Here is a 1153433-nt window from a genome sequence, read left to right as displayed (position 1 = left end):
TTGTCCCCTCCCATTCTCTCATCTACCCACACCAATCTAGCTTCTTCTCCACTAAACCACTCCGTGGATTTTTGGCAAGGTCCACCAATAATCTCCAGGGAACCAAATCCAATAGACAGAGTTCTGGCCTCATCTCCCCTACCTCCCTGCATTACTAGACACAGTTGACCATTCTCTACTACTTGAAACAGTTTCTTTTGATTTCTGTGACACATCTGTTTCCAGTTTCCCTTATATCAGGTGTATTAGAGTTCTACAGAGAAAGAGAACAAGTAGAATTTATATACATAAATTGAGAGTCCCAGGGATTCATTATTAGAAATTGGTTCGCATGATTGTGGAGGCTGAGAAGTCTCAAGATCTGCAAGCAGGAAACCCTGGAGAGCCCATGGTATAATTCTAGTCTGCTTCTGAAAGCCTGAGAATCAGGGGAAACAGTGGTGTAAATTCCAGTCTGAGTTCAAAGGCAGGAGAAGACAAATGTGTTAGCTTGAAGACAGCCAAGGAGAGAGAATGACTTGTCTCTTGCTCAGCCTTTTGTTCTATTCAGGGCTCCAACAAATTGGATGAGGCCCACCTACACTGGAGAATGGCAATCTGTGTTATTAAGTATACTGGTTTAAATTTAATCTCTTCCAGAAACACCCACACAGACACACCCAAAATAATGTTGAACCAACTATCTTGGTACCCTGTGGCCCAGTTAAGTTGACACATAGATTTAGTCATCACGTCACTCCAGCTACTCCATCTCGGTTACCAGTTCCTCATTTATGGGTGTTAGTGTCACTCAGGGCTTAGTCCTGTAAACCAAAAAGTATCTGAGACAGGCCTCAATCACTTTAAAAGTTTATTTTGCCAAAGTTAAGGACCTATCTAGAAGTAATAAATGCAGAGTCACAGAAACAGTCTGTAGTATATGCGTTTCTCCAAAGATGATTATGAGGGCTTCAGTGTTTAATGGAGAAAAGCAGGCTGGAGGGGAAACAAGGAGGGAATGGTAATCCACATGTTCCAAGAGAAAAGGGGCAGGTAGGGGACTAGACAATTATGTATTCATCTCATGCTCAGTAAATCAGCATTTTACATAAGATAAGGTGAACATAGAGCAGCTACCTGTGGAGATATTTCACCTTTTATCTGTAGCTATCTGCTTACGAACAAAAGGAAGGCAGCTTCTTACATGACTCAGCTTCCAGCTTAATTTTTTTCTTTTGGCATAGTGAATTGGCATCCCAAGTTTTTATTTTCCTTTCATCATCCTAGGCCCTCTTCTCTTATTCACTCTCTCCCTAACAACATGTATATGGCAGGTGTATATGTGTATGTATACACGTGAATATATACAAACACATATACATACTTGGACACACATAGCTTACATTATCTATATAATGAAATTTCACTATATGAAATTTCACTATATAAATTTTACATATATATGTATGATTATAGATATATATATAATTTTGGTATATGTGTACATGAAATATATAAAATATATGTGTATATTTCAAATACACATATACCAAAATTTTATATATGTACATATAGTGGAATAGAAAATATCAAAAAGAATTACATAGACTCATAAACTATTATTGTGTGAAGCTGCTAATTTCAGTATGTGTGTTTATACTGAATATGTGAATTTCACACTGAATATGTGAATTTCAGTATACACATATACTGAAATTAGCAGCTTCTCACAATAATCGTTTATGAGTCTATATAATTCTTTTTGATATTTTCTATTCCACTATACTATATTCACTTCTACTCACTTTTTAAAAAATTTTAGTCTTAACTCACAAAAATGATGTAATATCACTAATGGATTGTGACTCACAGTTCTAAAAACATTGTTTTTCTCGTGACTTTAAACAACGTCTATAGGCTGAGGATTCCTAAATTTATCTCTCCTCTCAGCTACAGGCTTGTAAATCCAACTGCATGCTTGCCACATTGTAAGAAAATCAAATGTGACCTCATAAAAACTGAGGTCTCCATTTTGCCCACAAATCTTTACTTAGCAAATGACACTATCTTGCACCCAGTCAATGGAGCCTGAAAACTCTGTGTTGTCCTCATTTTCCCTCTCGCTTTGGTTCCCACCCTCCCACCCTCACTCACACAGAAGCAACCTATGATTAGGTCTGGTCAATTCTACACAGGGTCTAAGACAACAATTAGAATCATTGTGACAACTGGGTTCTGATGCCAAACTGTAACTTTTTACCCGGAGTTATGCGAGGCCATCCTCACTTCAGTGTCTTGGGACAGCTGCTTAGTACCAGGTCTGTCAGGGAAGTCCTGCCCAACTTTCTTGTAGGTCAGGAGTTAATATGTTCCTCTCTCCATGAAGCCTCTGAGTCTGTTTCTACCATTCTCTCTGGAGGGATGAAGAAATTCAACTGAGAACTCTACTGACTTGTAGTCCTCCAAGCCTGTGCGTTTAACTCATTCCTTCCTTCCCAGTTCTGAAACTGGCCTTTAGTCAGTATAATAGTTCGGTTGTTTTAAGAAAGAGAGGCTACAGTGTCTCACCCCAAATCTGCATCTAATAAATAATTCACTGAGCAGCAATGCACTCAAAGATCAATTCTTCAAAAAAATCAATTTTCCATATTTACATATATATGTGTGTGTGTGTGTGTGTGTGTGTGTATATATATATATTTTTTTTTTGAGACAGAGTTTTGCTGTTGCTCAGGCTAGAGTGCAGTGGTGCAATCTTGGCTCACTGCAACCTCCTCCTCCCGTGTTCAATCCATTCTCCTGACTCAGCCTCCTGAGTAGTTGGGATTACAGGCATCCGCCACCATGCCTGGCTAATTTTTTGCAGTTTTAGTAGAGACGGGGTTTCGTCATGTTGGCCAGGCTGGTCTGGAACTCCTGACCTTAGGTGATCCAGCTGCCTCGGTCTCTGAAAGTTCTGGGATTCCAGGCATGAACCACTGCGTCCGGCCGTTTTAATTCTTTATACTGCTTATAATATTTAATATCAACTAGACTGGCAGGGTCTAGGAGAATTATGGGAAGCTATGGCTGCAGGGTTTGGGAGCCTTCACACTGTCTCTCTATCTCAGTCCTACTCTACCCTAAGGCTCCTCCTTTCCTGCGACTGGCAGCCTCCATCTTTTTACCAGCGGGAAGTTCCTTCACTTTGCCCAGCTTCCAATAACTGAGGCAGCAGGGAGTCTGAACAGATGCAAATTGAACATTCTTTTAAAAGTTGTTATGAGCAGACCAAACTAATCTAGAGAGATAGAGGTCAGAAAGAGGTCTGAGATGGTTAAGGACTGGAAAGGGAGAGGGTCTTCAGATGCCGAAAATATTCTAGATCTTGATCTGGTTCAACAGGCATATATATATGTTAAAATCCATTGAGTATACCCTTAGCATTTATGCATTTTGCTGTGTTTATGTTATACCTCAATATGCAACAAAAATAACAAAATCTATGAAAAATGTTACAAATATTGCATGTCATACTAATTGTTATAAACTTTCTAAATAGTTAAAAGGATTATTTTTTATTAATTTGATAAATTTGGTCATTACACGCACAGCAAAACCTGAACCCTAAAAATGTCAAAATACAAGACAAAAAGTGATTTCAAAAGAACTGTGAAAAAGAAGAGATTGAAACTGAAAACTTCAAAACAAAATTTGAAATGTTTAACTTGGGATGTTTCCTTAAGAATAATTTGTTTAACATATTCAAAAATAGTTTCATGAATATATTTAAAGGAAGAATATATACATAATAAGGCTAAACTACCCTTAGCTTTTAACAAATTAAAAATCTCTTAAAATTTTGCTAACTATAATGTATTCCTATAATATTTTCATTGAATTTTTTTTTTTTTTTTTTTTTTTGAGACAGGGTCTCACTCTGTCACCCAGGCTGGAGTGCAGTGGCACCTTCATAGCTCACTGCAGCCTTGACCCTTTTAGGCTCAATCAATCCTCCCTCAGCCTCCTAAGTAGCTGGGACTACAGGTGTGTGGCACCACAGCAGCTAATTTTTGTATTTTTTGTAGAGACGGAGTTTTCCCATGTTGCTCAGGCTGGTCTCAAACTCCTAGACTCAAGCAATCTGCCCACTTCAGCCAAACAAAGTGCTGGGATTACAGGCCTGAGCCGCTGCACCTGGCAAGACTGATTTTTAAAGACAGAAACTACTATGGCTGAGCAAAAATTAAAGCCAAATTAGGTTAAGATAAGTGGCAACAGGTAACAGCAAAACCAATGGGTAGCCTCAAAGCAATTGAACAATTTTGAAAGAAGAGACTACAGGGAAAGAAAAGTAAAAAAAGGGGAGGCTGGACACCATCCTATCTAACACTGCTTAAAAATTTAAAAACAATAAAAAGAAGAGCCTCCAAAAGAAATAAAAATAAACCATGTGATAAATTTGGGAGGGAAGGATCAATGGGAGATGCACGGAAGAGAGTAGCCTGGATCAAGTCAAGTAACAAATGTGGAGACCCCTTCAAGACCAGGGTTTGTAGGTAAACTTCTTCAGAAATTAATGAAGATACCCTGCTGTGGGACTGTGTTTCCATCTCTCTTCTGCACAGGTACAGGGCTTCTGCTTCATGCAAATACCTCTTCTCCTTAGGGGAACTCCCACCACAGGCTATCTGTTCCTGCTGTTGCGGACCTGGGATTTGCTCTGTTTCCCTCAGAGAGATGTGAAGAGCCAGCACTTTCAAATATAGGAGTCCTCTCTCTGTTTCCCTCCCCACACATTCCCTACTCAATTTCTGTTTGTTTTGGCAGCCCCTTTACTTACTTTGTAGTCAGGTTTCATTTGGAATTTGTGCTTTTGTTTCATATCCTCCTTATAATATTTGTGTGATTTCCAAGAAAAGAAGGGGAAAATTCCAACTTCATCATCATTTTTTTAAGCCAGACATGGCTAAATGTTTGGTGAATTTTAATGAAAATGTAAAGTCAAAGGTAACTGTTTTTAATCTAAGGTAGCTTTTAATTTCTATAAAATAGACTTCTATGAGGGGAAAGCATTCCATGTTAAAGCAAGCGAATAAACAAACAGAATACCTGTTAAAGTTCGAGTGAAGATCTGTAGGAGGAACACCTCCGGCAGAGGGGCAAGCTCCTAGTGAGTCTCCCTAGGGGCTTCTCTAATATTTCCTCTTCCACCCTCAAGCCAGGACCTAGGAGAGCACACCACCCTCCTTTAAAACCCTGCTCCTAGCTGACCCACCCTCTTTTCAAATGGGAAGATTCCAAAGATATGAAAGAAGCCCTGAGCAGGAAAGGGTATCTCATCAACTGAGACTGATGTCCCCTAAAGAATGAAACCCTGAGAGGGTGTCCTAACGTGGGGGACTGTGAGTGAGAGTGGGAGAAAAGAGGAGGCCTCAGAGCACGGACTCTCTGTGCTGCACTAGTGATTCAGGACGACTTGACTTACTCAGCCAGTTATCAGGACACACAGGCTAGACAATAGTTGGCTGATGGGTTCAAGCACTCTGAAGATATGCTGCCATCCATGACTCTGGAAATTTTCCAAGAACCTCTTAAGAATTCAGAACAGAGTAGACCGATGAAACTGACATATCATCCCTACAAGGGGACCAGCCTGTGTTTTCTGTAAAAGGTGGAGAATCTGAAGGCTGGTCAAACTGGAATAAAATCTCCTCACTTTGGGAAGACATGTAATCCTCTGCAACCTCGCCTCTCAGTAGCTCAACAGCGACTAACCTTTTATTTTTAATGAGACTTTGCTGTTTCCCTTTTTAAAGTTGTGGGGCCCAGCAACATGTCAAGTGATCAATCAATCGATAACACTGGCTCGAAAGTCACCAAATCAAATTTTCCTTGTTCCCCTTAGCATAATTGAGAGAAGAATTTTCCAGAAGAATTTTATTTTAAAAAGTAAAGGAGCCCCAGATAAATTAAATGTACAAAGAAAACACAAAACGCATAAAATACCATGCTTCACAGTGCAAATTTCTAATCCTGTGGTAGTTAACTTCCTAACAGTATCCACTCATATGTATGTTAAGCCTGATGAAGTGCCCCCCAACCCACACAGACGCACACATCAACACACATTATGTAGCCAACTGTGTTCACATTCATACTCTTGTGTTCTAAATTATTCTCCTCTATATGAGCAGGGCTGTCAACCTGGTTTTGACTTCTTGATTTGTTTCCTTTCTCAGTCCTGCACTCAGCTCTCACATCGGATTCTAGTCACTGACAACTGATCAGCTCCCTCATCAGACATGAGCCACAATTTGTCTTCAGATAGCAGCGCTGTCAGATCTACAGAAGCACCAGGAACCCGTCGGTGGTGTTCTCATGGCTCAAATTTACCTTGCAAATCTTGGAAGTAACCTAAACACATTCTGTTCCTTCTAGAAAATGTCAATCCTGAAATTTAAATAATCACCTGAACCCTTTCTACTCCATTCATTCCCATATTGTTTTCTGAGCCCTACCAGATTTCTTGCATTCCTAGCAGAAACAATGGAGTGCAAATGAATCAATGATTCTACCCATGTGTTATAAAGAAATAGTCAAAGCATAGAGGCTTCTCCCTTCCACTCTGCCAGCTCCCCCCTCTCCCTACCCTACCACTGGCAGAGTCAGGAGATTTTTCTTTCCCTGCTGCACAGTTGCAAGAGCAAAATGCCGTATAAAGTGAGCACTGGAAAAGCCCTAAGTGTAGTATTTATTAGGGGTTACATTGTTGGGTCTGCATCATATCTACTATGATGCTTCTTGAAAGTACAATGGAATCTAGGGGGAAAAATCATTGAAGGTGCATATAAACATATTTTCTCTTAGCATTTATTAAATTCATACTACATGCCAGAAACCACTAAGGATGAGGGATTCCAATAGGGAAAAGAAAAATTATCTGCATTTAAAGAAACCAGATAAAGGCACAGGTAATTAAAATAAATATAATAATAAATATAGGATTATAGGAGACAGAATAATTAATTTTGGTATGTTGGAGTAAGAATAACAAAAATTGTTCAGTATTTGAACTGTACCTTGAAGATAGGATAGAAATTGCATGAATTTTCATATTAATACATGTAACTAATCTGTAAAATGATATGTCTCAATTTTCTTAAACGATATATTTATATATGTAGTACTTAAATATATATGTTTAAACAGAAAAAAAAAACTTAAAACTACAGTACTCCTGAGAATGCACTGAAAAGAAGATTTTAAGGATAGAAGTAAATTCAAGTAAAAAGCCAAGGCACCAGGACTCACATCTGTTATACTAAAGAGGTTTGTCTACTGCCCTTCAGGGCACAAAAAGAAATATTGACCAGAGAGATCTATTGTACAGGACACTGGCCAAGGAGGTAGGTGACATCTATTCTCAGCTCTACAACAAATGTGCTCACTGACCTTGGGTAAATCTCTTGACTTTCTTTTGTTCTCTGATTCTCTGTCTGTTCCACTGACATTTAGTTTATTTTCTTTACGGGTAGCCAGCATCATGGATGTATCTTCAAAGTGCTCTCATTTCTTAATCAAAATGAAAAACACACATTCAAATGCTTTTGCCCAGAGTTGCATACCAAGTTCGAGAGACTCTAAGTCTGTGAAATAAAAATAGTTTCACTAAAGGATAACTAGTGCAATCAGAATAGATTCAAAAATTCCATGATGAAACCTGTAGAAAGATTGACTTTTAAGTGATGAATTTGGATACTCCTTGTTTTAATAGCAACAGTCTTCAAAGGGAACAAAACTTTAGAAAAAAAGAGAAAAAGAATGGATAGGTATAAAAAGGTAGTGAATAGAGCAGCCAAGATAGGTATACAGGAAATGCAAATGTAATACACAAGGGCCAGCTCTTGTTCGCATGAGAGCCAGGTGGAGCAGAAGAAAATCTTGAGCTGTGATGCAGGTGCAATGACAGCCTTGTCTGACTGCACTGGGTGCCCTGCAGCCACAATGACTCATCAGAGTTGTCCCATGTTGAACCAAAATGCCCTTGGGATATAACTATCCTTAAAGTACAAAGGGAAATTACCCCAGGCTATATTGACATGGTGCAAGTATTTTTATGGCAAATATTCTCTGGGTGTTTTCCTTACCATGAACTTGTATATGATCACTCATATGTCCTCTGCACATGGCTGATCCATCCTCATTCCTAGGTTTAGCTACAATTAGAGTAATAAGTCGGCATTCTTAACAATAAACGCAGTTCCTTGTGAGTCTAAAGAACTGTCCAAATTGATGGAAATAAGTTTCTGTGCCTATGTTCAGAAGACTACTACTGCTGGGCCATGTAAAAGGGAACACCCCCACTGCCCTTCCTGGGTTCATACAGCAGCCTTCATCACCCCAGTTAGCCAGGGACTGATGAGGCAGGAGATACTCTAGAGCTCTGTCTTTAACCATGACTATATTTAGGATCTATACCATATATCTACGCCTGCACAGGTCCAGATCTGGGTCTGTGGCTGTCTCTCTGTCTGCCTACTTATCTACCTGTCATCCTTCTTGAAACACTTGCATTAAAAGTGATGGCAAAGCTTAGATGCAGATTCATGACGGCAAGTTATCTTAGAGTGTGACTTCTTTCTTTAGAAGGGGCCCAGAATCACTCATAGTCTTATAATTATGAAAAGAATATTCACTTAGTACTGTTGGGCAAGCTAAAATGAGGGTACAGTAATCCAAATGTGTATGACTCAGACTGTATCATTAAGTATTTCTGATGTCATGTAAGGCCTCTTAGAGAATAAGCATAGTTCAGGGAGATGGGATTTTCAAGCTGCAGCTAGTCTGCAGGAGGTGAGAAAGCAGATGGGATGGAAACAGTGTAAGTGAAGAGGCTGAGCACTGGAGAATGAAAGGACAGCCAGCAGAGGTGACATGTGGTCAGAATGACAGATATAGAGAGTTCCCAGACACTGAGGTCTTGCTGTCTTGCATGTGGGCACTCTTCAGGGACTAGACATATGGATTTTGCTCACTTTACTTCATACTTCTTCTACTATACCGTGGCTCAATCTGACAGATTGGAGAGATGAGTGTGAAAGTAGAACAAGAATATATTGATTACATATTGCATGACTTGCTATATTTTAAGGAACAGCAAATGTACTGAATAGAATTATTGATTCTAATTTTTAATGCAATCATTATTATGTGGATAAAGGGATTCTATGTGCTGATGAGATGCTAAGGCTGTTATAGAATACTGCTTAAAATAAATCCTGAAGAGTAAGCATTAGTGTAAGAAAGCACCAGCATATACCCTACAGAAAATAAATAATAATAATTACTGTTATCCCACATTTTACAGGTGAGGAAATAAGGCTTAGAGGGATTACACAGCTTGCTCAAGGTCTCACTTCTGATAAAAAACAAATTTTGTTCTCTTGATTTACACTCTTAATCATCATGTTCAAATGTATTCAGTAAACTTATCACAAAGGAAATATTTTGGCCAAAATTACAATTGAAGAAATGCAGAGATCCACAAAGAAAGAAATGGCTTCAGAATCTTGTTTTCAGCATCCTTTCTCATCCCTACTTGCATGGGCCCAGCACGTAAGAACAGAACAAAGGAATCTAATCGATTAGAAAGTTCCCAAGAAAACTGCCATTTGTCTTCTGTCCTATGACTTAATAGTTAATGGAGTTAACAGAGTCATTAATTAAAAACAATATTTTGTGTGGTCATTTGCAATTTACAAAATGTTTTCACGGACATTATCTCTTCTTTCATCTATTTACGTTTAAATCCTACAAAGCTTATTAGTTCAACTCTATCTGCATGATTCTAAATATTGGGTAAAATGCTTAGGATGAGAGGAAGTGTGAAAATTAGTCATTCAATCACAGCTAGATGCGCATCCACATACATATGACTGACTGATTTTTCCCATTCTACCAGGATGTTTTGTTATATGCCTCAATCTAACCTTTAAAAAAACTTGAAAATATATTCAATATTTCTCATCTGGCAGGTTTCCCAGATATTTCAATTATATTTTATTTACTAGCATCAGAAGTTAAAGTAGGCTGGTTCACAGTGCTATGCCATTCAATCACTTTTTTTTTTTTATCTATTCCTACTTGCCTTTTGAAAAACTCATTTATTCATCTGCCCAGATTCATATCAATAAAGACACATACATAGAAATACACACACACACACACAAACACACACACACACACACACCTATTTTCCAAATATATAAAATACAGCTTGTCTTGGTGTAGTCCATATGATTCATTGATAAATATTCATATAGAAATCATGAGCTCTGATTTGTTAAATATAAAATCTATAATTGACATACTATTTGATTAATTAACACAATTCATTTTATCACTATGCCATTAAACATATATTGATTGTTTTTTATCATCAGTATTGCAAAATCAAGTGGCTAGAAATTAGATAAAGGACATATCACCTGTCCCCAGCTTTCAACACGATGACTCTTAATCCCTCTGTTTCCACCAATTTGAGCATCTCAGAAATTATTTTTCTCACGTCTTGTAAGGCCATTCATGAAAATTAAAGCTGCTTATGTTACTATGCAACTGCAGAATTAAGTGTTTTAAAGCATTGGAAAAATAATTGTGTTTAATAAACTGTTATGCTTCCTTTCATATTGTCTCTACCCTTGTGGTTGACATAGAGTTAAGACATCCACAGTTTCTCTGTACCCTGATTCTCAGAAGAATCAGAGCTAAGTGTGGCCTCCATTAGCATCTACTGCTCTTCTTGATACTGATCTTAGGCCGGGTGCTTTGGGGATATATCCTCCACTATTTTTTACTGAGCTCCTATGTTTTATATTATAAAAGCAAGTGGTTTGAAATTTTTTTAAAGGTTCCAATATCTCAAGAGTGAATCTCTGTCTCAATTCATCCCTAATACATATAAAAATTCTGAATTTCCACAGAATTCCAAATTCCTTAATGAATTACCTTCCCATCCTTGAATGCAGGATCTGTGCATCCTGGCTGTTTCCTTCACAGCTGTGGCCATGGCTGCCATGACCACCTCCACTGGAGTCCCTGGAAGTTTACACAGCAGTATGGTCCTATGAGCTATTCTCACAGAGTGCTTTTCAGACACAAAATATCTACCTGAACATAAGGGTGGCATCTGATGCTCTTGCAATAAGTTAATGGCTCAAGAAATGCTCATGTCAGAAAGATGCCCCAAATATTCACTATTCAACCACCTCTGAGGCCTTGCAGTTCACCTCAGGGTATGCCAACTATTTGCCCACATTACAAGGCCCTGTAGGGACTGCAATGCTCTTCTGGCTGTAGGTGAGGTCAGACATTCACCGTATCTCAACTGCCACTTCAGAGCCAGTGTCCTTTTTCCCAGGAGTGGGGTGATGTTGGGCGTTCCATTCCCCAACCTCTCTACAGACTTTGTTCAGAGGTTTAAAGGAAGTCTTGCTTTCCCTCAGTCTCCCCTTATTATTTATTAAATGGCCATTGACATTATTTTCTAAGCCTTCCAGAGGGTAGTCATAGCACAAGGCCTATCCCAATTTAAGCTGAATGCCAGGCAATCTCTCAATGGTACGCACCTGGCACAGTGAATCCTGAGAGAAAGACATTTTGAAATAAATCCAACCAGAAAGGGAGAAGGAGGTTTGATTTAGGCAGCAAGACCCCATCCTAGAAGTCTTTTTATAATTCATATTATCTGAAGGCAAGGATAACTGAAAAATAAGCCCAGTCATCTATTCTAGCAAACTAGTAAGATGATTTTCTTGAGGTTTGAAAAGTCCTGAAACAGGAAGCTAAATTTCTATTCTTACGTTTTTCAGAAACGGCATCATCACAGTTAGTCAGACTATTCTTTAAGTTATATTACAATCTTGAAGATCAGGACTTTTGATTGTAAGGAAATTACATTTCAAATGGAAAAATGAAAGAATATACAACAGAAAGCAAAAATCATACTACATCGTGAAGGGATCTCACAAATAACCCACTGAGAAAATAATTGGTCTTAGAGAAGCCTTGAAGGACATCAAATATTTCAAAAAAATTTAGCCAATGACTCTTTTATTGACAAAAATTACAAAACAAACACTATTACTATGCCAACAATTTTGAAAAATTTGTAAGACTGAACTGCATGGCATCATCGCTAAGAGACAAGGGTTCCTAATTTTAAAGAGTTTCACTGTGTGCCTAAGTTTACTAATTATTTCACCAGCCAATTACACAAACTAGCAATTCAAGAGATTATAAAATCAATGTAAGATGAGAAAGGGAAGGAAAAAATGGTGTTTTTTTAAATGTACACAATTATTCATAAAGGACACATTGGCTATTTTCAGTAGAACATTAAATACATTTATTTTGCTTATTGTAAAAAACTTAGTTTAAAACATCTGCCACTTTGCGTGAATCCAGGAGGAGTAGGTTGCAGTGAGCCGAGATCGTGCCACTGCACTCCAGCTTGGGCGACAGAGTGAGACTCCATCTCAAAAAAAAAAAAAAAAAAAATCTGCCACTTTGTTTTATTTGTTATGTATTTTTACGTACTATTGTTAAACAAAACCTATCTGTTTATAGACTTTGCAATTCATTCTCATTAACTCTATATTATAGTATGAGCAGTTTTTATATTATCAGGTATATATAATCATCCCTCAGTATCTCTGGGGGACTTTAAGACCTCCTGTGGATACCACAATCCACAGATGCTCAAGTCTCTGATGTAAATATATATATGTATACATGAATAGTTTTTCATATAACCTGCACACATTCTCCTATATACTTTAAATCATCTTTATATTACTAATAATAACCAATATGATATAAAGCCTATGAAGTAGTTGTTATACTGTATTGTTTAGGGAACAAAATAAGAAAAAAAATCTGTATATGTTCAGTGCCAAAGCAATTTTTTTGAATATTTCCCATCTAAATTTTGTCGAATCTACAGATGCAGAACCCACCATTGACTGTACCCAGAAATAAGCAGGCAAAGGCAAACTGGCAGAAATGAGCAACTTGGGCATGACTGTCCAGCTCATCCCTTAGGCAGTTGAGTATGTTTTTGTTCTGATTTGTTCCAGGGCATCTTTAAGTGTTAGCCCCATATAATCATGGCTTTAGAAAATTCTTTTATACCCACTGTCAAGTGCTAAATTAGGGGGAACATACAGCTAGAGGAATCAGACAGACCTGGGTTTATACTCCAGCTCTGCCACCAAAGGTCAATCTAAACAAATCATTTAATGTTGGGAGGCCCAGCACCCTTATTTGTAAGAAGAATTAACAGTGCCTGGCTGGGAGGAGTGTTGTGGAATCAAGTTAGTGTACTGACACATCCAGCTGTAATGTCTCTCACAGACATGGTGCCCAATAAATGGTAGATTGTGGCAGTAAACATTGAAACAGGTTGTTCTCCCAAATTTACCTAGTTCCTTCATTCTAACTTCCCAAATGGTTATCTAAAATAAACAATTCTTCACCAGTCTCCTCTTGGCTTAGTCTCTTTCTTTTTAAATGAATGATATTATATGGGGGTTCCACACATGCATGGCCTGTGAACAAATGAATAAATAGAAATGCTGTTACTCGTACATTAATCTGAGCTTTTAGTATGCCCTTTCTCGAGTTCTTTGCCTCTAGCTTTCTGTATCACTCTACTCACCATCTCGTTTGGTAATTCTTTATCCATTTGGATAAAAAACAAGTCTGTATTCTTATTGGAGTCACCCATTACTAAATTATTTATGCATATTTCTTGTAAGTGCAAGAAAATGTCTTTATTCGGTGTTAATTATTTTAAAAATAGTTATTGTTATCCTCAATGATTTCTTGGTTATGTTAGGGTCTTTCAGCAATGAGATGATATACGTAAACTATCCAAGAAAGCGTGACACAGATTAGAAACTCAGGTGACAGTGAGTTGGTCCCTTCTCATGCTCCCATCCTACTCTACTAAATGAATTCTTACTCTGTACTGTTTTTTTTTTTTTTTTTTTTCGGCTGATATTTCCTCCAATAGATCATGGTTCTCCCAGGGCAGGGTCTTTGCATTTAAAGAGCCCAGAACAGAATCTAGCTCATATTAGGCTTTCAATCCAAATTTGTTGAAAAAATCAAATGTTTTACCAACATTTTAATTACTATCCCTTTACTAATTCTACAAAAAAAAAAAAACAAACAAAAAAACAACAAGAGGAAGAAAACTCACTTCTGCCTCTCATCAGATTTCTAAATATCTAAACTGACTAATTCTACATTTGGCTGTTTACATTAAATTGATGAATCCCATTCATATACAGAGGTGAAACAAGATATTCATGCTTGGTCTAAAATATTCCACTTAATCAATGTAAAGGAGTGGTCACCTGGCCATGTCCAGCCTGAAAGAAAATTCATTATTGCTATTTTAGTCAAGTTCAAAGCCCTGGGATTCACGACTCTCTGTATTCTGTCAGCAGAGGTAATTGCCCACTAAAAACAGCATTCCTACTGAGCTGCCTTTGGTGATGCCAACAGTGAAACTGGGGGAGTCAGCACTTCCCAACTGAACTAGTCCAGAGAACTTAGGTAAAAAATTAATTTAGAGAATCCTCAGTGAGCTGAAATAAACCAGGCAGAGTTAGGAGATCCATCCCTTTGGCAAGGGAGCAAACAGCCTCTGCCTTTTCACCTAGGTCCAAGCTTCCCCACCAAATAGAATCCCTGCATAAAAAATCAAATTTTGACCTAATGCATCAAATATTCCAGTAACACTAGAGCTGATTATCACCTAGCAACAGTGTGCACTGCAAAATAAATTACCAAACAGGCTGTTCTTGGGGATCTCTTCCCTACTTACAATACCAAATAGCATATTTAAATGTATTTAAATAAAGCTCATTCTAGAATGAATTTAAGTACTGTACAAAAAGGCTATTTCTGTGATGACTGGCAGATGGACAGTTGTAACAATGCTTTACAGATTTGTTTCCTCGCCCATAAAATTTTGTTCAATGACACTTTCTGATGAACCATTATCATAACTACTTCCTGACTATGTCAGAATTGGTCTCTGGAACGAAGACAATGTTTTCTTTCCTTCTCCTGATTTTATTTATTGCAAAAGCCATATTGTCACAATGGAAAAGAACACTATCAAATTTCCCTTTGGGAAGAGAGAAAAAGAGTCCTCGTGGCAAGTTTACATCAAGGTTTTCAAAAGGTCATGGTGTGCATTTTGTGGATAACCTGAAGAATCAATTGTTAGAAGGTAGAGGAGAAGTGATTAATTACTTCTGTGGAAGGAGCAAAATTGAGACATGCCTCAGAGGAGGGCTACGAGAAAGTATCTTCCCTCCCACCACTTTGTAGAGTAAGTTGCATTAAAATGTTTCCTGACAGGCAAGACATTTTATGAAATATAAAACTAAACTTTTCAAATGTTCATGAAGTGAAGCAGGAACTTAGCATTTGTGAGTGTTCATGCCCAGGAAAGGCAGTGTATCCTTCAAACAAACATTTATTGAGCATCCGCTGTGTGCTGAACATCTTAGTCCCCGTGAATACATAACCTTGTGAGGAATATGCGAGCAAATACTGACAATGAACTACACCATTGGCAATAGAAGAGGTACATACGAGAGGCAATGGAATCACAGAGAAATTAACGCTTCAGGTTGCCCAAAGTAATTAGAAAAGATATTAATGGATTTTTGATGCAGTACTTCTTTTTTTTCTGTGAAATCCTGACAAACAGCTTGGACTCATATCTGTATAATCCTTGCCACCACCAAAATCATTTTGCTGTACCCTACATGCAGACCAATTCTGTGATAAGTATCGGGGTGGATTCTCCTCCTGCCTCTTCTTTTCTAGTCACTCCACGATAAGGACTCCAGTCCTTATCGTGGAGTGACTAGAGGCTTAACTCTCTGATTAACTTTAGGGCCTAAGATGAAGGGCCAAGGATGTCACTAAGCTATTTTTAGTGTATGCCAGAGGCCAAGGCCATCAGCGCATCTTTGCCATTCATTTATGGCCTAGCCCAGACCCTAGCCATTTGAGATCAAACTATTTTATTTGTTCTTTCAAGAGATATTTATTGAGCTCTTCCAGTGCTGGGCTGTATTCTAGGAGCTGAGGATAAAGTAGTAAAACTAACAGAGAAAGCCCCTGCCTTCCTAGGAAATTGAGGTGGAGATAGGTGAATTTATTTGCTGAAAGTCAGATTGATGTCACTGGCAGAATCAGGCTTAGCCCCGCTAGGTCTCCTAACTTACAGAAATCATGGAGGTATTTTTCTACTGTTATAGTTTTGCTACTTTCACGTTGATCTTGAACACTCAGGATCCTGAAAGTGTGTGTGTATGTATGTTTATGTATATTTGCATATGAAGGAGAGAGAGAGCACACAAGCACATGTGGTATACGCCCAGCTTCACGGATCCTGCCAGGCTTATTCAGTTCAGCCCATTGCTGATCATAATCTTATGTATGAGATAGTCTATGTCCTCAATAATAGTACCTTTAAACATAGTAAGTCCTTACTAAATAGTTACAGAATAAATGAATGGACACAAGAAATGTGAAATGCCTGGGTAACAATTTACCATGACTATACTAATTGTGCAACATCATCCATTAAGATAAACAATTCACAAATGGTGAAGAACCCCAGAATGAGGATGATATGAGAAAGTCAACCCTCTAATTTGGAAATGTTCTATTTCCAAAACAGGCTCCCTTCTAGTTTTTCCACCAATTATTGAATTGGCTTGGCATAAATTGATATTGTTCCCAAACCCATTTTCAAATTTAGCTAGAGTTTCTGAAAGGCTGCCAATGCTCATTGTACACAGCAAGTGCACTCTCACCCCAAATGCCTGGACTGCTGCACAGCAGGAGACTCAATCACTTCAGCTGTTTAGCAATCAATGTGAATTACTCTCTGCCATCAGTGCTGATTTGGAAAGTGGCTGAAATGGTCGGGACTCATGCACACATATGCTCAGCCCAAATTTGCATATATTTTCCCTCTCAACGTGCCTCTCAAAGCTTCTTTGTTATTAATAATTAGTCTTTATTACAATCTGAGAGATTTCATGTGAAAAAATTTATTCCACTTGCTAAAATAAGTGCAATATTTTGAATTTCTAATACACTCTCCGTGGCATTTTTTTCCTCTCCTTGCCATGGTTCTGGGGCTAAATTATTTCTGTGATGTCTTATTTCTCTTGGGCCTCCTTTACTCATAAGCAGGCAAGCTTTAACTCAGACATCCGCAGTGTATATTCAAGCCACAGTGAAAATTGTATCTAATTTATTCTCTGAAATGTAGAAAACAATATTGGGGAAGAAGCTAGAAATCAAAAGGTAATAAGGTCCGAAGAACAATTCTGCCACGGCTGTCAGAATGCTGATAAAAGGCAGACTCTCTTCATAATCAGCCCTTTTAAAGTCAGAAGAAGGAAGAAGACAAGGGGCTAGTCCTCTACTTTGTTTTCCCAGTGACTGAAAGGAAACTCTAACAAAGAGACAGACTGAGGCTTCAGTGCTCAGGATGAAGGTACCTTTGTCATTTGTGATAAACCTCACGCTTAAGTGTGAAGAATTGGCACCCTCTTGAAGATCAGAGCCAGAGCCTCCACCATCCCACACCCTCTCAAGGATTTCCCTAATGACTGCAGGGCCTCACTGGAAGCAGGGGAAGAATGCTTCTGAAAAAATTTTCCTATGGTGAATAGTACTTGGAACAGAGTCTTTAACGCATTGGTGCTTTTGATAAAACATTGCACTAAATAATCTTTATAAATCCAAGGAATGTCCTTTTGTGCAGCAATCGGTAGTAACTTTTAATTTTATATTATGTAATTGTATTTGTTTTATGCTTAATACATTTTGAATTATATGTTTATTATACTTATTGTATGGTTATTAATAAATATATATATTTATTTATTATATATTTTTTTTTATAGAGACAAGGTATTGCTGTATTGGCCAGGCTGGTCTTGAACTCCTGACCTTAAGAAATCCTCCTGTCTTGGCCTCCTGAAGTGTGTTAATATATTTTCATATTAAAATATAAGAAATACATTGGGGAAAGTGGATTATTTTACATTGGGTTCTCCATAGGCAGAGCCAGAGACAACGATTTGAGTGGAAATAGTTTATTTGCAGGGTGGTTCTAGGAATCACTGGCAAAGCAGTCAGAAAAGAAGACTAGGATAGGGAAGAAACCAATATGAATGGGTTAATGAGCAGGTGCCAGTATGGGCAGCCAGGGCTCTGACTCCAAGGAATCGTCTAAGACACTTTGGAAAACATGGCTTAGAGTTGTTCTATCTAAAAGTCAAGGAAGTTGGGGTACTTACCCACCAACATCTCTGTTATTATTGGCAGCAGGATGCTTCCAGGGATATTAGCACCAAGGAAATTTGGATCCAAATTTCATACAGACTGAGTACACTCCTGTAGCAGAAAGCAGAAAGTCAGAGGTGCCACAGTAAGAAGCTGTGCGTGTGCATAGAGACATGAATACTAGGGAGAGATGGGCTGGGCACCAGTAGCATCTCCACAATAGGCTGGGTCCAACTCCTGGTTGGAGAATCATTTTCTGCAGGCCACTGATTGGATAGTACAGGAAAGGAAGAGTAAGAATTCCATTAAAGGATCAGCGGGACTGCAAAATTGCAACCCTCTTGTCCTCTGTCTTCTGCAGTGATTATAAAAAGTGTGTCCCAAAAAAGAAAGAAAAACATTGACAATTGCATGTAAATAACAGAAATGCAAACGCATTCTCCCAATATGTCCTGCAGACAACTTCCAGTTCTGCTGCCTTCCCAAGCAATTTGGCCCTAGCTCATAACAATAATGTATTGTTTTCTACCCTTTTACTTTTCAAAGTGTTCTCACTCTTATTAACTTATTTGACCTTGAGGGGGCAGTCTGGTCATTCTCATCTACATTTTCACAAGAGAGAGCTAAAAGCATATAAATATCAAATGAATTTCTCAATAGAGCCAGGCTTAGAACTTCAGTCCCAATGAATATGTATGGAGCATCTATATTCCAGAAACTGTGCTTAGTTTGGGAGACATGGAAGTTAATAAGACATGGCCCTCATTGTTGAGGAAGTCACAGTCTACTGATGAAAACTGATGTATAAAGAATTTAATATAATGTGGTATTCACAAAACAGACGTTTATGCTTATGTTTATTTAGTAAAATGCTGTGTGAACACTGAGTTAGCAGGTAAATCTTCCGGGAGGAGTTAGGTATGTATTATCAGAGAAGGGATGCCTTGTATACTGTTGGTGTGGATGTAAATTAATACAACCACTATAAAGAACAGCTTGGAGGTTCCTCAAAAAACTAAAACTACAACTATCATACCATCTAGCAATTTCACTGCTGGGTATATACCCAAAAGAAAGGAAATCAGTCTAGTGAAGAGAAATCTGTACAATTTTAAATAACTAAGAGTATAATTAGATTGTAACACACAGAATAAATATCTTAGGGGATGAATACTCCATTTTCCATGATGCGATTATTGCATGCCTGTACCAAAATATCTCATGTATTTCATAAAATATACACCTACTGTATATTTTACGTATTTTTATAAAATATTATAAAAATAAAAAAAGTTAAAGATAGAGGAAAAACTGGAGGTGAGGCCTAATAATAAAAGGCTATGTTTTCAGTGGCAGCCAAGATAACTCTATTTGGAACTTTTGTCGTCACAGGCCTAATTAGAAAATTGCATAGTATCAACTCAATTCTCTTATCTGTATTTTGTTTAAGCATCCTAGAGGAAGATGCACATTCTAGTGTGACTAAGCTCATAATTCAGTGGCTTATTGAGTACCATCATAGTAATGAGAGCAGCAGATATAGCAGGTCCTCTATAAAGAGAAGTGACTTGAACAAAATTATCTATTTATATTTCTTTCCTCGCTATACTATGAATTCCTCAAAGACAATGACTATTTCTTATGGACCTTTATATATCTCTAGGGCATAACCCAGTGTCTGGTACATTAGATGCTCAATCAATGTTGATTGAATGGAGCTGAATTGACCAATGACTACTCACATGTGATAATTGGTGCTACACCAGCCTATAAGAATTAACACATCTTGCCATTGCAGGTATAGATTTCTGTATAGTACCCAATTCAACCAAGTGAAACAGATCATTTGTTTGAAATATGTATCTAAAATGATAAGGGAGACAAGCTCCCAACTTGGTCTACAAATAAAATCTTAGCGAATGAGTACTTACAATCAGGGAGGGGGGAGAAATCTGTCTGCCCTAACATTCTCGGGCCGATTAAATATATTACTCTAATTCAGCTGCAAGCAGCACCCAGCTCACTTGCAGGAAAGGCATAAAAGCATCTCCTGTTGATTCTGGCCAGCCATTCTGCTGAGGACAAAGAGCCTAGAGTATTGTTTTCTAGGGGCGACCTCATCCTTTTCTACCCAAATCCTGCACAAGTACCTTTGTGGGGTTGCCTTTGAGCCAAATACCCAATCAGGTAGCTATGCTAGATTTAACATCATCATCCTATGACATATGAATAGATGGAAACAGAATTCTCCAAATTTAGTAAATATATCTTTGGTGGCTCATTTTGTTGTTTCTCATGAATGTTTCTAACATTTTTGACTTCTATGCTTATTATATACCACTATCCTTAACACCTTTTTTTCACCAATCTACCAAAATCCTGTTGATTTCACTCAATTTTTAAGATTTTCTTTACTGTTTTCTTCTTCTACTATCACCACCACACACCTCCAATCTCTTCTTTCAGCAAGAATATTTTAAAGTTAAAATCTGATTATGTCATTCCTCTGCTGAAACCCTTTCTATGGTTTTTCAAAACCATGAATACAAGCCACAAGACTCTTGCTGTCACTACTGCCTGGGTCACTCACTCATCAACTTCAACACTCCAACCACAGATCACCACCTATGCTAAAATGCTTTCCCCTCCAACCCCGAATACACTTCCTTCTTTTTCCTTCTTAACTCCTACTCTTCCTTTGGATTTCTTGGATTTCATGTCTGTATTAGTCTGTTTTCACACTGCCGATAAAGCCATACCCAAGACTGGGCAATTTACAAAAGAGATTTATTGGACTTATAGCTCCAAATGGCTGGGGAGGCCGCACAATAATGGGGGAAAGCAAGGGGCAAGGAGTAGCAAATCACATCTTACATGGATGGCAGAAGACAAAAAGAGCTTGTGCAGGGCAATTTCCATATTTAAAACCATCAGAGCTCGTAAGATCCATTCACTATCATGAGAACAGCACAGGAAAGACCCACCCCCATAATTCAATCATCTCCCACCAGATCCCTCCATAATGTGGGAATCATGGGAGCTATGAGATTTGGGTGGGGACACAGAGACAAACCAGATCATTCTGCCCCTGGCTGCTCTCAAATTTCATATCTTTACATTTCAAAACCAATCATCCCTTCCCAACAGTCCTCCAAAGTCTCAACTCATTTCCGCATTAACTTAAAAGTCCACAGTCCAAAGTCTCATCTAAGACAAGGCAAGTCCCTTCTGCCTATGAGTCTGTAAAATCAAAAGCAAGTTAGTTACTTCGTAGATACAACGGGGGTACAGGCATTGAGTAAATACAACCATTCCAAATGGGAGAAATTGGCAAAACCAAAGGGGCTACAGGCCCCATGCAAGTCTAAAATCCAGTGGGGCAGTCAAATCTTAAAGCTCCAAAATTATTTCGTTTGACTCCATGTCTCACATCCAGGTCACACTGATGCAACAGGTGGGTTCCCATGGTCTTGGGTAGCTCTGCCCCTGTGACTTTGCCGGGTATAACCTCCCTCCTGGCTGCTTTCATAGGCTGGCATTGAGTGTCTGCAGCTTTTCCAGGTGCATGGTGCAAGCTGTCAGTGGATCTACAATTCTGGGGTCTGGAAGATTGTGGCCCTCTTCTCACAGCTCCACTAGGTGGTGTCCCTATAGGGACTCTTTGTGGAGGCTCCAACCCCACATTTCCCTTCTGCACTGCCATAGCAGAGGTTCTCCATGGGGGCCCTGCCCCTGTAGTAAACTTCAGCCTGGGCATCCAGGCATTTCCATACATCTTCTGAAATCTAGGCAGAGGTTCCCAAACCTCAATTTTTGACTTCCATGCACTTGCAGGCTCAACACCTCATGGAAGCTGCCAAGGTTTGTGGCTTCCATCCTCTGAAGCAACAGCCCAAGCTGTACCTTGGCCCCTTTCAGCCATTGCTGGAGTGGCTGGAATGCAGGGTACCAAGTCCCTAGGCTACACAGAGCAGGGGTGCCCTGAGCCTGGCCAACAAAACCATCTTTTCCTCCTAGGCCTATAATGGGAGGGGCTGCTGTAAAGACCTCTGACATACCCTGGACACATTTTCCCCATTGTCTTGGGGATTAACATTCAGCTCCTCATTACTCATGCAAATTTCTGCAGCCAGCTTGAATTTCTCCTCAGAAAATGGGATTTTCTTTTCTATTGCATACTCAGGCTGCAAATTTTTAGAACTTTTACGCTCTGCTTCCCTTTTAAAAGTGAATGCCTTTAACCACACCCAAGTCACTTCTTGAATGCTTTGCTGCTTAGAATTCCACCAGATACCCTCAATCATCTCTCTCAAGTTTGAAGTTCCACAAATCTCTGGGACAGGGGCAAAATGCTGCCAGTCTTTTTGCTAAAACATAACAAGAGTCACCTTTTCTCCAATTCCCAACAAGTTCCTCATCTCCGTCTAAGACCACCTCAGCCTGAACCTTATTGTTCATATCATTATCAGTATTTTTTTTGTCAAAGCCATTCCACAAGTCTCTAGGAAGTTTCAAATTTTCCCATATTTTCCTGTCTTCTGAGCCCTCCAAACTATTCCAATCTCTGCCTGTTACCCAGTTCCAAAGTTGCTCCACATTTTCGGGTATCTTTTCAGCAACACTCCACTCCTGATATCCATTTACTATATTAGTCTGTTTTCACGCTGCTGGTAAAGACATACCCAAGACTGAGTAATTTACAAAAGAAAGAGGTTTATCTGACTTCCACATGGCTGGGAAGGCCTCACAATCATAGCGGAAGGCAAAGAGGAGTAAGTCACATCTTATGTGGATGATGGCAGGCAAGAAGCTTATGCAGGGCAACTCCCATTTTTAAAACCATCAGATCTCATGAGACCCATTCACTATCATGATAACAGCACAGGAAAAACCTGCCCCCATAATTCAGTCATCTCATGGTGGATCCCTCCCACAACAGGTGAGAATCATGGGAGCTACAAGATGAGATTTGGTTGGAGACACAGAGCCAAACCATATCATCGTCACACTCTATATATCCTTGGGGATGTCTTTCCTATACACTCTCCTTAACCCTCAGACAAATTTACATCTCCCCGTTATCTCCACAGCATTCTGCACCTTTTCCTCACAGCCCTTAGAATTCTATTGCTGTGATCCTGTGAAAGAAATAGGAGGAGGACATGATCTGGGTCTATTTTTCCCCCATTGTATCCCCAGCACCAGGCATGAGGCCTGACCTTCAACATATGCTTGTATCATGTTGAAGAAATGAAGAGAGAGCCTCCTTGTTCATGAATGTATATGTGGAGTACATGAGGAGGTGAGAGAACCAGGCTCATTAAGGGAGCCTGCCTTATATGCAAACAATTTCTAGCAAGTTACTTTTGCTATTTTAGGGATCATTAGCCCTATTTCAATTTCCACATAATATTAAATTTTGAAAATCCAGGGTAGAATGTGAATGCACATTATTTGTGGAATTTAAATTAGTTTTACATTGACTTTCTTAGTTGTATTTTTATTTAAAAGCTAATCCTTTTTTAACAGCCAAGTAAAAAAAGTACTATGTTGAATATCTCTATGTCTTCTCCTTCTATCTATGTCTCAATCCATTGCAATCTGACTTTAGACTTGATTTTCACATTAACCAATTCTTCTCAATTTCCCTTGCTAAAGATATTAATAACTTTCAAGTAGAACTCATTATAGTTATCTCATTGGACCCCAAAGGAGAATGTGACACAGTGAACCAAACTCTCCCCCTGCCAGGTCTGAGGCCCATTCTCCAACTCGTCTCCTATCATTTGACCCATTTGATCATGACCTTATCTCCATTTACCTGCTAGCCTCTTTATCTAAACTTGCACTTTAAAGTCCAGCACAAGGAGAAGAAAAAAGCCTTATAGATTTCCCAAAACATATCATACTCTTTCACATTTCTATTCCTTTGCACATACTGCTTCCTTTTCCTGGAATTCCATTCTCCTATTTGTTTACCATGGAACCTTATTTCATTCCTGCCTTTTAGGAAAGTCTTCCTCAACTCCCCAGGCATTCCATTGCTCCCTCAGCAGTGCACTCATTGCATGTTTTCTATATCCCCATAGAAGTCATTTTCTTGTTGTTTGTTTGCTTATCTCTTTCCCATTCTTTACTGTTAGCTGTGTGAGAAAAAAATCTGAGCTTTTCATCTTTGTCGCTGTAGTACTAGCACAATTCCTAATATGTGCCATATGCTTCATAAAATATCTGTAGGTTGACAGTTTAGGAGTACAGCTGGAGGATGTTTTTTTTCCTGTATTGTAATTTAGATTCACATAGTGGGAGCATCTGGGGGATGTTACAGGATTAGAAAATGATTGCCCCAAAGCCAAGACTATGGAGAAGAATGAGTAGTCCCAGCTGCCATGTCTATGACCCTGGAACCACGTTCCCACATGTTTTACTTTATAAGGAATCAAGAATGACAGATTCTAGCTCTCTGTCACTAAGTATTTGTAGCATTTGACCAATTACGAGATTTCTACTTAATCTCTAATATTTTCCCCAGCTCAGAAGTTATTTGAGGAGGTGACTTATGCCTCTTGTGTGATAGAATATCTGAGTCAAATCAGCCTTCCCAATAAGAACACGTGTAAAAACTAAATAAAATGTTTTAAAAATAGCAGTTTTAAAAAAATGGGGGAGCAACTAAGGTAGCCAACATTTGAGACTGACAGATCCTGGAAAGAAGGGAGGCACATTGAGTGGCTTCATTTGCCCCACCATTTTTTCTTTCTGGGTATTTGTTGATTCATATGTAGTGTAATAGTCAGAAGCTGAGCAGAAACTTGTGGTTTTAGCTTTTGGAAGTCAAAAGTTTAAGTATACAAAAGCATTCAGTACTTGAGCAGCCAAGATCCTTAAGAAAATATAATGTCAGGCCGGGCACAGTGGCTCACACCTGTAATCCCAGCCCTTTGGGAGTTGGAGGTGGAAGAAACACCTGAGGTCAGGAGTTTGAGACCGGCCTGGCTAACATGGTGAAAACCCATCTCTACTAAAAATACAGAAATTAGCTGGGCATGGTGGTGTGTGCCTGTAATCCCAGCTACTTGGGAGGCTGAGGCAGGAGAATCACTTGAACTTGGGAGGCGGAGGTTGCAGGGAGCCAAGATCGTGCCACTGCACTCCAGCCTGGGTGACAGAGTGAGACTTCATCTCAAAGAAAAAAAAGAAAGAGAGAGAGAGAGAGAATATGTAACCTCAAAAAAGTGAGCCTACACTCTGCACCACATTTTCCCTTAAGACATTAGCTTATTTTTGAGCTGCAGGTGATAACTACGGAAATTAGATATTTTACCTAAATAATAAAGAAAAACATGACACAACATAGTTCATGTGATGCAGCTAAAGCCATATTTAGAGGAAAATGTATAACCTTAAATGCATATGTTATAAAAGCAAAAAATCTGAAAATTATATAAATATCTATCTCAAGCAATTAAAAAAGAATGGTAAATTAAATCTAAAGAATGTAGAAGAAAATAATGATGATAAGAGTAGAAATAACTGAAATAGAAGCAAATGTATAATAGGAAACAATTAACAAAACCTAAAGTTAGTCCCTGAAATGAATAATAAAATTGGTAAATCCTAATAGGATAGATAAAGAAAAAATAAGAGAGTAGGAACAAATTATAAATGCTAGTAACAGAAATGGTACATAATTACAAAGCTTATGGACATTAAAAACATAAGGAGATTGTACTATAAGTATTATGGCAATACATTTGAAAATGTAGACAAAATTTCTTAAAAACTACAAATATCAAAACTGACACAAGAAATATATATTTACATACATATGTGTGTGATATGCATATAAAATTCTTAATTTAAAACCCTGCCCTGTAGTCCCAGCTACTTGGGAGGCTGAGGCAGGAGAATGGTGAACCCAGGAGGCGGAGCTTGCAGTGAACCCAGATAGAGCCACTGCAGTCCATCCTGGGCGAAAGAGCGAGACTCCATCTAAAACAAACAAACAAACAAAAAAACCTTGCAACAAAATATTCAAGACTCAGATGACATCAGAAGTAAATTATTTATGACATTTAAGGGAGAAGTCACACCATCTTACAGAAGAAATCCTTGCAGAGTAGAACAAAAGAGAAAATACTTCAAAGCCAATTTTATGAGGACAGCGTAACCTTGATACAAAAAGCTGGTAAAGACATTACAAGAAATAAAAATGTAAAGCCAGTCTCTCTCATTAATATAGATGCAAAATTTCTAAATGTAGAATTAGCCAATTGGATCCAGTGGTACATGAAATACATAATACATTATGATCAAATTCATGTTTTTACAAGAATACAAGGTTGCTTCAACATTTAAAAATCTATTAACTCCTTAATTTATTTGAATAAAACAGAAAGGCCATATGATCATCTCAGTACTTTCAGGAAAAACATTTAATAAGTTATTCTAAGTTAAGTAACACAGGAGCAGAAAACCAAAACTGTATGTTCTCACTTATAAGTGAGAGCTAATCTATAAATATGCAAAGGCATACAAAATGCTATAGTGGATTTTAGAGACTCAGAAATGGGGTATGACAGGGGCCTAGGGATTAAAAAATCTACAGTTTAGGTACAAAGTACACTACTCAGGCGACAGGTGCCCTAAAATCTAAGAATTCACTATATAATTTATCCATGTAAGCAAAAAAAAACTATTAAAATAAACTTTTTAAATTTAACATTGATCATATTTTTAAAATAACTCTCAGTAGACTAGAAAAAAGAGAAATTTTGTTTTATCCCAAAAAAGATCATTTACAAAAAATCTCACCAAACATCATGGTTAATGATGAAATACTAAAATCTTTCTACCTGAGTGATCAGAAACGAAACAAAGATGCCCCATCTCCATTTCCTTTAAACATTGTACTAGAAATCCTAACCAAAGTACTAAGGCAATATTTAAAATTTTTTAAATATAAGGACTGAAAAGGAAAAAACTAAGTGGTCATCCTTTGTAGAACACATGATTCTATATGTAAAAAAATTCAAGGAAATCTACTGATAAAAATAGTAAGTTAGTCATGTAATCAAACACTACCTGTTCCCCAATAACCTACGAAAAAAAAAAATTACAGTAGTAAGTTAATGTATTAGGCAAAACCAATCTATGGTGATAGAATTCAGAATAGTAGTTATACTTTGTGTGGGTAAGCTATTAGAAGTAATAAGTAAAGCTACTAGACTTAATAAGAAAGGACACCAGATACATGGTTAAAATTTCTACATTCTAGCAAAAAAACAAAACTAAAAATTTTTAAATGATATCATTGATAAGACAACTTTTTTAAATAAAATAATTATGCGTAAGCCTAATGGAAGATATCCAAATACTTTACACAAAAATTATAAAACAGGATTGAAAAAAATTGTTAACAAGCTAAATAGTCATGTATATTGCCAAGAAAAGGCAAGACAATTTTGAAGTTGAAAAGTTAGAATTCCGTAACAGATATCAAGACTTTTATAACAAAGCTTCTTTAGTTAAAACAGTGTGGTAATTGCTCAGATATAGACAAATAAACAAGTTTAACAGAATAGAGAACCATATATGATCGTTTATTTATAAGAAAGTTGACAGAGAAGTGTAACAGGGATAGAATGGTCTTTTCAATAAATAGTAAGGATTCCACTGGATGTCCATATTATAATATCAGAATCTTGACCTCTACTTCACAAAAATATGATTTCCACACAAAAATATTATTTCCATGTAGACTGAAGAATGAAATATGAAAGGTTAAGCAATAAAAATTCCAAAGCAAACATAGAAGAATATCTTCATTTTGAAATAAGCAAAGTTGTCTTAACAAAGCACAAGAAACACTAACTACAAAGAAAAAGACTGATAAATTAAATGCTATTGAAATCAAGGTCATCTACTCATCAAAAGATGCAATTAGGAGACTGAAATGGCAAGTCATATAGAATGGGAGAAAGTATTTGCAATATATACACCCTGAAAAACTTTTGTGTCTAAAATATACAAGTTTTCTAGAGGCCAATAAGAAAAACGGTCTAATTTCAAAAGGACTACTGGAACTCTCATACACCTGTTGGGGGTATAAATTGGTGTAATTACTTTGGAAAACTGGTAGTACCTGTCAAAGCTGAATATACATAGAACCTACAACTCAGCAATTCCACGTCTGTGTACTATGTGCTCCAAAAGACCAACAGACATGAATGAACAATTCACAGCAGCATTAACTGTGTAAGCCAACATCTAGAAACAACTCCATTTCCATCAACAGAGAATAAATAAGTGAAATGTGAAATACGCATATAAAAGAATATTCTATGGCAATGATGAATAAATTATTGCTATACAATGTTTTAATCTCACAAGGAAAAGAGGCCAGACACCAAAAAATACACACTACATAAATCCAACTATGTAAGTTCAAAAATAGGCAGAAGTAATCTATAAAAAAGAAGTCACAATAGTGGTCTCCTTTGGTGGAGGAGATGACTGGGATGGATCATGAGTTAAGCTACTGGGTGTTCGTAATGCTTTATCTATTGATCTGAGCAGTGCTTACGTAGCTATATTTACTTAGGAAGAATTAACTGAGGTAAGTGCAACTTATGATTTGTGTGCATTTTCTATATGGATGCTAAATTTTAAGTTTAAAGAATTATACTTAAAAATAATGTGATACTATTTTTCTATTTAGTAGTACACACAACCAAATGCAGAAATTTGGGACAGAAGGATGGGAGAAGCAGAATGGCATTCAGCTACTGAAAGCACTGAAATAGCTCTCCTTTATCAGAAGGTAACCCTGGGTTACCTGCTAGCCCCGTCTGCACATTTTACGCCATTGTGTATTTGAGCAAGTAGAGAGAGAGCAGCCAGGCAGGCCAGCTAGACCAGTCTCCAGTGCAGACAGAGTATGTGGCCATATTTTGGCACCATTACAGTTTCCTGAAAACCCTCTGCCCACCCTGGTTAAAGCCTACTTCCCAATAACCTGCTACAATATCTGAAATACATATTGGTAGGTCAAAATAGCAGTTTTAAAATGTGAGTTTGAGGTTTCCAATAGAATTTTCTAACTTTGTTGTTTCTTATATGTGGATAAAAATCTTTGAATAGTCTGTCATTATAAAGACTGTTTCTCTTTTGCAGAGACTTTCTTAATAATTTCTTAAACTTGTGTTTGTGAATATATTGAAGTCAAGCTGCATAGTTTCCAAGGTTCGGGCAAAACTTTTTACCTATAAAAAGACTATCTCCAGAGTGCTGCAGCTAACATAAAAACAAAAAATTAAGTTGTCCAAGAAGGATAATTCCTTAATTATTAGCACTTATTATTAGCTTAGGTGAGCCAAGAGGACGGGTGAGCAAATTATTGTCCAGGGACCAAATCCTGGGCAATGCCTGCTTTTTTTTTTCTTTTGAGACAGAGTCTTGCTCCATCACCCAGGATGGAGTGCAGTGGTGCCATCTCAGTTCACTGCAAACTCCGTTCAAGCAGTTTTCCACCTCAGCCTCCCGAGTAACTGGGATTACAGATGTGCATCACTGTGCCCAGTTAATTTTTGTATTTTTTGTAGAGACAGGGTTTTGCCATGTTCGTCAGGCCGCCCTCAAACTCCAGGCCTCAAATAATCTGCCCTCCTTGGCCTTCCAAAGTGCTGTGATTACAGGGGTGAGTCACCATGCCCTGGCCCAGTGACTACTTTTGTATATAAAGTTTTATTGGCAAACAACCATTCCCATTCACTTACATATTGCTCCTGGCTATTTTCAAGCTACAAGAGCAGAGTTGAGTAGTTACAGCAGAGAAAAGTTTCAGCCCACAATAGTTACTATCTAGTTCTTTACAGAAAATGTTTGCCAACCTTTGGCCTAGATTTATATATGATCTTTCTCATCTCAGAGGAAATAACAGTCCTATACAAATAAAATACAGGATAAGGACCTTTTCCTAATGGCAAGATTAATTAGGTTGGCGATGAGATAGAGAGCTACCAGAAAGGTCTAGACAGAACAAGCAGTACAGCAAAGGCACTGTTCACATGGAGATCAAGCAAACCTGGTGGTCATTTTTTATTAGAAAGGATTGAGGTTCCTTTGCAGGTTTTTTTTTAAAGGCACTGTCAAACAGAAGTATTTCCTAAGGGTATTTCCTCTAATGCCTTAGCTAGCATATTGAACAGGACAACTAAATGCAATGTATGATTTTTAATAGGATCTTGAATTAAAAAGAAACCGTACAGAATATTATTGAGATTGATGTGTAAATGTTAATATGGGCTATAAGTTAAATAATATTGATCATGTTAAATATATCAACTCGATCACTGTATTATAGTTTTGTAAGAGAAAGTTATTGTTCTTAGAGGATATTTATTGAAATATCAAGGGCTAAAGTTTCATGATTATCTGCAACTAACATTAAAAGGTATAATCAAGTAGTCAGAGAGACAGAAAGCAAATGTGGCAAAATGTTAACAGTTGGTAAATCTAAGTAAATGACATATGGGTGTTGATTGTACTATTTTTGCAAATTTTCTGTAGGTTTGACAGTTTTTTTTCAAACGACTGTCAGAGGAACATTTTAAAACATAGATATTGAAAGATTTTTGGAGAAAACATGGAAGAGATAAAACAAAGAAAACTCTTTTTTTTTTAAACCGAGAAGCTAAACTCATCAGCAGCTAATTTATCTAGATATTCCTACACAATTATATTTCCTTCTCTCTTTGTGAGGTTTTATTTCAGACCTCTCTGCATCCCTAAAACTCTTCATTTGATTTTCTGCACATAAGAAAAAATTGTGTTGCATATTTTCCCTAGGAAAACATTATACATATTACACATGAGTATACCTAAAATCTGTGTTATAACCATATGCTTCAAATAAACATTTCCTCCCAAAAAACAAACCTCAGTTTCAAAATATTTTGCAGAATTTGCCACCTTGTATGATACAAAATAGAAGATAAACCAGGTTCAAAGGGATCTCAAACACATATCCCTCATTGCTTCTCGGAAATATGGCACCATGTAACCTTGCGAGATTGACGTAGTCACAGAAGACAGTAGAGAATTACCAAGGGACCTGCAGCTCTGCCTGGCATCATAATATATGTTGTTGGTAATTGTTGACAGATATTCCATGTGGCATTTAGATATGAATCTTGAAGTGTATTTGAGAGCCTACAGCTCTGAGAAAAAGAAGAGGACTTTTCCCTAAGTTCTTCAAAGCAATTCCTAAATGTTGATGTGTCCACCGACATACGACAAATGTGTTTCAGCACCTTCGCGGATGCCATTCGTCTGTGAGAGGACAAGGCTAGTGCCCAGCTGACTCACACCCCACTTATCTTGTTACCAGGTAAAATAATACAGGGCCTCTGGTTCCCACATCCACATCTGGTATGAAAAGCCAGGCCCCTCTATCTAGGTTCTAAATTTGAATTCATTTGTCTTGTGTGAAGGGATTTTACTTGTCTGACTTACAGAGTGGATCCCTGTATGTGCTAATTCTAAGTTTCTTTTTTTTTTTTTTTTTTTTAACCCCAGGGCTTTTCAGCAGGCACCACTTTTCCTTAGAGTTCACAGTTGGAGCAGGGTCACACAGCAGCATTCATAGAGGAGGTGAAGACAAATTGTTACTGGGTGGCGGGGGGAAGGAACAATGGCAGAAGGGGTTTAAAGTGGAATTGAGTGTGTAACGAAAATTCTGTGCTTATCTAATAAGGCTGTAATTCAGAGGTTGCTTGAACACGTCAAGTGAGCCAGTATATCAGAAAAATAAACTCTGTCCTGTCCTGTGTTATGACTGCAACACGGATAAGTGGGGCCACAGAGTCATAACATCAAACTACCACAATGATATATAACCTCAAAGATATGATACTTCTCAGTTATCATTCATGTCCCAAATATGAAATGAGCAATAATCCTAATGATAAATACCATTTTGATGAAGTGGTCAGCAATGGGTATCCTTTCTGGGTCAAAATAATGACAATAATTCCAGGCAATTTACTCATTTTTAAGACAAAAGGATCAATCCTTGATCGTAAATATGAAGTTGGTGAATATTTTTTATACCTCCTAAATTATGTAGGTGAGATCTAAATGCTGATGATATGGATGTAGGAACCAGCCAGGATAATTATAAAAGAGGCCATGTAACTTTAAAATTTTAGCTTATGCACCAGTTACACTGCAAGAAGAATAAAACAATGTTGGTTTGGAGCTCAGAGTTAATTCAAATAAGCCAAAAAATTATGTGGCTTTTCCAAAGTCCACATAGATGTCGGAGTAGTTGAATACTGACTGCTCTTTTAAAATTCAAAAGAAAAAACTCTGTAAGTCAGATGGACACTAATTAGGAGAGAATCATAGAATATCATCACCTAAGTTTTCTTGCTTACTTTTCCAGTCATAATATCTAAGATAAAAAAAAAAAACCATTCCCCATTACCTCTACCTTGCCTCTTTTTGAAAAAGAGCTTCCAAATAGTGAATATTGTTTTATGGGTTTTAAGAACAAGCAATGAGATTAGAAAATTAGTCTGAAAGTCTTGGGAAAGCAAAAGAGGCAAGATATAAATGAAGCCCTTATTTTTCTAAAATGAATATTTTGAAACAATTATTACCTCACTCAAAGAAATAAATATGAAACTGTAAAATCTACATCAAAAGCATCTACACCTGAATGGCAGAGTTTGTCAGCAGCAGATGGAAGATCAGACCAAAATCTATTTGGAACTGCTTGCAATAGATAAATGTCTACTCCATGCTAATTGTTCTCATAATTGGAGAGGAAATGAGAACTACCATAAAAAAGAAAACTGCAAAAAGGAGAAGGTTGGATTTTAGGGGTGGGCTGACACTGACTTACTTAACAAAATATTCTATATGTTGTTTACAACCCAAGCTGATAGTGAAGGTTTTATTTTAGTGGCTTGCCACATGAATAACATTGACTGCAGAATTCACCCACCCACAATATTCATACTCCATGAGACCATAAACTTCCCAAGGGCAGAAATCCTGTCGAATCTAGCATAAGCCTTGTACATAGTAGGCACTCATGAAATGGTTTAGTGAATTAAAGTGAGAGGGGAGTGAAAGTGTGAATGAATTAAGAAACAAATACCAAGCTGATAGGAAATATGAAGGCTTGAGGAGAATCACTCACATTAACAAATTTCACAGCTTCTTTACTCATAAAGACTCAGATTCTCAATCTGTGAACTGTACAGCCATTTGCAACAGGAAAATTAATTGTGCCTGGTATTTTTTAAAATACATATATTTTGTCTAGACTTCAGAAAAACAAAGCTCTGGAAGCTGTGTGTATCATTGCTGTCAGTTCAGAAATTGCCCTGAGCAAAATCAAATGAAAATTTTCACAAACATTCATGAAAAATTTGGTTTGTATGACTAACCTGTCTCACCAGGTCAGATCATTGCCCTTGACATCCAAAGGCAATGCCATGGGCATCATGCTCTGTAGAGAAGGCTGCTCAGATCAGAGAATGAATTCCATTTGCTACAGAATTTTTTGTTTGGGGTGTTGCTGTTGTTATTGTTATTGTTTGGTTGTTTGGTTGGTTGGTTTGGTTTTTTACAGAGCCTTTTGTTCTTTTGGTAACCGGTGCTGATGTTTTTGTCCAAGGTATCTTAAAATAGTTCCTACAATACTTTTTTGCAGCAATTTGCATTTCTCATCCTGAGCGTTCTCTGGTATCTTTTTCTTTGCCTGGTGTTTTTTTTTTTTTTTTTTTTTTTTTTGTCAAAGAAAGCAATCCCACATTCTGGTAAGCTGCTTAAGAAAAATAACTGAATTATCAACATTTTACTTTAGAGAATATAATCAAATATGTTTTTGTATGCAATTTGGAAGAACACTGCATCCAGGTAAGAAGACTGAGGAACTCAAGCCTGAAGCTCTCACATCTTACATCTTTCTGACTTTGATTGATAACTTATTCTCTTGGAATCTTCTTTTCCTTCACTTCAAACATTTAGGACTGGTGAGGAGAGAGGAGGTGGGTGGCAGCTAGTTTCCTGCCTTATTTGTTTTCAGGGACTATTGTAGACAACAAGTAAACTGTGAAAGGGTTTCAAAAACAGGAAAAGTCCTTACCAATCTCAGTGGGGTTGGTTTCAGCTGTCAAGCCTCATTTGCTGATTGTCATGTCTTCTCAATGCAAAGGCCCATTTCTTTTCCTGTCCTAGACTGTTTATAGCACCGAAAAGGAAAGCTAGTGCCTACTGCTGCCCATCCTTTGCATTCTTAACCAGTCCAAATAGCAGAAATTCCCCCAAATTCACAGTGTCAGGCAGCAAGTCAGTAGCTTCTTTACTGGTCTGTGTTCTTACTTGAAGGGATAAAGTGAGGCCATGGACAGAGGTGGGCCATCTTAGAATGCCCTCAATAAGAGCCAACATGTAATATTAAAACCCAGGTATGCAACTAAGTTTTGTGACTTTGGCAAAGGTTTTTTTAAAGCCCATTTGTGACTTAATTTCCTAATCTTAATTCAGAGCCTTTCTTACTTCATTTTGGATGCTATAACAGAATATCATAGACTGGGAGGTTTATAAACAACAGAAACTTATTTCTCACAGTTCTGGAAGCTGGGAAGTCCAAGATCAAGATCAAGGCACCAGCAGATTCAAAGTCTGAGGGGAGCCTGCTTCCTCGTTCATAAGGTGGTTGTCTTTTTGCTCTAACCTCACATGGCAGAATGGATGAGAGAAGTCTCTGGGGCTTCCTTTATAAGGGCACAAATTCTGTTCATGAGGTCTCCACCCTCTTGATCTAGTCACCTCCTCAAAGCCCCATCTCCTAATACCGCGACACTGGAGATTATGTTTCAACATAAAGATTTTGAAGGGATACAAACATTCCATCTCTAGCAGAACCTTTCTCATGGGGCTGCTGTTGTCATTAAATCAGATAACAAATGCAAAGCACTTAGAAGAGTGTCTGGCTGTAGAGTAAGTGCTCACGGAAGGATGTGAACTTATGATCATTTTTACCACTATTATTAACACCACTTGGGTTGACTGGCTGATGTCCTGCCCACTGTCTTCACAGGAGAGACTGAGAAATTGTTTTCTGAGACCAGCAACGCTTATGCAGTTCACAAATGGCTGGGTTTCCCAATGCTTATCTGAGGTACTATATGCAATAACTGATGAATGTCTGTTGGCACCTGCTTGCTTTCATAGCCAGGTACATTTAACTTGATTTCTCTCTGGAGTGAGGTCAGGGATTTGCTCACCCATGCATGCATGCATTATGCTGAAAATATTCAGAGTCCTCCTAGGCTCCAGGAGCTGTTTCAGCTGCTGATGATATAGCACAATGGCTGAGATTCCTGCCCTTAGGGATTTCTTAATGGGAGAAAGACAATAAACAAGTACATTTTAAATATGACAGATATTAGTAAGTGTTACCAGAAAATGAGACAGAGTAAGGAGAATGGAGATTGAAATGGGAGCAGGAGCTGTTTTAGTTTGGGCAGCACAGGCATCTCTGATAAAGTGATGTTCAAGCAGAGACCTGATTGAAGAAGGTAGGGAGTGGAATGCAGCTGACTGTGAGAAGTGTCTTCCCTGCAAAGGAAGCTAAAGTCCTAAGATGCATGGCTATGTGGTGTGTTCCAGGCACATCCAAGAGACCAGTATGGATAAAACTCAGTGGGAAAGGGACAGAATAATGGAGATGAGGTCAGGGATCAAGAGGGGTCAGATCACTAAGGGCCTTCAAGTCTATGATAGGGACTTTGGATTTTATTCTGAGTGAGACAAAAAGTCATTGGAGTGTTTCCATTGGAGAAGGGACTGTTGTAAAAGGATCTAGTTTTTCTAGATCTGTTTCAGTTGAGTCCTAGCTGTTGGCAGGAGAGTACAGCAGGGCAGAGGTGAGAGAAGGGATGTTGGGTAGGAGGCAAAAATCCAGGGGAAAGTGATAGTAACTAGAAATATGGTGGTGATGCTGGAAGTAGTGAGAAGTGGCAGAATCCTGGATACTCACTGAAGAAAGAGCCAACAGAATTTGCCAATGAATCGCATTTGAAAGAAAGAGGAGGGTCAGCAAAATCATCCATTCTAAGATGTCTGTCAGGAATGCTTGTTCTTCAGTGCCATAAAGAAATAGCACTTGAACATTAATTTCTTCAGCAAGGCCATTGTTTTACTTTCTGCAGAAGGGGTACACTCGCCAGCAGTTTTGCCATGACAGTCCACTGAACAAAGGAGACAGGGTCATTTATAATTTGACGTATCCACCTTACTGCTGTGTCCAGTTTCCATTGGCTGGAACAGGACCTCATATTCTGTATTTGTTCTGATGGGCTAGCAACTTAGAACTTTTTAAAAGTGGCAAAGGCAGAGGAGAACAAAGGAAGGAGGAAGTAACTTGTGGAATGCTGAGAAAGGTAAAAACACCTTCAAATAAGGAAGAGGAACAGGATGACCTAATGCTTGTTTGGACCAGTATAAGCATGCCAGGGCAAATATGTAGGGCTAAACTGTGGGAGCTAAGAACATAGAGTACATTGATTTCTTTATTATGGCTAGCAGATATTTAAGAATGTTAGCACAGGCCTTTGAATAAATTTTTCTTCTACAAGAAATTACTATTTATTCCTAATTAGATGGGGAGGAAAGTCTTTGAAGAGGAAACTCTACCTTACTTTTTACATGTCTAAAACAAATATCCCATTAACAAGTCTTCTTGGTTGCAAGGGATAGAAAACCAAGTCAAACTAACGAGTTTAAAAAAAGAAGAGAGAGTATGAAACCAAACTGAAAAGAACAGGAGTGATACTGGTTTCAGGACTATTTTCCAGTCTCTTCCATTTATGTCTCTCTGCGGTCAACTTGTTTCTCTCAGAGTAGTTTCTCCAAATGGGGGTAGAGGGGCATAGCTACAGGCATTTCTGAGCCCAGGTTCTCACCCTTTTCACCTGGAGAGGATAGGAATGTCTTGGTTCTGCCGGGTCTAGAGAATCCTGGAAGAAGAGTCTTTCTGTTACCACAAAGCAGGCCCCCATCAGACATTGAATCTGCTGGTGACTTGATTTTAGATTTCCCAGCCTCTGGAATTGTGAGAAATAAATTTCTGTGGTTTATAAACCTCCCAGTCTATGGTATTTTGTTACAGCATCTCAAACGGAATAAGAAAGGCCCTGAATTATATCTATTTAAGACTAGAAGATCAAGTCACAAATAGGTTTTAAGAAACCTTGCCCGAAGTCACAAAATGTAGTTGCATAGCTGGGTTTCAACTATTGCATGCTGGCTCACAAATTTAGGTTGTTAACCACACAGCCTTAAACTGCAAATGTTCTTTACCTACAGTTTGAGATACAGTTCTCATTGCCACTTACTGTATACACACACAAAAACAACAACAACTAAAGTAAAAGCTTTGTAAAACAATACTTTGCCCACTAATGAATTGTGATCAGCACTGCAAAAACCACAGCAATGGGCTCTGTTTTGAGGTCCTTTCTTCTGCCATTCACACCTCCACCCTCAATCCTGCCTTTTAAAAAAGGTTCTGAGGTAAATTACACTCAAGTTTCTGTTGACTGAAGGATCTTATTAGACAGCTAACTCTAGAAGGAAAGGGATGTCTGGGAGCAGCCACCTAGAGAGAGAGAGGGAAATGTGGAAAAGAGAAGGTGAACAACCAACACCAGCTTCACCTACTACACAATTTCACCTAAGGCTAGCCCTGCCCTTCAAGTTGGAGGATTTCTGCCCCTCTGCAGAACCAAAGGTGAGTCACTGCAGTAAATAGAATGCCTGAACCTACAGAGGCTTATTAACATTCTGCCAGGCTCATTCAGCCCAGCTCCCTTTCTGCCATTCAGAGGGCAATGTCATTATCACCTGAGGTGCCCTGCTGGGAAAGGAAGTTTCAGCTATTTTTTTAACTTCAGTTATCTAATTGTGGGGTTTTTTTCCTGCTGTTTTTAGCATTACTACTAGACATTGAAAATATTTGTCTTTTTATCCCTTTTATTTGTGCCTTAATGCAGAAAAACACTGTAAAAATATCTGAATAAATGATAAACCTCTAAATAGAATAACTCAGCTTTTATACAACAACCCCTGATTTTGACTCATACTGTCATCATGTTCCCCAAAGTAGTTTAGAAATTTGGTTCTGCTGGTTCTAGAAAAGAGAAGATTATTTTAGGATGTTTCAAGAGTAACATAACACACTTTATTTGTATGGCAGCTGTAAATGAAAATATTGGAACAAACTAGTTGTCTTTTATAATTCACCACCTAAAGCCCAACCCAAAAAATCAAATGCAGTTGAATCTGCTTGGACAAGTCTTATCTAGTTGCATTTATGGGTTCTGACCCATTTTCAGCTGATTTTGTAAAACTGTTACGGGACCTCCATAGGCCCTACATCCTGATTCTAGGTACTTTCCTAATGCTTCACCACCCATTTTTACATTCCCAGGGGCCTTTTTGGAAAACCAGTCCAGTCCAGGATGACCACAGCTCAGGGCTTGCCTCTGAGTTACAATTTACAATTACAGGCACCCTGGGAATCTAGTCCTAAATTTAATTAGTAATTTCCACTGTGAAATACAAAGCCCCTTGGAAAGTTTCTTTGGAAGCTCTAGAATTTGCCTTAAATTGTTCCTCCTTCTAAAATAGATCTTAGCACGCACAGTGAAAACTAAACATCTTAGCAGCACTAAACTGAGTCAAAGTTTGTGGTCTTGGAAAGAATGATGCTTATAATATCATAAAAACAGAATTAATGGCCGGGCACAGTGGCTCACGCCTGTAATTTCAGCACTTTGGGAGGCCAAGGCGGGTGGGTCATGAGGTCAAGAGATCGAGACAATCCTGGCCAATATGGTGAAACCCGGTCTCTACTAAAAATACAAAAATTAGCCGGGCATGGTAGTGCATGCCTGTAGTCCCAGCCACTTGGGAGGCTGAGGCAGGGAATCACTTGAACCTGGGAGGCAGAGGTTGCAGTGAAAGGAAAAAAAAAACCAGAATTAATATCCGAAATCTAAATCTACTACTTATGAGCTATGTGAGTTCTGGCAAGCCCTCTGGTCATGATAAGCCTCACAATCCTCATCTATAACATGGAAGGTGACAATACCTACTTCATTGCCATGATAGATATTAGCAAAATTGCATACAAGGCATCTGTACATGGTTGTCAGGCCTCTGAGCCCAAGCTAAGCCATCATATCCCCTGTGACCTGCACGTACACATCCAAATGGCCGGTTCCTGCCTTAACTGATGACATTCCACCACAAAAGAAGTGAAAATGGCCTGTTCCTGCCTTAACTGATGACAATGTCTTGTGAAATTCCTTCTCTTGGCTCATCCTGGCTCAAAAGCTCCCCTACTGAGTACCTTGTGACCCCCACTCTTGCCCGCCAGAGAACAAACCCCCTTTTTCCTTTACCTACCCAAATCCTGTAAAACGGCCCCACCCCATCTCCCTTCGCTGACTCTCTTTTCGGACTCAGCCTACCTGCACCCAGGTGATTAAAAGCTTTATTGCTCACACAAAGCCTGTTTGGTGGTCTCTTCACCCTGACGCACATGAAATTTGGTGCCATGACTCAGATCAGGGGACCTCCCTTGGGAGATCAATCCCCTGTCCTCCTGCTCTTGGCTCCATGAAAAAGATCCACCTACGACCTCAGGTCTTCCGACCCACCAGCCCAAAGAACATTTCACCAATGTTAAATCGGGTAAGCGGACTCTTCTTACTCTCTTCTCCAACCTCTCTCACTGTCTCTCAACCACTTTCTCCTTTCCACTCTTCAATCTCTCCCTTCTTTTAATTTCAATTCCTTTCATTTTCTGGTAGAGACAAAGGAGACACATTTTATCCGTGGACCCAAAACCCTGGCGCTGGTCACGGACTGGGAAGGCAGCCTTCCCTTGGTGTTTAATCATTGCAGAGACGCCACTCTGATTATTCACCCGGGTTTCAGAGGTGTCAGACCATGTAGGGATGCCTGCCTTGGTCCTTCACCCTTAGCAGCAAGTCCTGATTTTCTAGGGGAGGGTGAAGTACCCCAACCCCTTCTCTCCATGTCTCTACCCCTTCTCCACCTTTCTGGGGGGCAAGAAACCCCCAACCCCTTCTCCTTCACCCTTAGTGGCAAGTCTTGCTTTTCTGGGGGAGAGGCAAGTACCCCAATCTCGTATCTCTGTGTCCCGATCCCTTATTTCCATGCTCCGAACTCTTATATCTCTGCGCCCTGATCCCTTATTTCCATGCCCCAACCTCTGATATCTCTGTGCCCTGATCCCTTATTTCCATGCCCTGACCTCGTATCTCTGCACCTCAACCCCTTTCCCGCTTTTCTGGAGGGTAAGAACCCCCTAACCACTTCCCTCCCTTTTCTTTAAACTTGCCTCCTTCACTATAGGCAACATTCCACCCTCCATTCCTCCTTCTTCTCCCTTAGCCTGTGTTCTTAAGAACTTGAAACCTCTTCATCTCTCACCTGACCTAAATCTAAGCATCTTATTTGCTTCTGCAATGCCGCTTGACCCCAATACAAACTCAACAGTAGTTCCAAATAGCCAAAAAACAGCACTTTCAATTTTTCCATCCTACAAGATCTAAATAATTCTTGTCGTAAAATGGGCAAATGGTCTGAGGTGCCTGATGTCCAGGCATTCTTTTACACATCGGTCCCTCCCTAGTCTCTGTGTGCAGTGCTACTCATCCCAAATCTTCCTTCTTTCCCTCCCACCTGTCCCTTCAGTCCCAACCCGAAGCATCGCTGAGTCTTTCTAAACTTCCTTTTCTACAGACCCATCTGACCTCTCCCCTCCTCTCCAGGCTGAGCTAGTCCCAATTCTTCCTCAGCCTCTGCTCCTCCACCCTATAATCCTTTTATCACCTCCCCTCCTCACACCCAGTCCGGCTTACAGTTTCATTCCCTGACTAGCCCTCCCCCACCTGCCCAGCAATTTACTCTTAAAAAGGTGGCTGGAGCTAAAGGCATAGTCAAGGTTAATGCTCCTTTTTCTTTATCCCAAATCAGATAGCGTTTAGGCTCTTTTTCATCAAATACAAAAATCCAGCCCAGTTCATGGCTCATTTGGCAGCAACCCTGAGATGTTTTACAGCCCTCGACCCTAAAAGGTCGAAAGGCCGTCTTATTCTCAATATACATTTTATTACCCAATCTGCTCCTGACATTAAATAAAACTCCAAAAATTAAATTCCGGCCCTCAAACCCCACAACAGGATTTAATTAACCTCACCTTCAAGGTGTACAATAATAGAAAAAAGTTGCAATTCCTTGCCTCCACTGTGAGACAAACCCCAGCCACATCTCCAGCACACAGGAACTTCCAAACGCCTGAACCACAGCGGCCAGGCATTCCTCCAGAACCTCCTCCCCCAGGAGCTTGCCACAAGTGCCAGAAATCTGACCACCAGGCCAAGGAATGCCTGCAGCCCAGGATTCCTCCTAAGCCATGTCCCATCTCTGCGGGACCCCACTGGAAATCGGACTGTTCAACTCACCTGGCAGCCACTCCCAGAGCCCCTGGAACTCTGGCCCAAGGCTCTCTGACTCCTTCCCAGATCTTCTTGGCTTCACAGCTGAAGACTGATGCTGCTCAATTGCCTCAGAAGCCCCCTAGACCATCATGGGCGCCGAGCTTCAGGTAACTCTCACAGTGGAGGGTTAGTCCGTCCCCTTCTTAATCAATACGTAGGCTACCCACTCCACATTACCTTATTTTCAAGGGCCTGTTTCCCTTGCTTCCATAACTGTTGTGCGTATTGATGGCCAGGCTTCTAAACCTCTTAAAACTTCCCAACACTGGTACCAATTTAGACAATACTCTTTTAAGCACTCCTTTTTAGTTATCCCCACCTGCCCAGTTCCCTTATTAGGCCGAGACACTTTAACTAAATTATCTGCTTCCCTGACGATTCCTGGATTACAGCTATATCTCATTGCTGCCCTTCTTCCCAATCCAAAGCCTCCTTTGTGTCCTCCTCTTGTATTCCCCCACCTTACCCCACAACTATAAGGTACCTCCACTCCCTCCTTGGTGACCAATCATGCACCCTTTACCATCTCATTAAAACCTAATCAGCCTTACCCCGCTCAATGCCAATATCCCATCCCACAGCATGCTTTGAAAGGATTAAAGCCTGCTATCACTCGCCTGCTACAGCATGGCCTTTTAAAGCCTATAAACTCTCCTTACCATTCCCCCATTTTACCTGTCCTAAAACCAGACAAGACTTACAGGTTAGTTCAGGATCTGCACCTTATCAACCAAATTGTTTTGCCTATCCACCCCATGGTGCCAAACCCATATACTCTCCTATCCTCAATACCTCCCTCCACAACCCATTATTCTGTTCTGGATCTCAAACATGCTTTCTTTACTATTCCTTTGCACCCTTCATCCCAGCCTCTCTTCGCTTTCACTTAGACTAACCCTGACACCCCTTAGGCTCAGCAAATTACCTGGGCTGTACTGCCACAAGGCTTCACAGATAGCCCCCATTACTTTAGTCAAGCCCAAATTTCATCCTCATCTGTTACCTATCTTGGCATAATTCTCATAAAAACACACGTGCTTTCGCTGCTGATCATGTCTGATTAATCTCCCAAACCTCAATCCCTTACAAAACAACAACTCCTTTCCTTCCTAGGCATGGTTAGTGCGGTCAGAATTCTTACACAAAAGCCAGGACCGCACCCTGTAGCCTTTCTGTCCAAACAACTTGACCTTACTGTTTTAGCCTAGCCCTCATGTCTGCACGCAGCAGCTGCCACTGCTTTAATATTTTTAGAGGCCCTAAAAAATCACAAACCACGCTCAACTCACTCTCTACATTTCTCATGACTTGTAAAATCTATTTTCTTCCTCATACCTGACACATATACTTTCTGCTCCCTGGCTCCTTCAGCTGTACTCACTCTTTGTTAAGTCCCACAATTACCATTGTTCCTGGCCCGGACTTCAATCCGGCCTCCCACATTATTCCTGATACCACACCTGACCCCCATGACTGTATCTCTCTGATCCACCTGACATTCACCCCATCTCCCCATATTTCCTTCTTTCCTGTTCCTCACCCTGATCACGCTTGATTTATTGATGGCAGTTCCACCAGGCCTAATCGCCACACACCAGCAAAGGCAGGCTATGCTATAGTACAAGCCACTAGCCCGCCTCTTAGAACGTCTCATTTCCTTTCCATCGTGCAAATCTATCCTCATAGAAATAACTTCTCAGTGTTCCATCTGCTATTCTACTACTCCTCAGGGATTATTCAGGCCCCCTCCCTTCCCTACACATCAAGCTTGAGGATTTGCCCCCACCCAGGACTCGCAAATTGGCTTTACTCAACATGCCCCGAGTCAGAAAACTAAAATACCTCTTAGTCTAGGTAGACACTTTCACTGGATAGGTAAAGGCCTTTCCTAAAGGGTCTGAGAAGGCCACCGCAGTCATTTCCTCCCTTCTGTCAGACATAATTCCTCAGTTTAGCCTTCCCACCTCTATGCAGTCTGATAACACACCAGCCTTTATTAGTCAAATCAGCCAAGTAGTTTTTCAGGATCTTAGTATTCAGTGAAACCTTTATATCCCTTACGGTCCTCCGTCTTCAGGAAAAGTAGAACGGACTAAAGGTCTTTTAAAAACACACCTCACCAAGCTCAGCCACCAACTTAAAAAGGACTGGACAATACTTTTACCACTTTCCCTTCTCAGAAGTCAGACCTGTCCTCAGAATGCTACAAGCTACAGCCCATTTGAGCTCCTGTATAGATGCTCCTTTTTATTAAGCCCCAGTTTCATTCCAGACACCAGAACAACTTAGACTGTGCCCCCAAAAAAGTTGTCATCCCTACTATCTTCTGTCTAGTCATACTCCTATTCATTGTTCTCAATTATTCATACATGCCCTGCTCTTGTTTACACTGCTGGTTTACACTGTTTCTCCAAGACAGCACAGCTGATATCTCCTGGTGCTATCCCCAAACTGCCACTCTTAACCCTTGAAGTAAATAAACAATCTTTGCTGGCAGGACTATGCTGAATCTCCTTAGGCACTCTCTAATCAGATGTCCTAAGTCCTCCCAATTCTTAGACCTTTTATACCTGTTTTTCTCCTTCTCTTATTCCACTTAGTTTTTCAATTCATACAAAACTGTATCCAGGCCATCACCAATAATTCTACATGACAAATGTTTCTTCTAACAACCCCATAATATCACCCCTTACCACAAAATCTTCATTCAGCTTAATCTCTCCCACTCTAGGTTCCCACACCACCCCTAATCCCACTCGAAGCAGCCCTGAGAAACATCGCCCATTATCTCTCCATACCACCCCCAAAAATTTTCACCATCCCAACACCTTACCACTATTTTGTTTTATTTTTCTTATTAATATAAGAAGACAGGAATGTCAGGCCTCTGAGCCCAAGCTAAGCCATCATATCCCCTGTGACCTGCAGGTACACATCTAGATGGCCGGTTCCTGCCTTAACTGATGACATTCCACCACAAAAGAAGTGAAAATGGCCTGTTCCTGCCTTAACTGATGACATTGTCTTGTGAAATTTCTTCTCCTGGCTCATCCTGCCTCAAAAGCTCCCCTACTGACCACCTTGTGACCCCCACTCTGCCTGCCAGAGAACAACCCCCCTTTTTCCTTTAGCTACCCAAATCCTGTAAAAAGGCCCCACCCCATCTCCCTTTGCTGACTCTCTTTTCGGACTCAGCCTACCTGCACCCAGGTGATTAAAAGCTTTATTGCTCACACAAAGCCTGTTTGGTGGTCTCTTCATAGGGACGCGCATGAAAATGGTACAGTAGGGAAGCAAAAATATACTTTTATTCGCTACCCATCTTTAACGGGGCCCTGTGCAATTAGATTGACAAAAGACAGATTAATAGGAGAAAAACAAATGGAAGTTTGTAACATGTGCATTGCACATATGCATGAGAGATTTCAGTGATGAGTAACTTGAAGGGGTAGTTAGAACTTGGGCTTTTATAGCATCTTAGCAAAAGAACAATAAATTTTAGAGAAGTGACAAGACAAAAGAAAAGGACTTTGAGTGTTTAGGGCAGCAAATTATGGAAAGGTAAATATATAGGAATAACCAATGGTTGATTAGTAAAGCTGATTAGTAAAGTCTTTTAAGTAAATTCCTCTGAGCTGTAAAGGGTTGAGAGTTTGTCTCTGGTGATTCACTTTCTGTCCTTCTTGATAGAGAGGGGAGTGGGGACAACTTTACAAATTTATATCCTGCTCTTAGGCAAATGAGGAAGGACAGAGAGCTTTTCTTGTATCTGCTTCTTCTCACTTACGCTCAGCTCAGAATAATCACTATCTGGAAGTGGCATATTTGGGGTGGCCTATTCTGCCACCAGTCATTACCCTGTAGATGACAGAGTGAAAGGTAGCCTAGTGGCTAAGAGGACAGGTTCTGGAGCAAGTCCAAGTTTGAGCTTCCTCCACTATTTAAAGATAGTAGAGCCTTGAACAATTATTTAACCTCTTTTTACCTCCATTACTTCATCTATATAATGGAGATAATAATAATAAAAGCATCTCCTTTATAGAGCCTTTTTACTAAGAATTTAGAACATTTTTAAACGTTCAAAACATTTTAAACAAATGTTGTCACATAATAAACATTAAATAAATATTAACTCTTAGATACTAGTAATGGATAATGAATATCCCTTGATGTCTTCCAGGGATAACTTGAGGGGCTTGAATATTTTCTTCAAGATATAGAAATTGTATTTTTTTTCTCCCCAAACATGGCATTGAAATGAAAAACACTGAAGGAAAATTTCCTCCACATCTTGTTTATGTGCTTATTTACTGAACATAAGGCCATTACAGTCATTTAAGTTTATAGAACATTAAAACATATATTAGGCCAAGGGAAATGCTGGTGCTGAAAACATTTGCTTTCATTGTGTTGCTGGTTAAATAAAAGGCAAATCTCACTTGGCCAGTGAAATACTGCTTTCTCAGAGAACATGAGGAAGATTTACTACCCAACTGCCCTCAAATGATGCCTCTGCTCAAATCCAGCATATCCTAGGGGCATAACTGACAGCAGAAACAAACAAACAAACAAACATTCTGGCAGAAGCTGAGGTTAATGTGTGCTCTACCTGGCAATGAATAATTTAAGTAGTCTTCCAATTTGGGGGAAATATGAGAGGAAAAGTTTTATTGTGGGTTTGACAAGGTGTAGTCAAGCATGAGTGACAGCCAGAAATAGTTTCTCCTTTGGCAGTGATGGAAGTGTCCTGGGTTAACTGATTTTAGAACAACTGCGGGGACCTTTTTGTATTTGTGTACTAAATCAGCTTCACTTCCATCAATACAGTATACATTTAGGACTTATAAAATATATTGTGCACTGGCAAGTTTTTGAGTAACAATAAATATTAGAGGAATCAAGCAAAGCTGAGAAGAATAATCTGCTGATAATACAATTTAAACTACTGCTCCTATGTGTTGTCAAATTATATGCTCACTATTATTAGAAGCACTATTACCATAAGTTGAAAATGACTAGACGCTGTGTTATAGACCAATATGCTGTTTCAACCTCTGTGTAGATTTGGTAAAAATTGCTTCAATCCTATGTGGAGCCCATGGAATGGACTACATGATTTTGGAAAGTGTACTCCTGGCCCAAGCAGCCATTGCTCTTTTTATAATGATCAAGTTCGGAACCTAAAGAACAATCTGTGCATGAACGTTAGTCACTGGACTAGGGAAAGCCAACTGTGTACTAAGCGCCATCTACCCTTAGAAAGCTATCCACAGCTATTTCCCACAGCTGCCTCCACACTGGTCTCAAAGACCCTGCCGCTTTCTCAAATATTTAGCAGAAGCATCTCTTCAGACCTGTCCTTGTGTACCTAATGATATAGCTGATACAAAGCTGAGACATTTGAGTAAGATTTTCTTAAAAACTCAGGCATAACCGAAAGAAAAAAATACATTCTTACAGTGACATGACAGTAGATATTACTGCTAAATAGATGTAACCCATTTGCTGGGCTCACAGTATCAATATAATATTGTGATCTTACCAAAATATTAATTATATATTATCAATATAATATTCAGATCTTAAGGACAAATTGAAATGATGTATGGGGAAGTACATTATTTATAAAGTACAAATTATGGCATGAATAGAGGCATAACATTCTAATTTTTGGCATATTATACACTCCATGCCTTAAATTTCAATATGTATTAACCATGACTAAAAATATGTGGGGGGTAAACCCTAGTAATTAAAGAAATATGACTTAGCATGATACACTTATGGTTAGCTCATGAAACTTTGCACTTTTCTTTAAGATGAGAAAGTTTTCACTCCAGATTGTGGTATACAGAAAATACCATTATATGATTATTAATACCACAAGGGAAATGCGGAAATAATTTGAGAAAGAAAGCGGGGAAATGGGGAGAGAGAAAAAAAAGAAGAAATAAATTCATAAGCCTTCTAGATTTGCTTCATAATTGAGGTATATTATTAACTGAATTGTAGTTTGCAGTCATCCCTTATTACTGCTTTGGTTCATTTATTTCTCGTTCATTTGCTTGTCATAAATTCTAGAGCCCCAGAGGTACTAGAAATGCATTGCTGAATAGCATCTTGCCCCCGTAACCTTTTATTTCACCACTTAAGGGATATATTTTATGATGCTGGTTTATCTTGGATAACATCAAGTAATTCTGACATAATGCAGGCTCAGTAGCACCCATTGAACTTTGTAGAATTCAGACAACTTCCTGCCATTGGCCCCACATTCTCCCTAAATCTACCACCTGCTTATTTTCTTTACCACCCTTCCTTGCCTTTCTTTGTCACCAACACCTTCCTCTGACATGCATATTCCTTGGAGACAATGAAACTTACAATGTTCAACCAGAAAGAGAATGCTTGCTCATTTCCTTCTTCTGTTCCTCCTTCCCCTCCCTCTTCCTTCTATCTATCTTTGCTGCCATGTTCTTCATGCAATAAACAGTGAGAACTTCATTCAATAAACAGTGATATGACAGATACTGTGCTATGTCTAATAGATACAGATATAACCATGATACAGTCCCCCAACCATGCAGGATGTTGCAGTCTGATGGATATGACAGACACTCCAATATGTTGTTACATGAAAGTGAGAAATGTGTGAACATGGTGCTGTGGGTGCAGAGACACTGGACACACACCTGGAGAAAAGGGAGACTGCTTCCCAGAGTGTGGGACATCTGAGCCTATAGAAAAGATGAGGCTGACGTGGAGACCAGAACAAGAGCATGGGAAGATCAACTGTACCAAGGAAACGAACTTCACCCTGTGGACAGAAGTCGGCAAACTAAGGCCCCAAGACCAAATCTGCATTCTGCCACCTATTTTTGTAAATAGTTTTATTGGAACACAGCCATGCCCATTAGTTCAGTGCTGTCTATTGCTACTTTCATGCTACAATGGCAGAGGTTAGTTGACACAGAGACCATATGGCCCACAAAGCCTAAATCTTTCCTATCTGGCTTTTTACAGGAAAAAAAAAAATGCCAGCCCCTGCTGAAGAGCAATATTTTCCAACTGTTTTCCCCCACATCGTGGCGTATGAAGAAAATGATAACATCTGAACTGCAAGTTGAGTGAAACAGAGATTCTGTTGCTGGTCAGAGGCAACTAGACCCAGGGCCTGAGCTATCTAGAGCCCTATCTGTAGGGCCTTGGGCTGGGATGAGGGTCAGAATTTCAGTATGCCAGCATCCATCTTTAGCACATTGGTTGGCAAAGAACTCTCTGATAAAATAAGAAGTCACTGGAGAATATTTTAATCAAGAATTTACATATGTAATGTTTTAACCAGAAAAAAAAAGCACTGGAAAATACAAAAGTAACTTCCTTAGGGAAACCAGAGGTTTAAAGATGTATAGTTCTAAGCAGCAAATTGACATCGATCAGGCAAAAAAAAAAAAAAAATCTTTTTTTAACAACTTTTATCTGGAAGATACTCTGCCAGGTTCTGATGGGAAATAAAGACATAGGTCTAATCATGGATCTGGAGTCAACTTGGTAGAGAAGATTGTGTAGCTGAATCCAAGCCCATACCACTCACCACACCACAACCAGTAAGTCAAGAGACAAGGTGTTGAGGCTAAGAAAGTGGTTTTATTCAAGAGTCAGCTGTTGTAGGAAGTCAGGGACCTTGAATGGAGGGACCGGCTGGAGCCATGGCAGAGGAACATAAATTGTGAAGATTTCATTTTAACATGGACATTTATCAGTTCCCAAATAATACTTTTATAATTTCTTACACCTGTAAGAAATTACAGATTAATCTCTTAATCCTGTTGTCTTTGTAAACTGAGGATGTACATCACCTCAGGACCACTGTGATAATTGTGTTAACTGTACAAACTGATTGTTAAACATGTGTGTTTGAACAATATGAAATCAGTGCACTTGAAAAAGAACAGAATAACAGCGATTTTTAGGGAATAAGGGAAGACAACCATGAGGTCTGACTGCCTGCGGGGTCAGGCAAAGTGAGCCATATTTTTCTTCTTGCAGAGAGCCTATAAATGGACGTGCAAGTACAGAAGTTATCGCTAAATTCTTTTCCTAGCAAGGAATATTAATACCCTGGGAAAGGAATGCATTTCTGAGGGGAGGTCTATAAACAGCCGCTCTGGGAGTGTCTGTCTTATGCTGTTGAGATAAGGACTGAGATACGCCCTGGTCTCCTGCAGTACCTTCAGGCTTATTAGGGTGGGAAAAGCTCTGCCCTGGTAAATTCGTTGTCAGACCAGTTCTCTGCTCTCAAACCCTGTTTTCTGTTGTTTATCAGTAGTTCTGCTTTGCCTTTGTCCTGTTCCCTCAGAAGCATGTGCTCTTTGTGCTGCTTTTTGCCCTTTGAAGCATGTGATCTTTGTACCTACTCCCTGTTTTACACCCCCTCCCCTTTTGAAACCCTTAATAAAAAACTTGCTGGTTTGAGCCTCAGGTGGGCATCATGGTCCTACTGATATGTGATGTCACCCCCGGCGGCCCGGCTGTAAAATTCCTCTCTTTGTACTCTTTCTCTTTATTTCTCAGCTGGCTGACACTTACGGAAAATAGAAAGAACCTATGTTAAAATACTGGGGGCAGATTCCCCTGATAGCCAGCAAACCAAGAAGTTGGCAGATGAGTGTCCTAAAGAACTGTCTTAACACGAATTTTAGGCTCCTTCTAGGTTAGGGGAAGCAGGAGAAGGGAGGGGGTTGAGGTTAACAGGTGACCAATGACCAGAGACATCTGGGCAGCAGTAAGGATCCAGGGGGTTGAGAAATTTCTTTGTCCTTGATCAGGTCACATTGCTCCTACGGATATTTAACGTAACATAGTTACTTGTGTGTACATCCTCCTTATCTCCTTGGGAGCTAGTTTGGGGAAGGGACTATTATTATCCTCACTGCAAACTATAAACTAAATTCCTCCCATAGTTAGCTTAGCCTACATGCAGAAATAAGCAAAAGTAACTAACCAAAAGAGATCATCACAGAGGGTTGGGGGGTAGGAGCAAGATGGAGTTAGTCATGCTAAGCCTCCTTTTCACTGTTATAATTATTCTGGAGAAGAAGGGTGATTAGACACATGTGGTGGTATCAGCAAGGGGCCAGATTGCTGCTGAGTATCTTAGCATATGCTTTCCTCACAGGACTGGAAAGAGGGGCACCCTTTGTCTGCCCCTGGTTTACTCTGGAGCAGAGGAGAGCTGGTGGCAGCTGTGGCAGCCTTCTGTGACTGAATGCCCTGGATTGAGATAGAACCCAGAGTCCTAGAAATGCAGGAGCTGCCTTCTGCTTACAAACAATAGACAGTATAGGACATGACTTCCTCATTGCCAGGCAAAGCTAGCTGCTCCTCTTCCTGATGTGATGCACCACCCATCCTGTTTCCAGAAATTCTGTTATTAGAAGCTCTAGCTTTAAGAATGTCTTATTGAATTGTAAACACCTCTCCCTCCAGAAGTGACTAAGGCTCTTTTATCTAACATCGTATTGAAGCTTCCTTCACTCATGAAAGATTTATTGAGCACTTTCATGATTCCAGGTTTTGGGCTCTGTAGGAACAAGGCCCAGGACAGCTACAGGAGTTGGGGGGTGGGGGTGATGCACGTGCACGTGTTGGGAGGATGTTGGGGAGATGACAAGGAATTTAGAAGAGGAACAGAGGCAGGTGCAGAAAGATAATGTGACGACTTTTAGCCACTTAACACATTTAGTCTCAGGCTGTCCTTGTAAGAAAATTTCTTTTGATAACACAGGAGAAGCAGTACCACCCAAACCTCATGTGTCTGTATGAAGTATTTACATATTTCTTTTCATTTTATTCTCAGATGGCCACTTGCTAATTTTCCATTTAAAGGACCTGCTCATTTGGAGAGCAAGCCAGGAAAGTAACAGACACAAGAAACAGGTGCTTATCAGAACCAACTGATGCACAAAGCCAAACTGGCATTTTGATTGATAGCTGCCATGCTCCTCAGTGACACAATGGCCTTGGAGATACCCTTCTTCCTCCATCAGATGACCTATGACTATCTTTGATCCTTTTCACCTTTCCCTACTCCTGGTTTCAGGATGATCAAACTAAGCTGGCCCCCAAAAAAATAACTTCTCAAAGGATAATATTTCAGTAAGTTTTTTGAACAACCATTTGGAGACCTCAAAAATAATGTGTCAAATAATCTAGGGCGCACTTTATTCAAGTCTTTTCAACTTTATCTGTTTTCATTCTTTCTTCACTGTCACAAGGCACATAAGATGCATTTTGATTCCCAGCCCATTTCTTTGTTGGGAATAAATCTGGTGTCACATTCTTAGCAGGTGTGGGTCATTAAGACTAGATTGTTTTCAGAATTATTTACCTGATAAATGACTTCCATCATACCCTAGCAATATAGCCAGTCCTTTACATAATTGCATGGTTACAAAGGGAGCAATTTAAAGTCTTTGCCAGCCTGGGAGATCATCCAGTTCAATGACTAAATTTATTCTATTAATAAGGCAAAGAGTGAAGCTTGAAAATGTCATCTGGTCTTAAGCCTTAGCAGATATGATCACATCTGATTAATCTGATGTGGTACATTGTCCTGTGCTCAAATGCTGATAGAAAATTGTGATGGCATTTACCTGTTTTGCAAATTGTTCTTGAGATATTGCTACTCTCTGGGGAAAATTCACTAAACACTCATTTCTCAGAACTTCTAAATATTCGAGTCAATTCAACCCATACTCTGGAGGAAACTACTATATTATGTGCCGGGTATTGGACTAGCCACTTGGAAGCCAGTGGTGAGCAAAATAGTCCTACTTCCTACCTTCAGGAAGTGCAGAAAAAAAGAATGGGAAGTCTGATAGAATTGCTATACAGAGGTTGCTGAATATTCTGTTTGTGTCCCCTCCCTTCTGATCCTCTCTCTACCTTTTCCAACCCTCCCTGCCCCTGAATGCTGACCTATGTGGATATTGCCATGGTTAATTTTATTCATCATCTTAGATAAGAATGGTTGCCAGATAAGAATGGTTGCCAAGATATACAATATCTAGATATTGCGATTGGTGAAGGTAGTTTTTTTAGATGTGATTAACATTTCAAATAGTAGACTTTGAGCAAAACAGATTATAATGTGGGTGGCTTCATCCAATCAGGTGAAGGCCTAAGGAAAAAGACCAGAATACCCCAAGAAGGAAGGAATTCTGCCTTAAGATTACCTTTAGACTCAAGACTGCAACCAGATTGGCAGGCTGCAGACTTCAGACTTGCCAGTCCCCACGGTCACATCAGCCAATTCCTTGAAATCTCTCTCTCTCTCTCTCTCTCTCTATGTGTGTGTGTATATATATATACACACACACACACACACACACATATATACACACACACACATATATACATACAACACACACACACACACACACATAGACACACCCCCCATTGGCTCAGTTTCTCTAAAGAATCCTGAATAACACAGGCCATATTCATAGGCTCCCTTTTCTCTGGCTTTAGATTTGATCAATAGAAGGTGCAGAAAGGAGCTCAGAGAGAGGAAGGAGAAGGTCCCCTCTTGTGGGGCCATAGGTTAGCAATGACTGCATCCCTCCTGCTCAAGGCCATAGCACCTGTCCAGTGGTCCTTTCTTATGCTAATGTTCTAGGTCTCCCTCTGTGTACCGGTATCCACTCTGTCCTCTTACCCTTCAGTCCCAGGGTAAGGGACAGTTCCTAATATTGTTTATTAGGATGTCTACCATACCTAGTTGATATTCTTTAATCCTACATGTGTCTGTGTAAATAGTTATTCCACCTAAGTTCTCCTAAATGTGTCCATTTGAATGTGCCAGCTATTTCCCATTGAGACTGTGATTCTGGTTCATAAACATTCAGCAAAACACCCTATCTTCTACTTCAATCAAAAATAGTTTGAGAATACATAGGATACTTGGATAGAATAAGTGGATCACTTTTTCCTGGTGTCTATGAATTATTTAGGTGGAGGGGTAAATTCTCTTCAGTGTGACCTGAACTTGTTTACAAAGAATTTTTTTTTTTATTTTTAGAGCTGAAGGGCAATTGATTAAACATCTAGTTCAGCCCTGATCCAATCCTATTTTCACACTGAAGAAACTAAATGCAAAGAGAGGAAGAGACTGCACAGGATTACACCAGTAGCAATAGAACTGGTTCTAGAACCCAGGGGAATTTAAAATTGTTAAGGTGGAATTTTATGACTCAGACCATGATTTTAAAAGTATCTTAGATAAGGAGAATTGTTCTGAACAAACTATAAAACAAATTATTTAAAAGTTATCCTGCAAATTAAAAAGAAAAAGACCCATGGAAGAGCTCCTGCTCACTGGATAAGCCAGCATTGCACTTTATCCTCAATTTGCTCTAGTTATGGGTATTTACTCTCCAAAGCATTGGTGGAATACGTTCGAAGCATATGTTTATCTGCACAAACACTTATGACTCTACCTAAATGCAGAGGTCTTTTCTTACTATGATAAATTCTATCAACAGATAATGCAACTATGCCTTTGATGGCAGTCAAGGATTAATGAATTAGTAAAACCACCCAACCGGTCTCCGTCTGAGCAAAGATCTGTGCCTTTGCTTACTTTAATATTGTTTATCATTATCAGAGGCTATTTTAACATTTGTAATGACCCCATTTCTGATAAACTGGATAAGCCTATCAAAATAAAAATTTGTTTATAAATACAGATCTTAATATATCAATAATAGTTTACATTTGGACAATTATCCCCCATCAATGTTTTTAGGACTTTGGAGTAAACACATATGAAACTATAGCATAGTCAAGAACCAAAAGTAGACTTTTGTAGGCTTATAAAAAGTGTGTCCAAAGGAACTTAGCAGCTACCCATATTCAATTCTCATAAGCCACTGAACAGCTGACAGGCATCCCTGAGATATTTCTAACTAGCTTGCCTGGATCCAACCTACTGAAGCTGAAGCTGCTGTGCTCCGCTTGCTAATCCCCTGAACCTTGCAGCTCTCCCATACTATAGAAGAGAGGTCCTTTTCTGGCTTCCCGCAGGCTCCAGTGGGAAAAAGAGTTCATTTAGGTTTAGAAAGGCTGGGAATCCACCCGAGCCCCAACACCACAGCAGGCTGTCCCCAGCCAAGGGCTCAGTCATCAGTTCAGCATTTAAGTGCTTCTTGGAAAAGGAGCAGAAGCTCTACCTGAGCTAAAATATTGCCTCTTCTCCTTCCTTCCCACCTCCAGGACCCTACCACTCCTGCCACACAGTTTTAAAATATAGATTAAAATTTTGTGATTCTATTTTTAGTTAAACTATATTTTGTCAGCTCCAATGTGGTTTTCTCCCAGACATCAGTGTGGAGGTGCTTGCGATTTATCATCAGAGTCACAGGAGAGCAGGAACATGAGTTTCTGAAGCACACCCTCTTCATTGCAATATTTTAATTGTTTTCCTGGGAAGAAAACGCACGTTCATTTAACATACGGGAAACAGGCCTTTCCCTTGGCATTTTAATCCTCAGACTCCACAGGAAATCTACCACCATAGGAACATGATTTGCCTGGATTGTGCAAAGCCTGACAGGTGTTCTAGAAGGGCAAAATGCTGTGCAGTTTCAAATGCTCTCAATCAGCCAAAAAGGAAGGGAGGGAAGGAGGGAGGAAGGGAGGGAAGGAGGGAGGAAGAGAGGAAGAAAAGGAGGAAGGAAGCTCACATTTCCATACACTGCATTTATCCAGCCTTTATCAGATTAATTGACCACTAGGTCAGGGTCCACCATATTGAAGGGTGAGAGAGTTAACATGTTTTTGTTGTGTGCTGAGTCCTTTATGTAGTTTTTAATAAAAATATTAGTTTACCCTTCTTAAGCGCTTATGTCAGGCATTATGGAAAGCATTTTCTGTGCTTTCACTCATTTAATGCTTATAACCATCCAGAAACTATTTTTATTCCTGTTTAAAGAGGGGAAAACTGATGCCATCCTAGGACTTCAGTCAATGCCTGAGCTGAAATTTGTACATGGAGCACTGCAAAATCTATCCTCTTTAATTTTTAAAATTCCTCACTCACTTAAAGTTTAAGACTGTTTTAAAACAAGAAAACTGAGATTAGATGTACTTACATAACTTGTCCAAAACTGGGCTTCTATTTAATGGTGGACTTTGATGCCTAAAGCCCAAGTTCCATCCACAGCACCTTCTTACCTCTTGGCTTCTGACTGAAATCAACATGTTTATAGTGTTAACAAAAGACCATGAGATCTGTGAAGGAAAAAGGGAGAACTTTATTTTCTTAAAACAAAACAAAATCTAAAGATAGGGAAGACACAGCCTTTGGTGTAAAATGGACTCTAAAGAGGGGAGAGGAAGAACTGGCATTTATGTCTTTCAGGGGCTATCTTAGATGTGTATTTAGCAGGTTTGGAGGAAGTCTATGAATATTTATGATGGAAGTCAACCCCTGTGGCAGTAGGCAAACATACATAACAGAAATATTGTGCTTATTTTTGGGTGGAGTTTTAACATTAAAGTAAGGTGAAATTTTACGTCAAAAGGTGAACTAAATAGCATAAAGAAGTTTGCACATTCTCCATGAGCTGGCTGAACCTGGGTTGAAGTTTGTGGCTGTTTATCAGGCAAGAATGTTTGTAAGGTCAGTCTCCTATCCAATTGGAGTTGCTAGTGGGGCCACAAGGAGGGGTGGGGGCAGTTCAGTTGGCTGGAGCTGGGTGGTCCACCCAGATCAGTTGGGAAACTCCCAGTTGTAGCTGTTTTGATGGTGTTTTTAAGTGCTAGTTTTTGTTCAAGTACAGGAAAGAAGACCTTACGGCAGCTGGTAATATAGGGGTACCTGATCAACCCTTCTCCCTGCTGTGGGCATTTGATTCCATTTCTGGTGTGTCTCATTTTAGCCACAGGGTGTTCATTTGGTCTGTCAGCTGGGGTATATTTTAACAATAATTATCTAAACAGTGCTGGGTAGGTGGAGCCTTTGAATCACAATTTCTCTCCCTAGCCCCTTTGCACCACTGCCACTCTTATGCAATAGTCTTCACAGGAACTGAACTTCACCCTCATCAACACAGCTCGCACATGGTCACCATCTCCCTGCCTGTGTTCCTGCTAGTAGCCACACTACAGCCTGATTACCAGGATCCAAGAAGGGAAGCTTCCATCAGTAATTCAGCATTTTTGCCCTACAGTAAAACTTCAGACATATAGCATTCTTGGCATTTGTTATGCATTCATTCTGCAAACATTTATTAGTATTCCAACATGAATGATGAACGCTGTTAAGTTTTTAGAGATGTGCATACTTCAGTGAGAGTCCTTATCCACAAAAATCTTAATATTGATATGGACAGGAGGCAGGGAAATACTGGGTAGAAGAGGGCAGTTCCCCAGCAAAGGCCCCACCCTCGAGCCTGGAAACATGTGGCCTTAAATGAGAACAGGCATTCCTGTTTTCATGCCCGTATGTTGCCTTTTGGCCCACCGTGGCCACCAATCATGTGCCTGTATAAACCCCAAATCCCAGGCTCCATAAGCAGAAGAGCAGCAAAGCAGAAGAGTAACAGAGCGGCATGGTAGAGAAGGAGAGAAGAGAAGATGCATCTGAACTCTGAGAGGAGTTCAGCTGGGGATGGTCAGAGAGAAGATCAACTGCAGGATAGCTGAACTCCAGGGGAAGATAATCTTCCCACTCTATCCCCTCTCCAGCTCCCCATCCCACTGACAGCCACCTCCATCACTCAATAAAATCCCCATATTCACCATCCTTCAAGTCTGTGTGACCTGATTCTTCCTGGATGCCAGACAAGAATTCAGGGCACACTGGGTGCAGGAACCCAAAAAGGCTATCACACTGACTCTTCACTGAGCTGTTTAACACTTAAGTTGTCCCCAGACAGCAGGGCTAAGAAAGCATTGTAACACCCCTACGCACTGCCATAGGGTCAGACCCCAAAAGCGCTCACCTTGGCTCCTACACCTGCTCACTTGCATGTTCCCCTCCCATAAGAGGTTTGAGCATGTAGGGGCCAAATAAATGAGCCACACCCCTGTTTCACATCTCGCAAGGGGGTCAGGGAACTCTCCCGTTTCAATATTTATTTTGGAAATAGATATGTCAATCAAACATTTATAAATAAATTCCCTAGGGCCTTTAAGTTGAGATGCTATTAGTAGACCAGAAAGAAGTACCTAAGTTTTCTTAGGGAGTCCCAAAGGATCTAGCAACTGACCTGAGTCTTGAAAGAAAAATAAGTGTTTGCCAGGCCTAAAAGCTGGCACACCGTGCAGAAGCCCTAGCATGAACAAAGGAAAAGTGGGCAAAGAGCTCAGCAGATTCTGGAAACTCCACATAGTTCCATGATCGGAATAGAGGTGTAGGAAGTGTGGGAGGTTTTGTTATGTAAAAAGTTTTGCACCATATTTTATAGGCCTCTGAGTCCTGAAAGAATCTAAGCTCCTGGTTGCAGTTCAAGCTAAATCCATGGCTTGCCTGGTTTAAGGGCTTGACGTTGGCTCCATTAGATTGAATGCTCAGTTGTCATGTCCACTTCATCTCCCTCAGATCTAAGTTGATGGAATGGGACCAGAATTTCTGTGACCTCCTGTCCTTCCAATATGGTTAGAACATCTCCAGCCAATGTGCTCACAGTCTCCCTGGCTCTGTGCTCCTTTCTCTTCCCTCCTCCCAGCAAAGCTTTGAATCTAAGATAAAACCACCCTCTGTCTTAGTGAATAATTACAATAATAATGGTATTTCTAAGAGCTTTTTGTCTCTCTCTCCTCTTCTGTCCTGCGGAGGCCTCAGGAGACTGATAAACTCAGCAAATGTTACATGATGTGGAAACTAAATCACACATCCAAAAGCTTCCTAATGCAGTTACGTTGGAAGGGAACACTACCCAGAAAGCAGAAATCAAAATGCCAAGAGGCAGAGAAAACAATATTCCAATCATTGCCTTTCTGATATCCAAAGCCAAAGGAAATCCAAGAGGACCAGCAATACTTGAAGTTAACAAAAATCATAATACATTCACAGAAAGCTGATCATCACACAGGTGAGAATATGAACAGGAATAACCCTTTACATTTGCAGAGCAGCATAGGACTCAACTTTTCCCCAAAAGCTTTCATAACTATCATCTCAGTTGAGACTCACATCTGTCGTGTAAAGGATGGATGCTCAGAGAAACTGGGGGCCAGGTGTTTGAATAATTCCCATGGCCATGTGACTCACAGGTGGTAAAGCCTGGAGAGAACCCAGGGCCTCTGTCTATGGTCAGTATTTACATAGTAAGCTGAATTTGACTTTTTTCCTGGAAGAAATTTATATTATTTCACAAATATATGTTAGCATTGATTATGTACCATTCCACATTCTAAATATTTAAAGATATTGACTCATTTAACGTTGATACTAACCCTGGAGGCACAGAGGAAATAAGTAACTTGCCCAAGTTGCCACAGCTGATAAATAATAGGGCCAGGATTTGAACCCCTGATGTCTGATTCCAGAGACAGGGCTCTTAACCATCACATGCTGCTGCTGCCCTAAGTTCATTGATACATTCTGTTCATACTTATACTTTTAAAACAAAGAAAAATTATTCATCTCTGATCTGTATCTACTGACTTTCTAAAGATTGACTTTTTAGAAGCTCACTCTTTAAATTTCTTTGAAGTCAGTGCATATCATTGATGTAAACTGGGGGTTCTAATATCTGACACCTGGAGGTCTTCTTAAAGCCCTTTCAGGGGATCCCTGAGATTAAAATCAATTTTATAGTAATAGTAAGACATTATTTGCCCTTTTCACTCTCATTCTGTCACAAGTGTGCAGTGGAGTTTTCAGAGGTTACCTAATGTGTAATATTGCAGTGGATTAAATGCAGAAGCAAATATAATATAGCCCTTGTCTGTTAAGCCAACATTAACTTGCAGTGGTACAAGACAATCCCACTCTTCTCATTAAATTGTTTTATTTAGAAAAGCAATTATTCTTTATTAAAAATATTCCAACATGTAATGGGCTTATTATTTTCATTTTAAAATAAGTTAAATATTTTAAGTTTTCCATTTTTAATTTCTAATAAGTAATTATCAAAGGCTATAACTCACATAAACAATAGCTATTTGGGGTCCCCAGTGATTTAAAGAGTGCATAGGGAGGGCTCCTGGAACCAAACTTTGAGAATTCTTGTCTTAAACTATTTTAAATCTAGCATAAAACCTAGCAATGATGAGCTCTAAGGTAGAGTTCCAGAGATGCTAAATATTGTAACATTTTGGAAGTGACTTCTTCAATGTCATGTCCACTCCTACTCAATTCTTTAATAATAAGTCAGAAAACTGAGGCTCAGATTGAACATTTTAGTTTAAAACTAGTACTAGAACCCATATTTTCACTATAAATTAAACCGAATTTTACTCAAACTTTTGTTGAACAAGCTTGAAGACAGAATGGGAAATTAAAAATAATGATAGATAAAATGCCACATATTGATAGTATTTTAGAGTTTTCAAAGTGCTTTCATGCTCATAAACTCTGAGAAATCTTGCACTTGCAATGTGTGATTCCTACGCAGGGTAGATATCCCCATTTTTATAAATTTAATTTTTATCAAATAAATATGAGTATTTAACTTTGAAAGTTAAATAGTGCTATAAGAGTTACAGCTAAGATCAGTGATCCTCTGTCTCACCTGTGCTTACCCTAGAATTCTTATTCTCTAGGAACAACCACTTTCATGTGTTTGAGTTTTTTCTTATATTTTGTAGTATTTCCAGCTATGTTTCTAAACTAATATGCTTATGCTTCTATTTCTTGAGTACTTTATTTGCTGTTTTTTGACTTTCAATTATGAAAAATAGGAATTAGTACTTGTTTGGCTCCCCTATTGCTTTATAAAAATAGGTCCCAAAACATAAAAGCTTAAAACAACAATTAATTATTACCACTTCTCACAGTTGTGTGGTTCAACTAGGTGCAGCTAGACACGTCTAGCTGTCTCAGGGTTCTTCGTGTGGCAGCGGTCAGACAGTGGCTGAGTCTGGAATCTTCTTCAAGACTTCTGCACTCACACATCTAATGTCTGGACTGTGATGACTCAGATGGCTGAGTACTGAAACAGCCGAAACCTGTGGGCCTTTATGTGGTCTTTCTCTGCGTGGTATCTCCAGCACTGTGGTCTCAGGGTAAACAAATTTCTTATGTGACAGATGAGACTCTAAAAGCAGGAGTTCCAGGAGAAACAGACATAAGTTGCAAGGCCTTTGCTAGCCTAGCCTCAATAGTCACTTAGTGTCAGCAACAACTAGGTCAGAAGCTTAGTCTAGATTCACCAGAAGTAAAATTGGACTCCATCTCTTGATGGGAGATTGATAAGGCCACATTAGAAAAGAGCATATGGATGGGAAGCATTGATAGGGCCACCTTTGGAAAATACAATCTGCCATGGCACTCTTTGTTCAACCTGTATATCCACACTTCCCTTTCTCCCTCTTTTCAATATTCAGTGTTTACATGCTTATTACCTTGTAAATATTTTACATATTGTATATTATGCTGAGCCACATAATATGCAATGACAACATCATTTTTCTTTTACATAGCTTTATTTTTCTGGAAGTTAGGGATTGTACCTTCTCTCTCTCTCTTTTTTATTTTTTCCTTAATTTCTGTGTGTTTCTATCACTAATTCTTTACCAAATCTTCAACAGAATTGTAAAAATCACCACATCAGGAAATCTAACTACTATGTTTTGATATGATTTGCTTGGGCCTGGCAATTCTCATGTTGAAATTTGATGCACATTGTTGGAGGTGGGGCCTGGTGGGAGGTGTTTGGATCATGGGCGTGAATCCCTCACAAATGGCTTAGTGCCATTCTTATGGGAGTGAGTGAGTTCTCACTCTCAGTTCCCTAGGGAGCTGGTTGCTGAAAAGAGTCTGGCACCTCCTCCTCTCTTTCTTGCTTCCTCTCTTGCCATGTGATCTCTGTACACACTGGCTCCCCTTTTCTTTCCTCCATGAGTAGAATCAACCTGAGTTCTTCACTAGAATCAGAGGCAATGGAAGCATGCTTCTTGTACAGCCTGCAGAACGGTGAACCAAATAAACTTCTTTTCCTTGTAATTTACCGAGCCTCAGATATTCCATTATAGCAACACAAATGGATTGAAACACTAACATATCCATTTTTTTCTTTCTAGAAATTCTTCCTGAAAGCTTTGTCCTCCTGATCCAATGTGTGCCATCTAAGCCAGCTACTCTCTCTCCTTTATAACCAGGTGTCTTTAGAATAACTTCCTTTGGTCATTAGCTTTTTTTCTTTCTCTGTATTGAATCCTCTGTTTTATGGATTTTATTTTTTTCCTTTTTATTAATTTATCTATTGAGCAATGGTTTGGTCAGCTTGATGAGAAAAAATGTGTGAAGATGAGGTAAAATTTTTGAAGAGCTTACCTATGTGAAAATGGATTTATTCCAGATTTACACTCATTTATCTAGACATAGAATCCCAGGTTGGAAAGAACTTTTCCTCCACATTTTGAAGACATTATTTCATTATTTTCTAATTTTAATGCATTGTTGAAAAGTCTAGTGTTAATCTGATCCACAATCTGATCACACAATCATTTGTGTGTCTCTTCCTTTCCTTAGTTCAAGGTGGAAATTACATGATGATGGAAGTTCCTCCTCATTGTGCTGGACATGCAGTGGGGCCTTTTGATATGAAGTCATACTTGATATTATCTCTTGATAGCCACCCCTAACCATCATCATTTTATTTATTGTTTATTTTTTAAAATTCTGCTAGTCAGATATTGTGCCTTCTTCCTTGTTCTTCTAATTTTTTCCCTCTTGCTTTCCACCTCTTTGTACTTTACCCCTCCTTTCCAGGAGATTTTATCAAATTCTGTGTTTCATTTTTCTATTTATCTCTTTGAAATTTATACCATCATGTCCTGTTTTTAATTTTCTAAAAGCTCTTTCTATTTTCAGTACCAATTTATAGCATTCTCTTCTCAATTAATGGAGACAATACTTTCTCAGAAGAATATTATGAATGGGTTTTAAATGACTTTAGTTGTTTTTCTTACCTTTTTTCTCTCTGTTTATTTTGTTTATTTCATATTGGAAGCTTGCTTCAAATATCCAGGATGCTTAGTGTTTCATTCATATTTAATAATGGGGCACTAATAGTTTATTGCTACTCTATTGGTGATTAAGAAGAAATCAGACTGTTTTGGGTAAACTATCTGAATGACGACATCTGTTGGTCCTTTCTCCTTGGCCAATCAAGAAAAACTGAAAGTTATAAACTTGGTAGCTAGCATTTGGGCACAGAGAAGGGGAGATGAGGTAAGAAACTCAACAACTTTTTTAGATTTTTACATAATCCTTTGGTTTTTAGCACTTTGCTGCTGCCCCTTAGTGTTTTTGGTGCTCCAAGAATACAGTCCCTCCAGTTACATTTCTCCAGAGGAGAAGCCGCTCCTCTTTTTCCAGGAGGAAGAGCAGTAGCTAACTGACTACATGGCATGTGGGATGGGGTTGGAAAGACTTTCCTGCTCTTTATACAACTTGGAACTGATTTTTCTGTTCTTTGCACCACCACTCACCTTCACCGTCCAGAAATGGATCATTCTAATTCCAATGGGATGAGCATGTACCTGCATCCTCTTGGTGCCCCATCCACATTTGTTTAGGTTTCAGCTGATTCTACACTGCTAAATTAGAGACTGCACATTCACATGCTTTTCTTTCTCTAGATAGTTGCTTCCATATCGATCCTGCTGTACTTCTTCCATTTTATTTGTCTTTGTGGGCTTATGCTTTATTTATTTATTTATTTATTTATTTATTTATTTATTTATTTATATGTAAGTTGGCCCTCTGTCCCCAAAGATTCCACATCAGTGGATTCAACCAACTATGGTTGAAAAATATTTGGAAGAAGTCTCACAAGCAAAACTTGAATTTGCCACACCGTGAGCCCACTTGAATGAAGCAATGTGTAGGCACTGTATTAGGTATTATAAACCTAGGGGTGATTTAAGTACACAGGAGGATGTGCATAGGTTATATGGAAATACTGTACCATTAAATATAAGGGAATTGAGCATCCTTAAATTCTAGTATCCAAGGGGGTCCTGGAATCAATCCCCTATGTATATCGAGGGGCTCAGGGGGTTTAGAAGTTAATGAGGGCATGTGTTTATTCTTCTGGAATATTTAGTTATAAATTCTGTTTCCCCTTCTTTTATCTGATATAAAGAGTCATTTTTCCAAAGTCATAAAGATAGAAACTGGTCAAGTAGGTCCCAGAGACTGAAATTCTATTTCATTCAGAATAAGGGCCACATCCATAGTCATTTGGAATCACATTCCAGTTACAGATTTCATATTTTGCATTTCTAAGGATCATGTGCAAGTTTAATTCTTTCTTGCAGAAATGTACCCCAGGTTAACAAATTATAATACCCCATTTGATATCATCAATACAAAAGGCTTATGTACCTTGAGAAATGATACTAAAGACTTAGCTTTATTTTTTATTTCCATATGTTCCTGAATTAGTTGATGGAAATCTCTCAGCATCATAGGTCCAGACTTACCTGTGATGAAAACAACGTGTCAGGCAAGTGCCTATTTCAATTAATTAGTACTTTCCAGGTACTATGCTACTACTTTTTAAAATTCTTTTTATTTTCAGGGTTTCTTTTAACGAAATGGTGTTTCACTCTGTTTCCCAGGCTAGGGTGAAGTGGCATGATCATAGGTTACTGTAGCTTTGAACTCCTGGGGTCCAGCAATCCTCCCATCTCAGACTCCTGAATAACTAGGACTACAGGCATGTGCCACCACACTCAGCTAATTATTTTTTATTTTTTGAAAAGACATGATCTCACTATGCTGACCAGGCTGGTCAATATTTAGAACTCCTGGCCTCAAGTAATCCTTCTGCCTCAGTCTCCCAAAGCACTGGGATTATAAGTATGAACCACCTCACCTGGCCTACTACTTCTTTTGTATTTAGTTTGGAAGGGTATTTTTTATCTTTTGCTTTTCTATGCTTGGATTTTGTTTTTCCCTTGACTTATTCTTCAGATCAAATACATAGTTTTTTTTTTTATAAGAAAATAAATTTATTTGGCTCATGGTTCTGGAGGCTGGGAAGTCCAAGAACAGGGCGCCAGCATTTAGTGAGGGTCTTCATGCTGTTTCATGTTTCATGCAACTGGAAATAGTTTTAAATTATGTCAATTAAGTGCCCAGCAGTTCTAAGTAGAGATAAGAATTTGCTTGAATGAAAAAAGTCACAGAGCTTGCACCTAAGTGATACTCTCATGAAACCAGGATGATAGCTAGTCAAACTAATGGGAAGATTTCTTTCAGAAAAGGGTTGGTATTGTTTTTGAGTCTAATAAATACCATTCTGGAAGAGCCAGATGATATAATATGAAAGGCTATAGACAACACCAGCTTTAAGGGATAGGAAATATAGTATTTACAAGAGATTTTCCTACCAATGACTAGCAATAATCCAGCAGCTGAGTTGTAGTCACATAGCCAATTAGCCTTTGGTTCTATTTAATAATGTTCATTTGATAATATAATTATTTCTTTACTAAGCAGAAATTATCTAGCTGAGAAGTGGGAAAGAAAGAGGCATGAAATCAAGCATATTCATGTTTTATTTAACTATGAGGATACATTCTGAGAAATGCATTGTTAGGTAATTTCATCATTGTGCAATCATCGTATGGTGTATCTACACAAACCTAGATGGTATAGCCTAATACACACCTAGGCTAGATGGTACAACCTATTGCTTCTAAGCTGCAAATCTATATAACATGTTACTGAACTTAATATTGCAGGCATTTGGAGTACAATGGTATTTGTGTATCTAAACATGTCTAAATGTAAAAAAGGTACAGAAAAATACAGTAAAAAAGATTAAAAAAATGTATACACCTATATGGAGTGCTTACCATGAATAAATATTGCAGGACTGGAGTTTCTCTGGTGAGTCAATGAGTGAGTTGTGAATGAATGTGAAGGTGTAGGACATTACTGTCACTACTGTAGACGTTATAAACACTGTACACTTAGGTTACACTGAATTTATTTTTAAAATAAAGTAATTGCACTACTCTGTCACTAAGTGATAGAAATTTTTCAGCTCCACTATCATCTTACGGGACTATTATAGATGTGGTCCATTGTTGACCAAAACATTGTTATGGGTTGCATGACTAGATTATGCTCTCTGAATACTGACTTTGTTATTAGTTTTAAAAACTGGTTTTCTTGAAGCATACCATACAATAAAGTACACTAGTTCTAAGTGCACAGCTCAGTGAACTTTTCATGCGTGTATGCCTGAGCAACCACTATGCTGTCAAGATAGAGAACCCCAGGAAGTTACCACATGTCCCTTTCCAGTCAATACCTCACTCACGGGTGATTACTGGTATGACTTATAAATCTATAACTTAACTTTGCCTACTCTTGAACTTTATGAAAATATAATCATACAGTTTGTACTCTTTTGTTTCTGGCTTCTTTCATTCTCACATTATATCTATGAAATTGATCCATTTTATTATGGGTAGTTGCAGTTTTTCTTCTCGTTGTTTTTTCCTTGTTCCATTATAAGAATATTTCACAATTTATTTTTCCATTCCAACTGATGGAGATTTGGGTTGTTTCCAGTTGGGGCTATTGTGAATAAATATACTATGAACATTGTTACACATGGATTTTTGTGGGTGTATGCGCTCATTTCTCTTGGGCATAGATCTAGGAGTAGAAATGCTGGGTCATAGGTCAAGAGATTGAGACCATCCTGGCCAACATGGTGAAACCCCATCTCTACTAAAAATTCAAAAATTAGCCAGGCATGGTGGCGGGCACCTGTAGTCCCAGCTACTCGGGAGGCTGAGGCAGGAGAATCGCTTGAACCTGGGCGGCGGAGGTTGCCGTGAGCGGAGATCACACCACTGCACTCCAGCCTAGCAACAGAGCAAGATTCTGTCTCAAAAAATAATAATAATAGAAATAAAAAAATAAAAGAAATGCTAGATCATAGGTTATATATGTACTTAGTTTTAATAGATACTGTTATATCATTTTCCAAATGCAATTGCTATGCTCTTCACATCTAACTATTCACAAATTCCTAAATCAACTGACGTTGCTCCATAAAATTTAAACTAAGACCAATTGACTGAAATGTCTGGTTTTAGGGATTATTGTAGAACAAATCTTCCATAAGGTACCATTCACTCTGACTGCTAACGTTACTTCTAATTCTTCCTACATGACTGGTAGGGCTTTTTCTAGGTTCTGGCACTTTCTATTCCCTCTTAAGCCATTTTCAATTTTGCTGTTAATTCCCTGAAGTATGCTTGAACACTTTCACTTTACGCTTTTTATAGAAGTGCCTTTTGAGACTGACTCACAGTCATCAAATCTAAATCACTCTTTCTTAACAAGCAGTTTCTTATTTACTTGGTCACCAAGGCAAATTTTTAAGTTGATTCAATTACTCGAAAGAATACAGAAGAAATTGTAATGAATTGCCCAAATGAGAGTATGTAACTCAGGTTCACAGAGTCTCATCACACTCAATAGGATTGTTTAAACATTAAAGGGGAATCATTCTAGCAAAAAGAATTCTGCAAATTAAAGATCTGTTCTATTATCTGAGAGGGATTATCTAGTCCATGTCCAAATCTGTCTTGTCATTTCCATTGCCTTTTTTCTTCACTTTACATGTAAAGTTATAAACCTGAATTTGACTTGGAAGAGGCTGATTCTTTTCATTTTTTATTTAGGTTGGATGGGCTCACAAAAAGAAAGCAATTACCTGGATCAAATTAAAACTTTAAAGCATTATGTAGAAAAAAATTTTTGTTAAAGGTGAACTAGCTTATCTTTTTTAGAAAGTACATTTCATTAATCTACTCAACATGTCCAAAATGGTCACATGGGTAATACTTCTTAAACCTATATTAATAACTGTAAATATTGAAAGGAAAATCTCATGGCAATATCAAATTGCCACCAAAAAGTGGGCCTGGCTGTATCTTTACAAGGGCCCAACTAACTCAAAAAAATGTAATATGGCCCAATTTGTGATGGTAACTTTTAAGTTCAGCAACTTGATTTTGTCAGCACATAGCAAATATGTCCATCTCTCAGGATTAATTCATAATAAAGCAAGCTCACAAAAGACTTGTGCACAAATCGGATGTATAATTTATGAATTAAAAATAAGAAGTATAACTCTTTCAATGTCTAGAACACACTGACACACTGGGAGGGGATATGAGGAGTCTTCTGATATACTAAAAATGTCCTATCATGGTGTTAGGTCCATGGGTGTATCTGTATAAAACATACGAAATTCAGCTGGGCATGATGGCTCATGCCTGTAATCCCACCACTTTGGGAGACCAAGGCAGGTGGAGGATCACTTGAGGCCAGCAGTTCAAGACCAGCCTGGCCAACATGGCAAAACCCCGTCTCTACTAAAAATACAAAAAAATCAGCCAGGCATGGTGGTGCACACCTGTAATCCCAGCTATTTGGTAGACTGAGATATGAGAATCAATTGAACCCAGGAGGTGGAGGTTGCCATAAGCCAAGATTACGCCACTGCACCCAAGCCTGGGTGACAGAGCAAGATTACATCTCAAAAATAAATAACAACAAATAAATCAATAAATAATTTTAAAAATATATAATTAAATATAATATTCACCGTATTAAGTATAAATGAATATTGTGTATTGAGTATAAGTGAATACTGTATATTCACTTAATACAGTGAATATTGTATTTAAGATTTGTGCACTTGATGTATGCTATAACTCAATTTAAAAATTATAGATGATGTGCAGAAAAAATATGATTAATTTGTAAGGGCCGAATGTCACTTCATCATGACCGTATATTTATTATTTATTCCTTGCTAAGTTGTTAGTGTTTATTTTCCCATTTGCCACTTTAATATGAAAAAAGTAAGTCGTGGAACATCTTTGGGTACATACCTTTTTCCATGGGAGACATTCTTGGAAGTGAAATCACCAGGCCAAACATGCTGAACATTTTTAATGTCTTTCTGACCACATGGCAGCCCCAGAGTCACTCAGAACCCATTCTGGTTCTGGGGACTACCTGTTCATGAATTATTCTTTGCTCAATTAAATTCTGTTGAATTTAATTTGTCTGAAGTTTTGCTTTCAACATTGCCTAAATGACCATATACAGTCCCAATGTTTGTGTTTTTTTTTTTTTTTTTTTTTTTTGAGATGGAGTCTCACTCTGTCGCCCAGGCTGGAGTGCAGTGGCGTGATCTCGGCTCACTGCAAGCTCCGCCTCCCACGTTCATGCCATTCTCCTGCCTCAGCCTCCCGAGTAGCTGGGACTACAGGCGCCCATCACCATGCCTGGCTAATTTTTTGTATTTTTAGTAGAGATGGGGTTTCACTGTGTTAGCCAGGATGGTCTCGATCTCCTGACCTTGTGATCCACCCGTCTCAGCCTCCCAAAGTGCTGGGATTACAGGTGTGAGCCACCACGCCCGGCCAGTCCCAGTGTTTAAAATACCAAGTTAACTCATGAGTTTTTTCCTCCAGGATTGACCACTCTTCGAAACTTCCTATTCAATTTTCCAGTGGCAACCTAACTGTGACACTAAAGAATCTTAAGCTTCAGTATCCTTTCCTTTTGCAGGCCCATTTAAAGAGCCTGTGTGGCATATGTCCAACTTGTCATCTGTTTTTATAAAATGTGCAGAGTAATATATTTTACCGTGGTTGTTTAACAAACCTATCACTTTCCACTTCTCCTTCTCATCTGTCATACTTTCTCTTCTGTTGAATACAGTTGGAATGACCAAGGGTCATTAGGATGACCTTGTCAAAACGGAGTTAGTACTGAGAGAAATTTAATGTTTAGTTGGATACGTTTTTGTCATTTGCAGTTACTTGCAGATACAGTTAAGGTATTGCTAGCCAGCTTCATTTAGCAGTAACTTCCAGGAATACTCCTAATGTCCTGAGTGCTGACTCCCCCAGTCATTACATAAAGAGGTAAGACCACAGATAACATGTTTTACAGGCACCTAGCATCAGATATATTTGGGTAGTGGAGGAGAAACAAGTTTGGAAATGTGTAGAGACAGCACACCCACTGGAATGACTAAAATATAAAAATACATCCAGTTGAACAACTGGATCAGATACATTTCTACTGAGAGTGGAAAATAGCACAACCACACTGGAGAACGATTTGGCAGGTTCTAGTAAATTTAAAAATACAGCCACCTTATGTTTTACCAATACCATTCCCAGGAATTTAATTAAGAAAAATGAAACTCTCTATCAAGAACAGTACTTGTACAAAATACATATAGATGCTTTATTCATAATAGCCCAAAACTGGAAAAATCAAAATGGCCATCAAAAGGAAAATGAAAAAATAAACTATGGCATATTTACACAATGGAAAATTACTCAACAGTAAAAAGAAAAAAAAACTGCTGATACACACAAAAGACATGGATGAATCTCAAAAGCAAAAGGAGCCTGACACAAATTCCACACTGTGTGATCCCTTTTATAAGTTACAGAACAGTGAGAGTTAATCTAGAGGGATAAAAATCAAAGGAATTGTTGCTTCTATAGGGGTTATTGACTAGAAAGTGGCATAAGGGAAGTTTTTAGAGTGATGCAAATGTTCTATATTTTATTTTTAATAATGGTTTACAGGGGTGTATACATTGGTCAAAACTCATCAAAATACACAATATGTGCATTTTATTATCTGCAAAAAAAAAGCAATGAAAGACATGCATAAAGCCATCAGGCAGTCTATGGAAGAGCCTTCCAATTATCAAAATTTTAAGTGCAGGGTTGGTTTTTGTTGGTGTCTGGTCTCAACGAAAGTTCTTTTTTACCAGGAAAATCCTTAATTATGCAGTATGTGTAACTATAAATGTATCATACTTTTTTTCTTTACTGATAGAAATTGTACAAATGAGAATTTATCAGAATTCCTGTATTTCTAAGACAAACTCTGCAGTACTACAAATAGGAAGTTCCTCTGTATTTGTGTATAAAGTTGCATGATTTATGCTTCCAGACCTTCATTAATGTTTTTAAAAAATTGAATTGAACATACTAGAGGAAAAAATTAACTGAAATGTTACAGACAAGAGACAAGGAAATACTGGGTAGAAGAGGGTGGCTCCCTGGCAAAGGCTCCACCCTCAAGCCTGGAGACCTACAGCCCTAAGTGGGAAGAGACTTTTCTGTTTTCATGACCAAAAAACTGCCTTTTGGCCCACCACACCCCACATCCTGTACCCATAGAAATCCTGAACCCCAGGCTCCAGAAGCAGATGAGGAGACAAGGAGGAAGCAAATGAGGAGACAAGGAGAAAGCAGATTAACTGTGCCATGGCAGAGCAGAGAAAGAGAGAATATGAGCATCTGAACACTGAGAAGAGTTTGGCTGTGGACAGTTGAAAGGAAGTTCGGCTGTTGGATGGTCAAACTCCAGGGGAAGATCATTCTCCCACTCCATCCCCCTTCCAGCTCCCCATTCATCCCACTGAGAGCCACCTCCACCACTCAATAAAACCCCACATTTATCCTTCAAGCCCATGTGTGACCTGATTCCTCCAGGACTCTGGGCAAGAGCTTGGGATACAGAAAGCTGTCACACTGGCCCTGTGCCATTGTGAAAAGGCAGAGGATTAATTGAGCTGGTTAACACTTAAGCCGTCTGCAGATGGCAAGGCTAAAAGAACATTGTAACACTGGGGGCACAGGCACCCAGCCCTAGACACTACCACAGGACCGGAGCCCAGTGCACTCGCCCTGGCTCCTGCACCTGCCCATCTCTGTGTTCCCCCTCCCATCAGGGGTTTGAGCAGCAGCAACTGAACAGGCGAGCCACACCCTGTCACACATCCTGTGAGGGGGATCAGGGAACCCTCCTATTTCAACACTATTTCATAGTTTCTAAATGTAGTGATATTTTGGTATTTGTCAGCTTTATAAAGTGTGAGGTTCATTGTGATTTATGTTCTTATTCTATGAAAGTATTTATATTTTCCTGCTATTTTTCATTTATAACTTAATATTACTTTTATTCAATAAAGCACCTTACATTGTCCAAAGCTTTAGATCTCACAAAACCTAAATCGACCTTTGCAACTGCCAGTTTGATATCTCAATGTGGAAATGTAATAGGCACTTCAGACTTCACATGGCCAACTCAGTACTCTTGCTGCCTCTCCTTCTCCAAAACCTGCCCATTTCGCAGAGTCTCCTTTCTAGGAAAATGGCACCACTAACCCCTAGTTGATCATGCCTCAAACTTGAAGTCATGTTAACTGTTCTGTTTCTCACACATCCACATCCAATCTATCGCAAATCCTGTCAGCCCTGCCTTCAAAACTACTCTGAAATGAATCATTTATAACCATTGCTACAGCTCCACCTGTGGCTTAAGCCACCATCCTCTGTGTTCTCGAATATTAAACTCACCCCCTCAACTAATGTCTCAGCTCCTGCCCTTGCTTCACCCCAGCGCTTATCATTTTCTGGTTTCCCAGTCACACCCATAACAATACCCAAGTCCTTACATTGACCCATGAGGTCCTGTATAATCTGACCTCTGGCTTCCTTTCTAAATTTACTCATCACTCCTTTACTCACTCTGCTAAAGTCTGGGGGTCTTCATGCTGTTAGTCAAATATATTGAGCACATTCCTTCCTCTGGGCTTTTGCTTTAGTTTTCCCCTTAGCCTAGAATATTCTCCCTTCTTCTCTTCCTCTCTCCCTTCCTTCCTCCCTCCTATTCACTCTTCCTTCCTCCCTTCTTCCCTCCCTTCCTCCATCCTTCCCTCTTTTTCTTCCTTCCTTCCTCCCTCCCTCTTTTCCTCCTTCCCTTCCTCTTTATTTTCTTCCTCCCTTCTTCCCTCCTTCCCTCTTTTTCTTCCTTCCTTCCTTCCTCCCTCCCTCTTTTCCTCCTTCCCTTCCTCTTTCTTTTCTCCCTCCCTTCCTTCCTCCTTTCCTTCCTTCTTCTCTTCCTTCCCCCCCTTCCTTCCTCCCTTCCTCCCTCCCTTCCTTCCTCCACTCTTTCTTCCCTCTCTTCCTTCTTTCCTTCCTCCCTTCTTCCTCCCTCCTTTCCTCTCTTCCTTCCTCCCTCCCTTCCCCAATCCCTTCCTCTCTTCCTTCCTGCCTCCATTCCTTCCTCCTCTCTCTTCCTTTCTTCTTCCCTTCCTCCCTTCCTTCCTCCCTCCCTTCTTTCCTCCTTTCCTTCCTTCCTTCTTTCCTTTCTTCCTCCCTTCCTTTCTCCCTCCCTCCTATTATATAATTTGGGGCTTGGCAAGGAGAAGAACTCTTTGGTATTTAGACAAAAATAACCCTTCTTAAAACAGCTATTTTCTCCTATAAATTCTTCCTAAAATCGTAGAAAGAATTTATAGGAGAAAATTGAAAAGAAGTTATATGAACTTAAATTATACTAATGTTAGGTTAATTTAAGAAGAATTTATACCTTTAAATAGTGAGTTCTTCCATCTAGCTAAAAAATACTCCAATCTTCTTTTATGTCTTTCTTAAGCTTTTGTCCTTTTCTTCATATAGAACCTACATATCTCTTTTTATGTTGGTTCATAACTAGCTATGGTTTGGAGGTGTTATAGTAGATGGATTTTTTTTTCCATTACAATTGCTTACCAACAGTCACTGGTATAGAGAAGTATTGATTTTTGTGCTTTTCTCTTGATTCAGGTACTTTTTGAACTCTCATTAATTTAAAATTCTTCAGTGGATTCATTTGGATTTTCTAAGATACTTTCAGATGCATTGACAAAGAAGGTTAAGTCATTCTACCACTATAATCCTTGTTCCCACACCCATATTGAACACAGGTATGCATGTATACACACAGTAATGAAAAACCAATGCCCAAGGCATTTACAGCATGACAATGTCAGGACTGTCCTTCATCCTCTACCATGACCAGTCCAGAATTCTTCTAGATGATGTAGTTAATGTGAGAAAAGTGGTTATTCCATTTAAAAGGTATGAGACCGATTATAAATGGTCCATGATAAATGAAGCCAACAATAGTGACCTGGCTTTCAGGTTGTCTGCTTTACACAGTTCCAAAGCCTGAATAAACTATGAGCAATTATCTCAAGTATTCTAAGCACAAGCTGTTTAAAAGTATTTAGATGCCATTGTTTCTGTCACAGGTCATAAAGACAAATAAAAATGAAGAAAAGTCATGATGTTATTTAATATTCTTAAAATTTTAAACATTAAAATGCTTGAAATGAGTCATGAAGCAATCAAACAACATAGCTCACTTATTCTCATGTCTTACTCATTCCTAAGCAGTTTGTAATCCCTGCCACGTAAGCTCCGGGAGTTAGCAGGATGGAGCTAATTTTGTTTTCTTAACATCAGGTGCAATATCAATATTCTGGTTGCAAGAAATGGAAAATCCAACTCAACTTGTTTTAAACAAAAAAACAAATATAATGGCTCATTGAACATAAAAGCGCAGACATAGGATCCAGCTTTAGGTAAAGCTTAGTCTAGTAGCCCCTCAATATCCCAAGGGCCTGGTCTCTCTGTGTACTCTGCCACAGCGTCTGCTTCACCCCAGCCTGCTCTGCCCCACCCCAATACACCTACTCTATCCTTTAGAAGCTCCAAGTTTCCTTCTGTGGAAGCCAAAACAAGAACCAATCAACACAAAATAAAAATAGTAACAATAAAAGATGCCATATTAGTTCTGGCCCTTGCTTCCTTACATTTTTCAAAGAAGAGAAAAAGAGGACTTTCTTCCTTATAGAAGAAAGAGGGAACTTCTTCTTCAGGGCTGCCCCAACAGATTTCTTCGAACATCTAATTCGGTCCACTGGTGTGACATGCTATCTCTGATCCAGTCACTCTGAATGAAGGAGAGAGACCCATTTATGGACAGTCCAGACTCATCCCTTGAGAGCGCAGTGAGGTCAAAGCCATGCACCCAGTGACTGAGAATGGGGAATGGTGGCCAAAGAAAATGTGGGAGGGGGAATGGGTGCTAAGAAGCAAACTGCACATACTCACTATGGTAGGTGCTAGCTATGGTTTTGTTTAATTCCTGTGTTCTGAAAATCTGTACCTACCCAGTTCACATGGTGTTAAGGCAGAGTCCCTTACAAGGATTAAAGTCTCCAAATTTGTGTTCAACAAGCATGAATTCATAGTTACTGTGATTTCAAACTAACCAGTCAAAATATTATAGTGTGTTTATAGTTTTCAACTCCTGTCTCCCCTCTTCTGGGGAGCTGAAGACAGACAACTTCGTAACTATGAAGCCTGTAGATTTCCTCTATCTTAAAGCCTCAGGCTAAAGCACTATCCCTGGATTGCTACAGGCCTCAAAGAGCCTGGGAGGCAGAGGACAAATAATTCAGTGTAAAGTCATCACTTACTACTGAATTCCAAACTCACAGACATAAATAACCACCCTCTCCCCTACTCCTCTAAGAATATCTTTAGTCGTAAATAGGGAATTTGCTTTTAAACAAGAGTGCAGGCTTGATCATACTCATGCTTGATTTCTGCCACTACCCCAGAAGCTGCCTCCAGTTCCATCCAGATGCAGCTATTCTATCTGTGACACAAGCCCCCACTCCTATGTGGACCCCACCTCATTTCCCATGAGGTGATGGAGCTGATTCTGGACAGGCCTTATCTCAAAACCCTTGCCTGACTCACTCCACAATCCTTTTGACTCTGCTATAAACATTTTATGTACTCAATAAATATTTTAATGACTTGATTAATTCAAAATCATTTTGCTGTGAGAATTTTATTCCTTTGGAAGAATTATATACCCCTTGAAATGGAACAAGGCAAGCTGAGACTGCATGTATAAATACACTCTTATTTCACATATATCTCTCATATGAGCAATGTGTCAGTAAACTCCCTTTTAGATTTTAATATACAAACTTGACAAAACACATGTATCTTTCAACACACACACACACACACAAAACAATGTTTTTCTGTTAACAATAAGGAAAATTTTTATATGAATGTCACCAAAATTCATTACAACATCATTAACATCATGTGCAGATAGAAGTCTTAAGTTATACTCAAAGTGCAGCATCCCCAAGAGTATAAAGGAGCTGTGAGTGTCTCGCTGTTACTGGTGCTGAGAGTAGACCCTAAGAGAGGATCAAACCACAATGAGTCATGCAGAGGCAGTGACAAACGTTACGCTGAAACATATTGGTGATATGACAATATTTCTGTTTAAAACTTTTTCTTTGGAGTAAGTAAAGTTGTTTGCTTTTAGCATTTTTTCATCCTAAAGCCTCAACCAGCTCCCCTGCAGATTGACCACAACCTCTTGTTCTGGAGCTTTTCAAATAGCCTCAGGAACATGGTGCCTCTTTATCAGTTCCTCTGATTCTGAGAGTTTGCCTAAAGTTGTCTTGTTGTTGCTGCTGTGGTCTGAATATTTGTGTCCCCCCAAAATTCACATGTTGAAATCCTAAACCCCAAAGTGATGGTGTTAGGAGATGGAACCTTGGGAGCTGATTCAGCCATAAGGATGGAAACCTCATGAATAGGATTAGCATTCTTATAAAAGAGGTCCCAGAGAGCACCCTCCCTACTTCCACCATGTGAGGACACAGTGAGAAGGCAATATCTAGGAACCAGGAAGCTGGCCTTCACCAGACACTGAATCTGGACTTGTCAGCCTCCAGAACTGTAAGCAATAAATTCCTATTGTGTATAAGCCACCCAGTCAATGGTGTTCTGTTACAGCAGCCCAAGGGGATCAACACAGTCACCCAGGCACAGCAACCCCTCATACCACCTCTTTCCATAACGCTTAACAAACCATTGCTTCAATCCTTCTCCCCAGCTCCATTCTCAACTTTTTTCAAGCTGTAGATGACAAAGAATTTATTACAAGAAACTAGCTTTTTATTGTAACTTTTTGTTTTTTCCCTAACAGCTTTATTTATTGATGTGTGTTTATTTCTACGCCTTATCATAAACATAATATTCATGATGTGGCATAAAAACTGTACAAGTTACTGTATACACAGTCATTACTAACAGCCTAATTAATTGGTGATTAGAAAATGATGTTTAAGCTTTTTACTCCTAACATGGTAGTTACTTCTACATAGACATTTTACTAGGTTTAGTTATCTTTTAGGAAATTGGTAGGTTGTTTTGTGTTGCCACACAAAATTTGGTAGGTTGTATTATATTCTTTCTCCTCTTCAAACAGTGGGCAAGAGGCTCTGGTTAGCATTTTCATGAAAAAAATGCCTGATTTTCAGAAACACACTCTTGTAACTATCATTTCATTATATGAGACTGAACAAAACAATTTATTCAGCATTTATAAAGTTTCTACTGTATTCAAAGAACTGCACTAGGTGCTATAGAGAAACCAGGATGATCATTCTGTGATTCTCCACCCTCAAACAGCCCTAGAATAGTAGGGGAGATAAACGTCTATTCACCAGATCACAATGCAGGTCTAATTGTGGAAAGCAATAAAGTCCAGGCAGAAACAAAGCTCTATGTGACCAGAGATGCAATCATTCCAATTGCAGCAAAGGATGGAGACTTCACAATGAAGCCTGAAACCATCAAGTTAGAAAAAGAAAGTGTATAAGCACTTGCAAATGTGTTGATACATATTAATGACAGCATCAGAGTTCTAAAGACGACAGCAAATACATCAAATCCTCACTGATCCCAGCAGTAGTAGGGATGAGATACAATTCTGCAATGCTGGCGAAAAGGCAAGTTTATTTACTAAACAAATAGGTTAAATAAGAACACGAATGAAACACCTATGCCCTAAGCAAATGACGTTCTTGGATTATTTTTAAATTATATATTAGTCATATGATCTTGAGCAAGAACTTAACTTCTGTTGGCTTCATTTTCCTCATCTGGAAAACTAGGACTTGAATTAAGTGGTATCATAAGATTGAAAATGCTGTAATTATATCATTTGCATACAATTCAGCGAATTTTTGAGTGCCTGCCCTGTATATAATGCTGTGTACACTGGAAAATAAAAAAGTACCGTAATGCATAGCCTCTGACTTCAGGAAACATAATCTTTGTGGAAAGGGCCATCAATATCAGGCAGTCTGTGCCTAAGTGTTGAAAGGAAAGGTCCAAATAATAAGCATTGTGGGAACTGAGCACATAGGGTCTAGGAGCCAAGGAAAGCTTCCTGGAGAAGGAAAATCTTGAAATATAACTCGAAGTTAAGATTTGAATAGGATATCGGAGGTGGAAGGCAACCACCATCTTCACCCATCTGCTACCCCCAGCCGAATGCATCTCCAAGTGGGTGTGCAGGAATCAATTTGGGCTCCAAATCACTGTTTGGAAAATGTTGTTATTTCATTTCAGCAGTTACCCACTAAATGTCAATATCCAGGCCATGCATTGGAGCAATTAGCAAAGACTGGTTTTCCAGGCCTTTGTAATGGATTAACTTACAAACATTTTATTACTTCTGTTGGCACTGTTCTTAGTTTTATGTAGTCATCAATTTAAACGTTGAAAACAAATCCACAATCTGTGCAATAGCAGTAGTGATGAAAACCATGTTACCTTATTCACAGTTTATTATTAATGATAATAATGCCTGTTCGATGATTCATCCTCCTTCCTCCCTGGAGTGCTCATGGCTGCTATTGTCTCATCGTCACAGGTATTGTCACTGGGCATATTATTCTATGAAGTGTAATGGTCTTGTGATTATTATATTGTGGCATATGAATAATGTACTTCATCAGTTTATAGACTATCCTTTGTGAGAATATGTTACTATTGTTTTGACTAAGATTTCTTAGGAAACAAGAATGAAATTACAATACCAGAGATGCTTTCAGTTAAATACAATGACTCACTCACAATACAATCATCATACATAGCCAGTTGGGAAAATTAGAAAAAATGTAAAATTATTTACATCACTTTTTGTTTAAAAGATCGATTTTAAAACATCAACCAAAAAGGGAAACTAAATTATGCAAAGGTTCTGTAGGCTTTATACATAGTTACAAAGATAACCTCAATGCCATATTTTTTTCACTCACTGCCTATGTGGCCAGCTCCTTTGTCATCCTTCCCAAGATGCTCTATATACTTATGACTTATTCTTTCCTGTTAGTCTATCTTTTTTTCTGACTTCCTAAATGATCATCATTACACATACCTCTTGAGATTTGTAAGGTAAGGTAGGTTTTTATCATTTTTAAAGGGTTCTGAGAGCATTCACCTGTTCATGTGAATATATTACCATGCACTGTTTATGTCCTGTGAAATACATCAAATTCTACTTTGAAGGAATTTGTACCATGAGAACAATTGCGGCTAACGTCTGGATCACACTAAACATCATGACAGCTTCCCTCCAAGCCCTGAACTTAATTCAAGACTTGTTCCTGATTTTGAATCCCCAAACCATAAATCCACCTTAGGCAAGGTAGAAACTGATAACAAAGACTTCAAATGGGTGTATCCCTACTCCATCCCCTTATGGCAAGGATATTAAAAAACTCCAATACATCAAGGACTTGACAGCATCCTTGGCCATACTGTTTAAGGAATCTGTGTCTCATAATTTCTCATTTGGAAAGAAGCACTAAAATCCCTTTCTGTGCTAAAAGGATGAAGCTTGAGGACTAATGAGAAATTTGGAAACAAGATGCCATTTGTCAGAAATGCAAAAGCATTGTCAATTAATGCGTGCTTCATTAAGATGGGAGGCTAAGGGGTGCATGAAAAAAAGGGAATCATGCTTTTGTATATAATACGGCCAAATTTTTCACTTTCATAAAAAATCACAAAGATTAGTTTTTTAACAATAGGAGTAAAGAGAGGTGTAAACACTGAGAGTAAGCATTTCTTATGTAAACTAAACTTGGGAAACTTTTGAAAGAAAAAATCAGTTATCATGGTCACCATACTATTTGTGTCCAAAATTTCTAGAAAAAAATGAGACCACAGCTCTGTTATTGGGCCAAGTTTGAACAAGAGAACCTTCCGTTATCTCAAACTCATCTTCCCTACGACCAGAAGGCCCCTTCAGCCATGAGGAGACAGTACCCGTTAGAGCAGACAAAGCTCTGCTGACATCCAGTCAAGCTACCTGAAGACTAGACTGGAACTACACATGGGACTGAGCAAAGACTCTGGCGAGTTGGGTGTGTCCAGAGAGAGATGGTGGAAACACTGAATAGTGAAGGGTTAAAGAGGATTGCATGGGAGGGGCTATGAGAAGGATTGTCAGGAGAAGGCTAGCATCATGGAAGGCAGGGACATCCACCTGAGTCATCCTCTGAAGGAAGACTCACCACAGGAGAACCTATGTTCTACCAGGACTTAATTCCAGATACTCGAACTCTGCTCTTGTTCGGGACACTTAGAAAGAAATCAGTGAAAGGGCAAATTACACTTCCTTTGGAGACTAGTGTGTACTTATTGGAAGAAGATGGGAAAGGTAATAGCTCTTTGGTCCATGGTCATCTGAAGGGCACTTGCCAACTCCAAGTAAAGGAGTATGCCAATCTGTACCCATCTAATCAGCCTGGGAGATTTTGAATCTGATGCCCCAAACTCCTCCTCTTTCCCCTGCACAGAGCAGCTAGGAGCTACCTCCAAACTTCAAAATCCCTGCTAAGCTGAAGTAACGTATCAGTCTATTTGGTGGTGTTTAAGCAAATCTTAAAACAATCATGTCTTAAAATGTTTTAGAATAAATTCACACAGTAGTAGGAGTTTGAACAGGAGAATTTATTTGAGTAACCATTTTGTAACTTTACTGGCAAAATTCAGGGTCCTCATCAGTATCTCCATTTCAGAAAAAAAGAGGGGTAGAAAGAGGAGAATCAGGAAAAAATAAAGATAGGGAAAGAGGAGAAAAACACAGCAGACAATATAAGAGTTCTTTATGCAGCCTCAAAAAACCCCAGTGTTCTAAAGCCTATAAATATTATGATTTTCTTCTCCAGGCAAGATGGTATTTTGACTCTTATTTATTGCACTGAGCTGGAAAAATCCAGAGTACCACGAGATAGCCAAAAGGGTTTCACTGGGCCTTTATTTCCTATTAGATGCAGAGCCAATTAATATCCAGACAAAACTTTCACTGCTTCCCACTGCCTGAAGATTGGGTTCTGTAATTTTCCGAAACATCTTGAACCCACTTAGGGAATCTTCCCACAAATTTGATACAAGGGATAGCAAAAGCACCAGCAGTCTCTTTCCAGAAATCTTTCCTAAGTCCAGTGTGTCCTGTCTTAACTGGCTTTGGTGGCTTGGAAGGAAGGATAGCAATTATTTCTTTCCTCTGTACCTCCCTCGACTGTGGTTCTGTAGATGACTGAGTCAATTTTAAAATAAATGCCACATTTGGGTGCTGATAGGTTGTCACAAAATGGGAAATGATAGGATGTAGAAATGTCTACAGCATCACACCCTCACCTTATATATTTGGAAATACCATGTTTCCTAAGGTAAATGGCACTGGCACCCAGATTCCCCTGAGTCACTATTGGCTAGGCCTTTGTCAATGAATTAACACAAGTTTTCACACTAAAGTCTCCACGCAGGTTTCCTATGCTGCCTCCCTTCAAGGTCATGATTCTTAATCTTGTGGTGAATATGACAAAGTAATCAACTTGCTATCCAGAAAAAAAATGAACAGATGCACAAATACTCAGTATTTCTGAGGGTTCCTGGACCCCATGAAGGCCATACACTGATCCTTAGGGGCACATGGACATGGAGTTGCAAACTCCTACACAACTGAACCACTTCTGGACTTATACCATGAAAATCTCTGCAGTTGAGCTTTTAAAATTAATACCTCTAACTCATTTTAATAACTTCAATCACTCGCCTTCGTGCAAATTTTGAAATGAAGGAATGACATTCCCCTAGAGAATTGAGTGAAATAGCCCAAAATGCCAGTAACCAAACTTTTAAGAGTGGCATATATTATCACAAAGATCGAGTGACAGAACTGCAAAAGGATGCATGTCCAAATAATTGAGAATAAATTTAGATAAAGTCTATTGTCTTATGAGCAGACAGCTTCCATATACTTTACATCATTGGAATTCTCAGGAATTACAAACATTTGTCGTATTTCAGACACTGAAAATCTGTGTTTCAGAGGGTTTCTCGGTTCCCTGAAGCCCATGCACTGCTTGCCTAGGGGCCCATGAATATTTAGTTACTACATCCTCCACAAGTATATTGCCTCTGGGAATGCTTACACAATTTAATTCTCAATGTGAGAATTATGAGTATCATACATTAAGCGGCCAGTGTAGATAAGGTTTTGATACAACTTTTTTACTTTAACACTAATTCTCACCTTATAAGAAGAACATGATACTTAATCCCAATAGCAATACTTTAACAATAATTTTGTATGATATTGACATTAAGCAACAAAGTCAATAACATATTAAATAATATCTTAAGTCATTAACAGCAAGAGTACACACAAACAATAAGAAAAGATAGCACAGTGAGTCCAGAAGGAGAAAAAAGAAGCAGAAACAGAGAAGCATGGAACTCTATCTTTAGATGCTGAGAAAAATACAGAAATAAGACATGAAAGAAGATTTTAAATACAGATTTATATAAACTTAAAAAATAGAAACTTTCAAAAGAGAGAGCATGGAATATTCCAAAGTCAGGAAGGTATGACACACACAAGGACAACGCTAGCTTGATCCCCCAAAAATAAACCCTATAAAATCATTAAAAAGTTTGAAGAATTTTCCAGGAGAATCAACTTAACCTGAAATCTAAGGTGAAGTTTAGAATTGAAGAAAAGCTGACAAACAAATTTTTTTCTGCATGTTGGTATCAAATTTCATATCTTTTTAATGAAGAGGACCATCTGGCTTTCTTTACTTATGTATACAGTCTTTGGAGATGTGGCACTATTTACTTCTGCTTAATTCTGTAATAGTCTCTTTTCTCTTTTTATAGCTTTCATTTCAAGCATGCCTTAGAGAAAAACATTCTCTAGAAGACTGCTGAATTGCATGACTTCTGAGATTCTTGGGAAAACATTTTGTTGTTCTTGCTATGAGGAAATCTTTGAGGGAAGTTATGAGTATAGTACATTAAAACAATAAATATTTATTTAAGTGTGTAGGAAGCTGTACATTTTTGTAATGTTATACAAGATGCTATGGTTCTAATGTGTAGGTTAGTATTAGAGTATTATGAATTTGATTATATATTTACATTTTTCAGTGAATTTTATTCTTTCATATGTTTTCATGTTACTATTAGGTTGGTGCAAAAGTAATTGCAGTTTTGCCATTAAAAGTAATGGTGAGAATTGCAATTACTTCTGCACCAACCTAATAATTAATAGCCTTTCTTTCCAGCTTGAAGAACTCCCTTTAGCATTTTCTGTAAAGTAGGTCTAGTGATGGTGAACTCCCTCAGCTTTCGTTTGTCTGGGACAGTCTCTATTTCACCTTCCTTTCTGAAAGATAGCTTTGTTAAGTATTCTTCATTGGTAGTTTTTTTTTTTTTTTTAGTCACTTAGAACTTGGACTCTATCATTTCACTCTCTCTTGGCCTGTGAGGTTTCTGTTGAGAAATCCACTATTAGCCTTACTGGCGACCCCACGCAAGTGATAACACTAATATGCGTAGGTTAGAAGAGAGTTTTCCTTCTTCAGGGGGCCTGCAATTCAGCTTTCAGACAAAACATAATAGATATTAAATTCAAGGCAGTATAGAACCAGATCAAGTAAACAGTACACACAAGTGTACAGAGAAAGCAGGGGATCATGTGAGGTTGGGTGATCATGAAAAATTTCAAGGACCGGGTAGAAATTGACTGTTGACTGCATGGACACCTGAATCAGATGGAGCTGGATGAAATATGCTGATTGTGATGACAGAGACCTTGAACTTCATTTCTTACTCATTTTCCTGGTGAAAACAACATGTACTCCTAGTGGACAGCTCTATGTATACAGAGAACCAACTGCGAATCAAATTTTAGGAACTGAGAAGTCATATTTAGATTAAAATCAATCTTATACCTAGTTGCTCACTAGAATGAACACAACTTTAAAGAAAAGTGGGAAAAACTTAAAGGATTTAATAGTATATATTTAATTGTATTCCATTGGCCATTTTTCTCTTCTTAAGTGATGTTAAGTGGCTTTGGGAATAAAAGATTATAATAACATAGGTTTTTTTAATTATTCAATTAATGTTGGTGATTAATTACCATGCTTTCTTACTATTAGTGTGCTAGTACTTTGAGACTCAATGAAGACATAATAGTTTTCACCTTTACAATATTATTATGTGACAGAAGCATGTGTTTTAATGCCCGTATTTCTCATACAATGGCAGATTACCTAACAAATGAGTAATGACTAGAAATGGCTCTGGATAGAGAATATTTTTAAAATCTCGAAATATTTATGAAGACCAAGAAAATGGGAGAAGAAGCAGATACACTTTCTGTGCCCTGCTCTATTTCCTTTCAGAATTTAAATTCTTTTGGGTAATTTTTGATCCAGATTGTATGCAGCTGGTCTAATTAGCAGAAGAAAATGGATTTAGACCACTCAGTAAGTCAGGAGATATCTGTAGTCTCCTTGTACCAGGTGTATATTCTAGTTAATTTCCAATAGAAATATGTCTATAAAAAAAGTTTTGGTTAAAAGACCAAAATTTTGATTACATGTGATTAAATGTGATTAAAATATTTGTCCCAGAAAGATTTTTTTTTATCATTCTTATCACAAAAAAAATTCACTAAGTTTCAAGAGGATGCATGGACAAACAAGGTGCAATCGTTTAAACCAAGATCCTAACTTGCATTTCCAACCCCACATCTCCTTTCCTATCTTTTACCGTCTGGCCCCTGGGCAGAAACCAAGCACTGTAAACCTCAACGGATACCATGAACTACAAACTAACTGTAGCTGAGGCAAAGAGACTCCAGTTTTCTGGAATCCACAGGCACTGAACACATATAAGCTGTATTCACAAGATCTGAGGCAATAGTGCTTCTCACAACACTACAACAGTCTGGAAAAAGAAAAACAAGAAACTTTAGAAGCTGACAGCCTAAGTCAATGGGATTCATAGGGCAGTATTTTTGGTAGTTTAGGGTTTGGGGCATGTAGGCCAGGTCCAGGTGGGGCAGTAGGGTATTTCTAACAAGTTATCAGATGCTGCTGCTGTTGCTGCTCTAGGGGCTTCACTTTGAGAAGCACTGGTCCATCGTTAAACTCCTTTCTTCCTGTCATCCCTACCTATGTGGCAGTTTCCAGGCACACTGAATCATGCGGAATGCCACTGCTCCCTGTCTGCAAGAATGACCTCTTAAATGGTGGCACAACATCTAAAATAACTTCCCTTATTTATTTTTGAAATGATGCAATACCCTTCTTCAAATATCACTAACATTTTTTCTGCGAAGATTAATTTTTGAAATCAGAAGCGATTAATTTATCAGAGTTCTAACTATACATTTTTTCATATTAAATAGCATTAGTATGATTTCTTTCTTGTTCCCTCTCTGCCCCAACTCCCCATCTTGCCCCTTTGTAAAATGGCTCGGTAGGGAAAATGAAGCAACTTTTTATTCTCATGGACTTCTTGCTTAAAGACATTTAATGAAAGAAAAATAATGTGAATGTTAATTCTGTCCTAGTTCTATTTCCCTTGCAAGGCCAAAAATTTAGACAACACAGTATTGGAGTGTTCTCCATGGGGCACCATCTGACTAATACAAATTGCAATTAACTTCCGTTCTATGCATCTAAAACATTAGCTCAGAGTAGTTTTTATATGAATACAAAAACACACGTAAAAACAGTTTCAAAAACTAAAGATACTATATAATCATTCTAGTCAAGAATCTTGGTTGCAACCAACTCCAGCTAACTAAAATACAGCAATCTGTTTGTATACATCTGGGAGAAGTGGGTCTCTAATTCAGTGGAATATTAAGGAACAACAGTTGGGACAGTTCACTAACTACAGATGGAAAGCAGAAACTGGGAAGGCCAAGGACGCTCTCAATCTCTCTTTCTCTTTCTCTCATGGCTTCTTCTCATAAATGACTCATTTTTCCCCTCTATCTCCCTGTCTCTAATTCCACCAAACTTAACCCCATTCCATCCAAAAACATGCTCTACACAACCTCTCATCTTGGCTCCCCATGGCTTAACTCCCCCAGCTCCTCACAGTCCAAACTTTACATTTACAGGAAAGAAGGGAAAAAAAATCTCAATTACTTCAGCTTTTTTACACAGGCTGGATTTTCTTCCCTTGGCAGTGGGGTTTGATCACACATAGCAAACCTGCTAGCCTAGGCCCAGTCTTGCACAGGAATTGGGAGCAACACCAGTGTAAGAGGGGGCAGGATGCAGGATTATGCAGAGGGAGAAGCAGAACCCAATGCAAGCCCACCCTTAGCCTCAGTCAGCCCATAGCAACCATCCAGAATTGTTGTCCCCAGTTGGGACAAGGGGCAGGTTCATTATAACCCTTAATTGACAGTCACTGGACCTGACCGAAGCTGTCCCTGGAAAAAAGAAAGTGACCTTGAGTGAGTCAATTTTCTTCAGCTAAAGCAACTCTCAAAGAGGGCTGACCACTGAGCACCATCTTGGGGCAGCACTCTCAGCAGCTGGGGAGCAAGTCTTTCATTCCTAACAAGACATCGGGGCAGCACACAACACCATTAACTCAGCTACCCTAGCACCACATGGATCAATTCTTCCTGTAGATTCTGGGAGCAGCTTCTCCAGAATTCCAGTGTACCTCCTAGGTGAAGCTAAGAAGAAGGCCAGTGAGAACCATACCCAGCAGGGCTGGAGTTGATCTCAGGGCCACATCTGACTCATTGTGTCCCTCCTTTACTGACCAGTCTGGATTCCTCCCACCCACAGCTCAATAATTTACCAGATGTTGTGACTCACATCCTCATCCCTGGGATCTAATCACCTTGACTTCTCTGACTGGGGTGGTTACATTTGTCTATTTACAGTCAATGTAGGGCAAAAGAGTACCAAGAAGTATGCACGTGGATCGCTGGGGTGCAAGATGTACTACTCCTCCATGTCCCCATGTGTAACAGCAGTCCTATACCTGATGAGAATCAGTTATCTCTGCTAAAATGAAAATGGCATCTTCTTGTTTGCTATTCTTTGGTACAAGTAGTCCAAAGTGCCCAGAGAGCAGCTTTAGCTTATAGTTTAGAGGGACTTTGGCGGCGTCACCTGAAAGAAATGCTTCCCCTTTGAAAACAAGGATCTCTAAACTCACAGAGATGGGAAGCACAAATTTCCCAAGTAGATCAATGTGAGTAATGGCTAGCAAGGTTAACATCTTCTTCCTCCACACTTGTTTCCTCAATCTATATGTTCCACCTGTTGGGAACACAGCACCATTAAGAGATTTTTTTATTTAAAATAATTTTTGGCTGGGTGCGGTGGCTCAAGCCTGTAATCCCAGCACTCTGGGAGGCCAAGGTGGGCGGATCACGAGGTAGGGAGATCAAGGCCATCATGGCTAATACGGTGAAACCCCATCTATACTAAAAATACAAACATAAAATTAGCCTGGCATGGTGGCGGATGCTTGCAGTCCCAGCCACTGGGGAGGCTGAGGTAGGAGAATGGCGTGACCCTGGGAGGCGGAGCTTGCAGTGAGCCAAGATCACGCCACTGCACTCCAGCCTGGGCAACGGAGTGAGACTCTGTCTCAAATAAATAAATAAATAAATAAAATAATTTTCATTCCAGAAAATGGAGCCCCATCCCGGTACAGTATTACCTTTGAATTAGTCTTTCAACTGTGTCTTCAATAAACTGTTCTTCCATTCTATTGTCTGGCACTACTGGGTATTGTAACACACAAACAGTGAATTCTACAGTCCTGGATTCCCATCTGTACCTCCTTTGCTGGAAAGTGTGTCCATTGGTCTGATGCAGTGTGATTTTTGCTTGGGAATCAAGCACTCTCTTGGCCCCTGCTAGTGATGCTGGTGGGAGCCCTGCAGGCAAGAAAGGCAAACCACCCATACATAGAATATGTGTCTGTTTCTATAAAAAGGAATCACTCTTCCTTTCAGGGTAGAAGGATTCAAATGTAATCAACATGCCACAAATAGATACTGGTCTTCCCAAGGGATGCTATTGGTGTCTCAACTGTATTGGTGGCTCAACACTGGTCTCTGCCACTGGCAGTTTGAGAATGCATTGTCAGCTCAGTCAGCCTTCTTGGGCTATTGGGCCCATGCAGAACTTCCACAACTGCAGTCATGATGATTCATTTCATGCCTCTGTGTGATAGCACTGGAGTAAATAGAACAGAACCTGGCTGATTTCAACTCTCTATTTGGTTGTCCTGTGCCTCCTCCAGGGTGTATACTCTTTGGTGTTTATATCAAAGGTCCACCCACATGCCTCTCCTTCCAGTTCTCTTGGTTCCCGGTCTTCTAATCTTTCTCCTTTCAGGACCCAGGCCAGTCAACCAAAGCATGAACCTCCACTCCTGTGTTTGTATGTGTTTCATCCTTGAGCCATAAGGAATACCAGATGTGCTGCCTGAAGCTCTACCCAGGAACATACCTGAATTGTACTGTAGTGCAGCCACTGTCCATTTTCAGCTAAGCCTCCTAGGAACTTTGCTCGGGCTTTTTCCTCTTCTATCAGCTTGTATAAAGGTTTTCCCTGTTACCACCAATGCATGCTGAGAGGGAAGCACTGATCCTATAGTGGCAGAGAAGTGGGTGTCCAACCCACATGCTCATCTAGCTTGCTCATGCTCCTCGTTATGTCTATGAGTTATCCCAGATGAACATCCCCTATCCTTTGAAAAGTTAGCTGCTGGATGTGCCTGACCTGGACTTAGTGGGTCTGCACAAATCTAACCGATAATGGATAATTCTGTCCACATGAGCACTTGGTGCCCATGGTCAGGTGTTCTGTTCTACTAAGGCCCAGGGGTATCACGAAGTGTTTTTCAAAAATTGTGTTTCTCTTTTTTGTTGCTCCAAAGCCCTGCTCACGTGCACTGCAGTTTCCCTAGCAGGGGCTTACCATAATACTCCCTGTGGCATGTACCCTCCACCAGCATCTCTCACACCACAGGGCCCGCCCACTCACCTAGCCCATGTAACAGAGCAGCCTCACCCACTTTTTGCTGTCAAAGCTTTGCACCTTCTGCATTTAATGGTGTTTTCAGACAGAGGCCTGTTCGATGATTGTTAATGAATCCTTTCTTGCCCTGAGCCTAACTCAAATTTGGCAGCCTTTTGTGTCACCCACTATGTAGACATGTCAGAGCAGTGTTCCCAAGTGTGGAATATGTTGCAGCTAGAGTCCAAACAGGCCTGCCACACACTGGCCTTTCTTCTTGATGGTAGAAGTTGCAAAATGAATAATTTGTCTTTCATTTTTGGGGAGATGTGCTGGTGTGGAGAATATGTAGGCTCACTAAATGTTTGCAGGTTTGATTGCTCATGCTCTGGAGAATGAGTCCTTACAGAGTTCTCCATGCTAGCAATTTCTCGTGTATCCATTCTCTTTAGCATGATATTATCATTACAGAGACCAGTGTAATGTTCTACAGGACGTTCATCTGGTCAATATTTGACAGCTGGAGGAGGAGGTGACATAACATTGTAACAAAATGGCAAATAAATACTAACTTCCATTTAAAATAAACACAAACTCTTTCTGTTCCTCTTTTTGGATAGAGATGAAAATAATAAGAATACATGTAACTGATCAGTGGTCAGATATCATGTACTTGAAGCCCTGTTAGTCTAATCTTGCAAAGATATGTCTTCAAGCACAGTATATGCGACTGATCAACTGCTGAGTTGAATTTGCAATAATCTGTCATCATCCTCTAGGACCAATCTGGTACTTGCAGGGGCCAAACTGGTAAGTTAAATTAAGTTAAATGGAGATATGCTGGGATCAAGACAACTTTAGGGCTTTAAGAAAGGCACTCATTTCTCCCCTATACCCCAAGATAAGAATTTTTTTCACAGTATTTATTATTGTTAAGGAGGGTAGGAGAACATCTTAGGGATTTTCACCTGACCATCCCTACTATAATAGTTTTACCCCATAGGCCAAAGATGAAGTTGGGTTGAGTGGAGGATTATGACAATTACCCAGTGTGTCTATTGTACCTCTGGGTCCCAGGAAAATAAATAACAGGTTCATCCAAGGACCCACTGAACCTATCATAAGCTGCACCAGATACACATAATGCTCCCACTCTAACAGGTTTCAAGTCTCTAGGAAGCAACTCAGATCCTTGTCCATCAGGCCTCAAAAGGTTTGGGTGTTGCTCTTTCCTCAGTACACAATTACTCCCACAAATGGCAGTAAGTACCATTAGGGAAGGATTAGGAAAATCATGACTAGGTACATTTGGCCAGTATTGCATGGTCTGTCCCTCAGGGGACCTAGCCTTTCTTTCAGTCAATAAATTCTGGGTTCAAAAACTGTTTCAGGTCCAGAAACCAGGTAAGGAATTGTGACATTTTATTGAATTAGTTGCTTATAGCTTCCTGATTACCCAATTTGATTTCCATTGACTGTACAAGTTCAAGTACACTTGTTGGCTGCCCATCTATTTTGCCTGTAGGTATGTTTAACCATCTTGATAACTCTCTTTGAGTCAGGCCCCTTTGATGCCACTAATTATGATAATTGGGTCCACTTGGCCTGAGAGGGTGACATGCTACTATCTGAATTCATTTTTTTTTTCAGGATTCTGTGATTGCCATTGCCATTTCTGAGCCCAAATGTGTAATAGAATCTCCCATTACAGATGGAAGACATGACCCATAATGATGTCAGCCCTGAGCTTCTCGGTGATGTTGCCTCCATTCTCACCAGTGCGTTCCTCATGGCTATGGCCAATGGCGTGTCCCTCAGGCACATCCACAGAATATAGGCATCAAGTGGAATTTCCAGAACTACATATTATATCCTCTCTAGCAAGCCTATTTTTCTGAACCTTTTAATTCCTCCTTTCATTGTCTGCTGTAGGAATTCTGACATTTCCATCTCTCTCGGTGCAGACCACAGCATTTTCTATACTTCTCGGAGCTATCTGAGAAGAACATTCACAGCATCTCCAGATGCTTTCAAGGTGCTAAATTCTGTATCCTGAGAGAGTGCTCTCTAATGATAAATTCTCTTTTATCTAAATTTCTGTTGTGCCACCTCTTGGGCTATCGCCCTCAGCATACAGTCGCACATGTGCTTTTCTAGCTCCTGCTAGTACATATTGTCCAGGAATCCCATTTTCTTCAGGGATTACTCCCTTTCCTCCACTAGAGGACCCTGCATAGCCCTGTCTTTGACCTAATTATTGCCCTAGTAGCCAGGAAGGGAAGATCCTGAGGGAGCAGATGATGTCTTCCAAAAGAGAGGCCTCCAAATGCTCTTCAAACAAGAAAGGAGTCCCAGCCTTTCACTTTTGTAGGCTCAGGGGAACTTAGGGATACAAGATTTACATGCACATTCAACACGTAAGTTTCCATCCTAAATGCAGGGTCCTATTCTCTTCTGATCAGTGCTTTTACTTTGACATAGCAGACCAGTCTTTTTTATTATTATTATTATTTTTTGAGACAGAGTTTCACTCTCTCGCCCAGGCTGGAGTTCAGTAGCATGATCTCACCTCACTGTAACCTCCACCTCCTGGGTTCAAGAGATTCTCCTGCCTCAGCCCCCTGAGTAGCTGGGATTACAGGCATGTGCCACCATACCTGGCTAATTTATTTGTAGTAAAGATTTACTTATTTTAATTTATTTTTAGTAGAGATGGGGTTTTGCCATGTTGGTCAGACTGGTCTCAAACCCCTAACCTCAGGTGATCTGCCTGCCTCGGCCTCCCAAAGTGCTGGGATTACGGGCATGAGCCACCACGCCCGGCCAGATCCCCTCTGTTTTTTTGAGACAGAGTCTTCGCTCTGTCACCAGGCTGGAGTGCAGTGGTGTGATCTCGGCTCACTGCAACCTTCACCTCCCAGGTTCAAGCGATTCTCCTGCCTCAGCCTCCTGAGTAGCTGGGATTACAGGTGTGCGCCACCACATCTGGCTAATTTTTGTATTTTTTTAGTAGAGACGGGGTTTCACCATGTTGGTCATGCTGGTCTCGAACTTCTGAACTCATGATCCTCCCACCTCAGCCTCCCAAAGTGTTGGGATTACAGGCGTGAGCCACTGCACCCGGCCCAGACCCCCCTTCTTTTAGAGTTCAACCTTTTTGGAACTTTATGAGAAGACAGGGGTTGGCCTTCTGATTTCTCTGCTGTTCCACTGAAGGAAATGAGAACCTCTTTATACGCTGCTAAGGAGACCCTCAGGCTTTCAAATTTGGCTTTTTTCAACAATTAATCACTCTTAGTTTTGAATTATCTTTTTTCAGAGTGCAATATTATCAATAGCTGCCTGATTTAACCATCCATATAGTTCCCAAATTCCTGACACATGGCACCAACTAATGGTACAATTAACTTTCATCAGTGTAGCATCCCATTTCATCACCAGTAAACATTTAAATAATTTCACTGTTAGTGCCAAGAGCTATCTGTGTTCCACACACCAATAGTTCCATGTTCCAACTGGACAGTAGGCCATCCAACTCTAAAATCCCTTCTCAGCATCCACTTTCATAAATCTGGTACTCAGCTTTGTAGTTTGAGTCCTCTGGAACATAGACTTTGGCAGGAAGATGGATGTGCACAATGTTAACTAAGGAGGTGTCTTGGAGCCAACACCTGTGCAAATGAACAGAGGAAAAGAGGACTCGCAGAGGAAGAGAGTGAGCTGTGACGAAGTCCCAGTGAATGTTTTAGCTGACCTCCAGTGAAGCTCTAGAATTTGGATAGCCCTTTAGGAGTGTCCCAGGTTGAGGCTAGGGGATCAAGCCTTTACATTACTGGGTTAATTACTCATCGATGTGGGCTGTCCCTGGAAAGAGGTATGACCTTGAGACAACTCCCAAGTAAGAGTGACAGCTGAGTGTCATCTTGTGTCTGTCCTTCCAGCAGCTGCAAATAAGCACTCTAATCCTTCAGGAGGAATCTGGGCAGCACCACACAACATGTCTATGAAATAAAAATTAAGTATTCTAAGAATTATGGATACAAAAAAGTAGAGAGAATAAGACCTACTATTTGATAGCACAATAGGGTGACTATACTCAATAATAACTTAATTGTATATTTTTAAATAACTTAAAGAATGTAACTGGATTGTTTATAACTCAAAGTATAAATGCTTGAGGGGATGGATATCCCATTCTCCATGACGTACTTATGTCATATTGTATGCCTGTATCAAAACATCTCATGTACCACATAAATATATACACCTACTATGTACCCACAAAAATGTAAGTATTCTAAAAATTGTGATTATAAAAATTATTATCAAAATAATATGACTATGGGACACATTACTAATCATGAAGTACTTTGACTAATTATGTTTTTCCTCCCAAAAACCCTGTAAGGTTATCAGGTTTGGGTATTATTATCTTTAATATACAGATTTTTTTAAAAAAATTTAATTTTTAATTATAAGTTTAATTCCTTATATTAGCAAAACCGTCACTCGCTTATGTTTGACATTTGCACGTTTGATATTTGTATAACTATAAAATGATGAAAAAACAATGTAATCAGACTTCACGTTAAGAATGCTTTCCACTATACCACTGAGGATCTTTATATGATAAATAAGAGATCCAATAATAAGAGGATAACATCAAACTTCCCCTCTAGAGTATGTGAGTGAAATTTCTCCAACTTTTCATTACAGCTCTGATCTTTTACACCAAGGAATAATTATAAGAACAGACACTCGAGAAACAGGTTAATCAGTGAATAAGAAAAGAGATTATTTTTAAAAATAAGAGTTCTTAGCAGTTCTTGTAGGCTGTAGGAAGGCATCTCTCCAAACTCTGAAATAAATTTCTTCCCTGAGAGTTAAACTTAAAAATCAGAGCTTAAAGATTTGAAAAGAATAAAGCAAATTCATCTTGAAAAGACATACCTAGGCCCACAAATTTTAACTACAGTTGAAATATAAATACACTTATATTTAAAGAAGAATAATGTGCCATTTTAAAGGGGCTTAGTCATGGCAGGAGAGAATCAGCAGCTTTGGCAGCAACATTGGCATATTCAGGCTAACCTTGCCACTAGAAAATTGTGTCCAGCGTAGGAACTGCCTGCCCAGGTCTGGTGGGAGGAATATGCAAAAAGTAACGTAGATGCATCAGATCACCTTAGCTTGCAATCATCAAACATCTTTACAAAAATGAACACTGGGCTATTAAAATTCTATTACCAGGGCTCCTTGCACTCCCTCCTCCCCACAAAGGGATTATTGCATCATCATGCCCTTTTTGCATGGCAGTCAAAACATTTGATGGAAATTCCCCAGCCACTGAATTTTTTTAGACTCTCAGTTTTTACACTCAGTTTGTTCTTGGCACCTAGATATGAGAAGCAATAACTATCATGAGGCCCATATGGCAGGAGAAGGCCATTTGCTTTGCACGGACTGATGGATGGGCTTATTCCAGAAAGCCTCAATTTCTAGGAGGAGTGACAAGCCAAAATCTGTATCATTCTTTTCTGAGGAAGCCAGAATTTCTTTAACAATACCCAACCTTTACAAAAACCCTATTGTAGGAAGACCACGTGCTCACCACTGGACTGTCCCCAGAAACAGTTAAGTCTGCAGAGACAGCTCCTCCTCAGAAAGCTCTCCTTCCATCACAGCCATGTCTATGATTCTCCTATTTAAAGCTGACAATAGTGAATTTTTCTTTTCATCAGGGAAATTTCTATTAAAAGAGAATAATTAACTCAAAGAAAAACTGTTCTTAAAACTGCTGAATGAATATATAAATATATTGATACATGGGCTGGCTGTGTCCCCACTCGAATATCATCTTGACTTATAGTTCCCATAATCCCCACGCATCGTGGGAGGGACCAGGTGGAGATAACCAAATCATGGGGGCAGTTTTCCCCATTCCGTTCTTGTGATAGTGAGTGAGTTCTCCTAAGATCTGATGGTTTCATAAGGGGCCTCCCCCTTCACTGGGCACTCATTCTTCTTCTTGCTGCTGCCGTGTGAAGAAGGACGTGTTTGCCTCCCCTTCCACCATGATTGTAAGTTTCTTTTTTTTTTTGAGACGGAGTCTCGCTCTCTCACCCAGGCTGGAGTGCAGTGGCATGATCCCGGCTCACTGCAAGCTTCGCCTCCCGGGTTCACGCCATTCTCCTGCCTCAGCCTCCCAAGTAGCTGGGACTACAGGCGCCCGCCACCACGCCCGGCTAATTTTTTGTATTTTTAGTAGAGACAGGGTTTCACCGTGGTCTCGATCTCCTGACCTCATGATCCGCCTGCCTCGGCCTCCCAAAGTGCTGGGATTACAAGCGTGAGCCACCGCGCCCGGCAAGTTTCCTGAGGCCTTGCCAGCCCTGTGGAACTGTGAGTCAATTAAATTTCTTTACTTTATAAATTACCCATTCTCAGGTGTTTCTTCAGAGCAGCAGGGGAGAATGGACTAATACATATATTCATATTAATAAAACATTTTGCCTTTACAACTCATTTAAAGGAGTCTGTAAGGCCACTCCCATGAACTGGAGGTGGCATATCCAGAAGTAGCAAGTCTTTCTCTTGGAAATGGAGGGAAAAGAAGAAGAAAAGGCCACAGACATCTTCATGACTGTAGCATCCTTTATTGCTTTTTAGATGTAGGTTGAGCAGTGTCAAAGGATGCACTCCAGAGGCAGTCACTCTATCTAATGAGGCTTCCATGCTGTCCATAGTCCTTGGCTTCTTCAGCTCCAAATTAACATAGCTCTCCCGTGAAATGTATTAGAACCCTAAAGTCCACTCCAACATTCTTCAACAAAAATGAAGTAAAGTAATACAATCAAATAATCAATAAAAAAGGAAATATGTATTACTCCTATACCTTTTACTATATAACTCTACTGCTTTGTTTATCTTAGTGTATGAAAATTCTATGTTTAATACTGTTTCTCCTCACTAGGCTGTGAGATCTGTTGAACAGGTCGTAATTTGGGAGGCCATTAGACTCCTGCACTTTAAGTTTCTATGTAAGCAACCCAAAGCCCAACATAGAGAGTAAAATGAAACCACAGACTTTACCAATCAGAAACTGTCAGAAACTGTCAAGTTGTAATCCTAGCACTTTGGGAGGCCAAGGCGGGCGGATCACAAGGTCAGGAGATGGAGACCATCCTGGCTAACATGGTGAAACCCCGTCTCTACTAAAAATACAAAAAATTAGCCGGGCCTGGAGGCGGGTGCCTCTAGTCCCAGCTACTCGGGAGGCTGAGGCAGGAGAATGGCATGAACCCAGGAGGTGGAGCCTGCAGTGAGCCGAGATGGCGCCACTGCACTCCAGCCTGGGTGACAGAGCAAGTTCCACTCTGACCAATCAAATATATTTTCTTTGTGTTGCTCTGCAAATGTCATATAAACATTTCTCTATCACCTCATCCCTGCACAGTGGAATGCTAACCTGCTTGCAGTCTGGTACAGCACAACTCATGAATCATTAAATGTTCAAATAAATTCTTTAAAATTTTAATATACCTGAGTTTACCTTTTAACAATTCTGGTGTCATAAGTGAGGACCAGGGTGCTGATGGAGACCCTCAGAGTAACGAATAAACAAACATAGGTACCTAGGAATAGGAAGACCACTGTGCTTACTTTTTTCTTGCTGTGCCAAAGGTCACTCAGTAAGCACCCGCTCTCAGATTCAAGCTCCACAGCTTGGGTCAAGCACCCGTAGTTTATCTGATCATTTTTAATCCAGACTAGATTTGAAAGTCATATTGGGTTCAACATCAGATTGGGTCTAACGAAACCTGAACTGGGTCCAGTAAGAAGCCTCAGGCAGGAAAGATCATGGAAAGATATCTAGGAAGATTCTGCGAAATAACTAAGAAGATTTAGATAATGGGTTTATCCAAATCCAGAGAGTTGGGATTCCTCCATCTTGGAACCTATTATTTTCTAGAAAAATAGGTAAACCTTGCCAAAAATAATTTAGAATTTCGGTGGCCACAGTGGGAAAGTTTTAACCTAATCAAAATTGTTCATCTGTGGAGTTCACTGAAGGAAAAGAGGGATCCCAAATGCCTCAGAAACAATGAGATGTATTTTTGATTATCATGCATAGGTTTCTAAAAGATGAAATAAATTAAAAGGTGCCTCCTAAAGACTCCTTACAAAGTGCAAATAAGAAATCTTGAAGATCTCCTTTACAAATATTAGTCAAAAGTTTTAGATATTAGGACAGGTAATTTTGTTCCATCTGCCAGAAACAGAATTCACATCCAGATATTTACTTACAAACTAGTAAGTTTTGCATGACTGTACCTGGAACATACTAAAATTTCAGAATGAAAACTATAAGATTTGCTTCTGTTCATATGTTCATGCATGTCTATGTATGTTACACATATGTGATACATTTTTCTACCTCTGTATGCTAATGCCAAAATTAATTTATTAAAAAGCTCTATTTAATTGACTTAAAAGAAAAAGTAAGCACTTAGATGTTGTATTCTTTAACCTCTTAGAAAAATGAGAACTAACCCAAAATAATTTAAATTTACAAGCCAAAATTGACAAATGGGATCTAATTAAACTAAAGAGCTTCTGCACAGCAAAAGAAACTACCATCAGAGTGAACAGGCAACCTACAGAATGGGAGAAAATTTTCACAACATACTCATCTGACAAAGGGCTAATATCCAGAATCTACAATGAACTCAAATTTACAAGAAAAAAACAAACAACCCCATCAAAAACTGGGTGAAGGACATGAACAGACACTTCTCAAAAGAAGACATTTATGCAGCCAAAAAACACATGAAAAAATGCTCATCATCACTGGCCATCAGAGAAATGCAAATCAAAACCACAATGAGATACCATCTCACACCAGTTAGAATGGCCATCATTAAAAAGTCAGGAAACAACAGGTGCTGGAGAGGATGTGGAGAAATAGGAACACTTTTACACTGTTGGTGGGACTGTAAACTAGTTCAACCATTGTGGAAGTCAGTGTGGCGATTCCTCAGGGATCTAGAACTAGAAATACCATTTGACCCAGCCATCCCATTACTGGGTATATACCCAAAGGACTATAAATCATGCTGCTATAAAGACACATGCACACGTATGTTTATTGCAGCACTATTCACAATAGCAAAGAGTTGGAACCAACCCAAATGTCCAACAACGATAGACTGGATTAAGAAAATGTGGCACATATACACCATGGAATACTATGCAGCCATAAAAAATGATGAGTTCTTGTCCTTTGTAGGGACATGGATGAAACTGCAAACCATCATTCTCAGTAAACTATTGCAAGGACAAAAAACCAAACACCACATGTTCTCACTCATAGGTCGGTATTGAACAATGAGAACCCATGGACACAGGAAGGGAAACATCACACTCCGGGGACTGTTGTGGGGTGGGAGGAGGGGGGAGGGACAGCATTAGGAGATATACCTAATGCTAAATGACGAGTTAATGGGTGCAGCACACCAACATGGCACATGGATACATATGTAACAAACCTGCACATTGTGCACATGTACCCTAAAACTTCAAGTATAATAATAATTAAAAAAAATAAAATAAAATAAAATAAAAATAAATTTACATGATCTGATATAATCTTCAGTAAATAAAAGCTAAAGTATGCTGGTTTAATTAAATGTAGGAATGTCTTCAGAGTGTTGGCATTATATATAATGCAGACACACAACTTTTGTTTCACACGGATTTATTAATCAAATGCATTTATGTTATCTCTACTAGATGTTTAAGATGCTAGAACTATAAATAACTTCTATCCAAGAACAATTGTGAAAATGGATGCAATGTTTATTACTTCATATATATATCCAGCACAGCTACAACAAACAAAAAAAAACACACATATTTATCTTTTTAAGGATTCTTGCTTTCATGATAACTACTGCCTAACATGTACACGATGTAAAAATAGTTATCAGGGAAATAACTTGAGATAATAGCCAGCTTTGTCTAATGGCTAGCTTTTGTCTCATAAATTTTAATGAGTAATCCAAGATAATTGTTAAATACAAGTGAATTAAATAAGCGTAAGAGAAATAAACATTTATAAATAAACTTTTCAACAATAATTATGTTTTTAATATGTCTGCTAAAATAATTTTCCAAATCTGTTTCATACCTTATACCCTTAGAGTTTTGCTAAGTTAAATTATGAATATTTATTAAATTATCTAGATCATTTCCAAATAAGGTAAATTACTGAATCCTATTAATTACTGAACATAAGTTTAACCTTATTCACATTTGGCTTATTATAGAAGAACTAAAGATATTTGAGTCAGTTAGTAAACATTTCCTGTGCCACAATGAAAAATTGTACTATGAGGAAGCTGACACTTCTCAAAATCATAAAAAATGATGCTAATCTACTGAATGCTAATGTGACAGAAAGTTGACAATTGCTTACTTCCCAATTTTTACTAGAAATTAAAGCTACTAGAATGTAAGAATTCTAATTAATATATTAATTAAAAATAGAATTAAGGGAAATGACTTTTGGGTCATATTAAAATAATTAATAATTTTTGTCTTTTTCCAGTCTTTGATTACTTCAAAATAAATACTGAGTCCTCTCTATTGAAAGAGCTAAGATTTTCTACAACTAAGTAACTTTCTGTATTTGCTTTTAAGGTATTTTAATTATCACTCTGGTTAAATGAATGACTCTAGTTTCCCAGTAGCCTATGATCCTGTTTAATAAAGTATTTAAACTTTTTATTTAGTTTAAACCAAGATCAAATTCTAAATTAAGTCTTTTTGACTTTGAACTAACTTTGGGAGCTTCTAGAGGGGACCCAGAATATCTCAAAATACTTTATTCTCTCCTCTTATAAAAGGAGAGATGTTAAACTAATTTGAGTTATTTGATGTGTTAAATTGCATGGAAAGTATTGACAAAAAATAAGTGATATTTAACTTTCTTTGAGTTATATTTATATGGATGAGTTATTAATGTGTTCCAGAAATTGCATGAAATTCCTAAAAATCTGATGATCTTGCTATAACTTTCAGTCATAATTCTAGTTATTATCTTAAAATGTTGTATGTCACAGAATTGATAAAATTTTCTTATCAATTGCATTGTAATGAACTCTTATCAGATCTTTTACCATGGCCGTTTTAAATCTTGTCATTCATAGACAGTTTTGTTCTGGTATTTTACTGAAAGCTTTTGCAAGCAATTATAATTTTAAAGTGTTTTGGATTCAAGGAGATATATGAAAAGGACTCTGACAAGTACAAGCTTCTAACTTTAAGGATTTTGCCATTGGAATGAGTAAGAATTTCCAGACTTCTAGTGAAGAAACCGATTGGTTCATGAAACTGCTCACATCAAGCAGAACAATAATTAATTACATGGGAGTGAATGAACAGATGAAAAAAATGGGTTTTTATGGCCTTTTTGTTTGAAACATTGCTAGTTCTTTAATGTTTTCAAGATTTAAGAAAACCTTTTTCTTTTTTCTTCAGCTACCAATAGCTTACAGCAATTTGGTAAAGTACACCTTTGTAAGCAAAATTGAAGCATGTACTTTTTTCTCCCTACCTGAGCCCTCCAGAATTCAGAAACCATAAAATATTCTTCTTTTCATGGCAATATAGTTATTTGCATAAGTTCAATAAGAATTAGTTGCTTTTGTAACAGGACATAATTGGAAACATTAATTATATTACCAAAGCTTTGACTGGAATGTCGTATTTAAGAATATGCATAGTTTTAGATATGACCAGATAGTTTTAAAGAACTGAGATTGACTTTATGGAGGCAAAAAAGTTCTTGGAAAAAATTGGCCTACGATTTGGCTTTAAGGGTTCCCTAGTTTATGAAAGTAAGGCCCAAAAATGTAAAAAATATTTTAAAGACCTCAAGAGAGAAATTTACCTAAACGTATAGGTATTGCTGGCAAAGTTTGACGACAAGTTCTTGACATGGCTTGCTAGTCTGAAGAGGCTTTTAAAATTCGAATCTGAAAATCTTTATTAAAAGTTCTGGCAAAGCACCCTGAAAAGGAGGCTATATGGTCAACCACTAGACTTGCTGCACTTATGTAAATAATCAGTCCACGTTTCATGACTTATTTCACAAACAAATTTGTCTTACTGTGATTTTCTTTGTTGAATACAGGGACAACTGTAGAGAGAAAAATAATGTTTCAGTAAAAAACTATGATACACCCTCATAGATATCAGATTCATCTTGTTCATTGTTCTTGAAATTTTTTTATATATGAACTTAACTTTTCACAAAACCCTACAAGCTGGAGCAAGACTATTCAACATAAATTTCACAGGACAACTTTTGGGCCTGATGTTACGTGGCCCACTCAGGGAGTTCACCAAGATACCTGATGCCATAATCAGTGACATTCAGACTGCAAACTAGGAAAATATGCTTTGAGCTCAAATCTAAACATTTTCTTGACTAACTGCCTTCTGAACACACAGACTGAGTTATATTCATTAACCTGTTTTTTTGTTGTTGTTGTTGTTGTTTTGTTTCCATAGAAATGTTAGCTTGTTTGGTTTCTGGAAACCTTGGCTAAGCAGTATACTCCAATCTTCTTGGATTTATCTTCCTGATAGCCCTCATTTAATCTCCCAGGTGCACTGTGTTCTCTCAAGGATTTTAAATGCATGTTTGCAGCCATCAACAGTACAACAGATGGTCTCCCTGTGATTAGTGACAAAAAACAAGATGAACAAAAGGAATATTTCTTCAATGAGTCTGATGTCATGAGTTATGAGTTCCATGCTGAGACCAAGACAAAGCAGACATGATTGTGACAGAGAGGTGTGCTTATGCTCAAGTTTTGGCCAGTCTCTCATAAGTGAGTGTCAGACAAAAGGAGGAAATTGTTAAAAATATTTTTTTTAACTATGAGGCCATTAGACTGGGGCAGTCAAGTGCTATAAGTTCCTACATAAGCAAACTGAAGCCCACTATAAATGGTAAGATGAAACTAGAGAATTTATCGATCAGAAACTGCCAAGTAATCTCTAAGGACTTTCTACTCTAATCAAATATGTTTTCTTTGTCTTTCTTCCACGAACATCTTATAAAAGTCTCTCTCTTCACTCTCACACCAACCCTCACCTATACAGTGAAGTGCTAAACCATGTGCAGCCTGGTGCTTCTCGATTCATGCATTGTTAAATGCTAAAATAAAATCTTAAAAATTTTAATATGCCTAAGTTTATCTTCTAACAGTTCCTTGAGGGGCTATGGAAATAAACAAAGACCACCACTCGAATGAGAATAAGCATGAGTTGTTTATTCAGAGCTTACTGCAGCAAGGGAGTCAGCCGCCATCACTTGCATTTAGCAGAGACACAAAGGTAGGCAAGGGAGTGGAAAAGCTTTATAGTTCCAAAAATAGAAAGTGTCAGGTCTGCTCTGATTAGCAGTTATTAGCATGGGGAAGCTAGGAGTGAGCTAAATGGAAGTGGTGCCTCTTATGTGATAGGGGTCTGGAGAGCATATTGGGTTTTCTGTTTGGTCTTGAGTTGAAAGCAGGGCCAAAAACTAGGAAAGCTGGCAGTCATAAGCAATGGTCTGACCATTCTGGGCTGACTGCTGTAGAGGTTACTGTCTGGCTTCCTGTGCTGTTTGCTACAGAGGTCGTGAGTCAGTGTCCTGTATATGCTCTCACCATTACCCATTCGTACATTCAGTCTCTTGGGGGAAAATCCTACATCTTGTTTTAATCTTTCTCACTTGGTTCTAGCCCCAGGACTGGTAAATAATAGAAGCTTAATAAGTATTTGAGGAAGAAGAAAGACAGGGAAGGAATTAAAGGGTTCAAACAGCAGTGAACCCTGATTAGGTATTGTGAGCTGGTACGCGAAGTGTTCATGTGAGAAGTGTGATGAAGTTCCTCCAGAAAGCCAGGTGCAGTGGCTCACGCCAGTAATGCCAGCACTTGGGGAGGCTGAGGCAGCCAGATCACTTGAGCTCAGAAATTTCAGACCAGTCTGGGCAACATGGCAAAACCCTGTCTCTACAAAAAAATACAAAAGTTAGCTGGGCATAGTGGCAGCTACTCAGGAGGCTGAGGTCCCAGCTACTCAAGAGGCTGAATGGGAGGATGGCTTGAGCCTAGGGGGTCGAGGCTGCCATGAGCCATTATTGTACCACTGCACTACAGCCTGGGCAATAGAGCAAGACCCTGTCTCAAAAAAGAAAAGAGTTCCTCCACAAGATCTCAGGAAGCACTCCTTCAGGTGGTGTTGCTTTGCTTAGCTATTGCTTGATCAGAAACGCAAGCAGACCGCTTATGGATGTGGTGTGCAGCAATCTAAAAGGAGGTCACTTAATCAGAGCAAAGCTACCTGGCAGGCACATGCAAATGAAAAGAGTCACAATGACTGGCCGACAATATCGTCCACCCCCTCAGCAAAAGGGATAATCTTTGAGGTAGTCCCCTGTGGGACCAAGTGCTCCAGTGTCTTTTAAACCAACTTTCCCTGAATGGTGAGCCCTGTCAGAAACTTCTGAAATTCAATGAAAGACGGAGAGACTATCTTCTGTTTAGACTGCTTCTGGATGAGTGCTTTCTATTGCTTTTACAAGCACTTAACCTAAAGAGGACATTGCAGATCCGTTTGTCCAATTTCTTTGCTTTTTATATGCACCTGCACACATTCACACAACCACTACTCCACACACACATAAGAGCCAGAGAGAATTTAAATATGTTCAATGTGATCAGAAGGAAAGAGTGATAGGTTCTTTAAAAAGGAAGCAAATGGGTGCATGAGGTATTTGTGAGAGCCCTACTTAAGAAGTGACAAATAAGCCAAGGGAGGTTAGCAAAGACATAAATTGTATGTTAATTTCAAATTAGCATTTACACCAGTTTCAGGCTTCAAAGGGCAAGAAGCTAAGGAAAAGGTAGAAGTCTGTGTAGGAAAATTATTTGTCCTCGCTGAAAAAAAAACAGTCTTGAGGGATTCACAGTAGGGAGTCAGGTACTTCGGATCATTGTCATCTGCCTGCTGTTTTTAGCTGAGTTGCATGGAGCAAAAAGCCATTTCCTTTGGCCTGAAACTGAGAAGCAGGGAGGCACTGCAGAGCAGGTGATGGTCAAGGGCATCAGAGACTTGAGGTCATAACTCAGAGCCAAAAGAAAATTATGAAAGTTTTGATACCTGATGTCAAGAGCTGTCTTCAGGGCACTAGAGCTATGGAGATAACCACGAAAAGTCTAGAAAGATATGGAGTGAGAAATTCTATAGGTCTTGTACTGGGTTAAATAATTTCCCTCTTCTTATAAAGATACCAGTCATTCTTTTAGAGCAGGCAGATAGCTAGACATGAGCAGGGGCAGGGAGGCCCTGAGAAAAGTGAGGTCTGGAAAATGTCACACCCCAGAGATCACCTGAAACATTCATGAGTTGAGACAAGGGGAAGTACCTATGCAGAAGGAAATGCTTCTTTAAATACACCAATGATCATTCACTCTGCAGTTAAAATGTCAGAATGTTGTTAGATACATGCTAATAAGAAAGGAAAGAGAGCAAAAGGGAAAATTCCTGAGAAATATGCTGGCACCATAAGTACAGTTTAGGGCAAAGGGGAAAATCCTGAGATACTCAGGTGCAATAAGTATAGATTTGACCACTATACAACCTTCCTGGGGTGGCAGTAGTGAGCAATGCAGCCATTAGGTAGAATTCAGCTCCAACACCAGGCCCACGTATGTGCACCAACTAATAGTAAGTGAGGATCCCACAAGCCTGGAGTGGAAACTAGGCAGGGAAAAGCCAGGGACTTAAGGCAGAAGAGGGAAAACTAGACAAAGAAAAAAGACAGAGACTTAAGACAGTGGTGGGAAACTTGAAGAAAAAAAATCTGACATCATAATTACCCAAAGCAGAACTGTTGGGCAGCTGCGGGCTCATACTCTTTATCAGCAGCCTGCTCTGCCTCATCTTTCAAAGTGTGCTGTCCCTCTCTAAATAAACTCTCTGCTTTCTATTTTCCTTCAATGAATTCTCTTTCGTGGAGGCTAAATTGTCTCTTGGTAGAATTCTTTCTCCCAAGTAAGACCAGGAACTTCCCGGTAACAATTCAATCAGGGCCCACCCAAACCGGTGACTTCATCCTAACTCAAGTACTTCTGCAGAGGCCCTATTTCCAAATAAGGCCACATCCACAGATCTTGGGTAGACATGATGATATGGTTTGGCTGTGTCCCCACCCAAATCTCACCTTGAATTGTAATAATCCCCATGTTCCAGGGCAGGGTCAGGTGGAGATAATTGAATCACGGGGGCAGTTTCCCCCATACTGTTCTCATGGTAGTGAATAAGTCTCATGAGATCTGATGGTTTTATAAGTGGGAGTTCCCCTACACAAGCTCTCTTACTTGCCGCCATGTAAGACATGACTCTGCTTCTCATTCGCCTTCTGCCATGACTGTGAGGCCTCCCCCGCCATGTGGAACTGTGAGTCAATTAAACCTCTTTCCTTTATAAATTACCCCATCTTGGGTATGTCTTTATTAGCAGCATGAGAACAGACTAATACACATGAGTTTTAGGTGGGTCCTAATCAAATGACTGGTATCTTTACAGGAAGATGACAGACACAAAGGAGAAGGCCATGAGAAGACAAAGGCAGAGATTGGGGTGAGGCAAGAGTTGCCAGCAACCCCCAGAAGCTAGGAAGAGGCGAGGGAGCATGGCCCTGCCAACACCTTGATTTTAGACCTCTAAGCCTTTACAAATGGGAGAAAATAAATTTCTTATGCTTTAAGTCACCTAGTTTGTGGTAATTTTTTACAGCAGCCACAGGAAACTATTGCAGGACTGAGGAAAAAAATTACATGAAAAGTTCAAAAATGGATGCCAAACAACCTCAGTAGCTATTTATTGTGTACTTGCTATGCCCCAGACTGCAGGTGCAGAAAATATAAGGATATCTATGAACCTATTCTGCTTTTGAGGAGCTTAGAATCAGGTAGGTTTGCAAAACAATTTAAAAATACAATTATTTTATGATAATGAAATAGCCTTTTTTACCCATCAAATTGGCGAAAGTTTTAAATATTGTAATATACAGTGTGGTAAGCACATAGAGAAATGGGTGATGACAGGAATGTAAAATGGTACAGCTGATTTTGAGAACAACTTGGCAGCATCTTCAAAATTTTTAATCTAGCTTCAGAAGTTTATACTACTTACATAAGTGGACAACAATATTTTACTCGTTGGCCACATGCCTTTCGTTATGCTAGGAGCTGGAATGACTACAATGAAAAAGAAAAATACAGTATCTGACATCAGAGCATTTATATTCCAGTAGGAAGATGAGAAAACAACAAATGAATAGACAAATATTTAAATCAACGAAAGGCTGAAAGATAAAATTGAAGCATTATTTGTACTGGTGAACCAACCTGAATAGTATTAGAAGAATAATTGTATAAACCATGTAGAGTCAGGCATTGATTAATGACAGAAATACATTATGAGAATGCCCCATTAGGCAATTTTGTGGTTGGGTGAACGTCATAACGTGTATTCGCACAAACCTAGATGATCAAGCCAACCGCATACCTAGAGTGTGGTACAGCCTATTGTTCCTAGGCTACAAACCCGTGCAGCATGTTACTCCACTAAATACTGTAGGCAATTGGAACACAATGGTAGGTATTTGTGTATCTAAACATATTTAAACATAAAAAAGGTACAGTTATAGGGTTTTATAATGTTACAGGACCACCATTGTATATGTGGTCTGTTACGACCTGAAATGTCATTATGCAGCACTTGACTGTACATTCCTACTATGAAATATAATGCAAGTGTTAAAAACGATGAGGTGTACTTTCTGTTATGGATTGAATTTTCTTCCCCCCACCAACAAAGATTTCTTGAATTTATTTGGAAATAGGGTATTTGCAGATACAATTAAGATGAGGTCATATTGGCATAGGATGGGCCCTTAAACCAATATAACGGGTGTTTTTATTAGAAGAAGAGAAGGAAAACAAAGACAGACATACACAGAGAGGAAAGCTCTCCATGTGAAGACACAAATGCGCAGAGGTGCACGGTCATGTGATGACGCGGTCGGAGGTTAGAATTATGCAGCTGCAAGCCAGGGGATGCCAGTGAACACTGCCAACCACCGGAAGCTAGGAAGGAAGAGCATGGCCCTGCTGGACCTTGATTTTGGACTTCTAGCCCCTAGAAGAGAAAGAGAATACATTTCTGCTGTTTGACTCCATTTGTGGTGCTTTGTTACGGCTGCCCTACGAAATGAATACACTGATAGAAATATTCCCGTATCTAAACATCCTCAACATATGTAAGCACAGAACTAAGACCGGAATCTCATTCAAATTATATTTTTAAGAACTCTCTTTTCCACGGGTATTGATAACTAGCATTTCTTTTTTTTTTTTTTTTTTTTTCTGAGACAGAGTCTCGCTCTGTTGCCCGGGCTGGAGTGCAGTGGCGAGATCTCCACCCACTGCAAGCTCCACTTCCCAGGTTCACGCCATTCTCCTGCCCCAGCCTCCTGAGTAGCTGGGACTACAGGCACCCGCCACCACGCCAGGCTAATTTTTTGTATTTTTTAGCAGAGACAGGGTTTCACCATGTTAGCCAGGATGGTCTCCATCTCCTGACCTCGTGATCCGCACGCCTCGGCCTCCCAAAGGGCTGGGATTACAAGCGTGAGCCACCGCGCCCAGCCGATAACTAGCATTTCCACTAACATGAACAGTGTGTTTTATTAAATATTGGGGCTTTTATATGAAAAATCATTGACTGGATCTTGTTCAACAATAAAACACTCAGATTTAGCCCCCAACATGAAAGGGAGAGGACGGCCAAGAAAGGAGTTCATTGTTCAGACAGAATTAGAGCCCAGGCTCTGCTGAGATTCGTCTGAGGCCGATTTACCCAAATGCAGGCACAGTGCTGCCAACTGCAAAAATAAGCCCCACCACAAATCATCGTGATATCATTTGCAATGTTTCTGTTTTTCATACATCTGACTGATTTACCTCTACTTCCCCAGTTCTCAGACTTCACTTTACCTAAGAGTTGGAGAATCTTTAAAGAATTCTTTGAGGTTCTTTTCCAGTATTACTGAAAATGGTCCTGCAAACAAGGGAGAAAGCCATCTAAGTCTGATCGCACAATGAGCAGCCTGGGAGGCCTCTGCTCGCATGAGCACACTGGATTGATTGAACTGACTGCCTCATCCCCAAATGTTCTCATGGTTACAAAGCTTCCACTGACTTTGAAAAAAAATATTTTTTCTCTTCCTTTAAATAACCCTGTCAGGTTAGCAACCTAAGCCACAGAATGAGACAAGAGGATCCAAGCTGTATGTGGCATGCAATATTGTGAAAAGACCTGTAAACCACGGCAGAAAAATACATGCAACTCTAGAAAAATGAACTTTCTGAACCACTTTTCCTACTTAATGCCCATTCCTTTCTCTTCAGTAATAAAGAGGGCCAAATTTGAAGTAGCATGAGAACACACTAATACACCAAGTTTTACTTTTTATTGAATTTTTTTTCACTGTAAAGTTGATAATCCTACTAGGGTTGAGAGATTTCTGAAACAAAGTGGGATTGCTGCTGGAGGTCACCTAAAGCCACATTCCTTAAGTGAGGTGTCGACAAACTATGACCAGCAGGCTAAATGGGTCAGCTGCATAATTCTAACCTCCGACCGCGTCATCACATGACCGTGCACCTCTGCGTGTTTGTGTCTTCACATGGAGAGCTTTCCTCTCTGTGTATGTCTGTCTTTGTTTTCCTTCTCTTCTTCTAATAAAAACACCCGTTATATTGGTTTAAGGGCCCACCCTATGCCAATATGACCTCATCTTAATTATATGGAACACATCCATACTCCTGCATTTACATATTTTCTGTGGCTGCTTTCACACTGCAAAGGCAGATTAAATAGTCATGACAGAGACTGTATGGCCAACCAAGCTGAAAATCTTTCCTCTATGGCCCCTTACAGAAAACAAACTGCTGACCTCCACCTAATGGAGTCAGACCACACTGAGAAAAGTTGCTAACATCATAATTAAGTAATCAGTTCTGCCCAAAAGAGTTTCCGCCTATATGGCAGCATGCCATAAGATCTGATGCTTGAAACTCTTTTCTGTTTTGATGGTTCAAAATGAGACAAAAATTACTATCTTCCAATGGGAATTAACCATTGGAAGTTCTATGTTAGGAATCCTCTCCCTGAAACGCCTTCTGTTAATCAGTTGAACACCTAAAAAAAACTACATTGGGATAATTTTGGTGGGAAAATAAGAAGATGGAAACTTAGTCTAAGCCTCGATTACATTTAATAACTGAGACAAAACTCCAGATTTGGAAATTTTTGTAACTAAATCTAAACAACAGTTTAGTTGAAAAAAAAAATAAAGTTCCTGTCTCTTTTGACCACACTAGAAGGAAGCTATGTATTGTGGTACAGTCAACAGCAATATTTTTTCCTCCTGCCCTCTTTATTTATGTTTTTGTGGTAAAAGCACTCTTACAAGATCTACCATCTTAGCAAATTTTTAAGTATACAATGCAATATTTTTACCTATAGGCACCATGCTGTAGATGATAACTCTAGGATTTAATCATCTTGTGTAACTGAAACTTTGTACTTTTTGGCCAATACTTTCCAAATTCCTCCTCCCCCTAGCCCTGGGCAACTATCATTTTATGCTCTGTTTCTATAAGTTTGACTTGTAGGTTTCTCAAAAAATTAGGATCATGTAGTATTTGTCCTTCTGTGTCTGGCTTCTTTCACTTAGCATAATGCCCTCCAGGCTCATTTGTGTTTCCCTAAGTAGCAGAATTTCCTTCCCTTTTTAAAGGCTGAATAACATTCCATTATATATATTTCTCACATTTTCTTTATCCATTTGTCTGTTGATGAGCACTTATGTTGTATTCATTTCTTGACTATTGTGAGTAATGCTGCAATGAACATGGGAATGCAGATATAGCCTTAAGATATTAATTTTATTTCCTTTGGATATATACACAGAAGTAGGATTGCTGCATCAAATGGTAATTCTATTTCTAATTATTTTTAGGAACTTCCATCCTGTTTTCCACAGTGGCTGTACCAATTTATATTCCCACCAACAGTGTACAGGGTTGCCTTTTCTCCACATCTTCTCCAACACTTCATTTTTTAAATAATGGCCATCCTAACAGGTGCGAGGTGATTACTCATTGTTATCTCAGTTTTCTGATGACTGTTGATGTTCAGCACCCTTTCACATACCTGCTGGCTATTTATGTGTCTTCTTCGAGAAATGTCTATTCAGTTCCTTTGCGAATTCTTTAACCTGGATACTTCTGACTTTTAGCTATAGGGTTGTAGGAGTTGCTTATATATTTGGATATTAACAGCAATATTTCTGAGCCAAATCTGAAACCAAATAGTAAGTACTTAGTGTTAATATGTGTTAATCAAAGTAACTATTCTTGATGGTTTGCTCCATTTGTGGAATAAGAAACAAAGGATGGAAAAATGAGACCATGAGATGTTAGGCCAGAAAAGCTACTCCTGGTTCCTCACACAAAGACATTTTTAAAAACTAAAATAAATAAAATACATTTCCTCTAAAGAATAAGAGAGAATGGTGTTCTGTTAAAAAGACAGCTTTCTCATATTGTTTTTTATTTGTTCATAGCCACTGCCACAAGTTCCATGCATTTTTCCTCTGTGTGTTGGGGGGTTGTATACTGCTAGGTCGCATACATTCTGAATGATGTTAAGTTTTCACTGACTTCCCTTAATTCAGGCATCAATAAAATTTGCCACCCAGTTAAAATTGTCATATTCCCTATGGAAAGCAATTTGGAAAAACATTTTAAGATACACAGAACGTTCAATAGTCTTTGACCCAATTTTCTCATTGCTGGAAATTTATCTTAAGAAAATAATTCAGAAAGAAATTATGCAGGAGAATAAAAATTCTTATTAACTACAAAATTATTTATAGTGGCTAAAACTCTTGACATCCAAAAATAAGGGAACTATGATACATCAACCATAAGAGCTGTTACACAGCCATTAAAAAAATTATGAAAACTAAGTAAACACAGAAAGTATTTATGGCATCATGTTAAGAGAGAAAAGTAGAATGTAAAATTTTATCTGCTTTGTGATTACCATATGAAAAATGACATCTGCATGTGAACTAGGACTGAAAGAATCACAAAAATGATTTATTGGGTAAGTCAGAATATAAAATTATTTATGGTGGTCTGATGAATGCTATATATTTTTCTTTAAGAAATGTTCATTTTTATGGTATTGTTTATAAGATTAAAAATGAAGGAGAACATCTCATTTTTTTTCTCTTTTCTTTACTATTTAAAATAATTTAGTAATGATATCAGTCATGGTCTAGTCACAGAGAAGATAAAACTTTTCCAAATACTTTAAGCAGAACAGAATTTATTACAGGATCAAGACAATTTATTACAGAATGAAGACCAAAAAATTAGACTCTCAGCTGAGTTTGTAGGGATGATCCTCAAGGATGTAACACATATATTTGGACCACTGAAATAATTGATTCTCCTGCCATGACCAAGAAGCAGCTTATGAAACAGGGAAGTTCTGCTTACAACCTGTTAGCTGCAGAAGGGCATTGCCTTTGTAAGGTCTGCACCAGTAAGATGGAGTTTCATGTCCTCTTTTTCTATGTAACCCAGTTCTGAATTTCAGTCTTGAACAAGCACATCAGACTGACCATACTTAAATCACACGCAAAATGCCCTACACCTTTCCATGTCGTGGGAATACACCAGAAGGAGGTTGAATTAAATAGGGAATGAGCCAGTCTGTAGTACCTGCCATGTAGGATTGCCAGATAAAACCAAAGACACCCAGTCAAATTTGAATTTCAGGTTAACAACAAATAATTCTTAGTATAAGTATTTCCCAAATATTGCAAGGGACATACTTATACTAAAAAACTATTCACTGTTTACTTGAAATTCAGACTTAGCTGAGTATCTTGTATTTTTATTTGCTAAATATGGCAACCCTACTTCCATGAAAACTAACAGAAATTGAATTATTCCCAATTCATACAAAGCTTTAGTGATATTTATTCTCAGATAAGGATTCCTGCAATACAGTGGCCCCAAATATCTAATGGAAGCATTGTTGTTTTTTTAAACCAATAAATATTCTCTGATTATTTTAAGGTTTCTCCCAAAATAGAAAGCAGACAGGTGTATGTGGGTTAGAGTCTTATAGCTGATCAGAGGGTATCTATGCTGGATGAGACCCTAGAGAGAATGTATTCCTTAGAGATAATCACTTTTATCCCTTTCATTTAACAAACAAGAAGTCAAGTTTGTATGCAGTCTCAGAGTTAGAACCCAGGGCGCCCAGATTTAACCTTTTCTAGTTGGGTGCCTCCAAAAAGATAAAACTTCCTATTTCAGTTGTGGGTTAAATTCAAATTTAAGTTGTTATTACCAAAACGTAGTGTCTTTATTAGCTTCTCACAATTATTGAGTGCTAAAGAAAAATGTGAGTTCAACAATTGCAGTAGAAAAATCTCTGGGCCAGGGATGGCCTGGATTTTAGCTCTGGAAGTGTTACTAATACACTCAATGAATTTGGATATGTGATCATTCTTCTGAGTCATAGTTCCCTTGTCTCTAAAATGAGATCATTAGTACTTTTCCTGTCTCCCTTATGAATTTGCCATAAGGATCAAATAAGTTCAAATCTGCAAAGTTTTCTAAAATATAAGAGGTGCTATTTAAGAAGCTTTGTACAATTTCATAATTGAAAATTTCTAAAGCTTTAAATATTCACTATTTCAGCTGTTGTCCCTTCCAGGGGTGGGGTGGAAGGGCTTATTTGTGATAACTTTAATTCTTGCTTATTTTACTCTTGAGCAGAACAAACCTAAAGTAGTGATGGAAAGCCCAAAGTAGAAATGGTTTAAATAAGATAAACATATATTTCTTGCACAAGTAAATGAATTCTAGAGGGAAGTGACCATGGGATTAAATGATCCTTAAAGGCACTGGTTTCTTCTGTGTTGTTTCTCTGCCATCCTTATCACATAGAGTCTACCTCATTACCTAACATGGCTGATCAAACTCCAGCCATCACTCCTGCATTCCAGGCATTGGGGTAGCAGGATGGAGGTAGTTTTGAAGAGAGTATCCATCCTTCCTTTGCATTGTACATGCTTCCTGGAATATAAATACCATTTTCACTTATATCTTGTTGCCATAACTTCATCAGGTGACCACACTTCACTACAAAAACTAGAGAAATTAAGTTGTAATTTCAGGTAGCCATGTGTTCCTCTACAAATCAAGACCTATATGGCTAAGTTGGTTGGCAGTCTTTGCCACAGTAGGTAAACTCCAAATATCTTCTCATATGAATTAGCTGGTAATTCAATTAAAAATAATCTTTTTTAAAAATGGAGACACAGCTGTAAAAGCTAAATGAGGGTTGCTTTAATCATATAATTAAATCACTGCTAGCTAGATTATAAATGTGATGTAGCAATAGCACAGTATCTGCCACATATTGATAGTTTATAAATATTTGAAGAATGAATTGAATAAACATCTGTTTAAGAAGGAAGAATCTCCCATCCTGGATAACATGGTGAAACCCTGTCTCTACTAAAAATACAAAAAAATTAGCCAGGCATGGTGGCGGGCGCCTGTAGTCCCAGCTACTCAGGAGGTTGAGGCAGGACAATGGCGTGAAGCCAGGAGGCGGAGCTTGCAGTGAGCCCAGATCGCGCCACTGCACTTCAGCCTCGGCGACACAGCGAGACTCCGTCTCAAAAAAAAAATAATAATAAAAATAAATAATAATTAAAGAAAAAAAAGAAAGAAGAATCTCATATTTTATCTCTGCAGCATAAAACTTCCAACAATAAAATTATTCTGCTATTGAGAACTGACATAGAATCAACTTGCAAAAGTGTCCTCTGACTCACAAAACAGGTAAAGTATCCCAAATCATTAAATGGAAGCAAATTATCTAAGATCACATTTTTCATTCCATTCAGACATATGTTCCAAGATAAAACCACAGATAAACCGATCTAACTTTTCCCGGATTCATAAGCCAGAATTCTGGTTGTTCAAAAACACCCGAGTTTACAAATTCTGACCAGTATCTCAGAAGACCTGCCTGTGATTAGCTCCAGCCTACAAGTAATACTGTCGCCTAACTCCCTCTTTTCTGAAATACCGTACAGTAGCCTTGGTATGTGTTAATTACATTAATGAATTTAACTTTGATACGCCTGTGTTCCTGGTGTTGCTGGGCTAGTAGTCACAGTATTAATTACCTTAACAAAAGATGATGAACATAATTTCCAGGCAATGTTTTATTAAATGCTATGCTCATTGTTAATGTCTGATTTCACAGAATATTTAAGGAACTGACATGTCTTCAGGATGTATATTGGACAATTCAAATCCTTTCCGGAAAAAGGTAGTAGAAATATAGATAGATAATCAGTGTGAGAACTAGAGAAGTTTTTTTCCAACACAAATTATGTGTTATCTAAATTATCCCTGGTAAAAGAGAGAAGAAATTGGCTGAAACATGGTATCTGTTAAAAAAAAAATAATGTCATGAGAGGCAGCAGGTACAAGAAAGAAATATTTTTGAATCACTAGTCAACAAAATAGAAAATCACTAGTGAACAAAATAGAAAAATTTTCCATACTGAAAAATATAAGTCATCTAGATACATTTATCTTACAAAAAGTTATTGCATTCCCCTGCTTTTTGTCTTTTCTACAAGCCTTAAAGGCTAATAACTAGGCAGAAATTGACACCAGCTTTGGATTCAGAATGTATTATTATACATTTTAATTTTGCTTCCTATATGACTTGGGGCACCCATCTGAGTTTTAATAATCTCTTTTGTAAAGTAGAGATATTATATTACATTTAACATTATATGTTTAGCCATATGGCTGCCTTTTATGTAATTAGAAAACACTGTAAATTTTATTTTACATCTAGACACTATAATATTATATAGTCATCTGCATGCATCATGTACTGGTGATATTCATAGTTCTGTACTGTGTATGATTCTATACACAAAATCATGTTTATTATACCTTATGAGCAATTCTAATAATTTTTCACAGATAGTTCTGAAATGTCTGGATATGAATTGTAAAATAATTTTTTATTCCACTGTAAAAACTATAACACAGATGAGTGGTTAGGAACATTAAAAGAAAGTGGTAAAAATGTCGACACACGATAAGTTCTCCTTTTTGTGGGCCAAATCTGAGTTTTTATTCCCTAAGCCTAAGACAAGCATATTTTCATGATATAAACAGCCAAAGGGTAACATCTTATAGCAAAGACAATGACTGTATTAATGATAGTCACCTAACTACACTGAAGGCCACCAGAAGATGGCAGTCTCATTTCTTCAAGGAATAGAATGACTCTTAAGACAAATGAATACAAAGATGACAGATAGCACGGGAGACAAAATTGTCAGGTCACTACTGGATACTGCCTGTCAGCATAATTCTTTCTCCAGGTAAAGCCAATAAACTTGCTTTAACAGGAAGTGCCAGAAACTAAAAAGCATGACCATCAATGCTATAGATTTCGCCAAAACATCATATACACAGAGAGTGAAAAAGAGTTCACTATTCATCTGAAACTTTTTCACCAATGGCTTTTTCTCATTTGTCTTGGCACATTCCTTCTCCATGCTATATCAGAGTACGTGAATCCTGAGCTAAAACGGAGGGCACTCCTTTGTCGTTTCTTCTGGATTCATTTATTTAAAGAGAAAACACGTTTACTGTGGTCAAGAGGTGACACTGAGACCAATTATCTAGTCATTCCCATGTCCTTTAAAAAAGATAATCCAACCTAAAATACATTTAAATTCAAAAATATATATTGTCTGGCCTCTTTCCCAGCCCTGAGAACTTAGGCATTAAGGAACTGGACATAAGGAACACATTGGACCGTCAGGCTGTGTGCCTCCTAAAACCCCCTCCTATTGAGCTTTGTGACTTTCAGATGTACCACAAAAGAGATACGCTGGGCACAAAAATTCAAACATTCTAAATTGAAGTTCTATAATAGTTACCCTGCTCTTTTATTTCCCGTCTTTTTGATAAGCTGAGTCTCTCCAACCTATGCATATAGAACAGAAACAATTTAGTTTGCCCTTCAAGAATCCCTCCCCCCAACAAAAAAAGAACACTGACGATATTCACATTTTCCAAATGTAGATTCATGTAATGCCATTTTTTTCAATTCAGTCTTGAAAGCTTGAAGAGAGGTGAAAGCTCACATTAATAAGCATAACCATTTAATTTCCAAAATTAATGAGTGCAGCTCAACATACTGAGCACATTGCACCAGAACATTTGATGCCTTTGGAATTGCAGAGAAACAAAGAGAGATTATGATGACCAAATGGTGCCAAACTAATGATGTTTTCATAGTAGGATAGAAAAAGAGAGACATAAATATTGTAGCATGCATACACAATATTGTTTCAATTTGTTGATGACAAAACACATTTCATCTCAATTAGCAAGTAAACTTTGTTATGCAGTGCTAGCCAGATTGCTAATAATTAAAAACCCAATGTGTCTTCAGTCATTATAACAGCACAATGATGAAAGGTTGTGAAAAGTATTTGAATTCTGTTTGCCATCCTTATTTGGGGAAAGAAAAAATTCCCTATCTTCCTAATGAATTAGTTAATAGTCCCTATGATTATTCTGGATCTTCTGGAAAAGTCAAGATATCATTTCTCAGCGTTTTCCAATGATGATACCTCAATATAGAAATTGCGTCCAGAGAATCCCAGGATAGTTCAAATAACCACCCACCCCCTAACAACTAACTTCCTGGCACTTTCTCCACATACCTGTGTCCCCCAATATCTTTGATAATACTCATTTTTGAAAGTTAGTAATTAACAGTTTACTCAGATACTTATGCTTTCTCCTACTTGGGGTTATACTCCTTCTGGGTAACTGGCCTACATAGCCAGTTTTATTTTTGTTTGTTTGTTTTGACTTGGGCCACATAATTGCTTTAGCATTTTGTGTTGAGATTACTTTAGCTACCCATTTTCTCCTTCCTTTACCTGCACCTTAGGCTCTAGGTATGATTTTCTGCATTCAAATTATCACCAGCATCCATTTTTTAAACCCAAACCAGCTTAGGGTCCAAAGATGTCAGTTTCCAATATATTTTATGTTCATGCCAATTGCTATTCAGCTTCAGTACTTACTAAGGACCTCTTTCACCCTAAAATTTTGAAATAGTGAGCTCATGCCCTGTAGTAGTGTTTGCCGTTTCAAAGTCCATGTGGTCCTGTGGTGCTGTGGTGCTTCCGTTCTTGCCTGGACTTTAATTCACCAGGATCAGTGGCAACAGAGACAGTGAACTGGACCTGCACATGGTACCCGCAATGCCAGATGCTGTGCACAAGAAGCTAAAAAAATGTGCTTTTTGTCCCCTGGGAACTTTCTTTTTGAGATTAATTTGATCTCAAGTAGGATTACAATATGATTATTCCTGTCTGAAAAATGCAGACTGAAATTTCTGGCACAAATATGCCTTAAATTTATTTTGTTTTATGCCGATCCAGAGCCTCATCTTCTTACCAAAAAATTGAAGCATTCAGCAAATGTTAAGGATTTTTTTTTTATCAGAGTTAGCCATTCTATTTAGCCATTATATTTTCTTTTATATTATATGCACTGCCTTAACCATTTTATCCCAAATACAGACGATTTGCCAATAAGTGATTCTTCTTGACAAGAAAGGTCAGACACTAGATTTTCTATCCTTATGCTTATACTTAATACAAATGAGTGAATAACTCATTCAGATCATAAGATTTGAAACTGCAATAATAATCATCACAGTTCAATTCACATGGAATTTTCATTTAAAGAGTCCAGAGTATTTTCCTGTGTTTTGCTTTATTTTCCCTAGTGTCCTAAAATGTAATAAGAAAAAAAACGCATTTTATTTTGATTTTCATTTTTCTGACTGGACTTATATGGTACAATTTGGTTTAGTTGACTTGCAATGGTCATTCATTCACAACGCAGTATTCAATCAATATTTACTGAGCACTTATTTCATGCCAGGGATTGTGCTACATGCCAGAAATAGAACACTAAGGCAAAACAAACACAATCTCCACCCTTGAGCTTTCAGATACTTTTATAGCCAATTTGAAGTAGACTTTAGAGATTCAATATCTCAATTTCCTATTTACTTCTTTAATCAGTAAGATATGATTACCCAACAGACTTAGTTATTAAATTTAATTTAATAATCTCATATTTCCTCAACTCTCAGTAGAATGTTTTGGCAGAAATTTTTCAGATATCATTAATTTAGTAGCAAAAATGCCATGAAATGTGATGATATTATGAAAGTATGGTTCTAATCTTATAACATTTTCTTAGCTTTCTTTATGGAATCTTCTTAACTGAACAAATAAAAATAAGAAATTTCTTAAAGAAAAATTAAGAAATCATTATTGACTCAAAATTGTTATTTTTTTTTGAAAGCGCAGGTCTTTTTTAAGAAATATCTTGCACATGACAGCCAGTTAGTGAATGACTTTTTGAATGAATGTAAGCTCCATGACAACAGACTTGGCCACTTTTGTTCACTTCTCTATTTCCAGCACATTGAACAATACCTGGACCATAGTAGGCTTCAATAAATGTTTGTTTAATGGATGAATATGGCCTAATTGGTAGCAAAATGCCAATTCTTACTATTGAACTGAAAAAGAAAAAAAAATCACATGAAATTCCTCTGTAAAGAATGTTTTTGGGATAGGTTTTGTCTACTAACAATGTGCTACAATGTTTACAGGAGGATTTCTTTTTAAAAAATGTATATTGCTTAGGACTTAAGTCTTGTTTTGTAGATTCATATCAGTTTTCAATTCTGGAAAATTCTCACTTATCTCTTTAAATATTACCTCTCATTTTCTCTATTTTTCTATTTCTGAATACATGTTAAATAATGTTAAATGTATGTGAGAGCTTCTTTTTTTTTTTTTCTTTTTTTTTTGAGACAGAGTCTCACTCTGTCGCCCAGGCTCAAGTGCAATGGCACTATCTCAGTTCACTGCAACTTCCGCCTCCCAGATTCAAGCGATTCTCCTGCCTCAGCCTCCTGAGTAACTGGAATTACAGGCACCCGCCATCATACCCAACTAATTTTTTGTATTTTTAGTAGAGACAGGATTTCACCATGTTGGCAAGGCTGGTCTCAAACTCCAGACCTCAGGTGATCCACCCACCTCAGCCTCCCAAAGTGCTGGGATTACAGGTGTGAGCCACCATGCCCGGCTGAGAGCTTCTTATTCAGTTTTCTATCATTTAATCTCTCTGTCATGTGTTTTATTATTTTTATCTCTTTCTGCTGTATTGTGTTAGATTTCATTGTTTCTAGCTTTTAGTTCACAATTTCTTTACTGTGTCTAATCTGCTCTTTAACCTATAAAGTGTTTAATTACAGCAATTGTATTTTTCATCTTCAGAAATTGTATTTTTATTCTTTTCCAAATCTATCTGCTTCACTCCATAGTATCTTACAAATTGATCATATTTTTATTTCATCTTTTATTTGTCACTGTTTGTATTATGTCTCTAAAGAAAATAATGTGAACCTCAGGAATCTATTATTTGAAGTCCTGGGGAAACGTAAATTCATATTTTGCAACTTCCAAGGACATTTATTCACGGCCTGTGTAGAGAGCATGGCCCTGCTGAAATAATTTCCATTTGTTTCTGCTTACTGCCTCCAGGGGACTACGCTAATGGGCATTATCACCTCAAGTTTTCTCAGTATGTAAACATTATCTTTTCAAAATACTTAATGAAATGAGGCCAGGCCTATGGTTACAAATTCTCGGAGGTGACTTTTTTCCTTCCATTCACCAACAAGGTCGTGATAGATAGTTTTACCTTTGCTGGTAACTATAGATATATATATATTTTTTTCTCAGTCCCCATCTTTTCACTAAGTGTTATGATTGTGGCTTTCTATGCAGTTAGTTGATTTCCCATTTTATGGAGTCCAGGTTTTTGTCTCCTCCAAGGGCAATGAAAACCTGGTCACTAAATCTAGCTAATGCCCCTAAGAGAGCTCAGCTATGACTTGCACCTTCCTAGTTGTGCAGATTTTCCCTTTCTATCTTTGAAACTCAGCCATGCAATCAAAGTGTCTTGTTAAATTTTGCCTAGCGACTTTTTTTTTTTTTTTTTGGAAGAGAGGGTAGTGGAATACCTGGTAGGTCATATTACTAAAAATAAGTCTTACAAGTTATTTTTAGCTCTCCTTTATTATTTTGCTCTTGGTCCTGGCACACATAATTAAAAGCTGCCATTTCCATCTGAGTTGAAGGTAAAGAAAAGATGACAGATAAACTCTCCTCTTCCCAGGGTGCTGGGACATCTGCAGTCCTGCCAGAAAATACTTCAGCTTCCAGAAACTTCCTTCAAAAAGGTGCTGATGCCTGTGCTGGAGGGTATGACTGAAGTGTCATCTCTTCCTAAGTGTAAATGAATGCCGCCCATCAGTCTGGGTGAAGGTTACTGAATCTTTATTTCTTCTCTGTTTTCACATTGCAGTCTGCTTTCCTGATGTCCCCTTGACTTGGATCCCTCTCTGAGTCAAGGACTTTCGTCTTGAGAAAAGAATCATAACTCATCTGATCCTAGCAGCATAGAAATACCCATTATGAGGCAACACCCACAAATGAGGACAGACTCCTAAATCTTTAAAAAAAAAAAAAAAAGACAATGCATCCTTGTTTTCAAGCACTTATTTCCCCCTCAATCAATTTCCAGTTAAAAGCATGTGGGGTTTTTTGTTGGTGGTGGTTAAATGGAAGCTATGTGTGCTAAAGATAGGAATAGAAGTGAAAATGAGAAAAATCAGTCCTTAAAACATCTTCCTGAATGGAAGGCCCCCACAGCATTCAGAAGCCGTTCAGTGGTCCTGACAAGTTAAATCAGTGGCATAATTATTCTTGCAGAGGAAAGATAAGTCGTGATTTCAAAAGAATATGAAGAATGCTTACAGAAATCTGCATATTTATCTTATTCTTAAACCTACTCTTTTCAACTCCCACTCTCATCATATTTATGGACAAAGGAAAGGGTGAAGAGACAATTTAAAAGGCCACATGATGTGCAGGCTGATTAAAAATGAAAGCCAGATCTGCTGACAATTGACAAAAGATCAGGTCATCATTTATTTAATTGGACTCTGAGTGACAAGAAGAGGAGATGATTATCGAAGAGATGACTCCTTTGTTCCAGCCTCACAGTTTAAGTCATTTAAAATAGACAGGGAACTTTTTCAATTTCTCTGGGACATCAGCCTGAAGAGGTTTTTCAGTTTTAATCCAGGTAATCAGGATCAAGAATACTATTTGCCTCCCTTACAGAAAGAAAAGATTATGGGCCACTGAAATGGAAAGGCTAGGAATGAGAAGGTATTAACTCCACTGCATGTCAATGAGACACAGGGAAGTGAAATCAGTCTGTGCAGTTTGACTCTTCCATTTTTATTCAGTGGCATAAAATTATGGCTCAAAAGAGAAACACTCAACTTCCATCCTGTTGCCAGTGTAACCTATGGAGGAATTGGAATTTACAGTTTACAACTGCTAGAATTCTGACCCAGGAGTATGAGTTCTGGTACAGAAATTTGGATAATGGGGGCAAATGTTTTTATTTTCTTTGCATTAGATATATGAGAAAGAAAGAGAAAAGAGTTAAAATTTACTGATTATCTAATATGTGAATATGTGTGAAGCAGTGTGCAAGGCACATTAAATATTTTATTATATTATTTCTCACAATAACCCTGTTCTAAGAAGAAAATATCTTAAATCTTCATAAGGCTGAAACACTTCGAAAAAAATGATTATTTACATCTCCAATACTTTTGTGTTTGATTTAAAGGTAAAAATGAAATAAAGAGTCAGTTTCATGACAGAATGATGCTATGTTCTCTGTTTAAAGCTCAAGTATTGGCCTCTCCAAGGGAAAATGGCCTCCCTCAAGAGAATATCAAAATGTCCTTAAAGCAGACTGTATCACTGGTAATTCCCAGCAGCTAAGGGGTACTTTCTGAAAAGGAGGAAGCAGTGACCTATACGGTAACCCCTCCTTGTGACAGGTGGCACTTCTCACCGTGCTAGGGGAATTCATTTCCATAGTTGTAGGGTTGGATTTGATCTAGATAGGCTAGAATCAGGATAAAAGCAAATGGAGAATTTGAAGATTGCTGCTGGTGTCAGATTAAATTTTACTTACACAAGTAATGCATGAATACAGGGTACTCTGGAGAAGTGGGTAAGAATGCTGTCAACAAGCCTTGGGAGATGACAGTGGTATTGTGCAGGCTGAGTGGAAGCAGCTGGTGTCTGGAAGGCCACCTTCTATTCACCAATTATCCCTTCCCCTGCCGTTCCAGATGAGTATAGCTCTGGAAAGACGTGAGCCCGTGAGGTCACCTCTGGAAAGACGTGAGCCCGTAAGGTCACCTCAAGACCAATGTCAGCAGGAGAGAGGAGAATTCTCAGACGGTGGCCTCATTAAGGCAAAGGCACATAAGAGCTCTCCGTAGAGGAAGCTTCTCTACAAGTAGCCCATTAGAGCATCTGCAGAAAGTGGAGGGCCAGGTGGAACTGCACCACAGTCTCTGCCTGTCACTCAGAGAATCTTATGTTAGACTCAGAAAGGGAGAATATCCACTGTGCAGGATCCAATGGCTAGGGACCCACTGGGCAGGGAGATAGACTCTGAGCACAAATTCCAGAGACATCTTTCTGTTGATCTCAAAGAACCTCTTGCTATGCAGTATATTGATATGTGATTCCTAGAAGGGAGGAATAAAACGAGCAAGCTACGTTTGAGAAAAAAATTACAAGTGTGTGCAAGGATTTTCCAGCAGACAGCAATCTTACCAGGATGAACCTTGAAGAACACAGGAAACCTTTGGGGTGCAGTGTAGGCAACATGTCAGACCAGCAAGGAGCTGGTCTGGGCTCCTTGACCCTGCTGGTCAAGGGCAGGGCATTGATTAGTTATTTCTCTATTCATGCCTAGAATGGAGAGGCCCTTGCTGAAACTGAAAGCAACTTTACACAAAAGTCTACCAATCCCAAAAGACTGGGAATACAACCTACAACCTGTCCTGGTAATTTCATCCTTCAGCGCTTTCCTGAGACCATCTTCGAATCAGATCCAGGCAAACTAACTCTTGCTGACTGCTAAATTAGATTGAAAAGCTCTCCGATCTCTCACTTTATAGGTTTCACCTGATAACAAAGTAAGCAAGCATTTTCCAAACTATATCCCATGGAGTTTCAAGTGTTTCCTGAAAGAAAAACTTCTACATCAAAATAATTTTCAGAATTCTGAACACAGTATCTCCCTCATAGAGAGTCACATGTATTTTAGGATATTAAAAGTTCTGAGGAATCCAGCAATAAGGGAATCCAGTAACATTTGTTTAATTCAATGATTGCTAAACTTATCTGACCATTGGACCCTTACTGAATCAACCAATAAAATCTCTTGGAACTTCATTCATCATAATTGAATAGACAGTGATCCAGCAGGTGATATCATCATTCAAATTCTGTAGACCAATCAGAACAATCAACTTTATTTCATTGTCTTATGGGTTCTGCTTATCTGTTCATTTATAAAGTATTTATTCAGAGCAATTTATATGACCCATATAGTAATAGTTGCTGGACAATATGTAAATAAATAGAAAATACATGCATCCAGCCATTTGGGGAGGAAGGGAAATCAGACAAGAAATAAATACTACAATTACTAATAGTAGCAAGTGCTGTGATATAAAAAAACATGGTCAGAAAAGACCTGAATTGGGGCCTAGCCTTGAAGAATTAAATGATGTCAACCATGAGAAAGCTAGGATCAAAGGCTCATAGCAAAACAACTAAAGCTGTATGCCCTTGGAATACTACTTTTGTTTTTCACACAATAATGAAAGAAACTTCTTAAATTCAAGAAATTGCCTTCTTCTTATTCTACCATTCTAGAAATAAAACATGGGATATTACCTTCAATATAAGTTCCTTACATTATCCTGCATTTTTTTTCTCATACTAGTCATTAAGTATATTTCCTGTTCCATAAGCATCTACTTTGATTGTCTACGGTAAATGAGGGCAAAGACCACGTCTGTCCTATTCCCTATTCTGCCACATATTAGACATTTAAAAACTATTTGTTCCATGAATAAAATATTTACCTGGCTGGGTGCAGTAGCTCACGACTGTAATCCCAGCTCTTTGGGAAGCCAAGGCGGGAGGATCACGAGGTCAAGAGATGAGAATATCATGGCCAACATGGTGAAAGCCTGTCTCTACTAAAAATACAAAAATTAGCAGGGCGTGGTGGCGCGCACCTGTAGTTCCAGCTACTAGGGAGGCTGAGGCAGGAAAATCGCTTGAACCCGGGAGGCGGAGGTTGCAGTGAGCCTAGATAGCACCACTACACTCCAACCAGGTGACAGAGCGAGACTCTGTCTCAAAAAATAAATTAATTAATTAATTAAAATAAAAAATGTACAAATAATTGCCTTGGTCCTCAAGAAGGAATCAGGGCAACCCATCACAGAACCTACTACAAATGTCTTCCTTTGGGTAATATAATCTTTATGTCCAGGGTATTTATTGTACTGTTTTTAACTAGAAAAACTTTTAGGTGTCATTAATTTGGCACACACAATCTGAATAGATACAAAGGTTCTTTACATTATTCTGTATCTAATAATAGTGGGTTGAAGAGTAGGGAGATGTTGATCAAAACATACAAAATTTTAGTTAGACAGAAGGAATAAATTCAAGAGATCTATTGTATAAAATGGCAACTTTATTAATAACAATTCACTGTATTCTTGATAATTGCTAACAGTAGACTTTCAGTGTTCTTACTGAGAAGTATGTGACTATGTGAGGTAATGCATATGTTAATTAGCTTGATTTAGTCATTTTACAATGTATACATGTTTTAAAACAACGTGTTGTATACAATAAATATATACATTTTTTACCTGTTGATTAAAATAAATAAAAACTGAACAAAAAAGTAGATCTATATCTAGCAATATTTCAAAAGCTGAGGTGATACTCTTTTATTTAATTAGAAAAAAAGTAAGGTGATTAATATGCATCAACAATCATTGGCATAAAACTATACCTGCATTTATGTTATGGCTTAAGTTTTCTATACGTAAGATTATAACATTATTCAAAGAAGGACCACAGGGGAGGCAGCACCTTTTTTTCGACCCATCTTAGCTTCAGGCCAGGGCTCTGTAACTCTGACTACCAAAAGACAGATGAACAGGAGAAAAGCATACACACTTTACTTAGTAATTTTCACATATATGTGGGAGCCCTCACAAGAGAAATGAAGACCCAAAGAAGCAGTTAGAGTCAAAAGCTTACATACCAGGCAGGACAAAGGGTAGTAAATTGTGAAAACACAGACTAGAAAAGGGTTTGGGCTGGGGCCGTTAATTGTGGAAAAGTAACTAGAAAGATAAGGGTTGGTTTAACAAGAGTAGTTTGTAGGGATCTCTCTCACCTTGACCCCCCATCTCCAATGATAAGAATACCTTCCTTCTTCCTGGCACAGGAGGGACACACCTTTCACAAGAGAGTTTTGTCTCCTGCTTTCAGGAAGAAAACGGAAAGGCAGAATGCCCTTTTTGAATCTGCTATTTTTTTTTTAATGCCATTAACTCAAAATACTTCTTACGTCAAAGTAGCATATTTTGGGATGGCATTTCTGCTGCCCTATGGAATCAATGATGGAACAAGACTCATGTTTTGGAGAGAAAGGAGAGATAAGCATAAAAATAATGTAACTCTGAGTAATTTTAAAATTGTAATTTCAAGGAAAACAAAGACAAACATTAAAAAAAAAATAGAAGAGGAAACTTAATAAGAAAACCAGATGACTTTAAGCTAAGAAAACTCTAAAGAGACCATTTGGGCCCTTTTGTTCAATGGCTCTCCTGACAGAATGAGTGCTTCTGAGCCATGGTCTGAGGTTGTAGCAACTCTGTTGATAAAGACTTTTTTAGACTCATTTGCTCGACTCACACTTCACAGGAAGGAGCCCTCTCAGATCCTCTGAATAAAAGAAACCTGATAATGTCTTGACTCTGTTAAACAGACTGCCATCTCCCCAGAATGAGATTTTGTAACACAACTGTCATGTCTAAATCTTCAACAGGCTTCCGGATAAGGAGGGCTTGGGAAAACGAGGCAGAGATGTGATGCATGTAAGGATGGCTCTGACTAGGATGTGACCAGGAGAGGCTGAAGCAGTGTGGTGGGTTTGGTGTTTTGTCATTGCTGTCTTCTTTTTTAGATTTCCACAAAATTCACTGTAACTCACAGGATAGGAAAGCAAATAGGGACATGGGGTCATAAATAAAGTATTTGCAAACTGCTAAAGCCATGCATAAGCATATGCTTGGGTGAGGCACAGACATGGACAGGGCAAGGAGAATATCGACTGTGTTTATGTTGCCTTTAAAACTAACCTAAGGTATTCACAGCCAATTTCTGCAACATTTCTCCTCAGCCAAGTAACCAAGTGAATAATCAAAGAATGAATGAATGCTTTGTGGAAATGATGTCTAATAATTAGCAAATCACTCAGACATATTATAATTAAACTATACTAACTGATTTAAATGCTGGCATTTTGTAAAATCTAACAAAAGTAAAGCAAACATGTTTGTGAAACCAGCCCAATTGTCCCATAGAAATGATATTTAGATTTTTGAATAAACATAGTGATTGACCCTTCTGGTCTCAAAACTTGAAATTTATGTGTGTCACATCTGAGTTCCTCCCTCAGGAAACTGATCCTCAGGCCAGGGACGAAACCTCACCAGATCACCACATCCAGACAATGATACACCAGACCTCATTCCCTATGATTGCTTCCTTACCCCTCCTTAATTCTTACTTTACATTCCTTCCTCACTATATAAACTCCCCAATTTTAGTTGGTTGGGGTGATGGATTTGAGACTGATTTGTTCTCCTCAGCTGCAGCACCTGGTTAAAGTCTTCTTTCCTGGCAATACTTATTGTCTCAGTGATTGGCTTTTTGTGAGGCAAGCAATGGGCCCTACACCAAATCCCTGACATTTGGGTAACATTTGGGATTTTTTTTAAGTTGCTATAAAATAGACAGAAATAATTCTGACAAATATCCTAGGCCCAGAACTACTTTTTTGGTTGTGTGAATGTGTGTATATATGTGTATATTTTATATGTATAATTGTATATATTATATATGTGTATGTGCATACATGTGTGTATGTTTGTATAATTTAATGATCCCTCAGACACTGTTGTGGCATTTGATGTGGCTCAAATTACATATGATTTGTGCAATCTTTTGCCTTCACTTTTACCACATGTTGCGGTCACCATTTTATCCCTGAATGCCATGAGATCCACAGTTGGAGTGCAGAGGTAAGATTTCAAGTGCATTTAGATAGTAATATGTCCTGGAAACCCAGAAATGAACGAGTTCATTCTTAAAAATCATCTGCCCTCCTGACATGCCTCTTTAGGGAAGTCTGTATAAGAAACTAAATCTGACTCAAAGTATGACTCAGTCATTCCAGTAGCTGAATCAGTAACTCCCAGTAGTTGTCCCCCACACAGCAAGGCTGGCTGTTAACAACTGTGCTGAGCACACAGCTTAGACCCTGAAGACTAAGTGTGGTCATTCACTACCTCCCTCTAAACCTGACTCTTAGAGGTTACCAAGGGCATTTATTTCTGCAAAGAGAGACATAATGGCTGACCTGCCCAAGGTGAGCCAGTCTGGCCCTGACTAGTCCTCTAACCTGTGACAGCTTAAAGAGAGAAAGCAGGAGAGACAGGCATTGGAGAGAACTAGAAAACCTCCTTGCATTATTTAACACATAACAACTCTAATAGCCAGTTTTAAAAGTGGCTTGGAATACCCACTTTGGGCCTAACATTTTTCTCCATTAGGAAAGCTGGTAAAATGCATGTGCTTGCACAGGAAAAGGACAGGAAAGATTTACAAATAATTTTTTTTTTTTTTTTTTTTGAGACGGAGTCTCGCTCTATTGCCCAGGCTGGAGTGCAGTGGCGCGATCTCGGCTTACTGCCAACTCCGCCTCCCGGGTTCACACCATTCTCCTGCCTCAGCCTCTCCGAGTAGCTGGGACTACAGGTGCCCGCCACCACGCCCAGCTAATTTTTTGTATTTTTAGTAGAGACGGGGTTTCCCTGTGGTCTCGATCTCCTGACCTCGTGATCCGCCCGCCTCGGCCTCCCAAAGTGCTGGGATTACAAGCGTGAGCCACCATGCCCGGCCACAAATAAAATATTTAAAGTGACTCTCTTTTGGTCTTGGGTTTATATTTACATTTCATATGTTTTGTACTTTTCTGTATTTTCCCAGTGGGCATATATCATTTTTATAATCAGAAAAAAAACTTTTAAAAAATGCTGCCTTTTAATATTGGTTTTGGCTTTCACGGTCATGTGAAGATGATAGTCTACAAATTTCAGGAAACATATTATGGCTTTTTTACTGGAGTTTTTACTTTTGATTTGGCAAGAAAAAATTAATTCTTTAGTTCAGTATTGTTAATGTAAATCACTCATAGGTATATGAGTTCAAATTTTTTAGTTATATCAGTAGTTCCTGGTTATGTTAACACAAAGTAGTCTACATTTTAAAATATTTTCCTGGAAATAAGAAAAAGAATTCAAAATTCATTTTTTTATTCATTCCAGCATTGAACTTATTTATTGGCTACTATACACAGAGTTTATAGAAATGAGCGAAACACAGTCCCAAATTCAAGGCATTCACAATCTAGTGGGAAAGACCCATAAATTGACAATCATAAATAATTACACACATATACATCTACACACACACATAACGTTAGAGAAAAACTAAAAATAACTCTTTCCAGGGGAGATGATGTTTGAGTCTTGAAAACCAAACAAGAGGTAAGTCAGCATTCCAGAAGGGAACACAGGGAAAGAGCTGCAGAGTCCAAGTAATAGTATTTGCAAAGCCATGAATCTGTGAAATACTTAGGGCATTCACTACACTTCCACTAATTCAGAATGGTTGGAATATGGAATATATGAGTATGACAGAAGGTGAGCATGGGATGTGGATCACATAGGTTTTATAAATTCACTTTGAAGAGATACGATTTAACTCTTTGAGCAATGGGAAGCCAGTAAACATTTTAAAACTTACAAATGCAAAGTCACTTTCAACTCAATATATCCAAACCCAGTACATCTAGTTTCTCTCCAAACCTAGCTCTCACCTGGTGCTGCATATTCTGGTGACTGTTGCCATCATCTGTGCTATTTCATAAACCAGAAATATATGCAGCATTTTTGACATGAAATCTTCTTAATCCCCATACTCACTCTGTCAACAGATCACTACTAAAATGTCTCTCCAGTCCCTCAGTTTACCTCCTTTTCAACAGTCACCACCCCAGTCCAAGTTTCTAGTACTTCTCATCTAGATTATGTTGATAAAGTACTAGCTGGTCTTCCCAAATCTCTGGTTTTCCTCCAATCTGATATTCACATTGAAGCAAAAGCTAGTAAAAAGTGCGAATCTAATTCCTTCTTTACCGTATTTAAAACCTGTTACTTTGCAATGCTCTTATGATGAAAACTAAGGACCTTAAAAAGTGTCTGTAATAATTTGCATAACTTGGCCCTTGCTGGCTTTCCCAACTCTTCTCCCCTCACTCTCTGGGCTACGGCCATGCTGGTCTTGTCTCGGCTCCTCAAATATATGCTGGGCCCCCACCCCAACGCTGTTGCACTTCTGCCTTCTCTGTCTAGATTAACCTATCTACCCTCCGTAGTTTCCACCTCTCTCCTCCATTGTCACTTCCTCAGGCTAACCTTTTCTGACATCCCCAGTAGGTCACGTACTTTTGTTACATATTTACATGTTCTTCAGTGTCATTATTGGTACTTGACTGTGTGTCTTTCCCATTGAACTCTCTTTTTATCATTATTGTATTTCTGGCATCTAATGATGCTCAATAAATCTTTTTGAGTAAATGAAGATGACATTAACAATTTGTGTTTTAAAAAGTTATTTTTGATAGGAATATGATAAAAACGAATTTGCATGAACATGATTAAAAGTAAGGATCGAATTAAAAGATAAGTTTGATAATCAGACTCGAGATGGTAGTGGTTTGAGCCAAACATGGAAGAAAGATTAGAGAGAAGAAGGCAGATCTGAGCCCTATCAAATAGAAGCATCATCTTACGTAGCTAAGATTTCCTTCTGAAATCAGAAAATAACCTATCAGTTTATAGAAACTGCTGGATGGCTGTCACAGTGATATTTAGATGCTTCTAGGTCTTTGGGCCAGGAACTTTTCTTTATAGCAGAAAGTTTAATTGATTGTTGATGCATAGGTTATTTTAAACAAGTACAAAGAGGTATCCTAAGATAAATATAAGTCGTTTCTATTTTAGGAAGGGGTCAGTGGGGAAGTGAGAGAGATCTGAGAACACATGTATTTCAAAAAGTTTCCTATGTGAAATTGACATAACCTTTACTCCTACTACCACCCTTGTTATTGGCCTCTGATATAAGCTCTTTGTCTTGACTCCATTAGCGGTGGGAGATGAGTAGTACCACGATGCTACCTACAGCTTCAAAAGCCTGTCAACTCTGAGCAATCAGAGCTTTTTATGTTGTGAAGAGCTTATACTAGATGAATAGAATACAATTTTGGCTCATCTATGCATGAGATGCCTTAGAAAAAACTTAGCCACTGTGGTGTAGTCTTAGGCCACAATGAATTTCTGAGAAAATATGGCAGTCCCATAATTTATTTCAAAGCACTTGGAACAGAACGTCATCTTTCTAATTTTCAAGGAAGAATTTGAAGAGTTGAATGTGGAAACGCCATGTTTGCTCTTTCAACCTCCAAATGTATCCATTCAGCTCTTACACATACAACTCTAGGAATCTTCAGTGTGCTTTGTCACCCATGAATGTGCCTATTACAAGACATTTGCAGAAATTTCTCTTTCAGTTAGTGTGCTTCCCTGTGAATGGGCTCATCTTTTTAAACGTGGAAAAACATTAGGGCCATTCAGCATCCTCTGCAAGATGTCTATTAGGGATGCAAATGTGCAGATATGGACAAAAATAGTAGTCCCACTTGTAAAACATCGAGTTTGGGAAATTTAACTTAGAGAGAAAGCACTGCTACTTTCCATTTGAGCAAAATTTTTTAATTCTTTGTATCTACATATTCTCAGACTTCATTTCCTCTCCACTCCTCAGATACGGTCAAACATTTAGTCCTTGGCATTCTAACTTTCTTGTTCTACATTTTTTTTTATCACAAAACTCTCATACAAATTCTTAGCTTCACTATTTACATCTGCTACTCTGAGATTTAGTCCAACACCTCCAACTGCCTGCTAGACAATTTTACTTAAACTTAAGATGTCATAAGCCAAGCTCATCATCTTTCACCTACCCCACCCACAGAGACATTATCAGTGCAATAGACTAGATGTCAGCCTTCACTTAACACTTTCTGTGTTGACTGGTTCAAATGGTAATCAAGTGCTGTTGGCCCTTACCATGCCTACTATTTCACAAACCTACCCTTATCCATCAACATTCCTTTAATCTTACCCACCAATTGTGTCTCTGCTGTCACCACAGTTCATGGATTTTTTTGCTCTTTAACCTGAACCAGGCTCTCAGTACTGCTCATCAACATTTTATTTATCTGTAGTTGAATTGCTGTTTAAATCCTCACCGCAGCTGTTCCTCACATCCTCCCATGGCCCGACACCCTCATCTCCACAGTCAAGCCAGGCTACATATCACAAGCTCTCTAAGCTTGCGTACGCTCCTTCTCCAATGTATGTTGTTATATTTATACCTGTTACTTTTTATTTCTAAACACGTATTTTACATTTTGCCCAGTATATCCATTTCCCAGTGTCCTGAACCCAGTTTTATTCATTTTCCCTGGCAATTTATTTCATCATTCATCCTCCATAGTTCCTTCATTTCTGTTCACATAATATCCATTGGCATTTTTTCTCTCATCTACAAATATATATAGTTATAACATTTTCTTAAAAATAAATTTAGAAATACCTATGTTTCCTCTTCTAGCTGCTATACTAGCTCTATCTTCCATTTCTTGGGAAATGTCTGTAATCAAATTATTTCTGTATACTTTTAATCCTGATTTCTTCTCTACCTACTTAATGATTTGGCAATGCATGATCAGCCATTACACTACTAATAAAATCACACTTTCAAGGTCATCAGTAACCTCCTCATTACCAAACTCAGTAACCCTTTTCAGTCTTCCTTTTCCCTGACTACCTTGCATTATCTAACATTTAACTCTTTTCTCTTCATTATCTCTCTTGCCTAGTTTCCGTGAGATTACACTTACCGCTAAGCAGATTCTCTCCCTAACTCTGTGACAAATCTTTTTAGTCCTTTACTGGCTCCTCAATAGTCTACCTCCACAGCTCCTCAGTCTTCTCTCCATGTCCTTTTATTTTCCTTCATCTTCAGTACATTCTTCCTTGTTATTATCATCATTATTATTATTATTATTATTTGAGACAGAATCTCACTCTGTCACCAGGCTGGAGTGCAGTGGCATGATCTCGGCTCACTGCAACCTCTGCCTCCCAGGCTCAAGGGATTCTCCTGCCTCAGTCTCCTGAGTAGCTGGGATTACAGGTGCATGCCACCACGCCTGGCTAACTTTTTGCATCTTTAGTAGAGACAGGGTTTTACTATGTTGGCCAGGCTGGTCTCGAACTCCTGACCTCAGGTGATCCACAGGCCTTGGCCTCCCAAAGTGCTGGGATTACAGGTGAGAGCCACCGCTTCCAGCCCCTTATTAACTTTTTCTGTTGCTATTGCCTTTGCTTCAGTGCTCATTTCTTAGAAATGGATCTCAAATTCTATATTTCCAGTTTCAATGCCCAACCCTCTTCCTATACTTGAGGCAATTATCCATTACCACCATATTTTCAAAAATTCTACACTTTAAAATAAATCTCATTGTCTTCACCTAAATGCCTCTACCTCCTGCATTCCTTTTGTTTTTTATTTTTTCCAGTTCTCCATATACTAAGTGTATTAATTCCACATTTACTCTGCTCATGCTGTATCAGTTTAAGGATCCAAACAGAAAACTAGAAACCACTAAAAATACTTTAAACAGAAAGAACTTTCCACAGGAAATTGGTTCACAAGTGATGGAAGACCTGAAAAGCAAGACAGGATGTCTCAGTCCATTTCTGCTGCTATAACGAAATTCAGCAGAATGGGTAATTTATAAATAATAGAAATTTATTTTCCACTTTTCTGAAGGCTGGGAAATCTAAGATCAAGGCAAGTTCAGTGTCTGGTGAGGGCTGGGTCTCTCTGTTTCCAAGATGATATCTTGGAAACACTTTGTCCTCCAGAGGTGAAAAACACAGTGTCCCTACATGGTGGAAGGTGGAAGGTAGAAGGTCAAAGGGGGCCTAAGCTAGTTCCCTCCAGCCCTTTTATAAGGCACTAATCCCTTGTTCAGAGCAGAGCCCTCATGACTTAATCACGTCCCAAAAGGTCCCATCTCTATGATCACCACAGTGGGGATCAAGTTCCAATACATGAATTTTGGGGGGGGACATTTAGATCATAGCACAAGGGATGGCGAGGCAACACATAGATTAGCAACTGCTAATCTTAGCTAGAAGGATGAGGAGAGGAAGTTTTGTAGAAAGCTCAAGATTTAAGTTCACTCAGAAGAAACTGGAACTATGCCAGAAGCTATAGCAACAGTAAAGATGCAGCTGTTCCCAGAGAAGCTGTTCAAGTCAGGAAGAGAGGGTGAGAAGTACCCTACATCCTCACTTCTTCTTTCCGCCAGTCTCCCCTAGCGCCTTCTACTGACCAAACCAATCTGAAAGCCAGTGGTGATCATAACCTGGGAAATGCAATCTACAGAAGTCATCCCTCCCTCCCTCCGCCCCTCCCCAACTCTGCTATACAGACCAGAGTCAGAGGAGAGTGAAAACTGGATGTCACAGCAAAATAGGCCAAAAATGGATTATTCTGTATCCATTTTTACTATTCGGCCATCTTTTCCTCCCATGCAACATCACCAAGCTTCCACCTAATATGTTGTAACTATTCTTTGTAGAAAGTTGTTCCTGTGTGCTCCTAAAGAAAGGAGATACAAACCTCTGTATCTGTCCCTATGTCTATCTCAATAATTCAGGGACTCCTCATGATATGCAGTTATTTACATCTATTTCAGATGTAATTTCTCATTGGACTAGTGACTGTGAAACTCAACTGTAAAGTTAAGCACGGCCAACATCCCTTTTATTAAAAAGTAGAGGAAAGAAAAAGTAGAAGAAAACCTAATGTCCTTAGCAGCCTCAGTCCCCATTTCTGTAACTGATGCCAAGACCATAGCTAATATTTTTTAATATAAAAGCTTTTCCAAGATGTAATTCATATACTGTACAATTCATCAATTCAAAATATGTAATTCAATGGCTTTTATTATCGTCAGAGTTGTGCAGCTATCACCATAGTTTTAGAAGATGTTCATCACCCCCAAAACAAACTCTGCGTTCATTAACAGTCACACTCCATTGTTGAAGATCCCCCCTCTCATTTCTTTGAAGATCAGTTCAAGACTTACCCACCTAGGCTTTCAGGCTCTTCTCCAGATTCTGAAATCTGTAGCATTTACTGTCTGGACAATTCATTTGGATTCCCCCTAGAGTCATTCATCTTTTTATGTATGTGCTCTGTCTCTCCAATTAGATTATAAGCTCTTAAGAAAAAGACCCTTGTCTTAATTGAAGAGATAGAAAAAATATTTAGAAATGTAGTTGCTTCATCAAATTTAATCCTTTTTCATTTGTGTTTGATTAATTCATATTACTGTGCGCTCTTCTCCTAACAGAGATTTTCTTTCTTAATCATTTTCCCAGAGAAAATAATTCAAAACTGCCGGAACCGACTTAAACAGAAAATTTAAGGTGTTCATTAAAATGCAAAAATGGAACAGATCAGAAAAAAAAAAATCAGAAATAACTTGTTATTCTCATCTACTGTGAATATACATTTAAGATGTGCTGGAAATGCTGGTGTTTCTTTTATTCCAGTATTAAAATAGTGCCCATTCACTGTCGTATATAACAAAGCATGATATTAACCAATGGGGGAATAAAACACATTCATTTCCTCTAACAAATACTAAATTTGCAAGTTAAAGTTGGTGTTAGATCTAGTGGACTTGTAATCAATTCTTTCAAATGTATAAATATTTATATATGTTTTTAAATATGTGTAAGGATACCTTGAAGTGTTTCTTATGAACTGGAACACCTGTACCTGTTGTTTATAGTTTTCTTTTTCCTCTCCTCTCTTCCCTTCCTTCATTCTTTTCTCATGCTTTTCTTTTTTCTTTCTTATATCCTCTTGCTTCTTCTATTTCTCTTAGGAAGACTTTGGTACAACTTCTTATATTTGTTAGGAGCAATCTCGAAAAGCTAAGAAAATTAAAATAACTGTATAAGAGGAAGTTCTTATAAAATTAGTATGAAGTTTTTTCCCTCTCTAAATCTTATGGTCACCATAAAAATAGCAACAGGTCATGTATCCTTTATACTACACTCTAAAATGAATCCTTGCCTTGAAAACTATTTTGGAATATACCAAAAATTTTACATCTGACAGCATCAGGTAACATTTTTATAGTGCTTATTTTGTGTGTGGAATTGCATAAATGGATGGGAATGTTTTATAATGTACTAGAGAAAGACATAAAAAGAAAGTAATCACAAGGTAGTGAGGAAATGATGTATAAAATGTGATAGGAGCACTGAGCCTGGTCATTCAGTTTACAAGTAATTATGAATGCCCAGTTGGTGCAAGGTACTACTCTAGGTGCTGGGGATACCAAATATTTTCCTTCAAGCAATTCATGGTTAATACATAGTGACCTTACAGTGTGATAATCCACCTGAAATTTAAAGGTGAATACAGAATGTTATGTGGAAACTAGAGAAGGAAGTCAGGACAGGGAAAGGAATTTCAGGACTGTCAAGAAAACTTTTGAAAAGAATTTACTTCAGACTGGGATCTTGCACAATGATTAGAAGTAGAACATACTCTACCTTGTAGAAAAAACAAACAAACAAAAAAAAAAAAAACGGTGTGTGGAGATGAAAAGAACCAGAAAAGGGCATCCATGCAGAAGGGATAGCACAAGATTGTCTTCATCTACTGAGGCTGCTTTAACAAAGTACCATGAACTGGGTCACAACAGAAATTTATTTCTCACAGTTCTGGAGGCTGGGAAGTTCAAGATCAAGGTGATGATATACTGGGAGTCTGGGAAGGTCCTCTTGCTAGTTCAAAGATGGCCATCTTCTCACCGTGTCCTCACATGGTGGAAGGAGTGAGTAAGCTCCCTTGGACTTCTTTTATAAAGGGACTAATACCATTCATGAGGGCTCTACCATCCTGACCTCATCACCTCCCTAAGGCCCCAGCTTCTAATTCATAGGATTTTAACATATGAATGTGGGGCAGGCACAAACATTCAGACCATAGCAATGACCTGTATAAAGAACCAAGTATTCTCTTTCAGTGACCACAGATTGGTATCTCTGAATTTCCAGGTGCTCCTGAGGAATTCGCAGGAGACAAGACTGGGAGGCAAGCAAGCAAGAACCAAGCCATTGAACCTTTTTGTGCCATGCTAAAGTCATCAGATTTCATTCCGAACACAATAGAAAGCCACTAAGAAATTGTTAAATAACATTACTATGAGGTTTATGTTTTAGAAAAATTAGTCTACTCCAGTGACAGGATATGCTGGCCAGCTGAATGTTGGAAGAAAAGTATGGAGGATAGAAGGAGATTCGTGAAGAATCCCCATTGCAGTTCTACAGGTGGGAAAGTATAAGGGCCTGAATTGAGACTCTGGCAGTGGGCATGGAGAAGAGAGTAAGAAGGATAGAGAAAGTTAGTTTAGAAACAATAGTACTTAGTACTTCTAACTGTATAGAGAGGATAGAAGAGGAAAAATTGTTGTGGCTTGTGCAGCTTATAAGGAACTAGGCAGAGGAATATTTGAAGAAGAAGAAATGAGTTAAATTTTGAACATACTGTGCTTACCATTCGAAGACAACATTAAAATAATCAGGAGGCAAGCCAGGCACGGTGGCTCACACCTGTAATCCCAGCCTTTGGAAGATCAAGGCAAGCAGATCACCTGAGACCAGGAGTTTGAGACCAGCCTGGCCAACATCGTGAAACCCCATCTCTACTAAAAATACAAAAAATTAGTTGGGTGTGGTGGCAGGTGCCTGTAATCCCAGCTACTCGGGAGGCTGAGGCAGAAGAGTCTCTTGAACCTGGGAGATGGAGGTTGCAGTGAGCCAAGATCATGCCATTGCACTCCGGCCTGGGTGACAAGAGTGAAACTCTGTCTCGGAACAAACAAAAAAAAATTCAGGAGACAGTTGGAGGTATGGATTGATGTTTGAGGAAAGAGGTCAGTGTTGGCTGTGTGTACGTGCAACAGAGAAAGGGTGTGAGGGGAGAGATATGAAGTTAGGGGGGAAGAGAAGTCTTAGACCAAAAGGAACACCAGTACTTAAGCATCCTGCAGATGAAGAGAGAAGTCATAAATGGCAGATAAGCAGTTGGAAGGAAAACCAGAGAGAGTGCTAGAACCACAAGAGCAGTTTTGAAAAGGAGTAGGCAACCGTGTCAAATACAACAAAGATATATGCACATTTACTTCTTTGTAATTTTCCATTTTCTAAAAGTTTTCTAACCTTAGTTTTTATTTTAATAGATAGAAAATCTCATACACAACCAACATCACTCCATCTTTACTCCATCCTGAAAATTACTTCATTAGAAAAAAATTCTATTCTTAAAGCCCTGTAGGATGACCAAATTTGTGTTTCAGAAGGTCATTCTAACTGAAAGTAGTTGAGAGGCTCTAGTAATAGTTTCAGAGATGACAGAAAGGGATGAATTCAGGCAATATATTTATTATTGAATTGATGGAATTCTATATTTAAATCAGAAAGGAAAAGTGAAGGAGATGAGAGAGTCATGGTTAATTTAGAGGTATCAGGGCTGAGCAACTAGACAAAAGATGGCCCTATCTGAGAGGTTTTAAAAACTAGGTACTGAATCAGGAAAGGTGTATTAGCCAGGGTTCTGCAGAAAACAGAATCAATGGAGTTTTAAGAGATATATAAGAGGAAATTCATTATGGAAATTGTCTCACAAGATTATGGAGACCCTGAAGTCCTACAATATACAAGCTGGAGAACAAAAAAAGCCAGTGGAGTAATTCAGTCTGAGGCTAAAAGCCTGAGAACCAGTGATTGTGGTGAGTGTTAGGGGATGCTGGCGTAGGTTTTGAAGCCCGAAGACCCAAAAACAAGGAGTTCTGATGTTCAAAGTCAGGAGAATATGGAAGCCCTGGTTTAAGAAGACTGAGTAAATTCACCCTTTCTCCACTTTTTCATTCTATTTGGGCCGTCAAAAGATTTGACAGTGCCTACCCACATTGGTGAGGGTGATCTTCTTTTCTCAGTCTACTGATTCAAATGCTAATTTTTTCTAGAATTACCCTCCTAGACACACCCATAAATAATGTTTACCAGCCATCCTGTGTCATCCCACAGCCTGCTCAAGCTGATACATAAAATTAACCATTATGGAAGGGACAAGTAGTAGATAACAAAAGGCAATCCAATGTATTCTCCTAAGCAGTGTATTCTTTTTGCTTTCCATTCTAGACATAACTCTGGTGGTGATTGGTGTTACTTATTAAATATTTCCTGCCCTCCATCTCCCTGATATGTGGTAGAATTGCACTTCTTCTCCTACTTCTAAATGAGTGCACCTGTGATGAGTTTTAGCCAACAAACTGTGAGCAAAAGGAACTTGGGCCACTTGAACACCAGAGCACTTTCTTGCTAATATGGGGCCCTCCACAGCTCTCTTCCCTGTGACACTGTAACTGTCCTTGTTTGAGTTGATAGCTGGACAGGGAGCCTGGGTTCTTGAATGAGGACAATGAGCAGAATTCCTCTTCCTGACCCACGATGGACACATGTCATGAGCATGAATTAAACTTTTGTTGTTTAAAGCCATGAAAACTTGGAGAAGTTATCTCAGCATAACCTAGTCTTTCCTGACAAATATATGCTCCCTGGATAATTTCATAATCTCCCTTATCTTCAGTTGCTATTTATGCACTGATGAATCCAGATCCACTGCTCCAGCTCTCACTCCTGAAATCCAGACCCTTATTTCTAGAACTACCTGTAGAATGTCACAAATGTTTCAAATTGACCAGTCTAAAATAAACTCGTCAGTACTGACTGCATTTTTCCTGAGCACTAACTCTGTCCCAGGTACTTGTCATAACTTTTATATAAATTATATCATTTCATTCACACAATAACCCCAAGAGCCAGATACTATCTATATTCCTGTTTCCAACCCTAAATCCCAAGGGGAATAGGAGGTGGTAAAGAAGATAGTGAAAGTACAGCTAGAGAGGTGGAAGGAGAACCAAGACAGGTAAGCAAAGAAGAGAATCACAACTAATAATTAGTACTACAGAGAAGTTAAAGGAGGCAAAATAAAATCATTTTACTGCTTTGGAATTAGGAAATCACTAGTAACCTTAGGAAAAAACACCCATGATGCAGTGAGATAAGGTGGAGAGAGTGAATATGGAAAACTCCAGAACTTTGGTGATAATTAGGAGAAGGAAGGAGACAAGTATTAGCTGGAAGTAGGCTCAGGATTTAAAGATTTAGTTTGGGAATTGTTTTTAAAGAGACACAAGCATGTTTATAGGCTAAGATGAGAATGTAAACATAAAAAAGAATGTGAGAATAGTTGATGAGGTAAGCTCCAGAAAGAGCTAGACAGAAATGGAATCATGACACAGTTGTAGGATTTAGAGTTAGGCAAGAAAAGAGCTTTCTATTCTTCTAAAGTTGTGTAAGAAATGGTAATGGTACAGACAGGCTTAGAGGTACAGTTAAGATTTAAACCAGTTCATGTCTGATGTTCTCAAGAATCTTTGTAAATATGGCAAGGCCATCTGCCCAGAGTTCAAGGAGGATTGGTCACAGGGAATGTTTAAAATATTTATTTGAACTTATGAAAACAATGAGCTTAAAAAATTCAATACTAAAAATGCAAATTGGAAAACACTTTTTAGAAAATAATAAATCCCATAATGAGTGAAGAGTGAGTGCTGATTCTTTGTCACAGCTAACTTCTATTTAATCATTCATGAAGCTCTGTGTGGTGTGATGATTGCCGCTTACCAGTAATCTCAAATTTCATTGTTATCCATCATTTTAATTTCCTCTAGGACTAAGCTTTTTACTAGAGCAGTTGACTCTTGTTCCTAATGTGTGATTTAAGTGGCTTTTTTTTTTTTTTGACAGAGTCTCACTCTGTAGCCAGGCTGGAGTGCAGTGGCATGATCTCGGCTCACTGCAACCTCCGCCTACGGGGTTCAAGTGATTCTCCTGCCTCAGCCTCTCGAGTAGCTGGGACTACAGGCCCATGCCACCACACCCAGCTAATTTTTGTATTTTTAGTAGAGATGAGGTTTCACCATGTTGGCCAGGCTGGTCTCGATCCCCTGACCTCGTGATCTGCCCACCTCAGCCTCCCAAAGTGCTGGGATTACAGGCGTGAGCCACTGTGCCTGGCCTTAAGTGGCTCTTCAGATTAGGAAAAAGACCTATAAGACAGAAAGATAACTGACCAGGGAATTAGCAGGCCCTGCCTCCAAACCTAATTCTAGTACCAGCTCACTGACACCTCCCAAAACTGCCTCTCTTCTCCATGTATGTAATTACACATGAATCCACTCCCAGTTCTAATATCCCAGTTCACTCTAATATGGTTTGGCTTTGGCCCCCACCCAAATCTCATCTCGAACTATAATCCCCACATGTCGAGGAAGGTACCCAATGGGAGGTGATTCGATCATGGGGGTGGTTCCCCTCATGCTGTTCTCATGATAGGCGAGTGAGTTCTCACGAGATCTGATGGTTTTATAAGTGGTGGTTTCCCCTGCTCTCTCTCTTGCCTGCCACCATGTAAGACATGCCTGCTTTTCCTTCCACCATAATTGTACATTTCCTGAGGCCTCCCCAGCTGTGCAGAACTGTGAGTCAATTCAACCTCTTTTTTGTATAAATTACCCAGTTGCAGGATGTCTTTATAGCCGTGTGAAAATGAACTAGTACAACCTCCTTCTATTTCAACTCCTCATCCACCCATATTCATGTATAGCAAGTGGGCTCTTGACCTTTACAAAGAAAGAAGATTCAAGACAGCAAAGTATTTTGGATAAATCCCAAACTGCAATATCAGTCTGTTAATCAATAACTTGTTCTCTTAAGTATGACTATCCCCTCAATGATCCAGAGCATCATGGATATAAGGACCTTCTGGTGCATGTATTGGCACAGCATAGAAGTCCCTGAGGCTCCCAGTGAGGCATAAGAAAATACGTGTGTTTTATGTATGTGTATGTGGCTGTGAGTAGTATGTGGTGTGTGTGTGTGTGTACAGGTGGCATGTGCATACGATATATGCATTAGTGTGATACTAATGCTATAATACTAATGCTATAATATACTAATACTAATATACTAATGCTATAATAAATAAATCCTACAATATAGTAGCTTAATAAAAAAGATGTTTCTTTTTCTTGTGTGACAGCCCAGTGTGAGTGTTTCTGGGTGGTGGAAGTTTGCCTCTTGTGCAGTAATTCAGGGACCCTCACTCCTGCCATCTCATGGCTCTGTATTTCCTCAGATCTCAGGTTTACTATGTCCAGTCAGAAGGATAAAGAGAGGGCAGAGAAGGCATGCTCACTTCTTAAACCAGAAATGATACACATCCCTTCCTTTCACATTTTCTTGGTGAGTACTGATCACATGATCACAACTTGAAACAGCTGAGACTGGTAATGGTAGCCCCTGGCAAGGCACCATCTCCCAGCTACAATATGGAAAGGGAAGTACAAGTATTTATTGGCATCCAGCCATCTCGGCCACAGCCTGCATCTCTGATATAGCCTTCTTCCCACACATAAAGCACCCACTTTATGCCTCACCACCTCTCCAAGGATGTTGACCTAAAGTCCCATCCAATCACTGTGCCTGGTGGTGTAGAATGTTCTCCATCAGGGACAGATGTGTGTGTCATCTCATGGGCCACTGACCTATATTCTAATTAAAGGGAAGAATGGGAGCTACTTAGCAGCCGTGGTCTGCAGCCATAAGAAATCTTCCCAGGAAGAAATAATATAGACCCCTTGCCTTAGCAATGGAAGACATCCGTTGCTTTGATTCTGCTTCGGCTTTATGTATCTTGTCAATAGTTCTCTGTGGCCCCTGGCTCTGTTCCCTGGGAGTTTTCTATTATCTTTATATTTGAACTAAGCATTGAGAAGTGTTCACTCCTTGAAGCCTACATAGCTTTTTCAACCCGTGTTCTGCTGGTGTCATTTGGGAGCCTTCAGGCTGATTTATAAATGCCAGTTTTTAAAAATCTCAGCTTGTGATGACTTTATCAATACAATTTACTAAAAATCTTAATAGATTTCTGATTCAGTTGATTCTATTCACATCCATGTGCCAGGATCCTTTGACGAACAATTCAGTACTGCTTAATTTCATGGCTTTCTCGCCCTTATGACTCTTTTTCATCTTTCTGGTGGCTCCTTTGTGGCCATCTAAAAATTAGACCAGAGTGGGGAGGAAACATCCTTTATGTGTTCTTTGCTGCAAGAGTAAGGTTCCTGTTTAAAAATTTCAAGTGGGTCCTTGTTTGAACTTCTTTCTATTATTGTTAGTGTCTCAAGTTCAAAAACGTCTGCTTTTTCCAATTCTAAAAGTTCTCAAATTTCAAGATTCTTCAAGTCTCTTTTCTATTATTTCTGCTCCAAGTCTCCAACTCTTGCCTAAGCTTACCTAAGCTTTCAGACGCCTGCTCAAAGAACCCAGCTCTTCCTCTACTTTCCAATGGCTGCCAGGATTCCTTGGCTTCTGGCCCCATGACTCTGGTCTCTTTCTCTTCAGTCACATTGCCTCCTCCTCATGTATGTGTGTGTTCCCTCCCTCTCCTTCCTCTTATAAAGATATATGTAGTTGCATTTAGGGCCCACCCAAATAATTCAGGATAGTCTTCCCTGTCTCAAGTACCTTAAAGTAATCACATCTGCAAGAACATTTCTCCAGATAAGGTAACATTTACCGGTTCCCGGATTTAGGACCTGACAACTTATTTTTTTTTTTTTTCTTGAGACAGAATCTCGCTCTGTCACCCAGGCTGGAGTGCAGCGGTGCTATCTCAGCTGACTGCAACCTCCACCTCCTAGGTTCAAGTAATTCTCCTGGCTCAGCCTCCCAAGTAGCTGGGATTACAGGAGCCTGCCACCACTCCTGGCTAATTTTTTGTATTGTTAGTACAGATGGAGTTTTGCCATGTTGGCCGGGCTGGTCTCAAACTCCTAGCCTCAAGTGATCCACCCACCTCAGCCTCCCAAAGTGCTGCGATTACAGGCATAAGCCACTGCGCCTGGCTGGACCTGACATCTTGAGGGTCTTTATTCACCCTACCATCATTAGGGTAGTGGATCATTAGCCACATCTGAAACAGGCTATGGGTGGTTGTGTAAGTGTTATGTATGATATGGTATGTTGGGAGGTATATTACGGAATATGTATTGTGGGGAATGTGTAGGAGATAACCACACTGTGGCACATAGTGGAGTGAGTATCTTTGTATGTGTGTCATATGTGTGGCATAGAGGTATGTTTGGGCTTGTGATATGTGTGCCCGATATTATGCAATGTGTATATTTGTAGTGTATTTGAGTGTACTGTGTGGGGGTGTGAATCGTTGTGAATGTGTATGTTTGCAATCTGCCTTGTGTTTGTGCACATGGGTAATGCGTGTATTTGTAATATTGTGTAGCATAAGTGTGTTTGCACCTATGTGAATGCATGCATTTGTGTTTTGTGGGTGGTTTGTGTATACGTGGTATGGCTCTACATGCAGATAGTGTGTGTGAGATGTGCATGTGCATAGTATGTGTGTATATGTATTTGTGTGTGTGTGCGTGTGTAAGATTCCTTAGAGCCTCACATCAGCATTTGTTTCACTCCCATTATGACTAATATTTGATCATAAAAGCCTAGGAAATGCAGATTTGGCAACAACCAAAACACATAACTTAAAATGCTGAAAGGAAAGGGAGACTCGGAGCTTCCAACTACGAGGCTCCAAGTCCTAGAATTCCTCTTAAACACAGTTCCTATTTTCTTCTGCTGCATAAGGGATCTTCTAGTCCTCCATGCCTTGGTGCCCCCTTGAGGGCCTTGAGGAATCGATCAGACAAAATTGCTCACCTCAGCCTCCTACTAATAACTCTGAGTAAGTGGAGTTGGGGGGATGAAGTCTGAACTGTGTCCTAGATTGAAATAGACAATGTCATCCCAAACCTGTGGCTACCTTATTAAGAGCAATGTGAAGGAGGGGGTTGGAGCTCTGAAGGGAGGGGAATGGGGAAGACACTTGTTCCTTGCTCTGTCAACTCTACTTTGGCAAAGCAAGGAAGAGCCAGGATTTTCATATACATGAGGTTGTCTTTGTTGTAGCATCTTGTCAAATAAATTGAGTCTTTAATGTGCAGTGTGTTTCCCGCCCTCTCCCAAACCTTCACTTTCAAGGAGACACAGTATAAAAGGATGGCACGCACTCAATTTCACGAATCAATAAACACAGCTTTTGCATTAATTACCATTTTCAGCTCCTTGGAAAACCATGACAAGAGTTATCAGGAAGATGTTCATTATTGCCAGGCTTTATCTGATGGAAATGGATATCCAGCTTGTCACAAAGTGAAGATCCCCAAATGAAAACCAGCTATCACTTGTGGGAACAGGTCTGGCTGCCCTCAGATAGTTTTTCAACAGTTTATTAGCAACACGGGGCTACAGGTAAAACTTCTTTCTGCAGCCTTCTCTTCACTGACTGCCTGGCTCAAAAGGATGTCAGCATTTCAGGTTCTAGCCTTGCTACTCTGTTCAACCCTCTGCTGGTCAAGACCGTACTATGTCACCCTGTGTCTTGGGCCATCAGTGGAGAATCCAGGCAAGGTTTCCATCTTGCCCAGGCTGGATCAGTCAAGAGTCTGTCTACTATACCTTACTGTGAGGCCTGGGGACTGATTTTTACTAGAACTGAGTTGAGTTCATGAGTTTGACTACAGAAGACATTAATTTCTGCTGCTGAAACCCCAGAGTTGTACAAGGACCTTTTCTTCTACTCGGAGTTTGGAAGGAACTCCGAATTCTCCCTGTACTTTAACAAACTTCCATAGTATCTTTCCAATGAATTCCTTTCTTCTTTAAGCTCAGAAGGGTTGGTTTATGTTTCTTGCAACCCAAAGAATTCAAATTAATATTTCCTTTGGGATGTAGCTTAGAAACCAATGAGTTAATCATATTTTCAGCATGTTGCTGAAAATGAACCCTAAATCCTCCTGGAGAACAGCCTCAACATTTTTAGTAGCTATATTACCTCCCTCACTCTTTCCTCACTTCCCCCAGATTCTAAAAAAATCTTTAAGGGACTTGAGAATTTGTCACACTCTACCCAGGGACTTGACCTGCTTCTTACCAAAGTGTAGTTAGAACTAGGGACATTCTTGAAGGGAAACTAGAAAGTGGGATTAGAGACACTCCATTTTTAAGTACCCAGAAGCTTCCCCTGAAACCCTTTCAGGCAGCTTTATAGAAAATTCCCCTGGAACCTCAGGCAGTGGATTCCAGCAAGTTCTGCAAGCTTGGCACCACAGTGAGCTCTTTGCCATCCAGTGAGCCACAGCCCTGGAGGGCTCCTTTTCAATGGCATCTGGAGCTCAGCCCTGTAGAGGTCATTTCTTTGGGCTATCTCAGCCCTAGGGGCAGTGGCTGCTCTTCACATCTATTATTCCTGTGTTCTACAGAGTTCTCTTCATATCCTATTAGCCAATCCCTCATTGCATCAATCCCCTGTTAGAGTTTATAACTGTATACTAAACTTCTCCTTTAAAAATTCCTGGGGTGGAGCCAAGATGGCCGAATAGGAACAGATCCAGTCTACAACTCCCTGCATGAGCGACACAGAAGACGCGTGATTTCTGCATTTCCATTTGAGGCACCGGGTTCATCTCACTAGGGAGTGCCAAACAGTGGGTGCAGGACAATTGGTGCAGCGCACTGTGAGCAAGCCGAAGCAGGGCGAGGCATTGCCTCACCGGGAAGCACAAGGGGTCAGGGAGTTCCCTTTCCTAGTCAAAGAAAGAGCTAACAGGTGGCATATGGAAAATCGGGTCAGTCCCACCCTAATACTGTGCTTTTCCAATGGGCTTGGGAAACGGCACACCAGGAGATTGTGTCCCGCACCTGGCTCAGAGGGTCCTATGCCCATGGAGTCTCGCTGATTGCTAGCACAGCAGTCTGAGATCAAACTGCAAGGTGGCAGTGAGGCTGGGGGAGGGGTGCCCACGATTGCCCAGGATTGCCTAGGTAAACAAAGCAGCCAGGAAGCTCGAACTGGGTGGCGCCCACCACAGCTCAAGGAGGCCTGCCTGCCTTTGTAGGCTCCACCTCTGGGGGCAGGGCACAGAGAAATAAAAAGTCAGCAGGAACCTCTGCAGACTTAAATGTCCCTCTCTGACAGCTTTGAAGAGAGTAGTGGGTTTCCCAGCATGCAGCTGGAGATCTGAGAACGGACAGACTGCCTCCTAAAGTGGGTCCCTGACCCCCGAGCAGCCTAACTGGGAGGCACCCCCCAGTAGGGACAGACTGATGCCTCACCCGGCCAGGTACTCCTCTGAGACAAAACTTCCAGAGGAACTATCAGACAGCTGAATTTGTGGTCTCATGAAAATCCACTGTTCTGCAGCCACTGCTGCTGACACCCAGCCAAACAGAGTCTGGAGTGGACCTCTAGCAAACTCCAACAGACCTGCAGCTGAGGGGCCTGTCTGGTAGAAGGAAAACTAACAAACAGAAAGGACATCCACACCAAAAACCCATCTGTACATCACCATCATCAAAGACCAAAAGTGGATAAAACCACAAAGATGGGGAAAAAACAGAGCAGAAAAACTGGAAACTCTGAAAAGCAGAGCACCTCTCCTCCTCCAAAGGAACGCAGTTCCCCACCAGCAATGGAACAAAGCTGGATGGAGAATGACTTTGACGAGTTGAGAGAAGAGGGATTCAGACGATCAAAGTACTCCGAGCTACGGGAGGAAATTCAAAACAATAGCAAAAAAGTTAAAAACTTTGAAAAAAAATTAGATGAATGGATAACTAGAATAACCAATGCAGAGAAGGGCTTAAAGGAGCTGATGGAGCTGAAAGCCAAGTTTTGAGAACCATGCAAAGATTGGAGAAGCCTCGGTAGCCGACGCGATCAACTGGAAGAAAGGGTATCAGTGATGAAAGATGAAATGAATGAAATGAAGAGAGAAGGGAAGTATAGAGAAAAAAGAATAAAAAGAAACAAACAAATCCTCCAAGAAATATGGGACTATGTGAAAAGACCAAACCTACATCTGATTGGTGTACCTGAAAGTGATGGGGAGAACGGAACCAAGTTGGAAAACACTCTGCAAGATATTATCCAGGAGAACTTCCCCAATCTGGCAAGGCAGGCCAACATTCAGATTCAGGAAATACAGAGAAAGCCACAAAGATACTCCTCGGGAAGAGCAAGTCCAAGACACATAATTCTCAGATTCACCAAAGTTGAAATGAAGGAAAAAATATTAAGGGCAGCCAGAGAGAAAGGTTGGGTTACCCACAAAGGGAAGCCCATCAGACTAACAGCTGATCTCTCGGTAGAAACTCTACAAGCCAGAAGAGAGTGGCGGCCGATATTCAACATTCTTAAAGACAAGAATTTTCAACCCAGAATTTCATATCCAGCCAAACTAAGCTTCATAAGTGAAGGAGAAATAAAATACTTTACAGACAAGCAAATGCTGAGTGATTTTGTCACCACCAGGCCTGCCCTAAAAGAGCTCCTGAAGGAAGCACTAAACATGGAAAGGAACAACCAGTACCATCCACTGCAAAAACATGCCAAATTGTAAAGACCGTCGAGGCTAGGAAGAAACTGCATCAACTAATGAGCAAAATAACCAGCTAACATCATAATGACAGCATCAAATTCACACACAACAATATTAACCTTAAATGTAAATGGGCTAAATGCCCCAATTAAAAGACACAGACTGACAAATTGGATAAGAAGTCAGGACCCATCAGTGTGCTGTATTCAGGAAACCCATCTCATGTGCAGAGACACACATAGACTCACAAGAAAGGGATGGAGGAAGATCTATCAAGCAAATGGAAAACAAAAATGGCAGGGGTTGCAATCCTAGTCTCTGATAAAATAGACTTTAAACCAACAAAGATCAAAAGAGACAAAGAAGGCCATTACATAATGGTAAAGGGATCAATTCAACAAGAAGAGCTAACTATCCTAAATTTATATGCACCCAACACAGGAGCACCCAGATTCATAAAGCAAGTCCTGAGTGACCTACAAAGGGACTTAAACTCCCACACAATAATAATGGGAGATTTTAACACCCCACTGTCAACATTAGACAGATCAACGAGACAGAAAGTTAACAAGGATATCCAGGAATTGAACTCAGCTCTGCACAAAGTGGACCTACTAGACATCTACAGAACTCTCCACCCCAAATCAACAGCATATACATTTTTTTCAGCACCACACCACACCTATTCCAAAATTGACCACATAGTTGGAAGTAAAGCTCTCCTCAGCAAAAGTAAAAGAATAGAAATTATAACAAACTGTCTCTCAGACCACAGTGCAATCAAACTAGAACTCAGGATTAAGAAACTCACTCAAAACTGCTCAACTACATGGAAACTGAACAACCTGCTCCTGAGTGACTACTGGGTACATAACGAAATGAAGGCAGAAATAAAGATTTTCTTTGAAACCAATGAGAACAAAGACACAACATACCAGAATCTCTGGGACACATTCAAAGCAGTGTGTAGAGGGAAATTTATAGCACTAAATGCCCACAAGAGAAAGCAGGAAAGATCCAAAATTGACACCCTAACATCACAATTAAAAGAACTAGAAAAGCAACAGCAAACACATTCAAAAGCTAGCAGAAGGCAAGAAATAACTAAAATCAGAGCAGAACTGAAGGAAATAGAGATGCAAAAAACCCTTCAAAAAATTAATGAATCCAGGAGCTGGTTTTTTGAAAAGATCAACAAAATTGATAGACCACTAGCAAGACTAATAAAGAAGAAAAGAGAGAAGAATCAAATAGATGCAATAAAAAATGAAAAAGGGGATATCACCACCGATCCCACAGAAATACAATCTACCATCAGAGAATACTACAAACACCTCTACACAAATAAACTAGAAAATCTAGAAGAAATGGATAAATTCCTCGACAAATACACCCTCCCAAGACTAAACCAGGAAGAAGTTGAATCTCTGAATAGACCAATAACAGGCTCTGAAATTGTGGCAATAATCAATAGCTTACCAACCAAAAAGAGTCCAGGACCTGATGGATTCACAGCCAAATTCTACCAGAGGCACAAGGAGGAACTGGTACCATTCCTTCTGAAACTATACCACTCAATAGAAAAAGAGGGAATCCTTCCTAACACATTTTATAAGGCCAGCATCGTCCTGATACCAAAGCCTGGCAGAGACACAACCAAAAAAGAGAATTTCAGACCAATATCCTTGATGAATATTGATGCAAAAATCCTCAATAAAATGCTGGCAAACCGAACCCAGCAGCACATCAAAAAGCTTATACACCATGAACAAGTGGGCTTCATCCCTGGGATGCAAGGCTGGTTCAACATACGTAAATCAATAAATGTAATCCAGCATATAAACAGAACCAAGGACAAAAACCACATGATTATCTCAATAGATGCAGAAAAGGCCTTTGACAAAATTCAACAACCCTTCATGCTAAAAACGCTCAATAAATTAGGTATTGATGGGATGTATCTCAAAATAATAAGAGCTATCTATGACAAACCCACAGCCAATATCATACTGAACGGACAAAAACTGGAAGCATTCCCTTTGAAAACTGGCACAAGACAGGGATGCCGTCTCTCACCACTCCTATTCAACATACTGCTGGAAGTTCTGGCCAGGGCAATCAGGCAGGAGAAGGAAATAAAAGGTATTCAATTTGGAAAAGAGGAAATCAAATTGTCCCTGTTTGCAGATGACATGATTGTATATCTAGAAAACCCCATTGTCTCAGCCCAAAATCTCCTTAAGCTGATTAGCAACTTCAGCAAAGTCTCAGGATACAAAATCAATGTACAAAAGTCACAAGCATTCTTGTACACCAATCACAGACAAACAGAGAGCCAAATCATGAGTGAACTCCCATTCACAATTGCTTCAAAGAGAATAAAATACCTAGGAATCCAACTTACAAGGGATGTGAAGGACCTCTTCAAGGAGAACTACAAACCACTGCTCAATGAAATAAAAGAGGATACAAACAAATGGAAGAACATTCCATGCTCATGGGTTAGAAGAATCAATATCGTGAAAATGGCCATACTGCCCAAGGTAATTTACAGATTCAATGCCATCCCCATCAAGCTACCAATGACTTTCTTCACAGAATTGGAAAAAACTACTTTAAAGTTCATATGGAACCAAAAAGAGCCCGCATCACCAAGTCAATCCTAAGCCAAAAGAACAAAGCTGGAGGCATCACGCTACCTGACTTCAAACTATACTACAAGGCTACAGTAACTAAAACAGCATGGTACTGGTACCACAACAGAGACATAGATCAATGGAACAGAACAGAGCCCTCAGAAATAATGCCACATATCTACAACTATCTGATCTTTGACAAACCTGACAAAAACAAGAAATGGGGAAATGATTCCGTATTTAATAAATGGTGCTGGGAAAACTGGCTAGCCATATATAGAAAGCTGAAACTGGATCCCTTCCTTACACCGTATACAAAAATTAATTCAAGATGGATTAAAGACTTACATGTTAGACCTAAAACCATAAAAACCCTAGAAGAAAACCTAGGCAATACCATTCAGGACATAGGCATGGGCAAGGACTTCATGTCTAAAACACCGAAAGCAATGGCAACAAAAGCCAAAATTGACAAATGGGATCTAATTAAACTAAAGAGCTTCTGCACAGCAAAAGAAACTACCATCAGAGTGAACAGGCAACCTACAAAATGGGAGAAAATTTTTGCAACCTACTCATCTGACAAAGGGCTAATATCCAGAATCTACAATGAACTCAAACAAATTTACAAGAAAAACACAAACAACCCCATCAAAAAGTGGGCGAAGGACATGAACAGATACTTCTCAAAAGAAGACATTTATGCAGCCAAAAAACACATGAAAAAATGCTCATCATCACTGGCCATCAGAGAAATGCAAATCAAAACCACAATGAGATACCATCTCACATCAGTTAGAATGGCCATCATTAAAAAGTCAGGAAACAGGTGCTGGAGAGGATGTGGAGAAATAGGAACACTTTTACACTGTTGGTGGGACTGTAAACTAGTTCAACCATTGTGGAAGTCAGTGTGGCGATTCCTCAGGGATCTAGAACTAGAAATACCATTTGACCCAGCCATCCCATTACTGGGTATATACCCAAAGGACTACAAATCATGCAGCTATAAAGACACATGCACACATATGTTTTTTGCAGCACTATTCACAATAGCAAAGACTTGGAACCAACCCAAATGTCCAACAATGATAGACTGGATTAAGAAAATGTGGCACATATACACCATGGAGTACTATGCAGCCATAAAAAATGATGAATTCATGTCCTTTTTAGGGACATGGATGAAACTGGAAATCATCATTCTCAGTAAACTATCACAAGGACAAAAAACCAAACACTGCATGTTCTCACTCATAGGTGGGAATTGAATAATGAGAACTCATGGACACAGGAAGGGGAACATCACACTCTGGAAACTGTTGTGGGGTGGGGGGAGGGAGGAGGGACAGCATTAGGAGATATACCTAACGTTAAATGACGAGTTAATGGGTGCAGCAAACCAACATGGCACATGGATACATATGTAACAAACCTGCACATTGTGCACATGTACCCTAAAACCTAAAGTATAATAATAAAAAATAAAATAAAAATAAAAATAAAAAAATAAAAATTCCTGCATAGCTTCTGTCTCCTAGGTAGACTCTGACTGGCTGATATAGTTAGTATTCCCATTTAGAGATAAAGAAGCTGGGGTTAATGAGGTAAGTAAGACACCTGTGGACAAGGAGTTACCAAAGGGAAGAGAAAGAACTAGTATACCAGTTCTGTCTAATGACAAAGGCTGTTCCCCATGACCTGGAGATTCTCACAGCCTACAAGATTCCTGGAGACATTCAGTAGTTTAATAGGATGATTGCAGGCAAAGCCTTTAAGCATAATGTCTTTTAAACCAGTGCTATTTCATCTAATCTTCAGACTTATACCACTTTGCAAACTGTCTGTTACTGATGTGCAATGAGATAAGCACAAAAATTGAAAGGGTACAAAATCTCAATTGGAAGGAAAAAACTTTTTTATTTAACGTTTATTGCACAGCATGGTGATTTATACAATAATAGTGTATTGTACATTTCAAAACTGCTACGAGTACATTTCATATGCTCTCATCACAAAAAAAATGATAAGTAAGAGAGGCCAAGTGGGGGCCATGGAGAAAAAAAGGAGAAAGAAAAATAAGTGATAAGTATTTGAGGTGATGAATATGTAAATTAGCTTGATTTAATTATTTCATATTATATTCATAGATCATAACATCACTTTGTATCCCATAAACATATGCAAATATAAATTGTCAACTTACAATAAAATCTTTTAAAAAGAAATTTCACATTATGACAACATTCAAATTCATTTTTATTATATTTTACAAAAGTAGTACAGATCCACAACAATTTAAAAAGAAAAGACAATGCTAATTCCTGTACTGTGGACAATTTTCTAAACCTTAGGACAAGATTAAGCATAAATATACCTCTGCAGTTGTTGCTGCTTTTTGAATTATAAGTGGAGAATCACTTGAGCCTGGGAGGTGGAGGTTGCCGTGAGCCAAGATTGTGCCATTGCACTCCAGTCTGGGCAACATGAGTGAAACTTCGTCTCAAGAAAAGAAAAACTTATTATCAGGGTGGAGATAAGAAGAGATTATAACTAGTATAATTATCACAGGACATAGATGTGCTGTAGAAAACATATAAAATTAATCATCTTTGCCTAGTATTTGAAAGTATACAGATCTATAGAGACGTTATAGAACCCTTTTTAAACTTCACAATGTTTTACCCATGTTAGTGTGAGCACCAATGTAGTTCTTGACATCTCTGTTAATAATCAGTTAGGGAAATTTCAAGTAAGCCATCTAGATAAAAAGTAAATTGATATATTTAACCATATTAAGTTATTTTTTATTCAAGGTATGGTATAATATGTAAAGTTATTCAAAATATGATAATGTGAATATCATATATGTCTTCAGTTCTCCATACATTTCCTTATTTGGTTCCCTCTTAAACTTACATTGTAATACATTAACTGGTGATCATACATTTACTGACTAGTAACTGTGTGCACAGATCTGAGCTAGTCTTTGTGGGTGATTCAAAAGTATTTTGAGTTACTCTTGTGTTGGTTATAATCTGAACCAATCTCAGTGCTATGAATAGGAGAATGGAAAAGCTACAGTGGAATCCAGTGGCTAACAATGAATTAAGTTCTGTAGCATAAATTACAAATATTCCAGAAGATAAAATATGCAGACATCATTATGAGTGAAATAACCAAGTCATGGAAAAAGAGGCTTTGAGTTGGTCCCTGACACCCAAGCCTCCTTATGCTGTAGCTAAGATGACCTGATTTGAGAAACAGTAAAAAAGTCATCGAGATGTAGAAATACTATAAACCAGTAAAATGCCTGAGAAAACATATTGGGGTGGCTCATGCATAGTGCAATTTAGAAAATAAATGGTAGTGTCTGCTTTGATCACTACCCATAGCACATAAATCCTGCCTTTCTTGTAGATTCTAAAGGATGTCACCATGGAAAGAAGAATGAATATTCTACATTTTCTTCCTTGGAAAATATCAAATAGGCCTGCAGCTTTAGTCTGGTAACTTTTTCTTTGGCTGCTTCTCCTTGACTCCTAAGTAGAGGCGTGATTATAGAAGAGAAAAGGAGATTTTGGGGAGAGAGCTGTGATAAATTTATCTATAATCCTATGTCTCTTACAAACATATTTCACTTAACAAAACTCCCCAGCAGAAGCAAAGAACTACCCATATAATGACAGTTTCTTCTTAAATTTCATTTTAAACATGTTTAAAAGAAAAAAAAAAATTGACACGTTACACACATCTTGTCTTCTTAATCAAAAGGTGCTAGATATAATGTTACATTTATGGAGAAGAGAATCAAACAACAGTAAGGTTTATGCCCTACGCTTAGTAGAATGAATGAGATTATTTTTTAATGTTTGCAATTTAGAATATTTTGCCACTTTTCTTGCATCAGGCTCCATTTTTTCTTAAGTTATAATTGGAGCCTTTGCTTTTACAACTGCACATTCTTTATCCTCTACTGCCTACTCCTTTTCTAGTGAAATGGGCTAACAAAACAAATAATTCAATTCACTAAAATGGTGTCTAGAGTAAAGGTAAGTAGATTTTGAGTGAAAATATGTATTGCTCTTTAAGAACTAGGTTTTTGATGTTGTTGTTGTTGTTGTTGTTGTTTTCCCTGAGACGGAGTTTCCCTCTTGTTGCCCAGGCAGGAGTGGAGTGCAACGGTGTGATCTCGGCTCACTGCAACCTCTGCCTCTGGGTTCAAGTGATTCTCCTGCCTCAGCCTCCCAAGTAGTTGGGATTACAGGCATGTGCACCACACCCAGTGAATTTTGTATTTTCTTTTTCTTTTTCTTTTTTAGTAGAGACAGGGTTTCACCATGTTGGTCAGGCTGGTCTCAAACTCCTGACCTCAAGTGATCCACCCTCCTTGTTCTCCCAAAGTGCTGGGATTAGGATTACAGACGTGAGCCACCGTCCCCAGCTGAGCTAGGTCTTTGATATATATTCCTGATCTTGACCTTTTAATTATAAAAAGGATACAGTTTTTTCTTCCATTTTTAAAAATTTTTAATTATCATGGATACATAATAGTTGTACATTTTCATGAAGCACATGTGATAGTTCAATTCAAGAACTCAATGCATAATGATCAAACAAGGTAATTGGACTATTCGTAACCTCAAGCATTTACTATTTCTTTGTGTTAGGGATGTTCCAGAGATTATAAAAATATTTTCATAATAGGAAAGTTGGAAAAAAAGTAGCAAGTTTAAATAATTGTAATGCCATTTGATTGAAGACAATTTGATTTCTGTGTCTCAAAGAAGCTGAGGTTGTCAAACTGGTGGACTTCGGTAGTATGGTCATCTGGATCGGTCACAGCTCACTTAAGACAGATTTTAAGAAGAAACTCTCCTACTCGCAGGAAATCCGACTCCCCATTCCTGTAGTCTGCAACTTGACCTCTTCCTCACAGATTCTATGCTATTCATAAGTCAGCTTCTCCTAGCCCCAGAAAGTCCAAGTTTATAAGGACAATCATACGTAGAGAGGTACACCCTTTTCCTTTGCTGATCCCACACTAATTTGCTGTTCTTCAAATTTTGGTACTTTTCAAAAGCAAAAAGTCACCCTCAGTTTACATAAACACACGTAAAGAAATGTCATTACTTTCAACCTTAAGAAATTAGTTGGATTACAACCATTTTCTGGTCAGTGGTTCCAGTGGAAATCAAATTATTTAGAAAAAAAATTACTCAGCCTTGGTTAAAATTAAGAAAAAATGTAGCACCCGATAGTATCTAATAAGCCTTGAAAGGAAGCATCCTGCTGACATAAATCTATTATAACTGGGTTCTAGAAAGAGAAAGAATAAAAGATGAGAAAATAGGAACATTCCTTGAAAACCGGATCACAGTGAACAAAGGGCAATGATAAAAGATTATCCCGGTGAATAAAAGGTCTCTCAATTTATACCTGTATGGTTATGTCTTGCTATCTTTACTGAGAGCAAGCAGTGTGCTGAGATTTTTAACTGTTAACCACAAAGCTTCTGTTTAAAGTCTCAGGAATATAACCCTCAACCACAAAGCATATAAAAATCAGAACACTCATAAAAATTGTGATTTATGAAATAAAATTCATTCCCATAATTTGTAAAAGAACACTCTAAGCCTTATCTCCAATAACCCTTTTTATTTGGCCATCAATCACCACCATCTGTTAATCAGATAAACTTACAACTTTCTGTCCAGTTTTTTTTCTTGAAGATGCATGAAATAAAAGATGTCTGCAAATTCTAATCCAAATACACAACTGGAAGCCCATTTTCTCCCATCCTCCTAAATATTGGTCTGCAAATAAAGTTTCTTTGGTCTGTAAAATCCTGGGGAAAATGCAGAAATGGCATGTCTGTTCAACAGATTATTATTGAGCACTATCATGTGCCAGGTAAACATAGTCAACTCTTGCTCCCAACATAAATTTATTTCACTTTACAGACTCATTTATTCTGGTATTATGTTTTTCTTGGTGTTTGGGGGTTAAAATATGGTGATACCAAATGATAATTGGTTGTTTTTAACATCCTTACTTGGAAAAATAAAATGTTGGTGGTCTGATATCAATCCCCACATTTATTTTTGCAATTTTACTCTCCATGAAATCCTCAAAGTCTACAACCACTGATTTTGCTCCTTCCTTCACTCAAGCTGTCTATCCATTACTATATATCCAGCACCTAAACCCATGGCTCCTAATTTGTGATTACTGAATAAATAACTACTGGATGTATGGATGGATGAATAAACCATTATGTTCACCTCTCTGAGACAATTTACTGATTAGAAAGAGCCACAGTTGTACTAAATCAGGAAGCCAAGATGTGCCAAATGTGCCTGAATGTGCCACCATCCTTTATTGGTAACATTAGTGTGTACTATCACATCTCTAAGAACTTTGTATTTGCCAACTCATTTAGACCCCAAAATGAATCCCTAAAGAAAGTATCTTTATAACATCATTTTACAGGGGGAAACTTGGTCACAAAGAAAATTTTAAAAAGTGCTTAAATGGAGACATCCCAGACTCTGTTCTTAATGACGACATTATGCTGCCTCTTATTTACAAAGAGAGCAGTAAGAAAATGAACCAGAAAGGAGTATAGAAAATTCACCTGTGACTTCCAGTCGACACACACCAACCTTATTCGCAAGTAGCATGTGCTACAAATTCTAATTCATAGTAAGGCTATTCCATATTAATCATAACATCAAGTAATGCCTATAACTGTTTTAAAAATTTGAGCTGTTATAGTTTTAGGCACGTATGTTCATGTACATTCTATCTTCTGCAGAGCCTAGAATTGTGTCATGCTCATAGTAGGCACTCAAAAATATTTGTTGGTGATGTAGTTTGGCTCTCTGTCCCCACCCAAATCTCATGTTGAATTATAATCCCCAATGCTGGAGATGGGACCTGGTGGGAAGTGTTTGAGTTATGGGGATGGTGAGTTACTGTGAAATCTGGTCATTTAAAAGTGTGTGGGCCAGGCGCAGTGGCTCATCCCTATAATCCCAGTACTTTGGGAGGCCGAGGAGGGTGGATCACAAGGTCAGGAGATCAAGACCAGCCTGGTCAACATGGTGAAACTCCATCTCTACTAAAAATACTAAAATTAGCTGAGCGTGGTGGCACGTGCATGTAGTCCCAGCTACTCGGGAGGCTGAGGCAGGAGAATTACTTGAACCCGGTAGGCAGAGGTTGCAGTGAGCCAAGATCACGCCTCTGCACACCAGCCTGGCAACAAAGCGAGACTCCGTTTCAAAAAAAAAAAGAAAAGAAAAGGAAAGAAAAGAAAAGAAAAGGAAAAAGAAAAAAGTGTGTGGCACTTCCTCCCTCTCTAGCTCCTGCATTCCTCATATGATGTGCCTGCTCCTGCTTCACCTTTTGTCGTGGCTGTAAGCCTTCTGAGGCCTCCTCAGAAGCAGATGCTACTCTGCTTCCTGTACAGCCTGCAAACCCGTGAGCTAGTTAAACTTTTTTTCTTGTAAATTATCTAGCCTCAGGCATTTCTTTATAGCAATGCGAGTATGAAGTAGTACAGTTGGATTCAGTAAAATTATTTCAGAGATGCTAAGATTTGAATCTCACAGGTGCAAACTGCCAACCCATATGACTGAAGGCACTGAGCATGAGCTTAAAGCACAAAGTAGCAAATGAACAATTTCTGATATAAGGAACATCTTGAGGGCTTTAAATAAATACCTATAGAAATCACCTGAAGTTGTGAAGACTCAATCAATTATGTCACAAAAACCAGAGAAATACACCACCTCCAACAAAGCATTAAGCAGAATCCTCATCAGGCAGTGCTTTCTTGGTGCGCTGAAAGCTCGCCATTCACAGTACATACCAATGGCTGTTCAGTCATACAAATTATTGCCATGACAACTATTTCTTCAGCAATAAAATTATGAAAACCACGATTTCCCTGGCAGGCAGAAGGAGCTTATCATTTTCTATGCAGAATGAGTTTAATGTTTACCCCTCAGCACTCATCACAGATAAGACACCTGTCTAGTAATGCAGGCACTCACCAGTGTAAAAACAGGTGCACCAGAAGAGTATGGACACTGTTTGGATTTCAGGAGGAATTATCCCCTAGAAGCAAACACAGAAATGATGTCGGAGTTCCACACTAGCCCACAGTTGCCTAAATAGCCCGTATGATAGCAAAAATGCATTACATTTGAGGAGGGGGAAGGATAATATAATATCGCTATATTCATAATTAACAAAAAAAGCAAAACAGAAAAGAAAGTTAATCTGGAGAAGAACCACTGGAGAGTGTTAAGGGCTTCAAGGCTGACAGGATGGCTTGGTTGCTTTGCTCTGTTGAGGAACCTTGTCTCTTGCTGCCTTCTCTACCCCTCTCTGCTTCTGCCTCACAGACTTCTTGTCTTCCTCAACCTTTTAAGGCTCTTCGGAGCTCAGGGTTTCTGGACACACTTCTTCATCAGTCTATAAATCTCCCCCTCCTACACCCAGCTTCTCCACATTACCCAGGCCCCTTTATTCACCTTCACAACTTCAGACCAGAGGGCTCTCCTCTTTGGGTAGCATAGTGCCCTGGGCGTTCATGCATTTACCTCAATCCTAATTCTTGATCATAGTTGGGTCACTTGTCTGGATAGCTCTTTATTCCTGTCTCCCCAACTAGACTATAGGCTTCATGATGTCTCTGTCCTGGTCACCTCTATGACCCCATTACCTACCACTGCTTGTACTAAATATTTGTTGCATAAAAGTATTTTCAAACCAACCTTCTCTTTTCTTGATGAAAATGTAGCCTTTACATGATTCTTAAGCCATGCAGTATTTTGAGGATATCATCTCAGAAACACAACAAAGGAAGAGAAAAAAAGGGACTGATCTAAGACACCTGAAAAGAAGGAAGGTTAGATTTTTCCACAGCAAAATAAGTGTTGGGGAAAAATCATTAAAAAGAAATGGGCAAATACATCCTCCGCATACTCTCATTTCAAAGGATAGAAGGAATTCGTAGCAAAGAACTATTGCATCATACAATTCCCAGAACTGAGCAGAAGGGAATATCATGTGGATAGGCAAAGGCTGCCTGAATCAGGTAGGGGCAGAAGAGAATAAAGGCAAAACACAGCTCACAATTCATCTGTTTAGTACGAACACAACTTAGGGGTTTGTAACTCAAGAAATGCCTTTTCAGGGAAGTATCACCTTAACTTGAAAAATATAGTTTAGTTTAGCTTCACTTATTTTTTATCTTTTCTTCATTCATTTAATTCTTTTGAGCCCCTGCTGTATACTAAATCCCAAGCTAGGTCCCAATGATACAAGATTAACAGGACAAGAACTGATGAAAAACTCATAATTAGGAAACTGGATGAACAACTATGAGCCAATGTCGGAGTCCTGTGCCAAAATTGATTTAAATAAATAAATCATTGCATGGGCTTGCCAGAGGGAAAGACGAAGGATGAAATGTGAATAGGGCACCGGGCAGAGGCAGCATTTAAGCTGAGACTTAGGGTGAAAGGAGTTTGTCTCTCCAACAAGGGAAGAAAACGCACTCATAGTGAAGGAAGAGCATGTGCAAGGCAGAAGGGAGAGAGTGTGGCATGTTTGAGAACAGAGGAGCAGTTTTCGGTGGCTGGCATAGAGGATGCTTATTGTGGGCTGGCAACAGTAAGCCTGCGACAGAAGTTGGACTAGATCTTAAGAAGCCTTGGAAGTCATGAGTTTAAAATGTCTTTAAGATTAGTGATTTTCCAAATCCTTAACACTAGCAGCTTCTTTCACACAATCTTATATCATATCAAAGTCTAGCATATAAAGTAGAAAAAGACATAGGTTTTCCAGGGGCCACCTGAGCCCCCACTTCCAACCTCCACACTTAGCCTAAGGTTCATCTTTAAAGCTAAGACCTTTGAAATCTACACTTGTGGACAGCACAGTGTTGTGCAGGCAGAACAGACACCCAATAAATAAATCAACAAGTCACATGACCAAGTAAGACATTCATTTAGTTCTTTAATTTTTGCTTTAGAGATTACTCTGAATGTCATGGCGAATGAATAGGAGATCAGGGAGCTGGTAGAGCAAAGGGCAGGCATCTGAGTGTGGCACAATGCAACATGGAAGTATATTTTCCCCTCACAAATATTCTCACAATATTTTCTACTCCCTTCCTTGCATTCCCCCCAATCTTTTGGTCTCCAATGCTCTAGAGGACAAAAGTATCATTACCCCTAGAACAGAAGTTGCATTCTGCCCTTCTATCATTGGCTCCAGGCAAGAAGGAAAAGATCCAAAGAGGGAAAATGAAGAGACCTTCCCAAACCAAAAGGAAGCCTAAGATTAGAGCAGGGACAAACCAAAGGTTTCATGGATCTGAACTGCATACCATTTAAGGAATCCTTTTTTAAAAAAATACAAAGTTGTGAATACAAAATTAAGGAGAAAATTGATTTAGAAGAAAAAAACACAACAAATTATGCATTTTAAAGGCATTTAAAAATAGAAAGCATCATAAATCCATAAGTAAATTATAAATATTTTATTTATGAATGGCCCTACCCACCTATATGATACTATTTTTGCTTACGTTTATTATCTGCACACTCTTTGATAGCCTTTTCATATGACAATTGTTAATTTTCTATAGCAAAGGTAGAAAATCTTTCTTCTAGCAGAGTTCATTGAATTTTGATGTATTATTGTCTATAGTTGTTATTTAAACTTTAAAACATTTTCTTTCAGCTCTATAAATTATTTTGGTAGTATCATGCAAATTTTTTGAATTGTCAAATTCAGGAAAACGTCTATCAAGTTTCTTTTTTATGTGAGCTGTAAGATATCAGGTCATTTCAAGTTTTCTTTGGCTGCAATCAATCTTAAACACCATTTCAATTAATAACACTCATTGACCAGTTTGTCATTGATGTCGTCATTGTAGTATTGTATTATGCATTTATAATATGATCATTAAAGTCACTATTTCATCTTAAAGTAGCAAGAAATTTAAATCTTTTTCTAATGTGTTCATACGAGTCCCTTCTCTTCATTAATTGGATTATTAAATAATCCAGGGGCATATTCAGTAATTCCACTTATCACTTTTACATACAGAGAATTTTTGGCTGGTGAAATATTTAAAAGTCATTCATGAGGTTTCAGTGAAAACAGTAGCACATGATAATAACCAGCTAATCACATTTGTTATAGATGCTATAATAATATAGTAATTTTTGGTGTCTGGTTTACCTGATTTAATACTTTATATGTTTTCCCACTATTTAATTCTAATGAATAATTTGGGATAATTAAGGCACATTTGGTTATTCATTTTGAAATTTTTTCCAAGTGTTCACACAAAAACAAATCAAATGTAGCATTTATTTAGTAACTCCCATTATTTCAATAATTATCATTACTTGAAGAACACCATTTTTCATTGTGTTCTCTGAAAGGGAAGGCCTTCACTTAAAAATCTGATAGGAAGAATGACATCAGAAAAATGGCAGAATAAGATGTCTCAAGCTCCACACCCTCTACAGGAAGTTTATCTAGCAAGTATCTATAGACTAGAACATCCTTTTGAAAACCCCAACATTTGGCAACAAGCCGAGACACCACGTTTTCCACAGAATTGAATGAAATTTTAATTAGAAGGATAAGAAGAACAGTCTCATACTGATTGTGCTGCCCCATCCCTCTTCCAAGTCTACATGGTGCCAGATTGAGAGGATTTTCTTGGGCCTGCAATTTCTACAAGGGGAAAAGAGAAGCTGAGAAAGTCATCCAGTTTTCCTTGCATTCCAAGATGCTTTCTGGGCAGCTCACTCTAGTCTCATTTCATGGGGAAATGGCATGAGCAGACAAGATGGAGTTAGGTAGAAACAAAGAAAGAAGGCAGAAGTCAAAGTGACCAGTGCACAGATCTTGGTAGTACCTCTGTGTTCCTGCCAGCTATTCTTGCCAAATCAGAGATATCTGCAAACCTCATAGCCCACCTACAAAGCCGAGCTGATCCCCTTCAGAAGCATGGTGGGAAATACAACCTAGCTTGAGTTCCTATACTGCTAGTCTCCCTGCCTAGTCTCAGAACCCTTCCCAATGACCACACCCAAGCAGGGAGACTTCTACCTTCCCACATCTCAGATAAGTGTATGAGACAGACCAGCTTTACTTTAGAAGTCGAGCAGTGGCTCCACCCAGCCAAAAAGCCTGGCAAACACCCTGCCCAGGCAGAGAGACTCCCACTTTTGTGGAATTCAGGAAAGCAAAGGGGCTAGATCTGTTCGACTCAGGAAGTCAGGCAGTAGCTCCACTCAGCCAAAACCCAATACCCTTCCCACGCAAAAAGACTTTCACCTCACTGATCTTAGAGAAGCAGAAAGGTTAAACATGCTTGACCCAGTAGGTCAAACAGCCAGTCAACTCAGCCGAAAGCTCACCACACACATCTCCACCCTAGCAGTGAGACAATCCTCAATCATGCATTTCCAAGGAGCATAGCCTCTTATACTACCTGTCCTGAGCAACAATTCTACCTAACCTCCAAGCCTACCCTGCAGACCTGCACAACTGTAGATCTCAAAGAGCAGAATTACCCAGCCTGGAAACACATCTTGTGACCAACCCGATAAGAATCCCTCACAATTCCCAGCCAGCAGCTCCACTTGATAGCAATACCCAGCCAGTAATCTCAACATACAGTGGAGCACAGTCAGCAGCCCACCCAACATCAGAACAAAGGCAGTGGGCCAGTCAACTAGAGAATTCACAACAAGCTCTGTCCACCTAGTGTCATTACCACCTACCCCCTTCCAGAATCACAATCTGAACTAAACAGTGAAAGTATATCCTCACCGTAGAACACCTGTAAAGGCCGGAAAAGGAGGCAGTCTCCTCAAATGTACAGACAAAAACACAAGGACACAAAGATCACAAAATTCAGGGAATCCTGACACCTCCAAAAGAAACTAATTAAGCTCCAATAACAGACTCCAAAAAGTGGGGAGCTATGAATAATATTCATAAAGAGTTCCGTGAACTACAAGAATATGCAGATTGAAAATTTAAATGAAATTTGAAGGCAATACAAGAAAAAAAAGTGAGAAGTTTGACAAAGAACTAGAAACAATTAAAAAAGAGCCAGATAGAAATCCTGGCAATGAAAAATATAGAGGCTAAACTGAAACATTAATTGAAAGCTTCAATGAAGACTTGATCAAGCAGAAGTAAGAGTCAGTGAGCTGGAAGACAGATACTTGAAATTACATAGTCAGAGGAACAAAAAGACGAAAGAGAATGGAGAAAGCCTATGAGAATTATGAGACACCATCAGGAGACCAAAGCTTCACATACTAAAAATCACAGAAAAAGAAGAAAGAGAAAGGGGGCAAGAAAATATATCAAAAGAAATAATGGCCAAAAACCTTCCTAATCTGGGGATAGATGCCAACACCCGGGCACAGGAAGTGTAAAGGTCTCCAATCAATTGCAACCCAAAGAGGAGTACACCACAATACATAATAATCAAATTATCAAAAATCAAAGACAGGCTGGGCATGGTAGCTCATGCCTGTAATCCCAGCATTTTGGGAGGCCGAGGAGGGTGGATCACGAGGTCAGGAGTTCAAGACCAGTCTGACCAACATGGTGAAACCCCATCTCTACTGAAAATACAAAAATTAGCCAGGCGTGGTGTTTCATGCCTGTAATCCCAGCTACTGAGGAGGCTGAGGTAGGAGAATCACTTGAACCTTGGAGGCAGAGGTTGCCATGAGCTGAGATTGCACCACCACACTCCAGCCTGAGCAACAGAACAAGACTCCATCTCAAAAACAAAAACAAAAACAAAAAAACAAAAAACAAAACAAAGAAAAAATTCTGAAATTAGTAAATAATAAGAAACACATCACATACAAATGAATTTGAATATAACTACCAGCAGATTTCTCAGCAAAACTCTGCATACCAATAAAGAGTGAAATGACATATTCAAAGTGGTGGAAACAAATCCTGCCAACCAAGAATACTTTATCCCTGACATCTGTCTCTCAGAAACTAGGGAGAAATAAAAATTTTCCTAGACAAACAAAAGCTAAGGGAGTTTATCACCTTAAACCTACCTAATAGGAATTACTAAAAGTTCTTCAAACTAAAACAAAAAGCTGGTAATTAATAATGTGAAACATGAAAACACAAAATGCAATGATATGAGTAAAACAGAGCCATATTCAGAATACTCTAGAACTTTAAAGATAGCATGTAAGGCAATTGTGTCTCTAGTACAATGGTTACAAAACAAAACTATTAATAACAAACATATCTAAAATAAATTATCAAAGTATGCACATTGCAAAAAGGTGTAAATTATGACGTGAAAACATAAAATGGAGGGATGTAGAGTTGTATGCCGTCAAATTAGTTGTTACAAGCTTTAAATAAGCTGGTATAAGTACAATATGGTCTATGCATGCCTCATGGTAACCACAAAATGAAAATCTTTTGTGGAAGTACAGAACAAAAATAAAAAGGATTCAAAGCATACCACTAAAGAAAGTCATCAAACAATAAAGGAAGATGGCATGACAGGAAGAAAGAAAGAATCTGCAAACAATTAGAAAGTAATTTTCAAAAAGTAGTAAGTTTTACCTATTAATAATTACTTAATGTAAATGGATTAAATTCTCAATATAAAGATATAGAGTGACTTAATGAATAAAAAAGTAAGATCCAACTATATGCTGCCTGCAGGAAAACTCACCTAAATTTCATGGATACACATAGACAGAAAGTGAAGGGATGGAAAAAGACATCCCACACAAATGGAAACCAAATAGAACAGGGAGAGCTATGCTTGTATCAGAGAAAATAGACTTTAAGTCAAAAACTGTAAAAAGAAACAAAGGAGGACATTATATAATGATAAAAGGGTCAATTCATCAAGAAGATACAACAATTTTAAATATATACACTTAACACTGAAGCACACAAATATGTAAAGCAAACATTAAAGGATCTGAAAGCAGAGACAAATTGCAATAGGAAAATTTTAATACCCCACTTTAAGCAAAAGACTGTTCATTCCAACAAAAACAGTAATCACAAAAGATTGGACTTTAATTATAGTTCAGACCAAATAAACCTTAAAAACATATAAAGAACATTCTACCCAATAGCATCAGAATATGCATTTTTCTCAAATGCACATGGAATATTCTCCAGAATAGATTACATATTAGGGCATAAAACAAGCCTCAGCAAATTTAAAGAGATTAAAATTATATCAAATATTTTCCAAACAAAATGATATAAAATTAGAAATCAATGCAAGGAGGAATTTAAAGAGATTAAAATTATATCAAATATTTTCCAAACAAAATGATATAAAATTAGAAATCAATGCAAGGAGGAATTTTAGAAAATTCACATATAGGTGGAAATTAAACAACATAATCCTGAACAATCATGGAGTAAATAAAGAAATTAAAAGGGAAATTTAAAAATATCTGGAGGCCAGTGAAAATGGAAACACAGCATACCAAAGCTTATGTGATAGATCAAAAGAAATACTAAGAGGAATTTCTATAATAATAAATGCCTACTTCAATAAAGAAGAAAGATCTCAAATAAACAACCTAACATAACACCTCAAGGAACTAGAAAATAAAGAACAAACTAAGCCAAAAATTAGCAAAAGAAAGGAAATAATGAAGAACAGAGTGGAAATAAATAAAGTTGAGATTAAAAAAATACGAAAGATAAATCAAACTAAGAGTTGGTTACTTGAGAAGATCAACAAAATCAAATCTTTAACTAGACTAAGAAAAAAATGGTAAGAAGAATAAAATCAGAAATGAAAGAGGAGACATTATCATCAATACCATAGAAATACAAAGGATCATGGGACTTCTATGAACAATTATAGGCCAACAAACTGAATAACCCAGGAAAAAATGATAAATTCCTAGAAACATACAACCTACCAAGACTGAGTCATGAAAAAACAAAATCTGAATAGACCAATAAAAAGTGAAGTGCTTGAATCACTAATAAAATGTTTCCCATCAAAGAAAAGCCCAGGGCCTGATAGCTTCATGGCTAAATTCTACCAAGCATTCAAAGGAGAATACCATTATTTTGCAAACTCTTGCAAAAAATTGAAGAGGGAACACTGAACTCCTTTTACGAGGCCAGTATTAATTAACCTAATACCAATGCCAAAGACATTACAAGAAAAGAAAACTACATACAAATATCCTTGATAAACATAGATGAAAAAAATCTCAACAAAAGCTAGCAGACCAACTTCAACAACACATTAGAAGAATCATCTATCACAATCAAATGAGATTTGTCCCTGGGATACAAAGATGGTTTGACATATGCAAACCAATAAATGTATTATATCACATTAACAGAATCAATGACAGAAATCAACTTATCTAATTAGATGCAGGAATAGCAATTAAAAAAATGCACATCTTTTTATGATAAAACTCTCACCAAATTAGGTCTAGAAGGAATGTATTACAACATAGTAAAAGTTACATATGAGAATCACCAGAGCTAACATTATACTCAATGTTGAAAATTTGAAAACCTTTTTTCTAAGACCTAGAACAAGACAAGGATGTCTACTCTCACCATTCTATTCAACATAGTATTAGAAGTCTATTGTAGACTTCCAAATAAGCAAAATAAAGAAACCAAAAGCATCCAAATAAGAAAGAAGTGAAATTGTCTGTTTGCTGATTAGATGATCTTACAGAGAGAACCCTACTCAATACATCAAAAAGCTACTAGAACTAATAAACAAATACGGAAAAGTTGCAGGACACAAAATCAACATGCAAAAATCAGTAGCATTTCTGTACACTCATGCCAAATTATCTGATAAAGGAATCAAGAGAACAATTTCATTCTCAATAGCTACAAAAATTAAAATACTTAGGAATAAATTTAAGCAATTAGGTGAAAGACCTGTACACTGAAAACTATAAAACATTGATGAAAGAAATTGATATGATTTAGCTGTGTCCCCATCCAAATCTCATCTTCACTTGTAGCTCCCATAATTCCCACACGTCATGGGAGGGGCCTGGTAGAAGGTAATTGAATCATGGGGGTGGGTCTTTCCCATGCTGTTCTCATGACAGTGAATAAGTCTCACAAGATCTGACAGTTTTACAAAGGGGAGTTCCCCTGCACACTGCACACACTCTCTTGCCTGCCATCATGTAAGACATGCCTCTGCTCCTCCTCTGCCTTCTACCATGATTGTGAGGCCTCCCAGCCATGTGGAATTGTGAGTCAATTAAACATCTTTCCTTTATAAATTACCCAGTCTTTTGTATGTCTTTATTAGCAGAATGAGAATGGACTAATAGAGAAATTAAAGACACAAATATGTGGAAAGATATTTCATGTTCATGGATTAGAATAATTAATATTTCTAAAACATACTACAAAGCAGATCTACAAATTCAATGCAATACCTATCAAAATTTCAATGTCATTTTTCATAGAAATAGAAAAAAAATCCTAACATTTATATGGAGCCACAAAAAAAAATAAATAAAATAGAGATAGCCAAGGCAATCATGAGAAAAAAAATAAAGCTGGAGGTATCACACTACCTGATTTCAAACCATACTACAGGCTATTGTAATTAAAGCAGCATTACTGGCAAAAAAAAAAAAAAAAAAAAAAAAAGACATATTGACAAATGGAACAGAATATAGGGCCCAGAAATGAACCCATGAATTTGTGAACATTGGTTTTTGACAAACGTGCCAAGAATATGCAACAGGAAAATTATAGTCTCTTTAATAAATGGTGATGAGAAAGCTGGATATCCACTGAAGAAGAATGAAATTGAACCATTATCTCAAACCATTTACAAAATTCAACTAAAAATGGATTAAAGACATAAACATAAGGCCAGAAACTATAAACCTACTAGAAGAAAACAGAGAGGTCTATGTCTACATGACATAGACCTGTGTGATAATTTTTTTGAGTTTGACCTCAAAAGCACCAGAAATAAAAGCAAAAATAGATAAGTGGGATTTCATCACACTAAAAAACTTCTGCATAGTAATGGAAACAATTATCAGTGTGCAGAGATAGCCTATGGAATGAGAGAAAATATTTTCAAGCCATACCTTTGATGGGAGTTAATATTCAAAATATGTAAGGAGCTCAAACAACTCAATAGCAAGAAAAAAAAATTCAATGAAAAGATTGATACAAGGGACCTGAATAGACATTTTCTGAGGGACCTCCATACAGTTTTGTATAATGCCTGTACTAATTGACATCCCCACCAACAGGGTACAAGCATTGCTCTTTCTCTACCTCCTTGCCAACTATATGGAGGTCTCTCAATAAACTAAAAATAGAATTACCCTATGATCCAGCAATTCCACTTCTGGGGATTTGCACAAAATATTTGAAATCAGTTTGTTGAAGACATGTTTGCACTCCATGTTAATTGCAGCACTGTTCGAGTTGTGGAATCAACCTAAGTGGCCATCAACAGATGAATGAATAAAGAAAATGTGGCATGTACACACAATGGAATACTATTCAGCCTTAAAAAAGAAGCAAATTCTGTCATCTGTGACAACATGGATAGAATTGGAGAATATTTTTTTTTTATTATTATACTTTAGGTTTTAGGGCACATGTGCACAATGTGCAGGTTTGTTACATATGTATCCATGTGCCATGTTGTTTTGCTGCACCCATTAACTCGTCATTTAGCATTAGGTATAGAGAATTGGAGAATATTATGATGAGTAAAATAAACCAGGCACAGAAGGTGAATACCAGATGATCTCACTTGCATATGGAATCTAAAATGATCAAATTTATAGAAGCAAAGAGTAGGATGGTGGCTACAGAGGCTGTTGGGTGCATGAAATAGGGAGATGATGATCAAAGGGTACAAAATCTCAGAGAGGAGGAAATTTTTTATAATTCTATTTCACACCATGGTAGATATAGTTAATACTAGAGTATTATACATTTCAAAATGCCAAGATAATAAATTTCAAATGTCCTCACCACAAATAAGTGTTATAATATATTTCATGTTATGAATATGTTAACTAGCTTGATCTAATTATTCCACATTATATTCATAAATCGTAACATCCCTGTGTACCTTATAATGTTGATACAATTATAAATTGCCAATTACAATTTAAAAAGGCATAATCACTCTTTTAATTGTTTAAAAACAATACTAAACATTAATAATAAAACTGACTCTTCTCTGTTCTTCAAGGGGGCGTCTAGTGCATTTCTTTTTGATTGATATGTAATTCCAGTACCTGCTTGTCTGTGGAGTATTCCTGACTTTCAGGAAGTTATGTTTGCCTATTAAAACACTGTCAATTATACAATATATACAACATCTTATCTTGGACTCACTAGCTGGGATCTCAAAACGTTTGAACATTTTTCTTTTGGTGTTGTTTATAACACCAACTTTAAAGATATTTCTATTGTCTGTTGTATATTTGTTAAACTCTCTAATTATTACTGGCATCATAATTTGAAGAGGGAAACAAATTTCTTTTTTGAAACAATGCTGGAGTACATTTATCAGGACAAACATGCTACTTACCAAAGTCAATTTTCCCAGTAAAGCTGTTATTGAAATTCCTTCATGCACTGGTAACTATACAAATTATGTTTTTCTTTGCTATTACTTTCATCTTCCTTCTACTTTTTGTTCACAGGGTGGGAGTCCATTTATTTATCTCTTCTGTTGTCATCCTTATAATCTGTTCATGTTTTTGTTTGTTTTGTCTATCATTTTTTTTTGTGATTTTGACCATCGGAATTTTTAGTTTCAGTTACAGTAAAAGAGTTTTTGACATGTTGCCAAATTTTGTCTTTTTGTGCCAAATTATCTTTTGCCAAGATTGTCTTTAGATTACATTTCCTGGCTTCCATTAGAATATTCTCTTCGCATAGAATCTGGCTTTTTTTGTAGTTAATAATTCTGGATAACAATGTACAAAATTAATTTGAATTTAAGGTATGTACAAAAAGTTCAAATTTATTTTTAGCCTACTGCCATATTGTCGTGAGCTCCATAGTTGTGTAATAATAATTTTCTAATATTAAGTATATTAACATAATAATAAATATGTATAGCACATCATTGGACCACTTATTTTTTCAGGGTGTTTTGAAATGTTGATTGTAATTTTGAATGTCAATTCATCTGGGAACTCCAAATTACTTCAGGACAATATGCCTCAGATATACTAAGAGATGAAATAATTTGTTGGGATGCATAAAACATGATTTCGCACTTAGAAGTACTTAATATTTATGGCACTGCTATGTGGAAAGTATTTGTATTGTGCTACAAATACAATATTCTAAGTAAAAATATTTTCATGCTTTTAGCTTAAAAATAAAAATATATGTGATATTCAAATAATTGTATATAATGCATTAGCAAGTATATTCTCTATAGAGAATTTCTTGACTAATTATCAGCAAGAATTGCTTCAGTGCTAAACATCTAGTAACTGGAAGAATTTCCCATAGACTGGCCTCTGGCTCCAAACTTTTCAAACCTGATTTTTTCTTCATTACCCAAATACTTCCAGTGCCTTAGGATCTGTTTATATCACAATCAACCTCTGGTCCTGCACCATGGTTTTCGACACTGAGCTAGTCATGGGAGCATTTCTGGAAACCATTCCTATACTCACACGAAGAGCAATAATGTAATCACCCACAGAAGGCACCCAGCATGACCTCAGCAAACTAAATATTTCCTTGATTCAACTTCCATTTAGTATGATTTCCATAATGCCAGCAAACACTCTAAAGCCATCTAACATGAAAAGAAATCAGCATACACGTGCGTGTGTCTTTATAATAGAATGATTTATATTTCTTTGGGTATATACCCAGTAATGGGATTGCTGGGTTGAATGGTATTTCTGTCTTCAGGTTTTTGAAGAATCACCACACTGTCTTCCACAATGGTTGAATTAATTAACACTCTCACCAACAGTGTATAAGCGTTTCTTTTTCTCCATAACCTTGCCAGCATCTTTTACTTTTTGACTTTTTATTAATAGCCATTCTGACTGGTGTGAGATGGTATCTCATTGTGGTTTTGATTTGCATTTCTCTAATGATCAGTGATGTTGAGCTTTTCTTCATATACTTGTTGGCCACATGTATGTCTTCTTTTAAGAAATGTCTGCCAAGATGCCCAAATAGGAACAGCTCCAGTCTGCAGCTCCCAGCAAGATTGACACAAGAAGGATGATTTCTGCATTTCCAACTGAGGTACCTTGTTTATCTCATTAGGACTGGTTGGACAGTGGGTGCAGCCCACGGAGGGTGAGCCAAAGCAGGGTGAGGCATTGCCTCACCCGGGAAGCACAAGGGGTTGGGGGATTTCCCTTTCCTAGCCAAGGGAAGCCGTGACAGACTGCACCTGGAGAAATGGTACACTCCTGACCAAATACTGCACTTTTCCCACAGTCTTAGCAACCGGCAGACCAGAAGATACCCTCCCATGCCTGGCTCAAGAGGTCCCACACCCACAGAGCCTTGCTCACTGCTAGCATAGCAGTCTGAGATCAACCTGCGACACTGCAGCTTGATGGGGGGAAGGGCGTCCACCTTTGCTGAGGCTTGAGTAGCTCACACTATAAACAAAGAGACTGGGAAGCACAAACTGGGTGGAGCCCACAGCAGCTCAGCCCAGTCTACTGCCTCTATAGATTTCACCTCTGGGGGCAGGGCATAGTAGAACAAAAGGCAGCAGACAGCTTCTGCAAACTTAAATATCCCTGTCTGACAGCTCTGAAGAGAGTGGTGGTTCTCTCAGCATGGTGTTCGAACTCAGAGGAAGGACAGACAGCCTCCTCAAGCAGGTCCCTGACCCCCGTATAGCCTGACTGGGAAACACCTCCCAGTAGGGGCCAACGGACACCTCAAACAGGCAGGTGCCCCTCTGAGACGAAGCTTCCAGAGGAAGGATCAGGCAGCAATATTTGCTGTTCTGCAGCCTCTGCTGGTCAAACCCAGGCCAACAGGGCCTGGAGTAGACCTCCAGCAAATTCCAACAGACCTGCAGCTGAGGGGTCTCACTGTTAGAAGGAAAATTAACAAGCAGAAAGGAATAGCATCAACATCAACAAAAAAGACATCCACACCAAAACCCCATCTGTAGGTCACCAATATCAAAGACCAAAGGTGGATAAAATCACAAAGATGGGGAGAAACCAGAGCAGAAAAGCTGAAAATTCCAAAAAACAGAGCTCCTCTTCTCCTCCAAAGGATCACAACTCCTTGCCAGCAAGGGCACAAAACTGAACGGAGAATGAGTTTGATGAGTTGACAGAAGTAGGCTTCAGAAGATCGGTAATAACAAACTTCTCCGAGCTAAAGGAGCATTTTCTAACCCATTGCAAGGAAGCTAAAAACCCTGAAAAAAGGTTAGATGAATGGCTAACTAGAATAAACAGTGTAGAAAAGACCTTAAATGACCTGACAGAGCTGAAAACCATGGCACAAGAACTTCGTGATGCGTGCACAAGCTTCAATAGCCAATTCGATCAAGTGGAAGAAAGGATATCAGTGATTGAAGATCAAATTAATGAAATAAAGTGAGAAGACAAGATTAGAGGAAAAAGAGCAAAAAGAAATGAACAAAGCCTCCAACAAATATGGGACTATGTGAAAACATCAAATATACATTTGATTGGTGTACTGGAAAGTGACGGGGAGAATGGAACCAGGTTAGAAAACACTCTTCAGGATATTATCCAGGATAACTTCCCCAACCTAGCAAGGCAGGCCAACATTCAAATTCAGGAAATACAGAGAACACCACAAAGATACTCCTCGAGAAGAGCAACTCCAAGTCACATAATTATCAGATTCACCAAGGCTGAAATGAAGGAAAAAGTGTTAAGGGCAGCCAGAGAGAAAGGTAGGGTTACCCACAAAGGGAAGCTTATCAGACTAACAGCAGATTTCTTGGCAGAAACCCAACAAGCCAGAAGAGAGTGAAGGCCAATATACAACATTCATAAAGAAAAGAATTTTCAACCCAGAATCTCATATCCAGCCAAACTAATCTTCATAAGTGAAGGAAAAATAAAACCCTTTACAGACAAGCAAATGCTGAGAGATTTTGTCACCACCAGGCCTGACTTACAAAAGCCCCTGTAGGAAGCACTAAACATGGAAAGGAACAACCAGCACCAGCCACTGCAAAAACATGCCGAATTGTAAAGATCATTGATGCTATGAAGGAACTGCATCAATTAACGGGCAAAATAACCAGCTAACATCAAAATGACAGGATAAAATTCACACAAGACAATATTAACCTTAAATGTAAATGGGCTAAATGCCCCAATTAAAAGACACAGACTGGCAAATTGGATAAAGAGTCAAGATCCATCATTGTGCTGTATCCAGGAGACCCATCTCACATGCAAAGACACACATAGGCTCAAAATAAAGGGATGGAGGAAGATCTACCAAGCAAATGGAAAGCAAAAAAAAAGCAGGGGTTGCAATCCTAGTCTCTGATAAAACAGACTTTAAACCAATAAAGATCAAAAGAGACAAAGAAGGCCACTACATAATGGTAAAGGGATCAATTAAACAAGAAGAGCTAACTAGCCTAAATATATATGCACCCAATACAGGAGCACCCTAATTCATAAAGCAAGTTCTTAGAGACCTACAAAGAGACTTAGACTCTCACACAATAATAATGGGAGACTTTAACACCTGACTGTTAATATTAGAGAGATCAACGAGACAGAAGGCTAACAAGCATATCCAGGACTTGAACTCAGCTCTGGACCAAGCAGACCTAATAGACATCTACAGAACTTTACGCCCCAGATCAATAGAATATACATTCTTCTCAGCACCACATCACACTTATTCTAAAATTGACCACATCATTGGTAGTAAAACACTCTTCAGCAAATGTAAAAGAACAGAAATCACAACAAACTCTCTCACACCACAGTGCAATCAAACTAGAACTCAGGATTGAGAAACTCACTCAAAACCACTCAACTACATGGAAACTGAACAACCTACTCCTGAATGACTACTGGGTAAATAAAGAAATGAAGGCAGAAATAAAGATGCTCTTTGAGACCAGTGAGAACAAAGACACAATGTACCAGAATCTCTGGGACACATTTAAAGCAGTGTGTAGAGGGAAATTTATAGCACTAAATGCCCACGAGAGAAAGCAGGAAAGATCTAAAATCGACACCCTAACATCACAATTTAAAGAACTAGAGAAGCAAGAGTGAACAAATTCAAAAGCTAGCAGAAGGCAAGAAATAACTAAGATCAGAGCAGAAATGAAGGAGATAGAGACATAAAAAATCCTTCAAAATATCAATGAATCCAGGAGCTGTTTTTTGGAAAAGATTAACAAAATAGATAGAGTGCTGGCAAGACTAATAAAGAATAAAAGAGAAAAGAATCAAATAGACCCAATAAAAAATGATGAAGGGGATATCACCACCGATCCCACATAAATACAAACTACTATCAGAGAATACTGTAAACACCTCTATGCAAATAAACTAGAAAATCTAGAAGAAATGGATAAATTCCTGGACACGTACATCCTCCCAAGACTAAACCAGGAAGAAGTTGAATATCTGAATAGACCAATAACAGGTTCTGAAATTGAGGCAATAATTATTAGCCTACCAACCACAAAAAGTCAAGGACCAGATGGATTCACAGCCAAATTCTACCAGAGGTACAAAGAGGAGCTGGTACCATTCCTTCTGAAACTATTCCAGTCAGTAGAAAAAGAGGGAATCCTCCTTAACTCATTTTATGAGGCCAGCATAATCCTGATACCAAGGCCTGGCAGAGACACAACAAAAAAATTGAATTTTAGGCCAATATCCCTGATGAACATTGATGCAAAAATCCTCAATAAAATACTGGCAAACTGAATCCAGCAGCACATCAAAAAGCTTATCCACCACAATCAAGTTGGCTTCATCCCTGGGATGCAAGTCTGGTTCAACATACACAAATCAATAAACATAATCCATCACATAAACAGAAGCAATGACAAAAACCACATGATTATCTCAATAGATGCAGAAAATGCCTTCGACAAAATTCAACAGGCCTTCAACAAAACTCAACAGCCCTTTGTACTAAAAACTCTCAATAAGCTAGGTATTGATGGAACATATCTCAAAATAATAAGAGCTATTTATGACAAACCCACAGCTGACATCATACTGAATGGACAAAAACTGGAAGCATTCCCTTTGTAAACTGGCATAAGACAAGGATGCCCTCTCTCACCTCTCCTATTCAACGTAGTATTGGAAGTTCTGGCTATGGCAATCAGGCAAGAGAAAGAAATGAAGGGTATTGGATTAGGAAAAGAAGAAGTCAAATTGTCTCTGTTTGCAGATGACATGATTGCATATTTAGAAAATCCCATCGTCTCAGCCCAAAATCCCCTTAAGCTGATAAGCAACTTCAGCAAAGTCTCAGGATACAAAATCAATGTGCAAAAGTCGCAAGCATTCCTATACACAAATAATAGACAAACAGAGAGCCAAATCACGAGCTCGCATTCACAATTACTACAAAGAGAATAAAATACCTAGGAATCCAACTTACAAGGGATTGAAGGACCTTGTCAAGGAGAACTACAAACCACTGCTCAATGAAATAAAAGAAGACACAAATAAATGGAAGAACATTCCATGCTCATGGACAGGAAGAATCAATATTGTGAAAATGGCCATACTGCCCGAGACAATTTCTAGATTCAATGCTATCCCTATCAAGCTACCACTGACTTTCTTTACAGAATTGGAAAAAACTACTTTAAAATTAATATGGAACCCAAAAAGAGCCTGCATAGCCAAGACAATCCTAAGCAAAAAGAACAAAGCTGGAGGCATCACACTACCTGACTTCAAACTATACTACAAGCCTACAGTAACCAAAACAGCATGGTACTGGTACCAAAACAAACATATAGACCAATGGAAAAAAACATAGGCCTCAGAAATAACACCACACATCTACAACCATCTGATCTTTGACAAACCTGACAAAAACAAGCAATGAGGGAAGAATTCCCTATTTAATAAATGGTGCTGGGAAAACTGGCTAGCCATGTGTAGAAAACTGAAACTGAATCCCTTCCTTACACTGTATACAAAAATTAACTCAAGATGCATTAAAGACTTAAATGTAAGACCTAACACCATAAAAACCCTAGAAGAAAACCTAGGCAATACCATTCAGGACATAGGTATGGGCAAAAACTTCATGACTAAAACACAAAAAGCAATGGCAACAAAAGCCAGAATTGACAAATGGGATCTAATTAAACTAAAGAGCTTCTGCACAGCAAAAGAAACTATCATCAGAGTGAACAGGCAACCTACAGAATGGGAGAAAATCTTTGCAATCTACCCATCTGACAAAGGGCTAATATCCAGAATCTACAAAGAACTTAAATTTACAAGAAAAAAAACAACCCGATCAAAAAGTGGGCAAAGGATATGAACAGACACTTCTCAAAAGAAGACATGTATGCAGCCAACAGACATATGAAAAAACACTCATTATCACTGGTCATCAGAGAAATGCAAATCAAAACCACAATGAGATACCATCTCACGCCAATTAGAATGGTGATCATTAAAAAGTCAGGAAACAACAGATGCTGGAGAGGATGTGGAGAAATAGGAACACTTTTACACGGTTGGTGGGAGTGTAAATTAGTTCAACCATTGTGGAAGACAGTGTGGTGATTCCTCTAGGATCTAGAACTAGAAATACTGGTTGACCCATGCATCCCATTACTGGGTATATACCCAAAGGATTATGAATCATGCTACTACAAAGACACATGCACATGTATGTTTATTGTGGCACTATTCACAATAGCAAAGACTTAGAACCAATGCAAATGTCCATCAATGATAGACTCGATTCAGAAAATGTGGCACATATACACCATGGAATACTATGCAGCCATAAAAAAGGATGTCTTTTGTAGGGACGTGGATGAAGCTGGAAACCATCATTCTAAGCAAACTATCACAAGGACAGAAAAGCAAACACCACATGTTCTCACTCATATTTGGGCATTGAACAATGAGAACACATGAACACAGGGTGGGGAACATCACACACTGGGGCCTGCTGGGGGGGGCGGCTGGGGGAGGGATAGCATTAGGAGAAATACCTAATGTAAATGACAAGTTGGTGGGTGCAGCAAACCAACATGGCACGTGTATACCTATGTAACAAGCCTGCATGTTGTGCACATGTACCCTAGAACTTAAAGTATAATAATAATACTAATAAAAGAAATGTCTGTTCATGTCCTTTGCCCACTTTTTGTTTTTTCTTGTAAATTTAAAGTTCCTTATAGATGCTGGATATTAGACCTTTGTCAGATGCATAGTTTGCAAAAATTTTCTCTCATTCTGTAGATTGTCTGTTTAATCTGTTGATAGTTTCTTTTGCTGTGCAGAAGCTCTTTAATTAAATTAGATCCTATTTGTAAATTTGCTTTTGTTGCCATTACTTTTGTCATCTTCATCTGATAAAATCTTTTCCTGTGCAGCACTATTCACAATAGCAAAGACATGGAATCAATGTAAATGTCCATCAATGGCAGACTGGATAAAGAAAACGTGGTACATAGACCCCATGAAATATTTTGCAGTCAAAAAAAAAATGAGATCATGTCCTTTGCAGGGACATGGATGTCATTACTACTGTTATTGCTACTGTTTTCTAATTAACTGGGAACTTCCTAGTCCCCTGTAATGTCCCTAGTTTCTCTCTCATTAGCCTGACAAGAGGTGGATTCGGAGTAGACTATTTGACAACAAAGAAATGTAACACACCTTGCATGCCCAGGTTTGAGTTTGTGATTGCAAATTCATGCCCATTATAATGTCAGTATTCCATATTAAATACTTGCTATTTCTGAATGCTACCGCAATAAACAGAGAGGGTAATAATAATTATATGTCATTATAGACAAAGGCATGACACTAGCTAAGGAAGTTATTAAGGACATTATTTTCATTGAGAATACTTTTTTTTTTTGAGACAGAGTTTCACTCTTTCACCCAGACTGGAGTGCAGTCGTGTGATCTCGGCTCACTGCAACCTCCACCTCCTGGGTTTAAGCAATTCTTCTGCCTCAGCCTCCTGAGTAGCTGGGATTATAGGCACCCGCCGCCACAACCAACTAATTTTTGTGTTTTTTTAGTAGAAATGGTGTTTCACCATACTGGCCAGGCTGGTCTCGAACTCCTGACCTCAGGTGATCCACCCACCTCAGCTTCCCAAAGGGCTAGGATTACATGCATGGGCCACCACACCCGGCCCATTGAGAATACTTTCAAAGGGCAGTCCATGACACCCCTCAATATATTTATGCATATTCTTCTTTTCATAACACTATAAAAAGTGACTTGCTTCTAGTTAAGTAGGTATATTTTGTTTTCATCACTGTTAAAGCCAAAAATCAGAGTGGAAATACTTTAACAAAAAAGAATAGTGTTGTGTCTTGCACTTGGGTTTTTTTAATGCCTCCTTCTGCACCATAATCAGAAACCCATGGTTAGTCTTGTAGCTCCATGAAAATTTCTGGATAGAATCATCATGTTTAAAATACTCCCTAGGTCTCCGACAAGCACTCAGAGAACAGTGAACATGGCACTCACAGCTTTTGCAAAGAACACTGGAAACTACTGTTACAAGAACTGCTGCCTGACAAATAATCAGGGATCTCATGAATTTAGCTCCTGGCACTAAATAAGAGATTCTGTGTTTACTGACCAATCTGAAACACAAAATACTTTGCGATTTTGCAGCACTTGTGGAATCATTTCAATCTGCCACTAGTTTGACACTATGAATAAGTGTAACATTGAGTGAGAGGATGATGTGTACACATCACTCCAAATTCCTGGAGGAAAAACAAATTCTAGGTGCCTGAACAAAAATTGATGGCACATAGAACAGGATGTCAGCAATGATCATTTTGAAATGTAAGTCCCAGTTCTATTCTGCCACAGGGTAAAATACGTTGATTTTCCCTTCGGGTTAAAAGAAAAGCATGAGTGCCCTGTTATCATTTAAAGGAGGATGACATTGTAATCTTTTCATCTCCCAGGGAGACCTGCCTCTAGCAGCTCTAAGAAGTCTGAGTCCTTACAAATGTTTTAGTCACTCTGAGCCTGTAATATTATGCTGCATAAACAGGGGTCTAGAATTAACTGTCGATGCCCAGCAGCTGAGGTAAGAGATAGCATGGGGTGGATCCCTCTGCTCATCCTCACCTGGTATCACAGATGCCTTGGGCTGAAAAAGTGCTGCACAACTGGAACAATTTTTCGCAAAAAAAGAATGTTACTCACTTCTCTTTCAGGCTCATTAACTTGAGGTCAAGCTCCTCCACCAAGAAGGAGTTGGAGTACACAGTTGGAGCTGGGTCTTCTTGAGGTTATGATGCTATTCCAGTGCTTAAAGTGGACCCTTTCTCAAGAACTAGGCAAAGTGGTTAAGAATGGCTTAGTCTGAGCTCAACCTGAGTTCTGTCTCCTTGTGATTTTGTAAAAATGACTTGTCCTCCTGAGTCTCAACTTCTTCCTCCGTCCTATAGAGATAATGCCAGTACTTTCTTCTGACGTTAGGCAAGATAATATATGTAAAGTGCCTGACTCATAATAAACATTCAAACAAAAGGGGGCTAACATTATGTTCAAACTCCAAATAGAAGTCCATTCAGTTTTCAGTTCTGAGTCATCCATTCAGTCATTCTAAATAATAATTACAACATATTCACTAAATATGCATTGAGCACCAACTCTGTGTGAGGTGCTAAAATGGGCACTGGGGATATAGCAATGGGCAAGACACAGTCCTTGCTTACTTCCCTGCCCCAAAAGGCCAACTCAAGGCATGTCTGAGCAGGACAAACTCTTGACATGGTGTGTGCCTCGCTCTCAGTCATAGCGACTTCCTCAAGGAGACCTAAAAGGCAATCATCAGAAACAAAGCACACACTTGAAATAATTCAGAGCCAAATAGATCAAATTGCTTTATTGACTTTTAAACACTGAAGACCATAAAGATCATACTTCACATCAATAAATAAACACATCTTTTGAAGTCTTAACGCATTTCCTCAACGGTCTTCATTGTAAGGCCAGGTCTTGCCTCCGAACACTATTTCAGAAGCACTGCAGACGTGCATTGCACGATGATGCCATTAAATATGCAACTCATCAAATCACTCTGGATTCTGAATCTGTGACCCTCATTGTCATTTGCTTTCCCAAGTGCTTAACTACAGACAGAGAATCCATTCCCCATGCAGGCCCACATTCTGCCCGTAGCTTGGACATCCTTCCCTCAATCGACAAGTTTTCCTGAATGCCTACAATGTGTTAACTGATGTTCTAGATGTTAGAAATACAAGAGAGTGAATAAGACAGATTAATTTTAAATCCTCTAGGAGTTTACATTCTGATTATCAGGAACAGTAGTTTTTCCATTCTTCAAGGAGCTGGCTACGGGACTCAGATGGTGGTATGAAAAAAAAAAAAACACTGAAATATTGAATTATCCTATTTTATCAACTCTACGATGCACTTTTTTTTTTTTTGCTTTGTAACGTCTCTGAAATCCAGGTACAATTTATAATCAATGAATTCTACAGTCATTGTTATTTGTGTCATGGTTTTATAAGGGAAAAAATACCTTGGTTATTCTAACAATAAGAAGCAAGCCCTCGCACAGCAACTGCTGTTAACAGGTAAACCTCAAGTTTCTCAAGCAACTCAAAATAATAAGTCTATTTCTCTCGCAGCCCAATGCTAGTGTTTGTTTTTGAGTAGCTCTCCCTCGAGTACTAATTCAGGGACTAGGTTCTCAAGGAATACCCTCCAATCAAGGACTGTCAGAGTTTCTCTGTGGGTCTTTTCCTTTGTCCAGGCAGAAGGGAAAGCATGCGTAAGGTCCTATACAGGAAGTTTCTGTGGGCCAGGCCAGAAAGTGGTCCACAGGACATCTGCCAACATTCCATTGGCCAGAACCCAGTTGCATGGCCACACCTACATGCAAAGGAATCTAGGAAACAAGGTTTAGCTACAGGTACAGGAGGAAAGGAGATGAGTCTGTTGACTAGTGAGCTGATCTTTTCCACTGGCACTTAAAATGATTCTCCAGAAGAAGAAGCTCTGTCTCTTCCATGTTTTCAGGAGTGTGAAGTGCTTGGTGAAGTGTTTGTTGATATTATTTCAGCATTCTTTCCCTCTTTTTAAGGAGTGGAAGCTATCAGGTTTTTTTTACAGCACAACAGCAACAAGGGTAGTATCAGCATTAGCAGGACAGCCCCACTGTCAAATTAGAAAGGGTCTTATTTTCCCTCCAAACATAACATTTAAACCTGCAAATCAATCATTCAACCAATAACTATTAATTATCTAATAGGAGCCATGTTTATCCTAGATTCTCTCAAAGATGCTGAAGACCTGAAGAATTAATCAGTGATGTTCAGGAGCTGGCAATATGGCCACAATTTAAAAACTGACCTACAGGAAGCAACCAAGAAACAATTCATTAAACTGTGCAATGTTAGCTCTAAGTTAAAATGGTGTTTGAAGAAGAGAATGATTAGTGTGGGATGAAAGAAATTATCTTCATTATTTCCAGTGTGGGAAGGCTTGAGGTCACCTTCTAAGCAGCAGGCTCAGTCAGCTCTGAAGGCCATCTCTCTTCATTCCTCTCTTCTTTTTCCTGTTTCTCTCTCACACATGACACACCTAAGCATGTAAGTTTCAAGATCTAGATCTGGGCTAGGAAATAGAATTCTCCACTCCAGCCTAGTGCTATTCCAGCCATTATCAGAGCTCTGGATGTTCACACGTGCTTTCCCAAATGAATACAACGATGCTTCCATTCCTATTTATTGTTTTTTGTGGGGTTTTTTTTTTGGTACCCAAACTTAATTGGCCAGAATCTTCATAGAGAGGAGTTATAGATGGCACCTTCAAGCCCCTAATCATACTCACAGAAGTCTTCTTTCAAAAGATGTGATTTGAGATGGGACTTTAGCTAAGAATACAGAAAGTGAGAGTGGCAAAGAGAAGCTAGATATTCCACGAGGTGGATAGAACATGCAGAAAGATTTGGAAGCAGGAATGAGTGTGGTGTGGATGAAAGGTAGTGGAGAGCTTAGCCAGAGGAAAAGGAAAAAATGTCTTGCCCATTTTCTTGGCTGAACCCTTAATAGAAAGTGCAGTATCTGCATCTGAGAGCAAGAATCAGGATCAGCTGTAAGAAGTCCACAAATCCTTGTATCTTTCAGACACAGAGCAGGAGGATAAGAAATAGGAAGCTTGTCTAATAGGTTATAATTGCTAGTATGTTTTAAAGCTTTTGTGTTTTCCCTCTCATTCACTCCTCAAAATAGCTTTCTGAGATGGGTAATTTTTTTGCAAATGAGGGATGGAAACACAAAGACAGTGATTTGCCTGATTCTATATGGCTGATAATTAGGATGACCACCTTATTTATCTTCTAAACCAGAATATTTTTGAGAATGAAAGGGGGCAGTCTTAATAACTACACTTGAGAGCAGGTGTAAATTGGGCCAATCCTGGGCCACTTACTGGTGGGATATATTTTCCACCAGTACATGGGACAGAGTATGAACTGAAGCATAGAACTCCAGCCCACAAATCTGATGTTCTTCCAACTATACTGGATCTGGTCTTTCAGTCCAGTTGAAACTAAGAAATTCATGTGGAAAATAGTTCTTAGTCCATCCAAGAGTACTATAGTTAAAATAAGCCTTTAATGATTGCAAATAATATGTTTGCAAAATTTTAACGAATCTCAGAAAATGTTCAGTAAAAGTCACAGGCATTTAACCCATACAAATAAGATAAACTGAGCTTTAAATGCAGGTAATTTAGTTTTATAGTGAAAACCAAGGGGAATATAGATTCGATCAATTCTGTTTTGCACAGGAGGAATGAAATTAGGCATAGGACTCCATGCTATGACCTGTGATTCATGTGAACAAAGGGAATCTGTCACCAAGGGGATATGTGTGAGGGAGAGAGCTTTTCCCCTGGACTTGTGAATAAGAGGGACCATGTAATTTGTCATCCAAGCACTTTTGAGAGTGAAGGGGGATTCTACTTACAGATATTTCAGGAAAGCAAGTATAAATGTGTACTGCCACCTCAAGCAAACTGAGATGTATGATCATCGCCTATAAGGAAAGAAGAAGATTCTTTTTCTTATCCACGCACAGCAAATCGTACTTAGGGAGAAATCAAGAGTCATGTCTACTTCACTGGTCCACGTTTATGTTTAGAAGAAAGTTTCAGTTAATGAGGATTTTCCCAGAAGACGCGATATTTTATTTTCGCTAAATTAACAGGCTATCCAGAAACTTCTCTGATTTCTGTAATTGTAGGAAGAACTCTAAAGCAATCATAATTCCTGGAAACGTTTTGTATTGTAAATAATGGAAATGTTTAATTTATTTATTGGTAAATGTTTGCTTCTTTGTATTATTAATAATATATCTGCCCTAGACTATAACAATGTTACGTAAAACTGGCTTCTTCATTCAATAATAGTGCTGAATAATTCTTTAGAAATAAGTAACCAACTACTGAGGAAAACGATAGTTGTTCTATTAAACCAGTAGGCAGTAGGCCTTTTTATCCCACGGGTTAATCCAAACAACCTTGTATATAACCAAGCCCACATCAGTACCTACTTTCCTAGTCTTTCAGTTCCTTAAAAAAAAAAAAGGTGAAATTTTATTCGAAAGCCACTCAACAAAATATCAGCAGAGAACCGCTTGTAGAAAAGACAATTAATTTTGATATTGTTACAACTGTAGAAACTGGGCATCCTTTGCACATTTTTCTCAATACATAGTTCATAGTTCACTTTGTTTTTTATTTTGTTTTGTTTTGAGATGGTGTCTCGCACTTGTCACACTGTCGCCCAGGCTGGAATGCAGTGGCGCGATCTAGGGTCACTGCAACCTCTGCCTCCCACCCAGCTAATTTTTGTCTTTTTAGTAGAGGTGGGGTTTCACCATGTTGGCCAGGTTGGTCTCAAACTCCTGACCTCAAGTGATCTGCCCACCTTGGCATTCCAAAGTGCTGGGATTACCGGTATGAGCTACTGTGCCCAGCCTACATAGTTCACTTTGGTTAGATCATCCTGGAAGCCTGAAAATAGGAAGCCCCCTACCCGCAGAATGATTTTCAACCACAGTTGGTCTAACACAATTTCCTGGGTCTGATCATCCCAGGAAGAGGAACAAAGATCATGTGGGTCTCACTAATCACATTTCTAGTGTTCTCTGGGGAGCAATCAGAGAGATGAGCCCTTTGACTCCATATGTGATCTGGGCCAGGTGTGATCATTGCCTGTGTTTCACATTGCCATTGGGCACATACAAATGCTACTCTGAATGCCTGCTACCATTATGTATCCAAGACACACAGAGACTCAAATGCAGATAGGATAAGAAGATACAGAAATAACCCCAAAACACTCAGTCTCAAGTGTTCGTAGCATAACAAGATATAGAAATAAGCCCAAATCAACACAACAGTAAAAACAGGAGCCTGGGACCTTTATTATAAGGATTATAGTAATAACAGGGACCATCTTCATTCTTTGTGTTGATGTTTCTTGTAGCAACTGTAACTAGAAACATTAGGCCATTGCTGGTTTTCTAAGAGGTTGACTCTCACTCATGGATCTATCACTTCTCCTCCAGAAGCCAAGAACCCAAGCAATTCTTCCTTCTGAATATACAGAGCAAGGATGTGATAGTGATTTTGCATATACCGAAGGCAATCAAATGTTTATATTTGCAGAGATGCTTCTTTGATATGTATTCCAGTTATATATGTCTTAAAACAAACACTTGTTAATTTAGTAACATACAACCATGACAGTTTTATTATGCTCACAGATTTTGTAGGCAAGGTCTTAGGAAAATGCATAGTAGGGACAGATATTTTTCTGCTCTACATTGTCTGGAGCCTCAGCCAGAAAGACTTCCGAGGTTGAGAAGTGAAGCAGCGAGGGTGAGGGGAGCCACTTCCAAAGTGGCCTCTTCATTTGCATGTCTGGTGCATGGGCTAGGGTGAATTGAAGGCTGGCTTGACTGGGACTGTGGACAGAACACCAGCAAGTCATTTCTCCATGTGGTTTGAGTTTCTTGTGGCATACAGACTGGGTTTTGAGTGGGAATGTCCAAAAAAGAGAGCTCCAAGAGGACAGGTAAAAGCCACACAGACTTTTCTGACCTATCCACAGGGAATCACCACCTGACCCATGGCACCAGGGGTCAGAGAAGTTACAAATCCAACCAGATCCACAGGGAAGGGATGTGGACCCCATCTGCTAGTAGGAGGAGTGGCAAAGAATTTTTAGGCCATGTTTAAAACTGGCGTGTACGATAGTAGCAAGTGGCCCTTTTTCCTTCATCCTTATCAGAATTGCATTTGGGGGCTAACTATTAAAACCACAATAGTAACAGCTATAATGAGCTGTATTTTAAAAATATGAAACAAGCTAAAAGATAATTTGTAAAATAAAAATAATATTGTTGCCAGTAGTTTTGCCACTTTGAATGTGGCAGTGGGGCTGAGAGTGCAAACAAGGAGTAGAGGAAAATACTTAATTCAAATTACTTACTCAGGACAACAATCAAGGCAAACCCATGCAGGACATATTATGGGCCATTGCTGGACAGGTTTGTACTCTTTTTCTTGTCCACGCTGCTAACAGTGGAGGTTCAGGTGGTCAGAGCCTGACCTGCTGAGACATTACTCCACGTGCAACTACAGACACTCCTCAGCTTCTCAACTAAACCCTATCTTTAGTCTTACAGTCAGCAGTCATTTGTCTCTGTTTCTCTCATACTGGTTTTTGGGTAAAAATATGTTCTATAAAGATAGATAGTTATGTGGTTCCAGGAGGCTGGATTGAGGGAACTGTGATTAGAGTCTTCAGTCTTGGTGTCTTGGCCCCTGGAGTTGATAACCCTTTTGTAATTCATAGTACTTTGTTATTGCTGGAGGCAGTGGTTGTCTTAGTCAGAGTAGGTTGCTATAACAAATTACCATAGACTTAACAAACGTTTGGTTGGGTGGCTTAAACAGCAAACATTTATTTCCCACATTTCTGAAGGCTGGAAGTCCAAGATCAAGCACTGTAGGGTGTCTGTTAAGGACACTCTTCTTGTTGGCAGAGGGCATCTTCTTGTATCCTCCCATGGTGGAAAACAGGGAGACATTCCTTTTTCATAAGGGCACAAATTGCACATGAGGTCCCCCCTTCATGATTGAATCAAACCTAACCACCTCCAGATACCATCACATTGGGGGTTAGGGTTTCAGCATATACATTTTGAGGAGACACAAATATTCAATCCATAAGAGTGGTGATGGTGGTATTTAGCCCAGTGTTTTAATGGTGGTAGAAATGGTGCGTCTGATCCCCTTTTTCGTGCTGGTTATAGATAAAAATATTCCAGAGAACTAAGGACCACTCTCTTACCCACCCAACCCCCTTTGCCTTTCTACCCTCCTCTCACCAGGAAAACTCAATGCTGTTCTTGGTTCCAATACATGGGGAGCTAATGGAGGGAATCATAACTATGTATATTCATGATTCAAAAGTTTATGATTTCTATGAATTCCAGCTCTGGCCTTTGCTTTGCGTATTACCTTGTACAACAGTTTTCCTATCTCAACCTGTTTCCCTATTGTTTTCCTTTCTGAAAATTGGTGAGAAAAGTATTTTATATGGTGGTTGTGTAGTTTAAGTGAAATTATACATGTAAAGTGCTTAGCATATTATAAATATGCAGGAAGTCAGTACATATTAACTGTTCTTAGCTACTATGACTCCAGTCCCAGCTGGAATTGATGATTTTAACTTTTCCCTCTCCCATTTTACATAATCATAAGTTTCAAACTTTATTTCTCCCCTAGAGCTGTATCATTTCATTGCTTCATCTCTGATTGCCTCTGAATTTACAGAGAGTATTTTTCTCTGAGGGTTACTCAGACATCCCAAAGCTCACAATTGCCTTAAAGTCTTAGAGTCCTGAGTTGCGGGATATAACTTCTCAACATCTCCTTTCTTCTCCGCCCAACTTCCACTCCCTACATACACATAACACGGAGTATGGCACATGAGAAGAGACGCTGGCCTGGCATTTTAAATCTTACCCTCCTAACAGCCCCCATCAAGAGCTTCCAGTCCCCTGCCACCATTCCCCTCAAAAGAGCCCATGTATGGTAGAGATGCTTTCTCAGTGATTCACACCACAGGCACCTGGGAACCAGATCAGAACTCACTCTGGTGATACAGTCTCCTATTCAAACAGCAACACATCAAAGTCCACACTTATCAAGGACAAGTAATGAACAAGATGATCCCTCAGAGCCATGCCGGCTCGAATTTCCCGTGATGATAATATTTTTAATACTCATGAGCTACGGCCAGTGGTGCACTGCAGCCCACTTACACTGATTTACAAGAGCCAGTTATTAACTTTTCAGGATTTTTGTGAGTGAGTCATTAAATAAAGCCATCATCGAAAGTTAAATTATATATACTTATAATCAAATGAATTATTAAAAATAAATATAACAACGTACAACTATTATGTATCCACAATAATTTAAAATAAAAAATTAAAAAGCAAAGACAAATACCTCCAAATTCATCACATCGTAATTATTTAACTACATTTTCCTATTGTCTATGCCTTAGAGGTTCCTTGTGTCTAGTATATCCGTATGGAAGGAATAATATATGCTGATGTGCTATTGTGTATCTCTTCACAACTCTGCAATCAGTGGTGTTATGTCGGTAGCTTTAAATTGGCCATGGTGGCTACCAATCAGAGCTTGATTTACTCTTTTTCTGATAGTCTAGACATGAGAATGTGACGACAGACATGTTAATAATGCAAATTAAACTTATATGTCTGGTGCCGTTACAATGTGAAGAGTGCAAAAATATTGAGGACTATTCTCCCAGTATTTGAAGCAAAGGAGTTGCTCACATCATTGACACACTAGAAATTCTGGCACATATTGATTTTTTCATTTCACTTTTGTCTTACTCATTAATGCCTATAAAAATATTAAACAACATTCATATCAGAACTACCTTCATTTATCAATTGCAACCACAGGTTGCCTATATAAGGATAACAATTTCAGCAAATATCAACTAAAGCATTCTATGAAAATCAATTTACAATGAAGAATATGTGTATTTTATTATTTTTTGTCAGTTGTGTGCTATACACACAAATAAAATATACATATAAATAAAATTTGTGATAAACTTTTGTACATATATGTATGTATAGTTTTGTTTGTTTTTCAGAAAGCCTGTTGTGAAACGTTTACTAGACACCACTGATGCAGTGACACTTTCTACTAGTTCCTTATAGAAGGGTCAGACAAAGCTTAGAGAATGTGTAGAGGATTCCAGAATTCCCAAGGTATAGATCTTGACTTCTTCAAATACTTGTGATGGCTTCTTTGCCTTATAGCATGACTATGATGTAATGAAGCTGATTTGATAACAACAGCCCACAGCTCTTGCTTACCCTAAGGAAGAAGCCCTGGTTTCAGGATACAACCAAAGCTCCAGGAGGCACCAGTTTCTCAGCATCTGCCTTTTTGCTTGCTTGTTGGTGAAGCATTAGGAAAAAGCAGCAGATTCTTTGCAGGATGTCCTAGGGAAAGAAGGTGCTGGATCTTCTGTCTCCCAATAACTCATTAGGCCAGACCCAGGGACACAAGCAGCTGTTCTTGCTCCCAATATGAAGAGGCAAAGAACCTAGTAAGTTCCATCTGATCTGAGATCGTGTCTGATGTAAGCCCAAGGTGTAAGAGGAGACAGGGCTACAAGTGAGTGCAAAAAGGTTTTCTGGTGCACCTGATCTCCCCAGTAATCTGGCCAAGGTGAGTAATAACAACCCCCTGGAGATGCAAAGGACAGCCCAGAATGATCCAGCAGTCAAATGAGATGGCAAACAAAGAGCTCGGGAAAGCTAAATTTATGTCATAAAAAGAGGAGACCCAGAAGGACATGGCTATAGCCTATACATTCTTTCAAGGTACCAATAAAAATACAAAAAGAGAATTGTTGGTAGCATGGGTTAGTGGGAAAAAATGGAGATAGCATTTGATGCAAAGAAAGAAAATCTTTGCCTTTGATTATGGAAAATAGGAAAAAGTAATTCATAAGCTGTCTTCTAAGGTAAATAAGTTGAGTCTTTTTTAATGAATATTACATAATGGGTTAAAGGATTACATCACATTGGGAAAATTATAATGCGGAACTTTCAAAATGAATGATGCTTTTACAAGAGAAGTTTTAACGATTCTATGCCAATAAGTTATATAAATATGTAAGCTAAGATTAAAACTATAACTTTATTTCATAGATTTGTCTGTGATCATATTTTTCCTAAGGACATTGTTTGCACAATAGAAATCTGCATTTCCTGTTTCCTATTTCTCATGATGACAAGCTCATCATGTATGATTTCACTGAATCACCTAACTGGGAGTACAGACTGGATTTCATTATGATTGTTTGGGTTGTAGGATATTAGATTTTTACTCAGTAACTACACATCTTAAAAGGAACACCATATTTAATGGCATGTACATTTATGATTTCTAAAAGTCTGGGCTCCAGAAGACTCTCTGAAAGGGTATACTTATTTCTAAGACTTGCAAATAGGCACCTTGTTCCCAAATGGAAATGAATAAAACGTTTAATGATTTTTAAATAATTTGTTACAAATTAGCCTCTTGATTTTAATTTTGAATGTGCAAGTTATCATGAATTTCTTTAGGAAAAATGGTTCAGATTGAAAACATTTAAACCCAGGTCCTAGTTTCAGCTAAAATGAGAGATTTGTTTAATTCTCTCCACACACACAAGTGGAAGGTGATGGAGGAGCAAACCAGCACTTCACAGACCTTTCTACACCACAAACTGGAATGTGTGTGGAATATCAGTACCGTCCCTGCTGGAGTGGATGTAGTGGAGCTTGTCGGATGAACTTCCAGGGCCCATTCATTTGCCCTTTGTGACTTATATGCCAGCATCAAAACCAGAGTGCTGCCTTTGCTATACAACCAGTCCTGGCATGAGAGACTTGACACTCTTTCTTAGCAATCCTTATTTAAATGTGTTCTTATTTTGTCTAATCTAAATCTTAGATGCCATATTTTATACTTAATTATTTGGCTTTATGCATATGAGATATGAAAAGAAAGAGAAAATTATTTACTCTTTGCTTAACATTTCTTCCTGTATTTGAACTTCACCAATCTGTCTCTTCTGAAGAGGCACAGTGTGATGGTTAATTTCATGTGTCAACTTGAGTAGGTGGTGGGAGGGGGGATAGAGGGGTATTGTTTCTGGGTGTGCCTGTGAGAGTGTTTCTGGATGAGACTAGCATTTGAATGGGTAGACTCAGTAAAGTACTTTCATAATGACATTTCAGTCAAGGATGGACAACATATTCAATGGTGGTCCCATAAGATTATAATGGAGCTGAAAAATTCCTATTGCCTAGTGACATTGTAGCCATCATAAGGTCGTAGCACAATTACTTTTCTAAAAACTTATTAAAAATAAAGTTGAATGTGAAACAGCCTCAGGCAGGTCCTTCAGGAGGTATTCCAGAAAAAGGCTTTGTTATAGGAGATGACAGCTCCATGTCTGTTATTGCCCTTGAAAACCTTCCAGTGGGGTAAGATGTGGAGGTGGAAGACAATGATATTGATGATTCTGAATCTGTGCATGCCTAGGCAAATGTGTGTGTTTGTGTTTCAGTTTTTAACAAAAAATTTTAAAAGTAAAAAAAAATTTAAAAATTTAAAAATGGAGAAAAAAATAAAAAATAGAAAAAAGAGAATAGGATATAAAGAAAGAAAATACATACAGCTATACAATGTGTTCATACTTTAAGTGTTATTACAAAAGAATAAGAAAGTTAACAAAATTTGGAAAGTAAAAACGTTACAGTGAGCTAAGGTTAATTTATTATTGAAGAAAGAAAACTTTTTTTCTTTTAGAAATGTAGTGTAGTTTAAGTGTACTGTATTTATACAGTCCACATTAGTGTACAGTAATGTCCTAGGCCTTCACACTCACTGACTCACCCAAAGCAACTTTCAGTCTTGCAAGCTCTATTTATTTTAAGTGTTCTATAAGGTATACTATTTTTATCTTTTATAACTTTTTTCCCTGTATCTTTTCTATATTTAGATATGTTTAGATACATAAATACTTACCATGTGCCACAGTTGCCTACAACAGTCAGTACAGTAACATGCTATACAGGTTTGCAGTTTAGGAGCAATAGGCTATCCCATATAGCCTAGGTTTGTAGTAGGCTATACCATCTAAGTTTGTGTAAGTACACTCTATGATGTTTGCACAATGACGAAATTGTCTAACAATTCATTTCTCAGTATCCTCATGGTTAAGCAATGCATGACTATAGATCATCCTCCCAAATCTGAGTGGGCATTATCGAGTTCATTGAGGGCCTAAATACAGCAAATGGTAGAGGGTGAGGAATTTGCTCCTTTTTTCCTACCTGCCTGCTTGAGCTGGAACGTCTCTTCTTCTCCTGACTTTCAACTGTGATTTCCCGTGGTTAGTTTCCCAGAGTCTCAGGCCTTGGAACTCAGACTGAATTACACCACCAGCTTGCCTAGATCTCCAGCTTGCAGAGGGCAGACCGTGAAATTTCTCAACCTGCATGATGATGTTAGCCAATTCCTCATAATAACTCTCCATATACATAGATGGATAGATGACAGATATAGATAGATAGATAGATAGATAGATAGATAGATAGATAGATAGATGATAGATGGATAGATAGATGATAGACAGATGATAGAGAGATGGATAGATAGATGATAGATAGATGATAGATGGATAGATAGATGATAGACAGATGGATAGATAGATGATAGATGGATAGGTAGATGACAGACAGATGGATAGATAGGTGATAGATGTCTTCTTGACAACTGCATGGACTAGGCCTAACATTCTCAGTGTGTGTACAGAGGACGATTTACAAAGCCTTCACTTCAGACATTTCCATGTTTCACAGAAGCCCTAAAGTTTAGTTGCTTAGGGACTTAATTTATTTCATGTGAGCCTAATATTAGTTGTGCCACTGTAGGTTAGAGCTTTACACAACCTCAGAACCAGTCTCCAAACAGTGAATGTCAAAATTTTCTTTTAATTGTAAGATGTGGAATATCAATTCCCAATAAATTATTCAACTCACCACAGTTAAATTTTCTTTAAGCCCATGGGTGTTATCTACATGCAGGCACATGGCCAAGCCAAAGTTGAACTATTAGGTTGGTGCAAAAGTAAGTGCAGTAATTGAAGGTTTCGCCATTATTTTCAATGACAAAAACTACAATTCCTTTTGCACCAATCTAATAGATTAAGAGATCACTGAAAGTGACCTAAGATAAAACTTGAATAAATAGTTCCCCTGCATTCCTATTCACAGGAAGATAACTTCTTCACAACTCCCAACAATGTTTAGTGTTATGTAAAGTAAAATTCTAGCAAGGATCAAGGCCATGAGTCATTGTCTGAATTCCCCCAAGCTATATTTGCAGTCTCAGAGAGCATTTTTACTTGAGATAACATACTGCCTAACCAAAAGGAACTGGTGAGCATCTTAGGCAAATGCTAGAAAAGTTTGTAGTGGGTATTCAAATCGTCATTATTTAAACCAGCAACAATCCCTTCCCACCTAAGCTATTCAGAACACCTTTTGTTTATTTAAGGTGTAACATGTTGAAGGGACCCTGGTCATGAGGGCTTCTCAACAGAAATAAAATAAATTGATGTAAAGTTCTTTTCAAAAACTTATTGGAAGAACATGTAACAATACTTATTGAATACAACAGGCACAGTTGAGGGTACAGAGAAAAAAAAAGAATCTTTATTGTTTCTCATGTTGGCCTTTCCATCTATTTCTTGGGCAGATTTCATAGTTTCTCTGGTGCCTTTCACGTAATAATAAACAGTATCATCTTTTAAGATAAACAGACTAGTTCCGTCTAATATCAAACTTCACTCTCAACCGATTTAAAGTTTTTCTGCCTCCTGAACTGAGCCTGCAGAAAGGATGGGATAGGCCCTGCTTCACCTCGGAACTATTTCTTCACCGTCCTCCTTCCCTCCTCCTTCCATCTCACTGTGCTACCTCTGGTGTCTGGGAGGAGGGGAAACAGAAGAGGAAAGAAGGAAGGAGGGCCAGATGCGGTGGCTCACGCCTGTAATCCCAACACTTTGGGAGGCCAAGGAGGGTGGATCACTTGAGGTCAGGAGTTTGACACCAACCTGACCAACTTGGTGAAACCCCGTCTCTACCAAAAATATTTTAAAACTTAGCCAGATGTGGTGGTGTGCACCTGTAATCCCAGCTACTCGGAAGGCTGAGGCACAAGAATCACTTGAATCCAGGAGGCAGCGGTTGCAGTGAGCTGAGATCATGCCACTGCACTCCAGCCTGGGCAACAGAGTGACACTCTATCTCAAAAAAATAAAAAGAAAGAAAAAGAAGGAAGGAGGGAAATGGCTCCCTTAACTAGTATCATGACAAACTATCCCCACAAAGTCCTCTGTTACACAGTTGGTTCTGTCCTTCCTCGGACAATTCCAAAAAACACTTTGGCCCCCTCTTTACAGAGACCTCTCACAGCTAGTCTCTGTGACCTATGTAGTCTGTGGCTGGACCCCTAGCCAAACCCCTCATTCCTGCTGCCAGTGTGTGCCCCATGTAGGCTCTGTCTGCTGGGGTCCTTCCTGGGATCAGGCAGCCCATTGGAGTGGGACCCGTTTCAAGTCTGACCCTTGCTTTGTTCTTCTTCTGGCTCTCAGGAAAATACCCAGCCCCTTTGCCTGCCAAATCAGAAAATGCAGGTGGCCCTCTCCTTTCATGTTGCCATCAGGGGCAATGTCAACCAGCTTCTCACCTTTGCCCTTTCCAGATAAGGACCAGACATAATCTCTGAAACTCTAGCTTAGGAGGCACAAGGAGAACAGGACACAAGTTCTCCAAGAAACTTCTCTCCATTCTTTGCTCTGATCCTAGGGTCATCCCCGAATGGCATGGGGCCCCCAAGTTTTGCATCTTAATGTAAAGGGCATGAGAAGAAGACTGAGATGGCAGTCTCCTCCCTGGAAGACATCCCTCCCAACTCAGAGAGCATCTCTGTAGGCCCTCAGCTCCCCTCCTGGTGGACTAGCAAGCAATCCAATACCATCCTCTCCCAGTGAGGGCAATACAGCCAGCCATTCACTTATCTCAAGGAAATCCTCATCTTCTGGGTACATCAAGCACCCTCTTTAGAATGTGGGGTATTTGCCACTTACTGCTCTTAGCTCTGAGGCCTCAACCACAAGTAAACCAGCAAGAATAGTCTCATTTACCATCCTGTTACAAACGTTTGCTCGATTCTGGCCCGCCTTCCCTTGTCTATCCCTCCGGAGGATCTCCTCAGAGTCTGCATTCTTATTACGTGGCTCACCTTCATCTCCAATTACCTGAGGTTGAAAGCAATGTCTTTGAATGCCAGCCACATTCTTTCATGGCTGCTAGAAAGATACCACAGGTCATAGCCAGCCTGTGGCACACTTACCAATCTGATAAAAAAATATATATATATATGGGTGGGGGAGTGTCCACTACCCTTAGCTCAAAAACAGCGCTGCTTTCCTTAAAAATCTGGAAATATGCCCCAGCAATGCTGAGGCTGCTGGCAGAGGTGAAAAGACCAATTCCCAAAACATAAAATGGTGGGTAAAACAAACTTATCAAGCATTCACCAAGGGAAATTTTACTTTCTGTAGATGTCTAATAAATACAAGAGGGAGGGAGAAAGAGACATATACAGTGGGGGAGGAAAGAGACTGAGCAATGGTGAAATGAGACTTTTGGAGGGAGGCAAAGTGAGGACTTTTTTAAAAAAACACAACCATCCTTAGACTTGATCAGAAAAGCTGAGTGAGGAAGGAAGGTGTGTGCACACCTGCTTAGACAAGGGAATACTTTGAAAATAAAGAGCCAGAATTTTTTTCAACCAGAAAAGGAATTCACCAAAAATAAAGTGGGGAATGTTTTAAATCTTGTTAATTCTGATAAACATATTCACTTTCACATGACATGATTTTTTAAAAATAATTTCAAAGGCAGAGCAGAATTGGTTGACGGTGAGCTGGCCTAGCCTGAATACTATAGGTAAGGGTCTGACTTCTGGGATGATTTTACTCAAACATTCTCAATGAAATCATATATCGAATTCTCCAGTTGAGTTCCTACCATGTGCAAAGCACAGTACCAGTAGAGGAGATAATTAAGCAAAATACAAATGCTATAAACATCAGCCATGGGGAACTTGTAAAAAAGCTATTATATTAAGAATATTTAATATTTGCCTTGTTGTCTTCAGAAATTTCCAGTTTGCTATTTAAGAAAAATTTCCAGCTTGCAACTTTACCTCCTGATCATTCTAAATCAAGAGCTTTTGAATATATTTAACACTTTTTATTTTAAAGGGAGCTGGAAAGGAAATATAGAAATGAGATCAACAAATAGATTCAATAATTTACCATCAGAAGTTTCCTCAAAGCTGCCAGTAAATCCCTTGCAAAGTACACAATTAATATTTATGAGGGAGACATGTAGGTCTTACATCTGCCATTGCTTGGTAATTCACTTAATTTCTTTATGGTTCTATTTTCTTAGCACTATGATAGAATCAATCTACCCCACTCCCTTGAGTGAGGGGGATGGGATTTGATGTTAAAAAAAGTAAAGACTTGAAATTTAAAAAAAAATAATCTGGGTTGGGTCATCCTTCCTGGACGGCAAAGATAAACCAGTTTGCACCTAGTAGAGGTTCTTGTAACTTGATCCAAGCTCAAGACAGAGTCAAAGCCTCTTACAATAATGACAGAGTTTATTATTCTTCAAGGGCAGGGTGACTATTCTATCTCCATATGATATTTGGCTGTACAGTCAGTCGTCATATCCACAGGTTCCACATCCACAGATTCAACCAACCACAGATAGAAAGAGAGAGAGAGAAACAAAAAAGGAAATGAAAGGAAAAGAAAGGAAAGGAAATGAAAGGAAAGGAAAGTGGGAGGGAGGAAGGAAGGAAGGAAGACAATACAGTAATTTAAAAGAATACAAACGAAAACATACAATATAACAATTACATAGTATTTATGTTATATTAGGTATTATAAGTCATCTAGAGATGACTTAATGTATGCAGAAGAATGTGTGTAGGTTATACAAGTTAACAAAAAAAGCCAGACTCTAAAATATTTGAAGAGACTTGTTCCATGCCAAATATGAGTGATCACTGCCCAGGACAGAGCCTCAGGAGATCCTGAGAACACGTGCCCCAAGTGGTTGGGTTACAGATTGGTTTTATACATTTTAGGGAGACAAAAGTTAGAAGCAAAGACATAAATCCATACAGGTAAGCTACACATTGGCCTGGAAGGGTGGGACATGTCAAAGTGGTGTGGCAGATGAAGGCTTCTAGGTCATAGGTGGATTCAAAGATTTTCTGATTTGCAATTGGTGAAAGTTAACCTTTGCCTAGAGAGTTGAAGTCAGCTTAAGGAAATGCTTGAATTAAGATAAGGGGAGCTGTGGAAGCCAAGGTTCTTGTTATGTAGATGAAGGCTGCAGGTAGCAGGTTTCAGAGAGAATAGATGGTAAATGTCTCTTTTTGAAACTTAAAATGTGTCAGACTCTTAGTTAAACCTCCTGGATCAGGAAAAGACCTAGAAAGGGAAGGAGATTCTCTACAGAATGCATATTTCCCCCTCAAGAGATGACTTTACAGGGGCATTTCAAAAGATGTCAAAGAAAATATATTTTGGGGTAAAATAATTTCCTCTAGAACCTGCTATCTTTCACATGATGCTATACCAGAGTCAGGCTGGAGTTGGTTATCTTATTGCTACAAAAAGTCTGTTTTTTCTTATGGTCTTTATTTTAATGTTAGTGCTGGTCAGTTGTGCCTAAACTCCAAAGGGAAGAGGGTATAACAGGCAAGTCCAACCCTGTCTTCCTGTCATGGCCTTAACTAGTTTTTCAGATTTTCTTTAGGATCCTGTTGCCCAGGGGGTGGAGGAGTCCATTCAGTTGATTAGGAGCTTACAATTTTATTTTTTATTTATGTATACAAATACTGTGCCATTTAATGTCAGGAACTTGAGCATATGGGGATTTTTATATCCATGAGCTGTGGATACTGAGGGATGATGGTATTATCCAGGAGAAAGTAATTTTGACTATGACAATGTGTTCTGGCATCCCAGGAAAACTTGTGAGGAAATTTCCCTGCCTATCTCTGGTGGGGAGACTAAAGAGGATTTGAAATTCCCGTGTCCATCATCACTTGCAAGACTATAACTTATAGTCTCCCTCCTCAAAAACTAATATCTGAGCAGAGAAGAATCTTCAAAATTAGTGTTGTGCTAAAGTTTCAGGCGGGAGAAATGGTAGTAGAAGCATCTCCATGTGGAGACTAATGGAGATTCTCAAGGAAAGGTGTTGGGGATGCTGGAAAAGTTGTTGAAGGGGGAGTTGGCCAAGAAAGACGAGGGGACTGAGATGAAAGAGTACAGGAGAGGGATCTCATGTGCGTCACCCTCCTCTGGAAGGCCAAGTTTTTAGGTGAAGCTACAATCTCCTCTGAAGTCTGGCTTTTAGCAAAATTTGTTTCCAACTCCATCCTGATTGAGCATGTGTTGGGTTGGAGAAGACTCAGAAGGAATGGAAGGAGGAGGAGGTGCCCAGGGGAAAGATGATCACCTGTCACTCTTATTGCAGAGGTTTGATCACAGATACTGAAACCACTTTTGCAAAATTATGACTGAGACAGTGAAAGAGATCTAATTTAATGGACTCCATCTTGCTTCTAACCTCCAAGCTGTCTTTGTTCATTCCTGGGTGTAGGCTGAACTTACTTTGGGAGAAATTTAGTTTATACTTTATAGTTTAAAACAAAGATGATAACAGCCCTTTCCCAAAGCAGACCTCCTTCTTGCCTGAAGACTAGATTGCCTTTGTAGAACTAACATTAGCCACAAGTTTAGAAATTATGGTTTAGGAGTCATGCAGCTGGAGGTGACAAGATTCTCACCCTTCCTAAACTGCTCCTAAGATCAGTGATTGAGATATTTTGCAGACCCTGCACTTGAAGGATCAGCTGGCACCACCCAGATTGATAAACTGGCTCATCTGATCTTGTGGTCCCTACCCAGGAACTGACTGAGCACAAGAAGACAGCTTCAACTCCCTGTGATTTTATCTCTGACCAATCAGCACTCCTGGCTCACAGGCTTTCCCCCACCCACCAAGTTGTCCTTAAAAACTCTTCTCCCCGAATGCTCAGGGAGACTGATTTGAGTAATAATAAAACTCCAGTCTCCCACATACCTGGCTCTGCATGAATTACTCTTTCTCTATTGCAATTCCCCTGTCTTGAGAAATTGGCTATGTCTAGGCCGCAGACAAAGTGAACCCATTGGGAGGTTACAATAGAATGAAGAAGGACCTCCTCCATCTCTATCCCTACCTCACCCATGTCCTGGGGATTTCTAGGCAGAGCTGCCAATGACCCGTGGAGTGGGGAGATACACAGGCCTGCAACAGCAGAGAGACCTCACTGGCCCACATGGCTGCCTGCCTTGAGTAAGGAACAGTCTTTAAGACTGGGAACAATAAATCTTCAAAATACACTGTGAGTATCAAATTCGACAATTTAAATGAAAATACTTTTCTATCTATAAAGTACTATACAAATAAAAGTATTATTTTTAAGTGTGTACTATTAACTCAATTACATGGATCTTGACCCAAAGTGTTTGGTCTGTCCTTCTGTCTCTAATATCAAAGTAATTTTTTTTAATGCCTACATATTAGCATTCTGGGTTGAAAGCCACCTTGAATCCAGTATAACCTCTCTATTGACTCTATTTACCACTTGGCTTATTCCCAAGGTAGTCTGGAACAGAGTGTGAATACACATCTGTAGCCTGGAGTACAAATAAGAAGGCATTGAATTAATTCACTGAACTGTTTTGGAACATCTACTTTGTCCTAGGCAGTGTGGGAGATACCAAACAGAAAAAAGAAAAAACAATTTGTACTCTAAGGAGATCTTAATCTAGGGGAAGAGCTAGACAACAATTCAGTGGAATTTAGGACAGGATGTCCTATGATAGGAGCATCACTCTTCTTAGAGACAAATCAAAGAGAAGCATTATATTCTAAGGAGCTGGCCTGGTACATTAACAGTGGGGTTAACATAACACCTTTTACAATATGCCTACAAAAAGGGAGTTTAACTTGATTGCCTAGTGATTCACACTGGTAGATCTCTAGATTTGTTATGAACTCTGGGTGTTGCCAAGAATATAAACAAGAATATGGTGGGCTGTGGGGTGTGAGCAGTAGAATAATAATAAACATGGAAATACAGAGGACACATCGCAACCACATAGAGGTAGTATCCCATGGTCAATTAGAGTCTGGGCTCCAAATCATTCCACCACATTTGAATTCCAAGCTCTACTCCCTAATCACTATGTGATCTCCAGCAAGTTAATTTAACATTTCTTGCTTCCATTTTCTCATTTGTAAACTGAGATTAATAAAAGTACCTACTTCAAAGAATAGCTTCACAAATGAAAAAGAATATCCTGGAAAAACTCTTAAAACAACTCTGGCAAAAAGTGAGGGCTCAGTAAATCCATTATCAGTGTTATGTTTTTCAGCTCCAGGGAAAGTTAAATGGCAAGAATTATTGGGAAAAAAATCAATTTCAGATAGGCAGGCCTCATGAAGTTTGCAATATCATGAACTGATAAGTCATTGAGAATCTGAATAGTGCTAATGCTATTTTTTGTTTCCAGGCCTCCCTCCCACGGGCTAACCCTTCCTCAGCTATAGATCTGTTTGCTTTCACCCAGCTTTTGCCACTACTGTGCCTCAGCTCTTCTCCCTGATGCTAGGTTTACGGCTTCTTTCTTGACTTCACTGCTGCTAGCTTTCTAGTTTCTTTGGGCTCATGCTGCCTCCTCTCTGTGTGGCACTTAATTTCTGCTACCATCACCTATGTATTGGTCTGTTTTCACACTGCTATAAAGAACTACCTGAGACTGGGTAATTTACGAAGAAAAGAGGTTTAATTGACTCACAGTTCTGCTGGCTTAACAGGAAGCATGGCTAGGAGGCCTCAGGAAACTTACAATCATGGCAGAAGGCAATGGAGAAGGAAGGCAAAAGTCAAGTCATCTGAAAATATCTAGATTTTGTTTATGTATGTAAAGTAATATATTTTATGCACAAGTGAATTCCCACATCATGCCTAAATGTAAAATGAAAGAAAGAATACCTTTAAGTTTAAACCCATGGAGGCTGCCCCAGGACAACAAATCCATTTATCATAGAATGAAATGTAAATTAAGAGAGCCAAGAGAGCAAAAATGTGCTCTCTTCCCATTAGAATATTTCAATACAACATGAAAATTCAACTGAGTCCAACTTTACAAGCACATATACAAACAAGATGGAGTATTCATTATTCTCCCTTATGGTATGGAATATTATTGAATTTTTATTTTCTAAACTAAATAACAGAATTTTTACTCTCTAAAAGAATATATGGAAGGCAAAATGTTACTCACTTTTAAAAGAAAAATTTACATCTACTAAAGCCACCCTTGGTAAAAGACAAAATTTTTGTCTAACTGCCAGAACTATTGACAGTAATTTTGAAATCTCAGAGAAGTTCTGCAAATGGCAAGTTTACTGTGTTTTCTGGGTGACACACAGGGGATCTCTGTACTTGCCAGCCCCTGAGACCACTCACCTCAGCAGTCACTAAGGGACCCTTGCCAGTGAGCTTGGTTTTCTCTATATGAATTGCCAACCCCCTTCTCAAACAACCAGTAAACTAAACCTTTAATCTTGGGATTGCTGAGACAGATTTGATAAAATGTGTTTGATAAATATTTACTGAGTGTCTACTTTATGATATGCAATATTCTGGCTCTGAGAATAAAGCAGAGAAGGAAACAGGCAAAATCTCTACCTTTGTGGAGTTTTCATTCTAGTTACGGGACACAGAGAATAATAAGTAAGTAAAATATATGGAATGTTAGATGGGATGAGTGCTATGAAGAGAATAAAGCAGGGAAGGAGGATAGAAAACGTTGAGTGAGAATGGTTGCAATTCTTCATAAGGCAATCAGGGAAGGACCTACTTAGATAATATTATACTTGTGTAAAGACATACGTGAAGTTGGTAAGAAAATAAGATGTGCATATTTGTGGAAAGAGTATTCCAGGCAGAGAGAACAAGAAGTACAAGGAGCCTTTATTAATTATTAATCAGATGAAAGCTATACTTCATAAGGAGTTGTTTAGGATGAAAGAACCACATGCATACACAAAACCAAAATCTGTTTACAAACCTACTTCTCAAACTCTATAAAAATTTTTGCATCCTAAACATCAAAATACTAGGTGAATTTGGTTTTGGAATTTTTTTTATCCTGCATCTATGTTTAACTAAGCAAAACTCAACTTGATAGAATACAGTGGGAGGCATAGTTGAAGAGTTAGTTATTGTATCTGTTAAATTTATGACAAGATTTCCCACTTCAAAAAAATAGAACTCAAATTGGGTGACTTACTCAGTTGGAATTTTCTGGCTTTTAATTTTAGAGGGAATAAATAAATTAGGAGAAAATAAGCTCATATTAATCATTAAAGGGGCAAAACTAAACTTTCAGATTATGCCCTTGGGTCTTTAATATTTATTCCAGTCTTTTGCAGTTTCTGTATTTGCAATTATAATTCTAGAAAATCAAAACTAATACTCATAAGGAGGCATGAGAAAATTTCCAATGTTCCAGGAAAAATAAATTATCTTCATAGTATTGAATTTACTAAACAAGAAGTATATACATGTTGATATCAGAAAGATCTCTATCTAATGTTGATACATTAATAAACACTAGTATATTGTATATTTATGAGCATATAAAATATCACAATCTGTATCACGTCTCTTCATGAGTCTCAGAAGAACTAATCACAGATATTACTAAGGGTCTTAGTCAGTTTAGCTGCTATTATGATTACCATAGACTGGGTGGCTTAAACAACACAAATGTATTTCTCACTGTTGTGGAGGATGGAAGTTCAAGATCAGGGTGTTCTAATGATCTTGACCCAGCATGGTCGGGTTCTGGTGAGGGCCCTCTTCCAGGTTTGCAGACAATCACTTTCTCACTGTATCTCCACATAGCAAAGAGAAAGATCATCTCTTTCTCACATCTCTTCTTCTAAGAACACTAAGCCCATTCTGAGAGCTTCATTCTCATGACCTAATTACCTCCCAAAGGCTCCACCTCTCATACGATAGCATTGGGGGTGAGGATATCAACAGGTGATGCACAAACATTCAGTCCATGGCACTAGGATCCTGAATTCTGAGATGATAAGGGCCTTTTCGTCCTCCCCACAAAGACAGACTTGGGTCTCCAAGTGGTGGGATGAGGAAGCATCTCTGATGTTTGCCTCCTTCAGCAGATGGAAGAGTTCTACCTTTATCAAATTTAGGAACAGAAACTCTTCTCCTCAGAACTCCAAGAGGCTTAGCAAACAAAACACTAGGATATGAACCTAAAAGTATTGGCTATTCAGAAGGTGGCACATTCTGGGTATCTACCCTTCATACTAAATTGTGAACACAGAACAGCCCTGCTTTTGGAATATGATGGTGCCCCCTTCTTTATGGTGTCACTTAGAAGCGTACTAGACCACATCCAAGATCCTTTGGAGGGAGATAAGTGAATTCATAATTGTAATACACTGATGGATGAGGCAAGAGGAAAATATCTTTCAGCTTACTCTGAAATGGTGAGTTGCTTACTCTCCGAAGCATGAGTAGTGAATTCTCCTTTCAATTTTATTTCACTAGAGTTTTACTACTGCCTGTTTACATTAAAAAGAAATAGTAAAGTCCCTTTGTTAAGCTTAAAATACCTTCAGAGAATCTTCCAGCAATGCATGTTTGGTATACCATTCCCATATCAAACTAAAATGACTAAGGTCATGGTTGCAAATAATGCAATCTTCAGAAAGAATTTCTTAACTTTTTTAGAACTTGTTAACTGCACCTATTTTGTGCCAGAGCCTGTGCTAGGAACAGAAGCTAGAGTAGAATCTAGGACAGAAACAGCTCCTCCCCTCATGGAGTCTGTAGGCTCATCTAGGAGGATCTAGCAGAATGATTACAACTGAGATGATGGGTTTGAAAATGCACAGGGTGCAATAATTACAAAACCTCAGGCACCCAACTTTCAGGGATATCAGGCAAGGAGTTTCCTCTCAAAGTGCCAATTAACCTGATAGGTGAAGAATGAGCAGAAATTAATCTTGGTCTTAGGAGAATGAGGGGAAGAATGTGCCAGGGAAAGAGGCTCCCAACAGAGGGATGAGCAGTTAGTGCCATTCAAGCACCAAAGAGAATGTCTTTTGTGACTTGAACACTGTAAGAAGGGCAGCAGTCAGGTCCTGTAGGACTTCAGAGGCCCATGGAAGATTCTGAACATTACTGTAAGAGTGCTGGGAGGCTTTAAGTGTTTTAAGCAGGAGAATTAAATGACCAGGTTTTAAAAGTTTGAAAGATTGCTCTGTGTGTGCATTAGTGCGTTTTCACGCTGCCGATAAAGACATACCTGAGACTGGGTAATTTATAAAGAAAAAGAGGTTTAATGGACTCACAGTTCCACGTGGCTGGGGATGCCTCACCATCATGGTGGAAGCCAAAAGGCACATCTTACATGGTGGCAGACAAGAGAGAATGAGAACCAAATGAAACGGATTTCCTCTCATAAAACCATCAGATCTCGTGAGACTTATTCACTACCATGAGAACAGTATGGGGGAAACCATCCCCACAATTCAATTTTCTCCCACCAGGTCCCTCCCACAACACGTGGGAATTATGGGAGCTACAATTCAAGATGAGATTTGGATGGGGATACAGCCAAACCATATCAGTGTGCAATCTGAAATTTGTCCTTAATGCTTAGAGAAAACAAACAAGCATAAAATGCAGTCTCACCCCAGCCTGCATAAGAGAGATTGGGTACATATGTGGGCTCATGATGGGGCAGCCTTTCCCAGCTATTAAGAAAGCAACTTCTAAACATATGCTCTTGTAACTGCCCACAGAGTCATGGCCGGGCACGGCTCAATGTCTCACAAGAACAGAATATCTTACTTGACCTTCATTGACATTGACTGGCAGTATGGATATAATAAAATTCTCCTCAGAGGTTTTAATGGTCTGTTATATAGCTCAGGTCATAGCCCATCTTGCTAATAACTTTATCAAAAAGCAAGCACCAATATATCATCAAAAAGACTGTTTTCCTTTCCTTCAGTATTTGAGGAGTACTGATTTCCTCCAAGCTCAGAGGCTAATGTTTGGTTGTGGCATTAATTAGAGAGCATGTTTGGGAACTTCATGTTGCACTCTGGCTAATATACTGTCTGAGGGAAGAGGTGATATTCTTTTTTTTCCATTAACCCCCAGTGCCTTGTCTCATCCCTACTCCTGGATTCAGCAGGATACCAAAAAGCCTCGGGCTATTCCAGATTTAGTAATAATCCCAAAACTCAGCCAATAGTCTCTAACATGTGGCCTCAATCTGCATTTCCCAGATTCAAATTTGCTTGACTCCATCTAGAACTCACCAGCCCGCCTTTCAGAACACCTGAGAAAAAGGTCTGTGTTTTGTCTTCCAAGATATAAATGTCCTAGGAAGGTGTTCACCAAGCTTGAGTTCTACATGTTCTTTTGGGGCCCAAGGTCAGGATGAGGCAGAGGCTGGCTGAGTCCTTCCTTCATGGAGCATACCTCTGCACAGTCAGGGATCATGACAAAGACAGATCAAGTTTAAAGTCTTTTTTGGCTCTGGGACTCCATTTCACCTAGCCAGCCTTCCACCTTAAACATTTTTATGTTATCAGATCAGAGAGAAGAACTCTGAGTGGATAGCTTTGAGATATCAGGACTTTCCAAAATGAACTTCACAGGAGTCTGCTACACCGGATAAATGAAAAATCAACTCAAGAATAGGCTTCTCCCCAGGAGGATGAGCGCCAAGGCCATTTAATACATGAAGGTTGAAATGACACTTTGCAGTCATTTCTAAATTCACATCTTCATTCCACTCTTTTCCTCCCTTTATCCATCCACAACCTTACATTAGAAGAATACACTGCCTTTGTGAAAGACCTCTGTTTTTTCAAAAAAAAAAATATAGTTTCTTAAAGAGTAATTTTAGATTTATAGAAAATTTGAACAGAAAAAAAAAAAACGTCAGAGAGTTCCCATTTTCTCCTGAGCTACCCACCTTCACCAATTTCCCCTATTGTTAACATCTTGCTTTAATACGGTTCATTTGTTACTTTCAGGAAATAATATTGATACAATATTATTAATTAAAGTTCATAGATTACATTAGGCTTTACTCTGTGTAGTAGAGTTCTATGGGTTTTGGCAAATGCATAATGTCATGTATCTACCATTATACTATGATATGAAATACTTTCACTGCTCTAAATCAGTGCTTCATCAGTCCTTCCCTCCATCCATTATGGCTGAAGTAGAGACAACACAGAGGAGAGCAGTAGGGGACAAAGAGAGAGTTAGTGAGGAGCCAGGCTATCCCAGCCCTCAGAGGCCATTGAAAGGACTTTGGCTTTGAAATAAGGAGCCATTGCAAGCTCTTGAGCAGAGGACTGACATCATCAGGATTATGTCTTCACAAGATCTGCCGCCTGTGGAGAATAGACTGAAAGGGGGCAAAGGGCAGAGGCAAGGGCCAGTTAGAAGCAATCAAAATAACCCAGGTGAGAATTGATGGTGAGCTGGTCTACAGTGATGAGTATAAAGATAGCGAGAAGTAGTTAAATATTTTTCAGGCATTCTGTATTTGCCATCTGTGCTATCAGTTCACAGCAAATAAAATTAATTAATCAACAAATAAATATATTAAAATGTTGCTAATAGGCCCAGATGATGATACACAACTGCTGGATAACATAGTAGTAGGCTCACCCGAGGAATGTCCAAGGTTTCCAAACTCAATAGTATGACCACCTGCCAGAACCTCTGACACCCCTGCCTGGGGGAGGTAAGAGTTTTAGGAGTTTGGGTTTGGCCACAGAAGGCACCAGAGAGATAGACAGAGAATGTGGAAGTTGTGAGACTGCTGTGAAAGTGTCTATGGGGCCATTCTCTCTCCAAAGTTTGATTATGCTTTCAGATCATCAAGCCCTCTCCTGGTCCATTGTGAGGTGATTGCTGAAGGGTGACAGGCTAGTCAGAGATGACACTGGTGGCAGCCAAGAGATCTTTATTGGAGAGGTAGAGGTCAGGTCACACGGGGGAGAGAAGAGAAGAGACAGAGGAGAAGAGAAGAGAAGAGAGAGAGAGAGCTGCTGGTGTGCTGGGTTTTATATCCCTTGGGCCTATGTGGGGCAGGCCCAAGGGAAGGCGGGAGATGCTTCTTTCTGATTGGCCCTCCTTTGGCGGGTTCAGACAGTGCCCGGTCAAGGAGGGGAGAAGAACCTGGAACCGGCGCCATTAAGGTACCCCTGTTACCTAACAATTGCTATGAGTGCAATTCAGAGACAGGTCAAAGGCTACAGGTATCACATAGATACTGTCAGTTTGGGCTTGGAGCCTGGAATCTTGGGAGAAAATATAGAATGTGGAAAACACAGTAACTTATTCTACTCCCTATTAAAGTGCATTATCTGGCCTTCTGGGAGAGTCACGCACATCGTTTTTCATTTCTGTCTCTTTAATATGACGAAGGTCTTTGCTCTGTGTGAAGTCCATTTCTTTTATGTCTTTTTTTCCTAAAACACATTGTTTCAATCATTGCCGCTTTTAAAATGTCTCTTCTCAAAGTCAAAAGGGTGTTTTTCAGCTATCTCAAACAGAGAGTTTCCACGCCCTGCAGCTCTTATGAGATGGGAGAACTTTCTTCCATGTGTTGGGTCACCAAATACTCTCCCTGGCAGACCTAATCTAATCCAGTCCACTGAGGCCCTAAACTAACCAGCCAGTTGTCATCACTAATTAAAGAGGTCATTTTAAAGTCATCTCATGAATGATTCACAGACACATCTCAGTGTCCTTCATATTTCTGATGGCATTGGGTCACAGAAGTAAATGTACTTGAAAAATATCCCAGGGCTAACCAGTAACTACTTCAATCAATATTTCCTACTTTAGTTGTGTTTGGCCCTGTCAGGGGCCTTGAATTCTTGAAGATTTTTCTCCCATTTCAAAGAGTTTGCTTCTTAGTAGATCATCCCTTCACCGTTTTTTCCCTAAATCTCATGATTTCTGCTTTATTATTTCTATGTTCCTGAATTCTATGGTACATCTTTCCAAACCTTTTACCTAAGATTAACATGTCATAATTGGCCATCATTAAAGACTTTTACAAAATAGTTTCTAAAAGTATTTTTTAAACCTCATCATCAATTCTAAGGTCAATGAACCAAGCCCGTAAGGGGTTATTAGCCAACTGAAGAGAAATTCCTGAATATCAGGATCCACTGGGTTTCCATAATTTTTTCTTAGTCATAATCCAGAAGGCAAAACAAACATTTGGCAGCAAGATTGACAGTTTAATTTCAGCACTTTCTTCCAAGAATGACCTCAAGATTCCAGCCTGTTTATTTCTAATGCTGGAAGACAGCAGTGATTAGAAAGACCCTTCCTTTACTTGTTTTGAATTCCGTACTTCTCAAAAAGCAACTCTACAATGAAAGTAAGAGTGTCATCAGCTGCTGTTTGTCAGGCATCTGCTTGACTCAGCCTGGGCTGACAGACGGGTTAGCACTCCGGGTAATCCCTTCCAGCTTACCTGATTTCCAGTGCTAAAAGGAATCAGTACAGGCCTTTGGTATACTCTGCCTCAAATAAAAGTAAACATTTGCTTCCTGAACTAAGTCTTTTTGATTTGGTCCTTGATGTCTGGGGTGGATGCCAGGGCCAGAGACAGAACAGACCATGCCAGGGAAGCTCAGGTGCTTTGCTCAGCAGTCTTTCCTCATCAGCACTGTCTATGTTGTGATTCTAGAATGTGTATTTGAGTTTTTACAGGCATGGCAGGACAAGCAAGAAATAAAAGAAAAAAGAAGGATACAATTTTATTAATATGCATTAAATACATAAACTATCTTGAATTATCAATACTGATAGTATTCGCCAGCCCTTTTTTAGGGTATAGTTATGTCAAATCTACAAAGAGCGTGAGATGGAACAAAATAATAACAAATGGCTTTTTTTCCTTAAGTCAGCCAGCCAGGGATTTTCTGTCCCAGAATTAGATCTCCAGAATTATGGAGCTTTGGGCTGTAATTTTATCAACTAGACCAACGAGCTTTCCAGGTTCTATAGAAGTAACTGGTAGAAAATAAGCCTGCATGACAGGCTAATAGTTTGTGAAAAATAAACACCCAACAAAGGGCTTCAGTTGCAGGAGGACAGCCACCACAGAGAGAGGAAATGGAGAAAAACAGGTAAAGATGGGAAGAGATTTAGTTAAAGAGGGCACTTTCTTCTAGCATTGCTGAACCAAAAAGACCATTTGAATCTGTTAAAATAAAATTAATGGTTCCTTAATCAAAACCTAAAGCAATGTCTTTAGGTTTCAGCTGAACTTTTCAAATGCTTTGCTCACTGTTCTGACTCATCCCCTTCTCCTGCACTCAAACATCCTTCTAATATGGAACTACAGTCTGGAGATGGTTTCTTTATGCTGTGGCACTCTTAGTCTGGAGATTATTATGCACATGTGTCTGGTTAAAGAACAAACATTTGGGGTCAAAGTCAATCATATCTTTTTATACCCCCTCCAAATGAGTTCAACTGATGAGAAACTGAGACTTAGGGGAGTTAAGTGATTGGTCTAAGTTTACACAGCCACTAAGAGCCAGGATCAGACCTAAGGCTAGCTCTAGTTGAGTCCAAGTCTCAAATGTAGCAGTGTGTCTTTTGCAAAGTCTGGTCAATCAATATCCTTTGGGTGATAAGAGAGTGAAGAAAGTAAAAAAAAAAAAAATTATAATAACTCTAAAACACTAGAACTTTGAAAAGAGCCTTTCCATAATACCCAATTTCATTTTCCCTTTTTTTAAAAAAGATATGGGGATGGGGTCCAGGATTGGATAGAAGAAGAATAAGCATTTCTTTTTATTTCACCAACAGCTAAGAGATCTCTTTTGGCAAGTCATTTAATCTCATGTGTTTTGGTTTCTCTAAAGAAAATGAAGACACAGTACCGGACATTCAGTTACATTTCCCAATTAGTTTAAGAACTTTAGATGACCTGCAATGCATGAGAATAGTGACTGGAATTGAAGACCATGCATTCCAAAATTCTTGATTATTTGTTTTTAAAATACATGAATAAGTAGAAAAAGCAATCACAGGGCATCACCTTTCCCACTTGAACTGATTCCCAATACTCACTGAAGGGTCTTAGCACAGAGACCCAGAAAGATCTAGAAGTCCACCTGCACCCTGACTCCTTTCCCAGTTTCCTCAAGAGATGAAATTTGGGGCCTGTTGAAAGGCAGGCTGTCAGTCCTGACCCCTACACAAAATCTGAGTGAAAATGACTGATAAGAGGAGAAGGACATTTGCTACCTAGACACAGAGCAATTTATGACCATTAATTCAATTATACTAAAGAAATATTGATTGAGTGCCTCCTAAGTGGCAGGTACTGTGCTCTGTGCTATGTATACAGTTATGAACAAGATGAGGTTTTGCCCCCAGGAACCTTACAGAAAGGCCAATTGAATCCCAAATTGACACAATGATGTCAACAGAATAGAGTGAGAGCAAAAGGAGGAAGAAAAGAGTTCTGCTGGCTGGGCACAGTGGCTCATACCTGTAATCCTAGCACTTTGAGAGGCTGAGGCAGGTGGATCGCCTGAGGTCAGGAGCTTGAGACAAGTCTGGCCAACATGGTGAAATCCTGTCACTACTAAAAATACAAAAATTAACTGGGCATGGTGGCAGGTGCCTGTAATCCCTGCTACTCTGGTGGCTGAGGCAGGAGAATCACTTGAACCCAGGGGCAGAGGTTGCAGTGAGCCAAGATCATGCCACTTCACTCCAGCCTGGGTGTAAGAGTGAAACTCTGTCTCAAAAAAAAAAAAAAAAAATTCTGCTAGAGAACATCCTGAGACTTGAAAGGTGAGCAGTGAGTAGGGAAAAGACAGAGAAGCAGTGGGGACAACATGCACAAAGGATCAGGAGCATGAAACACACCGTAGGTTTGAGGAAAAACAAATAATTCCATGAAGATAAAAAGAGCTGGGTAGTATTGAGGAAAAAGGACACAAAGCAGTGTCTGAAGAGGTAACTTTGAGGAGGGGCATAGAGATGATATCATGAAAGACTTACTAGCCTGGCAAGAAATGTAAGCTTTAACGTGAAAGCCATAGGAATTAAAGATATTTCATCAGGAAAGGGCATACAAAAACATTTGGCCTGACAGAGTTGTGGAAACAAATAGAGTGTAGCAATTGTCCATGCTGGTTTTGGGGGCCAAGACAGAGACTATAATAGAAGGGATTGAAGTGTGGGCTAGACATCAACATGTTAAAATTTACATGATTTAGAAATCAGTTGAATATGGGTAGATGGAAGAGAAGTAAATTAGATAGGTGCGAGTTCATGTCAGGTGCCCGGCTTGGATAGCAAAATGATAGATGATGCCAGTCACCAAGCTAGGCAAGACATTAGTCTATCAGCTTATATGCATGTGTGCTGGGGTTAGATAATGAGCATTAGACATATCATGTGTGTGGTGCTAGTGGAATGGAAATCTGAGTGAAGATGTCCAGGGTCTTGAACACACACAGGCCCAGGTTATTATGGGTCTGCAGTTAAAACTTTGAGATTAAGTGATATCATTTAGGGAGAAAATATAGAGTAAAAGGATCAAAATTCGAAGACAAAATGCTCAGAAATAAACAGAAACAAAGTATCAAAAAAGAAGAAAGATATCCAGGGGAGAAGGGTGATATGGTTTTGCTGTGTCCTCACCCAGATCTCATCTTGAATTGTAACTCCCACAATTCCCATGTGTCATGGGAGGTACCCAGTGGGAGGTAATTGAATAATGGGGGCAGGTCTTTCTTGTGCTGTTCTTGTGATAGCGAATAAGTCTCATGAGATCTGATGGTTTTATAAAGAGGAGTTCCCCTACACAAGCTCTGTCTCGCTCTCTCTTTGCGTGCTACCATCCATGTAAGACATGACTTCCTCCTCCTTGCCTTCCACCATGGTTGTAAGGCCTCCCCAGCCACATGGAATCGTAAGTCCATTAAACCTCTTTCTTTTGTAAATTGCCCAGTCTTGGGTATGTCTTTATCAGCAGCATGAAAACGGACTATACAAAGGGTATCCTAGAAGTCAAAGGTGAAAAGGATCTACAGGAGGAAGGGGCCATCAACATTATCAAATCTCACAGAACAGAAGAGAAAACAGCAATGTGTCTGTCAATTAGAAGGCGTGAACAACCATTTCTAGGAATGTGAGGAGTTGATGGGCTCTGAATGAATGAAGGCAGAAAGTGCAGACTACTTTTTCAATATTCTTGGTTTTAATGGGGTGCCTTGATATAGGGCTTTGGCTGAAGAAATATAGAGGCCTAGCAGAGGAGTTCATTTACAATGAGAAAGCTTTCTTATGTTCACAAGGTGTTGAGAAGTCAGTGAAGAGGAAAAAGTTTAAGAATACTAAAGAGGAGTAAGTATAGAAGTGATAGGAGAGGATGAATGAACTTGAGATCGCCTGTAAATTGAAGCTTCTTTTTCTAAGGCTACAGAGGAAGAAGTGAAGATGTGAGTGAGCCTGGAGTTCATCCCACTTCAACTTCAATTATCTTTGGGACATGAACAACAGCCTCGGCAGCTAAGAGAAGAAAGTGCAGGGGTGGAATAAGAAACTTGATCAGAGCAGTTAAAATCCATGATACCTCTGGGGTGAATGGCAGAGGAAACTGGCCAGAGGCAGACAAAGGTCTTGTTGAGTAGTTTAAATGGCCCATCTGAAGCCAAAGACCATTAAAATGATCCTAGTACCAAGAATCCAGATGTGTTATTTTCTCTACTATTCATTAATTCATCTGTAGAAGGAGAAAGAAAACCAGTTAGATTAGAATGATTACAAGATTTGTGTGGTAGAAAAATGGAGGAAACCATTGAAAACATAGGGAAGAATTGATTGAAGTAACTAATTGTGAAGTCTGCTCTGAAGAGGGAAGAATGTTAAATCATAAAAAGAACAAACAAGGAGAAAAAAGAAAGGATTAAGGAACTAGAAATCTCAATGATGGTGAAGAATAGGGAAGTGTACTGGACATGTAACATGCAGGAGGAATGGGATGAGTTCATAAAAGGAACTTTACTTTTGGCTCCCACTTACCCTTTAACCTTGCTGGGTAGGGGCAGAGGGTAGAATGTCTTCTGTTTCTGAATGAGCAGGTTCTCAACTCCCCCTCTGGCCCTTTTCAGGTAGCAAAAATTTCTTCAGATCCTTTAATTCACAAACAATTCAGTAATAAAAAATATCCGGTTCAACATTAACCCACAATTCAATCCAGCTTGGAAGGTAAGCCCTATCACCCCATCCCCTGCTCACCCTAGATTAGGGCCAGGCATAGGTAGGCTGCCTGCCACTTGGAGAGGAGGATGGTTTCTTCTCCCCACTGAACTGACTGCTATTTCAGACTTTGCCAGAATGGAAGCAGAGTGTGGGAGGAGAGGTAAGGGAGACTCGAAAGTTCTTGACTACTTCTACTTTAACTTGCCTTCATTCTCTCTGAATCTAGCAAATATTTAAAGCTGATTCTTATCTCCAAGGGATATTTTGTGCCTTTGTTAGAGACTCCCCTTCAGGCACCCCCTGACTGCAATTATCTTGATTCACAGAGTCATCTTCTCTAGCTAACCACCCCTGATTCACTCTGAGTTTCTGTCCCTGCTTTTTGTTGCTTGGCCCCTTATCTGGCAGTCCAGAGTCATCTTTAGAGAAGAAAAGAGAGAGAAAATGTGTGTGTGTATGTGTATATATACACATGCATACACACACATACATATGTGTGTGTATATGTAATAAATATATATGTATATCTGTTTTATATATATACACTTGCATATTTAATTTCTTCCTATGGATTTCAGTCACTGTCCAGTATCAGTTCATTCAGCCTGAAAGAGTTTCTTAAATACTTCAAGTAGGACAGATCTGCCAGCAACTAATTCCCTCAGTTTTTGCTTATCTTGGAATGTCTTTGTTTCACCTTCAATTTTAAAAAAGGAGAATGAACAGGGAGAAAATACATCATTGAATACATCATTGGGTATAGGATCCTTGGTGAATAGTTTTGCTACATTCAGCACTTTGAATACATCATTCCACTGCCTTCTGGACCCCATTGTTTTGAAGGAAAAGTCAATCATTCATTGTTTGTCATTCCCTTGTATATAATGAGTCACTTTTTTTTGCTGTTTTCGGTATTTTCTCTGTTTTTAACATTCATCAATTTCACTATGATGTCTAGAAGTGGGTCTTTTTTGTTTATTTTACTTGATATTTGTTCAGCTTCTTGGATTTGTAAATTGTTTTCGTTAAATTTGAGAAGTTTTCAGGCACTTACTTTTTCTTTTCTTTTTTTTTTTTTTTTTTTTTTTTTTTTGAGACAGGGTCTGACTTTGTCTCCCAGGCTGAAGTGCAGTGGCACAGTCTTGGCTCAGTACAACCTCCATCTGTGAGGCTTAAGCAATCCTCCCACCTCAGCTTCCTGAGTAGCTGGGACTATAGGCACATGCCACTATGCCTAGCTAATTTTTGCAGGGTTTTTTTTTGTTTTTTTTTTTTTGGTAGAGACAGGGTTTCATCATGTTGCCCAAGCTGGTCTCAAACTCCTGGGCTCAAGTAATCCACCCACCTCAACCTTCCAAAGTGCTGAGATTACAGGCATGAGCCAGTGTGCCTGGCCACCATTATTTCTGAAAACATTTTTTCTTTATTTCCTCTCTTTCTGTGAGACCTATTATATATATATATAGATATACTTGATGTTGCCCCTCAGGACTCTAATGCTCTGTTAATTTGTCTTCTCTCTTTTTTCCCTCTGTTCTTCAGATTTATCCAACTTCAAGTTTGCTATTGTTTCTTTTGCCATCTCAAATCTGCTCGAGTACATCTAGTGAATTTCTTATTTCAGTTATTGATCTTTTCAAATCTAGAATTTTTATTTGGCTTTTTTAGAGCCTCTATTTCTCTCATGAGGTTCCCTATTTATTGAGTCATTGTCACAATATTTTTCTTTACTTCTTTGAGCATATCTATGAGAGATGACTTGAAGGATTTTTCTACTAAACTTTACACTTAAACCTATTCTGAGTCTGTTTTTATAAACTGGGTTTTGGGTTTTATTTTAGTATGAGTCACGCTTCTCTGTTTCTGTGCATGTCTTATAATTATAGCAACTATAGGTTCTGTTTTATTTTTCCAAGTGTTACTTTTTTATTAATTTGCTTGGACATAAACTCCAACGTCTGTCTCCCCAAAAATATGTACCTACTGATGTCTCCATTCTGTATTCTTTTCATTTTTCTATTTTACCCTGGCTTCCTAGGTGTTATTCTTATAACTGCACAGTTTAGTAATCAGACAATAACGTAGATTGAAGTTGTGTTCAAAGCCCTCAAGCCCATAAGTTTTCCTCCTTCTGTTCATTGATCTGTATATGGGCTGGGAAGTACATTCCAAGTTGCAGCAAGTTTTCAAGTGTCCCTTAACTTATACTTTATGCTGGGATAAAGCTAGGATAAATGTAGTTTCCCAGTAGGCCAAGGATATATGAAAAGTATATCTTAGGACTTTCATAGCTCTTTCTCTTCCAAGACCTTCTTATTAAATTTTTACTAGTTCACTGCTCACCCTAACCAAGACCACAAACCTAGACAAGCAAAGCTACAGGTCCTCCCCATTTGTTTTCTACAAAGTTCTTTAGTTTTAGCTGTCACAGCTATGGGGTTTTGTCTTTTTTCTCAAATTGATTCTGTCCCCTCTGGCAATAAAGCTGCTGGGTTTTGTAGACAGCACCACACTGGTAAAACTATACTTCTTGTCAACTGTCCTGCGGCAGGAGGGAGGATGGGAGCAGCCCAAGCGAAAGGGCATAGATGTCTGCCTTTCCTTCCCAAAGCACTCCAGATTTTTAAGAATATATGATTCTCAAATTGTGGTTTACACACTCTGGGCTGTATTGTCCAGTGCTTGGAAATATTTCATTCTTTTGACAATTTTGTTCAGTTTGGCTAAAAGGATTCACCAATGTTTTTATGCTGCCGTAACTGAAAATCCCTCCAAGACAGTTACTTTTAAAATGAGTTAAGGCTGACATTACCAGTGTGGTTCCCATATCTGGTCCTTAGGAATCATGCCCATTGGTCTGCAGTTGGAAGGAAGGCAGAGCTATCACAGACAGTTCACTCCTAAACCACAAGATACTGCAGCCTTCTTAATCATGAGCCAAGCCCCATTAATCTGATTCAAAACCTACAGGGATTCCATATCAAGTTCTCAATGTGATCCCATTGGAGTTTTTCATGCTAGACTTGGGATTAGGGGCAATTTCCCCCTTTACACACACTCTCTCCTTTCATAGGTTGAACTCAACAAGATAGCTCACTGCAAAGAAGTCCTCTCCAAATTCTACTTATCATGCCCAATACTAGCCACTTTTTAGATCGTTAAAAAGATCTAAAAAAAAATCGTGTGGCTTGAGAGTCATTCAATCAGTGACCCGACTTACAATTCATTTTAGAAGGTGGCATCTAGTGTCTTCGGCCTCAATTGAAAGACAGGACAAGTCCCATTTTAATGTCCTGTTATACACGTAACCTAATGAAATATTTGCACATACATAGGTTGAGGTTAGATGGCAACAAGAGTGTTGTAACATAGGAGCTTCAATATTGACAGCTTGCTTAATCCAAATAGAAAGTGATTCTTCTAATATAGGCACCTTCAATTTAGCTCACCCTTAGAAATGAATTGACATTATCCTTTCCTGTGTAAGAGAACAATGGCCTTCATGCACTGCTCATGCAGACAGCTAATTAAATGAAACAAAAGTTGCCACAAACAGAAAGTTTCATTAAGAGGCCCCTGTGGATGATTCAAGTAATTATGTCTGTCAAGGGAAGATATTATAGGAAGGATGTTGTGTTTGGAGAGCACACAGTGTTATTAGTGTTATATTTTGGCAGTCTGAGACATCATAGCATCCTTTAATGTATCAGTGCCCTTAAGAAGATCAAAGGAGAAGAAATCTCTCTGCCTGCCTTTTTAAGATTTAAAAGAGATTGGCAGAGCTTGGCTGTAATACAGTAAGCAAACAACAACCTGCAGGTATCTAGTGATTCCTGTTTATAATTAATTAAGTAAAAGACAAAAGTCATCTCTCTCAGAAGGCAGTGCTTCAATACTGCCAATGTACTTAAGAAAGATTTTTTGGTGTCTCCAGCCTCCTTAGGGGAATCTTCAATAAGAAAAAAAGAGATTTCAAATGCACAATCATGTATATATATGTGGTGAGGTGTGAAGGGGTATGCACATTTATAATAAGTGCATTCATTTTCTATATAGAAATGCAGCTTCCTGCTTAGATATTTTTGACATTCACTAAAAACATTAAGCATGCTGTTAGACAAATTACCTCTCAAGGTCTCAGTTTCTCCATCTGTATAATGAAAGGAATCACAGATGGCAAATAAAATTTTCCTGCTGAAACAAAATGGTAGAGGCTGTATACCATAAAGAAAATGATTTTGAGGCTATTGAGGGCTTAGTAGACAAATGTGCTCTGGTAAATAAGTAATGTCTTTCATGGCCAAAGGATAGAAGAGTGTTAATTTAATTTGCAATTTTGCCATCTCTGGACAATATATCTAAGGATTCTTTAACATCTTACAAATCTCTAACTCTATGTTATAGTCTGTATTATATCTTCTACAGCAAGTCAGTCTAGTTCATAAACAGAAATAGATCTGAGGTAGGAGACCAGCAGGACTGGTTTTCTGGACGCAACCCTGCTAACCAAATCAGGGTCTGGTCCAGACAGGATAAAGTGAAGAAACCAGCAGGAACCAGCAGATGGCAATGAAAGCAATCTCTAGTGCCATGACTATTTACAAATGCCATGACAGCAACTGAAAAGTTAACCCCTCTTTCCATTCCAACAACCCCTAAGTTACTGTCTCTTTCTTAGAAAGTTCCTAATAACCTTCCCCTCAATTTGCATTGACCTGCCTTTTAATTCACACGTAACTGAAAGTGGGTTTAAGTGAGTACAAATACAGTTGCCAAGAGCCCATACATTGATAAATCTGGGTGCACTGCCTATGATTAGAACTTCTCTGCAAGGAGCAGTACTGTTCAACAAAAGATTACTGTCTTACTGGTGATCCAGCTTGCCCTTAAATTCTATCCTGGGTAAAGCCAAGGACCATCCCAGATTAACGCTCGATTTTGGAACCCATCTGTCCTGCAACAGATTCACTCCGTAGAAAATTGAGGATGAAACTGATTTCATTGCTAGGTAGATTGGTCGTTCATTTATATGAAGAGATTTGGGGAAGTAGAATAGACAGAAGTTCCCTTGCATCATTAACAATAGAAGTGTCTTTCATGGGCCAAGTATTTTCTCTACAGTTTATATGCAATCACTCCTAGGAAATTAACTCACCACAGTAAAATGTCATTGAATAATATCAATAAACACTTATGTTTTTATTGCTATATTCACTTTATAAAATGCTTTTACATTCATTTTTTTCTCATGCATAGTTATGATTTCATAAGTCTGTAAGGCAAATATCTTTATTCATATTTCTGGTGAAGAAGTTGATGCCAGTGAGGTTAAGTGAATCAGTTGCTCAAGACTCCCTGGCTATAGAGATAGTAAGGGTTAGAGATGGGACTTGAACCCAGAGTACTTAACACTAAGTCCAAAGAGTTTCTTTTTGTTGTTTGCTTGTTTGTTTTTGAGACAGAGTCTTGCTCTGCTGCCCAGGCTGCTGTGCAGTGGTGCGATCCACATACAATAAAAATGTATGTGTTTATTGATATTATTCAATGACATTTTAGTGTGGTGAGTTAATTCACTGCAAGCTCCGCCCCCAGGTTCATGCCATTCTCCTGCCTCAGCCTCCCGAGTAGCTGGGACTACAGGCGCCCGTCACCACACCTGGCTAATTATTATTATTTGTATTTGTAGTAGAGATGGGGTTTCACCATGTTAGAGGCATGGTGGTGAAGCAACATGTCTGGGAACATTTCTGGTTCTGTTGGCTCTTCCTCCTGAGGTGTGTGCCCTACATAAAAGCTGGCCAGAGTGAGGCTGCATGAGAAGCAGATGTTGGGCACACTCTCAGCCACAGCTGCTACTGGAGACACAGTCACGCTTTGGGAGGAGCATCTATACCAGGGCAGCCAGATAAAAGACAGGATGCCAAGTTAAATTTGAATTTCAGATACACAATGAATTGATTGTGGCATAATAGGACAAATAATTCATGAGATACATATACACCAAAAATTAATGTGTTGTTTATCTGAAATTCTAATTTAACTGAGTGTCCTGTATTATTATTTGCTAAATCCGGCAACCCTAATTTATACACTTATAAATGGGCACATGTAATAAATACAAGGGGACAACTGAATGTACATATCCCCAAATATTAATCAAGGATAACTTGTGTTTTTGTCAATTTTTAAAAATATATAAATCCCTGTGACATACTGGTTTCCCATTCAGATACCATAAAAATACAGCACTGACGGGCATGTGCCAAAACAATTAAGTAACACATACAGGCATAAATAGGATTCACTAACTAAATCAATACTATGTGGAAATTAAATATTAACCAAATGGAAACAAGCAAAGGAGTCAGCCACCATTGCTCATGTTTTGGCAGAGACTGAGAGGCAGACAAAGGGGTGGAAAAGCCTGGAATAGAGAAAAGAGGTTTCAAACGTGCCCTGATCAGAGACTGCAGGCCTGGAGCTGGCTAGCTCGTCATGGAGCACGTTATATGGGTGCGTATTTGGCTTTCTCTGGTTGGTCCTAAATGAGAAGCGGTGACAAAAAAATAGGGGAGCTGTCAAGTATTATTGAAGTCCTGGTCTTTTTTTGCTAAATGTTACAGGGGTGATTGGCTTCCTGGATTGTTCTTAGAGGTCTGACGTCATGCAAACCTGACGTGGCTTTTTCCTGGGCAGGTCGCTATCTGTAATGGGTCAGAGTTCTGTTTTTATCTATAGCGTGGCCATGGTCTGGATATTCAGTCCATCAGGTGTGAAGCTGCACTATCCAATCCGGTAGCCACTAGCCACATGTGGCTATTTAAATGTGAATTAATTAAAATTAAATTTAATTAAAAACTCATTCCCTCAGTCAAATTGGTCATATTCCAAGCATTCGGTAGCCACATGTGGCTAATGCACTCTTAAATTGGATAGTGCAGATACAGAATCTTTCTGGCATTGCAGGAAGTTATATTTGACAGCACATGAGAGGACAAAATGCTTTTAAAACTTTGTTCATTAGACTTTCAAACACCTCTAGGAAAATACAAGCACCATTATCAACCCACTGCTCTGCCTTCTCCATTTTCCCTCTGAGTCTCATTTATTCTGTTTTTCCACAACTTTACATTCCTCATTCTCCTTCTTTATTACCAGACTGTGCCTTTGCCCTGTTTTGTGCTTTTCTAGTTTGCTGAGTTGATGGTCTCTTTTTTTCACAAATAGTTTTTAAAAGTTACTCTAGTGAACTCTTATTAAATTGTCTAATGATGCTTTTCTAGAAATGACTTCCTTTTCTGCTACCCACAAGGTTACTCCAGAAGCTGACACATTTCTATAGTGTGACACCCCACCCTCAAACACCATGGTCTCATTGATTCAATGCCTGAGACAGCAATCAGTCCCTGTCCTGGGAATTGCGAAAGCAATTCTTTAGCTTGAGAGAGCAAGAAATCTGCTTCCCACCGGGTCACTAGTATGCGATAAGTAACTGTTACCTGGAAGCACGAGGTACCAGCTGTTTTATACAAGGCCATAGAGCCTGTAAGAAAGCAGTGAAAGAGAGTCATGAAAGAGATGTACAGAAGAGATGGAAATGAGAGATGGAGAAGGACTCTATCTTCCTTACAGCATTGCAATCTTTACTTTGGTTCCTAAGGTCTAGTTGCTTCATTGCCCTCAAATTAACGACATGGTCCATGATCTGTCCAATAAATTTTCTTTTTTCTTTTTTTTTTTTTTTTTGCTTAGAGTAGTTTGAATTGATTTTTGTTATTTGCAAGCAAAAGAGTCCTAATCAATATAAACTACAATCAAGGGAAATTGGAAGTTGCATATTTAGACCCTTTTTCTTTCTCAGATTGTCACATGTAATCGCCAAGCCCTTCTTTACTGCTGGCTGAAGCTAATCTCATGAAAAGAAATGAAGAAACACAGGATAAAATGTGGAAAGTGGGATACACTTGTTTTTAGAATAAAGTAGCTCAATTAATAATGCTTACTTCCCAAGTTCTACCAATAAAAAATAGAAATCAAAAGAGGTGGTATTTTCTGTAATATTATTTAAGTCATTAAGGTTCCATAATCATTTTTGACAATACAAAAAACCTAATTCTTAACTTTTTATTCACTTATTTATTTATTCAATAAATAGTTATTGAACATTTTTATGTGCTGGGTACTAAGAACATTGGGATTTCTAAAAAAAAACTTCTGAAGTCTGAAATTCTGGCTTTTGCATAATTACAAAACAAATACATGTTAAAGATTCTATTCAACTTATTAATAAGAGAACTGTCAGAACGTAATCCACTCTCTGTTACTTAGTATTCCTGCAAAGTATGTGTCTCCTTAGCATAGCAATTGATATGCTATAATGACAGAGAATGCCTCCTTTTTTCCCTCCCCCGAGCATTTGCTTTTCAAATATTAAGGGTGTTCTTCATGGAGTTGTTTGTCTTCTTTAAGATGAAGACACTTGCTCCCATTCCAAGATGAATAAAATATTTTTTATCTCTCCCAGAACCACATATTTATTTTCCAGGGTAAAGACTATCCCCTCTTCCATGACAAGACTTGTTTATGTTCTGAGTAACAGATAACCAAGTAAAAACTAATATCTCTCTCTTTCTCTAGAGAGGAAGAGGGGGTAGATGTTTCAGCTTCTGTATAAGCTCCAAGCTGCTTCATAATTTTGCAGTTTCTCTCCTGTGGTACAACCCCTTGTAACTCAGAGGTATAACCATCTGGCTCTCATTGCACCATCCAATATGATGCTGGGCATGAGAAACCAGTGCTACACTGTTATTGCTGTGAATAGCAAAGGTTTAATATCCTGCCTAGAATCTGCAAGTTTCTGCAAGTAAGGTAACATCTCAGGTCCTTCACACTTTCTGACTTGGGAAGTAGTAAAATATTAAAAACTGGTTCAAAAGAGAATTTGTAGAACAGATACACAAACACACACCCACACACAAAATCAGAAATGCTGAAATAAATTCGTTAATAAATATAAAGCTGGTTAATATTCTTTATGACAATTTCGACCATTATCTCTTTGATAAAACATAAGCTACAAGATAAGACCTTGTCTTTGCATTTCTATGCATGGCTGTTTTCTGTAACTTGTATGCACATAAAACTATAAGATAGCTCAGTCAGTAGAAAAATAATCAAAGATGCAAACTCTTAGAACATTGATAATGCTGAGATAGATACTTAGAGAGTGGAGCTGCAAAGGGTCCACTAGACCAGTGGTCCCCAACCTTTTTGGCACTAGGGACTGGTTTCATGGAAGATCATTTTTCCATAGACAGGGAGGCAAGGGATGGTTTCAGGATGATTCAAGTGCGTTACATTTTTTGTGCACTTTATTTCTATTATCATTACATTGTAATACATAATGAAATAATTATACAACTCACCATTATTATCATAATTCTACAACTCAGCATTATTAACTGAGCTACTTTATTGTAAAAACAAGTGTATTTCACTTTCCACATTTTATCCTGTGTTTCTTCATTTCTTTTAATGAGATTAGCTTCAGCTATGACACATCTTGAGCCAGCCAGCAGTAAAGAATCAGTGGGAGCCCTGAGCTTGTTTTTCTGCAACTGGATGGTCCTATGTGGGGGCGATGGGAAACAGTGACAGATCATCAGGCATTATATTTGCATAAGGAGCGTGCAACCTAGATGCCTCATATGCACAGTTCACAATAGGGTTTATGCTACTACGAGAATCTAAAGCCACCACTGATCTGACAGGAGGGAGAGCTCAGGTGCTAATGCGAGTGATGGGGAGCAGCTATAAATACAGGTGAAGCTTCAGTCACATGACTGCTCCTCACTGCCTGCTGTGTGGCCCGGTTCCTAACAGGTCATGACCAGTACTGGCCCCTGGCCTGGGGCTTTGGGGACTCTGCACTAGACAGTGCCCAGCACTCTAATGAAGGGATACCCAGAAACCTCTTGCCTATCTTTAAGGCTTGGACAATTTTTTTCTGGTAGGATAAAAAGAGCAAAATACATGTGGTCTTGACGTTTTGGATCTTATAGTCTTGTGAAAGAGATTGATATTAATTAAATAATCATAAGGATATGTTTTTAACTTTTTTATTTCCCTGTTCTGAGTCTCCGATGTTTATTATACCACTCTGCATGCCTTTGCATACCTATAGCTTAGCTCCCAGTTATAAGTGAGGAGACGGTGTTTGGTTTCCTATTCCAGAAGTTACTCCTCTTAGGTTAACGGCCTCTAGTTCCATTCAAGTACCTGCAAAAGACATTATTTCATTCTTTTTTTATGGAAGAATAGTATATAATGTAAAAACTATTATATAGTATGTATGTATATATTATATGAACTATTACATAGTGTATGCATGTATCTCCATATACAATAATGTCATGCTATTCTGTTTACTATAGCCTTGTAGTGTAACTTTAAGTCAGATAAAATGATGTCTTCAGGTTTGTTCTTTTTGCTTAAGGTTGCTTTGGCTAGTTGGGCTCTTTTTGGTTCCACATGAATTTGAAGATTTTTTTCTGATTATGTGAAAAAATGACATTGGTGTTTTGGTAGGAATAGCATTGAATCTGTAGGTTGCTTTGGACAGTATGGTCATTTCCACAATATTGATTCTTCCAATCCGTAAGCATGAGATGTATTTCCATTTGTTTGTGTCATCTATGATTTTTTAAGGAGTATTTCGTAGTTCACCTTGTCGAGATCTTTCACTTCCTTGGTTAAGTATTTCCTAGGGTTTTTTTAAATAACTATTGTAAAAGGGACTGCATTCTTGATTTGATTCTTAGTTTGGTCGTTGGTGTGTAGCAGTGCTATTGAGTTTGGTATATTGATTTTGTAACCGTAACCTTACTGAATCCATTCATCAAATCTAGGAGTCTTTTGGAAGAGTCTTTAGGGTTTTCTAAGCATAAGGACATATCACTGGCAAAGAGAGATAGGTTGACTTCTTCTCCAATAGGTTGACTTCTTCTGCTCCAATTTGGATGTGTTTTTATTTCTTTCTCTTCTCTGATTGCTCTAAGACTTCTAGTACTAAGTTGAACAGAAGTGGTGAAAATGGGCATTTTTGTCTTGTTCCAGTTCTTAGGGGGAATGCTTTCAACTTTTCCCCATTCACTATGATGTTGGCTGTGGGCTTGTCCATATGTGGATTTTATTATTTTGAAGAATATTCCTTCTATGCCTACTTTGTTGAAGTTTTTTTGCATAAAGAGATGCTGGATTTTGTCAAATGCTTTTTCTGCATATATTCAGATGATCATATGGTTCTGGCTTTTAATTCTGCTTATGTGATGAATCACATTTATTGACTTGTATATGTTGAACCATCCTTACATCCCTGGTATGAAACCCACTTGATCATGGTAAATTTTTTGATGTGCTGTTGGATTCAGTTTGCTAGTGTTTTGTTGAGGATTTTTGCATCTATGTTCATCAGGGACATTGATCTGTACTTTTCTTTTTTTGTTATGTCCTTTTCTGGCTTTGGTATCAGGGTGATACTGGCTTCATAGAATGAATTGTGTAGGATTCTTTCTTTCTCAATCTTTTGAAATAGTTTCAGTAGGATTGGTATCGATTCTTCTTTGAACGTCTAGTAGAATTCAGCTATGAATCCGTCCGGCCCTGGACTTGTTTTCGTTGGCAGATTTTTTATTACAGATTCAATTCACTGCTTGTTATTAGTCTGTTTAGTATTTCTATTTCTTCCAGATTCAAACTGGGAAGATTGTACATTTCCAGGAATTTTTCCATTTCCTCTAGATTTTCTAGTTTATGTGCATACAGGTGCTCATAGTAGTCTGGAACGATCTTTTGCATTTCTGTGGTGTTAACTGTAATGTCCATTTTCAATTCTAACTGCACTCATTTGAATCTTCTCTCTTCATTTCTTGGTTAATCTAGTTAGTGGTCTATCAATTTTGTTTATCCTTTCAAAAAGCCAACTTTTCATAGCATTGATATTTTGCATTTCTTGTTTGTTTCAATTTCTGCTCTGATTTTTGTTATTTCTCTTCTTCTGTGAGTTTAGGGTTTGATTTGTTCTTGTTTCTCCAGTTCCTTGAGGTGTGACATTAGGTTGTCAATTTATGATCTTTCTGACTTTTTGACGAAGGCGTTTAGTGCCATAAACTTTCCTCTTAGCACCTCTTTTGCTGAATCCCAGAGATTTTGGTAACTTGTGTCACTGTTATTATTCATTTCAAAAAAACTGTTTTAATATCCATCCTGGTTTCATTGTTAACCCAAAAATCATTTAGGGGCAGATTGTTTAATTTCCATGTATTTGTGTAGTTTTAAAGTTTCCTTTGGGAATTGATTTCTAGCTTTATTCTGCTGTGGTCTGAGAAGATACTTGATATGATTTCAATTTATTAAAGTTTATTGAGACTTGTTTTGTGGCCTATCATATGGACTATCTTGAAAAATATGTTATGTGCTAGAGAACAATGTATATTCTTCAGTTCTTGGGTAGAATGTTCTGTAAATATTTGTTAGGTTCATTTGTTCTAGAGTGCAGTTTAATACAGTGTTTCTTTGTTGACTTTCTGCCTCAATGATCTGTCTAGTGCTGATCACTGAGTGGAGTGTTGAAGTCCCGAACTATTATTGCCTTGCTGTCTACATCTTTTCCTAGCTGTAGTTGTAATTATTTTATAAACCTAGGAGGTCTGGAGTTTGGTGCATATATACTTAGGATTGTTATATCCTCTTGTTGAATTGATCCATTTATCATTATATAATGAAAAAACAAAAATTTTTAAAATCACAAAAATTGTTGAATAATTGAAAATTAATGAATAAAGATATGATATACAATGACATGAGAACATATGGGGAACCTGGTATGGTTGATGGTCAAAAAATAGTCCTTAGCAAAACATTGTCATAGACCAAATTTTTCTATAAAATAATTACTTTTTGTGGCTTTTTTGTGATTAAATGCAGATGGTACAAAATTTCAAAGGCATCAAATGATATACAGTGAAAAAAAAATTTTCCCTCTAACTTCTAATCCCCAGTCATCCTGTTCCCCTCCTGGAAGAAATTAGTGTCCAACAGTTTTTGGTTTATTTATTCCATCATACTGTAGACACAATATATGCATTCATGCATACACACATACATACATTTTACACAAATAATAGCACTATTCTGATTTGCTTTTTAAAACTGAATAGTATATCTTTGAAATTATTTTATATTGGTATATATAAAGTGCCTAATTCTATTTAATGATTACAAAACTGCCCATTAAATGTATGTACCACATACATTTGGAGAATGTATTAAATGTATGTACCACATACATTTGGACAAATTTTTAATTGAAGAAAAATATTTATGAGTATAATAACTTTAACTAAACTGTATATATGTTACTCATGTCATATGTAAGATTCACTTCTGTCCAGGCTATAATTATCTATCATGTTTGTGAAAGAGTATTGAGTGAGTTTGTTGAGGTGTCAGCCCCCATCTTGGCTCTGGTACTTATCATGTGTAAGAGTTTAAACAAATTGCTTAAATTCAGTTGTCTGAAAAACTTGAATTAAAAATGCCTGCCCTATGTAGTTTGAAGTGTAGTGGTAAAAGTATATATCAGTGGCTTTGAAGTTTGATGTATGCAGCTAGAAATGGCAGAGCCCTTAGTCCACTGAGACATAATTTCCTTCCCACACTCTACCATACACATGTTAACCTGAGCATCTCAGCTCTTTAATCTGAGCATCTCAGTTCTTTAATCCATTCATTTATTTTAAGCTTCTGTATTAGTTCATTTTCACACTACTAAAAAAGACATACCTGAGACTGGGTAATTTATAAAGAATAAGAGTTTTAGTGGAATCACAGTTCCACATGACTGGGAGGCCTCACAATCATGGCGGAAGGTGAAAGACACATCTTACATGGTGGCAGACAAGAAAGAATGAAAGCAAAGCAAAAAGGGTTTCCTCTTATAAAACCCTCAGATCTTATCTACCATGAGAACAGTATGGGGGAAACCACCCCATGACTCAGTTATCTCCCACCGGCTCCCTTCCACAACACATGGGAATTATGGGAGCTACAAATCAAAATGAGATTTGGGTGGGGACACAGCCAAACCCTATCAACTTCCAAGTAAGATGTTATTTGAAGGCAAAAAAGAGAAAAGTGATTTTTTAAATTTTCAAATATATGGAAAATTATCTATAAAACAATGTATAAACATGTTATTGTTACTATCCTGTTAGGATAAAAAAAAGAAACATAAAGAAAAAAGGGAATGAATTAAGGTACCAGCAAAGCTATAGGGCAAGTAGTGTAGCAAAACTCAACTCCCTTGAAGTATCCTTTTTTGAGAGTAAGTCATTTTGGAAAAGGCAATCTTCTATTAGAAGCAATTGAAAGGGATCATTTAAGGAAGAAAACAGCATTAGGAAACTCAATCTCAGTTTGATGACTTCAGAACAAAAGCTTGAGAGAAGGCTCCAAATGAATGACTAAGTATGGAGTTCACGTTCAAAGCATTAAAGGCCTACACAGAATCCTTGAATAGGTATATTTTCAGTAGCCTGTAGGCCTGATGTTATTTTGAAGTACCCATCTACTCAGCCTTTTCCAGAGAAAAGTACATTTCATCACACACAAACCCAGTATCCTTGGCTTAAAGGTTCTGCAGAGAAGTAGTCTCCTGAGTATTATAAGTTATCTTATTTTTAGAGACAAAATCCCAAGGTGTGACTCTTCACATATATACAGCACCACAAAAAGCACTTTTTTTTTTTTTTGAGACAGAGTCTCACTCTGTCACCCAGGTTGGAGTGTGCAGTGGTGCAACCTTGGCTCACTGCACCTCCGCCTCCCGGATTCAAGCAATCCTCCCACCTCAGCCTCCTGAGTAGCTGGATCTATAGGCATGCATCACCATGCCTGCCTAATTTTTGTATTTTTAGTGGAGACAGGGTTTTGCCATGTTGGCCAAGCTGGTCTCGAACTCCTGATCTCAGGTGATCCACATGCCTAGGCCTCCCAGAGTGCTGGGATTACAGACATGAGCCACTGTGCCTGGCCACAAAACACTTTCAATATATTGAGTAAAGTGACCAAATACACAAACATAAAAACAAGTACACAAAAAGTCTTCCTCTTCTGAGCATCAGACAGTCAACAAAGAAAGATATGACAAGCTTTCTCCTATGTGCCCAACATTGTGCTGTGTTAAACACTAAAGCTACACAGATCAATGAGATACAGCAAGAGCTTCCAAAAACTGGAAGAGCTGTCTTTGTGGGAGATAACTAAGCAGATACTAGGGAGGGCATTCCAATCAGAAGGATCTGCTGGTGTGGGTTATTAGAATTAACCTGACTAAGCTCCTGCTTCAAGAAAAGGAGTCTAAATGCAAACCAATCATAGAATAAGTAATTGAAAACATTCCAGTGTTTGGCTCTCTTTTCTGGTTTCACTTTTCCCCTTGTGGTGAAGTTAATCTTTTTAAACCCTCAGCTTTGCCGCAGTTTAGACTAGCTCCTGAAAACGACTCATATATTTTTTATAGTATTGTTTTTTCATTATATTTTTTACTTATTAATGGTATAAAGAACCATTATTGAAGTTTGTATATTGTTGAGCTCTCTCTTAGCCCAAAGAATTTTCCCATTTATTCTCTTAGTTTGTTGCTTAAGACACGACAACATTTTCAAACAACGACAGTTTTACCTCTTTCTTTCCAATCTTCATACATTTCATTTTATTTCCTTTTCTTATTGAAAGGACTAGGACCTATACTTTAGTAATAGGAAAAGCAGACATCTTGTTTTATTCCTAAATTTAATGGAAATACATTCTAAGAGTTTACCATTAGGCATCACATTTACTTTTGATACTTGATATATTCTTTAGCAAATTAAGGAAGTTTCACCCTGCTCTTAGTTTGCTAAAAGTTTTTATTTAGCAGATTCATCATAAATTGGTGTTGAACTTTATAAAATGCTTTTTCCTGCATATGGCTCTTCTTTGTTAATCTCCAGGTAATATGCAACATTATATTGACAGCGATTCTAAAGTTGAACTGTCATTTCATAAAGCAATAGATCAATTTGGTTATGATGATTATTTGTAATACATTGTTATATTCAATTTCCTGGCACACAATTTTATTTTCTTGTACTTTTTCCAGTTTTTATAAAAGGGTAATAAAAATGTGTCAGATAGCTTTAGCTCTTTTTATATTTTTAGGAACTTTTAAAATAATATGTGGTTTAACTATTCTTTGAAAATTTGCAAAACTTTGCCTATAAACAGCCTACTGTATTTTTTGGGTGGGTGAGTAGGTGAGGAAGAAATTTTTGTTACTATTTGATTTCTCTGATGGTCATTGGTCTATGCAGGACTCAATTATGCTACTCTATTATTTTCCTTTAAAAAAGTTCATTTATGTAAGTTTTCAATTTTTTGATGAAGAATCTGGTCCATGAAGAATCTGGCCCTTGTCTTAACATTTTGCTCCCAAGTGCTTAGCAGATGTTGAACTGTAACAATTAACCATTTCAGTTCTCTTTTTGCCTAGGCCCAACATTAACTAGCATGGGCTCACTGCCTTCTAAGGGTGCTATGACACATTGATTCCTTCCAAGCCTGTCAATGAATCCTGTGTAACTCAACAGTTGTGCTGTGATTTGTAACTGTAGCAAGAGAGCTTCTTTGGGGTGATTTCTAGTCTTCTACTACCAAAAGAAGCAGTGTGGCTTTTGCACAAAAAGAAAGTTATTTTTTCCCACTTCTGTGTGTTGTATTTGCAGTTACTTACTGATTCTTGTGAGGCAGGACAAAGGGAAAGTCATATATCTTACCAATAAAATGCAGATATGCAGCCAAGCTCTTCTTTACATGCTTTACTTTGAATTTTATTTTGGATTTTATAAAGAATAGGGAGGTTTTAACTACTTTTGGGTCTCTCATTTGTATGACACAGTTAAAAAGAATTGTGGCCTTAAAGGAATTATAATCAATGAGAAGACCATATAAAAGTTTTAAACAGACCCAGAGAGAAGCACTTCACTTAGAATATTTAGTTCATGGAAGCATCCATCCAGAACAAACAATAAATACGTGCCTAGATGTTGTAAGGCAGGAGGTCCTTTTTCCTTTTTGGAAACAAACCACCAAAATAAAACAAAAATTATTTCACCTGCCCCTTTGAACTGCATGTCAGCTGACTTCAAAACCCCTGATCACTCCTATTTGCCTCATACATGGTCTCCTGATCTTTCCCCCTTGCTTCAGCACTTGCTTTGCTGCCTAACTCTCCACCATTCATCTTGGCATTATTTCTTGTGCTACATCCGTTTTCAACATTTTTTCAGGTTCTTGATGTTTCTCAGCCCCAATTATTCTCTCTGCCCTGCCTCAGCCATGCAACTCATGGCCATATCTTGTCATCATGAAGGACTGCATATATATAAACTATCTTTTGACTCCCCTCTCTCTGAGACTCAATTTCAGTATTTCCAGTGTAACCTAGTAATTCCATTCCAGTAAGGTTCTGACCTCACTGCAACCCCCAATCATATTATTTTTCCCTGAATAATAAGCCTTTAGTGTACACATTTCTCTCTGAAGTTATTTGGGATTCAACGTAGAGCAAATACTCTTAATTTCCTTGCCCCTCTTTCTCTCCTTTTAACCCCCTTAGCAACACCTAGTTCTGATAGTACCTAAGTAACCACTCATTCTTCACCTTTGCCAAATCAGCTGAATGCTTCTGGAGAAAATCAGATTCCTGTGCTGACTAGACTCACCTTAATCTTTTTAAACTACAAATAGAAATTTGACAATTAATTTGGCAAAATAGTGCTATTATAGACCCTTAATAAATTTTATCTGCCTCTCTTCAAAATGATTATTTAATAGCTTCTCCTCTCCCTTGACAAAGCCTCTCCTTGACCAAAGTTTAGTGAGTTGCCCCTAAGCCCTTTTTTCAACTAGGCCTTGTCCTTGGGCTTTGTCTTCAGGCCTGCATAGCCCAGTTTCAGCAAGAATCATGCAAAGTCAGTTCAGTAAGAATCATTCACTCTTGATATCTGTTACCTTTGGTATCTGACCAAATCCTCATTTCCCTACTATCGCCCAAGTGATATCTGATCACCCTGGCCTGCCTTCAGCAAGGATCCTGTTAGATCAGTTTAGCAAGAATTCCTCCTACTCTTCCAACCCTTGAGGTCTCTATTTTTTTTTTCCCCAAGATGAAGTCTTGCTCTGTCACCCAGGCTGGAGTGCAGTGGTGCAGTCTCGGCTCACTGCAACTTCGGCTTCCCAGGTTCAAGCTATTCTCTTGCCTCAGCCTCCCGAGTAGCTGGGATTACAGGTGCATAACACCATGCCTGGATAATTTTTGTATTTTTAGTAGAGATGGTGTTTTACCATGTTGGCCAGGCTGGCCTTGAACTCCTGACCTCGTGATCCACCCACCTCGGCTTCCCAAAGTGCTAGGATTACAGGCGTGAGCCACTGCGCCCGCCAATGTCTCCTCTTAGTAATTTTCCATCCACCATCCTTGCTCAGCTGCCACCCCAACTTGCTCCTTGGCTATAAATTCCCACTTGTATTTGGAATTGAGTCCAGATCAATCCTGAGATCACTTTTCTCCTATTACAATATTTCCTACATAAAATCATTTTTCGTTCGTTCTTTCTTTTTTTGAAACAAGGTCTCACTCTGTCACCCAGGCTGGAGTACAACGGTGTGATATTGACTCATTGCAACCTCTGCATCCTGGGCTCAAGTGATCCTTCCACCTCAGCCTCCTGAGTAGCTGGGACCACAGGCACATGCCACCATGCCCAGCTAATTTTTTTTTTTTTTTTTTTTTTTTGTAGAGATAGGGTTTCACCACTTTTCCCAGGCTTGTCTTGAACTCCTGGACTCAAGCAATCTGCCTGCCTCAGCTCCCAAAGTATTGGGATTACAGGTGTGAGCCAACGCACCCAGCCTAATAAAATCTTTTTACCACTTTAACTATCTGGCTCTGATTTTCTGTAACATCCCTCCAATTTTAACATCTTATCCCCACTCCATGCTTTCAGCTGATGATAGCTCTGGTTCACACATAATGGAAAAGATAGTAGCCATCAGTGTAGAACAGGGTCTGCAAATTATAGTTTCAACAATTGGGGAAAAATTCTTTTGCAACACATGAAAATTCAAATTTCAATGTCTATAAAATAGTTTTTGGAACACAGCTACATTCATTTATCTATGTCCTGTCTGTGACTGCTTTCATGCACCAGTGGCAGTTGAACAGTTGCAACAAAGGCAGCATGGCCCACAAAGCCTAAAATAGTTACTGTCTAACCCCTTAGAGAAAACATTTGCCAATATCTGGCCTAAGACAACCTCATCCTTGCACAAAGGTCTCCGTGCGTGGTCCATCCTTTGACTGCTTTTCTGTTACAATGAGAGAACCTCCCTTCTCTAGCTAAGGCTCTCGCTCTGTTTACTTCATGCACTCTTACTTTCTCAAGAATTTCACTTGTACAATTAACCTTTTTTATCCTTCATTATCAATATATTCTTCTCTACTGGATTATTCCCACTGACATCAGAATATGCCTTAATATGACCCAATTCTTTAAAAACCTCCATGATTTCATGTCCCCCTCTAGCCACTATCTATTTCTCTATTCTTCATGACAAAATTTCCCAAAAGAGTTTCTGGCCGCACTGTTCCCAACTCCTCTCATCTTTTTTTCTCTTTCATCCACTCCAATAAAGACTTTTCTATTTACCATTTGCCTGGAGCAGCTCCTCTTAAAGTCAGCAGGGACCTACCTCTTGCCAAAGCCAAGGCGAGGTCTCTGTTTTTTTCCCATGGAAGTGTCACTGTTGATCTGTCCAACAATACATTTTTGCATTTGCATTTTATTCTATTCTGTGGCCAGTTGTGGGCTTGACATAGCAACAGTGTTTCATAAATATTTATATTTGAATCTAGAAATAGAAATTAGGGAATGTATTTAATGTCTTTTATTAAGGGTGGCATGTAATAAATTTCCTGAGTAATAGTATTGTAGTAATTTTGGAAAATGTCTTTAGGAGAGGCGTGCTAAAATATATAGAAGTGTAACATGGTTATAAATTACTTTCAAATGGTTGAGAAAAGATACAGCCAGGAATGGTGGTGTGTGTCTGTAGTCCCAGCTACTCAGAAGGCTGAGATGGGAAGGTCACTTGAGCCCGGGAGGTCGAGGCTGCAGTTAGCTGTGATTGTGCTGCTGCACTCCAGCCTGGGCAACACAGCAAAACACTGTTCCACATATAGATAGATAGATAGATAGATAGATAGATAGATAGATAGATAGATTAGATAGATGTGTGTGCGTGTGTGTGTTTATGGAGAGAGAGAAAGACATCAAATATGGCAAAAAGTTCACAGATCTGCATGAAAGGTATATGGTTGCTCACTGTACTACTGATTTTAACTTTTCTATAGGTTTGAATTTTTTTAAGTAAAAACTTGGAGGGAAAATTATGCCATAGTCAATTTGGGTTCATCCCCAAAATCAAAATATCATTCAGCTTTAGAAAAACTATCAATGTTTTGATGGTTTAGAAAAACTCTTAACTTTAGAAAATTCAAAGTTTAATGGAGAAAAAAGTAGTGATTTTAACACATACAGTAAAATCATGTAATAAATTCAAACCCATTTATGATTTAAAAAGAGCTTTTAGGAAATTGAGTTTAGAAGAGAACTTTCTTCATTTGATTAAATAAATTTACCCAAAATCTATAACCAATCTTATTCTGAATGATGAAATTACAATTAATTTCAAGACTGGAGGTTCTGGCAAATTAAACAAGGAGAAAAAATACACATATCCTTGAAAGGAAGAAATAAAACTATCATTCGATGCAGAAAATAAGATTATCTATATAGAAAACCCAATAGACTCATTCATTTCTGGCAATGCAGTATGCCACCAATAACTGGAAATACTCTCTTCCCTTACAAAACACTAGAAATTCTGGAAAACATAATAAATTTCTCCCAAGAACAGTAATTTCCCATGGGCCAGAACAAAGAAGATACTTAAAAGCAAGCAGCAAGCAGAAGTTGATGCCATGGCTGCGTGGCGTGAAGGTGCATTGTCTGGTTATCAGGGGGCTTGGGCTCCAACAGCCACACAGGAATAGGAATTAAGGCCTTGAGCTCATGTGAGGCAAAGGATTAGAACCAAAGACCTTCTCATGAAGCCATGACTCTTGATGGACTCTAGCTCCCATAAAAGGGTGGATTAGAAAAACCTTATCCATCAGCCCAGAGAGATGACAATACATCTTGTTTGCCTAAAGCTAGTATTTTGGTGAAGAAAAAAATTCTCCCCTGAGAGCTCATGCCTGTGTTCATACAGTTTAGAGATTGAATTTACACTACTAATATCATCTGAGAACCCAGAGGGAGAGAAATCAGCATACAAAGAGTTCCAAGATGGTGATAATTCATACGTAAGGAGATGGATATATTCTCTGGAAGAATATACCATCTTCAAATTACACAAGGTCTCACAAATTGTGCACAACAGAACATGAGCTCCCAATTCTGAAATAAAAGACACACAAGGAAAGAATTATTTACAAGTCAAATCTAACAGACACAATCAAAAGTAGACTTAATACTCTAAGAACCTGAGAAAATAAAATTAGCAAATATAGGTTCAAAAGTTAAAATTATTAAATATTTATGGAAGAAATGTAAATTCATCTATAAAATTAAAATCTAAGTTGATAAGCCAAAGAGTAATTAGGTACAGCAAAAGAGATAAGTAATAAAAGCAAAATCAAGCTCAAGAATGTAGCCCAATTCATCAAAAGAATTGAATAAGTAGAAAATGTGAAAGGGAAATAATGAGACAGAAAGGCTATGAGAAGATGCAACTTACATCTTTTTCATGTTTAAACATTGTTTCAGTAGGAAAGTATAGAGACATTGGGAAGAGGTACTATTTTAAGATACAACTGAGAATTTTCTAAAATTGATGAAAGATATGAACCACTAGAATAAGGAATCTTTGAATTTGTTAGAACCACTAGAATAAGGAATCTTTGAATTTGTTAATCTAAGACAAGGTAGATAAAATAGATCCACAGCTAACATAATTAGTATGTGGAATACTGAAAATCTTAGAAGAAAATAGACATAAAATACTGTTTGTTAACGTGGAGGGAATAAGACTAACCATGCATAGATCAATGTCAACAATTAAAGTAGAGAATAATGAATAATAGCTTCAAATCACTGAAAGAAAACTGTATATCTAAGATCATATACTAACCAGCAAAGAATGAAGACAGAGTAAAAACTTTTCAGATAGACATAATCTAAAAGAACTTTCTTTAACAGACCTCACTTGAGGATGTACTCCAACAAAAAAAGAACATAAACCCAGAGCAGGGGCCATTAAAAAAGGCCTTCACTATATCTGTGATTTTTTTTTTCTATTTAAATGAAGCAAATACAATAAAATAGTAAGCACTGCTAATGCTGGGTGGCAGGAATATAGGTATTTGTTGTATTTTTTTACCGTTTAAAAATTTTTTAATTTAGGAAAATTTACATATGGTGGAGAACCATCAATAAACTCTCATGTGACTCTCCCACAGTGAAGCTGACAATGTTTCTTTGTGAAATTTTTAGGAAATGAAATATTTTTGAACTTCCATTTATTTAAATATATAGCACAAATGTCTACCATTTGTCAGACATGCTACCAGACATGAGAGACAAAGGTAACTATTGTCATGGCCCTGCCTCAAGGAGCTTAAAATATGGTAGGGAGATGAAAGTAGCAGACAGATAACTCTCATTCTACAATTATAATTTAAATTAAATACCTGAAAAAGACAAAATCAATAAGCAAAAGAAATAGCAAAGAAACAATTATTACTTTCTCTATCTTTACATTATTACTGGAAGTTTTAATGTTTGTAATTTTCAAATTTGATTTAGTGTCTATGGCCAAAATATAACTTATTAGTCCCAGAAAATCACAGGTAAACTATGAAAATGAAGCAACTTTGCCACGTAGAGACTGCTAGGCATAACTCAGTGTGCCTTTTTTATAGGAAGAAAAATAACTTCTCTTTTTTTTCAGGTATATTTCTGAGATAACTGGAGATGAGCCATTGACAAAAGATAGGAGCTAATATGACCGTCAACTAGTAAAATAGGGAGAAAAAAGCATTTTTTGAATAGGATCTCCAAATCTCATACTGCAAGTGATTTGCGGGCAGACTCAATATGTTTTCTGTACCTGGAATGCTTTCTTTCAATCCAGACCATTGAAAGTATTTTCAAACTACACCTTACTATTCTCACATCATATTCCAAGTTATAGGCAAAGGGAAATTATAAGATTGTATTAACCCTTAGAATAGCTATATGGACATAGGTTTATACAGTTTTTAATTATTATATTAACAAAAGACACAATTTTGACATTAGATATAATGTTAGTATGATTAATGACCTGATTATTTTAAAATTTGAGTGTAGCAAGATGTAAAATATATACAGACTTTTTATGCTGAAGCTGGAATCCCCACTGTTTTTCTAGGAGGAGTCTCCGTGTGGCTCCTGTAAGTCATTGCTCAGGAGCTATGGCATGAGAATGGAGGCCTTAGAGGAGTATTTGGGACCAGAACAGGAGGAAGTCTCAGGAGGCATAAAGGAAACTATGCTAAGACGTGAGACTCCTTTTGTGTGAGCATCCTATCAGAGCCTTCAATAATAGAATCAAATAATGGTGTCTGTACAATAGGAAACTGTTGCTGAGGGAAGAGTGATGGCTTTTCCTCCACAAAGTGCAAAACAGGAGATAAACAAGAGCCCATGGTTTTGTTCCCTTTTCAGAATTTGCTGGTATCAATATGACATAGTGGAAAGAACAACACTTCTGAGCATATCTGATAGGAGTTTAAATTCTGCCTCTGCTTGTCACTTAGCCTGGGACCTCAGCAATACTTTATCTCACTATTCCTGCCTCAGTAAAATGGAAATTTGACTGTTTCCCTCTTAGTATGGTTATTGGGATTAGAAATATTACATATATAGTATCTACCACATAGCAGGCACACAATATATGGTAGTTGTGATAATTAATTTTTGTTAATAATGTCCTTCCAATTCCTTTGAGATTATAGTTTATCATTCATTCTACATGCTGTGTATTAAATCAAATTACATATGGTGCTCCCTGGATAGACAGACACATGAAATATGAGCAAGAGCAATAAGACAATGATTATAAAGGGTTAACTGTTGGCAATGGTGGTGTCTCTTGGAATACTTGGGGACAATACCTGCTGTTTGTAGGCAGGAGGAATGGAAGCTAATGTGTTGTCAAAAGGACTGACTTAAGTGTGAGATAGTGCATTCTCTCCTACATTTTTAGGACTCAGATCCTCAGACACATCATTGAATTTTCGCATTTGTTTGATGCAGTTCTTTAAGTCAAATGTTCTCTACTTCCTGCTAGAAATCTCTAAAGTCATGGAGACAGAGCTCTTGATTTATCAATTTCAGGGGCAAGTAACCATTTAGAGACATCTATACTAAAGAAATTAGTTAAAAGCTGAAGCCAAACTATTAATCATGCACTAAGTAACGAAAGCAGTAGGAGAGTTGTGCTTCTGGCCATGATAGAGTAACTAGTAATAAAATTTCTTACCCTCTTAAACTACTTAAATCCTGGATAAAACATATGAAACAATTACCTTCAGGCACTAACAAGCAGTGTAAGACTGTGATGCCAGAGAAAAGGAATCAAACAAGGTGAGTGCTACAGTCATTCTGGAGTTCTGCTTGGAGGGACTTCATGGATTGACACACAGGGAGAGAAAACAAAGAAAACAGCAGTCTCATTACATTGAGCAAATGAAGAGCTTTAGAAAAAAAAATCAGTGACTTGAAAACATGGCAATAGAAACTATGCAAACTAAAGCACACAGAGAAAAAAGAAAAAATAATTTTTTAAAACATAGCTCCTTAGTGACTCTGGAACAATATCATAGTCTGATACACATGCAACTAAAGTCCCACAGGAAGGGAATGGGTGTAGGAAATTATTTGAATAAATTATGAATGAAAACTTTCCAAATGTAATGGAAACTATAAGTCCACAAATCCAAGAAAATGAACAAACCTCAAGTAGAAGAAACAAACAAAAATCACACCAAGACACATCATAATAAACCTGCTGAAAACCAGAAAATTACAAAGCAGACAGAGGAAAAAAGAATGACTATAGACTTTATATCAGGGGAATAAAAGCACATTTGAAAACAATGGTACAATATTTTCAATTTATGCAAGAAAACACAGCCAACTTGGAATTCTACAGCTAGCAAAAATATCCTTCAAAAGTAAAGGTAAATCATGTAGAATTAATCTCAGGAAAGCAAGGATGGTTCAACATATAAAAATCAATCCGTATAATATATTGTATTAAAGGAATGAAGGAAAATAAATAAACAAGATTATCTTAATTGATACACAAAAGCATTTGACACATGATAAAACCACTTAACAAACTTGAAATGAAAGATAATTTCCTCAACATGATAAAGGACATCTATGAAAAACCCATAGCTAATATACTCAATGGTAAAAGACTGAAAGCTTTGTTCCTAAGATCAAGAAAAAGATAAGGATGCCTACTTTTGCATGGGTATTCAGTATTAGATTGGGAGTTCTAGCCAGAGCAATTAAGCAAGTACAAGAAATGAAAGACATTCACTGGAAAGGAAAAAAGTCCATTGAGAACAGCATCAAAAAGCATAAAATAATTAGGAATAAATTTAATCAAGGAGGTACAAGACATGTACACTGAAAACTACAAAATATTGCTGCTGAAAGAAATTAAAGAAGACCTAAAAAGAAAAAAACATCTATGTTCATGAGTTGAAGTACTTAGTTGTCAAGATGGCAATATTCCCCAAAGCAAACTACAGATTGAATGCAATCCCTCCTGTAATGCCAATAGCCCTTTTCAGTCATTAAGGAAATGCAAATCAAACACAACAGGATATACCACTTAGCACCCCCTAGGATGAGTGGAATCAAAAGAATTTTTTAATCCCACCAAGTGCCAACACTGCAAGAAAACACTGCCAAATTGGAATTCAAGTGCCAACATTTGTTGGGATTTAAAAGGATATGGAAACACTGGAACCCTCATACATTCCTGGTAAAAATGTAAAATTGTGCAGCCACTGTGGAAGACAATTTGGTGGTTGTTCAAAAAGTTAAACATAGAATTACCATATGGCCCAGCAATACGCTTCTAAAATAATTGAAAACAGATATTCAAACAGATGTACACAAATATTCATAGCAGCAATATTTACAACAGCCGAAAGGTAGAAACAACCCAAATGCCCATCAATGGATAAATGAATGAATAAATAAATTGTGGTATATCCATACAATGGAATGTTATTTAGCCATAAAAATGAATGAAGTACAGATATGTGCCATAAAGTGAATCAACCTCAAAAATATTATGCTAAGTTAGAGAAGCCAGACATGGAAAGCCATATATTGTATATTCTACTTATATGAATTATCTAGAATAGTTAAGTCCAATTAGTGTTTGCCAGGGACTGGGGGTATGAGACAATTGGGAGTTGCCTATAATTGCTTAATAGGTACAGGGTCTCCTTTGGGAGTGATGAAAATATTTTGGAATTAGATAGAGGTGATGGTTGAATGACATTGTGAATGTACTGTCTCACTGAACTGTATACTTTAAAATGGTTAATTTCATGTTACATGAATTTCACCTCAATATAAACACATAAATAAACAAGTAAATTTGATTTTACTCAATTGCCAAAGAAAATGAAGGCAAAATAGACATTTTGGCAAATCGAATCTGAGAGAACTATAAAAACTAACCTAAGAAATACCAAACCTCTGTGTGTGTGTGGGTGTGTGTGGGCATCAAAGAAACCTACAGTTAGCTTCATACTTAATAAAGACTAAATTCTTTTCACCTAAAATCAGGAATGAAGCAAGGATTCTATTCTCACTACTTCCTATTCAAAATAGCACTAAACAGCCTAGTCAATGCAATGAGGCAAGAAAAGAAATAAAAAGCATATGGATTGAGAAGAAAAAAATAAAATTATCTTCAGATGGCATAATCACAGATATAGAAAATCCTTTAGAAACCACAAGTTACAAAGAACTAATAAGTGGATTTAGTAAGATCCCAGGATATAAGATAAATATACAAAAAATCAATTGTATTTCTAAATACTATGGAAGAACAATAGAAAAGTAAAATTTTTAAAAATACAAAAGTTTATTTCAGAAAAGTATCAATAACATGACCTACTTGTGGATAAATTTAACAAAATATGTGCAAAGCCCACATAATAAAAACGTTAAAACATTACTGAAAAAATTACTAATAACATAAATGGAGAAATATACCATGCTTACGAACCAGAAGATTCAATATTGCTAAGCTATTCATTCTCCCCAAATTAATCTACAGATTCATCACAACTTCATTCCAAACCCCAGCAGGCTCTTTTATCATAGAAATTAGTAATTGTATTCTAAAATTTTTATACAAATACAAAGGCTGAGAATTAAAAAAAATAAAAAATAAAAGAATAAAGTTGTAGGATTTATCCTACTTGGTTTTGAAGACATGTAATAAAACATCAACAACAATATGTTTTTGGAGTAAAGATACAAATATAGGTCAGAGTAATAGAAGAGAGTCCAAAAATAGGCATATACTCATACACAGTCAACTGATTTTTGAAAAAGTGCCAATTGGGAAAGAACAGCCCTTTCAAAAAATATTGTTTGCAAAAGTAGACAATTTTTTTTAATGTCAAACAAAGAACTTCACCCCTACTTCATATTACAAACAAAATTAATTTGAAGTGTTAACCTAAACATAAAAGCTTAATTATAGGCTGGGCACAGTGGCTCACGCCTGTAATCCCAGCACTTTGGGAGGCCAAGGCAGGTGGATCACCTGAAGTCAGGAGTTCGAGACCAGCGTGGCCAACATGGTGAAACCCTGTCTCTACTAAAAATACAAAAATTAGCTGGGTGTGGTGGTGGGCACCTGAAATCCCAGCTACTCAGGAGGCTGAGGCAGGAGAATCACTTGAACCCAGGAGCCAGAGGTTGCAGTGAGCCAAAATCACGCCATTGCACTCCAGCCTGGGTGACAGAGCAAGGCCCTATCTCAAAAAAAAAAAAAAAAAAAAAAAAGCTAAATGATAATACTTGTAAAAGAAAACTAAACTGTTAGAAAATAATAATAGGAAAATATCTTTGTAACCACGATAGGTAAAAACGTCTTAGATAGAACACAAGAAGCACAAAGGATAAAAGAAAAATTGATAAATTGGACTTCATTAAAATTAAAAACCTCTGTTCTTTGAAAGATAACACTAAAAAAAAGATAAGGTAAGCTACACACTGGCAGAAAAGTTTTACAATACATATATCTGACAAATAACTTATACCTAGAATTTATTTTTTAAATGCAATTAGAAGGAAAATAACCTAATACAAATGGGAAAAATGTTGAAACAAACATTTAAAAATGACTAAAAAGCACATGAAAAGATACCCAACATCATTAGTCATCAAGAAAATCAAAATTACAACTGCAATGAGATAATAGTATAAACCCACAACAATGACTGAAATTAAAAAGACAGACAATATCAAGTGTCAGTGAGAATACAGACCAACTGGAACTCTCATATACTATTGATGGGAATGTAAAATGGCACAACCACGTTGGAAAATAGTTTGTTGGTTTCCTGTAAGTTAAATTACTCTTGCCACACAACCCAGTAATTTCACTCCTAAATATTAACTCAAGAAAATAGAATAAATTACATACCAAGTAATTACCAATATTACATATCAAGTAATTATTTTACAAAAAATTAATAGAAGTATAAATAGATAAACAGATGGTATTACCTTTGTACAATGAATATTACTCAGTGATAAAAAGGAATAAATGTCTGTTACACATAAGACATGGATGAATCACCAAATAAAATTTTTAAATGCTGAGCAAAAGAATCCAGACCCCAACGATTCCAGAACCCCTGCTTTATTTCATTTACATAAACTTCTAAACAAGCAGAACTATAATTGCAGAAAGAAGATTCATTCTTGCCTAAAGCTGAGGTTGGTTGTGGCCATTAATTGCAAAGCATGAGAAGGAAATTTAGGGAATAATGGTCAGACTTTCTACCTTGACTGCAGTGATGTTTACATCTTTACATTTGACAAAACTCATTAAACTTTTTCCTTAAAATTACGCATTGTATCTTATGTTAATTATACCTCCATAAAATTGCTTTAAAAAATAAATGCATAAGGAGATACATATTTAATATTATTTATGATATAGGGCTCTCAAGAATGTGTATTTAACAAATATATAGAAAGAAAACTTGCTTTTCCATGCTGAGTCTGTTGCTTTTCAGAGAACTCAAGGCACATTTCCTCCTGGCAGACAAATAGGAGTAGAAAGGCGGGGAAACTTCCCTTGTCATAAAAGCCGTATATCAGCTGATTCCCAGTTAACTCATCAATTAGAAGAAACTTTCAGGAAACTACCAAGAGCAGAGATCAAAGTCAGATCCAAGAGCAACTTCTAATTCATCATGAAAGGAAACCTCAGAAAATCTGTTTTGGCTATGACAAGAAGTAGTGTACAAGGCCCTGAATCATAGATTTAAAAATCAGAGTCACTAAGAGCATCTTTTTTGAATATTTTAAATCAAAGGTGAGGCTATGGCAATTCATGAAGAAAACCTCTGACTCACCCATGGAAATAAGAGGTGCTGACCACAAAGGGCTTTGACCTTCACAGAGCCTCAGAAATTTCATGACTGATCCGTAAGAGCTTTGAAACACACCATTTGATCAATGGAATCCTAATGGTATCAGGATGAAAATACGGAATTCCTCCTCTATGCTTCTTCCTAAAGGAGGTGAGAAATTTACGTCACCAGAAAAAGAAGAAATTATTCTATCTCCAATTGACAAATCAGTTGATTTAATACACTTAGGACTGATAAGGCTACTTTCTCAAAATATGTTTTTTAAAGGTCTGATGTGAGCCTTCGGGAGGCTAAGAAGAAGCGTTATTGATTCCAGTTGATTCTATAGTTGACTATGGGCTACGTGGGGTAAAGAAAGGGAGGCTGGGCTGAGTAAGAGGTCCGAATCATGGCTCTGTCACTTGCTGGAAGGTGAGCTTGGGAAAGTCACTTGATCTCTGTTGTTTCATTTTTCTCATCTGCAAACCAAATCTTCCTGGGCTGGGCTCTATGGAGAAGGAACTGGAGCTCTGCAGGCCACAGGAGGCCCATCATGCAGGAGGTTCAACTTTGAAAGCCAAGTTCATGGGTGAAGGCAAAACCAGCCCAATTGCCCCATAGAAATTATGTTTACAAGTTTTTGAATAAACATAGACATTGGCCCTTCTGGTCTTCAAACTTGTAGTTTACATTTGTCTCATCTGAGTTCCCCCTCAGGCAAGGGACTGAAACTCATCAGATCCCCGCATTCAATGAGATGCCAGACCCCTCTTTCTTCATAATTGCTTCCTTATCCCTCTTAAGTCCTGTTTTACATTCTTCTCCCACTGTATAAACTCCCAATTCAGTTGGTCGGGGAGATGGATTTGAGACTGACTTTCTGTTCTCCTTGGCTGCAGCACCAAAACAAAGCCTTCTTCCCTAGCAATAGTCATTGTCTCAGTGACTGGCTTTCTGTGTGGCAAAGAACCTAGACAAAACCTTTGGTGTTTCGGTAACAAAAAATTAAGCTGTAGCGCTGGAGGGGTGTGATAGTTAATACTGGGTGTCAACCTGATTGGATTAAAGAATGCAAAGTAGTGATCCTGGGTGTGTCTGTAAGGGTATTGCTAATGGAGATTAACATTTGAGTCAGTGGGCTGGGAAAGGCCGACCCACCCTTAATCTGGGTGGGCACCATCTAATCAGCTACCAGCATGGCTAGCATATAAAGCAGACAGAAAAACGTGAAAAGGCTAGACTGGCCTAGCCTCCCAGCCCTCATCTTTCTCCCATGCTGGATGCTTCCCGCCCTCAAATATCAGACTCCATGTTCTTCAGCTTTGGGACTTTGGCTCTCCTTGCTCCTCAGCTTGCAGACGGCTTATTGTGGGATCTTGTGATCATATGCATTAATGCTACTTAATAAACTCTCATATATATATATACACATATATACACGTGTATATATATATATACACATATATACACGTGTATATATATATACACATATATACACATATATACACACACATATATACACGTGTATATATATACACACATATACACGTGTATATATATACACACATATACACGTGTATATATATATACACACATATACACGTGTATATATATACACATATATATATACACGTGTATATATACACATATATATATACACGTGTATATATACACATATATATATACACGTGTATATATACACGTGTATATATATACACGTGTATATATACACGTGTATATATATACACGTGTATATATACACATATATATATACACGTGTATATATACACATATATATATACACGTGTATATATATATATACACACACACACACATATATATATATATATATATATATATATATATATATTATGAGTTTTTGAATAGACATAGACATTCTCCCTTCTGGTCTTAAAACTTGCAGTTTACATTTGTCTCATCTGAGTTCCCCCTCAGGCAAGGTACTGAAACTCATCAGATCCCTGCATTCAATGAGATGCCAGACCCCTTTTTTCATAATTGCTTCCTTACCCCTCCTTAATTCCTGTTTTACATTCCTTTCCCACTGTATAAACCTCCCAATTCGGTTGGTCGGGAAGATGGATTTGAGACTGACCTTCCAAAATTTATATGTTAAAAGTGCTAATCCCTCTAATACCTTAGATTATGACTATATTTGGAGATAGAGCTTTTAATGAGATGACTAAGTTAAAATAAAGCCATTAGGGTAAACCCTAACCCAAAATGACTGGTGCCCTTATAAGAAGAAGAAATTTGGACACACAGAGACACTAGGGATGCACACACACACACATATATATATCTCCATATATATATATATATATATATATCCATATATATATATATATCTCCATATATATATCTCCATATATATATATATATATATCTCCATATATATATCCATATATATATGTCCATATATATGGACACTAGGGATGCACACACATAGAGAAAAGACCACATGAGGATATAATGAGAAGGTAGCTGGCTGTCTGCAAGCCAGAGAGGCCTCAGAAGAAACCAAACCTGCAACAACTTGATCTTGGACTTTCAGCCCCTAGAACTATGAGAAATAAATTTCTGTTGTGTAAGCCACCCAGTCTCTGGTAGCTTGTTATCACAGCCCTAGCAAAACTAATACAGTGTTCAATTTCAATTTAATTAGTTGAAATTGATTGATTACCGTTAAGCTACATATTCAAGCAGTGAGGAGTATGTACTTGTAAGAAACGGGAGGCACCAGAAAAGCAACTTTCTAATTGGCTTTGTGGATTCTGTAACAACAAACACATGAAGGAACATTAACTGATGTTCCTATCAATAATATGCTAAAAGACATGTAAAATATCATATTCCTTAGAGTGTTTACAGGTAATACCCTAAAGTTAACCTTTCTGGAAGTAGTCTGAGTTGCAAAAGACAAGAATGGAGAATGAGATCCAGATATTTTTTCATGATATGCTCATGATGTCCTAGAACTCTCTAGAAGCGGTCAGGGTAAACCTGAACTAATCGCATATGTTCCAATGCACTTCCAGGCCCAGAGCTGTGACCAGATTTATTTAGTGGCCCAAAAACAGATGCTGGATGGCTTTAGGCCAGCGACAGAGCAGGAGAAGCTTAAGTGTTCTTTCCATCTTCACTGACGGAACAGTGAACACAGGGAGTTCTGCCTGAAGAATCAAGAAAATAGAGGGAGCTATCAGAGGAATGCAAAATAAAATGCCCCGCTTTTATTTAGAGAAAGAAATAAAATGGAATGTGAAACTCAAAAGCAGGTAGATTTCGTGTTGCTTCCTGGCAATCTCTTAAAACAGAATTAGTTCTGCTTTGAATGCCAGGCTTTTAAAAGAGAACAGGAAGAGTAAACAGGGCAATTAGGCAGAGAGACCCCGCTGAGAAAAGTGAAAATAACAGACTGGAAGCCTCTTTGCTCCAAGGTTGCAGCTCTGCCAGGTTTCTCTCCAGGAGGGTGGGGAGCAGAAAGGACACCACAGATCCCAGCGTGATGGCAGTCTTGGGTCACCGGAGACAGCTCTCTTGGGGGAGAAACGTCTGCTTTTTGTACTCCTGCTCTGAGCATGCCCCTGGCTTTTTAATCACGTGCATCAACACATTGGTGGAATAGTGAAGGCATCTGGCATTTTCCAAACCTAGCTGGGCTGGTGAAAAAGCCACCTATCCATCATCCATCCAGCCTATGGGATAACTAATTTCTGTGAACCCAAGGGATGTTCCTTCAGTGTAATGCAGGTGACAGAAGAATATAAATTACGTGTCTACAGATGTCAGTACCTAGCACAGTAGCCGGCTTGGTGGATAGCGTAGAAACATTGACAGATTTTCATATAATGCTGTCTAGCCATGGGAATGTGTACACAGACTCACAGAATCATCCATGACCTTGGAGGGGTGTCTCCTTTGTTCTTCAGTCTTCAAACAAAATAAACTTTAGCTATGTAGAACAGAACTTATCCATCATTTTTTTTTTTTTCACTCTTCTGCAACAGTGTTTGCAGAGAGCCAACTCTGTGCCAGGCACAGAGCCACATGCAAGGGGTTGGAGTGTGAATAATTCCAGCTACTCCCCACGTGGTGCCTGAGAAACCGCCGACTTATCTGATGACCATAGCGCCTTAGGGACAAAGCAGGAGCATCTTCCCTTCATAGGAAAGGGAATGAGGCAGATTTATGAAATCTGAGACATCTCATTTTAAAACTTCTGGAGAGGGAGAAATCGTATAATCTTCATGAATACTATAGAAAACCTGGTCCCCTGGGGGAAGTAAACCATTTCCTTTCATTCTCTCTTCAGTGGGGCCATCCTGAGACTCAAAACCATCCTCTTATTGGCACCTCTCAACAAGCACGGTATTTCCCTGATGGGTAAGACAGTGCATCTCTCTTTTAACCCCATCCTGCATAATAGCTTCTGGGAAAGGAGAGGGGGTGGTGTTGAAGATGAGATAGAGAGAGGCTTACCCTTCCCAGCCCTGCAGAACAGAACAGTGCAGACAGGAAAGAAGCAGAGGTGGTGGGGTATGAGAGAGAGTGATGCCACAGAGCCAGTGTCAGTGCTTCAGGTTTTGGGCAAGAGCATAGAAGGTGGTTCAGACACATTGAGGCGAATGACTTGAGCAGTGGACTTTTGAACAGAAATTCAAATCCTATTTGGATTCTGAAACAGATCATCTAGAAGCTGTCCTCTCTTCATGTACAGGTAGCAGAACTTCTTCCTGCTCTCTGGTGTCATGGGAAAATAGCTCAAGCAGCATCACAGGGCCTGCATTCAGCCTATCTTGAGGTAAGAGAGCCAAAGAAAGAATGTGCCAGAGACTCAGAAGGGTCAGGAGCTGAGGGGAGCCCAATTAAACAAGGACTCTGGCCAAGGCAGGGAAGATGTAACCCTGAATTATACAAGCCTCCAACTTCAGCTATGAATGGTAGCAGGAACTAGGGGTAAGAAACCATGCTGCAGAGACTAGAGGAGGCAGATCTGAGGCCCCCTTCCCTCTGCTAGGAAGAAGTCCCAGGAAGTCTCTTTGTGCATCCAGATAGCATTGCTTTGAAGAGAAACAGAGGCAACAAGATCTGAATCCAAGCATTCAACCCAGATAGACTGTTCAAATTACTGAATCAGCAAAAGGATGGTCAGCAACATGTGCTTGATAGCTGCTGAAGAATGGCAGAATTTCAAGTGATTTTTACTTTCTTCTTTACTCTTATGTATCATTTGGATGTTCTACCATGAGCCTGAATTATTTATATAATCAGAGAAATATGCTATGTTTAGCATACTAAGACTGCTGGATTGGATTAAATCAATCCTCCCCCCTTACACACATACATCTTATCCCTCCTGCTATTTAGTGAGCAAGGGGTCTAAAAATGATCACTAATGCAGGGAGAATAAAAATTACATTTTCCCTGAAGTCTCAGCTTAAGGCAAAGAAATTTGCAACCACCTCCTACATGCCACCCCCACAGCCATGTCTGGAACTTCAGACTCCATGCCCCTCTTTGTTGACACACCACATCTTTTGTCTCTCAGAAGCAAACTATTCTGTGATTTTTGATTTCCCATAGCCCTGACATGCTCTTATATTTAGTTATTTATCTTTCCCACCCTTTGCCGGTCCTCCTTGTTGAGATAAGGATTCATAATGTCTATAAAGACAGAGAGAGAGAGAGCAGATTCAACAATTGTTTCCTTTGTTTTCTTTTTTTTTTTTTTTTTTGTAATATTTGTGTGTACTCAAAGACATAGTTCTTACTCAACATCCCAAGTAACCTTTAACTAAATTGCCCACGCCATTCAACAAGCACAAGACAGGACTCCAGACAAAGAGATTGAGCAAATTAAACATAAAGGTCCAATTCAATACCCTCTACATAGACTTAACAGGAGTAAGTCAGCCCCTTAATGTGAGCAAAATGATCAGGAGAAAGGAACAAAGATGAAATGGGCCAAAGTAAATTTTCAATGTACTAATAATAATGACAAATGGAAGAAAAAGAAGAACATCTCCCCCGAGAGGTGGGGTGGGAGGAGTAGAGATCAGAAACCGTCTCAGCCACAGGGCCCTGTTTTCTCCAGGCTGAATTTAGCGATCCATCCAAATCAGGCAATCTCAGACCCCTCTTCTCTAGCCCGAGGAGCCTACCTTCTCAGCTCCTGTGTGACAGTATTTCAATCACTTCCTCTAGGTTTCTAGGGCTGGGATAGCAGAGGCCTGTTCAGCACAGTCTCATGACCAGGATGCAGCCAGTTTAGACCCACAGGGAACCTTCCAATTTGCCATTAAAAATGACCTCTTCCACGCCCCAAATCATGATTGCCTCTTTGCCACTTGCTTTTTGCAGCTGAGTCTGTTCTCCTCTGATATGCCATGCTCTTACCCTGCACCGTCACATTCACGTGTGTGTTCCCCATTCTAAGGGAGTGCACTTTGGTTTTCCTAAGTGCCCCATCTTTGGCTGGACCTTATTGAACACCAGGCTGTTTGCTTCTGACCACTCTCCCTAAGTCCCCAAGATCCTTTGTGATCCTGTTTTTTAAAATGCCACTACCACCTGCCTCTTGCTTCCTTGACAGCGTCCCCACGCTGAGCACTCCTCTCCATCACTAAGCCTCTAGAAGTTCTCAAGTGGGAATGATTTTGCCTCCCAGGGGACATTGGCTTTGTCTGGAAATATTCTGGGCTGTTACAAAACTGGGGATGGGAGAGTTGTTACTAGTATAGAGTAAGTAGAGACCAGAGATGCTACCAAGCATCCTGCAATGCCCAAGGCAGCCCTCACAGCAAAGAATTATCCAGCCCAAAATGTCATAGTGCCAAGGTCAAGGGACCACTACCTGGAGGATGATTCAGCCTTCAAGGGCCCTGGTAGGTCTCTCCAGCGGGGCAGCGGTGGGGAATTCTTTATCCCACCACTCCCCCTCCAGCCCATCAGCCAGACATCTTTCTTCCCCATCCCCCCCTTTTTTTAAGTTATGGAATTGAAGAACACAAATGTTGAAATTGTCTCATTTCACAGATGAGGAAGTTGAGGGCCCAAGGGAACATGCACCTCTACCAAGGTCAAACAGTGAAGCTGGACTGTCTGGAATATTCACTTACGGTAAACTCCCCATTAATCTATCTGGCAGGCATTTTATTCAGAAAAGGAAGCTAGGTCAGTCTGACAGGACCCACTCTTGACAATTCTACTCTGTGTTCTTCTGTTGTCTCCAAAGGACATTACAATGTCATCCTTCAGGCAGGCTTCTGAATTATTCTTAAATTATTTGAAGTCTCTGTTTCCCTGTATTACGTATTTAAAAAACACATTGGTGTAATTTCCGGTGTGTCTGCATTGCTCTTAGTTTACTTATTGCACATTGCCTTCCAAAGCTACACTTTCCCTGGACTGACGTTTACATACTAAGACATTCAGTAAGACAGTATGTCACCATGATTATGAGATTCCGTCCTGTAGTGACACCAATTTGGATTCAGCATTTTATGAATCTGCTTTTCAGTGGTGGTGACAGAAGCTCAATTCAGACTATCCTAAACCTAAAAGGGGAATTTTGGAGTTCATTTATTTGGGAAATTTCAAGGTAATGGCTGGCGTCAGGAATGGCTGAATCTGGGGATTCAAACGATGTCAGGGGGATTTATTTTCCCTTTGCCCTCCATTTCCCCCTGCTTTTTTCCATGGGTTTTCTTTAAACCAACACTCTCTACGTGGCAAAGAGGACCCTCAATGCCTCAACAGCACTAGGCTCTCAGGAGCTGGGCTCTCTTCCTTCCAACATCAGAATCAATCTACAAAAAGGTCTCTAGTGGCCAGGCGCAGTGGCTCACTCCTGTAATCCCAGCACTTTGGGAGGCCGAGAAGTGATCTCCTGATCACGAGGTCAGGAGATCCAGACCATCTGGCTAACACGGTGAAACCCCGTCTCTACTAAAACTAGAAAACATAATTAGCCGGGTGTGGTGGCGGGCGCCTGTAGTCCCAGCTACTTGGGAGGCTGAGGCAGAAGAATGACGTGAACCTGGGAAGTGGAGCTTGCAGTGAGCCCAGATTGCACCACTGCACTCCAGCCTGAGCAACAGGGCGAGACTCCGTCTCAAAAAAAAAAAAAGGTCTCTAGTGAGCCTCACTTGGCAGAGAGGTTGAGGTGCCCCTTTGATTGTCAGGCTTATCAGAATCCTGTGAAATGGGAAGGAGAAACTTTACCGAAAGGAAGCATTTAGAAGCAGAGAAAATATTAACAACCGTATATACCGACAAATATATGTGCCAGGAAACCATCACCACAATCAAAATCATGAACATATTCTTTTCCGCCAGAAAAGTTTGCTCCATAGTCCCAGCAACACTTGGTGCAGTCAGTCTTTTTAATTTTCGCTATTTGAATAGATTTGTAAAGGTATCTTATTATGGTTTCAATTTATATTGTTCTAACGACTAATGACGTTAAGCTTCTTTTCACAGACTTGTTTGTCATCCATATACCTATTTCGGTAAAGTACTGTTTCAAATCTTTTGCACATCGTTATTGGGTTTTGTTTTGTTTGTTCCTATTACTGTGTTCCTAGGATGCTTTTGTTTTTGTTTTTTTGAGACAAGGTCTTGCTCTGTCACCCAGGCTGGAGTGCAGTGGCACCATCTCAACTCACTGCAACCTCCACCTCCCGAGTTCAAGTGGTTCTTGTGCCTCAGCCTCCCGAGTAGCTGGGATTACAGACATGCACCACCACACACCAGTTAATTTTTGTATTTTTAGTAGAGATGCGGTTTCACCATGTTGACCGGCCTGGTCTCAAACTCCTGGCCTCAAGTGATGTGCCCATCTTGGCCTCCCAAAGTACTGGGATTACTGGCATGAGCCACCATGCCCAGCCAACTAATCGTTTAACTAATATGAGAATCAGTTTACTTGCACCGGGCCAGGATTCTTTATATATTCTGGATATAAGTTTTTTTTTTTATCAAACAGGTGATTTGAAAATACTTTTTTTCACTTTATCACTAATGTTTTCATCCTCTTAACAGTATGTTTATAAGAGCAGAGGTGTTAATTTTGATAAAGACTACATTATCAATTTTTTCTTTTATTGATTATTAGTGTCATATCTAAAAAACGAATTGCCAAACCCAAGGTTACAAATATTTCTTGCATGCTTTTTTATAGAAGTTTCTAGCTTATGGTTTTACTTTAAGAATTATAATTTATTTTGTGTTAATTTTTATTTACAGTGTTAACTTTTTTTTGCATCTTCATATCCAATTGTCCCATCATCAGTTCTTGAAAAGACTATCCTTTCTCCATTGGATTGCCTTTGCAATTTTGTCAAAAGTCAATTGCCGGCTGGGCGCGGTGGATCACACCTATAATCCCAGCACTTTAGGAGGCCGAGGCATGTGGGTCACTTGAGGTCAAGAGTTCGAGACCAGCCTGACCAACATAGTGAAACCCTGTCTCTACTGAAAATACAAAATTAGCTGGGCGTGGTGGCGTATGCCTGTAATCTCAGCTGCTCAGGAGACTGAGGCAGGAGAATCATTTGGATCCAGGAGGCAGAGATTGCAGTGAGCTGAGATGGGCCCATTGCACTCCAGCCTGGGCCACAAGAGTGAAACCCCATCTCAAAAAAAAAAAAAAGTCAATTGCCCCCATATGTTTGAGTATATTTCTTGACTGGATCCAGTTCCATCAATCTATTGAGCTATCATTATGCCAATACACACTCTCTTGATTATTATAGATTTTATTTTAAGATTTGAAATCAGGTAGAAGTCCTCCAAATTTGTTCTTGCCTTTCAAAGACGATTCTGTATACTTGGCATTGCGTTTCCACATTAATATTAGAATCAGCTTATCAATTTCTACAGAAAAATTGTGCTGATATTTTGACTGGGATTGTATTTAATTTGCAAATTAACTTGAGGACAATGGACATCAGAAGAAAATTGTCTTCTGATTTATGAACATGGGATATCACTTAAATTGTTTAGGTCCTCTGTAGTTTCTCTCAACAATGTCTCATTCTGTACATGGTTTCTTGCACAACTTTTGTCAACTTGATACCTAGGCATTTTATATTTGTTATGCAATGTAAAATGATACTGCTTATAAATTTTTTCAAATTTGTTTTAAAATTGTTTTCAATTGTTTGTTACTTGTTTATAGAAATACAGTTAATCTTTGTATGTTGATCTTGTACACTACAACCTAGCAAGGGTCACTTTTTATTTCTAGTTGCTTTTTATAGGCTTTATATATTCTTCATAGAGGATCATGCCATTGGTGAATTTTTTAAAAATCAGTTATCATCTGGAGATTCAACTGGGGAAGAATTTGCTTTTGAACTCATTCAGACTGTTGGTAGAATTCTCTTAGAGGTCATTCTTATCTCTCAGAAGTCAACTGCAATTCCTTGCTATGTGGTCTTCCTTGGCATGTCTGCTTATTTCATGATGTCCACAAGGAAAATCTCTGGATACAGTCTTCTTGAAAAACAGTCTTAAGGTAATAGAACCACAGAAGTGATATCTTGCAACCTTTGCCATAGCCAAGCAGTTAGAAACAAGTTACAGGTCTTGCCACATGCAAGGGGAGGGATTATACAAGGATGTGAATACTAGAAAGTGATCATTGGAAATCACTTAGTGTCTGTCCACCATAAATTCTGTCATAGGGTAGCAATATTCTGGCTTCCAAGTGTTCTGTGCTTAGGAATAAGAACAGGTGTGTGTGTGTGTGCGTGTGTGTGTGTGTGTGTGTGTGTGGCTTTTTGTTGGCAGAGAGAGAACAATCAGCCCCTTTTGAGCTGCAGTCAATTCCATTTACAATTTTCATTTCCCTGCTTCGTCAGTCATTATATGTGATGATTAGTTTTATGTGTCAAGTTAGGTAGGCTACAGAACCCATTCATTTAACCCATTTATTACTACAGTCTAGGTGTCGCTATGAAAGAATTTCATAATGTGGTTAACATGTACAATCAGTTAGCTTTATTTTATTTTATTTATATATATTTTTTGAGATAGTCTCGCTCTGTCACCCAGGCTGGAGTGCAGTGGCACAATCTCGGTTCACCGTAACCTCTGCCTCCCAGGTTCAAGCCATTCTCCTGCCTCAACCTCCTGAGTAGCTGGGATTACAGGCACCCGCCACCACTCCCACCTTGTATTTTTAGTAGAGACGGGGTTTCACCATGTTGGCCAGGCTAGTCTTGAACTCCTGACCTCAGGTGATCTGCCTGCCTCGGCCTCCCAAAGTACTGCGATAACAGGTGTGAGCCACTGCCCCTGGCCACTTTAAATAAAGGAGATTACCCTTGATAAAGTGTGTCAACTTCATTCAATCTGTTGAAGGTGTTAAGAGCAAAACCTGCGGTTTCCCAAAGTAAAAGAAATTCTGCCTCAAGACTGCAGCATCAATTTCTGCCTGAGTCTCCAGGCTGCTGGCCTGCCCCATGGATTTCAGACCTGCCATTCCCTCTCAATTACATGAGCCAATTTATTAAAATAAATCTCATGACATATACATAGATATCCTATCGGTTGTGTTACTCTGGAGAATCCTGGTTAATAAACCATACATTTGTTGAAATATTTCATTGGCTGGCAGCTTTCTTTCCGTTCTTTTTACCTTGTGGGTTTATAGCTCTTTAAAATCTCTTTACTAATATTTTAATGGAGTCTTTCAAGGGAAACTATACAACCGTGTGCTCAATCTGAAAGCAGATGTCAAGATAAAGATTACTTGGCGGGGTAAGACTCGATCCTCTAATTGCAAATGTGTTACTCTCATGGGTTTATTTTTAATTTGGACGTTTCTTTAAAAGTGTCTTAAAATAATACTGTTTATGTGGAAGATGTAAAAGATAAAAGCTAAGGAAAAATACAATTAGAGGCACCATCCAATTTCCAAATAAATTTCTTGAATATCTACTTAGGACCACAATTCATTCTTAGTGGCCATCTATCACCAGGGAGAAGCAGATGGCCACTTCAGCTGGATTTGATGTGCTGCCTAAGGAAATCTCTTTTTATTGACTTTTTTATACAAAAATCTAAGGACTTTTCACCAGCTTTTCTGTATATCTAATGTATTCACAAGTGAGCATGAATGTGTTAAAAAGCAAGGCATCAACTGGACTAAGCAATTAATTGCTAGTGAGCAAGCAGGGACAAGAAGGCATTTGATAGTCACCATGGAAAAGTGGACATGATGGAATAATGGCCGGAAGACTTTAATGTTTCAATTGTATGTGTTTTTTCTCTACCTGCTGAAAAATAAAAATGTATATGTAAGTCCTTTCACTGCATTAACACAGAGAAAAGAAAGCATTTTTTATTACATAAGACTTCCCTAGGCAATCATAATAGCTATAATAGGAATATTTGCAGCATAGAAAAAGTCATGCATCTAATTCAGGATTACACAGATATGCACGGTAGCCAATAGGAAAAGAAATAGCTACGTAAGTACATAGGTACATGTTCACAAAAAAAAATGAAGTCTAAAAGTCTGGTAATTACTGAGATACTGACAATTTAGTGCAATATTGATAATAACTAATATTATTATGTTCTCCCTAGATGCAAGGCACTGTTCCATATGATTTTCATGTATTGTGGTGTCTCCTTACCTCTGACATTTTTTCCTTCAGACTGTCTCTAGCACAAGTGGTCTCAATAGACTATGCTTATCAGACCACACCAGGCCCCCTTCACTGGTCCGGCTTCATTTCTGCTGCTTCATGATCTGACTCTCATTCTCCCAGTGAGCTTTTCTTTTATCTTAAGCTTTGATGAACTCTGTCCACTTGAGTTCACACTTCTCTTTTGCTCATTCAGCTTCAGACTTTTCGAGCCTTCATTCCAATCATTTTCTGATGGATCCCCTAAACGTCAACTTAAGTTTTCACTTACTACTACAAAAAAAATCACTTTTAATCATTGCCATTGAACTTACAATTACAGCAGTAGCCCTTATAACTCGACTCATGGTGGCTCACACCTATTCCTCTGTTGATTAAGGATTTCCTGACTGTCTGCTCCATGTCCAGAATATTCCTCTTCTCTGCAGTGAGTAAACATGTGTAAGACTTGTCTCTGTCTGTGCTGAGTTTAACATAATTTTCCCCTTTGAAAATCTTCCACTGCCACCTCTACTGACACCTGCTCCTGAATTTCAGTAGATGATTTTTCTCCTCCTGCTCCATTCTTGTATTTGTGGATTTTTCTGCCGGTGCCTTCCTCGTCTTGCATTTATTCTGTCCAGTTAGGCAAGATATGAAATCTTGTCAAAGTAAGCACTTTAGTGGCTCGGCACAGTAACAAACTCTCAGTAAATGTCTTGAGAAGGATTTGAGGCACAATAATGATGGAGCTGCATCCTTAGTTCCCTTTTTTCTCTTTGGATTTTTCTTGAGCTCATAGAACAAGGGGGAGAGAGAGAGGAAGAGAGAGAAGCTAAAGCTCATTCGTGGTAAGCCCACCTGGGTGGTGACTGAGTATTCTGCAGGAACAATATATGGATCAGGATTTTTTACATTATTGCATCATTATTCCCTTTTTCTGAACTTTGTGATGATGTTTGAAAGAACAGCACTTAGATAACAGTGAATATGAAGGGCTTGGAGACTTAGTTAATATCCTTAAATACACCAATATGCTTTAGTAGTACAGTACCTGAAAATCTAACGAAAGTCTAATAGGTAAAATATAAACATAAATAATTATAGTCCCTCCCCTTTCACATTTCTCCCTCCTTACACACTGAAATGAACATGCCATATTACTTAAGATAATGACGTTAGACTTGTATTTAATTTTTATTTGGACCATAACACCCTTTCCTTTTTTGGTGTTAATCGCATTTAAGAGAATTTAAATATAGACTTGCTCTTAGCATAAGGGAGATGTATAATAACTATACTCAATATGCCAATATTCCTGCTCTGCCCTCAGACCTCTTCTGAAGACGGAGAGGTGAAGGCTGATGGGGTCAGAGTGGACCCTTGACCTAAGGGCTACCTGGCCATAGGCTATGCAGGAGCAGTTCAGAGATAAAGAGCAAAAGGTGCTGCTTAGGCAGGTCACGTAGACTGTTTCTACATAGAATTGCATGGGGAAGTAAGAGAGAATTAACTAGTGGGTGGAGGGGGCTAGTGAGAGAAATAAAAATAAAATACACAAAGACAAGCAGAGAACAAAAGAAGCATAGTCACCAAGGCAGAATAAATTAGGCTAGCTGGATCGCCGACCTGCCTTGGGTCTTCAAGCACAACTCTTGTGTTTTTCTGGTAGTTCAATCTCTCTTTATGCCATTGGTCTTATGGTAACTCCATTGTTGGAGGTAGCTATAAGCTGTTGACCACCAAATTGCCTAACCCAATACACCATTTCCTATTATCCTTTATTGTTCTGCTTGATTCTCAAATATGGTAATAACTGAGAAGTAGAGGACAAAATAGTGCATATTATTAGTCACCACCTGGCATCTATTTCCTCCTGCAGCCTTCTTTATTTACAGAAACTGAGATGCAGCAGAAAATCCTCCAGGGAGCTTCTAAGAAGTTTTCTTGTTCCTAAGAAAAAGCTACAGGAAGTCACATTCTCCTTTTCTTCTGGTTGCTGCTAGAATGAAGCTGATGCTGAAGAAAGAGAAAGAGAGGGAGAACAGCCTGTCATGAAATCAACCTGACATTCCTCCACTCCTGGACTTGCCATTATTCACATTTTTAATGTCTTTTATATTTCAAACTGCTTGAGTCGAGGTTCCTTGGACCTTGTGGAACCCGTAGTTGGAATGCATCATTTCCTTTATTTTCTGCTGAAGATTCCTTGTAATGAAGATGAGGGGAGAGACTGGGCGCCACTGGAGTTTTTCAACAATAGGGGAAGATTTTAAATAGGGGCTCTGGCATCTCACATCCAGGCCTGGTACTTCATTCGTAGTGTGCGAGGAAACACAAGTCAGTTTCCCAGCCCACACCTTGACCTCTGGCCTAAGGCTTCAGGGCAAACCCGAGGTGGAGAGCTGATGTTTAGGGTCTGCTTACTAAGGAGCAGCATCCACTGCATCTTTCTTGGTGCCTTGCCACTCGCTTACGTCTTCTTCACTCCTGAGCATCATGGCAGGGATTGTGTTAATTTAATTCAAGCAGCATAGCTCAGGGAAAGGGGACATTTCAAGATGATTTACAATTTAGTATAGACAAATTTGAGATATTTTCTTTAAATTGTGTCCTCATATGGAAGAGAATAAACAGAAGGGAGAAAGAGAAGGAAATAAAGGCTCTTAAAAAGAGAACGTGTTAGTTTGCCAGGGCTACCGTAGAAAGTATCACAGACATGATTCTGATGATTTAGACAACAGAAATTTGTCTTCTCACAGTTCAAGAGGCTTGAAGTCCAAGATCAAGGTGCCAGCAGGGCTGGTGTCCCCTGAGGCCTCTCTCCTTGGCTGGCAGGCGGCTGCCCTTGGGCCGTCTCTGCACATGGCCATCCCTGTGTGCACACACAACCCTACTGGCTCTTCTATCAGTCCAATTTCCTCCCCTTAGGACACCTGTCAGGTTGCATTGGAGCCCATTTGAATGGCCTAATTTTAACTTAATCCTCTCTATAAAGGCCCTATCTCGAACACAATCACATCCTGAGGTCCTAGGGGTCAGGGCTCCAACACTTGAATTCTGGGGAGACATAATTCAGACTCTAACAGAGAAGGAGGGGGATGTGGTACCAGTGAAAACTATCCTTTCCTGGGCTCAGGACGACCACTGAGTTCCAACAGCATGTTGGAAATTATATGTTTTGTAGGTGAGGTGCAGAGGGCCCCACTAAGGAAGGCCCTGGCCCCTGGTGAGCTCTGCTTTCCTCACTGCCTGCCTTGTTCACAGCACACCCCACCTTCCTGATTCTCCTGAAGATCAGGCTGTGGCTCTTCCTGGGCAGTTGCCAGCCCATGCAACCACATTCACGACTTGAACCCTTCAACAGATGTCCTGGGTGGATATTCTTGAGCTTGGCAGCCCAGCATCCACTGGCTGCTTTAAGCAATGCTGCCTTCGCTCTCAGCCCTTCCTGCCAGCAGTCAGCCCATTTTCTCAGAACTACCTGAATTATTTTTAACTCATGATTTTGAGCCCAGGTGTGGAGGCTTATGCCTATAATCCCAGCACTTTGGGAGGCCAAGGCAGGAGGATCACCTAAGGCCAGGAGTTTGGGACCAGTGTGAGCAACATAGCAAGACCCTCATCTCTATAAATAAACAAATAAACAAACAAACAAACAAACCCATGGTTTTTAAAAACAGCCACCAACAAGGCTTTCTGGATTTCTGTGCCCATGAGTTTATTCTCTGACCGACCTGGCTGAGATGCTGAACTCCTTTAAAAATGTCAAACACTGAGAACTCCAATGGTAAAATCAAGGAGGCTTTATTTCTACATGCTGGGCAATGTTGTTTTCCTGAATGTCTATCAAAGTAGATGAGCAATGCCCAGTTGCATGTCTCCTTCTCGTTTGAAAATGTCTGTCTTTTGTGTCAGCTAACAAGCAGGGATTGAAAGAACAGGCATTCTTTCAAGCACAACAGGCCGACCTTGAACTGCATGAGTTTTAGGAAAAGAGTGGGGTGTTTCTTGTTGGCAAACCACAGTAAATATTTCCAAAAGCTGTCACCTTCCATCACAATGACACTCCTGGTGCTGTCTCATGTCATCTGTGTCAGGCAAAACTGGTTATTGGTCATGTACGAAACCAGTGAAGGTGGAGTACTATGTTTCTATGGATTATTTTCCTACATCTGAACATTTGATTTTGTTTTATCCACATTATATTTGCCATGCTTTATTTTCCCTTTCATATTTCCAATAAAGTGTTTACTTCCCAGCATGGCTGGTTTTTACTCAGTCCAGAAATCCTGGTCCTATCAGTCTCTAGTGGCGGAGTAGAGGAGAGATCAAGAGCATCAGAGGTCAAGGGAAGGGAAGTCACTGTGGGCTTCCTCCAGTCTCTGGATTCTGCCTCCCCTGATCCTGTTTTGGGTCCCTCTGACATTGTGCCTGTGAGCCACATACAGAGCTCAGCCATAGTCTCCCTTCTTTTTGCCATGATGAGATGTTTAATAGATGGTGATCAATTTCACTATGAAACCAGCCTTTCAACATGATCACAACTTCAGTAGAAAGAAGCCAGTTGCCAGAATGTTTCTGTCTGCCTAGCTCCATATTAATGCCTCCAGAGGTTTCTGCATATATTCCCAGTGCCTGTGTCTGTCAGAAAGATAAAGCCCTAATGTATTCGTTCGCCTCCAGGGAAGAATTGTCTCTCTCCTAGCCCCTTCCATCTTTCTGTAAGGGGACACTGTGATAAATATATACTAGGTGATGGCCCTAAAGGGGAAAGAAAAATCCTTTTCCTCATAATTTCTATTCTAATTTCCAATTAAGTAAACTTAGTGAAGGGTGGAGATGAGACTATAACAAAACGAGAAGACTCCCTGGGTACCTCTTGTCTCCTGAAATGGAATCATAACACTTGTGTGCCAATGAACCTGAATTGCTTCATATCCATTTCTGTCACAACTAGCCTTGGGTTTCTGCCTCCAAGGGAGTGTGTTCATTATAGTTAAGAGAAATGTGAAACAGAGGCAAGGAAGTGACATTTGTATTCAACCCCAAGTCTTGCTCCATCAAGTTTTCACTTTTTTTTCATATCTTCTTATGGAAAAATAGATAGGAGCTGTAATTACTCTTGGAAAGAAAGAGGTCAAACTTTTTTGCTTGCAGAGAGGTCTGCAGAGATGAGAGGTGAAAGAAAATCATCTAAACAGAGACACTGCTTGCCCCTCTGTACTCCTATATTGGATTAAAAGCTGGTCAGGACCATCCACCAGGAGAGGCACAAAAAATAAATGTCAGGAGTCAGAAAGATTGTTTCTGTTCTTATTGGTAGCTCAGTGCAAGACTACCAGCCCCACACCATCTCAATCCTTCCTAATTCTATTTTTCCAAAGTTTAGAATGATATCACCATTTAAAAATCATGTCATATTATACACAGGAAGAATCTGCACCGAAGCCTCAGAAAATTGCTGCCAGCAAAGAGTGAAGGCAGGATGAAAAAATCTAGGAAAGTGATGCATCATCTCAGACCAACAGCCAGTTGGCTCCAATATGTCTGAATATGGTGGATGATTTTGTGCGTGCTGTGGCTGCAGGGCAGATGAGGGATTTCTTTTTCTTTTTCTTTTTTTTTTTTTCGAGATGGAGTTTCACTCTTATCACCCAGGCTGGAGTGCAATGACGTGATCTCGGCTCACTGCAACCTCTGCCTTCTGGGTTCAAGCAATTGTCCTGCCTCAGCCTCCTACATAGCTGGGATTACAGGTGCACACCATCACGCTCTGCTAATTTTTGAATTTTTAGTAGAGGCGAGGTTTCACCATGTTGTCTAGGCTGGTCTCGAACTCCTGACCTCAGGTGATCCACTTGCCTCAGCCTCCCAAAGTGCTGGGATTAGAGGCATGAGCCACTGTGCCCAGCCCAGATGAGTGATTCCTTAGCTCTGCATGCAGAAACCAGTTGGAGCTTTGAGAGAGTATTTTACCTGACAAATGATGGTCACTCCTGCCAGCTTTATAGCTGCCTACTACAAGTCAGGCTTCCTGTGTCATTATTTCCTGCATCTCTGTGGCTTTCTTAGTGTCCCTTTCTGCAGCCTAACGTGGTTCTCATCCCTCACTTTGCCTCTAATGGACTCAAACTTCCTGGGAAAAACAACCAGGTAGATGCATAAAGCTCAGGGTGAGAGATGGGGTTTGGTTGAAAATATTTTAGTAGGGACATTCCTCCTCACTGCATTCAGATGTTTGAAAAATGTGGAACCACCTGGCTCTCTTCTATTCCTGTGGTTTGAATGTTAGCAAATGTCCTTGCAAGTCAATTTGATGTAAGTACTAAATTTTTAAAGACCTGTGGCAACCTGGCATCCTCACCATGAATTCTCCTGATTCTTGATGGCTAACTTGCCTTGGGCACCTTCTGTCTCCACCACCACGACAACATGAGCTGCCTCAGTCACTGCCCAGGCACAAGCCTCACCTTTCACCTGAGTTCATAACAGATGCACTCACACCATACATGTGGGGATGTTAATTTCCTGGAGATATAAGGAGTCTTAGGGATGGGTCATATCACACCACATGCAGCCATCGGCAAAACCTCTCATCCGCCTTCTTTGCCTTCATCTCTTCTTCTATCTGTCACCTCCCTTCCCACCCCCTTTCCAGAATAAAGGACATATTTGTCTCCTTGTCTCCCACTGAATGGCTGTATTCCCAGCAGCTCATGACATGTCACTGGCTATGGCCAAACCCTGATGGGGTATTTTTCCAAACACAAAACCAGTTCCCTTCTTAAGGGGAATTCTGATGTCAGATGCTTATCTAGTAACACTGGCTACTTTTTATCAATTATATTGGCAGCTCCAGAAATGATATTTATGTCCACTCATGCTAAAGGAGGTATTGAGCCATGAGACATCAAAGGGGGAACAAGGACCTTAGTGAATTAACCGCCTGCCACCCAAACCAACCTTTCTCAGTTCTTATGTTTTCCTGTTCTAGGTGTTAGAGAGAGCAACAAATAGATTTTCCAGAATTTTGTTGCTGTGGAGCACATCCTAGGAGGAACAAGTGTTGAGACATTGGGTCTGGTGAGAGCTCCTCTCTCTTTAATGTTTCACCACTCTGCTATCACGTGCAGCAGAACTGGCAGCCCTGATTTGTGGCTCTCTTCCAAAAGTGCCATCTAGCACACATTAAGTAAAATGCAAATTAATTTCACAGTGGGAATGTCTTATCACTCCAGAACATTTCAGGGTTAGGAATCATACTTTTAACAGTTTTTACTTTTGGTACAAATGATACACTCCACATTTACTAGTGTTTGTCAGATTGGAGCAAAAGTAACAAGGTCAAGATGAGATTTGCAATTGTTAAACATTCGGACACATGAGCTTTCTGAAGGCAAAAGCATAGACACAAAAGAGTAGATAGGTATCCAATCCTTTTATGGAACTTGTAGGCCACGACAAAGTATAAAAATTGATTAGGAAATCATTAGAGAGAGGGGGAGAGAGAGAGAGAGAGAGAGAGACCAAGATTGAGACAGAAGCAAGAAAAGACTATTACTGGTGGACTGGATATAGGTCAACTATATGAAGAGAAACTTTGAGTTTTCAAAGTGAAGTTTCACAGATGCTTCCCCCTTTGTTAACTGCCAAGTAAGCAGATACTGAACTCTCTTAAATTCTATGTTCTTGAGTATCATGTGGATTGATGGAAAAAGAATATTAAGATTCCAAATGCAGTCTTTCTTGCTCTTAGGTTCACTTCTTCTCCCTTATCTTGGCACTTTTACCCTGCAGGCCAGAACCTTCTGTGATATAGACCACTCCATTTAAAGGGACATTGCATGCCTCCATGGCTTTTACCACATTTCATTTCTCTCTCACAATTATACTTCTCATGAATTGATACAGATAATACTAACTAACCTCTTTATTCAATTAGTCTCTTGTGATCTGCATCGCCCCCAGTACTTCTACTAAAAAAGGTACTTTCACAATAGTTAAAAGGTGGAGATAACCTAAATATCTATTGAAGTATGAATGGATAAGCAAAATGTATCACAAACATATGATGTCATATAATTCAGCCTTAATAAGGAATAAAATTGTCATACATGTTATAACATGGATGAACTTTGAAGACAAAGTGAAATAAACCAGACATGAAAGTGCAAATGTTTATGATTCCACTTGTATGAAGTACCTGGAATAAGCAAATTCATAGACACGAGTAGAATAGTGGTTTCCAGGGTCATGGGGGAATGCAGGATAAGGAGTTAGTGTTTAAAGGGTGCCCAGTTTCATAGTTTCAGTTTGGGATGATGAAGATGCTTTGGAAATGAATGTGAATGTACTTAATACTACTAATTGTACACTTAAAAATAGTTAAAATGATACATTTTGCAACATGGATTTTAACACAATGAATCTGAAATACTTTTCCAATACTTTTGTAAGTTTCTAATGATTTCCTAATCAATTTTTATACTTTGTCGTGGCCTACAAGTTCCATAAAAGGATTGGATACCTATCTACTCTTTTGTGTCTATGCTTTTGCCTTCAGAAAGCTCATGTGTCCGAATGTTTAACAATTGCAAATCTCATCTTGACCTTGTTACTTTTGCTCCAATCTGACAAACACTAGTAAATGTGGTTTTTAACATCTTACTAGTACTTTAACTAATTTAAGGAGTAAATCTTTAAATGTTCATTTATATTTGTAAGTGAGTCATGATTTTACCTTTTAAAAAGTATTATCACAATAGTTTTCTAAAATGTATGGAGTCTCAATTAAAAATATTTGTATAGTTAAAAATATTTGTATAGTAAATTTGATAAAATAGCACAAACTCTCTCAGCCTCCATTGACTTTCTAATTGGTTTCTTCAGTTCCTGTAATCTTTGAGGCCCAAAATATTCAAAAGAATATTCAAAAGAAGCTTGTTATCTGTGTATCAGAACAACTGGATTCTACCCTAACATTAAGAGATTCTCAAACTGGATCCTATACCAGGGCTGTTAAAGCAAGATTGTTGGGCCAATCCAAGAGTTTTTGAGTCAGTAGCTCTGAAGTGGGGCCCAGAATTTGTAGACCAACAAGTTTTCAGGTGATGCTAATGCCGATGGTCCCAGAAACACACTTGGATAATCAATACTTGAAAGTAAGCAAAACTTACTGACTATATTGTTGAGCAGGATTATCTGATCTTGGTCAGAAGACTCCACTTTACTGATATTAGCTCTCTTATCTCATAAAATTTGACAACCACTTTCTCAGTCGATTAATGATTATTAGGATTTTTCTTAAATATATTAGAACACTCCTCCCACCCACTTCACCAAAATTCTTTTTATCCAAAAGTAACTCAAACAAATGTGTGCACTGCATTTTCAGTTTCGGTTGCTAGCATAATACAATACCCCCAATCCTTGCTAAATAAATTAGCCATGACATGAGGCTTCCTTAGACTTATAAATATGACAATGTAATTTTCAGTGAAAATTTGTGATGTTCAAGATGAAGTTATAATGAAGACAAGTATTATTTAAATCATAGTAATTGCATGTTTGCTAGATTTTAATACTGACATCTCTAAATTTGCAGTCTATTTTCATCAATAATATGACAATTGCATACGCAATACTAGGATAATTACATTTTGTGTATATGCAATTCTCCAAAGGAGATAAAATATATAAATATATATTAAAAATCTACCTACACACAGCTGTCAATGTTTAACATGATTTTACTAACATTGCTTTAGCATTTTACTGTCTTTGTCTACATGATTTTACTATCTGTCTTGCCCAGGAAGAAAAAAGTTGCAAGTAACTTCATTGTTTATTCCAGGAACTTCCCAAAACCCATAAAGGAACATCAAATTGTTCAACTTTACTGTTGATAGCATCACACATCTGTTCACTCTTCATAGTCTTAAGATTTTGCCTTGGAATTCTTGCCCTGCTAAGCCTATAAATTCTAAACTATTATAGTATGACCCTCACCCACTGCTAATATTGAAAGATCCTGTATTGAAAGACCCATCTTAAACCAGAATCCAAACCTTATACGTATACATCCTGTCTTTGCTCTCCTCATTCAAGACTGTCAAGTGGTACTTTATTACCAGCTTCATCTTATCAATAGGTTATTTTGGTGTTTTGTTTTGTTTTGTTTTCAGGAAATCAGTGTTTGACACGCTTAGAGCTCCCACTAGGATTCCTGCTCAAGATCCTTGACTTAATAATAGTTACTTGGTGGCTTCTTGAGCCCTGGGAGAACTTGTTAGAAATGCAAATTCTTGGACAGGGCGGGGGTGGGGGAAGAGCATCAGGATAAATAGCTAATGCATGTTGGGCTTAATACCTAGATGATGGGTTGATAGGTGCAGCAAAGCACTATGGCACACATTTTCCTGTGTAACAAACCTGCATGTCCTGCACATATATCCCAGAACTTAAAATATAACAAAATAAAATATTGAAAAAAGAAAGAAATGCAAATTCTTAACTCCACCACTGTCTCAGAAACCAGTGGTGAGTTTTCTATAAGCTAAGTTTAACTCTTAGGAATAAAGAATCCATTTTAGAAAGTATTTGTTCTCTGATCAGATTTGGAAAACTTTTATTCATGATGCAAACTGCCTTAGTATCAACAACACAACCACTTGTTTCTGTCTCTCCTTGTCACTTTTTGTTGTGTATTTATAAGAGGAAAGTTCATAGGAAAGAGGACAAGCAGAGGTCCCACATTCCTTCACAGACTGGCTCTATGAATTGGAAAGGTCAAAAGGTTTATTCTCAGAATTTGTAATCACCCAAGGGGTTCTTCTTGCCTGCTGCACAGATACACTCAATTCACTAAAACAGCATTATTGCAGTAAAGAAACAATTTAACTAACATAAGGCTGGGCAAGCCAAAGGACTGGAGTTATTACTCAAATCAGTCTCCCCAAGAACTCAGAGACCAGGGCTTTTATGGATAATTTGGTAGGCAGGGGGCTAGAGAATGGGTGCTGCTGACTGGTTGGGGATGAATCATAAGTGTGTGGAAAATGTCCTTGCACTCCGAGTTCACCACTGGGTGGTGGTTGGGGGTGGGGACAGGAACCATTGAGTCATGAGTCACAAGTCCCGATGGGGTCAGTCAGTTGCCAGAATGCAAAAGTCTGAAATACATCTCAAAATACTGGTATTAGGTTCTACAATCATGATGTATATATAGGATCAATTGGCAAAGTCACAAATCTTGTGACTCTGGCCACATGACTATGAGCAGTAAGGGATTGTAGAAAAGCAAGTTAGGAGACAAAGGCTAGTTATTATTTAACTACACCTACATTCTAACAGAATTCAGGCCCCTTCCTAATCTTGCAGCCTTTAGTTAGTTTTACGAAGGGAATTTCAGTCCCTGAACAAGGAGGGGATCAGTTTTAGGGAAGATCTATTATCATCCCTGCTGTAAAGTTAAACTAGAAACTAAATTCCTTCCATGGTTAGCTTGGCCTATGCCTAGGGATGAACAAGGACAGCCAGCCTATGAGGGTGGAAGCAAGGTGGAGTCAGCCACACTAGACTTCTCTCACTGTCATCATCTTTGCAAAGGTGTTTTCAATTTTGTTGTTTGAACAAATGTCCCAGATCACTACCCAAACCTTATGAGAACTTTCCCTAGTCTCATCTTGTTTTGTCCACAGAAGTCTGATTCTGGAAAATATCTTTTCTCCAAGCCTTTCTATATTCCCTAATTAGTCAGGTTTGCAGTCAAGACGGTCTGGCCTTTAGGCTGGGAGGCTTGAGCCATGAGATACACAAACCACACTTTGACCAACAGTTCCAAGCTTCCCAGGGTTTGTCTCAGTCACATATTGTCTGTCTGCATCTCATCTGTGTCAGAGGCATACGAACCAGAGCAACTCCATCTTGAATAGGAGGTGGGTAAAATAAGGCTGAGACCTACTGGGCTGCATTCCCGGGAGATTAGGGATTTTTTTTTTTTTTTTGGCAGAATCTCACTCTGTCACTCAGGCTGGAGTGCAGTGCTAAGATCTTGGCTCACTGCAGCCTCTGCCTCCCAGGTTCAAATGATTCTCATGTCTCAGCATCCCAAGTGGCTGGGACTACAGGTGTGCATCATCACATCTGGCTAATTTTTGTGTTTTTAGTAGAAAAGGAGTTTCACCATGTTGGCCAGGATGGTCTTGAACTCCTGACCTCAAGTGATCTGCCTGCCTCAGCCTCCTGAAGAGCTGTGATTACAGATGTGAGCCACTGTGCCTGGCATAGGTAAGGCATTCTTAGTCGCAAAATGAGATAGGAGGTCAGCACAATTTTACAAGTCACAAAGACCCTGCTGATAAAACAGGACATGGTAAAGAAGCCATCCAAAACCAAGATGGTGATCAAAGTGACCTCTGGTCATTCTCACTCCTCATTATATGCTGATTATAATATATTAGCATGCTAAAAGACACTCCCGCCAGTGCCATGACAGTTTACAAATGCCATGGCAACATCCAGAAGTTACCCTGTATGATCTAAAAGGGGGAGGAACCCTCAGTTCTGGGAATTGCCCAACTCTTTCCCATGAAAACTCATGAATAATCCACCCCTTGTTTAGCATATCATCAAGAAATAACTGTAAGTATACTCAGTTGAGAAGACCATGCCGCCACTCTGCCTATGGAGTAGCTATTCTTTTATTCATTTTACTCTATAGCCTAGCCCCAAATTCTTTCTTGCACAAGGTCCAAGAAACTTCTCTTGAGTTCTGGATTGGGACCCTTTCTGGTAACATCTGGGCCAATTCTGTAGTTTGAGTGTAAGAAAACTGCCTCAAATTTCTTACACTCCAACTTCAAATAATGAGTTTAGTTTTCAAAATGTCATAATTCCCCAAGGATAATTTATCATTATATTTGTTCCTTGGTCTGTGGGGGTTGATTCCAGGATCCCTGCAGATACAAAAATCCACAGATGCTCAAGTACCTTATTTAAAAAGGTCTACTATTTCATATAACCAATGCACATGCTCCTGTATAATCTTAATCTCTAAACTACTTATAATACCTAATACGATGTAAATGCTATGTAAATAGTTATTATACTACCCACCTCCCAGGTTCAAGTGATCCCCCCACCTCCGCTTCCGCAGTAACTGAGACTACAGATGCACACCACCATGCCCAGCCAATTTTTGTACTTTTTGTAGAAACAGGATTTCACCACATTACCCAGGCTGGTCTCAAACTCCTCAGCTCAAGCAATCCTCCCACCTCAGCTTCCCAAAGTGTTGATATTACAAATGTGAGCCACCACTCCTGGACTATATTAATTTTATTGCACTTTTTAATGCTATATTTTTAGGATATTTTCTCTCTGTGGTTGGCTGGATTCACAGATGTGGAACCAACAGTCTTGAAGCCTGTGGGTATGGGGGGCAGATTATACAATGGTCATTTTGGGAGAAGTTTGATATAAACAAAATTGTTCATTTGCAAGCCACCTTAGAATTAATGGGAACCAAAATTTCAAACATCCAATTGTCTGTACATTTTGATTGGTATAAGGAAGCATTTAAAAGGAATTCCAATTTCAAAATTGTTTGCCTAAGAACATTCTTGGTCAAAACATAAGAAAATATGAAAAACATAAAACAATCTCCCTTTTTGATACTCTCAAATCACATGATGAACCTAATGCCTTTATCATGCCATTGCTTTTCTACCACACTACACACCCCCATTTCCCTCTGCTCCTATCTCTCCCTCTGACACACTGCCCTTCCCTCCCAGGTTGCCAGAAACCCCCAAAGCTCAACTAGCTCTTAAATTTTTCCACAGAAAAGGGAAAGCTTCTGTAGGGGCCAAGGGAAAATTTCTCCTTCACCCTCTGAAGGCTTGCTGAAAATCAACTGACAAAAGGCAGATTGAAAGGAGAAAAGGCATGCAAATATATTAACATGCATGGGGGAGGACCACAGAGTGATTACCAACCACATAGCCCAGTGGGACCCAGATACTTATATAGCCTTTTACTAGAGGGCAGGGAGTAGAAAGGGAATAAAAGTAATGCTGATGAGGGTCAATGAATGATTACTAGAGAGAATGAACGGGCTGGGGAACAGAGGTTAATTTATAAATGGTTCTCTTTGAAAATTGAATACGCCTGAGAGACAGACATTATCTTGTGAAAGAGTCTGGCCGGGTGTGGTTACATTCTTCAGTCTCCTTTTCTGAAGGAAATAATGAGATGAAATAACAAGGAGGGGGAAGAAAAATAATTGTCCTCCTTGTTTCGACCCTCTGGTCTTTATGTAGATGAGCAGAAGTCTCTTCCGGCATCTGTTGATCTTGAAGGGTCTTTATTTATTTATTTTTGAGATGAAGTCTCACTCTGTTTCCCAGGCTGGAGTGCAGTGGCATGATCCCAGCTCACTACAACCTCTGCCACCTGAGTTCAAGTGATTCTCCTGCCTCAGCCTCCTGAGTAGTTGGAACTACAGGCATGCACAACCACGCCCAGCTAATTTTTTTGTATTTTTAGTAGAGATGAGGTTTCAACATGTTGGTCAGGCTGGTCTTGAACTCCTGACCTCAAATGATCTGCCCATCTGGGCCTCCCAAAGTGCTGGGATTACAGGCATGAGCCACCACTCTTGGCTTTGAATGGCCTTTAATCCAAACACTCATTATACCAGGAAGCCACATTTTGGGGTGAAATACTTTGGTTTCCTTCACTTCTTGTGGTTGATTTTGAGTTCTGGTCTCAGTCTGAGCTGACAGCCATTTTCAGAAAGTTTCTAAAGCCCAGAAATTTGCAGAGGAATATAGAATAGTTTTAGAAACAAATAAGCCACTGTGTCCAGTTCTGTACCAATTAACTAAGTCATTAGTGGAAATTCAGATGCAGAAAATTAAAAGAATAGGCAGAACAGGAAGATCTCAAGGGTAACCCCCAAACAGCCTCAATTGCCTAGGAATCTGGAGGGTTTTTTAAAAAGCTAGAGGTGTTGAACACAGTCTTTTGGAGGCTATCCCAAAAAATTTCTTGTGAAAATAGGCTGGACTCTGATAGTCTTGTAAGCAGAGAAAGGATGAATTTATTTTATACTTCAATGGCAGTTTCTTTACCACATTTAGACAGAATGCAGGGGTATATTCCAAGGTAGATGTCCATCAGCTTTGTGACTGTAGGTGGTCAGAAAATGCTACCCTGAAGTATGACTATAGGAGATTAGAATATACCACCCCCAATGCAGACAGTCCCTGACTTAACGTTGGTTCTGCTTATGATTTTTGGACTTTACAATGGTGCAAAAGTGATACACATTCCATAGATACTGTACTTCTAGTACCCATACAGCCATTCTGTTTCTCCCTTTCAGTACAGTATTCAATAAATTACAAGAGGTATTCAACACTTTATTATAAAATAGGCTTTGTGTTAGATAATTTTACTCAACTCTAGGCTAATGTAGGTGTTATGAGCACGTTTAGGTAGGCCAGGCTAATCTATGATGTTCAGTAGGTGAGGTGTATTAAATGCATTTTTGACTTAGGACATTTTCAACTTACAATGAGTTTAATGAGATGAACCCCTATTGTAAATCAAAGATCATCTGTATGCCTCTTGACCATAAGGGTTATTTTGAGCTGATTATTTTTAGAAAAGTTAAACACAGGAGAAGCTCTGAAAATAGAATTATCAGTTACCCCTTGAAAGGAAGATTTACATATATAAATAAAATCTCCATATCTAAGCATGTTTCCCTCTCTGTACCAGGAAGAGAAGTATAACCTACATCACAAGAGACTGTCACCGATGGAGAAGTCTGGGACTTAAATCTGCATAACAAATCTTACTCTTGTTTACCATGCCTTTTCTGGTCATCATTCCAAAACTTGCCTCCCTGAAACCCATCTTTCTTTGTTTTAGCTAAAGATGATATTAAAGCCCAAGTTCTAAACACCTCTTAGAGTTACTCTTCCCAGACTTTGTCCCATGTATGTATGCAATATACATGTAAACAAACCTTGCTTGGTTTTTCTCTTGTTAATCTGTCTTTTGTAACAAAATATCCAGCTGAGAACTGAAAAATGTAGAAGGAAAGATTTTTCCTCCCCTACACTCCCCACTTTTTGTCAATAGTCTTAAACTAGAGCAAATCAAAAATAAAATTCTAAGACCCCAACCAACGTGAATGGACCCCTCCTCTCACCCAAGGGCATTCTAAAGTAAACCTGAACACTACTTCAGGCCATGATGGGAAAGAAAGCATCAGATATGTCTCATTACATCCTTCTTCTGTTTGAATTCAGGCACAGCTGATTAGCATTAACATTAAAAGAGACCTTAAGACTGGCAAAACAGACTCTTTGTAGCAATAAAATACCAGTATAACAGATAGCAGGCCCTGAGAGAAATCAAAGTATTTTAACCCCAAATATATTTATTTGACATATTTTGAAATTGCCCTGCAAAGCTGTCTCTTGTGGGGAAATTTTACATGCTGTAGAGAATTCCATTCCCTTTCCAAGTCTTTTTCCTGATCCAGGCGAGAATTAACTAAGAGTCTGGCATCTTTTTAAGTCTGATAAGAAATTTTTACAATCTATTCTCTCTGGAGACTTCATCTGCATAATAAGAACCATGGTCTCTATAACCACTCATCTTAACCCCAACAATCTCTTCTATTGATTCTAGGTCTTTAGATAAACTTTTTCAACCAACTGCCCATCAGAAAGTCTTTGAATCCACCTATGACCTGGAAGGCCCTGCTTCCAGTTGTGCTACCTTTCTGGAACGAACCAATGTACATCTTACATGTATTGATTGATGTCTTATGTCTCCCTAAAATGTGTAAAACCAATCTGTTGCCTGACCACCTTGAGCACACGTTTTCAGGATCTCCGGGGGCTGTGTCACAGGCTGTGGTCACTCATATTTGGGTCAGAATAAATCTCTACAAATATTTTACAGAGTTTGACTCTTTTCATCAACACTAGAAATAGGGGATCTAATCTGAAAGCAAAAGTGAGACTGGGAAATAGTCCTTTTATCAGGCTTTCAATCCTTCATTGAACATTTTGAAAAAGGCTTACTCCAAAAACAGAATAATACTCAGGATAAATTTATGGCTTTACAGGAAAAAAAATACATCTAGATGCTCCTATACCCATCATTTTATATGGGCGAAGGGAGCTTCTGATGAAGTCATGGGTAGCTACTGTAAGCAGAAAGACATTGGAAAAAGAATTGTTTTGTATTTGCTAAGAAACTATAGGAGAAAAATAAAGTGGATGATCAATGAGGTTACTCCAAAGAGGAATCAAATACTCAATTTCCTGCTTTACCCTGAAACTCACAAGGAGAAATTTCTCTAAATATTAAAGGGAAATCTTGCAATTTGTTGTATTGATAGAGATGCTGCTTTAAACTGAAACCCTGTCTCTGTTATGCAACCTCACTTTTGATGTGAACAAACTACTCAGGTGGTGGGTGTCTCTAACAATTGTCAGACATTCCTTGTATTCCAGTCACCTTCGGATATTTAATCAAGATGTATGTTTTCTTCTTTAATGAAAACACATATCTGCTAACTTCATAGGGTGTGGTTTACTGTGCAAATTGAACTGCCAAATTAAATATTCTCTTAGTAGTTTTCCTGAAATCCCCAAGGGTCCTCCTATTCATAATAATTGCATAGCTAATTTGAATATTGATTTACCAATGTCTGTCTATCTCAATCAAGCCCACATTGCAGATCTGAAGGAGGTATCAGCCATTTATCAACAAATGTTCTAGCATTTGTAGATAGCATTATTGGGGCTGAGCCCGTCAAGGTTAAGGCTGCCCCATGTAAACCTCAACTCAAACTTGTACAATATCCTCTTAACCAGAGATTAAAGAAGGATTATAAGGATTATATTCTTATCATCACTGTTATATATATATATATACACACACACACACACACACACATATATATCTCCTGTGTGGGTGTAGAAAACAGAATAATACTTGGGATAAATTTATGACTTTATAGGAAAAAAATACATCTAGATGCTCCTATACCCATCATTTTACATGGGCGAAGGGAGCTTCTGATGAAGTCATGGGTAGTTACTGTAAGCAGAAAGACATTGGAAAAAAATTGTTTTGTATTTGCTAAGAAACTATAGGAGAAAAATAAAGTGGATGATCAATGAGGGTACTCCAAGGAGGAATCAAACACTCAATTTCCTGTTTTACCCTGAAACTCACAAGGAGAAATTTCTCTAAACATTAAAGGGAAACCTTGCAATTTGTTGTACTGATAGAGATGCTGCTATTAAACTGAAACCCTGTCTCGGTTATGCAACCTCACTTTTGATGTGAACAAACTACTCAGGTGGTGGCTGTCTCTAACAATTGTCAGACATTCCTTGTGTTCCAGTCCATAACTGTCACCCTCGGATGTATATATACACATAGGTGTGTTTGTGTGTGTGTGGTGGTGGGGGGTGGTGTGTGTGTCTTCTGGGTTTTTAACAGGGATGATAAGAATATTATAAGGAATGCTACAATGTACGATAAGTCCTTTCTCTCTTAGGCTTTTGAGTATTGGTTATAATCCTTCTTCGATCTCTGGTTAAGAGGATATTGTACAAGTTTGAGTTGAGGTTTAAATGGGGCAGCCTTAACCTTGATGGGCTCAGCCCCAATAATGTTATCTACAAATGCTAGAACATTTGTTGATAAAAGGCTGATACCTCCTTCAGATCTGCAATGTGGACTTGATTGAGATACACAGACATTGGTAAATCAATATTCAAATTAGCTATGCAATTATTATGAATAGGAGGACCCCTGGGGATATACACACACACACACACACACATTTATACACACATATGTATACACACATATATATACACACATATGCACACATACACACACATATATATATACACACACACAAATATATATACACGTATTTGTTGAAGATATCGGGATAGTTATTCTCTGTTACCTTGTAGTGGCAAACTCAGATACTATTTTATTTTACATGGCTTCTGAGGCTAACAATTTTACAGTAGCAAATCTGTGTTCTGTTTGTTTTAGTGTCCCTTTAGGTCAAAATAGTCAGTACCTGTTTGGTTTCTCCTGGAAAAAACAATACTCTAACTATTGTGGCCAAGGGAGTTATTGAGACACCCTCCTACTCTTCACAAGTCTTCAATCACAACCTCAATGACTTTAAATGTTCCTGTCATTTTGTTTTTATCCAACATGTAATCACCTGATGGGTTCTTCCTGCCCAGTACACAGAGAAAACCAATTGACCAATATCATGGTGTTGCAGTAGAGAAAGAGTTTAATTGATACATGACTGGCCCACATGGGAGAACTGGAGTTATCACTCAAACCAGTCTCTCTGAACGATCAAAGGTTAGGGTTTCTGTGGACAAGTTGGTGGGCAGAGGGCTAGGGAATGGCTGCTGCTGATTGGTTTGGGATGAAATAGTAGTATGGCAAAGAGTCCTCATGCACAAAGTGTACCTCTGAGTGGGGCCACAGGACCAGCTGAGTCATAAGTCATGAGTCCAGTGGGCTCAGTCTGAAAAAGATCTCAAGAAAATCAATCTCTGGTTTTCTGATGTTATCTACAGGAGCAATTGAGAAAGCCACAAATCTTGTAGCCTCTGGACATACGACTCCTAAGCAGTAAGGGATTATAGAAGCTACACTTACATCTTATCAGAATTCAGGCCCCTCTCATAATCCTAATATTGTGGCCTTTCATTAATTTTTACAAACGCAGTTTAGTTTTGGCAAGAACTGTTACCATCCCTGCTTTAAGGTTAAACTATAAACTAAATTCCTCCCAAAGTTAGCTTGGCCTACACCCAGGAATGATTAAGAACAGCTTGGAGGTCAGAACCAAGATGGAGCCAATGATGTCAGATTTCTCTTACTGTCATAATTTTGCAAAGGTGGTTTCAAATATGTGGTTGACCTTTTGTTTTTTTCTAAGGATGAGGTGGGCTGTAAGATTGATTCCATCTATCTGCTTGCTGTTTTCAGAGAGGGCATACATTTTCCAAAGACAAGTTACGATTTTGTCAAAGTAAATTACCTTGAATATGTCTTTTGTCAAAAATCATATTACCTCGAATATGACTTTTCTCAAATCCTCTCTTAACAGACTTAGCCTTTCAAAACTTTTCCAGAATGAGTAACTAAGAAACAAGAGGATTACTGGATCTCGCTGGATACAGGAGTTACCAGCTTTCCTAAGATCCCACTTCATTGTATGGCTTAACCAAATCCTTGATGTATTAGTCTGTTTTTACAGTGCTATAAAGAACTATCTGAGACTGGGTAATTTATAAAGGAAAGAGGTTTACTTGACTCACAGTTACACATGGCAGCAGAGACTTCAGGAAACTTACAATTATGCTAGAAGGTGAAAGAGAAGTGAGGCATGTCTTACATGGCAGCAGAGAAGACAGAAAGAGAGAGGTGAACTGCCAAACACCTTTAAACCATCAGATCTCATGAGAACTCATTCACTATCATGAGGACAGCATGGGGGAAACCATCCCCATGATCTAATCACTTCCCACCAGATTCCTCCCTCAACTCATGAAGATTAAAATGAGATGAGATTTGGGTGGGAACACAGAGTCAAACAATAACCTTCCACCCTTGGCCCCTCCCAAATCTCATATCCTCACATTTCAAGACACAATCATGCCTCCCCAGCAGTCTCCCAAAGTCTAAACTCATTCCAGAATTAACAACAAAGTCCAAGTCCAAAGTTTTATCTGAGACAAGGCAAGTTCCTTCCACCTATGTGCCTGTAAGATCAAAAGCAAGTTAGCTACTTTCAAGATACAATGGGAGTATAGGCATTGGGTAAATGTTTCTATTCCAATTAGGAAAACTTGGCCAAAACAAAGGGGCTACAGGCCCCATGCAAGTCTGAAATCCAGCAGGGTAGTCATTAGATCTTAAAGCTCCAAAATGATCTCCTTTGACTCTATTTCTCACATCCAGGGCACGCTGATGCAAGGGGTGGGCTCCCAAGGCCTTGGACAGATTTGCTCTATGGCTCTGCAGGGTACAGCCCCCACAGCTGCCTTCATGGGCTGGTAGGGGGTGCCTGGAGCTTGTCCAAGAACACAGAGCAAGCTGCCAGTTGATCTACCATTCTGGGGTCTGGAGAATGGTGGCCCTCTTCTCACAGCTCCACTATGCAGTGCCTCAGTGGGGACTCTGCATGGAGGCTCCAACTCCATATTTGCCCTCCACACTGTCCTAGGAGAGGTATTCCATAAGACTCTATCCCTGCGCATACTTCTGTCTGGACATCCAGGCATTTCTGCACATCCTCTGAAATCTAGGTGAACGTTCCCAAACCTCAACTTTTAGCTTCTGCACACCCACAGGCCCAAGACTACATGGAAGCCACCAAGACTTTGGGCTTGAACCCTCTGAAGCAATGTTCTGAGGTGTACTTTGGCCCCTTTTAGTCATGGCTGAGCTAGAGCACCTGGGACACAGGGCACCATGTCCTGAGGCTGCTCAGAGGAGTTGGGCCCTGGACCCAGCCCATGAAACCATTTTTCCTTCCTATGCCTCTGGACCTGTGATGGGAGGAGCTGCTGTGAAGATCTCTGACATGCCCCGGAGACATTTTCCCCATTATCTTGGCAATTAACATTCAGTTCCTTGTTACTTATGCAAATTTCTGCAGTGGCTTGAATTTTTCCCCAGAAAATGGGTTTTTCTTTTCTCCTACATGGTCAGGCTGCAAATTTTCAAAACGTTTATGTTCTGCTTCCCTTTTAAACATAAGTTCCAATTTCAGATCATCTCTTTGTGAACACATATGATTGTATACTTCAGAAAAAGCCAAATCATTTCTTGAATGCTTTGCTGCTTAGAAATTTATTCTGCCAGATACCCTAAATCATCTTTTTCAATTAAAATTCCACAGATCTCTAGGGCAGGGGCAAAATGCCATCAGTCTCTTTCCTAAAGCGTAGCAAGAGTGAGGTTTACTCCAGTTCCCAATAAGGTCCTCATCTCCATATGAGACTGCCTCAGCCTGGACTTCATTGTCTGTATCACTATCAGCATTTTGGTTACAACCATTCAACAAGTCTCTAGGATTCAAACATTCCTCATCTTCTCGAGCCTTCCAAACTATTCCAGCCTCTGCCTGTTACCCAGTTCCAAAGTCACTTCCACATTTTCAGGTATCTTTATAACAGTGACCCACAGTGCTGGTAACAATTTTCTGTATTAGTTTGTTTTCATACTGCTATAAAAAACTACCTAAGACTGTGTAATTTATAAAGGAAAGAGGTTTAATGGACTCACAGGTCTGCATGGCTGGGGAGGCTTCAGAAAACTTACAATCATGGCTGAAGATGAAGGGGAAGCAAGGCACGTCTTACATGGCAGCAGGAGAGACAGGGAGGAAGTGCCAAACACTTTTAAGCCATCAGATCTCATGAGAACTTACTCACTATAATGAGAACAGCATGGGGGAAATCTTCTCCATGATCCATCACCTCCAACCAGGTCCCTCCCTCCACATATGGGGATTACAATTCAAGATGAAATTTGGGTGGGGACACAGAGCCAAACTATATCCCTTGGTAACCAAAGCTCTTCTCTGAGAACCCCAACAAAAACACTCCTTTCAAAAGTTAAAATTAACTCTTCAATAACATCTCATTCTATGCCAACCTAATTATCATAAGCTTGTCTATTGATACATAATGTGAGAGATTTGAATAAGCTCTGTGTGTTCTAATTCAACTTCTTGTGAATAATCAGAGACCAAAAGCTCATTACAGTTTCTCTCTTATCCCAGTGGCAAAAGTCTACTCACCTTGCCTAAGGGCGATAGCCATAGCAGCTAAACTAGGGAGGCTCTTGATTTTTAGAATGTTCTTTAAACTTGATGGTCCCTCCCAATATCTGGTCTTTGTCTCTCACTGAAAATAAATGATAACTATCAGTAAGTAAGCTTACCTCCTAGAAGTTCTATCTCTCTCTCTCTTTCTTTGCATATCTCTATTAATTACTGAATTTTGCAACTCTTCTTTTATTTTCTATAAAACAGGGACACCTATGACTCTCTAACTTCTCTTTTCAAACTATCTATTCCCTGAATAGATATGTGAGAAACTACACTAGAAAATCAAGATTTAGTCTTGTTTGTTGATGGATCATATCTTAAGACTAAACAGAAAAATATAATATTAGATAAAATCTACTGTAACAAGTCTCATATTGTTCCTAAAATATGACTCCTTGTAGAAGCAAAATCTACCAGGTGCTAAAACTTACTGCTGTCATCAGAGCTTGTCAGTTAGCTAAAGATAAATGAGCTAAAATACACACTGAGAGTGGACATGCTTTAGGAGTAGTTTACAATTTTGGAAGGCTGTGCAAACAAACAGTGGTTCTTGACTTTTGTAGAAATTTCAAATAAAAATGCTCAGCAAATTAAATGAATTTTGAGTGTGCTAATGCTTCTTAAAGCAGTAGCTATAATAAGGTAGGAACTTGTACAAAAGGAGTTCAGGCAGCCTTCACAAGGATCCTACCCTAAGAAACCAAATCTTTGGGTATGTTCAAAGAAGCTATTTCAGAACGCTAGGATTTGACTCCAGCATAAAGAAAGCATACTGGGAAATACGTAATTGCAAACTTCCCAGGGGAGATTTCAGGCACTCTAAGAATGGCCCTCAGTAGCAAAGGAAGTTTGCAAAATTTTACTTGGAATTACCCACCCTAGCAAGGACATATTTGCCTCTACACTCAGTCAACATCAGCAGCAAAACTTTACCAAAATGGTCAAGGGTCCTCTGATATGTCTCATATGTCAAGAGCACAATTCTAATAAAAGCTATAAAGATGGGACATGGACAAAGCCAACCTTCAGAACCCTTCCAAATTGATTTCATATATATGCATTCTGTGATGACTTTTGAATATGTCCTGATCAATATCTGTTAATTTGTAGTTGGATTGAAGCCTTTCATTAGATATTTACAGCTCTAAGAGTAGCCAAAAATAATTTTTTTTTTATTTTGTGTTCCCAAACCTGGGAATTATTTATCTATCACTTTAGTGATGGAAAACTCATTTTACTGGGGCTTAGCAAGAGCTTTGAAAAGCTCTGCCACTTATTCAGGCGTGTATGTGTCCATATGGATTTAGGAATCTGTCCACACGATTGCAAGCAGCCATGGCCAAAGAATGCTGGGGATTCAGGCAATACACTTAGTCCTACTACGAACAGGTGGGAGCTGTCTTTCTGCCTCTTAAGTTATCTTTACATGAACTGAAACCTAGAGAATGGGTCTTCTAGAAATGATATCAGAGAAAGACAGCCCTGAAACCCTGATGCACAGTACCCCTTGAGGTACTGTTAACAATTAGCAGGACAGTGAAGATCCAAGGGGTTTATTCTTGGAGCCATGTCTTTCAGTCAAGCATAAACCATCCCAGAAATGGAAGATGAAGTCCTCTGTGAAGACCTCAAATTAACCTCTATAAACAGACTTTTGGAGGAAATAGCTTCCACCAAGACTTCTGAATTCACCTTGGATTCATGAAACAAAGCCACAGACTATCATGCTTTAAAATGAATTATTTTGTTATTTTCCTAGCTATCTTGTTTCCTCTTTTGCTTGTTTCAGTTTGCCTTTAACTATGTTTTCTATAAAGCACCTCTTTCTAATTTTTTTTTTTGCATTCTTAGTCACTCTTACGTCTAAATTCAATATCTATCTAGAATTTCCTTGAGAACTGGCATACAACCAAATGTACGGTTTCATTTGTGCACAATCCCTTTGGGAAATATTCTGCTTCTCTTCCTATCATTTCTTTGTAATGAGTTAGGTGACTTCTTAGGTACTTGGATTCAACAATAAGATAACTTTTTAGATGCAAATACCACAACAGGACTGATCACTGGAAATCTAAAACGCTCATCACATTTGTATTAGTCAGGGTTCTCTAGAGTGACAGAACTAATAGGATAGATGTATATATGAAAGGGAGTTTGTTAGGAGAATTGACTCACATGATCACAAAGTGAAGTCCCACAATAGGCCATCTGCAAGCTGGGGAGCCAGGGAGCCAGTCCAAGTCCCAAAACCTCAAAGGTAGAGAATTCGATAATGCAGCCTTCAGTCTGTGGTCAAGGGCCCAAGAGCCCCTGGCAAATCACTGGTGTAAGTCCAAGAATCCAAAAGGTGAAGAACTTGGGGTCTGTTGCTCAAGGGCAGAAAGCATCCAGCACAGGAGAAAGATGGAGTCCAGAAGACTTAGCCAGTCTACTCTTTCCATTCCTGCTCTTATGCTGGCAACTGATTAAATTATGCCCACCTAGAATGAGAGTGGGTCTGCCTCACCCAGTCCACTGACTCAAATGTTAATCTTCTTTGGCCACACCCTCACAGACACATCCAGGAACAATACTTTGCATAATTCAATCCAATCAAGTTGACACTCACTTTAACAGTAGACATCCGGGAGGCTGTGTGTGGCCCTTTCTTTGCAGGTCAGCCACTCACCTGTGGCTGAGTCTGATTTTCCACAATTTCAGCTCTTTCTCTACAGGAGATAAGACTCTGAGCTTGTGTCTGATTTTCCACAATTTCAGCTCTTTCTCTACAGGAGATAAGACTCTAACACAGGGCAACCTTAGCAGATTTGAGGCTCAGTATGTGCTTCTGGAACAGGGAGTTAGAATCCCTGAGTTCGTTGTTTTCTTTCATCATTTTGCCTAGCGAACTTAGGAGCAACCAACCAACTTCATTATATTCCTTGGTTCTCCACATATAGTCAAAAGTGTTATGTATAGAGTCACTAAACTCCTTGCCTCTCACAAGCAGTGAATTAGGAGTATTGAATGCATTTATTTGGCATAACCCTCGAAACAGTTCATGCCAAGGACTGTAAGTGTTCTCCATACTATTAGAAGTCGAGTCCTTAGCATTTTGGGGTCTAATAATATTAAGCAGCCACCTCCAGAAACCCCAAAACCAACTAAATAAATTCATCCTTAGAATTCTGTTCCTCTAGAACTACTCCTGGTACCAATTTACAGTATTAGCCTGTTCTCATGCTGCTAATAAAGACATACCTGAAACTGGGTAATTTATAAAGGAAAGAGGTTTAATGGACTCACAGTTCCACATGGCTGGGGGAGGTCTCACAATCATGGGAGAAGGTAAAGGAGAGGCAAAGTCACAAGAAACATGGCGGTATGCAAGAGAGTCTGTGCAGGGGAACTTCCATTTGTAAAAACCATCACATCTCATGAGACTTATTCACTATCATGAGACAGTGTGGGGGAAACCATCTTCATGAAGCAATTATCTCCACCTGGCCCTGCCCTTGACATGTGGGGATTATTACAATTCAAGGTGAGATTTGGGTGGGACATAGAGCCAAAACATATCAACATCATACCTAGAAAGGTTGGTTCCTACCCCTGCCAAGACTATATTCAGGGAACTTTCATGAAAGCTAGTCTTTGTCACTGAACTTTCACAGAAATAGAACTTGGAAACAGAGGGTATATATTTGGCGGCTGTCTTAAACTTTTGCAGCTCTTAAAATGCACACTTTCCCTTTTCTTTATCTCTATCTAATGATATCAATACTACAAATTTCATTGCCTGGTGTCATGCCACTTTTGATGAATTGTATGAAAATTGTTCAAAATTGCTTGGTAAGGGTTCAACATTGTTTCATAGGGATATTTTGGCTAAAAAAAAAAAGAAAGAAAGATTATTGGATGGTCCCACAGTGACAAGTATTGGATTTTTGGCTACTGCCTGGATTAGGGATGCCTTGTGTTGTTAAACTGATGCCCACTTTCTGGATAATCTCTGACATCAATCAGAATATATTTTGCCCAATCAGTTTTTTTCTTGGACAAAGAGATTGTTTGATAACATTTCAAGAAGGATAAAAATTTTGACTTGATTTGGAGCCATAACTATTCGAGGAGCATCCTGGATTACTTTCTTCTCTTTTCAAGAGAGAAGTCCAAAAAATTAAGAGAATCATACATACTATATTTCATATACTAGCAGGGGAGTTAGACAATATCACCAAGGCTGTAGAAGTCCTGGCCTGCGAGGTTCATGAAATCGAGCAAGTGGTGGTTGAGAGTAGAGCTGCTTTAATCAGCAGCTCATTTTTATAGCAGCTCTTTTTCTAGGTTGTAGAACTTGGATTTGTGATCCCCAGCATTTTGCATACTCTGTGCAGCCATTGTCCCATGTAACAGTCCAACAAATAAATGATCATCCAACAAAAAGAACAGGAAAACCTGACACTTACAGTGGTTGAAAAGACCGTCCTGGGAATATAATACATAATCATGGCTCTGCAAATTGCAGTGAAGGTGTGGCTTGATCCTGCCTCCAGATATTAATGATTTATCCTTTAACTCAGGCTGAAGAAGCTGAGAACCAAAAGCGTCTTACACCCACGCAGCTTTCTCTACATTGACATGACTTTATGCATTCATTATTTTCACTAACATAGCTTTGATATTCCTCTGTCTTCAAGATCATGACTATATTGTAACTTGATTATCTGTTCCCAAAATTTTCTAAAACTTCACTTGTATGAACATCAAACTGTTAAATTATTCAATAGCATCACACAGCTGTTTTCCCCAAGATTCTTCAAAATCTTTGCCTCAAAACCTTTGCCTTGCCATATCTCCCAATCTTCAACAATTACAGCATTCTCCTTATGCAATCCCAGTTAAGCTGTTTCCCCTCTGAGATGCCACAAAAACTGTCAAGGACTGTTCTCTTATGGCTTTTTAAAATAGCACAGCTTTGTACCATCAATAGCTTATTTTGGTGGCATTTGTCTTTAACCAGCAGACATATATAACACAGATTCCTAAGCATGGTCCATGGAGCTTCATATTCAGTATTTTTGGGGACAGTCTACCCAGACTCCAGATGATTCTGGGGAGGGTGCTATGAGGACCACAATTTACTGCTCTAATATAAAGCTGTGTTTAAACTTGCAAAAACAGTTAAAGTTAAAATAACTAAACTATTTGTCTCTGAGGCTAGGCCAAATACAGTGACATATACTCTGGTGTCCTCATATGTATGGGTTTGGTCCTAAGCTGTTCTGATTCAGGAACTCCACTTAATTTATCTACACGTGGTGATAAAACTAAAGAGAACTGATACTTGATGACTGTCAGGCCTCTGAGCACAAGCTAAGCCATCATATCTCCTGTGATCTGCACGTACACATCCAGATGGCCAGTTCCTGCCTTAACTGATGACATTCCACCACAAAAGAAGAGCAAATGGCCTGTTCCTGCCTTAATTGATGACATTGTCTTGTGAAATTCCTTCTCCTGGCTCATCCTGGCTCAAAAGCTCCCCTACTGACCACCTTGTGACCCACACTCTGCCCGCCAGAGAACAACCCCCCTTTTTCCTTTACCTACCCGAATCCTGTAAAATGGCCCCACCCCATCTCCCTTCGCTGACTCTTTTTTCAGACTCGGCCTACCTGCACCCAGGTGATTAAAAGCTTCATTGCTCACACAAAGCCTGTTTGGTGGTCTCTTCACCTGGACGCACATGAAATTTGGTGCAGTGACTCAGATCAGGGGACCTCCCTTGGGAGATCAATCCCCTATCCTCCTGCTCTTTGCTCCATGAGAAAGATCCACATACGACCTCAGGTCCTCAGACCGACCAGCCCAAGAAACATCTCACCAATTTCAAATTCGGTAAGTGGCCTCTTTTTACTCTCTTCTCCAACCTCCCTCACTATCCCTCAACCTCTTTCTCCTTTCAATCTTGGCACCACAATTCAATCTCTCCCTTCTCTTAATTTCAGTTCCTTTCATTTTCTGGTAGAGACAAAGGAGACACATTTTATCCATGGACCCAAAACTCCAGCACCAGTCACGGACTGGGAAGGCAGCCTTCCCTTGGTGTTTAATCATTGCAGGGACGCCTCTCTGATTATTCACCCATGTTTCAGAGGTGTCAGACCACGCGGAGACGCCTGCCTTGGTCCTTCACCCTTAGTTGCAAGTCCCGCTTTTCTAGGGGAGAGGCAAGTACCCCAACCCCTTCTCTCCGTGTCTCTACCCCTTCTCTGCTTTTCTGGGGGAAGGGCAAGAACCCCTCAACCCCTTCTCTTTCACCCTTAGCGGCAAGTCCCGCTTTTCTGGGGGAGGGGCAGGAACCCTGACCTCTTATCTCTGTGCCCCAATCCCTTATTTCCATGCCCCAACCTCTTATCTCTGTGCCCCAATCCCTTATTTCTGTGTCCTGACCTCTTATCTCTGTGCCCCAATACCTTATTTCTGCACCCTGACCTCTTATCTCTGCACCCCAACACCTTATTTCCATGCCCTGACCCCTTTCCCGCTTTTCTGGAGGGTAAGAACCTCTGAACCCCTTCCCTCCGTGTCTCTACTCTCTTTTCTCTGGGCTTGCTTCCTTCACTATGGGCAACCTTCCACCCTCCATTCCTCCCTTTCCCTTAGCCTGTGCTCTCAAGAACTTAAAACCTCTTCAACTCACACCTGACCTAAAACCTAAATGCCTTATTTTCTTCTGCAATGCCGCTTGACCCCAATACAAACTTGACAGTGGTTCCAAATAGCCAGAAAATGGCACTTTCAATTTTTCCATCCTGCAAGATCTAAATAATTCTTGTCATAAAATAGGCAGTCTGAGGTGCCTGACGTCCAGGCATTCTTTTACCCATTGGTCTGCTCCCTAGTCTCTGTTCCCAATGCAACTTGTCCCAAATCTTCATTCTTTCCCTCCCACCTGTCCCCTCAGTCCCAACCCCAAGCATCCCTGAGTCTTTCTAATCTTCCTTTTCTACAAACCCATCTGACCTCTCCCCTCCTCTCCAGGCCAAGCTAGGTCCCAATTCTTCCTCAGCCTCTGCTCCTCCACCCTATAATCCTTTTATCACCTCCCCTCCTCACACCCAGTCCAGTTTACAGTTTCACTCCCTGACTAGCCCTCCCCCACCTGCCCAGAAATTTACTCTTAAAAAGGTGGCTGGAGCTAAAGGCATAGTCAAGGTTAATGTTCCTTTTTCTTTATCCCAAATCAGATAGCGTTTAGGCTCTTTTTCATCAAATATAAAAATCCAGCCCAGGTCATGGCTCGTTTGGCAGCAACCCTGAGATGCTTTACAGCCCTAGACCCTAAAATGTCAAAAGGCCGTCTTATTCTCAATATACATTTTATTACCCAATCTGCTCCCAACATTAAATAAAACTCCAAAAATTAAATTCCAGCTCTCAAACCCCACAACAGGGCTTAATTAACCTTGCCTTCAAGGTGTACAATAATAGAGTAGAGGCAGCCAAGTAGCAATGTATTTCTGAGTTGCAATTCCTTGCCTCCACTGTGAGACAAACCCCAGCCACATCTCCAGCACACAACTCCAAACGCCTGAACCGCAGCTGCCAGAGGTTCCTCCAGAACCTCCTACCCCAGGAGCTTGCTACAAGTGCCAGAAATGTGGCCACCAGGCCAAGGAATGCCCACACCCAGGATTCCTCTTAAGCCATGTCCCATCTGTGCAGGACCCCACTGGAAATCGGACTGTTCAACTCACCTGGCAGCCACTCCCAGAGCCCCTGGAACTTGGCCCAAGGCTCTCTGACTGACTCCTTCCCAGATCTTCTCGGCTTAGCGGCTGAAGACTGACACTGCCTGATCGTCTCAGAAGCCCCATAGACCATCACGGACGCCGAGCTTTAGGTAACTCTCACAGTGGAAGGTAAGTCCATCCCCTTCTTAATTAATGCGGAGGCTACCCACTCCACATTACCTTCTTTTCAAGGGCCTGTTTCCCTTGCCTCCATAACTGCTGTGGGTATTGACGATCAGGCTTCTAAACCTCTTAAAACTCCCCAGCTCTGGTGCCAACTGAGACAATACTCTTTTAAGCACTCCTTTTTAGTTATCCCCACCTGCCCAGTTCCCTTATCAGGCCAAGACACTTTAACTAAATTATCTGCTTCCCTGACTATTCCTAGGCTACAGCCACACCTCATTGCCACCTTTTCCCCCAGTTCAAAGCCTCCTTCACATCCTCCCCTTGTACCTCCCCACCTTAACCCACAAGTATAAGACACCTCTACTCCCTCCTTAGTGACTGATCATGCACCCCTTACCATCCCATTAAAACCTAATCACTCTTACCCTGCTCAATGCCAATATCCCTTCCCACAGCATGCTTTGAGAGGATTAAAGCCTGTTATCACTCACCTGTTACAGCGTGGCCTTTTAAAGCCTATAAACTCTCCTTACAATTCCCCCATTTTACCCGTCCTAAAACCAGACTAGGCTTACAAGTTAGTTCAGAATCTGTGCCTTATGAACCAAATTGTTTTGCCTATCCACCCCGTGGTGCCAAACCCATATACTCTCCTATCCTCAATACCTCCCTCTACAACCCATTATTCTGTTCTGGATCTCAAACATGCTTTCTTTACCATTCCTTTGCACCCTTCATCCCAGCCTCTCTTCGCTTTCACTTAGACTAACCCTGACACCCATTAGGCTCAGCAAATTACCTGGGCTGTACTGCCGCAAGGCTTCACAGATAGCCCCCATTACTTCAATCAAGCCCAAATTTCACGCTCATCTGTTACCTATCTTGGCATAATTCTCATAAAAACACACGTGCTCTCCCTGCTGATCGTGTCCGATTAATCTTCCAAACCTCAATCCCTTACAAAACAACAACTTTCCTTCCTAGGCATGGTTAGTGCGGTCAGAATTCTTACACAAGAGCCAGGACCGCACCCTGTAGCCTTTCTGTCCAAACAACTTGACCTTACTGTTTTAGCCTAGCCCTCATGTCTGCACGCAGCAGCTGCCACTGCTTTAATACTTTCAGAGGCCCTGAAAAATCACAAACCACGCTCAACTCACCTTCTACATTTCTCATAACTTCCAAAATCTATTTTCTTCCTCATACCTGACGCATATACTTTCTGCTCCCTGGCTCCTTCAGCTGTACTCATTCTTTGTTAAGTCCTACAATTACCATTGCTCCTGGCCCAGACTTCAATCCGGCCTCCCACATTATTCCTGATACCACACCTGACCCCCATGACTGTATCTCTCTGATCCACCTGACATTCACCCCATTTCCCCATATTTCCTTCTTTCCTGTTCCTCACCCTGATCATGCTTGATTTATTGATGGCAGTTCCACCAGGCCTAATCGCCACACACCAGCAAAGGCAGGCTATGCTATAGTACAAGCCACTAGCCCGCCTCTCAGAACCTCTCATTTCCTTTCCATCGTGGAAATCTATCCTCATAGAAATAACTTCTCAGTGTTCCATCTGCTATTCTACTACTCCTCAGGGATTATTCAGGCCCCCTCCCTTCCCTACACATCAAGCTTGAGGATTTGCCCCCACCCAGGACTGGCAAATTGGCTTTATTCAACATGCCCCGAGTCAGAAAACTAAAATACCTCTTAGTGTAGGTAGACACTTTCACTGGATAGGTACAGGCCTTTCCTACAGGGTCTGAGAAGGCCACCGCAGTCATTTCCTCCCTTCTGTCAGACATAATTCCTCAGTTTAGCCTTCCCACCTCTATACAGTCTGATAACGGACCAGCCTTTATTAGTCAAATCAGCTAAGCATTTTTTCAGGCTCTTGGTATTCAGTGAAACCTTTATATCCCTTGAAGTCCTCAGTCTTCAGGAAAAGTAAAGCGGACTAAAGGTCTTTTAAAAACACACCTCACCAAGCTCAGCCACCAACTTAAAAAGGACTGGACAATACTTTCACCACTTTCCCTTCTTAGAAGTCAGACCTGTCCTCAGAATGCTACAAGGTACAGCCCATTTGAGCTCCTATATAGATGCTCCTTTTTATTAGGCCCCAGTCTCATTCCAGACACCAGACCAACTTAGACTGTGCCCCCAAAAAACTTGTCATCCCTACTATCTTCTGTCTAGTCATACTCCTGTTCTCCATTCTCAATTACTCATACATGCCCTGCTCTTGTTTACACTGCTGGTTTACACTGTTTCTCCAAGCCATCACAGCTGATATCTCCTGGTGCTATCCCCAAACTGCCACTCTTAACTCTTGAAGTAAATAAATAATCTTTGCTGGCAGGACTATGCTGAATCACCTTAAGCACTCTCTAATCAGATGTCCTGGGTCCTCCCAATTCTTAGACCTTTTATACCTGTTTTTCTCTTTCTCTTATTCCATTTAGTTTTTCAATTCATACAAAACCGTATCCAGGCCATCACCAATAATTCTACACAACAAATGTTTCTTCTAACAACCCCACAATATCACCCCTTACCACAAAATCTTCCTTCAGCTTAATCTCTCCCACTCTAGGTTCCCATGCCGCCCCTAATCCTTCTCGAAGCAGCCCTGAGAAACATCGCCCATTATCTCTCCATACCACCCCCCAAAAATTTTCACCGTCCCAACACTTTACCACTATTTCATTTTATTTTTTTTATTAATATAAGAAGACAGGAATGTCAGGCCTCTGAGCCCAAGCTAAGCCATCATATACCCTGTGACCTGCACGTACACATCCAGATGGCCGGTTCCTGCCTTAACTGATGACATTCCACCACAAAAGTAGTGCAAATGGCCTGTTCCTGCCTTAACTGATGACATTGTCTTGTGAAATTCCTTCTCCTGGCTCAAAAGCTCCCCTACTGACCACCTTGTGACCCCCACTCTGCCCGCCAGAGAACAACCCCCCTTTGACTGTGATTTTCCTTTATCTACCCAAATCCTATAAAACGGCCCCACCCTTATCTCCCTTCGCTGACTCTCTTTTTGGACTCAGCCCACCTGCACCCAGGTGAAATAAGCAGCCTTGCTGCTCACACAAACCCTGTTTGGTGGTCTCTTCACCCGGATGTGCATGAAAATGACTAATCTCAAGAGAATTAGTTTATATTCACAGGGCACATTTCTAACAATTGCTATATATAATTCCTTTTGTTATCAATATTATGAGAAATAAATTTAAGAATTAGTACATGCTTTCTCAAAACATTAAAGGAATAGAGTTATAAAATATTTCAAATAGACTGTGATGATCTACAGTATTGTTCTTCTTAAAAAAAGAAAAAAAGATCTGAAGAGAAATGTGAGTAAGCTTTTACCTGCATGCAAAAGAGCCAGACCTTCAAAATAAAAGGGGTTGGAAGAGAGACAATAAACGGTCCTTACAGTTCTATTTATTACATGGCAGTCACATTCCAACTGGATAATATTTTATTCTTTTTTAGAGATAGGATCTTGCTCTGTCTGGCTAGAGTGCAATGGTGTGATCACATTTCACTGTAACCTCAAACTACTGGGCTCAAGTAATCCTCCCACCTCAGCCTCCTGAGTAGCTAGAACTATAGGCATGTACCACCATATCTGCCTAATTAAAACAAATTTTTTTTTTTTTTTTTGTAGAGACAGGGGCTTCACTATGTTGCACAGGTTGGTCTGGAACTCCCAGCCTCAACTGTTCCTCCTGCCTCAGCCTCCCAAAGTGCTGAGATTACAGGCATGAGCCACCATGCTTGGCCTTGGATGTTTCAGTCAGTTATAGGAGAAGCCGGGAAATTCCTATTCTTAATTAGGCAAAGAAACAAACAAAACATTTAAAAACCAATATTTTAATACTTTTGAAAAATGTCCCTAGAAAAAATATCAAGGACTAAGCGTAATTACATCCCATGGCAACCTGGAAACTTCTCATTTAATTATTATGATGGTTGACTTTATGTGTCATCTTGACTGGGGTAAGGGATACCCAGATAGCTGGTAAAATGCTATTTCTGGGTATGTCTGTGAGGATGTTTGTGTAAGAGATTAGCATTTGAATTGGTGCACTGAGTAAAGAAGATTGCCGTAACTAATGTGAAAGCATCATCCAGTCCACTGAGGGCTGGAATAGAACAAAAAGGTCGGGGGAAGGGCAGATTTGGTCTTCCTGTGCGAGCCTGGAAGCCTGTCTTCTCCTGCCTTCAGACATCAGCACTCTGGGTTCTCAGGCCTTTGGGCTGAGATTGGGACGTACACCATTGGTTCCCCTAGTTCTCAGGTTTTTGGGTTTGGACTGAACTTCACCACCAGCTTTCCTGGGCTACCAGCTTTCCTGGGCTTCCAGCTTGCAGACAACAGATGGTGGGACACCTCAGCCTCCACATTCATGTCAGCCAATATTTCATAATCAATCTCTTTGTACATATCTATATCTATCCTATTGGTTCTGTTTCTCTGGAGAACTCTAATACAATTACAATTCAAAATTTGTGATTTCTGGTCTGAGGACAGAGCTAAGCTGAAGGCAAATTGTCAGTTCATTTCTCCTAATTACCCACAAAATTCAAAACTACCAAAAAAGAAGCTGTCTCTAAAAGAATATCTGAATTTAAGCATATGTGTCAACTGCAAATACTCTAAAATATGCCACAATTTGAAGGCCTCTAAAATGAGAGATTAGAGCTAAATTTGTAAGTTTATGCAAAGTGCAAATAAATTGCATGCTTTTAAACATGCCCCTTGGGAGGGGCACTGTATCACATGTGCCCTACTGATTTGGTCAAAGTGAGGAGCCTCCTACATGTTGTGTGTTCTTCCAGCTAAAATTTTTTAACAATTAAACCTGAACAAAGGTTCATCTGAACAGTTTATTGTAGCATCTTTATTCCATTTCTCACTTAGTTTTTTTTTTTCTTTCCTGTCTTTATTTTTCCTAATTTTAGTATCAGTTCTGAGATCTTCTTCTCTTAGGACTTTGGGCACAGGCATGCTAAATTTTCCTACTTTTTTCTTTTGAAATTGCTTTGTTAGCTTGGAGTGAAAGGGCTGATTTTTTGACCTTTGTTTTAAAAGAAGCCCCTGTAAAGAGGCTACTGCCTTTTCCTTCTACTGGAGCAGTGGACATGAAGCCTAAGGAAATGGATACTTTATATTCTGGCTCCAAGTTCTCCGCTTTGCCTATCTCAAGGTTTACATAATGAAACCTAATGGCCACCAGTTCATTATGCTCTCTATAGCTATACCTATCCTTTATCCTTGACTTTTGCAGTTTCTCTTAGTACAGACATGAAATGTATTCCTCATACCAAGACTTGTAATTTGCTGTGACCAACAGAATTTGGCTGAAGTAAAGATGTGCCACGTTTCAGCAAAGGCCTCCTTCTGCATGCCCACACTTCTGCCATTGCATAAGAACATCCCTAGGTTAGCCTGCTAGTGGATCAAGGAACTCATCCGAGAGTCCCCAGTCAACCTAGGTTAACCATGCCACATTGGTCAACAGCCAGTCAGCTCCCAGACCTGGGTGCAACCAGCCAATATCAGCAGAGCCCTCAAGTGATCCAAAGCTGGCCACAAATGTGTGAGCAAGTCTAATTGAGATGAGTCTTCCCAGAGTAGCTGAACCCCATATACCATGAGCTAAAGAAATGCTTATTATTAAGGTTTTATGGCTCCCATGCAGCATGACTATGGCAATAGATAACTGATACCACAGGCAGTGGATGCAATGTAATTGTGATTATCTCCTGCTCTCTGTAGCAGCCTCATTCTGGTCACTTAATTAACCTCACAAAAACACAAGCTGACATTATATGTCAGTGAAGCTTTTGGACCCTACTCATAGGTTTAAGTAGTAGCGTTAGTGGTGGTTTACTGTATTATCATTAAATTCTCCACTAATGAATTTAGAAAGGCCTTTGAAAAAGCTGGCATACTGAAACAGTGAATGTGGGTGGGAGAAAAGATACCCAAGAGCAAACTACAAAGATTATCTATCTGTCTGTCTATCTATCTATCTATCTATCTACCTATCTCTCTCTCTCTCTCTACGCTTTCACAGTATATATAGTATACTGTGCCTTGATTGTAACATATATATAATATATATGTGATCTATAACAACCTGAAGGCACAGTATAAAGACGTATGTCTTTAGTCTATTTTGTGTTGCTATAACAGAATATCACAGATTGGGTAATTTACAAAGAAAAGAAATTTATTTCTCAGAGTTCTGGAGGCTGGGAAGTCCAATATCAAGGTGCCAGCATCTGGTAAGACCTGTCTTGCTGTGTCCTCCTACGGTGGAAGGTGACAGGGCAGAGAACATGCAAGAGAAAGTGAGAGAACCCAATGTGCTTTGGTAATAAACCCACTTGAGATAGAAAACACACTACTGTGATGACATTAATCCATTCATGACCTCTGACCTCATGATCCAATCACTTCTTAAAGGTCCCACACCTCAACACTATGGAATTGGGGATTACATTTTCAACACATGAACTGTGGGTGACACATTCAAACCACAGCAGTATGAAAGCAAAACTTGTTCATTTGTTCTTACTTCTATTTTCAGCTACCTAGTCAACAAGTTGCTGGAAATCAACTGTTTTCTCAGGAATGTTTAATGTCAGCACTACTTAGTGGTACACAGGATGTTTAAAATGTTTGTTCGTCAGAATGTATCAGTTTTCCTTACTTTAACAAATTATATTTTAGATGATTTTTCTAGTTCATAGATAGCTTTTAATTTTAGAATCAAGCAACATGATTCTCAACATTGTTTCCCATTGAATGGCTTCAGAAATTGATTAAACCTACTAGAGTGGTTAAAATCCAGCGTATGGATAAAAAGTATACAGTATTTGAGAGCATGAAACTAAAAGTAGATTTGAAAGGAACTTAATGTCAATAGCATCTAGTTATTAAAACACTCAACAGGTTTTATGTACACATTTTTACATCCAATATTACTTTTCTCTATCAATAAACCTTCTATATGTAAAATAAATTGAGAATCATATAATTATATGTATGTGTAAGAGATAGGGGAGAGAGAGAGAATGAGAGCAGCAGGAGACTGTATTAGTGTGTATGAGAGAAACTGCAGGAAAAAATGTAGATGGATCAGGACACAGGCTATCTCCATACCTTATTTTCATAAATGTGCATTCAAAACTCAGATTCTATCAGTGAACCCAGCTGAAGAATATCAAAGTCATCTTGTGTTAAAATCACTTTTATTCAGGATGAAAAATACAATATGTAACCAGATTAGATGATAGTCTGTGATTAGTTCTTTACCACGTATTTCAAAAGAACTACATACTTACTTCCCATTGTTGTTACTGCAATATATTTCTTTTTATTTATTATTACTTAGAAGGTTACAATGTAGTGTTTTACGTAGCTTTTCTTTAATAGCAGATAGAGGACATTTTGCATACAAATACAGGCAGAAAAAAAATTAACACATGACTTTTTAAAGTAAGAACAAGGAAGACACCAAATCTACAACTTGGAGTTGAGAGCTCAGGGAATTGTTTTTTCTTTAAATAGGTGCTTTCTTGGGTATGACATGGCCTGATAAAAGCTCTAGACTTTGCGGACTGCAGCAGCATAAAGCAGTTTCCAATGCAATGGATGAAGATGGATCTGAGGTAGAAAGGTGGTCATGGCTTTCCTTTTATATAAAACAATTTTCTTCTTTTCAAAATATCTCTGCTGCAAATAGACACCCTTGCCCCCCAACCCACCCAACCTATTCTAAAATCATGGCAATGTCAAACTTTAAGCCTCCTTCTGGCCAGATTCCAGCTAAAGAGAACCCAAAGTTAAAATGTCTTTATGTTTTTATGTCTTTATGTTTGAATCAAAACATATTGTTTTCACCTTTTTTTTGGTTCCTCTACATTTGGTAATTAAGTAACATGTTTAAACTGAATCAATTAAATGTTAAATCAGAAGCTAAACCAAAATACATAATTGAATGCACTCAAAGATGTAGGTGGAGGTACCATCACCTAAGCATTAATTTCATTCTTCTGTAGAAGCAGTGACATAGACTTTTGATAAACATTCTTTCCAAATATATTGATCAAGTGAAGGGTATAAAAACATCTGATCTTTCACCCAAAAGGTAAAATAAGCCGTGCACTAAATGTGTGTCTGCTTTCAGTAAGAAAACAACTAGGAGTTTCAAGAACTATTAAGGACATGAAAATACAAAACAACAATAAAATTCTCTTTGAAGGGAACGAAAGACAGTGATGTGTTCTGGTATCACAATAGGTAAAGGTCTGCTGTGCATGTAATGATGAAAATCAAGACATGGAAGCTAGGAAAGGTTGTACTAGGTTTTGTTTCTGTGTCAAAATGAAAATATGCTTAAGTGGGCAACCTTTGGTAATATGATCTTTGAGATTATTATAATGTAGTCTTCTTTATCAAATAGATTAAGACATAAAATAAATAATTAATTCCTACTTATATAAAAAGGGAATAAAATGCAGGAAAAAATATCCCCAGAGAAGTGCCATTTAGGCCTATAGGATTTTTATTACAATTATCCAAGTGGTCAGCAAAGAAGTAAGTGGGCAACGTCAAATAAAGTTAAATGGCATACGCAGGGCTGTAGCTTAAACCACACGTGTGTATATATAAGATATTTGATTGAAATTTATGAATTTATTAATGTGGCCAAATCATGGAAAACAAATACATGGATCTATTTGGGATCTATTTGGTTATATGGCTGATAAATTATAAATAACCAAAACATTGTGGTAAAAGAGTCAAAGAAATAATGAAGTTATTGTGCAAGGTTAATATGAACAGCAGAAGGAATGTAAAAATGTAAAGTGGTCTTCTAATTCTTATGTAAGCTTTGTCATAGTTACTAAAAAGACGGTATCATATTAGAAAGCCCCCACCCACTTTCCCAATGCTGTATACATTATACAAATCCGTGACAAATGTATTACCATTTCCAAATACCTCTCTGTTCATTAATTTGCACTTGCATAGAAAGGGAAGAAGAAAACAACAATATATGGTTATTATAAAAACAAAATATCCATTTCTCTTTGGATAGTCAGTGTTTTACTCTTTCAGTAGAACACACAGTCAGCACTCAACACCGTGGGCCAAGGAGCCATGAAGCTTCTGATTAAATGAAACTTGGAATTGGCATTTGCTGAAAAGGGAAACACTGTACGTCAGGAAACATTGGTTGGCCGGATGAATACTTCACATTGCCTGTGGGAAGGGAAAATAGCACTGTCAGAAATTTGCACAAAACATTCCAGGAAGCAGAGATCTGTCAATTCTTCAAGAAAATAAAAGTGCTTCTTTCAGGAGTCTTAACTCCCATGTGACTTTTGCTTCCTGCAATGAGGTCCCTCCCTCTCATGCTGAAGTTACCTAGTCTGCTTTCTATCACTGCAGCTGATTTACAGGGAAGTCTGAAAGTCTTTTCTCTTGGCCAGGCTGGAAGCTAAGTTAAAATGGAGAGGACTTCATTTCTTTCTGCTGGAGGTACCAATGGTGAGTGAATGAGGCTGGTGAAAATATCCCATGTCTTCCTGGGGGACTGTGGGAGGTCATCTGTAGAGGGGGTGCCCTAACAATGCCAACCCATCTTGATTCCAAGCTGGAGTCCAGAGAAGAGGAAGAGAAGGCAGGAATCATAACCCAAGGGTGTGCAGTGGTGCCAGTTAAATGTCCCAGGTCAGAGACAATATAAATCCAGGCCACACTCATGGAAGTGGTATCAACCTTTTGAAGGGAGGGTCAAACATTTGGTCTTCTAAAAGGATTTTGAAATTAGAAAAAAATAAAAAAAATTCTAAAATGAAATCATCCAAACTGGTCCATGCCTCATAAATCATAAAAGGCCTTTTTGGACCCTCAGGAAAGATACTCCGTCTTTCCACCTTATTTTATGGGGGACTTTATCCTGCTTCCTGGAAGCACTTTCCTAATGAAGCCACTGGAAAAGCTGCCCATGGAGCCCCTCCTTTTCCCAGGTATGCTGAAAGCAGCAAACTCATTTGACTCTGGCCTAGAGCCTATTCTCCATGACTATTCAAATTTGGATTCTTCAGACACTTGCTTCTCCATTTTGAACATTTGATTGCCATGTTAGAGGGGGCAAAAATTCAGCAAACACTGATGGGTTTCAGGCATTGTACTGAGGGGAGGCCCTCCTACGAAGCAGGTGTGGAAGATATCTCAGCCAGGCAGCCTCATTCAATTCTAATATGAGGTAAATGCCGGCCATAGTAAATTCAAAGTGGTTTGAGGACAGAGAAGGGGAGAGATTAACTCTATACGAGAAAGGAATATTTTGTTACATACTAACACTGATAACTGAAACTCTGGCGTTGATTCATGTTGAATATAAAGCCAAGAGGATTTTTGAATTATGTCTATATACTCCATTATCCTTGAGAATTAGATGTGTCTATTAATTGGACACACAATACGTCTCCTTTTAGGTATCAGAATTCTAAAAATTTAAGATCATGCTATGTAAATATTAGCCCAACCCTCCAGGTGAAAATATATACTTTTCATGAATTTCCATTCGACCCAAGACATGAAAAATGAAGAAAAGAGAAGAGAAGGAAAATGCTGAAGGGTAAAGCAAAGAACAAAAAACACATGGAGAGGGAAGGAAGAAAATGGGAAAGGGGCCTCTTGTATTGAGTTACATGTTTGCTCCATCCACTAAGTTGCTATATAACCAGGAACCATTTAGCTCTTTGTAAACTCAATTTCTAAAATCTAGAAACAGAGTAGGAGGAGAAGGCCTCCTAAGATCATTTTTCGCTTTAAATTCTGAGCACTTATATCTGAGGATTTTAAAAGATTCTCTCTTCCCTCCTTGCCTTTGTCACTCACAGCCTCATTCCACCTGGGGACCATCAGGACTAACCTCGTGGTACCCTTTATCCTTAATTTTAATGGGCCACCCTAAAAAGCTCTAGACTCCTGGTTGCCCTTCCATCACCTGTATTCTGGTCATATAGAGATCTGCACACCCCTTTTTGTGTCCTCATGCTTCACCCTTCCTAGCTCTTGAAACCTGTCATATAGGTCATGTGGCCTGTGATCCACAAAACCCATGTTCCCAAACCCTTCTCTGAAGGCTGCCTGCATCTACTTGCTCTAATCAATATCTGCATCTACCTGAAGACACAGCTTCCCTCATAACCCTCTCACATAGGACTTCCCCTCCCCACCCTCCCCCATTCCTCATACACTGCATGAGTCTTCCTTGGTCCTCACTGAGGCCTTTGGGGTATCTTCTTTCTCTTCTCCCTAAAAACACCCAGCTTTGAATCTCATGTCATCAGACTATACGAATCCATTATGCAGTCATCTACTGACTCCGTAGGTCATGTTCCTTCAATGTCACCCACTCTAAAGCTATTTTTAAATGTTAGTGATTTCAACACCCATGGAAATGATTCTTCCAGCACTCTGGCTTCTTGGTTCTTTAGGCTCTTTTCCTCCAATGGTCCTGTCCTCCAACCTTCTTAGCCATTCACACAAAGGTCCAAATATGCACCACTACCAGTACTTGCAACCCCTCTAATTTCAATATCATTCAACCCAGCTTCTGACAAACACCTCTACTTCCACAGCTTACTTTCCCTACAACTGCAAATTTATCCATCCTTTGATAAAGGGATCCATTGATCCTCCCATCTTTATTTCTGTCTCCTACACTGGACATTTCCTCATTCCTTTCGCTACTGAGCTTAAGCATCTGGTTCAATCATTATAATCACTTCTTTGCCTCTTCCCTTGAATCACTGTACTCACTTTGTCAAACCCCAACTTCAACTTTTTAAATGCCAATACTCAGCCCACTCTGGTGCCTGTGCTCATAAACGTGAATATGCCTAGAGGGCAACTTACAACCCTGCAGAATGGCCTCATGTTAAATTCATGAGTGGCACCTTTAATGTTGCTTGTAGTCACACTCTATTTCCCAGGCCATCTGCTCTTCTATTCTCCAAGAAGCTATCACACATCCTCCAGTCACTCCTCGCACTTCTGACACCTCCTCCCCAACCTCACTCCCTGCTAAAGTCCCGGCTTCCAATTCACTTAGACAACAGAAGCAAGCAGGAGAGAACACCCACAGCTTGCCACATGCCTAGTCTACTTCACATACCCCTGTCTTTTAGTTAAGATCCCAGCCTTTCTTGCCAATAAGACATCATTCAGAAGGTTCATTGTTTCAAAAAGATTAGTAAACAAGTTCATGAAAGAAAATGTTCTCCAAAGCTGCTGTGGCTTTGTGGCACATTATTACTAAAAGTATGTGATAAGAAAATGTGAATGGAAAACAAAATCTCAGGATCCCTAACTCACTATGCTAAAGGGAAAAATTAAAAGTGGGAACTGAGTCACACAAAAACTACCTTCCTAAGCAGATAGTTGCAAAGATAGAAGGCCAGCGACCTCCCTCACAAATTGCTCACAAGGAAATTTCTCAGGGCCCTCAAATCTTTACTCTAAAACAGAGTTTTGTTGAATTTCACCCTGTCAACGTGAATTAACAGCTTATCTTTACGGGACAAAGGCAGGACTAGAAGTCATCTCTCCGCCCACCCTGAGAAAAATGCGTATTTGATTGCTTCTTCTACTCTAGGCATACTTTATCTTAATTATATAAAATGCAGATTTACTGAGCGTGAGATAAATGCATAATAGACTGTTCCTCCACCCACTCCTGCCTGCTTTCCTTTTGTGAAGCCCTCAAAATCCTTTTTGGGAAAAAAACAAAAAAACAAAAAACAAAAGACAAAACAAAAAAACAAAACAAAACAAAACATAGCCTACAAATCCTAATGAAACTTGTCTCTCTTTTCCTCAGGTGTGTCCTCAACCTTGGCAAAGTAAACCTCTAAATTGATTGAGACCTGTCTCATACACTTTTTGGTTTATAGAAAATACTAAAAGGCATAAGGCTATAGCTGCCAACACTTCTCAGCAATTTTTAAGTACAAAATTGAAATATTTTCCCCTACAAAGTAAAACCACCTCTGTGGTACCAGTCATTTTTTTTTAGGTCAATGTTCTGTGATAGCCACCTTAAGCAGACATTTGAGAGAGCAGTGGTGGTCAAATCTATCTAGAGTGACTTTATGTAGCACCTAAGACGCCATTAAAAAGCTGTTAGAACACAAAGGATCAAACACGTGGTATTTTTGGTATCTGTGGCTTGGGAGCCACCCCCCACCCCCAGACTGACAAACTGTTGTACAGAATCAACTAATATTTAAATGTCAAGTAAGTTTACTTATTTACATGGAGAATAAAGTAGGAATAAAATCAGTGGTGGATAATCTGCTTACTCTAGGTTGGGATCAGTAACATAGAGCCAACCAACCCATTAACTCTTACCTGTGGCCTGCTGGGAACATTTGCTGAAAGAGAAAACAAAAGAAATCACTTAATGGCAGTCCTGTTACTTTGTTGGTTCCAACTTTCAGGCACGCAAATGCGTGGAAAGTATCACTCTACGTAGGGTAATAATAGCCCAGTTGTTAAATGGATGCTAATAGGAAAAACAAGAAACACATTTTGTTTTTTTTTTTTCCTGGCTTAATGCTTTAATAAGGGCTAGTTTTCCTGGTTACTTTCTCCTATCCCATGTGATTTAAGATTTAGTGCATACACTAAAGCATTCACTGAGCACTCAGTCTTGCAAAAACTCTCATTTCCTATTTAAATGATACTGTGTATTTGGTTTATGTATCAGAACAGAGCACGTTCTACTTACTTTGTTGAGTACTAATTCTGACTAAGGGACCACTGGAGGCGTAAGTCTTTGGTTTCTGCCTCCCTTGACCCACCCTTGACACACCCTGGACCCTAAAGCCCAGGAAAATAGTGGCCAAGTACTTGCATCAAGGAAAGCACTGGCCTAATCCTCAGTGTCCTTCTGGATACTTGGGATAATAACAGTCCCTTGGATGGGCCCAGTTAGGAACAATGGAAAAGTTAGAATATGGCATTTAATTCTCCTTGCCACACAGATAGCTCAATTCCTTTTTGGTTCCAGAGCCCATGACAGTGAAGACGATCTGGCGGGCTTTGCAAGGGCAGCCACTGCCGTCTCTTCTCTAAAGCATCTGCTTTTCTTCCCCCCTTTGCTACATGATCATCTCGTTCTCAATGCTGGGAGAAAAAGAGGAGATCTGTCCCCCAGTAATGGCAACATCTGTTCTTGGTCAAATAAAAGTTGTCCCTAATCATCTAGCATGCTGCACTCCTTCCATCTCTCACTGTTCTATGCTGAGTGGGAGAAAGGACATCAGTGACCATGTGCTGTGTGCTGGGAGCTGTGTGAGAAAAAAAGACCAGGCATGAAGAGTACCCTTCCTATAACGTCTGGAGGGAAAGTGTGAGGCCCAGTATTTGGGGGAGAAATCAGGCTAAAAGGAGCCTAGTTCTACCAGATCTGTAAGTTACATCCAGGAGAAAAGAGTGGCCCTCCACAGTGTCCAAGGGATAGCTGAGTTGAATTATTATTAAGTACACCATAGGTTTACACACTCTTTTTAAAACAGACAGAGTTATGCTTCTCTTGCAAGTAACAAATACAACAAATAGCCAAACCCTAGACAGAAGTCTAATCCATTTTGCTCTAAACCAATACTTTTAACCTTACAGCCTTTTATCAAATAAAATGCTATGGGTATTTGCCTGAACAAATCACACAAAAATATCTTAAAAAGGAAATCATTGCATTGCAGTGGGTTTTGAGTTTTTGATGAATGCCATTCAAGCTTAATAAACATAGGCAATTCATAGTAAAAATATGCCTGTGGGTCAAAAATAATTTTGAAAGCATTTCTTGGTCTATCAGCAAAAATTAGTTGGCTTACTGCCAGTATTCCATACATTTGAAGGACATAAGTAAAAAATGGACAAAAAAAACTTATACCAAAAAATAAAAATGGTTACTGCAGTCAGTGGGAATTTTAGTATGTACACTTGTTAATTGGCAGTACATTTAAACCCCTTTCCTTAACTCCTTGCCAGGAAGTGAAGGAAATGCCTGCTTCTCTGCTCTAAGACTCAACATAAATAATTTAAAAAAGACTTTAAAAGGCCATAATTCAAGGATGTTATCAGGATCAACTGGGATATTAATTCAGACAAAGGAGTTCTAAAGTGTTATGTGCAACAATGTGTAGACACAGTTAAAAAACGGTAATGTTAAACTAGGCAATTCACACAATTAGGATTTATGAATAGAGAGTCTCATTTTAATTCCAAGATTGCCAAGAGTGGAAATTCATTTGGGGCCATGCTAATTTTTAATCCACAAAGGATCAAAAGTCAAGATTAACATGAAGATCAATTCATTGTATGCTGGCAACAAGCATTTTTAAAGTTCTCATTAGTTATAGGGGCTCAAGGGATTGGCTTGGCATTGGGAGGGTGCCAATCTGATTTGTTTAGATAAATTCACCAAAGGTGGTTGGTAAGCTTTGGGAATCACAAAGGCTTATTAAAATATTTGCTGGCTGAGCAACTTTAAAGGGACAAAAGAACAAATGAATCCTACAAAACGTTCTGAGTACTCTCTAGGAATGCTACAAGGAAACCTTCCCAGCTAGAAAATGTAATCATTCACTCAAGTCAGAAACATATATTGGGGCCGGGTGTGGTGGCTCACGCTTGTAATCCCAGCGGTTTGGGAGGCCAGGGTGGGGGTTCACTTGAGGCCAGAAGTTTGAGACCAGCCTGGCCAACATGGTGAAACCCATCTCTACTAAAAATACAAAAATTAGTTGGGCATGGTGGCATGTGCCTGTAGTCCCAGCTACTTGGGAGGCTGAGGCACGAGAATTGCTTGAGCCTGGGAGGTGGAGGTTATACAGACCCAGAATCGTGTCATTGAACTCCAGCCTGGGCAACAGAGTGAGTCTCTGCCTAAAAAAAAAAAAAAAAAAAAAAAAAAAAGAGAGACAGAAACATGCACTGGGTACCAAGTCTACCTCCCATGCTGATTTCTATTCTGCATCAATTTTCAAAAGGTTTAATAATTACAGGCAGAATATGAAAATATGTATCAATTTTATAAATAAGTAAATTCAGCTTTTATTTTTAAGGAAAGCTGTCCCTATCTTGTATATGTTTATAATACCAGAGAAAAAATACAAATAGCAGAACTTTCAGAAGCCAAAAATTAAAACATGGAGATTTCAAAGGATTCTAAAATACACTTTTCATCATTTCATACATGGATGTGCTTGAATTCTTGAAAAGAAGACATGACTAGTAATGTTCATTCAGAAAACTATGGCCATTATAACTATTTGTGAATGTGCATAGTTAAGACTATGAGAACATGAAGCCAGCTGCTCCAAACCAATACTTTTAAACCAACAGCTTTTTATCAAATAGAAGGCTATGGGTATTTTACATACGAACATATTTAAAAGGAAATCATTGCATTTCAGTAGGTTTTGAGTTTTTGACGAATGTGATTCAAGCTTAATAAACATTAAGGAATCTCAGGGCTCCATAAACCACTCTCTGAACACTGAGAATGACATTGGTGAAGAGGGGACCAATGCAGGGGAGAGGATGAATCTCTGTGATGTGGGTCCCATTGAAGGTACTGTGTATACTCCTGTCAGGAACCAATATCAATGAATAGCTAACAAGATCCCCAACCAATAGGAATTTTATACTTGCCTTTAAAGGGAGGCCATAAAAAGAGATACATACATTTACCTCTTACGATTCATTTTTGCTCTAAATTATGGTTATTTATTTTTAATAATGTTCTGTTTTAAAACCACATGGGTCCATCTTTTGTAAAATCTAGATGTCAGAGTATACTTTGAGAAAAATTTAAGAGTAAATTCTTTAGGAAATGGAACTTGTAAAAAATCCCACATTTTTAGAGTAAAATTTTTAATATGGGAATTATATATTTTATATTTATTATAAGGTATATATTGAAACACGTTTCCCATCCTGGCTGTCACTGCTAACTGACTTTTACAATTGAAAAGTCCATGATATTTAAATAAAAACTTCTAAACATGCTTTGATGTACATAATTTTTTAATTATTAAGGTTATTTAGGTATAAGCTGAACTAAAAAGTAATTTCCTTTAAGAATTTAATTCTGGCTCATAAAGACTATGATGAGGTTTTATCTACTCACTAAGTAACATACAACTGAAAATCAAAACCTCTAAATAAATCTGACCTTGAATTATAATTAATAAACTAGTTTTAATCAGTTTTTCTATTACGGTGGTTACAGAGCCTAGAAAATAAGCAACAATCTGGCAGCATGTGAGCATTCAGTGGCCCTCTTAAGCTTTCGTGAGACTCTACAGAGCCGAAAGTGTCTCTGTATGTGTGCACATGTGTGCGCACATGCATGCATGTGCTTTGGGGGGTGGGTGTGGAGATTGACATAGTGTAAATGTGATTCTGCACTTTGAGAAGCATTATAGTAAATCTACAAATGAAAACCTGAGAAACAGCACACTGGCAAAATACAAATAGATATATTCATGTGCTGGTGGAAACCATAATATAATCTTTAGGCAAATATTCCTGAAAATTCACAAAGAAATATATGTTTGTTTGTTTATTTTGTTGTTGTTGTTGTTTTGAGACAGAGTCTCACTCTGTTGCCCAGGCTGGAGTGCAGTGGCATCATCTCAGCTGACCGCAACTTCAGCCTCCTGGGTTCAAGCGATTCTCATGCCTCAGCCTCCCAAGTAGGTAGGACTACAACTACAGGCTTGTGCCACCATGCCTGGCTAATTTTTTTTGGGTATTTTTAGTAGAGATGGGGTTTCGCCATGTTAATCAGGCTGGTCTCAAACTCCTGACCTCAAGTGATCCACCTGCCTCAGCCTGCCACAGTGCTGGAATTACAGGCATGAGCCACCACACCTGGGCCAGAAATATATTTTAAATAGCTGTTTTCACATTCTGCTAATGATGGTATTTTAAAAATTACAAAGTTGTATAAAATAAATAATAATTTTTAAATGAAGTCAATATATCTTATTTACCTACACTCCTGACAATTGATAATCTCTTTTTCCTCATTTCGGATGGCTTTCTTTTTTTTGGAGAGAAAGTCTCACTCTGCCTCCCAGGCTGGAGTGCTGTGGCGTTATCTCGGCTCATTGCAACCTCTACCTCCCAGGTTCAAGTGATTCTCCTGCCTCAGCCTCCTGAGTTGCCGTGATTACAGGTGCATGCCACCATGCCCGGCTAATTTTTGTATTTTTAGTAGAGACGGGGTTTCACCATGTGGGTCAGGCTGGTCTTGAACTCCTGACCTCATGATCCACCAGCCTCGGCCTCCCAAAGTGCTGGGATTATAGGTGTGAGTCACCGTGCTCAGCCTGGGATGGCATTTTCTAAGGAGATGACAGACAAGGGTAAAATAAGAGGCTATGCTTTACATGAATTCTTATTTTAGTGACTGCCCTGGATTTAAAATCAGTTTGAGAGTAAATCTCTCTAAAATTACAAATAATGTCTTCAAATCCTTTCAAAGATTAATTGAAATATAATTATAGCACTAAGTAATTTATATTTATATATTTGTGTGTGTGCATATATATATACACCGTATATATATATACGTATATATATATATGGTGTGTATATATATATACGGTTATATATACGTATATATATACGGTTATATATACGTATATATATACGGTGTATATATACGTATATATATATATACGGTATATATATATATACAGTTTACTTGTATGTATATATTCTGCTAGAAACACCAGAAGTGTTTTAGGTAAGAACTCAGCCAAAAATGCAAGGTGGCAAGGTGCTGAAGACAAAACATTTGGAAAAAATGAATAAGTAAGAATTATTATATAATTTTCCCCAGAATTTGGTTATTTTCTGGCTCTTGGTTGTTCAGATGGAAACTTCACAGGGTCCTAATCTATGATGCCTTAAATTGTTTGGCCTTTATACAATGACTATTTTATTCCATGAGAAAAGAAACCAGCAGGAAAAAAAAAGGAAAATCTGAAAATAATCCCTTTCTGCACTAGAGTCTGATGACATTGGAGAACAACATTTGAAGAAAAGAGAGGGAATTACACTAGCAAGGCTATTTTCATGCCTTGTCTGGCATGCCACTGAAAGCTCTTCTTTGAACTAAGATGTGTTCCTTACGATAGCTTGCATCGAAGAGGATAATTTCTTCTTAAAACCAGACTTATTACTTTATTTGCCTTCATTTTATCACCCATCGGGCATATTGAAAAATCTCAAAGAGCAGAATTGGATTGCAACTGTACCCCCGTGACTTGATAGTATCTAGGTTGAGCTTCATTTTCTTATATAATGTTTCCCTTATTTTCAAATAATATTCAGTCCTGTTTGTAATAAGGTTTTTGTTATCTTAAGGAAGAAGGCGAAGGGCCGCATGCAGAAAAAGAGAAAGGGAAGGAACAGGCGCAGCTGTGGTGTTGCGATCTTTCATACTCACGGCAGCAAGATGGAAACGTGCTGTGAATCTGCTCCATGACCTCCGTGAGATCCGTGCTGGTGTCGTGCGGTGGGGCCAGCAGGTCCTCTCCCGCTGTGACAGCAAATAAAGAGAACAACAAAGCTTCTCAAATTAATGTCTAGCCTTCCACTAAAACCCAAATTCAGGAGGAAGTACTCCTACCAGCCTCTAAATATCAATGTGAAAAGAGTTCCCATTGCAGAGGACAATTTTAGGGGAATACACCCAAAACATTTTTGCTTGAGTGTTGGTAATATAATTTTATATAATTAACATGTACTAGCTGTTTATTTGCATAGAAAGAATGCACACACTAGGGGACTGAAAAATATGAGAGTGAAAAACAAGTAATATAGTCTTATTATTTCAGTGTTTGAATGAGAAATCTATTATTTTTGCGCCACAGGTATGTTTTCACACAAAAAAAATTCCACCAATTTCTTTTTCTGTCCTCCTTTCTTTTTGGAGACTTCAGCTTAGGCCAGCTTATCCTGCCACAAAAGTAAAGGCATCTTATTTAAGATACCTTTAACTAGGATGTGTTTTTATTCTATAATCCATAGTCAAAATAATTCTCTTATTTAAAAAATATGAAAATAATCTTAATATTTTAATATATATATTTTTTGAGACGGAACCTCCATCACCAGGCTGGAGTGTATTGGTGCTATCTCACCTCACTGCAACCTCTGCCTCCCGGGTTCAAGCGATTCTCCTGACTCAGCCTCCCGAGTATCCGGGACTACAGGTGCGCTCCACCACGCCCGGCTAATTTTTGTATTTTTAATAGAGATGGGGTTTCACCATGGCCTCCCAAAGAGCTGGGATTACAGGCGGGAGCCACACCCCCGGCTGATATTTTAATTTTTTTCCGGTTAATGTACCAAAAGTTATCCCACCAAGAAATTAATTTGGTTACAATATATAGTTCTTAGTAAAATTCTAGAATTTTAATTTAATTGATAACAAAATGTCATTGGTTAACACCTAGTTTACTGAGTCCTTCCTAGCATCGTGACAGGTCCTCATTGTGACCAAGGACAGGCTGCGTGGGACCTCTGCCTCTGATGGGACAGGCATGACAATGTCTAAGGGGACTAGGATGAAGAAAGTGAATAAATGAGTTTCCACGCCTTGGCAGATACAACCATAATGTTTGGTATAATATTATTAGTCCTGAATATGTACAATATAACATTTTAGAGACAGAAAGTGGACTAAAAAAATCATTCACAAAGCAAATAATTTAATTTCTTGCTCATTCTAAAGGGCAGAGGAGGCTTTTTCATCCAAAATTCAATCCACTTCTACAGATTATATAAACAAGTGTATTACAGCTTATTTGAAATTGTTTGCTTTTTGATATTGTTGAAATGGATTTGCACCTATTTAAGACCAAATACAAGAACTCTTTTACTTCCTAAGGCACCACTGTGTAAGAATGTTACTTAACAGGAAACACAAACAAATGGCAAAGCACAAAGCAGACTCAGCAGAGGAGCTGTGTGTTGGGGACACCGACCTGCCTGGTGGAACTGTGGGCCGGAGGCATCTGGATCAAGCGAGTAGCTCAGTGCAGAATGCTGAGGAGAAGCCCACGGGGAAACACCGTTGATTCGGGAATCAGATTCGGGCTGGAACCACATTCAGAGGTTAAAGCAGGGAAAGGATTCAAATAATCATAAGGAAAAACATTTCCTTTTCAACTTCCCCGCCCTCACCATGGATAATTAAATCATATAGAAGTCTATGCCTTCAGATGTTTTCAATACATTTTTAGCATCAGCTTGGTGGGGGCTTTGGTCCTTCTCTTTCCGCTTGGACACCTTGAAGAACCCACTTGGTTATGCTGCAAGATTCATTTATCAACACCATTTTTTATCCCTCAATTTTTCTATTGTTTTAATGTTAAGTGAATTCATAAGCATAGTCCACTCATATTTTAAACATCAGCACTGGGTTTCTAATACAGTAAATTTATCCAATTTCAAAATCAGCTCATATTCCAAGGCAATATTGGGAGAGTGGTTAGAAGCATGATTATGGATTTAGATTGCCTGGATTCTAATTCCCACTCTGCCACTCATAAGCTGTGTAATTCTGGGAAAACTGTAGAACCTTCCATGCTTTAAGTTCATTATTTGTAAAATGGGGAGGGTAATGATAGTGCTGTGTTATAGGGTTTTGTGAGGGGAGTGAAGAATGACTATTTCTAAAATGGTTAGAACAGCCTGACACTTAGTAAATACTTCGTAAAGGCACTCACACAAATCTTCAATATGGATACGCTGAAATATATATGGTCAAATTAGAACGTGTGAGCCACCATATAGGGAATGCAGATGTTGCAAGTTTTTCATGCAGATTTTTCCATTAAATCTATATTAGTTGAAGCCTGGTAGTTCTGCCAGTTTTTACTATCAGAGTTGAATTTTCCATCTACTTCTAGCATTCATCATCCTAAATTGTTTAGAAGAGATAAGAGCTCTGCAGTCTTGGATATAGAGAGCCATTTGGATATCAGCTATCTCTAAAAGCATTACTGTGTGATTCTCAAGGCACATGAGCCATTAGACAGCACTGTCTAATGGGATGGAGGGAGTAGGGGAAGGCAAGGGTGAACAGAAAAGCCTTTTGCTCTCCTGTGAGCATCAACCAGCCATGGCAAATAAAGGTTTTGAGCACAGCTTCCTTCTGCAGCAATTCCATCTATGCGCTAAGTTGTTAACACTAACACTTCATATTCTAAACAAGAGATTGTAAGACAAAATCCATCCCTCACACAGCACCATTCAGAACCTTCAAGTTCACGGAATGAAAAATGTAACTTTTTCAATGCATGTGGCTGGCACTAAGTAAGACTCAAACATTCCGGAGGGCTTCAAGAAACCCACGTCTTGGGTCACTCTTGGGAAACTCTTACTTTCCAAATATGTGGGATTGGGAGGCCCCGAAGTAAGCCTTCCACTGAACAGCCTCACTCAAATTCTGAAACACTGAGAGACATAGAGGAAAGTGTATGGTCAAGTTATAAAGAGTGATCTATGTGTAGGTAAAGCAGAAATGACACTGTTTTGAATTATTCTGATAAGTTAAAAAGACTGACAGCAACTGTGAAAGGTAGTTTTCTAAAATTTGAGAGAATCACTGGAGAGAAAGTTGTTCCTGCTTTGAGTCAATAAATCATTTCTGGAGAAAGGCACTCCTATTATACCACATAGGAGCTCCACACAGCACAGGCTAGAGAAAAAGACAAAAGATGACATGCATGTTGATGTCAGGGATTCTTCAAGAGAGAGGAGCTCTTGGCCCCTGTGCTGGGACTCTACGCTCCCTGCACCTGCTCCAAAGGTCTCTCCATCACTACTTCAGAGACATCACTCCTATTCCTAACTACTGTGTGCCATCAAGCACTTAATTCCCTACAGTGTGCTGTGTCTTCACATATGAAAGTATGTTGCTGTGATCTCTAACAAGACAGCAGGCACCAGAAAGGCAGAAACTGTATTGATGCTTCTTTTATATCCCACTGATGAGTTATTGAATCAATTTAGTAGGTCCTGACCAGCATTAAGAAAGAAAAATAGAAGGAAGAAAGGGAGGGAGGAAGAAAGGGAAAATAGAAAATAAGAGCTGGCATTTCTCTATAAGGGCAAGTATTATTTTGTATTCTCCATACATGTATGTATTCATCATAATGTAAATTGTATTTCTTATCATCCAGAAAGCTTGCAAGCAACTCCCATAAAGTATGGTCCAGTGCTGGGAAATAATAGTAGCAAATTAATAACCTTCTTTAACTCAATTTCTTGAAAATAGAAAATAATGATTCTTGGAGTCAGCATTCTTGTCTCACTGGAAGAAAGCTTTAGAATGCCGATTTCAGGTCTCTTGCCATTCCTTAATACAGATGCTTCCCATGTATAATTTAGGAATATATATGTCATAGGATATTTTCTCTCAAACAGTTCAGAGCTGAGGCGGACTTCATTGTTAAAGAAGACTGGGAAATTCCATTGTAAGCTGGGCAAACACATTTTTGTGTGCCAGTGAGGATTTATATGCTTACATGTAAAAGGAAATTTCTAAGCCAGTCTAAATTAACTACGGAGGTAAAAAATTGAAAGTGGACTTCTCTGCCTCTCCTGACACCTGGACCATGTCCCAGGGCAGTGGACACGTGGCCTGGGGAGGTGTGACGTTGAATTCTACACACCCTACCTGCTCCAGCAGCTGTCGGAGGCGGTGGAGCTGAGACTCCAGCTGTTTATTGTGATCTTCTAAAATCTGCATCCTAGCCTCCAGCCGGCCTTTGTGCTGCCTGAGGAGTTTTGCTTCTGCTATAAGTTCTGAATCCTCAGACGTGTGATGGGGAGATACAATCGACTCTGGCGGTGAACCGACAGGGAGCCCCCTTCGGAGGTGTTGGTCCTTCAGCTGCTCGTACTCCACCTGTAGATTTCTAATATAGAAAGAGGGAGAAACAGAATTACTACCATGTGCATTACCTTCTCTCCAAAATTGTCTGTGAGGTTCAAATTTAGCTCATGCTAGTTCCTCTTATATAAAAATGTGTATTAATAGTAGGATGAGCATGCATGAATAAAATTGTAGTTTTAAGCAAGTGTCCCAGTAGACATCATCAATGAACCCCCAAATGCTGCTGTATTGCAGCCAGCATCCCAGTTTGTTAATATCCTCTAAAATTTTCACTCCATTGAGATTTCTTAGACAATAGTCTTGAAAAAGAGAATAAATGGGGGCTACAGTGAAATTCATACAAAAGAAAGGATGACATATTTCCTTCTCCCAGGCCTAGCACACCTTTGTTCTTCCTCCAGGTCAGCAATGATCCTCTCCAGTTCTCCACGTTCTTCCCTCTCTACTGACTTCAGGATCTGAGCTGGGCTCTGCGGCTGGCTCACCGGGGACTCTCCTCCAAGTGTTTGGCAATACTGCTGGATGAGGGCGTGCTCGTCTTCCCTAGCAAGACAAAGGAAACAGACCCAGAGGCTCACATCTGGATGGTGAAGTTTTTGGACATAAAGGAAGTAGAAATAATGATGGACAGGATAGTGACTGGGCCAAGTTTGTCTCAGAGCACAGTGTCTCCATGACCTCTTTTAAAACTCTAGGAAGAAGTTCTTCTAGCAGAGCATGTATATTCTGTGAGTCAACATTTCAGGCTTTTCTTTCATCTAACAGCTCTATCTCACAAACTTCAGAAGGGACATCTTACTCAGCAGAAAAAAACAAAAATAGGGAACAACATTTAGTGTAAAAGATAATGTAGACAAAATCAATTACTCCATGCCTAAAGAGTTGATTAAAAGACTACTGAATTAAGAATCATCTGACTTCACTGTCTTTAGAATTTGGTTGAAAGTAATTTTGAAATGCTTTGTAACCCATATGACAAGGTTTATAATCCTTATGTTCTTTTATTTAAATAGCTCAGCACAAATTATAATTGTAGATATTTATAATGTCTCTACAGATATTTTACTTTATATTATTAGCAGGTCATTTTTAGGGTTGATCACTCTGCTTTAGAACAAGAAACTACATTTAATGCATGCGGGTTCTCCTACTTATCTAACTACTTGTCTAATTAAATAGACATAGCAGTAACATGGTTGAATTAGTAACTGACATAAGTGAACGTCTAACAGAGTTGATATATTTATGGCAAGAAAATGCTTTCTAGCAGATTCGGAATTTCTTATCTTCTTTTAACAAGAGAGATCCAGTGAGATCTTATAAATATGCAAATACCAGATCTCCTGGCTAATGCTAGCAGGGCAGTCCATTAGCAGATGGCACCTGGTCTGTTTTGATGGCTTTTGGTAAACAAGTCCTGGAATCGATGGCTTTACAGGATAGGGCAGCAGGAAAACCTCATGTCAGTTATGTAGCTATCAGAGTATCAAATGGAGCTATCTCATGACTGAAGCAGCTCCTTCCTGTGTAAGCGATGGGGGCTGCAAACGTCCCTTAGAGACTTCTGTTACTCCGGAGTCAGACAGCATCCTATTGCAGCCAGAAAGAACCTGGTGTGTGGTGCTGGCAGTCCTGGGCCTCTCTCAGCTTCACCAGAGCCTTGAGACTACCTGTGCCCTTGAGCTGATGAGTAACACTTGATGCTGGGGAAGACCTCTGGTACTTGTAATTTCTGATTTGAAAATTCATCTTGCTGTTACTGCAGTTTACTCTAACAAGGAATGGACTTGAAATTGTATCAGAAAGTTGGTGAATTCCTATGAAAGGTTTGTCCTAAGCATTGAGATCAGAGAGATAGATGAAGCAATTGAGAAAACTGAATATTCTGGTATTATGCTTGTCAAACAGCCAGAGCAAAAGTTCAGGTGTGCCACTTGTTAATTTATTTTGCTTTCTTCATCAATAACCCCCCTCTCTTTTTCTCTCTCTCTAGAAATATATAGATATAGATATGTACATGTGTGTATGTGAGTATATATATATTTAAATAAAGGTCATATACTTTGGTTAAGACCACAATATAATTATAAGTACCTAATCTGACCTTATTGCTTTTATCAAATAAATTTTAGAAGAGGGTGGGGTGGGACCTTTACAACACAGTTAGAAACTGGAAATAAGGAACATCAGTGGGTTAAGGATTGAAGTAAGCTGCGGCATCATCCTTTGATTCCCTTTCCTGAGAAAATGCAGCATCACTGAGAAACGAATGAAGGAAACTCTAGAAGAACCCCATGCTTGTTCCTGGGTTTAGAAGGATGAGAAGAAGAGGGTATGGGTACTGCACCACTGCAGAGAGGAGCATTTGAAAGCAATCCAAAAGCTCCTCAGTTGCCCATGTAGCTAAATCAAACAGAAATCTGGCAAAGAGATATGGGTCTGTGTATGTGTATATTTTCCTCATAGGAAGTAAATGGCCAACACCCTAAACCTAGCTGTGTGTTATCCGGGGCAGAAGCAAGCTGTGGGACACCAACGAGCTGCAGTCAGTGAATTACATAATGCAAAGTCAGTGATGCCTGGAGGCACCTCACCAAGTTCATGTGAAGAGAGAGGTGATAAAAGATGACAAAAGAGCAGCTCTAACATATGGATAGGACAAATGGACAAAGCGTAAAGATATAGCAGATATAAAATAAAACAGCAAAATAAGAGTTCAGTAGAACATCTTGTAAATATTTCTCATTTCTCAGGATGAAAAAGATCTGAGTAGAGAAACTAAAAAGACAGAGTACCCAAAAATAATAATAACAAAAGAAGCACATTCGTATGTATCCCTGGAAAATGTCTGTAGTTTAAAGTATCACAAGCAATCTGCCAGAAATCAAAATAAAACAGTAAATCATGTTCAGAGGTGGAGAAAGGTTTAGCTTCCCATTTTCCATAATATTAAATGTCCAAAGACAATGGAGCAATATCTACGGTCCTAACCTACCCATTCATATGACCAGGCAGGTCATTCACGTGTAGCGGCAAAGCACTTTGTCCACATAGCAAATGAAAGAAAGAATGAGCAAGGATAATGCAAAATGGAACTAAAGTAGATGGTAATCTCAGGTGTTATGATAAAAAAAGAGGTAAACTTATTCTAATACTAGTTAAAAAAACAATTAGTTGGCTGGGCATAGTGGCTCACGCCTGTAATCCCAGCACTTTGGGAGGTCGAGGTGGGCAGATCACTTGAGGTCAGGAGTTCGAGACCAGCCTGACCAACATGGTGAAACCCCATCTCTACTAAAAATACAAAAATTAGCTGGGCTTGGTGGTGGGTGCCTATAATCCTAGCTACTCGGGAGGCTGAGACAGGAGAATCGCTTGAACCGGGGAGGCTGAGGTTGCAGTGAGCTGAGATTGTGCCACTGCACTCCAGCCTGGGCGACAGAGCAAGACTCTGTCTCAAAAACAAAAACAAAACAAAACAAACAAAACAAACAACAAAAAATTAGTTCTATGACACCTATCAATAACATACCTAAAAGAAAATAATAAAAATGGAAAGAAAACACTTAAAATAACTAATATAAGGACAACAAGAATTAAAAGAAAACTTGGATCCCCTAAGCTACCTGGCTGATCTTGCGGCCATGATCTGACCACAGATCCTGGCATAGAGTTCCTCCAAGATCACAAGCCACCATTATGCCCTCAGAACATTTACTACAGCACCTGACCTCATGGATTAACTTCAGTGCTTAATATTAATACCAAGTAAATTTTTGTTTTAAAGATTTGGAGACTGACTATCCATAGTGAAACCAGCCAAAATTAGATTTGAGATGTATTTTTGTTGTCAACAAACGTATAGATTCACTTCTCTGGGGAAGCTGATAGAATTTAACATATTATTTTAATTATCATCCCCACTATCATTGCATTCTTTCATTATGGTATCTGGAAGATAGTTAAGGCAGCTTTCACAAAAAAAGAATTTAACAATCATTTATATAAAACATATAATTTTAGTCTTAAGTGTTTTTCACAGATTATTAGGTCTAAATGTTGAATATAAAAATAGATACATTCTAGTTCTTAATTACATATAGTAAAAACCAAGAACAAACTCTTTAAATGCAGATAGAACATGAGGTACCAGATCAGGGACATTAAACATCAATCGTATGTCTTGTGCTAAAATAGAAAATGTTGCAAAAATAATAGGTTTGCACCAAGGAAATACCATTAGATGGAATATAATTATACTACACTTAAGTCACACATAGTAAACACTATCTAGATTACAAAATTAGTACATATCAGATGACAAAAAACTATGATTCATTCAATGAGCTTTTGAAAGTAGAAAAGACATAAATAAAAATAATAATTTTCTTTCTTTTAAGGATTGTTCTGTTCTAGGTTTCAGATCTGCAAACTGCAATGTCTGTGTAAACCACAGCCAGCCTCCCCATTCTTTCTTTCCAGTGTCACCCAAGGGCAGATGGCAGATGGAGTGAGACATCCTGATAGCCATGGCCCAAGGAATTGTCATCCTTGAGTTCCCGCTTCTGAGATTCCCCAGAACCGTCATGAGTCCTATCTTGTCCTGAGATGTCATTGCTCAGGTTTTCCTTCAAAGATATGTAGTATTCGTAACATCAATTTCCTTTTAAATTGTCCAGAGTCAATCGAACGTACTCATATATCTAATTGTAATAGATATATGGGTGATCATGGACATGTCGGTTATCTTTCTGGATGTCAGTTTCCTTGTTTATAAAATAGGACTCATAATAATGCCCATCCTAGGGTTCATAGGAGATTATTTGTTTCCTTGCATCATCTAGCACCTTGAGGTCACCTGCATTCCCCATTTTCAAAGCCAACACGGCAGCATCTGCAGATCTCTCTCTGACCTCTGCCTCCATTGCTACGTCTCCTTCTCTGACCCTGGCTCTCCTTCCTACCCTTCATGAGGACCCTTGGGATTACACTGGGGCCACCTGGATTATCCACGATAATCTCTCTATTTCAAGGTCCTTAATTAAAAACCTGTGGCAAGGTCCCTTTTGCCATGTAAAATAATATATTCATAGGCTTCAGGGATTAGGATGTGGACATCTTTGGGGGGCCATCATTCTGTTTACCACAAATGCCTTCATCATGTTTAGCCTATAAGATTCATGGAGACAGTATCTGCATCTGTAGACCTATTGTAGTATCGGGTGCATGGCGGTCATGAGTTGGTAAATGTTTAACAGGTTCTCCAACAGAAAAAGTCCTTGATTTGTGGCATTTGCTACTTCGGTGGTTTAAATACTTTGATCATGGCCAATTTCAAGTTCATGACTTCACTGAATGTGTAACTGGGAAAAGATACACATTTGCACACCACCTGACAATGAATCAGGAGTATTCAATCTTTTGGCTTCCATGGACCACATTGGAAGAATAAGAATTGTCTTGGGCCACACATTAAATACACTAACACTAATGATAGCTGATGAGCTAAAAAAGCAAAGAAACAAAAAACAAATCGCAAATAAATCTTATAATGTTTTCAGAAAGTTTACGAATTTGTGCTGGGCTGCATTCAAAGCTGTCCTGGGCCACATGTGGCCTGTGGGTTGCGGGATGGTCAAGTTTATAATAAATAATCCCAAGGGCATAGATATTAGTGAAATGAAGTAAAATCATTAGGATGTGATGAGTTTTGAGAATTACTTTTGTTTTTGTTTTAATCTAATTTATTTAATTGTAACCGTAAATACATGTACATAAATTATTTTTAAAAAGGCTCTGTTTAACAAACAGCTTACAAACATCCTGAAAATGTAACAATCAGCTCTCACAATTGGCTCCAGCACACCATTACATGATAGGTATATATTAATAACAACTATCTGTTGGATGGGTGAATGAGTTAATATATCTAATGACAGTATATTAAAATGTATCTGACTGTTAACCTTTTGACTTTTTTTCTTTTCTTTTTAAAAAATGTCAATCTTTTCTGAAACAGTGCTAAATTTGAAAATAGTATTTATTCCTATTTGAAGATACAATATACTAAATTTGAGCATTACCTTTACTGTGTTCACAGGGCATGACAAAACATTTTAAAGAGGTAAGATTTTGTTCTGAATTATTATCTTTTATTTCCTTTAACGCTTTGGCTATGGTCAGCCTTGAGGAAATTTGTTGATTTAGGAGAGATTCAAGATACTTAACTACTTTACATGAAATGCACACTAGTAGGTTAAATATGAAACAAACATTATGAATACACCCTTATTTTGATTTGGGAATTGTTCCACACTCATAGTACATGAATGACAGTGTATAAATCTCTACTACATTACGGTCAAGTATTAAGATGCAATCTTTGAAATTTGAAATTGAAAAACCTCCTGATAACTTTTATTTATAAGCATAATAATAAATAAAACAAGTTTTAGAAAATATGGAAAGAGAACATTCTATATTTGAGCACCTAAAGTATTTTAACCAAGCACTCTCCATAGTTTTTTTTTTTAAGTGAAAACACCCAGCTACTATGTTGGACAACTTTTCTGTCTACTTTACAGCTTCCTGTCAGATCCAAACCACAATAAAGCTTTGTAAGTCACATAAGCTTGACAGTATTAGTCTTTTAGATATTATTCAGAATTAAAAATGTGAATTCCAGGGCACAAAAAAAAGAATGAAAAGTTCCAAAATACGATGACACACAATAGTGGGATAATCAGTGATAAAATATTTGCTGAGAAAGTTCCACAACCAAGTGGAATATGTACATATGGGGAAATCAGAAATAAAATAATTGGCTAGAAAGCTTTTTAGTATATAATATCTTTTTTAGTATTCTAAAGTCAATGAGGCTTTTCTTAGTTGCTAATAAAATATTGGCAGAGGAGTTAACAGTTTTCAATAAAGGGTAGGAGCATATATCTAAGCATGTGTGGGTCAGAGTTGCTAAATGCAGATATTATGGAAAAAATGTTAGCTAGTGGAAGGAAGAGGATTTCACAGAAAGGGCACATATTCTGTCAAATTACCTTTGTTAAATTAATAAGAAATATGACAAATGGAATGAATATATACACCTGTTATTCTAAATAAAACAATCTGATTTTCCTGGGGTATATAAGTTGACAAATGTAAGATTTTTTCATTAACTTATATGAAACAAAGTAAATAAACATATTGAGTTTACACTATCGTGGCTTGAAAGCATAAAATCTACGTAGAAATTTTTGGAACCACACTTAATAATTTTTATTGGGATCAAGATTCAGAGCCACGTCAGTGAAGATTGTTTCTGACAGCCACAGTACAAGAACTAGCCTTCCCAGGCATCACTAATTTCATGATTTACTTACACACTTCCTGTGGTGGAGCTGCTATCAGTGAGAAAAGACCCATTAGTCCTTTCCATCTGGGCCAGTCTGCAAAATAAGAATAAGGAGATTAGACAACGTGGCCGTATAGGACACGGTCAATTGGACGTACATCCTTAATCATTTTTAAATTGTCAAAATTCTGACAGAACATGGGAAGATCCAAATCTCCTAACACGATTGTAAAACTAAAACGTTTCATGTTGAGCTACCTTTCTATCACCACTGCCTTAATGCCTGTAGGCCTTTATCTTATGCCATGTTGTAAAGTCTCCTAACTGACCTAATCTTCTAATTGAGCTCCCAGACCTAGGCTCTCCTTAACCCTCTAGTTGGTTTTCATCGAAGTGAGGGTGACATTCTCAAACAAATAAAATGATGTTCCTCTCATAATAAAAACTCTCCATGACTTCCCTTTAACTAAGGACATGATCCAACTCTTCAGTGGCTGGGTTTTTCATTATCAGACCTCAACTTCTGTCTCTTCACTTTCTCATCTATTTCCCTTTCCCCTACCTGCAGTTCAGTAAACAAACCATGCTCTTTCCCAGCTCAATGCTTTTGAGTATATTATTCCATCAGTCCAAGACTTTCCCCTAGAAATTCTAGTTGGCCTAGACCCAGTTCAAATGTTACCATTTTTATGATGCTTGAATTAACCTCTCTAGGCATAGCTAGTTACTAGAACCACAGACACCTAGTATATACTACTTTTCTGAAAGTTTGTGCACACCATCAAGATCAGCCTATATATTACATTATTTATAGACTCTAAAATAAACCCCTGTCCTAAAGCATTAGCATAAATTTAATTACATATTGTAATTCATATACGCACCATCTCCTGAGAATACCTGCAATCCCACTTTCATTCACTGAAACTTGGTTACAGTATCTAAATCCTGCTTGTACAGTGTTGGATTCTCATTAGCTGGAGAATCACATTCTGTTCACGTTTACTTTTCATAGAATTTATAGCAGGTGTTTGGTAAAGTGCAAATTGCATCATGAAAATACGAGAGCCCAAATTCCAAATATAATGGAATCATAACTCCTGCAAAACTGCATTCCTTAAATCAAGGTATATTAATTAGATTAATTAGAAATAGATACATTCTGGGTGGCAGTGCAGTGGAGGGCTCTGATCAAAGTTTCTTACCGTGTGGCATATTGTTCTATTCTTGAATGGGTGTCATCATGAAACAGTTGAGGAGATTGTGAGGGGCTTTAAAGGAAAAAAACAAAGCAACAATTTTATGCCCAAATATTGATAGATGTTACGATTAGAAATGTTAGGTTACTTAAGTAATGAATTTGCCATGCAAACAAACCACTAGGATTGTTACCCAGAACACAGAAGTATTATTTTAGACCAAGAGTTTAGTAAGACCCCCATGCTAGTACCACTGATCAGAACACCTCTCCTGCACGTGGGCTATGAATACTCACTCATAGTGCTCTGGCCACATACTGATGAGTGTGATAGGACTGCAAAGAGGGGAGAGGGAGACAAAAGTCACAGAACAAACACTTTAGAGCAATTTAAGACAAAAGCAGTGGGGGTGTGGGGAGATTATCAATTATCTTCCGCTCATATATGTGGTTGCCCTGAGAGCCACCCTGGGGAAATCAAAAGTAACAGAAGTCACAGTGTATTCTAGAGAAGTCGCTGTGTATTCAAGAGTCTGCAGGGGCCTTTTCACAGATATTACAGGATATTTGTTCCAGGATAGCAAACACAACTTTAAACAGTCATACTGGGGAAAAAACCAGAATGCTCAAAAATAACTCAAAATTATAGAATAATTGTAAAGATAACATTCTATAATATACCAAGGGGGGATGCAATCATATTTTTGTTTTTCCTAGAGAAGAAACTTGGTTAGAAAGATGAAGTTACAAATGAAACACTACATTATATGTTGATGGCAGAGGTGCAATAAAATTAGATTTTTCTGTTCTTCATCTAATTTTAAATGTAAACATTCAAACCCAGATGTACCCAAAGTACCTCAACCTCACAGACCCATTGAACAAACATGCAACCTAGATACCACCCCTAGACCCCACCAAAAATGTCACATCATAAATAACACTGAAGGCAACTTCCTGAGATCATGATACATTTTCTTCAAAAAAAAAGTTTTTTAGAAGTTTAAACTATGAATTGATATAAGAAAACTTGTTCTGCTTGACTCAGGGGCTTGTGTCTGGAGCCAGATCATTCAGTGTCACTCTCAATGCTGGTGATATTGCATACTGCCTAGGAATTCCCAAGTCTCCATGAAATACTTTTGAAAACAACTGATCCTAATTAGAAGTTAGTTTCAACCCTAGCTTTTTGAGGAGGAAGGAGAGTAAATGAATGCAGAAAATTTAAAGTACAAAGAAAATTAGCTATTTAATTAAATAAAGTCTGCAAAAGCTAATAGTGTTTGAAACAAAATTATTCCAAAACTCCTTGATTCTCCTATTTCTATTATACATGCCTACTTAGAAAAAGATAGTAGATATGTATAATGCCTACTTTTCTCTTCATCTCCTATGGTGAAGTGCAGGTTGATGCCTGCACAGCAAAGACTTTTGAGCATTACCTTATTGAGATGAAAAACTAAGACTCTTCGGATCTATTTTCAGAACCAGGCATTTATCCACACTGTTTGTCAGAATATCTATACTGTCAGTAAACTTAATTTATATATGTGTAAAATAGAGACAATAACAATAAAACAACACAGTATTAGTCAATACTATTTGCACGTCACTGTTCTTCATTAACCCTGAAATACGTTAAATGTCAGGTGAATGATATGCTATATACTTTCTAAAAACAGTAACTGCTTAAGAGATTATTTCCAAAATTCAAGTTAGCAAAACATATGCCATGAACTTCAAATAGAAGAAAAGTGTGTATTTTTTTTTAGTCTTAATCAACCTTGGAAAGGCTCTGTCAAATTGCTTGATTGGTTCTTGCTAACTTAATTCAGTTAGCACAAAAGTGATCCACGACCTAAGATGAGAATGGCAAGGGTAGAGAGCTAAACTGAAGGGTTTTTCAAGTTTTGTTACATATTTGAAAAATTTCTAAAAAAAGAAATAGAGATAAAAAAGTCAAACCTTGGGCTTCATTGACCAGAGAATTTTGATTTGTAGAAAAAAAAGATTAAATGATAAGCTTTTTCATTTAATTCTGAAAGGAGAAAATAAGAAACTGCATAGTTACAACCTATCATTAAAAAGGCTTGGAAATAAGACCAATGTGTGTGTTAGCCCAGGCTTCGGAATGCAGCCTATCCCTGCTCTCCAGCATGGGGGCTAAACAGGTGATTTTGTCAATCACACACTAATATTCCAGAAATCAGACTCTACTACAAATACTTAGATATTATATGAAATGTAACTCAGGTCAGGCTCAGTAGCTTGTGCCTGTAATCCTAGCAGTTTGGAAAGCTGAGACAAGAGGATCACTTAGTATCATGTAAAATGGAACCCAGGCCAGGCTCAGTGGCTTATACATATAATCTCAGCACTTTGGGAGGCTGAGGCAGGAGGATCACTTGAGCCCGGGTGTCTGAGGCCAGCCTTGGTAACATAATGAGACTCCATCTCCACAAAAAATAAACACATTAGCTGTGTGTGGTGTCATGATGACTATAGTCCCAGCTTCTCGGGAGGCTGAAAATTTTATCCAGAAGTTTAATTTACAAATTGATACAAGAAAACGTGTTCTAGGCCAGGCGCGGTGGCTCACGCTTGTAATCCCAGCACTTTGGGAGGCCGAGGCGGGCGGATCACGAGGTCAGGAGATCAAGACCACAGTGAAACCCCGTCTCTACTAAAAATACAAAATATTAGCCGGGCGTGGTGGCGGGTGCCTGTAGTCCCAGCTACTCGGAGAGGCTGAGGCAGGAGAATGGCGTGAACCCAGAAGGCGGAGCTTGCAGTGAGCCGAGATTGCGCCACTGCACTCCAGCCTGGGCGACAGAGCAAGACTCCGTCTCAAAAAAAAAAAAAAAGAAAACGTGTTCTGCTTGACTCACAGGTTTGTGTCTGGAGCCAGATCATTCAGTGTTGTTCTTAACGCTGGGGGGACACCCCCCCAACTTCGCATACTGCCTAGGAATTCCCAAGGAGGAACGCTTGAGCCTGGGAGGTCGAGGCTGCAATGAGACAGTGAGCTGTGATTGTGCCACTGCACTCCAGCTTGGGAAACAGAACTGGACCCCGTCTCAAAAAAAAAAATATATATATATATATGATATTATATTAATATATATACACACATATATACATATTTGTATATATATAAAATATGTGTGTGTATGTATATATATATATAAAATTGTTTTATATATAAAACCCAGACTTTTTAGTGCCTTAAATTGTCATTAGACTCTTCCTTGTTCTTTGTCTTCTGCCTTCTTCAATCCATTTGCCCCAGAGCAGGGTAAGTGGGATCCCTGCTGCTTTTACTTAAAGACCCCCAAAGGCTCCCCACTGCTCTCAGAATGAACTCCAAACACTTTGGCATGGCTTAGAAGGTCCTTCATTATATGGTTCCATCTTTTCTCTCCACTGCCATTTCTTGCCACTGTGCTAGTTTTCCACCCCTGTTTCTGAAACTGTCTTGCCTCCAAGCTTTTGAAAATGCTTCCTTGGACCAGAAACTCTCCCTCTCAACCTCCCACATCAAACACACAACACTTAGCCCTATTAATCTTTCAGGTCTCAACTTAGCTGTCATACTTCCTTCCAGTCGGGTGTTAACTGCAACTGCAGTTAAACTTATATTGTATTTGTTTCTTGCTATAGCGAAGGCTTTAAAAAAATCTTTAAATTCATTTACTCCCCTTAAACCAATACCAGGGAGAGGTGTCTATTTTACCTTTTTTAATCTTTAGAGAAACCAACCTATCTCTTTAGCCAATAATAATTCTCACAACTCTTGAATTACTTTTGCTACTATTTTAGCTTGTTCCTCAGGTTTATTTTCAATGGAGTATTCTTTAATCAAACTCTACTCATTTATTGATTTATTTTCTGAAAAATTTTACATAGTTATAAAATTAATCGAATAAACCTTAGCATGGATTTGTTTACTCCCTTTTAGTAATAACTCATTTTCCCCATAAATCCCCTCCTCCATGCATGCATGTGTAATTACTGGGCAGAGGATAAAACGTTGTATTTTGCAAGGATGAAAAATAAAGAAGCAAAAGAAAATTCTAATTAGCTTCATAAATAACTTCAACACATTTGCCACTTTGCTGGTTTTTCTCCAATGTTCTCCTCCCACAAATAGGAGAATAAACAAAATCAAACTTTTTTATTACCCACTCACATAAATTGTTACACCAGAAGATTAAGCGGCCCTGTACTAGAAAGGGCTCAGCCGAAAAGTGAACTATATCAAATCCTGAGAGCTTGGTCTAGGATTAAAAAAAGAAAACCTGCCCACTACATCCAGTAGTTCATAAACCTTTCCAATAAGGATCTTGGAGCATCTGATGCAGGCTTACACTCCTTCCTTTTTTTCTCTTGTTTTCCTCTCACTAAAAATGACCATAAATTCATTTTCAATTGAATGAATTGAGGAGAGGCATTTTCAGAATTACACCCCAAAATCACAGTACAAAATTATTTGGCATGCTTTACTTTTAATTTTTACCTAATAGAGTCACTCAGAATAGGATGACTGACACCAATGATTATTTTGACATTGAAAGGCAAATTAAAAATGTTTTAAAGGAGTATAAAATATGCATCTATCTGCATGATTCCTGTAAAGGGTGTAGATATTTGTGATGCAAAATGCCAATGGTTTAGCAAAAGATTAAAAGGCACATTGCTTAGTTCAAACCTATCAAATTATCCCGTAAATTAAAGCACCAAGTAATAATTCTGTGCCTCAGAATTATCCATTCCAAAGGTTAATTGGATGGGATACAAAAAAAAGTACAATTTTGTCTTTATCCTAAGGCATCAGCACAGTTAAACATATATTAGATACTAAGACAAATAAGAATCTATTATCACACAACCTTTTGAAGGAAAGGACAAAAACATACCCACGAATCAAAAAGAGGACCAAAGGTCTACTGTTCCTGAATGTATTCGAATAGCTCTCTTTCAATTGAAATTGCTTTATTAAAACTTTTTCTAAATTGTACTATGCAAAAGAATGTTTAGAAAGACATAGATCTTAATTGTACACGGTTTGATATCAAGTGTAAAGAATATATCTTAAGTGTACACAGTTTGATATCAAGCATAGTAATGATGAAGCTGAAATTTTTTCTTACATTCTGTATGTGTATGTGTTATACATGGACCTATCTAAATATGCATTTGCATTGTATTTCTTTCTGCATACACACACATGACATTACCTATAGAGGGAAAAAGGTATCTCCTATGCTTTGGCTTTGGTCTTCCTTCTATTTCTTAGCCATTCCACAAATGAAAGAGATAAACTGGTACATAAATGTAGCAAAGTTTGAGGTCTACAGGGATTTTTAAAAATCTATTTTGGTCTGCAGACCAAATACTGTTTTCTTCTATTTCGACATGTTTGAGACATTGACTATCACAATGCACTAAAATATTACTATTCCCTGATTTTCTCTCATGTACAAAATAAAATGAAATATGAATTTGAAGGTTAAAGTTTCATTTCACAAAAATTGCACTTGACATTTTTTGTACTTCTTATTACAATTTTCTCTATTTTTTATAAAGTAGAAAACTTCACACTTTTGAGTTTCTCTTCTCTAGTCATCTGAGATGGTGTCTTTCTCTGATTAGAACTTCATTATGCTATACAACTAGGCACTCTGTTGATGATTAGTAATAAAAGTTCATTTTCCCCAAGATTCAACCACAAGAAAATGGCCTTAGCAGGAATATTTATGCTGACATATGAAAAAGCAATTCAAAGATCTAAAATCTATCTATTTTGATCTTAACACATAATTGTTTAGTACCTTAAAATTATTTCTTTGCATTTTTTCTGGGTCATTAAAAAACATTTTTTTCTTTTCACTTCAGGCCATAAATTCTTATTCCCTTTGCTTTATAATCACATAGTAATTTCACCATCTTGAAACTTTCATCTATGCTAACCAACTCAAATTATACACTTGGAATAAATTTTTTCTATTTTATGTAATATATAAAGCTATCTCAGTTTGCTGTCTTGTCAATAAAAAATAGATTAGAAACATAATGTGACATTTTAGAATTTTAGCATAAATATCTGAATCAACAGAGTATTATTAATAAATTTATATTAAAGAGATGCAAAAAGAGTATAAAACACACTCTGAGAAACAGTAAAACACCCCTCATAAGGGGAAAAAAAGGAAAATAAATAAATAAATAAAAGAATTAAAGACTATATAATGCCACAATTTAAGTATTTTTAAAAAGAGATGAGCAACAAAAGAGATAACCAGTGTGTATTAAGGTTGACATATTAATACATATTTTCAAAGTTTAAAGACACGTGCAAAGTTAAAATTGAAATTTTTTCTATTTTATGTAATATATAAAGCTATCTCAGTTTGCTGTCTTCATTTTCAACAAAAATAGATTAGAATCATAATGTGATATTTTAGAATTTTAGCATAAATATCTGAATCAACAGATTAAGTATTATTAATAAATTTATATTACATATATGCAAAAAGAGTATAAAACATATTCTGAGAAATAGTAAAACACCGCCCATAAGGGGAAAAAAAGGAAAAGAAAGAAAGAAAGAAAGAAAGAAAGAAAGAAAGAAAGAAAGAAAGAAAGAAAGAAAGAGAAAGAAAGAAAGAAAGAAAGAAAGAAAGAAAGAAAGAAAAAAAGAAAGACTATATAATGCTACACTTTAAGTATTTTTAAAAAGAAAAGAGATGACCAACAAAAGAGATGACCAGTGTGTATTAAGGCTGACATATTAATACATATTTTTAAAATTTAAGGACATGTGCAAGGTTAAAATTGAAATTTTGGCTGTGACATTGTCAAAAAATAGTAAAAATTCATGTTGTGAAGACTGATTCCAAGTTTAATTTACCTCCTCTAAAATGTAATTGGTATTAAACAATTTCTCGTGTTACTAACATAAAAAAGACAACATCAGATATAAATGTTCACACTAGATTTAATATTAAAATCAAACTTACGTCTCTAAGTTGTCACCTTCAAGAACTGTCTGGACAGGCAGGTAACCAAGTCGAGGGTGTTTGGCAAAGTACTTCTTTGACCTGAACTTGTTCTTAAGCACCTTTGTAAAGTCTCGTACATCTTCCCCAGACGTTGTCTATAAGGTTGAAAACAATTACACTTCTCTCAGTAAAATGGAAGGCAATAACCATCTATAACAAAATCAGAGCAGATGTAAATTGATGCAATTAAATGTCAACAGTTCTGGTAGTTTTATGCATTTTTGAAATAAAGCACAGTCTCATGAAAACACTTGCCAATAAGAACTCATCACTAAATATATCCAGTGACAAGTTTATAATTTTTCATTCTCTGTTGAAAATAAACCATAACTAGTTCATTTCCACAATATTTTAAAACTTGGGCCAAAAAGTAAAATTAGTTTTGAAATTTTTCCAAACTATTGGCTGGTTCTTATTACTAAAAAAATTTTCAATTTGCTATTAATTTAGTGATGACAGAGTATTGTGGCTATTATATGGTTTTAACCAAGCTGAGTTAATGGAAATTAGCCACAGAGTCGATGCTGGCTACACACAAACCAGCATATATTCTAGTGGGGAAAAAGACAAGACAATAAATAAGAGAGAAAGAGCAGGGCCATACTGGTGCTCTGTTTGGGAAGGAATACTGTCGATTTCTTTGTCCTTTCCCAACTAGGTAGACCTATAATTATTTTACCTGAACTACATTTTTAATAGTGCTATAAAATGTCACTGTTCCATTAGGTATTTTTAAATGATTCGTTTGATAATCATTTAGGGAGATATGGACTAACACTACCCCAACCCCACCCACCCCATCATCTTATCCCATGAACTATTGTTCTCCAAGCCCCAGTTTTCTACTGTATATCACAATTCTAGTTTCTATTTGCAATACAGATATCAACTGCGATCCTTCTGAAGATGCATTTAAAATATTTACATTATCTGCATAGAACTTAATGAAGCCCATGATCCTCTGGCTCCAACTTGGCTGCTCAACCTACCACTCATTATACCTCACTCCCTCTTCTTAGAGACAGAAAGAGAGAGGGAGGAGGAGGGGGAGGAGGAGGAGGAGGGGGAGGAGGAGGAGGGGAGGGGGAGGAGGGGGAGGGGGAGGAGGGGGAGGGGGAGGAGGGGGAGGGGGAGGAAGAGGGGAAGGAGAGAGAAACTTTCTTGTAATCACAGACACTGAGTGATAAGTATATTTGCTTACCTGCTGCCTGCTCCCTGTCCCTGCCCTTCAGCTTTTCCTTCACAACATGCATGCCCAGGACTCACAGAAACTTGTTTTGCAGACAGAAACTTTTTTTATTTTTTTGAGACAGAGTCTCACTCTGTCACCCAAGCTGGTATGCAATGGCGCGATCTCAGCTCACTGCAACCTCTGCCTCACAGGTTCAGGCAGTTCTCGTGCCTCAGCCTCCTGAGTAGCTGGGACTACAGGTGCGCACCACCACATCTGGCTAATTTTTGTATTTTCAGTAGATGGGGTTTCACCATGTTGGCCAGGCTGGTCTCAAACTCCTGACCTCAAGTGATTCACCTGTCTCAGATTCCCAAAGTGCTGGGATTACAGGTATGAGCCACCGCACCCAGCCAAAAATTAAAAAAAAAAGAAAAAGAAAAACAACTATTTTTGAGAACAACTAAGTTCTGAGTCAACCCTTATATAGTTTTGCCACTTTCTATCCATTCCCATTCTATCAAAACATGTCTGCTTCTAGTACATAATTAAGGGAACTTTTGATTCTTTCGGCTTGCAAAGCAGAGATGAGGCAAGATTAAGCCACAGCTACTTATCATGTAAAATTCATCAGTTTTTACATTGACAAAACAAACAACCTGCAACAAGATGCCAGGCCCATGCTATCACCAGGCCTTGCCATCAGATTCACAATGACCAATCTTTTCCTGAATAACTGAATATTAATTACATAATGATCTGCAGTTATATGGATATAGGGCTTCCCAAATGCACAGCAAAAGTGCAGAAGAAAAAGCTATTTATGAAAAGAAAAAGAATTCAAGGAAACCCTGGGGAGGAAAAAGGGTTGTTATAAGATCTGGCGGTTTGAGAGTATTCAGCTCTTACCAGGCAGAAAAGGAAAAAAAAAAAACAGATTGTATTTGGGAGTAAATAAGGAAACTTTTAGAGAAGCAATATCTGGGTCTCAGAATAAAGCCAAAATGATATATCATCTACTATAAACGATTTTCACATCTTTTGCAATGGTTATCACAACTGCAGATAATTTAGTTTAGAGATATGCTTAACCTAAATGTCTTGGTAAGGAAGGAAAAAAAGAAGTTTCCATAATAGAAATGCATAAAGAGGACTTGTGTGTAAGAATAAGCATTTATGACCCAATTTATTTCTTTGTCTGTTCTTAGTACACTGTTAATATAGAGAGAAATACTTAATGAGCAATGGACTCCAGCTTTTACTTGGGAGTAAACTCCACACCTAGCAATGTAAAAGTTTTGATCTCTTAGGCCAGTGGTTTTCAAGCCATATCCAGGTCTTCAGTTCACAGCCCTGAGTGGAGTGAGTGGGTGGGAGAAAAGGCCAGGTGGGCAAGGCATCAGGCCCCTTACCCAGTGTGCCTCAGAAAGGGTATGGTACAGTTTACACTTCAGTGGTTTTCAGTGAATTCATAAAGTTAAAAAAAAATCACCACTATCTAATTACAGGTCATTTTCATCACCAGAAAGAGAAACTCTGTACCCATGATCCTTCTCCTCCCACAACCCATGGCAAGCATTAATCTATTTTCTCTATGAATCTGCTTATTCTGGACATTTCATATAAACAAATTAATATAATATATAGTCTTTTATGACTTGCTTCTTTTACTTAGCATCAGTTCTTCTAGTTTATCTATACTTGAGTTCCAACATGAACTCTTGCTTGTGAAAAAAAGACACATTATTCAAAAGTGCCAGTCCAATTGCACAGCATACATTCTTTAGCTAAATATTTTCAAGACATGAAAGACCAAAGCAAAACCAACCAATAAACAAAAACAACCCCTTTCTATCCCATGCACAAAATAATCAACAAACAACTACTTGCTGTCCCAAAAAGTTATAGTAGTTACTGAAATCAGTTTCTAATAACACTCATATTTACATGTTTTTAAAAGTTAGTACACACTCACATAGAAATAGCTTATTTTTATTTCCTTGAGGAAAAGCTAGCACAAAGAGTTGTAATCTAAGAGCATTAACTCACTATTGCCATACACTTTATGCAATATTAAAAGAAAAAGTGAAAAGTAATTCATCCCAAGGAATTAGGGATTATATTCAGGTTATCAGAGTGTAATTCTTCAGCTGCGATAGAGCCAATAAAGTGAATTTAACCCATTTTGCACCAAAAATGTTAAAACATTTATACTTGGTCCGATTTTTATTATATAATGGTAGTACCTAATATTTCTCTATTTTAAAATGCTAAAGTAATGGTTTGGTTTAGAAAAAAAGAAAAAGAAAGAAAAAAGAGAACCACCCACTTACCATAATAAATATAACCAAACTCAACTCTATCTTTACACTAGGTATAATACATTTTTCTTTTTTTTTAAGCAAATAACTTTTGATATTATGATAGAAATATAAAATTGAAAGGAACAATCATTACTACACAAATTATCCAACATTTTAAATGCATTTCTTGGAAGATTCGGTTTCTGTCTATTTCTGTAAGAAAAGAACAGATTTTGCAGATCCCATTAGATCAAACACAAGGGTAACATGTTAGCATCGGACCTTGTACCTTATAAATTGCTTTCCTTCAATCTCATTTAACCATCATGGCCTCTGAGGAGATTATCATCAGGTTTTTGAAGCCTAAGTAAACTCACACTAAGCCTTTGATGGACTCCAACCAAGTTCAGTAAGGAAACAAAATGTTCTTGAAAACCTGAGTCTTTTTATAAGACTACATCATTGCTTCTAGAAAAATGGAACTGTTTTAAATTTTGAAAGAGAAAGAATCCATAGCTATTGACTAAAATATCTAATATTGCATCCTAAATTTTTCCTTCATTTTAAATAAAGTACTGATTAGATGCCATGTGGTTGGTTTTTTAAAAAATTATATTAAAATGTCATTTTCTAAATAGGCTGGATGCAGTGGCTCACACCTGTAATGCCAGCACTTTGGGAGGCAAAGGAGGGCAGATTGCTTCAACTCAGGAGTTCGAGACCAGCCTGGGCAACATGGCAAAACCCCATCTCTATTAAAAAAATTAAAAAAAAAGAAAAGAAAAGAAAAAGCTAGGCATGACAGCACGTGCCTGCAGTCCCAGCTACTTAAAAAAGATTTAAATGGTGTATATAACACATGTTTGGTATAAGTACAACTAGAAAGAAAAATAAAATATACATGAAGGAATAAAAATAAAATAAAAATTGCCAGCTATTTGACCATCCAGAGAGAGCCATTTGTAAAATTTTGGTGACTAGACTGATTTATTTTTATAATTCTTTTTATTTTAAAGTCAAACAAAATATATACACAGAAAAATGTATGGCTTAATGAAATATTATCAGTCAGAAAACAGAACACTGCTGCACATTCGAGAAGCCCCTCCCAGGCACAACGCTCTTCCCCTCTCTATTATAACCATCAACTTCATTTTTTGAAGTAGTACATAACTTGAATTATGTTTTAAAAATAGTTTTATCACTCCAATGTCTATCCTTAATTGGTTTTGCTCATTAAAAAAAAATCTGATATATTTTAAATCACTTTTAACTTACAGGTCCCTCCTCCACACCTGCCATTTCCCTACAGTTTCTTGGAAAACTCAGACAATTTGACCTGCAGAGTTTTCCAGAGTCTGGATTTTACAGAATGTCTATTTTTGGTACAGTTCAACACTTTCATCTGTCCTCTTGATAACCTCCTACAAATCTGCAACTTGATCCAGATAATGCATCAGACTTTTGTCAAGACAATTAGTGGTATTTGGCAGTGTTATAGGAGGCACATAATAGCTGTCATCTCTCTTATGTGATCTTAGCAGCTGTTCATGCTAAGTGTCCGTATCCATTCATTGGGAATTGCAAAACGGTGTCATTCTATCATTCATTTTTCATTTATTACTTGGAATACTTTGTGATGGTTAATATTGAGTGTCAACTTGATTGGATTGAGGGATGCAAAGTACTGTTCCTGGGTGTGTCTGTGAGGGTGTTGCCAAAGGAGATTAATATTTGAGTCAGTGGACTGGGAGAGGCAGTTACACCCTCAAACTGGGTGGGTACCATCTAATCACTGGGCACCATCTAATCACCTGCCAGTACAGCTAGAATAAAGCAGGCAGGAGAAGATGGAAGAGCAGACTTGCTGAGTCTTCTGGCCTTCATCTTTTTCCGTGCTGGAAGCTTTCTGCCCTCGAACATAAACTCCAACTTCTTCAACTTTTGGACTGTTAGACCAGTGGTTTGCCAGGGGCTCTTGGGCCTTCGGCCACAGACTGAAGGCTGCACTGTCAGCTTCCCTACTTTTGAGGTTTGGGTACTCGAACTGGCTTCCTTGCTCTTCAGCTTGCAGACAGCCTACTGTAGGACTTCACCTTGTGATCATGTGAGTCAATACTCCTTAATAAACTCCCTTTCGTATACACATCTATCCTATTAGCTCTGACCCTCTAGAGAACCCTGCCTAATACAAACTTTTATAAAGAAACATCACCACGTCTAACATTTAGGTACTCTGTGGTACAGTTCATTTAGAAAAGTCAGGATAAATGTTTGACTGTGTTGACTAATTTTCAATATCATGAAATGGTTTCCTATCATTTTCCAAAGATGATCAATGCTTTTGTTCATTTTAAATATCATGAGGAACTCAAAGATTTTAATGTATTTGATGGGGTTCAATCTATTGCAATTCTCATTACTGAAGGTCAAGTTCAGTTGGCAACTTTTAATGTGACTCTAACAGTCTTCAACAGCTTCCTTATTAGCTACTATTACAAGATGTTCCAAGCACACCTTTTAGGCCTTTTCAGTGTTAACAGGCTTTTTCTTTGCACGGAGCTGGGAAACATGCATTTGAAGGTAAAATTTATCTTGAAGTTACATTGATGATTCCAATTCAAATTTCTGATTTAACTTAACTTGCTTTCTAATACACCTCTATCTCCTTTCTTCAAAACCAAAAATCTGGTTCTCACGGACACAAGAGATAATAGACCTAGACAATCCCATAATTATTCATTTGCTTTTTATCATATTACGTACATAATAGTCTTAGAACACTAATACCAATACTACCACCCATAGGATTAGTGAAAACATTAAAATATAGATTCACTTTTCTATTTTCCTCCCATTCATAAGGTAGTTACACAGGCATGCTTTATTTGTAGTGATATAATTTTGTTCCTTATCTCTTTTTCTTAAAATTGCTTTATATGAGATTTGGTCTTGATACTTTTGTTGCTCATTTTTTTTTTGGTTGTACAATTAATTTTCCTAAACTTTTATAATGAAGTGAGGTTGAGGAAAGCTTTTCTAACTTCACAGAGATTCCTCTTCTTTTGCTTTTTTGTGGTATTTACAATTACAGTACGTGTCTCAATCTATTCAGTCTGCTATAACAGAATACTATAGACTGAGCAGCTTAAAAAAAACAGCAGAGATTTATCTCTCACAGTTCTGGAGACTGGTAAGTCCAAGATCAAAGGATTGGCAGATTTGTTGTCCAGTGAGTCTGCTTTCTGGGTCATACACAGGCGTCTTCTCACTGTGTCCTCCCATGGTGGAAGGGAAGAGAGAGCTCTCTGGGGTCACTTTTATGAATGCACTAATTTCATTCATGACAGCTCCATCCTCGTGACCTAATCACTTCCAAAGCCCCATCTCCTAACACTATCACACTAGGGATTAGATTTCAACCCATGAATTTTGGGGGGACATAAACATTCCATTCATAGCAGTACTTGAGTTTGGGACTTTCTGGTCCTGTTCCCCCATACCCTCTACCAGCACACAGGCACATTTTGGACTAGGCCCTCTCCTTTCATTTCTGTTGCCTTAAGATGCTCCATATTGATTCTATTCCCACAGGTTTTGCTCAGTGTGAGACCTTCTTTCTAGAAGGAAGCTCTGATGGGTCCAGTCTGAGAGCTCACAGCAGGCAAGAGCATTCTAGAAATGTCACACCTTTTTACCCTAGTCTCTGTGCATGGCAAAACCCTTCCAGGTTTAGCTCTGCTCTCAAGCCAGCTTTCCATTAAATATCTGTCGCCTATTTTGGGGGCTATCCAGTTCTTAGGCACCCTCACTTCCTTTTCTTTCCTCTCATACAGGCAGTGATGTCTTGTACGTTTTGTGGCTGGTGGTGGCTTATCGCCACCTGGATTTATTTTGGATCTCTCTTGTCATCTAGTTTGGTTGCAAACGCTGCACATTTTAGTTTTGCTGTCTGGTTATTCCCTTTACAAATGTCTCTTTATGAATGTAACTACTTTACAAATGGAAGGAAAATGGCAAAGGCAAAAGACGTGGAAAAACTCTGGGCCGGGCATGGTGGCTCATGCCTGTAATCCCAGCACTTTGGGAGGCTGAGGCCGGCGGATCACAAGGTCAGGAGATCGAGACCACCTGGCTAACAGGGTGAAACCCCGTCTCTACTAAAAATTCAAAAATTAGCTGGGTGTGGTGGCGCATGCCTGTAATCCCAGCTACTCAGGAGGCTAAGGCAGGAGAATCACTTGAATCCAGGAGGCGGAGGTTGTAGTGAGCCAAGATTACGCCATTGCACTCCAGCTTGGGCAACAAGAGCGTAACTCCCTCTCAAAAAAAAAAAAAAAACCCAACAACAACAAAAAAACTCTGATGCCATGCTACCACCATCTTCCCCAGATGCCTCTGGACTGATTTTCAACAAGCACATAAAAATTCACATATACAAATTAGGGCTGTCCTTGAAATTGTCATTTTTGGAAAGCTAATGATGGTGACTCACTGTGAAAAACATTTTAGAACTGAACCTACACAGATAAGTAGGCATGTGAATTCTGAAAATGTACTTTACTCCACCATACTGCTAATAAGTCGCCATAAGACAATGAAAAATTACCTGTATAATAAGGATTAATCAATTTTTTACTTATTCCCCACCAACTAATATAAATGAATAAATAAAATATGGAAACTATCACTGAATTATAAAATGTACCCTGTGATACATCTATCTGTAGCAAAACCCTAAAGAAAATCACTTGTAAGGTGAAATCAAATAATTTTTTACTTTTGAGATTGTATTTTACCAACCAAAATAGTTAGGAAATTTTAAATTTTCTTCTATTTTATCCTTGATAGAGAACAAATATAGATATTTCACATGGAACATAATTTAGAGTTACTCTATCTTTTGCTTGAGTTTGTATATCTCTATATGAATGCATGTGTATCCTTCTATATGTCCCTGTTCATATTGCAAACTGTACAATCTTACTTTATGCTGAAATCTATGCACTACTGAACTTCAAAAGCATTAATATATGGCTGAAAGTTCCCTTTTCACTAATATGTACCACAAGAAGCAGCAAGGATAAAGTACAGAACAATCTAGAATGTAGAAAAGCTAACCCCCCCCACCCAGTATTCATAATCAAGTGATCCTTGAATAAATGGCTTTACTAGGTCAGCTCAAAGGACTCTTACTATTATCCCCAAGACCCACAAAGCAACACACAAACGGAAGCTATTTACAATACTACCAAATAACCTAAATCCCATAACACATAACTTCTAATTACCAACTTAAACAAAATAAGATAAAGAACCACAAATAAAGAAACAAAACAAAACAAAAAATATTTGTTTTAATTCTCCCAACAACTTTTTTTTGGGGTGTCACTTTTTAACTTAAGATATCAGTATTAACTAATTCCTTAATGCTCCAAACAGTGGATTTAAACTGTTAATTACAAATATGAATAAATTACAGACAGAGGAAAACAAGGATTTACAAAGAGGTAAATCAAGGTTATACATAAAAAAAAACAGTCATTTGGCACGCAGGCAGAATAATTAAACGTTATCATTTGGATCATGCACAAGTGCTAAAATCATTGTTGAACAGCACCCTCATTAGCAAAAGTTACTTCTTAAATATAGAAATCAGTAGTCCCAATTGGTATATGCATACTGCTAAGCGGTACATTTCATTATCACAAGACTTATTTTAAAGACATTCTTAACAGGTTTTTTTTTTTAACTATAAAACAACCTCTGAATTTTTATTTAAGTTTCAATGATTTCAACAAGTTGAAATTCAGACACATTTGAATGCCATGGATAGGATGCAATCAGTAAGAAAAGCTCAGACTTTCAAGTCCTAATGAAAAAATATGAAGCTAAAAAAATTAGCATTAGCAGAATCACCAAAGAGTCAAGAATCAGTAGGATGATAAGTCATCCAAAGTCAAATGGATTTTGCCCAAACCTCACCTTAAAAGCTAATGACACATCTAAATGCACTGGACCTACTGGAAAAACAATGTAAGGTGAGCAGGAGCTGAAACACCACTTCAGGATGCTGAGGTCAGAGAAAGAGCCATGATGCTGCGTTTTCAGTATATTGGCAAACACCCACGTCACATCTGAAGAGACAAGACTGCTGAAAAACAAACTACCCTAACTCAAGGTAGAGCCTTCCAAAGAATGAATCAGCATTTTTAAAATATTTGATTTTTATAGTCTTACGAAGTACATTGATGCTGGCAGGGGTGGAAAGGATTGGTCAAAACAACTGCTTCTAGATTTTTTTCTTTGTTCTTTTTTTTTTTTTTTTTTTGTGTGTGTGTGTGTATGGGTTTTATTTTTGCCAATGGCATATAGTTCATAAAAAAAGGCACAATTTATCTTTTAACTTAAAAAAAAAATTCGATATTTTTTACTAGAAAATTGTAATTCTTCTTACTGAAAATATGATTCTTCTCATGGAAAACATAATTTTGGTTCATTTCCCTATATATTAATCAATATCAACAAGAATATGTTTGAACCTCTTGCTTTAAAAACAACTGTATTTGCTTAAAACCTGCAATATAAATCTGTTTTGAGTGGTATTAATTTAATAAGCTATTTCTCATCGAGGTATTTGTTTCCTGTCGTCGCCTCTTCTCACTAAACTCATCAAAGCTACCAGTACAAACTAGTCCTATGTAAAGCTCAGCAACTAAACTATGACATGGACAATGAATCTACCCTTGCAATTGAAATGCTAGAAGTAGCTGATGCTGTTGACCTTTCAAGCTACAAAATTTTGCAAATATCCTGTCTCTTCTCCCTGAGCTAACATGTCTCTAAAACTACCTTTCTATCCTGGCTAACCTTTCCTTGCTTATTTCCTCCTTTCCTTTTACTATTTCCTCCATTACCTTGCTCTATTTCACATTTTCTCTCCATGGATGCAGTTACTGTACCTCACTATATGCATACAGCCTATCTACCTTTCTTTCTCCATTACAGTGGATTCTGTGTTCTTTTACACATTACCTTACATCTTGTTCATAATTACTATTTCAACATATCTCCTTGAATCAATCCCGAAGCTCCCATGATAATGCCATCTCCTATATCATCTTTTTCATTCGTGGCCGTATAATCTCTCTTTCATAAAAACCAAGGGAAAAGGATGTTTACACTTGGCAAGGGTTCAGGACACACTAACTCCAAATATGGCACATTGGCAGTTGAGAAAACAGCAGACGTAGCAAGATCTCTCTGACCTTCTCTCACCCTTCTTCCCTAAAGGGTCATAAGACCCTTATTTGAGAGGTGCCCTCCTTATTCCTAGAGGGAAGAAACATCCTTATCACTGAAAACAGAAGGACACAGAGAAGAATCTGAACAAACAGGCCTTGCTAAGTTCCCCTAGTTCATTAGCATTAGGTCGTATCTTCTTATTCAATCATACTTCTACACAACTGTCCACTCTTCATCAAACCTAAGCATAAAAATACACAGGCTTCCATGTTTCTTTTGGTCTTCTCTTCCTGATGAAGGCTTCCATGTAATGTAAAATTTATATTAAATCAATTTGTATGCTTTTCTCTTGTTAATCTGTCTTTTGTTACAGGAGCCTCAACTATGAAACTAAGATGGGAAGAAGATATTATTTTTCCTCTCCTACACACCCTTTTCCCCTTAGCTTCATCTACTAAAGCCAATGTGCCCTTCCCCTCTCCTTTGATAGCACAACGCCAGACAGGGCTACCATCTGTCACTTCACTTCTAGAGATGCAGTGATGACCTTCTAAAAGCCATCTCATTTCTAGAACCTTCTATGTCCCACTTCAGTCACACACTGGGGTATGGCCATACCCCAGGCCTCATCATAACTTAAAACAGCTTTTAGTCCAAAATCTCTAACTTGAAAAAATCTTTCACTGACTGGAATCTTCTGACTCTTCTTCTCACTTCTTATATTATAAATAAACCTCTTCTTTCCCCATCATCTTGATGTCTAGCCCTTTATCCCACCTTGGGATTTCTTCAGCATGAGGATACCTCAAATCAACCACAGTGTCATTAACACCTTTGAATTTTTCACTCCCTTGGCCTTCAAATATACTTTTCATCTTTTAATTCCAAAGCTGCTGAGCAATGATGGAGTCACAAACTACAAATCCTTGCCAATTAACCTCAGCTGCACTCTAGTGGCAAGGTAGCAATTAGTTTACTCATCTCTGTGTGACTCAAGATTGACCCTAGTAGCTATTCTAAACATTTTCCATTCTCCTTAGTATTTAACCCTATCCAGTTCTCTCTCACTGTCAGCAATTGTATGAACTTTTATAAATCATGTGAAATTTAAAGAACTCTCCAATTTAAAGAACTATCTTTGGTTCAGTCATTATGAAAAACAGTCTAAAGGTTCTTTAAAAAATTAAAAATAGAACTATCATATCATCCAGTAATCCCACTTCTGGGTACATATCCAAAGAAAATAAAATCATTATCTTCAAAAGATATTTATACTCCTATGTGCACTGTAGCATTATTCACAATAGCCAAGATATGGAATCAACCTAAGTATCCTACAACAGAAAAATGGATAAAGAAAATACAGTGAAATATATCCAGTCATAAAAAAAGAAGGGAATCCTGTCATTTGCAATAACTTAGATGAGACTGGAGGACATTATACTAAGTGAAATAACCCAGATATGGAAAGACAAATACAGCATGATCTCACTTATATGTGGAATCTTTAAAAAAAAAAAAAAAGTCAAGCTCATAACAGCACAGAGTAGAATGGTAGTTACCAGGGGCTGGGGGGTGGAGGAAAAGAGAAGAGACTGGTCAAAGGGTATAAACTTTCAGTTATATGATGAATAAATTCTGGAGACCTAATGTACAGCATGTGGCTACAGATAACTTGAAATTCACTAACAGAATAGATCTCATCTCAAAAAAAAAAAAAACCACACGCTATCTTTTATATGCTCTAACAACTTATGAAAATGTTTCTAATTTGAATTAAATTTTGGTTACTTACTACAAAGATGATTTTAAAGAAGATCTGAGTAGGGTAATTTTCACGATGAAATTAAATCTTCATAAATAAAAAATAAATTTAAATCTGAACATCTTTAATATAAGATATAACCATTTATTTAAAAAAATGATAATACCTGCATTCAAAGGTTTAGTGCATGGATAATACGAAAAAAAAATTGACTATCGTCTTGATTCACAAGTTTATCATTCTAAAAAATATTACAGTCTTGTTGAATTTCTCCACATAGAGATATTTTTTCTCCTTCATGAAATTTTCTCTGTATTTCCAACTCCTAGCAAAATGCCTGGTATGTAAAAGGGTATTCAACAAATGTAATATTCCAGCACGGATATACATAAACCCCTATTTTCCAATGTGCTAACTGTGTGTGTGTGTGCGTGTACTTCCCTAATGGAGTTAAGTCACTAAATCCATGCCATTAACTTTGCACAAACCGCTTACCTTCTCTAAGACTTAATTTTTTCTTCAAAATTAAGATAAGTTAGATGATCTCTTAGAGCTTTAATTCCAGCTTTAATATTCTATAACTAGTATGTATAAAGTCAGATATGAGCTCATTTGGCTTTTATGAGGCAAATTTAACTAACACAGGGAGAAAAGTATAAAAGTCATCCCAGTCCTCAAGGAGGTAAAAAGATAATTGAGAAGACAAAAACCCCGCACAGTTAGAAAATGATACAAGGGAACATAGAATCAAATGCTAATTGGTAAAGTAGAGGCTATTGGCAGAGACCCCTGAACTAAGTGCTTTGATGAGGGTGAAACTGGAGGAGCTGGGAGAGATTTCACACACAAAGTGGGAGTTGAGCTGTTTTTGTGAGAAGGTGGGATTTGGACATATGGAGACAGAATGATGACAGGCATTAAATATCATCTGTGTCATGCTGTCTCTTGAAGATCAACTCTTATTAAGCCTAATGAAAGAATTCTTAAATGTACAAATTTGGATTATAGAATAGTAGGGAGAAATAAGACAAAAAATCATTTCCTAGAGAAATAAAAATTATGCTACATTTCTTCAGATAATTTATATATACATATAAATTATCAATATCATAAAATACTTTCATGAGTCATGATAGTTCATTCATATACCATTAGTCTTCTTACAGCTAAAGGAAAACATTACCATAAATCATAAGCAGATATATTGGCAAAATATTTAGGGTGCTTCGTGGATTTAAAATAAGGTTTCTAAATTGTGGAAAGCTCTTAAAAATAGAAACATTCAGAGTCAGCTGTAAAGGACTTTGAAAAGGAAAGAGATGAAGTCACTAAGGTGACTGGAGCATCTTCTTAACTAAAAAGGGAGATGCAGTCTGAAGAATGAAAACATCAAGGTCCATATGGGAAGGTCTGATCCATTTAACACTCAAGTGGTGCTTATTATCACTGTACCAAACAAATTCATACTTGAGTTCATTTTCTAAGGCAGACGTGAAATGACTTTAGGAAATGTTGAGTAAAAGATGGATGAGGCATAAATAAAACTTAAAAGAGTAGAGCAAATGTAAAGAATGTGGGTGAAAAGAAAGAAATTTCAGAAAGCAGTTAAATCAGGTCATTCATTGCTATTAAATGCAAGTATCTTTTTAAAGATTCAATTTACATACATTTCTAGTTATTTTACAAAAAGTTGTAGGGTCAAATGCAGAAAGTGACCTGTCACACAGGTGATTTATAAGTAGGCTGTTGATAAGATCACTACAAAGCCTCAGAAATGGGCAAAGGATGTCTTGAAAAATGAAGCTATCCTTGTATAATGCAGGATAAGCTGCAATCTTGGAAATGATAACAGTGACTTTTGAAAGACTATGCAACAAGAACAGTTTTGGGTAACTTACAGATTTCATTTAAAATTGGTAGTTGGAGACTGGAATTCATATGTGTATCAGTGATTCTTAAGTATGCACCCACTGGATGACAACTGTTGAAGATATGTGGGTTTCAAATTGTTTAGGTATTTTGTAAAGCCATTAAGAATTATTATATGTTTAAGACCAAGAAAAATAGTAATTTTATATATCTTTACTATAACAACATATATTTACTTTATGATATTTTGATAATAGCATTTTATAATCAGCTTTCTAAATTTCTATAATAGCTATTCATGTAAATATTACTATGATATTTTTCCCCAATCCAAATTCCTGACAATGATCCCCAGGGTTCTATACAATCTGATAGTTGCCTTTCTTTTTAATTCCATCTCCTACTATTGTCTCTCTTTTGTCAAATTCGTCCTGGTTTCTTTCTGTTCCCTGGTTACACCCACCTCTTTCCCAACCTCAGGGTGGGCTTCAAAGATATTGGACCTATGCAGTTGCACAGGGCCCTACAATCAGAAGGGCCTTGAACTTGATTTACCCCTCTGATGTTGCCACCTTGGAAGTCTTAATAATTGTTAAACAAGGGGCCCCCCAGTTTCATTTTGCACTGGGCACTTCCAGTTGTGTAACCAGTGCTCCTTTCCATGCATCCCTTGGGGAACAGGCTCCACTTTCTGTAGCCCAATCACGCTAACCTTTTTTCCATCTCAGACCACTGTATGTTTTGTTTCTTCTTTCTGAAACATGCTTCTACTAGTTCTTTACAAGGCTGAATCTTTCTGAAACTTTGGTCTCAACTCAAATGTCAATTCAGGCAAAGCTGACTGATTTCTTTATCTAAAGTGTTTCTTCTAATCATTCTATCTCATTATCCATTCATTTCCTTAAACGCACTTACTGCAATGTATAATAACCCAATTTATTTGTTTCCTTGTTCATTCTCACACATTCTTCCTCCTAAAGGGAGAGTAGCAGGAAGTCCACAATCTTATCTTTCTGGGTATACTCTGGTACACTATCAGAGCTGAAATTACTGACAAGGATTCTCTCCTTCACCAAATTTGTGTTGGCTCCTGTAAGCTCTGTTGTCTACTGAAGCCTTGGCCTATAAAAGCTGCAAATTTTCAGCACAGATCATTTTGTCCATCCCCTTCCACCCACTTCTCCATTAAAAGACTTAAACAAACATGAACATAATTTATAATAGTTCAAGGCCACATCCCTAGGATGACCCTTAAAAAAGGGATTATTAAGGCATCTGCCCCCTTAAAGCGTCTGCCTGAAAAACAAACTCCAGGCTGCCAAAAGAATTTACTGTTTGCTCTAGCCAACACCTGAAGACAGGTCCCTGCTCACTCTTTCTTAGGGCATTTACTGAAAAGGGCTTAAAATGGGGAATCCTTCCTCTGTCCCTTTGAGATGTGGATGTATCTCCAACAACTCAGGAGTGTCTTTCTCAAGGATCTGAAAGCCATTTCTTTGAAATGTAATCATCAGGAAGGATAGGACCCCTGTCTCCCAGTCTCTCTGGAATGGTAGAATCCTAACTCTGACAATTGCCAGCTCACAGACACAGCTGGTCTGATGGAACTGATGCTGACCAATGCTTTGTCATTTTTCACTTCCTTGCCTCTGCTCAAGTCCCTCTTTTGTTTCCCCAGTCTATTCCCTCCTGAAAACACCCAGTCACCTCTGTACAAACAGAAGTATATGTGCACAATCAGTATATTATTGATTAAAATCTGTCCTTACCACTTTAACTAGTGTCTGGTTTTGTTTATCTTTGACAAGAGGGCCTGACACCTGCAAAATTTCAATATTAATTTGTTGAGTGAATAAATAAGTTAATAATAGTAATAAATGATGTCTCACAAATTTTCTTGGGGAGATTTCTTTTTCCTGGTTAAAGCTACTATGTGATATGGGCATTTCCTCCATTATAATTCAGCAATATTTTCTAGAGATTTCCTCTCCATACACAGGGCACTTATTTATTTGAGATAAGATACCTATGAGTGTGAGATTTATATGTGTATATTTTATAAGTATTGTAGCCTTTCTGTCAATTTATGATCCAAAAAAGTAACTCAATTCCCTAAACCAAAGAAAATAGACAGCTTGATGAATACATTTGGGCATTATTTGGAAGGAAGTAAAAGAATAGCCATTAATAGAACATGAGGATAACTTCAGGAAAAAATAGCTGTAAATCAAAGGAACAAGAACTTATGTCCAATACTGGTGGGGCTATAGTAAAATTGAAACTTTATCAAAGTGTGATAATAACGTAAATTGGGATAAACCTATTTTGAAAAAAACCTTGACATCAAGTATTTTGACCATAAAAAATACTCATATTCATTGACTCAAACAACCTACTTATAGGCTTTATTCTATTGCAATGTAATTTACATAATATCTGGAATGAGCTACCTTCACAAAGATCCTTGTAAGAGTGTTATTTATAACATCAGAAAATTGAAAATAAACTAAAGGTCCAAATTTCAGGGAATGGTTAGGTAAACTGTAGTAATTCACTCAATTAAAAATTTTGTGACTAAAAAAATTATACTGTGTGACAAAATGGAATGTCGAGTGAAAAATATCAGGAACAAAGATACATAAATATAAATATAAATAGAATCTTAAAACCAGAGATATGGAAAAATTAGAAGGTAGTTTATTCAGGAGCTAGAGTTAGGAACTATATTTTTAATATCTCCATTTTCTGTATTTTTGCTAATATGAATATGGTATTTAACTATGAAAGCATAAATATGTCTAAAAGAAACATGATTTTTCATTACATAGTATCATTTTCAATGTAGGTCAGTATCAGCTCTTAAAAGAATTTGCTACCAAAAAAGTTTAAAATCAAAACACAGATGTTAAAAAAAAGTTAATAGATTTTTTACACTAATTAATTCAACATAAGTGAGTTTACTTAAAAGAAAACAAAAAAATCTTCAAAGTGATATTTTTTCAAAAAAGATTAAGTCTAAATAAACAATAAAATTTTAGATACTAGTTAATTCAATGGCAATGTATTAAAAACAAAACAGTGGGTTAGTACTCACAGGTATACAATATTCCACCATTGGGTAATGTAATTTGTGACCTTTTGCTGTTCGACCCGAAAAGAAACAACTCTGGCAGACATCGTAGTTAAAATGCTTAAGGCTTCTATACCTAGAAAAAAGAAAAGAAATGTATTGGCTTGCATCACTATTATTTGGTCTAAATTTGTGGTAAGAAATTTCATTCATCCAAATTACCAAAAAAAAAAATAAAATAAAATTTTGGAGCTCAAGTCTCTGAAATATGCTTCTATCTGTTTATATATGAGAGGGAGACAAATATACATGTCAGGAGATTTCCTTTAATGCTTGAATATGAATGGAAAATGATAAACAAGAAAAGAATTATATCTATTAAGTTGAAACATCAAATTTTAAAATATCAATTATACCATCAATAAGAAACGAATTTTAAAATTCCCTCACAAAGATACAGTTTTTAACAATGAGCACTTTTATATTTGGTTTAAATTAGTCACTAGAAAAAAAAGAAATCAAGAAATACTGTGTAACAAAGGAAAAACTAGATAAAGCCTTGATCACAATGCATCCTTGAATGGAAATGGTGTTTTAAAATCTCTGGCATAAGAATGACACTGCACATTGACTTCTACTTGCAGAATCTTATTTACAAAAGCAAAACCTTAGATGATAAGTTTCTATGGGTCTGAGTGGAAAACATCTTGTCCGAAATCTATTCTGTCAGCATTGCTGGTAGAACTAAGAACATAAATTATACCCACATCTACAGAAAAAAATTAAATGATAGAACGAACAGAATGAAAATGGAAGCAAAATTTAAAGGTTGTGTGGCTGTAAACTACTAAGTGCTGAGTAGCTTCTAAAATGACCTGAAAAATCACTTGCAAATCAATCTTAAGGAAATCATTCTGCATATACTACAGCCAGCTTACTTTTGCCAAGGAGGCTATTGGTTTGAAACAAACACATACATCTCTTAGCCTATCAGCATGGCTTGACAGGTATGATTGACATCTTCTTTCTAAATGAAATTTTGTTTTCTGCTGAATACTCCCTTGGCAGATAGCCATTCTCTCTTTTTCATTGGTAACATACCCTTGTACTGTTAGCACATTTTAGCAATGAGCCTTGAGAAAATTACTGTTTCTTAGCCTCTCTTGCTGATGTTGGTGACCAGTGTAATACAAACCAAAGTTATTGGGTAGGGGTTCTAATTGGAATTTCAAGGGACTGACTCAGCTGGGAAGAGGCATGCTACCTCTTCCTCCCCACTGGAAAATGGATCTGACATCCAGAAGAGTCACTTTGTTAGCATGAAGTGACTTTGAAGATGGAAGCCACATGTTAGGGATGACAGTGCATGAAAACAGAGCTAAGGGACGAGGTGGTCACAGAGAACAGTCTTGGATTACCTACCTTCACTTTGTTTACAAGAAAGAAAACTAAAGCTCTAATTTATTTATGCAACCACTATTAAGGAATTGTATATGATTCTAACTGAAACAATTCCCAGCTTACAAAACATTCTGTAAATCTAAGATTTCATTAACATTTTATTTGGAAGTAATTAGTGAAAAACTCTAGCAGTATTTATAAAAGTTCTGGGAAAATGAAAAATATATATATATATATCTTGGGTAGAAGCTTGATAGAAAGACAGTCTGAATGAAGTTAAGATTATTCTATAATAGACATATTCCTCTATCTTTATTTCTGTACTTGCCTTTCCATTCATTCTCTGAAGCCACAGAGAAAGATGCATCTCTTTACAACTAAGCTAATCAGACCTATTCCAACTGGACCCCATTTTACTATTGGAATTGTTCTTATATTCATTCCCTTCATGCGTAATCTTTGTGCAATAATTAAGTCACCATTAGCTTGAAGAAACCTTTGCTTGCTCAGTCTTGTGCCTAAACCAGGTATCAAGTCTGGACATATTTCTCTTTCGTTCCAAAGACAAATTTTAGATGTACTATATTCTCAATGTAGAAAACAGGAAAAATATAAATGCAAGTAAAAGTAAGACAATATATCACTTACCATCTTCCAATTTTCAATATCCTGACATATTTTAAGTTATAGCTAGATTTCTTAAACAAGTTGTTTGCACATATTAGCCTATATATTCTCCTGAGCCATCTTTACAATGACACGGATAGAATCCTCTCTAAGATTCCCAATGACTTCTCTTGATTCAAAGAATCTTTCTGATGCACTTAACACCTCTACCATCTTGCTAAAGCCTTCTCTTTGACTTCCACAACACTATGCTTCTTTATTTCTCTGAAGAATCCTGTTTTCTCCCTTATTATACCTCCCTCTAATCTTGCCTTTTACTGAGCAACACCAGGTTTTTCTGGCATTTCCACTTCATGGAAATGCTCAACAACACACTCATAGGTTTAGCTACTATCATACTAATGATGTTATTGGTAGTAACAAAAACAGCCAACATTTACTGAATGCCTACTCTGTTTGTGATAAGAACTGCCCTAGACACTTTCATGTATTAACTATTCCTATGAGGAAACACTCATAGAATTTAAAGTTGAAGAAACTCAGGTTCAAGCAGGCTAAGTATCTTATTCAAAGTCTCAGCACCAAACAATAGATCCAGGATTGAAATCCAAGTAGCCTGAGTCCAGAGCTACTTCTCAATACACTATCTCCTGAATATCTTCCCATAACCTTAATCTCTGACCTGCTGGTCAACTTCACATCTCTATCATAGAGACATCTACAGGTCAGTTTGATAGTACTAGCAGAAACTTAAACCCTTGAAATTTAACACTTCAGGTTGTTCACCCTTTATAATTGCTCTTTCATATTTTTCTTATTAAATATTTCAAGTTAATTCAAAAATAGGGAGAATATAATAAACATCCATGTACCCACAACTCAGTTAAATCTTAATATTCTGCAAAGTTGCTTCAGGTCATTTTTAATTTAAGAAATGAAACTTTAAAGGTCATTCAAATATGTAATGTTTTTAGAGTATTTTGTCCTCTCCTTCAGTCTCTACATCCATCAGAAGCTGAGAAATATGGTCCCTCATGGCATCTCTAGGTTATACCAATGGCCATATATGGCAGATTTTATATATATATCTATATATGGCAGTCTCTTCCCAAGTCAATTAATCTGGATATTTCCTGTGGCTTCACATTACAGTTTATATCCAGAGTAATATTTTTGGTCTAATAATTAGGGCCTTAAATCAATTGCTCGTTTCAATACCATCTAATTACTTCTTAATATTAAATCTCTCCTCTCCTAAAAATCTAATCTGCTTTTTAAAACCATCTTGATTAAGAACACAAACTGGAGAAACAAAGAGTTCTGGATTTGAATCCTAACTTTGTCTCTGCACAATCGGCTGCCTGGCCTTGGGCAAGTTGACTAATCTTGAAGTCTTAGTTCCTTTATGTGTAAAGTAGAGGTAATACTCCCAATCTTACAGAGTTGTTATGAAAAGTGACTAAAATAACAAATATAACACCTCTTGGCACACTGTCTGACATAAACAATAAATAGCAGTGATTATTAGCTTTGATGACTACATCTCTCATTTGAATTATCTTCCCAGTAGTAGACTGACCTTGCCACATTCCAGCTATTCCCTCTCCTGTACATCTATGTCTACCAGATACTCCAAATGTAGCCATTCCAAGAACCCTGCTGCATTTAAACTGTGACTTTACCATTTTTCTTCTTCCAACATTTGTGCTTTGACTTCCACTGGAAGTCATCTATTACCCTCGCTGTCTGCCAGGCTAATGCTCATTCTACTTCACACTACCTACCTGTCTTTTCATCCTCTTAGAATGCATAGCAGCAAGGCCCTCTGACCTCACAATACTTTAGTCTTCCCAACTACACCATAATGCATGAGAGTAGAGAACTTTTGAATTTCCATTTCTTATGTTAGCCATCCACAGAGAATGCAACGATATGCTTTATACAAACTATTATGCTGATAAAGTCAGTCAAATGAAAGCAATTCTGTTTAATTCAAGATACTAATACTGATACAACATACAACAACAACCAATCCCAGCCCTCCTGATTTGACTGTCCCTCAGAGAATCACCATATTGGTACTTCGTCTTCTGGTACGAATAAAAGATACACATAGGGCCAGGTATGGTGGCTCACGCCTATAATCCCAGCACTTTGGGAGGCCAAGGAGGACAGATCACATGGTCGGGAGTTTGAGACCAGCCTGGCCAACATAGTGGAACCCAGTCCCTACTAAAAATACAAAAATCAGCCAGGTGTGGTGGCATGCACCTGTAGTCCCAGCTACTCGGGAGGCTGAGGCAGGGGAATAGCATGAACTTGGGAGGCAGAGGTTGAAGTGAGCCAAGATCATGCCACTGCACACCAGCTTGGGTGACAGAGTGAGACTTGGTCTCAAAAAAGCAAAAAAAAAACAAAAAACAAAACAAAACAAAAAAGTTAAAAAAAGATACACATAAAATCTTGAATTTCCCTACTGAGTAGGCTTATGTTGTTTCATAATAGATTTCCAAATTAAACTGGGGCTATTTTCCAGATTTCCCCCAGATGAGAAATATAATATATTCAAGAGTCAAATGTATACCTATGTTAAGAGGAGTGGATCAGGATGTCCAAAAATCTCCACCTTAGGACAAACCATAGACTCTGCACTGTCGGCTTTGGGGTCACAAACTGAAGAGTCTGACACACTGATTACATTAAAGTATGGCATTTAGCAGTGCTTCTCACGGGAAGAAGTCAGGTTAATGGACTTCACATCAAACTTGGCAGAAATGACACGAAGTAATTTGATTACTTCTCAGCTGGTAATTAAACATTGCTTCCTGCTTACTAAGTTTGACCCCAAGACCTCAGAATATTTACCAAATTCCATCAGGGTTATATATTTATAATCAGCCATAGAATTTTCATGCATGAATCATTTCTGTGACCTAAATAAACAGACATTCATGAAAATCTCTGGTTCTGATCCAAGTAGTGTAAATGACAATAATAATAGCAACAATAATAAAATATGCTTTATGTAGTAGTTATAAAAAGAAATGCTACTTTTAGATAGATGAGACATATTGAACATACCATTTATTTAGAAGGCAAACCTCCAAATGGGAATGAATGGGAATGGAGGATGGACGTACCACTGAGATTACACAAAGGGAACAGAAAATAGCCTCCTCCAGCACTGACACGCCTTACCTGAACCCCACAATTGGACATTCTTTACAGATGTTGCATTTGGCCTGATGTTTTGCAGTCTCCGCTGCTGCCACTCGATGTAAAACTGGCAGCCAAACCATGGACTGTGGTTCCAAACGCATCCAATCTATAAACTCTTTCACACTTATTTCTGGTTTATTGTTATTCTGGTGAAAAAAGAAATATATTAAAAGTGAAGAAATGCCTTCATTTAAACTGTAGCAAGTGTTGCTTCATAATCTTCTGAAAATTTGTGCAGAAGAGGAAACTATATAACTCTTTCCATGTCAGTTAAGTCACAATGCTTTAAGGTTCTTCAAGTCAAGAAAATTCTAGAACTTATGACTAGAAAAAGCAGAAATTGTCACATAGGAAGAAGTAAAAAAATACCAAGACTTCAATATACTCAGATTTTGAAAGAAACAAAAGCAAAAACCAAAACCACCCAATTTAAAGTCATCTTTTTACATAAATAATTCTGTAAAACTCATTTGGCCGGGTGTGGTGGCTCAAGCCTGTAATCTTAGCACTTTGGGAGGCTGAGGCAGGCAGATTGCCTGAGCTCAGGAGTTTGAGACCAGCCTAGGCAACACGGTGAAACCTCGTCTCTACTAAAACACACACACACACACACACACACACAATTAGCTGGGCCTGGTGGCATGCACCTGTAGTCCCAGCTACTCGGGAGGCTGAGGCAGGAGAATTGCTTGAATCCGGGAGGCGGAGGTTGCAGTGAGCCGAGATCATGCCACTGCACTCCAGCCTGGGCAACAGAGCAAGACTCTATCTCAAAAAAAAAAAAAAAAAATTTCATCTCAGACAGTAAAAACTTGTGAAAGACTCACCGATAATTTTACAAACTTGAAGGCCATTATAAATGCTAAATAAAAGCTGTCATTTTTGTGTGTCCTGCTCTAGTCCCATTATATCATCACACGGGAAGCATATTGCTATGGATGTACTTTGCAGGATTTTCAAATTTATCAGGATAAATTACATAAAACTCCCCAATCCCTCTTCAATTCCCAATACTAAGTAATTTTCCTATGTGCAAAGCTAAATTTCTACCAATTTTATCGTCCTGTTGCTGTTGAGGTCATTCTGTGAAACTACATGTATGACTATAAATCATATTTAGAATTTGCATTTGATATTTTTTGTATTTCTAAAATAAGAAAAAGGGCCATTATAAAATGTAATAACCCATGACATCAATTCTCCTCAAAGACACGGTGTGAGCCTTTTTTTTCCCTAGCAATGATAAATCACTGGATATGCTTTGCCAAAATATCTGTAGACTTGTACTTTATGCATATGTATAACATCAGTAGTAACATTTCTAAAATGTCTTTATATGCAGTAAACATTAAAAAGAAACTAAAGTGCTTTCTCAGTTTAAAATTAGTAACTTAGATCAGTATAAAACTTTGTACATCTTTCTTTTGCATGCATAGTCTCAAAGAAAAAAACTGACAGTTTAATAACATCATTAATGTATATATATTTTTAAAATCTTGTCTTAAAAAGAACTCAGGACATTTTAATTCAGTTATTTAGCAGATATTTATTAAAGTAGTTATGATGTTCAAGGCACAGGAAATGTAATAATCTGAATGTTATTGCCCCCCCAAAACTCATATGTTAAAAACCTAACCACTTAGGAGATGGTACGAGAAGGTAGAGCCTTCAGGAAATGATTAGGTCATGAGGGTGGAGCCCTCTTGAATGAGGTTAGTGCCCTCATAAAAGAGGCCCAGGATCTTAGAAATAATGCCACACATCTACAACCATCTGATCTTTGACAAACCTGACAAAAACACTCAATGGAGAAAGAATTCCCTATTTAATAAATAGTGTTGGGAAAACTGGCTAGCCATATGCAGAAAACTGAAACTCAACCCCTTCCTTACATCTTATACAAAAATTAACTCAAGATGGATTAAAGACTTAAATGTAAGACCTAACACCATAAAAACCCTAGATGAAAACCTAGGCAATACCATTCAGGACATAGGCATGGGCAAAGACTTCGTGACTAAAACACCAAAAGCAATGGCAACAAAAGGCAAAATTGACAAATGGGATCTAATTAAACTAAAGAGCTTCTGCACAGCAAAAAAAAAAACAAACAAAAACAGAACAACAAAAAAAACACCTATCATCAGAGTGAACGGGAAACCTACAAAATGGGAGAAAATTTTTGCAATCTATCCATCTGACAAAGGGCTAATATCCAGAATCTACAAAGAACATAAACAAATTTACAAGAAAAAAATAAACAACCCCATCAAAAAGTGGGCAAAGGATATGAACAGACACTTCTCAAAAGAAGACATTTATGCAGCCAACAAACATAGAAAAAAAGCTCATCATCAGTGGTCATTAGAGAAATGCAAATCAAAACCACAATGAGATACCATCTCACACCATTTAGAATGACGATCATTAAAAAGTCAGGAAACAACAGATGCTGGAGAGGATGTGGAGAAAGAGGAACACTTTTACACTGTTGGTGGGAGTGTAAATTAGTTCAGCCATTGTGGAAGACAGTGTGGTAATTCCTCAAGGATATAGAACCAGAAATACCATTTGACCCAGAAATCCCATTACTAGGTATATACCCAAAGGATTATAAATCATTCTACTATAAAGACACATGCACACGTATGTTTACTGCGGCACTATTCACAATAGCAAAGAGTTGGAACCAACCCAAATGTCCATCAATGATACACTGGATAAACAAAATGTGGCACATATACACCATGGAATACTATGTAGCCATAAAAAAAGGATGAGTTCATGTCCTTTGCAGGGAAATGGATGAAGCTGGAAACGATCATTCTCAACAAACTAACACAAGAATAGAAAACCAAACACCACATGTTCTCACTCGTAAGTGGGAGTTGAACAATGAGAACACATGGACACAGGGAGGGGAACATCACACACTGGGGCCTGTCAGTGGTTGGGGGACTAGGGGAGGAATAGCATTAAGGGAAATACCTAATGTAGATGACGGGTTGATGGGTGCAGCAAACCACCATGGCACGTGTATATCTATGTGACAAACCTGCACGTTCTGCACATGTACCCTAGAACTTAAAGTATAAAACAAACAAACAAAAAAGGAGGCCCAAGAGAGATCATTCACTTCTTCCATCACATGAGGAAACAGCAGGAAAGGTTGCAATGAACCAGAAGGTGGGCCCTCAGCAGATACTGAATCTGCTAGCACCTTGATCATGGACAGCCTCCAGAACTGTAGAAAATAAATTTCTGTTGTTTAAAAGCCACCCAGTTTATGGTATTTTGTTATAGCAGCCTGAACGAACTAAGAGAGGATATAACAGTAAAATGATAGCCACAGTCCTTGTCTTCATGGAGCTTAGGTTCCTAGAGAAGAAACAAATACTGAGCCATGAATTATATAATTCAGTGTGTAATTATAATTGTACTGAGTATGAGAAGGAAGAGGTGGATGATATTAGGTGAATATAATAGGAAAATATGGCATTATCTGAAGAGGTCAGAGAAAGATTTTCAGAGGATGTGAGAGTTAAAGCTAAAATCTAAAGATCAAATAAGGATTAGGTATGAGAAGGGAGTTAGTGGGCAATGGGGAAGGAAGAACGTCTAAACAGCAGACACAGGTCCAAAGGCACTGCTGAGGCAGCAATCAAGGAAAATACAACAGTGCAGTTGGAAAGCGGAGAGCAAGGAGAGGAATGATAGGAGAGCAGGCCAGGAAAAGGGCAGGACAAACAGCAATCTAATGGCACAGGTTAAAGATTGTAGATTTTATCAAAGAAAAACAGCAAGTCTCTTTGCAAGGGTTGCTAGTTTTTGAAGCAAATGAGCCTTAGGAAATAAAATACACCACTTGTTGGAAGGTACCCAAAGTCTTCCAGTATTTGGCTCTAGCCCGAGTTCCCTATTCCATGTCTCAGAACATCCTCAAAACCCTTCCCCAACACATCCTACACACCAGTGATCCTTCATGCTTACCTGTTGGAAGCAGCTGCGAACACTTGGCTCAATATTACTGCCTCCAAAAGCTGCTACTTCACCTAGCTGCCGGGGGATCTGGATGGCATCATGAAGTAACAGGCCCAGCTGCCTCTGGTCACACATTTCTGTTGGCCCTGCCACTTCCTTAAAGAGATCTGCAAAGAGAGGCAAGAGGTTAACTTTCATCTGCCTACAGTGTTCTTTTACTTAAAATAAATCTTTGGTAATGAGGACTGAACCATGCAGATTAAAAAAATTTCAAAAGGACATGAATCTGATTAGTTGTCTCCTGAATTCCGATGACTTTAGTATTCTGATCTTAATATTCTGCATTACATATGATATTAGATTATTTTAAGAAGCATGTAGTTAACCCGTTCCTGCAAGAATGGGTTACATACACATATAAACATAAATCATGCATATATAAATCAATAAACACAAATTTCCTTTTTAAAATGATACAATAAACTCATATGAATTAATTTTATGATCTTCATAAGAACTTCCCTTCTTATTAAGAAAGAATGAGCCAAAACAAAGCTTCCTTCATGACTTGTCAAAGGAATAGGTGTAGTTAGGTGCTGTGGTGCATGCCAGTAATCTCATCTACCGGAGAGGCTAAGGCAGGAGGATCACTTGAGCCAGGAGTTTGAGACCAATTTGGGCAACATAGCAAGACCCCAACTCAAAAAAACTAAAAAACACAAAGGAATAAACATACCTTAAATAACAAACCTTTACATTTTAACAGATTTATCAACTTTTTGTGTTCACTCCTAAATTCAATATTCTACTAAATGTATATATATTATAACTTATTTTAAAGACTTTTGTACTCACATCTATTTTATGTAAGAAACACTAAAAAGTACAAGAAGGTGTGCTTTTTCTCCTGTGGACCAGTCTCCCATTCCTTATTAGCTATAACCACTATTTTTGTTTTACTTCATGTAATGAAATACATTTAATCAAATTTAAAAATTCATGCATATTTTCATACAGTTTTTAGGATTTTCCATTCATTAAAAAACTGATTTGTTTTATAATTTTCTTAATTCAGTAAAATTAAAACTCTTCTATTTTGTCCACTCTTGGTTTACCTTTTATTCACCATATACAATACTTTGAAGATCAAAATTATTATATTATTTTCAACAATAAAGCTAATAACCTAAGATAATTTACTTTTGGAATAGGAAGAAATTTCAAATACAAACAATCCACTTCATTATATAAATTAATACTTTTTGGAAATAAATTTTCAAGTTCTAAAAATTCAAAAGCACTTAAAATCTAAATGCTCTTCATGTGACATTTTCCAAGAATAGAAGAAAGTGGAGTAAATATTTATTGGATTCTAAAAATATTTTCAAACAGTACCTGATATCAGATCAAAATGCATCATTTTCTCTCTCTCTCTCTTTTTTTGAGATGGGGTGTCGCTCTTGTTGCCCAGGCTGTAGTGCAATGGCATGATCTTGGCTCACTGCAACCTCCACCTACTGGGTTCAAGCAATTCTCCTGCCTCAGCCTCCTGAGCAGCTGGGATTACCGGCATGCACCACCACACCTGGCTAATTTTGTATTTTTAGTAGAGACGGGGTTTCTCCATGTTGGTCAGGCTAGTCTTGAACTCCCGATCACAGTTGATCTGCCCCACATTGGCCTCCCAAAGTGCTGGGGATTACAGGCGTGAGCCACCGTGCCTGGTCCATTCTCTATTTTTATAAGGAATATAATGCTAGATCTAACACTGTCAATGGTGAAATTTCAAACTGAACCAAGCTCAGTGATATTGACACAGTAACTATAATGAAGTATGGCTTTAATTATAAGCATACATAGGGAAAGCAAATTCAATGAAGATAAATTTGATTTTTATTATAATTTTTTCACTTAGATTTGGTTAGAGCTCTACTTATTTCTTTCCATTAAAAAAATTAGACTATCATAGACAAAAATATTTATCCAGCAGTCTTAGTATGATGTTTATTTTAAACCAGTCCCTGGGAAGAGGTCTGTTAAGTAAATAAAAGTTGATGCATATGTATAATAATCTTTGCAGAAAAGTGCACATTTTCAGCAAGATCAACTATGCCCAACTTTCCTCTTTTGAGGCATATGGCTATACCACTATGTCACTATTAAGGTAAAACTACTCACAAAACATAAGGACAAAAGTGTCCTTAGACATTTTGACATATTTCTATAAACCCTTATAAAAGTTCCTACAAAAATTCACATTCTCAACATTATAGTCAGATATAAAAAGCAGTGTCAGGGTAAAGGGGCGGGTAATAAGAAAGTCATAATCTAAAAACTCAAATTCTAATAAATCAGCACAGAAGAGATACTAATGATAATTTACAAGGATGGTTTGAAAATGTGTACTTTTTTTTTTTTTTAAGGTCTCGCTTTGCCATCCAGGCTGGAAGTGTGGTGGTCCGACCATGGCTCACTGCAGCCTCCGATTCCTGGGGCTCAAGTGATCCTCCCACCTTAGCCTCCCAAGTAGCTAGGACTACAGGGATGAGCCACTGTGCCTGGTCTGTAAATGTGTTTTTGATGAGGCAAAGAAGCTAGCCAGCTATAAGCATAAAGGCCAGGGCACTGTTAGAACCTAAAAAAAGAATATTCTTAGGAAAGGACCAAGAGAAGAAGGTGTTATGGGGTGAAGACACTGACACTGGGCATTGTATTAATAAAATCAATGTTCAGACAGACACCAATGATCCTGAATGGTGGCCCTGCCATTGCATTTGAAGAGCAAATTGTCTTGAATATTAATTCTAATAAAGGAAACAATAATGATATCACGGGGAAATAAAAACTGGAATCAGAGTGGTGAATGTCCTCGAAGTAAAAAGCAAAACAAAACCCCAGGACATTCCAAAGTCTGGATATCCCAGTAAAGATTTAGATTAAAGATTAAAACCCAAGAGATTTCTTATTTAATTAGTCCTAAAATGGCATACTTCCTGGATTCAATTAAATATCAGAAATTTTACTGTACAGCCTTCTGCTTCCCCTGCCAAAATCTGAAAGTTAATGTTGAATTATCCACAATGCAAGCTTTGAGGCTGAATTTGCAAATATTTCAGAGTAAGCTCCACACTGTAACTGTTACTTTCAGAGAACCCAAATTGTTTCAGAAGCACAAGAAACCCCAAATCAGAGATGATAAAAAATCCATTTCTAATTTTGTAACATTGATGTTTTCATTAACATTTTCCTTTCCTGATCATTATAAAAAGATAACGTTTTCAGCTTTTGAAATTATATCTTTTCATGATTATGATTCTGAAAACCACTTAAATTCTGGATAAAGTGCCACAAAGCAAAAGCCTTGGGCAAATCGTTCTTCTGCATGGCTAACTAGGCTCTCACTCCGTCATAGCACCCTATCTCCTAATCCTACAATCAGCTTTTCATTTTATAAAAATCCACATTTCTTTTCACTGACATTCTTGTCAAACTATGTAGGAAAAACAAGCCATCATGGTCTAGACCTGAAATTCAAAATCCAATAACCTCACAGAAATCCCAGAAAATAAAACCTTTTAAAATGTATGCATGTTGACATAAGACACAAAACTCAACTAAGTTTACAGGGTCTATAATCAAAATATCCTATTGTTTTTTAGTATCTCTCCATTCACGGAATATCCCTAAACCTCTCCCACAAATGTATGGATTTCTCTGTAAAGAATCATCTGGGAATATGCATGGTGGGATCAAATTCACATTTTATGGACAAAAATAAATCAAAAGATATGTGATAGTAGTTAAGGGTTTGGGGACTCAGTGGCAATTGCTACCATTTATTCAACGACTGCTATTTCTAGGTACCTTAAACATTACTCCTAATTCTTCTCCAAGCAGGAATTATTAGCTTCATTTTTTCAGTTGAAGAAAATTTGCTAAATTTCAGCTTCTTGAACTGTAAAACGGGAATACTATTACCTTTTAGTTGGCAATATTCAATGAAATCACATAACCTGCCCAAAGACACTCAGCTACTATGTGGTAGAGATTTGAAGACAGGTCTCCTTGGCTCCTGAACACAAGACTTTGCCAAAGCCAATATACCTTTCATTAACTGACAGGTAAAGGAACACTGTTGATTTATTTGGTAAATCCAAATACAATAAAAATTTAAAAATCATGTTTTATTTTGTCACAACTATAAAACATATTTATTTAGGATTATCGTCTATGTGCGTAAAGGTTCTAGTTCATCTTTTTATTTTAAGCATTGGAAGTATAAAGAAATAAAAAAAAATTTGGGCTTTGGAGTCAGAAAAACTTAGTATCTAATTCTAGCCCCATCCCTTATCAGCTCTGCAGTCTTAGACTAGATTCTTAACCTATCTCAGCATTAATTTTCTCAGCCAGAAAATGGAAATCTCAAATGCCTACATTATGGAGGGATTATTCTAAGAATTAAATGAAATATAGTTTGTAGTTGGGTCTCCCTCCATCCTGGCACCTCACCTCTTACTTACAATCAGCTTTCCATTTCACACAAAGCCCCAAGTCTTTGCATTGCCACCCTTTGTCTAACTTGGTATCGGCACAGTAAGGGTTAAAAAAAGAGAAAGAACTATTACTACTAACAAATTATATAATGTAAGTTTCCAATAAATTGTTATAATCATTATTATTACTAAAAACACTGTTGGTATAAGAAAGGTCTTACATACATCTGTATTTTTCTTCCAAGAGACCTTTGGAGAGAGACATTAATCCAATCTTCAGACTCTGCACTCTAATTTTTCCAGTTCGACCCCTAAAATTATAAGAATGTTAATGTGTTAGATGCATTTAAAACCATCTAGAGCATGTTGTTTCTGAATATCTATTTTCTTGGGGGTAAACCATCAAAAATAATTGTATCTTAAAGATGCAACTTTTCTTTAACTTTTAACAATTAATATTAAACCTATACTATAATTTCACGACATATATTAACAGAGTGTTTGGCCAAGTCTAGAAGAATACACAGCTTGAAGTCACTTTGCACACAACACATGAACTAAGAACGAATTAAAACAAAATGAAAATGATGATTATAAAGCTGAAAAGACTTCACCTTTAAAAATACTATGAATTGGCCGGGTGCAGTGGCTCACGCCTGTAATCCCAGCACTTTGGGAGGCTGAGGCAGGCGGATCACCTGAGGTCGGGAGTTTGAGACCAGCCTGACCAACATGGAGAAACCACGTCTCTACTAAAAATAAAAATACAAAATTAGCCAGGCGTGGTGGTGCATGACTGTAATCCCAGCTACTTGGGAGGCTGAGGCAGGAGAATCACTTGAACCTGCAAGGCAGAGGTTGCAGTGAGCCGAGATCATGCCATTGCACTCCAGCCTGGGTGTCAGAGTGAGACTCCATCTCAAAAAAACAAACAAACAAAAAAGACTATGAATTAAACCTATATGTTAATAATTATAGATGCAAGATTCAAAATAGCTAGAGCTACACACACTATATATGTGACTTCATACAGCAAGAAAAGTCTAGTGATATATCTAAAAACAAGAACACAGACTAGAAACTTAACTATATACTAAGAGCTTACAATTTGCTGAATACTAATTGGTAATTAAGCATTAATTAAGTATAAATATTGGTATTTAAGTATTCAGCAAATTATGAGCCCTTGGTATATAGTTAATTTTCTGTCAGTGCAGTTTTTATAAATTACTATTGCAATTTTAATAGTCAGTGATCTTAGACAGATGGGAAATCCCTATTTGGGGAAGTATCAAATTATAATTAAAACCAGAATATATTAATTAATCAACATTAGAACATAGTTTTACACAATGCTAAGGATAGATCATTTCCATTTCACTTATAAGTCAACCAGATGAAACATGTTTTTTTTATATTTAAAAGCACAGAGTTTTCTTAATTTCATTGCTTATCAAAGAATTACTGAGTAATCTACCAAATGTTAGTCACAGTAGTCCCAGTCCTAGGGATTGGAAGATAATTACAAAAATTAATAAGATATTATCCTTCCTATGGAATAACACATAGCCCAGAAAAAAAGCCTTTATTGTTATCTTTATTATTGCAGATTTAGGATCCGTTTTCATTTTAGGTTTTTATTGTCCATTTTCTTATATGTTTTTAATACACAAGTACAGCACACTTAAAACCTATAACTAAAAGCTTACATAAATATATTAATGTATAAAAGTTAACAATTTGGGCTATTTTAAAAAACATAAATATTTGTATCTTGTAACTTTAATTTTAAGCAGTCTTCTTGCCAAACTATGTTTAATCATTGATTCTATTGATATTTTTACTACTTATACTAATTGATATTCTTCCATTCTCAACTATATGTACTGAAGGAAGTTTCTGTATGCATATTATGACATATAAAATATGCAATAAATAAGAAAGGAAATCGTGCTTAGGGATTGGTGCAATGTATTTTCAAAGTACTCCCTCAATAGGCTAGAGTTTATAATTTATATTAAATCATATCTAATAAACTTACTGAACCCTTAGTATGTAGGTATATGACATTCAGAATTAACCTATGAAGTGATTAATACTTAATATTAAAATAAACATAGCCCTTCTAAGCAGAATTTCTAAATTAATATAATCATTTCTCACAATTACAGAAACACTAGTTTCACATTAACCCTACAGACAGCCATGCTACAAACTGTGTTTCTACTTTATATTTTTTAGAAGTTTCCTAATTATCACATGAAACAGACAATGTTTGCTTCCTTTCAAAAGCAGGAAATTTTTACTCTCTGGACCCAGTCAGACAACAGACTTGCAGAGGATAACAGAAGGCTTTGTGAATGGGCTGAGACAAGCACATGAATGTGGCTAAGGATAAAGTGATCCCTACAGGGAAAAATGGTCAAAATAATATGCATTAAAGCATGACTCCCACTCTACTGTCACAACACAAGAAAGGAATATCATCAGGAAGACAATTGACACTGTCAATCACCCATTCATCACACCATCACCAGTTACGAAGGCTTACTGTGATCCTGGCATTGCTCTGTGTACTGTTGGGACCAAGAGAAAAGCAGAAGACATGATTCCTACCCCGATGAACTCACACACTGGCTGAGAAAGGTAAGATAAGAATACAACTAGAAAACATATGGGACAATCCTTTATGTATGGAAATCAAAAATCAAGTACAAGATCATTGTGGCTGCCTATCATTAGTGATTTAGTCTAGGTAGCCATTAGTTTCACAACAAGTGACAGAGAAGATAAACCTGAAATCAGACATAGATGGTATGTCATGGCATGACTGTCCCAAGTAGGAGAAAGTAGAGTATCACAGAGAAAGCCTGAGCAAAGGCACAGAGACAGGGGTGTGAGCCTTGGAGATAAGACACATTCAGGCCGGGCGTGGTGGCTCACGCCTGTAATCTCAGCACTTTGGGAGGCTGAGGCGGGTGGATCACGAGGTCAGGAAATCGAGACCATCCTGGCCAACATGGTGAAACCCCGTCTCTACTAAAAATACAAAAATTAGCTAGGTGTGGTGGCACGTGCCTGTAATCCCAGCTACTCAGGAAACTGAGGCAGGAAAATCCCTTGAACCAGGGAGTTGAAGGTTGCAGTGAGCTGAGATCACGCCACTGCACTCCAGCCTGGCAACAGAGTGAGACTCTGTCTCAAAAAAACAAAAACAAAAACAAACAAATAAGATGCATTCAGGTGGGTCAGAGACTTGCATCAAGGTTAACTGGTTGACCAAACTGTACAGGTTATGTGGGACCAGAAAATAAAGGACATTGATGTAAATAAGCTACCTGGATGTGAGAGACAAGAGGGAGACAGTAACATATATTAGTGAGTGACATAGCCCAGTGTTGACATATTTAGTCTCCTGATACTTTTCCTAGGCAACTCTTTAAATTGGTTTAACTATAAAGACATTTACTTTATAAAATTATACCATCTTTGGAATAGTGGAAAAAATGACACTGCAGCAAATGAGGTTAATATTTTTGGTAGGAAAAAAACACATTTAAACCAAGTACTCCAGATTATTGCTTTATATCATGATTTCAACACTTTTGATTTCCATTAAATCCAGAAGGAAGATTGTGAAATTAAGACTTTTCAATCTGGGAAGATGACTTAGGCTGCAAATTCATAAATGAAATCAATTTTATCTTTATGAAGTACTTTTTGCATATATTAGTTCATTTGCCCTTCATAATCACCTTTTGTGTGGTAAGCAGAGTGGATATTTTTGTTTCAATTTTTCAGATGAAAAATTAAGATGCCAATGTTAAGTAGCTGCCAACTCACACAGCAATCAGAACCAAAAATTTGAATTCTTGTCATCCATGACAGATGAAAATAAATTCTTTATACAAAGTTCAGAATATCAGGAGGTGGGTACATGTTAAAATTGGAAAAAAACCGTTCACTTAAAATAAAGTATGTTTCCTAGATATGGCAATATAGTAAGAATAATCAAATGATTATCAAAGGACTGAACATTAGTTCTTTAATTACGACTAATATGTAATAGGTAGATAAATTCTCCTGTCTCACTGGGTAAGGTTTTCAATTAGTAAAGAGAAAAGGGCAGAATTAAAGATCCCGAAATCCTTCTACTTTGAGAATTCTGTGATCTGTGTTTGCATCACTCATTATCAAGAGCTGGCTGAAGCTGAAAACACCAGTTCTGGCTGTATCACACGACAGGAAGGAAGGCAGTCACTGATATATGATTAGTGAGTGAATGTCAGGATGGCTGAATGAATAGAAGTGTTAGAACAAGGTACCATTCCTCAGATTCACAGATGTATGAGTCTGTAATGTCCTAAGTGGACGGTAGATAGTAATTTCTAACTGATTCTCAAAGAAAATTATTGGTTGAAAAGAGTTAATAACTATTATTGAGATTAATAAATAAATCATGGTTGTTAGAGAAACCTGGGCAACCAACTCTGGCCGTCTGACATTACTGTCATAAGAGTAACTGTTTTTTCCATAGATTAAGCCCCAGTACTCCGCTCCAAGATAGAAAGCTACACTGCATGGGCACCATTCTGATCCAGCATGATCTTTGCCATCTTTCTTTTGCATAGATGGGAGATTAGTCCTGAAAGATTTTTTTTTCCTTTAAAATGAAAAATGAGAAATTTCAAGATACTGTCTTTCTAAATGAGAAACAGTGGCAAAGTGTAGCATTTCCCACATATTCCCATTTGATGGTGGCAAGTGGAACTGTGCCAACACTTAACTCCCTAGAATATGAATCACGCCATTTCACACACTGCTTCCTCCCAACCAAGTGGCACTATTCCCTTTGGGCTGTCCGGTGAAAAGAGCATATGTGTGCATTATGCACTGAAGAACTGTGTCCCCTAAAATTTATAGGTTAAGGTCCTAACTCCTAGCACCTCAGAATGTGACTGTATTTGGAGATAGGGTCTTTAAAGATGTAATTAAAATGAGGTCATTAGAGTGGGTCGTAATCTGATGTGACTGGTGTCCTTAGAGGAAGAGATGAGCACACATCAGACAAGGAAAAATCATGTGAAGACACAGGGAGAAGACGACCATCTGCAGACCAGAAAGAGTGGCTTCCATAAAGACTCAACCCGGCCAACACCTTGATCTCACACTCTTAGTGTCTAGAACTGTTAGGAAATAAATTTCTCTTGTTGAAGCCATCCAGTCTATCATTCTTTGTTATGGCAGCCCCAGAAAACCAAAACACTGTGTCAGAGTCATGGACAACAGAAGGCAACTGAACCTCTTCTCCAGTTCTTCCTTAAAATGTAGTTCAAGATGTACACCTCTACCATATTCTATAGGACAGAATGGAGTTCCTAAGTATTCTATTAATTTAGCAATTTTCCTGGGATGTAAAAGTTAAGTTACAGGCTTTGTAGTTAAAACATCTTTGACCAACTATTTTGGTGAATTTACTATGAAAAAGTATCTTCTGAGGATTTAAATTATTGAAGAGCAACTTAATGGTGGATTAAGGCTAATGGTAATATTTTACCCTAGGAGAACTTAAAATGTGCATTAAAATGAAATGTATTAAAAATATCAGACAGGGATATCGCAAATCCTGTATTCATTATGGTAACTGAGACTCATGCTTCAGCAAGCTTCTTAAGAGCCCTCAAGCACACAGTGGCTGATTATTTAGAAAGACTTTGTTATGATATTTGTGAACGCTGAAAGATAAAATACTTTTCTAATTAAAAAAATAGAGGAGGATAGGGAAAGTTTCATTAATTGGTACAAAAGTACATATAGGTAGGGGGAATAAGTTCTAATCTTCTACAGCACTGTAGTGTGAATATAGTAAAGAATAATTTATCTCACAGGTTCAAAAGATAGAAGAGAGGATTCTGAATGTTTCCAACATAAAGAAGTAATGAATATTTCAGGTGATGGATATTTTAACTTCCCTGATTTGATTTTTACAAACTGTATGCATGTATTGAAATATCACTGTGTACCTTATAAATATGTACAGTTATTACATGTAAACTAAAAGGAATAGAAAAAAAAACCCAAACTTTAGTCAGCTCATTGCTAAAGCTATCATCATCATTATTTACTTCTTATACAGAACCAATCAGCTCCTAAATGTGTGCATTTATGAATGATCATCTATCTTCTTTATCTCTAAATCAAAGGTTGGTAAATACAAATTTTCATGTAGCTAATTAATAGACAATAACTTTTTGGGTATGAGAGGCAAAACAACAGTTCTAGTTTTCTCTTCTTTTTTTTTTTTTTCTTTTTGAGACAGTCTTGCTCTGTCACCCAGACTGGAGTGGAGTGGTGTGATCTCAGCTCACTGCAACCTTTACCTCCTGGGTTCAAGAGATTCTCCTGCCTCAGCCTCCCAAGTAGCTGAGATTACAGGCACCTGCCATGATGCCTGGCTAATTTTTGTATTTTTAGTAGAGACAGGGTTTCACCATGTTGGTCAGGCTGGTCTCGAACTCCTAACCTCAGGTCATCCGCCCACCTCGGCCTCTCAAAGTGCTGAGATTACAGGTGTGAGCCACCGCGCCCGGCCCAGTTCTAGTTTTCTTATTTCATCTTTGCATACTTTAACCCCCTACCAGAACAATTAGTAATTCCTAATATTTCAGAAATATCAGCCCACAGCAGGTCTTTCTAGAACTATTTCACAAATGCACTGTCGTATTCAAAAGGGCCAAGTTAATGGCAAATGAGTTATGCTGGGAGTTGAGTGTGCTTTATGAACAGTGAGTACCTAATTAAATGACAGATATTAAAGTGTCCTGTAGCATAAATTATTTAAAACACCATATATGTATACACACACACATACACACACACACACACACACACACACAACCACTATGCAAATAAAGCGAGTATTAAAAGACTATCTCGTTCATGGCCATTCAAATCACTCTTCAGTTGGATTACAAAGATTGTAGAGCAGATTATTATGAGCTAATAAATTATTGTAATTCATAACAATAAATAGAATATTTTTTATTTTGAAAAAAGAATACTCTGAGACATTATGAAACAAGAAGAAAGTAGGACTTAGTTATACTGTTTCCCCTAGCTTCTTGGCAAAGAATACTATAAATTTGACAGTCTTTGTAAATTGAAGCAAAATTTTAAAATGAAAGATGTACATTCTTTTCTGTTCTATTGTTTGTTAAGAAGCTCAATGACTTGTAAAATCATTCATTTTCAACAACAAACATAAATATTTCCACTGGGAAAGTAATTTGAAAGCACTTATTAAAAAATTCACTTAAAAATCCGGCATTTTCTATTAACATATTTCATTCAATGATTGTATTTTAATGAGAAAAATATAAACTTACGTGTCATAGACATTGAGCAACCAATTGAGACACATATCAACACAGAGTGGAACGTTGACCAGGTCCTTATGCATTTGCTCAAGTCCATCATAAGTTGTTGTCAGACAGTTGATGACATCTGGAACACTGAGGAGCTGGTCATTTTGGTTCAACTTGTGCTGTTTGAAGATTTCATTTGTTGTACTCAACTCTAAGAGATCCACTAACCAGGAGAGAAGAAGGAATGTGTACAGTCATTACATTACATTACATAACAACATCACAACAAAGGCATTTCTAGTCTCAAGTATTTAGCTTGATTCTTCAATTTAAGAATCTATCCTTTTTAGCTAAATTTCAGCTTTTAAAGAAACAAACACATTTCTATTCTTACATTTTACCACACTTTCATACTTTTGAATCTGAACTCTGTCACTTCCCAATCTTATCTCATTTTTTGCTCTTTGGAATATTAATTTTTCCTACTTTCTTTTTCCGGCTTTCCCTTTGCCAGGCTCTTTTTGCTTTTAAATGTAGCAAGGCATAAATCTCTCACTCTACTCCAAATGGCAACACATCTCAAATATTACACTGCTCTCCTCATCTTAACTCCTGCAAACAGCCTGTGCACTGTTCTCTTCATTCTTTGTATCACAGCCAAATTAATTGTTCTTAAACAGTTTTTTATCATGTACATCATTACATACAAAGTTTACTGAAGGTGCTCCATACTAAAAAACAGGTTTTATAGAAAAATAACAGCTCTCCACTGCCTGCTGAATCAAGCCTGATCTATAAGATTGTCACAATCTGTCCCTAACCTGGTTTACTTCCAATGATGCTCTGACACAGAGATGACCTGTAGCTAAGAAGAAGTACTAGAGCAGTCAGTACTCTAGACACAGAGGTGACCTGTAGCTAAGAAGAAGTACTAGACAGTCCCCACATCCGTTGGTCTTCACAAATTTGTTCCCATCCTTACTCTTCATGTGTACAACATCTATGGTAGGCATGGCTGGGGCTAGAGCCAGGAGGGTGTGCACAGGAGGCGAAGGCAGAGCCCCTGCTCTGAAAGACATACTGATGGCTTTACTAAAAGGAGGAGTAAACATGCCCTATGAGAAGAATACGCAAATTTCTGCTAGAGCTACTACTTCTAGGAGAGGAAGGACAACTGGAAAAGGCTCCCTGGAAAGGTGCGATTTGAAATGGGCTTTGAAAAATGGATAAAATACAAGAGATCCACACGAAGTGAGGAAAGAATTCCAGGTTTAGAGAAGTGCTTGAGAAAAGGCAAGAACTCACTCAAGCCCAGAGGCTCTAAGGAATGGTGGACTGCAGTGTGGGTGATGCGTGACTTACACATGTGTGGTGTTTGCCTACAGTGAAACAGACAGGAGAAATGCATGATCCAGGCACACACTGCCCAAGGGGAGGCCTGCAAAGGCCTGAAGGAGGAGTTTAGATGAAAACGACAAAATTTTTTTTAATTTAATCAATTTTAAGTCATTCATTCACTAACTGAAAACAAAGAGACAAAGCAGATTATCAAACTACCATGTATCTATCTATACATTTATTGAGTGTGGAGATGACTCTTCTAAATTTAAACATCTGGCTAAGGAAAATTAGAGCCCACATTAATTTAAGGTCTGCTCATAGACATCAGTTTTTATAAAATTCTTTCTCTCTGTATCTAACATTTTAGCATAAAAAAATTAGACTAGAAGAACTCTAATCTTATTTTTGCTTATTTTTTAACTTTTTAGCATTAAAAAATAAGAGGCAAAGAGAGAATAGTTGGTTATTTACATATATGTTATATATTTAACTTTTAGAATTAAAAATAAGAGGCAAAGAGAAAAAATAAGGTTATATACATATAAAACCAACTTCTTTCTCTTTGCCTGACGCAAAAACTGTTCTCTCAAAAAATATAACATATTTTGACAGTTAACTAAAACGAACAAATAGCTTCCTTTGTATTTATCCATTTGTAACCATTGAATAACTAATAATTTTGAATTTTTAAAGACATATATGAAATGTGTCCATGCTAGCTGTCTGAGTAACACAGAATTATTTATTTTTTAAGTTATCTACAAATTAAAAGAACTGCTTTAAACCCATACAGAGTAAAATGATTTCAAAAACAACTCAACAGGGAAGACTTTATTTTCTTTTTTTTTTAAAGAGATAAACATAAAACATACAAGTCTGCATAATGAACCAATCCACTTCCTTCAGATGTCAAATGTATCATTGGTAAACTTAAGCTAATAACAAAAATAAGTCAAATAAGCTTCATATGAGTTAGAGAAGGTGTCAGAAAAAAACTAAGAACCATCTGGAATTTTCACTGTAATTCTTACCTCATTTCTTTGCCCTGTACAGTTGATGCTTGAACAGTGCCAGTTTGAACTGTGAGGGTCCATCTACACGTGGAGTTTTTTCAATTAAAGTTAAGCACTGAATGTGCCTGCCTCTCTTCCCTCCTCTACCCTTTCTGCCTCTGTTACCCCTGAGACAGCAACACCAACTGCTCCTCTTCTTCCTCCCCCTCAGTTTAATCAACATGAAGTCAACGAGGATGAAGACCCTTTATGATGATCACTTCCACTTAGTGAACATTAAATATATTTTGTCTTTTAATACTTTCTATTTTCTTTTCTCTAGCTTATTTTGTTGTAGAATAAGAGTATATAATACATAGCATATCAAATATGTGTTAATTGACTGTTAACATGTTAAGTTTTGGGTGTCAAGGGTCAACTGTAAGCAGTTTTCAATTGTAAACCTCTAGAGGGCAGAAGCAAAATGCCTGACAAAGGAAAGTGTTTAATAGAGGGCAGTAGCTGGGGAACTACAGCTCCCCACAGACACCAAGGAACATATTCAAATATGGCCAAAAGGCTCTAAGTTTTCTGAATTCCAACATTAATTATGCCAGTAACACAGCACTGCTGTTGGATCCCCACATGGCATCAGGTGACAACAGACCAAATTCCAAAAAGCCCATTTCCTGCATCAGGCTGTCCTTGCATTTCTTTCTGAAGTCTCCCTGGTTATACACTCTGTAGCTGTGACACTAATTTGCCACATCCCACAGATTATCATGTCTTCAATTTTTAGTGATTTACTCTGACACTTTGTCTTAGTGCCTAAGTCAAGCATAAATCCTCCTGAAATGTGTCACATTTAGGTACCTTTAAAGAACTGACTACATTTAAATCATAGAAAATTATGATTAAGATTTTCTCATTTCAAAGGGAGAAAAATGACAAGCTCAGTCATGAGGCAAATGAAACAAACAGCAGAATCATTTTCTATCCAACTTTCTGACTTTTTCTTTAATCCCACATACGAGACACAGGGGATGGAATAGAAATGCATTATCATTCTCCTGTTCTGCAAAACAATGAACACTGTTAAGCACCCAATCTTGGGCTTCTGTGACACTTCTCCAGGTGTCAAGCTATGTGGCCATTCTTTATTTTTTTATTTTATTATTATTATTATTTTTAGCATTTCCCCTATCTCCTCTTCCCCAGAAATATAGGCAGAGCTCAAGGTTTCACATCTGGCCTTTCACTCTGTGAGCCTGAGGCCCTCACTCACTCCCCTTCCTTCTGTTATTGCTTCTCTTTGGAGGGCTCCAGATTCTCTTTTCTCCTGCGATCTCCTGCCTCAACACTTGACCCACGTCCCATTGCTCTGATCCCTACAAGAGCTACATAATTCTCTTTTAGGTACCTCTGCCCATAAAGGCCTGGCCTTCTTGTCATGATGAAATCCAGTCTGCAAACCGTGAAATATCCTAACATCCTTCCTTCTTCTACCCACCACAATTTACCAACTACTCAATACCCCCAGTCATCAGTTCTTCCTCAGGCAGCCTTAAAAATCCAGACCCTCATCTCCCCTCCTACAACTCCCAGCCAGCTCAGCCTTGATCATCCTTCACCTGAACTATTTACCCATTCTCTGTTCTCTGCCCTTTGGTCTTTCTTAGATATTCCCTAAAGCATAATTCCACCTCTGGCCCTATCTCTAAACTCCCACAATACAGAAAATGCCTCATGGCTCCCCATTCTATAACGAAAAATATCCAAACATGAAATACAACACAATAAGAACTTGAAGAACAAAACAGAAAGGAATTTCAGGAAAGAAATGACCTTCAAATTGACCTAAACTAACTTTAAGGAAATTTCTGGATATTGGACAAAATAGCTAAGCTATTCCATTCAGACTCTATAACTTGATGTTCCCTGAACACCATCCACACCTTAATTCTCACACAGATAACTCCTTCCCTTCTTATCCCCAATTAACTGCCCCATGCCTAAATCCCAGGTGCCTTTTATAGCCTGGCTCATACGCCCACTAATCAAGGAAACCTGCCTTCTTCTTCATAATGAGGGGACTCTCTCCCTCCTCGGAACATACTTCCCTTTTGCTTCTCTGCTATTATCTATCACATAAAGTTTCAAAATCAAAATACAAAGGAATACAGAAAATACCTATGTGTGGTCTAAAAGAAAATAATAGAACAAACACCCATTAGTCCATCACACAGCTGAAAAAAACAGAATGTTACCACTATCTTGGAAGCTCCTTGGAAATCCTGCCTAATTACATCCTCTTACAATTACAGGGGTAACCATTAACCTTTGTATTTCACTTTCAGTTTTTAAAAGTGTATATAGCATTAGTTTTGCATGGGTTTGAACTACATATAAATGGAACAGAGTGGTACACATTTTTTTCTGCCATTTAATTTTTTCATTTAGTTTTATAGTTCTAAGATTAAATCATGTTGATGCTGATTAGTAGCTCATTGATTTTTGCTGCTGTATTATATTTACAAATACGCCAAAACTGAGTAAGTTTTACTATTAAAAAGTGCTGCTATAAATCTCCTTGGACACATCTTCTGGCGTACTGCTATACAACCTTCAAACTCAAATCATTCACTCAATGTGTCCTAAGCAACCCTTGCTCCGTGCCAGAAATTGTATGAGGTCCTAAGTAGAGATGAACACAGACTGATCCCTCCCATGATGGAGAAGGAAACAATAACTAATAAACAGAATGTTAAAAATTACGACTGACACTTTGCCTTACTGCCTAAACCAAGCACCAGAAGTGTCATGTAAGGAAAAGAACAGTTCTATGAGGAGCCATCGAAAACCTCATTAAAAGAGAGGTGATCAACAACATTGAGACCTACAGGAATGAGTGTACCAGCCAAGGGAAGAAGAGAAGTATTAATTTGGTGCAAAAGTAATTGAGGTTTTTGCCATTACTTTTAATGAAATATCCTAACTTACTTTTAATGGCAAAAACAGCAATTATTTTTGCACCAACCTATACAAAGTGCTAGGACAAGTGCTTTTTAGGCAGGAGGAATGGAATATAGCGTTTGCCATTTCTATCACTAAGTGGATGATGAAATGGTGATGCCCCGGCAGAGCAGAGGGAAGGAGGTGGACAGAGAGGTGAGCCAGGCAAAGACCATTCCATTCTGAGGGCAGCAGCAATCTTTTGTAAGCAGGGCACTGGGTCCATGTGCAACGTTCTCCAAATATGAGTTCCTTCAGTGTGAGAATCAAGTCTCTTTATACTGTTTTATCTCCTGCACAATCTTGGAGCCCAACAGATGAATGAACAATGACACTGCCCTCTGCCTTATGCTGGGTGGGGATTTGCACATAATGAGAGACAGCCATGACCTAAAGTAGTTCACAGTGGAGACAATCCACCTAACATTATTCGAGCATACAAAGGCAAGCACTTGTCACTAAGGTGAGAGAATCTGCTATTACAGGCAATCATAAACTACTGGGAAAAACGTGGAGACGGGTAGGATTAGCTTGTAAATGTTTCCAAAAGAGGTAAATCTTTAACAGTATTTGGGAGGAAAAAAGGGTTACAGGCCATTGCAGAGAAAGGGTCAGGGTATTTCTAGTAAACGGAAAGGAAGGGAGAGGAAGAAGCAGATTAATAATAAACTGGTGAGCTCCAGGAGTAGCCCACAGGCCTTGGCTGGAGGGCAGTGGGAGAAGGCTATGGGAAAAGTGAAGGCCAGTTGGCTCTGAAGAAAGTACCTCATATACTTGAAATCCAATACAATCTAGCCCTTTTCTAGCTGTCATTTAGTTGTTTAATTGTCATTGCCAATCTTGTTTAGTTTAGAAGTTGGAGGAGCGTCCCTTCTGTTCCTCTCAGGTTTGAGGGGAAGAGCTGAGGAGGGGTTTTTTTTCTTTAGGAATCCAAAGAACCAAGAGAAGAAAACACCAAATGTGTTAATATGTTTATCCACCCAGAAGTGTTGTTGAAAACTGGGACCGTGTTCATAACAACAAAAAGCAGTCTTCTGTCAATGGAAATTTTGTGGCTGAGTCATTTGTCCTCATTTTATAGCTCATCAGGCCTAAGAAGAATTTCCAGACCCATCAACTGGATCCTGGATGTGCAGCTGAGCCTCTTTCAAAACTGCTGTCACCATGGACTCCTGCGCAGACCAAACATCCCTTTTGTGTGTTCATAATTTACTTCCTATTCTCTTTTTGCTCAACATACTGATCAGTAGCCAGAGCGTGGTGGCTTTCTTTGCTTTGTCCTGGTAATTCTGCAACACTTGCTGCAACTACTACAACCTGCTAATTATCTTAGAGGATCTGTGGATTATGCAAGAGTCAAGGTCATCTCATTCTTCCTTGTTGCCTTATCTGGAGGTGTCTTTCAGCCCTGTAGACTTCTCTTCCATATATAGCTTAAGCTTTTCTTATTTTCAAGCTTTGCATTCCTGTTTTTTCTCAATGATGTTATACCTCTCTTAACTCTTCCTGCAGCCAGCTTAAAATTTATTGCTAATTTCTATTGACTTTCAAGAAGCAGATTTTTCAACTCTAACGTATCATTTTTCAAAGCATAATTTTCAAAGCATCACTGAACTGCCTACACGTATATTAACAGTTAGCAAAAGGTGGCAAACAAGAATACTTGAAACTTTTCAATTTACCCTATCTTAAAAGAATAGGTAAATATCACTTTCCACATCAACTATCTGACAAGGCCTAGGGTAGACTCAATCATTAGAACTAAAACCACAAATAGAATCCAGATAGCATAAATCTATATGCTAAGTATTCACACTGCTACTTCATTTTAGGTTATTTTGCAGGGGGAAATATCCTTTTGATGAAAGGACTGTCACAGAATTCCACTCTGAACACATCCTCCACAGGAAAAATGCAATGATAATACTAAATGTCTCAAGATATATTTAAAAGAAAATAGAGCATTTTATCTCACTTGTTAAGGTGCCAGTTCAATTTTAGATCAGGAATGTGATTTTTTAGTGTTTCTTTATATACAGTTATATTGAGACAAACTGGAACTCTACGCTTCCAAATGGGCAAAAGGTACTGAAAACACATGACTTAATACTTTCTTTGATTTAATCCTTTTAAATTGGGTGGCAGCACAATTTTTGAAAAAGCTTTTTACATTACTCCTGTGTTTTGGTTAATTTTGTTCTCCAAGTAAGAATGGCATGTGTTCAGTACTGCACACTGATGGGGCAAGTAATAAAACATTTATAGAAACAAAACCAACTCCTTGAGTGAGGTACACTGAAAACCAGATTAACTTGGCAAACACTCCATCCTCTTCATTTATCTTTCTCTTGGAAAAAAAAAAAAGGCAATTCAAGTAACAGATTGATTAACTTTGGAAGAATAACTCACAACATAGTGCTTTTTGTAGTCTTCGGATTTTGATTGCTGTACGGTAGGCAGAAAAACGTACGTTATTCAAGTCAGCTGAAATAGAAAAAGGAAGAATTCAAAGATAGGCTTATTATTGAATATATATTGAATGCCCAGAATGTATCTGGTTACTTTGGATGATGAAAAAATATTATGTCTGCCTGAAATAAAAAGTCTTCTCCCAAATTCCCCAACACGTATTTAAGAAAAAAATTAAATGATCATTAGCACCATGTTGAGATATATCTCAAAGCAGTGCTACAGAGAAAATTCTAAGAAAGTATTTTCAAACAGGTGTCAGGGCTCAGAACATGGTGGGTTGAGTACTTTGAAATGAAGGAGACTGGCAGGCCTCAGAAGTAAGGTCTCTCTGACCTCTGGGTCTCTTGTCTCCTGACCCTCTTTCTCCTTCCAAAGTGATAAATAGAAACCAGAATTCCTCTTCCCCAAGGTGGGTCATAAAAACTAGAACTTCTCTTCCCCAAAGCAAGCCATAAAATCTAGCAAGTTCACTGTGACCTTCTCCCTTCTCTCCTGAAGATTCTCCTGTGACAGGTATCCTGTCCCTAGAGGAAAGGAATATGCTACAGGGAGAAGCCAAGAAGAATCTGAATAGATAGGCCTTGCTGGAATTCCCTTCTCAGTCTATTATCATTAAATTACACCCTTTCATCCAATCACAATTCAATGCAGTCATCCATTCCTCACTCAATCTAAGTGTAAAAATAGATACTTTTCCCTGTTGTCTTTGAGTCTTCTGAAGGCTCTCATGTCAGGTAAAACTTTAAGTAAATTTCTTGTGCTTTTCTGGTTGACCTGTCATTTGTTACAGGAGTGTCACCATGACCCTTATGATGGGTGAGAAAAGGTACCACCCCTTTCAGCCCTTTGGTAGGAAAAAGAGGAAGGTGATGAAGAGAAAGCACAGCTGTCATATGGCTTATTAAATGCACTGCACAGTAGGCAGAGGGCCCTTCCTTTATTTCCTGATAAAGGAGATTTTCCTCCAGGGGCATCTCCCCCAAGGACACTTCATTTTCTTCCAACCACACTGTCCAGCTCACTATTCATGGAGCTCATCTTATTTCTATGCTCCTCCCATCCTGATTGATTTGGTTTTTCTGCCCTTTTGCAGATCTGGTTAAAATGATCCTATAACCAATACTCAACTCTTTGGAAACAATAGATATTGTAATTTCTTTCTTTGTCCCCTAAAGACGGAGTATCAGAGATTAGTAGAGTTAAAAGAAAACTCAGATATCATCAAAATTTGCCCCTTCATTTTACAAACTAAGCAAACCAGTTCTATGTCTTTTGTTTGTCCAATTTTTGCAGGCCCCTTCACACACCAAAAAAAAAACTCACACAGAAGCCCAACATTTAAAGAGATTAAAAAAGGGGGCATCCCTTTTATTGAAATGGGAGAGGGAGGCTTCAGGTGCTGCTCTTCCCTCCAGCATCTCCTTAGCTACCCAAAGAGAAAACTTAAAAAAACCACTGGACCAACCAGAGGAAATAGGTTAAACAATAAGTTGAAAGCCACATTGCACTAGAAATTAAAACAAAATCGGAATTCTTGTCTGTGTTTTCTTGCATTTTTATATAAAAATGAATTTAGCTTTTAACAATTAAGACAAATTTAAACTAGGTGAGCTAATTTGATGGCATGTACTAAATAAAAAGTGAGCCAAAAGCAAATTTAAGGCAGTGGATTAAAGTTGGCTATATTGTAATTGTATATCTATATATATTTTTTGCGTGCAAAGCTGAAGGTTAAGATGACTCAATACGAAGGAGGTAAAAACTACAATTACATTCCTCGCTGTAAATCAACGCTTTTTGGCTCACATGATTTCAAACCACACAATTCTCCTAAGAAAGGCAATACCTGTTTACTGCATTGCCCTTAGAAATTTAACTGCTTTTAAATGTCAATGACATGATTCTTTTAACATTAATATGCCATGTAAGAAAAGCTGGTCATTAGCTCCTATTTAACAATATACAGTTCTCAGCCGGGCACAGTGGTTCACGCCTGTAATCCTAGCACTTTGGGAGGCTGAGGCGGGTGGATTGCCTAAGCTCAGGAGTTCGAGACCAGCCTGGGCAACACGGTAAAACCCTGTCTCTACTAAAATACAAAAAATTAGCTGGAAGTGGCAGCGGGCGCCTGTAGTCCCAGCTACTCAGGAGCCTGAGGCAGGAGAATTGCTTGAATCCGAGAGGCGAGGCAGAGGTTGCAGTGAGCCGAGATCACGCCACTGCACTCCAGCCTGGGCAACAGAGCGAGAATCCGCTCCCCCCTCCGCCCCAAAAAAAGAATACACAGTTCTCAGTTGTTTAGGTTTATTTATTACTATTAATAACACTTACCAAGGGATTGAAAGAGTTCGGTCATTTTAGGATGGTCCCAACAGGTGGTCTGTGTTTGATGGCTGGAAAAAAAAGGTAAACTTTTAAAAATAAACAAAAAATCAAAAAACTTCATACAGGCCAAAAAGGAAATACCCAAGTAGAAACGATTTTTTTCAAATTTTTAAAAATACATGCAAAATTATCCTCATTATCAACCATTCAGAAACCCAATGCCCAATTATTACTTAATATTTGAAACACTGGCCGGGGCAATGGCTCTTCCTGTAATCCCAGCACTTTGGGAGGCCGAGGCAGGTGGATCACTTGAGGTCAGGAGTTTGAGACGAGCCTGGCCAACATGCCGAAACCCCATCTCTACTAAAAATACATAAATTAGCCAGCTGTGGTGGCGGGTGCCTGTAGTCCGAGTTACTCAGGAGGGTGAGGCATGAGAATCACTTGAACCTGGGAGGTAGAGGTTGCAGTGAGCCGAGATCGTTTCACTGCACTCTAGCCTGGGTGACAGAGTGAGACACTGTCTCTCAAAAAAATAAAAAATATTAATAATAAATTTTAGCCAGGTGTAGTGCCTCACATCTATAATCCCAACACTTTGGGAGCCTCAGGTGGGAGCCCAAGAGTTTGAGACCAGCTGGGCAATATAGCGAGACCTCATCTCTATACAAAAGTTTTTTATAAAAATTTTTTAATAATAAATTTCATTTGAGCAACTACATTGTAAAAAAAAAAAATGAAATCTTTGCTTTGCCTATTTCAAACAGAACTGAAACTAAAAATTAAAACCTAGATATAAAATGTGACTGTCATGAATCCTTGGGCCCTGGCTTGATGTGGCCGGATCAATGCAGGCTCCAGAATAAACCCGTATCTGTTAAACAGATGTAGATTATCATTCAGAACGAATCCTCCAACAGCAGAAGTAGTGCTGTGAGAGTCACTACACCTTAAAAGTCTCGTCATATTTCCAAAGACTGCAGAAACAAGTTTAACTCTGAATAACATCATCCCACAATCTACGGAGCCTCCCTTCTCTTCTACCTTGAGTCGAACTTTCCTCAGTGCAAATCTACCCTTTCTTCTCTTCATGTGTATCTGGATTCCCCACTCCCCTCAGGCAAGTGTCTCTTGCCACTTTGACTCTCTGTTCCTCTTCTCAGCTTCCTCCCATTAACCAGTATTATTATTTTCTATATGTATTAAATTGTTTTCCTCATGTTCTTCACTTTAAAAGCAAGTTTTATACTTTCTCTTTTTCTGTAAATTTCAAAACTAATTCATATGTTAGATGGAAGTTTTGGGGTGATAAATTGAGGTTAAAACATAAATGGAATGCTTCAATTAAGTTTCTTAGGTAAACAGTTCATGACTTTGGTGGGTCAGTGGCCTTACATTTAAAAAGAGTTAACTGCCCCTTATCTAGGTCAGGGTAGATTAATAACATTTAACAGTGCTCCAGAGATTTCTTAAATGACACCTAGTTCTTATAAAACTATTTAGTAAGCTACATGAACCAGCCTAGTACCTAGGAGAGTGATATTACAACATTCATAAAATCAAATTCAAGAGAAATTATTTTTCAAGCCTATATAAAATATCAAAAACTGGGGCATGTCACTGGGAAAAGAATATCATCACTGTTATATATACATAGGTAACAAAAACTCCAAATAACTCATACTTACCTTTGAAAAATATTTAAAGTATGTATTTGCAATTGGGTATGTATCCTGGAAATATCAGCAATTGGGTATGTATCCTGGAAATTCCAAGATCTCAAACAAAATAATATAACTACAATGTGAAGATCTGTCTTGGAAAGAGATGGAAAGTTGTCTGGCTCCTCTACCCAGATTCTTGACTCCAATGCTGAGACAAATACTTCTACTTCATGGTCCACTACTGAACACCAACAAAACCATTCCACCCTTTTGGTTGATGGTAGTGATACTTCTCCAAATTGCTCCAAAGACCATGGAGCGGGTACTGAAGTTGTTTGACCTAAATTCTTACTATTCATCGTTAGGCTCAGAGCTTTACAGAAATGCAGAATCTCAGAAAGAATTTCCTCCCTATCACCAACAAGTATGGAAGGATTTGCTGAGGAGGTAATGCAACTCCAGTAAGGCATCATGGGCTCCCAGTCTGAGAGAACCTACTAGGGTTCATTGATCTCTTGTCTTCTCTTTCAGGGAATTTCAATCCCCATGACAACAGCACTGTCCAGAGACAGACATCCCATCATGATGGAGCAAACCAAGGCTCAAGAACCAAACTAAAGCCATCGGTAATGTAGAGCCAGACGTCACACTTAAACAACAAATATGCTTTCTCTTGTGTGGGTCTTCACCTCACACAACCCCTGTGGAATCACAGGAGGAAAATACCACTATTTCTCAGTCAGGCGGAGGACTGAGAATTCAAGGTGAACACCGCTTGCTAATGGCTCTCTTTAGTGAAATCACTACTGAGAGCTGAGGGAACACACACATTTGGCAAACAGATGGAGGGAGGGAACGGGCATCTCCCTTTATGAATTCAATACCAGTTGATTCATTAGGCAGAACTGCCAACACAGAAAATAAATACAGCCTCTGGTTACAAAAGTATAACTGCTGCTTACCAAACAACAGAAATAAAAAAAAAAACAGGCGATGCAGTTGGCTGCTGGTTTTTTTTTTAAGTCGGGGGAGAGGGTTAAAGCAAAATCCACAATGAACCCAAAGGCTTAAAGTATTTGAACAGCTGCAGATAGCTCAGCTCCTCTTGCCAAAATGCCTAAAGTTCTCCCAGAGTAGGCAACCAAAACAGAATAAAAGTAGCATTTTCCCCCAAAATAACAACAGCTTGGGTTCTAATTAATCTCAAATATGAACAGGGAGTGGGACTTCATATTGTGCAGCTTGATAAGCTCTAAAATAAAATCATGATTTTATTACTAAAAATCCTCTTTTTAAAAGGCAACAGCCATGGGAATCTATCCAAGAATAAAATTAAAAAAAAAAAAAAAAACAAGAAAACAACAACAAAGTAGCAATTAACAGTTAAGTACAAAATCACATGAAGCAAACAATAGTGAGAACATGTGACATGTAACTAGGCTGGCCAGCCATCCAGTTTTGCCTGTGCAGAGAAAAATTGTGAAGGTCTTTGTTGTGGGCAAAAAACTAGTGGGTATCCTGTAAAGCTTAAATTATCTCTCAGCTATTTTAAACTCTGCAAACTGAAGAAAACAGATAGTAATGCAAATGATTTCTGTCCATATAAATGCAAATTGTGCCCAGTGGAATGCAATTGATTATTTTCCTGTGGATATTGACCAGTTTGTCAGCTTTGCATCCAGAGGTAAATTCATTTTAGCATCCCTAATCTGACTATAAATAGGTGACACTTTGTATTAGCTTTGGAACCTATTATAACTTCTTACTGGTTCCCTTATTATGAGTTAAATGAAACATGCTCTTTTTGTATTTGTATAACAGTTAAGATTTTTGTCTATTTTGAAAACTATCCTTCAAGCAGTATAAATCCTGCTTTATACTAGACTATATACAGGAATTATACATCAGCATCCTGGTATAATTATTAAAAGTGCCCCCTTACTCTGAAGTGCCCCAGCTGGGATAACATATAATCTCTGCATTTTATGGACATTATTAAAATATTAAGCCAATAAGGTTAAGAAGTAGTATATCCTTCCACCTATTATTATTCATAACAGTATACACTGATAAGCCACAGAAAGTAAAACACAAATAATATAAGATTGTAGCACTAACAAATAAAACAAAAAAAGTTTGCTGCAATACTGCCTAATATGTAATACAATGAACCAACAGCAAAGGACATGCACTTTTGATAGGCTGGTAAAACACTGATTTCTGGGCAAATGACTGCTCTGGGGAAGATACTTCTTAAACTCATTTGTCCTCATTAGAGTGGTCTCATATTTTTCCATGAAACCTTAAAGGATGATCAGAAGGCAACTTGTTTGTCCAAAAACTGACACTTACCCAAATATACTTATTTGTTACTAGCTATCCAATTTTATGCTTATAACTGGATTTTGTGAGGTTTGCTATATATCATTCTATTTCAATTATAATTATAAAGGCATCTAACAGAACAAAACTAAAGATAGGTAAAAATACAAATGTGGGGACAAGAACTACGTATATTGCTCTGAGATAAGACAATCAAAGAAAGAAAAATATTTCTTCTTTGCTGTGCAAAGTAAAATATACTAGGTCAGGATGTATATTAATCACAGTAATAACATGCTATTTGAGTGCTGAATTTGTACCAAGTAAACTTTTTTGGATAAACTTTTTCTATGTGTAAATTCAATTTGGATTATAATTCTATGACTTGGGTGACAATATTGTCTCCATCTTACAGATGAAAAAAATTAGGGCAGAGAGTGCTTAGATAGCTTGTCTGAGGTCCTATAGTAAGTAATAGAAATGGGATTTAAACAGAGATAGTCTCATTTTAAGCTAAGCTCTTGATATGGAAGTATATTTGCATAATTAAGGTTTTAAAATATTTCTTGATGAATCTGTCCAAATTTGAGTCCATGGTCTATCATTAGAATCATTACAAATAACCTCATCTCCCTTGCTTCTTTCTCACCCCTTGCAAATCCCAGGCCTGGATCAGCTCGATTACTTGCCTACTCTGGACCTGAGCAGCTGTGGATAAAAACAACTGGAGAAAATCACTCAACAGACAGACTCATTTTACTTTAAAATATGTGATTTCAAACCTCAAATGTCCAACTCCTGGCAACTGCGCTATATTCCCTAATAAACTTGCTTTCCCAAACTCCAAAACAGAAATTCACTACTGCTATCTCTCTCCCCAAACTGGTTTCTTTCTCTGTCTTAATATCATTTTACTTTATCTCACGCTTCATTGAAAACCTAAATACTACTAGATGAGGACTCCTTTCTCTCTCCACCACCAACTCAGGAAACCTCCCTCCAACTGCCAGTTTGTTATCCTCTCTCCCCTTTAACTGAGAAATTGTCCCCCTTCTTATTAAAGGCCAATTCTTCCTGATGATTTCTTAAAAATTTCTTGTGCTGCACTGTCAACCCCTCTCTCAAGAAGACTATCCTTTGTAGAATATAAATGTTTACAGACGTGCCATTCTTAAACACACACACACACACACACACCCCTACGTCAAATCTACATTTTCTGCTAGTTATCACCTTTTTGCTCTTCTTCGCAGACAAAATACACCAATGAGTAGTGTACCATATCTACTTCCTCGTGTACCATTCACCACTCAAGCCACTTCTGTTTGGCTTCCAACCTTTCTCCTGAACTCAAACTGGTCCTATAATTATTAGCAATGAACTCCATGGTGCCAAGTGGAGTGGCCATGCCTCAGGATGGGGAAAAATAAGAGACGAGAAACACTGTAAGAAAGTTATACAGTGTATTAGAAGGTGGAAGGTGCTATGAGAAAACCAGAAGTCTCCAGAAAAGGGAGTTGACACAGGCAAAATACAGGTTCTGTTAACATTTACTTTATGTACACTTACAGAAGTTGCATATATATAGCAATCAAGCACGAGCTCCCAACTAATTGATTTTGCGTTCAGCTGCCTAAAGTATGAAGAGTGAAAACAAATGTTGGCAATCTGATATGACATCATTTATTTAAGTAACACCTTCTTAAAGATCTGAGAGGTGGTGTACTTACTTTGGAATTTATCATCTTTTCAGTCCTTGTTTCACCCGAGACTAGAATATAGGAAGAATGTGGAGTACCCCCATCAGTCACATTGATTCTCACTCTGTGCCCGTGCTCGTGTGTGTGGGGGGGTGTATGTGTGTGTCTGTGTGGAAAAGCCCCTGGGGAGAGGATGGAGGTAGTGGGTGAGAAAGCTACAGGAGTAAGTTATATATTCCTCAGGTTATATTCAACTTCCTCATCCACTCGCAAACACTGTCTACTGTCCTTTAAGCTTTTAAAGGCAGAAAATCCAAAGATATACTTTTAGAAACAAAAAATTAACTTAAGAGAAAAGAAGTGTGGAGGTCAGGATTTCAAGAAAAAAAAAAAACATTCTGTCCAAAATTCAAATAAGATATATGATCCTATTTGATAATAGGTACTGTAAAAGTTTAGAGTCTTCCTTAAAAAATGCCATTAGTATCTCATGATAATGAAGACAGGAGGCAGGAAGACAACATTGTAAATAACGAATAATTCTGTAGGATTTGACTATAAAATGCATTTAGGCTGGGCACAGTGGCTCATGCCTGTAATCCCAGCATTTGGGGAGGCCAAAGCAGGAGGACTGCTTCAGGTCGGGAGTTTGAGACCAGCCTGGGCAACATAGCAAGACTCCATCTCTAAAAAAAGTCCAATTAGCTGGGCATGGTGGCATATACCTGTAGTCTCAGCTACTCAGGAGGCTGAGGCAGGAGGATCACTTGAGGCCAGGAGTATAAGACTGCAATGAGCCATGGTTGCACCACTGCCCTCCGGCCTGGGCAACAGAGTGAGACCCTGTCTCTGTAACAAAATACACTTAAAGTAATTTCACACTTAGAAGTAGATTTAAAGATACAAACATGGAAAGGACTATATAGAAATAAGCTACCATATCATACACCCCAAAATACAAGATGTCAATATTGCATGTATGACTAAGAGAATATTTGTTACAAAACAATAAGACACGGTTTATTTGTGTTTGTTCTTAAATAAAGTAGTAGAATTAATTATCAAAACTGATGTGCCTACATGCGAGGGGAGAGACAGGTGATAATTGTCTTGAGGGTACTAGATTGTCTGGAAATATAAACATGCAAATACTCAATAAACCCAGGGGAGCCGCTAGCTTTCTACTAGCTGCTATATTTCCACATGAGCCCAGAATTCATAGGGACCCCACCTCCTACCCAACCCTACCCTCATCTCCCTGACTCTCAAACTGGGGAGATTCAGACCATCAGCCAAATTCCTGTAGGTCATTCGTTGTTGCACTGGCCCTGGGGAGCCTCGTATGCCCCCATCTGAAGGTGTTAACACCAGGACTATGTTCCCACAACTGTTGAGGGGATCATTGTATCCTTTAAGTTTGCTTTTAAAAGCTGGATTTGTAGCTTTTAGCTTTTTATTAAAAAAAAATTACTACTTTATCTCTTTCTTTTATGTATTTTTAAAAGCAGGGATTAATTACTTCTAATTTTTTCTATATGGTTATATGAAATCTTTTACTGTATTATTTTACTTTATAATCAGCATATTTCTATTTATTTTACAATTTTAAACATTATTACTTCTGTACTTTTGCTAATTGCAATGGCAGTTTTAAAAATTTAATCTTTATAAAGTATAGATATCTTTTTTCCTCTCTAAATGGCCCCACAGTGATCCTTCCTATACTGTATGGTAGAATTTTACTAACTGCATCCCTTACCCTAAAAATCAAATTGCCCAGTAAGGCTGATGGTGCCATTATAATGCAATAGAGTTGGGTAATCTAGAAGATTCCAAGCCAAAATACTACTTCTTGGCCCAACAATATGTAGATTAATGGCAGTGAAGGTGATATTTTAAGTCCTGAACTACCTAATGTCTCTCAAAGACAATGTCAATTCCACCTAAATTACCTCAATTAACTAGGACACCAGTAATACATAAGATTTCTTCCCAGTGATGGTTTGCTGGCTGCTGCAGGGCAGACTTTCTGCTATTTAGATTTTTAGTTAGCCAAGGTATGCTTATGCTCATTTATCTGAAGCCCCTCCAAGCCCAGGAGTTTAGTGATCCTAAGGTACTTACATTCTTTCATAAAGCAATTTTGTTCTTACCTCCCCATCAGCAGAGTTGGCCCAGTGAGTTTTAAATATTTATTTTCAATAAAAACAGAGTCACAGACTATTAGAAAAACAGACTCTCCTGTACATTTTTCTTATGCTTCTGTTTCATTTACTTCTTTATCATTAAAACCAAAACCACAAGATCCAGTTCTTGAAAGAGATTCAAAGTGTGGCCCAAGAGTTCTTTACTAAAAAACTGGAACCAAAAAGATACCATCCCTCATCTTCACGAAAGGGGGAAGGGAGAAATAAAGACTGCTGTAGGGACCCTTTCGGAGACAGCTATGTTTATTTTTCATTGTTATTTATACCTTTGTTATGGGTTTATTCTCTTCTGGGATAAGTTTTCTATAACTTTTAATGATAAAATGCTTTATGTTAATTCTTCGTTGTTGCTGTTACACACACTTTATTAGCTTTCATTTTCCTGTTAGGCTGAGTATTTGGAGATTGCCTTGCTGATACTCCTCTCTGCCCATATTTAGGGAAGGACTATTTCTCCTGTATTGCCCAAGCTGGCACACAATTCTTCTAAAGAAATATGCATGAATTCTCTCCTCTAGACGGTATATGTAGTTCTGCCAAGACAAGTATATATAACCTATGCAAATGAACTGTATGACTGCGATAAAGATCAACTACTCGCTCCCCAAGATTTTACAACTATTACAAACTTCATTTCCTTTCAGTTACTGAAGGATTAGGGCAGGTAGAGGGTGACCTTGGGAAATGAGAGGGGGTCTAAAAGAGCTTTGCAGGATTATCAATAATGGGCACAAGAATGGAAAATAAAAGTACAAAGAAAGATATAATAAATTGAGGATAATCTTCATTTGGTTCCACTCAAAGGGGGAGTTAGAACAAGGGAAAGAAATGTAAGACAGCAAATTTTATAGATATAGACAAGTTTATGCGGGTCAATTTCTTGCAATATTGAGGAATGTCAGTTTTAGAAAATGTGACATGCATGGTATATATAACCAGAGATTACTAATTTGTTCATAATCAAAGCTGTGTTTTGTGTGATATTGTACATTGTATTTAGGGTTCTACGAAGAATTAACATCTGCACTTCATACTCCAGTGGGAAAAACCGAGCTATAGAATTGTTAAATTGTGATGGTGACACCTTGTCACAAGAACAGAATAGTCATCTGTAGCAAAACTAAAGGCTTACTGAAAAGTCAACAACTCAGGCTTTAGAGAAGATGTCATAAGGAAAAAGGAAAATCTTATTTCCTCACTACACTTTATTAAATTCTATTAAATACTGCGACTTACCAACAGGCCGGATGTATAGAGAACCATCTGTGTTTCGAGTCCCTTAGGACTTATAAGCCAGCTTTGTTGGCCGTCTTACTCACAGATACTTAAATCTACCCATTGACAGAAATCTTCGGATCATGTGAATGGGGAAAGATAGAGGAAGGCCAAAGAGTGTGTTTCCCCACCTCAGAGTTCCTCTCAAGGTCCAACTGGCAAGGACTGTGGGAATGACATCTTCCTATCTATGAAAAAGCACCTTTGTCCATTACCAGACCACAGTGTGAAACTGCTTCAAACATCTAGAAAATAGATCCTCCTGTAGAAATTAGCCTATGGAAAAGCCTATACAAGGGCAGTGTGGAGTACTGGAAAAAGCATGGGCTTTGTCCTTGGACAGCTGGGCTCAGTTGCTGGCACACAGGAGGTGCCTAGTAAATGGTAACCGTCTATAGTACGAAAGAAAGGACGTTTGCTCATACTTTCCCCACTACTATCCTCCTTCCTAAATATAATCCTTCATCCTATTCAAAGTTTCCATGGGACTAAAAACTTCCGTCCTCTGACTCAACTAATACTGGGGCCAGGACACAGCACCGCATAGTGATCAGGAGTTCAGGAGCTGTAGACAATCCCCAGGTTTGAACACTAGTTCTTCTATTTACCAGCTGTGCAAACTCAAGCAAGCTGTAAGTGTGCTTATTAATTACTTTTAATGCAGTTATTGATAATTCATTAAGCCTTATCTGTAAATGGGGGTAATTATAGTACCTATACTTCACTTGGCTAATGAGAGAATTAAAAGAGATCATCTATGCACAAGATTCAGCACAACACCTGGCAAAGGACTGTTCAAAAATGTAATTTATTACAATGATCATTATTATTTCCCACAGCAACTATTTATTATTATTATATGTTATTATTATTTCTGTGGCAAACTGAGAAGTAGTGAATTTTACATGGTTAATGTGATGCATTAAGAAAGTTCAACTGAACCCAAAGCTTTCATTCCTCTTATCCCTCATACTCCCTGGAAGTCAACTTTTAACTGAGGAAATGAACAACTTGTGCAAAATACATAACCAAAAATTTGCAATTAGAGATATCTGGCTTTTATAGCAGATTTTTGTATATTGTGAAGGCAGCAAGAACCATTTTAAATTTTCTTTCTCTCTCTCTTTTTTTTTTTTTTTTTTTTTTTTTTTTAGGAGACAGTTTCACTCTGTTGCCCAAACTGTGGTGCAGTGGTGTGATCATGGCTCACTGCAGTCTTGACCTCCTGGGCTCAAGTGATTCTCCCACCTCAGCCTCCTGAGTGCTGGGACTATAGGCGCATGTTTCCATACCCAGCTAATTTTTTGTAGAGATGGGGTTTTGTCGTGTTGCTCAGGCTGGTCTCGAACTCCTGGGGGCAAGCAATCCACCCGCCTCAGCCTCCCAAGCATTAGGATTATAAGCATGAGCCACTGCACCCGGCCCCATTTTAAATGTTCTTAAACCCTGAATACAATGAGCTCTCATTGCACTATACTAGGAAAAAAGAAATAACTAGATCAGTTTCAGAAAGTCTACCTTAGAGGCAGCAAATAAAATTTTCAAATGTTAATTTTAACTTAAGATATTAACAAATAGAGAGGTTTATACTATATAGACTAGTTTTAACTTAAGATATTAACAGAGGGATTTATACTATATAGACTACTTTTAACTTAAGATATCAACAAATAGAGGGATTTATACTATATAGACTCTTTCAGTTCAGATTTATATTCTTTCATTTTCTACAAACACATGAGTCCTGGAGCCACCACAGTGCACTTCAAAATATTAATAAGGAATTACCTAGAGAGACAGAAATGCAGTGGGAAGCCATCAAAGTGGGCTTTAAGTGATCTATAAAATTAAAATATGACATAAAAATAATTTGCCTTTCCCAGTCTCCTTTCAACTTTCTGGCCGTATTCTAACAGTGAATACATAGATGATATACTTAAACATCAAAAACATTGAATATTTCTACCTGAATACTATTTTTTGTTGGCCATATACATTCTAATTTGCTCCAGGAAATTCTCATCGCATGGCAATCATGTGAAATTTGTTTTAAACATTTTTCTTCTACTTTTGAAGCCATGCAAAGGGAAGTGTATATTAAAAGCTTCTTCATTCACCATTTGCTTAGTTATTAATTTGGGAATTAAATTTTGTTTTGATAACAATTCTTCACACATAAATACTGGCTTTTATAACTCTACCTTCAGAATTTGATGTTCCTTCTTCGTGAGGAAATAAACTGTTAAATTACACAATGAAAGATCCTGGTTAAACACGTTTTGTGAAAACGGGAATTTGCTATATACAAATGAGCACATTTCTAAAAATTTGAAAGACTTAAAAGACATTTAACACTAAAACTACATATATTTTAAACAATCCGATCTTCTACTGGCGATGGAGATTTTTTAAAATGCTACAGTCCTAAACGTTATTATTTAAAATACTGGCCATCATTATATTATATCTATTTTCCAGCGCTGGTAATAGTGCTCTAGCCAATGGGAAGCCAGTTAAAACTAACTTTTATTCTACCAATCTGCCCCATAAGAACTCTGCCCCATAAGAACTCTGCCCCATAAGAACAAGAATACAATCCTACTAGATCCTTCCAAAATTAAAAACATTTTGAATTAGAGAAATTCTGATTTAGACAATTCTCGGTCATATATAATTAACTTGAACATACAGAAATTCATTTTAAAAAAAGAACTAAAATTAAGGATGGACTTTAAAAGTGCCAAACCACACAGATAATCATGATATAAACATAAAGCAAGATATTTAATATTTTCTTTATTTAGTAAAACCCAAAAACTAGATCGTTTGCATTTTTTAAAAATCAGATGATAAAGGACCTAAGTCAATTCAATAGATTAATTAATTTCAATTAATTTGCATGAACTTCTTGATTTTTGTATAGTACATGTATTAATTTTCTACTGCTGCTACAAAAATGTTTCCCTGGGATAAAATCAAAGTTGATAGGGCTGTATTCCTTCTCTGGAGGTTTTAAGAGAGAATCCCATTTCTTTGCCTTTTCCAGCTTCTAGAAGCTGCCTGCATTTAAGGATCATGTCCGCTTCCTTTACCTTCCAAGCTAGTAGCTAGCATTCTCAAATCTCTCTTTGTCTCCTCTGCCACTTTTAAAGGCCCCTGGGATTACATTAAGCCCATCAGGATAATCCAGAATAATCTCCCTAATTAAAGGTTAGTTGATTTGCAACCTTAATTCCATTTACGACCTTAATTCTCCCTTGCTATGTAACCTAACATTAGGATGTGGGCATCTTTTGGGGGTCGGGAGCAGTTATTATTTTGCCTACCACAGTACATCAGATTTATATCTAAATTTGTAATATTAAATTCAAGTCAATATTCACCCAAGCAAATTAAAGTTCTCTAATACTATTACTATTATTATTGTTATAGTGTACAATAAAAATGTAAACAGTTTTAAGTGTTTTCAGTTAGATAATCACATCTTCTTTCGCTAGAGACATGCCAACTTATCTAGCGTCTGACCTCTTTCCATTCTTACTTGGGCAAATTTGACACCAATCAATTGCTTTAATACCTTGTTCTCAACTCAGTTCACTACTCAGTGCATTGTAGGTTACACACTGATAAAAATATTAAACTCCCATAAGCTAATGTAACATATATTGCTTATTATGTTTATTATATATTATGCAAACCTGTTTTTTACCCTCAGCTTACATCTCAGACTGTAATAAAAAATTATAAGAAAAGACTATTTCACTAACATGGACTTCAGACAACGTTTTCAGGAAGTATATTGAAAGAGCAGATTATTAGCATTTGCATAGATTTTGGAGATACCACACTCCATGTTAGAAATGATAAAAAGGAAACTTGGCCCAGAGATCTTCATCTGACTTACCTGAGGTCCCACAGCTAACCTGAGACACAGCTGTCTCCTGACAATAAATAAGTGTTGTCATGATTATGATGCTGTTCGTCTGACACATAAAATAGGGTCAACTATGACTCATCACTAGAGCATATTGTAAATTAATATCTTTACTAAGTTACACTCCAAGGGACTGTAGAAGTAGTATTTTATCATTCTGTTCCATGACAATATATAGCCCCAAGCCAAGGATCAAGGCCTACTAAGAGCCTGTGTAAATTATAGAAAACTTGTAAAATGTCATATAAGAAGAAGAAACAGTATGCAAGAAGGAGAAACTAACTGGACAACAAAATCAAAGAATGACGAGCCTATGCTAATAATGCAGATAACTTCTCTAAGACAAAGAAAAACTTGACAGTATTTAACTTTTTCATGATAAATCATTATTTCTTTTCAGTGGAATAAAATGACAAGAGTATAAGATATTTTTATATGGATTTTCTTAGAGGAAGAAAAATGGCTTAGAATTTCTACAATTTCACAAATATCATTATGTCAAGAGTATTTTGAAATTCTGTCATTTTCTCCAATTTTTTTTTTTTTTTTTTTACTTTTTAGAGACTGGATCTTGCTTTGTTGCCCAGGCTGGAGTACAGTAGAGCCATCATAGCTTATTGTCTGTCTCCAAATATTTAAATCTCTACTTTAAAATATATTAGCTAAACACACCTATATCTCTAATCTGATAAATGAAAAATATAATTCTTATGTTAAAACTAGTTTCTTTTTAATATTAAATATATCACAGCTTCCTTCAGATAATAGGACTGAATTCCATTTTTAAAAGTTATTGGGGGAGAAGCCTCTTAAGTTATCAATAAAACATGATTTTCTTGGTATCATAAAGGAGAATTAAAATCAACTTACTTGATGTAATAGGGCACTTTATTATGTGAAATGGATCTTTGCCACGGCAGCTGGACTGATGCTGAGGAAACAAAGGGAGATGATTGGAAACGCTGGAAATCAAAAAGCCTTACACCTTAATGCAAAACAACCGAACATTTTATAGAAATTCAATGAACTGCTCTGGTTTCTGAGCTGGATTCCTACAATTATGAGATCCACTGGGCCAAACAAAAAATGGCTTTAAGGATTCATTTGAAGTAAAACAAGAAACAATACAGGTTCAAGGTCTAATGCCAACTAATCTAACCTGTTGATAAAAATACTTTTAAACTTTCAAATGGTGTTGTTTATAAATACTACAGTTTAAACCTTAGTGCCATCTGGAAACTGTACTCCATATATATTTTTGATAAAGCTAAAACCAAAATTAATTTTACCTGGTATATCCAGATTAAAAATTAGATTTTTCAAGACTGAATTTTCCAGATGACTAATAACATTCTTTACTTTGCATCATAGTCACAGGAGTAGCTATTGAGTACAGATGGCATTTAAATAAATTCAATTCTATAAAATTTAAAAAGAAGGAATTTAAAAATAGGCAAAAAGTTGTGAAGAACCAAGGCAATCATCTAGGCAGAAAAATCCCAATTTCTTATTTTCATCTGAAACACACACAGAGCCCAGTCTCCTACTTTTGTACTAGACCTTACTATGATTGAGAGTTTCTGGGGTTTTTAAATTCAGGTACTTTTTTTTTTTTTACAATTCTAGTTACTTCTTACTAATAAAAAATATATTATTCCTACATTAACCAATTATTTTAAGACTTATTTGAGAAGAATAGTACATGTGAATTTAGTGCCATAAAAGAATTTTGCTAAATGAACAAATACAAAAATTCAAATAATACTTTGAATTTTCATACTTAGCAAATATCATCAGATCCTCATGTAGCCAGTTGTCACCAATACTTTTTTTCTCAATTTCATGTCACATTAATATCTTACAATTATTCAGCATTCTAAACTTTGCCAAGCATTTTCAAATATATGTTCTTGGTAAGGAAGCCAGCAAGATACACATTAAAGTTCCATTTGATAGATGAGGAACTAAATGTGTAGAGATAAAATAACTTGCCCAAAGAGTGATAGCCAGTAAATAAACGGTCGAGCTCAGATGTGATCTCAATTTCTGAACACCAGTTGAGCAATTTTTCTACTCAACAATTCTTCCTCTCTTTATAAAAGGCAAGCACTCTGTTCTCAATTTATGCCCACCAAAGTATAAAAAGGGATGAAAATGAGGAAGTAGGTATGTTACATTTCTCATTAGAGCCAACCTCATTTCAGTGTTGGCACCAGGCTAATACGTCAGTTTTTATTTTGTGCCTAACTAAACAGGCTTCTTTTATAACCATGGCTTAAGTCCAAGAAATATAATAAAGCCAAAGATTCCAAGCAGCAAAGGATAACAATTATTAAATTTATTAATTGAGACTTTGTTTACACTTCCCCACTCATTTTAATAATTGTTTTGATTTGAATAGCTTCCACCTCCTTGGATTCTCAGTGTTAGATAATACAAGGCCATGTATTTGACTTTTACAAAAATGTGTATAAATTTCACAATATTTTACTTCCAAAAGAATATGTGCTTGATTTCTACTATGAGAGTGATTGCTAGGTGAAAGTGTAGCATTTCATCAATATTAAAGATAACTGATAGTTAGAACTGTAAAGACAGTCTCAATTATTTTGTAAATTCCTCTTTCATTTGGTCTTGGTACATAGCTTTACATTTTGAAAAACTGAGCTTTAGAAATCTGGAATACTTAATAATCTAATAAGTATACAGCAAACCTATTTACTTCATCAACATTGATGGTATCTGGACTTTAAAAATGTGTCCTGGCATCCAGGCACACGGTATATTCCAGGAAGGCCTATACCAAAGATTAACTACCTAATGTCTAAGATTTGTGAAACAGAAAAACTGTATGGAGTTGAGGTAGGGGTGGGGGCAGTGAGGAGGGTGAGAGGTAGAGAGGTATAGGGCAGGAAGGGGCAGAAAATGACTGATTAAGATTCTTGAAATTGTAAAAGAAAAGCCCAACCTTTAACTGAGGTAAGGCAGCTTATCAATAGTGACAAAAAGATTAAGAGGAAATATAAATGTAATTAATTTAGTTAGAAGATACAGTATTTTTTAGCTGTTTCTATGGTTATAGTTGCAAAAAAACTGTCATAATTGAGAAATAAGCTTTGCCCTAAGTTTTAAAGTTTACTTAAATTGAATTAAATGAAACAAATTGCTTTCTTACATATATTTGCCAAAAGAAATGAAAGGAAAGGAATTAATATTTACTGAAAGCATTTGTGTCAAGAACTGTGCTAGGTGCTTTGTGTAATTGGATATGCCTTGTCATTGAGTTCTCAAAACAATCAGAGGAAATAGGTAATATGGTATTTTAAGACAAAGAGATCAACCTTCAGAAATTCACAGGTCTGGTAAGTGACAGAATGAATGTTTAAACTCAATCTGGTTGACTATAAATCCGACATTCTTTAGTATCCTCAGCAGTGAATGATAAAGTAGAAGCTCAAATTGTTTATGCAAGGTCTCAAGAATAGTCCATAAATTTAAAAATTCCAGTTGAAAAATATTACATAAAATTATACATAGGTGGTTTGGCTACATACACAATACTTGAATAGAAGAAAAACTAAATATAATCGCAGTGAGCCTAATAAATCAAAATCTTCCCACTTAAAGATTTATGGGGAGTGATTTTTTTTACTTTGAAAGTTGAAGGTGTGTTTTAAATAAGCACTTTTTAAGCAGAAAAATTAATTTAAAACCTTAAAATATAAAACTGATTTCTTTATTGTGAAAAAGTTCATAATCTTTGCCTATGACAAAGCAATGATGATATGATACTATGTTAGTTATAGCAGACGTTCCAATGAGAAACCACAGCTAAAGATGAGTTCATTTCTGTTCCACCTTGAAGACTTCTCAGTTATCACTACATTATTACAAATAATAACCATTAAGCAATATTTTCATTGATGTTAGTACCTCCTTACATGCATCTATCTAAATAAACATATTTATAGCAAGGAATACGGCTTCTTCAACTAAAGTGAAAGAAAATGCTAATTCATTCAATTAATGCAATCGGTCCAGTTTATTAGTACTTACTAGAGAGAAAATGCTGAGAGGATGGTCCAAAATCTCTGTGGGCTTCCTGAAGCTGTTTAAGGCGATCATCCACAGAAACCTGTACACATACACATGCAAGTCAGAGGAAATCATTTGATTCCAAAACAATAACTTTAATAATATTTTTGCTTTAAAGACTATAATAAATGATACTATTGCCCAGGATATGATTGTTTATATAGACCCCTTAGACCCCTTCTCTGTCTCTGGTATCAGAGTCATGGTAAAAAAAAAAAAAAAAAAAAAAAGACTCCTTCTGACCTCAAATAAGAGTAAACAGTGCCAGGTACTCTTCTAAGCAATTTATAGAAATTAACTCTTTAGTCGTCACAATAACTGTAAAGGTTATTTTTATCATCATCTTAGAGATTAAGAAACTAAAACACAAAGAGGTACCCAAGGACATAAAGCTAGTGAGTGGCAACACTCCTGTTCGTATTCTGGTCATACAGTGCCAGAATCTGTGCCCTAACTGTTACTCTGCATTGCCTCTAAGGCAGTACATTGTTTGTAAAGCTTCTAAAGTCAAAATGTGGTCATGGGATCAGTGACCACTCATCTCTCTTTTGTAAGGAAGATGGTAAAAAGTGTTATGGGGAGCAAATGAAAAAGAAGCCTAGGAAACTAGATAGTTAGATAATAGATTATATATATATATGGGGAGAGAGAGAGAGAAATAGACAGTACATAGATAGTGGATAGTTAGAAGGATAGAGTGAGGTGGTAGAAGTTAAACAGAGAATGAAAAGACACGTGAGTATGCAACATCTTATTTTCCTCCAAATTTGTATCTGATCATCTCTACTTCAGGTTGAGATAAATATTTAAGTTTGCACAGGCATATTAATGTACTCTTCATATTTTTTAATATACATTTTTGGTTTGGGTTTTGTTTTGTTTGTAAAGACAGAGTCTCACTCTGTTGCCCAGGCTGGAGTTCAGTGGCACGATTATGGCTTACTGCAGCCTCGACCTCCTGGGCTCATGCAATCCTCCCACCTTAGCCTTTCAGGTAGCTGGGACTACACGCATGTGCAATCACGCCAGGTTAATTTTTTGTTTTTTTGGTAAAGACAAGGTCTCACTATGCTGCCCAGCTTAGATACTCTACATCTTTTATCCACATCTTTGTTTTTGTTTTATTTTTAGAGACAGGGTCTCACTCTGTTGCCCAGGCTGGAGTGCAGTGGCACAAACATAGCTCGCTGTAACCTTGAACTCCTAGCCTCAAGTGATCCTCCCACCTCAGTCTCTCAAGTAGCTAGGACTACAGACGCACACCACACCACACAGGTAATTTTTTAATTTTTATTTTGTAGAGACAGGCTCTTCCTATGTTGCCCAGGCTGGTCTCAAACTTCTGACCTCAAGTGATCCTCTCACCTCAGCCTCACAAAATGTTGGGATTACAGGCAAGAGCCCCCACACCTGGCCTTTTTAAAATACACATTCTATAGTTAGTTCTCTGCATTATGAAAATGTAAAGGGTTACTAAACCGAGAAACTACATGCAAATCAGTAACAACTGCACACAGCCTACTGACATTTCCATTTCCTTTTTCTAGCCTTGGTCATGTAATGCTAGTTATTGTTCCACTTAGATGGACAATCTCATTTGCAGCTGTCCTTAAATGAAACTGTGTATGTCTAGTTCCCTGGACAGCACTAGTTCCTCCTGGTTAGCTATTTAAACTGCATTAGTATGCACTTTGTTCATTAAGGCCTAAAAGCATTCACATGCCACACTTTATGAGTAAAGAAAATATTACTCCTGCAATTCAACAGTGTTGCCCACCAGCATAGATTTTCCTCTTCTTATCCAACCAGCAACTAACATCTGAGCTCTGGAGGTTACCAGGACCATAGATAAGGATGACAGAATACACATCTTCTTTCAAGTATAACATATTCCCCAACTTCTAATCTTTGGAAATGGTGATAACAGAAATAGAATGGGAAGTAAATCAAAATGGACCATAAGAATCATCACATGAAGATAATGAATTAGAGAAACAGAGCAGAAGAAAAAAAAGAATAAAGAGCAAATATTTCTGTGTTCCACCCACTAGAAAAACACATATAAATTTAACAGATTTTGCTTTACTAATCCTAGGTTATTAACACTCTTTGCAAAGACTAAGATTGTAAAATATTGTACACTGATTTCTTACTTCTTCAGTTTAAGAAATATGAACCACTGAGTTCTTTGATATTGGAGTTAATTCAGCAAATCTATTATATGATAAAATATTATATCTCTCAAATGTTTTTATGCGCTACATCAAAATTGCATATTTAAATAAGGTCTAGAGTCATTAAACCAACTGCATTAGCTAAAATCCAAGAACTAAAGGTAAACACAACTGGTATAAATGTGCTATCTGGAAAAAATAAGGAAGATATTTAAATAGCAAGCAGTTAGAAGAACAGCAATAGAGACTTTCCTAATTTTTCAAAATGAAAAAAATACATGATGAAAGTAAGAAAAATGACTCCTTTATGAGCCATTATGTGAAAAATGTTTCTGTGACCTACCACAGATTTCAATTACTGTGATTTATTTAACCTTTTGCAATTTTCTACAAATATCATATGAATAGTACATCAAAAAATTAAATTAAACTCTATAAATAAATGAAGCCTTTAGGTTCAAGATACTGAAAGACAAATACCTGATGTAATCACATGCTAAATTCATTATCAAATACCATCAGTAAAGAAAGAGAAAATGGTGAGTGGTAAAATAGTGAGGCAGGGTTTAAAGACCACCCAAGGTGTAAGCCTGCATTATGAAGGGGAATAAACTGATACCTGTAAAAGTTTCCATCGCATATTAAGGTCATCTAGCTGGCGAGACATCTTTAGAGAGGGATGCAGGTCAAGTGGAGACAGCTGACTGGATAAATCATTCACTGTTTTAACTTTAAAGTTGATCGGTGCAATTTCTTCTCTAAATGCCTACAAGACAAGAACCAAAAATTTATTATTGGAAAAGAATACAACAAAAGCTAGTACAGTTGATCCTTGAATAACTTAGGTCTGAACTACATGAGTTCACGTATGCACAGATTTTTCTCAACCAAACTGCCTAGGTCTATTTATGCACAGATTTTTTTCAACCAAACATATGGAAAATACAGTATTTGCAGGATGCGGAAACCCATGTATATATGGAGAGCTGACTTTTCATACATGCAGGTTCCACAGGGAAATGTGGGACTTCAGTATACATGAGTTTTGGTACATGGGGGGTCCTGGAACTGTACTTCCAAACAAATGGCAAGGCCAGCTCAGAGGAAATCAACTACAGTTGCCCACTCAACAACAGCCGACTTAATTCAGGTCTTCAGTAACTTGGATGAAGAACCAAAAGGTCACTGTTTATTACCCAAAGAATATAAATAAGTGTGTGAAGAGAAAAATTATAATTCAAACTTATTTAAATGATTATGTATTTCCTTTCATGCTTTTTATTATATGCAGTTTACTCTGGAAAATGTATGCCATTATTTTCCACTTTACTGATATCTAATGTTGATTCTATCTTTGGTTTGTATTCGTATTTTCTTTTTGTTTCATTTTAACATAGCTACCTTAATATTTTTTCACCAAATGCAACAACTTGATTTTAACATGTTTCCACTTAAAATTAAGTTAGAAAGTGGCCAGTAGAAACAACATTCCTAACCATGAAACCAATGCCTAATTACAGACTCAAGAGGTACGATCTATCCCTGTCAAAACAATTTATAATCACTGTCTGTGGTTAGGCCTTGGGCAGGAAGAGTGGAGTCTACAGGAAAAAAGGTAAATGAGTCTTAGAATTGACAAATGCCACCTCTGAGCAAGGTCTAGAATCATTAAAACAATTTACTAAGAGCACTTAGAAATTGTAATTATGAGCATCCATATTCTTGGTGTCCCCAGTAAAGAATGGAAGCTGCTTGGGAATAGGCCCTCACTATTCAGCACAGGACTTGCAATCCAAGAGAGACAGAATTAATTTCTATTGACAAAGGCCCACAAAAATGATATTTGAGCAATATTAAGCTAAGACAGAATGGATATTGGAACTGGGATACTAAAGGAAAACAGTTTAAGTTGAAATTGGCCACAAAATTATAGTTAATAATGTACCAAACTTGATTTAGAAGTAGTAGGTGTTGTAAACATCCCATTAGCTTTGCCCTCAGGTTTCATCATTTCTACATTGTCTACTCTTTAAGTGGGGAGGCTCTTTAAGTCTCTTTAAGAGACTAGAGTCAGAGTGAGAACTATGAATGTTGGAAGTTTGAAGTCAACATGTGTAAAGTAAGAAATATCACCAAACCCTGCAGCTACCAACATTTCAAAGACAGGGTAGAAGAAGGGAAGCCTACAAATTCATGGGAATTGCTGCAATATGGAAGAAGAAAAAGAGTTGAGATAGTTTTTTTCCATTGCAGCAGATTTGGCATTTTAATAGATGACAGAATGTGCACACACAGACAAACACACAAATACAATTAAATAAGCCAAGAGCAGTTGTATGGTAACAGAAGCAATTATAAGTGTAAAAAAATTCACAATTAATATAGAAGCACAGGGAAGGAGGAGGGGTGGGTTAGAGTGGGCAAAGGGATTTTTCAGTCTGGACTTTGAAAAGGCCTGGGTCCCTCAGATTCAGTTTCAGAACAATTACAGAATTCAAATCCTTCAAAGTTTCTTCAGTCAGGATTTTAACTATATGCATTAATATTCTCTCCATGGGTAGGTACCTTGGAGGACTCAAGAACTGTAATTAGCTTTTAAAATCAACATCTTTTTATTTTTTATCTATTAAAGATTAAAAATGAAATGCCAGAAAATGTTTTGAGATGCATATAATTTCAAATAATAGCCTATTTTATTTCAAAAGATAGTGAACTTTTAAAAAATAGAATATAACTTCAAGACAGGCTTTAAAAATCTTTTGGAACAAAAAAGAAATTTAAATTTTTCCTCTCCAAAAATAATGTTTCTCTATATAAGCCACAGGTTAAAACATTTAAAAAGCTTTGACAAACAAGGTCTTTGGTTTTTGTTTTTCTTTTTATGGTCAGGTGTTATACGGCAATGAGGAGTCTTTCTATCAAGAAAGTTTATCTTTTGTTTTTGAAGAGCTTCCAAGTTAAGGGGCTTGAGATAAAGCAAGTTTTAAAATGGTTTCAGAACTGCTGTGTGTTCTAGTATAAAGAACCTATTTATCATGTTATGACTGCACTTTCCTATAACAGAATAAAAGACTATGTGGCCTTCCTTGCCATAAAAACAGAACATCTGCTAGTATCAAAGGTGCTAACTGGCAGTCTGTTGGCAGGTGTGACTCCTAAGCCCTTCTCCTGCCAGAAGGTGTGTATTCTGTAAATAAGAACGATTAACGATAATTTTAGGGAGTTAACATTATTTGATTACTCCTAAGGATTTCATTTTCCAGTTGCTTTGACATATTTAATAATATTTAGCAAAATTCAGTACTTATTTTTATCTGACTACACTGTCAATGGGATTTGGGGTATACTTTAAACCATCTCTTACATCTCTTATTGTCTAAATTTTATTAACTTTTTTTTCAGGAGATGTTCTAGAATATGGGGACCAAAGAGGATGTAACCATAAGTCTAACAGCCATAGCTCTGGGCAATTCCTGACTACAAACAGAATTTATAGCTAAACTAATTCTTCATTAATATACAATAAGTTACAATTTATAGATAGAGTTCCCAGTAAAAGAGTGTGCTTTTGATTAAATCTCTATCTCCGTCCACCAATTTACAAGAGATACCGAGTAGAGAGGAACCTGGAGACTATACCATATGGACACAACTCTGCAAAATCCAGGTTCTGGGAATCAATACAAAACAAACAATGCAGTGTCTTTAACAATAAACTGAAAAGGAAAAAGGAAGAGAGGGGAAATCTAGAGATTAAAAATATTTTTTAAAAACAGGTAAACCTAACCTATATTGTCTAGAGATGCACAGCTGGATAAAAAATAAAAATAAATGTAAATTATCAAAAAAGTTGCATTAGTTGTTATTTAGGGGCAGGGGGTTCCAATGAACCCCAATGAGGGTCATATGGAAAGCACCTGTCCTGACTCCTGATGGGTGGGGTTGCAGCGGTGTTGGCTTTGTAACAATCCCTTATAACAATTTATATATGTAGCTCTCTTTATTTGTGTTATATTTAACAAGAAAACATTTCTTAAAAATCCTTCAAAGACAATGATGCTGACCATGATTTTTTCAATGTGATCCTGCAGTGAGTCAATGAGTAAGTCTCCCACGGGCTTCCAGCCATTCCGCACGGACTCTGCCTCCTTCATGTCAGCATCCAGGTCGTCCATAGCTCCTTGCAGGTCTCTGAGTTTCTCCAATGCCTTGTCCACTTGCTTTTGCCAATTGCTAGTTACAGCATTTAGACTTTCCCATTTTTCTTTGACTTCAGAAGACTGTTTGCGCATGGCTTTGGCAATCTTTTGGGCTCTCTCCTCAGGAGTTAATTCTGTGATTAAAAAAAAGAAAAAGAATAATTTGGATGTTTGATTGTATATTCTTAATAGCCAAGTGTGAGTGTTACCATCGTTACTGAGGAATACAGAGAAAAAGTAAGAAAAAATTACTCCAGGGTAAAAATTGTCCAGGGTAAGAAAAAATTTCTCCATACTTCATCCATGAATTCTCTGCTATATCTAATCATACACTCAAAAGGAGAATAAAACAGTTACTGAGATTAATAAATTGACCCAGTTTTTGAATTTTAATATATTTGTAAAGCCACTGAAAAGAAGATAACACAAGAAATAAACCAATTTTTCTTTATCATAAATTTAGTTACACAAAATCCAAAGACACTTTTTCATTTCAGTATTCTCAAGAGAAATGGTAAGAATAATTAATGAAGAATGACTATAAATTATAAGCAAAAACTCTCAGAAAATAAGATTAATTTATTGTGTTCCTAAAAATAAATAACTGAAGACAAATAACATACCTTAGATAGTGATCATCTCTCTAAGGCTGTTTAGCAGTTTAGTTTTATTAATAAAGGGCATCATCTGCAGCCCACAAACATTTTAGCAGGAAGATAACAAGATTTCAAGGACCATCCCGAGTTTGTAATAGAGCAAGGGGGCTTCCACAATGCCTGAAATAAACTTAGAGTTTCAGATAGCAGGCATAACACATGGACAGGCCACAGGATGTGGGCTGGAACAGTCCAGAGGAGAAGCAAAGGATACAGACAGAAATCAAAGTCAAGTTCAAAGCCAAGTGTCAGAAATATAACAGATGGGGAGCTGGTAAAGCAAGGGCAGAGGAATGCAGTCAACACTGAGGAGAAATTCTCAAGACAGCTTAGAAAGGTCTCCAGCATGGCTCCACACTCCTGGGGCCTCACTATCTTCTACACCTTAAAACACCTCCTTTCTTATCTAGCTGGTTTGATGGTGGTATCCAACTGTCCACTGCAAATAAAGAGGCAGTGCAATCGACATAAACTGTACATTAATTTGAGACAGAGAACACATTCTTCTTTGTGATAACATCTCATCTTTCAGTACACATCACATTAGCAATTTCCACTTCACCTCAAAATGTTCCAAATCACTTGGAAAATGATCATCATAAGATGAACTTCATCATAAAATGCACAGAAGCAAGCTCTCCTAAACTGTAACTTTCATCCTCGGTGTAAATTGGTCTGCCTGACTTTATTTAAATATTATATAAAAGCCAAGTCAAAGGTGACAGAACACATATGTTTGTCTCTCTAAATTTCAAAAAAATTCTAGACATTGATATTTAGCAACCACAGAACTACAAGTTGTGCTGCTTAAGTGGTGGAAGTCTACAGGGAAACTTCAGAAATCTCTTGGCAGCTGAACTGAGGGAAAGAAGAGAAAACATCACAATCGGTAGATAGGCTGAATATACCAGTACAAGATAAATAAAGAAAATAAGTGAATTAGAGGCCAGGTGTGGCGGCTCATGCCTGTAATCCCAGCACTTTAGGAGGCTGAGGTGGGTGGATCACCTGAGGTCAGGAGTTGGAGACCAGCCTGGCCAACATGGCGAAACCCCATCTCTACTAAAAATATAAAAATTAGCTGGGCGTGCTGGTGGGCACCTGTAATCCCAGCTACTCAGGCGGCTGGGCCAGGAGAATTGCTTGAACCCAGGAGATGGAGGTTGCAGTGAGCCGACACAGTGCCATTGCCTGGGTGACAGAGTTGAGACTCCATCTCAAAAAAAAAAATAAAAAATAAAAAAATAAGTGAATTAGAGAAACAGGTTCAAGTAACCGTCTAGGAGCCCAGAGAAAAGCCCTAAAACATGCAACATGTCAGGATTGCAAAGGCTTCTTGAGAAAGCAGCTCTCTGAAGGCCAGGGTATCATTAAAAAGGCAAACTTTATTTAAATCCTTATACCTTCAAGATATCTAGGCTGGGTGTGGTAGCTCATGCCTGTAATCCCTGCACTTTGGGAGGCCAAGGCAGGTGGATCACCTGAGGTCAGGAGTTTGAGACCAGCCTGGCCAACATGATGAAACCCCATTTCTATTAAAAATACAAAAAAATTAGCTGGGTATGGTGGCGCACGCCTGTAGTCCCAGCTACTCAGGAGGCTAAGGCAGGAGAATTGCTTGACCCCGGGAGGCGGAGGTTGCAGTGAGCCAATATTGTGCCACTGTACTCCAGGCTGGGCAACAAGAGCAAAACCCCATCTCAGAAAAAAAAAGATATCTAAAAAATGATAAATATATAATATTTATATTGTATATATTTTATATAAATATAAAATGCTATGTCTACGATGAAAAAAATCATTCTTAGGCTCATGAGAGGTGGTAACTTTTATGATTAAACACCTGTGGTTGTTAATAAGTCACTTGGGCTTTTTCAAAAATATATCTTAAGCATTGACTACTGTAAAAAAAGAAATACACTACTCATTTCAGAACGGACAACTTAATTATGGTAATTTTCCTCAGATAAAGTAAAAACTCATTCTGTCAGACATTAAATAACCTGGCACAGGGAGGCCCATGGGTTCTTTGTCTTGTGACAAAACATCATCTGCTGCCTCTGACGTTTTTATCTTTCCTTAATGTAAAAATCTATTGATTGAGCAGTCCTTGTGCAGTATTTATTACATAATCCCCACTCAAGCAGCTACTCAGAAGAAAAGAAAAGCTCTATGTTCAATTCACCATCTGTCTGCCAGAAAGGAAACATATCAACGAATCACTTTTGAGTCAAAATAAGTTTCCCAGTGCAGCAACAATCTCAGCTGAATGCATACTTTAAGCCAAGCACAGAGCAAAGTAAAAAACAAAACTTTCTAGAAGTCTGTGAAATACATAAGAAGAAGCAACATGTGATATATGAAGGTATGACTATTTGGAGTAAAATAAATAATAAATAAATTCAAACATGTGAAAGGCTGAAAAAAATGAAAAAAAGGGAAATGATTGCATTCTTAAAAAAAAAAAAAGTCCTGTCATTTGAAAATCAAAGGACAAATGTTACTTGAGATTTTCTGAATAGATATTTGTGGTAACTGCTAAAGCCCACCTACAAGTAGAAGTACAGGATCTTCTCCACCAGTGAAGAACCCCGGTGTCATATTAGAAATGACCCTCACAGTGAGGGACTGAGTGAGTTTTTAAGGCTGTTAATCCAGGAACCCTCCACCAAAAGGTACTGATTTCCCTGGTAAGCGTAAGGTCTGGCATGGACAGATAGATGCCAAAGCTCCCCAGGTGGTTCTAACAGGTTGTCAGGATGGAATGCAGCTAGCCTATTGGCATATAAATTGATTTCTCTGGACCATGTAACTGAAGCTCACGGGATATTTTCACACCATTGGGTTCTTGTGTCAACGCAGAGCACAGTCACTAAATACTGGAGGCCAGAGAGCAAATGAAGCTCAGTGATAAGAGGGTAATCTAATTTGCATTGGGAAAGGCAGTAATAGAGGCTAATGCTAGAGACAGAGGAAACAGCAGGAGAAAACCAAATAAATTTGCTAGCAATTCTGAGACCAGAAGACTTTTTTTTCCTATGTCACTTTCCTACTCTCTAAAGTGTGTGTGTGTGTGTGTGTGTGTGTGTGTGTGTGTGTGTGTGTGTCTGTGTATGCCCTGTCACTCTCCATTCTCCTCCCTTCGGGTCTTCCCATTGAACTGGCCAAAATTTGAGGGTAGAATTATATTACATACATATACACTCAACTACTCAGAAGAAAATATATATATTTATGTATAATATACATAAGTAAAATTACGTATATATTATATATAATTTTCATATATTTATATTTAAAAATTTTATATATATATATATAAACTATTTTTTTTTAGTCAGCATCTCGCTCTGTTGCCCCAGCTGAAGTGCAGTAGCATGAGCATGGCTCACAGCATCAAGCTCCTGGGCTCAAGTCATCCTCCCACCTCAGCTTTCTGAGTAGCTGGGATCATGGTTATGTGCCACAGTGGCCAGCTAATTTTTATTTTATTTTATTTTATTTTATTTTTTATTTTTATTTTTTTTAGGGATGAGGTCTCACTATGTTACCCAGGCCGGTCTCAAACTTCTGGCCTCATATGGTCCTCCCACCTCAGTCTCCCAAAGGGCTAAGATTACAGGCATAAGCCACTGCACCTAGGCTCTTACTTGTACTTTTATATTTATTTATATTATATATTTATATATTATGTATTATAAATATTATACTTATTTTATATTCATATTTTATAATTTTTAAATACCAATTTATTTATTGCATTACAAAGCTATTTAAGGGAGCACAGATCACTATCTTTTAGAAAGAAGAAACAAGAAGAAGACAAAGGAAGAGAGGAAAAGGGAAAGATCAATCCTGACGTTTTCTGTCATCCAATTACCTTTACTTCTTCAAATATGCAAATTAGTGGCACAGCATTTATGCCACGCTCTCCTTTATACCATGAGGAAAAAGACTATAATACACTTCCCTAGAATGCAGGTGAAAAACCAAAGCCGGACCAGGAACAGAGACTAGGATTTGGAATCAGTCCTGCTCCCATTTTGCCCACTGCCCCTAGGCCAGTTACTTGACCTGCCCAGCCCAGTTTTATCAAGTGCAAACCCTATTTTCTCATGCTAGAAAAATATTTTATTTCAAGAGTCTATTTTACCTCAATTCAATTATGTAAGAAGGTTGAGCCTCTGTACATCTCAAAGAAATCTTAATAGTAGAGGAAAAAAAGCCCTTCCTTTGAGTGCTTATGCAAAGCTATTTTTTAAATTTTAAAAATGAAACTATGTTTCTCCCATGAAATAATGATAGAAATTTATTAGAATTCACCCAGTGTTATTGTTTAATAAACATTTCCCATATGTATTGTATTTTTTCTCAATTATGATATCAACATTTATAATCTCCATTGTGGCTTTTCTACTCTTAGGTTTTAAAGCCCAATGTCATGAATGTTTTCTTTCCTTCCATATTGATTTTATAGTAGCCAGTCTAGAGATTGGTTATGTCCTCAGTATATAATTACTTAATTGAGTTGGACTGAATAGAATTTTTAGTGCTCCTTTTTATTGAGAACATTCAACTTTACAATTTTAAGTGGACATATTTTCACTTCATTTTTCTTCCTCCTTCTCACATCTGTGTAAAGCACTTATAAAAAAACTATTGTGAAATGGATCAACCTTACAAAGTCATTTCAAGTATGGTAATTCCAAATACCTTATTTATACTATTTGCTTTTTTGCATGTATCTATAATCTTACTGTTTTATTCTACCAAAAGATGAAAAGGAAATATTAAAACAATCAAGTAAAGAAAAAAAATTAACAACTGGCATTTTTACTGCTGGACAATTGGGTAGAAGAAAAGGTTAGGAGATTGTATGCCAGTTCCAATACTAACTAGTTACATAATCCTAGATACATTCCTTATCTCTTTCAACCTCAGTTAATATATAGAAAGCTACTGGCACATGTGTGGCACACAGTAGGCTCTTGAGGAAGGTTACTCTTTCATTCCTTTTTACTATTTTATAATTAGCTCTGGGAGGCTTAGATATCTGTAGAGATTTTCACATAAGCAAACCACGTTGATTAGCCAATAAGAACTCAAGGGAAAAGACTTGACTTGCTCTCTCTCAATATCTCTCTCTCTTTACCCCCCTCCTATTTCTCTCTCTGTCTCCTCATGACCAAAAGATGTTTCTGATTAAAATATTGGGAAATACATCATTTCCTAATTTTCTGATTAAGTGATTAAGATCCATTTAATAACTCTGAAATGTTCAATCAGTGTTTGAGAGGGCCCTGACCATTTCCTACTCTGTACAATAACTGATGACAACTACTCATTATGAGCCAGATTACAAGTACATCAAGTGCCACGGCTGATTAGTGCTTCTAATTATGTCCATTTAATAAATTATAAGGATGACAATAACAAGAGGCTACTCAGAGCAGATTCACCTGTTAATATGTAGCCTAAATCTTTCAATATGGATATGATAAAGATGGCATGGATTCATCCATGCTGCCGGTAGACTTCTCAAATTCTTTTTTTTTCTTTTTTTAAGAAAAGAGAACATAGATATATTTAGGGAACATCAAGACCTCAAAAGTAAATAGATTTAGGGACTACCTTCCACAAATATTAAATGCAAGTTATTAAGAGAGGGGACACAAATGGAGGGGAACTCAGAATACAAAACACGCTGTGGAGGGAGCTACATGGCACCACTGACCTGAAGTCAATAGAGGCAGAACTGGAGTCTAAATACATTCAAGGTTTACTCTTCCTGTGAAGTGGCCAAAGTAAATAAGCCCAGTGTTGAGTGGAGGAAGAAGCAGGGGCCAACCATTAGACAGATGCAACTCCAAGGAAAGAAGCAGGAAGAGCAAAGAGACCCTGGAACAGACAACCAGGGCCTCGCTAAGCAACCTGAGATCTTTCCATTTTCTTCATTCAGGAATAATCCCTGAATTTCCTCCAAGTAGTGGCAGTTTTGTGATTTATTCAAGTTAATTCCTTTGGGCTAGACATCAACAGATGGGTCACTGGGGGCAGGCAGGTGGCAATAAAAGAGAAGAGGAAAAGCTGAGAATGTTTCAGGAGGAAAAAAACATCTGTTTTGCCCACTACTGTATCCCGAGTAACTAGAACACACCCCTTGTAAATGGTAGGCACTCAAAACGTACTTGTTAAATGCATGAATCAATCTCTGTACAATATATTTAACTAGAAAAAGAAAATAAAAAAGAAAATTCTCCCCTTTCTCCTTCAAGAATCAAAGGACAGGAGTTTTAGATTCAAAGTCTTTTATTTCTTGCCACACGACTGCCCATCTCTCCCCAGGCTGCTTCCCAGCTAAACACAGCCCCTAGTGATTGATCGAGCTACAAAGAAGTCTGGAGCTTTCTATCCATGCTCTGCCATTCTTATAAGTTAAATATGGCTTATGTTTATGTACTGCCAAAATAAGTGATGAGTTTAATTGAAGAGGAGAATTTATGCCTGTGCTAGGATTATACTTCTTAAAAAATGGCAAAACCTCTAATTCTTGGAAGATTCCAGCTTTCTACTAAGAACAACAACAATCACAAAAAATAAGTACATTATACCACGCTAAAAGAGCCTTTTATCCTCCGGTCCTTTATGTTTAAATCAGAAAGTAATGTCTCAGATGCTGATTATAATAAAATACACGCGTGTAAATTATTGCCATCTTTTTATGAGGCAAATGTGATTTACGAATGGCTGTAACACTGATTAGAGAACATAACAGATGGTAAACAATTAATTGAAAATGGTATGTCCATCAAACAAACCTTTATCATGTAATTCTTCATGAAGACTGTTGTTTATTTAAATGAGATTTTATTACTATGGTAGGAGTTAGCATGAAAAACATTTTCCAAATTTTTACCCAATTGATGGGCTTACTCAGCTGGCTCATTGTATTTTAGAAAAGTTGAAGACTAGATGCATTATATTCATACAGATATTACAGAACTTTAACTTGTGAAAAATCACATTACTGCTCTGTAGTTAAGAACACCGGAAAAGAAAGTAACATTATATTTTTCTGTGCTTTTTCATGCATTACAACTTTACTAATCTAATTTGGACTTGAGAAGCTAATGAAATTATTTTCGTGGTCTATAGGCCTGAAAGCAATTACTTATACTTCAAATTTTTATATGAAAATTAAAAAGACAAAGTCTAATATTGCCTAGACGCCTTCTCCCTCGGTGTTAGGAAATCAGTGAACTGTTTATGATTCCATTATGCAGCGTGGTATTTCAGTGAAGAAAGAGCAACAATAAAAAAGCAAAGAGTTATAAACATATTCAATTACTGTGTGAATTATTTTAAAATCGAAGAAATAGAAAATAAAATGTTTCTATTGAATATCTACAAATACTAATTATTACGGAAGTAGTTTAAGATAGTACACTATGGCAGTTAAGAGCATCAAGTTTTGTGACATAAGCCTTAGTTTGTATTTTGGCTCTGTCACATAGAAGACAGTATGCCTCTAAGCCTCTCAGACTCTCAGTTTCCTCATCCGTAGAATGGGTGCTAAGTATTCACCCTTCAGGGAATTATTGTGAGAATGCAATTAAACAAGGCAGGTAAGTTTCTTGGCACAGTGTGTGGCACATGGTCAGCACCTGTGAAATGCTGCCTTGTTGGGAATGTCTGCATTTACTACCATTTTTCACTCTCCCCTTCCTTTATGGGATTGGATACTTCCTCCATTTAGCATGATACTATGAAGAGGGTCTGCCAATCCTAGCAGACCCTGAGTCCCATGTTACTCAGGCCAAGTCAACCAGAGCCCTCTCCTGGAATATTCTGAATCTAAAGAAGGGTGAGCCCTTCCTCATATGAGGTTGTGAGCTATACAATCATAGGAAAGCTAAGAAAATGAAAACCTGTACAGAGAAGCAGAGAAGAAGACATGGAGAAAAGCCTTCTGGGTGGTATTCCAGTCCCTGTGGTCAGCTATGTCTCTACCGTGGCTAGGTTATGGAGGCCTATGCCTTCCCCTTCATGCCTACACTTAGGGAAGCTGTGTGCCTGTCATTTACAATGAATGAGGCTCCAATTAATAAAGTTGTTATGAGGAAAACAAAAGCCCTGGGAGAAAACACCCATTAGTTTTACTAGCCCACTTACTTCTATTAACTAATGTGTAATTTGTCCTCATTTTATTATATACAAGAAAATAATGTTGTAACCTTAAGTTATATGGAGAATATAAAAGTAACTTCTACTAAACCATATAATAATTTCAAATCTTCACTTATTTAATAACTATGAAATTGTATTTGCATAAGTTTGCTAATACTGGCATAAAGTGGACTGACATAGTGGACTGAATATGTCACTTATCAATTCTTTGTTATATCACAAAATATATGAGATTTTACAGGGAAGAAAAATACTCTCAATACTTGGCTTTCTAAAATATCAGGAAATATTTAAAAATTAAACAGTATACCCTGAGTTAAATATTACATACTACTAAATATACATAGCCATCTGTCAAAGGACCAAAGAGGAAAACATTAACCCATACGTACTTTTTCATCTGAAAAATTATTATTAACTATTCATCACATATACATTCATACACAACTATATGAAGTTGTACATGCATATACACACATACACAACTATTCCCACTATACTCAACTATGCATGCACAAATAGACTAAATTAAGTAATAGCTGGGTTTTTCTATGATTATTAATATTTAAATTAAGCAAAATTGACTGCTCCAGGCTGAAACGGAAATGATATTCAGGCAACTTAAATAAAATAGTAGTTGTAGTAACAGTAATGCTTTAACTGGAATAATTTTTAAAGACGACTCCTGAGGAACCTGGTGAATAAAATAATGCAATCTCTTTTTTAATCTAAAAATATCAAAAGCAGAGGATGGGTGTTTTCTCCATACATATGTATACAATGAATTGTGTAATTTTATAAACACATTTAGAGGTGAAATAGCCTATAAAATTGTTAGCAGTTTTATTTAGTGATTGATACCTTAGCTTTAAATCATAAAGTATATTTGGTGGGGGGTGCTTGTGTATGTGCGTGCCTGCCAGCCTGCATCTGTAGTGTTGTGGAGAGAGGAAGACCAACAGAAGGCTCCACCTCCCCTGTGCAGATCTGACTTATAAACTGAACTGAAGGTAATGAACAGGAGAGAAGGCACAAATATTCCCTAATTCCCTCTGGAGCTTTGGGGGTAGGGGTGGGTGAAGGCTGTTGTCTTGCACAGCTTCACTGTGCAACAGTGTGGTACACACAGGAATTCTGATCTGGGACTGAGAACAGCCAGGGGAGGCTGGCAGCACAAGGGAGAGACCAGAAAACATGGATGCAAGGTTAAGAGGCTCTAGACATTGAGATCAAGGAGGAGCTAGGAAGTAAGGGGCCAGATGGCCGTCAGTGAACACAGATAGAGGAGATAAAATTGAAAGGATGAGTCAAAAGCCAGCCAAAATCCAGAGGTTAAGGAAGTCATTGTCATAGACGCATAGGGCTCTGTTCTTGCATCTACCTTTCATTAGCTGGATGACTTTGGTCAGCACCATAATATCTTCTTGGCCTTTGTGTTTTTATTTTTTTAAAAAATCATACTGTATGATCGGCTCAATTCATTGGGATAGACAGGAAATTGAATATGAAAGTCGCTTGAAAATTACAAAGAACAATGCAAAGGATGAGAGATTGACTGTTGTACTGTGATACTTTCTAACACATACAAACTAGCGATTAAAATCAAATGAAAAACAGTTCAATTGCATTAAAAGGAAAATGTATACATTGACATGATACAAATTAAATGAAATTAAGTATTTCCATATTGCTCAAACAAAAGTCAGGGACTACTGACAAAGTTGTGAACTTGGTAAAATTTCTACAAGGATTCAGATAATTTCAGTTCAGCTAAAAATCATATTTACTTAATAGCCATTTATAAGCAGAAATCTGAGTAGTTGAGTTTTCCAAAGAGCTACATTTTACCCATTTAGCCCTATTTTTTTTTTATGGTTACCATTTTGGAAGAAAATTTACTAAAATATAATATAAATTCCTATGCCTTCTCTTAACTGATTTATAGTCTGTCTTCGGAAATACACACACCATAATTTACAGCTTCAGTTTTCTCTTACTGCTGAAAGTCCCAAAGACTACCTGGTTTTGTTTTATTTTAGGATTCTTGCATATCTTTTTATCATTTTTTTCTCCTCACTGCTGTCAGACAGCTGGAGTCATTTCTCACCATTAAATCTTTGTCCCTGTCCTGTCACTTCATTTTGCTACTTACCCATCACTCACCGGACATCAAGTTCATACAGTCGCACCAGTGTCTACAGTAGAAGTTAATACCTCTGAGAAGTACTTCAGTGGCTTTCCCATGATCTAAGAAAAGGATCTGCGCTATGTTTTCCATACAATCTCTATCCTGGCTGCTCAGATCATTTTTTTACACTCTTTCAGATTCTCCATCAATGAGGGTAGTCACTAAAAAAAGAGGGAAGAGCCAAGCTTCAGACACAGATATTGGAAAACACAGCGAGAGAGACCACAGGGTGCCAGGGAATCATGGCAGAGAGCTCGGGAAGGGAAAGCGTCCAGGAAGACACAAAGCCCCAGCAGAGCCGGCAGGATGACCGGCAGCTGCGTGGGCAAATGAGGCGAGCGTTGGAAATCAGGTCAGAGGACCTACAGGCAGAAAACTGGGATGGGCAGTGGGGCAAAGGCAAGGAAGACCACTACCTGCAGAACGTCGTGAGGAGCCTGGCTTCCAACGAACCTCAAGAGCGGAGTGAAGAGACACATGAGGTGGGGCCGGATGGAAAAGCTAAGGCCAAATTGCTGTGCAGCCTTCTGTGTCAGGTGGAGGAGCTCAGATCCCATGGCATGCACTACGGGCAGTTTTTATCCCCAGGAAACCTCATGCCAGGTTTGTGCTTTAGGTTTATCATTTTAGGATTTATGTTAATGGAGAAATGCCAATTAAGAATATATTGAAATAGGCCTAGCATAAGACTGGTATGGAGGAATCTAATGTGAAATGGTCAATTAATAGTGATTTTTAAATACTTAAAAATACATACAACACTGTAAGATAATTAGTAATAGAAAAAAATTTTAGAGGAACTGGAAGAAAAAAAAGGCATTGGAGACAAAAATCATGGAGGAAAGTGTTTTCTAGAATGGTTACTTAAAAGAAAAGAGGTGACTCCATCTTAATATGTCCTTATAGCATGGTACGCATCACATACTCACAAAATGCTTATTAAATAGAACCGAAAAAAATCACTTGATTTCTTCCTGATCTAACCTCTCCAACATTGAGTACTTCGGCATCAAACAGGATAACTAATGTTCAAATGCTTGCTACTTCTAATAGCAGATATACATAAGTCATGGTAAACAACAAAAGTATAAAAGCTATTATGGATAGTTTTCTCTGATTTATTTTTAACCAGGAAAGGAGGCAGTATGAAAATTGCTAATTACAAACAAACAAAAAAAAAACAAACATAAAGTTAAATTGACATGACTTTTTTTTTCTTGCACCCCCAATGTAGTATTAAAAACATGAGGCTTAAAATATCCTGAATGTCACAGTAAAATAATAACTCAAAAGCCAGTATCTTTTTTTTTTCTGTATATCTTTCTAGACATTTTATTAGGGATTTGAAACATGCATGCCCAAATGTACAGACTTCGTCACCAACACTATGAATGATGCATGACTAGAATGTTCATGAAACTTTTTTTTAAATTATACAATATCATTTTAACACTTTAATGTCTGATCACTGAGGAGAGTCTAGAATAATGTGGAGTTTTAGTGATTTAACACTTTGTACTGCTTTAAAGTAGCTTTTTATAAACTTTGCAAAGTTCTAGGGAAGCAAGGAGACAAGAAAAGCTGACTGAAGGTAGATTTTAAATCGGATAAGATGAGACAAGGGAACTTCTTATTGTTTCCCCCAAGCTTAAAAAAACGAAACTGTACTAGCACCTTCTTTCTTGTTGTATGAAGTTACAATGTTCTGCCTGACTTTCCAGGTCCTCTGCAGTCTGAACCATTCAGCACATACAAGCATCTCATCCCCATCTGCCGTCCAGGCACAAGACTCTGGCAACCAGGCCAGGCTGTCTACTGACTCCCCAAAATACAGCTGCTCTTTCCTTATGGCTGAGCTGTTCTGCTAAGGATCCTGTCCCCCAGCATGGTCATTCGTCTTTCCCGAACTTAATCACTTCCTACCTGTCAATACCTCTAAGACTAGCTCAGGAATCAACCTCTCCACTCTGATCCTCAGAGTCCTTCTCTCCTGGAATGCCTGCATCACTTCGAATCCTCAGGACACAAGCATGAGTATGGACACTTTTACATTGCTTGCTTTCTCACCCTCTGTGCTAGTTTTGATCTCCTACTAAATTGAAACCTCAGGAACATGTCTTATACTTCTTTATCCATCTTGGACAGTGCTCAGCTCATGCACGTATTCATTCAAACACTATGTAATAAGCACTTACTATGTGCCAGATAGTATTCTAAATATTACAAAATACAGCAGTGAAAAAAAAAATAACCCTCTGTCTTCAAGGAGCTTACATCTACAGGGAGTGGAACGAAAGGGACAATAATAAGAGACCAGGTCAGAAACGTAACATGGCACCCCCTGGCACAGAGTCTGTGAGCCATTATAAGAATCTGACTTCTCTGAGTCACGTGACGTGACTTATATATTCAAATGGTCCTTACGGCTATTGTGCTGGAAATCTCTAATAAGGGAGCAAAGGCAGAGCAGGGAGATGAGTCGAAAGAACCTACAATCATCCAAGGGGTAGTGGGGGCTTAGACCAGGAGAGCATAGTAGACATGGTGATAAAGGATCATATTCTAGGTACATTTTGAATGTAGTGATGACAGGACTTGCTGACAGAATGGATTTGGGTGACAAAAGGACAAAGGAGCCAATAGCGGCCCAATGGATTTTAGCCCGAGCAACCCAGAAGATGGAGGCGCATGAGGTAAGATGCAAACACTGCAGGAAGAATGGACTCAGGGTGACGTGAGGGGGCAGGGGTTTCTTGACAGATATAGGAAAGGAATTTTGTAAATGTTGAGTGCTTATTCTAGAAAAGCTGGGATTTATTTCCATTTCGTCTTAAAAACCAATAATCCAATTATTCTACTGCCGATAATATCAGTTTCTCCCATCTACATTTATTCTTTATAGACTCGAGATTGTGAGGAAAACCAAGTATTGATGAGTTCAACTCTTCCAAAGAATTCTCTACAGTTTGGGCTTGTTTCCTTTTTTTTTTTTAATTTTTGTGGGTACACAGTAAGTGTATATATATTTATGGGGTACATCAGACGTGGGCTTATTTTCCTTGTTAAATATGGTGATGGTGGTGGGGGGAGGGCTGAGAGAGGAATCATTGTTAAGCATCTAGCTCATAAAAATGTTCTTGTAATAGGTTGTATATAAAGTCAGAATAATAAATAAACGGATTTCTTTATACCTCTTATTTACTCAGGCAGTCATGTACTCTTCATCAAACTTTTATTGAGTACCTGATATATACAGGCATTGCATAAGTTGTAAAATGATCAAAACTTGATTCCTCAACTTAGGGCAAGTAAGAAAATTTTAACATCTGAAAATCAATACAAATAAAAGCTGCATATGTTAGATATCCAACAGGACTGGGCTGAGACCTGAGCAGTTCATTTTTCCTCGATGGACCTCAGCTTTCTCATCTGTTAAGTGAGTAGCCTTGGATTAGTTCATCTCTAAGGCTCTTAACCATTCTAATATTGTATATGAAGGACATAAGCAAGACTTAAAATGTTCTTTTGAAAGAACTTCAAAAGATGAAAGAAGAGAAGGTAGCACATCCATGACAAGACAGTTCCAAAAATCATTTAAGGAAGTAGATAGTATAGATTGGTTATGGAACTATAAAAATAGTAGTAAAAAATTTGTTGAAAAATCAGGAGGGCTTCAATTACAAAGTTGTTTTTTTTTGAGATAGAGTTATGCTCTGTCACCAGGCTGGGTTGCTATCTCGGCTAACTGCTATCTCTGCCTCCTGGGTTCAAGTGATTCCCCTGCCTCAGCCTCCTGAGTAGCTGGGACTACAGTCATGCACCACCACGCCTGGCTAATTTTTGGTATTTTAGTAGAGACGGGGTTTCACCGTGTTAGCCAGGATGGTCTCAATCTCCTGACCTCGTGATCTGCCCGCCTCGGCCTCCCAAAGTGCTGGGATTACAGGCGTGAGCCACCGCGCACGGCCGAAAGCAGTATGTTTTCAAAACAGCAGTAATGTACAAGGATTGTGTTCCATTTGATCAAATGTGCTATATTCAAAATAGCCCTAAGCTCAGCAAATGATATCTTCAGAGTGCAACATATGTGCACAGAAATCACATTTGTGTATTTTAATCAGTAGTCTCAATTATACGCCTAATTGCTGCATGTTTGCATTCAAGGTGATGATCCAAAGACTTTTAAAATAAATATTATGCTAGGCTGGGCACGGTGGCTTACGGCTATATTCTCAGCACTTTTGGAGACCAAAATGGGAAGATGGCTTGAGCCCAGGAGTTCATGGCCAACCTAGGCAACACAATGAGATTCCATCTCTACAAAAACTTTTAAAAAAAGATAGCCTGTAGTCTCAGCTACTCAGTAGGCTGAGGTGGGAGGATTGATCACTTGATCCCGGGACACCGATGTGCAGCGGGCCGTGATTTCACCACTACACTCCAGCCTGGACAACAGAGCAAAACCCTGTCTCAAAATAATATATAAAATAAAATAACATAACATAACATAAAATATGTCATGCTGGAGGCCAAGATTTTTTTTCAGTATGCAATGGAAAGTCAAGAAAGATATATAATCAGGGGAGAAACATGAATATGATTATATGATAAAATTTACTTATCAGTAGTAGACTAAAGTGGAAGAGACAGAATATATGGGCAAATACTACGTGGTACACACAGATGACAGAACAATGCAATGGGACCGATGCTACCAAAAGTAGCAACAGATTCTGCCTAAAACTATTCCAAGTCTACACACAAAAGGCTGATAATGTGGAACTAATGGCAGTATGTGTGTGCACATGAGTATGTTGTGTGTATATATACATGTGTGTGTATACTATATATACATATATATCTATATTTTATATATATATATATATATATATATATATATATATATATATATATAACGGAGTACTCAGATGGAATAATTCTTCAAAGATAGAAATAACAAATATAAGGCTGAGCGCAGTGGCTTACGTCTATAATCCCAGCACTTTGGGAGGCTGAGGCAGGCAGATCACTTGAGGCCAAGAGTTCGAGACCAGCCTTGCCAACATGGCGAAACCTCGTCTCTACTAAAAATATGAAAACTAGCTCGGCGTGGTGGTGGACGCCTGTAGTCCCAGCTATATGGGAGGCTGAGGTATGAGAATCGCTTGAACCTGGGAGGCAGAGATTGCAGTGAGCCGAGATTGCGCCACTAGGCTTCAGCCTAGGTGATAGAGTGAGACTCTGTCTCGAAAAAAAGAAAAAGAAAAGAAATAATAATTATGAATGATTTGTAGACCACTGGATTTGGTGAAAAGTGGAAGACTCAACAATGACTTAGCTTTCTAGGAGGCTAACTGTAAAGACAGTGATACCACCAGCAGAAAACAAAAAGAAATGCTGGACAAGTTAAGTGTGCTCTGTGTGTGTATACATACACACACATACATACAACTAGTTTCAGAGTCAAAAAGATTATGGTCTTGATGGGAAATTTACTCGGACTGAAGAAGGTTCCTTGAGTAAGATTCAGTAGGAAAATGGCTACCTGTCCATATGTCTGATCCAGTTCCAGTTATAGTCAAAGAAAGCATTTTCCAACTATGCTTCCCTTACAAGTAATAAATGTTCATGATTTATACTGCTGGACACAGCATGAGGCAATCGTTCAGGTTTGCTGTTACTATGTGAAGTGAATGATGAGAAACCATTTTGAATGGTATGTTTATTTTAAAAAATGCATCAGAATGATTTTATTGTCAGCAGTGAAAAATCACAATACAGATATATATAGGACCCAGAATTCATTATGCATTTTCTCTTAAGTTTACTATGTGATATATTGCTATTTGTTAGTAGGGTAGTTACTGCTTCAATTTTAAGCTAAAGTATATAAATGTTGCAGGTTATTTTTAAATTAAACAAATGTTGTTGTTTGCTTGTAAAAGTATTTTGGTGTCTCATTTTTAAAAGTAACCTTACATATATATATTTAAATATTTTATATATTTACTATTATATTTTGATAAATTTCTTCTACTTGCAATTATTTATCACATAACATGTTTAAACATAAGAAATATTTTTTTTGCTAGTAAATTTGCTAGTAAGGTAGTTATTGTTTAAATTTTAAGCCAAAGTAAATAAACACTACAGGGTATTATTTTTAAATTAAAGAAATGTTGTCTGCTTGTAAAAGAAAGGACTTTGGTGTGTCATTATCAAAAGTAATCTTACTTATAGATCTTGAAATATTTTGTATATTTACTATATTTTAATAACTTTCTACTATTGCAATTATTTATCATGTAACTTGTTTAAATATAAGAAATATACATTTTTATTTCTTATAGAAATTATTTTTATAGTTACAGTATACTTTTTAGACAATCCATTTTTCCTGCAGTTAATTTCCTTTAAAATTGATACTGAGGTATACAAAAATTTTATTTTCTTAATTTAAGAATCTAGATATCTGTTAATTAATGACATATTTGAATAAAGTAACACTTAGAAGAAAAGATTTAAATATTGGATCCTAAAATGCTGTAAGGAAATTTCCTACTTGATTTTGGGTTTTTTGTTCTCCTAGCATGTGTTTTTATGATGTAGTGGCGAAACCAGTCTCACCTGTTTTTGATTGTAGGTTTCTTCTTGGTTCTTCAGGGGCCTCAATTGGCTGATCAGCCAAGAAAACTCGGGCCTGGTCGACAGCATTCAGGACGGAATATTCTTTCTCCTTTAACTCCCGTCTCAGGGCCTTTCAAAAGAGAAGCAAAGTTGAGTTTGTAACCTCACGTGTTCACCAAATTATGGGACATCTTCAACTATACCACTTCTGACCACACTTAGCAAGAAAATGACTAACAGCAAGCATTTCAGCTAAGTTAAAAGCCAAAATGTAAATTTTACAGATATGAAGAAAAATACAAAGGAAAAAAGATAATTTCTGTAAAACTTAACTATACAAAAAAAGAAAGAGCTTTAAAATATTCACCTAAAGGAAATTGTTACAGTGTATTTGAATTTACACAAAATGTACTTTTAGGCTTTTCACTAATGTCAGACTGATAAAATCTAATAGCCTTTGTTAAGATACTTTTTTCTTGTAAGACTGACTGACAAAAAAATTACATCCAATGATACAGAGAAAGGTAATTTCACAAGTAGCAATAAGATCCTCAGAAGGGTTTTACATTATTTAGAATACATTAAGAAAAAAATGAAGCGACAGTAACAAAGTACATACATGAAATCAAAACTAAACCAATGAGGGCACATACAAAACAGTCTCCAATTATCTTAAAATATGTTCCATCTCTCATGCTGAGGCTATTTTTCTTTTGTGAGGTTTTTCATGCAAATCTATGATTCTCAGAATAGTTTCTCTTTAGCACCTTTGTTCTTTGAAGTGGAGCTAAACTTTCACCCCTGCACCTATAAAAGCAACAAAACTCCTTCAGTGACTGCTGCAAGATAAATGAAGATTTTCTCAGGTGCAATTTTAATGCTGTTGCCAAATGGAATTTGTTAATATTGTTATCTTCTTAAACACATAACCACCTACTGGCTCTAATATTTTGCTTTCAGTGTAGTTCCCTGGCAACCTATTATGAAAAGTCAGACTTTTATTTTCTAAAATACTGAACTTTCATATTTTAGAATGAATAAAATCTTTCCTTTTGAAGACAACTAAATTTTTAGTAGTATTTGACATCACTATGTTGGGATGCTGCAGTATCTGAAGGCTAGATCCTTTTCTTCTGTAGTCAATAAAAGGTAAGAATGAAAAAATCTAGAAATACCAGAATAGTCACCTTATATAAAAATATGGATCTAAGCAACACACACACCAAAAAAACACTGGTAATGAAGCTGACAGAGACTAATGGGCTACATTTTCTATATCCGGAAAATCTCATGATAGCCTTTAGGAAATCTAAAGATTCAAGGAGGATTTAGCAGTAAATCAAGAGTAAAGTGCTTGACTGAATAAGGCAATGAAGCATGCACACGCCACCCGTCACCCTCCTCAAGTACTACTCTAGAAACCACTATTACTGATAATTTTCCTACACGTGTATAGAGGAGATAAGTCATAACATGGTAAGCGTACTGGAAAGGGTGCTTGGAGTAACCAAAGTGTAGCTTAACCTCCACAGGTGGGGAAGGATGAGAAGAGCTGACAAGAACTAGTGAGAGATGGAGTGACAAAAATGCTATTTTTTGTTTGTAAGCATTGTAAATATTATTCGACTTTTAAACTATACAATTATTACTTTGATAAAAAATTTAAAATGAAAGAGCAAAGTGAACCAAAAAATCCACAATTAAGATATAGTGATGTAACACAGGATATGGGATAAAATAAAACTTCCTCTAAAATGCAAAGGTACATTTATATGTCCTTCCTAGATCCGTAAAACCAAAGACTGACAGCGAAGCAAGCACAAATCAACTAAATTCGCACAGCAATTATCACTGATGAGCATTAAATGACTATGTTCCTGGGTGGGGGGTGGGGGGTTGGGGGGGATAACAAACCTTCCATCATGTCCTATTTAACAAACACAGCTTGTGAAGAAATTGCAGGATGTGACATTCAGGAAATTAAAAAAAAAAAGATTATATACATCTGGCACTTAAAGTTTTAATATATGGAATAAAAAGAGATACAAAAAAAGATTTTTAATCCAAAAAAATACACATTTACAAGTCTTGAGCCAGTTCTTTAACTTAGATTATTATGTTGTTAGAGCAAGAAGCTCTAGAGGAATAAAAATATTCCTAACATTTACTTCCAAAATCACCTAAAAATATATAATAATGACATGAAAAATCATGTTACTTAAAAAATAGTGAAAAACAGTAGGTAATATAGCAATTTTTTTTTTTAATTTTAGTGGTCAAGATATTTCCCAAACCCAAATCTAATCAGTAAATATGGGAGCTGTAAACATTCCTTTTTTTTTTTTTTTTTTTTTTTTTGAGATGGAGTCTCCCTCTGTCACCAGGCTGGAGTGCAGTGGTGTAATCTCGGCTCACTTGCAACCTCTGCCTCTCAGGTTCAAGTGATTCTCCTGCCTCAGCCTCCCGAGTAGCTGGGATTACAGGTGCCCGCCACTGCGCCCAGCTAATTTTTGTACTTTTAATAGAGATGGGGTTTTACCATGTTGGCCATGGTCGGCCAGGCTGGTCTCAAACTCCAGACCTCAGGTGATCCACCTGCCTTGGCCTCCCAAGTGCTGGGATTACAGCTGTAAGCCACCACACCCATCCAGGAGGAGTTTTTTTGTTTGTTTTTTTTTTTTGAGACAGAGTCTTGCTGTTGCCCAGGCTGGAGTGCAGTGGCACGATCTCAGCTCACTGTAACCTCCGCCTCCACCTCCCAGGTTCACGCCATTCTCCCACCTCAGCCTCCCAAGTAGCTGGGACTACACTAACAGAGAATGCAGGAGTGTCACAGTGTGTGCCCCCAGGGAACTACAAAAACTTCAGTACTCAGAGAGTGGTAGCAGCTGAAGCTGAAGGTGTGGGCGGAGGTCAGGCCACAAAGACTACTGCACTGCTTCCTATGCACTGAGACTCACTCAACCCAATCATGGGCTATGGGAAGCCGCTGACAAGTTGAAGGGTATTGTCAGATTTTTATTTTTGTTTTTTATAATACATAATTGTCAGGTCTCCTGGATTCACTAAAAGCAAGTCTGAGTCTTAGATTGTATTTTGCTTCCTAACCACATTAAACTCCAGTGCTTCAGAAAAAAGAAAAAAAAGAAAGAAATCCTCTCTGTGCAGGGTGCTGGCTGGAGAATGTCTCGCGAACTCCTTTGATATGCCAATGTAGGGAAGTACAGGAGGCAAGCCTGGGCAGGTGGGAACCACGCCAAGTAAGTACAAATATGGGGCTCTGGCCCTCATGCCAACGCACCACCCAAATATCCTACAAAGCAGCATACATATGATAATTTCCATTCATATCCTATTTTGTAAATTTAATTTTGTTATTCAATTTGTCCTATTTCAATTATATTTAATTGTATGTCAGAAATAGATTTAACTTTCAACAGTTTTATACATATAATTATTTCACACTTTAACTCTCTCAATTAGACATAAAAGAAAACCTGCATTTCCCAACCACCTGGTGAACATTAATGATAAGATCATTAGACTCCAATTAGCTGTTTTGTACACAGAGCTACAAAGTGGCATTCAGCTTTAAGTTCTAATATCACGTGACTGATATATGGGCCACCTTAAATGCATATAACATAATATAATTGGAATTTTTCTGTTTTAATGAGTTTATATTTTCATTCAAAACAGTTCTGTTCCAGATAATAACAACTTTTGGTGAGGATGTGAAGAAACAGGAACCTTGATGCTTGTTGGTGGAATGGTAAAATTGCAGCCTGTATTTTAGTCCATTCTCATGCTGCTAATAAAAACATACCTGAGACTGGGTAGTTTATAAAGGAAAGAGATTCAATGGACTCATAGTTCCACATGGCTGGGGAGGCCTCACAATCATGGCAGAAGACGAAGGAGGAGCAAAGGGACGTCTTACATGGCGGGAGGCAAGACAGCATGTGCTGGAAAACTCTCCTTTATAAAACCATCAGCTCTCATGAGACTTACTCCCTATCACAAAAACAGCATGGGAAAAACCTGCGGCCATGATTTAATTACCTCCCACTGAGTCCCTCCCATGACACGTGGGGATTATTACAATTCAGTGAGATTTGCGTGGGGACAGAGCCAAACCATACCACAGCCACTCTGGAAATCAGTTTGGCATGTCCTCAAAATGTTAAACACAGAGTTGTCAACATGACCCAGCAATTCTACACATAGGTATATACTGAAGAAAAAGGAAAACATATGTCCACATAAACACTCGTACATGAATGTTTATAGTAGCCTTATTCATAATAGCCAAAAGATAGACACAACCCAAATATCCATCAACTGCTGCATGGATAAACAAAATGTGATATATCCATAATACAATGACATCTTATTCAGTAATAAAAATGAATGAAATACTGATATATGCTATAACATGGAAGAATTTTAAAAACATGCTCAGTGAAAGAAGCTAGACATGAAAGGCCATAGTGTAAGATTCCATTACCATGCAACGTCCCAAACAGGCAAGTCTATAGAGGCAGAAAGTAGACTACTGGTTGCTTAAGGCTGGGGAACTGGGGAGGGACGGAGGGATAGGAGTGACTGCTTATGGGTATGGATGTTCTTTTTGGAATATAAAAAAGTTATGGGCCAGGCGCGGTGGCTCATGCCTGTAATCCCAGAACTTTGGGAGGCTGAGGTGGGAGGATCACAAGGTCAGGAGTTCAAGACCAGCCTGGCCAATATGGTGAAACCCCATCTCTACTAAAAATATAAAAATTAGCCAGGCGTGGTGGCAGGTGCCTGTAGTCCCAGCTACTTGGGAGGCTGAGGCAGGAGAATCACTTGAACCCAGGAGACAGAGGTTGCAGTGGGCTGAGATTGCGCCACTGCACTCCAGGCTGGGCGACAGAGCGAGACTCCATCTCAAAAAAAAAAAAAAAAAAAGTTATGAATCTAGATAGCAATGATGGTGCACAATTCTGTGAAAATACTAAAAGCCCCTGAATTGCACACTTTAAATGGGTAAATATTATGATACAGGAATACTATCTCAATAAGGTTATTATTAAAATAAAACAATAATTCTGTTTTTTACCCAAAACAATTCTCTAGGTAATTTGTTTCTTTCTTTCTTTCTTTTTTTTTTTTTTTTTTTTTTTTTTTTGAGATGGAGTCTCACTCTGTCACCCAAGCTAGAGTGCAGTGGCATGATCTTGGCTCACTGCAACCTCTGCCTCCTGGGCTCAAGCAATTCTGCCGCCTTAGCCTCCCAAGTAGCTGGGATTACAAGCATGCGCCACCATGCCTGGCCAATTTTTTTTTTAATATTTTTGTAGAAACAGGGTTTCACCATGTTGCCCAGGGTGGTTTTGATCTCCTGAGCTCGGGCAATCCACCCACCTTGGCTTCCCAAAGTGCTGGGATTACAGATGTAAGCCACTGCACCCGGCCTAATTTGTTTCTTTTCTAGTCTTTATCCCCAATGCATATGCAAAGTAAGAGCTCATTCTGTGTGTTCAGTATGTGCAATAACAAGGTGGCTGCTCCCACCTCAGTGTTTCTAGAGCACTTCCTATTCCTCTAACAGAGCTTGTTCTGTGTTAATGTGCATATATTTTGACCATGCATCTGTCCGCTCCATTAAATTGTGAGTTCTTGCATGGTAAGGTTCAGGTCTTAATCATTTGAAATCCTCTACTGTACCTGCCTAGACATATACAGAAACCACTCAATAAATGCTTGAGCATAATAAATTATGGAAGAAATGCTCTCGGAATTAAATACTATGTATTTAATATTACAAAATATGTCCGAGCAAGATATAACAAAGTCACCCAATCTGTTCATCTTAAACTGAAATAATTAATGGATTCCAGTTAGTTCTGTATTTTTAAACTATCTACTTTGCAAATTATTGGTAATAATTTTTTGATGTAAAACTAAGTCTGTGCTATTAATATTTCAGTCTGCTGTTGGTTTTAATTTTAGTAATAGCAAATATCCTTTTCTCTTTTTAGATAAATAAGAAACTGATCTGACTGTCATGGATGGTATGGATTCACTCCGTCTTCCTCATTTTGTGACATCCTCACCCATGAGGTAACTCCTTAGGGCATGGTTTCCAAATTGCTGCCAGTCATTAGAATTGAAGGGTGTTTCCATTATCATGACTGTGTATCAAACCTATATAAAACTTATACCTTAAAACAATGACAATTATTTTTCATGATTCTGTGGGTTGGCAATTTGACCTGTTCTTTGGCTGGTACCACCTGGGATTACTAGTGAGGTTATAGTCATCCTGCAGCTTGGATGGGGAGGGCGGGACAAAACAGCCTCACTCACATGTCTGGAAATCATCACTGCCTATTGTCTGGGGTACCTCAGTTTCCCCCTATGTCGTCTCTAATTGCTCTCCAATATGGTACCTGCTAGGCACATATGGTTATTTAGTATCTGAAATATGACTAGAACAGCTGAGGAACTAAATTTTAAATTTTATCTAATTGTGATTTAAATACAAATGGTTACATATGTCTAAGGGTTCCTATGTTAGACAGCAAAGCTCTAGAGTTTGCCCATCACGGTGTCACATTCTATTGTTTGAAGCATGTCATGAAGCCAGAACACATTCAAGAGAATGGAAAAATGCACTTTATCTTTTGATGACAAAAGCAAAAATTGCCCTCTGCATAGGAGTGTGGACACAGGGAGGCATGATTCATTATTATAAAAATCTACCACACAGGATAAGTTGGAGAGAGATGGTGGGTTGAAGATGAGGGTTGGTAATATTTTGTGTAAGTGGTCAGGGAAGGCATCTGAAAGATAGCGATATTTAAAAAAAAAAAAAACTGGAGGGAAGTGAGGGAGCAAGCCATGAGAATATCTGGCAAAAGAGCAATCTAGGCAGAGAAAATGGAAAGTGCAAAGGCTCTGAGGCAAGTGCATGCCTAGCTTAGAGACTGGTGCTGTCAGAGCTGACTGAGTGAAGAATGAGGGTGATTGCTTCTGTTAAAATGTTTTCTATCACGGAAGTTAGGGAAAGAGTCCTTGTGGTTGATGGGAGAGACACCTAGCAACCACATACTTCTCTATGCAGCAGACATCTGGCTACTTGCTGACTCGAGGCTTGGCCATTGAGCTAAAAGTGCTCTTACATGACAACCTGTCACAAAGCTTATGTATTTTGCATTCTACAGGTTGAGCATCCCTAATCTGAAAATCCCAAATCTGAAATGCTCCAAAATCTGAAACTTGAGTGCTGAAATGATTCCACACCTGATACTCTTGGTTTCTGATGGTTCAAATGTATACAAACTTTAGTGCACGAAATTATTTAAGTATTGTATAAAATTACCTTCAGGCTATGTGTCTATCTGAAACAAATGAATTTCATATTTACACTTGGGTCTCATTCACAAGATATCTCATTATGGATACACAAATATTCCAAAATCCCAAAAACTCGGAATTTTGAAACACTTCTGATCCCAAGAATTTTACACAAAGGATGCTCAGCCTGTAGTAGATATGTGAAAAGACCTTCAATTCCCCTCCCAGATAAACTGTATAAAGTGAAGTTTTGGCCTCCAAGCAGTAGACCAGCATCAGTTAGAACAAGTAGGAAGATACAAAATAATTTCAAAAAGGAAAACTGAGGCTGGCTGTGGTGGCTCATAACTGTAATCCCAGCACTTTGGGAGGCCAAGGCAGGAGGATTGCTTGAGGCCAGAAACTTGACACCAGCCTGGGCAACATAGCTAGACCCCATCTCACTAACAACAACAAAAATTAGCCAGGCATTGTGGCATGCACCTATAGTCTCAGCTACTCAGGAGGCTGAGGCAGGACTGCTTGGCTCCAGGAGTTTGAGGCTACAGTGAGCTATGATGGTGCCACTGCATTCCAGCCTAGGCGACAGAGCAAGACACTGTCTCAAAACAACAACAGCAACAACAAAGGGAATACTGAAATCACATTTTAGAAGTTGCATGCTCTGAGGTGTTTAGTAGAAGGAGATATAATCCCAAATACCTCAAGAGTCAAAAATAACAACTGGAGAGCACAATGATTATCTTGTGTCCAAAAGAAAACATTCAAATTTTCTCCCATCCTTAGGTGGCATTAAAGTATATAATAGATTTTTCAACAACGATTTCCACCAAAATAAAAATTTTAAAGTACAAATATATACAATATATAAAAATATGCTAGGCATAAGAGAAGGCAACAATCAGCTATAAACCCAATCTTTAAGAAACTTATAGTCTAAAGGGGAAGAGAGAACAATACTAGCCCAGAACGTGGTTAAGTGCCACAAATCTTTGAAAGAGGTACACATGGGGTACCGAGGAGCCTCATTATGAATAAATACAAAGAGGAGGGAGGGAAGTCAACCTTCTCAAATACACATGAGCTGTGTGTTGAAAAAAAAATTGTAACTAGCTGAAAGGTAATAAGGTGGAAAGCAACTCAAGAAAACAAATAGAATAAAGACATTTAAGGTAATGTAGACTCTCATGGCTTTTCCGATTGTGTACCTTCCACATACTTACTTAAACTAAACGAAGCCCTGAAATGGCAGATTAATAAAGACCTGATTGTAAATATCAGAATGTAGCTACTAAAAATCACAGTTTCCATTCTCAACACAATTTCCAAGAGCCCGAATTCACTTTATTGAAGACACCCTTCCTCCTGTCCCACCTCTCCGACTCCTTTGAACTCAGGGTGCTCTTGGATGCTACTGGTGCGCTTCTGAGTGCCAGGCAGCCGAATAAATTGCTGCTTATTCAACTTTAAATGTCTATAGAGAGATTCCCAATTATCCTCCTTTGATGGTCTGGGAACATTTCTCCCCACCTGCTATAACTTAGTGAGAAAGACAAGGGTTTAAAAGTTAAGATGGTATAAAGAAGTGACTGGGGTGGCTTAGGGTAGAAATACTTGGAAGTCAATCAGCTGCTCTTCATTTTCTTCATGAGCATGGCATCAGTCACCAGAATGGCTGGGTTGCTGACATCACTGACAGAGACGGGATCCTGAAAATCTTTTAATAAGAAAACAGGGTCTAACAGAACTGGAGGGAAGAGGGGAATCCCTGCTAACCCCTTCTGTCCTAAACTAGCAGTTGGTCATATGGACTGAGCTAAGAACAGAGAAAAGCAAACATGTGGATGTGAACTAAATCCTGGGGTCACCCCCCTTCTTTAAATAGCAACTCTTTCCTAACCTTTCTTCAATCTAAAGCCATTATCCAAATTGTCCGTGTATCTAGCACCAAACTTTGCTAACATGCACTTTTCTTAAAATTTTCTAAATTACAAAATTAAAATGATAGATAAATCAGATCCTGTCTTCTGTTTAAAACCCTCCATGGCTTCCTGTTGCACTTAGAATAAATTCTAAGCTTCCTACCAAGGTCTGGACCCTCCCTGCTCTCTGATGTCATCTCCTAATACACCCTCATTTCTAGCTTCAAAGTCCTTATTTCTGTTCCAAGAACATGCCAAGCTATTTCCTCCTCATGGTCTTTGCAATTCAGAGGTTTTTGCTTCAAATTTTCTTTCTTTCTTTCTTTCTTTTTTTTGAGACGGAGTTTCGTTCTTGTTGCCCAGACTTGAGTGCAATGGCGCCATCTCAGCTCACCACAACCTCCGCCTCCTGGGTTCAAGCGATTCTCCTGCCTCAGCCTCCTGAGTAGCTGGGATTACAGGCAGGCGCCACCACGCCCAGATAATTTTTTGTATTTTTAGTAGAGACGGGGTTTCTCCATGGTCAGGCTGGTCTCGAACTCCTGACCTCAGGTGATCCGCCCGCCTCGGCCTCCCAAAGTGCTGTGATCACAGGCACGAGCCACTGAGCCTGGCCTTGCTTCAGATTTTCAATAGCTCTGCTCCTTCTCATTAGATTCTAGCACTCAGTATATTTTTGGGATTAATGAATGAAAAAATGAATAAATTGGCATAAAAGAAAATGTGGAACCTCAGGAGGCCATTGTTAGAAGGTGATCAAGGAAGGAAAACACCTGAGAAACGGGAGCATTTCATACAAAGCAGGTCTGTGGAAGAAAGCAGCATGCAGCAACTCCGCAGCAGAAGGAAGTAGTCCTCCCCTTCCAGCCCCCATAGAAGACATTATTATCTCAAGACAACATCTGTGTTGTTTTGCTTTCTTAATAATCTCATTGACCCTCACTGGTGAAAGTCAAAGAAATCCACAGGGGTCACCCCTTTTGACCCTTTAGGGATCCAGCTCCAATTCCACCTGCACCACCAGCATGAGCTACAGCGTTCCCTCACGGGGATCCAGCATTCACCACACTCCCTCACCATGGCCTCTTTGCAAACCTGACTCTGGTGCCAGACTGAGCCCTCATGGAAGACTGAAATTTGTGCCATAGCAGGTATAGTGGAAAGCCAATAAATTTTTGTATGAATGAATGAGAAGATGTTAAAAATACTGTTCTGTGGTAAAGTAAAACCAGACAAAGATTTGCAGCCAAAGCCTTAGGTATAGTCCAGTCCATACCACACAGGCACACCGTTATTCACCCTGCGCCCATGAGCCCTTACTTGGGTTTGTCCCTTAAATTCTCTGCGTGTTAATCATATCTCTCATTTTACTAACTTCACTGGTGAGACAGTGAATGAAAAGATATTTTGAAACTATTCAGTGCTGTAGAATAAAAAATTACTTTTCTTAAGAGACAGGGTCTCACTCTGTTGCCCAGGCTGGTACGCCATCAAAGCTCACTGCAGCCTTGAACTTCAGGGCTCAAGTGATCCTTCTGCCTCAGCCCCTTAAGTAGCTAAACTACAGTTGCATGCCACCATACCAGGCTAATTAATTTTTTTTTTTTTTTTTTTTTGTAGGGACAGGGTCTTGCTATGTTGACCAGACCAGTCTTGAACTCCTGGCCTCAAGTGATCCTCCTGACTCTTCCTCCCAAAGCACTGGGATTACAAGTGTGAGCACCACACCCAGCGATTACTATTAAAATGATGCTAATCTAAAATTCTGCCATGTTTCTCAGCTCTTGTCTCAGACTGAATTTCTTTCCAAAGCCTCTTTCACTCTTACTTGTAAAGGAAGGTTCTAGCCATTTTACCTAGAGCTTTGGTTGACCAATGCCAGAACAAAGCCCTCCGTTTGCAGGAACATCTGAAAGCAGATGACTTAACTCTTCTAAGGGATAAATTATTTAATTATGAAAAAAAATGGGCCAGGCGCGGTGGCTCAGGCTGGGCGCAGTGGCTCATGCCTGTAATCCCAGCACTTTGGGAGGCTGAGGCGGGTGGATCACAAGGTCAGGAGTTTGAGACCAGCCTGACCAACATGGTGAAATCCCCGTCTCTACTAAAAATACAAAAATTAGCTGGGTGTGGTGGCAGGCACCTGTAATCCTAGCTACTCGGGAGGCTGAGGCAGGAGAGTCGTTTGAACCCGGGAGGCGGAGGTTGCAGTGAGCCGAGATCGAGCCATTGCACTCCAGCCTGGGCAACAGGGTGAGACTTGTCTCAAAAAATAAGTAAGTAAATAAATAAATAAATAAATAAATAAATAAATAAATAAATAGAAAAGAAAAAAATGGAATTATGTGATTCTCCAAGATGAAGCCAAAATGTTTCATAAGCAGAAAACTGTGTTGCAAGACTCTTATATCAGTTTAGATTCTTAGAAAGCAAAGAAATAAATGTAGTGGTTTTTTTGTGAACCAATTTGTTCCAGAATAAAAGGGAAAAGCAATTCTCTAAAGAGGTATAAATGGTCAGCTAGATGTCATCACACACACTAATTTTGGATAAATATAAATTTCTTCAATTAATGTGTTTAACAAACCATGGACAGCTTTACTCCTATCCTTTTAGGCATGACTAACCCAAACATCAAACCAGTTCTCCTCTTCCTCTTTGTGGAGAGAATCTTGACTCAGGTGTCTGATATTCCAAAATTGTTTTATAAATTTCTATACATCTATGAAGTACTAGTATTTTACTGCTAACAATACAAGGATCACTAAAAATAGAACAAAAATGAGAAATCACAGGCCAAGGTATGGTAAAGCTTCACTTTCACACATTGCTGGAGGCAAAAAATTGGTTTGATCATTTGGGAAAGTAGGCTGGCAATATATCAGAAGTCATTACTATGGTCATATTGTGTGAAAGAGGAATTTCACCTAAGAAAATTGTCCAAAAAAGCTACAAACACAAAAGTGTTCATTATAACATTATTTATGATTTTTAAAAAATTGAAAGAAACTTAAATCTCCAACACCTGGAATATATTTAGGTTCTATGATACGGCCACACTAGAGACCATTATGCAACCTTGGAAAGTTATTGTGATAATGACCACATAGCAACGTGAAGAAATAGGCATGACATGTATCTAAGTGAAAAAGATGACATAAAAACTCTGCACCCAAGTAAAACTATGCAAAAAGTAAGTAATGCAAAATGAAAAGGGTTGTTACGGTGATAAAATTATGGCCATGTTTTTATTCTTCATTTTATAAACTCTGTAATATGTTATTATTTTTATAATTAAAAATTATACTTTTAAGAAAGGAATGCCCACTAGAATTTAGCTCATTTAGCATTGAATAAATTATTACTTTCAAAGAACAGCATTATTAAGAATTACAAATGTGTTTTAGAAGCCCATTTTTTATATTTGTAACAATCATGAAACTTTCCCTTTATATTTTGCTTCAATGACCTGGGGCTAGATTTATTTATAAAATATAATGCATGACACCATAGTCACTGAATGAGAGACTCCATATGTTTAAGCTTCTCCCTGCGTTTGTTAAGAATCTCAACTCATCTAGTGTTCAAAGGTATCAAATTCCTACAACAGAGAGAAGCAAAAACACTGGAAGAATCAAAGCTAAAAAAAAAAAAGCTACATTTTAAAAGCTATCGCAACAATTAAAGGTATGCCAATTAATTTTCCCTTTTAGAAAAATATTTCCCATTCTTGAGTTGAACAATTTAGGCAGTATTAAGACAGAGAAAAGATAACCTCTGAACTGACTACAATATCAAGGCATAAAGTGCAATTGTGTTATTTAATTTGCTTACATTTCAAATATGTCATGTAACTGAAATGACTTCTAGCTCTTGAGAGAAGATTATTGCTTACACTTCTATGTCAGCTATTACCTTTATTAAATATTTGACTATTTAAAGTAGAAATATTTTCAAAATGTAATATTCTTTAGAATGCAAATGAATAAAAAAGAATTATTGAGAAATAAAGAGACAAAAGGAACATTCACACCAAAAGACATGTTCCCTTTGGGTATAGTTCTTTCAGTCAACATTCAACTTTTATCGAGCATCCAGAGTACCAGGCATAAAAAAAAAAGGACATAGAAAATAAGTCATTGTGTTAGATTCTGATAAATGCTATAGAAAAAGAAAGAAGTAGAAAAGGGTGAGGGGGGGAGAGAGACAGAGAGAATGAGAGAGAGAAGGAATGCTCAGAGGGAGCTGCAGTTCAAGTAGAGAAGTTGAGTAAAGAAGGGGCATTTTGGGCAGAGCAGACAGCCTGGCACTGTGACTGAAAGCTCAGCAAGGGACTGGTGTGGCCGAAACCAGTGTGTCAGAGAAAAAACAGCAAGAGAGGAAATGAGCAAGGTGTGAGTAGGGGGTAGGTCAGATCAGGTAGAGCCTTGCAGACCATTCCGAGAACTGTGGCTTTTCCTCTGAATAAGTTAGGAAGCCCCTACAGAGTTTGATTTATTTTAATAGGAACATTCTGGTTGCTGGACTGATACGTCCAGAGACAGAGGAGTATGACAGGTGGTAGATTCAGATTCTATATTTTGAACAGAGAACCAACAGGATTTCCTAGCAGACTGAAAATGAGAGAAATACAGGACTGAAGGTGATTATTATTTGTTACCTAAGCAACTGAAATAATATTCCTACAACTGAAATGTGGAACACTGGGTAGAACATGTTATAGGGGCCAATTCAGGAAGTCAGTTTGGTCATATTAAGTGTGAGGTGTTTATTACACACTCAAGTAGAGATGACATGTAAACGGATATATCTTTGGGAGTGCTTGGCATATAGATGGCATTTTTAAACCCAAGAAGGAGTGAATATAGAGAAAGTGACACGGCCTGACAAGTGACACATCCCAATTTTAAGAGACAGTGGAGAGAAGGAAGAACCAGGAAGGGAAACAGAGAAAGGGCTACCAGTGAGGTAAGAAAAACATCAGGAGAGTGCGGTGTTCTAGAAGTCAAGTAGAGTGCGAGGAACAGTTAATAAGTCAGCAGGAAAGGTGACGTCTTGGAAGGAACCCCTAGTCAAAACTCAGCCAACACTAACAAACAGAGACATCACAAATTACAACAAGGGGCATGTAACTCAGAGTGGGGCTCAGGATGGCTTCCTTACCTAAGGAGATGGAAAGACGCTTGAAGCAAGTTTTAAGAGGCATTCAATATTGTGTTACATGTGTCAGAATATATATGTTAATGTTCTTCGCAGTGCAAGCAGTCTGGCTATGTGATTGCAGACCTCAGTGTGACAGGGCCCCTTGTCCAAACATTACTAAGAATCTCAAGATGGCAGCAGAAGAACATTAAGCCAAGTGCAGAAACCTCGTAAGAGCAGAGCCCTGTGTGACTGCATGGGACACCCGAGAAGCTGGCCCTAAATGCAGGGCAGCTGAACTATAACAAATAGAGGTATTGCTGGTACAGCAGCCTTCTTTAGCTTTTGGTTTCAAAAAAGCAGTTAACTGCTTACTGGAGAATATAAGCAGAAAAAAATAAATGATGCAAACATGAGACAAATCTGTTAGAATGTAATTTACTTTTTTCCCAACTTGCTTTCAAAGCTAAATCAGCATATATGGATCTGAAGTCATTACAGAATGACAGCAAAAAAGGGCAAAGCACTCATTAAATTTGATAGCACTAATAAAACTACATGAAAAAAGAGACAGAAAACAGGCTTACTTTCCATTGGTATGCAGACAAAATAAAAAAAAAATCCCCTACATAGTGCCTTGAAAGTTTTGGTTAACATCCCTCAATGAGCAGTTAATATACAAAATTCATTTTGGTTCCACCCCACTGACATCAAAAATAATGCCTGAATCAGAATACTAAGTATCAATGTTAAAAATGAGACAGAAATTCTTTTGCTTTTCATAGTAATAAAATAGTATCCTTCCCTGTACCTTTTTTTTTTTTTTCTGAGACAGAGTTTCACTCTTGTTTCCCAGGCTGGAGTGCAATGGTGCGATTTCGGCTCACTGCAACCTCCTCCTCCTCGGTTCAAGCGATTCTCCTGCCTCAGCTTCCTGAGTAGCTGGGATTACAGGCATATGCTACCACGCCTGGCAAATTTTGTATTTTTAGTAGAGACGGGGCTTCTCCATGTTGGTCAGGCTGGTCTAGAATTCCTGACCTCGGGTGATCCACCCACCTCAGCCTCCCAAAGTGCTGGGATTACAGGTGTGAGCCACCACGCCCTGCTTTTTATTTATTTATTTATTTTTTTTTTTGAGACAGATTTTCACTCTTGTTGCCCAGGCTGGAGTACAATGCCGTGATCTTGGCTCACTGCAACCTCCACCTCCCAGGTTCAAGAGATTCTCCTGCCTCAGCCTCCCATGTAGCTGGGATTACAGCTATACATCACCACACCCAGCTGATTTTTTTGATTTTTTTTTTAGTAGAGATGGGGTTTCACCATGTTGGTCAGGCTGGTCTTGAACTCCTGACCTCAGGTGATCCACTCGCATCAGCCTCCCAAAGTGCTAAGATTACAGGCATGAGCCACTGCACCCGGCCCCCTGTACTCTTTAAAATACATGCACACATAAAGGTATTCCTTCATCCAGCTAATATATGCAATACAGGTTGAGTATCTCTAATCCAAAATCTAAAATACACCAAAATCCAAATATTTCTGAGTGTCAACATGTTACTCAAAGGAAATGCTCATAGGAGCATTCTGAATTTCAGATTTTCTGATTAGGGATGGTCAGCTGGTAAGTGTAATGCAAATATTCGAAAATATGAAAAAATCTGAAATCTAAATACTTTTGGTCCCAAATATTTCAGCTAAGGGATCCTCAATTAGTACCTATTCTAATGTGGCACTGGATTAGGTGCTGAACTTGTATTTTCTTCTTTCAGCCTTATTCTAAGTATCATCACAAAAGGAGGTAAGCAGCACCCCTTACTCTATTGCATACTCCAAAACATGCCATGGCTAATTTGGAGGATTTTCTCCCTAAAGCATTTTGGTAACACCCTTTAGTGATTTCTTACTTATTCCAAAGCATCTTTCAGCTCAAAAGCATCTTGCTCTGTGGAGTCTTTCCCAATCTTCCCAAGCACAAATAATTGTGATTCATGTCTCCTTGGCTGTGTGTCCATGCCTGTATTACAGCACTTTTGATATCTACTGTAGTTACTTGTTTTCAAGCCTGCATCACTGCTAGACAGTGAAGTGAGCTCCATGATTGCAAAAATAGTCTTACAAACTCATGCATCCTTGGGACCTAGCAACGTATGCAGCAAACATCAGGTACAATATAGAAGTTTCAACCTGAGTGAATACATGAACTGCTAGATAAAATAAATTCTCTCTGGGCTAAATATGTGCAGACGCAGTAAAATGATTGTTTTGTAAAAGGGTTCATTGGTTTTACAGGCCTCTGTTTCTTGCCTACATTTGTGATCCACTCTAAATTTTACCACCAGAGAGTGACACCTATTAGGCTGTCTCACCTCTCCCTCTAAACATGGATATTCTATGGCCCTTTGGGGTAAAGTTGCAATATTACATATTATGATTAGGAGACAAGTCCAGGTGCAGACAACTAAATGGGGTGTGGCAGGTAGGTGCAGGCTCACTGAGAGAACTGCTGCTTCAGGCCTGCACACAAGCAACAGCTTAACAACGGGCCTTAGAGAGCTGAGCGTTTAATAAGGAGGAAGTCAACATAGATTGGCAAAGGTTGGAGAGGAACTTGGAAATTAATTTTTTTTAATTTCAGAAAAAGACAAGTTTCCCACTGTAGGCAACCTTCTAACACAGCAAGACCTCAAAATTACAGAATTGCAGGCAGAGTCTCCGATTACTTTAGCAGGGAAAAAAAATTCTACCACACCTACATGTGTGCGCGCGCACACACACACACAGCCTAAATTTAACGGTAGGGTGTTGTTGTTTTAAAGACAATGTTAGAATTTGTTATTTTAATGAGCAAGTTTGCTAATGTTTCTTGGCAATTCAGCTTAAGGCCAGATATGTTCTGAGTTCTTATATAATAAAGCTTGAATACAGGAATTAAACTGGGTTAAGCAAAGGCCAGAGTAGCCCTGAGGGAAAGAACACACAAACAAGAAATTATACCTGAATCATGCACTTTCAATTATTCTAGATTTGCTTTTCTAACATCAAATATGCGTTCTATTGGAGAAAGGGTATTAGAGCTCTGATAATTGCTCTACATAACTTAATATTTACATTGTTATGAAAATGAAGTGCAAATTGAACAGTAAAATCTGCATCTGCAATTTTATCCACTCAAGAGCATTTGACTAGAGTAAATCCATAACATTACAAACACTATATACATTGTAGGTGCATTATAGGTAATTGTTGACTGAATGATAAGCTCACATTCTTGAAAGGGAAGTTGCATATAAGTGACCTCAGCTTCTTCAAAACTTCAAAAATGATACTAAAAATTCGATTTAAGTCATTAGATGGGAAGATTCAACTTTACCCATTTATTTTATTATTTATTAGTAAGTTAGTTTTTTTTTTTCTTTTTTTTTTTTTTTGAGACAGGAGTCTCAATCTACTGCCAGGCTGGAGTGCAGTGGTGCGATCTCGGTTCATTGCAACCTCTGCCCCCTGGGTTCAAGCGATTCTCCTGCCTCAGCCTCCCAAGTAGCTGAGATTATAGGCACCCGCCACCACGCTTGACTAATTTTTATATTTTTAGCAGAGATGAGGTTTCACCATGTTGGCCAGCCTAATCTAGAACTCCTGGTCTCAAGTGATCCACCCGCCTCGGCTTCCCAAAGTGCTGGGATTACAGGTGTGAGCCACAGTGCCTGGCCTATCCATTTATTTTAAAGCAGTCCTAAAAACACTATATATTTTTTAAGTAGCAATTTATGTTAATATTTGAGGGAATTAAACATGTACTTACATGAAAAAAATAATAGGAGTGTGCTGTTTACCAAACTGATACTTGAAAGACTAGAAGGTGACCCTTGTCTATTTTGACAGGTTAATCTAGATAGTAATTGAAAGCTAGTTCTGTTGGGTTATACTAGGTGGTAAGTAACAGGTATTAATACAGTTTTATTTAGTTAAAACTACTCATGTAGCCTATATAGTTTTAAACAAAATAAAAATGATCAAAACTATCAGAAAAGACTCCCAACAATTATGGGAAAAGATATCAGCCACCTTTTACTGAGTGTTTACTATGTGCTAGGCCCCAGGTCTCAAATGTTTATGTATTGTTGGAGCGCTGAACAAAGTATTTATTATTGATGTTGCTGAAAATATATCAATGTTCTGAGACACTGATTAAAACACCCAAGAAAGTATGCACATTAAATTAAGGATCAACAATACACTGATGTTTCATAATAGCAGTGCCTGGGGCATTCACACTACAGAAGGAAAGGATGCCAATCTGTGAATCACTCATTTCCGTGTGTAAGAGAAGGGTTTTGAGCTGAGTCTTTGCTATGGGGTTTCCTGCCTGCTCATCACTAGGGTCTGCTACATTTTTCCAGCAGCAATGACATCACTAGCTAGTTTGCTTTTCTGCTTTGTTTCTGGTGTGTAGAATGATTGTCATGTTTTGGAGCCCACAATGCCATGTTTGGTTTTCTGTTTTTTATATCTGATCTATAACTGCTAGGTGTTTGAACATAGGAGATGCTTTAAAGCATTGCTTTATAGTACCATTCTAAGGGGAAATCACAGAGCCATCACCTAAACATTTAAATGTGAAGTATTCCCTCTGGATACAGCCAACAAACCACAAGCACAGGGCTTTTAGTAATAGGAATTATTAAAATATATCACTGAGGTGCAGAGGCTATACCTTATTGCTCTTCGCACAGAAGCATCGACTTTAACATTAAGGCATTTGGTGAATAGTGTGGATAGGTGGGTGGATGGATGGATGGATGGATGGGGAATGAAATGATTGGCACCACTATTATCAAAGAGTAACTATGAAAAGGAGTCATTAAGTCATTTATGTACATATAAAGGACTAGAATATATAAAGATAGGAATCAGAAGACTCAGAATATATGAATTTCTATAAATCAACCCCTAAATAAAGGTTGTATATAGTGGCATTCAAAACTTGTATTTATGAGATCATATCTTTTGGAATAATTAAATTAGTGTTAAGTTCTTTGTCTCTTCACAAAATTTCATCTGAAATTCTTTAGACATCTTAAATTAGCAGTGAGAGTTTATGTCAAATTAATCAGTATTGTGTTGCTTGAAATAAAGTAATTCAAACTATTACCTTAAGATTAGAGAATGAATTAGAAATCAAGTATAAGGTCCCCTTCTTTCTATGGGAACTTTTAGGGAATAAAAAACCTTGGCTAATATTAGTATCAAGCCATCTGAGGGTTGATCTTGATTGATTCTAATTACATACTTCTGAGCTGTAAGACAAGAGTTCTTTGTAGCTAAAAAGATTTTTAAACTTTATTACAAAAAGGAAAAGACCTAAAAAAGTAGGAAATCAGAAAAAATACTAACAGAATTTATAATAATAGACAAGACTAAATGAACAGAGAAGCAACTTTATTTCAGTAAGCTAAAACATATCTGAAAAAATTGGTTTTAAAAGTTATTTTATGTTCTGTTTAAAGCTACATCATAATGTTATAATTGAAAAGAGTTCTATATTCCCTTAAGGAAGAGATTGGAAATAAATGAGTAAATGAACTAAAAGCTTGCCTGAATTGTAACAAAGTGCTATGGTTTGAATGTCCCCTCCAAAACTCAAGATGAAATTTAAGTGACACTGTGCTGATATTAAGAGGAGCAGCCTTTAAGTGGTGATTAGGTCATGAGGGCTTGACCTTCATGAATGGACTAACGTCATTATCACAGTGGGAGTGGGTTAGTTATAGAGGGAGTGGGCTCAAAGGATAAGTTCAGCTTCCATCTCCTCTCTGTCATGAACACTCTCTTGCCTTTGTGCTTTCCACCATTGGGTGACACAGCAGGAAGACCCTCATCAGATACTGGCCCTTGATTTGAACTTCCCTGCTTCTGGAACTGTGAGCCCAGCCTCCAGAAGTGTGAGCCAAATAAATCTCTATTCTTCATAAATGACTCAGTCCCTGGCATTCTGTTATAGCAGCAAAAGACAGACTAAAACACCAAGGGAGAAATGTTGGGGGTTACAGAAGTGGATGACTGGGCAAAGACAACCTGAGATTTGGGATAACAATGTGCAGTTCAAAGCTCAGCCATAACCTTTTGAGGAATGATTTCTCAAAACACAGAGAACAGGAACTCTAAGTTTAAGGATAAGCAGAGGATCTCCCTTGAATGTAAATTTCATGTAAACAGGGACTGTGTTTTTTTCTATAGCACGACCTCTCTGGTGTCTTAGATCCTAGAAGAACTCAGAGGGGATGAAGGTGTGAGGAGTCAGAGGCCTGAGGAGTTAGAGCCTCTAGAGAAGAAAGGAAAATATGAGAGGCCAGAGGCAAAGCCTCTAAACACTTTATATAAAAAATGGCACTCTTTTTTATTGATTCAGTTTTGGGACTGGAAAATACAGAAGACTTCTTGGTTTATACACGGTCTTGTAAAAGAATCAGTTCTTATAGCACTGTTGCAATTCCAAGTATTGAAGCAATTGCAGAATTACCTTTGGACTACAAATTTACAAGATTCTCTTCAAGCAATTCAAAAACAGCTGGTTACTATCCAAACCTTCCATTGGTCTTATCAAATGATGAGACACTGATAACCAAATAAGTTATCTTTACTGAAAAATGAAGTGAAGACCCATATATGCAGCTAAAAAAAAAGTTAATTTTCAAAAAAATACTGTAAAAGGCTTTAAGAAACGAGTTTTTAATGAAAATTGACCAAGAATTTGATATTTGTCCATAGGTCTCCGTTTTATAAGCCATCTTGATGTTTAACAACTCTTACTATATTAAAATCTCAGTATCCTAGAATTTAAAAGAACCTTATTGAAATTTTCTATACGAATAGTTTTGAGATTAGAATTCACCTGGGGACACACACACACACACACACACACACACATTCACTCTTACACAAATGCCTAGTCCAGCAGTTCTCAAAGTGTAGTCAATAGACTAATAGCATAACATTACCTGAGGACTTGATAATGCACATTTGCGGCCCCACCCAAAACCTGCTGAATCAGAAGCTCTGAAAGTGGGGCCTACCAATCTGTGGCTTAACAAGCCCATCAGGTGACTCTGATTTACACTATAGTTTGAGCTCATATCCTCCAGAGACTGGCTTAATTGGTCTGGGTAAATATAACTGAGCATTGATATCTTTTATATGCCCTAGGAAAGTGCAGCAAGAATTGAAAACAACTGATCTATACCAATTATTTCAATTAATAGCCTCACTGAGTCCAGTGAGATTCAGTGATTTTTCCAAGCTATTAGGTTTTATGCTATTCCTGTGTTCTCCCAAACAAGAAAATAAAGAGACATGATTTCTTCCCTGATCATACAGCAAGTATGGAACAGAGACGGTCTAGAAGTCAACCATCTCAACCTCCATTGTTACCCATTAGGTTTTTTTTCTCTCTAATAATGTTAAAGGCTATTTAATTTATTTCATCAACTTTAACCCTTACATTCTCAACTGAGAACAAAAATTGGTACTTGGGGTGAAAAAAATCTTAGATATGGATTGTGACCTTCCAAAATCATCCTACCTAACAAAATCTTTTGTATTAATTTCTCTCATTAGGAAGAAATTTATAGTTAAAGCTATTTAATTTAATTTGAATTTAATTTTTGTAATTGAAAAGGAGGGTAATGATAAAAAGGTTGAGAAAAAATGCTTTAAAGGGTTTTACAGGTATACTACAATCCAGGATTGCTATGTTCTATGTGCTATGTATAATCCTATTAGTAGCTATTTGTTGAAAGATACTTGGAGCCAAATAATGTTTATAGTATAGGTTCCTGGCTACTCTTTATGCTGTAATTTCACTCTGTCTGTCATGGGCAGTATTAGAAAATACACTGGTTTTCACACACTATCATTATTTTACCGGGATTGTAGTGGAGAATTTAGCATATTGAGGCATGCAATGGAAAAAAAAAGAATTTTGTTAAAATTTGTAAATGTTCAGAAAAATCCCAGATATACAGTGGGATGAGCATCTCTGGGTAGGTAAAAAAAAATTACTGAAAATTTTCCCTCAAAGTCAGTAGCTTTGTTTGATATTTACCAATAAGTATACGATGACATACTTGAAATGTATTTCCAGAATGTCATTGGAATATTATAATGAGAATACATAATCAAGTTTAGGACTAAATGAAAGATGCTGTCTCATGTATGCTTTAAATAGAGAATCGATTTCTTTTCAAAATAAAGCTATCTTTCCTTAAAAAATAAAATAAACTGCCAGGCATATAGTAAGTAAATGAAAGTAAGAGAGGGAAGGAGGGATGAAACCTCAGTTTTCCTTAAACTGCACTGTGCCTCTCATGTTCCTCTACCATAAATAAGAGGACTGGATTCATATTTCTTAGGGTTCTTTCAGTCCAGTAATTGACAATTCTAAATTATACATGCATATACACTAAATAAAGACTTTTCCTGATCAATAGAATATGACAGCAGAGGAAAAGTACATTTTCAAGAACTTAAAAAAAAAAAAGTTGCCCTGAAACATAGAGCAATCTCTTACATACCCATAAGAGATTTTGATTTTAAGAAAAGACTCAGGATAAGTTAGAGACTTATGTTTATGTTCGAACACTGGCCAAAAACTATTAAATAAACTCTTAGGAAGGGAATTCTTGGAAGCAAGGCTAAGGTTAAACTATGCTTAGACTATTCAATAATTATGACTGATGATGTTCAGTAAGATAAATAATTACAGGTAGGTACCACACTTCTTCAAATATTGCTCTAAATCTACAAATGCATAATCATTAGCCCTAATTGTAATAATGTAGATTTATATTAGTATGAATTAATGTTAATTATATATATTTTATATAATATTTATAGTAATGTAATTTTAAAACATTACTCTTGGCAATTGGTAAAGAAGGTTGCTTTTGACAGAATATACATAATTGAATAAAATTATATACTGCCCTTCAGCACTTTACTTTTCCTAAATTGCTTTCATTTCCACTATTTCATTTGATTGTCAGAACAATTCTGTGTAGAAATGGAACTACTTGCTACAGTTTGAATGTCTATGTGCCACCAAAATTTGCAGGTTGAAATCCTAACTCCCATAGTGATGGTATTGGGAGGTGGGTCTTTGGAAGGTGATTAGGGCATGAGTGAGGAGCTGTCATCAATGGGATCAGTATCATATAAAAGACTACCTTCCACTATGGGAGGACACAGTGAGATGACATCATCCATGAACCAGACAGTGGGCCCTTAGCAGACACCAAATCTATTAGTGCACTGATCCTGAACTTCTCCGCCTTCAGAACTGTAAGAAATAAATTTCTGTTGTTTATAAGCCACCCAGTTTATAGTATTTTGTTATTGCAGCCCAAAGGAACTAAGATACTACTTATTTCCATACACTGAAGCTTGGGTAAGTCAAATGACTTTTTCAGGGTCACCCTGGTCATCAGTGACCAGCCAGCCTTTAAATAAAATATTCTCATTCTAGCTCAGTGCCTTTTCTACTACCAGTACCTCACTCACACCTCTAACCCAAATTATCACACCTATGAGGAGCCAACAACCCTCTTTACCTGCCTCTAGTGCACCCTAACCCATGGCCACACACAATTCACAGTAGATTATCTACATTACAGATCTCGTGTCTCACATTAAAAAATGTGACACTGGACTTTCAAACCTTTACTCACAAAGCAACAGCAAATGTCACAACCTATAAAGAAAATATGAAAAATTCATGTTTTTGGGTTTTTTTGTTTTTTGTTTCTTTGAGACGGAGTCTCACTGTGTCGCCAGGCTGGAGTGCAGGGGCGCGATCTTGGCTTACTGCAACCTCTGCCTCCTGGGTTCCAGCGATTCTCCTGCTTCAGCCTCCCAAATAGGTGGAACTATAGGCACACGCCACCGCGCCCAGCTAATTTTTGTATTTTTAGTAGAGGCGGGGTTTCACCATGTTGGCCAGGAAGGTCTCAATCTCTTGACCTCGTGATCTGCCTGCCTCAGCCTCCCAAAGTGCTAGGATTATAGGTGTGAGCCACTGCGCCCAGCCATAAAATTCATCTTTTAAGCTTTTATTTCTTCCCTCGAGTTTTTCTTTTCTGTAGGGGTAATGTCAAACATGATGACAATTAACATACTTATTAATACATGATGGCTACCCTGGAAGGAATCATGGAATCCTCCAGCCCTGTGACTTCAGCAATGACCTACAAAGAATGCTTACCCCAAACCCAGCACACCTTTCTGTATTGTATCATGTTCTAGAGGAAGCAGATAACTGGAGGGTTTTTTCTATAAACTCTGTGAATCTATTTATTCAGCTAATCTATACCGAGTACTAATTTAGCAGAAAGCTAGCATTATACACTAAAGTATTAGTTCTGGAGAATAATATGTTAATATTCATTTCTTTATTGTCCATTTTCAGAAGGCAGCTAAAGAAAAAGATAGGGTGAAAAAGGTGGCTTCATATTCTTTCATAAACTAAGCTAGGAAAGTGACATACTAGAGCAAAAAAGAGGGAACAGACTCAAGTAAAAACAAAAACAAAAATGTGAGGATATATCTCCAGTGCTTAGAATGGTGCTAGGACATAAAAGTTATTCGGTAAGTAGGTTTTAAATGGATGATGAATATATTTGGAGCCAGACAGACCTAAGATCCACCGCTCCACTTGTGCAATGGGTCCCATCCTGTCACTGTTTGAGCTGGTATCCTCTCTCCTGCATCACTGATTCTTCCCACTTCACAGAATCATTCTTACCAGCATAGAACATGCTGAATAATCAAATAATATTAATATATTATTTCATATTTCACTACTCAGCAATGAGTTATAAAACCACTACTTGACCCTACATTCTTTCTTCAGCTACTATCTGATTTTTCTGTTACCTTTGTTGTAAAAGTCCCTAAAATGGTTTTCTGTACTTTTGTTCATATCCTCTCTTGAATCTACTCCAATCATGCTTCCAACTCCATCGTGCCACTGTAACACCTCTTGTCCAAGGTCAACAAGATGGTCTCGAGATGATTAGTTTTCTGTCCTCATCTTATTTAACCTCTCAGCAATATTTGATCCTTGTGATCACTCCCTCCTTCCTAACACACTTTCCTCCTTTGGCATCTTGGACTCTGTTCTCTCTTGGTTCTTCTAGCCTCTGGCTCTTCCTTCTCAGTTTCCTCATTTTCCTCTGAAGTTGTGGCTTCTCGGGGCTCATTTCTTGGAATATTTTTTTCCCCTTGGTACAGTCTCATACAATCTCTCCCTATAGGTGATCTCATCTAATCCCAGGACTGATATACAGGCTGACAATTTTGATCTCTAATCCTGATCTTTCTTCTAACTTCAGATTTATACATCCAACAGCTTAAACATCTATAAGCTTAACATGTCAAACATCGAGGTCTTACATTTCCTTCCCAGACTGCTCCTCCAGCAGTTTTCTTATCTCTCTAAAAGGTACTTCCATTTTCCATTTGGTTTGTCCAAAAATCTTTGAATTCTGACATCTTTGGCTCTTCTTCTCACATTCCACACATCCACTCCACCAGCAAGTTTTGTTGATTCTTTCCAAATGTCTTCAGAAAGCAGTTACTCTTCATCATCTCTCCTGCTATACCCTTTTCCAATTCACCACCACTTGGATTACCGAAATAGTGCTGAACTCCTCTATATTCTACTCTTCAGCATTTACTTATATTATTACATAATATTAGATCACAGCACTATAGATACCTACATCTTCCATGGCTTCCTCTCTCAATGAGTAAAATCCAAAGTCCTTAAGAAAGAATATTCAAGGACCTAAATGATCTGAATCCCTTTCTCCCACCCGCCACCCCAGCTTCATCTCCTATCTAACATATTTAGCTAAATTTTTTCAAACATAGTGGTCTCCCAGCTATTCCTCAAATATGCCCCAAACACTGCAGGCTCTGTGGCCTTTGTGCTCTCTGCCTCCTTTCCCTAAATGTTCTACTTCCAAGAGGGGTTGCTAAGTGCTTACTACATCACTCCAGGTCTCTGTTCAAAAATCACCCAATTTGTGACACTTTCCTGACCTTCTCCATATAAAATAGCACCTTGGCCTATAATCCCACATCCTCCTCTATCTTCTTGACCTTGCTTTATTTTTGTTATTACCGTAGGACATATATATTTATTGCCTATTTGTCTAGTGTCCATCTCTCACAATCAGGTAAGAACCTGGTTTTGTTCATTATTGAGTCACCAGTGACCAGAATATGCTGGTTCGTATTAGGCACTCAATAAATACTTGCTGAATAAATGAACCAATTGTATTACCATCATTATCAGTATTATCTTCATTACCTAAAGGCTTAGGTCTCAAAGACTGAAGCAGAGCAACTGCCTGCAGTGCTCTAAATCCAGGTTACCTTGCTGGGAGGGAAGCCAAAATACAGCCAGGACAGACTGAGAGGCCGATATGTACTTTATGTGCTAAGGCCAGAAGAGGAAAATCATTTCATACCTCAAGATTTGGATTTCAGTAAACACTATTAGCATATGGCCATAAGCAGCTTGTATTCCTTACAGAGCACATCTGTTAGAAGAGCTTTGTGTTATTCTGTTTCATCCCTAATACTGTAACCCACAAAAAGGGACTACTGTATGAATAATTAATAGAAGCAAAAGTTAGAAAAAGTTAGGAAAGAATGTGATTTTCTTAAATCGGTCATTTTAAATCTTCTATTATTATTATTATCTTGCATATCATACATCAACAGTGTTTTCCTTTTTCTTATCTTGGAGCTATTTTCTCTGTCATATTCCTGCTTTGAGTAGAAAGAAAAAAAATACACCCAAATGGTAATTTTAATAATCTAGTCACAAGGGTTCAAAAATCAAATAAATAAATTTCAGGGTCTTATCATTTTGTATTAAAGCAACTTATTACATAAATGACATTTTCCTTTAGGAGATGTGTGCATTCGTGTTTGTCATTTTTAAAATGGAAATAGAATCATAATGTCACCTTAAAGTGACCAGATTTAGAATGAGAACTTTAATTACACGGGAGGAGTAAAAAATACAATAAAATAAGATGATATGTATATACAAGAAAATGGGCATAAAGAGATATTAAAGAAATCAGTGGAAAGTAAACAAAGCACAAATTTAATCACACAAGGATCTAAGGATTAATGTGTCAGTTGATAACATTTCAGCATATCTTTTGGCTAATCAAAGTATAGATTTGCATAGGAACAGAAATTTGAGCAGAATAAAAATGTAATCAAAGAAAAGGCTTGGCTCAGAAAAGTAAAACACATAAAATGATTTTAAATAGTATGGTCTTCATCTGCATTACCTTTTTTTTTTTACTACAAGTCCTTATTTTTCACTTTTATTAAACATAAACAAGACAGTTTGTAATTCCTTATGACTCGATGACTTTTGAATTTAAGATTAAGTTAATTTGTAGTTTAAAAATTTTCTCAGGTTGGGTGAGGTGGCTCACACCTGTAATCCCAGCACTTTGGGAGGCCGAGGCAGACAGATCACCTGAGGTCAGGAGTTCAAGACCAGCCTGACCAACATGGTGAAATCCCGTCCCTAGTAAAAATACAAAAATTAGCCGGGCATGGTGGCATGCACCTGTAGTCCCAGCTACTTGGGAGGCTGAGGCAGGAGAATCGCTTGGACCCAGGAGGTGAAGGTTGCAGTGAGCCGAGATCATGCCACTGCACTCCAGCCTGGGCAACAGAGCGAGACTCCATCTAAAAAAAAAAAAAAAATACAAAATACAAAATTAGCTGGGTGTGGTGGCAGGCACCTGTAGTCCCAGCTACTTGGGAGGCTGAGGCAGGAGAATCACTTGAACCTGGGAGGCGGAGGTTGCAGTGAGCTGTGATCATGCCACTGCACCCCAACCTGGGTGACAGAGCAAGACTTCGTCTTAAAAAAAAAAAAAACAAAGTTAGTGAGGTATGATGGCAGGCACCTGTAGTCTCAGCTACTTGGGAGGCTGAGGCAGAAGAATCACTTGAACCCAGGAGGTGGAGGCTGCAGTGAGCCAAGATCATGCCATTGTACTCCAGCCTGGGCAACAAGAGTGAAACTTGGTAAAACAAACAAACAAAAAACAAAAACAAAAACAAAAAAACCCCAAAAACCTCAATATACTATGATTCTAAAACCTATTAGAAATTTAGATAAACTTCATAATAAGCTAAAAGCAATATTATACTTTAGATACTGGTAGTGTTTGCAAAAAATTTAGTTAAATGTGAAGATAATACAAATGGAAACAATGTATGCACTTTAAATGTCTACTGACAATTAAAAGCAGACGGTGGTGGTGGGGGGAATCCTGTGATAATTGGTTCAACTCTGATACTTATCTATACTTTTATTTCAAATATCTACCTCACTAGAATTTGAATTCAGTGACTCACTATAGGTTACCCACTTACCTTACAATGGTCATACTGGAGCTGTAAGGCTGGAACATCTCCTCCAATAGGCATTTGTTTCTTAAGCTCTTCATCTTTCATATTCAGCCATTTGATCAATTCTTCTAAAGACATCAGCAACCTGTTCCACTTCTCAGCACTGGCCTCCAAATGGGCCCTGTTGAGAGATAATAATAATAATAATAACCACATTTAGAAATGCAAATTACATTCACAAAATTATCTACCTTCCTTTAGCATAATAATCTTATCTGACCAAGTAATGTTTACTTCCACAAAAGAGACTGACTCCTTGTAAATACATATATATGTATTTATAATATACATATATATGGATAATATACATCTATACAATATGTATATTACATAAATATATATATATTTACACATATGTATACACACATATATCCATTTCCTGTAAGAAACAGCTATTTTGAATAGGCTATAATATTCAGAGGACTTATCGGTAATAACTAACAAAATTTAAAACACAGACCTATACAAAACGAAGGCTTTCAAGAAGGATGTCCATGATAGAATGTAAAATTATAAACCAAGTTTTGATAGTTTATGTATAGTATATATGCACATCCAAATATATTTTTTCTCATTTTCTCTATACATGGAGAGAGAGAGGAAAATAACCACTAAGAGCACAGTAAATACCTAATTTTATCTATTTTTACACCATTTAAGGATTTACAACAGACTCATAATATTTTTCTTTCCAGAAAAAAAAAAAGCACCGACTAATTTTTTTTTTTTTTTTTTTTTTTTTTTGAGACAGAGTATTGCTGTGTCGCCCAGGCTGGAGTGCAGTGGCGCAATCTCGTCTCACTGCGACCTCCGCCTCCTGGGTTCAAACTATTCTCTATTCTGCTGCCTCAGCCTCCTGAATACAGCTGGAATTACAGGCATGCACCACCATGCCCAGCTAATTTTTGTATTTTTAGTAGAGACAGGGTTTCACCATGTTGTTCAGTCTGGTCTGAAACTCCTGACCTCATGATCCACCCGCCGGGGACTCCCAAAGTGCTGAGATTACAGGTGTGAGCCACCGCGCCCGGTCTTGGTTAACTTTTTTAGGAATGGAAATTACTGATGTGTTACTTTCTCTTGTAACCAAAAACTCCTTCTCTTGTAACCAAAAAGCAGAACAATAGCAACGTTTACCTCAAAAAGTTGGAAAATAATCAAGCATTGCTTCAACAGGATACTATTTGGCTTAAGGTCGACCAATGTCTAGTGACAAATGACCAGTGTGAATAGAGAACAGTTGGGCAAAAGTCACTGCAGTACTTTATACTCTCATTTAAAGGTGAGGTCTTTGTTTCAATAATAATTTCTGCATTTAACACAGAAATGCACCTTCAGATTCTTAGATTATGAACTCCATAATCACAGATATGTTTAGGAAATACATTTTTATGTGGTTAAGTTTCCAATAAGAGCAAAGGCCCTTGAGAATAGGAGTGTAAATCTATGCACATGTTCCTTTTTTGCTCTTGTTAGCCTCAGGCCCACTGGTGGGCTGGATTTGAAAATATGGGTCAGTCAGAAACAACTCCAGCGACTCAAGGAATCGAACTGGATTTGACTCAATCCTGCATCACCCCAGAGGGCAGACTGTGAATGTGGGCTTATGCCTCAACTTGGGGAAATGGAATTACTGTGACTGCCCATGATCTTTGAGGTTTAGAGGTGTAACAAGGCACATGTCTGCCTTTCATCAGCATATTCTGATTAAAAAAAGCTAAATGTGAAATAATAAAAAAAAGTTTAAATACAGAACGAAGTTCAAAGCATTTTGTAAATCTCTGAGAACAGTATGATTAGAAAATTTATTTTCTTGTATTTACTATCAGTTCTATTTATTCCACAGGTGCTACAATTGAACGCGTTTTACAAAACTGTGGTTAACAAGGTCCTGATTCTGCTTGGGCTCCAGCTTTTCTGTGTTCATATTGATAAACTTTAGGCCAAATATGTAATTACCTTTCCCTGATAACTAATAATTTCATTTGTCACAGAGCAGAACTAAATAATTTCAATTATATTAACTGAAAATTCTCTCTGTAGTTCTAAGGCATTTTGCAGCAAGTAAATTTGACTGAGCTACTGCAATTTCTTTCCAATATTTTTAATTGCAAAACCAGCTAGAAATCAGATGTCCTCAATCAAGAAGCACTTGAGTGTCTCCGTGTGCAAAACATTTATACGTGTTCCCTGTCCTTTTATTTCAGATGATTTGATCCTGCATCTTCAATGTCTGTAGTTTAACTCGATAATCAATAACTAAATCACACATTATATTCCTTTGAAATTGAGTTGCAAACACTTATTGTATTGAAATGCACACAAACATATTTTCCAATGCAGTCTTCTTTGACTGCACAGAAATAATGAAACTGATTACTGAAACTTACAGTATTTAGAATCTGAAGAACTATCTGTTAATTATAAGGATGAAGACAATATTTTTTAAAAGAAATGCTGAAGTGGCTTTGAAATAAAAACGAAAACATTGGTATATGTCTGCTTCTCTGCATCTTTGATTTTCCACAGTAAAAAGCAAGTTGATCTGGCAGAATCTTTGTCTGGCAAATCTGCTCTGGTTATTCTCAAATAGATTATAACTATGTGTTTAGTGGATTACTACCATATGCCCAAATAAATGCATGCTTCTGTAGTAGCCTTCAGTGTTCTAGTTTCCTTTTAATTCTTTCATCTTGAAAGATGAAAGCCTTTTCTTGGGCAACAGGTTGAATGCTTTGTAAGAAGAAACTTTAAATTTGTGTTCAGCTTAGTGGTACTTTCTCAATTATCCTATAAACATTTTAAAACTCAAATTTCTCTAAGACTATTGATAACTAGTGATCAACCAGATTTTCAAAATCTTCACATAAAACATTTCTTTATCAAACATATCTGTGGGCATTCATATTTTTAAACAATTGACTTATTCTAACATCTCGGCTGCTTCAGTTCACTCCTTTAGTACTTTGATATGTACAAAGCAATAAACACTTTTATTGACTGTATTATCAACCTAGGATGATGTCTACTACAGAATATCTTTTACACAAGTTACCCCTTTTAAAATTGAATCATTTTTTACAACTCTATAAGCATTTTTAAGTGACCAGTTATTCTTAAAAAATGTAATGCAAAAACGTGTTAGAAGGTAAAGAGACCCATAAAAATGGTACTTCATCATTTAAGCATAGTAGAAAGGAATTATGGAAGTAACTACAAACCAGTATCTGTTTTAAATCAGCAAAAGCCTCCACCTTTCAAACAAACTGTATCTTCAAGCAAGTTATTATTCCTTCTCCCAGTGTACAGATATAAAAGGAAATAGTGTGAGTGAGTGTGAGAAGGAGCATTGGTTAAAATAAAATACAGTTTTTCATTTACTCAGTACAAGCAAACATTTACGGAGCACCCACTCTGGCAGAGATATCCCATCCTCTGTTGTGTAATGACTACCCAGAATCAAATGTCCAATTCGGTATTCTTACTACAAAAGTATATATATATTTTTTGGTTTATGGTAAAATCTCCAAACTATAGGGTTATAATGAAAGAAAATACCTTAATTAGTCCAAGAATAACAAGTAACTTTAAAAGATTGTTCCTGCTCCCAGGAAAGGAATTAAGACATATTAGGAGAAAAGAGTCGAGTCTTCAGAATTCAGTCTGACTGTGCTGAAAAGAACATCAAAGCCATGATTCCAATATGGTAGACATCAGCAGCATGTGGCTATTTAAATTTTAATTTAGGATAAATAAAATGAGTACATTTTGAAATTCAGATTATCAGTTGCACTGGTCACATTGCAAGTGTTCAGTAGGCCACATATGGCTAGCGGCTATTGTATTAACCAGTGTAGATATAGATAATTTCTATCATTGGAGAAAGTTCTATTAGAATGTGCTACACTAGAGACACCAGAAAAAAAAAGAGAGCAGTTGAATCTTCCTCTATTAGATATGGAAAAAAAATGGTTAGGAAAAGCAACTATCTAAGGCTAAACATAGTGTCAACGACATTGTAAAATGTGGTAACATTAGATTTAAATGATGATGTTAAAGGTTAATCTTCTCTAAGGGCTTTTAAAAAGGTGCCCTGAATTTTTAAGAGACTCATAAAAGAAAGGGAAGATAGAATTTTATCTTTGAACTCTGTTTTCATTAGATTTGACAATTTTACTGGCCTTTGAAACCATATGTTAATAACGATCTATATTAAACATCATTATGCTGATAAATGGATATTTAATTAACACAATCTCAAATTAAATAAGTTTAACATGAAAATTTAAACCCATGTCATCCACAGCACAGAACTTATTAGTGTATTTCCAATTCACATTTTTCCAGTGAGTAAAAAATATAATCAAAGTTCCTGACAGCCTGTCTTCTAGGTGACATTTCAAATCATTAGCATTCTTCTCTTGTACAGATTGAAGTGAAATTTATCATTGTATGTATTGTTTTAGATGCTAAAGAAGATGTAGAATGTTGGATTTTGGTATATAAAAAGTTTAGGCCGGGCGCAGTGGCTCACGCCTGTAATCCCAGCACTTTGGGAGGCTGAGGCGGGTGAATCACGAGGTCAGGAGTTCAAGAGCATCCTGGCCAACTCGGTGAAACCCCATGTCTACTAAAAATACAAAAAAATTAGCTGGGCGTAATGGCGGGCGCTTGTAATCCCAGCTACTTGGGAGGCTGAGGCAGGAGAATCACTTGAACCCAAGAGGCAGAGGTTGCAATGAGCTGAGATCATGCCACTGCACTCCAGCCCTGGCAACAGAGTGAGACTCTGTCTCAAAAAAAGAAAAAAAAAAAGTTTAATCATGGCTATCCAAAAAGACTGAAAAATAATGTTCAAGATATTAACCTATGGTATTGAGCCACATATTATTACATTGTTCCAAGGGCTGCACCATGGTCAAAGAAGGTAATACCTGTAAAACACTTAGGGTAGATCTAGCATATAAATATTCAATAAATATTAGCTGTTATTATGATCTTGGCAGACATTTTCGTTTTAAAAAATTATGATAAATTACAGCAAATGTTCCCTGCCATGACATTTTATGCTATAAAAACTTTAATGTCAACTTTAGCACAATAAAAGCATAATGTGAAATACAGAACCAATGCATATTAAATACTCCAAGTAGCATAAAGAGTATCAATCAGATGGCCTCATTCTCAAAACAAAACAAAACAAAATGAAGGCCACCTGCAGAGAGAGAATTTGGGGACTAAAAAGGATCAAAATCTTTTAAAATAGGCATGGCAATATCAGAGCAGAACTATAGGAGACTGAGACACAAAAAAACCATTCGAAAGATCAACTTATCCAGGAGCTGGGTTTTTGAAAAAAAAAATAATAAGATAGACTGCTAGCAAGACTAATAAAGAAGAGAGAAGACTCAAATAAACACAATCAGAAATGACAAGAGGGATATCACCACTGACCCCACAAAAATACAACCATCAGGGAATATTATGAACACCTCTATGCACATAAACTAGAAAATCTAGAAGAAATGGATAAATTCCTAGACACATACATTCCCCCAGGACTGAACCAAGAAAAGACTGAATCCCTGAACAGCCCAATAATGAGCTCTGAAATTGAGTCAGTAATAAATAGCTTAGCACCCAAAAAAAGCCCAGGACCAGATGGATTCACAGCTGAATTCTACCAGTTGTACAAAGAAGAGTTGATACCATTCCTAATGAAACTGTTCCACAAAATTGAGGAGGAAGAACTCCTCCCTAACTCATTATATGAGGCCAGCATCATCCTGATACCAAAACCTGCCAGAAACACAACAACAACAAAAAAAACTTTAGGCTAATATCCTTCATGAACATCAATTCAAAAATCCTCAGCAGAACACTGGCACACCAAATCCAGCAGCACATGAAAAAGCTAATCTACCACGATCAAGTAGGCTTTATCCCTAGGATGCAAGGTTGGTTCAACATACACAAATCAATAAATGTGATTCATCACATAAACAGAACAAGACAAAAACCACATGATTATCTCAATACATGTAGAAAAGGCTTTCAACAAAATTCAACATCCTTAGGTTAAAAATTCTCAACAAACTAGATATTGAAGGAGCATACCTCTAAATACTAAGAACCATCTACAACAAACCCACAGCCAACATCATACTGAATGGGCAAAAGCTGGAAGCATTCCCCTTAAAAACTGGCACAAGACAAGGATGCCCTCTCTCACCACTCCTTCAACACAATATTGGAAGTCCTGGCCAGGGCAATCAGGAAAGAGAAAGAAATAAAGGGCTACCAAATAGAAAGAGGGGAAGTCAAACTATATCTGTTTGCAAGTGACAAGATTCTATATCCAGAAAACTTCACAGTCTCAGCCCAAAAGCTCCTTAAGCTAATAAACAACTTCAGCAGCATCTCAGGATAAAAAATCAATGTGCAAAAATCACTAGCATTCCTACATATCAACAACAGTCAAGCTGAGAGCCAAAGCAGGAACACAATCTCATTCACAACTGCCACAAAAAAAAATAAAATACTTACAAATATAGCTAACCAGGGAAGGGAAAGATCTCTACAAGGAGATCTATAAAAAAATCAGAGACAACACAAACCAATAGAAAAATATTCCATGCTCGTGGATAGGAGGGATCAATATCATTAAAATGACCATACTGCCCAAAGCAACTTATAAATTCAATGCTATTCCTATTAAACTACCAATAATGTTCTTCACAGAACTAGAGAAAACTATTTTAAAATTCATATGAAACCAAAAAAGAGCAAAATAGTCAAGGCAATCCTAAGCAAAAAGAATAAAGCTGGAGGCATCATAATACCTGACTTCAAACTATACTACAGGTCTATAGTAACCAAAACAGCATGGTACCAGTACAAAAATAGACACATAGACCAATGGAACAGAATAGAGAACTCAGAAATAAGGCTGTATGCCTACAACTATATGATCTTTGACAAAGCTGACAAAAATAAGCAATGGGGAAATGATTCCCTATTCAATAAATGTTGCTGGGTAACTGGCTAGCCATATGCAAAACATTGAAAGTGGACCTCTTCCTTATACCATATAAAAAAACTAAACTCAAAATGGATTAAATACTTAAATGTAAAACCCAAAACTATATAAAAAAAAAAAAACCGAAAGAAAACTGAGGCAATACCATTCTACACATCAGAATGGGCAAAAATTTCATGATGAAGACACCAAAAGCAACTGCAACAAAGGCAAAAATTTGATAAATGGGATCTAATTAAGCTAAAGAGCTTCTGCACAGTAAAAGAAACTATCAACAGAGTAAACATACAGAATGGGAAACAACTGTTGCAAACTATGCATCTGACAAAGGTCTAATATTGAGCATCTATAAGGAATGTAAACAAATTTACATGGAAAAAACAAACACCATAAAAAGTGGGCAAAGGACATGAACAGACACTTTGCAAAAGAAGATATATATATGCAGCCAACAAGCATATTAAAAAAAAAATCAACATCACTGATCATTAGAGAAATGCAAATCAAAACCACAATGAGATACCGTCTCACACCAGTCAGAATGTCTATTAGTAAAAAGTCATATTTAAATATAACAGATGCTGACAAGGTTGAGGAGAAAAAGGAACACTTTTACACTGTTGGTTGGAGTGTAAATTAGTTCATCTGTTGAGGAAGACAGTGTGGCGATTCCTCAAAGATCTAAAAACATAAATACCATTTGACCCAGCAATCCCATTACTGGGTATATACCCAAAGGAATATAAATCATTCTATTATAAAGACACATGCACATGTATGTTCATTGTAGTACTATGCACAATAGCAAAGACATGGAATCAACTTAAATGCCCATCAATGATAAGACTGGATTGAAAAAATGTGGTACATATACACCATGGAATACTATGCAGCCATGAAAAAGAACAAGACCATGTTCTTTGCAGGAACAAGGATGAAGCTGGAGGCCATTATCCTCAGCAAACTAATGCAGGAACAGAAAACCAAATACCACATGTCTTCACTTATAAGTGGGAGCTAAATGATGAGAACACATGGATACATAGAAGAGACCAATAAACACTGGAGCCTATCAGAGGATGGAAGATGGGAGGAGGGAGAGGATCAGTAAAAATAACTATAGGGTACTAGGCTTAATGCCTGAGTGATGAAATAATCTGTGCAACAAGCCCCCATGACACTAGTTTACCTATATAACAAACCTGTACATGTACACTGAACTGAAAATAAAAGTTAAATAAAATAAACATGAAATCTAAATAATAAATAATTTAAAAATAAAATAGACAAGGTGGTGAATATAATAGAAAATCATTGAAAATCACACCAATTGCAAGTAGAAAGTATCAAATTATAGCAGGATCAATGTTACCATTTTTCACTTTCTAGTGCAACACTAGGCAGAATCCAAGATTAAAGGCAAGGGATAGAGAGGGTGTGGACATTGGAATGTCAGAGACTGGGAAATAGAAGAAGTTAAAAGGGAAAGGAAATTCAAGGTCCTGACACTGCTGAAGTATCTTATGATGGGCTCCAACTAAATAGAAGGGATTAATAGAGTCTGAAAAGAGGAAGGGTTTAAGCAACTGAAGATTAGAAGATGTGAAAATTCAGGAAAAAAAGGAATAAATGTTTAAAAGCTGGAGAATTTGACAGTTGAAAATACTGGAGGATGTACATTTTAATATAATCAAGTTGGGGTCGGGTGCAGTGGCTCACACCTGTAATCCTAGCACTTTGGGAGGCCGAGGAGGGTGGATCACTTGAGGCCAGGAGCTTGAGAGCAGCCCAGCCAATATGGCGAAACCTCGTCTCTACTAAAAATACAAAAATTAGCTGGGCATGGTGGCATGTGCCTGTATTTCCAGCTACATGGGAGGCTGAGGCATGAGCATCCTTGAACCTGGGAGATGGAGGTTGTAGTGAGCCAAGATTGCACCATTGCACTCCAGCCTGGGCAACAGAGCAAGACTCTGTTTCATAAATAAATAAATAATCAAGTTGAAATATTGTAGATCTAGCATATAAACTGAATAAAACTTTTTTTCCCCTAGATGGTGAATTGGAAGCATTGTTAGCACGCCTCTTCCACTTGGAAAGACAAAATAGTGTGTAAAGATTCATACTGTGAACTTATTTCCAAGAAGCAACACAGGAACTTAACAAGAAAACTGACAGACACCACAGACCCTTTGAAAGAAGCAGCAGGCTGCAGTGTATATTATGAGCCAGGCCAAAAATTGTAAGTCCCCAGAGTGTGAAAAAGGGAGAAACTGTCTACAGGATATACACACCCACTGGGGAACCTGGCAATCCAGGTCAGGGGAAAGGCCTTAACCCTACCCAGCTCCGGAGCTGATGTAGTGAGCAATGGGGAGTAGATGAGAAGGAACCACATTGGGATGTGCTGTGTGTGCACTCCCAGTCTCCAGAGGGATGAAGGGAAGTCATTCCTGATCCTATGTCACAGGAGACCTCGTGGAAGTCAGCCAATTAACTCAGGCACGGGTCGCAGGTTAAGAGAAGCTCCCAACTGAGATTCATGATATAAACTTGAGTGGGCATAGGAGCTGGGTGCCCCTGCTTCATGGGCAGATGAGGATGGGCATGGCCTGAAAGCCCTGCAGTTTCCATCTCCACTGGAAAAGCTTATGATCTGGGGCAGTTTTGAGTTTGAGTGCAGACTGGCTGGAACATTGCTAGCTGTTGCCGCTAGAGAATGCTGCAGATGGAAGACCTGCCTTGCCAAGTGCAGGGAAGCTAGGTGGGTCTTATTGCGCCAGCTACACCCCACTCCTCATTTGCACTCTTCTATGCAGCAGAGGCAGCTGTGCCCCTCCTTGGAACCCTACCCCAGCAGCCAGCAAACTGTCCTCCAATCCCACTAGGGCTGCTGCTTGCGTCTGCCTGTAGAGAGCCAGAGCATGGACTTGCCTGATCCACCTCCCTCCTGGTTTTGCCCCTTCACTCCTCCTGGTAGCTGAACACACACACACAAGAAAAACCAGAAACTTTTGGGAGCTCTATGGCCCCTCCCATTGCTTGGGACACCAGAGTACCTCCCCTGGGTAACATAAGGCAAAGCATAAATCCCACCAGTACCACCACAGCCAGTGCCCTTTTCCAAGTGCCACCTCCTAGCTGGAGGCCAACTGACACAGTCCATGATAGCACCTGCAAGGAGAATAACACCGCACCAGGAAGGGGAAAACTTGTGTGACCTTGGCCATTACCATTACCTGCATCACCCTGGCTAACCAGGAGGACCTGAGTCTGCCCAGGGGACCCGTTCATTACTATTACACATGGCATGTGAGAAAGCCAACACACTAAGGCTATTTATAACCAAGGAATATCACAGAGTCTACATCACTCCTCTGCAACCCCCCTCAGAGCTGGTGCTGGCACCCACTGCTGTGAGACTTCGGGACAGGTCACATCACTGGATCCCTTGCAGACATTCCCCCCGCACCAGCCTGGATTGTGGCAGTCCAAATTGGTTGCTAGACCGAGTGGAGCGGCAGCATTCACAGTAGTCTGGCCCTCAGGGATTCCCACTCCTGGGGGAAAGAGGGAGTGCTCCAAATCAAGGGAGCAACCTGTGGGACAAAGAATGACAAAAGAATGAAGACGGCAGGCCTTGAGTCCCAGACATTTCCACCTGCGGGAAGTTTCTTTCAGCAGAGGCATGGGTGTAATGCTGGGCTCAGTGGAGAAAGTCTGCAGCTCTGCCCCAACAGTCAGGCAGCCCTGGTGCTAATGAAGGGTCTTGGAGGAGGGGACTTCTCTCCTTCACTCACCATTGCAGACACACCTGGTGCTGCTCCCACAGGAGCCTGGCGTGGGTGCACCTGTAGACAACCATTCTAGAAGAGTGGGGTGACTGCCTCCCCACAAGGGAAGTGCCTTCCAGGTTCAGGCTTACCTGAGGGGTAGAGTCACAGTCCCTCTCTATATGTAACATCAGCATTCCTACAGATGGAAAGAGGTGCCTGTGTCATCTGAATAGCCAGGAAACTGGGTCAGGAGAGTGACTGGGTAGTGGGGCTTTCTTGCTGGCCTGACAGGAGGGCTGAGGTAGCTTCCTCCCTTTTCCCTGAAAAGACCTCAGTTCATTTCCCTGAGAAATCCCCCAGCTGCCTCTGTCAAGGCTGGGACCTCTGTGCATCACTGGGTATTACATTACCCACCTGTTTGGTTTTTACTCATGGACACCTCCACTATTGCCCTGAAACCTGAACTGTTCAACCTAGGAAATGAAATACTGGATAAAATAAATAAGTGCACACCACTGGGGAATGAGATAACCTTCACGAGACCACTGCCATTCCAATGCCACAGGAGACAGTGAACCTACTCACACACCAAGCACATTACTACTACAATAAGTATCTGAGAAAGCCATCATACAGACTCTATAACCAAGGAAATCATACAGAGTCTTCACCCCTGAACGCATGCAGAGCTGAATTAGGTTACAATAAACCAGAATCATTAAAGTCACATCCTCAAGGAGAGAAAAAGAAATTTAAAAGAACACATAGTCAAATCAAAAATAAATTCAAAAATAATTAGAATAAATAGTCTTCTGCAATGAGAAGGAGCCAGAAAAATAATTCCAGTAATATGACCAAACAGGGTTCTTTAACACCACCAAATGATCACACTAGCTCTCCAGCAATAAATCCTAATCAATATGAAATCTTTGGAAATACCAGATAAAGAATACAAAAAGGATGACTATTAAGTTACTCAAGGAGATACAAGAGAAAGGTGAAAAACAACACAAAGAAATTATAAAACCAATTCAGGATATGAATGAAAAATTTTCTAATGAGATAGATTTAAAAAAACACAACTTCTGGAAATGGAATACATATTTAAGGAATTACAAAACGCAGTGGAAAGTTTTAATAGATTAGACTAAGTATAAGAAAGAATTTCAGAGCCTTGTCAAAATTCTGTCAAAAGCCTGTCAAAAGACAAGGCTTTCAAATTAACCCAATCAAACAAAATTAAAGAAAAAAGAATGAAAAGAAATGAACAAAGTTTTCAAGAAATATGGGATTATGTAAAAGGGCCAAATCTAAGAATCACTGGTGTTCCTGAGGGAGAAGAAAAACCAAATAGTTTGGAAAACTTATTTGAGGAAATAACTGAGGAAAACTTCTCTAGCCTTGCTAGAGATTCAGACACCTAAATACAAGAAACACAAAGCAGCCCTAGGAGATTCACTACAAAAAGGACATCAGCAAAGCGTATGGTCATCAGGCTATCTAATGTCAACATGCAAGAAACAGTTCTAGGAGCACTGAGACAAAAGCATCAAGTAACCTATAAAGAAAAACTTATCGAATGAACAGCAGACTTAGCAGACTGCTAAGTCAGACTCAGTGGAAACCTTACAAGCTAACAGGAATTTGGATCCTACCTCTAGCCTCTTTAAACAGAAAAAAACCGTCAGTCAAGAATTTTGTATTCAGCAAAACTAAGTTTCATAAATGATGGAGAAATAAAGTATTTTCCAGACAGCCAAATGCCAAAGGAATTTGTCATATGTATATATATTTAGGATTATATCTTCTTGTTTGATTATTTCATTATTATATAATAACCTTCTTTGTCTTTTTTTGATTGTTTTTACTTTAAAGTCTGTTTTATCTAATGTTAGAATAGCTACTCCTCTTCACTTTTGGTTTTCAATTGCATATGTTTTCACCCTCTTTACCTTGAGTCTATAAGTATCCTTATGTGTTAGGTGAGAAAGAGAAAATTTTCTCTAACTCATTCTATGAAGCCATTATCACTGTGATACCAACACCAGGAAACAATATAACAAAAAAAGTACAGACCAATATCCCTGATGAACATAGATGCAAAAATCCTCAACAAAATACTAGTAAACCAAATCCAACAGCACATCAATAAGATAACTCACCAAAACCAAGCAGGTTTCATCCCAGGGACGCAGGAATGGTTCAACATATGCAAGTCAATACAAGACCAGCCACACAAGAAATGCTAAAAGGAGTTCTCAACCTTGAAACAAAAGGTGATTATGCCCCAGAACAGAACCTTCTGAAAGCATAAAACTCACAGCGTCTATAAAACAATAACACAATAAAGAAAACAAAGTGTCTAGGTGACAATCAACATGATAACTGAAACAGTGCCTCACATCTTAATAATAACATTGAACATAAATGGTCTAAATTTCCCACCTAAAAGACATAATGGCAGAATGGATAAAAACAAACCAAACTGTCTCTTCAAGACACTCACCTAACACATAAGGATTCTTATAGACTCAAGGTAAAGTGGTGGAAGAAAATATGACATGCAAATGGCAACCAAAAGTGAACAGTAGTAGCTATTCTTATATCAGATAAAACAGACTTTAAAAGCAACAACAGTTAAAAAAAAGACAAAGAAGGTCATTATATAATGACAAAAGGATCAATCCAACAAGAAGATACTACAATCCTAAACATACATGCGTCTAGCTCTGGAGCTACCAAATTCATAAAACAATTACTACTAGGCCTAAGAAAAGAGAAAGACTGCAGCACATTAACAGTAGGGGACTTCAACACTATACTGACAGCACTAGACACATCATTGAGGCAGAAAGTCAACAAAGAAACACTGGACTTAAACTGCACTCTAGAACAAGTGCACTGAACTGCTTTTTACAGAACATTCTACTCAAGAACTGAAGAATATACAATCCTCTCATCAGCATATGGAACATTCTCCAAAATACATAAGGCCACAAAACAAGTCTCAATTAATTTTTAAAAATCAAAATTATATCAAGCATCTTCATAGACCAATGAAGCAGAATAGAGAACCTAGAAATACAGCCAAATACTTACAACCAACTGATTTTGAGAAAGCACACAAAAACATAAATTGGAAAAAGGACATGCTATTCAATAAATGATGCTGGGAAAACTGGAAAGTCACATGTAGAAGAATGAAACTGAATTCCTATTTCTCACTATATACAAAAATCAACTCAACATGGATTAAAGACTTAAATCTAAGACCTGAAACCATTAACAATTTTAGAAGAAATTCTAGGAAAAACTCTACTGAAAATTGGCCTAGGCAAAGAATTTATGACTAAGACCCCAAAAGCAAATGCCAATGTAGCAAGAACAAAAATAAATAAATGGGACCTACTTAAACTAAAATGCTTCTGCACAGCAAAAGAAATAATCAACAGAGCAAAAAAACAACCTACAGAATGGGAGAAAATATTTGTAAACAATGCACCCAACAAAGAACTGATATCCAGAATCTACAAGGAACTCAAATTAGCAAGAACAAAAACAAATAATCCTATTAAAAAGTGGGCAAATGACATGATTAGACATTTCTCAAAAGAAGATATACAACTGGGCAACAAACATATGAAGAAACACTCAATATCACTAATCCTCAGGGAAATGCTGGTAAAACTACCTTACCCTGACCAGAATGGCCATTACTAAAAAGTCAAAAAATAATAGATGTCGATGAGGATGTGGTGAAATGGGAATGCTTATACACTGCTGAGAATGCAAATTAGTACAATCTCTAAGCAGATTCCTCAAAGAACTAAAAGTACATCTACCATTTGATCTAGCAATACCACTGCTAGGTATCTACCAAAAGGAAAAGAAGTCATTATGTCAAAAAGATACTGGCACTCATATGTTTATCACAGCACAATCCACAATTGCAAAGATTTGGAACCAACCTAAGTGTCTATCAATCAATGAGTGAATAAGGAACATGTGGTATGTGTATACCATGAAATACCACTCAGCCATAGAAAAGAATAAAATAATGTCTCTTGCAGCAACTTGAATGGAGCTAGAGGCCATTATTCTAAGTAAAGTAACTCAGGAATGGAAAACCAAACACTGTATGATCTCACTTATAAGTGGGAGATAGGCTATGGGTATGCAAAGGCATATAGAGTGATATAATGGACATATGAGACTCAGAGGTCGGGGAGGTTACCAGGGCAGTGAGAGATAAAAAAAAAAACTACCAAATGGGTACAATGTACAGTACTCAAGTGATGGGTGCACTAAAATCTCAGACTTCACCGCTATACAATTCATCCTTGTAACTAAAATCACCTGTACCCTTAAAGCTATTGAAATTGTAAAACTTTTAAAAAATAAGTAAGTAAAAAATAAAAATGAACTGGATAAAACTATAAAGTTAGATAAGAGTAGATAGATAGGTCCAGTATATAATAAGCTAATGAAGTCCCTGGATAGGACTCATAACTTTAATGTGAAGGAGAGCTATTTTACTGATGAGGTTGTAAACAATTCTTACTTGATTTGATACAACAGAGGGCTCTTCACTAACTAATAGGGGAAAACCAATTGCATTCGGATGCACATGGCCAGGTCGAATGTAATAAAATAAAATGTGTACTCTGGAAAACAGTCTGCCCTTGATCTCCTGGAGATTATCTCAGGGATGCCAAGATGACAGGAAATGTTAACTGAGTCCCAGTGTGACAAGATATATGGGACTTAGAACAGGGATAAAGGCATTTACAGATAAAGTAAAAAGAAACTTGGAAATCAAAATATAAAAAGTTATGAATATGGATATTGGCACCAACAATAATAGCTGAGAAAAGGATGGAGAATAAAAGGTAAATGGGGCTGGGCATGGTGGCTCACGTCTGTAATCCCAGCACTTTGGGAGGCCAAGGCGAGTGGGTCACCTGAGGTCAGGAATTTGAGACCAGCCTGGCCAACATGATGAAACCTCGTCTCCACTAAAAATACAAAAATAAGCTGGGTGTGGTGGCAGCCACCTGTAATCCCAGCTACTCGGGAGGCTGAGGCAGGAGAATTACTTGAACCCAGGAGGTGGAGGTTGCAGTGAGCCAAGTTCGTGCCACTGTACTCCAGCCTGGGAGACAGAGCAAGACTCTGTCTCAAAAAAAAAAAAAAAGTAAAGGGACACTTGAATTAATGAGGAATGTAGAAGCGTGTCCTATATATAGATCAGGAAGAAGCAGAAATAAGATGATGAAAGGTTAGGATAATGGATGCATTCACTTCTAAGGAGATGTTGTTGAGACATGGAGAAGCAGTGCTTAACGAGTCACAATGAGGCTGGCAATTGTCCCTCTTATCCCTGTGTGACAGGGCTCCCTTTTCAGCCAGTGTTTTCTGGCACCACATTTGATGTTTATGGCTGGTATTCAGGCCGTTTGGTGTCCATAGCAGTTGGTAAAGATTCAGAATATTCTCATTGGCTGCTAGGTGAGGAAAATGAGGAAATTAACCTCTATTGAAAGAGTTTCAAGCAAAGTAGGCAATTAAGGGGAAACCCAACATTTAGAGAGAAAAGTGATGGAAGAGTTTCGAGAAATATTTAAGACATAGGAGAATGTGTTCACAATAGAAGGCAGTATAAGGGGCAGATTGTGCATTAAAGGAATGAGAGGAAAGAACAGAGAAGTAGGGCTGAACAGTGTGCTCCACAGTGATCACTTTCAGTAGGCAACGAAGGAGTCAGGAGCCTGGGAGGTGGACTGCCTCTACAGATTTGTTATGAGAACACTCCTCCCACTCCTTGGGGAGGGATTTTCTCACTAAGCACACTCCAGTCTCTTCTCCACCCCTGAAACAGTCCCTGAAAAGGTAGAGTGACGAATCAGATCTGTAAATTCAGGGAGAATAATTGGGCATGCTTAGCTCAGCCCATACGGTCCACTTGACAACAGGCCATGAAGATACTGAGTTCTTTTCTACTCTTCCATGTATGGTTTCTCACTTGGGAAGCCACCTTGCCCAGTGACTGCTGGTGATTCTGCCTCATTCTGGAGTTTGGTTGACAGCCCCACTCACCTTCACTCTAAGTTACCACCTCCAACCTGGCCTCTATTAGTAATTAACATGGCATTTGAGTTCTCTATTGGCCACATGATGAATGCCCCTTGAGCGCACTTTGTTTCATACTTGTTCAGAATCAAGCCAGCAAGGGGGGAAGCTGTTTTGGGAGACCTTCTCAGAAATCTCCAACATTACCGACCAAGAGAGAAAAATACAGGGTAGAGAGAATTCCTATGTCTTTTAAATTAGTGCCAAACAAAGAGGTAATCAATGAGAATAATAATAGCTAACAATTACTGAGCACATACCATGTGCCACTATTTTTGGCAAATGTAGAGGCTAAATTAAACAACAAACCATTTTATCTTTTATAAATATCCAAGTAATAACAAACATGTTATTTTAATTTTATCATTCATTTTTTAAAATATAAAGATGAAGAAGAGATCATTTACGTCTTTAGCTGAACATACCTAATCTAGTTAAAAATGGCTTTTATTCAAAAGTCAGGCAATAACAAATGCTGTCTAGCATGTGGAGAAAAAGGAACCCTTGTGAACTGTTGGTGGGAATGTAAGTTAATATAAACATTATGGAGAACAGTTTGGAGGTTCCTCAAAAAACTAAAAATAGGGCTACCATATGATCCAGCAATCCCACTGCTGGCTATAAACCCAAAAGAAAGGAAATCAGTATATCACAGAAATATCTGCACTCCCATGTTTGTGGCAGCACTGTTCACAATAGTCAAGATTTGGAAGCAACGTAAGTGTTCATCAACAGATAAATGGATAAAGAAAATGTATTTATACACAGTGGAGTACTAGTCCACCATTCTTTCATTTGCAACAATGTGGATGGAAGGGGAGATCATTATGTTAAGTGAAATAAACCAGGTGCAGAAAGACAAACATTGACTATTCTCAGTTATTTTGAGGATCTAAAAATCAAAACAATTGAACTCACGGAGATAGAGTAGAAGGATGGCTACCAGAGGCTGGGAAGGGGAGTTGGTGGGGCAGGGGGGTGATGGGGAGGAAATGGTGATGATTAACAGGTATAAAAAACAGAAAGAATGAATAAGATCAGTATTTGATAGCAAAACAAAGGTGATTATGGTCAATAATAACTTAGTTGTACATTTTAAAATAACTAAAAAAGTATAATTGGATTGTTTGTAACACAAAAGATAAACGCTTGAGGGGACAGATACCACATATTCCATGATGTGATTACTATGCATTGCATGCATGCCTGTACCAAAATATCTCGTGTACTCCATAAATATATACACCTACTATATGCCCACAAACATTAAAAATAAAATTAAAAAACTTTTTTAAAAGCCATACCTAATCTCTGTAAAAGCACGGACAGGTTAATATAGATATAGATACAGCCGCCAGCTGTTATAAACTTGCAATACTATCAACTATAATAATATAGCAAATGCATTCTTCCCTCCTCTTCCCTTCACAGATGAGTTCCTTGAGATAATGAGACTGAGTAGACTCAGTTCTATTTCCACGTCCTCACCTCCCCTTCTGTCTCTTTAGTCCTCTGCAATCAGATTTCTCCCTCAATCGAAAAAGAAAAAAGGCCCTGGCAAAAGGCCACCAAAGCCCTTCTAATTGCTCCTGGACTCTGCAGGCCTGATCTTACTCCACTTCTTCAAGCAGCTTGCACCATTACTTACGCACTAATTTTAGAAATCCCTCTTTCCTTGGCTCTTGACAACATTCCTGGATCTCGTCCCTCTTCAGAATAGGGACTTCTCAGTTTCCTTGCTGCTTCCCTCTCCTTCACCATTCCTTATGTATTAGAGTTTCTTGGACTTCTTTGCTTTGCCCTCTTCTAATGTTTCACCCTCTCTAATAACTAACTCACAATGGTTACCTGCCATCTGTCTCTGGATACCCCCTCCCATCTGTCTATTTCACCTACTGCTCTCTTTTGAAGAGCAGATCTCCATCTAATGGCTTTGGCTATCTTCTCCTGGATGTCTCACCAGTGCCTTAACAACGTGAACTAATTATCTACTCAATCTCTCTCCACTTTCCTAGATGCCAAAAGTGTCTCTTACCAGGTCTCCCCTCTTCAGAACAGGCTCATCCAAGGCATCCTCCACAGTTGTGTGAGGGATTCTTCCAAAGCCCAAATCTAATCATGTCTCCCAATTCCATCCACAGTGGAAGGGAGCTTGGTTACATGTAAGTGTGCATGACTTGTCTCTTACCCCTCTGTCTTTTTGCTAACCATAGTCTTTTCCCCACAACACCAGCAGCAAACTGTATTCTCAGCCAGACTTAATGTATTGATTTTCATATAAACACAGAGTTATTTCAAGCCCCTAACTTAGTTACCCTTCCCCAGTCATCACCTAGACTATCTGGGGAATAACTATATATGTTTCAAGGCTCAGCTAAGGAATGATCTCTTTTATGAAGCCTTCTTTGATCATCTGAAGTGAGAGCAACCACTCTCTGCTTTGAGCCCTACCTTAATCTGAACAGATTTGTGAACCTCTAGGGGTAGGGACTATATCTTATTAATAGCAATGCCTTAAGCACAGAAATAAGTTTTTATTACATGCTTGAATAAGTGCTTGAATCTCTTGAGGTGACTAATCAAAGTAAAAGTTATTTTAATTCATTATCACATTAATTTATTATCACATTTTACTGGAATGTCTGATCTACCTAAATGCAAAAGTCCACTGGCACAAGCATATTCTCCCATCTTCTAAAAATAATGTTAACTTACTTATTACATAATATTCCAACTGTAGTTTATAAGTTCTTTCTCTCCAGGTTAAAAAAAAAAAAGTGTCATGATAGGCTTAGGCAATAACTCCCAAGAAAGACCAAACATTTTTTGTCTGTAACTTTTTACTTAGAATGATCTGTTTATGATATAGGTCTTCATTAAATTATTCTTCCTAAATAAGTCATTCTCTAACCTCTGAAAATCCCAGCACCATGTATACCATCTTCACTAGGGCCAGCTCTGGAATTCTTAGGTTGTTGGCATAGATGACTTTGTTGGATGCTCAGTGAATGCTTTCCACTATTAACATTTTAAATATTTGTATTCATATTTATGAGGAATGGAAAGTTGCAACCTGATGGGATCTAGGCAGTTGAAAATTCAAGTCTTAAACAAGTATAATCCCTCACTACATAGTACTCCCTAATTTTCTTCTCTTATTAAGAAAAAGTGGCCAGGCGCGGTGGCTCACGCTTGTAATTCCAGCACTTTGGGAGGCCGAGGCGGGCGGATCACGAGGTCAGGAGATCGAGACCACGGTGAAATCCCGTCTCTACTAAAAATACAAAAAAAAAATTAGCCGGGCGTGGTGGCGGGCGCTTGTAGTCCCAGCTACTCAGAGAGGCTGAGGCAGGAGAATGGCGTGAACCCGGGAGGCGGAGCTTGCAGTGAGCCGAGATCGTGCCACTGCACTCCAGCCTGGGCGACAGAGCGAGACTCTGTCTCAAAAAAAAAAAAGAAAAAGTAGTTGGCCAATGCTGACCTAGTATATTTTCTAATGGGAACTTTACACAGAGCATCCATGTCCATGCTACATTGCTCCCTTCCTCATATGTAAGAGGAACTACAAATTCCACTCTCTGAGCTCCAGAAGAATAAAAACCTTTGAAAACATCTTAGAAAAAAAATTTTAATTCATTCATGATAAGTAATCATTGAAGATTCTGTTCTCCACTAAATCTTGAAACCAGCTGAGGCAGATCCACTGAGCCCCTTTATGTATAAAAATATTTAACTAGATGCTTTCTTAGGCAGGATTTACATAGATTAGGGAACTATCAAATCATTCCATTCAATCTTCATAGCAATCATGGGTGTTAAATATTTCTATTTTGATTTTGTAAATAAAATAATCTAAGGCTCAAACAGGCTGAGTAGTTTGTTCAAGATCAGAGAGTAAATAGTAAAGTCTGAGTCAAATTCAAGACCATTTGGTTTAATGGCTGTACACATGGTACACGGCAGAAAACAAAACAAAACAAAAACTGATCTAGGACTTCCTGCCAATGTTCTGCTTTCAGATTTTTGCCCAATAACATATTTTTCAGCCAGTATTCACTAAATTTATATATAATTAGGATCTGTCCACTATCTATTAAACACGATCTTAAAATATTCTTGACCCCAATAACACTAATCATACTGTCTCTCTGGATAATTTTCAAGGTATTTTCCTAGTCAGAATTCTGGTCCTAAGGTTCATCCTTCTTTAATTTTACTCTCTCCAAATGCAGACATGAATCATCAATTTTCCATTTTAGTGTCCATAAGAGATATTTAATTTCTATAAATACATTTTGAATGAGGCATACAAACAGGATGATTAAGCAAAACATGTTCACTGCCAAGAGTCAAAAAGATCTAGATTCAAATTCTGGCTTGGCACTTCTTAGCCCCAAAACTTGGCAAGTTTCTTATATTCATTAAACCTCTGTTTCCTCATAGAAGAAATAATGTTACCACCCACCTTACTAGGATTTTTTGATTATGGACTAAAGTAACATTTGTAAAGATCCTAACAAGTACTTAGTCAAGGTAAACACTCAGTAATTAGCAGATGTTGCTAACAGTATTGTTACTAGTATTGTTAGGCTTAAAATATATGAACATTTGTGAATAGTCTAGAACAGCTGGCAGAGAGTATTGGACACAAATAGAGCTTGAACTATATAACTCAAGGAAACAGGCTTTGCATTAAAATCTTAAACTATTTCTGATGAAGTAGCACTGGTGTTAAGGCTGCGCTTTCTCTTTCTGATATACAAAAATCACAAGTATCTACCCCTTCCACCCCATTATTTTTATTTTGATATTGACTATTCTGACCTGATGCTAGCAGATTTTGCTTTTAAGTCATTCCATCTTTGGTTCATATCATCCAGTCGATGTTGAAGCATAGTAGCCTCTTCAGAATTTCCCAAAGCTTTTACCATCTTCTGCCTGTTTCCGTCAATGCTTTTAAATATGTCATTGTGGGCATCAATTTCTGCCTGGATGTCCTAAACAGAGAAAAGCAAATAGATAATGCAAATGTTAGGAATCGGTATATCTTTATATTCACAGATGAGTTGCTCTCAAGCAAAATAGTTCATTTCACCTTAAATTATAAGAAATTCAAGTGCTTCCAAAATTCTTATTATTCTGAAAATTATAGTCTTTAAATCTTCAATACCTCCAGCTTTGTTCTTTTTGCTTAGGATTGTCTTGGCTATACAGGCTCTTTTTTGGTTCCATATGAAATTTAAAGTCATTTTCTCTAGTTCTGTGAAGAAAGTCAATGGTAGCTTGATGGGAATAGCACTGAATCTATCAATTACTCTGGGCAGCAAAAGAAACTATCATCAGAGTGAACAGGCAACCTACAGAATGGGAGAAAACTTCTGCAATCTATCCATCTGACAAAGGGCTAATATCCAGAATCTACGAGGAACTTAAATTTACAAGAAAAAAAGCAAACAACCCCATCAAAAAGTGGGCAAAGGATTCGAAGAGACACTTCTCAAAAGAAGATATTTATGTGGCCACAAACATATGAAAAAAAGCTCATCAGCACTGGTCATTAGAGAAATGCAAATCAAAACCACAGTGAGATACCATCTCCTGCCAGTTAGAATGGTGAGGAAACAACGGGGTGCTGGCGAGGATGTGGAGAAATTGGAATGCTTTTACACTGTTGGTGGCAGTGTAAATTAGTACAACCATTGTGGAAGACAGTGTGGTGATTCCTCAAGGATATAGAACCAAAAATGCCATTTGACCCAGAATCCCATCACTGGGTATATACCCAAAGGATTTTAAATCATTCTACCACAAAGAAAAATGCACATGTATGTTTACTGCAGCACTATTTACAATAACAAAGACTTGAAACCAACCCAAATGCCCATCAATGATAGACTGGATAAAGCAAATGTGGCACATATACACCATGGAATACTATACAGCCATAAAAAATAACGAGTTCATGTCCTTTGCAGGGACATGGGTGAAGCTGGAAACCATCATCCTCAGCAAACTAACACAGGAACAGAAAACCAAACACCACATGTTCTCACTCATAAGTGGGAGCTGAAAAATGAGAACACATGGACACAGGCAAGGGGACATCACACACCGGGGGATGTCGGGGGGTAGGCGGAAAGGAGAGGGAGAGCATTAGGACAAATACCTAATGTATGCAGGGCTTAAAACCTAGATGACGGGTTGATAGGTGCAGCAAACCACCATGTCACATGTACACCTATGGAACAAACCTGCACGTTCAGCACATGTATCCCAGAACTTAAATTGAAATTTTTTAAAAGGCGTTCAATACATTGACTCCTCAATTTTTTAAAAAAATGTATTATAATCTATATTTCATGTACCAGGGAGTTAGATGTTGGTATATCAGATTCAATTAGCAATTTTTGAAATTTTATACCACTGTTGTTGCCAAATCATTGAACTTTGCTTAATATCCAACAGACTCTTACTCTCCCCTTTTCACATAGGTAAAACTTCCCTTAAAATATTACACCTTACAGAGGTCACTAAGATATTACATAACTATAACTAAAGTGTTTTTCACATTTTGAAACATTTACTAATAGTTTGTCCTTTCAGTCTTATATAAAATTTATCTCTAAAATGTTAAAAGAATATTTTCATATACAAGTTCATCATCTTTAAGACATAAAAACTAGTAACGATGGTTTCATCACACACCGGGGCCTGTTGTGGGGTGGGGGGCTAGGGAAGGGATAGCATTAGGAGAAATACCTAATGTAGATGACAGGTTAATGGGTGCAACAAACCACCATGGCACATGTATACCTATGTAACAAACCTGCACGTTTTGCACATGTATCCCAGAACTTCAAGTATAATTAAAAAAAAAAAATTTTTTAACTTGTCAGCAAAAATACTTCCAAAAGCATAGAATAACTGATACATTCAGGCTTATGCACACACAAAAACAGAGAAAGAGGGAAGAGTGAAATTTTGACAAGATCTAGCCTTTATACACATATTTAAGTGATGCTATTTGATTTAAAATGGTTCTTAAATTTATCAGCCTAATTATTTTATTATTGCTGTGAAAGATCATTCTTGGGAATAAGCACTAAAAACATATATTTGGCATGTAAATAACAATCTAATTCTTCTGTAACAGAAAACTTTCTGGCTAACTATAAAGAAAGTACAAAGAAAGTCAGTCTCCCTAACTTTACTTGCCCTTAATCTATTTTGATAACTAAATATAAAAGAAAATATTATCCCACTGATTTATCCAAAACGATTGCATGCATTATCTGGGAAATTTCAATAATTTATTTCTATCCAGTATTAAATGAAAAAGCCAAAAAAAAGAAAAATAGTTTATCTTTATAAAATACATTTGGGGGCAGTTTAAGTAAAATTAGAATTATTATAAATTTTTTAAAAATTGGTTCCGATTTTGGGGAAACATTTGGCAATCTATATCAAAAGCCATATACTTAAAATTCTTTTGAGGAAAATGGCAGATAGGAGACAGGTCTAATGCACAGCTCCTGCCTAGACAGACAGAACAGCGTCTGGAGACTCACACTGTGAACTTTCGCTCCAAGAACCACTGCAGGAACATACCAGGAAAACCAAAAGAATTCACAGACCCTTTCAAAGAAGCAACTTGCCACTGCAAATGCCACAAGACAGCATAAGCTCTTGGGAGTTTTACAGCCTCACCCATCACCTGAGATGACCTGAGTACTCATCCTGGCCAACATAGAGCAACATTATACCATCCTTCTACTACTGCAGCTGGCGCTCTCTTGAAAGCACCACCATCTGGCTAGAGGCCAACCAACTCAAGTCATGACAGCAACTCATAACAGAACAACCCTGCTCCAAAGAAGGAGAAAACAACAGCTAATTCCACTGCTTACCACACGTCAGCTTAACCACAAGTCCTGAGTATGTTCACATGACAACTTCACTGCTAGCATAACTGGCATTCGAGAAAACCAGAGCACTAAACCAAACTACAACCAAGGATTCCCACAGAGTCCACTTCACTCCCCTGCAGCCTCCACTGGAGCAGGTGCTACTATCCACGGCTGGGAGACCTGAGGACAGATCACATCACAGACTCTTTGCAGACATTCCCTAGGACCAGATTGGAGCCCAGTAGCCCTGCTGGGTGGCTAGACGCAGAAGAGCATAACAATCACTGCAGTCTGGTTCTCAGGAAGCCCCATCCCTAGGGGAAGGGGGAGACCACTACATCAAGTGATCATCTTATGGGGCAAAAGAATCTGAACAGCAGCCTGTGAGTTCCAGATCTTTCCAATGAAACAGTCTATTCAAATGAGAAGGGGAACTAAAAAAGCAGTTCTGGTAATATGACAAAATAAAGTTCTATAACAGCCTCAAAAGATCACATTACCTTTCCAGCAATGGATCCAATCCAAACCAACAAGAAATATCTGAATTGCCAGATAAATAATTCAGAAGGTTGATTATTAAGCTACTCAAGGAGGCACCAGAGAAAGGTAAAAACCACCTTAAAGAAATTTTAAAAATGGCCAAGTGTGGTGGCTCACGCCAGTAATCCCAGTACTTTGGGAGGCCAAGGCAGGAGGGTCACTTGAACTCAGGAGTTTGAGACCTGCCTGGGCAACATGGTGAAACCCCATCTCTACCCAAAATACAAAAAAAATAGCTGGAAATGGTGGAATGCACCTGTGGTCCCAGCTACTTGGGAGACTGAGGTGGGAAGACTGCTTGAGCCTGGGAGGCAGAGTTACAGTGGGCCAAGGTCACACCACTACACACCAGCCTGGGTGACAGGGGGAGACCTCATCTCAAAAAAAGAAATTAAAAAAACAACACAGGTTATGGATGAAAAAGTCTTCAGAGAAATAGATACCATAAATAAAAGACAATCACAACTTCTGGAAATGAAAGACACACTTAGAGAAATGCAAAATACACTGAAAAGTTTCAAGAGAATTGAGCAAGTAGAAAAAAAAAAAAACTTCAGAGCTCAAAGACAAGGCTTTCTAACTAACCCAATCTGACAAAGACAAAGAAAAAATAATTAAAAAAAAAAACAGCCTCCAAGAAATTTAGGATTATGTTAAACAACCAAATCTAAGAATAATTCATGTTCCTGAGGAAGAAGAGAAACCTAAAAGTTTGGAAAATTTATTTGAAAAAAAAAAATCAATGAAAACTTCCATGGTTTTGCTAAAAATCTAGACATCCAAATACAAGAAGCTGAAAGAACACCCGGGAAATTCATCACAAAAAGATCATCGCCTAGGCATCAGGTTATCCAAAATCAAAATGAAGAAAAGAATCTTAAGAGCTGTGAGGCAAAAGCATCAGGTAACCTACAAGGGAAATCCTATAAGATTAACAGCAGATTTATCAGCAGAAACTCTGCAAGCCAGAAGGGATTGGGGTCTTACTGTTAGCCTCCCTAAACAAAATAACTATCAGCCAAGAATTTTGCATCCAGTGAAACTAAGCTTCATAAATTAAGCAGAGATAAAGTCTTTTTCAGACAAATAAATGCTGAGAGAATTCACCACTACCAAATCAGTACTACGAGAAATCATAAAAGGAGCTCCAAATCTTGAAAAATGCCTTGAAATACACCAAAATATAATCTCCTTAAATCATAAATCTCACAGAACCTATAAAACAACACAATTTTTTAAAAAAGGGTATTCAAGCAACAACCAGCATAATGAATAGAATAGTACCTCACATCTCAATATTAACATTGAATGTAAATAGCCTAAATGCTCCACTTAAAAGATACAGAATGGCAGAATGAATAAAAATCCAACAACCAAGTATCTGCTGCCTTCAAGAGACTCACCTAACACATAAGGACTCATAAAAATTCAAAGTAAAGGATTAGAAAAAGATATTACATGCAAATGGAAACCAAAAGCAAGCAGGAGTAGCTATTCTTATATCAGACAAAACAGACTTTAAAGCAAAAACTAAAAAGACAAGAAAGGATATTATATAATGATAAAAGGATTAGTCCATACACCTAACATAGGAGCTCCCAAATTTATAAAATAATTACTACTAGACCTAAAAAATGGGACAGATAGCAACACAATAATTGTAGGGGACTTCAATATTCCACTGACAGCACTAGAGGGGTCATCAAGACAGAAAGTCAACAAAGAAACAATGAACTTAAACTATACCCTAGAACAAATGGGCTTAACAGATATTTATAGAACAGTCTACCTAACAACTGCAGAATATACATTCTTTTCATCAGCACATGGAACATTCTTCAAGACAGACCATATGATAGGCCATAAAACAATCCTCAATAAATTTAAGAAAATCAAAATTATATCAAGTACTTTCTCAGAAGACCACAATGGAATAAAATTGTGAATTAATTCTGAAAGGAACCTTCAAAAGTATACAAATACATGGAAATTAAATAATCTGCTCCTGAATGATCTTTCAGTTAACAAAGATATCAAGATGGAAATTAAAAAATTCTTTGAACTGAACAATAATAGTGACACAACCTATCAAAACCTCTGGGATATAGCAAAAGTGGTGCTAAGAGGAATGTACACAGCATTAAATGTCTACACCAAAAAGTCTGAAAGAGCACAAACAGACAACTTAAGGTCACACCTCAAGGAACCAGAGAAACAAGAGCAAGCCAAACCCAAATCCAGCAGAAGAAAAGAAATAACAAAGATCAGAGCAGGACTAAATGAAAGTGAAACAAACAAACAAAAAACACAAAAAGTAAGTGAAACAAAGAGCTGGTTCTTTGAAAAGATAAATAAAACTGATAGACCATTAACATGATTAACCAAGAAAAGAAGAGAGAGGATATAAATGAGCTCAATTAGAAATGAAATGAGTGATACTACAACTGATACTACAGAAATTCAAAAGATGATTCAAGGCTACCATGAGCAATGTGAACACCTTTACACACATAAGCTAGAAAACATAGAGGAGATGGATAAATTCCTGGAAATATACAACCCTCCTAAATTAAACCAGGGAGAAAGAGAAACTCAGAATAGACTAGTAACAAGCAGCAAGATTGAAATGGTAATTAAAAAGCTACCAAAAAAAAAAAAAAGTCCAGGACCAGATGGATTCACAGCTGAATTCTATCAGACATTCAAAGAAAAACAGGTACCAATCCTATTGACACTATTCTATGAGACAGAGAAAGAGGAAATCCTCCCTAAATCATTCCATGAAGTCAGTATCACCCTGATACCAAAACCAGAAAGGGACATAACAAAAAAGAAAACTACAGACCAATATCACTGATAAACACAGATCCAAAAATCCTCAAAAACATACTAGCTAACTGAATCAAACAGCATATCAAACAGATAATCCACCACGATCAAATGGGTTTCATACCAGGGATGCAGGGATGGTTTAACATACACAAGTCAATAAATGTGATACAACACATAATAGAATTAAAAACAAAAAATCACATGATCATCTCAATAGCCACAGAAAAAGCAATTGACAAAATCCAGCATCCCTTTACGATTAAAACCCTCAGGAAAATTGGCATAGACAAGACATTCCCTAAGGTAATAAAAGCCATCTATGATGAATTCACAGCCAACCTTATACTTAATGGGGAAAAGTTAAAAGCATTCCCCCTGAGAAATGGAACAAGACAAGGATGTCCACTTTCATCACTTTTATTCAACATAGTACTGGAAGTACTAGACAGTGCAATCAGACAAGAGAAAGAAATAAAGGACATCCAAATCTGTAAAAAGGAAGTCAAACTGTTAGCTGTTCAACATAGTACTGGAAGTCCTAGACAGTGCAATCAGACAAGAGAAAGAAATAAAGGGCATACAAATCTGTAAAAAGGAAGTCAAACTATTATCTGTAAAAAGGAAGTCAAACTGTTAGCTGATGACATGACCGTATACCTAAAAAACCCTAAAGACTCAACCAAAAAGCTCCCAGATCTGATAAATAAATTCAGTAAAGTTTCAGGATACAAAATGAATGTACACAAATCAGTGGCACAGCTATACACCAACAGTGACCAAGCTGAGAACAAATCAAGAATTCAACCCCTTTTAAAATAGCTGTAAAAAAAATAAAATACTTAGGATTATACCTAACCAAGGAGGTAAAAGATCTCTACAAGGAAAACTATAAAATGCTGCTGAAAGAAATCACAGACAACACAAACAAATGGAAGCACATCCCATGCTCATGTATGAGTAGAATAAATATTGTGAAAATGACTATACTGTCAAAAACAATCTATAAATTCTACATGATTCCCATCAAAATACCAGCATCATTCTTCATAGAACTAGAAAAAAAAAACTCTAAAATTCATATGGAAGCAAAAAGGACCCCACACAGCCAAAGCAAGACTAAACAAAAGGAAGAAATCTGGAGGCATCCCATTACCTGACTTCAAACTATACTACAAGGCTATACTTACCAAAAGAGCATGGTACTGGTATAAAGACAGGCACATAGACTAATGGATCAGAATAGAGAGCCCAGAAATAAAGCCAAATATATACAGACAACTGATTTTCGACACAGCAAACACAAGCATAAAGTGGGGAATGTTACTCTATTCAACAAATGGTGCTGGGTTAATTGGTAAGCCACATGCAGAAGAATGAAATTGGATCCTCATCTCTCACCTTATACAAAAATCAATTCAAGATGGATCAAAGACTTAAATCTAAGATCTGAAACCATAAAAATTCTAGAAGATAACATCAGAAAAACTCTTCTAGACATTGGCTTAGGCAAAGATTTCATGACCAAGAACCCAAAAGCAAATGCAACAAAAACAATTATAAATAGACGGGACTTAATTAAATGAAAAAGCTTCTACACAGCGAAAGAAACAATCAGCAGAGGAAATGGACAGCCCATAGAGTCACAGAGTGGGAGAAAATATTCACAAACTATGCATCCAGCAAAGGACTAATATCCAGAATCCACAAGGAACTCAAACAAATCAGCAAGAATAAAAACAAATAATCCCATCAAAAACTTGGTTAAGGACATGAATAGACAATTCCCAAAAGAAGATACACAAATGGCCAACAAACACATGAAAAAATGCTCAGCATCACTAATTATCAGGGAAATGCAAATCAAAACCACAATGTGATACCCCCTTACTCCTGCAAGAATGGCCGTAATTTAAAAATAAAAGAAAATAGATACTGGTGTAGATGTGGTAAAAAGGGAAGTTTTACACTGCTCATGGGAGTATAAACTAGTACAACCACTATGAAAAACAGTATGGAGAGTCCTTAAAGAACTAAAAGTAGAACTACAATTTGATCCATCAATTCCATACTTGGGTATCTTCCCAGAAGAAAAGAAGTCATTATATGAGAAAGACATGTGCACAGGAATGTTTATAGCAACACCATTTGTGATTGCAAAAATATGGAACCAGCACAAATGCCAATCAGTCAACAAGTGGATAAAGAAAATGTAAACATACATGTATACACACACGCACACACACACACACACACACATACCATGGAATACTACTCAAGCATAAAAAGGAATGAAATAATGGCATTCACAGAAACCTGGATAGAGTTGGAGACCATTATCCTAAGTGAAGTAAGTCAGGAATGGAAAATCAAACATCGTATGTCCTCACTTGTAAGTGGGAGCTGAGCTATGATGACAGAAGGTCATAAGAATGGTATAATGGACTCTGGGAGCTCCAGGGGAAGGGTGGGAGGTGGGGTGAGGGATAAAAGACTACACATTAGGTTCAGTGTACACTGCTTGGGTGATGAGTGCACCAAAATCTCAGAAATCATCACTAAAGAATTTATGGATGTAACCAAACATCACCTGTTCCCCCCAAAACTACTGCAATTTTAAAAAGCTATAAAAATGTTAAAATTATCTAACTTAAGAAGACTTATGTATAAAAAATGTTTTAAGACACTGATTGTTTTTAGAGTAAAAGAGTGGAAGCTATCATAATATATTAGTGGTGATATAATATTTTTAAAAACAGGATATAAAACTATATATTATGAAAATTTCATTTTTAAAAGTACGTATTTTAATTGGCATACGCATTTGTGTATAATTTTACACATACACAATAGGACTATAAAAATAAACAAAAATAGTGTAACCTCTATAGAAGAGGATTACAGATAAGTTTAGTTTTCTTCTCTATACTTTTCTGAGTTTTCAAAAAGTTAAACTCAAAGTTTCTTTTCATTAGATAAATCTAACAAATTTAAGATAGAGTGTCTATCAATTTTTTTCCTACTCTTCCCTTATAAAATTGTCAGCATAACTATCCATATTAGTTTGACAATTATCTTTTCCTCCTGAATTTAATGGAAGCAACCTAATTGTAGCTAACTCTGGTGTGACAGCCACTAATGTACCATAAGTAAGTGTGAATTTACAAACAGAAAAGCAGGCACCAGAGTTGGGTATGAAGATGTGGTGTGAGTCTCCATGGCTTTCATTGGTAATGAACAGTAAAACAGCTCACTGCAGAAATAGAACACTTTCATTTCAGGCAATGAATCTGAATTAGTAAATGAGAACAAACTCCTAAACACCGTAGTTCTATTGTCCTTCTACTCTGAAGCTTTTCTTTATAAGACTCTGCTATAGTCTGAATATTTGTGTCCTCCCAAAATTCTTTTTTTTTTTTGAACCCCTAACCCTGACAATAATGGTATTAGGAGGTGGGGCCTTTGGGAGGTGATAAGATCATGGCTGGAGCTCTCATGAATGAGATTACTACCCCTGTAAAGGAAGCCCCAGAGAGCTGCCCTGCCCTTGCCATCATGTGAAGACCCACCTGGAAGGTAACACCTATGAACCAGAAAGCAGGCCCTCACTAGAATATCCAATCTGCCAGTGCCTTGATCTTGGACTTCCCCGTCCCCAGATCTGAGAGAAATACATTTCTGTGGTTTATAAGCTACTCAGTCTATGGCATTTTGTTACAGCAGCCCAAACTGACTAAGACAGCCGCACTCATCATAAGTTTCTCTTGTTATAAATAAATAAGCAGGGTGAAAATTGACATAGGAATACTTTAAATACTCAGAATGCTTTTCTTCATTTAAAATTCACTCCTAGTAAGCACACCCATGCACTCTACCAAGAATCCAGGCTTAGGGACCAGCATCTAAGTGATTGTTTTTCAATCACCCATAGATCTCCACTAACCAGAAACACCCATGGAAGGGCCTTTTGCGCCTCACTACTCCAATCAGCATGTTAGGAAGACGTCAGTTACATGAGGTGAATGGGCAGCACTGACCTAGTATTATTTCTGATGGGATTTGAGATGTCTAACATGACACTAATAGGGTCAGATTTGGAGACTGGGTGAGATGAACACAAAGTTTAATAGACAGCTCCTGCAAGATTTATGGTCCAAATTTGCAAACCCATTGATCTCTGAGGTTATCTGACCCAAATGACAAAACCAAATCCGGTCCAATGCACAGCGTGGTTTGCAGTTTGCAGAATTAGGCCTAACCGCTGAATAAAGACTCTGAGGCTGTTGAATCTTTTGCATTTCACTGGCAGTTCTATCCCAGAGCAGTGCAGAACAGAAGTGAACAGGGCAGCCGGGAAACAGAGCCAGATAATGATTCAAGGTTCTCAGCCTGTGCAACATTATGTATAGAAAATTGCAGTCTCAATATAATCATAGTTTGAGATGTGCCAAATAGAAATTCTCAGTGAAAAAAAGAAAAAGGGAAGTTCTGCTGAAAAGTTCTTTGGTGTCATCTCCTGATACAACTGTTCTATTTTTGTGTCCTGAAGTGCATTTTAAGACATCTAAAGAGACATATTTAAAGGTGTGCAGATAGTGTTTTGCAATGATTTTATGCTTATGCTATATATCTGTATGGTAGCCATCTTTCTCAAGAAGCTCAATGACACAACAAGCAAGGCACCTCTTTGCTCTCTATTGCCAAGGAGAACCTGGCTTCAAATCTCCTATTTAAGTTCCTATACATCATTATCGATGAACCACACCTAAAATCACAAGACAACTTCAAACCACAACATCCTGATGTGGTTTGACCTATTTGATTCCTTTCATATTGAAGAGAAGCAAAAAGTAAAAGGCCGGGCACAGTGGCTCATGCCTGGAATCCCAGAACTTTGGGAGGCTGAGGCAGGTGGGTCACCTGAGGTCAGGAGTTCCAGATCAGCCTAGCCAACAGGATGAAAACCCCATCTCTAATAAAAATAGAAAAAAATTAGCTGGGTGTGGTGGTGCATGTCTGTAATCCCAGCTACTCGGGAGGCTGAGGCAGGAGAATCACTTGAGCCCTGGAGGCAAAGGCTGCAGTGAGCTGAGATGGTGCCACTGCACTCCAGCCTGGATGACAGAGGGGGATTTCTTCTAAAAGAAGAAGAAGAAAGAAAAGAAGAAGAAGAAGAAGGAGAAGGAGAAGGAGAAGGAGAAGGAGAAGAAGAAGAAGAAGAAGAAGAAGAAGAAGAAGAAGAAGAAGAAGAAGAAGAAGAAGAAAGAGAAGGAGGAGGAGGAAGAAGAAGAGGAAGAAGAAGTAGTAGTGGTGCATTAAGATGCATACTTTTCTAAGTTTCACAAGAGCATATGCAACATCAGGACATTTGGGTGCCAAGAACATAAAGAAAATTCACCTTCTCACATCAGATCAAGCGATGTGTTTTCCAACCCATCTACCATGACGAATGGGAATGAAACAGGACTGCATAGCTGGCCCAATCAACGATGATAAGCAGTTCCACAAAGCTTTCTTTAACTATGCTACCAGTGATTGTATGTTCATGTTGGAATATAATTTTCAGTATGTGGAAAACCCTTCCACACATGATTATCATCAAAAGTTGGGAAGAAAATCAACAACCACACATGATCAAAGAAAAAGAAATCCGCAGACGTTATTTTGTTTTATTTGACATTTGGTGGCATATTAACTTTGCCAAATAGACTTAGAGCTCCTCAAAACAGAAAATCATCTTAATAGTTCTTCTGTATCTTCACAGTCTCTGTTACATAGAAGGACCCTGATGTAAACGGAGTAGATAGATGACACATAGATACACATACCAATGTATGAGTGGATTAATAGGTTTATCTTGATTGACTGGCAAATTGGCCACTATAGTGCTAGGAGAAAACCAAACAATTGAAAAATTGGAAGGAAATGTAGTAATCATTTTGTGCAATTTCTTCACTTAAAAAGTTTAATGGGGGAACTTAAAATAATTTAGAGGCCTGCACTGCAAAGTCCTGGCTAAGCTTGCACTGAAAATTTAGAAATAAATGCAGTTAATGAATCACGTTTCTTCATAGATCACTATGCAATGATGCACTGATTTGAAACTCAGATGTCAGCATGGGAGGCTGTCAGATCATGACCCTGATGTGCCGTCAAATGCTACAATAAATTAAAGTTCCAGGAAAGAGGGCTGACTCTCATTGCACAGCTGGGAGACTTGGCCCTACTAATGCTTACCTCTGTCACCTGCAAGCCCTTCTGAACTTTAAACAGCACAAAATGGTTACCGATAATTAGTTATGGGAATGTAATCCATCTTGAAGCACAAAGCAATGCTCTTCCAAGCATTTAACATAAGCCGGTCATGTGCACAGAGGGGCCACGGGAAGATATTCAAGCAGTTGAACTAACATTTGAAAACAGGGCAGAAGCAATGTCTTAAGGATTCACTTGAAAGGTATTTTAAAACAATGTAAATATAATGTAAAAGGTTAAGAAAAGCCAGGAGTTAGAAAAATAGGACTACACACTTTAAATAAAACACCATCAAAAGCATAAGACGCAAACCCTCAGAACAGCCCTCCAGAAGATGGCTACAAAGCTCACAGAGGTTCACTGATAAGTGGTTAGTCTTTCTGTAAACAACACCCACTATTCAGATCAAGATAAACTTCACAAATACGGGAAAACATTTATTTATTTACTTTATACTTATTTAATAATTAGGATTTTAATACAAGTTTTGCCCTTAACTGGGCATTTCTCTAATGATATAGCCCACAGAGATAGAACTGTAAACACTTTATAATGTATATCACATAACTTGTTTATAATGTTTCATAGTCAAGCTACTACTTGATTATAAAGCTACAAGTAGTAGCTTGATTATGAAACATTATAAACAAATTATGTGATATACATTATAAAACAAATCAATAAAACATCATGAAAATAAAACTTATTTTGCTTAAATATGTAAGCAAAAATATTTCCTCACATTATAATAAACAGAACTGTCTGAAATCTCTGACAGGAAACAGCGATTTAGAACAGTACCACCAGGAAGTCTTCAACAACTAAATGGGTACTAGACTAGATTCATCCTTTTTGGTCTTGTTAAAATAATTTTGGTTTATTTTTGCACCGCCTATTTACTTAACCTTATGTGGCAACAGTGATGTTTTTTCTGAAGGAGTTCTGACCCCTTTCCTGAAGGTGAAGAAGAAATGAGGTTAGAACAACTTTGCTATCATGTCCCAAAGCTAACTAAACAAAGTTAATCATTAGAGGAAAATAAATCCACCATTCCTTTTGAAAGTCAGATTGGATTTCAGAATTTATTATCAGGAGCTCAGCAGGATTACTGCCAGAGCTTTAGGTTTTGAAAATGAGGAATCACGATTTTAAATATATATATATTACTTAAATAATAATAGAATAAGCAAATAACATCATCTTCAAAGGTTATGTCATATGTAAATATGTTTTGAAACAGTTTGTGAGGTTTCTGGGATAGTGAGTAATTGTCATTAATTATTCAATTAATTTATTGATTTTAATTATTATTCTATAAATTTTCTTCCAGCAACTAATCTCACAGATTTTAATCACTCTATTGAATCACATTTTTGACTGACAATAGAGGTGGTATCATCAGGTCTACAGCAGCATTTCTGAATTAAGAAATCGGGTCAGGCGCGGTGGCTCACGCTTGTAATCCCAGCACTTTGGGAGGCTGAGGCAGGCGGATCACGAGGTCAGGAGATCAAGACCACTGTGAAACCCCGTCTCTACTAAAAATACAAAAAAATTAGCCAGGCGTGGTGGAGGGCGCCTGTAGTCCCAGCTACTCGGAGAGGCTGAGGCAGGAGAGTGAACCCGGGAGGCGGAGTTTGCAGTGAGCCGAGATCGCGCCACTGCACTCCAGCCTGGGTGACAGAGCGACACTCCGTCTCCAAAAAAAAAAAAAGAAATCGATGCTAATAATGTTCTTTTCCTATTATCTGTGATGACAAATATAGGTAAGACTTGAGGTGGGTGGATAGGTTGAGCCCAGGAGTTCAAGGCCAGCCTGAGCAACACAGCAAGTCCATGTCTCCAAAAGAAAAAAAAAGTAAGACAACAGAGTAGAAAACAATCAAATTACTAAGTGGAACAAACTCAGATAGTGTAATGAAAACTGAACAAACAAATCAGATCGTGTAATCAAAACTGAACAGGTCAGAAAACCCAGAGAAAAATTATTGCATTTCAATTGTTTAAAACTACACGCCTGGGGCACACAGCTTCTCAACTTCCGACCCGTGTCAAAGCAGTCCCTGTTACCCTGAAGGCTCCCAATTTCTTCCCCTGACACAGGTCCACCCATGGGCCACTCACATGCGCACACATTGGTATGTAATCTCATTTCCTTCCTTCAACTTAAACTCATCTGTTAAGTCTCAGTTTAAATGTAATTTCTCCAGGAGAGACTTCACAAGTACTGAGATTAGGGCTAGTATTACTCTTATAATTTCATCTACTTTTGCTTAATTATGCAGTTGTCATTGAAAATGTTCTTGTCTGTATCCTCCCATTCAGCCATAAGATCAATGTCTTCTCCATCTATACACTTAAAGACTAGCACCTGGTACATACTTCACAAATATTTGCTAAGTAGGGAATAAATTAGTAGACTTTGAAATGTGTTTACTATATCTTATTGAGGACACATTTGTTTTAAAATGAGATATTGCAAACTGAGCAATACAATAGAGCTTCAAATTGTAATTTTAAAAATTAGTCATGCGAAAGGAGGTAAATGCCATAAAGTTCAGCACTGAGTGGTTTCTCTCTGTGTTGTTACGATGGGAAGCATCTTTGCCCAAGGAGTCACCAAGAGAATGGTACTGACACACACAGCAGACACACACATTAAAAAATCCCTTAGAGAACTAAGATTATCATTAACCATCCAGTAGCAGATCTGAATAAATTAATAAAAGGCAACAGTCACTCAAAATGTCACTGAGCTAAAATTGGCCATTACACTATCCTCTGTGACTATTAAACAAAAGAAATACAGTACACAGTGCAAATGGCTTAAGTATGACAGTATGTTTATAGTCCCTAAAGTCATGAGATACATCCTTTAGGAAGTACTTTCAGGGAAAAAAATTAATTAAAATCAGGGTGGTAATAAAACTACCTATTGGCCGGATCTCAGACAGGTGTGTTGGTGGACTAGTCAACTTTGAGTGTGAACTCTTCCCATAGTCACCCTTGAGCCCGTGGTCACAACTTCTCATCCCTTATCACTTCGTTAGATGATTAGGACCTGCTTGCTGGCAGGCACATCTTGCTACGGGGTCATCCTCCCCTGGTAAGAAGTTCTTTCTCTTTAGGTACCACTCTGGAGTTGGCATGGTTCCCTCCAATTGGGCCTTCCTAATCTGTAATGAGCTGTCATCTTATAGGAACAGAATATTTCCTGCCTGCAAGAGACTCCCAGCCTTGCCCTTTCTGGTTCCAGAAGACTAGAAATGAGTACCCAAGGTTAGAAATTGCCCATCCTGCCTGTGCTGGGAAACTACAATCCCAGCATCACACACGCTGAGACAAGGTGCTCAGCCACATGCCAAACATTCTCATATGAGTGGATATCCAGTAAAAATCACAAAGCCACTGGATGTCTCCAAAATTGAAAAATATCAACTAAAATATCCCTTTCAATTTACCTTCACAACAAAACTGCTGTCTTAAAGTTATGCTGAAGGTCTGCTATCACCTGGGAATTTTAATGATCTGACCAGTCTATAACTTTCCCGATTAGCCACCATCGGAAGGCCTACTGCTCAGCTGTTGGCCTCAACTACTGAGCGTATCAGGATTTGAGTCTACTAGTCCAACAGTGGACGCTCGTTTTCTTAAAGCCTGAAATTCCTTCAGGAATACAGCCAAATCCCCTTTCTACTGTGGTCACCTAAACTTCAGACTGAACAAAGACAACTGCTGATAAGAAAAGTGGTACATCGTTAAGGCTAGTATTCTCCCTAGAAACAGGTTACTAATACTGAGGAAGAGACCGGACTGAGAATTGAAGGTAAAGGGACTCTACCTCTGCGTGTAGAACAGCTGTTGCTCAGCTTCTGAAGGGAACCTGTGGCTTCTGCATTATAGCAGTAGGCCTTGGTCTTTCCCTAGAAATGGCATTATTGCTTTGTTGGGGGAAGGTGGTTAGTTGTATTTGAGAGGTGTGAGGTTCTGATACTTTTCCATAATTCCAGTTTTCCTGCCAATAAACCAATGAAGCAACGTCTCAATATATGAGACAGATTTTGTAAGAATACACAAAGGATTTTAACACTTAGGAAAGAATACATTCATGTACGACAACTTCCTATAAGTAAAATATGGCCTAAGAGATCAACTTTCACATAGGTTTTTATAAAACTGCCTAACACAAAAATACACATATATGGAGAACTTCACATGGAGAATTACATCAGGACGGTTTCTTTGAGTTTGCCTTTTGTCTCAAAAATAAATAAATAAATAAATAAATAAATAAATCCCAAATAAAGCCTTTGACAGGAAGAAGCCAGTAGATATCTTTTACTGTCAATTCAACTGCTAAAATAGGAATAAGAAATAGTCAAATACTAAGGCTTCGGAGTTAAAACGGGAAACATGCTAATATAACCAGAACTTCTAACTCTGCCAATAAAATGGTTTGAAGGCAGAGGCAAGTTAGGAACCCCTGGTATCTGACCTAGACTTTTAAGACTAACAGCAGCAATTACAATACAAAAGTCCAGCTATTGCCCACAATTACTGCCTCTCGGGGGTCTAAGTAATGAATTATTCATGTAACATAGGCTCTATACCTTTTAAGGAAGAAACAGACAAACTCTATACAAAACAAGCTAACAGACCTCTTTATGGTCATAAAGTTTGTCACCTGCTGTTACCAGCTGCCATAAGGAAGATATTCCTTGCCTTCCCCGCCCCTTCTAAGTGGAGAGCAAGTTGAGGCAGAACCGTCTTTTACTCTCAGGAATTTAAATGCTTAACGACATATTAAAGCGAGAGGTCGAAGTCCGCCCTGTGTTACAAGCCTAATCCTTACATTACAGTAGAGGTGCAGAGAGCGATTGGGAGAAGCGACTGTGGCCAGGAGGGAGCACCCACCAAGGAGGAGCTAAATTCTTCTCTCTCCACACTCATCCCACCATAATGTTCCTATCATCAAAAGGCAAGCAGTGACTGCAATTGTTTTGTAAAAGCTTCCAAACTTTTCAGATGGCATGATGTTGCATCTTTTCCCTCTGGCAATTGTGATTTGTAAGAAAAAGCCCATTATTCTTTTAATGACTCAATCCAGTCTCGCTTCTACAGTATTTGTACTTGCAATGAACCATGGGGCATTCATGGTGAAAGCCACTGAGCACGGCTTTTTACATATTAATAATTGACTTACATACCAAGTGAGGGAGGACTTCACCCCTTTCTGCCTTTCTTTTTCTTTAAAGACTGGAAATTGGAAGACGATTGGTGTTTGGCATCCAAAGGCTAAAGAGGGCAGGAGCGCATACACGCATGTGGAGGTTTTCTGTTTTAACTATAAATGTAAGGTAGTATTTGGCAGGCTAGACTCCATCTAGAATGTGCCAGGAGCCTTCCTATGGAAAAAAGAGCTACACGTACATTTAATAATCCAAGCATTAAAGCTTCACAGTGCATGCAAGCACTCCATGTTTAAAACAGACACGCTCAGATAAAAAGCCGGAGGTCAGATGTGCCACTGTCACTGTGAAGCGACTTCTGCCACTCAGAGCTGAGTCCGCAGGCAGAGGGCTGTACAGGGCAGTGCACGGCAGGCAGTGGCTGGACAGTTAAACCTGAGGGGTATGGGGAACAGAACCCATGCCTACGAAGTCAGACTTTGGCACCAATACCCAGTGTTTGTTGCTGGATTTTTATTTTATTTTCATTTTCTTTTTTTTTTTCTCCAAAGAAGTTTCAGTTAAATTACCAGCTGACTTGAGTACAAAGAGTTTCTTCTGATGTGGAATTCTAAAAGTGACAGGCATCATGAGAAGCCCTCCTGACCAAAGGAAGTAATTGCTAATTAGCCCTTTACTTGAAAAACATCTTTAAAGGAGAGAGCAAAATCGAATATTCTGTATAAATTATACTAAACCACCAAAGAGTCAATAGAATATCTATCTAAATGTATAGTGAAAAAAAAAAGGCAAGAAAGAAAGGAAAAAAGTACATTCATGAAGTTTGCTTTCTGCATACCTTTTCAAATTTTGTCAGCAGTTCCCGTAAGTTGAAGTTCAGACCAATCATTGTCCAGTAGCCCTTGAAGCCTACATCTTTCCGGCAAACTTCCTTCAGACAACAGCGTTTAACTTCTAAACACCGTATCTTTTCTGGCTATACTTTAAAATCCTTTGTAAAATCCTTTACAAGCTTTGCCCTTGAGCTATGGTCCATCAGCAGCAGCGGCAGCTTGCGCTGGGACATTTTAGCCACCCCACTGTGGGTCCGTTTTTTCATGGACTTCGGAGTTCGCAAGGAATAGACCTGCTTCTGTATTTCCTGGTAGCTGTGTTCCACGAGGCTGGCATGGTCTCCTCTTTCTCTGGGAAGCCCAGGATTCCCTTCTGCTCACCTCACTAATGACCTGCAGGCCACAACTGTTCTCTCCTGGGCCCCAAGCTTAGAGTTTGGTCTCAATTACACACAGCAAAAAAAGAAGCTATATCCTGGAAACTTGCATGAGAGAAGAAAAAAAAAAGCCAAGTATTACCAACTTCCTCCATTCAGACTGATTTCAGAACGAAAAAAAAAAAAAAATCCTGGGTAAAGAGCCAGTTTTCAAAGAGCATGACTTATGTAGAGTTCGAAGGAGGAGTGTACTCTTAGCTGAAGAAACACCAAAACACAGGACAAGAGGCCACCGGTTCTCACTCTCCCAGACACCAGCAGCCTGGGTTGCTATGGTAACCACCAAGCTAGTTTCAGTCCATTTCCCTAGGTCAGCCTGGCCTAAGGGATGTTGTCAATGCAACAGAACTAAAGTTGTTTTAAAAGGTGTTCTGTCCGTCCAGAGAAAAGCTCTCGCAGCAAATCTCCTAGTCCCTTCTGCCGGCTTTGTGGCAGGGGAGAGCAGCCTCAGTGGACTCTGGCAGCTCCCCTGGCTGATCTGACAGCAGTGTGGTAATCAACTTCTCTTTCCAGCAGTTGTTTATTATTTTAATCAGCATCCTCCCTTTCCACCACCCCTCACACGGTTTGAAGTGAAAGCTCACTCCCACTTCCTGGAGGCCTGCCTGCCCCAAAAGTCAGTTCTCTATCTCTTACATTGTCTCAATCTTGAATGGATCACAGGTTCCATGTTCCAGTTGGGAGCCAACCCATGAAAAGAAAAGGGAGTGAATGTACAAAACAATACAAATCACAAAAGGAAATACGCGTTGATTAATTTTATTTTTCAAAAAGGTGTTAGCAGGAAACTGATGAAGAAAATCGTTTTAAAGTGTTTTGATCTCTTTGATGCCGCTGAAAGTCATTCAGACTGTTTTCTTATAGGGAATTTACTTGTTTCTGATATAAAACTTAATGAGAGAAACTACTGTACTCAAAATGTGAGTAATAACTAACTACATTGAATGTGTCTTCCATTTTGATGTTAAATTACTACTGGCACTCAGAAAAACACCATCTTCCAGGAAGTTTTAAGTGTCATCGCTTTAAAGAAGAAAACTCCAATCCAAATTATAAATTCTTTGTAGTGATATTACGGATATCATTCCAAGGCAAATGTGATTTTGCCTTTGCATTACATAGCTATACTGTATAACAATAAAGTATAACAGAAATGTCCATTTTAAACATGTTTCTCTAGTTGTAGGCAGAATTTCATCATAAAGATGCAGTGCTTATAATGGTAACACTATCACAAGTAGAATAATGTAAATTTTAATATAAGTAAGTTTACTTTTTTGCATCAGGGCATAGACCAAAGCAGGGGGAAAACCCTAAAATCAGAATATGCATCTCCTAAAAGGCTAATGAGTTGCTTAAATATCAATACCGTTAGCACTTATTTAATCATGGGTCGTAAGAGATTCCATTTAACACCAGAAAAACTATAAATCTATCAGGGAACAGTATACAATGTTGGTATTATTTTTTGGATTTGCAAATCATTTTTCTTTCTATTTCATTCCTAACTTATTTTCATATCAGTATTTAAATAGCATGTGTTTTACATATGCCCATCTATACAAATTTTAACAAGCTTTTAAAATATTTTCATTATTTTTTCATAAAAACCTGCATGTCCCCAAGGGCAAAATGGCTTTATGAGCTTTCTAGCAGAACGTGTTTCACCTCAACGCACATTTGATTTCAAAAACAAATGTGTTAATTTAATGGTTATTCAGAAATTCAAAGGTAAAAATAATCTACAGTTTGGATCAAAACAGCACTGACACCAGCATGAAGACCAACCATCAGAACTGTGGTGAAGAAACTTACAGAGAAAGTGGCCACAGGGAACCTGGTCTGTAAAGACTCTGGGGCCACATGCTGAGATCTTTCAAGAGCAGCAAATAAACTTTTTACATAAATACAAGACAAAAGAAACCACCAGCACCAGCACCATCACCACCACCACACAAAATAAATAAATAAATAAATAAAAGAGGGAGAGAAAAAGAACAATCTTTCTCAGCTGGGCAAACTTCCAGCTACCACCCAGGGTGCTGGATGGCTGGGATCAGAGACATGTGCAAACACGCCATTCCATTCCCCCGTGCACAGATCAGAAGGGTGAATTAAACAAAAACTCCGTGGAACAACAGGGAATACCATAGTCTTTCTCTAAAGTAGACCCTTTCTGTTTAAAGGGCTCTTATAACAAGACAAGAATCATATGTTATTATTAGAGCCCCAAATATCTTGTATCCACACCCAAGGCTAAACACAAGGCATAAAGATGAGGGAAAAGAAAGGGTATCCTTTGTATTAGGCCTTCTTCCCAAAAGATAAGAGCAAGGGAACTTTTATCAGCCTGATAAGTACCTGAGTCCTGGACAGGAGAAAGGAACAAGAGTATGTTCTCCTGTGGAATTCGAGAGTAGAATATCCAGAAACTGTTGCCTTTGTGTCAGCTACCTTCTCAGAACTGACACCCTCTGCTAAGGTAGAAATGAAGACACTTACCGAAAACTCCCTTATATACAGTTATGCAGCAACAAAAAGTAAGGTATTGACAAATCTAGCTATGATGGCAGGATGGCAGCCTCTTTTTTTTTTTTTTTTTTTTTGAGATAGAGTTTTGCTCTTGTTGCCCAGGCTGGAGTGCAATGGCACTATCTCAGCTCAACACAACCTCCACCTCCTGAGTTCAAGCAATTCTCCTGCCTCAGCCTCCCGAGTAGCTGGGATTACAGGCAGGCGCCACCACGTCCGGCTAATTTTGTATTTTTAGTAGAGACGGGGTTTCTTCATGTTTGTCAGGCTGGTCTCGAACTCCTGACCTCAGGTGATCTACCCGCCTTAACCTTCCAAAGTGCTGGGATTACAGGCATAAGCCACTACACCCAGCTGATGGTAGCTTCTTTAGAAGAAAGAGTACAAAACTCAGTGGATCCATATTCAAAAACGGATCATCAAAAGAATATGGGATCATTCAAAAGATTTTTTTTTTTAATTCTTAACTAATTTTAATTACAGGGTAACTATACTCTCACTAAAACACAAGAAAGCAACTAAAAATGTTTTTTAAGTGTTAAAGTTAAACAGATTATTCATGTAAAGATCCAAAGTCATTCTGTGAAATTCAAATAGCTAAATATCTAATATATTACTCAAAAGTACTGCACTCTTTGATAACTGATACATTAAAAGACTTGTAAATGTGAGTTGCTTTTATAAAAGTGAGCACATTTCATCATGAATTTGTGTTTGATATCTATAAGATAAAGTGTGCTTTCCATTACCCAGATGTAGTGGCCCATGACGATAATCCCAGCTACTTGGGAGGCTGAGGTGGGAGAATCACCTGAGCCCAGAAGGTCGAAGCTGTAGTGAGCCGAGATCGTGCCACTGCACTCCAGCCAGAGCAACCAGAGTGAGGCTTTGTCTCACTTTCTTAGTTTAAAGTCAGTACACAAAATATCATCTTGGTAATATACCTACAGTTCCACAGTCCTTTTTTATCAACCACCTCTTTGATACATTATCACCTGTAATCCTGTAATTATTAAAACAAAAAATAGATGCCTCCAGTGAAAACACTACATCACCAGAGAGACTTAATAAATTAGATGACGACATTTGAAGTAGTTGACATTTTCCCAATGTAAGCCAATGTGCAAATAAATTGTTCAGTGATCCTCAGTAGGTGGAATATGCTTGACACTACCAATCCCTGTATCAGCTCAACACTGACTAACCCAGGAATCTCTAGCTAAATAAACCATGTTTCAAACATAGACATAGAGTTTCATGAGAAAGCAAAAAGGTTCCAGAACCACATAGAAGCACAGGAAAACTCAGCAACGGACTCAATAAAATCTAAATCTAAATTGTTTAATAAAAACCACATTCCGATGCCAAAATGAAGAGAGCTATACGTATGGCTTTGCCAATAACTTTCAAAGGGTAGGACAATTTACAAATATTTTGTACTTAAAAACCATATTTCATATAATTTGTTAAAAGATGACCTATTTAGTAATTTTATTAAGACAATAAAAGATTCTTTATAGCTCAGTCAAATAAGAACTTTACATCTTACTCCTATAGTTGATCTTAAGGCACCCTTCCCACTAAACACAATTTTTAAAACTGTAAAGATCAAGTATGTTTTCTATGTAAATTCTAACAGGTTTCTCTTTATATTGGCCAATACAAAGAACAAAAAGAAAAGAAAAGAAGAAAAGCTTCTTAGGAGCCTCTAAAGTGAAGCATATGGAAGGTCAATAGGTGATTACACATAAATCGCTACATCATGGCTTATTCATTACTAAAACGAGGAGCTTCTGGCATGGGGAGAAAAGTTTATTTGTTGTAAGCCCATTCTGACTCAAAGAAAGATCCAGCTTATTTCTTGTGAAAGAAATACACACAATTCTCCTTTTCATAACCCTTCTAACTTGGGATTTAGAATTCAAAAATAAAATAGCTTCAAGACCCTAATCATGATCTGAGTTTTCAATTCATTGTCTTCTACCACTGAAGTTCCATTAGGGAGAGACCACTCCATACATTTCAGCTTTCAAGTTAACATCAGCCAGCAGCGAAGTGTGTCAGCTGGTAGCTATTTAAGGTAATATACAGCCCTAAAGGGCAAAAAGTTCAATCTAAGGATGGAGGCCTGAGTCCCCTGACGAAACGGAAAACTCTCCTTTTATCCCAGGAAGTTCAGGCACTGTGCTTTGTACACAAAGAATTATTTTTAATGTTTGTCTCTTCAATATAATGCCAACTACTTTGATAATTTTACAGGTGGTCATGGAGAAATAAAAATTAGGATTCATAAGAAAAAGATTCAATACTTAATATATTTTCTATAACACAAAACCAAAAGATTCCAATAGATATTTAAAGAGGTACAAAGAGCTTTTTCTTCTTCAGGGGAATGGGTGGGTGGGGTAGGGGTTCAGGAAGAGAAATACCAGCTGATTTGCTTCTGAATTAGCCAACCAGGTGCTGGAGTCAGCCTTCAGCAACCTTCTAAATATTTAATAATTCAGACAGCACTTTCTTAAGTGACTAAAAATAATGCCAAGACAAGTTAATGCTTCCAAACCATATTCTTCCTAAAAAATATGCATCAGACAAGAGGGAAACAATCTCAGGAGGCCAAGCCTCATATTCCAGATGTCTACTGACAGCACAAGCCTGTAGGATATGCAACTAAATCCACAGGGCTCTGGGAAAAACGCTCTTAAAGGTTTTCAAAAGGTTTTATAAAGGTTTCTCCAGTTTTCTTCAGCCATGAAGATTTGGCAAATTAAAGCCAAAATTAAAATACAAATTTTAACAACAGCAACTAAAATGTCAAAACAAATCAAAATTGAAAGTGCTGTTTTCAGTCACAAGTTAAAAGCTGGTACTTTCCCCAGGAGGGCATTGCTCCTATAATCTGAATACATATTTAAGGAACTGAACATTGGGTAAACACAGAGGAAGTTCAAACTAACCCCACGCAATCAGCTATACTTTTGTGTATAACACTAAGCAGTGGGATTTCTCTCATGCTTGGAGGCTAATCCATTCATTGTGGAGTTACTGCTTCAACTCTGAACCATGTCCCTGTCATCTTCTTACTTAGGAACCCATTCTGGACTCTCTGCAAAATCACACTCTAAACCTACTTCAACTCCCTAATCATGATCCATCTTCACTAATATCACCAATAACCAGTTAATACTTAACCACATGAACCACTCATACTTACAACTATGGTTTCCCACGAAAAGTCATACATCACAATCATCCTTTTTTTTTCACCTCCAGTCATATTTACTTTCTGTACCTTTATCTCTCTTCCTTCATTTGTTTGCTCTGAGCAATGAGTCCTACATAGACAGTGAACACAGACAATGTATTATGCAGCTTACATGGAAATCAGTAGGCTGATTACAAAATGAAGAATTCCTTTACGTTAAGCCATTACATTTCCTAGAGATTATTAGAATCTGCCAAATTTGAAGGTAGGGGATAATTTAACAATACCCATCAAATATTGAAATGCATATAACCTTTGACTCAGAAATTCTATCACTAGGAATTTGCAAATATGTTTACAGACATATGTATAATGATACTCAATAAGTCCTACTTGACTTATTGAGCTGAAAACAATCTACATGTCCATGAAAAGGTAACTGGGTAAACAAGTTATGGCAGACTCACGTAATGAAATGCTGTACAACTATGGAAAAGAGAGATAATTTCTTTTTCTTTTTTTTTTTTTTAAGATGGAGTCTCACTCTGTCACCCAGGCTGGAGTGCAGTGGTGTGATCTCCGCTCACTGCAACCTCCGCCTCCCGGGTTCACACCATTCTCCTGCCTCAGCCTCCCAAGTAGCTGGGACTACAGGTGCCTGCCACCACGCCTGGCTAATTTTTTTTGTATTTTTTAGTAGAGACTGGATTTCCCCATGTTTGACAGGATGGTCTCTATCTCCCGACCTCGTGATCTGTCCGCCTCGGCCTCCCAAAGTGCTGAGATTACAGGTGTGAGCCACCGCGCCCAGCCAAGAGGGAGATACTTTCTAAGAGCAAATAATTAATCTCTAATATGTATGCACATACATATCCTATGTATATGCCAAAAAGGGGGTGAGTGATATGTAGTTACGTACAGGTACAATCTATGAGATATAGATAACATTTCTGTAAGGATCTATAATATAACAATAATGGCAACCTCCAAGGCAGGACTGGAGAGCTGAGTGTCTAGAATGAAACACTTCAATGTTAAATCTTTTATACTGTGTGAAAATTTCACCACAGCCTGTGTTTCTATCTTCATACAAAATTAAATCAATAGACAGAAAATACCCAAGTAAAACACATTTATCTTCCTGGGTAGATACCTATTCCAAAAAGGGTGTCATCATTATATTTGAAAGCTAATGCTACTGGAGACAATTATTTTTGCCTCTAAAAGTTTCAGAAGTTTTGAGGTGCCAGATGGTCTAACACTACCAAACCAACCCTCAATAGAAACAAGCCTTCTGCAGCAGTAGGCTGGTCAATGGTAAGCTTTTCTAAGGGACATATCGAACAAAGCCTTTTTGTTCTCACAAGTTACTTTATAACTAGTAACTCCTGCTTACTTAAAGGACAACTTTGTGTCTAAACAGGCATTATATAACTCAAGCTATTCTCTTCCCAAGGAAACGAGTATCCCTATTGTCATCTAATACTGTGATACTATGGTCTAAAGTTTATTGGAATGTTTATAAAAATCCATTGATAACACTTGAAAATGAATGTCTGGCCTGATTCGTCCAGGCAATTGAAGCATCGCTTTATCTTTCAAGTAGGTTTAAGTGATCCCACCTAGACTGTGGCAGAGTGAAAGCACCAGAGTCTACTAGTGTCTAAAGAGATGCTGCAATGCGAATAGCACCTTCGTTCAGGGATCTAAGTTGCAGAAGTGAAAAAGAAAATTATAGTTTAATCATGAGGGCAGGTCTTTCCCATGATGTTCTTGTGACAGTGATTAAGTCTTATTCCCTGGACCCTGCTTGTCAGGTTCAGAGACAGGAGGCTTTGTGTGCCATGAAGGTTACTGTAACAAAATATTAAAGGAAACGAACATCCACAGGTGAAGCACCATCTGACACTGACATCAGCCACGTTCTTGTTTAGGGATAAGTTAAGACACAGCAGGAGGGACTTTGCAATGTCTTGTCATCTCAAGCTCTGCATTTGAAATTGCTAAACAAAGGAATTTAAAGTACAATTTCCATCTAGAATTTGATCTAGAGAGTGTTTTAACTTTAAAATCAGAATACGGAATAATTAGGAAGTAATAGAGCCTTTAAAAGTACAACACCATGGGGACTCAGGGGAAAGTTGGGAGGGGGTGAGGGATAAAAGACTACACATTGGATACAGTGTACAGTGCTCGGGTGATGGGTGCACCAAAATTTCAGAAATCCCCACTAAAGAACTTATTCATGCAACCAAACACCACTTGTCCCCCAAAAACCTATTGAAATAAAAAAATACTGTAAAGATAATAAAAAGGCAAGACACAAACTGGAAGAAGATATTTACAACACGCAAATTGACAACACTACACATTGGTATAGAAAAGACTATATATGGTTCAGGATGATAAGAACTTAAGGCATCAGAACATAACTTCCTCACTAAAAATTGAGTCAGATCATTCTACTACTATGATAGTCTGAAAAGCAATACAGAAAACGTTTTAATTGTATGAGAAAATATTCATTGATGTTACATGTAAACTAGATTACTTATCTGTATTATTTCATCCTGGCCCTATAGTATATATTTCATGGGATAAATAAGAAAGAATAACACTCTTGAAACCAAACGACCTGTGTCATGATTTCCTTTATGACACTTATCTAGCTGCTTGACCCTGGAACTCTTGTCTGAACCTTGATTTTTCTGTGTAGAATGTTCCTCTAACACTTGAGCAAACACTCTTATCAAGAAAGACATTCACTAGTATTATATAATTGCACATTTGTTTCAACAAAAATTTATTGAGATTTAGGTAGTTTTAGTTACAGGACAATTAAGACTTTCTTATTATTATATGCATACCAGAAATGCCTGCATTGACTTTTTCAGAGGTGAGGGTTCCACTAGTTTTCATATATTTCAAAAAAATTGATAAAAACTCTAAAAATATATTATTATAGTATATTATTTCGGTTGGTTTAACAGCAAAAACTGTGATTACTTTTGCACAAACCTAATATTTTGAGAGAAGCTAAGTGTACGATATTTTAAAATATTTCATTTTTTTACCACAAAGAAAACTTGTTAAGAGTTAACATTGGCTATTATTAACAACAAAATTTTAAAATAAAATATAAATAGATTACATGAAGATTTATCAATGACCAGTAATTATTATTATTTTTTTTTTTTTTTGAGACAGAGTCTTGCTCTGTCACCCAGGCTGGAGTGCAGTAGCGCAGTCTAGGCTCACTGCAACCTCCGTCTCCTGGGTTCAAGCGATTCTCCTATCTCAGCCTCCTGAGTAGCTGGGGTTACAGGCTCGTGCCACCACACCCGGCTAATTTTCGTATTTTTAGTAGAGACAGGATTTCACCACGTTGGTCAGGTTGGTCTCAAACTCCTGACCTCATGATCTGCCTGCCTTGGCCTCCTAAAGTGCTAGGATTACAGGCGTGAGCCACGGCCTATGACCAGTAATTATTAAAAGCCACATTGAATAATAAAATATTCATCACATCAGTGAAGCCATTCCTAAAATAGCAATCTTTATTGTATTCATTGACGTATCCCCAGAAATTACAACAGTCTCTAACATATAGTAGACAACCAAAAGTTGTTATTGAATTACTAAATTATCTCATACATATCATCTCAAACAACTTCGAAACTTTAAAACAAGTTGGAATCACCAATTAATACACCCACATATACACACTACTTAAATATCAAAATACCTTAATATTTTTTGATATTTCTTGCTTCTCTTCTCTTCTCTTTCACCTCCTGATATGGTTTGGCTGTGTCCCACCCAAATGTCAACTTGAACTGTAGCTCCCATAATTCCCATGTGTTGTGGGAGGGACTTGGTGGGTGGTAATTAAATCATGAAGGCGGGCCTTTCCCATGCTGTTCTCATGATAGTGAATAAGTCTGATGAGATCTGATGGTTTTATAAAGGGGAGTTCTTCTGCACAAGCTCTCTTGCCTGCCGCCATGTAAGATGTGCGTTTGTTTCTCCTTTGCCTTCTGCCATGATTGTGAGGCCTCAACAGCCATGTGGAACTGTGAGTCCATTAAACCTCTTTTGTTTAAATAAATTACCCAGTCTTGGGTATGTCTGTCTTTATTAGCAGCATGAGAATGAGCTAATACATCTCCTCACAGGATTTCTTCAAGCCATCATTCCTGAATCCAATCTCTCTGTATTCTCAAGTTCTGTATGCTGCATGACAAACCTAACTGAATTTGAAAACTAATGAAAAAGTTACTTCTTTTAGCTCACCTTCTATTTCCTCATTAAAGCTAGTACACTAGTAGCTAATTTAAAATCAAAATTAAATATGACGGTTTTAGAACACTTATACAAAATGCTTATACCTGGCAAGTTCTGTTTATGCTCCATCGAAAACACTTAACATTAAAAAAAAAGAAGTTCCCGGCTTACAGATTTAAAATTCAAACATTCTTTATACTGTCGTATCATCCCCTGTTTCTTTAATGATTCTCCATATTCCAACCCCAAAATAACTAAACTGTGATGCACTGCTGTCCAATAGAACTTTCTGTGATAATGAAAATATTCCATCTTTGTGTTGTTCAATAATAGGATGGCTATTAAACATCTGAAATGTGGCTAATGATGTGACTGGGGAAATACATTTTGATTTTAATTTTAATTCATTTAAATTTAAATAGTCACATACAACCAGCGGCAATGGTATTGGAGAGTGCAGCCCTGATTCCTAACTTTCAAGGTGCCACAATACAGCCTTATCCTACCTACCAGGCATCATTCCTACAATATTCTAAACAACAGGCTTTCCTAGCATGCCCTGATGCACTTTGTACTTTTTCTGTGTTGACAGGATTCTATTTTCTTAAATAATAGCCTCCTCGTGTTTTGTTTTGTTTTTAATCTATTCAAATTTTATCCATCCACTGAGGACCAATTCAATTTCCACCTTCTACTCAAAGCCCTGCATGATAATCCTAATTCAACAATTTCCTATCCAAATCGGCCATCTCCATTATGCTGTACTGTTGTGTACCCTGTACCTTATTTACATGTTGCCTTGGCTTGTTTACAGGTTGTTTTGCCAATGTGCTTTCCCTTCCTTGTCACCCCAAGGGAGTTAAGCTCTTTAAATAAAGAAGAAAAAAGTTAAATTTATTTGTCCCTCAAATGACCTATAGAATCGTAAACATAAAACCACTGCTCAATAAATACTTTTTATTTGATAAGAGCAAAACAATTTGAATATATTAAAATGATCCACTCTTCATGTTTTGCCGTAATAGAAAAGAAAGACATGATCTTGACAGACTTTTACACATTTACGAAGTTACCAAAATAGTCTCCAAATTCAAATTGCAAGTCAAAAATTCTAGGGCTTGATTTTAATCCATCGTTCCATTTTCTAAGGATCGCAAGTTACCCTGCAGATCTGCACCCATCTTAACTCATAAATTTCCCCCAGGACAGAGAGGCTCCCATCTTCCTGGAAATCATTCAAGCTTCAGTTCATGATGGAAAACATTAATTTGATTGTATTTTTTTAGTCATACTTTAAATTTTAAAAGAAAGTGCTGCCCTCTTGTGAAATGAGCTAGAAGATTTATCATTTCACTGACAGTTGTGTAAATACTACAAAGGGATTAAAAGTTAAATTTTAACATTAAAACAAAAATAGGGTTTATCTCAAAGTTGTATGTGTTTCCCGTGAGGTCTCTCCCCACTGCTTTTCTGCTCTGTTGGTGAATTTCCCAACCAAATGAGAAATGGATATTAGGGTAAACTGCTCGTCCTTGGACTATAATTGAAAAATAATGAATGAGTGGTGTATTTTCACTCTATTGGGGACGAAAAGTTGTAGTTTCTTTATATTACTGAAGGGATAAAGGGAACAAGAGCCAGCGAAGGAGAAGATGCATCAGCGACAAACATGGGAAGACACAAGTCAACTCACTGTCTGACCTTGGGCAAGAGTTTAACCCATACGTGCTCTACTCTCTTAGCCATAGAGTGATTATTTCAGTAATATTCCAAACTGTGTAGAGTTGTGTTAATGTTAAGTAAGAAGTATAGGTGACATAAATAGCATAGTGTTTATCATCACACAGTAAATGCTTATTATAAGTCATTTAAACAATAGGGTCGCTAAGAAAATCTAACAACTATAATATATGTGGTCCTTTATTCAGGCATTCACTATGTGGCACAGGTACTAGATACCATGAAAAAATACATATAAAAGTATTATTTTGCAGGAGCTTCCATTCTGAACTATCCATGTGTAAAAGTTGTTGATACCAAAATGGAATCAATTATGTCAAACCCTAGCAAATGGAGTTGGAAGGTCATGAAGGGGGAGCCCTCACTCACAAATGCCTGTAAAGGCCTTATAGTAGACATTCCTGCATTTACTGCACCTTTGCCTATAACAGGACCTTTAGCAAGGAAATTCCCCTAGACTGCAAAGCTCCAGATAAGCAGCTTGCACAAGGACACCTGTCTAGTAATGATGTCTTTAACAATGATTTGTCGCCAACTCTTACAGCAAGCCCTTGTAACCAATGATCTTTCTGGTTTAACAAAAAGTTTATGAAGACTTCTCTTTGTCTTTAAAAGTCTCCCTTTGGTCCCAATCTCCTTGATGTGCCTGTGATCTGGCTCAGGACACATTTTCTGGGTTACAATCCTCTGCTAAAATAAACTCCTCTGTTCTGGAGAACCTAAGCTCCTTTTCAGATTGACACATGAAAATACAGGAAAAATTATTCCATAGTTTCATGAAGAACAAGTATGAGCAGATTCACAATGGACAGAAATGGCCAGTATAAATCCTATGGGCTTTAAGGATCTAATTAAATATATCAGTTCACTCAAAACCTACCTGAGTGACAAATAATGAATTATCTCAATTCTAAGGGTATAAGAACTAGACAAGAGACAACAAATCCCAAACTGAGTATTATCCAATAATGTTTTCTTTCTTTCCAGAGTGTGTTTTTTGGAATAAGATTTTGCTTTTACTCCTTTCCTCTCTTCTGGAATTTGGATGAAGGGAGGATGAGAGATTGGCTGGACAAAATAGCAAAGCAAGAGCAGACTGAGCTATTTTGACTATATCTCTAACATCATTAACAAACTTGAGTAACTCACACACTGGTTTTCATTTACCCACCACATTGGGTCTCACATGTAAATAGGTCCATTTACATAAGAATATTAGGAACAGGTGTGCCCATTTTAAAACGTGTTTAAAATGTAGAACATTCTTTGATTTTCGGTACACTGAGGGAGTTGTCTACATAAAGTAATCTTTAGAAAAATTCTTTTGTAATGTGGGAGATCTTTTGTCAAATTAAAAGCCGCCCCCTGATACATTTGCTTTCCCAGTTTGAATTTTTATGTGTGAGAGGTTTTCTTTACTTAGGAAAACCTCCCATTTCTTGATCAGTATTATGATAGGGAATAAAGGAATGTTGGCATGGTGAAGTGAAAAAATGCCTCAAGGAGAGTATGGATCTTATATTTCCTTAATATAATACGTATTTTCTCTTTTTAAACAAAATCTCTTTTTAAAAATAACCTGTAAGAATGGAGGAATGACAGTCATGTTGTTCTGTTATTCTAATTAGTTGCTTGTCTGCTCAAATAGCAGACAGCCACAGAGGAACCTAGTAACATTTTGGTGAGCTAACTGTGGGAAAAAGTCTCCAATTAAATGCTAAGAAAGGAACTTAACATGCACACATTTTAAATTAAATAATGCTTTGATTTTACTGGAGTCAGGCAAAACCAATGTTGACTCATCATACACTTAAGGGAATGCTTCTAATAAATAAATGAAGGTTAAAAAGGTGGAAAAACATGCCTCAATAATTTTTCAAGCCAAATAGAATTGCATGACACTGTAACCACTAATTTTCTTAATCTTGTAGAGGGGGTAGAAGTCTGACAAAGTGAACTGTTAAGTAAGTATACAGTAAAATCGAAGGAGTAGACCTAGGCCTTGTTACCATTTATTTAATCAGGTAAAATATAATCTGTTTAGTGACCCATATGAAACATCAACAAGAAAAGGATTTCAAGTTCAGAGAATAAGAGAAATGAACCCCTAGAGTGTGTGCTAAATAATATGTTTTCAATAAAGGTGTGTTGATTCAATGTGATGGACCACTGAATACCATTTTGACATAAATTTTTTTAAAGAGTTGCTTTCTCCCCTACTCCCATTACAAGCAGCCAACTCTGCTCTGACCTCCCACTTTGTGCCAGAGTCAGAACCAAGCTTTGAGAAGCCCATAATACTCGCATCACCAACACAGCTTTCTCCATACCTCCTGCCACTTTTAAAATTTGTTCTCCTTGAGCCTCAACAGCCCCGTTATACAATACAGATTTCTTGATCATCACCTTTAAGGTTGTCTTCTTCAGATCCTTTTATTTTTTCAGAGTCTTATGCATTTCCTCTAACCCTTCAGATTCTGTCTCTTGTTATTAATCAAAAAACTAACATCACCTGTATATTTGCTAACTTGTTAATTTTGCAAAGTATTATTTTATGACGTGAATCCTATTTCCGTTATTTACCTAAATGTTTGTGTTTTCTCTGTTCCTTCTAAATTGAACTAAGAGGAAAGCCCAAGGAATAATGCAGAAGTTATCTTTGAAGCCAGTAAATTTAAAGACATCTTCAAAACAAAATACTTTATAACAAAACAGTATCTAAGGACTATAACTATTTTAAAATGTACAATTCTACTGAACTGAATAAACAAAATTATTTTTAATAATTAAGGCAGACACAAATAATTCCTTAGAGTGTCCTCAAGAACAAAAATTACTTGGGAATAGAATCCAATTTAATCCCTGGCACGGATATACCTCCAAGATTTTACAAAATTCTATGCTAATCTCAACCTAAAATAAACAATAGAGGGACCAACTCTCCACAACAAAGAGTTTATTGAGAATAGCAAGAAATTGCAATTCGGGTTATGCTTGCTATGGCCCACCACAGGTGCATGCAAAGAGGCTGAAGCAAGGGGAAGCTTTTGAAAGAAAAAAAGTCCACATGAACTGTTTTGAAACAAAGACCACTGGTTCCAGGAGCTTGTTACAGGAATCCACATTAGCTCACTGATGAAGGCAGCTCTTGTTAGGCAAACGTCCTTGTGCAAGCAGCTTATCTGGAATACTATGGTTCTGAGGAATTTCTTGGGATAAGTTCCATCATAGGCATACATGTGTGTGCTCCCTTACTTCATGGCCTCCTGGCTCCATTTTATTGCTGCTTGGCATAAACCACGCCATTTTGGTACTGGCAACTCTTACATCAACTAAATTCTAATTTATTATTACTCTTTAATGAAGTTGAGATAAAGTTGGTTTCTCTGACAAACTAAGAATTACAAAATGATACAGTTTTTTTTTTTAGAAAAACTGTGGAAAAATGTAACTAAAACACTGCCAGGGAAAAAAATATAAATTAGGCCCTAAAAATGTATGACTAATATATAGCCAAATATATAATTCCATATACTTTATATTTTATGGCTGCCATAATTATCTCCATTTTTAGAACTTCTTGAGATTATTATGATATTAACAGTTTGTAAAACTAAATAATATTACATGTGTAATAAAATATTTATTTTTACTTCTTAATGAGTCAGATAAAAATCATTCATTTTGAATACCCTGGTATTTTATTCAAAACCCCTAATTCAGTTTAGAAAAGTATTCAACCTATGTATGAAGCTCTTATATTTTGCATCTCTGGATCCAAAATGACATGTAAGCATCAGCCATTTGAACAAATCAGGGAGACTATTCCGATACTAATTTTAGAGTTAATTTAAAATGGCATAAGAGGATAAGGATTAGGAATTTTTACTTAACAAGCATTTAGTTCTGTGCATAAGGTTTCTACATAGGCCTACACAGGGTTTTGCTTTTCCTTCACATGTATTGATTTGCATTAGCAATTGCAGATTCACGCCTCTTATTCACATATTTCCCTGCTTTGCAAAAGTAAATATAAATTAGTCATACGTGACTCAATATTAAGAAGAAAAATTTCCCATTGATTTTGCCTTTTTCAGGAAGATGATGAAAATAATGAACTACATTACAAATGTGACACGACAGAAATATCATGAACTCAAATGTGCAGGTAAAACAATTTTAAAAAACATGTGTGCATGTTTCTAGAAGAATATAGTGCTCCAATTTTTGATCCAGTCTCAGGACCACCTCAGCAAAATTAACACAATTTTTTTTTTTTTTTTTTTTTTTTTTTTTTTTTTTTTTTGAGACGGTGTTTCACTCTTGTCCAGGCTGGAGTGCAATGGCGTGGTCTGGGCTCATTGTAACCTCCACCACCCAGGTTCAAGCGATTCTCCTGCCTCAGCCTCTCGAGTAGCTGGGATTATAGGCGCCTGCCCCCACGCCCGGCTAATTTTTGTATTTTTAGTAGAGATGGGGTTTCACCATGTTGGCCAGGCTGGTCTTGAACTCCTGACCTCAGGTGATCTGCCCACCTCAGCCTCCCAAAGTGCTGGGATTACAGGCGTGAGCCACCGCGCCTGGCCCAATTAGCACAAATTTTTAACAAAACAAAATTATTTACAAAATAAATAAAAATCTGAACATCATGACTATCCAATACAACCTACTCTCTTACAGGAAAACATTAAACTCTTTTCTTCTTGTTTTACTCAAAAGTAATATTTTAAACCTTAACTTACACTTTGGATACTTATAGTCTCCTTAAAATACATTATTTTCCATTCCTCTCTGATAAACCAAAATCTAAACTTTCACCTTTAAAGTCCCCCCTACCAACTTCCATGACTTTCTCTAGTTTTAAAATGATAACCACTCATGTATGTTACTTTCTAGTCTCCATCATTTTCTGATAGAGACATGAGCCGTTGACTACCCAGTACCTTTAAGTTTAGCCTTGAACTTATCTCTCATGCACCAATAAGTTTTCCAGGACAATCTACTATAAAATAGTAGCTACATAGATACTATAAAATAATAAGAATAACTCCAGGAAAAATATCCTGAAGATCAGGATGAAAGGAAGACTGAAGCAGAGGATTTGGGATTCTGATAGACTCCATGGAAAAACAAAAAGTTTATGAAAACTCAGAAGGAGCAAAAAAGTATTAAATTAGGCTCACGGTCAAAATTTCTCTGATTATGTAAAATCTGTTTGAGAAGCACATCCAATAATACATTTTACAGTCATAAATATAATCTACCTAGGGAAATCAATATTTAAAAAACCATACCAATATTTATTCCCTCAATTCTAGGGAAGACTATATATTCAAAATAAAACAACTGCCCTACTGGGAAAAAAAATCTCCTCCTTCTTGGGCTGGGGAGACTGTGTCACTATTTTGTAATTTCTCCAAAATAAAGAAGGCATTTCAAATTAAATAGATAAGAAAACGTGACGTTGTAGAGTCCCCTGAGAGAGTAGAGGAGGTGGGCAGATTTGTGACATTTTATCTCTAGACGAACTTTCCTGTCACTAGTACGAAACAGGAGGAATGGAGCCATTTGCAGCACAACTTATCTGAACAAGGGGAAGGCAAGCACAAAACTTCTCAAAAATCCCTCAAACTATATTACTTTTGCCTCTTGGGATTAGAGTTAGAAAACCAAAGATTGCAAACACAAAAAAAGAAGACATTAAGGTGAGAATGAAATCAGATTAGCAGAAAATGAAAAAGAAATGGCTTGAAATAAGATCTAAACATGACTAGGACAACTAAGACAAAAAATTAGGCTTTATACAATGAGTATTATCTCTGTGGACCCACACATATTAAATCCACGTCTATTAATTTTGCTGGCTCTTAATACTGGGTATTTGTATAAGTAATCTAAATTAAAAAATTAGCCATAATAAAAAGAGAAGTTCAGACCACGCTTTTGCAGCTTTTTAACCAGGTCGAAATTGGCCAGCCCAAACACAGACAGTAATTAAGAAAATATCATCATCGTTTCAAAAAGGGACATACACTCTATGCCTTGTTTGAGATCTCATTAACTTGGAATAAGTTCTAGTCAAAGACAAACAGGTTTTACATACCTTACTAGATTTTAATTATAGCTAAACATAGTTGCTAATTTCATACTCATGTAAACACTTGCATTGCCTGTGTCAAGATTCCTCAGCAATATTTCTGTGAACTGAAAAGTATAAAGTCAACCAATCACTACTCAACTGCTTTATTCATGGCGATATTATTCGGGTCTTGAGTATTTTTTCCTTAATAACGAGTTCTACTCAACTGAATCTCTGAAAGCATAAGAGAAACTCAAACTCTAAAAGCAGCATTTTGGTATCTTACTTAATATAAGCATGGCATCCAGAATCTATAATTACCTTAGGGCCAAGGAATCATTTCCATAATGGGTTATGTAAACCCAAAATAAAACTCTACATGCCTCCCTAACCATCTGAATGGACCAATCCTCTTGGCCAAGGGCATTCCAGAGTTAATCTGAAAAACTAGTTCAGGCCAAGATGGAAGAGGAGGTCAACATGCCTCATTACACCCCTCCAGCATTAACATCAACACAGACTTTAAGTCTGACATGAAACATCTGTAATCTGTTCTCTCTGAAGCCTGCTACTTGGAGGCTTCCCCTGCAGGATAAAACTTTAGTCTTCACAACCCCTTATTGTAACCCAGACATTCCTTTCTACATTGAATAATTCTTTCAACCAATAGGCAATCAGAAAATTTTCAAATCTACCTATGACCTAGAAGCACCCGTCCCTCCATTTTGAGTCGTCCCACCCTTCCAGATCGAACCAATGTAAATCTTACATGTATTGATTGATGTATTATGTCTCCCTAAAATGTATAAAAGCAGGCTGTACCCCAACTACCTTAGGTACATGTCCTCAGGACCTCCTGAGGCTGTGTCATACGTGCATCCTTAACCCTAGCAAAATAAACTTTCTAAATTAATTGAGAACTGTCACAGATACTCTTGGGTTCAGAGTTATTATCATTGGTAAGAATGAGTTAGGAACCCTAAGATAAATCTAGTGCACAGTTTGTATTATTAATAACTGATCTTCCTCAATTTCAAAGGAAAAAATCTTTTATTTCACTTTTACTTATTAATCTGAAATAAATATTCTTTGTTCAGGAACTTCTGGTCTTCAAATGTGACTGATAACCAAAAGACTGCTGGCATTAAAAACTATTTCAACTGCAAAAATTAAAAATTAGTATATTTTAGACATCAAAAACAATGAGGATCACAGTTGAGAAGCAGTTCTTTTCAAAACATTTTAATTTATAATATAAATATTAGGACCAAGTTGGCAGACTTTCATACAAACCCCTAATAATAACAGTTGTTAAAACAAGCATTTATATAGCAATTTTCATGAGATCAGAGCTTTGAATAAACAAACATAAACTGTACTCCTGATTATATACCTCCCTGCTCAAATCTGTAAGTTGTAAGATACTCTTTAAGGGATAAAAACTTAACACATTTTTTTTCTGGCAATTTCTCAATAAACTCTGAATTCATGATCTTAGTACAGAAATATATAAATTGATTGTATGGTATCAGTTGAGGAAGATGTAAAATAGAGTTTAGACACTGTAAAGCTTTTGGGGTTCTTCAGTATTATACTAAAGGATACACTTAATGCATCATGTTTGGGACTGGACTTTGGTGGTCCTCTCTAATCTACTCTTTACAATAATTCAATTTCATCTTTAATATACTTGATAAGTATATTCCAATTTCTCTTTGAGCATCTGACACAATGGGGAACTACTTCTCATTAACATTAGATTCCACAATTTGGTCTTGATATTAAGGTGGAGGGGGGAGATGTTTCCACAATACGTCTTAGCTTCCTCTTGTATCACAGAACCAACACATTTTCAAAAGATAATCCTTCCTCTATTTGACTATAACTATCATGATCCCTTGGTTTCTTTCTCTCTCTCTCTCTCTCTCTCAATCTCTCTCTCTCTCAAAACCAAAAACACTTTGTTCACTGAGCCATTTTTTCAAATCTTAATGTTGTCTGCATCATCTCTGGCACATGCTGGAGCCTTTCCTGGGAATAGCCTCCCTCTCTCCTGCCCCTGATAATGCCTCATGGCCCTGTGGCCAAGATACTATCAACACATTCTTCAGAAGTATCTGCAGATGCTCTTCCCTGGAAAGTCTGCTTTGGCATCTCAAAGCTTTGTTAATGCCCCTCTTCCATATAGAAACTCCCACAGCAACATGGCACAGACAGCCCTAACACAACACAGATCACCTTGTCTGTTTATACAGCTTCGTGATTCAAAAAAATACTGAAAATAAAAGCAATAAGATAAGAAAAAAAAGTAAGAAGCACTAAGACTGTGTATTTGATTGATCGGGTGTGGAAAGGAAGAGAAACAAGGTATTCAAGAATGATACCTAAATTTCTGGCTTGGGTAACTGAGCAAGATTAACAAACAAGGGAATATACTAAGGGAAACAGATTTGAGTTTTAAAGGGTCTGCTGAATTACAAACTTGTATGTCCAGTGAGCAGTTGCATGTAATAATTTAGAGCTCAGGAGAGAGTTATGGGATCGAGACAAAGCAAATAGATCGTACAGAAGCCTGGGAAGAGTATATCCAGTGAAAATGAAAGACATTTAAGGACAGAAATCTGGAAAATTAGTTAAGTATGGAGCAAAGGAAAGTGAACAAAGAAAAAAAGTGAAAAAAAATGGCCAAATGTAGCAATAAAATTAAGAGTATATGACAAATCAAGAGGTGAGGACACTTGAAGGAGAGTATTGTCAATGTACAATGGGACAGGAAGATAAAATTATGTAAAATCTGGGGAGAGGTAAGCAGTAAGGTCATCAATGATCTTGGCAATGCCCATGCTGTTGTCATTGATGCAGAATATCACTGCCTTCCTTTTCTTTTATTTTTATTATTTTATTTTATTTTTTAGAAACAAAGTCTCATTCTGTCCCTTAGGCTGGAGTCCAATGGCAAGATCATAGTTCACTGCAGCCTTGAATTCCTGGGCAATCCTCCCACCTCAGCCACCGAACTAGCTAGGACTACAGGCGTGAGCCATGCCTGACTAATTTTTTTTTTTAAATTTCTTAGAGATGGGGGTCTCGTTATGTTGCTCATGCTGGTCTTGAATTTCTGGCCTCAAGTGATCCTCCCACCTCAGCCTCATTGAGTAGCCCCATTGCCTTCTAAAAGGATCATAAGCGGGCCGGGCGCGGTGGCTCATGCCTGTAATCCCAGCACTTTGGGAGGCCGAGGCGGGCGGATCACGAGGTCAGAAGATCGAGACCATGGTGAAACCCCATCTCTACTAAAAATGCAAAAAATTAGCTGGGCGCAGTGGCGGGCGCCTGTAGTCCCAGTTACTCGGGAGGCTGAGGCGGAAGAATGGCATGAACCTGGGAGACGGAGCTTGCAGTGAGCCAAGATTACGCCACTGCACTCCAGCCTTGGCGACAGAGCGAGACTCCATCTCAAAAAAAAAAAAAAAAAAAAAAGGATCATAAGCAATAACTACAATTTAATATATATCATTCTATCATACAAGAAAAAGAAAATACACATAAAGTACATGTGCAACTTCCAAAATTAATTTTAAATACCACTGGTAACTCAGAGCACTATTTAGTAACTTTGATTAATTGAAAATCAATTCTGATGTAATTTTCCAAACAGATATATCCTAGACCTAACTCTTCCCTAAGAAAATGGATTTTGTATTACTATGAAATTCTACATACAGTGACAAAGACAGAACTATGACAGACCTATGTTAAGTGACTTCTTTCACTGTTAAACAAAAATTCTAGTGATTTACTACCTGTGAATCCCTATTTAAAGGAAGCATCCAGGCCCTAGAGATAAGCAGTCCCAAGAGTAATAAAACCAATTTCACCACATTGAAAACAAAACACTGCAGTCTGAAAGAATGACAAAAACATGAACTATTTTTTCTATTTAAATATATTTCAAAGAATAAAAACAGTATGAATACATCAACAAGGATGACAGATGCGCAAGAGCTTATCTTCCGAGTATAATGAGCACTGTTTTAAAGAAAAGTCCCCTGTACTTCAAAATTGTTTCAAATGTTTCAACTAGAAAATCATTAGTGGTTTTTTTAAAACAGTGCTCTCATTAGATAAAAAGCTTTTCGGAGTTTATAAACTACATTAACCATTTGGGGTATTTCAGAACTAACTAACATGTTGGAAAAGAAAATTTCCTAAATATTATCTTGATATCTAGAGCTTCCAAACACTGAAGTTATACAAATACAGCGTAGTGTCTAACAATGTCTGATGCATAAGACTAAATATGTCTCTTCTATGAGCCATAATTCCTGAATCCTCCTATTCACTCAAGTTGTTTAAAAGGCTCACGTAAAGAAGCCATAATAAAACTTTTTTAAAAGATTTTTTTTTTAATTCAGAAAAAGAAGAAAATTAAATCAGAAAGTGGAGGCTATGGTAGGCAACTATAATTGAGCACAGGGGTCCCAGCAAGTGTAAATGAGCCTGGAGCTCCCTGGCTGCCAAAGCAAACAGAAAAGCAGAAATTAGTTATATCATTACCCAATGTCAATTAGGGTGGAGGGGAAAAGGCAAGCTGTTGAAACATATGCCATGTACAGAAAAACACCATTTCTTTTTTTTTTTTTAAACAACGTATATGTGAATACAAATGCTTGTATAAAAATACATAAAATTTTCTGGAAAGCTGTATAAGAAACAGTGGTTATTCTGGATGTGGTACTTAGGAAGTGAAGAATCCCAGGGCAGGAGACATTTCACATTATAACATCTATCTACTACTATAGTTGCTCTTTCAAGAAACGTGCATTATTTCATAGTGTAAAAATCTATATTAGATTTATATAATTTTATTTTATAATTTAGAAGTATAATATAAATGAATGTAAAATAATAAAGATGACAGTACAGGGCAGAGTAATCTAAAGGCCACATAACTACATTAGATTCTGAACATCACAATATGATAGAAATCAAGAAGCACTTGGCTGGGCGCAGTGGCTCGCGCCTGTAACCCCAGCACTTTGGAGGGACGAGGCAGTTAGATCGCCTGAGCTCAGGAGTTTGGGAGCAGCCTGGGCCACATGGCAAGACCTTGTCTCTACCAAAAATACAAAAAACTAGCCAAGTGTGGTGGCATGCACCTGTGGTCCCAGCTACTTGGGAGGATGAGGCAGGAGGATTTCCTGAGCCCAGGTAGCAGAGGTTGCAGTGAGCCAAGATCACACCACTGCACTTCAGGCTGGGTGTCAATGAAGACTCAGTCTCAAAAAACAAACAAACAAACAAACAAACAAAAATCAAGAAAGAAGCACGATTTCAATCACCTCATCACAAAATAGTTACCATTAAAAAAAAAAACTCAAGGCTACTCTGTCACAGTTTGTAATCAAACTTAAAGATAGCTCAAAGCAGAAATCCAATCATGTTCTTTCACAAGACCAGTGAGAGAGAGAATGAGAGTTCAAGAGAGAGAGAATGAATAAAGAAAAAAGAATAAAGAAGATGTAAATGCTACACTGCAAGCAACTATAATCCCAATTTATAGCACTGGAGTGAGCTATAAAGATGACTATTAAAATGTCTGCAAATATGTATTAAAATGTCTGGAAATATGAAGAAAAGAATACTTCTGCTGCTAAAATCTATCTTCTTTGTTATCTTCATTATCAAAGAAAAACTTTCTTAGAGAAACCAGTTTAAAACTATCTTTTTTTATTATACTTTAAGTCCTGGGATACATGTGCAGAACGTGCAGGATTGTTACATAGGTATACACATGTCATGGCGGTTTGCTGTGCCTATCAAGCCATCATCTACATTAGGTATTTCTCCTAATGCTCTCCCTCCCCTAGCCCCCCAACCCCCGACAGGCCCCAGTGTGTGATGTTCCCCTCCCTGTGTCCATGTGTTCTCATTGTTCAACTCCCACTTATGAGTGAGAAAATGCAGTGTTTGGTTTTCTGTTCCTGTGTGAGTTTTCTGAATATGATGATTTCCAGCTTCATCTATGTTCCTGCAAAGGACATGAACTCATTCTTTTTTATGGCTGCATAGTACTCCATGGTGTATATGTGCCACATTTTCTCTAATTACAGGCATAAGAAAGTATGAAACAAATTATGACAGCTTACACTTCAATGGAATAGAAACTTTTATTAAAAATTTGCAACATACTATATCTTAAAAATTTCCACTTTTAAAAATACTATCACTATTACACTCAATTCTAGGGTACTTAAAATTCATACATATAAATTATAAATAAACACCCAAATACAGTGTCAAAAGTCATCACATTCATATATTTTAAAAAATAATAATAATTTTCTAAGAAGTCACAGCCAAAGGAAAGAATGACGAGGTTTAAATATTTCAATAATGTGAATTATTAAATTTTTTTTAAAGGCAGCAGGGGGGCCTAGGCTGGGCACGATGGCTCACACCTGTACTCCCAGAACTTTGGGAGCCCAAGGCGGGCAGATCACTTGAAGTCAGGAATTCAAGACCAGCCTGGCCAAATGGCATAACGTCATCTCTACTAAAAATACAGAAATTAGCCAGGCGTGGTGGCGTGCACCTATAGTCCCAGCTACTCAGGAGGCTGAGGTGGGAGGATCTCATGAACCCGAGAGGCAGAAGTTGCAGTAAGCTGATATCGTGCCACTGCACTCCAGCCTGGGTAACAAAGTGAGACTCCCTCTCAAAAAAAAAAAAAAAAAAAAAAGAAAAGAAAAAAAAAGGCTAGCTGTTAAATAATACTGAGAAGTCTATGAATTCAGAAAAGGATATTGCAGGCTGGGCATGGTGGCTCATGTCCTTAATTCTAGCACTTTGGGAGGCCAAGGTGGGCAAATCACTGAAGCCTCAGAGTTGGAGAGCAGCCTTGGTAATGTGGCAAAACCCTGTCTCTACAAATAATATGAAAATTAGCCAGAGGTGGTGGTGTGTGCCTGTGGTCCCAGCTACTTAGTAGGCAGAGGTGGGAAGATCGCTTGAGCCCAGGAGGTCAAGGCTGTAGTGAGCCCAGATCATGCTACTGGACTCCAGCCTGGGTGACACAGTAAAACCCTGTCTCAAAAAAAAAAAAAAAAAAAGATATACAAAAGATTAAAAACATATTAACAGGCCTAGCAATTCTACTCAAGAGGAATAAAACCACACAAAAACTTGTGCATAAATGTTCATAGCAGCATTATTCGGAATAGCCAAAAAATGGAAACAATCCAAATGCCCATCAACTGATGAGTGGACAAACAAAACGTAGCCTATCCACACAGTGGAATATTATTTATCAATGAAGAGAAAGGAAAGCTACAACATGAACAAACCTTAAAAACATGATCCTAAGTGAAAAAAGCCAGTCATTAAAGCACTATAAACTGTAGGATTCTATTTATATGAAATACTCGGAATGGCAAACAGAAAGTAGACCCAAGGTTTCCAGCAGCTAGGGAAAAGTAGGGATTCGGAGATAATAGCTAGAGGGTGGTGATGGTTGTACAGCTCTGTAAATACACTAAATACCACTGAAATGCACAATTTCAATGGGTACATTATTTGGAATATGAATTATATTGCAATAAAGCTTTTACAAAAGAAAAAACATATTATCAAGTCAAGATTCTCTTCTATTGTCTCCGTTAATCTTAACCTCATAAACCCTAATCCCGAGCCAGTGCTGCCAGAAACAGAAAGAATCTATGCCATCCCAGCCATGCATCTGTGGGGGCATTCAAGTAAAGTCTCCTAGTTGTCACCCACATGGCAACTCTAACCAGGGATGGCCAAAAGATGTCCCTGATGGACAGTCACAAGGTGGCAGCTCATTTGAAGGGCCCCCAACTGATACCAGGACTTCTTCACTCAAGCTCCTCAATTCAAGACACTTCAGGGTAGCCCAGCAGTTCAGATTTTCTAAACCCAAGTTCTCATGAGCTATTTACTGGGCTCTAAAATCCTGAATTCTTGATCACTGCGAAGGCAGCACATCCACACATCCCATGCCTGGACTGTCCATGTTCTCACTGGGCACCAGCATCGGCTCGGACACTGTGCTACTACAGCATGATCTTAGAGTTTGCCTGAATGGGGCTGAACAATAGGAGTTCCCCTGGGCAGCCTGTTCTGACTGCGAGGTTGGGATTTTTTGCTCAGCTGTGCAGCTAGACATTTAAAAGCAGGCAGAATGCCTATTCCTGCACATCTAATCCAAAAACCTTCTAGCTCATAGGAAACACTATACTAATCATGCTTGAGATTACCAGTCAAATACTGAGGAAATATTTTCTGACAAACTGCAAAATATTATTTTTTCAAGTATTTTCAGTTTCCTGGAATTGAATAAAACCATTTTAAAAGAATTTATTATACCGAAGGGAAGGAAAAGAATGAAAACTAGTCTAACAGATAACTAAAAACATGCAGTCAATTCATCAAATAGAATATTAGTGTAGTGCAGCCCATTAAATGGTACTTACATTGCTTTTCCTTTTGATGACTACTCTGGTGACTATCTGAAAGAAATTGTGTGTTCACTGAGATAATGTACTCACTACAAAACAATAGATCATTCAATGCCACACTTCTGAGGAAAAAATACTTTGTGAACAAAATGGAGAAGCAGGCCGGGCGCGGTGGCTCACGCCTGTAATCCCAGCACTTTGGGAGGCCAAGGCGGGTGGATCACGAGGTCAGGAGATCGAGATCATGCTGGCTAACACGGTGAAACGCTGTCTTTACTAAAAAAAATACAAAATATTAGCCGGCCGTGGTGGCAGGTGCCTGTAGTCCCAGCTACTCGGGAGGCTGAGGCAGGAGAATGGCGTGAACCCAGGAGGCGGAGCTTGCAGTGAGCCGAGATCGCACCACTGCACTCCAGCCTGGGCAACAGAGCGAGACTCCATCTCAGGAAAAAAAAAAAAAAAAAAAAAAAAGAGAAGCAGTGGGTTATATTTCAAGTTTCCTTACTCCTTAAGAAATGTACTATCTGACGAAATAGGTAAAATAATTATAAATATATATGTCCAATTTATTTTGTTAAATGCCTCGTTGCACATAGGCAATGAAGCATTGGCAAAATACTAAATTATGCCAGATACTATTGGTTGTTTAAAAACATACTTTAAAAAGGTAAAAGTTGGGCCAGCCACGGTGGCTCACGCCTGTAATCCCAGCACTTCGGGAGGCCGAAGTGGGCAGATCACCTGAGGTTGAGAGTTCGAGACCAGCCTGACCAACATGGAGAAACCCTGTCTCTACTAAAAATACAAAATTAGCCAGGCATGGTGGTACATGCCTATAATCCCAGCTACTTGGGAGAATGAGGCAGGAGAATCGCTTGAACCCGGGAGGCGGAGGTTGCAGTGAGCCAAGATCGTGCCATTGCACTCCAGCCTAGGCAACAAGAGCAAAACTCAGTCTCAAAAAAAAAAAAAAAAAGGTAAAAGTTTAGAATATAAAATTAACTCTATTCTTACACAGTATTTCTAACATTTATGAAAACAAATCGTGGGTATGCTCTTGCTGTTAAGATATAAAAATTAAATAAGACTGCAGGTAACAGAGAAAAGAGTTTCTGCAGTTCAAGACTGAGGACAATATTTTACAAAATTGTACATCTCTGCTGTCAAGAAAGACAATTTATAAAGGTCTGAGTCATGTTTGCTATTATTTCACTTCTCATATTTCTGAAATTTTCAGAAAAAAAAAGTAGAAAAAAAACTGTACCTCAATCTGTCTGTAAGTTTCTATTACTTACTTCCCAGATCTTCAATTTGAGGAGATGTCCCCCATCTTACTGAGACTCTCCAGCCATATTCACAAACGTTTCTCAGTTTTTGATTTCTTTTTCAGTGTCAGTATATTTATAAAATATATTTTAACACTTGGATACAATTATAGAACAGAATATAGACAATATGAATAACCAAAAACCAAATGTTAAAAAAAGAGGATCCATTTTCATAACTTAGTGCAGTTGAGACTTAAGTTGTTTTCACATAGGATGGAATTAAGAGGAAACTGGGTTTTCTCAGTACAACTTTGGTTCCCTCAAGATCATCTAAAAGCTAGATGGTCCCCACAGAATTCAGAAAGCTTTCGGATATGCACGTTCTAATAAATGTCTTTACATTTTTGATGGACCCTGGCGCTTCCCAGGTCCCTTATAAGCCAAGGTATCTGAAAGACTTTTTCTTAACATCTAAAGGGTAGCAATGTCAGTCTTTTACGATTACTCAGAAAAGGTCAGAATTTCTTCACCGTGGAAAATTTAGCCTCCATTCCCTCTAAATTAATTTTCCTTCTTTTTCTTTCTTTCCAGAGCATTAGTATGCCTCAGTGAAGTATGACATTATTGTGTTCCCAATGCCAAGTGGAATAACTTGTAAAACTTTTTTTAATAGAAGGAAATAGAAGATAGAGCCCAAAGCCCTCCCAAATAAGAAATGTGAAAAGAAGTAAACGAGAGGAGAACTGATCCACAGTAGACAAAATGAAATAAAATATTCTACGCTCTTTTGAAATGATGACAAGCACCTCTCTCAACATCCTTGATTACTTCTTAAGTTACCACGATTTTCCAATACATACGCCAAACTCTCAGCACTCCCTGCTACTCCTTTCTCTCACAAAACCTTTTCTTCCTTAATTATGTATCCCCACAAATTAGTCATTTTTGGAATTTAAAGAATGATGAGCCAAGAGTACTTTAAAAGCTCTCTAAACTAAAATTTCTTTCCAAACTCCCTCTCTTTCCTCCAATATTTGGAATATAAGCTATACAATAAGATATCCTAAGATCAGCACTGCTGGAGTCGGCCAGGTGAAATAAGTGAATGCCAGACAGGAGGTTACTTAGGAATAGTTGCATGTCATCTTCAAAAGAATAGTTATACACACACACACACACACACACCACACACACACACACACACACACTCACTCTCTCTTCCTCTCTCTCTCTTTTGGTTTTACCTTCAGCAATGCAATCTCAAAAACTTGTCCTCCATCCTCATACTGGAAGGGAATATCACTTAGTAGGTTCAGCTACAGACAAGGACAGAGAAGGGTCTTTCCACTGCAACTGATATGACACCCTCTGCTTTGCCTCAACCAAGGTCAGGGGACATGACCGCTAATACCACTGCATGTATGAAGGGAAGGCAAAGCAGGGAACAGAGAAGAACCAAAACCAAAATAATAAAAGTATCTTCTTTCTTCTTCTTTTTTTTACAGGCAGATGAAAAAAAAATCAGAAAAGTCTTCTTGGGGTGGTTATTGTGAAAGAGCAGGGCTGAATGAGGGACAAGGAGGGTTACAGTTGCAGCACAGGACACATAAGCAGATAAATACTGAACTCAAGCCTAATCTTCAGGCCTACAAACCGAGGAAACATATTAATGGTATGCAGAGTAACTTAAATATGCATATAACAAACTCTCCAGCTCAATTCTATTCAATAAATATTTATTAATGACCTGTTTTATATCAGGATGATATGGTTTGGCTCTGTGTCCCCACCCAAATTTCACCTTGAATTGTAATAATCCCCACGTGTTGTGGGAGGAACCAAATCATGGGGAAAGGTTTTACCCATGCTATTCTCATAATCGTGAATAAGTCTCACGAGATCTGAGGGTTTTATGAAGGGGAGTTCCCCTCACACACTCTCTGGCCTGCCGCCATGCAAGACGTGACTTTGCTCCTCCTTTGCCTTCCACCACGATTGTGAGGCCTCTCCAGCCATGTGGAACTGTGAGTCAATTAAACCTCTTTCCTTTATAAATCACCCAGTGTCAGGTATGTCTTTATTAGCAGGGTGAGAACAGGCTAATATACAGGCCCTCAGCAAACCATGAAAATTAACAAGACTAAGCTCTCTTTTTGAATGTTAATCCTTCCCATAATATATATGCTTAGTAACTCCCAATCAGAATGCCACTTTATTTTTATTTATTTATTTATTTATTTTGAGACTGAGTCTCGCTCTGTCACCCAGGCTAGAGTGCAGTGGCGCAATCTTGGCTCACTGCAAGCTCCGCCTCCTGGGTTCTCGCCATTCTCCTGCCTCAGCCTCCTGGGTAGCTGGGACTACAGGCACCCACCACCACACCTGGCTAATTTTTTTTGTATTTTTAGTACAGATGGGGTTTCACCATGTTAGCCAGGATGGTCTCGATCTCCTGACTTTGTGATCCGCCCGCTTCAGCCTCCCAAAGTGCTGGGATTACAGGCGTGAGCCACTGCGCCCAGCCAGAATGCCACATTTGAATGCTTTAAAATTTTTTAAACTGTCTTCCATATTCTAGATCTCCATTCTACATTAGCAGGTATGCAATATGCCTAAAATGACACAAATAAATTAAATTACAAAGGAGATGGAATTATCTTTCACATATCTAAATCATGCCATGGCTAAAGCAGAAACAAAGTTTCAGCTCAGATGAGGAGCACAGTGATTACATGAAAACATCTACATTGGAGTTCAAAAGCACCAGAAACAATCCAACAATGCCTAAAGGAATTAGTCTCTAGACTTAAACACTTAGGCATTCAGGATGCAACATCCCTGCTTCCTTGCTGGACATGGAATCACAAGACTCAGAATAGAGGTTACTTTTTGAGAGAAGAAGGGGGATCTGATCAAGGAGGCACAGACAGCTTCTAAGGATCAGCAATAACTTGGAATAGTGATTGTTTTAATTATGATTCTTTATGCTGTCCACGTATGTTTCACATACTTTTCTGTATGTATGCCACACTTTAAAATAAAAGACAATACAGCAAGTATCTCTGGAAGAGCACACAAGAAACTGGTATCGGTGGCTGCCTCTTGCAAGGGCAATGACAGCCTATGGTCATGATGCATCATTTAGGATGCAGTACACTAGATTTTTTACTACACATCCTTTTTGCTTTTTTTAAAAAAACTAAGAATATGTAGCACCTTCTGAAAAATAAGTAAGAGCAAATAAGCAAATATGCTAACACTTTGCCCACGCATGATATTAAGATTCAAGGTAAGCAATGAGGATTTGTACGTCATGGTCAAAGGGAAAGATTTTCAAGAATGTAGATAAGTACTGCTATTGGCCACGCTCAGAATAAAAGAAAATTTCATAAAGAGAGCTACCAATGTAATAACCAATTTTCCATACACAGGGTAATCATTAATCAAATTTAACAGTTGCAGAACCTTATTCCTCCAGCCCAAAGATCTGTCATATTTTACAGGTCCAATGCCACACAGGTTAAATGCCCTGATCAGTTAAACCAGCTCTCAACTCCAGAACCTCCTATCTGCCCGGATAGTTTAACTCTGTAACAATGACCAATGTATCCCAAAGAGATGAGAGTTGTGAATTGTCAGATCTATCATCCTCAGCCTCAGGGAGCCCTCTGAGGAATCTGAGATTCACCATACTGTAAGAACCCTTAATAGTCACATACCAACCAAAATGGAATCAACAGAATGTTTCTATGCATTCTTTTGGATGATTCTATTTAGGATATGAGTTAGTAAACCATGAAATCTAGTTCACAGAACAGCTCAGAATGAAGGAGCTTTAACTAAAGCATATCTATTAGAGAAAAAGTCAAGGAAAAGCTGAAAATGTTGGAAGTTCTAAAGAAACACAGTTTAAATAGCTCAGTAGGGCTTCCAAAGAGAAGCACTTCAGTGGAATTCTTGTGGGATAGAAACCAATGGTTTCTGGTGGAAGTTTTAAGCACTGGAGTTCTGCACACATTTCAAAAAAAAGGGGCTAACACCCTCCTCTCAGGAGTACAATAATAAAAGAATACTATATTCATACAGATTTTTCAAAGGAAGTGAACACTGGAACAAGAGCTTTGAGGGGTGAATAAAATATCTGATTAAAACGTCATGTTTATATAGACCCCAAAGAAATGAAAGCAGAGACTAAAACAGATACTTGTATACCAATGTTCATAGCAGCATTATTCACAATAGCCAAGAAGTCAAAACCCAAGTACCCATAGATGATAAAGAGATAAGCAAAATGTGATATATGCATAATAATTAGCCTTTAAAAAGAATAAAATTGGCCAGGCGAGGTGACTCACGCCTGTAATCCTAGCACTTTCGGAGGCCGAGGCGGGTGGATCACGAGGTCAGGAGTTCAAGACCAGCCTGACCCACATGGTGAAACCCCGTCTCTACTAAAAATACAAAAAATTAGCCAGGAGTGGTGTTGTGCACCCATAATCCCAGCTACTCAGGAGGCTGAGGCAGGAGAATCGCTTTAACCCGGGAGATAGACGTTGCAGTAAGCTGAGATCATGCCACTGCACTCCAGCCTGGGTGACAGAGTGAGACTCCATCTCAAAAACAAACAAAAAAAAAATGGAAGGAAATGCAGAAATGTGCTACAACCTGGATGAACCTTCAGGACATTATGCTAAGTGAAATAAACCAGTCACAAAAAGACAAATATTGTATAATTCCACTTGTATGAGGTAAGAATAGTCAAATTCATAGGTACAGAAAGTAGAGTGGCCATTACCAGGGACTGGAGGGAAGGAGGAAGTGGGGAATTACTGTTTAATGGGAACAGAGTTTCTGTTTGAGATAATAAAAAAATTCCAGAGATGGCTAATGGTGATAATAGTGGCACCACTGTAAATGTTTCTAATGCCACTGATTTGTACACTTAAAATGGTTAAAATGCCATTATATTTTACCATAAGTTTTAAAAAGATCATATTTACAGTCACCGCACGTGCGCACACACACAAAGGTAGGGCAAAAGGTTACTGAATGGGGCCTAAAACTAGGTGAGTGTTTTGTTTGTATAGATCAAATCTTACTTCTCAATAATCTACAAAGACATAAGATATGAACCAGAGGCTGCAAACTGAAATGCCTAAAAGAGACATGCAGGTAACACAAACGCAGACTGTGATTTGTGTATAAGCAAAGCCACAACACCAGGCGGATCACAAGGTCAAGAGATCGAGACCATTCTGGCCAACATGATGAAACGCTGTCTCTACTAAAAGTACAAAAATTAGGTGGACGTGGTGGCGCTTGCCTGTAGTCCCAGCTACTCGGGAGGCTGAGGCAGGAGAATTGCTTGAACCCGGGAGACACAGGTTGCAGTGTGCCGAAATTGCGCCACTGCATCTCTAGCCTGGGCGACAGAGCGAGACTCCGTCTCAAAAGAGAAAAGAAAAGCCACAACACAAACTTGCTACAGAGGCAACAATCTCAGTGTTGGGGGAAACTGAGTGGCCTGTAGGCAGCTGTGGACATGTGCAAACCCACTGTAACCAAATCTACCAATTTTTCTGCCTTAAAAGAGGAATTATTTTTAACTCATGAAGGTGGAGTAGAATTGGAGAAGTGCAGAAAGGCGGGGAGGAAAGTGGATTCACGTTTGAGGTCGGAATGTCCTTTGGGTTCTTCTCTAGTCTGGCCCTTGACCAGTTGCGAGAGGGAAACTGATTTAAAGGAGGTTAGAGTGATACTTTGTGCCCAGAAAACCTGCAGACGTTTCTGAAAGCCATGCTTGGGATAACGAACTATTTATTACTGACCCTGTGATAAGGAGAGTTTTTCAGATGTTTGTTGAAATAATTTTTGCAGTACCATGGTAAACAAACTGAAAAAGTGAGAGATAATAGACTAGTTTAAAAAGGTAAATCAAGATTTGCATGAATTCTTTAAATAAACACCCACCACTGCTTAACATATTTTTAATTAATAACTATACAAGTCCATATTTGCTTTCTTTGAAAGTTTGAGGCAATGAAAATAAACTACTGGTCATTCTCAGGCCCTAATTTCTGTGATACAGCTATAGAAATATTGTCTGAAAGAAAACTGTTTGCTCGGTCCAGTGTCAACAGAAACTTTTCAGCCAGAAATTGATTTTTTTTCCTTCTTTTCAAGCTTAGAACAAGGCTTTATAAAATCTCCAGTTTTGTTTATGTTTTCAAAACAATTAAACATCATTTGATGTTTCTCAGTTATTTCTGTCACATAAAAGGAAGATGAAATATATTCATTTGGCCCCATGAAAGCAAAAATAATCTTAGTAAGGCTGTGCTTTAGGTTTACTTCTGTGGTACAAAGGGTAAAGATTCTAATAAGTAATAGAGAACTAAGGGGCCCTAGGGTAAATATGTAGAGCAAATCAATTCATAAGTATTTGCATTAGCACATTCCTTCATAAATTTGCCAGCTTCTCACTGAACATAGCACCAATTTATCTCAGTCCTCCAGCTTTTCAACCACTTCCTTTGAAAAATCTAAATGAATTCTAATGGTTGTGATTTTAGACCAGTATTCTTTACATGCCAAAATAAACAAAATTCTTTCAAGTTTTTAATTCTGAAAACCAACAAAGTCAAGAAGTCGCAGGTAAGTTAAGGAATCAAATATATGGATAAATACCTCACAAAGAGATTATCCTATCAAATTTCCATGGAAAGCATAAACCATAAAAATCCAACTCAAAATAGTATAATTACATAGCTTTCCATAAGACAGGTAGCCAGTAAGGGTATCTGAAATATTGATGAAGGCAAAAGACAGTTATTTTAACAAGAAACTGACTCTATTAATTCATTGTTGACCTAGAATTACAGAAGTCTGCTGTGGCTGCTCCATATCTGAAACATTACATTCACTGGTTTCTTTCCGGGGGGCATCACACTATTTCTTCCAGACATGGGGATATTTTCTTCCTAATGAAAGTACTTCATTAGGGCCTTTATTGCCAATCCAATAATTCAATGTTAGTAGCCATTAGAGTGCTTTAATTTCAATTTTAGCCACTGCTGTGGAAAGTGAAATGGAATTTCAGAAGCACTGTTTTCCTCTGTTATAATGTTCATCTTGTCCTCTCTTCTGACTCTGCCCTCAGAGAGAAAACACATTCCACTCTCTTTTCTAAAAAGAAATCTCTCAGTCTCATTACTCCCTCAACGTATTCATGGTATTTGATTTCACTGTCAAAAACGATCTAGACTCACTGCCTCATCAAGCATTGATTTTTAATCTGAGTTCCTAAGGCTATTTACTGAAATGCTCTCGTAAAGACCTGACTTCCTATCCTATCTTAGTACTGTATCACCACTGCCTGCTGCACATTTCTAGCTGGAGAGCTGACTTAGCTGCCAAGATGTCAATGAAGCCAAAAAGAAACTCCTCATCTCCTTCCCATTGCCCCTTCTGCCCAGCCCCAGTCAACCTTATCCTCACTTCACTCTTCCTGGTAATGGCCCCCGGCCACCCTTCTGATCTTCTGAACTGAAATTTTGGAAGCATCTCCAAATGTTCCCTCTCCTCTCACACACCCATGATAACCAGGTATCAGTGGCTATTTTCTACCAATTCAAACTGCCCACATCTACTTCTGCTTTTCCATTTTTAGTGACATTTCCATTCTTTGGTTGTTGGCTGACTCTTGTCTAAGCTCTTACTGTCATCATGCCTGGTCTCCCTCTTCTTTCCACCTATTACTTTTCTGTATTACATTATAAATTGTGGCCAGATTAATCTTTCTAAAGCACAGTAATGCCCTCCCTTGCTCAAAAACCTTCAGTAATATACTCAAATCTAGACTCAAGTTCATCTTTCTTTGACAAGAACTCAAAATCCTGTGTTATCTGACCTAATTTTACCTTTCTGTCCTCATTTTCCCAATATGCTCCTTTTAACAGACACTACTTGGCAACACTGGCTTCATCCCATTCCCAAGCCGCTAATCAAGCTGTCCCCTCTGCCCTCAATGTCATTTTCTTTCTTTCCCACCATTTCTACCTTTAGGAACCCAGCATAAAACATCTACTTGGTGGCCAATTATCCCAAATAGAAATAATCTCCCAGATCTGAATTACTGTAAGACTTTGTTCCTCTCTCTCAATGATTACTTTATTCTACTTGTCTTCTTTTATTGCCCCAGAGATATAGTTTTATCTGCCCTCTAAAATTCCAAAATTCAAAATTCAAAAATTATTAAAGGTATCATGTATTTTTCATCTTCCTGTCTTTCGGTCCCCTACCAATTGCAGGATAATTTTCCCAAGATGTGCTATAGAACCTGTTGTTGAATGAAGGGAAAAAATTCTGTGAATAATTTTTTAAGCACTGAAATCTAAATACTAACAAAGCAAATAGTGAATTAGAAATATTAAAATTAAATACATTTTCTATCTCTATAACTTGCAAAGCTCTAAGATATTTTTACACCAAGACTTCCAAACAGCTGACTTAGTAATCTATCTGAAAGAGGACTACCATTTTTCTTCACTAAATTCTATGTGCCATAATGAAATTAAAAGCAATCTTCAATCTTCCTCAGTGTTCCAAAGGGGATCTATTTCAATGTATGAATGAAACAGTGCAGTTAAGAGTAACAAGTACTTAGAATCATTTAAAGTCATTTACAAAATATCCTTAAACATTAACTCTTGCTATCACTGTCACTTGCAAATAAAACACTTTGTAAAAAATTTCCAAAGGTGAATTAAAGGTGTATTTTATATCTAAGTTCCTTAAATGATTGAAAAAATGAATTTATATACACAAGCTTCACTGACATCACTAATATTTCTGATTGACAAAATATATTGCTAAATCAATTATTTCGACCTTTCTCGTATTACAGATGAAGAAATTGAGGCCCAGAGAATCTAAACGACTTGACCCAATTCACGCAGCTAATTACAAAATCAGGACTCAAACTCAAGTGTTCAGTCCTCTATTTACAGAGCTACTACTTAGGCTGATAAAGTAACACCAGTGGGAAAATCAGTTTATCTAGGAGATTCCTTTATAATTTTCTGGAAGAAATCTGGCTGATTGGGAGAACTGCCACTGTAATTCTTTAAAATGCCATGTTGCTAGCACTGTCTCTATACTAATATTAATGGAGTTGCCAATAATCTTGCTCTTCTGTTAATTAGTTTTGTCTCATTTTAAAAACAAAGGTGATCCAGAATGAAACAGGTATCATCTGCAACAATCATTGTCCAATACGAGAGTGACAGTCACTTTCCAAAGCAGATGGGAGTTCCTACAATCCTTTCCTGTTTTCTAGAGCTAAATTTCCTCTTTGTGAGAAAACATATTTTAAAAATCCATTTATAAATAAAAGCCTATAAATGTTCATGCTTTATTTCCCCTTGGATAAAGTAAATCAACATTACAATACAGATGATTTCTAACATACTTGTAAAGATATCAGAAAAGACACATTATTATTCCATCTAAAATAGTAAACCAGTATATTTTTCTTATCACATGATCCCACACATATATAACTGGCTGTTATTCTTAAATTTGATGTCATAAAAATACTTATATCTTTTCTTGATTAGAAGATACCATCCAGCCTGGCACAGTGGCTCACACCTGTAATCCCAGCACTTTGGGAGGCCGAGGCAGGCAGATCACTTGAGGTCAGGAGTTAGGCACCAGCCTGGCCAACATGGTAAAACACCATCTCTAATAAAAATACAAAAATTAGCCAGGTGTGGTGGCATATGCCTGTAATCCCAGCTACTTGGGTGGCTGAGGCAGGAGAATTGCATGAACCTGGGAGATGGAGGTGGCAGTGAGCCAAGATCGTGCACTCCAGCCTGGATGACAGAGCAAGACTCCGTCTCCAAATAAATAAATAAATAAAACACTCATTCAATGGTATATTTGAGAAGAGTAATATTACACATATGTATAAATAATAGAAAATATTCAACTGTTTATTAAAATTTCATGAAGAATGTGATAAAACATGTCATGAATACAATGAAGATCTATTTATATTAAGGATGAGCAAAAATAAGCAGGAGCTTTAAATAAACTAACTATAACCAAAAAAAGGAGAAGAGGTAGAGAGAGAAGGAAGAAAAAGGAGGACAAGGAGGAAGAGGAGATGGAAAAGGACAAAAGGAGGAGGCAAAGGATAAAAAAGAGAAGGCGTAGGAAGAAGAATAAACATCTTTTCCATAAACCAAACAGATCAGCTTAACAATTCCCTTGAGCATTACTAGCAAATGAATCAGATAGTTATTACACTCTTATACTGGGGGTCTCATATGCAAGGTAAAAGATATGGCAGTGATTGAGGTGTAAGGAGAGTCTGACTTGTGAACACAATGAGAATCACTATACCTTTCCTAATCAAGTATCAGCAACATCCACCTGTTTCACATACGCAGGCTACATATGTTGATTATTAAAACTATAAGAAGACTCTGCATTGCCATCAAGGAGAGAATATACAAACCTGAGAAGAGAATTGCACCACAGTGAGATAAGTGCTAGATTAAAAATAGTCATTAAGTACTATGGAGCCCAAGATAGGGCATAAACTCATTCTGTCTGAAAGGGTTGAGAGACAATTCACTGATAAGATAACATTTGATATGGGCCCTGAAGGATCAGTAAAACTTTCTAGAAGAAAGGCATCCAAGCAAAAGGATAGGTACAAGGTCAGAAAAAACACATGGTTTTTCTGGAGAACCATAAAAAGTTTCATATGGTTTGTTCACATTGGCAATAAAACAACTATCGTTCTCTAAAATGGTTCGTAATCAATGTTTATAACTCACTGAAATTGCTATTCCCACTCCTAATAATAGTTATTAGTAAAAATGAATATTACAAATAGGCATTTTTCTAAGCACTTTTCCTGTAATAGCTCATTTAATCCTGACAACAACTCTAAGAGGTAATACCACTATTAATTACTCTCATTTTGTAGATGGAGAGACTGGGGCCCAAAGAGGTTAACTAGTTTGTCCAAGGTTACAGTCCAACTTCATGATACCCTTAGATCATACACTCAATCATTAACCCTACTAATACTGCACTGGAGCTACTCTTACTATGCAAGCTCTCCTCACTTACACCTGACCAACCTAAGCATGCTGTGGAGAAAAAGAATGGGAATCCCAGATATCTTCATGCCTCCTTAGGATCCTTACCATGCCTCTTCTTTTCCTTCTTCTTCCTCAGTGTTTCAGACCTCAAAGCTGCTATTTCACTTTACAATAATCCTTAATTCCCTTCTCATTCTCATAGTAATATCACCAAGAAGGCAGCAGGATCAAAAACAAAAAAAGGAAAGAGTTTGTCTGTAACAGGTAAATCCCCAGAGCTATCTTGTCCCCAGTTCACCACACCTTTATTAGAGAAGGTAGGTTTTCAAGAAATACAGACATAGAGATGTACAAGAGATGGAAAAAAAGTAGTAAGAAAACCAGTATTATCTTGGATGCTATTTATCATTGACTACATGCATCTCAGCAGAGTGATGGCAGAAATTTAACATCTCCCAAATAATATATTTTTCAAGAGTTCTGGTTCTTCTTTCCCTTGAGAAGCTATGCTTTTTTTCAAAGTGATTTTTTGAAATAAGAAAGGCCTGTAAGTCTACCAATTAAGCAGATGGAGCCTTTATTAGAACAGGAGCAGAAGCTAAAAGGGCAATGGCATGCACACCCCGATTAATTAACCCAGGCATCAGAGTTAAAGGAACCAGCTCTGGAGCAAAAGCATATTAGCCAATAAAATGCAAATGGAGGGTTTAGCAGCACAGGTGGGTACTTAAAAATGATTTAAACAAACTGGCACATAGTAATGACATTTTCCATTCTGCAATCATGGCCATCACAATGATCTCATTAAATTTACAAGCTAACTCCAAATAAGCCAGGCTCAATATAAGCAGAAGGCATCTAAAGTGATGCAAGAGGAATCCAATGTGTAACTCTCCATTTGCATGCTTAACAAAAAAGATAGAGACACATTCACGTAGACACACTGGATATCTGGGAGAGAGCTCCAGAAATATCCACACTTACACATTACATGTGATGTGGTACTCTAGGTTTAAAGACTTTTCCTATTACAGAAGGAATGCCCTTCCTGGGTGGTCTAGTGTTGAATCACCCACCTGGTTTTAAAATGCTTCCTTATTTCTAACTCAATTGCAATAGAAACATTATTCACAAAATTGCACTTTCAAAATGGGGGCAGATATTAAGGCATCATTTTTAAGTCCTCTTCTCTCCTGTGGAGTCCATCTAACTTTGTCTTCTTTGTCATCTAATTTTGTCCATCTAACTTTGTGTTAGAAAATTAGTAGAACGGGTATACTTCACATTTTTGACACATTTTGACAAAACCAACCAAATTCCACAGCAACTTCATAAAGATTAATGGAAATCTCCAGAAATAAATCACATAGAATAAAAAATGTATTCACCATTGAGAAATTTCACAAGGCACATTAACACCTTTTTCTGTGTAGACACCCAAAAGTTTTAAAGGTAAATTGGGCTTCTCCCATATTCTGGTTTAAGAGGTTGGAAAGTTGTATTCTGCTTCAGTAACTATTCTGCTTCATTCTATAATGAGTTGCATTTCTAGACTGACCAAATTGATAGGCAGAGTCCTCGAAGGATAATGGCATCATTTAAAGCAGAAGGCACTGCTTAAATGCCAAGTAATCCTGATGGCATAAAAAACAGCTGTACTTTACTAATGAATATGACATTGTGGTCATACTACTACACATTGATTTAAAAATTAATAATGATAGTCTGGCACAATATTAAAAATGTGTTTATCGACCAATTTGATATGAATTTTGTTGTGATTATTTAATCACATAGATACCAAATTCATAATATGCTACTAAGACCTCGAGGGAGTCATCTATGACTCTAAACTTACTATGATCACAAAGAAATTATATCTAACATGATGGGCTATTGCTAAGTGTCAACCAAATCAAATGATTCTATTTAAAAGATCAAATAGCTTAATCACATCAAAGTTATGCATGGTCAATTGAATCCTTATTTTTAAAAAGGCTGTTCTTGAAAGAATATAGATTCTGATGCAAGGAACATAAAAGGTGTTAAATATTATACCTAAATATATCATTTTAAATATGTGCATGTAAATAAAACATATTTGGTGTGTTCTAACTTTATTTGGCTGTTATCGTTGGGTTTAATGATACAGCACCATGCTTAGCTTTAACTAATATAGCATATAATATAGAGTATTTTAATTTCCAAACTTTAAACAATAATAACAGAGTAAAAGAACTGGGAAAAGATTATCATTGTGCCAAGTACATAGTAGGCACAAAAATAAATATCTGTCAAATAAATGAACAGCTAGATGGGTAAATAAAATCAAAATGGGGCTCATTTTTTTAAAGTTTCTTGATTACTGACTACTAAGATTCTTTGAAGCAAATAGATTTTGAAAACCAACTCTAAAGTCTTTTAGTCTGTAACTAAAGTACAGTTAGTGCATGTCTAATAAATAAGCATGTGTTTTGTACATGCCTAATTAATACATGGAAGATTGAATTCAAATGTCAAGCTAAAGACTGGTTTGTGGCAAAATATTCAAACAAATCGAAGAAATATTTATTAAGGAATACACTCAAGGAAGCACTGTACTTAGTAGTATCACCAATAAAAAGTAAATATAATTTTTAAACTTGAAAGAAAAAATTTCAGCTGAATAAATTTCCAAATTTAGTGTGGCATTGTAGAGGAGAGGTAAAACCTCCAGTGGATATCCCAAAGCTTCCATTTTCCAGTGTATGACAATGACATTAAAAATTATGACCCTAATTATATCTTTCAAATAGTGACAGATGGCTTCTCTGAATGGTCTCTGTACCTTTTAATTTAGTTTGCAAAAAAGGTCCATCTGAATTACAATGTAAGTGCATTAACACTCACATGTATTCTCTTTTTAAACACCCAGGTGCAATTTAATCAAAGCAAGTTTTTAGAGAAACAATACAATACAGTCAAAGGAAAGGATTTCTGAATGTTCTGCTAAATCGAGGGATGGATTTTTTGATTATCTGGAAAAATAGCTGAACTGCGTATTTCAAACAATCCTCTCTGAACTCCCAAGCAAGCTCTGCAAGCTACCGAGCAGGTGGCAGTAAATTTGAGATTATGCTCCCCTGCAAGCATACTCCCCCCTAGAACAGTAGCTCTGTGCAGCTTATTCAATGCAAGGTGATCATGCTTCAACAACTTGGCTATGCAGAGCAAAACTGATGGACATTTACGAAGAGCTGAAGAAAAAGAACACCTTTCTAAAGAGAAGTCCACCTCAACTCTCCTGAAATGATCTGAAGAAGTACAGGGGCCAAGTTCACTCAATGCAAACCCAAGGGCAATCTCCTGCAGTTCATCAACAAAGCACAGCCACAATGACTTTAGACTGGAAGATGTTCAAAGCAAACGTAAATCAATACACATAGTTCTGGTCTCCATAAACATAACCTCAGCAGGTCTAGTATTAAGAAATATAACTTGCTGAGGCTGCCAAGAGGAATTGATTGCCAAATGCAAACCTGGACACCAAATTGAGGTGACTTAGAGTTATACTACTTTAAATAGAGGAAATATCATGTGAAATCATGATGATGGTTTCAGAATCGTTAATTGACAGCAGGGATTGGATGGGTAGGCCAGTGGGTGATTAAAAACATTCTTAGTTATGTTTCTAAACATATCATTTGTATAACACAGAATGCTTCTCTTTTTGCTCACTAGAGTGATGGTATGGTGAATATAATTCAGCCAAAAGTGGCATCAAATCATTAAGAACTCACAATGTGCAGACAGATGGAAGACAGAACACATTCCTGACTAATCCCAATGAAAATTATCCACTGATATCTCAAGAGATCATTTCTATTGACCCTGAATGTAACCAACTACAGTATAACAGTATTATGGCACAAGTTCTGCTTGAAAATCAATAATGCAGGGTTTGAACTGAATTCATGGGACTTTATTCAATAATAGATTTCTGCTCACAGATTCAAAGGCAAAGGATAGTCAATAAAGGCCACAAATAGTCTTCCTGTATTCCTAACAGATTTCTACACCAGGTGGTAGAACACTATGGCGGGCTGGCTGCACTGATGCCCACCTGCGCCTGGAATAGAACCTGGAACAAGAAACACAGGCTCACAATTTATAAGAGCGGAACTGGCATAGACTTCAGAGAGACTGTACAATGAGCCAGTGGGCATAGGATTTGGGGAGACTAAAGAATTCTTTTCTTGAAAAGGAAGTGGTAAGCCATTCTGGGTATTTTTAGAGGATATTAAATAACTATAATAATATACATAAAAATCAAAGTAAACAGCTACGAAAGATGTTCACTTTGGTTAATTTTAGATTGTGTGAAATTCACCTTTATTTTGAAAATCTTTTTTAAAAAAGGGCTTTTCAAAAAAAAAAAAAACTATCAGACAAAACGCAAATTTCCGAAGTAACCACTGATCCATGAGTGCATAGGAAACAAACTGACTTATATTTGTCATTAGCATTACAAGGCTTGCTACTGCAAATTATAATGGCTTGTAGCTTAATCCAAAGGATTTGCTAACAGTTATTTCTCTCATCTTTATTATACATTTCTATAAATTAAAGGTATCCAACAAATTGTCTTTAAATTCTAGCCACAAACCCTGCTTTATTAAGTAGTTCTTAAGCAATAATGGTAATTATAGTTAACTGTGTGAATTATTTAACAATAGTTCAGAGTCAATACTTGTTAAATTATTCAAGATTTCACCTATATGCTGTTAAGGCCCACTGCTTATCTAATTCAGAGTAAGTGAATTTAATTACAGTATAACATTGTACATCCTTAGGGTCCAATGCTACTTCCGAGAAGGAGTTACAACATGGAGATCAGTGAAAACTGTTTCAAGATAATGAGATACTAGTGCAAAGGTCCTGTGGTAGGAATGCTTGGTATGTACAAGGAAGAGAAAAGAGCCAAATACAGTGGGCCAGGGGACAGGAGTGATGTTTAAAAATTTTAAAAATGTCAGAGAGACAAATGGCCCTGCCTGATCATGCAGGACCGGGTAGGGCAGCGTAAGGGGTTTAGATTTTATTGTAAGTGTAATGGGAGCCTTTGGGTTGTTTCAAGCAGAGAACTGACATGACTTGGTTTATGTCATGTTATGTATTTGTTTACATAACTTATTATGTTACGTATTTGCTTCAAATACTAGAAGCCAAAAGAACACTTAGATGGCTACTCCATTTGTCTGGATAAAATGGCATGGCTTTGATGGATTAACCATGAAAATGAAGAGAGACAGATGATTAAGAATATACTTTGGAGGCAGAGACCAATGTGCTAGCTGAGGTGCACCAAATAGGAATACACAGGGTAGGTGAAAAAATGAGCAATCAAGCATGACTTACAATGTTCTGGTTTGAGCTAAAGGATTCAGAAACTAACTGAATGAAAAAGTCAGGACAGGAAAGGGTATTATATGAGCACAGAGAAACTCCTAGTCCAGGTGTCTAAAGGGAAAGGCAGTGAGGCAGGCTTCCCAGGAGAAGTAATGCCTGAGATGGCAACTGAAGTTAGACAAGTGGACTCCTAAAGAAAACAGTCTAAACAAACAGAGGAAATCATATTTATGAAGGCTCAGAATTAAAAGATCATGTCCAATCATTTATGAAACTGAATTAATAGTGACTATGGCCAAGTAATATAGGAAATGACTTCTAGGAAGCTGCGCCATTGAGAAGTGTGTCATTTTGTAATATTATAATATATAATACTGACTCTCCACTGAAACGACAGATCTACTGCTTTGTGGACATTCTTTCAATGTAAGTATTTCTGAACAGTTACAAACAGACTGTTTCAAATAAACTGTCTGTAATTGATTTGTAACAATGTTTCATGAAATTTAGTATCTTTTCTGTATCTCCACTTTTCTGTCAAATATTTTATACCCTATAAATGAATAGCGGGAAAGAGGGGGTCTGTTATTTAAACTAATGCTCTAATTTGTGCCTTTAAAATGTTCAGGGTTTCTTAAAGATTCATATATTGAAAGCTACACGTTATCTTTGTTTAAGGTCAGGAATTGCTTCTAAACTTCTTTAATTATCATGTAAATAACTTTCCTGAGAGGAGAACAACTCAGAAAAAGCCTATATTTCTAACCCTACATAGACTCCATAGCCCAAAGTACAAGAAAGAATTTATTCATCCACATATTTAACACCACTGTGCAAAAGCACATTTGACCTCCTCATTTACAAGTTAATTCATAGGGATCATTCTAACTGAAGTGCTGTTGGTAATGGAAGCACCACAGGCCAAAGGAAGCTGGGCAATGTTCAGGGAATACCTAGCTCCTTTTGTTTATTCATTCCCTTGTTCATTCATTCATTTACTTTGCTTGAAGAATATGATGCAACTGACATGTAATCCATCACATATCTGAGAAAACCTTACAATTATTTTAGAATTTGTACTTAATTAGGAAGATGAGCTGAGACTAAAAGGATGTATTTAACCTAGTAGTTAGGTTCAAAAACTCACTGGAAACCTTCCCAGGAATCTGTCATTGGGGGAAGGTCCTGGGACTCTTGTATTTTTTCCTATGATTTGGTAGCCACTCTTTTCACTCATGTTTCTCCTTCATTTGCTCTTTCTAGAATCAGCTGGATCTTTTCTCCATGCTTTACTGTTTCTGTTTTAAGATAATATTTGAATTTATATTCTTGTTTACCACCATGAATCTCATTCAACACCTCCCCATAGCACCTTTTAGAAGCAGGAGAAAGCATTACATACCAGTATTATACCTATTCTTTCAGGCTATACCTGCAACCATTGGTAAAATTAATGACAGGCAAACCAAGCTGCTGAGACTTCTAGTGTTGAGTTGTTACTAAAAATTCAGAAAAGGAAAAAAAAGGCTCTGACTCATAATGAGAGAATCATTCTTTCCCACAGTCACAGCTGTGAGGAGGAAAGAAGAAATCAAAAACATATATATTTTGAAAATATATATGTTTGCATACATGCATTAGAATATATTTTAATGTGTATATATATTTAATTTTACAAAATACAAAAGAATCATATCACTATTTTTTATAAGTTCCTTCCTCAGTTTTCTTTGGGGAGGGGTTTCTTGTCAGCTTTATTGAAGTATAATTAATTTAAAATAAAATTTTAAGTACACAATTTGATGAGTCGTGGCAAATGTATACAGCAGTGGGACCACCACCACAATCAGGATATAGGTCATTTTTAACACTCCAGAAAGTCCTTTCATGTCCCTTTGTAGTCAATTCTCAAGCCCCTGTCAACAATTCAACTGCTGTCCATAACCATAATTTTGCCTTTCTAAAATGTGATATGAATGAAATCATACAACATGCTTTTAGTGTTTGTTTTTGTCTTTGTTTTGTAATTGAAAAACCATAGTGGTACACATTTATGGGATACAATGTGATACATGGATACAACATGGCATGATCAATCAAACTAATTAACCGATTCATCTCCTTGCTTACCTGTCATTTCTTGATAAGACATCTCAAATTTTCTCTTAGAAATTTTGAAATATATAACACGTTATTGTTGATTTGGTTGGTAGCCACTCTTTTCACTCATGTCTCTCCTTGGTTTGCCATAAATCCTCTTATCTATCTGAACTTTGTAGCCTTTGATCAACAATTTCCCCTTCCTTCTCTCCCTGCGCCCCCCCCACCAAGCTTCTGATAACCATAGTTCTACTCTCTACTTCTATTAATTCAAATGTATTAGATTCCATAGATAAGTGATATCAGACAGTATTTATCATTCTTGACAAAGGACTTTTATCTCTTTACATAATGACTTCCAGGTTCATTCATGCTATCACAAATGACAGGATTTACCTCATTTGTTAAGGATGAATAGTATACCATTATGGAGATATACCACATTTTCTTTATCCATTCATCTGTTAATGGATGTTTTGTTGTTATTTCCATATCTTGGCTATTGTGAATAATGCTACAATGAACGTGAGAGTACAAATATCCCTTTAACACTGATTGCAGTTTCTTTGGATATAGGGATTACTTGGTTGTATGTATTTCTATTTTTACTTTTTTAAGAACCTTCATACCATTTTACATAATGACTGTACTAATTTACATTCCCACTCAAAATATATGAGTTATTTTCCTTTTCTCTGTATCTTCTCCAACACCAGTTATCTTTCACGTTTTTGACAACAGCCATTCTAACTGGGGTGAGGTAATATCTCATTGTGGTTTTGCTTTGCATTTCCCAAATAATTAGTGATGCTAAGCATTTTTTCATGTACGTGATGATCATTTCTATATCTTCTTTTGGGAAATGTCTGTTCAGGTACTTTGTCAATTTTTAAATCAGTTTATTTGTTTTCTTGCTGAGTTGAGTGCTTATATATATTGGCTATTAACCCCTTATCAGATGTATGGTTTGCAAATATTCTCTCCCCTTCTGTAGGTTATCTCTCCACTTTGATTGCTTCCTTTGTTGTGCAGTTGCTTTTTAGTTTGATTCAATCCCATTTGTCTATTTTTGCTGGTGAACAGCCATATTCAAAAAATCACTGCCTTAACCAATGTCAGGAAACTTTTTCCCCATGTTTTCTTCTGGGAATTTTACAGTTTCAGGTCTTGTATTTAAGTCTTTAATCCATTTGAAGTTGATTTTTGCCTATGGTGTAAGATAGGGGTCTACTTTCATTCTTTTACATGTGGATATCAAGTTTTCCCAACACAATGCATTGAAGAAACTGTCCTTTACCCATTGTGTGTTCCTGGCACCTTTGTCAAAAATCAGTTGACTATAAATGTGTGGGTTTATTTGTGGATTTTCTATCTTGTTCCATCGATCAATGTGGAATTGTATGCCAATTTTATGACAGTACTATGCTGTTCTGATTACAGTCTCTTTATAACATGTTTTATAACCAAGGAATGTTAGGCTTCCAGCTTTGTTTTTTGTTTGTTTGCTTGCTCCAGATTTGTTTTATCTATTTAGAATCATTTGTGGATTCATATAAATTTGAGGATTATTTTCTATTTCTGTAAAAAATGACACTGGAATTTTAACAAAGATTGTGTTAAATATGTAAATTACATTGGATAGTATGGACATTTTCACAATATGAAGTCTTCTAATCCATTAACACAGAATATCTTTCCATTTATTTGTCTTTTCTTTAATTTTTCCTCACCAGCATTTTATAGTTGTCAGTATATAGTCATTTATCTCTTTACTTAAATTTATACCTAAGTATTTTGTTGTTGTTGTTGCTACTGTAAATGGGATTGTTTACTTAATTTTCTATTTGGATAATTTATCATATGTATATGAAAACACTGCTGATTTTTATATGTTGACTTTGTATCCTGCAACTTTATTAAATTAATCAGTCCCAAAAGTTTTTTGGTGGAATCATTAGGGTTTTCTATACAGAAGATCATGACATCTGCAAATGGAGACAATTTCATTTCTTCCATTCTTATAAGAATGCCTTTAATTTCTTTCCCTTGCCTAATTGCTCTGGCTAGGACTTCCAGTACTATGCTGAACAGAAGTTGTGATAGTGGGCATCCCTGTCTTGCCCCTGATCTTAGAGGAAAAGCTTTCAACTTTTTACCACTGGGAATGATGTTAGCTAAATGTTTGCCTATATATCTTTACTGTGTTGAGGTATATTCCCTCTACAGCTAATATGTTGAGAGTTTTTATTATGAAAGGGTGTTGAATTTGGTCAAATGCTTCTAATGCTTTTTCTGCATTTATTGCGATGAACATATGGTTTTTGTAATTCATTTTGTTACAATGATGTATCACATTTATTGATTTGCATATGTTGGACCATCCTTCCATCCTGGGGATAAATCCCAATGATCATGGCGAATGACTCTTTGTATGTGCCCCTGAATTTGGTTTGCTAATAGTTTGTTGAGGGTTTTTTCACCTGTGTTCATTATGGAGTTTGCCCTATTTTTTTGTTTGTTTGTTTTGGTTTGGTTTGGTTTTTTTGAGACAAAGTCTCACTCTTGTCCCCCAGGCTAGAGTGCAATGGTGCAATCTCGGCTCACTGCAACCTCTGCCTCCCAGGTTCAAGAGATTCTCCTGCCTCAGCTTCTCAAATAGCTACGATTACAGGCAAGTGACACCACGCCCGGCTAATTTTTGTATTTTTAGTAGAGATGGGGTTTCACCATGTTGGCCAGGCTGGTCTCAAACTCCTGACCTTAGGTGATTCACCCACCTTGGCCTCCCAAAGTGCTGGGATTATAGGCGTAAGCCACCATGCCTGGCCTTGTCTAGCTTCTGTATTGCTAGCTTTGTAAAATTAGTTTGGAAGTATTCCATCTACTTTGATTTTCTGGAAAAGCTTAGAATTGTTATTAGTTCTTCATTAATATTTGGTAGATTTCAGTAGAGGAGTCATCCAATTCCGGGCTTTTCTTTGGTGGGAGAATTTTTATTACTGATTCAATCTCCTTACTTATTATTGGTCTGTTCAGGTTTTCTCCTTCTTCATGATTAATCTTGACAGGTTGTGTGTGTCTAGAAATTTATTCATTTCTTCTATGTTATTCAATTAGTTGCTGTATAATTGTTCAGTTCTTATGATCCTTTGTATTTTAAGAGTATCAATTGTAATATCTCCTTTTTCATTTCTGATATTTACTTCTTTGGGTCTTTTTTTTTTTTCTTGGTTAGTCTAGCTAATGGTCTGTTGATTTTATCTTTTCAAAAAAGAATCTCTTAGTTTTGTTGAATTATTTCTTTTATTTTTCTAGTCTGTATTCCATTTATTTTGGCTCTGATCTTTGTTCTTTCCTTCCTTCTGGTCACTTTCCGATTAGTTTGTTCTTTTTATTGTTCCTTGAGGTGTAACATTAGATTGTTTATTCATGATATTTCTTCTTTCTTGATATAGGCATTTATTGCTATAAATTTCCCCCTTTCTGCTAATTTTGCTGCATCCCATAAGTTTTGGTATGCTGTGTTTCCATTTTTCTTTGTCTGAAGGCATTTTAAAATTTCATTCTAATTTTTTCTGTGACCCAACGGCTGTTTAGGAGCATATTGTTTAATTTCCACATATTTGTGTATTTTCCAAGATTTCTCCTGTTATTGATTTCTGGTTTTATCCCTCTGTGATCTGAAAGGACACTTGATATGATTTCAATACTCTTAAATTTGTTAAGGTTTGTTTTGTGGCTTAACATCTTATCTATTCTGGAGATTATTTTATGTTCACTTGAGAAGAACATGTATTCTGTTGCTGTGGAATGGAATGTGCTGTTAGGTCTATTTGGTCTATACTGCAATTCAAGTCCAAAGTTTCTGTACTGATTTTCTGTATGGATAATCTGTCCACTGTTCAAAGTGGGATGTTGTGGTCCCTTGCTATCTTAGCACTGCAGTCTACGTATCCCTTCAGATCATTTTATAATTGCTTTATATATTTAGGTGCTCTCTAATGTTGCATTCATATGCATTTACAATTATGTCTGTGAATTAATACCTTTATCATTACGTGATAGCCTCCTTTGTATCTTTTATGGTTTTTGACTTTAAATCTATTTTGTCTGATATTAAGTATAGCTCCCCTGGCTCTCTTTGTGTTTCCATGTGTGCGAAATATCTTTTTTCACCCCCTCACTTTCTATGTACATGCTTACTAGCAAAGCAAGTCTCTAGTAGGCAACATGTGGTTAGATCTTCCTTTTTCTTTAATCCATTTGGCTACTCTATATCTTTTTATAATAGAGAGTTTAATCTATTCTTTATTTCCCCATCCATTGAGCCAGTCTTTGTTATTTTATTGAAGAATTTAATCCATTTACATTCAAGGCAGTTACTGATAGGTAAGAATTGCTACTGCCATTTTGGAATTTGATTTCTAATTTAGATCCTTTGTTTCCTTCTTCTTCTGTACTGTCTTCCTTTGTGGTTCTTGTGGTTTTCTGTGGTTGTATGTTTTGAATCCTTTTTATACTTTGTGCAACTACTATAGGTTTATGCTTTGTAGTATCAAAGTTGCAGATACCAAGATGAAATTACTCTTCTCAGATCCAAACAAATTGGAGCTGGCAAAGCACATAGAGGGAGAGGTCGTGTGTGGATGTCTGAGATAAAACCTATCCCAAGTACTTTCCAAAATAGCCACACAAGAACTTTTTCATGTCCTTCACATATCTCCCTCCCGCAAAGGGTCCCAAAATGGCGAGGAAATGGAATATCCTCCTCCAATTCACTTTTCCCACTGTAGAAACCATGGGTCTAGGGAAATTCTCTGTGTGTGCCACTGCGCCAGCTTGGGGGAGGGGTGGTACAGTCAAAGAAAACTGTTCCGCTTATTGTTCAGCCACAGCTTTTCTCAGTTGTGTGGTCATTGGATGTCTCAAGTTCTGGGATATTCACAATGGTATTCTTGCCTGATGATAGTTGTTAGTTGAATTTCTGGGAGAGTGGGGAACAGAGAAAGAGGCCAGACAACTCCTATTCCACCACGTTGTTGATGAGATTTATTTTAGAAAATTGGCTCACATGATTGCAAAGGCTTGACAAATCCAAAATCTGCAGAATAAGCCAGCGGACTGGAGACCCAGGGAAGAGCTGCTCTTCAAGTCCAAAGGCTATCTGCTAGTAGGATTCCCTTTTCTTCTGGGGAGGTCAGTCTTTTTCTATTAAGGCCTTCAACTGATTGGATGAGACCCACCTACATTATGGAGGATAATCTGCTTTACTAGAAGTTGACTGATTTAAATGTTAATCTCATCTCTAAAAAATAACTGCATAAAACATCTAGTTTGAACAAAAATCTGGATACCATGGCCTAACCAAGTTGATACATAAAATTAACCAACACAACATTAGTGTGGAGAGATAAAAGTGAAATCTGGGGAACACAAGATTTGTGTTAGAAGGCAGTAGAGTGATTGACCATCCTGCTTTATCTGGGACTGAAGGGTTTCTCAGAGCAAGAGAATTTCAATGCTAATGCTGAGACAGTCCCAAATAAAACAAAACGAGGTCACTCTAAAGGTTATTTCATCAGTCCTTGTTCTTGTTTCAATCTCTTCCATTTTATCTCTGACCTTCTAAGTCATACAGATTCATGGGCACAAGAGTCTTTGGACAAGAAACTATGAAAATAAATGAATAAATGTACTGTAGTTCATACAGAAGCTTCTGGTGAATTTTGATCACGATGATGAGTGTCCATCTCTAAGTGTACTGATAAAGTCTAGTGTCCAAGCCCACCAGGATAATGTCTGATATCAAAGTTACAAAGTGCCCAAAAAATCAGACAACTAGCCTTTACCCAGTGAAACCTATGATCCTTTTTGCAAATTTTCTCAAACAAGATTATCAGTGAAATGTTGGTATAACAGAAACAGCATTTCCTAAACTTATTTCCATGGTAAAAGTTGGCTCAGGAGAAAAGAAGATGTTTAGAAAATACTGAGAGGAACAAAGTTAAATAGCAGAACTTTTCATAGCCTTAAAAATATAATGTGCATCATGCAGCTCCAAAGGAAGACATAATTTGCAGAATTTTCCAAATTGGGCCACAGAAATCACTTTCACAGTACACACTATTTCCCAGAATAGGGTCCAACAGAGATCCAGTTTGTTAAAGACAGGATTAACAAGACATACATAGAAAATATTTCAGCTCATCAAAATATTTGCAGAAACATAATTTCTGGTCCAACATTGATTCTCATAAGCAATTTTGCAGACTCCAAATTTGTTTATGTATCTTAGTAAATGATTCAAATGTTGATTCACTAGTGAGTTTTACCTTTAAAGAGAAAATTACTTTTCTTCTTTCACTTTAACATATTTACAAACCAGCAAATAAATGGGTAAAGGATGTACAATGAGGCCAAGGACATCGTGTGGTGGAGCCACAGCCCCTCACTTCTCTCCTCCTTACAGGGGCTCACCTGAGGCATCCTAGATAACAGATCTCTCTCTGAGTGAGGAATCGCAGGTCACCTGTAAAATTATTCTAATTGACTTACACTTTACTAAATTTTTAAAGTTAATATTGGCACTTAAACCTCAAATAGAAATTCCAGGATAAAAACTCAAGAAAGGTACGTCAATGAGACTTTAGGAAAACGTGTGTTGCAGGTTATGGAGAATGTCTAACTCAGTATCTAAATCATGTAAGATCAAACTTATAGAATCCAATTCAAGAGTGTTGGATACTATATTTCTAAGAGTTTGCATCAATGCTACTTTGACCCACTGGAAATACTGCTTTAAGACCCAGATCAATTTGAGAGAAGGTCTGAGAAACATTTTTAATATAATACAAGGCATTCATGCAAACTTGAAAACAGATACTTACTGGAATGAGAAAATGCAAAACTAATGAAAATATTGAAAATGTCAGTACATTGTGTAGCACTTAAACTGAGCATTAGCGAATTTTAATGATTGCTTTTTCCTGTGCTACTGCCAATATTGTCAGCAACAGATGTTGTTACTGAAAATGCTAATTATTATAGGTCATAGACACCCTCTAGCTCGCTCTCTCTTTCTTGCTCTCTCTTTTGGTTTGTATTGGTAATTAGTCTATGCATGGATAAGCTGCATATGATTTGAAGTTGTGTTTTGTGTAGGATGATGTCATCACATCAAAATAACAAAGACATCAGTTGTTTAACTTCCCAACGTCAAACACTGTTTTACAAATAGTACTGAATAAAACTAAGTTCATCTATGATCACCGATCACTGCATTGTCACATTTCAGGTCGACAAGGTACAATTAGAATATATTTCCATTTGGTTATAACAAGCAAATAACCTCAAATTAAAATGTTAAGACATGAAAAAAATCACAAAACATATACTACATTAAATTTCCAAGAAAGAGTTTCTGCAGTATGGACATAAATGCCAGTAGGACAGGTACACAACTTGAAAATTATTTTTAGTAACTCAAAAATGCAAACATTTACAAAGAAAGATAAGGAGAATTTAAAATAAGAGTAAAAAGCAGTCATAAAATCCTCAAAATAATTTCTTCTGCTTAATTTCTAAATATCCTAGATATCAGGAAACTTAGCCTGCATTTATACTATGAAAACCTGAAATGAAGATTTCTTACTTTATACTTAAGTATTAAGTTCAGTTGTTAGACACAAAACATGAAATACCAAAAAAAAAAAAAAAAAAATTGGCACCCACACTGAAGTTAACAAATTCTGAGATTAGCTGCAAGAAACAGGACTGTAGCATTTTAAAGTACAGATGACACAATAAACAGAATATTGATTCACTTCTAAGCAATTTTATACAAATAATTGACAGGTTATCTCTTGCCAAAACTGAATGGTAATGGAAAAGTTATTCGGTCACAATGAAATAAGAGTGGGAACAGACCTGGAATTGGAGTTTCATAATGAAACAGCAAAGGAAGTTCTATTATCAATGCCCTGCCTAGCAAACTGGTAGTTCTATTCTATCCTAATTAATCTCCTCAAATATTCTTGAATACCTATTATATGCCAATGCTGGATATCAGGGCTGTGATTCTGTGTATAGCAAACCTTTGGCAGAAGTGCTATAAAATTTTGATGCATGAAAAATTTAATTTTGTTACAAATTTTGTACCATGCTGTTTTGGATATATAACTGTCAGGGGAAAAAGGATTAACTGAGAAGGTCCTATGACCTGGTACAAAGGTGATGCCATTAGCCTAAGATCGAAGGGGTAATGACCAAGACATTCCAAAGAGAGACCTGTGTTCATTAGTAATTGGAAGAACTTTTTCAAGGCAATAGAGTTTTACTCAATAGCAACAGAGAGTTGCAGGGAGGCCAACGATATATAGTGAGATGTGGATCCTTCCAATAAATATTATATGAGACTAGGCTCAGACAAAATATTTGCAAACTTCAGTGATTTTTTTTTGTCTTTTATTTTTCATTTATTTATTTATTTATTTTGAGACAGAGTTTCGCTCTTGTCACCCAGGCTGGAGTGCAACAGTGCAATCTCGGCTCACTGCAACCCTGCCTCCCACGTTCAAGTGATTCTCCTGCCTCAGCCTCCCCAGTAGCTGGGATTACAGGTGCCTGCCACCATGCCCAGCTAATTTTTGTATTTTTCAGTAGAGACCGGGTTTCACCATGTTGGCCAGGCTGGTCTCGAACTCCTGACCTCAGGTGATCCACCCGCCTCAGCCTCCCAAAGTGCTGGCATTACAGGCATGAGTCACCACGCCTGGCCTTTTTATGCTATCAAACTTTAATATTCAAAATTGAAAAAAAAATTACAAAGTATTCCACATATTGTACTGGGGAGACACATGACAGAAAAAGACAACTTCTTCATGATAGAAAGGACACACCATTAGTTGAATAATAATAATTCATTTATACAAAGCTCCTGAGTTTAAAAAATTATATTTGTCTAAAGTCAGTCTCATAATCTTACAGATCAGCCTAGAATTTTATGAAGTATAGTAACAACATGAAATTTTTAATTCTTTAAAGCCTTAAAATCAGCTAATTGATTTCTTCAGGCAACATCATTCATAATTCAGTGGAAGTTGCCCCACTTCACACTCTTCTTTTTCTCTCATAATCCTATATGGCTTTTAGAAGGCCATAGGGAGTATAACCACAGCATATAGGGCACACATTATACATGTGTAGGCAGTGTGCCGGGGAAGACCTGGCTATGCATGGTTTACCTTACGAGCTCAGAGATATGAATTACTGTTCCTACTGCCTAGATGTGAAAAGAGCTCATAGAACTCGAAAGTAACATAATCAAATGTAAAACAGTATCTAACTTTAAAGCCCAATGGATCTGGAATTACAAGGAAGCAGAAAAATGGAGACAGGATGCAGAGGTAGAATTCATATTCTGGAAAGCATCATATTTCAAACACACCCCTATAATTCAAACATTTTATTTGACGGAAATCATATGAGGCTCTGAGTATTGATATACCATTGCTGTGTCAAGAGTTGACTAGACCATTTCCGAATTAATTAAAATATAAAAGTAAATGCTAGTTATTTAAATACTAGTTATTTAAATAATGCTGGGGCCATTCTTGTAACTTCTGCTTTCTTTTTAGGAACTAAAGGATATATATATCAATGACTAGGTATTTTTAATAAATCATTGGAACGTCTACTTTTTTCATGAAATATCAAAAGTTTTTACAATAAAGACTGAAATTTTGTTCTCAAATACTTAGGGAAAAATATACCTCATTACTTCGATGACAGAACTTCTTCCTAGTAATTGGCATTTCTTAACATCAAAGAGATGTTAACCACGTGTTGAAACATCAAACACATGTATACCACCTCAAAGGAAATAAATAATTTGTCATGGACAAAGGGTCAACAAATATAAGAAAAAATTCTTACAAGTAATCACTGATTGATGCATAAAGTGCTCAAATTAACAAAGATTTAAAAATTATAAAATTCGAGGCTAATCAGAGTATGGAGAGATGAGTGTTCTCATATGCTATAGGAGTAGACATTGGGACAGCCTTTCTGGAAAGCCACCTCGCGATGTGTAACTTTTGATCTAGCACATACACAGAGAAACCTATCCTAACAAAACACAATCATTTGTTACAGTAAAAGATACGCATAAAGAATTCATTGCAACCTTATAAGATCAAAATCAGAAAGCTATTTGTCCAGAACACAAAATGCAACAGAATGTTTACCACTGCCCTAAAAATATGACATAAAATAGTTAAAGAAATATAAATATGCTTATAAAGTACTATTAGGGAGAAACAAAAAAAATTCATAAAAACAAAAGGAATTATATAAAAGACAATTCCAAATTTGTAAAAAGATGCTTTACATGTATACAGGCATATCTTGGAGACATTGCAGGTTTTGTTCCAGATCACCACAACAAAGCAAATGAGTCACACAATGTTTTTGGTTTCCCAGTGCATAAAAAAGCTATTTTACACTAAACTAGTCTATTAAGTGGGCAATAGCATTATGTCTAAGAAAAATAATACACAGCAGGTCCTAGAATAATGTTGTTTCATTCAATGTCATTTAATTCAACATTGTTTCATTATAATATTGATGAGAAAAAACAATGCTTCCAGTCAGGGCCCCTGTCTGTATGGAGTCTGCACTGAAAGTGTTCAGTGTCCAGTGAGTAGTGCTTGTTTGTGATTGTTTTGGAATTGCATGGTGGGAGGAGGCGATACTGAGAATTTTCACTTTGCAAACATTTGTTCCTTTATTAATCTACTCCCACCACTATGACAGACATCACTCATTGATTCACCTAAAACTGGGTAAATAAGTATCTCACTTGTATTTACTAATCTTTCTTAAATGTATGCATAGCTTACAATTCAATGTTTTAGAAGTATTTTGGTCTTTATTTAGAAGTTTGGTGATCTTTTGTGATGAGAAATATGCTGTAGGAGGCCAGGCACAGTGGCTCACGCCTGTAATTCCAGCACTTTGGGAGGCCAAGGTTGGCGGATCACATGAGGTCAGGAGTTTAAGACCAGCCTGGCCAACATGGTGAAACCCCATCTCTACTAAAAATACAAAAAAAATCAGCCGGGCCTGGTGGTGCGTGCCTGAAGTCCCAGCTTCTCAGCAGGCTGAGGCAGGAGAATTGCTTGAACCTGGGAGGCAGAGGTTGCAGTGAGCCGAGATCGTACCCCTGCACTCCAGCCTGGTTGACAACAGAGTGAAACTCAGTCTCAAAAGAAAAAGAAAAAAAAATATGCTGTAGGAATTTAACTCTTCTTTATATCAATTGACTCATGATAAAACTGGTTTTCTTATATGACATTTTGCTTAAAGTCATAGTTTCCAAGAACCTATCAACAATGTTAAGGAAGGACTTACTGTACATACCTTAATTTTAAAATATTTTATTGCAAAAAAAGTGCTAATGATTATCTATCTGGGCCTTCAGCAAGTCATAACCTTTTTGCTCGTAGAGGGTCTTGCCCTGATTTGATGGCTGTTCAGTTAAGGGTTGACTGACATTTTCTTAAAATAAGACAGCAATGATGTCTGCTCCATTCATTGATTCTTCCTGTCTGCCCCATTTATTGATTCTTCCTTTCATGAAAGATTTCTCGGTAGCATTTTGTCCACATTAGAACTTGTTTCACAACTGGATTTGCTCTTCTCAAGCCTCTCAAAGCCACTACTTTACTAAGTTTGTGTAGTATTCTAAATCTGTCATTGTCATTTCCATAATGTTCATAGCATCTTCACCAGGAGTAGATTCCATCTCAAGAAACCACTTTTTTTGCTCATCCATTAGAGGCAACTTTCCAACCATTCAAGTTTTACCACGAGATTGCAGCAATTCATTCCCATCCTCAGGCTCCACTTCTAATTCTACTTCTCTTGCCATTTCCACCACAGCTGTAGTTATTTCCTTCACTGAACTCTTGAACCCTGCAAAATGATCCATGAGGGTAGGAATCAACTTCTTCCAAACTCCTGTAAATGTCACTATTTTGACCTCCTCCCATTAATCAAGAATGCTCTTAATAGCATCAAGAGCAGTGAATCATTTCAAGAAGCTTTTCAACTTACTTTGCCCAAATCCATCAAAGGAATTACTATCTATAGTAGCTATAGCTTTATGAAACATTTTGTTAAATAATCAGACTTGAAAATCAAAATATCATCTCGATCCATGGACTGAAGAATGGATACTGAGTTAGTAGGCATGAAAATAGCATTACTCTCCATCAGAGCTCTTGGTTGACCAATACATCGTCAATAGCAGTAATATTTTGAAAAGAATCTTTTTGTCTGAGCAATAGGTCTCAACATTGAGCTTAAAATATTCATTAAATCATGCTGCAAACAGGTGTGCTGTCATCCAGGCTTTGTTTTTCCATTTATTGAGCATAGATAGAATAGATTTCACATAATTCCTAAGGGCCCTAGGATTTTCGGAATGGTAGGTGAGCAATGGTTTCACTTTAAAGTCACCAGCTGCATTAACCACTAACAAGAGAGTCTTGCTATTTGAAGCTTCGAAGTTAAGCACTGACTTCTCCTCTCTAGCTATGAAAGTGCTAGATGACATCTAATTGAAAGCTGCTGTTTCATCTACATTGAAAATCTGTTGTTTAGTGTAGCCACCTTCATCTATTATCTTAGCTCCATCTTCTGGATAACTTGCTGCAGCTTCAACATCAGCATTTGCTGCTTGTTATTTGTACTTTTGTGTTATGAAGATGGTTTCTGTTCTTAAACTTCATGAACCAACCTCTTCTAGATTCAAACTTTTCTTCTGTAGCTTCCTTAATTCTCTCAGCTTTCATAGAATTGAAGAGAGTTAGGGCATTGCTCTGGATTAAGCTTTGGCTTAAGGAAATGTTGTGAGTGGTTGGATCTTCTATCCAGACCACTAAAATGTTCTCACTATCAGCAGTAAGGCTATTTTGCTTTCTTATTATTTGTGTTTTCACTGGAGTAGCACTTTAAATGTCTTTCAATAACTATTCCTTTGCATTCACAACTTGGCCAACTGTTTGATGCAAGAGGCCTGCCTGGCTTTTGACCTATCCTGACTTTGGACAGTCCTTCCTTGCTAAGCTTAATCATTTCTAGCTTTTTATTTAAAGTGAGCATTGTGCAATTCTTCTTTTCACTTAAACACTTGGAGGCCAATGTAAGGATATTAGCTGGTCTAATTTCAATATTGTTATGTCTCAGGGAATAGGGAGGCCCAAGAAAAGTGTGAGACAGGAATGGTGTGTTGATGGAGCAGCCGGACCACACACAACATTTATCAATTAAGTTCAGCATCTTTTTTTTTTTTGAGACAGAGTCTTACTCTGTCGCCCAGGCTGGAGTGCAGTGGCGCAATCTCGGCTCACTGCAAGCTCCGCCTCCCGGGTTCACGCCATTCTCTTGCCTCAGCCTCTCTGAGTAGCTGGGACTACAGGCGCCCGCCACCACGCCTGGCTAATTTTTTTGTATTTTTAGTAGAGACGGGGTTTCACCGTGGTCTCGATCTCCTGACCTCGTGATCCGCCTGCCTCGGCCTCCCAAAGTGCTGGGATTACAAGCGTGAGCCACCGTGCCCGGCCTAAGTTCAGCATCTTATATGGGTGTGGTTTGAGGTGCCCAAAACAATATCAATAGTAACATCAAAGATCACTGATCACTGGGTAAAATAACAAATAATAATAATGAAAAAGTTTGAAATATTGCAAGAATTACCAAACTGTGACACAGAGACACAAAGTACATGCTGTTGGAAAAACAACACCAATAGACTTGTTTCACAGAGGGTTGCCACAAACTTTCAATTTGTAAAAATGCTACAGCTGGAAAGCGCAGTAAAGCTATGTGTGACAAGATGGGGGTATGCCCATGTACACACAGAAAAGAAGAGTGAAATGAAAGTAAGAGATTAATAATATTCCCTTCTGAGTAGTATGGTTAACTGGTAAGTTTTATTTTCTTCTTCCTTCCTTTCTACTACATTTACAAAATGTGTACTTTCTTTTTAATATATCCAAGAGTAAAAATGTAAATGCTATTTTAAAGCTAATGAAATCTATTTTCATTTGCCCAACAAAATTATAAGTGACTTGCTGTATATGCATATTCAAGCTGTCAGTATACTTCTTTGACATTCAGAGGTTTTTCTAAAAAACATTTTTTTATACCTTACAAAACCAACTTAGAGATTTAAAAAAATACAAGTTTCAGCACAGTTGACATATCCATTTCACTCCACACAGTTAAAGGTATGTCCAGAATGATAACCTTCCACCTCCAACCCAGTGTGCCCCTCACTGCTTCGTTAAGTACCTTAATTATTTGTTTAACCTCTCAAAGATTTTTTCAATATAAAATAATATCATGAGAACTATTTAATTGAGTACTTTTCCTTACTTTCTTCCAGCCCTAACCAACCACTCCATTTCCCCAAATACACCTGCACTAAATCAGGTATACACCAGGAAATATAGGGGCTGGTTAATTCCTGGTCTTCAATTTCTGTCCTTTATTAGTAAAGAAAACATTCTACTGCTTTACACAGTGCTTTGTGCCTTAAATGAGATTTCTCCTAGACCGCAATAAATATTTGCTAATTTTGATTTAATTTAAAGATGAAGGAGGTTAATCAAGAGCAATTATTCAAGAGCACAAACTAGATGTCATAAATAAATAAATACATTTTAAAATTCTCCAACAACCTTTGAGTTATTTCTAGTCTAGCAATATTCATTCTGATTTGGAAACCAAAAATAAAATTCTGTGGCCCCCAACCAACTGAATGGATCCCTCCTCTGGGCCAAGGGCATTCTAAAGTAAACCTGAAACACTAGTTCAGGCTGTGATGGGAATGGGTGGTTGGACATGCCTCATTATAACTTCCTCTTTTTGGAATTCAGGCACAGCTGACTAGCATTAACATTAATACAGCGACCTTATGATTGACAAAACAGACTCTCTCTAGTAACAAAATATCAACATGACAGATAGCAGGCCCTGAAAGAAATGTAAGTATTTTACCCCAAAATATATTTCTTTGACATATTTTGAAATGCCCCTGCAACGCTGTCTCTTATGGGGAAAATCTACATTCCATAGAGAATCCCCTTCCCTTTCCAGGTCTTTTTCCCTATCCAGGAGAGAATTAATTAAGAGTCTGGTACATTTTTATGTCTGATAAGAAACATTTACAATCTATTCTCTCTGAAGCCTGCTAACTAGAGGCTTCATCTGCAATAATAAGAACCTTGGTCTCCACAACCCCTTATCTTAACCCAGACACTCCCTTCTATTGATTACAGGTCTTTAGATGAACTCTTTCAACCAACTGCCAATCAGAAAATCTTTGAATCCTCCTACGACATGGAAGCCACTTCAAGTTGTCCCGCCTTTTTGGACCAAACCAACATACATCTTATATGTATTGATGGATGTCTGTTTTCTCCCTAAAATGTATAAAACCATGCTATACCCTGATCACCTTGGGCACATGTTATCAGGATCTCCTGGGGCTGTGTCATGGGCCATGGTCACTCATATTTGGCTTGGAATAAATCTCTTCAAATATTACAGAGTTTGACTCTTTTCGTTGACAGATTCATCCTTGGAAGCCAGAATGATATATGTTGTTCCATATAACTTTCAGTAAATAAGGAACAACCCTATGTTTCAAACATTGTAATTCATATCATTCTTTCACCAGATAAGCAGGAGAAAATTCAGGTTATTTGGCAATGTAAAAATTCTAGATATAAAGAGGTTTAAAATGTAATGATTTAAAAACAACAGTATGTGTGCTAAAAGAATCACACCGGCCGGGCGCAGTGGCTCACGCTTGTAATCCCAGCACTTTGGGAGGCCGAGGCGGGCGGATCACTAGGTCAGGAGTTGGAGACCACGGTGAAACCCTGTCTCTACTAAAAATACAAAAAGTTAACCGGGCGTGGTAGTGGGCGCCTGTAGTCCCAGCTACTTGGAGAGGCTAAGGCAGGAGAATGGCGTGAACCCGGGAGGCGGAGCTTGCAGTGAGCCGAGATTGCGCCACTGCACTCCAGCCTGGGGGACAGAGCGAGACTCCGTCTCAAAAAAAAAAAAAAAAAAAAGAATCACACCATATGTGATTAAGTCAAATTATAAAGCACCAGCTTTAAGTAACGACTCAGAGAAATGAGAAAAGCAAAACAAAAAGGTATAGTTATGAATGGGCTTTACAATAACTTATTATGAGTAAATCATTCCTTGACAAAGTTTATGCTTCTTTCATAGATAAAGACAAGGATAGTTCTAGAGCTTAAGAACAGAAACTTGATAACTTTCTACTAACCTTGATGAATATGAAAGACAAAAAGATATTATGTCAACACCAAAAGGAGGGCCCATGCCTGTCTCAACAAAAGTTATCAGTTGCAAGCCTTGTTAAATAAGGTTACACACCAACTTTCCTATTATATTGAATTTTAGAGAATGACAGCTTTCATAAAGGACAATTTTGTTGCTCATCTCTACAGGAATTAGTAAAATACAATAAATGAGGGTATCAACTCTACATATTTCATGGTTTGAAAAGCTGCAAACTTTTATAGTAGGCATGCCTAGCTTTTGCAAAAGGAAAAAATGAGTTTTTAAATGTGTTTCACTTAAATGTAAATGAGCTAAATGAATGAAAGCTGCAGACTCAATAAATGTTTATTGCCAGGTAAGTTAAGGCACTTTTTTTTTTTTTTTTTTTTTTTTGAGACAGAGTCTCACTCTGTCGCCCAAGCTGGAGTGCAGTGGTGCCATCTCGGCTCCCTGCAACCTCTGCCTCCCGGGTTCAAGCAATTCTCCTGCCTCAGCCTCCCCAGTAGCTGCCCAGTAGCTGGGACTACAGGCATGTGCCACTACATCCTGCTAATTTTTTGTACTTTTAGTAGAGACAAGGTTTCACCATGTTAGCCAGGATAGTCTCAATCTCCTGACCTCGTGATCCGCCCACCTTGGCCTCCCAAAGTGCTGGGATTACAGATGTGAGCCATTGCACCTGGCCAAGGCACTTTTAAGCCATTTTGCGCTTGTCACCATCTGAAGTTGAAACATGAAGAATACAAAAAAAAAAAGCATTTCAAATTCTTTTATGATGCTCAACAGTAAAGTATGCAAGGGTTCAAGTAATCTGACCAGCTTTTATTAGAATAGGGTTGTTGTTACCTATAAGACATTTTATCATAAAAATATTCAAGCATACAGAATAATTGAAAAAAGAGTAAAATAAATACCCATATACTGACAACCAGACTCAACAGCTGTTAAGATGTTACCATATGTGTTTTATCTAAAGAGATACATTTCATTAATTACTTTTTGGAACCACCTTCAAGTAAATCATTTACTCCAACTATTTGATTCATTTGGTGTCAATAGTCCAAATTAGAAACATATAAAATACACTTTGGTAGTACAGTCCCATGAAACCCAAAAATGGAATATATCCATACCATCGCAGTTTGGTCATTGCCACTACTAATTAATCCTACAGGACAAATCACTTAACTATTTTAAGCTTCTGTCTCCTGATCTTGAAAAAATTAGGAAGCTAAACTTGAGAATATCCAAAGTCACCATAGGTTATTAAATGTTATCATTTCAATACCCACAGGAAAACTCTACTCTCCCTGCCCTGTTTGATCTGCATATGAAACTCGGAAAAACCATAAGACACCTGAACGACAGCTGGCCAGAAGCTGCCCCGTACCCTAACCCGCAAGGATGTGGACACATTTCTAGAAATCACTCCAGCTTTTAAAGTAAGGATGACATTTGGCATAAGTAAACTATCCAATTATTAAGTTATCTAATGAGGTACTGATTCTCAACCACATGCAACTTCCTGAAATTTTGGTTTATATGATATAATTTCTCCAATCTTTCTCTAGCTTCCTATCAAGCTTACTGCTCAGCTTTTAGAAATAAGCATAATAGGTCATTAGGCTTCCATTAGAAGCAATTACTTCAAAATAGAGCAAATATTCCCCTTTCTTTACCACCACACCATATAAGGATCTTCCACAAAGACAGGCCATGTAATGAAGCAATCTAGGTTTTGTTTCAAGAATTAATGCAAAACAGCACTCAGTCATTATGGTCATTAATTCAGGTTATTCACTACCTATCAAAATCACACTCTCAAAAAATATATTATGCAAAAACCATTTGAGATTTACCAGAATGTGTAATTATTATTGAAATTCAAGAAAGATCTTCCTTCTTCAAGCCTTCCCAGCATCTAAGATTACTAATGTATAGGTTTTTAAAATTATGGCTGCCCTAATTTTGGATTGAATAAAGACTTCGAAATACTTCATTTGACTAGATGCTGCAGACTCACGGGCTATTAGTCCTGCTCTGAAGACATAGACCCTTTTATGTAGCCCCAGTTTGAATCTAAGTTGTTTGGAAATAGTATGATTTTACTGGCAGAGAATGTACCTCAATATGGAAGGTGGCTGTGTGCCCCAGGAAAGAAGAAAAATGAACTGACCCTGCACTGCAGAAAGACCTCAGGTGGTTAGTATTCAACATTCTTCCACCTCAGTTGAGACACACAGAAGTATGAGTTAATCACTGTTTCAAAACGCATTTCAGCAGTGAATGGTGAGAAAATCAAATGTAGGTAAATATTGTCATTGATTGTTATTTGTTGTTTTTATTTATAGGAAATTTAATATTTCGATTTCCATAATACTCTAGCTCTGCATAGCAAATTCATAAACATTAATACACTGGTCCTATAGCAGCTTTCTAAACTATCTGGAATGCAAATTATTCCCACTGTCTAGAAGACAAAACTGAGGACTGATATGTCACTTGGGCATCACATAAGATCAAACAAATAAGGACTCAAATCTAGATCTCGTGATTCCAAATTCAGTATTTTTCCCATTATACTTAACTTGTACTGTATTCTAAATAATTTCCATTAAAAGTACATTACTGTGCATATTTTATAGATATGATTTACATATCATTTAACATAAGCTGCCCTAGATAGTACTAAGAATTAAAACTCAAAACTATCAAATTCTCTAAGATAAAGTAGTAAATTTATCACAATGAATTAGAATTATATTTCCATGACTTTTACCTAATCCCATGGTTTCAAAATCTTACTGTCAATCTAATATTAAAAAGAGAAAGTGTTCAGGGTTGCCTAGGGCTGGGGCAGTGTGGTGGGAAGAAATAGGGAATGACTGCTCATGAGTATGAGGGATTCCTTTTTAAGAAGAGACAAAAATGTTCTAAAATTAGATTATATTGATGGTTGCACAACCCTGTGAACATGCCAAAAGCATTGAATTGTACATTTTAAAAGTGAATTTTACATGAATTATATATCAATAAGACTATTTCAAAAAGAAAAAACCTAGAGTCAAAGTTTATACAACTTCTGCTTTACTGTATTAATTTTTAAATCTAAGAAAGAATTGAAATTTGGGTTATTTATTCAATATTTACAAATACTGTTTTGTTCACAGAACTCGAAAACAAGGTATAGTCCCAAATTCAAGAGTTTACAATTCAGGGGGTCAAAAAGAAATAAATAGCTAATTATAGTACCAGGCAAAGTTAAATACAAATTCCGCAAAAATAAATGCACATAAGATGTAGTGAAAGATACTAATCTCCGGCGAGCTTAAATACGGAGTACCAGTGGGCTGTGTGACCTTGGGCAGCACAAAAAAATATATTAAAGCACTTTAAGAGCAAAGCTCTACATAGATGTTAAGGCACTGCTTCCCTATTTATAAAATAAGGGAACTGGTCAAGTCATTTCTACAATTTCCATAAACTCTAATGTTCTACAAATCTATAATTTAATTCTAGACAGACTGACTTCTACTGTGAATTATTTTTCATTTTTGCTTGAAATATTGTGTAATTCCCTCATCAACTAAGTCATAACATAAAAGTATAACATTTTTGTCACTCCCATACCAAACTGACTTACATCCAAAAGAAGGCTGTTTCCTTTAAAAGAGGCATTCTGAAGAATTATGTCCTTATTTTAAAGATACAAATATTATGCAATTTCTTTTTTTAGAATTCCTTTTTGGAAATGCTGTGTTTGAGTATCTCCAATATTCACAAATATTTTTCCTTTGAAAATGAACTAAATTTTGGAAACAGTCAAAAAGATCTGGCACACATAGCTGGCAATCAAAAGGGCAACTTTTTTATTAATATAAAAATGTAAATGAATGAACTTTGTAGACATTTATGATGGACAAGTACCCAATGTTCTCGGAATACAATCAGCATACTTTTGTGCTCCACGTCTGAGGCAGGAGAACAGTGTCTGGAGAGAGGGAGCCTAAGGCCAAGCCATGGCTGAGTTCTTGGAATTGGGCCAAAAGGAAAACCCCATCTCTCCATGCCCAAGTGACAAGAGGCCAGAGACTCCTCTCTTTACAAAACCCCTCTACCCTACCCTACCCTACAAATGGGAAATGCCTCTGATTGGTCGCAGGCCAAAGCTTCACTTCAGCCTCTGACTGGTCACAGGCCAATCCTTCTTTCACATAGGGTGTTGTAACCAATTGGAGGCCTCTAAGGGTACCTAGGGGTGTCACCAAATTTTTTTAGTTTAATAAAATCCCTAAAGAAAATTGCAATCAGGGCTTTTGGGCCACCTGCTCAAGCCTATTCCCACTCTGTGGAGTGTACTTTTCTTTCAAAAAATCTGTGCTTTCATTGCTTCATTCTTTTGTTGCTTTGTTTGTGTGTTTTGTTCAATTCTTTGTTCATTGCACCAAGAATGTGCACAGCTTGCAGTCAAGACTTTGCATCTGGTAACATGTTTACTCAGTCAGTCTATTCCCAGAGTTTTCTGCTCTACTAAAATTCTATCTACTCCTCAAGATCCATATTAGTACTACATTTTCTCCAAACACTTCCCTGACATTTTAAATTCAGATTTTACTGCCCCTTCTTCTGTGTTCAAACAACTTCTAGTTTTATTATACTGTATTTGTTGCATCTCATTTTAGAAACTACAGTGATTGGGTTCTCAGTATCTGAAATTCAGACAGTTCTGGGATAGAATATTTGATCCTACACAGGTAAATCACTCAACTTGACTAGGTTTCAGTTTATATTCTATAACAGGATTATGATTTTCATCTAAAAACTTCATAAAAATATTTTTAATTGGTATTGCCTATTGTCTGTAAGGGTACAAGAAATTAGGCATTCAAGCTGGTAGTGGTTATGTAAACAGGTGCTACCTTGCAAGATGGAAATCCAGCAATAAATATCAAAAGCTTTTCATTGGCTGGGAGCAGTGGCTCACGCCCGTAATCCCAGCACTTTAGGAGGCTGAGGCAGGGGGATCACGAGGTCAAGAGATCAAGACTATCATGGCCAACATGGTGAAACCCCGTCTCTACTAAAAATACAAAAATTAGCTGGGCATGGTGGTGCACGCCTGTAGTCCCAGCTACTTGGGAGGCTGAGGCAGGAGAATTGCTCGAACCTGGGAGGCGGAAGTAGCAGTGAGCCGAGATTACTCCACTGCACTCCAGCCTGGTGACAGCAAGACTCCGTCTAAAAAAGTAAAAAAAAAAAAAAAAATTTAAAAAGCTATTCATTGTTCTGGTACTTTTGGTCCAGTTATGCTATTCTAATAATGTACCCTGTACATAATCAGGATGCACTTAATGATGTATAAGGATGTTCATCATGGAATTATTTATCATGAGAACATTGGTAACAACCTACAAATGGGAAATGCCTCTGATTGGTCGCAGGCCAAAGCTTCACTTCAGCCTCTGACTGGTCACAGGCCAATCCTTCTTTCACATAGGGTGTTGTAACCAATTGGAGGCCTCTAAGGGTACCTAGGGGTGTCACCAAATTTTTTTAGTTTAATAAAATCCCTAAAGAAAACTGCAATCAGGGCTTTTGGGCCACCTGCTCAAGCCTATTCCCACTCTGTGGAGTGTACTTTTCTTTCAAAAAATCTGTGCTTTCATTGTTTCATTCTTTTGTTGCTTTGTTTGTGTGTTTTGTTCAATTCTTTGTTCATTGCACCAAGAATGTGCACAGCTTGCAGTCAAGACTTTGCATCTGGTAACATGTTTACTCATTCAGTCTATTCCCTGAATAAATTATGGTGCAGCCACTCAATAGAATTTTATTTACATTGTTTTAAAAAAATCACAATATACGACATTAAAAAAGCATTCATGATGTACAAAGCCTTCATGATGTGTAAAGTGTAGAAGGAAGGTTATAAAATCTTAGAATAAAGCTACAGAGCAAATAGCATTTCCCATACTTCTCTATCACAACCACCCTGGCCTGTGGGATGCCAGGGGAGGTGCAGCTACACTCTAGTCTTTTAAAATTCTGAACCCAGAGTAAATACACGATCAGATAATGTTTTCAACTAAAAAAGTTCCCCCTTTTCTCTACCTCTTTAACTCTTGCAACATTTACCCTGAAAAAAAAGGAAAATTCCTCATTTTATAAAATTTTTGAGCTAAGAATCAAGAGCTTTTTTTTAAGGCTATAATTAATAGTAGACTTATACTAAGAATACTAAATTCAGATTTTGGGAGGTGAGCTTAGACTCAAAACTGATGGCACCAAAAAGCATAATTCTTAAAATGTACGCTTTTCAGAAGTACATTTAAAATTCTCAGTATTTCTTTCCATCCTCTACGAAGCAAACATATTTGTTTTTCTTCTTGTATCACTCAGAGTAAAGACGACTTCTTTCCTTTGGTTTGTTTAGTTTCTGGCAATGGAATAGGACTTCTTTTTAATATGAGGTTTTATGTCAATCAGCATTATATCAGTTTCTTTGTGGGTTAACTAGATTTTTAGGGGCCATCTCAGAGCCTAATCTATAATCCAGAAGAGGCTTCATAAATTGAGGAGCATCCTACAGGATCTTCTATCACAAGCCCCACTGGTCAAGGGAAGATTTTCTTGCATTTCCTCAAGCTGAAATTCACAGAAAATAACAACCCCAGGGAAAATTTCAAAGATTTATTTTCTCCTTCACTGTTGAAAGCAGGAGTTTCTGGCATCTTTGCAGTGGGGTGACCAGGGTGCATCTGAACCCCAGTGAGTCAAAGTCTGCAGGGGCATGAATCCTTTGGAAAAATTCTCGGGCAACTGTAATGTGAACATCCTTGTTAAGATGTAAGGGTTACTTCAGAGATAAAGATAATGAAGATGATGATACCATCACCACACCCAAGAGACATGAGACTGTGCTGGGCACGTCAGGTGGATCATCTCATTTGATCCACACTCAATCACGGTGGGAGAATAATCCTACCAATAGTGGTAACTGTAACAACAGTAGCCAACCCACGCAGCAGTTATGTGCCAGCCTTTGTTTTTACCATTTTATCAATATTAACTTATTTAACTCCTACAACAACCTTATGTATGTGTGTGCGTGTGTGTGCGTGTGTGTGTGTGTGTGTGTGTGTGTGTAGATTGAGACAGAGAGAGACTAATTCCAACCCTATCTTCTGAAAAGGGAACTGAAACACAGAGATGTGGAAGGATTTGCCAAGGTTACATAACTGGTAAGTGGCAAAGCCAGAATTGTTTGAATCTAGTCTCACGCTAGACTCGTGTGAATGACTAAAACTCCTCAGAACAACTTATTTGTACTTCCTTGTTTCCCATGGAAAATGCAACACTGCATTTTACATTTATGCTGCTTAGCACATATCTTTGGTGCATGACAGCCATCCAATACATGTTCTTTGAATTAAATTTTTAAAAATAGATATATATATATTTGTTATTTTAAACAGCTCAGTCTGTTAAGTTAGTTGACTCCTTTCAGTTTCTTTCTTGGGAGCTATTATGTCCTTTTAAATATAATGATAAAAAACTACATTTGGGTATGGATAACTGGGTTCAATGAACACATAATTTAACATTTGTATTATTAAGAATCAAACCAAATTAAGTTATAAATCAAAAACCAGAAACAACTATATTAATATGGATGGAAATGACCCAATCCATCTTTCTTACGAAAGTGCAAAATAAACTCATTTTAAAAAATCTTTATTTCCTTAACATTATATAGCCAATACTTGAACATCAAACATTGAAATAGTTTTGAAAAGAATATTATTTCCTTACTTTTAAACTTCTAGGCAAACAAGTACAAAGCTACCTGCTCAAAACTGTCAGCAACTTTGGAAGGCCGAGGCAGGCAGATTGCTTGAGCTCAAGAGTTCAAGACCAGCCTGAGCAACATAGTGAGACTCTGTCTCCACAAAAAAATACAAAAAAAATTAGCCGGGTGTGATGGCATGATCCCAGCTACTCGAGAGGCTGAGGCGGGAGGATAGCTTGAGCCCAGGAGGTCAAGGCTGCAGTGAGCCATGATGGCACCACTGTACTCCAGCCTGTGCGACAGAGACCCTGTCTCAAAAAAAGAAAAAAAAAGCTGTCAGCAATCAAACATCCATTATAGACTATCTCTGTTTCCTTACGTCCAAAATTAATGGTTGAATCAGATGATTTCCAACATTTCCTCATTTTCCAGAATTCCATGTTTTAAAGGAACACAGAATGTTCTCCTCATGATCCAGCTCATGTTTTAAAGGAGACTGCAGACTAAATTTCTTTAGACAAGGAAATGCATATGGAAATAATTCAGAACAAAACAATATCTATTACTTAGTTAATGTAATCTCTCTTTCTATATCTTCTATACTGAATGACCCATTTTATCCCAATATAATTCCTAAAACTATCTATCTAAAATTACAGGTAGAGAGACACTGGCTATTGAAGCAGAAAATCTATGTTGAACACAAGCTGCACCGCATACCAGCTGAGCAACTACTGGCATGTTCCTTCACTTGCTGACTTGCAAAACAAATTTCTTTCCTATCTATCTCCTAAGGACACACGATAATGCAATATTGTTAATATTATATTTATTAATGATGTAATATATGAGAAAACACATTGTAAACTCTAAAATACTAAAAATGTAAGGAAACTGTACTAGCAGTATCAAGATATTTTCCCATCATAACAGCTAACAGTTATTCTATTGTTGTAGTCAACCATTTTTCTCTCAATTCTGTTAAAATAAAAACAAAATAGTTGTCTATTGTGCAAACAGTTCAACATCTTCTTCCATTTGATGTTTTTCCAAAATTATTGCTTAACTTTATGAAGCCATATTTTCACATAAGCCTATTATTTATTAAGCATTAAAAGGCACTGTCTGCTTTTATAAGTGACCTTTGTTATAAATTAATCTTTTAGAGTTCCATAGAACTGAACAAACCAGAAGATGAAAAATGAAAAGCAACCCTCTGATGCACTTCACATCCTTTCCAATTTCAATTATTTGGACTCATTTACCTTGCTCAGAAACGAATAAGCTTTGTGAAACTGAGAAAGCTACCATGGCATAACATTTTCTACATTCTTTTATCTCTATGGTAGGAACTCTACTAATTGCTTATTTTAGAGAACTAAAAATAAACTACCAAATATACTAAGAGAAGTTGGTAGTGATCACAGTTAAGAGTAAGAGGAAGGAGCTATGTCTGCACATTTAAAATCTAGCTAGGAAATTTCCACTAGAAATTTAATAAGCTTTGCCTCTAGGAAAACACAAATCATCAACCCTTTAAGTTATAATTATCAGGTAATACTCTACAAATAAAGCAGACCTTTTATCCGTATCCTTAATACTACTTCAACTCCCTCTCAGAAGGACTTTCTATTTGTTCCAGATTTGTACTAATATTACACTTCTAGACATACACCAATGATAATGATATCTTGGCTATAAAAGAATTTTAAAATGCTATCTTGTAGAATGTATTAGTTATTTTTTAATTGAGTGACAAAGCATTGCATCAGATCTAATTATACTGCTTTTATCTAATTATATTTACTTTAACCAAGTCATTGATAGCATGAGTTTTCTGATTAACAAAATGTTACTTAATTGGATAACTTTTTAAAAACATAATTTTGACAACACATGTCAACTTGGGGAACTACAGCAAAACAGAGGTCCAAGAGCCTTCTAAAATAGCACTTGTGCTCTTGGAAGCCACAGGAATCATATCTGATAGTGGCAGGCAGAGGTGCAGGTGTTTTCTCCTTGATCCCATCTCACTTTTGTCTGTAATCTTGACCTGACTAGGAAGTGCAGAAACAGAGGCAGAGTAGAGAAAGCAGTCTGTGTGGGTATCCATACAGCTCCCAGGAAACACCTACGGCATCCATAGAGAGGGTTAGATGGAGGCAAACCCATCTACATATGCCATTTTTCTCCATTAAACCTCAACCTTCACATACTTTCTGAACTAATCCAACCAAAACTTTCTCATGAAGCCAAGAAGAGACAACTCATATGATCAAGTAGGAATTCTAACTTCCATACTAGAGGGTCATGACTCTGAGCTCCATGGTTCAAACAATCTATGTATGAGTTGGTTATTGAGAGAAACTGAGGGAATCCAAGAGTTGACCTTAAAATACATACATGTCAACAATCAGATCATGATAAAGTAAATCTCCATTGCCCTAGATCACTTCAGGATTTAATTGTTCAAGGAGAGCAGGGTTCTCCATGTGAAAAAAAGGTGGGAAAATGTTTGAGAGTAAAAAATACAAAATTCAACCTGTCAAAAATACACCATTCCATTCAGTGTCTTCTAAAAAACCACATACTCAACCTTAACTACCTCTAAATACAGGGAGCTATACATGTAGATGAAAAATAATGTGTGACCTTACTTCATCAGTGAATCTAAAAACCCACTGAGGGATTAATGTGCCTTCATGTTCATTATCTATTACTCAATAGCACTACAAGCAACCACATAGTTCTGTGTTGTCCACGTCCACACATGAAAACACACACACATAGCCACAAAGCAAGCCTTTTGTAGACATCACTGGTCAATCGTGACTTGCTAGGTGGAATCTTCTTGTCTCCTTCTATTTTTCACAGAACATTCAGAAGTAGTTGCTTTAATACCACAGAAGACACAGTTTTCCAGGGAAGACTTTGAGATCAGCACCACACTGAAAGCTCAAGCCCCCCAGAAGGCCAGGCTAAGAATAGCCATGGTTTCACTCTGTATGTAAATGACTAGTCACCAAAATTGTGCTGTGTATACCACATAGAGAACAAGAATCAACTGGGATACAAAAAGGCAACAGTAGAAAGTAAGAACAAAATTATACACTACTAATATTTAATACATGATTTCACCATGGCATATGTGTATAATTTTTAAATGAATACACATCTATATATAGCTAGATGTTTAAAAGATTTTTGCTGAAGAAATATGATCAGAGTAGTTGGGGGGGGTGACTAAAACCACTTAAACTAAAATGATTTACATATACATTCAAGCAAATAGAAGTTATATCACTTAAATCAACATTTTCTAAAATGCCTGAGTCACGAAGAACTCAATTTACAGCACTAAATATTTTTAAATTTTTCTCATTTTTCTATAATGTTCATATCCCAATCTACTTTGCAGGAAACTGCATTTTACCATGCCCTCAACTGCTAAATATTTTACAGAAATTGGCACTAAGAAAAAAAATAAGGAGGACTTATAAAAATTTCTTCTAATTTGACATTAACACAAACAACCCATTTCTAATCTAAAGATTTAATGATATAAAACACCCCAAAGTAATCACATAACAATAAAAACAAATTAAATTCAATATTATTTTTCAAATCATTTACATCAGCTTTGTTTCTACTGTGCTCTATTAAAAGAAAAATTATTTTATAGGCACGAAAATTTTAAAGAAACTAAGCAAACAAAACCATATCTGAGAAAATTAGCATCCAGTGTAGGGTGATTTTAGGTCATCAGGGCAATTTCAATGCTGCTAATTATATCTCCAAGTAAGCAGCACTTACGTTTTTGCTTCCTGCTCAAATTTTATTGGATGTATAACCGAGAAGAAATATTTTTAAAGGCAAAAAATACACGTGAATGTGTAAATAGATTGTGGGAGGGGAGTATATTTTAACTCTGAGAGCTGTGACATGCCTTTTTTCATTCCTCCCTTCTCTTTGAAACATACAAGAAAACCCACAAAACGAGAATATTCTACACAAATATCTACTCGTGTAACACACACACTATCTTCTGACAAACAAGAGAAGTATGAAAATAAGCAGAAAAGAAGAGCTGCCACAGAGGGAAAAGTCTAACAAAAGACTAAACAAATAATACATAAAAAGAATGATCCTCAAGAGGAATTTAAAAGAAGATAAAAATATTCAGACACTGAATTTCAAAATGCCAATATGAATTTTAAATAGTCAAATTTCCCTCAGATTATGCCACATTTTATTCTCATTCATTTTGGTCTCTAAATGTATTTACAATAGACTGTTTCTATATTTTTATGGAGAAACACAAACTTAAAGCATTTTTTTCTCAGAAACTAAATTTAGAAAATGTGGGAGGAATAAGGAGAAAGTCAAGACAGCATTTACAATTTAATGGCAAGGGAATTTACAGTGTTTTAAAGCAAATAAATGTCAAACCTATTTAAACTTTTAGGTATGACACATGGACTATTGATAATTAAAATACAATTAAGTATTTTTGTTTGGTATAGCTACCTCTATCAATATTTGAGATGGCAACTGTTAATATTTAAATCTACAACTAAATTTTTATTTCATTAAATTAATATAGCTCAATAACTTAGATCAGTTTTCAAAATATAACCACACAAATAAAATTTATCTGTTACTAGTTTATTTATTTCATAGTAATTATGCCGCTTCCTAATCTGGATTTCCAGTTCTTCAGGCAAAATCTCCTATGTCACTGCCTTATACTGACACCTGCTGGAATGTACTGGAATTGGACATTTCTCATTGCGTTATCCAGGCAGTTGTTAATTTTGTACATGGGAAAGAATACGTGGAAGATAGTATTTCAACAGCAAATAATGGAAATTTTAATTTTCTAAATGAAATAAGTAACATTTATTCTAAACATTTAAATTTTCATGGTATCTTTAGGAAATTATAAATCAAAAAGTCTTCCTAAAAAGCACTTCTGATGGTAATTTATCCAATGACTTCAGTGACTTAACTTGTGCCTATTTGCGGTAGAATTAGCAAACTAATTAGCAACTTTCTCCAACACTTGACTTTTGCTGTTTCATACTTTGCACTAACTTAATACCTTGGACTTTAGAAAAGTATTTGGTTTTGTGAAAGTACACACACAAACAGATCAGGAAAATGACCCTGCTCTTAAAAAAAGAATGCTTTATATATGCATACTGGTAGTTAAAAAAATTAAATAGCATAAATTAGTGAATGAGCTTTTCTTATCTATTATCAAAATTGCCTTTTCATGAAAAACATAAATGTTTTACCAGAATAAACTTATCCATTGAAGTGGAGCAAAACACAACACATTGAAATAATTAGGTTTACAAATCTTTGTAACTGAATTACGTTCCATTAAGTTTCAGTTAACTTCTTATGCAAATAAAACTCTTGTAAGTATTTCTGAAAAGAATACCCCACTACCTGAATCTGTCTCCCAAAACTTCCGGAAAAAAAAAAAGTTTCCAGACAGCAATATATCTAATCAGCCAAATTGTAAGAAATTACAGTGTGATATAATAAAGTTAATGGAATACTGCTTCCCACCTCAATCTGCTGCCATATAAGCATCATCTAGATGCCTGGACATGCCATATTGCATATCATCAGAAAAATAATATTTTCTCAGAGGCAGTTGTTTTGATCACAAATGAGTTTGGGCAGCTAACAGAGCAACAAGATACATTCTTGAGAACGGTACTAAAAATATGATAGGAAGGAGGAATATAGTACTGCGGTAGTGTAAAAATTGCTATTATAACTCTCTCCTTTTACATCAAAACACTCTAATTTTGACAAAAGTAATGACATAGTATCAACATAGTTTGAATAAAACAAAACTATGATCAAACATGTAACAGCTGACTTAAAAAAATACAGCAGCTGATTGAATGCTTTATGTTTGGGATGACGTAGTATTAGAAATTTGCAACTGTCAAACAAGTTGCCTCCTGTAAGTCTACTTAATTCACTTATCCAAATGAAATTAAATTATTCAAGTGTAACTATAATATATGGAGATTCAAGAATATAGGGGATGTTTTATGATGAAATTCAGTCTGATCTTTTTTAAAAATGTGTTTTAATTGTTTTAATTGAAAAAGCAATTAGCTATAAAACGATGGAACATTTTTTAAAAATCTACTGAAAGATTATTCGGCATTCTTCTTTTAATTTTACTAAAATTTACATAAGATTAATGTGCCATTCAATATTAAGATACTGCAAAGTACCAGAGAGGTAACAGGTCTTAATGAATGTAGTAGTTTTGCTATCATATTTTCTCCAAACATTTCACTAGCCCATCTCAGAAGACAAGATTGTGTCAATTGCAAAATAAACTATGTACTAAAACTAAAACCTGTTTTAGATTTTTAAACAAAATGTAATTAATGCAATTCACTTTAACAGCTTTCCCAACCAGTTACTAAGAAAGGGAATCTTTCCTTGGTAAGAATCTGAAAGATTAGTTTTTAGAGCCTGAGAAACAGTAGAACTGTCAGACACCCGAGATCCTTATTTTCAATCACTCAGTTACCTTACAGAGCTTCTGATACCGAGGAGAAGAAACTGCCATCCTTTGTAAACGATGCAACAAAACCACAACTTTCTGCAGAGACGTTCTCACCACAGCCATCATTTTAAGTTTACCACACTTCTGGAGACACCTCAGAATTTGCATTATAAATGAAGAGCAACGATCATTTCCTCCCGGTCACTGGACAATGATTTGTCAGTTCTCTGAGCATGCTCGTTTCCAGGAAAGCATTTGAAAGATACAGGGGGTTAGGTTCTAGGAAAAAGGAGGCTAGTATTCCTTCAACTTCTCAATTTAAAAAACACAGACAAACGCCACAGAGAAAGCCCCCCAGCAGATGCTCACAGGCAGCACTTGCTCAGCCCGGCATGGACAGAAATGAAGGAAGTTGTCGAGCAGCCAAGCGCTGCCGGCTGCGGGAGAGGAGTGTGCTCAGTAGCCAAAGAGGATATTAAGTGAAACATTAAAGCTGCAGATAGAAAGCGGACATCCCCTGGGAACAGGGATTCAGCATATCACCGCCACCACCATGGTGCATGCCCTGTAGCTGGTTTCTATTAAGAGAGAACGGAGCATTCACCCTCTCTAAAGAGGGATACGTTCACTACCCAATAAATGCAGCTCTAGCTGTGCTCTGTGAATTAGTGAACAGGAGACCCTGTTATAAATCTTGAGAAGAGCAGAAGGGTACACCTGACTCTAATGACAACAGCCCATACATTAAGTGCTAAAAAATCACCCCCAGACAGGTCTCAGCCCAAGATCACCTACAACAAAACAAAACAACAACAATAAAGCAAAACAAAAAAATACTTGCAGGGGTTATGTGACTAAGATACCCTAAAAGCAGAGCGATCCAGTGGATTCTCATCTGCCTGCCTAGAAGGAAAGCCATTAGAAATGGAATAGGTTAGGATTTGTCTAATTAAACAGCTAAGTTAATAAAAAATGAAAAGTCTGTAATTGACTACTGAACATTCCAAATTGCCACATTTCCCCTTAGACAGCATCTTCATTATCTCATTTCATTTGCCATAAAGCTGTTTTAATTTTATGAATAGGAAATATGAGGCCATAATTATATCATATAAAAATCCAGTACAGAATTTTGGGGTTTTATGTGTATACATACACACTTGAGACATATTCTCTACTGCAGCCTGAATATCATTACAAATATCAACTGGGGTAAAGTACTATCAGGAGATGTGCAAAATAACCCTGGGTGATTAAATGACTGGGTCAAAGAGCACAGCCAGAAATAGAACCCAGATGTTGCTCATTATCAGTGTCCTGCTCAATCTGGTAACTGGGCTAATGCTGCAATTTCACCTCTGTCTAATGTTGTCATGATTCTTTAAAAGAAATGCAGTATTTTCAAGTATTTGTTTTTCCTCCTTTACTTCATTTGCCTTTCTTAGTCCTTCATGTTAAGAACGATTTAAGGTCCTATATTGTGTCTTACAGAATGGTGTTTATCAAGCAGTGCTTTGCTGACTTTATTAGGTCTTATAGAACTGTGTTTATCAGGCAGTGTTCTGTGGACGTCTGCCTGTATCTTTTTTCCCTGCAGGTCCATACTGAGAATCTACACTGCCTCCCTCTGGTGAGGCTAACATTGCCACCATATCTGTGTAAAGCCAAAAGTGGAGAGCATATTCAAAGGATAGAATATAAAATGTTAAGGTATTTGGCAAATAGATAGAAATAGATTAGTGATTGTTCAGAGGGGAGGGAATTGGCGGGGAGGAATGGGAAATTGCTAGTAAAGGGAAGGGATTTCTTTTTGAGGTAATGAAAATATTCTAACTTGATTGTAGTGATGGTTGTACAACCGTGAATAGACTAGAAACAAATGAATTGTAAAATTTAAATGAATGAACTGTATAGTATGTGAATTATATGCCAAGAAAGTTGTTGTTAAATAAGTATGAAGCTATAATTCCTGTCCTAGAACCAGCAGATGAAGTCCCCATGAGATAGGCACTCACCCCTCAAACACAGTGCTAAGCATGCAGCTGAGCACAGGAGAAAATCTAAAACAATCTATAATCAAAGTTGCACCTATGGAACAAGAGGATGAAAATGAGGCTAAAAGCAAACATAGGAGATAAAAGTGTAATAATCCTAAAACATAAATTATTAGAGAGCAAAACCAGCCACTCACGACAACACCACTCCAGAAAGGCAGCAGGAACTCAGGATTTTACCCAGGAAAGAATCAGAGCATCTCAGTGAATTGGTAATGCCAAATGTAAAGCTAAAATTTTTAAATATAATTAAAAGAATAACAATCTTTTAGAATATGAACATGCACATTAAGAATAAATGCACTTGAACTAATAAACTAGTTGGAAGTCAATAATGGGCTTTCATACAAAAGCAAAAAATAAAGTTTCTTCATCTTTGGCCAAATACTCTTACCTGAATATAGATTCACGGTGACAACTGCATGCCAGGTATCTCCTCCTGGATGTTATCCAATGCTTCATTTCAACAAAGTCAAAATGGATGAAATTCACCATCCCCACACATTTCCCGCTAACTTGCAACGCTGCCCTGACATTTTCTTCTATGTTCCCAGTCTTAGGCTCTAACACCACTTGGCAATCTGACTTTCCCCTTCCTTAGTCTATGTATACTATTGAGTCATTAGATCTACTACCCCTGCCATTGTCTCCTTTCTGGTAATTATCACCTGTAGCCTGGATAGCTACATGAGTATCCTAACAGGCCTCTCTTCTATCACTCTTGTCTAGTTCAAGTCCATTCCTCATACCATCAGCTAAATTCCTATAAAGCAAAAATCCCATTGCATCACTCTTGTTACTATCCTTTATGACTTCTCTTCATTGCCACTGGGTTAAAATATAAATACTTGCATGGCATTTAAGACCCTCTATGAGCTGGACTGCTCAGTTCTCAAGGAGCTTGTCTCTCCTGCAGGTCTCCAAAGAATCGGCTTTTCTCTTGCCAAAAGGCCTCTGCTGGGGAATAAATCCTAACAGCCTTGCAGCAGGGCAATGAAACATAGATGCATAAATCCAAATCATCATCCATCCTTAAAAGAATGGCATGTATCATAGCATACTCCCAAAAGTCAATCATCTTCCATGTGCTTCAGAACTATCCTTATCAAAATTCACCCAAGATTCACCTTCAACTGAACATAGAATAAACTGCTTTATCTTCATGAAATTCTCCCATGGCCTTGGATCTGGTTGTCACAAGACATGAAGCAAGTATAAGCAGTGAATGCGTCAGCTAAGCAGTTCTACATACACATCCTGTGCATGCAGCAAAGATACACCGAGCTCCTTATTCCATTTTCCTTAGTGCACAAAGACTGTGCACCACCACCACCACCACCACTGCCACCACCGTGCCTCTAGAACTTTTCTGTTATGGTTTGCCATGCTTTTGTACAGTCATTTTCTCCAGCAAACTTCTCTCCATTTCCAAAAAAGTTTCTACTTTAAATGTCTGTTCACTCATACAAAACGAGAATCATTAATATACAACACCATAAAAAAATTAAAATTCTCTTGCCTCAGAAAAACTCAGTAAAAGGTACTAAATCTCTAACAATCATCTATCTATAAGGTGCTGAAAATAAAGCCATAGAATTTTTTTAAAATAGAATGGAGAGAACACTTTAAAATTAAGAGCATTTAATAACAAAGCAAGGGAATGAAAAATCATGCAAATTACCGTAATGTGAATCATTCTAAACATAAATGTACATATGTATCTTTAAACAAAGGAATTTTAGTAGACTCTTAGTAAATGTCCTCTTTATTACTTTCTACCAGCCAAAAGAGACTATTTTTAGCAACACTAAAGTAATAATGTATTATATTTTATAAAGCATTATAACGTATTTTAATATTTTTATCAGCAACCTTTCTTTCTTGATGCTGTTTGCCATAAGTAATCCTGTGCTTAGTTATTTTTATTTTGAAAGATTTTAAACATTTCTATTTACATTTGTCTTCCACTGTTTGAATATTCATTAAATATTGAGAAGAGTCTTAGCTATGGTAAGAATATATCCTAAGATAAAATGTGTCAGAAGACATCATTAAACTCTAGAACAGGCCTGTGTTTTGCTGGTGCTCATTACTAGGGTTCATTTAAAGCCTCCTTTATTCATTGTGTATAAACTGTTACCTACTCAAGTGCACAGCGTAGATAGCTACTGAAATTAAAACCATTGCATAAATTAACTGTTGGCATTTATAGGTCAGGCTTTTTCTTGTTTAAATCATAAAAAAATAAATAATCTAGCATCTAACCACACTTAGAGTCCTCTATGACCTCCTAAAATACAGCTGATGGCTGAATATTTTATCAATTAACATTTATAGTGACCTCATAAGGCTCGAAAGAGTGAGTCAAAGGAACAGATTTAATTTTGATACTTGCCTGGTCACGCTCTTTAACAAGTCACAAAATGTATTGTGCAATGAATAAGATTCAAGCAGCAATGTATTTAAACAGAAATTTTCAACAAATGAATCTTAAGAACTGAATAGTAAAACACCATGAGTTTTCATGCACAGGGACAATTTATAAATAAGCTCATTCCAAAAAGATCTGTTTTTCAAATTGTGTAACTTTTCAGTGAAAATAATTTCAAACTTAAAGAAAAATTGTAAGAATCAGAGTAGTTCAAAGAAAGACTCTGTATCCTTCATCCAGATCCACACATTTGTTGACATTTTAGAAAACGGTCTTTTGGATGTTTTAAGAGAAAAGAGCTCCTAAGAACGGATTTAAAAAAGGTTTCAATGCTGAGTTTCATAACGGTGAGTCAAGGTCCAAGGACAGCAGTCAGTATTTACTTAGGATTTGCACACAGGGCACTGCGTAGGCAACAATATGGATGATATAATCTCTGCCCTTGAAGAACCATGTGACCAACTGGGACAAGTGGAGACATGTATCAAAAGACAGTGGAGGCCAGGTGCGGTGGCTCAGGCCTGTAATCCCAGCACTTTGGGCGACCAAGGCAGCTGGATCACTTAAGGTCAGGAGTTTGAGACCAGCCTGGCCAATGTGGTGAAACCCCATCTCTACTAAAAATACAAAAACTAGTCGGGCATGGTGGAGCACACCTGTAATCCCAGCTACTCAGGTGGCTGAGGGATGAGAATCGCTTGAACCCAGGAGGCAGAGGTGGTAGCAAGCTGAGATCACACCACTACACTCCAGCCTGGGCAACAAAACAACAACAACAACAAAAGACAATGGAACACATGTTCACAAGTACATCAGAAATAATAGTTGTCAGACTGATGTAAGCATGGCATGGCATAAAATAATCAGATGTAATACTATGGTTGACAAGGAGACTTCCCCATTGAAACAGGTTTTTGTTTTGTTTTTTTGGGGAGTGAACAGAGAGTCTCGTTCTGCCACCCAGGCTGAAGTGTAGTAGCGTGATATTGGCTGACTGCAACCTCTACCTCCTGGGTTCAAGTAATTCTCATGCCTCAGCCTCCCAAGTAGCTGGGACTACAGGTGCATGCCACCACGCCTGGCTAATTTTTGTATTTTTAGTAGAGATGGGGTTTCGCCATGTTGGCCAGGCTAGTCTTGAACTCCTGACCTCAGGTGACCTACCCACCTTGGCCTCCCAAAGTGCTGGGATTACAGGCATGAGGCACCACGCTCCGCCTGAATCAGATTTTGAACTGGAAGTTTCAAGAGCACTAAAGCAGAACTACTTGAGGGCAGAAAAAGATTCAGACGTATTTCATAAGATTCCTCACAATGTTTGTAAATGAAAAGTTTTATATTAGCACATTTTGTGTAGAAGAAATATTTGAACCTCAGACTACATATACAATCACAGTTATCAAGCTAATGCCATAAAAGTAATAACATCAAGCCTAATATTCTTAGTTATAAACTAAGCCATAGAGCTTTTGCAGCTTTTATATTAAGTACGTATAATACATGGAGAAAGAAACACTTCACATTAAGGGAAAATGCCCTTATAATTTAGGATTCAATAAAGCTAACCGTAATAGGGCTTAAAATGACAAAAAGCAGAATAGCTGTGAGCCTCTAACTCTAAATAAACAATTATTACTTCCATAAAACAAGGTGGGTTTTTTCCCTCTAACATTAAGTAAAAATATCTAATAGAGCTTATTTCAAGAAACCTATTATTCACAGGAGAGCACGGATTTCGTAAGAGAATAAAGTGACAACCTCACCTTTTAAGGGTAACACATTTGCATGCAGAGGGATCAAAAGCACACAGGGCAAACACAAGTACTGGTGTGGTTTCCCATGCACTTACCTGCATCTGCTGTTTGAGTTCCCTGGCCAAGATACTATCCTGAAGAGCATTCTCCCGATGAGAGGCATCCGCAAGCACATTCACTGTGGTCTCTGCTTCTTGGATCCACTTTAGGAAGTTTTCCAGATCTCTGCGAGAGGCTTGCACCGTCCTCCACTCAGCCTCCAAGGCGTTCTGTCTGTCAGCAATACTGAAAGTAACAATATGACAGCACGGCTCCATTACTTACAGTGTGACATTCCACATCACACATCCCCTAAATAAAAAACTAACAGGCAGCCCCCAAAGGACCTTTTATTCAAGTCACCATAGGTAACTGGGAGATTTATTTGTATGTGTGTCTTGAATAATCCTTAGTGGGGGGGTCATGTGAATTCTGAGAAGAGTGAAAGGGGGAGAGCCATAAAAATATTAAAATCACATCCATATCATAAAATAATTATAACTACATTTTACAGCTCATAATTGTAAGTTAAATTATTCCCCCATATGTTATAGGTCAATACAAAAGGCAATTGTATTCATTCAGTCACTGAATCCTACCACTCCTTTAAGGATTAAATATTCATACAGTCAGTGATTATATGAATATTTGTTGATACTGCCTTTATGTAAGTCAATAAAATTGCCTTCGTGTTGACTTACATAAAGACAATATCAACAAATGCTCATACAGTCAGTGGCTAAATGAATTCTAGGAAGAAATAAAATCTGAAGAAATATTTCAGACAAAATAAAAATAATTGAAGCAGCTGACTTTATATATTTTAAACAATTCATATCTATACAAGTTGGTTTCTTATTTAGTAATATTTAGAATGCATTGGACAAATAAGCTTCTATAAACCCTTCATTAAATCTACATCAAAATTAGAACACAGAGCTATCTTGGAGTTATATGAGTTAAGAGATACACCTGTAAATTCAACATTTAAAACTTTATGTTCTTCAGAGCTCTATAATAAGAAAACAACTCAATTTTAAAAATTAGTATCGATAATTTCACTCCTAGGTATTTAAATCCAAGAGAACTGGAAATATTTCCACAGAAAAACCTGTACACGAATGTTTGTAGCAGCATTATCTATATAATGGCCAACTAGTAGAATCAACCTAGATTGACAGAGAAATTAATAAACAAAATACACTATATCTATACATAGAATATTATTCACCCATAAAAAGGAATGAAGCGGCCAGGCGCGGTGGCTCACGCCTGTAATACCAGTACTTTGGGAGGCCGAGGTGGGCGGATCACGAGGTCAGGAGATCGAGACCATCCTGGCTAACATGGTGAAACCCTATCTCTACTAAAAATACAAAAAATTAGCCGGGCATGGTGGCAGGCGCCTGTAGTCCCAGCTACTCAGGAGGCCGAGGCAGGAGAATGGCATGAACCCAGGAGGCAGAGGTTGCAGTGAGCCGAGATTGCGCCACTGCACTCCAGCCTGGGCGACAGAGTGAGATTCCGTCTCAAAAAAAAAAAAAAAAAAAGGATGAAGTACTGACACGTGTTACAATATGGATGAACCTTGAAAACACTATGTTAAGTGAAAGAAGTTAGACGCAAAGGGCCACATATGGTGAAATTCCATTTATATAAAATTTCCAAAATAGGTAAATTCATGTATAGAGAGAAAGTAGATTAGGTGTTGCCTAGGATTGCATGGTGCAGGACAATGGAGGCTGACTACTAATGGTATGGGGTTTCTTTGGAGGATGATACATTTTCTGAAATTAAGAGTAGTGATGGTTACCCAACATGGTGAATATACTAAAAATCCTGATGAATTTTGTGATACAGCAGTCCCTCCTGATCTGTAGGGGATACATTTCAAGATCCCCAGTGAATGTCTGAAACCACAGATAGTGCCAAACCTTACAAACACCATGTTTTTTCCCATGCATCATACCTATTTTTACATTATGAATTAGGCACAGTAAGACACTGATGATAATAACTAATAATAAAATAGAACAATCGTAACAATATACTGTGTAAAACTTCTGTCAATGTGATCTCTCTCTCTCTCAAGATTTCTTTTTGTATACACCACAGGTAACTGAAACCACAGCAAGCAAAACCATGGATAAGGGGGGACTACTGTATACAAATTATATCACAGTAGACATCAGCATATCTAATAGACTTTATTTACATGTATTTTTTCTCTCTGTCCATCCATTCATCCATCTATCCATCTGTCCTTCTATCTGTATATATACATAGAGGGAGAAATGTCTGGAATATTAACTTAATATTCAAACAGTTATTTTTGGGTGCTGGGATTTAAGTTGGTTTACTTTCCTATTTGTACTTTTTGGCATTTTTATTTTATTTTATAATGATGCAGTATCTTTTTTAACATATTTTTTAAAATGGGCAAACGATTTAAACCTATACATTACCATAGAAGATGTTTAGATGACAAGCAAATGAAAATATGCTCAGCACATTAATCATTAGAGAAATGTAAATTCAAACCACAATGAGACATTGCTTCATGTTAAAATGGCTTTAAGAAAATGACTATACCAAGGGTTGGCAGGAATGTGGAGTAACTGCAACTCTCATACGTCACAGGTAAAAGTACAGCCATTTTGAAAAACAGCTGGCAGTTTGTTATAAAGTTAACCACACATTAATGATACAACTCAGCAATCTTACCCCTAGGTATTTATCCAAGAGAAACAAAAACATATGTCTAGGTGGGGCACAGTGGCTCATGCCTGTAGTCCCAGCACTTTGGGAGGCCGAGGCAGGCAGATTACTTGAGGTCAGGAGTTCAAGACCAGCCTGGACAACATAGTGAAATCCCTTCTCCACTAAAAATACAAAAATTAGCTGGGCATGGTGGGGCATGCCTGTAATCCCAGCTACTCGGGAGGCTGAGGCAGTAAGAATTGCTTGAACTCAGGAGGCAGAGGTTGCAGTGAGCCAAGATTGTACCACTGCACCCCAGTGTGGGTGACAGAGTGAGACTGTCTCAAAAACAAACAACAACAAAAAAACACCACCATATGTCTATATAAAATCTGTATGCCAGTGTATATAGCAGCCTTATTGGTAATGGCCAAAAACTGAAAACAACCCAAATACCAACTGGTATTACATACAGATAGACAAAGTTTTGTACAGGGATACAATGGAATACTATTCCACAATAAATATAAGCAAACTACTGATACACGCAACAACATGCATGGAATCTCACATGCATTCTGCTAAGTCAAAGAAACCAGACACTAAAGACTACATACTAACATTCTGTTTATATGACATTCTTGAATGTCATCAACCTCACCCTAGCACTTACTTCTTAACCTGCAGAATCAATTCAAATTTCCTCGCCTGGAATTTAATTTCTTCCATAATTGATCCCAGTTTACTTCTCCAACTTTGTCCCCTAGTTTTCTTCAATACTCTGTTTAGGTAACAGTGGTGTGCTCCTTTTTCTCTAGAATATTCTTAATATTGTGTCCACAAGAAAATGTTATATCCATATAAAAATGTCCTGCTGACCCTCTCCATTTATCACAATCCTACCACAATCCTACCACTCCTTTAAGGGTTAAGGACTACCTCTTCCAGAACATTCCATCCCAGTTTGGTTTCCTTGTTATGAGTTCGTAAAAGGTCAATAATCCTCTTCAAACAACGATTAATCACATGAATCCTGGAAAAAGGCCTTGAATGATGATCTTGTTTCATTCTTAAATTGTATTTTAACTACATTCTATAGTTTTCGTATCTTTCCACCCATTCTATAAACTGCATTTCTGCAGAACTTTTTATACCTTCATATTCCTGAGTCCTACTTACACAAGTATTTACAAAATGACAATCTTTGCATAATATTCCTTTATTTTATTTTATTTTATTTTATTTTATTTTATTTTATTTTAGAAACGGAGTCTTGCTCTGTCACCAAGGCTGGAGTGCAGTGGTGTGATCTCAGCTCACTGCCACCTCTACCTCCCAAGTTCAAGTAATTCTCCTGCCTCAGCCTCCCAAGTAGCTGGGATTTTCAGCGCCTGCCACTACACCTGGCTAATTTTTGTATTTTTTTAATAGAGACAGGATTTCACCATGTTGACCAGGCTGGTCTCAAACTCTTGACCTCAGGTGATCGGCCCGCCTCGGCCTCCCAAAGTGCTGGAACTACAGGCATGTGCCACCACGCCCAGCAAATTTTTGTATTTTTTTTTAGTAGAGATAGGGTTTCACCATGTTGGCCAGGCTGGTCTCCAACTCCTGACCTCAAGTGATCTGCCTGCCTCAGCCTCCCAAAGTACTGGCATTACAGGCTGAGCCACTGTGCCCGGCCATGCTATGTCTTTAAAATTAGCTCCTACACTTAAACAATTTACAAGAAAAAATCAAACTACCAAATCAAAAAGTAGGCAAAGGATATCAACAGACATTTCTCAAAAGAAGACATTTATGCAGCCAACAAACAGATGAAAAAAAGCTCAAAACCACAATGAGATACCATCTCACACCAGTTAGAATGGCAATTACTAAAAAGTCAGGATACAACAGATGCTGGAGAGGATGTGGAGAAATAGGAATGCTTTTACACTGTTGGTGGGAGTGTAAATTAGTTCAACTATTGTGGAAGACAGTGTGGTGATTCCTCAAGGATCTAGAACCAGAAATACCATTTGACCCAGCAATCCCATTACTGGGTATACACGCAAAAGATTATAAATCATTCTACTATAAAGACATGCACATGTATGTTTACTGTAGCACTATTTACAATAGCAAAGACTGGGAACCAACCCAAATGCCTATCAATGATAGACTGGATAGAGAAAATGTGGCACATATACAACATGGAATACTATGCAGCCATAAAAAAGAATGAGTTCATGTCCTTTGCAGGGACATGGATGAAGCTGGAAACCATCATTCTCAGCAAACTAACACGGAACAGAAAACCAAACACTGCATGTTCTCACTTATAAGTGGGAGTTGAACAATGAGAACACATGGACACAGGGAGGGAAACATCACACACCAGGGCCTGTCAGGGGGTGGGGGGCAAAGGAAGGGAGAGCATTAGGACAAATGCCTAATGCATGTGGGGCTTAAAACCTAGATGACAGGTGGATAGTTGCAGCAAACCACCATGCACATGTATACCTATGTAACAAACCTGCACGTTCTGCACATGTATCCCAGAACTTAAAGTAAAATTTTTTTTAAAAACTAAAAATAATAATTGAATTATAAAAAATAACTCCTACATACCATTTTTCAAGAAGCTTCTAGATGTCCCCCACAGAATTCCATTTGCAAATCAAGAAGGAGGAAGATACGAGAAGCATAAAAAAGAGATCCAACCCAGGGAGAAGCAAAGGGGCTCTCCTGTTAACGGTGAGAGGAGATCACAGAAAAGAGGGTGTGAATCCAAACTGCAGCACGTATGGGCTATCTTCAGCGTTGCCACCACTCTGTATTCCTGTTTTAACGTGACAAAACTTACAAAGGATACACTCAGAGAAAATGAGGAAATCTCCCCAAAGAAGAAAACAAATAAATCAAAAAAAAAAAAAGGCAAAAACAAATGAATAACACGAAACTTCCATGAGATCCAAGAAACAGGGATTCTAAACTGGGAGCAAAGCAAATACCCAGCATGATGGCTGTGTAGCAGGCCTAGAAAGCATGTCTCCAGAAGAGATGTCACCAAGGACCAAGGAACAGTATTAGAAGTGATAGCCTGCTTAATGTGACTGGCTTTGTGGAAAATTGTACTGTCAGGTCACTGGAAAATGTGGGAGGGATTAGCAATAGGTGCAAAGAAAATTAGGCATCTAAAAATAAGGCAATTATTAATTTCAGGTAAAACAAACACATAGGAAACAAAATTACAGTAAACCTCAGTTTTTAGCTGGTAATAATGTTTGGACAGGCAAAATAATATCAGCACTGTATATGTATTTACCTAAAATTCAATGACGAAGCAGGGAAAAGAACAGTAGCATCCCTAAGCAACTTACTGTGTATTTACCAAAATAGGATGTCAGCAGACAATGTCTAATACTGAAGAATTGAAAGATGATGGCATACCCATTTTATTTAGAATATGGAAATGTAAAAATGATAGAAGAAGGTAAGGAGAATAGTTGCCTCTAGGAAGGGGACTGCAGTGAGTCGAGAGAAAAGAACTATATTCTGTTATAAGCCTTTCAGTGCTTAGTGGTTGTTGGTTTTTTTGTAATCATAGGCGAATATTTTTTTAATTTTTAAAATTTAGAAGTTACCCACTAGAATTTGAGTGGTTGTTGTTGGTGGTGTTTTATCCTTCCCCAAACCCTGCCCATATTTTCTATTTTTAAAACATCAACAGAAAAAACATTAAGAATAGCCAAATGAAGGCTGTGCTAAAAAGGCACTAGAAAACAAAGATTAAAGGAGTGCACATATGCAATCAATCCACTACAAACAGACAATTCTCCTTTAAGAACATTCAATATATAAAATTTAGTCATTAAAAAATTTAGTAAGGTCAAACACCTTCATTTCCTATAATCAGAATTCTTTTTTATTATTTAAGAATATTCATATGCACATAATAGGTTATATGGCAACAGCTAATGTAAAAAGAGATCATTACAGATTAGTTCTATTAAACCCTGAGAATGTCCAAACTAGGGAAAAGGATGCAAATGTCTAAGAACCCTAAGGGTAAAGGCAGATGATTCTCTTTATATGACAGATATTTAGATACCTAGCAAGTATAAAGGATGAGGCTAGGAGGGGAGGTAGACAAACTAAGGTCACGCTTCAAAGGAAAAGTGAGCTAAGAGGACCGTGAGCACTTGGCCTCAGACAGTATTCCACTGGGTACAGTAACTTCAGCAGCACACTTTGGTGACCAGTGGAACATTCTCATTCCAGAAGCTAGACCACCTATTGACAAATTATCTACTGATCATCAGTGGGAAAAGAGATACTACTTTTAAAATACTCACTTTGTAGGAAGCTTTCGGAAAAACAAATTTTAGTTGTTTTGTAAGAGATGTCTACTTTGTTGGTTATATAAATAAAAAAATATGGACTTTGGTTTAAGGTAGACAAAGCTCCATCGCTCACTAGCCACGAGTGCTTGGGCAAGGATTGTCTTCATCATCCCTAAACTTTGCCTGATACACAGGTTTTCCATGATCTGACTCTGGCTCACCTCCCCAGGAGGCATCTCCCCACTCCATACTTCATATGTCATTTATCTATAAAAATGAACCAATTATTAATCCTCTGAGCAGTCACCACCTCTGTCACATCCAGAACTCTACATTTTACTTTTTTTACCTTAAATATCCTCCTGCTCCTCTCCTCCAGCCTCCACTAATTTTCCCCATCCCACCTGGTTAACTTCTACTGACCCTCCAGACCTGGGTGCAAACACTTTCCAAAACCATGGTACCTTCCCCAAGGCATCCCATAGTTTCCCCTACCATGGCTGTTGGTGTTTCATCACTGCTATCATAAATAACCATCAACTTTGTGGTATAAAGCAACACAAGTTTATTATCTTACAGTTTTATAGGCCAGTGATCAACACGGGTCTCCACTAGACTAAAATCAAGTTATCAGCAGGGCTGCATTTATTTCTGGAGGGTCTAGGGGTGAATCTGGTTCCTCTTCTTTTCCAACTTCTAGAGGTTGCCACGTTCCTTGACTCACAGCCACTTCCTCCACCTTCAAATCCAGCAACAGCAGGTAAAGTCCTCACATCACATCTCTCTGAACCACTCTTCTGCTGCCTCCTCCACTTTTAAGGGCTCCTGGGATGAAATGGGGCTCACCCAGAAAATCCAGAATAATCTCTTTGGGGGACACTTTTCTGCCTTCCTCATTGTATCTCTGATCATGACAGTAAGCAATTGTTTTCTCGCCCGTTTAAAGCTGTTGCTCATCAGTGCACCCAGTAGGACCAGGACCTACATACAGTAGCAACTCAACAAGTATTTATTGAATAAACTTATACAGCAATAGGAATAACATCTCTATATTGCAGCAATATTTTAAGGAGAAAATGAGGCATACACATATAAATGTATCAAGATATAGTGAATACTCAGTAAATATTTTCCCTAACCTCATGTATGAATTTGGTGAAATACTAGGAAATTAATTTTGCTTATTGCATGCAAATGTGAAATTTAATGATAAACGTCCTGGAATTTTTTTTAATGCATATATAGCTGGTATCAAATTTTTATCATAAACTTAACTACTAAACATAATGACTATACTAAAAGTCAAACCCTACTTATAGCAGTTCAAATTGTCTTCATATTATTATAATGAATGTGTGTGTTTAAATTTAAAATCACAGCTTATACATGTTATTTTATATTCTGATTTTTGAAATTAATATAATTTATATAAAATTTCTAATAGACTATAGCTTAGTTGTTTCCTCCACCTCCAGTTTATTTTTTCTTACTTTTAAAAATTAGACCCTAGGCTAGAATATTACAAGATTTTTTATCCATTCTCAAGGAATTCCACATGATTTATCATAATATCATAAGTCAATAAAATCACTGAAATTAGAGTCTCAGGAACACGTATTCATACTTTATTACACAGGCTAATATACCCCCTTTAATGCCATTTGTGTACACTGCTCTCAGAAGACAATGACCTAATTCTATCACCTCCACCATTTACTAGCTGTATGGTTTGGGGTAAATCATTTCAAATCTCCAATTTATTTATTTCATCCTTAAAATAAGGGGCTTGTACTGGATCAGTAAATTACCCATTTCAAAATCTCCAGAGATCCTTTTAAAACTACATAATCCATCACAGAAATCACAAAACCTACTAGAAGTGTTCCTCCACTCTCACCTCCATCCCTAGTTTCAAATTCAGCTTCATTAAGAATCGCTGCATGTAAACGAAAGGTGACCGGCGGGAATAGATGAGTAGTGTGCCGACCGCAAAAAAGGTTGGGAAGCATTAATGTGGAAGAGTTCTAAGATCGCATCCAGCACTGAACTTGCATTCGTCTATGATTCTCAATGTAGATTTTATATTTGGCAGTTCTGACTGCTACGTCTCAAGAAAGATCAGAACACAGCTAGAGGACGTATTGAGAAAAGTAATGAGATAATACAAGGGAAGGAATGCTGTTACAAGAAAAGAAATGATTTTAAGATTAGGAATTTGTGGCTAGAAGACAAAGGCAAAGAAAACTTTTTTAAAATCTTTTGTTAAATCTACAAATCACAAAGAACACAGGCTGAAAACCTAAAGATACAACATTTTAAGTTTAGAAGGGTAACATTAGCAGAAATAATTTTTTTTTACTTCAAACAGAAGAAGTAACAGACTATAAAAGTCTTTACTGCAAGAAATGACACCAACTAAAAATATAAATAGCTTCCCATAAAAGATTTAAGGACATCCACGGGTGACAGATTTATAATACTTTACATTAAAGGGAAGTAGGATTTTTTTTTAAATGTAAACGCTTAGCTTTAAAAAGATATTTTTGTAATAAAAGCAGCTATGACACCCTATAGCTTATAGTCATTTTGTAACACAATAAAACATGACATACTTGCCTTTTTAAAATGTTATTTTAAAGATGTTAAATAATACTTGATATTTTAAGCTACAAGATATATTATTTAATCAATTGTGCATTTACTTATAATTGGTCAAAAGAGTATTTGAACATGAGTAGATATGTCTCTCTTTTTAAAGAGTTTAATGAAAAGAGCATCTCAGGAAACCCATCAATGTGTGTTGCCAAATTTTGGTGTGCTTAAAAGGTGACCTTTACATTAATATAATATTTAAATACATTTATCTCTTTTAGAATGAAAAACAGCAGCATCAGTAGTTTGAGTGGCAGGTAGAAAACTTACAATGAAACAATTCCTTAAACTTTTCAGTGAGCACCTTCACAAGGTAATTTTATTCTTTTAAATAATATTCACCTGGGAAATACACTAAAGCATGCTATGGGGAAAAATGCAGTTGAAATGAAGAATCAGTCACTGCACGTATTTCCAAAGATCTATGGTCTTTTAGTGACCAATCCTGGTTACGTGGAGGATAGATCGTCATCATGATATTTGAAAATTCACTGCATGGGACTCAAGGAGACCCCATCCTAAGCTGCTAGTCCCCACTGACACTCCCAACACAACCCCCTGCTGCTACCCCATGATCCCTGCCCACAGCCTTGTGAACCCAAAGGAGCATCTCTCCCGGGGCTGTGATTGTCAGGAAATAAATAGTCAAGACCACAGAGCCATTTCCTTGAGAGGATTTCCCTCACCACATCCTATTTCCCCTTTAGTTAAGTCACTACCAGATATTTGGTCTTTATTAGTCAACCGATATTGAACCATAACTCCAATACCTTCCCCAGTCTGCTCCAACGCACTCCCCCAACCCTTCTTCCACCATGCTCTAGAGCTCCTCTTCTAGGATCGGCAGACTCTGCTGTAACTTCCATCTCCCCAGACCAATCCCTTTTTGTCTTCACTGAAACCAGTTTCCATAGGGCCATTATTTCTCCTGCAAACTTTTTGGTTTTTCCAGAGTCTGGTTCTGTCGCCAAGGCTGGAGTGCGGTGGTGTGATCATAGCTCACTGCAACCTCCACCTCCTGGGCTCAATCAAACCTACCACCTCAGCCTCCCTAGTGGCTGGGACCACAGGCATGTTCACCATACCCAGCTGATTTTTGTATTTTTTGTAGAGAAGAGGTTTTGCCATATTTCCCAGGCTAGTCTGGAACTCCTGGACTCAAACAATCCACCTGCCTTAGCCTCCCGAAGTGCTGGATTATAGACATGAGCCACTGCATGGGGTCCCCTGCAAACTTTTCATGAAGTCTTTTCCTTTTTCTCTCAGATCCTTTATGCCTCAGTTTGAGAAGCTGGAATAAGAGTCCTCCCTGCTCCCCACTGCTACCTCCAGGTTATTGTTCACCCATCTTCCAGGCAAAATCCCGCTGTGGAAAGCACAACACATGTATCCACTATGTTCCTATACTGAGCTTCAGGTTCAGGAGCACTGTACATAGAGGTTGACCGCTGCCTCAATGAGGAAGTGAAGTTTGAAATCCAACTCAAGGTCTGTTTGCCAAGCCATAGCTCTAGTGAGGGATGACACTACCCAGAGAAAGGGACACATTAGACACCATTATGGACCAGAGGCAATCCTGTTCTCCTCTCATTTCCAAAGATCTTACTCTTCCCTGCTCCATCTTTCTCCCACTTCCATCTGCATTCTTCTTCATTGCCTCATTGAGTAGATGAATGCTATTAAAGAGTAGTTCAACGGGGCTACCTTTCCTTACATTTAATAATATAAACCACAAATACGCACTCATTACTGCCCAGCAATACCATAAATTTACCCTAGAAAACTCTCTATCCCACTCACAAAGATCTGATCTTACACTCAATCCTCTCTCTTCCAACTTCTCTTAGTCCCACCTCCAACCTCACTGACAATGTGCTTGATGGATCATAAAGCTCAGTTCTTGCACGGAGAACCTTTCATCTTCCACCACTAATGGCCTAGTTCATGTGCATCTAAACTCAACTTCTCGTTGCCTTTTCTGGTCATAATGAAAAATGCATTCCAGTTCTTACCAAACCCAATTCTCTAAATCTCACTTTCTTATCTTCTCAAAGCCTTCCTGTCCTTCCTTTGTCCCCTCTGCATTTAATCACCAGTGTCTCATCTAGTGGGTCATTCTCATAGGCACACAAACATGCTTTACTATAATCCATTTTAACAGAAAAGTCAATCGAGTCTCTTAACCCTACAGCCCCCACACTAAGCACTACCTAATCTCTCCGTCCATCTTCACACAAACTTCTCTAAAGTTGTTTCCATAAACTGTTCCTACTTCTTCACCTTCATCTCACTCTCTAGCTTCCGGCCACATTACTTCCTCCAAATTGCTCTTTCCACAATCACCAGGAATGTCCAAGCTGTGGAATTCCCAAAATCATGTGCTGTGTCATCTTATTTGATTATTCAGTCCAATTCAGTCCAGTAGATCATTCTTTCTTAGAAACATTCTCCTCTCTCCATTTCTTCTAAGAGATATTTTCCTCCCTCTATTTCTGAACACGACAATCTGCAATTTTTTTTCCACTTCATTGGAAATTTTTTCTGAGTCCCTTTTGCTCCTTCCTCCTTTTTTGCTCAATCACCAAACCCTAGGCCTTATGGACTCAGTTAAGCATACCCCTCTCTTCTTCATCTTCACTCCCTCCCTGGTGATCTCATCCAGTCCCACATGTTCATGAACAACCTCCAAGGTGAATGCTGAGAACTCTCAATTCACATCTGAGGTCCAGAACATCTGAGTTCCAGATTAATATACATAATTGCCTATTTAACCTATATACTTAGATATCTAACAGGCATCTCAAACTTATCAAAACCCAACTTGTAATTTTTGTTCTTCCAAAACTCCCACATCCTTTCCCAATTCGATGAATAGTACCACCACTCATCCTTTTACAAAATACCATCTTGGATTGTTTCCAAGCCCTTAAGGCATATATCTAATCCACCAAAATGTCTTTTCTACTTCCAAGGCATATCGCAAATCTACCATCTTCTTTCCATCATTGCTGGCATACAGTAGCCACGGGGACCACCATGTCCCAGTTGGACCACAGCCATCACTTCCTTTCTGGTCTTCCCAATTATTCTGCTATACCCACTAGCAACCTATTGTCCACATAAGATCCAGAGAGATTAAATTTTAATATATATACACATTAGACAGTGTCACTCCCTTTCTTAACAATTCCAATAGCTTTCTATTGTACTTTTAATATCCAAACTCCTTCCCATGTGATATGATTAGGTTTTGTATCCACACCCAAATCTCACCTTGAATTATAACCCCTATATCCTCATGTGTCAAGGGAGAGACCAGGTGGACATAACTGGATAATGGGGATGGTTTCCCCCATGTTGTTCTCGTGATAATGAGTGAGTTTTCACAAGATCTGATAGTTTTATAAGGAGCTCTTCCCCCTTCACTCAGCAATTCTCTTCCTGCCACCTTGTGAAGAAGGTGCCTTGCTTCCCCTTCACCTTCCGCCATGATTGTTAAGTTTCTTGAGGTCTCCCCAGCCATGCTGAACTATAAGTCAATTAAAACTCTTTCCTTTATAAATTACCCAGTCTCAGGCAGTTCTTTATGGCAGTATGAAAATGGACTAATACACCATGTCTTACAAAGTTCAGCATGATCTGGCCTCTGCCTTCCTCTCCTACCACATCTCAAGCTCTTACCATCATATTCATTATATTGCAAACACATGCTGCGCTCTTTCCTGCCTCATGACTTTTATATTTGCTGTTCACTCTGTAATTTTCTTCAGATGGTTCCCTCTTAACCTTCAGAACCAGCTCAAATGCCACCAAGTTATGCTTTCTAAATTTGCCTCAGTTAAGTCCCTCTCTTACATAGCACCTCTTTAATTTCTCTCGCCTCCAAAACAATCTCCTATAATTATGTATTATTTTCCTATTTACCACTTACGTACATTACAAGGCTCCCCCTAGGCAATGTCAGCTTCCTGGGAACAGGAATGAGGTGTATTTATGGTTGAATCTTTACGGCTGGTCACAGAGCTTGGCAAATAGGAAGCTAAATAAATACTTGTTTAACTAGTTGATTAATCAATTAATGGAAAAAGAAGCAAATAAAAAAAAACAAAGACTGTGGGCATTGTTTCTGTGGGCATTGGCTCTTTAGTTTGTTTGATATGGAGCTAAATGTGCTGAGAAAATACCCGCATGCTTGAGTTTGATATTTACAAAATGAAAACATTAACATTCATCAGCATTTATCACAAAGGCATTGTTGGCAATTGTTTTTTAAAAAAAGTAATAAAATGATACTTGAAATATTAAAACAACATAACAGAAGAGGAAAATATAGAAGACTATAATTTTTACACTTCTCTTTTTGGCCAGCTTTATTCCCAACTTGGAAGGGAAAACTAAAAATCAAATGCTAGCAAAGAAAATAAACAAAACAAGTTGAAAAATAAAGGTGACTTTCAGGGAAAGAAGTAAGCTGCTGAGAGGATAAATCAAGTTGACTGACCCAAATCTCCGAACCTCATATTGGTGGACATGCTAGGAGGATAAGGCTACCTGTACTTTTCATCTAAGCCCATTCATTCTGGAATGACAGCTGCTACAGCATTCGTTTTTAAGAGCTTGAAGATTGAGCCTGGCTGATATCAGGCCTTATGAAACAATCCAAAAATGAGTATCTTCTATTGACCAAATTGGACAAAGAATAAAAGCTGAAAAAAACTTCATTTTTATTAATCTATAGGAACAATAAACATCATTACTGAAAAAGTAATAACAGATATAATAGAAGCTTCCAAATATACAACAAAATTAATTGGAACATCAATCGAAATTAAATTTTTGAAACTTAACCTGTTTTCAGAATAGTTACAAAATCAGTCTTTTTTTTTTTTTTTTTTTTTTGAGATGGAGTCTCGCTCTGTCACCCAGGCTGGAGTGCAGTGGCGCGATCTCCGCTCACTGCAAGCTACGCCTCCCGGGTTCACGCCATTCTCCTGCCTCAGCCTCCCGAGTATCTGGGACTACAGGCGCCCGCCACTATGCCCGGCTAATTTTTTTGTATTTTTAGTAGAGATGGGGTTTCACCGTGTTAGCCAGGATGGTCTCGATCTCCTGACCTCGTGATCCGCCCGCCTCGGCCTCCCAAAGTGCTAGGATTACAAGTGTGAGCCACTGCGCCCAGCCTGAAAATCAGTCTTTACTATACACAATATTTAAATAACCTTTTGAAAACTATATACATTCCACATGTCTAGCTGGCCACTATTAATTAATAAATATTAATGAGAAAGATAATACCACTTCAAAAGAAGAAAATAAAGTTATCTTACTGGATAAATCTGTATTTGTGCCTCCTACATTAAATAATTGTGTCTTATAAACAGACACTTCTCAAAAGAGGACATTTATGCCACCAAACATATGAAAAAAAGCTCAACACCACTGAGCATTAGAGAAATGCAGATCAAAAACCACAATGGTATACCATCTCATGCTAGTCAGAATGGCAATTATTAAAAAGTCAAGAAACAACAGATGCTGGTGAGGCTCTGGAGAAATAGGAAGGCTTTAATGCTGTTGGTGAGAATGTAAATTAATTCAACCATTGTGGAAGACAGTGTGGCATTCCTCAAAGACCTAACAACAGAACTACCATTCAACCCACCAATCCCATTACTGGGTATATATCCACAGGAATATAAATCATTCTATTATAAAGATACAAGTATGTGTATGTTCATTGCAGCACTGTTCACAATAGCTAAGACATGGAATCAACCCGCATACCTATCAATGATGGACTGGATAAAGAAAATGTGGTACCTATATACCAAGGAATATTATGCAACCATAAAAAGGAATGAGATCATGTCCTTTGCTGGGACATGGATGGAACTGGAAGCCATTATCCTCAGCAAACTAATGCAGGAACAGAAAACCAAACACCACATGTTCTCACTTATAAGTGTGAGCTCAACAATGAGAACACATGGACCCAGGGAGGGGAGCAACACACTGGGGCCTGCAGGAAGAGGGCAGGAGAAGGGAGAGCATCAGGATATACAGCTAATGAATGCTGGACTTACTACCTAGGTAATAGGTTGACAGATGCAGCAAACCACCACATTTACCTATGTCATAAACCTGCATGTCCTGCACATGTATCCTGGAACATAAAATAATATAAAATAAAATAAAATTTTTTAAAAAATAAATAATTGTGTCTTTTTAAATTCTGTACCTTTTCTTCCCAAGATGGTTGGATTTTTGCTTTGGCAGAAAATGCTTAATTGCAAGGTAAATTCAGCAACTGTGATAATTCTGCAAACTAAGGAAACTGCATTTTTTAAGAAATTTCATCTGTTAATAAAGTTTTAGAATATCTATACTGCACTCAGAAAAGCAGACAATGAAGTATTTTATCATTAATTAAAGTAGAAAGAGTTCGAAATGACTATGGACAAACAACTGATAATGACTCAACCTTCTGCTAATTTAACCCCAGAAAGTACTGTGCATTTGACTAAAGGCAGTGGATTCATCAGAAAGACATTATATGAAAGAGCATATGATGACAGTTTGGGCAACTTTTTCTTAAGCATATACTACCTACCAACAACTTTTACACATAACTTTTGATATCACAATAACCCTACATATTAGACATGTTCTCCACTTTAGAATCAAGGAAATGGAGACTCGGTGAGTTGAAATAACTTCCTATAGGTTAGCACAGACAAGTGCATAAGATGGGCGTTTAACCAAGCATTGCCCCATATACCTTACACTCTGTGCTTTCTGTTCTGCCTATACAAACCTAGAAATACCTTAACATAGGCAAGGTAAAATGCAATAAGGACAAGGAGAAAAAGACAGAGTAATTAGTGATTCCTAAGAAACTGTTTATAGCACAGAGTTATACTGTCTCATTTCCTTTACAATACTTTAGTATAGATAACTATGTGTGTATATACATGAGTGTGCATATATATACATACCTGTATCTACATGCATGTGCAAACACATCTATACACACAGTTATATGTGTGTGTGTATATATACACACATATATATGTGCATGTATATATACATGTGTGTTATACATGAGTGTATATGTGTGTGTGTGTGTATATATATATATATACACATATAGAATGTTATTTTAGCCCTGGAGTGCCAAAATATATACAGCTAAAATAGCATTTCAGACCCAAATCAGGCATCCACACTGACTGTGCTATAAACACATTTCAACAATCACTATCTCAACTGGCACTAGACAATTTGTTAATTAGCATTAGGAGATGGAAGGAAAAAAAGTTATAAGTAAAAACAGTAATGGTCAGGATATATAGATTAGTTAGAAACATTAGAGACAGGCCTACTGTTCAAAGAATCCAAAAAATCAGGACCCAGTTGTGTTTCAGAATTAAGATTTTTTTTTGAACATTAGAAAACTAATATTATGAAAGTAACTATATTAATTACTACCCCTGAACAGGGTCTGGGAAAGCAATCAAACACATTAATATTTCTGCAGCAAGGAACAAGGCTATTCACACTAACCAGAATAAATAAAGACTTTAATAAACAGCTGCATGGCAATTCAAAGATTTCTGTTATCAAAGCTGTTTTTAGATTTTGTAGAAATTGTAGCATTGTAGATAAGGGATTGTGGACTCATAATTGTGAATAGCCAAATTATTTAGGCTAACTGCAATTCATACAAAACATTTCCTTTGAAAGCTGATATTGAACTTCACACATTATGCTGCACAGTATTCCATGTGCAAGTATAACAACCCTTCACCCCTCCAGAATTTGGCTGACAATGATGTATATACAGAACAGGCTGGAAGATAAGAGGGCAGCCATGGTAAAAGGCCTCTCAGCAGCCATTAGATGGGGTGTGATGGCCACGTACTGGAGTGCATTACATTATGCATAAAAAAGGCCCCGTATCTTTCATCTAATATGGCTTCTAAACTCAACACAGATAAGAATCAGTAAGCGGAATTACAGACAGAACTGAGAGGCGGGTACACAAAGCAGTCACCAAGAATGTCAGCAACGGCTGACAGTCTGATTCAAAGAAGAAAAATGAAACTGTTTTTAGAGACGATAAGAGCCTGACTTGCCAGTCAAGCTTGAATTACAATCCCAGCTCTGCCATTATAAGCTGTGTAGTCTTGAGTAATTCCTTAACTTCTCTGTACTTCAATCTATTCATCAACGTGGGACTGATGAAAATGCTACCTCTCTCCTGCGGTTGTTGTGAAGATTAAATGAAATTATGTGTGTGAAGAGCTTAGTACAGTGCCTGACAATGAGACGATACTCAAAATTTATATGCACAAAACAAAGCCCCAAATCTCACATAGTATAGTAACCTGAATAAATTTACTGCCAATTCTTCAGAACTCACAGCATGAAGAGCATTACCATTTAGTATAGAAAAATATCATCCTGACTGTGTTGCATGACTTTGAACATATCACTTAACTTCTCTGAGCCTGAGAATATTAGATTAGACCATGTATTCTCAACAGAGGTAATAAATGGTTAATTCTTTTCAGGCGGAGGGTGAAAAAATGTACTCTTTTTATGTATAAAGCACAACCATACAGTACACAGTATATCATGGTATTAAAATTTCATGGGGAAGATGAGTCTACAAAGGCTCCTTAGGGAAGCGATAATGTAAAGAAAGGTTGAGAAACACTGGTTCAGAAGAACTCTAAGGTCACTTATATCCATTAAAGTTCCTTAATTCTATCTTTGCAACAATAATACCAAGAATTCAAAAAAAGTTATATATACATTCACAAGCTTTAAGAAGGCAAAGAAAGATTTATATATTCTACAAAGATGTCCATTTAAAATAGTTAAAAATTGTAAATATCACTGTGTTTAAAAGAGAAAACTCTCTTTTCATACAGAAGCCCTAGTTGTCATTCATGAAGGGATCCTATGAGCCAGTTTTGCTCTGTTTTCCCTGCTTTATAGATAACAACATATCTAAATCATGTCTAAATATTAATATAATTACTTATTTCCACCCACCCCCCAAAAATGCAGAGAGAAAACACAATAAGGACAACCACTTGTAACTACAAAGAAACTGGAACGTTGTGATTGTCTTAGCTATGATAAATGAAAAATCACCTTGCAATATAATTCATTTTTAATTGCCTCTTCCATCTAATCCAACTACTGCTGTAGGCTGTCTTAAAATATTTACAAAGTAAAAGCAAAAAAAAAAAGAATTGGAGGTGCTAAATAAAGCAGGCCACACATTCCTAAGGGATCAATTTTTTAAGTTTACAAGGAAAACAAAGTCCTAATTCTTATACGTGGATTTTTTGGAAACACAAAGATAAAGTATATTCAAGGACTATATCTCTTAAGATTAAAGCTGTTTTTAATTCACCTTCTTCCCCGCCTGAGTTATGATATCCTTACTATATCCAAATAACCTATTATAAAAAAAGAGAAAAGTTGTAGTAAAATGTTAGAAAGACCAATACTATAGCCACTCTGCTTTAACCACTCGTGAAGTTTTGTCTTTGCTAACCCAGTCTTATTTTCTCCAGTATCCAAGGCATATCTAACAACACATTCAGCCTCACATGCTGCCTTTGTAACTCTCCTCTTCGAGTTTTCAGAGCTTCAGAGATTATAACTAAAAATAACATTCTGGAAATGTATAAAACTTATCCATGTCAAAATGTTATTAAATGCTTGGCCATACTTTATTATCCAGAATATATCAGGAATATAAAGTGCTCTAATACCCATTTTATTCATGTCAAAATAGATGTGTTTTGATACCAAATTGGTTTTAAGACAGTTGCATTTTAATAAAGATGTGCGTAATTTCACTTAGACACAAGCATTCCCAGTACTATATGCATGATGTACACATCTTTTTTTTACTAATGATGAATATAAATATGCAATCTTAAAGAGATGCTAATCACTGTTTATAGTTTCTCAAATTCTAGGTGTTCAAGTGACAGAAAATTCTCTTGTAAACACATATTCTATTTTGAGCTGTTCCAAATACTCTGACTAGACAAAGTAACGGGAAAAAAGATAGTAAATTAACTAAAATCCTAAATGCACATAGAATATTTCAGGGATCTAGTGTTGGATCCATGTGTGTCTGGTCCTCAACTTAGGATGCCCCACCCAAATAGCACGCTATTGCAATTACCTTTAGGGATACCATTACCCTGATGCATCTGTACACACCTGCACTCCTTACCATCAGAAGACTGCAAAGTGTATTCTAGATAATACTGAGAGCGTAAGACAATCAGAACACGTAATCACTGGCAAGGTTTAGGCTGATTAAAAAAAAAAAAACTCCATTGTAAAAATTCAAATACATACTGTATAAGCATACATTCTGTACTAAGTATGATAATACTAACTCAGCACATCACAGTATAAAAATAAAAAAAAATAATAAAATGTAGTAGCTACATGTTTGGCAGGTTTCCATGAGAAAGCCAAAGCAATCAAACTCTCAACTTGACAATATACATTTACCTGCCAGGGCCTTAGAGTTACCTTTGTTTGAGATTGATCCATGATGTTTTTAAGTACTCTGTGGTTTCTTTCACATTTCTTGTGTCATCACTCTCATATTCCTCCAGAAGTTTCTGCAGGACGTTATCGAACGCCATGACGATACCATCTCCAGGACCCAGTTCTTGAAGCAGTATCTGAGGTGCGAGTGCAGGTCTGTTTGTTAGACTTGGTCACTCAATAATTAGTATAATCAAAACAATAGTACTCCCAGCAGATTTTGACATGCTTTAGATACATATATCACAAGATGAAAACAGACCGGGGCAAACCCTTTCTTATATGTAAGCTTAAACCAAAATTAGTAGAAGTGAAAAGAAAGATGTCTAAGAAAGTGATCAGGTACACAGATGACAATATTACAAGATTATTATCGTTTTCTTTTTGAGATATTTTCCTTCCTCAAATCATTTGTCTTTTTCATTCCTTCTGCTGTACCTCTGATCCTTACACGGACATGCGTCATAAAGGACTGAATACAGAGAGAGTTCCTGCATACATGCCTGGAGAAATGTGAAGGATCAACGTGGATGTCTTCCATCTCTTGCCCCTGGATCACAAGGTGTGTTTACAAAGATAACCGTTGCCAAGCAACGTTTACTGAGAGTTTGCTTGATTAGCCAAACTGATGCTGAATTTGTCCACTGGCATTGGTTCTTTGACATAGTTTTTCAGCCTCTGAGAGTCTCTGGATCAAGATACTCACCATGAAATCTAAATGACAACTGAAACCTTTAATATAATGCTTTTTGTAGCAACTGGGAAGATTTTAAATCACCCTAAGGTTTCAGAAGAAAAGAATCACACTGCTGATTTAAAAATAATGTTCTAATATGATAACTGAAACACTGACATCACTTTTAATTGTATTCCTCTAGTTAAGGGGCCAGGGGCTTCACTATTACTTGGGAGTCATTTGGTGGAAACAGTCAGCAGTATCACAAACACAGAGAATGATCCAGAAATGCGTATAACTGGCCACTTGCTTTTAAAACTGTAACCAAGTAAAGTCTGCATTTGTGGAGAATAAAAACATACTTCCACATTTTCGATTGTTTTCTACATATACTCTCTTAAATTCTTCACAAATATACACTTCTATCTTAGGCTAGCTGAAGGGCAAATCAATGTTATACCAAACTATAACCTCACAACCAAAGTCTCCAATTCAAGAATATTTTATAATTTTATACAGAGAATCCTAAAAGCACTTTTAAAAATACCATAGTTGTTCAATATTATCAACTCTATAACTGAACTGATGAAAAAAAGATGCTTGCTATTATGAAATTGATAAAACACTTTGGTTAAAAAGACATTAAAGGAAACTAAACTTACTTATCTGATTTGTTCACTATATTAGCCCTCAAATGAAAGTCTTGGAAAATTTTATTAATAAAAATAACCTTCAGGGTAAGTAAGTAATATGGTTTGGATTTGTGTTCCCACCCAAATCTGATGTCCAACTGAAGGAGGAGCCTGGTGGGAGGTGACTGGATCATGGGGATGAATTTCCCCTGTGCTGTTCTTGTGATAGTGAGTGAGTTCTCACAAGATCAGATGGTTTAACAGTGTGTGACACTTGAGGGCCGAGGTGAGCAGATTACTTGAGCTCAGGAGTTGCAGATAAGCCTGGGCAACATGGCGGAACCCCATCCCTACAAAAAATACAAAAATTAGCTGGGTGTGGTGGTTCACGCCTGTCATCCCAGCTACTTGGGAGGCTGAGGCAAGAATCGCTTGAACCCAAGAGGTGGTGGTTGCAATGAGCTGAGATAGTGCCACTGCATTCCAGCCTGGGCAACAGAGTGAGACAATGTCTCCAATAAATAAATAAAATGTGTGGCACTTCTCCCTTCTATCTCTCTCTCTCTGTCTTGCTGCCTTGTAAAAAAGGTGCCTGCTTTCCCTTTGCCTTCCGCCATGATTTTAAGTTTCCTGGCGCCTCCCAGTTATGCTTCACTACAGTAGCCCTCAAATGAACTATGAGTCAATTAAATCTCCTTTCCTCATAAATTACCCAGTCTCAGGTAGTTATTTATAGCAATGTGAGAACAGACTAATACAGTACAGAAGGGAGCAAAAGAGGGTTCCTGGAATCTTGAAAATGTTCTCTTTCGAGATGCTGATTTAAGGGTGTGTTTCACTTGCAAAAAGTCAGTGAGCTATAAATCTAGGAGACATACACATTCTTACTTGTTATGCCTCCAGAAATTTTTCAAAAAATCTTCCAGATCAAATTCTTAATATAAATTTCAATATATACTCTAAGAACTTAGGAAAAAAACACGACAGGGTCCTATTACTAAGAATTACAGTGAACAATAGAAAAAAAGTATATCCAATAAAATAATACTGCCAAAAAAGATCTGATGAGTCTTACTTGGTTATCAGAAATTTGTTTGGTGAGTGGATCCCGTCGGGCTTGCTGAAGAATATAGAGTCGAGCCTCATATTTTCTCATCAGTTCTTCAGTCTCCTCCCTATGGTCATCCCACTGAAGACTGTCAATAATCATGTCCTCAAGCTGCTGCTGTCTTAGCTCAACGCCATGCTGGGTGCCATCCCACTGGTTCTTGACCCTTTCCACTGAGGGTAGCATTATAAAAGAAAAAAAAATCCCAACATGTAACTCTCAGGAGAAAGAAAAAATGCCATATATCGAATGTATCAGAAATAAGTCTATAAACAGAAAAAAGAAAGAAGGCGAGCTGATAAACACATTTTGAAGGAATTTTAATATACATCTGCCATCCTATACAATTGATATATTTCTGAAATGGTGTTTTGAGAAAAAAAAATTTTGAACTCTATTTTCAGTGCTCTAAAACAACTCCCAGAAAATATCTACTATTATAAACTGATATTGCCAAAAAATTATAAAGAAAATAATTTTCTATTTAATTTTGTATTTACAGTTGTATTTATAGATCTGGTTTGATGAAGGTAGGGTTTAACAGTACTTCATGACAGAACTTTAAGACAGAGAGATAGTCACTTGTTACCCTCAAAGGAGAATTTTCTAAGGCAGTCTTGATTTTAGAAGAAAATGGACTGTGTAAGAATTTTTTTTGCATTTATTTTACTGTAGCACGAAAACTCTCTAAAAGGAATTTTATATGTTCAAGTTCAAGAGAGACACTAAAAGTAAAAGAGACTCATGTACTGTGCACCCAGCAGCTCTTCATCATAAAAATTCCATACTGGCTCTTATCCTTCCTCTTTTATTGTTATTCATTCCTTTCACTCATTATCACCTTCTCTCTCTTTCCATTTCTCTTCAAGCTTCCTCTCTTCTCCTTTCTCTATTTTTAACAAGGTTTTAAGGACAGAGAGATCTAAGGAAACTTTTTTTTTTTTTTTGAGAGAGAGAGAGTCTCGCTCTGTCGCCCAGGCTGGAGTGCAGTGGCACGATCTCAGCTTTCGGCTCGCTGCAACCTCCACCCCCAGGTACAAGTGATTCTCCTGCCTCAGCCCCCCATGTAGTTGGGACTACAGGTGTGTGCCACCACACCCGGCTAATTTTGTATTTTTAGTAGAGACAGGGTTTCACCATGTTGGCCAGGTCTCGAACTCCTGACTTCGTGATCTGTCTGCCTCGGCCTCCCAAAGTGTTGGAATTACAGGCATGAGCCACCGCACCCGGCTGGAAACTTAAATTTTTTATTAATCACTTCAGAGTTAGTTCATAATTTTGAACTGAGGTACTAATAAACAATAACTTAGAATATCTGCAAGAACCTGCTGATAATAAGTAGGTAGAATGTTAAAACCACACTGCTGGAAGATGCTTTGGATATCAGACAAAAAGAAAGGCTATAGTTAAGTACCAGGCCCATGAGGAACGTAACTACAAGATAACATTCCAGCTGAGTTATCATGGAACACTTTGGCAAAGTTCTTGGGATAATATATGGTTACAGTGAAACATAAAAGCTATCAACTGGCTGGGTGCACTGGCTCACACCTGTAACCAGCACTTTGGGAGGCCGAGGCAGGTGGATCACCTGAAGCCAGAAGTTCAAGACCAGCCTGGCCAACATGGTGAAACCCTGTCTCTACTAAAAATACAAAAATTAGCTGGGCGTGGTGGCAGGTGCCTGTAATCCCAGCTAATTGGGAGGCTGAGGTAGGAGAATCGCTTAATCCCAGGAGGCAGAGGTTGCAATGAGCCAAGATTGTACCATTGCACTCCAGCCTGGGCAACAAGAGCGAAACTCCATCTCAAAAAAAAAAGAAAAAAAAACTATCAATTTAAGGTTGTTCAGGCCTTAAGTTATACCTATATGGCATCATTCTTTAAAACTTGCTCAATGAGACCATCTGTTTTATTCTGTCTTAGCTGTTTAAATAAATTGCTTAAGTTTTAAACTTAAGGAAGAGAGGCCAAATCTATCATAATGTTCTCGTCAGTTAAAAAGTTACATAAAGTACTTATGACCAATTCTATTACTAATAGAATCCTTTAACATTAAACAAATGAAACCAAAGACATCAAGCGAGAGCAAATATCACAGGTTTATCATAAAAAATAAGCAAATTATCCCACTCATTGTGAGTTAAGCCCTAAAACCAGGTTACTATTGGTAGCAGTACATTCCCCCGAGAAGAGTTTTTCATATAATGAGGGGTGATGAAGGCTATAGAACCTCTACACACACAGAAATATTTATATATAGAGAGAAAATAGAGTGTGTACATTCAATGGGAAAGGGAAGATATTTAGGAGAAGTCTTGTAAAACAAAAAAACAAACACCTGAAAGAAGTTTTGGACAAAAAGGGAGGTGATTAAAAAAATAATAATTAAACAAAAACATCAAGATGATAGAAAAAGCAAACTGGAAATGGCTTTGTCAATAGTTTGGTATCACTACAGCAGAGGAGCTCCCCCGTGATGTGAGGGAAACCGGCTCACTCCAAAGTTCCATAATAGGCACAATCCATCCATTCATAAAAAGAGAAAAGAAGGAAAATGATGTATTTAGTAAAAATAAGCCAACACTGTTAGACATTAAAAGTTCTTTTCTAATATATCTCCTAAAATAACCTGGTTGCTACCATGACTATTTTGAAATCAAAACATACTTTTTACAGGGAGAGTAGCTAACGTTCTTCCCTTGACAAATATTAGGCTTTATCCTTCCAGTTTATATTTTGCCACAAATATTTATTAGGTAGTTAATTTGTATTGGCACTGTTAAAGCCCCAAGGGCAGAAAGACGGATATTCACAATCTATGGAAGGGAGAGACAAAGTAGTTGTAAGATCTATAATAAAGCAATGGGGGGAAAGGCCATAGAAGGAACTAAAAATAGAAATTAACATTCACCAGGGACCAGAAGAGGAGGGAAAGACGTCACAAAGGGGATGATATTTTAGCTGCTGCATAGAATTTCACCTGGGAAGAAAAGGCCAAGAGAAAAAAAAATAATGCAAATAAAGGTAAGAAGACTAGGAAATGTCAGGATATTTTAAGGAATAACAGCATAATTACAGTCCAGGCCAAGGGCTGAAGTGAGAGAAGGGGTAGTGGCAGCAGGTTGTGACAATCCCTAGGTGTCACTCTTGAGAATTTAGACTTCGTTTGCTATTGGTAGTACATTCCCACTAAGAAGGGTTTGTAGAAGCTAGATGCTTCTGAGCTAGAACGCAAACCCCAAGCAAGGATCTTTGTTTGCTATTGTTTTGTATGTTTATTTTTTGTTATTGTTTTCTCTCATTTTTAACTAAAGTATCCCCAAATTAATGCCAGTCACATAAGCACATAGTAGTTGCTCAATAAATATTTGTGGACTGAATTTTGGGTTGAGTTAAAAGACATAGTAAGACCTAATTTTAGAGAATAAAGTATAATGAGAGAAAGGATTTGCATTCTTGTGAGTTTCTCTAATCTTTTTTTTTATTCCTCTAAAAGAAAGCCTAAGTTAAGAGAAGAAAACCCAATGTGTAAGTAATTACTTAAGAGTCATGATGTTAATAATTAAGGACTTCATAAGGTTATTGTAACAATGTTCGCAAAATATAAAAACAAGGGAAAGCTACATTTCTGTATAAATAAAGAGTAATATTAAACACTATTACTTTCTAGTTGAATAATCTTTGAAAATGTGTTGTGTGCATGTGTGTGTGTGTGTGTGTATGTGTGTCACCATTTGCAGGGAAAGTGGATGATGATACATAACTATTTTTAAAAAACTTACATTTTTCTGTAATTGCTGTTCTCACATCTGAACTGGAAGCTTTATTTTTCAAATTCTGTGCCAATGTAAAAACATAATCCAGCTGAGGATGGCGCTGTTCTAAGTCAGCCTTTGTAATCTGTTAAGTAGAAATGATTATTCGGATAGGTTAATAAGCCATATGAGAAGAATAATAAGCAAAACAGTTGTGCTGACATCAAAGTTGTCGTTGTTTTCCTCCTCTATGGCATAGTGAGGCATCAGCAATGCAGCAGAAAATGAGTGCATGATTTAAAGTCAAAGATCCTGCATTCAAATCTCAGTTCTTCCATTTAGCACCTGAGTCACCAGGCAAGGAGCTTTACCTCTCTGTGTTTTTGTTTTCACAAAAAAGAAATAATAAAATACTGACAACTCAATTACATCCAGTCTGAGGACATTAAATAAAGAAAATCCCTTCAAAAGCTGAAAAATGCCCTTCAAACATTAGCAGTTATTGCTGCTGATGATGCCTTGTGTATCTGTTCTGTGTCAGGTACGAACACAAACTAATGTCATAGGGTTGGGGGTGACATAGAAAAGTGCTAAGAGGAATAACTATAAATTAAATCCTCTTAGACATGGAAAACTGCTGCTGTAGATGGTTGGTCTCTCAGTGCTGATAAATATGGGAGAAATGGTAACAACATCAGGAAAATCATGTGTTTTCAGTACAGAACTAATGACAGTCATAGAGACTAGAAAACAATTTACAAAAAATACAAATAGTGGCAAATGACTTTTTCCCAGTCCTTCCTCTTTACAAATTCACCCATTTTGTAGATTTCAGCTACTCCTCTGGTGTCAAATATTACTTGTAAATGGATTGCTCACAACTTCCAATCCTAAATCCCAGGGCACATGGTAATGAATGCTGATCACTTCCTTCTAAATGGCATAAGGACTCCTCACCACAACACGTCTGAAACTAAATCACTCAAACCCTCATTCACACTCAATTTTTTCTATTCCTTATTTCTGCTAATTGCAACAGCATCATCTTAGTCATTTCAGAAAGGGCTCTTTGCCTTTATTTAAGCATTTCTTGCCTCCAATCCATCCTAGTCTTCTACTAAAGCAGAGCATGGTTATCATGAGTTCATAGACACAATTTTAAAAAGAAAAAGAAATGGGAAGAAAGATGCTTACCAATTGCTTACAGACTAAAAATTCAAAGGGCTTTGCACAGCCTGCAGGCTCCTTCACAAAGGGAACTTGAGCTGCTTTTCCTGCCTTGCTTCACACTGTATTTCTTAATTGCTCAAGTGTTGGCCCTACTGTCCTTTGTGCCTCCTGTACCACATGACTTTATTCACTCTGTTCCCTATACCAGGAATGTCACCACTTTATCCCAGATTCCAAAACCCCACACAGTTTGCTTTCCATCACTGGAGAAGGGATCCCCTTCCTCATCCTGGCTCCCCCAACAGGTTGCCTGTACTTCTCCTGAGGCTTTTTTTAAACTCTTGCCTTGCCACAGTAATTTGTCAACTCATATGCACTCAGTGCCTCTGCCTCGGTGTGGGCTTATTTGTAATGTGGGGATAAAAACGGTACCTATCTCACAAGATTATTAAACAACTGAATGAGATAACATGTGTAAAATACTTAGAAAAATGACCAGCACACAGGAAGCACTTAATAAAAGTCAGCAATAGCTGTCATTATTATTTTATTGTAGATTCCCAATTTCTACCTAGTATATTCCTGTCAGTATCCTTGTACCACTCACAGCCCAGACCTTAGCACACACTAAATAGGGAAAAAGAATTTTACAAATTAATATTAGATGGTACAGGTATAGTAATAAAATTATAGGAGATATTCACTTTTAAAATCAGAAATTAATCTCATTATAAAATATAAGTTGCAAAGGCACTATAGGAGATTATCCTACATCACACAACAGGCATGAAATGTTAATGCCAGCTTATATTTATACTAATGTGCCTAGCTTTATGGTATCAGCTTTAGATTTTAAAAATGCACTGCGTCTTTAGTTTAAGTCAGTAAACCTGATCATATCACAACAGTATAAATGCAAGAAAATCTCTATGCTTTGTAGTTAGCCCTGGATGGTTGTTTGACAGATATAGAATTTTTTAAACCTCATTCTCTCATAGTTTAGGATAAACAAAAGGGATTCAAACAGATCTGGTCTACCTCTGGATTGTGGCGTTTCCATAACAAGCCTTTACACTATGCACCTACTTTCATTCTGGAAACGGTCTTATTGATCTCTTCTACATCCCCGACAGTGACAATGTTGGACTTCAGCATCTGGTCGATTAATACCAGCCAATCGGCTAGTTCTGTTATAGTTTTATCAAGATCAGCAGGAATTGAAATTTCCGAAGTACGATGAGACTGAAGAGAAATATCTGACGCAGATGATACTAGCACCACCTTTTGGACACTAGGATGAGCTGAAATGAAAAATGTAGCAAAAGAGAAATCAACAGGATGTTTTAATTACGGTGGTGTCATGGTGACATGTGTATGTGTATTTAAATAAAATTTAATTTAAGTAAAAAAATTCTAAGAGGTTATTTTTTCATACTGAAATGGCTATGGTATTACCTGTAATATCCATATGTCTTTGGTAGCTATCAAGCCAACAAAACAGTTTCGCAACATTCTAGAACATAATCAGCACTGACCCTGAGAAAAACTAAAAGTACAAATGTCGGAGAATTGGAAGTATTATTTTATTTTGGCAAGATGATTTTAATTATAAAGCCAACTTATTCAAAATTTTTTATTCTTTTTTCATTTAACTTAATGTGAGCATATTTTATGCTTAGGAAATACAATTATGAATACCTATGTAATAACCTATACCCATATTCACTTTTATTTAACCCTTGGATATTCAGATTGCTCTTGAAATTTTATTTTAGTTTTTAAAAAACTTTCAAGGAATATCTTTTCGTGTAGAGTATTTTGCACATTTCTTTTCACTATCTTAGCATAGATTTCCCAAGTAGAATTACTGAGGCAGAAAATACAAAAACAAAGTATGTATTTAATATTCATTGCCAAGTTGATTGGTTTTGATACAATAAGTAGTTGAATTAGTAATTAAAACCATCTGTAACTACTTCAGGTATGATATATTAGATGAGGCTTAAATAATTTTCTAAACTGTATAGTCAATCTATAAATTCAGCACAAGCCTAATAAAAATCCCAACAGGCTTGAATGTAACTTAACGAAGTCATTAATTCAAATTTCTGGTTATAAAATTAATATAGACAAGAAAAGGACAAAAAACAGTTAAATTTTTTTTGATAGAGGAATATGCCCTCCCAGATATTAAGTTATATTATTTAGCTAATAATTATTAACTCAGTATATTATGGACTGAGACATTTAAAGAGACCAACAGAAGAGAAGAGTCACAGTGTGTAGGTGGCAGAGAAATCTGACCTTGGCAGAGACTGAATTACAGATCAATGAAGAAGAATTTACTGTTCAATAAAGTGGTGACCCACGGCTGCAGCAGGGAAATGATGAGACTGACTTTAACCTCACATGCACCATAGAAAAATTAATTCTTAGTGGATTAAGGATCTAAATATGAAAAACAAAATTGTTAGTTAAAAATATGGAATATTTTTATTACTTCAGAGGACCGAAGTAGCTCTCAAACAAAACACAAAAAAAGGGAAGCTATTAATAAACCAGTAATGGTTAAGAATTCCAAAGAGCACCATAAGTAAAGATTTTAAAAGCCTTTGAAACATGAAAGGAGATGGTATTTGCAATGCACATTGCAGACAAAGAACTGATAGCCAAATACTTTTTCTAAAACTTAAAAAATCGTCTAAAGACAATCCACAAAAGAGGAAATAAAAAAGGCAATAAACATAAAAATGTGAAATAAATGTCCGACCTCTTCTATAACTGAGATAGTACAAATTAAAATGAAATACCCTATATCCACCGGACCACCATCAGAAAAGTGACATCTGAGAAGCTCTAGGTTTCTAGAGGCCCTTCCAAGGGTCAAGATGCCTATACTATTATCATCAGCACATTATTTGCCTTTTTAGGCTCAGTCTCTCCCAAGTGTACAGTGTGTTTTATCTAAGTCTACATAACATGTGACATCACAAGAGACCAAATGCAGAAGCAGAAATAAGAATACAGCTGTGTTCTACTAAACTAGACATTTAAGAGATTTCAAAAAATATAAAACTGCAGCTTTTCCAGATTTTTGTTTGTTTTAGAAAATAGAGTTGTCTGTTTGTTTGTTTGTTTGACTGTTTGTTTGCTTTTTCTTTGAGATAGGGGCTCACTCTGTCACCCAGGCTGGGAAGCAGAGGCACGAACACAGCTCATTGCAGCCTCAACCTCCTGGGTTCAAGTGATCCTCCCACCACTGCCTCCTGATTAGTTGGAACTACAGGCCTGCATCACCAAGCCTGGATATTTTTTTTTATTTTTAATTTTTTGTAGAGATGGGGTCTCCCTATGTTACCCAGGCTGGTCTCAAACTCCTGGGCTCAAGTGATCCTCCTGCCTCCGCCTCCCAAACTGCTGCAATTACAGACATGATCCACTGTGCTCAGCATCTTATGCTAATATGTTACAAAAAATGCTATTTTTGTTAACATATAATGGCTTTATTATTGTTATTTTTAAACAACTTAATAAATGAATTAATGGAAATTTTTTCTAGTTAAGTAAATATGGATAAATACCACTCACAAAAGCAAAAGCACTTTGAGGGTCCTCAATAATTTTTACAAGTGTTCAAAGGGGTCCTGAGAACAAAGTGTTGAGGTGCTGGTAATGCTGTAGAACAATAAGAACCCATCACACACAGCCAGTGTCAGTGTAAACTGGGCCAAGTAATCTAGACAGCACCCTAATGGTAGCTAGAGAAGTAGAAGGCACCCATATGCTAAACCCAGTGATTCCATCACTAGATATACACCCTACAGAATACCTCACACATCCTTCTGCCCCATCTTAACTTTAACTTTTTTTGTAGATAAAAAAAAAATTCATTGTTTTAATTCATCAAATACCTATTAAGAACCTATTCTGTGTAAGGGGCTATTCTAGATGCTGCAGGCATGAGAGTGTGCAAGACAAAGTTTGGGCTGGAGTACAATGGTGCGGTCTCGGGTCACTGCAACCTCCACCTCCTGGGTTCAAGCGATTCTCCTGCCTCAGCCTCCTGAGTAGCTGGGATTACAGGCGCCTGCCACCACACCTGGCTAATTTTTGTGTTTTCAGTAGAAACAGAGTTTCACCATGTTGGCCAGGCTGGTCTCAAACTCCTGACCTCAGATGATCTACCTGCCTCGGCCTCCCAAAGTGCTGGGATTACAGGCATGAGCCACCGCGCCCTGCCAGAGCTTGCATTCTATCAGGAAAATGGATGTGTGTTACAAAGTAAAATCAATGCAAGAAGACAAAGAGAGACAGGGTGTATCTGAGATATTGTGGGCAAGAAAGGGCTATCCTAGAAAGGGATATTTCAAGGAGAACTAAAGGAAGTGAGTATGTGAAACATGAAAATATCTGAGAGAAGAACATTTGGGGAAGACAAGAAGGAACGGCAAGCACAAAGACCAGAAACGATTATGTTCTTGGCATGTTTGAAACAGCAAGAAGACCAGTGTATTTGAAACAGAATGAACAAAGGGAAAAGTAGTAAGAAATGTGATTAAAGAGACAGGCAGATATGCATGGTGTTCTGGACTAAGGCCAGACTTTGGAACTCATTTATGTGGATGGAAGTGATTAAAAGACTGTGATCAAAGAAGCGACACAATCAAACTTATGTTTAGAAAGCATCACTCTATCTGCTATCAGAGGAATAGGTCATGGAGAAGTACTAAGGCAAGAATAGAATCAGGGTTATGAGTTAGGAGCATATTCCAATAATCTAGATAGAAAGATGAGGGTGTTCAAGACCACAGAAGTAGGTGGAATGGAACATGGAAATGATGCTACTTGCTGATGGATTGAATATTAATTCCAGAGAAGAGTTGAGATTGACTACAAGTTTATTGGCCTAAGGACTCGGTGAATCATCTAAAAAAAAAACAAACTCTACAGTTCTGGGACTGTTAAGCATAAGTACAGAAGAGAATTTAGAGGATTATAGTACATCCAATGTTATGTAATACTGTACATCAGTTTAAACGAGTAGACTAGAGCTACATGCATCAAAAGGTATGGCAATAAGGATGATCTAGTAGCTATCAGAGAAAGAGGATACGTAAGCAGCCCAGAGAATATGGGATCCTATGCATAAGTGGAGGAGCTGGTCTTAGAAAGGAAAAGAGATAATAACCCTTTAGCTGAATAGGAAGGAAGTGTGTAAAGTATATGGGTACAGCCGCAGGTAGCTTGATGGATTCTCTGGTGGGAAAACGAAAAAGTTTTTTGTTTTTTTGTTTTTTTGCTTTTTTTTTCTTTGATGAGATGAGGTCATTAGTTGAGAAATGAGTACCAAGGAGTACTCAGAAGAAAGTACGGTAGGACTGTCTCTTAGTGCTGAGTGCTTATTTGAGATGAATAGTCATAGCTCTGAAATGAGTACAGTCGGCAAGGTGTTGGCGAGGATGAACCTCAGAAACATTATGCTAAGTGAAAGAAGCATCGTATGATTCCATTTATATGAAATATCCAGAATAGATAAATCCATGGAGACAGAATGCAGATTGGTGGTTGCCAGGGGCTGGGAGTAGGAGGGAATGGGAAGAAACTGCTTAATGAGTAAGAGGTTTTAGTTTGGAGTGATAGAAATATTTTGGAACTAGATAGAAATAGTGGTTGTACAACATTGTGAATGTATTAAATGTCAGTAAATTGTTCACTTTAAAATGGTTAATTTTATTTTCTAAATAAAATGTTAAAAGGAAGAAGGAACTGAATTAAAACACTGCGTAGGAGGAGAGAGACATACTAAGATTAGCTTCAGGTCTCAGGCCTGTCCCAAGGACGAATATCCTGTTGAAAATGAGCCATCCACCTAATGGAAGTTGTAGCTTTGCTGTTAGCTTTTTATACTTCTAAATATGTATTCAAATTTTCCCTGCTCCTTTACCATATCGAGGTTTTAAAAAGTAAGATAACCCATGACGATTTTATAAAATGCATCAAATTCTTTCCCTATGATTACGGAGTTGAGCCTGTATTTGCAAAGCAGCAGTACCCAAATGTCAACTCAAGTGTTCTGAATATTAATCAAGAAACTTGATCAGGCCCCAGGTATTTTTTGTGCAAATTTCCAGAAATACAAGTAATAAAGAACACAAACTTGGTCCTCAATTAGCTTGCAATCTCAAAAAATGAAAAAAAAAACTTGTCTCTCATTACTTTTTTCAAAACTTGAGGGGGAGGAGAAGGAAGACAAGGAAAAGAAAAGAAAAATAAGAGGAATAAGAGAAATTAAAAGGACCCCCCCAAAAAAAGAGGTGGAAGAGGTAGAGGTGGAGGAAGAGGAAAGTAGTAGAAAGTAGAAGGTGGACATGGAAGTCAAGGAGAAGGAGAAGGACAAGGGAGAAGAAAAAAGCGGGGAGGAGCAATAAAAAGAATCAGCAGAAGCAGCTGGCAGGGAGTGAGTGGACAGTTAGAGTTAGTCACATTTGGGGTTTTGCCAGGTGACTCAACAGAGGAAGAGCAGGGCATGATGGTTCAGAAAACCTGCAAGGCAGTGGCAACAGTGGCTATGGGGCAGGACTAATCTGGATAAAGAGAGAAGGAAATAGTGAGAAAACATTCTTCTTTCTCCACATCCAAATGAGAAGTGTTTGTCTCCAAGGTTGGAGAATGCTTCTAAATATCCATCTCCCACCTGCTTCCCAGGATATCTAAGCCTTTTGTTCTCAGTCATGATCAGGGTCTAATTATGTAAGTTAACCAAGCTCATGTTAACACAGCAAGTTATAGCTGATTTCCTGAAAAGCTGCATGGACCCAGAAAACTAGTCCCCAGTTTTTGCACCTAGCCTCTCATCTTCCCATCAGCAGGACCTATGGATGCCCAGGTAGCACTGGAGTCCAGAGAAAGGCCAGCCTTATCTGCCGCGAGAACGAATGCCTTACCCACACTGGGCAGCCAAATGTGTCTTGGGTTTAAAGAAGATGTTCTTTTCAAATCATTGAAAGTTGATTAAACAAAGAAAATGGCACGACGTTTCTAAATGAGTCTTTCTAATTCATATATGAGGCTCATATCACAAAATTTTAATATTTTTTTTTTAAAAAAAACCTTGTTAAAGATAAACTGTATCTTACCAGCAATCCTTGTCTGTGAAACAGAACTGGGCTCCTGGATGCATTCCTTCAGGGTGGTAGGCACTTCTCTGCAAATCTACCGCATCAGGACAAACAGAAAGAGAAGAATACTATATAAATAAAGATGACTGTAGTTCAAAAGAAGAGGTGTTATTCTGAATGGCAGCTCTGCTACTTTTCTTCCCCTAACCACCTAAACTTCTGGCTCTACCTTCACTCTCCACTGCAACCTTGTTTGAGCCCCTAACTCCACTGACATTGCTATCAAAAACACCAACCAGTCCCTAGCTGTCCTGACCCCTGTGCACCAGTTAATGCTGTCCACTCCCCCTCCCTTGAATTCTGTTATTACTCTGCAATTCTGGCTGTCCTCCTACCTCTCTGGCTGGCTCTCCTGAATTTCCTTCACCACCAACTCCTTTTCCTCTGCCCATCCATCAAATACCAATACCCTCCAGGGTAGGTGTGTTACTCTTCTTGCCCTTCACCCTGGGCTCTCCCTGAGTCCTGGTTTCCAAAGGTTTCAGGAATCAAATGGAGTTTTGAGAGGCTAAAGACTGCCCAAAACATATCTTCAGTCCAGCCCTCTCTGTGAACCAGATATTCAGATATGTCCAAATCTGAATTCCTTATCCCTATCTTCCCCAACACCCATTTCATAAACTCTTCTGAAGATTCTAACTAATCTTTCTATATCAATTCTTAGGATCACTCCATATATCTCTGTAGTAAAGCTATAGCAATATTTCAAAAATATGACTTTCCTCTGCTTGAAACCCATCAATAGCTGCCCACTACCCTCAAAGTGGTAGATTGTTTGCAGCATGGAGCTCAAATTCCTTGTGATGCACAGCGAGTCCTCCAGGATCTCATCTCTGAGAACATCCCTCAGCCTTCCATTCTATAGTGGGCTACTTCCTGGACCTATATACACTGTGCTCATTCTCTGTCTCTTCTAGACACTTTCATTTGCCACTTCTCTCTACACTGCCCTTTCCCTCATTCTTCACCTGACCAATATTTATTCATCCTTCATAAATTAACTGGAATGTGATCTTTTCAACAAAACCTTCCAAAGCTACACCTCAAAGCCAGGCAGGTGCTCCACCTTTATGTGCCCATCACTACCTGGATGTTATAATTGCTTGCCTGCTGGTCTCATCCATGATAAGCTCTTTGAGTTAGAAGGAATGCCACACTCTTTAATGCATTCCTATCTCTTACAATGATACCTGGCAGAAAGTGAGACTCCAATAAAAACTTATTGAGTGAATGAATGACTGTATGAATGAACGAAATATCCCATGTTAGAATTTCCCAAATTATGTTTGTTGAGATTTTCTGCACAATGAGCATTGTTGGTCTTAGACATTCATAATTCACCAAAGTGAATTATATTAAAATCTAGATGAAATCCTGCAATAACCAAAGCTCTAACTTTGTCTGACATAGTGCACCCAAATTAACAACTGTGCCCTTTTCTGCAGAATACCCACTGATACCCTTCGTGTTAAATAAACATGTGTGCTCCAACTGAATATGGACAACCTTTCTGGCAAGTGACACAGGGCCTAATATGTCTGGAAAGGAGTGTAGGGGAGAGAGAGCAGCGGATCTTGTAGGAGAGATCACAGGACGCCAGGCCATAAGAAGCCTTATAAGCCAAAAAAGCATTTTGCCTTTCACCCTGAGCAAGATAGAAAACCACTGGTGGACTTTGCTCAGATAAGTCACTTGATCTGAATTATGTTTTAACCAATCATATTGGCTGCTTTGTCCAGAACAGAATAACAAAGGGCAAAGGAAGAAGCAGGAGAGATGAGTGGGGCAGAATTTGTAGTCATCAAGACAAGAAATGATGGCAGGCTTGAAACAAGTTACTGGCAATGGGGGTTGTGAGAAGCAGTCAAATGTATGATATTTTTTGACCTAAGAAGAGTTGAAATAATTGTAGAGGAAATATCTATGTGCCCTCTGACATCTACAACTGTCAAACTTCTGCTACATTTGCCTTATCACACGTAGCCATCTGGATATCCAATAAACCATCCATCCAGTAGATATGTATTTTGAAGGAAAAGCTGCTAATGGTGACTGAGGTATAGTTTTTGGTTTGGGGTTTTTTTGTTTCTTTCTTTCTTTTTGTGATAGAATTCATATACCATAGGACTGACTCCAGTGTTTCTGACTTAAGTAATAATAAGGATGAAACATCCATTGACGAAGGCGGGAGATGTACATGAAGGCACAGAGGGGAGAGGGATATCAAGAGCTCGATTGTGTATGTTAGTTTGAGGTGCCTATTAGACATTTAAGGAGAGATGTTGGGGAGGTAGTTGCATACGCAAGTCTAGAGTATGGAGAAAGGTCCAGACCAGAGATACACATGTGTGAATCACAGTGACTCAACAGGCAGTGATTCCCAATCAGAGAGACCAGATCAATAAAGCACCTGCATCATTAGCTATAGGATAATGGCTACCATTTAAAGAGGATGAGAGAGAAAATGACTGATATGGAGTCCATCCAAACCAAGGACAGAGACATATCCATTCAATGTCCTATATAGACCTCATACTCTGATATGGTATGTACCAGGTCAAACAAAAAAGATATTTATGACTTTATCTACTTTTAACCGTTTCAATGGCAAAAAAAATAATGGTAGGAGGGAAAGATATCTTAGTTGTATTTGTAGTCACATGCCATTACATTTCACTGGAACCTAGTAAATATATATTTAATGAAAAAATTATTGAAAATAAACATAGATGTGTGAAAAGTCATGTGCAAACTCAGGATGCTATTTTCTTTCTTTTACTTTTTTTTTTTTTTGAGACAGGATCTCCCTGTCTCACCCAGGCTGGGGTCTAGTGGTGTGAATGCAGCTCACAGCAACCTCCACCTCCCAGGTATAGGCAATTCTCGTGCCTCAGCCTCCCAAGTAGCTGCAATTACAGGCGTGTGCCACCATGCTGGGCAAATTTTTGAATTTTTAGTAGAGATGGGGTTTCACTGTGTTGGCCAGACTGGTCTCAAACTCCTGGACTCATGTGATTCCCCCCATCTTGGCCTCTCAAAGTGTTGGGATTACAGATGTGAGCCAACACACCCGGCTCAGAACGCTATTTTAAGGTCTTCATTTTCAGAATATAATCACTGGAATTTTCTTACCTAATTCCAACATATATTCATTATTTATATAAATCCCCTAGGCCAAAGAGTTCTGTATAAAATAAAAAGTATTCTTCTAGAATATATGCCTCTGTCTATGACAGATAAAAAATATAAACATTAGTAAGCTTTAGTAAAGTTTGCCCCATTTGGATATACTTGAAAGTAAAGCAGTTACATGATCCCACATCTCTGACAACAAAATCAATAAATATGAGAAATGTGTGACAGTAACTTTATACACACCTTATTCCATGTCATATTTACAGTCCTTAAGCTTTCTGAAATTTTATCCCTTTCAGGTAAACTCAGACTTTTATCTGAAAGCATCTCCAATTCAGTTCTATTCAGCCATTTGAGTTTTTCAGCCTGTACTTCCATTTCTTGAGTTAAGTCCTGGAGAAGTTAAAAGATAGGTGTGGTTAGAAGGTAGTCAGATAAGGGAAAGTTCAAGAATTGTATTAGAAACGTTTTTTGGTATTATTACAAATGTAAATTTCTAATTTGTTAAGTGAAAAAGTAAACTTATAAGAAGCTTAAGCTCATGCTAACAAATGATAACTAAGAAGGGAGTGAGCACATGCCTTCCGTGTGTATTTTTGCACTCCTGTGCACAAACGCGCTCTCTGGTACTCACTGTCTCTTAACTACGTCATATATTATTTTTACATTGCTAATTTAACATTGTTCTTATCTCCTCCTTGCTACTCCACCCTAATATACTGTCCCACATTTTCTAACTCTCCTCAAATTGTTTACAAAAGAGACATTTCCAAAAAAACTATTGAAATTTTTAGATAAAAACGGAAGCTTGTTAGATATTGTCACATTTTAAAAAGAAAACTTAATATATATTTCACAAAATATTTTTCATCATTATTCAATGTTTCTTTCTCAAAATGCTTCAATCATACTCCTTTATAGACAAAATCTCTGAATTAGTAAGTAACCTTTCACATACACTTTTATGCTTGTACATGTATGAATACACACTCATAATTTCTTTTTTTTTTTTTTTTTGAGATGGAGTCTCGCTCTGTCAACCTGGCTGGTGTGCAGTGGCACGATCTCGGCTCACTGCAACCTCCGCCTCCTGGGTTCACGCCATTCTCCTGCCTCAGCCTCCCAAGTAGCTGAGACTACAGGCACCTGCCACCACGTCCAGCTAATTTTTTTTTGTATTTTTATAGAGACGGGTTTCACCATGTTAGCCAGATGGTCTCAATCTCATGACCTTGTGATCCGCACGCCTCGGCCTCCCAAAGCTGGGATTACAGGCATGAGCCACCGCACCCGGCCCACAATTTCTTTTTTTAAATAAAAATGTGAGCACATTATGCTGAGTGTTCTGCAACAAGTATTTTAATTCTTAACACAAAAAATAAATATTTATGAATATAAAATTTATGGATATTTGGATATATTTATATATCTATATATGTATGAATTTTTATAGATTATATACATATACAACTATAAACAATACTTGTTAGTTGCAAACCAACAAAGAAAATCTGATTAATACAACCATGACACTAAACCTATTGCAAGCTGCATTTTGTTCATCAGCAAGTCACTCCGATAATTACTGATTATTATCTATAAAGTTGAGTTTTGCAGCTTTATAGATAATAATCAGTAATTGTCTTCCAAATCTAAAAACAAAAAACGATATTTCATAGCCCTATTGTATTTTAAAATGATAAGGTCAGTTTACAATATCCTAAAAACCTTTGGTCTAATACTGACACCATAATAGTTTGTTCTTTTTATGTAAGTGAAGTTTAAGCTCTGCAAGACCAAAATTATAACTGCTCTTTAAAAAATAAAAGATATTCCTCTTTCAAGTTCACCACATTTACCAAAAAATACAAAGTTTCTTTTCCCTTTTCTTCTTCAGACATGCAGTATGTGATTCTGAAGTATAATGTTTGGGCACCAAAAGGCATATAGACAGAAACAAACAACTTACTCTTAATTCTTGCAGGTTTTCTCCCAATTCGGTGGTTGATCTCTTTTGCATAGCATGCTCAGCCTTTGTTAACCAACAGATAATCTCATCTAGCTGATGCCTGTACTCCATCACCTGCTTACTTTCTCCTTTTAGCCTAAAAGAATATATTATTTAAAAATATTGAGGAAAAACTGCCCAATTAAGCAGAACCTTACATATTTGCTTTGGATATCCTGACTAAATATTTCCCAAAATAAATAATTTCTAATAATTATTTTAATATATATTTTTAAGTGAAACAATATATATATTCTACAATATAAAGATTGCTTAATAATAGACCAAGAAGCTTTTTTCCTTAGTTAAATTCAAAACCATTGAAACTAAAGAATATTATCTTCCCTCATCATAAAAAGTTATGTAGAAATTGAATACAAAAGCCTTTTTTACAGTTAGATACCACTCTCCAACATAATGGAAATTTTTTAAAACATGAAAAATGTCTTTATCTAAAATAATAGGGAAAAAGCATAATTCTCTTTGAGTGTTTCATGAATATTGAAAGGAATCATTATATGACATGTTATCACATTAGGTGGTAACTATTACTCTACTTTATTCACAGGACAGAAAGAATAAGAACAAAGCAAGGTATCAAGAATGGGGGAATCCTACAAGTATTAGGGAAGACAAGAAACATGTGAATTTGGCTTGTTTATTAAAATAACTATTATTATATTTGAATATAGCACTAAGTTACAAAAAGAGATATAGAAAAAAACAAAGCAAAAATTTTAAATGATGCAAGGAAAACAGTCAAATGAATATAAAAAAGGAACTGCCTCAATTAGATCTTTATAGTGTTATAAGAATAACATTTATAAGAATATAAACCATCTGTCAGAAGAGAGGAATATGATTAGAATTCATATGACAAATAACATTATGTGTTTTTTAAAAGGATTTGAAAGCTATTAAAAGCCTGGTGGTATCTTTACTTTTATAGCTGCTATAATTAACTGCTGGTTTAAAAACTGAATGCAATTTTTAAATAAATTGTATTGTATCATTCCTAATAAGAATTTATGTTTTTACGGCTAGGGGTTTTCATTTTTAATCACAAAAGGTCTAATATAATCTTGCAATACATGTAATAAAATATTAAATAATACTTCTATATTTAATAAACAGTCAATATCTCATGTATAATGTTTAAAAAAATGAAAATCACTACAAAATCATAACTTTTAAGTATCCGTTGAGAAAGAATGCTCCTTTAAGATAAAAAATAAATAAATACAGCAATAGCACTAATTACTAAGACCAAAACAGGTAATCTATCCTCCACAGTGAAAAGTATTTAACTTAAATAACAACTTTGGAAACACCCAAAATACTATTATAGGCCTTTGTTTCTAAAAAAGGGTTGAAATTTCACTTTCCAATGTTTCAAGATCACGACTACTTTAGTACTTTGAAAACAGAACTATGATGGCAACTAGCATTATGAAGTGATTTCAATAAGATATATTTGAGTCACCCAATATTTTCATCTGCAAATTAGCTAAATATAATCTACATTTTAAATGTTATCCCCAAGAGTAAAAACAAATTATAAATTCATGTTCTAACAGAAGATAACAATTGCTCACTAAGGAATAATCCACTGGGCTTGGTGGCTCACGGCTGTAATCCCAGCATTTTGAGAGACTGAGGCAGAAGGATCACTTCAGCCTAGGAGTTCGAGATGGGCCTGGACAACATGGCAAGACCTTATTTTTACAAACAATTTAAAAATCAGAAGATGGCCGAATAGGAACAGCTCCGGTCTATAGCTCCTAGCGTGAGCGACGCAGAAGACGGGTGATTTCTGCATTTCCATCTGAGGTACTGGGTTCATCTCACTAGGGAGTGCCAAACAGTGGGTGCAGGACAGTTGGTGCAGCGCACCCTGCGCAACCCGAAGCAGGGCAAGGCATTGCCTCACACGGGAAGCGCAAGGGGTCAGGGAGTTCCCTTTCCTAGTCAAAGAAGGGGGTGACAGAAGGCACCTGGAAAATCGGGTCACTCCCACCCTAGTACTGCGCTTTTCCAACAGGCTTGGAAAATGGCACACCAGGAGATTGTGTCCCGCACCTGGCTCGGAGGGTCCTATACCCACGGAGTCTCGCTGATTGCTAGCACAGCAGTCTGAGATCAAATTGCAAGGCGGCAGCGAGGCAGGGGGAGGGGCGCCTGCCATTGCCCAGGCTTGCTTAAATAAACAAAGCAGCCTGAAAGCTGGAACTGGGTGGAGCCCACCACAGCTCAAGGAGGCCTGCCTGCCTCTGTAGGCTCCACCTCTGCAGGCAGGAAACAGACAAACAAAAAGTCAGCACTAACCTCTGCATACTTAAATGTCCCTGTCTGACAGCTTTGAAGAGAGTAGTGGTTCTCCCAGCACGCAGCTGGAGATCTCAGAACGGGCAGACTAACTCCTAAAGTGGGACCCTGACCCCCGAGCAGCCTAACTGGGAGGCACTCCGCAGTAGGGACAGACTGACACCTCACTCGGCCAGGTATTCCTCTGAGACAAAACTTCCAGAGGAACGATCAGACAGGTGAATTTGCGGTTCATGAAAATCCGCTTTTCTGCAGCCACCACTGCCGACACCCAGCCAAACAGCATCTGCAGTGGACCTCAAGCAAACTCCAAAAGACCTACAGCTGAGGGTCCTGTCTGTTAGAAGGAAAACTAACAAACAGAAAGGACACCCACACCAAAAACCCATCTGTACATCACCATCATCAAAGACCAAAAGTAGAAAAAACTACAAAGATGGGGAGAAAACAGAGCAGAAAAACTGGAAACTCTAAAAAGCAGAGCACCTCTCCTCCTCCAAAAGAACGCAGTTCCTCACCAGCAATGGAACAAAGCTGGACGGAGAATGACTTTGACGAGTTGAGAGAAGAAGGCTTCAGACAATCAAACTACTCCAAGCTACGGGAGGAAATTCAAACCAATGGCAAAGAAGTTAAAAACTTTGAAAAAAAATTAGACGAATGTTTAACTAAAATAACCAATGCAGAGAAGTGCTTAAAGGAGCTGACGGAGCTGAAAGCCAAGTTTCAAGAACTACGTGAAGATTGCAGAAGCCTCAATAGCCGATGCGATCAACTGGAAGAAAGGGTATCAGTGATGGAAGATGAAATGAATGAAATGAAGCGAGAAGGGAAGTTTAGAGAAAAAAGAATAAAAAGAAATGAACAAAGCCTCCAAGAAATATGGGACTATGTGAAAAGACCAAACCTATGTCTAATTGGTGTACCTGAAAGTGACGGGGAGAATGGAACCAAGTTGGAAAACACTCTGCAAGATATTATCCAGGAGAACTTCCCCAATCTAGCAAGGCACGCCAACATTCAGATTCAGGAAATACAGAGAACACCACAAAGATACTCCTCGAGAAGAGCAACTCCAAGACACATAATTGTCAGATTCACCAAAGTTGAAATGAAAGAAAAAATGTTAAGGGCAGCCAGAGAGAAAGGTCGGGTTACCCACAAAGGGAAGCCCATCAGACTAACAGCTGATCTCTCGGCAGAAACTCTACAAGCCAGAAGAGAGTGGGGGCCAATATTCAATATTCTTAAAGAAAAGAATTTTCAACCCAGAATTTCATATCCAGCCAAACTAAGCTTCATAAGTGAAGGAGAAATAAAACACTTTACAGACAAGCAAATGCTGAGTGATTTTCTCACCACCAGGCCTGCCCTAATAGAGCTCCTAAAGGAAGCACTAAACGTGGAAAGGAACAACCGGTACCAGCCACTGCAAAAACATGCCAAATTGTAAAGACCATCGAGGCTAGGAAGAAACTGCATCAACTAACGAGCAAAACAACCAGCTAACATCATAATGACAGGATCAAATTCACACATAACAATATTAACTTTAAATGTAAATGGGCTAAATGCTCCAATTAAAAGACACAGACTGGCAAATTGGATAAGGAGTCAAGACCCATCAGTGTGCTGTATTCAGGAAACCCATCTCACGTGCAGAGACACACACAGACTCAAAATAAAGGGATGGAGGAAGATCTACCAAGCAAATGGAAAACAAAAAAAGGCAGGAGTTGGCCGGGCGCAGTGGCTCACGCTTGTAATCCCAGCACTTTGGCAGGCCGAGGCGGGCGGATCACAAGGTCAGGAGATCGAGACCACGGTGAAACCCCGTCTCTACTAAAAATATAAAAAAAATTAGCCGGGCGTGGTGGCGGGCACCTGTAGTCCCAGCTACTCGGAGAGGCTGAGGCAGGAGAATGGCAGGAACCCAGGAGGTGGAGCTTGCAGTGAGCCGAGATCGCGCCACTGCACTCCAGCCTGGGTGACAGAGCGAGACTCCGTCTCAAAAAAAAAAAAAAAAAAAAAAGGCAGGAGTTGCAATCCTAGTCTCTGATAAAATAGACTTTAAACCAACAAAGATCAAAAGAGACAAAGAAGCCCATTACATAATGGTAAAGGGATCAATTCAACAAGAAGAGCTAACTATCCTAAATATATATGCACCCAATACACGAGCACCCAGATTCATAAAGCAAGTCCTGAGTGACCTACAAAGAGACTTAGACTCCCACACAATAATAATGGGAGATTTTAACACCCCACTGTCAACATTAGACAGATCAACGAGACAGAAAGTTAACAAGAATACCCAGGAATTGAACTCAGCTCTGCACAAAGTGGACCTAATTGACATCTACAGAGTTCTCCACCCCAAATCAACAGAATATACATTTTTTTCAGCACCACACCACACTATTCCAAAATTGACCACATAGTTGGAAGTAAAGCTCTCCTCAGCAAATGTAAAAGAACAGAAATTATAACAAACTGTCTCTCAGACCACAGTGCAATCAAACTAGAACTCAGGATTAAGAAACACTCAAAACTGCTCAACTACATGGAAACTGAACAACCTGCTCCTGAATGACTACCGGATACATAACAAAATGAAGGCAGAAATAAAGATGTTCTTCGAAACCAACGAGAACAAAGACACAACATACCAGAATCTCTGGGACACATTCAAAGCAGTGTGTAGAGGGAAATTTATAGCACTAAATGCCCACAAGAGAAAGCAGGAAAGATCCAAAATTGACACCCTAACATCACAATTAAAAGAACTAGAAAAGCAAGAGCAAACACATTCAAAAGCTAGCAGAAGGCAAGAAATAACTAAAATCAGAGCAGAACTGAAGGAAATAGAGACACAAAAAACCCTTCAAAAATTAATGAATCCAGGAGCTGGTTTTTTGAAAAGATCAACACAATTGGTAGACCGCTAGCAAGACTAATAAAGAAGAAAAGAGAGAAGAATCAAATAGACGCAATAAAAAAATGATAAAGGGGATATCACCACCGATCCCACAGAAATACAATCTACCATCAGAGAACACTACAAACACCTCTACACAAATAAACTAGAAAATCTAGAAGAAATGGATAAATTCCTCGACAAATACACCCTCCCAAGACTAAACCAAGAAGAAGTTGAATCTCTGAATAGACCAATAACAGGCTCTGAAATTGTGACAATAATCAATAGCTTACCAACCAAAAAGAGTCCAGGACCTGATGGATTCACAGCTGAATTCTACCAGAGGTACAAGGAGGAACTGGTACCATTCCTTCTGAAACTATTCCAATCAATAGAAAAAGAGGGAATCCTCCCTAACACATTTTATGAGGCCAGCATCATCCTGATTCCTGGCAGGGATACAACCAAAAAAGAGAATTTCAAACCAATATCCTTGATGAACATTGATGCAAAAATCCTCAAAAAAATACTGGCAAACCGAATCCAGCAGCATATCAAAAAGCTTATCCACCATGATCAAGTGGGCTTCATCCCTGAGATGCAAGGCTGGTTCAACATACGCAAATCAATAAATGTAATCCAGCATATAAACAGAACCAAGGACAAAAACCACATGATTATCTCAACAGATGCAGAAAAGGCCTTTGACAAAATTCAACAACCCTTGATGCTAAAAACTCTCAATAAATTAGGTATTGATGGGACATATCTCAAAATAATAAGAGCTATGTATGACAAACCCACAGCCAATATCATACTGAATGGGCAAAAACTGGAAGCATTCCCTTTGAAAACTGGCACAAGACAGGGATGCCCTCTCTCACCGCTCCTATTCAACATAGTGCTGGAAGTTCTGGCCAGGGCAATCTGGCAGGAGAAGGAAATAAAGGGTATTCAATTAGGAAAAGAGGAAGTCAAATTGTCCCTGTTTGCAGATGTCATGATTGTATATCTAGAAAACCCCATCGTCTCAGCCCAAAATCTCCTCAAGCTGATAAGCAACTTCAGCAAAGTCTCAGGATACAAAATCAGTGTGCAAAAATCACAAGCATTCTTGTCCACCAATAACAGACAAACAGAGAGCCAAATCATGAGTGAACTCCCATTCACAATTGCTTCAAAGAGAATAAAATACCTAGGAATCCAACTTACAAGGGACGTGAAGGACCACTTCAAGGAGAACTACAAACCACTGCTCAATGAAATAAAAGAGGATACAAACAAATGGAAGAACATACCATGCTCATGGGTTGGAAGAATCAATATCATGAAAATGGCCATAGTGCCCAAGGTAATTTATAGATTCAATGCCATCCCCATCAAGCTACCAATGAGTTTCTTCACAGAATTGGAAAAAACTACTTTAAAGTTCATATGGAACCAAAAAAGAGCCCGCATCACCAAGTCAATCCTAAGCCAAAAGAACAAAGCTGGAGGCATCACGCTACCTGACTTCAAACTATACTAAAAGGCTACAGTAACCAAAACAGCATGGTACTGGTACCAAAACAGAGACATAGATCAATGGAACAGAACAGAGCCCTCAGAAATAATGCCACATATCTACAACTATCTGATCTTTGAGAAACCTAACAAAAACAAGCAATGGGGAAAGGATTCTCTATTTAATAAATGGTGCTGGGAAAACTGGCTAGTCATATGCAGAAAACTGAAACTGGATCCCTTCCTTACACCTTATACAAAAATTAATTCAAGATGGATTAAAGACTTACATGTTAGACCTAAAACCATAAAAACCCTAGAAGAAAACCTAGGCAATACCATTCAGGACATAGGCATGGGCAAGGACTTCATGACTAAAACACCAAAAGCAATGGCAACAAAAGCCAAAATTGACAAATGGGATCTAATTAAACTAAACAGCTTCTGCACAACAAAAGAAACTACCATCAGAGTGAATAGGCAACCTACAAAATAGAAGAAAATTTTTGCAACCTACTCATCTGACAAAGGGCTAATATCCAGAATCTACAAGGAACTCAAACAAATTTACAAGAAAAAAACAAACAACCCCATCAAAAAGTGGATGAAGGACATGAACAGATACTTCTCAAAAGAAGACATTTATGCAGCCAAAAAACACACGAAGAAATGCTCATCATCACTGGCCATCAGACAAATGCAAATCAAAACCACAATGAGATACCATCTCACACCAGTTAGAATGGCCATCATTAAAAAGTCAGGAAACAACAGGTGCTGGAGAGGATGTGGAGAAATAGGAACACTTTTACACTCTTGGTGGGACTGTAAACTAGTTCAACCATTGTGGAAGTCAGTGTGGCGATTCCTCAGGGATCTAGAACTAGAAATACCATTTGACCAAGCCATCCCATCACTGGGTATATACCCAAAGGACTATAAATCATGCTACTATAAAGACACATGCACACGTATGTTTATTGCGGCACTATTCACAATAGCAAAGACTTGGAACCAACCCAAATGTCCAACAACGATAGACTGGATTAAGAAAATGTGGCACATATACACCATGGAATACTATGCAGCCATAAAAAAATGAGGAGTTCATGTCCTTTGTAGGGACATGGATGAAACTGGAAACCATCATTCTCAGTAAACTATCACAAGGACAAAAAACCAAACAACGCATGTTCTCACTCATAGGTGGGAACTGAACAATGAGAACACATGGACACAGGAAGGGGAACATCACACTCCCGGGACTGTTGTGGGGTGGGGGGAGGGGGGAGGGACAGCATTAGGAGATATACCTAATGCTAAACGACAAGTTAATGGGTGCAGCACACCAACATGGCACATGGATACATATGTAACAAACCTGCACATTGTGCACATGTACCCTAAAACTTAAAGTATAATAATAATAATAAAAAGAAATCAGCTGGGTGTGGTAGCACACACTTGCAGCCCCAACTACTCAGAAGACTAAGGTGAGAGGATTGCTTGAGCCCAGGGGCTCAAGGATGCTGTAAGCTACAATTGCACCATGGCACTCCAGCCTGGGTATCAGAACAAGACCTTGTCTCCAAAAAAGGGAAAAAATAACTCCGCAGGTTGCTGAACTATGCAAATACTTAACCACAGGCACTCAGTACAAAAACAAATTGAACTGTGTGATAATTCTCAATGACTTTGTTAACAATATATATACAATCTACCCAAAATGGTCCCAATTTAACATAGATTACAAACCTAAAGTGAAGTTTAGCATTAATTTACGAAGACAAATACTGTTTTAGTTAAAATACAAGCTGTTGGGGAAGAGATTCATTATTCTTTTCACTTCCAAAAAATGAGTAAAAACATGTATTAGCTTCACCTTGTTAGTTTTAGGAGCTGTAATTACCACACTCCACATAGATCTATCTTTAGAAGAATTTCTGCATTTATTGTTAAAACCCTCCCAGCAGGTACATGTTTTTCCTTAAAAAGGTCTAAGAGAGGATAGGCACAGTGGCTCATGCCTATAATCCCAGAACTTTGAGAGGCCAAGGCCAGCGGATCAACTTGAGGCCAGGAGTTTTAGACCAGCCTGGCCAACATGGTGAAATGCCATCTCTACTAAAAATATGAAAATTAGCCAGGCATGGCAGCAGGCACCTGTCCTCCCAGCTACTGAGGAGGCTGAGGCACGAGAATTGCTTGAGCCCAGGAGGCAGAGGTTGCAGTGAGCTGTGATCATGCCACTGCACTCCAGCCTGGGCAACAGAGTGAGACTCTGTCTCAAAAAAAACAATAAAGGTCTAGGAGATAAATCATTTCAAGCTAAGACCCTCCGTGCAAACTGAATAGCATGACATATATGATCTTATGGGAACTCATTTTCCAATCCTTCCCCTGGTCTTTGAAGCCTCCTCTCCTTTCAATCCTTTGCAGATCTCTCACATGACGATGCCATTCATGCCTCCCACCTCTTCTGTTTTACTTCTTCTGCCTAGAAGGCCCTCCCTAGAAGAAATTTATAGGAAATTGCTATAAATGCTTTAAAACTCAGCTTTGGCATGCTTCCTCTGTGACACTTAAATTCCACAGCCCATCATATCTGCCTCTGTGACACTTTATCTTTTTAATGATGTTTTCTTTCATCATTTTCTTCTTCTTAAAGTTTCATAATCATACTTGTATCTTCAGTGCTAAACATAGAGCTCAATAAATATCGATCAAGTCAGTAATCAATCATTGGCAAAATTCAGCAATATGCTTAGAGAATAAATTCTTAGCTAACTTGCTTTCATAAGAAATAGATACTTTAAGTGTTTACTATGAATAGTCAAGGCATGTACATGTTCCAAACACGATTGCATTTAATCCTCATGACAATCCTCTGTGGTGATATCATAGTTCTCATTTCCAGAGGAAGACACTTTGGCCAGAGAGTTCTGTGCTCTTTCCAAGTTTGTATAGCGTAATATTGAGAGCATAAGACAGTATGATCACTTACGTTCTATGAGATCTTGGACAAGTTACTTAAGCTCACCTCCCTTAGCCTCAGTTTCTAAAGCTGTACAAGGCTTAACAGTCCCCTAAGAGGTGAGTCATGACTCCTAGACAAGGCAATGTGTGCAAGGTGCCAAATACTGTCTCTGCCATGTGGTAATCTCTCAACCAAAACACACAAATTATTATTTGTCTCTTAACAAAACACACAAAATAATAGATTTTTTAAATGGAAAGCAACTGTGGGTCACATGATACTTGAATATTGTAGGTTGCATAATAATACTGGACCTGATAAAGTATTAGATTGGCCTTTCACAAAATGATAGCTTATCACTAAAATAATACTTCATCAACAGAGTTAAAATTAACAGAAAAAAATATCGTGGAGTTTTTAACCCTAAACTACCAACAAGAAACAAACAAACAAACAAGATCATTAATGACGGAATATACGAAGCAAAGTAGAAATCATTCATTAAATCTTGACTGTCTCAGAAAATAATGTCAAATAATTTTAAATATGGAAAGTGCCTATAGTGTTGAGCATTATATTTCTTGGTAATCAAACATATTTGCAACTGGAAGATGCCCAAATAAAATCTGAGTCATTGTAACATAATCTGACATAAAAATTATTAATACTGTATTATATTATATTATTATATTACATAGATGAAGAACCTTATTATTTGCAAAGCACAAATAGAATACAACATTTGACACTAAAACAACTTAGTGAGACAGATTACTAAGGTAGGTTCAGTAGGAAATAAGCAAAGGGAAGGTCTGATGTTGAACCCAGACCTTCAAACCTAAAACCTGGAGTTGCAGTTATTTCAGCTACTTTAAATTCCCATCATAATCACCATATCATAATAAGCAGTCATAAATAAAAGGAATAAAGGTGTTTGGTTTTTACATATGTAATATTTGAGTAGAAAAGTGAGACTTTATGGACAGCCTAAAAATACAGGAAGGGGGAACGTGGGCAGCAGAGGTCTTAAATGTCAGTAAAATTCCTATTACAATGTCAAACAATAAAAGAACTCATTGGATTGCATCTTAAAAGATTTTATCCAAAATATGTTCACTCCTGTGCCTGCAAACAATCATAGCTAAATCACCTTGGCTGCCTATCCTTCACTTCTGCAACAATTGCATCCCAGCGTTGGTTTAAACCTGCCAGTTTGTCTTTCAAGAAGCTTCCATCTGCCTGGGAGAGTTTCTGCACAATCCCATCCCCAGTTCGGTTTAGCGCTGCAAAACTGGGCTGGTGACTACTGATGCCCTCCTCAAGTTCCTGTAACAGAGCACAACTCAAGATTAATTTCACTAATAAGTAAATGATTCTGATGCAATGAATCCACCCAAGTATTGTGGTACCAATTTAAGTGTGAAAGAAACAAATTCCTGGAAAGATATTTTATGTTAAAAAAAGGCATTTTAAAACAACTTAATTACATTTCAATGAATATGCTAAATGAAATTTATTTTGAAATCTAACCCACCCTCATGAATGTCATCAGGCAAAATACAAGGAAATAGGGCAGCTTCATAACTAAAATGAGTAATAGCTGTTTACATTAAAGCATAAGCATCAATCATGTTTGATGAAAATTAATTGCTCATCTTCTTTCAAACAAGTGCTTGAAGGCATTGCTTTAAAAAATTATATACCCCAATATATCCTTATATCCTTGTGTCCTACCATATACAATAAACCTCAATGTGCACTTTACTAAGATATTGCTTCACTGGTTGATGTGGTTTGGTTGTGTCCCCACCCAAATCTCATTTTGAATTGTACCTCCCATAATCCCCACATGCCATGGGAGGGACCCAGTGGGAGGTAATTGAATCATGGGGGTGGTTACCCTCATGTTGTTCTAGTGAGAGTGATCTGATGGTTTTATGAGGGACTTTTCCCCCACTTCGCTCAGCACTTCTCTCTCCTGCCACCATATGAAGAAGGACATGTTTCTTTCCCCTTCCACCATGACTGGACGTTTCCTGTGGCCTCCCCAGCCATGCTGAACTATGAGTCAATTAAACCTCTTTCCTTTACAAATTACCCAGTCTCAGGTATGTCTTTATTAGCAGCACGAGAACAGACTAATACACTGGTCTACAAATGTTTAAGTAACAGATTAAATGGATATTTTCAAGTCAAATTTAAACACTTATCTGTAACTCCAAAAATAAGAAAAATGCATTAACACATTTATTTATTTATTTATTTATTTATTTATTTATTTAGAGACACAGTCTCGCTCTGTCACCCAGGCTGGAGTGCAGTGGCACAATCTTGGCTCACTGCAACCTCTGCCTCCCAGGTTCAAGCAATTCTCCCGCCTCAGCCTCCCGAGTAGCTGGGACTGCAGGTGCATGCCACCACACCCGGCTAATTTTTTGTATTTTTAGTAGAGATGGGGTTTCACCGTGTTAGCCAGGATGGTCTCGATCTCCTGACCTCGTCATCCGCCCATCTCGGCCTCCCAAAATGCTGGGATTACAAGTGTGAGGCACCGTGCTCAGCCGCATTAACACATTTATAAGAAAAATAAATGAATTATCTTTAACTTGTCATGTCCTTCTAAATAAAATACATTTAAAAAATTTAATAAAAGAGAAAATATTTTTATCAATGGTAGAATTCAAATTGTGTGTGCTTTCTACACTTATTTTTAAAGACCTATTGTTACCAGCAGAACTAACTTTGTGTTATATTTTCCCAAGACTGAATTAGACTTACATGAGCAGCTGCCCCACTGTCACTCCAGAATAATTTACTTTATGATAATTATCAATGATACAAAGAAAAATGAGATGCCTAAGTGTTTAAGTACAAAAAGCAGAGGTGAGGCATGCAAATATTTTTTCTGTTCTTGGTATAGTCTTAGGCATAACATTTTACAAATTTTATTCTAAATATAAAATTGTTTAAATAAAATTGTGTTTCACATTAGCCACTAAAGAGTATTTTTATTTAAATTTCTTTGAAATCTTGATTGAAAAGTGTGATTGGCCAATTTCTTAAACTTTTATAACTGGTAACAAGAACTGGAGCAAAAATTACAAATTGTCCATTGACTTCTGAAAAATTAATATATTTTGTCCCTACTTCTGAAATCTGTCTTAACAGGCATACACTCACCATATGTGCAGTCCCCCTCCTCTAACAGAAAGCACTCACCTGCTGATGTATCCTGGCTTTCTCTAAGTCCAGGCTGCCACCTGGAGCACAGGTATCAACCAGTAATTCTTCAGCCTCTGTTATCCACTGTGTGAGGTCATTAAGGTCACAATGGAACTGTCTCCATTCTTCCATAGCCCTATCAAAATAACTAGAGGACAATAAACAAAATAAAATAGGTTTCCAAATTTTCCAGGACTGCCTAGAGCCATTTTTCTAAAAAAGAAAATCAAATTTCATTTAAACAGAAAGACCTCAAACAACTGAATTCACAGCCTATTGCTCCACAAAACCAATTTCCGTAGTGGGATACAGGTAATAGTTCCTGTTAGAGATATAGGCATCATACCAAGGGCAAAGCAATCTGCTCACACCATCAGCTACCAAATCCTCTCTCTCATACATACACACATGCACACTCACATACACACGAACACACTCATGCACACACTCAAGCAGCTTTTTAACTAAAAAGATGTAGCCTTTTCTGGCTTGAAAAATCAGGATCGATTAGTTGTAGGCATGTTAACGCATCCAACTTTATACATTTAACATTTAAATACTGTGAAATATAAAATATGATTCATTAGTTTCTTGGGGAAAAATATGTTGTTTTACTACCAGAACACTTAGTTCCTGGCAAGAATAAAGCACAAAAGGCCAAAACAGTTCAAAATGCCCGTATACTCCTCTATCTATATGTTATATACTGAATTGTGTCCAGTCAAAATTCTTATGTTGAAGCCCTAACCCCACAATGTGACTGTACTTAGAGACAGAGCTTTTCAGGACACAAATGAGGTTAAATGAGGTCATAAGTGCGGGGCTCTAGTCTGAAAGGACTGGTGTCCTTATAATAAGTGGAAGGGTCACCACAGGGCTCTCTCATGTGAGGACACAGCAGGAAGGTGGCCATCTGCAAGCCAGTAAGAGAGACCTCACTAGACACCAACTCTACTGGCACCTTGATCTTGAACTTCCTGCCTCCAGAACTGTGGGAAAGTAAATGTCTGTTGTTTAAGCTACCCAGTCTATGTTATCTTATGATGGCTGCCTGAGCAGATTAATGTACTTCGGGTAATGACTGGTCCTGAGGGTCCCATTTACCTAAATACAGCAAAGTATGAAACTGCATGCAGAGCCCAAATTATGCAATGAGACAGAGGGCTATTGAGATTTCTGTTTAAACCAAACTCTTTTAAAGATGGCAAAGTAAAACCCAGTGCTTGTCATATTCAGGATACATGAAATAAGTATAAAAAGGAAAAGCTTTACTGGACTAGGATCCTAAATAATTTTTTCTCCTATCTTTTTGTTTAGAGTAATGGAGCTGAGTTTTAGAAGTGATCTCTGAGATCTTAACAATATTAATAAAATTTATATTTTATGTAATAAAATATATATTATTTTTAAATAAAATGACTCCTAACATCAATAATCCCTAAATAATGTATATATTGTCTTTTTCCATGAAAATTACTTTTAAAATTTTGCTAATACTCCCTACAGTAAAGCTATTTTCTATTGAGCATGGAAAAAGAAAAGCACTTTAAAAAAAGGCACTATGAGATGATATTAAGACACTCATTATCATTTGCAAAAATTCACAATGACTACACAACAATCACAATTTCCAAACTCGAGATGCTATAAGACTGTTTCAAAGATCTAAAGACTTTGAAAATACAAACATTAAACTTAGAATGTATCATCAGTGACAGAGAGAAAAAAAAACGATGGATAGGAGGAAGGACTAACTTGCAGCTCCCACTCAGACAAACAGCAATAGCAGCGTGTGCAGACACATAGTGGACTTTTGTTCCAAGAACTACTGCAGGAACATACCAGGAAAACAGAGAATCTACAGACCCTTTGAAGGAGGTAGAATGCTGCTGCATGCTGCATGGGAGAGTCAAGGAACTGGGGATCAGCTTGTGTTCTCAGCTGGGAGACTTGTCCCCTGGGGCAAGTTCTCAACCCTGCTCATCAACTGCCTGGAAATAAACCCAGTGCTGTTGGGCCAGTGGGGCTGTGGGGGTGGCGGAAGGGGGTCCTGATAGGAGTGAGACTGGCCCTTTGGGCCGTGGGCTGCATGGAAGCTGAGTGAGGCCTGCGGCTCAGGCTTTCCCCCACTTCCCTGGCGACCTGTGTGATGCAGCAGAGGCAGCCATAATCCCCCTGGGAACATAACTCCACTGGCCTGGGAACCACACCCCTATCCCCCATGGCAGCCACAACAAGCCATGCGCAAGGAGAGTCTGACTCAGATACACCTGACCCTGCCCAACCTGATGGTCTTTCTCTACTCACCCCCGTAGCCAAAGACAAAGAAGATAATTTCTTAGGAGCTCTATGGCCCTGCCCACTGCCTAATCCTCTCTATACTACTGCAGCTGATGCTCTCTTGTAAGCACCATCTCCTGGCTGGGGGCCAACCAATAGAAACCCAGTGAACTTAACCAAAATACAACCAAGGACTCTCACAGAGTCCACTTCACTCCCCTGTTACTTCCACCAGAGCAGGTGCTGGTATCCACAGCTGAGAGACCTGAAGACTGATCACATCATATCACAGGACTCTTTGCAGACACTCCCCAGTACCAGCTGAGCACCCAGTAGCTCTGCTGGATGGCTAGCTTCAGAAGAGAAATAATAATCACTGCAGTTCAGCTCTCAGGAAGCCCCATCCCTAGGGGAAGGACAAGAGCACTACATCAAGGAAGCACCTCATGGGACAAAAGAATCAGAACAGCAGCCATTGATTCCCAGATCTTCCCTCTGACATGCTCTACCCAAATGAGAAGAAACCAGAAAAACAATTATGGTAATATGACAAAACAAGGTTCTTTTAAAACACCCAAAAAGATCACACTAGGCTGGGCGCAGTGGCTCATGCCTGTAATCCCAGCAACTTGGGAGGCCAAGGCAGGCAGATAACCTGAGGTCAGCAGTTCAAGACCAGCCTGGCCAACATGGGGAAACCCTGTCTCCACTAAAAATACAAAAATAAGCTGGTGCGGTGATGCGTGCCTGGAATCCCAGCTACTCGGGAGGCTGAGGCAGAAGAATCACTCAAACCTGGGAGGCGGAGGTTGCAGTGGGCTGAGATTGCACCATTGCAACTCCAGCCTGGGCAACAGAGTGAGACTCCATCTCAAAAAAAAAAAAAAAAAAAAAAATCACACTAGCTTACCAGCAATGGATCCAAACCAGGACAAAATCTCTGAATTGCCAGAAAAAGAATTCAGAAGGTCGATTATTAAACCGATCAAGGACACACCAGTGAAAGGTGAAGTCCAACTTAAAGAAATCAAAACAATGACACAGCATATGAATGAAAAAATCTCGAGTGAAATAAACAGCATAAATAAAACAACTTCTGGAAATCAAGGACACACTCAGAGAGATGAAAAATGCACTGGAAAATCTCAGCAATAGAATCGAACAAGTAGAAGAAAGAACCTCAGAGCTCAAAGACAAGGCTTTTGAATTAACCCAATCTGACAAAGAAAAAGAAAAAAGAGTTTTAAAAAACGAACAAAGCCTCCATGAAGTTTGGGAATACGTTAAAAGACCAAAGAATAATTTGTGTTCCCAAGTAAAAGAGAAATCCAAAAGTATCTAAAACATATTTGCAGGAATAATTGAGGAAAACCTCCCAGCTTTGCTAGAGATCTAGATATCCAAATACAAAAATCTCAAAGAACACCTGGAAAACTCATCACAAAAAGATCATCGCCTAGGCACATAGTCATCAGGTTACCTAAAGTCAATAAGGAAAGAATATTGACAGTTGTGAGGCAAAAGCATCAGGTAACCTATAAAGAAGAACCTATCAGATTAACAGCAGATTTCTCAGCAGAAACCTTACAAGCTAGAGAGATTGGGGTCCTATCTTCAGCCTCCTTAAACAAAACAATTATAAGCCAGGAATTTTGTATCCAGTGGAAACTAAGCTTCATAAATGAAGGAAAGATAGTCTTTTTCCAACAAATACTGAGAGAATTTGCTGCTACCAAGCCAGCATTACAAGAATTGCTAAAAGGAGCTCTAAGTCTTGAAACAAATCCTAGAAATACAACAAAATAGAATCTCCTTGAAGCATAAATCTTGGCCAGTTGTGGTGGCTCACGTTTGCAATCCCAGCACTTTCGGAGGCCGAGGCAGGTGGATCACCTGAGGTCAGGAGTTTGAGGCCAGCCTGGCCAACACAGTGAAACCCCATCTGTACTAAAAAATACAAAAAAAATAGCTGGGCATGGTGGTGGGCACCTGTAGCCCCAGCTACATGGGAGGCTGAGGCAGAGAACTGCTTGAACCTGAGAGGCAGAGGTTGCAGTAAGCCAAGATCATGCCACTGCACTCCAGCCTGGGCGACAGAACAAGACTCTGTCAACAACAACAACAAAAAAGCATAAATCTCAAAGAACCTATTAGCAATAACAAAATGAAAAAAAAAAAGGTATTGAGGCAACAAATATCATGATAAATAGAATGGTACCTCACATCTCAATAATAACATTGAATGTAAATGGCCTAAATGCTCCATTTTAAAGACACAAAATAGAAGAATGGATAAAAATTCACCAACCAAGTATCTTCCGTCTTCAAGAGACTCACCTGACACATAAAAACTCACATAAACTTAAGGTAAAGGAGTGGAAAATGATAGTCCATCCAAATGGACACCAAAAGCAAGCAGGGGTAGCTATTCTTATATCAGACAAAATAAATTTTAAAGCAACAGCAGTTAAAAAAGACAAAGAGGGACATTATATAATGATAAAAAGACTAGTCCAACGGGAAATTAAATCCTAAATATATATGCACCTAACATTGGAGCTCCCAAATTTGTAAAACAATTACTACCAGACCTAAGAAATGAAATAAACAGCAACACATTAATACTGGTGGACTTCAATACTCCACTGATAGCACTAGACAAGTCATCCAGACAGAAAGTCAACAAAGAAACGATGGAATTAAACTACACCCTAGAACAAATGGACTTAACAGATACTTATGGAACATTCTATGCAGCAACTGCAGAATATATATTCTATTCATGAACACATGGAATATTCTCCAAGATAGACCATGTTATAAGGCACAAAACAAGTCTCAACAAATTTAAGAAAACTAAAATTACATCAAGTACTCTCTCAGACCACAGTGGAATGAAATTGGAAATCAAGTCTGAAGGGAACCCTCAAAACCATGCAAATACATGGAAATGAAATAACCTGCTCCTGAATGATCATTGGGTCAACAATGAAATCAGGATGGAAATTTAAAAATTCTTTGAACTGAATGATAATAGTGACACAACCTATCAAAACTTTTGGGATATGGCAAAAGCGGTGCTAAGAGGAACGTGCATAGCATTAAATGCCTACATCAAAGAGTCTAAAAAAGCACAAATAGACAATCTAAAGTCACACCTCAAGGAACTAGATAAACAAGAACAAACCAACCCCAAACCCAGCAGAAGAAAAAAAATAACCAAGATCAGAGCAGAGCTAAATGAAAATGAAACAAACAAACAAAAATACAAAAAAAAAAAAAGAAACAAAAAGCTGGTTCTCTGAAAGCATAAATAAAATTTATAGACTATTGGTGAGATTAACCAAGAAAAGAGAGAGGATCCAAATCAGTTCAATTAGAAACAAAAATGGGTGATATTACAACTGATGCCACAGAAATACAAAAGATCAAGGCTATTGTGAACATTTTTACATGCATAAACTAGAAAACCTAGAGGAGACTGATAAATTCCTGGAAATATACAACCCTTCTAAATTAAACCAGGAAGAAATAGAAACTCTAAACAGACCAATAACAAGCAGCAAGATTAAAATCATGATTAAAAAATTACCAGCAAAAAAAAGTCCAGGACCCCATGGGTTCAGAGCTGAATTCTATCAGACATTCAAAGAAGAATTGGTAGCAATCCTATTGACACTATCTAAAAGATAGAGAAAGAGGGAATCCTCCCTAAATCATTCCATGAAGCCAGTATTACCCTAATACCAAAACCAGGAAAGGACATAATGAAAAGGAAAACTACAGACCAAATCCCTGATGAAGACAGATGCAAAAATCCTCAACAAAATACTAGCTAACTGACTCCAATAGCATATCAAAAACAGAATAAACCATGATCAAATGGGTTGCAAGTGGGCTGCATACTAGGGATGCAGGGATGGTTTACATACACAAGTCAATAAATGTGATACACTACATAAACAGAATTAAAACAAAAATCACATGATCATCTCAACAGACTCAGAAAAAGCATTTGACAAAATCTAGCATCCCTTTATGATTAAAATTCTCAGCAAAATTGGCATAGAAGGAACATACCTTCAGCTAATAAAAGCCATCTATGACTTTTAGCCCATAGCCAACATTATACTGCATAAGGAAAAATTGAAAGCATTCCCCCTGAGAACTGGAACAAGAAAAGGATGCCCACTTTCACCACTTGCATTCAACATAGTACCGGAAGTCCCAGACAGAGCAATCAGACAAGAGAAAGAAATAAAGGGCATCCGAATTGGTTAAAAGGAAGTCAAACTGTTACTGTTTGCTGATAACATGATCATATACCTAGAAAACCCTAAAGACTCATCCAAAAAGCTCCTAGAACTGGTAAATAAATTCAGCAAAGTTTCAGGATACAAAATTAACGTACACAAATTAGTAGCACTAAAAATTAAAAAATGAAAATAAAATTGAGATGTAATCTATCACTATTAAATTGGCAAAGTTTTTTTTAAATAATAAAAAAAACTGTCAATGTTAGTAAGGGCTCAAAAAGAAAGACATTTTTACAAATACTGTTGGCAGGGGTATAGTAACCAATTTTATGATATAATACAGAGGTTTAAAATGTCATTATTTTTAAAGAAATTTGTCTTCATCTAAGGATCAAGCCTAATGAAATATAAGTATGGATAAAGATGTATGTAAAAGAATGTTCTCCAAAGGTACAAAGAGAAAATTTGTAAAATCCATATAAAGGAATATACCAAAGGCCACTAAAAGCTATCTTTTCAAGGATTAGTCACATTGAAATATGTGGGCTAAAATAGAAAAAAAGACAAGGAACATGATGCCTAGTTTTTGTGCGTATGTCTCTCAAGTTACCCAATGTATTATTCTGTGCTCCCTTTCCTCTTATACAGCACTTCCCATTGGGTTATTTCATAACTTATTTGCCTTTCCATCACATCCACAGCTACTGGCAAAAATCTTACCTGTTTTCATTTCTACCTATTAATAGGCCTGGTCAAAATCTAGTAAGAAGAAGGCTCAAAAGCATTCACTTAAACAGAAGCCTATAAACAAGAGTTTGGTATTATATATGGATTCTAATTATCTGTAGCTGCCTCTGTTCTTCACTCACATTAATCATCAAGTGTGCTGAGAAAGTGAACATTAATGAAAAATTTCTTTAATTTTTTTAAACAGAATGGACACTAGACACTAAAAATTAGAAGTGCTTCCATATCATTATTATGTTATAAATGGTCATCTATACATGGTCACATTCCTCCTTTAAGGAACTATACTCATCACAATTTATTAAACAGGGCATACGGCCGGGTGCAGTGGCTCACACCTGTAATCCCAGCATTTTGGGAGGCCAAGGCAGGCGGAATGCCTGAGGTCAGGAATTCAATACCAGCATGGCCAACATGGTGAAACCCCATCTCTATTAAAAATACAAAAATTAGCCAGGCGTGGTGGTGTGTGCCTGTAATCCCAGCTACTTGGGAGGCTGAGGCAGGAGAATCGCTTGAACCTGGGAGGCAAAGGTTGCAGTGAGCCAAGATCGTGCCACTGTACTCCAGCCTGGGTAACAGAGCAAGACTCCTTCTCAAAAGGAAAAAGAAAATAATAGGGCATCCTACAAAGATATGAAACATGTTCTCATTAATCTCAGTGTCCACATGACCTTTTTCATGGCCCATGAACTTGCAGGCATTTTTTTTAATTAAATATTAATTTTATTTACACATACCCTTTCCGATCATTGTACATTCTATTAATTCTGTCCCATTTTGCATTCAGCTGAGTAAGTGTATCTCTGATCTGAATGGCTTCAGGTCCAGAGGCTTCAAGGATGACATCTGGCTGTTTTTCATGGATTACTGCAATCTGCTCTCCAAGTTTGTCCAGTTGGTCTTTGATATTCTAAAAATATATTGTCATAGATTAACAAAATCCAGCAAAGTAACAAAAAAAGGAATCACAGATGACCAGATATTTATATTGTAGAACACTCATTTGAAATAATAATAAGACATAATCATTGTTAATCATGAAAACTGGAAACGTTTTTTTTAAATGATACCCTGTTTTGGCCAAAGTGTGTGGAATATGCTACATAATACACTCAGGGCAGGAAAAAAAGTCCTCACAATAGTAGCATTTGTACAGGACACATGGAAAGCTTCAGTAACATTCTCTATAGGTAATGAGGCATTTGAAGCTGGAAATGCTGATATTTTCAAATACCTAATAATGCTAGTTTAAATGAGAGGAATGCACTATCAAATCCATATTATCAGTGAACTTACTGTGACTTTATATATAAATGGAATCAAGTTACATGAAAATGCCTTGCTAGAAATTTAAAAGTTTAATTAACTTACAATCAAGATGTCATTCCATACCTCAACAACTGGCCAATTTTAAACCATTATAGATTGCCTGATAAATGCTGACAATTAACATCAACTGAAAATCTAGTTTATAAGACAGGAAGGTGGTCTATGTCTCTGTTTAATTTTAAACAAGGCTCTAATGTTGCAAATAATTTATAACTGTGCACATTTAACAATCCATACCCACTTTTTTAAAATTCAAAATTTATTATATTTTCTTCGACAATATAGGAAAGCTTTACTAGTCATACATATTATTAATCCCCTGGCACAAGCTGTAAAAGACATAGACCATCTAACTAGGCACAAGAACAAATTTCTTCCTCTACTTCTACATTAACTGTGGCCATTCAAACACAGTGCCCAGAGGTCTACCTTCAGAGAGTCTTCCTGAAAAGAGAAGTCTTCGTAGATAGCAGTGTTGAGCTCTGGAACATTAAGCGATAATTCAACATCATCCATGCAAAGTAAAATTTTGTTAATTTCAACCAGATAATCTGTAGGAAGAAGTGATGATCTAATTCCAGAAGCAAGTTGACCCATTTTCCTCTGTTGAATAGGGATTGCCTACAAAAACAGCAAAAAAAAAAAAAAAAAAATATATATATATATATATATATATATCTCTCTCTCTCTTAAAATACCCCCACAATGAATAATAACAATACAAGACTATTGTGTGAAGGAATGCAATATTATGAACTAAATTTTCAAAACTTAGTTTTAATGTGTTATATTATAAACCTACCTTGCAACAGAAACCATTAACAATCTGTATTCTAATTTTCATCTACAGCATGCTATTAAACAGTATAAGTATGTTATTAATTTGACAGGCTTTAAGATCTATGTCATTTAAACTCAGTTAGCAAACAAAAAACGTAACAATTCCTTTCTTGAGTTGTTGAAAGAATGAGAATATCCTGCCAATCATAAAGTTTTGTATGAAATAAAACATTTTGATACCATTATTATTTCACTCTTTTAAAAATATCACAATTTTAAAATTGGGCCTCATTGCTAAAAATATAAACAAATTAAACATGTTTCCATAACACAACATGAAATGCACAAAGGGTTTTGATTAAAATAATATCCAGGTAATTCAGTATGTAATCTTAACTTCTGAGAATAATATTACAGAGCAGGAATATCCTACATTAGAAAATAGATCATGAAGTGTCATATTTAGACAGACTTGAGGCTCTATGGACTACTCATCTGCCCTAATATAGATTTTCTGGATCCTCTTCTCAGAGCTTTCTTCTTCATTTTTCTTTTTGGGGCTGGGGGACGGGACAGAGTGTTGCTCTGCCTCCCAGGCTGGTGTGCAGTGGTGTGATCTCGGCTCACTGCAACCTCTACCTCCCAGGTTCAAGCAATTCTCCTGTCTCAGCCTCCTGAGTAGCTGGGATTACAAGCATGCACCACCATGCCCAGCTAACTTTTGTATTTTTAGTAGAGATGAGGTTTCACCATGTTGGCCAGGCTGGCCTCAAACTCTTAACCTTAAGTGATCAGCTGACCTCAGCCTCCCAAAGTGCTGGGATTACAGGCATGAGCCACCGTGCCCGGTCCTCTTCTCAGAGCTTTCTAAACAATAAAGTGCTCTCTGGGATGGACCGCCAGTCCTTCAGGAGTTCAAATACTTTACTCCTAGATGGCCACAATTTAATAAATGCTGTCTATTACCACTTGCAAAGGGCCAAAGTGCAGCTGCTCATGAATTAAGGTACCCTCTTTGACACTTTCACTTCTCCTATGTTGAACTTCTAAAAAATGATAATCATCTGTAAATTCAAGATGATAGTTAAAATGATCACAAATGCATGTTAATTCAGTTAGTGATCTTGAAAATGGTTACAATCCAATCTTTAAATGAATCCAAGACTCATGACTAAAATCACTGAGTGGATAACATGGTGTTGAACCTAGAGGACTGCATTATTGCCGCCTAGAATTTGTTAAACTACTGCTTCCATCAATTGAGGGTAGTTCTGGATGGCCAAGTTAGAAGCAGGTCTATACATTTCTTGACTTTAACAACAGAACTAATTACACTTGTCTCCAAGATTAATTTTATTATCCTAATGCAACATGTTTAAATTTTGGTCAGAAAGCATTTCTAGATATTTACTCATATGTCTAAGGAAACAAATTCTGTGTTTTAAGCAAATATAAAAGAATGCTGAAATAAATAACATATCTACCCAGAAACCAGTTATGAATAAAAAGATGCTAAGTATTTTTTAAGAAAAGAAAAAATCAAAAATAATTCTTTTGGATTTTCATTTCAAATAAGCCAGTGTTTTTATTTTGGAAGATCAGAAAACTAGGCTCAACTGTTCTCCCTCTTAACTTTAAGGAAAAGAAAATAGCCCAATGAAAGTATTTCTAGGTTGAGTAATCATGTCAAAAAAGTAAAACAGGAAACTGGGACCCGTTTTCCTTCTTGGCTTCCCATCCATTAACCAAGATTTTGCTGAAAGGTCATCAGTTTTCCAAAAGACCAAAAAACTCCAGACATCCAACTACTTTATTATGCTTGTAGGGACATTTACCTTTGTAGTACTTTCCTCATTTAGCACCACATTTGTTTTTTAATCTGCTCCATTAAGTAAATGTTGGGAGCCACTTTTATACCTCAGCTACTACTACAAGACTGGAATTCCTGTGCTGCTTCTTCAGTTACATAATGGATTGTCATTCTGCAAGACCACATGTACCTGAAGCTTTAGAATAAACTAGGGAGGTTAGTAGGTATCATAAAGTTCCAAGTTTAAAAAATTCACATTCATTAAGACTGCCTCTTTTTCTTTTCAGACTATAGGACAATCCAGGATTTTTCTGAGCCTTCACACTCTTGCAGAAGCAGCAAGGCCGTTCAAGATTTACACATGTGCTTTCTGTATTCCCAAAATAGATTTTTTTTCCCCAAGAGAGTGATCAATCAAAATGCCCTAGGACTAAAAAAATGTCCTCGAGATCTGACCGAGACTTTACTTCTGGACAATTTTATTTTTAAAGAATTCTCCTAGGACACAGAAACACAAATACACTAGAGGTCAGTACTGAAATGAGACAGTGTTACATGATGTAGCTCACATCATATAGCAAAGTCCAGATTAAAGAGATTTTTAAGTGAGTGTTTTATTAAATTTCTAAGTTTTATTTTTACCAAACCATAGGAAAAACCTGGAACTAAACAGAATTGAATATTGATCAACTTTCTGGAGGATAAAAACTTTTTATATCCCAAAACAGAAACCCCCGAAAAATCACTAAGGAAAAACATAGTCACCTGTGGCTAAACAAAAATTTTAAATGGTTATATCTTAAAGGTAAAATAATTAGAAGATAAATATCAATAAGGTAATATTTTATAGCAATTATGGCAAGTGATTAATATCTTTATAAAGTGCTCATACATAATTTAAAAACAGTAATACTCTAGTAAACAAATTGGAAAAGGTCACTTAACATATATTTCAGATAAGACAATGAGTCCTGTAAACTAGTGCTTCTCAATCCCAATTGTACATTAAAATCATCTACAAATGTTTTGTGTTTTGTTTTTGTAAATGCCCACACCTAGGTCCAACCTGAGAGATTCTGATTTAATTGGTTCAGGAATTCGATTTGGGCACCATAGTTTTTTTAATTCTAATGTTCACAGTTAAGAATCACACCAGTTTGAAAACTATAGATTTGAAGTTTGTATCATAGTTGGCCTACCAATGTTAGTAAAGCCAGAATGAAATTAGCTTATATAGTATGTATTAGTACTTTTAACAAACAAATTTATTTATGTATTAAAAGCTGAAAACTTATTTCTATTTTGTGCCAGTAACAATTTCTGATTTCGGACCCAAAGATGAAAAAGATATGGCCTAGTTTGTAATCATGGAAAAATAAAAGCATATATTTTTGAAAAAAAAGAAAAAGATATGGCCTAAACTTGGAGAAGCATTAGGGAAGAAAGATATTTTAAAAAGTCACAATAAAGCAGGGAACTATAATATAATCTGACAGAAGTTAGAAATAAAAATGGAGCTGAGTCTTAAAAGATAACGCATTTTTCAGCTAACCTAAAAAGATAAAACTCACTCTAGGGAATGGGAATAAAATTAATAAGTTCCCAGATGTGCTAAGGCACATGATGTGTTTAGGAAAATGTAAAGAAAACCAGCATAGCTGTACTACATGGGAAGTGACAGCAAATCAAAGACATAAGGAGCCAGGGGTCAGACTGAAGACTTTGTATGTCGTTATATTGACAAGCCTTGCATTTAAAGCTTTTTCTGTATTTTGCAATATTTTCCTAAACAGTTTCTTCGATGAAGGAATGACATGATCAGCCATGACTTCGGGGAGAATAACTGTGAGGAAGATACAAAGGATGTGCTAGAGTGAGAAAAAACAGACATAAGAATATGTCCATGGGATATAATATCATGGGAGAAAATCATTAGTCTAAATTATGGAAAGGATAGTGAAGTAAAATAAGCTAAGTCACTTTCTCATGGTCATAAAACAAGCAGCTGGTACAGCAATATCTAACTTCAGGTTCAAACCTGTATGTTGGTTCAAGCAGACTCAACAGTTCTAATGCCTACTCAGTGTGATGTGAGAAGATATGTGAGGAACAAGAAATAGTTAAGACGGATGTTGAGGCTTCAGCCTTGAGAGAATGGCTAGTTTTTGAAGTATAGTCATGCATTGCTTAATAACAGGGACATGTTCTGAGAAATGTGTCTCTAGGTCATTTCATTGTCATGCAAACATCATAGAGTGCCCTTACACAAACCTAGATGGTGCAGCCTCCTGCACTCTTAGGCTGTGTGGTATAGTCAATTGCTCCTAGGCTAAAACTTTACAGCACATCATTGTACTGAATACTACAGGCAATTCTGAAACACAATTGGAAGTATTTATGTATCTAAACATATCTAAACATAGAAAAGGTACAGTAAAAATACGGTACCATAATCGATCTACTTAATTTCCAAAGTCATCAAATAAAAATCGTTCTAGAAGGAACTACCAAAGAATGGACCCCAGGGAACAACAGCACACTTAAAATGCAGCTAGCAAGATTGCCATTTTAAAAAGAGCTGGAGCTGGGTATGGTGGCCCACACCTGTAGTCCTAGCAACTTGGGAGGCTGACACAGGAGGATCACTTGAGTCTAGGAGTTCAAGAGGAGCCCGGGCAACATAGTGAGACCCCATCTTTAAAAAACAAGAAAAATATAAAGAAATAAAAAGGGAGCTGGTAGTGAATCTTCACTAGAATATAAATTATATTACATCACTTTCACAAACTTAGTTATTTTTAAACTAGAAACTTTTTTTTTCACGTAGCCAAGACCTTCACAAATAAAATATGGAATTGGAGGAAGCCACTTCTGAAATAGATAGATCTTTTAGGTTTGATAACATAATCAGAAATCCAAAAGAGATGGCCAATAATAAGGTTTTACATTTCTATTTTGAGCTCTGCGCCATCCAAAAATATGAACACATCTAGTAACACACACTAGAAAGGAGAAGATGATATTCCAACTGGTGTGTTTTAAAGCATCTGTGATGCAGCATCACACGTCTGAATGGCAAGAGTTAAGTAAGGTATTTAAATGCAACAGAGACTCTCCAGTCATAATACCTTAATTTTGTTGTATCTTGTATGCAAAAGTAATAACTGCAAACGGATCTTTTCTTTTTTATTATCTTCCATAGGTTGATGTAACATTTCTTCTCCTCTTTGTAGAACTTCCTCAATCTGGACTCTCTCCTCATCCATCTAAATTTTTTAAAGGAAAAAAAAATGACTCAAAAGAAAAATGCAAAAGGTCACTTCCTATCAGCTCATAAGGAGGAAAATTAACTTACTTAGTATAGTGTAAGTCAAGATATAGTAACCTGAATGATCAAAAAATTTATGTTTTTTTAAAGATATTTTACATTTGAAGATAAAATATCTCAAAGAGAGTTTAGCAAACATTAGATAATACTAAGGATTATGTCTGGTTCAGAAACTGTGTCTATTTTCTTTTTAAGCACATAAATCATGTGACTTACATTGACATACAGAGAAAAACCACATTTGAATCTGTTTCATCATGTTTGACAGATTATATGGGTAAACATCACTGATATAAAAATAAAATTAATAGAGAAGAAAAATGAGAACACCATGGTTTTGAAATCTCCTTGAACCAACCTTTCCATCTTCATCACTGGATTCCAAGTGTTTTTCCACAACTTTTAACATATTTTCTAAGTCATTTTCTAATTTTTCCAAGTCAGAGAAAGGCACACCAGTTTCAAATGCTTCAGTGGTGACCAAACATTGGTATGATAATGGTTCCTGAGCAATTAGCAACTGTAGAAGGAAAAGAATTCTCTGAAAATAGATTTTTAATTTGACTTTCCATCATTAATCAGAGAGACGGGGTGTCAAGAGAGAAACTAACATTTTTTTAATTGACTTTCCTATTCAGCTCAGCTAACTTCGGTTTCACTCATTTATATGGCAATGATTTTACCAGTTCAGACTTCTCTGAATTACCCGTTTTCTCCAAACTCTAGCCAGGGATGTGACATAGTGTTGCAATTCATTGTGGCTGCCGGGAGTGTTGTGGCGTGGATTTGGAGACCACAGGCGAGCACAGCAGGAAACCATGGCCATGATCCAGAAACTATCCTTACCATGGCCACAGAAAGGAAGAACAGCCACCCAGCCCCCAGCGCAGGGACACCTCACAGAATGTCTCCCAGTTAAGTTTCCTCAGTAGAATTCCCCTTGGATTTTCATATACTAATGTCAAAGAAGTGCATATTTCTCAATGTCATCTTTTCAGATAACATCTACGTAGAAAAATTTTATATTTGTTTAACTAAAACTCAATAAAACAATTTTAATAAAATTAAATGCAGATAAATACCATCTGGGGTTTGCTAAGTATGGGAAAAGTAGCACTCTCTCATAAAGCTCCTATTTATTACCCTGTTAATTAAATGTCTAAAGCTCTTTTTTAAATTTATAAAATCAGGTAGTACTTTCCTACATTAGGATTAAACTGTGAAATTATCTGTAACTTTTAGATTTGTCATCATGTAAAACACAAAAAACAAGTTCTGTGATGTGTGCAATGTGAACATATACATAGAGTGTGACCATAAAATAAAGGGTTTAATATTCATCCGTAGCTTGGGAATTAGTTTCATCATTTCATAACCAATTCTAACCTTTGACTGAGTCTTTGAAACCTTTTCTCAAATAGGTTATTTTCTTCAATACTAATTGCTTGTTTTCTCTCCTTCGTACCCACAATCACAAATAAATACAGACAAATGCTCCATTCAAAGAAAAAGTGATTAAAAACATTTTAATTTAAAAATCGTTGGCTGGGTGCAGCAGCTCACACCTGTAATCCCAGCACTTTGGGAGCCAAGGCGGGTAGATCACTTGAGGTCAGCAGCTCGAGACCAGCCTGGCCAAGATGGTGAAACCCTATCTCTCCTGAAAAAAATACAAAATTTAGCTGGGCATGGTGGCAGTTGCCCGTAATCCCAGCTACTCGGGAGGCTGAGGCCCGAGAATAGCTTGCACCCAGAAGGCAGAGGTTGCAGTGAGATCATGCCACTGCACTCCAGTCTGGGTGACAGAGAGAGAAAATAATAAAATTAAAATAACAAAACAAAAATTGTTGATGTATATACTGTATGACTATCATTTAGATACATACCCATAGGAAAAATGGTTTACTCTAAAAACATAATTACTCACTTTGGCACTTTTGATATGTTGAGACACCTTTTCAAAGTTCCTATTCAGCTCAGCTAACTTTGGTTCTACAAGCTCCCTGCTTGAGCTTCCACGGGCATTCATCAAAATAAGGGCTTGATCGCGGACATTTTCAACCTGGAGGCTGGCATCATCCAGCTCAGATACTAAACGCTAAGTATAAGAAAACACAAAATTATCTCATGGGAAAAATCAAACCCAAACATGAGTGTGATGCTTATACAGAATGGAAAGGGAGTTTAAATAAATATCTGGGATCCCCAGTAAGAGATTTCAGCATAATCAACCAGGTGAGAGCTGTTCACATAGGACTCACTGGAGAACAGAGGTAAGTAACTCTCAGTGGAAAACACAGAAGTGAGACTCACTAGAGAATACAAAAGTATGTAAGACTCACTGGAGAGTACAGAAGTAAGACAGACTTATTGGAGAATACAAAAGTAAGTAAGACTCACTGGAGAATACAGAAGTAAGCAGCACTCAATGGAGAATACAAAAGTAAGCAAGACTTATTGGCATCTTATGTGAATAGCTCTTACTCTGGTTGATTGTGCTGAAATCTCTTACTAGTCTTTCAATTTCAATTCAAGTTCGTCTGTTATTGAGTTTGTCTCTTATTGTCTCAGTTTCTCTCATCAAAATAAATGTTAATGAATCTAATGCTTGGGAGGAATGAGAGCATAAGTAACTTAGAGCATTCCACAGGAGAAAACATGACAATGAAACATTCCACTCCCAAAAGTGTTACTGATGTCTCTATGTTTGCTACCTTCACAATTTCTTCCCGTTTACTTGCTGGTTTCTTTTCAATTTCATCCAATAGAGCTTCAGCTTGATACAGCCAGGTACTTATGTGAGCCACATTTCCATCAAATATTTCTAGCTGGTTCTGATGATTCTACAAAGGAATTAATAAAATGCTTACATAACCATATGAAATATTTAAGATTACAATCTTAAAAGAGATTTAAAAGACCTTCAAAGAGCAAACTGTATCATGAATTTAAAGAAGAGCTTTCACCTTCCTGCAGGGCTCTTCTTCAGTGAATAAATCTCATTCCTAAAAATGCATAACTATGGTGCTTAACACTTTTTAAATTTATTTGATTTACACCTCAACACAATAAAAAGTTGAAGCAGAATAAAAGGTGAAAGTTTCTTTTTCAATTTCAATGCAAGTTCATCTCTTATTCCTTATTCTTATATTACAACTGATCTGATTTACCCTCTTCAATCTTTTTTTTTTTGAGATGGAGTATTACTCTGTTGCCAGGCCGGAGTATAGTGGCACAATCTCAGCTCACTGCAACCTCCACCTTCTGGGTTCAAGTGATTCTCCTGCCTCAGCCTCCCAAGTAGATGGGACTGCAGGCGTGCACCACCACACTCAGCTAATTTTTGTATTTTTAGTAGAGACGGGGTTTCACCATGTTGGCCACGATGGTCTCGATCTCTTGACCTCGTGATCCACCCGCCTCAGCCTCCCAAAGTGCTGGGATTACAGGTGTGCACCACCGCACCTGGCCCATATTTTTTAAAAACTCATTTAAGGAATAATTTTTAAAAATGATGAAAATATGAATTGAAAAAGATTCTGTATGCTCTGCTCAAAGGACAGTGCCTTTGTCTCCTCACCTCAGTATCACCAGCCCTTAATATTACATCTGGCACAGACCACAGCAAGATGTACTGAAACAGGACATGAAATGTGCTTGACAGAACACATTTGAAAACAGAAGCAAGAGTTAAGCAGATTATGACTGGGAAAAACAGTTAATCTAAGGCAAGAAGTTAGAGTGTGACCAAAAAGGGTAACAAGGCTTATGATGAAATTAACCTTTAACAATTATATTTTGTGAGATAAAAGAAACTGGAAAATACTTAGACAGTAAAAGTTTTTACAAAGAAAGAAATTATTAATCTATATGAAAAATAGTTGAAAAAAGAAAATGTAGGCTGGGTGTGGTGGCTCACGCCTGTAATCCAGTACTTTGGGAGGTCCCGATGGGAGGATTACTTGACCTCAGGAATTCAAGACCAGCCTGAACAACATAGTGAAACCCCCCTCTACAAAAAATAAAAAAATTAGCCGGGTGTGGTGGTGCATGACGGTAGTCCCAGCTACTCGCAAGGCTGAGGTGGAAGGATCACCTGAGCCTGGGGAGGTCGAGGTTGCAGTGGCCCATGATCATACCACTGCACTCCAGCATGGGTGACAGAGTGACACCTAGCCTCAAAAAAAAAAAAAAGTGAACAAATAAATTATATAAAAATAAAAGAAACTTGCACTTGTACCCCTGAACTTAAAATAAACATTAAAAAAAAGAAAATGTTAACTAATAAATGATATGAGAAAATATCAACAGTGATCTGGATTCTAAGTAGGTAGAACTGATGAGCGCCAGACTTGTTTACCCCTATTAAGCAGGTAAATCAAATGTTCTAACAGCACAAGAAAGATGCTGCTTGAATGGAGAGTTTGAAAGGTATAGACTGAAGAATACAGAAATAAGGGCCATAAGAATGTGAAATAAAGCTAGTAATTAAAAATTAATATATAAAATATTTAATGAGCATATTCTTGAGCCAAGAATCTCATATTCACTATTATATTCAATATTTAACAACTCTGTTAGGTATATACCTTTGTTCTCATTCTGTACATATGGAAATTGAAGCTTAGTAACATTAAGTAACTTAGCTAAGGTTAAGCAGATAATAAGTCATGGACTGTGGATATAAATCTGTTAGAGATCATGAGCAAAGCCCATGCTCTTCATTGCCCTACACATCCTGATGAATTTAAATAAATATTCAAACACACAATAATGTATTTTTGATGTCTCTATCCATTACCTAGTAATTCTATAAATTTGATAAAAGTCCTATCTCAGGTATTTCAGAATTAAAAAAAAATTTATAAATGACAATGCCTTCCTCAGCAGAGGAGGGTGGGGTGGCCATATATTCACAGTTAGTATCATAGGAACATAAAACCACTATAAAAATTAAGTGGTAACTATTTCCACGAGATAATTTACAGAGTAGTGGTATAACCAAAGACTAACACATATACAATATTTAATAATTATAATCATAGCAAAATCTAAAATTGGTTGTTTTGCATATAGTTATTTAAGAGCACTACATGTTTAAGGCTCATAATTAATCATTGCAAAACTGTATGAGATAGATATAATAATGTCCATTTTACAAATCAAACAACTGAGGTTTAGAGAATGTTTAAGTAACTTGACCAATGTTACCGAGCTAGTAGTGAAAATTTTTACATAGGCCATCAGATGCTAGAACCTGTGCTCTTAACCAGTAAGCCATTATTCAAACGCTATAAAGATTACATATAAAAATAGCTTCTGATAGTATGAAAACCAAATACAATATGAAATCATTAAAATAAAGCAAATAAGGTGCATTTCCTAAAATATGAAAGTACCTCATTCCATGCAGATCATGAATATTTAGAAACACTGTAAATTCTTTCTAGTTATTACCTTTCCAAAGAAAAAATAAAACCTAGTCTAATGAAATTAATTCACAAGCAAAACATCACTGTGACACACAGTAAACAGGATTTGAAATTTAATCAAAGTTGTATTCATTTAAAAAATAACTAGAAGAGAGGAGAAGATTTCATCAACTTTTTCCTGAGACATACCATCAAGGTATTGCACCAATCTTCAGTCCAGGTACGAACTCGGCTCCACCCAGCATTAAGGACACAGAGCCTCTCTTCTAAAATAGGCTCACTGCCCTCAATCAAGTTTTGCAGGGCAGCACTACTCTCTGTGATGGTATTTAAATCAGCTTTTCTCTTTTCCAGATCCCTCAGAACATTCTAGAAAATAAAAACACCAAGACCTACTTGATCCTTCAGAATATTGTAAGAGTGTATGCAACCTTAAATTATTAAAAACTTTTCTGCCACATATACAAAGTAGTCCATGATAGTCCATGACTCCCTAGATAATTTACAATGTCAAAGTTTACAAAATTCCCAAACTTATTAACATAGTAAGAATTCTTAAGTTCCAAATGGAAAACAAAATGTGTAATTCAACACATACCAATGAGTGTAACACACTCAGCTGTGGGAAAGCAATTATTTCATTTATTTAAATATAAATCCATTTATTACATATGAATGCCAATTACCTTCATCATCACTCTAAATGCAAAGGCTCAATTTCATTTTCAGTAACTACAGGCTGGCAAAGCAGAAGGATCCTAGAACTCACAACTTAAAAAAATTCACAATGAATTTTTCTCCTAGATTACCAGAGGAAACTATAGATGTGTACTATAGGTACTTGCAAGGATAACATCTTATAGCTGGGTGATTTCACATGCAATATGATGAATAAACATTACAAAAAAAATTTCATGTAAGTAATTCACAAGAGAATAGCAAGTCTAAGCTTTGGTCTTACAACTGTCATAAGTGCAAAGATAATACTCTGGATGGTATGCTCTTTCAATCAAAAAGCAATATGCATGTATCTACCCTACTGCTACTATTATTGACTATTTTTTAAATCAATATTTAAACCAATCATTTTAAGGAGCTCAAGTTTATATTTCTACATTAAATCACACCTTGGAAAGCATACCAATTACAAATTCACAGGTGAGTCCAGGTTTAAACACTCACTTGGCCATATCAATTACTGGTATATTTATGAAGAAACTGAAATACTACTTTCCAATGTTCTTCTCTAGCAAGGGGGGAACAAATAAAGGATACCCAATAGCCATGCTCTCAGCAATTATTAATAAGAATCTTTCATTTCTTCAGTGGGTATGTAATGATTGACTAGAATAGCATTTAAGAACTATAAAAAATAAAGAACTACAAGTAATTACATCTAAATAGTACACATCCTTTTTTATAGTAAAAAAGATTACATTGAAAATAGTGATATTTAAGTTATGGAATAAAAACTATTCAGAAATGAAAATATTATTTAAGGTTTGCATTGAAAATAATTTTACATAATCTTTAAGTGCAAATATATTAAAATGTTGTGAAATCTTAATGTTCCTTAAATCTGAAAAGACAATGATAAAAAGATGGTGGTTATGTTATTAATACATACTGACGTTTCATTTGGTTTACTCTAATGAAGAGAATGTGCTGTGAATTTGTGACTTGTATATATCATCTTTATTATTTCAATTCTGAAATAAGATTAAATAGAAACTTGAGAGCATATTGTTCCAAAAGAAACAAATTTTTCATTTCTTTCAGTCTTTACCTAAAAAAGCTACGAGAATCAGCTGAAAAACCAATTGAATTTATGAATACACAAACATGGATGTTTAAAAATTAAATATATAAAATCAATATCACCTATGTACCAACAATAAGCACTCTGTAAAAAAAAGAAAAGTATATTTTTACCTAGCAATAAAAATAGATGTGTAGGAATAAACTCCTGTGCATATACGAATAATGTTTATAAAGAAAAAAATCAAAACATTATGTAGGAATGTGAAAGAATTTAGGAGAAAAATGAGACATATATGTTACCAAACAGAATTAATATTAACAAACATATCAATTCTGCACTAAACAAATGTATGAATTTAAGGCAATTCAAATCAAAATTTCCAATAGAATTTAAGAATTTAACAATAAAAATTCTAAAGTTCATATAAGATATATACCAAAAATGAAGCATAAAGAGAAGGAATCCATTAACTGCAGTTAAAATATACTATAAAACATGGCTAAACAGTCTAAAAACTGGTACATTTCATGGGGCCAGATCAGTGGAGCAGAGAACAATGAAAGGCAACAGGAAAATAAGAATTTATGAACTTAGCGTGTCAAATCCATGGGGACAAGGTTAATTACTCAACCAATAGTGCTAAGATAATTGGTTATCCTTTTGGAAAGACGGTTAGAGCCTTACCTCATGAAATACACCAAAATAAATTCCGGAAAGATTAGTGCATTAAAGGTAAAAAGATGAAACTATAAAAGAGTTAGTAGAGGAGGTGGTTGGCAAGATGGCCAAATAGGAACAGCTCCAGTCTGCAGCTTCCAGCAAGACCAATACAGAATGCAGGCGATTTCTGCATTTCCAACAGAGGTACTTGGTTCATCTCACTGTAACTAGTTAGACAGCGGGTGCAGCCCACGGAGGGCGTCGCTTCACCAGGGAAGCGCGAGGGGTTGGAGAACTCCCTCCCCCAGCCAAGGGAAGCCATGAGGGACTGTGCCGTGAGGTACGGTGCTATCCAGCCAAGATACTACACTTTTTTCAAGGTCTTCGCAACCCACAGACCCAGAGATTGCCCGGGTGCCTACATCACCAGGGCCCAGGGTTTCAAGCACAAAACTGGGTGGCCGACTGGGGAGACACTGAGCTAGCTGCAGGTGTTTTTTTTTTTCATACCCCAGGGGTGCCTGGAACACCAGCAAGACAGAACCATTCACTACCCTGGAAAGGGAACTGAAGCCAGGGAGCCAAGTGGTCTAGCTCAACAGATTCCACCCCCATGGAGCCCAGCAAGCAAAGATCCAACGACTGGAAATTCTCGCTGCCAGGACAGCAGTCTGAAGTTGACTTGGAATGCTGGAGCTTGGTGGGGAGAGGGGCATCTGCCATTACTGAGGCTTGAGTAGGCAGTTATCCCCTCACAGTGTAAACAAAGCCTCCAGGAAGTTCAAACTGGGCAGAACCCACCACAGCTCAGAAAAGCCTCTGTAGCCAGACTCTCTCTCTAGATTCCTACTCTCTGGGCCAGGCATCTCTGAAAGAAGGGCAGCAGCCCCAGCCAGGGGCTTATAGAGAAAATTCCCATCTCCTTGGGACACAGCATGTGGGGGAAAGGGCAGCTGTGAGCAAAGCTCCAGCAGACTTAAACATTCCTGCCTGCCAGCTCTGAAGAGAGCAGTGGATCTCCCATCACAGAGCTCGAACTCTGCTAAGGGACAGACGGCCTCCTCAAGTGGGTCCCTGACCCCCGTGCCTCCTGACTGGGAGAAACCTCCCAGCACGGGTCAACAGACACCTAATATAGGAGAGCTCCAGCTGGTATATGTTGAGTGTCCCTCTGGAACAAAGCTTCCAGAGGAAGGAGCAGGGAGCAATCTTTGCTATTCTGCAGCTTCCACTGCTGATACCCAGGCAAACAGGGTCTGGGGTGGACCTCCAGCAAACTCCAGCAGACCTGCAGCAGAGCGGCCTGACTGTTAGAAGGAAAACTAACAAACAGCAACAACATTAACATCAACAAAAAGAACGACCATGCAAAAACCCCATTCAAAGGTCACCAACATCAAAGATCAAAGGTAGATAAATCCACAAAGATGAGGAAAAACCAGCATAAAAATGCTGAAAATTCCAAAAACCAGGATGCCTCTTCTCCTCCAAAGAATCAGAACTCCTTGCTAGCAAGGGAACAAAACTGGATGGAAAATGAGTTTGATGAATTGACAGAAGTAGGCTTCAGAAAGTGGGTAATAACAAACTCCTCCAAGCTAATGGAGCATGTTCTAACCCAATGCAAGGAAGCTAAGAACCTTGATAAAAGGTTACAGAAACTGCTAACTAGAATAACCAATTTAGAGAAGAACATAAATGACCTGATAAAGCTGAAAACACAGCACGAAAACTTCATGAGGCATACACAAGTAATAGATGAATCGATCTAGTGGAAGAAAGGATATCAGAGATTGGAGATCAACTTAATAAAATAAAGTGTGAAGATAAGATTAGAGAAAAAAGAATGAAAATGAACAAACAAAGCCTCCAAGAAATATGAGACTATGTGAAAAGACCAAACCTACATTTGATTGGCGTACCCAAAAGTGACAGGGAGAATGGAACAAAGTTGGAAAACACACTTCAAGATATTCTGCAAGAGAACTCCCCCAACCTAACAAGACAGGCCAACATTCAACTTTAGGAAATACAGAGAATGCCACAAAGATACTCCTCCTCGGGAAGAGCAACCCCAAGACACATTATCGTCAGATTCACCAAGGTTGAAATGAAGGAAAAAATGATAAGGGCAGCCAGAGAGAAAGGTCAGGTTACCTACAAAGAGAAGCCCATCAGACTAATGCAGATCACTTTGCAGAAAACCTACAAGCCAGAAGAGAATGGGGGCCAACATTCAATGTTCTTAAAGAAAAGAATTTTCAACCCAGAATTTCATATCCAGCCAAACTAAGCTTCATAAGCAAAGGAGAAATAAGATCCTTTACAGACAAGCAAATGCTGAGATATTCTGTCACCACCAGGCCTGCCTTACAAGAACTCCTGAAGGAAGCACTAAATATGGAAATGAAAAACTAGTACCAGCCACTGCAAAAACATACCAAAATGTAAAAACCATGGACACTATGAAGAAACTGCATCAACTAATGGGCAAAATAACCAGCTAACATCATAATGACAGGATCAAATTCATACATAACAATATTAACCTTAAATGTAAATGAGCTAAATGCCCCAATTAAAAGACACGGACTGGAAAACTGGATAAACAGCCAAGACCCATCAGTGTGCTGTATTCAGGAGACCCATCTCTTGTGCAAAGACACACATAGACTCAAAATAAAGGAATGGAGGAATATTTACCAAACAAATGGAAAGCAAAAAATAAAAATAAAAAAAATGCGAGGCTTGCAATCCTCGTCTCTGATAAAACAGACTTTAAACCAACAAAGATCAAAAAAGACAAAGAAGGACATTACATAATGGTAAAGGGATCGATGCAACAAGAAGAGCTAACTATCCTAAATATATATGCACCCAATACAGGAGCACCCAGATTCATACAGCAAGTCCTGAGTGACCTACAAAGAGACTTAGACTTCCACACAATAATAGGCGGAGACTTTAATGCCCAACTGTCAATATTAGACAGATCAGTGAGGCAGAAAATTAACAAGGATATTCAGGACTTGAACTCAGCTCTGGACCAAACGGACCTAATAGACATCTACAGAACTCTCCACCCCAAATCAACAGAATATACATTCTTCTCAGCACCACATAGCATTTATTCCAAAATTGACCACATAATTGGAAGTAAAACACTCCTCAGCAAATGCAAAAGAATAGAAATCATAACAAACAGTCTCTCAGACCACAGTGCAATCAAATTAGAACTCAGGATTAAGAAACTCACTCAAAACCGCACAACTACATGGAAACTGCACAACCTGCTCCTGAATGACTTCTGGGTAAATAACAAAATTAAGGCAGAAGTAAGTAAGTTCTTTGAAACCAATGGGAACAAAGACACAACATAACAGAATCTAGGACACAGCTAAAGCAGTGTTTACAGGGAAATCTATAGCACTAACTGCCCACATGAGAAAGCAGGAAAGGTCTAAAATCGACTCCCTAATATCACAATTAAAAGAACTAGAGAAGCAAGAGCAAACAAATTCAAAAGCTAGCAGAAGACAAGAAATAACTAAGAGCAGAGCAGAACTGAAGGAGATAGAGACACAAAAACCCTTCAAAAAAATCAGTGAACCCAGGAGCTGGTTTTTTGAAAAGATTAATAAAATAGATAAGCCACTAGCCAGACTAATAAACAAGAAAAGAAAGAAGAATCAAATAGTCACACACAAAAAAAGATAAAGGGGATATCACCAATGATCCCACAGAAATACAAACTACCATCAGAAAATACTATAAGCACCTCTACAAAAATGAACTAGAAAATGTAGAAGAAATGGGTAAATTCCTGGACACACACATCCTCACAAGACTAAACCCGGAAGAAGTTGAATCCCTGAATAGACCAACAACAAGTTCTGAAATTGAGGCAATAATTAATAGCCTACCAACCAACAAAAGCCCAGGACCAGATGGATTCACAGCTGAATTCTACTAGAGGTACTAAGAGGAGCTGGTACCATTCCTTCTAAAACTATTCCAAACAATAGAAAAAAAGGGACTCCTCCCTAACTCATTTTATGAGGCCAGCATCATCCTGATACCAAAACCTAGCAGAGACAAAACAAAAAAAAGAAAATTTCAGGCCAATATCCCTGATGAACACTAATGCGATAATCCTCAATAAAATACTGGCAAACTGAATCCAGCAGCATATCAAAAAGTGTATCCACCATGATCAAGTTGGCTTCATCTCTGGGATGCAAGGCTAGTTCAGTGCAAATCAATAAATGTAATCAATACACAAATCAATAAATATAATCCATCACATAAGCAGAACCAATGACACAAACCACATGATTATCTCAATAGATGCAGAAAAGGCCTTCGATAAAATTCAACACCCCTTCATGCTAAAAAAAACACTAAATAAACTAGGTATTAACTGAACATATCTCAAAATAATAAGAGCTATTCATGACAAAGCCACAGCCAATATCATATTGAATGGGCAAAAGCTGAAAGCATTCCTTTTGAAAACCGGCACAAGACAAGGATGCCCTCTCTCACCACTGCTATTGAACATAGTATTGGAAGTTCTGGCCAGGGCAATCAGGCAAGAGAAAGAAATAAAGCGTATTCAGATAGGAAGAGAAGAAGTCAAATTGTCTCTGTTTGCAGATGACATAATTGTATATTTACAAAACTCCATAGTCTCAGCCCAAAAACTCCTTAGGCTGATAAGCAATTTCAGCAAAGTCTCAGGATACAAAATCAATGTGCAAAAATCACAAGCATTCCTATACACAATAATAGAGAGCCAAATCATGAGTGAACTCTCATTCACAGTTGCTACAAAGAGAATTAAATAGCTAGGAATACAACTTACAAGGGATGTGAAGGACCTCTTCGAGGAGAACTACAAACCACTGCTCAAGGAAATAAGAGAGGACACAAATAAATGGAAAAACATTCCATGCTCACAGATAGGAAGAATCAATATCGTGAAAATGGCCACACTGCTCAAAGTAATTTTTAAATTCAATGGTATTCCCATCAAACTACCATTGACTTTCTTCAGAGAATTAGAAAAAAAACACTTTAAATTTCATACGGAACCAAAAAGAGCCCATATAGCCAAGAAAATCCTAAGCAAAAAGAACAAAGCTGGAGGCATCCACCTGACTTCAAACTACACTATCAGGCTACAGTAACCAAAACAGCATGGTACTGGTACCAAAACAGATACATAGACCAATGGAACAGAACAGAGGCCTCACAAATAACACCACACATCTATAACTAACTGATCTTTGACAAACCTGACAAAAACAAGCAATGGGGAAAGGATTCCCTACTTCATAAATGGTGTTGGGAAAACAGGCTGGCCATATGCAAAAAACTGAAACTGGACCCCTTCCTTACACCTTATCCAAAAATTAACTCAAGATGGATTAAAGACTTAAACATAAGACCTAAAACCATAAAAACCCTAGAAGAAAACCTAGGCAATACCATTCAGGACACTGGCATGTGCAAAGACTTCTTGATTAAAACACCAAAAGCAATGGCAAAAAAAGCCAGAATTGACAAATAAGATCTATAAACTAAAGAGCTTCTGCAGAGCAAAAGAAAGTACCATCATAGTGAACAGGAAACCTAGAGACTGGGAGAAAGTTTTTGCAATCTATCCATCTGACAAAGAGCTAATATCCTGAATCTACAAGGAACTTAAACGAATTTACAAGAAAAAACAAACAACTCCATCAAATAGTAGGTGAAGGATATGAACAGGCACTTCTCAAAAGAAGACATTTATGTGGCCAACAAACATGAAAAAAAGCTCATCATCACTGGTCATTAGAGAAATGCAATTCAAAACCACAATGAGATACCATCTCACACCAGGTAGAATGGCGATTATTAAAAAGTCAGGAAACAACAGATGCTGGAGAGGATGTGGAGAAATAGAACACTTTCACACTGTTGGTGGGAGTGTACATTAGTTCAACCATTGTGGAAGAGGTGATTCCTCAAGGATCTAGAACCAGAAATATCATTTGACCCAGAAATCCCATTACTGGGTATATACTCAAAGGATTATAAATCATTCTACTCTAAAGACATGCCCACGTATGTTTATTGCAGCACTATTCACAATAGCAAAGACTTGGAATCAACCCAAATGCCCATCAATGTTAGACTGGATAAAGAAAATGTGGCACATATATACCATGGAATACTATGTAGCTATTAAAAATGTGAGTTCATGTCCTTTGCAGGGACCTGGATTAAGTTGGAAACTATCATTCTCAGTACGCTAACACAGGAACAGAAAACCAAACACCACATGTTCTCACTCATAAGTGGGAGTTGAACAATGAGAACACATGGACACAGGGAGGGGAACATCACACACTGAGGCCTGTTGGGGGGTGGGGGTCTAGGGGAGGGATAGCATTAGGAGAAATACCCAATGTAGATGACAGGTTGATGAGTGTGGGAAATGACCATGGCATACGTATACCTATGTAACAAACCTACACGTTCCGCACACGTATCCCAGAACTTAAAGTATAACAATTAAAAAAAAAAGCTAGTAGAAAAAATAAGTAAATAATTAAATGAACCTGGAGTGGAGGTGGTCTTTCTAAGCACTAAAGGCAGAAATAATGAAGAAAAAGATGGATTTTGTTTATTAAAAAATATTCAGAAGGGTTTACTTTTTTCAAAAAAAAACTTAAAAAAACAAAAAAGGAAGCTGCAGTAATAAAAAAATTTGTTTGCAATCAAACACAACTCACTAAGCATTGATAATCAGAAGAGATAAAAAGCTCCAAATTAAAAGACCAATTTGGTGATAAAAATTGGCCAGAATTAGAGGAAAAAGCGGTATTTTTAACAGTGCTATAGAAGACCTATAAACTTGTCAAAAATGTTCTAATTAAATAACCGAAACATGATGTCAAGTAGAAATTCTCATTTGCATGTGGTGGGTGCACTATTTCTGAAGGACAATTGCATAATATGTATAAGACTTAAAAATGGATATATTCCTGTCCCTTGATCAATACTTTTAGGGTTAAGAATTTATCCTCAGGAAATAATTATGAATGTATGATATGGTTTAGTATATTCACCACAGCATTATCTATAATAGTGAAAATCATAATAATTTAAACGGACATGAATAGAGAAATGAGAAAATAAAAAAATTAAGAATGAAATACTATGCATATCTCTAATATGCTATACAAAAACAAGTATAGGTAAAGAAAAATGCTAAAGATGTAAGTTTTTAAAAGAAGGTCAATAAATACTAGTTACAACAAAATCTATTTTTAAATATATGCTTTTGCATGTGCACATCGAAATGTGCCCAAAAAAATGAAAAAATAACAGTATTGTTTGATTATAGGTGATTTTTGCTCCTGTTTTTTTGTATTACACTACGCAAATTTCATTCAAACAGCTCCTATTACTTATGTTACTAATAAAAAAAAGTAATGATTTTCAAAGTATACTGCACAAGGAAGATAATATGTCCTTGAAAAACTTAAATTTAACAAAAATAAAGTTTGGTGTCTTTGTTTTGCATTCATCCACAATACACTGATGACTTGCAATGTTCATTTCCCTCATACATTCCTTTCTTCACTTGCTTTACACTCACACAGCTCATGGCATGATCACGCTTTTCATGAGCTTTTTTCTAAACTGAGAATAGTCTTTCCAGCGTCTACTATCTTAACTTTCTCCCAGCTGTCATCTCCACAGAACATTCAAAGTAAGCAGGAGTTGTGTCGCCCCACAACCTCTCAGCACCTTCTCCTCAAGGCCCACAGCAAACATGTAGAGCTGTAGAGGGTGTCAAACTGATACTTGTGGCTTTATATAAACATCAGTCACAGTATTGATCATTTATATTCAGCACTTCCCACTAGTATACTTGCTTCTTTCTCAGGAAAGAGATTTAGGAAAACAGAATGCCTTGTTAAAAGAACTACTCATGTTCCATTCAATTCTTTGTCTACTGCAGAAGCCAGAACCAGCAAACCAACTTTCTAATCTGTGATTTCAAAGTACAGGGTTAAAGAAAACTCTTGTATTGATTTTTTAAAACTCTATTCCTATGTTCTTTACATCTGTAAGTTTGCAATAGAAAGATTAGTTATTGGTTTTAAAATGTTATTAAAGAGGAATTAAACTTAGCACAATTCTTTGTAAATACTCTGTAAATATGTGTCATTGATTTTGAAGATGGTGAATTAGGCTTTTAAGTACTATATAAACATAATACCTATAAAGGCCTTGATGATCCATGAATGTAATGCTTTTGGAATCAAGATAAAAATATCTTATTAAAAGAGCTGTTTTACAAATAACCTCATTAAAAAGTGGGCAAAGAAAATGGACACTTTACAAAAGACATACTAGCAGCCAACAACACATGAAAAAATGCTCAACATCACTAACATTACAGAAATGCAAATTGAAACCACAATGAAATACCATCTCACACCATTCAGAATGGCTATTATTAAAAAGTCAAAAAATAACAGATGTTGGCAAGGTTGCAGAGAAAAAGGAACACTTTTTTTTTTTTTTTTGAGACGGAGTCTTGCTGTCGCCTAGGCTAGAGTGCAGTGGTGTGATCTCAGCTCACTGCAGGCTCCGCCCCCCCAGGGTTCATACCATTCTCCTGCCTCAGCCTCCCGCATAGCTGGGACTACAGGCGCCCGCCACCTCGCCCAGCTAATTTTTTGTATTTTTAGTAGAGACGGGGTTTCACCATGTTAGCCAGGATGGTCTCGATCTGACCTCGTGATCCACCTGCCTCGGCCTCCCAAAGTGCTGGGATTACAGGCGTGAACCACCGTGCCCAGCCAAGGAACACTTTTATACTGTTGGTGGGAATGTAAATTAGTTCAGCCTCTGTGGAAAGCAGTTTAGAAATTTCTCAAAGAACTTCAAACAGAATTCTGATTACTGACCCAGAAATCTGATTACTGGGTATATAGGCAAAGGAAAATAAACTGTTCTACCAAAAAGACACATGCACTCATATGTTCATCAGCACTATTCACAACAGCAAGGACATGTCATCAACCTAGGTGCCCATCAGTGGTGGACTGGATAAAGAAAATGTGATACATATACACCATGGAATACTATACAACCATAAAAAAGAATGAAATCATGTCCTTTGCAGCAACATGGATGCAGCTGAAGGCCATTAGCCTAAGTGAATTAATGCAGGAATGGGAAACCAATCACCACATTTTCTTGCTTACTAGTGGGAGCTAAACATTGGGTACACAAGGCCATAAAGAAGGGGAACAATAAACATTGGGGACTAGTAGAGGGGCGAGAAACAGAGGGAGGCATGAGCTGAAAAACTACCTAGTGGGTACTATGCTTACTACCTGGGTGATGGGATCATTCATACCCCAAACCTCAGCATCACACAATATATCCATGTAACAAACCTATACGTGTACCCCTTAATCTAAAAGTAGAAATTATAAAGAAAATAAAATATAATCATTGTTTTTAAATATTTTTTCTTAGGACAGAGAAGTGGAAAAACAATGCAAAAAAGAAAAGGCTAGATTTAATATGAAATGGAGGGACATGGTATCCAACCAGGTCGCCCAGAACAAATGCCATGTTACACTGGCATCATGCTGGTGTGTCGTCTGAACTACAACTTACTTTAGCCCAGGAAATTTCTGTATCCAAGTCACCAAGCAGACGTTCTGAAGTGGACTTCTGTACCAATTCAGTTTCAGTAGCAGAAAGCCATTCAGAGAGAGAAGCAGCCTCTTTCTTCATTTTCCGGGCCAACTGTGATGCTCTTTCCAGATCCTGTTTTCCTTCTGTCACCTGAGATGGAGAGAGAGACAGGGAGAGACTGAGACTGAGATGGGAATGAACATAAAGGAGAATGAATCAGAATGTTAACTAAAGATCCAAACTGATTCATATATAACCCCCAAGACATACATAACCTTTGTCTGTAGCACCTTAGAATCCTCTAAGCTTGTATTTCTGCAAGGAGGCAATATACCGTAGTGGTTAAGTGCCAGGCAATCCTGGGTTTTCATCTTAGCTCTATCATTAATTTCCTAAGTGACACTGGCAGAGGTATAGCCCTCAAAAGATTGGTATGAGGCTGGGCACAGTGGCTCATGCCTATAATCCCAGCACTTTGGGAGGCCGAGGCAGGCAAATCTCTTGAGTCCAAGAGTTTGAGACCAGCCTAGAAAACATGACAAGACCTCATCTCTACAAAAAATACAAAAAATTAGCCAGTGTGGTGGTGCGTGCCTGTAGTTTCAGCTGGTCAGTAGGCTGAGGTGGGAGAATCACTTGAGCCCAGGAGGCTGGGGCTGCAGTGAGCCATGATCCTGCCACTGCACTCCAGCCTGGGCAACAGAGCAAGAGCCTGTCTCAAAAAAAAAAGATTGTTATGAGTATTAAGCGAGAAAAACACACATAAAAGAGCAGAAAATAAAGTTAAAAAATCACTAGTATCTATTATAATTTTGAACAGAAGATATCTTAGAATCCTCTCCATGAAGGAAAAATACTGTATTATAGTAACTTGATGGGAAAATAGCACCATTTTTGCAATTACATGTTTTATAATTAACCACTTTAACTTAAAATGCAGTACATGACTATACAACCTAAACCTTATTATTATTTTGCTCTTATTGTTGTTGACAGAAAACAAATGAACTTAACATTTACCAAGCTCTTAATACAGCTTCCGTGTTGTGCTAAGGAATCTTACACATGTATGCAATAAAAATTCACAAAGCCTCTTTCTACTTTATGGATAATGAAAATGAAACTTAAAGCGTTTAAGGCCAAGGCCAGGGTGATACAATCTTTGGATTGAGCCATGCCATTCTGGCTTCTACCCCCATCACTCCCAGACATTGCCCTTGCTAAGTTCAATAATGACCCCAGTGGCAACTGATCTAATGAATATGTTTACCTGGACATCATATTTAACTTTCAGTAATATCCAAAACAGGTAAATACACTCATTCTCAAAATACCATCTTCCCCTGGCTTTCCAGACCTAGTACTCACCTGTGTCCCTACCACTTCTTGCTACTTATATTAGTTTCTTTTGCAAGCTCATCTTCCTCAGATTTCTTACTAAATGATGTAATTCTTAAGACTTGGTTGAGGGCCCTCTTCTTTCACTATATCCTGTTCCTAGGAAATCTATCATCCCCGATTACTTTTATTACTACCTCTATGCAGATGACTCATAAAATCCACCTCTTCAGTCCAGATATATTCTCCAGACCCGAATAATCATGTGAGTACCCGACATTTCCAATTAACATTCTCAAAGGTTCTTAAAATGTCAACATGTCCAATACATACCTGTGATTTCTGCATGCTTCTACCTTTTTCTTCTTTTTTTGAGACAGAGTTTTCACTCTTGTTGCCCAAGCTGGAGTGCAGTGGCACAATCTCGACTCACTGCAACCTCGGCCTCCCAGGTTCAAGTGATTCTCCTGCCTCAGCCTCCCAAGTAGCTGGGATTACAGGCACATGCCACCACACTCAGCTAATTTTTTTTTTTTTTTTTTTTTGAGTAGCGACAGGTTTTTGCCATGTTGGCCAGGCTGGTCTCAAACTCCTGACCTCAGGTGATCCACCAACTTGGCCTCCGAAAGTGCAAAGACTACAGGCATGAGCCACCACACCCGGACCTCTATCTTTTCTTATAGCACCCATCTCAATGGCCACACCATCCACATCATCAAGCCAGAAACCCAGGAGTCATCCTTCATCTCTCCTCCTGGACCAAGTCCTGTTGATTTTACTTCCTACATATGTCTGAAATCAATTCACTCACTCCATCTCCACTGTCCATCCTAGTTCAAGGTACGACCATCTCTCACCAAGAGTACAACAATGACTTCCTAACTAGTCTCCTCACATCCACTCCAGCCGCTCTCCAATTCCTCTTCCAAAATGCAGTGAGTAATCCTCTAAAAGACATATCTGAGTATGTGATTTGCCTACTAAAACCTGTGCAATAACTGCTTAAGACCCAGACTTTAATCCGTAACACAAGATTGACATTGGCAGGATTTCATCTAATCCTATCTCCCTAGCACCATGTTCCCCACACTGGCTCCCTCTGCTCTAGCCACATAAATGTACCACACTGCCTTCTGCCTTAGAGCCTTTATATATACTGTTTTATCAGTCTCGAAATCTCCTCTGGTTTCACCCAGGTTACTCATACCCAGACTTCAGATCTCAGCTTTTGCATCACCTCCTCAGGGAAGCCTTCCTAACACACGACTGGGTGAAACCCCCCTTTACCTATACTCTTAAAGAACCATGTACATTCTTCATAACTCTTCAGACTGATAATGTGACATCATTTCATGTAACTACTCAATGTTTTCCTCTTTCACTACCCTAAGTTACATTAGACAAAGAGATAATTTATATCTTTCCTCACCACTGTCTCCTTGTATAATTCCTGACACAGAGTAAAATCTCGATTGAGTGAAACTTTAAATGACAAAATTAATTAATATTAAAATTATAGTCACAATTGGAGAATTAGTGCAGAAACCAGCAATATCATTCCATTCATAAAATGCCCAGTCAGTGAATAAATATAATAATATTTAATGAATAACCAGCTGTATAATTCCAAAAAGAAGCTCTAAGGTATGTGTTCCAGACATGTAATGCATCAAAATGTATCACATCAACAATCTAAGCTTACAGAAGTGAGATCAAAATCACCCAGAAAAAGTATAAACTGGTCATTCTGATTTCAATTGAAAACAAAATTTAAGCTGTTTTTCTCTGGGCTTATGTAGAAACTTCAATATTACCTCAACTGGAAGTAGTTAATATTTCCTAACTGAAAGAAGATCCAAAACACTACCAAACATGGGTTTTCAATATTACCTATTAAGGTTTCACACTTCCACACATTCTATGCTCTCCTGGTTTCAGGGCAAAGATTCAGTCACTCACAGTAAATGCTCAACAACTCCTGCATGGATTCACTAAAATGCCCAAATTAGAGATATTTCCTGGCAGGATTTCAAATCCTGGTAGATTAATGTGAACTTTTTGCCACTGGTTATTTACTAGAGCCCTGATGTTTTAACATTTCTAGGTAAACTACTCAATTTAGAAATCTAAGGACCAACAACTTGAGTTTTTACAGGGATTATTATTTCCCATTTTTCCTACATGAAATGGGAAAACATCAGGACTAAAAACAGAATGTTTCTCACAATTAAAATTACACTTAGAAAAATCTTACATGTTATGACTAGAAAAAAGCCAACACCAGCTACTGCTATCCATTGAAATTTGGAATTATTAACATTTATTTTTTCCCTTGTACTTCTCTGAAGTATTAAGTCTACCACAATGAACATATATTACTTGTAGTTTCCTTAGAATAACTTATGGAATATCAGTAGCCATTGAAAGTATAAATATTAGCCTGAATTAAATATTAAAAATAAATTTTTTTTGAAACAGTGTCTCACTCTGTTGCCTAGGCTGGAGTGTAGTGGTGTGATCTCAGCTCACTGCAACCTCTGCCTCCCAGGTTCAAGCAACCCTCCCACCTCAGCCTCCCAGGTAGCTAGGACTACAGATATGCACCACCATGGCTAATTTTTTTTTTTTTTTTTGGAAATTTGTTTTGTTTTTGGAGGTTTTCATTTGTACTTTTTTGTAGAGACAAGGTTTCATCATGTTGCCCAGGCTGGTCTCAAACCCCTGGGCTCAAGCCATTACCCATCTCAGCCTCCCAAAGACCTGGGATTACAGGCATGAGCCACTGTGCCTAGCCAAAAATAAATTTCTGTGTAACTATGAATTACTGTAATATTAGCACATACATTTAAAGAAATATAACAAAACTTATTACAATAAATTGAAAACACGTATGAATCTCATAATTTTCAAACATGCATTTTCCAAAAAGTGAAATTTAAAAATACATGAGAGAGAACGAGAGAGAGAGAGAGATTAAGCGAGAGAGAGAGAGAGCGGGATGAGTTGTAGGGCTGCTCTCCTCACCTGTGCGCCCAGGTCATTGTAAAGGACCTTCAGGGAAGTCAGCTGCTCATCCATCCCTTTTGGGTTGTCTGTTTGCTGTTTCTGGACAATATGTCTTCCTGTTTTAATTACAGTTTCCACTTCAAGTTTGACTTCACTCAAAGTTTTATACAGTTTCTTTAAAACAAACAAAGAAAAAGACAAATTACACACTGTGGTGACAACTTGCCAACTGGCATCATGTCAGAACACAGCTTACATAGATTGACAGCTAAGACCTAACTATGGCGATCAAAGGCCATCATCTTTCTCAGATTTGGTCTGAAGGTCGAGTCAAATGAAATCAGGCTTGTAATAACTTCTTCAAATCTGACAAGAAAATAAACTAATAGAGTTTATGCTCATTCTTTTGAAGTCTCAGACAAATGTTTTAAATGTTTATGAAAGTACTTGATAATATAAATATTTTTCCTACATAAAATGGGAAAACATTAGGACTAAAAACAGAATGTTTATCACAACTAAATTACATTTTAAAAAAATCTTGCATGTTATGACTAAAAAAAGCCAACACTGGCTACTGCTGTCTGTTGGATTTGAAATTATTAACATTTATTTCTATTTCTCGGAAGTACTAAGTCTACCACAATGAGCATATATTATTTGTATAATAAAAAAATACAAAACTCGATATATCAAGATGTATATGACTATAAGTAAACAGATTTCTGATGCAAATCAAAACCACAATAAGATACTATCTCACACCAGTCTGAATGACCATTATTAAACAGTCAAAAAACAACAGATGCTGGCAACGCTGCAGAGAAAAGGGAACACTATACACTGTTGGTAGGATTGTAAATCAGTTCAGCCCCTGGGGAAAGCAGTTTGGAAATATCTCAAAGAACTAAACATAGAATTATTATTTAACCGAGAAATCCTATTACTGGGTATATATGTAAAGGAGGATAATCGTTCTACAAAAAAACGCTCCTGTGTTTATCACACCACTGCGCACAATAGGTGCCCATCAATGGGGGAATGGATAAAGAAAACGTGGTACAAATACACCATGGAACACTACACAGCCATAAAAAATGAAATCATGTCCTTTGCAGCAGCATGAATGCAGCTCAAGGCCATTATCCTAAGTAAATTAATGCAGGAACAGAAAACCAAATACTACATGTTCTCACTTATAAGTGGGAGTTAAACAATGGGCACACATGCACATAAAGATGGAAAGCAAAGACACTGGGACTCCAAAAGAAGGGAAGAAGGAAAGGGGCAAGAGCTGAAAAACTACCAATTGGGTACTACATTTATTATTTGAGTGATGGGTTCAGTCGAAGCCCAAACCTCAGCATCATACAATATATTCATGTATCAAATGTGCACATGTACTTCCTGAACCTAAAAGTCTTCAAAAATTAAAAATAAAAATAAATTTAAATATAAAAAAAGAAATCGGAGTTCTGTAGGTCAAATTCAGAGCTGTCTTCATCCTAGTTACTTGAAACCAAAAAGCTTTATTCTAAACAGCTTGACACTGTACATCATCATCTCAACATCTCATAAGATGCTGTCATATAACAGACCCCTGAACTATGTTCCATGAAGTCAAGGACAGCACTTTCTCTGATTACCATTATGTCACAATAATCAAATAAATACTTATATACATGCACATATATATTAAAATTTATCCTTTGTTTTGAAAAGCACAAAGAACTGCCCCTATACCTCTCTTATCCTAAAGAGTCTCATCTTAAGTTCTGTGATTCTCAAGCGGAACACTAATTCTAAGATTGTGTCCCTTAGCTACATTATTTTTAAATTTCTATTCAATTGAATTATAAAGTTCAAGACTAAAAAAGTAATAAGGTCTTATATATCGTTTCTTCTTTCCTATCTTAAGGTTTAAATTTCCATTTAAACTTTTATTTTCCTAGAAAATGGAATTTTTATGATATCCATTCTAAGTATGGTTCTTCTAGCTAACTCAAATTTATCCTTGAAAACTTTGCTTATTAGTCACATTTTGCTGAAGCCTTCCTAACTTCATACGGTGATTAAGACGTGTTTCTTTTGTTTTGGTTTTTGTTTGTCATCACGTTACATACATGTCTATTCTAGTTTCCTTAGCTATCTCTCTTATTTCTTCTAATTTCTTTGGAGGGAAAAGACCACACTTCTTATTTTTTAACACGTTTTCCATCATCAATCCTTATGTTTAGCACACTGTAGACTAGTGATCGTTGGACACACTAGGCATGTGTACTTGCTAGACCAAGCCATAACAGCTGCTGAAAAAGCCACTGGATGTGTCAATCACCCAAAAGCCTCACCATACACTTGTCCAGGTGTGTCTGTATGACGTCAGGGTCTACGTCCTTCACATTCAGAACATGAAGTTCTGCTTTCACTCCATCCAGCACACGCTTGCAGTCCAGCATGCGCTGCTCGAAGTTAGCAGGCTTCTGGAAAAGCTGGAACTTTGTGGACACCTCTCGGAGTTTCCTCTATTTGCAGAAATGAAAATGTGCAAGTCCCATCAGGATGATTATCTCTCTCATCATGAGCATAACACATACTACTAAAAATTTGTACCATAAAGTACCAAAAAAGAATTCAGAAATATGACCCCAAAAAAAAAATCCTAATGAAACTTGGTGAGGGTACCCTATCGCCTAAGTGAACTGCATAGCCCAGTGTCAAAAACTACAACACTCAGTGTCTCAATCTCAGAAGTAATAGATTTGGATAAGAAATTTAGATAAAGCTGGCCTCACTGGAATTAAAACTTCATGTTCAAAAAGATAGTTCAGGAACCTAGAACTCAAAATGCCCTTCATCACAAGTTCAGAGTGAAAGTTAATGTCACATCAATCATGAAAGAACTAAATGATGCTGCATCCAATTCATGCTCAGTCTGCCCACAGCATCAGCCACACAATACTGACAGAGGCTCTGCATTAAAGAAAAAGTGTATATAAAGCTAACTTCTAAATCTGGCTCACTCTCTTGTTTCTCATCTCAACTATCAAAATCAGATTTAGTATTTTTCCACCCATGCAACAATTTGTTTCTGCTGCCCTGGGATGCAACCTTCAACACATCTCTCCCATCCCATGGTTTACATCACAAAGAATACCAATGGTGCCCAAGTAATCAATTCTTTCTCTTTTAAAAAAAAAATTCCCAACATGTTGAAAAGTAAAAGGAAGCTCCTCGCCCTCTTTACCTGTAGCACATCCATCTGACTTCCTCCTCTGGCAGTCCTACTCTCTGGGGAGGTCAGGGGCTGAGAACGCATATTTCTTCTCAACTCCTCTAGGGTTAGCTCATGAGCTGAGATCTCTGCTTGGATTTTCTAAAAAGAGATAGGAAAGGGGAGAGGATGTCCTTTTTTTTTTTTCTTAAGTATAAAAAGAGACAATACAAAAGTTCTATGTCGTTGTGTAATATATGATATTGTATTTTACATAATGTTGACCCCACAGAAGCTTTAATAAGTTTTTGTAGGCCGGGTGCGGTGGGATCACGCCTGTAATCCCAGCACTTTGGGAGGCTGAGGCGGGTGGATCACGAGGTCAGGAGTTCAAGACCAGCCTGGCCAAGATGATGAAACCCCATCTCTACTAAAAATACAAAAATTAGCCAGGCACGGTGGCGGGCGCCTATGAGGTCCCAGCTACTTGGGAGGCTGAGGCAGGAGAATTGCTTGAACCCGTGGGGCAGAGTTTGCAGTGAGCCAAGATCGCGCCACTGCACTCCAGCCTGGGCAACAGAGTGAGAATCCATCTAAAAAATAATAATAATAAGTTTTTGTATAATAATAATAATATGGCGCACTGCATGGTATGACTATTGTACATGACGCACATGCTAAAGGTCTTTGCATTTGTCGTTTCTAATGTTCGCAACTTATTTATAAGGAAGGAATTGTCCCAACTTCACAGCTAAGAAAACTACAATTTAAAATATACAAGACTTTTCAGCCAGGCACAGTGGCTCACGCCTGTAATCCCAGCATTTTGGGAGGCCGAGGAAGATGGATCACCTAAGGTCAGGAGTTTGAGACTAGCCTGGACAATATGACAAAACCCCGTCTCTACTAAAAATACAAAAATTATTGGGAGGCCGAGGCAGGCAGATCACTTGAAGTCAGGAGTTCAAGACCAGCCTGGCCAACATGGCAAAACCCCGTCTCTACTAAAAATACAAAAAATTAGCCGGGTGTGGTGGCGCATGCTTGTAGCCCCAGTTATTCGGGAGGCTGAGGCAGGAGAGTCACTTGAACCCAGGAGGCAGAGGTTGCAGTGAGCCAAGATCGCGCCACTGCACTCCAGCCTGGGTGACATAGTGAGACTCTGTCTCAAATAAATAAATAAATTAAATAAACTATATAAGACTTTTGCCAGAGTCTCACATAGAAAGCAAGAGAACTCCAAAACCCAAATGCTGCCCTGTAATAAGGTCAATCTTTCCCATTGACTCTCGGTTTTGGATAGCAGGAGGGGTTCTCTTACAGTTGAGGAGGCAATTACATAAGCTCTCTTTACAGTTCAAAAGCCCTCAAATCCATGGCAATACCTGAGCTTCCTGTGGAACTTGGAAAGCATCTATCCTGTCAGTCAGGTACGTGGTGAGCTGTTTGTCCAGCTCCCCCAAGCTCTCTTGCAAGACTTGAAGCATCTGGTCAGTTTCCCGCAGGACCTGGAGTTGCTTTTCCAAAGAAATCTGCTTGCTCTCTGCCTGCACAAAGGAGAAATTGAATCGTTAGTTGCCCAACACAAATATAAATAGCAGAATATATATATTCTGGCCACTAAGAAAAGACTATAAAAGCTTTCATCCAAGACTTTAGCTTTCTTTATAAATAAATAATAATTACTAATGATAACAGTGAAAATGTCCCACTAGGATCTTATGTACCATGCAGCTGAATTACTAATTATTACTTCTTTCTATATATAATGTTGAAATACAAAAATGTAAAGGTTTCCCATAAGATGCATTAAACAGAAGATAAAAATGTGTTATTTATTATAATTTTAAAGCATTTTTAGGAATCAGCAATGTCTGCCAATAAGAATATAAAACATAAGAAAAATGTCTATCAATACATAAACATCAGAGTCTCTTTTTATCCAAAGCCTAAAACAAATTCTATAGGTGTACATACGTATCGAACTACTATTTACAGCACTTTTGGGTTAAGCTTGATGTTATCCATGGGCTGAACATCAACAGTTATTATTTAATATGTGTTTGGAAGCACCTAATATTCACACCCAACCTTCCTATAAAAGAAGTGTTCTTTCTCTAATTTGTGATACGAATATGTATCTTACAACCTGGATATGAACTAAGAGACTATGGCTTTCATAGCAGCTTATGTCAAATATCATGGCCCTAATATTTACTAGGATAGTGTGAGTTGTTGTTCTCATATACAGCTATCATATGATCCTTAATGAAAATTAAATAGTTTGTAAGTAGAAGTAATCTCAAAAATAATTATTTTAATCATCAAGTTCTGTCTTAGAGTGTTAGATCTATTCTTCCTTTCTGAATATTTCAATACCCTCAATGCCCCTGTTAGCACTGGTTACCAACTTTAACCAACATTAAAGATTTTTCCAACATTAAAGCTCTATGATATGGAGCTTAGGGCCAGCTCCACTTCACCAATACCTAATCAACACCCATGCATGTCCCAACTCTTACCAGGTGACTTAGATCTCCATATCGGCTGTTGAAAGCCTCCAGTTTCTCACTGATTATATCATCCAGGATCCCCCCATCAATCAGAGTCTGGCCAAGCTCTCGAATCTGGGTGCGATTATCTGCCGGGTGGCGCAGAACAGATTCCAGAGACTGGAATGGAGATGGGAAAAAAAAATAATAATGCATTTACTAAGGCAAAAGGTATCAAGGATCCCCAAAATGTCTGTTTGTTAAACAAGTAATTCTATTTTCTAAAAATCTACCTAAGGAACAGGACCAAAAGTTAAGTAAATTACTAATTCACAAAAATACACATCATGGGATTAAAAAGTGCATAAAATTGAGAAATTAGCACAAGTGATATATGATGATATAACCTCACAAAAATAATTTCAACTATTATTAATTATGGGAAGGTGAGGCAGGAGGATCACTTGAGCCCAGAAGTTCAAGGCTTCAGTGAGCTATCATAGCAGTGGACTCCAGCCTGGGCAACAGAGCGAGACTATGTCTCTAAACAATAAATAAATGAATAACAAAAAGTTAAAAGTAATTATTAATTATATGGGGAAATGCTCATGATATGACACAAAGTTCAAAGGCAGAGAACAGTACTATACAAGCAAAATTATCTCAACTGTTATTAATTATATTACTAAAAATAAGTAGTCATTTTCCTGCAATATATGCAGAATAAGAGGCATTGTTTTATATACACACTTTTTATATACATAAATCTAATTAACCATATGGGCTAAATAGCATTCCCAGTTTACAGATTGGAAAACTGAAGCTCAGAAAGGTTAAATTACTTGCCTACATACACACAGTCAAAAGAAAAGCTAAGATTCCAACATGGCTCTAAAGCCTTTAAGACCCCAAAGCCCGGCAAGGTGCAATGGCTCACACCTCTAATCCTAGCACTTTGGCAGGGCAAGGCGGGTGGATCACCTGATGTCAGGAGTTCAAAACCAGCCTGGCCAACATAGTAAAATCCCATCTCCACTAAAAATACAAAATTAGCTGGGGTGGTGGCACACGCCTGTGATCCCAGCTACTCAGGAGGCAGAGGCACAAGAATTGCTTGAACTCAGAAGGTGGAGATTGCAGTGAGCCAAAATCATGCAATTGCACTCCAGCCTGGGCAACATGGCAAGATTCCATCTCAAATAAAGAGAAAAATAAGTAAATAAAAGACTCCAAAGCCTTCGATCCAATATACTACCTTCTAGTATGCATACATAAAAGATAATAATTAGGAAGAAATCTACAAACTGTTTTAAAATGTTTATCTTAGAGTTTGCTTTATACTTTATTTTCCATATTTCAAGAATATATACGTATTCGCTCTTATATTAGGAAAAAAAATTTAAGCTTTTCATATTTTTCATTCACTCCGTCGCTCACTCTGCTATATTTGAGAAGTGACATCTTTTCTCTAGCAGAACATCCATCTCCTGGATGTAAGTGCCACATTTTACTCATTTCTGACCTTTAATCCAGTTGTCCACTCAGTTCCCACATGGTACCATGACATTTTTAAAAGGATATCTACCTCCTTCCCTTTTCTTTTTTTGTTAAGCAAACCTATCCTCTTTGCATTGTATTTCATTTAAGAAATGGTTATTAAGTTAACGTGTGCTACACACTGTGCTAGGAACTGAGGAATAACAAAGCATCGGGTACATTTCTTGGCCTCAAGGAGTTCAAAGTCCAGGCTTGAAGACAAGCTTCTATGACAAGATCCCATGCCTCAACCACTGTCTTTTAACTTCTAACATCTGAAGGCAAGAGACAGGAAGCCCCTGTAAACCGTCAGTGCTGTGTTTAGTGAGTAAAAATAACTTGTTGACAAAACAAGAGAGCAGTTGTCCTAATAGCATATGGCAGAGCTTTGTCCAGGGCCTAGTAAAATAAACTGGAAAACCACTAGAGTGCTTCAACATGTCTACAATGTACAAATTGTCAAACAGCTAACCACATCTTGAGGCTGATATAGTGGGTCACCAATCATCTAAATACACATGATCGTATAAACACTTCAGGCTATGGAAGAAAATGCAAGTGACATTGAAAACCACTGAGGAAGCAAATGCATTTGCCTGTGTAAAGCATTACATTCCTCATTGTAATACACGTGTGGCCTCATCACAACAAAGAGAAATGCCACGGAGATCGCGGGTTCCAACCTCCAGGGCTTCGTTGACAGCATCTGTCTTTTCAGGCAGGATCTCTGTGTTTTTCATCCGCTCTTCCAAAGTGTTTAACCAGGTGGTTTCAAGATCCAAATAGTGAAGCAGCTCAATCCAACAAGACCAGACCTCCTAAAGCATGAAAAATTTTATATTAGACAAAAAGCCATTTCACACATCATATCGCTAGTGCTACACATTCTCTTTAATAGCTAATAATTTCATCTGGATGTGAGTATATCTACGAATTCAGAAACTAATGGAGTTGAAACTTCAAAAAAATAAAATAAAATCGGCCAGGCGTGATGGCTCATGCCTGTAATCCCAGCACTTTGGGAGGCCGAAGCAGGCAGATCATGAGGTCAGGAGATCAAGACCATCCTGGCTAACGTGGTGAAACCCCATCTCTACTAAAAAAAAAAAAAAAAAAAAAAAAAAAAAAATACAAAAAAAATTAGCCAGGTGTGGTGGCGGGCACCTGTAGTCCCAGCTACTCAGGAGGAGGCAGGAGGATGGCGTGAACCCGGGAGGCGGAGGTTGCAGTGAGTCAAGATTGCACCACTGCATTCCAGCCTGGGCAACAGAGCAAGACTCTGTCTCAAAAAAAATAAAATAAAATAAAATAAAATAAAATAAAATAATCCAAAAAATCATGTTAGACCAGTTGGTGAGGGGTGGGGAGCAAAGAGTGGGCAAGAGGCTGCCTCACTCTTTAAAATAAATTCCGTGATCTGATTTAAATGTCAAAAAAACAACTATATAGTTAGTAGGAAAAACAGGAGAGAAACATTATTTAGTTTGTTCTTAAAGACCAAGTGCAGTGGTTCACACCTGTAATCCCAGCATTTTGGGAGGCCAAGGCAGGTGGATCACCTGAGGTGAGGAGTTCAAGACCAGCCCGGCCAACATGGTGAAATCCCATCTCTACTAAAAATACAAAAATTAGCTGGGCACGGTGGCAGGCACCTGTAATCCCAGCTACTCGGGAGGCTGAGGCAGGAGAATTGCTTGAACCTGGGAGGTGGAGGTTACAGTGAGCCCAGGCCATGCCACTGCCCTCCAGCCTGGGTAACAAGAGTGAAACTCCGTCTCAAAAAAAAAAAAAAAAAAAAAAAAAAAAGTTTGTTTTTTGAACAAAAGGAAAAAATTGCTCCCAACTGTAAATTTTTAAAAACTAATTTCATAGAAAATTGAAATCTCCTGGGCCCTACCCAATTCCAGCTCAGAGCTAACTGATGTAAAAGTTGCAATGTAGCCTTCCCAAATTTTTTCTAAATTCATGAGGACATGTCAATATAAGAAGAGAGTTACACTGTTCTTACTATGTTGGTTTTGATCACTCATTCCCCTCTAAGGTTTCCAGAGCAGGGACCCAGGGGTTGTGTAGTGGGTGGATACATTTATAAATTTATAATCCCTTATCATAAGAGGAACTTATTTGAGTGGTAAGTTTAGGAGAAAGAACTCAGCTGGATGCCTCTGGGCTTGTCATCTTGAATGTACTGAATGAGTGAAGGCATCTGCTGGTCTACATAAATGAGTGAAGGCACCTGCTGGTCCACACTCCATATGAAGTATGCTTATCAGATCAAGGGGCAGTACATTTTTCTACAAAGGGCCAGAGAGTAAATATTTTAGGTTTTGGGAGGATACATTTGCTTCCCATCACAGATTCTTCTTGGAGGGAGTATGTGTTGTACAACCCTTGAGAAATGTATAAACTATTCTTAGTTAACCAGGTATCCAAAACCAAACTACAAGTTAGATTTAAACCCTCAGCCAGTCCGGGTGCAGTGGCTCCTGCCTGTAATCCCAGGACTTTGGTATGCCAAGGCAGGAAGACGGCTTGAGCCCAAGAGTTCAAGACCAGCTTGGGCAACATAGCAAGACCCCCATCTCTACAAAAAAATTAAAAAATAATTAGCCAGGTGTGGCATTGCAAGGCTGGAGTCATAGCTACTCAGGAAGCGGGGTCAGGAGGGTCACTTGAGCCCAGGAGTTTGAGGTTACAGTGAGCTGTGATCACACCACTGCACTCCAGCACAGGTGACAGAGCAAGACCCTGTCTCAAACAAAACAAAACAAAATCCTCAGCCATAATTTTCCAACCACTGAATTATGATAAAAGAAAAGAGTTTTTAGTCCCCCGATTTCTACAAGCAAAAAGCAGACCAAAAATCTGCTCAGATGCAAGCACGACCTCTTTTCTTATGGGAAAGAAAAGATGACTCAAAGAAGACCACTTCCAAGAAGCAGACAGATCCCAAATCAAGTAGCTTTCTTAGTAACTTGCCTCAATGATACACATTTATCTTAGCACAAAATTGGTTTAAAACAAGCAATGAATGAATTTACAAATGAATGAATGATCAAAGTAATGAATGAATTTAGGTTAAATATTGCAGTTGCCATTTTTTACCATTTCAGGATTTGCCACAATACAAATATTTGTTTTACATCAAACTGAATGTAAATTAAATTGTTGTAAATTGAAAGCCTTCTTAAATCTTCCAACAAGCAATAACAAAAGTCATACTACTATAAAAACAAACAAGCAAAACCTTACTCTTAGTTTAAAAAAAATTTCATAGACTCATCTACATTTTACGTGCAATGGCCAGGGAGAAAAAAAAAAGGTATTTTATCTAAGACCCAGTAAGACAGTCACATATTTAAGTTCTGTTTTTCCTTCAGGTGACTCTTGAACTTTAGACACCACTCAAAAGAAAATAATTCCTCTCTGTGTACTCAACCAGGCAAAACAAAACAAAAGAGAGGCTTGCAATGTGCTCTGCAATTTTTGGATTGGAACAGGCCCTACAGATAATCTGTTACATGAAAACCTGGATTGCACATATAAAAAAAGTAAAGTTTTAATATATAAAATGACTTGCCCAAGAACCTTCTGGTAATTAGGGACAGATTTTGCTCTCCTGTTTTTAACCCCTCTTTCATTTTTATCAAACTATTTCCCAAGAACTATTCTTCCTTTATGATCCAGAATTTGAAAGAAAAGTGAAGTTTTCTCCAAGATTTGAAAATGGCCAAAACATTACGGAGTTTGGATCTCAGAAATACATCACTGAAAAAAATAATAATGATAATACCGTACCTCTAGCGTGTGGCACTTTCCTCGAATTCTATTACAAAGAAGTTGGTAATTTTCCAGCACAACATTCAGCTCAGACGTCAACTGCTGGCCACCAGAGGGCACCTTGGCAGCTAATAACTTGATGTTGTCCTTGAGAATCTTCACTCTCACCTCCTTCTGCAACACATCCTCTTTTGCCCTCTGTTCCAAGAAAGGATGGATGAACTTGAAAAACGTCTCCCTTTCTCAGTAACCAATTTCTTTTCTTTTTTTTTTTTTTTCAAGTATTAAACCAAAGTTAAAACATCTGGATGATTCTAACTACCAAAATAGAACATTATTTAGGTAACAGTGAATGGTTCTTTGTGGGGTTTTGTTTTTGTTTCTGTTTTTGTTTTTGTTTTTGAGATGGAGTCTTGCTCACTGCAACCTCTGCCTCCCGGTTCAGGAAATTCTCCTGCCTCAGCCTCCCGAGTAGCTGTGATTACAGGCGCCCACCACTACGCCTACCTAATTTTCATATTTTTTAGTTGAGACGAGTCTTCGCCATGTTGGCCAGGCTGGTCTCAAATTCCTCACCTGAGGTGATCCACCCACTTCGGCCTCCCAAAGTGCTGGGATTACAGGCATGAGCCACTGCACGCAGCCCAGTGAGTATTTTTGAAATAAGAATGCTAACTCTGAAATTTCACTCATGCATCCAATGTACTCAGCCCCCACAAATGTGTTCATTTCATAACAGCAGTGTTAACATAAGTTATCCAAAGTATGTTTACTGACATGAAGTATTTTCAAAGTCTGGGTCCAAGATCAGAATTTAAGTGAGTGAATTTTCATTATCACTGGAGGGCTGAGCAGATTACACTGCGATAAATAAATTTTCACAAAAATTGAGGTACACTATGGTAGAAGTATCTTCAAAAGTTCTCTAATTTAAACTTGTTTTAAAATTCTAGAACATAGGTACATGTATCATTCTGCTAATTAATAGCATTTCAATGGTAAAGTTAGACTGAGATGATCTGATCCAGAAACAGCTGTTTCTCAGTGCTAAGATAAACAACCTGACATTCAGGAAAATCAATCTATCAGGTTGGTGCAAAAGTAATTGCGGTTTATGCCATTACTTTTAATGGCAATAAATAAAAATATAACAGTCTTTCACTTTCCCCTTTACTTTTCTCTACTACTTAATGGTTTGATCTTCCTTAGATTGGGGGAAAGTAATTAAGTGTAGTGGTTTTGTAAGTCCTAATGGCTGTTTGAAAGAATAAAAATAAATAAAATGTTGCCCAATCAAATATTTAAATATCATTTTTCTCAAATCTCATCTATAGCAACTTTTAAAATCCACAGAACTACAATGCCAATAGTGTAAAGAAAGATAATAAATGAGACAATTCTTAACACGGTAGCCTATTTTAAAATACCTTATGTACTGAGTATTTTTAAATCTTTCAAAAAGAGCTACACTAAAAAAGATGTTTTAGTGAAAAAACAACTTCCAACAAGACTCCTGTCATTTACTTTGATTCATGTATAATAATGTATGAATGTCATGTAATCCCTTTTTTGAAAAAAATCTGCACAGATTTTTGCTTGAGTTACACTTCTAGGCAAGTTAACTTTGAGGTAAAACATTAGTCACTGTGTTGCTTAAGCTTACAGGCAACAAAAGCTTTGAAAACACGATCTCCTTTGACTTGTTGAAGCTATGTTAGAAATTTGGGAATGATGCCCAGTTCTTTTATTATATATAAAAAGAGAGTGTTCAAGACTATCGACACAGGAGTACAAGTTTACAGGAAATGTATCCAGTGGATCCAACGAATATGAACTCCCCTGATGCATTCCTACTGCTGCTCCTACCTGCTCTAATGAAACGTCAGTGTTCACATGTGCCATATGTATTAACTGGAAGATTAGTACGAGGAAAATAAGAATAAACCTCAGACAACTTGGGAGGTCTCTTTTGTTCCCCTTACAAAAAATAACTCTTCGTGAAAATTTTTGGAAATAGTGATGAATGCAATTAATGCCACTGGATTGTGCACTTAAAAATTAAACTGACCAATGTTATATGTATTTACCCCAATTAAAAAACATGATCATTCTTCCTCACGCCCACTACCAGAGGTTTTTAAGTCATTCTCTGTAGCCTCCCAAAGGTCTAACTTAAGAGCTTGTCTCATGGGCCCTCATGGACTCAACTCATGGGCCAAGCCAAACACGTGGACTCCTGGCTTCCTTCCCCTGCTAAAATCAGAGCAGCTACCCTGTTATGTTTTTTTAATTCAAAAACCTACTGTGAAAGATGCTATGTGCACATAGTGCTTGACAGCTAGAGAGATGATTGATGGGCTGGTTTTAAAGGGAGGAGGGAGGCATGAAGTCCGTTGGCACTGCTTGTCCCCGCCTCACCTTCATCTCTTCCACAGCACTCTCAAGCTCTTCTGGTGACTTGTACTCAAAATCCCGCTCCAGGTATTCTTCCTCAGCCTGGGTCATCCATTCCTGCATCTCTGCCAAGTCTTTCTTCAGGTTCGCAGCTTTTTCTTGACTTTCAGACAACCTACTTTTCTGAGTAGCGATCTACAAAGGAAAAGCCATTCCCCCAAATAAACAAATGTTAATGTGTTCAATGTCAAGTTTTAGCTCTTAATATTTAAAGGCACAGTGATAACTTTCCACAACGAATTGCATGCTTTAAAATTCAGATAAAACCTCATACATCTCATGCTAACGCTGTAGAATATAAGCAATAATGAAAATAATCTTAAGACTGGGATTCCACACCACATTTGGATAATACCCTTATCTCAAAATATCTATTATAATTTTGAAAACGTATAACTGTTGACTGTAATCCCAGATGTAGGAATCTAATCTATAACAGTAAAAGTACATATATGAAATAAATTTAATGTAGCACTACTTGTAATGAAAAAAAAAGCAAAAACAAATAATCTAGAAGCCAGTCAGCCTTGGTGGCTCACACCTATAATCCCAGCACTTTGGGAGGCCAAGGCAGGGGGATCACCTGAGGTCAGGAGTTTGAGATCAGCATGGCCAACATGGCAAAACCCCATCTCTACTAAAAATACAAAAACTAACCAGGCATGGTGGTGCACACCTGTAGTCCCAGCTACTTGGGAGGTGGAGGCAGGAGAATCGCCTGAACCTGGGACGCAGAGGTTGCAGTGAGCCGAGATCGCACCACTGCACCCCAACCTGGCGAACAGAGCGAGACTCTGTCTCAAAAAAAAAAAAAACCTAGTAGCAACCAAAATGTCCATTTTCTTCTTTTTAATTGCACTTCCCATTAAGATTTCACTTTTAAAAAGCAGGGAGGGAGAGGCTGCTATTAAAGATGTCATAAGACACCACTCTATAAAATTTTGGTTTTGATATCTACTATTATTTGTATATGCCACACAGACACCAAAAAGTTACAGTGAAAAATAGATAGTTGTCTGATTCTGATTCAGTAACTTAGTTAAAAATTTCAGAGAAGTCTAGAAATATTTGCAGAACACTCCTCCCCATAATGACAAACTGACTTCTACTGTGAGAGAAGGCACCATTCTGCAGTCACAGTCCAACCCCTACTTGGCAGGTTCAGCCTCATGCTCAAATTAAATGCCACAGTAGTGGCCACCCTGCCAGGGCCTGCTTGGCTGCTAGGTTGATAGTAACCAAAGGCCAGCACAGGAACTGGATGGTTCTTACAGAAGTTAGAGATAAGCAAGAGATAGAGGCTTTCCCAGTCCCTCCCTCCAAAGAGGATCTCCGGCATAAAAATAGGACCAAACAAGAGCTTTCCTTCCACTGTCCCCACAGGGTAACCAAGGAGCTGATGCCAGCAACACTCACAATCCCATTCCTAAGCCTGGCTGATCATCAGGTTAACCTGGTAAGCTTTTCATTAAAATACAGGCACACACACAGAAAGAGAAAGAGAGAGACAGGGATTCTTGGGCCCCATTTCCAGAAAATTCTCTGTATGTGTACTTTTTGAACACTAGTCAGCAATATAATTTTCACAGATCCAAAAAGAAATGAAGAAAATAAAGACACTATCATAAGCTTAACAACAACAAAACACCCTCAAAATTACCTTTAATTATCCTGAGAATATATACTTTCTATTTTTTGGCATTAAAATGTTCCTTTTTTTCAGGATATCATGAATATAATAGATGAAATAGACTATCTTTGTTTGTTGATCTGTTTTATATGCCTGTTCTTTTTAGCAAAATGAAAATTTGGCAAAATTATGTTTGTCCAAAACTACTTCAACATTTGTACTAGTCAATGCAATGCAATAGTCTGGAAATGTTCTAGATAATTATTCACACATGTGGTTACCTCCCTCCTGAGGACACTTTAAATTTCCCATATATTTATTCCTGTATTTTGAATCAGTAATTCACAATGAATTCTTTGTCGTCATATGTATGTGGATGGATGGATGGAGGGATGGAGGGATGGATGGATGGATGGATGGATGGATGGATGGATGGATGGATAGATCGATAAATATACAAACTTCTAATTATCACCTTCCTTGATCTTCATTGCCACTTCCAAACCATTTTCTATTTATTTCCTCAAAAACCCCAGTTCCCTAAGGCACATGCCATCAGACTATAGCACATTGAGAAAAATGTGATTTTAGCTAGGATAAGAGATGAGAGTATAACATTATTAGTTTCTTAAGTGTGATCACGGTATTGTGGTTTTGCAGAAGAATGCCATCATGCTTGGAGAATCATGCTAGAGTATTTAGGGGTGAAGTGTCATGATGTTTTCAACTTCCTGTTCAAAAGTACCAAAAAAAAAAGGGTGTGTGTGTGTGTGTGTGTGTGTGTGTGTGTGTCTGTGTGTGTGTGTAAAGAGAAGGGCAGAGAGAGAGAAGGCAAATGTGGTAAAACATTAGCAAGTCTCTGAATGGATGGATATATAGCTGTTCCTTTTTATCATTCTTTTAACTTTTCTTTACATTTGAACATGTTCAAAATAAGTTATTGGGTAAAACAACAAAAACAAAGCAAAATATTCAGTTATGCAAATATAAATTTTTCTGATACAAACATTAGCCAAAAGCATTTCATTAAGAAATACGTACTATTTACATGACCGTGGGGTATGCCTATATTTCACATTGACTTCTATTTTTCACTGCTTTGTCACTCACTTCAGCTATATATAGCCTCACTATTATTCCACTAATAAAAATCAAAGCAATCGGGAGAGAATACCTCCCAGTTCTACCGTTCCCATATCATTTCCTCCCTTCCATTACCACGGAGAAACCATATCTCATAGCAACATCTTCACTTAGATGGTGGATCTCATCCTCACATAATCACAGACTTCGCTTGATAAATTCTCCTATCTCAATCTCTTTCTGCACCATCATTTATTTTTCTAAAGTGAGGTCCTCTCATTAATGTCTCTCATTTGATATCTCTCATTATTAAAAATAACAAAACTACCTCTTTGGATTCCCATCACCAGCACCCACCCATTTCTCTGCTCCCCTGAAGAGAGAAATTTCTCAAAGTTAGTTATGCTTGGTGTCCCAGTTCCTCAGTTCTCATACCCTCCTCGACACTCTCCACTATGACTTTTTTTCCCACCAGTTCACTGGCCCTACTTTCTCAAGGTTATTAAATGCCTCCTTCTATCAAATTTAAAGCTTGATTTTCTGTTTTGATTGGCCCCTACAATCTCAGCATTAGGCACTGTGAAAAGTTTTCTCCACCTAGCATCTGGGATCCCACATTCCCTGTTACTGATTTTTCCTCCTTAGCTTCTAGCATCAAATTTAACCCTTCCAGAATGGTAGTCAGCATTTCACCTACACCCACAAAAGCTTCTCCTTCATTATTGCAGTAAATGATACCACAATTCACACAAAGTGGAAGTTTTGCAGAAATCCTGAGTCATGCTTGACCATTCACTTTTTCTTCTATCACAATCCAATTCTTTCCTAAGGTCTCTATTTTCAAACCTAATATTTCTCATGCCCTCCATCACTACTTCTCTAGCCTTCCAAGTACGTGGGGCCATCCTCTCTCTCCAAGACTGCAGTAACCTTATAAGAATTCTTTCCGTTTTCATTCTTGCCTTCCAGAGCAAACTATTCGCATGAAAACCAGAGAGAGGCCGAGTGCAGTGGCCCATGCCTGTGATCTCCACGCTTTGGGAGGCTGAGGCAGGAGGATTGCTTGAGGTCAGCAGCATCTGACCAGACTGGCATCTGGTCTCAAACTGCTGACCTCAAGCCACCCTTTTGCCTCAGCCTCTAAGAACCCCATCTCTACAATTTTTTTTTTTTTTTTTTTTTTTTTCAGACAGGATCTGGCTCTTTCACCCAGGCTGGAGTGCAGTGGTGCAATCTCAGCCCACTGCAACCTCTGTCCCCTGGGCTCAAGCCATCCTCCCACCTCAGCCTCCTAAGTATCTGGGACTATAGGCGCACACCACCATGCCCAGCTAATTTTTGTAGTTTTTATAGAGAAAAGGTTTTGCCATGTTGCCCAGGCTGTTCTCAAACTCCTGAGCTCAGGTAATCCACCCACCTCAGCCTCCCAAAGTACTGGGATTACAAGCATGCACCACTGCATCTGGCTCAAAAATATTTCTAAAATTATCTAGGCATGGTGGTGAACACCTATAGTCCCAGCTACCCAGGAGGCAGGAGGATTGCTTGCGCCCAGGAGTTCAAGGCTGCAGTAAGCTAGGATTGTGCCACTGCACTCCAGCCTGGGTGACAGAGCAAGATACTGTTGCTAAAAAAAGGAAATAAAACAAAAAGCCAGAGTGACCTTAAAAGATCTATATCATATGTCACTTTCCTATTCAAAACCTTCAAATTGCTTTCTGTGTAATATCATACTTGAAATACATCCCAAGTCCTTTCCTCCAAGGCCATAGCTAATCCATCCTCTGCCTACCTCTAACCTCAAATATTCCCATTCTCCAACTCACTAACTCCTTTCTGCTCTATTCCAGCTACATTGCCTTCATTCTTTATTAAACAAACCAAGTTCATTCCCACCACAGAGTTTTAAAGCTTGCTATTCTCCATGCCTGAATGTTCTTATTTGAACCTTACAAGGCTCATCTCTTACTTTACTCAGTTCTTTATTCAAACGTCCCCATCTCAGAAAGTCCTTCCCTGACCATCCTATTTGAAATAACCCATCTAGCCCTAACTCCTTGCTACTCCTCCATGATATTATTCATTATCCATCTGCCTCACCAGAATGTAAGCTCCTTAAGAGGAGTTTCTTCTTCCTTGTTCAATGCTGTACCTGCAGTGCCTAGAATGATGCTTGACAGGTGGCAACTGATTAAGAAATATTTGCTAAGAAAATAAATGGTCACATTCAAATGTTTTAGGGGTAAAGCAAGTATCATAAATGTGTTTCAAGCCAGATTTAAGACAACAATGGGTAAGCCCTGAGCCAAACTGCACAATCAGCACCCTCTCTTAATTTAAAAAATGATGCCTTTTTTTTTTTGGCCCCAGCTCACTACCCACGCTGGAGTTATTCTAGACCATTGTTTTTCAAACTGGATGGGTCATAATACATTTAGTCAGCTGAGAGAAGCTACAGTCTACATCTCTTGAAAACTATAGGTAGTAACGTTGAAAAACTCACCTCCTTGCTAAGTTTCTCCAGCTGGGTTTGGTAGTCACCTAGTCTTGTCTGCACCCAAGTTTTTATTCCAGCAACTGGACCACTTCGAAGATTAGTCTCTATTTCCTTCATGTTTTTCAGAGATGATTCAATTGTTTCTATTTCATTAACAAATGCCTAAACACATAAAAGATGCATGTTGAGTTCATTACTATATAAGTGGATGCCACAATTATAGTTTGTCTGCTTATCTCCCTGCAAATATTATACAAGCAGACTGCTTAAGAGTCAGTACTTCTAACTACTTAAGAAATATCGTGCCTTAAGAAACTCATTTCACCTGGGTGCTTGATATAGCCATCTGCCAAATTAGACCAGAAATACTTGACTCTCAGCAGGGAATAGTCTTTTAATTAATGTAGAGAAGCCTGATGATTTCACCAAATAAAAACTGCATGCACTATTACTAGCAAATTCATTTGTTGTTTTTTTTGTTTGTTTGTTTGTTTTTTATACTTTAAGTTCTAGGGTACATGTGCACAACATGGAGTCATTGTGTATTGTTTTTCTCGTGCCACATGGTGAGGATTTAAGAAAAACATACTTAACAAATGAATTTGATGAACAGACACTTCTCAATTTCATTTGTTAAATATGTTTTTCTTAAGTCCTCACCATGTGGCACAAGAAATGCAATATACAATGACTCCTAATGAACCAAAATTGTTCTTGTTCTCTATTCTATAACCTCTCAAAATTCTATAATCATGGCCAGAAATAAAAACATGAAGAATCTGTCATTCTTTTATTAGCTGTAAAGTCATAAAAGCTTTATGATGAAAGATATTTTATCTAGATTTAATGCTATGTTATATTCTCACAATTTTAATAATAGCAGCAAATAACATAGAAAAAGAACAAAATGTTATTTATGACAAGTTCCCCAGATCAGCAGAACTCACAGAGCACTGGTCTAACTGCCTCTGTAGACCTGCATCGTCTCCTTGGGCAGCCTGCTGTTTCATTAAGAAGTCTTTCACGCCATCCATCCACTTCTCAATGACTGTTGAATCAGCCTAAATTGAACATGATAACAGAGGGGGATATTACTCCATGACGTTCAGCCTACTACATCTCAAGATCTGCCGCCACTGGAACAAAGGCAACTTTTTAAAGCTCTGATAGCATCGCTTTCATTTATTTTATTTCTTTTTCTAAACCTTCCAAATGTGAAAATGATTATTTTCTTCATTCTTGACTAAAATCCTTAAGAGATGACAGGTTAGTAACCATTCTAAAAATTTCCAAACGCTAGCTCTTTTTGCTTACACGCCAGCAATAGTTATGATTTAAAATGCAAATCACAGGGAAAAAATGCATTTCTAGGTTTAATCAGCTACAAAATACTTGGCTCTGATATAATTTAAAACAATTTTTCTCTAAAGTTAGTAACTCAGAGCAGGAATAAACAAATAGCACGGTGTAGGGAATACAATAGATAGTTCTCATTTCTGCTATTGGATGCCTTTTTATCTGAGAACTCAGGACAGTCACCACTCAGCTCCATTCTTTCACCCAACATTTATTAAGCACCTACTATATATATAAAATCCAGTTACTGTGTATGGTGATAGGGGTTCAAAGACAAATGTGAAAGCAAACATTTTGCAAAGAGAAAGAGACTTTAGAGAGAAGGTAACATTAGAACCGGGCCTTAAAGAATGCAAATAAGGGCCAGGCACAGTGGCTCACGCCTGTAATCCCAGCACTTTGGGAGGCCCAGGCCGCGGATCACAAGGTCAAGAGATCGAGACCATCCTGGCCAACAAGGTGAAACCCCGTCTCTATTAAAAATACAAAAATTAGCTGGGGGCGTGGTGGGGCGTAGTCCCACCTACTCGGGGGGGCTGAGGCAGGAGAATAGCTTGAACCCTGGAGGCAGAGGGTGCAGTGAGCCAAGATGGCGCCACTGCACTCCAGCCTGGCGACAGAGCAAGACTTCTGTCTCAAAAAAAAAGGAATGCAAATAAGTAGATGCAATTCTTTCCATAGGTGGGCAACTGCCATGTTTTTCTCCAGTCTTCTACTGGTTACATGTTCCCAATTCCTTCCATGATGTCTGTAGGACATGATATGATATTTAGGTATTGCTCACTACTCTGATCAACATGCTCTGGAAACTACATCAATTTTTTAATGTCCTTAAAATATGCCACCCAGAACCAACTATTCTGATCCTTATAATGTTTGAATTGATCACAAAGATCTAACTAGTTTATATAAGGTTATCAGAGATTATCTCAAATACTTTGGTGTAATCAAGACTTGCCAAGAATGTTCATTTGTGAGCATTATTTGAATTAAATGAGAAAGCATCTTCAAATGTGAGATGTTATCACTCTGTGCATCTAATAATCTAGTCTTCCTCCTCCAAAAAAAAAAAAAAAGAAAAGAAAAAGAAAAGAAAGTAGTACTTAAAGGAAATGAGTCTGGGCAAGGCCTATTAGTGGTATCCATGTTGATTCCTGGTGACCACCACATTCTTTCCTAAGCACATATAACATCTCTAGTTGGTTATTTATCTTACAGTTTGGCTAGGAACTGACATCAAACTTACTTTAAATCTTCAGCTTCTAAAAACTAATGTTTCCTCTTAATTAGGACATTCCTCCATCTCCATTTTTCTGGTAATTTCTCACAAGATTATGACGTGAGTGACCCTGAGATCATGGGTAAAAATCCCACTTGGGATGCAGATTTATGCATCTGGAGGAGCTCTGAGTGGTTTTGCTTGTGGTCCTAAGTTCAGGCTCTAAAGCACTCTCAGTAATGACTCTTCTATACTTTCTAGTTTTGAAGGTCATTCTCTGATGAAGATGGCAAGTAAAAAGTGCTTCTCTAGCTAGGTTTCTCTGTGTCCTCCATTAATATTATACCATCCTATCTAAGCACTTCTGCATCTCGTTTATTCTTGGCACAGCTTTGAAAGCCATTTCAGTCCCATTGCACTTTCCCCAAGCTGCTTCCTCCTCTCTTCTCCAGCCTGTCTGACACTATTCCCACAGGTCCATGCTACCCTTATATATTTTCAGTTACAGGTCACTTCTGTGTTTGCTCCAGCATTCCAAGATCTTAGCATAGAAAGCTTCTTGGGAAGACATGCTCAGGACGGGTAGAGTGGGGCATCCAAAAAAGACAGAAGTGCAAAAAGAGAGAAAGTGTGAATATATTCATAGAGTTCATAAAATATGACTTTAAAAATTCTCCGTTTAACTTGTCACCACAGATTCTTGCACTGCTAATCTCCATTCTGCACTTTTAAAGAATGCATTACTGCTGTATAACTGGGAAATTCATTAACTCTAGTTTGAATAAGGAAAACTGATAGTCTCCTCAGCCAAAATTTTCAAAATTTATATGGAAGCATTATATTTCAAGGAAGTTTTAACCACAGTTGGCTTTGACTTGAGTAAGTGGCCTTAACTACTCCAGTCACTGGCATATGAGGAAGTTTTATGGCCTCAACCGCCTTCCTTCCTCCCTCCTTCCCACCCTCTCTCTGATACACACAGACCCATGAGGGCACACGCAATTCACATGTATCTGTTCCTTCTCTCCCTCTGACATGAGAAAAAAGAAAGAGAAAAGAAACAGACAGACAAGCCATGTAGGCCAATGGATCATCCCAACAGCAACAAAGGGAGTAGAAGGGAACCTGTAAAGCCACACTATAATATTTTCACCACTAAAAATCCTGCATGTAATTCTGACCACGCTGTGTTCTAAAAGAGACAGTGTGCCCATATAAAGAAATGCTAAGGTCTGACTACCAAGCTCAGCACCTGCCTTGAGAAACTAATTTTTCTTTGAGCCTTAGTAACTCATCTGTAAAACTGGAATCATAACAACTATCTTGTCTGGTTGTTCTGAAAAACAGAGACTCCCACATAGAAGAATGCACTAAATGCGTTATTATACTAAGATCTACAAAACCAACTGCTTTATTATTACCAAGATTAAGACCATAAAAGAGTTACCACATCCAAGATTTGGTGGTTATGTCCCATCAGAGGCACCACAGGAATGAACAGCCAGGATGAGTATGTGTTTGCGTAAGCAGGGTTTCACTTTTTTAATTGCTGCCAACATTAATGCTTGTTCTATCCTGTAACTGTTTCAAAGTAACTGTTTCAAATGGCTACTGCTTATACATCTGGCTAGACCTGGCCAAACACAGCTCGTGGGAAGGAATCGGTACAGAGGAAAGGCCCACCCTTTAGAAGTTCCTGGCAGCAGCAGCAGATTCACTTGGCGTTTCCACCTTGTGGCACAATGCGCGGGAAGGGTTATCAAGTCCCAAAGATCAATGCTACCTACCACCCTGCACGGATGAAGGCAGGAGACAGGCAGCTCTACTCTGCCTTCCACTGTCCCTATCCTATCTCCCCTTTCCCTGAGCAAAATATTGTCACAATCAACCTGTTGCAGATGTTTCCTGTGCTTTTCAAACATACCAAAAGTCTGCTCATCTTTAAGTCAATTCCACCACAGCAAAGAGGTTGATTACAAAGATCGTCAAAGAGCTCACATGAAAATAGTGTTTCTCTGTCCATTTAAAAATTACTCAGCTGATGCACTTAAAAGTTTCTAATCTACAATAATGACGATTTTTTTCTTCACCCACATCTGCTTACAGAACACACACACACACACACACACACACACACACACACTTCTTTAAGGGACTTCAGTTCTTACAAACCAAAACAAAATATAAAAACTGCTAGTAAATTTCTAAAGCAAATGTCATTATTTCACATGCAAAAAAAATAAACTAAGTACTAATCTGGGGCAGCCATTTCTCATTCCTATTTTTACTCACAAATATTCAAATAAATATAAAATTACGAATACAGTATTTTTTGAAAATCAAAATATCAAATATTCTAGTTTGGAAGGGTCAAAGTCTACACAGACCATCACTGCTCAAAAGCAATGATTTCTAAGCATTTCAGATGGGCAACACCCTGCTATGGGATCACGGAAAAGGAACGGCAAGGTCATTAAAACAATTCCTCTGACCCTATCTCACCTCGTTTCCCACCCCCATCCTGTGAGCTAAGGATGGAGGTAATTTAAAGCTTGGTAAATCTGGATTTAAGACAGTAAGATTCCAAGGTACACAACTACCTCCGGAGACTTGATTACAGCTAAATTCTTGGCATTTTCTTTTGCTCCTCCCCCATCTGTTGGAATGTCCACAGCTTTTTAAGACATAGGCCAGAAAAAGAAAAAAAATACTGTGAAGCCAGAATTAAAACAGTAATTTAAGGTAGCCAGGTCCCTATTTTGTTTCACTTTATAATACTCAATAACCTCAAAAACACGATCTTGAAAATGTGCTCTCTCACTTAGTAGGGAAGACAAACAATGATACTGCTACTACACTTATTTACCAAAAACTAATAAGGTTCTTAAATCTAAGGAAGGGAATATATGAATATTCCCTTCAGTAAAGTAAAATGTGTTCACAAGTAAGAAAAAAAAAAACCCAAACCCTTATGAGATAATTATATCAATTGTATGTTATCTAAAAAGGGTTAAATCATCCATACTAATATTACTCTTAGAAAGTATTGTATTTTTACCCTAAAATGCTTTCCAAAGTACTCTCAAAACCTGGTTCTGCCTGTTGGAGCTCCAGCACTCCCCCTTCCAGATTCCAGGTCAGAGCAAGTCCATTCATGTGTGCCTTTGACTGTTCAACAATTGAAGCAAGAGGCATGACTACACAAGTGTCCTGCCACTTAGGATAACCAGGCATTTAGACTGTATAAATCCACTCTCACTAGAGAGGCCGGACACATCAATTACATTCACATCTGCTAACTTGCTCTATGCCTGACAGGGATCCAACCCTCAAAGAGCTCATGCCTCGTGGGAGGAGAGACACACATTTCTCACCATAATAAAAGACGGCCTGAGATGGGTCATTGTGAAGGTATAAACGACACACAGTCGAATCACAGAGGAGGGAATGATTATCTAGCTGTGGGTGTAGTGATGAGCTGGGCTGAAGACAGATGAGCAGAGAGGAGGAGGAGGATGTGAATTCCTAGCAAGTACGTGACATTTCCGGAGAAAGGCAATAGTCTAGGGTGGTCTTTGGTGACCCACCGTATTCTCCCTACCTGACTCAGCTCACAGTGGAGATGCAGGGAGGGCTTCAGGGCAAGAAAGGGACATTTTGTATTAATGGCACTTTGTATTAATTTGTATTAATGGTGAAGACAACCAGATCCTTTCAGAAGTACAACTCTGGTATTGGTGTGAAAGATGAATTCCAGAGAGAAGAGACAGGAAGTGGGAATCGGATTAAAAGGGTAATGAAATTGTCAGGGCAAGAGACTGCATGAGAGCCTGAACCCAGGACGAAGGGCCTGGAGGAGCAGCCTGAAAAGGCAGGAGCGCTGGAAAATATAAGACAGTTTTGTGTGTGCCTTGGGGACATCTTTCATTTCCCAGTTATACACACGGCAGGAGCTCTTGAATAAGGAAAAGGAAATACATAATATGAAATACTTTGCAGCCCCTAAATCCAGAGATATTACTGCTGGTGAGGAGAGATATATAAGCAGCCTCTTAGGATTTTATAATATTTTATCCCCATGATTCACATGAAAATCCAGTCAGTAAAATCAATAATGGAAAAAAGAAATATCCATTTCATGTATTTTCAAATGTTTTGTCACCTGGAAGGGGTACAGTAGTTTGTAAAAGTAACAATGAATATTTTACCTCGTAAGTACAGGAATGGGGGTTATTGCTTTGGCATAGCACAAATAAAAAGAATTTAAGAATGTATTTGGGCATGACACAATGAATAAGAATATGTAGGTCCAAGCTCTACATGCACAAAAGGAACCAGCTATGGAGACAAAGGAAATGCAGGCAAATGAGGAAAAGCACTGCAATGCCAACAAATAACAGAAACCTAAAATTTGCACACAACTAACAGCCTCTTACAAATATTGAAGGATAGCAGAAAAAAGCAAGCACATAGCCATGAAAACACTTTCAAAGTTTAAATGTGCTGTATCAATGAAAGATGTTATTAAGTAGTGGGATTCACTTCCAAACTCTATCTGAACTATGGATTTAAATGGCCCTCACAGAGTTCCAATATCATTTGTTTCCATAGTGTGGGGAAAAATGATTAGAATTAGCAATATTTGTCAATTTTTCTTGTCTAATTTGAATGTACAAGGATCCACTGTTAATATTAGCTGCCCCCAGGAAAGAAAATGGTATTGGGGAAGAACAGAACTCTAAATGTTCACTGTAAGTATTTCTGTGGTATTCAATTTCTTCACAATATGTAGGCTTCAAGTACTACTCATATAATGAGAAATGCATTTTAAAAATAAACGAGTTAACTATTTTGTTCCTACAAAACATTATTATGAATTGGCATTGAATATAAAACCTACTGTGCTTCATGCCTTAAAGACAAAAATAATGAAATGCCTAAAAAATTATATATCAGGTCATTGAAAAGGGGAAAACAATGATAATCTGCAAATAAATATTTATTATAATTAATAATTTGAGGGTGTGGAATTTACAGTTTTCCCAAGTAAATCATGAGTAGTTAAGTAACCAGCAATTCCTACAAAGCAAAAAAAAGTTTTCTTTTGAATTTAAGATAAAACATGTATTTCAATGAAGGAGTTATACAATTAAGAAATACAGACACTGTATTCCTTAACTACAATCTTGCAGTTAGTACACAAGAAGCAAATAAAAAAATTACTGGACATTACAAATCTGCTACTGTAACAACAAACACTTAAATATCCAGACACACATATTTGATGTTGGATATTTTTAATGGAAATAAATATTTCCAAGTGACCACTTTTAGTGCCTGGATTTGCTACATTAATAGCAACAACCCACCAAAGCCTAAAGCTGGATTACTATAACCACAGGACTCTTTTGTGTTTTGGGAGAATATTTATTCTCTTTAAGCTCCATATTGAAATAGTAGCATACATTTAGCTAACCCTAAGATATACTTTTAAGAGTCAAAAGAAGACTAATTCTGAGGTTAATCTCCATTTACACTTTGGACTTAAATCTGAAAACAAAGGGACGATCTTTTGAAAAGATGGGGATTGTTTTATCTGGCATTGCTGAACTTTGGCACTACTGACATTTGGGGCCAGATGATTATTTTGTTGTGAGGCTGTCCTGTACATGGTGGGATGTTTAGCTGCATCCCTGGCCTCTACCCACTGGAAGTCTTCTCCCACAGTTCTGACAGCAGAAATGTCTCCAGAAATTAACAAGTATCCTCTGGAGGGTAAAATCACCCCGGTTGAGAATCACTAATACAATGCTGGGGCCATAACCAAAAACTTTAAAATTATAGAAAAGGTCAACGCTCATTTTGAAAGCTGGGAACAATTACAACTCATAATACACAATGAGAAGTGGGACCATCACAAAGTAAAATGGGCCAGGCATGGTGGCTCATGTCTGTAATCCTAGCATTTTGGGAGGCCGAGGAGGCCGGATCACCTGAGGTCAGGAGTTTGAGACCAGCCTGGCCAACATGGTGAAACCTCATCTCTACTAAAAATAAAACCTTAGCCGGGCGTAGTGGCATGTGCCTGTAGTCCCAGTTACTCGGGAAGCTGAGGCAGGAGAATTGCTTGAACCCAGGAGGCTGAAGTTGCAGTGAGCCAAGATTGCACCATGGCACTCCAGCCTGGGGCAACAGAGCAAGACTCCATGTCAAAAAAAAAAAAAAAAAAAAGTGGTCGGGCACGGTGGCTCACGCCTGTAATCCCAGCACTTGGGAGGCCGAGGCGGCAGATCACGAGGTCAGGAGATCGAGACCATCCTGGTTAACACGGTGAAACCCTGTCTCTACTAAAAATACAAAAAAATTAGCCGGGCGCAGTGGCGGGCGCCTGTAGTCCCAGCTACTCGCGGGGGCTGAGGCAGGAGAATGGCGTGAACCCAGGAGGCGGAGCTTGCCGTGAGCCGAGATTGCGCCACTGCACTCTGGGCTGGGCGAAAGAGCGAGACCCCGTCTCAAAAAAAAAAAAAAAAAAAAAAAAAAGTAAATGAGTCAAAAACACTAAGCCACACAAAACACATTTCTCTCCATAATTACTGGTTTATTTGAATGAGATCTCCATCTAGAACTGCACTTACACCTAGAGAAAAACTACCTCCTGTCACTACCATCACACACAGCTACCCACACATACACACAACCCCTCCATCTGTATCTTCTGCTGATCATTCATTGGAACTACCCATTAGTTCCTGAGTCAAAGAATGCCCCTCCAAATTCAGTGGTCCACTCAGAGAATCTGGCTGGATCCCTTCCACACTAATCTGTGAGTTCTTCCAGCTCCTCTTCTACCACGTGTTCTCTGACTTTGATTTTCAAAACATACATTTTCATTAACTTTTGTCTTCGCTTTCAATCTTTTCACTTTTTGGGGGCAACATTCCTTGCTTAGTATCTAAATCCAAATCTATACATATTTAGATCTAGATCCAAATATATGTAGATATAATATTTAGATGTAGATCCAAATATATGTAGATATATATATTGTATCTACATATATTTGGATCTACATCTAAATATATATAGATTCGGATTTAGATTCTCTCTATATAAATATAGATGTATATGCATATATACAGAGACATCTCTCTATATATATAGATATATCTACACATATTCGGATTTAGCTTCCAAGAGAATCTATCTATACATATATATAGATAGATATACAGAGATATATCCAAATCTAAATCTCCTATTGCTAATTTCATTTCATTCACTGAAAAATATTGATTGGATGCCTTCTCTGTGCCAGGCATTGCTCTAGTTAAGAGTACATCTTGGTATACAGCAGTGAATAAGAAATTTAAAAAAGACAAAGATCCCTGACTGATGGGGAAAAAAAAAAAAAAAAAAGACCAAGGTAAGGAGTCACTGGGAGGATAGGAAGCCTTGCAGGGAGAGAGTGTGATTGGTTCATTCTCCACCCAGAACTTTCCTATTAAAATACCAGGTGACCTGAAACTCTGCTTCTCCATCTTTCTCACAGGCAGAGTGTTAAAATCTGACACTGACTTCTATTGACATTGACTCTCTCCTTATACGTCCTCACATTTATCCTTTCCTCTTAAACTTTATCACTGCTGCATCTGTCAACATTTTCAGGTGTAGTGAAGGATCCCTGTTTCTGAATTTTCATGTCCCTGGAATGATTTGCCTTCCCACTCTGACACTGTCGATGGCCTATCTCTGACTTTTGACTTCAAATGTCAAAAACCTGCGAAAAGTTGTTTCATGTATTCAGCAATTTACTACTACCTGGGCTATTTCTACCACCCCAACCAAGTTACTACTATAATCTAATCAACAGTCTGTATTTCACACAGGCCCTCCATGCCTGAAACATTATTTTGACCATTTTTAAGCAATTTTCTCTTATCTTCAAGGTCCAGTTTACTCTACTTTTGACTTTGCTTCCAGGCAAAAGGAAATAAATGTGCTCTCCAGCACATTAAAAGTACATCTTTGATAAGTCCCAACTTAAATACATAATAAATGTGGGTCTAGAAAGAATGTAAAATATTTAAATAATAAATATGTGAATCTTATAAGATAATTACTATTTACCCTGTGATAAACTTAAACTCCCAGTGGCCTCTGGATTTACCTCAAAAGCTCTGAGTTTGAGAGCAATTTCTTCAAGCAAATGCAGATCTTTGGAAACCAAGACCTTTAGCTTGTTCCACTTTCCTTGCACATCATCAAATTCTTGCTTATATAATTTTTCTACATCAGGATGAACATTTTTCTCCAGAGCCTTTGTTTCTTCTGCAAGTTTATGTAATGCAGGTTTCTGATTCTCAAGGATTTCATCAAGGGCCTGGAAAAAGTTTTAAAAGATTAAAAATATGCACACAAATTTGTCTGCACAGATATAGTAAAATGGGCTATATAAAGTCAAAAGTCACTTTAAAATGCATTAGAAAGCATTTTCATCTAAAAAGAACAGTGAGTGAGAGTGTAAATTAGTTCAACCATTGTGGAAGACAGTGTGGTGATTCCTCAAAGACCTAGAACCACAAATAACATTTGACCCAGCAATCTTACTGGGTATATACCCAAAGGAATACAAATCATTCTGTTATAAAGATATATGCACACTATGTTCATTGCAGCACAATTCACAGTAGCAAGGACAAGGAATCAACCCAAATACCCATCAGTGATAGACTAGTTAAAGAAAATGTGGTACATATGAACCATGGAATACTATGCAGCCATAAAAAGGAACAAGATCATGTCCTTTGCAGGGATATGGATGGAGCTGGAAGCCATTATTCTCAGCAAACTAATGCAGAAACAAAAAAAAAAAAACAAATGCCGCATATTTTCACTAATAAGGGGGAGCTGAATAATGAGAACACATGGACACATGATGGGGAAAAACACACACTGGGGTCTGTTGGAGGGTGGGGCATGGTAGGAGGGAAAGCATCAGGAAGAAGAGCTAATGGATGCTGGACTTAATACGTAGTGCGGCAAACTACTATGACACACATTTACCCATGTAACAAACCTGCACATCCTGCACAAGTACCCCTGAACTTAAAAGTTGGAAATCAAAAAACAAAACATGAAAAACTCATGAAAAAAATAGGCATAATGATAAAAATTAAAGCTTTTTCTTCATGAATTGTGTGTGGGCAATACAGTGTATTATTCTCAACACTAAAAACCAAGGGAACAGCACACCCAGTGTGGGCCAAGTGTGCAGTGCTCAATGGCTGCTCTCCTTTTCATCTGATAAAATAGCGCAGAGCCATAAGGCTACTCAACTAAATGACCAGGGAAACATTCCTATTCGATGCAGAAAAAAGTATACAGCAACACGTAAACTGATAGTCCTCATTTCATTAATGATATTTTAGCAGATTTTATGAACAAGTTGAGAATTTTAAGCTAATCACAACAGAAGGAGTAAATATGCTTTTCTTCTATGAAAAAATATTTAATAACTGTATTTTCTTTTATATGAGGTCAAACTAACCCTCAAATCATAAACACATTTTTGGACCAATGATGAACAAAACTGACCAACTTTTTTTTTTAATCTCTGAAAAATCATTTCAAAATATGTAAGAGGAGGTATTAGAAGAAGCACTAGAGTTCTAACATGCAAAATATATGTTACCTTTTTTTCTTGCAGGGCCTTCTCCACCTTGGCAAGATCATTAAGGACATTCAGAGACTCCTGGGCCTTATTTTCTGAATCATTTAGCACATCTTTCAGTGTTTTCAATGTTTCCAGATATGCATGTCCAGGTTGGCCCTTCAGTTCTGTTTATTTAAAAATATTTAGTTTGAGAAAATCATATTAGGAACCAATATTTTTACATAGACCATTATCCTAAATGAATTCCAATACATGGCAAAGGAGACCCCATGATTAAAATGTAAAAGGGTCTCTGTTAATTAACAACATAGATCATTCCATTGGCATTTCTGAGAGTCAGACAGTGACTTCATGCCTGCGGATGTTGACGTTTGAAATATTAACTAACCCACTATAATTTTTCTTCATTTCTTCATGACGAAATGTCCCTCTGAAGATGAAACGACAATGTCCCTTTTGTCCCATATAATCTCCTCTTCCTTAACAGCTACACAAAGAATAAAAGAAAACAAAGATCCCCTCAACCAGTCTTGCTGTAAGCTCCACCGTGTAGACAAACCCAGGTCCAGAGTGGAGGAGATTATATGGAAATACTGCCACCATCCTGCCCAGGTACCCTGAGAAATAATGACTGAACAGCCAGCTGGAACAGTGCCTACCTCAGTCACTAATGTACAAATCTCGTAGAAGTAACACTTGTGTGGAAAGGAAGTGACTCTCTTGAAGCACAAAGAGGTGAAACCAACCAGCAGCAAAAGTTAAACTGCCTACTGATCCTTGTCAAAAGTGAAAGCATAGCTTGTACCAATAAGTGGAGAAAGACGTACCCTCAAAGATGTATTTCACATAACTGAAATCAAGGAACAAAGACATGCTGTCCAGAAGCACTTTCAGAAGAAAGGCAACACGACACATTTGCCTAGCATGCACACATACAGACACTTCCATTCAACACACAATCTATAATTGCTGAAGTTAGGCTGGGTTACATGTGGAGCGTTTCAGTGTGCACTACCCAAAATAATAATGCACAATGCAACACAGTTCCTAACTCAAATGGCAGCTAGGAAGTAAATAGTGTAATGTACAAGGGATGAACTTTCAAAACCTTTAACAGTGAACCTTCCAAAACCAAGCATATTCCAAAAGAACTCTAAAATTTTTCTGAATCTGATAGTGGAATATGATTTCTTTTAAAAGAGAGTATGGGACTGCTAAAACTTTAACTATTTTGAGGAAACAGAAGTAAGGGATCATTCATTTTAATCCTCCAGCAATGATATTAAGTGGCCTCCTCAACCAAAGGAAGAAATTGCACCTGTTTCTCCAAAAAAAAAAAAAACTCTTTAAAAATCATTATATCCAGGTCAGGTACAATGGCTGACACCTGTTATCCCTGTTATTTTGGGAGGCTAACATCCGTTATTTTGGCTAACACCTGTTATTTTGGGAGGCTGTTATAAAACCTGTTATAATGGCTAACACCTGTTATTTTGGGAGGCTGAGGTGGGAAGATCACTTGAGTTCTAGACCGGCATGGGCAACATAGCTAGACCCCGGCTCTACTAAAAATAAAAAACCAGCCAGGCATGGTGGTGCATGCCTGTAGTCCCAGCTACTCAGTAGGCTGAGGCAGAAGGACCACTGAAGCCCGGGAGGTCAAGACTGCAGCTGTGATTGCACTACTGCTCTCCAGCCTGGGTGACAGAGACCCTGTTGCTACAAATATATATATATATATATATATATATATATATATATATATATATATATTATATCCTACTGACACAATTTCACAGCATGTGAAACTTGTTTGTATGTTTACAAAAAGGTGTGAATCTGGAAAAGAATCTGAATACAGGAGACTTTAAGGCTTTGAACAATACAGGCACAAAGGAAAATGGAGAAGGCTGGTGCAAAGCAAGCAAGTGTACTCAAGTTCTAAATGTTGGGAGTCATGTTTTCATTAACGCAAGCTGAGAGAGGAGATATTAAAATCGTTGGGTTTACCATTCTCTAGCTGTTGCTGACGATCCTCTAAAGCCTGTTGTACAGCTTGGTAGCGGCCCAGAAAGCTATCGAAGCCCCGCTGGACAAAATCTGGGGCAGAAGGCTGAGACTTCAGGGCCGAGCAGCTTGCATGAGCCATTTCAATTTTGGGGTGGAGTCCAAGAAGATTTGTCAATTCCCGCTAAGGAAGAGAAAATATGGTCACACAACTCACTGAAGATGAACATCCTCACAGGAAGTTAATCAGGGCAGCCTTAACTTAAAATCCATGATACGAGAGGCCCTCCTTAACTCTGGGAATGCACATAGAATTCCTCCATGTTCCAGACGGTTGGCTCCTTACCTGACAGGAATCCTTCAAGCTTGGCAAGGACTGCCGGGAAGATTCAGAAACGGAAGTGTGTTTTACCCACTCCTCCTTTGTCGTGATGACCTTTTCAAGCTCATCAAGCTGCTTGAAATAAGCGTTTATATCTTCCTGTAGCTGAATCTTTCTTTCCAGATCTTCCAAATGTTGAGATACATTCTTCCATTCTGATAAAACCTTCTCCAGAACATTTTTTATTTCTTCAGTAGGAAGGCCTTCTATGCAGACATGAAAAACAAGCAGTCTATATATTACAAAATGTGTCCTGAATTTATTCTAAACATTCTAACATTCAGAATAGTGAGGGAATGTCACACATAATGATCACTTTCTTAAGTCCCTTTTAACACAACAACAAAAATGTACAATGATGCACTTAAAAATAATTATGTTTATTTCATTTCCTTGACCAAAGAAGAAAGACATTTTAAAATAACGATTCAGGAGCAGTGCGGACATTGCAAAAGGCACATCAGTAGAACTTCAGCCACTGCCTTTTCTTTTCTTTTTTTTTTTTTTTTAATTACCAAATATTTATCAGTTATCTAATATGTACAAGTCTTTTTTTTTTCATTTTTTTTATTATTATTATACTTTAGGTTTTAGGGTACATGTGCACAATGTGCAGGTTTGTTACATATGTATCCATGTGCCATGTTGATTTCCTGCACCCATTAACTCGTCATTTAGCATTAGGTATATCTCCTAATGCTGTCCCTCCCACCTCCCCCAACCCCGCAACAGTCCCCAGAGTGTGATGTTCCCCTTCCTGTGTCCATGAGCTCTCACTGTTCAATTCCCACCTATGAGAACATGTGGTGTTTGGTTTTTTGTCCTTGTGATAGTTTACTGAGAATGATGTTTTCCAGTTTCATCCATGTCCCTACAAAGGACATGAACTCATCATTTTTTATGGCTGCATAGTATTCCATGGTGTATATGTGCCACATTTTCTTAATCCAGTCTGCCTTTTCTAGATAATATATGTTTCCATCCATGCCATGCTTCTACTCTGCTAGTTTATCACCTGAACCAGTGAAATAAGATCAACTACCTTGATCTGTCTAGGCCCAACTTCAGAAAGAAGACCCTTTGTCCTAAGAAAAAAAGACAGCTGGGTAGAAAAACTAGGAGGCAGCTCAGGTCTTGGTGACCAAAGCACAGTGTCATATAAATTAAGAAATGAATGGCGAGGATGCCTTATGCTGGGAAGCAACCTAGTAAGTGCAGGAATATTAAGCCAGCAGCCAGGCTCTAGAAGCATCAGCAAGCCCACTGGGGACCTTGCACATAAATAAGCAAATACCAAAAGACTGAGGCAGCAATAAGATGATCTACTTTAGAAACACATCAGGGAAAACAATGCCACCATTTTTATTACTGAAATCTTATCATTTTATTTGTCCGATATTTTTGAAAAGTAGAGAATGTTCCTAAAAATAATGTCATATATAATAATAGATTTTATCATAGTACTTCCCTTAGTCTAAAATACCTTCAAATCCTCTAAAAGGACTATGAAAAAGTATGGGAAATCTTCAAAGCAATCTTTCTATTCGGAGGAGAACATGCATACCAAAAGGATGGCTTCACATTTTTATTGAGTAGGAAAGCAATAAAACAATCCTGCTTTATAAACATATATGATCAAAATCCAGGATAATGAGAGCTTGAACTAAAAAAAGGCACAAAAACAAAAAGTCATGTACGATCCACAGACAATGCAACTTTGAAAATTTTTATAATACACTGTGTCCACTGAAAATCATAAATGAGGGCATATCATGCTGTCATTTGAATGTGTCACCTATGTCAATTGCAGAAGTTCACTGTTCACCACCATCTCTCAGGTAAGAGAATATGAGACATAAGCAAAGCATTCACACCACAAGCCATGCTGCATTATCCCTGTTAATGGGGAGAGTATACAAAACAAATCACCATTTTCCTAACAATATGAACAATGGAGATATGGGTCGTGCCCCTGCCCCATCATTTCTATTCTAGGTAGGCAAAGGAATAGTAACACCAGCCACATTATCTTTATGTTGGACAATTCATACTAATCAAGGGAGAAAATTAAGTAGGTAAATAAAATTTCTGAGATGGAAAATTTCACTACTCATCTGGAAAACTGGAAAGAGGTGCTCATTTCAAGAACAAGGGCAGTTAAAACAACTTCAGTTATTTTTTCACTGACAACGTCTTACAAGCCATTCATTTTGCCTCTTTAAACCAGTTTTAAACATCTGAATCTCCCTTTCTCTAATCCTGAGATACTGCTTGTTACAGTGATGTCCGATAATGATTCAAACACAATTTACATCTTATAAAAGGAAAACTGCACATTGTCTTTAGAAACAGTTGTTTTACTCCCAGAGATCCAGAGTTTAAAATTTTCTATTTCTATAAAACACAGAGTTCTTAGAGATGACTAGTCAAAAGGCAAAATCAACAGCATATCACTTTATTAATTGTCTAAAAGAGAGAAAATAGAACACATTCCTGCCACTTAGTCTCACTTGACTTTACACTTCTCAGTCTATCACTATTGGAATCAAGGGAAATGTTTACAAAACATAGGACCTTTACCAAACTTCATGGGCTTATATGCTTAGACAACCACAGTGGGCATCGATTCATAAAGCCACGTTACCCAGATGCCCAACTACTGCATTTTGTTAGATGAGAATCTCTAGGAACAAGATAAGCTAAACGAAGAAAACCAAGTATATCAGCCATGAAAGTCAAATGAAACACACTATTTTATTTTATTTATTTTTATATTATTATTATTACTATTATTATTATTATTATTATTATTATTATTATTATTATTTTGAGACAGAGTCTTGCTCTGTCACCAGGCTGGAGTGTAGTGGTGCGATCTCAGCTCACCGCAACCTCTGACTCCCTGGTTCAGACGATTCTCCTGCCTCAGCCTTCTGAGTAGCTGAGATTACAGGCACATACCACCATGCCCAGCTAATTTTTGTATTTTTAGTAGAGATGGGGTTTCACCATGTTGGCCAGAATGGTGTTGATCTCCTGACCTCGTGATCCACCCACCTCAGCCTCTCAAAGTGCTGGGATTACAGGTGCAAGCCACTGCGCCCCACCTCACACTATTTTATTTTCTAAAAACGTTTTTATGCTCTATGGGATACCTCAAAACTTACGTAAAATGCATTAGGCAGGAAAGACCTATCAGAATTGGCTATGGTGGGCTTTCTGATGGAACTGGTTTCAGAAAAACAGTGACATGATTATTCAAGCTTGGGTTTTACTGAAGAATTTGACATGCCTCCCTAACTGAACTGAAACATACAGACTTTATTCAGTTCAGCTCCCCCATTCCTCAGCTTCCCACTGTTGTCCTAAAAAAAATTTTTAAACAGATGCATCTTTAAAACAAAAAAGAATTAAGGTCCTCTAATGAATGAATTTCTAATTCCACCAATGCTTGAAAAAAAATGGTAATACAAAATATAAAAGGTTTCCTATGAAATTGGACAAGTATACATTAGGTGACAAAAGCCCCATGTCACCTATTCTCCAGTGTTGCCTTTGGCCTTTTGCAAGTAGCACTTTCATGTGAATTCAATGTCCAGAATGTGTCTATTTAGGACCCGTTTACAGTAAAATTTTATGGACCAAAGCCTATAGTCAGCTAATAACCTAATAGTCACCTGATAAACTAATAGCTAAGAGTCAGCTAATAAACTCCCTCACTTTCCAGACACCAAGGCAAAAAAACACAAGGGTTCCAAGACTTTCCCAAAGATAAGAAACTAGAAAAGGACAGGAGAATCCAAGTTCGCCCATTCCCCCAATCACTGTTATTCTCACTATAACATCACCTCGCACCAACTTCTCATCTACATCAAGTCTCCCCCATCTTCATAATTCTGCCACATTGCTGAACACCTGACAGAAATGGGAGTAAATTCAGTACACAGATTCAAGAAGTTATCCCATATTCACATCAGATAAAGCCAGAGTCACCAGGTACAATGCTGAGGTAGAAGTAAAAAATCTACGCTTGTAAAGGAAATAAATTCAACATCCAATGCATTATAATTATTGAATGAACCAGCATCTCAAAGGAAGTTATCATCTGTTTGTGTCTCTGGACCTCTTCAAGTAAATACTGGAAAGAGTAACCTCCAGGTGGGATGCCCACAGGCAGGACAACTAAGAGAGCCTGCTAGAATGGATTTTGAAAGAAAATATTAAATACTATTCTATTTAATTTATTTAAAGAAAGAAATTAACCTTTATTAATAATATATGGATTGATAATACATTTGCATAATTTCAAAATAAATGGACATACACTGTCCACATGGTATACATTCCATATTTTGTGTGTATGTGTATATATCTATATATGTTTGTGTGTGTATATATGTTTCTGTGTGTTTGTTTGTGTGTGTGTGTGTGTGTGTGTGTATACACATATCCAGTATACATACTAAATAAATAAACATATTTGTTAAAGGCTGGAGGCAAAATAATCTAAGGTCAAAACAACATGAACAGTTGTTTTCCGGAGGGAGGAAGGTGACTAACCCAAAAGAGAAATTTCTGGAAAGGTGGAAATTTTCTACATAGTGATGTGTGTGTGTAGGTTACACAGGTTTATCTATTTGTCAAAACAGCACAGCTAAGTCATGTATTTCAATGTAAGTAAATTTTACTTCCAAGAAAACTGTAAAAATAGTAATAATTGAGAGGCTGAGGAACCAGTAAAGGTAGAGATAATTCAAGAATGGCAGAATGTTGTCAATTATTGAACTAGGTAACTGATAGAAGGAAGTTCATCATAGTATTCTATTTGCTTTTATATAGTTATATTTTTAATAACAAAAAGTCAAACAATAAAATATTAAATGCTACTGCTTTGAAGATTCTTGTCAAACTAATATTCCTAATTCTGTATAGGTATCTGTACAGGTGTGAAGGAGAGCTACAGCAGCCCTCCAAAGTGCTTACCATTATTAGACCAACGTACATGGAGTGCGAGAAATGTCTTTCAACATTTCTCTAGAACAAAGAGACATTCATATGCAAAACTGCACACCAAGAATATTAATCTTTAGCTTATTCTAAGTCACTGGGAGCTACAGTGAAAAAAAAAAGTCTTGGGAGCATTTAAAAATTTCATATATAAGTAACACCTTATCAAACTTAACTATAAAAATACTGTAGTAAACAAATATAATGCATTAAAAGTTATCAAAAATCAAATACCCTTAATGAATTTAATGTAACTTCATTTCCCAAATGTTGCCAAGTAAAGTTTTCTTTTGCCACCACCCTGCAAAACAAATTCCCAATATATAAACCCAAAGGATACAGTTTTAAAATATACTATGCTAGTGGGTTTTAACTGTTCTGCTAATCAGGGTGTCCAGCCCCGATCCCATATAAAATCAGAACAACTTTGCTTTAATCTGTTTTTTTATAATCAGCTTCGGAATAAAATTTCATTTTTAAAGATTCTGCTGCCTAAAAACATTTTTGAAAACCATTTATCTAGCCAAAAGAGGATTCGAGTATTAAAGCAAAATATTTAATAGGGCAAACTTTAATATTATTCGATGCCACCATCTGAAAAATATGGGGAAAAAAAATCAAGGATCTTACCTTTTCCCATTTGCTCCACAAGGATTTGCCCAGTTTGGTTTAATTCATCTGCTCTGGGGATTCTTTCTCTCTGTTCTTTTCCTAATGCCTGCAAATGAAATCCCAACATAAGAATATTGCAAACTTTCTTCTCAATATAATGTTGCTGTTTTAAATGTTTAAGTTTACTGTCCCTCCTACATTCTTTTTAAATCTGAAAAGGTAAATTCAAACGTAATCATAGCAACGAAAAAGCATTGGTTTCTTTTATAAGAAAAAAAAATGTACCTGATAATTATAAGCTCCTATCAGAAGGAAATAATTAAAATTATGTTTTAGATCCAGGATATCTATTCACATATATACCCTGAGTATGACACGCCATAAAAATAATGGTTTGAGTCAAAAGAATTGAATGTGTTATGACAGAAGTTGCTGAACAAAAATCAACTAACAAGAAAAAAGGATAGGCTGGGCATGGTGGCTCACACCTGTAATCCCAACACTTTGGAAGGCTGAGGGGGGTGGATCACTAGAGGTCAAGAGTTTGAGACCAGCCTGGCCAACATGGTGAAACCCCATCTCTACTAAAAATACAAAAATTAGCCAAGCGTGGTGCCGCATGCCTATAATCCCAGCTGCTCGGGAGGCTTAGGCATGAGAATTGCTTGAACTCGGGAGGCAGAGGTTGCAGTGAGCTGAGATCGCACCACTGCACTCTAGCCTGGGTAACAGAGCAAAACTCCCATCTCAAAAGAAAGAAAACAGGAAAAATGGATAGAAATATTTTGAGGCTCAGTATTATCTGTTTGCATTATGTTAAGTCTAGGGTTTAACGTAAACTTCAAGCACAATCATATTTCATATGTAATTCTTAAATAATGAAAATAGAAAATATGCTTTAGAACCCAAACCAAAGCATTTTGTTCTCTTTTTTTTTTTTTCTTTGAAGCAGGTTCTCACTCTGTCACCCAAGCTGGGGTACAGTGACACAATCATGGCCCACTGCAGCCTCAACCTCCTGGGCTCAAGGGATCCTCCCACGTCAGCCTCCCGAGTAGCTGGAGTTACAAGTGCAAGCTCATGCCCAGCAAATATTTTTTTTTTTTACTTTTTGTAGAGACAGGGGTCTCCCTATGGTGCCCAGGCTGGTCTCAAACTCCTGGGCTCAAGCAATCCTCCTGCCTTGTGCTGGAATTATGAGCGTAAGCCATGGCAAGCCCAGCCCGCATTTTGTTCTTTATGTTTGAGGAATGGCTCTTAATTTCATTATTTTTTTTATCTCTATAGTTTGATATTCCCAAGACAAAATTCTTTCCAGAACTAGTATGAATGAAGCAAGTAAAATCATGTATACACACACAAACACAAGTATATGTGCACACAACTCAGTATTTGAATTTTCTCCCATTCCTCCATCCCCAACTGATTATTTATATATTAACTATTCAAATAGTATCCATCATAACACAATCAAAACTTCTGTGCAACCCATATTACTTCAACCAGACAATCCAGAGAAGAAGCCCAATTCTAAATTCTTTACATCTAAGTGCTATCAAATAAATTCAGCTATCCTACTCTGATTTTCACAAAGTTTATTGTGACTAGGTAGAACAACCTTCTTACAGTCAAAGATCAAGGAATATTAGCAAGAGATTCTAAGAAACACCATTACTTGTGTCTAACTAAGGATCAATGTAAAAGTCACTATCAAACTGGAGAAAAAGGCAATTGTCTGCTTTTTACAATTTGATTTTTTGCTACCTCTTAAGATGGCAGGAGACTAGACTACGGATTCTCCACCCAGGTAATTCATCTGTTGGAACAAGATACTCCTTCACTAAATAACAATAATAATAATAATAATAAGTTGATCTTTCCTCAGTTTGCAAGAAAAATAAGGGATTAGAGTAATGCTGACATTTTCTTTGTTTTATATATTTTTTTCCAAATCTTTGGCATCTATTACTACTTGTCTGAAACAAAATAAATGAACTCTTAGATAAATATTAAATGAAACACAAAGGAACGCCAGTCATGCCTTACAGACTTTATCTCCCCAAATGTAGTGACAGTTTCTGCCAGTAAAATTGTTCCTGGCTCACAGGATAGACTTTAACTTATCAATATTTTGTGGGACTTGTTCCATGAAGATCACTGTTACTACTAAATTTTCTGCCACCTGAATGTCTTTGAGAATTGAGTGGTCAGTGATCATTAAAATCATCTATCCATCTTTCAGAACTGTGAGAAGCATATGAAATGATGTAACACAGGCCCCACTTCTGGCTTTCCCAACTCTCTGTGCAGAGAAGGCTCTGATAAAGGTGCTCCCAGCTCAACCAACTTCCCCATTCCCCCTGCCCACCCAGAATCATCACACTCCTCTTCCGTGAGCCACAAGAGCTTTACCAAGTGCTGAATAAAAAGGGTGCAATGGAAAATTATCTTCAATTTCTAAGCCCGCACAGGCAGACACATAAACAGGCAGACATATAAACAAACAACAGCATAAATGCAAGAAGGGTTTTCATGGAGATATGGCCAAAGCCACATGAAGTCAAAAGATTAATCACTGAACTCTTTCTAGTGAGGCTAAGGAAAGCCTCCTGGAGTGGGGACATTTCAACCACACAGAAAGGTGGGCTTAATGGAGGGTCATTATGGACAAAGAAAACAGCTCCCTGTGCTTGGTGTGCCCTAAGCCCTCTTGCAAGTTCGAGCTCAGACCACCTCACCCTCTGGATTTTGCGATTGTAGGGAAGACACCAACAATCCCAGCCTCATCTCAATTCCCATTTCACCCACCACTTTCCAACTTAAACCTTAGATATTTATGCACATCTTGTTTTTAAAATATCCTCCAAACTCTTTAAAATAAAACTCCACTGCTGATACAAAAACCATTGCAGACTTACACCAGGTGCCCAAATAGTTAATGCAGTAATGTGTAGGAGATGTATGAGCACCAAGGACAAAAAAGCTCTGCAAGCTCCCATCACACTCTTCAGAAACACACATAAGCATGGAAAGCAGCAGGGCTAAGATCCCACACCTTTTAATTGTATTTATTTTTTACAACTCTAAAGAAAATATATTGAAGACACTTTTTGATTTAAAATAGTTTGTTGTATTCCAAAGGCAAAACGTCTTCAGCATAATGTTAATATAAAGTCATAAATTATTAGATACCAGATTAAGGGTGATCTAAACTAACTAAAAAGTAGTACCACTAACTGGATCACCACAAGAAGTATTACTCACTGTACATCTCAATGATTGACAAAGAGGAAAAAAAACCCTCCTCCAAATAGGGATCTGATGACAGCTAGCATGAATGGATTCAAAATTAACTACAATGTACTAAAAGCTACCTTCTGCCTACATTTATTTTACAGGAGGCTTTTGAATTCCATAATGTCTTTATGCCAGCAGAAAATCCAGCGTGATGAACTATTTTATGCACTAGGATATATGTGGTTTATGTTTTTTACCTTCAACTTCTTTTTCATTTCGGAAGTGTCTTGCATTTTCATATACTCTTTTATCTCTGTGGTCTGAATGGCAGTTTTCGATTTCAAAATCCAGTTCAACAGCTCTGCACTTATAGCATCAAACCTGTTTGAAGATTCAGAGGTAACCATTTGTCATGTTTTCTTCTATTGTTTTACTTGACTCCAGAAACAGCAACTCAAATGCTTATCAGGAATATGTTTTTTTATCACTCCCCCAAAAACAGCAACCCAGAAATAGGGTAACCATGCAAAATAAGATCATATATTTACAATTAAAAGTATGAAAAGAGTAATAATATTACAGGGTTAATAAATAATTGAAGAAAATAATTAAATAATTTCCTGTTGTTGTTGTTTTTTCGAGATGGAGTCTCGCCCTGTTGCCCAGGCTTGAGTGCAATGGCAAGATCTCGGCTCACTGCAACCTCCGCCTCCTGGGTTCAAACGATTCTCCTGCCTCAGCCTCCCAAGTAGCTAGGATTATAGGTGCCCACTACCATGCCCAGCTAATTTTTGTATTTTTAGTAGAGACAGAGTTTCACCATGTTGGCCAGGCTGACCTCGTGATCCGCCTGCCTCGGCCTCCCAAAGTGCTGTGATTACAGTCATGACCCACCATGCTCAGCCTTAAACAAAAATTTTTTAAACTTTATATATTAAAACAATTTTTACCTTTATAAAGAATCACTTGTATTTTTATAAATGCTTGTAGATAATAAAAACCAGATTTGGTTAGATAATCGGCAAAGAACAAGTAGACATTACTAAACTTAACATCTTCTTTTGTTCAGTATGTAATGACTGAGACTTACTAAATGTCAGGCATTGGGCTGGGCTGAGCTCTTGATATGAAAGTGAACCAGATACAAATCTCAGCTCCCAAGGAGCTTCTAGTCTAGTCTGGTAAGCAATGGAAAGTAACAGGCAATAACAAAAGAATTTGCTAGGTGCTAATCCAGGAATTCACAGGAGTGGCTTCTAATCCAATTGGGGCATGGATGGCTTCCTAGAGAACAACAGCATTACACTGAGGAGTTTCCCTTGCCAAGGGAAAGCAAAGAAAGGGAAGATCACATTTTGCAAACTGCAAGTATTAGTTAGGCGTGTCTGGAATAATGAGTACTGAACTCACAAGGGAGGGACAATTGACGATGTGGCCAAGAATCACATGGACCAGCTACGGGAAGGCCCTGCAGGACACATTAAGGAGTTTGGACTTAACTCAAAGGCAGCTGAGAGCCAAGGGAGAGTTCTATGCATGGAACTGACATGATTCTATTTATCCTATTTATCCTTTAGTGTTCACCGAGGAGAAGGCATTAAAGAGAGACAAGAGCCGAGAACAGGCTGTGGAAGCAACGGGAGTCACAACTAAGATAGTAACAGTGGGAAGGAAGACGAAAGGACAGGTTTGAGAGGAGTTGAGAAGGTTGGTCAAAACCAAAGCAAGGAGGAACAAGAGGAGCCACGATCACTGATTGCTGGCCTTATACCCGGCCCCTTTCTAAGTGTTTTATGTCTATTATTAACTCAAGGAATCCTCACCAGCACCCTAAGAAGTATACACTATTATTATCCCCTTTAGAGATTAAGGCACTGCGCTCACAGAGGTTTTCAGTAACTCTCCCATGTAACAAAGCTAACAAAGGGTGAGGCTGGGATTCAAACCAAGACTGTCTGTCTTCTTACCTAGTACCCTCCCCACAGAGCTTCTTGGTACATTAAGCAGTGGCACAAGTCGTTACTGCTGATTCTTGTGAGAAACTTTGCTTAAAGTATTTCTGGTGAATTATGAATATTTTATCTTTTCATCAAGGTAGATTTTCCCTGTGATATGTGAGGGATTTTGTGATGCTCTAGATAAATATCTGGGGTCAAGGTATTGCTCAAACAGGGATACGTTCCTCTTGTCATCTTAACAGCAGCTTTCTATTTAAGATTTCAGAGAAGAGACAGCCATCTAAAAATCGCACGTTTACAATGACCTTGGAGAGTCAGTCAGCATCTGCTCTCAATATGGGCAAGAGTGACGCAGCGATCACAGGTCACAGGAACAGGTATCTACATTCTAGGAAATGACTGTCCCACTGTACCCTGAGCTGGTAAAAACCGCCACCACAGCAGCACCAGGGGAAGAGAAGTAGAAATGAGCCACCATTTTTTAAACATATATTTTAAACTAGGCATTAAGCAGTCATTTAAGGCCCTTGATTATTGGGGTAGTCCATTTTAAGTCCATTTAAGTCCATTTTAAGGCAAACTAATAGTGGTTTCTAGAGCAGATAGAAGATATAAAAGGGTCTGGAAACCATGTTAATAGGAATGGTTAAGGATCCCCTGCACTTTATGACAATAAAAACTGGGATATAAACACTATCTTCAAAGACTGAGGAGGTCACATATTGAAAAAGTGGCTCCATATCCCTCCAAAAGAGCTAGCACATGTAGGTAGACTTAGACGGGGCAGAATGTGAGCATAAAAATGACCTTTCTAATAATGAGATTTAACTGTAATGAATGGATGTATTCAAGCCTCTATTTGTCCAAGAATTCACTGAAGGAATGTCTGCCTCAGTCAAGTGATGGAGTCGATAACTGTAGTCCTCGCAGCTGGTTGCCCACACGACAGACACCCCCTCTCCATAATTCTTCCTTGCTGTTGGAGTCCCCAAAACACAACTACAGAGACTCGAAAGGCCAGATAGTTTCAACTTCCCATGCACCAGGGGATCAGGGAGAGCAGCGCAGGAGTCTGCTAATAAGACAAGGCTAAGGGTAAAAGCCTTAGAATGACAAGAATGACAAGAGACTGCAGATGGGGGTTTGCTGAACCACACCCTTCCATTAAAACAGACCTTCCCTACCTCCAGAACTTTTGTAATATGGGATCACCAATGATCTCATTGTTTAAGACACTTTGGGCACGGTATTCTCTTTCTTGCAGCACAATGTACCCTATACAATACAGTCGTGTTTAAGATTTCACAGTTACGTACTCTAGTCTTTGACAACCTTCTGTGCTTCCAAATGCACAAAGTCAGTATTGGAGAGACACACTGCCAGATATACCTGGCAGATAATATCCACTGAGGAAATGTGAGATCTATGCTCATATTAACATTAGGAGCATCTTTTTCCTGTGCTGTCTTGGCTCCAAAAGTAAAGGTTCCATAGCTGCTGCTTGCAACTCGGAGGTACACTGGTCCTACAAGGAGATGCTATTAAGAGGCAGAAACACAGACTTATTATCAAAATAAAAACCATCTGGTAATATTGGAATGCTGCTTTGTCTAACAAAAGCTAAGTTGGAGAAAGCATATAATTTTTATTCAGGCCCAAAATAATTGCCAATTTACCCAAGCATGAGATTCTACTGTAAGAGGGAGAGAATAACAGTACTACTCAAAGACTGTTTTGAGGATTACCTGCTGTAGTTATGTCAGGTACAGTACCTGCACACAGTATAGTTGAAGAGAATAGCTGACATCAATAAAAGCTCAATATATGTCAGCTGTGATTATTCTTCTTCTAGAGATCCTGAGTTTTCTTTTGAATCAATAAGACTAAAAGAAATATTTTATGACAAAGATGGATCTTTAAGCCAAATACAAAGAATATGTTAATTAATCTGACAAAGAAAATAACAAAGGAAACAACAAAACATGAAAAAGAATAAGGGAGAAAGGGGAGAAAAAAGGACACTAGAAATGAATTATTTCCCTGAATTAAGTACTTTTTAACGGTGAGAGGAGGAAAGAGATTCACCAAGAATACGGATGTCTACCTAAAGCAAAATTGTCAAGTTGTGACAGTGAAAGAAAGAATAAAAAGACAGTCATGGACAATCATATCCTTCCAAGGAGAATGACGGGAAAGAAAGAAAGAAAGGTTCAATCACAAAGTTCTCCCAATTGAACATAGGATAAAAACACAAAATCATCCAAGAAAATTTAGATGCTTAGCTAGCGCCAAATAGAATATTCAGAAGATAGGGGCAGCGAGTGGTTCAGTAGTTGACTTTTAATAATAATAATTATTATTATGTCTAGATTTGCCTATGATTAATGATTAGTACAAAATAGGTACCAAGTAGAAAATACAGTATGTGCAATATTAGATTAAACAATTTCTCTATCTCTTCTCACTTTTTCTTAACTTCAATATCCACATGGATCTGTCTCTTCTTTGGGGGAGGAGGAGGAGGCAGTTCCTGCTTAGATTTTTTTGTAGTTGCTTGTTCTCTTACACGAACAGTCTCCAAAAGGTCCTTCTGAGGAATCTGAGACATCCCCAGCTTTGCTACAGCCTGAGTCACCTGAAATAAAAGCCATCCAAAATTTCAATTTTTGTAACTGCTTCACTGAGATATAATTCACATGCTATAAAATTCTTTCTTTGAAATATATAACTTAATGGTTATTAGTACATTTATACTGTTGTATAATCATCCTCACACTCTGTCTTCAGAACATTTTATCACCCCAAAAAGCAATCTCATACCCATAAACCATCACTCCCCATTCCCCACTCCCACCAGTGGCAACCACGCATTTACTTTCTGTCTCTGTGGATTTTTTCCCTTGTGGACATTTCCTATGAATGGAATCATAGTGCATATAATCTTGCGATTGGCTTCTCATACTTAGCATAGTGTTTTCAAGATTCATCTATGTTGTAGCATGTGTCAATACTTCATTCTTTTGTATTATCAGATAATATTGTATGCATACACCACATTTTGTTTATCCATTCATCTGTGTATGGATATTTGAGTTGTTCCACTTTTTGGCTATTATAAATAATGCTGCTAAGAATATCTGTCTACAAACCAATGTTTTATGTTTGACTAATTCATTAAAATATTTTTAAGATTAATAAGATTACTTAAGATTGAAGATGTTAAGATTATTGGCTAAGTGTAATCAGTTACTATGAATTAAATTACAGGATATTAAGACAATCTATTACAACTTACTTTAGAAAACTGAAGGTGATTTTCACGTGTCAATTTTTCATCAGGTATAAGGAACCAACTTTTTAGTTTGTCTACTACTCTTTTATTTCAGACAAATTAAAACTAACCTGAACATTTAAACTTTAAATATTTACTTCGTGGCACAACATATGATCCAAATCAAAAAGTACCTGGTTGGAGGAATCTTCTAGTCTCTGAACCAAAGAATCCCATCTTTGAGTCAGTTCCTCTGAGTCACTGTTGATCTTCTTAGATGCCTTGGAATTATCAAGTAATTGTCCCACATCCTGGCCAATCTCACTCAGCTGATCTAATGTTTGACGCTTCATTTCCATGTCTTCCTTCAAAATCTAGTATTTCAGATATTTATTAGATGACTCTTTTTAACAGGACTTTATCTTTCCTTCCCCAGCCAAGAATTTTAAACATGTATATTTTATAGTAAAATGTACATGCTTTGCAGTTCACAATGCTAAAAGGTAAGACTCGTGGTTCCAGATTGTTACAGGGCAGCAGTCTAATGCTAGGTAATGAGCTGTAATCTGCATTCACTAAATTGTATTAACCATTAGCTATAAAACATTAAGGGATCATAGGCTTACAACACAGATGCTGACAACCCCATCACTTACAGCCAGACGTCGAACACTGACACTTAGTTCCTTTTGGTCTTTGAAGTTGCTTGTCTGGACTTTATTTAAAGCCTCTTCTTTTTCGGTTAACCAAGCTTTCAACAAGCACTACAAGTAATAACAAAAGTTGAACTTTATCTGCAGAATCATTTGGTAATTCAATTAAATCATGCATCCAAATGTCTAACTTTTATTTTATTAGAGGCTTCACCCTTACCTGGGGATAAGAAGGCCTTCAAACACCTAAGTCTGAGGGACAAATGACCCAGAAAGATACCTTTCTTTAAAATATTTTCCTTTTCAGATTTGTAACAGAACAATCTGACATTAGCCTCATACCCAGGGAATGAAACCTAATTTTCAAGGAGATAGGTGGAGGGAAAAGGGAAAATCCAACTACGTAAGTCTCCAAAGGAATTACATTTTAACTTTCTAGAGGCAGAAGAAAGCTCAGAGATTGTCTTGTCCCAGCACCTCATTTTAGAAAGGAAGGAAAGAGAAGTCAAGTTACATGTCCCAGATCACTTGGCTAGTTAATGGCAGAGCTGGGTCCAGGGTCCACACTCCAAAACCAATGGTCTTTCCATGGCATCATGTAGGAAATCCACACTAGCATTCAAGGTTCAACAGCAGTTATGATTAAAGGAGGGAGTCTGAAGATCGCCCAAAGCCCATATAAAGATTTTTAAACTTCATTGGCCAACAATGCATGTTTTCTAAGCAGAGGATATTCAATCATGTAGAGAGATAATCCTGAAGAAGGGATGGAAAACAACTGTAGCTACACTGTGATAATTTTTCCCAAAATGTAGCATTCAGGGCAGAAACCCTTTTCTATTTAGTAGGGAGGAAAAAAACTTGGTTCTGTATTTGCAATGGAATCAATTCTTTCTCAGTGATTTTATTTATCAATTAAATATTTAACAACTATTCCTTGCCTCTATATTTCACCCCCCAATGGATACTGTCCTCAATCTAGTGAGGCTGGTAAGATATGCACATAAATAATGACGCCACAAGACAGAACATGTAGATACTACACACACACACAAAAGGTGTAGTTAAAATGTCAGATCATTGTAGAACATGATGAAAGGTCAGTTTAAAAGCTAAAGTGATACAAGTGACTGAAATACTAGTACTCTATTTTTAAACTATTTTTTATCATCAAATTAAAATTATTTCCAAATTTGCAATTAGTTTACTGGATAGAAGAGTAACACGATGGTTTTCTCTAGCAATCGATGTCCTCTACTGCAATTATTACTATTACTATTATTTTTATTTTTTGAGACAGAGTCTCACTCTGTCACCCAGACTGGAGTGCAGTGGTGCCATCTCAGATCACTACAACCTCTGCCTCCTGGGTTCAAGCGATTCTCCTGCCTCCATAGCCTCCCGAGTGGCTGGGATTACAGGTGCCCACCACAGGCCTGGCTAATTTTTTGTATTTTTAGTAGAGACGGGTTTCACCATGTTGGTCTGACCTCAAGTGATCCGTGCGCCTCGGCCTCCCAAAGTGCTGGGATTACAAGCATGATCCACTGTGCCCAGCCTTTCTCCTGTCATTACTGAAGTAAAATTTTAACTATTCTATGAGACTTTTTGGCCTAAATATAAGGTTCACAATAAACGTAAATATTTATAAAATGAAATGTAAATATTTGTAAAGCGAAATGTAAACATTTCAGAAATCAGAATCAGGTCCCTTTTGTGATTCCTAAGAAGAAAAATATGACCACAGATTGAGGGAGGGGGAAGTAGTCATTAACAATTTATATTTGGACAAATTCTGCAACCTACTTTTTAAGATGTACTATCTGCCACCATATATAGTAAGCCACAAAACATCATACACTTGAGTTTTTTCCCCTGAAGAGAATATAGTTGCTTCTTATAGATGGAAATAAAATGCATTTAAAAGAATCAAAATGGACACTGAGAGATGTGGGAATAGAGTATTTGCTTTTTTTTTTTTTTTTTGAGAGAGAGTCTCACTCTTGTCTCCCAGGCTGGAGTGCAATGGCACTATCTCGGCTCACTGCAACCTCCTCCTCCCGGGTTCCAGCAATTCTCCTGCCTCAGCTTCCTGAGCAGCTGGGATTACAGGTACCCACCACCACGACTGGCTTATTTTTATATTTTTAGTGGAGACAGGGTTTCACTATGTTGGCCGGGCTAGTCTCGAACTCCTGGCTTCAAGTGATCCACCCGCCCAGCCTCCCAAAGTGCTGGGATTACAGGCGTGAGTCACCCTGCCTGGCCAGTATCTACTTATTTTTTAAAACCACAATTGCTTGGCATTTGGGGAGAAAAGTTTTGTATTTTGTTTCAATGGTTGCTTTTCTGGAAAGACAGAGAATGGGCAAAGAGCCACCACTCCTATTGAAAAATTAAGGTGGCAGCTTTTGTACAACAGGTTCATTCGCTGTGATGACAGTGAAAAAAATATGCAATTAACCCAGTGTTAAATCCAAGGTGTTGCTAAATAATATTTTCTCATTAATTTCAATACTTGTTAAAAATCAAGAAAAAATCTAGGGAATTAAAGTTCACAATATGTTGAGTGGATTCATTACTCATTATTTACTGAGCACAAACTATATGCTAGGCATTGTGTTGATACAAATTCAAATACATGACCCAACACAAATCCACTAATAACTATAATGTCAAATAAATCATGAAAATAGCATATCTAAGTACTAACATTCCAAGTAATTGAAAACAGGTCAAATTAATGGAGCCAAATGACATAATCTCTGTGAATAAGCTTCATGATAGATAGAAATTTGGATAGAAATTTGATCTTTAAAATAATTATTTATATATTTTCCTTTCAAAGAAAAGTAAACAAGGCAATTTTATTCTAATGTCACAATAAAAGATGGGTTACTTTTCACCATTTATTTTGCCCCTTATGGAAAACAGTTTCATACCTGTTCTTCCAATAATTCCTGCCACAATATATTGATTTCTTGTAACCTATTCCAGCGTTCTTCAGTCCAACGGCATACTGCTGTCCAGCGCTCACCAAGTTTCTAGAAAAAGGAGAAACCATCCTTTGTCAACACAGCCTTAAGAGAGTTATCACAATCCTTGAAGAAATTCACAATTTCCATTGTTCTTTATTATAGCGTAACAACTTATAAAAAGTATTTTTATAAAAATTGCTTTAAAATAATACAGACTAGGCCTAGAAATGTATGAATCAGAAAAACTAATTTCCATAGAATTGAACAAATGATTTTACATAGCTAGAAACTAACATAACTAGAACTCTATCCTCTGAATCTTTGACTCCAAACCTGCTCTTTCTATTTCATTGTGGTTTTTATGAGAATATGACATTTTTACATATTATTAAAAAATAAAACAAACATATCTACTTTTTGTGCTTCAAATTTTTCAAATTTTTAGCTAAAAAAACCAGCATGTCTGTTATATTCCTTAACTCTCTTTTACATGCCAAGAAAATTTTCATCTGTAGTACCAAAATTATGAAAAATGTTTAACTTATAAAAACTGTTTTGAATAAGAGAATTTTTACGAGACTATAAAAAAATCAAATGATTTGTTCTGTTTATATTATGTGATCCATAAAAAAATTCCCCATAAGTTACATAAACTAGCAACAGAATCTTACTAGTATCAGCAATACTAAATAAATTTTATTAATTATAAAAAATCACTCTTCATGATTATTTTCTCCCAAAATCATTTTATTACAATTTTATAAATAATGATCAACAAATGTTAAAATTTATTTTTGTACTATATACATGTGAACAAGAATTATTTAATTCATACTATACTATTTTGATACTTAATATGAGAATAAGCTTTTCATAGTACAAAGGGGGAGAAAACTTAAGAGCCAGAAGATAGATTTCCAGTCTCAGCATGATAACTCATTGTCTATTTAAATCTCCAGAGGACTACTTAACCTCTCTGAATCTCAGATTCCTTACTGCTAAATAGTCAAGGCATGAATACTTAGCTCTCAGGTTATAATAACTAACTATCGCATATAAGTCTTAGAACCACTGGCTGACTTTAAATATTACAAAAGCAAAAGGACCTCACGTGATGAAATTACAGTTTGGATTTCCTCACTTAATGAGGCATCATATTTAAATAAATTGGCAACGTCTTACCAGAAAATCCAAGTATTGTTCAAATGAAATACCAATACATTTATTTGTTAAAGACTTGTAAAGATCCACTACTGCCTTTGTGCAAAAAGAAGCAATTATGGGAGGTTTCCAAAACTGTTGCTGAAATTCACATATTAATCTACCGAAAACACTGAGATATTGAATCCTACTAGGTGAAATACTCAAACTTTACTATGCACATAATTTTTCTCACATTGCAAATTCACTGCATCCCTCCCTCACCTAGATTTAGGTAGTGGGTAGAGCCTAGGAATCTACATTTTAACAAGCTCCTCAAGTGCTTCTGAGAAGAAGTCAGTGGATCACTGAATAAGATCAGTTCCTATGTGATATGGTTTGCCTGTGTCTCCGTCCAAATCTCATCTTACATTATAACTAGCACAATTCCCACACTTTTTGAGAGGAACTTGGTGGGAGGTAATTGAAGACGGGGGCAGGTCTTTCCCGTACTGTTCTCATTATAGTGAATAAGTCTCATGAGATCTGATGGTTTTATAAAAGGGAGTTTCCCTGCACAAGCTCTCTCTCTTTGCCTGCCACCATGCATGTAAGACATGACTTGCTCCTCCTTCCCTTCTGCCATGATTGTGAGGCCTCCCCAGCGATGTGGAACTGTAAGTCCATTAAACCTCTTTTTCTTCCCAGTCTCAGGTATGTCTTTATCAGCAGCATGAAAATGGACTAATATAGTAAATTGGTACCAGTAGAGTGGGGTGCTGTTGAAAAGATACCCCAAAATGTAGAAGTGACTTTGGAACTGAGTAACAGATAGAGGTTGGAAACATTTGGAGAGCTCAGAAGAAGTCAGAAAAATGTGGGAAAATTTAGGGTACCTGTGGAAGAAATTTCTAAGCAGCAAAGCATTCAGGATATGACTTGGGTGCTGTTAAAAGCATTCAGTTTTATAAAGGAAACAGATGATAAAAGTTTGAGAAATTTGCAACCTGACAAAGCAATAGAAAAGAAAATCTCATTTTCTGAGGAGAAATTCAAGCTGGCTGCAGAAATTTACATAAGTAACAAAGAGGCAAAAGTCAATCACCAAGACAATGGGGAAAACATCTCCAGGCATGTCAGAGGTCTTCACATCAGCCCCTCCCATCACAAGCCCAGAGGCCTAGGAGGAAAAAATGGTTTTGTGGGTTGGGCTCAGGGTCCCCGTGCCTTGTGCGTAGGTACTTGGTGCCCTGCATCCCAGCTGCTCCAGCCATGACTAAAAGGGGCAAAGGTACAGCTCAGGCCATGGCTTCAGAAGGTGCAAGCCACAAGCCTTGGCAGCTTCCATGTGGTGTTGAGCCTGCAGGTACACAGAGGTCAAGAATTGAGGTTTGGGAACATCCACCTAGGTTTCAGAGGATGTATGGAAACACCTGGATGTCCAGGCGGAAGTTTGCTGCAGGGGTGGGGCTCTCATGGAGAACCTCTGCTAGGGCAGTGCAGAAGGGAAATGTGGCCCAAACAGAGTCCCTACTGGGGTACCACCTAGTGGAGCAGTGAGAAGAAGGCCACTGTCCTCCAGACCCCAGGGTGGTAGATCCACTGACAGCTTGCACCGTGCACCTGGAAAAGCAGCAGACACACAACACCGGCCCATGAAACCAACCAGGAGGGGTCTATTTCCTACAAAGCCACAGGGGCAGTGCTGCCCAAGACCATGGGAACCTACCTGTTGCATAAGCGTGACCTGGATGTGAAACATGAAATCAAAGGAGATCATTTTGGAACTTTAAGATTTGACTGCCCCACCAGATTTCATACTTGAATGGGGACTGTAGCCCTTTTGTTTTGGCCAATTTCTCCCATTTGGAACAGAAGTATTTACTCTTTGCCTGTACCCCCATTGTATCTAGGAAGTAACTAACTTGCTTTTGACTTTGCGGGCTCATAGGCAGAAGGGACTTGCCTTGTCTGAGATGAGACTTTGGACTGCGGACTTTTGAGTTAATGCTGAAATAAGTTAAGACTTTGGGGGTGGTGTTGGGAAAGCACGATTGGTTGTGAAATGTGAGGACATAAGATTTGGGAGTGGCCAGGGGCGCAATGATATGGTTTGCTTGTGTCCCCATCCAAGTCTCATCTTGTACTGTAACTCCCACGATTCCTACATTTCAAGTGAGGAACCCAGTGGGAGGTAATTGATTCATGGGGGCAGGTCTTTCTCTTGCTGTTCTTGTGATAGTGAGTAAGTCTCACGAGATCTGATGGTTTTAAAAAAGGGAGTTTCCCTGCACAAGCTCTCTCTCTTTGCCTGCCACCATCCATGTAAAATGTGACTTGCTCTTCCTTCCCTTCCACCATGATTGTGAGGTCTCCCCAGCCACATGGAACTGTAAGTCCCTTAAACCTCTTTTTCTTCCCAGTCTCAGGTATGTCTTTATCAGCAGCGTGAAAACAGACTAATACGCTGTGCTTCCAAATCTTGTCATTATGCACAAGGAAGCTGGGGACTGCAACCAACACCACTCATTCACCCCAAGAGCTGAAGTAAAGGAATCAATACTTGGGTACTCCTGTAGCCCACACACTGTAGAACCCCAACTGGGAAGTACAACCAAAGGTAGGTTTTTCTACCCTTCTGGATAAAGAATGAGAAAGGACATGAAGAACAAGGGCAATATGTAATTGGGTCTCAGACCACAGGTCCCTCAGGATTATCCAACTTTACAGCACCCTTACCTGTAACTGGTCTTCTAGGATAGCTGTAGCACTCTCACCACTGTTTTCATCAACAATGACCACCATGTGAGTTAGTGAATTTACTTTCACCTGTTCAGCCTCAAGATCATTTTGCAAACTCTAGAGAAAAAAATTAAGATAAACCATTATTTCTACTTTCCCATTTACCTATTTAAAATGCACTCAGTTGTCAATAGTAATTAAGGACAGTTAATGAGGCATCATATTTAAATTTCCAATCATTACCCTAAGTGTTCTACTAATGAAACTAATCCTATCATACATCCTTACATTCCATTATCAACAAAGGCAGTTTGAGGATGCAGTGTTATAACAGACTGCAAATGGAGATATCACCACTTTTATTCAAGTTCTGGCCCTCCCTCAGAATTTATAGCATAAAGGAGTTGAATGTCCATACTAGGAATTAATACAAAAATGTAGAAGTGGTAAAGCAAAAAAGTCCAGCGCTTAAATAAACCAAGTCAGAGATCATTTTATCTAGTGTAGGACAGTATAAAGAGATAAGTAGAATGCTACATGATAGTCAAAAGTTACTCTGATTAGCTACCCAGTAAAGCAGTTAAGGAACTATGGACACCTTAGATTCTCTCACCTTTTCCATGGGAAGAGCACAGTCAATTGAATACATGTGTACAGAAAATGTATAGGCTGGGCGTGGTGGCTCACACCTTTAATCCCAGCACTTTGGGAACCCAAGGCAGGCAGATCACTTGAGTTCAGGAGTTCAAGACCAGCCTGGCCAACATGGTGAAACCCCAACTTTACTAAAAATACAAAAAATTAGCTGGGCATGGTGGCACATGCCTATAATCTCAGCTACTTGGGAGGCTGAGGTGGGAGAATTGCTTGAACCCAGGAGGCAGAGGTTGCAGTGAGCTGAGATTTTCCCATTGCACTCCAGCCTGGGTGACAGAGCGAGACTCCATCTCAAAAAAAAAAAAAAAAAAGAAAAGAAAGAAAATTTATTTAAACACTATCAATAATGTTCTCAAATGCTTCTCAGAGTTGTGTTTAATGTATCCCTAAAGTTTTACATATCAGTTACCTCAATGTTTCACTGATCAATAAAAGTCTTCAATTTACAGAGAGCATATTTTATTCTATCTTTCCTTATCTTGACTATGAAAAGTTTATCTCCTAAACTTGTGACCAAATTAAATTGCCCACCCAATTTTGGTTCCTAACTTAAAGCCTGACGCTTTCCTGGATCAGAGACGAAGAATTTGCTCTTCACCCACACACCACGTGAACGACAACATGCTTGGGTTCTTAGCCACTTACAGGGTCAAAAGAACCCTTCTCCAGTTGTATGAAAGCTACGTACTTTCATAAGAAAACTGCACATCATATATAAAATTTTACCCTGCACTTTTATCCCTGGCTCAGAAAAGTCTCATCCCCATCAATTCCACCCTGTGAGCTGCTTAATGAAGAGAACCCTGAAGAAGTGTCCCAACTTCATGTTAATGATAGACGTCATCAGCCTCTGAGATGCTAAGTGCTGCTCTTTCATATTTGATAAGGTATAAAAGAAATATGAGACAGATTTACTTTATGTTCTTCTAGCAGCTTTTGTAGAGATTTTACATCTTCGTCCAGGGGGCAAGTTTCCATCTTCTGAATGCGCTCCTCTGTGAGTGTTAACCAGGCAGAGAGCTGCTGCAGTTGCTTCTTCTGCAGTTCCATCAGCACGTCATGCAGCCTGTCCGTGGGGAGCACAGCATTATTCCTACAAGCCTTTTCCCTTTGCAAAGTCAAATATACATTCTGGGCACCGGAGATACAGGGCAAGGGAAGACACCTTGTCTAAACATTCAAGGTAGCATTTAGTCTTTAAATATAGAAGCCAGGAAAGTAAACTTTTATTTTTTCCTAAATGGAGTTCCTTAAATGCAGACAAAGAATGCAAACAGCAGCACCCTGTATTCATATCAGAATCATTGTTTCTTCAATCAGGAATTCCTGCTTATTAAATAGGCGGAAGTGGCAATGAATGCAGTTTGCTCCTTAAGACACAATACATAAAATAAAATAAACCATGAGAAAGCTTTAAAATAAAAGTCACAAAATGGAAAAATAGATCAATGCTACATAGTCCTGTCTTCACACCAAGTTAATGTTTAGCTGATTTTAATATTGCAAATAAGTAACTGCCCATATGAAATGTCTTTCCCTTTTTTTGGAAACAGTCTCACTTTGTTACCCAGGCTGCAGTGCAGTGGCTGAATCTCAGCTCACTGCAATCTCCATCTCCTGAGTTCAAGCGATCCTCATACCTCAACCTCCCAAATAGCTAGGATTACAGGCGTGGCCCACCATGCCCAGCTAATTTTTGTATTTTCAGTAGAGACGGAGTTTCGCCATGTGGCCCAGGCTGGTCTCAAACTCCTGGCCTCAAGTGATCCACCCGCGTCGGCCTCCCAAGTGCTGGGATTACAGGCACGAGCCACCACGCCTGTCCTCTTTTCCCTTTTTGTTAAGTTCTGTATTCCAACTTTTACCTTTTGGTATGGCTAACATATCAAAGGGGAAACAAAGATCATGGAGAATTCCAGCAATATTTCCCATAGAGTCTTACTTTTCCAAGGCAAGTTCTGTAATCATCTTGCTTTCACAGACATGCAGACATCTACTAGAGCTCAACTGTGCAAAGCAGCCTGTGGAATTAAGTGCATTTCTTGGCTTTCCACTCACCGGGACTGTCTGTCCATACTCTCCACCCTAAGAGCCTCCCATCTAGCATTCAGCAGGGTCATCTGTTCCTGAATCTCAAATTCCTCTTCGTCTGACAGAGTTCCTTGTGTTATCAGTTGGTTGCCTGCCTGCAGGACGCTGCCCACACTGCTCTGGTGTGCAGTCAGTTCCATCATAAAAGCCTAGAAAGGGACATTGTTATAATTTGTGAGCTACTCAGTGCAAAAAAAAAGAAAGAAAGAATACTGAACAAATTGCTAATGCCTAACCTAAATGTCAGTGATGCAGAAAAAGGTAGCCTAGTAGAGCGCAAATAAAATAGACACTGACCCCATTTTTTAAGCTCTGAAAATAGGAATAAACACCTGCCACAAGTTAAAAGAGAAATAGCTCAAAGCAAGGAATGTTGCATCTGATACTACCAGCTATTTTAAAGTAAATGCTGACTATGCTACTCATTGATCATGAACATGGAATTCTAAATAAATATAATAAATAAAAGGCCAAGTGTGGTGGCTCACACCTATAATACCAGCACTTTGGGAGGCTGAGGCAGGTGGATCACCTAGGCCAGGAGTTCAAGACCAGCCTGGACAACATGGTGAAACCCCGTCTCTAACCAAAAATACAAAAAATTATCCAGGCGTGGTGGCACATGTTTGTGGTCCCAGTTACTTGGGAGGCTGAGGCACGAGAATCGCTTGAAGCCAGGAGGTAGAAGTTGCAGTGAGCCAAGATCGTGCCACTGCACTCCAGCCTGGGTGACAGAGTAAGACTCTGTTAAAAAAAAATTATATATATATAAAATATATATTATATATATATAAAAAATAAAATATCATACTCACCCAAGAGGAACTGTTTAAAAGATATTACCACTTATATTATTTTCTATCCAAAACAATAAATAAGATCTGTCAATTAACATACCGATACAAAAGAAAAATTTAACCAAAAGAAATCTCCATATAGTGAAATTCACTATGCTGCAATATAGTATGTCCTCAAAGGGGCAGGAAACTTTTATGATATAAAAAAATACAGGAACCCTGGGTATGACATTTGTTTAATCATGCAATTAAAAAGAATAATCATTTCCTAGGGAACACTCAAATCTTAAAGATTTGGTGTATTGGTTCACTCCTTTGCTTTTGAAATATAACAATGCACTTCAGAACTGAGCAGTACTATGCAATGATTTTCATCAGTGGCTCTCCAAAACACACAAGGAGACTAAAATCTAAAATCTAATTCTGAAGCACAGTTTAATCACCCATACCAATTTTGTAACAAAGCACTATTTAAATATCACTGTTCCTGAAATAAACCATTGACCTTTCCAAAGAACAGAATTCGGCAGATAACAAATAGGAGAGTAGAGTCCCTGATTAAGGCTCAGGTCCCATGGGGGACACACCCTGCTAAGAAACTACAGATATTTACTTCATGGGTTGCAAACTGGTCTTTGACTTCTTCAACATCATCAGAAATATCATCCTGCTCCTGGAAAGTGTCCTCGGCAGAAAGCAACCAGGTCAGCACTTCCTCCAGTGCTATCTGATAGCTGTCCAGATCCATGTCAACCTCAGTGACAGTGCTGGGGGTTTCAGCTCGGGGACTCTCATGCTCCTCCTCGGGTGCTGTACTCTGTAAAAACGATGCCGAGAAAAACCCACACTTATCATGAAATCAAGAGGTGTTCAGCAAACTCACACTGTATGGCGAACCCAAAGTAGACACCACTCTGTCTTAGGCACTAATCCAATTCTCAGGAGCCAAATGGGCACTGCCATGAATGAGTCAGAAGCATGCAGTAAGTGTGCTAGGGTAGCAAAGAGTATAAAAGCAGCATGCACTCATGAATTCTGTACTCAAGGAGATTCTAATATAGTTAGGGACAGAGAACCCACATGAATCACTTCTGAACAGAAATTGAAAAACAGCTATTAGAAAAGTAAATGCCATGGTCCCAACAAGGCATGATATTTGAGTTCAACGAAGGCTAAAACAGTCAAGAAAGTTTCATAGAGGAATTGGAACATGTTAAGACTTTCCTGTAATTTAAAGAAAAAGAAAGGTGAGAATTCTGCTTTGACCCTTAGATAAATTGCTTTTGCTGAACTGCATTTTAGCATTGCATTTTAGACACTAAAAGACAGCCACACAGGCTGTTGTACTGATTGTATTTTTCTTAGGCAGTTGCCCTCTGGTTTATCTGATGGCCTTTTAGGGCTCATGGAATAAATTTCTTTCAACCTCTTTCTAAATAACTGAGTATTTCCATACATACTTTAAGAGCTTATAACCAAATTGACTCTCCCTAGTTCTTTTGTTCCCTTTCAGAGCAAGACTTCTTTAAGACTTGCCTACATTCTGTCTCTACTTTATCAACTCTCATGCATAATTTTTAAGTAGAATATTTCAAACGTACAGAAATGTATAGAGAACAATACAAAAAATGGTCAAGTATTTAACAGCTACGGTTTGGTAACATTCCCTTTAACTTCAACTTGCTATTTGCCCCATGACTCAACTGAAAAGGCTTTTACCAATGTCATCAATAACCTTCCCATTGCCAAACGGACCTTTCTAGCATCATCTTCAGGGTGACCATATAATTAACCAACAAACTAGAGTATTTTTGATGATAACTGCTCGAACAACAAATCTAAACCAGATTTGTAAGCCCAGAGAGCTGGCCACCCATGTTCCTTGCTTCAGCCCTCGGTAGCACTCCTCAAGGCTGAGCAACTTCAGCTTTCAGAAGCTTCTTTCCCTGCTTCTGTGACACTGCCCTGGTTTCCTCCTGGTTCAACAGCAGCTGCTGACTCATAAGTAATGAATCTCCTCAAAATTAAGTTCTAGGCTCTTTTTTCTCCCCTCTATATACTCTGTCTGAGTAATCTGATCTACTCCTATTGGATTTAAAGAACCACCTAGGAGTCTGGATTCCAAACTCTCATATCCCCACTATTTTCATATCTCCACTTCAGCACCTCCTAAGCATATTAAACCATGTCCATATTCAAACCCTTCACTTTCTTCCAAAGCTTGTTCCTCCTCAGGCTTCTCCATCTCAGTAGATGGCTCCTCCCTGCAACTAGGTACTCCAGCTACCAACCTGGGAGCCAGCCCCGGCTTCTCTCTCCTTCATCTTCCACATTTAATACGTAATTTTGACCTTCCTTCAAAACTTATCTCAAATCCATCCAGACCTTTCCATTTCCACGACCACCTACATCCATCTTCTAAACTGGAATACCTGCTAACAAGTGTCTTTACTTTCCTGTTTTCCCCCACCAAACACTCTCACCTTCACAATCCACAGTCCATTTCTCACACAGCAGCCAGAATGATCTTTCAAAAATGTAATCCCATCATAAGATGTAGTACCTGCTGAAAACCTTTCACTGGCTTTCCCAGTGCTCTTAAGATACAATTTAAAATTCTTAACACAGCTTACAAAAATACTGTGATAGTAAGAAACCAAGACAGAGTGACAGAGTGACAGAGAGAGAGAGACAGAGAGTTGTATTTTGATAGATTAATCAGAAAAGACTTCTCTGAAAAGGCTCCATTTAAACTGAGGAAAAATGTGCAGCCTACCATATAATAGTGGGTGGAGAAGCATTTAACAGAGGGGAACCTGCATGAACAAGAATCTTGGGGGAAAAGTGGAAAAAGTCCACTCTAACTGCAGAGCAGAGTAGCAGAGGTAGGCCACATCTTGTAAACTATAGGAGAAAACGAAGTCTTTAATGAGTATGAAGGCTGGAATAAAATGAAAACACACACAAAAGACATTTTGGAGGAAGGCTTGAAGAATCCAGGAAACTGAATATGTGAGTTAAGAAATGAACCAATCAGCACAGAGTGGAAACAGTGGATAATTAAAAGACAGATGGTGCCAAAGACAGAGAAAGATAAATGAGTTAAGTTATGGACCAAAAATCCTAAAACTGTAGAGCTAAAATAACCCCTGGGGATCATTTAGCTCCAAACCTCTATACTATAATGAGAATATCTAAGAACAAGGAAAGTTAGTGACCAGCCAAAGGTCACTGAGATAGGCACCAGCATCCATGAGGTTGAGAAGGCACTATCTAAACACAAATGTTCAGACGGTATTAATTCAAACACATAAGGAAACTTTCAACTCATGGATATTTAAAGAGAAATGCAGGAATTATTCACTGACCACCAGCGTATGTTTGTAGAAAGAACAGGGCAGAAGAAGTCTGGCTATTAGGAGAGTAGCGGATGGCAAGCTATGTCAGAGAGACGATTAAAATTTGATCACATTTTAGTTTTCAATTAACGTAATTCAGTCTCTAAGACACTAATGAAAGCTTGCAAATGAAGAGGTTAGTGTTAATACACTTGCACTTAATCAAATAGCAAATGCTTTCTGAAGTTCTTATCATGACACCCTGAGCCCTAAACAGAAGTGATTATTTTATGAACACATCATGAAAAGTAAATGAAGTCTCCTTCCTTTTTAAGAGAGAAGGTCCTTAACTATAAGAACTAAATAAAATATCTCCCCCTTCTAACAAAATGCAATAAGGAAATGAATCTAAAACCCTGTAACAAACTCAGAAGATCATCTGAGCCAACTAAAAAGGTGCATTATTAATGTAGAATAATAACTACACTTTTAGAGGCAAATGCTTCCTAGCATTTTTTTCAGTTATAGTAAATTAGGAATTTTCCTCAGCATCATTTGATATTCACTACAAAAGAGAGCCCTGGGTTCACAATCAGGCCTCATTTCTCAATCCTTTCTTTTCAATAAATTTTTTTCTTTTTCTATAAATCATGCTATTTTTGAAATGGAGGAAATAAAAGGATTGGCACATATTACCCAAAGAAAATTTAAAATAATAAGTAAATTCTCTGAATCTCAGAGGAAGGAAAACAAAGATGCTATGTCAATTCAAGACTAGTATCATAATATGGGAATTAAATAATATTTTTTGAAGAAATCTGTTAAATGAGAATGCCAAAACAAATCAAGAAGAAAAATGATAATAATGATAGCTGTTGCTTGTTGAGTGTTTATTAATGTCATTTTAGACACTTTGAATTCATTATCTTTATGAAGTTGGTGATTTTAACCACATTTTGCAGACAAAACTGTGATTGAGAGTTTAAGTAACAACCCAAAACAAGTAGCAACAGGATGAATTTAAGGTCCAGAGCCACGCTTTCTTTCTCTCTGAAATGTAGTTCTTATAATTTTGAATTCTCCATGTATGTCTTGGTTGCTTGGTCACTAGAATGTTGAATCAAGTGACTTCTAAGGTCCAATTCTTAAGATTCTCTCATCTTATGAATTATAAGGACTGGCTAGACTAAAACAGAATGAGATTAACTACGGTTTGGTTCAAACAGTGTAACTGAGCAAGAAAATAAATTATGACTTTATTTCTCTCTTTAAAAATTCATTTATATCCTGATGAATGAAATCATAGTAATCCCTTCATGAAAAGCTCACCAAGTAGTTTACCACACATTACTCCTCCTAAACGAAAGGGAAAATAAGGCTTACATTTTGATAGCCCTTGTGAGATATATAATGGAAAAAAAATCTTTTTTCAATGGCAAAAAAAGAAAGACAATTAGTACATAGAAAAAAACTAGGCTGATATGAGAAAAACCATCTTTAGCACATGACAGAAATAAAAGCTGGCAACCAGATGATGTGAAAACATAGATTCTCAGCATGTCATGCAGCAGCATGATCAACAGCCCAGTTTTGCTGGGTGAAATAAGGTATTTTCCTTCTTAATAAAGTCCATTGAGTTATGTTTTTCTATTACACGTATGTGACAGAATGCTAACTGCTAAGCTGAACTTCTTATGCAAATGTAAGCTGAGAAACCAAGATGTTCTCAGTCAAGAAAAAAACCCTCTGAAAGTGTTTTTATCTAGTACCTAGGAGAAACCAAATATGGCAAGCCAAACACCTTAATAAAATGTTACCTGTACTGGTATATTAATTGCTTCTTCTTCACATTCTTTCTTATATTTCCTTGGGAGTGTCTCTACCTCACGGATGGCATCTATAGTGACTTGCTGAGGTAGCACCTCAAACAAAGATGTTAAATACATAATTATGGATTTCTTGTCAGGAAGCTGAACGGCAACATCTAAAAGTGGAAGAATATAAGAACCAGCTTAAATTAGGTGTCCAAAATATGTGAATTGCTCAATATTAGATATAAAATAACTCTCCTTAGTACCCATAAACAATACCTAATATATAATCTTTGCAATACCAGTAAATTGCCACTTCATAATATATGAGACAAAGGCAAAAGGGATTACTTATTTTTGTTCAGTATCTCATTTTTTCAAGTTTTCCCTAAAAGCCTCCCCAAAATGGCCAAAGATAAGCTACCATATGTTACCATTTAAGATAAAGATACAGACTTTATTCATACTATGAAAATAAGTCTAGAATTCAATCCTGCAACATTTATAACTGAAGTCTTTACATCATATGCAAGAAGCTTACATAAAAATGCATTTTAATGGACTAACCAGATACTGAATTTATCTAATAATTACATTTTCTTAAAACTTTAACTCTTACTTAATTTAGATTAACTATTGTCCAGTGCTGTAGTTAAATTTCTACCGAAAAGATCCTACAAATTGCTAAGTACAAAAGTATTAATAACTGTCAGTAATAAAATGACTTGCACCTATACTCCAAAAAGGAAAAGGTTCTTCAAGTCTCATAATTCATTTTAAAAAGGACAAAGAAACACTGCTTTTCAAGAATGCAAAATTGTAAAGCAAAATCAAGGTTGAAATTAAACACTGAACAATACCTTCAGGATCTAACAGCTTTTCAATTCCCAAATAAGTCTGAGCCTTGCTGAAGGCATGTTCAAGTCTCTCAATGGGTGACATTTTGACAACTTTATCCCAGCTGAAGAGATCAGGTCTGAAAACCATGCAAATAAAATGCAGTGAAGATAAAATATGTGGAAACAAAGTAGGAATTGTTATAATCTAATACATTTTAGTTTTAGATTATTTTTATTTGTGAGGTTTTTTTGAGTTTATTTTTATATCCCAAAGGCTTGTCAAATATATACTTTAAATTAATTCACAAATATGAAAATAACAGATAATACTTTCCAAGGATCTTGTATTAGCTAAATAGGACTGCTATTTTCTGTGGTAACCATTAAGACTATAAGTAGTATATAATATTTCCCAAGGAGTAGAAGAAGAAAAGGGGGTAAGGGGGAACCTACCGATACAAAAGGAGATAAGAAATTAAAAAAACAGAAAAGAGAAATAAGCAGCTCACACTATGTGGTAAAAATGAATCTAAATATATAAATCACCACAATCAATGCTAATGGACTAAATTCTTCAATTAAAAGATCAAGATTAGCAGAACACAAAATCCAGCTCTCATCTGTTCTCAGGATATTCCTAAAACAAAAGCCTTGGAAGAGTTTCCCTCCAATCCCCTGCTTCTATGCTACTATATTGTCTAGTACTGTATTTCATTTCTGTCTTGATTTTCTCTTAATCTCACAAATTGGACATTATTGTTGCTTTGACTTACCCAAAAGTTAATCATTTTCTTTATTCAGTGCCTGTTCTTGCATGTTAGACCCATCCACCTTCTGAGATGCACTTCCCCCACTTCCCTCCCTGAATTCATCTCCCACTACTCCCCCAACTCAGGTCACTGCAGCCACTGGCCTCTCCTATGCCAGGTGCCTCCTCTGCGCTTGTCTGATGTATTTGCCTTCAGTGTGTGTACTATTTCTATATACTACACGACTTTATTATTGTCTGTCTCCCTCTGTTGGAACATAAGCTCCAGGAGAACTAAGATTTTTTGCCTGTTTTGTTCTCTGCTGTATACCCTGTGTCTAGCACATAACACCCCACACGTATTTGTTGAATCAATTAATTAATAAACGGAAAGGCATATTGGCTAAAATTCTACAGTTTCTTGATAAAAATCCCTTAACCAACCAGAAACCTAGGGCAATCTCCTTAAACTAACAAAGGAGGAGTGGGTGAATACTGGCAGGGAGGGATTCTTTAACCTCATAAAAAGTGTACCAAAAAAGCTACAAAAAATATCATTCTTATGGTAAAACACTAAAAGCACTCCTTTTGTTATCAACAACAAAAATTCTACCCGCTATCACCAATTCAAATCAACATTGCATTGAAGGACAAGGCACAATAGAGAACAAAAAAGAAAACAGAAGAAATAAAAGGATCATAATTCTAGGACATTCTAATCCCTCCTCCCCCAAAACACCTACAATCTACAGGGACAAACTCACTAAAATTTGTAAGAACTGATTAAGTTTCCAGATATAAGATGCAGAAAAGTCTATTGCACTTTTATATACCAGCAAAAAAACATAGAGGAAATGAAACTTGAGAAAAGTAATAATTTACAACAACAATAAAACATAACAAATTTTGCCTTTGGCATTTAAATCCCTGATCCATGTAGAAATTATTTTTTTTTTTTTAGTGTGGTGAAGTAAAGATCCAATGCATTTATTTATATATGGGTAATCAATTGTCCAAACCATCTATTAATCTGCAATGTCAGCTCAAGCATCTATCAGATTTTCCTGTGTAATGGAGCAATTTCTGAGTTCTTAATTTTATTAGGTTGAACCATATGAAAACACCATTCTTATATAGCAAAAACACTCACGTATTGGCAATTTCATATGGTTCAGCTTATATTGGTGTGTATACTGATAGTACTGCATAGTCTTAATTAATATAGCTTCATAGTTTTGGTTTCTTTTTGGAAAGTATTTCAGCCTGGTTCTTCTTCAGAAGTCTACTGGCTATTCTTGGGCCTCGTCTTTTATATAATTAGAATCTGTTCACAAGTTTCATTAAAGACAATTTGGCTATTTTTAATCGGGAATCCATTGAATTTACAGTTTTACTTTCGGTATGAGAAGAAAAGCTAACACAATTTTTTTGTATACATTCTCAGTGCTGAATGAGTGGGGTTGAACTATGTGAATTATTTCATATTTTTTAAATTCATAAATATGCAGGAGAAACGATGGACCTTGTATTGTGGCATTTAAGTCCTAAGGAAATAAAAACTTGATGGGTAGTTTTCTTCCGTGATTTTTTTTTTTTTTTTTTGAGACGTAGTCTCGCTCTGTAGCCCAGGCTGGAGTGCAGTGGCGCGATCTCCGCTCCCTGCAAGCTCCGCCTCCTGGGCTCACGTCATTCTCCTGCCTCAGCCTCCCGAGTAGCTGGGACTACACGCGAGAGCCACAACGCCCGGCTAATTTTTGTATTTTTAGTAGAGATGGGGTTTCACCGTGCTAGCCACGATGGTCTCCATCTCCTGACCTCGTGATCCGCCCCCCTCGGCCTCCTAAAGTGCTGGCATTACAGGCGTGAGCCACCGCGCCCAGCTGGTATTTCTTTTCTTAAACTTTTGGTAGAACATGTGCAGAAAGGAGAGCAGTGGGACTGGAGAAGGGGCTTCAGGGAGTAGTGGTGGCAGCAAAGGGACAGAGAGGAGACACGAATTTGTAAAGCCCACTTCTAGACAGAGTAATGTCTCACTTATGTCGGTGGAGGACAGCATTAAAGGCGAGTCCATCTGTCCAGCTGGTGGTGAAATTGAGGACATTGACTTGGCTGTAGGGCCTGGTGGTCTGACGCACCCAGCTGAGCAGGATCTTCTCACTGTTCGTCTGCTGCAGGTCTGACATGACATCCTTCATGACATCTTTCACCTATGTAAGGGAAACCAGGCCTGTTTATAACCAATACTTCAATAATTTACTTCAATTTACTTCAATGAAGTCCTTGAAAAAGCAATATTGCACTAATTAACCATTATGGATCAGGTAACTGGCATTCATTTTACTTCAGATTTTTCTGTAGACACTAGAGCAATACATTTTAACGGTGATTATTTGGGGGGACTAGAATTTGAGGTGATTTTTAACCTCACTTTTATACATTACTGTGTTTTCTGTATCTTAAGCAACACTTGTACTATGTTTGGTTACAATGAACATAACTTTCATAGTCATAGAAAGTCATATTTTAACTGTGTTTACAAAGACCTTTTCAATTAAAAAAATTTTATTTTCTACAAAAATGAGAAAGGAAAAACTTTTGAGTGACTACAAAATAAAGTATCTTTCCTGATTGCAATCACAATTATACTCTAGAACTAACATTTTATATTATTATTCTAAATTACTAAATATGTTTTATGAAAGTGCTCAAAGAATGACATAGATCTATCTAAGGGACACAGGAGCCAATTTAAGGGGCTCACACTGGCCAAATCCAGGATGACTTGAACACTGAAATTAGTACTAGTAAAAGATTATAAACCTATGCAAATGTCGATGAATCTATACTGATAGACAAGTGAATAAATGAATGGAGAGAGAGATAAGATAGAGAAACAAGAAACAAGGGGAAGCTCTTCCTTACAAGTAGAAAGCCAACTAATGTAGAAAGATTAATGAAATTAGAAAATCATTATCTATCAAGCATCATAATAATAGCTGGTCCAGGCAAAAATTATGAATGGGTGCTAAAACTAATGAATAAAAGTTTGATAAAAACTAAATATTTATACAGTCTCAAAGTATATCCCCACCTGATACTTTTAATAACAAAGGGTAGTCAATTTACAGGGAAGAAACTTGGTAAATACCACCTTAGCCAAACAATCAAAGTTAACACTGCCAGAAAAAGAACTAATAGACATCACCTGTCCCCGATATGATGCACTAAGAAGAACTCACGTCACTTTTGTGACGTCCCTGACAAAAGTGAACAACCTGAACTTAATCATAAGGAAAGCTCAGCCAAGCCCAAGCCCACTGAGAGAGACATTCTACAAAATAACTGGCCAGCACTCTTCAAAAATATCAATATCATGAAATACAAAGACTCAAAAACTTACAGATTAAAGAGGACTAAAGAGACATGAAAAATAAATGTAGTGCATGATCTCGGATTTTCTTTTGCTACTAAGGATATTATTGGGACAACTGACAAAATCTTAAGATCTGTGGATTACATAATTGTATTATTTCAATGTTATTTTCTTGATTTTAATAATTATATATTAAGTTTTCATATTTAATAATCAATAAATGGCATTTTAAATATCAATATTTTACAATTCATATTATTATACCAATATGCTACTGTGTTTACATAAGAGAGTCCTTGTTTTTAGGAGAGTGCCATGGTTTTAGAAAATACACACTAAATATTTTAGGCAGATTGGGAGAGAGTACAAATGAAATATAGACAACTGGTAACATTTAGGAAATGTGAGTGAAAGGTACTTGGGAATTCTTTGAACTATTCCTGCAACTTTTCTAGATATGAAATTATGTCAATTTTTGAAACTTAAGAAAGGTAGGTACTTTTTTTCCTGTGCCAGGAAAATAGGGCATTTTGTCAGCCTCTTCCACTGAAAATTGTTATGAGTTGAATTATGTTCTCTAAAATTAATATGCTGAAGTCCTAACCCTCAGTACTTCAGAGAGGGGCTCTATTTGGAAATAAGGTCTTGCAGATGTGACTAGTTAGAATGAGGTCATACAGGAGTAAGGTGGGCCCTAAATCCAATATGACTGATGTCCTTACAAGAAGAGGAAATTTGACAGATACGCACACAGGGAGAACACCACGTCAACACTGGAGCTATGTTATCACAGGCCAAGGAACTGCAAAGATTGCAGACAAACCACCAGAATTTGGGAGCAAGGCCTGGATCAGAGTCTCCCTCAGAGCCCTCAGGAAAAACCAACCCTGCTGATGCCTTGATCTTGGACTTCCAGCCTCCAGAACTGGGAGACAACAAATTTCTGTTGTTCAAGCCAAACAGCTTGTGGTACTTGGTTACGGCAGCCTTAAGAAACTAAAAGACAAACAATACATTTTCCATCTCTATTAAAAAGTGACTGGAAATTTCCCCACCTGCCAGTGCAAAATGATGCTCCAAAGTAACCCCAAAGTCAGTTTATGATTTCCATCCACAATGTCAGTTCCCCCTATATTCACTAATTCCACCTATTAAGACAAAACAAAAAACAAAAACAAAAACACTTTTAAGACAATTACTTCACAGAACTCCAGGTTTTTATTTTAGCACATTTGGACAGCAGTATAAGTAAGAGATAAGAGAAATTTCATTGAGGTAAGCTTAAATCTCAAAAATGTATTATTTATACCACAGATCAATATAGCCCTCAGAAAAAGCACATGACCGTTTCTTCACTCACAGAAAAAGTTCAACATTTCTCATAAGAAAAAATGTTTGCCAGAATCAGTGGATGCCAATGCATCAAGCAGTTGGTGAGTTTCACAATAAATAATGCAGATGGCAGCACAGACCCCCAAAACTCACATTACACGCTTACATTGTTCTGATGTAAAACCTGCAGCACTCTGTTGACGTTATTTAAGGCATGTACCCTTGTGGAACCACGTTCCTTTGGCTGGAAAATAAAATACAAAAGCAAGTAAAACTGATTGTCCCTTCATATGCCTGACTAACACTAACATTGAGATACACACAGAAGTGCAGCTCAGCGTGCAGGGCCCCTCAGAGGCAGGAGCTCTGGCTGAGGTCTCAGGTTACCACCCTGGAAGCTGGTGTTTACAGTATGAAAATCCCTCCACTAACAACATCTTAAGATACCAGTTCCCTAACTCGCATGCACATTGAAATCTCATAGGTAGCTTCATAAAAACACCAATCCCTCTGTCCAACCCCACCTCCAAAGAGTGTGGCTTAATGGGTCTAGAGTGTGGTCTGGACTTGGGATTTTTAAAAGATTGCCTGTAGTTCTAATGTGCAGACAAGTTTGGAAACCAGTGCTCTATGAACAAAGCTTCCTTTCTCTCAACTGGTCTGGCTGCAGAAGGATTTTAGAGAAATTGTGTCCTCTTTATTCTGCACAGATGTGAACAGAGCAAGGAGGATTCAGAGGCACCATCCCAGGCTCCAGGTAGCATTGCAAGAGCCCTCAGAAGGCAGGGAATTCCCATCTGGGGAAAGATAACCTATGCAGCTTCTTTCTACTTCACTGGCCAGGGAACCTTATCTGAGACAGGGATCAGCCTGTCTAACAGTTGTCTACCCACCACCTGGAGGGCAGAGGGAGAGAATGACATCCCACACTTCTGAAAGAAAGAAATTCATCTTCAGGAGTGCATCTCTCTGTACTATGATAGTAATTCTACCTCTAGACTTAACATTTGTTCCCATAAATGCATCCTCGTCATTGGCAGTTTTTTCTGCATGAGTTTGGAGTACCCTACACATAAAATAATAGAGTTGTATTTAAAAAATAAATCAACAAAATATAATCCTGAAAATCTGAATAAAAAATAGATGTCACAGTTTTTAACAACTTTTTTTTTTCTTTTTGAGACGGAGTCTCGCTCTGTTGCCCAGGCTGGAGTGCAGTGGCGCAATCTCGGCTCACTGCAACCTCCGCCTCCTGGGTTCAAGCAATTCTCCTGGCCTCAGCTTCTCAAGTACCTGGGATTACAGGCACATGCCGCCACGCCCAGCTAATTTTTTGTATTTTAGTAGAGATGGGGTTTCACCATGTTGCCCAGGCTGGTCTCAAACTGCTGACTTCGAGCAATCCGCCCACCTCGGCTTCCCAAAGTGCTAGGATTACAGGCGTGAGCTACCGCGCCCAGCCTTAACAACTATTTTAAAAAATATTTAACTTTTAAATGTGTTTGTCTCCAGACTCTACTGTTCCAAACATTGTGTCCTCTCTATAAATCCATTCTTTTTTGTAATTCTCTCATCCTGGGCTGTCTCAGAGCAATAAACATTTAAGGTAATTTTATCTTCAATAAAAACAGAGCCCTCATAAGAGCCAAAATGTTGTTGTATCAAAGCACTCATTAAAATGCTTTGTTAAAAATGTTCCCAATTTCAGCCTTTACATTTGAACATAAAGTAAAATGGATACTTTCACTTTAATGGGTACCCACAGTGGGTCATCAAGTATCAGTAATGACTGGAGCCTCCATTGTTTACAAAGATGACTTGCTCACCAGTGATGTTCCTGTGAGGCCTTCTAGAAGATCCAATAGCTTCCTTCCATCTTTGAGGTCTGTGAACATATCATTGATGGGTGGTTTCCCACTCTGTAAAAGAAAAACACAAATAAAATATGGGGTATGCCAACAGCAGAAACTCCATATATACCTGGCAAATAAATGAGTGGCTTCATTTTTTGTTCAATTAAAATGTTGTGGATGATCTGCAGACTATCCAAATTTGTCTTTTGGGGTTTTTAATTTTTTTTTTATTTTTTTATTTTTTTATTTTTTTTTGAGACAGAGTCTCACTCTGTCGCCCAGGCTGGAGTGCAGCGGCGTGATCTCGGCTCACTGCAACCTCCGCCTCCAAGGTTCATGCCATTCTCCTGCCTCAACCTCCCGAGTAGCTGGGACTACAGGCGCCCGCCACCACGCCCAGCGGATTTTTTATATTTTTAGTAGAGACGGGGTTTTACCATGTTAGCCAGGATGGTCTCAATCTCCTGACCTCATGATCCGCCCACCTCAGCCTCCCAAAGTGCTGGGATTACAGGCGTGAGCCACCGCTCCCGGCCCAAATTTGTCTTTTATAGAAAGAACAAGTACAAATACAGAAATTTTCAAATCCCATAAAGAATATTTTAAGCTGAAATAAATTGCATTTTTCCTTACAAAGAAAGCAAATCAAGCTGTTGTTAACATTGATAGGCCTTCAGGCATCATGGTTCATGCCTGTAATTCCAGCACTTGGGAGGCCGAGGCAAGCTCAGGAATTTGAGACCCGCCTGGCCAATATGGTGAAACCTCATCTCTAGTAAAAATACAAAAATTAGCTGAGCATGGTGGTAAGCACCTGCAATCCCAACTACTTGGGAGGCTGAGGCAGGAGAATTGCTTGAACCCAGGAGGTGAAGGTTGCAGTAAGCCAAGATCGTGCCACTGCAGTCCAGCCTGGGCAACATAGCAAGACTCCATCTCAAAAAAAAAAAAAAACTACAAAGTCTGGACATAATTTCACACAAATATACAGTAAAGTGGAAGAAAGAACAATGAACGACAAAATAATAGGCCTTGAGTATGGTATATGTTCCTGAGAAAGCAATGATAAGGAGATGCATTAAAATGTAAATGAGCCTACAACATCCGGGTGTAGAGGCCAACTAAAAGTATGAGGACTGTCACTTCATCACTGCATCTCACATCACGGTATGACAATGTCTTCCAGCCTTTCCATTATGGGAGCACGTGATTTGGTCATCAATTTCAGGGCTGAGGTGTTCAGTCTGTATTTCTGGTTATTAATTTCTTAACACTTAAGGCACTTTGGGCTTAACAATTTAATACTTTTTGTGCTTAAAACTAGTACCAGTCCAAGATTTTAACTGATAAAGCTTATAGAATTCCTAAACTCTTGTCCCGGATAAATAGCATCAACTCCCACAGATAATCCTGCTCTAGCGTCTGATGCCAGAAAATCTCACTCCATTCACTGTAAGTTTGGTAGATCCTTGCCTGTCTGTGATACGATGAATTATTATGCAATGGGGTGATCACCGCATAGAAAATCAGGAAGCCTCGGCTTTAAGTACAGTTTGACCATTAACTACCTGGTGAACCTGGCTCAGCTACCTAACCTTTTAAATCAAAAGTCACTGTAAAGATCAAATAATAGAATATTATAAGAAAATGCCCTGAGAACTATAGAATACAATGTAATATTTAATAAATGTTGTATTATCTTGTATCAAATTACTGCCTTGTATAATAAAATCTCCACAAAGATTAACAGTCCCACTTCCTGTCAATAATAGATATTTTTTAACCAATACTTCTTTTACCTTCTTCATTTCTCACTTTAAAAAATACATACATATCATTCATATGAAGCAAAACTTTACTCTGAGTTTGAAATGGAGGAGAGGGAAGAAGGAGCCATTCTGAAGTTTCCTAAAATTTGGCATTACTCCTTCCTTCCTTCCTTCCCTCCTGATTCCTTATCTGTTTTTATTGTGTGTGTGTGTGTGTCTGTGTATGCACACGTGCATGTGCCTGAAGAGACCTGAATTACAAAGATGAATAAAGATTCCATATTTCTGCACACTCAACAGCTTACCATTCAGTGGAAGAGATACTCTTTTTTAGAAAATAATAATTACAGTGATGTGTAAGGTCTGGAATAGAAAAGTGTGCTAGTGCTATAGGAGCATACAGGAGAGAGAGACCCCAAGACCACTGCAAGCCAGGGAGTGGGCAAAGGCTTCAGACAGGAATTGACCCTTGAACTAGACTTTATTTAGTTTTTTACAAGGCATAATTTACTTACCTTTTTAAAAATTTAGATTCAGGGAGTTCACATGCAGGTTTGTTACATGGGTACGTTGTGTGACACTGAGGTTTGGGTCTCGAATGATCCCATTGCCCAAGTAGTGAACCCAGTACCCAGTAGGTAGTTTTTCAACCCTTGTTCCCTTCCCTCTATCTGTTTTTAAATAATTATTAGGTATAGCCAACTCATAATTTTTAGATGTGCCTTTTTCATTGTTCATATACTCCAGATGAGGGAAAGTGCAGTAAAGTTTTCACCACAGAATCAGTAAAGAATAGATTGTTACTTATTCATATCTGAAACAAAGCTGCTTTTCTGTTCCCAGCTGCGTTTTTCACAGGCAGCGATGGATTCAGGGACAAAGAGATTTTCTCCATCAATCAAAATAATACAGAGATGTGCAAGATGCAGGGGCCACTTTCCAGAGGCAGAGCTTCAGGAAGCCAGGTAAGGGGTAATTTCCCCTTGAGGGGAAAGTCCCCTGAGGACTTGCTACCCACTGTCATTAAAAGCAATGGGTAGAAGTGGCCTTTGTCACCTGCCTAACTCTAATCCCCCTCCCCCACCCAACCAGAAGTACAGTTCTGCAAAATAGCCAACAAATAACCAAATTCACTTTCAGGTCTTAGGCATAGCAAAAATATATCATATAGGTAAAGCGCATGGGAGAAACAAATGGGGTTATATAGGCATAGAAAGGATCTTAGAAAATACTGATGATGGCAAGGGCAGCTAATATAACACCTGGGCAGCCTGTAACCATTCTCAAATCCACTCTCCACTTTCCAAAAAATAATATAATATAAAACAACTGGCTGGGCGTGGTGGCTTATGTCTATAATCCCAGCACTTTGGAAGGCCAAGGCGAGAGGATCACTTCAGCAGGAATTCAAGACCAGCCTGGCCAACATGGCAAAACCCCATCTCTACTAAAACTACAAAAATTGGCTGGGTGTGGTGGCACACACCTGTAATCCCAGCTACTTGGGAGACTGAGGCAGGAAAATTGCACTACAACCTAGGCAACACAGCAAGACTCTGTCTCAAAAAAACAAACAACACCACCACCAAAAAAAAAAAACAGCATTATATAAAAGAAATATAGGCCAGGCACAATGGCTCATGCCTGTAATCCCAGCACTTTGGGAGGCCGAGGCAGGTGGACCACGACGTCAGGAGATCGAGACCACCCTGGCTAACACAGTGAAACCCCATCTCTACCAAAAATACAAAAAAAAAAAATTTGCCGGGCATGGTGGCGGGCGCCTGTAGTCCAAGCTACTTGGGAGGCTGAGGCAGGAGAATGGTGGGAACCCGGGAGGCGGAGTTTGCAGTGAGCCAAGATCGCGCCACTGCACTCCAGCCTGGGTGACAGAGTGAGACTCCGTCTCAAAAAAAAAAAAAAAAGAACTATAAATATTTATTCATATTATAAATAATTATGGATGTCCATCAATGACCTCATCTGTTAACAAGAGGCCTCTTATTGGCCATAGAATTTTGGGCAAGTTACTTGGCCTTTCTGCATCTATTTGTTTAGCTGTTAAAAACTAAGATGACAGATGTTCATTAAATGGTTGAAGTGACTATATTACAAGCATAACTTTAGTGTTTTCTATTGGCAGAAAAGTGTAGTAAAATATCAGCAATATCTGAAAGGACTGAGACAACAACTAAGCACTTCTTCATCTCGGGCAGGAAGGCAAAAGCAGGCCCTGAACATGAGAACATGGTAGTGTCAATTCACAGAGAAAGATCTCACAAGTCTCAGGTTTCATTAATATGTCATATGATGACCTGCAGGAACATATCTCATCAAAAACAATTAACTACCTTTTGTTGTAAAGTAAAAGCAGCCATAGACAATACATAAACAAATAAACCAATTGGAATGACTACCTTCCAATAAAACTTTATTTGTAGACACTAAAATTTGAATTTCACATAATTCCCACATGTCACAAAATATTACTCTTCTTTTGATTTTTTTGCAACCACCTAAAACTGTAAAAACCATTCTTAGCTCATAGGCCATACAGAAACAGGCATTAGAAATATGAAATGTTCTTAGACATAATGATAGCAAGCATTTACTATGTATCAGATATGTTCTAAGAGACTTATAAAGATTTAGTTGTATTATTTAGATGTATTATTTATTTCCTTTTAATAGTATTTCGAGAAAAACAGCATCATCTTCTTCATTCTACAGGTGAAGAAACTGATGTGGAGGTGACTTAACAAATGAGAGGCAGAACCAGGATCTGATACCACAAACATAGATTTAGGATCTGGCTCTAAATCTATGCTTTCAACATCTGTGCTATACTGCTACTAAAATTATGAAGGCACAGGACTAGGACAGATAGGGAAGAAAATATTTCATCACTGGACTGGGATATGTAGGGAAAAAAATATTTAATCACTGGAGTGGGTGGGATATATTTAGTAGCCTCCCAAAGAGAGCAACAAGATATATACTATATTTTGATGAATTCAAAATGCAGACTATTTTTTCCTAGTACCCACTTTAAAGCGTGTCTGGTGCTTTGGTATCACAAGCTGTAAACTTGGGATCCACTCTGCGAAACAGCTTGGAAATGTCAGAAGTCATCTATGAATAAAAATAAAAACTGATTCATCCTGACAGTTAACCTCTTATTTCGATTTTGAACTCTTTGCAAAGACTCATTTGCAGAGACTTCTCTGACAAAGAGAATACAGTTGAATAATGCATTTGGACAAATATTTAGTGAATACCTCCTTTGTGCTTGGCCCTGCAGAAATGCCAAGTTCAGGTCATTCTCCTTATTCTCAAGAGAGTTTCCATAGTTTTTCAATAAATACAAAATGGCATAAATGAGCAGTCTTGAACTTGAAGGGTATATAAGCCTTGGGTCACATTTAACTTTAAAAAAATTAAACAACCACATGACACGACTCTAGATGACAGATACTACAGCACTGGTGTGGCCAGCTTTGGCCGTCCCCAAGTCTCATCTCCCTCTACCATCACCATTTTGACAAGTGAGACCAGCATTCATGCTTGCAGCTGGGACACTACTGCTGCTGGATTTTAAAATGTTAGAGCACAAAGGCAAACGGTCATCACAATGCACGGAGAGAAGCCAGGGGGGTCTAGCGGGGAGCAGGGGCTGCAAACAACTGCAGTGATGACACATTTGAGGGAAGCAAACCTGATGGGCCCCAGGCACATCTGGAGAATCAGCTGGCTCTGCAGGCTCAAGTGGCAGCTCCTGCTCAGTTCTAGCTAAGGGCGGCCATATGGGAATTCAGGTTCACTGTGGGCAGAACTTCTCATTTTTAAAAAGAAGATGGAAATCTGAATTTATATGTATAATCTCCTGGTAACTGTAATTTCCTAAAACACTGTGCTAAACAAATAGATCTTGTCTACAGGCACACCAGGTCATAGGGTAACCAATGAGCAATTTCTGCATAGAGCATGACCACATATAGGTGAAATATAGGATTAATCAAAGAGGAATGCCTTAAGGAACTGGTCAACTCTGGAGAAAGGCCACACACAAATATGCACGCATACACACACACACACACACACACACACACACACATCCACGGACTACAGAATATGATTAATTGCAAATACATCATATGTCAAGAAATAATGACTCTTGCTCAGGCCAAAAACAAAGGAGTCATTCCTGATTCATTTCCTTTCACTTCTCCACCTCTAACCCACCCACAAGCCCTGTCCTTCCACTTCCAAAAACACATCCCAAACATGACCACTTCTTACCATGGTCATTGTGTCAACTCTAGCCCAAACCGCCATTATCTATTGCCTGAACTCCAGCTCCAGCCAACCGATCTCTTTGCTTCTACGTAAGAGCCAGCATAATTCCAATTTTAATGTGCAGACCACATTGTGTCATTTCCCTGATTTACCCTAATGGGCGTCCATTACAGGCAAATCCAACCCAAACTCCAAATAAAAATCTTGTGAGATCTGGTCTCACCTTCTCTCTGATCTGATACTGTATTATTCTTACCCTACTTCAAAACTCCCAAAGCACAATTATTAATATTTCTATCACAGATCATGTTTTTCAGCAACAGTGGTAGTAACAGAAAAAAATCGATAAAAAATTGAATAAGAAAGTAAGATTTAGAAAGTGCAGTTTGGATTTCTTAAAAGAGTGAAATTCTAAATCTTTGTATCAATAACAAATCAGAAGCAGAATTGGGCCTTAGATTTTCCAGTAGAGAGATAGATCAGTGCCTACTTTCTGTCATACAGTATGCGAAAACCAAGGCTGGTGAAAGCAGCTCTTGACTTCACGGCACTCAGACTCCAAATACAGTCATGAGTCACTTAAGGGCAGGGATACATTCAGAGAAATGCATCCTTAGGTGATTTCATCATTGTGCAAACATCATAGAGTATATTTACACAAACCGAGATGGAATAGCCTACAACATACCTAGGCTAGATGGTATAGCATATCACTCCTAGGCTACAAACCTGTAGAGCATGCTACTGTACTGAATAATGCAGGCAACTGTAACACATGGTAAGTATTTATGTATCTAAACACAGAAAAGGTACAGTCAAAATATGATATAAAAGATTTTAGGCTGGATACAGTGGCTCATGCCTGTAATCCCAGCACTTTGGGAGGCCGAGGCGGGTGGATCACCTGAGGTTGGGAGTTGGAGACCAGCCTGGCCAACATGGTGAAACCCTGTCTCTCCTAAAACATAAAAATTAGCTGATTGTGGTGGTGCACACCTGTAATCCCAGCTACGCAGGAGGCTGAGGCAGAAGAATCGCTTGAACCTGGGAGGCAGAGGTTGCAGTGAACCAAGACTGTGCCACTGCACTCCAGCCTGGGCAACAGAGAGAGACTCCATCTCAAAAGAAAAAAAAAAAAAAGAAAAGATATAGTACACCTGTATAGGACACTTAACATGAATGGCACTTACAGGACTAGAAATTGCTCTGGATGAGTGGTAAATGAATGTGAAGGTCTAGGACATTACTGTATACTACTGTTGACCTTATAAACACTGTACACTTAGGCTACACTAAATTTATTTTTAAAATATTTTTCTTTCTTCAATAATAAACCTTAGATTACAGTAACTTTTTTACTTTATAAACTTTTCAATTTCTTTCACTTTTTGACTCTTTGATAATAACACAGCTTAAAACACAAACACATCACACATCTGTGCAAGAATATTCTGTTTCATTTTGTCCTTATTCTATAAGCCTTTTTCAATTTTTAAAACTCTATTGTTTTAGTTTTTAAACTTTTTTGTCAAAAACTAAGACACAAACATACACATTAGCCTAGGCCTACACAGGGTCAGGATCAACAATATCACTGTCTTCCACCTCCAGATCTTGTCCCACTGGAAGGTCTTCAGGGGCAATAACACACTTGGAGCTGTCATCTCCTATACCGATGCCTTCTTCTGGGACACCTCCTGAAGGAACTGCCTGAGGCTGTTTTATAGTTAACTTTTTTTTTTTTAATGAGTAGAAGGAGTACCCTCTAAAATAATGGACCAGACACAATGGCTCACACCTGCAATCCCAGCACTTTGAGAGGCCAAGGCGGGCAGATCATGAGGTCACGAGTTCGAGACCACCCTGCCAATATGGTGAAATCTCGTCTCTACTAAAAATACAAAAATTAGCCAGTCATGGTGGCACATGCCTGTAATCCCAGCTACTGAGGAAGCTGAGGCAGAAGAATTGCTTGAACAGGGGAGGTAGAGGTTGCCATGAGCCATAATCGTACTACTGCACTTCAGCCTGGGCAACAGAGCAAGATTCCATCTCAAAATAAATAAATAAATAAAATAATGATAAAATTATAATAAATACATAAACCAGTAACATAGTTGTTGGTTATCACTACCAAGTATTATGTACTGTACATAATTGTATGTGCTAGACATTTCTACAACTGGCAGCACAGTAGGTTTGTTTACAACAGCATCACCACAAATACCTGATGATACGGTTTGGCTGTGTCCCCACCCAAATCTCGAATTGTAGCTCCTATAATTCCCACATGTCATGGGAGAAACCCAGTGGGAGATAAGTGAATCATGGGGGCGGGTCTCTCCTGTGCTGTTCTCATGATAGTAAACAAGTCTCATGAGATCTGATGGTTAGTTCCCTGCACATGCTCTCTCTCTTGCCTGCCACCATGCAAGACGTGACTTTGCTCCTCCTTTGCTTCTCACTGTGGCCTCCCCAGCCATGTGGAACTGTGGGTCAATTAAACCTCTTTCCTTTATAAATTACCCAGTCTCGAGTATGTCTTTAGTAGCAGCATAAGAACAGACTAATACACTCGAGTAAATGGCACTGTGCTATGTATGCCCTTATAACAGTTACAGCATCACTAAGCTATGGGAATTTTTCAGCTTCATAATCATCTTCTGGGACCACCATCATATATGTGGTCCATCAATGACTAAAACATCCTTATGCGACACATGACTGTAGATTTAAGCAAAAAACAGTACTAACATAATATGGAAAACACGTTAAGGTGAATTTGCAAATCTAGCTTGGTGCTGCCAAAATTGTACAAAGAAACAGATATAGCAGGGAGACAGAATCCATCCTATGACTTACCTAAACCCATTATAAGCAATCAAGTTATAACTGCATATAATAAAAACAGTTGGAAGATAACAGATTTTAAATGCTTTCAAAAGTAACATGTCTGCTGAGTGTCATCTTACAAATGAATAACAAATTTGAGCCCTTTGACACTGATTATTTATTATTTATTTACACCCTATTTTCAAAACAGGATTTGGGACACTCTATTTAATTCAATTACTAGTCCCTGGCCGGGCACGGTGGCTCACGCTTGTAATCCCAGCACTTTGGGAGGCCGAGGCGGGCGGATCACGAGGTCAGGAGATCGAGACCATGGTGAAACCCCGTCTCTACTAAAAATACAAAAAATTAGCCAGGCGTGGTGGCGGGCGCCTGTAGTCCCAGCTACTCGGAGAGGCTGAGGCAGGAGAATGGCGTGAACCCGGGAGGCGGAGCTTGCAGTGAGCTGAGATTCCGCCACTGCACTCCAGCCTGGGTGACAGGGCGAGACTCCATCTCCAAAAAACAAAAACAAAAAAAAAACAATTACTAGTCCCATTGTTTACTGTGTGTGTGTGTGTGTGTGTGTGTGTGTGTGTGTGTGTGTGTGTAGTATATCTATATATATATACACAAACATATATAGTGTATATACCATAATATATTCACACTCTCCTCAGATTAATCTGAGATTAATCTGATGCCCCGATAGTTCAAAATGATGCCCAAGCATCTAGTAACATTGTAAATTTTATGGTCTCTCTCTCCCCCCCCTCATCTGTTTTTTGCAAGAAGTTGGTTAATTTAAAAATTCAAAAAGAAATAATTTAATGCAACATTTCTAAATCTTTTCAAATTAGAATCTTTAACTCATGAACCCCAATCTCAACACTGACACAAATGTAGCATCTTTGACATTCTTGTAATTCTTCGATTTCTTAATAATCAATAATGCATCAGTAAGCACTATGTACATCATCTTAGTTAATGATATTTATATGATAATACATTTTTAAACCATCATATGACAAAATGCTACACTCTTTCTCTTGGTGGTGGAATTAAAAGTAGTTTGAACAATTTTCTTTGGATTTACTGATTTATCTAATTTTTACAAAGTTTATGTATTATTGCATAAAACAAATAATAGATGTTTTAAAAAGAATGCTGTCTCTAGTCAAGATTAAGTAAAACGATAAAATTAGGCTCATCTCAATTATAAAATGTGTAGCTTAATCAATGAAATGAAGACTGTATGATATTTAGTATTTACTTTCATGATTCAACTCTGTGGTAAAAGAACAAACACAGCATTGCTTTCCACAGAGAAGACTGAAAGCAAAATGAGGGCACTGCAATAATGCCTAATGAGTGCCTTCCACACCTCGACAACAGAAAACCAGCAAAATGTGCTCCAGTCACTTAAACAATTAGGGAGTACAGATCTCTCAGCCGTTCTCTTTAAGAATTCTGGGTGGTCAGCACAAGTTGCTAAGAACTGAAAAAGATTCCATTTAGAAGCTTGCTTGGAAGGAGGGAGGGAGAGAAGAAGAGGAAGAGAGAGACAAGAGAAACAGATGGTGCCGGTCATCACAGAGTATGCCACATTAACTACAGAGCGATGATTTACAGTGTTTACTGTAAATGTGCAGAGAACACTCCAAATCAGTAAATGTGCACCCACCTTCAGAACTATAAAATACTGTAAAACACATGCCAAACCAAGTAATATCTTTCAGGGAATCACAAGTCATACAGACATGTAACAGAATGTTTACCTTGATTTTGGTAAGTTACTGGTATAGTAATGATAAAATCTGGGATGATAAGAAACCACTGTGGGGCTCAGATACCTGGCGGCCAGAGGCAGGGGCCGCTAGCATACTCCACGGACAATCAGGTGAGGTCTGGAGGCTGAATAAGCTCTGACTCCAAATTAGCAAGTTAAAAAAAAAAAAAATGGTCTAAGGACATGAACAGACAATTCTCAAAAGAAGATATACAAATGGGTAACAAGAATATGAAAAAATGCTCAACATCACTAATGATCAGGGAAATGCAAATCAAAACCACAATGCGATACCACTTCACTCCTGCACGAATGGCTGTAATCAAAAAATCAAAAAACAATAGATATTGGCAAGGATGCAGTGAAAAGGGAACGCTGCTGGAAATGTAAACTAGTACAACCACTATGGAATACAGTGTGGAGATTCCTTAAAGAACTAAAAGTAGAACTACCACTTGATCCAGCAATCCCATTACTGGGTATCTACCCAGAGGAAAAGAAGCCATTATACAAAAGATGCTTGTACATGCATGTTTATAGCAGCACAATTCGCAATTGCAAAAACATGGAAACAGCCCAAATGCCCATCAGAGGTAGGCATTTGGAAAAGGAGCCATTATACCAAAAAGATGCTTGCACATGCATGTTTATAGCAGCACAATTTGCAATTGCAAAAATATGGAACCAGCCCAAATGCCCATCGATCAATGAGTCAATAAAGACATTGTGGTGTGTACACACACACACACACACACACACACACACACACACATATACACACCATGGAATACTATTCAGCCATCAAAAAGGAATGAAATAATGGTATCTGCAGCAACCTGGATGAAACTGGAGACCATTATTCTAAGTGAAGTAACTCAGGAATGGGCAACCAAACATCGTATGTTTTGACTCATAAGTGGGAGCTAAGCTGTGAGGATCCAAAGGTATAAGAATGACACAATGGACTTTGGGGACTGGGGATTTGGGGGGTGGGTGGGAGTGGGGGTGAGGGATAAAATTTTACAAATTGGGTACAGTGTATACTGCTCGGGTGATGGGTGCATCAAAATCTCACCAAATCACCACTAAAGAACTTACTCATGTAACCAAACACCACCTGCTCCCCCCAAAACCTATGGAAATAAAACAAATAACATAAACAAATAAATAAAAAGCTCTGACTCCTTATGCATACCAGGCAAGGTCAGTAGGCAAACTCAGGAAACAATACAGGTTATTCCATGTATACACAACTGGCAATACAGTAGAAATGTTTGAAGAACGCAGTCCTTCAAAAGATAGGCGTCCGTGAGACTAGGGTGAGGCACTGGTAATAGCACTGATTACGATAGTGTAAAGGTAAATAAAATCAAAGTCCCTTTGTTCAATATATATAAAGGAGAGGCAGCTACACTGCTCCTTCCCTTCCCGTAGGGTGTCTCCTTAAAAGAAAATAGACCCAATTTTTTGGTCAGGAAATAGATAAATCCAGTCTCCAGTTTTCCAAGCTAAGTTAAACACAGGAGTTGCTGAGAAGGTGGACAAGAGACCATCACAACAAGGCACATCTAGGTGTCTCTCACCGAGACACGTGTTCATTGTTCTTTCTCCCACTTTACTAAATATTTGTGTGAAATTCTGTCCAGACTTTGACATCTTTAGCCAACTGCCTGCATGCACTTAACCAAACATGCACACTTAGTTGTAAATTGTGTTTTCTCTGTATTCCATGTTGGTATCCAGGGGTACCAGTGTTGGCAGGATTTTTTATTTCTCCAACAGATAATAACAAAAATAAATGTCAGCTTCCCCATAAGTGTGATTCCCCTCATGGCTGGTGGATGGTTACCTGTGGCAATTGCAGCTAAAAGCTTCCCAGGCCAGATACAGCTGGAAATGGGTCCAGTGTCTCCTTGCTGTGTGTAATAGGTAGAGCTTCTCTCTCCCCTCAACCACTACCTCTCAGCAATCCCCTCTTGATACCTTACTTCCCACCCTGGCATAAGTGCATCCTTCCCTGAACCATCAGAGCCTATCTCTGAAGCTAGAGATGGTGGGGCCACAAGAGGCTGAATGGAAAAGCACAAGGAAGGTGGTCCTGCTCACTCCTTCCTAGGTGAAGGGTGAAAAGTCATTTCCTCCCAGTTGATCAATTTCTAAACTGATTGTCAATTACAAAGACTACCAAATTTGCTTCACAATTATAAATACCAATAGGCTGAATCAAAACCGTTACTAAGTACTCATCAAAGCACATCATATTAAAAAATACTTAACAGTTTTAATTTTAGTCACTTGTTTTTAGTTTTAACCAAGGTGAAGTTCATTTTGCAAATATAATTTTGAGACAAAAATCAAATTTTAAAAAATCAAATTGAATGAAAACAAAACAAACAGCAACAACAACAAAGCTTGCATAAGTATAGCCAAAGTGTATCTGGAAGCTGGTGTTTAAGAATATGGAGTACATTTTATTGTTTTCTTTTTAGAGGTATTAGTGAATAGACACAAATTCATATTTGTTTTTAAGGAACCACTTGAATGTGTATGGCTCCTAAAACAATCAGTTGAGTTGCCATATGCATGCTCATGAAATAAACCAATGGCAGACCCAATGTGTAACTCTTCAAGCTCAAGCCTCTACTATAGATGGTATTTATCTTCACACAGGAAGCCTGTCAGCCTCTTTACAGTACTAAAGAGAAGATTGAACATCTAGAGGTGGAAAAGGGTTTGGGCTCCTTTTATTGCACCTCCTGTAAATCTCCCTCCACATCTTTTCCCACCCCTACTTTAGTGATTATTAACTTCCAACATGAGAAAAGTAGAAAAACAATATCTAAAAGCAATGTCTCACTGTCTCCTAAAGGAAAACATCTTAATAGCTCCCCATATTGGAATCCATATAAAATGCTTCATGGCTTTCCTCTCTTACATTCTGTCAATTTGAATTTCAAGTTTGGAATTGTAACTTACATGAAAACTTGGCTCATCTGTGTCTTAGAAAAGAGAAAAGCAGGGATTTGCACAAACTCAAGTTCAGCATTTTTAAGTTTGCATATTTTCTACCTAACCTTTATTTGTGAAGCCTCTTTAGAGAACCATCTCACCAAATGGATAAAAGAACTTCTGCAATTTGTATGTTTTCAGCTCTGCCAGATGAGCAGCTCTGAAAGTCAGCCAAAGAAAATGCAGGCTCAAAGTCAGAGCAAATTTCCCAAAGCAAAGCAATGAGGCCTTTGCTGCCTCCCTTGGGAGACCGGCCGGCTAACAAGCCAGAGGCTCTGAAATTTAGAAGGGGCAAAACACTCAAGTCGTACACACCATACAATGGAAGAACGTGGGCTTAATGAGCCAATGATTTTTCCCTTTTCTGTCTATGTGTGGCATGGATCCACAGATCAGGACTATCACAAATTCGAGGTACCTGGTAGGGTTTTTATTTTGCATTCCTAAGTAATTATCATCTCCTATACACTTTTCAGCAATGCCTCAATATTTCTTCACGATATAAGGAAGGTAATAATGATCAATTGTGTCTTATGGCTATAGAAATGTAGACAAGGTGACCTGAAAAAATTGACTAATAATTTGCCTGAGGTCATAAATAAGTGAGCAGGATATCCAGAAATAAGTGTGTAATTTCCTAATTTTTAGCTGTTTTTAGATAATCACTTTTTCTGAGCTCTTCATAACTTTTAAAAATCCAAGAGCCATAATTTACTCTACACTATGACTTCTCAGGATCCTTGAATTCCAAAGCACTGTATACTCTATGATATGTTCACAAGGATTTGCAGCAAAAAGAATACATATTTTGAGTGAGCACTGTCTTGGTTACTATATATTCATATACAGTTACAAATTAAAAGATGGTTTTAGACCAATATTATTCTCAAGTTCTTTACCAAATCCCTTATCAAGAAAAGAATTGTGCTGGCTTTAAGTTTTAAGTCTTATTTTTCTTCACAGTGAATTTAGTAGTTAGATCCTATGTGAAGAATTGTATTGGGTAAATAAAACAATAATATGCATTAAGTCCAAGTGGTTATTTAACAATCACTGCAGCATAACTCCAAGAAATCAGGTAAATGGGGAAAGTTTGGATAGCTGGATTTGTTTATTTTTGTGAATAATGCAGCAAAAGCCCTGATGCATTGTATTCATATCCAGGACATAGCACAATTCATGCCATGTTGCACTCAGTCCTAAACTCTACTCCTGTCTCTTTCCAATGCAACCATCCCCACCAAGTGGCTTATGAACATATAGAATTAGGCATATTCAATGTATGTCTGTGTCATTGTCATTCATTTATTAAGCCTACAAATACTTTACTGGATACCTACTAAATGCCAAAAGATATGCCAATGAGCAAATAGACAGTCCCTGCACCCACAGAGTTTATATCTAACCTAGGAAAAAAGACTGGCGACTATTTAAATTACAGTATGGTAAGTGCTTCAAATCATAACACTTTGAGAGTATACAGCTTATCTACCCTAGTGTGGGAGCTCAGTAAAGAGATCCTTGAGGAAGCAACATTTAAGCTCAGACAAGAACGAAGGGGTAGGAGCTGGCCAGGAAGAGATAGAGAAAGGACTGTGTGCAAAGGCCAGGGAGGACCCACCGGGATGGTAAGCACAGGCCATGTGACTGCAGCATAATGAGGGAGCGAGAGGAAAGTAAAATAAAATTAGGAGTAAATTGGGAGGCAGCTATTTAGAGCTTTAATAACCAAGTAAGACCAAAACATCACACTATATACCAAAAATTATACAATTTCAATTTTTTATTTTGTTTTTTAAAAAAAGGACAATGGGCACCCAACGAAAAAGCTTATAGAAGAGGAAAAGGTATTCAGGTTTACCCTTTAGAAACACCATAGATACTCTCTTGAAAATGGAAGGGGAGGCAGGGCACAGTGGCTCACGCCTATAATCCCAGCAGTTTGGGAGGTCGAGGCAGGCAGATCACTTGAGGTCAGGAGTTCGAGACCAGCCTGGCCAACACGGCGAAACCCCGTCTCTACTAAAAATACAAAAATTAGCCAGGCATGGTGACATGTGCCCATAATCCCAGCTATTAGGAAGGCTGAGGCAGGAGAATCCCTGTAACCTGGGAGGCAGAGGCTGCAGTGAGCCAAGATTGCACCACTGCACTCCAAACTGGGCGACAGAGCTAGACTGTCTCTCAAAAAAAAAAAAAAAGAAAAGAAAAGAAAAAAAAAAAGGAAAGGGAGATGGAGAAGGTGGAGCATGGAATGGAAGAACAAATTAGCAGATTATCACAGTGGTCCATGTATTCAAGGATAATTTCCAAACAAGGTAAAGTCATGACTCTCAAACCAATGTGATAATAATGTGTGTCAAAGACTCTATTTAACTCATTAATTAATGAGGGGCCCAGTAAGGTGTTACAACCAGTTCAGGGGAAAATTTTTAAAAAACACATGTTTTACGCAAGAAAAATGAAAACTGAAATAGATTTGCAATAGATGCAAAAACTGGTCTATCCAAGGAGTAATAATTAACTGCTTTCCAAATAATTTTCATTTTTATGGATAAGAATCATTTGCATACCTATTTTCCACAACTTACCTAGTTGTAAAGTAGCTCAAAAATAATTAAAGGCAGAGATAATTCAGATGCCTGAGCTAACAGGACACCCACTAGTTTTTTTGCCCATTGTAAAGTCTCTCACCATTTTTTCTAACACCAATAACAATGACTTGGAAAAGAGATGTGTCACTCTACATAGAGTAAGTGGACAATTTTGAATATACATAGGTATTGGAATTAACAAGATTCGATGTTTGATTGAGACTTTTGATGGGGAGGAGGCCACAAAGGAAATATCCAGACAAACGTCTGTTTTAAAACAAATTTCTAAATATCAGAAGGTGCCATCAGTGTCTGTTTGGATTTCTCAGCACAGGGGCCCTGTTGCTCTGTTTAGGAACCCACACTGTAGGGAAGTAGTGGACCCATTGAAAAACTACATTGTAAAACCCACCACAATGTACCAAAGGACATGAATTTTTTAAAAAATGAAAAAAAAAATTCATTCCCTTCAACGGGATTTTTTTTTTTCTCGTTCTAGCCTCTGCATTACCCAGTAATACCAGGCATGAACACAGTCTTTCCCCAGCTCAGCAAGGGTTAAGCCACATGGGAGTCTATGGAAATCTCCCAGTCTAGAAATGTGTTACTCCCTCTTTCACTATCCTCAATTGGAAGCAATCCAACTTACGGTCTTAAGACAGCCAGAGGAAAGAAAAAATAATGTGGATGTTTAGTGTCACTGCCATGAGCCTCCCATCTCCAAATATTCATAATTTCTCAGATAAATTCCTTCTAGGTTTTATTTCTTGCTAGATGAAAATAAAAGTTTTCAGAGTCATCCCACTTTTGGTAGTTTTTCTCCAAACACCATCTCCAAACACTAACACAGAAGCTGAGCTTAGAAACTACCATCTCCAAAAACTAACACAGAACCTTTTAGCTAAAACTAACTATAACTTTTACTAAAAATGATAAAAATTACCAAGTCTTTTCTAGTATCTTGGTAAGAAATACAAACATTCTGGGGCAAACAATTTACATGGGACTTAAAGCCCCATTTAATTGCAAAATAATAGACATTATAAATGCACAAATTTAAATATCAAGTTCATTTAATAAACTAGTCTGGTACTACCAGATTTTTTTTTATTTGAGGTATTTTTAAAGGTGTCAATGATCCACCATAAATATTGAGAAATTTCTTTTCAATTATTCTTTCTCAGTTGTCATCTGTCTTCCTCTACAAACCCTTTCCATGTCCTATTTTACTACCTATTTCTCTCCATTTTCAGAAATAGGTAAACAGTAACTTACCCAGTTTCAAAAGCTCTCTAAACTTACGTCTACCAAGTTTAATGCTTTCAAAACAATCTTCAAAATTAGTTCTAAGGCAATTCTTCCCCAAAGACTAAATTAAGCTGCTAAAAACTGCTTCACTTGTTCTATCTAAACAATTACCGTGTTATCCTCGTGAAAAACCAGGAAGAATAATCTTACTTATATGAGCAATCATGAGACCACTGGAATAAAACACCTCATATCCAGACTCCCAGTTGCTAAAACTACATTCTCTGGAAAATGGTCACGTGCAGATGAATAGTTCAAAAGTTTTTATTCATGTCAAGCCCAAGATGCACATATGTTACCTGTGTCTCTGGAATAAAACAAATTAAAATTTACCAAAACACACCTGCATGTGCTCTACACATATAACTGCCAATTATGCAAGCACCTTTATGTTCTAATTCTCTATATTTTTAACCCTCTGTCAAAGTTAGTTTTCACATTCCTTACATACTCACAGGCAAGATAAAATACACCTCAAGATAAACTTGTAAAGCCCAAAAAGCAGTGAAATCAAATAACCAACTATAAATATTGGGATGTGAAGCATTTTTTAAACTATGCTGCTACTCAAAGTAACCTTAAGATATCCTCATTTTTCCTCAAGAAATACCAATGTTTGTCTCTCTGACCTTTACAACTTTTGAAAAGCAACCAAAAATTTTGAAAAGCAACTCTTCATTAAAATAGCTTTTATACTATTTAAAAGACCACCACAGTGTTTCTCTGAGAAACTTCTGTTTTTCATCTTGCTATAGAAGAGTCCTACACAATCTGTTACCCTGAAAACTCTCCTCCCACCTCAGGCTTAGTGCACAAAATTCCAACACCAATAACTAACAGATAATCATATTAGAACAGATTTGAAAATAGCACTGACAATTCCTCTCTTCAGCGTGCTCTGCCCTTAAGAAAAAATATTGCTCAAAGCATTAATTATGTTCTAAATAGTTAGAAATGCTAAGAGCAGATCTTTGGGGTGGGGGGGAATTAAGGAAGTACACAAGAAAAAAAAAAACCACAAGGCAGATAAATATTATTAGCCACATCCACAAGAATAAAAATCCATAAATATTTCTGACAGGGTAGAAAGACTGCCTGAATGATAATATTTGGTTTTAACCAGGCAAAGTGAAATCATCTTCCTCTTAACCAAGAGAACACAAAATTTTTCCCAATGATATATTCTTTTCCAAGATGTACCCAGGATTCGCAGAATCGCAAGCAGCTAACTGTTGCCTTAGATATCTGGAGAAGGCCAGGTAAAAGTCAATAGCGTCCCATAAACTATGTGCATGAGAATTTCCATTTAAACATATTTTAGGAGAGAATAAAGGAAAAATAAATGTATCTGCATACTCAGAAGACTTCGGCTAGGTGACATTTCCTAGGGAAAATTCACTGCACTTCCAACCAAACTCCTTCAATCAGAATGAAGCATCTGAACCATCGAAGGTTTTGAAAGTCTCAGTTACCTTTGAAAATCGAGCATTTATCCATTTGGTAAAGGTTTTCTTCTGTACATCATTGTGTTCATCTGTGGAATGGAAAAAGAAAGAGAAGGAAAAAGTATGAGAGTCTGTACCTTTAGTAAAGCACCAAATAAGGTTATCTCTATCCTGGAGGGTTTAAAATAGTCCTATTAGTCAAGCTCCTTGAGCACAATGATGTGCAGCTAATGCAGAATGTGATGACTGCCCGGTTCACTTATGGAGCCCAACACTGCCTACAACAGAGGGAGGCTCGGGCACCTTTCCCAAGGGACCAGGCTGTCTCACCCTAAACCCCGGAGTCCTGCCATCAGTGACGAAATCCAGGTTTATCGGATCAAATCAGGGCCCTACTTTCCAGCTAGTACCCATAGTACTTTCTGCTACATTTTGTGTAAGTAAAATTTCAGCATAATCAAAATGTCAGCGTGCTAAAAACAAAAATTAAAGTTATCCAATAAAAACTCAGGAATTCGTGACTTCCTCCCTCTTCATACTGGTCCTACACCCTCTAGAATGACAGTAAAGGTTTATGGTCAACCTTGTAACCCATTTTCCTGTAGTAAGATTGACATGAGGTTTTAATGATCTTGATCTATACAAACTTTTACAGGTAGAAAAATCAGAAGAATTTAAAACCATTATCAATTTTGGTTTTGATTACAAATTCATTTTCTGAGCCATAAAAAAAATGAAAAGTTACTTTAAAAGACTGACCACCCTGAATTTTGAAATACGGGTAGAAGGATTTGGTTACATACAAGGAGGCCGTGTGGCTAACAAAAAGAGAAAAGGACTTTCTCTTTAGAACCAAATAGACAGCGTCCCAGTCCATTTATTGTGTGACCCTGGGTCATTATAACATCGCTTAGCCTCATAGTTCTCATCTGTAAAGTGGGGATAAATAATACCTAGCTTTCAAGAGTATTGTAAAGGTTAGTGAATATAAATGAAAAGTACTCGATGAAGAGCTGGTGTTCAGCTCGTTGTTATAATGATTATAGTAAAAGTGTAAGCAAGGTAGATAAATAAATATCCATTGGACCTCTTCAATCATACACTTCCATCACCTCCCGATTTTCTATTAAAGCTAGTAAAAGAGTCATTGTTGGCTTAAAGCCTACAAAAGAGCATTTTGACAATCTCTACCAGTCGTTCAGAAAGCTGTCCAAGGCGTATCTGCAACAGTGCAGAAAGGTGTGGCTCCATCCATATGTGTGTCCTGCCTCCTTTGCCACCTTTTATACTGCTGGGCTGCCTCCCACATCAGAGCAGCAAAATAATAATGGAGGAGGCCCAGGTGTGCTTGGCCCTCCAGCGTCAATTCCACATTGAATACAGACCTGCTCACAAACCTCTACTAGGATCATTAGAGGTTTACCTACCACTTCATCCAGTTTGTGGTCTTTGGTCCTTACTCCCTTGTGGAAAGAGAGTTTGTAATTAAAAGGTCATTCCCAGAATAAACATAGCAGCAGCTTCAGGAAAAAAAATGCACTTTTACAAATCCATAAAGGTAATTGGAGACCAACTCCAAGACACTAAGGGACAAGTGGTATAGAAAACAAAACTGCTGTTTAAGAAACTCCTTGATATTAATGGTGCTCAGAGGTGACCTTCCTTTAAGAAAGGACAGCAAAGACAGCAACGATCCCTATTTCAAGCTTTATATTAACTGATCAAGGCCACGTAAGCCATCTATTAACCAAGAGAACTTGCTTACACGATGAATGACCCTTTACCATCTTCATATCAAAGAGGGACACGGTAGAGATTATACTCAGAATATAAGGCTACCACCACACATCAACCTGAAGAGGGGGATATACCAGCCTCACCAAAATGAATTTAATATTAAAAAATCAGTGTTTAGGGCATCTGGAAAATCCAATTATTTGTCCCACTACCTTAAAAGGGATTTATTTTTATAAATCTTGTTATACGCAGTTTTATTTAATCCCATGAATAAAAAAATATAGAAAGGTCATAAATAAGTATTAAATTATCTTAATTTGATAACATTCACACAACTTAAGAATTTGTGGCCATAAAAATGGAAAAAAATTCTAAGAGAGAAATCTTACTACATTTTACATTTTCTTAACCTATTCCCGGAGCATTTAACTTTCTTATTTCAAAAACATATTAAAATATCTAATACTATGTAGGTTTCTCCCCAGATATAAAGTGGACAAAGAAATGAGCACTATTTATCTTATCAAATGATAATAATCTTTCCATTTTATCACATATGAAATGAAATCAAATTTATGGATTCCCATTCTTATGTTTATAAAAATGAATAAGATAATGTTTCAACAATAGTCTTTATTTTATGGGTCAAGTCAATGTCAGAATATAAGTCTAAGTAACAGATAAATTATTTGTCTGTAAACGATACATTTTCTAACATCCAAATGTTTCAAAAATACTTCAAAGTTTATAAAGATATTTCTGCATTCATTCTCTTGATACAGTTAAAAATGGGGAAAAGGGGGTACATATTTCAAAGACTAGTTTACATTTTCCTTTTTTCAGACAAACATACACATACAAACACACATACATCTTATTTTCTACTAGACAGGAATTCAGTAAAAGAACAAGAATTTGCCTGTGGCTTTTCAATTATGAGATTGAAATGTAACAAATTTCACACACTTACTAACCTCCACATCACAACAATTAAGGTAAACAATCTTGGCCCAGATATCGGGCATGTAAAAATAGCGGACGAGTAACAGGACAACTAAAACTCCATCATGCTATTCTGATCAGCCATTTTGTCTGCCTAGAAATTTATACAGAACTTCCACAGTCTCAAATTATTTCAATCTTCATTATCAAGCCAATTCATTATTTTAACTTCTCCAAAACAAAAATGTGTAAGAATACAACAAATGTACACATAACTTGATTATAAATATATATCTATAATATTAAGTGAATGAATATAATTTACACTGCATATACGCCTTCTCTAAATGTATTCTTTCAAGCTCCCAAATTCAAACCGTGTTTTCCTTAGGCCTGGATTTTTGAAAACCATTTTGTTTCTGAAAGCCCTTGCTGGCTTAGCAAATCTTATCCATTAATGACCTTTCTCCATTAGAGGGATGAACACGAGACTGAATTAGAAGAAGAAAAATGTGTTAAATCCCTTAAGGCTGCTTTTCCAAATTCTTCCTCTAAATATTTCGCTCTTCTTAAAATGCTTTTGACATGCTCACACAGATCCAAAGGCCTTCACTGCTGCCTAGCCTGGAATTTTATTTCTGTGACAGGTAAAAGAAGTATAGCAAGACGCATCAACAAAACTGCTTGATAAATCTTCAAGGAAACTGGTTTGAAAATGTTTTCACTTCACCAGCTCAAATGCATATGGAAAATTGTTTTAGCAGAATGTAGCAACATATCTCAATTTAAATCCTAAACTGGAAATGTGGCAGAGAAATTAGGAGTTGTTTCCCCTATGAAAGCACACAAATCACCTCTAAAACTCTACTGTTATTAGAGAGAAAGCATTATCCTCTAGTACACCATTTGAAGCAATTTAAGTGTCCAGTTGGCTGGCACTAACATAACATGAGTTCCCTAAAGCGCAGCTATTCAGAAAAGAAGCACCTAGAACTTTAGCCAAGAAAGAAATCTCTTATTGGATGATTTTAAACTTGGATTGATTTTATTAAGGCATCTTTCACAAACACAAAATTTAACACACCCTAGAAAGCCAATCTCTCATTAGCAAAGATTATTATTTTGGAAGCAACAAAAGCATTTCAGATCATACTCTCATTTCTTCTTTTTGTGGGCCCTACATGTGAATCATTCCCAATATAAATCTGCCACTCACACTTAGTTATGCCATTATGCTCTCTTGTTTCATCAGACCCAATCACACCCAAACACTAATTCATTTATTCAAACATTATGTATCAAAATGTCAAATGGAAATAATAATTATATAATAATCTGTAAAATATTATAAATATGTAGACAAAGAAAGCCAACAGGAGACAGACTGCTCTCAAACAGAAATGTTTAACCTCCCTGAGTTTCTTTCAAAATCTGACATCCTCAGAGGACCTTTAAAAAGCTAAAATTAAAAATGTAGTTTTCAGAATTGTCAAAACTACCTAAGTGTACAAGAAGTTTAGATAATTAACATTTCAAATGATATTTTTGTGAGTTTGCCACATTTAAACATTGAAGTTATTAAAGCTAAAAACCACATTTAAAACAGACTTTCGCTTCACTCTGTAAAAAGCTAAATACAAGTTGATTTTTTTTAAATGATATACTTTGCTTTAGTTTACAATGAACTAGTTGCTTGGGGAATGAATCCGATGGGCAATAATAACACAAGTGGACCATGTCTTCCCAAGATGCTGTGCCACCTCACTGGCTATCAAACCTGTGAAGCCATTATAGTCTCATTTCTTCTGAGAGAAGAAGCCCGCAGGGCAGTGAGCTATTCCTGGTATTTTCTCGATCCCAGGGGCTGGTTCTTCATGCTCTCACCAGCTGTTCCTTTTCTGGAGAGAAAAGAGCAGTACGGAGTACTGCTGTGTATATATCATAGCTCCTGGGTGCTTCTTCATAATAACCTGGCCTGCCATAAAGATAATGATCCTGATATCCAGACTAGCCTGAACAATTAAAGTAATATCACTGTCCTGGATAACCAATAATTGGAGGGAAAAAAATGCCAGTACATGCTTCCATGATGTTCTTCAGAGGCCCTTGAGTGTGCATTAACGCAACAAGAATCCCAGCCAGATGCCCAGTGAAGGAAGTCCCTGGTGAGAATAAGTGAAAAGGCACAAATGTGGCCCAACAAGCAAATCTGTTGAGGACAAGGAAGCCCAAAATGTTGACAAAGCCTTCAAGGCAATGATGGTTGTTAAGAAACTCCAAAGCAAACAAAACTCCTGGAAAAACCTACAGCACAGTATCTTCCGAAGCCAGGTTCATCTAGAAATTAGAGAAGATTGCAAGAGGAGGTACACCACCCCAGAGAACAGGGAAAATGTGGTGGTGACACAGGCAAACCATCTACTTCCCAGTCCTCTTTCCAGATTATTCCTTTCCAGAGCATGGACACCATATTGAAATACAAATGCCAATCATCAGCAATTGTGAGCAGGAGACAGCAGGCAATGCTGCCAGTCTTTTTGCTGGCAACTCCTCTCTGCCCTAAGGCAAGGAGAGGTGGAAATGGTGGAAGTGAGAAGAGAAAGGAAAACAACTCCACTTGTCAAAGGACAAGGCTGAGGCAGAAGTTAAACGAATTGTCCAGCATCACCCACCCAGCAAATGCTGGGCCACAGAGAGAACCAGGTCTAACTGACTGTGGAGCCTGTGTTCAATGCACTTCCATGTAGGAGGAGGTTAAAGAGAATTTAATGGAAAAAACAAGGCTTTAAAATATATCTTGAAAAATAGATGAAGTACGGTTCATGCAAAGATGGGAAGGGCATTCTAGATAGAATAAGCCTAGTCAATACCTCTTCATTTCAGCCTCAGACTCAATACCTCACAAAAAAGAACATGTTTAATATAATTGTGGTATCTACAAGAAAACACAGAGGGCTATAACATATAATGATGTCAAAATAAGGCTAAGACAATCCAAATTTCAGAAAGTTTTCAATCCTGAAAACTGTTTATGCCCATAAAAGAGAAGAAGGGTATGGAGTTAAAACATATGCTTTAAAAATGTTCTTGTAATAAAATCGAGATTATCTGAAAAAAATCAACCTCCTTATGCAAGCACATGCTCTGCTAGCATGACCCAATGACCCGTCCACTCTGCCCAAAACTGAAGGCAATTATGGAGCCTTGGGATCCTAGAATGTCTACAGCCACATCTGGACTGCATTTAGAATTTACATCATGTTCAGCATCAGAGGAACATTTTTTTTTTTTTTAAGATGGAGTTTCGCTCTTATTGCCCAGGCTGGAGTGCAATGGTGTGATCTTGGCTCACTGCAACCTCTGCCTCCCAGATTGAAGCGGTTCTCCTCCCTCAGCCTCCCAAGTAGCTAGGATTACAGGCGCGTGCCACCAAGCCTGGCTAATTTTTGTATTTTTAGTAGAGACAGGGTTTCACCATCTTGGCCAGGCTGGTCTCGAACTCCTGACCTCGTGATCCACCCACCTTGGCCTCTCAAAGTGCTGGGATTACAGCCGTAAGCCACCACGCCTGGCCAGAGGAACATATTTGTTCCAGCTGAGAACCAACCTAACCCACCAAAACTATCCACCTTACTATCACGGAGCCACAGAGGATAGGAGTAGGAAGTATATAAGAGGGTGCCTGATGGGATCCTGTCCTGTGACCAGAGAGATCAGGGACTTACCCCTCATGACATGCAGCTGGATGGTGCCATAAATCAAATCAAGATTCATGTCTCCTTACCTAGCTCTCCTCCTACTCACAAGACTGCCTCTTTTTAAAAACCTGTTTTATGGAGGTATAAAATTCACCTACCATACAATTCATCCACACACCTACCATACAACTCACCTACCATATAATTCACCCAATTAAAGTTTACAATTCAATCGTTTTTGGCATATTAATAGATTTTTTTAATTGTGGTAAAATACATAAAAATATTTGTGATTTCAGTCATTTTTAATCATAAAATTCAGTGGCATTAGTTACACCTACAATGTTATACAACCATAACCACTATCTATTCCCAAAACTTTTTCATCACACTGAACAGAAACTCTGCAGTCATTAAGCAATAAGTCCCCACTCCCACCAGCCCCTGGTAATAGCCAATCTACTGTCCATCTCTATGCATTTGCCTATTTAAGATATGTCACGTAAGTGGAATCACACAATATTTGTCCTTTTGGGTCTGGCTTATTTCATTTAGCATAATGTTTTCAAGGTTTCATCCACGTTGTAGCTTGTATCAGAACTTCATTCTTTTTTAAGGGTAAAAAATATTCCATTGTATGTATAAACTACAGTTTCTTTATCCATTTGTCTAAAGATGAGCACTAGTTGACCACTTTTTGGCTATTATGAACAATGCCACAATGAACACTGGTGTACAAGTATCTGTTTGAGTTCCCAATTTCAGTTCCTTTGGGTATAGATGCAGGAGTGAAATTGCTAGGTTAATATATGGTAATTCTATGTTTAGATTTTTGAGGAACCAGCAAACTATTTCCCATAGTGGCTGCATCATTTTACACTTTCACCATAATACATGAGAGTTCCAATTTCTCCATATCCTCACTAATATTTGTTATTTTCTTTAAAAAAAAAAAATGTATAGCCATCCTAGTGTAAGACTGACTTTGCAAACACAGAAACGACCTAACAAAACCCCCAAACTTAGAGACCTCCTGAAGACTTTCTGAATGAGTTCAAGTTTAACAGCATGCTAACCTGAAGCAGCTGGGGTTCAGGAATTGCTTTTTCACATTTAATCCACACCATATTGCCAAATGATTGATTTACTCTCAATTATTTTCAGAATTAAATGTAACCATTAATTCTATCTTCTAATTTTAGTTTATTTACTTCTTAACCTGTTTTCAACAAACTCAAGTTTTTTTAAACAATGCCTAGAAATATAGGAGATAATGTTTTTCTACTTGCACTTTCTAGAGTGGCTAAACTTAAACTGAAAGAATGTTTCTAAGATTTACAGGCATCTGACACTGTTTGAAACCTTTCCTCCAGAAATATATTTTGCAAAAAAAAAAAAAACTCAACATCTTTTCTATCAACCATATTATATGTGTTGCAAATGCAGAAAAACAGACTTCATTTATGGGGGTAGAGATTGTAAACCTTACATACAAACACTTCACTTTGAATTTTTGTCCTGGAGTGAAGATTTTCATTAAAATTGCTAGAAATGTCATAGAACAAGGAGGGATTATTTAGGACACAGTGAATTAGTCATAATGATATGAGTCACTGTCATGAAAAGCCAACAGAAAACATTTTTTTATTGATTGACAAAAGGCTAAACTTATGAAAGAAAATTTCTATGAAATTAAATTCCTCACTTTATTATTATCAAATAAACATCTATTATGTTCTACAAACTGTCTGCAGAAATCTCAAGAAAAAGCAATTATTTCATTAACATATAATTCTAGATGTATAAGCCTGGAAAACAAATGGGGAAAACATTTTGAATGTAAAAACCATTCCAGTGATTTGACCTTCAGACTTTCTCATGACAAGTTCTACTTGTCAAAATAGCAGCAAAAATATGTCCTTGCAAGACTGCTAATTATTCAAATAATATTTTTCTCATTTTAATTACTTTATTTCATTATTTTCCTCATGTTATGAGGGATCTTCCTCATAAATTCATAGAATAACACAATATAATATCCAAGAAACAGCAATTTTCAAACAAAAAAAATGTATAGAATGTCCAAAGAAAAAGAGAACAATAAGTATGCAAATATCTCTCCATATGCATATATAGGAATGCTATGATTTTCTATAGAGCTAATGTAGGAAATCTTTCACTGTATGCCACGTGTCTTCTAAGATCATGACACTGGGTCATCGTAGTCAAATAAAAAATATATTGTGAAAGAATACATATTGATATGGTTTGTCTGTGTCCTCACTCAAATCTCATTTTGAATTGTAGCTCCCATTAATTCCCATGGGTTATGGGTGGAACCTGGTAGGAGATAATTAAATCATGGAGGTGGTTTCCCCCATACTGTTCTTGTGGTAGTGAATAAGTCTCATGAGAGCTGATGGTTTTATAAGGGGTTTCCCCTTTCCTTTGGCTCTCACTCTCTTTTGCCTGCTGCCATGAGAGACGTCCCTTTGCTCTTCCTTCATCTCTTCATCTTCTGCCAAAATTGTGAGGCCTCCCCAGCCACGTGGAACTGTGAGTCCATTAAACCTCTTTTTCTTTATAAATTACCTAGCCTCTAGCATGTCTTTATTAGCAGCATAAAAAGAGACTAATACACATATATATGATAATTCAATAATAAATTGAAAAGCATCAAGCAGTGAATGAGCATTGTAAAAGCCAATGATAACATTCTGAAGCCAACAACTCCAGTGGATAAAAAGGACTAGCAATACAGTTTGGCTTGCTTCCTTACTTCAAGTTAGTCCTCTGTGTGTCAGGGCCCATACAACACCTTGAGATAGACAAGACCCAGACAACAGCAATTCACATACGTTAAAGCACTGACCCTTCCTTTCTGCCAGATAGGAGAGTCTCCAGGTAGCATCAAAAAACAATGCAACCTCAAAAAACTCATGGGTCAAAGAGAAAGTGTCCAGCTCATCAGGATTAGACATCTACAAAAGTTTCCATAACCTTAAGGGCCACAATAAACATCCCCTCAAACAAATCTGCCAAGCCTTCTTTACTACACCCCATCATTTGGAGAATCATTGGAGCAAAGACTCTCCCCCTCTTTCTCTCCTCTTCATTTTCAGAACCCACCTCCTTCTGCCTGTTCTACTTTTTTGAACATTCAAACCTCCCTCCATCCTGCATCACTGAATATTCTTTTCCAGCGCCCTTCTCTGGGCCTGTCATGACACAGGCCACCATCTTGGACTTCTCAGCCACAGAGCTGGCCTGCTGTACCAGTCTGGGCCCCCTGCACCATGTGGGTCAGTCTCTTTCTACCATTTCTCTTCTGGATTGTCTTTTTCCATCTTTTCTTTCTCTTCTTAAAACTTCCTATATAATGTCTATAATATACTTCAGAAGATTTCAACGTACAAAGTGTAATATGCTTGTGTTAAACTAGTTTAAGTCAGAAGCTTCAAACACTCTTGTTCATGAACTTCCAAAAGAATTTCCGTGCACATTTTAAAGTTGACAACTGATATTTATCATAAATTTAAATTGTTAAAAAGATGTAATTTCTAGCATGTTGTTAAGGAGTTGCAAATTTAGCTCATTCAATTAATAGAAAATGCCTCCTCTGGTACCTAATTGGCAAAACTAGTCCTCACTGTCAAACTAATCAGCCAAAGCAGATTTATTTTCTGACAAGAGGAGTCTGACTTGGTTTTGGGTTTAAAAACCATGTTATAGGTGTTTCCAAATAACATCTCACTTCAGAATTCTCTTTCTAAGATAGAGGGATGGATGGATGGATGGATGGATGGATGGATGGATGGATGGATGGCAGCTGGACACAAAGCCTTGCCCTGGATGCAACAAGGCACCAGCCATTTAAATTTTTAAAGGATTACTCTTCGTTTTGCATTCTTAAATTGTCCTCGTTTGATGCCTCACAGCAATGCAGCACAGTAAAATTTGAGGAGAGTGAGAGGTACGACTTTCTTTTAGAAAGTGGAAAAGAAGAACTATGAAAGGAAAGCTAAGAAAAGAGACAGCTAGGATGCTATCTTGGGTGCCTTAACCACTACAAAAGCTTGCCAAGGTCACAGTAAGACACACATATTCCAGTGTGCAAACCACACTAGAGGCTCATATTTGTCCCAAGCCAGTATAACATTCCAGAGAAGTTCAGCTATAATTTAATTAGAAGGGCTAAACCAGAGTGGACCACTACAAAGGCATCAGTTATCTTTATTTTCATCAACACCAGAGACTTTGTTAATTAATGAATGTGAGAAATGTGCTTTTACTGTGGCTTAATAATTGGCATAATTAGAATGTTAGAAATATCCTCCCACTGGTGACTTTAGTGTTATTCAATGAACAAGGATTGGTCAAAATATTTTCTAGACATGCCCCACCATTGATTAAACAGAATATAAAAATCTAGTGAGTCTGGGAGGCTAGATCCCTAAAGGTCCTATGTTCAGCCATTGGCTGGAGGATTTTAGTTATCTGCTGCTGATTATAAGACTAAATCCTTTCCCTAAGACAACATTGTCTAATAAAAATATAATGCAAGTCACATACATAATTTTAAAAGCCACATTAAAAAACAGGTAAAATGAATTTTTAGTAATATGTACTATTTAACCCAGTATCTCCAAAACATTATCATTTCAACATATACTCAACATTTGAAAACATCTTGAAAATATATTTTATAGTCTTTTTTTCTTACTAAACCTTTGAAATCCTGGGTGTATATTACATTTACAGCATTATTTCAATTCAGACTAGCTGCAGTTCAGGAACTCAGCAGCCAATGCACCAAATTATACAGCTCTAGAATATTGCTGCATTTACTTTAACTATGACCTTCAAAAGGACACAGAGCTGCCGGGCATGGTGGCTCACACCTGTAATCCCAGCACTTTGGGAGGCCGAGGCGGGTGGATGACGAGGTCAGGAGATCAAGACCATCATGGCTAACATGGTGAAACCCTGTCTCTACTAAAAATACAAAAATTAGATGGGCGTGGTGGTGCACACCTGTAGTCCCAGCTACTCGGGAGGCTGAGGCAGGAGAATGGCGTGAACCCGGGAGGTGGAGCTTGCAGTGAGCTGAGATTGCACTACTGCACTCCAGCCTGGGTGGCACAGCAAAATTCTGTCTCTCAAAAAAAAAAAAAAAAAAAAAGACACAGAGCTGCAGCTTACCAACTTTACACGCAGGCTGTATGAACTGTTTTTCAAGCCTACTTGCGAATAATGATTGCTTAATGAATGCCAATGTTCATGGCAGGATTTGGTCTGAAACTTGCCTTTATTATGACCCTTATAGGAAGACAGTGGCATTGGGAGCCAACATTACCAATCAAAAATAAAGCCAAAATTTATAATTATGCATAATCAAATTGGCTTAGGTCATTTTGTAAGACTTCTAGTCAAATTAACGGACGTAATAAGAACTGGGGACCAGGCAAGTGGCTCACACCTGTAATCTCAGCCCTTTGGGAGGCCTCCAGGGAGGGTCTCTTGAGCTCAGGAGTTCAAGATTAGCCTGGGTAACATGGGGAGACTCCGTCTCTACAAAAAATCAAAAAAGTATCTGGGTGTGGTGGTACATGCCTGTAGTACCACTTATTCAAGAGGCTGAGGTAGAAGGATTGCTTGAGCCCAGGAGTTTGAGGCTGCAGGGAATTGTGAATACACCACTGCATTCCAGCCTAGGTGACTGAGCAAGACCTTGTGTCAAAAAAAAAAAAAAAAAGAACTGAGAATATTTCCAACTCTTTGTTATGTTTGTTGTCTTAAGTTTTATATTTTATAGTCATTTAATAAAAATTAGTTGTACAATTATTTTGTGAAAAACATTGTACAAAGAAATAATAACATTTACAGAGCATCTACTATGTGTCAGTCCCAAAAGAGATCCAGATGTTGCTTTCAAGGAAGCTGTGGTCCGGTGGCCTGGGGTGGGTGGGGAAGGGACTAAGACAACAGAAAATTATAACTAATATATCAGGTACAGATACATTCATAAATTCATAGAAAAATATGTCCTGATGGAGATGAGAAGGGGATCAGGGAAAGATTTGAGGAACAGGTTGCATTTGAGCTAGACCTTGAATTACTATGTTTGAGGCACGTAAAAATGGTTAGAAAGGCATTTGTAAAAGAGAGAGAACAGCTGCAGCAAAGTCCTAAAAACATGATGCAGACACAACTGTGAAGACGTTCCTTTGGCTGAGTGGTTTTTTATCAGAGCTGTGATGCCGCTGAATTTTGGAACAGGCTGCAGTTAAATTGCAGAGGCCTCTGAAGGCCACAGCAAGGGGTTAAATGAGCAGGCAATGTGGGCCCTTGGCTTTTCCTGAGCAAGAGCGTGACATGATCAGAAGGGTGCTTTAGTGAGATTAACATGAAAAATGGACTCATGGGGAGGGAGGCCGGAAGAAAGTAAGCCAGTTTGAGGCTTATTAGAATTGCCTAGGCTAGACATCAGAAAGCCTGAAAGAGTAGAAGAGTAATGAGACAAGAAAGGGGCAGATGGATGCAACAGGTATTGAATTGAAGAGAGAAGGTTGCTGCTGGGACTTGGTGAGGTGGGTGGACATGATCATTATTATATAACCTGCCTCCCATTCTATTCTCCATTAGACTCTATGGCTCTTAAGAGACAAAATTTTGTTTATTAGTGCTTTTGCCTCACATATTTACCATTTATTTGTGATGAGAACACTTAAAATCTGCTCTCTATGCTATTTTCAAGTATACACCAAATTGTTATTAACTATAATCATCACCTTGTATAATAGATCTCTTGAAGTTATTCCTCCTGTCAAACGATATTCTTTGACCAATATTACTCCAAGTCCCCCACCCCCATGCTGGGACTAGACTACTGAATTATTATAAGAGTAATGAAGGAGAGGCCGGGCACAGTGGCTCAAGCCTGTAATCCTAGCACTTTGGGAGGCTGAGTTGGGCGGATCATCTGAGGTCAGGAGGTCAAGGCCAGCCTGGCCAACATGGTAAAACCCTGTCTCTAGCAAAAATACAAAAATTAGCTGGGCGTGGTGGCAGGTTCCCACAATCCCAACTACTCAGGAGGCTGAGGCAGGAGAATCGCTTGAACCTGGGAGACAGAGGTTGCAGTGAGCTGAGATCATGCCACTGCACTCCAGCCTGGGCGACACAGCCAGACCCCGTCTCAGGAAAAAAAAAAAAAAAAAGAGTAATGAAGGAGAAAGGGAAGGGCAAAAACTTCTGACTTTGGTAACTTAAAGAATGGTGTCTCTCCATTAAAAAATAAAAAGTCCAAAAAAAATTTTTTTAAGCACAGAAAGAAATTGATTAAGGAAAGAAATTCCTCTTTGCACCAAAAAATGTGAGAGATTAGCAGGATACTCAGGTGAACTTATTAAGCGAGCCCCGTGTGAAAGGAAAATAAATCTTGGGGCCCCAAAAATCACTAAGCTAAAGGGAAAAGTCAAGCTGGGAACTGCTTAGGGCAAACCCGCCTCCCATTTTATTCAGTCACCCCTCTGCTCGCTGAGATAAATGCATATCTGATTGCCTCCTTCAGAGAGGCTAATCAGATATTCAGAAGAATGCAACCATTTGTCTCTTATTAACCTATGACCTGGAAGCCCCCTCCCCACTTCGAGTTGTCCCGCCTTTCCAGACCAAGCCAATGTTCATCTTACATATGTTGACTGATGTCTCATGTCTCCCTAAAATGTATAAAACCAAACTGTGCTCTGACCACCTTGGGAACATATCATCAGGACCTCCTGAGGCTGTGTCACAGGCACGCACTCTCAATCTTGGCAAAATAAACTTTCTAAATTCACTGAGACCTCTGTCAGATATTCAGGGTTCATACCAGGAAAATGCAACATTAGAGCTGACAGGAGAGGGTCTTCACACTGAGGAGCTCAAACTCTCACAGGGGTCTAGCTTTCCCAGTGTCCATCCATGAGAACTGTTTAAAAGTATATTTTCATGCATTAAAAAGGATACTAGCAGGTAGGGCAAGGTGGCTCATGCATGTAATCCCAGCACTTTGGGAGGCCCAAGTGGGTGGACTGCTTGAGCCACTAGCCTGGGCAACATGGCAAAACCTCATCTCTACAAAATAATACAAAACTTAGCCAGGTGTGGTAGCAGATGGCGTGGTAGCACACGCCATGGTCCCAGCTACTCAGGTGGCTGAGGTGGGAAGATCACCTGAATCTGGGGAGGTGGAGGCTGCAGTGAGCTGTGATCACACCACTGCACTCCAGCTTGGGTGAGTGAGATCCTGTCTCAAATAAATAAATAAATAAATAATATTAGCCAGGCACAATGGTCCACACCTGTAGTCCCAGCTACTCTGGAGGCTAGAGTGGGACAATCGCTTGAACCCAGGAGTTTGAGGCTGGAGTAAGCTATGGTTGTGCCACTGTACTCCAGCTGGACAACAAAGCAAGATCCTGTCTCTAAAAAAAAAAACAAAAGGTTAAAAAAAATTACATTCAGGTACATATAATGAATATGTAAAGACATGGAAGGATTTTCACAGTGTATTAAAGGGTAATAAAGCAGGTCATTAAAGAATATACACAGTGCTTCACTTATACGTAAGTGTAAGTATGACAGAAAGCCAAGAGCCAAAATGTTAGCACTGTATCTGTACGTCAGAAGATTCTGAGTGACTCTTATATTCTATTATTTGTTAGCCATATTTTCTAAGTTTGTAATAAATACGTAATACCTTCTGTAACATTTTTTCTTTAATGCACCCATCTTGTAAAAGGTGTATTTTTCTCCACTTTAATGAGGACAAGTAGGAAAGGAAGAGAATTTGTCAGCTAAAAAATAAACTGGGCTGACACAAGGTCTGTCTGTCTGCGGGTCTGTCTGCTTTGGTGGAGGATGGTGAGAATAAGGGAGACTTCTGCATATCTGTATTTACATGCAGACAGGAAGGATCTAGGAGGAAGGGAGATACTGTAGAAGCCAACACCAACCAAAAACAAAAAAAGCTCCAAATCCCAAAGGATGGGAGACAGAAATGTATCAGAAGCTAAGCTCCTAAACTGGATAAAGCCCACATATTTCTAAAAATGAAACTTGCCAGGTTACATGGCTTTATTTGCACCTGCCTGTCCAGTGGGTTTTCCACTTAGAAGTGAAAGAGAGTGCTAATTCTCTCTTCAGAGAGAGAAATAATGTAAAATAACTGTGTTTATGGAGGTCACTTTCTTCCCAGCTTCCAGTCTATTCACTACAGAAACACCACGGAAGAGGGAGCTGAATCATTTAAAATACACCTTTCGCAATAAATTCAAGTATTTTAAGGCAAAATAATTCGTTATTAAAATGGGAAGAAGGCCGGGCACGGTGGCTCATGCCTATAATCTCAGCACTTTGGGAGGCCAAGGCAGGAGGATCACTTAAGGTCAGGAGTTCAAGACCTGGACAATATGGTGAAACACCATCTCTACTAAAAATACAAAAATTAGCCGGGCGTGGTGGCACGTACCTGTCATTTCCACTACGCAGGAGGCTGAGACATGAGAATCGCTTGAACCCAGGAGGCGGAGGTTGCAGTGAGCCAAGATCGTGCCACTGCACTCCAGCCTGGGCGACAAAGTGAATGAGACTCCATCTCAAAAAAATAAATAAAATGGGAAGAAAAAAATAGAAGATTAAGGCAAAACAAAATGCTACCAACAGATCACACCAAACTACCTAGACTTTCTCCAAAGCCTAATATTTTACTCACTTTCAGAAAAAGAATCGAAACCTGGGAAAAAATGAGAAGTATCTGTCCTTTGCTTATGTACTTTGATGAAATGCCAACTACTACTATAAATAGCATTTTTTTAAATAAGAAAAAATGGAGTATTTCGGAAGTGGTTTTGGGTTTTTTTTATATTGAATTTTTTTGTCTTTATTTGGAGTGTTTTAATATCTGCCATGACAAGGTAAAAACAAAATGTAAGATCATAAAAAAAGGAAGAAGAGTCATTTTAATAATCAAATTTGTAAAATTGCACGTCCGCTAAAATGCAATCCTTTGCCCAAGATAAATATTTATAATAAGCAGGAAAAACAAGTCAGAAAGGAACACTGCACTCCCCTTCAAAATTCAGGGCTAAAAATTTCTTCCCATGGACTTCACAGTTTAAAAATTGGCCCATAAAGCACAGAACTCTTTGGCTAAAAGGGTATAAATTGGAAGTTAATAAATGAAATAATTGAAAGGTTTAGTCTCATATTGAAAAATACAGATTCTTATTTTTAATTTTCATAACTATGAAAAAGTTCACATAAACTACTAATACTTTTTGTTTGTTTGTTTGAGACAGAGTCTCACTCTGTCACCTAGGCTTGAGTGCAGCAGTATGATCACGGTTCACTGCAGCCTTCACTTCCCAGGCTCAAGTGATTCTCCCACCTCTGCCTCCCAGGTACCTGGAGGGCATGCGCCAACATGCCCGGCTAATTTTTATATTTTTCTGTAGACACGAGGTTTCGCCATGTTGCCCTGGCTGGTCTCGAACTCCGGGGCTCAAGCAGTCTGCCCGCCTACACCACACAAAGTGCTGGGATTATAAGCATGAGCTACTGCTCCCAGCCTTACTAATGCATTTTTTAATTAAAAAGCTTATTCAGGTAGGGTTGGACGAGGGGGACAGATAAAATCCATTGCCTCAGCAAAACTGCAAGAAACTTCATTTACAGGCCACTCCCCTTCCTAATGATTTCCTTCATGTTAACTTCATGTTAACTTCTTGTCACTGTCAAAAATTAGGGTTCTGGGCCGGGCACAGTGGCTCACGCCTGTAATCCCAGCACTTTGGGAGGCTGAGGCAGGCGGATCACCTGAAGTCAAAAGTTCAAGACCAGCCTGGTCAACATGATGAAACCTTTCTACTAAAAATACAAAAATTAGCCAGGTGTGATGGGTGCGCTTGTAATCCCAGCTACTCAGGAGGCTGAGGCAGGAGAATCACTTGAACTTAGGAGGCGGAGGTTGCACTGAGCCGAGATCGCACTTCTGCACTCAAGCCTGAGCGAAAGAGCAAGACTCTGTCTCAAAAAAAAAAAAAAATAGGGTTCTGCCAGCACTATCTTTATTTAATAGTCTACTGTGAGTCTGACATTTATTTGCCTTTAAAAGAAAAAATTTGTAAATTCAATCTATACTATCACTGGGTACTGCAAACTTGCTAATTATATCTTCGGTGTAAAATAGCTCTTCCTCTCATTTGTCTTGAACATCTGCTCGTCTTTTAAGCATCAAAAAGTCCAGATAACTGTTGAAGGTTGGAAGAATAAGTTTATGTTTGCTTTTCTGAAATAATTAAGCTTACAGCTGACAAGTATGTCTTCTTTCCACTTTCACATTTTTCGACTGAAGAGTACTGATCACTTTAGTCAGTTTTACAAAAGTAACAAATGCATTTGCTCCAGGATTTGGATTTCCTTCACTAGAATACCTTCCACTGTTAAATCATTTAAGTAGGAGACCAGAATCTCAGATCGTAATCCATGTGCACAGTCAACATGGCTTTGCAAAGGAAGGATAATGTTCTCTGTTTTCTTTCTTGTCTCCTTCCTAAGGACACCCAAAACCTAGCGTTTTTCTGCATTGCAGCACTGCAATGACATCTTTTAGGAACACCAGAATTACTCCCTTCCCTGAGCCTATGGACTGTATAAAATATAATTTGTGATCACAAATTTTTCTTGGAGGTTAGCAAGAGTGAATCAAACAAAAAGATCTGGATGAATGATCTTTCCTCAAAACTTTAGCATTTCCCTCAAGATAAGAGTAAGCTAACCACCATTACCTAGGGTTATGTCAAGGAGAAACGGGATCTGAGTAAAAGGCATATGCAATGATATAACCAAAAGAACTGAAAGCAGAATCTCAGAGATATTTGTACATCCATGTTAATAGGAACGCTATCCACAAAAGCTAAAAAATGGAAGCAACCCAAGTGTCCACAAACAGATCAATTAATTCGCAAAATCTGATATTTACATAAAGTGGAATAATAACCAGCCTTGAAGAGAAAGGAAATTCTGACACATGCTACAACAGGGATGAACATGGAGGACAGTATGCTAAGTGACATAGCCAGTCACATAAAGAAAACTATGGTATGATTCCACTCACATGAGGTACCTAGAATAGTGAAAATAAAATGGTGGTTGCCAAGGGCTAGGAGGAGAGAGGAGTGAGGAGTTGTTGTTTAATGTGGCGGTCCCTAAACTTTTTGGCACCAGAAAGGGACCGGTTTTGTGAAAGACAATTTTTCCACGGGCGGGGCAGTGGGGAAGGCAGGGGGGGAGTGGTTTCGGGATGAAACTGTTTCACCACAGATCATCAGGCATTAGTTAGATTCTAATAAGGAGTGTACAACCTACATCCCTCAAATGCACAGTCCACAATAGGGTTCGTGCTCCTATGAGAATCTAATGCCGCTGCTGATCTGACAGGAGGCAGAGCTCAGGAAGTAATGCTCAATCACCCACCGCTCACCTCCTGCTGTGTGACTCAGCTCCTAACAGGCAACAGACTGGTAGCGACCTGTGGCCCAGGGCTTGGGGACCCCTGGTTTAATGGGTATATATTTTCAGTTTTTCAACAAAAGAATTCGGGAGGATGGTAGTGATGGTTATGTAACAAGATGTATGTACACTTAAAATGGCTAAAATAATAAATTTTATGTTATCTGTATTTTACTGAAATAAAACATAGAGGAAAAAAAACCAGATGCAATAAACATTTTTCATGTCCATTGCAGTGTTACTTTTTTCAAGAAAAGAAATTAATTTACCTCAACTTTTCATATATTCCCCTATAAGACAAATGGAGAAATTGTACTTGGTTCCAATTTTGTCTTTTAATACTCATATTTTCAACCCATCATTCTTTCAATATAATTACAGGTAACCTGAATTTTAGAATCAGAATTGTTTTCACTCTGCTCATGCCTCTGGACACGGTATTTAAGATAGAACTATTTGCTGGAACTCACTATGGTACACACTGCTAGTTGCCTACTCAAGCATCCTTTCTCTCCTTCTCACTTACAAGATTAATCCCATTTTTTTTCCTGTAGCAAGGTGGCCAGTTAAAATATTCACCTCATCTTGCAACTAGAGATAACCATTTGTCTCAATTCTGCCAAGAGGAGGGGAGAAGTATATTGGGTGGAAGACCCAGGAGAACTATTATTTCCCTGATAAAATATGTTCAGTCTTGGCTGGCATGAACATCTTGCCCTGGGCCTTCCTGCTTCCTCCAGGAAGACAGAAGCTGCCAGTTTCCCTGAGCAGGTAACCAGCCCTGGGTTGCCTACCTACAGACTGAAGCTTACTTAAGAAAAATGAGTTCTTTCTTAGTTAATCTATAGTAAAAGGGTTTCTCTTACTTGCAGCTAAACTCAATCCTAACTCAATCTGGCGCCACTGAGATAAGTCTGAGGAAAGAAATTCAGGAATATTTCTGGTCTACAAGTTGGAGTTGGATGTTCCAGCTCTATAAAAGGAATGTTAAACAGGCTGAAATGGGCTGGGCGCAATGACTCATGTCTGTAATCCCAACACTTTGGGAGGCCGAAGCGAGTGGATCACTTGAGCCCAGGAGTTCGAGACCAGCCTGGGCAAAATGGTAAAACCCTGTCTCTACAAAAAGTACAAAAATTAGCTGGGCGTGGTGGCATATGCCTGTGGTCCCAGCTACTTGGGAGGGTGGGGTGGGAGGATCACTTGAACCCAAGAGTTTGAGGCTGCAGTGAGCCATGATCACACCACTGCACTTTAGCCTGGGTGACAGGGTGAGACCCTGTCTCATAAAAGAAAATAAGATAAAATAAGCCTGAAATGCAACAGTCCCCAGTCACATGTCCTATAACTCTGATCTAAGACGTAACACTGAAGGACAGATGACTGGAATAGTGAGATGCATGCACTGAGGATGCTATCAGAGCCTCCATCCATGAATCATGTTTTCTCATAATAAAACTGACATTTATTAAATGCTTTCTATGTGCCAGACACAGGGCTAACCACTTTGTACACATTATCTCATTCAATCCCAACAGCCTTATCAGGTAAAACCCAGCTCCCAACTACTTTATGGAACTGCTTTTTGACTGCTTTATGTCTTGAACAATTTATTTTTCTCCTATATACAAAGGGGGTAAAAATGCAACCCTTAAACAATTGTTATGAGAATTAAAGTAATAATCAGCATGCAGCAAGAGCCACATGGTTAATTCTCAATAAAACCCAACTGTCATCATGGTCAACAAGAATAGTAGACTGCACAAATTCCCAGATATAGCAAAACATCAGAATCCCCTGGATAATTGTCTTAGAATACAGACTCCTTGACTCCAGCCAGGCTTAAGGAATCAGGTGTGGCCCAGTCATCCAGAGATGTGAAGGAATCTGGTCTAAGGGAATACCAACTGCTGTATTCTCAAGATACTAAAAACTTTACCACTTTGTTACACCGAATCATCACAAAGCTCCCTAAGCCACATATAGGAATCCACCCTGTGCCTGCACAACTGCCTTCACAGAACCTACATTTAAAAGTATGCCCTCTGTTTTCCCAAGACTTAAGAACATCTCTGTAGCTTATGTGAAATTGCTTTAAATAAAAGAAGACATACATGTGGCCAAGCATATTAAAAAAAGCTCAACATCACTGATCATTAGAGAAATGCCAACCAAAAACACAATGATATACATTTCACACCAGTCAGAATGGCTGTTATTAAAAAGGCAAAAAATAACAGATGCTAGCGAGGTTGGAGAAAAAAAGGAACGCTTATACACTGTTGGTGGGAGTGTAAATTACTTCAAACACTGTGGAAGACAATGTAGCAATTCCTCAAAGACCTAAAGACAGAAATACTATTTGACCCAGCAACCCCATTAGCGGGTATGTATTAGTCTGTTTTCACACTGCTGATAAAGATATACCCAAGACTGGGCAATTTACAAAAGAAAGAGGTTTAATGGACTTACAGTTCCATGTGGCTGGGGAAGCCTCACAATCATGGTGGAAGGCAAGGAGGAGCAGGTCACATCTTACATGGATGGCAGCAGGCAAAGAGAGAGCTTGTGCAGGGAAATACCTCTTTATAAAACCATCAGTTCTCGTGAGACTTATTCACTACCACAAGAACAGCACAGGAAAGACTTGCCCCCATGATTCAATTACTCCCACTGTGTCCCTCCCATAATACCTGAGAATTCAAGATAAGATTTGGGTGGAGACACAGACAAGCCATATCAGGGTATATACCCAAAGGAATATAAATTGTTCTGTTACAAAGACACTACAGCACTATTCACAGTAACAAAGACTTGGAATCAATCTAAATGCCCATTAGCAGTAGATTGGATAAAGAAAATGTGGCACATACACACTATGGAATACTATGCAGCCATAAAAAGGAATGAGATCATGTTGTTTGCAGGGACATGGATGGAGCTGGAGGACATTATCCTTAGCAAACTAACACAAGAACAGAAAGCCAAATACCACATTTCTCACTTTTAAGTGGGTGCTAAATGATGAGAACACATGGATATATAGCAGAGAACGATATACAATGGGATCTATTGGAGGGTGGAGTTTGGGAGGAGGGAAATGATCAGGAAAAATAACTAATGGATACTAGGCTTAATACTTGGATGACAAAATAATCTGTAGACAAACCCCCATCCCGTGACACACATTTACCTATGTAACAAACCTGCACACTTACCCCTCAACTTAAAATAAAAGTTTAAAAAAGAAATCCTTCAAAAGAAAGAAATTGCTTTAGAGGGCAAGGTGCCTCACTTCTGCTCACTTTGGGGACTAGGCATAAAGCAGGCTGTCTTGACAAAAATCAGAGATCTTCTTTGTATCATTTTGTCTTGGCTGCCAGGAAGTTCAGAGCCAAATGTTGTACTTTAATTTTTCCCAATCAAGTTTTTTTTTTCTTTTTTGAGGCTCCATGCTGGAGTGCAATGGCACAATCATACCTCACTGTAGCTTTGACTTGGGCTCAAGTAATCCTCCCACCTCAGCCTCCTGAGTGGCTCAGACTACAGGCATGAGCCACCAAGCCCAGCTAATATTTTAAAAAATTATTTTAGAGATGGAGTCTTGCTATGTTGCCCAGGCTGATCTCAAACTCCTGACCTCAAGCAATCCTCCCACCTCAGCCTCTCAAGGTGCTGGGATTGCAGGCATGAGCCACCATGCCAGGCCCCTCAATTGAGTTTCAACTATCATTATTTTCATTATTTTTCTTTATTTTGGGAGGGGATATTTTCAAACATTTTATTACAAAAGCAATTCCCTGTTATTAAGGAAGATTTAGACAAACCAAAGGAAGGAAAATTAAATCACCCATTTTCCCTCTGCCCAGAGATAACCAGTATTAACAGGTTTATATACATCCTACCTAGACATTTTTGTCTGCTTCTTCCTTACATAGTATTTTATATTTATTTAAAATACATTATAAATCTGTTTTTATTACAGTGCACATTCTTTAATAATGTCTTTTTAAAGCTTCATAGGTATTTTATTGTCTGGACATTAAATAATGTTTTACCAATACCTCCCACTCTGTTATTATGCATTCCTAATGCTGATTTCCATTCTTAATTTTATAAGCATTTCAATAATAATCATACTTAGAATTAAAATGTTGAACATATACATGACATTTATTTATTCATTCTTCAATCATTTAGAGAATAAATTCTTAAAAATGAAAGTCAAATACACATTCCAGCAGGCTTCCACAGAGTAGAACACTCCCTGCCTGAAAAATTCTTCTCATCTTCCCAGATTCCATTTCTTCCTTCTCCTCCACTCCTCCACAGCAGATCCTCTACAAGTTAGATTTCCTAAAGGATTAGTCTTGGACCTCTTCACACTTTTACTAAGTGATCACGCATCTACTCACTCCACAGCATCTATGTGCAAAACTCCTAATGTCTTATTTCCAGCTCAAACCTTTCTTCTCAATTACAAAATCATGTGTGGTGGTTTTAAAATACATTCACAAATTATTTGGTGGCTGTCCATTCAAGCGGGGGGCTTAATTCCCCACCCACTAAGTATGGACTGAAATTGGTGACTTACTTCTACCGAATAGAATATGGCAGAAGTGATGATGTGGGACTTCTGAGACTAAAGGTATTACAGCTTCTCCCTTGCATTCTTTCGTATCTCTCAGTCTAGGAGAAGCTCACTGCCATGTCATGAAGACATTCAAGCACCCTAGAGAGAGGCCCACGTGGGGAGAAACTGTGGCCTTCCACCAACAGCTAGCAGGGAACTGAGACCTTCTGCCAAAAGCCACATGCATAAGCCATCTTGGAATCAGATCCTCTAGCCTCGGTCAAGCTTCAGATGATGGCGACCCTGGCCAGCATCTTGAGTGCAATCTCATGACAAACCCTGGACTGGAATCACCTAGCTAAGCCACTCCCAAATTCCTGGCCAAGGAAACTGCATGAGATAATAAATATTTGTTGTTTTAAAGCACCAAATGTTGGGGTGACTTGTTACAGAGCAACAGATAACTAATACAGATTTGCTGCTAAGTTTCATAATAATTTATTATGCAGCAAGAGATAAACACATACTATGTATCTAACCACCTACTTGACATCTCCACTGAGATAGCTCACAGACTCATTTCAACCTTAACCCATCAAAAAACTGAACTGTCGCTCCTCTCTCAAATCTATTCTGCCTCTAGTCTTCCCCAACTATGGGAAAGCACTTTCATCCATTCACTTGTTCATGCCAGGATGCTGAAATGAATCCTTTCTTCTAATACCACAATCTAACCTTTCTATCAACTTTTGTTGGTTCTAATTCGTAAATACAGCTTGAGTCCATCCACATCTCTTCAGTTCCACTGTCAATCCCCAGTCCAAGCTACTGCCGTCTCTTGCCTCCAGCCTAAAGCCAATAACCTTCTGACACTGTCTCCTAAATTCTCTTCTTATTCTTTCTAATCAACTCTCTGAACTTGGGAACAACTAAATTAACATGGTTCATAAGGCCCTGAATCATCTGACCACTCCTATGCCAAGCCTTGTCTTTAAACATTCACCCTCCTCAGTTTGCTCCAGCACACTGACCTTTGTGTTACTCTGACAAACCCAGCCCTTTCCTGCCTCAGGTATTGGTTCATGCTGCTATGCCTGCCTCCTTCATCCTGTTCTCAACCTGCTTAATTCAGATGAACATTGCAGATTTAATTTTAAACATCTTCTCTTCAGAGCAGACTTCTGGACAACTCCTCCAGTCTCTAAAGGCAACCTGTTTTCCTTCCTTGTGCACCCAGTACTTATCTTAATTTGATTACATATTGTTTTGGGTAAGCCCAAGAGGGCAAGAAATGTCAACTTTGATCTCTATGGTATATGCAGCTCCCAATACAGGTTGTCAATTAAAAAAATACAGAATAAGTTTATTGAAAGTGTTTATTAAGTCTAAACACAGTGTATATTCAATCTAGACCTCTAACTTGTCCATTTCAATAAAAAGAACATGAATCTGTTATATCTATTGCCTTTTCAACCTTCTGCAAAATTGCAAGACCATCATCATCAAGATGATCCACTGACTGTCTTTCTCATCTTTTTCACATGTTTAAGGATCCTTTAATTCTTGGCAGAGATGAAAATCGACTTCTAGACACATTAAAAAGAAGAAAAGCTGGTATAATAATAGTCCCTAAAGGCAGACCACAAAAGCAATTCTAAAGTTCATTAGAAAATTAAATTGGCCCCTGATTGATCTAAATAGGAACATTTTATCCTAGTGTTTAGAGTTGTGATGAGTAATCATTTCCCTTTCCAAAGCTCAGTGTTTTACAAAAACAGGGAGGATCATGACTCTGTGCAAGATTATTTTTTGGTGAAGAAATCAGAGACTTACTGATGGAAGAACCAAGAAATACTAATAAGGGCATGCTGAAGCACAGTGTAAATCAACAGTGCCCTGTCTTTTAACTTCCAGTAAATAAGACACTGACTTGTAACCAGAGACAGAGTAGGTCTGGGAGCCAGCCGACTCTGTGGGTTCTGAGGCAGAGCCACACACAGGGAGCAGCCCCACAACAGTGTTCACAGTGACTACACAGAAAAGAAACTGTTAATAATGGCACTCCGGTACAAAAGCAATGATCCATGCCTCACTCTTGCCACCCGCATTCATACACACAGACTCTCAGGCTAGCACCAAGGCTCTGAATTCAAAGATCATATAGGTTTATGTATATATATGTAATCACACCAAACTTTGATAAGTGGCACAGATTTTAACTTAATAGATTTATGGGAAATACATGGCCATAGAATATGATAAACTCAACTCTGTAACAAGCACATGTATATTCTTGCACACAAAAATAAATGTTACTTGGTACAGGCTGGGCACTGTGGCTCACACATGTAATCCCAGCACTTTGGGAGGCTGAGGCAGGTAGATCACTTGAGGCCAGGAGGTCAAGACCAGCCTGGCCAACATGATGAAACCCTTTCTCTATTGAAATACAAAAATTAGCCGGGTGTGGTGGTGCACACTTGTAATCTCAGCTACTGGGGGGGCTGAGGCATGAGAATCACTTGAACCCAGGAGGTAGAGGTTGCAGTGAGCTGAGATCACATCATTGCACTCCAGCCTGGGTTACAGAGCAAGACTCTGTCCCAAAAGCAAACAAACAAAAAAAGAGGTGACTTGGTATAGAAAAATATATAATAGTCACAGATTTGAAATACTATAGCTTTGGTCACTCCATTTATTGTGACAAATACGGTGCATATTTTTCTAATCTGTACCTTAGAGTACAGTATTGCTAATAGAATGTACTATTAACTATGATTTATTCATTTCTATAAACCAAGTAATAAAGTTAGACCATTTTTACTTTGGTAAATTCTTCAGTTCTCTAGAAGTGAAGTCTTGGTAAAAGAATTTAATCACAAGCACCTATAGCAATTTTATACATAATTCTTTAATTTGCAAACTACCAGTAGTCACTAAACTATTTTTTTCTAAGCAATAAAAAGTAAAGAACATAATGCCATAAATGTTTAGGATACAATAATCATTCTAGAAAAATTCTAGAAATCTTTCTAGGAAAATTCAAATCACAATGACACTGGGAAGCCTGGGCATGGTAGCTCACACCTATAATCCCGCACTTTGGGAGGCCGAGGAAGGCAGATTGCTTAAGTCCAGGAGTTCGAGATCGGCCTGGGCAACATAGTGAGGCCTCTGTCTCTACAAAAAACTTTTTTTTTTTTTTTTTTTTTTGAGACAGAGTCTCGCTCTGTCACCAGGCTGGAGTGCAGTGGCACGATCTCAGTTCACTGCAACCTATGCCTCCTGAGTTCAAGCAATTCTCCTGCCTCAGCCTCCTGAGTAGCTGGGATTACAGGCACACGCCACCACACCCAGCTAATTGTTATATTTTTAGTAGACACCAGGTTTCACCATGTTGGCTAGGCTGGTATCAAACTCCTGACCTCGTGATCTACCCACCTCGGCCTCCCAAAGTGTTGGGATTACAGGCGTGAGCCACCGGGCCCGACCCAAAAAACTTTTAAAAAAAAAGCAACTGGGAATGGTGGTGCACACCTGTAGTCCCAGCTACTTAGGAGGATGAGGTGGGAGGATTGCCTGAGTCCCAGAGTTCAAGACTGCAGGGAGCTGTGATCGTGCCACTGCATTCAGCCTGGGTGACAGAGTGAAACCCTGTCTCAAAAAAAAGAAAAGAAAAATGACAGTGGGTATCAAAAACCCACTACAACTTATAAAAAGGCTGCTACTCTATGTTGGGGGGGAAGAAAACATGCCATAAAATGCCAGGCAGAACATGCTGATTGACAAGAGACCAAGCTGTGCACTAGACCAGAAGAGAGGTGCCCTCAAACAAAGAGGTGGAGCTAGGAAGCAAGGACTCCAACATCTAAGGCCTTCAATGGATACATTCCAACCAGCAAGCAACACCCACGCAGCCACCTGGCAGGGCAAGGCTAGATTCCACTAACCAGGTGAATCCCCCCTAAAAATGAATCAGAGTCACAGCTTTATCAAAGGTCAAAGTGAAACACCGAGAATCAGTAGCCAGGCAAAAGCAAACAAGGGTACAGACATATAGCAATCAAAGACAACTCAAACAAGGCCACATATCCAAACAAAGAGCCTGGGAAAAAAAAAGTCACCATGACGCCCAACCACCACGACACTGTGAAGTGATCTTAAGATTGATAATAATGAAATTAGAATACCCTTTAAGCTTAAGGAAAGAAATCCAGAAATGAAAGGTATAGCCCAGATCACTTTTAGATCTGTGCTAGATAGCTAATATGCATTTCCCTAGCCATAATCAAATATTCTAACATGCTTATAAACGCTGAGTTATTAATGTTTACACACTTGCATAAATATCATTTAGCTCTTATAACCATAAAATGCCCCCCAGTCTCATCTGTTAATAGTTCTAAAAGGATCACAGCGCTTAGGATATGGCTGACGCATTTAGCAAACATAATCCAAATGTTAATTCTAGATAACCAACTAAAGAATAGAGTCCATCTGGGACATGTATTTTACGTAAAATATTTTCAAAAAACATTCAAGTGTGATTATGTTACCATAGTGCGCTACTAGAAGTCTCATACTATGTAGCTACTGCCCCAAAGAAGGAAACACTCCTTGTTTAACTATGGGAGAAAACATGGAAAGGATATTTCATCAAGATTGAGGAATTCTAATATTTTTTAAGTATTTACTTTTAGTTACTTTTTTTTTTTTTTTTTGAGATGGAGTCTCACTCTGTCACCCAGGCTGGAGTGCAGAGGCACAATCTCAGCTCGCTGCAACCTTCGCCTCCCAGGTTCAAGTGATTCTCCTGCCTCAGGCACCCAAGTAGCTGGGATTACAGGTGCAGGCCACCACACTCAGTTAATTTTTGTATTTTTAAGGCTGGGCGTGGTGGCTCACACCTGTAATCCCAGCACTTTGGGAGGCAGAGGTGGGCGGATCACGAGGTCAGGAGATTAAGACCATCCTGACCAACATGGTGAAACCTCATCTCTATTAAAATACAAAAATTAGCTGGGTGTGGTGGCGCGTGCCTGTAGTCCCAGCTACTCAGGGGGCTGAGGCAGGAAAATCACTTGAGCCCGGGAGGCGGAGGTTGCAGTGAGCCGAGATCATGCCACTGCACTCCAGCCTGGTGACAGAGTGAGACTCTATCTAAAAAAAAATAAAAATTGTGTTTTTAGTAGAGATGGGGTTTCACCATATTGGCCAGGCTGGTCTCGAACTCCTGACCTCAAGTGATCCGCCCCCCCTTGGCCTCCCAAACTGCTGGGATTACAGGAGTGAGCCACGGTGCCCAGCATCTTTTAGTTACATTTTAACATCCATGCTCTTTTTTGTCTCCACTGATTCATTTTTTAATTTTGTTTTGTTATACATATTTTTGTAAGCCACTGAACCTGGAACAAAGTATAGAGTTATTAACAAATGTAAAATATTTACCTTATTCCATGAACTAAACTAAAATTATTCAACCAAAAATAAAAAACTAAAGGAAGATTGAGGCATTCCTTAGCATTATCCTATTCTTGGTTTCTTTGCTTTCTCTCCATCACGGGAGTTGAGAGTACCTAATTATATAAATCAAATAAAAGAAAGTAAGAAGAAAAATCTATAAATGCCATATGATCTGCCAAGAAGTATGTTATTTTATAGTAAGAAGATGCAGTGTAAGCAAATGGATAACACATACACCCACAGTAATTCAAAGGCTTTCCATCCCAGGAACTTTGAAAATATTCTGCAAGCACTGAGTGGCTAATATTTGTGTAATTTGAAGAAAAGAACTAGAAATAATATAACCATAAGAAACTGATATTTTTAGGAATAATGAATGAAATTAATTTTGTAGTAACAATGAAGATGATGACAGCAGCAGCAGAAATAACTAACACATAGAGTGCTTACCATGTTAGGGGCATGGTACCACCTCCCAACTATTATCCTATTTTTTGTCATTGGGATATAATTCACATGCCATAAAATCCATCCGGATTTCACAGATGTACGATTCTGCGGTTTTTTAGTGTATGCACAAAGTTGTGTGACAATCATCCAATCTTAATTCCAGACACTTTCATCACCCCAGAAAGAAACCCATTAGCAGTTACTCCCCCATTCCCTGCCAGCCTCCCAGCCCTAATAAACCACTAGCCTACTTTCTCTCTTTATGGATTTTCCAGTGGCAGACATTTCGTATAAATGGAATCATATGATATGTCACCTTTCGTGCCAGACGTCTTTCACTTAGCATTATGTTTTCAAGGCCCATGCATGTTGCAGCTTGTATCAGTCCTGTATTTCCTGTATGGCTGAATAATACTCCATTATATGAAATGACCATATTTTGTTGATCCATTCATCAGCTGATGGGCATTTTGGTTGTTTCCACTTTTTGCCTATTATGAATAATGCTGTTATGAATATCCATGCACAAGTTTTTGTGTGAACATATGTTTTCAGTTTTCTTGGGCATAAAACTTAGAAATTACTGAGTTATATGATAACTCAATGCTTAACTTTTTGTAGAACTGCCAAAATATTTTCCAAAACTGCTACACTATTTTACATTTTCACAAGCAATATAAGGTTCTAATTTTCCCACATCCTTGCCAACACGTATTTCTTTCCATTTTTATTACAACCATACCAGTGGGCGCAAAGTAGAAAAATCTCGCTATGGTTTTGATTTGCATTTCCCTAAGTGACTAATGATGTTGACCATCTTTTCATGGGCAATAATTATTAGCCATTTGTTTATCTTTTCTGGAGAAATATCTATTCCTTTGCTCATTTTTCAGTTGGGTTGTCTTTATATTGTTGAATTATAAGAATTCTTGGCTGGACATGATGACTCACGCCTATAATCCCAGCACTTTGAGAGGCTAAGGTGAGCATATCACCTGAGGTCCCGAGTTCAAGACCAGCCAGGCCAACATGCTGAAACATGTCTCTACAAAAATAGAAAAATTAGCCAAAATTAGCCAGGCATGATAGTGCATGCCTGTAGTCCCAGCTACTTGGGAGGCTGAGGGAGGAGAATCGCTTGAACCTGGGAGGCAGAGGTTGCAGTGAGCTGAGATCACACCACTGCACTCCAGTCTGGGCGACAAAGCAAGATTCCATCTCAAAAAAAAAAAAAGACTTCTTTATCTATTGCAGATACTAGACCTTTATCAGATATATAATTTGCAAATATTTTCTCCCATCCTCTGGACTGTCTTTCACTTGCATTATCTTATTTTAATCCTCACAACAGCCATGAGGTATTATTGTGGCTATTACTGTCCCATTTAACAGATGGGAAAACAGAGCTGCCATACACAACTAATAAGAACTGGAGCAGAGTCCAATCCAGGCAATCTGCCCCCAAGCATCCGTAGAATATACTGTCAGAAGCACTGAGCTCGTTAGATGCTACAGCAATAGGCACTAAATAAAATAAGCAGGATTAAAAATGATTAACTTAAAAAGAAACAGTATTACTGGTGCTTTGCACAGAAATACCAGAAGGCCCTTCTTAACTTGAGGAGGAAGAGTGGCTTAAAATAAAGCACATTCAGCCTTAAAAGGAAGGCAAAACTTGGCCTTTAAACACTGTCTATTCTTTTCAATTGTAGGAAACTTTCTTTCTTATTGAGTTATGTAGTTGAAACAAAGGAATTCAGAATACAAATGGTATTTTTGCTGAGATGCAAACATTGTAAATAGTCACAGTGGGTGTTCTGTTAGGTGGAGGCCTATTTCTTAGTCAACAACCCCCTCTTTTCAAAATGTATGCCTCCCCAGCCCTACGCACCCACTCTCTGAGAAGATGAACAAAGCAGAGTTTTAGCAACTAAGATATCACTCCAATCTGTCACTCCTTCTTCTACCCTTATTTCTGCCACCAGCTATGTGAAATATAAAAGTTAATCTGCAGCTGGGCACAGTGGCTCATGCCTGTAATCCCAGCACTTTGGGAGGCCGAGGTGGGCAGATCATCTGAGGTCAGGAGTTCGAGACCAGCCTCAACATGGAGAAACCCCGTCTCTACTAAAAATACAAAATTAGCCAGGTGTGGTGGTGCATGCCTGTAATCCCAGCTACTCGGGAGCCTGAGGCAGGAGAATTGCTTGAACCTGGGAGGCGGAGGTTGCAGTGAGCTGAGATTGCGCCATTGCACTCCAGCCTGGGCGACAAGAGCAAAACTCTGTCTCAAATAAATAAATAAATAAATAAATAAAATAAAAGTTAAACTGAAAAGAACTTTAGTATGTCTGTAGAATTAGGTTCATGGTAAATAATGGGTAATAGGGGAATTTAAAAAGCATGCTAGATCTACTAATGCTGGCATGGAAAGGAATTCAGTATATTCAGCTAAGGAAAAACAAAATCTGTAAACAATATAAATAATATCATCTTGTATTTATTAAAAATAGGCAATATAAATTCATATTTTAATTCTCATGTTACTAAATGCACAGAAACAAACAAATAATCAGTGGGGAGAGAAGACCCTATTGAACTTGACTCTATTCTGGCACAGTGAAGAGACATGAGAGGTATAGAATAAGTGGGTGGCCGCCTTGCAGGGATGAGTCAGGGGACTGGGGACAGTGCTAGGTGGGGAGTTTGACTGGGGCAGTACACCTGTCAAACAGTAATGCAGGTGTCCTAAGGCGAGCTCAGGGAGGACAGAAACATCCCATGGAGCAGAAGGGCAAAAGCTCACTTGATCTTGATTTTCAGTACGAATACAGGCCCCATGCAAGTCTGAAACCCAGCAGGGCAGTCAAATCATAAAGCTCTAAAATGATCTCCTTTGACTCCATGTCTCAAATTCAGGTAACGCTGATGCAAGAGGTGGGTTCCCATGGTCTTGGGCAGCTCCGCCCCTGTGGCTTTGCAGGGTACACACCCTCCTGGCTGCTTTCATGGGCTGGCATTGTCTGTGGCTTTTCCAGGTGCACGATGTTAGCTGTCAGTGGATCTACCATTCTGGGGTCTGGAGGATGGTGGCCCTCTTCTCAGCTCCATTAGGCAGTTGCCCAATGGGGACTCTGTGTGGGGGCTCCCACCTCACATGTCCCTTCCACGCTGCCCTAGCAGAGGTTCTCCATTAGGGCTCTGCCCCTGCAACACACCTCTGCCTGGACATCCAGGCATTTCCATACATCCTCTGAAATCTAAGTGGAGGTTCCCAAACCTCAATTCTTGACTTCTGTGCACCGACAGGTCCAACACCATGCATAAGCCTCCCAGGCTTGGGGCTTGCACCCTTTGAATCAATGGCCTGAGCTATACGTTGGCCCGTTTTAGTCATGGCTGGGACACAGGGCACCAAGTCCCAAGACTGCACAAAGCAGCAGGGCCCTGGGCCTGGCACACTAAACCATTTTTCCCTCCTAGACCTCCTGGCTTGGAATGGGAGGGGCTGCCGTGAAGACCTCTGACATGCCCTGGAGCCATTTTCACCACTGTCTTGGGGATCACCATCTTCCTGGGAAGCCCTCCAAATTGTCCAAAGCTCTGCCTATTACCCAGTTCCAAAGTTGCTTCCACATTTTTGGGTATCTTAATTAGCAGTACCCAACTCTACCAGTACAAATTTCTTGCATTAGTCCATTTTCATACTGCTGTGAAGAAATACCCAAGATTAGGTAATTTATAAAGAAAAAGAGGTTTAATGGACTCACAGTTCCACGTGGCTGGGGAGGGCTTGCAATCATGGCAGAAGGTGAAGGAGGAGCAAAGGCATGTCTTACACGGTGGCAGGCAAGAGACCATGTGCAGGGGAACTGCCCTTTATAAAACCATTAGATCTCATGAGACTTATTCAATATCACAAGAATAGCACGGGAAAAACCTGCCCTCATGATTCAATTACCTCCCACCAGGTGGGAATGATGGGAGATACAAATTCAAGACGAGATTTGTGTGGGGACACAACCAAACCACATCAGAGGGTTCCCCACTAGGAGTAGGGTGTAATTTTTTTTGTTGTTTTTGTTTTTGAGATGGAGTCTTGCTCTGTTGCCAGGCTGGAGTGCAGTGGTGCAATCTCAGCTTACTGCAACCTCCACCTCCCAGATTCAAGCGATTCTCCTGCCTCAACCTCCCACGTAGCTGGGACTAGAGGCACGCGCCACCACAACCAGCTAATTTTTGCATTTTTAGTACAGACACGGTTTCACCATGTTGGCCAGGATGGTCTCGATCTCTTGACCTCATGATCTGCCCACCTCAGACTCCCAAAGTGCTGGGATTACAGGCATGAGCCACAACGCCCAGCCCAGGGTATAATTTTTATGCGATGAAATGTTTGGCTTTTAAAATACAACTACACAATATTGTATTTAAAAAGAAAGAAAACAACTAAGGGTAGCACTCTGTCAGATGGTCCTACAAACCTTACAAGCCATAGAAATGAATAAGCAAATATGAATAAAAGGAACAAATGAATAGATCTGGGTAAGTTTTAGTGACTTCCCAAACTTCTTAAAGTTATGAGAAAAATAATGCACGTCCTCACATATGTGAATTTGAGCACGGGCAGAAATTCTATAACCTCCACATCAATTTTTTTAAAGAGCTCTCAATCCAAAAAAAGTTTATGAACACTATCTTAAAAGAACTCTATAAGGTCTCATTTTATGAAAGGTCAAAACAGAAATTAAAAGATAAAACAAAATCCCTTAAGTCAAACACAGTAAAAAGACACCTTGTAAGTCACAAAAGAACCGTCATTAGGTCTCTCTTAGATCCTGATCTGTAATTTCCAAACTGCCACTAAACTGACTCTAATTTTAAAAAACCTTATCTTTTATAATCCTTTTTGTTGTTGTTGTTGTTGTTGTTGTTGTTGTTGTTTGAGATGGAGTTGCCCAGGCTGCAGTACAATGGCATGATTTTGGCTCACTGCAACCTCTCGCTCCTGGGTTCAAGCGATTCTCCTGCCTCAGCCTCCTGAGTAGCTGGGACTACAGGTGTGCACCACCACACCCAGCTAATTTTTGCATTTTTAGTAGAGATGGGGTTTCACCATGTTGGTCAGGCTGATCTAAAACTACTGACCTCAGGCAATCCGCCCACCTCGGCCTCCCAAAGTGCTGGGATTACAGGCATGAGCCATCTAGCCAAGCTTATCATGTATAATCCTTAATGGTAAAGATACGTTTCTCTTTCCTTGAGATATAACATGAACTCCTTTCCTAAGGCCAAAAAAATAAAAGGAATCTAGCATATAAAAATTAAGACATTAACATATACAAACAAGTTATTTGGTTCATTGCTTTAAAAAATATTTATTGAGCATCTACTCTGTGCCAGGCTCATTGTTCCTTTAATGTCATATGTCTTTCTGGTTTGATATATGTTACAGTTTTCTTCCACACACTGCAGGATAAAGAAACTGAAGAAATCAATGGCCAGAATTAGGTTATCTTCAATGTCCATGTGATAATTCTCAACAGCCTGTACCATGACTTTTTATGGGACACGAAAAGGGAAAGTAGCAACAAGCTTATAGGATCTCAGTCTTTAGATCACTAAAGATTATCAGTAATAAAAGAAACAGAAGGCGGGGCACGGTGGCTCACGCCTGTAATCCCAGCACTTTGGAAGGCCAAGGCAGGTGGATCACGAGGTCAGGAGTTTGATACCAATCTGGCCAACATGGTGAAACCCCGTCTATACTAAAAATACAAAAATTAGCCAGGCATGGTGACGGGTGCCTGTAATCCCAGCTACTCGGAAGGCTGAGGCAGAAGAATCGCTTGAAACCAGAAGGCAGAGGTTGGAGTGAGCCGAGATCGTACCACTGCACTCCAGCCTGGGCAAAAAGAGCAAAACTCTGTCTCAAAAAAAGAGAAAGAAACAGAAACTTCTCCTTATATAGGGGTTTTCACATTCTTAGGATTTTTCTCCTGGCCCCTACCCTACATATAACTGTCTTCTTGAAGATAAGTTTCTCCTTGAAAAATAAAAGCTAGTAGAATTTATCCATATAAAAACAAAAGATTCAGGCAGTATCTAACCTAGTAGGTTACTATGCTATTGCTACATCTATTTGTCTATGACAAAATCCTTACCTAATTCTAACAGTAACTTGAGTTTTTCAGAAATGCATAATAGAAAATATTCTATTATTCTAAATAATTTAGATATTATTTAACAACAATTGCATTGTCTAATAATTGAGGAAAGTCATAAAAAGAACATATTTATAAAATAAAATTCACAACTGTAAAATTAATCAAAAAAAGTGACAGGTCTAAGTAACATATCTATAATTATCTTGGAAGGATTTTTTTGTTTTTCTAAACAAATCCTTGACTCGTGTATAATCCTTTCTTAAAAATGCAGGTAGAGGGGCCAGGCGCAGTGGCTCACACCTGTAATCCCAGCACTTTGGGAGGCCGAAGCAGGCAGATCACTTGAGGTCAGGAGTTCAAGACCATCCTGGCCAACATGGTGAAACCCCATCTCTACTAAAAATACAAAAAATTAGCTGGGCGTGATGGCACCCGCCTGTAGTCCCAGCTACTCTGGACACTGAAGCAGGAGAATCACTTGAACCCAGGAGGTGGAGGTTGCAGTGAGCCAAGATTGTGCTACTGCACTCCAGCCTGGATGACAGAGTGAGACTCCATCTAAACAAAAAACAAACAAACAAACAAAAATGCAGGTAGAGATACCATCTCACATCACTGAGAATGGCTATTATCAAAAAGTCAAAAAATAATAGGCACTGGCGAAGTTGCAGAGAAAAAGCAACACGTACTCACTGTTGGTAGGAGTGTAAATCAGTCCAACCATTGTGAAAAGCAATGGCGATTCCTCAAAGACCTAACAACAGAACTACCACTCAACCCAGAAATGCCATTACTGGGTATAAACCCAAAGGAATATAAATCATTCCATCATGATAACACATGCGTGTGTATGTTCACTACAGCACTATTCACAACAGCAAAGACATGGAGTCAACCTAAATGCCCATCAATGGTAGACTGGATAAAGAAAATGTGTTACATATACACCACAGAATATGTGCAGCCATAAAATAGAATGAGATCATGTTATTTGCAGAAACATGGATGAAACTGAAGGCCATTATCCTTAGCAAGCTAACGCAGGAACAAAAAACCAAATACCGCATGTTCTCACTTTTAAGTGGCAGCTAAATGATGAAAACACATGGACACATAGAGGGGAACAACAGACACTGGGACCTACCAGAGGCTGGAAGATGGGAGGAAGGAGAGGATCAGGAAAAATAACCAATGGCTATTAGGCCTAGTACCTGGGTGATGAAATAATCGGTACAATAAACCCCTATTACACAAGTTTACCTCTATAACAAACCTGCACATGTACCCCAGAATTTAAAATCAAAGTTAAAATATATATAGGTAAAAATTTATTGACAGCAACATCTCCCATGGGTATACTCTCCTGGCTTTCAAGTAAATAAACATGAGCTGTACTGCTTTAACACATATTCATGTAATGATGATGCTGCTTATTGTGTCAGAAATAGAATGCAATGCACATAAATCTCTATCAGCTGCCGTAATATTTTAAGTTTGTGAAAATAAATTTCTAGGCCAGGTGCGGTGGCTCACGCCTGTAATCCCAGCACTTTGGGAGGCCAAGACGGGTGGATCACCTGAGGTCAGGAGTTCAAGACTAGCCTGGCCAACATGGCGAAACCCCGTCTCTACTAAAAATACAAAAATTAGCCAGGCATGGTGACACATGCCTGCAGTCCCAGCTATGCAGGAGGCCGAAGCAGGAGAATCGCTTGAACCCGGGAGGTGGAGGTTGCAGTGAGCCGAGATCACGCCACTGCACTCCAGCCTGGGTGACAGAGCAAGACTCAGTCTCAGAAAAAAATAAAAATAAAAATAAAAATAAAACTTCCTTCCATGAACGAAACGATAATTGAATCCACAGATCACCAAAAAAATACGTTAACTAATCTCTGAACGTCTTCACTTTTCATAAAATAGGAGTCATTTAAATCCCACTTTTAGTTTGGCTTCTCATTTTCTTCCCAAGTACATTTGAACACTGTGGTGAATGTTTGTGGCTTAGTAACAATCCTGCCAATGACACTGAGAGAAAACCATTAAATCACATTAACTGAAGCATACAGTTTCAGAATAAAATGTGAAAAGTGGAGAATCCTAAGTGGTTTATGTACATGCTTTTGTCACAAGAAAGTTGACCATCTACTCCTCATGATCTACTCCAGAATTCCAATCCTAGGCTATCCCTAAAGTTGAAAGTACTTGAGTCATTCCTTCCCTTTTTCCCCATCATCAGACAAACATATGCATCATAACACACACATGAACAGGAAAAGCTTCTTCTAACATTATTTTTAAAATTAATTATTAAGTCAACTGCTAAAAGAAAGGGATGAAATTTATTTCAGGAGAAAGCAGGAATGATTGGAGAATTATCCACCACTCTCAATTCTTTCTGCAGATGCTCTTTTTTAAAAGAAGTGAAAATCAAGAGCTATGCAATGTGGCAAGCAGAATAGTACATCCTCTTCCTCTCCACTTGCAAAAGAGGCCCATGTCCTGTGAGTACCTTAGGTTACACAGCAAGGGGTAAATTTGAGGTTGCAGATCAAAGTATTGTTTGCTAATCAACTGACTTTAGGACAGAAGGTTATCTTGGGTTAGCCTGGTGTGCCCAGTGAAATCACAAGGGGCCTTCTAAGTGGAAAAGGAAGACAGGTGAATAGCAGAGCGAGCAACGAGCCACATGAGAAGGACTCAACCCACCACTGTTGGTTTTGAAGACTAAAGAGAGCCATGAGCCAAGAAACAAGGGGAGCCTGTGGAGGCTGGAAAAGACCAGGGAAAGGAGTCTCCTCTGAAGCTTCCAGAAGCAACATGGCCCTGTCAACACCTTCATTTTAGCTCAGTAAGACCCATGTCAGACTTCTAACCTCCAGAAATGTAAGATACTAAAGTTGTGTTGTTTTAAGCCATCAAATTTGTGCTAATTCAAAACAACCATAAAATGAAACAAATACACTGACTCATCTGCAATGCTTCTCATTCATTCATCTCTGCCTGTGAATCACAAACTGGGAAATAGAAAATCAGAAGTAAAAACACGAAACGGGGAAAGCAAAGCTCTAGGTGCCTGAGCTTCTAGCCCCAGCTGGCTATAAGTACATTAGCACCCACACACAAAATTCACACCAGGAGTCATCCCACACAAACCGACCCAAAACAAAGGACATTTGACCCAAATCACTCCTTTTACCTTTCAGGAGAAAACATAAGGGAGACAGTGGGGAGAAGCAGGTCCCAATCAGAAGCAATTTCTGCAGGTACCAATTGAGTTCCTAATCAACAAACCAATAGCACAGACCCAACGAGAGGGAGACTCTCACACACAAGTTCCTTCCATCACAGTTACACTGAAAAGAAGAGTGAGCTCAGCTTTAAGCAGTGGAATCTCAAATATTGAAATCCATGAAGAGAACTTTGTCATAATTCAATTTAATTCATCAACAGAGCCCAGATATTCCCAGGCTACCAACCTCAACATCCAGGTCCTCAATAGCATTCTCTCAAGGTACTACAATAACCTCCCATACTATCTACCCTTGTATTTGCTTCCTAAACACCTCTGACAGATTCACCTTCTTCTGATCACAAAATATCTTAAGCTCCAAACCTCCGAACATCACCCACTGCCTTTAAATTCAGACACATCTATATGCTACAGGGCTAAATGCCTACCTAGCATGGTATTCAGCATGCTTCCTATAGCCACCCCCTATTAATTCTGTGCCCTCTACCTGGAACATTTTCCTCCAGCCCCAATGTTGCCAATCACTATCCACAGAAAATGGTACCCCCTTTCATGAAGGCTTTAGATGGTTTCTCTCCCAGCTCTAAACTCATCCCACCCTCACCTTTTGAATTCATATGGTACTTTATTCCTTATCTATAACAAAATATTGTATATATACATGCCCATATGATCTCCTCTCCCTTTTTTGTTTTGTTTTCTTTTGTTTGTTTTAGACAGGGAAAGACTGTAATGGGAGTTGAGTGAGTTTGTATCTCTGCCCATCTGCAGTTTTTGCTACTGCACAAATTCCTACCAACTGAGTTGGGACCTAGACGCTGTCTTGAGAAGGGAGATGCAAGGCCCAGGCGGAAAATAAACAAATAGTAATAATGCTACAAAGAAACAGGACCAACCAGGCCAAGTCAGTCCTCAACCATCTTACACCTCACCAGTTCTGGAAAACCAAGCTCTCTGTGCATCAATTTCAAAATGATTTTAAAGTTGTAGGTGTTAGGTCACTATACCAATGGACATATGTATAGAAATATTTCAGTGCTTCTCCAAGTGGGAAAATTAAAGATGGACAGACCCTTTCCTAACATCTCACTCAAGAGCCTAGAAAACACATAGAAAAGAAGCCAATAATACAGTTCTGTAAGATACTGTGTTTGTGTGCCATGGTTTCTCTATTTTTAGATTTAAATACCATTGTGTGTCCATCAATTATCACGTATGACCATTAAAAAATCTTTTGAAAACATAAAATTAAAAGTGCTAAGTACTGACAAACTTATTCAGAATCATATTTCAAATAGCAAACCATACCCAAAAAATTAAAAATAATTTTTTTAAAAAATAGCAAACCAATATAATACAAAACCTAAGAGAAACTGAGCACTTAACAAAATAACCATAAATATAACACATTACTTAGCATAAAAAACTCATTCTAAATGACCTGGCACACAGTAGGTCCTCAATACACCTTTGTTTTAAAGTCCTGACTCAGTGCAAACTCATCAGCCTCATAGGTCAGATGTTGTAAGGACCCAAGAAATTGCATCAAGTGGAAATCAACTTTCACATCACATAAAAAATTGCATGTCATTTTTTTCCTTCTCTGCCGTATTTCTAAAACTATTCAGGTGTTGATGTAGACCTTTTTCCATGTCTTGGCAAAGTGTAATTTGAACAGGCAGTTTCTCATGACCTTCAAGTCTGTGTTCAACAATGAAATCATTTGGCTTTATATCCCATCCAGTTATTAATCACAAACAACAAAAGAAGAACTTTCACATGGAAAATGTGAAATATGCTGGTCAGCACTCACTCTGGGTCACTCCAGGTCACATTCACTTGTAGCTAAGTTCACTGAAGACCATGCAATGACCTCAGCTATTTAGAAAATACATTCAAAATTTTCCTGGAGAGGAAAAATACAGCTATGTGACTTTAAGACAAGTGATCCTGGAGGTCAGCAGTCTGAAAATGGTACAATGAACAACATGGCTGGGTCCTGGGCAGATGGGAGGTGGTGTGCACACGTCACTGGGTGCCCCCAGATGGGCGGGCACATCACCTGTCCTCCCTCAGTTGGCTCCTTCACTAAGTGCCTAAGCAGGAAATTTCTACCCTGGCATGGAATGCCCACACCAGGATCTCAGCATTCCCACCCCACCCATGTAGGAAGGAATCCAGCTATTCTAGCAAGATTTAACTTTATATAAATCAGCTCCAATGAGTTGATATGTTTAATAACAAAGCAAACATTCACAACTCTATTTTACTCCTTTTCTTTGTTGCCATTATTATGATTACTATGATTAATTTGGCTTTGATTTTTATTTTTTTAAGTAAGAAAGTGGCAGCATAATGAAAAAAAAAAAATTCCAGGGATTGACCTGTGTCTCTCTAACGAAACAGGCAGTTCTGGCTGGGTGAGGTGTCTCACATCTGTAATCTCAGCACTTTTGGGAGGCCAAAGTAGGAGGATCACTTAAGCCCAGGAGTTCAAGACCAACCTCGGCAACACAGTGAGACCCCACCTCTAAAAAAAAAAAAAAAAAAAAAAAAAAAAAGAAGAAGAAAATTAGCCAGGTATGGTGTCACACACTTGTGGTCCCAGCTACTTGGGAAACTGAGGCAGGAGGATCACTTGAGCCCAGAAGGCTGAGGCTGCATGAGCCATGGTCATGCCATTGCACTCCAGCCTGGGTAACAGAGTGAGACCCTGTCTCTAAAAAAGATAAATAAATAAATATTTTTTTTTAAAGAACAAGGGACTTATTTCCTTGTCAGCCCTGCAATGCCCCTTTTAGCATCCAGAAATAGATCCACCTGGCTTTCCCCGGAAGATTCTGGACTTCCCTGGAAGACTCCTGGATGGTTTTAACTCAAACATAGCCCTCTGGATTAAGCTCACAATTAAAACTAATATTTCCCTGCCTGCCAAGCTAAAACCTGGAGCATTAATAATTAGCTCAAAATCAAGGACAAAATTAGTAGAGCAACACATAAGGTGTTTTTCCCCCTTCCTAACATCAGCCAGTCTTTTTCGCCACAAACTAAAAGCTAGTCTTTCTGAAATCCAGCAAGTCCCTAAGTCAGACTATGGTGTAAAGAAAGTGGGTGGAAAGTCAGATTAGGCAGGGACATTAAGTGCCATCTTCCATGGCTTTAATCCCATAGTACAATCTGAAGACTCTTTCTTAGGACACCCTGGGCAACAGCATAACAAGAATATTTACTTGTCCAGTCTCTTGAATCGGTGAAGTTAAATTCATTACTTTTTATACAGACAGGTCTTCAAAATATTTCTATTCTCCTGGTCTGATCTTCCTCTTCTTTCATCAATCAAAGTCAAAAGAAAAGTTGGCTAATAATATCTTAGTTTGGTCCTTCCCCCAAGTAGCAGACCCTGAGACAAGGATTCAAGTATAAGTAGTTTATTTCAGAAGTGATCCCAGGAAACACTGGTAGGGAGTAGAGAAAGGAGACAAAGAAGGAAAGGTGGCCAATAATAAAAAGGTGATTATTAAGCAAGTTACCATTCGATCACAACCCAACTGGGAACTTGGAGATGCAGTGTAAAATGTTCATCTCAAAAGTAGCTGACCTGAGATGCAAGAGAGCTGGAGAATTTATACTACAGCAGCAGTCACTGGCTATGGGTTGCTGGGCGCTGACACTTCCTGCCAGCCCTGAGTGTGAACTTTCCAGCCAGAGAATGCCCTCAGGCAAAGGCATGCAGGTGTGGGCAGCTGGAAGTCTCAGTGCACCAGAAGTACTAACAGCAGGGAGTGGGGTCAACAGCAGCCTCTGCTACAGCTAGGATTGGGGTTATCTCCAAAAAGGTACTTAAACCAGGTCTGGCGCAGTGGCTCACGCCTGTAATCCCGAGAGGCTAAGGTGGATGGATCACTTGAGGTCAGGAGTTCGAGACCAGCCTGGCCAACATGGTGAAACCCCATTTCTAATAAAAATACAAAAATTCGACAGGCATGGTGGCAGGCACCTGTAATCCCAGCTACTCGGGAGGCTGAGGCAGGAGAATCCCTTGAACCCATGAGGTGAAGTTTGCATTGAGCCAAGATCATGCCACTGCACTCCAGCCTGGGTGACCAAGTGAGACACAAAGAAAGGAAGAAGGAAAGAAAAGAAAGAGAGAAAAGAGAGGAAGGGAAAAAGAAAGGAAGGAAGGAAGGAAGGAAGGAAGGAAGGAAGGAAGGAAGGAAGGAAGGAAGGCGGGCGGGCGGGAGGGGAGGGGAGGGGAGGGGAGGGGAGGGAAATAAAAGGGTACTGAAACCAGAGGCAATCATTTCTGTTACAGGACATATATCACTGATAAAAAGTTGAATTCTTTTCCACAAAATTATCCTTATATTTAAATTTTGGAAGGTTTCATATTATGCAGCAACATTGGGAAAAACACAATAATCCAAAAGGATCTCAATCAATGTTCTACTCAGAGGCTGTTAAACATCAAGCGATGAAATGTAACACAGGCTTGGCTACTGAGGGATGAATTTCAACTTTAACTGTTGAATGGCAGAGTTGGCAGAGTAACTAAAAAAGAAAAAAAAAAGATGTGTAGACAAAGGTTTTTACCAGAATCTTCAAATGTGGCAATGCAAATAAAAAAATATAATAAATGCTCATCATGGCTAGTAATTACAGAAATTGAAGACCAAACAGTATTTTGGGTACTGACAATTCAATACTGGCTGGGCCTCAGGGATACTGACATATTTATATAAACTGCTGACGTTAAACGTGTTACAGTCCTCTGAAGGGCATATCAGAAACCCCAAAACTAACCTCTCATCCCATAAATTCTATTTCTAGGAATTTATCAGAAATGAATAACTTAAATGAAGGATGGTGCCAACAACAATAATAATAGTAGCAAGTATTTACACTGCACTCATCAGAGCAGTGCCAGGCTATTCTACTGACTTTATATCAAGGGTTCTCAACTGGGAGTGGTTTTGCCCCTGCAAGACACCTGGCAATGTCTGCAGACATTTTTGTTTGTCACCACTGGGGAATAGCAGCCAGGTATGCTGTCCAGCATCCCCAAAGCACAGGACAGCTCCCACAGCAAAATGGAACTGTCTCACGGTGGACAAACCTGCCTTGTATCTATCCCCTCATATAATCCTTACAACAACCCTGGGGTACTTGTATTATCTCCATTTTACAGATCAATAAAGATAATTTTCGCTGTACTGTTATCCATAATGTTGAAACTAGAAGAAACTAAAAACAAAAACAGGAAAACCGTTAAATAAATGATGGTATAACTGCCTAACAGAAAAAAATGGAAAATGCTTATGAAGTAATGTCAAACTAAAACACCAGAACTAAAAATTAGAAATATTACATAATTCCAATTATTTTTAAGTACGAGTATGAGAAAATAACAAATGAAAGTTACTGTTGTATTAACATGGTAGAAATAGAAATTGATGCTTCTTTCTTTTCTAATTTTTAAAATGTTATTGCAATTTTTAAAGAAAAAGCACTCAACAATGAAGATAAGAATACTGGAATCTTCTACTGAGGAGGCTGAAGTGGGAGGATCACTTGAGCCCAGGAGTTCAAGGCCTTGCTGGGCAACATAGTAAGACCCCCATCTCAAAAAAACTAAAGAAAGAAAGAATACTGGAATGTTTTTTTAAACAACACAAGAGTTAACAGAATAAGAAGAAGATGGTTAATATTAAGAAATTAGGAATAAAAATTTCCATGGGACCCCACCAAATGTTGGTGCTTTAAATTCTGTAGCCATAACTGTTTCATGTAAGGCTAAAAAATCTAAATGTTGTATCTACCTCCTTCTGTATTTTACTTATTTCATGGCTATCACCTACAGCAAATAGGCAAAAAGAATCAAATTTCAATTCAGCAAAACCTGATTCATTTTAGCAGCTCCATTATAAAAAGTGTGTGTATGTGTGTGTGTGTGTGTGTGTGTATACACACACTGTTATGGTATTTCAACTGTTAAGATAATTTACACTGTTACATAGTTTTAATATATATGGTAATTTAAACTGTTATTCTAAATTTATCAAAAGTAGCAGTCGTATTAGTAGTAGTAACATTATTGCTTTTACTATGAGCAACATTTACTGAATGTTTCTTAAATGGACTACTATATAGTCTAATACCCACAATATCCATATAGGATAGATGCTTCTGTTGTCCACATTTTTCAGCAAAGAGCACAGACATTTAAAGTTAAGCAGTTTGCCCAGGTAAAAGTAGCTGAAACCAAATGCAGGCAGTCCGGCTCCAAAGCTCAAGTGCTTGAATCAAACTAATGTATAAGAATGTTTGGGGACAAGATGGCAGTGAGGGAGCCACAGGCTCCTACCCTTCCTCTCCCTACAGCAAGGAATTGACTATCTCTATTCTACCACATGTAAAACCTGGCTTTTGATATAAGTTTACTAAGTTGAGTAGACTTAACGATAATTTTACCAGCGGCATCTCAATTGAAATAAAAATAATAATTATTATTATCAACCAATATCAGCAAATAAATGTTTCCAAAAAACACCTAAGTGGATTCAAAGGAGGAAAAAAAAACATAAGGCTGTCAGAGTTTCTGCAGGAAGTACTGAGATCAATGATTCTAACGTGGGGGGATTTTTATCTGATCCTCATATCCCACTGACTATTCCATTCTCGTAGACTGGAGGATTAAAAAACAAAATCTTCATCCTGTTAATAGGAAAATTGTTACCGTAGAATCAGTAACGGAGTGTTTACACAATGTAAGCATCTGTTTCTAGACCACTGAAGAGGAAAGGATAGGAAGACTACAAATAAAACACTATTTGTAGATATTAAATTGTTGGGCTTCAATGTCTCTAAGTCTAGTCTCACCTGCCCAGAGCATATATTATGAAATGAAGTCACTGAAAACAAAATGCTGTGATCTTCTGAGATTCCTGAAGCACAGCTTAACTTAACAAATAACAGGGATCAGAATACTAATAACATATCATCGTGCGGAAATGAGGGGAATTTGGTATGAGCCAAAGTACAGGCTCCTACCCTTGCTGAGCCACTGTCAACTAAAAGCAGGCTATGGGTGAGTGTGAGGAAGTCTGGAAGAACAAGTCGTCTACAAATTCCTCACCCATGTGCTACAACAGTCTCAAACCGTTCTCGAGGCTGCAGTGTCAGGAACATGGCAGGTGAGGGCAAGTAAAAAAGGCTGAAAATCTCCCTCAAGAATAGAACTTACATTTCTTCCTACAACAGGCTATGGGTCTCTGACAAATTCTGAGTAAATCTTACCAAAAAATGTAACTTTATTTTTTATGCATGTGGTGTTTTAACTATATAAAGAAATCCTAATATGTCTCGATAAGCAGTATATGCATGTGTGTGTGTATATATACACACATATATGTATATATACACACACATATGCACACACACACATATATTTATTTATTTATTAATATTTTAGATGGAGTCTTGCTCTGTCGCCCAAGACAGAATGCAGTGGTGCAATCTCAACTCACTGCAGCCTCCGCCTCTGCCTCCACCTCCCAGATTCAAATGATTCTCCTGCCTCAGCCTCCCAAGTAGCTAGGATTACAGGCATTCGCCACCACACCCAACTAATTTTTGTAATTTTAGTACAAACGGGGTTTCACCATGTTGGCCAGGCTAGTCTCGAATTCCTGACCTCAAGTGATCCACCCGCCTCAACGTCCCAAAGTGCTGGGGCTAAGCAGTATATGTTTAAAAGTTATCAGAAATAACAAATGAAAGATACCAACAACAATAATAATAATGAATATTTAGAAAGCAGTTACTAGAGCAGTGCCAGGCTGTTCTAACTGCTTTATATCAGGAGTTCTCAACCAGAAGTGATTTTGCCACCTACGAGGCATCTGGCAATGTCTGGAGACATATTTAGGACATTTTAGACATCAATAGGACTGACACATTCACCAGCCAGCATCCCTTCTGATTACTTGAACAGCAGTCTTGTTAGTTGAGGCCTATGCCAACATGCCAACCTGTTAAACATTTTGAATAGCACCTCTGCCTGAATATACTATAAATAATTAAAACAAATACCATATCTAACAAAACCTGACACGTCGATAAGTAATGATTGTCATCATATGGAGTACTACAGATAGATTAAATGAATGTTAGCCTTTGAAAGTAACCTTCCCCCTTTCAAGGTTCCAGAAGGCTAATGACACCTGAAAAACCTGTTTTAGAATCATTCTCACAAGAATTGGTCTACTTGCTTTGTGGATATATTCCCAACTATGACTACATATAAGAATTCAAAAGTTTTAATTCTTAAAATCAAAGAATTCAAATTTTAAAATATTTCTAATTCAAAACTTGGTATGTTCTAAATATTATTTCATCTATAAATTTATAAATCTTCAACAATAACTCTTAAAGCCTTTAATAATAACAATACTGATATCAGTTCACTAATTGTGATCAATGTAACATAGTAATGTAAGATGTTAACAGTGGGGAAAACTGGGTAACAAGATGTTAACAGTGGGGAAAACTAGGTAACAGTGGTGAAAAGTGGTAACTGGGGAACTTTACATACCATCTTTGCAACTTTTCTATAAATGTAAAATTATTCTAAAATAAAAGGTTTATTTCAAAACAGGCAAAAATGTAAATAATAAAGATACAGTTTATTTTCTTGGGCAAGAAAATAAGAAAAGCTATTTTTGTATATCCATATTAAATTTTAGGTTTCACATAACATTGATTTACAAAACAATAAGAAAAAATGGGCCGGGCATGGTGGCTCACGCCTACAGTCCCAGCACTTTGGGAAGCAGAGGCAGGTGCATCACTTGATCCCAGGAGCTCGAGACCAGCCTGAGAAGCATAGGGAGTCCCCATCTCTACCAAAAACACAAAAACTAGTGGGACATGGTGGTGCATGCCTTTAGTCCCAGCTACTCTGGAGGCTGAGGTAGGAGGATCCCTTGAGCCCAGGTTGCAGTGAGCTGAGATTGGACCACTGCACTCCAGCCAAGGTGACAGAGACTCTGTCTCAAAAAAAAGAAAGAAATGAAAAATGGTCGAAAATCCTTCAAGCGGCTTTTGATCACACTGCTGGATTTGGATTCCACAGGCATACCTGCTTTCCACACATTTTCTAACAGGAATTCTATCTAATTCACTGAACAACCACAAAAAAATTACCAGAATTCTACCTCATTCACTGAACTGCAAGAAAAAATTTGAGCAACTAAAAAACATGCCAGGAGCTAGGGAAGGTTTAAATACTCAAAGACAAGAACAGGACCTTCTTCAAGCTCATGGTCTAAAAGAGAGGTTCTAAAACATACACAATGACCACCTGAAGAGATTATTAAAAGATAAGTTCCACCTATCTTTCAACACCGTGCAGAGATAGACCTCGTTTTCAAAAACACTGATCGGTAACATCTGTCATGAATGTTGTGACAGATAAAGACATCTTAGAATCTCTGAATTTAATCCAAGCAGGGAAGGAGAAAGCAGAGAAGAGGAGCACCCAACCCACACTTGGAAGTCAGCAGAGAATTCCTAGAGAAGGTGTCCTTGACCAACCATAGGAGTGAATGGCTGATGATCTAAGGGCAGCATGAACCACGAGGACAGGCCCAGCATCCAGCAGAGAACTGCCAATACCAAGAGCATTTACCCTGCTTCTGAAAGTCACTGGACACCGGCTCCAAAGTACCAATCAGAGCACTGGAAACCTCCTAACTCGGGCCACTACCCAGCCAGAGAAAGGGGCTTTGTTTTAATCCAGCTGGGTCCAACAAAATATGAAAACAGGATTCTAGAACCTGGTTGGATGCTGCAGCACAGAAAATCAAACAACCTGCCTTAACTTGCATGGGCCTTTCAGTGGAAGAAGTTTTTCACATGCTAATTATTTCTTCAATGTTAGCCTACTTGAGTAGCAAAATACAGCTTCCTATTGACGCAGGGGGCAGAGCTTTGAGACTTGTTTGTTCTGCCCTTTATTTTTTCATCTCCTCTGCAATCAGCCTGTCAACAAGCATGTCATTATTGTCAGGGAGTCAGTTTATAGCAGCATTCACACCCACTACCTTTCTCATTTACTGCTTTAGATCTAGAAACCGATACCCAAGTGTGAAAACAGTTGCAAAATGAGAATCTAAGGCACTTCACTGATGTGCCTGCACTGCACAGGTGAGGACACAAGTGTCCATCACCATCTCTGCAAGGCATATGCAGTGGTTCTAGGCTGCCAGTAAGTAGAATCCTTAAGTTTAACACCAACTTTAAAACATCCCAGCACCTTCAACAACTACCGCAGCACCCAGCAAACCACAGGTGCTCGATAAATATTCAGAGTCATTTATTTTTGGCTCCCTGGTTTTTTTGTTTTTGTTTTTGTGTTTGTTTGTTTGTTTTAGACGGTCTCGCTCTGTTGCCCAGGCTGCAGTTTAATGGCAATATCTCAGCTCATTGCAACCTCTGAGTCCCAGGTTCAAGCGAATCTTGTCCCTCAGCCTCCCAAGTAGCTGAGATTATAGGCACTCACCATCACACCCAGCTAATTTTTGTATTTTTAGTAGAAATAGGGTTTTGTCATGTTGGCCAGGCTGGTTACTGTTTTCTTATTTCTAATTCCTAGTCATGTGTGGCATAGTTGAAGCTGACAGAAAAATGAGCACTGCAGTAATCAGGAAACATAAATAGCCAGGCACAGTGGCTCACGCCTGTTATCCCAGCACTTTGGGAGGCCAAGGCAGAAGGATTACTTGGGCCCAGAAGTTCAAGACTCTAACCTGGGAATAGTGAGACCTTGTTTCTATTAAAAAAAAAAAAAAAAAAAAAAAAATCAGAAGGGCCGGGCACGGTGGCTCACACCTGTAATCCCAGCACTTTGGGAGGCGGAGGCGGGTGGATCACAAGGTCAGGAGATCAAGACCTTCCTGGCTAACACGGTGAAACCCCATCTATACTAAAAATATAAAAAATTAGCCATGCGTGGTAGCATGCGCCTGGTAGTCCCAGCTACTCGGGAGGCTGAGGCAAGGGAATCGCTTGAACCTGGGAGGGGGAGGTTGCAGTGAGCTGAGATCACACCACTGCACTCCAGCCTGGGCAACAGAGTGAGACTCCGTCTCAATTAAAAAAAAAAAATCAGAAAAATTAGCTGAGCGTGGTGGCACATACCTGTAATCCCAGCTACTCAGGAGGCTGAGGTGGGAGGATTGCTTGACCCCCGGAGATCGAGGCTACAGTGAACCTAGATCATGCCATTACACTCTAGCTTGGTTGACAGAGCAAGACCCTGTCTCAAAGAAAAGAAGAAGAAGAAGAAGAAGAAGAAGAAACATAAACAGATGAGAAAATTTAGAAAACTACTGGAAAATCAATGCTGACAGTCTTCCTAACACAAACCCAATATGATAAAAATGATTCATTATAAAACACCAGGCAAACATTATTTACTGAATAACTTCCCAAATTATGGGAAATAAATGTCAATACTTTATTTCAGTAATCAAGACGTAGATTTACCTTGAACAACCTTTTATTTGTATTTAGATTTTATTACTCAGAAATGTTGCAGCATAAGGCCTAGTAACAAATTCAGCAAATATACAGAATGCAACCTCAAGGACTTTTTAAAAGAATAGTGCACACTTCACTTAGTCACCAAATAAATTCTCATCATAAAAAATAAGATTCTCCTTGCAACAGCAGGAGAAATGCGTAGGAAGGAGGCAGACAGATATGACAGGTCCCATGGGACATGAAAAGGGAAATGAGAACTATTGCCTCAACCCACTTGCAAAATATCCATAACCTCCCACTTTAAATACCATCACTGTGAAATTTTTAATGCATATAAGCAAAGTGAGAATTTAATAATTATTTTAAAGAACTCACATGGGCAAAGGTAAAATATAATAATTCATTTCAAGGTGTTTATTTCTCCTCTATCCCCAAAAGTCCCTTAAACCACATTCGTACACACACAAAAAAGATTCTACTTTTCCTGCTATAACACTCGTTACTCAGAGTTAGATAATAAATACTGATTAACAATCAGCAGGTCTCAGAGTATTGGCAGATGCTAGATTGCATGGTTGGGTTAGAGTTACCTCACTAGAAAGTGAGTTTGCTAGGGGAATAAATTTCTTCCGTCAAACACAATCTAGGAGCTACTAACACCAGAAAGAGAGTCATGGCCGATGAGTACAAGGAGAAGCTAAAGGCACAGAATCCAGAAGTCAACAAGAAAATAGGCCAGGGTAGAAGCCAAGAGACTAACTCCGGCAGCAGGTTCCCAGCAAGAGACTGGCTGAGCCAGGAGAAAAGTAGCAGTGTCAGTGTGATAGGAGGAGCTGCTTCTCAGAGCACCAAGTGGATCGCTATCTGATGAGGTATTTCTACTGGCGATATGTGCAAGTGACCTGGAAGAATCTGTGCAAGGTGCCTATCTTACAAGTGCCACACAGCCCAGCCTCTCAGAGTATTTGGATCAGCGGCATTCAACTGAAATCTATCACGTTTTCAGACTACTATGACAGTTCACCTCTATTTGGAGAAATAACCTCTCTGCAGACTAAATAAAGCTTTTTATATAAGGCACCAAAGGCAAATAGAGCACAGAATCATAGGGGAGGCGGCTGCGTGCCCTTTTCCTTTGCTTGCCTGCTTGCTTGCAAGCAATAAAAACCTTTCTGAACAAATGATAGCAAACTTTGAAACCAGAAAAACATTTCGGGCACCTTGCCACAAAGACATCCTCCACGCAACTGCAGGCCATTTGCTGTCCTGTATAGCTCTCTATTTCCTGCCATTTACTGGATCTGTGGTTAAATGAACCCAACATATAATTACAGCTTCAATGCTTTGATGTGAAAAATCACTAACAAATCTAAATTGAAGGACGAGGACACACTGGTAAATTTTCAATATGATGGTGCATATGGGGCCTCATTTAAACTAATGTCTTATCTTCACTTAGCATCTAAATGTATTTTTTCCTGTATTGACTTGAAACACTCTAACACAAACAGCCACCATTTATTATAATCCTTCTTGCAATCTGTCAAGTTATGTTCAAAAAATTTTACAAAGATGTACCTTTAAAGACTGACAACAGCCCCACAACAGGAGGCAGAATAGTTAGGGCTTAATTTTAAGCCTAACTCCACAGCGTCTTTCTGCTAACTCCATGTTCCATAAAATATATAAAAATGGTTTTTTTCATAAATAAATCTGGGACTTACCATCAATATGGAAATAATTTATCGGTATATGAAAATGTAATAAAATAGTGTATCTAAATAACTACTAGTCTCAGCACAGTTTGGGATGATGACATCTTCCATATTCGCCAAAAAAATACTATAGAATCTAAGTCCAAAGACTCAAACCTCTGTCCTAGAGATCTGAAAATAATATCTATCTTTTAAGGTAGCAGTTAACCATTTTAGAACTCAAAAGAAATTCAAATAAGTCATCCCAAATCTGCCATTTTGTAGGAATTTCCTTTGGAATCATTAAGAGTATAAAAGTCAGGGATCCAAGCAACAAAAGAAAATGAGCAATGTATGAAAAGCCAAATCACTGAAGAATTTGTCCAAAGAGCCAATAAACATATGCAGAGAAGTTCAATTCCACAAAAAAGAAATGCAAGTTCAAACAACTATAGACTACATTTCATCTCTCTACATGTCATCTGTTGTAGATGACGATTTAACAGTAAAAGCATATTTGCCCCAGCAATTGCCCAAGTAAGCTAAGATACATGTACACAGGTAGTTTATAATAATGTTTTAAGTGGGATGCCACTAAATCAGGATGGTTTCAATTTTGTTTCAAAAAAGAAAAGCCATGCTCACACATAAAGGCATACACTTTTACATTCATAGAAAACAAGGGTAGCAGAAGAAAAAAAACCATTAACAATGGTTTTGGAGAGAGGAAGGAAATGACAATTTTCTACTTTGTAGAATTTTCATTTTGCATTACAGTTTTTTTTTTTTTAGAAAACAGATTACTTAAGATATTTTAAAAGACATTTGAACTATATTACTAAAAATTAAATTTGGAGTCAAAAATGTATTTAAATGCTCCTTTTCCTTAGAGCAACTCCACACAGAGGGCCACAGGAATTTCTGCCCAGCTCACAATCTAAGTTTCAATACTCTGTAGCTCAGACAGAAAGTTTGGCCTGTGTTCCTTTAGTCCTAGACTAAAATTTCACTTTAGCACAATGGTAGAACTCGGCTATGAGTCATCTTCCTCTGCAAAACAATGAAAGTTCTAGTTCAGTGGGAAAAAAACGACTTGAGTTGCCAGTTCATTGAACTGTTCAAATTAAGGTCAAAATACTGGAGCAGGAGCAAGGGAGTCGCTGTGTCCAGATCCTATCTATTCCCACACCAGTCCCCTGAATGGCCCTCCAACCAAGTCTTGAATTTGCAAACAGAATAGGAAGCACCTGGTGCCCTCTAAGTAGGGGTCAGAGAACCCAAGTGAAAACATGAAACTGGATCCAAATCCAGTTTCATGAGCGTGCCTTTCAAGTAATGCCAAGAAAAAATATACCAAAAACATAACGGAGTGCACAGCTTCAGCTTAAATATATTTCAGGTACCATAATGAATATAATGTTTGATTTCCTACCCTAGACTCTACCTAAAAGAGCTCATTATCAACATTCTAGGGTTTCATAATTTTTACAGAATTTATTACTCCATTTATTTACCTGGAACTATTTCTATAGCTTGCAAAGAACTTTAAAATGTGTAACATCATGAATCCTGACCACACTCTCCCGGAGCATCCTCCCTCGTTGGGAGATCCTGTGATCCTCCTGGTTGGGAGTTCCCTTCTCAGAGGTTCAGTGACTTACCCTGCCAATGGCAGGGGTAATGGAAACCCAGATCTTGAGGGCCAAGTCCTATCCCTTAAAGAACTGCTCAGGGCCGGGCACCGTGGCTCATGCCTGTAATCCCAGCACTTTGGGAGGCCGAGGTGGGCGGATCACGAGGTCAGGAGATCGAGACCACCCTGGCTAACAGGAGGAAACCCCGCCTCTACTAAAAATACAAAAAATTAGCCAGGCGTGGTGGCGGGCACCTGTAGTCCCAGCTACTCGGAAGGCTGAGGCAGGAGAATGGCGTGAACCTGGGAGGCGGAGCTTGCAGTGAGCAGAGATCCCATCACTACACTCCAGCCTGGGCAACAGAGCGAGACTCCGTCTCAAAACAAAACAAAAAAAGAACCGCTCAGTACCATGTTAATCCCATTTCTCATTTTCTCCACCCAAGATTCTTTCTTTCACATGTCACTCTTTCTACTCTTTTTCTCCCAACTTAACAATCCTCATTCTCTCACCTCTGTAAGTTATAGTTACGTGGTCTTCCTAACGACCTACTCATTTTCTCTGTAATTATTAAGATCTGTAAAAAATTCACAAGTCTTAAGACATCTTCCCAGACAAATCTCACTGCCCTGTGATCACTCCAAATTCTGTGTTCCTTTATTTGGATATAGTCAACTTGGTGGGTCCGGCAATCCCTAACATATGACAAAGATGACCACGTTCCTTCCTTTCAGCCACCAGCAAATCTAGCATTCACTTCACACACCATCCTTTCCAGGTCCTAACCTGCACAGGGGAAGAACCACATCACCTTCATTTTCATATCCCCACACCTCCTGAGAGCTGAGCATGTGCTAGGTACCTAGCAAATGCTGACTGAATAGATGAGTGTGGTTGTCAACCTCCTGGAGTTCCAACACAAAAGACTTGAGCTCCTTTAAGAGTGAGTCACGGCTGGGCATGGTGGCTCAGGCCTGTAATCCCAGCATTTTGGGAGGCCGAGGGGGGAGGATCACTCGAGCTCAGGAGTTTAAGACCAGCCTGGGCAACATAGCGAGATCCCATCTCTACAGAAAAACTACTAAAAATTAGCCAGGTACGGGAGCACATACCTGCAGTCCCAGTTACTCGGGAGACTGAGGTGGGAGGACCACTTGAGCCTGGGAGGTCAAGGCTGCAGTGAGCTAAGACTGTGTCACTGCACTCCAGGCTGGGCAACAGAGCGAGACTTTGTCCCAAAAAAAAAAAAACAAAGAATGAGCCATGATTCAGGAGATTCTCCCAGGAGTGTCCCCACCTGGCCTCACATCCACATTCACACACACACACACCCAGCCCCTGATGAAATTCTCTTTCCCAAAGTTCTCAACCTGCCTTGCCTCATAAGGACACCACTGCCCTGGGGCCTTGTCTCTTCTGAGAGGTCTGTTCAGCGTTCCCCCAGATCAGCCACCTGTTCCCCTGTGACCTTTTCCTGGAGTGTCTTCCAAGATGACAGCCACTGTTCAGCCTAACATAGCACACTCTCCTACATCAGCAAAGACCATAACTAAGCCTCTGTCCAATCTTCTTCCAACTTCCTGTTACTCAAAGGAACTCATTAATTCATTCATTCCACAAGCAGCTACTGAGCCTCTTCTGCACAGCAGGCACACATTCAGGTGCTGGAGGCAGCAGTAACAAAGCTGCCTCTAGTCCCTCCCATGGAGCTTTCAGTCTAGTGGGGGACGAATACATTCCCCTGTACCCTCCACATTGGACACCCTTGGCTGGCTTTTGACAAGCTACAGAGCAGGGCCTCAGTCCAATCAAGTCATGATCTCTGACTGTGGGGCACCAGCATGTTGGTGATTCTAATGGGAGACCCAAGTAGTGAATCTTTTAACCCTTCCATCTAAAAAGGAAACAGCTGACACAGAGTCCTGTTGGCAGGCAAGACAGCAGGAAGGATGGCAAAACGAGCAGGGCTCCCAGGAGTGGTTTCCTGAGCAGCGGCAATTTCCAGACATGAGTCATCTGGGCCTTCATAGATGCCTAAATGGCCAGTCGCGCCTCCAAATTATTCATTTCACATTTTCAAGCTTGTTTTAAAACTTTGGTTTATCTCAGTTATATTATTGTTAACATCTAGTGAAAATGATGATAGAGCTGGATAGAGAGATAGAGAGATAGAGAGATAGAGAGAGAGATAGATAGATAGATAGATAGATAGACAGAGAGATAGTGATAGAGATAGAGATATATTTTTTTTTTAAACAGAGTCTCGCCTTGATGCCCGGGCTGAAGTGCAGTGGCGCAATCTCAGCTCACTGCAACCTCCGCCTCCCGGGTTCAAGCGATTCTCCTGCCTCAGCCTCCCAAGTAGCTGGGATTTCAGGCACACACCACCACACCCAGCTAATTTTTGTATTTTTAGTAGAGACGATGTTTCACCACATTGGCCAGGCTCCTGGCCTGAACTCCTGACCTCAGGTGATCTGCCCGCCTCGGGCTCCCAAAGTGCTGGGATTACAAGCATGAGCCATTGCGTCTGGCTGAAAATATTATTTTTAACATTAAATTTAATGTCCTTATTTCTAACAAGATCACTCTAAAGAGTCTACACTATGGACACACACAAAAAAATCAGTACAATAACAACTGATGAGAGGAGAATCTAGGCCCCTGTGAAATTTGAAATCATGTACACATTGGTTTTCTATTTTTATTAAAATAACATGCACTGAAATACATTTTAATTTTAAAAATGCTATTTTCCTAAAGCCTTTTGATTGGTCATAGGGCAGGAAAGAATGTTATCTAAATGTACCAGAACTCAACCAGCACAGCATTTAAATATATTTGACACTGTTGCTACTCATTTAAAAGACTGCTTTTTTTTTTTTCTCTTTTTTTTTTGAGACAAGAGTTTTGCTCTTTCACCCAGGCTGGAGTGCAATGGCTTGATCTCGGCTCACTGCAACCTCCGCCTCCCAAGCTCAAGTGATTCTCCTGCCTCAGCCTCCCAAGTAGCTGGGATTACAGGCACATGCCCCCACACTCGACTAATTTTTGTATTTTTAGTAGAGACATAGAGACAAGGTTTCATCATGTTGGCCAGGCTGGTCTAGAACTCCTGACCTCAGGTGATCCGCCTGCCTTGGCCTCCCAAAGTGCTGGGACTACAGGCGTGAGCCACGGCCCCCGGCCAAAGCCTGCTTATTATTTGAAGGTTTGTTTGTACTTTTCTTCTAGCTGTCTTCTGATTTCAACCATTAAGGTTACCCTAGACCCTTTGTAGCAAGACCCTTTGATGAAGACTAGCTGACTACAGAGACTCTTAATGTCGGGGAAAGAGAGAGGATTTAGTGACAATCAAAGGAAATCTTCGAAAGGCCACAAGCCTGCAATTGCTGCCCCTATGCAGGTTTTTGAGACAAGGTATCCCTCTGTTGTCCAAACTGGAATGCAGTGGCATGATCATGGCTCACTAGTCTCAAACTCCTAGATTCAAGCTATCCTCCCACCTCAGTCTCCTAAGTAGCTGGGACCACAGGCATATGCCACCACGCCTGGCTGATTTTTTAATTTTTTGTAGAGATGGAATCTCCCTATGTTGCCCAGAGTGGTCTCGAACTCCAGGCTTCAAGTGATCCTCCTGCCTCAGCCTCCTAAAGTGCTTGGATCACAGTTATGAGCCATCGTGCCTGGCCCACATGGAGTTTTAATTCAGGTCCCTGAAAGGTATTTTGATGTTGTGTTGGGATCACATGGTTATTTAAGAAAGAAGTAACAGTTAATGATGAGAATTGTGGCACACCAGTCTCCTATGCCACTTGTTCAAGAAACCCAATTCACTAAGAAAATATGGGCTGCTCCAATCATTTTGGTTTGAATTTGCTCTACAGAGACAACACTTAAAACCCCTTACCACCTCATTCACTGAAGCTAAGAAGGAAAACATTAAGAGGGAAAGAGTAATTCCACAAGAAAGGAAAACATTAAAAAAGAAAACCAACCACCCTCAAAGTTTTTTCATAGTGACAACATTCATGCATGATATGTATGATCAAATAAAACACATCACTTGGAGTTTTTTCCCTTCCAAAAGCTCATACAACCAGTACACACATGTATACATTAAACAAGATATGAACGTCTAAACTGATCAGAAAAACTAAGTCACCCCGGAAGTAAACTTCAGCAAGAGAAAAGTGCATGACACTTTCCCTACATGAAGTTATGCATATACACGTCTCATAGACAAGCCTGCACTGAAACAGAAACCCCAGCACTCATACTGTCCCCCAAAGTACAGACATTTTATTCTCCCCTTTCTCAGGTCGAAACTAAATATTTCAAGAAGTAAAATGCCTTTTTAGCCAACAGAGTAAATCAAATACAATATGGGATGAGGTCTACCAATACTCAAAGGAGTACTCTACCAACACCACAAAGGAGGCTTCTTCTCTAGATGGCAGTAAACAGTCAGCACAGAGTAGGCTATTTTGAAAATACAGGGAGGTAAAGTGAAGCACATCTGCTACCACAAATGTAGGGATCCTGGAAGGCTTCTTCCAAAGAAGCTAATAACTCTGGTGAATTATCACTTCCTGAAGAGAAGTGTGAAGCAGACAACGTTGGTCTCTACTCTTGAGGGTCCACAACAGATGTCGCAGCAGGAAGGACAGGCTGTCTGTTCCCCTCACCAGCCTGGTCCTAAGCTTTGTTACTTAACAAAAGTGAACGACAGAGCCCTGTCTTCATAGACATTTCTTATGAAAACCTCACTGGCTGGGAGTCGTGCAAGTTGACAAACTTACCTGGTAATCGCTTGCAAGCCTGGAGAGCTACATGCCCTGGCAAATCCAATCTGCACTTTTTCCAATGAAACGTGGTGGCTGCCGGGCCGCTCATCACCTACATCTGCTTAGGTGATGAGGAAAAAGATGTGGAGGAAGTGGACAACAAAAGCAGCCTTCGAACTGCACACTGGGATGTCCTGTTTTTTTTTTTGGGGTTTTTTTTTTTTTTCGGTGGCTTTTATTTTTCCCATGAGAGGATCTGACTAAACCTAACCCCACCTCCTCTAAACACCAGAGAGGAAGTTACACTTTGTAGTCAGTGAAAACTCCTTAGGTAGGTTTTTTGTTTTTTTAATAGTCACAACTAAGCGCCTCTATTCGTGTTCCTATGACAAAGATTATAACTTTGCTTCCTGTTTTGACAGTGTCAGCTGGGAAGGGGCACTCCACCCACCTCCCTACCCACTGCGTAGATAAATAAAGATGTTAGAAGGCGTTTGCCCTGGGTATACAACTGGCCTTAGGAGTTTCGTTACATATTAACTATACTTCAAAGAATAAATTGGACTTATTATTTCACTGTAGTAGTTATACATACCTTGGGGAAGTAAAACTGAAAAGGATTTCTCCTTCATCCCTTAGAATTTGCTATTAGGGAAAAAATAAACTTAACCATATGCAGCTATAAGATAAGAGGCCACCATTTAGACTAATTTTTCCAGCCTATTCTCTTTTGTGGTCACCTTGCTCTCTTTATTATCATTATTTTTTTTTCACTCTTGTCACCCAGGCTGGAGTGCAATGGCATGATCTCGGCTTACTTGCAACCTCCGCCTCCTGGGTTCAAGTGATTCTTGTGCCTCAGCCTCCCAAGTAGCTGGGATTACAGGCGCCCACCACCACACCCGGCAATTGTGTGCGTGCGTGCACACGCGTGTGTGTGTGTGTGTGCGCGTGTTTAGTAGAGACGGGGTTTCACCATGTTGGTCAGGCTGGTCTCAAACTCCTGCTGTCACTTCTGCATGTGTCCACCACATACATGCAAAATACACTAGCAACAATTTCTCCTTCCCTCTCAAAAGTGCAGTACTGGGAAAATAGTAATTATTCAAACAAATCAACATCAAAGAGAAGATCTTTTTTTTCAGACCTTACTGTGTTTGAGCAAATTCATGTACAATGATGTTAATTACCTTTTTCCTAAAACATTCTAAAACATTCCTAAAACATTCCTAAAACAAGGAAAATCATTATTCATATGATCACATCTACTTTCTAGTCCTTCTCTCATTCTTTTTCTTGCTTGTTGTGAAATAGAAATCTTCTACTTATTAACAAAGACTTTTCATAGAATACGTATCTTTGTCAGGATACACACAGGTTTGAATTCAAAGGCGTCTCTCATCCTGCTACTGTACTGTGATACAGAAAAGAGAAACTAACAGTACTTCCCCTATGCTCCTCCCCCTCATCTCTGTATTTTCCTTAGACTAGTAGCTGTTTGACTCTGGCAAAATACTCTCTCTCTCTCTAAGACCCAGTCTCCAAATCTGTAAAATGGACAGGCTGACTTCACCTTCTATGACTTCTTCTAGGACTGTCACAGGGAGGGAGACTGAGAAAAATGCAGTGATACAGATGATGTCCCATAGTCAATACCCATTAATCTTTTTTTGCATCAAACTTTATTGATATATAATTCATATATTATACAATTAGCTCATTTACACTGTATAATTTAATGATTTTTAGTATTGTCAAAGAATTCTACAACCATCATCAGAATCGATCTCCATCTCTTAGCCCAAGGCAACCACTAAAATCTACTTCCAGTCTCTATAGTTACCTATTCTGTACATTTCATATAAGAGAAATCATACACTATGTGGTTTTTTGTGACTAACTTATTTCACTTAGCATAATGTTTTTGAAGTCCATGCATGTTGTAGTATGTATGGGTATTTAATTTCTTTTTAAAATATTCCACTGTATCGATAGACCATATTTTATTATTATCAGTTCATGAACATTTGGGTTGTTTTTATCTTTTAGCTAATATCAATAATTCTGCTATGAGCATTTGTGTACAAGTTTTTGATGTGGGCATACATTCTCATGTCTCTTGGGTATGGGGTGTGTGTGTGTGTGTGTGTGTGTGTACCCAGAAGTAGAATTGCTGAGTCATACGGCAACCCTATGCTTAAACTTTGGAAGAACTGCCAGACAGCTTTCCAAAGTAGCTGCATCCTTTTACAGTCCCACTAGCAGTGTATGTGGATACCCATTTCTCCACATCCTCACCAATATTTGTTATTATTTGTCTGTTTTATTATTTCCATCCTACTGGGTATGAAGTGACATTTCACTGTGGTTTGATTTGCATTTCCTTAATGGCTATCGAAACCCGTCTTTTATCCATAGCCCAAAAATGTCTTCATTTCTAGAATCAGGACTAAATATTCAAAATACAGAACAGCCAGTGAGGTGTGGGCACCACCTAGTCAGAACGGATACTGGCTACAATGCTGAATGAGGTCCTGAAGGTGTCCATCTTTAACAGTGGCTATTTTCCAATAGGAATCAAAGACTTTCAACATTGTTTCTGATACAGCAGTATGGGTTCATACCAGCTAAATATTGCTGGCCTTCATATTTCTATCTACAGTAAGAGGATGTGAAAGAAGTTGGCCCTCTTTCCTCCACCAAAGGGTTCTTCTGAAAACTGGTAAGGAAATGAAATTCTGAATGTAAATATGACATTTCAATCTTTACAAATCAGTTCTTTCCACCTGTCTTTATGTGTCTTCCTCTGAAATAGAAACAGGCACAATAAAAGCAGCCTTTTGTCAGTAAATAGTCATAACTGTTTATAAGAAGAATTGTTAGACCAGATGTGATTTAAGATTAAAGATCTCAAATTTTGAAGGTAGTCACGGAAGACAAGTCAAAATCTAGACACTAGCAACAATTTCTCCTTCCCTCTCAAAAGTGCAGTACTGGGAAAATAGTAATTATTCAAACAAATCAACATCAAAGAGAAGATCTTTTTTTTTCAGACCTTACTGTGTTTGAGCAAATTCATGTACAATGATGTTAATTACCTTTTTCCTAAAACATTCTATTTTAGGATTTATTTTTTGATCCCCCCCAAAACTAAACAGAACAAAAACTATACAAAGTACAACAAAGAAAATATCAGAAGGCTATTAACTTTAAAAAATAAAAACTTTTTTCCTTATTTTTTGATGTAAGGCCTCGGGCCTTGCAACATGTATTAATAATATTGACTCATCCATCTTCTAAAAAATTTCCCATGTCCCAAGGCTATACTCTGTAATCCCTTGTTTTATTTATTTCTTGCCGTAGAGCTGACTATGAAATTGACCGTTGAACTTTCATATGTCAAATAGAACTTTCCATAGTGGGCAACTTCTAAAACATTTGTATTAAGCTAAGTGGAAATGTCGTGATAGCTGAGGAGCAAATAAGGTCTGTAACAGCCAATATAACTTCCAAACTAGATTCTATGTAGGAAAAGCAAACCATTGAACACACACAAGTGCAAAGTCTTCATTAGAGTTTCTGTAAACACTTGATGGTGAGGAAAATCAGAAGCTAAAATCAGTTTATCTGAAGATTCTTCTAAAAAGATCAATAGGGGGGCACTTTTGAAAACTGTTGTGCAATGTCAGGACCCACTCTATTCACAGATCCGTTCTTCTGCTAGATTACACGGTGGCCTCATTTTCTAGTTCTTGTGAAATCAATAGACCATTTATGTTGCAAGTATCTGTCTAGGGTATGCACTTTCTTATTCAATCTGGTGTTGACAGCAGTAATCAAATTTTGTTCATACCACTAGCTCTATTATAGCTCAATAGCAACTGGCTGCCAGCCTAGGTCTACTCTCATCAAAAAGGAAAGAAAGAATTGGAGTGGAGAGAGAATTACAGAACAAATTAGCTGAAACTACAGGAGGTAGTGTCGAAGTGAGAGAGGGAAGCAAAGGAATTCAGATACTAATCCTCTCTCCATGGAGGAAATATACACCCAGCAGCATCAGCACCACAAAATCCAGGCAAGCTGACCTTGGCCATGAAGGGTACACATGTTCTTCATTCTTCCCTGTTATCTGTAAACCCTCTTGGCTTTGAACATCATATTATAACTGTCAGTCCTAACTAATACACCTATATCTCACCCTGCAGAGCTACAAACAAGAACTAGGGCCAAACCACACCCTCCAACACCAGGGAGACTAAATGCAAGGGGCAAGTTATGGCACTTCCCATGAGCTCTCCATTTTATAACTCTTCTTTTTTTCTCTTGAGACGCAGTCGCAGTCTTGTTATGTCACCCAGGCTGGAGTGCAGTGGTGCGATCTCAGCTCACTGCAACCTCCACCTCCCAGGTTCCAGCAATTCACCTGCCACAGCCTCCCGAGTAGCTGGGATTACGGGCGGGCACCACCATGCCTGGCTAATTTTTATATTTCTAGTAGAGATGGCTTTCACCATGTTGGTCAGGCTGGTCTCAAACTCCTGACCTCAAGCGATCTGCCCACCTTGGCCTCCCAACATGCTGGGATTACAGGCGTGAGCCACCACGCCCGGCCTAGAACTCTTCTTTATACGATTCTGCTAGAATCAAGCATTTTTCTCAGATCAGAATATAAAAAGATAATCTTACGATAGAAACCAGGTCAGCTTTTTTAAAAAGAAAAAAGTGGGAGGGGGTGAAGGCCTGACTGAAATTTTACTCTATTTGCACTTCTAGACTTTGAATTCTCCTAGAAAACTAGACTTCTGCTCATAGAAACTCTCTACTTAAAAGCATCATGAATGATACCATTCCCTGATAGGACAAACATCTCTTTTTCTCATTTTTCAAAGTTTTATCTTGAAATAATTTTTAGACTTATAAAAAGAAGTGGTAAAAAAAAAAAAAGAAAGAAAAGAGTACACAGAGTTCTCATGTTCCCTTCGTCCAACTTCCCCAAATATTACCATCTTACATAACTCAGTACAATGATGAAAACCAGAGAATTCACGTAGATGTAAAACTATGAACTAAGCTACAGGTCTTTTTCAAATTTCTGCAATTGCCCCCTTTTTCTGGTCCACGATTCAATCCAAGATCACATACAAGCAACACTTCAAAAATTCAAGATGCATCCTTTTCAATAAATCATGCCTATCTAATTAATATTTCTGACCCTTCCTAAAGTTCCACTTCCCTTCAATGTTAATGAGGCAGTGTCATCATTAACTTTTGAGTCTTCCCAGAAATGTTCTTTTCTTCCATAGATCTTGTCTCCATTTCTTATCAGTCAGTTTCATCAACCTTATCCTGTAAACACATGTCAAAGAGTTTCACAACCTCTTTTCCAAAACCCTAGGGCCAGAGGTGCTGCTGAACCAGAACTCTTCCCATTTGAGAAAAGTTATATAGCACAAGTCATATATTACAGTGAAAACAAAAAACAGCAAGATCCAGGGCAATTTCCCCTAATCAAACACATTAATAGCCCTGCAGCAAATACATATGTTTATGAAGGATGCCAGACATACATAAGGACTTTAAAAGAGTCCCAGCTGTTCAAGTCATGCTTCAACACCAGATGAGTTCAGGTCAAACTCAAGTTTTCTTGCCAAATGAACTACAAATAAAACACCTTCTGGTTTTCAGAGGTCTTCTTCAATAGCGTAGCTACAGATGAAGGATGATGAATCTGTACCTATGAAATCCACAGTTTCATCCATCTCCCGCCCACCCTCACCACGTCTTCTAGCTGGTCTCCTGGCAGAGCCACCTGCAATGTTCCCTGGGCCTCTAGGGGCTCTTCCCTCCGAATCACTCTCCCACAGAGCCCAGAGTGATCTTTCTATTAACCTGCACCTGCCCAGCTTCAAAATCCTTAAAGGTTTCCCATGCGAGGATGGAGTCTCGTCTGCTTCATGCAGTTCCCACAGCTCCCTACAATCAGAACTGAGTCCCATGACTATACTGATCAACTACACGGCACCCAAGAAGAATGCAAAAATGAAAAAGGCATCAACTGTCCTCAAGAGTCTCACAATCTAATTAACTCCCCTTAATATCTTCATCAGAGTAATATTGTTTAGAACACAACTTATCCAATAATCAAAGAGCATGTCGGGTTTTTTTTAACCCATTTGTGTCCAGCTAGGAAATTCTACCTCAGTTCTTGATCACAGTAATGATTATAAACAAAACTCTTCATGTTGACATTAAAAGAATTTTCACATGATTTTAAAAGCACATGTCTAAAAATACTCATTATGCTACTGTTGGTATGTTTCAAAAAATTATAAAAAGCAAAAGCCAATAAAAACTGTTTTAAAAACAAGCAAACCCAAAAAAGTAATGTCAAGGATGGTATTTAATGGGCTGAGTGATTTCTCATGAGATTGTTTTTCCAAAGCATGAAGATATAAATAAAATCTGAAATCATGCCTTTGTTTCCATATGAGTATACTAATAGAATTGAATGACATTATAATCAACAAAATTAAGTCAGAAAGAGTTAAATCTAAGCCGCCATCATCAAAGAGCTTAGAAAATATTCCAGGCTGGGTGCAATGGCTCATGCCTATAATCCCAGCACTTTAGGAAGCTGAGGCGGGTGGATCACCTGAGGTCAGGAGTTCGAGACCAGCCTGGCCAACACGGTAAGACTCCATCTCTACTAAAAATACAAAAATTAGTCAGGCATGGTGGCGTGTGCCTGTAATCCCAGCTATTCGGGAGGGTGAGACAGGGGAATCGCTTGAACCAGGGAAGCAGAGGTTGCAGTGGGCCAAGATGGCACCACTGCACTCTAGTCTGGAAGACAGAGCAAGACTCCATCTCAAAATAATAATAATAATAATAAAGTATTCCAAACCACACAGAGCCAGACCTCAGAAGCAGACCTTAAATAGCATGCCAATAAAAGCGGGGAAATCATATTTAAGTATTGGTTTCATTTTCTAATGTGGCAACAGACAAAGACACCTACTTGGAATGATGAATTAAAAAGAAAACTCCTAGAAGTTGTATTTCAGGATTAAATTATAACCTTTCTCAAGAAAGCTGCATGCAAGTAGTGAGATTAAAAGGGAGACAATAATCGCACCAAAGCCCTTAATGAGGAGGTAAAGAGAGGTAGTAATAGGGGCACACAGCTTCTCCCTCCACCAGGAGATAGAAGGAGTGTGCTAAGAGGGGAGAATTCAGGGTTTCCTCCTGGGGTGGCCCTCCTCTCACGTGTGTGTGTGTGTGTGTGCGGTGTGTGTGTGTGTGTGCCTGTGTGCGTGTCTCTGTGTGTGTGTCTGTGTGTGTGTGTTGTGTGGCAGGGTTTCTCACTGACAGTGTTGCTTCTAAACAGAAGTGGCAGCTGTCTGGAACCCAGTGGGTGAGGCCTCCAGTGGCTGACAGCGATCTGCAGGAGAACAGAAAAACACTACATGGAAGCCAAGTGATGCCACCACTTGGTAGAAACAGGGTCCAACCTGCCAGGGCCACAGGCACAACCCTACATGACCGGCTGCTTAAAGCAGTCAACCCTGGGATGGCCCCTCCAGCTTAGAACTTCTCACTCTAGTGGCAGCAAGGAAGGCCAAGAGTTCTTCAGGGAGGCAAGAATTGTCATTTAAGGCAACAGTGAATGAAATTAATAAAACAACCCAAATACTTCAAAAAGAAAGGAATTTTAAAATATTACTTAAAAAAAAAAGAGGGAGTAATTTTTTTGGACTGTCTCCATAATCTGTTTTTATAAACCAGGTGGCAACCTGCTGGGCTGTGGAACAAAGGTCAGCAAGTGAGTTTTCTTGAAGCACACTTGCTGTCATAGTGAGGAAAATTTTTCTAATTTCTGGTGAGCTCTAGAACTTTCAAGCTTCATGGGAAGTTGTGAAGAAGAGACACCTAGAGATTATTCTTTGGTGTTGGCAGGAAAAAAAAAACAGGTGGGAAATGTGACCACGTGTCCTACAGGGCCAGCAGCCTATGAACCCCAATGTGGTCTTCATAATATTTTGCTCCTTGATCACCTACAGTCACAATCTCTACCTCAGAAAACTTGTGCCACTGCCTGTCTTCTGGCTCGCTCTCCGCAGGTGAGTGTGCTGATGTCTCCAAGCCCTGAAGGTTGTTTACTGTCATTCAGCTTGCCCATGGCGATGTCGGAGTCTGGAATGAAGGTCCCACCATATCAGGATCACCCTCTATGAGGCAACACTTTCCCTGCCTACAACCTGTCTTCCACTGGCCACCACCTGCTGCAGCCCAGCAGACACACCTGTATGCATCTCAGCCCTGATCACAGGATCTGTGTGCTTCCTCTTGCAAATGCCCACATGCAAATCTGAGGACGCTGGCCACTCAGAAGACGTGGGTATTAACATGTGTGTCATCTGTAGATCCTGCCGCAGCTGGTACCACACAAAGACAGTCCTGTCTAACTATGGGCACACCCACCCACTCTCATGTGTCCTATCTCTACTTGGGAATGAGACATAATCATCTACTTGTGATAACTTAGAGCCAAGAGTGAGGAGACAATGAAGAATCTAGGTGTTCATTAGACAGAACTGGTGCTGAGGAACTGACCAGAGGTATTTCAAATCAGCTCCAGGGTTTCCAAGATGATATAAAGACAGTTCCAGGATGACATTAAGAGGCGGTCAGGTGAGAACTAGAGAATTCAAGTCACAATTATCACTTGAGAGTTTATTTATCAGCCACGAGATTCAGCAGTGGGTTCACAGTGCCAGAGTTACTGGAAAGAGCATTTGAGACAGCCAGGCAGCTGATAGGTTTAAGCAGCGCCTACTCTGTTCCATGCAGTACAGCAGTGAAAGAGCCGGTTCCCAGGCCAGGCCAGGCAAGTACTATAGATGGAGAGTTGAGGCACCTGCCATATCATTGCCTCAGGGATCAGGTTCAACTATGGAGGCAGGCCAGAGCATGCCAAAAGGGGGAAAGGAGAAGGCAGAGGCTGAGGAAACAGGTGGGAGTGAGCGCTGCAGAGGCAAGACAGGCACAAACAACCTATTATTAAAATCCTCTACAGAGTTGCAAAGGAGCAGGTGGCAGATGGGAGGAGGGAACTCAGAAACAATGTCAGAAGGTACAAAGGAGAAAGGGTGATCCAGAAATAAGCCAAGAACAAAGCTGGGCTCTCTTATTCCAGGGCAGTGGTGAACAAGCCATTCCTGAGCTTGCAAGTCGGGACCACTTATGTGTCATTTCACATTAAACTTCACTTTCCATGAAATTTTTCTCTGCCAGAGAATGTCCAGTAGTAAATCTGTCTATCTATAAAAGTATAAATAAATTAAACATGACAAAGTTGGTTTTAAATTAGGAATGTTAGGCTATCGTAACTTCCTGGAGGTTGTCAGTGAACTATAGTACTGGAACTACGGATGTTCCTGCTTGATCATCAGGATATAATTTGGTCTGTATTCGCTTTTAGAGATCTCTGAACTTCAAAGTTCGTTCAATTTATTTTCACTGATGCCTTCAAAATTCTCACAAGTTAAGCTGTGTCAATATTTCAACTCTCACTTGAAAAATGAGGTTACTGAGGTTTCAGGACACAAAGTAAAACACCAAATTCATGCTGTGAGTAGATTTAACCTCAGGGCCAGGTCCCAGCTATTGAGCCGTTCCTTCAGCCATAGCATGCATCTTGCAAAGCAGCTCCCTGGCTTTTGAGAACATTGCCTGAACCAACATGAAGCCTAGAGATGTCAGAGTTATTTTCATGAAAGTAAATGATACTATGCAATACCTCCTGTCTTTCTCAGTCATAGCCAAACAGCAGATGAAGCCAAGAGGAAATACATGTTCCTCAACAGCAGTAAGGTTCCAGGTATCAGGTGGCGGCAGCAGTTGCTGAAAGCCTGTTCCACTTCACCCCTCCCCCAGAACCCCAAACTTGGGCACAAACCCACACCTCAAACTCTTGAGGCTGCCCAGATTATGAGTCTTTAGGCAACAGATGACAGAGTGACGCAACACTACCACTCCTGGGGGCGCTAAAATCATAGCCTTGACAGAACAGGAAGGTGGTTACTCTTCACAGAAGCTACTAATCTGCCGCCCCCCTGACCCCCCCCCAACACACACACACACCGGAAAGAGGGAGGAGAAAAAGGAAATGAAAGCAAGTGACTCTAGGGTCTGGATTTCATATACAAGAATAGCCAGCAACAGGTGCAGTGTTCCGGTGAAATTAAGACACTCAAAACACCATTTGCCTCCACAGCATGAAGAGCCCAGGCACAGAAACCCAACATTAGGCAATGATGTCAGAAGTGCAAATCATCATCATTCTCTAGCCAGTAGCAATTTTGTAGGGAAAAAAATAAAAGGGCATTTGTCTGTTGATACATAATTTCTTTTAATTTAGGAGTCCTCTCTTAAAATAGTTTGAAAATAATCTTAGCATCGATCATCAACATACTTTTTTAATGCCTAGTGACTATCACAGTGCCTAGCACATAGTAGGTGGGTGGATAAATATTTACTGAACGAATGAATAAAATGATATATTTACTGAATGAGTGAATAAAATGAGAGGTAAACAAAAAATTTTCTTCACAAATAAAGATAACCAACATCTACACTAGTACGTTAAGTGTATCTTTTTCCCCATTTCTCCAAGAAGAGAACAAAAGGTTGGAATCAGTAGCCAAGGACACTGGCTTCATCATGTTGCTGATGAACACATCAGGAGGTGCAAACCGTCCACCCCTGGCTGAAACTGAGAAGCCCGATCTGCCACCCCTTGGGTGATCTATGCAGGGAGTTCTCATCTGCAGAAGATCCAATGGGAAAAACAATCACAATCATTTAAGCAATCCACCTTTAGATTTTCCTTTCTTTCAATGTGCCATTTCACATAACATTTTTTTACCTGCCATTATAAGAGAATTTACAAGATAAATGTTGTTGTATAATCTTCTTCAACATGATAGAAATCATCAACTCATAATATGTTATGGAATGTGTCTTATGCTGTGTGTGACATGCTATATGAAAAATCCGAATGTGGATAAGATGGTGTAGAAATAAGCCATTTTATGGGCTCTAAAAACTGACAGAATCAGTAGAGAACAAAGAGCAATAAAAATGAGCCCATCAATGGGAGAAGGTCTGTTACGGGAATACTGTATTGAATTAAAAGGTTAATATGAGGCTGAGCTCAGTGGCTCACACCTGTAATCCCAGCACTTTGGGAGGCCGAGGTGGGTGGATCACCTGAGGTCAGGAGTTCAAGACAGGCCTGGCCAACATGACAAATCCCCATCTCTACTAAAAATACAAATACGAAAATTAGCCATGCGTGGTGGCGGGAGCCTGTAATCCCAGCTACTTGGGAGACTATGGCAGGAGAATCGCCAGAACCCGGCATGTGGAGGTTGCAGTGAGCCAAGATCGCACCACTGCTCTCCAGCCTGAGTGGCAGAATGAGACTCCATCTCAAATAAATAAATAAATAAATAAATGAAAGGTTAATATCAGCTTGAGAACATTACTGATTACGTAAGTTGAAAGGTTTCAGTAAGTTAAAAATAATGATATTAATTGTAAGAATAAAGTGTTCAAAGCACAGATAAGAGTAAATCACCAAAATTATCAGGAGGTTTTAGAGAACTGAGAATACACATAAAAAAGTGTCATAAATAACTTTACAAAATTACTATTTAAAAACAGTTTGACTTAATGATACTCTTTGTTCAATTTTTTTAATCTAAGAATTTTTGTTGTGTTTGTAACTTAAGTATTCTGAGTAGGAGTTCTCTCTTCCCTATATATTCAATTTAAAGAGTCCTTAGATTTTTTTCAAGTTAACTTTCAAAGATCCAAAATACTCCCACTTCGTTTTACTTTGAGGTAATACCCAAAGGTCTTGACTACGGTTCTTAATGGAGATCCTAAGTGGCTAGTTAAGAATTACCTCAAATTTCAAAGAATAAACAGAAATAGCAAGTCCATTACAAGTGCTTTTGTTCTTTTAAGTGACTCCGCATTTTCATTCATCCACTCACTCATTCATTCATTCACAAGGATCTATCATCCCTACAGAACAGGCACTGTACAAGGCACTATGGACACAATCATGAACAAGACAACCTTGGTCCCTGCCCATATGGAGAGCACAGTCTTGGGGACCTGTCAACACTAAAGTAAACAAACAAGTGAACAAAAGCAATGAGCAATGGTGACAAGTGTGGATGGTGGGGACAATAGCACAAAATCTTCTTCAGGTGGGTGTCAGGACAGGCTTCTCTGAGCAGGTGCAATTTCATCCAACGCCCAATCCCAGAAGGAGGAGAAGGAGATAGGCAAGAGCTGGGGGCCGGTATTCCAGATGGAGGAAAGACCCTGTAAACACAGGTTGTTCCCAGAGCTGAAAGCTGACAGTGTGGCTGGATGGGGCAATGATGGACAGTGAGCAAAGAGGTGCATTATACATTTGAAAATGGCATCTCACCATATGATTCACTGAACATTTGCCTTTCCAAACACTTTCTCCTCAGCCTGGAATTCCTCCCTTCCACATTCCTCTCTGCTACCTTGCAAGTCACTTCTCTGGGAAACATTCCTTGACCCTCTGAGGAAGAGCAAAACTCCGGGAGTTTATCCTTCCTAACCTGTGGTCCCACGGCACATAGTATGTATCATGAGCACACGTCTTACCACGCTGCTGAATCGCTGTGTTTGAAAGCCTGAAAGCAGAGATCTTGCTTGTCTGCTTCCCAGCAGCCTATCACGTAACTTGGCACCAGCAGAGAGAAATAAATGACAGTGAACGAACCAAGAGATAAATGGACAAATTAAATGGATGCAGGGGCACTAATTAACTACTCAATTGTTGGAGATTTGGAATAGCGCCAAGGTTATAGCTCCTTAACTCATTTACAGTTTAATTTCTATCCCATATGACTTTCACACAACAGACACTTTTGGGCAAATCTTTTTTCATCACGGAGAAGTGATGGAATAACTTTCACAGTGTATCATTTGACACTGGACCCAATCCATTCATACTCAACAAACACGCATTAAGTGCCAGGTTCTGTGCTAGGCTCTGAGGCTGACAGTGGTCCTATCCTAGATGATTTATGAGGCTAGTAAGCAGAATAAATCATATTTAGAAAATGTTTTTAATGACTGACCTTGTTAGATTCTTTACATGTAACTATCTTATTTCATAACATTATTAAGAAAAAACGTTTTTTAAAAACTTCCTAGGTCACCCAGAGGAAAAAATAATTTAGAATCTGTTAACTCAGTAATTTTCACACTAATTCTTGGCGGAGAGTCATGCCTCGGCTTCCTTTCAATGAACAGGTGGACAAAATTTAAGTAACCACATTCTCAATGAGTCTTTACCTGCCTGTGACTGTCTGCCATCTCCGTTTGTGGATTCAGATCTCACTTCCATTTCTCGTCAGCTCAGCGTGTCCTTCATATGTAGTTAAGACTCCCAAACCAACAGTGCATGATTTCTGAAGTCACAAAGGGATGTGTACCCCTCGGCTGGAGAATGTGCTTCGATGGAGTCAAATTGAAAAACAGGGCCAAACAGTATGGGAACCGTGGATAGATGAGTTCCTCCCCAACTGCCCGGACCAGAATGGTCACATTCCTGCCTCTGTGAATAGCCCAATCCTGGTCTGCTCTGTCTGAGCCTCTGCCAGGTGTGGAGCCTGTCGCCTTAAAATCTGAAGACGTGTGACAACACTTATCTGCCTAGGAACAGCAAGGTATGCATTTCTACAAACACCACTGTTGAAACTGCTGGGCATACAGAGAAGCCAAGCACTTCCTCTCTTCTCCTCAGGTTTTCCTTAGATTCAAGCCAAATAGAAATCTGGGTGAGGAAAAATGTTAAGGAATTTAGCATTTAGAAAAATTTCTTTTTATGTTTCTAACTCTTGCAAGAGAGCTTGTTCTCATCAATTTTATAATCTATTTTTCAACCTACATACTCCAAACTAATTCCTAATGCTTTTAGGGATCCATCCATTAATGCACTAAATAATACACGCCCTCAAACTAAGAGGTAAACCATGCTCCTTCAATCAGGATAAGAAATACTACTGAGTGACATGCAGACTGCATCTTTCTGCCAATTTTCATCTACAGCCCTCTGCTCACTTCACTCCCAATCACCAGCCTCAATCAGGCTTTCTGTGGGCCAAGTTCTGCCAGCTTAGAGCCTGCACACAGCTCTGCCTTCAGCCAGTGCCCTCCACCACCTTGAACTATGGACTTGAATAGCTTCCTCAAGAAGGCCTTCCCTGACCACTCAAACTATCACTCATTCCAGGTCCCTATGAAGTCCCCGAGTGATTTGCCATGACAGCACTGCAGAATGTCTACCTCTAAGCAGTTAAACAACTATTTGTATGCTCTGCAATTTGATATCTGGTTCCTGTACTAGTCTACACACTCAAGAGGCCAGATGCCATCATAGAGCTCATCAGTTTTGTCAACTACACCCAGTGCAGTGCCTGGCATATGGGGCATTCACCCAAGACTACTTTCCATTTAAAATTGTTGTCTCTTTTGAAACACTCTGTGGCACACTGCTGCCACTGCTGAGGTCTAAGGAAACAAATACTCATTTTAAGCCATCATCTTTATCAGGGGTTATTACCAGGCAGGGGGTCCATGAACTTGGACAGGAAAAGCAATTAGATATTTTCACTGACCTCTAACAGAAATTTGCATTTCCTTCCATTGTGATGGCAGATCACAAAACACATTATTAGTGGTAGCTTTGACTGTGTCACCAACAAAAATCATAATCATTTTCACATCACCTTACAACTCTAGCAGGTATCTTGAAAATATCATTTGGCTCGTTGTTATTTCAGAAGAGTAGAGAGGTTAGAGATGCTAGAAGTTCTTACTGAACACACTAATGAAACAGCAAATACTACTCTTTCACAGATTCTTCAGTATTTTGGTAACTATATGCACAGAATGCCATGTACTCTATTTTATGCATTTAAAAATATTTGTCAGGCTAGGTGCGGTGCCTCACGCCTGTAATCCCAGCAGTTTGGGAGGCCGAGGCAGGTGGATCACAAGGTCAAGAGATTGAGACCATCCTGGCCAACACGGTGAAATCTTGTCTCTACTAAAAATACAAAAATCAGCTGGGCGTGGTGGCGTGCACCTGTAGTCCCAGCTACTCGGGAGTCTGAGGCAGGAGAATCGCTTGAACCTGGAGGGTAGAAGTTGCAGTGAGCCGAGATCGCCCCCCTATACTCCAGCCTGGGTGACAGAGTAGGACTCCATCTCAAAAAAAAAAAAAAAAAAAAAAAAAAAAAAAAAAAAAAAAAAAAAAAAAAAAAAAGGCCAGGTGCGGTGGCTCACACCTGTAATCCTAGCACTTTTGGAGGCCGAGGCGGGCAGATTACCTGAGGTCAGGACTTCAAGACCAGGCTGACCAACATGGTGTAACTCCGTCTCTACTAAAAATACAAAGAAGTAGCCGGGTACAGTGGCTCGCACCTGTAATCCCAGCTACTTGGGAGACTGAGGCAGGAAAATCGCTTGAACCTGGGAAGCGGAGGTTGCAGGAAGCCGAGATCATGCCACTGCACTCCAGGCTGGGCAACAGAGCGAGACTTTGTCTTAAAAAAAAAATTTGTCTGGCTTCACTAAACTGCCAAAGGAGTCTATGGGGGCAATGAAGGGGGGATGAAGATAAAGAATAAAAACTCTGATCTATTAACAGATCACTATCATGAGATATAAACATCTGATGCACCAAGAAACAATTATATTTTGTTCTGAATGAATGTATTTTTACTCATTGTAAAAGGAAATAATATTTCCTTAAAGATAGTGCAAAATAAAATTAATAAATTGAGATACTATTTTTAAAACAAATAAAGATATTATTTCCTTGGTTTTAATACAAAACAACTCTAAAAGAAGAAATTCCCAAGAGACATTAACAAGTTTAAAAGTTACTTAACAGTTCAACTATTAGACACCCCTGACACTCCTAAGAATATTCTTGATTTGATGAAACTTCTGGTAACACCTGGAAGCTTAAAGTCATTTTCCTTTGTTTCATCACCTCTCTAAAAAGTTATTGTTCATTTATTAAGATGCTAGAGAAGCCCAGTTCTAACCAACCCTTTGAATTACTCATGTCTGGGTACTCCCGTGTGTATGCACTACACATATCTTAATAAACATGTTTGTTTTTCTTTTGTTTAAAAAAAAAAAAAAAAAGGAAAGAAACTTCTCCCCCTTTTTTCCAGAAAGACTCGTCCTTGAACCATTAAGGCCCTGGGCTTGCAAAGGGAGGATAGCAGACAGGTGGGGTTGCGATAGTGGACAGTTAGGATTGCAGAAGGTATTACACTCTGATTTCCATCACAGTGTTGTCCTAGTTCTAGCCTAGCAGTTGGAGATTCAGCCCCATCTAACTTCTGTTGTTGTTTTGTTTTGTTTTGTTTTGTTTTGTTTTGTTTTGTTTTGTGTTTTGAGACAGAGTTTCACCCTTGTTGCCCAGGCTGGAGTGCAAAGGTGTGATCTTGGCTCACTGCAACCTCTGCCTCCTGGGTTCAAGTGATTCTCCTGCCTCAGCCTCCCGAGTTGCTAGGATTACAGGCAACCACCACCATGCCCAGCTAATTTTTGTTATTTTTGGTAGAGACAGGGTTTTGCCATGTTGGCCAGGCTGGTCTTGAACTCCTGACCTCAGGAGATCCACCCACTCGGCCTCCCAAAGTGCTGGGATTGCAGGCGTGAGCCACCACGAGCAGCCCGGCCCCATCTTACTTCTGTAACAACTCTGTGAATATATGCACATAACCCCCCGAAAGAGTTATAATTAACACCTTACTATGAACTGCTTTAATCAGCCAACCATTAAAATCCAGGGAAAAAAGAGCTTTCATGAGAGGGGAAAGGCCGAGCCTGGAGGGAGTTAGGCCAGTGGGCAACACCCAGGGGCTGCCTCAGCAGAAAACAGGCTCAGAGAAGACACCAAAACCAAGCTCTGCAGAACCTCAAGAGCAGCCAGCAGGCCCTGGTTGCGTTATGCGGGCTTCTCTGGAAGAATAAATACCACAGCATTTCTTTTACACAAATTAAGACAGGTTCTGACCAGTTCAGTTCAGCAGCTCCAGTTACATGCAGGAGCTTTCTCACTCTCTCCCGCCAAAAGGAAAATGCGTAACAGGAAAAGAAAGGATCCTGGCACCCCTCCTCCTTCTCCTCCTCCCATTTCCCCTCTCCTTCACCCCCTCCCTGTTTTCTGTCTCTAAAACTTAGACTCCAAGCCCAAGGTTGGCCTGATCTGTCTGCTTTCATCCACCGGCGTCACATCTCTTACAGAATATTCACAAAACCCCCTCAACTTCACACAGCAAACAGAAGCCTAAAATCCCTCCCGAAACATCCCTTCTCAGGTGCAAATCCACCAGACAAGCATCAACAATGGCATGAGATTTGAAGGAAAGTCAGAACTGTCCTTCAGGTCCAGGTGGCCTAGAGAAGCAGAAAGAATGCCAAGTTCAGACCCCTAGTCATCTCATAGGAACAGTTGCATCTTGAGAAAATCATTTTCTCCCTCCTTGAGTGGGATTCCTCAGGGATAGGGGAAAATAACTGGACTGGTTGGCCCCTTAAATCATCTTCCAGATCTAAGATCCTGTGAGGGTCTGTGTTACCACAACAGCCATCCATGGTTGCAAGTGATGGAGAAGAGCAGAAGGAAGCCACTTACTATTAGAAGTGGTGTATCAGCCAGAAAATGTTGGAAAGAGACCATTTCAGCTTGAAAGTCGGCTCACTCCTAGTACTCATTCAGGATTCCAAGTTCCTTGCATTTGTAATTCATTACTAGTGAGCTAAATATACCACAAGTGTAAAATGTCTCAGAGAAAACACTCCCATCATCACCAGCAATATGGAAAATACGTGGCCATCACATCAGAGAAGAAACTTGCCTCAAAATAATTTGGATATTTACAGCCACACACGCAATGTGATGATTTAGATGATTTCTAAAGCCATGAAGCTTCTCAGGCCTGGCAGAAAGTATAAAAAATATTAGGATCACTGTGCCTAACAACAGCAAGAATTTGGTGCTGAGAAAAGAGAGGTACTAAAAAAAAAAAAAAAAACTAAGGGACCATGTTATTCACAGAGCTTTATGAAATTGCCAAAAAAAAGTAACAGTACAGCATTTTCTGTACTATCAATAAAATTTTTTAATAAAACGATTTCTACAGTCAGTCTCATTATCTATTTCTCAATTTTTATCCAAGTAATAAATACACTTAAGTTTGTTTTCAATAAAATAAGATGATAACACAATGTAGCAGGCTTGGGCATCCCCTTTCCTCTGTTATCTGTTTCTTCTGACAATAGTTTATGCATTTCTAAATACTATGCTTATAAAGCTCCTTCCTGATTGCAAGTCAGATATTATTTATAAGACTCTTTTTACTTACCACTTTTATATCCACTCTTCCAATCTCTACTTGAGATCTTATTTCTGATATCACACTTTTAATTTCCAAGATCTCTTTGTTATTCTCTGATTTTTTTTTATCATATTCTGTTCTTGTTTGAAAGACACAATTATTTTCCTATTTCTCTGAGGATACACGCCACATTCCTGTTTCCCCTAAGTGGCTCCTTCCTTTTGTTTGTGTTAATGTAGGCTCTATTTGTGGAGGCTTTCAAACATCTGCTGACTCCTAGCAGCCCTTCCCATTTCAAAATGAGGCTCAACAATGCATAGGCTTGGGTGTCATCTACCAACTGGCAGGCTCAAAGTAAGGTAATCAATTTGCATGCCGTAACTATACTGAACTCCCAGTAAAAGCACTCTTTAATTGGGGGCTGATCGGCGATGGGAGGCTTAGTCCATTCTATGCTACTATAACAGAATGCCACAGATTGGGTAATTTATAATGAACAGAAATTTATTTGGCTCAAGGATCTGGAGGCTGAGAAGTCCAAAAGCACGGCACCGGCATCTACTGAGGGCTTTCTTGCTACATCATCCCATGGAGAAAGGTGAAAGGGCAGGATACACGGACAGCAAGGAAGCAAGAGACAGTCAAACTCACTTTTATAACAAGGCCATTCTCAAGATAACTAACCCACTTGTGCAATAATGACATTAATCCATTCAAGAGAGAGAGCAGAGCTCTCATGACCTAATCACCTCTTTTTAGGCCCCACCTCCAAACACTGTTGCACTGGGGATTAACTTTCCAACACATGAACTTTGAGAGACACTTCAAGCTATGGCACACAGCTATAGCTTCAGGAACTGGGGCACCTCCTGGTGTCAGTTAATCTTCCTGATGTCTATTCAGAGCCTTGCCACGCTCTCTGGGCTAAGGATCCCAAGTTGGAGTTCAGTGTTCCCAGAAAAAATATATAAATCTCTCTTCTCCTGTGCAGGTGAGGAAGAAGGGGAAAGCTCTGAGAGTCAAAGTGTGCTGTTTAAAGATTCTCAACCAAACTCTCAGTTTTCAGCTTCAAACTTCTCCCACTTTCCCCTGACCTAACCTCAAACAATACTGGCAACTTTCAATCAGAGGGCTTGGAAAATCTGTGAGATGCACGAGAAAGCCACTCCACCATCATCTTTCTTCCCCATCAATGGTTATTTCATTTCCACTTCCCTTTGACCACAGGAGTTTATTCCTTTTTGTTCTCTTATTGTAATTATAGTAGCAACATGACAGCAAGCAATGATAAACACAAATTGCTCTACCACTTTTAACTGTAAGTTCTGCTCTCTTTAATTTATACACAGGAAGACTCCTAAAATGGTCCCATTTCCATGAGCCTGGCACTGAGTTTCACATGGCAGCAGTGTGCAAGCAAGACATGGTTCTCATAGTCTTGAATTCCAAAAGATAGTCTTGCTAAATATTTTATGGTCAAACCCAGATTTTGTACAGTAATATTAATAACATCAGCTGTAACTGTCAGTTAACTATTCTCCTTATGATTAAGTCCAATTTGAAATATGCAATGATTTCCTACAGAGAGAAATTTTAAAGTCATAGCATAAAATTACATTTCCTTTCCTTTATTTTCAAATGTGAAATTTTACTTTAGACTTGGTAAATCAATACAGCCAAATTACAGTTGCTATTTGGGGACCTTGATGCAGATTTACGTTTACTTTTACTTATGTACTAAAAATCCTAAATTGCATTAATGTTTTATTAAAAATTTAAATAAATTTTATCTCTAAAAATGTGTGCCAAAATAAATACAGAAACTCAAAGTTCACCTATATGTATTAAAGCAAATCTGTATCGAGATATTAATAATGAAATAAAAATACACCCAATGTAAAGGTTTCTAGAACCCAAATGCTCAGCTTTCTCTGACCCATAAAGGTCTGCCTCTAAGTTCTGAAAACAGATAGCAATTCTCATCTTGGCTGAAAGGAAAACAAATGTTGTTGATAGTAATATGGTGAAATACAGAAATAATTTCAGGACCACCTTGTAGACCAGAAAGAACTTCACATCTGATACCAATGTTCCCCATAAAACCGAGTAAAATTGTCTTTGGCTACCTAAGGATGGGGAAAACTTCTCAAGCTAATAAAGGTAAGATTTCCAGCATATTCATAAAATTGCAAGCTTTCGCCCAAATTACTTGACTTAAAAGGGCACATACAGCCAGTTTGATTAATCCCCTGGCAGTCAAGAAGCTTGTAAAAAATATTTTGCCCATATTGTGATATATGTTTAATATATGACCAAAAAAACAAGCAATGGAGAAAGCGAGAAATTTTAATAAAGTGTACTTTCTTTTATTTTCTTTAAACCTTAATGTTTCTGAGAAAGCTTAAGAAAAAGATAAAAGTAATTGCTACTAAATGACTGCAAACTTTTAAGCAAAATAAATATTAATGTTGTGCTTCATGGATTGTGATGCAAGAATATTTAAAATCCCCTAACATTTAAAACAGATTATCACAAAAAGTGATCTCCTTGCTCTTTTCCAGACCATTATTAATTGGAGGGAGGGAGGGCTCTTCTGGCTCTCATTCAAATGATAATAATTTTTCTATTAGTCTTGATAAGGGGATGGAGATGAATGATGTTGGAATACTCATAAATAATCTTTATAGTAGTTAATCCACCATTTACCTAGTGGTCATGATGATTTAACAGCTTACTGAAGGACGTATAGTCAATCCAATCCCCAAATTTAAGAATTGCCAAAGTTATGCTTCATCAATGCAAACATCTTTGTTACTTAAATGTAAGCATTAGACTCTGAATTGCTAGGAAGCCAAAATAGTGCCACTCTCCACATTTAAACTGGATTTGCCTCTAAAAAGATCAGAATCACACACTCCCTACACATTTCCCTATGTGTATACTGCTCACTAATCCTTTATACATGGATGGAGTCCCCATGTACAAAGCACTGCTCAAGACAGTGACTCACAATGGCCCATGAAATCCATTGTTTTTTTTTTTTTTTTTTTTTTGAGACAGAGTATCGCTCTGTCGCCCAGGCTGCAGTGCAGTGGCGTGGTCTCGGCTCACTGCAAGCTCCGCCTCCCGGGTTCACGCCATTCTCCTGCCTCAGCCTCCCGAGTAGCTGGGACTATAGGCGCCCGCCACCACGCCTGGCTAATTTTTCATATTTTTAGTAGAGACAGGGTTTCACCAGGATGTGTTAGCCAGGATGGTCTCGATCTCCTGACCTCGTGATCCGCCTGCCTCGGCCTCCCAAAGTGCTGGGATTACAGGCGTGAGCCACCGCGCCCGGCCGAAATCCACTTTTACTACTTCTCCTACACTTTACCCACCAGGATGTTAGTTTCATTTAATGAGTCCCTGTGTGGAAGATATTTCTGAGTCAAAGTGTCTTTAATTTCCAAATCCTACTAGCGAATGATAGAAGCTCTTGGTGATGAGTCACAAGGGTAGTTTGCTGGTCAAAATAAATTCGTGCTCCACAAAGTCCCCTGCAGGGCAGCTGAGAAGGGCCACTCACAGATTTAGGGGGATTAGCTGAGCTACGGGTTCACAGATGAGTTTGGTAAATCCATCAGACACATTCAGTGAATGCTCACTAGGTGCTCACCAGTGCAGGACACACTGCAGGGAGCCACCAAGATCACTTGCTACACAAACACCCAACTAAAATATTTAACAAATGAAAACAGCCAACTCCCAAACAAACATCCATCCAAGGTAAGCAAAAGAAACCAGTTTCCATATGAAAAAAACTGCATCATTTCATAAATTTGCTTGTAATAAAATAACTTTGGGCATATTGTGGTAATTATTTAATTATCATTTGCTTGGAGTTAGAGGCTCAGCACTGAGAAGTACTCCAGGGTAGTGATTAAGCGTATGGGCAGCCGGGTGCTCACGCCTGTAATCCCAGGACTGTGGGAGGCCGAGGCGGGTGGATCACTTGAAGTCAGAAGTTCAAGACCAGCCTGGCCAACACAGTGAAACCCCATCTCTACTAAAAATGCAAAAATTAGCCAGGCGTGAATGTAGGCACTGGTAATCCCAGCTACTCGGGAGGCCAAGGCAGGAGAATTGCTTGAACCCAAGCAGAGATCATACCACTACACTTCAGCCTGGGCAATACAGCAAAACTCCATCTCAAGCAAACAAAAAAAGGCCAGGCACAGTGGCTCAGGTGTGTAATCCTAGCACTTTGGGAGGCCGAGGTGGGCAGATCACGAGGTCAGGAGTTCGAAACCAGCCTGACCAACATGATGAAACCCCCATCTCTACTAAAAATACAAATATTAGCCGGGAATGGTGGTGCACGCCTGTAATCCCAGCTACTCAGGAGGCTGAGGCAGGAGAATCGCTTGAACCCAGGAGAGGCTGCAGTGAGCCGAGATCATGGCACTGCACTCCAGCCTGGGTGACAGAGCAAGACTCTGTCTCAAAAAAAAAAAAAAGGTATGGCACAGCCACTTGGTTTTAAATTCCAGCTCTGTCCCTCATTACCTGTGTTCGGCAAGCTACTTACCCACTCTCTGCCTTGGCTTCCTGACTGTAAAAAGGCAATAATAGAAGTGCCTCTTTTATAGGGTTAATGTGAGGATCAAATGAATTTATATATGTGTGTACATGCACATATATGTGTATATATAGACAAACACATATACCCAGATATGGGTGCATATGGACGTGTGTGTGTGTGTGTGTGTGTGTGTGTAAATAGTAAAACGGTTAAATAGTGGCTGGCATAGAAAACCTGAAAACCATTAAGCTACTCTTCTTATTACAATACTTCTTATACATCAAATTATTTCATACAGTGTTTCAGGTTAAAATTAAGCAACCACTAACCATGTGCGACTGTGTTTAATATGATGAGATAGAGATGCTTGAAAACTATCAGCTGATTCCAAACAGCTGTGCCCTTAGAGCCACTGCTGCACAGCGAGCTTGTCTGAGTGCCTGCCACGAGCACCTCCCCCCACTCCATCCCCATTAACAAGGAAAGACTTGGGGAGGTGGAGGCGGGTGGATCACGAGGTCAGGAGTTGGGAGGCCAGGCTGGCCAATATGGTGAAAGCTCATCTATACCAAAAATACAAAATTAAGCTGGGCGTGGTGGCACGTGCCTGTAATCCCAACTACTCAGGAGACTGAGGCAGGAGAATTGCTTGAACCTGGGGGGCGGAGGTTGCGGTGAGCCAAGGTCATACCATTGCACTCCAGCTTGGGTGACAGAACAAGACTCTGTCTCAAAAAAAAAAAAAAATGTACTTAAGGCTGGGCACGGTGACCCATGCCTATAATCCCAGCACTTTGGGAGGGTGAGGCAGGCGGATCACTGGAGCTCAGAAGTTTGAGACCAGCCTGTCTCTACAAAAAGTACAAAAATTAGCTGGGCATGGTGGCATGTGCCTGTGGTCCCAGCTACTCTGAAGGCTGAGATGGGAGGATCATTTGAGCCCAGGAGATCAAGGTTGCAGTGAGCCGAAATGGCGCCAGTGCACTCCAGCCTGGGCAAGAGAAAAAAAAAAAATTACTTAAAATAACTTGGGACCAAAAACTGAAGATAGAAACATACAATGTTTCAACTAAATCTTATGGTGTATAGAATTCTACCAGAAAATGTACTAGGCTTCATCCCTTGCAGAAGTGATCATGACGGCAGGAGGCAGAAAGATGTTAGTCAACCAAGTTATTCTGAGAAACAATCAGCTGAATGTCTAGTACCAAGTAAATGCCTCATGAAACAATTTGTCATTTTATCAACAAATCCTTAAGTGTTGAGGTCTCTGCCAAAAGGCAACACACAAGTACAGAAAGTCTAACATGCCCAAAAACAGCACTTCCAAGGAAAATGTCAGACCCACAACTTAACAGCCTGATTGGCAGACAGACCACCCTGGGCCACAACATTAAAAGAGTAAAATTCATGTACCTTAACTTGGAAAAATGTGAAAGAATAATGAGGAAAAAAAAAAACCTAACTAAATATTATAAAAACTAACTTTAATTCAAAAAAATTTTAAGCAAATTTATTTTTGTTTGTTTTATTTTAAGACAGGGTCTCACTCTGTCAAGCAGGCTAGAGTGCAGTGGCACCACCATAGTTCACTGCAGCCTCGACCTCCAAGGCTCAAGTGATCTTTCCACCTCAGCCTCCCAAGTAGCTGGGACCACAGGTGCAGGAATCACACCCAGCTAATTTTTGTATTTTTTGTAGAGACAGGGTTTCACCATGTTGCTAAGGCTGGTCTTGAACTCCCGAGCTCAAACAACCTGCCTGCCTACGCCTGCCAAAGTGCTGGGATTACAGATATGAGCCAACATGCCCAGCTAGATTTATTTTCAATAGACATTATAGGCCAGGCACAGTGGCTCATGCCTGTAATCCCAGCACTTTGGGAGCCCGAGGCAGGCAGACCACTTGAGGTCAGGAGTTCGAGACCAGCCTGGCCAACATGATGAAACCCCGTCTCTACTAAAAATACAAAAATTAGCCAGGCGTGGTGGCAGGTGCCTATAATCCCAGCTACTCAGGAGGCTGAGGCATGAGGATCACCTGAACCTGGGTGTCAGCGGTTCTAGTAAGCTGAGATCATGCGACTGCACTCCAGCCTGGGCAATAGAGTGAAACTCAGTCTCAAAAATAAAATAAAATAAAGTAAAATAAAATAAAATAAAGTAAAATAAAATAAAATAAGCCAGCATAGTGGTAGGCACCTGTAATCCCAGCTACTCAGGAGGCTGAGGCACAAGGATCACTTCAGCCCAGGAGGAAGAGGTTGCAGTGAGTCGAGATCCCACCACTGCACTCCAGCCTGGGCAACAGAGTGAGACTCCATCTCAGAAAATAAATAAATAAATAAAAATAAAGACATTATAAAGGAATTAAACTAAGCAACACTTTATTTCTTGGTATTCCCTAAATAAACTTGAAGAAGTAAGAAAGATGGAATACAATGAAGGAAAATTTTCCCTTGAAGAATTGGGAGTTACAGAGAAGTCCACAGCACTTCATCGTTAACAGTATTATTGTACAGGCTCTTAACAGTGCAAAGTATTTTCAGTATATATCACAGGGTGTTAAAAAAAAATCCTACAAGCAGAGTACCTAAGCCAAAAATGAAACTCAAAAAGAGATAATAGGTCAAAAAATGGTGAAACATACAGTCGTGAGGTTTGTCAAAAGAAAACAATCCCATCTGGAAGCTATTTCCAGGAAAGGAAAGGACAGAACAAAGCCGAGAAAGAATGCTTATGTTCAGATTTACTGACTATGAGAGCAGAAATTTATATAAAGCAATGGAAAAAGTACCATGCAATACGATCAACTATCAAAGGGTTCCTTGACAGGGAAGTCTGAGGACTATTTTAAAAAATTAATTTATAAAAAGAACGGTTAAGAGAAGGTACCAATCTCTATTATAACAATTTGGTAATTTATCAAGATACCAGATTGGGGCTGGGCACGGTGGCTAAATGCCTGTAATCCCAGCACTTTGGGAGGCCGAGGTGGGTGGATCACTTGAGGTCAGGAGTTCAAGACCAACCTGGCCAACATGGTGAAACCCCATCTCTACTAAAAATACAGAAATTAGCTAGGCATGGTGGTGGGTGCCTGTAATCCCTGCTACTTAGGAGGCAGAGGCAGAAGAATCGCTTGAACCCGAGAGGCAGAGGTTGCAGTGAGCCAAGATGGCCCCACTGCACTCCGACAAGAGCAAGACTCCATCTCAAAAAATAAAAATAAAATAAATATGTATATCAGATTGGAATGTTTAAATTGGCTCCAGGATTAAGGCAAATCGTTGGTGAACTTCCTGCAATCTCTCTTTTTTTAAAATGATTTTCTGTACTGTAACTGGTTTACAATATGGGATGCCACAAATGAGAGTTCTATTAATCTAGATTATCACATGTAGCTGAAGAAATAGCTTCCTCCATATCATTTGCTGTCCTATTTATGAGGTTCTGAGTTTTGGGGAGCCTCAGGACCAGGAGAAACAAAAACTGCCTCATTTTATCAAATGTATTTGTGAGAATTTATGAATTATGTCAATCTTAAAACTAACCATTTTCTTATTGCTTTGTCTAATATGACACTTTGAGACAAATATGCATCCAAAGTTTAACAAGGGGAGCGAGCATGTTAGAGAAAGCAAGCAGTTTCTGTGAACTACCCATGGCCTTATCTTACCAATCCACTCATTTCTTCCTCTCTGAATTGTTGTTGATTTTTGTTTTTTCAAAATCTTACTTCCTATGTGGCTCTCTGTAAGAATTCAGAATTAGACAGGGCATTTTTTAAATATGACAAAGAACTTACTCTAAGTCCTAACTAATAACAAGCATATCCTCGGCCGGGCACGGTGGCTCATGCCTGTAATCCCAGCACTTTGGGAGGCCGAGGCGGGCGGATCACGAGGTCAGGAGATCGAGACCACAGTGAAACCCCGTCTCTACTAAAAATACAAAAAAAAAAATTAGCCGGGCGTGGTGGCGGGCGCCTGTAGTCCCAGCTACTCGGAGAGGCTGAGGCAGGAGACTGGCATGAACCCGGGAGGCGGAGCTTGCAGTGAGCCGAGATTGCACCACTGCACTCCAGCCTGGGCGACAGAGCAAGACTCCGTCTCAAAAAAAAAAAAAAAAAAAAAAAAACAAGCATATCCTCATCTATGAAACACTGACAATTATATCTTCCCCATAAAATTATGGTAGGGATTAAATGAAATAATATATTTGAAAGGCCCAACACATACACCTAGCTCTCTGCCTCCCTCTGTTATTTTAGGAAATATTTTCTCCATCTAAAATTAATTTCCCTTATGTGCTCCAGATTAGCAAGCGATCAACTCATTCACACTTTGCTAACTTTTATAGTGAAACTAACTGGTTACAATTTTAAAAGTTAATGTATATCCAGATACTTCCTGTGAAAAACATTGACTTTGGCTAAGACTCCTGAACCCATACATTATTGGAAGTAAAAGTTTAACAGACTATAGTTAATTTTAAATGAAAGTAACGTAAGTGAAGAGACTGCAAACAAAGCAACAGCTATACTACTAATATATTTACCCAGACCCTCTCATTTCCGATGCTTTCTTTCAACATGACAGCGTTTCTCAACTCAAACGGCACCAACATTGTGCCCACTATCACACAAACCACCTGAATGAGAGCGATGGGGTCAGTAAGAGCCACCAATTGCCACATATATCCAAATAGGAACAAACATCAGTCTATCCGTTTTGTTTTTTAGAGAATTTTTTTGTTTTCTTGCAGAGACAGGGTCTCACTATGTTTCCCAGGCTAGTCTCGAACTCCTGGCCTCAAGTAATCATCCTGCCTCGGCCTCCCAGAGTGTGGGGTTACAGACTTGAGCCACTGTGCCAGGCCCCACTTTTTAATACAACCATGAAAGATGAGAAGGTAGTGCAGAATGAAACAATTGAGGGAAATATATCCTGAAATCCTCTGGCTGCCTCTTCCATTTTGAAGGAGGCAGGTTACAGGGAACAGTCCCATCCAGATAGCAATGGAGCCCTGAGGCGACTGTCAGCAGTTCACAGCGCCATGACGTTCTCATCTGTCAAATCATGGTAATACCTATTCTGCCAGATCGTCACCAAATCATGCCAAGGATTCAAACACATATAAAGTGCTTTTCAGGTAGATTTCTACTAATGCCAAGCTGCCTGAAATCTGTCCACTGCACAAAGGCACGAGGCCAAGATGGCAAACGAGGCTGAAATCCAGCCAGCACAGTGGCACGGAGGAAAGAACACCTTTTGCTTTGCACAAAGGCACAGCCCACGAAGTAGTGTGTCCATCAGACTGTGTCTGTCCAGAGTGGGGGCCGTTATCTAATTGCCCACGCAAAAGGGCTGCCTTGGTCTAGGTTAAAATAATGCCCAGCAGCAGCACTAACTAATGGCAATTTCTAGGTGAGAATAGGAACAACAGTTTGGCATCGGGCCCTGTCCAACTAGTGTCAGAACCTCAGCCAGTAGCCAATTCCCCCTTCCCTGACCTCTTCAATGCACATCAAGCACCCGAACCTTCCTTCCTCTCTCCCCATCTCACCACAGTGCTGCCCACACTGCCAATGGGTCCTGGAACAGTGCCCTGACTGACCTACTGCCCCTGCCAGCCCTCCAGGAAGGAAGATAAGCCACTGGTCAGGCCAAGGACCCCACTTCCTGACCCCGCTGGTTGAACTTAAGATGCCTTTTCTTAAGAAACAATGTTAGGATAATTACATCCTATGGCACTTTTACTGCGGTATTGTCTTTCAGCTACCATTAAATGTGAAACAGGATTCTGCAGGCTGGCTTATGTTCCAATGCTTCAAAGAAGCAAATTAGAAACTCTTACAGCCCACTAAGTGCCCAGGCCCTGGGTCCTGGCCTCTGATTGCAAAGGAGATCATCTCCTCTTGATCATGTGTAAGCCATTCGAGCTCATGAAACCTGTTCCCTTAGCTGTTAAATAAATAAATAAATAAGGAAAAAATATATAGAGAGAGGTACATATATGTAGGTATATTTGTTAGTGTACTTCAAATGCAATACACGTAAAGTGGCACCAAATAGACACTGAGAAAGCAGTCACCATACCAGGTGCACAATCCCTTATCCACAATGCCAGGATCTGAAAAGCTCTGGAAACCAAAGGCTTTTTTCATAACCCATTTGGCAGCAAAACGTGACCTGAACTGACCTGAGGCTATTTATAACCCTGTTTGTGTTCCACTTAGTGTAAATATTCATACGTTTTGCTGAAGAATTATGAAGATATTGGATGATAGGGTACTGTCCCAAACTCCTCTAGAGGCTTTATGTAACATAGGGCATATGGGCCATAGCCTTTCTGAAATGGGAAAAAGAAAAATCATAAATTCTGAAGCATATCTGGTCCCAAGGATTTGGATAAGGGATGGAGAGTTTTACCATGAAGGAGGTTTGCTGGCCAACCCAAGAGCAGCTTTTTGTGCTAGACTTTCAGCTACATTTCCCATTAACAAGTTGTCATGATGTCTGAGCACAGCAACAGCTACGCCCTGAAGAGGTCAGCATCCAGGTCCTGGGTCTGGGCTGGCCAGCTCTAGGGAGTGGATGGGGTTAGGAGCTAAAAGGCTGAGCAGAGAGGGAATGTGGAAACCAGGCCCACGCCCTACTTCACTTGCTCTCAGACAACCCAAGCCATCAAGCACATTCTTACGACTTGTGTAGTCATTTTTTTTTCCAGATTTTCAAAGTGAATCTTAGTTTTTATTCCCAACACTGGCTCCCTCTAGTCTGGGCAAACTGCCATTTAATCACAAGGGCCACTCAAAGGTTGTTTTTTCTTTTTTTTTAAGCTGTTGAAAACATTAAGCTAAATAAGTGAATATTCTCCAGCCTCCCTCTCTGAGCCCCTCCCTACCTTTCTCATCCATTAAAACAGCACTTCATTTCATTACAAATATTCTACTCCTAGTGGATTAAAGATATAACATGTATATTATAAAAAGTAAATAAGAATATTAATGAAACAGAAGCATGAGGAAAGGGGAAATTTTAAGAACTGAATCAATGTAACGTTCTCTTTGTAGCATCACCTGTAGACCTAGACAAGCGAGGACCTTGCCTTAAATCCTGACTTTTAGAGGGCCTTACTCTACCCCCTTCCATCCCCATCTCTCCCCCAGAAATAGAGAAATCAGAGGACCAAGGGGATATGCAAGTCCTAAAGCATGGTCTAGAGGCACAGGGTCCTAGTACTCCCTGATCAAATGAGCACTGGGCTCTTTCCCAAGCAAGGGTGGACCACACTAGTGTTTGCAAGTGGGGAAGAGTGGGAGACCATGGGTGCTTGGCCAACTGACCACAAACTTGGGTGCAAAGCCATTCCCAGTGCCAAAGGGAGCCGGCGTGGGCAGACAAAGGGGAATGTCTGCAAACTGGAGCCAGGGGGCAGCTCTCTCCACCACCATGTTCTGTCATAGAATCTGAGGACTTGGAGAATTCCAAATTCAAACCTGGCCCATGAAATTGTTATAAAAGCATATGAGTATTTATTATTATCCATTCTCCTTTCTATTTTCTTTTCTTTTTTTTTTTTTTTTCCCAGTATCAGAAACCTGCTCTTCTCCTCCATCCCCACAGTTCTAGCTCAGCACAAGCCATATTTCTCAACCTCCCTTGGCAGCAAGATGAGTCCACGTGGCTAAGCAGCAGCCAGTGGGATGTGAAAAGGAACCAGGAATGCAACCTGAGGGCCATGCACTTTTTAAAAAATTGCTTATTTTTTACTTCTCTTTTTTCTTTCCTCGGACTAGAACTTGGATGTAGTGTTGAGGGGCAAGCCTCATCAAGAAGATGGAACAACACTTTGGAAAGGCAGAACAAGAGAGAAGGAACCAGGATCCCTGAGAGACCATATGAAATGGAGCCACCTTCCCACCCTCCATCACCCACCAACTCTGAACTGTAAGGATAGGAAGAAATAAACTCTGATTTTATTTGAGCCACTGTATTTTGAGGTTTCTTTGGTACACCCATGGAGCTTCTCTGTAATTAATATATTTGCAAATGATCTACATAAACTGGCTGGAAATTAGTTGTACGAACACACTATGGTGATTTCAGCCAAAAGAATATAGTATCCAGCCTCAGCAAGTAAAATAAAATGAAATGGGAGAGGAGAGCTACTGCGTGATGCAGTTATTTTTGCAAGAATTCTACCAGAAAATGATATCAAATATATAAACATGGAAGAGAAAAACTAAAAGAATTCCACAGGACAATTAGCCATGAAAAGGCTTAGTCTATCCTAGAATGTCTTGTTATTAAATATAAAGAAGCAGAAAAAGGGAAATTCTGTATATATTTAAGAAATAAAAACAAATCTTCCTAGTGCAATATGATTAAAACTATTTTTACATGCTTATTTTAAGACTGGAAAGAAATAAACCCACATTATAATAATTATTTGTATGGAGGTAATGGCTTACATTTATTGAGTGCTTCTATGTTCCAAATTGCTTTATATATGTTAATTCACTTACTTTTCACAACACGAGGAGGTTGGTGCTATTACTATCTCTACTTTACTCAGGCACAGAGCAGCTAAGCCATTTGTCCAGGTTCACAGAGCTAGCAGGTGGCCATGCTTACACCCACAGCGCCTGATACTGTCTGAACCACTCCCTAAAGTATTTCTACAGAAGAGTACTAATAAGATTTTTAAATCCTGCAGGATTTTTCTTATTATTCTTTTCAAATGTTGTGTAATCTAATACCATGCCATCCTTGATATCTAACTCATTTTAGAGATAAAAATGCTTATCCTAAATACCATCATATAATCTATATTTCTATAACCCCAACAGCAATATTGCAGGTTAGAATCCAAGTGTGCAGAATATTTGCGAAGATCAGTGTAGATAATATTGAAATGACAGTGATGAGGAAGAAGGTACTAGAACACAGCCCTTCCCGAGCACAGCTCTCACAATTAAGCATTAACAATTAGGTTCTCTGGAGCTTAGAAAGTGATCAGTTCAAGGTCATCTAGTCCACACTCCATACCTTACAAACAAATCAATTAATTGTGCAGACAGCTTGAGTGACATATTCGAGGTCACACAGCTGGTGATCTGCAGAGCTAAAACTAGAACCTAGTTCCTCTTTGACACTAAGGTAAGCTCTTTTTTTTTTAATAGGTCATCCAAGTTTTCTAGAATTTAGCAATTAAAGCAGTGACTTTTAAATTGTGTTCCCAAAGACATGAAGGACTCTCAGAAGCCTGGGTTGAGCTACTCACCTGCCAGTCCCACCCCCCCAAACCCTGCTGTATAGAAAGCCACATCCTACCTATCAGCAATGCATCGTCACATTCCTAAAATGAGCCTCCACTGGAAGACTTGTTTGCAGAAAGACTTCCAAGGCAGAAATAAAAATCATATAACCAAGTGAAGTATTCGCATCGTTACTTTCCAGAGCCCCATAACCTGGGACCTTTTAGAGTGCTTAGTAATCTGAAGAAAGCTTCTTATGCCAGAATTCATCTCATAGGAAGATCCCCATCATTTCACTAAATGGGCATTTTCATGCCAAATAAAAATGTAATATAATCACACAATAAAGGGCAATCTTAGAAGAGGAAAGGCAGTTGGCAACCACGCTGACAAATATCTATACTACACTGACCTCAGTCTGCTCATTTCATGACTGCCTGTTGAAAACAACATCAAGTGATCTGTCGTGAGCATCTGGGAAACACAGTCAAAGGCTGACATGCAGCTAATCAATCAGGACAATAAAGATACAACAAAGATTGAACTGATATTTTTCTCAGGGATTGCACACTTGTTTGTTTTTGGTTTGTTTGTTTGTGTTTGAGACAGCATCTTGCTCTGTTATCCAGGCTGGCGTGCAGTAGCACGATCTCAGCTCAATGTAACCTCTGCCTCCTGGGTTCAAGCGATTCTCGTGCCTCAGCCTCCCCAGTAGCTGGGATTACAGGCACGCCCCCCCACGCCCAGTGATCCCTGTCCCCCCACCTCAGCCTCCCAGGTAGCTGGGACCACAGGCATGCACTATCATGCCCAGCCTTTTTTTTTTTTTTTGAGACGGAGTTTCACTCTTGTTACCCAGGCTGGAGTGCAATGGCGCATCTCGGCTCACTGCAACCTCCGCCTCCCAGGTTCAAGCGATTCTCCTGCCTCAGCTTACTGAGTAGCTGGGATTACAGGCATGAGCCACCATGTCTGGCTAATTTTGTATTTTTAGTAGAGATAGGGTTGCTCCATGTTGGTCAGGCTGGTCTCGAACTCCCAACCTCAGGTGATCCGCCTGCCTCAGCCTTCTTCCAAAGTGCTTGGATTACAGGCATGAGCCACTGCGCCCAGACCAATTTTTATATCTTCTGTAAAGATGGGGTTTCACCATGTTGCCCAGGCTCACACTTGTGGAAAGCAATGGAAAATGTGATTTGCTTCTGCACACGTGTATTTATTGAGCAGATACTATGTGTCAGGCACTGTTCTAGATACTAGTGATTCAACCTAGACAAAATACCTGCATTCTAGTGGGAAAAGACAATCAGCATAATCCAGTAAGTGCTGTGGGAAAAAATGAAACAGGATAAAGTGGGTGGAGAGTGCTAATGAGGGAAGGATTTGCTATTTTAATTGACTGGCACAGTAGCTCTCTGAGAGGAGGGAGTTAGCCACAAGGTTATCTGCTAGAAGAGGGCTCAGGCCGTGACCTGGGAGGTGCCTGCCTCATATAATGAGCACAAACTAGTAAGGGGAGATGAAGCCAGGCAGGATCAACAGGGCCCTGTAGATCACTGTAAGGTCTTCCGCGTTTATTACAACTGGAATGGGGAGTCACCGCAGACTTGGAAACCTGAAGCAACATATCCACTTCTGATTTGAAAAGGATCCCTCTACTGCGGGGTTCAGACCAGCCTCCATGGGCCAAGGGAGGAAGCAGAGAGACGAGTAAGGAGATAATTCCGGAAAAAGCAATGGTCCCCTAGACCAGGGCAGTAGCAGTGGAGATCGTAAAATATAACCAGATTCTGTATAAATTCAGTATTAGGAAAATAGAACCAGCAGGATCTGCTGCATTGGATGTGGGTATAAGAGAAAGAAAGGACTACAAAGATGACTCCAAAACTGGGGGTCTGGGCAATTGGAAGAATCACATTGCCTTTATCTGAGACAAGCAAGACTGTGGGATCGGCTTTGGGGTTTAGGGGAGATCAGGAGTTCAGATTTTCAGATCTGAACATAGAAGATGTGAAGTAAACAACTGGAAATGCAAGTATGCAGTTCAGAGGAAGAGGTCTGGGCTAGAGATAGAAATTTGAACCAGCATTCAGATAGTATTTAAAGCAGGAGACTCGTGAGATGACAAAGGGCATCAGTGGGGACAGAGAGGAGGTCCAAGGACTGGGTCCTGGGCCCTCCAACATTAAGAGGAAGAATCAGCAAAAGATAATGGGTGGGAAACCAGGAGTGTGTGGGGTGTCCTAGAAGCCAAATGAAGAAAGCTTCATGGAGGAGGGAGTGATCAACAGTGTTGATGCTACTGAGAGGTGGAATAAGGTAAAGGACTGAGAACTGACTGCTGGATTTAGCAACAAGGAGATCTGTAGTAACTTTGACAAGAGCAGTTTTACTGGACTGGTAGGGGGTCTGCCTGATCTGAGTGGTCTTAAGAGGGAATGAAAGGAAAGGAACTGCAAATGTTGGTATATACAATCTTGGAGGAGCTCTTTCATGAAGGGGAACAGAGGAATGGGGTGGTAGCTACAGAGACAGGTGGGATCAAAGTGAAGTTTTGCTAGAAGAAAAACAATAGCATGTTTGTAAGCGGATCCACTAAAGGGGAAATCATAGGGATGCAGAAGAGAGAAGTGCCCTTGAGTAAGTAAAGGAGGATGGGTACCATGTACATGGTTAGGGTGGCCTTGAGTGGATTCTGGTTGGGAATAGATGTGGTACTGGAGTTTCTGGATTCCTCTTTGGTTTGCTTCAATTTTCTTAGGACAAGAGTAGGTGAAGTCAGCTGAGCATGGTGGCTCACACCCGTAATCCCAACAATTTGGGAGGCTGGGGTGGATGGATTGCTTGAGCCCAGGAGTTTGAGACCAGCCTGGACAACATGGTGAAACCTCTAATCTACAAAAAAATACAAAAATTAGCCAGGCATGGTGGCGCATGCCTATAGTCCCAGCTACTCTGGGGTGGGAGGATTGCTGGAGCCCAGGAGGAGGCGGAGGTTGCAGTGAGCCATGCTAGTACCAAGAAAATGGGATGCTTAAATTCAGATGACAGAGGGGCTGCCACCATAAGCAATGACCTGGTCTAGCCAGAATATACCCACCATAGTGGGAGACAACATCACTAGAAACAGAACTTGGAGAAATTAAGAGGACAGAGTATTAGAAGGATCATCAATGTTTATGCCCAAATCACTAAAACAAGAGTAACTTTTGGAGAGAGTGACAGAGCTAAACTCACTGAGAAATGAGAGTGAGTGGTTGGGGGAGGGAGTGACATCTCACCAATGAGGTTGAGTTGGTGAAGCAATCCGATGGCAGGAGACTGCAGCTCGGGGATCTGGTCTGAATGTGGAATGAGGAGCAAAGGGCCACTATCTCTCTCTCCTGTAGAAGGAGAGGGCTGGGAGAAAAGAACCCACACAAAAGGCAGTCACAACGAATATATCTACACTTTGACAAAGAAATTTCTTTTGATGTCAGAAAAAATAAAGCACTGTGATACCCATTCCACCTGAGCTTGATGAAGCCCAAGTTTCATTAATTAAAAAAAAAAACCTGAGGCAGACTGTTAATTAGTAATCTATGTCTGATTATTTGCCACTTTTAGCAACAAAAGGGAAAGATTCATCAACAAATAAAAATTCATTATATGCAAAACTGGGTCAAACATTATCAGAAATTTTGCCCTTCAAACTTTGTGTCTTCTCACCCTAATTCTAGCAGTCAGATCTTTTGTTTGAGTGGCTTCAAGGCAGTAGAAGTAAAGTAAGGACCAGAATTTGAGTTATAGCAAAAGTGCGAGACCCTCAACTCATGCCAGGGTATTGGACTGCCAGTTTAATTTCAGAAAAAAAGAAACATTATGAAGACATAACCCTAATAATATGTCACTCTTCCTCTAACAAGACTTAACTTTTCATTATGTCATAGGTCTCCTTTGAGAATATAATGAAAACTGTGGACCCTTTTTCTAAGAACATATGCAGAAGCACAAGTGTAAAAACTTCTGCACACATTGCAGGATTTATTGTTAACCTCTTCTCTCCCTCCCCAAACACCCAATCAGGCTAGCCAGAGTAATATCTGCAAGGGAGCTTCCTATGCCCTTGGGAGACAAATACAGTCAACAACTGTGGCATCAACTAATAATATCTACTAAAAAATATTACAAATCAAAAATCACTTCTTAATTCTTCATCTTCCGCTGCTATCATTTACCATCCAGATGTGTATTCTAGGGTCAGTCAAAAATATCTCAGAAAATACAAAGATAAATAAAATATGCAACTGTTTTTGATTTTTTTTTTTTTTTTTTTTTTTTGCAACAGAGTCACGCTCTGTCACCCAGGCTGGAGTGCAGTGGTGTGATATTGATTCACTGCAGCCTCCACCTCCCAGGTTCAAATTATTCCCATGCCTCAGCCTCCTGAGTAGCTGGGACTACAGGCACGCGACCCCATGCCCAGCTAATATTTTTTTTTTTTTTTTGTATTTTTAGTAGAGACAGGGTTTCACCATGTTGGCCAGGCTGGTCTTGAACTCCTGACCTCAGGTGATCCGCCCGCCTCGGCCTTTCAAAGTGCTGGGATTCCAGGCATGATCCACCACACCTGGCCTCTTGAATTTTTAACATTATCTTGCAAAGAGCTCAAAAAATAACTGAGGAAATTACTCAAGACTCCAGCTGCCAGTTTTCAAGGGCAGACCCCAGCCCAAGCCAGTCTCATACATGTAAGAGAAATATATATATTACATATTTTTCCCAGATATCTCCGGGCACCTCAAAACTCAATCTAGAACTTCACTTACTATCCCCTTATGCACTGCCCTCTCCACAAAATCTAGAAAGAAAGGCTTCATTTGTGAGTGTTAAAGTCAAAAACCAGGCGTCTCTCTCCATCCCATCCACTACCCATCATTGGAAGACCACCACCATGTCCTATCAGGTCTGCCTCCTACCTAAAGCTTCTAAACCCTCCCCTCTCCTCCTTCCCAGCTACCTCAATCTCAGTTTTGGCTTCAATACCTCTTACCGTCTAACTGTGACAGCCACCCAAAAGTCCTGCAGAACCCCAGCCTTGCCTCATCCAGCACCCACCCCATACCATCCATGCTCCATGTGGCTTCTAGAGCACCACTCAGAAGAACAGATCTGATCAGATCAGCCCTCTGCTCACAACCTTTCAGAGGAAGCAAGGCCTTCCCAAACCAGGAGTGACAGAGAGGAGGCCATCTCAAGTAACCAAAAACACAGAGAAAAGGAAAAATAAAACAGAAAGTATGTAACCTGATATTACAGCTACAGTTTGTGGTGTGTGGTGTGTGGTGTGTGCAGGGTGTGAGGTATGCATGTGTCAGGGAAGTAGTTCGGTGAGGACTGCTCCTAGAAATTGGAAGCTTTTTTCATTTAATATGTCATATCTTTCAGACATAGAAATAGACAATAATAGGCAAAAGAAAATGGTACAAGGTCCGTGACTGCAGTGAATCTCCTATCCAGATCTGCCTTTCGGGCAGGGCAATGCACAAATTCATTCCCCCAGCAGCTGAGGGCTCATAGCTGAGCATCCCTCCAGGAACTGCCCTTGGCCAAGTTGCCTTGCCCAAATTTTCACCTCACGTCCTTCCCAGGGTCAGCCTAAAGCCTACTGGTCAAGGCAAAGGTCACCAGGCTCAACACATTGCCTCAAGTTGGGAAATCTCTGAAGGGCCATCCCAGCACGAGCATTCCCTATGGATCCAGTGGTGGCCCTGCTGTAACTCAACTACACTTCAGCTTTTCCCTGGCCCAATCCTTCTTCCCTCATTTCTTTCATTAACAGGAATTGTTCTCAAGTGCACACAAATCTCTGTCTCAAATTCTATTTCCAAGGAACTAGGCTTAAGACAATCATCACCCAGTTCACAAATCAGCATTATTTCATATTAGTTTAAGATTCTATTTCTGCCGGGCGTGGTGGCTCACGCCTGTAATCCCAGCACTTTGGGAGGCCGAGGCGGACGGATCAGGAGGTCAGGGGATCGAGATCACGGTGAAATCCCGTCTCTACTAAAAACAAAAAAACAAAAAAATTAGCTGGGCGCAGTTGCAGGCACCTGTAGTCCCAGCTACTCGGGAGGCTGAGGCAGGAGAATGGCGTGAACCCGGGAGGCGGAGCTTGCAGTGAGCCGAGATTGCGCCACTGCACTCCGCCTGGGCGACAGAGCAAGACTCCATCTCAAAAAAACAAAAACAAAAAAAAAACAAGATTCTATTTCTATTTTCATTGAGGAATTAAATATTATAGATAAAACTGAAGAACCTCCTCTCTCAGTATCTCTAAAGAAATCTAGTGTTTATAATTTCCATAAAAATTTTTGTATTTTGCTATATATTTATAATATGAATACATAAACACTGCAGGATAATTTCTGCAGGTATATGAGCTTTATATATAGTACCATTCAATACATTGTGCAACCTGATTTTTGTTTGTTGTCAAATTGTTTTTAAGATTTATCTATGCTGACATAATTAGCTCTTTAAAATACAACCTAAATCAAATATGTCAAAATATTAACAGCCTGGCCAACATGATGAAGCCATGTCTCTACAAAACATACAATAAAAATTAGCTGGGCATGATGGTATATGCCTGTTATCCCAGCTATTGGGTGGCTGAGGCACGAGAATTGTTTGAACCCAGGAGGTGGAGGTTGTAGTGAGCCGAGATCGCCCCACTGCACTCCAGCCTGGGCAACAAGAGTGAAACTCGGTTTCAAAAAAAAAAAAAGTCAAAATATTAACAGCTGATAAATTTCCAATGAGGGCACTAGCATATCTGATATATCATTTCCTGTACATTTTTTTAGATTGAATACTTCAGGATTTTAAAAATGATAAATATATAAATATTTTTTTTTATTTTAAAGCCCTTTCAAAGATTCACCATTATGCTTAGGATACAATCCAAACTCCTAAAGATGGCTTATAACACTCTTCATTGACTGGTCTCAGCTTCATTCTCTGGCATCCTGCTTTAGCCATATTGAAAACCTCACAATTCTCACCTCCAAACCTCTTGTCATCAACTCCCTCTGTCTTAACAGCCTCCCCACATCCCCACTCATTCTTTCAGACCTCAGCTTAGATATCCACTCCTCCAAGATGCCTTCCCTGAAGCCCTGGGATGTCAGGTACCCCTCCCGTGAGCTCACACAGCAGTCTGTGCTGTTTTTACTTTTATAACTGTGTAACTGCCTGTTTAATCTCTTTTCTTAAATTCCTGTGTACCTGCCCTCTCTAGGTGACAGACAGTCGACAACTGGAACCGTGTCTTACTCACCATGTGCCAATCCACAAGCCTAACATGTTGTAGAGGCAAAAGGCAACAAAGTACTATGCAAAAGTCTCTTACTGGCCAAAGCAAAAACTTGGGTCCCACCAAGAGACAACCCAAGAATGTTTGCAAGCATTTACAAATGAGAACTTTTGTTTTTTCTTGAAGGTTAAGGGAACCACCATTTCTGAAATACCAACATATATAGTAGATTTTAGTTATCCACTGAGTGTAAAGAAAGATGAACTTACAAACAGTATGACAATAACAGCCTCTTCTTTCTTCTATTCCCAAAACCTCCACAGCAGGGCATCACATTAAGGAAAGCATCTGTTACCTGAATTAATTTCTGAGCATCCCAGCTTTATTAACTGAACTCCAGGGCCTTTCTACTGAGAGGTGACGGAATGCTGGCAGTCCTCACAACCCTCGCTTGCTCTCGGTGCCTCCTCTGCCTGGGCTCCTACTTTGGCGGCACTTGAGGAGCCCTTCAGCCCACTGCTGCACCGTGGGAGCCCCTTTCTGGGCTGGCCAAGATGGGAGCCAGCTCCCTCAGCTGGCAGGGAGTGTGGAGGGAAAGGCGCGAGCGGGAACTGGGGCTGCGCGCGGCGCTTGCGGGCCAGCTGGAGTTCCGGGTGGGCGTGGGCTTGGCGGGCCGCTCACTCAGAGCAGCCGGCCGGCCCTGCCGGCCCCGGGCAATGAGGGGCTTAGCACCCAGGCCAGCGGCTGCGGAGGGTGTACTGGGTCCCCCAGCAGTGCCAGCCCACCGGCGCTGCGCTCGATTTCTCACCGAGCCTTAGCTGCCTTCCAGCGGGGCAGGGCTCGGGACCTGCAGCCCGCCATGCCTGAGCCTCCCACCCCCTCCATGGGCTCCTGTGCCGCCCGAGCCTCCCCGACGAGCGCCACCCCCTGCTCCGCGGCACCCAGTCCCATCGACCACCCAAGGGCTGAGGAGTGCGAACGCATGGCGCAGGACTGGCAGGCAGCTCCGCCTGGAGCCCCGGTGCAGGATCCACTGGGTGAAGCCAGCTGGGCTCCTGAGTCTGGCGGAGATGTGGAGAACCTTTATGTCTAGCTCAGGGATTGTAAATACACCAATCAGCACCCTGTGTCTAGCTCAAGGTTTGTGAGTGCACCAATCAACACTCTGTATCTAGCTGCTCTAGTGGGGCCTTGGAGAACCTTTATGTCTAGCTCAGGGATTGTAAATACACCAATCAGCACCCTGTGTCTAGCTCAAGGTTTGTGAGTGCACCAATCGACACTCTGTATCCAGCTGCTCTGGTGGGGCCTTGGAGAACCTTTGTGTCCATACTCCGTATCTAACTGATCTGATGGGGACGTGGAGAACCTTTATGTCTAGCTCAGGGATTGTAAACGCACCAATCAGCACCCTGTCAAAACAGACCACTGGGCTCTCCCAATCAGCAGGATGTGGGTGGGGCCAGATAAGAGAATAAAAGCAGGCTGCCCCAGCCAGCAGTGGCAACCCGCTCGGGTCCCCTTCCACACTGTGGAAGCTTTGTTCTTTTGCTGTTTGCAATAAATCTTGCTACTGCTCACTCTTTGGGTCCATGCTGCTTTCATGAGCTGTAACACTCACTGCGAAGGTCTGCAGCTTCACTCCTGAGCCAGCGAGACCACGAACCCACCAGAAGGAAGAAACTCCGAACACATCCGAACATCAGAAGGAACGAACAACTCCAGACGCGCCACCTTAAGAGCTGTAACACTCACCGCAAGGGTCCGCGGCTTCATTCTTGAAGTCAGTGAGACCAAGAACCCACCAATTCCGGACACACTACCACTTAAGAATTCCCTAAATGTAAGCTATTTCTCAACATCTGCTCCTAATTTATTTTTAATTTGCATTTATTCTATCCTATTTGTTGAAGCTGAAATTACTAATAGATGATATTATCTTCACAGCATCACATTAGCCTACCCTTCAATTAAAGTTCCTCTGAAGTAGTTTTCCAAACTCTTCTAGTATATAGAATTTCTCTTAGCTGTGCAAGAGTTTTACCTTCACTTTGAGATGAGATTTACCTTTCTTTGCTACTTTTTCAAAGAACTGTTAATAGTATACTGCATAGACATGAATAAACCATCTCTTTTCTCATTTTCATCAACTTTTTTCTAAAGCATGACCCTTCTTTCAGAATATATATAGAAAAAAATACAGATCCTATTGCAGCTGAACTGAATTTGAAGTTCCCTATATAAACTGACCAAGAGGTACTGTGAGAAAAACAGCAGTAGTCAACTTCAGTAAGAAGTAGAAGTAACTGTAAATGGTTAAGAAATTGATCAAGAAGATTCTAGAGGAAAAGCTAATAACTGAAAGCGTTGAAAATTTGAATTACAGTACAATTTGAAAAACTATGTACCTCATTGAAAACATAAAGCAAATCCCACCACGGTGAAGTTTACATTGAGGCTTTATAGATACCAAAAAGTCCCACAAAGGTGAAATTTACCTAGAGGCTTTATACATACTGTTACTAACTAACAAATCCCACAAAGGCGAAGTTTACATTGAGGCTTTGCACACCCTGTTACTAACTGCTAACCACTTTTCACATCCTTTCCCCTACTCAGTCTCCTCTTGCACCACTCTGTTCCAAGTCCTTACATTCGTTAACCTCAATTTTTTCACAACTCTTACCTGTTCCCTGCCTCCCCCTAACTCTGCTACCTTCCAAATTTATCTTTCCTACTGCCAGCCAAGTTATCTTTCTGAAAAACAGTTCTGAGCTAGTCATTAACTCACCTAAAATCCTGTAGTGGCTTCTTACAGGGAAAGATCAAATAAACCTTGCTTCAAAAGGGCTTTCGAAATCTGACGCCAGCTTCTCCCATCATCCCCATTACCCCAGCCACACTCAGTTACCAGGGACAGACTTCAAATGCCTTGCTCTTTTCTCATCATCTGCAATGTTCTTCCCACATTGTCCACAGGGCTGCCTCTTACACATCCTTCAAGGCACACCTCAAATTCCTTGCCTCTTTCACGCTCTCTTACTCAAACCTACCCTCATTCCAACCAAAGCAAGAACCCATCCTTCCTCCCTCCATGTTTCCCTGGTTTGTGTGGGGATGTTTATTGATGTCTTTCTTTCCAACTAGCCGGAGAGCATCTTAAGAACAGAGGTGGGTCTTGCTTATCTCTGAGCCCAGCATCTAACAATGAACAATAACCATTTGCTGAATGAATGAGGTATGTATGAAAGCAAGTGTAATTTTTAAAACCATTAAAAGGCATAGCAAGTTGTTTTTTTTTTTTGAGACAGAGTCTCACTCTGTTGCCCAGGCTGGGGTGCATTGGCACAATCTCGTCTCACTGCAACCTCTGCCTCCCAGTTCAAGCAATTCTCCTGCCTCAGCCTCCCAAGTAGCTGGGATTACAGGTGAGTGCCACCACGCCTGGCTAATTTTTGTATTTTTAGTAGAGACGAGGTTTCAGCATGTTGGCCAGGCTGGTCTCGAACTCCTGACCTCAGATGATCCACCCACCTTAGCCTCCCAAAATGCTGGGATTACAGGCGTGAGCCACTGCACACGGCCACAAGTCTTTATTAAGCACTTACTGTGTGTGTGGAGACTAAGCTAAAGGCTAGCATCAGAAAGTCAGATGAAAAAAGGCATATGGACATACACAAGCCAGAAGGGCCACAAACAGAAAAGAAGAGTGAACACATGGGAAAGATTGATTCTGGCATGGAGATAGCAGAGAGAGTAGAACACTTGGTGGCACTGATGCTGATGTTTTAAAGATGGAGGTCGCAAAACTGGGGATGCAGGAAGAAGGAAAACAATCAAGCCCAGAACACAAAACAAGCAAAGTCACAGAGGTAAGAAAAGGACCATGGGCATTCTTCACCTGGTGCCCTCTGCCTCCTTCATGGTGGTTTTTGGGGTGAGGGGGAGGGTGGGGCAGTGCTGTTAGAAAGTAGGATGGCAGCCACGAGCAGTGGCTCACGCCTGTAACCCAGTATTTTGGGAGGCCAAGGCAGGCAGATCACTTGAGGTTAGGAGTTCAGGACCAGCCTCGGCAACATGGTGAAACTCCATTTCTACTAAAAATACAAAAAGTAGCCAGGCATGGTGGCAGGCACCTGTAATCCCAGCTACTTAGGAGGCTGAGGCAGAAGAATCACTTGAACCTGGGAGGCGGAGGGCTGAAATTGAGTCACTGCACTCCAGCCTGGGCAATGGAGCAAGACCCTGTCTCAAAAAACAAAGAAAGAAAGATAGGATGGCATTAGACTTCCCTAAATGTCTCCCTTAGACATATATGCAGAGAGTCCCCCTCTCTAAGCAATCCGCCGTGATGCCAAGGCCCTCAGAATAAGATATGTCTGACGCCAAATGCCCAAAAAGTCTGCCCTGAGACAGCAAGCACATGCGTGTGTTCCGAAAACACCAACACTCTTCTAGTTTACAACACGTTACATATCTTGAAAAAGCGCATGCAAGTTCAAATAATTCAAGTCAACTCTGATTTTTCTACACAAACTATCAAAATGGGAGTTAATATATAATTAAGGGTCTGATATGTTAACATTATAGAACTGGCCATTGATATCACATGTAAAAACACAAAAATAAACATTTTTATATTTGCTAGTACGGCATTTTCTAATCACCTAAAGGAACTAGATGAGGTAACAGAGTAAAGAAGAACACACACAGTTTTATTTATGAGCCCCCTGCCAAAAATGCTGGGCTTTAGGGTAAGGCCAGGAGCCTTTAACACTAAATAAGATGGAGATTCATCCTCCCACGGGACTCTGAGACAATATTTACATTTTAAATTTTAAAAGATTTAATTTCAAAACTGGCAATATAACAATCACTTTAAGAAATTGGTCATATACAACTTAGGACCAAATGTTGTTTTAAAGTCTATTTGCTTGGGGGTAGATTTTACTAGTTTTATTTTGCAGTTTCTTAGTTTCAAATAAACCTGAAAAGACTTCCTCCTGTTTCATGAAAACTTACTCCACATTTGAACATGGCCAACCTCTGCACCAAAGTCTCTGTTCTAATACAGATTACCAGCCCACTCACACCTTTCCAGTGGCTCCCTTTTTGATCCTTAATCTTAAAACTGCCTGAGGAGCAGGGCTCATTAAATTTTGAGATGTGATCTCAAATACCACACAATGATATACAAAGAAGCAATTATGTATCTCAAGTCCCTCTGAAGGTTATTTTATCAAAGAAGAAATAAAGATCCCTTCCTGTATCTTCGAAGAGGTAAAAGATTAAAGCTCAAAAGACAGGTAAATAACCCCAAAGATCTGCAAATAACTCAAGGTCTATAAAAGGTTTGGGGTTTGTTATTTGGCTTGATTTGGTTTGGTTAACTGAATATAAGGATATCACAAGAGGCCGGGAACCATGGCTCATGCCTGTAATTCCAGCACTTTGAGAGGCTGAGGTGGGTAGATCACTTGAGGTCAGAAGTTCGAGACCAGCCTGGCCAACATGGTGAAACCCCATCTCTACCGAAAATACAAAAATTAGCCAGGCATGGTGGCACACACCTGTGGTCCCAGCTACTCATGAGGCTGAGGTGGGAGAATCACTTGATCCTAGGAGGTGGAGGTTGCAGTGAGCTGACATGGCACCACTGCACTTCAGCCTGGACAACAGAGCAAGAGGAAGACTACAGCTCAAAAAAAAAAAAAAAAAAAAAATCACAAGACTTTTGGGCTGTTTTTACAGATCCATAGGGAAAATGCTATGGTGGTCTGTAAGTCACTTAACTCTTTAATTCATCTTCACATAAAAATCACTATTCATCTTTTAAAATTCACTCATTTTAAAGAATGGTAGGCAAGTTATTTCAAAAGCAAGCATAGTTATATTAAATATGTCACCTATTTAGTATTAAAAAACAGACAGGCAAATATTAATACATATATAATACATTTCTCTAACCCCTCTTAAGAAAACTAGCATAGAGGTTGAATGTGAGGAGTTTTTTTCCCACCATGATTCAAAAACACATCTGTCTTTGAAATAATGTATTAGAAAATATACACAATACATTTTTATAATGAATGCATCAGCGGACTCTAAGCTGATGCATTACCTAGAAAAAGAGTTCAAGATGTGATGTTAGGCTCACAGCAAGAAGACCTTGAATACACTGCAGCAATAACTAAGGAGCTCAGTGGAGAAATATGTCGGCACTAGATATATTGGTATCATCTTCTGGTTCAATGGGCCAAAATAAGAAATGCACCAGGTTTCATCACTCTCCTGACCCACTTTCCTCACTTTTAACTTCACCCAACACAACCCAAACTCTTCAAAATACAGTGTAAAAGAAAAAATGCCCAACATCATGAAATCTATTATCTTTTCAAATTATTTAAAGGGAAGTGTTTATAAGTAGAAATAATAAACATTGTAGCTTTCCTTGCTCCTCTAAAATGCAGATCATTTTCACTTTGGTTCTATGACTTTTAAACCTGCCTTCCTTGTCTATAAATTAAGAGCACTAAAGAGAATAGCCCACAGAACTTGTTAAAACTCCAGATGCTGGGACCCCACCCCACATATCTGAGTCTGGACCCAGAAGGGTGGTTCTGACATAAAGCTTGAATTAGGAACTCCATATGTGAGAAGCTCAAAACCTAGTTTTCAAAATAAAAGCATGTGCATAAATCTGCATATTGACTGGATCAATGTTAAATAACATGACTCACACATAGCATTTGAGGGGCAAGTGAACAAATCAATTAGTATCAACCTCAAAATGCTATTTCCTGCACCAAAAATCTTTTGTATATAAATATTTTATACCAAAATCTTAATTAGAGAATGGAGTTGAAGAAATTTGCAAAAATTAAGACTATGAAATTAAAGAAAAAGATCTAAAGAGATCATACTTTTGAAATTATACAGATGTGTTAATTTCAAAGCTATACCACTTTAGAGACACAAAGTCATATTTTTTATTGGATTCCTCTGCTATATCAGAAATGCCCTTATATGCTTTTTTCTACACTTTGAAAAAGATTTTGTTCCATAATTAAATGTTAAAAGGATTGAACTGAATGTAAGTAGCCACCCATCCACATACCAAAAAAGACTCATTCGAAAATATTCACACAAAAAATGTGACTCTCATGCTCTATGTGTTGTTGAGCTCCACTGCTATGAAAGACAGATCTGCATTTTTTTTTTAAACTTAATTTCTTAAAAGTGAAGGTCAGGTTATACCACCGTAAACCTTAATCTTAGCTGCCAGATGCACATCCCTTATTAACCGGGCCAAGGGAATGTGCTTCTGATAGAAGAGCCCCACAGGATATTAATAAAACTCAGGTATTTGGTTGTTTAAAGGCACAAATGCAAAGATTGGAGGACCACATGGATGCTGGAAACTTTACCTGCTTCCTGGAATTGACATGTGCAAATCCAGTGTCACAGGAAGTAAAAGTGAAAGGACTGGGACCTGGTTTCAATTTCTCAGTCCACAGGCCATCATCTCGAGAGCAAATATATATTAAGAACTCATACTGCCTCACATTTCAAATATTGAATTAAGTCTATTTATTATTAAACAGTTAAGGCACATAAAAAGATAAAAATATAACATAGTATATGTCTATGCCTCCACACAATTTAAAGGGAGAAAAAAAAAATCCAGTCAATGCATCTGAAACCACTTGAGCAGAGTACCCTTTCTCCATTGCTTTAGATTAAATTTTAACTAATATTTACAACTGCTCAAATGGTCTTGCATGTTGACTTGTTCCCAGAAAAATCATCATATCAGCATCTAGTTCAAACTTCTGGGTTCAAATAAGGTTCAATAAAATCGAGTTCTCTGTTCTGTCTATATAATTAATGTACTTCCTTTGCTTAGAATCATCCTCAGCAATTCACGTTTTCCAGTCATGAATGGATCTCCTCTAAAAGTTTCACAACCATAGTAACAGGTCATGAGAATCACATTAATACAAAAAAACCTTCTCATCGTTGCACTACTTCAGCATAATGAGGTAACAACATGGAGAATATTTTTACAAGCAGGACAAGAATAGCTGCCCTTCTCTGCCAGAGTTGAATTTCCATCAGGGTTACTGTCTATCACTACAAATCCCCAGGGCTCATGGAAAAAAACAAACCTGCTCAAAGACCTCCCTTCAAAGCACAGGTATTCCAGCCAAGGAAAGCTTCAGGAGAAACAAAAAATGAACTATTTTTTCACAGTCCCTTGAGCTGTTTAGAAAAATCCCCTCACAGATACGGCTTTAAACATAAAAGAAAGAAACAGACCGATGACTGCCTAAATACAACTTAACCACTGTCTTTCCTCAAGAAACTCCTCAGAAAGATAAACAAATAAGGTAATCCTCCTCAGAATTTTCATAAAACTGAATATTGTTAAGCAAGTTTACTTTCCAAAAATAGCAGATTTTCAGGAGGCTTGCTATAAATGTAACCAGGTATAATATTTCATATTTAATAATTTGTTTTATTTTTATTTCACTGGTCTCTCTTTGCTTCCTTCCCCTACACTCCTCAACCAACACTTTCAGTACCACAGATACCTATCTGGGCATCAGACCAGGACCTACACTGTGCCAAATGTCAGTCCTTATGAAATCCACTACCTTTTTTTTTTTTTTTAACTTCAGCTCATTAAAAGCCTTGAGCAGTAGTCAGAAGAAAAGAGAAAAAGGAATTCACGTCAGAAACACATTATCCATTTCTCTATCTTCCACCCAAAGGACTGTTTGTCCTCTGGTATTTTCCCCTTTGCTAACTCAACAGAGAATGACAGAGTCTAGAGCCAAAAATCAAGAAAGGCTGCAACTGGCCCAGAAGCAGTAGGCTGTGTCTCTTACAATTGGCCTTCCCTTGACAGGGCTCTGAGATGCTAACCTGGGGTCCAGAGGAGCTCTACCTCACAGTCCAGGGTCCCACCCCTGAAAACTACAAAAAAAGAGATAGAAGAGCTGTATAAATACAATTAATACAGTGCAAAATGTGTAAGGGACAGAATGAGGCACAAAATGAAGAAGAGTCACCCAGCAGCAATGGAATAAAATGTCTTGTGAGTTAGGAGACTGGGCACTCCATAGAGGTCAAATGCAGGGTTTCTAGAGTCATATCATCTGAGTTCAAATGCCAGCTCTGGCACTTCCAGACTCTGTAGCCTTTACCATTGAATAAACATTTATTGCTCACCTATTATGAGCCAGGCATTGGGCTCAGTACCAGGGATGTATTGGTCCCTGCTCTTGGGGAGGTAATTAAAGTGCAGCAGTCCCCAACCTTTTTGGCACCAGGGACCAGTTTCATGGAAGACAATTTTTCCAAGGGATGAGGGGGATGGTTTTAGGATGAAACTGTTCCACCTCAGATCATCAGGCATTAGATTCTCATAAGGAGCAGGCAACCTAGATCCCTCGCATGTGCGGTTCACCATAGAGTCTCGCTCCTATGAGAATCTAATGCTTCCGCTGATCTGACAGGAGGCAGAGATCAGGCAGTAGTGCTTGCTCAGCCACGACTCACCTCCCGCTGTGCCACCTGGTCCCTAACAGGCAATGGTTGGGGACCCCTGTTCTAGTGGGAAGGCTATTAATGAACACACAGTACAAGAAAAGGTACCAGAGAGTGGTAAGAACAACACAGGGAACGTAAATACAGAGATGCAGTCAAGAGTGACTGGGAGAGCTACTTTCTAAAGTCAGCAAAGAAGATCTCAGAAGAGGTGACATTAGGCCTACATCTAAATGACAAGAAGGAACCAGCCAGGCAAAGATGGAAGAAGAGAGATGTGCAAAGGCCCGCAGGCAGACACACCGGGCCTTTGGAGAAATAGAAAGAAGGCCAGTGCCACAAATCACTTCACTATGGCTCACATTTATCATCTGCAAAATGGTGGTTGTGAGGATTAAACTGTTAGCACCACATCTGCACACAGAATGTGTTCAATAAGTATAAGTTGCTAGAATCGTCTTCATCATCATCACCAGTGAGACGCCATCACTGGAGGTGTGCAAACAGAGACTGGGTGAGCACATCACAGGCATGGCTGGGTTATAGGGCCTCTAAGGTTCCCTCAACAATTAGATCCTAAGATTAGACAAGAAGAGAAAATGCAAAGGAAGAAATGATAAAATTGTTACACGCAGGCTTCCAGCCCAAGGTCTCTTAAGGAACACATTGAATTATCCAAAAATGTGAAGCTTGCCCAACTATTTCATTCATCAAACAGTTCTTTCCCAGCTGAGAGTCTATAATCCCAAACTGTCAAGAACTCCACATGGAGCCAGCTGACACACTGTCCTTAGCCCTGAGGTCTACTCTTTCTGCGGAGCTCTGGGATAAAACCACAACAACACTGACAGCAACAGAAAAGGATGACTTATTCTATGTTACTAGCTTTAATGTATGTTAATTATTGAATGAAATAGCAGTGAGGATATTCTTCGATTGTATATGCATCCCAAACCATTTTATTATTTCATGTTTAAAATGTTCCAAGCAGAACTTTGTGCATCACATACTCTACTGGCAATAAACTTCACTTTTTAAAAATTCTTAGTCTTGGCCTATTGTTTCAAAATATTTACTAACTTGTTGAGCTTTCTGAAGCCTACTAATTAAGGCTGTTAATAATACAGTCCTTGATGATGAACTTGGCATATGTGCCTTTAAGTTAGAGAAAGACAGGTCTACTTTTACCCAACACCAAATCCTTGATCATTATAGATCAAATTCTTTCCAGTTCCTTTCTAAAACTCACCCAGACCCAAGGCAAGTATACTACAACCATAAATAAATATATGGCTTCGTATTCATGAAACTACTTCATTACCTACCCTTGACAACTTCCTATTTCTGTTTAGATGGTGGAAATGGCTTTAAAATTATAAAATTTAAAAAAGTATAATATTCACAAATGGCATGAAACCAAGTAATACTAAGGGAGGACAATAAAAATAATCACAATAATTTAACATGAAATGCATAGACATTTTTATTATGCCAATTTAATTATGCCAGGCTTTTGGATTGTCCAAACTCAAGGATTTGGAGAGCAGAAACCACACTCTCCGTCCCCCTACTTTCATCCAATTTCCCCCCAAAAAAGGAACCTGGAAGAGCAGATGAGGATCAAAATTTTCCTATAGGAAAGTATTCCCTTTTAAAAAATGGAAAAGCAACCAATTTGGCATAGAGCATGTAGACATAGGTTCTTTAAAATACATATATGATATGTAGACAATTCCTATGACTTAATCTAAACTTAAAATCTCTTAAAATATGTAAGTTTTAGAGGACCATGAAATATTACCTCTGTATAGTAAGCATTTGCCTTAAAAGAATCAAAAAAAGTCCCTTAGAGGAAGCCAGATTGGGACTAATGGGTCCATTCAAATCTAAATTTATCTACTGGCTTTTGCAACATAATTCAGCCAAAAGAATGTGATTCATATCTGAGCTATGTAACAACTAAATTTTCAATGTGTTTTGAAGTAGATGCCACCACAAAAAAAGTAACAGTCATAACCTTGGCATCTAAACACTCTAAGCAATTTGATAATCTTTAAAAATATAAGAACTCAGTAATGTGGGTTCATTGAAGAACTTTAGAAAATATAAATCAGCAAAAAGAAAACTAATAATCTCAAACGTCAAGATGACCACTATTAACATTTATTGTATACTTCACTAATTTTTTAAAAAACATTTTTCACATAAATGACTTCATATAATACATACTTGTTTACTTACTATATCAAGAACACACTTCCAATGTTCATACACACACACACACACACACACACACACATCACACACATCTGTATCACTTTTTATGAATGCTTAATCTTCTACTTTATGGATATACCCTAATCTCTACTGAGATCATTTATGATCTGTTCAGATGTGCTAAAGAAACAGAATAGGTTTAAACAACTATTTTCCAAAGCTGTTTGACCATAACATCCTTTTGTGAATTACACATTAGCAGTCCTAGAACTTTTGATCTTTTCAAAATACTTTGGGAAATAATGATCTAACCAATTCCTAATATTAGATTTTCATGGCGTTTATAATGTTTTCTATTATAAATGATACTGTGATCGATTTCTTGAGTGTACCTTTTTATGTATTGCCTAGGGAAAAACTCTAGAAATAGAATTACTCAGTTAATTGATATGGATGTGTTAAAAACATGTTATCATTTTTGCCAAACTGTTCTCCAGTAATATTTGAGGTTCATCAGCCTTTTTAAAAGATAATTTTAAATGAAAATAGTTTGGGAGTTTATATGTTCATTATATATACACAGTATTTCTGAAATTAGATAATTACTCTTTTATGAACATGGCTAAAGTACAAGTTATAAATATCAAAGGTCTTACTAGAATGAAGGTTGACTCAGAAAACTATTTAGGAATATACCTCCTCACAATTTGTAGAAAATGACTAGTATGGAAACATTAAATCGTCTCTCTTCCATTTTCCTCTGTTATATTTACATATGTCTGAATACGTATTCCGTACTCCTAAGAAGATATTAATAATCCCTTACATTTTGGTAGTACCTTATACCACTAAAACATTTAAAACAAAAAGAATTTTACAGGAAGAGAACATCCTCAAAGCATATTTTAAAACAAGATATTAAGCTATACCTTCAACAGACCCGACAAGCTACACAATAGTTGCTACATATTTACAGCCAATCTATAATAAATAAAATCTTTATCAATCAACCAACACAGGTATCGTGGAGGAAAATGTGTATTCTAAGACAGTTAACTTAGATCTTATTTTCACTGTGTATTTCTACAGTTTCACATAATAAGAAATAAGCTCCTAACATAACATAAAGATGGTTCACACAGCAAAAACAGGCTTTGGGTTCCTTTTTTGTCTTTAAAGTGGCATTGGATGTAATTTTATACCTCAAAGTAACTTTTCAAAGTTACTTAAGTATAGTGTTCACCCTCAGGGTGGAGTTCTGTGTAATTTTCAAAGCTGAGAAGTGTTCTGCCTGTTCAAAAATATCTCCCCTTTGAGTTTGTCTCAGAATCATATTTGAAGCTTTTTAAAAATACGGAAATTTTTATTCAATGGGTCTGGAATGGAGCCAATGCATCTGCGTTTTTTAAAACTCCCCAGTTGATTCATCTGTACAGCCAGAGTCAAAAAGCACTCAGTTATATAAAAAGATTGGAGGAGGGGGTGGTATCCTGAGGACCCCAATTTAACTGTTTGGGCGAAAACCATGAATCTGTCTGAGTCTGGTTTATTAGATTACCTAGGTGAAAATTTTATCTTGAGAAGACTCATAAAATATTTCAAGGTAGGACACCTGTTGGCCTATCAATGGCTACCAAGAGGGACGGGGGTGAGGATATATGGTAATGAAATGAAAACTGTGAAAGGATCTTTCCAACCAGAAACTGTGGCACTTCCTACATTAAGCATATAATCCCTTCAATTTCCAGAAAATAGAAAGAAAAATGTTCAGCCATATTTTATTTTAATGGAGTAGTCTTCCAAATGAACAACCTTTAGCTACAAGCAGCAGTTTCACTAAGCTATGCCAGTCGACATACAGTTAGACAAGATTGGGTTGAGAAAGGATAGGACACTCAGAGATATTATACCATTTACACATACCTTTTACCAAATTATAGTCATTTGTCAGAATTGAGTTTCTCAAAAGAACTTCACCTCCAAGAAGTTCTTGCAAGAACAATGCAAATCAATCCAAGAAACACAGGTTTTCTAAATACATAAAAATCCATAACTGTCTTGAGCTTCCTTTACCTACCAGATCTGGACTTAATGATATCACTGAATTCGTTCTGCCCATTGTCAGGACTGGCTTCATGTTCTCCATACTTGGCCATCTTGCCTGAGTTTCAAGATAATCCAAAAACTTTACCAAGTCCTCTTTCTAAGACTTTCAACTTCGTACGATGGTTCAGCTTGACATCAATACCTAAAAGGAAAAGGGAAAGTACTGACTTGAAAAAATATGTTTATACCTTGTATATAGTTATTCATAGTAACTATTCATTCACCAAATATTTATTGAGTGCCTACCACGTGTAAAGCACCGAGCCAGGCGATGGTGTTATGACTATCAACAAGAGACACAGCCTCTGCTATTATAGAGCTTACACACACTACGCAATTAATTATATAATGAATTATTTCATTACAATACAATACTGATAGACTACAAATCATACAAAGGAGAAGCATAGAGTATTAAGAGCATACAGCAGAGGAGTCTGATCTGCCCTGGGCAATTAGAGAAGGCTTTCTTGAAGAGACATTTGAGCCAAGCCTTTAAAGATGACAAGAATTTAATTAGCCAAAAAGGGAAACAGAAAGAGAAAAGATAAGAGCTTCCCATGCGAAGTGGCAGAAAGAATCATGGAGCAGTCAAAGAGTGGAGCACAAGCCAGTGTTTCTGGAAAGAAGACAGCCAAGAGACAAGTGTACCTGTTGAACCAAGTGAAGAAGCTGGCAGGACCAGGGACAGGACCATGGAGAACAGGTCAAGGGTTTGTGTCTTTATCTGAAGAGCAATGGGGAGCCAGTAGATGGTTTGAAGGAGGGAACCAACATGGTCAAATTGGCCTTTTTAAAAGATCATCAAGGGACGGGCACGGTGGCTCATGCCTGTAATCCCAGCACTTTGGGAGGCCGAGGCAGGGGGATCACGAGGTCAGGAGTTCGAGACCAGCCTGGCCAGCAGGGTGAAACCCTGTCTCTACTAAAAATACAAAAAAAAAAAAAAAAAAAAAATTAGCCAGGCATGGTGGTGTGCACCTGTAATCCCAGCTACTCAGGAGGCTAATGCAGGAGAATTGCTTGAACCTGGGAAGTGGAAGTTGCAGTGAGCTGAGATCACGCCACTGCACTCCACCCTGGGCAACAAGAGTGAGACTCCATCTCAAAAAAAAAAAAAAAAAAAAAGACGATTGTGGCTTGTAGGTAGACCACAGTAATATGTGGGGAACCAGTGAAGACTATGGCAGAATATAGCAAAATGCAAATTAAGGAAGCTAGGCCATGGGTATATGAATGCTGAATGAAAATTTCTTGCAACTCTTCTGTATGTCTGAGAATTTTTTCATAGTAATATGTTGGGGAAAAATTCCTAATCTTAACCAAGTGATCAAAATTCACATAACCAATCATGGGGAATCATGCGATTTAATGGAAAATCACCACATCATCTACACAATATCCTTGCCAAGATGTTGAATGTGAATCTTCTCATGAGCAGACAAACCTAGACTGTGGCTAGTTTTCAAAACAAATGGCCTGGTTTCTTCAAAACTGTCAGTGTCTTGAAAACCAAAATTACTGGGAGAGGGGGAACTTTGTGAATTGAAGGAGACTAAATAGACATGACAACAAAATGTAATCTTTGATTGAATTAAGAATTTTAAAATAAAACATTTTGAGGATCATTTGAAAAATCTGAATTTGGACTATGCATTAGACAATATTATCATATCAATGTTAAATTTCTTTAACATTAGTTAATGGTATTGTTGCAGGAGAATGTCTTTGATTGTAAGAGACATGTGGTGAAACATTTAGCAATGAAGTGTGATGGTATCTTCAACTTAAGTTCAAACAGAATAGCATATTATCTGTCTATACCGATACATGTATATTTAGGTTGATATATGTATATAGATGTATATATGCATATACACACAGACAGACAGAAAGATGCAGTAAGTATTGTAAAATAAGTGGTAAAACTAGGCCGGGCAAGGTGGCTCACACCTGTAATCCCAGCACTTTGGGAAGCCAAGGCAGGTGCATCACCTGAGTTCAGGAGTTCGAGACCAGGCTGGCCGACATGGTGAAATCCCATCTCTACTTAAAAAAAAAAATACAAAAATTAGCTGGGTGTGGTGGCAGGTGCCTGTAATCCCAGCTACTTGGGAGGCTGAGGCAGGAGAATCACTTGAATCCAGGAGGCGGAGGTTACAGTGAGCAAAATTGTGCTATTACTCTCCAGCCTGCGTGACAAGAGCAAAATTCCGTCTCAAAAAAAATAAAGTAAGTGGGAAAACTTGTTAAAGGGCATCTGGGGCTAGGCGAGGTGGCTCACACCTGTAATCCCAGTACTTTGGGAAGCTGAAGTGAGAGGATTACTTGAGCCCAGAAGTTTGAGACCAGCCTAGGCAACATGGTGAGACCTTGTCTCTACTCCATGTAAATAAAAATTTAAAATAATAAAATAAAATAAAAAGGACATCTGGGTGTTTATTGTGCTATTCTTTCTATTGTAATATTATATACAGGAAACAAGTGTGGTCTAAACAAGAGTAGATGGAAAGAAATGGGTGAATATGTGGGATATTTAGATATCAAAGAAAGTCAATAGGATTGGGGAATTGATTGGATATGAGAGATTCATATCCAATGTGCAAAATGTGCAAAATGACTCCCCAATTTTGGCTTCAGCAATTAGGTGAAGTGTGAGTCATTGAGCTGGGGAACACTGAGGATAGCAGGCTGGGAGAAAGGAATCATCAATGTGATTTGGACTTGCAGAGCTTGAGATGCCTCTGAGTTATATAAGCGGAGATGACAAAAAGAGAGTTGGGCCCAGCATGGTGGCTCATGCCTGTAATCCCAGCTCTTTGGGAGGCTGAGGCAGGCAGATCACTTGAGGTCCAGAGTTCAAAACCAACCTGGCTAACACTTGAGGTCAAGAGTTTGAGACCAGCCTGACCAACATGGCGAAACCCTGTCTCTACTAAAAATATAAAAATTAGCCAGGCATGGTGGCAAACACCCGTAATCCCAGCTACTCAGGAGGCTGAGGCAGGGGAATTGATTGAACTCAGCAGGTAAAGGTTGCAGTGAGCCAAGATTGCTGCCACTGCACTCCAGCCTTGATGACCCAGTGAGTGAGACTCCATCTCAAAAAAAAGAGACAGAGAGTTGGATATAAAGGATTGGATCATCAATCTGACAGATTTTTTGAGAGTCTAAAAAACTTCTTTCATTTTTTATAGGTTCTACTACTGCTAAAAATTTATGGATTATTATGTGATTACGTTCTTTCATTCAAGTACGTAACTATAAAGGATTTGCTAAATTCTTAAGTGTATTTTATTATATTCAATAATCAAAAACTTTGTTCAGAAGAATGTCTATAAAAGTTTAGTATGGAAAATTAAGTTTGCCCAAGGAAAAATTCTCTTTCCTGGAAAGATCTACAGTGTATCACTTTGGAGCACTAAGTCTAATGCTTTTCTTCACAATTGGTCTTAGCCAAGATCTCCACTTCTATGCTTCTCAAGGCCTTTATTCACCCATAAAAGAGAAAAGTCAACTCTTTACACACTACTTTATTCCATTTGCACATTATCAGTAACACTTCTTCACTATAATGTTCCACTTGCCACTCTCCTCAAGGTGATTTTTCAAATTTTTCTCTTCTTGATAATGAAAATCCCTTACAGGTTGCAAAGATACAGCAGAAAAGGTGATCAGAGTACAGAGGAAAATGGGGAGAAAGAAGAATAACAGAAGGCTATTTAAATAGTGATAGCCACTGAGGTTACTTGCCATTAATGGCCAGAGGAATTTGAGTAAACTTAAGGCAAAGGACGACTCCTTCTAATTGCCGAATGCAGCATCTTTGGTTTTCAGGAGACAGAATCAAAGTTTCACCACGAACAATGTATCCCAGTGTGACCCTCCCTCTTCCACACCTATAAAATGGAGGGAACACCATCTTCACAGAAGGCTAAGTGAGAAACTGAGAATCAATGAATGAGATGTTGCTTTAGAAGCTTTAAGCCCTATACAAATGCAATTTATTGTTACCTCTGCCCTATATTTCCCTTCCCTCAAATGATATTCGGTAAAGTTTAGCCAGATGTTCTTACTGAAACCAATCCAGTCAAGTCGATATTCACTAAGTCTCCCTTCAGAACGCTTCCGGCTGTCATATGGACCACCAAGCGACACTGTATGAAATAAACATAAGGTGTTTAAAAAATAAACATAAGGTGATGGCCTTAAAGGCAAAACTAATGTTTTAATTTTTTAAGATTTTAGGAATTACACAATGAATATATGTATGTAATTTTTATTTTGTACTGTATTTTATGTATATAGCACATATATAGCCAACAGTGTGCATTATGATGGAAATGCTGTGTAAATGCAAACACTATTCATTAATTTACTCTAGGAACCAAAACCTAGGAATGATTGAGATAGTAGAACAGGAAGCCAAGCGGACAAGAGTTTGCTGCTCTGCTTGAAACATAGTAAAAGAAAACGGTGAGTGCCAAGAACTGCCATTTACACTCGGAAACGGTCCAGGGAAGGTGAATACTACTGTGATTAATATTGTTTACAGGGCCAATAAATTTTAGGTAAACACCCAAAGGAGAGTTAAAGAGTTGTCTCATCGGTCCCATAAAGGCTGGTAAAAGGGGCGGGGAATGGTTCCACGCCAACCCTGGCCGTCACCGCAGAACTACCCACAAGCTTCGCATTCCTCCACCTCTCCCCTGACCCTGAGCTATCCGCAGGCTGCGTCTCCCACGCCCACCGCCAACGAATCGGGAGGGCCCAGATCGACTTCCTGAGGCCGGTGCAACTTACAAAGGAATGGATGCGGTCGCTGCCGCGGGGCCGGGAGGCCGGGAGCGCCGGCTCAGACCTGGGGAACCCGGCCTCCCCCGAGCTCCGTGCGCTCTGGCCGCGGCGGCCGCTGCACTGACCCTCCCAACCGCGGCAGGGGGAACTGGCCCGCAAGGCCCTGATGATCCGGCTGACCTGAAGGCTGGGAAAGAGGAGGCCCTGTCCTGAACACCTCAGAGAGCGGGGCCGTGGAGTTAGAACCCGAGCTCTGCAGTTCATTGTAAAATAAAGTGCTGGTCCCACAGCTCTCTCGGAGGTCGGGCAACGTTTTCTCCCTCCTCCTTGAAAAACGCACTGGAATGAGTCCCTTTCGTAATCTGAGGCTTGGAGGAAAAAATCCCTTTGAACAACCTGCCATCTAAAAGTTGCACAGCCTTCAATTGGTGCTTTGTTGGTTTTTAAGTGGCCTTGAGCAACCACAGCCTCGGACCCCAGGCCAAAGCGGGGCATGAATTACCTTGTCAGTTGCAGCAAGAGATCCCCAGAGTCCGGAAAAGCAGAGCCGGCTACTGCGCGGGACTACACACCAATGGGGCGCCCCCCTCCTCCTGTCCCCTCAGCCTCTCCAAGGCCGCTGGCAGGGAGCTTGGCGATCGCGCCACACTCTCTGTAGCCCCACCCTTGGGAGCAGCAACCACCCAGAGGTCAAGCACGTTCCCCGTCGGGCGGCTGGCTGGGAAGCGCTCTGGTGGCCGCCGACCACACAGCCACCCTCTGCCCACCCTCTCCTGTGGACACCACCGGAGCCCCGCCTTCCCCGGGCCCGGGTGTCTGTGACAGACTCTCCTAAGAGGCCACGTCCCCTCTTGCAAATCACTGGCCCAGCGCCCTGCACCGCGCGATGCACGGAGGGCGACCCTGTCACCCCGGCGGGGAAGAGGATTAGGGGAGCAGGGAGGCAGCGCAGAGCTGGTCAAATAAGTTTGGATCGTTCACAACTAGTACGGATCCCAAGGACCTCCACGCCCGAGCTCTCCACGCCTCCGGCTTTCTCTCTCGCACCGCGGGGAGCTAAACTGAGGCCCCGAGGAAAGGGCACGCAAAAGTTACTCCCATCTTCGACTCTGGGACTTCGGAAGCAGCTCGGGACGCCGATCCCAGGCGGAAGAACCGCAGAAAGAGCCATCCTCCTCCCGGCCCCGCCCCATTCCCTCGGGGGCTGTAGTCACATTATCAGTCCGAGGCTTCAATAATGCATGGGCTTACCTGCTGCCCGCGGGCCGTCTCGCCTGCCGGTCGCCACCGCTGCACCCCGAGCTGGCCAAGGGCTCCTCTAGGAGTTTGACACGGAGTAACGGCGGGGGTGTGTGCGAGTGTGAGTTTGGTGGTGCGATGTAGTTTTTAAAAAAATAAAACGTGGAGAAGCAGACAAGATCCGAAATTTAAAAAAAAAAAAAAGAAAGAAAGAAAAAGAAATTGACACCCGACTGAAAACGCCCCTTACTTGTGCAATCTTCCTGCCTGGTAGTTCCGCCAAAAACAAAACAGTCAAAGCGCAAACCTGGAACGGGCTCGCAGGCACCAAGTTTGCCAAACGCTACAGAGTTTTCCGTCTGCAGAAACGACCCAAAAGAAGGGGGGCGCCGCTCCCCGTGATTCCCCAATCGGCTGCTGGAGCCAGAGGCTCCTCCTCCCCCCTCGGCGGGAGAAAGCCCGCGGCCGGCTGCTGGCTGCCCGCTTCCCAGCTCCGAGGAAAAACGACTCCACAATTTTGTGCGCGAGAGAGGCTCGCTCCTTCGGCGGCTCCTCCTCCTCCTCCTCCTCCTCCCCGCTGCTGGCCTGCCCCTTTGTTGGAGCCGAGCGCTGGAGGCGGAGGAGGGAGGGTGGGGCGCAGGACCGCTGGGTCGCGCGTTGCCGCCCCCACCCCCCGGGAAGGGGCTCGCCTCCGGACAGCCGGAGGTCCGCTCTCCCGATGAGAAGGGTGCAGATCAACGCCAGCCCTCCGGCCCGCGCCTCAGCAGCGCTCCGGCTCCCCCTCGGCGCTCTCGTCCCGCCGCCGCCGGTACAGCAACTTTGTTCCGGAAGATCAGCCCCACTACGTTCCCGGGTCAGCGTCTGCCGGGCCTCGGCGGTCACCGCGGCCACCGCGTCGGGAACTTGGCGCTCCAAGTCACCTGACTGCGCGCCCCGTCAATCAGCGCCGGCCCTGCGCGCCCTCCCAGCCCGCAGCAGCCCGGCTCGGCGCTTGGCTGGCCTGGGGCGCGCGCTCCAGAGTGAACCGTGCGTGCCGGGAGCCGGGAGTCCGGAAACCGAAGCCCGAATGGATACCTGGAGCAGACACAATTACCCTTATTCAGATTATCCGAAAATGTGAGTCACGTCCCCCTAGGCAAAACAGGTCTCTAGTTAGGGTGATATTTATTTTTAAGAGATAAATTCCAATCTGCCTTCCAACTCACCCCATCTCAGTTTGCTGACGTTGCTGATTTTTTTTTTACCCCTAGTTCCAACCGTACATTTATTTTACATTATTTCTCTAGTGTCGTTGTAAATATTAAAAAAGTTTTCTCGTTTTCTCTTGCATTAGTTTGTATTACAAGTAGTGTTTGTGCTGACCTTATTTTTCTGTTTTCCAATATACACACACAAACGCACATCTGTTATAGAGCCTGTTCCAAGCTTGAGAGGTTGACCAAAAAATATCTGGGAAGAAATGAGCTCGTGATGTGTGTGCATTTTTCTTATTTACACATTTCATTGCTTGTGTGTTCCTGTGATTCTTTTACACGATCAGCACACGTGGGAGGGGAAAGAAAACAGCAACCTGAGTTCCTAGTTCGTATTAACAGAGAAAAGGATGGATGATACTGGAGCGCCGGTTTATTGCTGGCTTAATATTTGAGTTAATTTAGCGCGGCAGTAAAGATTAAACCACTAGGGGCCTTAAACGAATTTTCAGAAAGAGTTTACTCGCCTTTTGTTATAGTGAAAGTTTCCCCCATCCATCCCTAAGTGCTCCAGGGAGGGGGCAGGTAGCAGATTCCCAAAAGAGACTCTTCCTTATAAGGTTTATAGGACAGCTTCCTTCCTTTTGATGATTTTCTACGTATAAGCCAAATAAAATCCAAAGGATGAACTTGAAATGGGTATGATTTTGTTCATTCACTTCATTCATTCATTTAACAAGCATCAATTTAGGGCTGTCAGGTTTGCTTGTTCTGTGGGTAAAGCAAAGATAAATCTGATAGTGATCTTATCCTTAAAGAACTTGGAATGTAGTAGGTGAGATAAGGCATGTAAACAAATAAGTATATACAAGATCCGGGAGATAAATGCCATAAGAAAAGAACAGATCAAGTGCTAGCTGAGTATGGTCACATAGAGGGACTCCAGGTTTTTTCTTTTTTCTTACTTTCTTTTTTTTTTTTTTTTGACAGAGTCTCCCTCAGTTGCCCAGGCTGCAGTGCAGTGGCGCGATCTCGGCTCACTGCAAGCTCCGCCTCCTGGGTTCATGCCATTCTCCTGCCTCAGCCTCCCTAGTAGCTGGGACTACAGGCGCCCACCACCGCGCCCAGCTAATTTTTTGTATTTTTAGTAGAGACGGGGTTTCACCGTGTTAGCCAGGATGGTCTTGATCTCCTGAACTCGTGATCCGCCCACCTCGGCCTCCCAAAGTGCTGGGATTACAGGTGTGAGCCACCGCGCCCGGCCACCAGGTTTTTTTTAACTGATCATTTTGCAGACACGAAAAGTTGCTTCTCACTCACTGTATCCTGGTTGAGTTGATCAAACTCAGATTTTCTCCTTCAAAATAGATAATAAGGCCACATTGGAGTGTTTGAGGATGTTGTCACTTAAATTAATATTTGTGACACACTTCACAATTTACAAAGTAATACATCATTTTAGCTCAAAAATTTTGAAAAACGCACGTTTAGGGTCCTATGATTTCTGGGATTGTAAGCTGTGAGGAGATGTTTAGTCGAGCTTCCTCAACGCCTGTAAGAGATGGAACATGAAGCCAACAGCCACCTTCTGTGCAGGAGTGACCTGCCCCGCATATCAGCCATAGTGGCTTACAGCCAGTTACCTGGGGACCTGTGCCCTATCTGTTTCTAGCCCTTCTCTCCAGCCAGAGACTGATGCTCTTTGCAGGTAATGAGCAAAAGAGGCTAAAGAAATTCTTGTTGGCCGGGTGCAGTAGCTCACACCGTGATTCCAGCACTTTGGGAGGTCGAGACAGGTGGATCATCTGAGGTCAGGAGTTTGAGATCAGCCTGGCCAACATGGAGAAACTCTGTCTCTACTAAAAATACAAAAATTAGCTGGGCGTGGTGGCACATGCCTATAATCCCAGCTACTCAGGAGGCTGAGGCCTGAGAATCACTTAAACCCCAGGGCAGACGTTGCAGTGAGCCAAGATGGCGCCACTAGACTCCAGCCTGGGTGACAGAGCAAGACTCTGTCAGAAAGAAAGAAAGAAAGAGAGAAATAAAGGAGGGAGGGGGGGAAGGAAGAAGAAGGGAGGGAGGGAGGGCGGAATTCTTCTTGATGGAACGATCAAGAGATCTCAGGCTAGTCCTGTGCTGGTCCTGTCCCCCAACACTTTCTTTATTTGGTAGGGAAACCACATTTGGTGGGTGATCCTGACCACAGAGGGCTATATTTCCATAAAGCACAGTGTGATCTTCCTTTATATCCAGAGAATCTAGGTGAGGCACGGTGGAGACAGGCCTCTGAGGTAATGGGCCTGCAACAAGGATGCCCAGTGGGGTTTTGTCTGCTCATCCCAAAGATCAGATCGCTGTAGAACATCTGGAGAGAATAACAGGAATGTGGCCCTGGGTCTACTGGTAACCCAAAGTCAGAATTGCCCTGCAGTCACCATAGAACGGTGAAAATTAAGGAAAATGGAGTTAGTGTCACTGGAGGAGAGAAAGCCTTTGACAAAGGAGAAAATTATGATATGAGTAGTGTATCTATAGATTCATATATAAAGATATATGTATATGTGTGTATAGTGTATATAGACATGATTCACATAAATATTGTTCATATACAGGGAACTGCATCCTAATGTAAGAACCAAAAAGAAAACATTTGCTACTAAAGTTTGTGCAAGACTATACAAATGCAGTTTCTCTTTAAACAGTAGAAACATGGGAAAATACACAATGTATAAAAAACAAGACACTCCTTTAGCTTTACCTTTGGTATTGACTATAATTAAAGCCCCACATACAAGCATTTAAGACAGGAGGAAAGTTTAGGGCATTTAGCCTTTCTTATGTGTTTCAGGTGAAAAAAGTATAAATCTGGAGCTTGTGTGTAATAGATACTGGATTTTTGCTGAGTGTTGTTGGTAAATTCTGCAGTCAAACGTCTAGTATGTGTGCGAGTTGATAAAATTTTATCATATAAATAAATTTTTGTAATAGAATTGAAGAAACAAAAAATAATAGCACGTGAAACTTTTAGAAAATAAATAGCACAAAGGCTGAGTTCCTTACAACTTAGTGCACTCAAGAATTACCCAGAGAATATATTTTAAATTCAGATTGACTGCCATTCCCCAGAAATTCTGATTGAGTAGGCCTGGTGGGGCCCAGGAAGCTGCAGGTTTAACATGCCACTCCTTAGCTTTAGATCAGAATAGCTGAGGAGCTACACTTTGAGCCCCTGTGCCCTGGGGTGCTGGCCTTAAATAGGCCACTTTGAATGATTGGAGGGGTCAAGAAATTGCCCTACTAAAAAAAAATCCATACTGAATCAATCATAATTGTGAAATACCCATGATTAGCTTTATCTCTTTGAATTCAAGGGTTTCATTCGATTCAGACCACCCTGGAGGTTACCTACAATTGTTAACACCCTAGGACTATTCCTGGCAATTTAACCTGCACAGGTGGTAGGAAGCATGGCCCAGTTCTGAGGAAATGAGACTCTGAAGAGAAAGTTTAATGACGAGAGGACAAGGAGGACAGGAATATTGAGAATACAGGAGCTGAAATGTGGAATCCAAAGAAGCCAAGGGCAAAATAAAAGCACTAAGTTGTTGGGCAGAGAAGAGCAACTGATTGCTCAAAATGGGAGAATAAAGGAAGCCCTAAAAAGAGAAGGAAGAGACGCAGAGAGGGTGGAGGGTGGGAAACCCAGAGCACCACCTTCGGGGAAAACTGAACAAAACACAGTCTATGCTGAGTTTATCCTACTTATAAATTTTTCTTGGCTTAATTTAATTTGTATAATTTTATAATGTTGTTGCTGAAAAGGATTTTACAGAGTCCATCAACCCTGTGATTTTTTTTTTTTTTTTTTTTGAGACGGAGTCTCACTCTGTCGCCCAGGCTGGAGTGCAGTGGCATGGTCTCGGCTCACTGCAAGCTCCGCCTCCCAGGTTCACGCCATTCTCCTGCCTCAGCCTCCCGAGTAGCTGGGACTACAGGCGCCCACCACCACGCCCGGCTAATTTTTTGTATTTTTAATAGAGATGGGGTTTCACCTTGTTAGCCAGGATGGTCTCGATCTCCTGACCTCATGATCCGCCCACCTCGGCCTCCCAAAGTGCTGGTATTACAGGCGTGAGCCACCGCGCCTGGCCAACCCTCTGATTTTACAAAGAAGCAAATGAAAGATACAAAGCTGATCGGGGAATACCTTTAGGTAAAATAATCTATTGGGGGAAAGTGTCCAAATTACTGAGAAGTGAAAAGAGAAGATCCCTATGTTACATGAGTTCATTGTTAACCAGAAGAAGAGGGGAGGAGGTGGGGGAAGAAAGTGAGCGTAGCTGAAAGAGAACTGGTCTAGATTTTAGTTACCTAAGCACTCATTATGATATTAGCTATTAGCCACGTAAGCTTGTGGAACTTAACCTTTAGCTTCCTACCTGTAAAGTAGAAAGAATAATACCTTCTGCAAGTGTTGTGAGAATCAAATGAGTTAGTTAACATAAAGCATTTACCACCAAATCTGGTACTTTTTACTTTTATTATGTTCCTTTCCCCTTTCTCTTAACTCAAGAGGATTGGCTGCCATTTTGTGATTGTCTTCATTCACTCTTTATTGAAAACATTCCTGGAACTTCCATTATCTGCTGCAAAGCAGGATATGCAAATGGAATAGGCCACAGTGGTTACCTTCAAAGAGCTCACTGTCTCGTGAGAAAGACCAACACATAGATAGACAATTAGAAATTAATAGGGTACACCAGTACAGCCAAAATGTAACATGAGCCAGGAGAGGGACACATAACCCAATAGAAAGGACAGGAATGGGCAGTACCAAGAAGTGACACCTGAGTTGAGCCTTACTGGTTGAGTAGGAATCCTAAAAGGCACCTGTTGTCTTGCTGTGCCCAGCATCTTTCCACTCTTATTGAAGGAATATTATTCCTTCCTTTGGAGATTTCCTTTTCTGCTCCAATTAGATTTTGTGTGGCTGTCAATCATTTTGTGGGACTGTCAATCACTGAGCCTGGGGGTGGGCTCATGACCTAGAAATAGCCAATCATAGGGCCCCTTCCCCAACCACAGTAATTAGTCTAAGAAGGGACCAGAGATCCAAGTTAAGCCTATAATAGTCCTTGCTAGGCGTTTTCATGGTAACACTGAAAGGGAAAGTTACCTTTTTCTTTTTTCCTTTGGAATTAGTAAACTGGAGTGACATAAAATGGAGACAAAATCCCTCCATTCCCCTCTCCTGCTCCTACTGCTGGCTGGAGTTCCACTTCTATAGAAGGAGAAAATTAAACCATTGCACTGGGAGCTGAAAATATACAGAGAAAGTTGAGAATGCAAGAGTCGCTGGCTTCCATGCCCATCAGCAGTGCCCTATCACTCCCTTTATCCTGAATGTTAATGTGTATTGGAATTCTGTCACTTGCAACTGAATGAGCCCAGTTCAATATAAAAATTAACCAGGAAAAGTGCAGGCCTATGAGAAGCCTTCGGGCAAAGGAAGACATGGAATATGTATGAATGGTGGCAAGTGGCAGGAGGAATATTTCCTTTTGTTGGAGTCCTGCGTGGTCTCCCTAGCTCCCTAACACATGCTAACCCAAACACATTTGCAGCCTTAGCCTGGTAAGTGGCGGGTGGGGATAACCATCTAGATTTCCAGGCCATGGTCAGACATCGTCTATGTCTAGTTTTGCACTGGTTCTCCTGCCAGACTCCAGCTGGCTATTGGAACTGGAATGTGCCCTAAATCGCAGCCTATTTGGCAAGAGCCCTAACCCTCAGTGCAGCGCTGCAGCTTCCTTTCCCAGAGGCAAGGTTCAGGTTCCTGGACACACCCTTGCAATTCACTTGCAAGAAATACACCCCTCTAGCCTGGATTGTGCCTCCTCCTGCTCCAGTGCAACTCATCAGACAGGAAGGCTGGATGAGCTCAGCTCAATGTTTTTGGTTTTTTTTCTTTTTTTTTTTTGAGACGGAGTCTCACTCTGTCGCCCAGGCTGGAGTGCAGTGGCACAATCTCGGCTCACTGCAAGCTCTGCCTCCCAGGTTCAAGCCATTCTCCTGCCTCAGCCTCCCGAGTAGCTGGGACTAAAGGTGCCCACCACCACGCCCGGCTAATTTTTTTGTATTTTTAGTAGAGATGGGGTTTCACTGTGTTAGCCAGGATGGTCTCGATCTCCTGACCTCGTGATCCGCCCACCTCGGCCTCCCAAAGTGCTGAGATTACAGGCATGAGCCACCACGCCCGGCCAGCTCAATGTTTTTGATGCCCTTCTGGAGGGCTGACTCTAAACTGTCAGCTGATTTCTAAGGGATCTGGTGTCTCCATGGCCCGTCCCCCAACCCCACTCCCTGCTTCTGGGACTCCTCCCTCTGGGCACCGCCTCTCTGTATTGAGAAGAGATGGCCAACATGACTTACACCTGTGCCTGACCAAGTTATGGTATTAATCAACTGGCCTTGCCTTATCAACCATTATATCCTTCTAGAAAACTCTCATAGTTTTTAGATGGATGCCAAATTCTTCTGCGTTCTTACTCTGCTTTTCAAAGACGTGGCCAGGTGCAGGGACTCATGCCTCTAATCCCAGCACTTTGGGAGGCCGAGGCAGGGATCACTTGAGCCCAGTAGTTAGAGACCAGCCTGGGCAACATATTGAGACTCTGTCTCTACCAAAAAATAAAAAATAATACAAATTAGCAGGGCGTGGTGGCACACGCCTGTAGACCCAGCTACTTGGGAGGCTGAGGTGGGAGGATCAGTTGAGCCTGGGAGTTCGAGGTTGCAGTGAGCAGTGATGGTGCCACTGCACTCTGGCCTTGGTAACAGGGTGAGACCCTGTCTCAAATAAATAAACATGAGTTTCCCATCTTAAATCGAGGGCCTGGAGGGCAGGACCAGAAACTATGTGGATTTCTTCTCTGGGGAACTAGCAAGGGGCTCCAATGAGCCCTAAGTGCCTCCCAGTGATTACTGGGCATTTCTAGCTATGGGAGCCTGGGGGAAATCTCAAGCAGCCCATTGCAGTAAAAGAGGAAAATATTGGGACAATCTATTGGAGTTATGCAATTTTAAAATATTGATTATTTTAACAAAATCAACTATTTTGTTTTACAAAATTAGGTCACATTGCTTTTCAGTATAGTTCAAATTACCACAGACCTCAAACTGGTGGCCATCTGCCCAAGAATGAAATGGTATTGCCACATCAAATGTACCCTTCTTCCAATAGGCAGCTTTATTCACTTTATTCCAATAGGTAGCTTTATTCTTACTTTGTGAAGAAAATCCAGGAAAAGGTGATTTTCATTTCTGTAATTCTACATAAGTACATACTATTTTCCTGCTTTGATAAAACAGTCACCTTCTCCAGGAAAGCTTCCCAGAGAGCTAAGGACCAACTGGTGTCACCGGTCAACTCATGTGGGCAGCACAAACATTCCTCAGAAAATACGTTTAAATTAAAAGAAGAGCAAAATTCTTTTTCACATTTATGATCCCCTTGGCGTCATGAAGTTGTGTCATATTTGTTAGAGACTAATATAATAAGAACAGATGCAGCCTCAGTAGGTAAAAGATGCATTCTTCCTAAGTCATGCTTGTATGGCAACAAATCTTGCTATCTGAAAAATGGTTTTTCTGTGTTTCAAATTCAGGGAGAGATGGATGAATTTGTCTCTCATGCAACACATTGTAGCAGATGGATGAAGAGCTTGAAAGAACCCGTGACACAGCAATAAGCACCATATTCATACTTAGAGCAGCAATTCTGCTCCATTAAAATAATCTGTCACATTAAATTCATGTTGTTAATTTGAATTAAATACATGCTTTTGTTGTATTGGGTTTTTTTCTTATATAAATGGACAAGAGCTATAAGTATAAATAGTGCAAGCTTGTTTGTACACATTTCTTTCTTTCTTTTTTTTTTGAGACTGAGTCTTGCTCTGTCCCCCAGGCTGGAGTGCAGTGGCGTGGTCTCAGCTCACTGCAAGCTCCGCCTCCCAGGTTCACGCATTCTCCTGCCTTAGTCTCCTGAGTAGCTGGGGTTACAGGTGCCTGCCACCACGTCTGGCTCATTTTTTGCATTTTTAGTAGAGACGGGGTTTCACTGTGTTAGCCAGGATGGTCTCGATCTCCTGACCTCGTGATCCGCCCACCTTGGCCTCCCAAAGTGTTGGGATTACAAGCGTGAGCCGCCGCGCCCGGACACTCGTCTGTACACATTTAAATAACATTGTAATTAAAATAATGTAATTCAGCACCAAGAATCTATAGATTTTATTTTTCCTTAAGTAGGGTTAGAACATTACTCAAGTTTGCAAAACATTGGGTGAATGCAATAGATGTGTGATATAGTTTAGATATTTGTTCCCTCCAAATGTCATGTTAAAATTTGGTCCCCAACGTTGGAGGTGGGGTCTTTTTTTTTTTTTTTTTGAGACAGAGTCTCGATCTGTCACCCAGGCTGGAGTGCAGTGGCGCAATCTCGGCTCACTGCAAGCTCAGCCTCCCGGGTTCACGCCATTCTCCTGCCTCAGCCTCTCCGAGTAGCTGGGACTACAGGCGCCTGCCACCACGTATTTTTTTAGTAGAGACGGTGTTTCACCGTGGTCTCGATCTCCTGACCTCGTGATCCGCCCGCCTCGGCCTCCCAAAGTGCTGGTATTACAAGCGTGAGCCACCGCGCCTGGCCCGGAGGTGGGGTCTAATGGGAGGTGTTGGTGTTTGAGTTCATGGGGGAGGATCCCTCATGAAGCACTTGGTACCGTCCTTGAGGTAATAAGTGAGTTTTCACTCAATTAGTTCCCTTGAAAACTGCTTGTTAAAAAGAGCCTGTAATCCCAGCACTTTGGGAGGCCGAGGCAGGCGGATCACCTGAGGTCGACAGTTCAAGACCACCCTGACCAACATGGAGAAACCCTGTCTCTACTAAAAATACAAAATTAGCCAGTCGTGGAGGCGCACACCTGTAATCCCAGCTACTCAGGAGGCAGAGGCAGGAGAATCGCTTGAACCCAGGAGGTAGAGGTTGCAGTGAGCTGAGATTGTGCCATTGCACTCCAGCCTGGGCAACGAGCGAAACGCCATCTCAAAAAAAAAAAAAAAAAAAAAAGCCGGGCATCTCCCTCCCACCGTCTCTCTTCTCCTCTTTGGCCAGGTGATCTGCCCACTCTGGCTGCCTTTCCCCTTCCATCATGAGTAGAAGCAGCCTGAGTCCCTCAGCAGAAGCAGATGCTGGTGCTTCCTGTACAGCCTTCAGAACTGCAAGCCAGATAGACCTTTTTTCTTTATAAATTACCCAGCCTTGAGTACTCCTTTATTGCAACACAAGAGGACAAAAAACACTGTGTTAAGACTGGCCAGATGATCGTAGATGCTTATAAAATGTTATCCAAAATTTCAAAAGCTCCATAAGTTATTGTAGTTATATAAAAAACTAAATACTCAATTTTTTTTTTTCTGAGACAGGGTCTCTGGCACCCAGGCTGCAGTGCAGTGTTGCGATCACTGCTCACTGCAGCCTCCACCTCTTAGGCTCAAGTGATCCTCCCACCTCAGTCTCCCAAGTAGCTGGGACTACAGGCATGGGCCACCACACCTGGCTAATTTTTGTATGTTTTGTAGAGACGGGGTTTCACTTTGTTCACTTTGTTCACCCAAAGTGCTGGGATTATAGGCATGAGCCACCTCTCCTGGCCTTCAAACCTTTTTTTTTTCTTTGAGACAGGGTCTCCCTCTGTCGCCCAGGTTGATGTGCGGTGGCATGATCTCACCTCACTGCAACCTCCATCTCCTGGGTTGGAGTGATCCTAATGCTTCAGCCTCCGGAGTAGCTGGGACTACCTGCCACCACGCCTGGCTAATTTTTTTATTTTTTTGTAGAGGCTGGTTTTCGCCATGTTGCCCTGGCAACAAGAGGCTGTTCAAACTCTTTATAATCAAAAACTCAATTGCGGTGACTTCCAGGTAAAGATGGAGATTGAACTCTCTTTGCTTCCTCCCAAACCCTACTGAAACTACACCAAAAGGACTTATTTTAAGGCATAGAACTCCAAGGAGAGGGAGATAATGACAACAACACCTTTGAAGGAGGAAAGAACATGGCCAAATGGAAATTGACTTTGCAGGCCTGAAAAAGCCTAATCCTAAGTTAGCAGCAAGGGCAGCCTAGAAAAATACATATATAATTTCCACTGAAATGTCAGGCAAAAGCCCAGTTATTGAAGGCACCAAGTACCCTGGAAGTGGAGGGTGGAGGGAACAGGATCAAAAGGATTGGTTGAAAGAAATAGTTAGATTCCTCAATTCCTTGGCCCACCCTACACAACTAGGCAGCCGCAACCCCAGAAGAAGATTCGAACTGTGTTTTTGGAACAGAGAAACCAGAGGATCTCTAGACCAGGGAACCAAGTCAAGGTAGGGGAACTGTACCAAAAACAATGAGGATCGACACCACCTGCCTCCTCTCCCAGTATGACAACCAGAATACAGGCAGCCAGGCCTTCCCCATTCATACAGGAAGTCTCCTGAAGGTGCCTTCTATGGGGAATCTGAACAGCCCAAGAAGAAACACCGTAAGATAGACAGTGGAGGTTCCAAGCCAAAATAGCTACCCATGTCAGTGAAGAAATGAAAGCCACCCATGTACGGAGAGCTTCTGCTCGGCTGTTTATTGTGATACCCTTAATCATGAGCAGACAGTCAAGAATTATCAGATATCTGAGGATAGCCTCTCGCACAAATGTTGAAATAAAATACATAAACAGCAAAAGGCAACTTGAAGGAAGCAAAGACGAGGTTGTCAGGAAAAAAAAATTTAAACTTCTTTTAAAATTAGTATTCGTATCTATAGAGAGGAGTCCAGCAAAGTGGCACATGCCTATAGTCCCAGCTATGCAGAAGGATCACGTGAGCCCAGGAGTTAGAAGCCAGCCTGGACACCATAGCAAGACCCCTGATATGGTTTCGCTGTGCCCCCATTCAAATCTCAACTTGAATTGTATCTCCAGAATTCCCACGTGTTGTGGGAGGGACCTTGGAGGAGGTAATTGAATCATGGGGGCTGGTCTTTCCTGTGCTATTCTCACGATAGTGAATAAGTCTCACGAGATCTGATGGGTTTATCAGGGGTTTTCACTTTTGCTTCTCTCATTTTCTCTTGCTGTTGCCATGTAAGAAGTACCTTTCACCTTTTGCCATGATTCTGAGGCCTCCCCAGCCATGTGGAACTCTAAGTCCAATTAAACCTCTTTTTGTTCCCAGTTTCGGGTATGTCTTTATCAGCAGTGTGAAAACGAACTAATACAACCTCCCATCTTTTTATTTTATTTTATTTTATTTTTTTTGAGATGGAGTCTCGCTCTGTCACCCAAGCTGGAGTGCAGTGGTGCAATCTTGGCTCATTGCAACCTCCACCTCCTCGTTCAAGCAATTCTCCTGCCTCAGCCTCCCTAGTAGCTGGGATTACAGGTGCCCGTCACCATCTCTGGCTAATTTTTCATATTTTTAGTAAACACGGGGTTTCACCATGTTGGCCAGGCTGGTCTCGAACTCCTGACTTCAGGTGATCTGCCCGCCTCAGCCTCCCAAAGTGCTGGGACTACAGGCATGAGCCACTGCGCCTGACCCACACTTTTTTTTTTTTTGAGACAGGGTCTTGCTGTGTTGCCCGGGCTGGAGTGCAGTGGTGTGATCTCAGCTCACTGCAACTCCACCTCCTGGGCTCAAGCAATCCTCCCACCTTGGCCTCCCAAGTAGCTGAAATTACAGGTATGTATCACCATGACTAGCAATTTTTTGCATTTTTTGTAGAGACAGGGTTTCGTCATGTAGCCCAGGCTGGTCTCGAACTCCTGAGCTCAAGCAATCCACTCACCTCGGCCTCCCAAAGTGCTGGGATTACAGGCAAGAACCACTGTGCCTGGCTGTTCCCCCCATCTTTTAATAGTAATAATAATAATTATTATTATTATTATATATAGAGAGGTATTCGAAGATTTTAAATTAATGAAACAAAAATTAATGAAACAAACTTACAGAGAACAAAAAAAAATTTAAACGTTGTAAAAATGAAAGCTCAATAGATGGATTGGAAGAGAAGGTTGAAGACATCTCCCAGAAAGAAAGAAAACAGCATGTAAAATAACAGGTAAAACATAGGCAAATTAAAAGGCCAGTCCTGAAGAAGTTCCTCAAAGATAGATTAGAAAAAGCAATTATTTCATCAATGAAATAATTTAAGATTTCTGAAAATTGAAGGATACATGTCTGCAGTGTGAAAGGGTTCACTGAGTATCCAGCAACAAAAATATATCCACACTAAGACACATCACAGAGCTATTTCAGAACACAGGACCCAGGGACAGAATGTTTATGTCTCCCCTGCCCCTAGTTTATAAGTTGAAATCCTAACCCCCAATGTGATAGTATTAGGAGGTGGGTCTTTCAAGAAGTAATTAGGTCTTGAGGGTGGAGCTTCATGAGTGGGATAAGTGTCCTTCTAAAAGGAGACCCCCCACAGAGCTCTCTTTCCCTCTTTCTGCCAAGTCAGGATACAACAAGAAGGCCATCTGCAACCTAGAAGAAGGCCCTCACCAGAACCTGACCATGCTGGCTCCTGATTTTGGACTTCCAGCCTCCAGAGCTGTGAGACAAAAATTTGTGTTGTGTATATGCCAATCAGTCTATGGTACTTTGTTCTAGCAACCCAAACTGACTAAGACAATGGGGTCAATGAGAAGATTTTACAAGTTTCCAGGTGGGTGGGGGAAGGAAAATTGCATACAAAGTATCAGAAATCAAAAGGGTTCTGAACTTCTCTGCAGCAACACCACAGGAAGTTACAAGAAAATGGGGTAACGCATTCAAAATTCCGAATGGAAATAATTTCCAAACAGTATTAAATATCTAGCCAATTTCTTTTTTTTTTTCCTTTAAATTTGATTTTAAGTTCAGGGGTACATGTGCGGGATGTGCAGGTTTGTTACATAGGTAAACATGTGCCATGGTGGTTTGCTGCACAGATCATCCCATCACCTAGGTATTAAGCCCAACATCGATTAGCTATTCTTCCTGATGTCCTACCTCCCCCCATACCCACCCCACCTTGACAGGCCCCAGTGTGTGTTGTTTCTTGCCATGTGTACATGTGTTCTCATCATTCAGCTCCCACTTATAAGTGAGAACATGTGGTGTTTGGTTTTCTGTTCTGGCGTTGGTTTGCTGAGGATAATGGCTTTCAACTCCATCCATATCCCTGCAAAGGACATGATCTCATTGTTATTTATGGCTGCATAGTATTCCATGGGTATGCATATACCATATTTTCTTTATCCAGCCTATCATCGATGGGCATTTGGGTCACCTCCCGGGTTCAGGCAATTCTCCTCAGCCTCCTGAGTAGCTGGGATTATAGGATTATAGGCACATGCCACCACACCTGGCTAATTTTGTATTTTTAGTAGAAATGGGGTTTTGCCATGTTAGTCGGGCTGGTCTCCAACTCCTGACCTCAGGTGATCCACCTGCCTCAGCCTCCCAAACTGCTGGAATTACAGGCGTGAGCCACTGCGCCTGGCTTACATTTAAGTCTTTAATCCATCTTAAGTTAATTTTTGTATAAGGTGTAAGGAAGGGGTTCATTGTCAGTTTCTGCATATGGCTAGCCAGTTCTCCCAGCACCATTTATTAAATAGGGAATCCTTTCCCCATTGCTTGTTTTTGTCAGATTTGTCAAAGATCTGGTGGTTGTAGGTGTGCAGTCTTATTTCTGAGTTCTCTATTTAGTTCCATTGGTCTAAATGTCTATTCTTGTACCAGTACCGTGCTGTTTTGGTTACTGCAGTCTTGCAATATAGTTTGAAGTCAGGTAGTAGGATGCCTCCAGCTTTGTTCTTTTTTGCTTAGGATTGTCTTAAATATCTATCCAACTTCCGAACTAAGTGTGAGGGTGCATATCTTTTAGTCAAAAACTTTAGGCTGGGTGCAGTGGCTCATGCCTGTAATTCCAGCACTTTGGGAGGCTGAGGTGGGCTGATCACGAGGTCAGGAGATCGAGACCATCCTGGCTAACATGGTGAAACCCCATCTCTACTAAAAAATACAAAAAATTAGCTGGGCATGGTAGCGGGCGCCTGTAGTCCCAGCTACTCGGGAAGCTGAGGCAGTAGAATGGTGTGAACCTGGGAGGTGGAGCGTGCAGTGAGCCGAGATCAGGCCACTGCACTCCAGCCTGGGCAACAGAGCGAGACTCCGTCTAAAAAAAAAAAAATTTACCCCTCTCCCATACACATATTTTTCTGAGGGAGTTACTGCAGGATGTGCACCACCAAAATGATGGAGCAAGTCTAGAAAAATGAACACAAGAGTTACAGGGTAAAACAGATGTAACATAGAAGAAATGCAAAAGGAATTCCCACACTTACTCAGGATGATGCACCAAGCATGGGGGTAACCCATCTGGACACTTTTAGGCCCAACTGCTCCAGAAGAAACTTAAGACAGTAAAACTGAGATAACACCCAACATGAATGAATGTATCAAGAAAAGATTTAACCATCTGGTGAGGAGTACGGATTAGGGATAAATGTGTACAAAGAAAATTGGGCAAATGAGAAAACATGACAATTCTTAACTGAGGAGAAACTACAAGTTGTACAGTCAAGAAAATGTCATCATAGTTGCCCATATGGCTGGACACTGAATAGCCTACAGAGTCACAGCAATATTAACCCTGAACACTGAGTTATTCAGAAATAAGATAAATCTAAATAAGGAGAATGAATAGCTTAGAAGTATCTATGACTTTATTTGGTAAGGGTGGAGGACAAAAGATACATAAATCCTCATCTTCATGAAGGGAAGTCAATAGGTAATGTCTAAACCTAAAAAAAAAAAAAAGTAACATTACAAGTGTATTATGTAGAGAAATGGAGTTACTTAACGGATGAAGCATCTTTAAAAGTTAAAAATAGATACCTCTGGGAAAAGGGATATGGAAAATAAGGGGTTGGGAGACAATTTTCTTTGCAAACTTTGTGGAACTTGGTGATAATTAAAATTATGTTTATGGGCCAGGCACGGTGGCTCATGCCTGTAATCCCAGCACTTTGGGAGGCAAAGCAGGGGGTAGGGGGGGATCACCTGAGGTCGGGAGTTCAAGATCAGCCTGACCAAAATGGAGAAACCCCATCTCTACTAAAACTACAAAATTAGCCAGGCATGCTGGTGCATGCCTGTAATCCCAGCTACTTGGGAGGCTGAGGCAAGAGAATCGCTTGAACCCAGGAGGTGGAGGTTGCAGTGAGCCAAGATTGCACCATTGCACTCTAGCCTGGGCAACAAGAGTGAAACTCTGTCTCCAAAAAAAAAAAAAATATATATATATATATAATATATATGTTTATATATATTTTAATAAAAATTGGAAAAAACAGGCTCACAGAATTTATAAGTGTATGCAGAATAATGCAAAAAGCCATGGTTTTATGGTTAGAATTGGAGAGGGTTTAAGTATAGGAGGCAGGGCTGCATTATGACTGTCATGAGGCCTAGGCACTTTGACTATGTGGGCCCCTCACATTATAATATTAATATTAAAATTTATTTTTTATATAACTTTAAACATTTCCATTTTTTTCCTTCTCAGGCAAAATTTAGTAGAATTTCATCGGCCTCTTAAAAGTATCATGATCCCTAGGCATTATGCCTACTGTGCCAGTGGATAAGTCCTTCCTGGTAAGAGAAAGAAAGGAGGAAAACTACAGAGTCCCGTTTACTTCATAGTTAACAAAGCTCCCTTTGCTTTGTGGCTCAACATTTCTAGGTCACAATAGTGGAAAATTAAGTGACTTTATAAACAATGAAGCTTCATTTGATCTGATCCCAACACTGTTAGTACACAACCATCTTACACAATATTTTCTAAATTTATTTCATACGAAAAACATCAGGTTGAAACGTTTAAACCCAGCAGCTTAACATAAAACAATCATAAATTTGTTGACTGCATTTTTCATTTTCCATAGGAATATTCTGAACTGAATAGAGTACTCAAAGCTTTTATGTCTCCAATTATTTCTCCATTATTATGAAGTAAAAGTGACATTTTGTAAGCTTTGAGTTACAAGCCTTAAACTTCTGTATGAAGAGTGTGTCATACATTGTGATCAACTTAATCCTTCCCATCTCAGCTGGTTAAGCTGGTGAGACCAATACTGTTGAAACTGTGCCCAAAGATGCAGATAAAAACCAAAAGCATTTGTTGAAAAATGTTTTGAATAGTAATGCCTTCCAGTTGTACAGCTCTATACATTTTTTAAAGGACTTTCTCTTTTCTACTTGGATGTCTATTTTTTCCGTATTGGCATATCTAAAACGGAACTTCCCTTCCATATTATTTCCTTCACTTCACTTACCCAATTCATTCAACTGGAACCACATTTCTCATCACTCCAGCTTGAACCTAGTATTCCTGCCTCTCCTCCTCACACTCAAAATCTAATTGATTAAAAAGTTCTTTTTTTTTTTTTTTTTTGATACAGAGTCTCACTTTGTTGCCCAGGCTGGACCGCAGTGGCACGGTCTTGGCTCACTGCAAGCTCCGCCTCCCGGGTCCAAGCGATTCTCCTGCGTCAGCCTCCTGAGTAGCTGGTACTACAGGTGTGTGCCACCATGCCCGGCTAATTTTATGTATTTTTAGTAGAGACAAGGTTTCACCGTGTTAGCCAGGATGGTCTCGATCTCCTGACCTCGTGATCTGCCCGCCTTGGCCTCCCAAAGTGCGAGCCACCACACCCGGCAATTAAAAAGTTCTATTGATTGTTCATTATATATTTTTTACATATCTACATTATCAATGTCCAATCCTACCACCGTACTTGAACTTGCCTTTGTACTTGAACTTTTGTATTGGCGTCTTAACTAGCTGCACTCAAACAACTCTTCCTCCTTCAATCCATCCTACACTTTGCCATCAAATCAACTTGTTAACATGGTAATCATGTTATCCGAAAGTCTTCAATGGCTCCCAATTGCTTACAAGATAAAACTGGCCATTTATCTAATATCTAGTAACATCAGTGTGTAATGGCCATTTATCTATATTCTAATACCAGCCCATGCTGGATACTCTGAGACTTTTCTAGTCACTTTTTGTTGAACATCTTTTACAACTCACCCCCATGGTCACTCTGTTCTTTCATCTGGAGTGCCTGCTCATATTAATGTAGCTCAAGTCTACCTTCTCGTTGAAGCTTTTCCTGAGTACTCATCTCATAATGATTGTGTCCTTTGGATTCTTCACGCTTACTGTGAGTACCATCATTTAAAACATATCAGATACTGCCTTTTATAGTTGTCTTCTGTTTATATATTGAGTCTCCTGAACAAATGATAAGCTCCTCGAGGGCCCAGAGGCTGTCTGACCCCACCATGTGGGGTCACATGGTATGTGTCCATTAAATAACTGACTGATAAGGGGAAAGACTTTTTTTTTTTTTTTTTTTTTTTTTGAGACGGAGTTTTGCTCATGTCTCCCAGGCTGGAGTGCAGTGGCATGATCTCGGCTCACTGCAACCTGTGCCTCCCAGGTTCAAATGATTCTCCTGCCTCAGCCTCCCGATTAGCTGGGAATACAGGTGCCTGCCACCACGCCCAGATAATTTTTGCATTTTTAGTAGAAATAGGTTTTCACCATGTTGGCCAGGCTGGTCTTGAACTCCTGACCTCGTGATCTGCCTGTCTCGGCCTTCCAAAGTGCTGGGATTACAGGCATGAGCCACTGCGCCAGGCCCAGGGGAAGACATTTTTGACTGACCCTTTTAATTGCCATGTAGATACTCGGCATTTAAATATATGTACATGCGAGTGGGGGGTGAACAATAAAAGACTCAAATTGGATTCAGTGTATACTGCTCGGATGATGGGCACACCAAAGTACCACAAACCACCACTAAAGAACTTACTCACGTAACCAAATACCACCTGTTCCTCAAAAACCTATGGAAATAAAAAATTTTAAAGGAAATAAAAAACAAAAAACCAAAGGTATGTGTTTTGTTCAGGAGGGTAAAACATTGATTACCTTAAGACTTAATTAAATTACACACTTCATTAAAGTACACACATATATACATGCCTATATATATATGTATGTGTGTGTATATACATTTATATATATATGCTATAAATTCTAGGACATCCCATAAAATATGAAAAACAAAGATATAAGTTCTAAACTAGTAAAAGATAAAATAGAATAAGAAAAAATAAAACATGAAATATAATCCAAAAAAAGAAGGAATATAAAAGAATGTAGAAAAGGCAGAACAATAGAATGCATAAAATAAAATGGTAGAAATGGAATCCAAATCAAATATATATATAATAATGTGAATTTACTTAATGCCACTGTATCATACATTTAAAAATGGGTAAGACGATAAATTTTATGTCATGTGTATTTTACTACAGTTAAAATTTAAATATATGTGCCAAAGTTTATGTTTTATATCTGAAAATTTTAATGTAATTTCGATTTGGATAATCAACTATAAATGAGTTGGAAGAAAACACTGGGTTTTCTGAGCTAACAGAGTCCTAGCTCTGTCAGAGGCCATTTATGTGACCTTAGGCAAGTTGCTCAACTTTTTGAGCCTCCACTGCCTGGCCTGTAAGATGAGTGGATGGATCCACTAGATGACCTCCCAAGGCCCACCGAGTTCTAATAGTCTGTAACGTTACATCTCTCCGGAGAGCACACGTCATCTTTAAGAATTATGGGAGAAAATCCTCTACCTGGCTCCTGTCCCAGAATTGCAAACTGAGCCACACTAAGTGGACAGAACCTGTTCCACTCCCAGCCCTGCAGCTTCTAAAAACAGTTTTGAAACTGGTAGCAGCTGTGAATTTGGAGGACTCTGCTTCTGCCCCACCCCAGCTGTGCCTCTGTTTTGGGAATTCCGGCCGGGCTTGTACTCAGCCAGCATCCTGTCCTAGTAGCACTAACTGTACCCAGGCTTACTGGAAAGGGATAACCCTTTCGGGGTCTACTTACCAAGTCTCTATTTCCAGCTCCTCCTGCTGGATGGGGGAGGGGTGGGAAAAAGAGCCTTTTCTTCCTTCAACTTAAAGACAACAGGGAGTGTTTGGGGAACAGGTCTCATTAATTAGCTCAGCAAGATTTTTGAACCGTTTATTAACTTCAAATTAAGAGTTGGGACATTTGTCTGTTTTGCAGTTCCAAAATCTTTTAAAATATATCTATTTTTCAATTTTCCCACTTTGGGGAAAAAGTACTGTTCTGATGGTTGTCCTTTGAAATTAATTATGAAAGCTGAGATTGTTGGGGGGCTTTTTTGTTTTTTGGTTTTTTGCTTTTTCCCAAAGTAAGAGCAGTTTTTGCATATTCGCAAAAATCTCTAGTTCATTTTTTAGCTCAGGGTAGTTATAATTACCCTGATATACAAATTTATCAACCAAAAGGCAGTAATATGAACAGTCTTTAAGAGTGCTAGCACACTGTAAAACCCCAAAGGCCCAACTTCTAAATGCAAAGGAGGGGGGTGGGGATTGTCATCTTAATTGTAGATCACTCGCCTACCAAGGCTTACCCAGAGTCCTGAACAATGGGGAAAGCCAAATACTTTAGGCCTGAGATCACCCGACTGTCAACCAACCTTCATTTAAAAAGAAAAGAGAAAGAGGGAGATAGAAAAAATTTCTTCTGTCATTTTCTTAATAAGTATTTAAGTGTTTAGTGACCTGCTGATTTCTCTATGGGATTTAAGGCTATTTATATAAAGATTAAATAACATTGAAACTAAGTGAATGAGAAAACCTGTGCTAAAGAAAAATTATAGATTGGAAAGAAAAGAGATTAAGACACGAAAATATATGAGGAAATTTTTGCATATTTCTTTGGTGAGAATCAATACTCATTTAATCATCACTAAATGTTATTTCTCAGCAGGACGGTACTCGTAAAAGGCTCTTCAGAGCTATTCTGTTACGTGGCCCACTCCAGCTGTGTCAGAGCCCTGCATATTTTCCTTATCTTCCTTTGGCTCACGATAAGGTAATGAATACCAGAGTGTGGTTTGTTTAATATTAACCTGAGGGGTCGATGCCATTAACAGAGCCAAGATTCCAGGGACTAACCCCTTTAAATTCTAGAAGTTGCAATTTTCATTTTTCTTTGTGATCAATTAACTGTCTCCAGTTGGCTGGATGAATAGTATGGTTTCTACGTGGTACCTTCCTGAACTTGACCTCCAGCCTCTCAGTGGTTACCTTGAGAAGCCAAGTGTTTGGATCCTGCCAGAGATCCAGTGGTTGCATTCATTTTTCTGGTTCTGTTGAAATGAGGTTTTTCTGTCAGAGCTTTTGTTTCTAATATCACTTATATAGTTTTGTGATGACACTGCAGTTTCTTTAGAACACTTCAATACCATCTTAAGTTTTTCCCACAAATTCCATAACCAACACATGACACATTTTTAACATATTAAGAGTAGAACTGATTTTCTTTAATCTAGAAAATGTTCCTAAAAAGGAAACTCAGTCCCAGCTTGTCTATCAGTTTCCCCCAAAACTAAGCTTTTCTCTGTTTAAATATGATGTTCCTTCAGTGTTCAAGCTAGGATGTAGGTGGGAAAGCTTGCCGAAGAATTCTTCCAGAGGAGAGAATATAAATGTTTCTACAGCCCTTTGACTAATCAGAGATAGAAAACCAGGGGCTGGGCAACAGCTCATACAATAAAGAATTCTAGCACTGGAAAAGAATGCTGCCCTCGGGCCAATGCTTTCGCAGCTACATTTCTTCCCTCAAAGTTGGCCTTGGGTAAACATGGAGGAATAGGCATCGAGAGTGGAAGGTTGACATCAAAGAAGGGAGAGGGGGGCAAGAAAGAGAATTCGACTCCTGGGTTCTTTTTTGGCCACCTTGTCCCATTGCAAGAGCATGTATCCCAATTTTTACTCAGCAGAGAAGGTGACCATAAAGGTGAAAAACGGATTTCTCTCCTATTTTAACTAGAGCATTTCTCTCCTATTAGAGGAATCTCTCCTAAGTAGGAGGATTTCTCTCCTACTATTTTAAGTAAAAATCCATTTAAATTTATTTTGTGAACATTTAAATAATTGTTTGCCTATTTCTGTCTAAACAGAAGAGACAACAGATGACCTCAGAGCGCATGCCCTGGCTCCAGGCTCTGCTCCCATTTGCCAGTTGTGACGTCAGGAAAATATTCAACCTCTCAGTTTTCATGATACCTACTTCATAAGGGTGATGGAGGATTAAATGAATATAATACATAAACCCATTTAGCATAACTCTGAAGACATGGTATTCAATAAGTGATTTTCATTCTTTACATTTTATTCAAAAGTACCTGATACATAGTCAATGCCTATTTTGCATGTTTTCCTTTGGTTTGATTATGAGACTAGGCTAATGCCTATAAACATCTTATTTCATTCTCAAACCTTATAAATAGGTGTGATACATATTTTGCAGATAAAGAAACTGAATCTTAGTGCAATGGACTGAATGTTTGTGTCTCTCCAAATTCAATGTTGAGGCCCTAATCCCCAATGGGATGGTATTTGGAGGTGGGACCCTTTGGGAAGTGTTAGGTTTAAATGAAGTCATAATATTACCGGAGGAGGGTGCCCAGGTTCTTGGCAACTTGCACAAAGAATTGGACAAAATGCACCAACAAAGCAGGGAAAGAATGAAGAAATTTATTGAAAATGAAAGTGCACTCCACAGTGTGGGAGCAGGCCCAAGCATAGGGGCTCTAGGGCACCATTACAGAATTTGTGGGGGTTTAAATACCCTCTAGAGGATTCCATTGGTTACTTGGTGTACACGTTATGTAAATGGACAGGATGAAATAAAGTTACAAAGTCATTTGCTCAGCGAACGCCCTGTGGAGAGGATATTTCCTGTCATAGCTGAAGTGTGAATCAGCCTTATGTTCCCTGCCTCCAGACCCTATTTTCTTGCCTCAATATGGGTGGGGCCCTCATGATGGAATTAGTGCCCTTATAAAAGAGGGAGAGACCAGAGACGAGAGCCCTTTCTGTCCCCAATATGTGAGGATATAGCAAGAATGTGTCTGTCTTCAAACCAGGAAGAAGCCCTTCACCAGGTACCAAATTGGCCAGCACTTTGGTCTTGGACTTCCTAACCTCCAGATCTGTGAGAAATAAATTTCTGATGTTTAAGCCACCCAGCCTATGGTATTTTGCTATGGCAGCCTGAGCTGATGAAGACACCTAGCAAGGTGAAGGAAGGTCACCTGAGTTGACATAGCTAATGAGTGGTTGTGCCAGGCCTTGAATAAGTGTCTCATGCCAATGCCTAGCCTTTTCGCATAAAACCATGCTGCCACCCAATGTTAGAGGGAAGCAACTTGGGTTTCTCCAGACAGAAAGTTTCCCTAAGCCAGCCTGAATCTACCTGGTATACTTTGCTATGCGTGATACTGTTGTCATATGTAAATTACTTGGCTTCTCTTTGCCTTGGTTTCTTCATCTGTAAAATGGGGCTAATAGTCATACAGTATCCCACAGCACTGTAAAGAGTCTTATATGAAGACATGAAATTTTGACATCAGTGTTTGGCATATGGTAAATTATAGTATTATTAACTTTATCATTGTGATTACTATTTATAACCCTTGGGTCAAACCAGATTAGCTTTTGGGAGATAGGAAGAAAGAACAACAAATATTATATTTTCAGCACAGGTTGTAAAACTTCATGTAGTGCAATACTTGTACAGGTAGTACAAGTGTATTACTTGTGGCTGTTAACTATGTTTCCTGAAATCATCCCTGAGCATTTTAGAGCAGAACGTGACTGGTCCCCCAGCAGAATCATGAGTGGAGCTTTTAGAAAACACATCTCAACCCACTCCTATCCCTAACCCCAGTCCCACCTACCTCCACCCCATTCCATCCCAGACCACTAATCAGAATCTGAATTTAAAAAGTATCCCAAATTATTCAGATGTCAGATGTTAAACCTTTTTTTTTCTTTTTTTCTTTTTTTGAGAGAGGGTCATGCTCTGTCGCCCAGGCTAAAGTGCAGTGGCACGATCCTGGGTCACTGCAGCTTCAACCTCTCTGTCTCAATTGATCCTCCCCCCTCAGCCTCCCAAGTTGCTGGGACTACAGGCACAAGTCACCATGCCTGGCTAATTTTTTTTTTTTGAGACAGTCTTGCTCTGTTGCCCAGCCTGGAGTGCAGTGGTGCAATCTCAGCTCACTGAAACCTCTGCCTCCTAGGTTCAAGCAATTCTCCTGCCTCAGCCTCCCAAGTAGCTGGGACTACAGGTGCATGCTACCATGCTTGGCTAATTTTTGTATTTTTAGTAGAGATGGGGTTTCACCATGTTGTCCAATGCCTGGCTAATTTTTAAATTTTTTGTAGAGACAGGGTCTTGCTATGTTGCCCAGGTTGGTCTCAAACTCCTAGCCTCAGCCTCCCAAAGTGCTGAGATTACAAGTATGAACTAACATGCCTTCTAATTCAGTCCATTAAAAAAAAAAAACAAGAAGAGAGATACAGAGAAATTAGATTTTCCCATTTCCCAGGGTTCAGTGCTTTTTTTTTTTTTTTTTTTTTTTGAGACAGGGTCTTACTCTGTCACTTAGGCTGGAGTGCAGTGGTGTGATCATGCCTCATAGCCTCTACCTTCTCAGGTTCAGGTGATCCTCCTGCCTCAGCCTCCTGAACAGCTGACACACAGGCACGTGCCACAAAACCTGGCTAATTTTTAAATATTTTTGTAGAAAAGGGGTTTCGCCATGTTGCTCAGGCTGGTCTGGAATTCCTGGACTCATGCAATCTGCCAGTTTCGACTTCCCAAAGTGCTGGGATTACAGGCATGAGCTCGTGCCTGGCCAGTTCGGGGCTCTTTCTACCATAAGGAGTTGACATTCACTCAAATGCACAGCCTGATTATTCCAGGTCTATTGTCTTTTTTCCTTGTCAGTCAAAAAATGTATGAATTCAATAGAAATGCTAACTTGGTCTCACAGAGTCTTCCCTTTACAGCAGGGATGTTGGGAGGCTGGGTTTAGGGGAAGACTTGAGTGCCAAAATCCCCTCCCCTCTTCTGTGAACAAGGGTGACAGTAAAAAAGGAACTCACATAAATGGGCTGGTCTCTGGGCCTGTCATAAATACTATTTTAGGATTCTCCATGTAAATCTGTAACTTATCTTATTTTTTGGCCTAGTCCTGGTTAAAAGATAATGCTAGGTTACCCTTTTGAGCTGCTGTTAACACTGGGGTTGAGGTTGGCCCATTGATTCTTTGGAAGATATCAAGTCATTCATTTACTTATTCCCTGTCAGGCTGAACTGTGCTTATAGATCCACCAAATGACTTTCATGGCAAAAATGCTTTTGTACTGTTGACTTGTAAACATGGCCTTAGAGTCAACAGGGTCTTTTCTCTAAGAGCTCCCAGGCATTTCAAGAAATCTAAGACCAACAAATTCTCTTCAAGTCTCTCATGAAACCCATTTGTAGATATGACCTAACAACTGCCTTAACTATTGTTTAAAAACTAAGAATGCAATCATTTTTTGAGGTTGTTTGTAAGTATCTCCCAAACAGTAATAGTTTATAAAATGTGAAGAACAGCTATAGCCACCTAGAGAAAACTAACAGAATTGTTATAAATACCTAATCTTACTAGTGAGCAGCTGTAAGCTAGAAATATGCCTCATGCTAAAAGGGATGTTTCTATTTTCTTAAAAAGGAAGAAAAAATTATTCATAGGGACTTGTTTCTATTTCTTAATACAGATAGTCCCTATGTGAAATCTTTCTTTTGGGTTGCCAGGAGTAGGAAATTAGAGAGGAAATATAGTCGTATTTTTTAACCCAGTGGTTTATTCCCCTGAAGCCCAGAGGGAAAAGAAATATTCCCATAACAAACATTCTAAATCCCTTTTATTGTAATACTCATCAACCTTATAATTGCTTCTTCAATATCCATCTTCCCAGTTAGACTATAAATTCCACGAGAGTGACTACGTTTTTCCCATTCGCTATTCTGTGGTATAGAGCCTTGGCACATAGTTTGATGTGCAATTAATAATATCTTTTGAATAAAAATGTTGAATAAATTACATTGAAGCAATAGCCTTCAACAGGAATAATGGGAGACACTGAGATTTAAATTGCAGATGAAGCCACTGTGTGGAGTTGGAGTTACTGTATATGTTCAAAGTGATATAGTTTATAATGGGAATAATTAGATGAAAGAAAGGGAATTTCTGGTTTCGAAAGCAAAAACAGAGAAGAACCTGACACTGGTAATCATTAAGAACCAAAGAGAAAAACGTATTTCAAATTGCACCTAAGTCTAATTGTCTTGAAATATTTTTGTTATCTATTAACAGCACATAGTAGTGTTTTAGGTTTCATTTGTTTTAATAAAGAGGGGTTTTAGATTTTTTTTAAGTAAAAGTGTAAAACTAGTCACATTTGTGGTTTAGACTGTATAATTTCAACAACACAATTAGCATCCTAAAGCCATCTGAGGTAGTGTAACATCATTGCTGGTTTTATTGTTGATAAATAAAGCTCTTGAAAAATAAATCTCTGAAGTTAAACATATGAATATCTACAATAATATTATAAATGCTATCTTTTTAAAAAAATTAAGAGAGCAGTATCATTTCATACAACAACCTTTTTTGGTGGGATGAATATCTGAAAATATGACAATGAAAAAGTCAAGTTGAAAAATAGTTGAGAGCGTATCTCTTCGTCAAACTTCAGTCCCTTGATAGTGCTGCTTCTTCTACAGAAAAGTGAGAATAATTGACTCAAAATTACAATAGCAGATCGGTACCAACATTTGCAAGCTATGAACATATAAAGTAAAGGAGACAAATATACCCACAGTGAATTCTTAAAGAATTTTGAATGACTACACTTAGAATTAAAAGATCATTGAGGGCCGGACATGGTGGCTCAAGCCTGTAATCCAAGCACTTTGGGAGGTCACAGCAGGAGGATCACTTGAGCCTAGAAATTTGAGGCCAGCCTGGGCAACACAGAGGAACCCTGTCTCTACAATACATTTTTAAAAATTCACCAGACATGATGGTGCGCACCTATAGTCCCAGCCACTTGGGAGGCTAAGGCCGGAGGATCACTTGAGACAGGGAGGTTGAGGCTGCAGTGAGCCATGATCACACCACTGCACTCCAGCCTGGGTGACAGAATAAAATCCTGTCACAGAAAAAAAAAAAAAAAAGGAATATAGCATGAAATTTACCATCTTAGGGAAATAATAATAAAAATTAGAGAAGAGATAAGTAAAATTGAAAATAGAAAAATTATTTAAAAAATCAATGAAGCTAAGATCAACGAAGCTAAGAGCTGAAAAGATTAATAAAATTGAGAAACCCTTACCTAGATTAACTAAGGAAAAAAAGAGAGAAGATTCAAATAATTAAAATCAGAAGTGAAATAAGAGATATTACAACTGATGCCACAGAAATAAAAAGGGTTATAACAGTGCTGTGGTTTGACTGTGTCCCCCAAGAGTTCAGGTGTTGGGACCTTATTTCCTTAATGCACAGTGTTGGGGGTGGGGCCTAGTAGGAGGTGTTTGGGTCGTAGGGGTGGAGCCCTCAGGAATGGATTAATGCTGTTCTCTAGGAACTTGGTTAGTTACCTCAAAAGCAAGTAGATATAAAGCCAGCCCAGCCCTTTGTACTTGTCTCTGTTCACATGGCTTTCTTCTCCTTCCCCTTATCTGACATGCTATGCAGCAGCTCCAGGCCCTCACCAGATATGGCCACCATCTTGGACTTCCCTGCTTCCAAAGCCATGAGCTAAAGAAACTTTTTTTCTTTACAAATGACCCAGCCTCAGGTGTTCTATTACAGCCAAGAAAGACAGACTAAGACAAAATGAATACTATGAGCAACTGTATACCAATAAATTGGATAACCTAGAAGAAATGGAAATATTCCTAGAAACACACAACCTGCCAAGACTGAATCATGAAGAAAAAGAAAATCTGAACAGACCAATAACTAGTGAGGAGGTAGAATCAGTAATTAAAAACCTCCCAACAGATCCTCTGGCTTGAGGCTGTCCAGGCTAGAGCATCAGAAAAAGACAAAAGATTGGATTGTAAGAAAAGAAAGCAGAAGTCACGTTTTGAAGACCTGTATTGCAGATGCTTCATCAGTTTGTAAGACATGAGTCCAAAATATCCAGCAGTTTGGTGTTTGAAAGATCTCTGAATCATGTGCAGTTACTTGGGCAAGTGGTCCAAGAGCCTGTGATTTAATAGTTGGGGGAAAAAAATCTAGTCACCACATTTTTTCTGCCCACGAATGAGATATGGCAATCAAGGGAAAGTGAGGTATACGAAATGGGTGCTTAGATGGGTTAATGTAGTTGTTAATATTAGAGAAAAAAATGTACAGTACTAAAGAGCTAATTAGGAAGATGATTATTAGGGCATGATCATGAAAGGAAAGGAGTTTTTCTATAATAGGTGACATAGTGTCTTGAAATCCTAGCTGAAATGGATACGCCAGTCAAAAGTCAACACAGCACAGAACATCAGTATTCCTACCCAGCCTGAGAGGTGTGGCACATCAGTATATGAAAAAGAGGTCTAGAATTTATGTGGGAGGGAAGTAAACTATGGTGAATACTTGGATACAAATAACATGAGGCAACAATCATAGCTGATAACATTATATTTCTGAGGGACCAGACAAAAGAGAAGGCATAGAGTGGATAATTCTTCTTTGGCCATTGTTTGGTACAGTCTCACTTCCAAATAATGTACAATCTTTATAGTTTCTAAAGACAAGATTTAAAATATTCTTTTTTTTAAAAAAAAAAAAAAAAAAAAAAAAAAAAAACAGGGTTGGGTGCAGTGGCCCATGCCTGTAATCCCAGCACTTTGGGAGGCCAAGGTGGGCAGATCACTTGAGTCTAGGAGTTTGAGACCAACCTGGCTGACATGATGAAACCCCATCTGTACTAAAAATGCAAAAATTAGCTGAGCATGGTGGTAAGCACCTTAATCCCAGCTACTTGGGAGGCTGAGGCACGAGAATCACTTGAACCCAGGAGGCAGAGGTTGCAGTGAGTTGAGATTGTGCCACTGCACTCCAGCCTGGGTGACAGAGTGAGACTCTCTCAGAAACAAAAATGAGCTGGTGGAGCCAAGATGGCTGAATAGGAACAGCCCCGGTCTACAGCTCCCAGCCTGAGCGACACAGAAGACAGGTGATTTCTGCATTTGTGTTTGAGGTGCGGGTTTCATCTCACTAGGGAGTGCCAAATAGTGGAGGCAGGACAGTCGGTGAAGCGCACTGTGTGCAAGCCAAAGCAGGGCGAGGCATTGCCTCACTCAGGAAGCGCAAGGGGTCAGGGAGTTCCCTTTCGTAGTCAAAGAAAGGGGTAACAGACGGCACCTGGAATATCGGGTCAGTCCCACCCTAATACTGCGCTTTTCCAACGGGCCTCGAAAACGGCACACTAGGAGATTGTGTCCCGCACCTGGTTCAGAGGTTCCTATGCCCACGGAGTCTCGCTGATTGCTAGCACAGCAGTCTGAGATAAAGCTGCAAGGCGGCAGCAAGGCTGGGGGAGGGGTGCCTGCCATTGCCCAGGCTTGCTTAGGTAAACAAAGCAGCCAGGAAGCTCGAACTGGGTGGAGCCCACCACAGCTCAAGGAGGCCTGCCTGCCTCTGTAGGCTCCACCTCTGGGGGCAGGGCACAGGCAAACAAAAAGTCAGCAGGAACCTCCACAGACTTAAATGTACCTGTCTGACTGACAGCTTTGAAGAGAGTAGTGGTTCTCCCAGCACACAGCTGGAGATCTGAGAACGGACAGACTGCCTCCTAAAGTGGGTCCCTCACCCCTGAGCAGCCTAACTGGGAGGCACCCCCCCCCAGGAGGGACAGACTGACGCCTCACTCGGCCAGGTACTCCTCTGAGACAAAACTTCCAGAGGAACTATCAGACAGCTGAATTTGTGGTCTCACGAAAATCCGCTGTTCTGCAGCCACTGCTGCTGACACCCAGCCAAACAGGGTCTGGAGTGGACCTCTAGTAAACTCCAACAGACCTGCAGCTGAGGGTCCTGTCTGGTAGAAGGAAAACTAACAAACAGAAAGGACATCCACATCAAAAACCCATCTGTACATCACCATCATCAAAGACCAAAAGTAGATAAAACCACAAAGATGGGGAAAACACAGAGCAGAAAAACTGGAAACTCTAAAAAGCAGAGCACCTCTCCTCCTCCAAAGGAACGCAGTTCCTCACCAGCAACGGAACAAAGCTGGATGGCGGATGACTTTGACGAGTTGAGAGAAGAAGGCTTCAGACGATCAAACTACTCTGAGCTACGGGAGGAAATTCAAAATAATAGCAAAGAAGTTTAAAACTTTGAAAAAAAATTAGAAGAATGGATAACTAGAATAACCAATGGAGAGAAGGGCTTAAAGGAGCTGATGGAGCTGAAAGCCAAGTTTCGAGAACTACGCGAAGATTGCAGAAGCCTCAGTAGCAGATGTGATCAACTGGAAGAAAGGGTATCGCTGATGGAAGATGAAATGAATGAAATGAAGCGAGAAGGGAAGTTTAGAGAAAAAAGAATAAAAAGAAATGAACAAAGCCTCCAAGAAATTTGGGACTATGTGAAAAGACCAAACCTACGTCTGATTGGTGTACCTGAAAATGACGGGGAGAATGGAACCAAGTTGGAAAATACTCTGCAAGATATTATGCAGGAGAACTTCCCCAATCTAGCAAGGCAGGCCAACATTCAGATTCAGGAAATACAGAGAACGCCACAAAGATACTCCTCCAGAAGAGCAACTCCAAGACACATAATTGTCAGATTCACCAAAGTTGAAATGAAGGAAAAAATGTTAAGGGCAGCCAGAGAGAAAGGTCGGGTTACCCACAAAGGGAAGCCCATCAGACTAACAGCTGATCTCTCGGCAGAAACTCTACAAGCCAGAAGAGAGTGGAGGCTGATATTCAACATTCTTAAAGAAAAGAATTTTCAACCCAGAATTTCATATCCAGCCAAACTAAGCTTCATAAGTGAAGGAGAAATAAAATACTTTACAGACAAGCAAATGCTGAGTGATTTTGTCACTACCAGGCCTGCCCTAAAAGAGCTCCTGAAGGAAGCACTAAACATGGAAAGGAACAAACGTTACCAGCCACTGCAAAAACATGCCAAATTGTAAAGACCATCGAGGCTAGGAAGAAACTGCATCAACTAACGAGCAAAATAACCAACTAACATCATAATGGCAGGATCAGATTCACACATAACAATATTAACTTTAAATGTAAATGGGCTAAATGCTCCAATTAAAAGACACAGACTGGCAAACTGGATAAGGAGTCAGGACCCATCAGTGTGCTGTATTCAGGAAACCCATCTCACGTGCAGAGACACACATAGACTCAAAATAAAGGGATGGAGGAAGATCTATCAAGCAAATGGAAAACAAAAAAAGGCAGGGGTTGCAATCCTAGTCTCTGATAAAATAGACTTTAAACCAACAAAGATCAAAAGAGACAAAGAAGGCCATTACATAATGGTAAAGGGATCAATTCAACAAGAAGAGCTAACTATCCTAAATATATATGCACCCAACACAGGAGCACCCAGATTCATAAAGCAAGTCCTGAGTGACCTACAAAGGGATGTAAACTCCCACACAATAATAATGGGAGATTTTAACACCCCACTGTCAACATTAGACAGATCAATGAGACAGAAAGTTAACAAGGATATCCAGGAATTGAACTCAGCTCTGCACAAAGTGGACCTAATAGACATCTACAGAACTCTCCACCCCATATCAACAGAATATACATTTTTTTCAGCACCACACCACACCTATTCCAAAATTGACCACATAGTTGGAAGTAAAGCTCTCCTCAGCAAATGTAAAAGAACAGAAATTATAACAAACTGTCTCTCAGACCACAGTGCAATCAAACTAGAACTCAGGATTAAGAAACTCACTGAAAACCGCTCAACTACATGGAAACTGAACAACCTGCTCCTGAATGACTATTGGGTACATAATGAAATGAAGTCAGAAATAAAGATGTTCTTTGAAACCAACGAGAACAAAGATACAACATACCAGAATCTCTGGGACACGTTCAAAGCAGTGTGTAGAGGGAAATTTATAGCACTAAATGCCCACAACAGAAAGCAGGAAAGATCTAAAATTGACACCTTAACATCACAATTAAAAGAACTACAGAAGCAAGAGCAAACACATTCAAAAGCTAGCAGAAGGCTAGAAATAACTAAAATCAGAGCAGAACTGAAGGAAATAGAGACACAAAAAACCCTTCAAAAAATTAATGAATCCAGGAGCTGGTTTTTGAAAAGATCAACAAAATTGATAGACCGCTAGCAAGACTAATAAAGAAGAAAAGAGAGAAGAATCAAATAGATGCAATAAAAAATGAAAAAGGGGATATCACCACTGATCCCACAGAAATACAATCTACCATCAGAGAATACTACAAACACCTCTATGCAAATAAACTAGAAAATCTAGAAGAAATGGATAAATTCCTCGACAAATACACCCTCCCAAGACTAAACCAGGAAGAAGTTGAATCTCTGAATAGACCAATAACAGGCTCTGAAATTGTGGCAATAATCAATAGCTTACCAACCAAAATGAGTCCAGGACCTGAAGGATTCACAGCCGAATTCTACCAGAGGTACAAGGAGGAACTGGTACCATTCCTTCTGAAACTATTCCAATCGATAGTAAAAGAGGGAATCCTCCCTAACACATTTTATGAAGCCAGCATCATCCTGATACCAAAGCCTGGCAGAGACATAACCAAAAAAGAGAATTTCAGACCAATATCCTTGATGAACATTGATGCAAAAATCCTCAATAAAATACTGGCAAACCGAATCCAGCAGCACATCAAAAAGCTTATCCACCATAATCAAGTGGGCTTCATCCCTGGGATGCAAGGCTGGTTCAACATATGCAAATCAATAAATGTAATCCAGCATATAAACAGAACCAAAGACAAAAACCACATGATTATCTCAATAGATGCAGAAAAGGCCTTTGACAAAATTCAACAACCCTTCATGCTAAAAACTCTCAATAAATTAGGTATTGATGGGACGTATCTCAAAATAATAAGAGCTATCTATGACAAACCCACAGCCAATATCATACTGAATGGGCAAAAACTGGAAGCATTCCCTCTGAAAACTGGCACAAGACAGGGATGCCCTCTCTCACCACTCCTATTCAACATAGTGCTGGAAGTTCTGGCCAGAGCAATCAGGCAGGAGAAGGAAATAATGGGTATTCAATTAGGAAAAGAGGAAGTCAAATTGTCCCTGTTTGCAGATGACATGATTGTATATCTAGAAAACCCCATTGTCTCAGCCCAAAATCTCCTTAAGCTGATTAGCAACTTCAGCAAAGTCTCAGGATACAAAATCAATGTACAAAAATCACAAGCATTCTTGTACACCAATCACAGGCAAACAGAGAGCCAAATCATGAGTGAACTCCCATTCACAATTGCTTCAAAGAGAATAAAATACCTAGGAATCCAACTTACAAGGGATGTGAAGGACCACTTCAAGGAGAACTACAAACCACTGCTCAATGAAATAAAAGAGGATACAAACAAATGGAAGAACATTCCATGCTCATGGGTTGGAAGAATCAATATCGTGAAAATGGCCATACTGCCCAAGGTAATTTATAGATTCAATGCCATCCCCATCAAGCTACCAATGACTTTCTTCACAGAATTGGAAAAAACTACTTTAAAGTTCATATGGAACCAAAAAAGAGCCCGCATCGCCAAGTCAATCCTAAGCCAAAAGAACAAAGCTGGAGGCATCACGCTACCTGACTTCAAACTAAACTACAAGGCTACAGTAACCAAAACAGCATGGTACTGGTACCACAACAGAGACATAGATCAATGGAACAGAACAGAGCCCTCAGAAATGATGCCGCATATCTACAACTATCTGATCTTTGACAAACCTGACAAAAACGAGCAATGGGGAAAGGATTCCCTATTTAATAAATGGTGCTGCGAAAACTGGCTAGCCATATGTAGAAAGCTGAAACTGGATCCCTTCCTTACACCTTATACAAAAATTAATTCAAGATGGATTAAAGACTTAAATGTTAGACCTAAAACCATTAAAATCCTACAAGAAAACCTAGCCAATACCATTCAAGACATAGGCGTGGGCAAGGACTTCATGTCTAAAACACCAAAAGCAATGGCAACAGAAGCCAAAATTGACAAATGGGATCTCATTAAACTAAAGAGCTTCTGCACAGCAAAAGAAACTACCATCAGAGTGAACAGGCAACCTACAAAATGGGAGAAAATTTTTGCAACCTACTCATCTGACAAAGGGCTAATATCCAGAATCTATAATGAACTCAAACAAATTTACAAGAAAAAAACAAACAACCCCATCAAAAAGTGGGCGAAGGACATGAACAGACACTTCTCAAAAGAAGACATTTATGCAGCCAAAAAACACATGAAGAAATGTTCATCATCACTGGCCATCAGAGAAATGCAAATCAAAACCACAGTGAGATACCATCTCACACCAGTTAGAATGGCCATCATTAAAAAATCAGGAAACAACAGGTGCTGGAGAGGATGTGGAGAAATAGGAACACTTTTACACTGTTGGTGGGACTGTAAACTAGTTCAACCATTGTGGAAGTCAGTGTGGCGATTCCTCAGGGACCTAGAACTAGAAATACCATTTGACCCAGCCATCCCATTACTGGGTATATATCCAAAGGACTATAAATCATGCTGCTATAAAGACACATGCACACGTATTGCGGCACTATTCACAATAGCAAAGACTTGGAACCAACCCAAATGTCCAACAACGATAGACTGGATTAAGAAAATGTGGCACATGTACACCATGGAATACTATGCAGCCATAAAAAATGATGAGTTCATGTCCTTCGTAGGGACATGGATGAAACTGGAAACCATCATTCTCAGTAAACTATCGCAAGGACAAACAACCAAACACCGCATGTTCTCACTCATAGGTGGGAATTGAACAATAAGAACTCATGGACACAGGAAGGGGAACATCACACTCCGGGGACTGTTGTGGGGTTGGGGGAGGGGGGAGGGACAGCATTAGGAGATATACCTAATGCTAAATGATGAGTTAATGGGTGCAGGAAATCGACACGGCACATGGATACATATGTAACAAACCTGCACATTGTGCACATGTACCCTAAAACCTAAAGTATAATAATAAAAAAGAATAAAAAAAAAAAAGAAACAAAAATGAAAACAAAAAAACCCACAACACTCCCCATAAGGAAAAGCCCAGGATCAGATGACTTCACTGAATAATTCTATCAAACATTTGAAAAATAATCAACAACAATCCTCCTCCAACCTTTTCTTTAAAAACTTAAAGAGAAGGAACACATCCAAGCTCATTTTATGAGGCCAATATTATTAACCTGATTCCAAAGACTGGTAAAGACACCATAAAAAAAGAAAACTAAAGACCAATATCCCTGATGAATATTAATGCAATGATCCTTAACAAAATACTAGCAAACTGAATTCAACAGCATATTAAAAGGATAATGTACCATAACCAAAGGATGTTTTTATTTCTAGAATACACTATGGCTCAATATATGATAATCAATAAATGTAATACAACTCATTAACGGAATAAAGGACAAAAACACATGATTTTCTCAAATGATGCAAAAAAAAGAAAAAAACCCATTTGGCAAGATCGACAAACTTTCATGATAAAATCACTCATTGAAATAAGAATAAATGAAACTACCTCAATATAACAAAGGCCAGATATGAAAATTTCATCATCAATATCCTAGTCAAGGGTGAAAAACTAAAAGCTTTTCCTCTAAGATCAGGAACAAGACAAGGATGCTTGCTCCTGTTGCTTCCATTCAACATAGCATTGGAAGTTTTAGCCAGTGTGATTAAGCAAGAAAAAGAAATAAAATAAATAAGTAATTAGAGGCTGGGCTTGGTGGCTCATACCCATAGTCCCAGCTACTTGGGAAGCTGCGATGGGAGGATTCCTTGGGCTTAGTAGTTCAAGGCCCCAGTGAGGAATGATCATACCACTACACTCCAGCCTGGGCAACAGAGTAAGACCCTGTCTCAAAAAAAAAAAAAAAAAGTTGGACTTTTATCTTACACCATATACAAAAATTAACTCAAAATGGATTAAAGCCCTAAATGTAATACCTAAACCTATAAAGCTCCTAGGAGAAAACACAGGGAAAATTTTTATGACATTGGAGTTGGTAATGATTTCTTTGATATGAAATCATTTTGACACCCAAAGCACAAGCAACAAAAGGAAAACAAATAGGGATACATCAGACTTAAAAGATTTTTGTTCATTAGAAGACACAGTCAAGGCTGGGCACAGTGGCTCATTCCTGTAATCCCAGAATTTTGGTATGCTGAGGAAGAGAATCTCATGAGCCCAGAAGTTCAAGGTTGCAGTGAGCCATGATTGTGCCACTGCACTCCAGCCTGAGAAACCGAGTCGTCAAAAAAAAAAAAAGACACAATTAACAGAAGGAAAAGGCAAACTATGGAATGCGTGAAAATATTTGCAAAGCATGTATGTCTGATAAGGTGTTAATATCCAGAATATATAAAGATCACCTACAATTTAACAACAACAAAAAAATCAAATTACCCAATTAACAAACAGGTAAAATTTCTCCAAAGATCATATACAAATGTCCAATAAGCATATGAAAAGATGGTTAATATCAATAATTATCAGAGAAATGCAAATTAAAATACAATGTGATATCATCTCACACTCTTTAGGATGGCTACTATAAAAAAAATAAAAATAAATAAAAACAGAAAATAACAGGCATTGGCAGAGCTGTGGAGAATGTGAAACCCTTGTGCATTGTTACTATGATTGTAAAATGGTGCTTTGGAAAACAGTATAGTTGTTACTAAAACAAATAAAAATAGAACTATTGTGTGATGCAGCAAACCCACTTCTGTGTATATATCCAAAAGAACTGAAAGTAGAATCTCAAAGGCATTTACACACCCAGGTTCATAGCATCATTATTCATCATACTCAGTAATGAGTATGACCATTACATTAGGTTCTTCAAGCCAAAAGGTTGAAAGAACCCAAATGTCCATTGACACATGAATGAATAAACAAAATGTGGAATATACATACAATGGAATACGATGCCACCTTAATAAAGAAGGAAATTCTGACACATGCTACAACATGAATGAACCTTGAGGATATTATGCTAAGTTAAATAAGCCAGTCACAAAAGAACAAATACTGCATGATTCCACTTACATGAAGTATCTGAAATATTCAAATTCAGGCCAGTGTGGTGGCTCACACCTGTAATCCCAGCACTTTGGGAGGCTGAGGCGGGTGAATCACCTGAGGTCAGGAGTTCGAGACCAGCCTGGCCAACGTGGCAAAACCCCTTCTCTACTAAAAATACAAAAATTAGTCAAGCATCATGGTGGACACCTGTAATCCCAGCCACTCAGGAAGCGGAGGCGAGAGAATCACTTGAACCTGGGAGGTGGAGGTTGCAGTGAGCTGAGATCGCGCCATTGCACTCCAGCCTGGGTGACAGAGCTAGACTCCCTCTCAAAAATAAATAAATAAATAAATAAAGTATTCAAATTCTTACAGACAGAAAGAATGATAGTTGCCAGGGGCTGGGGAGAGGGAACAAAGTGGAAGCTGTTATTTAATACATAGAGAGGTTCAGATTTGCAAGATGAGGAAGTTCTGGAGATGCGTTTCACAACAATGTGAGTATACTTAACACTGTTGGACAGTACCCTTAAAAATGGTTAAGATAATAAATTTTAGGAGTGTTTTAATTCACAATAAAAATTTCTGTAAATAAGTGAGTAAATAAATAAATAAAACTGACCACACCAAGTGTTGACATGGATGTAGAAGAACTGGAAACTTCATACACTGCCAGTGGGAATGTACAATAGTACATCCACTTTGGAAACCACTTTGTCAGTTTCTTAAAAACTAAACATATATCTCCCATGCCACACTAGGTATTTATCCAAGAAAAATTAAGGCATACGTCTGTACAAACTTGAACAAGGATGTTCATAGTAGCTTTATGAGTAATAGTCAAAATCTAGAAACAATCCAAACATACATCAACAGTGTCAAAAGACAACATTATAACACATTTAGTTATAAATCTAATTGGCTTTTATTCATGACTTATGAATCAGGGTAACCTTCATTCTACGAAATAGAATGAGCGCTCCACTGAGCAACAGTGGGGGTTGCAAGGTGAGAGCAAGAAAACAGAAAGGAAGAAAAAAACCATCGTCTTTTTGGTAAGGATTAAAGCAGAGGTGACTTCCTTATTATGCTGGCTCAGCTAGACTGGAATCTCCTGTTTTCAGGAAAACTGGTTTGTTTGGGATCTATCTGCTTCCTTAAAGTTTCAACTTGATTATGTAGCATTTAGTATGAGTGACTCCATTTTGGTTTGATCTGGTCTGTTGGAGTCTAGTTCAGGAGCTCAGTCCAAATTAATGGCCTCCACAATTTTCGTTTAACAAAAGTGAATAAAGAAATTCTGTATATCCATACAATGAAATATTACTCACAAAATAAGTATACTTTTTACATATAATTTATTGAGTTTTTATTATGTACCAAGCATTCTGCCAAATGCTTTAAACATGTAATCACAACAACTCAGTGAGGTAGAAATAACTAGCCTTATTACACAGGTGGTGAGGCTTAGTTTTGTAGAAGTTTAGTAACACATACAAGGTTACAGAGCCAGGCTGTGTCAAAATCAGAGTTTAAACTTAGGTCTAGAGTAATGGCAAAAATAAGAGTGTTTAATCCCTACACTGTATTTCTTGAATTCGAACAGGAGCTATACACTCCTGATGATAGTAAACATCCTATACACTCCTGATGATAGGCTGATGCTAGTAAACACCTCAGTTGATGAATTTCTTAGAAAACAAAGCTCTGGCTGTTTGCTGGTCATGTTATCTGCCACTATAGTGCAATGGTTGAGAATGTGAACTGTAAATGTCAACAACCCAGGTGTGGACTCCTACTGCTACCACTTTCCAGTTGTGCGAGCTATTTAATCTTTCTGTTCTCTCTAAAATGGAGATAATAGAATCTGTCTCATTCTCTGATTGAACTTCAAACAATTTCTGACCCATGATAAAACATTACCCATCTTTCTTTAACTTCTTGCATTTAACTTTAAATGCTGCTTGTCTCTGTCAAGAAAGATAAGCCACTTTTTAAAAAAATTATTTAATTTAATGTGTTAAAACCTGTTATATGCAATGTCCTGGACATTGTTAGGGATACAAAGATGAGTCAGATGGGAGAATCTCAGATGGAAGAATCCCTGTCCCCAGGAATTTTGCAATCTATTAAGCAAAAGCCATGCTCAGCCAATTCAATACTCTTAATATTCATGTGACCTGTGCCTTGTGGTTGGTTGAACTTTATATTTAAATTTTTGACTTTGCAACATTCTAACATACTTTGCATTATGAAATACTGTGTCTGGGCCTATTCTCATTTAGGCCTTCTTAAATTATCAGCCCTTCCTCCTTCTTGATAGCAATATTTATTGATAATAATATTTCATTTTTTTACTGCAAAAACTTAGTGAAACTTACCAAGCTTATCCCATTTTGAAATAATTTTTGTAAAGTCTTTTAAGTATTATCAAATTAATATGTAGGTATTGTAATGTTATACACAGTAATGGCCTGACTCTTTAGTGAGGGACAGACAGAATTACAGGTTATGACAGCTTCAAGCAAACCAAGCTTTTCATGTTGTGCAGGTGACCTCTTTTGCTTTCATGATTGACTGAATCTACTGAAGACAGAAACCAGCTTCAATTTTGGTAACCCTGTATGTGTTACCAAACTCCAAAACCCAGCTTCACCACCTGTATAATAAGGCTAGTCATTCCTACCTCATCGAGTTGTTGTGATTACATGTTTAAAACCTTTGGCACAATGCTTGGTACATAATAAAAACTCAATAAATTATATGTGAAAGTGTACTCACTTTGTAATATTTCCTTGTACGGATGTACACAATTTGTGTATTCATTTTTGTTAAACAAAAATTGTGGAGGCCATTATTTTGAACTGAGCTCCTGAACTTGTCTAAATTGATCATTTGACCCCTCTGCAGTGTTGCCTTTAGGAAAAGGCAAATAGGAAAACTACATCAGGTTCCCTGGTTTAGGGATCAGCATTGTGATAGAAGCTACACAGTAGAATGTTAGAGACTGAATTGTGTTTTCTCAAAATCCATATGCTGAAGTCCTAATGCCCAGCTCCTCAGAATGTGACCTTATTTGGAAATGGGGTTGTTGCATATATGATTAGTTAAGATAAACTCAGTAGGGTGGGCCTCTAATCCAATATGGCTGATGTATTTATGAAAAGGGGAGATATGAACACAGAGATTCACGCATAGAAATTGCCACGTGAAGACTGGCATTATGCTGCCACAAACCAAGGAACTATAAGAAACCAGGAGACATACCTGGAACAGATACCTGTCTGGTGTCCTCAGAGGGAGCATGGAGCAGCTGACATCTTGATTTCACACTTGAAGCCTCCAGAACTGCAAGACAATACATTTCTGGTGTTTAAGCCACTCAGTCGGGAGTACTTTGTTACAGCAGCCCTGGGAAACTTACACAAGATGGGAGGGGAATTCTGTTTTCTTCTTTTGTTCTTTTCTCCATTATGATACACAAATGCAAGCACTCTTCTGCAACTTGATTTTTTTTTTTAAATTTAAGGATACAAAGATATAATACTTCCTCCATGTTGCTTAAGGCCTACTATGGGAGATAAAACAGATCAACTCGGAGGTCATGGCTTGAATCTAGGCTCCGTCACTTTATTCTGTAGTTCCAGGCAAGTTACTTAGCTTCCCCAAATTTCAGTTTCTTTATCTATGATATGGAGATAATATAACCTACCAGTGTTATTGAATAGTTTGAGATAATGTGGGTAAATAGTGTGTGCTCACAAAATGCACCCATATCACAAAGCAACTGCAGTTTAAGGCAGAATGATCTAAACAGGAACGGAAGTATAGCAGGTGCTTTGGGAGCTCAATGGGGAGAGATTTCACATATGCCTGGAAACCCGGGTGAAAGTTATGGCATTTAGGGTGGTCTTTAAATAATTGCAAATTGAATCAGTGAGAAGGCACTCATGGTGAAAGAAACAGCATAAATGAAGGCAGTAGGTCTCCCAAACACAGGGCACATTCAACAAGTAGTGTGGCTTAGGCTGGAGTATTGGATATGAATTTCAGCTTAACTATCTTCCTCGAAGAGCTCTGTTGATGACGCTAGTTTAGTTTCACACCTCCTCCCCATCCCTCTCCAGCACATTGCCGTATTTATTTCCTTCTTAACACGTATCACATGTGGAGTCCTAATTAGGGAGGGGGAGTTGGGCTGGCAGGACCTAGGGAAAGCAAAAGGAGAAGGCTGATAAGCTATAAGCCTGCCTTTCTTCATGGTGCAGGACACATAGCTCTCCTGTGCAAATAATTCACAATCTTCTTGCACCTAGTGACCCTTGGGTGATAGAAGTTAGCTCAAGTTAGCTCACTGCAACCTTGGCATTATCAATACTGCACAAAGCCCTCTTCAGCACACAGCACAAACACCATTCTATAAAATCCCTGGCAAGCCTTTGTCTCTTTGCAGTCAGTTCCTTTTTGCTGACCTGCCCATTGCACCCTTGTAACATATTTTCATGCTTTCTCTAATAAATCTGCTTTTCTTTACCTACAACTGTCTTGGTAAATTCTTCTTGCTGCCTTGCCCCTAGCCCCAAATAGTCGCTAATTACCAGCAATGTCACAAACTGTAATTCTCCTGTTTATCTGCCTATTTACTTGACTATTGTCTGTTTCCCCTACTAGACAAGGGCAGGGACTAGTGCTTTTATTCAGAACTGTCCCAGCATTTAACACAGGAGATGCCCAACAAATATCCAGCAAGGAAAAAAAGGAAGGAAGAAAAGGAGTGTGAGGTAGGGGAAGAAAGGAGGAAACTGCCTGGAGTAGTAGAGGAGTAGCATCAAATCCACTGAAGTACTAGCCTGGAACCAGAGAATGGAGGAGCTCTTGGAAGGAAGGGTTACTAAAAATCTCAGCTCAGGGCCAGGCGCAGTGGCTCACGCCTGTAATCCCAGCACTTTGGGAGGCCGAGGCGGGTGGATCACGAGGTCAGGAGATCGAGACCATCCTGGCTAACACGGTGAAACCTCGTCTCTACTAAAAACACAAAAAATTAGCTGGGTGCAGTGGCGGGCGCCTATAGTCCCAGCTACTCGGGAGGCTGAGGCAGGAGAATGGCGTGAACCCGGGAGGCGGAGCTTGCAGTGAGCCGAGATAGTGCCACTGCAGTCCAGCCTGGGCGAAAGAGCGAGACTCCGTCTCAAAAAAAATAAATAAATAAATAAAAATAAAAATAAAAATCTCAGCTCAGGCTTCTGAATCAGAATTCCTAAGGGAATGATCGGGTAGTCTGCCTATATAACAACCACCCCAGGTGAGTCAGCTTCAGGCAAATTTGGGAAATACCATATGGACCAGCAGTACCAGCGTCACCTGGGAATCCATTAGAAAAAAACCTTCTCAGGCCCAATTCTCAACCTTCTGAATCAGGATCTGCATTTTAACACAAGGTCCCCAGGAGATTGAAACGTACAGAGAATTACGATCCTGCCTCTTACTATAATGTCGTTAGATGCCACCCACCCCTTTGCTTCTTCCAGGCTTGAGTGGAGAATTGGGCTAAATGTGTTTTGAAATAATGGGAATCCTTGAGCAGAAATCAGGGATATAAATATTCCTACTCTATTTGGTGTCTATAGATAGATCTCAGCTTCAACCATGAGACTTCCTTAAAATTGCAACACAAAAAGAGTCTTTTAACCAGCAGTTATTCTGGGACATTCTAGTTTGAAGCCAAAAATCATCTCCCACCCAAGAAAGGAACTTGAAAGACTCATACCAGTAACATAAATCACCACAACTAGAAAAAAAATAAAAGACTACACAGAACACATACACACACAAACTCAGAGAAATAACGTCTCCATTCAGGAAAATACTTAAATCTGTTTGTGGGGAAATCTTTAGGATATCTACAGAGGACTAAAGGAATAGGAACAAACCAAAATCCTTTAATGAATCATGGAATCTGTAAATTGGTATCAGATGTTCTCCAGTCAAAGCGCTGCAGACAGCCCAAACAACACTCCAAATTCTTCCAAATAAGGTAGCCTCAGCTACTGCTCTTAAACACAATTTTGCTCTACCTGATTGTCTGTTTGGTTTAGAATGAACCAGTTGTTTTCAGAATTAAAGTGCATTAAGATTAGAAGGATTGTGAGGAAGGCTTCTTTAAACACACACTCACTTATTTACTGAGTCAGATTTTCCAGTGTGTCATTTAGAGAAAAGGGTAGCATAAATCCAAGAAGCTGTCTTTGGTTTCATTTGGTGGCCAGGGAGCAAGGGGGATTTGTTTTCCTGTTGTAGCATAGCAACTTGATTTCAGGGCCGCTCCTCTGTCGTATGTGCAAAGGGAGATACCAAATATCTCACAAGAGAATTTTCCAGAAGGTGCAGAGATAGTCTTTAGCCAGGCTGTGAGCTCTCAGACATATATTCAAAAAGAAATTACTTCAAGGAGAGTGTTTGAAGCAGAAACTTAAAAGAGTATAGAACTATAGACTCATAGAAAGAACTCTTAATGGAACATTAATTGGGACATTTAACAGTGTGCCAATATATCCATCTCCTCTGCCACAGGTGGGGTGGGGGTGCTGCCTGGGCTGGAGTTAACTCCCTTAGGCCAGTTAACTCATATGATGAGCAGCTGCCTTAGTTTACCCCAGTGTGCCAACAAATATAGTTCTGTGTGACAAGTTGTGAAAAGATTAGGAAGCACTGGTGTGAATCACACGCATACTGTGGGCTTTGAGAATGTGTGAATAGACTGATGACTTTAGATGGCACATAGGCATGATATTACAAATGTTGAATTGCTTAGTGAGATCATTTCCCATTCAATTGTCTTTCAATCCATTGGAACAGAGAAAGAGAAATGATCAGTGTGTTATCATAACTTCAACTATTAATTTCTCATTTAACAAAGAGAAACTAGATCACAGGTATATTTTTGCTATTTCAATATGAATCACTTTTTTTTTTTTTCTTTTGAGACAGAGTCTGGCTCTGTCACCAGGCTGGATCTGTAGTGGCACAATCTCGGCTCACTGCAAGCTCCGCCTCCCAGGTTCAAGTGATTCTCCTGCCTCAGCCTCCTGAGTAGCTGGGCTACAGGCGCGTACTACCATGCCCAGCTAATTTTTGTATTTTTAGTAAAGACAGGGTTTCACCATGTTAGCCAGGATGGTCTTGATCTCCTGATCTCGTGATCTGCCCGCCTCGGCCTCCCAAAGTGCTGGGATTAGAGGCATGAGCCACCGCGACTGGCCCATGGTTTTATTTATTTTTGGTCATTGGTACTTGTTTTTCATTTACAGTAGTGATTTAAAGTTTCATCTTAAACTTACTTCGACATAAAAGGGAGCTGATGCAAAGAAAATATTAAATCAAAAGTGGTACAACTTGTGTCTTTACCATGTGGCAAAAATTGTGAAGCTCATATTCAAATAATTGAAGTTCCAAAAGCATCATCCATTGAGTTGCTTGAATCCACTCTGCAATATCTCTGATAAGTCACTTAAAACCCTTCTAGACAGAGCAGACATATTATTAGTGCAATTTATTCCATTTTAGGAAAGGTTAAACTGTTAAAATTTTAAGACTTTTTGTTGAAATCTGTTTTCAGGATCTTCCTATTATTAATTCCAATTTATCTCCCTGGAGCCCAATGGAACAAATCTAATCACTCTCTACACTGAAACCCTCTTACATATTGGAAAATAACTCTATGTTTAGTATCCACCCCCGCACCATTAACATTCTTTGTCTCTTGAGATACATACACACTAGACCTCCTTTCATCAAGCCAAACAGCCTTCAATTTCCCCCCTCTGACACAATTCTGATCATACTCACCCCCTGGCCATTCTTTTCTGGGCTTGTTCTAATTTATCACTGTCTCTCTTAAACCGTGTGAATCAATTAAAGCTATTTTGGTTGCATGTGGCAGAAAACCTAGTTTAAGCTAGCTTGCACAGTTTAAATTTCCAGAGTAAGATTCATTGAAGGCGTGATTTGATACAGGGGCTCACAGAAGACCCCCAGAATCAAGATTCACTGTCTCTCTTCTCTCTCAGCTCTGGTTTCTCCTAAGAAGGGTCTATATCTAGGCAGGCATTTCATTCAGCATAGCAAGATGGTTAAAGAGGTCCAGCCTTACCATCTTAAAACCTCAAGTCTAGTACAGAAGAATGGGAATCTCAGAAATGCCAGAAAAAGTCTCACTGCATCTCAGTAGCTCCGAATGTGTCACATGCTTTCTCCTGGACCAATCACTGTCAGCAAAGGAGTGCAATATCCTGATTGGTCAGAAGCAAGGAGTAAAGACAACTTTATCGGCAGCACAGAGCTTTACATGGGGATAGAATTCATGTCCCAGAGGGAAAGCAAGTTGTGTTTACTAGAAAAACTCATATAATGATGTCCAGATAAAAACTCAGTACCCCGAGTGAGGTATGACCAGAGAATACAGCAAGACAATCACTTCCTTTATTATGAACTTTATAGGTCAACATGGGAGTAAGTGAGATAGAGGTATTCCCCATTCGAAAACTATCAGGGGCTGTTATTTCTATCCTTTCTCTGTACTGGTAGCCTATGCATGATGGGGACATTATATCAACATAAAACATTGTTTTTTGGTTTCCAGACCAAAGCATATAATTAAGATGAGCTGGTTTTAAAAAGAAGAGAGAGTTATATAATTGGGTACCCTGATAGCAACCAGGTATGGGAGCTCACAGCAAGAAAGGAAATAGAAAAGCCATACCAAGTGGTGGCTATAATTTAAAAAGCAAAAATATAAAACAAAAACAAAACTTTTGACTTCAAAACCTCAGATAGAACTGCAGTAATCAAGGAAGAGGGCTGAACCACACGGCCAAATAGAAGCCTTTGTCCACCCTACAGGAACACCAATTTAACAACTATCTACACACAAAAAGCACCAATTTAACAAATATCTACACACAAAAATCAGGTGGCAACCAGAGAACCTGGTTTTAACTTTAAATTGCTGAAAGAGGCACTGAAGAGGGTAGGAAGGACAGTCTTGAATTGCTGACACCACCCCTCCCCCATCCCCCTGGCGGGGCTGCATGGCGTGGAGAGAGAATCTGTGCACTTGAAGGAGGGAGAGCACAGCGATTGTGGGACCCTCCTGTGAACTCAGTGCTGCCCTGTCACAGTGGAAAGCAAAACCAGTTTAAACTCTGTTGACGCCTGCCCATGAAGGGAGAGTCTAGACCAGCCTTAGCCAGAGGGAAATCACCCATCCCAGCAGTCAGAACTTGACTTTGGCAAGCATCAAGGGCTAAAATGCTCTGAGGTCCTAAATAAACTTGAAATGCAGTCTAGGCCACAAGAACTGCAGTTCCTAGGCAAGTACTAGTGCTGTGCTGGACATAGAGCCAGTGGACCCGGAACACCAGTCAGGGTAGCTAAGGAAGTGCTTGCTCCACCCCTCCCGCAACCCCAGACAGCACAGCTTGCAGCAACAAAAGTGACTCCTTTCTTCTGCTTAAGGAGAGGAAAGCAAAGAGAAAAGATGACTTTGTCTTGTATCTTGGATACTAGCTCAGCCACTAAAGGATAGGGCAACAGGCAGAGTCATGAGGCCTTCATTCCAGGTCCTAGCTCGCAGACAATGTGTCTAGACACACCCTAGAACAGAAGGGAACCTGCTGCCTTGAAGGGAAGGACCCAGTCCTGGCAGGATTTATCATTTGCTGACTAAAGAGCCCTTGGGCTCTCAAAAACCAGCAGCAATACCCGGGTAGTAAGCCATGAGCCTTGGGTGAGACTCAAAGATGTGCTGGCTTTAGGTATCAGCTCAACTACAGTGGGCTAGAGCACCAGGTGGGCTCTTGGGGTCCCCAATTCCAGGCCTTGGCTCTTGGACAGCATTTCTGGACCTGCCCTGGACCAGAGGTGAACCCACTGCCCTGAAGGGTGAGTCCTAGACCTGGCAGCATTCATCAAAAGCTGATTGTATGCCTTTGGTGTTAAGTGAACATTGGTGGTAACTTGGCAGTACCCCCATGGGACTGTGGTGGTGGTGGCCACAGGGAGAGTGCCACCTGCCTGTGGAAAGGGGAGGCAATAGTGAGAAGGACCTTGGATGCTGGATGCCATCTCTGGACCTGCCTGGGACCTGACAGAATTTGCCGCCCTGTAGAGTCAGACCCAGGCCTGGCTGGTTTCACCACCTGCTGATCATAGAGCCCTAGGGCCTTGAACAGACACAGGCAGTAGCCAGGTAGGGGTTAAACCTGGCCTTGGGTGAGACCCAGTGCTGTGCTGGCTTCAGATCTGACCAAGCACAGTCCCAGTGGTGATGGCCACAGGGGTGCTTGTGTCTCCCCACCCTCAACCCAGGCAGTTCAGCAGAGACAGAGAGAGAGAGAGAGCAAGAGAAAGAGAGAGGGAGAGACTCTGTTTGAGAGAAAGTAAGGGAAAAGAACAAGAGTTTCTTGCCTGGTAACCCAGAGAATACTTGATCTTATCCAAGACCACTAAGTCAGTGCCTCTATGAGTCTGCAAGAACCACAGGATTATTGGGCTTGGGGACCAAGTCCCTTCAAATACCTGGGAAGTTTTCCCAAGAAAGACAGACACAAACAAGCCCAGACTACAATAAGTACCGAACTTTTCAATGCCCAGACTCCGATGAACATCCACAAGCACCAAGACAAATCCTGGAGAAACAGATATGTGACCTTTCAGACAGAGAATTCAAAATAGCTGTTTTGAGGAAACTCAAAGAAATTCAAGATAACGCAGAGAAGAAATTCAGGATTCTATCATAAATTTAACAAACAGATTGAAATAATTTAAAAGAATCAAGCAGAAATCCTAGAGTTGAAAAAATGAAATTAACATACTGAAGAATGCATCTAAGTCTCTTAATAGCAAACTCGATCAAGCAGAAGAAAGAATCGATGAGCTTGAAGACAGGCTATTTGAAAATACACAGTCAGAGGAGACAAAAGAAAAAAGAATGAAAAAGAATGAAGCACACCTACAAGATCTAGAAAATAGCCTCAGAAGGGCAAATCTAAGAGTTATTGGTCTTAAAGAGAAAGTAGAGGAAGAGATAAGGAGATAAGGGTAGAAAGTTTATTCAAAGGGATAATAACAGAGAACTTCCCAAACTTAAGGAAAGATATCAACATTCAAGTACAAGAAGATTATAGAACACCAAGCAGATTTAACCCAAAGAAGACTATCTCAAGGCATTTAATACTCAAACTCCCAAAGGTCAAGGATAAAGGATCCTAAAAGCAGCAAGATAAAGGAAATAAATAACATACAAGGGAGCTCCAATACATCTGGCAGCAGACTTCTTAGTGGAAACCTTACAGGCCAGGAGAGAGTGGCTGAGAGAAAAAAACTTTTACCCTAGAATAGTATATCTGGCAAAAAATATCCTTCAAACATGAAGGAGAAATAAAGACTTTTCCAGCTGGGTGCTATGGCTCACGCCTGTAATCTCAGCACTTTGGGAGGCTGAGGTGGGTGGATCATCTGTGGTCAGGGGTTCAAGACCAGCCTGGCCAACATGGCGAAACCCTGTCTCTACTAAAAATACAAAAATTAGCCGGGCGTGGTGGTGGGCACCTGTAATCCCAGCTACTTGGGAGGCTGATGAAGGAGAATCGCTTGAACCTGGGAGGTGGAGTTTGCAGTGAGCCTAGATCATGCCACCACACTCCAGCCTGGGCAACAGAGCAAGACTCCGCCTCAAAAAAAAAAAAAAAAAAAAAAAGACTTTTCCAAACAAACAAAAGCTGAGGGATTTCATCAACACCAGACTTGTCCTTCATGAAATGCGAAAGGAAGTTCTTCAATCCAACACCTGAATAGAACAATAACAAGTAATGAGATTGAAGCCATAATACAAAGTCTGTTAGCAAACGAAAGTCTAGGATTCAATGGCTTCACTTCCCTGCTGAATTCTACCAAACATTTAAAGAGGAACAAATACCAATCCTACTCAAACTATTCTAAAAAGCAGAGGAGGGAATACTTTCTAATTCATTCTATGGTGCCAGTATGACCCTGATGCCAAAACCAGACAAAAACACATCAAAAAAGTGAAAAAAGAAAAGAAAAGAAAGAAAGAAAACCATAGGCCAATATCCCTGAAGAATATTGATGCAAAAATCCTCAACAAAATACTAGCAAACCGAATTCAACAACGCATTGAAAAGATCATTCATCATGACCAAATAGGATTTATCCCAGAGATTCAAGGATGGTTCAACATACACAAATTAATCAATGTGATATATCATATCAACAGAATAAAGGACAAAAATCATATGAACATTTCAATTGATGCTGAAAAAGCATATGATAAAGTTCAACATCCTTTCATGATAAAAACCCTCAAAAAACTGGGGATAGAAGGAACATACCTCAACATAGTAAAGGACATATATGACAGACCCATAATTAATATCACACTGAATGAGGAAAAACTGAAAAACTTTCCTCTAATATCTGGAACATGACAAGGGTGCCCACTGTCACCACTGTTATTCAACATAATACTGGAAGTCCTAGCTACAGCAGTTGAACAAGAATAAGAAATAAAGGGCATCCAAATTGGAAAGGAAGAAATCAAATTATCCTTGTTTGCAGATGATATGATATTATATTTGAAAAAGCCTAAGGACTCCTCTAGAAAATTATTAGAATTGACAAACAAATTCAGTAAAGTTGCAGGATACCAAATCAATAGAGTACAAGGTAGTACCAAATCAACATTCAAAAATCAGTAGCATTTCTATTTGCCAACAGTGAACAATCTGAAAAAGAAATCAAGAAAGTAATCCCATTTACAATAGGTGCATATAAAATTAGTTACCTAGGAATTAATTTAACCAAAGAAGTGAAAGATCTCTCAATGAAAACTATGAAACATTGATGAAAGAAATTGAAGAGGACACAAAATAATAGAAAGATATTCCATGTTCATGAACTGGAAGAATCAATATTGTTAAAATATCTGTACTAGCCAAAGCAATCTACTGATTCAATGCAATCCCTATAAAAATACCAATTACATTTTTCACAGAAATAGAAAAAAGAATCCTAAAATTTACATGGAACACAAAAGACCTAGATTAGCCAAAGCTATCCTGAGCAAAAAGAAGAAAACTGGAAGAATCACATTACCTGACTTCAGATTATACCACAGAGCTATAGTAACCAAACCAGTGTAATACTAGAATGAAAACAGATACATAGACCAACTGAACAAGATGGAGAGCCCAGAAACAAATTCATACATCTTCGGTGAACTCATTTTCAACAAAGATGCCAAGAACATTGGTGAAAAGACAGTCTTCAATAAATAGTGCTGGGAAAACTGAATATCCATATGCAGAAGAATGAAACTAGACCCCTATCTCTCACCATATACAAAAATCAAATCAAGATGGAATAAAGACCTAAATCTAGGACCTCAAACCATGAAACTACTAAAAGAAAACATTGAGAAAACTCTTAAATCTAGACTTAAATCTGGGACCTCAAATGATGAAACTATTAAAATAAAACATTGGGGAGTGGACAAAGATTTCTTGAGTAATACCCCACAAGCACAGGCAACCAAAGCAAAAATGCACAAATGGGATCACATCAAGTTAAGAGCTTCTGCACAGCAAAAGATACCAACAACAAAGTGAAGAGGCAACCCACAGAATGAGAGAAAATATTTGCAAACTATCCATCTGATAAGGAATTAATAACAAGAATATATTAGAAGCTCAAACAACTTTATAGGAAATAATCTAATAATCCAATTAAAAATGAGTAAAAGATCTGAATAGATATTACTCAAAAGAAGACATACAAATAGCAAACAGGTTGTTGAAAAGGTGCTCAACATCATTGATCATCAGAGAAATGCAAAGCAATACTACAATGAAATATTATTTCACCCCAGTTAAAATGGCTTTTATTCAAAAGACAGGCAATAACAAATGCTGGTGAGGATGTGGAGAAAAGGGAAAACTTGTACACTGTTGGTAGGAATGTAAATTAGTAAAACCACTATGGAGAACAGTTTGGAGGTTCCTCAAAAAACTTAAAATAGAGGTATCATACAATCCAGCAATCCTGTGGCTAAGCATATACCCCAAAGAAAGGAAATCAGTATATCAAAGATATATCTGCACTTCCATGTTTATTGCAGCACTATTCACAGTACCCAAGAGGTGGAAGTGTATTAGTCCATCCTCACACTGCTATGAAGAAATACCTGAGACTGGGTAATTTATAAAGAAGTTTAATTGACTTAACAGTTCCTCATGGCTGGGGCGGCCTAAGGAAACATACAATCATGGCACAAGGCAAAGGAGAAGCAGGCACCTTCTTCACAGGGCGGCAGGATGGAGTGAATGCCACCAGGGGAAATGCCAGATGCTTATAAAACCATTGGAGCACATGAGACTCACTCATTGTCATGAGAACAGCATGGGGGAAACTGCCCCCATGATCCAATTACATCCACCTGGTCCTGCCCTTGACACATGGGGATTATTACAATTCAAGATAAGACCTGGGTGGGGACACGGAGCCAAACTGTATCAGGAAGCAACCCAAGTTTTCATTAATAGGTGAATGAATAAAGAAAATGTGGTACACATATACAATGGAGTATGATTCAGATCCTGTTATTTGCAGCAACATGGATGGAACTGGAAGTCACTAAGTAAAATAAGCCAGGCACAGAACGACAAACTTTGCATGTTCTCACTTATTTGTGGGAGCTAAAAATAAAAAGAATTGAACTCATGGAGATAGAGGGTGGAAGGATGGTTAGCAGAGGCTGGGAAGGATAGTGGAGGGATGGGGGGAAAATGGGGATTGCTAATGGGTACAAAAAACACTGAGAAAGAAGGAATAAAATCTTGTATTTGGTAGTGCAACAGGATGATTATAATCAATAATAACTTTATTGTATATTTTAAAATAACTCAAAGTGTATAATTGGTTTGTAACACAAAGAATAAATGCTTGAAGTGACGGATACCCCACTTACCCTGATGTGATTATTATGCATTACATGCCTGTATTAAAATACCTCATGTACTCCATAAATATATATACCTACTATGTACCCACAAAAATTAAAAGTAAGAAATTATTTTGGCCAGGCGCGGTGGCTCACGCCTGTAATCCCAGCACTTTGGGAGGCCAAGGCAGGTGGATCATGAGGTCAGGAGTTCGAGACCAGCCTGGCCAATATGGTGAAACCTCATCTCTACTAAGAATACAAAAATTAGCCAGGTGTGGTGGCGCGTGCCTGTAGTCCCAGCTACTAGGGAGGCTGAAGCAGAAGAATCGCTTGAACCCAGGAGGCAGAGGTTGCGGTGAGCCAAGATTGCACCACTGCACTCCAGACTGGGCAACAGAGGGAGATTCTGTCTCAGAAATAAATAAACAAATAAAAAAAGAAAGTTAAAACCTTCTGCACTTCAAAAGACACCATTAAGAAAATGAAAAGGGCCAGGATGTCTTGGCTCATGCCTGTAATCTCAGCACTTTGGGAGGCCTAGGAGAGAGAATGCTTAAGGCCAGCAGTTCAAGATCATCCTAGGCAACATGGAGAGGACATGTCTCTACAAAAAATTTAAAATTAACCAGCCATAGCGGCATGTGCCTCAACTGCTTGGGAAGCTGAGGCAGGAGGACGACTTTAGCCCAGGACTTCAGGATACAGCAAGCTAAAAAGATGCCACTGTACTCCAGCCTGGGCAACAGAGTGAGACCTCACCTCTAAAAAATAAAATAAATTTTAAAATGTTTTTAAAAAGAAAATGAAAAGATAAGAATGGGAGAAAATATTTTCAAGCCATATATTTAACAAATGACTAGTATCTAGAATATAAAAAGAACTTCTTCAAATCAACAATTTAAAAAACTCAATTTTTTAAGTAGACAAAAGAATGGATGGACATACCAGCAAAGAAAATATGCAAGTAGCTAATACTCACATGAAAAGATGGTCAACATCATTAGTTATTAGGAAAATGGAAATTAAAACCACAATGAGATACTACTTCACACCCACTAGAATGACTGTAATCAAAAAGTCAGACAATACCAAGTGTGGACAATAATGTGAAGAAAATGGAATTCTCTACACTGCTGATGGGAATTTTAAATGATAGCGCCACTTTTCAAAAGAATCTGGCAGTTTTCTTTAAAAATTAAACATAAATTAACTGCCTGGTATGGTAGCTCATGCTTGTAATCCCAGCACTTTGGGAGAATGAGGAGGGAGGATTGCTTGAGCCCAGGAGTTCAAGACTACCATAGGCTATGATCTTGCCACTGCACCCCAGCCTGGGCAACAGAGTGAGACCCTGTCTCGAAAAACAATAACATAATTTTACCATACAATACAGCAATTCCACTTCTGGATATTGACCCAGGGAATTGATGATATATACCCACATGAAGACTTGCACATAAATGTTGACAGCAACATTATTTATAATAGTGAAGAAGCAGAAACCATTTACTCTTCCCTCAAGTGGTGAGTGAACAAATAAAATGTGGTGGTATATCCATACAATGAAAGACTATTCTGCAATGAAAAGGAAAAAATTACTTGTAATGCTACAACATGAATGAGCCTCAAAAATATTATATTAAGTGAAAGAAGTCAGTCACAAAAGACCAAATACTGTATAATTCCACTTAAATGATCCAGAAGAGTCAAATCTATGAAGACAGAAAATAGACTAGTGGTAGACTCAGTCTCAAAACAACAACCCTGGGCATGGTAGCTCATGCCTGTAATCCCAACACTTTGGGAGGCTGAGACCAGCAGATCACCTGAGGTTGGGAGTTCTAGACCAGGCTGACCAACATGAAGAAACCCTGTCTCTACTGAAAATACAAAATTAGCTGGGTGTGGTGGCACACACCTATAATCCCAGCTACTTGGGAGGCTGAGGCAGGAGAATCTCTTGAACCCAGGAGGCAGAGTTTGCAGTGAGCCAAGATCCTGCCATTGCACTCCAGCCTGGGCAACAAGAGTCAAACTCTGTCTCAAAGAAAACAAAACAAAAATGACAAAAACAAAAAATCAAAAAATACAAAAATTAGCCAGGCGTGATGGTGCACACCTGTAATCCCAGTTACTCAGGTGGCTGAGGCAGGAAAATCGCTTCAATTCAGGAGGTGGAGGTTGCAGTGAGCCGACATCATGCCATTGCAATCCAGCAGGTGACAAGGCGCGACTGTGGTCTCAAAAAAAAATCTATATCTATATATAGATATAGATATATATATGTCAGTGAGTGTTTTTTGCTTTTTTTGTTTGTTTTTTTGAAATGGAGTCACGCTCTGTTGCCCAGGCTGGAATGCAGTGGCACGATCTCGGCTCACTGCAACCTCTGCCTCCTGGATTCAAGCGATTCTCCTGCCTCAACCTCCCAAATCGCTGGGATTACAGGCATGGGACATCACACCTAGCTAATTTTTGTTACTTTTAGTAGAGATGGGATTTCACCATGTTGGCCAGGGTGATCTCCAACTCCTGGCCTCAAGTGACCCGCCCACCTCGGTCCCCCAAAGTGCTGGGATTACAGGCGTGAGCCACTGCTCCTGGCCTGAATTGTATACTTAAAATAGGTAAATTTTATGGTATGTAAATAATATCTCATTAAAGTTGTTTTTAAAAGCAGAATACTTACAGCCCGCTAGAAACAAACTTTATAAGTAAAGAAAATATAGTTTTTTTTTTTTGAGGCAGGGTCTCTCTGTTGCCCAGGCTAGAGTGCAGTGGCATGATCATAGCTCAGTGCAGCCTCAAACTCCTGGGCTCAAGCAATCCTCCCGTCTCAGCCTCCTGAGTAGCTAGATCTACAGGTGCAAGCCACTACACCCAGCTAACTTTTAAATTTTTTGTGATGAGATCTTGCAATATTTCTCACGCTGGTCTTGAATTCCTGGCCTCAAGTGATTCTCCTGCTTGGCTTCCCAAAATGCTGGGATTACAGGCATGATCTACCACACCTGGCCTAAGAAAATATAATTAAGTTCCAACTAGGTGGTGGAATTATGAATGATTTTTATACTTTATGTTTTTCTGTATTTTACAAGTAAAAATATTTTTCATACCAGAAGAAACAATAATGATAATTTTAAAAATTATCCTCTGAGAGTCACACATAAACCCACTACATAACAAACCAGAGGAGAGCTGTGTAAAGTCACCTTGATAAAGAGACAGAATTACTCTCAGGCCTTATTTGGCAGTAACCTGATTAAAGTTAATGACATGTAAAGAATGAAGAATCAGGCTGAGTGCCATAGTTTACACCTATAATCCCAGCACTTAAGGAGGCCAAGGTGGAAGAATCACTTAAACTCAGGAGTTTCAGACCAGCCTGGGCAACATGGCGAAACCAGATCTCTATTAAAAATACAAAAAATTAGCCTGGCATGATGTCACATGCCTGTAGTTCCAGCTACTTAGGAGGCTGAGGTGAGAGTATCACCGGAGCCCTGGAAGTTGAGGCTGCAGTGAGCTGTGATTGTGCCACTGCACTCCAGCCTGAGTGACAAGAGTAAGACCCTGCCTCAAAAGAGAAAAGAAAGAAAGAGAGAGAGAGAGAGAAAGAAAGGAAGGACGAGATAGAGAGAGAAAGGGAGAAAGAAAGAAGAATCAATCAGCAGAGAACTTTCATCAATAAAGAAAGCAAAGAAAACAGACAGTTGCAGAGGCAAGCATTTCAGGGCTTAACCAATCCCATGCAGCAAAGTGAAGGCTGGTCACAGAGCAGGCATGTATAACCCCATGGTGGAGATGGACATCACACATCTCACAGAACTTTAGAACATTAGGCATTTTAAGTGTGTGTCTTAGTCTATTCCTTCCACCGTAACAAAAATACCATAAACTGGGTGGCTCATAAACAACAGAAATTTATTTCCCACAGGTCTGGAGGCTGTGAAGTCCAAGATCAAGGCCACACACCTGCTTTCTAGCTCATGGACAATTTCTCTCTGTGTCTTCTTGCAATGGAAGGGGTGAGGAGTCTCCTGGGCCTTAGGGTCAGCTCACCTTTCTTGGTGACAATCCAATTTTGAAAAGAACATTTCATTCAATCTTCATATAAAGACATCCAAGACACCAAAACATATTAAAAGTATAATATGTTCAGCATATTTTATTTAAGAACCCACTCATTGGATGAATTTAAATTCTTTAAATCTTGTACTTATTGGCCCCAGACCATCCAGCTGTATCAATGAAAATTCTAGCACTAGCTAGTTCAATTTCACTCTAGTCATAAGACCCATCCTTGTTAAACAGAGAGCTTCCTTCTAATGACTTTTGGTGGTGTAGATGCTAGAAAGAGCCTTTGGCTCTGTACCTAAGTCCTCTGCTTCTGGGGACAATGGAGCATATCTGAGTGCTGAGCTATAGTGTCCTGCAATATATAGGCACTGACCTTTTGTCCTGGTCATAATTTCTATTCTTATTCCCATATGAGACTTTGAGGCCAAGACACTGTGCCTCATTCTGTCTGCCCTCTACCTCCTTTCATAAACCCCCATTCTATCTGGACCCCAGTGAAATCCCCGCTCTGATCCTGGATGGATCTTTTGATTGCAGCACTCGTTGGATGCTCTGAACCACCTTTTCCTAGAATAGTGGTTCTCAAACTTGGTTGCTGTGATGCAGCAATTCAGTTCTAATGCTAATCACCCACAGTTAGCATCAGAATCCATAGGTTTACAGGAAGTCCTCAATAAGACTGCCCTCATTTCAGATGCCAGCTGCGAGTTCAGGAGTCCACAGGTCACCTGCACTTCTGACCAACTGGCTACAAATTTGGGAGTTCCTACTACCTTTTCAGGTTCAACGATTTGACAGAATGACTCAGAGAATTCAAGAAAGTACTATTCTTATGATTGCAGTTTTATTGCGAGTGACACAAATTGGGACCAGCCAAATGACAATACACATAGGGTGGGATCTAGGAGGGTCCCAAATGCAGAACTTCCATGCCATCTCCCCAAGGAGTCAGGATATGTCACTATCCCTGCACAGGAAGCTCCCCCAAGCCTTAGTGCCCAGAGTTTTAATTGAGGTCTCATTACATAGACATGATTGATTGAATCACTGGCCACATGATTGAACTGAGTCTCCATCCCCTTTCCCCACCCTGGAGGTTGGGCTAATATCACTGTTGTTCAAAGACCCAACCCTCTAATCACATGACTGGTCTTCCCAGCATGCCTAGTTCCCATTCTGAGTCATTGCCTTAGTGTAAACTCAGGTGTGGTTCAAGGGGCCGCCATGAATAACAAAGACACTACTATCACTGGAAGTAATTCTAAGAATTTAAAATCTCCCTCTCAGGAACAGGAGACAAATGCCAGGCAAATCCTTTCTTATAGAACAGTTGCATATTGCAGTCACTTAAGAAGGTTTTTTAAAATGTTCATGCCCGGACCCCACCAAAAGAGTCTCATTTAATTGGTCTGGGGAACAACCTGAATATGAAGATCTTTAAAACACCCAGATGATTCTAACATACTGCTTTGTTCCATTCAGGCTGCTGTTTTAAAATACTGTAAATTGCATGGCTTATAAACAGCAGAAATTTATTTCTCACAGTTCTGGAGGCTGGGAAACTCAAGATACAGGCACCAGCAGATTTTGTGTCTGGTGAGGACCTACTTCTTAATTCATAGATAGCTGTCTTCTTGCTGGATCCTTAAATGCTAGAAAGGGAAAGGGAGCTCTCTGGGACCTCTTTTATAAGGGTATTAATCCCATTTATGAGGACTACACCCTCATGACCTAATCACCTCCCAAAGGCCTCATCTCCAAATATCACATTGGGTATTAGGATTTAACATATGAATTAGGGTGGGTACACAAACATTCAGTCTGTAGTACATACCCTATAAGCTGTGCTGCTGACTCTCCTTCATCCTCTTAGTATGAACTCCTAGGATCTGTGTGCTCCTTCAAATTAAATTGGAATTGTTAGTTTAGTTAATAGAGCTCACAACATGCCACTTGGCTGGGGCCAGACATCTTATGACCCAAGTTAAGTCTAGGGCCTCTGTGTTGCACAGCTCCAGGGGGCTCTATTCATATTATACTCTGTGTAAATGGCGCCCCTGGATTTATGCAGTGTACACACCACACCATATAATGGGGCAAAGTCTTGTTCAGTCACCACCCATCAAGTTTACACCAAGCAAATTTGCCAAATGACCAACTTATCAGGTTTATAAATTTTACTTACATATTTATTAGCCCTATCAGGAATATTTTCATGGTTCTATCAGCTTTAAATTTTAAGTTTAAAATCATCTAAAAGTAAATCAGAATTTAGCTGAAATGATCTTCTATATTAAGAAGAAAATATGGACTAAAGGATTCCCATAGGAGACGCTGAAATGTTGAAAAGTTGAACATTTTGTGAAAGCCCATAGTGAATTTAACATTCTTATTAAATTCACTATTAGCAAATTTTGTAAATTCATGTAAATTTGATATGTCAGATTATTCTATAAATTATCTTTCAGAAAACTGGCTTTCAGTGAGTGGGAATTCTTGAAATTGTTTTGTCAGCTTCTTCTTGTGAGAAAGAAGGATTTTGTAAAATTATCTAAAACAATTGCTTATGTGAGAATGAGTTATACCCTAGTATTTTCCACCAAGATTTCCTTGTATAGAATGCAATTTGGAGATTTCATTTTGAAAACATTTAAAATAGAAAGGGCAGGAATAAAGTGGATTAAAATATGAAGCACTTGTGAGAACCAAGGCTTTTTCCCAAGGGCCTGGGAGGTGCTCCCCGGCAATGAAACAATAAACTTTTGCAGCAGAAAAAAAAATTTAGCAAAACTTGGCAACTATGGTGGGGTAAGAGGTTGCACTCGACATTAAGGTCCCAATGCAATACATTTCCTAAGCATAAACAGTGATCGCCTTTATCCTTACAAAGTCAATTCAAGGTACTTATGTGGGGCATTTTTTGTTCATCTACCTGAGGAAAAAAAAAATTAGAAAGCTCTTTCTACCTCATACTAGAATAGGAAATAATTTTTAGCAATCTTCCTTTTCTTTTTCCCCCCTTTTTTCAAGGAAAGAGGATTCAAATTTGTGGTTATGATTGCATTTTAAGCTACCTAAGAAAATTGCTCATGAGAAAACAGTTGCCTTCTAAAAATAAACCAAAGCAACCTAATACAAACATCTCTAGCCCTGGCTTTGAAAGTTCTGTCTGAATTCCAAACCTCTAGTTTTCAGTTTGTTTCTGAGTTTGTTGACGAACTAGCCAAGCCTAAGGATTGACACTGCAGGACTCAATAAAAATCCTTACAAATATACAGGTATGGTTGGTTGCTTTTGAAAAATAACATTTCCCAGCTCATTCCACAATCTCAATGATCTTATACTGCTAGAGGATCTGGAAATACAGAGCCAAAGTTAAGGGTTCCAGCAGTCGGTTTCCAAAGCGTCACTGGAGTGGGCTAAAGGTGCACATTAGTTTGGCTTTTACATCTCCTGTTCTTTTTCAAGAGCGTGAATAATTACAGTGATTTATCTGTGAAATGTGCAGCTTGGAGTTGGATGTGGGGAAGACACAAAATGGTGTCAATGCTTCAGCCTGGAGTAAATGGTGAAATATATTTAGCAAGCAACAATGCAAGGCACTGAGAAACAGAAGTAAATAGAAGAAACTGTCTTTACACGAATAGAGAACTTTACAAAATACCATGTGTTCGCAAAAAGGAAATAATTATAGAAAATACAAACAGAGGAAAAAAAAACAGAAAGTCTTCCAAGTTCCAAATTTCCATTCTGATTCTAGCTCCAAAACGGCAGGTCGCTTTCTCAGGAACTTTATTCCCTCCCATTTTCCAGCCTCTCTTCATGTGTAAGTGACCAATTCTAGATAAAATGAAAAAGTAGCTTAGATGATAATACCTTCCCGGGTCAAGGCCAATGTGAAGATTCAAGCCAGGGTTAAGATTGGAGTTAGTGATTCCCTTCCTTTTCCCAGATGCTCCTAAAGAAGGACTTTGGCAGGACTGTGGAGCCTGACATAAAGAAGGTTTTCCCTTCCAAAAAATGCTGCTTTCCTAGTTTTGCTTTTCTCTAACATAGATTGGGCTTGCACACAAGTATTAATTTACTTCAAAGGACTTGGAAAGTCTAATCAAACAACTGACTTTATAACTGACTTTGCCACGGAATGCAAACAAAAGCCAGCCAAATTAGTTTGTGTGCAGAGATATATCCAAGGATATATCTAATATCACTCAAATGGGAACTTTCTTGGCCTGGCAAGGTGGCTTACGCTTGTAATCCCAGCACTTTGGGAGGCAGAGGTGGGCGGATCACTTGAGATCAGGAGTTCAAGATCAGCCTGGTCAACATGGTGAAACCCTGTCTCTACTAAAAATACAAAAATTAGCCGGGCATGGTGGCACATGCCTGTAATACCAACTACTTGGGAGGCTGAGGCACGAGAATTGCTTGAACCTGGGAGGTGGAGGTTACAGTGAGCTGAGATCACACCACTGCACTCCAGCCTGAGCGACAGAGTGAGACTCCATCTCAAAAAAAAAAAAAAACTCACTTTCTGTAGTACTCTCAGAGACCCTCTTCTCACCATCCCCTCTTCTTGCATAATTGTATTCAGGCCTTTGCTTCCTTTGCCACCTATACATTGATGACTCCCATCTTATTACTCTCTCGAGTTTTAATCTCATACATTTGAGGATCTTTGGAGAAGCAGAGAATGAGGGATCCAGAGCCTTCAGTTTTAGAAACTCTTTTGCTCCTTCAATGTTCTAAAGAAACTTAAAAATAAATATACATACAAGCTGTTGTCTGCTCTGCTTTGCACCACAATGTTCATATTATTGGCTGTATTTTCAATTAGATACATTTTCTTCTAAGTCGATTGATATGGTTTGGGTCTGTGTCCCCACCCAAATCTCATGTCTAGTTGTAATCTCCAGTGTTGGAGATTGGGCCTGGTGGGAGGTGATTGGATCATGGGGGCAGGTGTCCGTTTTGGTGCTGTTCTCATGATAATAAGTGTGTTGTCACATGATCTGGTTGTTTAAAAGTGTGTAGCACCTCCCCACTCTCTCTTCTCTCCTGCTCCAGCCATGTCAGATGTGCCTGCTTCCCTTGGCCTTCCACTATGATTGAAAGTTTCCCGAGGCCTCCCCTGCCATATGCTTCCTATACAGCCTGTGGAACCATAAGCCAATGAAACCTCTTCTCTTTATAAATTACCCAGTCTCGGGTAGTTCTTTATAGCAGTGCGAGAACAGACTAATAATTGATATTCAGATAGACAAGTTGGGAATCTGACAATTTCCTTAAACTGTAGGCCAGCATTTCAGAGCAGAATTGAGAGGATGTGTAATAAAAAGAAAACGCTAAAGCAATGGTATGCAGAGGATGGCTAGTGACTTCTTTCTTACATTTTTAATACTAATACTAATATTTATATTGATTTGTATTAATATCAGGTTGGATTAACATTGGCTGCAGGTGAAAGAAGCCTTCACCACTAACAGTTTATTTCTGCCTTCATGGACGTCTGAAGGTTGGTAATCCAGGGTTGGGATGGTTGTTTTGCTTTAACAAGGCCTCAGGAAGAAGCTCTTTCTAGCTCTTTTGTCTTCCAACCCCAGGCTGTGGCCTCCATCCTCAGGGTGCAATGTGATGGTTGAAGCATCAGCCATCATATCCATGTTCCCAGGAACAGGCAATGGGCACACACGTGGTGTCTTGAGGATGTTTTACTGGAAGCTGTCCAATAACACATCTACTTATAAGTCACTGGCCAGAACTTATTGCCATTGCTGTTCGCAGTGGAGAGCAAAGCTGGACAATGCAGCTTTATTCCAGGCAGCTTTGTGTCCAGTTCAGCATCGTGCTGCAATTTCTACAGAAGGAATGGAGAATAGATTGGGGGAGGAGCAACCAGCAATCTTGGCAACACTGTTTTCTGAACACTAAATAAAACCAGTAGGAAATATCTAGATTGATTGGATGACACCGGGATGGGACTGTTAGTTTCCGCATGAAGATTTAGTGGAGAAACAATATATTTATATGGATGAAGTGAAATGAATGGCCTGGCAGGCTTCTTTTCAAAGGCTCTCATGCGTGCTCAGCCTCAGACGCATGACATCGGTAGCATCCTGTGCACCATGAGGACTTAGGGACCCACGGGCCATTTTCCTGAGAGACAGCAGCCAGCCAGCCCTGACCGCAGGAGCTCAGACAGCCAGATAGCCCTAAGCAGCTGAGTCTGGTGGGCGAACTTTTCTGAGTGGCTGCCAGTTTGTGATGGTCCCCACAGAAGCGCCTCTGTTATTTTGTGCAGTGCATCTCTAAGTATTCCAGTGAGGACACCCACCACTTCTCTTGAATGTACAGACTCCTCTGTGGGGGTTTTTCTCCCTGCTTGTCAGCTTCAGTCTTCCTTTGTTCAGAATCTTTCCTCTTCCTCTGGACTTACCCCTTCAACACGACCACAACCTCAAGAATGTGATGTTTGCACTTACAATGTTCTATGAAATCCAGCAAAACAGCCTCAGTGGACAACTCTTCTACTTAAGGAGATTTCTGCTTTTCTCTTCTCTTGTTTAAATCTAGCATAGACACTTTTATCAAGTACATGGGTATGTCTTAAGTGACTTTTGTGGCATTTCTAAGCTTTAATGTGCCTTAGATTAAAGGTGTTTAAAAAGGAGAAAACCAAGACAAATTTTGAACTCTCCTTCGAACTAAAAAATTGTGCTGAACTCCTTAACATTTGAAATATTGATATTCTGAGAGGTAGAAGAATGTTAAGTAAATATTTCACATGGACAAATAATTTACTGTCATAATCGTCTTTTAGAAATGCTTTGCTCGTAAAGAGACTCACAGCTGCCTTTCTAGTTTAGGTTTCAATCTGTACATCAAATGAGCAATTCACCAGGACATCTTGGTACAGGGTTTAAGAAGCTGTTAAGAATGGTTGCTTGGGGACGGTCATTTGAGCCTAGGAGTTCTAGGTTACAATGAGCCATGATCGCACTATTGCACTCCAGCCTGGGCAACAAAGCAAGACACTGTCTCATTAAATTAAAAAAAAAAAAATAGAAAAAGAAAGAAAAGAAAAAGAATGGCTGACTGTATACCCCCAGGGAACTGAAGCAGTGCCCTTGAGCATGCCTACAGGCCAAGACCTGCACTCTGACAATATCTCATTAAATTGGCATGAAATAAAAACAGAAAAAGGAGGACCTTTTCCCACCCCAGTGAAAACAGATGAAGGCATTGTGGAAAGGGCAAGGTTTTAGTGATATATCAGCCTGGGTTCAAATTTCAGACATTCACTTACTAACTACACTGTGAGCAAGTTACTTAACCCCTCTCATGAGAAAGCAATGAGTAGTAGAATCCAGCATAGATTCATTAATAACATCTTAGGTCAAACCGACATAATATTTTTTCTAAGGTTACTATGCATAGACAGAATGTAATTTAATTTTGGCACAGTATTAGAAAGCACATCTCCAGATATTCTTATGGTCACAATGAATAAATGCCAGATCAGGTAATCATTAAATATAAGTTTGGAGCCAGTTGAACAATGACATACAAAAAGTGTATATTAATGTATTAATTCCCTCAGGAATTCCAGTTGTGTTCAAGATTTGATCAACAACTTGAATACAAATTTATTAAATGTTTTGATAGCCCCAAACTAGGAAGGGCAGTGAATGCAGTGGATAACATAATCAAAATTCAAAATAATTACTTAAAATAGCTAAAATAAAGACTATTAAAAGAGATCTATCAAGTTCAGCATGTAGATTCATAACTACTTGGGATCTGGGCATGGCCCAGGGTTAAGGATGGTGTTGGTTCAGTATGACCAGAGCAAGCCAACTGGACCCACTTGACCAGCAGGTGTGGAGTGAGCCAGGAAGAAGAGATGATCCATGTGACTGGAAATTGGTTACATATTGGGAGATTATGTGAATATGGTGGGGATAATGGAAGGCAAATTTCTCACTGTTGGAGAAAGTAGGTACAAATATTGAAGTGCAGAAAGTTAGAATTAACCCTGTGCAGTTGTACTGGAATTGGAGGTGTATGTAGATATACATACATACATACACACATGTGTATGCATGTGTGTATGTATGCATACATATATTTCAAAGCTCTATCTGCTGAAAGGGACTAGAAGCAATGATATCCCAGTAGCAATGAACATATTTGGTAACCAGATTTCGGTTTCTAAATACCATTTTCCTCTAAAGGAATCATCTCCTTGGAAATCAGAATGATTCAAGGCCACTGGAGGGAAATATTCTAGATGAGCCTAGAACACTTGTATCAGAAAGTAAGAAGTGTTCAATGAAAACTATTGAATAAATACAAGAACCAGCCTGAAGGAGCTCCTATTGGCCAAATCTGGAAATTTGAACAGCTAAATTTTAGTTAATGATTAAAATGGATTAAAACTAACTGAATAAAATAGGAATCCATGAGCCAATATTGATATGAACAAGTAATGTCAACTAGTAAATGTAGAAGGAATAATGGACATAGAAATCATCATTTGGTAAGAATCACAGTTTAACAATAATTGTAAGGTAGGTAAGAATAATTGTTTCAGACAAAAATCATGAATGGATGCTCACATTAATGGGAGGAAGTACAAAAAACGTGGTAAATAACTTTACAGTGGACAAACCTGTCCAGTATCATCTTATCTAAGTTGTAAAAATCAACATCACCAGAAATGGGACAAATTGACATCATGTGCCACCTGATATGATATACTAAGACAAACATGACAGCACGTTTGTGGTATTGCTGGATCTAGTTATGACAATGTGTGACACAAACATAAATTGAAGAACATTCAACCAAAAGAACTGATGTGCACCTTCCAAAGGGTAAAGATCATGAAAGTCAGTATGTAAATGCTAGAGCATGATTATAAAAGACAGAGCCCATCAAGTCACAGGAATACAGCAGCTGCAAATGCACACTGATATGAATGTATTGAACCAGGGACTCAAATACCACAGCTGCTGTTGCTGTGAGTGATGTGACTTTCCAGTGTGGAAACTTTTTTTTTTTTGAGACAGTCTCACTTTGTCTCCCAGGCTGCAGTGTAGTGGCATGATCTCGGCTCACTACAACCTCTGCCTCCCCTGTTCAAGTGATTCTCCTGCCTCAGCCTCCTGCACAGCTGGGACTACAGGTGTGCACCACCACACTAGGCTAACTTCTGTTTTAGTAGAGACCAACTTTCACCATGTTGGCCAGGCTGGTCTTGAACTCCCAACCTCATGTGATCTGCCCACCTGGGCCTCCCAAAGTGCTGGGATTACAGACATGAGCCACCGTGCTCGGCCAGGAACTAACTCTTGATGAAATTCTGAGTAAGACAAAGTACAATTTTCCCTTAATTTACATGGTAGCTGTAGTACTTGCAAAACTAACTGTATAATGAAAGCTTGCAAGAATATTTTGTGCTTAATATGAAACGCAGAGTTAGTCTGTGGGTCCAGATAAACAGCCTTTTAACGCACAGGAACATCCTGTTGAACATTCCAAAGTCTGGCAGGATGAAGGACGATTAGTTATTGTGTGGGACTCCCAGATATTGCAGCATGCCTAGCAGCCCTGGCTGTCCCTCATGGCAGAAGCCCCCACAAGCCAAGAGAAGCCAAAAGTGCTCCCATACTTCCCCAAATGTCTCCCAGGGCCAGTGCCACCACTATTAAGAACCACTGATTCAGAGACTACTTTGCCACTGTCGGAAGTGATCAGTGGGTTATTTCTACTTTATTGGAAGATTTGTTCAAGTAAATCCCTTCCAACTCTTACATTCAACAAGCCCATGATTAAATCTCATGTAGCCATTACCTGTTTCCCTTCTGAAACACTGCAATTTTTTTACTCCTTTGATGAAGATACTCAAATATATATCAATACTTTAAAAGCTGTATTAGTTAGCCAGGACGCTTTTAGCTGCAAATAACAGAAACCAATACAAACTACTATCTATCTACACACGAGAGGAACTTACTGTCTTAAATTGGAAATGCAAGGATGGTGTTGATTCTACAACAATGTGATCCAGAAATTCAAGTGAGGTTTGGGAGGGGCCCTCCCCACTTCCTTCCTTCCTTCCTCTTCCTCTTCTTTCTACCTTCTTCCTTTTTTCTTCTCTTTCCTTTTCCCTTTCTCTCTCCCTTCCTTCCTTCCTTCTTTTTTTTTTTTGAGACGGAGTCTCACTCTGTCACCAGGCTGCAGTGCAATGGCGTGATCTCGGCTCTCTGCAACCTCCGCCTCCCGGATTCAAGCAATTCTCCTGCCTTAGCCTCCCAAGTAGCTAGGACTACAGGTGCACGCCACCATGCCCGGTTGATTTTTGTATTTTTAGTAGAGACAGGATATCACCATGTTGGCCAGGATGGTCTCAATCTCTTGACCTCGTGATCAGCCTGCCTCAGCCTCGCAAAGTGTTGGGATTATAGGTGTGAGCCATTGCACCCGGCTCTTTTTTTATTCTTTCTTTCTTTTCCTCTTTCTCTCTCTCTCTTCTCCCCCTCTCCCTCTCTCTCTTCCTTCTCTCTGCCTCCTCCTCCTTCTCCCTCTCCCTTGGCTGATTGCACTCTCTCTCCCAGTGATAGGCAAATACTACTGGTTGTCCCTCATTCACATTCTATCACTTCTGTGAACAGCCTCTGCTTCTTCTCTACTGCTCTGAACTGTACCCCACAGTTCAAGGGGAGATCCATGAAATAACTATGAAATAATCAATTGTATGATTTTAGTTGTTTAACACCATGAAGGCAGAACCTTGTCTTTCTTATTCATTGCTATATCCCAGCTCCCAGCATAGGTGGGTGTGCCCATTCTGGCCACTTTCAAAATACGTATTGAGTTAATGAATTGCCTAGTTGGAACTAGAGGTTGCCAGCTTTCAGTGCTTGTATCTCTCTACAAGATTTTCCTAGACATTTTGAAAAAAATGGGTAAATGGCAGCAGTAAGCTGTGTGTTCTGGAAGGAGCCTTTGGGCTGGCTCACAGTGCTGAGATATAGAAGCAGAACAGAGAAATTCAGTGGGGAAAACACTTTTTACCCCAAATCCACCCAAGCCGGCTTCTCCACCCAGAGTTACCCAAGTTCATCCTTATTTTACTTTCGTCTGAGTGCCACTCACAGGAGACTAAAGAAATCGACTAACTGGGCTGGGCCCAGTGGCTCACGCCTGTAATCCCAGCACTTTGGGAGGCCGAGGTGGGCGGATCACGAGGTCAGGATATCGAGACCATCCTGGCTAATACGGTGAAACCCCGTCTCTACTAAAAAAAATACAAAAAATTAGCCGAGCCTGGTGGCAGGCGCCTGTAGTCCCAGCTACTAGGGAGGCTGAAGCAGGAGAATGGCGAGAACCCGGGAGGCGGAGCTTGCAGTGAGCCGAGATCGCGCCATTGCACTCCAGGCTGGGTGACAGAGCGAGACTCCATGTCAAACAAACAAACAAACAAACAAACAAAAAAGAAATTGACTAACTGACCCAATTAGTATAATATTGAGGTCACTTTAACTCATTAGGCCACTTTAAAACTTCATTTGTTATCTGCAGCTGAAAGAGTAGATTTGTGCATGTTGTTCTTTGTAGAGCACTAATGGAATTAGGCATTACACTGAATCACAGTAAAAGAGCTCTATAATAATAGACTTCAATTCCACTTTATACTCTCTGGTGCACTTTGCTGCTCTTAAAAGCAGGATATCATATATTATTTTGCACATTTTCCAAGTGTTACGAGTTTCTTATTTTTCTTATGCGGGATTAAAAACAATTTTTTTTAAGTCAGGTTGCATTTAAAAAGCTGAACTGGGTGGGTCCAAATTGCTAGTGTTTAAAAAATGTGAAAAACATCCTTAATATAGCTATTTGTGACTAACTCAGTGGGTGTGATACACAGGGAGAAACAATAAGTTCTCTTATTGTGCATTTGAAAAGTTAGAGTTTAGAACTCTGCTGTTTCAGAAATTATTCAGGGAATTACCCAGACTTTTCTTTAAGAAGAGCTTGTTGATGATGAAAAATTAGACATTTCAAAACTTTTAAATGAAAAAAAGTTTAATAAATCAGAAGAACGCAATCTATGTCCCTCTCCCAATTTTCTCTCTTTTAAAAATTATATCTGTTGCTGATGATCTCATTCTACCCTCCTGCAATTGCTGTGGCAAATACAATCGTCATCTGAAGAATGATGAGGTTCTTAAATTTGGAAAGAAGAGCTTTATTTCTCATAAAGAGTTCCAGCCTGCAGGATGGCCATTATGACAGGCGGGGAAATATAGCCTCCGGCCAGAAGCCAGAAACAGACACTTTGAGGAAGGGGCAAAGGGAATAGGAATTTATGCTGGGCAGGATGGCAAATATATAATACATATTTAATGAGCCAGAGGAGGACTCATGCATACTTATGAAAGGAGAAACATGTGCGTGAGCATCTGAGCTTCATGCCCTTCATGGGTCCTAGGTACAAAAATTGGCAGTGTTAGCATGATCCCAGAATGCAGTTTTCAGCCCTCTGATGTCAAAAGATGAAGCAGAGGCCAGATGGGGTGGCTCATGTCTGTAATTCCAGCACATTGGGAAGCCAAAGCAGGAGGATCACTTGAGCCAAGATTTTGATACCAGCCTGGGCAACATAGTGAGACTCTGTCTCTATGAAAAATAAGAAAAAGTCAGTTGGGCATGGTGGCTTGATCCTGTCATCCCAGCTACTCTGGAGACTGAGGTGAGAGGATTGCTTGAGCCCAGGAGTTTGAGGCTGCAATGAGCTATGATCATACCACTGCACCCTAGCCTGGGCAGCAGAGTGAGACTCTTTGTCTCAGAGGGAAAAAAAGGTGAAGCAGAGGACACAAAAACCTTTACTGTACCTCTTCCACAGACTGACAAGAACCACTCCATGCTTGGTAGTGTCTTATTAGGCAAAAAAGGAGGGGCAGTGTCAGGCAGTTGGTTGATGTCAGTGGTGGAATCTTTTGAAAGGGCCGGTTTCTGTTTAGGCCTTAGGGAAGAAAGCCTGATCCTGGTTAGTGAGGGAGAGGATATAAGGAGGCATGTCTGACCTCTCACCTCACCATGAGTGACAACTCAGTTTTCAAGGTTACTCTGGGGTCCCCTTGGTTAAGAGGAGGTCTGTTTATTCAGTGGGGACTTAGAATTTTATTTTTAGTTTACACTCACAATGTACATCCAACAAAATCAATTCAATGAGCAACTTTTGCCTTTATAGCAAAACTGATCTCACGGTCAATCCATATATACACTTTATAAGAATCACTAAAGTATAACAATAGCTTCATCTATTGATCACTTTATATGCCAGGCACTTTCTAAGCATTTTTTCAACATTACATTTATCTCTTACAATGAATTGTTTGATGGGTACTATTACTGTCAACTCCATCTCATAGGTGAGAAAACAGGGACTTGGAGAAACTGAATGGCCAGTCTAAAGTCACACAGCTACCAAGGGTTGTAGCTAGGATTAAAAATTGAACTGGCAGACTCCTAATCACAGTTCTTGTGTTGCCCCATAGGACCTATGCTATGTATTTCACAAACACACACAATTCTGTGTTTATATATAAATTAAATTGTGGAATTGAGGCAAATGTTCAACACTCTTTTAAATAATCCATCTTATCCATGCAACTTAAAAAAGTTATTATTTTATTCAGTAACTGCCAACCTTACCATGCTATGGCAGTGAATAAAATGGCTGAAAATACAACCTAAACTCAAAGATAAACTTAGAACTTGAATTGCACAAGTGTATTGTCTAGCCTACCCAGATAGAAATGACTCAATGACTCAAAAACTACTTAAGTGTTGCCTCTTTGGGCTTCTGAATGCTTTTTTTTTTTTTTTTGAAACAGGGCCTCACTCACTCAGGCTGGAGTGCAGTGGCGCAATCTCGCCTCACTGCGAGCCTCGACCTCCTGGGCTCAGGCAATCCTCTCGCTGCAATCGTCTCACGCAGCCTCCTGAGTAGCTGGGACTACAGGCATGTGCCACCACACCCGGCTAATTTTTGTATTTTTTGTAGGGATGGGGTTTTGCCATATTGCCCAGGCTGGTCTCAACTCCTGGGTGCAAGCTATCTGCCCACCTCGGCCTCCCAAAGTGCTAGTATGGCAGGTGTGAGCCACTGCTCCTGGCCGACTTCTGAATCTTGATTGGTAAGGTCCACCCTAGCTGAAGAAAGAAGAGGAGAGGGAAAAGAAGTAGAAGTATGAGAATGCCTGAACCCACGCTGTATTAACTATATTTTAAATTTTTCTGTATTTTTAATGCTCTGGCCTCTGGGGTCTTACTGATTGAGCAGAGATTGTCCCTCCCAAGGTCAGCTAATTCCTAGAGACAGGAGACAACTCAGAATAGCCCTTACACCTCAGAGCCTGCTGAAATTACTCAAAGCAGCCAATCTTAAGCATGCTTACCCTTTGTTGCCCCCTTTTTTCCTGCAATAACCACAATAAAGGCTGTTTTTAAAAATCTTACTGTTTTTTCATTCTTATTTTTAAAAAAATTTATGGGTGCATAGAAGCTGTATATGTCTGTGGGTACATGAGGTGTTTCGATACAGGCATGGAATGTGAAATAATAACACCATGGAGAAGCGGGTATCCATGCCCTCAAGCATTTGTCCTTTGTGTTACAAACAATCCAGTTATACTCTTAGTTGTTTGATTATATTTTATTTTTTATTTTACTTTATTTTTGAGAAAGGGTGTTGCTCTGTCACCCAGGCTGTAATGCAGTGGTGTGATCACGGCTTACTGCAGCCTCGGCCCCCTGGATGCAAGTTATCCTCCCACCTCGGCCTCCCAAGTAGCTGGGACTACAGGCGCACACCACCGCACCTGGCTAATTTTTGTATTTTTTGTAGAGATAGGATTTTGCCATGTTGCCCAGGCTAGTCTCGAATCCCTGGGCTCAAGTGATCCAACTACTTCGGCCTCCCAAAGTGCTGGAATTACAGGTATGACCAGCTGCACCCAGCCACACTGTTTATTTTAAAATGTTTAATGAAGTTATTATTGAAAATAGTCACTCTGTGGTGTGACCAAATAGTATGTCTTATTCATTCTATTTTTTTTTTGGTACCCATAATAAAGACTGTCACTTATGCTTTCCCTTCAATCTTTCTGCTACTGATTGACTCCACTCCTTCCCCATGTGGCCCTGCATGGTGTGGTGCGACTCCTGTGTCTAGGGATCTGCAACATAAAAATTGCTTCCTTCATGACAGTCATTTTTGTGTCGTGTCCTATTGTTCCTGATTAAAATAAATCCACAGTACATTCTAAAACACATACCCTGAATAAGGATTAATATGTGTACAACACACAAAATGAATTATGAATACTCAATGGATCTCGGGGTAGTTCACTTATTCAGCAGGTATTTGTTGAGTGCATGTAACGTACTGGAGATACTCTGCTGGACGAAGTTTTCATTTCAGTTCTGTAAGGACCCACTGCTGACCCTTGACTGGTGTAGCTAATGAGACGGCTCTGGCCCTGGCTGGCTTACATTCCACAGTCACAGGCTGTCACTGCCCAATGCAGCCTGTTCACACTGGGACATCCACTTTTTGCTTCAGAGCTCTTAATACTGAGTTTAGCCTTTGCCAAATACTGATCTACAACCTGGGATTCTGCCTCAATGTTATTTTCTTCTAAAATGATATAATAACAACAAAAGAATCATTCTTCTTTGCCAGGCAGTCTGATAAATGGTTCAGAGGCATCAAAATCTATTTTGATGAAAATGAAACATAGGCCGGGTTGGTTCGCAATCACCCTTGATCCGGTAGCAGAGTAATGAGGAGATGTAAGGCACCTGGGATTATGTTCTCTGCCTCTTACACAGTATCTTTGAACTAAACAGACTTATTAAAACATGGAGCATTACCATTTATCCCACTTGAACAATTAACATATGGGTGAGGTTCATAGCATATATTGAATTTGTTCTTTAGCTAGCTGCAATTGTATTTGAAAGTAAAATGAAAAACAAGCAAAATAATTAAGGCTTCCAAATTCCAACTTCCTACTGAGGACCAAGAACGCTACTTGTTCAGGATCTCTCAAATTGGACATGACTTCTGTGTTTTAAAGCTGACGGCTAATCCAGATATCTATTATCCTTCAACTTCATAGCCAGATTTGGAGTTGGAAAATAAACTGAAACAAGCAAAGAAGATGCAGTGCGATAAAGCTTCTATTGATACAACGAAAATAATGTCTCGTGCAAGTTGTATCAGTGATTCAGGATTATTTTCAATGGCAGGTTTATCATTACTCATTAAAAGAGAAAAAAGAAAGTCAATTTACTGGCTGACATAGATATAGCCTGAATCTGCTTCCAAACACAGTAACTGTGGAGCAAATTATCAGAATTCTATAGTCAGAATAAGGCAGACAGAATTTAACAAAAAATTTGCCTCAAATTAACCAGTAGGTGTCACTGCGTAAATACATTGGTAGCAGCTTTTCCTGCAGAGATCCATCTAAGAGCCCAATAGAAAATAATCAAACAATTTTGAATAACTTACAACTAGTTCAAACCCACAGAGAATGTTTATAAACCCACACTGTTAATTTATAATTCAAAGGACTGACTTAAGTTCTTTCTGTTAAAATAATTATTAGAAAATCATTATAAGCTTAGTGGCAGTATACAAATTTAATGATTCAAATTTAATTTAAACTAATTTAAATTTAATTCAAACTAAGTTAACGATTCAAATTTAACTTCAATATATTCGCTATGTTTTAAGAACTTTTGAAAATACATAAAGAGTCTAATACAACAGATCTGCTTTTCAAGGAAAAAATCCTGGGCTTTTAAGGAGGAAGAGAAAGACTGAGCTCAGTCTAACTGGCTGTTAACTGAATTAAACAAATTTTCCCCCAAAATATTTTCTACCAATTCAACATGCCCCCCAATCCCAAGCCTATAAAGACAGACAAACATTCTCTACTTCAGTAAACACAGATACTTCCAAATGTAACGTTTGTCAGGTTCCTTCTGTTTCAAATCCTTCAGAGCATCCTGGGCATCATACTTCACAGGGCCCCCAGACGGCTCCCAGGTGGCTTACCCCACCTGTATCTGTCTCCCTCTCCCCCTTGCTCCTCCCTCATCCCTGCTTCTCTTCTTTCACTTCTCAACTAAAGCTGGCTCTCTGAGGAAGAGTCAGGCCTTCCCAAACCACTCCTTTAGCACCTTGGGCATAATTCATATTTTTTCATTACAAATATGGCTTATTAAAATCTCTGTCTCTTGCTATCTGAACTCACTGAGACAGAGGCCAGGTTATTTATCTGCATATCCCAAGCATCTAATAGTGAGTGGCTAGAGCCTGTTCTCAGTTGCTGGCAGGATGTTTATTTCCAAAATATGTAGACACCCTTTTTCTCTTTCCTTTTTGAGCAATTCAATTCTAAAGCCATTAGATGAGCTTAAGCAATGTATAGATCTGCACTGGGGAGGCAGGAATTCAGGGAGTTACAAACATGGATGGGGAGAAAAAATAGAAGAAAGTCTATAGTGTTGGATCAGAATTGGAGGTACATATAAACTCCTTGATATACATAAAGATATATGAATAAACATAGATATATATTTATATAGATAAATATACAAATAGATAAATATGCACACACGCACACACATACACACACACACACACAAACTCCTTAATTCTGTCTACCCAGAGGGCCTGGGAGTAGCAACACCTCAAGAGCAGTGAGCACACCTAGCATTGAGACCTTGTTTTCTAGATACCATTCACCACTAAAAGGAACCAAGGATCTTTGGAAAACGGCTGATTCTAGTACTGGGTCAGGAAAGTACAAGGTAAATCTGGACTATCTTGGAGTAGGAAGTAAGGAAGTGCTAAAAAATAATGCAGACAAGTCAAAAGTCAGCTTGAATGGGCTGTCACTGGCCCAATCTGAGACACTCTGAGCAACAAAATGAATGAATGGATTGTAACCATTCATTAAAATAGGGCACCATGGGTACATACGTACATAACTTATAATTCCATAAATAATTGAATAAAGTGAAAATTTGATAAAGCACGGGATATTACACAGCTTCAAAGCACTTCCCTCTAAAACATGTACTAATCACAAAGGGAAAACAGTAACTTTATAGAGGAGAAGCCTGGCAGAGAAGCAGGCCACACGGAAATCATGCCGCCTGAGAGGCTGCTGTGAGAACACTGCATGGCTTCTGTGGAAGTCCTGCTAAATAAACAGAGCCTAGATCTCATCAGGAGGAAACACCAGAAAACCTAGACTGACAAAGGGACATTCTACAAACTGGCTGGCTTGTCAGCAGAAGTGTCAAGATCACGAAAGTCAGCAGAGGCTGAGGAGCTGATCCACAAGGAAGAAGACGAAGGAGACAGGACAAGTAAATGCAACGCAACATTCTGAAGAGGAGCCTTTTGCTATAAAGAACATTCTTGCGACAACTGGTGACCGAATGGGGAACGAGGATTAGATGGTATTAAATCATCAATGTTAATTCCCTGATTTTAATAGTAGTACTTGGGCATCCACTCGGTATTTTACTTTTAAATGATTCAAGAGAGGAAAAAAAGTTACTTGCATTGTACTTGCAACTTTTAAAAATTCTTAGATGGCTCTCATTAAACAAACAATTTTAAAGGAAGAAGAAGAAAAAAAAACTTGACCACGCTGTATTTAAAAACTCTAAGCCGACCCCAAGTTGGAGTGCATTTTACATCTAGGATGATACAGTCTCCGCCTTCTAGGAGTTAATAGGAGAGTTGTGTGCACAAAATTAACACTGGCGGCGGAGAAAAAAGGGAGAGAGAGGAAAAAAAGAGAGATGCATTTTTTACTTCTTTGCAGAGGCAGTTTTAAAAATACCCTCCAGGTCACAGCCCTCCCCCTGCCGGCCGCCTCCCGCCCTGCAGCTGGGGAGGTGAGCGGAACTCTGCGGGCCGCCGCCTGAGCGGTCTCTTGGTGGGAAGCAGGTCTTTGCGTGTGAGCGTTGCGCTTCTCCCAGCCAGAAGTCGGAATTCTAATGCCCAAGGCATGGTGTGTTCAGTGAGATTCGTATTTTTAAAAAATAAAATAATTTAAGAGAAAAACCTGAAGCTACCAGGAGTGGGGTTCGAACCCACGCGGACATATGTCCATTGGATCTTAAGTCCAACGCCTTAACCACTCGGCCATCCTGGTGCAGGCGTTGAATGTGCCTTTCGCTCTACCTACAAGGCGTCCACCATCTCCTCCTGCCCGCTCCCTCCCTCCAGAACGCCGAGAGTTTTCGCCGCCACTGTCTCCGCTCTCCCAGCCCGGGCTGGGGCGACCGCCACGCCAGTACCTCGGTTTCTCGCCGCCGCGGCTCACTGTTGCCCCCGGCTCGCTGCGGCAGTGAAGACAACTGCAGCGGAGCGGCGCGCTCTCGGCTGGGGCGGTGGCTGCGGCGGCGGCGGCGCTCGCCGGCCTTTGGCTGGGGCGAGACTCCGGGCCCTCCAGTTGCGCTTTCAGTTTCGAAGTGCGCGGGCGCCGCAAACACACACCAGCAAACTTCTGGGTTCCTGGGAGCGCGTTCTGGAGGCGCCTGGCTGGTGGTGCAGGGACGCGTCCCACAGGGCGGCGTTTAGTTTGTATTGTTCTAAGCAGAGTAGGTTTCAAGGAATGAGGTGCACGGGCAGCAACAGAGTTCCTGGACCCCTGCCCCTAGGGGCCGCTTTTCTTCTTCGCGCATGCCACAAGTCACACGGGAGGGAGGCTTTGTAGAAATTTGCGTGTCGCCTGTGCCACGCCACATGCCGGGGAGCGTGGCACAGTCGCCCTTCCTGGTGGCTGAAGGCACCATCGCCACTGCACTGCCTTGGATGCAGTGCGGTGGCCTCCTCTTTGCCCCCGCAACCTTACAATGCAATGAGATATTTCTGTTCCCCTTTCTTGTTTTGCAGTGCTCTCCTTCCTTTCTGTGCACATGAGATTCAGTTTGTCCTGTTATTCCTTTTCCCAGGGCGTCCACTCCATTCCCCACTACCCAGGACCTCATATCGACCACAGAACCCAGAACCCAGGCTCTGTGTTGTGGAGTGGTAGGGCCTGGTGGCTGGGCTGGGATCTGGCAGCCACACGACTGTCCGGCCACGCCCTTGTTCACACGGTGCAGGCAGCGACTTCTTCATCAAGAACTTCTATCAGCCTGGAGTGTGCACACACTAACCTCACTGTGCAAGACCTCACCCATGGCTCTCCTACTGGGTCACATTGTAAGAATTGTCTTGCCTCTTCCTGGAACTCCTGTGATCCCTGGGAACACCGGCTGTCACCAGCCTGCTGCCCTGGTTCTCAGAGTTTCCGCCAACTCCTAGAGAACAGCCCCTGCGAGAGGGCCTCAGGATAGTAACCGGGAGAATCACCCCCTTCACACTTTGCCACACAGCATTGTAAGCTGTCAGAGGCCTGCGCCCATGTCCTGACCTCAATAGCACCCCTCCTTCTAAGCGCCAGGCCTGGCCCTCGGAAGTACACGACAAGAGCTCAGGCAAGAGCAGTTCCTCAGGCCTTGCCCTGCGGTGCTGAGAGAAGAAAGGGAACTTAGACTCTGTCAGGGTCAAGAGGCAGCCACGTGGTAATGACATGGAGTCACCAGAGTGCCACCTTGCCACTCGCCATCTCCATGGTATGGCGCCAAATTGTCAGAGGCCGCAGACTTGATAAAAATGGCCTTCAAGGCACTGAATTGATAATAATAACATGGATTGAGAACATGTCACTATGTGACAAGCATTGTTCTAAGCGCTTTACATATATCATCTCATTTAATTTTCAGCTGGGTGTGGTGTTGCGTTCGTGTAGTCCCAGCTACTCGGGAGGCTGAGGCCAGGGGATTGCTGGAGCTTGGGAGTTCAAGGCTGTGTGTGTCATAATTGTGCCTGTGAATAGCCACCACTGCACTCCAGCCTGGGCAGCATAGTGAGATTCCATCTCTAAAATAAATGAATAAAAATTTCTTAACAACCTTGTAAAGTAGGTGTGTGAGGGATACATTCAAACCACAGTACTATTTGAATGATATTTTTGTTAACCCCAGACTCAGCTTCCAACAAGCCCTTAGTATAAGACAGTTTGGAGTAACACAGCCGCATCGTAGGGTATCCCTTAGAAATGCACCTTCTGAACCCTCAAAATTGTATTAAAATTTTCTGGCTGCTGTTTAAGGATGGGCCTGGTACAAGTTAGTTTATCTTTGGTCATCTTTGGAAAAATACAACCTGCCACACAGCAGAACTATAACACTATCTCCCATTACTAACACTTTTCTTCCAATGTGATTTTGACACTCCTCCCATTAATAGATGGAATGTGGGGAGATGGGGGAGGTTTGTGTTCTCATTCGTTGAATCTGGAAAGGGGCTTGTGTCTATGGAGGAGTGATACTATGTGACTTCTGAGGCTAGGTCATAAAAGTTGCTGTACCTGTACTTCACTTTGTTTTTTTGAGATACTTGATCTTGGAACTGAGCCACCATGCTGTGAGGAAGCCCAAGTAGCCACATGTAGTTGTTTCAGGTGACTGCCCTCAAACAACAGGCAGTATTAACTGCTATAAATATGACTGCGTGAGCCTTCAGCTGATTCCAGTCCCTAGCCATCAAGTGACTCCTACCCCACAGCCACTGATTCCTTCCAGTTAATTACCCCATATTATTATGTATGCAGCGTAGACAAGTTGTCTCCATAGTATCCTTTTCCAATTCCTGGTTCACAAAATCTGTGGAAAGAATAAAATAGGTATTATTTCCATAACTGTTTGTTCGCTTGTTTAAGTGAAGCAACTGATAACGAAAATACTGAGAATGATAAACTGGGAGTGCGGTGATGAGGCACTAGGAGCACTGGTAGAGACAGGTGATCTGAGAATAAAGCCAGCACAGGGGGAAGCAGAACCTCGAGATGGAGAGAGTCCAAGGTCTGATTGCATCACTGGAGTCATTTACTCCATCCTTCCTAGAAACTGCATTCAGGGCCATGCTGCCATCTTCCAAATCTACATCGTACATGGAAGTGTCTGTGTGGAAGAACAGAAGTTCCATCCCTGGATGCTTGCTTCAAGGGTGAATAGGAAAGAAAGTTCTGGCTTCTGCCTCAGGAAGCAGTCTTGAAAATGGAAGAAATTCCCCAAACATAGGAAAAGTTGCCAAACTTGCTGGCAACTACAAGGCATGACAAATACCCACTTGAGTGTTGGAACAAAATGTGAAAAGCACTGTGCCATGGCATTTGTTATAACTGACAATATTAGAGAGTAAATGTCAATATTAGGACAGATTTTGTAACATCGAAATGGCTTCACGTTCAAGAAACTGCATTTAACATACTTCTTACAGAGAAATGTTCCATGCTATTTAAACTAGTTTTCAGTGTGCATGTGTGCTTATTTAAGCCATGATATTCTTCATACATTCTGCGATGGTTTTAAAAATATGTCCATAAATGCTTTCATACTTCTGTCTTCAACAGGGGAAGACTACCTTTCCTCCCCTTGAGTGCGGGCTGAATCTAGTGACTCATTTCTAATGGGTAGAATAAAATGAAAGTGATGGTCTGCAACCTTGGAGATGAAATCATCAAAAGGCACTGCTGCTACCACTGTGGTTGTCCTGCCTTGGATCATTCACTCTGGAGGATGCCAGCTGTGATGTCCCACATGGAGGCTCTGAACGGAAGCCTCTAGTAACCACCATGAGGACCTGAGGTCTCATATGAGTGAGCCTGGAAATGAATCTTCCATCTCAGTCAAGCCTTCTGGTGACTGTAACAAGAGGCAGCAACTTGACTGCAACCTCAGGAGAGACCCTGAGCCAGAACCACCCAGCTAAGCCCTGATTTCATGACCCTCAGAAGCCAAGTGAGATAATGAATATTTGTTGCTTTAGGCTGCTAAATGTTGTGCTATTTTTTACACAGCTATGAGCACTAATACATTAATATTAATATTCTACTAATACTATAATACACTAATTCTAATACTAATACTATAGCACTAATACTAGGCAAAGTTAGTTTCTCTAGCACTGATGATGCGCTCACAGGCATATATTTTGTTTCTTTACATCTATTTTATTTTATTTTATTATTTTCAGAGTTGTTTATATATATTTTATTTATTTATTTAGAGACAGAGTCTCTCTTTGTGGCCCAGGCTGGACTGCAGTGGCATGATCTCGGCTCACCGCAACCTCTGCCTCTGAGGTTCAAGCGATTCTCCTGCCTCAACCTCCCGAATAGCTGAGACTACAGGCATGCACCACCACGCCCAGCTAATTTTTGTATTTTTAGTGGAGACTGAGTTTCACCATGTTGGCCGGGCTGACCTCAAATGATCCAACTGCCTCGGCCTCCCAAAGTGCTGGGATTACAGGCGTGAGCCACCATGTATGGCCTGTTTATATATATTTTAAATTTTTCTTTTTAAAAAAAATTTTAGATTCAGAGGGTACATATGTAGGTTTGTTATATGGATATATTACATGATGCTTTGGTTAGGGCCTCTAATAAACCTGTTGCTCAAGTAGGGAACTTCGTACCTAATAGTTTTTCAACCCTTTTCCCCACTCTCTCACACCCCATTGTAATACCCCAGTGTTTATTGTTCCCATCTTTGCATCCGTGGGTTTCTACACATCTATTTTAAAAGAAAGAGTAATACTGCTAACCTCCTTGCTAACATCCAACTTTCCTTCTTGCATTTGTTTTCAAATTCTTAAATAGATTGCCCATACTTTCCAAGCCTACTCATTTGCTTTCTGGTTTTTTTTCCAGAATCCTCTGAAATGTAGCTTCTACGCTTATCTTTCTCTTAATCTTTTCAGAATGAAAACATCTTTACAGAAACAGATTCAAGTTGTAAACGTTGTATGACATCCAAACAATGTAGAAATAAAGTAGAATGTGAAACCTCTCATTCACAACCCGTATAATCCAAGTCATACTAAATTGGGGTCCCTTGTCTTTTGAAGATGCTAATCCATTTTCTGTCTCTCTTCTGCTTTTTCCCATGCCTGCTCTTCCCTGCCTAACTCTCTTCCAAGCCCCCCATAAATCCTATCTTCCCACCACACACACAGTTGTAAAGTCAAAGAAGTAAGAATAAGCTGCACTGACAAGTGTGAGTTTACAAAACTCAGGAAGCTCCAAATTACACTCTAGAAATGTCCTTCTCACTCTGCCTGGCCTTACTCATTATACAGCAGCCCCCCATTAGCTGCAGTTTTACTTTCTTCAGTTTCAGTTACCCACAGTCAACTGCAGTTTGAAAATATTAAATGGAAAATTCGAAAAGCAAACAATTCATAAGTTTTCCATTGAGTATCATTCTGAGTAGCGTGATCAAATCTCACGCATGGAACATGAATCATCTCTTTTCCAGTATGTCCACTCTGTCTATACTTCTTGCCTGTCAGTCACTTAGTAACCCTCCTGGTGGTCAGATCAAAGTATCACAGTGTATATCAAATTCAGTACTATCTGCAGTTTTAGGCATTTGCTGGGGGTCTTGGAATGTATCCTCAAGAATAAGAGGGCCCTACTGTAATAGAAATTACAGTTTGTGTCATCATTAGAAATATATTCTTTTTGGCGACAGAATTTTCTCTTTATTTACTTGTAGAGTTTAAATTTTCGTCCCAAACTTTTATGAAATAGAGTATACACATATCCTACACAGTAAGCAGGATATAAATTTGCCTTTTTGTCCATAATAGAGAGTTTTCATTATGATAACAATAATTTCTCTGAACTGTAGATAAAAGGCAGCAGTGCATAGTAATGTAAATGTATTGTTTAAACTGTCAAGTCAGTAGAGTTAGTTCAAATCATAATTCTTTCCTAGCTGCGTAGACAACTTATTAATTTCCTCAAGTCTCATCTGTAAAGTGGGAATAATAATTCCTACCTGAGAGAAGTGTTGTGAGAATTAAGTGAAATATGCATGTAAAATATCTCTGCTGGTTGTCTGGCATTGAAACAGAACCCAGGTTTGCCACTTAAGCCAGACACAAGAAACGAGGGTTGATGGGAAGAAAAGCAGATTTATTCAGAAAGCCAGCAAAACCGAGAAGATGGTGAACTGGCGTTGTAAAATACCATCTTAAGTCATTACAAATTTCAGGCTTTTTTTTTGTTAAGGGCAAAGGGAGGAGGAGAGAGTTGAGATCAAGAGTTAGCCAATGACTGAAGACACCTAGGTGGCAGCGAGGGTCTGAGGAGGTTAGGAAATTATTTGTCCTTGGTCATAATTCTTCTACAAATCTTTAACAAGGACCAACTAGACACAACCAGGTGGAACAGCTGCCACCGAGGAATGGAGGAACCAGGATAACTAGCACACTCCTAAAAGACCTTCAGAGGGAAGGCACCAAGAGTGGATGCAGGGAAGACATAGAAGCTGGGCTGAAGGGGGAGGAAGCTGGGAACCCTGCATGAGGCTACCAAGCATCAGGGCTCGTTTTTGGCCCCCAGCAACTCTGGGGTAATGGGTGAGCTGAACTGGTAAGGAGCAACCTGCTTTTGTCACAACCTCTGGAATCCCAGCAGGTAGAGTCCCCTCAACCACCATGGACACCTGAGTTGGCAAGGAGAGCTGCTTAGAGAAGTGGTAGGGGCATCCAGCTGATGTGGAGCCCAGAGTGTTTGGTGAGGGAGCATCTGTAGTGGAGTACAGCCAGGGATAGCCATCTCTCTAGGCTCTACTAGCTCTCACAGGGGACTTTAGTCCTAGGGGAACTGTCAGACCTGAACCCTGCAGGGTGGTCTTGCCCATTAGACTGGACTGGTCTGACCTGAGTAATCCTTGCTCTTCTGGTCCCTTCTGGAACCCCAACCTGGCAATGTCTGCTTGCAGGGCAGCCTCGGGTGCCCTGGGGGCCCACACTATAGCTTTTGCACTGGTGGACCATGCCTGACTAGTGGAGAGCTGCAGTGGCGTGGTCTCCATGGCCACACATCAGTCTACCCACTCCTTCCCTGCACTATAGCTGCCCCCGGGCCCATGGCCACCCCCCACATTGCTTTGTCAGCATGTATGTGCACGAGCAGATTTTGCTTTCCTTGCCCCACCACTATGTGTGTACACATGCACCCTGCTTCACCACTGCTGCTGGCAGGAGTGCATTTGACTCTACCAGCCTCCCTCCCCCACCATACTGCCATTGCAGTCAGAGCCTTGGTGGGCATAGAGCCCACTAGCCCTGTCCCCGCCAATGCCCTGCCCCTGCGTCAACACTGCCACTAGAGTGAAAGTAGGCACAGAGAACAGCATATCCTCCCCAGCTATCCCCACTTGCATGAATGTGCACAGATGGCACACTCAGACCTGCGCTGATCAGCACCCCAACCCCATGCTAGCACCACCACCAGCACAACTGCATGTACGGTTGCCAGTGGGGCCCTCCTCCTCCTCAAGCCGTGCTGCCTCCACTGCAGCTGTGAATGCCCACAGGCAGGCAGGCACCCTGGCATCCACTAGCACCCTGCTGCAGCCAAGAAGCCTGCACCTCACCATGCCGCCACTGCTGCTGGCATGTGAGAACGAGGACAATCCTGCTGTCACCACACTGAAAACACTTTGGGTGACACCACCAATTGGAGTGTAGTGACCAGCCACCTGGGAGCATATCAGCCCCCCAGCACAGTGGATTCCTAATCTCCAGGAGACAGAGAACAAAGTTGAGGCTGATACAAGTCCCCTAGAGTTACAGCATACAGTCCAGGAGTTGGAAGCTGAACTTTGGCCCCCTAAAATCTTCCAGAAATGAAGCCAGTTGGCTGAACCCACCTTCCTCCACAATAAAATCATTAAGAGCATCAGATAGGATAAAAGGGAAAAAGCCCATCCAAAGAACAGCAGCTTCAAAAATTGAAGGAACATTAGCCTAGCAAAATGAGAAAGAACCAGTGACAACTCAAAAAGCCAGACTGCTTTCATTCCTCTAAACAACCTCCCTACATCGCCAGGAAGGGCTCTGAACCATGCTGAGATGGCTGAAATGACAGAAATTGATTTCAGAATACAGATAGGAATGAAGACCATTGAGATGAAGAAGTACATTGGAAACCAATCCAAGGATACTAAGAATCATGATAAAACAATGCAGGAACTGACAGACAAAATAGCCAGTATAGAAAACAATGTAGCCAACCTGATAGAGCTAAAAAACACACTACAATAATTTCATAATGCAATCACAAGTATTAAAAGCAGAATAGACCAAGCTATGGAAAGAATTTCAGAGCTCAATGAATAGCTTTCTGAAATAAGACAGTCAGACAAGAAAAGATAAAAAAGAAGGAAAATGAATGAACAAAACCTCTGAAAAATATGAGATTATGTAAAGAGATCAAATCTATGACTTATTGGTGTCCTGGAAAGAGACGAGGAGAATGGAAGCAAGCTGGAAAACATATTTCAGGATGTCATTCATGAGAAATTCCCCAACTTAGATAGAGAGATCAATATTCAAATTCAGGAAATGAAGAGAACCCCAGTAAGATACTTCACAAGAAGATCACCTTCAAGACACATAATCCTCAGATTCTCTAAGGATGAAATGAAAGAAAAAATGTTAAAGGCAGCTAGAGAGAGAGGTCAAGACACCTACAAAGGGAAGCCCATCAGGCTAACAGTGAACTTCTTAGCAGAAACCCTATAAGCCAGAAGAGGTTGGGGGACAATATTCAAGATTCTTAAAGAAATTCCAACCAATAATTTCCTATGTGGACAAACTAAGCTTCATAAGAAAAGGAGAAATAAGATCCTTTTCAAATAAGCAAGTGCCAAAGTATTCGTTACAACTAGACCTGCCTTACAAGGGCTCCTGAAGGAAGCACTAAACATGGAAAGGAAAGACCATTACCAGCCACTTCAAAAACACACTGAGGTACACAGACCAGTGACACTATAAAGCAACCACACAAGTCTGCATAATAACCAGCTAACATAATGATGACAGAATCAAATCCACACATTTCAACACTAAACTTGAATGTAAATGGGCTAAATGCTGATTGCACAGAGTGGCAAGCTGGATAACGAAGTAAGACCCAACGGTATGCTGTCTTCAAGAGACTCATCTCACATGCAATGACATACGTAGGCTCAAAATAAAGGGATGGAGAAAAATCTATGGAGAAAATGGAAAACAGAGAGAAGTAGACATTGCAATCCTTATTTCAGACAACATAGACTTTAAACCAACAAAAAAAAAAAAAGAAAAAAGAAAGACATTACATAATGGTAAAGGGTTTAATTTAACAAAAAGACCTAACTATCCTAAATATGCACCCAACACAGGAGCACCCAGATTCATAAAGCAAGTTCTTAGAGGCCTTTGAAGAGACTTAGGCTCCCACACAATACTAGTGGGAGACTTTAACACCCCACTGACAATATTAGACAGATCTTTGAGACAGAAAATTAACAAAGATGTTCAGGACCTAAACTCACCACTGGATCAAATGGACCTGACAGACATCTACAGAACTTTCCACCCCAAAACAACAGAATATACATTCTTCTCATTGCCACATGGCAGTACTTTAAAATCAACCACATGATTGAACATAAAACACTCCTCAGCAAATGCAGAAGAACTGAAATCATAACAACCACAGCACCACAGCACTATAAAAATGGAATTCAAGACTAAAAAGCATGCTTAAAACCATACATTTATATGGAAATCAAATAACTCGCTCCTGAATGACTTCTTGGTAAATAATGAAATTAAGGCAGAAATCAAGAAGCTTTTTGAAACTCATAAGAACACAAACACAACACACCAGAATCTCAGGAACACAGCTAATTCAGTGTTAAGAGGGAAATTTGCAGCACCAAACACTCACATCAGAAAGATCTCAATTTAACAACCTAACATTACAACGAAAAGAACTAGAGAACCAAGAGCAAACCAATCCCAAAACTTGCAGAAGACAAGAGATAACTAAAATCAGAAAGAACTGAAGGATTCACACAAAAAAACCATTAAAAGGATCAACGAATCCAGGAGTTTTTTTTTTTTTTTTTGAAAAAAATAAAAAATAAAATGGTTAGCCTGCTAGGTAGAAAAAAAAGAAGAAAAGAGAGATGATCCAAATAAACACAAGTAGAAGTGACAAAGGGGAGATTACCATCAACCCCACAGAAATACATATAACCATCACAGAATATTATGAACACCTCTCTGGACTCAAACTGGAAAATCTAGAAGAAATGGATAAACTCCTGGACATACACACCCTCCCAAGATTGAACCAGGAAGAAATGGAATCCCTCAACAGATCAAAAATGAGCTCTGAAATTGAATCAGTAATAAATAGCCTACCAATCCAAAAAAACCAAGGACCAGACAGATTCATAGCCAAATTCTACCAGATATACCAAGAAGAGCTGGTACCATTCCTATGCAAACAATTCCAAAAAAGTGAGGAGGAAGGACTCCTCCCTAACTCATTCTATAAGGCCAGCACCATCCTAATACCAAAAGCTGGTAGAGACACAACAGAAAAAGAAAACTTCAAGCCAATATCCTTGATTACCATCTATGTAAAAATCCTCAACAAAATACTGGCAACTCAAATCCAGCAGCACATCAAAAAGCTTCTCCACTACCAACAAGTAGGCTTTATCCCTGGGATGCAAAACTGATTCAACATACATGAATCAATAAATATGATTCATTGCATAAATAAAACTAAAGACAAAACCACATAATTATACCGTATTTGCAGAAAAGGCTTTCAATAAAATTCAACACCCCTTTATGTTAAAAACTCTCAACAAACTAGGTATTGAAAGAACATACCACAAAATATTAAGAGCCACCTGTGACAAACCCACAGCCAAGATCATACTGAATGGGCAAAAGCTGGAAGCATTCTCCTTGAAAACTAGCACAAGACAAGGATGTCCTCTTCTCTCACCACTGCTATTAAACATAGTATTGGAGGTTATGGCCAGAGCAATCAGGAAATAGAAAGAAATAGAGGACATCCAAATAAGAAGGGAGGAAGTCAAACTATGCCTGTTTGCAGATAACATGATTCTATATCTAGAAAACCCCAGTCTCAGGCCAAAAGCTCTTTAAACTGATTATCAACTTTAGTGAAGTCTCAGAATACAAAATAAAAGTACAAAAATCACTAGCATTCCTATACACGAACAATCAAGCTGAGAGCCAAATCAGGAATGCAGTCCTATTCACAATTGCCATAAGAAGAATAAAATGCCTAGGAATATAGCTAACCAGGAGCTGAAAGATCTCTACAATGAGAACTATGGAACACTGCTCAAAGAAATCAGGGATGACACAAACAAATGGAAAAATACTCCATGCTCATGGATAGGAAGAATCAATATCATTAAAATGGCCATACAGCCCAAAGCAATTTACAGGTTCAATACTATTCCTATCAAATTACCAATGATATTTTCCATAGAACAAGAAAAAAACTATTTTAAAATTCATATGGAACCAAAAAAGGGCCTGAATAGCCAAGGCAACCCTAAGCAGAAAGAACAAAGCTGAAGGTGTCACACTACCCAACTTCAAACTATCTATAGGGCTATAGTAACCAAAATAGTGTAATACTTGTACAAAAACAAACATAGACCAATGGAACAGAATACAGAGCCCAGAAATAAGGCTGCACACCTACAACTACCTGATCTTTGACAAAGCTGACAAAAGCAAGCAATGGGGAAAGGATTCTGTATTCAATAAATGGTGCTGGGATAACTGGCTAGCCATATATAGAAGACTGAAACTGGACCCCTCCCTTACACCACATACAAAAATCAACTCAAGATGGATTAAAGACTTAAAGGTAAAACCCAAATCTATAAAAACTCTGGAAGATAACCTAAGCAATACCATTCTGTACATAGGAACAGGCAAAGATTTCATGATGGAGATGCCAAAAGCAATCGCAACAAAAGCCAAAATTGACAAATGGGATCTAATTAAAGAGCTTCTGCACAGCAAAAGAAACCATCAACCGAGTAAATAGATAATCTACAGAATGGGAGAAAAATTTTGCAAACTAGGCATCTGACAAAGGTCTAATATCCAGCATCTATAAGAAATTTAAACAAATTTACAAGAAAAAACAACCCCATTAAAAAGTGGGCAAAAGAACATGAACAGATACTTTTCAAAATAAGACATACCTGTGACTACAAACATGACAAGAAGCTCAACATCACTGATCATTAGAGAAATGCAAATCAAAACTGCAATGAGATAGCATCTCACACCAGTCAGAATGGCTACTGGTAAAAAGTCAAAAAATAACAGATGTTGGTGAGGTTGCAGAGAAAAAGGAATGCTTATACACTGTTGGTGAGAATGTAAATTAGTTCAACCATTGTGGAAAGCCATATGCTGGTCCCTCAAAGAGCTAAAAGCAAAACTACTATTCAATCCAGCAATTCCATTACTGGGCATATATACCCAGAGGATTATAAATAATTCTACCATAAAGACATATGCATGCGAACATTCACTGCAGCATTATTCACTATAGCAAAGACATGGAATCAACCTAAACACTCATCAGTGGTAGACTGCATAAAGAAAATGTGGTACATACACACCATGGAATACTAAGCAGTCATAAAAAATAATGAGATTATGTGGTTTGCGGGAATGTGGCTGGAGCTAGAGGCCATTATCCTTAGTAAACTAAAGCAGGAACAGAAAACCAAATACTGCATGTTCTCATTTATAAGTGGGAGCCAAATTATGAGAAATCATGAACACAAAGAAGGCAACAATAGGTGCTGGGTTCTACCTGAGGGAGAAGGGAGGAGGGAGAGGATAAGGAAAAAATAACTAATAGGTATTAGGTTTAATACCTGGGTGACAAAATAATCTGTACAACAAACCCCCATAACATGGGTTTACCTATATAACAAACCTCTACATATAACCTTGAACTTAAAAGTTAAAAAATAATAATAAATATTAAACAAACGATAGTTACTTCCCCTTTAACCCCAGACTTTACTAGTTGTTTTTGCATATTGTCTCAGTGCTCTGAAATTATCCTAGCCTATGTGTAAGAATGGGCAAAGCCCTCTTAAACAAAAATGGAGTGGATTATGTTAGCTCTTTTGCTGTTTCACTGCTACAGCATGAGGTGGGCTCTTTTGGTAGCCATTGTTTTTTGTTTATCCAACAGCCATTCCTCACCTTTCTCCCTGATAAAGGAAATCTTATTTTATTCAGGCAGTGGGCAGAGACACCTTAATTTCAGGGAAGGTAGACTTATTCTCCAGCCCCAGGGAATGAATCATTATTAGTGTAAACCAGTAATTGTCATCTCATCCGTTTGGTCAATACAGTAATTGGTTGGGAGACAGTGGCAGAGTGGTGTGTGTTCCAGTTCTGGCCAATGAGAGATAAGAAAAAGCTGGTTTGAAGTTCTGGAAAGGATTTTCATTTTGGATTTAAAAAACAGAGTCTTGGGAAGTAAAAGCCGTGTGCTTGCTATTCCTTCCCTTTTTCTTCCTGCCTTGAATGGGATCATGTTGTTGGAAACAAAGCTCAGAGTTGCAAAGGAAATGAGCACCCAAACAAAAGATTTCTCAGCAAGGCAAATTTACTTCTGCAGAAGGGTGCTTCTCGCAGTTGCCACGAGAGCACACTGAACAAAGGAGGGAAAGGGTTTTTATTCCTAACGCAACTTGTCCCTACTACTGTGTTCTGTCCCTGTTGGCTGGAGTTGGACCACACAATCTAAACTGAACCCAATTGGCTAACTTGAAAGACAGCTTTGGTGGGAAGAGCTGTTACATTGGGAGTGGTAAATTACAGAGTGAATGGCCAATGTGGGCTCTGTAGATAAGGACTGGTGGGAGAGTTGTTTACTGGAACCAGGAGCAGGGAGGCAAAAAGGATAAGGAAGTTGGACCTTGAAAGTAGAGACTAAGGAAACTAAACAAACTAAACTTTTGAAGAGGAACTTCTCTTGGATATGACAATGTGAAGATAGAAGCCTTGGAACTGTGTTGGCTATGCTGTGACCACAGGGCCAGGATTGGGGACAGGGAGGTCGCATTTCTATGGATAATGTGCTAATACCCAAAGATGTCAAAACAGTAAATTAGAAAGGGATTTTGCCTTTAAAGACCTTATGGAGCTACAGCCAACCAGAAACCACCTACTTCCAGTCTTCTTGTTGTACAAGAAAATTAACATGCTTTTAAATATAAGCCTGTGGCTTTCAAAGTGTGGTCCTCTGACCAACAGCATAAAGATTATCTGGGAACTTGTTGGAAATGCACTTTCTCTGGCCCCACTCCAATCTCAGAGTCCAGTGATACTGAAGCATGCTCAAGTTTTAGGGTCACTGTGATCACAGTACGGTTTCTGTCAAAGGCATTCCTAGCTGAATCTTCATACAAATATGTGCAGACCAGTGAAGAAATCTAAAGTATTCCCTAGAAGTTGCTTCCTTGACTGAGCGCCTGATATTGGCTTTATTTCTTAATATTTATCTTTATTTTATAAGTAAGGCTATCTCCAGAGGGTGACTTGCTGTTTAGTGTTGGGGGGTTATATATGAAATATATTTATACATATATAGATTTTGTGTGTGCAAATTTTATAAATATATATGTATATATATAAATTGTTGTGTGAACCTTAATGCTTCCTTTTCCTAAATTGTGCTCTTGTCCTTGATAGAACCTTCACTTTCACTTTACCAGAAATCTCTCACTTCCTAGCATCATTCTAATACAATTTTATTTAAACATTAGTTAAATACTTCCACTTCCAGGTGACTTTTAAATCCATTATTTAAACAGATTATGAAGAAATATGGCCATCTCATAGATCTTCAGAATATTATCACTAACTACCATTACTACTAGGACACATTTTTGCATCTAAGGGTGAGAATGGGAAGCCATCTGTGCTTACACCAAGGACTACCAAATACTTTCAATCCACTTTTGGATCCCTGTGTGTGGTATTCTTATGGATTCCAAAGAAAAGAGTTGGTGGCTGAGCAGGTGTGAAGTCAACAAATCCAGTTTGTGGTGAGACTCTTTCAGATAGCTCTGGGTCCCCTCTGATGGATACCATAAAGAGATGCAAGGTTGCTGGGGACATGGGATGAGGGCAGAGGGGATAGAGACCTTGTATTCCTCTGTGCTTCCTATCACCCAGCTATCCAGGACCCAACTCTAGACGAAGCTAAATGAGAATTTTGCGAAAGACTCCTCATTTCCTTTCACTAGGACTCTTCTTCTTCCTCCCCCCATTATCCCCTCATCTTTTATTTTTGAATTTTATAAAAGATAAATGTTGTTTTATGGAGCAACATCTCAACATCACTTTACTGTGAGAAGCTCTTTACATATATTATCTTATTTCATTTATTTTATGTAGTTTCCCCCATTTCAATTTTACTTGTTTATTCTTTAAATATTCTGCCTCTATTTTGTTTTTCCTACTTTGTCTTTATGTATATTTCCATTAAAAATAGTACTTTCGCAGGAAATCAACATGGCACATGGATACATATGTAACACACCTGCACATTGTGCACATGTACCCTAAAACCTAAAGTATAATTAAAAAAAAATAGTACTTTCACATCCTTTTGAAATTATATTTATTGCTAGTTCAGCTTAGAATTTTTGTTTTTAATCCATATTTATATTTTTCATAAAAGACTAATAAATCCAGTTTTCTTTCTTTTTCCCCGCCCACTCCCCTCTCCACCTTAGCACCGCTCAGGCTGCACCACGCTTGCTGCGAGCTTCAGGCTCCTGCTAAGCTAGCGCCACATCGTCTCCCTTCAGCCGCCATCATGATTATTTACCAGGACCTCATCAGCCACGATGAGATGTTCTCCGACATCTACAAGATCTGGGAGGTCGTGGACGGGCTGTACCTGGAGGTGGAGGGGAAGATGGTCAGTAGGATAGAAGGTAACGTTGATGACTCGCTCATTGGTGGAAATGCCTCCACTGAATGCCCCTAGGGCGAAGGTACAGAAAGCACAGTAATCACTGGTGTTGATATTGTCAGGAACCATCACCTGCAGGAAACAAGTTTCACAAAAGAAGCCTACAGGAAGTACATCAAAGATTACGTGAAATCAATCAAAGCCCAACTTGAAGAACAGAGACCAGAAACAGTAAAATCTTCTATGACAGGGGCTGCAAAACAAATCAAGGACATCCTTGCTAATTTCAAAAACTACCAGTTCTTTAATAGTGAAAACATGAATCCAGATGGCACGGTTACTCTATTGGACTACTGTGAAGAAGGTGTGACCCCATATATGATTTTCTTTAAGGATGGTTTAGAAATGGAAAAATGTTGGCCAGGCGTGGTGGCTCACACCTGTAATCCCAGCACTTTGGGAGGCCGAGGCGGGTGGATCACGAGGTCAGGAGATTGAGACCATCCTGGCTAACACGGTGAAACCCCGTCTCTACTAAAAATACAAAAAATTAGCCGGGCGTGGTGGCGGGCGCCTGTAGTCCCAGCTGCTCGGGAGGCTGAGGCAGGAGAATGGCGTGAACCCAGGAGGCGGAGCTTGCAGTGAGCCGAGATCGTGCCACTGCACTCCAGCCTGGGTGACAGAGTGAGACTCCGTCTCAAAAAAAAAAAAAAAAAAAAAAAAGAAATGGAAAAATGTTAACAAATTTGGCAATTACTTTGGATCTATCACCTGTCATCGTAACTGGCTTCTGCTTGTCATCCACACAACACCAGGACTTAAGACAAATGGGACTGATGTCATCTTGAGCTCTTCATTTATTTTGACTGTGATTTATTTGGAGTGGAGCCATTGTTTTTAAGAAAAACATGTTATGTAGGTTGTCAAAAATAAAATGCATTTGAACTAAAAAGAAAACTAATGAATCCAATTTATATTTTTATTCTATTTTATACCTTTTTATTTCCTTGATCATTGGTCTAATTATTTTATCTTGTAATCGTTACATTCATATTTAATCTTGTAGTTTAATGTTAATATTTGCTTTTTTAAAATTTTCTCTCTTATATAATTTTACTTTAAATTTTTCTTTTTTTTTTTTTTTGAGACCGAATCTTGCTGTCACCCAAGCTGAAGTGCAGTGGTGTGATCTCAGCTCACTTTAACCTCCACCTCCTGGGTTCAAGCAATTCTCCTGCCTCAGCCTCTTAAGTAGCTGGGATTACAGGCTCTTGCCACCACACCTGGCTAATTTTTGTATTTTTAGTAGAGACAGGGTTTCACCATGTTGGCCAAGCTGATCTCAAACTCCTGACCTCAAGTGATCCACCTGCCTTGGCTTCCCAAAGTGCTGGGATTACAGGAGTGAGTCACTGCACCTGGCAAATTTTTCTTTCTTCATGAAGAATATTTATTTTACCTTGTGTTTTTTGCTAGCAAGAAATATGGGCTTGGGACCTGGCAGTGAAGAAAGCCCACATCCTCTGTCCCCACCTGCTTTATAGCAAAGAGTGCAACAATCTAACTAAAGGCAGGGTCTTTCTGCAATTACTCAGGATGGGGTCTCAGACTAAAGTGGTTAGAGATCCAAGGGCAGAGTGGACTTAGAAAATGTCAAACAATGGTACATCCAGATTACGTATCATATATATGTTGGTTGACAATATAATTTTTATCACCTAAACACAAACACTCCTGAAGATGAAATAGGTAGCTATTAAAAATCATTCCAGGACAACAGGTCTACAAGAAGCTGGTCCCAGGTACTTTACAAATGTGTAAGAAATACATATGCAAAGTAGGACCAAAATTAATTAATATCAGTTTTGTCCAACAGACATTTACTAAAGGAGCGACCATTAACATTAAGGACTATGTAAATTTAAGTGTGAATCAAAACACAATTCTCTGATGTATAAACCACTTCCTTTTTGGGCCAATTAGAAAAATCCAGACAGGAAATTATAGTTGTCTTTACATCTCAGGTATCTGGTGTGCATTTTAGATGACATCAGCTGTATAGTAGGCCACAGATATTAATTTTTTTTAGTACTAGCAATAATTCTTTAATTGCACTTGGCTATGAACAGAGATGATGGAAATGAAAGTGATTCTGATGTTTTTGCCTCTAGATAACAGGCAGAATGAAGAAGGCCTATAGGAGGCAAAACAGAATACTGAGTTTGAGGAACCTGTGGGACCTTCAAGAAGAGAGGTCAGGTAGACAGTAGGATATGGATGATGCTCATGTAGTCTCTGATTATCCCATGCTATGTGATATGGTTCGGCTGTGTCCCCACCTAAATCTCATCTTGAATTGTAGTCCCCATTATCCTCAGGTGTCATGGGAGGAACCTGGTGGGAAGTAATTGAATCATGGGGGCAGTTTCTCCCATGCTGTCCTTGTGATAGTGAGTGAGTTTTCAAGAGATCTGATGTTTTTATAAGTGTCTGGCTTTTCCTTGCTGGCACTTCTCTCTCCTGCCACCATGTGAATAAGGACATGTTTGCTTCCCCTTCTGCCATGACTGTAAGTTTCCTGAGGCCTCCCCAGCCACATGGAACTGTGAGTCAATTAAATCTCTTTCCTTTATAAATTACCTAGACCAGGGGCAGGTCTTTATAGCAGTGTGAGAACAGACTAATACACTATGCTTGGGTAGGACCCAACTGGAGCCATTATAAGCTGACCCCTACTACTCAAAAACAATCTTTTACCAATGGTGAGAATGAGAGCAGTCATGCACTCAAAGGAAAATGAGTCTAGCTTGGATGCCATCCACCCAGGGACGTTGCCTACTCATGCTGACAGTACGTGGGAATCTTGGGTGATGTTGACACTCTGTGTCGGCTCCTTATCAGTCAGACTAAAGAGAGCTGCCAGGGTCATCAGCAGTCAACCATCTCCCCGCAAAAGTTTGGCAATTATCAGGATAAGGTAGCAAAGCCACAGGGTAGATGAGATCACTTAGAAAGGTAGGAAAGAATTAAGGGTAGAATCCCTTGCCATTTCACACCGCGGTGTGTGGGCTCACACATTTGACCCAATACCATGAATAATGGATGTGGTAACTGTGTTTTTATGCTACCAAGCACTGGGTAGCAGTAAATTTTCCTGCTCTCCTTAAGCACATTTGATGATTTATTGCTGTGTAGTGTGTGGGTACAGCTAAGGAGGGGGAAAGCACTGTCAACCAAGTCCACACAGAGTGTATGGGCTGTTGGCAAATCCCAGCCTCTTTCTCCTGTAGATAGAGGAGAAATAGATCAGAGGAGTTGCTAATATATATTTGAATGCATGGATGTTTCCTTTTGCTTGTTTTTTACAATAAAGTTTAAGAAGGAATTCAGTTGCTTACTTGCTACATGACGTGTTTCTATTTCTCTGAATTTTCGTTTGGGGTATAAAACACAGTATCTACTTTGTTTTTAAGACTTTGTGACAATTTTGAAAATGGAAAAAAATATATGTTCTTAAATATTTCTTCTGAATAAAAAAGCAGAATAAGCAAATAAACAATAACAATAAACCTAATAGAATTAATAGCATTGTTCTTTCCCAGTCTTACCTATTAAAGAGTAATACAATAAGAAGATAAAGAATGGCATTTGTATTTTATCAGACTGACAATGGGCAGGCCTTAAAATTTTTTTTTTTTTTTTTTTTTTTTTTTTTTTTTTTTTTTTTTTTTTTACAAAAGAAGTAAAAGAGGCCAAGCATGGTGGCTCACAACTGCAATCCCAGCACTTTGGGAAATCGAGGCAGGCAGATCATGAGGTCAGGAGTTTGAGACCAGCCTGACCAACATGATGAAACCCCGTCTCTACTAAAAATAGAAAAATTAGCTGGGCATGGTGGCATGCACCTGTAATCTCAGCTACTCAGGAGGCTGAGGCAGGAGAATCACTTGAACCCAGGAGGTGGAGGTTGCAGTGAGCCAAGGTCGTGCCATTGCACTCCAGCCTGAGCGACAGAGCAAGACTCCGTCTCCAAAAAAAAAAAAAAAAAAGAAGTAAAGGAAAAATAAAATAACACACAGATTAATGCAAAGGCTTTGAGTTAGGAATCTGTAAATACCTTTAGTTGTTAGGAGAAATTTCCAAAATTTTCATCTCACTTATATTGAATTTAAGCCCAAACAATATTATGCCATAGACTATCATATAATTTTACCAAATTATAATCACAGGGCATGCACAGAGGAAAATGAAAACAACTTACCGACTTCTAGTTGTAACTGTTGTCCCTTTTGACAAGATCAGCCAAGAGAGTTGTTTACTTACTCTTTCTGTTTGTTGGTACACAGATGAAAAGAAACTGAACTAGTTCACAGGAGAGTCTGTGTTTTGTATTTTCAGCTTCCACTTTCTAAGTTTTGGTCCACTCAGCCACGCCCTCTCTTCTTGGTCTGCCCTTCTGAGTGCACAAGTTTTTCTTGCTTTCTGACTTAATTTTTTTTAAATTATTTTTTATTTTTTTGAGGTGGAGTTTCCCTCTTGTTGCCTAGGCTGGAGTGCAGTGGCACGATCTCGGCTCACTGCAACCTCCACCTCCTGGGTTCAAACAATTCTCCTGCCTCAGCCTCCAGAGTAGCTGGGATTACAGGCATACGCCACCACGCCCAGCTAATTTTTTTGTATTTTTAATAGAGATGGGGTTTCACCATGTTGGCCAGGCTAGCCTCAAACTCCAGACCTCAAATGATCTACCCACCTTGGCCTCTCAAAGTGTTGGGATTACAGGCGTGAGCCACCACGCCCAGCCCTAACTTACTTTCTGTCTAGGAACAGGTCATCCTTCTTTCTTCCTTTCTTCTTTTTCATTTTATAACTCAAACTCATTCACATCACTGGATTATTTCTTCCAAAAATATTTATTTTAAGCCTTTTCGTCTCTTAGCAAGAAGGAAAGGACCTCTCCTTACCACTCCCATACCCATAGTGCATTCTGCCAGGCCATTTTTAATGTGGCACTGACACCCTTATCAGAGAAGAGAGATGCAAGTTTTTCCAGTAAAGCTGTGGTTTCCTTTTGGAAATGAGAACTTCTTGCAAAGTCACTTCAAATATTGATAATGGCCAATGCAGGGAGCATTGCCAAAACAGGAGAAGGTACCCTTCCTGTGGAGTTGCAGCCTTAAAAAAATGGCCACGTCTTTCATCTTCCAGGCCGTTTACTTTCTCCTAGTAACTGCATGTCCTAACGTCTTGCCACTAGGTAACATTTCTTGTTTGACAGGTTTCTTCCATAAACCAGATGACAAGGGGTGGATGAAGATTATGAAAAGAAACCATGTTACCTCATCTATGCCCTTCTAAGGGTGCATGAGACCAGGGTAAACCACATTGCAGAGCCAAGGAATGAGTTAGTTAAACATTCCTACCCACAAGAGAAATTCCTCTGTCATGTAGAGTCTAAATAGTTTGTTTTTATCTGGGGGTAACATTCCTTTTATAGGCACTACCCCCCTGGAGATTCTTTGCTTGATTTGGTTCAAAATCATGTGTTTTTTTGTTTGTTTTGTTTTTTGTGGGTTATTTTTTTTCTTTTTTTTTGAGACAGAGTCTCACTCTGTTGCCCAGGCCAGGCTAGAGGGCAGTGGAACGATCTCGGCTCACTGTGACAACCTCCGCCTCCCAGGTTCAAGGGATTCTCCTGCCTCAGCCTCTCAAGTAGCTGGGATTACAGGCATGCGCCACCACACCCAGCTAATTTTTGTATTTTTAGTAGAGATGGGGTTTCACCATGTTGGCCAGGCTGGTCTCAAACACCTGCCCTCAGGTGATCCTCCTGCCTTGGCCTCCCAAAGTGCTGGGATTACAGGCGTGAGCCACCACACCTGGCCCAAATCCATGTTTTCAAAGAGTTGGGGCACCAGCTGCTGGTGGCTGCAAGGCACTTCAGGCCCAAGCAGCAGTCGACCTGCAGGGTCAGCTTCAGCAGGGAGAGAACTTGCAGTTCTAAGCAAGGGCAGTTTAGGGTCCTCCATTCTCTCCTTGGTCTTCAACGCTTGTAGGAAAAGAAGACTCTTGCTGTTACTATTCTGCACAGTCCACAGGCTGTTAGACATTTTTGTACTGAGTAAGTATTATGGACTCATAAGCACTCTGGATGTGTGTGGGGTCGGGGGGGTGGGTTCCCTGACATATTCAGAGGCACGGACTGAGGCTTCTCAGACCATTATCATACCATGGTGACTTGAGTGGCTGAGGGCGTTTTAGGACTGAAGCCCAAAGCTGCCACGCAGCCCTGTATGACTAGGAGCAGGGAGCTAAGTACTTTGCACAAATTACCCTACTGGATGCCATGTTAGATGGAAATATGTCCAGCTGAAACTCAAGCCAACACATTTTGTCCAAAATTAAAAAAAAACAACACTTTGTTTTACATGCTTGCAAGAATAAAAAGAAAATCACTTTAGATAAAATGTAGTTTTGCAACTTTCTTTGCATCCAACTTGAGTCTGTACCTTGACTAAACTATTTCTTCCAGGCTCTGCCACACAGCACCCAATCCCAGCCTCTGTTTGCTCCCAGTTCTACTGGCTTCGGTGCCCCTGACTCAAAACTTCATTCTTTCTCCACTCAACTTTTCAGACTGACTGTTCTCCTGCATGATCTGCTTCTTCCCAAGCAGTCTTTCTCCAGTCCCATGTCCCCTCCGCTCAACAAGTCCCACCCCTGTTCTCAGGACACTGAGCCTCCAACCCCATCCTGGCCTCAGCACCCCGACACAGATCCTCTGGGAGGAGAAACTAGATACTGTGCTTTATGCTGTAAAATATGCATCTTCAAAAAGGTATACAAAAAGTCACTCATAGCAGAAAACAAATTCTGAATATCTCTATTTCTGCACGTAGAACACAAATACCCAAATGCCTATAAAAGATACTATGCAAAGTGCTAAGATCCCAAAACAAGTAAGATGCTATTGGTTGTCCTTAAACATAGAAAAGCAGTTTAGTAGCAGAAGCACACATAACACCATGAAGATGGGGGCGATGCAGTCCTTAAATATGCACTTCACCGAACTCCTACACAACAGTGTAACTGAGCGGGTGGGTGCAGTGCTCTGAAATAGGCAGGGTAGTATCCCGTGTCTGTGGTCCCAGAGACTCAGGAGGCTGAGGTGAGAGGATCGCTTGAACCTGGGAATTTGAGACTGCAGTGAGCTATAATTGTGCCGCTGCACTCCAGCCTAGGCAAGACTCTCTCTCTAAAAGAGAGAGAGGGAGAAGATAAAAGAAAGAAAGAGAAAGAAGAAAGAAAGAAAAAGAAAGAAAGAAAGAAGAAAGAAAGAAAGAAAGAAGAAAGAAAGAAAAAAGAAAGAGAAAGAAAGAAAGAAGGGAAAGCAAGAAGGAAGGAAATCAAGAAGGAAGGAAAGCAAGCAATGAAAGGTGTCAGGGATGAAGCTGAAAGTAAGCAGGGCCTGGCTCCTTCAGGGCCGTGAAGAACCTCACTAAGGAGATGAGATTTTGTCCCAACAGCAATCAGCAGCCATTATAGAGTTTTAAGCAGATGAACGGCACTATTCACAGCAGCCAAAAAGTGGGAGCAACCTGTGTCCATTGACAGGTGAATGACTAAACAAAATGTGGTCTATAAATACAATGGCATATTATTGAGCTTTAAAATCTGACACATGCTACAACATGGATGAAGCTTGAGGACAAAATGCTCAGTGAACTAAGCCAGACACGACAGGACAAATACTGTATTATTCCACTTCTATGTGGTATCTAGAGTAGTCAAGCTCATAGAGATAGAAAGCAGAATGGTGGTTGCCAGGGGCTGGAGGGATGAGCAGTTTTTGTTTATTGGGTATAGAGTTCAGTTTTGAAAGATGAAAAGAATCCTGGAGACTGGTTGCACAACAATATGAGTGTACTTAGCAGTAGGGGAACTGATATAGTTTGGCTCTGTGTCCCCACCCAAATCTCATGTTGAATTATAATTCCCAATGTTGGGGAAGGGAGCTGCTGGGAGATGATTGGATCATGGGGGCAGATTTCCCCCTTGCTGTTCTTGTGACAGTGAGTGAGTTCTCATGAGATCTGATTGTTTAAAAGTGTGTGGCACTTCTCCCTTTGCTCTGTCTCTCTCTCTCTCTTTCCTGTCACCATGTGAAGATGTGCTTGCTTCCACTTCACCTTCTGCCATGATTGTAAGTTTCTTGAGGCCTCCCTGGCCATGACTTCTGTACAGCCTGTGGAACTGTGAGTCAATTAAACCTTTTCTCTTTATAAACTACCCTGTCTCAGATAGTTTTTTATAGCAATGTGAGAACCAACCAATACAGGAACTGTATACTTAAGAATGGTTAGGATGGTAAGTTTAAGTCATGTATATAATACTGCAATTAAAAACAATAACATAATGACAACAACAACAAAAAGGCACTGTGACTGTACTATAGCATTGTACAGAGATTAGACTGGAGAGGATAAGACTAGAGGCCAGAGGCCAATTAAAAGCTGCTGAAGTAATGGAAGCAAGAGAGGATAATTGTCTGACCCGGGCAGGTGGCAGTTGATTGATCCTGCCATTTGCAAATTAAGATAGACAGAAGGAGCAGAGGATGGGGATGATGGTAGATTCTGTGTGTGTGTATATATATATATATATATGTGTGTGTATATATATATATATGTGTGTATGTATATATATGTGTGTGTATATATATGTATATATATGTGTGTATATATGTATATATATGTGTATATGTATATGTATATGTATACATATATATATATATATATATATATATACTCTGTTATTTTTACCCTCTTTCAAACATTATAGGATGCTGAGATACAGAAGGGTGGATACGTCTAAAGAGTTGGCTATAGGACCATGAAAATGTAGAAATATACGTTAAGAAAAATAGAAGAGGTCCAAGAAGTATCTATGGATGCTGCAAATAGAATATAACATATAACTTAAAAAGAAACATCAGGAATAAAAAAATATAGTGTTGGGGACTTGTCTCTCAATCCTCATTTTGCAGGACATCACTGGTTTTGTTGTTGTTTGCTTGTTTTTTGAGACAGGGTCTCACTCTGTTGCCCAGGCTAGAGTGCAGTGGTGCAATCTCAGCTCACTGCAACCTCTGCCTCCTTGGTTCAAGTGATCCTCGTTCCTCAGCCTCCAGGGTAGCTGGGATTACAGGCATGCACCACCATGCCCAGCTAATTTTTGTATAATTAGTAGAGAAGGGGTTTTGCCATGTTGGCCAGGCTGGTCTTGAACTCTTGGCCTCAAGTGATCTGCCCACCTTGGCCTCCCAAAGTGCTGGGAGTATAGGTGGGAGCCACCCTGCCCGGCCAGGTATCACTGGTTTTAAAGCATCCTTTGTAGTCTCACTCAGAACATCAGTTCAGAAAATCTTTATTATCAATAGATACATGACTTTACAAAAGCTTCTAGTATATAAAGACATCTTGCCCATTCTTAATAACATGTATTGATAATAAAGACACTCATCATTTATATGATGAAGTTACATTCTAGATCCTATTCATTTTCCATTTCTAATAGCCCCATTTTATTAATTGCAATGATTTTCAACTCTGCTATCAAAAGTAAGTCAGCTGTTGCTCTGCTTACAATTGGATGTTTCAAACTATCATCTTGATTACAAATAAATGAGTTGCATGCTGCAGTTGGAGATACTTTGCATATTTCAAAGAAAGGAGTAGAAATATGTCTGATGGTAAAATATAGAATGATAGAATTTATACATACAAATCAAGACTATAGTTACCCTATTTTATTATTTTTAAGCTGTACACAATCTTCAGTAGTTTCCTGTCAAGTTAGGAACTTTATATGTTAGAACCTGAACATATTTGCATATGACATTTAACTATAAAGCATTAGGACTGTTTTTAAATAAATGTAAAGGCATTGATATAAAAAGAGCACTGTTCTCTTTCTAAGTTGTTACCTTAAAAGGCCATAAAATTACTTCTGTGATGTCACAGTTCAAATATTTTTGAATGACATTTTAAAAATTCTGACTCATATTATCCTGGATACCAATGCATCCTAGAAGAGCACCTTTCCTAGTTACGACATTTCTGGAGTTGTCACCACCTATAAGCTGTGGCCTGGTTGTAGTTGTAAAATTTGGTATTTGGCTAGTAGAAAGTAGTCACTGTATATGTTAAAATAGCGATAAAAGATTCTTATCTTCAGCCCCTGAAGGATCTATTGCTCTTTGTGATTTGTTCTTTCATTTTCTACCCTAAAAGATGTTAGTGTATGAAACTTGCAGAATTGCCACAAGGTCTTCTTGGCCAAAGTCACCTTTCAGAGTTGCCCAGCAAGCATCACGAGATTGGTAAAGGCAGCTCTACAGCATCTCTTGGTGGCACTAGAACACGCTTTCTTAAGGAAAAAGCCAGCATTTCACCCACTACCTGGCTTGGCAGTCAGAGCCAGGAAGGGCTTTGGTGAATAGGCCAGGACGTGCGGTGGGCCAAATGATCCCTTCCCTTAGGTCTGTGACCCAGCCTCTACAACTTCCTACAACTCCTTCCAGGACTTTCTGACTCACAGCTTGGGAAGAATTAGGAAAGAACACCTGCCAAGCTGAGCAGAACAGCTACTTCCTGCTTATGTGTTTTTGGTGGAATATCTCATTTCTTCTTCAGGTCATGTTTGGATATATACACGGATAGAAATGCCATAGTGAAAACATCTTTATCACTGTCAAAGAAAAAAAGCCCTAATATTCACAGAAGATGGGGTCTTGGTTTCTTTATTCCACTTTATTATTTATTAAGACTGTTAACAAAAAATAGGCTTTATTTTTCCTCTGACCTTAAAAACTATAAATTTACTTGGGTCACTAACAGTGCTCTCAGTCTAGGAGAAAATTACATAATAACAACAATAATGAACAAAGCACTTAGCATGTGCCAGGCACTGTTCTAGGTGCTTTTACATATTCAGTCATTACTTTTCACTAAGTACTATTCATTACTTTTCATTAAGTACTATTATCTCCATTTTACAGTTGAGGACACTGAAGCGCAGAGAAACTAAGGTTCAGTCAGACAGCTAGTATGTGGCAGAGTCAAGATTTAAATCTAAGAAACAGGGTCTGGAATCTGTACTCCTAACCATTATGCCACACTGAGATGGTTCCCAAACAGCAGGAAGAAGTGTTCTTTCTCCATAGGCAACAATTCACTCATTCTTTTGGTGCAGTGATGGACAGTCTGCACCGAACTCTCCAACATAAAACGTGGGGAATTAAAACGTATACAGAGCCTTAAAACTCACTTACTTTTATAATGGTTCTAAGGAAAGAAAATGCTTTATGGGTTCCAACACGTCAAATTTATGAACTCTTCATTTTTTTGTGGAAACTGGCCGGCAGTCTCTATTTACAATATCTCTCCTCTATTATAAAAAACATTGCAATGGAGCTATGTGAACATTTTTTCCCCTTTTCCTTAGAGAAAGGGAATTAAGTCAAAGGTGATACATATCCCTGGAGTTCGCTGAAAAAGAAATCGGGAGAAATCTGAGAATAGCCTTGTGGAACTTGGTTTCCACAATTCTCAAATTTAACCATGAAATTAAAATTAGATACAGGGGATAGATTTTCCTGGCCATAAGCAAGTCAGGCAGTGAGCTCCAAAGAATTCATATACTCCTCCTTCTAATTCTTTTAAAATTCCACCTTCTAAAGGACCTGAGAAATACGATCACTACTATACTCACTCATGTATTAAATAATGATTAGGAAGAGCTAAGAGTTGACACAGAGGAAGGCCGGGAAACACAGTAAATGTGGGTAAGGGCATTAAAAAGTTTGCAGACTACACCATATCTCTAAAGCCTGATGATTTTGCTAAATATTGTAACTCAGGAGAGAAAGCAAGACACCCGCATGGGAATTCTTTTGAGTTTTTCATTCTTTTCCCCCTCCACTCAGTTCCATCCAGATGTGGCAGCCTCAGTAGCTAGTAGAAAAAAATTTTGGCCAGGGGCAGTGGCTCAGGCCTGTAATCTCAGCACTTTGGGAGGCCAAGGTGGGCGGATTGCTCAAGCTCACAGGTTTGAGACCAGCCTGGGCCACATGGCAAACCCTGTCTCTACAGAAAATACAAAAACTAGCCGGACATGGTGGCACATATCTGTAGTCTCAGCTATTTGTAGGCTGAGGTGGCAGGATCACTTGAGCCTGGGAGTTTAAGTCTGCAGTAAGCCATGATTATGCCACTGCACTTCAGCCCGGGTGACAAAGGGAGACCCTGTCTCAAAAGGGAAAAAACAACAAGGCTAGGCATGGTGGCTCACGCCTGTAATCCCAGCATTTGGGAGGCTGAGGCAGGTGGATCATGAGGTCAGGAGATCAAGACCATCCTGGCTAACACGGTGAAACACCGTCTCTACTAAAAACACAAAAAATTAGCCGGGCATGGTGACATGTGCCCATAGTCCCAACTACTCAGGAGGCTGAGTCAGGAGAATCGCTTGAACCTGGGAGACAGAGGTTGCAATGAGCCGAGATCCTGCCACTGCACTCCAGCCTAGGCAACAGAGTGAGACTCTATCTCGAAAAAAAAAAAAAAGGAAAAAGAAAAATTTTAACAATCGAGAAAGTAAACTAAATGGTCAAGACAGAAGTGTATACAAATATGTGTATAATGTAATGTTTATTAACCTCGCTTGAAAAACAGAATTCTTTTACTTTGAATTTCTCCATTTCAATGCATGGAAAAAAATGGTCCACAGTAAAACAAAAACAATATTTCCAAGAATGTTAGTTGTCTCTAGCTCTGTATACATTTTCTACCGCCATACGTCTACCGCCATAACCAATACAGAGTTGTTTAACATGAAGTTTGACCCAAACTGGACTAGGAAGGGGCAAACTGGAGTGAAACGAACTCAAAACAAGCAAACCAACACCAAGAGCCAGAAAAGTGTTCTTCTTGAAATTTATATACCATACTTACATAAAAGTTAAACCAATTGATCATTATGTACATACATTAGTGAATATTAGTATTTTACATTTACATATATATGTGCATTATGTAATCAAGTAAAAAGATAAATGTTAAATAATCTTTATCAGTGAAAAATACATAAAACATGACTGATACTTCAATTTGAGTGCTTGTTCGATATTCAGTGCTTAAAAATATTTAGAAAAATAATCCCAAAATATAACCTGGAGAAAGGTATTTAAAAAGTGAAAGAGATAAGAAAATAGTAAGTGTTTGGTGTGATTTTAATAAGTAGGGGAAATGAGCAGAAATAAGATCCATATTTGGGGAGGAATTGCATAGCGTAGACCGGATGAAGAATCGGAAAGGAAAAACGTGGTTTTTCCCAAGGCCAATTTCGCTCAAAATGGAACAGAACCAGGGAATTTTCAGGACAAAGTAAATGAACTGAAGTTTCCATCATGAGTTCATTCTATTAGCAGATGCTCAGTTGACTTCCTCCTTGAGTCTTTGTTAGGAGGCAGGCCTCAGACATTCACCCTACAGTCAGATACGTCAGTTCCTTACTTGGCTTCTGTCAAGTGGGTAAGAGTGCAAGATGTCATATAATGACATTGCACAACTTTGTAGGAATCTATCTTTACTGAACAATCATCGGATGGTATCAACTAACCATCTTTCCAAGCACGGGCTGGTTTGCAATTCTTTTTTTTTTTGAGACGGAGTCTCGCTCTGTCACCCAGGCTGGAGTGCGGTGGCGCAATCTCGGCTCACTGCAAGCTCCGCCTCCCGGGTTCACGCCATTCTCCTGCCTCAGCCTCTCCGAGTGGCTGGGACTACAGGCGCCCGCCACCACGCCCGGCTAATTTTTTGTATTTTTAGTAGAGACGGGGTTTCACCGTGGTCTCGATCTCCTGACCTTTGCAATTCTTGAACCTGGCGTTTCTTCTCTAAAGACTGAGTTCCGGAAAGAGTTGGGGCAACTCCCTGCAGGGCAGAGCTCCCGGCTTTGGCGCGTCCTTCCCAGCGCGCTCCATGGTCTGGGACGGGCGGTGGCGGCCCGGGCCGGCCTGCTACTTGAGGCAGGGACAGCAGAAGCAGCAGAGGGTCCGGCAGGGGTTCTTCTTCTCGTACTGCACGGCCTTCCGCACGTGCGCCTTGGCCTGGCCGGTGTAGTCGACCGTCTTTTGTACGTTGAGCTCGATGACGTTCAGGGTGTCGGCCTGCTTCTCCACCAGCACCGCCATCTGCAAGAAGAGCTCGTGCACGTCGCGGATGCGGCTCTCCAGGCGCAGCAGCTCGCGGTGGCGGCTCTCGATCTCGTTGAGGGCGGCCCGCGCGCCCTTCACGTCGGCCAGCAAGTTCTCGGAGAACACGTCCCACTTACCCTGCTCGAACATGTCCTCGATCTGGTCGCCCGAGACTTCCTTGCCCATGATCTCCAGCTGGCGCTGGATGCGGATCTTGCAGTTGTCGCGCTGCTTCATCTCGGCCTGGTTGTAGTCGTGCATGGCGTGCTGGAAGGTGAGGGTGAGCGCGTTGTACTGCGCCCGCGAGATGCGAGCCACCGCCGAGTGCGGGCCGTGCTGGGCCTCAGCCGCCTCGCTCAGCTCCTTCATGGCGCGCAGCTTGCAGTGGATGACCTCGCCCCGGGCCTTGATGGCCTTGGCGATGGAGTTGGTGTCGCGCTTGATGCTGCTGAGGCGCCGCATGGACGTGAGGAAGCGGGCGTTCTGCTTTCCCAGCCGCTTCACGTCGGCCACCAGCAGCTGGTTTTCATCCTGAATGTCCTGGATGTCTCGGTACAGAGACTCCAGGATGTGGTCCGTCTCGAACACGATGTCCTCGTGGAGCGAGTCAAACTCATCGTCCCCGTCTGGGAACTGCTGCTCATATTGCTTGGACAAGTCCAGAAGTTCTGCTAGCCGGTCTTTCATTTTGCCTGCAAGTAAGGATAATGAAGTTAAATTTCTCTATTGAGAGTCAAATATTTACCTTCAAGGGATTGAAACTTAAACATTTTACTCAGCAGTCCCAATTTTGTATTCCTCGGTGTGGGCAATAAGTGCATTAAAGGAGCTAAGTGTTCTGACATTTTGCTTATAAGGAAAGAAATAAGATGACTGAACAACATGAAACAGTTGTATTTTAAGGCCTATAGGCACCTGCAGTTCAATATCATAGCTGTCCAGAACTCAATCAGCAATTTAAAATTTTATTTTTTTATTTTATATATATATATTTTTATTATACTTTAAATTCTAGGGTACATGTGCACAACGTGCAGGTTTGTTACATATGTATACATGTGCCATGTTGGTGTGCTGCACCCATTAACTGGTCATTTACATTAGGTATAACTCCTAATGCTGTCCCTCCCCTCTCCCCCCTCCCCCCACCCCACAACAGGCCCTGGTGTGTGAAAATTTTAGATTGCATTGGGAAACCATCTCTTTTTATTGCTTTATGTTTTCCAATCATCGCAAATTAAAACAGACACAGAAAAAAAAAAGAAAAAAGAAGAAGAAAGACTTGCAAACTTAAGTATTTTTAATTGAGGACAATCTACAAGGCTTTGGGGCCAACATCTAAATGTTGCCTATTTTGTGTCTATTTCAGCACTGGGAAGTATCCCCTCCTGTACATACTAACAACTCTTAAAATAGTTACCATGCAAATCATGATTTAAATTTTTTTCTCTTGAAGATGTTGTAAAAGTAAAACATGCTTGAAGTAAAATGACAACAAAATACAGAAATCTAAGTGTAAAATTTAGAAGTTGAGGCTTCCTTACTCCTCAATATCATTCCCTAATGATAAGCATCGTAAATAACACTGCTTTTAAAAATGCTTTTATATGGAAAATTCCAATCATACGTGGCCTAGTAGCAATAACACACTCCCATTCATTCATCATGTAGCAGCAATGTTTGCCCACTTTTAACAGCTTTTTGAAACAAGTTGGCAGCTCAAACAGAATGTTCATGATTTCACAAGGATGGTTCTGATAATTCCTCTGCTTAGTAAGGCAAAGTAATAGTCTCTATGTCCATATTGCTTTTCAGTAAAGTGAAAAACTTTCATTTTTAGTAGCATGTATATATGCTAATATAGGGAACATCTTGCGTTTATACACGAGACTTCATGATGAGAAAGATTCTTTTTCTACTACACAATTTGCAGCAAAGAGGGGAAAAGTATTAACACTTAATGGTTACACAATCTATCAGGGTTCTTGGTCTCAGATTAAAAGCTTCTTTCAAGTTGAAGTAATTAATTTTATATCACCACTAATGGAATTCTGACAAGTTGGATTTGGTGGTAAACGGAAAATGGTGAAATACTAACCATGTCGTTTCATCTACCGTGATCATTATTTACATAAATTATGCAGAAGTTTTATTCTATGATGGTGATTTTTAATATAACAATGTAAGCTGCTTAAAGTGCCATTTCTGATATCTGGTGGCTATAATCAATACCAGACCTTCTCAATGATGGGGAAGGTGATTCTCCTAGCAGTATGGTTGACAGGCAGAAAAAAGATCCACCCTGGACCAAAACTATGCCTTCACCTGGTCTGAATTTCTTGATATTCAACTGTTTCCTCACTTTGAACAAAATTGAAACACAAACCACCAACTGGGGAGAAATTATAATATGTGACAGACAAGAGGTTAAGATACTTAATATATATATTTCTAAGCTACCAAAAAATCTACTTACCCAAAGACAGTGAACAGGCAATTCAGAGAAGATGTAAATGACAGAGAACATAAACGTATGTTATATATGCCTGATATTTTCTAGGCATCTTTCATGTGATACCCTCTTTAGTCTTCATACAGATTCTATGAGTAGGTACTGCTATTATCAGAGTTGTGTGGGCATAGGGAGATCAAGAAATTTACTCAAGGTCACCAGTAAGTGAACACTCAGGTGTCAGAATAGCACCACTTAACCACTGCACTAAATAATCTTTAGCAAAAGTATAAAAATATAGTCACAAAAGACTTCTGTATTAAACAAGGAAATGCAAATTAAACTGCTGAGAATTTTCTTGCCCATAAAGTTAGCAGGAATTTTTAAAAAACAATAAGTTTTCAAATGGGTAAGGATTCTGGGAACTCTCAAAACATACTGGTAATTCCATCTCATGCCAGTCAGAATGGTGACTATTAAAATGTCAAGAAACAACAGATGCTGGTGGAGGTTGTGGAGAAATAGGAATGCTTTTACACTGTTGGTGGGAACGTAAATTAGTTCAACCATTGTGGAAGACAGTGTGGCAATTCCTCAAAGATTTAGAACTGGAAATACCATTTGAGCCAGAAATCCCATCACTGGGTATATACCCAAAGGAATATAAATCACTCTATTATAAAGACACATGCATGTGAATGTTCACTGCAGCCCTATTCACAATAGCAAAGACACGGAACCAACCCAAATGCCCATCAATGTTAGACTGTACTATACAGCCATAAAGAGGAATGAGATCATGTTCTTTGCAGGGACATGGATGAAGCTGGAAGCCATTATCCTCAGCAAACTAATGCAGGAACAGAAAACCAAACACTGCATGTTCTCACTTATAAGTGGGAGCTGAACAATGAGAACACCTGGACACAGGGAGGGGAATAACGCACAGTGGGGCCTGTCGGGGAAGGGCGGGGGAGGGGAGAGCATCAGGGAAAAGAGCTGATGCATGCTGAGCTTAATACCTAGGTGATGGGATGATCTGTGCAGCAAACCACCATGGCACATGTTTACCTATGTAACAAACCTGCACATCTCGCACGTGTACCCCAGAACTTAAAAACATAAAATAAAATAATAAAATCAATATTATTGTTCAGGGTCCTGAGACCTCTCTCAGCTTCTGCTGAACTAAGCAATTACATTAAATTTTTTTTCTAGATTAAAAAAAAGTCTAATTTAAAACTCCTGTGGTGTCTTTGTTTTTGCAACTTAATGATTTTGCAAATAAAGTCTATTCATTATTTAAAAAAATTGGTAATTGATAGAATCTTTTGGAAGACAGTTTAGTAATATGTATCAAAAGCTTTTCAAGTGTACATTTGTTTTGACATATGTGCATTTATTCTAAAGATATAATGCAAAAGTGTATGAAACTCATTGCTCTAAGTATTTTCATCACCACCTTGTTTTTACAGAAATTCAGAAATAAGTTAAATGCACAATAATGAGGTCCTGGCTTCTACATAAGTCACAGAGTTTAGAAAGCTATCTAATGGCATGAAAAGCATATATACTCTGTTAGGCATAAAAAGTAGTTATGGAGAAAGAGAATGTGCAGCATTCTGAAACAGAAACTTGAATAATACACATCAAAATGTTAATTATAGTTTTCTTTGAATTGTGGAATTATACATGGTTTAAATTGCTTCCTTTCGCTTTTCTGTATTTTCCAAAATTTTTACAATGTCCACACACATTTCATAATTTAAAAACCCCCACAAAACAATAAATACTATTTGTTTAAAGGACTAACTCCTTAGCAACTTTTAAAAGTCTATGCATTGCAATCAAGTTAACATTTTATGCTACCTGGGGAAAGCACATTAGCTAGTTTGCATAGAGTTGAGCTGTACCCGTCTGCTTAAGTTAGTACCCAATATAGTCTACCATGCAACAGGTGGATGAGATGGAATGGATGCATTTTGATGAACAAGGCAAGAATAGGTGAGAGATGCCTGCCTTCCTTACATGTTGGCCAAGCCTTACAAGGCACTTCAATGGAAGCAAATGGGTAGTTAAGGGACTGTGCCATGCCCTGGGACACTAGGGATCATTTGTATGTATCCTGCTCATTCTAGACAGGTCCTGTGCTCTATATTGCTCTCCTAGAGCCATTAAAAAGCTATTGGGGGAAATCATCTCATCACAATATGAAGAGTCAAGTACAATTCAACCATACAGAAAATGGTTTTGGGGGATGTCCAGGGACAGTCATTCCTTCTCAAGATTGAACAACCATAAAGTCATAGATAACAAATTATAAATCAGGCAAGGGCCCAAGCTCATGTGAAGGTGCAAGTCCATAATGTGCTAATAAGAGAAAAAGAAAGGGTACAGGAGACATAAAGATTCTCTATTGACGTGTGGTAAAGAAGGAGGGAAAGGGGCCTTCACCTTGCCTTCCTGCCCACCTTTCTTGGCTCAGCCAGCCTCAGATGAGTTGTCTCCACTGACATAGAAGGTCCCCTGGTCACCAGGGAGCAAACATTAGGGAAACTACAACAGAAAGTCAACGAGGAGACTGCTATTCCTAATAATGTCTCCAAAAAGGTGAAAAGTGTATACACTGCTGAGGTTATACAAAAATATAGCAGTGGGCACAAATAGAGCATCAAAATAACCTATATATCCCATAGCTTGATTCTGTACTATGAGTTCCCAGAAAGAGAACTATGGCAAATGAGAAAGAAACATCAGACAATTCCACTGACCTTGCTGTCTTATTACAATAAAAGATAATGTAATAAACTTTGGTAAATTGCATTCATCAAGTTGCTAAAAATAAGTCCTGCTTCAATTTGCATGGCGGTGAAGAATTCAAAAGAAAATTGACAACCAACTACCAAAAATCTGCTTCTGCTTTCTAATTTTCTTTTCAGGCATGCATATAATCTGTACTGAAAACTAGATCCGATAAGGAAGGAAAGGGGAATTGCTTAAGCCTTTTTTCACTGGGCAATAAAGTTTTGTGTAAGAGAAAACAAAGGAACAAAGAAATGATGGTAGCTCAGCGGTCCTCAGTCTGCAGGAGGTGACAGAATCATCTGGAGAGCTTCAAAGATTACAGATGCCTGGGCACCTCGAGTTTCTGACTCGGTAGCCTAGGATGACCTCCAGGTGATTATAATGCGAACTCAAATTTGTGACCCATTCCATAGATACCTATCATGTCAGCTTTTTTTTTTTTTTGAGGTGGTCTTGCCCTGTTGCCCAGGCTGGAGTGCAGTGGTACTATCTCGGCTCACTGCAACCTCCGCCTCCCGGGTTCAAGTGATTCTGCTGCCTCAGCCTCCCGTGTAGCTTGAATTACAGGCATGCACCACCACGCCCAGCTAAGTTTTGTGTTTTTAGTAGAGACGGGGTTTCACCATGTTGGCCAAGCTGGTCTCAAACTCTTGATCTCAGGTGATCCACCTGCCTTGGCCTCCCAAAGTTCTGGGATTACAGGCATGAGCCACTGTACCTGGCCCATGTCAGCTTTTTATTCATAATTATCATGCAATTCTGGAGAACTTATAATAATTCCTAGCTTGGGGGCAGTCTCGATGAGCAAAAAACTGATAGGGAAGGAAAAGGGGTAGCTATTGGCCTCTCTCCCCGACTGGAAAGATGGTGGATTTCATAAGCACTGCCTTCTGGCTCCCTGGTATGGAGGCTAAATAAGAAAGTCAGCTGAAAACTCACTTTCATAAAAATAATCTTTGAAGGTCAAAAGGAAAAGGAATCAAGAATCTTTGAAATAGTTTATTCTGATCCCTTCATTTTATGATGGAAAATTATAATTGTTGCAGGCATGGGAGTATGAATAAAATTGAAGACTGAGCTTACTATGATGAGGCACCCTCAGGTACATGAATAAATACTCTGATAGCATTCACAGGGAACAAGGAAGGATGGTGATATTCTATTAGTTAAATATTCTAGCCATTGAGACCTGGATCTTGCTTTGAAGAGCCTACTATATTTGGCACACAGAATTTTAAAATTTTCTGTCATATCAGGAAGGAACAATTCAGAAAGCTGGTTTCCACCTACCTCAGAAGACCAAAGAGTGGAGGTGACAACCACATTGTATTAGTCCATTTTCACACTGCTGATAAAGACATACCCAAGACTGGGAAGAAAAGAGGTTTAATTGGACTTATAGTTCCACATGGCTGGGGAGGCCCCAGAGTCATGGTGGGAGGTGAAAGGCACTTCTTACATTGTGGTGGCAAGAGAAAATGAAGAAGGAGCAAAAGCAGAAACCCTTGATAAACCCATCAGATCTCATGAGACTTATTCACTATTATGAGAATAGCACAGAGAAGACCAACCCCCAGGATTCAATTACCTTCCCCTGGGTCCCTCCCACAACACATGGGAATTCTGGGAGATACAATTCAAGTTGAGATTTGGTGGGGACACAGCCAAACCATATCACACATAAATAACCAAGACACTGGATGCTACAAAGAACAATTGTGAAAGTCATTGTTCCCAACATGCCTCTAAGGGAATCATTTATAAATGACATATATAGTATCTCTCTGATCATAAAGGAGAAGCTTTATTAGGCAGCCCCAAAAGACTAATATATGCATTAAGCAAATTTTGCCAAAACCAGGAAACAAAACCTTTTCCTGTTTCACAGCAAGATGTTAAAGTATTTTTACAGGTAGTGAGAAATTTTCAGACATGGGAATATGCAATACAGAGCAGCTCAAGGCACACAGCAAACCTTGTGAAGCTTATTATGGAGATCAGCTTGTAGATACACACACACAGAGAGAGAGAGAAAGAGAAAGAGAAAGAGAAAGAAAGAGAGAGTATTTGCAAATGGAATTCAGCTATTTCAGAAGCAAAACAGACCCTGTCCCCAAGATATACACCCCATACAGGCCTTATGCACAGTACTCAAGTTCTGATTTTCAGATTCTATGACATACCTCCTATGTCCTAATTTTATACCAATTGTAAACGTATGATTAAAGTGATTATTACAAATCAGAATGTCCACTGTTGGTCTATAGGGTGCCTTAATGAGGCTTTGTGTTGGGCTTATATAGTATCTTTGTGAAAGCTAGGAAAGGGCCCTTTCTCTGGATGGATACAGCCCTGCCCAAGGACACACAGCCTGGTGAGCTGAGCATGGTTGGATTGCCAGTCTTTCTTATCTGTGGTGAGATCACAACTTGCACAGCCCCATGGGGTCACCCTGTGTATGCCTTTCTCAACCACCTCATCCAGTCCCTCCTGCCCACACATCTCTGCCACCAGAGGCACCTAGAAATTCCACAGGTAGAGTGTCATTGTAATTTAGCAGTTCCTTTCTAGCATACCCCATAGTAACACAGCCCTTAAAGAACAACAAATGGACTTTCCCCAACAGGTTCATAAACAATAATTTCAGTCAACTGAGTAAAACCGGTGCTCTGTTTCTTGATTTTTAAAGTGACACATCTAAGAGGGTGATATGGTTTGGCTCTATGTCCCCACCCAAATCTCATCTTGAATGGTACTCCCATAATTCCCACGTGTTGTGCGAGGGATCTGGTGGGAGATAATTGAATCATGGGGGCAGTTTCCCCCATACTGTTCTGGTGGTAGTGAATAAGCGTCATGAGATCTGATGATTTTATTAGAGGTTTCTGCTTTTGCATCCCCTTCATTCTCTCTTTGTCTGCCGCCATCCACATAAGATGTGACTGGCCCCTCCTTGCATTCACCACGCCTCACCATTGCCTCGCCATGATTGTGAGGTCTCCCCAGCCGCGTGGAACTGTAAGTCCATTAAACCTCTTTCTTTTGTAAATTGCCCAGTCTCGGGTATGTCTTTATCAGCAGCATGAAAACAGACTACTACAGAGGGAAACACTATTCTTTGAACATCTAAACATTACAGGTTAAAAGTAAAAAGCTCCTAATGAATAGTTCTAATTTTCTTGCTGCTCCAAAGTTAATGTAAAAAAAAAAAAAAAGCTTGTACCGTATCTTAAAGTGCATTGGGCAAGAACGCATTTAATATTGTCTTAGGGCTCATTCAAAGCAAAATTTGAAAGGTTGAAGAGTATTAATTGAAATAGTTTATAACGATAAAAGTCTGAGGCTAGAAGAAATAATTTTAAAATGTCTCTTGTTTTCTCTTTGCTCTAAAGCAGAAAGCAGGTAGGAGTTATTCAAAGCATTGCTGGAGGAGACAGTCTCTACCTTTCAATCACTTTACTCACTTGATGCCCTCTGACATAATTCACTTTTCAGTTTCCTCAATCAGAATTTGCTGCCAGTGTGTGAAGAGAAAAAGGCAGTTTGATATGCACAGTTGATAAACAGCCAGTGGGTAGTTGGGATTTCACTTTTAGCAATATGCTTTCGGATGCTTTCTGTAGAAAGGCACAGGAAATCAAAGCAGCTACTCCTGTGTAGGTTTCATACACTCTGCTCTACAGTGAACATTTATTAAGCATTTGTAAAATGCCAAATGTGGTACTCAGCAATGGGCAGATATTAACCCATTCATTCCTTATGAGGTATTATCATCATCCCCAGTCTACAGGTTTGAGGCCTAATGAGTTTAAGCAGTTTGCCTAAAGTCACACAGTTAAGGAGTTGAGATATAAATCCCAAAAGTGTGACTACTTGAGAGTCCATCTGTAATCCACAAAGCTACACTAGCGCCTTTTTCCTACACTCCCCACAAGAAGGTTTCTTTTAAAATCATTAGTCTAATAGGAAACGTATTCCCTAATTGAGCTTTTCTATTAGGAACAATTATTAGCATCTAATTCTTAGATCTGGATTAACACATGGAAATACTGTCACCATTAGAATCACTACTTTCTTTCCCACACAAATTTCTTCATATCAGTTTCCCCAACATTGCAACACTTCAGTTGTTACAGCCCTAAAAACAGGGAGTAAGTCACCACAACTTTCAAAAAATCCATAAAATTATTAACTCTCTGAAATAACAGAACACAGATACTTGGAGACGTAAATTTTACAGTCAGATGCATAGAAGCCACAACAGGAAAGGACAGTAGATGAGCTTGCTTTCTTCTTTTTTTTGAGATGGAGTCTCCCTCTGTTGCCCAGGCTGGAGTGCAGTGGTGCAATCTTGGCTCACCGCAACCTTCGCCTCCCAGGTTCAAGCAATTCTCCTGCCTCAGCCTCCTAAGTAGCTAGGATTACAGGTGTGTACCACCACACCCGGCTAATTTTTTGTGTGTTTTTAGTAGAGATGGGGTTTCACTATATTGGCCAGGTTGGTCTCAAACTCCTGACCTTGTGATCCGCCTGCCTCAGCCTCCCAAAGTGCTGGGATTACAGGCGTGAGCCACTGCGCCCGACCAATAGATGAGCTTTCTAAGGGAGAAAGTAAAGACAGGAGCACTCAAGCGTCAAGGCTCAAGGCATCTGTGCAGATTTTTCCACTTGTATCTCTATTAGTACTTACAAACTAAAACAGTTGTTGTAAATCTTACATCTGATTTCTCTTTGGCCCTAGAATGTGAAGCAAAACTTTGCCTGGAAAATGCAGCGAAGATCTATGTTTAAAAAATGATGGGGAATAGATTTTGAGTCCAGTTGGAAAACACATATGCCTTTAAGTAATTCCTTTATATTTTGTAACTATTCCATGAAGTATCTTTTAAAGGGAGAAATCTATCGAGTTTCCAGAATCATCAATGACCTTTTCTTTTCCAACTCATAACACCAGTTAAGGAAAAGCTCACAGAATGTTTACATTCCTTTATCTGTTCCCCTTTCTCGTAAACAGTGTCCTTTGAGCCACTTATTCTAGTCTCGTTGCCTGGTTACTCCTGTTAAATTCTCCCAGAAAAAATATTCTTATATATGGCTGATATCTTTTACACAAGGTACAGAAATATCTGAGTTATCCAACATCATCAATGCATGAGGGTTTTCCATGTAAGTAACCTTTACAGTAACTGAAGTTTCTCCCTTCAAATGTCAAAGGCATCTACTTATCTTTGTTGGAAATCCTCTTCTAAAATGCATGGACACACTTCCTTGGTTTTTAAAAAAGAGGGCATTAGACATAATTTATTGATGACTCAAATGGCCATTATTAACATCTTTGAACCATGCGGTGATACAGTTTTATTTGATTTAAAATGTTTCTCTTTCCTGGGAGTTAAAATAGCAAACTCTTCCTCAGTTATCTCCACTCACCACTGACAGTCTTCTCACTCCCTTTACAGATTGTGGCAAGCAAAGACATTCGAGAAGCAAACATTCAATAATAGTAACTTTCTGCGTGTGTCTGCAGCCCTCTAGAATCAAGCCCACTCCGTAAAGCAAGGAAGGAAAAACGAATCTCAGTGACAGACTGTGTGCACCCCAAACCAGTCATTGTGCTGAAGAACTGATATAAAATCCACCACAATCCTCACAATAACCTTGGGAGGAGGGTAGCATCATTTTCAATTTACTAATAACTGGGTCTCGGAGAAGTTAAGTTCGCCCGGTGAGTAAGAGAGAAGTCTGGGATTTAAACTCACATCTGTCCAGGTCCTGAGTTCATGCCCTTTCCACTTAATCCTGCACTGAAGCTGTTGGGGGAGTTAGGGTGGGAGGCACTAGTGTGGGGAGGTGCTAGGTCGGGAGGCGCGAGTGTTGTTAAGGAGCAATATTCTCTGCTCTGTTTCTTCCCTTCTCTGGCATCTCTCTCCACCTCCTCCTGCAAAGGGGCATGGGGTTGCTTATCTAATTAGTGAATCTAAAAGAAGAACCTGTCTGCAGTAGCCCAGCCACTTCCTTCTTTTTCCTAAAAGTGGGTTTACCAGAGAACCTGTGTTGTCTCCGCACTATCCCTGGGTGGGGTGGGTGAAATCAGCTCTGGCCAGGGAGGGTAAATCCAGCTAATGCTGGCTTCAAAATCAGAATGCACAGTCCCACAGATGTAAGCCACATCTTCCAACCTTGTCTTTATCAGTCACTAACGAGACCCTTTGGCCTCTGACTGCTTTTCCTTTCTTATTGCTCCATGGGTGTGGAAGTCAGGCAGGTAAGGAGCAGCTACTTACTGTGTTCCTTCCTTAATCACCATGTTAAGTAAAATCAAAGGAGGTGAGAGCAGAAACAGACTGTAATGATTAGCTTGCACAATGCCTTCACTGTAAAGATGAGGAAAGAGAGGCTCATTGTATTAACATACAAATAATGATTAAAAGAGTGTTATTAAGGCCGGGTGCGGTGGCTAATGCCTGTAATCCCAGCACTTTGGGAGGCCGAGGTGAGTGGATCACCTAAGTTCAGGAGTTCAAGATCAGCCTGGCCAACATGGTGAAACCCCCATCTCTACTAAAAATACAAAAATTAGCTGGGCGTGGTGGTGTATGCCTGTAGTCCCAGCTATTCGGGAGGATGAGGCAGAAGAAAAAAAATGTTACTAGCAAAGTGGAAAAAACTCTTATGTAATTGCCATTTCCATTTATAGCAATAAAATTCTAACACGTCTAAAGCATTTTCATGAGAGTAGCATATATTGAGACTTCAACAAATGATAACTACTAATTTTACTATATTATCATTATTATTATTGTTTGACACAGGGTCTTGCTCTGTTGCCCAGGCTGGAGTACAGTGGCACAATCATGGCTCACTGCAGCCTCTGCCTCCTATGTTTAGCAATGCCTAAGCCTCCTGAGTAGCCGAAACTACAGGCGTGTGTCACCATGCTCAGCTAATGTTTGGCATTGTTAGTAGAGACAGGGTTTCATTACACTGGCCAGGTTGGTCTCGAACTCTTGGCCTCAAGTGATCCACCCGCCTCAGCCTCCTGAGTAGCTGGGACTATGGGCTAATTTTTATATTTTTTGTAGAGATGGGTTTTGCCTGTTGCCTAGGCTGGTCTCAAACTCCTGAGCGCAAGTGATCCCCTCCGCCTCAACCTCCCAAAGTGCTATAATTACAGATGTGTGCCACTGTGCCTGGCCTAAGGTTAGTTTTGTAGTACCAGATAGTATCAGAACCATGAAAGCATCAACCAATTAGATTATTTCCATGGCGTGGTGAGCATCTGTTCTCATCCCACATTCTTGATCTGCCCTCCTAGGTGGCCCCATTCTTTCACCTTGAATTTGTACATACTCTTTGTGAAAGGGTGCAAAAAAATTTTTTCTGGCCAGGCACAGGGGCTCACACCTGTAATCCTGGCTTGAGAGGCCAAGGCGGGTGGATTGCTTGCGCTCAGGAGTTCAAGACCAGCCTGGGTAACAGGGCAAAATCCAGCTCTACAAAAACACAAAAATTAGCCAGGTGTGGTGGTGCACACCTGCAGTCCCAGCTACTCGGGAAGCTAAGGCTGGAAGATCGCTTGAATCTGGGACACAAAGGTTGCAGTAAGCTGAGATCACACCACTGCACTCCAGCCTGGATGACAGCGTGACCCTGTCTCAAAATAAAAATAAAATAAAAATAAAGATGTTCTTACTACACATTCTTTGCAGCTTCTCTGATCAAGAGGTACAGACTATTTCTCAACTCCTTGAGTTTGAGGGTGGCTATGAGACTGAGATTTGCTTTGACCATTGAGACATTAGCAAATATGATGCAAGCAAAGGTCTAAAAAGCATTTGTGCAAAAGGGCTTGCTATTGGGTAGCTTAATTCCTCTATATGACAAAGCCTGGACTAGCCTGCAGGAAGATGATGCCCAGCTGAGCAGTACTTGAGGCTGAGCACAACCACCAGCTAACCCACCAAAAGACTGAAAATGAAGGAGCCGAGGAGAGCCCAGTAGAAGACTGCTCAGCCAATCAACAGGATAGTGAGAAATAATAAATCGTTGTGTTTGAAACCACCAAAATGGGTAGCAGCTTCTTATGCAGCATAAGCTAAATGACAGAAAAATTGGTACCTAGAAGTGGCATGCTGCCAGAACAGAAACCTAAAACATTCCACCTTGGCTTTGGCACCAGATAGCAGGTGAAAAGCAGTGATGTAACTGCTAAGTAAAACTGGAAAGATGGCATGCAGACTGTCAGAGGAGGGTGGAAGTGGTGAGGAAACTGCGAGAGCAGTCAGGGGAAAAGGCAGCCCATATCATAGGCAGCCAAACACTTGGCAACACTGTTGCCTATGGCAGCTCCAAAGGCTGAAAATGTTAGTATGAATTTTGCATCTCGCTGCAAAGATCTCCAGACAATGTTGAAAGTGTTTGAGTGTGTCTATAACTACACAGAAGTTCTGCAAGAGAGAGACAAACGAAAAATTGAATCATCTAGTTTGCAAGCATTATTTAGAGAAAATAGAGAGAAACCAGAACTCACAAGATAGGAAAATAAAAACTTTTGATCTCTCCAGTCTCTTCAACTGGAAGAAACAATTCTAAGTAAGAAATGGCCTTAGATGGCCTTAAAGACCTTGGTAAAATTGAATAAGGTGCCTCGTAGACCTTCTCAGCTAGACAAAGTGAGCTCTAAGACTCTAAGTGTGTTGTCTCAAACAACCTGATCCTCAGCCTGAAGTAGACAGAGGTCTAACATGAAAACAATTCAGAACATAGGTTTTAGGGGCATGGAGCCTAATTAGAGCATTTGGAAATCCACAAAGTTTTTAGGAGAATTTTACTAAAAAGCACACACACAACCTTGGCCTAAAAATACAAAGACTTTTCAAAGGAAAGGAGGCCTCTGGGTCCCCAACGTTTTATGATCAGGATCTAGGCCAATGAAGCTATTTAGGAGCAAAAATAAGCCATTTGCTGTGGGAAAAGGAAGAGTTTCAGAGGGTACAGCCAAGAGCAGTGGAGGACTATAAACCAGGAAACCACTTCTGAAAAGCAGAGCTGGGTCCTAATCAAGGAACATGGCCCAGCCCAGGATCAGGGGCACCTGGTAACATGTGCTTGGACAGAACTGCTATGGACGAGTGATTGTCATATGTATCCTGTTAATGGCTCTTTTTTTTTTTTTTAAATGGGGTGTCTACTTTTGTTATCCTTTTCCTATCTCATCATTATATGTTGGATGTGTATGGGAAAGACAGTCTGTTCATTGTCTTGGGATCAAGAGGATCAGCATAAGAAGAGCTATCTCTGAGGAGTTTGAACTGTATCTAGATCTCATGCAGATCAGGCATAAGTCTCTAGACTTCAAGGCTAATACTATAATCTGATGAGACTTCAGGGAATCCTGGGATGGGAGGGAGCATATTTTTCTTGCAAGAGAAATGTGAATAATTTTTGTCAGAGACAGACTGTACTTGATTACAACAAATGGCAACAAATTCTTAGCACCTCCCATCAAGAAGTGGTGTCGGTCTCTCTACCCTTTGAATCAGTTTCTCTACTCTTGGCCATGAGACTTGCTTTGACCAAGAGGATAGGAGGAAACATGGAGCAAGCAGAGGCTTCAACAGCACTAGCACCTCGGGGCTTATCCGCTCTGGGAACACGGAAACCATTATGTGAGAAAGCTCAGGCTAGCCTCCTGGAGGATGAAGACCGCACAGAGAGCTAGGCCAGCCCCCAGCTGACCCGCCTCTACAGCTGCGTGGCTGAGTCCAGGTGAGATCCATAGAAGAACCACGAGTGCTTACTGTCTGCCAGAGACTGCTGTGGAAGGTTTACACGGATTATCTCATTAAATCCTTGCACCCATGAGAAATAGAAAATTGTTATTTGGGGGTGGCTTGTTATACTGACAAAGCTACCTGATACACCTCTCCTTGGGTTTCTCTATGCTCCTTACAGTGTATTCTTCTTTAAAGAAGACTTGGAGGCTGTTGTGAATCATGGATAAATTATAATTTCTGGAAAGTAAATTCTCATGCATTTGAAACAAAAGTTTATTGCTATGATTTTAAAACACAAACATAAGCAACATGAACCAAATAGTTGTCCTTATGAAGTATGTCACCTATCCAATAATTGTGACTTAAGGTATATATTAATATCTTGATTTTAATTCAGTAGATCTTTGTGATATTCTACTCATATTGTATGCAAAAGTTAATATAAAGCATACACATTTTTTAAAAGCACATGTTTCTTAACATGTCTGAAGACAGCGCTTTTTTGTTTGTTTTTTGAAGACTGTGGTCATACTTATGGTGAGGAGAAAAAAAAGATGCTAAAAAAAGATTATCTCACACACACACACACACAGCTTCCACACAAAGACTCTGCAGAAGCTGTTCGATAATACAGTGTGCTAAATAGGAGTCCTTGAGCAGCGGGGTCAGGAAAATACAGAGATACTTGGCAGTTTTAATCTTGGCTGAGTTTCAGTCTGATAAGAGGTTTTGAGAACTTGAAGAGCCAGTTTTTAAATGGAAGTGGATAGTTCGAAGTGTATCACAAGTCTATCATTCAGCTCACCAAAATAAACAGTATGCAGGCACAGTACAGCTTCCCAAACAACACAACTCCACTGCCACATCCCAAAGTTTCCTTCATCATCAAAGACGGGACCAGAGAAGTTTCCTGCTGCCATGCTAAAAAGAGCAAAAATTAGTGGAATGTGAACTAGGTTTCTAAGGAATTTCAGAAGTTTATTATGGCTTTATTAACTCCCTTCAAAATGTTAATGGCAATCAGGACACTTCTTTTCAGAGCTGTAGGTTCAGTTTAGAACTCCACATCTACTCAGGGACATATAGGAGAGGGGCTAAGTGTTCAAGCCTGGGGAATTATGTGGAGACATATCCAGATCTCAACTCTCCTGCTACTGGGTCTTGCCTGGGTTTCCTCACTGGTTTCAGGGTTCCCAGCAGTTAGGGCAATTCTGAACAGGTGAGTGCAATTCTTAATCGAAGAGTGCTTTTCAAGCCTCTGCTATGTTCTGTATTGTTGTAGGCCATCTTCTCTATACCTGGTCTTCTCCATGTATAAATAATTACCTCATAGGATAGTAGAGGGGATTAAATGAGGTAAGCCATGTAAAGCTCTTAGACTAGCACCTGGCAAAGACTGAGCACTCTGTATATGTTACCTATGGTCATGTATTCATGTGATTTAAATTCCCTCAAATAACTAATGGAGATTCAGTAACTATTTGTATAAATGATGCCATTTGTTAATTACACTACTAACAGTTTATTTTCTGTCTCATCTATGATCATAAGTGAACACTAATACCTGTGCATTACTCAATTATTTGAGGTTTTAAATACCTTTCTTCCAACTATTTTATTGTAAAATATCTCTTTCTGATTATGAAAGCAACCCATGCTCTTTGTAAAATATAATAATAATAATACAGATTGAGCATTCCTAATCTGAAAATCTGAAATCTGAAATGCTTCAAAATCTAAAACTTTTTGAGCATTGGCCACAAGGGGACTATTCCACACTTGACCTCCTGTGACAAGTCGCAGTCAAAACACAAGTACATAACACACAGTTTACTCAGCGTCCCCAAGGCAAAAAAGACCCTCCCATCCCCCTTCAGCTGCAATATATCTTTTCTGCACATACCCAGATTCCCCTTTTCAAGCACACACACATACACAAAAGGTAATAAAATGGCATGTGTGCAGCAGGCTGGATGCACCAATAGCAGATTCTCCACCATGCCCCACATAGCACCAAGAACTTCATGTATTAATCACTATGACTCTTTGCTTATACTCTGCTCTGAACATTTTTGAAAATTTCAAAAAGGCCTGCAGATACTTCTGTGAGTTACAGTGACAAGAAAAAGGGGAAGCAATTATGTTTATCTGTAGCAAAGAAAATCAAGCTATTGGAGAAACCAGACAGAAAAATATGGTGTTGGAATGACCACCTTATATATGACCTGAAGAAACAAAAAGATAAATTGTTGACGTTCCATGCTGAGTAAGAAACGATGTCAGTTTATAAAATCAAAGAGACTTCTAAGACAAAAACCCTTGTTAATGAGGCAGATGACTCTGGAGGAAACATTTGAAAAGGCCACCCAGCAGAATGCCTCCTCATCCTCAGAGGACCCACTTTCTGGTCCCTCAACTATTACTGATGTTTCTTCTCACCTAAAAAAAATACAGTCTACAGTAACTTTTTAATCGGAATACATAATTAGCACGTAGAGACTGAAAGCCTGCCATTGTTGTTGCTGTTAACAGTGGGTATAGGTATTTGGTGATGCTACTGGGCTTAGTTACTCTGAACACATTATTTTTTTCACTGCATTAATGGTATGTTTTTTTTTTTACCATTAAGTACTTATGTGTGAATAAGTCTAAGAACATGACTGTAGTCAGGCCTGGTGGTTCACACCTGTAATCCTAGCATTTTGGGAGGCTTAGGTAGGCAGGCTGTTTGAGTCAAGGAGTTCAAGACAGCCATGGATAACATGGTGAAACCCCACCTCTACAACAAAATACAATAATTAGCTGAGAGCAGTGGTGTACACCTGTATTCCCAGCTGCTTGGGAGGCTGAGATGGGAGGATCACCTGAGCCCAGGAGGTTGAGGCTTCAGTGAGCTGTGATCATGCCACTGCACTTTAACCTGAGCAACAGAGCAAGATCTTGTCTCAAAAACAGAAAATAAAAAAGAAATGAAAAAAAGGAGAAGTGATTGCTTATCAGTAGCATGTAAATTTAGAGTCAGGAATGATGGTGATACCAAGCAAGCACAGATTGTCCACGTGGGTGCCTGAGATAGTGAAACCTTTGTTTTCTGATGGTTCAATGTACATAAACTTTGTCATGCACAAAATTATTAAAAACATTGTGTACAATTATCTTCAGGCTATGTGTGTAGGTATATATGAAACATAAATTTCGTGTTTAGATTTGGGTCTTATCCCCAAGATATCTCATGATGTATATGCAAATATTCCAAAATCCAAAAAAATCTGAAATCCAAAACACTTCTAGTACCAAGCATTTCAGATAAGAGATACTCAACCTGTAATAATAAATCAAATAAGACAGAATTGTTTAACATGAAAAGTAACAATTTTCCATCATCTAATACAACTATGTATAATAACTCTATAAAATAACCAATGATAAAATATAATACATATTCTTCCAGATTCTTTTCTCTACCAGAAGGTTGCCAACATTTAAGAGACGGTGTTCAGAAGAAACAATCCTGTTACTGTGAAATTTAGTTTGTTTCCCTGGAAAACCACAGGAGCTCTCTGGGGTTTCTTCTTACCAGGGGCATCCCTTAGAGATGCAGGGCCACAGGGCAAGTCACACTGTACTTTCCATCAACAAAATTTTTGTGCAGGTGAAGTCAGGCAAAAAGAAAGAAAGAGAGAGGTAGACAGAAGGAAGCGAAGGGAAGGGAAGGGAAGGGAAGGGAAGGGGAGGGGAGGGGAGGGGAGGGGAGGGAAGGGGGAAAGGTGGAAGGTGGGGCCAGCTACTGTGGCTCATGGCTGTAATCCCAGCACTTTGGGAGGCCAAGGCGGGAGGATCACATCAGGTCAGGAGTTTGAGACCAGCCTGGCCAACGTGGTGAAACCCCGTGTCTACTAAAAATACAAAAATTAGTGGGCCATGGTGGCACATGCCTGTAGTCCCAGCTACTCGGGAGGCTGAGGCAGGAGAATTGCTGGAACCTGGGAGGCAGAGGTTGCAGTGGGCCGAGATCGCACCACTGTACTCCAGCCTGGGCTGCAGAGTGAGACCCTTTCTCAAAAAAAAAAAAAAAAAAAGGAAAGAAAAGAAAAGAAAAACAAACAGAAAGAAAGGAAGACTGAGGGAAACTTGGAAAAGAAAATTTTAGGATGCAAGAAAATCCTCCTGTGTGCTTTCATGTTTAAGAATCTCAAGGTGGTTATGCCAATTCCACACGTCCCAGAGATTGTGAAAGAATCTTGAAGCGTCTAAGCCAGTCTGAGGACTGATATCTTTAAGACTTAATGTTTATAAAATTAGTGGCTAGGTTTTCTTTTGGGAACAAGTTAACAATTTTAATGCATTACATATACATTGAACATCTCTTCTTCATAAGTGTCTCATAAAGGTAAGCTGTATTCCCCTCACCCCCACCACCAATTAATAAGGTTTCATTGTTAGTGGTGGTAGATTGTGTTAGGTTTTTTAGTTAGATTCAAGAACATGTAGTGAAAAGATCTTGTTCTTCATCAAACAGACAGAAGCCTTAAAAGTATTATTTCCAAACAAGAAGCAAAGGGTAGATACTCCTACTGCTGCTAATATCATTTGAAAAGCAAATGCCATGCAGGAGAAAGGGTACTTGGCCTGGTAAGCGAGGGCTTATTCCCATTTCCAACTCTAGCTGCGTAAAGTTGAACTAGACATTTAACATTTCTGTCAGTTTCCTCATCTGTAAAATGGTAATAACTCTACTTACCTCACAAGGGTTACTTTTTGATGGTTAAGTAACGTAAGTTATGTACATGAAAGCACTTTGTAAACTTTAAAGTATTTTACAGTCTTAGGAATTATTATTTTGAACTGCTGCCATCCATAATCACTTAATTTATCAGGTAGCTTATTGAAGATACTATAAGTACCACTCCTTTGGAAGCATGTGCAGATCATATGATCTAAAATGATTCTATAAAACCAAAGAATGATTCTATTATTAGTTTTTATATTACTCCTATAACTCAAGTTACAGCATATTAATGCTCTATTCAGCCCAAACTTCAGGAAGACAGGAGTTAGGTGCTTTGTACTCACTACATAAAAAGGGCTAAGAAAACAAACTCACTTATTGTAAAGAAATTTTTCTTTTTTTTTTTCTTTTTTGAGACAGAGTTTCATTCTTGTCACCCAGGCTGGAGTGCAATGGCACGATCTCGGCTCACCGCAACCTCCGCCTCCTGGGTTCAAGTGATTCTCCTGCCTCAGCCTCCCGAGTAGCTGGGATTACAGGCATGCGCCACCACACCTGGCTAATTTTGTATTTTTTAGTAGAGACGGGGTTTCTCCATGCTGGTCAGGCTGGTCTCGAACTCTCAACTTCAGGTGATCTGCCCGCCTCTGCCTCCTCCCAAAGTGCTGGGATTACAGGCGTGAGCCACCACGCCTGGCCAAGAAAATTTTTCTTCAAAGTGAATATATTGCATTATACCTGTCAAAGAAGATAAATGACCAATATCTCCTTGCAAAACAAAACCAACTAAAAAGTAGTCGTTGATCCTCTTACACATTTACCCCAATTGAAACTGTTCCATGTAGCAACTGTGCTCTTTTAAGCTATACAGGCTGAGCACAGTGGTTCACACCCGTAATCCCAGCACTTTGGGAGGCTGAGGCAGGCGGATCACCTAAGGTCAGGAGTTTGAGACTAGCCTGGCCAACATGGTGAAACCCCATCTCTACTAAAAATAAAAAAAAAATTGGCCGGGCATAGTGGCAGGTGCCTGTAATCTCAGCTACTTGGGATACTGAGGCGGGAGAATCACTTGTACCCAGGAGGCAGAGGTTGCAGTGAGCCGAGATTGTGCCCTGCACTCCAGCCTAGGCAATAAGAGCAAAACTCTGTCTCAAAAAATAAAAAATAAAATAAAATAAAGCTATACAGAATCAACATCTATAGGAATTGAAAAAAATCTTAAACATCTTTTAACAGTAACAGAATTTTAATTTTCCCTCATATGTGAGCTTCTAATTTGGATAAAAGGGGTGCTGCATGTTTGCAGTGATACTGGTAATGTTTATCATGGGAATCAGTAGATATCTTTCTATATGTCCAAAAGTGCAGAAAATTCTGTAGCTAAAGAATAATGTAATTTGTTCTCTTGTGAATAGACTATCAGTATCCATGCAGAATAATTCCCAGAAATCATGAAATGCATACAACTTTAAATACTGTAACTCTCACTTTTACTTATGTTGAGTATTCTTTATCATTTGATTTTAACATAATATTAAAATACCTCAATTCTATTAGCTAAAATATACACAACAGCATAGAAATAATGGCATCCATTAGCTTTATTTTATTTTCATAAACCAAGTTGGGAAGGCTTTTAATGAGCTTTTAAGTAATATTCATAAAGTAGACTATGTGATTGATATTCTTATCCACATCTTTCAGGACACATGTTTGCACAGGCTACTCTGATAAGGACTTTCATGTGTTTATTCAACAAGTATTTATTGAGTATTTATGTGCCAGGCATGATATGATGATGTTAGCTTGGTGAGCAAAACATAGGTGGTCCCAGTCTTTTTAAAATATATTTTCTACATAAGCAAAAACAAAACAAAACTTAAACCTTTTTATGAGAGAGAGAGAGAGACAAGGTCTTGCTCTATTACCCAGGCTTGAGTGCAGTGGCACAATCATAGCTTACTGCAGCCTCCATCCACTGGGCTCAAACAATCCTCCCACCTCAGCCTCCTGGGTACTGGGACTACAAGCCATGTGCCACCACCCAGCTAATTTTTAAATTTTGGGGCCGGGCACAGTGGCTCACACCTGTAATACGAGCACTTTGGGAAGCCGAGGAGGGTGGATCACCTGAGGTCAGGAGTTCAAGACCAGCCTGGCCAACATGGAGAAACCCCGTCTCTACTAAGAAAAAAAATACAAAAATTAGCCAAGTGTGGTGGCAGGTGCCTGTAATCTCAGCTACCTGGGAGGCAGAGGCAGGGAGAATCACTTGAACCCAGGAAGCGGAGGTTGCAGTGAGCTGAGATTGCGCCACTGCACTCCAGCCTGGATGACAGAGTAAGACTCTCTCTCAAAAAACAAAAATTTAAAAATTTTTTTTAAAAATAAAAAATTTTGTAGAGATGGGGTCTCACCATGGGCTAAGTTTTACAATTTTTGTAGAGATAGGGTCTTGCTATGTTGCCTAAGATAGTCTCAAACTCATGGGCTCAAGCAATCCTCCTACCTTGGCCTCCCAAAGTGTTGGAATTACATGCATAAGCCATGATGCCTAGCCCATAAAGCATTTTTAAAGAAATAAATTAAAATGTTATAAATTTGACAGAAGGTAAGACTGATGAGATATTTTAAATGTAGACACAGTTGAAACCAAAACTGACTTATGCAACTTCCCCATTATCAACTGTCTGACAGAGGCTCACAACACATTTAAAGACAGAACTATGAAGATCATGGGAGAAATTCATCTTCAGTTTTCTATGTATTTGCAATGAATTTATTAATTTAAATCACTGGTTTCAACTATGACACAAAGAATAGCTTAGTGTTTAAATAAGGATGCAGAATCGAATAAGCCTGCTTGGGACTCCTATCACCGAGCAAACTAGAATAAGACGATGAACCTCAAAAGGTAATTTACACACAGTGAATGAATTCTCAACAAATACAGGTATTTTCTTAGATAATACTTATGTTGTCACTCATGTTGGTAAACATACACACTTTCTATGAATATCAACAAGAAAATTTATAAATGATAGCTGAGTAATTTTTTACTTACTGCTCTTAGCCTGTCTTGGCCTACAGAAACTCCACCATGGCAAACCACCTTATCCTGCCTTCCTTCTGGAGATGCCCTCCAACCAGAGATGTCCCTCAACCTTTCCCATCCCCTATCCAAATTCAAATTTGTCCATCAAAACATCCCATGCCTATGATCCATCCTCTACGTTTTAAGGCAGTAAACAACTCTTCTTGAATGTATCTGCTTGTAAGTGCTAATAGCTTAATATACTCCTCCATCCAGAAAGCATATTTGCATTTTTGAAGATGCCTTCCACATTCTGGATAAAATAGCAAATTGAACATTACTTTTGCTCCCTTCCAAAACTCCACTAAAGGAACTTTCTAAAGGCATAAGCCAACTAGGATAAAGAATAAGAGAGGAGAAAGCAGCAACACAATGTTGGAAATTATGAAGCAAATGGATAAATGATAATTGGTCTAGTAGATTTAAGAAAGTTAAATCCTCAGTGAACAATGGAGAAGTCCAAGAAGCAACCGAAGTTACACCATCAAATAAATTTCTAAAGACTCAGAACTCATAATAAATGGCCGAGTACCTATGGGAAAGGGCGTGATGGTGGGGTAATAAGTTGGGTTTCGTCAGAAGCTTTTTAAAGAAGTGGGAGTGCCCTCTATCCTCTGTTCCACCCTGGCAGAAGAGTAGACAGATGACAGATTAGACTTCGAACAGGGTAAAACAGAATCTAGACTGCGGTGGAGGTAGCCAACTGAAAAGAGGAGGATTCAGTGAATATTTTTACATGGAATGTTGCACCTTCAAACCCTCTTCCTTCACCTACTTACCAGCACATTGACCTATATCTTACAGGCAGAAAAACAGAAGATCCTTTTCTATAAAGGAGAAAGAAAGAAAAAAGAGTTGAAAAAATAACAGAGTAAAGATAAGGAGCTTAGAGGTCCAGTCCCTTACATTCAAATTCCAAATAATAGGAATTTCAGAGAGAAAACATTCTATGAATGAAATATTGTGTTTGTGCTGCTGCTGTTAACAGTGGTGGGTGCAGGTATCTAGATGTCAACAGAAAGGCAAACTATCCGTAGCACTTGAAGTTGCAGCAAAAGGCAGTTAATAACTTAAGAAATTTTCCGGCCAGGCGCGGTGGCTCATGCCTATAATCCCAGCACTTTGGGAGGCCGAGGTGGGTGGATCACCTGAGATCAGGAGTTTGAGACCAGCCTGACCAACATGGTGAAAGCTCATCTCTACCAAAAATACAAAAATTAGCTGGACATGGTGGTGGGCGCCTGAAGCTACTAGGGAGGCTGAGGCACGAGAATTGCTTGAACCTGGGAGGCGGGGGTTGCAGTGAGCCGAGATCATGCCACTGCACTCCAGCCTGGGCAACAGAGTGAGACTTTGTCTCAAAGAAAAAAAAAAAAAAAGAAATTTTCCAATTAAACGGTACCAAAAATATGCTGACTAAACAGGATTTTTCTCCACTAACTGTTAATCTTTTCAGATGAGGTGACGCTACTATCATTTTGATTCCTTAAGGAATACGTTTCATCCTCTAACGAGTTTACTTTCAAAAAGAGAAAATACTCCATTTTACCATCATCGCTTATTTAAAAATTCAAATTCTTAATGAAAATATAAAAAATGGAGCTAATTTACAGTTAATGAAGTATTCAACTGGATTCACAGTGGCTAAAATCATTACCTACACTTCAGCAATGAACCAAGTTCAACCTATACAAAATGAAAAGTGCAAGAACAGATGTCTAGAATGATTTCCTTATCATTTATGTGCTCCTTTTATATAATATTTATGGTAAAAGCAAGACAAAAAATGAGAACATGAATCAAGTTATACTTGAGATAAACCAAGGAATATGCCAGGAGGTGAGGAAAGATATGAAAATACATGGCAAATGGCCATGACAGGACCTCACACATCCATTCACTTGAAGTCATACTTCAAGCCTGAGTTAAATGCTCACTTGCACTATAATTTTTAGTTCCATTTTTTTTGGTGTCAGTGTGGTCAAGATGCTGAATGGTGTGGATATGTTTATCCACTTGAATGGGACACATCGGAGCATTACATAACTCCACCTACATCTAGTAAGTCCCGCTTTATGGTGAATTAATCCCTCCCTCCCTACAATCAGCCAAATGGTTGGTATTCTTAGTACTTAATGTAGAGGTTCATAGGTTAAATATGCACATGTAAGCACTTGGCCTATTTGCTTTGTGATGTCAGGTTAAACAAGAAATAGGTTCTCACTAGAGAACAAATCTGGTACTTTTTCAACCCAAGATTTGCCTGTTAACTTATATATTAAACTTAAGGTCCTTTATCTATTGAATATAATAAATGTAAATAAATTGCAGCAGAAGAGCTGCAAAGGTTCAAAAGTTAAAAATCAGAAAGTCTCAATCCTTACCCTAAACTTACAATTTATGGGGAGAAATAAGCAGGTACAAAAATAATTTTTAAAAAGGCCAGGCACAGTGGCTCACTCCTGTAATCCCAGCACTTTGGTAGGCTGAGGCAGGCGGTTCACCTGAGGTCAGGAGTTCGAGACCAGCCTGGTCAAATATAGTGAAACCCCATCTCTACTAAAAAAATACAAAAATTAGCTGGGCGTGGTGGTGCACACCTGTAGTCCCAGCTACTCGGGAAGCTGAGGCAGGAGAATCACTTGAACCCAGGAGGCGGAGGTTACAGTGAGCAGAGATTGTGCCCTTGCATTCCAGCCTGGGCAACAGAGTCTCTCAAAAATCATAATTTTTTTTTGAAAAACAACAACTGGCCAGAAAAGGAGAAAAAGGACACAGCATGAGCCACCAAGCTGAGTGGAGGCTGCAAACTGCAACACTGGGGTTGTGGCCTCTTCACCCAGGGCATCAAAAGTGACCTGGCAAGAAGAGAAACCTCAGTGGACATGGACTTCTGGGGCAATGTACTTCACCCACTGTCTCCAACAAGACCCAAAAGCAAATCTGTCAAGCACCCTCCTAGGCCGTAGTAATCAGATCCTTGAGATTAATTTTTAAAAGGTTGTGATGTAAGTTGATGATTTTCAGAGCTTTACATTTATTTTCTTCCACTGTATATTACATATTAAAATATTAACAAAGTAACTTCTAGTAATGGTGCATTGAATGAGACACACAGAAACTTCCCTCTCTGTTCCTTATTTTACCTCATTAAATGAAGGTGTCATTTTTTTGTACTCTCTTTTTTCACGGACACACACACACACACACACACACACACAGTCAATTTTGAACTAGCTCAACCAAAAGATCTTCCTTTGTTAAAAAGTAGTCTCTTGGAACCAAAGCCAAACCTGTAACTTCTATTTTGATACAAATTATATTTCAGGAAAATGAGACACTTCCTCTGACCTTAGACTAGGCTGGGTTTCCAGCTCTATAATTTCACTTCTCCTTTTCTGGTACTCACCATATTTTATTGCTAGTTGTTTGATAACATATTCGATTGTTACTTATCTTCTCTGCTTGCTCATAAGCTTCATAGGGTTAGGAGCTGTACCTGTTGTGTCTGCACCATTTACTCCAGAGCACCCGGCATATAGGAAAGCCTCGATAAATAGTTGTTGAAGAAATACGCTCACCAGAATCGTTATTTTTTTCACTCATTTTTGATGAGGCTAGGTCTCTCATACACAAAAATGAAAAAGACTGTTCTTGCTCTTACAGGCTGTTAGAGAGAATAATGATAATAAATGCCATAATAGAGGGATCTATGGGAATACTTTGAGAAGTCAGTCTGGCCACAGGGCAGGGAAGGTGGTGTCTGAGCTGATCCTAAAAGGTTTAAAAGGAGTTAGCTTGGTAGGGAGAAGGGAAAGGGACCCAGGCATAGACAACTTCAGCAAAGGCACGAAGCATGGAAAGTGTAAGAAACACAGCAAGTTGGTGTTTCAGGAGTAAAAATTGGTAGGCTTAAAAGTGCTTTTCCCTTTGAAGAAAAAATCATTGCCAATGCCAGTGAATCAGATAATATTCCATCCTACATTTATGAATGCTTAACATTCTCCTGTAAGTTATCTCTGATCCTATTAGACAATTATTAAAGTTTTAAGAAAGCACCTCAAAGCTTCCTCTGGCATAAGATATCCTGAAACCTTCTTATTCTCCTAGAAAGTTTACTGATTCCTCTAAGTTCACTGATTCCCATCCCCCATCTGCAACTATTCAAAAAATTTGGCATCTCTCACTCTGCTATCTAAGATAGTATAAGGCCAAGCCAGGGACACCTCTCTCCCTCTTGCAATCTTGGTCAGAAGCCAGCAAAGGAATTTGGGCTGTGCTGTCTCTTGGCCACATCAGGAGTTTAAATGAAAAGCAAGGTATGACTCTCACTATACCAGGCCTGCTGGGACTAAGGCTCCAGTGCTCCTCTGCTGTCCCATGGTTCCCATGACTTCTGGATAATCTGAAAAAGTCTCAATAGAATTGGTCACCATGAAAGGCATAAGAGTTTAAGGTGAAGGTTCTCAAACTATAGCATATATTGAAATCATCTGGGGAAAATGTGTTGAAAATGTCAATTCATGAGTTCCACCCCTGGATTCTATTCCAGTGGATCCAGAATGGGACCCTGGACTTTTATTCCTCTTTTCTTTTTTTTGTTTTTCCCCTGTTTTTTTTTTTTTTGTACTGAAATATCTTTGGTAATTCTGAAGGTTATAATCTACAGACTACATACTGAGATTGTGAGATTCTGAGATTATAATCTATAGACTACACACTGGACTGGTTTGAGGACTTTCAAGGGCTTGAAAGAGAGAGCGAGAGAAAGAGAGAGGGGGGAGCCCTAATATCACAAAATTGTTCAACATTTAACAACGTTAAAGCCTAGCATTACAGCAAGGACTGGTGTGTGTTATGCTTTTGTTCTGGGTCTGGACAGCCACAATTGTTTGTTACCTGGGTGCCAGAGTTTAGCCTTCTTTGGTAAACACCACTACTGCCCTCGCCACGGCCCACTCTCCCTGGCTCTTCTGCTCCTAATCTTCTTAGGATTAAGACTACTTTGTCTTCTTGCTCTCTGGTCAGCTACTCTAAAATCCTTAAGGGCCTTGGGAAAAAAATGACAACTTTCTGGTCTCCACTCTGCACGGTGATGGTCTGGGCCATCAGACACAAGCAAGGCTGTTGCAGAGGAGAATGCTCTCTTGGCTACAAATGTAGTAAATGATGTGGTATCCAGATCCCCTTCCGGACCAAGATCCTCAGTCCCCCAGGTACTAGGAAGGTTGGCTGCTGAAGGCTTCCAGTTCCAGAAATTGCCCTGGACTGAAGGGAGCTGCTGCCTGCATCCAATGATTAGTTGATGTAGGTACAAATGCTGAGCCTCTTGCCTCAGGAGGCAGAACAATTCTGAACAACAATCCCAGCTTCCAAGTTCCTCACTGTTGAGGCCGCTGTTTTGCACGCCCCACAGTTCCATTTCTCCCCCTGTGCAATCCTGCTTCCCTCTCTCCTACTGTGTGTTGTGCCCAGAGCACTCACTTCCCAATAAAAACTTCCTGTATGGAAATCTCAGAGTCTCCGGTCTGTTTCCTGGCAACTTGACCTGAGACACTGAACTTGCGCCTTTCAGTCAAGTCCTGACAGCATCATGTAGCAGGCCTCTGCACTTAACTTCTTGGGCAATCTTGGGTGGTCGCTTAATCTCTCCAGGTGTTTCCCACCTTATCTATAAAATGTGGATAATGGCAACAGCAACAATGAATCCTTATTTTTCCATTCTTTCTGGCTGTTATGAGAATTAACAGAAATAACATATATGACAATACTTCATAAACAATAAACAGCTAAATAATATTATCAGCTGAACATCGTTATATGTTGGTTTACCATGCAGTAGTCAAGGAAGAGGGGAGGAGGAGGAGGGAAATGTTGTATTATTACAGAATTTAGCTAATACACTATGTCCTACTTATCTCAAATCAACAGATTTGGGCCACTAATCAACATAACAAAGCACATAATAGAAAATTAGAAATATAACCATGAAAAGAGATTGCTGCAATCCTGAAACTGAAACCGAAGACAGAACTACTTGCTTACTGTTTCCATAGGAAGATAAAAACAGAGCTATTTCACTATTCTGAAAAGCTGAAATTGACCTTATTACACAATAAGTTATGCAAGGAGTAATGGAATATCTCTTTGCATCTTTGAGCAGGGAAACAAGTAAAACAAGTATACAAAATGGGAAATACTTTTCTAGAAGACTTAGTATTTTCTGGATTATTGTGACGTCCTATCCACTGAAAAGAAGGAAATGAGGCCAGGCGCAGTGGCTCACGCCTATAATCCCAGCACTCTGGGAGGCTGAGGCGGGCAGATCGCCTGAGGTAGGGAGTTGGAGACCAGCCTGACCAACATGGAGAAATTCTGTCTCTACTAAAAATACAAAATTAGCCATGCGTGGTGGTGCATCCCTGTAATTCCAGCTGCTCGGGAGGCTGAGGCAGGAGAATTGCTTGAACCCGGGAGGTGGAGGTTGTGGTGAGCGGAGATGGCATCATTGCACTCCGGCCTGGGCAATAAGAGGGAAAATCCTGAGGAGTGGGGAGAGGAGGGGAGGGGAGGAGAGGGGAGAAGGAAGGAAGGAAGGAAGGAAGGAAGGAAGGAAGGAAGGAAGGAAGGAAGGAGAGAAAGAAAGAAAAAGAGAAAGAAAGAAAGAAAGAAAGAAAGAAAGAAAGAAAGAAAGAAAGAGAAAGATTAAATTTTAAAACACATTTAATTAGCTCAAGATGGGCAACTGAAAATTACCAATTCTAAAACTCTACATCATTCTAAAAATTACCAAATTACTGAGCCTTACACGGAAGTTGAATGAAATACACAGAAAATGTCTGGTATCCATAAACTCAGAAGGAGTGGCCAAGAAATGACTTACTCTGACAGATGGTTTCATTATTAGTAAAAGTCACAGAATGATTATTAGGACTGGGAGGAGCCTTAGACGTGGCTTAACAGCGCCCCCAACTCTAGCTATTCTCTTCTCTCAGGGAAACCACAGTTGAATTGAACAGCCAAGACAAACCGATATGAAATATTAACCAAAACCCTTCCCTTTCTTGTGATCTGAGCACTGAATGAAGTATAGGCAGGCACATAAAAGCTCACACCAAGGGGTAGACATGTGGGCTCTGTTACCCGGCAAGGCTTCATGTCACTCTCATTTCTTGGGCAACTATAAATATGTTGATTTCCCAATGAATCTGAAGAAATGCTGAACAAAAAATTCAATTCATGTGTGGAGAAAATATTTTAAAACTTCAAGTTTTAGACATTTGAACATTCTCCCCCGCCCCTGCCGCTGCCCCCAGGCTCAAGCAATCCTCCTGCCTCAGCCTCCCAAAGTGGACATTTGAACATTTTAAAGCTTCAGTAAGTGAGTTTGCTGATTCAGTTTGGGTACAACATTAATTGGGCGTTTTAAACCTTACATGGTCCAAAGTAGAGGTCTCTGAGGAAAAGATAACCAAGGCAGCTTTGTGGACACAATGGTTTAAGCTCTGGGAATCTTCAGACAGTCTCCATTAAAATGTAAATTCCCAGGAGAAAAGGTCTGATTATTCCAGTTTCTTCCTAGATCAATTCTTAGTCCCTGATTGCCAAACAAAAATCAGGATATTAATCCAAGTCAGGGTAGGTTGAATCATCAACGATGAGAACAGTTAAGAGTTGGGATCATTTTTTTGGGCGGCAGCGGGGTGGGTGGACAGGGTTGTTGGTCAAAATACTGCCGTTCAGACAAAAGAATCTACCTAGGTGCCCTAAATAGAAAGCAAGTTCTGAATGCAAGATAACTTGAATCATATTGCCAAGCTAAAATCAAGAGGACAGGAGACACAGCATGACCAGACTGAATAAGATTCTGGAAGTTAGAGGCAGGTAAGGCGCCTGCTTCAGGGTAAAACTAGAACAAAATAGGATTCAAAAGGCAGATCACAAGTTAGGAATGTAAGATCTGGAGTTGTTATGTACCTGTCCGCATTTGTTAGTGGTTTTTCCACCATTTGACCCTGCTCTGTAGATTAACATCTCCCTTGCTAGCCTTTCTGCTTACCTATGGAAGATCTTAGCAACAAAACATTGAGTGCATCTGAGAAATATGAAAAGCTGAGCATTCAGTGTTTAGGAGGGGTGGTAACCAAGGCAGCTCTGCAGACACAATGATTGAAGCACTTGGAATCTTCAGACACTGCGAGTCTCCATCAAGATGTTTCAATTCCCAGGATAAAAATGTCTGTTTATTCCAGGTTTCTTCCTAGATGAATCAGGTATTTCTTGGAGTGAAGGTAGCGGGTGGGATGTCATGTAGCACAGTAGGGACACTGAGGGCCCATCTTATGCATCAAGGCCATTCTTGGATAAGGAAGAATTGTTAGGGGCAGGAGAGTGACTTCAACCTGAGCTTACCACAAAGTCCAAAACCTCATTGATTGATTCATCAAGACAGTACATCACAGCAGAGTGCTTCAGAATGCAAGCTCTGGAACCAAGTGCTTGAGATCCATTTCTGGCTCTGTCAGTTACTAACACTGCACTTTCTTCACCAGTCAAAGCAGTTAATTTGAGTACCTATCTCACAGGATTGTACTGAGGAGTAAAAGGCTTAATGCACATAGTGAGCCCAGGATAGTGCATGGCCCATAATAAGCACTCAATAAATTTTAGCTATTACTAGCATTCATTTGAAAAATCTTAATGAGCACTGATTATGTGCCAAGTACTGTGTGAGCTTCTCACCACCCTTTAGCCCAAACCTATTCTTTCACTGAGTAGGATATTCTTATCCTAGTCATTCATTAGAAACGTGGGAGTCATCTTAACTGCTCCCACCTCCTCATTGCCCACTTCTAAATACACACCCGACATGGTTCCACCTATTAAACCTCTACCAGCCCCTTCCCTCTTTTCCTGTCTGCACTGTCACTGCCCAATTCAGGCCTTCTTTAATGTCCCATCTGCAACATGACAAGTTTCCACAGTGTCTTCCTAAGGTCAATGTCACTCTCGTCTAATCTAAGATTTTTAAAATTCCAAGTTTTGTTATTATTTTTTAAACACATACCTGACTGTATCATTCACTTGTTCAAAGGCTTCAGTACTATTAAACCCTTCCCTTGTGGGGCCTTTGTGATCTGGTCCTTCCTGTCTCCCTAGGCCTCGCTCTGTGCTATCACTAAACAGGCTGGAGTTTCCTGAACGTCCAGTGCTGTTTCACTTCTCTACGGGTGCTGTTCCTTCTGCTGGGTCACCTACCCTTTCACTTGCCTGACAATTCATCCTCCTACATGAACATTCATTATTCCATCAATAAACACTTTCTAACACTTATCATGAGACAAGCCTGGGCCACGTTCAGGAAGTACGATGCTGAATGACAAACTCGACCCTTTCTTTCTCATAGAAAAATAACTTTAGGGCTCTCAAAGGAGGAATAAAGTTTGGAAATTAAGGTAAAGTTGTCTGAAATTTAGCATTGTTGCCTTTACTAGTTGGATATCTTAGCAAACTGGGGAAACTTTGAAACTTTGATACTTGGGCATCAAGTTCAAAAGCATCTCAGCAGATTTCAATTCCAACAGTAAACTGTGGGCCGGGCGCGGCGGCTCACGCCTGTAATCCCAACACTTTGGGAGGCCAAGGCGGGTGGATCCCGAGGTCAGGAGATCGAGACCATCCTGGCTAACATGGTGAAACCCTGTCTCTACTAAAAATACAAAAAAAATTAGCCGGGCGCAGTGGCGGGCGCCTGTAGTCCCAGCTACTCGGGAGGCTGAGGCAGGAGAATCGTGGGAACCCAGGAGGTGGAGCTTGCAGTGAGTTGAGATAGCACCACTGCACTCCAGCCTGGGCGAAAAAGCAAGACTCCGTCTCAAAAAAAAAAAAAAAAAAAAAGCAGTAAACTGTGATACAGTAGATTTATTCATTTTGGCTCACATGGCTATAATGTGCTAAAAAACATTGATTTGAACTACAAAAACAATGATCAAAAACTTGCTTCAATATAGTGTTACAAATGTATAAACTATTAGGCAGGGCATGGTGGCTCACATCTGCAATCCTAGCACTTTGGGAGGCCAAGGCAAGCAGATCACCTGAGGTCAGCAGTTCGAGACCAGCCTGGCCAACAGGGCCAAACCTTGTCCCTACTAAAAATACAAAAATTAGCCGGGTGTTGTGGCTGCCTGTAGTCCCAGCTACTTGGGAGGCTGAAGCACAAGAATTGCTTAAACGCAGGACGTGGAGGTTGCAGTGAGCCAAGATTGCACCACTACACTCCAGCCTGGGGCAACAGAGTAAGACTCTGTTTCAAAAAACGAAACAAAACAACCTATTAATTAGTCACGCCATTTCCTAAAAGTCATGCTGTTAACTAAAGGTGACTGCAATTGTCCAGGGGTGATAATCAGCTGAGTTTCGTTTTACATGGTTATTAAATAATATGAAACACGATTCATTCAAGCACTTTAAAAACCATACCTTTTAAATTCATATATTTTTAAATAATGTATTGAATGAAGAATAGGCTGCCTACAAAGACAAGTAAATAACTAAGCTCAAAAGCTTCCTTGCTCTTCCAGCCATGACCCAGTCCATTCCAAATCCCAGATCTTCAGAAACATCAGTCATATTGGGACAGAAACTTTACTCTGGGTATAGATTTACCCTAGCACCTATCTCATTATATTGAATTTTCCAGCATATTTAAATATCTTAAAAGTCACACTATTAACTGAAGGTGACTGCAATTATCTAGGGGTGATAATCTGCTGAGTTTACTCTTTAAATACACTGGGAACCAGCATATTGAGTTATATTGGGACAGAAACTTCTCTCTGGGTATAGATTTACCCTAGCACCTTGCCGGGAGGATCCTATTATTCATGGTTGTACAAGCAAGGTTCGGGGAAGAGGCTGGCACGAAGGTACCTGGTAACTGTTGTTTGGGGCCGAATTCAGCTCAACTCAGCTCCAGTAGAGATGGTGCACCCTTCTCTCCAGTGTTGAGATAGTGTGCAGTCCCTTCCTAAGGGCTGCTACCCACCGCAATGGGACCTGTTAGCTTCAGCTTTTAAATTTTTCTGCTCCCGCTGGGACTCATCCGCTTCAAAAATCATCATGCAGTTTTAGCACCAATTTAGTAAACACAAACTGTCTGAAATATTTTGATTTTAGAGAGTTACTTACAATCACCACATTAAATGATACCTTTCTCCCATGCAGTGAAAATGACAGCAAAATGGTCATTGAATAATGAAATTAATTTTCTCTTGGGCATCATGTGGCAAAGCACATGATTTCAGTGGTTATCTTAGATCAGCCTAGTGACCTTTACTGGCATGTTGTAACATCAGGCGCCTTAGGAAACTGAAAACTCAATCGTCACTTCCCATACCACTGCCCCAGGTTAGCAGGGCAGGCATTTCATATCTAGAGCCTCATTTTAAATACAGACAGAGCAAGCCTCGCTTTTCAAAAGTTCATTAACAAAGTCTCACAATTAAGACAGCAGCCCTGTGACTCATTTTTGGATACTTGTAAATAACAGCTCCTCCCTTTGCTGAGAAACGGCTGAAACAAGTGCGTGAGAACCACAGGAAGTAATACAGATCTCAGCTGGCGTCAGCGGAGTCTAGAAAAAGGCAGAATTCCCTCTCAGGACGGCGTGGTTTTCGCAGGTATTGCCACTACTTCTCTCCATGTTTCTAAAACAAAGTCTTACGCGGGCTTCGAAGGGACTGTTCCAAGGCTCTATCAATTTCTCCGTCTTTCCTGGCTACTGAGTGACATCGCCAAGTTCAAGTCAAGAAGTACCCATTCTGGTGTTTTTGACACTGTCACCCTACTAGGAAGTGAAGAGGTGATAACAAAAAGACACTTCAGCCTTTCGATTTAAAATAAAAGTAGTCTTGCGTGGACACTTTATAAAGGCAGCCTACCAACAGGTATCCCTAAAATAATTCTTATGAAGCACTAAATCCTAAGTCCCTCAGCCTCTGAAATTAAAAGTAATTAAAAAAAAAAATCATTCCGCTTTATATGAGAAACTCAATGCTGTGTTTCCGAAGGTGCCCAGAGGCGGCGTGAGGACCTGCGCCAGATCCAAAATCCCACCTAAGGCACAGCCGCGGGTCCGCAGCCCAGACAGTGCCCCCGCCCCGGCCCGCCCGCCTCCCCGATCTCTCTACGCAAGGGGAATAGTCAGGAAGAGAAATGGGGGCTCAGGGAGAGAAAAACAAACCTGGACCCGGAGCGAGAGTGCGAACCGAGAAGCCCCTCTCCCCGCAGGGCGCGCGTCACCTGTGGGCGCAGCGATGGGGAAGGAAACCTGTTGCGGGACTCCCGGCGGCTCCGCTCCCGGCGTCTCCTGCGGCCGAGGCTGGGCTCCTCCACGGCCGCCCGAGCTCCTTGCCGCCGCGGCCGCATCTGGGCGCCGCCGGCTCAGCCCCCGCCGCTTAGGAAGCGACCACAGCTGGGGACCAGGCCCCGCCCCGGGATGACAGCGCCGGGGCGCGGCGGCAGCCGGCTCACAGAGCGCGGGTTCCCGCCCCACCCGGAGTCCGTGCGCTCCGGACCGCCCGGAGCCGGGGACGCGCTCCAGCCCCTCCCGCGAGCCCCGGGGCGTTCCCGCGGGCGGCGCGGACCGGCGCGGAGAGTGGGATGTTTGCCGCCCGAGACACTTCCTCCGCTCATCCTCTGGTCCCCAGAGCAGGGAGCGCGCTGGACTTTCCCCGGGAATCCCCGCTGCGCTGGTGACATTTGCAGTCGGGTGCGTTTCCGCGGCGGGGACGCTGTAAGCGGTCTCTGAGCGTGGGTGTGGCTGCGGAAGCTGCGGCAGGTCCTGCATCCCTGGGATCCTCGAGGAGGCGGGCGAGGAGCCTGCGGTCACACAGAGGCCGAGCACCGCCTTCCCAGAACCCTGCCGGCCAACCTCTCTCCAGTCGGCCACAACACCCGCTGGGCTCATCATTCCCTGGATATCAACTGAGCGTCCCCTTGTGTGCCCAGGATGCCACCGCGCTCAAAAATACTGCCAAGACCCACCCTCCAGGTCCTGGCACTTTAACGGGGAGAGATAAACAGAAAATGTGGATTGTGCCAGGTGGTGGTAAAGCACCTTGAAAAACAAGGCTGAGGCTGAAAAGTAAGGAAGTGATACTCAAGAAAGGAAAAATCGGGCTGGGCGCGGTGGCTCACGCCCGTATTCCTAACACTTTGGGAGGCTGAAGCGGGAGGATCTCTTGAGCCCAGGAGTTTGAGACCAGCATGAGCAATATGGTGAAAGCTTATCTCTACAAAAAATAAAAAAATTAACTGGGCGTGGTGGCGCGCGCTGTGATCCCAGCTACTCGGGAGGCTAAGGTGGAAGGATCACTTGAGGCTGGGAGATCAAGGATGCAGTGAGCCGAGATCGCGCCACTGCACTCCAGCCTGGGCGACAGAAGGAGACGCTGTCTCAATTGAATGAGAAGAAAAAAAATAAAAATAAAGAATGAATCCTGCCTTGATGGGAGAATATTTAGACACAGGAACCACCTGAAAGAGCTCCCAGTTGCCAAAGATGGAACCATTTGAGCAACGAAGTAAACTAAACAAGTAGTATTGGATTACAAGCCAAAGTAAAAAATATCCATGAGTCTACACTGATATAAATAAACAATTGAATAAATAAAAGGCGGAGAGGAGACAAATCTCCTATACAGAGTAATTCCAAATAATTTATGTAGATCATCTACCCTAGGCTGTTCACAGTGACTTCCTCCAAAATAGTACAATATGGAAAGGGGGAAAGAGTAGGTTTACAATGGAGAAAGCCGACAGACACTACCCCAGCCAGATGTTCTAAGTCGACGTCAACGATCATGTGTCATATTGATGGCATGTAGTCAATATGATGTGATGAATGTGGCATATTACCTGTGTGGTCTCCCTCCCCGAAAACCATAACCTCAGTCTCGTAATGAGAAAAATATCAAACAAATTCCAATAGTGGGACATCCTACAAACTACCTGACCAATATTCCTCAAAGTTGTCCGGTTATCAAAAGTAAGGAAAGTACAGTCCAGACGTGATGGCTCACGCCTGTAATCCGAACACTTTGAGAGGCTGAAGCGAGAGGATTGCTTGAGGCCAGGAGTTCGAGACCTGATCTGGCCAACATAGCGAGATGCTGTCTCTACAAAAAATAAAATAAAATAAGGAAAGTCTGAAAAACTGCCGCAGCCTAGAAGAAACTCAGGAGACGTGAAAACAAAATGTAATGTGGTATCCTGGTTGGGATCCTGGGACAGAAAAAGGACTTGGGGGAAAAACTAAGGAAATCTAAATAAAGTATGGACTTTCATTAGTAATGAGAATCAAGGTTGATTAATTAGTTGTGAGGAATGTAATGTAAGATGGTAATCATAGGGAAATCTGAAATGGAATTTATGGCAATTCTGTACTACCTTTGCAATTGTTCTGTAAATCTAAAACTGTTCTAAAAAATACAGTTTATTTTAAAAGAAAGTAAAATAAGAGGGATGAGGTATGTTATATTTTTTAAAATGGGTATATTGCAAAGCCGTCTAAGATAAGAGAATCATTGAGGGAGGAAACAATACAGCTACTGTGATTAAGATCATTTCAAGCCTAAGAATCAGTGGATGTAAAGGCCCCGAGGCAGGAGCATGCTTCTGGGAGAAATATCAGCGTGGGCAAAACAGAGTCCAGGAAGAGTGATGGTGATGGGGCTAGGAGTGGGGAATAGAGCATGTAGGGCATTGGTAGTCATGATAGTCTTTACATTTTACATTGATTGAGATAGGAAGACTGAAGAACGTTTAGTGGAGAAGCTAAATGATGTGGCTGGTTGTTTTTTTAATCTACCATTTTGTTGAGGCTAGATTAAAGGACAAAGATTAAAACAGACCAACGAGTTAGAAAGCTGTGATGGTTAATTTGATGTGTCAAATTTATTGGACCATGGGGTGCCCAGATATTTGGTAAAACATTATCCTGGGTGTGTCTGTGAGGGTGCTTGCTGATGACATTTTTATTTTTTATTTTTTTGAGACAGCAGCTCACTCTGTTCCCCAGGCTGCAGTGCGGTGGCATGATCATGGCTCCCTGCAGCCTCGACCTCCCCTGCTCAAGTGATCCTCCTGCCTCAGCCTCCCGAGTAGCTGGGACTACAGGCATGCACTACCACATTTGGCAAATTTTTTATTTTTAGCCCAGGCTGGTCTCCAACTCCTCAGCTCAAGTGATCCTCCCACCTTGGCCTCCCAAAGTGCTGGGTTAACAGGCATCAGTTACCATGCTCAGCTGAGATTAACCTTTGAATCCATGGAGAAGATTGCCTGAAAAAGTAAATTGTGGATGGGGAGGAAAGGCGAAGATTGCTGGGGATTAAGAGTGGCATTGTGGACACCTTCAGTTTGGAGTTGTCAAGTTGTCATGAAGGCAGTTGGTTAGGTGAGTCTGGGATGGCGGTATATATTTGGCATTCTTTAGCATACAGATGGTGTGCAGGCAGAATGGGGATGTCTGAAGTCTGAGTCCTGGCATGCTCCAAAGTTCAGAGGTTAGGAAGATAAAGAATCAAAAAAAGAGAATGAGAAGTTCTGATTAGTGAGATAGATAAACCAAGAGAGAACACGTTCGGAAGCCAAATTTTAAAAATGTTGCAAAAAAGAATGATTAACTGTGAAATGCTGCTACAGTGTGTAAAATTAGGACGGAAAACTGAGGAATGGGCTTGGCCACATGGAGGTCAGTGGTGAGCTTGGTAAGAAGAGTTTTAGTGGGGGATGACCAAAGCCTGTTTGGAGTGAAAGAATAAAAATGGCAGATGAAGACAAAGAAATGGAGTAGAAACTGGAAGGAACCATATAGTCAAAGCAGTTTTTTTTTTTTTATTAGAAGCTATACACGTTTGTACGCTCAACGGCATGAACCAAAAGGAAAGGAAAGAGGGATGATACGGGGGAGAAAAAATGGGTTACATGCTGGAGCAATGTTCTCGAGTAGATGAGCAGGTGTGCGATCCAATGCACAAATGGAAATTTGGGGTAAAATAGAAGAAAGAGTTCGTCCCTGGTAACAGGAGAGAACAACTCCAAACTGAACGTGTCCAAAATGCCACTCTTAATCCCCAGCCATCTTCCCCTTCCCTCCCCATCCACAATTTACTTTTTCAGGCGGTCTTCCTCATGGATTCAAATGATAATCTCAGCCGTGTGGTAGCCTGTAAACCCAGCATTTTGGGAGGCCAGGGTAGGAGGATCACTTGAGCCCGGGAGTTAGAGACCAGCCTGGGCAACACAGGGAGAAAAGAATTAGCCAGGTGCGGTGGTGCATGCCTGTTGTCCCAGCTATTCGGAAAGTATGGCAGTGATGCTGGTAAATGTGGAGGCAAGAACATATTTTATCAATGAAATTAAAAGCAAGAGCCGGACGCAGTGGCTCAGGCCTGTAATCCCAGCACTTTGGGAGGCCGAGGCGGGCGGGTCACCTGAGGTCGGGAGTTCAAGACCAGCCTGACCAACATGGAGAAACCCCATCTCTACTAAAGATACAAAATTAGCCGGGCATGGTGGCGCATAATGACAGGGTTTAGAGTATGGCCAATCTGAATTATCTTCCACAATTGATCTGCCCACACCCAGCTGAAACTCCAGGTTATTCTTGTTTTATAAATTTCTCTGGAGACCTTGGCTCTCCCCTCCAGTCTGGAGTTTTTCAGAGATGATGACCGATAAGGACCTTAGGGTGAAGCTCAGATAAAACAGAGCAGGCACTGGGTGCGGGGTGTGGCAGTTGCATGGAGATCTGTCAGCCGTGGCCATCATCCTGCACGCTAGTGCCATTCTTAATTTACAGAGCTCTAAACCCATTGAATCCCAGGGTTGGAAGGTCCTCTAGCACAGCCACCCTTCTGAGGTGCAACTCCTTCACGGCCCTCTGTCAAATAGTCATTGCGTATCCCTGTACCATGTAGTAACCACCAACTACCATTTCTCTTTTTCATGCTAGTTCGAGAACTCTTTGCAGATAAAGAATGTGTTTAAACTTCTTATGTTGTTGTGATAAAATAATTACAATATAGAATTTACCATTGTAACTATGTTAAAGTGTACAGTGGCATTAAATACAGGTACGTTCACATTGTGGTGTAACCATCACCACCATCTTGAACGTTTTTATCTTCCCAAATAAACTTTACACCCATTAAACACTAACTCCCTAGTCTCTCCTCCCTCTCACCCTTAGCAACCACCATTCTACTTTTTTTTCTTTACTAACATCTCTCTAACTCAGTCCTTGATAACCACAATTCTACTTCTACTTCTATGAGTTCAATGTTTATAGATTCCACATATAAGTGTCATCATGTGGTATTTGTTTTTCTGTGCCTGGCTTATTTCACTTAACATAATGTCCTCCAAGTTCATTCATGTTGTCACAATGACAAGATTTCCTTCTTCTGTAAGGCTGAAAGTACTCCGTTGTGTATATATATCACATTTTCTTTATGCATTCATCCACTGTTGAACACTTATGTTGATTCTATATCTTGGCTATTGTAAAATGCTGCAATAAACAGGGACATGCAAAAATCTCATCACACTAATTTCATTTCCTTTAGATATATACCCAGTAGTGAAACTGCTAGATTCCACCATTTCTGCCTCAATGAATTTGACTGCTCTAAATATCTCATATAAGTGGAATCGTACAATATTTGTCCTTCGGTGACCGGCTTATTTCACTTGGCATTATGACTTTAATGTTTATCCATGCTCTATGAAGCATGTGTCAGAATTTCCTTCCTTTTTAAGGCCGAGTAATAACTCATTGTATGTATATACCAGATTTTGTTTATCCATTCACCTGTCAGTGGACACTTGGGTTGCTTCCACCCTTTGGCTATTGTGACTAATGCTGCTATGAACATGAGTGTACAAATATCTCTTTGAGTCCCTGCTTTCATTTTTGTGGAGTATATACCCAGAAATGAATTTGCTGGGTCATATGGTAATTCTATGTTTAATTTTTTGTAGAATTATCATTATCATCTTCCACAACAGCCAAGCCATTTTACATTTATACCTGCAATGCGCAAGGGTTCCAATGTCTCCACCTCCTTGCCAACACTTATTTTCCTTAGGTTATCTTTGATTTCTATTTCATACCCTGCAGGACACATGATAGTGTATGAGTAAATTATTGACCCTGTTATTAACCCTGTCAAAAAGGAAATGAGGTTAAACGAAGCAACTTGTGCTCAGCAAGTCTCAGCTAGTACACCTCGTTCTAGATTTGCACTGTACTTTACCATAGCCACATGTGGCTAATTAAATCTAAATTAATTAAAATTAAATAAAATTTAAAAATTCAGTTCCTCAGCCACATTAGCAACATTTTAAGTACTTAACAGCCACCATAACTAGTGTCTACTATTTTGGACAGTGCAGAATATAATATTTCCATTATTGTAGACAGTTATTAATATTTGGCTTCTATATTGGACAGCACTTTCTAGATTCTGGTAGCCACCTCTGCCTCATCGTACAAATAATATTTGAATAAGCTTTTCCAGAACTGGCCAGCTTTAAATTTAAGTTTAAGATCTTTCTTTCAGGAGAGAGAAAATATGCTGCTTAAAAGTCTGTGGCTTTTTTGTACCTCAACGGCTGCTCTGTGAGCTCTCTAATTTTCATGTTTAAATACTGTATTTGGACACTCAGTGATCATGTGGTTCTGTTGCTCTTTATCACCTCTGTGAATGCAGACTTATAAAACTAGTTAAAGCTTTGTCTATATCATTCAACTCACCTACTAAAGTATAAGTTTCAAGAAGGCAAGGATTATGCCTGTTTCACTTACTCCTTTTTACCTAGAGCCTAGCACAATACCTAGAACATTAGAGACACTCAAAAAATATTTGTTGAAAGATGAGTTAATGAATGACCATAGTAAGCACTGAGATGAAGGCCCTGATACAGCCTTTTAGAGGGAGGCACCTAGACATAACAAGACCTAGGAATATCTATCTAGCTCTCATATATTAATAGTTAGAAAATATGTTTTTTTTCTTACAGAGCATAGATTTTAAGCTAGGGCCTTTTCCCCATTATTTAAAAAGTAGCTTAAAATTTAATTCCTATAAGGATCTTGTCTAATGCATGTTTATAAAGCTACTACTCTGATTTGTAAACACCTGTTACCATAAGTGAATATAATAATGAGAACAAATAAATTATAGATTTGTATAGTATCAACATGTGTGCAGAGATCTCCTTTTGCCCCTCCAATCCACTTTCCACCTCCCTCCCACCTGTTCTCTGACTTGGGAGTCTGATCTGAATGGATTATTCTGACAGCTGCCTGTGCCCCATAGCTTTCCTGCGAATAGGAAAACTGGCAGGAGGACAGGGGCAGGGAATGAGGTCAGGAAATGTATTCCAAATAGAAGTTCGTGTGTGCCCCTCAACAAAAGGTCCCAATTCCTCTAATGTGGTCTCCTCTACATGTCTCTCTCTCCCTTCCTGGTTTCAGATACTTTTCCATACTCGTGATTCTCAGTCAAAGGTTCCATTACAGCTCCCCTCCACCCTGTCCATATCTTTATAATAGACCCCTTATTTAAAACCTCTGCTTGAATTATACTAATTTGAATATGCCATCCATTTCCCTTTAACCAATACAGTTTTCTTAATTAGTAGCTAGAGCATAGTCTCCAAATCCCATCTCTGAAAATTTTATAACTACAATCCTGACAGAAATGTTCCCTAGTGATATTATCATATCATTGTTTCAATGCACTTGTTAGCTTTATGAAGAAACCAGACTGTATGTCATATAAATTGTTCTCCAGTACACGCAGACTAGAAATATATTCTCAGATTCACAGGCAAATCTTTTTGCATATAGCTTTTCTACATAAAATGTAGAAATAAATTTATGGAAACATATAAATGAGAAATCTTTTAGTGTTTTGAACTGGTACATAATATTTTACATATTTATGGGGTACATATGATATTTTGTTGCATGCATAGAATGTGTAAGGATCAAGTCCAGGTATTTGGGGTATCCCTCATCTTGACTTATTTATCATTTCCATATGTTGGAAACATTTCAAGTTCCCTATTTTAGCTAATTTGAAATATACAATACATTGTTGCTAACTATAGTTAGCAACAATAGAACTGTTATGGAACATTAGAACTTACTTCTTTTATCCAACTGTAATTTGTATCCTTTGATCAGACTGTCTTCATCCCCGTTTCCACTCACGCAACCTTCCCAGCATCTGGTATCTATCATTCTACTCTCTACCTCGATGAAATTAACTTTTAAGCTCCCATGAGTAAGAACATGTGAAATTTGCCTAGGTCTGACTTATTTTACTTAACATAATAACCTTCAGTTCCATCCATTTTGCTGCAAATGGCATGATTTCATTCTTTTATGGCTGAATAGTGTTCCATTGTGTTTATATACCACATTTTGTTTATCCCATAAATGGAAATTTACAAAGTAAAATCAAGTTAATTGTTGAAGTTTTAAATATTTCAATATATAATAAGTTAAAGTTTTAAATATTTCAGTATGTAATAAGCATATCTTAAATTACTTCTAGATATGTGATGAAATCTGCAAAGGTTTCAGTACTTCAAACAAGTCATCATTACTCACATACAAGAGAACACAGTTTTTATCCCTTGAAGCTTGTTTTAAATGTACAATTTTTAGCAAACATGAGATCATTAAAAAATATAAACCTAATAATGCTGATACCAATATTAAAGATAACCAATACTGTTGTTTGGTTGCAATGTGCCGAGCACCATGTTCACATTGCCATATATTATTTAATTTCTCATCACAAATTTGTGAAATGTGCACAACTCAACCCTATTTAAGAGAGGAATAGACTGAACCTATAGCCTCCTGTCCATTGTCCAGGAAACGACAAGCAGAAGACTTCAGACTCAAATACTAGCGTGCAACACAAAAATCCAGGTTGTTCACCATTAATAATTCAAGAACAATGTTAGAGACCACAGAAGAGGCCGGGCGCAGTGGCTCTCGCCTGTAATCCCAGCACTTTGGGAGGCAGAGGTGGGCAGAGTGCTTGAGCCCAGAAGTTCAAAATTAGCTTGGGCAACACGGCAAAACCCCATCTCTACAAAAGAAGACAAAGAAATTAGCCAGGTGGTTGGCGTCTGTAGTCCCAGCTGCTCGGGAGGCTGTGTTGGGAGAATCACCTAAGCCCAGTAAGTCGAGGCTGCAGTGAGCCATTACTGCACAACTGCACTCCAGCCTAGGCAATAGAATGAGACCCTGTCTCAAAACAACAAGAACAACAACAACAGCAACAAAAACTGAAAATAATGACTTTCCAAAGCAAATGATTTTTTTCATCCTGTTATCTGCACAAAAGGGCAATATGAACTCAAGGTAAGCTTAGAAAAAATACTAAAAAAAAGAGAAGAATGCAACAGATAACTCTCATAGAAAAGCAAATTTCTTGTTATTTACTAAGATCATTTCTTTTTCCAAGCTTGATACACCAATAGGGGTAGAAAACATGTGGCGAAAAATTGTATGATTTTGGTATTTGTCAAATTGTGCTCCTGCCTACAATTCCTGAATTGACACTATTGCATCTTTACTTTAACCCAAATTTCAATTAAGTAAAAACTTTTCTTTGATATATTTGCTTACTTGTAAGAGGCCTGAAGTTTGATATGTACCAGTTGCTCTAATGTATATAAATAGAACAAAAGTTTTCTGTGAAGGAGAATGAGTTTTTTAAAAATCTGATCTAGAGATAATCTAGTTGATCCACTTAATGGCTCTTGATGGAAACCAATTTTTCTGCAACTGTGATTTTTGCATAACAAGTTGCAAAAGTATTTTAAGATCAGACTGTTACTCAATATTCATTTCTGGTAAACTCCTTTTTGCACCATTGCCTTCGTCTGCAGAACAGATAAAAGTGAAACAGAAAAGCACAGACAGAATGTAACACATAAGCCATGCCTTTTACAGATAATAGTTTAGCCACAAGCCTTGAAATACTGGTTTTGAATGTGAATAATTAGTTTTCAACAAGTATAATTTTCACAAATACCTTAAACATTTGTATAGCCATATTCTGTTCATTTAGATGAATTTGTGTCATCTATTTAGAAACTCTATACTTCCACGCCAAGAAGCCTTACTTTGGGGCTGAGATCTGGCTTTCTTCTCTTCCTCCCCTTCATCCATTTCATCCCCTTGAGGCTGCTCCATGTCTTTGTCTTACTTTTCCCTTTGGCACTCTTCAGATGCACCCATGCCTTCTTCGTGGATGGTTTATAGTTTCTGTGAGTTCACGGACCACAGCCTGCTAGCAACTTCCATGACCCTGAAGAAAATTTGAAAGTACAATACTGGCACCAAAAAAAACAAGTTGTTTCAAATGATGAATTGGGCCAGGTGCTGTGGTTCACGCCTGTAATCCCAGCACTTTGGGAGGCCAAGGTGGGAGGATCACTTGAGGTCAGGATTTCAAGATCAGCCTGGCCAACACGGCGAAACCCTATCTCTACTAAAAATACAAAAATTAGCCAGGCGTGGTGGCATGTGCCTGTAGTCCCAGTTATTCAAGAGGCTGAGGCAGGAGAATCGCTTGAACCCAAGAGGCAGAGGTTGCAGTGAGCCAAGATCGCGCCACTGCACTCCAGCCTGGGTGACACAGTGAGATTCTTTCTCCAAAAAAAAAAAAAAAAAAAAAAAAAAAAAAAAAAAATATATATATATATATATATATATATATATATGTGAATTGACCAAAAATGGCAGAGTAAACAGGTTGAAGTCTGAGCAGTGAACTCCCCGATTCAAAGGACAGTCTTTCCTTGAGACATCTGCCTCTGTGGGTGATGATCTTTTTGAGACCTTGCCGAAGCTGACGGATGTTCCTCTCAGTCCCTCGCTCCTTTCCTTGTGTGCCCCAGGTGTGAGGAGTGATCTTTGGTAGGGTCTAACATGGCCTTGCGTCACTCAGGGTGTTGAAAGCAGGCTGCTGTAGCTGATTTCTTTAAACCCTATTTTTCTACAGGTTGGTGATGAAGAAAGGTGAATTATGAAACAGGAACTTTTGCCACAACCCTGTATCCCTAGTCACAAAGAAACATTTACAAAAGTCCACATGCAAACTGGAATTCATAATTGATTACAGTGCAAATGTGGGTGCTAGACTTAATTTATTCACACCTATTTCTTCTGCAGACCTGGCACAGCATCTCTGCAAATTAATGAGTGGGCCCCTTTTCAAGAAAAAACCGATATGGCACCCAGTGTTGACAAATTATTTCTACCACAGTGTTACTTGAATGTAATATAAACACGATGTTACTTAAACATAAACAAGCTATAAATTCCTTAAGGCTGTAGACCCTTTAAAAAACTGTAAAATCCAAACCAATTTGCACATTAAAAGCATAAAATTAATAATAATATTAAAACAGACTGGGCGCAGTGGCTTATGCCTATAATCCTAACACTTTGGGAGGCTGAGATGGGTGGATCTCTTGAGTCCAGGAGTTTGAGACCAGCTTGAGCAAGGCCCTGTCTCTACAAGAAAAAAAAAGCCAAAATTAGCCAGGTGTGGCCGGGCGCGGTGGCTCATGCCTGTAATCCGAGCACTTTGGGAGGCAGAGGCGGGTAGATCACGAGGTCAGGAGATCGAGACCATCCTGGCTAACTAAACCCCGTCTCTACTAAAAATACAAAAAAATTAGCTGGGCGTGGTGGTGGGTGCCTGTAGTCCCAGCTAACTCGGGAGGCTGAGGCAGGAAAATGGTGTGAACCTGGGAGGCGGAGCTTGCAGTGAGCCGAGATTGCGCCACTGCACCCCAGCCTGGGCGACAGAGCGAGACTCCGTCTCAAAAAAAAAAAAAAAAAAAAAAAGACAAAAAAAAAAATTAGCCAGGTGTGATGTGGGAGGATCACCTGAGGTCAAGGCTGCGGTAAGCCATAATTGCACCCCACCAAACTCCAGCCTGAGCCACAGAATGAGACCAGTCTCAAAATAATAATAATAATAAAACAGCATTGATTTAACATTGTTTTGATGAAACAAAACCACGAAAGTTTATTCTAAAAGTAGAAACGGTCATTTGGGTGTTTTGTATTTCACTTGTTAGCTATGTGATTCTCTTTATTTTGAATATATTTGAATATGAAAATATTCAAATATTTTGAATACTATTTATTTTGAATATAATAGACATGCACTTGAGGATCTCTCATTATCCTTGTTCTGATTTTCTCTTTTAAACTACACATTTGTCCTGAATCGTCAATCCATGGTTCATTAATAAATCATTAATCTAAAATACTCGCTAAAATAAAATGCCAAAATATGAATGTAATTTAATGAAAACGTTTTTATTCAATATTTATGATCATATTTAGTCCTAATGAATTTAAATATTGGGTATGATGCATCTCCTTTGAAACAGGAATGTGGTAGTAACTCAGGAGGTACAGGTGTTTCACATTAGGCACACTTGTGCTACTAAAGGCTGTATGATGACTCAGCTGTCCTATCATTTGCCTCCAGTGCTGCAGGTCACCAAGACATCACCTGAGCTTTACTTGGAGCCAGGCTTTGATTTGTTGCCACACATGTGTCGACCAGATGTAAATGGTGAGACTGCATACTTATAAAGCGGAGTATGCAGATAATCCTGAATTATAATTTTTTAGCTTACCATCCAAATTCAATTTTGTAGAACAATTGGACCCCCTGCAAACATCAATAATAGTTTGAAACGCTGGGCAGGTAGTTATGGTTGTGCTATGTGGAGAAACATGGTAGAGAGAAAAGACTGGATTGAATGTCTGAATTCCAGGCCAACCATGGTTTGATCCCAATGCATCTGTCAGGAAGGCAGAACATCCTCGTAGTCAGAAGCGCTGGTTCTGGAACCAGACTGCCTGAGTTTGTATCCTGCTTGTGTTTTTCCCTCTCAGGAAGGATCTGATGTGCAGCTGCTAGAAATGAAGTTAGAAGGCACATCCAACTGTCAGAGCACTCTGGGCCTGACTTGGCTACAGACAGCTGCTTCCTCTGAGGTTACACCTTCCCCCAGCAGCTTGTGTCCTGTGCTAGGGATAAAGTTGGGGCCATCTCAGCTCTATGCAGGATACTCTGATGAGCACAGTATGCTACAGAGCTCCTGGCCAGGTTGATTGAGGCTTTGTCAGGCCTCCATCCCAGTTTGGCTTCTTCCTCTGCCCAATTCTGCCTCCAGTATCTTCCTTTCATGGGTGTTGATGCCTAACAAACATCTTACATCCCAAACTCTGTCTCCGCAAATTCTTCTAGACAACCCAATCTGCAATACTGCACCACAAAGTTTTGGTTGTTTGAATTTGGCTAACTAACCTCTCTGTGCCTCAGTTTCCTAATCTGTAACATGGAAACATTAAAATTATATTTCCTTTAATATGAGACACCTTTGCTTGTAAGATTCATTTCTGTTTCATACGGCATTAAAAAAGAAAAAACTGATTGGGTGCAGTGGCTAACGCCTGTAATTCTAGCATTTTGGGAGGCCGAGGCAGGCAGATTGCTTGAGCCCAGGAGTTCAAGACCAGCCTGGGCCACATGTATCTACAAAAAAATACAAAAATTAGTCAGGTGTGGTGGTGCCCTACTGTAGTTCCAGCTACTTGTGAGGCTAAGGTAGGAGGATCTCTTGAGCCCAGGAGGCAGAGGTTGCAGTGAGCTGTGATCATGCCACTACACTCCAGCCTGAGTGACAGACTGAGACCCTGTAAAAGAAAAGAAAAGAAAGAAAGAAAGAAAGAAGAAACAAAGAAAGAGAGAGAGAGAAAGAAAGAGAGAGAGAAAGAAAGAAAGAAAAAGAAAGAGAACTTACATGAAGGAGGCACTAACAGAAGATCTCCATCCAGAACTGACACAAGGTGTTATGATTAGGCTGTGTCTCCACCCAAATCTCATCTTGAATTGTAGTCCCCATGTGTCCAGGGAGGGAAGTGAGTGGATTATGGGGGCGGTTTCCTCCATGCTGTTCTTGTGATAGTGAATTCTCACGAGATCTCGTGGTTTTATAAATGGTACTGCACTCTCACACTCACTCCCTCCAGCTGCCTTGTGAAGAACGTGCCTGCTTCTCCTTTTGCCACGATTGTAAGTTTAAAATTGACATGGCCTCCCCAGCCATGGTGAACTGTGAGTCAATTAAACCTCTTTCTTTCATAAATTACCCAGTCTTGGGTATTTATAGCAGTGTGAGAATAGACTAATACGCAGGGTAAGGAAGAAATAAAGCTACAGAAAGAGATAAGAAAACTTTTGTATCTTAATCTTTTTTAATATGAAAAGGATTTTATAATTATTATTTTTATGATATATCATATTAGTGAATATAACAGATTGCATTTTCACAAATGGCAAAAGAAGCAAAGGATAACATTTCTCTTTGATTCCCAGGAACCTCGAAATCATCTGTCTTTTGGAGGATTCAGTTTTTTATGACACTGTGATACTGTCCATGAGGATACCAACAGTGCTTAGTAGTAACAAACGTTTTGCTAAGCTGGTCTATCTGGGTCCTTGCTCAAGGTGCTCATATTCTTCTAATCTGGTTCTGAGCACCTGGTCATGTGTTTCTTAGTTATTATGCACAGGATCTGTTTAGAGGGATAGGTTTGGTGTGTTCATATGGAATGTCCACAGAAGGGTGGTAGCGTAACGTCATCCTGCCATCAGATATCAAAGCAAGCTCTATTTTGCATTTATAGTCATCTGAAAGAGAAGAATACATGGAATTATTCAAATAATTGATCCAAAAAATGCAGAAAAAGAAGAAAAGGGGAACAAAGAACAGATGAAACAAACAGAAAACAAATAGCAAGATGTTAGATTTCAGCCTAACACATAAATATTCACATTAAATATAAGTAGTCTAAACACTCCAATTAAAAGGCAGAGATGGTCAGACTGCACAAAAAAGAAAAATGCAACTATATACTGCTTACAGAAAAGGTACTCATTAAATATAAAGACACAAGTGAAGTTATGAGAAAAGATACAGCATGCTAACATGAATTAAAAAAAAGCTAGAGTTGCTATATTAATATCAGACAAAGTATATTTGAAAGCAAATTAGAAGTATTACTAGAGGTAAAAAAGGTCATTTCATAATGATAAAGTGGTAAATTAATCAGAAAGAAATAACAATTCTAAAAGCTTATGCATCTAATAATAGCTTCAAAATATATGAATTAATAAATTAATGAAATCCTGATCTATTTAAATAATTTTTATTTTAAGTGTTTATGTTCATTAGTTATAATTTGTATTCTGCCTTTGTTTTAATTGACAGACTTTTGGGGGGTCAGTTTTTTATTTATAAGGACAATTAAGCAGAAAGTACAGAGAATTCCCACATACCCCCTCATCTTCTCCCAACTACACAAAGGGGTAAATAAGAAAATTTTTGTGTCTTAATCTTTTTTAATATGAAAAGACATTTTATAAGTATTATTATTTTATGATATAACATATTAGTGAATATAATAGATTTTATTTTCTCAAATGGCCAATGAAGCAAAAGATAACATTTAAGTCTTTACATTCATTAGTTTCCCCTTTTAGTCACATCTTGTTTTAATGTGGTACACTTGTTACAATTGATGAGCCATATTGGTACATTCTTATTAACTAAAACCCATAGTTTACATTGAGGCTCACTCTTTGTGTTGTACATTCTATTGGGTTTGTATATGTCTGTGTGTGTGATTTTTCTCCAACTGGGTTTTGACAAATGTATAATGATTAGTATATTATAGAAACATGTAATCCACTCATACAGTATGATACAGAATAGTTTCACTGTCCTAAAATATTCCCTATGGGTTACTGTACCCATAATTTTGTCTTTTCCCGTATGTCATATAGTCAGAATCATATAGTGCATAGATTTTCAAACTGACATCCTTCACTTAACAATATGTATTTAAGGTTCCCCCACATTTTTTTGTGGCTTGATAGCTGAACTATTTTTCTCATGGAATAATATTCCATTATATGGCTGTTCCACAGTTTGTTTATCCATTCACCTACTGAAGGACATCTTGGTTGCTTCCAAGTTTTAGCAATTATGAGTAAATTTGCCAAAAAATCTGTGTGCAGGTGTTTGTGTGGACATAAGTTTTCAACTCATTTGGGTAAATACCAAGGGTCATATAGTAACAGTATGTTTCATTTTGTAAGAAACTGCCAAACCATTGTCCAAAATGGCTGTGCCATCTTTCATTTCCATCAGCAATGAGTGAGAGTTCCTGTTGTTCCACATCCTTGCCAGCATTTGGTGTCATCAGTACTTTGGATTTTAGCCATTCTTACAGGTGTGTAGTGGTTTCTTATTGTTATTGTAATTCTTTTAATTTTAATAGATAATGTTAACATATTATTTGATATTTTGAGTCTTTTACATTTATTAGAATTTGTATTTTTTCAAAAGTAAATTCAAAGTGAGTTTTGAATATCATTAGTGTTTATTTTTTAATTCTTTAGATTATTATGTCAACAGAATAAAACTATGTGAAATCTTACTATAACAGTATAATATTTTGTTGAATGAATGTGAGAAAAACAAGTTATGAGGAATAAATGGGCCATAATGTATGAATTGTATATATTTTTTCTTATTCATCAAACATTGATGGTCCATCAACACTCAACATATGCTCAGTAATAATTAAATTTAGTCATTTAAAAATATTTTCCCATTTGTAGTCACGTATTTCTCAGTTTCATCATTGTGAGGTTATATTTGCCAAGGTAGAATGAAGAACATATTTAACAGTTTCTTAGCTTGATTTATAATGTTAAAGTATTCATACATGTGGAACGTTGGCCTCTTTTTGGACTCCTGCCTTGGGATAGTCCTTTTGATAGAGGCAGGTCACAGTTTTTGGGAGTCATGAGAGGCTATTGATATTCTCAGTAGAAACTTGCACATATACAGATACAGACAAAGTTCTGTGTACACCTCAGGGATTCACAGACTCCCTAACACTCATCGATGGACCCAAGGGATCCATTCACTGTAGATCGACAGCCCCTGCTGTACAATTCCCACGTGTTAGTGCCATTTTAATTTTCCTAATGCACAATCCTGAGATTGTCATCCTCCCATCTCTTCCTTCAAACTCCTCCAGGAGCTTCTACTTTTTTTATCCAATATTTTCTTCATCCTACCATTTGAAGTATTCGGCAATCTCAAATCAACTGACCTGAACAGACTTATCTCCCTGTGTCCCTTCATGTAGCCCAAGACTAAGCCACGACTAACTGGGCCACTTACTGTTCCCTGGATATATCTCCAGGCTTTCCAGTTTCTCTGACTTTGTTTACATAATTTTCTTCTTGAAATTTCCTTTTCTTCATCTGTGCTGACTAAAATTCTACCATTATTCACAGCTCCTTGTTGTAATCTTTTCTTCCTACCCCCACCCACCCTAAAACAATCTTTTATTTTCCTGACCTCTCAGAACACGTGTTTTTATATCCGTTCTTTTTCCTTTCCTTTCCTTTTCTTTCCTTCCTTTGTTCCTTCCTTCCTCCATTCATTATCATCGAGCTATTCAATAAACTTTGCTGAGTGTGCACAGTACTGGGCAGTCTCCTGGGACAAACTGTTACTACTCTGCAAGAGGTTCACAGATTAATGGGAGCACATTCACGCAGGACCTGAAGAAGACCTTGGCTGGAGGGCGGTAAAATGCAGGGGCTGGGTTAGACTGCCTAGGCCCTGAGGGCCCTGAGCCTGGCTCTGCCAATGCTAGCTGGGTGACCTGGGCCAAGTTACCTTACTTGCCTCTGTCTGTTTCTTTATTTATAAAATCAAGATAAGGGCACCTGCCTCACAGGGTCCATATGACGGTTAAGTGAGCTTACTGTGGAGAGATTTGAGAAGAGCACTTGTCAGGTAGTAAGAACCCAATAAATACTATTGTTATTATCATTGTGAATGGAGGGAAAGTGGCAAGTTAGAGTAGATGTTCTTGCAAATATGTGTTGGAGAAAACCTCGCACTCTACCCTGCACTCTCCAATGCTCGTTGAGGAAGGTTGAACAGACAAACACAGACTTTGAGCAGGTCTCCTCTTTTGAGTTGATTTGGGAGTTTGTTACGCATGTTTCAGGTGCATTTGTAATTTCTGTCCCTATAGCCAATTTATCTCTTGACCTGAAGAGTGGCTTTTAGAGGTCACCACTCCCATATGAGTTTTTTTTTGTTGTTTTGTTGTTTTGATTTTTTTTTTTTTTTACCACTGTGGAGCCAGTAAGTTTGCAAAAAGTTTTTAAAAATAAAAACAGCTGCCCACACATCCCCCCTAGCAAGCCAGGGCATTCATAGGAGTGAAGTCAGAAGATGGATTGTTAGGGCAGCTAGGTCATGGAAACTAGGTATAGGTTACCCAGTGAGCGGGCAGGTAAATGGCCTTTTTAAGATATAATAAAGTATTTTATTGAAGTATGGAGGGGTTGGAAGCAGGTAACCTGCTTTCAATTCATGGGTCATACCTTTCTAAGCTGGAGAGAGTGGGCAAGTCATTCAAACTTTCTGGGTCTCAGTTTCATTATCTGCATTATGGAAATAATGCCTCTGTTCAGGATTAAATGGGAATGTACATGAAAGTGCTTGAAAGTGGAGAGAAAGAAGAAAGGAAGGAAGAGAGAGAGGGGAGGGGAGGGAAAGAAGGAAAGAAGAAAAGAAGGGAGAGAAGGGAGGGGAGGGAAAGAAGGAAAGAAGGAAGGAAGGAAAGAAGGGAGGGAGGAAGGAAGGAAGGAAAGAAGGAAGGAAGGAGGAAAGGGAAGGTGAAGCTCCAAAGAAATAGCCAGAGATCTATGCTGTGCATTTTAACTTTATTATTATTATTATTTTGAGAGACAGGTATTGCTCTGTCACCCAGGCTGGAGTGCAGTGATGCAATCTCAGCTCACTGCAATCTCTGCCTCCCAGGCTCAAGTGATCGTCCCACCCCAGTCTCCTGAGTAGCTGGGACTACAGGCACATGCCACCATACGTGGATAATTATTGTATTTTTGTATATATATATATATTTTTTTGTAGAGAGGGGTTTTTACCATGTTGCCCAGGCTGGTCTCGAACTCCTGAGCTCAAGCGATCCACCCACTTGGCCTCCCAAACTGCTGGGATTACAAGTGCGAGCCACCATGTCCAGGCTTTTAAACTTATTATTAAGAACAAGAGTGTACTTGGAGAGTGTTTTGTTATAGTATTGACTTCATGAGTTTTAACCACCAACTTTTTGAGCTAAGTGCAGTTAGGGCTTTGACTATGTTAAGCTGACGGCTTTCTTACATTATTACATGAATGTCGTTATTAGTCCATTGTACACTTTCACCTTTAGAATAGTTGAATTGTATTTTCAGTACCTATGAGTTATTGTGACCCAGAACACTTAGAGAAGTTGACTAACATTCGGAAAATTTATGAGTAATAGTGAGAAATTTATGAATGAGAACATGGCAGATTTCCATACATCACTTTTATTGAAAGTGGAGTCATTCTTTGTTATGAAAATAATGTATAGGGCAATGTTCCATTTGAGAAAAAAATGAAAAGTAATGGTATTTGTCAAAATGATGAATACGCTTTAGCTTCAGTGAAAAAGAGCAAATTTCACAGAAAATATAAACCCTACATCAGTTTATTTATTGTCATAACTGTTTCAGGTTCTTTTGGTAAAACAGCAAGAGTTTTGGCTGAATTAGGTATCCCTCGCACCAGCTATTTTCTGTCTTCCTAGATCCATTTTCGGCCATTCTCTCTGCTGCTTGGAGCCTCGGGAGGCTTTGGCAGGAGATCAGAAGGCAGAATGAGGCTGGGTCAGGGTATTTCTCTACCCTTTCCAGGTGACACCAAGGTTCTGGCACCAGCAGGGCCCCTGCACACCACAGCTCCTTTTGGCTCCAGGCTGCACGGGGCTGTGGGAGGGAAAGACTTCCTACTGTTGCTTCTTCCGATGCCCCAATTTTCCTTCTTGCTTTGCTTCACTCTGCCCTCATCTGTGTACATTTAGTAGATTTTTGTCAAAATTCCACCTGGGGAAGATTTGTTTTCTACTGAGATCTAGCCAGATAGTATTTTCCCGTAATTACAGTTGTTGAAACTCTTCTGGGGCATGGTTACCACAATAAACCAGATCTAAAGCTACCAGATATGCATGCTGCTTTTTACAGATGGTTTTCAGCTGTCCTTCCTTCCTTCCTTCCTTCCTTCCTTCCTTCCTTCCTTCCTTCCTTCCCTCCTTCCTTTCTCCCTCCCTCCCTTCCTGCCTCCCTCCCTTCCTCTCTCCCTTTCTTTCCTTCCTTCCGTCTTTCCTTCCTTCCTTCTTTCCTTCCTGTCTCCCTTTCCTTCCTTCCTTCTTTCCTCCCTTCCTTCCTTCCTTGCTTGCTTTCTTTCTTTCTTTCCTTCTCTCTCTTTTGAGACAGGATCTCACTCTGTCGCCCAGGCTGGAATGCAGTGGTGCAATCATGGCTCACTACAACCTCGACCTTCTGGGCTCAAGCAATCCTCCTGTCTCAGCCTCCGAATACCTGGGACTGCAGGTGCATGTCATCACACCCATATATATATATTGCACAAATATTGCACTAAAAAGGAAATAGTGATGGCATATAAGCACATGAAAAGATGTTCAACACTATTAGTCATTAAGGAAGTACAAATTAAAACCACAATCAGATATCACTACACACCTATTAGAACAACTAAAATTAAAAATAGCATTAACAGAAAAGGTCACACATTATAATTCCATTTACATGAAATGTCCAGAATAGGCAAATCTATAGAGACAGAAAGTCTACTGGTGGTTGCTAGGGGATGAGAGGAGGGACAGGGAATGGGGGATGACTGCCTATGGATACGTTTTTGTGTGCGTGTGTGTGTGGGATGATTACAATATTCTGGAATTAGATAGTGGTCATAGCTGCACAGCTTTGTGCGTATACTAAAAACAGCTGAATTACACACTTTAAAAGCGTCAATTTTGTGGTGTGTGAATTTTATCACAAAAGGGTGAATTTTATGATGTATGAATTTTATCACAATTTTTTAAAGTAGTGATAATGTGGCCAGGCGCGGTGGCTCATGCCTGTAATCCCAGCACTTTGGGGGGCCTAGGAAGGTGGATCACGAGGTCAGGAGATTGAGACCATCCTGGCTAACACGGTGAAACCCCGTCTCTACTAAAAATACAAAAAAAAATTAGCTGAGCATGGTGGCACATGCCTGTAGTCCCAGCTACTCGAGAGGCTGAGGCAGGAGAACCACTTGAACTCAGGAGGCAGAGGTTGCAGTGAGCCAAGATCGTGCCACTGACTCCAGCCTGGGTGACAGAACAAGACACCACATTAAAGAAAAAAAAGGTAGTGATAATATTAAGTGCTGCTAAGAATGCAGAGAAACAGTATCTCCATACATTGCTGGTATAGCTACTCTGGAAAATAATTTGGCAATTTCTTATGAAACAAAGCATGCACTTACCATATAACCTGGCAGTTGCAATCTTAGGAATTTATCCCAGAGAAATGAAAACTTACACAAAAACCTGTACACCAATGTTCATAGCCATTTTATTTATAAATAGCAAAATATTGCAAACAACCCAAATGTCCTTGAATGGCTGAATGGTTGAATGAACTGCCAAATCCATACAACAGTAAGCTACTTACTAATGCAAAAAACATGAACTTTTTTTTTTTTTTTTTTTTTTTTTTGGGAGACGGGGTCTTGTTCTATCACCCAGGCTGGAGTGCAGTGGCACAAGCTCAGCTCACCGCAACCTTTGACTCCTGGGTTCAAGTGATTCTTCTGCATCAGCCTCACAAGTAGCTGGGACCACAGGTGCAAGCCACCACACCTGGCTAATTTCTTGTATTTTTAGTAGAGATGGGGTTTCCTCTTGTTGCCTAGGCTGGTCTTGAACTCCTGGCCTCAAGTGATCTGCCCGTCTCAGCCTCCCAAAATGCTGGAATTACAGGCATGAGCCACCACGCCTAGCCAAAAAGCATGAACTATTGATACATGCAACAATCTAGACGGGCTTCAAGGGCAACATGCTCAGTGGAAAATGTCACTCTCAAATAATTATGTACAGTAATGATTCTATTTATAAAGCATTCTCGAAATGACAAAAGGATAGAAATGGAGACAGGTTAGTGGTTGCCAGTACACAGAGAAGTGGGTGAAGAGGTGGAAGAATGTGAGGGCCAGGTGCAAATATGAAGAAATAGGTAATGGAATCGTTCTGTTTCTTGATTGTGGTGGTGGTTACATGAATCTATATATTGGAATAAAATTGCATAGAACTATTCACACATCCGTAATAGTGAATGAATGTTTTTTTAAATGGTGAAAAATTGAATAGCTGTATCTTATTTAACAGTAATTTGCCAATATCAATTTCCTAGTTTTGATATTGTAGTTATATAAGATGTCACCATTGCGAGGAAGGGAACACAGGACTCTGAGCTATTTGTGCAAATTCGTGTGCGTCTATAATTATTCCAAAATAAATAGTTAGGGTCAGACATGGTGACTCATGCATGTAATCTCAGCACTTTGGGAGGCCAAGGTGGGAGGACTGCTTGAGGCCAGGAGTTCAAGACCAGTTTGGGCATTATAGTAAGACCCTGTTTCTTAAAAAAAAAAAAATTAAAAAAATTAAAAATTAGCCTAGCATGATGGCCTACACTGGTAGTCCTAGCTACTTGGGAGGTTGTGGCAGGGAGCTGGGAGGATTGCTTGAGCCCAGGAGCTCAAGGTTTACAGTGAGCTATAATTTGCACTACTGCACTCCAGCCTCAGTGACACAGTGAGACCTTGTCTAAAAAAAAAAAAAAAAAAAAAAGAGTTTTAAAAACTCCACACAATTACAAGGTTATATTCCCAGGAATACTTTGAGTTTATAAAATCCCTATAGAAACACACATATGCGAAATTAGTTTAAAATAAATGATTAATATAGTATTTCAAACCAGAGAGGGAAATAAGTACTATTATTTTTTCAGTAAATGGTATTAGAACAACTGGCTAATCTATAGAAAAATAAAATAAAACTGTGTTTTTTTCATTTCCTTCACCAAAATAAATTGTAGAATGTAAATTTCAGAATTGGTATTCAGTAAATATCTGTTAAGTTGGATCAGTGATTTAAATATATAAAAGACATAGAGTTTATTTGTTGTCGTTGAGAATTGTGGCTAATACAGAAATCTGAAGACAATAGGTGTTAACGCCTCCCTTTTGGAAGCCTCTAGCTCTAGGGGCAGCCACCTTCCCAATGGCCACTTGAGAGGCGCCAAGGGCAGAAACGACACTATCAACAACAACATATCCCCTTGCCTGTGTAGGATAACCAGGAGAGAGTGGTGCTTTTGAGGGAAGTCCAGGGTTCTTGGAAAGAAGCTACTCCCCTCATAGAGATGTTTAGAGGTTTCAATAAGATAGTGCGTATAAAGGGTGTAACAATCTGCCCGGTGCACAGTAAGTGCTCCATGATGGTTAGTTCTTGGAGTGCTTTGTCTGCCCAGGGAGTTTAACCAGGAAAGACACCATCAGATTTATATGTGTGTTTGAGAGAGCATTAATAGCATGAACAAAGAAATGAGTGGACAAACTTTTGTAGGAAAACAAAACTCTGTGAAAATGCTGAAGATCATTTCAGGACTAGGTAGGTCTTGAAGGTGAGATCTTTCTAATCAGAAGGAATAGTAAGAGCAAAAACATGGGAGTTGTGAAAGGGCTGTGGGCATCTTCAGGGAATGATAGCCCATTCCCGCTGCCATATTTCAGTCCAGGTCCCCTCTCAAACCAAGTGGCTGCAGTGGTCTCCTAAGGTGTGTTGTTGCCTGAAGCATTGCATCTCTGCAGTTCTTTCAAGACATGGTGAGCACAGGATCTCTTGCAATAGATGATATTCATCATTTCATTCCCCAGCGTAAAACTTTTTGTGGCTCTTCACAGCTTATGGATGGATAATGTAAAAATTGGGATTACGATCAGCTACAAATGACAGGAAGACACCATAACAATGGCTTAAGCAAGACAGAAGTTTATTTCTCTCAGATAAAGTTCCAGAGGGAATCAGTCCAGGTTCTGTATGGTAAACCACGGTGTCAGGGAGTCAGGGTCCTTCTAGGTTGTGCTTGGCTTCCATCTTGAACTCACCTCATGGCCCGAATGTCTGCTCCGGTTGTAGCCACTATGGCCATCCTCCAATCATCAGAAAGGAGAAAAGATAAAGAAAAGTGAATCCCTTCCATTAGGGTCATTCTGCAGAAGTTGCACAGACTGCTTCCATTTATGTCTGCTAGCCAGACCTTAGACACACGACCCCATCCAACTGCAAAGGAGGCAGGGATTAATCTTTATTCCAAATGGAGATGCACCCACTGAAAGGTGAGGGGGTTATAAGTAAGGCAAGAAGGAACAAACAGACATTGGAAGACAACACAATATCTCCGCCACAGGTGCCCATTTCTTCAAGGCCCTTTGAAATGTGACCTCATCTCCCACCTAGTCTATTTCTACAGCCACCGAACTAGTCTAACTGCCTCTACTTTTTAATTCTCCTTAGTCACTATCATAGCCATCAATTCAAAATACATACTGAATTGAATTACTCTCCTGTCCCACACTCTTCATTGGCTCCCTATTACTTACAGATGAAGTCCAAACCATTTGGCTTAATGGAGCATTAAGAGTCTCCATAGTACCATTTCAGCTTGGTCTTCTTCCTTCCTTCTCTTCTTTCCTCCTCTCCTCTACTAGCTGTTCTCTGAACACACCATGAGCTTTCAGTTCTCCATGACCCGTTTCATGAAAGAAAGACCCTTCCCCAGGAAGATCACTCTAAAGGGCCATCACCAACTTCTGAAATGCTGCACAGACTTCTAAGCCTACCCCAAATATCATTTCTTTTATAAATTCCTTTTTCATCACATTAAAAGTAATCCACCCCTTCACTGAATAGTCAGTTTATGCTGCCTTCCATTGTAATAAATTATACATTTTTCATATTCATTACCACAATTACATTGTAATTTACATAGTATTCACTACATCTTCTTCACATTTGTAGTTCTGGGAGCACCCAGTCACTGAATTTTTACCTAACAGCTGCATAATACATATTTATTAAATTGAATTTGTATATATGCGTTGAATTTATAGAAGGAAAGGAAAAAACCTCAAGTCAGCACTCATTTAAACTGGATTAAATGCTTTATCAAAAATCTAGTATTATTTATTACACAATTCTCCCCAAGTCCCATTTGGGATTGTTTTGAGTGATTCATGTTAATAATACAAAGCTTAATATGGATTTGCATCAGGAAGAACAATTTGTAAGAGCTGACTATTTTCAGCTCTAACAAGGAAGTGACAGTTTTTCAACTTTGTAGCAGAAGTGTTAAAACTTATCTCAGTCAAACACTTGCTGGGTCATTTGGTATGTCACTCATGTTATTTAACTTTCTATTTTAACCTCTCAGGCCTATATGGAAATAACAAAAAAAAAATTATGGTTTTAATTGCTGCTAATTTTCTGGCAGAAGATAGAAATAAAAACAGTTTCAATGCTGAATAGTTAATGTGTTTTATGACCACATGCCTTTTCCGTGTTAATTTTTGTCCATGTTGGCTAATTTTACTAGCTGTTTATTGAGTTCAGACAGGAAAAATAAGGCTATAATATTTGAAACAAAGAAAAAGCTCTCAATTAGTATTAATAAATTGCCTAAAAACGAACCTCACATTGGCCTTATATAGACACCTCTTCCTGAAAAATAGGACTTCATGCTAGCTCTTTTGTAAGTTTAAGCTATTTGTTCCCGGGTCTGTTCCTCTTCTGTGCACTCTCTGACCTCTTCTTATGCCCGCAGTTCTTTTTACTGAGCTGTTTATAATGATCTCATGCACTTTATATTAACCTCAATTTTATGGGAAAAATTGGAACAACAATCAGAGCTCAGGATCACACATCACTCCAGCTGAATCCTAAGCCAGAAGAAAGTTTAGTGAAATATATGGGTGGAAATGAAAATAAACTATCAAGCCAATATTTTTTGTTCTAGCTGGGATGGACTTCAGGAGATTTTAAGAGCAATGGCTCCTATTAAATCAAGTGGAGGTGCCAGAGTTGCCAGGCAGAGTGGAGGAAGGGATTGAAAGGCCCACCAAAGTGTACATGCTAAACAGGGTCTACTATGTGAAACTGGAAACTTATCAGCTAAATAATGACTCTTGAAAGAGTATGGAGGACTCTATGCATCAAGGCAATAAGGAAATTGCTGGTAGAGGACACCAGTGTCATTGAGGTGAGTGGTGGCTCTCCTCTGTAGACCAGAGTTGATAATAAGAGATGCTGTGTCAGAACTAGGGTCCCTAGTAGTCATGGGGATGATAGGATTCCAGAGGCCACACAGTAGCATGTTACCACCAACAGTGAACCAGCAAAACCACCCTCAGATTTCTGACCACCAGAAACTCTGTGGGATAATTAAAAGTCCTAGCCAGAGCAATTAGGCAAGAGAAAGAAATAAAAGGCATCCAAATCAGAAAAAAATTGTCTCTGTTTGCAGGCAACATAATCTTATACACCAAAAATCCTAAAGACACCACCAAGAAAAAGCTGTTGAACTAAAGAAAGTTTCAGTAAATTGCAGGATACAAAATCAATATACAAAAATTAGCAGTGTTTCTACACATTAACAATGAGCTATCTGAAAAAGAAATTAAAAAGACAATCCCATCTACAGTAGCATCAAAAAATAAAATAGTAGTAAATTTAGCCAAGGAGGTGAAAGATCTGTACACTGAAAACTATGAAACAGTGATGAAAAAAATTGAAGGAGACACAAATAAATGGAAAGATATCTCACGTTCCTGGATTAGAAGAATGAATATAGTTAAAATGTCCATACTACCCAGAGTGAATTACAGATTCAGTGAAATTCCTATCAAAATTCCAATGACATTTTTGAGAGAAATAGAAAAAAAAAGTCCTAAAATTCATATGGAACCATGAAAGACTCCAAATAGCCAAAGCAATCCTGATCAAAAAGAACAAAGCTAGAGGCATCATACTACCTGACTTCAAGATATACTACAAAGCTATAATAATCTAAACATCATGGTACTGGCATAAAAACAGACACTTAGACCAATGGAACAGAATGGAAAGCCCAGAAATAGATTCACACATTTACTCTCAATTGATTTTGGACAAAGATGCCAAGAAAACACAATGAAAAGTGAACTGTCTCTTCAGTAAATGGTGTTGGGAAATATGGATACCTACATGCACAAGAATTAAATTAGACCCTTATCTCACACCATATACAAAACATCAATTCAAAGTGGACTAAGGACTTAAACATATGGCCTGAAACTGTAAAACTACTAGAAGATACCAGAAGACAAAAGCTCCATGACATTGGTCTGGGCAATGATCTTTTGGCTATAAAAGCAGGGGCAACAAAAGCAAAAATAGATCAATGAGATTACATCAAACCGAGAAGCTTCTGCACAGCAAAGAAAATATCAACAGTGTGGAGAGACAACCTACAGAATGGAAGAAAATATTTGCACACAATACATTTGGTAAGGGGTTAATTTGCAAAATATACAAGGAACTCAAACAATAGATGCTAAGAAACACCTCAAACAACTCAATACTAAGAAAACAAATAATCCAATTGAAAAATAGATAAAAGACCTGAACAGTCATTTCTCATAAAAAAGTCATACACATGGCCAATAGATATATTTTTTAAAAACTCAATATCACTAATCATCATCACATTGAAATCACAATAAGATATCACCTCACATTTCTTAGAATGGCTGTTATCAAAAAGATGAAAGATAGGGCAACCCCCTTTGGGTCCCCTCCCTTTGTATGGGAGCTCTGTTTTCACTCTATTAAACCTTGCAACTGCACACTCTTCTGGTCCGTGTTTGTTACGGCTCGAGCTAAGCTTTTGCTCACCATCCACCACTGCTGTTTGCCACTGTTGCAGACCCACCACTGACTTCCACCCCTCCGGATCTGGCAGGGTGTCCGCTGTGCTTATGATCCAGCGAGACGCCCATTGCCGCTCCCAATCTGGCTAAAAGCTTGCCATTGTTCCTGCATGGCTAAGTGCCCGGGTTCATTCTAATTGAACTGAACAGTAGTTGCTGGGTTCTATGGTTCTCTTCCATAACCCATGGCTTCTAATAGAGCTATAACACTCACCACATGGCCCAAGATTCCATTCCCTGGAATCTGTGAGGCCAAGAACCCCAGGTCAGAGAACAAGAGGATTGCTGCCATCTTGGAGGCAGCCTGCCACCATCTTGGGAGCTCTAAGAACAAGAACCTCCAGTAACTTTTTGGTGACCACGAAGGGACCTCCAAAGCAATGAAAAACTTTCCCCCCAAGGCAAAAATGCCCCTAAGATGTATTCTGGAGAATTGGGACCAATTTGACCCGCAGACACTAAGAAAGAAACGACTTATATTCTTCTGCAGTACCACCTGGCCAAGATATCCTCTTCAAGGGGGAGAAATCTTGCCTCCTGCGGAAAGTATAAATTATAATACCATCTTACAGCTAGACCTCTTTTGTAGAAAAGAAGGCAAATGGAGTGAAGTGCCATATGTACAAACTTTCTTTTCATTAAGAGACAACTCGCAATTATGTAAAAAGTGTGATTTATGCCCTACAGGAAGCCCTCAGAGTCTACCTCCCTATCCTGGCGTCCTCCTGACTCCTTTCCCAACAAATAAGGACCCCCCTTCAACCCAAATGGTATAAAAGAAGATAGACGAAGGGGTAAACAATGAACCAAAAAGTGCCAATATTCCCCAATTATGCCCCCTCCAAGCGGTGGGAGGAAGAGAATTCGGCCCAGCCAGAGTGCACGTACTTTTTCTCTCTCAGATTTGAAGCAAATTAAAATAGACCTAGGTAAATTATCAGATAACCCTGATGGCTATATTGATGTTTTGCAAGGGTATGACAATCCTTTGATCTGACATGGAGAGATATAATGTTACTGCTGGATCAGACACTAACCCCAAATGAGAGAAGTGCCACCATAACTGCAGCCCAAGAGTTTGGTGATCTCTGGTATCTCAGTCAGGTCAATGATAGGATGACAACACAGGAAAGAACAATTCCCCACAGGCCAGCAGGCAGTTCTCAGTGTAGACCCTGAGTGGGACACAGAATCAGAACATGGAGATTGGTGCCGCAGACATTTGCTAACTTGCGTGCTAGAAGAACGAAGGAAAACTAGGAAAAAGCCTATGAATTATTCAATAATGTCCACTATAACACATGGAAAGGAAGAAAATCCTACTGCCTTTCTGGAAAGACTAAGGGAGGCATTGAGGAAGCAAACCTCCCTGTCACCTGACTCTATTGAAGGCCAACTTATCTTAAAGGATAAGTTTATCACTCAGTCAGCTGCAAACTTTAGAAAAAAACTTCAAAAGTCTGCCTTAGGCCCAGAGCAAAACTTAGAAACCCTATTGAACTTGGCAACCTTGGTTTTTTATAATAGAGATCAGGAGGAGCAGGCAGAATGGGACAAACGGGATAAAAAAAAAAGAACACCGCTTTAGTCATGGCCCTCAGGCAAGCGGACTTTGGAGGCTCTAGAAAAGGGAAAAGCTGGGCAAATCAAATGCCTAATAGGGCTTGCTTCCAGTGTGGTCTACAAGGATGCTTTAAAAAAGATTGTCCAAATAAAAATAAGCCACCCCCTCTTCCATGCCCCTTATGTCAAGCGAATCACTGGAAGGCCCACTGCCCCAGGGGATGAAGGTCCTCTGAGTCAGAAGCCACTAACCAGATGATCCAGCAGCATGACTAAGGGTGCCCGGGGCAAGTGCCAGCCCAAGCAATCACCATCACAGATCCCCGGGTATGCTTGACCATTGAGGGCCAGGAGGTTAACTGCCTCCTGAACACTGGCATGGATTTCTCAGTCTTATTCTCCTGTCCCAGACAACTGTCCTCCAGAACTGTCACTATCCGAGGGGTCCTAGGACAGCCAGTCACTAGATACTTCTCCCAGCCACTAAGCTGTGACTGGGGAACTTTACTCTTTTCACATGCTTTTCTAATTATGCCTGAAAGCCCCACTCCCTTGTTAGGGAGAGACATTCTAGCAAAAGCAGGGGCCAGTATACACCTGAACATAGGAGAAGGAACACCCGTTTGTTGTCCCCTGCTTGAGGAAGGAATTAATCCTGAAGTCTGGGCAACAGAAGGACAATATGAATGAGCAAAGAATGCCTGTCCTCTTCAAGTTAAACTAAAGGATTCCGCCTCCTTTCCCTACCAAAGGCAGTACCCCCTTAGACCCGAGGCCCAGCAAGGACTCCAAAAGATTGTTAAGGACCTAAAAGCCCAAGGCCTAGTAAAACCATGCAGTAGCCCCTGCAATCCTCCAATTTTAAGAGTCCAGAAACCCAACAGACAGTGGAGGTTAGTGCACGATCTCAGGATTATCAGTGAGGCCATTGTCCCTCTATAGCCAGCTATACTTAACCCTTATACTCTGCTTTCCCAAATACCAGAGGAAACAGGGTGGTTTACAGTCCTGGACCTTAAGGATGCATTTTTCTGCATCGCTGTGCATCCTGACTCTCAATTCTTGCTTGCCTTTGAAGATCCTTTGAACTCAATGTCTCAACTCACCTGGACTGTTTTACCCCAAGGGTTCAGGGATAGCCCCCATCTATTTGGCCAGGCATTAGCCCCCATCTATTTGGCCAGGCATTAGCCCCCATCTATTTGGCCAGGCATTAGCCCCCATCTATTTGGCCAGGCATTAGCCCAAGACTTGAGCCAGTTCTCACACCTGGACACTCTTGTCCTTCAGTACGTGGATGATTTACTTTGAGCCGCCCGTTCGGAAACCTTGTGCCATCAAGCCACCGAAGCACTCTTAAATTTCCTTGCCACCTGTGGCTACAAGTTTTCCAAACTAAAGGCTCAGCTCTGCTCACAGCAGGTTAAATACTTAGTGCTAAAACTATCCAAAGGCACCAGGGCCCTCAGTGAGGAATGTATCCAGCCTATATTGGCTTATCCTCATCCTAAAACCCAAAAACAACTAAGAGAGCTCCTTGGCATAACAGGCTTCTGCCAAATATGGATTCCCAGGTACAGCAAAATAGCCAGGCCATTACATACACTAATTAAGAAAACTCAGAAAGCCAATACCCATTTAGTAAGATGGACACCTGAAGGAGAAACGGCTTTTCAGGTCCTAAAGAAGGCCCTAAACCAAGCCTCAGTGTTAAGCTTGCCAACGGGGCAAGACTTTTTCTTTATATGTCACAGAAAAAACAGGAATAGCTCTAGGAGTCCTTACACAGGTCCGAGGGACCAGCTTGCAACCCGTGGCATACCTGAGTAAGGAAATGATGTGGTGGCAAAGGGTTGGCCTCATTGTTTACAGGTAGTGGCGGCAGTAGCAGTCTTAATATCTGAAGCAGTTAAAATAATACAGGGAAGAGATCTTACTGTGTGGACATCTCATGATGTAAAACGACATACTCACTGCTAAAGGAGACTTGTGGCTGTCAGACAACAATTTGCTTAAATATCAGGCTCTATTACTTGAAGGGCCAGTGCTGTGACTGCACACTTGTGCAACTCTTAACCCAGTCACATTTCTTCCAGACAATGAAGAAAAGATAGAACATAACTGTCGACAGGTGATTGCTCAAACCTATGCCACTCGAGGGGACCGTCTAGAGGTTCCTTGACTGATCCTGCCCTCAACTTGTATATGGATGGAAGTACCTTTGTAGAAAAAGGACTTTGAAAGGTGGGGTATGCAGTGGTCAGTGATAATGGAATACTTGAAAGTAATCCCCTCACTCCAGGAACTAGCATTCAGCTGCCAGAACTAATAGCCCTTATTCGGGCACTAGAATTAGGAGAAGGAAAAAGGGTAAATATATATATACAGACTAAGTATGCTTACCTAGTCCTCTATGCCCACGCAGCAATATGGAGAGAAAAGGAATTCCTAACTTCCGAGGGAACACCTATCAAACATCAGGAAGCCATTAGGAGATTATTATTGGCTGTACAGAAACCTAAAGAGGTGGCAGTCTTACACTGCTGGGGTCATCAGAAAGGAAAGGAAAGGGAAATAGAAGGGAACCACCAAGTGGATATTGAAGCCGAAAAAGCTGCAACACAGGACCCTCCATTAGAACTGCTTATAGAAAGACCCCTAGTATGGGGTAATCCCCTCTGGGAAACCAAGCCCCAGTACGCAACAGGAGAAATAGAATGGGGAACCCCATGAGGACATAGTTTCCTCCCCTCAGGATGGCTAGCCACAAAAGAAGGAAAAATGCTTTTGCCCTCAGCTAACCAATGGAAATTACTTAAAACCCTTCACCAAACCTTCCACTTAGGCATTGATAGCACCCATCAGATGGCCAAATTATTATTTACTGGACCAGGCCTTTTCAAAACTATCAAGCAGATAGTCAGGGCCTGAGAAGTGTGCCAAAGAAATAATCCCTTGCACTGCAGGCCATACATTTCTATCCCTGTGTCTTTAACCGCCTTGTTAAGTTTGTCTCTTCCAGAATCGAAGCTGTAAAACTACAAATCATTCTTCAAATGGAGCCCCAGATGCAGTCCATGACTAAGATCTACCACGGACCCCTGGACTGGCCTGCTAGCCCATGGTCCGATGTTAATGACATCGAAGGCATCCCTCCTGAGGAAATCTCAACTGTACGACTCCTACTACGCCGCAATTCAGCAGGAAGCAGTTAAGAGCGGTCGTTGGCCAATCTCCCTAATAGCACTTGGGTTTTCCTGTTGAGAAGGGGGACTGAGAGACAGGACTAGCTGGATTTCCTAGGCTGACTAAGAATCCCTAAGCCTAGCTGGGAAGGTGACCACATCCATCTTTAAACACAGGGCTTGCAACTTAGCTCACACCCAACCAATCAGGTACTAAAGAGAGCTCACGAAAATGCTAATTAGGGTAAAACAGGAGGTAAAGAAATAGCCAATCATCTATCACCTGAGAGCACAAGGGGAGGGACAATGATTGGGATATAAACCCAGGCATTCGAGCAGGGAGCAGCAACCCCTTTTGGGTCCCCTCCCTTTGTATGAGAGCTCTGTTTTCACTCTACTAAATCTTGCAACTGCAAAAAAAAAAAAAAAAAAAAAAAAAAAGATGAAAGATAAGTGTTGGTGAGGATATGGAAAAAAGGGAACCCTTTTACATTGTTTGTGGGAATGTAAATTAGTACAGCCATTATGAAAAACAGTACAGAGGTTTCTCAAAAAATTAAAAATAGAGCTACCATATGATCCAGCAATCTCGCTACTGGGAATATATCCAAAGGCAATGAAATCAGTATGTGGAAGAGCTAATCTGTACTCCCATGTTGATTGCAGCACTAATAACAATAGCCAAGATATGCAATCAAGCTAAGTGTCCACCAACAGATGAATAGATAAAGAAAATGTGTTGTATGCATATGCACAGTGGAATACTATTCTGCCATAAAAAAGAATAAAATCCTGTCATTTGGGACAACATGGAAAAACCCAGAGGATTATGTTAGGTGAAATAAGCCAGGGACAGAAAGACAAATACTAAAAAAGACAATACTAAAAACGTATGAGATCTAAAAAAGTTGATCTCATAGAAGTTGAATAATGGTTTCCAGAGGCCGGGAGGGTAGTGAGGAAGACTGGGGATGGGGAATGTTGGTCAACAGGTATAATGTTACAGCTAGATACGAGGAATAAGTTCTGGTGTTCTATTGCACAACAGAGTGACTATAGTTAACAATAATGTATTGGGTATTTCAAAATAGCTAGAAGAGAGGATTGTGAATGTTCTCACAACAAAAAAAGATAGATATGTAAGGTGATGGATATGCTACTTACCCTGATTTGAACATTTCACAACGTATACATGTATCAAAACATCTTATTGTACTCCATAAATAATACATGTAATTATGTGTCAATTGAAAATGAAATACAACTTTAGAAAGGAAAATATGGTATGTATACACCTGCACACACACATATACACACAGACACACAAACTGGAATATTATTCAGCCTTGAAAAAGAAAGAAATTTGCCACAACATGGATCAACCTGGAAGACATTATGTTAAGTGAAATAAGCCAGAAAGAAAGAAACACAAATATCACACGAAACACTTGTATGTGGAATTTTTAAAAGTTGAACTCACAGAAGCAGAGAGTAGAATGGTGATTATCAGGAACTAGCATGGAGAGGGCTGAGGATTGAGGAGATGTTGGGCAAAGAATATAAAATTTCAGCCAGTCAGGAGAACAAGTTCAAGATATCTATTGTACAATAAGATAACTATAGTTAATAACAATGTATGATATATTTGAAAATTGCTAACAGAGTAGATGTTAAGTGTTTTCCCCGCAAATAAATGGTATGCGAGGCAATGCATTTATTAATTAGCTTGATTTAGCCATTTTACAACCCATTCATATTCCAAAACATCACATTGTACACCATAAATATATGTAATTTTAATTTGCCAATTTAAAAACAAAAAAGAAGAAAGCTCATTTTGGTCACCCCCAAAGGATGCCTTATGCCCCAATAAGTCCCCAGCCACAGAGGCAATCATTGTTCTGATTTATTTCACCAATAATTAGTTTTGCCTAATCTAAAAATTCATATAAATTGAATACCTCATTTAAAAAAAAAGAATAAAATGTTCTAAGGGATAAGATAGATGTGTAGCCATCAAGGATATTGCTCAATATATATAAAATCAAAAGAAAAACCAAGAGTAGATGAGCAGAAGAATGTGGTCAGCTACTCCAATAGAAAGTCAGGATTCCTTGCCCAGTTTCCAAACCTCAGGTAGTTTTCAAACCCACTATAGAACATGCCCCTTGACTGAAAGAGAGGCCAGGTCCATATGAAGAAGGACACTGCAACACCAGGACAAATGTGTACAGTAGTGATTCCTCTAGCTATTCCCGAAAAGGTCTTTGGCTATACACTAGGGTATCATGCTCTGGAAAGGGGAATACATAGCTATTATGAGGACTGTTAGATATAGGGTCTGAATTGATGCAGATACCTAGAGAACAAAAGCATCTTCACAGACTTCTTGGTAGAGCAGAAGTATATGAGGGTCAAGTAATTAATGGAGTCCTAGCTGGACGCATGTGTCCTCTGGTCTACAGATTGACACAGAGACCATTTTCCCAGTTTCTGAATGTATAATTGGAACAGACATATTAGGATTTTACAGAACCTTCATATTAGTTCATTGACTTATAGAGTAAGAGCTATGGAATGGCAAGTAGAAGCCCCTGAAACTACATTCTCACCCCACCGCCAAGACTATAAATCAAAAGCAACATTGCATCCCAGGAGTGACATGGCAGAGTTTAGCATCACCCTCAGAAATTTAAAGGATATAGGGGTGCTGGATTTCATTATAACCCCATATAATTCACCATTCTGCCCCCTAGAAAATCAGGTGAATCAGAGCGTACGACCTTGAACTACTACAAACTTCTCCAAGTAGTAACTTCAATAACATCTTCTGTATTCGATGTGACATCTTTACTATAGCAGATTAACACTGCTGCTTGTGTGGTTAGTGGCTATTGATCTGCTTCCATTTTGCTCTTTATCATTCAGAAGGACAAGAAACACACACGGGATGGCTAACAGTATACACTCATGGCCTTGTCCAAGCACTATGTCAATTCTCTAAATCTCTGCCGTGATAGTGCAAAGGGTTCTGGGCCACCTGAATGTTGCAAAGAACTTCACTTGGGGTCACTAAGTGGGTGACATCATGCTATTTGGACCTTAGGAGCAAGAAATGGCAATTATTCTGGACACCTTATTAAGACATGTAATCTAAATGGAGGAAGAAAAACACTACAAAGATTCAGCAGCCATACACTTTAATAAAGTTTTTAGGCACCATCATGTTGGAATATGCTGAGACATCCCTTCCAAGGTAAAGGACAAGTTTCTATTCGTCACACCTTCCTTTACAGGCCATTTTGGAGGCAAAATAGAGAAAACACTTGGGAATGCTCCTTCAACAAACTGTTGGAATAATCTGGAAAACTGTTAATTTTGACTTGGGCCAAGAACAAACAAGACTCTGAAGCAGGTTCCTGCTGTGTTCCAAGCAACCCTGAAGCTTGGGTCCAACAATATCAACTCCGTCTCACCATGGCTGATCTACCTACTGTTGCTGCTAGATATCTAAACTTTCAGCAACAAAGATCACTACCGAGTACTTGATATGGGACTATTCCTTCTTTTTCCCCTCAGCCTTATAGAGGTATAACTGACACATAAAAATTTTATGTATCTAAGGTGTGCATGTGGAGATTTGATGTATATACACACTGTGTAATGATGATCACAATCAAGCTAATTAATACACCTATCATCTGATGTAGTTACCTTTTTGTGGTAGAAAAACGCTTAAGTAGATCTTAGCAATCTTGAAAGCAAATCTCAAGTATAAAATACAGTATCAATTATAGTCACCATGCTGTATATCAGATCCCTAGAACTTACTTTTCTTATTGGTATTCTTCCTTCAGGTGACCAACTAGTCACTTGGTGGCCTATTGTTTATATCAGCTCCATTCAACTCTGGAAAAAAAAACATTTTATCTTGAATGGGATTGACACATATTCCAGATACGTTTTTACTTTTCCTGCCTGTAGTGCCTCAGCTATCTCCATTGTGTGCAAGCTCATAAAGTGTACGACCTACTGACCTGGAATGGCACCTAACATTGTCTTTGAACCACGGGACTGTCTTCATAGCAACTGAGGTATGGCATTGGGCATGTGGTTGTGGATCATGCACCATCTGGAAACTGCCATCATGAAACAGTAGTGAAATTGCCTCTTGAAGGTGCAGCTAAAGTGCCGGCTGGGAGATGACACCCTGCAAAAGATAGGGCACTATCCTCAGGTTACAGAATAGACCTTCAAGCATCTGCCACTGTATATGGTGCTGTATTCCCAGTATATAGAATACATGGAACTGGGAATGAAGTGAAAGTTGGAATGGTTCCGCCATCACTCCCAGTGACCTATTTGGGGAATTATTTCTAAAGATCCTGATTCCCAGAGGGGTGATGCTTCCTCCAAGCAACACAGTAAAATAATCCCAAATTGTTTTCCAAAGTGACTGTACAGGTCAGGTGCAGTGGCTATGTCTGTAATCCCAGCACTTTGGGAGGCCGAGGCGGGCAGATTGCTTGAGTCTAGGAATTCGAGACCAGCCTGGCCAACATGGTGAAACCCCGTCCCTATTAAAAATACAAAAATTAGCCAGGCGTGGTGGCATGCTCCTGTAGTCCCAGCTACTTGGGAGGCTGAGATGGGAGAATCGCTTGAACCTGAGAGGCAGAGGTTAAAGTGAGCTGAGATTGTGCCACCGCACTCCAGCCTGGGTGACAGAGTGAGACCCTGTCTCAAAAAACAAAACAAAACAACAAAAAGAAACTGACTGTACAAGTTACAGTACATTCCCACCAAAAATTAGAACTCTTCATCAACACTTGATATTATGAAACTTTAAAAAGTTTGCTAATACAGTAGGTACTCAGTGGCATCTTATTATTTTAATTAGCATTTCTCTGTTTATTAATTATGTGAAGAACATTTTTCCATGTTTAGTAGCCATTTGGATTTTCTCTATTGTGAAATGCATAATCAAGTCATTTGCCTAGTTTTAATTGGGGTTTCTGCCCTTTTTCTTGCCAAATTTCTTACCAAATTACCAAAAGAGGTCTTTATGTGATTGGAAACAAGTTTCGTTGTTGATAGTTGGTTATGGAAGTTGCAAATATCTCCTGCCAGTCTATGGCTTGTATTTTTATTCTTTTAATGGCATTTTTTTGTGGAACAGAAGTGTTTTGTTTTCATGTAATTTATTGTACTAATCTATACTTTTATGGTTAGTGTTTTGTGTCTCATTTAAGAAATCCTTCACCACTCTCCCAGGTCACAAAGATATTCTTCGGTATTAATCATTGGATAACTTAACAATTTGTAACATATTAGATCTCATATTCACCTGGAATTGACTTTTGTGTGAATTAGGAGTTCAATTTCATCTTATTCCAGCATGGTACACAATTGTCCTAGCGCCACTAATTGGAAAGACTTTTTTCTCCCGCTGCCCTGCAGTGCACCTTTGTTGTACATCAAACATTCATTTATGTGTGGACCATTTTATTTTCTTGTTGCTGGAATATAGAAGTACCATTGCTTTCTAATATTGACTTTGTATCCAGCAAACCCCCTTAAATATTTTAAACTGCATTAATGGGCTTAATATATTTGATTTACTTTTAGCATTTCAAATGCCTGAACAAGCAAGCCCGTGGTCTTGTTTTTAAAACCTTCCACAGCACTTCAAAGGCTCTCGTCAATCTCAATTTAAGTAATAAATTTGATAAATCCATTTCTCTTAAATATTATGCCACTTACACATTTGCTCACATTCTTACTTTTTAAAGTTTGAAATTATGTCAATTACATGGTTTAAATAAATGGAATCACAAGACATCTGTAAGATAGTCTAATATGGCAAATTCTTTTAAATATTATAAACACTTTAAAGAAAATAATAAAAAGATTATTCCTAAGCCTAACATGAAAGTATTCATACTGGTGGCATGATATAATTTACCAGCTTTGCATTTAATTATAAATCTTCGATTTGAAAAGTCACTCTCTTAGTAAAGGAAGCAGCTTTAACATCACAAGTTAAAGAAGCTTTAATAGCACAAGATCAGATGTTCTATTTCAAAAGAACTGAGGTTACCACCTGGAGCAAGTCATTGTTAATAAATATACAATTTATGAACATAAGGTTACTTACCAGTAGGACATTTGAGACTGGGATGGCAACATGGGAGACATTCAGGTACAAGATCATCTTTTCTGAACCAGAGATGGACACCTGAGTCCTTTAAAAAATCATCTCTAAGTTACGAGGGAGCTCTAAGCCCAAACTCTTCAGATGGAATTTCTCAACCTGCCTCTCCGAGTTCACGAGTTGAACACCCCAGCCAAGAGCCATTCCCTAGGCACAGTGCAGGCCCAGTGCTATGCACCTGAGCAGCAAAGTGAGCCTTTGGGAGGGCACATGCAGGAAAGAAACCTGCGCAAAGCCCTGGATGTGGGCTTGGGACTATTCATACTTGGAATTTGTGTTTCAAAATTTAATCTGTGTGAGTCCAAGCCAGGGATTGAGGGAGTGGGGAGCATGGGGGTGTAGACCTAGGTGGGAATGTCGCCTTGACCCGTGGACTCTGCAGCTCACGGGAGGGTGAAGCTCACAGAGGAGTGCAAACAGGTCCCTCTAAAGTGAGGGGTGCGGGGAAAGCCCCACTCTTGCCTTGGTCTTAGGGCAGAACTGCACTAAAACTAGGACAAAATTCCATGTGCTTTTTTTACCTTTTTAAGTAAAGTGATTAAGCAAATAGAAAGACCGTCTAGCAAATCAAGAGATCCAAAAATAGAGATGCAGGGTATGATGCCAAAGCAGAATTTCACTATCTTGAGGACCCTGAAGATGGGGCTTTGACTGAAAGTATTTTTATGTTTCTAACAGAATAAATATGTTCCTCAGACAACTAAAGCAGCTAACTCACTGAAGCTCATTATTTAGGCAGTCCTCAGCAGCCTGCTGGAATGTCTTTATACGAGGTATTTAGAAGCAAACATCCACTTAGAAGTAGGGAGACTTGAAACTGCTTTTCATAGTGGATTACATAAGCTGAAGAAAATGTCAAAAGAACGGGTGGGGAAATAGCACCATGGACACTGATAAAGATTATTATTTTTTTTTTTTCTGAGACGGAGTTCCGCTCTTGTTGCCCAGGCTGGAGTGTAGTGTCATGATCTCAGCTCACTGCAACCTCTGCCTCCCAGGTTCAAGCGATTCTCCTGCCTCAGCCTCCCGAGTGGCTGGGATTACAGGCGCGTGCCACCATGCCAGACTAATTTTGTATTTTTAGTAGAGATGGGGTTTCTCCATGTTGGCCAGGCTGGTCTCGAACTCCTAACCAAAGTGCTGGGATTATAGGTTTGAGCCACCGTGCCTGGTTGACAAAGATCCTTTAATCAGGTTTCGGAACTTTCTCCTGGGCCCATCTGTGCACATCTGTAAAATCCAGCTTTTTTAGCAAAAGAACTCTAAGTCAATTTCACCAGAACACCCCACCCTCGATAATCTGATCATCCTTGATATCTGATCAGGTTCCTCGTCTCCATCCTTCCCCAGGTGATGTCTGATCATCCTGGCCTATCTTCAGCAAGAATCCTGTTGGGTTGATTTAGCCAGAATCCCCTTTACCCCTGATATTTCCTCCTAGTAATTTTCCATTCACTGACCCCCACCCTGCTCCTTGGTTATAAATTCCCACTTGTCCAGGCTGTATTGGAAGTTAAGCCCAATCTCTCTCCCCTACTGCAACACACCGTTGCAGTCATCCATGTACCTATCTTAATGGTTCTGAATAAATTCTTCCTTACTATGCTCCAACAAGTATCATTGAATAATTTTTTCTTAAATAGTAGTTGGCTGGCCAGGCGTGGTGGCTCATGCCTGTAATCCCAGCACTTTGGGAGGCCAAGGTGGGCAGATCACGAGGTCAGGAGTTCGAGACTAGCCTGGCCAATATGGTGAAACCCTGTCTCTACTAAAAATACAAAAATTAGCCAGGCTTGGTGGCACGCGCCTGTAGTCCCAGCTACTTGGGAGGCTGAGGCCGGAGAATTGCTTGAACCCAGGAGGCGGAGGTTGCAGTGAGCCGAGATCGTGCCATTGCACTCCAGCCTGGGGGACAGAGAGCAAGACTCCGTCTCAAAAAAAAAAGTAGTTAGCTATAGCTGCTGTGAGTGTCAATCTGCTCCACCCCCAAATTCTTTTTTGGTCTTAAGCTACCACAAACAAATGAACAGCAAAAAAAAAAAAAAAAAAAAAAAAAAAAAGGTTAGGCTTGCTTCTGCATCATGGTCTTTTCGGGTCACTGAAGAAAATATATTAAACACAGATATTTAGGGGCTTCTAAGTTAGGAAACACTCATAGGTGAATGTGAAGAAAATATGATAGAAATAAATAACATTGCAAAAATTTACATGGAGATTTTAAAATGTGGTTCTGTTTTATGAAAGTAAGTGCAATTTGTGAAAAATGAAAGAAATCATACATTAATAAGGATGCACCTGTCATCACTTCTGTACACATACCTGTTCTAAAAAGTGAAAATGTAACAACCACCCCATGTCGATTGAGAAGTGGCATTAAACTTTCCCTAGGGACCAGACAAATCTTACACTTGCTCAAATTCAGATAAAAACAAAAGTATAAGTTCAGCTCCTTTCTTATGGGTTCACCTGCAACTTTTCCCCTGCATAGACTGTAATGAATGACATCTTCAATTAGAAACCTGAAGTGTTCAATATTTGCACAGAAGGTCAGTCCCATCCATTTCACCTCTTATTTTTAGACTCCAGGTTCTAATTTGTAACTATTGCTGTTCAAGGACCTTAGCTGAACTGACTCAGCTAGGAAAGACTGTTCCATGCAATCCTCTTAGATAAGTCACTGAAGCAACTCAAAAACAATAAAAAATTAGTATATTCATAATTTTGTAAAGCCTTGTTATGGGTCTTTTTCTCTGATGTTAATTCTATAGAATAAAATTTCCCCCCAAATCCACATCTCTTAGGCTTAAGAAAAAGGATGGTCGAGATGTTGAGGTGACTAGTTTTAATTCCTGGGGGATCCTTTGAGATTTTGGTTATCTCCTACCTACCCCATTATGAGAGCAATATTCTAATACTGTCAATATTTTACATTTTAATCCATACTGGTAGGCTTGGAGTAGAATCGCATTTTGGTTTTAAATAACATTTGTTTGTTCTATTTTTCTGTATTTATTTCAAAGGTAATGCATGATTCAAACCAAATCCCCCTTAATCACCCATCTCATTCCCCCAAGGCAAATGGTTAATACTTCCTTCAATACTTTTCCTATGCTGATACGTGTGTGTGTGTGTGCATGAGTGTGTGGCGTGTGTTTGAAAGATAGGATCCTATAACTTCTATAACTTCCTTTTCCCATTTAATATAAAATGGATGTCTTTTTATGCCTATTTATATCTACTAGGTATGGGCCTCTTAAAAGGTACATATTATGATTATACCATAATTGATGTAATTATTCCTTTTTGTTAGCACTCAAGTTGTTTCCAATCCTTTACTATCACTCAAGAGGCCATCATGAACATTTCTTCATTCATTTATTCCATCAACATTAATTTAGTACTTATGTCAATCACTGAACTTCGTGCTGGGGACAGAGCCATGAACCAAACACAAAAGTCCTTGTCTTCACGGACCTTATATTCTATATAAGGAGACAGACAATAAGCATGATAAATAAAACGTTATTTATGTATTTACATGTAGTTAAACATGTATGTTAGCAATAAGTGCTAAGGGGAAAATAAAGGAAATAGGGGTAGGAAACATTGGTAATGGAGGGATAGTTTACAATTTTAGATAATTTGGCCAGAAAAGGACTCATTTAAAAAGTGACATTGTGAGCAAAGGCCTAAAGGAACCAAGGTCCTTTGGCACATGGACATCTGGAGACAGTGCATTCCAGGCAGAGGAAATAAAAAGAAAAAATGCCTCTGAGATAGAAACATGCCTGGCCAGTGTGTTTGGAACAATGGTGAGGCAAGAGATGGTTGAAGTGACAGGGCAGTCTTGTACATGCATCTTGACACAGATTGTGATGCGGCTGTATTTAGCTCACTCTCTTCTTCCCTCCCAAAGCCCCCGTTCTGCACATGAGGGTTTCATAGTGCTCCCCTGGCTTCAAACTTTTTTTTGCTTCCCAATAGACTAAAAATTCAAACAAGACTGTAAATTACCTGGCCACTGCTTCCATGTCCAGCCTCATCTAATGTAACTATTTCTCTGTCACTAGGCTCCAACTGTCTAGTGGTTCCTAAGTCCTTCAACCTTCTCCCCACTTCAGGGCCTTTGTTCTATGCCTGGAATGCTCTTCCAGAGTTCTTGGCATAGCTGGCTTGTTGTCATTCCTCAGGATGCATGCAAGTGTTACCTCTCTAGAGTGGCCTCCCTCAATCACCTTCTCCTCAGTGGCCCCCTCCTTCTTCCCCATTATTCTTTATCATAGCACCCTGTTTATTCCTTTTACTGAAGTTACAAAAAATCTTCAGTTAAATCTTTTTTTTAGACCTCAAACCTCTTCTCACCATATATTTAAAGATGATTTCCCTCTCTTAGGTAAACTGTGAAAATGACAAATTGTGACTCTTAAATATTTCCTGTGGTTTAAATGCTTGTGTCTCCCCAAAATTCATTTGTTGACATTTCAACTCCAAGGTGGTGGTTTTAGAAGGTGCAGCCTTTGGGAAGTTAGCTCATGAAAGGAGAGCTGTCGTGAATGGGATTAGTGCCTTCATAAAAGAGGCCCAAGAGAGCTCCCATGCCCCTTCAGGCACATGAGGACACAGAGAAGGGAGGTCTATTAACCAGGAAGCAGACCCTCACCAGACACCAAATCTTCTGGAACCTTAATCTTGGACTTTCCAGCCTCTAGAACTGTGATGAATAAATTTCTGTTATTATTAAGTTACCCAATTTATGGCATTTGTTATAGCAGCCTGAACTAAGACACTTGTTCTTATAAAAAATACTATTATAAGAGTAAATTTCATATTACTGTAACAAACGGAACATGCATACAATGCTTCAATGTTTCTTTGTAAAATTTCTCCAATGAGAAATTGTTTAAAAATTGCACTGGCCTGTGATTTAATGTTATCACTAAGGAACAGAAAGGAACCAGCCTATTAAATCTTACAAGTTGCAGAATGGAGGCCCATGGCAATCATATCTGTCCCAAGAGAAGTTACATGAAAAGTACAGAAAATTTAACCCTTGTAGTATATCCCCAATTGGGTAAAACCCTTAAAAAATTGAGAGTTCTAGACCTGCCCAGATATATGAAACCCACAATGATTGGGAAAAGAAAAGTAGAAGATAAAGACATTTTCAATCACAGAAAAATAAGATCACAACTATCAAATTTATTTTAAAAATTCTCTAAATTCCATATCACCTAAATTCCACATCACCACTTACTGTGTAATGCCCCCAAAGTATGATAAGGGAATGGTTGCTTCCTTTTCTCCTAAATTATCAAAGTCTTAGTTGCCTTTAAATATACAGCACACCAAAGTATTATTTTTAGCATCTCAGTCACAAGGCACCTTTCCTGCTTACCGTGATTGAGAAGCTCAAGGGTGCCTCATTATAAAAATGTTCTCAACCATTGTTCCATTTGTTGGCCTTAAATACTGTTTTGGCGACCCCTAGTGTGAAACATTATTTCAACATCTGGACATACTGAAAGTCCTCTTAATACTTGCTTACAGACAGAAATGATATCTAAAATAATTTTTCACCAAGGGAAATGCGACTTTAGTTAATTTCTACTTAAAGCTCATGTCTTTCTTAGATCATAATAAAATTTGAATATAATTTCTGGTGATCCAAGACATTTGAAAATTACCAAAAAGGCCGGGCGCGGTGGCTCACGCCTGTAATCCCAGCACTTTGGGAGGCCGAGGTGGGCGGATCACGAGGTCAGGAGATCAAGACCATCCTGGCTAACACGGTGAAACCCCGTCTCCACTAAAAATACAAAAAATTAGCCGGGCTTAGTGGCGGGCGCCTGTAGCCCCAGCTACTCGGGAGGCTAAGGCAGGAGAATGGTGTGAACCCAGGAGGCGGAGCTTGCAGTGAGCCGAGATTGCGGCACTGCACTCCAGCCTGGGCGACAGAGGCAGACTCCGTCTCAAAAAAAAAAAAAAAGAAAAGAAAATCATTGAAAAGCACTATGGTTAGAAATTCATGATTGCATTAAGTGTGTGCACAACAGTAGTTTCATTGTCTTAAATAATGCTCTAATTCCACTACTAGGAATTCACCCCTACGAATATACTTGTACATGTGCAATATAACATATGTACAGTATTAGCCATTGCAGCAAGATTATTCATTGCAGCAGTGGAAACAACATAAATGGTAATCAATAAAAGGGTAGTTACTTGGAGTATGATACACCCATACAATGGAATATTATGTGGCAATAATACAAGGAAAAAAAAGAATGAGGAAACTCTTTACGTATTAATATGCAATGATCTCTATGATATATCAAAGAACATAGAACAGAATTAAACAACCAACACAAAAAACCAAGGTAGAGAATTATGGTGAGTATTTTGCTACCATATGAATTTTAAAAGGGGGTAAAATACTATATATATTTGTGTTTGCTTATACATCCATGAATGTAATCTCCCAAAGGAGACACAAGAAACCAATACGGTGTGGTTACTCATTAAAGATGGGGGTGAGAAATGGTATAAGTTAGATACTGCGTTCCTTGTTATAGTTCTCTATGTGTGGATTATGCCTTTACTAGTCAAAATGTTAAATGGCTTTTTAAAAAATTTAAAGCCTGCAGCACAAAACCAAGAAAGACAAGGAAGACTTTGCTCGAAAAACAGATTTGACAAAATATAATTTTCTGTCTTAAAACATATGTAATTTTTTCTTTATATATTTTAAATTCTATACACTTTTCCAATGGAATCTTTTATTGCATATTTTTCCTTATTCAAATGCTGAACTGTAAGACAGCATTTGTAAAATTTTATTTTTAAGATTTCTGTTTACTTTTTTTCTTCCCCGAAGTCACCTAGTAAAGACAACATTTGATAGTTACATAAAGTAACCTAACAGGTGGGATTGACTTGAGGTAATATCTTGGGTTAGGGAATGCTCACAGCTCTCCTGGCATGTCTTGCCAATAAGATCGCTGTTTCCAGACCAAAATTCTTTATTGTCAACAAGTGTAAAAAATTGTAATATTCCTTATTAGGTCATAATTTAAAATTCATGTGTAATATAAGTATACATGGCAGATACCCAGGAACAAACTTAACAGAATATGGGAAAGATATGAATGGAGAAAATTATACCAGCTTTATTTTGCATTAAGAAAAGTAGACTTAGGCAGGTTGCAGTGGCTCACGCCTGTAATCCCTGCACTTTGGGAGGCCGAGGTGGCCTTGAGCCAGGAGTTCAAGACCAGCCTGGCCAATATGGTGACCCCTGTCTCTACTAAAAATACAAAAAAATTAGCCAGGCATGGGGGCACATGCCTGTAATCCCAGCCACTCGGGAGGCTGAGGCATGAGAAATTGCTTGAATCTGGGAGGTGGAGGTTGCAGCGAGCCGAGATCACAGCACCACACTCCATCCTGAGCAACAGAGCAAGACTCTGTCAAGGAAAGGAAAGGAAAGGAGAGGAGAGGAGAGGAGAGGGGAGGGGAGGGGAGGGGAGGGGAGGAGGGGGAAAGGGAAAGGAAAAAGGAAAGGAAGGAAAGGAAAGGAAGAGAGGAAGAGAGGAAGAGAGGAAGAAAGGAAGACAAAGAAAGAAAGAAAGAAGTAAATTAATGAAAAAATATACTATGTGCATCAATGAGAAAATTCAACATAGTTAAGATGACAACTCTGTCCAAGTTAAAAATTAAATATAATTACAATTAAAATTGCAGCAAGGTTTTCATGCTATTTGAAAGCTGACTTCATTAAATGTGGGGCTTTGTAGTGCCTTTAAGGATCATCTGGGGGAATGTAGAAAGTACTATTCAGGCATTTATTTAGGTTTTAAAAGCTGATGCTCAATCTACTAAACTTACAAATTGAAAAACTACCTGTTCCCTTAAGCTTTTAACTTCAGCTAAAAATTCTAATCTATTTCTAAGTTTAGCAAATTTCAGCGGTCCTTTTAAAGGGGACTTTGAATAAAATTTAGTTCTACTCCAAAGTTTAACTATTTTAAACACTAAATCATAGTTAATTTTTTTCCTTTTTTTTTGAGACAGGGTCTCACTGTCACCCAGGCTGGAGGGCAGTGGTGAGGTCTCAGCTCACCGCAGCCTCAACCTCCCAGGCTCAAGCAATCTTCCCATCTCAGCCTCCCGAGTAGCTGGGACTACAGGCACGTGCCACCAACCTTGGCTAATTTTTGTATTTGTAGTAGAGACGGGATCTCACCATGTTGCTCAGGCTTCTCTCCAACTCCTGGACTCAAGAGATCCTCCTGCCTTGGCCTCCCAAAGTGCTGGGATTACAGGCGTAAGCTGTCATGCCAGGCCTAAACCATAGTTATTTATATCTTTTATGTTCCTTGTAAGTATTGCAATTATCTGATTTAATAAATAAAACCTTTTCAAGTATTTCAATTATTTTCATTAATCTAATTAAATTCACAAATATGTAAAAAGCAAGTTATTTTATGTATTCCATGTCACTGTATATAACTATTATGGCTGAATCGTGTCCCTCTAAAATTCATATGTTAAAATCCTACAGCCTGGCCAACATAGTGAAACCCCAAGTCTACTAAAAATACAAAAATTAGCTGGGCATGGTGGTGCATGCCTGTAATCCAGCTACTTGGGAGGCTGAGGCAGGAGAATTGCTTGAACCTGGGAGATGGAGGTTGCAGTGAGCTGACATCGTGCCACTGCACCCCTGCCTGGGTGACAGAGCAAGACTCCGTCTCAAAAAAAAAAAAAAAAAAAAAAATCCTAACCCCCACTAGCTTGGAATGGTACTGTATTTGGAGACGGTGCCTTTAAGAGGTAATTAAGTTAAAATGAGGTTATATGAGGGAGTCCTAATCCAATATGACTGGTGTCTTTATAAGAGATTAGGACATAAACAGACACAAAAGGAAAGCTTTGTGAAGACACAGAGAGCCAAAGAGAGATACCTCAGAATGAAACCAGCCATGCCAACACCTTGCTTTTGGATGTCTAGCTCTAGAACTGTGAGAAAATAAATTTCTGTTGTTTAAATGACCAGTGGTACTTCTGTTATGGCAGCATTAGCAAACTAATATACCTTGACTCTTAATTAATACACATAAGGGCATTTTCCATTTACCTCTAAAGGCTTTTGAATTTGAGGAATTCTCTCATATCTTAGAATCATTCTTAATGATATAGAAATAGTATTAGATTAATTTTCATGGCTTTGTTCGACTCTGTCACAATTGCCATAAGGATTCTGACAATTCTAAATTCATGTGGAAAAGCAAAAGATCAAGCATAGTCAATAAATTTATGAAAGAAAAAAATTGTACAGGCTTTCATCCAATCAGATATCAAGACCTATTATAAGGGTTCAGTAATTAAGACCCTGTGCTGTTGTTAAAAGTATAGACAGATAGACTAATGGAATAGAATGCCCAGCTCTATAAATAAGTAATAGAAGCACTAAATGAGTAGAAAAAAGATGCACTATTTAATAAATGATTGGTTATCACTGGTAACTAGAAAGCCAAATAGGAAAATACTAAAAATTAGATCCATAAATCAAAACAAAACAAAACAAAAACTTCCAGGCTTAAAGTCGTAAATATGAAAAAACAAAAATTCTAAAACTTTTAGAAGACAATAAAGGAAACTCTTTTTGTGGCCCCTTGGCAGGAAAAGGCTTTGATTGATTTCATTTTCTAAACCAAATACAAAAAGCACAAACCATAAAGAAGGGCTGATAAATCTGACTACTTTAAACTTAACTTCTCTGCAACAAAAGATATCCTAAAGAAAGGGTAAAGAAAAGCCATAGACTGGGAAAAGATACTTTCATTGCTTATAACCGCAAGCCTCGTATCCTGAATATGTAAAGAGCTCCTAGGCCAGGCACAGTGGCTCACGCCTGTAATCCCAACACTTTGGGAGGCCGAGGTGGGTGGATCACTTGAGGCCAGGAGTTTGAGACCAGCCTGGTCAACATGGCAAAACCCGGTCTCTACTAAAAATACAAAAGTTAGCCAAGAGTGTTGGTGGGTGCCTGTAATCCCAGTTACTTGGGAGGCCAAGGCAGGAGAATTGCTTGAGAGATAGAGGTTGCAGTGAGCTGAGATCATGCCACGGCACTCCAGCCTGGATGACAGAGCCAGACTCTGTCTCAAAAAAGAGCTCCTGAACATTAGTAAGAAAAATACAAACATCCAGTAGGAAATGGACAAAGTATATGAATACACAATTCACAGAAGCAGAAATACAATAGATGAATAAACAAAAAGATCTCTAGCCTCCCTAGTTACTCAGGGATATGCAAATAAAAGCCAAATTGAAATTCCATTCCATCCAACAGATTTGAAAAATTAAAAAATATCTGACAGCACCAAATATTGAAAAGTATGTGGAGCAAAAGGAATTCTCATTCTGCTGGTGGAAGAACCAATTGGTACAATCACTTTGGAAAGCAATTTGGCAACATTTAGCAAAGCTGGAAGACACTCATCCCTAAGTCTCAACAATTTTATTCCTATGTATATGCCCTAGAGCAGGGGTCCACAACCCCTGGAACTGGGCCACACAGCAGGAGGTGAGCAGTGAGCAAGCAAGCAAAGCTTCATCAGTATTTACAGACACTCCCCATCACTGGCACTAGTGCCTGAGCTTCGCCTCTCGTCAGATCAGCAATGGCATTAGATTCTCATAGGAGCTTGAACCCTATTGTGAACCACGCATGTGAAGGATCTAGGTGGTGCACTCCTTTTAAGAATCTAATGCCTGATGATCTGAGGTGGAGCTGAGGTGGGGATGCTTGCATTGAGGAGCAGCTGCAAATATAGATTAACGTTAGCAGAGGTTTGACTGCACAGAGACCATAATAAATCAATTGCTTGCAGACTCATATCAAAACCCTGTTGGTGAGTGGTAAGTGGCAATTAAGCTGCATCTGGTGGCAGGCTTTATAGTGGCAAGTGAATTGATGTACTTCAATTATACAGCTGCATCTGGTGGCAGGCTTTAAGTCACAATTCAACACTTATTTTAGTCTGTGGATGGCCCACCCATTATTTACCACTTCCATCCACTCTTCTTTCCGGCACTTGTCTCAGTCACAGTTTTGGTAAGCACACAAGCTAACCCCAGCCAAAATGAGTAAAAAACAAACATCACTAGAGAGCTTCTTTGAAAAAGAAGAAAGACCCAATGATGATATAGAAGACTCTAAGACTGCCAGTGAAAAGAAAGCTGCATTTAAAAGAAAACACCAAGGGTCCTACTTAAATTACTCTTTGCAACAAGTAATTCACATTCTCCAAGCTCACTTTGTATAATACTTGGTAACTGGCTATCTACTGAAACTATGAAAGCTTCAAAACTGCTTTACCACATGGAGACCAAACAATTTGCATTAAAAGACCAGGTTTTGGAGTTTTTCAAAAGAAAAAAACATGAACACAAACAGAAGCAATTATTGAAGGCCACTACCCCATCAAGTGTGTCTGTACTGAGAGCATCAGTCAATGGCTAACCACATTGCTAAAGCTAAGAAGCCCTTTACTATTGGTGAAGAGTTGATCCTCCCTGCTGCTAAGGACATCTGTTGTGAAGTTTTAGGAGAGGCTGCAGTTCAAAAGGAGGCACACGTTCCTCTTTGGCTAGCACCACAACTAGACAAACTGATGCAATAGCAGAGGATATTGAGGATAATTGTTAGAGAGGATTAATAAGTCACCGTGGTACACAATCCAGGTTGATGAGTCTACCAATCTTGACAAGGCAACAACGCTTGTTTTTGTGAATATATTTTCAGGAGGATGTGCAAGAGGCTATGTTGCGTGTACTTTTGTTACCAACCAACACCACAGCTGCAAAACTATTCAAGTCTTTAAATGATTACACATCAAGAAAACTGAATTGGCCGTTTTGTGTTGGTATAAGCACGGATGGAGCAACTGCCATGACTGGACAGCTTTCTGGTTTCACTACTTGGGTCAAAGAGATTGCTTCTGAATGTGTCCGTGCGCTGTGTCGTCCATGGAGAAATGCTGGCTAGCTGAAAAATGTCACCTGAACTTCACAACGTTTTGCAGGATGTGATTAAAATTATCAGCTATATTGAAGTACATGCCCTTAACTCATGTCTGTTTGCACAGCTCTGTGAGGAGATGGATGCAGAGCACACTCATCTTCCTTATGCACAGAGGTGAGATGGCTTTCTAAAGGTAGATCACTGGCCAGAGTTTTTGAGTTAGGAGAGCTGCTACAGAGATTTCTTTTAGAAAAACAGTCACCACTGGCAGCACATTTCAGTGACACAGGATGGGTGGCAAAACTTGCTTACTTGTGTGACATATTCAACCTGCTCAGCGAATTCAATCTGTCACTTCAGAGGAGAACAACTGTGTTCAAGTTGGCAGATAAAGTGGCTGCATTCAAATCCAACCGGAATTATGGGGGTGACAAGTCAACACTGGGATTTTTGACGTTTCAAACATTAATAGAGATTTTGAAAGAGACTGAGCCAGGGTCTTCTTTCTCCTAGCTGGTGCATGATCACCTCTCTCACATTCAAAAGAGTTTGGTCATTATTTCCCAATTACAAAAGACCTCCAAACAGGGAAGGAATGGATCCGTGACACATTTGTGAAAAAACCAGGTGAATCAACTTTGCCCATGCTAGAAGATCAACTACTTGAGACTGCAAATAATGGTGGCTTTAAAAGTATGTTTGAGACAACTTCAAATCTCCATATGTTCTGGAATAGAGTCAAGGCGGAATATCCTCAGATTGCCACCAAAGCACAGAAAAGCCTGCTTCCATTTCCAACATCCTATCTTTGTGAAGGAGGGTTTTCTGCAGTGATAGCAACCAAAACGAGATTACAGAGTAGACTGGACATAAGCAACACACTTTGGGTGTCACTATCCCCCATTGCCCCCAGATGGGACTGTCTATTTGCAAGAAAATAAGCTCAGGACTCCAAATGATTCTACATTATGGTGAGTTGTACAATTATTTCATTATATGTTACAATGTAATAATAATAGAAATAAAGTGCACAATAAATGTAATGCACTTGAATCATCCCAAAACCATTGCCACCCCTAACCCCTGTCTCTGGAAAAATTGTCTTCCATGAACCAATCCCTGGTGCCAAAAAGGTTGAGGACCACTGCCCTGGAGAAACACCTTCACATGTATAAGAATATTTATTGCGGCATTGTTTCTAATAACAAAAATACGAAAATAAATGCCCATCATTGAGAGAGTGGATATGTTATGGTATACTAATTAAGTGACATACTATATAGCAGTAAACAATGAATTAAAGTTACATAACATGTAACATGAATACTGACAAGGGCAAAAAGCAACTTTTCTATAACAATATAGAAAGAGTGTTATTTATATAGAGCTTTAAAACATGCATAACAAAAACATCTATTGTGCATGGATACACACATTCAGCAATCAAAAAAACAGGCTCCATAGAAAAATGGCAAAATGTTAAGGTTTGATACATCTCCCACAAGTATGCCTGACAAAATTCTTTACATTTTAGGAGTGAAACATTTGTTATAACAAAGTTTAAACAGCAGAATAAAATTATTTTCAAGTTATCTCCTTCCCAGTAAAGTTTTCCTTCTCTTCGGTTGTAATAGAGTTATTTATCCATTTATCGAATTTTTGTTTTGGATTTTTTTTTAAAAAGGACCTTTTCTTCAAGTAGCTTCTACCCATTTAAGGAAGTTATTAAACCAAACAGTAGGACATAAAGCAATAATAAGGAAGGGACGTATAACTTGCAGAGAGGAAGGAGAGTTTACATCTGTCTGGAGCAGCCAGAGAAAACTCTAAGGAGATGCATTTGAGCTGCCTTTAAGGGAGATGTGTTCACCAAGGGAACAGACATTCCACGTAGAGGGAATAGTTTGTACAAGGAAATGGGGATGGACACAACAGGTAACATGGAGAAATACAGTTGTCCCTCAGTATTCGTGAGTGATTTGTTCCAGGACCCCCATGGATACCAAAACTAGAGGATGCTCAAGTCCTTGATATAAAACGGCTTGTATTTGCATATACGCACATCCTCTTGTATAGATTGTCTCTAGATTATTTAACAACATCTAATACAATGTAAATGCTATGTAAATAGTTGTTATACTGTATTGTTTAGGGAATAATAACCTTTAAAAGTCTACATTTCGGTACAGACTGATATTTTTCCCCCAATATTTTCAATCTGGTTGGTTGAATCCACAAAACCCACTGAATGGAAGGGCCAAGTAGGGTGAGGTGAGGCCTTGGAGGGAGGATATCAAAATAAGTGGCTAGAGAGGAAGGAGGAGCTTGAGGTGGAAGCCGGAATGTATGGGAACTGGTGCTGTACTTGCTCACCAAGCACCCTGGTTAGAGCTGAAATAACTCTTTTATGCCACAAACTTCTAAGAGACATAGTTGGGACCAGAACTGGCGCCTGCTGACTTCTGGGTAATCCATCCCTGGTTGTGAAGGGACGGCCGTGCCGCCACGATGGCTCCGAAATACACCAAGAGTTTATTTTCGGGGCTGCTCGTAGTCCAGTCCTACTTGGGTTTCCCATTTCCTATCAGCCCCAAGCCACCCACGGATGCTTCCCGCCTCCAGACATCGCCCTCCACTAGGTTCCCAGATCGCTTTTAAAACGAGACCAGGGGCCGGGCGCGGTGGCTCACGCCTGTAATCCCAGCACTTTGGGAGTCCGAGGCGGGCGGATCACGAGGTCAGGAGTTCGAGACCAGCCGGGCCAAGACAGTGAAACCCCGTCTTTACTAAAAATACAAAAAAACTAGCCGGGCGTGGTGGTGTGCACCTGTCATCCCAGCTACTCGGGAGACTGAGGCAGGAGAATCGCGTGAACCCGGGAGGCGGAGGTTGCAGTGAGCCGAGATCGCGCCATTGCACTGCAGCCCGGGCAACAGTGCGAGACTCCGTGTTAAACAAACAAACAAACAAACAACGGAACGCTACCAGGAGTCCCGGAAGCCTGCGTGCACGAACTCCCAAGACCACAAGTCCCAGCATGCAACGCTCCCTGTTGGAAAAGGGCCTACCTTAGCCACTAAGTGGACCATCATGCAACGTTCTCTGATGGGGCGGGGCTCTCCACAGGGGCGGCACACTTGTGGCGTCGCCTCAGCAACTCCAATTGCGTGACAGAATGTGCTTCCGCTTCCGCCTCTGAGCCCTATGAGCGAGAGTTACGCTACTTAGTCGTCCTGACGCCATTCCTCTGCGACGGCGCGGGTCTGGAGCTTCCGCGCGGTGGCCTCGCTCTCCTGTAAAACGCTAGAGCGGCGACTTGTTGCCTGCGGCCTCTGACCTGACAGCGAAGGGGAAAGCGGCGAGATGACTGACCGCTACACCATCCATAGCCAGCTGGAGCACCTGCAGTCCAAGTACATCGGCACGGGCCACGCCGACACCACCAAATGGGAGTGGCTGGTGAACCAACACCGCGACTCGTACTGCTCCTACATGGGCCACTTCGACCTTCTCAACTACTTCGCCATTGCGGAGAATGAGAGCAAAGCGCGAGTCCGCTTCAACTTGATGGAGAAGATGCTTCAGCCTTGTGGACCGCCAGCCGACAAGCCCGAGGAGAACTGAGACTCTGCCTTACCACCGCTGTGCGGGGCACCTCTCCCAGCGTTCCTCCGGTTTGCCAATCCTCTTGAGTATTCCTGTCTCCAAAGGACCGGCTCTCCGTGGCTCCTGCGCCTCGTGCTTTCCGCGTACAGAAGTGCTTGCCCGGGGAGTCCCGCCTGACCTGCCTTCATGCGGACTCTTAGAACAGCATTGGGAGACCAGCAGGACTCCTGAGAACTGTGCTGGTGGAGAGGTCCTAGAGCCGGCAAGCGTTTGAGAAGAGGGCATGGCGGTGGAGTGAGATGGGATTTGGCGTCTCGTTTTTGGCTAATTGATTGTCATTGGCTTTTTCCATAAAGTTTAGAAATCGTTCAGTCTCGTGGTGTGAACTTCCTGTGTTAGGGTGGAAGGCTCCGGAAAGAGCCGAGCGGGAAGTGGGTTTAGGTGAAGGAGGGCATGCCAGTGTCCATGGCCAGGCACTTAGATCCGCCCTGTCTACCTTTATAATTAATTCCCCGACTGCCATTTCTCCCAGGAGCGTTGTTTTCAGGCCCACGATGCCTTCAGTATTGGAATTTGTGGTTATTATACCCCATCTTCTTTTTCTCCCGTTTTAAAAGTCTTTGCAGTCTTTGCTGTCAGTGTCCTCCCTAGCCTCTTTAAAATGCATCTTTTCTTTTTCTTGGGAATTTGTGGCCATGTCTCCAGAAATGACAAGCTGGCGAGCGAGTTCATCCATTCTACATTCAACAAATATTTGTTGAGCTCTATGTGACAGGCATTTTCCCATGTTCTTGGGGCTTACATTATGCTGGTGGTGGAGAAAGGAGGTCAAACACTGTAGACGTAATAAGCAAATGTTAGAAGATGCTGCGGGGAGGGGAGAACAATGTATGTGGTGCAGGTAGGAGTAGCTGGTAGGGCTGTAATCTTAAATATGATGCACAAGTTATTAAGATGGTGACATTTGAGCAAAGACTTTAGGAAAATGAGGGAAATAGCCACGCGGAAAACTGGAGAATTTGCTTTCCATGAAGAGGGAACTGGCAGTGCAGTGGTACTAACGCTGGGAGTATGTATGGCTTATTGGAGGAACTTCAAAGAGGCAAGCATGGCTGGAGGGAGTGAGCAAGGGGAAAAGTAGAGGGACAGGTAATGGAGGGGGAACCAGTAGAGTCTTGTAGGACAATATATGAACCTCTGAGGAGCCATTGGAAGGTTGTGTTTTTTTTTTTTAATTTTAGTTTTTAAAAATACAAGATGGATCTTGCTATGTTGGCCAGGTTGGTCTTGAACTTGGCCTCAAGCAATCCTCCCACCTCAGCTTCCCAAAGTGCTAGGATTACAGGTGTGAGCCACAGCTCCAGACCATTGGAAGGTTTTTAACGCAAAGAAGTCACGTGACCCGGCATAGTTTAAATCTGGTGGCTTTGGAACTCCAGGCTGGAGTGCAGTGGCACGATCATGGCCCACTGCAGCCTCAACTTCAGGGCTCAAGCAATCCTCCCACCTCAGCCTCCCAGGTAGTTGGTACTACAGGTACGTGCCACCATGCCCAGCTAATTTTTGCATTTCTTAGTTTTTTTGTAGAGATGGGGGTCTCATGTTTCCCGCGCTGCTCTTGAACTCCTGGCTCAAGCAATCCACCCACCTCAGCCTCCCAAAGTGCTGGGATTACAGGTGTGAGTCATTGCTCCTAACTTTCCATTACACTAGAAAATTGTTGAAGACACCAAAGAGCCTCTGTTTATGTGGATTATGGCTGTTGATATTCACCATAGAAATGAAAACAAAAGTTTTAATTCATTGAAAAATAATGACAATTCTGAGAAAGGTCAATGGTAAAAATAATGATAATAAAACCATTTCATGTTAACAAAAAAAGTTTTTGTTTTATGAAAAATGGCAATTTACCAAGACATAATTTAGTGAGAAGAATGGCTTTTAAGAGAAACCGGTTTTTGAGAGGTCTTCTGTGTTTGGCTTAATAGAGGACAGCTTGATTCTCATATCTGCTTTTGCATTCAAACTGTTTGGATATGAAATTTTTCTTGAAGTATGAAAAAATCCACTTCTCATAAATATTTAGTATGGGAGGAATATTTAGCTTTTCCAAATAGATGTACATATACTTCTTTGATATTCTACTAAAACCCAACAAGTGGTAGTTTCTTAAAGGTTAGTTACAACATGGAATCTGAAACTGGTTTAATGAACTTTTTATTCTGTTCCATTGAAATTCATTCATGTATCTTGAGCTCTGAATGCATCTTTTACCCATACCTAATTTAGAACGTCATGCATCAGTCATCTGAAAAGTAATGGGTTACTGAGTTACACAGACCTTCCAAATGTTACATTCATTATACATATCAAAAATCACATTGATTAATATCATCCCTGTCTCAGGAAGCTCTTGTAGTATTGGGAAACTGAAAAACCTACTTTGAAGGTATAAGTTTTCCACAAGTTTAAGTTTTTACTTGATAGCTTGAACTTGATCAACCTATCAAGCATGAAGTTGATAGCAAATATTATTGTTTTCCTTTAAGTGAAAGGCCCACTTGGTTCATTTTCACGAAAATGTCTGCCAAATACATACCCAAGACATACGAAGTCTGAGTAACAAGTTACAGTCTGTCATTTTTTCATGTAGAAATGTGCCTTGAAAAAAAAAAAGGCAGCCAATTCAGTTTGCAATTCAAATAATAAAAAGTGTTTTTCCTTGAGCAAACTATTGTCCTTTGGTAGGCAGCAGAAATGCTTTATGCATATTACCAATTTCATCACACAGAATATTAAAAGATATCTTAAGGGCTAAGATTTCATAAAGTTAGTAATTTTTACTGCTTCATCAAGCACATTCTTAAGTGAAACTGAGTTTTTTTTTGTTTGTTTTTACTGAGGGTGCATGGCAATGAAGTATACAATGACTAGCAATACATTTTTGTGCCCCTCTATTGATTCATGCTAAGTGCTGGTAGTTTTATCACTATTGCTTTTGCACCATCTGTGCAAATGCTAATGGTAAGAAAGGCAAGTAAAATCTTACTTTTACGAAAATAGTTTTGGCTTCACAGTTTCCCTGGGATTTCTTTCTTACCATTTTTACTGGAAAGAATGACTGATAGGAGATTAAACTATGATTGTTTACACTTGGGTATTTGGCAGATATTTTATCAAAAATGGATGATATTGCTGGGCGTGGTGGCTCACGCCTGTAATCCAAGCACTTTGGGAGGCCTAGGCGAGTAGATCACAAGGTCAGGATATCGAGACCATCCTGGCTAACACAGTGAAACCCCGCCTCTACTAAAAATACAAAAATTAGCTGGGCGTAGCGGCATGCACCTGTAGCCCCAGCTGCTGGGGAGGCTGAGGCAGGAGAATGGCGTCAACCCGGGAGGCGGAGCTTGCAGTGAGCGGAGATCGTGCCACTGCATTCCAGCCTGGGCAACAGAGCAAGACTCTGTCTCAAAAAAAAAAAAAGGATGAAATGGGCCATCACTTCAAGAAAAACAGTTGAACTGTGGTTTCAGATGATTGCTCTGGCTGCTGTGTTGAGAATAGACTGGGGTAATGTAAAAGAGAATAGATTGTAATAATTGGCAATTAAATAAAAATGTCAACATTAATTTTTTTTCCTCTTTAAAGAGTAGCAGAGTCACACTAAGTCACCATCCTTACAAAACTTGATAAAGGTACACAAAGTGTCATTAGAGTGAGCTCCTGTCCCCAGTTCAAGGCTGTAGCAGTAGACCAAGAGAGATAACAGCCTGCACTGGAGATAGAGAGGAAAGGACTGGATATATGGTATGGGATAGCATATGTAAAGAAATGAGTAACGTGTACAGTAAGAATTTAGAAGGAAGTCAGTAACTTAAAGACCTCCATGAAGAATGAGGTTTCACAAAGGCAAGGATTTTGGTATTTTTACAAACCAATATATCCTAAGTATCTAGAATGATGTCTAACACATCCCAGATGTCCAATAAATCTTGAGTGTTGAATATCAAAGGACAGGGCTTAATCCAGGTGATATATTGGGCCCATGCTAATTCATGTTCTTAGGCAGTCTTTAAGTTTACCATAATAGGTAATACCAAAGAAGAGCCATTTGAAAACATGTTTCCTATAGTATTAATAACAGCTAACATATTGAGCATTTTTATGGTGTGCTAAGTGTTTTGTGTGATCTTTAGGAGGTACTGTCTTCATTTTACAGATGAAACAGGTTCAGAAAAGTAATTTGCACAAGATCGCACAACTAGTAACCAGGTTTTTCAAGTTTCGAAGTACAAAGTCTTGTACTGTTGCCCAAGTAGGTCTAGTATACAAAAATAATATTAGAATAATTTGAAATAAGTTGTCTCAGATTTTTTAAATGGAAATACTAAAAGTTTAGTAGATTATATTGAAAGAATATCAGACCAATATGAAAGATCTCATATAACCCTAAGTAAAAAATGTAATTTGAAATATATTGAATAAAGATTGAATAAAAATAATCCTAGTAGGAAGCATAATTGTTTTGTGTGGAAACACGTTTCAAGTATCTGAAAGTAAAAGTACAGTCCAAATAAATTTAATTGAGCCATTCTGGTTTTGTTGCTCTCTTATAAGAGAGTATTTGTGTTAAACACAGGAGGGCAGCAGATGATACTCAGATGGAAATTACTTTCAGAAAAAGATCTAAACTTGTAGATTCCTGATAACTTCGGAGAAAAATAAGCGGTTTCTATATTTATTTAGAGTGATGTAATTAGAAAGCCACTTTGTAAACTATAAAGAAATGGGCACATTTTTCATTTGACAAATTTTAGTGATCATTTTACAGGTGATTGTATTATGCTTAAAAGTATAGGACAAGATGTGGGCCCCTTGAAAGCATGCTAGTTGGAGATATAAATATAGCAGCACATAAATAACTTTAATATGTAGTAGCAAGTGATTAATGCTAAAGAAAAAATTAGAAAAAAAAGGCTACAGGAGTGTACAGGAAGAGATTATTGCAAACCGCCAGTGAGGTACTGGGTAAGGGCATTGAGAAAGGCATTTGGGCAGGGCCTTGACTAATAAAACTTACACTTTTTTTTTTTTTTTTCTGAGATTGAGTCTTGCACTGTTGCCCAGGCTGGAGTGCAGTGGCACGATCTCGGCTCACTGCAATCTCCGCCTCCCAGGTTCAAGTGATTCTCCTTGCCTCAGCCTCCCAAGTAGCTGGGATTACAGGAACCCGCCGGTCTTGAACTCCTGACCTCATGATCCGCCTACCTCGGCCTCCCCAAGAGCTGGGATTACAGGTGTGAGCCACCACACCCGGCCAAAACTTACACATTTAAGACTAGGGCAAGGTTTCTTAGCTGCCCTAGCAAGGGCAGGATAATTCAAATCCCTTTTCTCTATTAAAACCTTTTCCAGGCTGGGCATGGTGGCTCATGCCTGTAATCCTAGCACTTTGGGAGGCCAAGGCAGGCGGATCACAAGGTCAGGAGTTTGAGACCAGCCTGACCAACATGGTGAAACCCCGTCTCTACTAAAAATACAAAAATTAGCTGGGCGTGGTGGTGTGTTCCTGTAATCCCAGCTACTCAGGAGGCTGAGGCAGGGGAATTGCTTGAACTGGGGAGGCGGAGGTTGCAGTGAGCCGGGATTACACTACTGTACTGAGGCCCGGGCAACAGAGCAAGACTCTGTCTCAAAAAAAACAAAAAAAAAAACCCAAAAAACAAAACCATCTCCATTACTTCCATTAACTTCTTATGGGTTACAAGACCTCCCACCCTTTGGCCCCTGCTTCCCTGCTTTCATAAAGCTAGAAAACCAGGATCTACATCCTAGGTTGAAATAATAACATAACAATTACTATTTACTATGTGCGCACTATGTGCCAAAGACTAACATCAACATCTCAGTTTTCATGACAAACTTGAGAAAGTTATTATCCCATTATACTAATAAGCAAAAATATTAGGAAAATTTAAGGGTTTTGCCCAGTATCACTCAGCAAGTAAGAGCTAGAGCAGGGACTTAAACTAGCATCCAGTGTCTTCGTGGGGTTGATGAGGGTTTCCAGAAATGTGTTTCACAGAATTCTGATTTTCCTTGAAAAATTATCAATGGTTTTTTGGGGTTTTTTGGTTTTGTTTTGGTTTTGGTTTTTAGGGATAAAGTGGGGGGACTATCTTGGTGAAATAAGTTTCGGAAATGCCATATACCTTGGAGATTCATGATTCAGATTAAAGTTTTATAGTAAGAAATTTTGCTTGACCATCATTTCCTACATTTATTTAATCCTGGAATTTATTTTCTCAAGAAATACAAAGATAATTCTGAGAAAAATATTTGAGGGATACTGCTTTTGGTAATGAAAACATTTTAGAGTAGAGAAATGATGTATTCAACCCTGAACTCAAGGAAGATAAATTTGGCAGCAGTGTGTAGGTTGGAACTCATAGCCACAGATAACTTTCCTTTCCTTGGGTTGTAATTCCATCGCTGAAAGTGAATACCTTTGTGAATGGAAATTCTTTGTTCTCAGCTGCGATTCTTTCCATCTCTCTTAGACTAGCAAATTAAAGATATTACAAAGAAAGGAGACATTAATTATATTGCACAAATTAGTTATGAAGCTATGTACAGCTCATTCTTTTTCAGGACAAGAGCAAGAAGAAAACCAATACATTTTGTTCCTTGATTTTATTAATGTCTGGAAGATGTGTACTGATGAGGCATCAGTACTGAATGATCTGGCAGCCAACAGTTGATCTGCTTTGGAGAGATGACAATTTGTTCTTAACTGGCTTTTCATTTCACGTCGCACATTTCTTCCAGCTCTCTCTGTCCTACATCTTCTTTATGTGTGATACACACATGTGCTCCATCATGCCTGCCCACTCAACCCTGAAATACTGAAACCTGGAGTGGGGGAAATGCTGGTAGGAAACCAAGACATTGAAGTCCATCTCATCTCTCACACTACACAAAGGGTCTGGTACAAATGGCTCTTTCAAGCGCTATCTGTGATCTGCGTTAGCTCAGAATCCTTCCTCGTCTCCACTTCCTTCACTTCCTAGCCACTGTTCTCTAGGCGTCCCTCTTATCACTCTGTCCTCCTACTTCAGTGGACCTTATCCTTGCTTCCTCTATGTCTCCTCTAAAAACAGTGGCCTTTAAAGCAGAAGTGTCTTCGTAACATTACAAATGAAGGGAAAATACAGGAGGTGATTTAAGGCCCTGTGGTACAGCATCAAAGTGTTTAGGGTGTTCACCACCTCAGCCTCCCTCTCCTTACCTCCAAGCCCCGGACCAGCAGACTAGGGCACTCATCTCTGGTTCTGGCCCACTGCTGTCTGTTTCAGAATTCTGCCTTTAAAACGATATCATTGGTATTAATACTATCTCATTCATCAGTTTTGATATGAGAATCGAATGACGTTTACCTTGTAGAAAAGTTTGTCTCTTTATAATTAAACAAAAAAAAGGTACACAGAATAATATAACATGGAGATACTTCTACCTCAAATTTTGTCCAATTTCCTTCCCTTTTTTCTACTTCTAAAACAATTTGCAAATTATTTATCTATGCCCCTTTTTAAAACTGAAAGGAAGCATTGCAGGTAAAACTATTGTCTCCTTTGACCATTTGTAGCCCAGTCTCTCCTGTGTCCTCATGTCCAACCCTACCCCCACCACCAAAGTAATCACTTCTATGAGTAAGTTCTTCCCGTATAGCCATTAGATTTTATAAACATATATTTGTATCCAGGAACCATATGTAGAAGTGTTATTGTGTTTTTAAAAATATATGTGTATATGCATACATATATCTATGTATAGCTACATATATGCACATATGTATGCATATGTATATATGTATATGTATGTATATGTGCATATGTATATATGTGCATATGTATGCATATGTGTATATATACATCTATATACATGCACACAAATGAAACTATCTGGCAGTTTCTCAAAAAGCTAGACAGAATTATCATATGATTCAACAATTCCATTTCTAGGTATATAACCAAAGGGATTGAAAGCAAGGACTGGAATAGATATTTGTATGCCAGTGTTCAATGCAGCATTATCTACAATAGCCAAAAGGTGGAAGAAATCCACAGGTCCACTAACAGATGAATGGATACACAAAATGTGGCATATACCCACAATGCAATATTATTCTGCCATAAAAAAGGAATGAAGTTCTGATACATGCTATATAGATGAATTTGAAGACATTATGCTAAATGAAATAAGCAAAACACAAAAAGACAAATGTGGTATAATTTCATTTATATGATGTACCTAGAATAGCCAAATTCATCAGGACTGAAAGTAATAGAGGTTGTTAGAAGTTTGGGGTAGAAGCAATGACATATTATTGCTTAATGGTTACAGAATTTTTGTTCAGGGGTAATGGAAAATTATTTCCAAAATAATCACAACATAGTAGTGATAGTTGTACAATACTGTGAATTAATGCAACTGAATTGGTTGTACACTTAAATAATTAAAATGGCAAATTATATGTTATGTATTTTTACTGCAATTTTAAAAATTAATAATACATTTACCAAAACCCATTGAATTGTTCATTTTATTTTTAAATTTATTTCATTTTATTTTTCTAGAGACAGAGTTTTGCTATGTTGCCTAGGCCAGAATGCAGTGACTATTCACGGGCACAGTCATGGCGCACTGCAGCTTTGAACTTCTGGGCTCAAGCAATCCTCCTGCTTCAGCTTCTGGAGTAGCTGGGACTACAGGTGTGTGCCACTGTTCCCTGCTGAACTGTTCACTTTAAATGGATGAATTGTTCAGTAAGTAAATTATATCTCAATAAGGCTGTTTAAAGTAGATATATATGGTATTATATACATATGGGTTATATATGTATTATACATATACATATACAGTATTATACATATAATTGATATTATAATATACCAATGTATTATACATATAATTGTATTATGGTATACACAGATATGGTATTATACATATAATTGAATTATATATGGTATTATATGTTTTGGTATTATATACTATGGTATTGCACACATAATTTAATTTAATATATATAGTTTTTTGTTTTTTGTTTTGAAACAGGGTCTCACTCTGTCGCCCAGGCTGGAGTGCCGTGGTGCGATCACAGCTCACTGCAGCGTCAGCCTCCTGGGTCCAAGCAATCCTCCTGACTCAGCCTCTCACTTAGCTGGGACCACAGATGCATGCCACCACACCTGGCTAATTCTTTTTATTACTGGTAGAGCCAGGATCTCCATATGTCACGCAGGCTGATTCCAAACTCCTGGGCTCAGGCGATTCTCCCACCTTAGCCTCCCAAAGTGCTGGGATTACAGGCGTGAGCCACTGTGCCTGGCCCACACGTTATATTTTTGAGATCTATCCAAGTTAAGAGCTATAGTTATGTAGTTCATTCCTTTTTAACGCTATGTCATAGGAATATACTACACAATTTATACATGCATTCTCTAATTAAGGGCACTTACAATGCTTGTAGCATTTTATTATTTCAGACAGTGCTGCAACAAACATTCTCATATACGTCTCCTCAGATGCGGGCAAAATGTCCTCAGTATATAGGTGTGTTTCATGTGTTTTCAAAGATTTAATGTATTATATGAATGTAGCCTTCTTATTTTTAGAACCTTTACTCTTAGCCATTTATTTAACACACATTTATTGAACCTGCACTGGGGCAAACAGGGTCATGGCCTCTGTGGATCTCACAGTCTGCAGCAAAGGAGGCATGTAATCAATTGGTTAGAATAAGAGGTGATGGACTCTTGAACACTTCAATCTCTACAAAGCAGCTCCTTCCACTCTGTTTTTCATCTGGACACACCTCAACTTCTCCCTCTTCCTTTCCTCTGCTTGACCCCTTTTCCTCCCACCATTTCCAGTTGTTATGTAAACTCCTCAACCAGTCTTCTAATTTTCTCAGCCTCTCTTTCAAGAGAGGTTCTTTAATCTTACTTCGTCCATCTCACCTTGCAAAAAGTGTATCAGCCTTAGAATAAATTTTTCTAAAAATCAGTTTAAAAGAAAGAGCAAAATATGCATTTTCCTATGAAATTTAGGAGCTGAACATCTCTTATTTCTTGTGTTTTTCTGCTAGGTTAACTTGGACTTTGTATCAATAGTCCCCAACCTTTTTGGCCCCAGGGACCAGTTTCGTGGAAGACAATTTTTCCATGAACTAGGCTTGGGGAATTGGGGGATTGGAGGGTTGAGGGGGTGGGTGTGGGAGGTTGGGGATGAAACTCTTCCACCTCAGAGTCTCATAAGGAGTGTGCAACCTAGATCCCTCACATGCGCAGTTCACAATAGGGTTCAAGCTCCTATGAGAATCTAATGCTGTCGCTGACCTAACAGGAGGTGGAGCTGAGGCAGTAATGCTCACTCACCCACCGCTCACCTCCTGCTGTGCTGCCCAGTTCCTAACAGGCCACAGACCAGTACAGGTCTGCAGCAAGGGTTAGGGACCCTTGCTTTAAATGATAAAATCTCATGAAGCAAGAACAACAATTTTAGCTGATGCTATTCATCATGTAGCTTAGCATTTAATGCACTATAGATACTTTAAAAATATTTGAAAAATATTTGTTGATTGACAATACTAGTGAAGACCATGTAATGCACAGTCCTAAGCACTAAAGAGCGATACAAAGATTATGAAAACAAGGTCCAGCACTCACAATTAATAAAGAAAATGAGGCTGGGCATAGTGGCTCCCACCTGTAATGCCAGCACTATGGGAGGCCGAGGCAAGCAAATTGCTTCAGCTCTGGAGCTCAAGACCAGCCTGGGCAACATGTCGAAATGCCATCTCTACAAAAAAAAAAAAAAAAAAAAAAAAATTAGCTGGGTGTGGTGGTGCGCACCTGTGGTCCCAGCTACTGAGGAGGCTAAGGTGGGAGGATCACTTGAGTCCAGGAAGTCAAGGCTGCAGTGCGCCATGATTGTGCCACCACTGCACTTTAGCCTGGGTGACAGAATGAGACCCTTCCTCAAAAAAAAAAAAAAAAAAGTAGTAGGCCAGGCAGGGTGGCTCATGCCTGTAATCCCAGCACTTTGGGAGGCCAAGGTGGGCAGATCACTTCAGGTCAGGAGTTCAAGACCAGCCTGGCCAACATGGTGAAACCCCATCTCTACTAAAAATAAAAAATTAGGCCGGGCGCGGTGGCTCACGCTTGTAATCCCAGCACTTTGGGAGGCCGAGGCGGGCGGATCACGAGGTCAGGAGATCGAGACCACGGTGAAACTCCGTCTCTACTAAAAATACAAAAAATTAGCCGGGCGTGGTGGCAGGCGCCTGTAGTCCCAGCTACTCGGAGAGGCTGAGGCAGGAGAATGGCGTGAACCCGGGAGGCGGAGCTTGCAGTGAGCCGAGATTGCGCCACTGCACTCCACCCTGGGCGACAGAGCGAGACTCCGTCTCGAAAAAAAAAAATAAATAAAATAAAATAAAATAAAAAATAAAAATAAAAATAAAAAATTAGCCAGGCATGGTGGTGCGCACCTGTATTCCCAACTACTCGGGAGGCTGAGGTAGGAGGACCACTTGAACTTGGGAGAGGGAGGTTGCACCCAGCTGAGATCATGCCACTGCACTGCAGCCTGGGCAACAGAGCGAGACTCTGTCTCAAAAAAAAAAAAATGTAGTGCACCAATGCATCTCCAGATTCTAGAGTAGTGCATGACACAGAGTGGACACAATAACTATTTGTTGAATGATGAGTAAGTGAATAAATAAACAAATGAACAAACAAATTCATGAGGAACAATGAGGACTGGATACAGTTGAGATGGGACACAGAAAAATGCTAAACATAGATTGATTATGAATCTTTCTACCCTTTACGTTCAATGTGGAACTCTGGCGTTTTCTGATGTGTTAACAACCTTACCTCAGAGATTTTAGTTTCATCAAGCCTGGCAAGCACCATAGGTTTTGGGGTTTTTTCCTAACCTCAACATCTTTCAAAGAAATACACACTTGTTTCTATCATCAGCATACAAATAAGCATGTGTGAAAAATATCAAATGTTGAAATAACTTGATAATTTCACATAACAAAATGAAAGTCTCAAGCCAAGTAAATCTCAAAATACATATTTGATTGAATAAAAAGTGACACAATACCCATTTTTATAGGATCACACGAAAATTCTTTTCGTTTCTTGAAGAAAAAATATATTGCTAAAACCCAAATGTTTCCCATATGCAGAGGAAAACAATTATTGATTTATGGAAGGTGAAATCTGAGGTAAATACATGTCAGTAAGGACTTTGGAGGTGATGACTGTAACATGGGAGCACAGGACTAAATATGCACCTTGTCTTTCAGTTCATTTAAATAGACTTAAAATTTGTAGAAGGCAAATTGTGGAAAGCCAACATATTCACACTCATGAGGACGAAAGCTGATTAGACATTCATTTTTTTCCTCTAGCCCTTCAGCATTGTTCTCTGGCTTTTGTTCTATCTCCCTTCCCACTTATCTCTTTCTTGCTGTTCTATGATAAGAAACAACAGATGATTAGTATAGTGAAGCCAATACATCTTTAACCATTTTCTCTCAGCCCTAGAACTTCTTTAAAATTCATATACTAAGACATGCAGTACTGATTACATTTCCCACACTCGAAAGATTGTGTCATGCAGATAGGAATTTTTAAGATGGTAAATAAGGCATATGTGCATGAAGGAGTTCTTCGTTTGATAACACAAGTTTATTTTGATAAAATACACATTACTAATGGGAAACTGAATGCTAAATAATATGTATATACTGTTATGGGTACAGTAGAAAAAGATTGTAGAGATTATTCATTTGTCGTAGGAGCACCTGAGAATGCTTAATATATGAACTGCATTTGAGCTGGTTATTCAGGCTTCTGTATCAAAAATCCGAAAAAAAAGTTTAAAGGTGGTGAATTTATTTAATGAAAAGTATTTTTAAGGCTGGGAGCAGTGGCTCATGCCTATAATCCCAGCACTCTGGGAGGCTGAGGAGGGTGGATCACCTAACGTCAGGAATTCGAGAGCAGCCTGACTAACATGGTGAAACCCTGTCGCTACTAAAACCACGAAACTTAGCTGGGCGTGGTGGCACATGCCTGTAATCCCAGCTACTCAGGAGGCTGAGGCAGGAGAATCGCTTGAACCTGGGAGGGGGACCTTGTGGTGAGCCGAGATCGCACCACTGCACTCCAGCATGGGCAACAAGAGCAGAAACTCTGTGAAAAAGAAAAAAAAAAAAAAAAGAAGAAGAAAGAAAGAGAGAGAGGTCTTAAAAAACAAAAAAAAAACCCAAAACCAAGACCATATTTGTGGGTTTATTCACTCTTTAAGCCAGCAACTTTGATCACTCCAAATTCTTTCTTTTTTTTTTTTTTTTTTTTTAGACAGAGTCTTGTTCTGTTGCCCAGGCTGGAGTACAGTGGCATGATCTTGGCTCACTGCAACTCCACCTTCCAGGTTCAGGTGATTCTCCTGTCTCAGCCTCCTGAGTAGCTGGAATTACAGGCGCATGCCACCATGCCTGGCAATTTTTTTGTATTTTTAGTAGAAATGGGGTTTCGCCATGTTGGCTACACTGGCCTTGAGCTCCTGACCTCAAGTGATCTGCCCACCTCAGCCTCCCAAAGTGCTGGGATTACCTGTGTGAGCCACTGCGCCCAGCCTGCTCACTACAAATTCTGTAAGATTCAAACAATATCCTTATCCAGGCCAAGACTCTTGGACTGTTTCTAGTGGGAAGTCAGATGGAACTCTCAGGATGCTATTCACAGAGAGCCAGTCAACGGGCATGTTTTTTGGAAATGGAGTCTTGCTCTATCTCCAAAAGAGTATAATGGCACAATCTCCACTCACTGCAACCTCCGCTCCAGGGTTCAAGCGATTCACTTGCTTCAGCTTCCCGAGTAGCTGATTACAGGCACGTGCCACCACACCTGACTAAGTTTTGTATTTCTAGTACAGACGGGGTTTCACCATGTTGGCCAGGCTGGTCTTGAACTCCTGGCCTTGAGCGATCTGCCTGCCTCAGCTTTCCAAAGTGTTGGGATTACAGGCATGAGCCACCACACCCGGCTGGGCACGTCTTTCTGATAGCATTATGGGCACTGTAAGGCCAAAGTGACCTCCTAACAGTCATTCTGTACATAGTCAAAATTTGAGCGGTGATGCATGTCACTGTTGTATTTCTGGAAAAGCTCTTTCCGTTTTTCAAAAAAGAGCCAATAATATATGCATAGTTATCACCATACAGAAAGTTTCTTTGATAGTCAAAGCCTGTAAAATTGCCTCACATTTGTTCTTTGTGAGATTATGGCTACCTCCCGCCTTCATGAAAGTTATATTCGGATCTATTCAATTTAGCCCTTCTCTACAAATGAAGAGTTTTCCCTGCACCCACATGGTCTTTAAGTCTCTCTCAATTCTAGTATATCATTTCTAATTTGTATAAGAGCTGTTTTTTGCCTCAGACACAAGGTCCTAGACAATTCGCATAATATAAATTGGCTTTCATATGCGCATATTTATTAGGTTTCAAATATTCAAATATATTACACATATATAAGACTCCTACTAAAATCCTGTGTTCCCACTTAGCATTTGATTTTTTAAATTCTCATTCATATTGATATTAACTAACTCATTTTTTCAAATATGCACTTGAGGATACTAATTTTTATGAGTTTTAAGTAGTATAATTTCTTCCAACCAGCTCTAAATTACTGAAATCTTTCAATGTCAGGCTGTTTATAGGAATGCTAAAATGCAATTTCAAATGCCCAGCACGTTAATAAGCAACATCAGTTGGCTTATCTCTGCCATGTTAAGCAATGCAAGGAATATGGCATTTATTTGTACAGCAGGCGTTATTTCCCAAGTGACACATCGTTTCTTATTCTTCAGCCTAAACTGCTGAATATTTTCTATTTTACCAAGTAACTGAAACTTGAATATCGATAGTGCATGGTACATAGACCTAAAAAAGATTTAATTCAAACTACACTCTACTGTCTCTGTGGATATCTTCAGTAACAACTTTCTTGGAACAGTGGTGCTTATTTTAAAAGATAATGTTTTAGGCTGGGTGAGGTGGCTCACACCTGTAATCCCAGCACTTTGGGAGGCTGAGGTGGGCAGATTGCTTGAGTCCAGAAGTTCAAGACCAGCCTGGGCAACATGGCAAAACCCTCGTCTCTACAAAAATCAGGCCGGGCGTGGTGGCTCACGCCTGTAATCCCAGCACTTTGGGAGGCCAAGGCGGGCGGATCACAAGGTCAGGAGATCGAGACCATCCTGGCTAACACAGTGAAACCCCCGTCTGTACTAAAAATACAAAAAATTAGCCGGGCATGGTGGCAGGCACCTGTAGTCCCAGCTACTTGGGAGGCTGAGGCAGGAGAATGGCGTGAACCTGGGAGGTGGAGCTTGCAGTGAGCCGAGATCGCGCCACTGTACTCCAGCCTGGGTGACAGAGCAAGACTCTGTCTCAAAAAAAAAAAAAAAAAAAAAAAATTAGCTGGATGTGTTGATGTGTGCCTACAGTCCCAGCTACATTAGAGGCTGAGGTGAGAGGATTGCTTGAGCCCAGGAGATTGAGGCTGCAGTAAGCCATGATCACATCACTGCACATGATAAATTGGTATCATGTCTTAATTTTTTTGTTAAAAAAATATTACGGCTATGGAAAAGATGGAGTTTCTCACAAATATGTGGTTAAGAGAAGTCCAAATTTTATCTGTTATATTGCAGACTTGTGGAAATTCCTCCTAATGAAGCCACTAATACAAAATTAGTATTTATCATTTTCAGGGTGTGCAAAAGAGTTCAAAGAAAATGCCAAACTAACCTGGTCAAGGCTGGTGGAAAGATTTTTCTCTTCCAACCTAGGAAGTGCTTCAATGGAGAGATTATTTTATTCATTTTTATAGCCCAGGATGTAACACAGTGCCAGTATGCAGTAGACAGGCAATAAATATTTCTTGAATGTGTTTCTCTGCCTAGCGATTCATCTTCCCTCTTCTGATTCAAGATAATTTAAGTTGCAAAAGAAAGACATTGAAATCCACAGGCTGAAGCAAAAAGAGCTTAGGGCTCATGTCACCAACGAGTCCAGGTGTTTCAGTCTTGGTGCTTTAAGATCCACGACTTGAATATGTGACTGGAACTTTATTGTTCTCTGTTAATTTCTCATTTCTGATTCCTCAGTATTGTTTCCATTTCCTGAAGCTGACAGTAGCTCCAAGAGCTATATACTTCAGGTGCAAATCCCAGATGATCCCTGGACCAATCATTCTGGCCGAGAACATCAACATGTTGATTAATTTAGCCAAGGACATATGTTCCACCCTTGGATCACAGGCGAAGTCAATGCTTCCAGAAGTACTCAAGCCCACAGTAGTAAGGGGTTGGATCCATTGATAGAGAGAAGGGAACAGTTATCAGGAGAAGACTGAATGGATGCTGAACAAAACTAAGCCAGAGTTGTCCCCTAAAGATACTTACAGTATTTATTAAGCATTCAGTCAGTCAGCTACATGCTACATACTGCATTTCCTGTATTTTAAGATGTACATGTTTTTTCTTCACATCTTTATATCTCCAAAATCAGGCAGCATCATATAATCACTGTTGGCCCAATGGCAGTCATGACATGGCTTGACTGTGCTTACCCAAATGTCAAAAACTCCAAAATCAAGACCTGTCCAAAGGGGTGTCAGCAGCTTGAGAAAAAAATCCAGAGACAAATATGGGATCACTTTCTTAGCTCTCAGAACCCAAATTGTAATGGGAAGAGGGGTAGGGACAAGTAGTGAATCTGATAAGTTTAGCAACATTTCTGAAGCAAGGGCCAAAAAGCTCTTGCTCTATACTTGCACAGTCAGCTCAACAGCTCAGCACCAATGGCTTTTAGTTCTTTTATGAAGTCTTTTAAGAAATGCTGTGTCATCAACACTCTTGAAACCACAAAGAATATAAGTATTGTGCCCTCAGTTAAGCAGTCACATTTTTTCCTCCTACTGATATATAAAATAATGGTGCATCCTACATCTGATAGCATTTTAGACTTGATGAAATAAAGTACCAGTTTTTGTCAGGATGGTAAGGATACAAAAATAAAAGAGAACATAGAAGTAAATGACATAAACCTTGCCTTTAAGGAATTTATACTCTAATTGAAAAGTGAAGGCATCTGTATTAGTCTGTTTTCACACTGCTGATAAAGACATACCTGAGACTGAGTAATTTATAAAGAAAAAGAGGTTTAATGAACTCACAGTTCCACGTGGCTGGGGAGACCTCACAATCATGGTGGATGGTGGATGGTGGATGGTGGAAGGTGGAAGGTGAAAGGCACATCTTACATGGCAGCAAGCAAGAGAGAAAGAGAGCCAAGCAAAAGGGGAAACCCCTTATAAAATCAACAGATCTCCTGAGACTTATTCACTACCATGAAAACAGTATCAGGGAAACTGCTCAGGTGATTCAATTATTTTCCACTGGATCCCTTCCACAAGATGTGAGAATTACGGGAGCTACAATTTAGGATGAGATTTGGGTGGGAGACACAGCCAAACCATATCAGTATCTATTTGCTGTGTCTTATATACAGCATTTACTACAAGAGAGTAGATAAAAGAAGACAAGTGAATGGTTCAAGGTTTCTGAAGAGGTAGTGATAACTGGCAGACAGCAGACCCCTAGAAATGAATAGGGACTCTATTCTGAAAGAAGTAGTTCTTGAAGTTGGCATTTAAGTAAGGATATGGGTCAGGTCAACAAAGATAAATGAGAGAGGGTACTGTAGAAAAAGAGAATAGAAGGTAAGAAAAAGTGGAAGTATAAATATTTATCTTAGAAGAAAGCCAGTCAAGAGCAGAGCATTCTTAAGGGAAGCTCTGTTGGAGGCCAGATTGTAAAAGAGCCCAAAATGCCAACCCAAGAAGCCGAGACTCAATTCTGGGGGCAATGGGAATTTTTGTGCAGAGATTTACTTGTTCAAAGTTGTGCCGCTACAAGTTTAACCCAGAATCAATGTGCAGAAAGAATTGGACAGAAAGGAAAGGGCAAGGGCAGTGGAGGGGACAGGAGACAGAATGGAGGAGAAAATTCTGTCATTGAAAAATAAAAACACAGCCAATAATCTGAGAAATAAATAGAAATAAAAATAATAGAAGGAAACAGAAAAGCCAAACATTAATTTCAACAACAAAAAAATAGTGTTATGGGTTGAATTGTGCCCCCCCTAAAAATAGTGTGAAGTCCTAACCCAGAGTACCTCACTCGGAATGTGGCCCTATTTGGAAATAGAGTCTTTGCATTAATCCATTTTCTGTTGCTAATAAGAGAATACCTCAAACTGGGTAACTTACACAGAAAGAAATATTTCTGATAGTTATGGAGGCTGAGAAGTTCAAAGCCAAGGGGCTGCATTTGGTAAGAACCTTCTTGCTTGTGGGGACTCTGCAGAGTCCTGAGGCGGTACAGGGCATCACATGATGAGGGGGCTGACTGTGCTACCTCAGATCTCTCTTCTTCTTATAAAGCCATCAGTTCTACTTTCATGATAACCCATTAATCCATTAATCTATGAATGGATTAATCCGCTAACCTAGGAATTGATTAATCCATTCATGAGAGCATGGCCCTTATGACCCAATCACCTCTTATAGGCCCCACTTCTCAATACAGTCACATTGGGGATTAAGTTTCAACATGAGTTTTGGAGGGGACAAATACTCTAAATGTAACAGTCTTTAAGAGGCAATCAAGTTAAAACTGAGGTTATTAAGATGAATCTTAATAAAATGTGACTGGTGCCTTTATAAAGAGGAAATATTTGGCCATAGAAACAGACGTGCATATAGGAAGAACACTATGTGAGCATGAAGATAGAGATCAGATGATGCATCTACCAGCCAAGGGACACTGAAGATTGCCAGCAAACCGTCAGAAGCTAATAGGCAGCTGTGGAACAGATTCTTCCTCCCAGGCCTCAGACAGAACCAACCCTGGCAACACCTTGATCTCAGGCTTCTAGCCTCCAGAGCTGTGAGACAGTAAGTGTTGGTTAATGTAAGCCACCAGGACTCTGTTCCGGCAGCCCTAGCAAACTAATACAAATAATCTCAGCAATAGTTTTCCGGGTGGTGTCGAGAGGTTTCAGATACAGAGAGGTGTTTTTGCAACAAAACAAAACCCAACCAATCCAATTGCAACTTTAATACAATGTCTTCTTAATCTAGAAGAGCTTTCTTTACAGAAGTCTTTGAAGATCTAAAATGAAATATTCAGCATGAAGGACAAAAAGGCCAAGTCTAACAAGCAACTTTTCACCTAAGTCATTTCACTCTAAGCTGATCTTCAAAATGCAAACTCCACTCTCCTTAGTGTTTTTGAAAGGCATGGTGGACCTAGGTAATGTGGCTAAGCTTACACAGAGCTGGTCTAGATTCCTCCAAGGGCACTTATACCCATTATTCTGTGACCTGCTGCAGTTGCTATAAACTATTGGACTAGTTCCATCTGAAGAGACAAAAGAGGAAAATGCTAGACTCTTTCAAATCTCTCAACGGCAGGGGATTTCCACTGTTCTTCAACAGTTTTCTCAGGTCTATCCCACACTGCCCTATTTGGACAGGGATTCCCTAAAGCCCCTCTGTAACTGGAGAAGTTTCCTGGGGTCACTCTGGAAGTGGGCACTGGCCTACACAGGCTGAGACCTGATGAGTTGTTTCTGCCCACCTCCCCACTTAGCCTACTTTAATGCAAGCTTTGCACAGCATGGAAATTAAGGGCAAAGATCAAGAGGGCTAAACTACCTAGATTCAAATCCTGGACCTGAAAGCCCTTCGAAAAGGGACCTAACTGATTTTTGCCTCTGCTTCCTTATTAAACGAGAATAATTCTAAAACCTATTTCATAGGATTTTTGTAAAGCCTAAAAGGCTTATTACATATAAAGAGTGTAAACATGTAAATGGCATATTGTAGGTACTCAATAAATGTAATTATAATATCCTCTGAAATTTTCACATTATTGAGTGTAGAGAAGATATTTAGAAACTGTATCTGTATAAAAAAGTTATATATATTTATGATAAAAATATGACTATAATATCTATATATACTTGGGAAATAAATCACCTTGTTGAGCTTCAGTTTAAAACACAAGATTGGCCGGGCGCAGTGGCTCAGGCCTGTAATCCCAGCACTTTGGGAGGCAGAGGCAGGCGGATCATGAGGTCAGGAGATCGAGACCATCCTGGCTAACACAGTGAAACCCCGTCTCTACTAAAAATACAAAAAATTAGCCGGGCGTGGTGGCAGGTGCCTGTAGCCCCAGCTACTCGGGAGGCTGAGGCAGGAGAATGGTGTCAACTCGGGAGGCAGAGCTTGCAGTGAGCCGAGATTGGGCCACTGCACTCCAGCCTGGGCGACAGAGCGAGACTCCGTCTCAAAAAAATAATAATAATAATAATAATAAAACACAAGATTGCCCACATACACTATTAAGTAATAACATGTCTGCACAGACATAAGTTAAATCCCTCCAGTCACTCAAAAATAAGTGCTTCTTTACTTTTTTTTTTTTTTTTTTTTTTTTGAGACGGAGCCTCGGTCTGTCGCCCAGGCTGGTGTGCAGTGGCATGGTCTTGGCTCACTGCAACCTCCACCTCCCAGGTTCAAGTGATTCTCTTGCCTCAGCCCCCTGAGTAGCCGGGATTATAGCCGCCCGCTACCACGCCCAGCTAATGTTTGTATTTTTAGTAGGGACAGGGGTTTCACCATGTTGCCCAGGCTGGTCTCGAACTCCTGACCTCAGGTGATCCACCCGCCTCAGCCTCTCAAAGTGCTGGCATTACAGGCATGAGCCACTGTGCCCGGCCTAGTGCTTCTTTACTTCTAAAAACTTCAAAACCCAGCTCCCATTATCAAAAATGATAATTGATATGTGAAGGTATTTTATTTACTTTAAATGAGTAAATTTTGAAAAAGAGAATGTAGTAGAGAAAACTCTAACCACATTTTTCCTCTACTCTTACACAACAGTCAACACAGAAGAGTCTGTGATCAAATGTGTGGGTTTTTTTTTTTTTTTCCCACACACCAAGTAATAGACACAAGCTGGGTGTCCTCCAATCCAGTTCTGACACCATTTACCCTAAGACAGTGTCAGATCCCACAGGCTGAGGGCTCAGTCCCAAGATTGCCTCCCCTTACACACACATCAGTCCCAAGTTCCATGACCCTTTCTTTGGGTTCAATTAACTTGCTGGAGACACTCACAGAACTCAGGAAAACACTTATTTACACTTACCAGTTTATTATAAAGGATACTGCAAAGAATACAGATGAAGAGGCATGTAGGGTGACGTATGGGGAAGGGACAGGGAGCTTCCATGCCCTCCCTGGAGGCCACCCTGCAGGCACCTCAATGTGTTCAGCTACCTGGAAGCTCTCTGAACCCGTCCTCTTGGGTTTTTTATGAAAGCTTCAAAACATCAGCTTTCCTTCCCCCAGGGTCTAGGGAGAGGGTCTTAAGACCCACCCACTATCAGACAGGCGGGGAAACAGGAGAGTGGAAGGAAGGCAGGAGAGAGGCAGAGTCCTATCCCTGAGGCCAAATACACCCAACATTGTAACAAAGACTGTAGCAAGGGCTTTGGGAGGTATGAACCAGGAACAGTGGACAAAAACCAATATATATATTTATATATATATGTATCATAATACCACAGAGAATGTTCTTACAGTACCACATACTGAATCAAAGAACTTAGCTACATAAAACAATTATAATCATTTTCTGAATTTTTCTAAAATAATTTTCTTTTATTCAACCCATGTTTATGTGTTGTCAGATCCCTCATTAATGCATCAGTCTATTCTTAGGGAAATCATTATAATATGATGAATTTATCATAATTGGTATCTATTGAAAGATTAAAACCCAACTGAGATGAATCCAGGAAAAAAGGCATCACTGAAAGATGTATTTTTTTGAGTGACTCACAGGCAGTGGGAAAACTATACAAAATGCAAAAAACAAAACAGTGGCATCGGTTTACAGAAACTATGAGAATAGAGGAACAAGTTGTTAAACTATACCACAAGGAAGTAAACAGACAAATGCAGAATGTGGGACGTTTGAATATTATGGATCTGGTTTCTTCCACAAGTTAATGGCATGGAAAATAAAAAGACTAAAAAGGAGTTATGAGCAATAACAACAAAATGCATTCGGTAGAACTTGTGTGGCCCCTGATTAAAATAAAACAAAACAATACCCCTCCCCCCCAAAAAAAAACAGTTTTAAGAACATATTTTTGAGACTATAGAGAAAATTTGAATACAGTATGGGTTTTATACAATACCAAGTTATGACCATCAATTTTGCTAGTGTCATAATCACATTATAACACTATTATATGCTTTATGTGCTAGTATGGATATGCTTATATGCTTGTATTATATAACACTATTATAATAGCATAAGAAAGTAAACAGGAATGAAATAAGCTGATGTCTGGGTTTTGCTTTAAATACTTTAACAAATAAAAGAAAATAAAAAATATATTATGCACACATGGCAAAATATTAGTATTTATTGAATTGAGCAATGGTCATATGAGAGTTCATTTTACTACTTTCTCTTCTTTGTATGCTTAAACTTTTCATATGAAAATAAAATTACTTTGACAAATGATGGATATATAGTTTTAAAATGTTACTATTTTCTTCTAGCAGGCAAAAATATTATAACTGCATGTAATTTTAGCCTGTAAAAATTAAATTATTAGAGGTAGAAGTTGAATTTTACATCTCGTACTTCTCAAGAGGTTATGCAAAAGTACTTTTTTGTAGAATGAATAATATCATTGATATTAAGTATCTAAATACTACTATTTAAATTTCATTTCTTTTTATGGATTTTCCTTAAAACGGTCACATCTGTATAATCCCGACAGAATAAGATAGGTATCATAAGAATACACATGGCAAGCTTACTCTAAGTGCACTTTTGATAGATTTGGGACATACAACAAGGGGAGGGAAGGACAGAGAAGAAACAGAGGCACAAAGTTAGTTTTCAAATGTAGGCATCTGGGAGAATGGCAGTGCTGCCAAAATTAAGAAAATTGAAATAGGAAACTAGTTATAGTGATAAGATGCTGAGTTCAGTTTGGAATGTTGAGTGAGAAAGTCTGATGGGCACTGCAGGGCAAGATGTTCAGCAGGCAGTAAAAAAAAAAAAAAAGAAAACAGATATCTTATGACTGGGGATCTTTCAGGGCTAGCAATTTGGAATCTGTATGCCGAGAAGTGATTTATTATGTGCTTCCCAAGAACATAAGTGGAAAGGAGAATGAGCGAAGACAAAGGGAAATGTTTCAAGATAAAATATTGGAAGACCACCACATTTAAGAAAGGAAAAGAGGGAAGAATGACGATAAAGAAATATTTTGAGTGTTAGGAGAGCCAGGAGATGTAGAATCACTGAAGCAAATGGAGGAATTACTTTCTGCTAGGGCTGGCATTATTTCCGCAATGCAGAGATAACAGCTTTGAATGGACAGATAATTTCATGTAGGATTTTGCTTAATTTCTTGATAATTGCTTTACCTCTGCTTAGGGTTATTAGCTATTTCCTTGGGGCTACTTAGAACCCTGTCCTCCTTTCCCCAGCAAATGTATAGACAGAAAAGATTGAGAGAGCATATAAAATGTGTCTTACTCAGTTCAGGCTGCCATAACAAAAATGCCATAGACGGGGTAGCTTATAGGCAACGGAAATTTATTTCCCATAGTTTTGGAGGCTGGAATTCCAAAACCAGGGTGCCAGCGTGAGTGTGTTCTGGTGAGGGCCCTCTTCCAGGTCCCAGACTGCAGGATTCTTACTGTATCCTCACATGGAGGAAAGAGAGCAAGAGAGATCTCTGAAGTCCCTTCTAGAAGGGCACCTAAGCCCATTCATGAAGGTGGCATCCTCATGATCTAATTACCTCTCAAAGGCCCCCACTTCCTAATACCATGACTTTGGGAATTAAGATTCAACATATAAATTTTTGGGGGATGCAAACATTCAGCCTGCAACAATTCTGCCTAATTTTGGATTATTGATGCATGACATGAGATGCTCAGGTGTCTGGCTTGTTTTGAAGTGTTCAAACTGGTAGACCATCAAAGGAACTAAGACCATTAAATAAAAGTAATAACAATAATTTAAATCATGTAGCTAATTTTAAAATCCCCTGTTTCCTTTTTTTAAAAAGAGCCTTTGGGAAGAGAATGTGAAGGGAGAGGCACAGATCAATCTGGTAAATGGTTCAGAACCATTTTGATGGTAAATCATTTGGAAAAGTCAAGGATGCTAAAGATTGAGCCCAGTGGCTTGGCAGTTAGAAGACATCACTGGCTTGCTGTGTCCCTACCCAAATTTCATCTTGAATTGTAGCTCCCATACTCCCCATGTGTCGTGGGAGGGACCCAGTGGGAGGTAATTGAATCATAGGGGCAGGTTTTTCCCATGTTGTTCTCATAATAGTGAATAAGTCTCACAAGATCAGACGGTTTTATAAAGGGCAGTTTCTCTGCACACTTTCTCTTGCCTGCCACCATGTAAGATGTGACTTTTCTCCTCCTTTGCCTCCTACCATGATTGTGAAGCTTCTCCAGCCATGTGGAACTGTGAGTCCATTAAACCTCTTTTTCTTTTTCTTTCTTTTTGATACAGAGTCTCGCTCGGTCACCCAGGCTGGAGTTCAATGGCACAATCTCGGCTCACTGCAACCTCCACCTCCTGAGTTCAAGCAATTCTCCTACCTTGGCCTCCTGAGTAGCTGGGATTACAGGCACCCACCACCACACCCAATTAATTTTTGTACTTTTAGTAGAGATGGGGTTTCACCATGTTGGCCAGGCTGGTCTTGAACTCCTGACCTCAGGTGATCCACCGACCTCGGCCTCCCAAAGTGCTGGGATTACAGGCATGAGCCACCGCACCCGGCCTAAACCTCTTTCTTTAGAAGTTACCCAGTCTTGGATATTTCTTCATAGCAGTATGAAAATGGACTAATACAAGAGATGATGAAAAAGATGCTAAAAAGCTGTATGTGCTCTTCTGAAATTATATTCACAGTAGATCCAATCAACATACTCTTTTGATGTCCCAGTAGCATGTAACAATTTGAGAAAGTAACAAAACAAGTGAATGAGGGGAGATTTCCGACTGGGAATGGAGGGAAGTCAAGGAAATGAAGAGTCATGCTTATGGTGGTAAGGAAATAAGTGCACCCACGTACACACAAAACCACAGCAACAAAAACTGACCTATAGTGAGTGGAGAGGTAAGGGAAGTCAGAATGGGGGTAATGAACTAAGAAAGTAGGAGGAGGTTCTAGGGATAAAAGGTCACAAAGACATTTTTAAAAATAGGAAGCAAGACAGGGTGGGCAGAATAAGAGGCTGTGACAACAAAAGGGAATTCTATATCCTTGGAATAATTTGTCCATTAAGGTGGTCCCTTACATTGATAATGAGTTCCTGGAAATGTGTTTAAAGGCAAAAAAATGAAAAAAAAAGAAAAAAGAAAAAAAAACAACAAAACCCGTAGTGTTAAAAATGAATCTCATCGCTAGAAAAAATATTTTGATTAGAAAATTTCTCATGATGGTCTCTGTAGGCCCTGGCTCCCTCAGGCTTGAGCAGCCAGGGGTGCCAGTGAGAGTTCTAGCCTGTCAGCCCTCATTCTGGAACCCCAGGCAGGGAGATGGCTGCTGGGGTCAGGCTACCTGTGTCCCAGGCACCTGGGTCGATTAAACCTAACTACCAACATCATGCCATTGTTTAGTTGGAACAGGGTAGGGGGTGAGGATCTTCATCTTCTGCACCTACAGAGGATTTGATTGTATTATTTCACCAAAGAATTGAGGCTGTTTCTGCCGGAACTAACCCCATTCCCCAACCCAGGAGAGCAGGTTCTAGGCACTGGGACATGACCCCTGAGCCTCCTTCATGAGTGCCATCTGTGTGGAGGCAGAGGTCCAAGAACATGGTTCTTTGGCATGGGGTGGTAGGCGTTGGGACCACCACTCAATGGTTGGTGTCATCTCTCAGATGATGACCCAAAATGGAATTTGGTGTATGAAAGGTAGTTGCAGGTTACGGGGCAAGGGGTGCGATGTGTATTAATAAACAGTGCACAGCTGTACTGATGGTATATAACCAAAGATCTTGTACTTGAAAGTTAAGGACTGCTGGATGTGCTAGTAACATCTGCAAATGAGGGATGTTCTGACTAGGTATACAACTGAGGAAGGCTGTACTCTCAGTCTGGGATTGGGGAATGACTTTGCTTTAATCTTCAAGCTCAAGGGCCTCACATCTTTTGTAGGTCTTTTAAGAAAGCACCCAGAGACCAAGTATGGTGGCTCACGCCTGTAATCCAAGCACTTTAGGGGGCTGAGGCGGACAGATCACCTGAGGTTAGGAGTTCAAGACCTGCCTGGCCAACATGGTGAAACCCTGTCTCTACTAAAAATACAAAAATTAGCTGGGCATGGTGGCGTGTGCCTGTAATCCCAGCTACTCAGGAGGCTGAGGCAGGAGAATCGCTTGAACCCAAGAGACAGAGGTTGCAGTGAGCCGAGATTGTGACACTAAACTCCAGCCTGAGTGATGGAGCGAGACTGTCTCAAAAAAAAAAAAAAAAAAAAAAAAAATTGTCGGGCGTGGTGGCGGGTGCCTGTAATCCCAGCTACTCAGGAGGCTGAGGCAGGAGAATCACTTGAACCCGGGAGGTGGAGGTTGCAGTGAGTCGAGATGGCGCCATTGCACTCCAGCCTGGGTAACAAGAGTGAAACTCTGACTCAAAAAAAAGAAAAAGAAAAAGAAAAAAAAGTACCCAGAGTCCCTCCTCTCTCCTCACTCTCACTTTCTGTTCTCCAGCCTGCCATTTCTAGATCAGTTGGTCTAACTTATTCTGCTGCGAAGTGCCCAATAGCATGGGCAAAAGAACATGGGCTCTGGGGTCAGCTTGCCTGGATAAGCACGAGAATGGTAGCTGTTATTCCTTTCATTAGAGCCATTATTTCCTTCCCTCCTCTAAATTTCAGAAAAACCATCTATTCCTTGAAAGTTGTATGTATCCTCCCTCTCTCACTTCCTTTATTGAATTTGTTTTTGAAAGTCTTTGAAAGTTCACTTCCTGCATGAAAGTTCACTACCTGCCTGAGGGAGAGGTAGTGAACTTGCCTTCTTTATTTAAATGTGCAATCTCACATCCGCCTACCCCATCCCAGCCACAGCTGGACACACATGTTGTGGGGTGGGAGTGCGCGTGGGTGCAAGGTTTATTTTCTGTCTTAACAAAATATTGCTGCTTTTACAATAATACAATAACAATCAAACTATTTCACAATTTAGTTAGAAAATTTAATGCACTTTTGTAGTTTTATTCATGTTTCTGACAGACATAAAATCTTGTCTCTCTGAGGAGGCAAGGGAAAGGATGTGTCTCATTCTCCTTTTCCTTATTCCTATGATCCTTTTATTCTTCTCTGTCGTTTCCTGCTTCCACCCTCCTTTTGCTCACCCTAAAAATTTGGTTTGTCCCTTTTATTACCCAAGAGGGAGAACAAAAGTAGAGGTGGGAAATCTCTTCACAGTACTGGCATTTTATAAGAACCACATATTGAAAGGCTATGACTTAAGAGGCACTACCAAGGACCCAAAAGAATTTCACTAATTCTTTTATTAATTAATTCATTCACGCAACAAATGTCCTATTATGTGCCTGGCACTGTAGTAGGCACTCTCCCTTCCTCACCCTAAATAACTAAGTCGTGGATCTAAGCTTTCTGTTTAGTTCTCCTGCAATAGAAACTTAAAATAACGACTTGCATTTGATATACTCTTTTCTTCCACTTTGCAAAACATAAACGACTTCATGTATTTAATTTAATTAATTAATTAATTAATTAATTTTGAGATGGAGTCTCACTCTTGTTGCCCAGGCTGGAGTGCAATGGCCCGATCTCGGCTCATTGCAACCTCCGTCTCCCAGGTTCAAGCGATTTTCCTGCTTCAGCCTCCCGAGTAGCTGGAATTACAGGCGCTCGCCAGCATGCCCGGCTAATTTTTTGTATTTTTACTAGAGAAGAGGTTTCACCATATTGGCCGGACTGGTCTCAAACTTGCCAGCCTCAGCCTCCCAAAGTGCTGGGATTACAGGCGTGAGCCACCGCGCCCAGCCTGACTTCATGTATTTAAAATAGTTTCTTCTCTTCTCCCCCAAAGTGTAGCAAAAAGAGCTAAGGTTTAGAATCCAGGCAACTCAGGTGGGTTCGAATCCTGACTATCTATGTGAACTTAGACAACTTAATCTACTTTTGAGTTTTCATTAGTTAACTGAGGGTATTACAACTACAACATAGAGACGTCGAAATTCAATGAGAAAAAGAATGAAGTGCCTTGAACAAGGAAAGTTCCTTTCCTTATGTTGTTGTCTTCGTTTATACGCCCTTTGGGGATAGATTATAAACTCATTCATCTGAAGTGCAGTAGTATTAATAACCAACATAAAAACTAAATACATAGTGCTAACAGAGCAAGCAAATGTGTAACCTGAACACATTTCAGTAAATCTGTTGATTTTCCAGGTATTTCATATGCAGGGCAAGTCATTTGCTGTTGCATGAGCTGGGGAAATTTTGCACTGAAAATTCATCAACAGTTCTCTCATGGGGGAATTTCTTCTTCTCTTGCCCAAACAATAAGTTATGGTAACATAGTTACATATTCATATTTGTGAGATGGAACTGTGGAAAAAGCGGGTCTTTGCAACGTGGCAGAATTGGGTTTTCGGTGAAACCATGAGCAAGTTACGTGACTCCCTGAGCTTCGGTGTTCTGAGCTATAAAACTGGCATATTGCTTACGCACGCGTTGGCATATGAATTGAGTTTAACACGTATTCTAACACCTGGCACATAACTGACAATCAGCATTATTTCCTCCTCTCCCAGGTCCACCTGGCCAGTTACAGGGAAATGATCCCTATAAACAACACCTGCTGAGTGCGCCCCGCACTATGCTAGGCCCCGTTCCCGGCTCACCTCATTTAGTTCTCGCACTTAATTAATCTCATGAAGAACATTGCAGAGGCAGTTTGAGACGTGAAGCTAATGAAGCTTAAGCTTCGGGCCCCCTCACGCGCACAGATGCTTGCTAATCCCAGAATCTCATTTTATACTTCCCTTGAAGATTCGCCACCCCCACTCACAGTTGTTTCAGTTTCAAGCCCCACAACACGTGGATTCACCCCTGGATAGGAATTATTATTATTATTATTATTATTATTATTATTAATTTCCCTCCTTTTGCAGACGGGTAGAGTAGGTTACCTCAGATCACACCCTCCTAAGTGGAGGAGTAAGATCTGAACTGAGGCAGCCCGACTCGGAGCCCCAACTCTTAACCGCGGGCGGCGATGACAAGAGTCTCGCGGAAGAGAGGCAAAGTCCCCAACGCGGGGGCGGATAATCATAGCGCAGAAGTCCCCAGGGCGGCTACCGCGGGCCGGCTGGGGTCGGAGGGGGATCGCTCCGCCGAGGCTCCCGCCCCTTCCTCCCCTTCCCCTTTTCTGCGCAGCCGAGTCGGAGCCGCGCCTCACGCCCAGCGGCCGCCCGGACCCGCCCGCCGCCCTCGGAGCTGCCCCAGTGGGCCACGGGCTCCGGACTCCAGAACTTTCCAAGCGGGTGAAACTTGGCGGCGGGTCGGTAGGAAGGGCAGGTGAGGCAGGAGCGAGCGAGAGAACGGGCTGGCAGCGGGGCGGGGAGCCGGGGGCGCGGCGTTCAGGTGGGCGCGCGGGGCGGGGGCTCCAACCGCGGCCGCAGGTGCCCACGTGCGGCGCGGAGCCCGCGGGCCAGGCGAGGCAGCCTGGCCGAGGCTCCTGCCTGCGTCCTGCCGGGGATGGCGGTCGGTGCCTGGGACACCGGCGGCCACCTTTGTGCGGCTTGGGGCGCGCTTCCCTTTTCTCCGTCGTCTGCAGCTCTTCGCTTTTGAGCTGGGCGGAGGGCGGGCCGAGTGACGTGGGAGCTGAACAGCCGCCACCTAGCGCCTGCCCCGCCGTCCCCTGTCCCTGCGCGGAGGCAGGTCGCCGCCTCCCGGGTCCTCTGCTCGCCGAGGCTGGGGGCGGGGCTGTCTGCGCAGATGGCGGGGTGGTCATTGCTGAACCACCCCAACGGGAGAATCTCAAGTGCCAGCCCGTCCCCCAGAGACTGAGTTAATGGGAAGAAAGTGACCGAGTTGCGGCGGGGACCCAGACTCCGGGAGAAAAGAGACCTGGGCCGTGGCGTCTCCCCGGAGTGCCGGCGGCGCGCGGGATAATTTCGAGGGCAGGGCTCCCCTGATGGGGGCGGGCAGGACACGCCCCGCCGCGGTGGGCGTGGGGACTTTGGCGGGTGCACAGCCGTGTTGGGTTTGTAGGGCCCCTGCTGTGTCGAGGACAGCGATACCCCTGGGGCTTCCCGAGTGTTCATGGGTCTGGGAGCGCGGGACCTGTTCATTTTATTGAAAAAGCCAAGCGAAGTGACAACTATGGCAGTTATTCAAGGGTCTTGGCATTGAGCATCTGTGTGGCCACTGAAAGAAGAACATAACTCCGATGTGTTCAGGGAATAAATAATGATATGACAGGGTTTATGTTTTGTGCGTCGCTGCCTAACCTGAGGCGCCTCCCAGAAGCACCAGGAGAGCTTTTCAGAACACGCCTATTGGGCCCACCCCAGAGGTCCTGAATCACGTGAGGGGGTAAAGCCCTGGCGTGAGCCTTTTGGTAAAAGCTGCCCTGGGGATATGGCTGGGGACGCCTAGTTAGGCATCAGGAAGGAGAAGAACTGGGTTCCACTCATGTGACCTTAAACACATTTTCAGCCCAGTTTTATCATCTGTAAAGTGGCCCCAGAGAACTTGTAATAGGGGTGAAATAGGGTGTATGGAAGTGTGTGGAAAAGGGAGAAATTGAAATAATACAAAGTTCCGGTGCAGGTTGCAACAAATAGATTCATTCTTTGGTTCTGCCAGTGATCTTTGGGCTGAGTGAGAGGAGTGTGGCAGGATACCCTTGCCACGGGAAGGAAAGGAGGGCTGGTTTTCAGGTGATCAACTCTGTGACAACGTTGGTGTAAACTGTAACTCAGAAAATTGTTAGGATGAAAAGTGAGCCAGCTCCAGCCTGTGGAGGATGGTTTGAAAAATACACCATTTCTGTTTCCTCTTCTCAAGAACCAACGGCTTTAGATTATTTTCCTGTAAGCAAATTAAGAGCCAGTAATCACCAATGTGTCCTGCCCTGTGGTAACCCCGGTCTGTCTGAAGGCAGCATGTTTTTCTGCTAAATGTGAATTTCTGTTCCATCATTCAACAGACATGTGTTGGGGATCTTCATGTACCCGGCATTCGTGGAATATAAAGATGAATAAATGCTGTTTTTTGCCCTAGCCCTCTCTGTTAAGTTGGGGAGACTAATGTGAAAACAGGCTGCAATATAACCTGGCTACGATGATAACTAAGGTAGAAAATGAACAAAGTGCTGCGTGGCCCAGAGAGAGGAGCAGCTCCCTAGGTTTGGGGGGAAAAGTATCCAAGGGAGGCAAAAATAGGGTTGGGTAAACAGTGCTCTTCTGTACTATACACACACATAATTTAGGATTCACTGTGTAGTCAAATCTGTGCTTTTTTTTTTTTCAGTCTGATAACATTCTAGTGTAATTATGTGCTGATAATCTAAAATGGAAATGACTTTGTTTCATGATGTCTGTCTTTTTTTTTTTTTTTTTTTTTTGAGACAGAGTCTCACTCTGTCACCCAGGCTGGAGTGCAGTGGTGGGATCTCGGCTCACTGCAACCTCTGCCTCCCGGGTTCAAGTGATTCTCCTGCCTCAGCCTCCCAAGTAGCTGGGACTACAGGCGCGTGCCACCACGCCTGGCTACGTTTTTGTATTTTTGGTAGACACGGGGTTTCACCATGTTAGCCAGGATGGTCTCCATCTCATGACCTCGTGATCTGCCCGCCTTCGTCTCCCATAGTTCTGGGATTACAGGCATGAGCCACCGCGCCGGGCCCCTGATGTCTCTTTTTTAAGTTTGCTAGCATTCTGTCATTTCATCTTCATAAAAGTCTCAGCTATGTCTAAAGTTAACCTAATAAAGGGGTGGTTAAAAAACAAACAAAAAGCTCAAAATGTGTCCTACATTCATAGTAAATATAATTGATACATTGTTTTAATTGCATGCACTTTGAAGTTGTGGGGGTTTGTTCTCATTATGTTAATTACAGAAGGTTGGAATGACAACAGAGGAGAGGTGCACAAAAGGAAAATCATAAGAGGAATTAAAAAAAGGAATAACTAGAAGAGGGAGATTGGGAGGAGGAAGGAACTTGATAAAATTTATGGTGGGAGGTGGGGAGTAGAAAAGGAGTAAGTGAATCAAATCTGGCTGCCAACTTCCTCAGGGACTTATTTTTTCATATACATTTTAATAAAACTGTATAGATTTGTAGTTTTAAAGTTACTTCAAAATATAGAGGGAGGCAGTATAGTGTGGAGGTTAAACATGGGCTAAACAAGTTTGAATAACTTACTGGCTGGTGACCTTGAACAGGGTCCTCAATTAGCTGTGTCTGCTCATTGTACAATGGGGATATAATAATATAATCTACAGGAGACTTGTGAGGATTAACAGCTACGATGTTTCAGAGGCACCTGGCTGTGAAAAGGCCACATTCAGGAGTGGCTGCTGTCTCGTTCTTATCTCACTTTATTTGATCCTGGTGGAACTTGGTAGGCTGCACAGAAAGACTGTCCTTTTCCAGTTGTAGAAAGAAATTGGAATTGGAAGAGACTGACTTGCTAACGTCATATAGCGGATGGGTAACCGAACTGAAATGAGAGGCTGCCTTTTGGAATTTAGTCCTGTATGTTTCTTCTGCTCCATGCTATCGTTGGCTCTCTTCTGGCTGTTGTGACTCTCCCTGGAGTTAAAAGGAGCAAAGGCTGTAATCATGCATGTCTATTACAACTCCTCTACTTACACTGTCACCCAGTACCTTTCCACTTCCAATTGTAAATTTCTTTGAAAATTACATTTTTCTTTCTGAGGCTTATGGGTGGAGGTCTCCTTTTGGGGGCAGGGGAGAGAAATGGTGGAAAAGCTGTAAGGAAGTCATATATGGAAGAGCTTTAGAAGGGGGAACCCCTCTAACTTCCAATAACATACTATTACTAGAGAAATAGCTTTATTGTTTTGTTTGTTTGTTTGTTTGTTTTGAGATGGAGTCTCGCTCTGTCGCCCAGGCTGGAGTGCAGTGGCGCGATCTCGGCTCACTGCAAGCTCCGCCTCCCGGGTTCATGCCATCCTCCTGCCTCAGCCTCTCCGAGTAGCTGGGACTACAGGCGCCCGCCACCACGCCCGGCTAATTTTTTTGTATTTTTAGTAGAGACGGGGTTTCACCATGGTCTCGATCTCCTGACCTCGTGATCCGCCTGCCTCGGCCTCCCAAAGTGCTGGGATTACAAGCGTGAGCCACCGCGCCCAGCCAGCTTTATTGTTTAGCAACTTAACTGCTTTTTTCTGCAGCTGGTAGTTCTGGTGTCAGAAATAATATTTTCTTGCGTATCCTTTCACATAGGTCTGATCTCTGAAGAGGTCGGGGAGGGGACCATGGATCTAGACGGAGATGAGGGATGTGGGTCAAATTTTAATTAGAATGGTAATGGGTAATTTGGAATGGAAAAGTGTGAATAAGAATCTCTTCGTTGAAAAATAAGGACACAGGAAAGTGTAAAGAATGCTTTTGAGAATACTTCCCAGTGTCGGTTCATTTTTTTCTTAGGAAGAGGCAGATTTAATTTTCATAGATCACCTTTCTAGTTTTAGATGCACATGGCCCCTACTTTCATGTCTTTCAATTCAGCATTTTTAACTTTCTCAATCAAGTGATCAAAAAATGTATAACATACCAGCCCTGTGTCTAGGATAATATTGGGTGCTATAGGTAATACATGAAGGTAGAAAGTCAACATTTAACCTAGGGAGCAATGAAGAAACCAACTAGATGAAATAAATATAAGTGCTAAATGCTGTGACACAGGCTGGCCCAGTGGCTCATGCCTGTAATCTCAGCACTTTGGGAGGCCAAGGTGGATGGATTGCTTGAGCCAAGAGTTTGAGACCAGCCTTGGCAACATGGTGAAACCCCACCTCTATTAAAAAATACAAAAATTAGCTGGGCATGGTGGAATACGCCTGTAGTCCCAGCTACTTGAGAGGCTGAAGTGGGGGTATTGCTTGAGCCTGGGAGGTCAAGGCTGCAGTGAGCTGTGATCACACCACTGCACTTCAGCCTGGGCAACAAAATAAGACCCTATTTCAAAAAAAAAAAAAATGGTGTGGCACAATTTCCTGAAAGGAAGGGATCAGAGGGTTCTCATAAAATTTGAGAAAGCTTCGTGGAGGAGTAAAGAGGACTTGCTCTTGCTAGAGGGGGGGAAATGACCTTTCAGACCCTTGGCCACCTGGGGACAGTGAGGTGGCATTAGGGATAGATAAATAAACAGTAAAGGTACTAATAACCTTGAGGTTATCTCCCAACATGGACCTCAAGGCTGATCTCTCAAAAAGGCCCCAGGTACCCCAAAAGACTAAAGCAGGTTTACTTGCAGAGCAGCCTCAGGGTTGGAAAATATTATTAATGGCAAGACAAAGCTTAATGAAGCCAATGACAAGACTCCCTTAAATTCACAATAGGTGATAGATTTAGTGAGTGGCTATGATGGGTGGTAGCTATTTGCTGAATAGTTTTGCTGAATACATTTCCTAAATATATTAAAAATATCTGGGGAAGTTACAATTAGGGTCAGGGCTGTGAGTAGTATTTATCAAAATATATGTGATTCTTCCCTATTATTGAGAAGGGAGGTTATAGAGCAGGAGGTCACAGGGTCCCCAGGAAAGGGAATTGAGAGGAGTTATCTGGAGACGACTTTGAGGCTTTGTTAACAGACACAAAGGCCCTTGGAATCCTGCCCAGTTGGTGGAGGAACCTTAGCAAGACGTGTAGGTCTGAGTCACATTGTAGGCCCAGAGGCCTAGGAGGAAAGAATGGCTTAAAGGGCCAGGCCTAGGGCCCTGATGCCCTGCACCACCCTGGGAAGCTACTCCTCAGATTCCACTGCTTCAGTTCCAGTCTTGGTTCAAAGGGCCCCAGGTAGAGCTCTGGCTGTGGCTTTGGGGAGTGCAAGGTGCCATAAGCCTTAGCAGCTTCCATGTGGTGTTAAGCCTGTGGGTGCATGGAATACAGGAATGCAGGAGGCTTGGCAGCTTCCACCTATATTTCCAATGACATATCAGAAAGCCTGAGTGTACAGGCAGAAGCCTGCTGTAGGGGTGGAGCCCCTGAAGAGAAACTCTAATAGGGCAGTGTGGAGGGGAAATGTGGGGCTGGAGCCACCACATAGAGTACCCCCAGGGCACTGCATAGTGGAGTTGTGGGAAGGGGGCCACCAACCTCCAGACCCCAGAATGGTAGATCCACCAGCAGCTTGCACTCTTGCCTAGAAAAGATGTGGACACTCAACTCCAGCCTGTGAGAGCAGCTGCAGGGGCTGTACCTTGCAAAGCCACAGGGGCAGAGCTTCCCAAGGTCTTGGGGGTCCACTCCTTGCACCCATATGTCCTGGATACAGGACATGGAATCAAAAAAGATTATTTCAGAGCTTTAAGATTTAATGACTGCCCTGCTGGGTTTCAGACTTGCATGAAAATTACCCCTTTCTTTTGGCCAATATATCCCTTTAGAAATGGGAATGTTTACCCAGTGTCTCTACCACCATTGTATTTTGGAAGTAAATAATTTGTTTTGCTTTTATAGGCCCAAAGATGGAAGGTCATGAGTCTCAGATGAGACTTAGGACTTTGGACTTGATGTTGGAATGAGTTAAGAATTTAATGGACTGTTGAGAAGAGATGATTGCACTTTGTAATGTGAGAAGGACATGAGATTTGGGGGGCCAGGGGCAGAATGATGTGGTTTGAAAATTCATCCCTCCAAATCTCATGTTGAAATGTAATCCTCAGTGTTGGATGTGGGGCCTGGTGAGAGATGATTGGATCATGGGAATGGATCCCTCAGGAATGCTTAGTGCCATCTTCCTGGTGATGAGTGAGCTCACGCGAGATCTGGTTGTTTAAAAAGTGTGTGGTGCTGTGGCACCTCCCTCACCTTGCTCTTACTCTCATCATGTGACATGCTGGGTCCCTGTCACCTTCTGCCATGAGTAAGAGCTCCTTGAGCCCTCACCAGAAGCTGAGCATATGTCAGCACCATGCTTCTTGTGCAGCCTACAGAAACATAAGCCAATTAAACCTCTTGTCTTTGTAAATTAACCAGTCTCAGTTGTTCCTGTATAGTGATACAAAGATGGCCTAGCATAAGTGATGTTTTGGAAATGATACCAATTTTAGCTTTAGTATAGGTGTATAAATTTGGAGTCAATCTTATTAGAGACGGTCAAGTATTCATTGGCTCAGCCTAATCTTGGTTTGAGATCTGGCTAAAGTTAAAAACGCAATAGTAATAATAAGTTCCTTCAGACATTAATTTGCATGAGTCCATGAACCTGAGGGCTTTGGGCTGAAGGAAGAGAGAGGAAGCATGTAGAGGTAAAAACAAAAAAAAAAAAATGGAGAGGAGTGGTGGTGTGGAAGGCATGGGGTGGCACTTGCCACTTTCTCCAACAAACTTTTCTCTTGGGGCACAGCTACTTAGACTGGGCTTTTGGGGAGAGGAGCTAGAGACATGAGCTGATGAAGCTAATGCGTGTGGCATTTTCAGAGAAAGATCGAGGGAAATGTAGCATCTTTTATCAGCTTGTGGGTTTGGAATCTTTTGAGTACATTGGGAAATGGCACCGGCGCAGGAAAGGGTATGATTCTCTGGAGCACTGTATGCAGTATGCAGCATGCCACAGTGGCACGGGTGCTGGCACATGCTTCCTCCTGCCACTGATGGGCCAGCCCTTGGCCAAGTATACATGTAGGGTGCCTCTGGTCAGAAGAAAGGTGATTTTTAATATATTATTCAATACAGAGCAACATATTTATAAACAACTTGTTTAGGAGAAGTAAAAGCATTACATTTCTATCAAGCAAGGATAAATAGAATACTGCTGGTTATTACCGATTTGCAATGTGCAAAGTACCATGTGCCTTGTCTTTATATAGGTCTTCTCATTGTTTAGTAAAAGTGAATGTGTCTTTGGAAGGAGCTTTAGCAGTTTTTTATAAAACTATACATACTCTTACCATATAATCCAGTGATTGCACTACTTGGTGTTTACCCAAAGGGGTTGAAAACTGAAGTCCACACAAAGACCAGTATGAGGATGTTAATAGCAGCTTTATTCATAATTTCCAAAACTTGAAAGCAACCAATATATCCTTCAGTAGGTGAATGGATTAATAAACTGTGGTTCATCCAGCCAGTGGGACATTATTTAGCACTAAAAAGAAATGAGAGTCAGGCCTAGTGGCTCAGCACTTTGGGAGGCTGAGGCAGGAGGATTGCTTGAGCTGGGAGTTTGAGAGCAGCCTGGGGAACACCTGGGCAACATAAATAAAATTTTAAAAAATTAGCTTAGCATAGTGGCACACACCTGTAATCCCACCTACTTGAGAGGCTAATGTGGGAGGATCACTTGAGCCCAAGAGGTCATGGCTACAGTGAGTAGTGATTGTGCCACTGCACTCTGGCCTGGGCAGCAGCAATACCCTGTCTAAATTAAAAAAAAAAAAAAAAAGAGCTATCAAGCCATGTAAAGACGTGGAGGAACCTTAAATGCATATTACTAAGTGAAAGAAGCCAACCTGAAAAGGCTACCTACTGTATGACATTCTAGAAACGGCAGAACTATGGAGGCAATAAAAAGATCAGTGGCTGTCAAGGGTTAGGGGTGGAAGAGGGTTAAATAGATGGGGCACAGAGGAGTTTTGTTTAGAGCAGTGACACTACTCTGTATGGCACTATATTGGTAGATATATGCTGTTATAAATTTGTCCAAACACATAGAATGTATAACATCAAGGTGAGCTCGAATGTAAACCATGGACTCTGGGTGATAATGGTGTGTCAGTGTGGATTCAACAGTTGGAACAAATGTGCCATCCTGGTGGGGATGCTGGTAATAGGGGAGGCTGTGCATGTGTGGGGGATGGAACATGTAAGAAGTCTCTTTCCTTCTCAATTTTGCTGTGAACATAAAACTGCTTTAAAAAATAGGCTTTTTAAAAAAAGTGAATGTGTTAAAATATATAAAGTAGCGGTTCTCAAACTGATCCTTTGGAGCTCTAGATTTCTTCAGAGGTTGGGGTGGGTTGGAGAAAGGGATGAGGGGAAGAAAAGTGAGTAATCTTTTACCATGTTTAACTTGTCTGCGGTACTTCTGTCTTATATGTTGAGCTTCTGATGTATCATTATGAAAAGGGTGTATCTGCTTTTGAAAGTAAGAGCACCACTATTTTATGAGCTTTTGAAGGTTAAATTTTAGCCCAAATCACAGGGCTATCCTGTATGTGGAACATGAATCTCTCTCTGTGTGTGAATGTACTACCCAAAGAAAGACAATGGCTGTGTATCGTTCATGGGGATGAGGTTCTTTCTTCCAGGCCTTGTTATAGTTAATAATGTAAATGTAGCTTTCACTTTCCTAAAGGCACCTATAATTATGCTTTATGTCTCTAACAACTGTGGCTCCAGATCTGGAGATGAGCACATACATGTTTCCCTTTATTAAGCCCCAAAACTTTGCTAAGGATGAAAGTGAAGGTCAGGGTTGGGGCAGAGCAGAGATGGACCAGCACAAGGGCCATCAATGGAAGAGACTGTTGAGATGAGACTGGAGGGAGGAGAAAGAATCACAGGCTTGAGGGTAGTTGGGGGTCCTATGATAGAAGCACCCAGGGCACCAAGAAGCTAGATTTGGGGACAAAAGCAATTTAGTACAGATAAGAACCTCCATTTAAACCATAAGCCTCATCTATATAATAAAATTCATCATGTTAAAGAATGCCAGTGTGGTTTTGTATAACAAGCACAGCAAGTCATGGTGGGTTGTGGTTCTGGTGCTGCTTCTGTTCTTGGCTTTGTGACCTTTGAGTCCACTTCCTTATATGTAAAATGAAAGTGTTGAACTAAGCACTCAGTGAGCTTTCTTCTCTGTCGAACACACTGTGTTTCTGGGTAAGTGTGTTTTCATGAATATCTGTGGATATGAGTATCTGTGGATGTGCCTCTCAGTGCTCATTAGACATTTCTTTTTCAAAATAATATGGCACTACTATATGTAAAGGGTATTTTTCAATAGAAAATTCTATTTTTTTGAGCTTCAATAACACTTGGATGGAATCCTTTATTATGACAATTCATGTTGAAAAGGTACTGGGTTAATGCATTTTCCTCATGTTTTAATTTGTACATGTCCAAACACTGACCTGTGTTAAGTACAGAATAAAATGGCATTAAATTTCTATTATTTATATGTTGCATTTCCTTTACAAATTTAAAGTTTAGGAAAGAAATAATTTTGCTAGAAATAATTTTGTAAGGAAAATAGCTCTAGTACACTTTACACATGAACACACTCACACACACTCTTCTATAGTTTTTTTTTCTTTTACTTTTTCTTTTTAAGTTCTGGGATACATGTGTAGAACGTGCAGGTTTGTTACATAGGTATATGTGTGCCATGGTTTGCTGTACCTATTAACCCGTCATCTAGGTTTTAAGCCATGCATGCATTAGGTATTTGTCTTAACGCTCTCCCTCCCCTCACCCCCGACCCCCAACAGGCCACAATGTGTGTTGTTGCCCTCTCTCTGTCCGTGTGTTCTTCTTTTTTTTTTTTTTTTTTCTGAGAGGGAGTCTCGCTCTGTCGCCCAGGCTGGAGTGCAGTGGTGCGATCTCGGCTCACTGCAAGCTCCGCCTCCCGGGTTCACGCCGTTCTCCTGCCTCAGCCTCCCGAGTAGCTGGGACTACAGGCGCCCGCCACAACGCCGGGCTAATTTTTTGTGTTTTTAGTAGAGATGGGGTTTCACCGTGTTAGCCAGGATGGTCCCAAACTCCATGTGTTCTTACTGTTCAGCTCCCACTTATGAGTGAAAACATGTGGTGTTTGGTTTTCTGTTCCTGTGTTAGTTTGCTGAGGATAATGGCTTCCAGCTTCATCCATGCCCCTGCAAGGGATATGATATCATTCCTTTTTATGGCTGCATAGTATTCCATGGTATATATGTACCACATTTTCTTTATCCAGTCCATCATTAATGGGCATTTGGGTTGGTTCCATGTCTTTGCTAGTGTAAATTGTGCTGCAGTAAACATACGACACACATATTGTTTTTCTTGCATAAGTAAAAAGTAAGTTTGGAAAGGTGTATACCAAACTTAATGTTGGCTATCTCTGAAGAATGGACTGTTGTAGGGGCTGGTAAACTTTCAGTTTTTACTTTATATACTTTTGTATTGTTTGTTAAAATTAGCATATATTTTATAATTTCATGCATGTGGCTTGTTATAGAATGAGACTTTGTAACTGTAAAGCACGTTATTGGATTTATAGGTACAATTATCATTTGATATAAGTTAAGACCTAGAGTTAAATAGTGTCATTTGTTAGACCATATAGAGAAATGAATATCCCTTTCCTGATGGATTTTGAAGTTGATGATGTTCTTCTTGGTGTGTACTTTGAGAGGATTCATGAGATAATTAATATAACCAAAGACTTTTCTGCAGCTTCTTAAAGAGGCTGAGCCCAGAGATGACAAATAAGTTTCATCATATTTTATTGTAGCTGCCTAGAAGGATGTGCTGATAAGGATCTCGAGGTTGTAACTATGTTCACTGGGCAAGAATACTATGATCAGTAACTGGCCTGACATAGTTACTAGAGGATGAGGAAAATAGCTGATCACTTTCCATGTATTTGCCATCCCCGAAGCATAAACTTTTAGGTGGTAAGTTTCTTTATGACAGTAGTATTTTCCTTTTTATCCAAATCCCATAGGGACTTATTGTCTGTACTGTCTGTTATATTTAATCAAATAATATTTTGCACAGTTATTGAATAGTTTCATGATAAGTCATGTTAAGATGACGAGCACTGAGACCTTTTGTATCCCTCATAGATGGTAGCAAGATTATACCTGAATGAACTACTCAAGAATTAATGACTAATGAGCCCGGGCGTGGTGGCTCATGCCTGTAATCCCAGCACTTTGGGAGGCCATGGTGGCTGATCACCTGAGGTCAGGAGTTTCAGACCAGCCTGGCTAACATGGTGGAACCCTGTCTCCACTAAAAATACAAAAATTAGCTCGGCATGATGGTGCATGCCTGTAATCCCAGCTACTCAGGAGACTGAGGCAGGAGAATTGCTTGAATCCAGGAGGCAGAGGTCGCAGTGAGCCAAAATTGCGCCACTGCACTCCAGCCTGGGCGACAGAGCGAGACCATCTCAAAAAAAAATGATCGATTGATTTATTTTGGCAATGTGTGGTTGTAGCTAATAAGGATGACCCAATATGGTTGAGCATCAGTTAAAATAAATAATTTCATCCTTGTTTATCAAAACATTTACAAGTATTGGTGTTAACCTGAAAAAATATCGTACTGTGATTATAATTTTTTTCTGTGACCCTCTTCAGTCTTCTCAGTTCATGATACCAAGAAAGAATTAAATGGCTTAAATATTTCAACAAGGAGTAGTTCAATTTTTACATTTTTGTTCTAAGAGGGCACCAATGTTGCATATATCCTAGATGTGGAGAATTTAAACACATTGTTGATAGAATTTCTTTTCATAAGAAGTAGTTGTTGGAAAAAGAAAAATACAGAAAATCAGTCCCTCCACAACCCCCTCCCCCACATTTTTTTTCTTTTTTTGGTTTAGGAGTTGTGGAAAGAGAAAAGTGCTTAATCAGCATAGTGTGAAGTTGCCAGCATATTGAGTCCCCAATTATTTCAGACTGAATTTTTAAAAATCAAGCATTTGTTTGACATCCTGTTTGCAACCATATGAACAAGATATATATTCATCCATTCGTTTGTTTAACAGTGTCTATTAAATGTCAAGCACTGTTTAGGCTCTGGGAGTAGAGTGCTAGACAGGAGATAGAGTCCCTGCCCCATGTTCATTATGGATGAGAAAAATTAGATCTCTACAAAATGTCTTGCCCAAAGTGGTAGAACTGGGGCTTGAACTAAGTATCCACATTTTAAATTCAGTGCTCTATTCTTTGTATCACACTGCCTTACATAATTCTAAAGGACCCTTATTGAATATCAGCAAAAATGTTCTATCTGCCTTGGTTGATTGATTGATTGATTGATTGATAGACTGATTGCTCCTTCGTTGGTGGTAATCTTTTCCTTGCCATATGCTCTTTTCCTTGCCATATTGAATGAAAGACATATATACCATCTGTCAGGATGGCTTACATTCTTTTCTGATCTTAGGACAAATATTTATTTTTCTGAATAGCAACCTAGGATCATGTCATCAAAAATAATATCTAAGTAAAGTAATTGGAGCAGTATTTTTCACTGTGTCCCCACCCAAATTTCATCTTGAATTGTAACTGCCACAATTCCCACATGTCGTGGGAGTAACCCAGTGGGAGGTGATTAAATTATGGGGGAGGGTCTTTCCTGCACTATTCTCATGATAGTGAATGAGTCTCATGAGATCTGATGGTTTTAAAAACGAGAGTTCCCCTGCACAAGCTCTCTCTTGCCTGCCGCCATTCATGTAAGACGTGACTTGCTCCTCCTTGCTTTCCACCATGGTTGTGAGGCCTCTCCAGCAATGTGGAACTGTAAGTCCATTAAACCTCTCTTTCTTCTCAGTCTTATCTATCATAGTTATGATATGTCTTTATCAGCAGCATGAAAGCGGACTAATACAATATGTTTGAACTTGGTTGCAACATGAAATGTTTTTCTTAGTGTTGGTTTGGTAAAAACATTAGAAACATATTGGTTTAAAGGGCATCCAGTAAGATACCATTTGTGAAAAAAACAGGAGTAAGTAATTGTCCTTAGTTATTATTTGATTGTATGTGTGTGCCTCATGCATGGTGGGTGTTGTTTACCAAAAGGATTCAAAGCAGCAAAGTAGAATTAGTGTGAGGAAAGTACTAGGAGAAGCTATTTGGCATCTGAATATACGCCTGAATGGATCTTTTTTCATTAAGCACATACATGTTGCAGTTACTGGTTTCCCTGTGTCCTGTACTTTTGCTTATTGTGGTTTCCTGTATTAAGTGGATCCATAGTTTTCTGAAATTTATTGTAATTTAATTGTGTGATATATAGAAAACTCAGAGAAAGTACGTAGTTGAGGTGATTTCCTAGACATTATCTGATAGTCTGTAGGTGTCTAGATTTTAAGTTGTTACATATTACAAACTGTTAAAGCTGATTTAGAGTTGTTACATATCATTACTGACTTATTTTAAAGCTGATTTAAGAATTTATTTTTACATTTAATTTATAAATGTTTGTCAGCAGATTTTGGCTGAAGATATTATTTGTAATAAAAGAGTAACAGATACAGTTCCGTAAGGTTTTTGGCTTTGTTTTGTTTTTGAGACAGGGTCTTGCTTTGTCACCTAGGTTGGAGTACAGTGGCACAATTGTAGTCTACTACAGCCTGAAACTCACAGACTCAAGTGATCCTGCCACCTCAGCCTCTTGAGTAGCTGAGACAACAGGCATGTGCCACCACACCTTATTTACTTAAAAAAAAATTTTTTTTTTTTTTGTAGAAACAGGGTCTTACTATGTTTCCCAGGTTGGTCTCAAACTCCTGGCCTCAAGTGATCCTCCCGCCTTGGCCTCCCAAAGTGCTGGGATTATAGACATGAGCCACTGCACCTGACACAGAGATGTGTATAAATATCATGTGCTTATTCTTTGCAAGGCAGGAATAAGATATTTATTCCCTAGAATAAGCCTGTAATGTAATAATAGAGACATAAACATAGAGAAGAGACAGCCTTAAAAGAGTGTAGAAGAATCTTTCTCTCCTCAGACAGAAGAAAAGAGAATAACATATGAGAGATAAAAATGCCCTGAGAAGGGATCTAGGCAGGAAAGCCGAGCAAGCCCTGGTTGCTGGTATCAAACACCTTCTGGTGGCATTGTGTTATGGACATATTTAACTTAGTTGAGTTCAACAGTCAATTTCAAGAGGAAATAAAAGAACAATAATTAGCACAGGAGGTTGCCCCTAGCATGTCACACAGTGGGTGTATTGTCCTGGAATGAGTACGTTCTGGGCAATGTGAATCTCTTGTTCCCTTAGGTGGTCTCGGTTTCCCTCAAAACTCACCAGACACATAAATATTTTGAGTTAAACTCAGCTGGCACCCTTACTTGCTTTCATGAAAAATACCTACTCTCCTACTTCATTCAAAAAATCCGAGGCTCTAAATTGTGAATGGCTTCTCTCCCATTCACCCTTTCCCCCTTCTGCCATTTTTCACATCTGCACCTTTCCTCCCCTCCACTTCTCCAGCTTCAAAGTATCTTAGTCCAGACCTGTCTTGTGCCCTGTTGGACCCTGCTTACTCAATTTATCCTCTCCCTCATGATCAGAAGCTACGCAGCATGAAGGATAAAAACCTTGGCTTTGGAGCCACCTTCTAAGTATGTCACACAGTTATCAAACCTCCATGTGTCTCAGTTTTTTATTTGAAAAATGGGACTAGTAATAGAGTGACATAATTAGGCTTTGTGTCCCCACCCAAATCTCATCTTGAAATTGTAATCCCCATAATCCCTACGTGTCTAGGGAGAGACCTGGTGGGAGGCAATTAGATCATGGGGCCAGTTTTCCCCATGCTGTTCTCATGATGGTGAGTTCTCACAAGATCTGACGGTTTTATAAGAGGCTCTTTCCTCTTCATTCCTACTCTTCTCCTGCTTCCATGTGAGAAGATCCAAGCTTGCTTCCTCTTTGCTTTCCACTATGATTGTAAGTTTCCTGATGCCTCCCTAGCCATGCAGAACTGTGAGTCAATTAAATCTCTTTCCTTTATAAATTACCCATCTCAGGTATTTCTTTATAGCAATGTGAAAACTGACTAATACAGTTAATTGATACCAAGGTAGTGGGGTACTGCTATAAAGATACTTAAACATGAGGAAGCAACTTTGGAACTGGGTAACAGGCAGAGGTTGGAACAGATTGGAGGGCCCAGAAGAAGACAGGAAGATGTGGGAAAGTTTGGAACTTTCTAGAGATGTGTAGAATGGTTTTGACCAAAATGCAGATAATGATGTGGACAATGAAGTATAGGCTGAGATGGTCTCAGATGAAGATAAGGAAAGTCTTGGGAACTGGAGCAAAGGTCACATTTGCTATGCTTTAGCAAAGAGGCTGGTGGCATTTTGCCCCTGCCCTAGAGATCTGTGGAACTTTGAACTTGAGAGAGATTATTTAGGGTATCTGGCAAAAGAAATTTCTAAGCAGCAAAGCATTCAAGAGGTGACCTGGTTGATTTTGAAAGCATTCAATCTTATGCATTCACAAAGAGATGGTTTGAAATTGGAATTTGGATTTAAAAGGGAAGCCGAGCATAAAAGTTTGGAAAATTTGCATCCCGACCTTGTAGTAGAAAAGAAAAACCTATTTTCTTAAGGAGGAATTCAAGCTGGCTGCAGAAATTTGCATGAGTAATGAGGAGCCACATATTAATAGCCAAGATGATGGGGAAAACGTTTCAGGGCGTGTTAGAGACCTTCTTAGCAGCCCCTCCCATAACAGACCTGGAGGCCTAGGAGGAAAAAATTGTTTCATGGGCCTGGCTTACAGCCCTGATGCTGCTCTTGTGTAGCCTCAGGACTTGGCACCCCATGTCCCAGCCATAGCTAAAAGGGGCCAACATACAGCTCAAGCCATTGCTTCAGAGACTGCAAGCCGTAAGCCTTGGAGGCTTCCATATAGTGTTGGGTCTGAGGATGCACAGAAGTCAAGAATCAAGGTTTGGGAACCTCTGCCTAGATTTCAAAGGATGTATGGAAATGCCTGAATGTCCAGGCAGAAGTCTGCTGCAGGGGTGGAGCTCTCATGGAGAACCTCTGCTAGTGTAGTCCAGGAGGAAAATATGGGGTTGGAGCCCCCACACAGAGTCCCCACTGGGGCACTGCCTAGTGGAGCTGTGAGAAGAGGGCCACTGTCCTCCAGATCCCAGAATGCTAGATCCACTGACAGCTTGCACTGTGCATCTGGAAAAGCCACCAACACTCAATGCCAGCCCATGAAAGCAGCCAAGAGGGAGGCTGTACCCTGCAAAGCCACAGGGACAGAGCTGCCCAAGACCGTGGGAGCCCACTTCTTGCATCAGCATACCCTGATGTAAGACATGGAATCAAAGGAGATTATGTTGGGGCTTTAAGATTTAATGACTGTCCCCTTGGATTTTGGACTTGCATGGAGCGTGTAGCCCTTTTGTTTTGACCAATTTCTCCCATTTGGAATGGGAGCATTTATCTATTGCTTGTACCCTCATTGTATGTGGGACGTAGTTAACTTGTTTTTGATTTTACAGGCTCTTAGGAGGAAGGGAGTTGCCTTGTCTCAGATGAGACTTTGGACTTGGACTTCTGAGTTAATGCTAAAATGAGTTAAGACTTTGGGGAACTGTTGGGAATGGATGATTGGTTTTGAAATGTGAGGACATGAGATTTGGGGGTGTCAGGGGCAGAATGATATGGTTAGACTTTGTGTTCCCACCCAAATCTCATCTTGAATTGTAATCTCCATAATCCTCACAATCCCCATGTGTTGAGGGAGAGACCTGGTGTGGGGTGATTGGATCATGGGGGGCGGTTTTCCCCATGCTGCTCTTGTGGTAGTGAGTGAGTTCCCATGATATCTGATGGTTTTATAAGGCAATTTTCCCTGCTCTTGCTCTCATTTTCTCATGCCACATAAGCCATGCCTCTTCCCATTCTGCCATGATTGTAAGTTTCCTGAGGCCTCCCAGCCATGTGGAACTGTGAGTCAATTAAACATCTTTTCTTTAAAAATTACCCCATCTTGGGCAGATTTTTATAGCAATGTGAGAATGGACTAATAGATAGAGCTTACCTTATAATGTTGAGAGGATGCCATGAGTTAAGGTAGGTAAAAAGTTGGAATAGTGGTCTGTTCCAAGATGGCCAAATAGGAATAGTTCCGGTCTGCACCTCCCAGCATGATCGATGCAGAAGACAGGTGATTTCTGCATTTCCAACCAAGATACCTGGTTCATCTCATTGGGACTGGTCGGACAGTGGGTGCAGCCCATGGAGGGCGAGCTGAAGCAGGGCGGGGTGTCACCTCACCCAGGAAGTGCAAGGGGTTGGGGGATTTGCCTTTCCTAGCCAAGGGAAGCTGTGACAGACTGTACCTGGAAAATCGGGACATTGCCACCCAAATACTGCACTTTTCCAATGGTCTTAGCAAACGGCACACCAGGAGATTATATCCTACTCCTGGCTCAGTGGGTCCCACACCCACGGAGCCTTGCTCACTGCTAGCGCAGCAGTCTGAGATCGAACTGTGAGGTGGCAGCCTGGCTGGGGGAGGGGTGTCCGCCATTGCTGAGGCTTGAGGAGGTAAACAAAGCAGCCAGGAAGTTCAAACTGGGTGGAGCCCACCCGCAGCTCAATAAGGCCTGCCTGCCTCTGTAGACTCCACCTTTGGGGGCAGGGCATAGCTGAACAAAAGGCAGCAGAAACATCTGCAGACTTAAACGTCCCTGTCTGACAGCTCTGAAGAGAGCAGTGGTTCTCCCAGCACAGTGTTTGAGCTCTGAGAACAGACAGACTGCCTCCTCAAGTGGGTCCCTGACCCCCGTGTAGCCTAACTGGGAGACACCTCCCAGTAGGGGCCAACTAACACCTCATTTAGCCTGGTGCCCCACTGAGACGAAGCTTCCAGAGGAAGGATCAGCCAGCAATATTTGCTCTTCTGCAGCCTCTGCTGGTGACACCCAGGCAAAGAGGGTCTGGAGTAGACCTCCAGCAAACTCCAACAGACCTGCAGCTGAGAGACCTGACTGTTAGAAGGAAAACTAACAAACAGAAAGGAATAGCATCAACATCAACAAAAAGGACATCCATACCAAAACCCCATCTGTAGGTCACCATCATCAAAGGCCAAAGGTAGATAAAACCACAAAGATGGGGAGAAACTAGAGCAGAAAAGCTGAAAATTCTAAAAACCAGAGCACCTTTTCTCCTCCAAAGGATCACAGCTCCTTGCCAGCAACAGAACAAAGCTGGACGGAGAATGACTTTGACGAGTTGACAGAAGTAGGCTTCAGAAGGTCGGTAATAACAAACTTCTCCGAGCCAAAGGAGGACGTTCAAACCCATTGCAAGGAAGCCAGAAACCATGAAAAAAGATTAGATGAATGGCTCACTAGAACAAACAGTGTAGAGAAGAACTTAAATGACCTGATGGAGCTGAAAACCATGGCACGAGAGCTACATGATGCATGCACAACCTTCAGTAGCCAATTCAATCAAATGGAAGAAAGGGTATCAGTGATTGAAGATCAAATTAATGAAATGAAGTGAGAAGAGAAGTTTAGAGAAAAAAGAGTAAAAAGAAATGAACAAAGCCTCCAAGAAATATGGGACTATGTGAAAAGACCAAATCTATGTTTGACTGATGTACCTGAAAGTGATGGGGAGAATGGAACCAAGCTGGAAAACACTCTTCAGGATATTATCCAAGAGAACTTCCCCAACCTAGCAAGGCAGGCCAACATTCAAATTCAGGAAATACAGAGAACACCACAAAGATACTCCTTGAGAATAGCAACCCCAAGACACATAACTGTCAGATTCATCAAGGTTGAAATGAAGGAAAAAAATGTTAAGGGCAGCCAGAGAGAAAGGTCGGGTTACCCACAAAGGGAAGCCCATCAGACAAACAGTGGATCTCTCGGCAGAAACTCTACAAGCCAGAAGAGAGTGGGGGCCAATATTCAACATTCTCAAAGAAAAGAATTTTCAACCCAGAATTTCATATCCAGCCAAACTAAGCTTCATAAGTGAAGGAGAAATAAAATCCTTTACAGACAAGCAAATGCTGAGAGATTTTTGTCACCACCAGGCCTGCCTTACAAGAGCTCCTGAAGGAAGCACTAAAGATGGAAAGGAACAACCAGTACCAGCCACTGCAAAAACATGCCAAATTGTAAAGACCATCGATAACAGGAAGAAACTGCATCAATTAACAGGCAAAACAACCAGCTAACATCATAATGACAGGATCAAATTCACACATAACAATATTAACCTTAAATGTAAATGGGCTAAATTCCTCAATTAAAAGATACAGACTGGCAAATTGGATAGTCAAGACCCATCAGTGTGCTGTGTTCAGGAGACCCATCTCACATGCAGAGACACACATAGGCTCAAAATAAAGGAATGGAGGAAGATCTACCAAGCAAATAGGAAGCAAAAAAAAAAAAAAAAAAAAGCAGGGGTTGCAATCCTAGTCTCTGATAAAACAGACTTTAAACCAACAAAGATCAAAAGAGACAAAGAAGGCCATTACATAATGGTAAAGGGATCAATTCAACAAGAAGAGCTAACTATCCTAAATATGGATATGCATCCAATACAGGAGCACCCAGATTCATAAAACAAGTCCTTAGAGACCTACAAAGAGACTTAGACTCCCACACAATAATGATGGGAGACTTTAACACCCCATGGTCAATATTAGACAGATCAAGACAGAAGGTTAACAAGGATATCCAGGACTTGGACTCAGCTCTGCACCAAGCGGACCTAATAGGCATCTACAGAACCCTCCACTGCAAATCAGCAGAATATACATTCTTCTCAGCACCACCACATCACACTTATTCCAAAATTGACCACATAGTTGGAAGTAAAACACTCCTCAGCAGACGTAAAAGGACAGAAGTCACAACAAACTGTCTCTCAGACCACAGTGCAATCAAATTAGAACTCAGGATTAAGAAACTCACTCAAAACCACACAATTACATGGCAACTGAACAACCTGCTCCTGAATGACTACTGGGTGAATAACGAAATGAAGGCAGAAATAAAGATGTTCTTTGAAACCAATGAGAACAAAGACAATGTACCAGAATCTATGGGACACATTTAAAGCAGCATGTAGAGGGAAATTTATAGCACTAAATGCCCACAAGGCAAAGCAGGAAAGATCTAAAATTGACACCCTAACATCACAATTAAAAGAATTAGAGAAGCAAAGGCAAACAAATTCAAAAGCTAGCAGAAAGCAAGAAATAACTAAGATCAGAGCAGAACTGAAGGACATAGAGACACAAAAAAACCTTCAAAAAATCGATGAATCCAGGAGCTGGTTTTTGAAAAGATCAACAAAATTGATAGACCACTAGCAGGGTTAATAAAGAAGAAAAGAGAGAAGAATCAAATAGACTCAATAAAAAATGATAAAGGGGATATCACCACTGATCCCACAGAAATAAAAACTTTTATCAGAGAATACTATAACCACCTCTATGCAAATAAACTAGAAAATCTAGAAGAAACGGATAAATTCCTGGACACATATACCCTGCCAAGGCTAAACCAGGAAGAAGTTGAATCCCTGAATAGACCAATAACAGGCTCTGAAATTGAGGCAATAATTAATAGCCTACCAGCCAAAAAAAGTCCAGGACTAGACGGATTCACAGTCGAATTCTACCAGAGGTACAAAGAGGAGCTGGTACCATTCCTCCTGAAACAATTCCAATCAATAGAAAAAGAGGGAGTCCTCCCTAACTCATTTTATGAGGCCAGCATCATCCTGATATCAAAGCCTAGCAGAGACACAATAAAAAAAGAGAATTTTAGACCAATATCCCTGATGAACATCAATGCGAAAATCCTCAATGAAATACTGGCAAACCAAATCCAGCAGCACATCAAAAAGCTTATCCACCAAGATCAAATTGGTTTCATCCCTGGGATGCAAGGCTGGTTCAACATGTGCAAATCAATAAACGTAATCCATCACATAAACAGAACCAAAGACAAAAACCACATGATTATCTCAACAGATGCAGAAAACGCCTTCGACAAAATTCAACAGCCCTTCATGCTAAAAACTCTCAGTAAATTAGGTATTGATGGGACATATCTCGAAATAATAAGAGCTATTTATGACAAACCCACAGCCAATATCATACTGAATGGGCAAAAACTGAGAGCATTCCCTTTGAAAACTGGCACAAGACAGGGATGCTCTCTCTCACCACTTCTATTCAACATAGTGTTGGAAGTACTGGCCAGGGCAATCAGGCAAGAGAAAGAAATAAAGGGTATTCAATTAGGAAGAGAGGAAGTCAAATTGTCCCTGTTTGCAGATGACATGATTGTATATCTAGAAAACCCCATCGTCTCAGCCTCAGATCTCCTTAAGCTGATAAGCAACTTCAGCAAAGTCTTAGGATACAAAATCAATGTGGAAAAATCACAAGCATTCCTATATACCAATAACAGACAAACAGAGAGCCAAATCATGAGTGAACTCCCATTCACAATTGCTACAAAGAGAATAAAATACCTAGGAATCCAACTTACTAGGGATGTGAAGGACCTCTTCAAGGAGAACTATAAACCACTGCTCAACAAAATAAAAGAGGTCACAAACAAATGGAAGAGCATTCCATGCTCATGGGTAGGAAGAATCAATATCATGAAAATGGCCATACTGCCCAAGGTAATTTATAGATTCAATGCCATCCCCATCAAGCTACCGATGACTTTCTTCACAGAATTGGAAAAAACCACTTTAAAGATCATATGGAACCAAAAAAGAGCTTGCATTGCCAAGGCAATCCTAAGCAAAAAGAACAAAGCTGGAGCCATCACACTACCTGACTTCAAACTATACTACAAGGCTACAGTAACCAAAACAGCATGGTACTGGTACCAAAACAGATATATAAACCAATGGAACAGAACAGAGTCCTCAGAAATAACACCACACATCTACAACCATCTGGTCTTTGACAAACCTGACAAAAACAAGAAATGGGGAAAGGATTCTCTATTTAATAAGTGGTGCTGGGAAAACTGGCTAGCCATATGGAGGAAGCTGAAACTAGATCCCTTCCTTACACCTTATACAAAAATTAATTCAAGATGGATTAAAGACTTAAATGTTAGACCTAAAACCATAAAAATCCTAGAAGAAAACTTAGGCAGTACCATTCAGGACATAGGCATGGGCAAGGACTTCATGACTAAAACACCAAAAGCAATGGCAACAAAAGCCAAAATTGACAAATGGGATCTAATTAAATGAAAGAGCTTCTGCACAGCAAAAGAAACTACCATCAGAGTGAACGGGCAACCTACAGAATGGGAGAAAATTTTTGCAATCTACCCATCTGACAAAGAGCTAACATCCAGAATCTACAAAGAACTTAAACAAATTTACAAGAAAAAAAAACCCCATCAAAAAGTGGGCAAAGGATATGAACAGACACTTCTCAAAAGCAGACATTTATGCAGCCAACAGACACATGAAAAAATGCTCATCATCACTGGTCATCAGAGAAATGCAAATCAAAACCACAATGAGATACCATCTCACGCCAGTTAGAATGGCGATCATTAAAAAGTCAGGAACCAGGTGCTGGAGTATGTGGAGAAATAGGAATGCTTTTACGCTGTTGTTGGGAGTGTAAACTAGTTCAGCCATTGTGGAGGACAGTGTGGCAATTCCTCAAGGATCTAGAACTAGAAATACCATTTGACCCAGTGATCCCATTACTGGGTATATACCCAAAGGATTATAAATCATGCTACTATAAAGACACACATGTATGTTTATTGCAGCACTATTCACAATAGCAAAGACTTGTAACCAAGTCAAATGTCCAACAATGATAGACTGGATTAAGAAAATGTGGCACATATACACCATGGAATATTATGCAGCCATAAAAAAGGATGAGTTCATGTCATCAAAAAGGATGAAGCTGGAAACCATCATTCTGAGCAAACTATCACAAGGACAAAAAACCAAACACCGCATGTTCTCACTCATAGGTGGGAATTGAACAGTGAGAACTCATGGACACAGGGTGGGGAACATCATACGCTGGGGCCTGGTGTGGGATGGGGGCATGGGGGAGGGATAGCATTAGGAGAAATACCTAATGTAAATGATGAGTTAATAGGTGCAGCAAACCAACATGGCACATGTATACATATGTAACAAACCTACGTGTTGTGCACATGTACCCTAGAACTTAAAGTATATATATATATATAAAGTTGGAATAGTATCTGCCACAAGCTCTCAATAAATACTAGCTTTTACTATTCCTATTACTACGGCTACTACTACTGTTAACTTGCTATTCTCCATTGGTCTTCACCCCTCAGCTCATATGTCTGCAAAACATTTCCTGTTCTGGAAAAGAATAAAGCCAAACTGTCTCTTGACCACAGATCCCTTTCTGACTACTATATTCTCTTTTTCCTACCTAAGGGTTTTAAAGATTATTCAAGTTTGGCTATCTTTACTTCTTCATCTCCTATTAGTTTGTTTTTTTGCTTTGTTTTGTTTTGTTTTTGTTTCTGAGACAGAGTCTCAGTCTGTCACCTAGCTGGAGTGCAGTGGTCTGATCTCAGCTCACTGCAACTTCCACCTCCCAGGTTCAAGCAATTCTCCTGTCTCAGCCTCCCAAGTAGCTGGGATTACAGGCATGGGCCACCACACAAATTTTTTTTGTATTTTTAGTGGAGACAGGTTTTTACCATGTTGGCCAGACTGGTCTCGAACTCCTGGCCTCAAGTGATCTGCCTACCTTGGCTTCCCAAAGTGCTGGGATTACAGGTGTGAGCCACTGTGCCTGGCTACCTCCTAGTAGCTTTTATTTTTTTTTAGACATTGTTTTCTTTATTTTTATATTTATTTATTTTTTGAGACTGAGTCTCCCTCTGTAACCCAGGCTAGAGTGCAGTGGTGTGATCTTGGCTCACCATAACGTCTGCCTCGCAGGTTCAAATGATTTGCCTGCCTCAGCCTCCTGAGTAGCTGGGATTACAGGCATGTGCCACCATGCCCAGCCAATTTTTTTTTTTTTTGAGACAGAATCTCGCTGTCGCCCAGGCTGGAGTGCAGTGGCGCGATCTCGGCTCACTGCAGGCTCCGCCCCCCGGGGTTCACGCCGTTCTCCTGCCTCAGCCTCCCGAGTAGCTGGGACTACAGGCGCCCGCCACCTCGCCTGGCTAATTTTTTGTATTTTTAGTAGAGACGGGGTTTCACTGTGTTAGCCAGGATGGTCTCGATCTCCTGACCTCGTGATCCGCCCGCCTCGGTCTCCCAAAGTGCTGGGATTACAGGCATGAGCCACTGCGCCTGGCCTAATTTTTGTTTTTTTAATAGAGCCGGGATTTCACTATGTTGCCCAGGCTGGTCTTGAACTCCTGGGTTTAAGCGATCCACCCGCCTCAGCCTCCCAAAGTGCTGAGATTACAGGTGTGAGCCACTGTGTCTGGCCTAGACCTTGTTTTAAGTAAGATATTGACTAGCTAAAACATTACTAAAATATTTTCTATTTTGAGTACTTTGATTATGTGTTTACTACTTACCATGAACTTTGGAGTTCCCTGTAGGTCCCTCCCTAAGCCCTTCCTTTTTTCTCATTAAATGTTATCACTGTGCAGTATTTTTATACTAATCATTTTCTAACCTTGTTCATCATTTTCCCTAACATTTGTATATGTTTAGTTTTGCTTGTTGTTGAATGTTGTACATGGAATTATATGATATAAATTATCTGGAGGCTTGCCTTTTGAACCTAACTATAATTTCATCCATTTTAATTGGCATAAGGAATGCCATTATGTGCAACAATTTATTAATTTTCTTGTTGATAGACCTTTTGGCCTTTTGCTACTACAAAGAGATTTGCTGTGAACATTCTTACACATATATCTTGGTGTATATATGCATAAATGTGTCTAGGATTTATACCCAGGAATGGAATTTCTGTAGCATTTAGTATATACCCCTTTGTATTCACTGACGATTACAAATTATTGATCAAAGTGGTTGTGCTATTTAATACCCCTATCAGAAGTGTAAATCTCTTCTTGTCAATCTTTTCATTTTTGGGGTGTAAAATGGCATGTGATATTTTATTTGATTTTATTTTTGAGACCCAGTCTCACTCTGTCACCCAGGCTGGAGTGAAGTGGCACGATCTTGGCTCACTGCAAACTCCACCTCCCAGGTTCAAGCAATTCTCATGTCTCAGCCTCTTGAGTAGCTGGGATTACAAGTGTGTGCCAACATGCCCAGCTAATTTTTGTATTTTTTTGTAGAGATGGGGTTTTGCCATGTTGGCCAGACTGGTTTCAAACTTTGGGCCTCTAATGATCCACCCACTTCTGCCTCCCAAAGTGTTGAGATTACAGGTGTGAGCCACTGCATCTGGCCAGCATGTGATATTTTAAAATTTCATTATCTGATGACTAATGAAATTTTCATTTGTTTCTGAGCCATTTCTGTTTATTCTTCAGTAAAACACCTGTTTATATGCCTTGCCCATTTTTTTTGGATTGTCTCTTCCTTATTTATTTGTAATAACTTTTTATAATTCTGGAATAACAAACCTATCTCCAAAATTTGTGGCTTGTGTTTTTACTTTATGTCTTTCCCCTATCCCTGTGCTACTTTTGATATTTTTTTTCTTTATCACTGGCTCTCAGCAATTTTTATGATGTGTCTTGGCGTGGTTTTCTCTTCTTTTTGTAAAAAACAACTTACTGAGATATAGTTCACATATCATACAATTCACCCATTTAAAATGGCTTTTAGTATATTCATAGAGTTGTGCATTTTCCACCATCCCCACTCCTTTCATCACTTCTAGCCCTAGGCAGTCACTAATCTACTTTCTGTCTCTCTAGATGTGGCTACTCTGGGCATTTCATATAAATGGGATCATATAATATGTGGTTCTTTGTGATTGATTTCTTCACACAGTATAATGTTTTCAAAGGCCACCCATGTTGTAGCATGTATCAGTTCTTCATTTCTTTTTATTTCCAAGTATATTTCTTTGTATGGATATGTCATTTTATTTATCCATTCATTGAAAAAACTATTCTTTCCCCATTGAATTGTCTTGGCATCCTTGTCAGAAATCTACTGGGTACAGACATATGGGTTTATTTATGGGTGCTTGATTCTATTCATTGATCTATAGCTAGCCTTAATGCCAGTACCTCATTGTCTTGATTACTGTAGCTTTGTAGTAAGTTTTGAAATTAGGAAGGGTGACCCCTTAACTTTGTTCTACTCTTTCAAGATTTTTTGGTAATTCTGTTTCCCTTGAATTTTCATATGAGTTTTAGGAACAGCTTGTCAGTTTCTACAAAGAAATTAACCAAAATCTTGATAGGGCAAACTTATGTAGTGAAGAAGCCTCACAAGTTCAAACAAACAAACAATAAGTAGATAAGTTTTCGTCGTATTACCATCTTAGCACATGTAGCTTTATTTTCTGTGCTTTGGGGTTTATTAAGATTCATAGATCTGTGCGCTTATCACTTTCATCAGATGCGTAGCATTTTCAGCCATTATTTTGTCAAATGCTATTACTATCCTCCATCTGAGACTCCAACTACTATCTGTTAGACAACTTGATATTGTTCCCATAGATCTCAGATACTTTGCTCATTTTTTTCAATTATTTTTCTTTTTGCATAGGTGGGAGTTAGTTCATTTTAGTATTACCATTTATTGGCGACAAGCACTAACTTTTACTTACATTCTAAGGGGGGAAATTGTAGCCTGAACAATGAATCAAAGCAGTACTAAGTCTAAAGAGTAATGTGCTTTTCATTGCAGAACCTTACTATGTCCATTTCTATGTATGATAGCACAACATCAAAAGCAGTATTTTGGGTTTGGGTTTTTTTATGAAAGTGACTTTATTTTATAAACAAAGACAGTAAATATCTAAGAAAATATGGAAATAAACATTTATAGTTCATAATGTTGATATGCATTGTGTTCCTTGAAAGAAATGAAACTGTCACCATCGTGATCATTTTTCTTTAAAATATCTTCTAAAACTGCTTTGTTTTTGTTTTTTTTTTTAGGAATGGAGTCTTGCTCTGTCATCCAGGCTTGAGTGCAGTGGCACAATCATATGATAGCTCACTGCAGTCTCAAACTCCTGGCTCAAGCAATCCTCCCATCTCAGCCTCCTAAGTAGCTGGGACTACAGGTGCACACTGCCACACCCAGCTAATTTTTTTTTTTTTTTGGTAGAGATGGGGCTTCACTGTGTTGCCCAGGCTGGTCTGGAATTCCTGGGCTCAAGTTATTGTCCCGCCTTGGCCTCCCAAAATGTTGGGATTACAGATGTGAGCCACTGTGCCTGGCCTAAAACTGCATTCTGATATGACTTGTCACATGGCTTCTCATCTTTTTAAAACTTCTCTTTTAGGTAGTGATTAGCTCTGTTTTAGAGAGTTGTCTGTCATGGTGTCTTTCTGTTTAAATGGTTCAGTGGTCCTCTGGTCACAGCATAAAGTTCAGTCTCAAAAATCAGTGTTGTATCAGGTGGAATCTTGCCTTTACATGTGTCCTTAATTAAAGCACTAAAATACCACATGCTTTTAAAGACATGCAGGCGTGCTCTGTGACAAGAGGCAAGCAGACTGTGCAAAGGAAAGATTTAAGATACTACCTTTAGTTTTCCTTTCCATGTGCAAGTGAAGGTGGTATAATCACTTTCTGCCTCTCTCCAGGGCATATAATTCATCACAGCAATGTCTGGTCCTTTTATGATTTGCCCAACACCAAGAACAAACCATTAGGGGATGGCCTTCATTTTATGCCAGAGTATTTCAAACCTGTTTAGTCAAATAGTGTCATAATGGGCATTTAGCAGGTCTCTCTTTTTGCTTGTCTTAGAGCAGTTTTCTGGAAGTTGCACAACTTCTGTAGTTTCACTTTTTCCATTCTTTCCTCTTTCTTTTGTCCCTGAGTAGTGAAGAAGCCTCACAAGTTAAAACAAACAAACAAACAAAACAAAAAGCTATTCTGAATAAGAAACACATGTTCCTAGAGTTGGCCCCTAGATGTCTACCACGCTCTTTCCAGCATGTCACTTGCAGCCGGTAGCAGCCCCAGGACTGGAGTCCTGTCACGCGGCAGGAATTGTCCTGTGTCACAAAGTGCTGAGGATGGGGAGTTGTGTAGCGGGTCCCCTTGCCTGGGCAGGCTCGACTGTGGAATTTTTGCCCATTTGGTGTGGAGCATGTGCCCCTTTGGTACTGGACATGTGGGCTGGCTGTCCTCAGTCACTAAGACTGAAGCATTGCACCCTTGCACCACTTCTCCGCACAAAGTCTGTGTATTTTCACAGCTGATTTCCTCGGGATTTTGTTATAAGGCTTGTGTTTCCTAAAATGAAACTGGCAAAGATGAAATCGCCCAAATGGACTGTTCTTAGAGTCAGAGGAAGTGGTTGTCATTTCTGGGCATAAAAGACTTCTCCTCAGGCCCCTAAGCATTAGTGAGCATTGGAAGGAGTCATTCTGGAGGCAGAGCATAAAAGTCGGCTTGTAGCTGCCCTCTGGGTCCACTGGGGTGTCCTTGAAGCACTTTCTTGGGGTTGGAGTCCTGCATTGAGGGTTTCCAGGCTAAGCCACACATAATCAGATGGCTATCCGGGCACAATAAAACCCAGAAATGCCCCCGCTCCTCCACCTCCTTAAAGATGTTTCTCACCAGCCCACTCCAGTGATCCCTGAACTGTGTTTCTTTGCCCCACCAGTTGGCTACCCTTGATTTGAGGGCCTCTAGTAGTGCCAGAAATATTCTTGACATTGTCATTTTTCTCATCAACCATATGAGATCAGTAATGATCTACATTACACATATAAAAAAATGAGGTATCATATCTAGAGGCAAAAAGAAGAAAAAACAAGAAAATAAGGTAATTTGAGTATTGGGCATTTTGTTCTAGTCTTATCACTCATAGCAACAGGGATTTGACACAAAGCCTCTTGCCCCCTGTGATGGTTAATATTGAATGTCAACTTGATTAGATTGAAGGATGCGAAGTATTGTTCCTGGGCAGGGTGTTGCCAAAGACGATTAACATTTGAGTCAGTGGACTGGGAGAGAAGACCAACCCTCAGTCTGGTTGGGCACCATCTAATCAGCTGCCAGCATGGCTAGAATAAAGCAGGCAGAAGATGGAAGAGCAGATTTGCTGGGTCTTCCGGCCTTCATCTTTCTCCTGTGCTAGATGCTTGCTGCCCTTGAACATCAGACTCCAAGTACTTCCGCTTTTGGACTCTTGGACTTATACCAGTGGTTTTCCATGGGCTCTCGGGCCTTTGGCCATAGACTGAAGGCTGTACTGTGAGCTTCCCTATTTTTGAGTTTTTGGTGCTTGGATTGATCTACCACTGGCTTCCTTGCTCCTCAGCTTGCAGGAGCCCTATTGTGTGACTTTACCTTGTGATTGTGTGAGTCAATTCTCCTTAATAAACTCCCTCTCATATATACATCTATCCTCTTAGTTATGTGCCTCTAGATAACCCTAATATACCCCCAACCCCCTGAAACATTTTAGTATGAAAAACTTTGAAATGTACAGGAAAGTTGAATTTTACAGTGAATGCCCTTATACCTACCACTAGATTCTATCATTAACATTTAACTGTTCTCAATGTATTACATACCCATCCATCAATTTACCTTATTTCCAAGTTAATACTCAAAGATTTTTGTCCAAACCTGAAAGCCTTCAGCTGTAGTCCTAGATCAGGCTCTGGGAGGAGTATTAGTCTACTCAGTGATGTTAAACAAAGCTGATGCATTGGGCCTGGTTCATCTACTTTGCTTAAAGCTTGCAAAACTCCACAAATCTGAAAATTACTGTCAGCTATGTAAGATGACAGTCACCTCCAAGGAGGAATTTTTTCGATCTTAAAAACTAGGGGGAAAACCTGATTTTTAGAATAAAATAAACTCCAAAGTTAAGTTCCATGTTTGATATTGTAGATGAAATTTTGGCTGTCCAAGGTTCATTATTGCGTAATGACAATTCCTCGGGGCCCCCAACTTTTCTTTGCTGGAGGACTGAATTAGCTGCACACTTCCTTTCTAGCAGAAAATTTATTGAACCCCCTGAATGAGAGAAGGATACAAAGGAAACAAGTCTTTTATTTTCTCGAAGAGAAACAAACACTAAAAGGACTTGAGGCTTACTTAGTTAACAGGAAAACTGGAGAGGCTTAAGTCACTGCCCTTGGGATGAGTGTGCAGTGAGCCCCGTCTTACAGTCAGCCTGGAGGCTGTGTGCCCAGCAGCCTGAGTCAGCAATCTGGGGCTTAGAGGCTTCAGTCCAGAGGGTGTGGTGTGGTTGGGGGGTCGTCAGCCTGGGCCTTGGCAGCTGGAGAAAGATGGAAGAGCCCTGGAATGAGGCACCTCAGGAGGGAGGCTGGGGTTCACTAAGCTGGGGCACCCCCTCCCCCAACAACATGGTTTTACATGTAAACACAGGTCATTCTTTTCAGCCCTGCATGGAGATGTAATTAACAGTATAAAACACTCCAGGAAAATTGAAGTCTGCAGTTTTATATGTACTATATGGAGACCATGTCTGTAATGTAGTAAAAGCATCCATGTGTTTTTGATCTTGGATAGTGTACCTTTCATCTCTAGCAATTCTATTTGGGTTCTTCTACATTCTTGAGTGTTTGGAGCATATTTATAATAGCTGTTTTTATGTTCAAGTCTCATTACCTCAGACTTAGAAATGACCATTTCTTTTGACAGATTTTTTTTTCTAGTTATGGGTCATATCTTCCTGCTTTTTTGCATGCCTGATAATTTTTTGTTGTGAAGGTAGACCTTGTGATTTTACATTGTTTTATGCTGGATTTTGTTTTATTCCTTTAAATAGTGTTGGACTTTGTTCTGGCATGCAGTTAAGTTACCTGATCAGTTCTAAACTTGGACATCTCTTTAGCTAAATATCTCAGTCCACTGTTTACACTTCTGGCTTTCCACATAACTACAGGACACATTTCACTGAGTTTTCTACTAGTATATAGCAAAGATCATCCTTACTGCATTTTCTAGTAATGTCTTCCTCATTTCCTTCTCACTGGTACCACCTTTCCTGTCTGTATTTCAGTCTGCTGAGGACAATCTAGGTTTTTCCATGATGTTTCTCAGAATTCTTCCAGCTTCTACCCACTCCCCAATTCCAAGGCTTTCCACATTTTTAGATATTTGTTACAACAGCACACCACTTCCAGGCAGCAAAGTTCATACTAGTTTTCTATTGCTGCCCTGACAAATTACCACAAACTTAGTGGCTTAAACCTGGTATTTATTATGCCCTAGGTCTGTAGGTAAAAAGTCCAAGCTGACCCTGCAATAGCTCTGACATCGTCTCTCACCATTCTTTGTATATTTCAGGCTTTAGCAATTACAGGCAGTAGTCCTCATGTCACTCACATATCTGCGCACTTCTTGTGGTATCACTTTTACCTAGCATGTTCTTCCCATTTTGTTTATTTGCTGATGTCCTGTTTTCTAAAATTCATCTAATGAATAATTTCTTTTAGAAACTTGGGCTCTACTACTGAGTTCAGCTAAGTGGCCTAAATCTGTGTGTCCATAGTAGCATGCGGTCCTTCATCTTCACTTATCATGCCATATAGAATTCTCTATCACATGTCTATTGCCCTGATATGGTGTCCCTCTTAATCTCTTACCGCTCAGGGTTTACTTAGTAATTGCCTTGAACATAGTAGCAACCAAAGAATGCTTAGAATTGAACTAGGTAGGCTGGGCATGGTGGTTCATGCCTGTAATCCCAGCACACTGGATCACTTGAGGTCAGGAGTTTGAGACCAGCCTGGCCAACATGGTGAAACCCTGTCTCTATTAAAAATACAAAAATTAGCCAGGCGTGTTGGCACACGCCTGTAATCCCAGCTACTTGGAAGGCTGAGGCAGGAGAATTGTGAGAGCCCAGGAGGCAGAGGTTGCAGTGAGCCGAGATTGTGCCATTGCACTCCAGCCTGAGTGACAAACCAAGACTCTGTCTCAAAAAACAAACAAAACCCAAAAAACACAACCAAAACTGAACTAGGAGGTAGAAGAAATTATGACACTATTTTACCACGTAGAACTTAAAACTTCTGCCAAGAAGCTAAAAATTAGAAGGCAGATAAAAACTGGCTTAAAAATTGCAATAAGTAGCTGGGCATGGTGGTTCACACCTGAAATCCCAGCACTTTGTGGGGCTGAGGTGGGAGGATCACTTGAGCCCAGGACTTTGAGACCAGCCTGGGCAACATAGTGAAACCTCATCTACACCAAAAAAAAAAAAAAAAAAAAAAATGCCAGGTGTGGTGGCACATGCCTGGAGCCTCAGCTACTCAAGAGGCTGGGGCAGGAGGGTCGCTTGAGCCCAGGAAGTTGAGGCTGCAGTGAGCTGTGATTGTGTCACTGCCCTCCAGCCTGGGCAACAGAGAGATAGATACTCTGTCTCAAAAGAAAAAAAAATGCAATAAGTTATAGGGAGAAGCTTGATATACCATATATTTTATAAAAACCATTGTGCCCAATAGGTAAAGGGGAAAAGGTCATCATGACTATGAAAGAAATCATAGATGACACAAAGAAATGGAAACACATCCCATGCTCATGCATAGGTAGAATTAATGTTGTGAAATTGATCATACTACCAAAAGCAGTCTACAAATTCAATGTAATTCCTGTCAAAATACCATCATCATTCTTCACAGAACTAGAAAAAAACAATCCTAAAATTCATATGGAACCAAAAAAGAGCCTGCATAGCCGAAGTGAGACTAAGCAAAAAGAACAAATCTGGAGACATCACATTACCCAACTTTCAAACTATAAGGCCAAAACAGCATGGTACTGGTATAAAAATGGTACATAGACCAATGGAAAAGACTAGAGAACCCAGAAATAAAGCCAAATACTTACAGTCAGCTGATCATTGACAAAGCAAACAAAAACAAAGTGGGGAAAGGACACCCTATTCAAATGGTGCTGGGATAATTTGCAAGCCACATGTATGAGAATGAAATTGGATCCTCATCTCTCTTCTTATACAAAAATCAACTCAAGATGGATCAAAGACTTAAATCTAAGACCTGAAACTGTAAAAATTCTAGAAGATAACATCGGAAAAATCCTTCTAGACCTTGGCTTAGACAAAGACTTCATGATGAAGAATCCAAGAACAAAAGCAACAAAAACAAATATAAATAGATGGGACTTGATTAAACTAAAAAGCTTCTGCACAGCAAAAGAAACAATTAGCAGAGTTAACAGACAACCCACAGAGTGGGAGAAAATTTTCACAATCTGTATATCTGACAAAGAAAAATATCCAGAATCTACAAACAACTCAAACAAATCAGCAAGAATAAAACAAACAATTCCATCACAAAGCGGGCTAAGGACATCCATAGACAATTTTCAAAAGAAGATATACAAATGGCCAACAAGCATATGGAAAAATGCTCAACGTCACTATCAGGGAAATGCAAATCAAAACCACAATGCGATATCACCTCATTTCTGCAAGAATGGCCATAATAAAAAAAAAATACAGATGTTGGTGTGGATGCAGTGGAAAGGGAACACTTATATATTGTTGGCAGGAATGTAAACTAGTGCAACCACTTTGGAGATTCCTTAAAGAACTAAAAGTAGATCTACCATTTGAACTAAAAGTAGATCTACCATTTGATACAGCAGTTCCACTACTGGGTATCTACCCAGAGGAAAAGAAGTCATTATACGATAAAGATACTTGCACACTTATGTTTATAGCAGCACAATTGCAAAAATATGGAACCAGCCCAAATGCCCGTCAGTCAACAAGTGGATAAAGCAAATGTGGTGTATATATACCATGGACTACTACTCAGCCATAAAAAGGAATGAAATAATGGCATTCACAGCAACCTGGATGGAACTGGAGACTATTATTCTAAGTGAAGTAACTCAGGAATGGAAAACCAAACATCGTATATTCTCACTTATATGTGGAAGCTAAGCTATGAGGACACAAAGGCTTAAGAATGATACATTGGACTTTGGAGACTTGGGGGAAAAGGTTGGGGGCTGGTGAGGGATAAAAGACTACACATTGGGTAAAGTGTACACTGCTGAGGTGATGGGTGCACCAAAATCTCAGAAATCACCACTAAAGAATTTATTCTTGCAACCAAACACCACCTGCTCCCCAAAAACCTATTGAAATAAAAATTTAAAAAAGCTGTACCTTATTCCATTATATGAACTTATATCCATTGTATTAAAATTTATGTCTTTTTTTTTTTTTTTTTTTTTTTTTTTTTTTTGAGACGGAGTCTCCCTCTGTCACCCAGGCTGGATGGAGTGCAGTGGCCCAATCTTGGCTCACTGCAAGCTCCGCCTCCCAGATTCACGCCATTTTCCTGCCTCAGCCTCCCTAGTAGCTGGGACTACAGGCGCCTGCCACCACGCCCGCCTAATTTTTTTGTATTTTTTAGTGGTGACAGGGTTTCACCGTGTTAGCCAGGATGGTCTCAATCTCCTGACCTCGTGATCCCCCCGCCTCGGCCTCCCAAAGTGCTGGGATTACAGGCGTGAGCCACCGTGCCCGGCCAAAATTTATGTCTTCTATTATTGAACTTTTGCTATTAGAAATATAGCTTTATTGACTAACCTTGTTCTTCCATCATATTGAACATCTTAGTTTATCTACAGGACATATTCTTAAAAGTGGAAATGTGAGAACAAACAGTGCACGTGTTTATACTTTTGATAGATATTACCTGGTTGCCTTCCATAAGGCTGTACCAGTTTCTACTCCCATCAGCAATATGTGAGAGATGAGAGTGCCTTTCTCCAAATGCTTGACAGCATAGTATGTGTTAAGATTTTGGAATTCATTGCCAATCTGATAAGTGGAAAATTTCAGCATAGTTTTAATTTGCATTTCTCTTATGATGAGGAGTATCTTTTGATAGACTTAAGAGCTAGCTCTCTATTCTTCACGAAATGAGCTGTGTCTTTTTCTATTCTTTGCTCATTATTCTGTTGAGTTAATCTTTTCCTTACTTATCTGTAGCAGCTTTCTCTATATTAAGGAAATTAGCCCTTTATTGTGAATCACAGTTAGCCCCGCTCCCACCCCATCAGGTTGTTGTTGTCTTTTGACTTTGTTTATGGTATGTCTTATCATACAGAGAATCTGATTTTGTTACATGGTTGAATTTATTAATTTTTTTGTGGCTGTTGGGGTTTGTGCAAACTTAGAAATGCCTTCCTTACCACAGGAGATAATTTTAAATATGTTGAAAGATTTAAATGTAAAGATGTTCATTCCATTCTTTATGAATTAAGAAAGATAATATAGAAGTTCGGCAACTGAAGAATGGTGCTTTACTTTTGATATAGCTACGTAACAGATTATTATACAACTTGTATAAATAATATTTACAGGAAGTTCCTCAAAACATATAGTAATAAAATGTTTACAAATGAAGGTCATGGGATTATGTTTGTTCAAGTTGAGACCAGAATCAATACTGTAATTATTCCGGATCATCTCAATTACATAAAAAACAAGGAGAAAAAATGGAAGGCAGATTAATTACTGTAATTTGGTAGTGATATTATTTTATTTAAAATGTTTCTATGGTCTCTGAAAACTTCTAAAACAAGCATGTATTTTTATAATAAGAAAAAAATACAGCATCATGGATTGTATTGTAGTCCCAGCACGTAGATAACACGCATTTGCTTTGGATCCACTTGCTTTGAGTATTTGACATTCTCTACACCCTCAGCCAAAAGCAGAGCAAAGAAAACTGATCATTGTTTTGTCCTGAAAAGAGCTAGTTTATCCAGATTTTCTTCTTTTATAGACGGATATCAGGATTGCAGGGAATGTACTCTTTTATATATTTCACTGGGAGAAGGTGCAGCTCACTTTACAGCCATACCCTAAAATTAGCACTTAACAGTAAATCTTTATTTCTCCCTTTAAAATTCTTAGTGATTTGACTTTCTTTTAAAATTAGGCCCCTTTCCCTGCTCCACTCCCACCACATCTTCATCACACTTGACAGAGTCTTTTTTCCTCATCAGCTTTACTGAGTTACAGTTTACACACAGTAAAATGCAACCAGTCTCAATGCACAGCTTGAATTTTGACAAATGTGTTTACCCTTGGAGCTGTGACTGCAATTAAGATAGAACGTTTTCATAGGAGACTACAGAGAACTGACTTAAAATATATAATTTAAAAGATATAATGTGTTTTATACTAATATACTTTGGAACACTTACTAGAGTAATAGTTAATTTTAGACAGAGTATTCTAAAGGAATAAATGTTTGAAAAGTTAATGGCTTATATAGTAACTGCATACAGTTAAATAATTAACCTCACAAAGGAAGCCTGCTTTGGTTATAGCATAAAATTATAATAAGTGAGAGTGATAAAGAACCATACGAGCCATTATTTAAATTGTTTGAGGTGCTGAGACTTCAAAGGGACAATCCTGTGCATTTTTGGAGTTTTGAATTCTTTATATTTCCTTGTTCTCTCTCTTTTGAAAAACAAATGCTGCCAGGCATCTGTTTATTCTCATATCAAAATGAAAGACACTCTGAGAAAATTGGGGAGCATCAGCAAAATCCTTTCTTTAGGATCTTATATGTGAGTCTGTGCACATATTTGCAAGACTGGAGAGATGGAGATTATTAGAATGGATATATAATAGTAAGTTTAGCAAATATGATTAACATTTCCCTGACAGAGCAAAGTGTTTCCCAGTAAAGAGACTTTTAAATATCTAACCTCATTTCAGAACAAGAACACTTAAAGGAGCTTTCATCTGTTGGAAGAAGAGGTTATATTTGTGTAAATCAAAGCACTGTACAGTCTTAGAATTTCACTGTGGTGCTTTTATAGGTTCTTTTCCATGTGCAGTTGGTGCTGGAGGATGGTGGGAGGTGGAGGTCAGTGTTGTTATATTGGCTGGTTTTGTTCTACTCCCTCACTCTTGAGTGGTATCTGCATTCTCCTATTAACTACTTCTCTATTTCTACCTACTAGTTTGTCCTGTTTTCTCTTCTTCCCTAGCTGTTTCTCATGGGATCATAGAAGAAACAAAAAGATCCTCACCTGCAGTTTTGCTTCTTATTCTGAATACTTACAGATTTCACTTCTTAAAGACATTGTACTTCAAATAAGTTTTTTTCTACTCCTTTCTTTCTCTCTCTCTCTCCCTTCCTTCCTTCCTTCCTTCCTTCTTTCGTTCTTTGAGTTGGGGTCTTTCTTTGTCACCCAAGCTGGAGTGCAGTGGCATGATCATGGCTCCCCACAGCCTCAAACTCGTGGGCTCAAGTGATCCTCCCACCTCAGCCTCCTGAGTAGCTGGGATCACAGATGCATGCCACCGCAGCTGACTAATTTTTTTAATTTTGTTTTTGTAGAGTCGGTGGGGGAGGGGGGGGTCTTACTTTGTTGCCCACACTGGTCTTGAACTCCTGGACTCAAGTGATCCTCCTGCCTCGGCCTCCCAAAGTGCTGTGATTACAGGTGTGAGCCACTGCACATGGACAAAATAATGCTAATACTAAGTTTTATTGATGAGCTTAATTTGCACTGAGAAGTCTAAGCAAATTGATCCAAGCTGAAATTGAAAAGCTGCCATTTTTTTGTCTTTAGAAAGAAATGTTCCTATCTGCTTTGCCAGTAGTTACAGTGGTTTGCAGGGCATCCAAAGGATTAAGCACTAACTGATCTTGAGCAGTACTGTGTTCTTGTGAATGTAATCTAGAGATTGAAAATACATATTTATTCTAACTTGAAACAATAAGCAAAGAAATTTGGACAAGTCAGGTTTGTATAGATGAATTATTGGAAAACATGGGTTTCTATAAGAATATACCATCAGAAATTTGTTAGGCTATTTGTATAGAAGATTTATGTGGCAGTTGAACCCCAGGTCTCTAAATTTCATAGCCAGGGATGACTATCTTAACTAGACAGCTGCTATAAATTCTTTCTGGAGATATGGTGGAATAAATTATAAATGAATAAGTGTAAATATGCCATGATACTTCTTAGGCTAAGATTTTGTGAGCTAGTTAACGCAGTACTATTTTTTTGTATAAACCGTAGAAAACAGTTCTATTTTGCTATTGTTAAAGCAAAATCTTTTCTCTAAGATTTACTCACCTTTTTTCCTCTGCTAAACCAAAGCTCCTTGAGGCCAGGGACATAATTTATTATGGTAGATTTCAAACTCTTTTGGCTTTAAATCTGTATTAAGAATTGCGTTTTATATTATAATCCAGGACACACACACATACACAAAACAACCCAGTCTTTTATTATATAAGTTGGATTCTAATACTTTTTATTCTTTCATTTCAGTAGGAATAAATGCTTATTGAATATATGAATGAATGGGTTGGGAAAGTAATAAGGAGCTGGGATAAACTGGAGAAATTCTTTAGAGGTAGATTTTGTCCATTATTAGTTGTTACTTAGTATTTGTGTTACATATGTAGCATTGTTCCCAGACTGACTGAATCCAAATCTCTTCAGGTAGAACTTGGGCAAGTAGGTGTTATTTATTCATTCATTTATTTGAGATGGAGTCTTGCTCTGTCACCCAGGCTGGAGTGCAATGGTATGATCTTGGCCCACTGCAACCTCCACCTCCCAGGTTCAAGCTATTCTCCTGCCTCAGCCTCCTGAGTAGTTGGGATTACAGGCGCCTGCCACCACACCCAGCTAATTTTTTTTTGTACTTTTAGTAGAGACAAGGTTTCACCATGTTGGCCAGGCTGGTCTCTAACTCCTGGCTTCAAGTTATCCACCCGCCTTGGCCTCCCAAAGTGCTAGGATTACAGGTGTGAGCCACTATGCCTGTCCAGTGGGTGTTTTTTAAAAATATACTTTTTACTTTAGAATAGTTTCAGATTTACAAAAAAAAGTTGCAAAGGCAGTACAGAGAGTTTCTAGATACCTAGCACCCAGTTTCCCCGAGCATTAACATCGTACATTTCTATGGTACATTTGCCACCATTAATGAACCAATAGTGATACATATTATTAAGTAAACCTCCTACTTTGGATGGATTCCAGTCATTTTCCCCCAAGTCCTTTTTCTATTCCAGGATTCCTCATTACATTTAGTCACAAAGTCTCCTTAGGGACTTCTTGGCTGTGACAGTCTCTCACATTTTCCTTTTTACTTTTGATGACCCTTAGAGTTTTCAAGAGTAGTGATCAAATATTTTGTAGAAAGTCCCTCAATTTGGGTGTGTTTAATGTTTTTTCTTATGGTTAGACTGGGGTTTGGGGGAAGACTACAAAAGTAAAGGAAAAGGGTACAGCTGTGACTATGACTTGTCACTGTTGACGTTGACCTTGATCACCTGGCTGAGGTGATGTTTGTCTGGTTTCTCCATAGCAAAGTCACCCCTCCTCCCTCTATAAGGTACACTTTGGAAGGAGGGCTGTACATGCAGCCTATGCTTAAGGAATGGGGAGTTATGCCTCATCTCCTTGAGAGCGGAGTGTCTACATAAATTTGAAATTCCCCTGCACAGGGTTTGTCTCTTCCCCCTCATTTATTTACTTATTCATTCAATTATTTATATCAGTATGGGATCATACTGATATACATGGATATTTATTTTATACTTTGGGCTATAATTCAATGCTACATGAATTATTTGGTTGCTCAGATGGTTTCAGTTTTGGTCACTAGGAACTCTTTCAGGTTGGCTCGTGTCCTTTTGACATACCACCATTATTGTTTTTATTTTTGAGCACTTCCTTACTTTCTGGTATTCAGGATGCTCAAGTGTATTAGTCTGTTCTCACGCTGCTAATAAAGACATACCTAAGACTACTTAATTTATAAAGGAAAGAAGTTTAATTGACTCACAATTCCACATGGCTAAGGAGGCCTCATAATAATGGCAGAAGTGCATGGAACATCTTACATGGCGGCAGGCAAGAGAGCTTGTACAGAGAACTCCCATTTATAAAACCATCAGGTCTCATGAGACTTATTCACTACCACAAGAACAGTATGGGGGAAACTGCCCCCATGACTCAATTATCTCCACCTGTCCCTGCTCTTGACACATGGGGATTATTAGAATTCAAGGTAAGATTTGAGTGGGGACACAGCCAAACCATATCATCAAGGTACATCTTGTATATTCCCTGCCCACCCCTCGCATGAATGCTTTCTCCAAGGGGCATGGTTCCTTTTATTGGGGAATAATATTAGACATAAAAATCTGACCAGGTGTGTTCACCATCAGCAGAGTGTCACTGCATGTAGGCCTTCTCAGTAGACAGAGCTAGGAAATATATAGGTGGATACTAACCTGTGCATACACACATAGCTACAATTATTTATATATCCACATGTATCTTTCTAAAGCTGGTCAGGTGCGGTGGCTGAGGCCTGTAATCTCAGCACTTTGGGAGGGTGAGGGGGGCCGATTGCTTGAGGCCAGGGGTTCAAGACCAGCTTGGTCAACATGATGAAACCCTGTGTCTACTAAAAATACAAAAATTAGCCAGGCATGGTTGTGCGTGCCTATAATCCCAGCTACTCTGGAGGCTGAGGCACAACAATCACTTGAGCCTGGGAGGTGGAGGTTGCAGTAAGCCAAGATTGCACCACTGCACTCCAGTCTGGGCAACAGAGCAAGACTGTCTCAAAAAAAAAAAAAAAAAAAAAAAACTAAATATGAGTTCATAATGATGTCCAACTCTAATCCAGTCCTACATGGCTTATTCTAGCTTTTCCTTCTTGCTTGCTTATCTGTAATTTCCCTAACAGAGAAACCTAGCTCCCACCACCTACCGTCTAATTACTTACTTGGCCATTCCCATTGTGTATGGACTGTGGTTTTGGAACTGTTAATTTGTACCCCCACGGGAAACAACTTTACCAATTAGAGTGTGGTGCTTATTTTTTGTACAGTTCCTTTTTGTCTTTATTCATTTCCAAAGTTACTTAGGTCAGCACCTTTTTTTCTCCAGCCCCCCTTCAATGAGTTTATGCCATACATTAGTATTACAGTGAGATTCTTTTGTCGCCGTCTGCATTCCATCCTGGGATTTGCATATGGTAAGGTTTACCCTTTGTGCTATAAAATTCTGTAGGTTTTGTCAAATGCATGCTGTTATGTATCCACCACTATGTCATCATACACAATAGCTTCACTATCCTAAAAAAAATCCCCAAATCCTCTGTGTTCACCCAGTCAGTCTACTTCCTTCCACAAACTCCTGGTGAGTTTGATTTGTTTTTCATGTTTATAGTGTTCTCTTTTTCAAAATGTTATGTGAATGGAATCATACAGTATGTAGTCTTTTCAAACTTGCTCCTTTTTCTTAGCAGTACGCATTAAGGTTCTTCCATGATGTTGCATGAATTAATAGCTCATTCCTTTAGATTGCTGAATAATATTCCACATTATGGATATATCATAGTTTGTCCATTCATCTGTTGAGGGACATTGTGGTTGCTCCCAGTTTTTGGCAATTATGAGTAAAGCTGCTATAAATATTCATGTGCAGGTTTTTGTATGGATATGTTTTCAAATCAATTGGGTAAATACCAAGGAGTGTGATTGCTGGGTAGTATGGGAAATCTGTGTGTATTAGTCTGTTCTCATGCTGCAATAAAGACATACCTGAGACTGTGTAATTTATAAAGGAAAGAGGTTTAATTGACTCACAGTTCCACATGGCTGGGGAGGCCTCACAATCATGGTGGAAGAGCAAGAGACATCTTACATGGTGGCAGGCAGGAGAGCTTGTGCAAGGGAACTCTCCTTCATAAAACCATCAGATCTTGTGAAACTTATTCACTATCGTGAGAACAGCATGGGAAAGACCTGTCCCCGTGATTCAATTACCAGCACCAGATCTCTCCCACAACACATGGGAATTATGGGAGCTACAATTCAAGATGAGATTTGGGTAGGGACATAGCCAAACCGTATCACTATGTTTAGCTTTGTAATAAACTGCCAAACTGTCTTCCAAAGTGGCTATACCATTTTGCATTCCCATCACCAATGATGGCTTGTTGCCCTGCATCCTTGTTAACATTTTGTATTGTCAACTTTTAAAAACAAATTTAGCCATTCTAGTAAGTATGTAGTGGTATCTTGTTTTAATTTGGATTTCTTTAAAGACAAATGATGCTGAACATCTTTTCTTATGCTTACGTGCCATCTACATATCTCTTCTGGTGAGCTGTCTGTTCAGATCTTTGCCCATCTTTTAATTAGGTTGATTGTTTTTATTGGTTAGTTTTAAGTGTCCTTTGTATATTTAATATAAGTTATTTCTCAGATATGTGATTTTCAAATACTTCTACCAATCTGTGGTTTGTCTTTGGAATGTTGGTTTTTAAAAAATTCTTTTGGTGATTCTCAGCCTCTGGTTCAAAGCCCTGCAACTGCCTGAGGTAGGAAAGTTGGATCACCTCTTTTGAAGCTATCTTCTCCTCTCCTTTTTTATTTCTTTCTAGTCAGCCTTTCTGGGTTGCCTCATCTATAAAATAGGAATATTAAGTTACTTCCCAGAGAGCCAGTATCTTTCAGTTTTCAGTTCTATGATTCCATGACTACCTGACCATTTGAAACCTTCCTGGAATGCTACCAATATATAGTTAGCTCTCCTTACCTTTCTAATTGCTTTCACAAAGGAAAAGAACTGTATGGTCCAGACAATGACAGTCTTTAATTTCTTTGTGGAATTTCATTACTCCCACTGCCCAAAAGCTCAACTGTTATGATGGCCTGCCAGAATGAAATAAATCTGTCAGTGACTTTAAAATCACAATAGGAGAAAAATCAAATGGATCTCAGAAGTGACCTCCATGTTTACCATGTGTTACAAACTTTGCACATTTGTATGTAGGTGAGGAAACTATTTGGCATGTAGAATTTCTCTACATCCTTCCTCCATGTAGTTATTGCATCATTAAAAAGCAGGTCCCATTTCTATAAAAGTTGTTTTTCTCCCTGCAAAAATGTCCCCTGAAGGGCAGAACAGGAAAGCTGCCACATAATATTAGAAAGGTTCACAAAGTGTACAGTACCTTAAAGATTATCTACAGATGGAATAATTTTGAAAAAGATGTTAGTGTTAGCCCAATAACACAAAAATACAGTAATAATTGCTAAAATTTCCTGATGAAATAGAACTTGTAGAGACTCTTATCCTACTCTACGGTGTTATCAAATAAATCCAGCATGTGAAGTCTTTTTTCAGCTTCAGCGAGTATCATGTGTTATGAACTTGCTCAAACTGCATAGGTTTGACCTCTTACCCGTTTAGTTCTGTTTCTGTGCTCTACATTATGCCCAGTTGTCATGTCTCAATGATTTTGTGGGAGGAGCATAGCACAGGCTATGAAATTATAGAGTTTTAACTTTATTATTTACTAGCTGGAAGATTTTTGGCACATTCCCTAACCTCCCTAAACACTATGTCCTCATGTGTACCATGTATGTCTTAGCCAGCTCATATATACATATATTTGTTATATATATTTTTATATCTATAGTTTTATGTTTATATTATAAATTATATTATAAAATTATATAAATTATATTATAAAATTATATAAATTATATTATAAAATATATATTTTATATTATAGTAATTATATATATTTTATATATAAATATAATATATAAATATATAGTTATATGTTTGTTATATATATATATACACATATATATATATAAAACAAATATATAGAGTGGGTGGTGGCCGGGTGCAGTGGCTCATACCTGTAATCCCAGCACCTCGGGAGGCTTAGGCAGGAGGATCACTTGAACTCAGGAGTTTGAATTCAGCCTGGGCAACATAGTAAGGCCTTCTCTCTAAAATAAATAAATAAATAAAATTAACATTAAAAACAAACAAGGGGCTGGGAGTGGTGGCTCACGCCTTTAATCCCAGCACTTTGGAAGGCCGAGGTGAGTGGATACAAAGTCAGGAGTTCAAGACCAGCCTGGCCAACATGGTGAAACTCCATCTCTACTAAAGATACAAAAAATTAGCTGGGTGTGGTGACCTGCACTTGCAATCCCAGCTACTCGGGAGGCTGAGGCAGGAGACTCGCTTGAACCTGAGAGGCGGAGGTTGCAGTGAGCTGAGATTGCGCCATTGCATGCCAGCCTGGGTAACAGGGCGAGACTCCGTCTAAACAAACAAACAAGGAAGTGTCCATAGAGTAGGTGGCTAAAACAACATGAATTTATTTCCCACAGTCTGGGAGCTGGGAAGTGCAAGATTAGGGTGCTGTCAGATTCAGTGTGTGGTGAGGGCTCTCTTTCTAGTTTGTGGACAGCGGTCTTCTTGCTTCCTCTCACAGAGTGGAGAGAGAGGAAGAGAAGGAGGAAGTGAGCTCTCTGGTGTAAGGGTACTAATCCCATCATGAGGGCTCTATCTTCATGACCTAATTACCTCCCAAAGGCCCCATCTTCAGATACAATCACATTGGGGATTAGGATTTCAACATACTAATTTGCAGGGGGACACAAACATTCAGTTGGATTTCTGGTCAATATTAGGCATACCTTGGTTGGGAGCTTTGCATTTCTACATTTGTGGGAGTTGTTCCAGCAGTTCCTAACAGCTTGAATAAAGGAACATCATAATCAGGTGGCTGAATCTGAGCTGGAGGCTTTTCCTTTTTTTTTTTTTAAAGTAACTTTTTTGTGGTTTTGAAATTTTTCAAAACAAAAAGCTGGAAGAACAGTACAATGTGCTCCCCTACCCCCCACTTAGATTCAGTAATATAGAATGCCTACTTAGTTTGCTGCACCAATTGAGGTTAAACTAGATTTATGATTGTTTAACTACATCAGCATTTGTCTCCTAGGAACAATGACATTCTCCTACATAACCACAGGACTATTATTACACTCAGGAAATTTAACATTAGCACAATATTATTATTCAATGTTGAGCCCATGTTCAAGTTTATCCAATTGTTCAATGTCTTTATAGCATTTTTTTTTTCCTCAGGACAGAGTCTCCCTCTCTCACCCAGGCTGGAGTACAGCGGCGCCATATCGGCTCATTGCAACCTCCGCCTCCCAGGTTTGAGCAACTCTCCTGCCTTAGCCTCCTGAGTAGCTGGGATTACAGGCGCCCACCACCATGCCTGGCTAATTTTTGTACTTTTAGTAGAGACGGTGTTTCACCACATTGGCCAGGCTGACCTCGAGCTCCTGACCTCGTGATCCACCCACTTGGCCTCCCAAAGTGCTGGGATTACAGGTGTGAGCCACAGTGCCTGGCCTTTGTAGCATTTTTTAAAAATCCAGGGATCATTTTAGAATCAAGTATTGCATTCAGTTTAGTGGTTGTAATCTCATTTAATCTGGAATCTCAGCCTTTGTCTTTCTAACATTGATGTTTTTGCAACATAGTCTAGTTTGTTGTTGTTGTTTTAAATATAGGGTCTTTCTCTGTACCCCAGGCTGGAGTGTAGTGGTGCGGTCATAACTCATTGCAGCCTTGATCTCCTGGGCTCAAGTGATCCTCCCACCTTAGCTTCCCAAGTTGCTGGCATTACAGGCATGAGCCACTGTGCCTAGCTCTTTATTAATGTCACTCGATTTTGGTTCATCTAATTATTCCATCATTAAGATTTAATCTGTGCTTCTTTGGCAGGAATACTACATATGTGATGTGTCTTGATCAGTATATTGCATTAGGAGGTACATGTCAATTTGTGGCATTATTGGTGATATTAACTTTTTTTAAAGTTCTTGCAGAGAGAATTTAGATGTTAGAGTGAACATCACTTTTTAAAAAATTATTTTTCTTTAAATTGATGAATAAAAATGATATATTTTATGGTGTCTATGGTGTTTTTATATTTGTATGCCTTGCCAAATGGCTAGATCAAGCTAATTAACAAATCCCTGATGTCACATACTTATTTTTTGTGGTGAGACTACTTACTAAAATCTGCAATTTTCAACTATACAATAAATTATATTAACTATAGTCACCATAGTGTACACTGGAAATCTTGAACTTATTCCTCCTTACTGAAACTTTGTGTCCTTTGACCAATACCCACTACCCCATCCTCTCACCCCCGCCAGCCCCTGGTAACCACCATTCTACTCTCTGTCTACTTCTATGAGTTTCACTTTTTTATACTCTACATGTAAGAAAGACCATGCTGTATTTGTCTTTGTATCTGACTCATTTCACTTAACATAATGTCCTCCAGGCTCATGCATGTTGTTGTAAATGATAGGATTTCTTTCTTTAACTTTTTTGAGACTATATAGACTATGTAAATATCCTATTCCTCTTCAATGTTCCCCCCAGTAGTTTTAGCATCCATTGATAATTCATGTCTTCATTATTACTATGATGGCTACAAAATGTAACTTTTCTAAATTATTCCTTCTTTGCTCATTCATTAGTGGGGCTGGAGTTTTGGAGTTTGGTTTGGTGCAAGGACAGGATGTCAAGATCTGGACAGTGGTGAGAAAATGATTACAATCTTGAACTTTGTGGTGTAGCCTGGCTAGGGAAGGAGTGGAAACAAGGAGGGAGTCCAGTGAAGGAGACTGGAGAGTCTTACTGCAGTCAGAGTAAACATCCTGTGAGTGAGAGAGTGAGAAACCAGGAAGAGCAGGAAGTTATGATCAGAGGTGGGAATTTTGGAGTTGAAGATTTTCAGGGGAGAGCAGATCCTGGTTGTTGAAGTCTAGGGGGTTGCCATGGATTCAGGGAACTGTTTGAATGGAGAGGAGGTTTTCCATTAGGAGGAAGTGAAGGAATTCTAAGACTAGGCTATTGAATAAATCACCCACATGGTTGTCTAATTGGCCCAGGATGACGGGGCAACTAGCAGAGGCATTTAACCAGCCAGGTGCCAAAATCCTCCCTTGAGCAGGCTCGATAATGAGTACATGGAAAAACTTTATCACATAAAGTAGGACATTTTAGTAGAAGCGCCAAACTTCACCTTGTGAGTCTTCTATGTTGACTGAATGTCAGTCAGTTGAAGATAGAAATGGACATTAGTCAGTTTTGCTTGGGGAAAACTTTTAAGATGTTCTCATGGGAGCCCTTGTTAGGGAAGTGATACCTAGATGGAGAAGCCATTGCAAACAGTGGCAAGAGGAGGGGAAGGGGGCAGGAATCCTCTGAGCCAAGATTACAGTTTCAAAAAAAGGAGAAGAGACTTGAAGTTTGAGGATGGCCAGCAATAAGACCAGCAAGAGGTAGTTTGGCCAGAAGCGATGAGCCTTAAAAAAAAACTACATATGTATATAGATTTTTAAGGGTTATTTATATTGCAATTAGAGAAAATTAAATCTAAGCATTTGTTGAATATCTGTTGAGTTGCACATACTAAAAGATTTTTTCGAGTTTTTATGGTACACAATCTGTTTGACAGACTGTAAATGCTATAATGAGGCTGTTCCCTGTGGCTGCTTGCTATTATAAAAGAACACTGGATTAGGAGTCCAAGAGAAGGCTCTAGGTCAGGTTTTACCTCTGCCACTGACACCCTCGCAGGTTAGAAAACAGACTGATAATGCACAAGAGAGTGCTAATGAGAAAGCTCACAACAAAAAAAAAATAGCAGAAGGTCAATTCTAATTCAAATTGCTGGTAATAGAGATAAAATCAATCTCATGTGATTTCTCCTCATCCTATCCAAATAAGAAAGGAAATAATTTAATGACACTTACTGAAGTATGATTTGCATGTAATCAAATGGATGTATTTTAGGTGTATCATTCAGTGCAGTATGACAAATACATAGCCCCAATGTAATCTTACTAACCAAGAGGTAGAACGTTTCTATCAGCTTGTAAAATTCTGCAACACCTCCCCTCCTTCCACTGTAGAAAACTATTGATCTGCTTTACAAAGACTATAAATTTGTGTTTCTAAAATTTCATATGGATGGGGCCATGTGTTGTTTACATATTATGATGGTTAATACAGACTGTCAGCTTGATTGGATTGAAAGATACAAAGTATTGCTCCTAGGTGTGTCTGTGAGAGTGTTGCCAAAAGAGATTAATATTTGAGCCAGTGGTCCAGGGAAGGCAGATCCACCCTTAATCTGGTGGGCATAATCTAGTCAGCTGCCAGCGAATGTAAGGCAGGCAGAAAAATGTGAAGAGGGGAGACTGGCCTAGCCTCCCAGCTTACATCTTTCTCCCATGCTGGATGCTTCCTGCCTTCTAACATCAGACTCTAAGTTCTTCAGTTTTGGGACTCGGACTGGCTCTCCTTGCTCCTCAGCTTGCAGATGGCCTATTGTGGGACCTTGTGATCATGTAAGTTAATACTTAATAAACTCATATAAATATATATATGTATATGTATATGTGTGTGTATATATATACACACATATATGTATCTCTCATTAGTTCTGTCCCTCTAGAGAACCCTGACTAATACAATATGATTTCTTTGACTCCGCACAGTGTTGTTGTTGTTTTGATTCATCTGTGTTGGCAGTATCAGCAGTTTGCCCATTTTATTACTGACATTTGAGTTGTTTTCAGTTTGGAGAGAATATGAATATTTGCATTTAAGTCTTTCCACAGACATGTTATCATTTCTCTTGGATAAAATACCTAAGACTGAGATTGCTGGGTCATATAATAAGAGTATGTTTAACTTTATAAGAAACTTTCAAAGTGTTTTCCAAAGTGGCTGTATCGTTTTATATTTCTTCTAGCAATGTGTGAGAGTTCCAGCTTTTCCACATTGTCACCAACCCTTGGTATTGTCAGTCTTTTCAACTTTAGCCTTTCCAGTGGGTATGTAGTGGTATTTCACTATAGTTTTGATTTGCATTAATCATTGGGAAAATGATGTTTAATGTCATTCTTGGGCTTCTTGGCCCTTCACATGTCTTATTTAGTGAAGTGTATTGTTTATTGTATTATTGAGTTCTTCAAATATTTTAGTGCAAGTCCTATGTCAGATATATGCATCGTGAAGACTTTTTCCCACGTGGCTTAGATTTTTTTCCTTAATGGTCTCTTTTAAAGATCAGATTTTATTTTTAGTAAAATCCAATTGCCAGTTTATTCTTTTAGGGTCACTGCTTCTTGTGTCCTGTCCAGCCAGTCTCTGCCTATCCCTAGGTTTTCTTCTAAAACAGTGTTGTCAAACAGAAATATCATGTGAGCTACATAGGTAATTTAAAATGTTCCAGTAGCCATGTTTTAAAAATAGTTTAATTTGAATTATATCCAATATATCTAAAATATTATTTCAACATGTAATCAATATAAAAATTAATGGGATATTTTACATTTTTAAAAAATCCCAAGTCTTTGAAAGCCAGAGTATATTTTACACTCGTAGCATATTTCAGTTTGGACTAGCTACATAATGGCCATACATGGCTTATGGGTACTGTATTGAACAAGGTGATTCCGAAGTTTTATAGTTCCTGCTTTTTATTTAGGTCTGAGATTTCACTTGATTTGTTTTTTGTGAATGGTGTGAAATGCATGTAGAAGTTTATTTTTTTCTCTTTATAGATAACCAGTTCCCACACCATTTATCTCTTTCCAATGGAATGATGTTATACCTCTGTCAAAATACCAATAGATCTAGGCTGGGAATGGTGGCTCACACCTGTAATCTCAGCACCTTGGGAGGCTGAGGTGCTCAGATCACTTGAGCCTAGGAGTTTGAGACCAGCCTGGGCAATGTGGCAAAACCCTGTCTCTACTAAAAATACAAAAATTAGCTGGGTGCAGTGGCATCTGTCTGTAGTCCAAGCTATTCTGGAGGCTGAGGCAGTAGAATCGCTTGAAACTGGGAGGTGGAGGCTGCAGTGAGCCGAGATAATGTCACTGTACTCCAGCCTGGGCGACAGAGCCAGACCGTGTCTCGAAACAAACAAACAAACAAAACCCAATAGATCTTATGTGTGGGTCTATTTCTGGACTCAATACACTATTGTTTTTTCTTATGTCAGTACCCTGCTGTCTTTTGTCAGTACCCTACTGTCGGTACCCTTATGTCAGTACCCTACTGTCTTTTTTTTTGAGACAGAGTCTTGCTCTGTCACCTAGGCTGGAGTGCAGTGGTGCAATCTTGGCTCACTGCAACCTCCACCTTGAGGTTAAAGCAATTCTCCTGCCTTAGCCTCCTGAGTAGCTGGGATTACAGGTGTGCACCACCATGCCTGGCAAATTTTGCATTTTTAGTAGAGATGGGGTTTTGCCATTTTGGCCAAGCTGGTCTTGAACTCCTGACCTCAAGTGATCTGCCCGCCTCGGCTTGCCAAAGTGCTGGGATACAGGTGTGAGCCACCACGCCCAGCCAGTACCCTATTGTCTTGATTAGTCTAGCTTTATAGTAGGCCTAAAAATCAGATAGCATAAGCCTTCCAACTTTGTTTTTGTTTTTAAGATTATTTTTTCTCTTCTAGGTTCTTTTCATTTCCATATAAAGCTTAGAATCAGCTTGTCAATTTCTATAGCAAAGCTGACATGGATTTTGTCCATGTCAACTTTGACATGAGGACTGACTGATGACCCTCAAAAATATTTGTTTGTGTCCTAATCTCTGGAATCTCAGAATGTAACCTGAGTTGAATAAAAGTGTCTTTGCAGATGTGACTAAGGATCTTGAAATGAAAAGACCACCTTCAGTTATTTCAGTGAGTCCTAAGTACAGTGACATCTACCCCTATAAGAGAGACACACACAGGAGAAAACACATGACACGCACAGAGAAGGCGTTGTGAAAATGGAGGCAGAGATTGGCATGCTGTGGCCACAAGCCAAGGAAGCCGAGGAAGCCAGGGAATGCCAGTGGTCACCAAAAGCTGGAAGACGTGAGGAAGGAATCTCCACTAGAGCCACTAGATGGCGCCTGCGGCCTTTGCTGATATCTTGATTTCAGACTTCTGGCCTCTAGGACTCAGAAAATAAATTTCATGTTTTATGCCACCAGTTTGTGGTAATTTGTTATGGCAGCGATAGGATAAAATATAGCCACTATCAGGCTAAGGAAGTTCCATTCCACTCCTAGTTGTCGTTTTTTTCAGGATGGGGTGTAGTTGTCAAATGCTCTTTTTGCATCAATTGAAAATAACATTTCCCCTCTCCATTATTTTGTTAATGTGGGCATAATCTGTATGATTGACTGCCCATGTGGTATTAATTTTAGCCCCATCATAGCTGTTACCCCTGGTAACACCTGTTCCTGAAAGTGTTGGGTCCTGACACATTGTATCAACTTATAGATGTGTCAGCATGAATTTTCTTGTTCTGCATTTGCTGAAGAAATGTTAAGAAGTCATTCAGTAGTCTGCAGAATAAAATGCAATCTCCAAATACTTAGAGAAAAAGTGTGATTATGGAATTTGTCTTGAGGGGTTCTCTCTACAACAGGGACCACGCTGGCAACCCTTGGGTCAAACTGGACCCAAGTTTGACCAGGACCCACTTTGACCTGGAGAAATACTTCATGTGGCCTCTGCAGTGTTTCCAAAATTAGGAGATTTTATATTAAAATGTTAGATAGCATACTTCCCTTGAAAATTATGCAAATGTGGCAACCCTGCCCTGAATTCAAACATGGCAGCCATTGGCCTGAGCTGAGCATCTGCCCCTTACGCAAAGAATGTCCTTTTCACTTTACCACAGTCCCATTGTTCCTCATTGTTTTAAACTTTGTAGAGATTTGAGTTTGCAACCCCTGCTCCAGAAACTTTGCTGGGGCATGCTGTAATGCCAAAGCATGTGTCACTGAGGGAAAGCTCAGGGGAAAAAGAGTGTGTCACAGCTACCAGGTCAACATAGTCATGTTCAAAGAGACCACCGTGGAAATAACCTAAAGATAAAAAAGGATTTCATATAATTCATTACCAGTGAGAAAGAAAGACTGCTTGACTGACTTCTGGATAAAGATGGCATAAGGAAGCACTAAAAAAATCAAAATTAAAACACTAAATCAGCCAGGCATGGTGGCTCACGCCTGTAATCCCAGCACTTTGGGAGGCTGAGACAGGAGGATCACCTGAGGTCAGGAGTTTGAGACTAGCCTGGCCAACATGGCGAACTTCCCCCCGAACCAGCATCCCCATACCAGCCTCTACTAAAAATACAAAAATTAGGTGGGCGTGATGGTGCACGCCTGTAATCCTAGCTACTCAGGAGGCTGAGACAGGAGAATTGCTTGAACCCGGGAGGCAGAGAGGTTGCAGTGAGCCTAGATCACGCCACTGTACTCCAGCTTGGGTGACAGAGCGAGACTCTGTCTCAAAAACAAAACAGAACACTAAATCACCCAAAGGAAAGAAAGCAACAAAAAACTTACATGCTGCAACCAAAGAAGAAAAAAGTACAACCTTATAATGTAAAATTTGAGAATTGATAGCAAAAACAAAGAGAACAGAAGATTCTATGGAGGCGTGCTTTGTCTCCAGATGAACCTATGTCTGCCCAGCCCTCCACCCACCACTGCAAGACGTGTTGAGGAAAAACATGATCAAATCAAATCCTAAGAATTCTCACAAATGTCCCCCAATGTGGAAAGGCAGGGCACACCTGTGAGATGTTGAGGAACCTTTGCATACCACTGTTGGATCTTGCCAGAGGCAGGAAGGTTTCTCACTTTCTGGGATACTGTGCTGAACTGAACAAATGAACTGAAACTCTGAGGCATGGGATATTCCCTTGGCTAGCTTGAAGTCCAGCTGCCAGAGGACTTAAAGGAATCTCAGATGTGAAGGTTGAGTTCCTCCAGCAAACTTTATACTCTGTCTGAGCTGAATTCACACATCCCCTTTTCCCCCACCTCTCCTTGTCCAAAAAACCTCGGATCACAGAACAAGTAGATAGAAACAACACTGAGCCCTGAAAAAGCAGCTTATTCAGATATATAATATACATGGGACATTAGAAAAGAACATAATCTATAAATGGGAAGATAATACTGTATGCTGGGGGGGGGGCGGAAATTGATCTAGAATAACTGACACAGAGGCATAGCCCAGATAAGAATACTAAAGGGTACATTAATGTTAAAGAATTCTTCAGGTATCCAAGCAGAAAAATCAAGCCACCTCCAAGGGGAAAATTACATGGGATTAAGATCTTTCCACAGAAATCTTGTGTGTCAAAAATCAGTGAAGCATTTCTCTAATCACCAGTAATGATGAGCTTTTTTCATATGTTTTTTGGCCACATAAATGTCTTCTTTTGAGAAGTGTCTGTTCATATCCTTTGCCCACTTTTTGATGGAGTTGTTTTTTTCTTGTAAATTTGTTTAAGTTCTTTGTAGATTCTGGATATTAGCCCTTTGTCAGATGGATAGATTGCAAAATTTTTCTCCCATTCTGTAGGTTGCCTGTTCACTCTGATGATGGTTTCTTTTGGTGTGCAGAAGCTCTTTAGTTTAATTAGATCCCAATTGTCAATTTTGGCTTTTGTTGCCATTGCTTTTGGTGTTTTAGTCATGAAGTCTTTGCCCATGCCTATGTCCTGAATGGTATTGCCTAGGTTTTCTTCTAAGCTTTGTATGGTTTTAGGTCTGATGTTTAAGTCTTTAGTCCATCTTGAGTTAATTTTTGTATAAGGTGTAAGGAAGGGGTCCAGTTTCAGTTTTCTGCATATGGCTAGCCAGTTTTTCCCAACACCATTTATTAAATAGGGAATCTTTTACCTATTGCTTGTTTTTGTCAGGTTTGTCAAAGATCAGATGGTTGTAGATGTGTGGTGTTATTTCTGAGGACTCTGTTCTGTTCCATTGGTCTATGTATCTGTTTTGATACCAGTACCATGCAGTTTTGGTTACCGTAGCCTAGTAGTATAGTTTGAAGTCAGGTAGTGTAATGCCTCCAGCTTTTTTCTTTTTGCTTAGGATTGTCTTGGCTATACGGGCCCTTTTTTGGTTCCATATGAAATTTAAAGTAGTTTTTTCTAATTCTGTGAAGAAAGTCAGTGGTAGCTTGATGGGGATAGCATTGAATCTATAAATTACTTTGGGCAGTATGGCCATTTTCATGACATTGATTCTTCCTATCCATGAGCATGGAATGTTTTTCCATTTGTTTGTGTCCTTTCTGATTTCCTTGAGCAGTGGTTTGTAGTTCTCCTTGAAGAGGTCCTTCACATCTCTTGTAAGTTGTATTCCAAGGTATTTTATTCTCTTTGTCGCCATTGTGAATCAGAGTTCACTTGTGTTGGCTCTCTATTATTGGTGTATAGGAATGCTTGTGATTTTTGCACATTGATTTTGTATCCTGAGACTTTGCTGAAGTTGTTTATCAGGTAACATCTCATGCCAGTTAGAATGATAATCATTAAAAAGTCAGGAAACAACAGATGCTAGAGAGGATGTGGAGAAATGGGAACGCTTTTATACTGTTGGTAGGAGTGTAAATTAGTTCAACCATTGTGGAAGACAGTGTGGCAATTCCTCAAGGATCTAGAACCAGAAATACAATTTGACCCAGCAATCTCATTACTGGGTATATACCCAAAGGATTATAAATCATTCTACTGTAAAGACACATGCACACGTATGTTTATTGCAGCACTATTCACAATAGCAAAGACTTGGAATCAACCCAAATGGCCACTGGTGATAGACTGGATAAGGAAAATGTGGCTCATATACACCATGGAATACTATGCCACCATAAAAAAGGATGGGTTCATGTCCTTTGTAGGGACATGGATGAAGCTGGAAACCATCATTCTCGGCAAACTAACACAGGAACAGAAAACTAAACACCACATGTTATCATTCATAAGTGGGAGTTGAACAATAAGAACACATGGACACAGGGAAGGGAACATCACACGCTGGGGCCTGTCAGGGGGTGGGGGGCTAGTGGGGTAGGGATAGCATTAGGAGAAATGCCTAATGTAGATGACAGGTTGATGAGTGCAGCAAACCACCATGGCATGTGTATACCTATGTAACAAACCTGTACGTTCTGCACATGTATCCCAAAACTTAAAGTATAATAAAAAAATAAAGCAATTGCCATCTTGTTCTGTTAGGTTTTGAAGGAAGGTGTGAATTGAAAATATTTACCCAACTCACTTTTTATTTATGTATAGAGAAAGATACCAGATCTTCTCAAACATGGCAGCACTCTATAAACCCTCCTTAGGAATATGACTTGAAAATGAAGGAAGTCTATCAAGAACTAAATAAAAATAAAATTTCAGGGATGGATAAGTTACAGTGAATATCAAATTCATTTAAAGATAGGATTAAGACAACATCTGGAAAAATAAAGTTGCAGAGCAATTGCAAATGTTCTCATTGCTAGTAAGCCGAAAGTAACAGAAGTAATGGAAATTGAGAGGCAGGGAGTAAAGGTAGGTGGAGGTGTATGATGCTAATTAACCTCATCTTTCAGAGCTATGAGACTGTCTAAACCCGAACATGTAGTGAGCTCCTTACACCTCTCTTAACCTTTTTACGTAACGCTTATAGGCCTTTTAAAAAGCACGTCTTTTAGGGAAGAAAGCAATAGAGATTCCCTTCAGTTTATTTTTCTAAATTCCAGTCACATTGAAAAATTTGAAATTACATGAAGCAGACATAGTGTGATCCCGTAATTAGACAATTACTTCTGTCCACCCTTTCTACGTCTTCGTTTCTTCAGCTGTGAGACGGGTATTTCTCCCAGCGTTGCTGTGAGGATTACACGTATTTACCTGCAAAGTGCTTAGGACAGTGCCTGGCTCACGGTCAGTGCTCACTTTTGGGCAGCTGCACTTGGGCGCTGCTGGCACAAGAGGTAAGTTAGTTTGGCCTATTGCAGCGTACCAACATCTGTCGCGTTTCTCATGTGTGATTGGGCTAGGGCGGCCCATCCTGGCGCAGACTTCGGCTAGCAGGCCCAGCTGCAGACCCCGGGCCGGCTCGGGTCTACCTGCGCCAGCGCTGTACCTGGGCGACCTTGGCTTTGCCCCCACTGGTGACCCGGCCCGCAGGACGTGTGGGTGCCGCACAACTTCCCCCGCCTCGGCCGCCGACCCCCAGCTCCCCGGCGGGGCCTCCTCCTGCCACGTGACGCCCCCGCCAGGGGCCCCAGCGCCCTCCTCGCGGCCGCGCCGTTCCGGCTCCCGAGCCCCGCCTGCGCGCAGCCTCCTCGGCGCAGCCATCCTCTTGGCTGCCGCGGGCGGCAAAGCCCACGGCATCTGCCATTTGTCATTCAGCCCGTCGGTACCGCCCCGAGCCTTGATTTAGACACGGCTGGGGCGTGCTCTGGCCTCACTCTCCGGGCGGGTGCTGGACGGACGGACAGGGCAGCCGTGCTCACAGCCCAGCAGCGCGGGGCCTTGGCGCGCGGGGCACTTCCCCGGGTCGCCGTCATGGCCGCGGAGGTGGCACGCCCGAGCGGCCTCGCCTGAGCTCCGGGGGTCGTCGCCCCGCAGGGTAGGTGTCTGGGTGCTCGCGGCCGCGGCGGGCGGGCTGGGGGCAGCGGTGGCCGTGCATTGCCGCGCTGCGAGGACGGCGCTGGGTTCGCGGCCGCGAGGAGGGTGTGCCTTTGCCGCGCAGCCTACGTGCAGGTCCGGGCTCCGCGGGGCCGGGTGCGGGACCCCGCAGATCGTCACCCGCAACCCAGGCAGCCCCACTGCGAGTGCCGCCAGCCCGCCCTGGACGCCGCTGCCAGCGGCGTTCGTGCCTGTGTGGTATGCGGTCCATAGACCCGATTCTTACAACCTGGCGCTCTAACCTCGCCAATGGGCCAGGAAAAAAACTGAACAAGGAAAAGAAGAAAAAGTCTGTTCAAAGTAATAATGGGACTAGACAGTAACTGTTTGCACTTTCGTCTCTTATGGAAAATATGATTATTTTGATGCTTTAGTATTACAGACTGTATCAGACATACTCTTAAAAGTATTCAAAAACATGGGGTCCTAAAAATTTCCTAGATCGGACAGCTGATAATGCAACTTCGGTTAGTCTCTGCATCCAACTTTCAGGGCGGAGTGGGAATTTCTACCTTTTACTGAATATACTCCTGTAGTTTTGAATATTTTTTCTCGTCAAATGTGTTACTTTCATGTTTTAGGAAACCAATAAAAATCAAAAATAGAAACACCCAGCTTAGGTCCTCCTTCTTCCAGGAATCCTCCTCTAACCCCTCCCTCCCAGACAGGATCGGAGGCCCCTCCCGGGTGCTTTCTGGGGCCTCACTGAGGTCCTGGTCCCCTAAGTCCTCCCCCGCAGCCCCTCCGCGTATTAACCCACCGGTCTCGCTGGGCCCAGAGATTGCTTACTTAGCACATGGTAAGTGATTAATACTGTTTAATGACCGAGGGAAAAGATAAAATGTTCTCTGATGTTTCACGCTTTTCGCTCTGAAGTTAAATAGTGGTAAATTTATATGCGCTTAGATAAGAACATTTAACAGTTAAGGATCTGGAAAAGTTGACGACGTCCGATGTCCGTGTTTCCTGATCCAGCAGTTGCACGCCTGGGTATTCATCCTTAAGAACAATGTTTTTCAAAATTTGAAGTGCATTTTAGTGGGTCGTAAAGTCATTTAAGTGGATGATCAGAATTTGTAAAACACAGACGGAGAATAGAACATCAGTGTCTCTCAGGTCATAGGGGTGTTCGCTTTATGAATCTCTCTCCCTCTCCTCAGTTTCATACATACACAAATGTGTGTCATGATGTAAAACGTCATTCCTTAGTATGAGTCATGGACAAAAAAGTTTGAAAGCCACTGCCCTAGATAAATTTTAATACATGTCCACAAGCAGACGTGTACAAGAAGGTTGACTGTAATAGCAGAAAACTGGAAGCCGCCTTCATGCCCACCTGAAGGAGAAAGATAAATTATACACCAGTCATAAAAAGGGCACACTGTACAATGGCCAATGAAGTATTTTTGTGTTTCAACACAAATGCCTTTCAGTGTTGAACCAAAAAAAAGTTGCCAGAGAATGCTGTGTGGTATCATCTATGTAAAATTCAGAACCTGATGGAGCAAAGCTATTGTTTAGGGATGCATATATAGGCATTAAAAGTAGTAAAGAAAAAAAGTCAAGCTAATGGTCATCTCCTGGTGGGGAGGAGAAGGTCAGGGGCTCAGAGATGCTGGAAATGCTTTATTGCCTGACCTGTGCAATGGTTACATGGGTGTTTGCTTTGTAACTCTTTGTTAAATGATACACACTAGGTTTGAATGTTACATTTCCCCCCAAATATGTTAAAATATGGGTGTCGCAAACTGAAGAAGCCTGAGTCTAGGGCTCTCCGTCTGTTCTTATTTCCTGGCTTCTTTTTAGAAAAAAAAAATCTTGCTCAGGGAGGAGTACCTAGGGAATTTATCAGTAATGTTTTATTTCATAAATTCCATGGTGGACACATCAGTATTCATTAAATTATTCTTCATATATTCTTATAACTTAATTTATAATTTTCAAAAAGCATTTAGGAGAAAATATCATTTGGTGCGTTTGCTTTCCCAAAAGTCACATTTACATATTTTGTACACAACTGGAATATTTTATATAGTAATTTTAGCTAAAATCAAATTTTGTTATGAAAAATGAAATACTAAAAAGTATATAAAAATCACAGAACTTTACAGACTTTCAGCGTTTTAAGATGCTAACATGTTGTATTTACCTCAATAATTTCTGTTCCTCAGTTCTTTCAGGCCACATTTTTAGTGCTCACTAGCCACATATGACTTTTATATTTTATTATATTTTATTATGTTATATATTTTACATTATAATACATTATAGAACAGAATATTTCCATCATTGCAGAAATTTATATTGGAAAACAAATATTTGTTATGTACTTGCAGATATTAAACTGTAGACATTAATCTTTATGCTTTTTGTCTTAAGATACTCTAGTATTAATGAAATGTATTCTGAATATTTTTCTAAGAATTTTTAAGTGTATGTTTTGTCCACATTTTGTTCTTTAATTTACCTGAGACATGTATATGTTGAGATGTATATATTTTATGTTATGAGATCAAGCTTAATTCATTTTCAGATTCCCATGTGAAAAGGTAATTGTCCCAATATCAGTGATTAGCAGTGCCACTTCTGTCACATACAGTACCCAAATATGTTTGGGCTTATTACCAAGCTGTTAATCCTGGTTTATTTG

The 1153433-nt window shown here is 39.0% G+C and overlaps 3 protein-coding genes, 1 long non-coding RNA gene, 1 other non-coding gene and 2 pseudogenes across 7 annotated transcripts; 2 read left to right on the top strand and 5 right to left on the bottom strand.

Moving 5' to 3' along the window:
* Positions 1 to 294965: 294965 nt before the first annotated feature.
* UTRN (utrophin) lies at positions 294966 to 868730 on the bottom strand. Of its 3 annotated transcripts, none has more exons than XM_030809793.1 (75): positions 868412 to 868730; positions 862335 to 862505; positions 750421 to 750482; positions 731325 to 731417; positions 729665 to 729742; positions 729222 to 729314; positions 726828 to 727000; positions 724067 to 724182; positions 723213 to 723379; positions 718671 to 718874; positions 717228 to 717409; positions 716085 to 716235; positions 714510 to 714629; positions 710595 to 710696; positions 707656 to 707763; positions 707194 to 707373; positions 706194 to 706363; positions 702028 to 702151; positions 698552 to 698639; positions 692879 to 693120; positions 692536 to 692716; positions 690544 to 690689; positions 689020 to 689232; positions 679225 to 679338; positions 678284 to 678439; positions 673032 to 673202; positions 670632 to 670811; positions 667517 to 667651; positions 665328 to 665477; positions 664191 to 664352; positions 662839 to 662967; positions 661943 to 662116; positions 659613 to 659768; positions 655230 to 655400; positions 643307 to 643486; positions 640400 to 640528; positions 639613 to 639783; positions 638044 to 638205; positions 637486 to 637623; positions 632197 to 632388; positions 631176 to 631348; positions 623150 to 623300; positions 621081 to 621256; positions 610167 to 610302; positions 608441 to 608590; positions 605021 to 605096; positions 598971 to 599185; positions 596742 to 596859; positions 592924 to 593129; positions 590523 to 590677; positions 570327 to 570516; positions 467921 to 468093; positions 446117 to 446273; positions 417234 to 417363; positions 399441 to 399709; positions 395996 to 396142; positions 393164 to 393242; positions 389978 to 390038; positions 376009 to 376070; positions 373615 to 373689; positions 365882 to 366083; positions 358722 to 358807; positions 354013 to 354170; positions 350002 to 350168; positions 344800 to 344911; positions 327311 to 327447; positions 320589 to 320627; positions 320299 to 320364; positions 319122 to 319187; positions 312127 to 312285; positions 311524 to 311764; positions 308825 to 308936; positions 307282 to 307374; positions 301164 to 301186; positions 294966 to 296999 (listed from the first exon to the last, which is right to left on the bottom strand). In XM_030809793.1, the coding sequence occupies exons 2-75, from the start codon at positions 862411 to 862413 to the stop codon at positions 296991 to 296993; spliced, it is 10311 nt and encodes a 3436-aa protein (XP_030665653.1). In that variant the 5' UTR covers positions 862414 to 862505; positions 868412 to 868730; the 3' UTR covers positions 294966 to 296990. The 3 variants fall into 3 exon arrangements, with proteins under 3 accessions (XP_030665653.1, XP_030665654.1, XP_030665655.1); XM_030809794.1 differs by having other exon boundaries at positions 723219 to 723379; XM_030809795.1 differs by lacking the exons at positions 570327 to 570516; positions 590523 to 590677; positions 592924 to 593129; ... (46 more) ...; positions 862335 to 862505; positions 868412 to 868730 and adding an exon at positions 564017 to 564189.
* LOC105739602 lies at positions 754834 to 755621 on the bottom strand (annotated as a pseudogene).
* A 75574-nt stretch (positions 868731 to 944304) lies between the features above and the next one.
* TRNAL-UAA lies at positions 944305 to 944387 on the bottom strand. Its single transcript has one exon. It is a non-coding gene; the product is annotated as a tRNA-Leu (tRNA).
* A 15666-nt stretch (positions 944388 to 960053) lies between these two features.
* Positions 960054 to 963133, top strand: LOC100592359 (annotated as a pseudogene).
* A 10952-nt stretch (positions 963134 to 974085) lies between these two features.
* STX11 (syntaxin 11) lies at positions 974086 to 1009802 on the bottom strand. The gene is made up of 2 exons (XM_004087661.2): positions 1009513 to 1009802; positions 974086 to 975101 (listed from the first exon to the last, which is right to left on the bottom strand). Exon 2 carries the CDS (start codon positions 975094 to 975096, stop codon positions 974233 to 974235), a length of 864 nt encoding a protein of 287 aa, XP_004087709.1. The 5' UTR covers positions 975097 to 975101; positions 1009513 to 1009802; the 3' UTR covers positions 974086 to 974232.
* Positions 1009803 to 1043667: 33865 nt separating this feature from the next.
* On the bottom strand, positions 1043668 to 1063508 carry LOC115832485. The gene is made up of 3 exons (XR_004027992.1): positions 1063473 to 1063508; positions 1045994 to 1046071; positions 1043668 to 1043760 (listed from the first exon to the last, which is right to left on the bottom strand). It is a non-coding gene; the product is annotated as an uncharacterized LOC115832485 (long non-coding RNA).
* A 128-nt stretch (positions 1063509 to 1063636) lies between these two features.
* Positions 1063637 to 1064384, top strand: SF3B5 (splicing factor 3b subunit 5). Its single transcript, XM_003255834.3, has one exon. The coding sequence runs from the start codon at positions 1063768 to 1063770 to the stop codon at positions 1064026 to 1064028; it is 261 nt and encodes an 86-aa protein (XP_003255882.1). The 5' UTR covers positions 1063637 to 1063767; the 3' UTR covers positions 1064029 to 1064384.
* The last annotated feature ends 89049 nt before the right edge of the window (positions 1064385 to 1153433 follow it).

This window comes from Nomascus leucogenys, chromosome 3 (assembly GCF_006542625.1).
Source record: "Nomascus leucogenys isolate Asia chromosome 3, Asia_NLE_v1, whole genome shotgun sequence".
NCBI lineage: Eukaryota > Metazoa > Chordata > Mammalia > Primates > Hylobatidae > Nomascus > Nomascus leucogenys.
Note: the sequence above shows the minus strand (reverse complement) of the source record. Positions and strands in the feature narration are given on the sequence as shown.

Excerpts from the sequence above, each read along its gene's own strand:
- STX11 (XM_004087661.2), bottom strand. The coding sequence starts at position 975,096 with ATGAAAGACCGGCTAGCAGAACTTCTGGACTTGTCCAAGCAATATGAG.
- SF3B5 (XM_003255834.3), top strand. The coding sequence starts at position 1,063,768 with ATGACTGACCGCTACACCATCCATAGCCAGCTGGAGCACCTGCAGTCC.
- UTRN (XM_030809793.1), bottom strand. The coding sequence starts at position 862,413 with ATGGCCAAGTATGGAGAACATGAAGCCAGTCCTGACAATGGGCAGAAC. Across the intron at positions 393,243-395,995 it reads TGCGATGGAAACTTTTACAG|GTTTCTGTGGATGATCGCCT; the intron begins GTATCAGTTTAT and ends GTATGTGTACAG. Across the intron at positions 320,628-327,310 it reads GAAGGTGACAACTTAGAGAC|TCCTATCACACTCATCAGTA; the intron begins GTAAGTTTGATT and ends CCCTCTTTGCAG.